This window comes from Stegodyphus dumicola, chromosome 3 (genome assembly GCF_044657685.1).
Source record: "Stegodyphus dumicola isolate Sdum_Otavi_A_Nest chromosome 3, ASM4465768v1".
Lineage (NCBI taxonomy): Eukaryota > Metazoa > Arthropoda > Arachnida > Araneae > Eresidae > Stegodyphus > Stegodyphus dumicola.
Genome location: NC_140770.1, coordinates 18,980,936 through 20,059,489, shown reverse-complemented (window position 1 = coordinate 20,059,489; position 1,078,554 = coordinate 18,980,936). Strand labels below are relative to the sequence as shown.

General features: G+C 33.7%; 9 protein-coding genes across 16 annotated transcripts in view; 5 read left to right on the top strand and 4 right to left on the bottom strand.

The window, feature by feature from the left end:
• Window positions 1-1,072, top strand: part of LOC118182013 (uncharacterized) — a 27,287-nt gene extending 26,215 nt beyond the window's left edge. The window contains exon 4 of the mRNA XM_085812324.1: window positions 884-1,072. Coding sequence (XP_085668450.1) covers window positions 884-1,011 — 128 coding nt within the window. The 3' untranslated portion in view covers window positions 1,012-1,072. The remainder of the gene's footprint in view (window positions 1-883) is intronic.
• A 15,412-nt stretch (window positions 1,073-16,484) lies between these two features.
• LOC118182012 (uncharacterized) lies at window positions 16,485-31,639 on the top strand. Its single transcript, XM_035351270.2, has 5 exons — window positions 16,485-16,643; window positions 18,986-19,122; window positions 23,254-23,336; window positions 28,796-28,888; window positions 31,450-31,639. Exons 1-5 carry the CDS (start codon window positions 16,524-16,526, stop codon window positions 31,575-31,577), a joined length of 561 nt encoding a protein of 186 aa, XP_035207161.1. The 5' UTR covers window positions 16,485-16,523; the 3' UTR covers window positions 31,578-31,639.
• Window positions 31,640-43,780: 12,141 nt separating this feature from the next.
• On the top strand, window positions 43,781-74,812 carry LOC118182011 (uncharacterized). The gene is made up of 5 exons (XM_035351269.2): window positions 43,781-43,999; window positions 47,220-47,359; window positions 68,048-68,130; window positions 71,709-71,801; window positions 74,624-74,812. The coding sequence occupies exons 1-5, from the start codon at window positions 43,880-43,882 to the stop codon at window positions 74,749-74,751; spliced, it is 564 nt and encodes a 187-aa protein (XP_035207160.1). The 5' UTR covers window positions 43,781-43,879; the 3' UTR covers window positions 74,752-74,812.
• A 17,185-nt stretch (window positions 74,813-91,997) lies between these two features.
• LOC118182010 (apolipoprotein D-like) lies at window positions 91,998-114,819 on the top strand. Of its 3 annotated transcripts, XM_085812624.1 has the most exons (6): window positions 91,998-92,179; window positions 102,328-102,467; window positions 103,721-103,798; window positions 106,296-106,378; window positions 111,837-111,929; window positions 114,634-114,819. In XM_085812624.1, the coding sequence occupies exons 1-6, from the start codon at window positions 92,060-92,062 to the stop codon at window positions 114,759-114,761; spliced, it is 642 nt and encodes a 213-aa protein (XP_085668750.1). In that variant the 5' UTR covers window positions 91,998-92,059; the 3' UTR covers window positions 114,762-114,819. The 3 variants fall into 3 exon arrangements, with proteins under 3 accessions (XP_085668750.1, XP_035207159.2, XP_085668749.1); XM_035351268.2 differs by lacking the exon at window positions 103,721-103,798 and having other exon boundaries at window positions 92,000-92,179; XM_085812623.1 differs by lacking the exons at window positions 102,328-102,467; window positions 103,721-103,798; window positions 106,296-106,378; window positions 111,837-111,929; window positions 114,634-114,819 and adding an exon at window positions 96,798-102,319 and having other exon boundaries at window positions 92,042-92,179.
• Window positions 114,820-146,944: 32,125 nt separating this feature from the next.
• Window positions 146,945-159,340, bottom strand: LOC118182009 (transmembrane protein 205-like). The gene is made up of 4 exons (XM_035351267.2): window positions 159,194-159,340; window positions 152,754-152,935; window positions 150,510-150,655; window positions 146,945-148,016 (listed from the first exon to the last, which is right to left on the bottom strand). Exons 1-4 carry the CDS (start codon window positions 159,274-159,276, stop codon window positions 147,723-147,725), a joined length of 705 nt encoding a protein of 234 aa, XP_035207158.1. The 5' UTR covers window positions 159,277-159,340; the 3' UTR covers window positions 146,945-147,722.
• Window positions 159,341-202,375: 43,035 nt separating this feature from the next.
• LOC118192474 (partitioning defective 3 homolog) lies at window positions 202,376-710,131 on the top strand. 5 transcript variants are annotated; one of them, XR_015040147.1, is made up of 24 exons: window positions 415,169-416,583; window positions 624,636-624,740; window positions 638,265-638,451; window positions 644,552-644,697; window positions 649,021-649,143; window positions 650,196-650,290; window positions 651,648-651,728; window positions 651,838-652,115; window positions 653,402-653,539; window positions 657,472-657,605; window positions 660,270-660,413; window positions 669,018-669,218; window positions 671,765-672,552; window positions 674,841-675,058; window positions 675,333-675,374; window positions 679,547-679,612; window positions 680,722-680,985; window positions 685,465-685,618; window positions 685,908-686,024; window positions 690,119-690,425; window positions 693,400-693,453; window positions 694,994-695,045; window positions 695,458-695,519; window positions 708,030-708,074. XR_015040147.1 is itself a non-coding variant. In XM_085812621.1 (23 exons), exons 3-23 carry the CDS (start codon window positions 638,304-638,306, stop codon window positions 708,508-708,510), a joined length of 4,041 nt encoding a protein of 1,346 aa, XP_085668747.1. In that variant the 5' UTR covers window positions 202,376-202,513; window positions 624,636-624,740; window positions 638,265-638,303; the 3' UTR covers window positions 708,511-710,131. The 5 variants fall into 5 exon arrangements, 4 of the variants coding, with proteins under 4 accessions (XP_085668747.1, XP_085668745.1, XP_085668746.1 ...); XM_085812621.1 differs by lacking the exons at window positions 415,169-416,583; window positions 694,994-695,045 and adding an exon at window positions 202,376-202,513 and having other exon boundaries at window positions 708,030-710,131; XM_085812619.1 differs by lacking the exon at window positions 694,994-695,045 and having other exon boundaries at window positions 415,172-416,583; window positions 708,030-710,131.
• Window positions 693,468-711,858, bottom strand: LOC146997924 (uncharacterized). The gene is made up of 2 exons (XM_085812622.1): window positions 711,574-711,858; window positions 693,468-694,509 (listed from the first exon to the last, which is right to left on the bottom strand). Exons 1-2 carry the CDS (start codon window positions 711,610-711,612, stop codon window positions 693,805-693,807), a joined length of 744 nt encoding a protein of 247 aa, XP_085668748.1. The 5' UTR covers window positions 711,613-711,858; the 3' UTR covers window positions 693,468-693,804.
• A 138-nt stretch (window positions 711,859-711,996) lies between these two features.
• Window positions 711,997-738,551, bottom strand: LOC118192488 (uncharacterized). The gene is made up of 5 exons (XM_035363481.2): window positions 738,306-738,551; window positions 734,591-734,642; window positions 727,496-727,683; window positions 719,847-719,996; window positions 711,997-712,401 (listed from the first exon to the last, which is right to left on the bottom strand). The coding sequence occupies exons 1-5, from the start codon at window positions 738,435-738,437 to the stop codon at window positions 712,177-712,179; spliced, it is 747 nt and encodes a 248-aa protein (XP_035219372.1). The 5' UTR covers window positions 738,438-738,551; the 3' UTR covers window positions 711,997-712,176.
• Window positions 738,552-748,962: 10,411 nt separating this feature from the next.
• Window positions 748,963-793,429, bottom strand: Cpr (Cytochrome P450 reductase). Of its 2 annotated transcripts, none has more exons than XM_035363493.2 (14): window positions 793,250-793,429; window positions 784,007-784,188; window positions 776,213-776,267; window positions 770,048-770,176; window positions 768,176-768,325; window positions 763,137-763,261; window positions 762,818-763,006; window positions 762,569-762,682; window positions 762,359-762,477; window positions 758,851-759,032; window positions 756,485-756,634; window positions 754,921-755,185; window positions 753,254-753,485; window positions 748,963-750,654 (listed from the first exon to the last, which is right to left on the bottom strand). In XM_035363493.2, the coding sequence occupies exons 2-14, from the start codon at window positions 784,180-784,182 to the stop codon at window positions 750,510-750,512; spliced, it is 2,031 nt and encodes a 676-aa protein (XP_035219384.1). In that variant the 5' UTR covers window positions 784,183-784,188; window positions 793,250-793,429; the 3' UTR covers window positions 748,963-750,509. The 2 variants fall into 2 exon arrangements, with proteins under 2 accessions (XP_035219384.1, XP_085668744.1); XM_085812618.1 differs by having other exon boundaries at window positions 793,383-793,401.
• Between the last annotated feature and the right edge of the window lie 285,125 nt (window positions 793,430-1,078,554).

Sequence of the window (1,078,554 nt, the reverse complement as noted above, 5' to 3'; positions counted from 1 at the left end):
GCCTTCTGAAGCTAATTATATATAATCTTACATCTTGCTGTCATCAGTATTGTTATCAAAGTTATTCTGCATAGCAACTAGGCTTTTATAAGACTGTTTTATGTATCACGTACTCACCCTCCAAGCATCCTAGTTGTCCTCCTGGTCCCATCGGCCAAGTAGTCACTCTATTTCAAACGCCCACTGAGGCAATCATGCTAAGACAGCCGGAAAACAACGTGCATTTAGCATGTTAATCGCGGTACTTGATTGACCTGGAAGTTAGAGTGTGATTTCGCTAGCATAGCGGACGTTGCTACTTTGTCCTTGTTGCTGTTACCCTGAGTTGCTGATACACCTTCTAGCCCTTTATTTAAAGTCTACCGGTTTAGGTTTCTGAGTCAGCTTGTCAGTTTTAAGCAGTCCAGCACAACTCTTTGCCATTTAGGCTACTGTTAATTTACCCTTAAGTTTCTACCGCAAGTAGACAGTGTTATTTTCAGCAGGAAGTACACTCATTTTTGTTAAAGATTTAAAAGAATAAAAACGGCAGTTTAAACCATTTCCTTTTCTGATATTTCTTCCTGCCTGGGCGAGAAGTGGCATGGTTAAGTAAGATAGATTGATTGCGTGTAAGTTAAGAGGACAAGATCTCCAAAAACGCACAAGTTTGCACAGTTGCTAATTAAATCGGATAGAAAAACAGCTCATACGTTTTAATTTACTTACGAACTTACAGATATTAGAACTGATTATGAACTTATTTTCAATTGCTTATATTTTCAGTGTCTAACTGTTTGTCATAAAACTAGTGCATCTCTCACATTAACATTTCGTTCACAAGAAAGATATTATTATTATTATTATTATTAAAGACAATAATTTTGTAAATTATTTCCTCTAGAAATGGTTTCAATTCTAACGAGGGATGTTCGCCTGAGTGATGCTAAAAAGAAGAGTCTACTGGAAAAGCTGAAGCCATTAAAGTTTGATACAGAACTTTTGGAATTCGATTCCAAAGAAAATTGTTAACATTTCTTTGCTTTGGATGTAAAAAAGGAGATTATTATTAAATATGAAGTGTTAAAATGCATTGCTTTCTTTTACTCCTGACATGACACTGAATTTCAGATTAGATCTAAATATAATGAGAAGTTCTGCGTGAAGCATTCATTAAATGCGATTATACACAGCCTCACAAACTAACTACAGATTTTCGTGTCTTCTGTTAAAACCTGTATATAAGCTTATACATGATAAAACTTTTCATTTTCTGAAATGAAGAATGTAAATGAATCTAATCTAGGTTTGCACTTCAACCAACGTTTTGTAGACAGAACGATTTCTAAATAAAATCGCCTTAAGCCCTGAATTTATCCGGAATTGTCCAGTTTTATGTTTATCTTCCATCCTCCCATGGCGTCGTTTATTCTACTGGCTGAAATCTATACGCTGGGAGTCTCGGTTCTGGGAGTGTAAAGCACAGGACCCGCTTCCTACTCTCCGGAAAGGCAGTCTATGCTGTCCAAGAGGGCCATCCGAGTGGTAGCGGACGGCCAGTCGTCATTTGACACCAGTTCTAACAAGTAGGATTTTTGAGATGCCACCTCTAAATATGCGGCCAGCTGAACGGCCTCTCGAGGGGTAGCTGTTAGGAAAAAAATCGTATAAGACCCTCGAACCTTCCCCTCTCTCGGGTGCTCACAAGAAACTCCTACTGTCACCTCCATGGTGCTCAAGGCTATAGCCAATTACAATAATACAGCACACATTAAGGCTATTTCTATTATATTTAGATGCTAAATTTATTAACATCAACATAGAAAAAAATTATTCTTATAACAGAGTTGCATTTGCAGAACTTCAAATCCCTTGTAATGCACCAAAACGTGCACTTGTTTTTCATTTGCACTGTTGATAATGGCGAAACACAAAAGCAAATATCAAATTCGAAAACATCTATTGCTTTAAATCTTACTGATTCCATAACGCGCAGTTGTCATTATTTAGCTGTAATTCAAAAACTTAAGGAACATTGTTTCCTGGTACCTAAAAATCGCGGGGATAAACACCCAGATAAAAATAAATTTAGATTTGAAAACACAAGAGAAACACGCCAAACTAAAACATAAAAATTATAAAGCAACAACCTAGTGTTAGGCGTAAATTTTAGTCAGAATTCTATCAATTTCTAGGCAAACAGGTACAGTTCCCTCTTCCTCATGATCAAAGAAATCTTACCAGATTCCTGATGAAGAGGGACCTGTGCCTTCTTGCCCTAAAAATCAATAGAGTTTTCACTAAAACCTACACTAAACTTGAGGCTTTGCTAATTTCATGAATTTAGATTCGTTGATACAATAGAAATAACATGGTAAAAATTAAATTAAGGTATTCTTCTTCAAAATATTTATTTTAAATATGTAAAAAATACTTAATTTATTTTAATTAGAGAAATTATACATTATTCCATGGCCGAATAAAATGCAAATTTTAAAAGCAAGAAGTAAAAGCAATCATTTCATTATGTTATTAAATTAAAAAAATCCATGGACAATGAAACGTAACAAAATACAATCCATAATTTAGAATTATAAATCTTTCTGTTTATTGGAACAACAAATTAAATTTTGCTCAGAGAGGATCAAACTGAAATGATACTTTACTTTAAGCTCACTGCTATTTAAAACATGGAATTTGTGGAAGATGATGTGCTGTCATATAAAAATTGTTTGTAGAAATATTAATGACGGTTTTTCAAAAATTATTTTACATATGAAAAAAAATAATTAAAAAAAGTAAAAATCTGAAAGCTTTTGCCCTAATGGCGAGTATTTTTAACGTTTTGTGTGTTACCTTTATTTATTGAATTTTATATTCTTCTCACTTAAACCACATAAAATTCAATTCAATAGCAATACCAGAAAATATTTAAAAACAGCATAGCTTTAAAATTTCCGACAGACAGTCTCGCGCGCTGGAGACAAAGTTTCTCTTTCCGTACAGTGTTGCAACTGCTCGCTTTGAAATCATTGAGTTTGTTAATCAGAAATTTAATAAAGGCTTACAAAATGTGAAATAGGAAGTAAAACAAACTTTAAATTCAAAATTCAGGTTTTCAGGTCTCTATGTTCGGATGGAGGACTACATTATTCAAAACCTGATGGCTTTATAGGTACAGTTGTTTTTTCACAATGAGAGAAACGTACATACATTCATGCAGATTCTTCATCATATAATGTCTTTAATACAGAGCGACAATATTTGGTAACAACAATTTTAAAAGTGATACAACGTTTTTTGTAGTTCAACGCAAAATGCCGTTTTGATACTAATAGCCCTTCTGAGCTAACGCCACTTTGGGCTAAAAAGATTTTTAGTGAGGAAGAACTTTTCTTGTCGTAAAAAGAATTTCTTTACTCGAACTTTTTTTTATTTTCATGAAGGTTTCATAAATAAAAATCGATATTAGTAGTATATTATATAATTAATGCAATTAAAGAGTATTTAACAATAAATGGTGCAAAATAGAACAAAAAAGTAAACTGATAAATTTTCTTATTCTCATTTCTGTTTGACATATATCCATTATTTACGTGTTAAGATGGCGCTCGTTTCGCGCTCTTTCGTTCAGTGCCGAACCTTATTGGATCGTATCCCGTGTTTTAAGTGGAGGTCTTACTGTACAATAATTTTCCCCATGCATCGTTTTCTCCTCGTTGTTTTAACGTATAATGGGGAAAATTTTCGTGGAAATCACGCCATGATAAAACTACTACCTTACAAACAAATATTAGAAAAGAAGTTTAAAAGTGCAATTATTTAAAAACCATTGTATGAACTGGACGTTTTAAACGAGATGCGTGAAACTGACGCGTCAAGCGTCAAAAAGTTCAACTCACGCGGTCTCTGGCCATCCAGCAAATGCCGCCTCTGAACTCGCTTCTGATTGGTTAACGCTTTACGCGCGAACGCGTAACCGCGTTGGTGTGAACGCAGCTTAAAAGTGTGTCGCCGTTGTCTTCTTGTCATTGACGCTCAAACTCTCCAGCCTGGCGTAACTCAAACTAGTACGGACGGGCACTTTACATTTCCCAAACTCCCCGCTAAATTGCCCCCAATTTGCATTGAAGGATGTGAATTTAATTGGAAAGATTTTAATGAGATGTTGGAAACAGAGGAATGAACAGATTTCACAATAAAACGGAAAGCACAAGGACAGTATGAGACACATACAAAAAACCCTGAAATACACAAAAAGATGACTACACTTTTCAAGGCACACGATCTTTCATATCACTCCTATCAGTTGCCAGATGAGAAAAACTTGAAGGTTGTAATTCGGAATCTTGATATTGACATTGACCCGGCATTCATACAAGAAAAGCTTGAAGAGAAAGACTTCAAAGTTCTAAAAGCCAAGCAATTATTGCGGCGACGATGAACTGAACGCGAAACTCTACCCTTGTTTTTGGTCACTTTACCCAAAAATGAGCAGAACAAGCGCATGCAACAATTGAAATTTCTCATGAGGCTGCACATCAAAGTTGAAGGATATAGGGGACGTAGAGGCCTCACACAATGCTACACAATGTCAGTGATATCATCATGCACAAGCGGCATGTAATCACCCACCACGCTGCTGCACATTTGCGGGAGACCACGAAAGCCGATATTGCCCCAAACCCAAGGACTCTGAACCCACGTGTTGCAACTGCCTTGGAAAACATACTAGCAACTGGAGAGGTTGTGATGCATTTCCCACACAGAAACCCAAGCTGACGCCATCCCTAAAAATGAGGACAGATATCCTATGCTTAAGCTGCTAAGTCTCACATATTTCCTGAAAAAATGACTAATGGAGTTTTAGAGGCCCAAAATGTTATGTAAAACTTACAGGACCTCATTTAATGTTACATAACTCTCAGCACCTGATCGCTGAACTAAGTGAAGCCCCAATCTACCAGTTTTAGTTATGAACCTTAGGCCGCAATTAAAAATAAATCCAGTGACGGTCTTAACCTGGAATTCCCATAACCTCACAAACAACCTGGGTGAACTACAAGATTTCCTTCATACACATAACATTGACATTGCCCTCATTACTGAAACACACGCCACGGCCGCAAGTCACTAAGCATCCCAAACTACCGCAGTTACAAGTGTGATAGAATTTGGCACAGAGGAGGAGGAGCCCTTATTTACGTAAAGAGCAGTTTTAACTCAAGCTATCATTATTCGGATAACAGTAACGGATTTGAAGAAGTAAGGGCTACTGTTCACTGTAACAGCTTTAAATAATACTAAAATCTTGTAGTTTAAATAATTTAAATAGATGAACATTAAGGTATTTGTGAATCGCAATATTTGAAACCAGACTCGAGTGCCACGTACGACTCTCACACGAAGAATGTAATTTATTTTCAAATGTTATAATTCTTTCTTCTTCTTTTTTTGTATGTCGCCATTTTGAGTGCTAAATAAAGTTTTTTCTGTGTTCCATCATTGGAGTTACTTCATTTGCCAAAGAAGTATCACAGTCATAATTATTTTGGAGTAACCGTCCGAGATCGAATAATCGTGCGTATTTTTATTTTATTAGTTCATCACTGAACATAATATTAGTGATACCAGATTATTACTTCCTGTTAATATTGAATTGCTTTATTTTATTAGTTCATCACTGAACGCAATATTAGCGATACCAGATTATTACTTCCTGTTAATACTGAACTGTCTTATTTTATTACCGTATTGGATATTATTTTTAATATTCATTTTAGTTGTCCAGACGGTAGATATATATATAGCTCTATGTTGTTATTCTTATTTTAGTCACAATTAATGTGGTAGAGAGTATGAACTTCATGTAATTTAAATATTTCATTTTTGAGGTATACGTATTTAACAGAGTGCATTTAATTTTGTGATTCCTGATTGCATTAATTAATTAAAGTAATTGAATTGAGCTATTCTGAGGAAGTATACAGAACACAGTGTTTGTTAATTTTAAACATATAAACAATGTCTTACTTAGGAAGAGCTCGTAAGGAAGATTTGCAAAATCTCGCGGCTGACCTGGGAGTTCATGTGACTGCAGATTTGAAAATAGTCGATTTAGAGCAGAAAATTGTTGGAAGTATTCGTCAAAGGAGTCTTAGACACAATAATAGAAGAACGGAAAGAGAAGAACGTAGAAGACAGGAAGAAGCGGAAGAGCGGAGAAGGAAAGAACAATATGAATTAGAGAGATTAAGACTTGAAGCAGAGACGAAGTCTCAAAATACGGGACAGATCCGGCCGAAAACGAAGCTGCGTCACCTTATGCAGAAATTCGATGACAAGAAAGGAGATATCAGTCTATATTTGCTATTGTGTGAAAGGCAAGCAGAATGGGCTCAAATTGATAAAGAAGAATTTGTATCTCATTTACTAGGACTACTTTCTTACGAAGTAACCAAGTTAATAGACAGAGAATCTTCCGATAAAGCTAAAGACTATGAACACGTGAAGAATTTATTGCTAAGACGATTTAAACGAAGCCCGGAAAAGTTTAGGCAGAAATTTATGAAACATCAAAAGAGTACCGAATCCACATGGGTGAATTTCAATTATGAAATAGAAAATTATTGCAAAGAATGGGTGACTGGTCTAGGAGTTAAGACTTTTGATCAGTTGCTAGATTCGATGGTGATTGACCAGCTTAAACGTCAAGTTCCTCCTGAAATTCGAGATCATTTTCTTGATGAGTGGGTAGATATGATTTCATCTAAAAAATTAGCTGAAAAACTTGATTCCTATGAAAACGTTTGCGAAAACTTTCAAAAAGGGCCTGTAGTGGATCGGTAGAAAGAAAGAGACAATGCACTAACTCAAGGTAAATTGAGTTCAGATAATAAAAATAAAACTAAAAAAAATTGTCATCAGGACTTAATTCGCAAAGCTGGTTTCATAGACCTAGAAGTCCACTTTCCAGATGATAAATATGAAAAACGAATATATGAAATATAAAAAATATGAATAATATGAAAACCTTTTCCCTTCGGAAAAAGTCTCTCCGTTGGGGGAGATGTTGTAACAGCTGTAAATAATATTAAAATCTTGTAGTTTAAATAATTTAAATAGATGAACATTAAGGTATTTGTGAATCGCAATATTTGAAACCAGACTCGAGTGCCACGTACGAATCTCACACGAAGAATGTAATTTATTTTTAAATGTTAGAATTCTTTATTCTTCTTTTTTTGTATGTCGCCATTTTGAGTGCTAAATAAAGATTTTTCTGTGTTCCATCATTGGAGTTACTTCATTTGCCAAAGAAGTATCACATCACATTCCTAACTGGGAAAAAAATCACAATATGCGCCCTTTACAAACCCCCTACTCAATCTCCAAGATCAACACCTTCTCAATCTTTTAAATAATCCATTCCACTTTATTAGGCGGTGACCTAAATGCCAAACACACCAGCTGGGGATGCCGTAGGACCAACAAAAACGGCGAAATTCTAATTCCGTTTTCAACAACCCATTCTACATTCATCCCCCAAATGTGTTCACCTTCCGACCGACTAATACCAGACAATACAGAGATATTCTGGACTTATTTTTAACATCCACGAATTTTCCATTAGCCACGGAAGTGATAGACGATTTATCATCGGACTATGTTCCAGTATTGGCGCACTTGGGAATCTACAAAGGGGAGAAGGAGCACACATCTAAAAGCACTGACTGGAATAAGTTCAAAAACTTTGTAAACATTCAGATCCCAAGCACGTATCCACTAAGTACCACAGAGGATGTTGATAACGCCATACAAAGTATTACTGACTATATCAATGATGCATTCAAGAATGCCACTGTGAAAATAAAAACAGGTAAAGATTATTTAAAACTTCCCTCCAACATAAAAAACATAATCCAAAATTAAAAGACTCCGTAAGCTCTACATGTATTCACGTGACCCAGCTGTTAAGTCGCTGGTCAATAAAATGAACAGACAAATTAAAAACCTCATTGACGAGCACCGTGTCACCACCTGGAACCACACGATCGACAATCTTAACGTTGAAGATGGTGCATTTTGGAAATATATCAGAAGGCAAAAAGCAAGCAAAACTAAGAACATGCCACTGAAAAACAACACTGAGCACTTATATACGGATGAAGAAAAAGGAAACGCTTTCGCTGACCACTTCAATGAACAATTCAAGCCAAACACAAAATGGCTACGCCAAGAACATCCCAAATTTTACACATCTCTCCAGAAACATCCCAAATTTTAATGTCCCTGCTGAAGTAAACACCATTATTTCAAAATTTCATAATCGCAAAGCACCCGGCAAGGACAATATCTCAAATAGAATGATTAAAAATATACCGAGTGGCTACATCCCCAAATTGTGTGGATTTTTAACGCCTGTCTGTATTTGAGCTACTTCCCGACTGCATGGAAACATGCAAGGATTATTCTTATCCCTAAGCCCGTGAAAGATCTTACACGGGTAGAAAGCTACCTTCCGATTAGCCTGTTACCAACACTAGGCAACATGATCGAAAGAATTATTTATAAACGTTTGGATTCTGTACTGAGCTCATTGCCTGATCAGAAGTTCAGATTCAGATGAGGTCTTTCTACCACCATGCAGCTGGTTAGGATAGTGGAGTTTATTAGCTCTGGCAATCCATAAACATCAGACGACGGCGTTTCTTATGCTAGACGTTTCCAAAGCTTCTGACCGCGTCTGGCATCATGGGCTTTTTTATAAAATGCTTCCTCTCAGTGTCACCAGAGAGATGATTCTATAAATTATTCTATTATCATCAATCGCACAGTTGCCATCAGATACGGTAATTTCTACTCCCCCCCCCCAGATAAATTCAGCCCGGCGTCGCCCAGGGCTAAAATTTAGGTCCTCACTTGTACCTTATTTTTGCAATTGATTTCCCGCTTTTTAACGATAACATTAACTGCATCACAGCATGTTATGCTGATGATACGGCCATTCTGTCCTGTTCCTTAAATCCCGACAATGCAACTAAACGCATAAAGGGGCATAGGCGAGAAATTGAGAAATGGTGTAGTACCTGGAGAACCTGTATCAACGCCCCCAAATCACAGCTTTTGCTTATCGGACGACATAGAAGGTGAAACGTACACACTGAACTCACACTATTTAATGATAAAATTCCGAAAGTTAGCAAAGCAACCTATTTAGGTGTGCGATTTAATACAACACTCACCTGAAAACCCCATATATCAACTGCTGTCGGCAAAGTAACTGGTATTGCTCACAAACTCAACCCGATCATCAATGCATCCTCAAAACTTGATCTCGCACGGAAAAAACGAATTTATACATCAATTCTTCGTCCTGTGCTCACGTATGCTTCAGCGGCCTGATGTACCGAATCCTAAGTCTGATTTCCAAAAATTCCAAACATTCCAAAATATCTTCCTTCGAAAAGTCACGGGCGCGCCCTGGTTCATCCGTAACGAGGATTTACGCAAAGATCTAAACATCGAAGATATCAAAACGCACATCCGACATATTAACAATAACTTTTTCAACAAAGCGATTAGCAACGACACAGTTCACTTTGCCGATAATCGTAAGTATGAACTCTTAGAAGATGATTTCAACCTCCGCCCATATGCTACCCATCTATTAACATTTGATATCTGATTCCTGTCTTTTGCACAGTCAGTTTTTATTTCTCATCTTTTCATATTCACAAAGGCCCTAAGGGACAATGTCGGTTTCACGTAGTAATTCCCCACACAAGCACCATACATAAGACATATTATGACACCCTCTCATCTCTGTTTAATTATTGCAACACAATAATTACAGGCAAGGGCCTATATTTTTTCTCCTCCACCTAGTTCACCCATTAGTGGCAATCCAAATAAGGTCTCGTACGCGTGGAATCCCTGTTAAGGGGCACCTGAAGTGCTGGTAAGAGCGCGATGAAGTGCGCGCTGAGACCAGCCTAAGTAACAGTATAAAAGTATCACTTGTTGTTATAGGTGTTGTCTAATGGAGGAAGAAGGGTGTAAAATACATACAATGATTATACACTGCGTTTCAGTATAAGGTGCATCCCAGCGAGATACGGGTAGGTAAGTAAAATATATTTTCAAAACTATTTTTTATTTTTTAAATCACTTATTACGTTTTCGAGAAATAGGCTTGTGAATGATATATTTCCAAATCCAACTTTAATAGCAGCATTCCGTACATACGATACCTAAAAAATTCGATTTTCCGATACATTTTTCAAGATAGATTTTTACTAACTTAAAATGCAAATTAAATTTTTTTATCTATTGCCATGTATTAGCTGTACTATTAATTCGTTTATATGAAAACATTGTTATAAAAATGCACAGTATGGCTGATAATTTGACTTCAATATTTCATTTTTGCCATTTTTGAGCCAGGAGAACTTATCATGAAAGAATAACATGGTTTAGCTTTTGTTAAAATATCAATAGCTATCTGAGCATATCTCGTACCGAAATATAGATATAAGGTTTATCTACCTACGTAAAAGCAACAACAATAATTACTTAAAGATCACAAAAACTCATGACAAAGGAGAAAAAAAGAACATAGTAATTGTTAACAATATTTATTAATTCAAAGTAACTACAAATAAAAACAGATTTAAAATTTACTTTGTTGATAAATGGAAAAACTGAGTTTGCATGTCCTTAACCAAGGAATCATAATTACGTGTATATCCTGACTAAGATAATAATAATGAGTCTTCTGTATAGGAATCAGTCAGGACTCAACGTTGTTTAGTTTTCGTTAGTTTCCTGTCGATTCATCCCACTGAAGGAAAAAACAACATCTGTTAATTATCATTAGTTAACTGCTCGTTCACATTCCAACTCATCCTTTCAATTCGTCATATCACTTTGTTTCAAGAGAGCTGTAAATCTTAAACTGCAGCAACAATTTCACTCTTTATCTTAAAAGCGTTAAAAATTGAATTTGGGCCCACCAACGGCCGAGCGGGTAGAGTCGCTGAAAGCTGGCAGTTCGGTCTGAGGTTCGAATCCCGCGAACGGGCTGGCTTCATGGGCGTTTTCGTGGTTTTCCCCATGTGTAACGTGTATACGAGCCAGTTTCCCTTAGAACGTCCTCCACGAAGGCATCCCTCCCCTTTGAAAGATAGCCCTCAAGGCTTTGCCGTAACTAAAACAAACCAAACCAAAAATTGAGTCTGACATTTCTAAAAAAAATTCTTTTACAAATTCACAGTCGGAAAATGGTTTACAATTTTTTTTCCCTAAGAGATAGCTTTTGAATGATGCAGTAGTTACTGCTTGTGATTTCAACTTTGGCCTTTTTAAAAACGCTTTGTTTATTTGTTAATTGAGTTTTAAAATCCCTAACTTTATGTTTTCTCAGTTCAGAATTTGGTGGATAATCTGTTTGATACTTGTTATGTAAAGCTAAAAAATGTCTCCTCAGATTACCCTTTTTAGCACTAGCTACTGATGTAAGGCATATTAAACAACACCATTTATTATTCAACGTTGTAAAAAGGTAATCGAGTTTCCATTCTTTATTGAAGTGATACGTTTTCGATTTCTTCGGTGTACTACTTATGTTTCTGTGTATAGTAGAATGCAAAGAAATATAACAATTTAAAGAATAAATATTGAATTTAAAACTCGTGAACTGCGGCTATTATCTCCGTTACGTTGAGAGAAATGATAACAATACTGCATGCTACGATCGAACACAGCAGTACAAGTGTATTATAATCTAATCTATTTAAGATCTATTCAAATTTAGAAGAAGTATGTTAATGTTCCAATATATTTATTACGGTTTAAATACTGAAATTTTAATTTAAATAGAATTATCGTTATTCCTAATACAATTTTAACACTTTCCCTTATTTTTCTCTCAGTGTCATAACTGCAGAGATCTGTTGCCGAGAATGCTCACTTAACAAGTAAATAGATATGAAGAAAAGCAATTTGATTTAAAACAAAGAAAAGGTACTTACATTTGAAACAGAAGAAGAATTAAAACCCAAAGTGCTCACTGAGGATAAATAATGATTAATAACTAGCAGCTTCGCTGGCACCCTTCGTCTGGCTTTTAAATGTACCGGAAAAATGGCTGAAGGGAACACCAAACGTTAAATTTCAAAACTGCGTAGGATTTTACTCTGCAGAACAACTTCATAAAAAAAAGTTATTAATTACAATGAAATAAGCAATATTCCTTAATGCAAATATTAATTATTCTAATAAATAAATTCACCAACTTCCCTTCTTAAATCTTAGGAACTCAAATGGTATAAAGGAGGTTAAGAACTTTGTTTCCTAAAAAAATCACTCACAACTTTCCAATATCTTAGAAACAGTGAAATGAGCAATAAATAACATAAAAGAATACAAAAAACAAAAAATTCTGAAAAGCAAAGTAAAATTAATGATATTTTATCTTATATTTTCAAGAGAAAACAATTACAATGAAATAAGCTATATCCCTTAATACAAATATTAATTATCCCAATAAGAAAAATTAACCAACTTTCCCTTGAAGAAAAAAAAATCATGCAAAACTTTTCAATATCTTACAAACAGTGAAATAAGCAAAACATAACATGAAAGCAACTCAAAAAACATAAAATTCCGCGCAGAAAAAAATCAGTAAAAATGTATTATATATAGTATATAAAAATGACAATGAAATATGCCAATCTCTTAAAAACAGTGACATAAGAAATACGATGAAAAATGGTTGCCAAACCCATATTTCTAAAAGAATGAAACTATTGAAAATGATGCGATTTCATCAAAAATCTATCAACAACAATAAGGCAGGAAAATTGTTGCCAAAATCACATTTATAAAGATGTGAGATGTGAGAAGTGTACTCGGAAGCTTCGTTTAAAAAATTTTTTAAAATGCAAAATATTATCATTTTTCCCAAATTCTTTTTGTAAAAGCAGTCGCAAGGATGAAAGTTTAACGTGTCCAAAAATCAAAGAAGAATAAACTGTACATTTAAAAAAAAAAATTTTTTTATAAAAAAAAAACCCTTGAAAAGGTGTTAAGCTCCCTTTGTTAAATAAATTCGTATTCAATCGATTTATTGAAACACGAAATTTATTTCAAGTTCGTAAAATAGCTAAGTGCCTACGTTTCATGACGATGTGAAAATGGAGTGTGTAGAGTAAAATCTCGTTTTCCTATAGCCCATTATGTCTCAAAATGACGCGATTTCGACACAAAGCATAAAATAAAAAAAATTCGAATTTGAATTTCGAAAAAATCACTTCGAGGTGCACTGGCTCTTGTCTAGATGCACCTATGTACCAAATTTCGTAGCCGTGGGTCTATTAGCTTATGCGCAGCGCGAACGAAAGACACACACACACACAGAGAGAGACTCTTTCTTTTATTATATGAAGAGAAGAGATAATACTTACAGTTAATACAAAAGAAAAGAAGCTACCGTGTGACACTACCAAATATTCAAGCTAACTGACTGTGTTGTTCGATGAGAAGAGCCCTAACAGATGCGTTCAAGCATTGGGTCCGGTAATAAGTGTAAAACGGTTACAGCCGAAAACATCGCGGCAAAAACATCGCGGACGAAAACGTCGCGGAGAAAACAACGCAAAGCGAAAACGTCGTGCTACAAAACATCGTGGGAGAAAATATCGCAAAGAGAAAACATCGTGGTACAAAACATCGTCGTCGAAAATAAAGCGGTTCAAAAACTTCGCAGTTTAAAAACATAACCGTCGAAAATATCGTGGTAAAAAATAAAGTATCTACAAAACATCGCAGGACGATAACATCGCAGACATGCTTTTTTCAGGCTTTAATAACTGTAAATGGATATTCCCATAATGATTTGTGAGCGCAAGAGGGAAAGAAGGATAACTCTCATTATTTTTTATTAACTAATAAATTTTTGCTGAAAACGTAAGAAGGAAACTTTAGAAAATTAAATGCAACTTATAGCACTTAATAGAATTTTAAACAGACATACTTAACTAACAAAGGCCATTAATAAATCCTTTTTATCAAGTTTTTACTGGTAATTTTTCACGAAAAGTAAAATCTATAAGTTGCATTTAATTTTCTATGCTTAAGTTTCCTTCTGATTTTTTTCAGCAAAACTTTATTAGTTAATAAAAAAATGTGAAAGTAAAAATTATCCTTCTTTACATCTTGCACTCACAAATCATTATGGGAATATCCATTTACAATTATTAAAACCTGAAAAAAAAGCATGTCTGCGATGTTATCGTCATGCGATGATTTGTAGATACTTTATTTTTACCACGATATTTTCGGCGACGATGTTTTTAAACTGCGAAGTTTTTGAACCGCTTTATTTACGACGACGATGTTTTGTACCCCGATGCTTTCTCAGCGACGTTTTTGTCCGCGATGTTATCGGCGGACACCGTATAAAACATAAGTCAAAATGTAATGTAGTAGTGGACAGAGATCGCAGTGTCAGGCTGTCAGAATTCTAGGAATTTATGACATCGGCAAATTCCCACAATGCGTCAAACTATTTCTAAAAGATTTTGTCTTCTACAATCGCTTCAATGTCTATTGTACACGGAATTCCACTCCAGTTCCAGTCATTGCGGGCGATCGATGATCGACCAAAATTAGCCTTGCGATCGACTTGTTGGTATATCATAATCTAACAGCGCTGTAAACTTAGATTCTCTAACGAATAGAATAATGCTTTAAATTCAAATAACCAATTAACGTACTCGTGCCCTGTCCAACGTTCAACTCTTCTTTTAAATCCCCAATGATGAGTCTCGAATAATTCTTTTGAAGTTTTACTATTGAGGTTAACTTATCAAGCACACGTAGAGAACTAAAATGATTTTACTGTTGAATTATTTCTCTCAGACTGCTTTTTATTGCTTTTTTTAGGGACCTTTAATTGTAAACGTAAACATTGATCTTCCCAGTGCATTCTGGTTACTACATTTTTACTACTACTTCTGCTTTTCTTTATACTATTACTTCTCTTGCCTCGCACAGACATTCCAAGCGATCCAACTTGTCCACTTTGCAGTTCCGGAGAAGAAAGGGACAACGACCACCTGCTTTGATGTTGATGTGGGGCTCTTCGTGGCCTTAGAGAAGAGACGAGATACTGGAAGGCAAAAACGCTACATAGGCAATGACTTCGGTCTTTTTGTGCTTAGGTCTATTGTTTGTAAACTCTGTTTATAAGATTGTAAATTTTTGTGCCTATTCATTGAAAAACAAACATTTTATCTTCACCCCTCTTTTTTTTCACTACTTTTTCTCCTCTACTTTCTGAATCATATTAACCAAGATGCTGATGTCCCTGCTAACGTTGTAAATTACGATCGATTACATTAACATTAATAATAACTAAAATAGTCAACTCCTGCCTTAAAGCACATTCTTCTCATAACATATCAAAAATAACATCAAAACACCCCGCAGAATACATATCATTATAATACGGCTTATACCATCCTACTGAGTGCATTACTAGAATATTAAAATTAACAGTTTTAAGTATATAACTATAAAATGTTAACTGTTTTAAAAAATAAAAGATTTAAAACTTTGGGATTCCATTTACAAATCATTGCTTTACAAAACGTTGCCATCCACAACTTCAAAACAAAAAAATAATTAAATTAACATTTTACATTTTCCAGTCTTTTAAAATATTAAGTCAGTGTTCGTGTTAATAGTTCGTGTAAACTTTATGAATAAACATGTCAGGAGAGCAAAAATTTACCAAAAATTTGGAATTGTTTTTACGACTTCAAGCAGTAACAGTGTTTACAGCTGCATATATCCAGAAATACTTATCATCCGGATTGATCAGTTTACTCGTCTGCATTCCTCTTTTCTAATATAGCATAAAAATTTTACTATTAGACAATATAATTATTTTGCCCATTCATCCTCACGTTTTTCGTATCTTTTTAACTCTGGTCATGGGACCACGAAAACTATTTTTATGACTCACTGAACAATTTGCTGATATATTCGTGTCTTCGCAAAAAATTAGTAATAGTTTTGCAAGATTGCTAAATGTCTGCAATTTATGCAGTTCAGCAAATGAAACTGTTGTATATGCCTTACGAGAAAGAACACATGTTAAATACATTTTAGGACTTCATTTGGTATTTGTAGTAAGAATTTTAAATATTTAAAACAGGATCATGATAACATTATGATAAATATGATATAAATTTGTTAATATGGCATTGTTTTATATAATATTAGGCAGATGGTATAGGCCTGCTAAAAACGGAACGGAAGAAATTGAATATTTAAGCATATTTCTACAAATTATCGTACAATTTAATTTGTGTTAGTTTCAGATTCGTTTCGATAACATTTCGAAAGGAGAGATAATGTGCGACTTAGGCAGCTGTTTGTGACTAAACCATTATATTTAAACGATTCTTAGACCAACGTTTTTATCCATTTTATTCCCGGTATCACTTTGTTAAAGTGGCAATCACTGCATTCATATAATGGCTTCGATGACTAAGTTTGTAGTTTTCTTTGTTGGGCTATTTCTTGTTATAGACGCTAAGGAAGTTGACGTGTGCAAAGACCAGCATCCTACAAAAGACGACTTCGAACTACCGAAGGTATAGAGAAATAAGTTAGTTTTTAAACATGTTTATTTTAATAACTCAGATATATAATTTTGAAAAATTGAATTTTAAAACACTCGATATCTGATGCTGAATTCTACATAAAAATATTACAGGAGCGCAGCTATATTTTCATTTTAATATTGCTGATGTAATTATATTACTTGGAATCTTTCTCTTAGAAATTTCGAAAAAATATCATTTTGCCCTTCTCCACTGTTAAATAATGAAGAATCAGTATATATGTATGTAAAATGTAAGAAAATATGATAGGTGCTTTAAAAATAATTGGCAACCTTAAAATTAACGATTCTAGATTTGATGCTGTAGCCCTAAATTTATTTGTTCTCCCAAATTCGAGATCTTTCGATGATTAGATAATAACCTAAAATTAACAAATCATAGCTTAGAGTACTCTCTGCACGTACTTAGTATAGATACCGCTGGCAATTCCTTTCCTTAGCTTCAATCACGTCAACATCCACGGTGCTTTGCTTTCTCTTCCCAAATGCCTACTAGTATTTCGTAAAAAACCAAACCACACAGCAATTTAATAATGATTAAATCAGTGTCTGCCAAATTAATTTGATGTGTGTGAAATTAAAAATTGGTGATTTGTCGACATCCAGTTTTGTTATCTTCATCTGTAAGCCTTAACCATCAGCCATGGCAGATATCGAAAGCTGTTAAAAGTTTTACTGTCTTCTTCTATGTCTTGTATGTTTCTCACATTGTGAAAACAATGGCTGCAACTAAAGCCACCAGATTTTGAACACATGTAGTTCTTTACTTGAACATGCGCATCTAGGAGCCAGAATTTTAAATTTCAAAATTGTTCTTTATTTATTTGCACTAAAATAGCTGTTAGTCTCGAAACAGGATTTTTAAGCCGATATATCGTAATATAACTATAAATACGTCTTTTCAATTTTCATTCGAGTCTGTCAAAATATATCTCTTTCAAATGGAACAAATAAGTAGATAGCAAACAAAGACCAGAATAACAATGCGAAACAATCTCCCATACTTTCCAGAAGATGTTGATGCTTTAATATAGCACTTTGGTGCTGGAATGATTTTTGGTATCTTCCTTCAGGCGAAAGTATCATAGAGATTGGCTATTCTGCTAAACAGCATTATTATTATTATTATTATTATTATTATTATTATTATTATTATATTCTGGAGAACAAGGGCTCCGTTGCCTTACAGTCTAGCAGACTGCCTTACACGGATTAAAGCCTCTGTCTCCGGAAGCTCTCTACTACCCACTCCACCACAACCGGTTTAGAAAGTCCTCCACGAAGGCATCCCTTCCTCAAGGCAGATAGCCCTCGAGTGCTTTGCCGTAAACTAATAAACCAAACCAAACCAAACCACCACAACCGGGGTGGGTTGCTGGTCAGACGGCAATTGCTGAGTCTTAAAACAAAGAGATACATGGGCAAACAAGGCCAGTGTGCAACAGAGGTTTCAATACATAGTTTGGATTTGCAATTTTTTCTTCTAATACATACGTCATACATTTATCACAGCTTATTTACAATCATTCCTTTGCGACATACTTCAGCCATTAATATTGATTTCAGACATGCAATTTTACACAGTTCTATATAAATTCCTGTGACCAGGGTTACATTTAGCCTTCTTCAGATAATTCTCTGGAATCTACAGTTTAGTTAACAGACTGTCATTTTCTGGCATCAACAGTGGTCTCTGTTGATGCCGAGAATCGCTTTGTTGATACCAGAGAATCTCTGGCATTCTTCAGTCATTCTCTGGCATCAGCAGTGGTCAACAGACATGGTGCTTTGAAGAAACATCGCAATATCAGCTCATATTACGTACGATTATCAGTACAAACTCTCAAAGAACTGCGGTATGAAACTGTTCTTCAATTGCCATATTTCGATAACTAATCTTTCGCTGCTTACAACTTCTCCTGGCATCTCAAGCACATTTTAACCACAGAAAAATTCGTTGACGATCGAGAGATCCAGCTTGCAGTTGACAGATTTTTCGTATCATTATTTCCTGTATTCTTTCGCTAAAGACTCCTGTCGTTAACAAAACCTTATTCAAAGTGAGTGCACATTGAAGGAGATTATTTTGATCACCAAGTACTGTTTACGTAGGATATTTATCACATGAAGTATGATATGCCTGCTGAACGCCTCAATTCTGTATTAATGCATTTTTGCGCATATAAGCAGAATGTCAAATTGTGAAAAGCGTTTTATGGAAAATTACATCGCCGCCTTTCATCTGTGCTTAATATTGTTCTGCAGACTGCTAAAACCTTTTATTTAAATCTGATAATTTTCGTTTTTCAACAGCTTGCCGGTAGATGGCATGTGTTCGTATATCCCTACACGTTTGAAAATGTAAACTCAGAGAGATGTTACAAATATCATATGACGGTAGTAGGCGACGATGTTCACTTCACAATAAGCTATCTAAGGAAAAATGAAACGTAAGTAAGATCTCCTTTTCCTTCTTCTTTTTTTATGTGTATGTGTTAATATTGAATGAAAACACTTCCTTTTCCGTGTCTTAAAAATAATTTAAAGCTACAGATTCCTATATTTTGACAGAATTCTTCTAAAAATTGATTTTAAAGTTTTAGCAAAAATACTCTTTGCTCATAAGTAAATATTATCACCAATGTCGTGATTATTACATGTGGTAAAAAGGTTTTTCTGAGTTTCCATACACATTCAAAGAGCCAATGTATTAGAATCTTTAAATGCAGTTATTATTATTTATACTCAATTTCTTATAACTCAGAAAATAATTGCTAAAATGTTTTGAAAATTTAATGCATGTTGCTAATAATATGTATTAAAAAGTTAATTTTTTGTTATTAAGTTATTAAAACTAGTATTTATAAAGTATTGAAACTTCGGAAGTCCCGCTGGATGTTAAAAAAATCAGAAAAAAATATGTCCTTTGTTATCCTTTGGTAATATCTTTAACTTTTACCTCCACTTGGTTTGTATTTTCAAATTTCCAAAATGTTACCATTTTACGTGACATAAGGTCTTTAATTTAATTTCAAATTATAACTGCTTTACAAACCGAGCACTTAAAGCACACTACGTATTATTTAATTATCTGTAATCTTTATTGTCATATAAATAAGATTGTTATGTTGTTTTTCTCAAAAAGAAAAATAATCCCCGGATTGAATTGCTTAACCACTTATATAATATACAAGGTATTTAATTTGATAAATGCAAATGTTATCAGTCTTAATTCATTTTTTGAATAGCGTCTTTCTAAAGTCATTTATTGCAGTCTCAGAACAAAATAACTTTATTTGTAAGAATTTATTTGTTTTAACAAACATTAAGTTTTAGTTAAATAAACTTTCCTTTCATTCTAGTTTTTACCCACCATTTCCTTCCAGAATGCTTGTCAGATAGCGAGCGTGTATTTAAATTATGAAAGAAAGAAGAGTGTATTTTAGCAGAGATTTCGGAAGATAATTTTAGAGATGCTATTCCTGCTTGAGGGTCACGTTGTTACTAACGATTCGATTCTGTAGCGTTAAGTGCTTCTAGCCATTAAGCTTGTTTCCGCCGGCTTGTACCAGTTAGAGCCATCCTTCGCGTTAATTTATCATGTGAGCCGTAGGACTTGTAAAATTACATTTTATTTGAATTTCAACTTTGCCTTTTTGAGTTCAGCCAAATCTGTTGGCTTTAAAAAAGACCAAGTGGGGCCGCTTGTTCAACTAAATGTGATTGAACAATGGGTCCTATCCTTTACAAACTTCTGCCCTTGTCTGTTGTTGTCAAGACCTCGGGATAATTCGTCGTACAGTCTTTTGAACGCTCGTTACTTTACGCTACCGAGCAGAACTAGACTCTGTAAGTCACTGCATTCACCTGATGTTTTTTACCTTAAATATTTATAGGAATTTTACCAATTTATTTCCGAGAGAGGTGTTTTTAACTCTTTTTGTCAATTCATTGTAAAACTTGGTAATCATCCTTAATTTTATTTCAGTTTCTTCTGTTTATTTTGTATTGTGTTTCATACTTACTTCTGTAAGCCCCATGTGATATTATGAGGTACATGGGAAACTTATTGTGTTTCTTTAATAAACAAAATCTTTAAAGGAAGAAAAGAATAAACGAATTTAATTCCTATAAAAGAAGTGATTATCATAAACGTAACCTTATGCATGCAACGACTGCCCTGTGTTTTCGTTTCTGTAAGAGAATTACACTGGTGTGCAAAAATTAAGGACAAAGTCGAAAAATTAGCATATCAGCTGAAGGAAGAGGCAGAGCAGACAGAAAGACCAATCAGGAGATTAAGTAAGGTGATGTACGGTAGCACATGCGCAGATATGCAGGTAGACGCAATGGGGGAATGTCTGAGTAGTATACAGCATGTTGTCGGTGTAAGATCAGTATTTCTTGCAAAGAGATTGCACGCCGTATAGCAGTTAAAATCACACCGAGTTGCTGCCTCAGCGAGAAATGGCGAATAATTAGTCAGTTAGACGACATCTGGATGCTCTTACCCGAGGTCGAATCATTGGGAAGTTGGAGGAAGGCCGCAGTGTGACAAGTGTGGCTGCAGAGTTCGGAATTGCTCACAGCATCGTTTCACGACTTTGAAGACAATTTCAAACTACAGGAACAGCTATCCGGGGGTTTAGTAGTGGTCGTCCACGAGGAACCACACCCGCAGATGACCGGTATATTGCCTTACAGGCCAGAAGAAACAGGCGGCAGACAGCGGGAAAAATCGCTAGACACACGACACAGGCGACTGGACGACCGATATCGCGTTTTACCGTGGCCAGAAGACTGCACGGTGGTGGTCTGTTTGCACGACGCCCTGTACGGTGTGTACCTCTAACGCCTGCCCATCGGAGAAGGCGTTCTCTGTGGTGCCGGGAATTGGAGAGACAATGAATGGGGACGAGTACTCTTTACAGATGAGAGCAGATTCAGTCTGAGTAGCGATTCTCATCGCATACTCATCTGGAGAGAGCGGGGAAGCCGCAATCCTCCCTCGAACATCATTGAAAGGGACAGGTATGGAGGTGGCGGTGTTCTCGTTTGGGGAGGCATCATGCTTGGTAGTCGTACAGACCTTCACGTCTTCGACGCAGGTTCAGTCAACGGGACCCGTTATTGTAACGAGATTCTTCTTCCATATGTGCGTCTTTTTAGAGGCGCTATGGGTCCGCAGTTCCTTTTCATGGACGACAATGCACCATGTCATCGCACAGTAGCTGCCGAACAGCTCTTAGAGAGTGAGGATATTGAACGTATGGATTGGCCGGCACGATTTCCGGATCTCAATCCCATCGAGGATGTATGGGATTTTCTAGGCAGACGCTTGGCAGCTCGTACCTTACCACCAGTAACGATTCCGGAGCTTCGATTGGCGCTGCAAGACGAATGGGCAGCAATGCCTCAGCAACTCATTGACACCCTCATTCTCAGCATGGGCAGACGCTGTGAAACCTGCCTAGCAGTCAGGGGAGATCATATCCCCTATTAAAGACCGGATGTTTCTTACTGGACACCCATCACAGGGATGTTTCGGCCTTCAGTCGCATTGCGCTCCATGCTACTTTTTCAATAAAGCTTCTTTTTATCCCTCTGATTTCTCTTTTAGTAAGTGTTGATTACATTACTCATGTTCTTACGTATTGGAGATCTTACGGTATTAAATGTGTTGATTTGGAAAGCTTTTGTACAAAGTTATATTGAAAAAACCGTCTCGTCCTTAATTTTTGCACAAGAGTGTATTTCATTTTGTTCTCGCCTCTGTTTCAGTGCCAGCATACGAAAACGTTTTTTCAAAGCACAACTATATGTGTAGTAATTGTTTATGAAACTACTCCCTAACCATAAGCTTGCCTTGAGAATTGGAATAGTTCTCTAATTTAATTAATTTAGAAGTCAAACCACAAAATCAGCTTTATGATTTCAAATTTTCACAGGACTAGTTTGGATGGTTATACCGAACAATGATCCTCAGCTTCAAAAGCATTATTCAAAAATTATCTTCCTTTGGTGAATTAGATTTTCTGGAGGCATTTCACATTCAACTAATTCTTTCTGTCCTAGAAAAAGACCCTAATTCCAAAGCATCTATGCCTCCAACCTTTAACGAAATCATGTTTCCGCTCTAGTGTCAACAACAGCAGGCGCCAGTTGCTTAACTCCTATGCAGTCTCTTTTGTAATATCTTACCTAATCATTATATATTATATCGTCCATTTGCGCTTTTGCAGCTGAGGATGATGGTTGGGTAAAACCATCGAAATTAGTCCTGTCAAAATTTGAAAACGTAACGCTTATTTTTGTTGTTTGACTTCTAAATTAATACTTGTTCGTCATGTTATTGTATCTTAATTAGTTCTCTAATGCTCATAAACAAATAAAAAAGTTGAATCTATTTTCTCAAAGTAAAAAACTTTGCTTCAGATTCGGATTAAAAATGTTACATAAATGATTATTTATATGTAATTAAATTCAAATATTTCCTCATACTGTACAGTTCATTTAATTATTGAAATAATATAAAATGTCTCCAATCCATTTTAAAATATCTTGTTCCATATTTAACATAGATCAGAGGAAAGACGTACTCTCGAAGGTAAATTGAGCAGCGATCCTGATAGTCCTGGAACAGTACGATCCACGATGCCTGCTGGTATATTTCTTTTGCATTTTTATCAACATTAAAACAATAAAAATTGTATTGATTATATGTAACTGAAACGTTAGCGAAGAGAGTTAAAGTTATGTGCTGTTTACCTTTCATGAATACACAGTTATTAATAACTTTAATTTGTACAAGTTGCTCAAAAAATGTGGGACTGTTCTATAACTTCCGTTCTACTGGACCGATTGTCGAAATTTAACTTGCATTTTCCAAGTCTCCAAAGCCCGACATAGGATATATATTAGATTTATATATAACATTGTTCTAGCTTAGGTATTTTGACACCAAATCTTACATTTTTCTGAAATAACATACCAATATTTTTCTATATTTCGAGTCTACGACTCAAATTACGCCAAAGTGCCAAGTTTTGTAAAAATCGCACGAGCAGTTTTTAAATACTTAGCTCCCAAAATTTTAGCTCCTCCATGTTAATTAAATTTGGTACAATATTTATTAATATCTCTTTCTTTATGAAACTTATTTCATTCTTTCTTTCACATTTGGAAATTTATTGTTCATTCCAAATACGGTTCGCCCATTTTTTATGACTTAGTTTTTTAATTTGTATTTTTAAGTAAATTTTTATAAATTTTTCGAAAACCATTTTGAATCATATTGTATAAAATTTTTTCATCATTTTAAATAGATATATTCCTTAGCATACCTAAAAATCATTAGAGTGTTTTATTCAAAATATCCTAAGATATACGTGAATTGACATTTTGGTGCGTTATGAAGTTTTGCATATTTGTTATAAGCGATAATAACGCCAAATGTAGTTTAAGCACTTTGTCAAAATTGTTTGCAACTAGTATAAACGATGATCCTTTTTTTCCTCTTGTGAACAATGAAAAAAATCTGACGTATACACCACATGACTTCCTTGTACGGAATATTAAATTATGCGCATTTTTTCTTGCATTTCATTTAAACTTATTGGATTGAATTAAATCTACCTCGTCGATAGCCCTTAAACTAAAATAGAATACACTGTTTAAAACCCACCATATGTTTTTACCATAGTGGCCGTCTGGAGATAAGTTTCCTTAACAGAATCACATTTCACTCATTTTATAACTCAGAATTCACAGACATTATATCAGTTTGCAGAATTACCTAATCGTTGCCACATGTTCTATTCAAATACCTAAAGCGATGTATAAATAAAATTAAACAAACAAAGAAACAAATAGCTTTTCACAGACGATTTCGATATTTCTCATTCAAATAATTCAGTCATCACTTCGCGACAAGGCTAAAATACATATAAACTCAAAATATCTATATGAAAAATTAGGAGGTGAATCTTAAACACTTATTTCCTCGAATAAATTCGAGGTTGGATTAAGCATGATTTAAGCCGCAATAATAAAAGAAGGCGTTATCTTTGTTGTTTCGAACTCAGTTTCTATAGATTGGCAACAAATTCACTATTCTGTCAAGTTTTAAATGTTAACAAACATGGCCGCCATGACAAAATAATCACAAATAGCAGCACTTAAACAACATTTAAATTATTGATAATTCCCCAAATATCGCATGCAGAATTACTGAAGACATAAAAACCTTAACCGGAAGAAACGAACAACATAATTCAATCATTTTTAAAGCAAAAAAATGCACAATTTACAAACGTATAAGAGTAAAGAAATTGAGATTACTGAGATGAATAGCAGAGTGGATATAGGATATATACATGCATATATTTATGTACTTTTCGTGCGGCCGATTGCGACCAAAATATGAGCTGCAAATATACATGTTATAGCAGTCCTATATACAGAATTTCAACGTTCTGAGGCTACTCGATTTTCAGTTATGCAAGATACGTACGTACGTACGCACAGACGCCACGAAAAATTCTTTTCAAAATTCATTTTAAATCAGTTTTATAATTTTTGGGGGAAATAGAGTCCTTTATTTTGTCCTTATGTACTACATGTGTCAGGCAAAATCATCGTTAAATTGCATTTGATAGTGGTGAAAATGGATATTTTGTTAAAATATCATGACTGAAACCTTTCATGATTACAACACTTCCTTTTTAACTTCGTACAAACAAGTAAAAATGCGAATTCAAAATCCTCTTCATAAATGAATCATATAAGAACACTCGGCAGGAGGAAAAAATGCAGCATGTTGCAAATATAAGAATACGTGGCGACGTATAGGAACAGGCAGCCGGGGCTAATATATGAACACGTTACGATGTATAACAGCAGACAGCCAGATTTTTGGTGGTATATGTCGGTTGATTGGCGATTCAAATTCCAGGACATCTAGAACAAAGAAGTATATCTTGCACAAAAAAAAAAAAAAAAAAAAGAATGGGACAGTTCTATATCTCCCATTCTACTGGACTGATTATCGAAATTTAGTTTGTGTTTCCCTTGTCTCGAAATCGCGGCTTAGGATATTTATTAGATTTATATATGTAATTTTTCTAACATAGATACTTTAACACAAAATCGCACGTTTTCTAGAATTGCCAATTTTTTTTCATATATTTAATACAGCCAACGCCATAATTCGGAAGTAATTGCCATCAAATGTCAAATGTCAGTAAATCAAAACTATCAAATGTCAAATGTCAGTACTGTCAAATACCAGTAATCCAATATAGCGAATGCCCGAATACATGCCAATTTTTTTTCCTATATTTCGATTCTATGACTTAAATTATGCCTAGATACAAATTTTGTAACCTTTGGTAGGAAATTTATGAAGAAATTTCAAAATTTATCTTTGCGCATTTTTTTCAGTTTGCGCCAAGAATAATTTACTTGGCGAACGTCTTAATTAATGGCAACCTATTTTCCTTTCCTTTTTACTTCCTTGTACTTTCTTGAAGTAAAAACTTTCAAGAACTTTTACTTCAAGAAAGTAAGTACTTTAAAAAGTACTTACTTTCTTGAAGTAAAAAGGAAGTATTGTAATTGCGAAAAATTTCAAGCAGCATATTTGAACGAAAATATCCATTCTGACCGCTATCGAATGCAATTTAACGATGTTTTTGCCTGACATCTGTACGTAAGGACAGAATAAAAGACTCTTTTCCTCCAACAAAATTGTAAAACTGCTTTAAAAGGAATTCTGAAAAGAATTTTTCGTGGTGTTTGTACGTACGTATTTCGCGTAACTCAAAAACGAGTAGCCACAGAACGTTGAAATTTTGTATATAGGACTGCTATAATATGCAGATGTGCAACTCACATTTTAGTTGCAATCGGCCTCACCAAACATATATAAATATATTTATATATATAACCCCTCTGCTACCCTGCTCAGTGATCTCATTTTGTTTACTCTTATATGTTTGTAAATTGTGCACTTTTTGCTTTAAAAATGATTGTATTATATTGTTCTTATCTTCCGGTTAATGTTTTTATGCCTAGGAATTTTGCAAGCAATATTTGTAGAATTATCAACAATTTAATAGCTGTTTAAGTGCGGTTAAGCCTAATTTTTAAATAACATGGCGCACATTTGAAACAGAAGAATAATAGATTTGTTGCCAATCTAGAGCGACTAAGCTTTGTAACAACAAAGATAAAGCCTTCTTTTTTTATTGCGAATTAAATTATGCTTAATCCATTCTAGAATTTACTCTATGAAATAAGTGTTTAAGATTTACCTCGTAATTTTTTATGTAGATATTTCGAGTTTTGTATTACATTTTAGCCTTTTAGTGAAGTGAGGACTGAATGAATTGAATGAGAAATACTGAATCGCCTTCGAAAATCTGTTTCTTTTTTGTTTAAAGGGGGAATTTGCACATTTTCCACATTTTACGAATAAAATAACCACTAATATGTTTCTTTCCATCTTCTTTTTCTGAAGACATTCCCTTTATTGCATTAACTGTATTAAACAGTGTCATTTATTGTCAGCTCTCTTCTTCCCAGCTTGAGAAATCTTTCATCATTCAATACATTCTTTATTTGGAAAATTTATTCTTGAAACGATTTGTTCGTTATCCAAGGTGTTCGTGTACCAAGGTTCCACTGTACTTAGGATATATATAATGCACATACTTGCATGAAACATTTTAACTTCTTTTCACAATATTTTACCATACAGTCTTTTAGAGGTATCAGTGCTCACCGGAAATAAATTTTGAGTTTTCAAGGAATTATAAACGTTCGAGTATACTAATTACTTTCATGTACTGGTTTTTTCGTTAACCATTGAATTTTATTGCTTTCTTTCTATTCTTTCACGCAAACGTAAGTAACTTAAGTAAGTAAGTTTCTTAAGTGGTTTTTCAGTGTAATTGAGTATAATTGGACAGTTCAACATGTAACCTTTACAAAAACCGAAGTCTTCGTTAACTTGTATAATGTAAATACCGAAACGCCCGTCTCCGTCTATTACCCGTCCCATTCGTCTCCTTACATCGAAGTCCAATTAAGCACAAAAAAGGTGTGTCGACTTCAAATGACATCATGTTTACTTCCTAGCAAAGAAGCATCCATTAGCCTATTAAGATACGCTGTCTACAATGAACTGAAAGAATGCATTTGGGAAATCTGCACCCGTGATTGTTTCGGGTACTTGTAGTAGTTTGAACGAAAGGCCGTCCTTGTTAAAAAAGAATGTTCATAGTTTCATGTAGCGCCTTTTATTATAGAGCTCATATGAAACTCTTAACAGCTGTGAATATATACGCGTATTTCATTCCGAAAGGAAAAATAATCGATATATTATAGGTAACATGCATGTCTCATACCAGGACACAGATTGTATATGCATTAACTAGTGGTCTAACAGCTCAGCTTTGTAAACATCTGTGGTTAGTGAGAGAAGCATGACTAGATTTAACAATGGGGGCGAACTTGAAAACGTCATTTTGGGCAGAGCTGAAAAAGATGAAGTCTTTTCTCAGCTCCAGATGCTCTCGTAGCTGAGCAAAATCTGCAGGTTGTTAGGTCCAGTGCCAGATGCATTTGTAATTCTCAAGTATCTAGGTTTTGCTGTTGATTCCAATAGTGCTGAAGTTATGTTATTCCTTCCATTTTGTCAAGAGCGATATTGAATTTAAATTCAAGCCACATAATTAAACTATAGAATTTATTAATAATATAAAAACTAATATATTATTATTATTATGCAATAACAGTTACATTCAAAAGAAATTCAAAACTAGAATTGCCAGTTAAAAATACAAACACACACTTAAGAAGTTCCAAAGAGTTTCGTAGAAGTAAAACGAACATCAATAATCATAATCCTCGATTAAAACACAAACATAACAAAAATATAGGGAACTTAAGTCTCATAAATATGAATATAGCAGTTCGTCAAGTCCATCGGTGACAATGTTTGAGCACTTTTAATCATTAATGAAACAATTTTAATTTATTATATGTTACTTACTGTCAATTAATTTTATGTTATTTTTATAGTTACTTACTTACATATTTATTTGTTTACACAAATTATAGTGGGACGGGACGATACCTTTCACGTTGTCGATGCAAAGTATGATGATTATGTAATTTCTCATGTCTGTAATAATTCTCCATTTAACAAATCTGGTAAGTAAATTTAACTAGTGTTTTTGCACAAATTACGTAACTTAGATTCGTATATTATCTTATATATATTCAAGTGTTTGTCGCCGATAGTTTATTGGTTTCTTGCGTAACTTTAAATTGTTTTATTCCTAGTGCAGTGCAGCGCGTGACGAATATTATCAGAAAGCTAAGCCAGAAAAATTAAAAATACCAGAGCACGTGCATTTAACATTTAATAAATAAATTTAACATCTATACATATAATATATTTCGGAAATATACAACCGACAAAAACCGGCAACGATGAAAAAACAAATAAAATGAAATAAATAAATATCTTTATTATAGGAGGCTTAAGTGTCTGTTTGTCGCCGATAGTTTATGGGTCGCTTGTGTAACTGTACTAGCCAAAGGGATGAAGTTGCCACGGCGCAGCAAATGTAACTAGTGTTTTTGCAGAAATTACTTAACTAAAGTTCATATATTATGTGTTATTTTACGAGAAAACAATACTTGAACTCTAATATGAATCAATAATTAATTTTAGGCAAAGGCTTATAAGACATCTAGAATACGGTATATAAATTTGATTCTCTGCTCGTAATATCTATTTAAAAGTATATTTACTACTACAATCTGTCAGATAATTTCTAATGTTTCTCAAAAATAGCATGGTCAAACTGTAGGGTTTCCCTTAGTTAGAATAATCAATTATTCTAACTTTTGTTATCTTTTCTGTACACCTCAATTTCCCTTCGCATGAACTCGCCAGGATGCAAATTAAGTTAAAGGGAAGAAAAGTAATTAAACGGGCGAAAAGAGAAGGTTAATTAGAGCCATTAATCTGCTGCAAACCATCATTCCGTGTATTGGAGAGTGGTGTAGCTATTGGCAAATATGTATTAACGATTAAAAGTCATAGATCCTGCTTGTTAGACGGAAAAAGCGGAATTTAAAGCTAAAGAAAAATCTTTTCCTTTTCAACGAGCCGGAACCGATTGTTCCAAAGGCTAATTACCTAGGAATCATCATTAATGTCAAACTCACATGGTTACATTACATTTATGACGTGAGATGCAAAGCAATTAAAGTCAGTGTGTCTATTTTCAATGATACGGAAATACTCAAAGCTGGATCTTTCAAAGAAAACACTCATCTACACTTCAGGTATTAGACCCGTGATGACTTGTGCTTCGCCTCATTAGGCTACTGTTATTCCTTCAGGTATACACAAATTCAAGTTGTGCAAAACAGATTTTTGAGGATCAGCACTAAGGCACACTATTTCGTTCGAAATAGACTTCCACAAGCTGACTTCAAACTGGATATATTGGATAACTTTATCAGGAAAGGTAACAGAAAATTCTTCCAGAGTGCACAATTTCGTGACCAAATAAATGTTTTTATGAACTTTTCAATACGACGTGCTCCACGAAGATTTATATCTTCGCCTTCAGAAAGGCTTCATCGGCAGTGAAAGCCAGGATTTTCACACTTAAACGTTCTTGTAGTTATGCAGTATTTTATACAAATGTATTTTATTTTCATAGTTTAATTCCTGCACATTCCAGCAGCATTTTCCAGAGACAGCACTTGAGTGGGTGACCATCCACATGTTCCCGGATTCTGCTCGATGTGCTATATAGCTCCTGTTACTGAACTTTAGCACCTACGATTAGTGCATAAATTCATTCTCTGCCTTCTGCAACTAATTATGTATAATCTTACATCTTGCTGTCATCAGTACTGTTATCCAAGTTATTCTGCATATCAACTAGAACTGTTATAACACTGTTTTATGTATCAATTACTCACCCTTCAACCATCCTAGTTGTCCTGCTGGACCCATCAGCCAACTAGTCACTCTAGTTCAAGCGCCCACTGAGGCAATAACACCAAAACGGCCGGAAAACAACGTGCATTTAGCACGTTAATCGCGGTACTTGAGGGACCTGGAAGTTAGTGTGTTAGAGTGTGATTTCGCTAGCATAGCTCACGTTGCTACTTTGTCCTTGCTGCTGTTACTCTGAGTTGCTGACAGACCTTCTAGCCCTTTATTTAAAGTGTACCGGCTTAGGTTTCTGAGTCAGCTTGTTAGTTTTAAGCAATCCAGCACAACTCATTGCCATTTAAGCTACTGTTAATTTACCCTTAAGCCTTTCACTGCAATTAATCAGTGTCATTTTCAGCACGAAGTATGTGCATTTTTGTTAAAGAGTTCATAAAGTAAAAACCTTTTGCCTGTGTGCTATTTCTTCCCGTCTATGCGAGAAGTTGCATGGTTTAGTATGATAGTTTCCTTTTCATGACAGCTAGAACAACAAGATCTCCTAAAACACACAAGTTTGCTAAATCGTAATTAAATCGGATGGTAAAACAGCTTACACTTCTTAATTTAATTACAAATTTATAGATATTGGAACTGATTATGAACTTATTTTCAATTGCTTATATTTTCAGTGTCTAACTGTTTGTCATAAAATTAATGCATATCTCGCAGATTAACATTTCGCTAAGCAGAAAAATTTATTATTATTATTATTATTATTAAAGACAATAATTTTGCAAATTATTTTCTCTAGCACTGGTTTCGGTTATAACGAGGGACGATCAACTCAGTGATGCTAAAAAGAAGAGTTTGCTGCAGAAGCTGAAGTCATTACAGTTTGATACAGAACGTTTGAAATTCGACACCAAAGAAAATTGTTAACATTGCTTTGCATTGGATATAAAAATTGAGATTATTCATTAAATATGAAGTGTTGAAATTCATTGCTTTTTTTTTTCTCATTAAATGCGATTACTCACAGCCTCACAAACTAACTAGAGATTTTAGTGTCTTCTGTTAAAAGCCTATAATAAAACTTTTCATTTCCTGAAATGAAGAATGTAAAAGAATCTAATCTAGGTTTGCACTTCAACCAACTTTTCGTAGACAGAACCATTTCTAGATAAAATGGTCTTATGCCCTGAATTTATCACGTTTTGTCCAGTTTTATGTTTATCCTTAATCCCCCTCCCCCGTCGCGTCGTTTATTCTACTGGCTGAAATCTATATTCTGGGAGTCTCGATTCAGGGAATGTAAAGTACAGGACCCGTTTCCTGCTTCCCGGAAAGGCAGTCTATGCTGTCCAAGAATGCCATCCAACTGGTAGCGTACGGCCAGTCTTCATTTGACACCAGTTCTAACATGTAGGTTTTTTGAGATGCCACCTCTAAATATGCGGCCAGCCGAACGTCCTCTCGAGAGGTTTGTGATAGGAAAAAAATTTTATAAGACCCTCGGACCTTCCCATCTCTCGGGTGCTCACAAGAAACTCCTACTATCACCTCTATGGTGCTCAAGGCTATAAACAATAACAATAATACAGCACACATTAAGGCTATTTCTACTATATCTAGATACTAAATTGATTAATACCAACATAGAAAAAAAAGGATTTTTATAACAGAGTTGCATTTGCAGAATTTCAAATCGCTTGTAATGCACCAAAAAGTACACTTGTTTTTGATTTGCACTGTTAATAACTGCGAAACACGAAAGCAAATATCAAATTCGAAAACATGTATTATTTTACATTTTACTGATTCCATAACGCGCAGTAGTCTTTATTTAGTTGTAATTCAAAAACTTAAGGAACATTGTTTTCCTGGTAACCTAAATATCTCGTTGATAAACACCCAGATTAAAATTAATTTAGATTTAAAGACAAAAGAGAAACACGCCAAACTAAAACATAAAAATTATAAAGCAACAACCTAGTGTTAGGCGTAAATTTTAGTCAGAATTCTATCAATTTCTAGGCAAACAGGTACAGTTCCCTCTTCCTCATGATCAAAGAAATCTTACCAGATTCCTGATGAAGAGGGACCTGTGCCTTCTTGCCCTAAAAATCAATAGAGTTTTCACTAAAACCTACACTAAACTTGAGGCTTTGCTAATTTCATGAATTTAGATTCGTTGATACAATAGAAATAACATGGTAAAAATTAAATTAAGGTATTCTTCTTCAAAATATTTATTTTAAATATGTAAAAAATACTTAATTTATTTTAATTAGAGAAATTATACATTATTCCATGGCCGAATAAAATGCAAATTTTAAAAGCAAGAAGTAGAGGCAAGCCTTTCATTATGTTGATATAAATTTAGAAAATCCATGGACAATGAAACGTAACAAAATGTAATCCACAATTTAGCTTTATAAATCTTTCTGTTTATTGGAACAAGAAATTAAATTTTGCTTAGATAGGATCAAACTGAAATGATACTTGTACAAATTCTAACAGAGGTGTTTCTAAAATTATTTTATATATGAAAAAAAATAATAATTTGAAAATATAAAAATCTGAAAACTTTCAGATTTTATATTAACACCCAAAGGGGAGTTTTTTTAACGTTTTGTGTGTTAGCTTTATTTATTGAACATCATATTTTTCTCAATTAAACCATATAAAATCCAATTCAGTAGCAATACCATAAAATATTTAAAAACAGCATAGCTTTAAAATTTCCGACAGACAGTCTCGCGCGCTGGAGATAAAGTTTCTCTTTCCGTACAGTGTTGCTACTGCTCGCTTTGAAATCATTGAGTTTGTTAATCGGAAATTTAATAAAGGCTTACAAAATGTGAAATAGGAAGTAAAACAAACTTTAAATTCAAAATTCAGGTTTTCAGGTGCCCATGTTCGGATAGAGGACTACATTACTCAAAACCTGATGGCTTTTTCACAATGAGAGAAACATACATACATTCATGCAGATTCTTCATTATTTAATTTCTTTAATACAGAGCGATAATATTTGGCAGCAACAGTTTCAAAAGTGATACCACGTTTTTAGTAGTTCAACGCAAAATGCCATATCAATACTAATAGCCCTTCTAGGCTAAAAAAATTTTAGTGAGAAAGAACATTTCCTGTCATAAACATAATTTCTTTACTGGAACTTTTTTTTATTTTCATGAAGATTTCATAAATAAAAATCGACATTAGTAGTATATTATATAATTAATGCGATTAAAGAATATTTAACAATAAATGTTGCAAAATAGAACAAAAAAGTAAACTGATAAATTTTCTTATTCTCGCTTATGTTTGACATATATCTGTTACGGTGAAACACCGAAATCTGGAGAATGTCGACTTTCACCGGTGAATGTCAACAATCACATAGTCGCTTGGTGTATGTCCGAAATATTTTCCAAATACTCTTATTTCTGACTTACACCGGTCAGTGTCGACATTCACCATGTACTAATGGTGAATGTTGAACATATAACAATATCATATTTTCTTCTCCGTCATTCAGTCGCGAATAAACGCACTTGAAACTTGAAATAAGAACTTAAGAACATGAGAACCTAAAACACACAATACATTCAAAATGAGAAAGGAAAGTAATACAAGTTAAAAACTTACTTAATTATACAGTACGTTTTAAATGAGAATATAAAATAACAGCAATAAAAAACTTACTAAATTATGTGATTCAAATCTTATTTATTGCAACAACTTAAACTATTATTGCACTTTATGACCTCTCTTTTAGACTTTCACCAGAGCATATCTGTGATTGTCGACATACACCGGTGAGGGTCCGAATATAAAATAATGTAGTGAAATATTCGGTCTTTCACCGACGTATTTGGTGAATGTTGATATTCTCCGGTGAAAGTCGACATTCTCCAATTTCGGTCTTTCACGGTAACATAGCCATTAATTACGATTTAAGGTGAGGCTAGTTTCACGCTCTTTCGTTTAGTGCGGAACCTCATTGGAACGTATTCCGTGCTTTAGGTGAAGGTCTTACTGTACAATAATTTTCCCCATACTTCGTTTTCTCCTCGTTATTTTCACCTGTAATGGCGAAAATATTTGTGGAAATCATACTATGTTAAAACTACTACCTTATAAATAAATATTAGAAAAGAAGTTTAAAAGTTATTCTATGGCATTTATTACCACATAAACTGGCTTCTCTCCCTCCTTTTTTTCGGGGGGGGGGAAGAGTTTTCAGCTCACCAGGTGTTAAAAACGCTAAACACTAAATATTCTATTCCCGGCTGCATTCTATCCTCTGTATTCTATTCCCGGATGGCTTAAATGTTAAAGCCAGAATTTTGAAAGACAGTTTTCCTTTTGCTATTTTGTCATTTTGTTTTCCTTTTCTCAAAAATCAACTACGAAAGCATTTCTTGCTACTGGTAGGTAAGCTTAGTGTTTTGTACTAAAGTCAAACAAGCCAATACAACACAAAACTTTTTTTTTTTTTTTTTTTTTTTTTTGAGTTTTTTTAGATTCTGTTGATGTGATGAGGTTCAAATATGACTTGACATTTGCTTTCATTTTTAGTCCAAAGGGATTTGAATCCCGAAGGACTATTAGTTTCGTTTTGGCATTTTGCGTCGGACGGATAAATGTCGGTTCACTTTTCAAACTGTTGCCATAAAATAGAGTCCTGCATTATATTTGAAGAAATTAAATAATGAAAAATCTGCGTAAATGTATGTATATTTCTCACATTGTCATAAAATAACGGTACATAGAGTCATCGAATTTTGAATAACGTAATCCTCCAACGAATATGAGCATGTGGAAGACCAAATTTGAAATTTGAAATTTGTTTTATGATCGATTTCCTATTTTTTAAAACTTTGACGAATTTTTGATTAACAAACTCAAGGATTTCAAAGCGAGCAATGGCAGCGTTGTGCAGAAAAAAAATTTTTATCTCCAGCGCGTGAGTCTCTGTATCGGAAATTCTAAAGATATGCTCGTTTTAAAACTATTTTGCGATATTGCTGTTGCACTGGATCTTATGGTTTAAGTGCGAGGAACATGATATTTAATAAAGAAAGGTAACACACAAAATGTTAAAAAACGCCCCTTTGGACGTAATTTAAAATCTGAAACATTTCAGATTTTTTTTTTTTTTTTTTTTTTTTTTTGAAGTAAGATATTTTATTACTAAAGTTAGGTGTTTAACTCCTAATCAATTTTAGCTTTTTAATTAAAGGAAATCTTGAGTAAAAGGCATTCAAATATTAAAATGAATTACATAAAGATGATAGAAAAAATGAAAATGAGATAAAAAATTAAATTCAGAACAGAAATTTAATTTGAGTTTGGTATTTAGTTTAAATTTACTTCATTACAAGGCTGCATAAATATCGTAAAACCATTTATACTAAAAATTTTAAATGAATTACTTTCAAGCTGGATGTAGCAATTAAGATATTTCTAGCTTTAAAAGACAAGTGTAAATACAATACGGAAACCATAATTATTTTTCCTCAAAATACAGTATTTATTATCTGTTACTGTTAATGTTAATTATTATTATCGCGCACCCTGCTTTGAAACTAATTAAATAATCAAGAAATGAAAAAATAATTAAATCAACGTATGTACTTATAGACTAGAAGAGAAACACGCTAATGTGACAATCAAAATCGGATTTTTGAAAATTTGGAATTTAGAAATGAGCACATTTTAAAAATGTGCTCATTTCTAAATTCCAAAAACTCACACACCAGTCGGATAGTCCCAATTATCTAGCTGATCTTCCCACTGTAAACGTTAACTCCATCGTTAATATCTCCAATAGGAATCTTTCGGAGGATCAGTTAAAAGTATTAAAATATAATTTCAACTTTTCAAAGACATCTAAACCTTCAATTTCTCAAATCATCGCCCCTATAGAGAAAGCGTTTAAATTCTCCAAAATTTCGCAAACGCAGAAGGATACAATCCGCCACCTAATTACTCATAACGTTAATTTTAACAATAAATCTTTGGGTTCTAATCTTAGCAAAAAGGAAAATGAGATCTTACGTGAAATTCATTCTGATACTAATATCATTATCTGTAAAGCTGATAAGGGCGGACAGATCGTTGTTATGGAAAAATACACATATATTACTGGAGTCTCTAAATTGATAAATGAAGGCCCATACTGCTCGATCCCTAAAGATCCTTCAACTTCGGACCTCATGAAAGTAAAAAGTACTATTAAATCTTCCCACATTCTGCCAACTCAGTTGAAGAAATCACTTATTCCGCCTATCACTAATTGCGCTAGACTTTATGCTCTTCCAAAAGTCCACAAAACCGGTATTCCTTTTCGACCAATTGTTTCCAACATAGGTACTGCTTCATATCCTTTGGCCAAATATTTAGTTTCCAGATTTTCTCCTCTACTTGATAACAATATTCACACTGTAAAAAATTCTGTTGAAGTCATTGATAAACTTAAAAATATTTCCCCACTTCGTTCCATTATGGTTTCATTTGATGTCAAATTATTGTTTACTAATGTTCCGGTCGAAGGAGCACTAAATTGTCTTGAAACTAGGCTTCGGGAATTTCACTTCACACATACTGAAATTAATGAGTTGGTTTCGCTTACTAAAGTTTCTCTAAGTCAAACCCACTTTGTTTTCCAAAATGCATATTTTCGTCAAGTTGAAAGATTGGCTATGGGTAATCCTCTCAGTCCGGTACTTGCTGACATTTATATGCACTATTTTGAGATGAAATTATTTGATAAATTATCTTTTCGTCTTTGGATTCGGTATGTTGACGACACTTTCGCACTTTTTGACGGTTATAAAGAGGATTTATCCGAGATTCTATCTATTATGAATTCAATTGATCCAGCCATCCAATTCACTCTTGAAATTGAATCCAACAATTCCCTCCCCTTCCTCGATATTCTTATAATCCGCAATGAAACCGATTTTAGCACCACTGTGTACCGTAAACCCTTTGCAGTTTGTTTACCACCCCATGCCAAGTCATGCCACCCTGTTAAGCAAAAAATGGCTTCTTTTTACTATTATGTTTTCCGCGCGCTAAAAGTTTGTTCCTCTGATTCTTTGCTTACCAATGAACTTAATTATTTGAGAGCAGTTGCGATTGACCGTGGATTTTCTCCCGTGATTATTGATAAAGCCATCAAAAAATTTTCAGATTCCCATCAAAGAAGACATTCCACTGTTAGAAATAATATCAATGACCTTGTCGTGCTTCCATTTTATCCTTCTGTTAGCTATAAAATTGCACGGATTCTCCAGAAATTCAATTTTCAAGTCGGTTTCTCCCCTATTAATAAAATTCACCCTTCGATTCTAAAAGATTGCGTTTCTGTCTTGAATTCTTGGGGAATTTATAGTATATCATGTCAGTGTGGTTTAAGATATATTGGCCAAACAAAAAGAGCGTTGAAGTTTCGTATCAAGGAACATGAATCTTATGTCAAAAAAGGGGAAATTAACAAGTCTTCAATAGCGTATCATAGCTGGACTTTTAACCATAATTTTGATTTTGGGTATGCAAAAATCATCCAAAAGGCTTCTTCCATAGGCGAATTGGATTTTCTTGAGGCTTTTCACATTCACAAAGATTTAGAAAGTTTAGTTAATGATTTGAAGTCCAATCCAGTCCTTCCTAATGCCTTTAAAATTCTACTGTCTTAATTCAATTATTTTTGCCGATAGATGGCGTTACCTCCTCGCACTTGGTACTACCAGAGGGTATAAAAATCCGTTCAGTGGTTGCTTTCCATTATTTGAAGTTCAGATTTTGAGCGTAATGTGCATTTGCCCCTCGCTCCCTATTTTAACTTCGCTAATATTTCTTTATGCTTGATCAGACAGCCTGGCTCAGTAAAAGTAGGCGGCCAGTGCAACTCTGATTAAAAATCTAGTTATAACCACGTGCAGTGCTGATAAGCACCACGTGTTTCTGTGATTCCTATTTTCTTCTTTCTATGTATTTCTTTCTCCTGATGAGGAGGGACCTTTAGCTGCCCTCGAAATCGATTGAGTGTTTCATTATACCTACGCTAAATATAAGGTTGTTTTTTACGATTTTGATTGTATGTATTTATATTTATAAATATTTTGACAGCTTCAATCACTCACATTACCTTGGACATACATGTTTTTGTTGATATGGATTGCCATAGTTTCTTTGGCAGCACAAAAATATATGATCATATGCATTATATAAATATGCATACACATGCACGTATATTATGTATACAGGTGGTTGTAAAAAATTTTCCAGTTATATGAACCTTAACTGCCTCTCCATTCAACTAACCGAAATAAAATTTCAGATATTGTTATTTGAACGTAAACTCTTAAGGTTGAGATGAATACTAGAATTCTTACGGTTACGGTTACAGTGAAAAACTTTCGAACTTTTCGTACAGCAACACCTACCGTTTTACTGCACAATTTAATCAGCCCATTGGAAAACCATAAATGATGTCGGAAGGATACACGTATGACAAAAATTGCTGGCGTAAAATATTTGCGAAGAAAAGCATTGTAAAGGACAAGTGATAACACAAGACTCCTGTCTTGCACAGTCTTTCATCCATACGATGTTTTTAACGACATTTCTCTGCTGCAGTTCTGAAATACTTCAGCAGGAATATAGGGTCGTCCGGATCGCGGTCTGTACAGATATTTTTAGCAAGATTTTCTTCAGATATTTTTACCAAACTATGTACAGTTTTGACGAAACATGGTCTGTGCCTTAGCTTATTATTTCGCCGATAAACTGGCTCTAACCACTCTAAACAGAAATGAAGCGGGGTGAAAAGAATCAAGCGACTCGACCTTTTTCATGTAGTTGTTGTTCCCGTGGATGCGAATCAGAGTTTGAAAATCGGAAAAGAAATTTGACGTTTATATTTTAAAGTAGTAGGCTGGAGTACTTCATATAATATTGTTACGGCTTTTTCTTATTCTTCTGACACCAGCTGTTACGTTATTTCTTCCTTCACGTTCGTACGGGGTTCGTAGATTTGGAGTGAATAACGACGACACTTGATGAAGTATCGAAACACACTTTATTTAGACAATATTGTCAGGACAGCTCCAAAACACGTTTTACAGTGGTCGATGAACTACTATAAACACGCTGACACGATCAGCGACACAGCCTTCAGGTTATCAGGCTATCACGGTGGAGACAGCTTCCTGCAAAGCACCCGACTTTGCTTTCCGGAGTACAGCTTCCGACTCTGCCTAGTCTTTCTCGGAACTCCACGTACTCTCGCGACTCTCCACGCTACGACTCGCGATGCACTCGACGACACACGAGCACAGCACCCGACTCCTTTGTTCAGTCGTTCCCGGAACTCAACACGCTCTCTCGACGATGCAGTAACCGCGATATTTTACGAGACTCTTTCAGTGCACTCGACGACCCCTTCAGCACTCGCGGGCCGGCTGTCAACGCGATCGTCTCTGCAGGGATTGACTCGTTAGAGGAGACACACTCACTCGATGAGAGACACACACTCACTGACTGACTGCGGACAAGCAGGCTTTATATAGTTTCGGCTTGTGTTCGACAACATTCTGGGCTAAACCGGTAAGAATTCGTTCCAGAAGGTTCTCCATCCGTCCATGGCATATCGCCAATTTTGTCGCCATATATCGCTGAAAGGGCGAATTCTCGCCAAATGTGGCAATCCTGCCTTCCCTTTCCATTTTATGGCAACCCAAAAAATTCTTTGCGGGGAAGTTATCATACCACGCCTGTACATTTCGTAACAATATAAAATATCTGGATTTAAATGAAAACTGAAATACAAAAAAAGTACCCTCATTTTTTTAAGTTACACTGTTAGTCTGAGAATTTCAAAATTATTAGATATCATATGTAGAATACAAAGTGAATGATAAGTGAAATTTTTTAATGTGTATTACAGTACAGTTTTTGGGAAAATTTGCGGAAGAAATGTGACTGGCCTGCTTGTCGTTTTAATGAACTTGTATATGATATTGATGTATGATGAATTTTTGTATTTATAAAGAGCAAAATTTCTCAAATTATTTCTTACTGGCAATCATTGATTTCCTCTTTCGGCGTATACAATCGTTTTCAGACATGCAGCACTCAAGGCTTAATTTCTAAAACTAGAATTGCGGAAGCCCTACAAAAATCCGTACGAAGAAATAGATCATCGAGATCCGGCCGAAGCCCTAAATATAATATATTTCAAGAGATGATAAAAACCAAGACCATTATCTTTACAGCACACCTCACGAAATAAAGTACACCCGTTAAAGAGTCATTGGAAAGAATACAGCGAAGTCATTGGAAAGAATACAGCGAAAAAACAGTATGATAGTATGGAAGAGAATTCGAACAGAAATGTGTAGGCATGGAAACAAAAAGAAAAGATTTCAACACTTTTTGACCTAGATCACCTGCCAACATAATTCTATCTATCAAGCAGAATGCGACAGTAGGAAAAACTACCATTAATTTTTTTTCGCACGTATTTGGTCACATCCTCCAAAAATCTGCAGGTGTATGGGTGTCTCTAGCGTTTCAATGTACATAGTGATCATCTCCAGGAGTTTCAGAAACTAAAAAATTTAACCGCTCTCATAAATTCATTGCACATCCTAGAGAATTGCCTTTGACAGGTGGGTGGTAGCTTTTCTTTTTTTTACAAATCTCAACCTCCACCAGAAATATTGTTTCCCTGGACAGACTGCCATGCATTTAGAACATAGAATCAACTTTTACGCTAATTTTTAAAATAAAGTTTCGACTTCAAAAAAGGTTTTTCCTAAAATTTATGCTATAATGTCACTATGTATTGCTATAAATCGTGATCTAATAGAGCTGTAAACTCCGATTCTGTAACGAATAGAACAATGCTTCAAGGGGTATCAGAAACCCCTATACGGACAATTTATAAATTGGACATTTTCGATGTACCTTTTCTCAAAATCTGCTGTAGATACACGCTTGAAATTTTTTATATAATTAAAGTATACCTATTTGATTATATTGGAATGAGGTTTTTGAAACATTTCGAATTTTAGAGTAATTTACAGATTATTTTATTAGGCATAGGAAAATTTAGCCCTTTTCTCACACAAAAAAAATGCTTTTAAATTTTTTTTCTTAGTTTGTCACAAAAAAGCTCATTTCAGTAAATATTCGGAAGCCTAATAAATAAGTAATAAAAATTTCAGATACCTCTGAGCAGCAGTTCCTGAGAAAAGACACATTGAGTACAGAAAAATCACGTTTGGAGAAAAACGCGTTTTTATGTAAAAAACCTCATTTATCAAAGCATTTGATGACAAATTAAAACTAGATTTTTTTACAGTTCTAAATTTTATAGAGATTAAAGAATGGTAATTTTAGAAAGATAAAAGTATAGAGATATTGAAAATGCAAAAATCCGAAATCACCGTTTTTTGAAAATTTTTGGCTTCCAACACCCCTTAAATTCAAATAACCAATAAATGTACTTGTGCCTTGTCCAACGTCCTGGGTGTGTATTGGTGTATTTAATTATGGCAAAGCACACAAGGGCTATCTGCCTAAGGGGAGGGATGCCTTTGTGGAGGACTTTCTAAGGGAAACTGGCTCGCATACACGTTACACATGGGGAAAACCACGAAAACGCCCATGCAGCCGGCCCGTTCGCGGGATTCGAACCTCGGACCGAACTACCAGTGTTTAGCGACTTTACCGCTCGGCCGCTGGTGGGCCCAACGTCCTGGGAGGCAAGGACTTCGGTCTTTTTCATCATAGGTGTATTGTTTGTAACCTCTGTTCATAAGATTTTAATTCTTTGTAACTTTTTAGCCTAACCATTGAAAAAAAAAATTTCTCTTCGACCTTCCTTTCTTTTTCATTACTTTTTCTCTTCTCCTTTCTGAATCATGTTAACCAAGATGCTTATGTTGCTGCTAACGCTGTAAACTACGATCGATTACATTGACATTATTAATAACTAAAACAGTCAACTCCTGCCTTAAAGCACATTCCTCTCACAATATCTTAAAATAACATCAAAACACCCGGCAGAATGCAAATCATAATAATAAGGCTTATAACATCCTACAGACTGCATTACTCGAATCTTAAAATTAACACTTTTAAGTACATAACTATAACATGTTAACTGCTTTAAAAAATAAAAATTTTGAAATTTTAGGATTCTCTTTACAAATAATTGCTTTACACACCATTGCCATCCACAGCTTCAAAACAAAAAATAATTAAATTAGCATTTTACATTTTCTAGACTTTTCAAATACCGAGTCAGTATTTTTTTGTGTTAATAGTTCGTGTAAACTTTGTGAATAAACATATCAGCAGAGCAAAAAAATTAACCAAAAATTTGGAACCTCTTTTACGACTTCACGCAGTAACAGTTTTTACAGATGCTGATATCCAGAAATACTTAACTTCCGGACATTTTCATCAGTTTGCATCTCAAATGCAAATAGTATAGCGAATATGAGAAAAATAAAAGTTTGGCAAAACTTAACGCTCTGTGAACATTGATCAATTCACTTTTCCGCATTCGCCTTTTCTAATATAAGAATTTTATAGATTCTTATCTTTTCAAGATAAGAATTTTGCTGTGGCTATTATACATTATAATTATTCTGCTTACTTCATCCCCACGTTTCTGTTATCTTTTTAACTCTGGTCATGGGACTACGAAAACTATGAGTCATTCAAAAAATTGTTGATATATTCGTGTTTTCGCAAAAACCTAGTAATCTTTTTGCAAGATGCTAAGTGTTTGAAATTTTTGTCGCTTCAGCAAATGATACTGTTGTGTATGCCTTATGAGGAAAAATTGGTATTTTTAGTAAGAAATTTTAAACATTCAGTATCACGATAAATATAATAAGATTTTGGAAACAGAACCCTTTAAATAAATGTGTTGATATATTATTATTTTAGCTAATATCAAGCAGATGCTGTAGGACCGCTAAAAACACAAAGCGCGAAATTGAATACTTCAGTATTTTTCCACAAATTATCGTACATTTTAACAGCACGCTAGTTTCCTTTCAATATCGATAACACTTCGAAAGGAGAGATAATACGAGACTTAGGCAGCTGTTTGTGACTAAAACATTATATTTAAACGATTCTTAGACCAACATTTTTAACCATTTTTCCCGTCATCATTTTGTTACTGTGGCAGTCCCTGCATTCATATAATGGCTTCGATGACTAAATTTGTAGTTTTCTTTGTTGGGCTGTTTCTTGTTATAGACGCTAAGGAAATTGACGTGTGCAGTGTCCAGCCTCCCATAAAAGAAGACTTCGAACTATTGAAGGTATAAAAAATAAGTTATTTTTTAAACAGATTTATTTTGATAATTCAGATATAAAATTTTAAAAAACTTAATTTTAAAAGACTCGATTTCTGATGCTGAATTCTATATTAAAATATTACAGGAGCGCAGCAGTTTTATTCATTTTAATATTCCTGATATAATTATATTATTTGGAATCTTTCTCTTAGAAATTTCGAAAAAATATCATTTTGTTCTTCTCCACTGTTAAATAATGAAGAATCTGTATATATGTATGTAAAATATAATTAAATATGATAGCTGTTTTAAAAATAACTGGCAACCTCAAAATTAACGATTCTAGATTTGATGCTCTCTCCCTAAATTCACCTGTTCTCCCAAATTCGAGACCTTTCCATGATCATATAATAACCTAAAATTCACAAATCATAGCATAGAGTGCTTTCTGCATGTACTTAGTATTAATACCGCTGGCGATTTCTTTCCTTAGCTTCCGTGATGCCAAAACCCACGCTTACTTGCTTCCTCGTCCCAAATGCCTACGTAATTTCTTTACGTAATTTTAAATTTACGTAATTTAAAAAACCAAAGTACATAGAAATTTAATAATGATAAAATACGTATATGCCAAATTAATTGGATATAAATGTGATGATGTGTGAAAATAAAAATTGGTGATTTGTCGACATTCAGTTTTGTTATCTTCATCTGTAAACCTTAACCATTAGCCATGACAGATATCGAAAGCTGTTAAAAGTTTTACTGTCTTCTTCTATGTCTTGCATTTTTCTCACATTGTGAAAAAAATGGCTGAACCTAAAGCCGCCATGTTTTGAACACACGTAGTTCTCTACCTGAACATGTGCAATCAAAAGACAGAAATTTAATTTCAAAATTGTTCTTCATTTATTAGCCGAAAAAGGCTGTTAGTCTCGAAATAGGATTTTTACACCGATACGACGTAATATAACTATAAATACGTCGTTTCACTTTTCATTCGAGTCTGTTGCCACAAGGCGGCAAAGTATATCTCTTTCAAATGGAATCTTTTTGTTGTGAATTAACAAACTAAGCTATTTGGAAGCAGTAGAAGCTTAAAAATGTTCATTTCTTACTTCTGAATCGGCTTTATTTAAATAGTAAAAATGCATTTAATTCATCATCTATCTAATGAAAAATATTCAGTATTTTCATAGAATGAGGTCATCTTTTTTGTTATTTATTTTGTATTTGTAAATTTTTAATGAATTTTTGATTTAAAAAAACTTAGCAAGTAAGCAGTGGCAAATCTGTGCGAACTAGTTGACTCATTAAAATCGTTTACATACTTTGCTTTGTTATAAAAAGTATTTTAAGCTGGTTGCCGAAGCATTTATTTATTTAATCAGAGAAAATATTCCTGAACACTTATTGTTGCTGTTGCTGTTGTGTGCTGCAGAAGAGGACTGCTGTCCCTGGCTTTTAAGATGTTAGCTTGACAGCATTAAAATCCCCTTTGCAGAAGCTATCTGCTGCTACTACATCGCCCTCTCAGGAGGGGTAGCAGAACGGACTACTGGATCACAAGACGAGGAAGTGTTACACGACTTGTTAGGAAAGAAAAAAAAAAGAAAACGTCACGTCAAAAATGCATGCATGCACTGATACCCTACACAAGAGGGCACCAATGGTCCATTACATTCACTAATGTAGCTAAAGATTTAGTTTGGGCTAACACATGCTGAAGAACATTACAGTTAGGTGGCTTCCCATATGAATGCCTGTTACATTTTGCGTCATGCTCCAGCAAGCGTTATTGAGTATTTTAACAGTTGGGAACCTTAATTTGAATTTGTATCACAGTCCGATGGAAATTTATATAAGTTGTGCTATATGAGTTACTACCGATCAATGAAGCTCGTTGTCGAGAACTTTGCATTTCGCGTAGTCTGAAGAATAAAGGGGACCTCGGATGAAAACATGGGATGAAAAAGGGAATAGCAAACACTATCGTAGAAGATGAGCACAGTAAGGTGATAGCAAACAAAAACCAGAATACAGTGCAAAAATAATCTCCCATACTTGCCAAAACATGTGGGTGGTTTAATATAGCGCTTTGCTGCTGGAATGATTTGTGGCATCTTCCTTCAGGCGAAACTATCACCGGCGATTTACTATTGTGCTAAACAGCGTTAAAACACCTTCAGATTATTCTCTGGCATCTACAGTTTAGTCAACAAACTATCATTTTCTGGCATCAACAGTGGTTAACAGATATGGTGCTTTGAAGATACACTGGTGAAATAAATTAAGAAAATTTTCATATTTGATCTACGATGCCCAGAACTACTGGACAGATTTAAAAAACATTTTGGTGTGAATATAGGTTGATATAATACAAACAAAAGAAAAATTCTATAATTATAACCGACACACATGTTCGTGTGCAACACTCATGGGAGTCTGAAGGTCTGAAACAGCGGTTGCAGAAGACACAAAAGAAATGGGTTACTAGGGAGTTACTGGTTCCCTCTCACAGCCATACAGGCCTCGCAGCGTGATGTCATACTGGAAATAAAGCAGTTTATCAGTGCCTGTGGCAGAGCCATTGTCTGGCATCAACAGAGTAGACTGTTAATGCCAGACAATGGCTCCCTTGATACCAGAGAATCTCTGGCATTCTTCAGTCATTATCTGGCATCAACAGTGGTCAACAGACATGGTGCTTTGAAGATACATCACAATATCAGCTCACACTACATACGAATATCTGTACAGACTCTCAAAGAACTGCGGTATCAAAGTCTTCTTCAATTGCCATATTTCGATGACTAATCTTTCGCTGCTTATCACTTCTCCTGCCATCTCGAGCGCTTTTTAGGCACAGAAAAATTCGCTGACGATCGAGAGATCCAGCTTGCAGTTGATAGATTTTTTGTATCATTAACTTCTGTCTTCTTTCGCCAAAGACTCCTGTCGTTGGACGTTAAGAGAGATTATTTTGACCACGAAGTACTGTTTACGTAGGCTACTTATTACATGAAGTATCATATGCCTGATGAACACTTCAATTCTGTATTGATGCATTTTTTAATGTTAGATTGCGCATATAAGTAGAATGTTAAATTGTGAGATGCATTTTAAGGAAAATTACATCGCCTTTCATCTGTGCTTAATATTGTTCTACAGACTAGTCGAACAACATTAAGCAGAGACTGCTAGAACCTTTTGTTTAAATCTCATGATTTTCGTTTTTCAACAGCTTTCCGGTAGATGGTACTTGTTTGCCAGCTATACTAACATGTTTGAAAAAGTAAACACAGAGAGATGTTACACATACCTTATGACGGTAGTAGGCAACGATCTTTACTTCACAGTAACCTATATAAGGGACAATAAAACGTAAGTAAAATCTTTTCCTTTTTTTCCACTGTTTTTTTGTGCGTGTGTGTGTGAATATTAAGTGAAAAAACTTCGCTTTATGAAAGGAATAAGTCTCAACTTAACTTCCATTTCTGTGTCTCAAAAATAAATTAAAGCTACTGATTCCTATATTTTGACAAAATTCTTCTAAAAATTAATTTTAAAGTTTTAGCAAAAATTTTGTTTGCTTACAAGTAAATATTATCCCCAATGTCGTGATTATTACATGAGTTAAAAAGGTTTTCTGAGTTTCCATATTTCCATATCAAAGAGATTTGTAGTAGAATCTTTAAATGCAGTTATTATTATTTATATTCAATTTCTCATAACTCAGAAAGTAATTGCTAAAATGTTTTGAAATTTTTAATGCATGTTGCTAATTATATGTTTTAAAAAGTTAATTTTTTGGTAATTAAGTTATTAAAACCAGTATTTACAAAGTATTGAAACTTTCGGAGGTCCCGGTGAATGTTAAAAAAATCAGAAAAAATATGTCGTCTGTTATCCATAGTAATATCTTTAACTTTTACCTCCACTTAGTTTGCCTATTCAAACTTCCAAAATGTTACCATTTTACGTGACATAAGATCTTTAATTTAATTTCAAATTATTACTGCTTAACAAGCCGAGCACTTTAAGCACACTACGTATTATTTAAATATATGTAATCTTTAATATCATATTTAAATATGAATGTTAAGTTGTTTTTCTTAAGGCAGAAAAATAATCCCTGCATTGTTTTTATTAAACATTTATCTAATTTACAAGATATTTAATTTGATAAATACAAAAGCAGTACATGTATTATACTCTGGCACACTCTACCTTTTTACTATTTTTCCCATTTTTAATATCACAACACAAGACAATTAATATTATTTTCACAAATACACATCAGTTTTCCTTGATGTGAAAAAATAGTGAATTTTTTGTACGAATTGTTGAATTTCGTATTTTTCTCAATTTTTAAAACTCGCTCAAAAAACGTAGATAAAATTTTCACTAATTTTAATGTCTTTTTTAGACATTACTTTAAAATACTTTAAAAAAGAACAAAAAAGTTTAAAAATAGTTAAAAAATCAAGTATTTTTTACATTTTTTTTTCAAGTATCAAATTTAAGAACAATTCAAAGTAAACAAAATATATTATAATTTAACAAAAAACAATGATTTTTATCAGTGATCATCAGCCTTGGAAAAATGAAAAATATATTAAAAATTGAAAGAGAATCCAGAGTAGGAAATATCCCCCTAGAAAAACTATAAAAAATTATCATTCATAATTTCTATTAATACCTGCACATATTTGTGCTAATAATTTAAGATGAATTCTTTCACTGTGTCTTTTAATAAAATTTTACGATAACTGTTTATGTAAATTTGAATTACACCAATCAACTTTATCTTCATGTTTATTTAAAAAATTTTGATTATGTGTCTGCTTTTTTTTTTTTTTTTTTTTTTTTTTTTTTATAATTTCATTCCAATCTACTACATCTTTTAATTCTTCGTTAGTATTTTCAGATAGTTTTTGATATCTAGAAACTAATTTCATACTTAATTTTTCAAAATTTTTTTAAATAAAATTATTACTTAAAGTCTGATATTCAGATATGTAATCCCAATTGACTATCTTTATTATCTACAATAAAATTTTCAGATAATTTTTGTGACCTAGATGCAATATCCCATTTAATTTCATTCTCATGCATAATTATAAAACTTTCAGATAGATTCTGATAAGTTGATATATTTTCCCAATCTACTTTATCTTTATGTTCGCTAATGAAAGGTTCCGATAATTTCTGATATCTTGATATCAATTGCCAATCTACTGCAACTTCGAAATTTCTAATTAAATCTTCACTTAAAACTGTTTCTAGGAACGTCACCGCAGTTAACATTCATTTATTAGGATGAAAATTCTTTGGAAATGTATTTATATCCATTTAATTGTGCTTCTTTTACGTATTAACAGGAAAATATTTATAATATAATATAGTATTTATAAAATCTTGCTCTCGTGCATAAACTTCTTCTTTTTAAATTAATTTAGCTTTCAGTAAATTTAATAACTGCTTATAAAAAACAAAATATTGTTTATATTCTTCTTTTCTTTCCAAAATATGTAAACTTTTCTCAAAGACTTCAACAATTCCTTCACTTAAACTTAAGGCCGCAATTGGTATAAAAAGAAAAGCCGATAAACTTGATGCACTCAATTTACATTTACTGACTGTTAAAGTAATGTTATCTTTTAATATAAATTATAACTTTTTCTAAAATTATTTTTTTCTCTAAATATTCTTCCATAATTTATAAGATGAAAATTTCTTCGCTATCTTATTTTTGTATTTTTTAAATCGATCATGAACAAACGATCAGGAAATACATATTTTTTTAATTCTTCTTTTGAGATATAGCCGTCAACATCTTTTATTATTTGCTGAATTTTTTTAGATTGTGTACTAAAAATATAAAATAATTACAATTTTTTCTAATAGTGATAAAAGATAAATAAAAGTTGTGCGATATGTAAATAATAGACACATTTTTCTTTCTTCCTCTAATAAATATATCTTCAAAATCTGCTTGATTTTTTTCTGTTATGTAATCGTCATAAACAACAAGATTTCTACGCAATGGATCTAAATCATCAACTGTTATAAATTCACTTAAATCTGAAGAAAATAATACTTTGTATTTTTTATGCTTATCATAAAAATTTAATATTTCTTTATTCTTTTTTAATTTCTTAGTTTTAAAGATATCATCTCTTTCAATATCCTCAAAAAATTATATGTTTCTTGTAATTTAGTGTGTGTGTGTGATTATGGCAGAGCCTCGAGGGCTATCTGCCTAAGTGGAGGGATGCCTTCGTGGAGGACTTTCTAAGGGAAACTGGCTCGTATACACGTTACACATGGGGAAAACCACGAAAGCGCCCATGCAGCCAGCCCGTTCGCGGGATTCGAACCTCGGACCGAACTACCAGTGTTCAGCGGCTTTACCGCTCGGCCGCTGGTGGGCCCTCTTGTAATTTAGAATATTTGGGTTCATTTATATGTTTTGCGCATATGTATAATGCATCAAAATCTAATCTTAACTCTTTTGGTTTTACACAGCCATTAATAAGATTTAATAATAAATTTGTTTTACTACATCCAGACGGTACTTCTATAAATAATTTGAATGGATGTTGAGGTAACAAAGGATGGTAATTAGCATCAGGTAATTCTTCTGGCTCCGTATAATCTTTAATTTTTTATGTTATTTATTCAAATAATATCCATTTTTTAAAAAAAATTATTAAAATTTGTATTAAGTCTATTAATTACCGATAATTTTTCGTCTTTTTTACCATTTAAAATACATGTACCATTATAGAAATATGGTGATGTCGTAGAGTTCAAATGGTTCCATAGAAAATTCTACGGATCTTTCATCCGAATTTTTTTTTGCTTTAACTATTATCCATATATGATTCTTTTAGTGTTTCTATAAAAAAGTGAATATCATGGTCATATCCATTTTAAGTTTTAAATCTTCCGTAAAATAATAACTTTTAACTTTTTTAAATATTATATTACCTTTGTCATCTAATTTATTATCAGTTAAAAGAAATAAAACTTTATCTACATATCTTTTACTAACAACATCCATATCATTAACAGGTACAGCTACATTTGTTATAACTTTATTATTTGCATTATATTTCTCTTTTGTCATTAATGTTATTGCATCCTTTTCTAAATATCTTTTATTATTTGTTTCTCATTTATTGAATCTTTCATATTTCCAATTCGTTTGTCTTTCGCATCAAAAACATGACCATCTCTTGAATGCAAATAATTATCCACTTCTTTTCTAATACTCTGAACAAATGATTGTATTTTATCAGCTGTTTCATTAACAAAATTTAAAAAACTGTCATCAATATTATATTTATTTAAATCAGCAAGTTTTCTTAAATTTGCCAATTCACTCAAAACATATATTTTTGTACTCGCATCCTGATCATCTATAGGATTTTTACAATTTTTCAAAATTTTATTATCCATATCATAATTTTCATCATCAGTTAATTTAAAACTTCTCCAGGTGGACCAGTTTTTCTTTTATCATCAAAAGGTGGATACATAGTTATCATTTATTAGAGTTGAAAAAAACTATTACTGTTCTATACTATCAATTAATATAACTTTTTGTTCTTTCATATTTAATTGGATTTTCTTTTTTCTTAAACAATGAAATAAAATATATAGTTTTTAGCAGTTACGTGTTTTAATTTAGTATAATGAAAATTTAATGTTAAGTTTTCTACAGTTGTATAATTTTCCTGATAGGATAGACCAAAACCGATAATAAGATATAATTTACCATAGGATAAATAATCTATCATACATCACTGTTCCTTTGTTTCCTAGAAAAACTTCATGCGGTTTGTTGCATTCTTTATTAGAAAAATCCATGTTATATTTTTCACATGGTAAGACTTTTGAATTTATCGTAACCCAACACTCGGTCATATATAAATGATCAAATACCATATTATTTTTCTTATAATTTTCATTTCTGTCTGCATATTGGGGAACAACATATAATGTTAAAACTTCATTCGATGTACTATGTATAGGATATGATACATGCATGATCCATGTGCATTTTCAATTACATTAGACTTATGAATTACGTATTGATTCCAATGAATATCCATAGTTTGATCGGATAACATTAATTGTTTATATAATATTTCTGCATTGTTTTTAAACTTAACATGAGCTAAAATGAGAGATAAATCTTCAATTTCTATTTTATACTCAGGATTGGGAATATCCGTATACTATATCATATTTGCATTACTTTTTTCTCTATCAAATTCTATTTTTATTAGGAAACCTGTTATCGCTTTCCTGAAATATTTTTGAAAATCAAAAATTTGACCTAATGGTAACCACATTGTAACAGATTGACTATCTTTTGTCATTTTCCATCTTTTATCAAATCCTTTGTTATAGTTTTCATTTTTTCAACTTTTAATTTGTTAGTTATTTCAGTGATGGGTGTTTGACTTGTTATACATCCATCACCTTTAACGATATATTTTACTCGATTAGGATGACTACTCGTATCAAAAAAACAAAACATATCAGTGGGTTGTGTTGTTGTATAGTCAGGTGTATATCCACCAAGTCTTATAACTTGTTGTATAATAGAAAAATAATCACTAGTATGTTCAATAGTTTTACCACCTATTGTCAGTTTTTTACCAGTAAATAAACCGAATCCGCAATTTGCTGTAACATTATCATTACCTACAGAATGACCGTTATTCTTCAGAATTTTAAATTTTATTTGAATATAAGACTCTTTTGCTTCTTTATTTTGGATAAAAAATTCATATTTACTAACTTTATTATATTCTATATTTGCTTTTTCTAATACCGAAAATTCTTTGCTCTCTATATTATCATCGTAATGATAAAAGCTTTTTGTCAAGTCATGATAATTTTCCATTCATTAAGAATAAAACTTCGGTAATTTTTTTTAATTCTGATCCTTTTGTTTTAGATAATATTTTATCCAATTTCGTGCGATTTGAATTAGTATTACTATTATTATCTGTTAATATAAAATTTTTAATTTTTTTACGTCTTCTATATAATCGATATTCATTCATTTATTTAGAGATAAAAGATCTTGCTTATTTACCCAACTGCTAAATTCATCAGGATATCTTAACCATTTTATTAAAATATTTATTTCCTTTCTTTTTTAATATTTTTTCAATCTTGTAAACATCATCTTTTTATTATATTTGACTATTTTACTTTTATAAAATATTCCTTCAATTTTTTCCACCGTTCGAATCTTTTGTTCTATAACTGTAAACATATGGATATATTTTTGATTTTATGACATCTAATATAATAAAAATCTCTTTTGTAAAAGTCGAACCTTTAGAAAAAATTGTTTTATATTTCGATATTCTGATACGATCTCCTATTTTATATTTAGGTCCTCTAGGAATTTCGCGCAATGGATCAACATATAAATTATAATAAACTTTTATTTCATTTTTAGGTTTACTGGCTTTGACATGTGTCATTTTTATAGATCTACGATATGAATTGTTATAATTTTCAACTAAATTAGGTAATACCTCTAAATATATATTCGTATTATTTGCGTTTAAGTATTTAACAATTTTTTGTCTAGTAGTTCTATTAAAACTTTCTGCTATGGACGACTTGATTTCTTTATTTTTGATTGTAAACCATTTTATGTTATAATCTTTAAATAGTTTTTGAGTATTTTTTCCTTTAAATTCAGTACCCTCATCCTTCAAAATAAATTTTGGTATTCTCTCTTTAAAAACTTTTTTAAAACCTCCTACTACTTCTTCGGATGTTTTTCTTTTTATAGGAAAAACCCATACATATTTATTAAATGCGTCTATTATGGTTAGTAAATATTTGGTTCCATCATTACATTTACTATAATTTTTAACAAATAACAAATCAGCATCAAATTGATTATTATTATTCGGAACATAAATTCTTTTTCTTTTAAATTTACGAATAACAGGTTTGAATTTTGTGTATTCATCTTGTGTATGGCCCACCAGCGGCCGAGCGGTAAAGTCGCTGAACACTGGTAGTTCGGTCCGAGGTCCGAATCCCGCGAACGGGCTGGCTGCATGGGTGTTTTCGTGGTTTTCCCCATGTGTAACGTATATACGAGCCAGTTTCCCTTAGAAAGTCCTCCACGAAAGGCATCCCTCCCCTTAGGCAGATAGCCCTAGTGTGCTTTGCCATAATTAAATACACCAACACACACCATCTTGTGTATGTAAAAATTCTTCACCATCTTTTTTAGAACATCCTGTTTTTCTTTTCAGTTCATCGATTCCACAATAACCTGTTTCAGGATTATAATACATAGACTCAAGGATCTTTAAGACCTTTTTCCCTAAAAAACACGATTTTTACTTTCACATTTTACGCAATTTCCTTTTCCCATTAATCTTCCATTTTCAGAGGTCACTTCATGATAATTTTTAGTATCTTAAAAATTTTCTTTTTACACTTAACACAATAAATCTTAAAATCTTCCAATCCTAATCCAAATTTCATTTTAGCTTTTATAATTGGTTTAATGATTACTCTGGATATTCTTTCACCCCATGTTGGATCAGTTATATTATCTAAATCATTTATTAATTCTTCGGCTTTATGTCTTTCATTTTTATCTCTTGTTTTATTATAAACAAATCATGTTTTTTACATGCTTTATCAGTTGTAGTGATTCCAGGATCACCACGTTCTGATCTTTCTTTATATTTTGTATAAAGTCCACGATATTGATAACCAGGTATATGCATTTTAGAAGGATTCAATGTATCTTCTGTCCATCCAAGAAAATCTCCTCCTCTAATAATACCTATAATACCTTTTCCGTTTATTTCTTTAAAAATATGTATAAGTTTTTCTTACCATTTATTATAAAAGAAAAAAATCTACTTTTCTAGAGCAAATTTTTCATTATAATTACTGGGTTTTTGCGTAAATAAAGATAGTACCTTTTGAGGTGATTTCCTCTTATATATTTCATACAAAATAATACGCATTTTACAGATGTCGGTTTTTGTAAAAAACTACCGTTATGACCAATATGGGATTTTTTATTTGATTTAATAAAAAAAAGTTTAATGTTTTTAGGAAGGTAATCTTTTTTTAATCGAATTTATAAGCTAATTTAATACTAAATTTATTTTCTTCTTCTATTTTTCCGAGTTGAATAGGAGATATATATTTTTTTTAATTCTTTTTCTCTTTTGCTTTCTGGTCCCTTAAATTCCTTGTTAAATAGTAAATACTGAATGCTAAAGTTCAATCTGTCCAATACATAAAATCCATTAGGAATTTTAATTTTAATCCCTTCATTTCCATTCCAATAACTAAATATATTGTTGTTGTAAAAGTCGTTTATATTATCCCATGAAATCTCCATACTAAATTCCTGTAATGCAATTTTTGAAAAATGAAGGGGTTTTGAAAATTCTACAGTAAATTCTTGTGAATGATCTCTTTCTTTCAAAATAAAAATCTTCATTTATTAAGTATAATTTTTCACAATAGCTGGCGCCACTTGTCAACTGAGACAATACGTTATCAGCTCACATTTACAGAGTAGAAAAAATTATTACAGAGTATTAAAAAATTTTCTTTATAAATAGAGCAGTGTAAAATGACAGACCTTATAACTGTTGTGAAATAACTTAATATTAAACAACCTAAAGATGCCTAAAAGGATGAATTAAGAAAAATATTGAACAAATATTTAAGAAACACAGGCAAATATAAATATTTAGTTGATTTGTTGGTGCTTCTTTGGTAGACGGTTGCACGGATTTTTTGGCGATTTACGTTGGCGCAATTGTTGGCGCGATTTTTACAATCGTCAGCCATCTTGAAAAAAGCTGTTTTTACACATAGTAAAGTATTCGAAACTTAAAAAAAAAAATAAATAAATAAATAAATAAATAAAAATAAATATCTTTAAAAGTAATGGATTAATTTTTTGTTGAAAATGTCTTTTTTAAGATGGCACGCAAGTGTAAATAAATACATTTACTATGAGTATAAAGTACTAAAGTAAGGCTATTATTACTTTCATATAGCAAAAAAGAGAATAAAAACACCGCTATAAAAACATTGTGCCAACGTTTAATTAGATTAAAATATTACTGAAATTGAATATCGAATTAAAAACCATCCTACCAACATTTAAAAGAATTAGAATATTATTAAATTAAAATACTTTAAAATACGTTATATAAAATATAATTAACATTAAAACATATGTGACAATAATTATCTCAGCAATTTTTGAAAATAGTGTATTAATTTTTTTAACAAAAATTGAAGTATACAATTATAAAATAAAAGAAAAATATGTACTTACATTTTTTTGAGTAATTTAACCTCTTGTTTATTGATAAGTACCACAAAAAAAATCGAAATCATAATTGAATCGGATCTTTTAACCATCTTCATCTGTTATCCAAATATCTCGCACTTCATTGAAGAAGCAATTAGCGAGGTTTCCTCCAAAATTTCCTCTGACGCTATTAACAATTTATAAATAAATCTTTGATTAGGAAAGACAGGTTGGCCAAAATAAAGTCTCAAAGGGCAATTTTTTTATTCTAATACCAATAATTCTTGGTAGTCACCATAACAACATTCGTCTTCGAAACGGAGATATCCATTCCATTTGAAATCCGAGGAATTCGAAGAGATGAATAATAAAATTTTAAAATGCCGCGGTAATGCACAAATACTCAGTAACCAATCAGGGAGCTGATTACATCACGCAGAGAATTAAAATTATTTAAATAATCATTCATAATAAAATCATTTTTAAAACAAATGCAAAATTAAATTTTATTTTAATATTTAACAGCCATAAATCAAGTTTAAAACATTAGATTAAATTTATAGATATTAATAAAACCAATTACTTTTTAAGTAAGGTGACGTCATTGATTACATCATCCACAACATAAAATTATATACAATATTATAAACAACAAAATTTTTATTTCAAATAAAAGTGTAAAATTAAATTGATTTTTAATATTTAGAAGCCATAAATAATATTTAAAACACGGAAGTTATGCATAATAAAACGCATTATTTTTTTAATAAAATGACAACAAAGTATCGGCTACCATAAATAACTTATCCAGCAATGGGTTTACCCTAAGTTGTATTACTCACCAAAAGGCAAATCGCCAAAAAGTCGCCAAAATCCGTGCAACCGTCTACCAAAGTAGCACCAATTTGTTAAATAAAGATGTAACAAATTATTTAAATAAAAAAAAAATTATTGAGATACCTAAAAAACGTAATAAAATTAAGAAAAATCTCAACTCCTTTAATTTAAAGTATGACCATAAAATAAAAGATTTTAAACCAAAAACATCACAGGAAAAGTCACGTCCTATTGATTTAAGAGGAATTTTCTATCCTGATGAGTTATCTATCAAACAACAACAAAACAATTTCATCAAACATCCTAAAAAATGAAGTAAAATAAAAAAAAAATATTAGATTCGTACAATTTGAAATTTAATAAAAATACTAATGAATTTGAACCTAGTAAACCTAAAAACGATTTTAAAATATATAATCTGGAAAACGCTTTTGAACCAGATTATAAAATTATAAATTATGATCATAAATTTATAAAAAAAAAATATGGTGTTTGGAAGAAGAAGTATAGGGTCGTAGAATTAAAAGATTTAATACGTGTGCAATATTATGATATTTTAAAAGCTTTATTTAGAAATGCAATCGGAAAAATAAGAGGTAAAGTTGATATTATTGTTCATAGTCCTGAACTCAATGAACCTTTTCATCCTGATATGATGTCCACTCAGGATGCATTTGAAATATACCTCGATGTTTTGAATCATAGAATCGAATATAAAGAACTGGATATAACATAATGTTTATTTCAATTGACTGTAGTGGAATTACCCGAAGGAGGTGATTATTTAAACCTACTGAATGAAGAAGATATATCCAACAAAAAAAGTATTTACCAGAATAAAAATAACGGTAATATTTGTTTAGCTAGGCCTGTAGTAACAGCTCTAAGTATTCAGAATCCTGATCATTTATGCAAAAAAAATTTAAATGTAAGAAATTAACTAAAAATGATATTAAATATATTAAAATGGGAAGAAAATTACAAAAATCATTAACGTCAAACTACATGAAATGTGTGAAATTCCTTTAGATGTATGCTGTTTAGATGATGTTAAGCAGTATGAAGAATTTTTAGATATTCAAATTACTATATATTTTGCAGAGAAAATTTTAATCAAATATTATGTAGTGGAGAAAATAGACCTGTAGGTATATATATTTATAAAAAAAGAAATCACTTTAATGTTATTACTTCTGTTACAGGGTTTTCAGGAAAACATTATTATTGTCATCATTGTAAAGTGATTTATAATAAGAAAAATATACATAAATGTCCTCTAAAATATAACAGATCTTTTGTAAAAGATAATAATTGTGAAGGTGAAGAAATATATTGTAATGAATGTTTTAGATGGTGTCCGCCGATAACATCGCGGCAAAATCATCGCGGGCGAAAACGTTCCAGAGAAAACAACGCAAGGCGAAAACGTCGTGCTACAAAACATCGTGGGAGAAAACATCGCAAAGAGAAAACATCGCAGTTCTAAAACATCGTGGTACAAAATATCGTCGTCGAAAATAAAGCGGTTCAAAAACTTCGCAGTTTAAAAACATCGTCGTCGAAAATATCGCGGCAAAAAATAATGTATCAACAAATCATCGCAGGACGATAACATCGCAGACCTGCTTTTTTCAGGCTTTAATAATTGTAAATGGATATTCCCATAATGATTTGTAAGCTCGAGATGAAAAGAAAGATAATTTTTACTTTCATATTTTTTATTAACTAATCAATTCTTGCTAAAAAAGTAAGAAGGAAACTTAATACTTAAGAATAAACTGAAGCAAAAGAAGAAATAATTTTCATTAAGAGTATTAGATTGACAAAAGTGAAGAAAATAATCTCATAATTAGATTAATTTTTTATAGATAAATTCATGCAGTTACGTAGCTTCCTTTTTCTAAACATTTTTAGATTATACTTTTAATGAAAAATTACCAGTACAAACTTTATAAAAAAATGATTTATTAATGACCTTTGTTAGTTAACTATGTCAGTTTAAAATTATATTAAGTGCTATAAGTTGCCTCAATTTTCTATGCTTAAACTTCCTTCTTACTTTTCCAGCAAAAATTTATTAGTTAATAAAAAAATATGAAAGTAAAGAATATCCTTCTTTCCATCTTGCGCTCACAAATCATTATGGAAATATCCATTTATAATTATTAAAGCCTGAAAAAAACATGTCTGCGATGTTATCGTCATGCGATGATTTGTAGATACTTTATTTTTTACCACGATATTTTCGACGACCACGTTTTTAAACTGCGAAATTTTTGAACCGCTTTATTTTGGACGACGATATTTTGTATCACGATGTTTTAGAACTGCGATGTTTTCTCCCACGATGTTTTGTACCACGACGCTTTCGCCTTGCATTGTTTTCTCCGCGACGTTTCCGTCCGCGATGTTTTCGGCTGTAACCGTTTTAGATAATTAAAGGTGAAAAATGTTTTAAAAATCATAAAGCTGATGCCTGTGATGTATTATGGAAATGTCCAAAATGCGATAAGTGTATTTCTAAAAAAGATAGAAAAACCAGTAGAACATCAATGTGGTGAATTTTTATGTAAAAATTGAAGAAATTGGGTTCCAAAAGAACATGAATGCTATATGAAATATGCAAAAGCTTTAGGAAGATAGTGTGAATTGAGTTGTATTAAAATTGACTTTCCATTGTGCTTTCCATGTCAAATAGATATAACGGAATATGTATATAGTTATTACGGTAAATCAATATAAAAGAAATGAGAATAAATGTGAAACATGTAAAAAATCAGGATATATAGAAAAAATATATGTTTTTTGATTTTGAAACCAATCAAGAAACAGGTATTCATGAAGTTAATTTAGTAATAAATTATGATTTTGAAGGGCGAGAAAATATATTTAAAACTGTTGAAGAATATTGCAACTGGTTATTTGACAAAGAACATAAAGGTTATATTGTATTATCTCATTATGGAAAAGGATTTGATTTTCAATTTTTAGCGAAGTACTGTTTTAAAAATTCAATTAAGATATCCACGATATCTCAAGGCAAAAAACTCATATATATGAAAGCAATGGATTTTAATATAAGATTTATCGATTCTATTAATTTTACTCTTAAACCATTGAGAGATTTTCCTAAAACATTTGGAATAAAAGAATTGGCTAAAGCACACTTTCCGCATTTATTTAACACATCTAAAAATCAAAATTATATAGGAAAATATCCAGACACTATTATGGTTATGAAACTATGACCTTAAATCAGAGACAATCATTTGATAAATGGTATGATTCTATAAAAAATGATGTCTTTGATTTTCAAAAAGAATTTATAAAATACTGTAGGTCTGACGTAACTATCTTGAGAAGAGGATGTTTAAAATTTAGAGAAATATTCTTAACAATAGCTGATATTGATCCATTCAAATATATAATATTAGCGATATATGTATGGCTATTTATAGAAATAAATTCTTAAAACCAAATAATATTGCTATAAATGAAGATATGACCATGAAAAATCAATGTAGTAAAAAATGTATTCCTTGGTTAGATTATCTATCTCATAAATATAAAATCAAGATACAACATGCTCTCAATGGAGGAGAGAAAAAACTGATTATAAATGATAATACTCTTAAAGTAGATGGATTTTATGATAAAACAGTTTTTCAGTTTCATGGATGTTATTGGCACGGATGTACGGAATGTTTTTCTAAAATTCAAGTATATATGCATAAAATACATAATATAAGACATGTACTATGTATGAAAGATTTATATGAGAAAACAATAGAAATTCAAGACAAGATAAAAGAATCAGGTTATGATATGGGAATGTGTTTTTGACAACGACAAAAAAATATATAAAAAAATGAATGGCAAAGAGAGTTTCTAGAACCTTTATATCCACAAAATGCATTTACGGGAGGTAGATGTGAACCTACAAAATTTAAATATATAATGAAACATAATGAAAAAGGTAAATATTGATGTTTGTTCACTTTATCCGACTGTTAATTATTTCGACTACTATCCAATCAAACATCACCTTTTACACGCCAAACTATGATGCAAAAATAAAATAAACGGTTTTTTGTGAAAAATCGATTTAAAACTCAAACATAAGAATTATGAAAAAAGAAAAAAATAATTTTAAAAAATTTTCAATGATTTATAACATGTTCCATAAAAGGAACATTGTCGGGAAACAGTTTTTTTACATGATTTTTGTAAAACATGATTATCAAAATTCTAATTCGAAGCTTCATTTTTTTCTGCACTTTTTCAGCATCAGCAAGTGAATTTGTCAACGTTATTCGGAAGTAACATAGATTAAGCAGAAAAACAGGAGCCTACACCTTTATAACCGCAAAGCTACTTCACCAAAATTTCTTAGGAGAAGATATGAAGCTTTCACAGAAAAAAGCTTTCGTAATAAATTAAAACAAAAATTACATAGTTGATAAAAAAAAAGAATTTATAAACGAATTCTACATTAATTGTTAGCAGTTTATACTGAAACAAGGAAAAGAGTTGTAGAAACAAGTAACAAATAATCTCCATACAAAAATTCACACTGCAGGAATGGAAGATGCGGAACTGTTGAAAGTTTTTTTCCAGTTCTTCATAAAAAGGAGAAACTTTTCCTGTTTTATCTCCTAATGCCAACTTCGTATTATTTATAATACGAAAATATTTTTTCAGTTTTCAAAATCAATTTCTTGGCATTGCAGAAGAAACTACTGGGACAGATAAATCTTCTTGAGTGCTTCAGTATAAATCTTCGCCGGGTACTCCATGATACCCACTAAACAACAGTAATCCAAAAAACTGTCCAATATCGTTTTCATCTACTGCTAAAACTTCTCCTTTCTACATTGCGTAAAGACCTGTCATATTTGCTATATTCTCTGGTTAGGAATTTGTGAAAAATTTCAACTGGAGATAAACTAGTTCAGGAAACACTTCGCAAATATTTTCAATGCTGCTAGTTTTTAGAATTTTGTTAAAATTAAAATTTTTCCCCCATGGATGTTGAATGTTTTTCTCTTTCGCATTTAGTTTTGGCTTCAAATTTTTCCTTCCCATTTAAGATGAAGGTTCTTGAGGATCAAATGAAATTTCTTGAGATATTTCATCATCATCTATTTCATTAGAAATTTCGATTTTTCCACATACATCCGCTGGCAGAACAGGCTCAAAAATATCTTCATTTACATCTTCCTCATCTGTCAAACATCCGGTTTCTTTTGGAGGCAGTTGACAAATATCAATACACTCTTCATCATCTGATAATATATAAAAATATTCCAATGCTTCTTCAATAGACTGAAATGGTTTTGAATGACCCATCTTATCAGCGTAACGTATCTTCATAAACTGAAAAAAAAAATGCAAACAATGGGAAAATAATGAAATCCACACTCCAAAATATACGCCTTTTTCACTGAGTCATAAACAACCTCTAGCGTCTAGCCTATCAAGAAACGCTACGTGCTTTTCTCTAGCAGCTGTGAGTAACTCACTTCAAAACCCTTATGGGAATGTGTGAAAGGAGAGGAGGGGAATATACAGGAGTCGAAAACAGATTAACAGTCATAAACATCTGTTTTCCACACTTACTGGAACTTTTCACATTTGGAAAATCATTCTCCATGCCTCTATTCACGGCAATCAAAGTAATTTCATCATGTTAAAAAATATACCTTTACACGCCAATGTTCCCTTTCTGGAACACATTTCTTACCGCAAAGTAAAAAATAATAATCATCTTTCTATGATAACTTAATGTCTATGCATAAAATGATCCTTTTTAAATATCCTCATTGAATTTTAAAAACATTTGTTGAATTTTTAATTTTATATGAATTTTTGAATTTTGCTCTTAGAAAAGAAAGAAAAAAGGTGTAATAATGAAATTTTTTATCAAGATAATTTTTCTTTTAGAAGAATTATATTGCTACTAAAACATCAATTCATATTTACTCTCCATGTAATAATTTATACAAAGCAATATTAATAAAATTGTGTTTTTTATAAAATTTTAAATTCGATGTTCCATTTATGGAACATTGACGTGTAAAAGGTTAAAATTCATAATACTGAAAAATTCGACAATAATTGATTAAATGTAAAGTAGTTGCACCTAGAAAATTATATCATCCTGTACTACCTGTTAAAGGAGAAAAATTGGTATTTTCATTATGTAAAACATGTTCAAAACCTGTTCAGTGTAAACAACATTTTAAAACTCTTGTAGAAAACAGAAAATGTACAGAGTGTTATGAAATTAGAAATAAAAAATGTCAACATAATGATGAAGAAAGAACTTTTATAGGAACTTGGGCAACTGAAGAAGTTAAATTAGCTATTAAAAAAAGATATAAAATTTTAGATACATATGAAGTTTGGCACTTTGAAAACAAAACAAAGGATTTATTCAAGGAATATATTAAAATGTTTATGAAAATTAAATTAGAAACAGATGATAAATGGTCTACACAATATGAAAGTAAAGAAGAATATAAAAGATTTATTAAAAAAATTAGATATAGCTCTAGAGAATATAAAAAAAATCCAGGTATGAGAAATATAGCTAAAATTTGTTTAAATTCATTATGGAGTAAATATGGTCAAAAGAAAAATATGAAATTTACTGAATACGTTATGGAATTGGAAGATTTTTATAGAATCATAATTAAATAGTAGCATTAAAGATTTAAATATGGTATTTATGAACGATGATTGTATAGAAATGATTTATAAGATGAAAGATCATTTTGTAAGAAATAACTTGTGATTAACATGTGTAACATATTGATGATGGTACCAATAAAGTAAAAACAGGTCATACATTAGGAAAATGGACAGATGAACTTGGAAGGAATGAGGTTTTTATCAAATCATTATCCAAAGATCATAGTTATATTTTAAATAACGGCAAAGAGTTTGGGAAAGTGAAAGGATTTAAAATAACTCATGAAACTGAAAATAAACTCAATTTTGATGAAAGAAATAAAATAATAACAGGAAAAAATAATTGCATACATGTAGAAATTAGTCAATTTAAAATTCAAAAATATAAGGTAACTAATATGAATAAAAAATATACATTCAGTTTTGATAAAAGAAGAATTTTATAAAATTATGATACAGTACCATTTGGATATTAATCTGATTTTACCTATTTTCCTATTTTTATACTAAATTTACTTTTTTTATACTTTATTTCCTATACTAATTTTCCTATTTTTTTACCTATAAATGGAAAATGAATTAAGAAGATTAGATGACATATTAAAAGAAGAACATAAGTTAATGTCGTAAGGAATCATGCCCTTGCAACTCAATAGAAACTCTCCAATATGTAATGGGAAAATATGATACTGAAACTGAAAAATTTAAAACATTAATTGATATGATGTCCCTTGATTTAGAAAATATTTTGGAAGAATTGAAGGTTAACTGGAATATTAAATTCAAACAAAAATAAATAAGGAGAAAAACATTCAAAAAATTATTCTATATAAATAGATGTAGGGATTCAACAGACTTAGATCTTATCCGAAAACACTAAAATTGAAAGATTTAGAACCTGGAAAATATGATCTAATGTCATTGAGAAAAATTCAGACAAAATTTGGAGATTCAACAGTTATTAAATTAAATGTCGATGATGAACCTAAAGAATATTATCTTGTGAAAAAACACGAACTTTCTGGTAAATCTATAAATGAAATTAATCTAGGAGACTATATATTTCATTATAAAGGAATAAAAAATGGGCAATATGTCTATAAATTAAAAGAATTAGAATAATTTTTCAGGTGGAATAATTTTCAGGTGGAATTTATGTGAAATAATTTTTCAGTGTGGAAATTTTCCCACCCTGAATTTTTTTCAATTTTTCTAATTTTTTATATTTTTTCAGGGGGGATATTTCCTACCCTGGATTCTCTTTCAATTTTTAATATATTTTTCATTTTTCCAAGGTTGATGATCGCTGAAAAGAATCATTCTTTTTTTTTAATTTAAATATTTTTGGTCTAATTTGAATTTTTCTTAAATTTGATAATTGAAAAAAATATAAAAATACTTGAATTTTTAACTATTTTTATACTTTTTTGTTCTTTTTTAAAGTATTTTATGTCTTCTTTCATTAACATTTGTAAACATTTTATCTAAGATTTTGAGCGAATTTTAGAAATTGAAAAAAAATGCAAAAAATTCACTATTTTTCTAAATCATGGAACATTTATGTGAAAATAATATTAATTTGTGTGAAAATAATTTATGTGAAAAAATTTATGTGAAATTTTTTTAATGTGAAATAATGTGAAATATTATTTATGTGAAATATTGTTTATGTGAAATAATTTATGTGAAATTATTTATGTGAAATTATTTATGTGAAAACATTTATGTGAAAATAATATTAATTTTGCGAAAATAATATTAATTGTCTCGTGTTTTGATATTAAAAATGGATAAAATAGTAAAAAATTCATAGTTTGCCAGAGTATAATACATGTACTACTTACAAATATTAGCAGCCTTAATTCATTTTTTTTTTCATAATGTCTTTTTAAAAACATTTATTGCGATCTCAGAACAAAATAACTTAATTTGTGAGGATTTATTTATTTATTTTAACTAACATTAAATATTAGTTAAAAAACTTTCCTTTCATTCTAGTTTTCGCTCACGCTTTCCTGTCAGAATGCTCATCAGATAGCGGGCTTGTATTTAAATTATGAAAGATGGAAGAGTGTATTTAAGCAAATTTCGGAAGGTAATTTTAGAGCTCTTGCTCCTGCTTGAAGACCATGTTGTGACTTACTAGAGATTCTGTTCTGTGCCGTTGAGTGCTTCTAGCCACTAAGCTTGTTTCCGCCGGTTTGTACCAATCAGAGCCTTCCTGCGCGTTAATTTATCCTGTGAGCCGTCGGGCTTGTTAAATTACATTTTATTTTAATTTCAACACTGCCTATTTGAGTGAAGCCAAAAATGTTGGCTTTAAATAAGTGGGGCAATCTGTTCAACTAAATGATTGAACAAAGGTCCTTTACACACTTCTCACCCTATCTATTGTTGTCAAGACCTCGGGATAATTCGTCGTACAGTCTTTTGAGAGCTCGTTAGTTTACGCTACTGAGAAGAACTAGACTCTGTAGTCACTGCATTCATCTATTTTTTCCCCTTAAATATTTAAGGGCACTCATAAACCTTAAACCCCTCATGATCTTCGAATATGTGACTGTTGCAAGAATTGGGATATTTTATTTATTTTAAAAGCAATTACTTTCAACTTTTTACAGCTGACTACATAGTATAGCTGCTTTCGAAACTAGTAACCAGAAATTTTGTGTTGCCACAAATATTTTTGTAATTTAATCCGCTTTGTGATAAATATTTCGCCATGTTTCCACCTTGCGCGCATGGTATTTTAAAAATAGCTAATGGTGCATACTTGAAATTGGATGGAATTCTTTATATGTGCACTATTTTCTAACTAAACCAACAATCTGATGAATATTTTAATATTGAAAAATTTTATGGAAGAAAAAATTACAAATTTTTTTAATAAAATACATTTTATAAACTCAACTCAAAATAAAATGAAAATTTAAGATGAAATTTTTAGAATTTTAGGTTCACGGTAGTTTCCAAATGTTATAAAAGCTATATATTAAATATGGAATTAAATTATGAAACAGAATGTTTTAAACTGTGCGCGCAAGTTGGAAACATGACGAAAAATGTTGTCACAAACCCGATTAAATTATAAAAATATCTGTGGCAACACAAACTTTCTGATTACTATTTCAGAAAGCAGCTATATTATGTATTCAGCTGTAAAAAGTTGGTAGTAATTGCTTTTAAAATAAGTAAGTTATCCCAATTCTTGCAACAGTCACCTATTCGAACATCTTATGGGTTTTAAGGTGTATGAGTCCCCTTTTAAAAGAAGAAAAAAATAAAAAAATTTAATTCCTTTAAAATAACTGATTATCATAAAACGTAACCCTATGCACCCAAATACTGCCCTGTGTTTTTGTTAAGATAATTATTTCATTTTGTTTTCGCCTCTGTTTCATTGCCAGCATACGAAAATGTTTTCACAAAGCGCAGCTATATGTGTAGTAATGGTTTATGAAACTACTCCCCTAAGCATATGCTTCCCTTCAGAATTGGAATAGTTCTCTGATTTAATTAATTTAGAAGTCAAACCACAAAATCAGCGTTATGTTTTCCAATTTTCACAGGACTAGTTTCGATAGTTTTATCGAACAAACATCCTCGGCTTCAAAAGCATTATTCAAACACATCTTTCATTGGTGAATTAGATTTTCTAGAGGCATTTCACATTCAAAAATTTATTTCTGTTCTAGAAAAAGACCCTGATTCCAACCCATCTACGCCCTCAGCCTTTAAGGAAATTATGTTTTACTTCTCGTTTCATCAACAGTTGAAACGAGTACATTAATAGCTGTCCAGTCATTCTTGTTATATCTTATCTAATCACTATATCTCGTTCATTTGCGCTTTTGCAACTGAGGCTGTCCGTTGGGTAAAACCATCGAAACTAGTCCTGTGAAAATTTGAAAACATAAATCTGATTTTCGTTGTTTGACTTCTAAATTAATACTTCTTTGTCGTGTTATTGTATCTTAATTAGTTTTCTAATGCTCATAAACAAATATAAGAGTTGAAATCTATTTAAGTAAAACACTTTGTTTCAGATTCCGATTTAAAAGTGTTACATAAATCATTATTTACATGTAACTAAATTCAAATATTTCCTCATATTGTACAATTCACTTAATTATTGAAATAATATAAAATGTCTCAAATCCATTTTAAAATATTTTATTCCATTTTTTTCATAGATCGGAGGAAAGACATACTCTCGAAGGTAATCTGACCAGCGATCCTGATAGTCCTGGGAAAGTGCGAATCACGATGCCTGCTGGTATATTTCTTTTGCATTTTTATCAAAGTTAAAACAATACACATGGTTTTGATTCTATCTAGCTGAAACATTAGCGAACACAGACTTAAAATGATGTACTGCTTATCTTTTATGAGTACACAGTTATTAATAACTTTATTTCGTACAAGTTGCACAAAAAAATGGGACTGTTCTACTGGACCGATTGTCGAAATTTAACTTGCATTTTCCATGTCTAGAAAGCACGGCATAGGATATATACTAGATTTATATATAGCATTGTTCTAGCTTACGTATTTTGACCCAAAATTGGACCTTTTTCTAAAATAACATACCAATAGTTTTCCATATTTCGATTCTACGACTCAAATTATGCCAAACTGCCAAGTTTTGTAAAAATCGCACAAGTAGTTTTTAAAAATTAAAAACTTAGCTCTCAAAATTTTAGCTCCTCCATTTTAATTGAATTTGGTATAATATTTATTAATATCTCTTTTTTGTATTAAACTTATTTTATTTTTACTTTCACATATCGAATTTTAGTGTTCGTTCCAAATGCCATTCGCCCATTTTTTAATTACTTAGTTTTTTAGTTTGTATTTTTAAATAATTTTTTACATTCGAAAACCATTTTGAATTATATTCTATAAAAATTTTTTCATCATCTTAAATAGATATATTCCTAAGCATACCTAAAAAACATTAGAATGTTTTATTCAAAATCTCCTAAAATATATGTGAATTGATATTTTTGCGCGTTATGAAGTTTGGCATATTTGTTATACGCTATAATAACGCCAAATGTAGTTTACGTACTTTGTCAAAATTGTTTGCAAGTATGAATGATGACTCTTTTTCCGCTTGTGCACAATGAAAAATATCTGATATCTACACCACATGATTTCCTTGTACGGAATATTAAGTCATGCGCATTTTTTCTCGCATTTCATTTAAACTTATTGGATTGAATTAAATCTACTTCGTCGATAGCGCCTAAACCACAATAGAATAGACTGTTTAAAACCCAATAGTATATGTTTTTATCACAGTGACACCCTGGAGATAAGTTCCCTTAACAACCTTATATTTCCTTCATTTTATAACTCAATCCACAAATATTATATCAATCTGGAGAATTGCCTAATCGTTGCTACATGTTCCATTCAAATACTATAATAAACCCAAAGCCATATATAAAAAAAATTAAACTAACAAACAAAAAAAAAACAAAAAAAAAAAAAAAAAAAGAAATAGTTTTTCACAGACGATTTCAGTATTTCGCATTCAATTAAGTCAGTCATCACTTCGCTACAAGGCTTAAATACATAAAAATTTAAAATATCTATATAAAAAATTAAGAGGTAAATCGTAAACACTTATTTCCCCGAATAAATTACACGATGGATTAAGCATGATTTAAGTCGTAATAATAAAAGAATGCGTTACTATTGTTGTTGCGAAGCTGAGTTCTTGATTGGCAATGAATTCACTATTCTGCCATGTTTGAAATGAAAACAAACATGGCCACCATGGCAAAATAATTAAAATTGCCCGCACCTAAAAACTTTGAATTATTGATAATTCTATAAATAGTACATGCAGATTTAGTAAAGACATAAACCGGAACCGGTTTCCTTAACCGGAAGATAACAAAAACATAATTCTATCATTTTTAGTGTGGTGTATTTAATTATGGCAAAGCACACGAGGGCTATCTGCCTAAGGGGAGGGATGCCTTAGTGGAGAACTTTCTAAGGGGAAACTGGCTCGTATACACGTTACACATGGGGAAAACTACGAAAACGCCCATGCAGCCAGCCCGTTCGCGGGATTCGAACCTCGGGCCGAACTACCAGTGTTCAGCGACTTTACCACTCGGCCGCGAAAAAATACACAACTTACAAACATATAAGAATAAAGAAACTGATATAACTGCTAAGAGTAACAGAGTGGATATATATCTGAATATATTTATGTACTTTTGGTGCGGCCGATTGCAACCAAAATACGAGGTGCAGATTTGCATGTTATAGCAGTTCCATATACAGAATTTCAACGTTCTGAGGCTACTCGTTTTTGAGTTATGCGAGATATGTGCGTACGTAAGCACGAACGCCACGAAAAATTCTCTTCAGAATTAATTTTAAATCACTTTTATAATTTTTTGGGGGAAAAGAGTCCTATATTCTGTCCTTACGTACAGATGTCACGCAAAAACATCGTTCAATTGCATTTGATAGCGGTGAAAATGCATAATAATAATATATAATGCACATACTTTACATGAAAAATTTTAAGCTCTTTTCACAATATTTTTTACCTTACAGTCTTTTAGAGGTATCAGTGCTTACCGGAAGTAAATTTTAAGTTTTCAAGGAATTATAAATGTTCGAGTATGTTAATTAGCTTCATGTACTGGTTTTTCCGTTAAGCATTTAATTTTACTGCATTCTTTCTATTCTTTCAGGCAGACTTTAATTTTTTTCCAGTATAACTGAGTATAATTGGAATGTTCAACATGTAACCTTTACAAAACCAAAGTCTTCGTTAACTTGTATAATAAAAATACCGAAACGCCCGGGTCCGTCCGTTACCCGTCCCATCCGTCTCCTTCCATCGGAGTCCAATTAAGCACAAAAAAAAGAGTGTCGACTTCAAATGACATTCTATCTACTTCCTAGCAAAGAAGCATCCATTAGCCTTTTAGGACAAGCTGTCTACAATAAACTAATACCATGCATTTGGGAAAACTGCATCCGTGGTTGTTTCGGGCACTTGTAGTCGTTTGAATAAAAGGCCGCCCTTGTTAAGAAAGAATGTTCATAGTTTCGTGTAGTTTTCTAGTTCATAGCGCCTTTTATTATAGAGCTCAAGTATGAAACTTTCAACAGCTGAATATATGTGCGTATTTCATTCAGAAAGAAAAAATGCTCGATATATTATGGATAACATGAACGTCTCATAACACACACTTAAGAAGTTCCAAAGATATTCGTAGAAGTGAAACGAACATCAATAATCATAATCTTCGATTAAAACATAAACATAACAACAAATATAGGGACCTTAAATCTTATAAATATGGATATAGCAGTGCGACAAGTCCCTCAGTGACAGTGATGAGTATCACATATGATAATGAAGTGTTTCTCCAAAACCGAAACCTAATTTTCGATGCAACTCTGAAGCTGAATTGCAAAATTTTGTGGTGGATATTTCCTGATTGCTAAACTAATGCCGCGTGTCTTGCCTATTTGTTAGATATATTTACTGGTCAATGGTCAAAACGTATATACCGATGAAAGCTTTTATACAAATACGATAAAACTATAATACCACTAAAACATTACAGCACCTACAGCAGATTTTACATTAAGCGGTGATGTGCTCTAACCAAAGTTTTATGTGCATACAAAACATTTTAGCAATGAAATTTTTTACTGCGTTTGCATTCAGTGAAGTACTTTTAATCACTAGTGAAACAATTTGAATTTATTATATGTTACTTACTGTGAATTTATTATATGTTACTGTGAATTTATTATATGTTACTTATAAAGTTATTTACTTACATATTTATTTGTTTACACAAATTATAGTGGGACTGGATAATACCTTCAACATTGTGGATGCAAAGTACGATGATTATGTAATTAGTTACATCTGTGATATTTCTCCAGGCTACAAAGCTCGTAAGTAAATTTAACTAGTGTTTTTGCACAAATTACTTAACTTAATTATATATGTGTTATATTACGAGAAAACAATATTTAAACTCTAATATAAATCTATAATTAATTTTAGCAAAAGCTTATAAGACATACGGTACATAAATTTGCTTCTCTGCTTTTAATATCTATTAAATGTATTTACTTCTATATTCTGTCAAAATTAAATGTTTCTCAAATATAACATGGACAAACTGCAGGGTATCCCTACAGTTTAAATAACCAATTATTCTAATTTTTGTTATTTTTTTTACTCCTCAATTTACTATCGAAATTCCTCGCCAGGATGCAAATTATGTTAAATTGAAGAGGAGTATTTAAACGGGCGAAAAGAGAAAGTTAGTTAGAGCCATTAAAATGCTGCAAACCATCATTCCGAGTATTGAAGAGTGGTGTAGCTAATGGAAAATATGTATTAACTCCCAAACGTCACAGCTCCTGCTTGTTAGACGGAAAAGGCGGAATTTAAAGCCAAAGAAAAAATTTTTCCTTTTCAACGAACCGGAACCCATTGTTCGAAAAGGTAATTACCTAGGAATCATCATTAATGTCAAACTCACATGGTAACATTACAATTATCACGTGAAATGCAAAGCAATTAAAGTCATGAAGTGTCTACTTTCCATGATATGAAAATAGTGAAAGCTGTATCTTTCAAAGAAAAACTCATCTACACTTCAAGTATTATACCCTTGATAACTCACGTTTCGCCTGATTAGGCTACAAATACTCCTTCGGATATACCCAAGATTCAAGTTGTGCAAAGCAGATTTGTGAGGATCAGCACTAATGCACACTATTTCGTTCGAAATAAACTACCACATGCTGATTTCAAACTGCATACTTTGGATAACTTTCTCATGAAAGCTAACATAAAATTCTTCGAGAGTGCTCAATATTGTGACCAAATAAACGTTTTTTGAACATTTCAATATGACGTGCGGCACGAAGATTTATATCTTCGCCTTCATAAAGGATTCGTCGTCAGTGAAAGCCAGGATTTTCACACTTAAAAGTTCTTGTAGTTATGTCACTATTTTATACAAATGTATTTTATTTTCATAGTTTAATTCCTGCAGATTCCAGCAGCATTTTTTAGAGACAGCACTTAAGTGGTTGACCATCCACATGTCCCCGGATTCTGCTCGTTGTGCTATATAGCTCCTGTTACTGAACTTTAGCACCTACGATTACTGCATAAATTCATTCTCTGCCTTCTGCAACTAATTATGTATAATCTTACATCTTGCTGTCATCAGTACTGTTATCCAAGTTATTCTGAATAGCTACTAGAACTGTTATAACACTGTTTTATGTATCAATTACTCACCCTTCAACTATCCTAGTTGTCCTACTGGACCCATCGGCCAACTAGTCACTCTAGTTCAAGCGCCCACTGAGGCAATAACACCAAGACAGCCGGAAAACAACGTGCATTTAGCACGTTAATCACGTCTACTAGAGGGATCTGGAAGTTAGTTAGAGTGTGATTTCGCTAGCATAGCTCACGTTGCTACTTTGTCCTTGCTGCTGTTACGAAGTGCTCCGTGAAGATTTATGTATCTTCGCCCTTATACAGCCTTCATCGATAGTGAAAGCCAGGACTTTCGCACTTAAATTTTCTTGTGCAGTTATGTCACTATTTTATACAAATTTATTTTATTTTAATAGTTTAATTCCTGCAAATTCCAACAGCATTCTCCAGAGAGAGCACTTGGGTTGGCGACCACCCACGTCACCCTGGATTCTGCTCGTTGTGCTACGTAGCTCTTGTTACTGAACTTTAGTACCTAGGATTTGCGCAGATTCATGGACTACCTCCTAAACTTAATTATACATAATCTTACATCTTCATTTGTTATTTATTTTCCTGTAATATATTTTGTTTACTGCACTTTCGGATGAATTCAACCCAAATCACGTGATACACGCGATCATGAACTCTGATCTCATATGTTGTCATCAATATTGTTATCCAAGTTATTCTGCATAGCAACTAGGACTGTTATAAGACTGTTTCATGTATCACGTACTCACCCTCCAACAATCCTAGTTGTTCTCCTGGACCCATCGGCCAAGTAGTCACTCTATTTCAATCGCCCACTGAGGCAACCACATCAAGACAGCCATAAAATAAGATGCATTTAGTATGTTAATCGGGGCTACTAGAGGGACCTGGAAGTTAGAGTGTGATTTCTCTAGTATAGCGCAAGTCGCTACTTTGTCCTTGCTGCTGTTTCTCCGATTTACTGATACACCTTCTACCGGTTTAGGTTGAGTCAGCTTATTAGTTTTAAGCAGTCCAGTACAACTCTTTGTCATTTAAGCTACTGTTAATTTAACCTCAAGTTTTTACCGCAAGTAGTCAGTGTTATTTTTCGCACGAAGTACAGGCATTTTTGTTAAAGAGTTCAGAAAATAAAAACGGCAATTTAAACCCTTCCCCTGTGTGCTATTTCTTGTCGCCTGTGCGAGAAATCGCCTAGTTTAGTAAGATCATTTCCTTGCGTGATAGCTAAAAGGATAAAATCTCCCAAAACACACAAATTTGCTTAATTGTAATTAAACCGAATGGAAAAACAGCTTATACTTCTTAATTTAATTACAAATTTATAGATATTAGAAGTGATTATGAACTTATTTTCAATTGTATAAATTTTCAGTGTCTAACTGTTTGTCATAAAATTAGTGCATATCTCTCAGATTGACATTTCGTTCAGAAGAAAGAAATTTTAATTATTATTATTATTATTAAAGAAAATAATTTTGCAAATTATTTGCTCTAGAAATGGTTTCGATTATAACGAGGGATGCTCACCTGAGTGATGCTAAAAAGAAAGGTTTACTGGAGAAGCTGAAGTCACTAAAGATTGATACAGAACGTTTGGAATTCGATTCCAAAGAAAATTGTTAACATTGCTTTGTTTGGATGTAAAAACTGAGATTATTCATTAAATATGAAGTGTTAAAATGCATTGCTTTCTTTTACTTCTGACATGACACTGAATTTCAGCTTAGGTCTAAATATAATGAGAAGTTCTGCATTAACCATTCATTAAACGCGATTACGCACAGCCTCACAAAATAACTACAGATTTCCGTTTCTTCTGTTAAAAGCAGTATATTAGAATTTATTTTGAATCTATACATGATAAAACTTTTAATTTTCTGAAATGAAGAATGTGAAAGAATCTAATCTAAGTTTGCTCCTCAAACTGCTTTTCGTGGACAGCCCTATTTCTAGATAAACTGTTCTGATGCCCTGAATTTATCCAGTATGTCCAGTTTTATGTTTATCTTTCATCCCCCACGGCATCGTTTATTGTACTGGATGAACTTTATACTCGGTTCTGGGAGTGGGAGTGTAAACTACAGCACCCATTTCCTACTCCCTGAAAGGGCAGTCTATGCTGTCCAAGAGGGCCATCCGAGTGGATAGCGGACGGCCAGTTGGCATTTGGCACCAGATCTAACGTGTGGTTTTGTTGAGATGTCACCGTTAAATATCCGGCGAGCCGAAAGTCCTCTCGAGAGGTTGGGATAGGGGAAAAAATGTATAAGACCTTCCCTTCTGGGGGGCGGAACTGAGTAAAGTCGTACTATCATCTCTATGGTGCTCAAGGCTATAACCACTTACAATAATACAGCACATATTAAAGTAATTTATATTATATCTAGACACTAAATTTATTAATATCAACATAGAAAAAAATTATTTTTATGACAGAGTTGCATTTGCAGAACTTTAAATCTCTTACAAAAACCTAAGGAACATTGCTTACTAATACCTAAAAATCTCGGGGATAAGCACTCAGATTAAAATTAATTTAGATTTGAAAACGCAAAAGAAACACGTATATCTTCGTAACACATAAACACAGGTATATCTTCTTCATCAGGATTTCTTTGATCCCTCTTCATCAGGATTTCTTTTATCCCTCTTCATCAGGATTAAAGAAATCTTACCAGATTCCTGATGAAGACGGATCTGTGCCTGCTTGCCCTCAAAATCAATAGAATCTTGACTAAAATCTACGCTAAACACAAGGCTTTGCTAATTTTATGAATTTAGATTTGTTGATATTGTAATGAAGTTTTAAAGAAATCTCGCTATTTTTGAACGAACAACCAACTTTATTAGTCAAAAACTTGCAGAATAACTGAAAAACATTTTTAAGCGGGCGCATCGTCTGCGGATATTCTTTGCGAATAATCGTTGCGGTAATTTACATTTCTTAGTGAAATTATGTTGGTAGCGTAGCAACGCAATTACGTTACAGTCTTAAATTCCTTCCCTCACGGGGAACGTTTCAAAAAAAAATATTTTTCTTTCAAATTGGTGGAACTTTCAAGAAAAATTTCAGTTTAAATACATTAATTTTTTTTAAACTGTGATATCATCCCTTTCTTCATCCACCGTCTCATAGAGAAATAACTCTTTTTGTATTTTTAACATTTATTTCACAAACACAAAACTAATACTAAACTACAATACTAATAACTGAAATATATAAAGTAGTACAAGTTAATTTCGGTTTCATTAATGGCTCCCACGAGCCTTCCCTACGACCTCTCTGTCGGTCTCTCTCTTGGAAACTAAAACTTTTGGCGCCTTCACATTAAGAGCCAGCGCCCTCTATACATCTTGTTGGTTAGCGTCACCCATACATCACATAAACAAATTTTTAATTAATTTTTTTAAATGTAAACAATGAAGTTTTAAACTTCCTGTAATGTATATTTTTAGTTGTGAGATGTTGGGATATAACGACTTAAATTGTCAGCATTTTGATGGTGCTTCCCATTTTTATGCGCAACTTCATAGTTAAAAGTTTGTAAGATCAAAGCCCGTCGTAATAGTGTAGGACTAGTCCCAGTGTTTTTATCCAACTATACTAGAGGATTATGATCAGCCTGAATGATGAGCTTAGATCCATCAAAGTAGAATTTTAACTTTTATACTCCCTTGTGATTGCGTTGTACTCCTGTTCAGTAGGTGAAAATTTTTTGCTAAGAAATATTATTGGATGTTCTTCGCTTTTAGCATTTATCTGTGATAATACAACGCCAATACCAATATTCGAAGCTTCGCACTGAACGATAAAATGTTGAGAAAAGTTCGGTCTGTGTAAGACTGAAGTTTGCATTAATCGTTTCTTGACTTCATCAAAAGCGTTCTGGCAGTCATCAGTCCAATTTATGGTTGATTTGCAACATTTTTCCTTTTAAGAAATCTGTCAGTGGTGCAATAACCGCAGAAAATTCAAAATATACCTTCGATAATACCCCGAAAGCCCTAAAAATGACCGGACCTATGTTTTCGTAGTAGGTTTAAGGAAGTCTTTTAGGGCTTGGAATTTTATTTCTGCTGGTCTTCCTTGACCGTTCCTTGACTACTACATGATCTAAATGTTTGACGGTCGTTTGAGCAAATGACGCAATTTTCATCTTCTCCAAAATAATTTCTAAGTGCTTCAAATGTTCTTCCCAGGTTTGCGAGAATACTGCAACAACGTCAATATAGGAGGGGTACAGCAAAATTCTTCACAGATTCTTAATAATCCTGCCATCAAGCGGTTAAAATCATATGGTGAATGTTTCAGCCCGAAAGGTAACCTTAAGGGTTTAAATGTTCCAAAACTTGTCACAAAAGCAGCGTAACGCTGAGCTCTTTTAGTTAGTGGGATCTGCCAGTAACCTCGAGTAAGATCTAGAACAGTTATATATCTGGTAGATAGCACTTTTTCCATTAAATGTTCAATGTTTGGCAAGGGAAAATATTGTGTCCTAGTTGCCTTGTTCAAGCGACGGTAATCAATGCATGGTCTTGCCTCTTTTCCAGAAACTTCAACAAGTATGATTGGAGAGGTAAAATCCGATTCACCTGAGTATCAGTTTGAGCACCTGTAAACTTTGAGTTTTATCATCGTTTCTACTTCCGTTTTTAAAATTTCCTTTTGTCTGTCGGACATCCGATAAGGTTTTGCGTATATTGGTCTTTCTGCTTCTAAGTCTACACTCAAGAGCCAAAACATTATGACCACCTGTCAATAACGAGTTGGGCCACCTTTGGCCTGCAACACAACTTCAACCCGCCTTGGCATGGATGCCACAAGTTCCTGATAGATGGCCGGAGGCAGATTGTACCAGATGTTGTAGCAACGGTCACGCAAATCCGAGATACCCATGACATCCCAAATGTGTTCTATCGGATTGAGATCCGGTGAGTTAGGCGGCCACGACATTAACTGGAAATAAGCATCATGTTCCTGGAACCACTCCAACACAATTGTAGCCTTGTGACACCGGGCGTTGTCCTGTTGGAACATTCCATTTCAAGCTGGAAAAACTGAGGCCATGTAAGGGTGCAACTGGTCCGCAATGATGTTCAGATACCCTGTAGCATTCATGGTCTGTTCTACCACAACCACGGGTCCCAGAGACGCCCAAGAGAACGTCCCCCAGAGAATAATACCGCCACCACCGGCCCGTGTATGACCTACTGTGCATTGAGAGAGCAACTGTTCTCCTGGAAGACGCGTATCCTGATACGCCATCGGCGTGATGAATGACAAACCATGATTCATCTGACCAGGAAACTCTCTCCCACTGATCCATGGACCAGTCGCTATGTTCCCGGGCCCAGCGCAGAAGCAGTTTGCGATGACGCTTGGTCAGCAAAGGCACACGAGTGGGACATTTGCTGCGTAGCCCCATATCCAACAGTGTCCGCTGAACTGTGTGCTCATACTTTTCTACTTGGCCCTGCATTGTATTCGGCTGTTAGCTGAGCCACTGTTTGGCTCCAGTTTTGCTTCACCATGCGAGATAGTCTCCGACGACCTTTTTCTTTGATAGCGTGTGGACGTCCAACACCATGTCGTCTACTGCTGGTTTCACCGTCATTCATCCACTTTTCATACGTACTAACAACTGTAGATCACGAACAACCCACGAGTCGTGCAGTTTCGGAAATACTTGTTCCAAGCCTTCGAGACATTACAATCTGCCTTCTATCAAAGTCCCTTGGATCCGCAGCGTTTCCCATCACACACAGAAGTAAGTGAAAGAATGATTCGTCAGACTCAAAAGCAACAGTTAAATACCACTTCCACCTGATCACGTGCCTTCTACGTCATCCAGGCGCGTTCATCGCAAAATGTAGGGCTGGTCATAATGTTTTGGCCCTTGAGTGTATATCACGTTCGGTAAGGTCAATATATCCTGGTTCATCAGAGATAATTCAGGACTATTTGTATATCAACTGTTTAAATCTTTTCGTTGGTCTTCAGATAATAGTCAATTCAACTAGATGCCTTGTAATATTTCAGACATTTCAATATCTGCGCTATAATTTAGACTCGGTATTTCATCTTCATAGTCTATTCTGTCTTCTAAACATAGCAAGTTTATATTTTTTTCCCGTTGAAAATACGGTTTCAGCATATCAGTGTGGTACACCTCAGTTTTATTTTTCTCGGGAAACTCGACTACATAATTTGTCTCTGATAATTATTGAACTATTTTTCCTACCCATTTAACTGATAGTTTGTCTTCGATGGAGTTACAACTAGAAGTAAGTCTCCTTCTTGAAATTTACGTTCTACGGCTGTGCGATCATACCAAAGTTTTTGCCTTTCTTTTGCTTCTTCCATATGCTGGACAGCTAGCTCTTGACATTTCCTCATTCGATTCATTACTTCAAAAATATAGTCCACTACTGTATTTTCTTCCTCTTCATTACCAGATAATTTTTCGTACAATAGCATAATTGGAGTTCGAAAGTTTCTGCCATGAACTAATTCTGCGGGCGAGAAACCGGTACTGTCATAATAGTGGTTCGATGAGCAAATAAAGCCTGTGGTAAGATTTTATCCCAGTCCGTACTAGATTCTAGACATAGGCCTCGAAGAATTCTTTTTTAAAGTTCTATGCATCCTCTCTACAGGATTGCTTTGTGGGTGGTAAACAGAAGTTCGTACAACTTTTAATTCCTAACTTTTCTAGGAAATTCGATGTCAGCGCACTCTTAAAAGATGTGGCTTGATCGGTTTAGAAATCCCCCTTTCGAAAACCCATTCGACTAAAAACTTGAAGGAAAACATCAACAAATTTGGTTGAACAAAGATTTGCGACAGGAACTGCATCCGAATATTTTGAAGAAATGCAGATTGCAGTTATAAGATACTTAATTCCTGAAGGTGTCACGGGCAGAGCCCCACAAGCGTTAACATTTATTTTTGAAAATATTTCTGTGATTACATGACAATTTTCCAAAGTGCTTTCTTTTTTATCTTGCGGCTTTACAATTCTTTGAAATTTGTCACAAGTTTTAACAAAATTCTCGACATCTTTGTAACAATTTGGCCAAAAACTTTTGAATAATGCATCTTTGGTCTTTGTTGCACCAAGATGGGCTACTATTTCTTCGTCACAAATAGTCATCAAATGTTTCCGATATTTTTCAGGATCAACAATCAATAGTCTTTGTGTTCCATCACGGTCTTCTTTTTTGAAAAAGAGCATTTGGCCTTTCAACATGTACCTTACTTTTAGAAGATTTTATTTTAGCTTCTTCATAAAGCGGCTTCAATTTGACGCTTTCCTTCTGTTCTATAAATATTTCTGGAGAGGCCTTCATCAGATCTAATTCTGAACGTTCATATTTCACAGAAGGCAAACTTTCATTTTCAGTCAATGTGTCTTTGTCATTAAGTTCAATTTCAGAATTTAACTCATTTGTTGAGACCCGATTTTACGTTCCTTTTAGTCGTCGCTGTTGAGCACGAGTTTGTATGAAGTTTATCATATGAATTTGAACATCTTCATCTAGGTTTGCTTCTTCAAATAATGCAGTGGTTTTCTTACCTAGAAGATATCTTCCTTGATCTAATGAATCTCTTAAGATTGCAGCCTTTATTATTATATGACCAAGATCACATTCAAGCTCTACCTCAGCCAAAGGTAAGCACACTGGATGTTCCTCCAGAGGTGTTTGTATCCACATGGTCTCACCCGTATACATGGAAAGCTGTACATACGTTTGGCAAATTAAATCCAAAATTGCACCAGTATTTCTAAGTATGGGCATTTTATAGCCATTTACTTTACCTAGGCTGGCATATGGAGCCATAATATCCTTAAAACTATTTTTGAAAAATTCATTTGAGGGTACAGTTTCATTGGATGCTACAGTTTCTAAATTCTTCTTGAGTTTATCACCCTGAGGTCCAAGATGAGAGTACGATCCGAATTCATAACAACAAGGTTGTCTCCGTTTCTCAAATTCCCTTTTATGAATTTTATTAGTATATTCTGTTCTAATTATAGGTTTAGGATTAAAATCTTTCGAGGTTGTTTTAGGATTATGTCTATTATGATAACCACTTTGCATTTTGTTCACATTTAGATGACTTTATTGAAGTTTCAAATTTGTTTTCTAGGATTTTCGCTCTTAAAGCTCTGTTTAACACTCTCACACTCCTTTAATTTTTCTGCTACCTCATATGGAGTTTTTAATTTCATCCACTGGTCGAGAAATGATTCTTTACTTCCATGGGAACCCTGTATTTAATTTGCTCGGTAACTATTAAATATTTCAGATTTTCAAATGTCTTAATTTCTAAATCCGCAATCCACTCCAAAAAATAACTATAAAATTTCATGAGCATAATTTCTCCAAGATTTTTCAGGAGTTTTTTTATGTCGATAAAAACATTGTTTCAACTTTTCACTGTTAAATTTATTCGGTTTAAAATTAATTTAACATCTTCATCATGATAAAACTGACGTTCAGTGATTATCTTTTTAATTTCTGGGACCTTACTAGTCAGCCGCACTTCCTCGCCTAATTTTCCGGCTACTTGTATTAAATTTTGCTTTCTAACCTTGGCAAGAAATGACATGTTTAGAAATAGAAAAACTCTTCGACACCATTTCAAAATTAATTTTAAAAGGCTTTTAGACATTATTTAAAAATTCGAATCAACTTGCTCAATGTAGACTTTTTACTTCCTTGTACGAAGTAAAAAGGAAGTATTGTAATCGCGAAAAGTTTCAGGCAGCATATTTCAACGAAAATATCCATTTTGACCGCTATCGAATGCAATTTAACGATGTTTTTGCGTGATATCTGTACGTAAGGACATAATAAAATACTCTTTTCCTTCAAAAAAATTATAAAACTGCTTTAAAATTAATTCTGCAGAGAATTTTTCGTGGAGTTTGTAAGAACGTATGTACGTACGTGCGTATGTACATACGTACGTATCTCGCATAACTCAAAAACGAGTAGCCTCAGAACGTTGAAATTTTGTATATAGGACTGCAATAACATGTAGATGTGCAACCTCGTATTTTGGTTGCAATCGGCCGCACCAAACGTATATAAATATATTTATATATATATCTACTCTGTTATCCGGCTCAGTGATCTCAGTTTCTTTACTCTTATATGTTTGTAAATTGTACATTTTTTGCTTCAAAAATGATTGAATTATGTTGTTTTTATCTTCCGGTTAAGGATTTTATGCCTTTAGTAAATCTGTGTGCAATATTTTTAGAATTATCAGCAATTTTAAAGTTGTTTAATTGCCGCTAAGCCTGTTTTTAATGGCGGCCATTGATGTTTACATTTGAAACAGGAGACTAGTGGATTTGTTGCCAATCTAGAGAAACTTAGCTTCGCAACAACAAAGATAACGCATTCATTTTTTATTGCCAATTAAATCATGCTTACTTCTTTCTGGAATTTTTTCGAGGAAATAAGTGTTTGAGATTTACTTCGTAATTTTTAATATATATATTTTGAGTTTTTATGTATTTTTGCCTTCTCGCGAAGTGAGAACTGAATTAATTAAATGAGAAATACTCAATCGTCTGTGAAAAACTGTTTCATTTTTGTTTTGTTTGCTTAATTTGTTTTATACATCATTCTAGCTTTATTGTAGTATTTGAATAGAACTTGTGGCAACGATTAGATAATTCTATTCTATAAGTAATATAAATTTTGTAAATTATGAGTTATAATATGAACGAAATGTATACATTAACTGTTATATATAATTATTGTATTATATAACAGTCAACTTAAATTCCGTTATATAATTATTATATAAGTTAACTGTTATATAATTATTAATACTGTTAAGTGAATCTAGCGCCAGAGTGTCGCTATGGTAAACAAATACTAGAGTAAATTTTAAAGAATGCATTTATTCTATTGTGGTTTATGCGCTGTCGGTGAAGTAGATTTAATTCAATCCAATAAGTTTAAATGAAATGCAAGAAAAAATGCGTATAATTTAATATTCCAATACAAGGAAGTCATGTGTTACCATTGAGATTTTCGACGAAACTCCGTTTGTCAAAAATTTTCGACGAAACTCCGTTTGTCAAAAATGGCGGCCTTCTTGAATTCACCAGAAATCGTGGATAATAGAAATAAATTATGCTAATATACATATTATGCACGATTTTAAAAGAAAAAAATTAAGGAATTATTAATGAAAATTATTAAGGTTAAAAGGATATAATTTTAAAAACAGTGCCGGAAAATCTCACCTTTGCTTGACTTTCCCAAATTAGAAATTTACGGTTGTTTACATTGCGTTTGCCGTATAGTATGGGTTACCACATGCTGGTAAACCGGTGTGGATTATCACATCATATCATTTATCGCCATTCTTGGCGATATTTTTTGGTTAAAACACTGGGTGGGCTATATTAAAGCTGTTTCAAATATTCTAATATTAACGTAATAAATTTGCGATTCTAATACAAAAGCTCAAATTTCATAGTAGAATTCTAATATTAACGTAATAAATTTGCCACTCTAATACAAAAGCTCAAATTTTATAATAAAAATATTCTAATATTAACGTAATAAATTTGCCACTCTAATACAAAAGCTCAAATTTCATAGTAGAATAATATTCTAATATTAACATAATAAATTTGCCACTCTAATACAAAAGCTCAAATTTCATAGTAGAATAATATTCTAATATTATCGTAATAAATTTGCCACTCTAATACAAAAGCTCAAATTTCACAGTAGAAATATTCTAATATTAAAGTAATAAATCTGCCACTCTAATACAAAAGCTCAAATTTCACAGTAGAAATATTCTAATATTAACGTAATAAATCTGCCACTCTAATACAAAAGCTCAAATTTCACAGTAGAACAATTCTCATATTAACGTAATAAATTTGCTCCTCTAATACAGAAGCTCAAATTTTAAAAGAACATTAAATATTTTGAGGCTTTAATCCAAAAGCTTAAACTTCGAATATCGTTCTATTAGTTGAATTCAATAAAAAGATGCAACATTTTCATAAAAAAAGGGCCAGTATTCATTAAAATTTATACTCACAAGTACTGCATTTTCTTTTCTTTAAAATAAACACTGTTTCACTTTTCAATCGCAGCAACTACCACCAGATATTTATTCTTGCATACGTCTGTAATGAAGTTTTAAAGAAATCTCACCATTTTTGAATCGAACAAGCAACATTATTAGTCAAAACTTACAGAATAACTGAAAAACATTTTTAAGCGCGCGCATCGTGAGCGGATATTCTTTGCGGATAATCGTCTGCGGTAATTTACATTTCTTAGTAGAATTATGTTTGTAGCGTAGCAACGCAATTACGTTCCAATACAACAGAAATAACATAGTAAAAATTAAATTAAAATATGTTTTTTCAAAGTATTTATATTAAAAATATAAGAAACACTTAATTTTCTTTAATTAGATAAATTACATATTATTTCATTGCCGAATAAAATGGAATTTATAGGAAGAAGTAAAGGTAAATATTTCATTACGTTGACATAAATTTAGAAACTCCATGGCGAATGATACCTAGCAAAATATAATCCAAAATTTAGCATTATAAACTTTCTGTTTATTGGAATAACAAATTTAATTGCGTTTAGATAGGATCAAACTAAAATGATACTGTATCAATCTCATTGCTATTTAAACCATGGAATTGGTGGAAGGTGATGTGCTGTAATATAAAACATTGACATTTGCTTTAATTTTTTTAAGTAAGATATTTTATTACTAAAGTTAGGTTTTTAGGTCCTAATCAAATTTTAGCTTTTTAATTAAATGAACTGAGTAAAAGGCATTCAATCTTAAAATTAATTACATAAATATGATAGGAAAAAGAAACAAAAATAAGATAAAAAGTAGATTCAGAATATAAAATTAATTCCAGTTTGGTATTTTGTTAAGACTGGTAAGACTGGTAATCTATCCTGCGAGCCTTTCGGTATATGCAGGGTTTAATGGAACTTCTATTTAGGATAAAATACAACCACCATACTGTACCCGCTACTGGCCGAAAGATCCATTGACCTCGCCAACAAATATCCTTTTATTAATCAAAATCAAAAATACAAATCATTAAATTTACATATTTACATTAAAATTTTACATAACATAATATCCTATTTAGGATCACAAAACTTTAATCAATCATTTATACAACTTGTATTTCATACATAAAATAAATCATTTATGCAATTTGTATTTCATAAAATAATTGGATCATTTTTTAATAACAAAAATTATTTTATAATTGAAACAGAGACGAAAAATATTCTTTTCTTACAAGTTCAATTACAAACTATTAATCTTATTAATAACTTATTACATTTTCAAACAAAAATACAAATCCTTTGCATATTTAATTTAATAGAACCATTAACCATAATCAGTTCTTCTAATCAATAAATCATATTGTCTTTTTAGACATTCACAATTTTTATCTAGACTAGAATGTCTAGAATCTAACCCAAGTTTGTATTTTTCATTGGTTTCTTTACAATTTATACATTCTGGATCTTCCTTACAATCCCAATGGTTGTGACCTTTTCGAGCACATCTAGCACAAATCTGACTATTTATACAATTTTTATGAAAATGGCCAAATTCTTGTCACTTAAAGCACTTAACAACATTCAAATACTCTTTAATCGATACTCGGAACCATTTCAAGTTAATTTTCCCTTGGTTTATTATAGATTTGAATTTGGCAGGCTGAACTTCAGCCACCCAATGCAACTTATTATTTTTTGCTTTAATTGAAAACAAAAGTTCAAATCCTCCATTTTCAAAAATGTGATTTTGTTTAATCACCGAATCTTGAATCTCTTTCTTTTTTAAATCAGCTTCTATATTATATAGTATTATCTTTGGACTTTTCTTTTTTGGAGCCTTTGTTTCAACATCTTCTTTCAACAATATATTTGATCTTATTTCTTCTTCTAAAATTTCAACTTCTTCTTTATTTACACATTCTATAACTATTCCTCCGTTGCTAATTTTTCTCACATTTTGTATTCCAATTTTCAGTTGAGCCGGATCTATTGCTTCAACCACCTTCATTTTCACTTCTTCAGATGAAACACCTTTCACCTTAGGGTATAACAATGCTACATGTTCTTCTTTTTTCTTAAATTTATCCTTCTTTTGAATCAATTTTTTTTCAACTCTTTGTTCTTGAACAATTTCAGCAAAGGACTTTTCAATAAAAGGTTGTGGTTTCTTTATCACTTCTAATTTTCCTTTCAAATTCTCTATTTTCAATGCTTGTGAAACAATATAACCAAATAGCACTTCTTATGCTTTAAAACTCCTCTTACGAAGAGGTATTGTAACTCTAGAGGCATCTTCTAGACAAGTTTCTAGTTCACTAATAAGTGAACGAGCCTCCTCAATAAGTTCTGATTGAACAGCAGTCTCTGTCTGTACACTTTCATCCATTAATCAAGCACTCTATGTGGAGTTTGGATTAGACCTCCACCCTTAGGAGGAGGAGCCCCCCAGACCACGACAAGGTCCCAAACCCCTGGAAAGTTTTCTTCAATTAGCTTATCAAAATTTGCAAGTAAATAAAATACTTTCAATAAATAACGCTTCCAATCACTTTATAAGAGCTAATAACTTGCCCTGGGGGTGGTATTTAGTTAAAATTTACTTCATTACAAGGCTACATAAATATCGTAAAATCATTTATACTAAAAATTTAAAATGAATTACTTTCAAGCTGAATGTAGCAATTAAGATTTTTTTAGCTTTAAGAGGACAAGTTAAATATAATACAGAAACTATAATTATGTTTCCTCAAAATATATGGTACTTATTTATTATATGTTACTGTTGATATTAATTATTATAATCGCGGACTCTGCTATGAAACTAATTAAATAATCAATTCAATCAACGTATGTAATTATATTTATGTATATTTTGATGGTTTCAATCCCTCACATTACCTTGGACATACGTGTTTTTGTTGATATGGATTGGCATCGTTTCTATGGCAGCACAAAAATATATGATCATATGCATTATATAAATATGCACACACATGAAAGTATATTATGTATACAGGTGGTCATTAGCAACACCTACCGTTTTACTCGCAAACTGATCAGCCCATTGGAAAACCATAAATGATGTGTGAAAGATACGCGTGTGATGAAAATTGCTGGCGTAAAGTAATAGGGGGACCGGAAAGTAATGTCGTTTTCTTACATTAAATTCAAACGAATATATTTTTAACAAGTTTTTATTTCTAATCAATAATATAATCACCCTCGTAATCAACAACCTTTTGCCATCTAATGTGCAGATTTTCAATCCCGGACCGATCAAAATCAATCGGTTTTTGAGTAAAATATCTCGAGTGGACATTTTGGACATCATCCAAATTTTCAAATTTTTTACCACTAAGAAAATGTTGTAGGGATCCGAATAAATGGAAATCCAATGCTGGGATATCGGCCGAGTATGGTGGGTGAGTATAGTAGTACCTCCCACCCCAATTCATTCATTTTTTCCAGTGTTCGTCTTGAACAGTGAGGTCTTGCATTGTCCTGTTGCAGAATGACGCCTTTTATGTTGACAATTGATATTTTTCGAGTAAAGATTGCTTCACTCCATTCAATTGTTCACAATAAAGGTCTGCATTAACAGTTTGTCCAGGTTTCAGCCATTCAAAATGAAAGATTCCGCCAATACTCCATCAAACACCCAGAAGCGCCTTTTCGGCATGTAAACCCTTTGTAACCCCTATTAAAACTGCCTTTTGAGTTTTGGATTATCACATAGGACTTATCTTTTTGTCTCCATTAATCAAACGATCAAAAACCGGTTCTGTATGGTGCCGTTGAAGCAATACGTTGCATGTGATCGATAGGTTGGCTTTGTTCTTTTCGGACAGATTATGGGGGACTCAAACACCTGCTTTGCTTATTTTTCCATTCTGCTTTAAATGCTCTTGGATGGTCGACCAAGATTGGTTAAGAGTGTTTGACATGGATTTGCTTTCACTTCTGCCCTTAGCATGTTGTTGTCGACATGCGCAGAAACGACATTACTTTCCGGTCGTGCTATTATTTGCAAAGAAAAGCATTGTAAAGGACAAATGACAACAGAAGACTTCTGTCTTGCACACTCTTCCATCCATACAATGTTATTAACGACATTTCTCTGCTGCTGTTCTGAAATTACTTCAGCAGGAATATAGGGTCGTACGGATTGCGTTCTGTGCAGATATTTTACCAAGATTTTCTGCAGATATTTTTACCAAACTACGTACAGTTTTTTACGAAGCATGGGCTTGGCCTTTGCATACAAGTTCGCCGATAAACTGGCCCGAAAGACTCTAGACGGAAATGATGCGGGGTGAAAAGAATCAAGCGACTCGAACTATTTCCCGCAGCTGTTGTTCGCGTGAATGCGAATCGAAGTTTGAAAACCGAAAAAGAAAATTAATGTTTATATTTCAAAGCTAGAGTACTTCGCATAATATAAAATATCTGAATTTAAATAAAAAATTGAAATGCAAAAAAAGTACCCTTTTTTTTGCTTTAAATTGTACTGTTAGAATTTCAAAATGATTAGATATCATATGTAGAATGCAAACTGAATGATAAATGAAATTTCTTAATATGTATTACGTGCTGATTGTTGAAAAATTCGTGGAAGAAATGTGACATGCCTGCTTGTCGTTTTAATGAACTTGTATATGATATTGATGTATGATGAATTTTTGTATTCGTAAAGACAAACATTCCTCGAATTATTTCATACTAGAATCATATACTTCCTCTTTCGCCTTTCATACTTTCGTTTCGTGACGTATAGCCCTCAAGACGCAATTTCGAAAACTAGACTTGCGGAAGCCCTACCAAAATCCGTACGAAGAAACAGATCAGCGAGTTCTGGATGAAGCCTTGAATATAATATACTGTTTCAAGGGATGATTTAAACGACGACTATTATTTTTACAGCACACCAGGAACTAAAGTAAAACCGTTAAAGAGTCACTGGTAAGAATACAGAGAATGCTAAAAACTGTATGAAAGTATGGAAGAGAATTTGAACAGAAATGTGTAGGCATGGAAACAAAGAGAGAAGAGTTCACTTTTTGACCAAGATTTACCTGCCAACTTAATTCAATCTATCAAGCAGAATACGACAGGAGAAAAAACTTCCATCGAATTTGCCTCTCACGTATTTGATCACACCGTTCCAAAAGGTCTGCAGGTGTAAGGGTATCTCTTGTGTGTAAATGTGCATAGTGAATCATTTCCAGCAGTTTCAGAAACTAAAAATGTAACCGCTCTCATAAATCCATTGCACTTCCAGGAGCATTGCCTTTGACACGTGGGTGGGAGCTTTTCTTTTTTTGACAATCTCAACCTCCACCAGAAACTTTGTTTCCCTGGACAGACAGCCATGCATTTAGAATATAGAATCAATTTTTATGGCTTATTTTTAAAATAAAGTTCCGACATTAAAAAAGGTTTTTCCTAAAAGTTTGATTTATTTGTATAGCAAATGTACCGGATCACTCTTAGTTTGGACTCGGGCATGCTACTGTTAGAATTAGGATTTATCAAAAAAAAAAAAAAAAATTAGAAGTACCTAGAATAAGTTTTCACACAATGTATGCTATAGTAGCACTGTATATTATGTTCTAATAGAGCTGAAAACTCTGATTCTCTAACGAATAGAATAATGCTTTAAATTCAAATAACCAATCAACGCACTTGTGCCCTGTCCAACGTTCAACTCTACTCTTCTTTTCAATCCTCAATGATAAGTCATTGGAAGTTTTATTATTGATGTTAACTTAGCGCACGTAGAGAACTAAAATGATTTTACTGTTGAATTATTTGTCTCAGATTGCTTTTTATTGCTCTTTTCTTTAAGGAAACTTTATTTTTAAACGTAAACATTTATCCTCCGAGTGCTCATTCTGGCCACTACATTTTTACTACTGTGCGTGCGTGTGATTATGGTAAAGCCTCGAGGGCTATCTGCCTAAGGGGAGGGATGCCTTCGTGGAGGACTTTCTAAGGGAAACTGGCTTGTATACACGTTACACACGGGGAAACCCACGAAAACGCCCATGTAGCCAGCCCGTTTGCGGGATTCTAACCTCGGACCGAACTACCAGTGTTCAGCGACTTTACAGCTCGGCCGCTGGTGGGCTACATTTTTACTACTGCTTCTACGCTTCTTTATACTACTACTTCTATTGCATCGCACAGACATTTCAAGCGTTTCTATTTTCCCACTTTGTAGTTCTGGAGAAGAAATGGACAAGGGCCACATGCTTCATTGTCGATATGCGGCTCTTCGTGGCTTTACAAGAGCCGAGATCCTGGAAGGCAGCAAAGCTCCTTAGGCAATGACTTTGGTCTTTTTGTGCTTAGGTCTATTGATTGTAACCTCTGTTTAAAAGATTTTAATTCTTTGTAACTTTTTTGCCTAGCCATTGGGAAAAAAAAAATATTCTCTTCACCCTTCTTTTTTTTGCAGTAATTTTTCTCTTCTCCTTTCTGAATCATATTAACCAGATGCTGATGTCGCGACTAACGCTGTAAGTTACGATCGATTACGTTAATATTAATAATAATTAAAATAGTTAACTCATGCCTTAAAGCACTTTCCTCTCATAATATCTTGAAAATAACATCAAAACAGTCGGTAGAATGCAAATCATAATAATAAGGCTTATAACATCCTACTGACTACTGACTGCATTACTCGAATCTTAAAATTAACAGTTTTAAGTACATAACTATAACATGTTAACTGTTTTAAAAAATAAAAGTTTTAAAATTTCAGGATTTCTTTTACAAATGATTGCTTTACAAACCGTTGCCATCCACAGCTTCAAAACAAAAAGTAATTAAATTAACATTTTACATTTTCCAGTCTTTTCAAATACTGAGTTAGTATTTTTTGTGTTAATAGTTCGTGTAAACTTTGTGAATAAATATGTCAGAAGAGCAAACAATTAACCAAACATTTGGAACCTCATTTACGACTTCAAGCAGTAACAGTTTTTACAGATGCAGGTATCCAGAAATACTTATCTTCCGGACATTTTCATCATTTTGCATCCCAAATGCAAATAGTATAGCGAATATGAGAAAAATAAAAGTTTGGCAAAACTTAACGCTCTGTGAACATTGATCAGTTCACTTGTCCGCATTCGCCTTTTCTAATATAAGAATTTTATAGATTCTTATCTTTTCAAGATAAGAATTTTGTTGTTGCTATTATACATTATAATTATTCTGCCTACTTCATCATTACGTTTCTGTTCTCTTTTTAACTCTAGTCATGGGACCACGAAAACTATCTTTATGAGTCACTGAAAAAATTGCTGATATATTCGTGTCTTCGCAAAGACTTAGTAATCTTTTTGCAAGATTGCTAAGTGTTTGAAATTTTAGTCGCTTCAGCAAATGATACTGTTGTGTATGCCGTATGAGAAAAATTGGAGGTTAAACACCTTTTAGAACTCCATTTGGTACAGTAAGAATTTTAAATATTCAAAACAGAATCATGGTAAATATGATAAGATTTTGGAGAGAGAATTCTTTAAATAAATGTGTTGATATTGTATTATTTTTAGATAATATCAAGCAGATGGTGTAGGCCCGCTGAAAACGCAAAGCGCGAAATTGAATGCTTCAGTATTTTTCCACAAATTATCGTACAATTTAATGGCACGCTAGTTTCAGTTTCATATCGATAACATTTCGAAAAGAGAAATAATATGAGACTCAGGCAGCTGTTTGTGACTAAAAGATTATATTTAAACGATTCTTAGATCAACTTTTTTAACCATTTTATTTCCGACATCACTTTGTTAATGTAGCAATCAACTGCATTCATATAATGGCTTCGGTAGCAATGTATGTAGTTTTCTTTGTTGGGCTATTTCTTGTTATAGACGCTAAGGAAAGTGACTTTTGCAAAGTTCAGCCTCCTATAAAAGAAGACTTCGAGCTATTGAAGGTACAAAAAATATGTCATTTTTTTAAACAGATTTATTTTGATAATTCAGATATATAATTTAAAAAAGTTGAATTTTAAAAGACTCGATTTCTAATGCTGAATATTATATAAAAATATTAGCGGAGCGCAGCTATTTTTACTTCCTTTTACGAAGTAAAAACGAAGTATTGTAATCACGAAAAGTTTCAGGCAGCATATTTCAACGAAAATATCCATCTTGAAAGCTATCGAATACAATTTAACGATGTTTTTGCGTGATTTCTGTACGTAAGGACAGAATAAAAGAATTTTTTCCTTCAAAAAAATTATAAAACTGCTTTAAAATTAATTCTGAAAAGATTTTTTCGTGGCGTCTTTACGAACGTATGTACGTACGTACGTATCTCGCATAACTCAAAAAGGAGTAGCCTCAGAACGTTGAAAATGTGTATATAGGACTGCTATAACATGTAGATGTGCACCTCGTATTTTGGTTGCAATCGTCCGCACCAAACGTATATAAATATATTTATATATATTCATCCACTCTGTTACCCGGCTCAGTAATCTCAGTTTCTTTACTCTTACATGTTTGTAAATTGTACATTTTTTGCTTTAAAAAATTATTGAATTATGTTGTTTTTATCTTCCGGTTAAGGGTTTTATGCCTTTAGTAAATCTGTATGCAATATTTTTAGAATTAATAACAATTTTACAAGTTGTTTAAGTGCCGCTAAGCCTTTTTTTTATGGCGGAAATTGATTGTTTACATTTGAAACAGCAGACTAATGGATTTGTTGCTAATGTAGATAAACTTAGCTTCGCAACAAAGGTAACACCTTCATTTATCATTGCCAATAAAATCATGCTTAAGCCTTTCTGGAATTCTTTCGAGGAAATAGGTGTTTAAGATTTACTTCGTAATTTTTAATGTAGATATTTGGAGTTTTTATGTATTTTTGCCTTCTCGCGAAGTGAGAACTGAATTAATTGAATGAGAAATACTCAATCGTCTGTGAGAAACTGTTTCTTTTTTGTTTTGTTTGCTTAATTTCTTTTATACATTGTTCTAGCTTTATTATAGTATTTGAATAGAACATGTGGCAACGATTAGATAATTCTATTCTTTAAATGATATACATTTTCTGCATTATGAGTTATAATATGAACGAAATATAATATTGTTAAGAATAATATGAACGAAATATAATATTGTTAAGTGAATCTAGCGCCAGAGTGTCGCTATGGTAAACAAATACTAGAGTGAATTTTAAAGAATGCATTTATTCTATTGTGGTTTATGCGCTGTTGGCGAAGTAGATTTAATTCAATCCAATAAGTTTAAATGAAATACAAGAAAAAATGCGTATAATTTAATATTTTAATACGAGGAAGTCATGTGTTGTACACATCAGATTTTTAAACTTTATATTTATTCCAATGAATAAAAATGATAACTGTAACGAGAAATATTATCTTATCTGGGACTTAAAATTTCAAAAACGCACTGAAATGCAAAGTCGAACTTTTCTTCTGTTGAAAGTTCTGTCGAAAGCTTCTGTTAAAATTCTATCTGCGTTTTATTTTTTTTAAAGGAAACCTACAGTGATGAAAGACTGCAATGGTGATTTCGACGTTTTAATACTCAGTTGCCTATAGTTTTTGTAAACAAGTATCATATCACGATGACAGGTTTTTATTTAAATAAGAAGAGATACAAGTCAAAGTGAAACTTAAAAATTAGCAAAGAAACAACCTTGTATTTGGCTAGATTTAGTCAAAAAATTATAACTTTAATTGGTTTGATATGTTAAAAGACTGTAAGGCAGTGGAATTGTAGGTTATAATTGTAGAGCGAGAGTTTATCATGAGAAAGATACAAGAGAGAATCACCTCTAACCCTTGTATCCTTATAACTCTCTTGTTAATACAAAGGTTAATAATAGTTTTTTTTTAATCTCGTCACATTTCAAAAACAACACAGTAAATGTTACACTAAAGTTATTCTACCTTCTTCTACTGAGCGCCGCTTGAGATAACCACTGACCTGACTTTGTTGTAAAAGTCTTACAGTGTTAATAGTCATCCTGGCAGAAGGGAAATTTTCCTCCGTGTAAAAATATACATATAAATATTACATGGGCATACAAGGCCTGTGTATAAGCATAGATATGTTGATTACAATCATTGTCTTGTACAAGTTGCATATGATAGACACATAAAATCATGACAGCTGTGTGTACATTTAAACATTATATGAATTCATATTTACAATACCTTTACTGAGATAATCAAATTAAACTTGTAATTCATTTACACATTGACTGGATTTTCAATATCATTTAAACTGCTTTACAATATTATTTTTATCAAGTACATACAAACTGGATAGTAATATGCTTACATTACAATAGTTTTGCTCTTACAGTCCTGTTTATTATTCGTACGGGGTGAGCTATTTTCCTAGTGTCGATATTCAGTTGTTGTAGCATTTTGAATTGCTATTAAAATTATGCTGCGAAGATACAATTCTCAAGAGAGGGGGAGAATTTCTTAGTATCTTGCTGAGCAAAGCCTGATGACCTCCTCTATTTTAGTTTTCGGCTGCTTGTTGCGGCGGGTATTCTCCGCCCATTGCGGCCAGTATTCCCTGCTTCGCATTTTTAAATGCAGTTTATCGGTTTGTGGGCAGTTGAGGCGGAAGTGATCTGCATCACCTACCGGTTACAGCCGAAAACATCGCGGCAAAAATATCGCGGATGAAAACGTCGCGGAGAAAACAACGCAAGGCGAAAACGTCGTGCTACAAAACATCGTGGGAGAAAACATCGCAGTCCTAAAACATCGTGGTACAAAACATCGTCGTCGAAAATAAAGCGGTTCACAAACTTTCGCAGTTTAAAAACATCGTCGTCGAAAATATCGTGGTAAAAAATAAAGTATCTACAAATCGTCGCATGACGATAACATCGCAGATATGCTTTTTTCAGACATGCTTTTCGCAGACATTCTTTAATAACTGTAAATGGATATTCCCATAATGATTTGTGAGCGCAAGATGGAAAGAAGGATAATTTTTACTTTCATGTTTTTTTATTAACTAATAAATTTTTGCTGGAAAAATAAGAAGGAAACTTAAGCATAGAAAATTAATGCAACTTATAGCACTTAATGGAATTTTAAACCGACATAGTTAACTAACAAAGGCCATTAATAAATAATTTTTGTAATGCTTTTACTGGTAATTTTTCATGAAAAGTATAAGCTATAAGTTGCATTTAATTTTCTATGCTTAAGTTTCCTTCTTACTTTTTCAGCAAAAATTTATTAGTTATTTAAAAAATGTGAAAGTAAAAATTATCCTTCTTTACATCTTGCGCTCACAAATCATTATGGGAATATCCATTTACAATTATTAAAACCTGAAAAAAGAATGTCTGCGATGTTATCGTCATGCGATGATTTGTAGACACTTTATTTTTTACCACGATATTTTCAACGACGATGTTTTTAAACTGCAAAGTTTTTTAACCGCTTTATTTTCGACGACGATGTTTTGTACCACGATGTTTTAGAACTGCGATGTTTTCTCTTTGCGATGTTTTCTCCCACGATGTTTTGTAGCACTACGTTTTCTCCTTGCATTGTTTTCTCCGCGACGTTTTCGTCTGCGATGTTTTTGCCGCGATGTTATCGGCGGACAGCTCACCTACCGCACCACATTAACACAAATCTGATGCTCGTATGGACGATCTGATGCTCGTAACCTTCTTCTACTGAGCTTCCTTGTAAAACTGTCCAGTTTAATCTTCAGTTTTGACTAAATTTATAGTTTTTCTTTTCAATCTTATGTCTATTAAAATGTAATTATTTTTTTGCAAATACAACAGCTATTACACAAACAATTTTCTAAATCACTCGGTGATATAATGCAGTTACTTAACGTCAATACTTATACAGGCTGTTTGACAAAACCTGCAGTACTTAACATCTCTTGAATCTTTATCTGGGAATCCATGGTTTCAGTTTAGGCTTGTATTGAGTGATTAAGGCATTCAGACTACGAAAAGACCAGCAATAATAACCGAAACTTTAATTATTTTGCAGTTTTCACAAATAAAAAATTTTCAGTGAGAAAAACAGCCTTCCTTGGCAAAGAAAGTAAATTCAGCTTTCATAAGTTCAGTATCATTGGAGATCTATTTAATTGGAATTTCGGATGATGGTATTGTAATATCTTGTTATTTAATAAATAATTATAATTATTGTTGAAGTGGCAATGCCATATTTGTATCAAACCGTTACTCAGCAACGAGAGATATTGTTAAAAAAAGATCAGTATTCTGAAGATTTTGCCAGCTAGGAGTAGTATTAAAATTTTGCCAATTAAGAATTGTATAAAATTTGTCTATCACCGAGAACTAGAAATAAAATTTATGTTCTACTAAGAAGATTGTCTGTTTTGTAAATTACTGCAAAATACATTACAGTCTTAATAAATTTGGAGGTTCCACCGAGATACTGGAAATTAAGAGTGCAATTATCAATTTCGATGGTGCTGGTCTCCTAATCCCAGAAATTTACTGAAATTTTTACAATAAGTTTGCTAATACCAATTGCCAAGTTTGTTTATTTCAAGGATAAATGGATGTAAGAAGTCTGCCGTTTTAAAGCCAGATTTGAAGCGGATCATTCAAAGATTATCTTCTGTACTTCTGTAACTTGCGTCCGAGCAAAAACTGTCAAAAATAGGATACTGCTGATCTCTGAAGATAAGTTTAACTTTTGGTTTTCTTAAAAAAAAAAAAAGATTTTATTGAATTTTAATACTTTGTTTCAGAATTATAGTTTATCGTGTAAGATTTTGTTTAAAATAACTAACGCTAAAATTATTCAGCTTAAATTTATAATTGATATTCGTGGTAAAGAAGTATTTTGAAATTATTATTTATGCTTTACTTTTATTTGTATTGAAATTTTATGTTGATAATTGATATGTGTAAGCCATCCCAGCATTTATATATATATATATTATATATATATATTATATATATATTTATATATAAAAAAGAACTGCTAGCTGAGTTTTTGAATTTGTTGCCAAGCAGGCGCGTGAAAATAAATAATAACGTCAAACTGACGTAGAGTGAATTGATTATACTGCATACTGCAGAATTGGCAAAGTCTAAGTTCTCGCCATCCAGGCGTGTGGTAGATAGTAACGTCATCCCGACGTATTACAGATTGTATATTCTAAAAGTTGTATTGCCAAACTGGCAAAAATTGTTTTCGTTATCGCCAACCAGGCGTGGAGATAGATAGTAAAATCGTCAAACTGACGTTGGTAAAATTCCATTGTATTGCCTAACTGGCAAAGGTGTTTATATAGTTATAGCTAACGAGGCTTGTGAATAGTGAGTTAAAACGTCAACCCGACGTAGTATTAAATTATTTTGTGCCAACCTGGCAAAGTTGTTTAAATAATTCTCTCCAATTGGTTAGTGTGAATTTCGTATTCGAGAAATTAAATCTCGCCAGAAATTATATATTTTTAATACAAGTACGAGCTTTTAGATTGAATTTCAAAAGGAAGCCTATTAAAAGTAACTTGTGTCAACATGTCATTCTTAGCTAGGAGTAAAAAAACATAATTTAAAAGTACTAGCAGAAGAGTTAGGTTTAACCGTGAAACCTGAATTTAAGATTGCTCAGTTGCATAAACTGATTACGGAAAGTCCCGATTATGATGAGGAGTTTACTCGAGAACTACTGGCTGCAATAAGAGAAGAAAGGGAACGAAAAGAAGAAAGCGAAAGAGAAGAAAGAGAAAAAGAACGCGAAAGAAAAGAAAGAGAAAGAAGAGAAGAACGCGAAAGAGAAGAAAGAAAAGAAGAGCTTGAAAGAGAAGAGCGAATTAGAGCCTTTGAGCTACAGAAACTTCAACTGGAAGCAATGGCTGCCACAGCACAGCCGGTAGAAACAACGCAGTTACCTGAGCAGCCTTTAAAAATCAGAATTCACGATGTCATGCCACTTTTCAACCCTAAAGAAGATGAAATAAGTTTATTTCTGGTGTTATTTGAGCGTCAAGCTAAAATAATGAATATACCTGCTGAAAATCAAGTGACTCAACTTATTTCATTGCTGCCTCCCGACATTGGTCAGCTTATTGCTAGAGAACCAGAAGAGGACGCGAAAAAGTATGAATATGTAAAAACTTTACTGTTACAGCGATTTAAATTAAGTGCGGAAAAATTTCGACAACTATTTAATAAACACCAAAAATCTACTGAAAGTACTTGGTATGATTTCTACTATGAATTAAAGAATTATTTAGAAGGATGGCTTAACGGATTAAACATTAAAACTTTTAAACATATAAAAGACCTCATGCTGGTTGATCAAATAAAAAAGCGTACCTCTCCTGATTCAAAGAACATTTTATGGATCAATGGACAACCATTATTTCACCTACTGAAATGGTTAAGAAAATTGAAGATTTTGAAGATGTGAGAAAAACAATAAAACCGAAATTTTCTACCAATCAGACTGAGAAATTTAACAAAGGATCATTTAAACCACGTTATGATAATTTTGTGAAAAAAATAGAGCATCCGCCTCATTTTAAGCATTCTGATAGATGGGGTGATTCAAAATACAAGAAAGATCATCAGCAAAGAAATCAGTTCCAAAACAAAAACCAAGAAAATTTATATGACAAAAGATATCGACCACGTTGTTTAGAGTGTGGATCATATGAACATTTTAAGCCTCAGTGTCCTCGCTTAAAACCAAATGAAAAGATAAATTGCGTATTTTCGAATGATGATTTGTTAAAGACGTATACAATTAACGGTTTAGTCAATGGGTATGAAATGCCTATTCTTCGAGACACAGGAGCCACAGTAGATGTTATTTCTCGAAAATACGTAGATAAAGCAAAAATGATTGGAGAACATGTCTGGGTACAATATCTCTTAAATGACCATTTAGTGTGTCTACCGTTAGCTGAAGTTGAAATTAATTGTGAACTTGGTCATATAAAAACAAAGGCAGCTGTTGTTACAAATGATCCAGGCAGATATGTATTGGGTAACAAAACTGCTCAGTTGTTCAAAAATAAACAATTTTTAAATTTAGAAAGGATAAATGCGGTTTTGACACGATCTGAAGTAAAACGATCTCGAGAATGAGATCGAAGTAGAGACACCGAAATGGGGAAAAAAGAACTGTCTGTTATTGAGTCTGACGAAGATATTTTACCGCAAGCTGATGAGAAAGACAAGGAAATTAAGAAAATAATTAATGCTAATTCAAAGGAATTAATTTAATCTCAGCATCAAAGCAGAGATCTAGCCTCATTGCTTATCGAAGCTAAAAGTGAAAATTTCGAAAATGATTTCACAGCAAAAGAGAACGGGCTGTTGATGAAAAATAAATTATATAAAAATGGAAATAAAAATGAAGTAATTGTTATTCCTGAAAAATATAGGGATCAAATGCAGAACTACACAATTTTGATGCAGAACCAAACAAATAATAGTGCTAAAACTCAGGGTAATTTGGTCAATACTCACCCACCTAAAAGTCAGGCTTCTGTCAATGCTTCACGGAAATCTGACAAACAATCTAAGCGTTCATCTCTTGATGAGAAAGCTGAAGTTATTTATATGGAAGTTGACTCACCTTATTTACCTGGTGATTCATCTTCTATGGATAATGTGTATGATTATTCCTCTACAAGTTCCCCAGTTCCTTCTTCTCCAAAAAGTAAAGATGTGTTTGACAGTTTGTTACCAGCAGATCAAAGAACTTCTGATAAAATACCTATATCTGATAAAATATCTGAATTCTGATAAAATCATGAAGATGCTTCTAAAGCTAAGAAATTAAAAATACATTCAGAATCTACGCACACGTCAGAAAACTTAGCAAAGAGGCACAAACATGATGAAGGATGCCACATTCAATGAGAGTGCAAGTAGCAGATAAGAACAAAGATTCATCTCGCAAAGAGCAAAAACTATCTTACAAGAAAGAACTGATAAAATTAAACGATTCTCAGTTAAAAGTTCCAGATGAATTGCCAAGTTCTGAAGTTGAGATGCAAGTCAAAAAGAAGTTTTTAAAGAAACTAAACAGACAAGAGCGAGTTGTTGAAGAAGCAAAACTGCCACAAAAGCCTTCGTCACACTCGCCTGATTTCAATAAGGAGTTTATTTTGCAAATTGATGTTTCAGACTCTGGTATGGGTGTCATTTTAGCTCAAAAGGATGAACGAGACAATGAACATCCAGTATTATACGTCAGTAAGAAGTTTACAGAAACTGAAAAAAAGTACTGTACCACAGAAAAGGAATGCGCCGCCATAATATTTGCTGTAAAGAAACTTCAATGTTATTTAGACGGGCATACTAAATTTCTCATCATAACCGATCATAATCCCTTAGTTTGGCTCAAAAATAATGTGAGTCTAAATCCACGACTTATGAGATGGGCACTGGTACTACAACCCTACAATTACACGATCGTTCATCGAAGTGGTAAAAACCATAAAAATGTAGACGAATTAAGTCGTATTCCCTGGCCTGATTAAATAATTTGTTTCTCTATATAGATAAAAAAAAATATTTTGTTCCTTCCTCTCTTCTTCAGTGTATGTTATTATGTTATTTCTTGTTTAATTCTCTAAATGCTTGTATTTTAATTCTGTGTTGTGCTGATATTATTGTTTTAAAAACTGTAAACTTTAATTTATAAAAATATAAATTAAAGTTTATCTGGAGGGGGGAGTGGTTGTAATATCTTGTTATTTAATAAATAATTATAATTATTGTTGAAGTGGCAATGCCATATTTGTATCAAACCGTTACTCAGCAACGAGAGATATTGTTAAAAAAAGATCAGTATTTGAAGATTTTGCCAGCTAGGAGTAGTATTAAAATTTTGCCACTTAAGAATTGTATAAAATTTGTCTATCACCAAGAACTAGAAATAAAATTTATGTTCTACTAAGAAGATTGTCTGTTTTGTAAATTACTGCAAAATACATTACAGTATATAGATATTTCTGAAAACAACTATGTAGGCTATCTTTTGAATGGAAATCTCTAACAGATAGTTGTCAGACATAATCCCTTCCCATGCACAAGCACCACGGTGCCCACGGTCTTGAAAGCAGATATCAAGGCACTCTCGGCCATGGCTCTCCAACGAGTTGCGGAGATATAGTGCCGCAGTTCCGATGTTCGATCCCCGGACAGGGCAAGGTTGACTTTCATTCCTGGAATGGCTCTATAAAATGAGTGCCAACTTCGCTTGGGGACTAAACACCCGGGATCCTGCGACAAGCTGACCATTTGTCCAGGCTAAGATGCACAAGCACTGTCGCGCCTACAGTCTAGAAAGCAGATACTAGGGAACTGCCGCCCAAGGCTCTCTAAGAGCCGTTTGTGCCGTCCAGTTTTAGTTTATAATCCCTTAAAATCCGAAATGATGACCAGTGTAATGATAATATTTTGATCATGACTTCAATTGCCATATCTCGATGACGAATGACTGTAGAGATTCTCAAAGATCTGCGGTATAAAACTCTTCTTCAATTGCCGTATTTCGATGACCAATGTAATGATAATATTTTAATCATGGCTTCAATTGCCATATTTCGATGACGAATGACTGTACAGATTCTCAAAGATCTGCGGCATAAAACTCTTCTTCAATTGTCATATTTCGATGACTAATCTTTCGCTGCTTTTCAGTTCTCCTGCCATCTCGAGCGTCTTTTAGCCACAGGAAAAAATTCGTTGACGATCGAGAGATCCAGCTTGCAGTTGATAGATTTTTCGTATCATTAACTCCTTGTCTTCTTTCGCCAAAGACTCATGTCGTTGGCAGAACCTTGTCCAAATTGCGTGGATGTTGAGGGAGATTATTTTGACCACCAAGTACTGTTTACGTAGGCTATTTATCACATGAAGTGTCATATGCCTGCTGAACACTTCAATTCGGTATTGATGCATTTTTTAAATGTTAGGTTGCACATATAAGTAGAATGTCAAACTTGTGAGATGCATTTTAAATTACGTTGCCTTTCATCAGTGCTTAATATTGTTCTAGAGACTTCTAGAACCTTTTGCTTAAATCTGATGATTTTCGTTTTTCAACAGACTGCCGGTAGATGGTACGAGTTTGCCAGATATCCTAACATGTATGAAAACGTAACAACAGAGAGATGTTATACTTATCTGATGACGGTAGAAGGCAACGATGTTCACGTCACAATAACCTACATAAGGAAACATGAATCGTAAGTAAGAAGATCTCCTTTTTTTCCCCGTTCTGTGTCTCAAAAATAATTTAAAGCTACAGATTCCTATATTTTGACAAAATATTTCTAAAAATTGATTTTAAAGTTTTAGCAAAAATGTTGTTTGCTCGTAAGTAAGTATAATCCTCCAATGTCGTGATTATTACATGTGTTAAAAAGGTTTTTCTGAGTTTCTATACATATTCAAAGCGCTTTGTAGTAGAATCTTTAAATGCAGTTATTATTATTTATTCTCAATTTCTCATAACTCAGAAAATAATTGCTAAAATATTTTGAAATTTTAAATGCATGTAGCTAATTATATGTATTACAGAGTTTTTTTGTTTATTAAGTTATTAAAGGTAATCTTTGCAAAGTATTGAAACTTTCGGAAGTCCTAGTGGATGTTAAAAAAAACCAGAAAAATATGTCGTCTGTTATCCATGGTAATATCTTTAACTTTTACTTCCACTCAGATTCCCTTTTCAAATTTCCAAAATGTTACCATTTTACGTGACATAAGATCGTTAATTTAATTTCAAATTATAACTGCTTAACAAGAGCACACTAAGCTCTTTCAACAATGAACTCCATTGATCCTGATATTCAGTTCACCTTTGAACTTGAGACTTGCAATTCTCTTCCTCTTAAGTTTCTCGACATTTTGGTCCCACGTAACACATCCAACTTCAGTACTACGGTTTACCTTCATCGATTTGCCCTCCACCACACTTTAAATCATATCATCCGGCTAAACAAAGCATGGAGGTAGGAAAGGGAGGAGGGGCCATTCCGCGCTAGAAGTGAAGCACTGCTTTGAAGCTTGGGTCACCAGACGGGGTGTTCTTTGTTTACATTCAGAAGCTCGCTTGACAAGATTCTGATAGTATTTCGACACACGACAGTTCCATAGAAATCGAAAAAGGGACACTCTCGCATGAAAGAAACATTCATAGTGTAATGGATAATAGCAATTTGTATAGTTTACTGACATTTACGCAAAAATCACATCTTCGTTATTTTTCGGTAACTAACAACAGCGATTTTGATTATGAATTTGTTTTATAAAATTCTAAGCAGTTGCACTACAAAAATATAGATTTTAAGAAAATTGCTAAAAGAGATCTGCCAAAATTTATTTTCTAGAAGATTTGAAAAGTTTGAAACTTGATGGCTAAATGTCAATATAAAACTATGTATGTTAAAATATTTGTAATTAGGCACATAGGTCAAATTAAGTTTTTATTAAATAGAGTAACGCATGCAAGGGCTATCTGCCTAAAGAGAGAGATGCCATCGTGGAGGAATTTTGAAGAAAAACTGACCTTTGAGTGGGTATTAAAAATAATACTTATAATTTTCATTCAAATTATATTCATATATATTTTGTATGTAAAACTTTCGGGTGTTTTCGGGTGTATGCTAAATTAGTGTAAATTACTTTACACGAAAAATATAGTGAATGCACAGAAATTAAAAATTTTTTGCACATGCCGGAAATGATAAATAGGAAATATGTATAGGTATTTATGCATGTGCTTTCAAAAAGCATGTATCTGCCTTTGACAAAATACTTAAATATTCATTAAATTACTTATAAATGTATTTGAAATGAAGAATTTATTCACTTATAAACAACTGTGAAAGTACTGTGAAGAAATCTAATGATTAAATGTATCTAATTTATAATGATTATAAATGTTATCTAAATATATAATAACCTTAATATTGAATTGTAAACATAAATTGAAATCCTGTTGACAAATCCGTTATAAAACTATTTAAGCAAGAATTGTTCGTATTGGAAAGCAATCTGTTAAAAGGTATTGTAAAGCAAATGCTATGAGATGCGTACTTAAGAACGTAATAAAGACTTTCGGAATATGTATTGTTGAAATGAAGGATAAAAAAAAATCTGATAAGTATAATTAAAAGAATTATTCCCTTTACATTTTATAATAACTCCGTTACAAGTTTTAAATAATACTTAAAAAAAAATAAAAAAAAAAAAAAAAAACTTATTTCATTCCCTTTCAGAAATGTTCAGAGAAAGTCAAATACTATTTAATACCTATTTAATTATTAGGAATTAGCGAAATACTTATTTAAAGTATTTCGCTAATTCCTAATAATTCTCTAATTTAAAATCAACCGAATAGAGCATTAATTATAAATTGACTTACATTTTTCGATTTAAAAGAAGCCAAAAAATCGTGTCATATTTAAGAAAGTATTTTAGGAAGAAGCTCTATAAATAGAAAAGAAATAATGCATAATTTTAATATTAATAATACAATAAACTTTGATCTTAATTTTTGTACCTTAACCGAATAAAATCGAATTACCTTAATTTTTTTTTCTAATGTAATTAACGAAAACTTGTGAAAATATTTCATTCAAATTAAACCATTTTGAGAAAACTGTCCTGCGAAAAGTATAGCATTTAATTCCGTTCAGAATGAAATGTTGTTTAAAAATATGTTATTTTCACATACTTAGGACTCTGAACTGTTGTAGAAAAAGAAAATATATACATTTATATGTATATTTGCGACGTAATTACAAAATATTTACACCCGAACAGGTCAAATCCCATAGAACTCAATGGTAAATGACCCAATGTTTTGGTGACCACGTAGGAATCGCCGGTGCTTCAGAGCAGGGTACGGAGAAACTTATTTAGGGCGACTCCATCTTACTTCCTACCTCCATGAAACAAAGTTAGTTTCGTTTTATTCCTATGTTTTCCCTGCTCTTCAAGTTTGCTCCTCCAAACTATCTCTTGATGAAGAACTAAATTATTTAAAAACAGTAATTATTGACAGGGGCTTTTCACTCAACGTTATTAATCGAGCAGTTAAAAAATCCTCCTCTCAACACACCAAAAGGCACACTCTTGTTTCAGGAGATTATAAAAATTCTGTTGTCATTCTCTTCTTTCCATCAATTAGATATAAGGTTGCACATATTTTGCAGAAATTTAACTTTCGGGTCGTTTATTCTCCCAACCAATAAATTTCCGAGTTCCATACTCAAGGACCCCATTCTGGATTTGAATTCCTGTGGTATTTACATGATTCCTTGCCAGTGTGATTTAATTTAAATTGGTCAAACTAAGAGAGCCTTAAAATTTGGCGTTAAGGAACATGTGGCATATGCTAGAAAAAGGAAACACAGAAGTCTTCTGTTGCCCAGCATTGTTGGTCCGAAAATCACACTTTCAAATTTTCTGCAGCCAAAATTATTCATAAAACATCTTCTATTGGTGAATTGGATTTTGTAGAGGCATTTCACATTCAAAAAAAAATCTTTCTGTTCTAGTTAACGACCCTAATTCCAATCCACCTTATCCTTCAGCCTGTAAAGAAATTATGTTTTAGTTCTGGTTTTGTCAAGAGATGGCGCTAATAGCTTGAGTTTCGTCCGTTCTTTCTTATCTTTTCTTATCTAATCACTATATCTTATCTTGGCCGTTTGCGTTTTTACCGCTGAGGATGATGGTTCGGTAAAACCATCGAAACTAGTCCTGTGAAAATTTGAAAATATAGCCCTGATTTTTGTTGTTTGACTTCTAAATTAGTACTTGTTCGGCGTGTTATTGTACCTTAATTACTTTTCTAAAGCGCTTAAACAAATAAAAGAGTAGAGTCTATTTTCCCAAAGTAAAAAACTTTGCTTCAGATTCCGATTTAAAAGTGTTACATAAACCATTATTTATATGTAACTAAATTCAAATATTTCCCCATATTGTACAATTCATTTAATTATTGAAATAATATAAAATATTTTAAGTCCATTTTAAAATATCTTATTCCATATTGTACATAGATGGGAGGAAAGACGTAATCTCGAAGGTGAAATGACCAGCGTTCCTGATAGTCCTGGGAAAGTGCGAATCACGATGCCTTCTGGTATTTTTCTTTTGCATTTTTATCAACATTAAAACAATAAACATGATTTTGAATATATCTAGCTGAAACATTAACGAAGACAGACTTAAAGTAATATACTGCTTATCTTTTATGAGTACACAGTTATTAATAACTTCATTTTGTACAAGTTGCACAAAAAAATGAGACAGTTCTATATCTCCCGTTCTACTTGAACGAATGTCGAAATTTAACTTGCATTTTCCATGCCTCGAAAGCACGACGATATATGTTAGATTTATATATAGCATTGTTCTCGATTAGGTATTTTGTCACAAAATCAGACCTTTTTTCCGAAATAACATACCAACATTTTTCTATATTTCGATTCTACGTCTCAAATAATGCCAAACTGCCATGTTTCGTAAAAATCGCATGAGCAGGTTTTTAAAAAATTAGCTCTCAAAATTTTAGCTCCTCCATGTTAATTGAATTTGGTATAATATTTATTAACATCTCTTTTTTTTTTACTAAACTTATTTCCTTCTTCCTTTCATATTTGAAATTTAGTGTTCATTCCAACTAAGATTCGCTGATTTTTTATGATTTTTTTTAATTTGTAATTTTAAATAATTTTTATAAATATTTCGAAAACCATTTTGAATTATATTCTGTAAAATTTTTTCCACCATCTTAAATAGATATATTCGTAAGCATACCTACAAAGCATTAAAGGGTTTTATTCAAAATCTTCTAACCTTTTGGCGGGATATGAAGTTTGGCAAATTTGTTATAATATGAGCTCTTCAGTCTACTTGGGCTTGGTCGCATTCTATAGTAGTAAATATGCACTTACTTTATATTATAATGATTAGATATCGTTTACTTCTATATTTTCAGCAGTTTAATTCTAAAAGGTAAAATACCTTATGATCATCCTGTATAATTATATTCATCTTCTGTATTCATCTTCGCACATTTTTTAGACGATTTTGGTAAGCGGTAATAAAACATCGTTTGCCGCAAAAGAAGTAATTGCAATTGTACTATGCTTTTAAAAGGCAAAATTATCGTCTGTGGCTTGAAAGTTTTGTTTTCATTCAAAATGGCGAATTTAACAAAGTAGTGGTTCGAAGGTTACATTGACGCTCTTTCCGAAGAGAAATATGCATACTCCGTTATCCAAAAACGATGTAAGAGTCATGGTTTTGTGATATCTAAACCGTCGATAGGTAATATCATCAACAAGAAAGGAAAAAAACGTCAAATTGGAGCCTCAAGTGGGACAAAAATTCCAAACATATATCCAAGGAAAACACGGACATCTTCGACTATTGCGAAGGTACGTTGTTTAATGTTAAAAGAAAATCCCCCTAGTCAAAAAACAAATGCAAAATCCTTAAAATGCTCGGTGTTCACTGTAAACAAAATGATAAACGTTCATTTAAATCTTAAGCGAAAAAACGCAATGTGCATCGTCTTCTTCCAAAGCATATCGCTCAACGCTGGACACGCTGCCGAATTCTATGTGAGAAACACTTATCCAAAGAAAAATGGAAAACAATTGTCACAATAGATGAAGCATGGGTATATTTAAATGATTGTAACAAAAAAAAAGCCATTTATTATCATAAAAGGGGAGAAAAAAATTTAAGTACATGGTTCAAAGAATCGAAAGAAAGTTTTTCTAAGGGATTCATGATTGTTGCTGGTTTTTCTTATAGTGGCAAGTTAAAAATAAAGAGAGTGCAAAAAATGTCAAGATTAACTCCAAATACTATCAAGAACATATTTTATCGCCCATTTTTCTGAATGAAATACCATCGCTTTACCCAAAGTGCCATCCATCTGTGAGACTCCATCAGGACAAAGCTAGCAGTCACACATCAAAATCCACTGTAAATTTCCTAAAAGAAATGGAACAAAAAACTGGTATCAAGGCCATACACTTCACTGATATCCCTACTAAATCTCCCGATGTGTCACCTATGGATTTTTGTGCTTTCGCACTTTTAAAAACTGCATTATCCAAACGTTATCCCAAAACCCTAACAGGACTCTGGAAAGGTGTTCGGAAGGAATGGGATAGAATACCTCTTCTGCCACATCAAAAGGCATTATTATCCTGGAAATTTCGGTGTCAAAAGATAGTTCAGAATAAGGGATGTCAAATAGGACATTTGAAACACAAGAATTTTATGTAATTTAGTTTTGTGAATACTATATACATCGTCTAAAAAATGTGTGAACAGCGTCTGTATTTTGAATTAATATAATCATCCTTATTAAATGCAAATTATTATTCAGCTGTTTATGAACTACAAGCAATAGTTAATATGCTACTTAAAAAGAATATGAACATATGTTTCGTTTATTTTTAAAGAAATAAATGAAATTTTTATTTAAAAATTTTTAAAAAATTCTAATTTTAGTATTTTTAATTTAGAACCAGTTTCCGTTAGCCATCAGGAATTTTCATAGACCGAGACGATTTTTCTCGTATGAATTAATGTAAAATGAATTCCTTCGTTCCTGAATCCCAAATGACTGGCTAGAAAAGCGTACTTTGTATGTAAGTTCCTAATGTAAAGCCGGCGGAGTTCATTAAAACTAACATACAGAAAATTTTAATATATATATTTTTGCGAAATGCCGAGCTGCTGTAAGATAGCTTCTCTGCTAAAGGGGTTAGGGTTGCCAGAAAGTGGCAGGGAAAGGCAAAGTTTCCAGGTTTGGTGCGAAATCGTCCGTTTGGCGTCAAAATTAGCAATATGCCATAGACAGAGCAAGAAAATTCTAGAACGTATTCTTAGAGTTTTTCCTCGGGGATGTTCTCGAAGGTGGGTTAAAGCTATATAGAAAGAAACTGTTTATTAAAAGTGTTTTCAGTCCAAAGATTAGCTTGAAAGCGACCAAATCGAGTCGGGAGCTGTACTTTAGTGCTTTGCCTTGAAGCTGCGTCTTAGCCGTTGTAACTAAACACAGTATTACTCATTGTCTCAGTATGTTTGTCGTAGTTTTTCGACGATTGTAAACGTGTCTTTAGAACTCTCCTGTGTAATACTGGCGAATGAATTGTGTTTTGATTCTTCATCAAGTATTATCGTCATTTACTTCAAATCCACGAACCCGTAGAATGCGACATTTTACCCAGTACTAAACATAAAAGTATGGAACTATGAATTAAATTTATCCATTATGTATCCATTATGTCTATAAAGGAAAATTGACGGCGCAAGTAGGAAACGGTGATAAAGCCAAAAGTGCAATCAAACAAGTTATAGTCTGAAAAAGGAAATTCTACTCCATAAAAATATGTCCTGACTTTCTGGTTTATTACTAATATTTAATATTTTCTCTTTCACATAACACTACTCACTTCGCTTCTGCCAGAGAATCACTCAAATTTTGTCCCATTAAGAATTTATCCACTGTGATTTGTTTCATCTACGGTTTAAAATGTTCGAAAAGCAAGACGGTCAAATATTTACGATGGGTTGCTTTATCAATGCGATAATGTTCTGCGAAATTTTGCATTTTTCCCCCATTTTGCACAAATTTTACGAATCAAAAAACCACTAATTTGTTCCAATTTCCATCTTCTTTTTCGGTAGACATTCTTTTATCGCATTAATTGCCGACTATCTATTGCATCTATTGCCGACTTTCTTCTTCGCAGCTCGAGAAGTTTTTCGTCATTAAATACATTCTTTATTTGGAAAATTTATTCGTGAAGCGATTTGTTCGTTAGCTGAGGCGTTCGTGAACCAACGTTCCACTGTACTTAGGATATATGTAATGCACATTCTTTACATGAAACATTTTAACATTTTTTCACAGTATTTGACCTTACAGTCTTTTAGAGGTATCAGTGCTCATCGGAAGTAAATTTAAGTTTTCAAGGAATTATAAATGTTCGAGTTTGCTAATTAAATTCATGTATTGGTTTTTCGGTTAATCATTGAATTTTACTGCTTTCTTTCTATTCTTTCAGGCAAACTTTAAGTTTTGTTTCCAATATATTTGAGTATAATTGCAATGTTCAACATGTAACCTTTACAAAACTGAAGTCTTCGTTAACCTTCATAGTTTAAATACCGAAACGATCGTCACGTCCATTACCCGTCCCATCCGTCTTCTTCATTCGATGTCCAGTTAAGCACAAAAAGGCGTGACGATTTCAAATCACATCATTTCTACTTCCTAACAAAGAAACATCCATTAGCCTTTTATGATAAGCTCTCTACAATAAACTGATACAATGCATTTGGAAAAACTGTACCCGTGATTATTTCGGGTGCTTGTAGTCGTTTGAATGTAAGGCCGTCTCTTGTTAAGAAAGATTGTCCATAGTTTCATGTAGTTTTCTATTTCAGAGCGCCTTTTATTATAGAGCTCAATTATGAAACTTTTAACGGCTGAATATATATGCGTATTTCATTCGGAAAGGAAAAATACTCGATATATTATAGATAACATGCATGTCTCATATCAAGGCACAGATTGCATATGCACTAGTTGTCTAACAGCTCAGTTCGGTAAACATCTGTGGTTAGTGAAAGAAGCACAACTACATTTAGCAATGGGGGCGTACTTGAAAACGTCATCTTGGGCATAAATGAAAAAGATTACGAGTCTTTTCTGAGCTCCAGATGCTCTCGTAGGTGAGCAAAATCTGCAGGTTGTTAGGCCCAGTGACAGATGCATTTGTAATCCTCAAGTATCTAGGTTTTGCTGTTGATTCCAACAGTGCCGAAATTATGTTGTTCCTTCCATTCTGTCAAGGGCGATATTGAATTTAAATTCAGGCCAAATAATTAAACTATAGAGTTTATTAATGATGTAAAAACTAATATAATATTATTATTATGCAATAACTGTTACATTCAAAAGAAATTCAAAACAAAAATTGCCAGTTAAAAATACAAACACACACACTTAAGAAGTTACAAAGAGTTTCGTAGAAGTAAAACGAACATCAATAATAATAATCCTAGGTTAAAACATAAAAATAACAAGTATAGAGAAGTCGCATAAATATGGATATAGCAGTTCGTCAAGTCCATCAGTGACAGTGATGAGTATCACATGTGATAATGGAGTGTTTCACGAAAACCGAAACGTAATTTTCGATGTAACTCTGAAGCTGAATTGCAAAATTTTGTGGTGGATATTTCCCAGGCTTATGTTTCCTAGTCAATGGTCAAAACGGATATACCGATTAAAACTTTTATACAAATTCGATAACACTATAATACCACTATAAACATTATAATACCTACAGCAGATTTTACATTAACCGATGATGTGGTCTAACCATATTTTCAAGCGCATACGAAACAATTTAGGAATGAATTTTTTCTTGCTTTTGTATTCAGTGAAATACTTCTAATCCTTAATGAAAGCATTTTAATTTATTATATGTTACTTATTATGAATTTATTGTATGTTACTTATATAGTTACTTACTTACATATTTATTCGTTTACACAAATTATAGTGGGACTGGATAATATCTTCAACATTGTCGATGCAAAGTACGATGATTATGTAATTACTTACCTCTGTGATATTTCTTCAGTCTACAAAGTTGGTAAGTAAATGTAATTAGTGTTTTTGGAGAAATTACTTAACTTAAGTTCATATATTATGTGTTATATTACGAGATAACAATATTTGAACTCTAGTATAAATCTATAGTTAACTTTAGGGAAAGGCTTATAAGATATACGGTACATAAATTTGCTTCTCTGCTCGTAATATCTATAAAATGTATATTTACTATTATATTCTGTCAGATAATTTCTAAATGTTTCTCAAATATAGCATGGTTTAACTATAAGATTTCCCTTAGTTTGAATAACCAATTATTCAAATTTTTGTTATCTTTCCTGTACTCCTCAATTTCCCCTCGCATTTCCTCGCCAGGATGCGAACAAAGTTAAAGTGAAGAAGAGTATTGAAACGGGCAAAAAGAGAAAGTTATTTAGACTCATTAAAATGCTGCAAACGCTCATTCCGATTATTGAAGAGTTGTGTAGCTATTAGAAAATATGTATTAGCGCAAAAAAGTCACATCTTCAGCTTGTTAGACGAAAAACGCGCAGTTTAAAGCCAAAGAAAATGTCTTCCTTTTTAAGCCGACGGTGCACATTCTTCTAAAGGCTAATAACCTAGGAATGATCGTTAATGTCAGACTCACGTGGTAATATTACAATTATCACGTGAGTTGCAAAACAATTTAAGTCAGAAAATGCTTACTTCCCAGCACAGGGAAATATTTAAAGCTTGATTTTGCAAAGAAAACACTCATCTACACTTTAAGTATTTGGACCCTTGATGACTATGCTTCACCAGCTTGGGCTGCTACTGCTGCTTCGGCTATACACAAGATTTAAGTTGTACAAAACAGATTTTTGAGGTCAGCACTAATGCACACTATTTGGTTGGAAATAAACTTCCACGTGCTGACTTCAAACTGGATACCTTGGATAATTTTCTAAGAAAAGCTGATAAAAAATTTTTCGAGAGTGCTCAATATTGTAACCAAATAAATTTTTTCGAACTTTTCACTACGAAGTGCTCAACGAAGATAAATATCTTCGCCCTAATGCAGTCTTCATCGTCAGTGAAAGCCAGGCCTTTTCTACTTAAACTTTCTTGTACAGTTATGACAGTATTTTATACAAATGTATTTTATTTTCATATTTTAATTCCTGCAGATTCCAGCAGCATTCTCCAGAGACAGCACTTGGGTGGGCGACCACCCACGTCACTCCGGATTCTGCTCGTTGTGCTATGTAGCTCCTGTTATTGAAAATTAGTGTCTATGATTTGCGCATAGATTCATAGACTGCCTTCTACAATTAATTATATATAATCTTACATCTTCATTTATTATTTATTGCTCTATAATATATTTTGTTTACTGCACTTTCGGGCTAATCTTTGGAATATCGTAACAGGTAGTTTGGCGACATTTTGGTAAGGCGATAAAGGTTACAAGCTAGGAGTCAAGCCTGTGCGCAATGCCATTTTTGTGCAATTCTGGGATGTTTTTTTAAGTGAAAATAGGTCGACGTGCACATGGATGATACCGTGTATGTGCAATTCTTAAAAACGCGGCAAGCAGTGAGCGATTCTGCACTTTCTCCCAATTTCGCACCTAATCTTCGTCATGATTAAGCACTTTTGTTCCATAAAAGTTCTAGCATAAGCGTAATTCCGCTAGCAGATTGCTGGAGAAAAATGTTGAGTAAAAAAAAAATGCCTTTACTTCGTGAAAACAAAATGGCGTCTAAAAAAAAAACTAGCAGGTTGCTGTACAGAGTTGGTCGCCAAATTTTCGCCAAGAAATCGTCAAGTTACCATAATCCGAAGATTAACCCACTTTCGTATGAATTCAACCCGAATCACAAAGACACACGCGATCATGAACTCTGATCTGATATGGTCTCATCAGTATTGTTCTCCAAGTTATTCTGCATAGCAACTAGGACTGTTATAAGACTGTTTTATGTGTCACGTACTCACCCACCAACCATCTTAGTTAGTCTCCTGGACCCATCGGCCAAGTAGTCACTCTATTTCAATCGCCCACTGAGGCAACCACATCAAGACAGGCGTAAAATAACAAGCATTCAGCACGTTAATCGCGGCTACTAGAGGGAAGTTATTTAGTGCGTGATTTCGCTAGCATTGCGCACGTTGCTACTTTGTCCTTGCTGCTGTTACTCTGAGTTGCTGATAGACCTTCTAGCCCTTTATTTAAAGTCTACCGGTTTAGGTTTCTGAGTCAGCTTGTTAGTTGTAAGCAGTTTAGCAGAACTCTTTGCCATTTAAGCTACTGTCAACTTACCCTTAAGTTTCCACCGCAAGTAGTCAGTGTTATTTTCAGCACGAAGTACCGGCATGTTTGTTACAGAGTTAATAAAACAAAAACGGCAGTTTAAATCCTTTCTCTCTGTGATATTTCTTCCCCCCTGGGCGAGAAATTGCATGGGTTAGTAAGATAGATTCATTGCATGATAGCTGAAAGGACAAGGATCTCCCAAAACGCAGAAGTTCGCATAATCGCTAATTAAATCGGATCGAGAAACAGCTCATTCTTCTTAATTTAATTACGAACTTATAGATATTAAAACTGATTATGCACTTATTTTCAATTACTTATATTTCTAGTGTCTTACCTGTTTGTCATAAAATTAATGCGTACCTCACAGATTAGTTTTTTCTCTCAGCAGAAAGAAATTTTAATTATTATTTAAGACCATAATTTTGCAAATTATTTCCTCTAGAATATGCTACGATTCTAACCAGGGATGTTCCACTCAGTGATGCTAAAAAGAAGAGCTTACTGGAGAAGCTGAAGTCATTAAAGATTGATACAGAACGTCTGGAATTTGATCCCAAAAATAATTGTTAAAGTTGCTCTGCGTTGGATGTAAAAACTGAGATTATTCATTAAATATGAAATGTTAAAATGCATTGCTTTCTTTTACTCTTGACATGACACTGAATTTCAGCTTAGATCTAAATATAAAGAGAAGTTTTGCATGAACTTTGCATGAAACACGATTACGGACTGCCTCACAAACTAACTACAGATTTTCGTGTCGTCTGCTAAAAGCGGTATATAAGCTTATACATGATAAAACCTTTGATTTCCTGAAATGTGTGTGTGTGTATTAGGCAAAGCCTCGAGGGCTATCTGCCTAAGGGGAGGGATGCCTTTGTGGAGGACTTTCTAAGGGACATTTCCTGAAATGAAGAATGTAAAAGGATCTAATCTAGGTTTCTTCCTTCAACCAACTTTTCATTCAAAGCACCATTACTAGATAAAATTGTCTTATGCCCTGAATTTATCCAGTATGTTCAAATTTATGTTTTATCCTCTTTCAACCCTCACCGTGTCGTTTATTGTACTGGCTGAAATCTATATTCTGGGCGTCTCGGTTCTGGGAGTGTGACGTACAGGACCTGTTTTCTACTCCCCGAACGGGCAGTGTATGCTGCCTAACTGGCATTCTAAAGATTTTTAATTAAAGATAAACATCAATATCCAAAGTTTCAGAAAATTATGCAACGACTCTCTTCCTACAGCCTAGATCTCTGTCAAGTGTAAGTCCACATACAGTTTAAACTTAGTGAACTTTTACATGCTGTGATTATGGACAAAATGGATCCTCTCGTGAACTTTATAAACTGCAATAAACCAATATATCTGAAATAACCCATGGACACCTATCTCTTTAGCATTATTATAACAATTCATTTAACATTGTGTTGCCAGTACTAATTATAATTATCTCATTATGTTTATTTGTTTATTAATTATGTTTATTTCCTATTTTTGTTGCACCAAATCAGATGTTCGATTTATCTTGTGAATCTCAAATTGTATTCCTGCTGTTTTGTAATCTACTTATGCCCTAAACCATTATTTTTAATAAATACTGGATGCGGGGCGTACTGTGGAATTGCACGATGTACCATAATAGGCAAACTTTAGACCTTTTGCAAAGCTTCAGTCTATGCAAATTCTTATAAAATTTGCAATTACCCCCCTTTTTTTTTCTGTCAAAGAGTTAGTATGGGAAGGCATTACCAGTTGACCTATGATACACCGCTGGTGTCCCCCATACTTTTACCTTTACCTTTACCTGTATAGCGAACGGCCAGTCGTCATTTGACACCAGTTCTAACATGTGAATTTGCTGAGATGCCACCCCTAAATATGTGGCCAGCCGAAAGTCCTTTCGAGAGCTTGGTGATAGGGGAAAAGGTGTATAAATCCCTCGGAGCTTCCCTCTCTCTTAGGCGCTCTCCGTCGAAACTGGGGTGCGGAACTGTGTAAAGTCCTACTATCACCTCTATGGTTCTCAAGGCTATAGCCATTTACAATAATACAGCACATATTAATGCTATGTCAACATAGAAAAAAATTATTTTTATAACAGAGTTGCATTTGCAGAACTTCAAAGCTCTTGTAATGCACCAAAAAAAAATGCACTTGTTAAGACACAATAACACGCCGAACAAATACTAATTCAGAAGTCAAACAACAAAAATCTGCGTTATATTTTCAAATTTTCGCAGGAGTAGTTTCGATGGTTTTACCGAACCACCATCGTCAGCTGCAAAAGCGCAAGTGAACGAGATAGGATGTAATGATCAGATAAGATAAGAAAGCCTGGACAGAAAATAAGCTAGTGGCGCCATCTGTTGGCGAAACCAGAACTAAAACATAATTTCTTTTAAAGGCCGAAGGCAAAGATGGATTGGAATTAGGATCGTTAACTAGAGCAGAAAGATTTTTTTGAATGTGAAATGCCTGTAAAAAATCCAGTTCTCCAAAGGAAGATGTTTTATGAATAATTTTGACAGCAGAAAAATTGAAAGTGCGATTTTCGGACCAACAATGTTGGGCAACAGAAAACTTCTGTGTTTCCTTTTTTCTAACATATGCCTCATGTTGCTTGACGCGAAATTTTAAGGCTCTCTTAGTTTGGCAAATGTAAATGAAACCACACTGGCAAGGAATCCTATAAATACCCCAGGAATTTATATCCGGAATGGGGTCCTCGAGTATGGAACTCGGGATTTTATTGATGGGAGAATAAACGACCCAAAAGTTAAATTTCTGCAAAATATGTGCAGCTTTATAGATAATTGATGGAAAGAAGGGAATGACAACAGAATTTTTATAATCTCCTAAAACAAGAGTGTGCCTTTTAGTGTGTTGAGATAAGAATTTTTTAACTGCTTGATTCATAATGTTGGGTGAAAAGCTCCTGTCAACGGCTATTGCTTTTAAATAATTTAGTTCTTTATAACGCTGATTTTTGTTGTTTGACTTCTGAATTAAAATTTTGAGAGCTGATTTTTTAAAACTATTCGTGCCATTTTTACAAAACTTGGCACTTTGACATAATTTGAGTCTTAGAAAGGATATATGGAAAAAAAATTGGCATGTCATTTCAGAGAAAGTCTGATTTTGTGTCGAAATACCTATATTAAAAAAATGCTATATGTAAATCTAATACATATCCTAAGACGCGCTTTCGAAACATGGAAAAAGCAAGTTGAATTCTGTCAATCGGCTCAGTAGAACGGGAGATATAGAACTGTCCCCCCACCTTTTTTTTTTTTTTTTTTTTTCAGTGTATTTTCGCAGTATTTTTATTAGGAAAACGCAAAAGTTCATTTATGAACTATTCATAGTTCATTCATAGTTCATTTCACAAGCATAGTGCCTGTAATGCAAAAGTTCATATATTAACTGACGTTTCTGAAATTATTTGACCACTACTGTGCTGCTAGTCTTAATACACCAATAGCACGTCTCAATAGAAAACAGCTCAACAGTGTAAAATTCAAAATTAGGTAAAAAAAAAGCTACCTTTGTTAGGCATTGATATTTTCAAAGAACTTCCGTTTCAGGGTTAAACATTCTGCAGAATCGGTTTTTATTCCTGAAGACTGTCTGATCGCTCCCAAAATTGTTATTAGAGTTATTGAAACTCTAGATTAAATTAAGTTTTTTTTCCATAAACTTAAAGTAACTGACTAGAATCAAAACTAACGTGTTCGGTGACTTAATCCCTTACTTGGCGACATTTTTTGTTGCTTGGCAAATTTTATCACGAATTTTGAACTCATTTGGCGACTTTAGAATAGTTTAAAAAATCTATTCTATGGTACTTCGACCATACTAACTGAACTGTTGACCACTATAACCGATGTATTTGGTACTGTTCCGTAATCGAGAACGGATTCAGATATCGCCAAAAGCTGACGATCTGGCGAAAAATTTTAAGAATGAAAATAATCGCCAAAATATTTTCAATACATTTTGTTGAAGAAAAATCTAAGGGAAAAAATAACAACAGATATTCGTACAATCAGAAATTTTTAATGTAAATTAAGCAATTTACCAAAGAAATGAGAAAAAAAATCGGTTAGAGAATTTAGTGAGAATAATGTGGAGGCATGAAACTTCTGATGCCATTTAAAATGTCTGAAAAGATTTGAGTTTTAGGACGCTGCTGCCGTCACATTAACTCAAATAAGAATCGAATTTGTTACGTGCAATGCCGCTTTGAAGTCTATTTCGCACTGTCCCATAACTTTTCAAAAGTTTGAGTATGATAACTAGTATCGGGATCGACAAAATTATGCTTGTGGTTGACGCCGAAATGTTTGAATCCGGATTTTCATATCTCCATTCCGGTGCTTCATTCGAATTAAAGTAGAATTTCATTTTATGGTTTTTCGTGCACTTGCTTCAAAAACGAATGATTCCCCGTTCTTGAAGAAATTGTATGGAAGATGTTTCATGATTAGGTAAGTCCCAAATTTTCAAATCCATGGTAAATATAAGAATAATAACAAAAAATCTGATGTGTACACCACATGACTTCTTTGTACGGAATATTAAATTATACGCATTTTTTCTTGTATTTCATTTAAACTTATTAGACTGAGCCGGGTAACAGAGTGGATATATATATAAATATATTTATATACGTTTGGTGCGGCCGATTGCAACCAAAATACGAGGTGCACATCTACATGTTATAGCAGTCCTATATATAAAACTTCAACGTTTTGAGGCTACTCGTTTTTGAGTTATGAGAGATACGTACGTACATATGTACATACGTTCGTACATACGCCACAAAAAAAAGTCTCTTCAGAATTCATTTTAAAGCAGTTTTATAATTTTTTTGGAGGAAAAGAGTCTTTTATTCTGTCTTTACGTACAGATATCACTCAAAAACATCGTTAAATTGCATTCGATAGCGGTCAAAATGGATATTTTCGTTGAAATATGCTGCCTGAAACTTTTCGCGATTACAATACTGCCTTTTTACTTCGTACAAGGAAGTAAAAAAGAATCTGAAAGCCTTCAGATTTTACATTACGCCCAAATTGGCGTTTACTTTAACGTTTGATGCGTTACCTATATTTATTAAAGATCATATTCTTCGCACTTAAAACCATAAAATTCAGTTCAACAGCAATATCGCAAAATAATTTTAAAATGAGCATATCTTTAGAATATCCGATACGCAGTCTCGCGAGCTGGAGATAAAAAAAAGTGTCCCCCCCCTACAGTATTGCCATTGCTCGCTTTGAAATCGTTAAGTTTGTTAAAAGTTCGTTAAAATGTTACAAAATTAGAAATAGATAATAAAACAAATTTCAAATCCCAAATTTGGACTTCCAGACGCCCATATTCATTGGAAGATTACGTCATTCAAAATCCGATGGCTCTATGTACCGTTGTTTTATCACAATGCGACAAACATACACACATTTATGCAGATTTTTCATTATTTAATTTCTTTAAATATAATACAGGGATCTAACATTTGGTGGCAACAGTTTAAAAAGTGAATCAACGCATAATGCCAAAACGAAATTAATAGTCCTTCTGAGCAAATTGCGCCTTTGGACTAAAAAGTGACCGTTACATCTTCTGACCAAAAGTGACCGTTTCATCTATATTCATTACATTTGCCAAATTTGAAATGAATTCTACTTTTTTTAAATGAAAGCATTGTAACAATTTAAATGTAAGCATCGTCGGTTTTCTATAAATCAGTCTCTTGGCGAATTTAGCAGTACATTTGGCGACGACTCCGGTCCTGATAACAGAACATTACCATGTATTTTCCATGTTTTCATAAACAAAAGGACGATACTTCGACAATTTGATAACAATATCCGAATGAAAACATTAACCGCGACCACATTAAAGGCGTCTACGGTCGTATATTATTGACGACCAGTTGGCCGACCAGCGCCCGAGCGGTAAACTCCCTGAACACTAGTAGTTCGGTCTGAGGTTCGAATTCCGCGAGCGGGCTGTCTGCAAGGACATTTTCGTGGTTTTCTCCATGTGTAACGTGTGTACGACCCAGTTTTCCTTAGAAAATCCTCTACAAAGGCATCTCTCTCTTAAGACAGATAGCCCTCGAGTGCTTTGCCAAAATCAAATAAACCAAACCCACGAGTAGTGATTAATTGCCAAATTTGGTGACGTTTATTGCCAAGTAATACAGCAATATTCAATGGCCTTTATTGGAGGGCATTTCATAAGTATCATTAATCCTTCATTAGTAATTATTTGACCAAAATTTCAAATTTAAGAGGTTCGTTTAAATGGAGCCCTTTAAGCAAAAAGTATGGCTTTTGGCTTTCAAATTTTATCGCCCATACACAAGAAATGCAAAAGCAAAATAACGAAGAAAAAAAATCTAATGACACACATGACTTCCTTTTACGGAATATGAAATTAACATATTTCATATTCCGTACAAGGAAGTATTTATTGTATCATTCAATTAATCCAGTTCTCACTTCCCAGTAAGGCAAAAATACATAAAACCTCAAAATATCTTTATTTCAGATTGAAAATTATAGAAAAATATAATACACCAAATACAGTTAAATCGATTTAAAATAATTAGTATCTACGAGGGGAGAAAAAAAAAAATATTCGGCAAGCAGGCAACAAGACAGATTTTTCGGTGCAGAGAATTGAAAGTTTACTTTTGGTCCCACTCGGCAAAAAGACACTGAAGGTGCAGAAACTGACTTAATTCACTATTCTACTAAGTTTCAAACCTAGAGAAATAGCTGCTCCGTTAGGTTTAATCCGAACTTCTAAATTGTTGATAATTCTACAACTATTGCATGCAGATTAGCTAACGGCATAAAAACCTTAACCGCAACATTATAACAATATAATTCAATCACTTTTAAAGAAAAAAATGCGCAATTTAATAACATATAATAATAAAAAACTGAGCTCACACATCCGAGTAACAGAGTTTGTATGCATATATGTATACTTATATACATTTGCTGCTGCCGATGACAACCAAAAAGCGAAGTGCTCAGCTACATATTATAGCAGTTCTATATGCAAAATTTCAAAGTTCTGAGGCAACGTTCTTTGTTGAGTTATACGAGAGTTATACACATGCATACGTACGTACGTACAGATGTCACAAAGAAATTTCTTCTGAATGCGTTTTAAAAATCCTTTTTTGCAACCAGTTTTGGAGGAAGAGTCCATTATTCTGTCCTTACGTACAGATGTCACGCAAAAACATCGTTAATTTTCATTCGATAGCGGTCAAAATTGATATTTTCGTTGAAATACGATTGCAGTATTTCCTTTGCTATGTACAAGGAGCAAAAAGAGCAAAATAATACAAATAAATTAATTATCAGCACTAATGGAAGAGTTTTATTATATTGCTCACATTCAGTATTTCGTTTTTTATTTTAATATACTTTTATTATAATATTATTTTAGTAATTTATAGTATGATATTATAGTGTATCATATTATATTTATAGTATGATACTTTTATTTTATGAATACGCAACTTAGAGTTCTAGATATGAAACATTAATATAGCTTCATACCGAATAGTACTATTGACGTTTATCGCTTCTTACTGGTAAAAACAAATTTTAGTCAATAATTTACTACGGGAAACAAACAAGATACAATTTGGATATTTATGATGAGGTGATTTAAGAATTAAGCAATATTATGCCAAATATTAAAAAAAAATTACATCACTACATCAAAGTCAGCCATTGGTTAAAATTGAATTAGTGTGCAATTAGAATTTGTAATTTTGTTTCTCAAAACTTGTTTAAGTTTGTAAAACTGAAAAACAGTACCAATTCAAAAATTAATAAACCTTAAATCTAGTAAGGCATTTGCTTCAAAACTTTTGTTCATTATATTTAAGATATTTAGATACATTTATCTGAACTCCTTCTCTGGCGTAAGCCATAATAGAATTTTCTGAAACCAGGAAAGCTAAAGCAATCAGCAGTACCCTCACCGGGATTCGAACTCTGGAACTTCCGACTGCTAGCCAGATAAACTTCCAGTTACACCATAAAGGTATGCAGTAGGGTCGCTCTTCTTTAATCACCGGTGAGTTTAAAAAACTCCATTCTTTCAAAAACTTTAAAATAAAAAAAATTTCCCAAATGACTATGGCAACAGCAAGAAAATATAAATTACTTCTCACATCTTGTGGCAATTCGTTCAGCAATTTTGATAAAAAAGTATAAATAAAAGAAACGCAAGTAATGTTGCTCATTGATCAATGTTTTAGTTAGTTCTTCGTCACCTTTCGGAAATGGTGTTTTACAGTGATGTTTGTAGTAATAAGTTTTATTATTAAAGTTAATCATACTGTTGCGTTTCTGCAACGGTTCGTGGATTTGGAGTGATTAAAGACAACACTTGATTAAGTATGGGAAACACAATTTATTTAGCCAGCATTTCTCAGAACAGCTCCAAAAACACTTTCACAGCAACGGCAAACACCCTGAAATAATCAGCAACACAGCTTTCAGGCTATCAGGCTAAAACAGTGAAGACAGCTTCACGGCAAAGCCCCAGAGTGCAGCTCCCGACTCGGTTCAGTCGTTCTCGGAACTCTACGTACTCTCGAGACTCTTCACGTTGCAGATCGCGAAGCACGAGACAATACACACGATAGCCTCAACGATGCACGCTCTCGATGAACTTCGCGATTCGCTGACGAGGAACTAGACTAACGATCAACTCGCTAGACTGTGCAAACAGAATTTATATAGCTTTGGGGTTGCCTTCGAGAACATTCTAGCCCAAACTGGTAAGAATTCGTTCTAGAAGATTCTCCCTCGGGCTACGGCATACCGCCAATTTTGTCTCCCAGTGTCTCGAAATGGGCGATTTCTCACCAAATATGGCAACCCTGTGTTTCCTTGCCATTTTGTGGCAACCCTAAACCCGCCTTGTTATCTTACCGTTGCTGGACATTTCGTAACAATATTTTTTTCTGATTTCTTTAGTAGTAACGTAAAAGTCTGCACTTGATCCATATTACTCGTAAATGTCATTCTTTTATTCCTACCCTTTTTACTTCAATACTAAAAAGAGTGTTTGTGTATACTTTCTACAAATTTCTACAGTAATTCTTAGAGATGTATTGAAAACAATTTCACCTTTCTTTTATATGGAGACTTGTCCCCCTACCCCGAAATTTCTGCATTTTTTTTTCCCAGATAATACTCGGAAAGAATTTTAAGAATTTCAGAGATTTTTTATTGTTCTGCAGCAGAAACGCAAGATCCCTTCGCAACTGCCCGTGCGTGATGTTATTTACATCCTCTATCCCTCATGGAGAGGTATCATGTAATTTTGTATTAAGAATTGTTTCGAGGAAGCAAGCGTTTTTCACTACACAAAAAATAAACTGAGAAATAGTTTAACGACGAGGAACACAAATACCAACGAAAAACAGAATTAAAAGACTATTTAAACTATTCAAGCCATTGAAAAATGGAATGCTATTTCTCTTGAACAGTCTGATGTTTTGTTGCTTATACTCACTTATCTGATGTAGTCATCCAAAGCCCACGAAATTCCTCGGAGAAAGAACGCTAGAGTACGCTTGTCGTTAGGAGCAGCTTGAGTGCCTAAGGCTGCGTTCAGACGGCGGCGTAAAGGGCATAGAGGCGTAGTCATAAGGGCATAAAATACGGGAATTCCGTTCACACTTGCGAAAACGGGGTGTAAGCCGTGGCCAATGAGAGAAGCTAAATTTGCGCATGCGGGTATGTGTCTACAACTTTCCAGCGCTGTTCTCCTGCTCAATTTATTTCCCGCGTTCGCTCTGCTTGTTTTGTAACAGCGAAAGCTTCTGTAGAACGCCGCTTCGTACTAACTTTGGTCTGATTGGTCGACGCTTTTTCCAAACTCGGCATAAAGTTGAAAACTTTGAACCCTATGCCCTAAACCAGATTTTGTGACGTAGCACAGACTGGTTGCCTTGGCAACGGAGCTCGGCTTTAACCACTTATGCCCTTTACGCCCCCGTCTGAACGAAGCTTAAGACCCATATCACATACGCATTTGTTTCACACGAACAACTGTTTCGGACAACTTTACTTCCCTTTCGAAAAAAATGGCAAGTTGTTCGTTTTCTACCAATGAGCTATGAGCTTCAAATGCTATTAGCTTGTTTGAAATGGAGAACCAGTTTCCCTTGTGTTTAACCCCAGAGCGATGAGTGGGGATTGGCTGCTGTGACAAAGCAGAAAAATTTTTCCAAACAGTTATTCTTCCCAAACAAACGAATTTGTGATAGCAGCCTGACAGGGGACAGTTACTGCGATTTGGCTCAGTTCGGCTCCCCTCCAATTTTGATAGAGAGCATCCCGGACGGACAGACCCAAGGATCTTCCATTCCTCTTTCCTTCCACCAAACCACACGAGAGGACTTTCGGCTCTCCGCATATTTAGAGTTCTCCCATGCTGCACCGACACTATACATTTACAAACATCCATGCCTTCTCAGGGATTCGAATCAGAGCCCTTCGGCACGGCAGTCAGGGACCCTAACCACTGTACCGGTTTGTGTTCTGCGCATGTCGCGATGCTGGTTGCATGGTGTGTGTTTGGCTCAAGGTGAAAAGTGCTTATAATTTTGTGCATATTGATTGTGGTGGATTAAAAGTGCAAGAATCGAGTTCCCCAAGTCTTCCGCTTTTAGAAAATATATGGTTTGCTGGAAGATTGTGCTTATTTTGGAAATTATCAGTGTTTTAAAAATTCCGACTTAGCGGAAACGCCTACTAAGCATGGATGTGTAAGTTTTGATTGATTATTCACTGAATATACTGTGCAAGCTTATTTCGATTGAAGGTTTTAACTTTATACACCTGTATTTTTATGCATATTTAATTGTACAATCCTACCATGCATTATTTTTATGATATTCAAGTTTAATTTTGTTAAGTGCTAGGCCTAACGAGGCGGATGTTTGTTTACATTTGAAGGATTTGAGTCAGAAGTACAGGAAATCATTCGGGGCACCACCTCTTTAAGACTTTTTTCCCGATGGAAGGGAAAACTTTAATAGTTTTTGGTGCATCCAATTAGAAGTCTTCTTGCCCGTTGGGCAAATCGCTCAAATTCCCATGCCAGAACACTGATTTTAACTTTCAAATTATTTTAGATCAATTTGAACTGTTTTAACACTTTAAATTTGAAAATTGTGTATTTTTTAATTTTTGCAGTTTTTTTTATTTTAGTGTTCATAGAAGATTTTGAGATTTTAATATTGTATGACATCCTTGATGTGCTATAAGCATATATGAAAGTTTTAAGATATTTTTGGTATTTTATGTAATTTTAAGTCGAGATTTTATATGTGTTAATGTTTGTTATATAGTCCCCGTGCCGACATTTAATTGAAAAAATGAGTCAAAACGAGTTTTCATTCGCGGATACAATTGTAGACTATACAAATGATGAAAAACAGTTTGACATTGTCACTGTTATGTGCAATATGAATAAGATAGTTGAAATATTAAGCGAAAAAAGAGTATCCAAATACCTTGTAGGAAACTTGAGCAACGGTTTAAGCTTTATTGCAGACTGGATTGCCAAGAAAGATTCACAAATTGTAGAGAATAGGGAAAATAGAATAGTGGGCAAATTGGAGGGAATTGAAAAAGAAATCATTGAGATTAAGGAGAAGATGGATAGTGAAAAGGAGGAAGAAGGTCAGTGGATTGAGTTCAAGTCAAAGAGAAACAGGAGTAAGAAAAGTGAAGGAAGGAGTGAAAATGCAAGAGATAACGAGATTGTCCTACGTCCTATGAAAGACGGAATTGATGTCTATGATGAGATTAAAACTAGTGTTGATCCAGATAAGCTGGGGATAGAAATAATAAGTTCATTTGGTACTTACGTATTAACGCAACCAGGCCAAAATTGGCATAAATCGCCAAATTTGGCGACCCTACTTACGGCAACCCTACGTGTTATACGTAGTTTTGTAAAAAGAATTTATTTGTAAAAAGAAAAAATAACACTGGGCGTGTACTACCACAGCAATGGGTTTTCGGCGGAATTTGCCGAGAAAAGAAAGAGACTTTTTTGGTTACCGTACCTAACAGAAGCGCCGTTACCCTCATAGAAAAAAATTTGCGAAAATATCAAGGAAGGGAGCATCATTTATTTGGATTGCTGGAAAGGATACAATACAAGTGAGTTCGAAAATGCTGGATTTCTGCATGGAACTGTTGATCACAAATATAACTTTGTGGATCCAAACACGGGCGTTCACACACAACATGTAGAGCGCATGTGGGGCTCAGCCAAACGGCGCAACAAAAATCAGAGAGGAACAGCCCGTCGTCATCTTGACTCATACCTTATCGAATTTATATGGCGCCAAGCTCAAGCTGTTAATGGCGAAGACGGTTTTCAATCAGTGCTAAAAGCAATAGCCAAAAGATTTCCGCCGAAAACATAATTCTGCAACTTATTCAAATTCGAAACCGGAAGGGTTTAATTGCTATTTTATATTTTAAAACAAAATAATATAAAAAAACTGTATTAAAAATTATCTGTAATTAATAAATGTACATTTTCTTTCTATTCATACTTTTTTACTCAAACTTACAAATCGCGCCAACCTGGTTGCGATAATACGTAAGTACCGTCATTTTGAAGGAAAAATGGTGATATGGTTGTAAAATTGGATAATAGAAACGAGTGCAAACGATTAGAGGATGAAATTAAAATCAATGATAAAATTTGTTCACTTGTTCGCTCTAAAAGGTGGAAATTTATTAAACCGAAGATCGTAATTTACAACGTTTCTGAAGAGGTGCCGGATGAGAAAATTCTACAGGTATTGAAAAAAGATTGCATTTGCGATGGAAAATGTACAAAATCCCTCTTTAGAATGAAAGCTTCGGAGCACTATGCCTCACACAGAGTTTATCACGTCGCGAGAGACTGCCAGGGAACCTTTATTGAAGACCAACGAATTCGAGTAAATTGGAAATCATATAGTATAAGAATATTTTTGAGACCAAATCGATGTACCAATTGTCTTGCTTTTGGGCACACAAAGAGGTTTGTGAAAATGTGAGAATATGTGCGACTTGTTCTGACGAGCACGGACAAGACGACTGTAATAATGAAAGTTACAAATGTATTAATTGTATAAAGTTTAATAAGAAGTATCATTCTAATTTTGATGTTGGTCACCATGCTCACTCTAGAGAATGCTCGGTTTATCAAGAGGAAATTCAATTTATAAAACAACATCTAGATATATAGTGTAATTGGCTATAAGGTTCTTAATATTGTCGGCGGGGACTATTATTAGTCCAAAGGGATTTGAATCCCGAAGGACTATTAGTTTCGTTTTGGCATTTTGCGTCGGACTCATAAATGTCGGTTCACTTTTCAAACTGTTGCCACAAAATGTTAGAGTCCTGCATTATATTTGAAGAAATTAAATAATGAAAAATCTGCATAAATGTATGTATATTTCTCGTATTGTGATAAAACAACGGTACATAGAGTCATCTAATTTTGAATAACGTAATCCTCCAACGAATATGAGCATGTGGAAGACCAAATTTGAAATTTGAAATTTGTTTTAGGATCGATTTCCTATTTTTTAAAACTTTGACGAATTTTTGATTAACAAACTCAAGGATTTCAAAGCGAGCAATGGCAACGTTGTGCAGAAAAAACATTTTTATCTCCAGCGCGTGAGTCTCTGTATCGGAAATTCTAAAGATATGCTCGTTTTAAAACTATTTTGCGATATTGCTGTTGCACTGGATCTTATGGTTTAAGTGCGAGGAACATGATATTTAATAAAGAAAGGTAACACACAAAATGTTAAAAAAACGCCCCTTTGGACGTAATTAAAATCTGAAACATTTCAGATTTCTTTTTTTTTTTTTTCTTTTTTTTTTTTTTTTTTTTCTTTTTTTTTTTTTTGTCTGTATTTTTGTTTTATTTTATAGTATTTTGAGCACCTTTTTTGAATAAAGTTTTTTGAATAAAGTGTCTCTTTATTTTGTAAATCTTGTAACGTCTTATATATATATACCATTTCATTGGTAAGTTATTTAGTAGAAGTGGAGTTGCCCTCACCTCCGGTAAGTTTTAAAGTAAGCTCATATTTTATTTGTTTTGTATTTTAATTGAAATTGTTTTAATTGTATATAGAATTTTATTGAGAGTGTTTGTGTTTTTAGATTTGGAAAGAATCTGACTTTAGACATTGTATGTATTTGATTTTGGATATATTTTTATTGTTTATTTGTGATTTTATATAAATATATCTTAATTGTATATTACAATTTTAACTATATATAGTGATTTTAATATAAAGATAATTTTATTGTTATGAAGATATTGAATATTAATGTAAACCATTGTAATGCTGCCTCATGCCAGCTCTCTGCTATTAACAACATATTGGAGGCGCCAGTTCAAATTATCACACTGCAAGAGCCCTATTATATTGACGGTAAGTTGGCACACATAAATGGTGAATGGAGAGTGGTTGGTAAAAGAAATGGAAGAGCAGCGATAGTGGTGATGGATAGAAACATTGACTTTATTATTGATCAAGAACAAGACTGTTTAGTAGCAATAACAATACCTTATGAACAAATGATTATTTCTGTGATTTTGGTATATTTTTCGCCAGTCGAAGACCTTGAACCCTTCCTTTTACAGTTGGAAAATTTTTTTAATGTATATACAAATGGTTTTATTATATTAGGAGATTTTAATTCTAAAAATTTTAATTGGGGTTCAAATGAACTTGATGGTAGAGGGGTTTTAACTTTAAATTTTATCTTACAGAATGATTTGAAATTATTGAATGTTAAAAGATTTGGCTCCAACGTTTGTTTCTCCTGTTGATTATGGATGGACGGACTTATATGTTCATCCATACTTTTATGAATGAACTTTTATGTTCATCTATACTTAATATTAACAATATCGATTATAAAGTATTAGAATTGGAAAGTTTGAGCGATCACAGATACATTTTAGTTGACTATAGTGTATCCAAATTACTATTTTTAACAATCTGTATAATACATACAGATTGTTAAAAATGATAAAATAATATATTCAAAGGATCCAAATAGGATTACAAGAATGGTTAGAAGAAGCAGGAAAATTATAATGAAAATCGAGAATAAAATTATAGTGACTAAAAGCTCAGAAGAATTGAATGATATTGTGGAGGAATTTGAAAAAAATTTGATTAGAAATATGAGAGAAAATTTAATGATTAAAGGAGACAACAAAAAAAGAAAGGATGGCTGGTGGAATAGTAATTTGGATACACAAAGAAGAATTTTAAGGGCAAAAAGGAAAAGATTTCAGGTTAAAGATATATCAGAAGAACAGCGGATCCAAAGGAGAATAGAGTATAAGAAGAATTTGGCTGCATATAAAAAACTGATTAAAGGTAAAGAGGAATTACAGAAATGATAGTTTTTTTAAAAAAAAATAGGGAATATTACGATAGATACTATAGGACTGCAGCTAACAAAAGGAAAAGACAGATTATGCTGAGGAAAGGTGTAAATAAAGGATACTCTGTCTCGGAATACTATGACAAAATTATTAGAAGTACATTGAAAATCAGGGAAGAGGATGGAGGTGTTGCTGTAGAAGAAACTGAAAGAAAAGAAATAGGTATGGTTGAAGAGTTTACATATGAAGAAATTTACACGGTTATTGCCAACCTTCGTACGAGATCCGCACCAGGGTTAGATGGAATAAATGCTGCTATAGTAAGGAAATTGTTTGAAAAATATCCATCATTCTTTATAATATTATAGAATAGATGTCTCTCTCTTGGTGTTTATCCGAAGTGTTGGAAAGCGGGTGAACAGATACTTATCCCCAAGGATGACACGAGATTCCGACCCATATGCTTATTGAAGGTTACGGAAGTTTTAGATAAACTTATGTTGAATAGAATTACTTATAAATTTAATAAGGACAACCTTCTCAGCTGTAAACAATTTGGATTTAGAAAGGATAAGTCGACGGAATTAGCTCTATACAATGTTATTAAATCGATTAGAGAGAGAAAATCCGAATACCACGTTGCCCTGATATTGTTTGATATCATGGCGCCTTTGACTCCATTGACCACCTACAATTAATAGTCAAATTAAAGGAATCTGGTATTACTGGACAAGATTTGAATCTCATTAGAGACTACCTTAGAAATAGAAACATATTATTTAGAGGAGAAAATCACAGATTACATTTGGAATATAAAATTAATAAGGGATGCCCACAGGGCTCTTGCAGCGCTCCCTTGTTCTGGAGCTTCATGATTAATGAAATCTTGATTGACTTGCCAAATGTAGAGATCTTGTGCTTCGCCGATGATATTGTGGTTATGGTTTACGACACCTCTCTGGAGAAAATGGAAGACAAATTTAAAATGGTTGGTGAATTATTTAATGTCTGGAGCGTAAAACAGAAAAATCTGCTTTAATACTGAAAAAAAAACAAATGCCATATTCTACCCAAGAGGAGGTGCCCAGACTAGACCTCCGAAACTGAAATTTAAAGGCTAAAACATCAATTTTAAGGATGAAATAAAATATTTTGGAGTGTATTTGGGTAAGAAACTAAATTTTATCACCCATTTTAAAGATATACAAAGAAGAACGGGAAAAATTTTGACTTATTATGCCAACACCTTTTCCCTGGATACCTTGAGGACTAAGAGCTGTACTCTTAGGGGTATCTACAATAACGTTATATTACCTAAAATACTATATGGCATTGGACTATGGGGGCTTCGGGCAGGGGAGTTGGTAAGATTGAGGTATAAATTGGACTCTTTGCAGAGAAGCTGGATATTGGCAATGAAAAGAGCTTTTCGCACTGTTTCCACGGAGGTTCTGTGTGTTTTGGCTGGTGTGCCCATTCTCTCTATTTATTATAAATTTTATTTGGAAAAATTTTTATTAAGAAACAAATTGATTGAATATATTATATATGATGATGTGAAAGTAAATTCTGATTATATTGTTAAACCAAATTTTATGAATAATGATCCAAAATGTATGTCTTGTATTTTGATAGAAATTTATGTCAATTGAGTGAAATCGAAATGTACACTGATGGCTCTGGGTATGAGGGAGGTTTGGTGCGGCATTTGTGGTCTACCTTTACGGATTAGAGATTGACCATAGAAAACTTAGAATGAACAAAATAAACTCAGTGTACCAAGCAGAAACTATTGCCATAAGAGAGGCTTTGAACTGGATACTGGAAAAACTTACACAGAGACACTACATCCATCTATACTCGAATGCTTTATCTGCCCTCATAGCACTCTCTCGCCCAGAGCCTAAGAATGAATTACTAGAAGAAATAAAAATTTTATATTGTAAAGTCAATAAAATCCACTATGTCCAATTTCATTGGATTAAGGCTCATGCAGGATTCAGGGGTAACGAGAGGGCGGACATTCTGGCCAAAGAAGCTGCCCTGGGGGATGGTTACGATTTTGAACATATTAAACCAGCAAAACAGAAGATGATTACGTATATGAAACATTATTATATAAATAAATGGAAAATAGAGTGGATGTCTTCTGATAGAAAAACTCAGGTGCTAAATAGAATTGGAATTCAAAGTAATATGAGAATCTATAATAGTACTGACTTAACCCGGCGGAAGTCGCACCAAGAAAAGTTACTAGAGTGGGCGCGTGGGGTATCACATATCCCAATATTTAAAATACAATAAAAATAGTATTATTTAGTTTTAAAAGTTTTTTTTTTTTTTTTTTTTTTTTGTTGTTGTTGTTGTTGTTGTTGTTGTTGTTCACGTGTATTATAAATAAGTGAATAATTATTGGGTTTCAAAAAATTAATTTTCGAAATAATCTTAGAGTTAAAATTAAGATAAATGAAAATAATAAACATCATGCCTCTAAGTTTCCTTGCATCTCTAATACACCATGCTTTTTTTTATTTCTTCACACTTTGAACGAAATACATTCATGTGTTCTTGGCGCAGAATGCTTTCACATTTTAAACATTGCATTTACGTTCTTCTGTCCTTGGCGCGAGGGCAAAAAATTTAACACATCTTTCATACTTAGTTGTTTCGAATTTCATGCATTCGTTTTGATTTTTCATCGAAACTTCTGCTTTTGTTTTGCATGCAGTACGTCGCATTTTTTACAGCAACATTCAGTGCAGGAAAGAAAATTACCATTGGCCACCTTCTTGTTATTCTGGCAATTGAATAATTGGCTGACATTTCATGCCCCATGTCCACTGCTCCTTTCGTCATATTATTAAAACATATAATTCCTGACGTTTTATTTTCTCCAATAGTATCATCTATAGTATGATCGTTATATAATGTTGAAATCATAAGAACAGTTTTTCCTTTTTTAGGAACATCAGGAATTAATGTTTTATCTTTTTCGAAACCAAAACATTGTAGAAAATATTCTTAGTTTCATCTTCAGTTTCCGAAATGCAATCTTCATCGCTTTCAAATATTTCTAATAAATCTCACAGGCGTTGCATCTCCAGTTCATAGGGACTCATTCTTTTTACCATAATGCGGTTAGAAATTTTTAAGAATTAATGTCAAGTACTTTAAAATCACTTGCGAGTAGAAATATTTACTGTTACACTCTAGAAATAAATTTCTGAACTAAATATTCCGTCAGAAAAACACTTACACGGACAGGCGCGTGGGGTGTGTCATACCCCAGTTCCAACAAAATACCGATAAATCTTTTTCTGAAACACAGGCAAAAAAAAGAGGTTCTGAAAGTCAACCACAACTAGAAACTCAGCTACTGAAAGCAGCACAGAATTTCAGTTTCACAAGATAGGAATATTCCACTTTTATGTAGGGTTGGGGTATGATACACCCCACGCGCCTTCCCGCAGGTTAAATCAGATGTTGACAAACCATGAAAGATTTCCTGAATACCTGAAAAGGTTCCACCTCCAGGGCAATCAAAATTGTTTAATTTGTAATGAATTAGGAAATGCTTCGTGGAGTCTTGTGCACTTACTGAGAGTGTGAGGGTGAAATATAGAATTACAAATATTAAAGATTCAAAAATTAAAATTGAAAGGCTGAATAGTTTTGCAAAAGAGTTGATGAATATAATTAATAAAAATAAATTAAGTATAGGAATTGAAGGATAGTGTCAGAGATGGACAGTTTATATTTTTAACTCAGTATTTTATTATGAGGCTTGCGGCCCAGTTTATGTACTTTTATATGTTTGTTTTTATTGTTGTATAATTGTATAATGTATGTGTGTGTTGTTTTTTATTGAAACTCCACATTTTAAAGACATAATTACAATGAAATGTAGGCAGGTTAAATTCTAGTTTAACATTTGTAGATAGATTTTTGATAGCACATTGAGCATATTTTAAATGTGAATCTCAGCTCTTGTTGATATCCATAAAAATTATCCTTTTAATTATAAAGAGGAAGAGAGAAATAATTAGAAGGGATCTTAGATTATATTAAATTATTTATAAATTGTAAAAGATAGGAAAATTTGACAAATTTGTTTAACATAAAACCACTAGGAACTAGGGTCCCAGTGGTTAAATCGATATTGATCCTTCTGTTGGAATTTTTTCCCCTAATTGGTAGTAGCTGAGATGTTGGAGGCAATTGGTTTTTGGACCTTTAGTGTTCGAACTTGATGGGTGGTTTTTGGCTATTGCCCCTTCCCTTCTCGGACTTGTTCATTTAGTTATGCTTTATTTGTTGGGAGTTGGGGTTTTTTTTTTGTGTCTGTGGTTTGTGTTTGTTAGTCTTTATGTGGTATGCAAGGTTATGTGTTGTTATATTTATTTACACATTATTTAACATTGTGAATTTATTATTTTACTTGGTTTGTTGAGTGAATGAATGGATTTTGGATTTTAAATTCGCAGCCATTACCTTTGTAATTTTTGGTTTGTTATGCTTTCGTTTTACTAACAACCCCTTTTTGTTGCCCGGGACTCGAGCTTGGTTTCACGAGGTTTAGGTTAATTTTTAAAACTAAAGGAATTAAACTTTGAAAATTTTTATTAACTTTTGAACAATAAGGATTGGACACGGTCAGCTCGCTGGCTCCATTGTTTGTTGGTTGGAAAGGCCAGCCTATTATATAGTCATATGGTCGACTTCGTCGACCAGGGGGACTGAGGGCTGTGCCCGTTTCATTACCGGTTAGGTGGCGCAGTCTGATGTTCTGGACATCGGTGAAAATTTGCAACAGCAGACTTAGTGATGTTCAAGGATTATCCAATAAAATTCTGAATAACATTGATGTTGAACAGATAGACAGCAAACAAGTTTTAGGAAACGATTCTTCTCCTACCATGAAAGCAGAAAATATACAGAAGCAAACTTTGTCACTAAGCTTCTTACGCCAAAGATTCTGGTTTCAGAGATTTTGAAAAATATCTTTCCGGATAAAAGTTGCAAATTTACATAAAACTTATTAACTACAATTAAATAAAGTTTTTTTAAAACTTAATCAAATATCAGTAAACCCGCGCATTCACTTTTTTCTTAATCTCCTTTTCAAGTCGCTCATCAGTTCGAATTTAATTTTGGTTTTCATTATACAAGCACATACGTGTCTTTCGTTAAATGCGTTATTTTGGGTTGGTCCCTAGCTTCGGCATATAACTGAAATGTTACTTTATCTGCGTTTAAAACTGCATTTGTCAAAGAATATTGCCCAAAAATATTATTGTGTATTTTTGCAGGGACGTTAGACTTGATACAGTAGATAACTTCTAATCTAATCCAAAGTTCAAATGGCCTTCTAGTATGTCATATCAATGGACTACGCCCTTCGCTGTGGATACAGATTCTCGTAAGTAAAGGATTAAAGTTCATCTTTATCATAAAAGTTTAGGGTATCGCACATTAATCAATCGCGAATTTGTTTTGACGTTTTATTTTCTACTCCAGACTGCACAGCCAGCGGACTGGATTGAACCAGTGATTATTTTACGCAGTAGACGCGTCTGTCAACACCACCAATAAAAATGCATTTTTGTTAGCGTATATTATGATTCAATGTCGAAAACTATAACGAATTGAAGTTTTTGCATCTTGTAAGCTTATGTAAATTGCAAAATCATTGAACGAGTGTATTTTTGTCTTTTAAAAGCATACTAATTAGAATTGTTAAATGGTTGTTGGTGTCTTGTCCATGTAATTTCATGGAAGAATTTTTTCCAAAGCCTCGAGGAGTTTGGACTTCTATTTCCATCCCAGTTTTTAGGTACAAGTACGCCAGAGACCGAACCTTCGACCTGGAGATATCCTTACAAAGTTTAGATGAAACGGGCTCTAGATGGGACTTATCAGTGGCGGCGCAGACCCCACAGTCCCTGCCCGGCTTTATACATAGCCTCGGCGAGGTAAAAAATGCTAAATACGAAGAAGATACACTATGTCACCTTTGCCTCGGGGCACCACTCCCTCAGCATCAGTTAATTCATGATCGGTGCCTTGCCTTACTCTGTCAGTCCCCGTCACTGGGACTATGAGGGCCAAACCCCCATCGAAAAGCCCCGCTTATATCTACATATCAGCTCCACAACAGCCGGGAGAACGGACACGACAGTACCAGTACGGTCCCTGCCAAGCCTGAACCTACCTGAGTACAATACTCGGGTTCTAGTCCTGTGAAGAGTGTTTGTATACCCCAGTGGTTGAGACTGCCTAGGTACAGATCCTAACCAGTACTTCCCAGGACGTCTCCTGAGTCAACCCCCTGGGGGGAGATTTTAGGTACAGCCCCCCGAGGAAGGGGGTAGGGGTTCAGAGGGTCTCCTGCTCCTCTCCACTTCCACCAAACCACACGATAGGACTTTCGGCTCGCCGTATTCTTAGAGTGCTCCCATGCCGCAAAAATACCAAACATCAGCAATTACAAACATCCATGCCTTCTCCGGGATTCAAATCCGGGCCTTTCACTACCGTAATAGGCTCGCCTAGCTACTATACAGTCTGGGCGACAAATTGTTAAATAAAACACTGATATACTAAATTAAATATTAATATGCAAATTTTTATCCACTAATATACAGTTTATTAAATGAAATACTAATATGCACATCTAATATACGAATTATTAAATAAAACACTGATGTACCCATCGTTAATTTTTAATCTCACTAAAAAGACTTTTATTCTAAAAAATAAAATTAATTTGAACAGATTAAAAAAAAAGACTTTTATCCTAAAAAATAAAATTTATTTGAACAGATTAAAAAAAATACTTTTATTCTAAAAAATAAAATTAATTTGAACAGATTAAAAAAAAAGACTTTTATCCTAAAAAATAAAATTTATTTGAACAGATTAAAAAAAATACTTTTATTCTAAAAAATAAAATTAATTTGAACAGATTAAAAAAAATACTTTTATTCTATAAAATAAAATTAATTTGAACAGATTAAAAAAAAAGACTTTTATCCTAAAAAATAAAATTTATTTGAACAGATTAAAAAAAATACTTTTATTCTAAAAAATAAAATTAATTTGAACAGATTAAAAAAAAAGACTTTTATCCTAAAAAATAAAATTTATTTGAACAGATTAAAAAAAATACTTTTATTCTAAAAAATAAAATTTATTTGAACAGATTAAAAAAAAAAAGACTTTAAAAAAAATTTATTTGAACAGATTAAAAAAAAGACTTTTATCCTAAAAAATAAAATTTATTTGAACAGATTAAAGAAAAGACTTTTATCCTAAAAAGTAAAACTTATTTGAACAGATTAAAAAAAAGACTTTTATTCTAAAAAATAAAATTAATTTGAACAGATTAAAAAAAATACTTTTATTCTAAAAAATAAAATTTATTTGAACAGATTAAAAATAGACTTTTATCCTAAAAAATAAAATTAATCACATCAAATGCAAAATTACATCTAATGAATATTTTTTAATTATCGACTTAAATGAATATTTTTTTTATTATCGATGTACAAATAAAAAAAGTACCTATTTGTAAACTAATAACTGGGAAAATTTTATTCCTTCAGATTAATTACTAATCCGTGAAAACCTGTGATTCTAAGACATAATTCGTTTTAAGCAATGTCTATATAGAGGGGAAAAGGGCACGCCTTAGCAGTGGCGTAGCAAACATAACTGGCGCCCCCCACAAAAATCTTTCAGTAATATAATATATATAACATATTCGTAATATGAAAATCATGCAAATAATAATAAAATGCTGAATCTGCCATAAAATACTCAAAAATATATTAAGAATAGCCACTACCTAACTACACTAGCCTTGGATTCGGAAATGCATCTGTGTCGGCGGAAAAATCAGACATACGACGATCTAGAATTAGTTAAAAACGTGTTATTTATTTTACATATTTATATAAGTGCTTTTAAAAAGTACAATTTTTAAACAATTAAAAGTTTAATATACATTATAGATAAATAGATATGCGGCAACTTGCCTACTACAACTCAACTCGGCCAGTCTGGTAACCCATAGCAACCAAAAATAAAATGATATATATTCTATTCAATTGTTATTATTATTTAACGATCTGTCTCAAATTATACTACCATAATTGGTAACCCGTATTTATTATGAATAGCAACCTTCAATGTTGCACGAATATGGTGTTTATATGTCAAAATTCTGAGCAACAGTAAGTTATACAGTGTGATGAGATGCAAGTAAGACATTTCACCTGTGATTTCAAGCGTTGTGCCCCATTCGAGTGAGTCAACATATTTCTGTCATAATTTCAACGGATATATGTATCGTCTGCTGCATTTGAACCGCCAATTTTTCTGATTTCAAGTACCAAAAAACTGTGTCACTATCTACATATTGATTATTTTTCTATACATATTATTATTGAGCATATTTGATTGATCTAAAGTGGTTGAAAACGATGCTGCTTCACAAATGGCGAGAGTGGTTGTTAAGCCACCTCCTTTTTGTCGCTGAGACCCATTGTTATGGTTCATTCAATTGGATACGCAGTTTAAATTGAGTCACATTACTGCCGACGAAACTCAATTTTATACTGCCATCGCCGCGTTAGAATCAGAGGTACTGCAATCAGCTCGGGAAATAATTTTGAATCCATCGGCGATGGACAAATACAAAACTTTAAAAAAAAATATTTGTGTTTATGAAGAATCCAAGGCAGTTAAAATCAAGCAGCTGTTGCACGATTTAGAGTTGGGTGATATGAGGCCTTCTCAATTGCTGTCTAAAATGTCAGACTTAGCCGCCAGTAACCTAACAGACAGCATTCTTAAAACATTATGGATGAATAGACTCCCATCTAACATGCAAACGATTTTTAGCGGCCAGTAGCGAGCCACTTAAAAATCTTCTCGAAATCACTGATAAAATTCACGAGCTAGCCATTCCAGAGCAAATACACGCAGCGCAGGCTCCTGGTCCAGGTATTGTGGCGTTACAGGCTCAAATTGATGATTTGTCCAAACAGGTTGCTCAGTTAGTAGCCATCCAAGCTGAACATTTTCAGCGCAACCGCTCATCATCACGTGGTCGAAATACACGTTATGAAACCACTGAGGAAACGTTATGAAAGCCCTCCTCCGGGTATTTGTTTTTACCACCGCAAATTTGGAAACAAGGCAAACAAATGCCGCCCACCGTGTCGTTATAACGACCAGGGAAACGAGAAGGACCGTTGCTCGAAGTCATGAACGACAGCGGACGGAATTTTGCACGCCGTTTCGTCATCGAAAATAATTCGGGCTTAAGGTTTCTTGTAGACACCGAGGCTGATGTTTCTGTCGTTCCACCACATTTTTACGAACAAAAGCATCTTACCAAGTTACAATTCAAACTTTTGGTGAACGCCTGATATCTGATTTAGGATTGCGCCGCAACTTCCAATGGCCATTCATTATTGCTATTGTTTCAAGTCCTATTATTGTAGCTGACTTTTTACAAAAATTTTCTTTGCTTGTCAATCTTAAGAATCACCGTTTGGTATATTCCACAACCAACTTAACTTATCCGGGAGTAATTCGCAACAGTCAAGATTTGAGCATTAAAGTGATTTCGGGTAACTCCCCATGGCATGAACTTCTCAGAGAATTCTCTACAATCACGCGCCCAGTTATGGGTATTTCCGAACCTAAGCACAATGTATTACATTATATTGAAACTAACGGACCTCCAATTGCCGCTAAAGCAAGACGCTTACCTTCGGACAAGCTTAAAGCTGCCAAAGAGGAATTTCAATACATGATGGAACAGGGAATTTGCCATCCTTCAGAATGTTCATGGGCCAGTCCGCTCCATCTAGTTCGGAAACGAAATGTTAAGTGGCGATTATCGCCGGTTAAATGCGGCTACAATTCCTGATCGTTACCCAGTCCCGCACATTCAAGACTGTATGCAAATTTTAGAGGGAAAAACTATTTTTACAACCCTTGATCTTGAGCGGGCGTATCACCAAGTGCCCCTTAACACAGATGATATTCCAAAAACTGCGGTTATTACGCCTTTTGGACTATTTGAGTTTCGGATTATGCAGTGTTGCTCAAACGTTCTAACGCTTCATGAATCAGGTGTTAATCGGCCTCGACTTTTGTGTATCTTATTTTAATGGCGTCTTAATCGCCTCCTCTTCAAAGCAAGAACACCTATCACATTTGAGAACAGTTTTTGAACGTTTTCAAAGGTACGGTGACAGTCTTAATCCTTCCAAATGCGTTTTTGGCCCACCAAGTGTATCCTTTCTTGGTCATGAAATTTCCGCCGATGGCGTTCGACCCCTTCCTGAGTCACTGCTATCCACGATATGCCCGAACCATCTACAGTGAAGGACTTAAGAAGATTTCTTGCTATGCTCAATTTTACGACGTTTCTTACCTCATGCAACAACCATACAAGCATCTCTAAATTCTTTTTTGGTTGGAAGCAAGAAAAACGATAAACGTGTTATAACCTGGACCAGAGAATCTCGCGAAGCGTTCCAAAAATGCAAGAATGATTTAATTTCGGCAACAAATTTGTAGTATCCTTCCGTATTTAAGCCATTATCACTCTACGTTTATAAGGTATTTCTCCCGCTTTCCTAGCGTGCCTTCGTGGTGTAGTGGGTCTGCACGCTGGGCCGGTACTCCAGAGGTCCGCGGTTCGATTCCCGGCGAAGACGGTTGCTAATTTTTCAATCTCTCTTGCTTCTAAGTATCCTAATGTCTCTACAGTGGCGCCCGAACTAAAAGGGGTGTTGGATGAGGATTCTGCACACCCAGAATTTGGCAATTGGGTGCCCTAAAACCCCAGTCGCCCTTTAAAAAGGAGAGTATATAAGGTATTTCTCCCGCTTTCCTAGCGTGCCTTCGTGGTGTAGTGGTTCTGCAGGCTAGGCCGCCGGTACTCCAGAGGTCCGCTGCTCGATTCCCGGCGAAGGCGTTGCATATTTTTCATCTCTTCTGCTTCCAAAAAAATAACCTAATATTTCTACACGTTTACGCATCAACAACAGGTATAGAAGCAGTTTTACAACAGAACGATCAAGAATTATGGATACCACTTTCATATTTTTCTAAAAAACTCTGACCAGCACAAACCAGATACAGCACTTACGATCGCGAGTTATTAGGAACTTATGAAGCTGTCAAATATTTTTGACATATGCTAGAGGGACGCGTTTTCATGATCTTCACGGATCAAAACCCCTTAACGTATGCTTTTCAACAGCGTTCGGATAAAGCTTCTCCTGGTCAAATGAGACACCTAGACTTCATAGGGCAATTTTCAACAGATATCCGTTATATTGAGGGTTCGCAGAATATTGCAGACACCTTGTCTCCTATTGAAGAACTAGCCGTTCCTTCGCCAATTAAACTTTGCTGCCCTTGCGGATAAGCAACACCGGGATTCAGAACTACAAACCTCTTTCGAAAAGCAAATCTTCCACCAATCTCAACTTGCAGCCTATGCAGCTGTCACCTGAAAAATTACTTTATTGTAATGGTTTCGCCATGCCATTTTTAGTCAGTTACATCGTCAGTCACATCCTGGCATCAAGGCTTCGAGGAAACTGATACAGTAACGTTTCGTATGACCTAGCATGCAAAAGGACATAGCCACCTGGACACCATCATGCTTGGAGTGCCAAAGATCTAAAATTGTCAGACACACCACCAGCCAACTTAAAAATTTTTACTTCCCCTCATCTCGCTTCAATCACGTGCACCTCGACTTGGTCGGAAACTTATATTTATTAATAATAATATAATACATGAATACAATTAATTACTATGTATACATTTTTCTTACCTTGGATGAAGCAAATTTATCACTTACTTCATCGAAGTCGATTCTTTCAACTTTTTCTCTTTGCACACTTAAAAATGCTAGATAACTTAGGGGATCTTGTCCCATCGTTGATTGTAAATATGTGAAAATTTATTTTAATTTACTGAACGAACATTTATAGCTAGCATTTGATAATGAAATAGTAAGGAGTATTTGAAGTGCGACTCTTAGGTTTTGAAAAACATTTTCTCCATATATCTGTAGTGGACTTTTAGGTTCCGTTTCTTTTCTACTGCGGGGTAACGCCATGCAGTCACATTCACTGCTCAAAACAATTAGGGGATATTGTGGGTTCGGTATGAAATAACCATATAATCGACAACCTTTTTGAACAAAAGGAAATAGAAGAGATTATAAAGGAAAATTATAACGTTTACAAAGTTGCGAATATGCAAATTTAGTCTGTGACGTCGAAAACTATGCGTTTTAGATAAGGAGTAAGGAGCCACTTGCAGTATTCCTTTTGTAAAAGGAGATTAAAAACAATTGACAAGCGTTGAATGCTTCGTAGCAGTGAATATACGATGTCTCAGCAAGATGACTTAGTTGAATCAGTAGCCAGGAAGGCCATCAGTCGTTTACAGGAGAGTCAAACGCAATCCATTGTAGCGGAAGCGTTAGGATTTTCCCAAAATGTCATTTCCAGATTATGGAATCGGATTTTGAAAATTAAATATGTTTGAGAAATTCCGGACAAGGTCGTGTTATCGTTTTAAAATAAAAAGCGGGAGATATACATGCATTTCGTTTAAAGAAATAAAAATATATCTCTTGTTTGGAGAAATAAAGTGGTCAGAAAGAATGTTTTGGTTGATGTACTGCAAACATTTTATTACACGTTTTATCAGAAAACTCAAAATAAATAATTAATTATATTACAATAGTTATTAATTTTAAATATAATATATTTTCCAGAAATCGATCAAAATAAAAACTGAAATTTTCAGGAAAATCTTGTTTGGAGACCATTTGGCGCCCCTCTACGAGCGGCGCCCGGGGCATCATGCACCCCCTTGCCCCCTCCTCGCTACGCCACTGCGCCTTAGATTCGAAGAAATAAGGTGAATAACATAAAAACTTTTCTTTCTTTATTTTTTTTAATCTTCCATCTTTCTAGTTAACAGAATAGTATTTAGATAAATCAATGTGTGATGCCACTGGCGAGGACATATATTGAGATGAAAACATTTTACGTAAGAATGTACTTAATTGTTTGATTATTCGGAGCGCTTTTATTAGCAGAATAATATGCCTTACGTAACAACCGAAAGCAAATTTATTACAGTTCTTCATCCATGATATTCACATATCATCGTTCATCAACAGAGGATTCGAAATGAGAAATTACCGCTATTGACATGATGATTAAATTTTGCTCCATTGCCCCAAAACTACATTGTAACTTTGATAATTAAATATGTTCTTTTTTACCTGAATATATTCTTGTTATTTTCATCATATTTAAGAGAAAATTGTGTTCTTCCAAATCTAAGTAATCTAAACAGTTAACTCTTCGACATTTGCAATCGAAGTGATATAAGCAGTGCCAGTTTTAAAAATCCTCAACGCATTTGTTTTCTATATTGTCCAACAGATGGCGCCACGTGTATTGTGTTTTTATTTCTTTCAATTAAATATTATATTTAAGTGATAAAACTTAGTATTATGGAGCGCACTATTTTGCTTCTTAAAGAAAAGAACCTTGTCACAGGTTTCAGTACAATGAGAGGATAATTCCGTAAGACCTCAATTAAATTTTCCCTGATTTTAGAAAAATTATTTTCCTTTTGCATTTGTTATGCTAGGAATATAATACTTTATTATTCAATTGTGTCATAATTAATGTTAAGAACAACAGTTTTTTACGTAAATATGGTACGTTCAGGCCCATTAAGCTGAGGATGAACGCATTTAAGTACACTGACTACACATACAATGTGCAGTCAACATTGACTATTTCCAAAGAGCTCGTTTTAGAATTCTGCCGAGAACTGATTAGCTATTTTCTCTTTGAAGGACAGAGTCATTAGGAATTTTGAAGCAGAAGACGTCAAAAATGTGCAGTAAGCTAATTCATTTTCTGAGACCCTTTGTTAGTTTGTTTAATTGACTGTGGAAAAACCGAAAAGGATTTTTTATCTATAAGAAACTGCTTCTTATTTGTATTACACATGGGAAAACTATGAAAGCGTTCATGCAGTCGGCCTATTCGCCAGCCTGCAGGGTTGATATATATCTTGGGATGATATATTGAATTGGTTGATATATATCTTGAGTTGATATATATCTTGGGTTGATATATTGAATTGGTTGATATATATATTTTGGGTTGATATATTGAATTGGTTGATATATATCTTGAGTTGATATATTGAATTGGTTGATAGATTCTATTGATAATGATATAAGGTTGGATATTCCATATATTATATTCCATATATTACATGGAACATCCATATATTATATGGATATAAGGATTTTCCATATCCTACGTTTAAAGGGTAACTGGGGCGTACGCCACTTGGGAAATTTTTGAAGTAGAAGATGTGAAAAATGTGCTATGCCCTGGCCGGGACTCGAATCCTGGACCTCTCAATGACGCGTCGACTATATTTTTTTATATTACTACATTACCACGAAGGTATACGGGAAGGAAGGAGAAAATACCATCTAGATATATTCTGTATATCAACCAACCTGATATATTCTGATTATTGATATATCCTATCGCATCTATAAACAATGCATTGAATCTATATAATGCAATGATCTGTACAACATCTATATCTATATATGTAATGCATACAGTCATTTTGTTAAATATCAACTTAAAAGTTATACTCATAGCCTGACACCTAAAAGCGCAACATGTCATAAAAAATGTAGCAAAATGATTATATAAACCAGTAAATTTCATACTAAGGCTCAGTAAAGATATGCACCATCGGGATGGTTGGTCTACGTAATGATCTTACATCGAATGTCACCTCGATCGAACAGCCTGTTCGCAAGGATACGAACGGGGGTTAAGAACATTTAAGACAGCGAAGGATTAAGCTGCGATACTTGGAAATCAGATTATTACATTATCAAACAATTAAGGCAATGGGAAATCGACAAGCACTTATAGCAAATCCTAATCTTCTGTTACGTCGGTTGTCCTAAACAGATTAATTATTTGCAATGTCCGGTAAGGATCGTAATCTTTTACAAATCTTCTACAATCTTTAAAATGTAAAGAACTAAAATTACAACAGAAATGTTATTTTTCCCATATCCGACGTTTAAAGGATAACTGGGGAGTACGCCACTTAGGAAATTTTTGAAGTAGAAGATGTGAAAAATGTGCAGTGCCCTTGCCGGAACTCGAATCCTGGACCTCTCAATGACGCGTCGAATATACTTTACATTACTACATTACCACGAAGGTATGCAGGAAGGAAGGAGAAAATACCATCTAGAAGTATCCGGAAGAGTTTTTTTTTTTTTTTTTTTTTTTTTTAATGGTGGACACACTTGCCTATAACGGCATTGGCCACTCCTAAGGTTGAAGCTGTGGCCATTTTATTGCGGAGGCATCTAATAGGCGGCCACTGTTACCTCCTATGAAGGGACAGACAATTTTACATCCATGTCTTCTCCAGGATTCGAACCCGGGTCCTTCGGTATCTCAGTCAGGCTCCCCCTAACCACACTCACTCATTTGGGTGCCAGCTTCATACGGGAATAGAAAGAAATGAGAAAGCAGATGTTGTCGCAAAGGAAGCAGCGGATTCATCCACTTTGCGAGAAGTCTCGACCCTTAAGCCAGTCTCGGACCTAAAGAGTTGAACATTCCACCAGCTCCTAAGAATATGGCAAGAACGTTGGGATCAAGCCTCCACAGGAAGACGTGTTTACAATCTCATTCCCAAGGTCAAGACAACAATCCAAACTAATAGCAATTACATGACGTATTCCTTCACTGTTCATAGGCCCTTCCCTTCGTACCTCTGCCGCTTTGGCTTGAGAGAGAATGGTAACTGTGAATGTGGGGAGGAGGGTCATCCAGACCATTTTGTGTTTTCCTGCCCACACACAACACTTAACAGCCTCAAGCAGCCAGGAGCCAGATTCGGGCCAAATTGGTTCCGGAATCTACAAAGTAACAGAGTTGCCCAGCGGAAACTGAAACAATAATTGAGTACTGTACTAGCAATTACTCTTCTGACGCTGGAAGACAGTAGTTATAAAAGTCTATATAAGCTAACAGAGTATAAGTCACCAACAGAGTATGTGATATGTATGTTCAATATATGATTTTGTATTTAATTTATGCTGTGCCAGATTCGCACACATAAAATTCGTACCGTATCTGAATGCTGTAATGTATCTGTACATGTTTATATCTTTTATTTATGGTACCTAATTTATACTAAGGATCACGCGTTAAACTTTAACTATCATGATAACGTATTTGTATGGATGTATACATCAATATAAGTGAGAGTACGTATACTTTTATTTGTTTCGTAATATTTATGTATGTGTGTATATATCTGTATATGAGTTTATACCAGTAACTTTCGCTATAGAGGTTAGCGATGGTAACCAAGGGCCCAGTTTCGAATGCATGTATGCTTTTTAGTGTATAGTGACTGCGCAACACGGGGACACTTAGAATAGTGACGAGCCGAAAGTCCTCTCTGTTGGTTTTCGGTAAAGGAATAGGGGACCAAAATCGAAAGACCCTCAGATACATTTCGTGAGATGTTTTGTATTATAATTGGGGAAGAGATACGGTTTTAGTGCTGCAAAGTTACACTTGTGGGAATAATAGCTAAATTCTGGTGTTCCGCCACTTCCGCCTGTGGCAGTATTCTGTGTTTATTGTTGTTTTAACCTCTGAATCATTGATCACCTTATATGTTTTCATTTTTAAAGCTTTTTTTTTTCTTTAAGAAAAAATTGATATATTAGAAATAGTATATTTTGACTTGGTTCGAAATGTTGTTGGACAGACATAGCTTCACGTTAATAACTGCATATTCTAAAAAGAAACTTTTTTAGAATAAGCAGAAAAAAAAAAGAAAAATGTGTAAAAGGTTGAAAAATATTGCCTTAGTGCTATAAGGTACTTTCTTTCTCCTTTTGCATGCCCTTGTTGCGTTACGGTAGCACAATCGGCGCTTTTTCGAGAGGTCCAGGTTTGAGTCTCGACTAGGACATTGCTCATTTTCATGTCTGCTGCTTTAAAATAACATAATGTCTCAACAGTAACGTAACGTAACTTTTTAACGTAAGATTGTAGATTAAGGAGCAAGTGAATTATGCTCTGATTTAAAAATATAAGTAAACAAAAAGAAATAGACTTTTATAAGAACAATAATAATTTTTAATTAAAATAACTTTCATCTGTGAGCATTTTAGTTATAAAATTTCATCAACTCAATTACATTTTTTAAGACATCGATTAAGAATTTCATCCATAATGTAACATTTAAAAGTTTATAAATAGCCAATTATACATGTATATTAGCTCGCTACTGTGTATTTCAATCCACGAAAATATGCTGCATCATATGTACAGAACGAGGAACATCAAAATATCAAACTTAAGCTCTACAAAATACATTCTTGTAGAAGCTTTTTAGTGTACAGTGCAAATTCGGATATGAAATACACCCCAGCGTCATAAATTTAAAACATCATGTTTCAGAATTCAGTAATAAAAATACAAATATTACTATACAAAATATTATATGAAAATATTTTATTTATTCATTTAAAAAAATCCATTGCTTTGGATTAAAAAAGTAGCATTTCGCGAGCTGCATGACCTCAAAATATCACAAATACTTGGGAAGCGTTTGTTCCGAGGCACGTGATCTGCTGATGAGAAAATAAATACATGAAATAAAGGATGAGAGCAATAAATACGCGGATGAATGATGATTGTCCTTATGAGCAACGGATGCATCCCTTCAAGGCACACCGGGATGTTTTTCAGACAAAGGATAAACGCTTTGTCATCCCTGAAGTCCATAATAAATAAAGCTTCGGCAAATAGCTTCCGCTTGTAATTACCTGGCAGTTTTTGGGGCCAGGCGTACTTTCTATAGCCGGGTAAATAGTTCAGTCTTCTACAAGCTTTAAGGTCACCGGTCTATCAGTTTACAGGCCAGGTGATGCATGTGAATGGCATTGCATGCCATTGCAAGCATGTTGACAATCGCACAAGCTCCATGGAACCTCCTGAATCGAGTATGTAAATTGCTGTATTTAGGGCACGCTCGTAGTTTATCGCAGGGTTTAAATCGTCCAACAACGTCTTGGCCGACACCTGCTTCCTCCTCCATCTTTCCTCTCTCCATCATGGTTTGGATCATGTCTGGAACTATGTATACCATGCCCGACAGGTCACACAGGAAGCATACTGCCAAAGCCCATCTCTATAAAAGAAAATTTAGATATAGTATACAAGAAATGAAATAGCGTGCATATACTGAAACGATAACGTTTAAGAAAATTGTATGAAACATTTCACTAACATATGCTAACCTTATAGGGTGTTTGAAAAGCTCTAGGCAATAATTCAACACTTTCAGCTAGAGACAAATCTTGACATGTTTTTGCAGCTATTTCGCGCAATCTTATTTAGTCCGATTCAGGTATTTAACTGAACCGTCCAGACGGGAAAGTGGTTAGTGACTCTGACTGCCCTAGCGACGATCCCGGATCCGAAACTCTGATAAAGAATGGATGTTAATTTCACCGTCCCTTTGGTTGCCCGCCTATTAGGTTCTTCCATAATGAACAGACTACCGCTTTCGGCCTTAGTAGTGGCCAACACCTATAAGCGGCTACAGCCCGGCATAGGGGGGGGGTTGTCTGACTGATACAGCAGCATTTTGGTGGCACCGATTTTGCAACCATGGAACATGTGAAGAATAATCATATTCTTTTTTGTGGATATAGAGTGTGAAAACTTCAGAAACTGTGCATTGTCTCCGAGGAGAAATTTGTCCCCACATTTGAAGAAATCTTTACGGGGTCTTCAGTTTGAAAGTTTATTTATGCTTTAAATACCGCCCAGACGTTAATAGTAATAGGGGAACCGTAAAGTAATGTCGCTTTCTAACGTTAAATTCAAACGAATACATTTTTAACAATTTTTATTTTTAATCAATAATATAATCACCCTCGTTATCAACAACCTTTTGCCATCTAATGTACAGATTTTCAATCCCGGACCGATCAAAATCAATCGGTTTTTGAGTAAAATATCTCGAGAGGACATTTTGGACATCATCCAAATTTTCAAATTTTTTGCCGCTAAGAAAATGTTGTAGGGATCCGAATAAATGGAAATCCAATGCTGCGATATCGGCCGAGTATGGTGGGTGAGTATGGCAGTATCTCCCACCCCAATCCATTCATTTTTTCCAGTGTTCGTCTTGCACAGTGCGGTCTTGCATTGTCGTGTTGCAGAATGACGCCTTTTCTGTTGACAATTGATACTTTTCGATTAAAGATTGGTTCACTCCATCCAATTGTTCACAATAAAGGTCTGCATTAGCAGTTTGTCCAGGTTTCAGCCATTCAAAATGAACAATTCTGCGAATACTCCATCCAACACCGAGAAGCGCCTTTTCGGCATGTAAACCCTTTGTAACCCCTATTAAAACTGCCTTTTGAGTTTTGGATTATCATATAGGACTTTTTTTTTTTTTTGTCTCCACTAATCAAACAATCAAAAGACGGTTCTGTAGGGTGCCGTTGAAGAAATACGTTGCATGTGATGGACAGGTTGGCTTTGTTCTTTTCGGACAGATTATGGGGGACTCAAACACCTGCTTTGCTTATTTTTCCATTCGGCTTTAAATGTTCTTGGATGGTCGACCAAGGTTGGTTAAGAGTGTTTGACATGGATTTTCTTCCACTTCTGCTCTTAGCATGGTGTTGTCGACATGCGCAAAAACGACATTACTTTCCGGTCCCCCTATTAGTTAGGGAAGCCTACTGCTATATCGAAAGGCCCGGTTGTTCATCATATTGGAGAAGGCATGCCTGTAACTGTCTGTCCGTTCCTTCATATGGTTATGGTGGCCCATCTATTAGATGCTTACACAATAAAATGGCCACCACTTCCGGCCTTTGCTGCGGCGAAGCCTAAGTCAGCTAAGTGCCCGATAAAAATAGGTGAATTGAGGAGACATTGAAAAAATTCTTTGAGGACGGTTTGCAAATTTAGTTTTTCATTGGGGTAAATGTCTTCAGTTAAATGGTGATTATGTTGAAAACCTGCATTGTAATATCCAAACGTTCACAAAATAAAAACGTTATACCTTAATACCAGAACTTTGAAAACATCCCTCGTACTAATTACAAAATATGTATAGGATAATTTTTAAAAGAAGATTAGCGTAATCGTAAATTGTTAATCCTTATGCACATGAAATTATGATATAACTTATTTAAAAAATTACATTCCTGTAACAATTCCTATAATCTTTAAGTTAATGAATATATATATTTTTGAGGGGGGGAGAGGCTTGTTTGAAATTTTGTGACAAAAATCTTGGATGCCACAGATTATTACTATTTTTACAACTCAATGAAAGCTTATTACTTTTTTAATTCAGTGAGATATTTCTACATATTTTATAACTTAACCACGATTTTTATCTTTTATTTTTTACTGCCTTTAATATTCCTAAAGGCCGATGACTTTCTTTGGACATGCGAATAGAATTTTTTCTTACATTAAGAAGAATAATTAAAATTGTATATGGAACCTGAAATTTTAAAATTATTAAAGGTATCCAGGTAATTTAAATCTTTCTATATCTGGCCTGCAATTACTTCATCAGTTACCTACAGTTTACCTAATTTCTAACTATTAAATAAAGTTAATGTAAAGGTAATAAAAGTATTTCATTTACCTGTAAAACGGATTCTGGATTCTGGAAGATAAAAATCCACAGAGTGAGGAATCCAAGAACAGAATTCAATAGGAAGTATTTGGGGAAAAGATGCCTTTGTACGAGACCAAATATTTTGCGTGGAAGTTTGAAGAATAAAACTATACCTGTAAAAGAGGACAACATTATTACATATTAGATGTATATTATATATTATTATATATTAGATATATATTAGACTAGTATATTAGATGCTTTAAAATCTGAGATATAAATTGCAGAAAATACAGTGCAAAATTTCGCAGAAGGAAGATTTCGTCCTTCTTTACAAATCAAATATGAAAATAAATATTATATTTCTTAAAGCATATTATTTTTTTTATTTATTTATTTTTATTCTCTCTCTCTCTCTCTTTTTTTTTTTTTTTTTTTTTTTAAGGACTTGTGTTTGATTCCATTCGAAATTTAAGAAAAACTAGGGTTAAAAATCTTTGCTTGTAATGTAAATGTAAAATGTACAATGTAAAAACGAGCAATTTGATTTCACTGAAAATCATTCTTATTTATTGATTTTATGGCACATTAAATTCTCTAATGGAATTAGCTACGAAAATGGCATTGTAAATTTGATATTCTCTCCCTGTTAACCCGTTTTCTCACTCTTGAAGCCTTTCATTTCTCAAAAAATTCAAACAGCATTATTATCTTCTATAGCCACCATACACTGCATAATAAGAGTTTTCTTAAAACATTTTATAGGTAATAAAAGTATAAAAACTTAATAAACGTATTACTGTTTACTTTATAGAAAAATTTTATGCACATTAAATATTATCCTACACATTATTTTATTAATTAAACTATAATCTGCACTGAATTAATTAAACTCTAACTAAATGCAAAATTTGTTTTAAAGTTTTGTGATGGGTTAATAACTTGAAATTTTCTTAGAATTAGAATTTATTTTTAGCTCAAAGAGGCAATTTGCCCAGAAGGGTTATTTATTTTGTTTTGACATTTTGCCTTGGTTTACCTTAAACAGCATTTCAATTTTCAAATTGTTGCCACCAGATGTTAGAGCCCTGCATTATATTTAAATAAATTAAATAGTGAAGAATCTGCATGAATGCATGTATGTTTCTCGCACTATAAAAAACAACGCTACCTAGCGACATCAAATTTTGAGTAACGTAGTCCTCTCCTCTACTATGAGCATATGGAAGCCCAAATTTGGAATTTGGAATTTGCTTTATTTCATATTTTGTAAATCTCTAACGAATTTCTTATTAACAAACTCAACTATTTCAAAGCAACAACTGGCAACACTTTGCTGGGGGGGGACTTTTTGTCTCCAGCGCGCGAGACTGTGTATCGGAAATTCTAAAGATATGCTCTTTTTAAATTATTTTGTGATATTGCTGTTGAATTTAATTTTATGGTTTAAGTGCAACGAACATGATATTTAATAAATAAAGATAACACATAAATTGCTTAAAAAAAGATCCTTTTAGGAGTAATATAAAATCCGAAAGCTTCCAGATTTTTTTAAATCTTAATATATATATTTTTTTAATCTTTTATATAATTAGTTACATTTGAATTTTGTCAAAAAAAATTCTTTTTGAATCAAGTAAGAATTACATAATCGCTGATGCAAATTATAGAGAAATATATACCGAATTTTACTATTTTCTGTCATACAAAAGACCAATCGTTAAAGCGCAATATACTTGCATAATGATACTTGCACATAAATATACGAATGTGAACGCATCCAAAAGCATAGGCATCATTATAAAATTTCGACTCGGATTCAAAAGCAAAAATAGATACAACGTTACAGGAAACAAATAATTTGTTAGTATGACATCAGTATCAAATTTCAATAATATAACTCTTTAGTGCCTTCAAGGCAGATTCCCAAAACATAAGATTTTCTAAAAAAAAAAAAAAAAAAGTCAGGAAGTTCTAATGAAAGCATCCGGTGAAATTTAAGGTCAAAGCGGAAAATCATACATATCTAAGTAACTGTAACAAAGTTCCACGGTTGCGGATTACTCAGCTTGTAAAGGCATGTACCCACAGACGGGATGATGTAGATGCAGCCAAAAGCCAATCGTTAAAGCGTAATGTTTCGATTCCAATTCCAGTTTGAAGATTTCACATGAGAAAAGAACTTACATTTTTACCCGCATAGTATCCCGGATTCAGGAATCTGCCGTAAAGGCACCGAAACATTCAATAAACTGAAAATTCGGTTCTTACCTGATATGAAGGTCATCCATATTTGTGTACCAAAATGTGTAGCGAAAGAGGCCAGGTATAGGAAAGTGTATGACCGAGAAGTGGATGGAGACCTATCTCCAGCTGTTACCATAAGAAAGGCCGCGTACAAAACAGCTGCTGTTGTGGCGAGATGCGTACACCTCGATAACCTCAGGAACAACCTAAAATGAATATTCTGTATTATAGATGAGGATGAATAAAATTTATTATACAAAAAAGAATTTCATTAACATATGTAAGATTTATTATGTATTATATGAAAGATGTAAATTTCTTATTTCATTTTTGGTTTTCTGCATACGGTTTATTCCAAATTCAATATGAAATGAATTTTAAAGGTGCTATTTACTTTAATTTATTTTGCACTATACAGCGCGTATCAGTACAGCGCTGACAAACTTTCAGGAGAGATAGAATACACATAGACGATGTGAAATCACATAGTAATGCATCGTCGGAAACGCATTCCGGGAGCGTTAGTGATGACACAAAATGCAAAAAAGGAAGGACACAAAAGTGAGACAAAACATGTTTTGTTATACTAATTCAGAAGTCAAACAACAAAAATCAGCGTTATATTTTCAAAATTTTCACAGGACTAGTTTCGATGGTTTTACCGAACCACCATCCTCAGCTGCAAAACCGCAAATGAACAAGATAGGAAATAATGATTAGCTAATATAAGAAAGCCTGGACAAGAATAAGCAAGTGGCGCCATCTGTTGGTGAAACCAGAACTAAAACATAATTTCTTTAAAGGCCGAGGGCAAAGATGGATTGGAATTAGGATCGTTAACTAGAACAGAAAGATTTTTTTGAATGTGAAATACCTCTAGAAAATCCAGTTCTCCAATGGAAGATGTTTTTTTGAAGAATTTTGGAAGCAGAAAAATTTAAAGTGTGATTTTGGGACCAACAATGTTGAGCAACAAAAGACCTCTGTGTTTCCTTTTTTCTAACATATGCCTCATGTTCCTTGACACGAAATTTTAAGGCTCTCTTAGTTTGGTCAGTGTAAATTAAACCACACTGGCAAGGAATCCTATAAATACCCCCAGGAATTCATATTCTGAATAGGGTCCTTGAGTATGGAACTCGGAATTTTATTTGATGGGAGAATAATTATTGTGTCTTAATGTTTCCATTCAGGCAAGGCATGTAGCCAAATTAAAGTCAGTAATTTCGAGTTTCATATTTTATATCTTACACATATACGTAAGATATAAAAACATGAAGAAATCATGAACAAATTACTGATTAAATTGGAACTAACTTAATTGGCAATAGCTCTTGAATTCCTAATTTAAAAAAAATAGAGGCCCTCCAAAGCATCTGCACTGACGTCACACTTTTGCTGCCAGTTACCGCCATAAACTCTTGCCCAATCGCTATGCAGGATTAAAACAAAAGAGCCAAGCTTATAAATACTGCAGCCACAATATGCGCACGCCTTTTTATGCTATTCCACGCTTAATTAAGCTACGCCTCTTCGCTTACTTGTATTCTGCATTATTTGAAATGAAGGTGTTATTTGCTTTTTACACTGTTCATTCAAGTGCTGAAAACTTTGAGATCGTCAACACTTATCACGTACATTTGCAATTTTTAAGACTTTCTAAAATAACTCAAATAATATTTATTTTTGGTTGAAATTTCGATAGTTATGAATCAATTTTCTGTTTCCGTTTCGATTTATTTGAATGATAAACGAACAGCAAAATTTTAAAAAGCAAATTACTAAAAGGTAACTACGTAAGGATAAATTGTTATCTTTCTTATGCGATCGATACATATATAATTGACGAATTCACTCTACGTAACGACAAAACGTTATCCAAATTGGCTTATCTGATAAATTAGCATAATAAATGGTGAAATTAAAATTTTAAAACGTCACCAAAGAGCAGATAATTACAGGGAAAATTTAAATTGTTCTGTGAACTTGTGAACCAAAACACCAGAGATTTATTTTCAAAAGTAACAGGGTTTCCTTTTAAGAAATATTATACAGCAAGTCGAAGAAAGAAGAAAAAGAAAGGGGGAAAAAGGGGGCATTCAAAAAAATCTAAGTAAAAAAAAAAGGCAAAAAACATAATCCATATTTGCTTATTCACTACCTTAACATATTAAATGCTGAAATAAAAATTTTTAAATTTCCAAAGAACTGATAATCACAAGAAAACTTTTAAATTGTTCTATGAAGTTGTCAACCAAAATACCAGCAATTTTTTTTTTTTTTTTTTTTTTTTTTTTTTTTTTTTTAAGTAACATCATTTTTTATGAATTATTCTGCAGCAGCTCGAAAAAATTTTTTAAAAAGGGAAAAGAAATAAAGGAAAAAAAAAGGAAAGAGGGGGAAAAAATGAGAGAAAAAAAGAGGGGCATTCGTAAAAATTTAAGCAACAAAAGGCGAAAAACCACACGGCAGTTTTTTCCCCTCCTTAAGAGCCCGTCCCTTTCCAAGGTAAACATTCGAAATAGAATGACTTTCTGAAGAGTGATGTGAGGAGAGTAAAGTTCGTCACGGTTTGGTAGACATGAGCACGATACTCCCTGCTTGACATAAATTGGGTCGGCTGATGCAACAGAACGAGCTCTTGCATTCCTCGTGTACTAAATTCCTGCATACCGCTTAGCAGTTTGTTTTGCTTAAATATTTAAGATTTCCTACATATTTACATTTCCTACTGTTCTAAAGTTATAATGTAAACATTACCGCACTTATTTCAATAATAATAATTATAATTAATTAATTTCAATTATAATAAAAAGTATAATTACATGCGAATGTCTTTTTAGTTGAAATTATCTACATTCGACTTTATAGTTAACTAGCAGCTTCGCTGCCAGTCTTCATCTGGCTTTTAAATGTACCGGAAAAATGGCTGAAGGGAACACCAAACGTTAAATTTAAAAACTGCGTAGAATTTTACTGTGCAGAACAACTTCATAAAAAAAAAATTATTACGTATAACAAAATTACAATGAAATAAGCAGTATCCCTAAATACAAATATTAATTATCCTAATAAACAAATTAACCAAATTTCCTTTGCAAAATCTTAACTCAAATGGTATAAAGGAGGTTAAAAATTTTGTTTCCTAAAAAAATCCCTCAAAACTTTCCAATATCTTAAAAACAATGAAATGAGCAATAAATAACATAAAAGAATACAAAAAATTCTGAAAAGTAAAGTATAATTAATGATATTTTACCTTATATTTTCAAGAGAAAAAATTACAATGAAATAAGCTTTATCCCTTAATACAAATATTAATTATCCTAATAAAAAAACTAACCAACCTTCCATTGAAGAAAAAAAGATCATGCAAAACTTCTCAATATCTTACAAACAGTGAAATAAGCAAAAAATAACATGAATGCAACTCAAAAAACATAAAATTCCGCGCAGAATTTTACTCTGCAGAACAACTTTATCAAAAAAAAAAAAAAAAAATCAATAAAAATGTATTATATATATATATATATATATATACAAGTATAAATGAAAATGAAATATGCCAATCTCTTAAAAACAGTGACATAAGAAATACGATGAAAAATCGTTGCCAAACCCATATTTCTAAAAGAATGAAACTATTCAAAATGATGCGATTTCATCAAAAATCTATTAACAACAATAAGACAGGAAAATTGTTGCCAAAATCACATTTTTAAAGATGTGAGATGTGAGAAGTGTACTCGGACGCTTCATTTAAAATTTTTTTTAAAAATACAAAATATTATCATTTTTCCAAAATTCTTTTTGTAAAAGCAGTCGCAAGGATGAAAGTTTAACGTGTCCAAAAATCAAAGAAAAATAAACTGTACATTTTTCAAAATAGATTTTTTTAGAAAAAATCCCGTTGAAAAGCTGTTAAGCTCCCTTTGTTAAATAAATTCGTATTGAATCGATTTATTGAAACACGAAATTTATTTTAAGTTCGTAAAATAGCTAAGTGCCTACGTTTCATGACCGATGTGAAAATGGAGTGTGTAGAGTAAAATCTTGCTTTCCTATAGCCCATTATGTCTCAAAATGACGCGATTTCGTTACAAAAGATAAAATAAAAAAAAAATCTAATTGGAATTTCGAAAAAATCGCTTCGAGGTGCACTGGCCCTTGTCTAGATGCACCTATGTACCAAATTTCGTAGCCGTGGGTCTATTAGCTTACGCGCAAGCGCGAACGAAAGACACACACACACAGACAGACTCTTTCTTTTATTATATGTAGAGATAACTTCCATTATTATATGCATATTAAAAAAAAAAAACAAATTCCTCGCACAACATAAAATAGTAAGTTAAAAGATATTTGGCATGGATTTTAGCATTGCTTTGAAGATCTGTCTTTTGTTTTACAAAATCATTTAAAGAAAAATAATTGTTTTAAATTGGAAAGGGGGAAAAATAGTTACAATTATATAGGTTTTAAATATAACGATAACTGTTTTTGATTTAAATATAATGATAACCATTTTGCTAACTATATAAAACGATTATAGACAGATATTTACATACATAGATATTTATATTATATTACATGCAGATATTTACTTTATTTCTGCATATACTTGTTTTCTTCGTTTTTCACAAATCATTAAAGTTTGTTATCTTTTTCCTTTGTGGTTATGATTAAAGTCTCACAGTAGGCCATTATAAAACATTAAATAAAAATTTACGGAACTAATACTTGTCATTAATAAACCAGTACCTAAAGATTCCACATCAGCATTTGATCAGATAAAGTTATTATTTGAATTTTTTTCTTTTTTTTTAATGCATATTTGCGTACATCTATTCCCACATTTTTGTAAATAACTATTTTATGTAAATATGCAATTAGATAACTTACGAAATATGAATGTAAGTAGATTTTAAAAAAAAAACTGAAGGAGTAGGATTCAATTTTCATCTTCAAATTTAATGGAAAAAATTGTCAAATAGCAAAAAGGAAATAATAAAAAAAAATAAATCTGAAAGCTTTCAGATTTTATATTATGCCTAAAGGAGTGCTTTTAACGTTTTATGTGTTACCTTATTAAATATGATGTTCTTCACACATAAACCATAAAATTCAATTCAACGGCAGTATCACAAAACGTTTAAAACAGCATATCTTTAGATTTTAGAATGCACAGTCTCGCCAGCTGGATATATACCCCCCTAGAGTGTTGTCATTGCTCGCTTTGAAATCGTTGAGTTTGTTATCAAAAATTCGTTCAAGTTTTACAAAATATGAAATAGATAATAAAAAAATTCCAAATTTGGGCCTCCAGATGCCCATATTCGGTTAGAGGACTACGTTATTCAAAATTGGATGTTTTCTAGGTACCGTTGCTTTTTCACAGTGCGAGAAACATGCATACATTATGCAAATTATTCTTTATTTAAGTTTCTTAAACATTGTTGCTACCAAACATTACAGGGCTGTAATGTTTGGTGGCAACAATTTGAAAAATGAACCGACATTTATAGCGGACGCAAAATGCGAACATGAATTGAATAGCCCTAAAATACCCCTTTGCGCTAAAAAAATCTGGGATTCAGTTTTGACCTTCAGATTCATTGGAAAAAAATTATCAAATATCAAGCAAAAGAAAAGTTAAAACTAAAGAAAGGGAAAAAATTAATATTTTATATTATGTTTCGATATATGTTGAATCAAATATCATTAAGAAACTCTTTTACTTGCAAAAAAAATACGCTATCGATTTTTATGTTACATAATAAAAAATAAAAAAATAAAAAATAATTTAAAAAAATCTGAAATGTTTCAGATTTTAAACTACGTCCAAATGGGGCATTTTTTTTAACGCTTTGTGTGTTACCTTTACTTATAAATAGCATGTTCTTTGCACTTAAACCATAAAATTTAGTTCAATAGCAATGTCGCAAAATAATTTTTAAATGAGCATATCCTTAGAATTTCCTATACGCAATTAGACGCGCTGGAGATAAAAGGTTTTTTTCCCCGTAGAGTGTTGCCATTGCTCACTTTTAAATCGTTGAATTTGTTAATCAAAAATTCTACAAAATACTAAATCGATAATAAAACAAATTCCAAATTTCCAATTTAGGATTTCAGATGCCCATGTTCGCAGTAGGATTACGTCATTCAAAATTGGAGGGCTCTAGATACCGTTGTTTTATCCCCATGCGAGAAATATACATACATTTATGCAGATTCTTCATTATTTAATTTCTTCAAATATAATGCAGGACTCTAACATTTTGTGGCAACAGTTTGAAAAGTGAACCGACATTTATAGGAGTCCGACGCAAAATGCTAAAACGAAATTAATAGTCTTTCGGGACTCAAATCCCTTTGGACTAATAAATTAGTAACACTTTTTTTTAAGTTTAAATTTAAATATGATAATCATTTTTTAAAAAATGTAAAACAAAAAAACTTACGATATATGAATACGATGTGGCATCACGTTAAAAGATACTGGTATCCTCATGGTAAAAGTTCTGGGAATACATACAGCAGACATAAGTGAACTATAAAGATTAAAGGATGCGCTTTTACTCTTCAAACGGATTAGAGCAAGTTTTATATAGGCGCGCAATAACTTTGTGTCGTTTGCATCATGCGCCTACGTCACAGATCCCACCACTGGCGGGAAAAGTCACGTGAACTGGAGAAGGTCATACGCTATTGGATAACAAAGAACGGCGGTTCAGCGACTCGTTCTTTCCGTTCGAATAATTCATCAATCATTCTCTCAGGTACACCCATTTTTTCGCTCTGCAGCTAAATTGTTCTTCTTTTGTTCTAAAAGTATTCCCGTAAAGTCTACAAAGCGTTTTAAGAGTGTTTCCGGTTTCTGTTTCTTCTGGTGATACGTTTCGCGGAAACAAAACACTGTAAATGACAGTTTCGAATAGCAGCAAATGCAGTTTCGAGTTCATAGTATCGAGATGTCGGCAGAAGTGTATGAAAAGTAAATTATTGATAATTCGTTTTTTTTGGCGGCTGTTACATGAATTACTTTAAATAATAATAACATAAAAACTTAATTTCTAGCTTTTAATGTCCCTTTTTTAATTAATTATGATACTTAGCGATATTAATTTCAGGAATTAAACAAAAGAAAAGAAAATTAATTATATGATTTCTTTTTACTTTTTGTACCTAATATGAACAATTTGCTTTCAGTTCCACAGAATATTAATTTATAATATGTTAATATCTGGAATATTTAATTATCAAGATGGCAACGGAAGAAATTTCTTCCCGCCTTTTCTGAATCAGTTTCATGCCTCCACTACTTAAAATTTTATAATTACTCCCCCCCCCAATAATTTTTACCCCAAAGGAGCGTTAGCTCAGAAGGGTTATTAATTTCGTTTCGGCGTTTTGCGTTAATTCACTATAAATGTCGGTTCACGTTTCAAATTGTTGCCACCAAATATTAGAACCCTGTATTATATTTAAAGAAATTAAATAAGAAAGAATCTGCATAAATGTATGTATGTTTCTCGCATTGTGGTAAAACAACGGTACCTAAAGCCATCCAATTTTGAATAACGTACGCTCCCCCCCCCCCGAATATGGCATCTGGAAGCCCTAATTTGGAATTGGAATTCGTTTTATTATCTATTTCATATTTTGTAACACTTTAATGAATTTTTGATTAACAAACTCAACAATTTCAAAGCCAGCTATGGCAACACTGTAGGGGAAAATATATATATATGTGATGTACCAGCTTTTGTCCAGAATAAATAGATTCTTGAAGAAATATAGATGCAGTCGTAGCTTAAATTATCAGAAGATAAGTTTAAAAAAACAAGATCGATTTATTATATTTTAGGAGAAAATAGCAGTTACAAAAATTAAGATCTCCGGAGTAAATAAAAAAGAATTACTAATAACTTTTTGTATGAAGTTTATTGCATCGTGACATTTAAGAAAAATCCTCGATATTCTTTTGCGAGTCCTCTTATAGCCTCTGGAAAGGCGGAGCTTCCAAGAAATGACGTCAGCCTCGTCAGCCAATCCAGTTCGCTTTAAATATTTCCAGAACATTCTATAACTGTACGTGTAGAAAAGGCGGGAAAAACAACTTGACTACGAGGCTGTGGATTTAATTCCACGAAATTTCAAATAAGAGAACGTCGCCATTAAAAATGAAAAGAACATACAGTTAGAATTTTAAGTGTAATTTTGACTATGGAATTTTATTATTACATATATATATATATTTACCTCCAGGGCGCGAGACTGTGTATCGTAAATTCTAAAGATATAATGCTCTTTTAAATTATTTTGCAGTTGATATTGCAGTTGAAGTGAATTTTATGGTTTAAGTGTGAAGAACATGATATTTAATAAGTAAAGGTAACACACAAAACGCTAAAAAAACTCCCCTTTGGGCGTAATATAAAATCTGAATGCCTTCAGATTCTTTTTTCTAATTTTGCTCTTAAATGCTTAAATATTTAAAAGAATTTGACAAGCGCCATTTGCAAAGCTTTCCATAGCAAGTGAAGCTCGTTCCCTAGTAAGAGAAGCTCATTAAGTAGTCTGAACTGGGGGAAAATGAATTCCTTTGGCCGCGCCTCCGCAGGTACGAGATTCTATGACAAGGTCAACAATGTCCGTCACGGATTTCAATTCGCTAGACTGCCTTCAGAAGGCATTAGAATTTCAGATATCCGAATAAAAAAAAATGTGCTTTAAAAAATTCACTATACTCATTTAAACAGTTATTTAATTCCTACTATAGCTCACACTCTTCCTATATCTTGTTCAAATTTTCAGTCGTTAATAAAATACTTTTTATTCATCCACTCAAGTTCAAATACTTTTTTTTTAAAACTTGTAGTGGATGGCACTGGATGTTAATACAGTTTTTTTCACATATTAAAGTGAATTCCTACTTATTTATTCCTGTTTATGGGAATTAAAGTTATGCTGTTTTTACTTCCTTGTACGAAGTAAAAAGGAAGTCCTGTAACAGCGGAAAGTTTCAGACAACATATTTCAACGAAAATATCCATTTTGACCGCTATCGAATGCAATTTAACGATGTTTTTCCGTGATATCTGTACGTAAGGACAGAATAAAAGACTCTTTTCCTCCAAAAAATTATAAAACTGCTTTAAAATGAATTCTGAAGAGAATTTTTCGTTGCGTCTGTACGAACGTATGTATGTACGTATCTCGCATAACTCAAAAACGAGTAGCCTCAGAACGTTGAAATTTTGTATATAGGACTGCTATAACATGTAGATGTGCACCTCGTATTTTGGTTGCAATCGGCCGCACCAAACGTATATAAATATATTTATATATATATCCACTCTGTTACCTGGTTCAGTGATCTCAGTTTCTTTACTCATATGTTTGTAAATTGTACATTTTTTGCTTTAAAAATGATTGAATTATGTTGTTTTTATCTTCCGGTTAAGGTTTTTATGCCTTTAGTAAATCTGTATGCAATACTTTTTAAAATTATCAACAATTTTAAAGTTGTTTAAGTGCCGCTAAGCCTTTTTTTTTTTTTTTTTTTTTTGACAGCGGCCAATGATTGTTTACATTTGAAATAGCAGACTAGTGGATTTGTTGCCAATCTAGAGAAACTTAGCTCGCAACAACAAAGATAAGGCCTTCATTTATTATTGCCAATTAAATCATGTTTAATCCTTTCTGGAATTTTTTCGACTAAATAAGTGTTTAAGATTTACTTCGTAATTTTTTATGTAGATATTTTGAGTTTTTATGTATTTTTGCCTTGTCGCGAAGTGAGAACTGAATTAATTGAATGAGAAATACTCAATCGTCTGTGAAAAACTGTTTCTTTTTTAACGTTTATTACGAATTCTCATGTTCTGTAAAAATTAATTTTATAACAACTTACAAGTAATAGTACACGACTGCGATGAACGGGATTGTAATATTTAACAAAAATAAGTGGCAACAGTACGACAGAGTTCTAAAGATTTTTTAGTGTATGGAATTAAAAGAATTGTAGTTTTAGAGAGTTAGATCGGGTGTAATGTCCCATTATGTAGCGAACATTCTTCCTATATTTCTATGTTAATGTGATAATAATATATGTTTAAAATGAAACCTTTTAAAATGTCCCTTCTTCACAAACGGAGAATGCGAAAAGGCAGTGAAAAGAAACTACAACACAACACAGACGACAATTAGAGAAAGAAAAATATAAGCAAAAAGAAAAGTTTCCTACGAAAACTCTTCTCAGCAGGTCAAGAATATATCACCTTGAGTCGTGTGAAATCATTAGATGGAATATTAGTTGAAGAACTGACTGGAAAATTCACTGGATTGCTCGAAACTCACTGGAAAGGTTTCTTACAGTAATGAAGCATTACCAAGAGATGGATAGAATGAGAAATTATAGATCACCCTCAGTTTCATAAATTAGAAACGAAAAAATGTTAATAAAAAGTAACTGAAATAAAATTTTTCTTTATTGACCTAAGTAAAAATTGACTTCAAGAAAAAAAAAATTATATTACAGTAAGACCCCGCTTAACGCGGGGGATACGTTCCATCGAAGTAGAGCATAATGCGAAACAGCGCTAAGCGAGGCTATCTTAACATGTAAATAATGGGGTTAGAGGAAGACGGATAAAAAATGGTTAGGCATTAAATTTAATAATGATTTTTTAATAAAAATAAAATCAGACATTTATTTCTTACAAAAATAAAAACAATATAAACGCATATACTTTTAAAAACAAATAAAATTCTCAGTCAGATCATTCAGTCTATTCTGGGTTTCCAATTTTCTGCCTTTTTGTAGAGAAGGCATTATGATAGATTGGCTTAATGGCATATTGCGTTCAATTTCGTCGTCAATCCATATAGACAGTCGTTTTTCCATTTCCTCTATAATGTTCTTTCTAGAACGGGTAATTCTGGTTGCAGAGCTCGACGTAGTTGCCAAAATCAATGCAGCGCTAATTTGAGATTGACGTTCACCAGAATCTAATCTTCTAATCACTTGCATTTGAGTTTCCAGTGAAATGCTTTTTCTGGTTGCTTTCTTTTCTTGTGTTTTACTCGTATTATCACCCATGATAAAAACTAAAGATCATACTATTTGTCACTGTATTATTAATCGTTATAGTATTATATATCAAATTTACAATAATGTCAACAAATGTTGTTTCAAATGATAAAAAGCAAGAAACACAACTACACTGTTTCGGATATGTTATTTGGAAACCTAGCGCTGCGCACAATTTCGGAGAATCCCCGGGTTGAAATAAAAGAGCGCTAAACCGAAACAGCGCTAAACGAAACAGCGTTAAGCGGGGTCTTACTGTACTTGTTTCTACATTTACAAATATATGTTATGGCAGTTAAAAAACTGTATAAGGAATTTTTTGCATATATCTCGACATGTTCCATTTACTTTACTGAACATCATTCCAGTCGAATAATTGTAAATCCTTGCTGAATTTTCTCAGTTAATACAGATAGGAAAAGTTGCCTATATTTCTGATAAAATAGCCTGAGATCTAAATAAAGTTTTAGATGAGACTTTTTTTTTATTTTATTTATTACTTTGTAGAGTCACTAGGTTTTTTTTGGGGGGGGTTGTTATTGAAGCAGAAGATCATGCAAAATAAGCAATGCCATCGCCAGGACTCGAACCTAGACCTCTCGAATACGCGCCGAGTGTGCTAACCTTTACACCACGAAGGCATGCTGAAAGTAGGGAGAAAGTACCTTAACTTTGTGCAAGACAGATATTTTGTATGAAAGCTTGATCAGCATGATCAGTCCGCGTAGTTTAAACTTAACAAAACTTTCATCACCTTACAAAAATCAAGCAGTGAAGGCTAAATCTAGCAGACAAAGGTGATAATTACCAAATAATGGTGAATATCTGACCTTGCGATAACCTTGATGTCAAAGAGAACTTATTAAGTGTTGTTGTTTGAAACTTAAACGCCAATAAATGTTTGAATGAGAGGTAACAAGCAAATTGCGTCAAAAGTAATTCCAAAGTAGGAAAGAAATACTTTCTTTTAATTTAACTTTTATCCTAATTTAATTTAATAAATTTCAGAATGAAAAGCTTTAGTAAAGAAAAACATGAAATTTCTGAGAGACTTTTCTTGTATTAGTTTTACGAAACGTATGCATATCAAAAAGTACAAAAGGACTTTAAATGCTTCCTGATTTCGGCGATGATTTCTATGATATTTATTTCAGATGCTTCACATTTCTTAAATTTTCTTCCTTTCCTCTTGTTTAATTAGCGAAAATAAGAAATGGGTTTATGGAATTTTACAAAGAGTATTTTGGTTATGTAAGTTGTGTTCATTATACATACACTGAAGTGAGACAAAAGTCATCGGATACCTCCTAATATTTTGTCGGTCCTCCTTTTGCTCGGCGAAGTGCAGCAACTCGACGTGGCATGGACTCAACAAGTCCTTGTAAGTCCCGTGCAGGAATATTGAGCCATGCTGCCTCTATAGACGTCCATAATTGTAAAAGTGTTGACGGTGCAGGGTTTTGGGCACGAAATGACCTCTCGATGATGTCACATAAATGTTCGATGGGATTCATGTCGGGCGATCTAGGTGGCCAGATCATTCACTGGAACTGTCCAGAATGTTCTTCTAACCAATCGCGAACAATTGTGGTCCGGTGACATGGCGCATTGTCATCCATAAAAATCGCATCGTTGTTTGAGTACGTGAAGTCCATGAATGGCTGTAAGTGATCTCCAAGTAGCTGAAGGTATCCATTTCCAGTCAATGATCGGTTCAATTGCACCAGAGGACCGAGTCCATGCCATGTAAAAACAGACCAGACCATTATGGAACCACCACCAGCTTGAACAGTGCTTTGTTGACAACTTGGGTCCATGGCTTCGTGGTGTCTGCGCCCACCCTACCATCAGCTCTTACCAACTGAAATCGTGACTCATCTGACCAAGCCACGGTTTTCCATTCGTTTAGGGACCAACCGATATGCTCACGAGCCCACGAGAGTCGCTGCAGACGATGTCGTGCTGTCAGTAAAGGCACTCGAGTCGGTCATCTGCTGGCATAGCCCAAGGAAGACAAATTTCGCCGCACTGTCCTATCGGACACGTCCCTCGTACGTCCCACATTGATTTCTGCGGTTATTTGACGCAGTGTTGCTTGTCTGTGAACATTGACAACTCTACGCAGACGTCGCTGGTCTCGGTCATTAAGTGCAGGTGGTCGGCCACTGCGCTGTCCATGGTGGGATGTTATGCCTGAAATTAGATACTCTCGGCACACTTTTGACACTGTGGATGTCTGAATGTTGAATTCCCTAACGATATCCGAAATGGAATGACCCATGCGTCTAGCTCCAACTACCATTCCGCGTTCAAAGTCTGTTAATTCTCGTCGTGCGGCCATAATCACGTCAAAGCCTCTTCACATGAATAACTTGAACACAAATGAAAGCCCTGCCAAAGCACTTCGCATTTATACATTTTCTACGCGATACTACTGCCATCTGTAATATTTGCATATTGCTATCCCATGACATTTGTCACTTCAGTGTATTTACTTTTTATTACCCCAAAGGGCGTTAGCCCAGAAGGGCTATAAATTTCGTTTTGACATTTTGTGGCATTTCACAATAAACGGCATTTCACTTTTTAAATTGTTGCCACCAAATATTATAGCCTTGCATTATATTTAAATAAATTAAATAATGAAGAATATGCATGAATGCATGTATGCTTCTCGCACTGCGAATGAACAACGGTACCTACAGACATCAAATTTTGAATAGGTAGTCTCCACTTGAATATGGCCATCTGAAAGCCCAAACTTTTTAATTTGTTTTATTATCTATTTCATATTTTGTGAAACGTTAACAAAATTTTGATTAACATACTCAACGATTTCAAAGCGAGCAATGGCAACACTGTACAGAAAAAGAAAAAAAAAACATTTTTATCTCCAGCGCGCGAGATTGGGTATCCGAAATTCTAAAGGATACGCTCATTTTAAAATTATTTTTTGATATTGCTGTTGAATTGGATTTTATGATTTAAGTGCGAAGACCATGATATTTAATAAATAAAGGTAACACAGAAAAAGTTAAAAAAACACCCCTTTGAGCGTAATATAAAATCTGAAAGCTTTCAGATTTTTTACTTCCTTGTACGAAGTAAAAAGAAAGTCTTGTAATCACGAAGAGTTTCAGGAAGCGTATTTCAACGAAAATATTCATTTCGACCGCTATCGAATGCAATTTAACGATGTTTTTGCGTGACATCTGTACGTAAAAACAGAATAAAAGACTGTTTTCCTCCAAAAAAATTATAAAATTGCTTTAAAATGAATTCTAAAGAGAATTTTTCGTGGCGTCTGTACGAACGTATGTACGTATGTATCTCGCATAACACAAAAACGAGTAGCCTCAGAACGTTGAAATTTTTTATATAAGATTGCTATAACATGTAGATGTGCACCTCGTATTTTGGCTGCAATCGGCAGCACCAAACGTATATAAATATATGTATATATATATATCCACTCTGTTACCCGGCTCAGTGATCTCAGTTTCGTTACTCTTATATGTTTGTAAATTGTGCATTTTTTGGGCTTCAAAAATGATTGAATTATGTTGTTCTTATCTTCCGGTTCAGGATTTTATGTCTTTAATAAATCTGCAAGCAATTATTTGTACAATTATCAACAATTTAAAGCTGTTTAAGTGCGGTTAAGCCTTAAGTTTTAAATAACATGGCGGACATATTTGTTTACATTTGAAACAGCAGAATAGTAGATTTGTTGCCAATCTAGAGAAAGTAAGCTTCGCAACAACAAAGATAATGTCTTCATTTATTATTGGGAATTAAATCATGCTTAATCCTTTCTGGAATTTTTTCGAGGAAACATTTACTTCGTATTTTTTTATACAGATATTTTGAGTTTTTATGTTTTTTGCCTTGTCGGGAAGTGAGAACTTATTTAATTGAATGAGAAATACTGAATCGTCTGTGAAAAACTGTTTCCTTCTTGTTTTGTTTCCTTAATTTCTTTTATACATCGTTCTAGATATATTAGAGTATTTGAATAGAACATGTGGCAACGATTAGATAATTCTTCAAATGATCTAAATTTTGTGCATTCTGAGTTATAATATGAACGAAATATAACGCTGTTAAGTGAACCTAACTCCAGAGTGTCGCTATGTAAAAGAAATATAGTGAATTTTTAAGAGTGTGTTTATTCTATTATGGTTTATGTGCTATCGACAAAGTAGATTTAATTCAATAAGTTTAAATGAAATGCAAAAAAAAAAAAATGTGTATAATTTAATATTCCGTAAAAGGTAGTCATGTGGTGTATACATCAGATTATTTAATTTTATTTTAGTTCTAGAAATGAAACCCATTTTAAACATTCGTCCATTTATCATACTTATCTCGCAAATTAAGCGATACATTTTGCTCAATATGTCTACTTCTATTTCATTAAACAGTTCCTTCAACTCTATCGCATTGAGATGTTTACTTTCGGGAAAAAAAAATTCGGTTCCCATTCACGTCATTATATAACTTGAGAAATTTAATAAATCTTATAAAAATTTTGTGTGAGAAATTATTATTCGAAATGAATGAGAATTCACTTATATACACCTGATAAATGAGTTGGAACATCTCGCAGTCATGTTACACTTGAGGACAACTAACCATGCAGCCAGGCCGTTCGCCTGGGATTGAACCCAAGCCATGACGAACTATTAGTATTCAGTGGTCTTGGCTCTTTGAAGGGCGGTGGTTATCTATAGTAGCTACCTTTTCTATTGAACGTCTTACTCACTCGTGTGAGTTGTTTTCAAGACTGACCGTTTCTGAAGTTCCTTTGTAGCTCACTAGAGGGCAATCAAGAAACATAAGCCAGTTTTGTTTGAACCTCGGACCAGTAGTTGATGCAGCAATTCGTCTTCAAGAAAATAAGCATCAGCCACCGAAGATAACAACATTTTGGCATGCTCTGCTCCACGTGACCATGGAGATCCGTACTACAGATCCAACTCTCACTTATATACACTTATTTACACCTGATAAATGAGTTGGAACATCTCGTAGTCATGTTACACTTGAGGACAACTAACCATGCAGCCAGGCCGTTCGCCTGGGATTGAACCCAAGCCATGACGAACTATTAGTATTCAGTGGTCTTGGCTCTTTGAAGGGCGGTGGTTATCTATAGTAGCTACCTTTTCTATTGAACGTCTTACTCACTCGTGTGAGTTGTTTTCAAGACTGACCGTTTCTGAAGTTCCTTTGTAGCTCATTAGAGGGCAATCAAGAAACATAAGCCAGTTTTGTTTGAACCTCGGACCAGTAGTTGATGCAGCAATTCGTCTTCAAGAAAATAAGCATCAGCCATCGAAGATAACAACATTTTGGCATGCTCTGCTCCACGTGACCATGGAGGTCCGTACTACAGATCCAACTCTCCCTCAGGACCAGGTTCAACCTCCGCTCTGGCCCCTCAGAGGGACTGGCGCACCAGCTGGAATTCACCAGGCAGCACTGGTCGTTTGATTTGTACCTGCCAGTCGCTCGGGCTGCCCTTCGCAGTGGGACATTGCCCAGCAAACCAGGGGGCGCTACCCCCTGGCTACTAGAGCCGTATCGCTGAGGACCTGCAAGACCCTGAAGCTGGCCAATAAGTGATCTTTCCCAGGGCCTTCAGAACCACCATGTTCATAAATTTTATGCCCCCGTGGCCGAGACTGCATAGGTACAGATCCTAGCCAGTAGCTTCGAAGAGTTCTCTACGTCGACACCCCTTCCGAAGGGAGCCGTCGAAGACAACATAACGACGATGTGCACTCTGAAGCACCAAGAAAGAGGCCTGTAAGAACAGTGTGTCAATGCAGCACATGCAAAGTTGCACTCTGCTTGAAAAAGAAAAAACTGTTTCATTGAGTACTCACTAACCACCAGATGTGGTAATTTTTTCACGCATCTTAGACAAAATATGCGTAATTTTCGCAAATAATTTCATTGTAGCACCTGATATAGTAAACAAAACAAGAGTTTTGCTGAAAAATTAATTGCCCTAAAAATTCCTGCCCCTCAAAGAGTTAACCATTCAGCCACTGGTGGGGCTTGGAACATTCTAGACTTATAACGTTCTACAAAATGGAGAAAATTCTCCAATGTATAGAATATAAAGAGAGAAAATTAACATGAATGAAATTTAAACGAAAACCAATTAATTTATAGGCAACGTGCCTTTGATGGGTTTCGAACTCGGGGCCTTCGGTTTCCGAATCCTACGGCTTTGAGCGACGATGCCTTCGATCGGAAGGAACAATTTTCACTACGATATCTATTGAAAATTAAGACAGAAACACAAATTTAGAGAAAGTTTCAAATCTCCTTTCGTTTAGAAGTATTTTTATCAACTCTATCATCAATAGAAACATAGCAAGAACTTTATAGCTTATTCGAATTAAGTGTTATTTCATGAAGAAAAAAGGGAAAGCTTGCGTTTTATACTGGCAAATCACTGGTCAGCGCACCGGCAGTCGAGCGGTAAAAAGTCCCCGAACCCTAGTAGTATCAGGACTAGTGTTCCTCTTGACTTGCTTTGGAAACATGAACTGTCCTGACTCGGAATAGGGAGCTTACTCAAGCTATGTTCAATAAATTGTGAAGTAGACAATACACACAGGAAGGGTATACGAAACCCTTTATTTTTCTATCTTTACAGGTATTTCCGAAACTTCGGAATACAGAGACCAACCACATGTGGTCTGAACGTAAGAATATAAAACTACTAACTAAAACTAACTTTGAATTAGTATACAAGTGCCTAGCATTAAGATTGGTCTTTATTTAACAAAGGTCCGTATGTAGTACGCCGAGCTGCTAAAACTACGATACGTTTGAAATTATCAAGAGGACTAAACCTCTGGCCTTGAAGGCAACCAGCAATCGAGTGAAAACTCGTAAAACTACTATGGCAAGCGGCTTGCTTCCAATAACTCCTTCCTCTATCTTGCTTGCCAAAAAACCACAACTTAAGTAGTTGGCGTTAGCAAGACAAATTTGCATAAATAAGTTAAAGCTTTTTATTCTGGCCGGAAGTAGAAAATAAGAAGTGATAGTAAAGATTTTAAATAAAATAAACGTTAGTAAAACTTAGGATCCTTACAGTAGTTCGGTCCGAGATTCTAATCTTGCGAACGGGCTGGCTGCATAAGCGTTTTCGCGGTTTTCTCCACGTGTAACGTGTTAATAATATGAGCCAGTTTCTCTCAGAAAGTCCTCCATGAAGGCATCCCTCCCTTCCGTGCAATGCCTTAGGGTGGAACACGTAAATAATAATAGAAAATCAGTGGTCAGTGTACGCTGTGATACTGGTAAGTGCAACAAATTTTTGAAGTCAGCTTAGGTTCCTAATAGCAAAACAATGAATCAATAAGAACTTACTGCTTTGCTGTGAGAATCAAATTTTATGGCACATTAAATTTGTAAAATTATTAGTCCAAAGGGATTTGAATCCCGAAGGACTATTAGTTTCGTTTTGGCATTTTGCGTCGGACTCATAAATGTCGGTTCACTTTTCAAACTGTTGCCACAAAATGTTAGAGTCCTGCATTATATTTGAAGAAATTAAATAATGAAAAATCTGCATAAATGTATGTATATTTCTCGTATTGTGATAAAACAACGGTACATAGAGTCATCTAATTTTGAATAACGTAATCCTCCAACGAATATGAGCATGTGGAAGACCAAATTTGAAATTTGAAATTTGTTTTAGGATCGATTTCCTATTTTTTAAAACTTTGACGAATTTTTGATTAACAAACTCAAGGATTTCAAAGCGAACAATGGCAACGTTGTGCAGAAAAAACATTTTTATCTCCAGCGCGTGAGTCTCTGTATCGGAAATTCTAAAGATATGCTCGTTTTAAAACTATTTTGCGATATTACTGTTGCACTGGATCTTATGGTTTAAGTGCGAGGAACATGATATTTAATAAAGAAAGGTAACACACAAAATGTTAAAAAACGCCCCTTTGGACTTAATTTAAAATCTGAAACATTTCAGATTTTTTTTTTTTTAATATTTCGTAATTTATTTAATATCAAAAATCAAGTTTTAATTCAGACTATTTTTTATTAGGCTTCAGACTATGATCTCTTATGTTTACGAGTATTTATTATCTGTGCGAGACAGATAGTTTGTATGAAAGCTCCACCAATACGATCAGTTTACGTAATTTGAACTTAACAAAGCTTTTAGAGCCTTAGACAAATGGAGCTCATGAAGGCTGAATCTAGCAAAGGTGATAATTGCTAAATAATGGCTGAATATCTGACCTTGCTGCAACCTTGATGTCAAGAGAATTATTAAATGATGTTGCTTGACACCTAAACCTTAATAAATGCCTAAATGAAAAACGCTCTAGTAATGAAAAACATGAAATTGCATTTATTAAAAGCTATCCGCTAACAGATGAAAACTAATAAAAAATTGCATCATAGATCTATCACAGTATTAACTTCTTCAGATTAATCAACTTCTTCAGACTTTTCGGGTGATAACTGTTGCTGTTGTTTTTGATTGATGGTCACTTGTCTGACCTATAGTCAGCACGAGCCGACGAAATTCCTTATAATAAGGAGCGCAAGATACGCCTGTCATTGGCAACAGCCTTCAGCACCTTACAGGTGACAGAGCGATGTAGCTTAGTTAAGCCCCCAAATTTTGATACAAAGCACCCGGGAGGGTGGGAATATCCGAGGGTTTCTCCCCACTTTTGATGAAGAGCACTTCGGTGGAGGACTGGTCCGAAGGTCCTCTTTCCCTACCACCAACCTCTCGAGAGTACTTTCGGCTCGCCGCATGTTTAGAGAGCCCCCATGCCTGACGGATACTATACATTTCCAAACATCTATGCCTTCTCCGGAATTCAAACCCGGACCCTTCGGCACGACGGTCAGCGAAGTCAGCACTATACCGGTTAGGCGGATCTGGTGATAATTACAAGTTATTGGTCGCGCAGATAGCAGATGTAATTAATTGAGTGTTTGAACAGTTTTCATCTTTTATTTTATTATCAAAACAATTTATTTTAATCAGTATCTCTTCAGTATGAATGTAATACGGGTTGTTTCATACAAGTATTAAACGGGGCAAAAAGACTAGCATAGCACAAATTCTGTAATTGATTTATTAAGGCGAAACCAATTAATTCTGAAATTATAATTATATAAGTTTTTTATCTGGCAACAGCGAAAAATCTGCAGATTACGAAATCACCGCTAGAGGCACTCGCTTGAGCTGACTATCAAAATGGCGCCATCCATGTAGGAGAAAGGCACAGTGTATTTTGGAATACGCCGATACCTCATCGCTTGTAGTCGTTCAAAGACATTTTCGCACGAAATTTGGTCTAGAACCACAACTTTGTCACAATATCGAACGGTGGATGAAGCAGTTTCAAAACACGGGCTGCTTGTGTTAGAAAACCAGTCCACAGCAGCCCAAACCGAAGTGGTTGAAAAAAATCCGTGAAATATTTCTTCGAAGTCCTACAAAATTAACGCATTGTGTGAGTTCTGAACACAATGTTCCTCGTGTAACGATGCGGTGTGTGTCATGGAAACTTCTACAATTACGGGAATATACCTTTCAAATGGCGCAGGCGTTAGAACCTTCCGAAAAACCGTTGCTTAAAGCATTCGGTGAGAATCGGTAAGAGTGAAGTCATTTTTCACGTTTCAGGCAAAATTAATCAACATAATTTAAGATTTTGGGGTACGGAAAATCCACATGGAGTAATGGAACACGAGAATGATGCTCCAAAGATAATTTCCAGCAGCTGTATTTTTGGCCCTTTTTTCTTCGTGGAAAAATCAATTAACGTGTGCATTTACCAAGATATACTATCGGAGTGGTTGATCCCTCAGTTGAAAGAAGCGTTTCCCAGCTTCATTCTGCAGCGAGACGGTGCTCCTGCACATCGGCATTAAAACGCACGCCAATACCTTACCGTGCTGGGTCAAACGATATGCCATTGCTTTGTTGGCCACCGATGTCTCCAAATCTAACCCCTTTTGATTTTTTCCTATGCGATTTTCTTAAAGACAAAGTATTCGAGCCTTCATTTTTCCAGCACTTACAGCAACTAAAACAGCGGATAACAGAAGTGTTCGAATCATTAACAAAATGATATTCTATCACGAGTATCTGGAATACCGCATAGGTATTTTCCGTGTCACCAAAACAACACACATAGAACATCTGTAGAAACATGGATTACTATAGTTTCACTTGAAATTTGATTCATCAAAATAAAGTAATTATAGCGTTCACATTCAGCTTTCTTTTTTAGTCCCATTCAATATGGGGCCCACCAGCGGCCGAGCGGTAAAGTCGCTGAACTCTGATAGTTCGGTCCGAGGTTCGAATCCCGCGAACGGGCTGGCTGCATGGGCGTTTTCGTGGTTTTCCCCATGTGTAACGTGTATACGAGCCAGTTTCCCTTAGAAAGTCCTCCACGAAAGGCATCCCTCCCTTTAGGCAGATAGCCCTCGAGGCTTTGCCATAATCACACACACACACACACACACACACCCATTCAATATGAAAGATCCTGCATATGGTTCAGAAGTCAAACAACAAAAATCAGCGTTATACCTACAAAATTTTCACAGGACTAGTTTCGATAGTTTTACCGAACCATCATCTTCAGCTGCAAAACCGCAAATGAACAAGATAGGAAATAATGATTAGATAAGATAAGAAAGCCTGGACAAGAATAAGCAAGTGGCGCCATCTGTTGGTGAAACCAGAACTAAAACATAATTTCTCTAAAAGCCGAAGGCAAATTTGGATTGGAATTAGGATCGTTAACTAGAACAGAAAGATTTTTATGAATGTGAAATGCCTCTAGAAAATCCAGTTCTCCAATGGAAGATGTTTTTTGAATAATTTTGGCAGCAGAAAAATTGAAAGTGTGATTTTCGGACCAACAATGTTGAGCAACAGAAGACTTCTGTGTTTCCTTTTTTCTAACATATGCCTCATGTTCCTTGTCTTATCTAATCATTATTTCCTATCTTGTTCATTTGCGGTTTTGCAGCTGAAGATGATGGTTCGGTAAAACCATCGAAACTAGTCCTGTGAAAATTTTGTAGGTATAACGCTGATTTTTGTTGTTTGACTTCTGAATTAGTATTTATTCGGCGTGTTATTGTGTCTTAATCCTGCATATGGGTTTGAAAGCATATTCCACCTGTACAGCTGTTAAAGTACATTTTTATAAAATGTTTCTAGAATGTTCCCCGAAAACATTCTAGAAGACAAATACTATGTTTTAGGAACTGATTATAATATATCGCGCTTTTCATTAGGCAGTATAGCTTTATTGTCCCTCATTTTTGTAAGAATTCAATATTTTCCCATTTTTTTCAATACTTTTAAATAATGGATGATTAACATAATGTCTAAACCAGCTTATTTCACTTGTACCATTAGCGAATATTCTGATCAGAGCGTCTTCGGTGGAATGAATTCTAATCGAGTAGACAAGAAAAGGAATCATGTCAACTATTTTAGTATTTTTGTTATTCTGTGTCCGTCTGAAAATACGGCGCCCATATATGGTTTTCTTTCTGTTGTGAATGCCGTATACTCCATGGAGAAATCAATGAAACTCAAGCTGGTTTTAAGGGGACTCATACACCTTAAAACCCATAAGATGTTCGAATAGGTGACTGTTGCAAGAATTGGGATAACTTATTTATTTTAAAAGCAATTACTACGAACGTTTTACAGCTGACTACATAATATGGCTGCTTTCTGAAATAGTCATCAGAAAGTTTGTGTTGCCACAAATATTTTTATAATTTAATCCGCTTTGTGACAACATTTTTCGTCGTGTTTCCAACTTGCGCGCACAGTTTAAAACATTCTGTTTCATAATTTAATTCCATATTTTATGTATAGCTTTTATAACATTTGGAAACTACTGTGAACCTAAAATTTTATAAATTTCATGTTAAATTTTTATTTTATTTTGAGTTGAGTTTATAAAATGTATTTTATTAAAAAATTTTTTAATGTTTTCGTCCATAAAATTTTTCACTATTAAAATATTCAGCAGATTGTTGGTTCAGTTAGAAAATAGTGCGCATATAAAGAATTCCATCCAATTTCAAGTATGTACCATTAGCCATTTTTAAAATATCATGCGCGCAAGGTGGAAACATGGCGAAATATTTTGTCACAAAGAGGATTAATTTACAAAAATATTTGTGGCAACACAAACTTTCTGGTTACAAGTTTCCAAAGCAGCGATATTATGTAGTCATCTGTAAAAAGTTGGAAGTAATTGCTTTTAAAACAAATAAAATATCCCAATTCTTACAACAGTCACATATTCGAAGATCATAAAGTGTTTAAAGTGTATGAGTCCCCTTAAGACAAAAATGTAATATGAAATGTGAAATGTTTCTTTACGAGATAACGAAAAATGGAACTTTTTTGTACAAAATAAATTCATGTACTGGAAAATGCATAACGTGAGCATCATATTTCCCATGTTATCTCCTAATACTTTGACATAAAAGTTATTATAATCACGGGTAAATATCCATGAATAATTATTTTAAATCGTATTGTTCCTTCATTTTTATCTATTAACTAAGTGGGGAAGAACTTAGTGAAAGCTAAAACGAATAATCTCTTAAATTCAGTAATAGAAACGTAAACTCAAGAAGGGTCAATTACCCTTTATTGCTCGAACTAAAGGTGTGCAGACGAACCCTTTCTCAGTACGTACAACAAGGCCTTCACTTAGAGGTTAAAAATATAAGGAAAGAAATCTGAAAGCTTTCAGATTTTACATTACGCCCAAAGTGGCGTTTTTTTAACATTTTGTGCATACCTTTTTTTTATTAAATATCATATTCTTCGCATTTAAATTATAAAATTCAGTTCAACAGCAATATCGCAAAATAATTTTAAAATGAGCCTATCTTTAAAATTTCCGATACACAAGTCTCACGCGCTGGAGATAAAATTGTTTTCTTTTTCGTACAGTGCTGCCATTCCTCGCTTTCAAATCGTTGAGATTGTTAATCCAAAATTCGTTAAAGTTTTACAAAATATGAAAACGATAATAAAACAAATTCCAAATTCCAAATTTGGGTTTCCAGATACCTATATTCGGGTGGAAACGTACCTTATTCAATATTTGATGGCTCTAGGTACCGTTGTTTTATCACAATGCGAGAAACACACATACATTTATGCAGATTCTTGATTATTTAATTTTTTTAAATATAATATCGGGCTCTATTATGTGGTGGCAACAATTTGAAAGTGAACCGACATTGACAGTGAACCAACGCAAAATGCCAAAATTAAATTAATAGTCCTACTGGGCAAATTGCTCCTTTGGACTAATAAGAAAACTAATGACTAACTAAAAAGATTTAGCCGAAGCTAACACGATTCTAACTATTTGGCCCCTAAACATCGAATTAGCTAGCGAAGCTAACAAGGGCACTTAATACGCAAACGCGCACTAGTCAGAAATTATGATTCTCTGATGATAATTCTCTTTCTCGAAGTCAGTAGTACCTCAACTAAAATACTACTCCTTCTCATTTGCATTAAACATGATTCTAAAAGCTCATTCTGGTAAGGAATTATAAGCTGAAGCTAGGAGAGAGAGGAAAGGTGCATAAACTTAAAAATAACTGCTTTAAAATTAGGATAAAGTTAAAACAAACAACAAAGTTAAAACATCTTGGCGTAATAAAATCTTTGGTTTTCAATTCCCTGTATGAAATCTCGCTTCGTGTATTTCCTTGTGAAATTATAGTTGGCTTGATGAGAAACGAAAAAAGATAAAAGACTGGCATTCGAGAGCCAGATCCTCTATAATTCATTAAACTTCCATAATTTGGTAAATCGTTTACAAATTTATTGAATTTTATATCTAACAACACAGTTGGTAGATGATTCCATCAGTTGAGCATAAAAGCTGAATGTTTTAAAGGCGCTGCAGCTGTTCATCTGATGGTAAATAAATAAATCGTTTTCAAATTGTACGTTATGCTACAATTCAAATCACTAAACTCCAGTTAACATCAAGAGAGACAGAACTTCATAATTCGATATATTTTTACTTTTTTTTAAATTTTACAGAATTCTGAAAGTAAAAAAATCACATTAGTTATTGATTTAAAATACATTCCTTACAGGAGGCATTTAAGTTATACGTTTCGTGGGTTAAAAGTTTAATATTTTATAATTAATATTAAGCTAATTAACAATTATTACGTTCTTTGATTTTCAATTAATGCATTATTCTTAAATATAATTTTTAGTACACTTTTAGTCTTGGCCTAAGAAAAAAAATTTCATTATTGATTAATAACGTTATACAGAGGCTGTTCACACATTTTTAAAGCGACGTATATTGTATTCACAAAACTAAATTACATAAAATTCTTGTGTTTTAAATGTTCTATTTGACATCCCTTATTCTGAACTATCTTTCGACACCGCAATTTCCACGATAATAATGCCTTTTGAAGTGGCAGAAGAGGTATTCTATTCCATTCCTCCCGAACAGCTTTCCAGAGTCCTGTTAGGGTTTCGGGACAATGTTTGGATAATGCAGTTTTTAAAAGTCCGAACGCACAAAAATCCATAGGTGACAGACACATCGGAAGATTCAGTAGGGATATCAGAGAAGGGTATGGCCTCGATAGCAGTTTTTTGTTCCATTTCTTTTAGGAAATTTACAGTGGATTTTGATGTGTGACTGCTAGCTTTGTCCTGATGGAGTCTCACAGATGGATGGCACTGTGGGTAAAGCGACGGTATTTCATTCAGAAAAATTGGCGATAAAATATGTTCCGGATAGTATTTGGAGTTAATCTTGACATTTTTTTGCACTCTTTTTATTTTTAACTTGCCATTATAAAAAAAACCAGCAACAATCATGAATCCCTTAGAGAAACTTTCTTTCGAATCTTTGAACCATGTACTGAAAATTTTTCTCCCCTTTTATGATAATAAATGGCTCTTTTTTTTGTTACATTCATTTAAATACACCCATGCTTCATCTATTGTGACAATTGTTTTCCATTTTTCTTTGGATAAGTGTTTCTCATATAGAATTCTGCGGCGTGTCCTGCGTTGAGCGATATGCTTTGGAAGAAGACGATGCACATTGCCTTTTTTCGCTCTCTTAAGATTTAAATCAACGTTTATCATTTTGTTTACAGTGAACACCGAGCATTTTAAGGATTTTGCATTTGTTTTTTGAATAGGGGGATTTTCTTTTAACGTTAAATAACGTACCTTTGCAATAGTCGAAGATGTCCGTTTTTTCCTTGGATACTTGTTTGGAATTTTTGTCCCACTTGAGGCTCCAATTTGACGTTTTTTTTTTTTCTTTCTTGTTGATGATATTACCTATCGACGCTTTAGGTATCACAAAACCATGACTCTCACATCGTTTTTGGATAACGGAGTATGCATTATTTTCTTCGGAAAGAGCGTAAATGTAGCCTTTCAACCACTTCTTTGTTAAATTCGCCATTTTGAATAAAAACAAAACTTCCAAGCCACAGATGATAATTTTGACTTTTAAAAACATAGTACAATTGCAGTTACTTCTTTTGCAGCAAACGATTTTTTATTACCGCTTACCAAAATCATCTAAAAATGTGCGAACAGCCTAAGGTATTTATCCCGCCTTCTTAGCATGACTTCGTAGTGTAGTGGTCAGCACGCTCGGCGCGTATTCGTGAGGTCCGTGGTTCGAGTCCCGACTAGGCATTGTTCTTTTTTCCTCTATTCTGCTTCCAAATAACCTGGTGTTCCTACAGTGGTGCCCGAACTAAGAAAAGATGGTGGATGATGATTTTCCACCACGAGGATTTGGCGATTGGGTCCCCTATTCTCAGTAGCCTTTTAAAGGGGGGAGTAAATAAGGTATTTCTCCCGCCTTCTTAGCATGGCTTCGTGGTCAGCACGTTCGACGCGTATCCGAGAAGTGCAGGGTTGGAATCCCGGCGAGAGCATTGCACATTTTTCATGTCTTCTACTTTCAAAAATACCTAATGTCTTTACAACGTATACATAATATTTTTACTTATTAAGCACAAATGAATAATTAATAAATTAATTTTAATGGATCACCAATAATGCTACGTTGATTTTTCAACATTATTTCGGGACCACTGGAAAAGAACTCAGGATAATGTGCGATTTCTTCAGGGATGCTTCCATTCTGCCATTTTTTGAAGAAAGTTTTAAGAGGAAAATAAAATTATCTTTCAAATATATTTAAATGGGTTGTTTGGAAATGACAACAAAAAATATTTCGCTAAACTTTTTAAAAACAAGACCAATATTAAAAACTGTTCCAAAACGAATGCGCTATAAGGACAACAGATATAGGACGCTTGGGTTTAGGAACCAAGAGGACAGAGCAGTATCAATTGTGACATAGAAAAAATATCAGTAAGCTTTCAGATTTCATATTGCGCCCGAAAGGCCGTTTTTATTTTATTTTATTTTTTATTTTTTTTTTATTTATTTATTTATTTATTTATTTTTATTTTTATTTTTTTTTTTTTTTTTTTTATATTTACACACATACACATGTCGAGAGCATTTGGGCTAATGTTCCTTTGGACTAAAAATATTTAAAAGCAACATATCTTTAGAATTTCCGATAGACACTCTCACGCGCTGGAGGACCTCTCACGCACATAATTTTTTCCCGTACAGTGCTGTCGCTACTCACTTTGAAATCGTTGAATTTGTTAATCAAAACTTCGTTAAAATTTTGCAAATTATGAAATAGAAAATAAAACAAAACCGGACTTCCAGGTGCCCGTATTCGGGTGGAGGACTACGTTATTCAGAATTTAATGGCTCTAGGTACCGTTGTTGTTTCAGTGCGAGAAACATACATACATTCATGCAAATTCTTCATTATTTAATTTCTTTAAGTATAACAACGCAGGGCGATATTATTTGGTGGCAGCAGTCTGAAAAGTGAAACGGACATTTTTAGCGAAATGAAAAGCGCCGTTGCAAGATTAATATCACTTCTGGACTAACGACCCTTTGGGATAATAACAATGAAAATATTCCAGACTGTATTCAAATGCCAATTTCATAGCTGAATCAAATTATTTTACCTAAAAGAAAAAAAAAAAATAGTTTTAACCACATTTTTTTCACTTTTGCATTCTACCGGTCTAACACCTGAACTAAATTCTACCAGGAACACCAAACGGCCATAAGAAGTTTCTAATCATAGGCTATACCCTGAAATTAGATTTAAAATTACAAAATTGTACTTCAGAACTCACAGGAATTCAGAAATCTTTAATAAAATCACACGCAGAGTCACTGTTTCCCGCAGCAAAGCAAAAAAAAACCTAGCAAAGTTTGCAGTTTAAGCGAAATAGTTGTGACTAGTTTAAGTTAAAACATTCAGGCGTTGAAGGTGTAAAATACAAAATCAAATCAGAATACGCAGCCTAGATCCTGAGAAATTCGTCTCCATGAGACCCAGTTTTAGCGTACAGCCTATTTAGTATCCATGTTAATGACGATTTCTTGAAGTTGCATATTTTCTTATGCAAAACTTTTTAGCAAGCACGAAAAAAAAAATCTTCTCAGAGTTCAGTTAAAAAAAAAATCGGTTCCCAACAAACACATAGCGAAATTTAGTTGTCGTCACCCAAATAAGGTTATGTAAGCCATAGTAAATTTCGTATGAGTCGTCAACCCTTGAGACTTGAATATTACCCCCCCCCCTCTAATATACTTGAATATGTTACGGTGAAACACCGAAATCTGAAGAATGTCGACTTTCACCGGTGAATGTCAACATTCACATAGTCGCTTGGTGTACGTCCGAAATATTTTGCAAATACTCTTATTTCTGACTTACACCGGTCAATGTCGACATTCACCATGTTACTAATGGTACATGGTTTACTAATGGTACATGGTACACCATGTTACTAATGGTATAAGAATATTATATTTTCTTCTCCGTAATTCATTCGCGAAAAAACGCACTTGAGACTCAGAATAAGAACTTAAGAATATAAGAACTTAAAACACACATTACATTCAAAATGAGAAAGGAAAATAATAGAAATTATAAACTTACCAAATTATGTGATTCAAATCTTATTTATTGCAACAACTTAAACTATTATGACACTTTGAATTGCACAAGAGACCCTTGCTTTTACAATTGCGTTTATTTGTGGAACACTTCCTTTTGGAATGGCAGCGTGTACATATACTCCTCTCTTTTCGACCTACACAAGAGCATATCTGTGATTGTCGACATACACCGGTGAGGGTCCGAATGTACAAGAATGTAAAGAAAAATTCGATCTTTCACCGACGTATTTGGTGAATGTTGACATTCTCCGGTGAAAGTCGACATTCTCCAATTTCGGTCTTTCACGGTAACAAATACATTTCTTGCCACAACGCACTATTTTTTCAGAATTATTTGTACTGTCTATTAGCGGATCTCAGATTTTGCACTCGGATTACAAGATTTTATTTAATTACAAAGAACGAAGGATTATCCTTCTTTACGCCAACAGGGTGATTTTACATATCTTAATGCTTTCCTGCCTCTACGCTATTTTTAATATTTCACAAACAATTATACGTCATAACTGTAATCAGCCAGTAATTGGCACCTTCATTCTCACCAGCTTTGTACTTCTGATAATTCAAGTAACTTCAACTGCCTGCTTGAAGACCAAGATAAAAAATCACATAATCATACAATAATTATACAATTCATAACCATAAAAATCATATATTTAAAACGAATGAGCTGTTCAAAATAGGAGCTCCAAATAATAAAAAAATCTTGCTGTGATATTATTCCATCATAGGTTAATATGGAGATTTTTATACTTATTTAAGTTGAGAAAGGTTTATTCAAGATTTAGCAGTGCATTTTATTGTATACTTCGCGCATGAGCAAAGCGAACATTTCTTACAGCGAATATAGGGAACGCGAATATTTCTTACAGCGAATATTTCTTGTAGGGAAAGCGAATATTTCTTGTAGGGAAAGTGGCTATAATTTTTATTATGTCAGGACAGGAATTATTGTCGTACATGAGTTGAAAGCAATAACATCTAATTACACACATACGTTCTCCTTTGCCATGATACTAAAAATTATTCACGTATATTTAGGAAGTAAAGATTGCTTTATCATCTAATTACCACTCTGTCATCATACTTTCGAAACTGTGATTTAATTTTTTTCCATGTGAGGAACTGTTCTTGTTATTAAGGATTGTTAACATGTCAACGTGTGATTTCCACATTTTAATTTCATGCGGCTTTACTTATTTTAAATTAACTTTCGAAATTAGAAATAATGTTTATTTCCTTTATCTTTGAAACAGACAACGAATTACGATATAAATTTCAACTTTTCTGTTATTTCACTGCTAGAAAAGAAATAGTTAATACATCATTTTAAAACTCCAGTTTTTAATCTAGTAGAAGTAGTTCGTAAAAATTACGAAAAAATAAAATAAAAAATCTGAAAGCTTTCAGATTTTATATTACGTTCAAAGGGGCGTTTTTTTAACGTTTTATGTGTTACCTTTATTTATTAAATATCATATTCTTTGCACTTAGGCATACAATTCAATTCAACGGCAAAATCACAAAATATTCAAAAAGAGTATATCTTTAGAATTCCCGATTACAGTCTCGGAGAGTCTGGAGATACTTTGTTTTCTGGTCGAACAGTGTTGCCATTGCTCGCTTTGAAATCGTTGAGTTTGTTAATCAATATTTCTTTTAAAGTTTACAAAATATGATTTATATCATAAAACAAATTCCAAATTTTGAGCTTCCAGATACCCATTATCGAGTGCAGGACTATGTTATTCAAAATTGGATCTCTCTAGGTGCCGTTGTTTTTTCACAGTGTGAGAAACATGCATAAGTTCATGTACATTCTTCATTATTTAATTTCTTTAAATACAATACAGAGCTCTAATATTTGGTGGCAACAATTTGAAAAGTGAAACGCTGTTTTATAGTGGATGACGCAAAATGTCAAAACGAAATTAATAGCCCTTCTGGTCAAATTGCCCCTTTTGCGCTAATACATTTTCGAAATATTCTGCTATCCAAAATTTAACCAATCATCAAAGTAAACAAAAATTAGATGCCTGAATTATAAAGAGTATTATAAAGAGTTCCTTATAAAACAAAAGCTACGGTAGTAACTGCAAATTTTCAATAAGTATTTTGATAGAAACTCTACATTTTATATTATCTTGCCAAATATGGTTTTATCTAACATTTTTTTCCTTTCTTTTCCCATATAAATACTGAATGAAACTTTAAATTATGATTTAGCATGTTAATTGCATTTTGTCCTTAACATCTTCATTTATTTCAAAGGCGAACATTGGTCGTATATCCAAAGATTTTAAAGCTTTGAGCTATCATTTAAAATGTGTTCTTTGGTATTTCTCTTTGCAATTAAAAAAAACTGATTAATTTTAATAATTAATGAAATTTATTTCTGTACATATTTACATATTTTTTCCGTACGTATTAATAAATAATTTCATTTTTCCCAGTTTTGGAATAGCCTAAAACTACTGCTGACTAGTTTTAGACTTTTTTGCAAACATTTTGCAACTGTGAGATTTTATTTTTTATTAATATGTAATAAAAACATTTTTGAGCTTCCTCAGATATCCAAAAACAAACCCTGTCGAATCACAACAATTAACACCAGAAAATTAAAGGGAAATTTAAAGCAAGAATGTACGCAATCCTATTAAATTAAAATAGCGCATTTTATGTAATCAGTCACTGAGAATTGATTTACCTCTCATATCAATATGAAAGCCGATTAAAAAATTTGTACAGAGGCTGTTCGCACATATTTTAGACGATTTTGGTAAGCGGTAATAAAAAAACGTTTGCTGTAAAGGAAGTAATTGCAATTGTACTATGTTTTTAAAAGTCAAAATTATCGTCTGTGGCTTGAAAGTTATGTTTTTATTCAAAATGGCGAATTTAACAAAGCAGTGGTTCGAAGGCTACATTGACGCTCTTTCCGAAGAGAAATATGCATACTCCGTTATCCAAAAACGATGTGGGAGTCATGGTTTTGTGATATCTAAAGCGTCGATAGGTAATATCATCAACAAGAAAGGAAAAAAAAACGTCAAATTGGAGCCTCAAGTGGGACAAAAATTCCAAACAAGTATCCAAGGAATGTGTCACCTATGGTGTTATGTGTCACCTATGGATTTTTGTGCTTTCGGACCTTTAAAAACTGCACTATCCAAACGTTGTCCCAAAATCCTAACAGGACTCTGGAAAGCTCTTCGGGAGGAATGGGATAGAATATCTCTTCTGCCAGTTCAAAAGGCATTATTATCCTGGAACATGCGGTGTCGAAAGATAGTTCAGAATACGGGATGTCAAATAGAACATTTAAAACACAAGAATTTTATGTAATTTAGTTTTGTGAATACAATATACATCGTCTAAAAAATGTGTGAACAGCCTCTGTATAATAGGGCATAAGACACAATACAACCCTTAAATGCGTGAATTTTTATTCTTATTTTTAAAGTCAAAAGCACATTAGAATTGATATCAAGCAAAATAGGAAAAATACTAAAACAAAGTCTAAACTAAGTTTTTATTCCAGTTATTGAAAAAATACTATTGTTACCAAATGGCTACATTATGCGAAAACAAATATGATAGGCAAACGTGTAATAACAATTTTATGTAATAATACATGCCTTATAAACCCGTTCGAACAATTTCAAAACTTTGAGTACATCAAAATAGCAACAAACACAAAATCAAAAATTCGTAAACGCAAATGATATCTACACCTCATTCATAAGCTCGCACAATAATGACCGTTACACCGTTAGTGGTACTACCCCACTGGAACTTTCAAAACTATATACATAAACAGTATGTGTCCAATTGGTTACACTACGCAGTAAGCTAAAATTTGTGTTTCAATTTGATTTACATGACTAGATATGAGTATGGCAACTACATGCATTTAAGGGTTAAATGATAATATAGCACATAAAAAATCAACACAAAGACACACTAATATCATTATATTATGTATTTCAAAGGACTTTTCAATTTAAATGATATTCCTTTTTCTTTCAGAAAATGCTTTTCTATTTGTGCATGTATTTTATATTGTTACTATAAATCAGAAATCTCTAAATCTGAAATACTAGCTGAAATCACTAGGGGGATAGGCGAAGCGCAGAAATATGCGAGTATATTTTTCAACATAACTCTTTCCTATGGCCCTGTATTTGTCCTGGTGTTTGTGTAAAGAATTTAATCTGGGAGCAAAAATTCTTCTTCTTCGTGCTCTAAAGCTCATTTATGAACTGTATTCGAATATTAATCATTCCTTCAAAAATGTAATTCTCAAAGATCATTCCTCAGGTTTTTTAACCCTTTGCGGCAGAGTGTATCCGGTCTGGACACACCTAAAAATTTCCTTCTGTACGCACAGAAAAATCGAATGAAAAAGGATTTACACGTTACTATAGGTTACTCTGAACCTTCTTTATTTATAGTAGATGGCAGCTCAACACAAACCAGTCCATATATTTTAGCCATGTTTAGTTTTTTAAGATCCTCATTTTTCAAAGAAATCTTCCAGATTTTTTTAGGGTATAAAAGAAATTGTTTGGAAAGAAATTTCTATATTATTTTTTGGCTGTTCGCTAATCTCATTCTATATTAGTTTTAAATCTTTACCTTGAAATCTTGCCTAAAATCAAACGGCGAAACCTAGGTGTCCCCAGACCGGGCTCACCGATCATCTAGGACAACTGAGAGTCTATTCTTTGTTTCTCCGCATCTCATCGGTCAGTTCATTGACAACAATGCTCTTTTCAGCATTCTTTTCGAAGCTCTATTCAATCAGTGGGCACACTTTGGGCACACCACAGAATTAAATGATAAGTGCTATCTTCGCAAAATTTTACTTGGCCTCTAGGCCTTACCTCTAGGCCTAATTTGACTGCTACCTTTTTTTTTTTTTTTTTTTTTTTTTTTTTTTTTTTTTTTTTTTTATCAAAACTCCAACTTTAAAAGGTAGCGTGCCGGAAAGGGTTAATACGCATCCGTACATGCTTAGGTATGTTAACATACAGCCATATAAACACTGATAAATCTTATGAAGAATGATAACACTAATGATAAAAATATGAAATACTAATTTGTGTTTATTTTTGAATCTGTGCAAAGCTGAAGCTCCGCACAGTCACAGATTCTTCGGGAAGTTAATATAAATAAACCAATAAGGTATATTTTTCCCCTTGTATTATATCCTCCATTAATCTTTTTTCTCGTTATTTATTTTTTCATTGTTTTGCATAAGTTTTGCTTCCTTTCTTAATTTAGATCATTTATTTTGATAAACTTTGGGTGATCTAAAAGTTGTTCCACGCTGCATAATATTCAGCAGTTAAATGAGTTGACTGCGAACCGGTCCGCTTTCAAGTGGTGCTCCATTATTTTGCAAAGAATTTGAAGAAAATAGCAATTGTGTCCCGGCCCTGACACAGAAAATCATTTCATTTAGGCGTTGTTTTTAAAAGAATGATGTAATATTTTGATTTAGACTATGTGCTTGTTCATCAGATAATATGCTAAAATCTGAACTTAATTTTTCACCTGGCATTTTAAGGAAAAAAAATCTGATGTGTACACCACTTGACTTCCTTGTACGGAATATTAAATTATACGCATTTTTGTCTTGAATTTCATTTAAATTGATTGGATTGAATTAAATCTACTTCGTCGACAGCGCATAAACCACAATAGAATAAATGCACTCTTTAAAATTCACTCTATTTGTTTACTATAAAGACACTCTGAATGCACAAAATTTATATCATTTGAAGAATTATCGTTGCCACATTTTCTATTCAAATACTATAGTAAAGCTAAAACGATATATGAAAGAAATTAAGCAAACAAAACAGAAAAGGAACAGTTTTTCACAGACGATTTAGTATTTCTCATGAAATTAATTCAGTTTTCACTTCGCGACAAGGCAAAAATACATAAAAACTCATATCTGCATTAAAAATTACGAAGTAAATCTTATTTCCTCGAAAAAATTTCAGAAAGGATTAAGCATGATTTAATTCGCAATAATAAATGAAGGCGTTATTTTTGTGTTGCGAAGTTTAGTCTCTCTAGATTGGCAACAAATCTACAATTCTGCTGTTGCAAATGTAAACAAATATGTCCGCCATGTTATTTAAAACTTAACCGCACTTAAACAGCTTTTAAATTGTTGATAATTGTACAAATATTGCTTCCAGAATTACGAAAGGCATAAAAACCTTAACCGGAAGATAAAAACAACGTAATTCAATCATTTTTAAAGCAAAAAAATGTACAGTTTACAAACATATAAGAGTAAAGAAACTGTGATTACTGAGCCGGGTAACAGAGTGGATATATATATATAAATATATTAATTGAAAAGAAAATGTAAAGCTAACAAGTAATTAGACGTAAGACTTATTTGGTCTCAAAAACTTTTGCGCATAATGCTGCAAAAAGATATGAAATAAAAGTAGTAGGTAGAAACATTGCAGCGATGTTGCTAAAATGTTACCAGGAGCTGTAGCTCCACGAAATATTTTAACGCAGTATTACAAAAATAAAAACTAAGAAGAAATTTGTCTGGAAAAACTGGAAAAAAACTGTAAACACGCGAAAAAACAGCCAAAAATAATGCTGGAAGACTTGCTAATGCACGAAAAAATTAATCTGACCGTTGTGATATGTGAAAAGTTAACTCACATGAAAAATAGATCGACGGAAAAAAATATAAGGAAAGTACAAATAAAAACATAGATTGAAAAAATGCCAATACATAAAAAGTAAAATTAAAAATTAAAAATGAAGACACAAATTGCAACAATACAATATACAATAATTAAATAGCGGAAAATGGTAAATTAACCCACTCGTACTTTCAATTGGCTTTTCAAGAGAAAAAAACAGATTGTCGAACTAGGTTAAATACCATTACGCGTTTTGCCGAAACAAACCATTGAAGCTCTTTTTTAATGCGAAAAATTTTTATAAAAGAATATTAGTATTCCCGAATATATCTTTTTTGAAATAAATCCTTTTTTGGAGCTTCACTGCCCTGTTCCTTTTTCCCGACGCGTCCGCTGAAATACACATTAGGGTGTCAAAAGCAATTGCAACTTCGAGCAATGTAAAATTAAAATCAAAATCAAAATAGAATAAAATAAATAGCAGTCTGCTATTAGTCAAATATTACAACAACGTACGGGCTGGTCCTTTAAACCTTAAAGAAGATGGAACTTTTATAAAGAGAATGGTGCTGTAAACAAATAAAAATGTAATTAAATTTGTAAGAAAACAAACGTCGCAGGGTCTTATTAGGACCAAAAAAACATAGACAATAGAAACGAATAAACTGACCTGAGAGGTTCCGTCCTTTGCATCCGAAAGATTTTTGGAAAAGGGTGCAAACCCCTCCGTGTCCAAACCAACCTTCCTTATGGTCTAGTGACGTCGTTGGGCGAAACAATAAAATCTGTAGAGGCCAATGGGCTGAGATTGTAGGTTTTCGGGAATTTTTGTCCCTCCCTTTTTACAGAGGGTGTGACAGACGAAAAAAGACACGGAAAGAACTCAAAATGGCGTCAGTCAAGTTGTTACAAGAACAAAACTGTTAAAAATAAGTGAAAATGGCTAATTCACCTAATATATAATAATTTATATACGTATATAATAATTTATATACGTTTGGTGTGGACGATTGCAACCAAAATACGAGGTGCGCATCTACATGTTATAGCAGTCCTATATATAAAATTTCCACGTTCTGAGTCTACTCGTTTTTGAGTTATGCGAGATACGTACGTACGTTCGTACAGACGCCACGAAAAATTCTCTTCAGAATTAATCTTAAAGCAGTTTTACAATTTTTTTGAAGGAAAAGAGTCTTTTATTCTGTCCTTACGTACAGATATCACGCAAAAACATCGTTAAATTGCATTCGATAGCGGTCAAAATGGATATTTTCTTGAAATATGTTGCCTGAAACTTTTCGCGATTACAGTACTTCCTTTTTACTTCGTACAAGGAAGTAAAAATATTATAACTCTCTCCGTTAGTAACATAGAAACTATTTTGGTGTTTAAAATTTGGTGTTAAAAGGAACATGGAAGAAATACTAGTCCTCAAATTTACTTTCGTTTCATTTTTTAGCCAAAATGCGTTAGGCCAAAAAGGCTAATAAGTTCGTTTTGGCATTTTGGATTGGTTCAATATAAACGGCTTTTTGCTTTTCAAATCGTTACCCCCAAATATAAGAGCCCTGTATTATATTTAAAGAAAATAAATAATCAAGAATAAAATATGGTATCTGGAAGACCAAATTTGGAATTTGAAATTTATTATCTATGTCATATTTTGTAAAACTTTAATGAATTTTTGATTAACAAACTAAACTGTTTCAAAGCGAGCAATGGCAACACTCTACGGAGAAATTTTTATTTCCATCTCCAGCGCGCGAGACTGTGTATCTGAAATTCTAAAGATATGCTCTATGTAAATTACTTTGCGATATTGCTGTTGAATTGAATTTTATGGTTTAAATGCAAAGAACATGCTATTTAATAAATAAAGGAAATATGCAAAACGTTAAAAAACACCCTCTCTGGGCGTAATATAAAATCTGAAAGTTTTCAGAATTTTTTATTATTTTTTTTTGATTTATTTGTTTATTTCTTAATTGCTAGTCTGTTTTATGTAATTTCTAAATTTTTATTTCTTTTTACCCGATACAGTATCATGTTAAAATTTCTTAAATTTCTTTTTATATAATACGGTAATAATAATGAATGCTAGAAGCACACTCTTGAAATGCTAATTATTAATTGTTTAACCCATTCGAGCAGTCTTTTTCTGTTTCAAATTTCACATAAATTCGCCTATTTTGTAAGCAACCTGAGTGGTAGGTTTTTTTTTTTTTTTTTTTTTTTTTTTTTTCTCTTTTGTACGGCAAGCAAAGCACAGGAGGGTTCTCTGTCCAAGGGAACTAACTAACTAAGATTTTTACCGCAGCTCGTGAACCCAATCACATTCTGGGAACGGGAAAAATCCCGAAAGCGTCACCCACCGATGACTTGAAACACTCCTGCTGGGCCCAGGGTCCCACACCCCCGAGACACCAACAATTTTATGGTACCCTCTATTAATCGCTCAACGATTAAAAGCCCACCGCTAAACACGGGCCGGTCAAGACCACCGTCCCGGCCGGACCGAGACCACGGTGGGGTGGGCGATGACTACTTAGGGTCGATGACCAGCCGTTAATTTGGGCTACCTGCCAGTCCTACACGGGATGCCCCTCTCCTTAGGCTTTTACATGGAATACCAAGGACAGCAGGGACCAGACGCTCAATGGCCCAGTTTGCTATTTGGCTACCAATACCCTGGTGGAAGGGACTTACACCTCCCGGCCATGAAGAGCAAGTACAAACCTACCCCATGGACCATCGGGAACCGCCAAGTTCATAAATTATATACCCCCGTGGCCGAGACTGCCTAGGTACAGATCCTAGCCAGTAGCTTCGCAGAGTTCTCTACGTCGACCCCCGGGGGGGTCTGTCCAAGGGAAGGGACTCTTTCGTCGAGGATTTTTTAAAGGTTGCTGGCGGCTCGTATTCACATTACACATGAGGAAAAACACAAAAACTAACTATGCAGTCAGCCCGTTCGCCTGGAATCGAACCCGGGTATAATTCTTAGCATTTAGCGTTCTTCACCACTCGGTTCCTGGTAGGGAACCATTATTAATATTACTGGACCACAATAATTAATGTGTTCAATGTACAAGAAAAACATCATTTTAATAGCTTGCTCAAATTTAAAGCACTACACCGAGTGACAGAATCACAGATTTTAATTAGCACCTAGATTCAACCTAATTTAATTAGCACCTAGATTCAACCTAATTTAATTAGCACCTAGATTCAACCTAATTTAATTAGCACCTAGATTCAACCTAATTTAATTAGCACCTAGATTCAACCTAATTTAATTAGCACCTAGATTTAACCTAATTTAATTAGCACCTAGATTCAATCTAATTTAATTAGCACCTAGATTCAACCTAATTTAATTAGCACCTAGATTCAACCTAATTTAATTAGCACCTAGATTCAACCTAATTTAATTAGCACCTAGATTCAACCTAATTTAATTAGCACCTAGATTCAACCTAATTTAATTAGCACCTAGATTCAACCTAATTTAATTAGCACCTAGATTCAACCTAATTTAATTAGCACCTAGATTCAACCTAATTTAATTAGAACCTAGATTCCTAGTCAACGGTTTCTGCATTAGATATATTTTACACACATGTCTTCATATCTGTTTGCATCATTCTGACGTCGTTCACGAAAGAAAAAAAGAGGAAAATCGATTATTTTAACTGTATTTTGAAATGGTAATGAAAGAAATTATCTTACTTAACATTCCCGGCAGATTTTGGACTTTATTACGATGTTCCTTTGGAACTTGATTTGAAATTCGTTTCCGAAATCAAGTTGATAATGAGCTAATACTGTATCAAAGTCTGACGGATTCACGATGATGTATCGATGAAACACCCTGGAGAAGGATACGCTGATAAATATCTTTAATTACAGCGTTAAATCCTTTCTGAACTTTCATTATTTATTAAGTCAGTAACACGCAGTTATTGTGAAACAACATCATTCTCTCATTTTGAAATGAAATTTAAGTACTGTTTCAAAATTACCAGTACTTTTAATTCCTTGTACGAGGTATTGTAATCACGAAGAATTCCGGGTTTCATATTTCAACGAAAATATCCATTTCGACCGGTATCGAATGTAATTTACCGATATTTTTGTGTAAGGACAGCATATAGGACTCTTTTTTCCCGAAAGAATTATAAAAGTGATTTAAAATGGATTCAGAAGTGATTTTTTCTTGACGTCTGTACGTACGTATGTATGTATAAATTTATCTCGCATGACTCAAAAAAGAATACCTTTCGAACGTTGAAATTTTGTATGTGAGACTGCTATAACATGTAGATGTGCACCTCTGTTTTCGGTTGCAATCGGCAGCACCAAAAGTATATATATATATATATATATTTATGCACTGTATCAAAGTATATGTATATATATATATATATATATCATATATAATTTATTTCCAAAACAATATTGATTAATTGATTATATTATCTCCTAATTTTAATTAAAGTAGAAATATTTGAAAAGAGTGAATCCATACTAATAAGTTATATTTTGAAAGATGTTTTGAAGTAACTTGAAAGTAAAATGTTAAATCATCATGAAGAACAAAATTTCAATTGTAAAAAGAGAAATTAAATTAAATGCATGTAATTATTGTCATTGATCGGAAATTAGTTGGCTTTTCAAGGGGAACAAACCAACTCCAGTTCAATGAACAATAATTAAAAAATAAATACGTAAATACGAAGGTGTTTAGTCTTTACTCGAGTAATCAGGTCAAGCCAAACCGGCAATTCTAGTCAGGCCAAATATTTCCGCGAATAGAAGGGATTATGAACCAATGCTAATACTCAAAGAACTTATTCCTATGAAGCATTTTAGCCAATTCAATTTTGAGTGAAAAGCAATTTCTGTAGGGAATTCCGAAAAAACTCGAGTAACCGTCCCCCGACACCCCCGTGTTTATGCACTTGGGTTCTATATTATTTGTAAAAATTAAACATTGGAAATTGTCATTATGAAATAGAATTCAAAGTTGAAATAAACATAGAAGATTACAAAATAAGATAAATAATGCAAACTTTGTAAAAACAAATCAAAAATAATATAAAAATAAAAAATATAAGAACAGTGAATGTACATGAAGATATAAAGGCCAGAAAAAGTATTAAGTAACTTACATTCTTTCTAGTGGGGAGTCGGCAAAGTGTTCTCTTCGCGTCTGACTCAGAAGTGTAGGGTGTCCGAAAATTTCTTAGCGGCAGCGGGAGCTTTGAATAATATCAGTCGGTGAGACTTGGGTGAAGTAAAATTCAATATATATATCTGTTTTGATTCCACATCTTTATTCAATTCAAATGGCAAATCCTTATTCTTTTAGGTTCTCCAAGGTTACGTATGCGATAGTAATTTAAGCTAAACAGGATTAACTTTAAATTTACTGCTTCACATTGTTCAACCAATATAATAATGAATGCTACAAGCACACTCTTGAAATGCTAATTATTAATTGTTTAACCCATTCGAGCAGTCTTTTTCTGTTTCAAATTTCACATATTTTCGTTCCAATTTCATTTTCAGTGTTATCCCAATAAATTCGCCTATTTTGTAAGCAACCTGAGTGGTATTTTATATATATATATATATATATATATATATAAAGGAAGATATATATATATATATATATATAAAGGAAGATATATATATATAAAGGAGAAAGCGGTCTGACTAAAAATGGCGCGAACTCTGCATTTGTGGTAGCGGTTACATAACATGCCAGAATGTTCTCGAAAGTACTGGTCTAGGGAAAGATCCTGAAATTGAGGAAAGTTAATTGGAGGTTGTTTGTTCGCGTAGAGCAAAGCCATCGTATTTTATATATTTTACATACATATGTATATATACTCTCAGCTTTTTCTTGATATATGTTGGTAAAGTGAGCATTTTTTGCTTTAAAAAATGATTCAATTATGTTGTTCTTAACTTCCGGTCGGTTAAGGTTTTTATGCCTTTAATTAATCTGCGTGCAATAGTTGTAGAATTATCAACCATTTAAAAGTTGTTGTTTAAGTGCACCTAAGCCTATTTTTTTTTGCCATAGCAGCCATACTTGTTTGCATTTGAAACTTAGCAGACTAGTGCATTAAGTCTTTCTGCAACTTCGGTGCCTTTTTGCCGAGTGGGGCCAAAAAGAAACTTTTAGTTTTGTGCACCGAGAAAGCTGTGTTCCTACCTGCTGGCCGTATTGATGCTTTTGCGTAGAAACTGTAATTTCTGTTGTAAAAATTGCTTTTTCAATTGTTTTAATTGCATTTGGTGTTTTATGTTTTTCTGTATTTTACAAATTTTATTGAAGATATTTTGAGTTCTTATATATTTTTGCCTTGCCGTGAAGTGAGAACTGAATTAATTGAATGATAAATGTATCCCTAATGAAATTCGAGGAAATAAGTTTAAATGAATTGCAGGAAAAATGCTTATAATTTAATATTCCTTACAAGGAAGTCATGTGATGTATACATTAGATTTTTTATTCTCAGATTCAAAACTATTGGTTAATGAAAAATAAGTGAGCGTTCGGACAGCGCAGAGATAAATTTTAATTTGGCCTTCTCCACACGTACAGAAGTTCACTGCCACGGCTTTACATTATAACAAATTTACAAAATCTTTGCTTTACTTCTTCTCTGCGATGAAAACACAACCACTTTCTCCAGAACTTGATATTTTTCTAAAACAGAAGTTATATACGACGGGGGCAGGATACTGAAAAATGTTTTCACTTTTGCCAGCTGTTTAAATGCGACGAGCAGAAACACGACCAAAGTACAAAACGTGACAAAATTTATTTGCTCATGGCAAGAAAAATTGGAATCATCTTTTGCTAAGTAAATTTCTCACATTATCTATTGTTGAAAAAAATTGACCCTTAAAGGTTATTTATTGATTTATCGACCATTAGCTTACTACTTACTGTAAACATAAGTAAGAGCTCAAGGTCCAGAGCGAAAAATAAAAAGAAATAAACCCTTATATTTTATAAATAAATTTCTTTTGAAGGGAAGTTCTTTTCGTTTAAGACTTATGAAAAACGCAAACAAAAATTTCAGGAATCCTATGATCACAAAAATTCGCTAGGGCTTTTTCATTTATCTGAGAATAGCAACTGTTACAGAGGCTGTTCACACATTTTTTAGACGATGTATATTGTATTCACAAAGCTAAATTACATAAAATTCTTGTGTTTTAAATGTTCTATTTGACATCCCTTATTCTGAACTATCTTTCGACACCGCAATTTCCAGGATAATAATGCCTTTTGAAGTGGCAGATGAGATATTCTATACCATTCCTCCCGAACATCTTTCCAGAGTCCTGTTAGGAAAGGGGGTTTTAGGACAACTTTTGGATAATGCAGTTTTTAAAAGTTCGAAAGCACAAAAACCCATAGCTAACACATCTGGAGATTTATTAGGGATATCAGTGAAGGGTAGCCTTGATACCAGTTTTTTGTTCCATTTCTTTTAGGAAATTTACAGTGGATTTTGATGTGTGACTGCTAGCTTTGTCCTGATGGAGTCTCACAGATGGATGGCACTGTGGTCAAAGCGATGGTATTTCATTCAGAATTATTGGTGATAAAATATGTTCCTGATAGTATTTGGAGTTAATCTTGATATTTCTTTGCAGTCTCTTTATTTTTAACTTGCCATTATAAGAAAAACAAGCAACAATCATGAATCCCTTAAAAAAACTTTCTTTCGATTCTTTGAAGTACTTAAATTTTTTTCTCTTCTTTTATGATAATAAATGGCTCTTTTTTTGTTACAATCATTTAAATACACCCATGTTTCATCTATTGTGACAATTGTTTTTCATTTTTCTTTGGATAAGTGTTTCTCATATAGAATTTTGTAGCGTGCCCTGCGTTGAGCGATATGCTTTGGAAGAAGACGATGCACATTGCGTTTTCTCGCTTTCTTAAGATTTAAATCAACGTTTATCGTTTTGTTTACGGTGGACACCGAGCATTTTAATGATTTTGCAACTGTCCTTTGACTAGGGGGATTTTCTTTTAATATTAAACAACGTACCTTCGCTTAGATGTCCGTTTTTTCCTTGGATACTTGTTTGGAATTATTGTCCCACTTGAGGCTCCAATTTGACTTTTTTTTTTCTTTCTTATTGATGATATTACCTATCGACGCTTTAGATATCACAAAACCATGACTCTCACATCGTTCTTTGGATAACGGAGTATGCATATTTCTCTTCGGAAAGAGCGTAAATGTAACCTTCGAACCACTGCTTTGTTAAATTCGCCATTTTGAATAAAAATAAAACTTTCAAGCCACAGACGATAATTTTGACTTTTAAAAACATAATACAATTGCAATTACTTCTTTTGCAGCAAACGATTGTTTATTACCGCTTACCGAAATCGTCTAAAAAATGTGCGAACAGCCTCTGTATTTAATGTAACATATTTCAAATAATCATTTTTAAACATTAGAATACTCAGTATAAGGCAGCACAAGTACTTATTCAGTCTAAATTACAAGGTCATTCTAAAATTGCTAGAAAAAAGGCAAAAGCTGGTAGAGGAGATCGAAATAAGCAGATTTTGTAATAGAACTTTTATGAAGAAGATTCTCGTGGTAAGTTTTAGCTCATATAAGGAAGGTATGAACAGGTAAAGTCAAAACAGACAAATATGTTAAACCTTTGTTGCATCATGTCCACTCTAGTAGACAAAAGTTTAAATTTGTTTATTCTTCTGTAAATGCCTTAACAGTGTCCATCCTTGTGTTTATTCATTCTATGTTATTAGAACATTCAACTGTCGATCATAGATGGCTGTACAGCATCACTAAGTAAAGCATTGCTATTTGGAAAATGGCTGCTACTTCTGTTTCCAAGTTAGTACAGTTTCTCATAGTAAACATATAATATTGCATACATTTTCTTATACTGCCATTTTTATTCATGATTAGTCATTTTAGACATTTTATTTTAAATGTCAGTTTGAGAAAATTGTGGAGTGGGTAGATAAAGATCTACCGAAAAGAGTGAATTGAAACCCAAATGTACTGCTTATCGAGCAAAACCACCACTGTAAATGTTTATGTTTGGCAAGGAATTTCTAGAACATTTGCATTTGAATCCAATAGGTGCAGGTTACAAAATCGTAGCAAAATGAATTCAATCACTATCGACGAAATGAAGGTATTTTGCGGGATCTGTATGTACATGTCAGTTGCAGATTTACCATTTAGGAGATGGTAATGATCACTGCAAACAAGGCAGGAAATGATTTCAAACGCAATGACCGTAAATCGTTGGGAAGAGATTTGTATATATGTACGTACACTGGTGGGCAAAAATTAAGGACGAGACGGTTTTTTCAATATAACTTTGTACAAAAGCTTTCCAAATCATATTAATGATTTCCAATCATTTAATACCGTAAGATCCCCAATACGTAAGGACATGAGTAATGTAAGCAACACTTACTAAAAGAGAAATCAGAGGGATAAAAAGAAGCTTTATTGAAAAAGTAGCGTGGAGCGCAATGCGACTGAAGGCCGAAACATCCCTGTGATGGGTGTCCAGCAAGAAACATCCGGTCTTTAATAGGGGATATGATCTCCCCTGACTGCTAGGCAGGTTTCACAGCGTCTGCCCATCCTGAGAATGAGGGTGTCAATGAGTTGTTGAGGCATTGCTGCCCATTCGTCTTGCAGCGCCAATCGAAGCTCCGGAATCGTTACTGGTGGTAAGGTACGAGCTGCCAAGCGTCTGCCTAGAAAATCCCATACATGCTCGATGGGATTGAGATCCGGAGATCGTGAAGGCCAATCCATACGTTCAATATCCTCACTCTCTAACAGCTGTTCGGCAGCTACTGTGCGATGACATGGTGCATTGTCGTCCATGAAAAGGAACTGCGGACCCATAGCGCCTCTAAAAAGACGCACATATGGGAGAAGAATCTCGTTACAATAACGGGTCCCGTTGACTGAACCTGCGTCGAAGATGTGAAGGTCTGTACGACTACCAAGCATGATGCCTCCCCAAACGAGAACACCGCCACCTCCATACCTGTCCCTTTCAATGATGTTCGAGGAGTGATTGCGGCTTCCCCGCTCTCTCCAGATGAGTATGCGATGAGAATCGCTACTCAGACTGAATCTGCTCTCATCTGTAAAGAGTACTCGTCCCCATTCATTGTCTCTCCAATTCCGGTGTTCTCGGCACCACTGAGAACACCTTCTCCGATGGGCAGGCGTTAGAGGTACACACCGTGCAAACAGACCACCACCGTGCAGTCTTCTGGCCACGGTAAAACGCGATATCGGTCGTCCAGTCGCCTGTGTCGTGTGTCTAGCGATTTTTCCCGCTGTCTGCCGCCTGTTTCTTCTGGCCTGTAAGGCAATATACCGGTCATCTGCGGGTGTGGTTCCTCGTGGACGACCACTACTAAACCCCCGGATAGCTGTTCCTGTAGTTTGAAACTGTCTCCAATGTCGTGAAACGATGCTGTGAGCAATTCCGAACTCTGCAGCCACACTTTTCACACTGCGGCCTTCCTCCAACTTCCCAATGATTCGACCTCGGGTAAAAGCATCCAGATGTCGTCTAACAGATTGATTATTCGCCATTTCTCGCTGAGGCAGCAACTCTGTGTGATTTTAACTGCTATACGGCGTGCAATCTCTTTGCCAGAAATACTGATCTTACACCGACAACATGCTTTATACTACTCAGACACTCCCTCATTACGTCTACTTGCATATCTGCGCATGTGCTACCGTACATCACCTTACTTAATCTCCTAACTGGTCTTTCTGTTCGCTCCGCCTCTTCGTTCAGCTGATATGCTAATTTTTCGACTTCGTCCTTAATTTTTGCACACCAGTGTATATGCATGCTGTCCATTGTAGTGAGCAAACCGTAGCAATTATTTAAAACGGAATTTTAATAAAATTAATTTTTTATTATTACTAAGGTTTTTTTAATTAGGAAAAAAAACATTTTCGTTTAACTTCTCTAGATTATTTGTATGCAACAAAGGGTTAATAATTCAGGTATTAGAAAGTGTGATGACTAACAATAATACAAGATTCACAAAGGCGGCGCGTGGAGTGACGGACATTTCAAAGATCTCAGGCATTTCACATATATCCCGAACAGCAATTAATGAACTGGTAGCTGGTAAGTCTGATCTCCTTAAGACTCAATAAGTCTAACTAGACTGGTCAATCTGATCTCCATAAGACTCAGTGTAACTTCCGTAGACTATGCTGTTAGAATGTCTCAAGAAGAAGAAATACATGCATGTCAAATCGCAAATCGTAGTGGCCAAGAAACAGGCCCAACTTAATTAAGATACAATAACAGGCCGAACAAGTATTAATTTAGAAGTGAAACAACAAGAATCAGCATTATATTTTCAAATTATCATAGCATTAGTTTCGATGGTTTTACCGGACCCTCATCCTCAGCTTTTGCGCTTTAACATCTGAGGATAATGGTTCGGTAAAACCATCGAAACTAGTCCTGTGATAATGTGAAAATATAACTCTAATTCTCGTTGTTTCACTTCTAAATTAAAGATTCAACTTAGTTCAAAATAGAGGCTGCCGTAACTAATGTCCAGGTTATTGCTGACATGGCACTCCATCGCACTCATTTTGTGAAATATCAGGAAGAAGTTCCAGCAAGATATGTCGTAAAATGATCCCGTGCGCATATTTCGTAAGTGCACATCTGTATAGCCACCGAAGGAGTGGCTTCTAGAATGGGCCAATGGACTTCCAGTAACATTTCTGGCATTTTACATGACCTTTGCCGAGCCTTAAGCAAGATGTTTAAAAATGTTTCGCCACTCAATTCCCTGTACAAAATAATTAAAATATTCGGGATTTCTTGCGAAAATTTTCACTGAGAAGTTAGATAAAATATAAGCATCTTTATATATATAAGCGGCTAAAATGTGTGTCGCCGATAGTTTATTGTTGCCACTCGGAAAAATGAGCGCGGAAATGAACGTTTACGCAGTTTTCAATTAATATCTCGGCCGATTAAAGTCGTGCGAAGAAGAGAACGGTATCGATGGATTCGGAGAAATTTTTGGAATCCGAGGATATGCGTCTCGAATTTCAACTCGGCGCCGTTCCGTAGATATTCGAGAAAAAAGAATTTGGCTCGTAGCCAAATCCCTCTAATAGGGAAAACCCAAGAAAGAAAGTGGAAAATGTAGGGAAAACGTTGGGGAAAATTAGTTTTTAATTAATATCCCGGCTAGTTAAAGTCCCAAGAAGACGCGAATGGTCAAAATGGCGTGCCACGGACCTGCGGAATCCAACGGTGTGCTTCGCTAAGCCCGGGAGCCAGCTCTTTCAGAGGAGAAGATGTTACTTCACTCCATATATATATATACGGCTTAAGTGTCTGTTTGTCGCCGATAGTTTATTGATTGCTTGCGTAACTGCTGTACTAGCCAATGGGGTGAATGAAGTTGCCATGGCAAAGGGTTGCCGCTTCAACTGAGACGTAGACAGTTTATTGTAAAACTCGCCTTTGCTATGACCATCCATAAGTCTCAGGGCCAAACGCTTAAGCGTGTTGGCATTTTTTTACCTGAGCCTGCTTTTGGACACGGTCAACTTTATATTGCCTGTTCAAGAGTTCGCGAAAGAACGGACGTAAAATTAGAAATAATGGATGGTCCTCTGCAAGGCGAGCTTAAAAATGATGCAAAGATCTACACAGGAAATGTTGTGTACAAAGAGATCTGTGACATGTGAAATAACATTTCATTACTTAACTCATCTTTTTGACTGAGCTAGCGGTGGCTCCTAAGAAATGTACCGCCAGTGGTTTCCTTCATTGCACTCTACTTTAAGCAATTAAGCAAGTAGAAGGGGGAAACCCCGTGCAGCAGTAAGTACAGGGGCGTCCTCGCCGCCTGCCCTGGGTAATTCAGTTTAAATTAGCAGACACCTTTGCACAAATCATTTTAATTACAATTTATAATATCTAGAACAGCGGTCATTTTGCATGACGGCCAGGCTTTCTGGTAATTATATATAGCAATTCTTATTGCAGCCTCTATGGAAAAGATGTTCGATAATAATAACCAATGCACAGTTTTATTCAAAGCGAATTTTCCTAATTTGCAATCATACGTACTTAGTGTGTTAAATTTCACATTAATACATGTTCACTCTTAAACGTATTGTCTGCACAATATTCTTCAAATAAAAAGAATTTATATTAGTCGCACGAATATTTTTTTATTTATTCATATGTAAAGTTTAATGTTAATAATAGGTATAATCAGAACATTCACAATATAGACATCGAATCTTACACTTTCCAAATCAATGGAATGCAACTGAGATAAGACAATACTAGATTCATTGTAACACTTCCTTATATTCTCAGCTCAATAAAAAAAAAATTGCACACTTAAATTCTCTTATTCCACATGTGTTACTAAACGCAGGATATCCGAGGCTAATTGAAAACCAGCGAAGTGGAATTTTAGCATTTTAGGATCATTGCGCCATAAAGTCGTCCATTTCCTCTGAAGTACTGAGCTTTCAAGGTAAAAGAAATTTAAATTTGTCTTTGTAGAATGGCAACGGTAATATTGTTTACTTGGCATATTCTAATGGTTGAGTTTTGAATGTTGAATGAAGATGTGAGCCCGTTATAACCACGTTTCATACTTTCTTTTTAGCGAAACACCGTAGCATTTAAAACCAGCAAAGTGGAATTTTATTATTTTAGGGCCATTTCGCCATAAAACCATCCATTTCCTTTGAAGTACAGCGCTTTCGAGGTAAGAGAAAATAAAGATATGCATATAGTATTCATTATGTTTTTATGTTTATTCAGTACCATTTGTGTTAATTTTTTTTATAACTCGCAATGCTCTTGTGCTATTTTTCTTCAACACCACAAAATGTTGTGATTTTGAAAACTATTGGATCACTATATGTATGTGACACATAATTATCAAGTAGTATAATTGTGTTTTAGTAGAGAATTTATGTCTTTTTGCTATGGAATTTATCCCTCCTACCTTGTAGATAATCTAATAAGAACATTTTGTATACTCTTTACAATGTGTATTTCCTCCTGCGTTAGCTCTTGCGAATTCATTTTGATGAAACTTCTTGGTAAAATGCTTCTTTTTCTAATACACCAGCTTTCCCTATAGAAAATTATTTTATTTATATTGCCCATTAATGCTAAACCTCTGAAGGTCTACTTAAGGATTATTTTGAGTTCTCTTAGAAAGTGTTTCTGACAGCCATGTAAAACTATCCAAGCGATGTTTTTTCAGCTCCGAGCAGCCAAAATTGTATTTACAGTTTCATGTGCGTAGTTTGAAGTGAGTGGTGTGATTGCGAATTATAGAGAAAGGATGGTAGAATATTGTAAAACTTAGTTAGGTATTCTCGAAATGAAACCTTTCAGTGATCCCGTACTGTTTTTTACAGGGTAAAAATGTCTTAAAAGTTAACCTTTAATAGAATTTTAGAAAACAGCGGCTAATCATTAGAACATGGTAATCGGTAGTTTGGCGACATTTTGGTAAGGATTATTAGCAATAATCTGAGAAGTACACAGTTCGATTCACAGATTATTTTGTCTCAGAGAAATGAAAGATCATGAGACATGTAATGTGACATTTTCCGGAAAATTCCGATCGTGATTTTAGCTAATAATCACTTAGAAACAATTACGCGGCTAAAGTGCAGAATCGCCCACTTGTTTGTTTGGCGCTTTTTACAAGAGTAAGAAGAATTGGATTTTTGTCAATTTTCTTTGACTTTTTAAGTGAAAATAGGTCGATGTGTACATAGATAAAGTCAAGAGTGTGCGCAATGCCATTTTTGTGCAATTCTGGGATGCTTTTTTAAGTGAAAATAGGTTGAATTGTACGTGGATACCGTGTATGTGGAATTCTTAAAAACGCGGCAAGCAGTTTGCGATTCTGCACTTTCTCCCAATTTCGCACCTAATCTTCGTCATGATTAAGCATTTTTGATAAAAGTTCTAGCATAAGCGTAATTGGGCTAGCAGATTGTTAGAAAAAATGTTGAGTAAAAAAAAAAAAAAAAAAAAAGCCTTTACTTCGTGAAAACAAAATAGCGTCCAAAACAGAACTAGCAGGTTGCTGTAGCAGGGTTGGTAGCCAAATTTTCGCCAAAAAATCGCCAAGTTACTATAATGTAAAGATTCACCAAAACAGCTAGTTTAGTTTTAGTTTAATAGAAATTAGAGCCTAAATGTTGAAAATTGTAGTGCTATCAAGCTGACTGTAAATTTTCGAGTGTCTCGGGTAATAGAAAACTTTAGAACAATCACTTCCTATTGTAAACCCAAATGAATGAAAACATTCTCCTTGCTGTTTAAATATCAAAGGTTACGCAGAAATTTTCTTAATATAAGATTAGTATCCTTAAATATAATCGACACTTAAAATATAAAAATGAAACTTCGTTTATATAAAAACAAAGGGGAAAATGCAAAATCGCCCACTGCTTGGCGTGTTTTTAAGAATTGCGCATACTCAGTATCCATATACACGTCGACCTATTTTCAGTTAAAAAAAATCCCAGAATTGCACAAAAATGGCATTGCGCACTATCTTGACTTTATCCATGTACACATCGACCTATTTTCACTTAACAACGTCAAAGAAAATTGACAAAAATCCAAGTCTTTTTACTCTTGTAAAAAGCGCCAAACAAGTAAGTGGACGATTCTGCATTTTAGCCAAAACAAAACTGCAAGAAATGTAAATTTCAGAAATTTATTATTTTGATAATTTTTATCTTTCTGTTCCCTGGCACATTATGTAAAAAACAATGAATGTTTTTTTTTTTTTTTTTTTTTTTTTTTTTTTTTTTTTTTTTTTTTTGTAAATTAGCTTCCTTGAAAGTTGCGATTAGAAAAGCCTGATTGCTAAGATAATAACGAGATCATGGGTTCGATTCTCGTGTTTAGTCTTGACTGTATTTATCGCCCTCTCCTCTTCTTTCCGAATGCAATATTCTTAGTAAATTCTGAGCAATAATCTTGGGGATGATTCTATGAAAAAATATATGACCTAAAAGTGACCTCAGTCAAAGCTACGTAGCAAAAATCTGATCAATCAAAAAAAAAAGTTAAAACAAATAATAACAATGTGCAGGCTTCAGATTTCATTTAAAATTATTCACGTTTCAGTGAATACATTGCCTTCATCATGTTTCTTGCAGGAACACAAATATTTCAACCATCTGCCTTCAACAATGTCCGAGAAGAAAATTGCTGAGGAGGGATTATAAAAATGATAGCAATTCGACATTCTGACATTTTCATTATTTCTCTTTCTCTATTTTAGAGAGGCAGTTACGTTTATAACACTTATTCTGTGGTTTCATCTTTACATATATAAATAAAAAGTATAAAAAGGTTTAATCCTAGTATCCGGTGCACACGGGATTTGGCTACTTTTGGCGACTTTATGATGAGCAGTAAAAACGAGACATGTACGATGAGTAGCAAACGGATTATTCAAAGAATATATGGTACTCACGTATTATCGCAACCAGGTCAAAATTCGCATAAATTGCGAAATTTGGCAACCCTACGTGTTATACGTAGTTTTGTAAAAAGAGCATCTGGAGATTCACAATTTTTTCCTGCATTTTCGTGCAAAATTTTGTAATTTATGAGAAAATAGCAGTGTACATGGATAAAGTGAAGAGTGTGCGCAATGCCATTTTTGTGCAATTCTGGGATGTTTTTTTAAGTAAAAATAAGTCGACGTGTACATGGTTATGGCGAATACGGTTTTTAATCAGTGCTAAAAGCAATAGCCAAAAGATTTCCGCCGAAAAAATAATTCTGCAACTTATTCAAATTCAAAACCGGAAGGGTTTAATTGCTATTTTATATTTTAAAAGAAAATAATATAAAAAACTGTATTAAAAATTATCTGTAATTAATAAATGTACATTTTCTTTCTATTCATACTTGTTTACTCAAACTTACAAATAGCGTCAAAACTTACGAATAGCGTCAACCTGGTTGCGATAATACGTAAGTACCGAATATATATAGTTATATATAGTATATATTGTATAGAATATAGACCTTCTTTGGATCATTTTTGGTGTTGGCGATAATTTTCAAAATCGTGCCAAAACTGCACCGTATACTAGGATTTTACCGTATAAAAACTTCAGGTAAAATCCTAGTATATGGTACGACCTCGGCGCGATTGTGACAATTGTCGCCAACATCAAAATGACTCGTTTACTGCTCATCATAATGTCGCCAAACATCGTGTGTACCGTATACTAGGACTAAGCCAAAACTGTATATATAGTACCCGCTGCTTATTAAAATCACTTCCGTTGCAAACATATTTTAATTTACATTAAGGATTCAAGTACAGCAAATTACGATATCAGCTTTACCCTTATCGGTACTATTCGGTTTTGAGGGCCGTAAAAAATCGCCAAACTATTGTTGATGCCAGTGCTGCCAAAAATAATTGCGGCAACCCTAACGCAGGAAAGGAAGTATAATAATAAATAACTACCGTATTTATGCGAATCTAATGCGCATCGTTTTTGCCCAAATGTAGTATTCAAAATTGGGGTGCGCATTAGATTCGAGTGCAAAATTCGCCGATGACGTCAGCAGTTCGCTGATGGCGTCAACCAAATTTAAATCGTAATAACGAATTATTGTATTTATCGACTACATTTACCGTTACATTTATCGTTGACACATTATTGCATAAAGAATACAAACTGCAGAGTACGTAGTCACGAAATGGAGGGCAAACAGAGAAGAATGTCATATGACGCTACTTTCAAACATAAAGTAATTCTTTGTGCTTAAAAAAATGGCAATAGAAAGGCAGGGAGAGAGTTCAACGTAGCTGAGAGCAATGTTCGCTTGTGGCGGCAACAGAAATTGGCACTGTTTGAAACAAAAGCTAGTAGAAAGAAATTTACTGGCCCTCGCAAAGGAAGACACCCTAAAATTGAAAAAGTTTTGGAATTTGTACGTGAAAGGAGGAAGAATGGACAACCTGTGACTAGTGACACCATGAGAAATAAAGCAAAAGAGGAGGCTGAAGTTCTTGGAATACCGAAACAAGAGTTTAAGGCTAGCCGTGGATGGATATACGGTAGTAGTAATTAACAATGATTGTTTCACGTAACAATTGCCCACTAACAGGTTAATTCTATGTTCTGCTACTTTATGTATAAATCCATTGTTGTATAAAATATGATATCTAAATTTAAATAAAATTATCATACCATTAATTGATAGTTTATATACAAATCCATTGTTGTATAAAATAAGATTCAATAAATTCCTCATATCATTGATGCACATTACATTCGCCGACAAACAATTTTTTTATTATTTAAAGTTTTAAAATGGGGATGCGCATTAGATTCGATGGCGCATTAGATTCGCATAAATACGGTATCTAAGATGAATGTTTTAATTTAGATGAAAAGTCAATTTCACATAATACCTTTTTATTATTATAATTTATATAAAAAAGGCTAAACATGACTGAATGGATGCCTGCATCGCTATTTCGCTACCAAGTTATCGCTAAAGCATAATTTCATCTCGTTGGTTGTTCAAACATAACTTTCTATAATGAATGATGACTTTTCTATGAAAGCATTCTCGGTAAAGTGCAGAATCGCACATTTATTTGTTTGCCGCTTTTTACAAGAGTAAAAATAATTGGATTTTTGTCAATTTTCTTTTACTTTTTAAGTGAAAATAGGTCGATGTGTACATAAAGTTAAGGGGGTGCGCAGTGCCATTTTTGTGCAATTCTGTTTTTAAGTGAAAATAGGTCGATGTGTACATGGATACCGAGTATGTGCAATTCTTAAAAACGCGTCAAGCAGTGGGTGATTTCTGCACTTTCCCGATTTCTGCACTCAAAATTCTATTGCAGACTTTTCCTCACGGGCAATTCCCAAATTCTTAAAACCCATAGGATATCAAAAAAGGATTTAAAAATTAAACTATAATTTCAATGGCGTCTTAATATAGAACTATATAAACTTACGTAATCTGAAATCAGCGCGTACGCTAGGTTTGGCGCGCTCTTAAATGGGCGCATTTGCTAGATTTGGCGCTTTTGCGCATACATTTTGGCGGCAAATTTTTTACGGTCCTCAAAACGGAATAGCACCAACTTATCTAACAAAGTAGCAATTAACAATTAATCCAAAAATTAATGTTAAATTTAAATTATTCATGTACTTTTGAAAGGTTTTTGAAAATGTTTTATAAAAATTTGTTTGGACCAAAGTCTGAATTTCTAGAAACAGAATGTAGTAAGAGGATGATTTGATTAATTACCGAGTTTAATATTACCGCCGGATATTTACCGCTTTGCTTTTGTAAATTTGGAATTAAATATCTTGATAAAAGTGAATATAATATTTTTTATTTTCCTGTCCAATAGTAGTAATAATAGTACAGGTGAGAGTTACCTAAAACAGGATAAACCTTATCTCACATACATTGCATGAGAGCTTTTGATAAGCTATAGTTGCTAATAGTGAAGCATTATTAACAACCCATTAAACAACAACAACATTCTGCATTAAAGTACTTTCGTGGTGAATGCAGTCTGAGATCAATGAATATTTGAAAATTTCATTTTCGACGTTTTCGGTGGAGCATTTATGTCATGCTAAGTCAGCCTCTTAGTTCGGCTGTGAAATCTGCGTGCATTATCTCGAGAGTAGAATTTCTACACTCGAGACAGTGTAGGCATTGTTTTTATTCGCTTTTAGAAAGAAGTATGTTGATGATGTCTATGTTTAACTTTAATTCTTGTAAAAAGTAACTTAATGACGTTATTGTCCTCTGAAGCTAATTGGCCGACGACACTTGGGATTTCTACATAGAACTAATTATGACTTCTGCATATAACTACCGTATATACCCGCGTATAAGTCGATACCGCGTATAAGTCGACCCCCCCCACTTCATAAAAAATTCATAGAAAATAAGAAACCCACGTATAAGTCGACCCTCCACTTCCGAAATCGATCGAGAAAGTTCGAAAAATAATTTTTAAGTACTACGTTTATTCAAATCATCTGAGAAAAAAAAAGTAAATATACGATAAAAAATTCCTTGGTAAATAAACAAAATCAAAATCCTTCAACGTCCGATTCATGGTCAGATTCGCCAAACATTTCATAGAACTCTCCTGTCGTCATTGGTCGTATTTCATGAATGAACAATAACTATTATAAAGACTTATACGTACGTAAAAACTATCTGCATTTCTCTTTTCTTGGCGTGTTGGCGAAACTTTTTTATTGCTCCATATTGATCGGTTGTTCGGGGGCCGAAAATTCTTTGTTTTAATCGAAAGTTACTCTAGTTAAAGTATGAAACTCTGTGATTAGTTCGTCACATAATTTAAGTCATGAAATTACTTCAAGTAAGTGACTTATTTGATAAGTCGTCCAATTTCAGTGCGGGAAGAAAACAACTGCATTATATAAAGAAATTTTTGAACTTCCGATTCTTTTAATTTTCTATGGCCCCGCGTATAAGCCGACCCCCCCCCCACTTTGAAGTCTTTTTTTTTTTTTTTTTTTTTTTTTTTTTTTTTGTCCAAAATATCTCGACTTATACGCGGGTATATACGGTAATTGGAATTTTCTACTTTCTGGTATCGATATCTGATAAAAAGAAATCAAGTTTGAATTTTTCTAAGCTATTGGTTATCTACATATCCCTATATACTTCAAACCGCCTGAAAATTACTGCTTCATGAACTTCGGTTATTAAGTAAATCATTTATGCTCATTTTCTGCCATTTTGAGAAAAAAATTAATCTTTAAAGTTTTTCTCGTGATTATAATTATACTATCTCGCAGGTGCTGCTTTCAGAAAACCTCTTAGATTTTCTTCTTCCTCGAGTCAAATAACTAAATTTAGTCTACAGCTTGGCAGTCATTTATCTTTGCGAGCGGTAAAGTCGCTCAACACTGGTAGTTCGATCTGGGGTTTGAGTCCCTGCGAACGGACTAGCTTTATTGGCGTTTTCGGGTTTTTCTCCATGTCTAACGTGCACTGAGCAAAAAAAAAAAAAAAAAAAAAAAAAAAAAAAAAAAAAAATTGGGGTCAGTTCTATATCTCCCGTTTTGCTGGGCCGGTTGAAGAAATTCAAATTGTGTTTTCTATGTCTCAAAAGCGCGACTTAGGATATATATATATATATATATATATTAAATTTATATATGGCTTTGTTCCAACACAGGTATTTTGACATAAAATCGGATTTTTTCTGAATGGCATGCCAATTTTTTTCCATATTTTGATTCTACAATTCAAATCATGCGTAGATATTAAATTTTGTAATTTTTGGCGAGAAATTTATGAAGCAATTTAAAGCCCCCTTTGCGGCCGAGGGGTAAAATCGCTGAAAACTGGTAGCTCGGTCCGAGGTTCGAATCCCGCGTACGGGCTGGCTGGATGGGTGTTTTCGTGGTTTTCCCCATGTGTATCTTGTATACGAGCCAGTTTCCCTTAGAAAGTCCTCCAAGAAGGCATTCCTTCCCTTAGGCAGATAGCCCTCGAGGCTTTGCCATAATTAAATAGCCTAACCTAACCTAACCTAACCTATGAAGAAATTTAAAAATTTATCTTGGCAAATTTTTTTTTCAGTTTGCTCCAAGAATAATTCACTTGGCGAACTTCTTAATTTATAGCAACCTAGGTACTTTTTCGTTTTGCCTGCGCAAATCTCGCCAAGTACACTTTGTTGGCGACAGTATACACATAAAAAATTTTTAAAAGTATTAGTTATAAGAAAATTTTATTTTGAAGGCATAAACATTTTAATATGGCTTAAAATTTTGTAAAAAAGCCAATAAATAAAGACAATTTGTAAAAAGACATTAATTTAAGAATTTACTATGCTTTCATCGTACAACATCTTGATTCGCCGGTTCATATCACGTGACCCCAAGTGATATCGTCTCGCGTAAACTACGCTACAAAAATATAATTCTCTCAGTAATTATCTACATAAATTTCAAGTTAAATCTTAATTTGGAATACAGGTTTATATGCAAGAATTAGTTCAGTTCGTACGAACAGCTTACTCAGAAATTAAAACCGCAGTGCTTTACTTCGCTAGTGCCTTCTCATTAGAATTGATGAATCCTAATTGACTTAATTACCATCCACGAATGGCCTTAAGGCATACAATTGAACTATCTGGTAAAAATTCTATAATTGTATGCCAGTACTGAAATAAACAATCAATCTGATAAGAAATGGCTTCGATTTGCTTTGGAAATGTAAAAGTAAAAGGTTACCAGCCAGGATATTTCGTTTGGCATTGTTTGTACCATTACTGGCGACTTTATCGCTTGCGCCGGCAAAATGGAAAAGTACGGCAACCTATTTTCCTTTCCTTTTTCTTCATTGTCCACGAGCGGAAAAAAAGTCATCGTTCATATTTTCAAATAATTTTAACAAAGTGAGTAAACCACATTTTCGTTATTATCGCTTATATTAAGTAAGTCAAATTTCAAAACGCGCCAAAAATCTAAGCTCCCGTATATCTTAGGAAATTTTGAATAAAAACACTAATTTTGTGCAGATATGCTTAGAAATGCATCTACTTTAAGATGATGTTTAAAACTTTTCTAGGTTATAATTCAATTTTTTTTTCCAAAAATTTATAAAAATTATTTAAAAGTACAAATTTTAAACATACGTCATAAAAAAATAGGCGAATTTTATTTGGAATGAATCTAAATTTCGAAATATGAAAGAATCAAATAAGTTTAACAAAAAAAGAGATATTAATAAATATATATCAAACTCAATTAACACTGAGGAGCTAAAATTTTGTGAGCTAATTTTTCAAAAACTACCCGTGCGATTTTACAAAACATGGCAGTTTGGTATAATCTGAGTAGTAGAATCGAAATATGGGAACAAATTGGCATGCCATTTTGGAAAACGTCCGATTTTGTGTCAAAATACCTATATTAGAACAATGCTATATATAAATCTAATACATATCCTAAGTTCCGCTTTCAAGCCATAAAAAACGCAAGTTGAATTTAGTCAATTGGCTCAGTAGAAAGAGAAATTTAAAACTGTACCCTTTTCTTTTTCCGCAGTGTACATACGAGCAAGTTTCCTTTGGAAAATCTTTCACGAAGGCATCCCTCCCTTTAGACAGAAAGCCCTCGAGTGTTTTCCTATAAGCAGTTATAGCAAACCAAACCCATTTATTTTTAGAGCCTAAACTCCTTTTTCATTTCCTTCCTTTTGCAGTACTATAGTATACCCAGTAGGTTTTTTACAGGCTTTAAACTTGTCAATAAAATAAAGTTCTCAAAATTAAAACAAATATCTCCGATGCCCAGTTCTAAGACATTTGTAAAATCCATTGTTATTGAGATATATACAACATATTCAAGTCCTCGGCTCATTCAAATTCAAGATTATGAAATATTCCAGATGCGTTAAAGGAAGAATGTGACAGATTCGAGTTTTTTTTTTTTTTTTTTTTTTTTTTTTTTTGTTAGAGCAGACACCCAATAGTGAATCGCCAATCAACTAAGATATATTGCCAAAGTCTCGCTGCATGCTCTTGTACCTACCTAGACACGTTGGTTAGTTTATTCGATTAGGGTTAAAGCACATGAGGGCTATCTGCCTAAGGGAAGGGATATACCGTAGTGAAGGACTCTCTAAGGGAAATTGGCTCGTATAAGACTTTACACTTTGGAAAAACCACGAAAATGCCCATGGAGCTAGCCATTTCGCCGGGATTCGGACCCCAGACCGACCTACCAGTATTCATCAACTTTATCGCTTGGCCACTAATGGGCCTCGACCTCGACACATAATCATATATTAACACAGTGTTGCATTTTTGCTGTCGCCGTGTGTTCTTATATTATTATTCATTTTTGATGAGGTTTTCGAATTCGCCTTGTTTATTTAAAAGTGTATTAATTCCTTTTTAGTGTGCGAATATGACGTTAACAATCTTTAAATTACCAAGTAATGAGGTGGGTGCTATATCATGTTTTCAAGAAAAAGATTTGGTACTTTTCCGTTTTACCGGCGCAAGCGATAAAGTCGCTAATAATGGTGCAACCGATGCCAAACGGAATATTCTCGCTGGTAACCTTTTACGCCTCATTTTCAAAACAAGTCGCAGCTTTTTCTTATCAGATTGATTGTTTCTTTCAATACTGATATATAATTACATAGAATTTTTATCAGATAGTTCAGTTTTATGTCCAAGGCCATTTTCGGTAATTAAGTCAATTAGGATGCAATCACAGCGCTTACCCGAAGCCGAAAATATAGAAAAGGTAAAGTCAAGAGTTAAATTCATCAATTCTAATGAGAATGCATTAGCGAAGTAAAGTACTGCAGTTTTACATAATTTCTGAGTAAGCTATTCGTACGAATTGAAATATTTCTTGCATTTAAACTTGTGTTCCAAATTAAGATTTAACTTGAAATTAATGTAGATAATTACTGAGAGCATTAGATTTTTGTAGAGAGTAGTTTACGTGAGAAGAGATCGCTTGGGGTCACGTGATATGAACCATGAATGCGTAGTAAATTCTTAATGTCTTTTTACAAATTTATTGTCTTTATTTATCGGTTTTTTATAAAATTTTAAGCGATATTAAAATGTTTATGCCTTTAAAAAAAGAATTCTTAAAACTAACATTTTTTTAAATATTTTTTATGTGTATACTGTATGTTGACGCAAATAAAGTCTGCTTGGCGAGATTTGCGCCGGCGAAACGGAAAAGTACCAAAGATTTTTTACCTGATTGCGAAAATGACCGCAACATGAAACTTTATGTTAACGACGGAACTATTTGGAGGTGCAATGTTAAATATTGCAAAAAGGGGCCTCCGTGCGGGAAGGTTTAGGGGTTCCAGGATATCGTTTTTCCCTGCTGTTAGATTTATATAGTATTCTTGGGCAGAGAAGTGACGTCCATGAATTGACCCATATTATATAGCTTAATATGTGTGAAAGTGCTGCAATTGACTGGAACAATTACATGCGATAAAATAATAATAAGGCTCTTAAAAATATTCTTAGGAAACGACATGCGAGTATTATTGTTATTATTATATATAGCGTTGTTTATTTTTACATTTGCGCTTCACGAGCTTGCGAAATTATAGCTGAGATCTTGGCGCAAATCTAAAATCGCCAAATATGGTTTGGCGCTGCTCAAATAAAGAAGTACCGATTCGATGACAGCTTTTCGTTGTTTGGATAAAAATAAAAATTTCTAATTTTTGTATGCGAGTTTTATTCCTTTCTTAATGTGGATTCTTAGAAGCTTCGGAAATTTTACTTGGCGACTACTTTTTGAATGAAACAACCTCTACTTCTTTTCTTGTCAAAGGCTAGGAAAAATTTGTCCCGAATCGACCTCTTTTCTTCCGGTTAAGTATTTCAACTTCCGTACGATGTACTGTAATTTCCGCAATCCATGATAGCACTAATTACATAGCTGGACTGACTTCCGATGAAACTGTGATGAGTAAAAAATTGCAATTTATATAATATTTCTCAATCAAATAAGTAAGTTATTATCTTCGTGCAATTTCGTTATTTTAGTAATTTGGATTCTTTGATGATGTGTTTGAATTGGAAATTTTATTTCCGAATAAAGTCTCTAGGTGATAATGTTTTCGAGTAGTTTAATATTTAATGATTATCATATACAGTGTAACAAAAGCTATTTTTCATTATGCTATGTATAATTTTTTAAATGGGTGAAAAATGTAAATTTAAAGTATAAGAACTACGCTTCAGCTTTATTTTACTCCTTTTTTTTTTTTTTTTTTTTTTTTTTTTTTTTTTTAGTCCAAAGGGATTTGAATCCCGAAGGACTATTAGTTTCGTTTTGGCATTTTGCGTCGGACTCATAAATGTCGGTTCACTTTTCAAACTGTTGCCACAAAATGTTAGAGTCCTGCATTATATTTGAAAAAATTAAATAATGAAAAATCTGCATAAATGTATGTATATTTCTCGTATTGTGATAAAACAACGGTACATAGAGTCATCGAGTTTTGAATAACGTAATCCTCCAACGAATATGAGCATGTGGAAGACCAAATTTGAAATTTGAAATTTGTTTTATGATCGATTTCCTATTTTTTAAAACTTTGACGAATTTTTGATTAACAAACTCAAGGATTTCAAAGCGAGCTATGGCAACGTTGTGCAGAAAAAACATTTTTATCTCCAGCGCGTGAGTCTCTGTATCGGAAATTCTCAAGATACGCTCGTTTTAAAACTATTTTGCGATATTGCTGTTGCACTGGATCTTATGGTTTAAGTGCGAGGAACATGATATTTAATAAAGAAAGGTAACACACAAAATGTTAAAAAACGCCCCTTTGGACGTAATTTAAAATCTGAAACATTTCAGATTTTTTTTTTTTTTTTTTTTCCCCCGAGACCGACGGATTACCTCTGTATCTCTTAAAACAAATTTATTTTGGGAAATTAGTACAATCCAGAATCATTGAAATAAAGAATTTAACTTTGTAAAGAATGAGTTAATGCTACTAGTAATTTATGGCTAATGCTTATTTTTAACTATAAATGTTGAAATATAACTAGCATATTTACCATATGAATTTGATCACATTTGTCATATGCCTTAGCAAATTACGATCATTTACCTTACGGAATTATTTATTATTTTTGCCATATGATCATTTATCTTACGTGATCATTATGTGTAACGTGTGAACAAGTCAGTTCCCCTCAGAAAGCCCTTTACGAAGGCATCCCTCCCCTTAAACAGATAGCCCTCGAGGCTTTGCCGTAATCACATAAACCAAACCAAACTTACATAATCAATCATTTACCTTAAGGAATTACTTATCATATTTGCCATATTATCCTTTAATCTTTTATCATATTTGTCATATGATCATTTGACTTACAGAATTACGATCATTTGCCTTACGGACTTATTCATCATATTTGTCACATGATTATTTACCTTACAGAATTATTTGTCATATTTGTCATATGAGTATTTACCAAAGAGAATTATGATTATTTACCTTATGAAATTATTTATCGTACTTACCGTGTGATCATTTACCTTTCAGAATTATTTTTTATATTTGACATATGATCATTTACGTTACGGAATTATTTCTTATGTTTTACATATGGTCATTTACCTTACGGAATTATTCTTCATATATGCCGTATGATCATTTCTTTAGGGAAGAAACTGATGAAAAATTCTAATTCACACAAGCAAAATTCTTATTTATATACTCATACTTTACTTCTAGACTGTTGATCGTGGCATTGAAATAGGCATGCAACCAGTTGATTTTTACCTGAATTTGGGATGATTGGCTTTTACATTTGGCTTAAAATATGTTACGGTGAAACACCGAAATCTGGAGAATGTCGACTTTCACCGTTGAATGTCAACATTCACATAGTCTCTTGGTGTATGTCCGAAATATTTTCCAAATACTCTTATTTCTGACGTACACCAGTCAATGTCGACATTCACCATGTACTAATGCGAATGTTGATATTCTCCGGTGAAAGTCGACATTCTCCAATTTCGGTCTTTGACGATAACATATATACATAAGAGCGAAGCGGCGCAATAACCTGCGAAACAAAATTTAACTCTATGACAAATTATTGTGGTTACCATAGCATTTCTCATCGATTCCATCGCAGAAGTAGATGCTAGTCCGAGCTGATGATAGAACTTTTCCAACAAGCAGATAGAGATTTAATACGTTGTGTCAGGTAGTAACTGTAGGAAACGTGAAATAAAGAGAAGCAAAAATCCTTGAGGTTTTTCATGTATGCAGCAAAGGTGACAATGGGATAAGAATATAAATGAAGTGCAATACAATTTAGACACTAAAAGATGGCATGAAATATGCGCTATATATACAAATGCAATCACAATGTAGATTAATATGCAACACTGGTGAGAATTGTGTGTGTCTCTTAAAATCCCCCCTGGGGGTTGCCTCAGGCGAACGCCTGGTTAGTATCTGTACCTAGCACTCAAGGTACTGGTTAGGATCTGTACTTAGGCACTCAAGGTACTGGTTAGGATCTGTACCTAGGCACTCAAGGTACTGGTTAGGATCTGTACCTAGGCACTCAAGGTACTGGTTAGGATCTGTACCTAGGCACTCAAGGTACTGGAAGTACTGGTTAGGATCTGTACTTAGGCAGTCTCAAACACGGGGGCATAATAACAGACTTCACAGAAGGCCTGAGGGCTCTCGGGACAGAGTAAGGCTCGGCAGGGACTGTACTGGTACTGCCTTATCTTCCCTTGCTCTGTGGGTTCGCAACATTGTCGATTGATTAAAGGCGGGGAGGCACTTAATCTCATTTGGCGCCTGTTTGCTTGCATTATGTCGGGAGCCGTCTCGTTCCATCAGCGTTGTCTCTTAAAATGTGTTTTCAGTAATAGGATCGTAATCAGCTAACTGAGCAATACGGGTATAATAAGAATCAAAATTTTCGTGAAGAAACTATGTGAACTTGCAAGAATATAATCTTGTGCATGTGGAACTTCAAGACCTTGGTGGAGTCGTTTATTTCATTCAAACCACGGTGCATTAGTAACTGCTCTCAGGATTTTATTTTGGAATATTATGGTTTTCTTCCTATAAGTCTTGAGAGCCCTTTCCGACATTGGGACGTCATAGAATAATACAGGACGAATTAGAGTATCATGCAAGTTTCTTTAAATCAAGGTCCGATTTTCTCCCTATGGAAGTAGCCATGCCCTCGCCATGTAAGTAGCGTTAGCTTTGTTTAAGGCATATATTTATATTACGTGCTCTTTGAAATTTAGTTTATCTTCCAAAACAACTCTTAAATATTTTATGGGATATACAACCGGGAGAGTCTGATTATTAATCTTGAGGTTTAGATTCACTTGTTGGTTCTTCTTGCAACGTCTAAACAGGACGACGCTGCGTTTATCTGCACTAAATTTAAATTTCCATAAGTCACGCGCCAGTGTGCAACTACACGAATCTGAAAGGGAATGGATGAATCAAGAATAGGATGTTCATACTGAATTGTAAATTATCAGCTGTTTGGTTAGGCCATTTCGATTTTGTCATAACAACTGTATTATCTGCATATTTGATGAATTTACCGTTGAGTAGTTATAACCATAAATTATTTACATAAATATTATAAAGACTTTTTGCTAAGATTCAAACTTGTAGGACACCTGCGCGTATAACCCTCTTACTTGAAAGAGCATCCCCTACTTTTGTTTGAAAAATTCGACATTTCAGTTATGACTAATAGTCTGGCCATTGCAATTGGTAAGTTGATTTTACAAGTTTGTAAAGGAGATCGTGCAATATATGGTCAAAGGCCTCTACTGTTCTTGTTTATTCACTCAGAACTCAAACCTCTAGAGTAAAATTCTTGCTTAGTAACTTACTAACACAGTAAATTTTAATAAATCGCTCATTATATGCATTATATAAACCATTTAGCAATATTTTGTTCCTTTAACCTGGTTACCTCCAAACTGCTTTCCGCAGAACCATGAAGTTCCGTGAGTCGAAATAAAAATCCGAATAAAATAATCACAAAGCAGTCATACTACTTGACTATTACACTAAAAAATATCGAAATCTTTGAAATACATGCACATCTCAGTCACTAAATGCAGTGTTAGCACAAATGATTCATTCCTTTTAAAAAGGCTACAGTGGGTACAAAAAGTATTTGCACACATACATTTTTGTTCACAATTTTTAAGAAAATGCATTAAGAAATACAAAAATTGGCATTTAAAAAATAGAATAAGCCTATTCATTTAAATTAATTACAAAAAATACAATAATATTAATAAAAAACATTTTTTGCAACAATATTAAAATAGCTTATGTCAAAAAAGTATTTGCACACTCAACTCAACTTTAGCAAATTTGCATTTTTATGCTATTATTTGACAGTCATCCCGCAGTAAATAACATACGTAAGACGACTATAAAAGGAGGTGTTGTCGAAACGTTATCAGTTGATTGTCGATTTCAAATTGTAATGGCACCTAAGAAATCTGAATTGCCGATTTCGTTGCGAGAAAAAATTTTTTCTCTACGTGAAAATGGCCGAAGTTATCAAGAAATAGGTAAAAAAGTAAATGTTTGCTTCTCTACTATTTGGTATGTTATAAAATGTTATATAAAAAGAGGATCTACATCAAATAACTTGCGCTTTGGACGCCCAAAGAAACTTTCGCTGCGAATGAAGCGAAAAATCATAAGAGAAGCATCAAAAAATCCATTTGTTAGTGCAATTACTTTAGCCAATGATGTCGCTTCAACATCTGGAGTTCAAATCTGCCCAAAGTGTTCGAAATGTCCTGCACGATGCACACATTTATGTGAGATCACCAAGAGAAAAACCTCTCATAACTGAACGAAACAGACTGAAGAGACTTGAATTCGCTAAGGAATATATCAATAAGCCAATTGATTTCTGGAAAAATTTCATATTCTCTCCGACGAGAGTAAGTTCAATATCTTTAAATCAGATGGCAGGAAATTAGTTTGGAGAAAACCTTGTACTGCTTTTCATACCAAAAAATGTGTTACTTACAGTTAAACATGGAGAAGGTTCTGTTATGATTTGAAGGTGCATGGCTAGCAAAGGAGTTGGTAATTTGTGTTTCATTGATGGGAATATGACAGCTCGAACCTATATAGATGTGTTGGGAGAAAATTTGCCACAAAGTGCAATAAAATTGGGTATCAGTAATTCGTACTATTTTCAGCAAGACAATAATCCTAAGCACACTGTCGGTATAACACGTATGTGGTTGCTTTATAATGTACCCAGAAAACTTGCCACTCCACCACAATCACCATACTTAAATTCTTTGGAAAGTTTTTGGAATTCTTTGGATTTAAAAATAATAAAAAGGAAGATTTCAAGCAAATCTACCCTTAAACAATCCCTTATTGAAGAGTGGTCGAATACTGATCCTACTGTTACAGAAAATTTAATTAAATCAATGCCAGCAAGATTACAAGCAGTAATAGATGCTAAAGGCAAGCATACTAAATATTAGTTATTTGAAATTTGCTTATATATTTTATTTCTTTTGCATTCATGCAGGTGTGCAAATACTTTTTTGATACGAGATATTTTAATTTTGTTACAAAAAAGCATTGTTATTTATATTATTGTAATTTTTCTGTTTGTTTTGGATGATTAAACTTATTGTGATTTGGCAATACCAATATTTTTATTTCTTAATGCTTTTTTTTATGAATTGCAAACAAAAATGTAGGTGTGCAAGTACTTTTTTTACCCACAGTATATTTCCAAAAATATTTTACGTACACACATGAAAAATATAGGAAAAGAACTACAAACTCACCAGATTTTTTTCACTTATTTCACCATGTTTCCCGGATAAGTAAGACGTTGCTTCATCGTTGAATATCATCTTGGTGGCGAAATCTTCGTCCTCCAATGCTAACACAAAAATCTAGTCTACGGGCATAATCCTCCGGTTTTAATTGCTGCAGGAGCTATACATGGTACTGTTTGAAATGCAATTCAATTGCTACAAAATGTATGGAATGAGCTCGATTATCATCAAGACAAGTATTGTGTCGCCAGAGGGGGTACATACTGAATATTTGTAGATGGTGTATAAACTTGGTAAGTTTGTAGTTCTTTTCCTACATCTTTCATGTGTGTGCGTAAAAATACTTAATGAAAATATAGCCGTTTCCAAACGAATGACTCATTTGCCACCTGGGTAGGTGACGCCGGAAGCACGAGTTAATACGATTAATTAGTACATTACATTAATTTAACGCTAAAAAGTTTGGTACTATTCCGTTTTGAGGACCGTAAAAAAATTGCAGCGAAAATGTATGCGCAAAAGCGCCAAATCTAGCAAACGCGCCCATTTACAACCTCGCCAAATCTAGCGTACGCCCTGATTTCAGATTACGTAAGTTTATATAGTTCTTTATTTCTTAAGAAGCCATTGCTAGTGTGCTTTGCCATAATTAAATACACCACCACACACCTTAAGACGCCATTGAAATACTAGTTAAATTTTTAAATCCCTTTTTTAATATCTTATGGATTTAACAATTTCGCAATGGCCCATGACGAAAAGTCTGCAATAGAATTTTGGGTAAAGAGCAGAATCATCCACTGCTTGACGCGTTTTAAAGAATTGCATATACTCGGTATCCATGTACACATCGATCTATTTTCATTTAAAAAAAAAAATCCCAGAATTGTACAAAAATGACACTGCGTACACCCTTGACTTAATCTATGTACACATCGACCTAGTTTCACTTGAAAAAGTAAAAGCAAATTGACAAAAATCCAATTGATTTTACCCTTGTAAAAAGCGGCAAACAAATAAGTGGACGATTCTGCACTTTACCGAGAATTTTTTTCAAAGAAAAAGCATCATTCATTATAGAAAGTTACGTTTGAACAACCAACGAGATGAAATTATGCTTTAGCGATAACTCGGTAGCGAAATAGCGATGCGGGCATCCATTGTTATGTTTAGCAATTTTTACGTATATAAATTATAATAATGATCTGAAATAGTTATTGACTCTTATGCTTTCATTCAGTCATGTTTAGCCTTTTTCATATAAATTATAATAATAAAGTAGTATAGTATATGAAATTAACCTTTCATCTAAATTAAAACATCAATCTTTAAATAGTTATTTACTATTATACTTCCTGTCTTTGCGCCCACCAGCGGCCGAGCGGTAAAGTCGCTGAACACTGGTAGTTCGGTCCGAGGTTCGAATCCCGCGAACGGGCTGGCTGCATGGGTGTTTTCGTGGTTTTCCCCATGTGTAACGTGTATACGAGCCAGTTTCCCTTAGAAAGTCCTCCACGAAAGGCATCCCTCCTCTTAGGCAGATAGCTCTAGTGTGCTTTGCCATAATTAAATACACCACACCACACCACACCACCACTTCCTGTCTTTGCATTAGGGTTGCCGCAATTATTTTCGGCAGCACTGGCATCAACAATAGTTTGGCGATTTTTACGGCCCTCGAAACCGAATAGCAGTACCAAAAGTTTTAATAAGAAATGCAATACATTTCTTAATAATCTTAACATAAAATGCTTGTACCATCTTGATTTACTTTAAGGATAAGATGGACGTCCATGAAAAAACCCCAAATTTCTAAAGGTTCCTCAGTTGACAAAGTTTGAAGACCTCTGCATCAAATTTATTTCTTGCCCTGAAACTGAAATTACAAAATTCATAAATTCGAAGTCATGCTGTAATCACTATAAAGTACGGATAGCTACCTCTAGGAAGTAAACAACATAAACCATTTATGATTGACAATTATTTGAACAGACGCGCATAGGACACCCACACGTGTCTATTGCAATTTGTAAGTCAGTTTCAGTAATTCGGTTACGCTGATATTTTACTGCGTAGTAGATTTACCATAACTTTCATTAACACCTGTACTCTTTAGGCGAGAGACTCGTATTACATGTAATAGTAATATTACATATAATACGAGTCATAATGCTACATATAATAGCATTTATCATGTTTAGGATAGCTTTCAAATCCTTCCTAACACATTATTAAAAGACAATTTAGCTACTTTTAAAAATAGTTACCATAAACTCCTTCAAATTAGAAATGTTTCTCGTGAGATGGAAAAATTACGGAATTGTCATTATTTATATAGATAGTTGATAATAATTAGGGATTGGACATTTGAGAATTAAATCTTGAAAACGATTTTAGAATCATATTTCATTGAATTATCTAGATCAGCATGCTATTTGTATAGATAGTTGATAATATTTTACAACAGTTAGAAATGGGATATTCGAACAAATCTTGAAAACGATTTCAGAATCACATTTCATTGAATTATGTAGATCATCTTTCTATGCAACAGGTAGTGATGGGACATTCGAACATTGAATCTTGAAAGGGTTTCATAATCACATTTCATTGAATTATTTAAATAAGCTTTCTATTTATATAGATAGTTGATAATTTAAAATACTCAAGCACACGGGACGCTAGAAAATTAAATCTTGAAAAATATTTTAGAATCACCTTTATTGAGTTATCAGCGTTTCCCATACTGAGCTCTTCTGAATACTGGTGTTCCGCAAACAGTCACTAAGTAGAATAGAAAAGAAACACGCCAATGTGACAATTAAAATCGCAATAACAACCTTGTATTTAGCGTACTAGCTAGTATGTACGGTAAATAACAACCTTGTATTTAGCGTACATACTGTTTTTTAGCGTACATATGTTTTGTTTAGCGTACGTACATATCAGACCAGTGTTTTGCGGCCAGTGTAAATCTGATTCAAAATCCGGTTACGACCACGTGTGTGCTGATAACGACCACGTGTTTCTGAGACTCCTTTGCCAATGCTTTATTTTTCTTCTTTTCCCCCTTTCTAGTAATTTCGTTCTCCTGATGAAGAGGGACCTTTAGCTGCCCTCGAAATCGATTGATTGTTTTAACATATGTATGCTAAATACAAGATTGTTATTGCGATTTTAACACATAAAAGGCGGGAGTCCTAGTACTACGATTTATCTCGACTGTAGCTTAAAGGCGGGAGTCGTAGTACTACGATTTATCTCGACTGTAGCTTAAAGGCGGGAGTCGTAGTACTACTATTTATCTCGACTGTAGCTTACAGGCGGGAGTCGTAGTACTACAATTAGTACTACGATTTATCTCGACTGTAGCTTAAAGGCGAGAGTCGTAGTACTAATATTTATATTGACTGTGGCTTAAAGGTGAGAGTCGTAGTAATATGATTTATCCCGACTGTAGCTTACAGGCGGGAGTCGTAGTACTACGATTTATCTCGACTGTAGCTTAAAGGCGGGAGTCGTAGTACTACGATTTATCTCGACTGTGGCTTAAAGGCGGAAGTCGTAGTACTACGATTTATCTCGACTGTAGCTTAAAGGCGGGAGTCGTAGTACTACGATTTATCTCGACTGTAGGCAGGAGTCGTAGTAATACGATTTATCTCGATTGTAGCTTGCGCATCTCGACTGTAGCTTGCGCATTTATCTCGACTGTAGCTTGCACATTTATCTGGACTGTTGCTTGCGCGATTGTAGCTTGCGCACTCGACTGTAGCTAGCGCATAAACCAGATTGCGCAATCTATGCGCCACTTCACATTTGTATTTAGTATGTTTTGTGGTTTGAAGCTGTTCGGTTGTTCAAATTCTACTTACAGTAAATTTTGAAATCCTTCAATATGATTTCACGTGAAAATAAAGATATATATGCAGACGATTTTGATGGACATTGAAGAGCCACAACCTGGCACATCGAACTCGGTACCACGGAGTCCACGATATAAAATTGAACCGCTTGGACGTCTTTCGCTAGACATCAAAAAGCAGAAATTAATACGGATAGAAAATAAAGGCAAAAAGCTATATGCCCAACAAAACTGCGTAGATTGTGCGGCACATAAAAAAAGAAAGTTGACCTGCTTCAAATGCGAGTTTTGCAATGCACCTCTTCACCGTGGCGAGTGTTATCAACATAAATACTAGATTCTTCTCATAAATATGAGTCTCAAAAATATCAAAAATATGATAAATCTCATAAATATCTTCTCATAAATAAATATGTACTTTAAAACATTTTTTGTAATTAGTGTTTAGTTCTTTTTTAATATTTCTTTCAGTTTTAAGAGTTTAAACAAACTCTTTTAAGTCAAAATTTTTTTATGATTACACAAAATATTGCCCGCTCTAGGACGAATAACGAGGCGAAGCGGTCGCTGCGTTACCTAGCATACTTTCGTCAAGGTCCCCTGCCTTTAATGTGTTAATAGTCACTAAGTGTTCAGGAAAAATTTATGAAACTAGGTTTAGAAAATAAACTAGGTTTAGAGAATAACGAATCTCTTCTCTTATTTAGAACAATTTTTAAAAGAAATTTAAAGAGAATAAATTTTACTTCCTTTTCCAATAATATGTTTGCACGAGGCACGTTCTTCACTCTATGCTACGACGAAATTCAAAGATAGAAAACATCTTTATGCTGCATCTGATATAAGAATTCATGTTTCTAAACTTGTGCCCGATATTAGAAGAAACTGCAATGTAAAGACTCAGATACATCGTAGTACTACGACTCCCGCCTTTAAGCTACAGTCGAGATAAATCGTAGTACTACGACTCCCGCCTTTAAGCTACAGTCGAGATAAATCGTAGTACTACGACTCCCGCTTTTTTTTTTACTCGGACAACATCAATTTTTAGTTTTCAGACGCATCTGAAAGCTAAAAAATATTCTTAACTTTTTAATATTGTTTGCTTCATTTAATAAGTTTTATGTTTCATTTTGTTTCTGTAAAATTAAAGACTGAAAAATGTTTCATTAATACGAATGTTATAAATACCAGAATAAATGTTTGTTTTGTTTATAAAACATCTGCACTATCATCTCTATATATAATAAAAGAAAGAGTCTGTCTGTGCGTGTGTGTGTGTGCCTTTCGTTCGCGCTGCGCGTAAGTTAATAGACCCACGGCTACGAAATTTGGTATATAGGTGCATCTAGACAAGAGCCAGTGCACCTCGAAGCGAAGTTTTCGAAATTCAAATTCGAATTTTTTATTTTATGCTTTGTGACGAAATCGCGTCATTTTGAGACATAATGGGCGACAGAGAAAAGAGATTTTGCTCTACACACTCCATTTTCACATCGTCATGAAACGTAGGCACTTAGCTATTTTACGAACTTCAAATAAATTTCGTGTTTCAATAAATCGATTCAATACGAATTTATTTAACAAAGGGAGCTTAGCACCTTTTCAACGGGATTTTTTTCTAAAAAAGTTTATTTTTAAAAATGTACGGTTTATTTTTCTTTGATTTTTTGACACATTAAACTTTTATCCTTGCGGCTGCTTCTACAAAAAGAATTTTGGAAAAATGATAATATTTTGTATTTTTTTTTTTTTTTTAATTTTAAATGAAGCTTCCGAGTACACTTCTCACATCTTTAAAAATGTTATTTTGGCAACAGTTTTCCTGTCTTACTGTTGCTGATAGATTTTTGATGAAATCGCATCATTTTGAATAGTTTCATTCTTTTAGAAATATGTGTTTGGCAACAATTTTTCATCGTATTTCTTATGTCACTGTTTTTAAGAGATTGGCATATTTCATTGTCATTTTGTATATATATATAATACATTTTTATTGATTTTTTTCCGATAAAGTTGTTCTGCTAATATTTGTAGTAAGGGATATTGCTTATTTCATTGTAATTTTGTTACACGTAATAACTTTTTCTTATGAAGTTGTTCTGCAGAGTAAAATTCTACGCAGTTTTTAAATTTAACGTTTGGTGTTCCCTTCAACCATATTTTTCGGTACATTTAAAAGCCAGACGAAGGCTGGCAGCGAAGCTGCTAGTTTATGAGACCTTAAAACCCACACGTACTTTAGTATTAATTGAAAACTTCGAAATTTAAGGAATGTTCGGCGAAGAGAAAATTATAGGCAAACACTGGTCTGCGCAGTTTTATCAAAATAATCCGCGATTCCTTCCTCGTATATAAGCAACGTCAACGGTATAACCATGGTGACCTGTTTGCAAGCCACATTGTAAATTTCCAGTTTTATGGAACTGTTGTGCCAAGAGGATTCAGCGGGTTCGTCTGCAGCGTTGGAAGGAAACGCATTTCTTCTTATTCCTGGACAACGCCCCGCATATATGACTGGAATTGTGGTGCAATTTCTAGCAAAAACAAAAAAGTGTGTCTGTTCGCTCCCACCCTCCGTATTCACCCGATTTGGCATCGAGTGACTTTTCTTTACTTCCTTAGTCCAAGTAAAAGAAGTATTGTAATCGCGAAAAATTCCGGGTGTCATATTTCAAGAGAATATCTACACTCATGTCCATAAATTAAGGATAATGCAAAATCAGGCAAAGGAAGAGTTAGAAGCAAAACAAATTTCACTTATTTGTAAAGCTTATTTATTAAACAAAAGGTAAAGAGCAAAAAAAAAAAGATGCTATATGTTTGATATTATTAAAAAAATTTGCGATTTTTTCTCCCTCGAGCAAATTACAAAAAACACCTACCAATATTACATGGTTGGTATGATTGTTAATACATTCTATGTCTCCCAGACGATGCAATATAGTCCGTACAACCCCTAGGCATGCTGAGTATCAAATTATAGATCTGATCTTGGGGGATATTACACCACTCAAAAAGCAATGCTCTCCGAAGTTCCGGTAGACATGTAGGAGGAGGTTAAGCATGTCCCACACGTGCTCTACTGGATTCAAGTCCAGTGAGAATGCTGGCCAGTCCATACGGGTGATATCCTCCGATTGAAGGCATTCGCTTACGATGTTTGCACAGTGAGGACGTGCGTTGTCATCCATAAACACAAATTATGCGCCCATGGCGCCCCGAAACAAACGTACATGTTGTTCCAGAATGACGTCCCGATAGATTTGGCTTCTCATGGTTCCAATTTGAACATGCAGGTCAGTTCTGGAACCCAGAATAATTCCACCCCAAACGAGCACTCCTGCACCACCGTAACGGTGTCATTCAATGATGTTTTCTTGTTGGTACCGGGTACCTGGAGCTCTCCATGTGAAATTCCGGCGAGAATCAGACTGCAAGCTAAACCTGAACTCGTCGGAAAACATCACACGAGCCCACTGTTGCGGTGTCCACAATGCATGCTCTCTACTCCAGGCTAACCGCAGGCGACAGTGAGTTGCATTAAGTGGAACGCATCATCTACGAGCATATAGACCAATCTGCCCTAAGTGTATGTACACGGTCTGCCTTGAAATTGTCGTACCAGTGTCTGAAGAGAGCTGACGAAACAGGTCCGAGGCTGTGCTCCACCTGTTTCTTTTGGCAGTAACTGCCAAATACCGGTCTTCATTCGGCGTTGTAACTCTGGGGCGACCTGTGCTGTAACGTCTACTCACATTACCATCATCTTGGAATCGTTGCCAAAGCCTGGGGATGACACTCTGGCCAATTCCAAGTTCGACTGATACTTCCAGTTGTTTACGCCCACATTCCAGACGGCCGATAATTCTACCACGTAAAAAATCATCCAAATGCGTCCTTTGTGTTATAACTATTCGGTTATTGCACTGAAATGCTTATAAAGCGCCGGCGAACAATTTTACTTCTTTGCCTGTATTCCTTATATATCACTCTCTTACACTCTCGTCATTGTGACGTATCATCGGTGTCATCTGGTTACTTCCTGAAATTTGCATATGATTCTTGAAGATGTGTGTCGTGATTTTACTTGTGATATATTTATTTTAGAGTTTGATTTCCGCGTGACTCTGAATTATCCTTAATTTATGGACATGAGTGTATTTTGACTCCTCTCGGATCAATTCGAACGATGTTTTTGTGTCACATCGGTACAGACAAAATAAATGATTCGTTTTTCCAAAACGGATCGTAAAATGAATACAGAAGAGATTATTAAACTAAATGTAGTAAATTTAAAATAAATAAAAAAAAGTAATTTTTTTTAGACTTTAGTTTAAAAAATTATTTCTTTAAATTTTTAAAATTTGGATTAATTTAACTTTAAAATTTTAATTAAATTGAATTAATTTAAATTTTTTAAATTTAAAATTTAAAAAACGTAGTTTTAAAAAAGTAAATGAAAAATACTTTTACTAAAATTTAAAAATATTTTATTTAATTTTTAATTTTAAAACAATTTTTAAAATTTTTTACTAGATTTCAACGAATGTCAGTTTCGTGAGGTTTTTGAAAGCAAATCTGTTTCTCAGCTTACTAGAATCACATTTTGAAATAAATTCGCTTTTTGTGAATATTTCGTATTTTGAAATAGTAGATAGTTTAAATCAATAGATACTTTTTAAATCAAAAGATACTTTAAAAAACAACTACGATTATTAAACTAACTCTAAACATAAAAAACTAGATTTTTGAAGATACACCAGTTTTGACACAGGTGTACTTCAATGACCTTTGATTAAACTATTAATTCAAAAGATGAATTTGCAAGAAAATTAATATTAGTTATCAACATGTCTCTTCGGTTGTTTTCAGTCAAATTTTTATCTAGCTTTTAATTTAAAATGACAAATTTCTCTTCATCCCGTTTAATTGCATTTAAGCAATATTTTTGGAATTAAAACTTCCCTTTATTACTCAGTTACAGCTGAATCTACAGCTATTCTTTCATCTCCGAAGTTTCGTGAAGCAAAATGTTTGAGACCTTGAAGAAGAAATTTTCTACAAACTTCGCATTCTCAGAAATTACATTATCAGGAAATAGATCTTATTTTATGACTTTTTCGCAATGATATCCAATTTTCCGCTCCACTATTATTAGATTTACGACGGTAAATCATTGGAATTACTCTCTTCTTCACAATAAAATTTTGTCTGTAGTATACCTTCGACCTTTGAGTGAAAATGTGTGTATCTTTACGTATACAGAAATATACAAACTGTAAAAGTGAAAAGAATCGACATTCGCTCGTACAGAGGTTTTCAAATCCCCCCCCATGCACTCCTTTTACCACTGCTAGTGATAATTCTTACCTCCTTTTTCTCAAAAACGAAAAATAAATATTCATATTTATCTAGATTTTAAGGATTTTCCAGTGTATTTTAAAAATTAAACAACTATTGATACTATTGATACATAGAAACTATTGATAAATACCAAAATTTGAAGAAGCATAGTTTTTTATATTCATAAATTAAAACTAACATATTGTTAAATAACATATTGTTGTGTTCTACGGATTCGTGGATTTGGAGTGACTAATGACAACACTTGATAAAGACTCAAAACACAATTTATTCGTCAGTATTAAACAGGACAATTCCAGAGACCCGTTGGAGTCGTTGAAAAACTACGACAAACACGCGGAAACAATCAGCAATCCAACCTTCAGGCTATGAGGTTACAACGGTGAAAACAGCTTCACGTCAAAGCACTAAAGTAGAGCTCCTGACTAGGCCAATCGCTCTCGGAACTTAAGACATTACTACTGAACTCAGCATACTTTAGATACTCTGCTACACTCCTCAAGATACTCTCTTACTCCGCGTACAGGTAGGGCATATAAAGTTTTTGACCTACCTTCGAGAACAATCTCAAAGAAAACTACCAAACACAGGTTCTAGAATGCTCTCCTGTATCTCCAAATGTGCGATTTCAAGCCAAATCTGGCACCCCTGCCTTTCCCTGCCACTTTCTGGCAACCCTAATTCCGCTTTGAGGGAAGCTATCTTATCGCAGCCGCGCATTTCGTAACAATACGAATAACAGGCTGACCGCATTCTCCCACCCCCGAAACTGTGAAATTTCCCTAAAAGAGAATTCAGCCCTGGCTGGAAACCCATGAGCTAGTACTTTACCATAGTAGTTTCTTATCAGATGGAACTAGGTCTGAAGAAAAGTATAATCCTTCCTAAGACTAGCATCTATAGTCTTAGAGAACTTCCCCTAAAAAGAAATTCAGCCCTGGTTGGAAACCCATGAGCTAGTACTTTACCATAGTAGTTTCTTATCAGATGGAACTAGGTTTGAAGAAAAGTATAATCATTCCTAAGACTAGCATCTATAGTCATAGAGAAATTTCCCTAAAAGGGAATTCAGCCCTGGCTGGAAACCCAAGAGCTAGTACTTTACCATAGTAGTTTCTTATCAGATGGAACTAGGTCTGAAGAAAAGTATAATCCTTCCTAAGACTAGCATCTCTAGTCTTAGAGAGGTGAAATTCAGTACTAGTGTTTGTTAATGTTCTCAGAAGCACTGGTCACTTTAAGAAGTGGCCATCTTATTGAGGTTGTTGCAACGACAGGATTATTGTGTTTTGAATACTGAGATTAATAATATAATTTGAAGATTAGTGAGTACAATAATGGCTAATATGCTGCGATAAATTTTTGAAAATCGGATGAAGAAAACATTTTTTTTTAAATTTTATTTCCAATGGCTAGCCAAAATATTACGAAGAACTAAAATCTGCAAAACAGAAGTTACAAACAATAGAACTAAGAACAAAAAGACCGAAGTCATTGCCTGAGGAGCTCTCTAGCCACCCAATATCTCGAGTCCTTGGTAAAACCACGAAGAGCCCCACATCGAAGCAGCTTGGTCCCTAGCCATTTCTTCTGCAGAATCACAAAGTGGACAAGTAGGATTGCCTGAAATCCCTATGCTGTGCAGGTGGGCCGCAAGGTGTCCGGTAGACAGACCGAAAGCTGCAAATGCATTGCGTCTTGGACTATCGGGAATAGAAGGAGGACTTATCATTCTCGAACATTTTAAGGCTGTACGAGTCTAAAGATCTCGTAAGATATTAGACGTAAGTAAACTTTCTAAAAGTAGTTTAATCCTCCAACAAGAAATGGCTGTATTAGGATGTTGTAGTAAGCTGGAACATCTTTTTATAAGGAAGTCCGCTTGTTCATTGCCCCAAAGGCCACAATGGCTAGGTACCCACTGGAGAGCGATTTGTTCCCCTTTATATTGAGAGTTCAGAAGAATTCTTGACATAGCAAAATGTCAGGTGTTAATAGGTGTTCAACAGAGCTAACTGATTGAACGGCTGCGGGAGAGACAGAGAAAATGTCTGCCTTTGCAAATTTGTAACGAATAGCTAATAATTGCTGTAGGACTATATAGATCGCTACTACTTCATCAAAGGCGGTACCAATGTATCCTGCAAGGGCGTAAAAAGGAAACAAATTCCAAAGCACACCAACCCCAACCTTAAAATGGCAGTCAAACTGAGAACCATCAGTAAAAATATGCTGTCACTGAGTAGGTGGATATCTAGTCCCAATGATCTCCAAAGCGGGACATTTCAAAATACTTGCTGCAACAGTTCTCTTTCTATGGTTCGTTTCAACAAAACGATCATTTCATAACAAATAAAAAAAAAGTTAAAAATTATCATTTTATAATAACTAAATATTTTCTTTAATCTGACGAATGTCATAATAAATAATTAGTTAGTAGTGTTTTCTGTCAAGGTTAGCAAAACAGATTCCTCATTAGTTTCGTTACTAATCACTTTGAAATTAAACAATGTTCCACTCTGGAATGACAGATGTATTGTTTCATGTTTGTATAAATGAGTAAATGTGGAACATATCTATCTTTTGTCATTATTCGTTTGTCGTTTGAAAATATATTTTTTCAAGGAATATGATAGGCAATCATTCGAGACCTTAAGTTTGTGACACTGGTTATGGTTATGCGCCACTTGACCAGGCTTCCGACCTAAGGTAAAATCGAACGGAATGATGCCTGATCGGTGGAAAAAAACAACAAGCAGCCACCACAACAAGCCAATGGCTGAAAGACCAAGAGCCATTAATTGCTCTTAATCAGGAATGTCACAGAAAAGTACTTTATAAAATAGATTACAGGACATCTTGCATAAGATGCTACATATGACAATAAGCAAAACGTAAGTGTATAATATTATAGTACTGTAGAGACATTAGGGTTTTTTTCAAGTAGGAGAGATGAAAAATTAGCAACGCCTTCCCCGGGAATCGAACCACGGACCTCTGGATGTGACACTGATAGATGATGAGCGCGTTTACAGAAAACGGCATCACAGGCTGCTTGAAGCATGCTCCGTTATGATCTCCTATCTTGCATTAGGACAAGCATTTTGTTCCGCTGCTCTCTCCGTAACTCTCTTCTAACTTGGAAGTACTGTATGCGTATATTTTACTGTAAATTATCTGTAACCATAAGAATATTTTCATGAAGAAGAATTAAAACATAGCGTTATAATACATGTCTAACATTACAATCTGAAAATCGTCCCCTATAGTGAACCTAATTAACGTAAATTACCCACATTACTGAACTTAATTAACTTTTCTTCAAAAAACTGGACTTAGTTGTGATGCTGTTACGGTGAAACACCGAAATCTGGAGAATGTCGACTTTCACCGGTGAATGTCAACATCCACATAGTCTCTTGGTGTATGTCCGAAATATTTTCCAAATACTCTTATTTCTGACTTACACCGGTCAATGTCGACATTCACCATGTACTAATGGTGAATGTTCAACATATAACAATATTATATTTTCTTCTCCTTTATTCAGTCGCGAATAAACGCACTTGACACTTGAAATAAGAACTTAAAAACATGAAAACCTAAAACATACAATACATTCAAAATGAGAAAGGAAAATAATAGAAGTTAAAAACTCAATTATACAGTACGTTCTAAATGAGAAAATAAAATAACAGTCATAAAAAACTTTCTAAATTATGTGATTCAAATCTTATTTATTGCAACAAGTTAAACTACTATGGCACTTTATGACCTCTCTTTTCGACTTTCACCAGAGCATATCTGTGATTGTCGACATACACCGGTGAGCGTTCGAATATACAAGAATGTAGTGAAATATTCGGTCTTTCACCAACGTATTTGGTCAATGTTGATATTTTCCGGTGAAAGTCGACATTCTCCAATTTCGATCTTTCACGGTAACAATGCTACAAATTTTTCAGTTCTTAGTTACCAAGTCATTCCAGAAGACAATTTGGTCACAACATTTGCTACTCGCATGCTTAAGAATCTTCGTAACCTAGCTTTGACTTTTGTTTTCTTCCGTGACATGGTGTTGGTGTATTTAATTATGGCAAAGCACACTAGGGCTATCTGCCTAAGGGGAGGGATGCCTTTCGTGGAGGACTTTCTAAGGGAAACTGGCTCGTATACACGTTACACATGGGGAAAAACACGAAAACGCCCATGCAGCCAGCCCGTTCGCGGGATTCGAACCTCGGACCGAACTACCAGTATTCAGCGACTTTACCGCTCGGCCGCTGGTGGGCCTTCCGCGACATGACTTTTATATCTCGTCACTTTTCATTAGATTGGCACACGTGCAGTACAGGTGGGACGCTGGTCTCCCCACTTTTACCTCACTTTCTTGAGCATTCTTGGAGTTTCACCTGCTAGGTTGCTAAAGTCATGTGCCCTCAGTGGCTTAATTTTCTCATCTAGCTTATTAAAGGCCCCTTCTGGGGCCACATAAGCAACTTTATAATCACTATCAGTATCATTTGTAAGGTACAGCGCGCTACTGTTTTTCGCAGACACGTTACGTTAAGTTCCTGCAAGCTCATAAGTTTTTAATTATATGGTTCGGAGTTTTTACTGCCGAAATTTGAATTCATACGTCGTGTTTAAAAGTTCTGAACCAGCTTAGATTCAAATTTAACTGTGTAGTCTTTGCCTACTATTCTGCGTTTTAATCTGAATTTTGTCGTTACTTCAGTTGCATTCCAACAAGTTGTGGCTCACATGTTAGCCTAAGAACGGGCATTTATGTTCTAATTTCTGTTAAAAAAAAAAAGGAAAAGAGAAAGGTTTATTTTAAAAGTTACTTTCAGACATAGCAATAATTTGCTTTACGCCTGTTAGGGTTTCAGCCTATTTAACTTTTACCAAATCAAAATAAACACATTAATAAAAGAAATAAAAATCCTATTTGCATGGCTGTACCCTGGTATAAAAGTGCCCGTAACCTGTATGAAGTTTTTTCTTCAAGTTGACATATGATCTGTATAACGATGCCGGGCACCTTTATACTTGAGGGCCTTTATGAAGATTTCTTCCTTTGAGGAACCCACCAGCGGTCGAGAGACAAAACTGCTGAACACTAGTAATTCCAACCCCGTTTCGATTCCAAGGGAACGTACAGGCTGCATGGGCGCTTTCGCGCTTTCCCCATATGCAGTATATAACCCCTGTATAACGTGTATATGTTACCGTGAAAGACTGAAATTGGACAATGTCGACTTTCACCGGAGAATGTCAACATTCACCAAATACGTCGGTGAAAGATCGAATATTTCTTTACATTCTTGTACATTCGGACCCTCACCGGTGTATGTCGACAATCACAGATATGCTCTGGTGTAGGTCGAAAAGAGAGGAGTATATGTACACGCTGCCATTCCAAAAGGAAGTGTTCCACAAATAAATGCAGTTGTAAAAGCAAGGGCCTCTTATGCAATTCAAAGTGTCATAATAGTTTAAAATGTTGCAATAAATAAGATTTGAATCACATAATTTGGTAAGTTTATAACTTCTATTATTTTCTTTTCTCATTTTGAATGTACTATGTGTTTTAAGTCCTTAAGTTCTTATTCTGAGTTTCAAGTGCGTTTTTTCGCGACTGAATTACGGAGAAGGAAATATAATATTCTTATATGTTCAACATTCACCATTAGTACATGGTGAATGTCGACATTCAGCGGTGTAAGTCAGAAATAAGAGTATTTGGAAAATATTTCGGACATACCCAAGCGACTATGTGAATGTTGACATTCACCGGGGAAAATTGACATTCTCCAGATTTCGGTGTTTCACCGTAACATATACATGCGAGTTATATTTCCCTTATAAACTTCTACACGAAGGCATTCCTGCTCTTGGGGAAATAGCCCTAGTGCGCTTTTCTATAATCACTTAAATCAAACCAAACCAATCTTAATTCGAGGATAGTGGCCGACTTGCATAAAGCTACAGTTCAATGTTATAAATGTCCCCCTTTTTATCCTCCGGCTTTACTAATTAGGTGGGATCTACTTTATCATACAGCCATAACTCAAAATTAACGAATGAATGTATTACTCATTTTACAATTATTGAACAAATTAACGGTATGATGAATATGTTAGACGAAAGAAAGAGGATAAATAAGAAGAAAAAAAAATTACTGGTGTTAACTTTATCATTTTCACCGGATGGCTATTTTCAAGAATCCCCCTTCTAAATCCGAGATAAGTTCTAAATTTTATTCATCAGGCTAATGTCAAAACATAGTTTTCTACAACATAGTATTCTCTGCAAGATTTTAAATCCTTTTCAGGAATTCTTCTAATATAAAATATTTGTAAAGCGCTCTTATTGTTCATTATAATAGTAAGTGATTGCATTATTATGCAATAAATAAAATTTATTACAATATTTTGTAGAGTTCCTTACTGTGTAATTCTAAGTTATTGTTGGAAGTGAAGAATCTTAAGAACTGATTAGCGAATAATCGCTTGAGCTCGTTTGACAGGAAACAACAAGATGAAAGGGTAAAATAACCCTTTCTTATTCCAACTAAAATTTAACATACTCCGTCTTGGAGTGTACAATAAAGCCGACACTTAGGCTTTGACCTTAGATTAAGAATAATACTAAACCAATCTAAGCTAAAGAGGTATAGCCGAAGCTCTCAAAATTCTAACCGCGTTGGCTTCTTAACGTACTGCGAAGCTATCAAGGCCCTAAACTACGGCCGAGTGTGATAACAGCTTGAGGAGAGAGTAGCCTAAAAAAAAGCGCAAACGCGTGCAGCCAGAATACCTGGTATCTCTCTAAGATCGAAGAACTTCGCGCTTAAATACCTATCTTCCTCATTATGTATTCAGACGTGATTCTAAAACTACGTTCTGGCCGGAAGTAGTAAGTTGAAGTTAAGAATCTATAGGAAAGGAAATTTAAACTCAAAATTTATCTGTTAATAAATTTAACATAATCCTTACAATTTGATATACAGCCCCTTATTTTGAAGAACTACTATATTGCAAACAAAATATGACAAATTGAGGAAAGGAAACGTCATAAAATTTCCGTTTGTTTTCAATGATTGATTTATGATATTGATTTGGCAACGTCTACTTGATGGAATAATATTCCTAATCCCAAAACAAGTGATAGCATAACATCTCCTTGAATTTGACAGTCTGATAAACAGCGACTTCTTTAAAGATACATTTTCCAACGCAGTGTTTCGTAAATTATATTTTCAAACTCATGAAAATAAAATTGTTGACTATTTCTCTTTAAAGATAGACAGAAAGCTTAAAAAATTGAATTCAAATATGTTTAATATATTCAAATATGTCAAATATATTGAAATATCTTTAATATATTCAAATATTACATATTCAAATATGTTCAACATATTCAAATATATATTCAAATATGTTTAACATATTCAAATATTATATATTCATATATGTTTAATATTTCAAATATGTCAGATATATTGAAATATCTTTAACAAACTCAAATATTATATATTCAAATACATTCAAATATGCTTAACATGTTAAACTTTCTTTAATTCGATTTCTAAACTTTCAGTTACAGTTTTTCAGTTGAGATCTTCTATTCCAATTTAGAATATATATTTCAAAAAAAAAAAAAAAAAAAAAAACGGTGTGTACACCACGAGTTCTTTGTACGGAATATTAAATTATATGCATTTTTCTTGCATTTCATTTAAACTTATTGGATTGAATTAAATTTACTTCGCCGAGAGCGCATAAACCACAATAGAATAAATGCATTCTTTAAAATTCACTCTAGTATTTGTTTACCATAGCGACACTCTGGCGCTAGATTCACTTAATAATATTATATTTCGTTCATATTATAACTCAGAATGCACAAAATTTGTCATTTAATGAGTAGAATTATCAAATCGTTGCCACATGTTCTATTCAAATACTATAATAAAGATAGAATGATGTATAAAAGAAATTAAGCAAACAAAACAAAAAAGAAACAGTTTTTCACAGACGATTGAGTATTTCTCATTGAATTAATTCAGTTCTCACTTCGCGAGAAGGTAAAAATGCATAAAAACTCAAAATATCTATATTAAAAATTACGAAGTAAATCTTAAAAACTTATTTCCTCGAAAAACTTCCAGAAAGGATTAAGCATGATTTAATTGGCAATAATAAATGAAGGCGTTATCTTTGTTGTTCCGAAGCTAAGTTTCTATGGATTGGCAACAAATCCACTATCCTGCTGTTTCAAATGTAAACAAGCAATGGCCGCCATCAAAAAAATTATTAGGCTTAGCGGCATTTAAGCAACTTTAAAATTGTTGATAATTCTAAAAATATTGCATACAGATTTACTAAAGGCATAAAAACCTTAACCGGAATATAAGAACAACATAATTCAATCATTTTTAAAGCAAAAAATGTACAATTTACAAACATATAAGAGTAAAGAAACTGAGATCACTGAGCCGGATAACAGAGGGGATATATATATATCAATATATTTATATATATTTGGTGTTACCGATTGCAACCAAAATACGAGGTGCAAATCTACATGTTATAGCAGTTCTATATACAAATTTTCAACGTTCTGATGCTATTCGTTTTTGAGTTATGCGAAATACGTACGTACATACGTTCGTACAGACGCCACGAAAAATTCTCTTCAGAACTCATTTTAAAGCAGTTTTATAATTTTTTTTTTTTTTTTTTTTTTTTTTTTTTTTTGTGGAAAAGAGTATCTTACTCTGTCCTTATGTATAGATATCACTCAAAAACATCGTTAAATTGCATTCGAAAGAAGTCAAAATGGATATTTTCGTTGAAATAGGCTGCCTGAAACTTTTGGCGATTACAATACTTCCTTTTTACTTCGTACAAGGAAGTAAAAATGAATTCAAATGTGTTTACTATATTCAAATATGTCAAATATATTCAAATATGTTTAATATATTCAAGTATTATATATTCAAGTATGTTTAATATATTCAAATATGTCAAATATATTGAAATATGTTTAATATACTCAAATATTATATATTCAGATATGTCAAATACATTGAAATATGTTTAACATGTTAACTTTTCTTTAACTCGATTTCTAAACTTTCAGTTACAGTTTTTCAGTTGAGGTCTTCTATGCCAATTTAGAATATATATTTAAAAAAAAAAAATTAAAAAATTATTGCCGAACTCAGAAAACTTTTAACCATTTTTGAAATCTTAGCCGTTAATAATACTTTATACTTATACTTTCAAACTTACGGCTCTCGGGCGAATGCAGTCCTTTAAGCAATTTTATACTGCACGCGAAGACACTTCAATTATGAATTTGTTGCAAATACAGTGTTACAAAAATTTCAGTAACTTAATTATTTTTTGGTATCCAGTTTACATTATTTTCATTACCAGTAAAAAATAACGTGAATAATTCATTAGAAAATCTATAAATGGAGCTAACTAATTAAAAGCGTGACATAAATATTACACAAAGATTTGAAGATACAGATTTTTATTAACTTTCATTCGTAATTGTCAAAAAATAAATCAGTTAGGAGTTTTTGCGCTAAGGACAATCGCTTTGTTGAAGAACATGTATATGTTACCGTGAAAGACCGAAATTGGAGAATGTCGACTTTCACCGGGGAATGTCAACATTCACCAAATACGTCGGTGAAAGATCGAATATTTCTTTACATTCGTGTACATTCAGACCCTCACCGGTGTATGTCGACAATCACAGATATGCTCTGGTGTAGATCGAAAAGAGAGGAGTATATGTACACGCTGCCATTCCAAAAGGAAGTGTTCCACAAATAAATGCAGTTGTAAAAGCAAGGGCCTCTTGTGCAATTCAAAGTGTCATAATAGTTTAAGTTGTTGCAATAAATAAGATTTGAATCACATAATTTGATAAGTTTATAACTTCTATTATTTTCCTTTCTCATTTTGAATGTACTGTGTGTTTTAAGTTCTTATTCTGAGTCTCAAGTACGTTTTTTCGCGACTGAATTACGGAGAAGGAAATATAATATTCTTATATGTTCAACATTCACCATTAGTACATGGTGAATATCGACATTCAGCGGTGTCAGTCAGAAATAAGAGTATTTGGAAAATATTTCGGACATACACCAAGCGACTATGTGAATGTTGACATTCACCGATGAAAGTCGACATTCTCCAGATTTCGGTGTTTCAGCGTAACATATAGACTGTGTTTTCTACACAATCGAAAATTATTAAGAAAAAATGTCTCATGTGGACATAACATGAATTCCTTGCACAGCCTATTAAGTTATATACATAATTTCTCCTTCAATCGAACTGATTGATAAGTGATAACTAAAAACTCAGTGCATCTTCATTAAAAATTGTGAAATACAGAAAAACCTAAAACATCAAATGCAGTTAAAAACACTAAAAAATTCTAATTAATATTACTTTTCTACTCCCAAATAAATTCAGCCAACGGACAGGAAAACAAAATCTTCGGTGCACAGGACTGAAAGGTAACTCTTAAATTGACACACCAACTGAATTCACTATTCTACTAAGAGTTTCAAATGTAAACAAATGTGGACCCCTTTAGGTTTAATTCACCAAATAAACTTCTAAATTATTGATAATTCCACAAGTATTTCATGCAGAGTAAGTTGGGACGCAGAAGCCTTAACCGGAACATAAGAACAACATAATTCAATCACTTTTTAGCTAAAAATACACAAATTACCAATATATAAGAATAAAACCTGAGCTCACCGACACGGGAACATTATACATTGTTGCGTTTTATTTTCTGACACCAGTTATGTTATTTTCCTTCTTCACGTTCGTACGGGGTTCGCGTGGATTTGGAGTGAATAAGGACGACACTACTTGATGACGTATTGAAACGCACTTTTTTGGCCGGTATTAATCAGGACAGTTCTAAAGTTCGTCCATATATGCGGAATTTCACGTCCATAAACCTTGGGAGGAAATCTTATCCTAAAAAATAAAAATTTAATGAAATCATTTCCCTCTTGATTATGTGCTGTTGCTAATTAGAAGCCGTAACTATGTTATACGATGTCCACTGCATGCCGTTATCTTACCTAAGCCCGAGTCAAAGGTATGCCAGGTTCGATGATCCTACCTAGTGTCGATTGTATACTTCTCACAACTCTGTAAAGGTGACAAAGGTGTGTCACTCTTGTTCATTATTATATGATCATCAAAATTTTTACTTTATCATGTCGATCAAATACCGGTATCTAACATGTCTTGTATGCCCGTGTCAGTTCTATGCCTTGTCGATCCTTCACAGGGTCGATACTATGCAGTATTAATCCTAAGCAGCCTCCATCTTACGCAGTACCGATCCTATGCAGCATCGATTCTACTAAGTGCTTATCCTATGTAGTCTCGGTCTTACGCAGTGTCGATCCTACTAAGTTCTTATCCTATGTTTTCTCTGTCTTACGCAGTGTCGATCCTACTAAGTGCTTATCCTATGTTTTCTCTATTTTACGCAGTGTCGATTCAACCTAAGTGCTTATTTTATGCAGTCTCGGTCTTGCGCAATGTCGATCCTAGTATGCAGCAACGATTCTATGCAGCATCTTTCGTATGACTGTAACTCGAAATAATTGTTTGTATATCGATGATGATACTCATCCAGTTTCAGAAGTATCTAGACCGAAAGCTGTAGAAATTTAACTATAATTAATTTTACTTCGTGTGTAAAGTAAAAGAAAGGTTTTAATAGCGAAAAATTTCGAGTATCAGATTTAACCCTTAGCGCTCCGCAAGTTTTTGTACCACTGCCTACCAGCAACTCCGGCATATTTTCGCAGCGGAATGCAGCATCCAGAATATCTGCATAAATCTCTTTTTTGTAAATATTTCACCAAAGAAAGGGATGTGACTATTCTCCTTAACTGACCAATAATCCTGCATATTCGCCAGGGACATCGTACCCATATTAATAATAACTCCAATAAAAGCCCAAAACTCATCCTCTTCCACCGCACGCCACGTTTTCCAAATACACTCATGTCCATAAATTAAGGATAATGCAAAATCAAGCAAAGAAAGAGTTAGAAGCAAAACAAATTTCACTTATTTGTAAAGCTTATGTATTAAACAAAAGGTAAAGAGCAAAAAAAGATGCTATATGTTTGATATTATTATAAAAATTAGCGATTTTTTCTCCCTGGAGCAAATTACAAAAAACCGTATTTACAAAAAAAAAAAAAAAAAAAAAAAAATATTACATGGTTGGTATGATTGTTAATACATTGTATGTCTCCCCGACGATGCAATACAGTCCGTACAACGCCTAGGCATGCTGAGTATCAAATTATCGATCTGATCTTGGGGATATTACACCTCTCAAAACGCAATGCTCTCCGAAGTTCCCGTAGACATGTAGGAGGAGGTTGACGGGCTGCAACTCGTCGGCCAAGCATGTCCCACACGTGCTCTACTGGATTCAAGTCTGGTGAGAATGCTGGCCAGTCCATACGGGTGATAACCTCCGATTGAAGGCATTCGCTTACGATGTTTGCACGGTGAGGACGGGCGTTGACGTCCATAAACACAAATTGTGCGCCCATGGCGCCCCGAAACAAATGTACATGTTGTTCCAGAATGACGTCCCGATAGATTTGGCTTGTCATATTTCCAATTTGAACGTGCAGGTCAGTTCTGGAACCCAGAATAATTCAAACCCAAACGAGCACTCCTGCACCACCGTAACGGTATCGTTTAACGATGTTATCTTGGTGGTAACGGGTACATGGAGCTCTCCATATGAAAGTCCGGCGAGAATCAGACAGCAAGATAAACCTGGACTCGTCGGAAAACATCACACAAGCCCACTGTTGCGGTGTCTACAATGCATGCTCTCTACTCCAGGCTAACCGCAGGCGACAGTGAGTTACAGTAAGTGGAACGCATCTGACAGGTCTACGAGCATATAGACCAATCTGCCCTAAGCGTCTGTACACGGTCTGCCTTGAAATTGTCGTACCAGTGTCTGAAGAAAGCTGACGAGACAGGTCTGAGGCTGTGCTCCGCCTGTTTCCTTTGGCAGTAACTGCCAAATACCTGTCCTCATTCGGCGTTGTAACTCTGGGGCGACCTGTGCTGTAACGTCTACTCACATTCCCATCATCTTGGAATCGTTGCTAAAGCCTGGAGATGACACTCTGGGCAATTCCAAGTTCGTCTGATACTTCCAGTTGGGTACGCCCACATTCCAGACGGCCGATAATTCTACCACGTAAAAAATTATCCAAATGCGTTCTATGTGTCATAACTATTCGGTTGTTGCACTGAAATGCTTATAAAGCGCCTGCGAACAATTTTACTTCTTTGCCTGTATTTCTTATATATCACTCTCTTACACTCTCGTCATTATGACGTACCATCGGTGTCATCTAGTTACTTCCTGAAATTTGCATATGATTCTTGAAGATGTGTGTAGTGATTTAACAGGTGCTATATTTATTTTAGAGTTCAATTTCCGCGTGACTCCGAATTATCCTTAATTTATGGACATGAGTGTAGAATTACTAGATACTTCTTTATTCTTTAGAACATTTTATGCGTAATTGTTGGTTTTTTTATAATTTCATTTACCAGTTCCTTTGTGAAAAATAATTTGAAATATTGCGTCGGCTGTGCAATATTTGTAGAAATTTGGGGTCCAATGACCTTTGGCGATAGTCTAAAATATATTCCATCCGGAATATCTAATTCTTCCGTGACATTACGTCATTCAACTAAGTCTTCCGTCGACTCTTCGCTTTCACTTTCAATAGCTACCATTTGGTAGTATAATTTCGGAACCACTACTTGAAGTGTCAGAATTATAATCAACATTGTCTTCCACAATATCTTCTAACAATGAAAAATCAAACACATCTTCACTATCACTCAACTCTATATTCTCATCACAATAATTATTTTTCTCCATGTTGCTAACCATAAAATGGGTCAAATAATGTTTCAATCGTAACAGTAGCGAGACTGAACACGTTTTTACTACAGATAACAATTGCCAACGCTGACTGAGGATTCCGTAACATCTTAAGCCTAATCATGCTAAAATCATCGGGCCCCGCATCGGAGCTTACGGAGTTACGGAACAAATGACGGACGGCTCCGCAGCGGAACCTACGGAGTTACGGAACAAATGACGGACGGCTCCGTAACGGAGCCAACTGAGCGCTAAGGGTTAAACGAAAATGTTCACTTTGACTTTTTTGTGCGTGTCATCTGCATGTACGGCCAGAATCAAGGACTGTTTTTACCAAAACGAGTTGTAAAAGGGATTTAAAGTGCTTTCAGAAGGGGATGTTCGTATTTATGTATATATGTATGTGATAAAAACTTGGAGTAAACTGCAACTGGATTGACGATGATTCTCTGCATTATAACTTGGAGAGATTTTACAGCATAATTAGAAAGATGACACTCGAAGGAGACACTCGTAGACGGACGTAGCCGAAATGAGCATAATCTTTATTGCTGGACACAAACTTATTAAGACGATATTTCTTATTACATGGTCCTCAGCGTAATACAGAGGCTGTTCGCACATTTTTTAGACGAATTTAATAAGCGGTAATAAAAAACTCGTTTGCTGCAAAAGAAGTAATTGCAATTGTACTATGTTTTTAAAAGTCAAAATTATCGTCTGTGGCTTGAAAGTTTTGTTTTTATTCAAAATGACGAATTTAACAAAGCAGTGGTTCGAAGGCTACATTTACGCTCTTTCCGAAGAAAAATATGCATACATTAACGTTATTCAAAAACGATGTGAGAGTCATCGTTTTGTGATATCTAAAGCGTCGATAGGTAATATCATCAATAAGAAAGGAAAAAAACGTCAAATTAGAGCTCAAGTGGGACAAAAATTCCAAACACATATCCAAGGAAAAAAACGGACATCTTCGACTATTGCAAAGGTACGCTGTTTAATGTTAAAAGAAAATCCCCCTACTCAAAGGACAGTTGCAAAATCATTAAAATGCTCGGTGTCCACCGTAAACAAAATGATAAACGTTGATTTAAATCTTAAGAAAGCGAAAAAACGCAATGTGCGTCGTCTTCTTCCAAAGCATATCGCTCAACGCAGGACACGCTGCAGAATTCTATATGAGAAACACTTATCCAAAGAAAAATGGAAAACAATTGTCACAATAGATGAAGCATGGGTGTATTTAAATGAATGTAACAAAAAAAAGAGCCATTTATTATCATAAAAGGGGAGAAAAATTTTCAGTACATGGTTCAAAGATTCGAAAGAAAGTTTCTCTAAGGGATTCATGATTGTTGCTGGTTTTTCTTATAATGGCAGGTTAAAAATAAAGAGAGTGCAAAAAAATGTCCAGATTAACCCAAATACTATCAGGAACATATTTTATCGCCAATTTTTCTGAATGAAATACCATCGCTTTACCCACAGTGCCATCCATCTGTGAGACTCCATCAGGACAAAGCTAGCAGTCACACATCAAAATCCACTGTAAATTTCCTTAAAGAAACGGAACAAGAAACTGGTAAAACGGCCATACCCTTCACTGATATCCCTACTCAATCTCCCGATGTGTCACCTATGGATTTTTGTGCTTTCGGACTTTTAAAAACTGCATTATCCAAACGTTGTCCCAAAACCCTAACAGGACTCTAGAAAGCTGTTCGGGAGGAATCGGATAGAATACCTCTTCTGCCACTTCAAAAGGCATTATTATCCTGGAAATTGCGGTGTCGAAAGATGGTTCAGAATAAGGGATATCAAATAGAACATTTACAACGCAAGAATTGTATGTAATTTAGTTTTGTGAATACAATATACATCGTCTAAAAAATGTGTGAACAGCCTCTGTACGCACACCGCAGTTTTATATAAAGGATCACATTTTTAAATAACGCCGTAGATACCAGCACGGCAATGCACAGCAAAATGAAACAGTGTCCAAGAGGCAACAAAGCTGCAAGCTAACTGCGTATTTATGCAATATGGCAGTCTTCTAAGAGAAAAATTTTCGTAAATGTGTCAGTTCTCAGAGTTTAGGTTCCGAAATAACTACGTCATCAGCGTTGCACAGGCCATGCAAGATGGATTGATCTAGAAATGACACAATTCAGTAGAGTTATTACAATTTTTGGAATAGAGAGGGAGAAGTAAGGAGTTACTGTTATTTTAAATTACAGTTTTGATTTACATATTTTTTTTTACATATATGTATCCCGCATAGCTTAAAAACGAGTAATCTTAGAACGTTGAAATTTTGCGTAAGTGACAGCTGTAACATCTATAAGGTTATACACCTCAGTTTCTTATTGCAATCTGCAGTACCAAACATGCGTGTATGTGTTTGTATATATATGTAGAGAGAGAGAAAGATATAGATACGTATATATATATATATATACATAATAATAATAAAATTAGTCAAAAATACACTTAAAATTCTAACTGTATGATCTTTTCATTTTTAATGGCGACGGTCTCTTATTTGAAAGTACGTGGAATTAAATCCACAGCCCCGTAGTCAAGTTGTTTTTCCCGCCTTTTTCTACACGTACAGTTATAGAATGTTCTGGAGATATTTAAAGCGAACTGGAATGGCTGACGAGGTTGACGTCATTTCTTGGAAGCTCTGCCTTTCCAGAGGCTATAAAAGGACTCTCAAAGGAATATCGGGGTCTTTTGTATAATGTAACGATGCAGTAAACTTCATACAAAAAGTTATTAGTAGTTCTTTTTTGTTTACTCCGGAGATCTGATTTTTGTAACTGCTATTACTCCTGAATAATAATAAATGGATCCTGTTTTTTTAAACTTATCGTCTGATACTTTGAGCTTCGACTACGTCTATGATTCTTCACCAGTCTATTTGTTTCGGACAAAAGCTGGTACATCACACATATATATAATTGATTTACTAAAGAAATATTGATTATATTACCTCCTAAGATTAATTTTAGTAGAATTATCTAAAAAGAGTGAATCCATAGTTAGTAAGTTTAATTCCGAAAATTGTTTTAAAGTAACTTGAATGTAAATTGTTAAAAATGTTTAACGGGGACTTGAATTAAATCATGAATAACAAAATTTCAATTGTAAATAAAAGTTAAATTAAAAGCAAGTAATTGAATTAAAAGCAAGTAATCACTGCCATTGATCGGAAATTAGTTGACTTTTCAAGGGGAACAAACCAACTCCCGTTCAGTGAACAATAATTAAGAAATGAATACGGAGGTGTTTCGTCCTTTACTCAAGTAATAAGGCGATGCCAAACTGGTAATTTAAGTTAGGCCAAATATTTCTGTGAATTCGAGGGATCATGAACCAATGCAGAGCGCTAAAGAACTCATTCTGATTAAGCATTTTCGCTAATTCAATTTTGAGTAAAAAGCAATTTATGCAGTAAAATTGATAAATTACTTGAGCAATTGTCCCCCGACACCCTCGTGTTTATGCATTTCAATTCAAAACTATTTGTAAAAAATTAAACATTGGAAATTGGCATTATGAAATAAAACTCGAAGTAACTGAAATAAACATTAGAACGTTACGAAATATAAGAAATATAATGCAAGCTTTGCTAAAACAAATCAAAAAATAAAAATAAAAATTTAAAATATTAAAATTTAAAATGTATTATGGTGTAGTGGCCGAAACCGCTATGCAAACCCTGGGTTGTGACATCAGGTTGAAAACAAAACACAGCATAAAAAAAAATTTATTGAATGCTAGAAAAATGGCTACATACAGTTTGACAAGAGAGAAACTATCTTTTTTTAAAAATCAAATTCTATGCATCAATCGTGCGAGAGCCATACGTGGCTCTCGAGCCTACGTTTTTAACATTGCCAGCAATTTAATATTATTTGAATAACAACTATTTTTTACAACTTAATATTATTTTAATAACAATTAAACAATTATATTTAGTCCAGTGATTTCATCACGTATTTGCATTTTGAAATCATTCGTCGTAGATTTATGCGATCTTATCACAATATATAATAAGAAAAGGGAATGTACATGAAGATATAAAAGGCCAGAAAAAATATTAACTTACGTTCTTTCCAGTGGGAAGTGGGCAAAGTGTTCTCTTAGCGTCTTACTCAGAAGTGTTGTGTGTCCGAAATTCTTTATCGGCAGCATACAACATTATATATATATAATTTCAAAATCTTTCAAATAATACATAAATAATAGCCTTTTAACTCCTATCTTCATTCTAAATATGACAGAGCAATAATTTTTATAAACGACGCGAAAAAGATCCGTCATCTAATCTGTATTGCGCATTTAATCGATGAAATCTGAACACGATATCTGGACAACAATGTCGTGTGATCTGAAATGGAATTCAGTATGAAAGGTTAGTTGCGTCGCAACTCCCTCTTCTTCGCTGTTGACTTCTGCTTCTAGACGCTTGTGTCGCCTTGTCGTTAGCCACGCAGAGTTTACTTTTCCAATTTTCTTCCATTGTTTAAGAAATGTAAGTTGTACAAAATTGGCATAGCGCAACAGCAGTAATGTGAGTTATCAAGGAATAAAATTATTCTAACTATGCAGTAAAATTTCTTTAAGTATATTGCAGAGAACTACCGACAATCCGTTGCAACTTCCTTTCACCAAGTTCTCTTATAACAATAATGGAGCAGTTATATTACATATAGAGAGAGAAAGAGAAAGAGATGTGCAGCCTCTCACCCGGCTAAGTACTTACCAGACTTTTATTTTCTCAATCGTTGGTCGTAGTCCTGTACTTCTAGCCACAGAAGTGTTTTAAATGAAGAGAATATTCATGTTTTGGCAACGTGAATTTTTTTTTAAAAATTTTATTTTCAACAAATATCGAAATCTAACTTTGAATGCGGGCTCTCGATTCCTGTCTTTATATTTTGAAAAGTTTTATACTCGTTATGAAAATAGAAATTTAGAAAACGTTTGACTCGTGTACGACCAAAAACTGACCGCGATATTTAATTTCAAAAGTTGCAATTTTTGGTGTCATTTTCGACTTGCCTCTAGGCGTCCCTTAATTAACTTAGAATAATTCTAGGAAATAAGTTTAAATGTAGTTCAGCAAAAAGTGTGCTTAGTTTAATAGGCCGTAGAAAGAAGTCATATGGTCTAAATTTTTACTTCCTTGTACGAAGTAAAAAGGAAGTATTGTAATCGCGAAAAGTTTCAGACAGCATATTTCAACGAAAATATCCATTTTCACCGCTTTCGAATGCAATTTAACGATGTTTTTGCGTGATATCTGTACGTAAAGACAGAAAAAAAAAAAAAAAAAAAAAAAAAAGACTCTTTTCCTCCAAAAAAATTATGAAACTGCTTTAAAATGAATTCTGAAGAGAATTTTTCGTGACGACTGTACGTACGTGCGTATCTCGCATAACTCAAAAACGAGTAGCCTCAGAACGTTGAAATTTTGTATATAGGACTAGTATAACATGTAGATGTGCAAATCGTATTTTGGTTGCAATCGGCCGTACCAAACGTATATAAATATATTTATATATATATATCCACTTTGTTACCCAGCTCAGTCATCTCAGTTTCTTTACTCTTATATGTTTATAAATTATACATTTTTTTGCTTTAAAAATGATTGAATTATGTTGTTCTTATCTTCCGGTTAAGGTTTTTATGCCTTTAGTAAATCTGTATGCAATATGTTTAGAATTATCTACAATTTAAAAGTTGTTTAAGTGCCGCTATGCCTAATAATTTTTCTGATGGCGGCCATTGCTTGTTTACATTTCAAACAGCAGAGTAGTAGATTTGTTGTCAATCTAGAGAAACGTAGCTTTGCGACAACAAAGATAACGCCTTCATTTATTATTGCGAATTAAATCATGCTTAATCCTTTCTGGAATTTTTTCGAGGAAATACGTGTTTAAGATTTACTTGATTTTTAATAATTTAATTTTGAATAATCAGTAATTTAATTTTTAATACATATATTTTGAGTTTTTATGTATTTTTCCTTGTCGCGAAATGAGAACTGAATTAATTGAATGAGAAATACTCACTCGTCTGTGAAAACTGTTTCTTTTCTGTTTTGTTTGCTTAATTTATTTTATACATCGTTCTAGCTTTATCTTTAATTACATGTGGCAACTATTAGAGAATTCTTTAAATGATATAATTTTTTTGCATTCTGAGTTATAATATGAACGAAATATAATAGTGTTTAGTGAACCTAGCGCCAGAGTGTCGCTATGGTAAACAAATAGAGTGAATTTTAAAGAACGCATTTATTGTATTGTGGTTTATGCACTGTCGGCGAAGTAGATTTAATTAAATCCAATAAATTTAAACGAAATGTAAGAAAAAATGCGTATAATTTAATATTCCGTACAAGGAAGTCATGTGGTGTACACATCAGATTTTTTTTGTTAGTGAAGCTAAGGTTATTTAATAATAATATTTAATAATCGGTAATAAGTATTTTATTATAAGTATTGTATATTTATTATTAGTGATAATTCTGTTAAGGTGATAACATTCCCAGTACAGTTTTAAGACAGTCCAGACAATGGCAGATATGACGAATCAAACTATTGCCATGGACCTTATAAGAAATAGTTCAAACCAAATGGCTTTTCTCCCACTTCTGACACATTTCCGGCGCCTCTTGACCACATCCGGAAGAGTAGGGACGACTGGCAGAAATTTAACGTTGGTTGGATATTGCAGCGTGTATAATTGTCAAGAAAAAGTTGATTGTAGCGCCTCATTTCACAAATTAGAATTTTTAAACATTTTTTTGAAGCTGAAAATAATTTTTAAAAATTTAACCTATTTATCAAGCATAATTAATGTTCCAAATAATTATAAAGCTGTTGCATGCTTTCAGGCTTGGGCATTTTTTAGCTTTTCCTATGATCTTCGAAAATAATATTCTTAATCTGAATAAATAGAGAATTTCAAACAAACAATTTTCACTTATAATTTTTATGCTTTTTATTGGTGTAAATAAGTAAATAACACTAAAATACCTAAAAATGCATTTTTGACTGTTTTTGCTTAAAATTCTAAGTTGTGATGCTTTCTTAACGTTATAGGTAAATATTATAGCATATTTTTCATACAGGAGTTTTATTTCAATTATATTTCGCAATACATCATAATGATAAACACTTTTAAAGTTGGAGTTTCGATAAGAAAAAAAAAAAAAAAAAGGTAGGCAGTCTAATTAGGCCTAGAAGAGTACACTTGTAAAATTTTATGAAGATAGCACTTATCGTTTAATTCTGTGGATGTGCCCAAAGTGGGCACACTGATTGAATAGACCTTCGAAAAGAATGCTGAAACGAGCGTTGTTGTCAATGAACTGACAGATGAAATGCGGAGAAACAAAGAATACAGACTCTCAGTTGTCCTAGATTATCGGTGAGCCCTGTCTGGGTACACCTATGGTTCGCCGTTTGATTTTAGGCAAGAATTCAAGGTAAAAATTTAAAACTAATATAGAATAAGAAGATTAGCATATAGCCAAAAACATAACATAGAAATTTCTTTTCAAACAATTCCTTTTATACCCTAAAAAAATTTGTAAAGTTTCTTTGAAAAATGAGGGTCTTAAAAAACTAAACATGGCTAAGATATATGGACTAGTTTGTGTTGAACTGCCATCTACTACAAATAAATAAGGTTCATAGAAACCTACAGTAACCTATAAATCCTTTTTCATTCAATTTTTCTGTGCGTACAGAAGGAAATTTTTAGGTGTGTCCAGACTGGACACACTGTGCCGCAAAGGGTTAACACCTTAATAATTTTTAGACATTTACTCTAATGTTAAAATTGTAATTAACTGTAATCATTGATTGCGTATTTTATAGTGATTACTTTTTTAAATTTACTTCTAGTTCTGCATAAGATATTTTATTTACTGTGAATTTAATTTATTAGCTCAAAGGGGCGATAGCCCAGAAAGGCTATTAGTTTCGAAGCGGTATTTTGCAATATTTTATTATAAACACCCGTTTCACTTTGCAAATTATTGCCACCAAATATTATCGCCTTGTATTATATTTAAAGAAATTAAATAATGAAAAATCTGTATGAATACATCTGTTCATACAGATTTTTCACATATACAGATTCTCTCGCACTGCGAAAAAACGACGTAAATCCTCAACCCGAACAGCAGAATTCCGAATTTGTTTTAATCCATTTCATATTTTGTAAAACTTTAACGAATTTTTGATTAATAAACTCAACGAGTTCAAAGCGAGCAATGGCAACACTGTACGGAAAATAACATTTTTATCTCCAGCGCAGAAATTCTAAAGATATGCTGTTTTTAAATATTTTGTGATACTGCTGTTGAATTAAATTTTATGTGGTTTACGTGCGTACGTGTGAAGAACATAATATTCAATAAACAGAGGTAGCACACAAAACGTTAAAAAACGTCCCTTTGGGCGTAATATAAAATCTGAGTACTTCCAGATTTTATTTAGCTTTTTTTTTTTTTTTTTTTTTTTTTTTTTTTTTTTTTTTCATTACACTGAGAAATGTAATATATACAGATGGCTCCAAATTTTATGAATTATTAAATAAATAATCATCTTATGATGTTACTAATTAATGATCATATGTTCAAATAAATCATCGTCTTGTAATGTTATAATAATTTTAAAAACCACTGCTTGAAAATGCTCATAAAATTAAAAATATATATATATATATATATATCAGATCTTGTTTAATTTTACTTTATTTATTTCAAAGGTTCATGTACTATCAATCTTATTTAATTTTATTTTATTTATACTCAAAAATAAGTTCATACATTTTGTGTTTAGAGTTTTTACTGTTTTAACCAAAGTAAAGATATTTATACAAGAATTACGCGTGAAAAAAAATGCACAAAATGCAGTAAAAAGTTCTTTAAAGAGATATATTAAATCTTATTTGAAAAAAAAACTGTGACTTTCATAATCTCATCACGTATCCAATGTATCACATTTAATAATTAAAAACTGTTATGTGATACAAACGCCATAGGTTTCAGTGTTAAAGTAAACCAGATCATCCCTACTCCTTCTTGCGGACATGTGTGTGACGCGCGCTACTTCCAGTGGGTTAGTCTAAGGTCCATGTCCTGTCCAGAGCCTGTATGTTGACTGTAACGTACCATCACTTTATCTGAGGCGTGAGCAATTGTCCCTTTTGCAATATTTTAATATTCTATGGCAACCTGAACATCCCAATAAGCTGTGCTTACTTGATAATGTGTGTAACACTTTATTTGAAACACGTCCATCCTGTGTTTCTACCTTTCTTTTAAGAGTTTGGCCTGTCATTGAGGAACTTTCCCTCTCTGATATGCGTCCCCAAGCAGTACAGAATTTTGAAATCCCACCTTGGGAAAATGCACGGATTCAGCTTCTTGATGTTTTCAAGCATCACGTGAAGGTAAGCACTAACGAGATCGTTTACAGACTACTCTTTGCTGAGTACAGGCACAAATATAGCAGTTATCTTCCAGTATATACAGATGGATCCAGATGGCATTTGTAATTGAAGATCACATGGAGGGCAGACGTTTGCACCATGCTTTCTCTGTCTGAACATCTGAACTAACTGCAATATATTATAGTGCTTTGTACATCTCAAGGCTCTGCCACAAAAAGTTTATAGTTTATACAGACTCCTATAGTGCGTTTAAATCATTACAGGCTTTTTCTAACACTCAGAATCCAGTAATAGTGGATGTTCTCAAGATACATATAAACTTCACGAGTCGTGGATATGAAATCCTGTACTGCTGGGTTCCCGGCCATGTGGAAATAACAGGGAATGAGCTGGTAGATATCACAGCGAAACGTGCTGTTGAACTGTCCAGTTGCCTCATCCCTTTTGGAGACATCTGTTGGGTTGTCAGAGAGAAGATTCGAAAAAAATGGCAGCAACTTTGGGATGTTCAGCTTCAAAACAAGTTAAGACATCAAAATCGTAAAAACAACCTTAGCGTAGGTATAATGAAACATTCTATCGATTTCGAGGGCAGCTAAAGGTCCCTCCTCATCAGGAGAAAGAAATACGTAGAAAGAAGAAAATAAAGGAGAAGGAGTCTCAGAAACACGTGGTCCTTATCAGCACTGCACGTGGTTATAACTGGATTTTTTAATCAGAGTTGCACTGGCCGCCTACTTTTACTGAGCCAGGCTATCTGATCAAGCATAAAGGACAAGAAAAATTAGCGAAGTTAAAATAGGGAGCGAGGGGCAAATGCACCTTCACGCTCAAAATCTGAAATTCAAATAATGGCAAATAAACCACGTGCAGTGCTGATAAGGACCACGTGTTTCTGAGACTCCTTCTCCTTTATTTTCTTCTTTCTACGTATTTCTTTCTCCTGATGAGGAGGGACCTTTAGCTGCCCTCGAAATCGATTGAGTGTTTCATTATACCTACGCTAAATACAAGGTTGTTTTTACGATTTTGATACTCACATTAGCGTGTTTCTCTTCTAGTCAAGTTAAGACATGTAAAGCCTAGAACTGAGCAATGGGAATTTACTGGAAATCGTATGGAGGAAGTTCTTTTGACTCGCCTCAGAATTGGTCACACTAGAGTGACACATAACTACCTTCTAAAAGCTGAGAATGAGCCTGTTTGTTCAAATTGTAATGTTTGTCTATCTGTCCGTCATATTTTAATTGAGTGTCCATGTTTTAATAGTCTTCGTCAGAAATATTTTAATAGCTGTGACTTACCTCTCGACCGTTTAATCGGTAGAGAGGTCAATATTAATTTATTTTATTATTTAAAAGAGACTGGCTTTTATTATCTAATGTAATTTGTTTTGAAGACTGTGTCTTGAATTTTAATGTGTGCTTTTAACTTGTTTTTATATGACTTCATCCTCTGGATTTGGTACATTTGTATACTGCATCAATTTATTTGCTGCATTAGGATCACTGATGTCATGACAATTTTAAATGTATTTTTGTGTCACCAACACTGAATGTATTTTGTATTTTCATCACTAGTGTCATGACAATTTTAAATGTATTTTTGTGTCACCAACACTGAATGTATTTTGTATTTTCATTGTATAGTATTGTATAGCATCTACTGTATCGTAGTGTATTGTGGTATTGTATCTACTGTATCACATTGTATTGTGGTATTGTATAGTATCTTATATCAGTTGGCTTTTAGTACAGGTTAAATATGTTAATTTTTTGTATTGTATTGTATTGTATTGTAATATTGCATAGTATTGTATGGTATCCTATATTCGTTAACTTTTATGCAGGCTAAATATGTTATTTTTATTCCTCATAATCGTATAATTAGCCTTATTGCATGTTTTTCCCACAATACCACGTGATCAATTGTATTGTACCGCTATTGCATTCTGTTACTAAGTGTGGTACGAGTCCTGTACCATAATTGGTAGTAACCAATGTATCGACCTTTGTATATCTTAAACACAGTTGCATGCTAAATATATTTTGTATAACATATTCCTTTTTCCTAACTATTGTTGTACTATAGGGATTGAATGCGTACCGAGATCAAATTATATTGTACGCTACCTACTTCTTCTGTATCACATCACTACCTGCGGTATTGTAACATGACTTTGTCATAGCGAATATCTTGTTTATTACACTTACTTTCAATACGTTGCTTTGTCAAATATATGTACTTGGCTATGCAATGTATCCCGATCCAGTTGTTAGTCTTTTGAATTAAGTCGAATTCTGAATGCTTTACGCATTTCCCATGTATCAGTACTTCCAGTCACACACTGATGGCTATTGTATTCTTATATTTTTATTTCTTTTGGTATATCCTCTGTGTATTGCTGTGATCATTTACATTTATTATGTCACTATGTTCTCTGTTTTTATATTATATTGTCATTAAGTCTAGTTCTACTGTCTATATTTTACTCATTGTATATTATTGGGCTGCCCAACATCAGACTGTACTTTAGCTTATGTATATTCTATATTTGTGTGTTTTACACCTTTGTAAAAATTTTTGCTTATTGTCAAAACTCGCCCTTGTTTGGCCGTGTATGCTTTTGTTATTTTATTTAATAAATATGGGGCCTGAGCGGTTGTTGGGACTGTCTTTCGTGGGCATTTGGTCTGTTGGACTGCCCCCGGTTTGAATTTGGCTCTGGGTTTGGGCGCCCGGTGCGTGGCGTCTTCTGATTCCTCTTTAGGCTCTAGATATAGGTGGACGTGGTGCTATACCGATTAACCTTTTGGTAAAGGGACAGTGCCCACGTCCTCCGTTGCTTATCGCTTATCTGTCCGTCATATTTTAATTGAGTGTCCATGTTTTAATATTCTTCGTCAGAAATATTTTAATAGCTGTGACTTACCTCTCGACCGTTTAATCGGAAGAGAGGTCAATTGTAATTTATTTTATTATTTGAAAGAGACTGGCTTTTATTACTTAAGATAATCTGTTCTGCAGATTGTGTATTGTATTTTAATGTGTGCTTTTACCTGTTTTTTGTATGACTTCATCCTCTGTATTTGGTACATGTATCTGTTTTTAATTTTTTATTACTAAGTATTTGATTTGATTAAGTTAGGTTATCCCACCTTTTGTTTGGCGCATCATAATCATCTTTGGTTTTTGCGCCAAAAATCTCACTCACTCACTCACTCACTTATAAGGTCCATGACTATTGCAGATTGACGACTGCCTAATTTTGAAATCGCATGTATTGAATGAAACACGTCGGGCGATGCAGCTGGCATATTGCCACTTCGTAGTATGTCTTCAGGTACGATTGGAGTAAAGGTGAAAATTTCCGACGCAGTTGTGGAAATTTCGCGTGCGTTTGTCTCCCAACAAATGCGGTCAGTCTGGGATCGTTTCTTTGTGCAGCTGTCACTTCTTGTATAAGTGTCGGTGTTGATACTAAACAACTGGAGAATAGTAAGTAGTATATGACGCTTGCGATGATAAATGACGTCATACTGTAAAACGATCTGCGATTTGTCGTCATTGAATGCAAATCATTTTTACTCAAAGCATCTTAAATTAGCGAGGATTTATTATTATAAAATTAAACAAGACATTTTTTCGACTTTGCTTACAAATGTATGTCAGTTATTACTTAATGATACTTATTATTCGAAAGGAAAAATATCGTCTGTTACTTTTAAGTTCATTCTTCTCTTTCAAAATGTCGCATGTAAATAAGCTCTTCATTGAAGGACATGTTTTTTCGATTTCTGAAGGAGAAGCATCCGTATTTCCTAATTCAAAAATATAAGTAATCGGAAAGGGGAAAACAATCAATTATTACTTCTACATGGAAAAGAAGACTACAAGCGTATACTCGAAAAAGGCACGCACTGTTTCTTATGTTCTAAAGTTAAATCGCTGCTTACAAGAGTAACTCCGACACAAAATTCAGCTGCGAAGATTCAGCTGCGACACAAAATTCAGCTTTAGATACTTCTGTAGCTATAATAAATAAAACAATAAACCAAGATTTTTCAACTTGGAAAAACATGTTCACCAACTTTAGCCGAGGCATCAAACAAAGTTTTAGTAAGGAGTTTATGACTGTCCAAGGATTGTCTTAAAATAGAAAATTAAAAATATGAAGAGGGGGGAATGTTAAAATCAACTCAACTTACTATCTAGATAAAGTCTAACGTCCGATGTTTACAGAAGAAATTCCATTTCTTTATCCCAATAACTTTCAAAGAATGAAACAGCATCAAGGAAAAGTAACACTTCAAAAAGTACCAACGCATGACTTGAAAAAATTGAAGACTGTTGTAGGTATTCATATGCACCCTCTTCAATGTATTCCTGCGAAGTCTCCTGACGCTTTACCTACGATCTATAGTGTCTCTGTTCTCTTGAAAAAAAACACCTTTTTAAGCGCAAACCCACCACGATACATGAACTCTGGAAAGTAGCGGAAGAGAAATAGAAATCAATACCCCTGGAAAATTCATGAAAATTTCTTCTATCATGGAAATCACGATGAAATCCTAAAAAAAAGCTATTATTTAGGTATTTAAGGGGACTTATATACCTTAAAACCCATAAGATCTTCGAATATGTAGCTGTTGCAAGAATTGGGATAACTTATTTATTTTAAAAGCAATTACTTCCAAATTTTTATGGCTAAATACATAATATAAATGCTTTCTGAAATACTAATCAAAGTTTTTGTTGCCACAAATGTTTTTATAATTGAATCCGCTTTGGGACAAATTTTTTCGTCATGTTTCCATCTTGCGTCCACAGTTTAAAACATTTTGTCGCATAATTTAATTCCATATTTAATATAAAGCTTTTATAACATTTGGAAACTACTGTAAACCAAAAATACTGAGAATTTCATGTTAAATTTTTATTTAATTTGGAGTTGAGTTTATAAAATGATTTTTTTTAATCTGTAATGTTTTCGTGCATAAAATTTTTTAATATTATAATATTCATCACATTTTTGGTTCAGTTAGTAAATAGTGCTGATATAAAGAATTCCATCAAATTTCAAGTATGTACCGTTAGCCATTTTTAAAATATCATGCGCGCAAGGTGGAAACATGACGAAACATTTTGTCACAAAGCAGATTAAATTACAAAAATATATGTGGCAACACAAACTTTCTGCTTACTAGTTTCCAAAGCAGCTATATTATGTAGTCAGCTGTAAAAAGTTGGAAGTGATTGCTTTTAAAATAAATAAAAAATCCCAATTCTTGTAACAGTCTTATAATTCGAAGATCATAAGGGGTTTAAGGTGTATGAGCCCCCTTAAAGCTAAAGATTTAACAAAAATACTCTTTTGGTTTTAAACATTAACTAAACGGCACCAAATTCGTTCTAAAACTATACGTAAAAAAACATCATTTCTAATTTCGGTTGAAAGAAATTCTGGTGCATTCTCAAATATTACACTATCGAGACTATATTTTCGTATTAGATCATATTTTATTAATTAATGCTTAAAAATTGCAGAGGCGATGTTCCTTTACATGATATTTTGTAATTCGCATTATAAATATTATAAATGAAAGCGTTAATACTAGAATACATCCCCTAGTATGGTCTTTTTAATAACACATCATTTTTGGAAAAAAATATATATATAAGCTGGGAGATTCCTCTTTATCTCACCTTAATTTAGTTTGTGTTGCTACCATATTTTCAGCAAATGTAAAATGCGTTTACTCAAAGGGAAATTTAGTTAGTGGTCCTGATTTTACGAACATCAAACATTTGGATATCAGCCTGATTTTATCTTCCTCCTACTTAAGAGTACATATGTTGATTGAAAACATTTATGCAAATTTGTAATACTCTATTAGATGAAGATGCGCATATTCATCTAATAGAATAAATGCGCATAAAGAATAGAATAATTTATGCGCATTACATATAATATTTTAAGCCGGTAGAGTGATTAAGTTATTTTATCACTCAACCGGCTCTACCAGAAAGATAATACACACATGTTGTCTAGCAGTGATGCTTCCTTCTCAGGACTCCGTAAAGTGTTCTTTTCAAACAGACTTCACACCTTAAGAGCTTTGTGTCAACTGACAGCCGCCTGCAGAAAGGTAGGGAAAAGAAGATCAGATCGCATCGTCTAAACACGTCTTAAGCAATTTTGGGCAAATTTGGACGTGTATATGTTACCGTGAAAGATCGAAATTGGAGAATGTCGACTTTCACCGGAGAATATCAACTTTCACCAAATACGTACGTCGGTGAAAGACCGAATATTTCACTACATTCTTATATGTTTGGACCCTCACCGGTGTATGTCGACAATCACAGATATGCTCTGGTGAAAGCCGAAAAGAGAGGTCATAAAGTGCCATAATAGTTTAAGTTGTTGCAATAAATAAGATTTGAATCACATAATTTAGTAAGTTTTTAATTACTGTTATTTTATTTTCTCATTTAGAACGTACTGTATAATTAGGTAAGTTTTTAACTGCTATTATTTTCCTTTCTCATTTTGAATGTATTGTATGTTTTAGGTTCTCATGTTCTTAAGTTCTTATTTCAAGTCTCAAGTGCGTTTATTCGCGACTGAATTACGGAGAAGAAAATATAATATTGTTATATGTTCAACATTCACCATTAGTACATGGTGAATGTCGACATTGACCGGTATAAGTCAGAAATAAGAGTATTTGGAAAATATTTCGGACATACACATGTGAATGTTGACATTCACCGGTGAAAGTCGACATTCTCCAGATATCGGTGTTTCACAGTAACATATACACGTCTTAAACATTTTTCATTTTAAACATTTTTCGTCTTAATCATTTTCTTTTAGACGTGTATATACGTATTAAATATTTTTCGTGCGATTTGAAATTCGTGTAAACACGTCTTAAGCATTTTTAAAGGAAAGTCTGAAAACGTTTAAACACGTCTTAACAATTAAAGGGTTAAATATCATGTTCTTCGCACTTAAACCACATAAAATTCAATTCAACCGAAATATCACAAAATAATTTTAAAATGAGCATACTTTAGAATTTCCAATACACAGCTTGGCGCACTGGAGATAAAATTGTTTTTCCCTCCGTACAGTGTTGCCATTGCTCGCTTTGAAATCGTTGAGTTTCTTAATCAAAAAATCATAAATGCTTAACAAAATATGAAATAGATAATAAAACAAAATCAAAATTTCAGCTTCCAGATGCCCGTATTCGGATGGAGACGTACGTTATTCAAAATTGGATGGACCTAGGTACCGTTGTTTTATCACAATGCGAGAAATATACATACATTTATGCAGATTCTTCATTATTTAATTTCTTTAAATATAATACAGGGCTCTAAGATGAAGATTATTTAGTTACAAAGAATGTTTTTAAAAATTTAACATTCATTTAATACATCCTTCCAGTAGATTTGGTTTTCCTTTAGATAAAAGTAATCCAACTGTTGATGTATTTGATATTTATAGAGATGGTTCTGGGGTCGGAGGGAGCGTAGGAGCTGCCTTTGTTGTTTGTTACTATGGAACTGAGGTGGATTGTAGAATGTTTAAGTTAAATACATATAATTCAGTTTTCCAAGCAAGAAAGTGAAGCCTTCAAACAAGCCTTATAATGGATTAATTAAAAATACCTTGTTTATACCCACGTCTGTAAATATTTACACTGACTGCCTGTCACTTCTCCATACGCTCTCCCACCCAGACAATTTCAATCCACCAAATCTGAATTTTAAAAAAAAAAAAAAAAAAAAAATGTATTTAAAAAATGCATGTTTTCCCCCTAACATTTACCACCCGTATAATATTTTTTCCAGCTCCACACTTCCGTCAGAAAAAAAGCCAACTTTAAGTAAAAATACCTTATTTTCACCGGAATTAAAAATTACCTTAAATTAATAAATGCAATATAAAATAGTTGAAACAGTTTTGGTTGCTGATTTGAATTCATGTAAATCTATTTGAATACAAAATTGTTTACGAAAAATATGCTTATTTTTGGTCACACTATGTCATAAAATTGAAACTGGTTAAGTGGTTTAAAAAACGTGTATTTGCTTAAGTATTCAAACGTATTCGTTTCATTGACTTTCACAACATTTAGAATTTTCTTTTAATAGTTCTTACACTAAATTCTACGCTGCATATTTCAAGATGAAAAATTATACAACATTTCTGCTGTTATTCTTGTTTCGTTACCTCGAATTAACTCTAATGATGTTAAATTAATCGCTGGAAGCTGCTTATAAAATGCAAATATTTCATACGCTGGTTTGCTGTCTTTTCATGTCTTATCCATTGCTTTCGCTTATCCCAGAGCAAATTTCTCAGGTCAGAAGATTATTTTTATATTATTATAAGATATTCCCCCCCTTCTTAGCATGCCTTCGTGGTGTAGTGGTCAGCACGCGTATTCGAGAGGTCCGTGGTTCAAGTCCGGGCAAGGGCATTGCTCATTTTTCACATCTCGTGCTCCCAAAAAGTCCTAATGAGTCCTAATGATTCAACAGTGGCGCCCGCACTAAAAGGAGGTGTATGATGATTCTCCACCACGATTTGGAGATTGGGTCTCCTAAAACCCCAGTTGCCCTTTAAAAGGTTGAGTATATAAGGTATTTCTCCCGCCTTCTTAGCATGCTTTCGTGGTGTAGTGGTCAGCACGCTCAACGCGCATTCGAGAGGTCCGTGGTTCGACTCCCGGGGACGGCATTGCTGATTTTTCTCATCTCCTACTTCCAAAAAATCCTAATGACTTTACAATATATTAAACTTGCTACATCCTAAAGAAAACAGATAGTAGAATTATGCTTATTTTACAAATGCGTTATAATGCTAGCAATAAGATAATTGAAATTTCAGGTAATATTGAAGTACAGGATATGCAGAAATCTGTAACCTGACCAGTCATTTCTGGCAACAACAACAGATATTACATGGCTAGGCATGAAATCAAACAGGGTTTTGGGTTATTGCAATTCTTCTGGCGTCAGTTCTGTGACAGAGTTCGTACCTCGTATTGGCTGACAGTTATTGTCGTGGTAATCTCTCTGCAAACGTTGGCAGAGAACTTTAAAACAGGCAGAAGAACACTCTAACCCTACCATCAGCTCTTACCAACTGAAAACGTAACTCAGCTGACCAGGCCACGGTTTTCCATTCGTTTAGGGACCAACCGATATGCTCACGAGCCCACGAGAGTCGCTGCAGGCGATGTCGTGCTGTCAGTAAAGGCACTCGAGTCGGTCTTCTGCTGGCATAGCCCAAAGAAGACAAATTGTCCTCAGTTGCCTCCCTGTCATATCGGACACGTCCCTCGTACGTTCCACACTGCGATTACTGCGGTTATTTGAAGCAGTGTTGCTTGTCTGTGAACATTGACGACTCTACGCAGACGTCGCTGGTCTCGGTCGTTAAGTGCAGGTGGTGGCTACTGCGCTGTCCGTGGTGGGATGTTATGCCTGAAATTAGATACTCTCGGCACACTCTTGACACTGTGGATCTCGGAATGTTGAATTCTCTAAAGGTATCCGAAATGGAATGACCCATGCCTCTAGCTCCAACTACCATTCCGCGTTCAAAGTCTGTTAATTCTCGTCGTGCGGTCATAATCACGTCAAAGCCTCTTCACATAAATAACTTGAACACAAATGAAAGCCCTGCCAAAGCAGTTCACATTTATACATTTTCTACGCGATACTACTGCCATCTGTATATTTGCATATTGCTATCCCATGACTTTTGTTACATCAGTGTAAAATGCTTAAAGAATGTTGAAATTTGCAAAGAGTGTTGTACGAGTTTGCTCAAGTTACCTTCGATGTGCTGGATGGTTATAAAATTGGACCAACAATCCGCTTCCTAATTATTAATTATAAGTCAAGCTTCTGTGATGCAGGACGGTGGATTGAATGAAGCAGAATAGATTACTTGCTCCACCTGGAGTTGAGAATTTATCACATGGTATTTTATCTTTCGCGATCATGTGGAACTAATAATGAAGAGACTCAAAATCTTAAAATCTTTCACACCTGAAGGAAAGAATCATTGCAAGAATATTGAACAATTAACTTCATATTTCCTGTTTGAATGTGGAAACATGTTGACTATTATTTCAAAGTATGCAGTAATATTTAAACATTAAAATATGATAATATTTTTTAGAGATTACGTTAGTTATTAACTGTGGCATGCTTTTCGAAATCTATTGTTTCTAACCTTGGGAATCAGCGCTCATTCCTTCCATTGTATTTCGTCGGTGGAAATTACAAATGACTATGCTTAGCAATTTATACAAAAAATTATTTATGTTGTAATTAAAATAACTGATTCACTAAATTCGAAAATAAAACGACATATTTCATTATAAAAAAACACTTTAAAGCATATATTTACATTTCAAATTTTACTGCAATTGTTTTGTTTGTTGCAGAACTTTAAATGTAAGCAATCTAATTATTAGCAAAATAATAAATTTATGTATAATAAAGTAGAATGAGAATCAGGTTATCATTAGCCGTCTGAAGAGAAGTGTACAATTTTCTCCTTTTCTGTAGAAGCCTTCATAAACTACATTTTTAAAGCTTCAGATTTTACAGCATATTTGTAAAGCTATCTTATGCTCGTATCTTATTACTCCCATTTCGCTCAAAAGGTGTTTGTCTCATAAGGTAATAAACGATAAGCAAACATTTGTGATGTCGTATTGACGTGAATTATGACGCAAATCACTTTAAATGTTGTCCAGCTTACCAATGAATTACATGGTGCATGGATGCACGGATAAATTCCACTAAAATCCAATCAAATATAGCCGCATGCAGCTGTAATAAGACTTAACATGTAATTAATCGTGTCTGCAAAAAGTACTTTAAGATTTTTTATGTTCCTTGGACAGGGCGCGATTTTTAAATCTTCCCCCTTTTCTATCAATTTATAAAAAATTTGAATGAAATTTAAACACTGCAGAAGAAGTTTCGTGTTGTTTAGTTTATTATGGCAAAGCACACCAGGACTATCTACCTAAGGGGTGAGATGCCTTCGTGGAGGACTTTCTAAGGGAAACTGGCTCGTATACATGTTATACATGGGGAGAATCTCAAAAGCGCCCACGCAGCCAGCCCCTTCACCTGCAGTCGAAACTATCAGTGGTCAGCGATTTTACCGCTCGGCCGCAGATGGGTCCTGCAAAAGAAGTAACTCAATGTTTAAAATTATAGTGAAATATCGAAACCTGTAACCTTTATTCAAAACTATGTTTTGTCTATGTTTCGTACTATGTTTTGTCTTCCTCCAGGTTAAACTTTAATCCAAATGCTAACTTGTTTCTTAAATTTTGCGTTGGGAACCCTAATTTTACTTCAGAAAAGATAAAATTAATAAATCTTCTTTGGGTACTCATTGTTTATACTTTAACATTTCTTTCAGTTTAGTTCTGCTAAAGTTTCTTTAACTGATGAAATAGATTTCCACGAAGCCTTGCAGTTTCATTAAAATATAGCTAGCCGTTTTGTTTTTTTTTTTTTTAATTAAAGTTTTTAATTTTTTAATTTCATTTCTGTCATTGAAAACTGTGTTAAGGTCTAATCAGATTATTATTCAACCTTTAATATTTTGTTTAACGTGATATATGCTACAGACATTGCTTTGTTTTTTTAACTCAAAGGGTATTTGACCGAAAGAGCTATTAGTCTCAAAACAGCATTTTGCTTCGTTTCATTTTCTACGTTGGTTCACTTTTCAAACTATTGCCACCAAATACAATCGCTTTCTTTAAATGTGTTACATTTAAAGAAACTGAATAATGAAGAATCTGCCTGAATGCACGTATTTTTCTCGCATTGTGATAAAATAACAGTACCTGGAGCTATCAAAATTTGAATAACGTAGTCCTCCAACCGAACATGGACACTCGGAAGCCCGAATTTTGAATTTGCTTTATTATCTATTTTAAATTATTTGTTAAACTCTAACGAATTTTTGATTAACAAACTCAATACCATACGGCAAAACATATTGTTACGAAATGTACAGGCGCGGTAAGATGGCTTCCCCGCAAAGCAGTTTTAGGATTGCCATAAAATGTCAAAGGAAGACAGGGTTGTCACATTTGGCGAGAGATCGCCCATTCGGCGATATTTGGCGTCAAAATTGGTGATAATTGGCGATAACTATTTTTAGGGTTGCCATAAATAGTAAAAAAGGCAGGGTTGCCACATTTGGCGAAAAATCTCCATTTGGCCACAAAATTGGCAATATGCCATGGACGGTTGGAGAACCTTCTGGAACGAATTCTTACCGGTTTAGCCCAGAATGTTCCCGAACACAAGCCGAAAGCTACATAAGCCCTGCTGGTCCGCAGTCAGCTAGTGTGTGTGCCTCGTCTAGCGAGCTGATAGTCATTGAGTAAGTGTCTCGAAATCTAGCGCCGAGTTGGTCGTCGAGTACATCGAGAGAGTCTTTTAGTGCATCGCGAATTAGTGCATCGTCGAGTTTTGTCTTAGACTGTGCTGAGTCGAGAGCTATGCTCTTGTATATCGTCGAGTGCATCGAGAGAGTCTTTTAGCGCATCGCGAATTAGTGCATCGTCGAGTTTTGTCTTAGACTGCGCTGAGTCGAGAGCTATGCTCTTGTATATCGTCGAGTGCATCGAGAGAGTCTTTTAGCGCATCGCGAATTAGTGCATCGTCGAGTTTTGTCTTAGACTGTGCTGAGTCGAGAGCTATGCTCTTGTATATCGTCGAGTGCATCGAGAGAGTCTTTTAGCGCATCGCGAATTAGTGCATCGTCGAGTTTTGTCTTAGACTGTGCTGAGTCGAGAGATATGCTCTTGTATATCGTCGAGTGCATCGAGAGAGTCTTTTAGCGCATCGCGAATTAGTGCATCGTCGAGTTTTGTCTTAGACTGCGCTGAGTCGAGAGCTATACTCTTGTGTGTCGTCGAGTGCATCACGTGGAGAGTCTCGAGAGTACGTGGAGTTCCGAGAACGACCAAACAGAATCGGAAGCTGTACTTTGCTGCTTTGCGGTGAAGCTGTCTCCACCGTTATTGCCTGACAGTGTGGAGGCTGTGTCGCTGAACGCGTCAGCGTGTTTATAACAGTTCGACGACTGAAAAAGTGATTTTGGAGCTGTCCTGAGAATATTGGTAAATAACGTGTGTTTCGATACTTCATCTTCGTCGTTATTCACTTCAAATCCACACAAACCCCATACGAACGTGAAGAAAGAAAATAACGTAACAATATGATCTGATCTTTTATTCTGTTCCTTAAATTCAATCACTCCGCTAAAGAGAGTAAATGATTTAAAAATATCAAGTGCACTTATTAAAAAATTTAAATCTTTGCTTTATTAGCTCAAAATGCTTTAGCCCAGAAGGGCTATTAATTTCGTTTCGGTATTTTGCGTTGAAAACTTTAAAAGTTCAATTTCTAAATTCTTGCCACCAAACATTATCGCCCTGTGTTATATTTAAAGAAATTAAATAATGAAGAATCTGCATAAATGTAGGTATATTTCTCGCATTGTGATAAAACAACGGAACCTAGAGCCATCAAATTTTTGTCTCCACCCGAATATGGGCGTGTGGAAGCCCGAATTTGGAATTTGTTTTATTATCTATTTCATATTCTGTAAAGCCTTTATGGGTTTTTGATTAAGAAACTCGGATTTCAAAGCGAGCGATGGCAATACTGCACGGAAGAAAAAACATTTTTATCTCCAGCGCGAGACTGTGTATCGGAAATTCTGAAGATATGCTGTTTTTAAATAGTTTATGTGAATTTTATGTTGTTAAAGTGCGAAGAACACGATATTTAGTAAATAAAGATAACGCACAAAATCTTAAAAACGCCCTTTTGAGAGTAATATAAAATCTGAAAGCTTTCAGACTTTTTTTTTTGTTTTGGTAGCACCTATATGCAAGTCAATTACTATTTTGTGTTATCTTCAATTTAGTGTTTGTTTACATTAATCATGCTTGAAAAGACTAGAATCGGTCTTAAATTTTACTTCATTTAACAAAACTGTTTTACAAAACTCAATCATCTCATAAAAACCTATGCAACTCTTTAGATTTACAGGTAAAGTAACATTTCTCTACTACTATTTCTTTCATCTCAGAAAACTGACCTGATGCCACCCATTTCTCTTGAAAAATTTACCGTAATTTTTGGAAGATAAGATGCGCCTCATCATGAGATTACCACGAAACATAAATTTATAAGCCTTTTATTTGTTTTATTCTTTAAAATTATTTGCGAACTTTGTACAGAGAAGATACATACTTCCAGACAACTGGATGCATAACAATTTTCAAAGCGGAATTATAGTGGGCGAACATAGCTTAAATTCAAGTTATGGATCTTATTTCATTGAAAGTCATTATGATTTATTACACCTCCTTTCGTCTACAAACCACCGTAATGTAGAACTGGCGTATTGCGTTTATGTATGTATATTTTACTTTTCGTTATTATACATGCAACTGTTTTAAACATAAACATTTCGTTCTTACGATTTTGTGTTGCCAGATTCAAAATTTAAATCAAACTCTGCGCGTAAAAAAAATTGTTATGGACGTCACGTGGCTGTCTATAGAGAGGCCGCAACAGGGTGGTTTGCATGAGCACCATTTTTCTCGTCTGTCAATGTGCGTGGAATCCACCGGGCAAAGACTTTGAATACCACTACCAATACTTAAATAGACACTACCAATATTTATTAAAAGCATTGTCGCAGTTTCTTTGATATTGATGCGCCTATTCTTACGAATAAACAACAACAATATTTGTGGACAACAACAATATATTCACAACAACAATATTTGTGGGATGATCGATGTTCCCCACACACTTTCGTCCCTCGGTAAACCACTTACACAACTCAAATACATGGATCTTAGAAAGATCCATCCATACTGTGTTTGTAATCTCTGCCAAAATTTCAGAATGCTGTGTGTTTTCACGAACGATAAATTTAATCACATTAAATTCTAACCTGCACTGTAAGATGGAAGTAGTGGCTGTATTCATCCAAGGCCACATATCCTTGCGTCTCAAAGTGCTGGAAAATTCTAATGCACAGGGAAAGGATGTGGAATGATCCGGAAGCAAAACCTGAATGGATAAAGCAGATACCTGATACCTAAATTAACTCTGAAGCAACTAAAGCTCTAGCAATGTCCAAAAGTACCAGAAGATGTTTGGTTGACTGCTACGCATTTGCTACAATGCGAAAAATTTAAAATGTAAGATGAAATAGAGTTCTATTAAAGACATTTTTAAATTATACATTTTTTGTGTGTATGATTAAAATAAAAAAGTTCTAAATAACTTTAAGGGGGCTCATACACCTTAAACCAATTATGATCTTCGAATATGTGATTGTTGCGAGAATTGGAATATTATATTCATTTTAAAAGCAATTACTTCCAACATTTTACAGCTGACTACATAATATAGCTGCTTTGGAAGCTAGTAACCAGAAAGTTTGTGTTGCCACAAATATTTTTGTAATTGAATCCGCTTTGTTACAAAATGTTTCGTCGTGTTTCCACCTTGCGCGCATGATATTTTAAAAATGGCTAATGGTACGTACTTGAAATTGGATGGAATTCTTTATATGGGCACTATTTTCTAACTGAACCAAAAATCTGATGAATATTATAATATTAAAAAATTTCATGTAAGAAAACATTACATATTTTTTTAGTAAAATACATTTTTTAAACTCAACTCCGAATAAAATAAAAGTTAAACATGAAATTCTTAGAAATTTTGGTTCACAGTAGTTTCCAAATGTTATAAAAGCTATATATTAAATATGGAATTAAATTAGGCAACAGAATGTCTTTAACTGTGCGCGCAAGGTAGAAACATGACGAAAAATGTTGTCACAAAGCGGATTAAATTATAGAAGTGTTTGTTGCAATACAAATTTTCTGATTACAATTTCAGAACGCAGCTATATTATGTAATCAACTGTAAAAAGTTGGAAGTAATTGCTTTTAAAATAAATAAGTTGTCCCAATTCTTGCAACTGTCACCTATTCGAAGATCTTATGGGTTTTAAGGTGTATGAGTCCCCTTAAAATACAAATGTATTTTAATATTTTGGAGATATTGGAACTGAATTTCAAACGCATCTTCTATTTGAAACTATTTGATTTAATCTTAACCTTCGTTTTTCTCTTAAAAATCGCAAATTAAACTATTGATTCAATTTAGATGTTAGAAGAACATTCAGATACGACAGGGACGGTGTCCGCGGATAACATCGCGACAAAAACATCGCGGACGAAAACGTCGCGGAGAAAACAACGCAAGGCGAAAACGTCGTGCTACAAAACATCGTGGGAGAACACATCGCAAAGAGAAAACATCGCAAAAACATCGTGGTACAAAACATCGTCGTCGAAAATAAAGCGGTTCAAAAACTTCGCAGTTTAAAAACATCGTCGTCGAAAATATCGTGGTAAAAAATAAAGTATCTACAAATCATCGCATGACGATAACATCGCAGACATGCTTTTTTCAGGCTTTAATAACTGTAAATGGATATTCCCATAATGATTTGTGAGCGCAAGATGTAAAGAAGGATAATTTTTACTTTCATATTTTTATTAAATATTAAATTTTTGCTGAGAGAATAAGAAGAAAACTTAAGCATAGAAAATTAATGCAACTTATAGCACTTAATAGAATTTTAAATCGATATAGTTAACTAACAAAGACCATTAATAAATAATTTTTTATAAAGATTTTACAGGTAATTTTTCATAAAAAGTATAATTATTAAGTTGCATTTAATTTTCTATGCTTAAGTTTCCTTCTTATTTTTTCAGCAAAACTTTATTAGTTAATAAAACAATGTGAAAGTAAAAATTATCCTTCCTTACATCACTTGCGCTCACAAATCATTATGGGAATATCCATTTACATTTATTAAAGCCTGAAAAAAGCATGTCTGCGATGTTATCGTCATGCGATGATTTGTAGATACTTTATTTTTTACCACGATATTTTCGACGGCGATGTTTTTAAACTGCGAAGTTTTTGAACCGCTTTATTTTCGACGACGATGTTTTGTACCACGATGTTTTAGAACTGCGATGTTTTCTCTTTGCGATGTGTTCTCCCACGATGTTTTGTAGCACGACATTTTCGCCTTGCGTTGTTTTCTCCGCGACGTTTTCGCCCGCGATGTTTTTGCCGCGATGTTTTCGGCTGTAACCGACAGGGACTATTGTTGATACAAGCTAATTACTCATGCACAGAGATGTGTGCTCTTGGATGAATATACAGTGCAGATTAGAACTTGCTCAGTGGTATGTTGTAGTCACGAGAGTGATGAGCGAACAAAACTGCCTCAAAGTGTAGATCAACGAATTTTGATCAAATTTCTCCTTCGAAAAAACGTCCAGTCATCTGAAATTTTGGCTTAGACTACAAACATAGTATGGAGAAGAGAGTCTCTCCAGAATCCATGCATTTGAGGAGTGTAGATGTTTCATTGAGAAAATAAAACGCGTAGAAAAAAAAAAAAACATTCATCAACCAACCAAACTAATAGGGGGACCAGAAAGTAATGTTTCTACGCATGTCGACAAAAACATGCTAAGGGCAGAAATGGAAGCAAATCCATGTCAATTACTCTTAACCAACTTTGGTCGACTATCCAAGAACATTTAAAGCAGAATGGAAAAACAAGCAAAGCAGGTGTTTGAGTCCCCCATAATCTGTCCGAAAAGAACAAAGCCAATCTGTCCATCACATGCAACGTATTGCTTCAGCGGCACCCTATAGAACCGTTTTTTGATCGTTTGATTAGTGGAGACAAAGAAATAAGTCCTATATGATAATCCAAAACTCAAAGGACAGTTTTAATAGGGGTTACAAAGGGTTTACATCCAGAAAAGGCGCTTCTGGGTGCTGGATGGAGTATTCGCGGAATTGTTCATTTTGAATGGCTGAAACCTGGACAAACTGTTAATGCAGACCTTTATTGTGAACAAATGGATGGAGTGAACCAATCTTTAATCGAAAAATATCAGTTGTCAACAGAAAATGCGTCATTCTGCAACACGACAATGCAAGATGTGCATTGTCGTGTGCAAGACGAACACTGTAAAAAATTAATTGGGGTGGGAGGTACTGCCATATTCACCCAACATACTCGGCCGATATCTCAGCATTGGATTTCCATTTATTCGCATCCCTATAACATTTTCTTAGTGGCAAACAATTTGAAAATTTGGATGATGTCCAAAATGTCCTCTCGAGATATTTTACTCAAAAACCGATTGATTTTAATCGATCCGGGATTGAAAATCTGCACATTAGATGACAAAAGGTTGTTGATAACGAGGGTGATTATATTATTGATTAAAAATAAAAACTTGTTAAAAATGTATTCGTTTGAATTTAATGTAATAAGCGACATTATTTTCCGCTCCCCCTATTATATCCAACCAAACAAATTGTGAATATAGTTATTCGTAAGAATAGACACATAGCTATCAAGAAAATTGTGTCGTTGCTTTTAATAAGTATTTGTCGTGTTTTCAAAGCTAATACCCGGTGGATTTCGCGCACGATAGATTGACAAGGAAATAGAGAGACGAGGAAAAAATGGTGCTCATAAAAACCGCTAGTTCTGTCCTACCGTGCTGACTGGTCTGTAAAGATGAAATGGTTATATAGAAATTCATAATGACCTTCAATGAAATATGTGTCAATTACATAAGTCCTCAATTGTGGCTTTAAATCCCACTTGACATGAACTATGGATAACGGTATCATCATGAGTGTTCAGGAGCGAAAATTCACAGCCAGCTGAAAACCTTTGGCAAAGATGTATCGACTCTGGCGGGGTCGTTTGCTCAATTCTTTCATTCGCAATAAACATTTTGGTAAAAAAAAGGGGGGAGGGGAAATAAAAGAAATCAAAAAACATTCAGTCATATTTTGCCTTATATTGATTTATTGCCTGTATGATGTCTTCCTTCTGCTTATATGTACTATTCGAGGGACTGCGGGAAGCATTCCATGATCTTCAACATGTGCTAGAGAATATCACAGTATAGCCATATTTGAGTTTGTCTGTAGGCTTTCCTATTAAAAGCAATTGAAGCGTCACACTGACCACTGAGATTTGTGGCAAAGCCTCTTCTAATGAAGTTTTCCACTGGTGCAATGGCAAGACTAGCCAACCGTCTATGATACTCTAACTGCCTCCCTCTTAGCTCTCCACCAATAGTTATATGCCAAGCATTCGCACGGGTATTTGGCAGGGCTGCCAACTCAAACTGGTAAATAATTATGTGAACGCATAATTTTTTATATATATATGTTACCGTGAAAGACCGTAATTGGAGAATATCAACATTCACCAAATACGTCGGTGAAAGACCGAATATTTCACTACATTCTTGTATATTCGGACCCTCACCGGTGTATGTCGACAATCACAGATATGCTCTGGTGAAAGTCGAAAAGAGAGGTCATTAATTATGTGCCATAATAGTTTAACTTGTTGCAATAAATAAGATTTGAATCACATAATTTAGTAAGTTTTTTTATGACTGTTATTTTATTTTCTCATTTAGAACGTACTGTATAATTGAGTAAGTTTTTAACTTCTATTATTTTCCTTTCTCATTTTGAATGTCTTGTGAGTTTTAGGTTCTCATGTTCTTAAGTTCTTATCTGAAGTTTCAAGTGCGTTTATTCGCGACTGAATTACGGAGAAGAAAAATATAATATTGTTATATGTTCAACATTTACCATTAGTACATGGTGAATGTCGACATTGACCAGTGTAAGTCAGAAATAAGAGTATTTGGAAAATATTTAGAACATACACCAAGAGACTATGTGAATGTTGACATTCACCGGTGAAAGTCGACATTCTCCAGATTTCGGTGTTTCACCGTAACATATATATCAAATAGCATTAACATCAGCCCCTACAGAGCACGTGACATAACACATTGTATCACTATGTACATTATGTGTGTGACATTACACACGTGACACTATATACGTTATTCTACAGATCATAGTGATACTACATCATCTAAAATAAAGAAAATCTCCAGAAACTAGAAAAATTAAGCAATAAATTTTCTGTCTCTCAGCTATGAGATCTAGGAGCACATCATCTAACTTGAAAACGGTTTGTCCCCAAATTACCTGATTACTAGAAGTAGTAGTTATGTGTGAAATAATTGTTATAATGCGTATTCTACGAGTGTTTAATTTTACTGCATAAAGTAAGAAGGATGGATTAAACCTAGATTTTAATTACCGGTCAAAACTATTTCCGAAGTCATAAAGAACACAAATTTCATGCTCGAATTGCTTCAGAAAATTTCAGATTCGAATTGCTTCATATTCTTCGAATTGAATCTGAAACGATAGAAGATAGGACAATAAAAAAAAAACTAGACATACGACTTACTATGGCATTCGTCTCGGAAAAATAACTCAAGATAATAACTTTTCTCTCTGCCGAAGGTCACGTGCTACTAGAATCACGTAAAAAAATAGAACTCATTCACTCTACACGCATATGTAAACAGTGTAATAGCATTTTCATTTCAGTCAGCAGGTGACTATTTTTAGCAGAAAGGTCAAAAGATCTTCGTTCTGAAAATCGACCTGCCGTCAGTAGATCGGCTACTATCTGGGTTCAAAGTTAGGAAGTGATAATAATTGCAAACATGAAAGCTTTTGAGTTGTATTATCCTCTCCATTAAGTCGACATTCGCAACAGCAAGCAAATTTATGGAAAAAAATTAGCGATATATTATTTTTAATATATCATCACAAAGATTAGTTAAAAAATGGCACACCGGTAAATTTTGATCAGCGTCTACTTTCCATTTCTGGTTTCATTTGTCATTCAAGTGCGTTACATTTCTTTTCATTATAGAGGGCGCCACCGTAGTAAAAAAAACTTCTGGAAATTTGTATTTACTTATTTCGGTACTTTTCCGTTTGGCCGGCGCAAATCTCGCCAAGCAGATTTTATTGGCGACAACATACAGTATACACATAAAAAATATTTAAAAAAAGTTAGTTCTAAGAATTCTTTTCTTGAAGGCATAAACATTTTAATATCATTTAAAATTTTATAAAAAGCCAATAAATAAAAACAATAAATTTGTAAAAAGACATTAATTTAAGGGGGCTCATACACCTTAAACCCCTCATGATCTTCGAATATGTGACTGTTGCAAGAATTGGGATATTTTATTTATTTTAAAAGCAATTACTTCCAACCTTTTACAGCTGACTACATAATATAGCTGCTTTGGAAACTAGTAACCAGAAAGTTTGTGTTGCCACAAATATTTTTGTAATTTAATCCTCTTTGTGACAAAATATTTCGCCATGTTTCCACCTTGCGCGCAGGATATTTTAAAAATGGCTAATGGTACATACTTGAAATTGGATGGAATTCTTTATATGGGCACTATTTTCTAACTGAACCAAAAGTCTGATAAATATTTTAATACTGAAAAATTTTATGGACGAAAACATTACAAATTTTTTTAATAAAATATATTTTATAAACTCAACTCCAAATAAAATAAAAATTTAACATGAAATTTTTAGAATTTTAGGTTCACAGTAATTTCTAAGTGTTATAAAAGCTATATATTAAATATGGAATTAAATTATGCAGCAGAATATTTTAAACTGTGCGTGCAAGGTGGAAACATGACGAAAAATGTTGTCACAAAGCGGATTAAATTATAAAAATATTTGTGGCAACACAAACTTTATGATGACTATTTCAGAAAGCAGCTATATTATGTAGTCAGCTGTAAAAAGTTGGAAGTAATTACTTTTGAAATAAATAAGTTATCCCAATTCTTGCAACAGTCACCTATTCGAAGATCTTACGTGTTTTAAGGTGTATGAGTCCCCTTAAGAATTTACTATGCTTTCATGGTTCAACATCCTTATTCGCCGGTTTATATCACGTGACCCCAAGCGATCTCATCTCACGTAAACTACTCTACAAAAATCTAATGCTCTCGGTAATTATCTACATTAATTTCAAGTTAAATCTTAATTTGAAACACAAGTTTAAATGAAGAAATATTTCAATTCGTACGAATAGCTTACTCAGAAATTATGTAAAAACTGCAGTGCTTTACTTCGCTAATGCATTCTCATTAGAATTGATGAATTTAACCCTTGACTTTACCTTTTCTATATTTTCGGCTTCGGGTAAGCGCTGTGATTGCATCCTAATTGACTTAATTACCGAAAATGGCCTTAGACATAAAACTGAACTATTTGGTAAAAATTCTATGTAATTATATGCCAGTATTGAAAGAAACAATCAATCTGATATAAAAGCTGCGACTTGTTTTGAAAATGAGGCGTAAAAGGTTACCAGCGAGAATATTCTGTTTGGCATCGGTTGTACCATTATTGGCGACTTTATCGCTTGCACCGGCAAAACGGAAAAGTACCCTTATTTCTTTTCCTATGACTTAAACAGGTCTCCTTCAGCTGGACCACAAAGTGTAGCTAAAATGTCGAAAGTGTCTATCAGTATTTGTTTCCAAGTACTAATTTTTGTCACGTAATGTTTTTTCTCTTCATCTTATTATATATATATTCAATATTTAATATTTCAATATTTAATAAACTAATATTTACATTTTTCACATAAATCAGGTTCATTGTGGTTTTTACGATCATATTAAAATAATAAAACCATTTATTTTAATAAATATATAAATGGTTTTTAATATATATATTAAAACCATTTATATATTTATAAACTAAACTCAGTGGCGTAACAGCCCTAATGGGCCAAGGCCTGCAGTGCCCGAAATCTGCTTTCTTGACCGTGGGCCCGGGGTGCGTAAGCATATGCCTTGAACAAGTGGTGAACTTATTGTAGGACCCCGCCGGTGTTTAGTCACCAAGCGAACTTGGTACTCATTTTATCGACCCAAGAGATAGAAATCAAGGTATGAAAGGCTTAGTCGACCTTGCCCAACCCGGGAATCGAACCCCGGACCTGTGGTGCTGCTGCGCCATGCGCTAGCCACGTCGCCACCGGGCCTTATTTATTATATATAACCATTTATATATAAGTCTTAGATGTTAATCTAGCAGCATAAAATTATCATTAGAAATGATTAATTAATAACTAATCTCTCAATTTGAAATTCTCGTTAGAGATGATTAATTAATAACTAATCTCGCAATTTGAAATTCTCATTAGAGATGATTAATTAACAGTTATAATGATAACTTAAATGCTAATCTCGTAATATAAAATTCTCATAAGTGATGATTAATTAACAGTTTTTAATAATAACTTGGATGTTAATCTCGCAGAATAAAATTCTAACTAGAGAATGATTAATTAACAATTATAAACGATAACTTCGATGTTGATCTCGCAACATAAAATTATAATTAGAGATGATTAATTAACAGTTATTATGGTGACTTGTATTTCGCAATATAAACTTCTCATAACGGATGATTAATTAACAGTTATAAAAATAACTTGGGTATTAATCTCGCAGTATAAACTTCTAACTAGAGAATGATTAATGAACAATTATGATCATAACTTGGATGTTAATCTCGCAGTATAAAATTCTCAGGAGAGAAGAATTAATCAACAGTTATATAATAATAACTTAAATGTTAATTTCGCAGTATAAAATTCTAAGTAGAGAATGATAAATTAACAATTATACGATAATGATAAAATGGATGCTAATCACGCAATATAAAAATTCTTATTACAGAATGATTAATTTGTAGGGTTTATATTTATTTTAACTAACATTTATTTTAAGCTATCTTTCCTGTCAAGCCTTACTTTCCCCTGGAATTGCCAATGCCAAAGTATGTAAATTTTAGTAGAATGCGCAAAGTATTCAGATTTTCAGCGGAAGTACTTTTGAGTTAAATAGAAGGGAAACGAGTTTGTAGGTGTGCTTTCTTGATTCACGAGCGTGAAGGTTGCTAGGTAGAAATTTAAGAACCGCGCGTTTCGGCCTGTGTGCTTGCTTCGGCAGATAGTTGAATCATTCAACTTTTTATTTAGAGAGTTTGCTGAAATCTCAGCTGTATCTTAGAACGCGGTTATGTTAGTTACGTTTTAGAGAGCCTCGTAGGTAGTAACTTGTTATTATTCATTTTCAGTTTCTTATTTTTATTTTACCGCCGGGTCGGCGTAGTTTGTGAGCGTCAAGTGCACGCACCTGTAACTTCTAAAGTGGAAAAAAAAACGGAGTTAAACCCTTCTTAAGAGTTTGTGTACTTTCCAGTTCATAGTAGTCACTACTATTGTTGCGTGCAGGTTGAGGCCGCTCAACAGCACAAATTAACAATTATAATGACAACTTAAATGTTAATCTCATATAAAATTCTCATAAGAAATTATTAATTAACTATTATAATGATAACCTGGATTTCACAATATAAAATTCTCATTGCAGAATGTTTGATTGACACTTATAATAATATGATTGATCCAAGGGCCGAACCTAGCGGGGGGGGGCAAGATGGTGCACCGAACGTTGGTGGCCAAATTTAAGGGCGATGAAATGGTTATCAAATATATTATATTTCTGTAAAATAGGGCCGCCAACTTTAATTTGCGTGTGACCGGCCGACGGTCTAGGATAGGCATTGGTTGATCCATCGACAAAGAAGCTCCTCTAACTTCGGCGTTGCTCAAGGGTCGACGAGCATTCAATTAGAGACATCGGAAAATACAGGCAGAAGAACTTTAATATTCCTACCGGTAACCTCAAGAAAATTATTGCCTCCAATAGAGGCAATCACCCTCTTTCTAACTTCACGTGGTCTTTTTCCAAAATATCGGTACCAAAAACAGATTCGATTTCCATCGCTCTTGATCACTACCTCTTTAAGTGCGAAATCGCAAGGATCTTCACCTTAAGCCATTTACCACAACGTCACCGTAACTCTGGTTCAAAAGAACACTAAAAAGCAACTTCCTTCGCAATAAACTTCAAAATATCATAAAACTATTTATCCATCAACTAACAGTGAAAATTTAAAAGCTTCATTAATATGATTCAACAGGGGTTATTCTGGTCTAACTAACAATATTCTTAAACTATGAACTGGTATATATGAACTTTTACAAGAAAATGGACTTCTTGTATGGACATTTTTCCACATTATTCAAGATATGGACTCCTATGTATGAACTTCTACATATAATTATATGAACTTCTTGTATGGACATTTTTCCACATTATTCAAGATATGGACTCCTGTGTATGAACTTCTACATATAATTATATGAACTTCTTGTATGGACATTTTTCCACATTATTTAAGATATGGACTCCTGTGTATGAATTTCTACATATAATTATATGAACCCCTTGTATGGACATTTTTCCACATTATTCAAGATATGGACTCCTATGTATGAACTTCTACATATAATTATAATATGATTCAACAGGGGTTATTCTGGTCTAACTAACAATATTCTTAAACTATGAACTGGTATATATGAACTTTTACAAGAAAATGGACTTCTTGTATGGACATTTTTCCACATTATTCAAGATATGGACTCCTCTGTATGAATTTCTACATATAATTATATGAACCCCTTGTATGGACATTTTTCCACCTTATTCAAGATATGGACTCCTATATATGAACTTCTATATATAATTATAATATGATTCAACAGGGGTTATTCTGGTCTAACTAACAATATTCTTAAACTATGAACTGGTATATATGAACTTTTACAAGAAAATGGACTTCTTGTATGGACATTTTTCCACATTATTCAAGATATGGACTCCTGTGTATGAACTTCTATATATAATTATATGAACTTCTTGTATGGACATTTTTCCACATTATTCAAGATATGGACTCCTGTGTATGAACTTCTATATATAATTATATGAACTTCTTGTATGGACATTTTTCCACATTATTCAAGATATGGGCTCCTGTGTATGAACTTCTACATATAATTATATGAACTTCTTGTATGGACATTTTTCCACATTATTCAAGATATGGACTCCTATGTATGAACTTCTACATATAATTATATGAACTTCTTCTATGGACATTTTTCCACATTATTCAAGATATGGACTCCTGTGTATGAACTTCTACATATAATTATATGAACTTCTACATATAATTATATGAACTTCTACATATAATTATATGAACTTCTTGTATGGACATTTTTCCACATTATTTAAGATATGGACTCCTATGTATGAACTTCTACATATAATTAATTATATGAAGTTCTTGTATGGAAATTTTTCCACATTATTCAAGATATGGACTCCTGTGTATGAATTTCTACATATAATTATATGAACCCCTTGTATGGACATTTTTCCACATTATTCAAGATATGGACTCCTGTGTATGAACTTCTACATATAATTATAATATGATTCAACAAGGGTTATTCTGGTCTAACTAACAATATTCTTAAACTATGAACTGATATATATGAACTTTTACAAGAAAATGGACTTCTTGTATGGACATTTTTCCACATTATTCAAGATATGGACTCCTATGTATGAACTTCTACATATAATTATATGGACTTCTATATAGATGTTATATTTTTATTTGATTACTTTATTAATTTTACTACATATGAACATTCCTCTACATTCTACAAGATATGGACTTCTACATACGGACTTTTACGTATATTTATATGTTGATTCCTACATAGATTTTATATTTATATTTTATTTTTATTTTTAAAGTTATCTAAGCTTAACACTTAGCGTTCCGTTGGCTCCGCTACGGAGCCGTCCGTCATTTGTTCCGTAACTCCGTAGGCTCCGCTGCGAAGCCCAATGTTTTTAGCATGATTAGGCTTAAGACGGTACGGAATCGTCGGCGTTGGCAATTGTTATCTGTAGTTAAAACGTGCTCAGTCTCGCTGCTCGTACGATTGAAACATTATTTGACCCATTTTATGGTTAGCGACATGAAGAAAATTAATTATTGTGATGAGAATATAGAGTCGAGTGATAGTGAAGATGTGTTTGATTTTTCATTGTTAGAAGATATTGTGGAAGACAATGTTGGTTATAATTCTGACACTTCAAGTAGTGGTTCCGAAATTATACTACCAAAGAGACGACGAATGGTAGTTATTGAAAATGAAAGCGAAGAGTCGCCGGAACACTTAGATGAACGGCGCGATGTCACGGAAGAATTAGATATTCCGGATAGAATACATTTTAGTGTATCGCCAAAGGTCATTGGACCACAAATTCCTACAAATATTGTACAGCCGATACAATATTTCAAATTATTTTTCACGGACGAAATGGTAAATGAAATTATAAAAGAAACCAACAATTACGTAGAAAATGTTCTAAAGAATAAAGAAATATCTAGTAATTCTATCTGGAAAACGTGGCGTGCGGTGGAAGAGGATGAGTTTTGGGCTTTTATTGGAGTTATTATTAATATGGGTACGATACCCCTGGCGAATATGCAGGGTTATTGGTCAGTTAAGGAGAATAGTCACGTCCCTTTCTTTGGTAAAATATTTACAAGAATTCTACTATTTCTGAATACTGCATTTAAGACGCTTCTTCACACTCGTACCGCTGTGAAAACGTGCCGGAGTTGATAGTAGGCAGTGGTACAACAACGTGCGGAGAGCTAAGGGTTAAAGCTATATTATGTGTTCAACATTTCTAACTATTTATGTTTTGTACATTAACCGATTGTAATGTAATCTATATTTTAAATTGTTATAATTATTGTTATAATAAATGCCGCGGAGCTGCAGATGGTAGATAGTACCCATCAATAGAGCATATAAGCCTAAATGATGATGTTGGGGGTCTTCTGTCATCTATAAATTAATATTGCGAAAATAACATTGTAATATCATATGATTTTTCATATTACATTGCAAATTTCCTTTCTTTTACAATACCAATCTACCAATAAAAAATGGCAAGAAATGCAATATGTTAATTAAAATTCGCCTTCGAAATGATGTTACAGCGATTCAGAATTTTACTGTTTGTAAAGACTGCAAAAGGTATTTCATTATCGTGTTAAACTAAAAAAGAGTTTGCGAGTGCAACTTGAATTCCTTATGCCCAAATTTATTTCTTGACACGCATTGTATATTATGATAAGAAACAAACGAGATCAGCATAATTTGCTAAAAGATGGGTGTGAAGCGACGTCTGACGTCATTGCCGCCAACCGCGGGATCATTGCTTGGATCATGAACAAATCGTGATAGAGTAGAAGTGAAATTGCGTCTCAGATTTTCCCAGCTGAACAAATAGGAATCGATTATTTCTCGCCTACGCCCTCTTTCGTCAGATTCCTCTACTTCCAGTTCCGAGAGAGATAGACTAACGAAATCTTCACTCGAGATTAGCTAAAAATTTCTAAAATAGATACAAATTTCAGAATCCCAGAAATCTAACTTAAGATCGACTGCTTCAGAATAAATTCCATTATCCTATACAAGATAAAAAGCGTAGACTTGTAAGATAAGAGAAATTATGCAGTGCAGGAAAAAGTATAAAACTATAATTCTTATAAGCCATATTCCTATAAGCCATATTAACCCTTTCCGGCACGCTACCTTTTAAAGTTGGAGTTTTGATTAAAAAAAAAAGTAGGCAGTCTAATTAAGACCTAGAGGAGTAAAATAAAATTTTGTGAAGATAACACTTATCGTTTTAATTCTGTGGGTGTGCCCAAAGTGGCCCACCGATTGAATAGAGCTTCGAAAAGAGTGCTGAAACGAGCATTGATGTCAATGAAGAGACCGATGAGATGCGGAGAAACAAAGAATACAGACTCTCGGTTGTCCTAGATGATCGGCTAGCCCGGTCTGAGCACACCTAGGGTTCACCGTTTGATTTTAGGCAAGATTTCAAGGTAAAGATTTAAAAATAATATAGAATAAGGAGATTAGCATACAGCCAAAAAATAACATAGAAATTTCCTTTCAAACAATACCTTTTATACCCTAAAAAATATCTGGATGATTTCTTTGAAAAATGAAGGTCTTAAAAAACTAAACATGGCTAAATATATGGACTGGTTTGTGTTGAACTGCCATCTACTATAAATAAAGAAGGTTCAGAGTAACCTATGGTAACTTATAAATCCTTTTCCATTCAATTTTTCTGTGCGTACAGAAGGAAATTTTTAGGAATGCCGCAGAGGGTTAATTAAAATAATGGTTTAAGAAAGTGCATGACCTCGTGTGAAATATGTAACAACAGCACATTTCAGAGCTGTTGGCTGAGAACTACGGATGATTGTAGACAGTAAAGCATGTTTAAAGTTAAGATAACTGTTAGCAACTTAAAGTAACCTCTTCAGATTGAAAGACTTTAAAAAGCAGTAATAGTTTATGTTAAGAAGATAACAAGATTCACTGCAACTGTACTCGATACCATACTGTCAAAAACAATGCTCTCGAGTTAAGCGTGTGCACACCCACATGCTGAGTTACCGTTAATTTGCTCAGGTGCTTTTACGTCTCGTGAACAGAACCGATTGTAGTGCACCTGTATAAAAAAAAATTATTATTATTTTATACTCATGCAATATCGTCTGAAAGTTAATTAACACAGGTACGTTTATTCACAGCTTAACTGTAAGAAAAATTAAAGAAAATATTGGTCAGAAGTGCATGGCAGGAGACTCTAACCAGTACAGTAAGCTGAATGACGGTTTACGTCATTTGATATAGTGCGTACAGCGAAATCGCGTGCCGCAAAGTTAACTTTCTAAGTAAAAATATATGTTAGGTAGAGTTCCAGTTTAAAGCAGTATTAATAATTTAAACAAACCTAAATATTATTGTAATTAAAACGAAAAACCAAAAATATATGTTAATTAAAAAGACTTAATTATTACTGCTTAAGGGGACTCATACACCTTAAACTCCTCATGATCTTCGAATATGTGACTGTTACAAGAATTGCGATATTTTATTTATTTTAAAAGCAATTACTTCCAACTTTTTACAGCTGACTACATAATATAGCTGCTTTCTGAAATAGTAATCAGAAAGTTTGTGTTGCCACAAATATTTTTATAATTTAATCCGCTTTGTGACAACATTTTTCGCCATGTTTCCACCTTGCGCGCATGATATTTTAAAAATGGCTAATGGTACATACTTGAAATTGGATGAAATTCTTTATATGGGCACAATTTTCTAACTGAACCAAAACTCTGATGATTATTTTAATATTGAAAAATTTTATGGACGAAAACATTACAAATTTTGTTAATAAAATACATTTGATAAACTCATCTCAAAATAAAATAAAAATTTAACATGAAATTTTTAGAATTTTAGGTTCACAATAGTTTCCAAATGTTATAAAAGCTGTATATTAAATATGGAATTAAATTATGAAACAGAATGTTTTAAACTGTGCGCGCAAGTTGGAAACATGACGAAAAATGTTGACACAAAGCAAATTAAATTATAAAAATATTTGTGGCAACACAAACTTTCTGATTACTATTTCAGAAAGTAGCTATATTATGTAGTCAGCCGTAAAAAGTTGGTAGTAATTGCTTATAAAATAAGTTATCCCAATTCTTGCAATAGTCACCTATTTGAACATCTTATGGGTTTTAAGGTGTACGAGTCCCCTTAATAAGTACGATGTACTTATTTTGTCAAAAATTAGTGATTTTTTTTTCTTCAAGCGATGAAAGCAATCAATTTGAACAACATGGTTTCTCTAGATACTAGTAATTTCTTTTACTTCATTTCGGATATTTTTAAAATCAGATTCAACTTTTTCTGTCAATTTGAAGTAAGTGAAAATTTGCGAATAACAAAAAAAAAAATTGTGTGAGAGAGTAATAAATATAAAAGAGCAAATATCCATATGTTTGTAAATTTTTTTTTAATTTTCTAAATTAATAACAAAAAATTTTATAAGATGCAATTTTTTAAATTTTTGTAAAATTGATGAATAAGAAAAAAATTTGAGACGGTTGTAAAAAGATATAAAAGAGCAAATATCTAAATTTTTCTAAAACTGAGTTCTATAAATTGTGTAAATGAATAACAAAATATTTTATGTGAGGACTGTAAAAAGATATAAAAGAGCAAATATATAAATTTTTGTAAACTTGTGTAAATCAAATCACAGAATTTAAAGAGAGGCTTAACACTTTGCGGCACAGTGTGTCCGGTCTGGACACACCTAAAAATTTCCTTCTGTACGCACAGAAAAATTGAATGAAAAAGGATTTATAAGTTACTATATGTTACTCTGAAACTTCTTTATTCATAGTAAATGGGGGCTCAGCACAAACCAGTCCATATATTTTAGCCATGTTTAGTTTTTTAAGACCCTCATTTTTCAAAGAAATCTTCCAGATTTTTTTAGGGTATAAAAGGAATTGCTTGAAAAGAAATTTCTATGTTATTTTTTGTCTGTATGCTAATTTCCTTATTCTATATTAGTTTTAAATTTGTAAATTGAAATTTTGCCTAAAATCAAACCTAGGTGTGCCCAGAGCGGGGTCACCGATAATCTAGGACAACTGAGAGTCTGTATTCATTGTTTCTCCGCAACTCATAGGTCAGTTCATTGAAAACAATGCTCGTTTCAGCACTCTTTTCGAAGCTGTATTCAATCAGTGTGCCCACTTTGGGCACTCCCACAGAATTAAACGATAAGTGTTATCTTCACAAAATTTTACTTGTTTATTCCTCTAGGCCTAATTAGACTGCCTACTTTTTTTTTTATTCATTTATTTATTAATTTTATCAAAACTCCAAACTTTAAAAGGTAGCGTGCGGGAAAGGGTTAAAAAGAGACGTGGGTACTTACGTATTATCGCAACCAGGTTGGCGCTATTTGTAAGTTTAAGTAAAAAAATATGAATAGAAAGAAAATGTGCATTTATTAATTACAGATAATTTTTAATACAGTTTTTTATATTATTTCGTTTTAAAATATAAAATAGCAATTAAACCCTTCCGGTTTCGAATTTGAATAAGTTGCAGAATTATTTTTTCAGCGGAAATCTTTTGGCTATTGCTTTTAGCACTGATTGAAAACCGTATTCGCCATAACCATGTACACGTCGACTTATTTTTACTTAAAAAAACATCCCAGAATTGAACAAAAATGTCATTGCACACACTCTTGACTTTATCCATGTACACTGCTATTTTCTCATAAATTACAAAAATTTGCACGAAAATGCAGGAAAATTTTGTGAATCTCCACATGCTCTTTTTACAAAACTACGTATAACACGTAGGGTTGCCGTAAGTAGGGTCGCCAAATTTCGCAATTTATGCGAATTTTGGCCTGGTTGCGTTAATACGTAAGTACCGAGACATGAAACAGCAAATACTTAATTTTTTTTAATTGTGTTTTGTAAATTGTGTAAATGAATAACAGCAATCTTTATGTGGGAGTTATATAGAGCTATAAAAGAGCAAACATCTAAATTTTTGTAAAAGTTAGTTTTGTAAATTGTGTAAATGAGTAAAAAATTATTTCATGGGAGGTTTATAAAGAGACATAAAAGAGCAACTATCTAAATTTTTGTAAAATTGCATCAGAACGTGAGAAAACCTTTCACAGTGCTACGTCTATATAAACTCAATTTCAAACGTAAACACAACCACTGATATTCTCAGAACTATCAATTTGAAACTCTTCGCAAAAGGAACTCTGTTTATAAATACAGGTGATAGAAGCTGCAATATTAAGAAGCAAATATTTCCGTGGAGAAAAAATAAACCAATAATTTACGATATGTGAATTTGTTGAATTTCGCACAGGAAAATGCCGACAGTATTACTTCTCAAAAGGAAACGATAATTGTATTATAATAGCTACTATTCGAGAATGTGTTCGATATAAATTACATTTTATTGGACGTTGAGCACGTTAGTATTATATTCTCTAAACAATCCCCAAAAAATGCTATGCATTGGGTTTTTGATCGCCAATAGCGAACTTTCTGACAAAATTTTGTGAATTTCAGAAATAACTCTATATTTTCAAAAATACTTAGATTGTATTTCCAATTTACACTGATTTAATAGTAATTTTAATTACTTCTAAATCAGTAAAAGCGTTTGCCAGCTCTGTGTATTGCTTTATTTCATCTTCTTTTGAAAACACTTCCTCACATTTTTAGTAAAATTGCAGTCTATATTTGTTTGAGCTTTACTCATATTTGGGGGAGGTCAGAAATACAGCTGATTGTACTTCTTCAAAATAAAAATATTACGTTAAAATTACGTTAAACTATTGCGTTTATAAATTTCTTTAGATGAAACAAAAATTCTTTAATCACAAAAGGCAAACTATTTCTCATGCCATTCTTTAAGGATTGTTTTCATCCGATAAGTCAAAAAATATTCGTGTACAAGGTTTCACCTTGAAAAATATTTAAATATTTGTCTGTCTTTCTGTCTTTGAACTTTAATTACAGTCATATTCTTCACCCTTTACTTATGTTACATAATATATATATGTATGTATTTAAATGCAAACTGCTGTCACAGAAAAAGCAACAAAAAAAAATTACTGCTTCGCAACTTTTTTTTTTTTTTTTTTTTTTCAAACTACGGATAACTTAATTTAATAATTTAAGCTTATAAAGGTAATAACTAATCTCAAAACATTAAGGAGGCAATGGGTTAGATTTTTAAATGTGTATATGTTTGAAGGTATAAATACATAATACACTGATATTAAAACACTAACAAAAACATTATGGCCACCTACTGCTTATAAAACTAATAACTAATGTTCAGAAATTCAGGAGACAATGGGTTAGATTTTTGAATGTGTGTATGTATGAAGGTATAAATATATAATACATTGAAGAGTCAAAACATTATGACCATCTGCTGCTTATAAAGCTGATTATTAATATCAAAAAATTAAGGAGACAATGGATTAAATTTTTAAATGGGAGTATATTTGAAGGTATAGTAAATACGTAATACACTGAAGATTCAAAGCATTATGACCACCTAATGCTTAATAAGCTAATAACTAATATAAAAAAATTTAAAGAGGCGGTACGTTAGATTTTTAAATGTGTATATGTTTGAAGATATAAATACATAATACACTGGAGAGTCAAAAGATTATGACCACCTACTGCTTATAAAACTGATAATTAATATCAAAAAATTAAGGAGACAATGGATTAAATTTTTAAATGGGTATATGTTTGAAGGTATAAATACATAATACACTGAAGATTCAAAACATTATGACCACCTACTGCTTATAAAGCTAATAACTAATATAAAAAAAATTAGAGAGACAATGGGTTAGATTTTTTAATGTGTATGATACATAATACACTGAAGAGTCAAAACATTGTGACCACCTACTGCTTAAAAAGCTAATAACTAATATAAAAAATTTTAAAGAGACAGACTGTAGGTTAGATTTTTAAATGTGTAAATGTTTGAAGATATAAATACATAATACACTGGAGAATCAAAAGATTATGACCACCTACTGCTTATAAAACTGATAATTAATATCAAAAAATTAAGGAGACAATGGATTAGATTTTTAAATGGATGTATGTTTGAAGGCATAAATACATAATACACTGGACATTCAAAACAACATGACCACCTACTCAGTAACGCGTTGCGCGACCTTTGCCCTGCAAAAACAACTGCATCTCTCCTTGCCATGGATGGCGCAAGTTCTTGGTAGATGACTGGAAACAGGTTGTACCAAATGTCTAAGCAGCATTTACGCAATGTCGAGATATTCCGACATGTGTTCGAGCTCATGTGTCATGTATGTGTTATGTTAATAATTTTTCTTTTAAATGTGTAATCAGTATGTTATGTAACGTATACCTTGCAAACCTAAAATCTGTAATACAATATAAATAGCCAATGTATCTCTCATCTGCCCCTGTATGGCAATGTAATAAATCTTTTATGATCTCAATAAACCCCCGGTAGATAGGGGAGGGCGCGGGACATATGCCTGTTTACCTCTGTTAAACACCAGGCGTCCCCGTCCTCCGTCACCTGTCACCTGTGTTCGAGCTCTGAGCTGTTGCTCCATGACATCCAAAAAGTGCTTTATCAGGTTAAGATACAGCTAATTAGGTCGCCAGGATATTAACTGGAATTCATCCTTAAGGTCCTCGAACTACTCCAACACAAGTCGAGCATTGTGCATGAGGCGTTGTCTGCTGGAAGATTTCATTTCCAGTTGGGAAGACAGACGTCTGTTAAGTGTGTAACTGATACACAATTATGTTCAGATAGTCTTCAGCTTTTATCTTCTACCGGGCCCACCAGCGGCCGAGCGGTAAAGTCGCTGAACACTGGTAGTTCGATCCGAGGTTCCAATCCCGCGAACGGGCTGGCTGCATGGGCGTTTTCGTGGTTTTCCCCATGTGTAACGTGTATACGAGCCAGTTTCCCTTAGAAAGTCCTCCACGAAGGCATCCCTCCACTTAGGCAGATAGCCCTCGAGGCTTTGCCATAATCACACACACACACATTATCTTCTACCGCAACTAAGAGTCCCAGAGTCTCCCCCCCACCCATGAAAACGCCCTCCGAAGTATAATACCGCCACTTCCAACCTATGTATGACTTGCTTTACAGGGATTGAAACTCTCTTCGCCTGGATGACGGATTGAAAAATATGAGGATGGTCATAATATTTTGGCTGGACAGTGTATGTGACCTGGATGTTGTTTTTGAAGATATATACAGATTGTATTATAAATTGTATTTATAATTAAAAGACTTTACACGAGAGGATTAAACTGAAAAATTAGATGTCTGAGATTTTCAAAGAGCATAAATGTCCAAAGGAAGTTATGGTTGACGAAGTAATAGAACTTCTTGCCTCATTTACAGAAGAGACTGGGTCTGAAAATAATAAACGATGAAACACATTTGAAACTAAATTCCGAGATGTTCATTAAATCAGGGGGGGGGGAGTCTCAAATTTGTATCATTAGGTTATGAGAAAAGCGGTAAATTTGTGCCACATTTGAAGACAAAAAAAAAAAGTGTGCGAAATATAGCTTGCAATACATTCGAAATAAATTTAGGTAGAGGAAAATCTTGCAACACTTTTATTATTTGAAGAAACAGATTCAAAATTATGTGATGGGTCAAAAATAAATAAATAATTAAAAACTGGAAAGAAATTTAGAAGTTTTTAAGGAAATTTACTCGTATTCATGTTACCCATGGAAAAAAAAAAATTCAGAAAATTCCTACACAGCAGTCCGTAATTAGAACCCACATCGAAATGCAGGTTTTCAGGGGTTCTACAACTTTACTGTCGATGGCCTTGCATTCATGAATTTTGTAACTGTATTCAATTTTGCAACTCGTATAAATCTAATGACTTCGTCTATATTATATATTCGGTTTGTAGTCAGAGTACGTTTTTTCACTGAAAGCGTAAAATTTTTATATCGCGTTAAAATGACTTCAGTATGAGAGACATCGTTCTTCAGTTAAAATGTGGAATTTCTTGTATTTTCACCTGATTTTTCAAAAATTGATTTTCCTTCAGGTCTACTTAACTTTCATTTTAAATTACTTCGTATTGATTATGTACAGGGGTCGAATAAAAATATAAAAACACCTCGTAAACTGCACGGTTGAACTGAAATGTTTATTCTTGCAAAGCCTGTTGGTGGCGCTGATGTATCGGCTCACTAACGCCAGCTGTACAACATCAACAAATGCGTTGCAAGTATCATTCGTTATCGAGACAGTTTTCTGTGCAGTTGTGAGTGCATCACGTCGGAGCTAAATGAATTCGAACGTGGGCAAATTATTGGGTCTCAAAAGGTAGGTTCTTTCCTAACCAAGGTAGCTGAAGTGTTTGGTATTTCAAGAGCCACAGTACATAAAATTTTTAACTCGTACAGAAAATCGGAAAAAACAGTATCCACTAAATCGTAGCGCAGACGAAAATGTGTGTTGAGTGACGATGAGATAGGATCATCGAAGCGAATTGTGAAGAAAAATAACAGGACTACAGCAGCAAAAGGGGCTTCTGAATTGAATGTCAAACTCCCAAACCCTGTCAGCACGAAAGCAATACGAAGGGACTGATAGAGTATTTTTGAGGAAGCTGCAATTTAAAAGCTACTCGTCAGTGATCAAAATGCCTGCAAGAGGAGAAAGTGATGGTAAAGTCATTAAACTTGGACTATCATTTGGTCGGACTATCATTAGAGCAACGGAGGACTATCATTTGGTCGGGTGAGTCTTGCTTCTCAGTGTTTTCGACTTCTGGGCGAGTTTACATCTGGCCAACGCCGTCCTGAGCGTGCGATAGAGACTGCTGTCGAGAGGGAATTATAGCGCGGCTTCGGTCATGGTTTCGACAACCATATCGTGGTATTCCATGGGACACATTATCGGTGTGCAAGGTCAAGTTAATGACAAAATCGTTTGACCATTTTAGCTGATCACGTCCATCCCATAGTACAAAATTTTTTTCCCAGTGGTGGAGCCGTGTTCCAAGGCGACAGAGCTCGTTGTGAAAATATGCACACCTCTGACACACATTGCTTAATGAGAAGAACTTCTTACTTTGTCCAGAGACTAATTATCAGTTAGAACTTTGAGGGATGGTGTTGCGGGAATCCCCTGATGCGGTCTCCGGACACAAAGGACGTCGTAAATGACCCCATTCCAAGGTATTTCCGACGACAAAACGTTTAACAAAAGGAAAGTGAGGGCTTCTGACTTGAAAGAAGATGCAACCCGCGTCCTTGCCGCGTCCAGCGGCCATTGTTTGCATTATGGCTGTAATGTTTTGATTATTTTACTTATTAGTATTCACGAAAATCTTATTAAGTACTGTAAATGACCTTATTTTCGCGAAAATGAATATATCGGTAATTTCGCGAGTTGAAAATTTCGCGAATTTTATACGAACAGAACCGAAAGTTGAAAAATTTCAAAAGTACCTAAGTAACGTTGCGAAAGTTGAAAAATTCCAAAAGTACATCTTTTCCATAAAGCATTTTAAGAAACTTCCTTTTGTCCGAAAAGTTCGTCCCCCACTCCCCCATCGCTCTTAAAACAACCCACGGTGCTTATGAACTTTGACCTTGGCTCAACGTGCGCATTCCCCTCCCCCTTTTGCACCGAAAGTGTAATCACCCCACCCCTTTCGCTTTTCTCGGATTCGGATCGTCCATGCCCAACACCTGCTTGAACAAGTTGTTTCTAGCAGGAGCTCCGCGACGGAGGAATACGTCGCCAAGTTGGCTTTCGCCAAATGTTCTGACTTGACGAGAGATAGAAGCGGTGAGTGCGAGACAGAAAACTGAGAAGAGAACGTGTTATTAGTGCCGTAAAAAAATGTGGAAGTACTTGTGCAAGTTGATGGACAAGGGAAAGAAAATTCCTATATGAACACCAGCGCCGGCAGGGCTTACGGATGCAAGAAACGTTAAGTAGTTTGCTGAATCAAAAGAAATAATTTCCGCTAATACTGAGGTTTGTACTGCTTTGAAAGCAAAATGTGGAGTGAAACGTGGGCAGTATGCAGTATATGACGAAGTGCTGAGGTCCAAAATGGGCCGATATGCTACTATGAACGGAAATTCTGCAGCAGTGATGCATTTCACCTCTGAACTGGGAAAGCCGGTGAGTGAATCAACCATTCGCAGCATAAAGAAACAGTACATTCAAGCATCTAAACAAGCTAAAGCCGATGTAACAACTTTAAACGCACGGTAATCGCGGTCGCCCCTTAAAACTTTGTGATTTCGATGCAAGCATTCAAACATACATACATAAATTGCGGGTTGTTGGTGGAATAGTGAACCACACTATTGTTATTGCAGCTATAAAAGGAATTGTGAAATCACATGATCCAGCTCTAGTAATCGCTCTCGATTTGAACCCAAGATGGGCTAGAAGCCTGCTGGAAAGAATAAACTTTGTCCGTAGAAAGGGAACCAAGGCTGCTCAAAAACTGCCCCCAGACTTCCCAGCTATTCGCGACGAATTCGTTAAGCGTGTTCGTACAGTGATCGACAAAAATGTTGTCATCCCCCCTGAGATGGGCGTTAACTTTGATCAGACAAACGCAAAGTTTGTGCCTACCTCTAATTACACATTGGAAGAACGTGGTTCAAAACAAGTGTCTGTAATCGCCATGGAAGATAAAAGAGAGATGACTGTTTCGTTAGCATGTTCCCTTGCTGGGAAACCTACTTCCACCACAATTGTTGTTCGCTGGAAAAACAACAAATTGTCATCCAAAGTTTACATTTCCCGCCACTGGGACGTGTGGCCCACCGATTCGCAGTGGAGTACACAATGATTCGATACATCGAGAATATTCTTGTACCTTATTACGACAAGCAGAGAGAGCTTCTCGGGATAGTTCCAGAACAACCTGGTGTAGCATTGTTCGGCGTTTTTGAAGTACACCAAGATACTCTTTTTCTGACTGAACCAGAGAAGAGGAATATTATTCCAGTTGTGCCCGCTTCCTGCACAGGAGAGCTCCAACTTTTGGACTTAACTGTAAATGGCGAGTTCAAGCGTTTGCTCAAGAATGAGTTGATTGAGTGGTATTCTAATGAGCTTCAATTTCAAGAGGAAAACGAATCTGTGGACTTGCGAATGTGACGACTAAACCCGATCCACGCTTCTTGGCTTGTGAGCGTATTTAACGGTATTGAAGCCAAACATGAGATAATTTTGAATGGCTTCAAAGAAGCTGGTAGTATTTGAAGTGAATGAGCTGCCGTCTACTAAGTTTATTGTTTTATATTCGAGAAATATAGTTGTATATTATTCAAAAAATAGTTATGAGAAAGAAAGTTGTCAAGAAAAAGCTTGTGACTGTGCAATAAATCATTAAATTTTGGGTAAGTGAAAAATTTCTGATTTTTTATTATTATTTGAGGCGGGGAAAAAGAAAGTATTTCGCGAGGCATAAATTATCGCGTTTACGATGGGATCGCGAAAATAAGGGCCTTTACAGTACTAAAATTAATATTTAAAAGATAACTGCTCTTTTCCTTTCATCCAACACGGGTGTTCAGGCGTTACATCATGCTTACTCAGCTCACATCATTCAGGATTGAGTTTTTGTGCATGAGGCTGAACTTTCACATCTACCATGGCCACCACAGTCACCAGATATCAATATTATTGAGCCTTTGTTTTTTGTGGGTTGTTTTAAGAGAAATCTGCGTAAATGCTATCCACATTGCCAACGTTTTACCGGAAGAATGGCACAAGTTTCCCTTGCAAAGTGTACAAGTCCTTTATTTATTCATTTTGAAAAGACTGTAAGCTGTTTGAAGGCTAAAGATTGTTTTGAAGGCTAGCGGTCTCTGCACCCTTTTTAATCACAGCAATATGTTATTATTTCTGTGTTTCCAAACTTTTGTCCAACTCCAGTACTTTCACATTTTATTTCTTCATTCATTATTTCATATTTTCTTATACTGTATCAAAAACTTCGTTATTTTCTGAATTTTTAAAACTTCAACTTGAACAGATTCCGAGATTTAGCGATGCGGTGCCACATAGCACTGCATCGTTAAATCTCCTTATAGTTTTACAATTTTCAACTGCTTATCTACATAACATTAGCAGCTAATTTTTTTCCCATTATGTATTTCTAGATGATTGATTCTCACATATATTTTCTTGAAAAACTGAGAGTGCTTAGTAGGAAGCAAAATTTTCAGAGAAAATCCCTTTGAGCGCTTCGAAAACGCCATTTTTTGAAAACTTCGATATAGTTGCTAAGTTGGAGAAAAACCGCCAATTTTCGTTAGATTTGAGCTAATAATTATCGCCAAGGTGCATCAGGAGAATTTTTGCCTGCATCTTGGCTTCTAATTGTTCTGCCTTCACAATTTAAATGCTTTTCTATTCGGAATTACAAACTGAAAATTCAGACAAACTAACCAACTTCAAAACTCAGAAAGGTTTGTCAAATCTGGAACCAATTAACCAAGATGTTCCTTACTAGCAGCTTGTGAACATCGATTGAATAGGGGCAGATAAAAAATTAAACGATTTCGAAGTAATTGCAGTCTAGTACTCAGTTTTTCTAGCAAAATGGCGAAGTAGTAATTTTTCTTCTCCTTGCCAATCATCTCTCAATCTAAGGCTCAAGAACTTTGGCCAGGAACAGAGTTGACAGACATTTTGCAAACGAATCGTACGCTGGGAATTTTTACTTTATTTTCCAAACTAAATTGCTGATAACAAATCTGTGATTGCAGCTGCTGTCGTATACAAAATCGTATGCGTGCAGACTACATGACAGCATCGTGATCAACGAGTGCGTTGCGTTACGATCTGTGGGCGTGACATACACTTCAAACAAGAACTGCGCCATTTTCGTGTTTGTTTGGATGAGAATGATAACAGCGTTCAAGCCGTCGGGTTTCGCATCATTGAAACGTGATTCTCAGTCACCATCCACACTTTAATATAATTATAGCTGCAAGGCCAATTAGGTACAACCTTTGACCATACGATACAAGATTGGTTACATAAAGAGAAAAGCGGAGCTTAATGTAGCAGCTCCAAAGATTAAATTAAAAAATTAGAATAAAATTAAGTTGTTTTATAATTGTAATTTTAATGAATTTTTACTTCCTTGTACGAAGTAAAAAGGAAGTATTGTAATCGCGAAAAGTTTCAGGCAGCATATTTCAACGAAAATACCCATTTTGACCGCTATCGAATGCAATTTAACAATGTTTTTGAGTAACATCTGTACGTAAAGACAGAATAAAAGACTCTTTTCCTCCAAAAAAATTATAAAACTGTTTTAAAATCAATTCTGAAGAGAATTTTTTGTGGCGTCTGTACGAACGTATGTACGTACGTGCGTAGTACGTATCTCGCATAACTCGAAAAGGAGTAGTCTCAGAACGTTGAAATTTTGTGTATAGGACTAGTATAACATGTAGATGTGCTGCATCTCGTATTTTGGTTGCAATCGGCCGCACCAAACGTAACTTTTTAGCAAGGTAGCTGCAATGTTCCTACCTACTACTATTCTTTCAAATTTTTTGCAGCATTATGCGCAAAAGTTTTTGAGACCAGATAGGTCTTTCGTCTAATTACCAGTTCGCTTTACATTTTCTTTTTCAATTAATATTTATATATATATATATATATATCCACTCTGTTACCCGGCTCAATGATCTCACTTTCTTTACTCTTATATGTTTGTAAATTATACATTTTTTGCTTTAAAAATGATTGAATGATGTTGTTCTTATCTCCCGGTTAAGGTTTTTATGCCTTTCGTAAATCTGGAAGCAATATTTGTGCAATTATCAACAATTTAAAAGCTGTTTAAGTGCGGTTAAGTTTTAAATAACATGGCGGACATATTTGTTTACATTTGAAACAGCAGAATAGTAGATTTGTTGCCAATCTTGAGAGACTAAGATTCGCAACAACAAAGATAACGCTTTCATTTATCATAGCGAATTAAATCATGCTTAATCCTTTCTGGAATTTTTTCGACGAAATAAGTGTTTAAGATTTACTTCGTAATTTTTAATACGGATATTTTGAGATTTTATGTATTTTTGCCTTGTCGCGATGTGATAACTGAATTAATTGAATGAGAAATACTCAATCGTCTGTGAAAAACTGTTTCTTTTTTTGTTTGCTTAATTTCTTTTATGCATCGTTCTAGCTTTATTATAGTATTTGAATAGAACATGTGACACCGATAAGATAATTCTTCAAATAATATAAATTTTGTGCATTCTGAGTTATAGATATAAATGAAATATTAAGTGAACCTAGCGCCAGAGGGTCGGCTATGGTAAACAAATATAGTGAGTTTTAAAGAATGCATTTATTCTCTTGTGGTTTATGCGCTGTCGACGAAGTAGGTTTAATTCAATCCAATAAGTTTAAATGAAATGCAAGAAAAAATGCGTATAATTTAATATTCCGTACAAGGAAGTCACGTGGTCACGTGGTGTGCGCATCAGATTTTTTTTTTTAATTTAATTTTTTTTTTTATTTTAATTTGATGAAGAGGGAAAAGACAAAAAAAAATTGATGGCAAGTCTTAACATTGTATCAAGAATCATAAACAAATGCTGCTTGCTGTTAAAAATTGTGTGATTTTGCTTTTGAATTTTGTGTAGCGTAATGCGAAGAAGGCGATGTTTAATAGTGTAGTTAAAAAGGTGGAAAGATGTTATGTTAGCAGACTGGTTAACTGAGAACTCAAGGAGTAAAAATTTGGTACTTACGTATTATAGCAACCAGGTTGGCGCGATTTGTAAGTTTGAGTAAAAAAGTATAAATAGAAAGAAAATGTACATTCATTAATTACAGATAATTTTTAATACAGTTTTTTATATTATTTTGTTTTAAAATATAAAATATCAATTAAACCCTTCCGGTTTCGAATTTCAATAAGTTGCAGAATTATTTTTTCGGCGGAAATCTTTTGGCTATTGCTTTTAACACTGATTGAAAACCGCATTCGCCATAACCATGTACACGTCGACTTATTTTAACTTAAAAAAACATCCCATGATTGCACAAAAATGGCATTGCGCACACTTTTGTCTTTATCCATCTAGACTGCTATTTTCTCATGAATTACAAAAATTTGCACGAAAATGCAGGGAAATTTTGTGAATCTCCACATGCTCTTTTTACAAAACTACGTATAACACGTAGAGTTGCCGTAAGTAGGGTCGCCAAATTTGGCAATTTATGCGAATTTTGGCCTGGTTGCGTTAATACGTAAGTACCAAAAATTTTAACAAACCCTCTGGTAAACTCCCAATAAAAAATTTAAAAAACCCTCTGGTGCGATGTAAGCTTCTTTTTAATAATTCATTTAGTTCTTATCATTATTAAGATACACAAATTTCTATTAATATTATCTATTGTTTTAATCATCCGTTTTAACTTGTGACAAACCTGGAGTTCAAACAAGAAAATGCAGCTTTATATTCAGTTTTCATTATGTAAATTTTGTGTTCAATTTGCTTCGTTTTTATGTTTTATATTTTAATTGTTTAAAATCAAATAAAACCATGTAGTTCTGAGAGAAATTAATTATAAAAATTGCAATGGCTTTCTTGCAAATAACCCCAAATAATAATACCCATAAATTATCGTTAAAATCCTCTAAAACTACAAATTAATTTGCAGCTGATTATACAGTACGTTCTAAATGAGAAAATAAAATAATAGTAATAAAAAACTTACTAAATTAATGTGATTCAAATCTTATTTATTGCAACAACTTAAACTATTATGACACTTTGTGACCTCTCTTTTCTACCAACACCAGAGCATATCTGTGATTGTCGACATTGAGGGTCCGAATGTACAAGAATGTAATGCAATATTCCATCTTTCACCGACGTAGTTGATGAATGTTGACATTTTCCGGTGAAAGTCGACATTCTCCAATTTCGGTGTTTCACGGTAACATATATAAACAATAATTTCTAATTTAATGAAGAATCATTATGATAAATAATTTTTAGGAAAATTCTGAAATTTTATGAATATAAAAAAAATCTTCTTGTAGTTAAACATTTACATTGAGTTACATTACAAAATACCATATTTATATCCACTCCTTATGCCCAGAATTATATTTTATTAATTTCTCTATTTTTTAATTGGTTTTCATTAAACATTTTATTTTAAACCTAATTTCATATTTCATATAACTTATATTATTCGTAATAGTAGTAGTAGTAGCAAATATTCTCAGCTGTTTAGTATTTGGGTGCTTATAATTTAAGCTTCAGTCATCCAAACGGTTCAATAAAAAATCTATCAGAGTAGGTTTGCGTTTAGTCGACAGATGGCAGCACGACAGCCTTTAAAGGCTGTATCCGCTAGATCTCAATCTTTAGCCCCATACTTCGCTTTATAACATTGCCTGAATCATTCCCTCCCTCTCCCCTATGTTTTCCAAAATCTGAAAAATACATAAATACATTTAAATTCAGATTATTTTCTAACTTGTTTAGATTAAACTAAACCAGAAAAGGTATAGAAAATGTTAAATAAGCATAATAACAATAGTAATTATTGAATAAATGTATGCATTTTATATCATAAATTATAATTAAATATTTAACAGATTATAGGCTGACTACATCCTCCCCCTAAAACTATGAAATTCCCCTGTACGATGAATTCCCCCCGTGGTTTAGAATTCCTAATACTATAGAAATTTTCTATTTAGCAAAAATCTTTGTGTAGTGCTGCCATCTGTTGTTTAATTATCTTACTATTTTCTAATGTGATATTTATTAATGATCCGTGATGATTTAGTCCTGCAATTAACTCTCCTGTACCTTTGCTATAAAAATGTAGTCTAAGAAATGGGGACATAAACAAAGCGATGAGAAGAGTAAAGTAGTATTATAACACCAAGAACATTTTGGTTTAACCCTGGTAAATGTAGAGTTATGATTTTTTTTTTTTTTTTTTTTTTTTTTTTGCATAAAAATTCTTTTACGTGTCTTTCAAATGCATTTTTAAGGAGACCCTTCATTTTCTGAGAATTTTTTCCCTACTTTTCGCAGATTAAAGAGATTAAAAAGCTAATTTAAAATTTAGGCATAGTAGACTTAATTAGACAATACATACGCGAATTACTTTTGTCGTATAATTGAGGCGTCAGACAAAATTTTAATGAAGATAGCACATTTCTAAATGAATTATAAGTATTTTTCCGTTAAAGAGGCAACACCTGGCATGTGTGTGCGCACGCAGCAAGCGGAAGCGGGCCTGCAAAGCCTTCCTGTAGGCAGACGCCATTCAAAATGAGGCGAAAATTGAAGGTAAACAAATCAGTTATTATTAATCATTTTGGATCTCTAAAGAGATAACTAAAAAATAGAATGTAAAAAACGCAATTATGTACGTTGCATGTGATGAAAATATTTTGATGTGAAACTGAGAGTTATTGTGCATCAAATGTAATAGGAATCGTAAATGTAGTTAAAAATTCATACTGTATTTTCATACTCTTTCATATTGTAAATTCATACTGTACATATTTTGTACTCTGCACACACTGCTCTGTATCGAAATGCATTATCGGCTGTTTATTGGTTTTTTCTATAAAGTCACCACGTGCCGCATCTCTCCATGCTGAAATAAAGCATTTAGAACATAGCTAAAATACTAACAGGTAATAGGTTAATGACATCTGTAATTTTCATAATTTATGTTAATACATAATGTAGCATGCGTAATGTATTATCATAAATAGCATAAATACCATAATTAACATATGTTAATATATATAAAAGATACTTTTTTATTTACGTATTATACAGGAGGACGACGGTCATTTGGAGTGACAAATATTTGAATATTGTCTTTAAAAAAATTTCAGAGGGAAGAGCAAAAATTAAGCTCCTGTAAAAAGCAAATTTTCCAAGCTTCAGCTCTAGATTGATTTAAAAAAAAAACTGATTATATAATTTTAAAAAATATTAGCACAGTTAAAATTAACTACTGTAGTTTTTTTAAAAATTATTAAAATGGAAGATTTTGAATTGCAAAAGCAAATTTTCTGACGAAAAACTAGCAGCAATGTTAGTAACATTGTCAAGAGCAAAAAACACTGCTAACCCAGATATAGCTGTTTTATAGTTTGGTTTATTTGATTACGGTAAAGCACTCGAGGGCTGTTTGCCTGAGGGGAGAGAGGTGTGGTGTATTTAATTATGGCAAAGCACACTAGGGCTACCTGTCTAAGGGGAAGGATGCCTTCGTGGAGGACGTTCTAAGGTAAACTGGCTCGTATACACGTTACACATGGGGAAAACCACAAAACACCCATGCAGCCAGCCCGTTCGCGGGCTTCGAACCTCGGACAGCTAAGGGGAGGGATACCTTCGTGGAGGACCTTTTGTGGGAAAGTGGCCCGTATGCACGTGGGGAAAACCACGAAAACACCCATGCAGCCAGACCGTTCGGGGGGTTCGAACCTCGGAGAGAACTACCAGTGTTCAGCGACTTTACCGCTCGGCGACGTTGGTGGGTCATTATAATTTAATATGATTAATAGGTTTGAAACTGCCTAATACATAAAATACTTAAAAACTAATTTTTCATGTTATTTATTTCTAAATGAATGGAATTGTCTGAAATTTTTCAGCTTTATTTATTTCGTACTCGTGAAAACCATTAATGTCTTCCTTTATAAACTTCTGCATATAGGACTGAAAGCAAATATTTTTGACAACCAAATGCCATAAATAAATAAATGATTGAAATTCATAAAAGAGTAACAAAGGGCGAATTTCGGTTTAGCATTTATCTATTCGTTTATTCCTTTAAATTCCCCTCTGAGAATTGAAAGGGGGCTTAAGAAACAATATCTGAAATTAAGGACGATCACAAAGTAGTGCTACATTGTCAAACATCATTTTTAAATATTTTAACAGCCTATCTGTAATATTTTAGTAAGTAGTTTTTAATCACTGTGCGTTTTTAAGTGGCTTCGCGTATTAATTTTTTTTTCCTAGGCTTCATGAGTGCGCTGTTGCTCACTGAATGTTATGAATTTTCTTCTGCTTTTACTTCTTTTTTTAAGGGAATTTTTAAAAGGAAAGGTATGTCCCCTCCCCCTCTTCACATCGTGCTTTTCAAAAAATAATCACACGTCAAAAGATTGTGACTGCCAATTCCGCATGATATATTAGAAAAGACATTATTAGGCCCACGATTAAAAGTATTTTTCCGCCTCTGATCAATGATCTTCTACGGGAAACGGATTCCCATTTGCGTTATACATAGTCAAGCCAGAAGAACCGAAGATCTTATAGAGCCAGCCTCTTCGTGCGATTTGATTTGAATTGCTTCGTGGCGAGCTGCAACAGTTTAGTGATCTTAATTCGCTAAGCTGCTGATTAAAATAACTTAAATTCCTGAGGAGACTAAAAAGTGCATCTAAATTAGACTGAAATCACTAATAACAATGATCAACGTGTAGTCAGTGAAACTGAGATATCGGAACCATGCATATCAGCAAAACTAAATTAAAAGGTTTATAAAGTACAGGGTGTTTATAAAGTCCCATACCCATTTTGATGTTTTGTAACTCATAAAATAATGAAGATATAAACAAACTTATGGCATTTATTGATGGGATAACTTATATATTTTCCTTTTCAGGTTTGAATATCTTTACTTTTGTAAATATCGTCGGCGCGTGTGGTTAATTTCAGATAATTTCATTTTCCAGTCTAAATGTCTGTACTTTTCTAAATATAGTCTGCTTATTAATTGCATTTTCCTCTTTTGTTTTTGGCATCTTTCTGGCATTATTAATCGTCATAATGTGCGCATATGGGGATCTGAAAACCCCCATGAATAATACCGTGGGCCTTTCTTTTTGACAGAAAAGACGGTCTCATCAGTCGTATACTTAGACATGTTGGAAAACTTCGTATTTCCACAACTACAAGAGCTTCAGCCACATGTCGTTTTGCAACAAGATGGTGCACCTCCTCATTGGGGTACCATCGTTCGTAGTTCTTTGAATAACCATTTTACAGGAAGATGGATTGGGCGAGGAGGTCCAATTCCTTGGCCACCCAGATCACCTGATATAACGCCGATGGACTCCCTTCCTTTGGGGATTTGTAAAAGACAACTTTTACAGGAGGAGAGTGTCGAACATGGATGACCTAAAAGCCAGAATTCCAACCGCAATAGCCCCTGTGGATGCCGACATGCTTGTCGGTACCTGGCGTGAAATTGAATATCGACTTGATATTCTCCGTGCGACGAAAGGAGCCCACGTGGAAGTTCATTGAAAAGGGTCATGAAACTTTTTGAGTCTGTCTAACCATTTATGTTATTAATTTTAATCTATCTTTATTATTTTATGAGTTATTAAACATCGAAATGGGTCCGGGACTTTATAAATACCCTGTATTTTCTCCCTTCTTTTCGCATGCTTTCGTGGTATAATTGGAAGCATACTCGACGGGTGCTCGAGAGATCCAGGGTTTGAGTTCCGAAGAAGGCACTGCACATTTTCACATATCCTGAATCAGAAAATCCTAATGATTCTGCAAATGACCCCCGAACTGAAGGAACTGCTTTCCGCATGCCTTCGCAGTGTAATTGATAGCATACTCTACGGGTATTCGAAAGTCCAGGGTTCGAATTCCGGCGAGGGCATCGCACATTTTTCACATTTCCTGCATCAAAAACTTAGAAGACCTTGATCAGATATCAAAGAAAAATTGCAAGTAATTTTTTTAGGAAAGGACTCCGAGTTCACAGAATACTGAAATATTATCTAAACTATACATTCAGGCAAATGTGGAGAAAAGTATGTTAAATACTGAAAGCGTATCAATAATATAGTTTAATTATTTAGCGTAAATTCTATATAAAAATTTTCCCTATTACCTTTTCACATCGCCCACCAGCGGCCGAGCGGTAAAGTTGCTGAACACTGGTAATTCGGCCCGAGGTTCGAATCCCGCGAACGGGCTGGCTGCATGGGCGTTTTCGTGGTTTTCCCCATGTGTAACGTGTATACGAGCCAGCTTCCCTTAGAAAGTCCTCCACGAAGGCATCCCTCCCTTTAGGCAGATAGCCCTCGTGTGCTTTGCCATAATTAAATAATCCAATCCAATCCAATCCAATCCTTTTCACATCTGTTGAAGCTAATAGTTTCACGAAACGTAAACTCTCAAAATTTGCCAAAAATTTTAAGCAGGTACAGAACAGATTTCAAACAATGGATTATGGTTATAAAATATCTTGAAAAGGTGGAAATTAAAAACCGGAAAATTGAAAATAGTCTGTTTTTAAACACAACGCACATTGGAAAAAGGGATGATAAAAGTTCTGTGTTTTCAATGGTCCTTTTGTGCGTCAATCATTAAATAGTTTACATCAAAAGAATAATGAAAACTGCTTAAAATGTGTTCCATTTTTTCCTAAATTTGACACATTATAATTTATTTGCTGATTCTCATTATGGAAATTCTTGTAGAAAAAAATCCGGTAGTAAAACTGCTGCACGTGTTACTTTATTTTAGCAGACATCTAAAACACAATTTTACAAATTTAAACAACATAATATAATAAGGTATAAAGTTTTTGTTTGTTCTTCGACTGCGCCCTTGAAGTTATAAGCTATTTCTCCCGCTTCCGTAGCGTGCCTTCGTGGTGTAATGGTAGCGCGCTGGGCCGGTATTCTAGAGATCCGTGGTTCGATTCCCGGCGAAGGCGGTTGTTAATTTTTCATCTCTCCAGGGGCCCACCAGCGGCCGAGCGGTAAAGTCTCTGAACACTGGTAGTTCGGTCCGAGGTTCGAATCCCGCGAACGGGCTGGCTGCATGGGTGTTTTCGTGGTTTTCGCCATGTGTAACGTGTATACGAGCCAGTTTCCCTTAGAAAGTCCTCCACGAAGGCATCCCTCCCCTTAGGCAGATAGCCCTCGAGGCTTTGCCATAATCACACACACACACACACATTATCTTCTACCGCAACTAAGAGTCCCAGAGTCTCCCCCCCCATGAAAACGCCCTCCGAAGTATAATACCGCCACTTCCAACCTATGTATGACTTGCTTTACAGGGATAGCCCTTAGGCAGATAGCCCTAGTGTGCTTCGCCATAATTAAATACACACACACACATCTCTCCAGCTTCCAAAAATTCCTAATGTCTCTACAAGTGGTGCTCGAACTAAAAGGGTTCGGAGATGAATCCAAAAATTCTAATGTTTCTACAATGTGAGCAAAATAGTACACACGAAATTATAATACATTTAGCATATAATTATAATACATTTAGCATACAATTATAATACATTTACGTTGTTAACACCTTGAAGATCGATCGCAGCATTTTTTGCTTGAAATTTAACTTTAAATTCCTTTAACCAGTTCTGTACTACATATAAAGAACACATTTATTAGAGTACAAGTTCTTTTCAAATGGTATTTATCAAGTTATTCTCTTTTATCTAGACATGTCTTATCTTAGCATAAATATCTTGTCACATTTTCTATTTTTGTGCTAGATATGTGTTATTCCTTTTTTAGACTGGTTTTTGAGCTCAGGACATGTCACAAGAGCATATTTTCTCATATTTTCATTTTTCAAAACGCTTCACAATTATTCCATAACGATTATATCTAATTTACTTTCTATAACGATTATATCTAAATAACCGAAGATTGGCTATTAAACGTATTGATTAATGAGTAAAAAAGGATATAAAATCCGAAAGCTTTCAGATAGTATACTACGCCCAAAGAGACTTTTTTTAACGTTTTGTGTGTTACCTTTTTACTTCCTTGTACGAAGTAAAAAGGAAGTACTGTAATCGCGAAAAGTTTCAGGCAACATATTTCAACGAAAATATCCATTTTGACCGCTATCGAATGCAATTTAACTATGTTTTTGCGTGATATCTGTACGTAAGGACAAAATAAAAGACTCTTTTCCTCCAAAAAAATTATAAAAGTGCTTTAAAATGAATTCTGAAGAGAATTTTTCGTGGCGTCTGTACGAACGTATGTACCTACGTAGGTATCTCGCATAACTCAAAAACGAGTAGCCTCAGAACGTTGAAATTTTGTATATAGGACTGCTATAACATGTAGATGTGCACCTCGTATTTTGGTTGCAATCGGCCGCATCAAACGTATATGAATATATTTATATATATATTCACTCTGTTACCCGGCTCAGTAATCTCAGTTTCTTTACTCTTATATGTTTCTAAATTGTACATTTTTTGCTTTGAAAATTATTGAATTATGTTGTTTTTATCTTCCGTTAAAGTTTTTATGCCTTTAGTAAATCTGTATGCAATATTTTTAGAATTATCAACAATTTTAAAGTTGTTTAAGTGTCGCTAAGCCTTTTATTTATGGCGGCCATTGATTGTTTGCATTTGAAACAGCAGACTAATGGATTTGTTGCCAATCTAGAGAAACTTAGCTTCGCAACAACAAAGATAACGCCTTCATTTATTATTGCCAATTAAATCATGCTTAATCCTTTCTGGAATTTTTTCGAGGAAATAAGTGTTAAGATTTACTTCGTAATTTTTAATATAGATATTTTGAATTTTTCTGTATTTTTGCCTTGTCGCGAAGTGAGAACTGAATTAATTGAATGAGAAATACTCAATCGTCTGTGAAAAACTGTTTCTTTTTTGTTTTGTTTGCTTAATTTCTTTTATACATCATTCTAGCTTTATTATAGTGTTTGAACAGAACATGTGGCAACGATTAGATAATTCTGTTCTTTAAATGATATAAATTTTGTGCATTATGAGTTATAATATGAACGAAATATAATACTGTTAAATGAATCTAGCGCCGGAGTGTCGCTATGGTAAACAAATACTAGAGTGAATTTTAAAGAATGCATTTATTCTATTGTGGTTTATGCGCTATCGACGAAGTAGATTTAAATCAATCCAATAAGTTTAAATGAAATGCAAGAAAAAATGCGTATAATTTAATATTCTGTACAAGAAAGTCATTTGGTGTATACATTAGATTTTTATTTACTAAATAGCATACTCTTCGCCCTTAAACAGCATAAAATTCAATTCAATTTAGCAGAATGACAAAATATGTAAAAACATCAAAACCGTATATATCTTTAGAATTTTCGATACACAGTCTTCCTCACTGGAGAAAAAAAAAAAATTTTTTTCCCGTATAGTGTTACCATTGCTGGCTTTGAAATCGTCGAATTTGTTCATCAAAAATTCGTTAAAGTTTTACAAAATGTGATAGATAATAAAACAAATTCCTATAAATAATAATAAACAACAATAGATAATAAAACAAATTCCTATAAATAATAATAAACAACAATAGATAATAAAACAAATTCCTATAAATAATAATAAACAACAATAGATAATAAAACAAATTCCCATAAATAATAATAAACAACAATAGATAATAAAACAAATTCCAAATTCAGGCTTCCAGGTGTCTATGTTCGGGTGGAGGATTACTTTACTCAAAATTTGATGGCTTTAGGTATCGTTGTTTTTTCACAATGCGAGAAACATTCATACATTAATGCAGATTCTTCATTATTTATTTTATTTAAATATAATACGGAGCAATAAAACTTGATAGCAATAATTTAAGAAGTGATTCGCTGTTTATAGTGAAACGCCACAAAATGGCATTTTAAGACTAATAGCCCTTCTGCGCTACCACTTCTTTGGGGTAATAAACAAAACTTTGGGGTACTTAGGAATATCTGTTAATAATAATTTTATCTCTAATCCTGGAGGTGTTTATGGAGTAAATAAAATTAGTGAAAACCTTTAGAGTTTTCGCAAATTGAGCGATCTAGAGATAGTCATTTATATGAAGTAATAATTGGACACTTGAAATAAAATATAATTATAACTTCTAAGAACATAAGGATTCAAATACATAACCGCAGCGAATAAGAAAGGGGAAAAAAAGATAATTTTTAATTTTGCGTTGTGATACAAGACCTAAGACATTTTCTTTTGATATGCTGTCCGAGCTGATTTTAGTAATAAATTATGCGTGAAAAGTTAAAGAAGATGCTAATATTCTTTCCTTTACTTATACTTTTGGAAATTCTTTTAAAGTCTACAAAAAAATTTTAAAAATTATTATCCTGCATGGAAACTGAAACAGTTCGATATTAACAATATCATTCAGTAGAAATTTATGGTGGAATTTATAAAATTTCGAATTACAGTAATTTTAATTTTAAAATGTACCATGAAGAACAGATATTTTGTATTAAAATAGAAGAATTGGACTCGTATATTATACGATATTTTAATACCACATTCTTACTATAATAAATACAGTCAAGAAATGCTATTAAGATAAAGCCTGGATATTAAATTCATTTTATGATTCATTGAAAGGAAAAAAACATTTTTTAGAATGGAGAACAGATGCTTAACTACAGAATATGCTTGAATATGAGGGGATAATCATAATGAAGGTAACAAATGAAGAATCGGAATTGAAATCTACAGCTCAAATTTGACGAAAACATAGGACATGACAATTTCAATTGAAGCATTTTGACAAATTGCCACAAAAACCTGCTAATAGCATCGATAAATACGATGAATTTTAAACGCAACGCATATTTCATTTTGCTTTGAATGATTAAAATATATGTAATTATAATATTTTATTTTGCATGATCGTGTATATATCTATGCATAATTTCTGTAATACTATATACACACACACGCAGTAAGTATACAGTAAGACCCCGCTTAACGCGGGGATACGTTCCATCAAAGTAGAGCGTAATGCGAAATAGCGCTAAACGAGGCTATCTTTACATGTAAATATTGGGGTTAGGGGAAGATGGCTAGGAAATTGGTTAGGTATTAAATTTAAAAAGTATGTTTTTTTAATAAAAATAAAGCCAAACATTTATTTCTTAAAGCCCAAATTAATACCACATTATTATTTCTTGCAAAAATAAAAACAAAATATAAATAACAAAACGAATATTCTTAAAAAAAAAAAAAAACAAATAAAATTCTAAGTCAGTCATATTTAGTTAGCCTTCCGCGTTTTCAGTGTTCTGCCTTTTTGTGACAAAAGCATCTAATGTTGTTTGCCTTTTTCTTTTGCGTTGTTCTCTTAAAAGTTCTTCATAAACGGATAGAGCATCTCTAACACCACGCCTTACTTTTGAGCTCCTGTCAAAATTCGGATCATTTTCAATGAATTGATCCATTATTTCAGTTATGGTAGACAAACTCCTTTTTACAAACGCCATCGAAAGTTCTTTTTGCTCTTCTTCTGAATCACTGCTGTCAACATTTTTGTTTTCTTCTTGTTCAGTTAATTCCTTGAGCTCATCATTAGAAAGACTAGCCGCTGCTTCTTGAATTATTTCTTCGACATCTTCCACATTTACCCCTTCAAAATATGTCTGTACAATACCGCACCAAACAAGAAATACAAGTACACTCTTTCGGCTATGTATTTGAAACCTATCGCTGCATAATATTTCGGGGAATCCCCGTATGCTGCGAGCGATTTCGTGGAATCCCCGGGTTGAAATAAAAGAGCGCTAAACCGAAACAGCGCTAAAGGAAACAGCGTTAAACGGGGTCTTACTGTATGTGTGCATGTGTATGTATATAATGTTTCCTTAAGAACTAATTAATAAAGTTAAATAATTCTCTTGCGTCAATTCTGCAAGGAATGAAATATGAATTTAATAAATACAATATTATAATCTCATTTATATAAATCAAATTAAAATTTTAGTATATGCAAATTCAATGGCAAAAAAATAAATTAATCAGTTATTGCTGTGCAGTAATTTGAAACATCATTAAATTCAAAAAACATAAGTAAATAAAGTAAGTGCAAGCACGTAAACTCAAGGAAAAAATAATACAATCCTGAAACTTTATCTTAAAAGCTTTTAAAATTATTAAAAATAAATATTTTTCTTGAATTTACATGCTTTCACTTTATTTACGTAGGTTTTCTGAATTAAACGATATTTCAAATTAGTTCACAGCAATAATTAATCAATTCTTTTGTTTGCAATTGAATTTACATTTTTTAATTTGCTTTATATGAATGAGAGTATAATAGTGTATTTATATACTGTATATTAAAATTGAAAAATTTCGTAAATACAATATCTTACGCAATTGCCGCTAAAATGGCATAAAATAACTATTTACTTAGTTTAAATTAAAGCTGAACAGGTATAGAATGATCTAAAAAGTGGAAATAATCTCAAATTTTAAAATTGATTTTGAAAGTTAGTGGAATCTATTAAATTAATTTGGACTAAATTGGAAAAATTAAAACTAACACACAATGATAAATATAATAAGGAAAAAGCTGTAACACAGTAATAAATATAATAAGGAAAAAGCTGTATCATCATTTTCAAACTCATAGCTTTGTTAAGAGAAGGATCAGCCCATAAATGATATCACATCTTTTTCTGGCAAAATTAATTATGTTTCTTTTCATTTCAAATTATCTGATGCACTGAAATTAATTATATGAACCTTTTAAAATTAAAAATGCCTTCCTTACATAAAAATTTAGCCAAAATAAAAGTATTAAAAAAAAATAAAATCTGAAAGGTTTAAGATTTTAAATTACGTCCAAAGGTGCATTTTTTAACATTTTGTCTGTTACCTTTAGTTATTAAATATCACGTTCTTCGCACTTGAAAGATAAAATTCAGTTCAAGAGCAATATCTCAAAATAGTTTTAAACTGAGCATATCTTTAGAATTTCCGATACAGAGTCTCGCAAGCTGGAAATAAAAATGTTTTTTTTTTTTTTTTTTTTTCTGTACAAAGTTGCCATTGCTCGCTTTGAAATCCTTGAAATCCTTGAGTTTGTTAGTCAAAAAATTCCTTAGTTTTACAAAATATCAAATCGATAATAAAACAAATTCCAAATTTCAAATTTGGGCTTCCACATACCCATATTCGCAATAGGATTATGTCATTCAAAATTCGATGGCTCTATGGACCGTTGTTTTATCACAATGCGAGAAATAGACATACATTTATGCAGATTTTTAGAAGGACGAAAACAATAGTCCTTCAGGGACAAAGCTCCTTTGGCCTAATAATTCTAATTATTCGATAAGAAATAAAACTAATTCGTAAATAATGCTAAAAAATGGCTAAAATTGACGCAAATTTTATACGTGTAAACTTTTAAATAAGTTAAAAAGATATAGTGACACAACACAATCTGGAATACATTCAATTACACTTACAATTTAATTGCTAGATTCGCTTGCAAATACAAAAGGAATAAATAAAATCAGACGTGGCAGAATAAATATTCCTTTTTGTTTCAATTAACGTTTGCAGCCACAGACAAACTAGCACATTACGCGTGTCTGTTTCTTCAAAAAAATTACATTTTGGGTATTGCTTGCATTAAGAAGCGAGCAGCGCTTAGCGGTCCAGATAGGCTGAAGAGAGGAAGCGAGACGCATAGTTATTCAATATGGAATCTTAGTTTACGAGAAAAGTTTCGGTTCGAATTAGCCACCTCATCATCGTTATGTAAATATGGAGAAAGGAAGTATCTAGGGCATAATTTCTAAAATTAGAAGTGCCGGAGGCCTAACAAGACCGTTAGGAAAGTGGAACAGGTGTAAATAAATAAATAAAATATCCATTAAAATTATTAAGAATTTAAAAATTAAATAGTTAATTATTACCATATTAATTAATAATTATTAAATTAATATTAATAATTAATATTTGTATTATGTAGTTAATAAATATTATTCAATTAATTATAATAATTAAATCATTGAAGATTAAAGTAAGTAAATGATTAAAATTAAATGAAATGTGCAGAATTAAATTAAAATTCAATAAGCGATTTTTAATATAATTTTATTGCTAAGAATAAAATTTTTGAGATCAAATTTCTACTGAAATTGTTGTTCAGTTAAAGAAGAGCCAGAACCTTCTTATTTAAGGATCCCGTGCGGTGGGCTCCGGCGCGATTTAAACTCTGGAAGTATCCAAATTAAAATGAGAAATAAAGAGGTTATTGCTAATTTAAATTACATGTTTGTTATCTACATATTTTTGATACTATTGGGGAAGGAAGACAACAGCATAGAAGCAATAAAGCAGAAGAAAAGTGTTTAGGATGAAACATTAATTCAGAATGGGTTAGTTTCAATTTCAATGCATTTGATTGAATAATCAATAAGACTCCAACTCCAAAATTGTTATTGGCTATTGGCAACAAAGTTAAACAACAAGAATCAGCGTAATGTTGCAAATTTTTTGCAAGAGTAGTTTCGATGGTTTAAATACAGAACCTGCTTCATCAGCAGCCTAAGTGCAAATGAAGGAGATAGAATATGGCGATAAGATGAGAATGACTGGTAAGAAGTCAAGCTACTGGCGCCATTTATTAATGAAACAAGAAAACTAAAACATAATTTCCTTAAAGTCTGAGGATAAAGATGGATTGGATTTAGGGTCATTAACTAGAAGAGAAAGATTTTTTGAATATGGAAGGGCTCTAAAAAGTCTAATGCACCAATGGAAGATGTTTTCTGAATAATTTTGTTTGCAAAAAAATGGAAAGTGTGATTTTTCTGACCAACAGTGCTGGGCAACAGAGGATTTCTGTGTTTCCTTTTTCCTAATATATGTTGCGTGTTCTTTAAGGGGAAATTTTAAGGCTCTCTTAGTTTAACCAATGTAAATTAAACAGCATTAACAAGGAATACCCCCAGGAATTCACATCCGGAATGAGGTCCTTAATTATGGAACTCGGGATTTTATTGATAGAAGAAAACCCGATCCGAAAGTTAAATTTCTGTAAAATAGTTGCAGTTTTATAGCTAATCGATGGAAAAAGAGGAATGACGACAGAATTTTTATAAATTCCTAAAACGAGAGGGTGCCTTTTGATGTGTTGAGAGATGAGAATTTTTTAACCGCTTTGTTAATAATATTGGATGAAAAGACCCAGTCAGTAGCAACTGCTTTTAAGTAATTTAGTTCTTGATGTTGGCTATTTGTAGGAGCAAACATGAAGTGCATAGAAAACAAAGGAGTAAAATGAAGCTAACTTGCTGTCGTTTAACTTTTCCAATAATCGTTATTCGACGCGCTATTTTTATCTAAATTACTATTGCCTGTTTTAGTTATCTTTACGTTGCCAGCGTTATGTAAAAGTCATATGATCTAGATTAATCTATATATCACGCAGTTCAGACAAATTTATTATAAACAATTACTATTTTTACATTATAGATGGGAAACACCCAAATTAAACTGAAGAATTAAAAAGCTATGGTTAATTTAAGTTATAATGCTTGTAAGGATTATGTTTATTTATCTAACAGTTAAACATTGAGTTAAAATCCTTTCCTATCGCTTCTTAATTTCAACTTACCACTTCCGGCCAGAACGTATTTTTAGAATCACGTTTGAATGCAAATTTAAGGAGTAATATTTAAACGCGAAGTTCTACTGTCTTAGTTAGAACCAGTGATTCTGGCTAGCATGCGTCCGCCTTTTTAGGCTACTCTCTCTACGCTCGGCCGTACTTTAGGCCCATAGCTTCGCAGTAATTAGCGTTAAGGGGCCAACTCCGTTAGAAGGTTGATAGCTTCGGCCATATCTTTTTAGTTAAGATTAGTTTAGTTTAGTTCTTAGTCTCTTAAGACCGAGTGTCGGCTTTATTGTACAATTCCAAGACGGAGTTGTGTTACACCTTATGGGAATAATAAAGGGTTATTTCACCCTTCTCACTTGTTGTTTTCTATATCACGAACTCAAGCGATTATTTGCTTAGCTGTTCTTAAGATTCTTCAAATTCAACTGTAACTTAAAAGTACATAGTACAGAATCTTACATTTTGATTTACATATTTTTATTTTGATTTACATATTTACATATTTTTATTACAATTTGATTTATATATTTTTACATTTTGATTTACATATTTTTATTTTGATTTACATATTTACATATTTTTATTACATTTTGATTTATATATTTTTACATTTTGATTTACATATTTTTATTTTGATTTACATATTTACATATTTTTATTACAATTTGATTTATCTATTTTTACATTTTGATTTACATATTTTTATTTTGATTTACATATTTACATATTTTTATTACATTTTGATTTATATATTTTTACATTTTGATTTACATATTTTTATTTTGATTTACATATTTACATATTTTTATTACATTTTGATTTATATATTTTTACATTTTGATTTACATATTTTAATCTTACATTTTGATTTACATATTTTTATGCGAATGTGTAATTTTATATCATCTACCAAATCAGAGCTTGAAAACGGGTAATTGCGTCTATAAAAACAGCCCTGCATGTCACATGACTGTGAGGTTCATGCTTTCATTAATGAACTCATGAATAAATTTTGTTTATTTTTAGGCAGGGCAAAAAACGGAACTTTTTTGTCGTTATTGTTTTTTAAGGCAGAAAACATTTATGACTGTTTACTTTTAAGTACTAAACATGGGAATTGTATTGCCATTTTTAGGCTAGGAAATATTTCCAGAACATTTCTTTAGCTCATCAGAAAACAGCTAAGCTTTCAAATATTCTAGGCTAGGCTGAAATAGAAAAGGGAAACTCGCTAAAAAAAAAGCTGTAAAAATATTTTAATTTAAATACTTCGCAGCAAATTTTTATTGGCATTTCCTTTTCGAGATAAATTAATCTAGAAAGTATGCTGTGTTTTTACGGGCAATATTCTTCAGAAAATTACTGATGGAATAGAAAATCCATTTATTTCTGCAAACGGCTGAAAGTGAAGATATTTATGAAGGTCAGTGCCCAAGGTGAGTTAGCATTAAATTCTGAATACAAAAAGAAAAATTGCCGTATTTAATATGATCTGATGAGGAATTACATGCTTTTTTATTTGAATCCTAGCCAACTTTGAAGGTGTGGCTAAATTACATTTATCACATACGGTAGTTTTTGTCAACCTATATTAAAAAGTAATAAAGCCGAGCAAAGAGTAATAGTTAAAGACCGTTACAAATAGTTTTTATAGAGATTTATAGAACTTCCCATAGAACTTTATCCTCTCTAGAAATGCTTCTTTATAAAGCTCTATAGGAATTCATAAAGCTTTCGTATAACGGAATTAACAGAATGATTCCGTTAGAAAATCATAAAGAAACTTTTAAAATATTTATAGAATGTTTTTTATAGGAGCTGCAGATTTTTCAAACTGTAACAAAAGCAAGTTTTTAATTTCTAATCTACTGTGTAGAGTTCCTCACTTTGGAATTCTAAGTTAATGTTGGAAGTGAAAAATCTAAGAACTGATAAGCGAATAATCGCTTTAGTTCGGTGGCAAGAAACAACAATCTAGAAAGGTAACTAACCCTTTATTATTCCAATAAGATTTAACAAAACTCCGCCTGGGAGTGTACAAGCAAAGCCCGCACTTGGACTTGAACTTAAAAGACTAAGAATTAAACTAAAACTAAGATTAATTAAAAGAAGTATAGCCGAAGCTATTAACGTTCAAAACGAGTTGGCCCCCTTAACTTATTTGACTACGAAGCTTAGCAAGGGCCTGAGTACGGCCGAGCGTAATAACAGCTTTGAGAGAGAGAGAGTGGCCAAAAAAGCAGACGCGCGTAAATCAGAAACTCTGATTCTCTCTCACTCAGTAAGTAACTTCGTGGTTTAAATACCGCTCCTTCTCATTAAATATTCAGCAAGATTCCAAAACTACGTTCTGGCCGGAAGTAGTAAGTTGAAGTTAAGAATTTGACAGGAAAGGAACTTTAACTTAAAATTTAACTGTTAATAAAATTAACATAATTCTTACAACTGTACGGGATATAAAATTTCAAAAATTAAAACATTTTATTCATAAGTGTTGACTAATTTTGTTATGAAATTTTGTCTTTTTTCCTCTCCAGCTTACTGTTTATCCTCTCATTTCTGGATTTATATAACATTTTATCTGTTTCTTTACACCGGATTGCTTATATTACAATACAAAAATCAAACATTGTAAAATCAGTTTAAATCATAGAATTAATAAAATGATAAAACTTGTGTTGTTAATTATAAAACATTAACTCCTGAAATGAATGCTTTTATTGTATATGCACCTCTAATAAGAAGAATCATTTCTTAATTTTAATTAAATTTAACTATAATTTAAAATGTATTACAGATATATTTTTAAACCAAAAGAAACAAATTTCAGTATTTTTTTTTTTTTTTTTTTTTTTTTTTTTTTTTTTTTTTTTTTTTGCTAGAGGGTCTATTTTCGCCTCCATATCATAAATCGTTTCAAATTTATGTAAAGTTTTAAAAAAAAAAATTGTTAAAAAAATGCACAGTTAATTCATATTTTAATCCAAATAGAAAGTTTTGTTAATATTAAAGCACTTTTAAATTCTCAAAAGCTTCTATAAGATCTTTTATGAAAGTGAAAACAAGAAAACATGTTTAAAATTCTTTAGAAATATAGCGCACTTTTGTATAAATTGTATCTGATACTTTCAATAGTTGATTAGTTGCTTCTATAAATACCATATTAGATTGTATGTATGAGATCTTTTGAAACTTTGTATAAATTTATAGAATCTCTGGTAAATCTCTATAGAATATCTATACATATATAAACTCTATATATATATCACTTTGTAGAATCTGTATCTAAAATTTTATGCAATTCTATAGGAGATCTACTCATATAGAAGACCTAGTTATAAAAAAATTATGCAGTAATTTCTAAAGGATTCTAAAGAAGTTTAACGTTCAATTTTTTATAGAATTAAAAAAGACACTTTTGTAAGGAAAGCCTTGCTGTCAAAATTATTGATTCAACTTCTTAACTAAAAAAATGAAGTTGCCAGATTGTTTAATAAGCCGTTCAGACGGTATAGTGTTTAGGGGAGGTAAACCGCTGAGTTGGCTTCCGATCCAGGTATAGATATATCCATGCAGAATTGGTTACCAACTCGGCGGGAGTCAACCACTAGCTACCAGGCCGCAGCCCTGGACAGCCCCGGCTGAGTAGACGACATTTATAAAATGCAAAAAAGAGATATACATATGCATACAAGGCACTTGAAGAAGGGTACAACAATGTACAAAGAAATATATATATGTGCAGACAAGGCACTTGCAGAAGAGTACAATCAAAATATATGTGTATACATATAAATACAAACTCATATACAGATATATAGTACACACTTACATACATAAATATTCCGAAACAAATAAAAGTATACATACTCTCACTCATATTGATATATACACCCATACATATACGTTATTATGAAAGTTAAATTTACAAGAAGCACGCCATTGAGGTACGCGCGATCCTTAGTATGAATTAGGTACCATAAATAAAAGATATAAACATGTACAGTTACATTACAGCATTCAGATGCAGTAGGAACTTTGTGTATGAAAACCTGCCAAAGCATAAATATAAAATTACATATTGTACATACATATCACATACTCTGTTGCTGACCTATTGTACTAGCTTATATAGACTTTTATGACTACTATCTTCCAGCGTCAGAAGAGTAATTGCTAGTAGAGTAGTCGATTATTGCTTTCAGTTTCTGCTGGGCAACTCTGTTACTTTGTAGATTCTGGAACCAATTTGGCCAGAATCTGGCTCCTGGTTGCTTGACGCTGTTAAGTGCTGTGTGTGGGCAGGAGAACACAAAATGGTCTGGATGACCCTCCTCCCCACATTCACAGTTACCATTCTCTCTCAAGCCAAAGCGGCAGAGGTATGAAGGGAAGGGTTCATGACCAGTGAGGAAATACGTTATGTAAATTGCTATTAGTTTAGATTCTATTAGTTGGATTAGTGGTTAAGGGAGGTTAACCGCTGATTTGGCTTCCGACCCAGGTATAGATATATCCATGCAGAATGGGTTACCAACTCGGCGGGAGTCAACCATTAGCTACCAGGCCGCAGCCCTGGGCATAAAATGCAAAAAAGAGATATATATATACATACAAGGCACTTGAGTACAACAATGTACAAAGAAATATATACATGTGCATACAAGGCACTTGAAGAAGAGTATAATCAAAATATATGTATATACATATAAATACAAACTCATATACAGATATATACAAACTTACATACATAGATATTCCGAAACAAATAGAAGTATACATACTCTCATATTGATATATACACCCATACATATACGTTATAAAGATAGTTAAAGTTTACAAGAAGCATGACATTGAGGTACGCGTGATCCTTATTATAAATTAGGTACCATAAATAAAAGGTATAAACATGTACAGATACAGTACAACATTCAGGTACAGTACAAACTTTGTGTATGAAAACCTGGCTTAGCATAAATACAAAATTACATATTGAACATACATACTCTGTTGCTGACACATTGAACTAGCTTATATATTTCTAACGTGCATACTGCTAGGCTTTGCAGAGCAATTATTCTGTTTTCAGGTTAATAAATGTCCCATTTCTAGAAGAGTTAATGCCATACTGAAGGTGCGATGTCTATTTCTAAGAGAACTGTGATTAGAAATGGCATTGTTAGAACCTAATGTGTGTTAGATACGACTCAAGTATGTACTATATGGCTACTATCTTCCAGCGTCAGAAGAGTAATTGCTATTACAGTAGTCAATTATTGTTTTCAGTTTCTGCTGGGTAACTCTGTTACTTTGTAGATTCTGGAACCAATGTGGCCAGAATCTGGCTCCTGGTTGCTTGAGGCTGTTAAGTGCTGTGTGTGGGCAGGAGAACACAAAATGATCTGGATGACCCTCCTCCCCACGTTCGCAGTTAACATTCTCTCTCGAGCCAAAGCGGCAGAGGTATGAAGGAAAGGGCCCATGACCAGTGAGGAAATACGTCATGTAGTTGCTATTAGTTTGGATTGTTGTCTTGACCTTGGGAATGAGGTTGTAAACACGTCTTCCTGTGGAGGCTTGATCCCAACGTTCTTGCCATATTCTTAGGAGCTGATGGAATGTCCGACTCTTTAGGTCCGAGACTGGTCTAAGGGTCGGGACTTCTCGCAAAGTGGATGAATCTGCTGCTTTTTTTGCGAGAACATCTGCTCTCTCATTTCCTTCCATTCCCGTATGAGCGGGCACCCAGATGAGTGAGGGTCTTTGCGATGCAGGCATGTGTGTTAGAATGTCTCTAATGCTGCAGACGAGAGGGCTGCGGGAACGAACTCCAGCTATCGCAGCGAGGCTTGAAGCCGAGTCTGTGTAGATGATATTGGGCACTGCGGGATTATTCTTCAGGTGGAGAAGAGCTGCTCTGATTGCTATGAGTTCCGCCTGAAAGACAGAGTTTTCAGAAGCGAGCTTTCTTTTCCACTCATACGTTAAAGCTCCTCCAGATAGTATACAGAATCCGCTTCCAGTGCCCCCTGGAGTTTTAGAGCCGTCGGTGAAAACACCATTTGCAAATCCCAAGTCCCGTGTTCTATTAAAGTAGATATTGTCCACAAGGTTATTTTTAGCAGGGTGGCAGGTAGCTTGCGGTGTGTGATGCTCATAATCAGTATGGATATAAATTTGTCCCCAGAGACTCATGGTGTGTCATAGTGGTTAAGGGAGCCTACTGCGGTGCCGAAGGGTCCGGGTTCGAATACCGGGGAAGGCATGGCTGTTTTTGTAAATGTATAATGTCTTTGCGGCATGGGGCACTCTAAATATATGGCGAGCCGGAAGTACTGTCGAGAGGTTGGTGAAAGGGGAAAAGATGTAAGATACCCTCGTAACTGTCATCCTGGGGTGGTCCCCATCAACATCGGAGCAGAACTGAGCGAAGCTGTATTGTCACCTGTTTGGTGCTCAAGGCTCTTGGCAACGACAGAAGCAATCTTGTTCTCTTTGCCACGATGAATTTCGTGGGCTTGTTTTGATGTTACTGTCATAATAATAGGATAACTCACAACAACAACAGACTGTTGATTGTTTACTTTAAAGTTTTGAAAGTGGACTGGGAATGGGCACAATAGGAACCTAAGTAATCAACGGTATAAATATTCTTGTCTTTAATAATTAGAGTAACTGTGCTAAATCAGAAAAACAAATAGCTTTTTTTAGTAAGAATGCTTTCATTAAGATCCAAAAGAGTTCTTAAATTTTTATACCCGTCGGACTACTCATTTCCAGTTTTTTTTTCGGGGGGGAGGCATAATTTTTGTTGTCTCAACACTCAATGGGAAAATGCGCTGAATTTCCGATCATGTGTGGCAGATTACCTCAGCATAAATCTCATTGCTGGATTCGTATCTAAGCTAAAAACTTGGCCTTGTTTATTGGTTTTATAAATGATCCTTCATATCTTTGAAGTTTCATTGATACCACCGACAAATAAGCCACTGCTGAGGTAAAAAACATTAATTGATGAAGTAAAAAACATTGATGAAGTAAAAAACATTGATGAAGTAAAAACCATTGATGAAGTAAAGAACATTGATGAAGTAAAAACCATTGATGAAGTAAAGAACATTGATGAAGTAAAAATATTGATTAATGAAGTAAAAAACATTGATTGATGAAGTAAAAAACATTGATTGATGAAGTAAAAAACATTGATTGAGCCAATGATGAAGCAAAAAACATTGAACTTTCAGCCATTGATGAAGCAAAAAGCATTAGGCCACCTTGAAATTATTTATACTTTTAAGAGGTTTGGAATATAAGAGAAGAAAAGAGAAAGGAATACATGAATGGAGGAAAGCGGGAAAAATACAAGCTGCAGATTTTCTCAATCCGAAACGTTTCTTGATGCCGTGAAGCAAGAGGAACTGCAGAAGACGTGAAGAAGAAAATTTAAATCAAGAAAAAAATAGCAAGATTGCAAACAGTACACCAATAAAATGGCTGTCGACTTGTTTATACCACATGCCCAAATAAACTGAGGGCAAATTCAATACCATCATAGCTTTTCATAGTGCTTTCAATACTGCTTGAAAAAAATATCAACATGACTTTCAGGAAAAGAAAAATGGCAAACTTTTTTCAGAAGAAAACTGAAATTTTAAATAAATTTTATTATCCTTTCAGCTAAACAGTGATTTAAACAGTATAATGTATGTCATTCATTCCAAACCCTTTTAAATAACTTTTATAGTAGTTGGTGTCAAGGGCTAATGGGGATGAATTTGGCCGACGAGAGCAATCTGCAAAAAAGTGCCGGCATCTTTTTGCAAATCGCCCATTGTTCGCCAAGCCTTCATAAGGTACATGCTCTCCTTATGAAGTTCAGCTTATATCATAAAGAATACAATCTTCATCAAGATGTCAGATGACATTTGATGGTCTTTATCTTAGCGAATAGTCACCGATCTACATATAAAGGTATCGGCATCTTTATGAGAGGACATCGTTAGAAAATCGGTATGGTGAAACGTGGAAATTTCCTGCTTTTATGGTCCGGTGCAAAGAATTAAATCTAATAGTTATGAATTTGCGATGAGCGTACCCGACTACGGGGTTAAGATGTTGAGTTTAATACGCTTGCCATAAATTTATGTTTCGTATTTTTGGGGCTCAAGAGGAAGTCCGATTAATTCTTTTTTTTCTTACGACGAGTTTATTGTTTTTGCTGAATAAATCTTACAGTTTTGATTAATGTTTCACCCATTTTTAAATCATCTATACCAGGTGACGAGATGGTGCCATGACCACTGGCACCTCGAGTGGCCATTCAGGAGTGCCCGTGAAGCCACTGGCCCTCCTCAATTCCCAATATTCGCTCCAGCTTGGTATGAGCTACTCCTAATGAAGGTTAGTTTTAACTCAGTTTAGTGCTGAATCTCAAACCACAGACTCGTGCAATTACGCTCTGTTAACGAACCAAACTTGAAGACTTGTTTCTCTGGAAGTGACATTTTGTGCTCGACCATTGGGTGCTAATCCTACACATTCCGTGAACATATACGCCCATAAGCTTGCGTTTGCTTTTGTGCTAAGGCAACTACACCAACCAAAATAATAAGAAAGGTACAATGAGTTAAATGAAAACCTAAACAATAAGAATTGTTGCCATTTTCATTTCTTAAACTGACCGGAAATACCTTCATCAAACAAAAGTGGAATTCGTCAACGATAACACGTAGAACAGGCTATTGTTTATAGCAATATTTGCATAAGATAATGGACGTCATTTTGAACTGCAGATATCACTGTGTCAGAAAATTCGTGACCGAAATAATTGACATCGTTTGTACACACAAAAAGACATTGCGTGTGGTAGGTTTGGAATAAATTAAGTAGAATATTACCTTCCAGGTCACGAGTAATGGCTCCGTCTCAATCTAAGCCTTAGAAGTTATATAAAATTTCTTTGCTACTTTCTAAGCAAGTATAAGTGAATATTAAGCTAATAAAGCTTAACTATTTTTGAAGAAGTATGTTTAGCGTTGATTTTGTGTTCCGTGCGTCCGTCCATTTTACTGGCTTTCCGCACATATATTTTTCTAATGATTAGCCTAACCATCCCAGAGTTTCGATCTTTGCTCTTAATTCCAGAAGAACGTTTGGTCAGAATCTCCAACAAAATTTACCACCTTTTTAACAAAGTTTGCAACATTCAATGTGGAACTGCTAGCAACAGTCGTGAAGCTGGTACAAATAGCAGATTATTATTATTATTATTATTATTATTATTATTATTTTAATAAAAGTTGTCAAAGAGGGAAGAACTGAATGCAACTAACAAGACCGGATAGATCAGAAGACCTTGAAAAACAAGGGAGATGAAATAATTTTTTACTTAGTTATTTAAGCAGAAACCATTTTCCTACGTTCCAAAGCAGTAGTTTTCTTTCTTGATTATACACCAATGTCCGGGGGGTTAAGGTCACTAAACTCTAATACTTCAAGGCCTAGTGGACGTGTTAGCTGCGTGTGCCTTTTCGTGGTTTTCCCCGTGTGTAATGTGGATATCAGGTAGTTGTCTTAGAACGTCCTCCACGAAAGCGTTCATTGCATGAAGCAAACAGTTCTCGCATGCTTTACCGTATTCAAATATACAACTTTCTTTATGACTATTCGCCCCTTCTGTAGACTGAAAAAAAAAATGAAGATTTTTAAGTTTCAGTTTATTAGTTAAACGCGCTTAATTTTATTATTATTACTATTATCATAAGATTCATAGTCTGTTGTGATTAAAATAAAAACGTAACATTGTGGCATTAGTGTGTAGAGTCATTAGGTTTTCTGAAGTAAGAAACGCGAAAACTGAGCACTGCCACCGCCCTGACTCGAAGCCTGAACATCTCGGATACGTGCCAAGTGTGGAATCATTACACCACGAAGGCATACAGAAAAAATCTGATGTGTACACCACATGACTTCCTTGTACGGAATATTAAATTATACGCATTTGTTTCTTGCATTTCTTTTAAACTTATTGGATTTAATTAAATCTACTTCGCCGAAAGCGCATAAAACACAATAGAATTAAGGCATTCTTTAAAATTCACTCTGTTATAATATTATTCATATTATAACTCAGAATGCACAAAATGTATATCATTTAAAGAATTATCTAATCGTTGCCACATGTTCTTTTCGAATACTGTAATAAAGCTAGAACGATGTAAAAAAGAAATTAAGCAAACAAAACAAAAAAGAAACAGTTTTCACAGACGATTGAGTATTTCTCATTCAATTAATTCAGTTTTCACTTCGCGACAAGACAAAAATACATAAAAGCTCAAAATATCCGTATTAAAAATTACTAATTATTAAAAATTAAATTACTAATTATTAAAAATTAAGTAAATCTTAAATACTTATTTCCTCGAAAAAATTCCAGAAAGGAATCAGCATGATTTAATTCGCAATAATAAATGAAGGCGTTATTTTTCTTAATGCGAAGCTTAGTCTCTCTAGAATGGCAACAAATCTACAATTCTGCTGTTTCAAATGTAAACAAATATGTCCGCCATGTCATTTAAAATTTAACCGCACTTAAACAGCTTTTAAATTGTTGATAATTGTAAAAATATTGCTTCCAGAATTACGAAAGGCATAAAAACCTTAACCGGAAGATAAGAACAACATAATTCAATCATTTTTAAAGCAAAAAATGTACAATTTACAAACATATAAGAGTAAAGAAACTGAGATCACTGTGCCGGGTAACAGAGTGGATATATATATAAATATAGTATTTATATACGTTTGGTGCGGCCGATTACAACCAAAATACGAGGTGCACATCTACATGTTATAGCAGTCCTATATACAAAATTTCAACGTTCTGATGCTACTCGTTTTTGAGTTATTCGAGATACGTACGTACGCGCGTACGTACATATGTTCGTACAGACGCCACGAAAAATTCTCTTCAGAATTCATTTTAAAGCAGTTTTATAATTTTTTGGGAGAAAACGAGTCTTTTATTGTGTCATTATGTACAGATATCACGCAAAAACATCGTTAAATTGCATTCGATAGCGGTCAAAATGGATATTTTTGTTGAAATATGCTGCTTGAAACTTTTCGCGATTACAATACTTCCTTTTTACTTCGTACAAAGAAGTAAACAGGGAGAAAATATCTTATATATTCCCCTTTTTTAAAATGCGACTGGGGATTAGGGGACCCATTTCCCAAATCCGGGTGGGGGAAAATCATCATCCATCACCTTTTAGTTCGAGCGCCACTGCAAAATCAGTAGATTTTCTGAAGTAGGATACACAAAAACTGAGCAATGCTCCCTCCGGGACTCGAACCCGGACCTCTCGAATATACTAACCGTTTCACCACGAAGGCATGCAGAAAGGAGGGAGAAAATACCCTATAAAGGATACAACAGAATATGAAAGAATAACAGAAGCGACAGCATACAAGATTTAGAATGATTAGAATTCATTTCGATTTAAGATCTCTCTGTGTCAGCAAGCAACGTTTTTACAGTTAATTATTACAGTTTTACAGTTATTAACAGTATATTTTACAGTTGTTATTATTATTAACAGTTATTTACAGTTTATTTTACAGTTATTATTATTATTAACAGTTATTTACAGTTTATTTTACAATTATTATCGTATAACCAAGAATACAGTTATATCCAAAAAAAATTTTTTTTTTTAACTTTCTAGTGCATCTAATAGAAATTTTGTAATTAAAAAAGTTTCCTATACATCTTTTTTTTTTTTTTTTTACAATATAAATTATAAACGCAGCTTTCATGTACAATGTAGAATCAAATTATTCTTGAACTTCATTTATCGCGATATTCACTTTATTGTGATAGACAGGACCCAACACGTTTCTTTACATTGTTATCAAATTAATTAAGCACAATGTTAAAAAAATTAATTAAACACAATGAACTGACATCTAAAGTTTGAACAGCGTTATTAAATTTTACAATGAGTCATCTTCAGTTAGTAATTCGTTTGAAATACATGATATGAATAAAATGTTGCGATGCCCGTTATATTGCTTTTATGCAAAAAATAAAAATAAAAAAATTTTGAATGTTTATGACCTTGAATTTTAAGGAAGCTTTATATTCAGAAGAAAATTTAATTATTTAAAAAAAAAAAAAAAATACCACACACAAAGCAAAACGAGACACTCATATGCTAATCACGATGAAATGTGATTTGCATATCAACTACAATTACAATTGCAGTTAAAATATCTTACAATCCTTGCAATTAAAATAATTGCAGAAAAGAAATTAACAAAATCAAAATAAAATGGTTTCACAGCCTTGAAGATACATTGAGTGATAAAGGAAAGGTGTGTGTATGTGTATTTAATTATGGCAAAGCACACTAGGGCTATCTGCCTAAGGGGAGGGATGCCTTCGTGCAGGACTTTCTAAGGGAAACTGGCTCGTATACACGTTACACATGGGGAAAACCACGAAAACGCCCATGCAGCCAGCCCGTTCGCGGGATTCGAACCTCGGACCGAACTAGCAGTGTTCAGCGACCCCGCTCGGTCGCTGGTGAGCGATAAAGGAAAGGAAAGGAAACTGAAGGAAAAAAGACTTAATTCGTGCAGCACAATCATTTGGAAAGGATGTAGTTATCAGTTGTTCAATAACACTATAAAAGCATAGAATATTTGACACATACTTTAATAACTTTCTTAAAACGAGATTTTATATGTGAAAAATTTATTAAATCACTGTTAAACTTTAAACCATAAGCAAACAACTTTTAGGTAAAATTTATTCCACCACTATCTTTAAAATTTCCGATAGACACCCTCGCGCGATTAGAGATAAATGTTTTCTTCCGTACAGTGTTTCCTCCGTTCACTTTGAAATCGTTGAGTTTGTTAAGCAAAAACTGATTAAAGTTTTACTATATGTGAAATAGGTAATAAAATAAATTCGAAATTCATAATTCGGACTTCCAGGCCCACCAGCGGCCGAGCGGTAAAGTCGCTGAACACTGGTAGTTCGGTCCGAGGTTCGAATCCCGCGAACGGGCTGGCTGCATGGGCGTTTTCGTGGTTTTCCCCATGTGTAACGTGTATACGAGCCAGTTTCCCTTAGAAAGTCCTCCACGAAGGCATCCCTCCCTTTAGGCAGATAGCCCTCGTGTGCTTTGCCATAATTAAATACACCACACCACCATAATTCGGACTTCCAGTTCCCATGTTCAGTGCAGGACTATAGGTTATTCAAAATCTGACGGCTCTAAGAACCGTTGTTTTTTTACAATGTGAAAACATGCATACATTCATGCAGATTCATTCTTCATTATTTAATTTCTTAAATATAATACGGTGATCTAATATTTGGTGGCAACAATCTGAAAAGTAATACGCCGTTTATAGAGATTCAACGCAAAATGCTGTTTCGAGACTTAATAAAAAATTTCATTTTCTTACTTTCTTGGAGGTAATTTGTTGCTGAGGAAAAAATTTTATCCCTCGTGTAAATGTATTATGTAAGTATAAAAAAGTAAAATGTAAAGTATAAAAAAATGTATGTAAAGTATACTTATGTAAGTATTATATACTTTATGTAAAAAAAGTGTTTTTATATTTTATGTAAAGCGTAAAAAAAAAAAAAAAAAAAAAAAAAAATCTGAAAGGTTTCAGATTTTAAATTACACTCAAAGAGGCGTTTTTTTAACGTTTCGTGTGTTACCTTTATTTATTAAATATCATGTTCTTTGCATTTAAACGATAAAATTCAGTTCAACAGCAATATCGCAAAATAATAATAATATAATAAGCATATCTTTAGAATTTCCAATACACAGTTCTGCGCGCTGGAGATAAAAAGGTCCTTTTTTTCCCCGTAGAGTGTTGCCATTGCTCGCTTTTAAATTGTTGAGTTTGTTACTCAAAAATTCTTTAACGTTTTAGAAAATATGAAATCGATAATAAACAAATTCCAAATTTCAAATTTGGTCTTCCACATGACCAAATTTGAAATTTTCTTCGTAAGAGTTCACTTCTTCTTCGTTCACTTATTCTTCGTAAGAGGATTACGTCATTCAAAATTCGACGGCTCTGTGTACTGTTGTTTTATCACAATGCAAGAAATATACATACATTTATGCATATTTTTCATTATTTAATTTCTTCAAGTATAATGCAGGACTCTAACATTGGGTGGCAACAGTTTGAAAAGTGAAACGGACATTTATAGTGATTCAACGCAAAATCGCAAAACGAAAACAAACAGCAATGGAAATATAAATAATTTAATGTGAATATAGCAAGAAATATATAACCAGTTATTTTCACAGTCTTTTAAATGGGAACGTTTGTTTATGAAACCTTCATAATAAATATCTTTAATAATCATTAAATTATTTAAGTTAATTTATGAGCTGGTCATAACATTTCTGGAAATTATTTGACCTATGTTGATGTTCAGAAGTCATTGCTCGTTAGAAAAGAACATGCCAACACAAAATTTTAAATTAAATTAAAAAGCAATCTTAGTTTATCGTAGGTGCTCGTGGATTTTTTTTTTTTTTTTTTTTTTTTTTTTTCAAAAAAGAAGAAAGAATTTTGCAATTTCTTTGCTTCTTAAAGAAGAAGGACTTTTGTCTGATTTCCCTCAAAAATCTATGTGAAACAGCGGTTGCTTTTTTGTCTGATTTTAAATGGTTTGTTGAAATCGAAACCAAGCTAAACCTCCCACTTGGCGAAATTTGTGCTTGGAAGAGCAGTTTTTGAAATCTGTTTTGAACTTGTTTGGGAAATTTATCTTTTATCTGGAGATTAATAAATTAAATTTAATCTCCAGATAAAGATATTATTAATTAAATATTTTAGTATTATTATTACTAAAATATTTTGGTAATTAATTATTAAATTATTACTAAATTAATTATTTAAGTTAACTATTAAATTAAATATTTTAGTATTAATTTAGTCAGAGAATTAAATATTTTAGTTTAAAAAATTTATTCTGTACATTAGCTTTATCTTATTGCTGTCCGAACTTATTACATTATTCTTCAGCGAATTGTTAGTCGCAATAAACGATGAATTTTTTATGTTTTCCTATACAAAGGGAGGAATTTCGGGAAATGTATATTAATTGCCGGGCAATAAAAATTTTGAAAAAGAATATAAGTGGGAATTGCAGATTGAAAAATGTAAAAAAATTAACATGAATATACACAGTAACAGAAAATTACTAACCATCTTCAGTTTAATATATGCATTCGTCTGATACCTATGAAAATTTCTTTCTTATTTGTAAGTCATTAAGAGATTTTTATAACTTTTAACTAGGAATAGATTAAATTTCGCTACATATGTAGAATATTTTTGAACATTGGGTTTGGCATACTTAATTTATAATATTCGTAGAACAGAGTTAATTACATAAATTAATCGCGAAAAGTTGCAGGCAGCATATTTCAACGAAAATATTCATTTTGACCGCTTTCGAATGCAATTTAACGATGTTTTTGCGTGATATCTGTACGTAAGGACAGAATAAAAGACTCTTTTCCTCCAAAAAAATTATAAAACTGCTTTAAAATGAATTCTGAAGAGAATTTTTCGTGGCGTTTGTACGAACGTATGTACGTACGTATCTCGCATAACTCAAAAACGAGTAGCCTCAGAACGTTGAAATTTTATATATAGGACTGCCATAACATGTAGATGTGCACCTCGTATTTTGGTCGCAATCGGCCGCCCCAAACATATATAAATATATTTATATAAATATCCACTCAGTTATTCGGCTCAGTAATCTCAGTTTCTTTACTCTTATATGTTTGTAAATTGTGCATTTTTTGTTTTAAAAGTGATTGCATTATGTTGTTCTTATCTTCCGGTTAAGGGTTTTATGCCTTTAGTAAATCTGCAAGCTGTATTTGTATAATTATCAACAATTTTAAAGTTTTTTAAGTGCCACTAAGCCTAATAATTTCTTTGATGGCGGCCATAGCTTGTTTACATTTGAAACAGCAGAGTAGTGGATTTGTTGCCAATCTAGAGAAACGTAGCTTCGCAATGACAAAGATAACGCCTTCATTTATTATCGCGAATTAAATCATGCTTAATCCTTTCTGGAATTTTTTCAATGAAATAAGTGTTTAAGATATACTTCGTAATTTTTAATACAGATATTTTGAGTTTTTATGTGTTTTTGCCTTGTCGCAAAGTGAGAACTGAATTAATTAAATGAGAAATACTCAATCGACTGTGAAAAACTGCTTCTTTTTTGTTTTGTTTGCTTAATTTCTTTTATGCATCGTTCTAGCTTTATTATAGTATTTGAAAAGAACATGTGGCAACGATTAGATAATTCTTTAAATGATATAAATTTTGTGCATTCTGAGTTATAATATGAACGAAATATAATACTGTTAAGTGAACCTAGCGCCAGAGTGTCGCTATGTTAAATAAATGGAGTGAATTTTTAAGATTGCCTTTATTCTATTGTGATTTATGCGCTGTCGGCGAAATAGATTTAATGCAATCCAATAAGTTTAAACGAAATGCAAGAAAAAAATGTGTTTAATTTAATATTCCGTACAAGGAAGTCATGTCGTGTACACATCAGATTTTTTTACACATCAGATTTCAAACTTTAATTTCTAAACTTGCGTTCACTCAATCAAAAAAAGGCCAACGATGATGATAGATTTTCTTGATAATTTACCATCACATTCTTTAGTTTCGATATTCATGCAGGGAATATACTTTTAAGATGAGTAATTGAAAAAAGCTATTGCTTCTCAATGTCACGCATTGTCGATCTGAACCACTTTTTTTTTTTTTTTTTTTTTTTTTTTTTTTGCTCTTATAATTGGAAAACCTATTTCATGTTCCAGGTCCTCTAACCGTAGACTAGCCATTGTTAGAGGTAAAGATCATTGCTGTATCATCGCCTCTGATGCACTGCTTTTTCTACATTTAACAACGCATTAAACTGAGGTGCCCTGACGGGTATATAGTGATTGGTAGCTGAACGAAAATATCCACTTCTTTGGCAATATGAAGCAACTCCAATGATGGAACACAGAAAAAACTTTATCTAGCACTCAAAATGGTGACATATAAAACAAGAAGTAAAAAGAATTCTAACATTTAAAAATAAATTACATTCTTCGTGCGAGAGTCGCACGTGGCAGTCGAGTCTGGTTTCAAATATTGCCATTCACAAATACCTTAATGTTCATCTATTTAAATTATTTAAACTACAAGATTTTATAATATTTAAAGATGTTACAATGGTTTGCGTTTATTTAGGTTTCCTATATTACTTACTGCATATAAAACTAAAAATGAATTTATTATAAATCTATGAGTACCTCTATTAGCAACACAATAATTACAAATGACAATTAATACTTAGGAAGGATAAGTAGTATCTTCATGATGTGAGGATTTTGCTAGCGACAAGAGTCTCTCTCTCTAGTCGAGAGCCTAAAAGAGTTCCGGTATCTTCCTCTGACTGAAAAGTTTGCAGAGCGAATTACTCATGGAGGTAGGAAGTAAGATGGAGTCGCCCTAAATAAGTTTCTTCGTACCCTGCTCTGAAGCACCGGCGATCCCTACGTGGTGACCAAAACATTGGGTCATTTATCATTGAGTTCTATGGGATTTGACGCGTTCGGGTGTAAATATTTTGTAATTACGTCGCAAATATACATATAAATGTATATATTTTCTTTTTCTACAGCACTTCAGAGTCCTAAGTATGTGAAAACAACATATTTTTAAACAACATTTCATTCTGAACGGAATTAAATGCTATACTTTTCACAGGACAGTTTTCTCAGAATGGTTTAATTTGAATGAAATATTTTCAGAAGTTTTCGTTAATTACATTAGAAAAAAAATTAAGGTAATACGATTTTATTCGGTTAAGGTATAAAAATTAAGATCAAAGTTTATTGTATTATTAATATTAAAATTATGCATTATTTCTTTTCTATTTATAGAGCTTCTTCCTAAAATACTTTCTTAAATATAACATGATTTTTTGGCTTCTTTTAAATCGAAAAATGTAAGTCAATTTATAATTAATGCTCTATTCGGTTCATTTTAAATTAGAGAATTATTAGGAATTAAATAGTATTTCACTTTCTCTGAACATTTCTGAAACGAAATAAAATAAGTTTTTTTCTTAAAGTATTATTTAAAACTTGTAACTGAGTTATTAAAAAATGTAAAGGGAATACTTCTTTTAATTATACTTATCAGATTTTTTTTTCACCCTTCATTTCAACAATACATATTCCAAAACTCTTTATTACGTTCTTAAGTGCGCATCTCATAGCATTTGCTTTACAATACCTTTTAACAGATTGCTTTCCAATACGAACAATTCTTGCTTAAATAGTTTATAACGTATTTGTCAACAGGATTTCAATTTATGTTTACAATTCAATATTAAGGTTATTATATATTTAGATAACATTTATAATCATTATAAATTAGATACATTTAATCATTAGATTTCTTCACAGTACTTTCACAGTTGTTTATAAGTGAATAAATTCTTCATTTCAAATACATTTATAAATAATTTAATGAATATTTAAGTATTTTGTCAAAGGCAGATACATGCTTTTTGCAAGCACATGCATAAATACCCATACATATTTCCTATTTTTCATTTCCGGCATGTGCAAATCTTTAATTTCTGTGCATTCACTATATTTTTCGTGTAAAGTAATTTACACTAATTTAGCATACACTCGAAAGTTTTACATAAAAAATATATATGAATATAATTTGAATGAAAATTATAAGTATTATTTTTAATACCCACTCAAAGGTCAGTTTTTCTTCAAAATTCCTCCACGATGGCATCTCTCTCTTTAGGCAGATAGCCCTTGCATGCGTTACTCTATTTAATAAAAACTTAATCTGACCTATGTGCCTAATTACAAATATTTTAACATACATAATTTTATATTTACATTTATCCATCAAGTTTCAAACTTTTCAAATCTTCTAGAAAATAAATTTTGGTAGATCTCTTTTAGCAATTTTCTTAAAATCTATATTTTTGTAGTGCAACAGCTTAGAATTTTATAAAGCAAATTCATAATCAAAATCGCTGTTGTTAATTATCGAAAAATAACCAAGATGTGATTTTTGCGTAAATGTCAGTAAACTATACAAATTGCTATTATCCATCACACTATGAATGTTTCTTTCATGCGAGAGTGTGCCTTTTTCTATTTCTATGGAACTGTCGTGTGTCGAAATACTATCAGAATCTTGTCAAGCGAGCTTCTGAATCTTCTCTGAACAAAGAACACCCCGTCTGGTGACACAAGCTTCAAAGCAGTGCTTCACTTCTAGCGCGGAATGGACCCTCCTCCCTTTCCTACCTCCATGGAATTACTCACGATTTTGTAATTTGTCGGTTGTATTTCACGTCTTCTAATTGGTTATAGTTGAAATGTGAGTCAGATAAGCAATAGGATCATTGGTCAATCAGCTGTCCTGAAAGTGAGAGGCTTTGGTTACAGACACAGTGCAGATAACTAAAATTGTTTGATAGTGGTGGTAAAGTCTTATGAGTCTTGTAATGTCATGTGGTGGCGTTACTGAACAAGCTATTTCTCTTGTGATATCGCAGCACGTCGCATTACACCTTACAACAATTCGGAGACTGAGACTTGTGGGAGACCGCACGCTCCTATTATTTTTTCTTTGTGTTCTCGGCAGCAAAAATTGATGTTCATCGCGTAGAGCTGCATATATTAATGTCAATGTGTATGACATCATACAATGTAAAGCGAATGTCTTTGAAATAAAAAATGGAGTCTTTGGAAAAAAAAATTCTGCAAAGCTAACTATTTTCTACATGACGCATCTACCTTTTTCGGTAGAATCTGAGATTCCATCCCAGATTGCTTGGACAACAGAATGTCAGTTTAAGAAAACAGAAAAAATTATAATGCGAAACACCTTTTTTCCACATACCACTAATTTTTTTTTTTTTAACTGTGCAGACAGCTATGCTTATTAAGCTGTCAAAACCAAATCTTAAATAAATATATATATATATGAATGATATTTTTAAATCAATTGATTAAATTAAATTCTAATAATATTGCTTAATAATGTGTTTGGCGATTCTCTACCTAAATTGCATCCCTGTTCCTAAATTTTGGCGAAATCCTTTCTTTAGTATAAAATATATTAACCTGTTGGCGCCCGCCAAATCGCCAAACTCATAAATCTGTCATATAACATAAAGTCCTTAAGAACACTCCTGATGAGAAGATAGCGTCACCTCGTGATTTCAATTAATATCGCTGATTGGATGAGCCTCGTGAAGCACACATATGTATAAATAGGGCTTCTGCTCAAGGTACGAAAGAAACGCTTGTGAGATGGATGCTAAAATAAACCTACCACTTTATATTCCAAAATTTGTCTCATTCCTGTTGCCCCGGCTGCACAAAACAAATAATGTATGAGAAATTACATTTCATATATATATATATATATATATATATATATATACATATATATATATATATATATATATATATATATATATATATATATATATATATATATATACATATATATATTATTTACATTGTAGAGTTCCTCATTTTGTAATTCTAAGTTAATGTTGGAAGTGAAAAATCTAAGAACTGATAAGCGAATAATCGCTTTAGTTCGGTTACAAGAAACAATAAGCTAGAAAGGTAACTAACCCTTTATTATTCCAATAAGATTTAACAAAACTCCGCCTGGGAGTGTACAAGCAAAGCCCGCACTTGGACTTGAATTTAAAAGACTAAGAATTAAACTGAAACTAAGATTAACTAAAGAAGTATAGCCGAAGCTATCAAGGTTCAAAACGAGTTGGCCCCCTTAATTTATTTGACTACGAAGCTTAGCAAGGGCCTGAATACGGCCGAGCGTAATAACAGCTTTGAGAGAGAGAGAGTGGCCAAAAAGGCAGACGCGCGTAAATCAGAAACTCTGTTTCTCTCTAACTCAGTAAATAACTTCGTGGTTTAAATACCTCTCCTCCTCATTAAATATTCAGCAAGATTCTAAAACTACGTTTTGGTCGGAAGTAGTAAGTTAAAGTTAAGAATTTGACAGGAAAGGAACTTAAAATTTACCTGTTAATAAAATTAACATAATCCTTACAACATCAAGAAAACATGGTTGTCCTTGTAGAGTTTTCTTTAGTTAACTAACATTTTATTTAACTTTTTGTTATCGTTCCTGAACTTCTCAACTTCCCTTCGCATTTCCTCGCCAGGATGTAAATTTAAAGTTAAGTGAAGGGAGTATTTAAACGGGTGAATTTTAGAGTTTATTCAGAGCGTGTTTTCGCTAGCCAGCGCACGTTTCGTTGCTTATTTCTCTGTTACTCTAGTCTGCCTCTTGGCCAATTCGGATAATTGTCACGCCTGTTAGGTTTTGTTGAGTCAAGCTAAGTTAGCCGGAAATTAACGTGCTAATCCAGCACTATTCTATTTCAACTTGAACTGATTTATGTTATGATGTTTAAGTTCCACCGCAAGTTGTCGGTGTTATTGTAAAGCACGATGTACATGTCTTTCTGTTCTGAGTTGAATTAATAAAGGATTATTTTCATTCTTATTCTGTGCTGGTATTTAATTCACGCCTGTACGAGAATTCGCCAGGTTCATTTGTAGGGTCTAGATTAGTTTATGTTGCTTAAAAAGGCCAGATCTAACATTTTATTTAACTTTTTGTTATCGTTCCTTAACTCCTCAACTTCCCTTCGCATTTCCTAGCCAGGATGTAAATTTAAAGTTAAGTGAAGGGAGTACTTAAACGGGTGAATTTTGGAGTCGACGTGACAACTGCATAGCAGTTGCCTCAGCGACATTCGAATTCTGGTGAAGGCATCGATGTAAGTATCTGTATAGAACCTTTGAAGCGTAGAGGCACTTAAAATAATGCCAAGCCAAAAGTCCTTTCGAGAGCTTAGTGAAAGTAGAAGAAGGATGGAAGGCTTTCGGATCCGTCATCCCACCGAGGTGTTCTATATCAAAATTGGGACGGAGAGAGACAAGAGAGATTTCCCATTCCTTCGTGGACGTTAAATCGTCACCCCTGTAGTTAGTTCATGGAGGTAGGAAATAAGATGGAGTCGCCCTAAACAAGTTTCTCCGTACCCTGCTCTGAAGCACCGGCGATCCCTACGTGGTGACCAAAACATTGGGCCATTTACCATTGAGTTCTATGGGATTTGACGCGTTCGGGTGTAAATATTTTGTAATTACGTCGCAAATATACATATAAATGTATATATTTTCTTTTTCTACAACACTTCAGAGTCCTAAGTATGTGAAAACAACATATTTTTAAACAACATTTCATTCTGAACGGAATTAAATGCTATACTTTTCACAGGACAGTTTTCTCAGAATGGTTTAATTTGAATGAAATATTTTCAGAAGTTTTCGTTAATTACATTAGAAAAAAAAAATAAGGTAATTCGATTTTATTCGGTTAAGGTACAAAAATTAAGATCAAAGTTTATTGTATTATTAATATTAAAATTATGCATTATTTCTTTTCTATTTATAGAGCTTCTTCCTAAAATACTTTCTTAAATATGACATGATTTTTTGGCTTCTTTTAAATCGAAAAATGTAAGTCAATTTATAATTAATGCTCTATTCGGTTCATTTTAAGGTATCTGCCTACGTTAAAAAAACAATTTCGGCGAAAAAATTCGATTTTTTTTTTTATTGCCCAATTTGAAAGGTCAGTTTTGTAGGATTCCGAAAATGATTCATTTTTACGTTTGTGATAATTAGAAGAGAAGGTATAGCCAATTAACTGCACTGGAAGTGAAAGCAGAAAGACCGGAAGTGCCATTTAAAAGGCTCAACTTAAAGGTAAACAATATTGTTATCCGTGTTTTTTTTTACCTGTTTGTGTGTAAAATTGTGCTAAAACATTTCATTTTAATTCTGGGTACTTTTTTTTTGTTTCTGGCAATAATTATTTGCCTTAATTCTTTGAACTGGGACTGGCAACATTGCGGTTTTTTTAGCTGGGTTTGGCAACATTGCGATTAGGTATAAAGACTATGTTGCTGGGTGCATATATAGCCGTTTTAATTTTTAATTCAGGGTATCTTGGATTACTTCCTGTGTTTGAACATTTAGGCATATCAATTGAACAAGAAATGATTAAAAATTACTTTGGAATTGATAACGAAAGAATAAAGAACTCGAAAATTCATTCGTCGCTCATTTCGAAAATAGCCAGAAAAAAAATTTAAATCAAATAGGAAATCAAAATTACTTAAGTATAAAGATATGGAGGGTGTGATGTACAAATGTGGAGAATTTTAAGTGTGTAAATACAACAGAACAGTTTTCCTGTTAATGTGAAATCTTTAAATGCGTTTTTTGAAAAACTAATTTTTCTAGTGTTTTTACATACAAGAAATGTAATTACTCAAAATGTTCTAAAGGTATCTCTATTAAATTTCACTAAAATGTTTTCTACATTATTTATTAGGTTTTAAGCTACAATCTAAGTAATATTTATTAATTTGATTGTTTTATAAGTATTTCTATATAAAACGATAAGAAATATTTTACAAAAAACTGTGTTTTTTCATGTAATTACACATATTTTAGTAAATTTTAGAAATATCATAAACATTTTAGTTCATAACACAGATAAGTGTTGTAGTAGTATACAGTATAAATAAAATTGAAATATATGCTGTGAGAAAAAATATACGACATTTAACGTAAGCATTAAATTCTCCTAAAAATTTGCATAAAATTGCATATATTTCAAAAATTTATTAAAATATTCCCAAAAATTTACCTATTTTCATGATTTGATATCATATTTTGACTAAATAAATATATATTTCATCAGAATTCTATGTTTTTTAAAAAAAGTGCTCCGAACGTAGGCAGATACCTTAAATTAGAGAATTGCTAGGAATTAGCGAAATACTTTAAATAAGTATTTCGCTAATAATTAAATAGGTATTAAATAGTATTTGACTTTCTCTGAACATTTCTGAAAGGGAATAAAATAGGTGTTTTTTTTTTTTTTTTTTTTTTTTTTTTTTAAGTATTATTTAAAACTTGTAACTGAGTTATTATAAAATGTAAAGGGAATAATTCTTTTAATTATACTTATCAGATTTTTTTTACCCTTCATTTCAGCAATACATATTCCAAAACTCTTTATTACGTTCTTAAGTGCGCATCTCATAGCATTTGCTTTACAATACCTTTTAACAGATTGCTTTCCAATACGAACAATTCTTGCTTAAATAGTTTTATAACGTATTTGTCAACAGGATTTCAATTTATGTTTACAATTCAATATTAAGGTTATTATATATTTAGATAACATTTATAATCATTATAAATGAGATACATTTAATCATTAGATTTCTTCACAGTACTTTCAGAGTTGTTTATAAGTGAATAAATTCTTCATTTCAAATACATTTATAAATAATTTAATGAATATTTAAGTATTTTGTCAAAGGCAGATACATGTGCTTTTTGCAAGCACATGCATAAATACCCATACATATTTCCTATTTATCATTTGCGGCATGTGCAAATCTTTAATTTCTGTGCATTCACTATATTTTTCGTGTAAAGTAATTCACACTAATTTAGCATACACCCGAAAGTTTTACATAAAAAATATATATGAATATAATTTGAATGAAAATTATAAGTATTATTTTTAATACCCACTCAAAGGTCAGTTTTTCTTCAAAATTCCTCCACGATGGCATCTCTCTCTTTAGGCAGATAGCCCTTGCATGCGTTACTCTATTTAGTAAAAACTTAATCTGACCTATGTGCCTAATTACAAATATTTTAACATACATAATTTTATATTTACATTTAGCCAGCAAGTTTCAAACTTTTCAAATCATATAGAAAATAAATTTTGGCAGATCTCTTTTAGCAATTTTCTTAAAATCTATATTTTTGTAGTGCAAGAGCTTAGAATTTTATAAAACATTCATAATCAAATCGCTGTTGATTGATAAAATTCATAATCAAAATCGCTGTTGTTAGTTATCGAAAAATAACCGAGATGTGATTTTTGCATAAATGTCAGTAAACTATACAAATTGCTATTATCCATTACACTATGAATGTTTCTTTCATGCGAGAGTGTCCCTTTTTCGATTTCTATGGAACTGTCGAGTGTCGAAATACTATCAGAATCTTGTCAAGAGAGCTTCTGAATGTAAACAAAGAACACCCCGTCTGGTGACCCAAGCTTCAAAGCAGTGCTTCACTTCTAGCGCGGAATGGCCCCTCCTCCCTTTCCTACCTCCATGAGTTAGTTCACTCTTGGCCGTGTTCTCAGTGACTGATGAGACATTTAATGATCGATGCGGTCGGCGTTTCCATAAGAATGTTAACTACTTAACTAGTTACGTATGGGAACTAGTAACGTATGGGAACGTATGATCGTGGGGAAGAATTTTTTAAAAATAAAGGGAGACAGAAGGGTGATGTTTTAAAGTTCTATTTGTAAATATGCTAAAGTTATAAAGTTTGTGTTTTATGAAATTCTCCTGTTTCTTCGATGCATAAAATCAAATGCATCAATCATGCAGATTTTTTGAAAAAAGGAATGGCTTTCATTCCATGAAATGCTTAAGTTACGTATTCGTGCCATTTTCCGGACGTTTTATCTGCCTTAAATATTTCTTTATCTTTCCCTACTTCCCAACGCCCTTTAATAGAATAAAAGGTATGTGTATGTGTGTAGATGGCCTATATGAAATATCCTTATATTCTTATCAGAATCACCATGGAACAAAAACTGCCATAGTATGAAAGTGTACTTTATTTGCTTCCCATTTTAAACCGGAACCATGGGCTTATAAACAATGAACGTTGTTTCAGAAGTGGGCTCAATTTATAGACTTTATAGTAAATGCTATCAGCTAGAGACATGTCTTGACGTGTTTATGCAGCTATTACGTACAATGTTGTTTAATTCGATTCAGTTGTATGACTGATATTGGAGTATTTTTAGCACTGTTTTTGCAACCATGAAAAATGTTGTTATTGAGACATATGGTTTTATTGGAAAGATCAATCCAAACATATAAAACAATTCAAATATCACACAAGAACAATGATATATAATAAAAAAATCTGATGTGTGCACAATATGACTTCCTTGCACGGAATATGAAACTATACGCATTTTTCTTGTATTTCATTAAATGTAATGGGTAAAATTAAATCTACTTCGTCGATAGCGCATAAACCACAATAGAGTAAATGAACTCTATAAAATTCACTATATTTGTTTACCACAGCGACACTCTGGCGCTAGCTTCACTTGACAGCGTTACATTTCGTTCATATTATATAAATCAGAATGCATATAAATTTATTTCATTTGAAGAATTATCTAATCATTGCCACATGTTCTATTCAAATACTATAATAAATCTAAAACGATGTATAAAAGAAATTAAGCAAACAAAACAAAACAGAAACAGTTTTTTATAGACTATTGAGTATTTCTCATTCAATTAATTCAGTTCTCACTTCGCGACAAGGCAAAAATACATAAAAACTCCAAATATCTATATTAAAAATTACGAAGTAAATCTTAAACACTTATTTCCTCGAATAAATTCTAGAATGGATTAAACATGGTTTAATTAAGCATGATTTTTGTTGTTGCGAAGCTCAGTTTCTCTAGATTGGCAACAAATCCGCTATTTTGGCAAGTTTAAAATGTAAACAAACATGTCCGCCATCGAAAATTCATTAGGCTTAGCTGCACTTAAACAACTTTTAAATTGTTGATAACTCCACAAATATTGCATGCAGATTTATTAAAGGCATAAAAACCTTAACCGGAAGATAAGAACAACACGATTCAATCATTTTTAAAGCAAAAAATGCACAACTTACAAACGTATAAGAATAAAGAAACTGAGATCACTGAGCCGGTTAACAGAGTGGATATATATATATATATATATACATATATTTATATACTTTTGGTGCGGCCGATTGCAACCAAAATACGAGGTGAACATCTACATGTTATAGCAGTCCCATATACAAAATTTCAACGTTCTGAGGCTACTGGTTTTTGAGTTATGCGAGATAGTACGTGCAGATGCCACGAAAAATTCTTTTCAGAATTCATTTTAAATCAGTTTTATAATTTTTTTGGGGGGACAATAGTCTTTTATTCTGTCCTTACGTACAGATGTCATGCGAAAACATCGTTAAATTGCATTCGATAGCGGTCAAAATGGATATTTTCGTTGAAATATGCTGGCGGAAACTTTTCGCGATTACAATACGTCCTTTTTTACTTCGTACAAGGAAGTAAAAAAGAAAAAAAAAACATTTAAAGTTCGAATCCGAATAAATGAACATTAAAACAAAGGTAAAAAATTAAAAATTTAAATAACAAGGAAAGGAACATAAGAAATATAGTCTTTTACGTCCCTTTCCTTGCGAGACAAAGTTACTCGCGTCCGTGATAACCTTAATTCACACGTGCCTCCTTGGTAGTGCTAAAAGAATAGCAACTATGGCTAAGGCCATGGAAAATGTGAAAAGCCATCATTTTCTTTTTATGAAAATTGTTTAATTTAATTGTTAGCGAGAAGTATTCTGTTCCCACATTTGAAAAAAACCTTTGCGGGGTGTTCGATTTGAGAGTTTAACCATGCATAAGGAGAGATAAAGGAGACACCGAAAAAGTTATTTGAGAACGGCTTAAAGAAATTTTTTTTTTTTTTTTTTTTTTTTTTTTTTTTTTTTTTGTTGCGATAACTATATTTAATTAAACGGGGATTATGTTGAAAAGCTGCATCTTAAAAGTTGATGAAAATCTAGGAAATAAAAAAATTATACTCAAATTCCTAGAGCTTTGGAAATATCCCTCGTATATATAGAAATCGATTAGCTGAGAACTATTCAAAACTGTACACCTAAAAATCATAAACATTCATCGAAAGTATAACAGTTGTAGAGTTATACTTATTCTGGTAATGCTGTTTAGTCCAGTAACACCAACACACACAAAGCGAATTATCGCTATGTAACAAGGAGGAAGTAGTGAAAAGTTCATAAACATCCTTTTTATTTAAAGAGAATCTGGAACAGCGCTCTCTTTGGCTGCAATATAACCACAACTCGTGGTGATGCAAATTAAAACAGAAAGTCCAAATTGTTAATGTTGAACAGTAGTCAAAGGCTACACAATTAATTACTACTAGAAACTGGCTCACTAACTCCACCGGAGCTTCAGAATTAAAATGCCGGCAGCGATAGAATGCAAAGTCGAATAATTACAACTATCAGAGCTGGCAGTAAACTAACAACGTAATTAATTACTACTAGAAACTGGCTCACTAACTCTACAGGGGCATCAGAATTAAAATGTCGGCAGCGATGGAATGCAAAGCCGAATAATTACAACTATCAGAGCTGGCAGGAAACTAACGACGTAACGCGCACACCATCCCAAAAGCACGCTGTGTCCTAAAATCCGAAAAACTCAATTTAAGTACTCGGGATTCATTTTCACTCTGCAGAGCAATACGGGAAAAAGAAGTTATAGTAAAGGCTGAAATTGTAAATAACTGGTTAAATAACATAAAACTACCAACACAGCTCTAAACCTGGCAAGGTAAATAAAAAAAGTGAACGTCAACGAAAGAATTAAAAAGAAAGAAAGAAAGTCAAGGAATAGAATTAAAAGATTCGAAAATTCGTGCAAATGAATTCTCGAATAAGCTTTGTAGGTCAGACAGAAACAAACACACGCAAAATCAGATAGCTAAAAAAATGTAATCTCTGAAATAAAATTTCTTTCTTTTTTTTTTTTTTTTTTTTTGGAACTCTATGATTAGAGAAAACGTTTTTAAATTATTAACAGTATCTATGATTTTTTTTCCTTTAATGTCCAAGACTGACAGCAGGAAAAGCGGACAAGATAAGAGACGAATAATTAAGCCGGATGTAGTAAAACACAGCAAAAAATAGCACTTCAGACAGATAAGAAAAGTAGCAAGCAAAATGGAAACAAAGTTCAAGAAAGAAAACTGCATTCGTAATCGACAAGCATGAGATGTAATGAAGCTAATCGTATTTCACTTCCTGAAAACAGCTGATAAAAAAAAGTGCGGTAATGTTCAGATGATAATCTGAAGACAGCAAAAGAAACAAGGCGAAAAGAAGTGAATACGAAAAGTTAATTGAATCGTTTCTGAATTGGTTATAAGAAAGCGAATCTACAGTTCCTGAAAGGAGGAAGACATTTTGTGATACCATTTTGTGATTTTGTGTGATCATTCCATGAGAAAAAGGAGCAAAAAGTGATGATTCCGTACGAAGCATATAAATAGGGAATTACAAACATCTTTTATCAATAACGTTGCAGATTCCCATAAACTGTCGGTTGCTTGTACGCTTGTATTATAAATTATATATATATATATATATATATAAATTAAAGAAAGGAGAACAAACTGAAAAAGGCCTTAATGGTCAAAAATTAGATCTGAATTTTATTTGTAAATATTCTAGTGATAATATTGTTTATTTAGTGTTTACACTTTTCATTGTTCTTTAGTTAACTTATGTTAAAATTTTTTCATCGGAACCACAGTATCAAAGCAGGAAGCACTAAGAATATTCTTTTTAACTTGTATATATATATGTGTGTGTGTGTGTGATGTACCAGCTTCAGTCGTAGCTTAAATTATCAGACGATAAGTTTTAAAAAAAAACAGGATCCATTTATTATTATTCAGGAAAAATAGCAGTTACAAAATCAGATATCCGGAGTAAATAAAAAGAATTACTAATAACTTTTTGTATGAAGTTTATTACATCGTGACATTTAAGAAAAAGCCCCCGATATTCTTTTGCGAGTCCTTTTATAGCCTCTGGAAAGGCGGAGCTTCCAAGAAATGACGTCAGCCTCGCCAGCCAATCCAGTTCGCTTTAAATATTTCCAGAACATTCTATAACTGTACGTGTAGAAAAGGCTAGAAAAACAACTTGACTACTGTGGATTTAATTCCACGTACTTTCAAATAAGAGAACGTCGCCATTAAAAATGAAAAGAACGTACAGTTAGAATTTTAAGTGTATTCTTGACTATGGAATTTTATTATTACATATATATACAGTCAAAAGTCGTTAATCCGGACTCGTCGGGACTTCGGCGATTCCGGATTATCGATTTTTCCGGATCATCAGTTTAAATCTCGTAAGATGGCATGCAGAAATTCTAAAATTAAAAATATGAAACCGTAATTTATGAAATAAAGAACAATTATGATCTAAAGGGTATCAAAATTTACAAAAAAAAAAAAAAAAGCTTAATATTTATTTGTTTACTTTATTAAACATTTCTTTCAATGTAAGTTGTTTAAGTTGCTTCGTTTTATGTGATAATACTTTCTGTTTAATTGTATAAACAGACATAATTTCTTGTTCAGTTACAAAGTTCCGCCGTTCAAGTCCCGTTAATTGCTGTGCCGAGAATACCGACTAACTTGTCAATCAAATTTTTTCGTTTTCACTAACCTCTCTGTCACATTCTTCATGTCTTTATCCATTTTTTGCAGCAATTTCACTTTTTGTTTGTTGGACATTGAAACATACTTTCGTTTTGTAGATCCTTTGGAAGTTCCAGCATCGGAAATTCTATTTGACATAATCGAAAGTTCAAGCTTACTTTTATAAAATTGCTCTTACAGTCTACAAAAAATAATAAGCGGGATTCAACTCGAAGATTAAGGAACAACGCAATCATTAACATTAACTGAAATAGATAATTAGATAATTTTAGCTTACACCGTCCGTTATACATTAAACGCGCAGGCGAAAACGTATTCTGCACTTGCTCACACGCATATGCGCAGTAGTCAAGTTCTTACGGGCACGCGTAAAACGCCTGTGCGCATATGCTAACGCGGCACATGCGCAGAAAGTTTTTAGCTTTGAAGTCCGGATTATAGATCATTCCGGATTATGGGTTTCCGAATTAACGACTTTTGACTGTATATATTTACTAAAGAAATATTGATTATATTATCTCCTAATATAAATTTAGTAGAAGTATCTAAATAGAGTGAGTCCATATGTAGGAAATTTAATTCCGAAACATGTGCTTTAAAGTAACTTGAATGTAAATTGTTAAAAATGTTTTACGGGAATCTGAATTAAATCATGAATAACAAAATTTCAAACTTTGAAAATGAAATGAAATTAAAAGCAATTAATTATCCCTATTGATCGGAAATTAGTTGACTTTTCAAGGGGAACAAACCAACTCCCGTTCAATGAACAATAATTAATAAATACTAAGGTGTTTCGTCTTTTACTGAAGTAATAATGGTGACGCCAGATTGGCAAATTAAGTTAGGCCAAATAGCTCCGTGAAGTGATGGGATTTAGAACCAAAGGAGAGTACCAAATTAACTCATTCTGAATTAAGCATTTTCGCTAATACAAAATTTGAGTGAAAAGCAATTTATGTAGTAAAATTGATAAAATACTTGAGTAATTGTCCCCCGACACCTTCGCTTTTATGCATGTTAATTGAAGACTATTTTTATAAAAATTAAACATTGGTAATCTTAATTGGAATTATGAAATAGAACTCAAAGTAATTGAAATAAACATTAGAAAATTAAGAAACACAATGCTATCTTTGCAAAAACAAATCAAATAATAAAGATTGAAATTAATGTATATATAATAATAAAAAGGGAATGTGCATGAAGATATAAATATAAATGGCCAGAAAATGCATTAATTAACTTACGTTCTTTCTAGCGGGATGTGGATAAAGTGTTTTCTTCGGTGTCTTACTCAGAAGGGTTGTGTGTTCGAAATTCTTTATCGGCAGGGGGGCTATATATATATATATATATATATATACATACATATACCTTGCACACACAAAAAAAAGGAGACGGTTCTATATCTCCCGTTCTACTGGACTGATTGTGGAAGTTTAACCTGCGTTTTCCATGCTTCGAAAGTGTGACTTAGGATTTATATTTAGATTTATATATAGCATTGTTCTAACATAGGTATTTTCACATAAAATCGGACTTTTTCTGAAAAAACATACCGATTTTTTTCCATGTTTCTTTTCTATGACTCAGATTATGCCAGAGTGTCAAATTTTGTAAAAATCGCACGAGTAGTTTTCAAATATCAGCTCTCAAAATTTTAGCTCCTCGTTTTTTATTGAATTTGATATATATTTATTAATATCTCTTTTTTATTAAACTTATGATTATTAAACTTATTTATTAAACTTATTTTTTTATTAAACTTATGATTTTTCCTTTAACATTTCGAAATTTAGGTTTCATCCATTTGGGGGGATTTATTTTTAAAATTTGTATTTTTAAAGAGTTTTTATAAATTTATCGAAAAACATTTTGAATTATAACCCATAACATTTTTACCATCATTTTAAAGTAGATGTATTTCTAAGCATACCTGCAAAAACTTGGAGTTTTTATTCAAAATTTCCTAAGATATACGTGAATTTACATATTGGCGCATTTTGAAAGTTGGCATATTTGTTATAAGCCATAATAACGCCAAGTAGGGCCAGTTTGTTAAAATTATTTGAAAGAATGAACGATGACCTTTTTTCTGCTCGTGTATAATGAAAAAAAGAATAGGAAAATAGGTTGCTATAAATTAAGAAGTTCGCCAAGAAGTTCCTGGAGCAAACTAAAAGAAAAGCGACAAGATAAATTTTTAATTTCTCACCAAAAATTACAAAATTTTATATCTAGGCAAAATTTGAGTCTTAGAATCGAATATGGAAAAACAAAATTGGAATTTTATTTCAGAAAAATTCCGAGTTTGTGTCAAAATATGTATGTTAGAATAATTGCTATATATAAATCTAGCACCAAATATCTATATATCTTGTGATTTCTTGTGATTTCCGCATTCGGCAATTTCTTTGATTTATATGTTTAATATTTAGGGATTGAAACTAGGTGTAAAAACGACAATTATATCTTTCATATTAATGATGTCTTAGCAAAATAATCTCTGGAAACAGATTAATTTATTAATAAATCAAATTAATTTATCTTCCCTTTGCTAAATGGAGGAAAAAATATGTCTCAGTCAAGTTGATGACATTGATAACTGAAAACAGTACATAATACACAGTGAATTCGCGTATTTTAATATGTGTTTAAGCCCATATTTGTGTGTTAATAATAATTGTGTATAAGAGTGGAAAAAAACTTTCCTTTTAAAATACAAAATTCCTTGTCGGAAACATGATTGGATTAAAACAGTGTTTTCCAGGTCCAGGTCCAGGAAACAGTGGTCCTTGAAGCTTGATTTTTTGTCCTCCTAAATTTACAAAAACATTCTGTTACTTATAAATTGCTGCTGAAGATATGTTGCTAAGCACACAGACATATCTTTCATGTGTGCCCTCAGATCTAAACGAACAAGTCTCTGTCTCCGTCCTAGTTGTTTTAAATGGTCATGACATATTTACAAGGTATTTTTTCCCTCCTTTTTGCATGCCCTCGTGGGTTAATTGGAAGCATACTCGACGCGTATTCGAGAGGTCCAGGGCTCTAATCCCGGAGCCAGCATTGCACATTTTTCACATTTCCTGTATAAAAAATCCTAATGTCTCTACAACATTCTCACATCCTGAACTCAAAGGTGGTGGACTCACCACCAGAATCTGGCAATTGGGTCATCACGACTAGTTACTATTCCATTTGGCGATTGTGTATCCTAACCCCCAGTCGCTTTTTAAAGGGGGACGTATGTAAGGTATTGTCTCCCTCCCTTCCGCGTCATGCGTTCGTAATGTAATTGGAAGCCTACTCAACGCATATTCAGGGTTCGAATCTCTGTGAGGGTACTGCCCATTCTTCACATCGTCTGTTTCAAAAATCCTAAACACTCTACACATTAAAGAGGTTTCAAAGGAAACTTGATTTCTGGTTTATTAGTTTAAAATAGAGATAACTCCAGGTCACAAATTGAAACTTATTTCCCAAGAGGCAGAAAATACGGAATTTTCATGAGTTCTTTATCTTTCTATAGCGGTTAGGAAAATAATAAATTGTCCTTTCGATGATAAAGAACTGTTAATTGAACTCTCTAATGACATCAGATTTAGAATTAAATTCCAAGTAAAAGGTATGGTTAATTTTTATATCTAATTGCCAGTGAAGACGGAATATAGTGAACTGTACAATGGCACTTATACTTCAGTTTGCTTCTGCGTATGTGTATAAGAAAACGTTTTTATCACTAACTTAAATAAAAAAGAGAAGACTAAAATTGACTTAATGTACTTGTCGATCTCAGACTTAAGCTTACCATCATAAATCCAAATATAAAACAACTATGCAAGAATCGGCAGGCTATCATTGGTTTGAGTGCCGACATTTATTTAATTTTTATTTAATAGAATCGGCAGGCTGTCATTGGTTTGAGTACCGACATTTATTTAATTTTTATTTAATAAGGTAAAGATTATACAAACTCTAACAGCTTTGAATTATTAGAAAACAAAACTTGTCTTGTATTAACTTAGTCGATCAACACCAGTATAAAATTAAATGAATGTTAGTTAAATGTGTTTTAAAAATGTAATTTGTAAGATATTTTCTTCTTCCTTTCCGCATGCCTTCGTGGTGTAAATGGAAACAAGCTTGACGTGTATTCGGGAAGTCCCTGGTTCGTATCTCGGCGATGGCATTGTGGATTTTTTCTGTTTCCAAGCTTCGGAAAAATTGTAATGTCTCTATAAAGTATTGTTACGAAATGTACAAGCGCGGTAAGATGGCTTCCCCGCAAAACAGTTTTAGGGTTGCCATAAAATGGCATGGTAATGTAGGGTTGCCACATTTGGAGTGAAATCGCCCTTTTGGCGACATAATTGGCGATATATCATGACGGTGAACCTTCTGAAAAGAATTCTTACCGGTTTAGCCCAAAATGTTCTCGAACACAAGCCGAAAGCTATATAAACCCTGCTGGTCCGCAGTCAGTTAGTGTGTGTGCCTCGTCGAGGCGAGTTAGAGTGAGGCGAGGGCGAGTCAGAGTGTGTGCTTCGTCTAGCGAGCTGATAGTCAGTCATTGAGCGTCTCGAAGTCTAGCGCCGAGTTGGTCGTCGAGTGCATCGAGAGTCTTTTAGTGCGTCGCGAATAAATGCATCGTCGAGTTTTGTCTTAGACTGTGCTGAGTCGAGAGCTAGACTCTTGTGTATCATCGAGTGCATCGCGTGGAGAGTCTCGAGAGTACGTGGAGTTCCGAGAACGACCAAGCAGAGTTGGGAGCTGTACTCGGGTGCTTTGCAGTGAAGCTGTCTCCACCGTTTATTGCCGACAGTGTGAAGGCTGTGTCGCTGAACGTGTCAGCGTGTTTATTGTAGTTCATCGACGACTGTGAAACTGTGTTTTGGAGCTGTCCTGACAATGCTAACCAATAAAGTGTGTTTCGATACTTCATCAAGTAGTATCGTCATTATTCACTCCAAATCCACACGAAACCCGTACGAACGTAGAAGAAAAAATAACGTAACAGTATATTAGTAGTAACATATGCTAAAAGGGTGCTTTCAAAGAGAGAATGAGTAAGGTGGGCAGCATAACATTCTTATTTGTAAAAGCGGTCTCCACTTGAAAACGGTTTGTGAAACTCTGTTTTAAGATATTTTCTATGCGCTGCCTAGATGGTATAGTAGTTAGGGAAGTCGAATGCTACGCCGAAGTACCTAGGCTTTAATGCAGGAGAAAGCATGTACATAACTTTACATTTCTGTAAAAGAAAAGAATTTTTAAATGACAAAGACTTTTAAAAGGAAAGAAATTTCAATTCGATAAAACTTATGAAAGGAAAAGACATTCAAATGACAACAACTTATTAAAAGAACTTTCAAATGATAAAGACTTACTTAAAAGAAAAACAAAGCCTTTTAAAGACAATGAAGTTTATTTTTCTTTTATTATCATTTCATTTTATTCCTTATTTAAGAATTTCTCATTTTTCTTTATCCTAACTTTTATCATATTATATTTGGATAACATAAAAAATATTGCAAATGATATTATATGCACCACTGTAAATGGTACCAATTGTAAATTTTGTCCAGAATTTATAAATGCCGAACCAACGGATGAAGGGCCATATTCCCACCTGGAAGGGATGGTCCTGAAGTTGTGGGTAGCGATCATTCGCTGCTTGTTGTTGCACCTTTTGGACCCCGAAGGCACAGGGCCCAAAAGGCTGGGATGTTTTTGGACTTGTAGAGTAGTGCGACGGAGCAATACCTGTGTCAGCATAACCATAGTTATGGTGTTCCGTCCACTTTTCCCTGTCTGTCCCGTCTTGCTCTGCAATATGTCTAGAATTTAGGAACTTTTATTTATGTATTGTATATATTAATATATCGAATGCACTATTAATGTATTATGTGCAACGATGTATTACTACCGTCTGAATTCAACAAAGCACCACTTTCGTGCAGTTAAGTTGTAGAGACATTAGGATTTGATTTGGAAGCAGGAGAGATGAAAAATATGCAGTCGCCTTCGCCGGGAATCGAACCACGGACCTCTGAAATACCGGCTCAGTGTGCTGACCACTACACCACGAAGGCACGCCGAAAACGGTGGGAGAAATACCTTATAAAATGTTTAATGCTATGTTTTAAATGCCCAACGTGCTTGAAAACGTACAGTTACTTGGAGTAACACTACCTTTTGATATGAGGTATCTTTGTATTGTCATATATTGTGAAATAAGCATTGGTTATCGTAAAAATCCGCAAAACGTCTGTCTTCCCCCCCTGTTTGGGAGCCCTTGTTTGGTAATGTTGTTTTTCTGGACAGTAGCGGGATCCGAACAGTGAAAGTCACCCGGGTATCCGGATTCTGCTGTTACCTGTCACCTGTCTGTGCCCTCATAAGGGGTAACGATGGTCCCTTATTAGGTGCCTCCATAATGAAATGACCACAACTTCTGGCCTTGGTAGTGGCGAAGCCTAAAAATAGCTAATGTCCATTCAAAAAAGATATTTCCATGCTGTTTAGTGTAATGAAGCCTAAATCCGTTTATTGTTTTCTTTTATTTGAAATTAACCGCTAGCCAGCCTTCGTTTGGTTTTTAAATATACCGGAAAAATGCCTAAAGGGAACACCAAACGTTAAATTTAAAAACTGCATAGAATTTTGCTCTGAAGAACAACTTTATCAAAAATATAATAATAATAATAATAAACTACACAAATTTAAATAAAAATGTATTGTATATAAAAAAATTTTACAATGAAATAAGCAATATACCTTTATACAAATATTAATTATCCTGATGAATAAATTAACCAACTTCCCGTTAACTTCTCTCGACAGACGTCCAGTATCCAAGAGAAACATTAAATTTAAAAACAGTGCAGAATTATCGCCCTCATTTTCCCGAGTGGCAACAGTGCTGATATCAGAAACAATGGCAACAGTGATATATCAGCAACAATGGCTGCGTGCCATTGCTGATATTATGAAAGGGAATTCGATTTCATCAAAAATATTAAATAAAAAATCTCAATCGAATTTTGCAAAAAATCGCTTCGAGGGGCACTAGCTCTTGTGCACCTATGTACCAAATTTCGTAGCCCTGAGTCTATTAGTTTACGCGCAGCACGAGCGAAAGATATACAGACACACTCTTCCTTTTTTATTGTTACGGTTAGAATTTGTAATTAAAATTCTTTTATATTCCCGTGCAATGTAGCACGAGACGAAAACAAAAAGCTACGCGGGAAAATTTTAAATACAAGAGAATGCGACTTTAACATCATCATTGTACTCTTTGCCTGTCTAGAAAAGTAAAAAAAATGCGAGAAAATTCTCGTGCGTGATTTAGAAAGCTTATAAAAGCTGGAGGAAAACATCTCAATTCAGTTGCTGTTTGGATAACTGTTGTTGTTTACTGTAGCGAATTCGCAGTGAAATCGGATTCGCTTTCTCTGTTTCGAATTAAAATCGAAACATTTTAGTAGTTTAAAAGAAAACTACTGTGAGAAATCGCCATATTGTACAAATGTCTCTAAGGAAATTTAAGCATTTTGTTTTTATTTGTTGTGATAAGAATAAATTTATTCACTTGTGCATTCAATTCATTGCGAATTCGTACGCACGCAACAATATGTATAGATAACAGATAAATTGATGAAAATAATATAATAAAAATATACACTAAAATATCACATTTTACTTAAGCTAATTTTTTAACACATATTTGGATTCATTAAAATACTAACCCCGTCTGAGTTCGTACATATCATCTTCATTCATTACACAGTCATGCATTTTCTTCAAAGTCATATTCTCAGGAGCATAACTATTACTGCGGTATTGCATTTAATCCCAAAGAGCCACTTTATAAAGTTAAGTAAAACCTAATCCTAATGAAAAGATCTTTTACTTTTATTTATTTAGTTTTATTCCATGTTCCGCATTTCATCCTCCGTCAGCATCAACTGAGTTTTGAATAGCTAATGACCTGTATTACCTGCAATGGAAAGTTTTTCAACCTTCCAAATAACCAGACGATTATGCAACGTTCATTAATGCTTTCTCTAGTTGGACATGTTAGAAAAAGGCCATACAACAATTATGGTAACAATTAATATCCAGAAACAGGTCACACTTTCCCTGTTGTCCTTCCGGTTTGACACAACTGATCTATTTCGAATAAAGAGTTTGACAGAACTTTCGCTTCGCACCGCAACTCAAAAGGAGACACCAACTGTTATGATGCGTATCTTATTGTTTTATACACGCCTCTGCTGACAATTGAGATTGGGCGTCGATGAAAATTCCAATAAAAGTTTGCTGGAATGCGTCCTTGGCCGCTTTTGACGAAGCATCCGTCGCCATTTGCCTCCAGTCATCTATTGCGGAAAGACTTTTGATCCGTAGGGCGTTATTCCAAGCAAAACTCTTTCGGAAGTCCTGAGTCATTAGTTTGTAATACATAAATAGTTGAGTTGACAGGATAACCGAGGTCGAAACGCTTGATATTATCCGGTCACCTGTTTCATATTCTATTCGTATTGTTGATTTGAATTATTTAATGAAAGTACAAGTCGTTTAATGAACTATGCCCATAGCATTCTAGTATCGATGAATTGGTAAATTGTGTAAAAGTATTCAACAAAGAGCGAAATTATATTGTTTTTGCTGAACAGCTTGATGCAATGAAGAGAATTCTTTAGAATCTTGAATTGCTTTGACACAACTTTATGATATGGATCTAGTATATTTTAAAATCCGAAAGTTCAGTTGTTCTGAGATCGGACAGGACAGTACAGGACTAAGTGTGGGAAGCACCAGCACATCGCCACTGGTAGAACTGGTGTCGCTTCTTCACGCTAACCGTCTTGAGAAGAACACCTCCACAGTCACGCATCGGTGTTAATTGAAACGTTATCATTAGGGCATAGAGAACTTGTTGGCCGAGACATACAGCTGCTGATAACAATGACATTACAATACAATACCATAAATTACAGTTGATGGCGAAATATAACTATAAATATCAGTATAATGTACACAAATAAACGCAAATAAACAAATATAATTGAATGGAAAAACATTAAACGTAATTAACTTGGTTAAGTTATTGTGATATTAATGTGATGTTTTTGGGACAGTGTAGCAGTTCATAGATTCATTGACAGTTCATGGATTGATCCGAGATCGGATAATTGTTCTCAAGAATTACAATTAAAAAACCTTTTTAAATTACTGGATGGAATTATTTAGGTATGGCAGAGAACCTTAAAGGAAGGAATGCTTTCATGACGAAATTTCTGGGGAAAACTGGTTTGTATTTGCATTACACATCTGGTCAAACGCGAAAACCATCCACGAACCTAGCTTGTTCATCTGCATTATAACCCGGGTCAAACTTCCAATATTCCGTTACTGGTGGACAAACAGCACCACAGTAAAATGTTTGGAAATTGTTACTAGTAAACTCTTGGACTATGAAACCAGCTATAGTTGCCAAGTAGTATTAGGGGGTTAAGTCTGGCGACTATGGAAATGATTGACGCAGGAAAGGATGTCCAGAAGACTAGTTCATTAAATGTTATTCGGGTTATCAAAATTCTGAATCAACCTCTAAATGATTCCTCATTTCGTTGAAGCTCCTTCAGTTTAACAGATCATATATATAATTATCACTTCCGATGCCCGGTGTTTTGGAGAAAAGGTATCTGACCTCGTACAAAAGACGATTTTCGGACAAAGTTTCGATTTTTACTTTATTACATTATCTTAAAGAATACATCTTTAGCTATCAAATACAAGTTTTTGCTTATTGATATGTTAATTAGAACTGGAGTTATAAGCATTTTTCTGTAACGGAATAAACCGGAAGTTCCAATATTCTGGACCGGAAGTGAGCGTTTAAATAGACATACTTATTTAGAAACTTTATTTATCATCAAGATTTAGTAAATTATAAACCATCGTACTAAGTTTAGATATTTTGTAATACATTTTAAGAATCTGGCGGTAGTTTTTTCCCTTAATTTCGTATTTAGTTTGGCGCAGAGGGTATTCGACGTTGAATGGATGAGTTACTGCTTTGTCGATTAGCGTTGACAGTCTTGATTTGAAGGCTATGTCACATTTTTGCATCATTTACAACAAACTAAACAAAATGCAATGCAATCTTCAGCACGACATGTAGTTCATAATATATATAGCGTAACATAATTATTCTGCAAATTATAAAGAAGCAGCTTCGGGTATGGAAGCAGGTGGTGTTCATTCGCTTTTTGAATGATTTATTAAATTACGAAAGCTGAAGTACACGGAGTATTATGAGGATGGAGATTCTAAGGGGTTTTTAATTGTGAAAAATATATATGGTAAAGATTCGGTCAAGAAACTGGAATGCATTGGACATGTACAGAAAAGGTTTAATATTAATAGTGCACTACGAAAAATAAAAAACTCCACCCCTGGATTGAAAGGGAAAGGTAAATTGATTGGTTCTTTTATTGATAAACTACAGAATTACTGTATATTTATATACAGAATTAAGGATTGCAATTAGAAGTAATGTTGGAAACTTAATTGAGATGCAGCAGGCTGTACTAGCTGCTTGTTCCATTGTAGCTCTTCTTCGAAGACAATGACCTCCTCAATCAACGAGTTGGTGCAACTATCAATGTGCGATTGCAGAAAAGAAAGAAATCAGCCAAAAACCTCTGGTATATCAACATATATTTTGAATTTAATTAAACCTACATATATGGAGTTGATTACGTAAACAAGAGTTACTAAAAAGTGCATACATGGCAAAACTCAAAATATCAAAAAACATTTTAATGGCATTTTATTGCAAATTGTTCCTCGCGAACATTAATGTTTGGAGCAATCATTAAATAACATTAAATAACAAGTGTTGTTATTTAATGTTATTTAATGATGGATTTATAGGTTTGCTTGAAGCATTTTCAAGGTTAGCTGTGTGTTCTGAATTTTACACTGAGCAGGGAATTCTAAAACTTGATAAAGTGCAAAATCATGACTCTTGGCGCCATTCCGCAAGTTTTACAAAAACCCAAAGAAAAAAATTACGCTTTGTTCTAAAGAAAAAGCGCAATGTTTGTGAAAATACAAACAAGGTGTCAATTAAAAAGAAGGAGATTTTAATTATCAGGGATGCATTTTTCACTAAGAAATTGTTTTATGAAAACTTTAAACTTGTTTTCTGAAAAATGTGTTTTTCAGTAAATATTGCCAATGGTAACAGCCATAACTCACAATTTTATGAATAAAACTAAATGATACTTTCTATGCATGTTTCATATAATCTGATGCATGCTCTGAAGCAGAAGATTTTAGAAATATTAATTAAAAGTTGAATTTTTACTTTTTATTCTTAGATTTTGGATGCAATAATAGGAAAATATGCAGTTAATACTATATATTTTGACATATCTCAAGAACATATGAATATTTCTTAACTATTTTGCTTCATTGCATACAAAATAAGTGTAAACATAAATACAAATTAAAAAAACTGTATATTTATTTATACATTGTTCACCGTGATTGTTGCCGTAATGACGAAATTTAAGCAAAAATTATCCTTTTTTTTCATTATTTTTCAAAATTAAAATTACTTAGAATTAATTTTTAAGCTGTTTTCACTCATTAGTATGCTTATCTTCAAATTAATACGTTTATAGTTAAAATAAAAACCATTTCTTAAAAAATGGTACCCGAACGAGGTCGGATACCTTAGCTTCTGAGTTTCAAATGCAATACGTGAACAATATATAAGTAACGTCAGTGCAAGAGTGTAGTGCAGATCGGAAATTCTTCTGGTGCCCCCCAAAACTGAAACCAAAATTTTGAAAGTCGAAAATTCTAAGAATTCGAAAAGACGAATTAAGATTTATTCAAGTGCAGAACATACAGGTATTATTGTTAATGAAGCATATTGACGAACTTTGAGTTAATACGTGCTTTGATGTAACTTCACCATTGTTATATGCTTTGAACTAATTACTTGAAATTATTTTTCTGATCTTAAGAATCCTTCAGTTTTTCCAATCTCTGAAACTCAAAACCCAGCTTGGAAAATACAGGGTGTTTATAAAGTCCCGGACCCATTTTGATGTTTAATAACTCATAAAATAATGAAGATATAAACAAACTTATGGCATTTATTGATGGAATAACTTATATATTTTCCTCTTCAGGTTTGAATATCTTTACTTTTGTAAATATCGCCTGCGCGTGTGGTTAATTTCAGATAATTTCATTTTCCAGTCTAAATATCTGTACTTTTCTAAATATCATCTGCTTATTAATTATATTTTTCTCTCTTTTGTTTTTGAAGCATCCTTTCATCTTTCTGGCATTGTTAATCGCCATAATGTGCGCATATGGGGGTCTGAAAACCCCCATGAATACCGTGAAGCACAAAGGGATTTCCCAAAGGTTAATGTGTTGTGTGGACTAATGCACGACCGAGTCATTGGGCCTTTCTTTTTTACAGAAAAGACGGTCTCATCAGTCGAATACTTAGACATGTTGGAAAACTTCGTATTTCCACAACTAGAAGAGCTTCAGCCACTTGTCTTTTTGCAACAAGATGGTGCACCACCTCATTGGGTACCATCGTTCGTAGTTCTTTGAATGACCATTTTACAGGAAGATGGATTGGGCGAGGAGGTTCAATTCCTTGGCCACCTAGATCACCTGACATAACGCCGCTGGACTTTTTCCTTTGGGGATTTGTAAAGGACAACGTTTACAGGAGAAGAGAGTCGAACGGGGATGACGTAAAAGCCAGAATTACAACCGCAATTGGATGCCGACATGCTTGCCGGTACCTGGCGTGAAATTGAATATCGACTGGATATTCTCCGTGCAACGAAGGGGGAACACGTGGAAGTTCATTGACAAGGTTCATGAAACTTTTTGAGTCTATCTAACCATTTATGTTATTAATTTTAATATATCTTCCTTATTTTATGAATTATTAAACATCAAAATGGGTCCGGGACTTTATAAACACCCTGTATTACGTACATGAAATTATTATGTTGTTGTCAGCAATCTCAGTTGCCTGAAAAAGGTGAGCATAAGCTTACGATATTCATCGCTGCACGAAGTACAAGATTATATCTATCGCTGGCAAAAGCCTTGAGCAACATATAGGTGACAGCCTGATCTTAGCCCCTTCCCCAATTTCGAAAGAGAGTACTCCGGAGGGGATGGGTCCGAGAGTCTTCCACCCCTCTTCCTTTACCACCAAACCACACGAGAGGACTTTGGACTCGCCACATTTAGAATGCCTCCCCGCTGCAAAGACACTATACATTTGAAAACATCCATGCCTTTTCCGGGATTCGAACCCTGGCCCTTCGGTACAGTAGTACGAACCATTAACCACTGTCACCGTTAGGCGGATAAGTGAAGCTATTGTATCTGAAATTGTTGATTTCACAACTATTTCAGTGGATACTATGCCAATAAGCAGACAACGGCAAAAATATGTTGACCATTACTTTTTTTTTATTATTTAATATTAATGTAAATCTGAATAGGCACAAAATTACCAATCTTTTATGCTGCCAGTCAAAAGATCGGTTTTGCAAATTCCCAGAGACATTAAAGAAAGTTACAATTTTTTTTTTTTTTTTTTTTTTTTTTTTTTTTTTTTTTTTTTTTTTTTACCGTTACGTTTAAATTTTTAAATATCTCGTTTTATTAAGTATTACTCACCACTGTTCTAAATTTATAAATAAAGCCTTTAAGTTATTTTCTCCCTCCTTCCAGCATGCCTTTTTGGTATAAGCGTAGCACACTCGGCGCGTATTCGAGAGGTCCAGGTTCAAGTCCCGGCAAGGGCATTGCTCATTTTTCATTACTCGTGCTTCCAAAAAACCTTAATGTCTACATTGGCACCCGAACTAAAAAAAAAAGTGGTTGACAATAATTCGTCACCACCAGGATTTGGGTACTGTTATTTATCTGTTATTTCTTGGGTATTTATCTGTTGGGTACTGTTATTACAGGATTTCGGTACTGTTATTGTGTCCATTTATCCCCAGTCACGCTTTAAAAGTATATAAGGTATTTTCTCCCTCCTTCCAGCATGCCTTCGTGGTGTAATGGTAGCACACTCGACGCATATTCCAGAGGCCCAGAGTTCGAGTTCCGGCAATGGCACTGCACATTTTTCACGTTTCCTACTTATAAGCCTAATGACTCTACAAGCTGTTAGTTTTTTATGATAATGCAACTCTTTCTATAAAGCTGGTGTGGTGTGGTGTATTTAATTATGGCAAAGCTTACTAGGGCTATCTGCCTAAGGGGAGGGATACCTTCGTGAAGGTATTTTTAAGGGAAACTGGCTCGTATACACGTTAGACTTGGGGAAAACCACGAAAACGCCAGCCCGTTCGCGGGATTCGAACGTCAGACCGAACTACCAGTGTTCAGCGACTTTACTGCTCGGCCGTACAGACGTCACGCAAAAAATTCCTTTTGCATCTACCTAAATCCATTTTAATGTGCGTTTTAGCAAAAACAGGCCTTTATTCTGTTCCTACGTACAGCCGTCATGCAAAAAAAAATTGTTCAAATGGTTTGGAAATGGTCAAAATGGGTATTTCTTTTGAATTATGATACTCGAAATTGTTCGCAAGTACAATACTTTCTTTATTTCTTACAAGGAAGTAAAAATACAGCAAATAATTTTGAATTAGTAAAGATTGCTAGCTTTGACGCGTTTAATACCGTTTATTATTCTACTGTTATCAATTATGTTGAAACATTTATTACTTATTTCTGCTCAAGTAGTCATGACGCAAAATGGCGATCGTAGAAGTCAGAGATTCTATAAACAATTTTATTGTCCTTTGTAACGTAACTAAACACCTTTTTACATGTAACCTCTAAAGGACCTCTAATTTTTTTTTTTTTTTTTTTTTTTTTTTTTTTTTTTTTTTTTCAAAAAGAGTAGCTGATAAATTTAGCTTGGTAGAGCATGTTTTGTAAGTTTCCCACAATTCCCTCAAAAGATTCCTGATGGTGACGAGGCGTCAACTATTTAACACTTTTCTCACCTTGGCAAATAAGAGTTAAATTTTCCACCATATATAGAAATCAGAAGCTACGGCAAAGAAGGAGGTCAAGGATGTGTTTGTATTGTGTTAAAAAACAAGATTAACACCTTTTCCTATTGATATTTTATCGTACAAATTTTCGGTGTTATTCAAATTTCGTGTGAAGCGAAAAAGAAACACGATTTGGATAAAATGTGTTACTAAATAACAATTTTGATCATTTAATTCCTTTTAAAATTGTGTCTTATACAGCTGAAAGTGCACGAGAAAAAGAAGCAACCATACCCACAAACATAAAATTAAATAATCAATCGAAATGATTTAACTGATATGAAATCATCGGCATAGATTTATTACAAGCTGCCAAGATCATTTACTTCAAATTAAATTACGTTCTTAAGTTAGAGTAAATTTGCAAGATTCGTTTACGCAGATTTGATAATTTTATTCTTCCGCTAGAAAGAATGTGACCAAGTAACAAGATTAGGAAGGAGAGAAAAAAATCTGAAAAATTGCAGATTTTTGCGTTACCTTGCGATAACAGGAGAAAAAGCTAAACATATGCAATAATAGGTTGCAGGAGTTACCGTCATGCAATGATTTCTAAGTTCTTTAACTTTTACCATAATATTTTAAAACTGCAATATTTTTTAACCGCTTTATTTTCGATGACGATGTTTTAGAATTGCGATGTCCCTCCCCCCCTTGCATTCGTTTCTCCCAAGATTGTACAATGATGTTTTCTCGTACGTTGCTTTCTCTGCGATGTTTTCGGTTACTTTTTCTGCGATGTTTTCGGTTACTTTCTCTGCGGTGTTTTCGTTTACTTTCTCTGCGATGTTTTCGGTTACTTTTCTCTGCTATGTTTCCGGTTTGTTAGAAGCTTCTTTTATTGTAACTAAATTCGCATACCTCCTAAAATGAGTAATATGAATAGTAAATATCCTGAACATTATTGATTATTTGCAAGTGCTATGTTTCCGGTTTGTTAGAAGCTTCTTTTATTGTAACTAAATTCGCATACCTCCTAAAATGAGTAATATGAATAGTAAATATCCTGAACATTATTGATTATTTGCAAGTAGCAGATGGACACAAAGCTTAAACCTTGCTAAGTGTTTATTTGAAACTAAGTTACAATCTTATAGAAATACTGAAGAAACCTCTGACATAATTTCACATTTGTTTAAGTATCCACGGACTCTGCTCATTACATTCGTCTGAGCTATGACATGATCTATTCCGGGTCAGAAGTAAATATTAAAATCAACTTTAAGATATTAAAAAAAGAACCTGAAAGGTTTCCGATTTTAAACCTAAAGGGACTTTTTTTAACGTTTTGTGTGTTACCTTTACTTATTAAATATCATGTTCTTTGCACTTAAACCATAAAATTCAGTTCAACAGCAATGTCGTAAAATAATTTTAAAATGATCCTATCTTTAGAATGTCCGATACACAGTTCCGCGCGCTGGAGATAAAATAATTTTTTTTTTTTTCCCGTAGAGTGTTGCTATTGCTCGTTTTGAAATCCTTGTGTTTGTTAATCGAAAATTCGTTAAAGGTTTACAAAATATGAAATCGATAATAAAACGAATTCTAAATTTCAAATTTGGTTTTCCACATGCCCATATTCGTAGGAGGGTTACGACATTCAAAATTCGATGGCTCTATTCGATGGTCGTTTTATCACAGTGAGAGAAATATACATACATTTATGCAGATTTTTCATTATTTAATTTCTTCAAATGTAATGCAGGACTCTAACATTTGGTGGAAAAAGTTTGAAAAGTGAAACAGACATTTATGGAGATTCAACGCAAAATCGCAAAACGTAAATAATAGTCTTTCAGGAAGAAAGCCCCTTTGGACTAACAAATACGCATAATATTGTTGCGTGCGTACGGGTTCGTTATGAAATGAATGCACAAGTCCGATGAAAAATGAACAAAAATTTATTATTATCACAACAAAAAAATGCTTAAATTTTCTCAAATAATCGTGCAGTATCACAATATATCACAGTAATTATCTTTTAACTACTCAAATGTCCAATAGAACGTAATTCAAAACAGCTAAAGAAAGCTAATCCGTGAATTCGCTACAATCAGCAAGAGCAGTTTTCTAAACAACAACAAACTAAGCAACTCAACTCGAACTGAGATGTTTTCCTCCTTTTATAAGATTTTAAAATCACGCGCTAGAATTTTCTGGTACTTTCTTGAAATCAAAAAGAGATATTTATTTATTTAATGCACGCGCTCTTGTACTTTCAATTTTCCGGCTTAGCTTTCTTTTAATATTCGTCACGCGCTGCACTGCGCGAGAAATAAAACCATTTAATTTATAATTGAACTAACATTAGCTTACTAATTCAGAAGACAAACAACAAAAATCAGCGTTATATTTACAAAATTTTCACAGGACTAGTTTCGATGGTTTTACCGAACCACCATCTTCAGCTGCAAAACCGCAAACACTGAACTCTGTTTGAAGCAAACACATTTTGTTTTCCAAAATAAATATTACAAGCAAACTGAGGGATTAGCCATGGGAAGCCCTCTCAGTCCCATCCTGGTTGATATCTACATGCATTATTATGAATCAAAATTGTTTGAAACTTTAAACTTCCCGGCATGGTTCCGCTACGTAGATGATACTTTTACCCTGTTTGAAGGTAATAAAGATGATTTAAATAAAGTTCTTTCAACAATGAATTCTATTGATCCTGCTATTCAGTTCACTTTTGAACTTGAGACTTGCAATTCTCTTCCGTTTCTCGACATTCTGGTCACACGTAACACATCCAACTTCAGTACTACAGTTTACCGTAAAATTTCATCGGTTTGCCTTCCACCACACTTTAAATCATGTCATCCGACTAAACAAAAGTTAGCTTCATTTTATTCCTATGTTTTCCGTGCTCTTCAAGTTTGCTCCTCCAAACTAGCCCTTGATGAAGAACTAAATTATTTAAAAGCAATAGCTATTGACAGGGACTTTTTACCCAACATTATTAATCAAGCAGTTAAAAAATTCTCATCTCAACACACTAAAAGGCACACTCTTGTTTTAGGAGATTATAAAAATTCTGTTGTCATTCCCTTCTTTCCATCAATTATCTATAAAGCTGCACATATTTTGCAGAAATTTAACTTTCGGGTTGTTTATTCTCCCATCAATAAAATTCGGACTTCTATACTCAAGGACCCCATTCCGGATATGAATTCCTGGGGTATTTATAGGATTCCTTGCCAGTGTGGTTTAATTTACATTGGCCAAACTAAGAGAGCCTTGAAATTTCGCGTCAAAGAACATGAGGCATATGTTAGAAAAAAGGAAACACAGAAGTCTTCTGTTGCTCAACATTGTTGGTCCATAAATCACACTTTCAATTTTTCTGCTGCTAAAATTATTCAAAAAAACATCTTCCATTGGAGAACTGGATTTTCTAGAGGCATTCCACATTCATAAAAATCTTTCTGTTCTAGTTAACGATCCTAATTCCAATCCAAATTTGCCTTCGGCTTTTAGAGAAATTATGTTTTAGTTCTGGTTTCGCCAACAGATGGCGCCACTTACGTATTCTTGTCCAGGCTTCCTTATCTTATCTAATCATTATTTCCTATCTTGTTCATTTGCGGTTTTGTAGCTGAAGATGGTGGTTCGGTAAAACCATCGAAACTAGTCCTGTGAAAATTTTGTAAATATAACGCTGATTTTTGTTGTTTGTCTTCTGAATTAGTATTTATTCGGCGTGTTATTGTGTCTTAATAACATTAGCTTTTTAAATACCAAATTCGTAACAATATTAGTTACAATATACACGCATTTCTAACCGAAATTTTGTTTTGATTACCACCAATTACCAACATTATTCCACTAAGAAATGTAAATTAACGCAGACGATTATCCACAAAAGATGCGCGCGCTTAAAAATGTTTTTTCCAGTTATTCTGTATGTTTTGACTAATAAAGTTTGTTGTTCGCTTAAAAATGGCGAGAGTTCTTTAAAACTTCTTCACAACATGCATGTTTTCGTGCGAGCAAATTGAAATATGCATTCACAAATACTAGTGGGACAAATCATACTGTAAATTTTGTAGAGTCATTAGGCTTTATTGAAGGCGTGGAAACGCGAAAAATGAGCAATGCCTTTGCCGTGACCTTGAACCTCGACCTCTCGAATACGCTCCGAGTGTCCTACCGTTACACCACGAAGGCATGCAGGAAGGAGGGAGAAAATTCCTTATATACTTCCCCTTTTAAAGGGCGACTGGGGTTAGGGAACCAAATCGCCAAATCCTGGTGGTGAAGAATCATCGTCCACTACCTTTTAGTTCGGGAGCCACTGTACATATTAGTTACTTTGAAGCTAATTTTGAAGCTTTGAAAAATGTGCAATGCCGTTGCAGGGACTCGAACCTGGACCTCTCGAATATGCGTCGAGTGTGCTACCGTTACACCACGAAGGCATGCAGAAAGGAGGGATGAAATACTTTATAATATAATTGTCCTATTTGAAACTTTTAAATATTTTCTAGAATTTTTGATACGTCGATGTTAAAAGGATTTAACATTTGAGGACTAAGAAATGAAAGACAGTTATTAGAAATTAATTTACAAAGTGTACTTTAATTATGCTATTAGACTTTAATCTGTTAATTACCTATCTTCTCTATTCAGACGAGTTCATCAGTGAATGTCTCAGGTACTCTTTCTTATCTGGGTAATTATTTGCTCAATTTGAATTTTCTAGTCTGTGATAATAAATTTTTTATAAGATTATTATTTAAAAAAAAAACAAAATCTGAAATGTTTCAGATTTTAAATTACGTCCAAAGGGGCGTTTTTTAACATTTTGTGTGTTACCTTTCTTTATTAAATATCATGTTCCTCGCACTTAAACCATAAGATCCAGTGCAACAGCAATATCGCAAAATAGTTTTAAAACGAGCATATCTTTAGAATTTCCGATACAGAGACTCACGCCCTGGAGATAAAAATGTTTTTTCTGCACAACGTTGCCATTGCTCGCTTTGAAATCCTTGAGTTTGTTAATCAAAAATTCGTCAAAGTTTTAAAAAAATAGGAAATCGATCATAAAACAAATTTCAAATTTCAAATTTGGTCTTCCACATGCTCATATTCGTTGGAGGATTACGTTATTCAAAATTCGATGACTCTATGTACCGTTGTTTTATCACAATACGAGAAATATACATACATTTATGCAGATTTTTCATTATTTAATTTCTTCAAATATAATGCAGGACTCTAACATTTTGTGGCAACAGTTTGAAAAGTGAACCGACATTTATGAGTCCGACGCAAAATGCCAAAACGAAACTAATAGTCCTTCGGGATTCAAATCCCTTTGGACTAAAAAATCTGAAAGTTTTCAGATTTTATATTACGCCTTAAAGGGGCTTTTTGTTTAACGCTTTGTGTGTTACCTTTATTTATTAAATATCATGTTCATCGCACTTAAACCATAGAATTGAATTTAACAGCAATATCACAAAATAATTTTAAAAGAGCATATCTTTAGAATTTCCGATACACAGTCTCGTGCGCTGAGGGGGGGGGATTTTTTAATTTTTTTCCGCACAATGTTGCCATTGCTTGCTTTGAAATCGTTGAGTTTGTTAATTAAAAAATTCGTTAAAGTTTTAAAAAATATGAAATGGATAATAAAACAAATTCCAAATTTGGGTTTCCAGATGCTCATATTCGGGTGAAGGGTATACGATATTCAAATTTTAATGGCTTTAGCTACCGCTGTTTTATCACAATGCGAGAAATATACATACATTTATGCAGATTGTTCATTGTTTGATTTTTTTAAATATATTGCTGGGCGGTAATCTTTGGTGGCAACAATTTGAAAAGTGATACTCTGTTTTTACTGATTTGACGCTAAATGCCAAAACGAAATTAATAGCCCTTCTGGATTAACGCCCCCTGGGCTTATAAGATTATTTTGTTGGAATTTATGGTTCGTAAGAATAACACAAATAGAAGGCATAGTTAAGAACTACATTGCGTATTTTATCCAGAGAATCAAAATGATAGAAAGTGTAACGCTTACATTGCTTATAATTCCTTAAAAAAGAAGGCGGGGAAAGGGAAATCAAAATTTAATAAAAAAAAAAAGAGAAAAAGAGAGATAAATAAGCGTATTTTTACTTTTCTATTTCATTTATTTTAGAATTTCAAACTATGTAAATAAAGGAATTACGAATGGTAAATAAAAAGAAGTTTCATAAAAGTTCACTTCTAAGAATGTTACGATGACAAATGTTCCTTCCACATATTTCTTTTGAAATTTCAGATACTGAAGTATCTGTTATGAATACCAATGGATGGGTGAAAAATGTCGCAATGCTTCTGTATCTATGTAATCAAAAACAAAATGCGGAACGTCTTTAACTATGAACGATTTATTGAAAATTATGGGCATATTTTATTGTTTTTTTGAGAATTGCGTTGCGCATGAATAGTTAAAAAATAGCGTTCCAACCGAAATTGTGTAACTGAAGATTACATGATTTCTCTACACATCCGTGCAAAACAAAATGAAAGACAAAATCCTAATTTTCCCTAGCATCTTTTACATTAAAAAACAACCTCCTTGTACGGCCTATTGAATTATACACATTTTTTCCTCCATTTCATTTAGACCTATTTCCCCGAATTTCATTAGAAATAATTTCTCATTCAATTAATTCAGTTCTCGCTTTGCGGCAAAGCAAAAATACCTAAAAACTTTAAACATTTTCATTAAAAATTGTAAAATACAGAAAAAAAACATAAAACACCAAATACAGTTAAAACAATTATAAAAACAATATTTGCAATTAAAATCAGACTATGCAAAAACAAACAATTCGGCCAACGTGCAAGAAGGCAGATTTTTTGGTGTACAAAACTCAAAGTTTAGTTTTCGTCCCATTCGGGGAAAAGTCACTAAAGGTGCAGAAACCAGACTTAATTCACAATTCTACTAAAAGTTTCAAATATAAACAAATAGCGGCTTCCTTAGGCTTAGTAGCACTTAGCTTTTAAATTCTTGATAATTCTACAACTATTGCATGTAGATTAACTAAAGTCATAAAAACCTTAACCGAAACATAAGAGCAACATAATTCAACCACATTTAAAGCCCCCCAAAAAATGTAGAATTTTTCAACTCATAAGAATAAAAAAAAACGATCTCACCGTGACGGGTAACAAGTGGTATATATAGTATATTTATATACGTTTGACGCGGCCGATTGAAGCCAAGGTACACAACCACATGTTATATGTTATAGCAGTCCCGTATACAAAATTTCAGTGTTCTGAGAATACTCGTTTTTGAATTGTGCGAAATAAACACATACATACGTACATACATCCGTACATACATACGTACATACATACGTACATACGTACGTACAGGCGTCACAAAAATCTCTTCTAAATCCATTTTTCAATCCATTTTGGGTAAAAAAATCTTATTTGACACGGCCGATTGAAGCCAAGGTACACAACCACATGTTATATGGTATAGCAGTCCCGTATACAAAATTTCAGTGTTCTGAGAATACTCGTTTTTGAATTGTGCGAAATAAACACATACATACGTACATACATACGTACGTACAGGCGTCACAAAAAAATCTCTTCTAAATCCATTTTTCAATCCATTTTGGGTAAAAAAATCTTATTCTGTCAGTGCGTACAGATATTACGGAAAAGTATCTTTCAGAATAACTCGAGAGAGGTCAAAATGGATATTTCCGTTGAATCGTGATACCCGCAATTTTTCACGATTACGATACTTCCTTTACTTCGTACAAGGATGTAAAAAGCAATTTCTTTAATTTATAGCAATTTGATTGGGTGTCTATGGCAAACTCCTTTTTCTATTCATAGTATTTCTGAAAGCCATTGCTGAGGAAATTGATGTACGATATAATACATACGAGAGAGACGCAGTAGGATAAATCAGATAAAGAAACTACCTTAGATTGGCAAAGTTCTTATCCCAAACTCTGTTGATCTCAAGAACAAACGGTGCATTTTCTATTCTTCAAAAAAAAAAAAAAAATCTGTGAAGAGTGCTAAAAAAACTTATTGTCTTTTTCAAATTGATACTATCGTTTTACCAAGAGGTTAGGTGGTATAGTCCCACGCCCCCAAGTATCTAGCACCAAACGAACCCTGTAGAAATCGGGGCATCCATCATGCGCAATCTTTTTTTATTTAAAATGGTCTATTTGATCAACATAAAATACACTCATGTCCATAAATTAAGGATAATTCGGAGTCACGCGGAAATCGAACTCTAAAATAAATATATCACCTGTAAAATCACTACACACATCTTCAAGAATCATATGCAGATTTCAGGAAGTAACCAGATGACACCGATGGTACGTCACAATGGCGAGAGTGATATATAAGGAATACAGGCAAAGAAATAAAATCGTTCGCAGGCGCTTTATAAGCATTTCAGTGCAATAACCGAATAGTTATGACACAAAGGACGCATTTGGATGATTTTTTACGTGGTAGAATTATCGGCCGTCTGGAATGTGGGCGTACCCAACTGGAAGTATCAGACGAACTTGGAATTGCCCAGAGTGTCATCTCCAGGCTTTGGCAACGATTCCAAGATAATGGTAATGTGAGTAGACGTTACAGCACAGGTCGCCCCAGAGTTACAACGCCGAATTGGGACCGGTATTTGGCAGTTACTGCCAAAAGAAACAGGCGGAGCACAGTCTCAGACCTGTCTCGTCAGCTCTCTTCAGCCACTGGTACGACAATTTCAAGGCAGACCGTGTACAGACGCTTAGGGCAGATTGGTCTATATGCTCGTAGACCTGTCAGATGCGTTCCAGTTACTGCAACTCACCGTCGCCTGCGGTTAGCCTGGAGTAGAGAGCATGCATAGTGGACACCGCAACAGTGGGCTTGTGTGATGTTTTCCGACGAGTCCAGGTTTAGCTTGCAGTCTGATTCTCGTCGGACTTTTATATGGAGAGCTCCAGGTACCCGTTACCACCAAGAAAACATCATTGAACGACACCGTTACGGTGGTGCAGGAGTGCTCGTTCGCGGTGGAATTATTCTGGGTTCCAGAACTGACCTGCATGTTCAAATTGGAACCATGACCAGCCAAATCTATCGGGACGTCATTCTGGAACAACATGTACGTTTGTTTCGGGGCGCCATGGGCGCACAATTTGTGTTTATGGATGACAACGCCCGTCCTCACCGTGCAAACATCGTAAGCGAATGCCTTCAATCGGAGGATATCACCCGTATGGACTGGCGAGCATTCTCACCGGACTTGAATCAGTACAGCACGTGTGGTACATGCTTGGCCGACCAGTTGCAGCCGTCAACCTCCTCCTACATGTCTACCGGAACTTCGGAGAGCATTGCTTTTTGAGTGGTGTAATATCCCCCAAGATCAGATCGATAAGTTAATACTCAGCATGCCTAGGCGTTGTACGGACTGTATTGCATCGTCTGGGAGACATATAATGTATTAACAATCATACCAACTATGTAATATTGGTTTTTTGTAAATAGTTTTTTTTATTTGCTCCAGGGAGAAAAAATCGCTAATTTTTTTAATAATATCAAATATATAGCATCTTTTTTTGCTCTTTACCTTTTGTTTGATAAATAAGCTTTACAAATAAGTTAAATTTGTTTTGCTTCTAACTCTTCCTTTGCCCGATTTTGCATTATCCTTAATTTATGGACATGAGTGTAGTTTAAGAGAAGATCAGTTTGATTTGATTACTAGACTATTTTTCTAGAATGCTTACTTATGTAGGAATGATACTTATGGCACATAATGTCTGAATTTGTAAAGCACATTAAGTATGTACTTTTCATTGATTCTCACGACTTGATCCTGTATTTGTATGATCCTATATTTCACATTCTGCTCCTAATACGCAAAATATTATATGCAAAATAATGACTTGTAAGATATTGACTGGTATAAGTTGTATGTTTATTATTTTGTATGGCATATTCTATATATATATAGCGCATTATTTTTTGAAGGTTTTTATGTATGAATAATATAATATTATTTAATCATGCAACTTAATTTATACTTAGTATTTTGCCTTTTAACTTTTGCATTTTAACCTTTTGCATTTTAACTTTTGCATTTTAACATTTTGCATTTTAACTTTTGCATTTTAACATTTTGCATTTTAACTTTTGCATTTTAACATTTTGCATTTTAACTTTTGCATTTTAACATTTTGCATTTTAACTTTTGCAGTTTAACTTTTGCATTTTAACATTTTTGCATTTTAACTTTTGCATTTTAACTTTTGCATTTTAACATTTTGCATTTTAACTTTTGCATTTTAACATTTTGCATTTTAACTTTTGCATTTTAACATTTTGCATTTTAACTTTTGCATTTTAACATTTTGCATTTTAACTGTATACGCACCAGCATTATGTTTTAATAATCCTGTTTGATTATATACTGTATCATGCATATGTAGGATATTGTATGGTTTATTTATATAATACGATATCGTAAGTACTGTAATGTACCTGTAGTCCCACTAGTCTCTGGATAAGGGTGGACATGGTGCTATTACCAATTAACCATAACGGTAAAGGGATGGTGCCCACGTCCTCCATCACTAAACTAAACTAAACTACTAGACTATTTGAATTAAAAATTCATTTAGTGTTACATCATTTTACATTGTAAAGCGTTGTTATTGTAGTGGCTCTGGACATTATTATCTGTTATACATTTTCAGCTGGCGAAATACTCAAAATACTTCAAAAACATATTTCACAAATCTTCAAAAAACAAACACTCTATGATAACAAATTTTGCAAATACACTTTATTACACTTTTACAATACAGAAATATATAGGGTGCGGCAGCGTTTATAGTAGGATATTAAAAAGCACACCATAAGGCAGTAACTGTAATTTATTTATTACCTCTTATGTCAATTAATAGTTAAAGGTATGCCATTTACTAATGAGTAAGTCATTGTCCATTGCGTGGATTCCTTTTTGAATAGGATGCCCCCTCTGCACAACAAATTCATCTAGGCGGCGTTGGAAGCTTGCCATAACTCGGCCCTGGGACATTGCCGACGGCAGTTCGGATGCCATCCTTCAACTCAGGAATGGTGGCACAACGTGCTCGAAACACTTCTTGCTTCAGGTGCCCCCAAAGTAGGCACATGAAAGATCAGGTGAGCGAAGGGCTAGGAAATGCCCCAAAATGAGAAATTACTCTACCTGGAAATGTCTGTCGCTATCTGTAACTTCTATCTGTAATCCGTCCATCTGTAACTTTCCCATAACGGCCCAAGTTGAAATGCTGCCGAAATAGACGCTGGGTAGCGATAACAGAGTAGGTATTCTTGAAATAACTTTCAAAAGCAAAGGCACGATGCTGTGCACTCCAACGATCCATATCACTGACACACTCGAAATGGCAACTCATTAGTACACGAATGCGGCACGAGCTGGCGCGCATTCATGCAGTACGTCATTGTGCTACCCAAATCAAATTACTCTATGAATACTGCCGCACCCTGTACTACTAGACACTCAGTTACACTTGTACAGAAGTTGTAAGAACAGTTAGTGAATGTCAAGAGTCCAGACTCTTGACACTGCCCTTGTTTAAAAACGATATACAACGAGGCAAAGGTCAGCGCGCTGTCCTATGAATTTGCTAATAATTTGGTGATCATGCCCCCCCCACAAGAGGGTATTATTTTATTACAAGCTTGCAGCAGATACTGATGATTTTACAGTGATGTTCGATGGCGAGCGAGAAGATGAAAGATAATAAATATTTGGCATGAAACTTTTCCTACAGACACACAGGTCAGAGCTACTGATGCCATGTGTGTTGAAATACTCTAAAAGGGACCGTATCCTATAATAAATTTTGTTAATTGAAATAATGTTGCGTTGGCCGTTTACTTGTGCGACGTGGTATAGGCGACGCCTTTGTTCATACTCATCACACTGTGCTTTCTATTTCGTTAATATTTTGAGGTATTGCTTCAAGTATGAGTGCGTCCAAAACACAGGTTGCGGGTAAGTAATACTTCTTGAAGTTATTTCCTTAGCTAATCTGTAAGCTACTCACCCAGTATGAAGCTTTAGCCTAGGACAACATGATATTGTGACCTTATACCCCCAGAAGTCTCCGTGGATTTGTATAGCTATTGAGGATATGTAATGATGATTGATAATGAACCTACATGCTGTTTGTATAAATGCGGCGATGTCCTGCAGATTTTGTTGAGTGATATACTAGACGGCTTTGGAAATAGCTACTGCTTCTATTTGGAACGCCATGTTGTTGTCACCTAGTCGTTGTTTTCGTTGGTATAAACTTTTATTCTCTGTGGTGAAGAACTAGTTCCCAGCGTACTTTGTATTTTATGTGTGAATTGTCAAAGGATAAATATAGCTGGGCTAAATATAGGCTGCTGGGGATCATCAAGGAAGCTTTTGGGAATATGAAGAATGGAAGTACAGACTGGTCAGAGGTCTTCCAGAGAGACTGGAAGTGGTAAGAGGTATCTGGACTAGATTATTTCTTCTTGCCCCACTCATATATGCAGTGCAATTAAATTTCCAAAAACATTAACCGATGTAATCGCTTTTGAGCAAAATGGCCCTTGTGATATTCAGTGGGGAAGTGGCGCTGGATACTTAGATGATGTTTAGTTTCTTGCCCTAAGTCGATTGGACTAGACTGGAGCTGCATTTTTGACCATCTTTTCTTTGACAGTCTTTTGAATATGCAAGTCCCCAGCTGTAGCCTAGTCTGAGTTTGTGTGCAATGTGTCTGGTGCAGTGTTTTATACTCCTTGATATGAAGAATCCAAGCCAATCCCAAGTGCTACATTTTGAGACCCAACTGCTACATTTCTTTCGCAGTTTTGACCGTGTCTCGATTGATGGTGATTCCGGGACTGATGTTCCGTTTCAGTCCCTTTGTAGGAATTATAATGGCTTAGATTTGCCCTCTGAGATGATCATTTTCAGGCACTACGAAGATTACTAAACTGGTGCTAGGTCTCAGTTTCGTATATCTTAGCTCATTTCTAAATTTTAACCAAACAAAGCAGGTGGCTTCATCTGCATATATTTTCACTTGTGAGTGCTCAGGCTAGGTTGCATACTACAATGAAATAGTGGACCAACTAGCTAAAGAGACTAATGTTATAGGCCAATATGCAGAATTTATAGATATCCCATGGCCAACCTCTCATCTAAAATGACATCTTATATCAATTGCCATATCAAAATGGCAAGACGAATGGAATAACAGTGAAATGGATAAAAGGACACATCAACACTTTGCCAACGTAAACCCATAACGGCTAATTGCAAACCTACAATTAGTGCGCTTTGTTTCAGCCACGAACCTTTCCGCGAATATTTCGAAAGGTTTGGTATTTGTGGCTAGCTGGGAATGCCTGAACATTACATTACTAACTGCCCACTCACTAAAGATGTTCATATTAAAATGCCAATAACAAATATTCAAGCTTTTAGTAAAACAAAAACACACAGTGCAAAAAATCACAAAAACAATGGATATTATAACAAAATTGGGCACAGATTTATGTCTAGTAAAATAATTTCATATAACAAGTTATAAAAAAGATGTAACAGTATAATAAATAAAGAAGTAACGTAATAAGTGCAATCTATAATAGAGTAAACCAAATAACATCAGTGCTCATAATTTGAAAAAGTGATTACCGTATATACTCGCGTATAAGTCGACCCCCCCCCCACTTCGACATAAAAAATTCGTAGAAAATAAGAAACCCGCTTATAAGTCGATCCATCCTTCCGAAAACGATCGAGAAACTTCGAAAAAAAATTTTTAAGTACTACATTTATTCAAAATCATCTGAGAAAAAAAGTAAATATACGATAAAAAATACCTTGGTAAATAAACAAAATCAAAATCCTTCAACGTCCGATTCATGGTCAGATTCGCCAAACATTTCATAGAACTCTTCTGTCGTCATTGGCTCGTCATCATACATATTTTCAGTCTCGAACTCTGTATTGTTACAATCACTACTACAGCCTTCATCGTCATTTTCACTTTCAAAAACAGTATCATCTTCCGCGCCGACTAGTTCGTTGCTAATACAACATTTTTTAAATGATTTTATAATCATTCAGAGGGTATTTCCAGGCATTCGCATTTTTCAGGGGCAAAAACATAAAAATTTCCAAAAGTGTCCACAATTTTTGGCCACCACTGTAGTTCGTCACATAATTTAAGTCATGAAATTACTTCAAGTAAGTGACTTATTTGATAAGTCGTCCAATTCGAGTGCGGGAAGAAAACAACTGCATTAAAGAAAGAAATTTTTGAACTTCCGATTCTTTTAATTTTTTATGGCCCCGCGTATAAGTCGACCCCCCCCCCCACTTTGAAGTCTTTTTTTTTTTTTTTTGCCCAAAATATCTCGACTTATACGCGGGTATATACGGTAATTTCTAGCAAAAAGTATCTATCATATATATTATATTTAATATGTACATGCATTCAAATTACGATAAATAAATACTGACTTTTCGCGATGAATTTCGCATGACGCCTTGGTAGTTAAATTGTCATAAAGATATTATAAACTTGAAAATCAAGTTACAAAAAAGCATACCCATGTTGATTCGGTATGATCAAAGACAGATAGGATTCAGTGACATGCAAAAGGAAGAGAAACTTTGGAAATAAAACGTATACTATTCTGGAAGACATTAGCACAATATATAAGGTATAATATGAGGAATATAATAGAAACCTTGAAACTGAGAAACTCATGAAAGAACTGCAGTAAAATGAAAGGAATTTGCAAGAGGACTTAGACAACATTCTAGTTGAAATGGTACAAATAACAAAAGAGAAACTTCACGATAACGAAATAATATATAGACTGTTTAAAATAAAGAGAAATTACAAAAGAAAGAAATTCATTAGGGAAAATTCAACAATCAAAATTTGTGTAATAAATTATGTTAATAATGTGAAGACACTTATTAGTCCAAAGAGACTTGAGTCCCGAAGGACTATTACTTTCGTTTTGGCATTTTGCGTCGGACGGATAAATGTCGGTTCACTTTTCAAACTGTTGCCATAAAATGTTAGAGTCCTGCATTATATTTGAAGAAATTAAATAATGAAAATCTGCGTAAATGTATGTATATTTCTCACATTGTCATAAAATAACGGTACATAGAGTCATCGAATTTTGAATAACGTAATCCTCCAACGAATATGAGCATGTGGAAGACCAAATTTGAAATTTGAAATTTGTTTTATGATCGATTTCCTATTTTTTTAAAACTTTGACGAATTTTTGATTAACAAACTCAAGGATTTCAAAGCGAGCAATGGCAACGTTGTGCAGAAAAAACATTTTTATCTCCAGGGCGTGAGTCTCTGTATCGGAAATTCTAAAGATATGCTCGTTTTAAAACTATTTTGCGATATTGCTGTTGCACTGGATCTTATGGTTTAAGTGCGAGGAACATGATATTTAATAAAGAAAGGTAACACACAAAATGTTAAAAAAAACGCCCCTTTCGACGTAATTTAAAATCTGAAACATTTTAGATTTTTTTTTTTTTTTTTTTTTTTTTTTTTTTTTATAAACTTATTTGTAAATCAGCCACAATATATGGCGATGTAAAAATTTTAGAATTATTGATAAATACTAGACAAGGGCGGACGTAGGCAGAACCGATTAACCGTAATGGTAGAGGAAAAAAATGATGCCCACGTCCTCCTTTACTACTAACTACTATGAAAGGGTTGCGTGCTAGGTTTACTATTAAATTGTATACTACTAAGTTGCATACCCTTCCTTGAGACAAGACGGCGCAATATTACTTGTGCATAAACCATGTCTTTCTTCGTTGCATTATTTTATTATAATCTGTTATGTACAACGTTATTTACTCAAGTCCAAAACGTAGCAGCTAAATATTTGGTATACTGTTCTGGGCATCTTGCTTGTTTTCATGCATGTTTAATATAACCATAAGCTGTTTGCTACGAAATAAGCTATTATGAGACATCTGCTGTCATAAACTATAAAGATATTCTTAGTTATTTGTGTTTTTCGGCCTAAAATATCCTTTTAAGTTATCTCGATTGAAGCACCCATTCCTTTTTATTTTTATTTACTATTTTATTAGAAATAGACACCCATGTAATTAATTGGTTTGTTATTTGTACTATTGGCTCATCTATTTGCAGAAACAGCTGTTCATAAATAATGATTATTAATTATAATTACTATAGTGTAATTTATGTAAACTATAATTAATTCATTATAACTATCTTCAGTAAACCATAAAATGACTTCAGTAAACGATAAAATTTATTTAAAATTAAAAAGTAAACCACAAAACTAAATACATGATAATACACCGACGCCAAATGTCGACCATGAAGGAGCAGGAATAGAGAGGTGCACGTGCAAAGTGAGTCTCTAGGCAAAAAGTTATACTCACACTACAGCGATTGAGCACATGTACAGAGCAGCAAACATAGATATTACATGAAAATGTCCAAATATGCAAATATTCCGCCACAGTACTCCCCCCCACACACACACACACACACAAACATACACTCACGTGCCAAAGCCACGAGGGTCAGAGGTATCTAGAGTTAAACTTGACTCTTCTGTCGGAACGAGTAGTCCGCACTGGAGGTATAGTGTCATTCGGTTTTACTGTAGGAATCTGCTCATGGAACAGGAACCGATGCTACAGTATCCGGAAATAAAAGTGCTGGTTTCGGGCGATTAAGGCTGATTGATCACAGATTCTTTTCCTTTAATAAGAAGGGTAAAATTTTTATTAGTTCTTTTTGTTACTATCAATGGTCCATCATACAGGCGCATCAGCAGTGATTTTACTGCTTCGTGTGTCACAAATGCGTGAGTGCACGATTCTAAAGCTGGGTGTACAAAATACCTATTATTAATATAGGCCAATGTAGGTACCGGTGCTATCTCTCTCATCGGCCTCACACAACTTCTGAAAAAATGAAATTGGATCAGAAGAATTAGAAACTTGGGTGGGTTGCAAAAGTTCTGCATGAGACGAATGGTCATTCCATAAATCATTTCCGAGCAAGTTGTTCCCAGATCTTCTTTGTATGTTGCTCGAAGATCGAGGAGTACAATTGGATGGCTCATTGTCCATTGGGACATTACTACAGCACATTAACGCTTGTTTTAGTGAACGATGGAATCTCTCAATTAATCCGTTAGCTGCAAGGTGGTGTGGAGAAGTCCGAATTCGGTAAACACCAAGAATTTTATTGACAGCAGTGAACATGCGTGCCTCAAATTGTCGACTATGATCGGTACGATTTCCGAAATATAACATGGACAATACATTTTTAGGATGCTACTTCTCTTAGAGCAGAACATGCTATTTCTAAGCTACAGAGCATCATTTCTGCGGTGGAGCATTGGTGCACTAAATGGCGAATAGCAATCAATGCACAAAAGTCTCAGCTAATTATTATTCGCAGAAAAACTCTCAGGACCTCACTGAACGTGACTCTAAACCTTTTTGACGTTGATGTCTCCATAGTGGAAAGGCCACTTATCTAGGTGTCATTATTAATAATATACTCAGCTGGGAAGATCACGTGATAAAAGCACGAAGTAAAGCTGTGACTGCCTTGACTAGCATCTCTTCCATCATCGGTAAAAATTCCTGATTAAACCTGTCCGAAAAGAGACTACGACGATTATTCGTCCAACTTTTTCTTGCGCGTCACCGGCTTGGGCGGCGGCCACGCAAACAGATCTGCAAAAATTACTACAAGTTCTTCAGAATAAGGCCTTGCGTTTGATGACAAATGCCCATCATTTCGTCTCGAATGAAACATTGCATACAGACCTGAAAATTGAACGTCTTGAAGAATAGCTTCACTGTACTAACAACTTCTTTGACAGGGCCATTAACTGTCAATATCTATCTCACGTTAAATGTCCCTTTGCAGGAGGACTGCAAACTTAGACCGTATGCTGCGCACCTTACTATGAATGCTAATTTCCCGACGTAATTCTTTTACATGTGAGCGCTTTGTACATATGTAAATAGTTTGTTTATTTTGTATTTATTTGTATCTTATGGCGTACTTAAATTTATTGTATAGTGTATATAGTTTTTGATTTTGTCTTGTTTGTTTTCTTTTCACGTGTACATGTCACGAACATACAGTTATGAGATTGCGTGATTTCCGCCTCTCCTTGGTCATTCTCTCCTTCTGTGACGCATGGTCTCCTCCCTCTTACCTAACTCCGACGCATTTTTACTTCGTTTCCACTGTCATGCGCCCATGTGGCATATTTATCACTAAGCAGGACACGTCGCTCTTCGGGCGATATCCCTGCCATACCCGCATTGATTGATTGATTGGTACTTATGATAGAGAGAGCTCAAAACCTAGCAATGCAATGGATAAAAAACGCTTGAGAGACAGCTTCTGTCAAATATCCTTCATTGGTATTGCTTCGGGCCATCGGGAGAATCGGTCGATGAGGTTCAAAAGGTAAAGTATCCTTCGGAAGGTGGCAAGGACCTTACTATATCCAAATGAACATGTTGTTGACTGAGTAAGGCGAAGGACTGCAACGAACTGTGAGCATACCGTATGACTTTTGACCTCTGGCAGTTGATGCAAGTACGAGTCCAAGCAGTACAATCCTCTGACATAGAAGGCCAGACAATACGAGAAAGAATGAATCTTTTTGTCGATCGTATACCTCGATGAGAAAGTCTATGGAGAGTGAGTCTCTCGGCGAAACGTCCATGTCTTTATACTTGCACTACAACGAGCGATACCTGTCTTCCATCGTGTTTTTCAGATACGGATTCTATGTTTGTACACAGAATCATCTTTCTTCAGTTTAAGTAGTTGTTTCCAGATAGGCTTAAGAACGTCGTCTCGATTCTAGTATTTTTAGCCACGGGGAGCAATCTTTATATCCAGAAAAAGCCAAAAGTCAGCTAGTGCCAGATGCGGACAATAAGAATTACAAATCAAAACATTAACTGCTGAAACTTCAATGGATATCATTAACTTTACCACGAATGTGGCGATCAAAGGATGCACATTTCGGAAGAGAAAAAAGATAAAATAAAGAGGCATCTTCCGGAATGGAATCTTCCGGAAGATGCCTCTTCTTCTACGTGCCTACGTACTTCGCTTGTACATACTACGTGCCTACGTACTTCGCTTGTACGTAATGATCTACGTACTTCGCTTGTGTCACCTAAAGTTTCACTGTAGTAATCCAGTGATTTCAAGGAATAACAATTTTGGAAGTGTTCTTGCAACAGTTGATCTATAGGCCATATCTATAAAACGGGTAATCTACCATGTACTTGCCTTTGGCTAGGAGTGGGATACATCCACTTGATGCTAAATCATCAGACGAATTTTGCTTATCCTACTATTATGCCAACATTCAGACGACAGAACAGCGTTCTCAACCAGGGCGGAATTCTTCAATAGAGAGGAAATTGCTTAGTTTCAGGGAGGGGGGGATGTGGTCACTTAACCTATTTCTTTGCTGTGCCTTCCTTGCTGTGATCTTCTAGCAATGGTAAAATTGGTGCATGGAGCAAAAAATGTTGATAGCCACTGCCATACAATGTCTATGGGGATCCTCTTAAATAATGAATTTAAGAGGAAGAATGTCTACAATGTCGCCCCGTCACCTTGCTGGATTCTGTGGCGAGCAGCCCTGACGGAAAAGTGGTTAGTAACTCAGATTGCCGTACCGAAGAGCCTAGGTTCGAAGTGGCCCACCTATTAGGCGCTTACATGATAAAGAAACCACCGATTCCAGCCTTAGTAGTGGTCAACGCCTATAGACGGCAAGAGCTGGCCATTGGGCGGGGGACTTCTGCAATGATTATGTTATTATGTTGCAAACTACTAAATAGCCAAGCATTCAAGACGTGGAATGGACTTGAATTATTTCTGCGAACAAACGTAAAATGGACTTTTTTCCCTCCATTCGCTCAACATATATATGTTTATTTTTAAATTAGCATGATCAGTACGAAAAATAAATAAATTAAAAAAGAGATAAATAAAAACAGAAGTGCAAACACAAACGTCTTTTCACTTTGATCCGTAAAGCACTACAGAATGCTATTTTGAATATCACTTTTAAAAAGTTTGTAGACAGAATTTTGTTCTGTGAATAAATACCAAACATTTAGAAAGGCGTTTTGAAGAGTTAATGAAGCGAATCTAAAACTTAAAACTAAAAAAAATTTTTTAAAGCACTACAAATGGAACCTCAAACGAAGTTGCAATTTTGCATTGACAAAAATAAATATTTGCGGTTGCAACTGACAGGATAGAAAAGAAAATTTGTTCGACTTCAGGGCACAGATCCGGTTTGGTTTTTCACTTTTGTTTATTACAGGATGTCACCAGTTCTTTCTTTCTAAACATCTGCTGCCGGTATACAGATGCGTGTTATGTGTTAAAGATGACTTTTTTCGCCTCTGAGTTTGTTTTTTGTATAGGTAGTAAAAACTATTACAGCTATGTTTCAAGCGTAGCAGTCTTTTTTTTAGAGGTTTGCATATCAGTTTCACTACAAAATACTAAAAGAGAAAACAAACTTTCCCTTGAAAATATTAAGATTTTCTCACGAAATTAGCACATAATTTTTGACATAATTTCCTCCTAAGTAATATTATAGAGTCTTCGTAAAGTAAATATTATAGTAAAGTAAATATTATAGAGTCTTCGTGTATTTTTGGTGGAGCAAACGATCTTAAAACCCTATGTGGAAGACTAAGTAGCGAATTCTCGATATGTCTTTAAGAATCAATACTGCAAATGAGAGATTTAAATAATCTTTTTTTTTTTTTTTTTAAACCTAACTTAAAATAGATGCACAAACTCTGTACTCACAAATCTCCACCACTTGTGGCTACGTAACATAAAATGAGAATGTAACAAGTCATTAGTAAATTAAGATAATCTAATGACTGTCTTCTTAGTTTAAACTAACGCTAAATCGACTGCACACAGAAAAGTCGAGGAGAGAAATATTACCGTCTTTTTCTGAAAATAAGACATCCTCCGAAAATAAGCCCTATCGTAATTTTCGGAACTTTTTGTAAAATAAGACATCCCCCGAAAATAAGCCCTAGTTAAAATAATGTGACAAAAAGGATTCGTTAAAAAATGCTGTTGATTTATTAGTATAAGTAATAATATGTTTGGCTTTCCTAATACTCGTATTTCAGAGAAATGTTTGAAACAAAATATTCCGAGAAATTAATTGTTTACCTCTACAGTTCTTTTGAAATTAATTCTTGGAATTTATCTTAACCAGTTCATCGTTTGCTCCGAGAGAGATACATTCACAGGAAAGGCATCGTCATCCGTTAACGTCGGCAGACTCTCGTCGGGGTGAAATTTGGCCTGAACCGTAACCCCCGAGACACATACGACGCAGCGACCTTTTCCCAACCCCCACAGAATGAGTCGAAAATCAAAAGGGGTGATTGATGGGTAAAAAAATTCATGGGACAAAATAACTGATAGTGATGTTTCCAATGCACTACGAACAGGCTGCTTAGACAAGAAGTATTCATTTAACGATAGCTATATCGCAAGACATGAGAGATTCGGACCAATGATTCAACAGGAAATGGATTTATTTAGAAGAAAATCAGAATATAATTCAGAATTTTATTTATGACGATGTTCCGGAAGAAGATGACATGACTGTAATTGAATAAATTTAAATTTCTGTATTCTGTGTAAAATAAATATTAAATAAAAATATATAAATATACTTTTATTTTTGCCCTCCCCCGAAAATAAGCCCTAGCGCGTATTTCGGAAAAAGACGGTAGTATGAACTGAAAGGTGTCGAACACCGAAATAGAGAGCTAATTTTAAACGCGCAGGATAAACATCGGAACTAAGTCCGCTACTACACTTTTGAACTCTTGCAACGCAGCCTAAGTACTGTTTCGGAAACACAAACGTTTAAAATTTACTTCTACGTCATACAAAATTTACATTCCGGCAGGAAACTGAAATCAGGAGAAACAGGAAAGTCAAACTAAAACTAACTGGTTCAAATAAAGTAAAATCTTACAATATTACCTAATTCTTACGCATTAAAAGTTAGAATTAAAAGCATAAGATTTTTCAAATGAATTTTAAATGCATCAAATTATCTTATAACCGAGGATTTAGAATTCATTGTGCTAAAAAATGTGATATTATAGATGTATTATAGATGTATGCTAAAAATGTGATATTATAGATTTATTATATATTATAGATGTATATGAAAAGTATTATATTAAAAGTAATTGATATTAAAAATTACTAAAACAATATAAATTCAAACTTAGAATGGCGTTAGTTTTACAAAAAGAAGCACCTCTCTTCATTAAACAATAAAGTGGGTTTATCTTTCACACCTTGCTGAAATATATTGTTGCCCAGACGGTATGGTGATTACAGAAACCTACTGCAGAGTCGAATCCCGGAGAAAGCATGGATGTTTGTAAATGTATAGTATCTTTGCGGCATGGGCACTCCAAATTGTCAGCACCGCGGAAACTCTCGGACCCCCTCCCGCGGTGCTCTTCCTCAAAATTGGGGTGGAAGTAGAAATCCAACCTCCTTGAAGCTCTGGCAACCATTCTTCCATGAAATACTTGGACAAGACAACAATAACAACAGAAATGTATTAGATGCGAAATAAAAGTGATAGACAAAACAATAAATATAGCGGCATCTTTTAAATAAAAAAAAGGAAAATAAGTTTTAAAAAAAATAAGATAAGGCTTTTAAATTTTGAGAAGAACAGGAATGCCGGTAAGATAATTAGCTAATGTTCATCGAAGAAAAACTGCTTTTGTTTTAACAGATTATTAGTAACGACGACTTTAAATGAGAAAAGTATTAGTTTAATAGTTAAGGTTCACTTTTCGATAAAGGATTTGAGAATCCCTACGCATAAAGCTACAATTATTGCATTAGGATTTACTAATGATACTTCCACTAGTGCGAGTGGTTAACCCTTTCCGGCACGCTACCTTTTAAAGTCGGAGTTTTGATTAAAAAAATTTAAAAAAGCGTAGGCGGTCCAATTAGGCCTAGAGGAGTACACAAGTAAAATTTTGTGAAGATAGCACTTGTCGTTTTAATTCTGTGGGTGTGCCCAAAGTGGGCACACTGATTGAATAGAGCTTCGAAAAGAGAGCTGAAACGAATACTGTTGTCAATGAACTGACCGATGAGATGCGGAGAAACAAAGAATACAATCTCTCAGTTGTCTTAGATGATCGGTGGGCCCGGTCTGGGCACACCTAAGGTTCGCCGTTTGATTTTTAGCAAGATTTCAAGGTAAAAATTTAAAACTAATATAGAATAAGGAAATTAGCATACAACCAAAAAAAAAAAATAACACAGAAATTTCTTTTCAAACAATCCTTTTATACCGTAAAAAAAAAATCTGAAAGATTTCTTTGAAAAATGAGGGTCTTAAAAAATTAAACATGGCTAAAATATATGGGCTGGTTTGTGTTGAGCTGCCATCTACTATAAATAAAGAAGGTTCAGAGTAACTTATAGTAACCTATAAATCCTTTTTCATTCAATTTTTCTGTGCTTACAGAAGGAAATTTTTAGGTGTGTCCAGACCGGACACACTGCGGCAGAGGGTTAAAACTGCTGAATACTGGTGTTTAGTTCCACATGGGTTCGAACCCAGACGAACGGGCTAGCTGAATAGTTAGTTTTCATGGTTTTTCCCATGTGTACGTGAATATAAGACTTCCTTTAGAAAGTCTTCCACGGATGCATACCTTTCTTATCTTCTTTCTTCTACCTTTAAAGAAATTATGTTTTAGTTCTGGTTTCATCAACAGATGGCGCCACTTGCTTATTCTTGTCCAAGCTTTCTTATCTTATCTAATCATTATTTCCCATCTTGTTCATTTTCGGTTTTGCAGCTGAGGATGGTGGTTCGGTAAAACCATCGAAACTAGTCTTGTGAAAATTTTGAAAATATAACGCTGGTTTTTGTTGTTTGACTTCCGAATTAATACCTTTCTTAGTCAGATAGCCTTCATGTGCTTTGCCGGATTTGAATAACCTAACTTAATCAACTGATACAAATCACAGAAGGGGAGGTATGTATGATTCGAAAATTATGTCCATTAAAAGCTGAGATGGTAAATCACTCATCACTAGTAGTTTGATCGTGGCTCATTTCCAAACAAACAGGCTATTTGCAAATTAAAAGCAACATATAAGCTACTTTGCTTTCAAACGTCCTCCGTGAATGCATCTTCCTAAAGGCAAGCAGCCCTCGTACATCTTGTCACAAGTCGCACAGACGGGAGAGCAGATAGTATTACTAACTGCCATACCGAAGGACTCGGTTTCGAATCCTGGAGATTGAAGGATGTAAATCGTCTGTCTCTTCATAGGAGATAATGGTTGCCGCCTATTTAAGTGGCTCCATAACAAAATGGCCACCGCTTCTGGTCTTAGAAGTACCCAAAGCCTAAAATAGCTGCCATTTAAAAAAAACTGTCATAATCAGCAAAATTAGAAAGTGTAACAGAAAATTAGAAATAACTAGTACCCGCCGTTCCAAAATTAGAAATTTGAAGCTTATTTTAAGCATGACTTCGCTTAATGTTGCATTGACGCTTTGAATATTTTATTCTAAGTTTTTATCGATTGATAAGTTAACCACGATAGGTTATCAGTGCTATAAAGCACTTTTGTTTTATGGTAAAAATGCACTAAATTAGAAAGAACTGGCGCATTATATGGTAATCAACTGTTTACTGAAAAATTTAATTAAATCTTCATGTGATTACTTCATCCCCCTTGCAATGAGTGTATAGTTTACTATTAGCATTTCTTTTTTAAGATCCCCAAGTGTTCTCATTAAATTTTTCCCCCTTAATATGCCAAAATTTAAAAAAATTCCTAACATTTCCGGAAACCTTAAATTTGCTCTTCATCATAGTGAAGAACAATATCTTCTATAAAGGAATGAAGAAAGAGAAGGATGAGCAATATCTTCTATAAAGGAATGAAGAAAGAGAAGAAGAGAAAGTGACGATCACTGTATAAGGTATTTCTCCCACCGTCTTGGCATGCCTTCGTGGTGTGGTGGTCTGCACTCTGGGTGCGTATTCCAGAGGTCCGCGGTTCGATTCCCGGCGAAGGCGTTGCTCATTTTTCAATCTCTCTTGCTTCCAAAAAATTCTGATGTCCCTACAGTGCCCGAACTAAAAAGCTGTTGGATGATGATTCTCCACGCCCAGGATTTGGGCGAATGGGCCCCATAAAAACCCCAGTCGCCCTTTAAAAGGGGGAGTATATAAGGTATTTTTCCCACCTTCTTGGCATGCCTTCGTGGTGGCGTGGTCTGCAGGCTGGGCGCGTATTCCAGAGGTCCGCGTTTCGCTTCCCGGCGAAAGCGTTGCAAATTTTTCATTCTCCGACCTCGAAATAACCTAGTGTTTCTACAACTGTGAAAAATAAGAATTCCCTGCAGACCATCCACTTTGTTCCATTGTTCCATTACAAATTGATTTTTTAGCATATGTTGCTACCAGCATACAGGGGGGTGATAAAAAAACTTCCCCGGTATATGAACCCTAGCGACCTATCCGCTCAACCAATCGAAATGAAATATTAGATAATGTTATTTGAAGGTATGAGCTCGAGCTTTCCGAAAGGCAACCCCCATTTTTTTTTTTTTTTTTTTTTTTTTTTTTTTTTCCCCGCTCAAATTGATCAGCGCATTGTAAAACCATAAACGGCTTTGGAACGACACACGTCTGAAGAAAATTGCGGGAGTAAAATATTTACAAAGAAGAGCATCGTAAAGGACCAATAACATCACGAGAGAGGGCAGAGGAAGAGACTTGGAATTACAAGTTTTCAAAGTGGCCACCTTGGCAGACGATAACGCATTGCATGCGAAAGATTGTTGACAACAATGACGAATGTTGTCAAGAAGGAGAAGAAAATGGTGTAACTTCACGTTTTTCGGCATTTTTCAGTTCTGACAAATTTTTGTTGGGTGTGCCTTAGATTTCAGATAACCGCAGAACCAGAAATCCATCGGTGTGAGGTCGATGAGGGATTGCGGTACACCTGCAAAGTTACGGGAGATGATTCCGTCCTGAATCGTTGTACACGTTGAAAATCTGTAATTCCAATAAAAGTATTTTTCCCTCTCTAGTATGATCCTTCATAATGCTCTTCTTTGTAAAACTTTTTCTATAATATGCTTCTTTGCAATGTTTTTGCCGATTGTTATGAAAGAGAGAAATGTTATAGCAGATCCATATCAAAACCAGATGTTATAGCAGATCCTAGATGTTATACAAAACTAGGTGCTATAGCGGATCTTAGATGTTATACAAAACTAGATGTTATAGCAGATCCTAGATGTTATAGCAGATCCATATACAAAACTTCAGCTTGCAAAATGTTTACCAATTCTACTTACGTTTCCCTATTGATTATCTCTCCTGGTACCAATATGAAATTTTAGAAGAGCCCTTTTGGCGGCAATGGTTAAAAATGTGATTTTTTTCAAAAATAAGTATTGAATTTTCATCCAAAACTTATAACGCAGATTTCAGTTTGATACCTAAAGCAATTTCTTATACCCCAGGGGTCGACTAGTGTATCCATCGTCTGTCAACCTCGGTACCGGGGGTATAAAATACACTAACCCGGTTCTTGGTAGACGAAGGGGCTGTCTGTGCTCTCCTAGTAGGTAGGTGGCTTCAGGCATTCGAGCAAGGGAGTGACGACTGGTTACTCTTTGTCTCTACGCTCCGCATCCTGCATGATGCGTAAAGCTGCGTTCAGACGAGGGCATAAAGGGCATAAGTGGTTAAAGCCGAGCTCCGTTGCCAAGCCAATCAGTCTGTGCTACGTCACAAAATCTGGTTTATGGCTCATGGCATAGGGTTCAAAATTTTCAACTTTACGCCGAGTTTGGGATACGTGTCGACTAATCAGAGCGAAGCTAAAACGAAGCGGCGTTCTACAGAAGATTTCGAAGTCACAAATCGAGCAGGAGAACAGCGCGGGAAAGCTGTAGACACATGCAACGCATGCGCAAATTTAGGCCACGGCTTACACCCCGTTCTCGCAGGTGTAAACGGAACTCCCGTATTTTATGCCCTTATGACTATGCATCTACGGCCTTTACGCAGCCGTCTGAACGCAGCCTTAGGCTCCGTTCAGACGTTGGTATAAATGGCATAAAGGCGTAGTTATAAGGCATAAAATGCGAGAGTTCCGTTCACACCTGCGAGACAGGTCTAAACCGTAGCCAATGAGAGAAGCTCAATTTGGGCATGCGGGAATGTGTCTATAGATATCCCACTCTGTTTTCCAGCTCAAAATGTTTGGCGCGTTTGCTCTAATTGGTCGAGTTTTATGCCATTTGGTATAAAGTTGGAAACTTCGAACTTTATGCCAAAACCCTTAAACCAGTTTTTGTAATGCAATAAGATCTGGTTACATACCAACGAAGCTCGGCTTAAGCAGTTATGACATTTATATCAATGTCTGAACCCAGCCTTAAGCTCTTCTAGCTTACGACTCCTGCCAGACACGGAGTGGATTCAAGGACTGCCTGGCACGGAGTGATCCTTTGGGGAACGTGCATTAAGTCCACATTATAATCCTAAAATAATTTAAGTTAAATAACTATGAAAAACATCTAAAAAAATTATTCGTACAGGAATTTAATAACATGCAGTCATACATAGAAAAAAAGACCTGTGAAATGCAGGAATTCCAAATAATAGAAAATTAATTTACTGTGTTATTATACTGTAAAATAACCTCATAGCGCGAGTATCTAATAATAGATACTCGCGCACTTACTAGTAGACAGAGCTTTGCGTAACATTTGACTAGATACTTTATATACGAGCTTCTAAAAATATTTCTTTCAAGAGACACGGAGAAATACGCTTAGTAAAAGACAATCAACAGTTGTGCGAGGTGTTTAAAAAAGAAGTTTAAACTTCATTTTCCCTCGAGCGTCTGAAATGCCCACCAGAAATCTAAGATCTTTCTGAAAGATGCAAATGATGTTTTAGTTTACATTAACAAAAAGTTAAAGAACCTGTTTAATTTATGAAGGATGGAAAATTTACTTGATATTGATACACATTTCATTTTAAACTTAGTATATGCCAGTGCATATTAATATACAAGTACTTCTACAATTTCCCAGTGCATTGGATTGAAATTCGTGTTACGAAATTGCTATTCGATTCATAACGTTGGCTCTGTTTTTTTTTTTTTTTTAAGCATAAAAATTGGTGGTAACCCCAGAAGTGCTATTAAGCGTAAAATCATTTTAAATGCACGGCATTTTGCTTCAAAGCACTTTAAATGTCCGAATCCTTTTCAACTTGTTGCCACCAAATATTATCGCCCTGTATGATATTTAAAGAAAATAAATAATGATGAATCTACATGAATGTATCTATGTTTGTCGCAATGGGAAAAACACGGATTTATTTTTTCCCAGTGCGAGAAATATACATACATACCCCCCCCCCTCCTCCTGCTACAGTTCTCAAATTTTGAATAGCATAGTATCCGCAAAGACATGTGCACCTGGAAGTCCGTATTTGTAATTTCGAAATTGTTTTATTGTCTATTTCATATTTTGAAAAATTTAACGAATATTTAATTAAAAAACTCAACAATTTCAAAGCGAGCAGTGGCAAACCTGTAGGAAATATGGCATCTTTATCTCAAGGCGCGAAACTGTCTACGTTTAAGGGTAATATAAAACCTATATGCAAGGTGTTTCATAGATCATGGGACAAACTTGGAGGGGTGGTGAAGCGTACTAAAACATGCATTTTTTGTATAGGAATGTAGGATCTAAAGTGACAGGTTAAGGCAGGAACGCAAAAAAAAAAGAACATGAGAGGAAAATGTGTTTATGTACAAAATCAAAGCAAAGTGCTTCTTTGCAGCAATACAGTATTCACAATAAATGTTCAAAAAAGGGAACATTAACAGTAATAGGAACTGCAGCTGTGATTGGCTGGCGATGCAGCGTTAGAGGGCGGTAGTGAGCCGGACAAACCACGATCCGATGCATCAGAGGATCATTCGCAACTCTGATGTCGAGAGTGATGGGTGAGTTTACAAACAGGGAAAAAGCTGACATGCATTTCATGTATGGTGCTGCTAATGGTAACGGCAGAGCAGTACTACGGTTGTACCAGGGACGCTTTCCGAACAGGCGTATACCGAAGCACACAATGTTGCATCGGCCTCTGTGCGAAAACGGGTCATTTGAAGCCACCTCTGACACTAGGAATGGAAGAAGTGCACGACAACCTCGCATTGAAGAATCCATCTTGAGCATTGTGCATGAATCACCTCAGACGAGTACAAGAGCTATTGCACGTCGTCTGCAGAGTCATTCCACCGTTTGGAGAGTATTCCATGAAAATGGTTTCCCCCATACCATTTGCAGAGAGCCCAAGCCTTGCAAGAGACAGATTACCCTCTTCGAGTTCATTTCTGTCATTTGTTCTTGCAGCAATGTGCGGCGCAGGCGGATTTCCCATCGGATGTGCTATTCACAGACGAGGCAACATTCCCATAGGATGGCATCTTCAATAGCCACAACATGCACGTGTGGGCAACTCATAATCCACACGGCACACGTCCACATGCATTCCAAACCCGCTTCTCCGTTAATCTGTGGGCGGGTATTGTTAACGCCTACCTCTTACCTCCACGTACAAATGGCTTATGTTATATTTTTCTGCAAGAGGTGCTACCGGAATTGCTGCAGGATGTTCCGGCTGTCGTTCGTGATCGCATGTGGTTCCAGCATGATGCTGCACCAGCCCATAACCCCGTGCGGTTCCCCAATTACTTGGATGGGACATTTCCGGGCCGATGGATTGGCCGTGGTGGACCCATTTGATGGCCACCCCGTTCGCCAGGTTTATCCAGCTTGGATTTTTTTTATGGGGCTATCTGAAGAGCATCATTTATGATTGACTCAATAGAGGACCTCGTTGCACGACTTATCCATTGCGACTGCAAGCGTGCGCGAAATGCCTGTCGTTTTTCAAAATGTTCGTCAGTCCCTTCTGCGACGTTACCAAGCATGTACTGCTGGTGGTCGCAATTTTGAACATTTATTGTGAATACTGTGTTTCTACAAAGAAGCACTTTGTATTGATTTTGTACATAAACACATTTTCCTCTCGTGCCGTTTTTCTGCCTTAACCCGTCACTTTAGACCCTACATTCCTATAAAAAAATGCATGTTTTAGTACGCTCCACCACCCCTCCAAGTTTGACCCATGATCTATGAAACACCCTGTATAAAACACCCAACGTGCAGTAGCCTTCTGAGAATATATTTGAAGCTGACTTAAAATAATGCGAGATTTTTTTTTCTAATTATCAAAATGATTATATTTCTAAAATAAAATAAAATAACTCCTCCAAGAAAAAACTGGTGACCAAGATACAGATAGTCTCAAAGTTGCCTGGAGTATCTTTCTTTGCTGACATAATAAACGCATTCAAGAAAAGTATACTTTACATCTATATCGCCGCTACCGCAGCACTTAAATAAAGTCGATAAACGCACTTAAGTCCATACCATTTTAAATACAGTCAAAAGTCTTTAATCCGAAATAATCTATAATCCGGACCTCAAAGCTACAAACTTTCTGCGCATGCGTAACACATAATGCGTTAACGCATGCGCGTAATACCTTTACGCATGCGCGTTTACTGTATAACGGACTGTATAAGCTAAGCTAAAATTATCTAATTATCTATATCAGTTAATGTTGCAGATTGCGTTGTTCCTTAATCTCCTAATTGAATCCGGCTTATAATTTTTTGCAGATTTTTAGAGCAATTTTATAAAAGTAAGCTTGAACTTTCGATTATGTCAAAAAGAATTTCCGATTCTGGAGCTGCCAAAGAATCTACAAAGCGAAAGCATATTTCGATGTCCATCAAACAAAAAGTGGAATTGCTGCAAAAAATGAATAAAGGCATATCCTTTGTTTCTCTAACATTCCGAAATCTGTTTATCAATTTCACGCTGCTCTGCAGGGGAGGGGGGAAACGTCGCGGCGCGCAATGAACTGGAAGTTGATCTGTCAGCACTATCCTTATCTTCAGAGCAGATTTTTTATTTTATTCGGTTTATAATTCCTTACTAAATGTAGTATTTCATCTGGATGTACTCCATCTTTGATATGATTTAAATCAAATTCCTCGTCATTATAAATATCACGAATACACATCAAATAGTTTTCTGGTTGCAGTTTCTAATTTCGACTATGCGTAATGTATGCTTTACGCATGCACGCGTTAAAAGAAATGTTTAATAAAGTAAAGAAATAAATATTAAGCTTTTTTTTTTTTTTTGTAAATTTTGATACCCTTTAGATCATAATTGCTTTTCATTTTATAAATTACGGTTTCATATTTTTAATTTTATAATTTCTGCATGCCATCTCACCAGATTTAAACTGATGATCTATAATCCGGAAAAATCGATAATCCGGAATCGTCGAAGTCCCGACGAGTCCGGATTAAAGACTTTTGACTGTGTATCTTAAAATTTCCGTGTCCAGTCAAAAATTGAGTTTATTCCTTGAAAAAGATGTAGAATAAATGCTAAATTTTGGTCCATTGTGCTGTTGCTGGTCCAAATACGGATAACATCATTTCTATAAAAGCGCTTTCAGTGAGGAACAGGAACACGGAAATTTAAATTCAGCGTCGAGTTTCGTGGCTAGCTTTGCTACAAGAAAAAGAATTTGGAACAGCATCAATCCTTTCATTTCCAAATTTTCCACAGTGTCCACGAACGTAAGCAGAATGCATACTGACATCAAGACCTTGCAAGGTCTTAATAATAACCTGCGTTCCAACAGCAAGTTTCTCTGAAACACTAATTTTCTGTCAGAACTGTAGGGGAAAAACAGAATCACTACATATTAAAACGTGGCTTGATCTCAAACCACTACAAGAATTTTGAATCCATTTCACAGCAAGGTTTAAGCACAGCCTGAAAAAACAGAGCACTTATCATTAATTCCGTACTGTTTGAAGTCTTTTTCTTGTTTATCTTCATGAACAACAAGAACAAGGCTAGTCTTAACATTCATCTTCCACTCGTAAAATCAATTATTTCGTACCCTTCAGGAACAGAATTGGAATAGCCAACAACTGGTACAGGATTCCTGTTAAAAGAATGCCGCAAAGGAGAAACTGGAAAATTACCGTCAAGAAAATTTCATTAGGATTGCCTGCAAATGTTTTCCTTCGTCCTAGTATTGCTCAGAATTTCAATATCTATGGATGGAACACCAGTGACAGTAAAAAGTGCCTTGTAACTAATAGTTCTGTGGCCATGAACAGTTTTTGAACGAAACAGTTCTTGAAGTTTCCTTAGAACCTTGGGCAATTTACTTCAGTAAAGAACCGGCTCAAATCGTTGATGCATAGGAAATAGTTCTCACTATTGCTTGCCTATTAGATCAATTTTAGAACATCTGTTTTGATTCCATAAAAGCTTTTAGAAATTTTACATAATTTTGAAAATACTCATATTCCTTTGAGATGGATAAACTGACACTTCCACTGAAGTTTGTCATTCAAGATAAACCTTAAATACATAAATAAAGATAACGCCTAAATACATACAGTGTCTCACAAAAGTAATGGGACACTTGTGCTTTACAAAAAGAAACTGTAATAAAGTTAATTAAAAAAAACATGTAAAATTTTTTGTGGGTGTGTTTCATACTTAAATTTAGTAACAATTATTACATAACATGCATTTTCTCAAAATATTAAAATAGTAATTTAATAAAAATACAATTGTTTGCAAAGGAGCAAAAAATGGCTCATATAAGTGATGGGACACCATTAGATTCTACTACGTACTACAATAAAAATATTTTTTGAGATTTTTATTTTTACTCAAAGCAATTGGCAATAATTTATAAAATCGTCTGCAGTCTTTCTCTCCAGTTTGGTTTGGAATTTTTGTGTTTTTTAGCTCTGTGCAGCCATGAATGCCAAACGAAAGAAACTTTGCCTGAAATTCGAAAATTAGTTATTAATTTGCATATTGAACATGGAAAATCTATTAGAGAAACTGCTGAAACAGTTAACATGAGTCATTCAACAGTTTTCAATATCATTAAACGATATAAAAAGAATCATATGATCCAGGATAAAAGAAGACCTGGCCGACCATCAAAGCTATCCAAGGAATAAAGCAAATTATTGTTCAAAATATTAAAAAAAATCCAAGAATGAATGCTTCTAAAGGTGCTACTGATTTACAAGCATTATATGGAGTAATTGTTAATCCTGAGACTATTAGAAGAGTAATTCGATCTGCTGGATATCACGGTAGAGCAGGCAGGAAAAAATTCTTCGTAAGTGAAAAGAATAGAAAACTCAGACTGGCTTTCGCAAAATCCAACATAAATAAGAACTCTGATTACTGGAATGAAGTTATACTTGCTGATGAGAATAAATTTAATATATTTGGTTCTGAGTGTAGAATCTTGGTGTAGAGAAAACCCAGGAAAGAATTTCGCAAACAGAACTTGGGGCCAACAGTAAAACATGGTGGAGGAGGAGTTATGGTATGGGGGTGTATGTCGTCCGCTGGAGTTGGTAATCTTGTTTTTATTGACAGTATAATGGATCAGTACAAGTATATTGACATTTTAAATCAAAATTTGAAATCCTTAGCACGAAAATTGAACCTTCATAACAATTTTAAATTCTACCAGGACAATGATCCCAAGCACACTGCTTTGAACGTTAGACTCTGGCTGCTGTATAACTGTCCTGAAATAATAAAAACACCACCGCAATCTCCAGACTTAAATCCCATAGAGAATATTTGGCAAGAATTGGAATCAAGAATTCCCAAACACACCATTTCTTCAAAACAACAATTAAAATCATTGCTTCAAGAAGAATGCGGTAAAATCACTCCAGAAATCACAAAAGAATTAGTCGAATCCATCCCAAGAAGATTAAATCACGTTTTAAAAGTAAAAGGAAATCTAACAAAATATTAAAACATTTTAAGAAGTAAAATTCTTGGATAAATATTTGATTGAAAAGTAAGTGTCCCATCACTTATGTGAGCTATTTTTTGCTCCGTTCTAAACAATTGTATTTTTATTAAATTACTATTTTAATATTTTGAGAAAATGTATGTTATGTAATAATTGTTACTAAATTTAAGTATCAAACACACCCACAAAAAATTTTTGCATGTTTTTTTAATTTATTTTACTACAGTTTCCTTTCGTAAAGCACAAGTGTCCCATCACTTTTGTGAGACACTGTAAATGATTGCTTATACAAAAATTCTTCCGGCGCACTAAATATAATAAATATAAACTATAAAGACCTTTTTATGTCACAAAAATAAATAACTAAAAAAAAGTTTTGACAGCTTTCAAATTTTATATTACGCCCAAACGGACTTTTTTAACGTTTTGTGTGTTATCTTTATGATTAAATATCACGTTCTTCGCACTTAAACCGTAAAATTCAGTTGAACAGAAATATCACAAAATGTTTAAAAAGAGCATATCTTTAGAATTTTCGATACACAATCTCGAGATAAATATATATATATGTAATAATGAAATTCCATAGTCAAGAATACACTTAAAATTCTAACTGTATGTTCTTTTCATTTTTAATGGCGACGTTCTCTTATTTGAAAGTACGTGGAATTAAATCCACAGCCCCGTAGTCAAGTTGTTTTTCCCGTTTTTTCTACACGTACGGTTTTAGAATGTTCTCGAGATATTTAAAGCGAACTGGATTGGCTGACGAGGCTGACGTCATTTCTTGGAAGCTCCGCCTTTCCAGAGGCTATAAAAAGACTCGCAAAACGAATATCGGGCTTTTTCTTTAATGTCACGATGCAGTAAACTTCATACAAAAAGTTATTAGTAATTCTTTTTTATTTACTCCGGATATCTGATTTTGTAACTGCTATTTCTACTGAATAATAATAAATGGATCCTTTGTTTTTTAAACTTATCGTCTGGTTATTTAAGCTACGACTACATCTATATTTCTTCAACGATCTATTTATTCTGGACAAAAGCTGATACGTCACATATATATATATATATATATATATATATATATGTGACGTATCAGCTTTTGTATATATATATATATATATATATATTCGCACAGAGTTGCCGTTGCTCGCTTTTAAAGCATTGAGTCTGTTAATCAGAAATTCGTTAAAGTTTTATATAATAGGAAATAGATAATAAAACAAATTCCAGATTCCAAATTCTTCATTATTGTAGTATTGGGTGGCAACAGTTTGAAAAGTGAAACGCCCTTTTATTGCAGACGACGCAAAATGCCAAAACGAAGTGAATAGCCCTTCTGGGTAAATTGTTCCTTTGAGCTAATAAATAAAATTAAAACAAATTTTAAAACTAAAAATATTATTAAACTGCGTCTAAGGGAGGGGAATCAATCACAAATTGCCGGAATTTATTTATTAACTGACCCTTCACGCAAATTCAAAATGTCCCCAAACATCGCAAAATTTAAAATTAAATATTTAGAACAATTTTCGTCGTACGAGTGTCAAAATTTTCGTGTTTTATTTTTTATATCGAGTACAAAATTTTTAATACATATAAATAAGTGTAGGGACCGGGGAGGGAATGTAAAAAGTTAGATTTCGTGTGTCATACAAAACAAATTTTTAGTTTGAAAATATGGAAATATGAATCTTGGGTCATTTAAAACATGAAGTACTCGTATATGCTTAGTAGTATACGTTTACGACTACTAATGCTGTAATACGGTCGCAATAGTTATTAATTATTATTATCTAGTTTAATAAATAGTTTTTTTTACCGTGATAGTTTGTACTAATAGCAATGAACAATAATTACTGTAGTATACTATTTATTACCTAATATTACGTTTACGACTACTATTGCTGTAGTAATACGGTCGTAATAGTTATTAACTATTACTATCTAGTTCAATAAATAGTTATTTTACCGTGATAGTTTGTACTAATAGTAATGAACAATAATTACTGTAGTATACTCTTTATTACCTAATATTACGTTTACGACTACTATCGCTGTAGCAATACGGTCGTAATAGTTATTAACTATTACTATCTAGTTTAATAAATAGTTTTTACCGTGATAGTTTGTACTAATAGTAATGAACAATAATTACTGTAGTATACTATTTATTACCTAATATGAATAAATATTTAATTACCTTAATAACTGTTACCGTAATAGATTATAACTATTACGGTGGTTACGACTATTAAGGTTTAGTACTAGTACAATAGTAGGAAGTATGCATAGATCAACGGTTAAGCAAATCAAAGACAGGTAAGTGGATACTGTGTATAATGCCAGTATATGAAAGATAATTTTTATAAAAAAATGGGCATTTTGGTCTACAAACGGCGTCTGAAGACTCTTTTCCGAGCATAATTTTCAAGTTTAAATTTCTCAATAATTAATAAATAAATAAAATCACAAGTAATGAATATTAAAATTAAATAATATATAAAGAAGTAAAAAAAAATATTAATAAAAATAATGCATTTCGATTGTGTCTTTGCTCTCATTTTATCTAAATTTTCACGTTTATTTTACTCTTCCCACGCAAAATAAAGCATACATTAATTAGTTCTACTATTAAATTTTGCGCTGATAACAAAATTGCCAGCTAACACTGCAATTCAGTTACTCAGTAAAATATCCGAGTTAACCTTACTTAGAGTTCATTCAAAAATTAAAAGTATGGGACTTCGGACGAATTTAGGCATAGATAATTTTAATAAATAAAGGAAAGAAATTTCTATTTAGAAAAGGCTTAAAACTCTCATAATATCAGACCTGTAAAAGTCTGCAAATAAATCAAAATATTAGGCGCTGAATTGAAATTATTTACAGTCTAGGTAAAAGTGAAACCGAAGCGCTATTTCATTGGTATCGTAAACTTTCACCGCAGCCAATATAAAAACCTAAGCTGAACTTTAAACCCGACGCCATCTGCGCTGATCCAAACGGTCTCTCAACTTTCATTGGAGAAAACTGCAGCTTGATAAGCCAATGACGGTATTTCGTTCGGCGTCCCTCGTTACAGAGGTCATCTCAATCGTGACGTGAGGGGATTACCATTTCACGACATTTATCGCTTTTTTTGCGCTTTTCTCTTTGTTCTTGAATTATGAAATTATTCGAGTAAAGGTAAACATGAATTAATAGTTTTTCAAAAGAGAAAAAAAAAAAGCAAAATGAATGGTAGGATTTTATTAGCATACGGGTACTTAGTTCTGGGATCTAAGTACTGCAACATTTTAATAGGAAGTTTTCTATTAAAGCAGTTTAAAGGCAGTTACATCCAACCTTTTACACCTGACTACATAATATAGCTTCTTTTTGTAATAGTAATCAGAAAGTTTGTGTTGCCACAAATATTTTTATAATTTAATCCGATTTGTGAGAAACTTTTAAGTCGTGTTTCCACTTTGCGCGCACAACTTAAAATATTCTGTCGCATAATTTTCCACATTTAATATGTAGCTTTTATAACATTTGGAAACTACCGTGAACCAAAAATTCTAAGAATTTCATGTTAAATTTTTATTTTATTTGGAGCTGAGTTTATAAAATGTATTTTATTAAAAAAATCTGTAATGCTTTAGAGCATAAAATTTTTAAGTATTAAAATATTCATCAGATTTTTGGTTCAGTTAGAAAGATTAGATTTTTGGTTAGTTAGAAAGATTAAAATATTCATCAGATTTTTGGTTCAGTTAGTGCCCATATAAAGAATTCCATCCAATTTCAAGTATGTACCATTAGCCATATTTAAAATATCATACGCGCAAGGTGGGAACATGACGAAACATTTCGTCCCAAAGCGGATTAAATTACAAAAATATTTGTGGCAACACAAACTTTCTGGTTACTTATTCCCAAAGCAGCTATATTATGTAGTCAGCTGTAAAACGTTGGAAGTAATTGCTTTTAAAATAAATAAAACATCTCAATTCTTGCAACAGTCACATAGTCGAAGTTCATAAGGGGTTTAAGTTGTATGAGCCCCCTTAATATAATTTAATTGTTATGAGCTAAAACAGTAATCAGATTCTCCTTTGATTCCTTTTCTATCATTAAAGCACTGATTTTAAATGATACTTTAAAAATAATAGCAACGTTCATTCCAAGTATTCACGACCAGGAATACTTGGAAGGACCAGGGTCCTTAGCACGAAGTTCTTTCCTACTTCCTAATACTTATTTTTCGTCATAAGAGCAAACTGGTATTATAAAGAACTATGTGAGTATTTTTGGCTCTCTTAAAAATCTAGTACCGCCGACCAATGTTTTCTTAGCCTAGAAATTAGCAGTAGCTTGCCGTGACCAAACATAATCATAGCAGTAGCTTTTCGTTGTAGAGAATGAATAATAAATTTATCATGCCAAAGATATTCTGCTATATAACAATTTTTACTATATCGTTTCTTAAAATTGAAATTAATCATTCATGGGTTTTACATTTTTTTTTTAATTGCATTCTGGACACATGCTTAGTTCTGACAACATCCTATATGCAGAGCGAACTCAACAATTAACCAGGAATATCATAGTCTTTGAACACTGGTATTTCGGTCCGGGTTTCGAGTCCCGGCGAGCTTGATTGCATGGGCATTTTCATGGTTTTCCCCATGTGTAACGTGAATACGATCCACTTTCCCTTAAAAAGACCTCCACGGTGCATGCCTCCCTTTCCTAGGGCTCACCAGCTGCCGAGCGGTAAAGCTGCTGAACACTGGTAGTTCGGTCCGAGGTTCGAATGCCGCGAACGGGCTGGCTGCATGGGCGTTTTCGTAGTTTTTCCCATGTGTAACGTGTATACGAGCCAGTTTTCCTTAGAAAGTCCTCCACGAAGGCACCCCTCCTCTTAAGCAGATAAGTAGTATAAAAATACGGGTTCACCTGCACGCGGTGTGCGGTGTGGGCGTGGTCAATGACGTCACAGAGGGCGGGACCAAAGGCAACGTCATAACACTAGGAGGCGTGGTCACGAGTGGAGTTGAGGTGTTTTAAGATTGCTGATTGAGTTGTAGACCTCCTGCTTTTCATTTAAAGTTAGTTTTTTTTAAATTGGCAACAGGAAATATTTTCTGCATCTTAATTTTGATGATATAGCAATGCTGCCCTCTATTAATGGAAAAGTGAATTATATGTTTTAGAAATATATTTTTTAAGTCTGGTGTTAAAATGATTCAATGCGCGACTCTGAAAACAATGTAAAAGAAACAAATATATAAAAAAAAAAAAAAAATTCCTTTAATGATAGTTCATCATATTATGAAAATGTAACTACAAGATAATTTTTTTTTATTACTCAATTTTATTCTGATACTTTTATCCTTTCTAGTTTTTCATGAAACTTTAACTTATTTCTCAGGTTTTCTGTTTCATAATAACATATTCATTTACTGTCATATTTTTTTAATACTTAACGTTTCTAATTTATTTGTAATATTTTATTTAATTTCCACATACTATTTTTTTTCATACCTTTCAAAAATTTCAGAATACCCTGATTTTTAACTTATACGTTATATTTCACAAACGTTCCCGCACGTGCTGTTTATTTGTTATATTACTTAATTTTAGATGCAATTTCACACTTTTTTTTAACGTTATAATGTTCAATATATTCTGAATTTTAAATTCATTTACTTTTTTTAAACCATTCTAGTATTCTATACACACTTTAACTTAGTGGTATGAAATTGTATTTAAAAAGAAACGTTTATTTTTCATGATCTTAGTTCTTTTACTAAATTTTCTACAGAATTTCTAATTTCTTTCACGTGTTTAACAATATCGTCCTTACATTACCGAATATTTTTTTAAAAAAACTTAAGTCTATAACTGTTAATTGCTTTTCTTACGTTCATGATTTCCCTTCTGTGTTTATATTTCTTAATTCTAGCTTAACTTATTTATAATGTTTTTATTTCTGTCTCATCATCCGTAATTCCAACATTTTATCCCTTTTTATTCATTTTAACGATATGGATTGTTTTCATTTACTCCATATTCAAATATTTCCTTGCAATTTTTAAAATACTTGTTTTATTCCTCGATCATAATAGATCATCTACAGGTTTTACTCAGAAATTTCCATTCACAACTTTACAGTTTAATCCCATTTATATCTAAATGTATTTCTTTCTCATATAGTTTTATGGTCTTCAAAGTTTCTAACATCATGTTTAGTTTTAAATCCCGATTACCTTTAAGTGTGTTGATAATTTTCATTTCTAATTTTACAACCACGTTCAGTGTTTCATCCACACATACCAAAATATTTCTTACATTTTCTGATATTTAATCTATGTCATATTTCAGTACTTAAAATGAATTTACACTGCTCACACTATTATTTTTTCATGTTTTAGAGACACTAACTATACTAATTTTACTATTTTTCCTGCACTAATTGCATCTATGTCAGCACTCATGATAAACTAGCAATTGTTTTGCATCACATGCATAAAGAAATTCTTAAAACCAACTTTTTCAATATCGTACTCAAATTACTGTTTTCCAGATGGGAATTACCAGTATTCTTTGGTTTTACTCTGTTACATCTTTTTAAATTTTAACATCTTACTTTTAATTCTAACATACATCTTTTGAACAGTTTTTTCTTTTAATGATAGCCTTACCTTATTTGTTCAAATTAATTCTTTCATTCACCTTCTTCACTACCTTTCAGTACCTTCATAATTCACTATGCAAACGCAATGTCTTTCACTGACATTCTGTTTAGTAATACCACAAGTTTCCTTAATTGACAAAAAGCGAATCATTTCTCAGTTCAAAATAGAACTACTATATTTCGCACAAACATTACCTTCATCCATTCAAGACACCCCTTAACCTGTAACTGACGTAGCGATAGGAAAGGAGACTCTTATCATATGCTCTTTCGACATTTGAAGTTTCTAGAACTTCTTTGACAAGTATATCAATACCATCAGAAAATATACTTAACATTTTTACCCAGTTTAAAGGCAACATACTGTTATAAGAATGGTTTTAGTTAAATTTATAAGACAAATAAGCACATTTTGTGCTAAATAGGCATAAACATTTAGATTCAGAATATTTCTTTTTAATCCGATGTAAGACTTGAATTTCATTCATGATACGGATTGTCTCTTGATTTTTTTGTTTACCTTACACTAATAGAAAATTTTTATTTTACAAGTTCAGCTTTTAACGAAATAGAAATAAAAACTACGATACACCTGGTGTTTTTAAGAAAAGGAACTTTGATATAATTCTGGAAATGTAAATGCTTTTAGAGTTTTTTTCTTTCAATAACGTTGATTTTCATTACTTTACTAACTTCAATAATTCTCTTATTAGCTAATATGAATGAAAGAAGATTGTCAAAAATGTGACACAGTATAATTCTTACGAACATACGTACCTTTACCAGCATACAGATATTACCGATTGAAATGAAGAAAGATACAGATATTTTACTCCAATCTACATTAAATTAAAAAAATATTTAAACTTTCATACATTCCAAAGAATAAACGAAAACTCAATAGATATTGTCATGTTTGTATATATGAGATAAAAGTTTTATGAATGGTATTTAAAGTAATGCTTAGAACTTCATAAAATCGAACATTCACTATGTTAATACACATATCATCAGTTATTTACATAATTCAATGTAATATTAATCATTACATGTACTATATGCATATATATTTAAAGTTTAATTGTCTTACAATTGAATAATTAACTATTGAGAGAAAGAGGTTCATATCTTACACTATTTAATTCACATGGAACAAATTTTTCCATCAACCACATTGAACCAAGTTTATTAAATTCGCCAAAGCTCTTTTATTTCTGCATTTTCACACTCACGACACATTTTAAATGTAACTATTGATTACCATTTCAAACACCGATTTCATAACTCAGTGTAAAACTACATCATAACTCATTTTTTCCCTACTAACTACAATTTTATATATTCAAGAAGTACATCTAAGACATGATCATTTTCTATGTTCTAGCAAATCGATTCAATTGCGAACATACTATTAAGACTTGCGATTTTAGAAGACTTGCATGTATTAACGATGTCAACGTTTCTTCGTTTTTATAAGATTCACATCAAATCATGTCGCATTCGAATCTGGTGTAAGAGATCACTTTTTCTTTTAAACACTTGTAAACAATGGATGCAATTTATAAGAAGAGAAGTAAAAAAAAAAAAAAAAAAAGGTTCGTGAGATTTTCTTCAAATTCTGTTTTACTTGAAAAAATGTCCGAACATTCAATACGATGTAAAGATTCATATTGTTTTAAATTCTTATGCTCACTAAATATTTTTTATCACGATTTACTCTTAAAAGTAACTTTATAAGTTTTCATATCCTTTTTACATGAAAAGAACTTGTGATTATTCACTACAAAATTCTAAGACGAGAAGCTTCGCGACTTTTCAAACTACAAACTTAAATTTCTTAGGACATACACTACATCTGATGTTTCTTTCATGAGATTTCAAATATCTCTTCAGATTACTCGTATTCAAGAAACCTTACAAATATATCACATAAGTTCAGCGAATAATCGCTTCATAAACTCTTAATGCTATTATGCTTTTCAACACGAGTGAATCACTTGAAGCATATACTGCACTGTAAACATACAATACTTAAAAAAATTGTTATAAAAAATAAAAATACATTCATTTCACCAAGAAGCTTTTCTATTTAAATACATTTATTTATTTCCAAAGAACAAGTTTCTGTATTATACATAAAATATACTTAGAATTTTCTTTCATTAGTTAATATCAAATTAACAACAATATCCATTTACTGATATTTGATATACATGTTTGCTTTAAAATTAAAACTAAAATTTCAATATATTTCTATTAAAAAGAACATAAGGAAAAAAAAATACTCATAACATCAACCAAAGACAGAAATTTAAATAGAATAGCTGTACTTATATTAGTGCATTTTTATAATCTTCATAACATTTCAATTCAAAAAACCTATTACAAAATAAATGAAACATTTTTTTCTGCCTTAAAGAATCTCTTATATTTTTAAAATTAATACATAAAAATATATCTTCCCCAATATATTTAATTCTATCCTCAACACTTATTATAATGCAATCATGTCTTGTTTGTGAAGGATGATTTACAATACAACCTTCGCATTTAAATAGTTTTGTAATCACTGAATTTAATTCAGTTTTGATAGAGTTTATGAGTTCTTTAAAAAGTTCATCATCATCACTTACCATATCCGAACAATTGTTTTTACATTTGATTTGCAACGGTAAAATAATTTCAAAAATACTTTTATATAAAGTATTAGATACATCAGGGATAATTTCTTTCAATTTTTTTAAAATATCACAGTTTACTTTTAGGTATGTAGGTTTTAGTTTAAAAGAATTTTCATCTTGTTTAAAAACTTGTTGAAAAATACACTCACCTTCTTTGTTGAAAACTACCAACTCATTATTGCAAATGATGCTGGCAGTCGTATAGACAAGGTTAAATTCATATATTTTTGAGGAAAATTCTTGCCATGTTGCAGGAGTTATAACAACACCGCGTGTAGTAGGGTATAATATTTTATTTTGTTCCACACATTCACGTAGATGAATGTTCATTCTGTTTTCAAACTGATTTATGGACACAAAATATCCCCAACCAGGAGTCCACTGTGCAATCAACTTCGAACTTTCTTTTTTCTGTTCTCGATTATTCGGCATGAAGATATTTTCAGGAACAGACTTCATATAGTGGGCAAACCAGTCATCCTCTGGAAGTTCATCCTCATTATCTTCCAAGCGTCATTTTTTAATTTTCGAAATTTTTATGTTTCGGAATGTGATACTAATTCTAGGATCTTTAACGTCAGGTTGAGAGGGTATTCCGTGCATCCAAAATTGATTCGTTGGGGGTTTCATTACAAGGAGAGTTCCATGAGTTAAGTCCACGCTTCGAGATGTGAAATTTCGCCTGGTAAATACCATTTGACGTTTTGCACCTAAACTGATGATAGGTATATCACTTTCAGGTTCGAGACAAGTTTCATTGTCTTTATGCGTTGAAACTTTCGCCACTCCGTCAGGATAATAGTTCAATAAAGCAAAATTATATATTTTGCCAGTTATCGTTTCAATATAATCTTTTACATTTAGAAGAGTTTGAGTCCATGGTTCTGCACAAATGCTCGTTCCAGAGAATTCGTAACTAAGTCCTTCATCACCAAAACCGAGTACTTTTCTTCGTGGAACATACTGAGTCCCATTAATTTCAAAACTAATATTTTTAAAATCATAATTTGATAGTTCATCTAGCAAAATATCAGCTTCATTTCGTGAATAAAATTCTTCGTATAATTCCACATTTAACTCTGTATCACATATATTCCTCATATTCGCTTCTGAATCTAACGACAATTCTGAATGATATAGAAATACGTAGCATTCTTAAATAGCAAAAATTATCTAAAACATACATTAACGAAATGATTTCATCAACACTTATCGTAATACATTCTTGTCATGTCTTGTTTGTGAAGCCAGTCTTTCCGGCGTCATATGTGTAAAAATAATCATGATAGGATAGTGGGAAAGAGTTATACTGTCCTAATGTTGTTATTCTGAACCTCGATATTACATATATGCATAAGGAGAATCTTAAAAGCATCATCCACTTATCATGATAGAGTAATGGAAAATTTCTAAAACTCTGATAATCATACGCGAAAGAATGTATTATCTTAAGGTTGTTGTTGCTATTCCAAATTTGACAGTACGTGCAGCACTTATCAAGGGTCTTCCTTCACTTCTGTATGTACTGTCAAATTTGGAATAGCAACAACAACCTTAAGATAATACATTCTTTCGCGTATGATTATCAGAGTTTTAGAAATTTTCCATTACTCTATCATGATAAGTGGATGATGCTTTTAAGATTCTCCTTATGCATATATGTAATATCGAGGTTCAGAATAACAACATTAGGACAGTATAACTCTTTCCCACTATCCTATCATGATTATTTTTACACATATGACGCCGGAAAGACTGGCTTCACAAACAAGACATGACAAGAATGTATTACGATAAGTGTTGATGAAATCATTTCGTTAATGTATGTTTTAGATAATTTTTGCTATTTAAGAATGCTACGTATTTCTATATCATTCAGAATTGTCGTTAGATTCAGAAGCGAATATGAGGAATATATGTGATACAGAGTTAAATGTGGAATTATACGAAGAATTTTATTCACGAAATGAAGCTGATATTTTGCTAGATGAACTATCAAATTATGATTTTAAAAATATTAGTTTTGAAATTAATGGGACTCAGTATGTTCCACGAAGAAAAGTACTCGGGTTTGGTGATGAAGGACTTAGTTACGAATTCTCTGGAACGAGCATTTGTGCAGAACCATGGACTCAAACTCTTCTAAATGTAAAAGATTATATTGAAACGATAACTGGCAAAATATATAATTTTGCTTTATTGAACTATTATCCTGACGGAGTGGCGAAAATTTCAACGCATAAAGACAATGAAACTTGTCTCGAACCTGAAAGTGATATACCTATCATCAGTTTAGGTGCAAAACGTCAAATGGTATTTACCAGCCGAAATTTCACATCTCGAAGCGTGGACTTAACTCATGGAACTCTCCTTGTAATGAAACCCCCAACGAATCAATTTTGGATGCACGGAATACCCTCTCAACCTGACGTTAAAGATCCTAGAATTAGTATCACATTCCGAAACATAAAAATTTCGAAAATTAAAAAATGACGCTTGGAAGATAATGAGGATGAACTTCCAGAGGATGACTGGTTTGCCCACTATATGAAGTCTGTTCCTGAAAATATCTTCATGCCGAATAATCGAGAACAGAAAAAAGAAAGTTCGAAGTTGATTGCACAGTGGACTCTTGGTTGGGGATATTTTGTGTCCATAAATCAGTTTGAAAACAGAATGAACATTCATCTACGTGAATGTGTGGAACAAAATAAAATATTATACCCTACTACACGCGGTGTTGTTATAACTCCTGCAACATGGCAAGAATTTTCCTCAAAAATATATGAATTTAACCTTGTCTATACGACTGCCAGCATCATTTGCAATAATGAGTTGGTAGTTTTCAACAAAGAAGGTGAGTGTATTTTTCAACAAGTTTTTAAACAAGATGAAAATTCTTTTAAACTAAAACCTACATACCTAAAAGTAAACTGTGATATTTTAAAAAAATTGAAAGAAATTATTCCTGATGTATCTAATACTTTATATAAAAGTATTTTTGAAATTATTTTACCGTTGCAAATCAAATGTAAAAACAATTGTTCGGATATGGTAAGTGATGATGATGAACTTTTTAAAGAACTCATAAACTCTATCAAAACTGAATTAAATTCAGTGATTACAAAACTATTTAAATGCGAAGGTTGTATTGTAAATCATCCTTCACAAACAAGACATGATTGCATTATAATAAGTGTTGAGGATAGAATTAAATATATTGGGGAAGATATATTTTTATGTATTAATTTTAAAAATATAAGAGATTCTTTAAGGCAGAAAAAAATGTTTCATTTATTTTGTAATAGGTTTTTTGAATCGAAATGTTATGAAGATTATAAAAATGCACTAATATAAGTACAGCTATTCTATTTAAATTTCTGTCTTTGGTTGATGTTATGAGTATTTTTTTTTTCCTTATGTTCTTTTTAATAGAAATATATTGAAATTTTAGTTTTAATTTTAAAGCAAACATGTATATCAAATATCAGTAAATGGATATTGTTGTTAATTTGATATTAACTAATGAAAGAAAATTCTAAGTATATTTTATGTATAATACAGAAACTTGTTCTTTGGAAATAAATAAATGTATTTAAATAGAAAAGCTTCTTGGTGAAATGAATGTATTTTTATTTTTTATAACAATTTTTTTAAGTATTGTATGTTTACAGTGCAGTATATGCTTCAAGTGATTCACTCGTGTTGAAAAGCATAATAGCATTAAGAGTTTATGAAGCGATTATTCGCTGAACTTATGTGATATATTTGTAAGGTTTCTTGAATACGAGTAATCTGAAGAGATATTTGAAATCTCATGAAAGAAACATCAGATGTAGTGTATGTCCTAAGAAATTTAAGTTTGTAGTTTGAAAAGTCGCGAAGCTTCTCGTCTTAGAATTTTGTAGTGAATAATCACAAGTTCTTTTCATGTAAAAAGGATATGAAAACTTATAAAGTTACTTTTAAGAGTAAATCATGATAAAAAATATTTAGTGAGCATAAGAATTTAAAACAATATGAATCTTTACATCGTATTGAATGTTCGGACATTTTTTCAAGTAAAACAGAATTTGAAGAAAATCTCACGAACCTTTTTTTTTTTTTTTTTTTACTTCTCTTCTTATAAATTGCATCCATTGTTTACAAGTGTTTAAAAGAAAAAGTGATCTCTTACACCAGATTCGAATGCGACATGATTTGATGTGAATCTTATAAAAACGAAGAAACGTTGACATCGTTAATACATGCAAGTCTTCTAAAATCGCAAGTCTTAATAGTATGTTCGCAATTGAATCGATTTGCTAGAACATAGAAAATGATCATGTCTTAGATGTACTTCTTGAATATATAAAATTGTAGTTAGTAGGGAAAAAATGAGTTATGATGTAGTTTTACACTGAGTTATGAAATCGGTGTTTGAAATGGTAATCAATAGTTACATTTAAAATGTGTCGTGAGTGTGAAAATGCAGAAATAAAAGAGCTTTGGCGAATTTAATAAACTTGGTTCAATGTGGTTGATGGAAAAATTTGTTCCATGTGAATTAAATAGTGTAAGATATGAACCTCTTTCTCTCAATAGTTAATTATTCAATTGTAAGACAATTAAACTTTAAATATATATGCATATAGTACATGTAATGATTAATATTACATTGAATTATGTAAATAACTGATGATATGTGTATTAACATAGTGAATGTTCGATTTTATGAAGTTCTAAGCATTACTTTAAATACCATTCATAAAACTTTTATCTCATATATACAAACATGACAATATCTATTGAGTTTTCGTTTATTCTTTGGAATGTATGAAAGTTTAAATATTTTTTTAATTTAATGTAGATTGGAGTAAAATATCTGTATCTTTCTTCATTTCAATCGGTAATATCTGTATGCTGGTAAAGGTACGTATGTTCGTAAGAATTATACTGTGTCACATTTTTGACAATCTTCTTTCATTCATATTAGCTAATAAGAGAATTATTGAAGTTAGTAAAGTAATGAAAATCAACGTTATTGAAAGAAAAAAACTCTAAAAGCATTTACATTTCCAGAATTATATCAAAGTTCCTTTTCTTAAAAACACCAGGTGTATCGTAGTTTTTATTTCTATTTCGTTAAAAGCTGAACTTGTAAAATAAAAATTTTCTATTAGTGTAAGGTAAACAAAAAAATCAAGAGACAATCCGTATCATGAATGAAATTCAAGTCTTACATCGGATTAAAAAGAAATATTCTGAATCTAAATGTTTATGCCTATTTAGCACAAAATGTGCTTATTTGTCTTATAAATTTAACTAAAACCATTCTTATAACAGTATGTTGCCTTTAAACTGGGTAAAAATGTTAAGTATATTTTCTGATGGTATTGATATACTTGTCAAAGAAGTTCTAGAAACTTCAAATGTCGAAAGAGCATATGATAAGAGTCTCCTTTCCTATCGCTACGTCAGTTACAGGTTAAGGGGTGTCTTGAATGGATGAAGGTAATGTTTGTGCGAAATATAGTAGTTCTATTTTGAACTGAGAAATGATTCGCTTTTTGTCAATTAAGGAAACTTGTGGTATTACTAAACAGAATGTCAGTGAAAGACATTGCGTTTGCATAGTGAATTATGAAGGTACTGAAAGGTAGTGAAGAAGGTGAATGAAAGAATTAATTTGAACAAATAAGGTAAGGCTATCATTAAAAGAAAAAACTGTTCAAAAGATGTATGTTAGAATTAAAAGTAAGATGTTAAAATTTAAAAAGATGTAACAGAGTAAAACCAAAGAATACTGGTAATTCCCATCTGGAAAACAGTAATTTGAGTACGATATTGAAAAAGTTGGTTTTAAGAATTTCTTTATGCATGTGATGCAAAACAATTGCTAGTTTATCATGAGTGCTGACATAGATGCAATTAGTGCAGGAAAAATAGTAAAATTAGTATAGTTAGTGTCTCTAAAACATGAAAAAATAATAGTGTGAGCAGTGTAAATTCATTTTAAGTACTGAAATATGACATAGATTAAATATCAGAAAATGTAAGAAATATTTTGGTATGTGTGGATGAAACACTGAACGTGGTTGTAAAATTAGAAATGAAAATTATCAACACACTTAAAGGTAATCGGGATTTAAAACTAAACATGATGTTAGAAACTTTGAAGACCATAAAACTATATGAGAAAGAAATACATTTAGATATAAATGGGATTAAACTGTAAAGTTGTGAATGGAAATTTCTGAGTAAAACCTGTAGATGATCTATTATGATCGAGGAATAAAACAAGTATTTTAAAAATTGCAAGGAAATATTTGAATATGGAGTAAATGAAAACAATCCATATCGTTAAAATGAATAAAAAGGGATAAAATGTTGGAATTACGGATGATGAGACAGAAATAAAAACATTATAAATAAGTTAAGCTAGAATTAAGAAATATAAACACAGAAGGGAAATCATGAACGTAAGAAAAGCAATTAACAGTTATAGACTTAAGTTTTTTTAAAAAAATATTCGGTAATGTAAGGACGATATTGTTAAACACGTGAAAGAAATTAGAAATTCTGTAGAAAATTTAGTAAAAGAACTAAGATCATGAAAAATAAACGTTTCTTTTTAAATACAATTTCATACCACTAAGTTAAAGTGTGTATAGAATACTAGAATGGTTTAAAAAAAGTAAATGAATTTAAAATTCAGAATATATTGAACATTATAACGTTAAAAAAAAGTGTGAAATTGCATCTAAAATTAAGTAATATAACAAATAAACAGCACGTGCGGGAACGTTTGTGAAATATAACGTATAAGTTAAAAATCAGGGTATTCTGAAATTTTTGAAAGGTATGAAAAAAAAAATAGTATGTGGAAATTAAATAAAATATTACAAATAAATTAGAAACGTTAAGTATTAAAAAAATATGACAGTAAATGAATATGTTATTATGAAACAGAAAACCTGAGAAATATGTTAAAGTTTCATGAAAAACTAGAAAGGATAAAAGTATCAGAATAAAATTGAGTAATAAAAAAAAATTATCTTGTAGTTACATTTTCATAACATGATGAACTATCATTAAAGGAATTTTTTTTTTTTTTATATTTGTTTCTTTTACATTGTTTTCAGAGTCGCGCATTGAATCATTTTAACACCAGACTTAAAAAATATATTTCTAAAACATATAATTCTCTTTTCCATTAATAGAGGGCAGCATTGCTATATCATCAAAATTAAGATGCAGAAAATATTTCCTGTTGCCAATTTAAAAAAAACTAACTTTAAATGAAAAGCAGGAGGTCTACAACTCAATCAGCAATCTTAAAACACCTCAACTCCACTCGTGACCACGCCTCCTAGTGTTATGACGTTGCCTTTGGTCCCGCCCTCTGTGACATCATTGACCACGTCCACACCGCACACCGCGTGCAGGTGAACCCGTATTTTTATACTACTCAGATAGCCCTAGTGTGCTTTGCCATAATTAAATAAACCAAACCCTTTCCATGTAGTGTCTAAGGCGCAGCACGTAATAAATTGAAAAAAAAAAAAAAAAAAAAAAAGAAAGAAAGAAAGAAAACCTGAAAGGTTTCAGATTTTAAATTACGTACAAAGGGGCGTTTTTTTAGCATTTTGTGTCTTACCTTTATTTATTAAATGCCATCTTCTCCTTACTTAAGCCATAAAATTCAGTTCAAGGGCAATATCGCAAAATAATTTTAAATTGAGCCTGTCTTTAGAATTTTCGTTACACAGTCTCGCGCGCTGGAGATAAAAATGTTTTTCTCTACAACGTTGCCATTGCTCGCTTTAAAATCCTTCAGTTTATTCATCAGAAATTCGTTAAAGTTTTTTTGCCCTCCGGTTTCCGAGCGGTGCCACTTAACACTGGCAGTTTGACTAGAACTCAAATCCCAGCAATGGACTCAAGTATACTTCGTTTTCTCCGTATGTAATGTGAATATAAGATACTTCCTTTAAAAAGTCTTCCATGAAAGTATTCTTACCCGTAGGCAGGTAGGCATCTCTTATTTTACCTTTTCATTGCTGTTTTCTGCTATGAAACACGCTAGAAAATTTTCATGCGCATATAGAACATTTTCCTTAATATCATTGCAATGCAAAAGCTTAATGTTTGTTGTTTCTGTATACAAATCGATAACCACTAAAAAAAAAAAAAAAAAAAAAAAAAAATCGTAATTGTAATCTGCATCTAATAACACGTAAACGAAATTGGTTAACATTATTTTCGTTATAAAATGCCAGTCTAAGTTTAAACTGTCTTAAGTTTTCAGAAAGTTGAAAAACGTAATAATTTTTTTAATATTTAATAAAGGCACGCAGAATTAAATTCATTAAAATGAAAATAAAAATTAGAAGCGATGGTTTGTTTAAAACCTATAAGTACACATCGGTCAGTTTGACCAATGGGCATTTTTATGTTCTGATCTTGGCAACACTGGTTGAGTGGAGGAAACTGAGGAAGTTTGTGAACTTCATCTTACGCCAGTATGTAATATGTCAATGTTTGGTAACAAGAAGTTTTCTGCTTTTGCAAAAGTTTCAAAATCGTAATACATTTATTTATCAGTCAGTCATGCTTAATAAGCTTCATTTGTTAATTTAAATGTTCTTTAATTTTTTATTGCCTTACAATGTTTTTTAAATAGTAAAATAGGTAAAACAAATTTTAAAAAATTTAAAAAAAAAAAAAAAAACAGTAAAACTGCATACACGGTCAAACTGACCTTTGTTTTACGAATATAATGAACATACGTTCTTATAGGTGTTAATGTATACAAAACTGGCAGCTCTTTGTTACATATAGGCCACTCAGTGGCCGAGCGGTAAAGTCGCTGAACACTGGTAGTTCGGTCCGAGGTTCGAATCCCGCGAACGGGCTGGCTGCATGGGCGTTTTCGTGGTTTTCCCCATGTGTAACGTGTATACGAGCCAGTTTCCCTTAGAAAGTCCTCCACGAAGGCATCCCTCCCCTTAGGCAGATAGCCCTAGTGTGCTTTGCCATAATCAAATACACCAACTTTGTTACGTATACCAAGCCAATTATTGTTCCTGGCTTTCGTTTGTTTTCTAAATAATAATTTTTGGTTACAGAATTTATTAAATTAATAATAAAATAATTTATTGAATTATTGATAAAATAAACTGTAGCTCTGTTTGGAATTACTTAAAATGTTTTTATATACGAATTCATATCTAAACTTTAAATACAAAGGGAAAATTTAATGTAACTTTTAGTGAGTTAATTAGTTAATAATTATTATTACTACTTATCTCACTTTTATCTCAAACTATACTGGTCAAAACTGGTCTATACTGGTGGCGTCAAAGTTGCGAAATATCAATTTAACCTTCATTCAATTCCTGAAGGGTGCCCACCAGCGGCCGATCGATAGATAACTACCAGTCGCTAAACACTGGTTGTTTGGCCCGAGGTTCGAATCTCGCGAACGGGTTGATTGCATGGACATTTCCATGATTTTCTCCATGTGTATACGAGCCAATTTCCGATAGAAAGTCATCCATGAATGCATCCCTTCCCTTAGGCAGATAGCCTTCGAGGCTTTGCCGTAGTGCAGAGCTTAAATTGCGCCGGTATTTCTTAATTTTTAGAATAAATCATAATTGTAGGCAGCGGGCACCGGAGCCTTAAATAAGAAGTCTCCGGCACTTCTTTTATGTACCTGAACAACAATTTCAGTAAAAATTTGGTCTCGAAAATTTTACTTTTTGCAATAAAATTATATTAAAAATCGCTTATTTTAGTTTATCTTTTTACATTTTACTTAATTTTAATTACTTCACTTCAATCTTTAGTTATTTAAATAAATAATAATTAATTAGTTTTATTTAATTAAATAATAATTATCAATTAAATATAATTATTAATTAAACAATATTCGATAAATATTAATTATTAATATTGATTAACTAATTAATAATTACTTTGATGATAATTAAGTATTTAATTTTTAAATTATTAAGGATTTTAATAGTCATTTTATTTCTTTATTTACTCTTGTTCCTCTTTGCTAACGGTCTTCCATAGGGCTTCGGTTCTTCTAATTTTAGAAATTAAGCCCTACCGTAGTGGCATAAACCAAACAAGTTTCTGAAGGTTAAATTGATTGTCGTCATGAAGATTTCGGCTTACCCGAAATGTAACTTAAGTAAAAACCAATTTCTTTTACTTAATCCTCCAAGAATATACCCTCATCTTTAAATAGATAATGTTTGTAATTTGAAACGCAAAATAATGTTTTTTTTTTTTTTTTCCCTCTCTGTTTGTCCCTCTTTTATACCTTCATTAATGCAGTAATCACATTTAAAATTTTCTAGATTTCTTTTTTAAATTTAAATTTGAAATCTTCCGCTTCGGTATTCACTTTTTAATTGCTCCACTTTCTTCTTTAAGTAAAGATAGTCTACATAAATGCCAATAAATTACTACCAATTGAAACAAATATGTTTATTTTGGAAGGATTTTGTAGGAAGCTTAGAAGAAATCTTTGAAATGTTTTCATACATACAGATTGCGAAAAAAGAAAATAATGCGACCCCCCCCTAAAAAAACAGTAGGCTGAAGGAAGTGTAATATGTAATACATAATTTAAAATACAGACTTCAAAAGAAAGGAAGATGATTTAGGAAAAATATTTAATACCAAAATTTTGATACTGTGCACAAATCTATATTAGCTTTTTCTTTTATATTAGACCCAAACAAAATAAATTCCAGTATAATTTTTTATTATTGTAGAAAATTAAGATCCATCAGTAATCGAATGGACAAAACAGTTAAGCAATAAAAACTCGATATGTTAAATCCCCAGTGGATAGGTTGGCTGCATATAGTTTTTGTAATTTTCTCTAAATGCAATATAAATATAAACCAGTTTCCCTTAGAAATTTCTCCAAGGAAGCATCCATAAGCCTCGCATGTGTTGCTTTAATTATTAACTATAATCTTAAACCGAATTTGATTTACAGAGATAACCCAGTAAAGTTTAACGTAAACATGAAGTATATTATACATAGAAAAGGTACCAGACGAACATTATGTCAAGCTTCAGCAATCATTTCTGCTTTGGTAGGATTATGCTTTAAGAGCAATATGTCTCAAAATAACCACCATTCCCCCCCCCTAAAGCATCTGATATCGGTCAAAATTAAATCCGCGTTTTTTTAGTCCAAAGGGGCTTTGTCTCTGACGCACTATTGTTTTCGTTTTGCGATTTTGCGTCGACACACTATAAACGACTGTATCACTTTTCAAACTGTTGCCACCAAATATTATCGCCTGTATTATATTTAAAGAAATTAAATAATGAAGAATCTGCATAAATGTATGTATGTTTCTCGCATTGTGATAAAACAACGGTACCTAGAGCCATCATAATTTGAATGACGTAATCCTATTGCGAATATGGGCATCTGAAAGCCCAAATTTGAAATTTGGAATTTGTTTTATTATCGATTTCCTATTTTGTAAAATTTTAACGGATTTCTGATTAACAAACTAAATGATTTCAAAGCGAGCAATGGCAACATCGTAGAGAAGAAAACATTTTTATCTCCAGCGCGTGAGATTGCATATCGGAAATTCTAAAGATATGCTCAATTTAAAATTATTTTGCGATATTGCTTTTGGATTGAATTTTATGGTTTAAGTGCGAAGAACCTGATATTTAATAAATAAATGTAACACACGAAATGTTTAAAAAAAAAAAAAAAATCTGAAATGTTTCAGATTTTAAATTACGTCCAAAGGGGCGTTTTTTAACATTTTGTGTGTTACCTTTCTTTATTAAATATCATGTTCCTCGCACTTAAACCATAAGATCCAGTGCAATAGCAATATCGCAAAATAGTTTTAAAACGAGCATATCTTTAGAATTTCCGATACAGAGACTCACGCGCTGGAGATAAAAATGTTTTTTCTGCACAACGTTGCCATTGCTCGCTTTGAAATCCTTGAGTTTGTTAATCAAAAATTCGTCAAAGTTTTAAAAAATAGGAAATCGATCATAAAACAAATTTCAAATTTCAAATTGGGTCTTCCACATGCTCATATTCGTTGGAGGATTACGTTATTCAAAATTCGATGACTCTATGTACCGTTGTTTTATCACAATACGAGAAATATACATACATTTATGCAGATTTTTCATTATTTAATTTCTTCAAATATAATGCAGGACTCTAACATTTTGTGGCAACAGTTTGAAAAGTGAACCGACATTTATGAGTCCGACGCAAAATGCCAAAACGAAACTAATAGTCCTCGGGATACAAATCCCTTTGGGTTAAAAAAAAAAAAAAAAAAAAAAAAAGGCCCCTTTGGACGTAATTTAAAATCCGAAACCTTACAGATTTTCTTTTATGTTTTCTTTTTTTTTTTTTTGTTCTTCTTAAAAAAAAATCTGACGTGTACACCGCATGACTTGTACGGAATATTAAATTATACTCATTTTTTCTTGCATTTCATTTAAACTTATTAGATTGAATTAAACCTACTTCGCCGACAGCGCATAAATCACAATAGAATAAATGCATTCTTTAAAATTCACTTTGTTTACCATAGCGACACTCTGGCGCTAGGTTCACTTAATAGTATTATATTTCGTTCATATTATAACTCAGAATGCACAAAATTTATATCATTTAAAGAATTATCTAATCGTTGCCACATGTTCTATTCAAATACTATAATAAAGCTAGAACGATGTATAAAAGAAATTAAGCAAACAAAACAAAAAAGAAACAGTTTTTCACAGACGATTGACTATTTCTCATTCAATTAATTCAGTTCTCACTTCGCGACAAGGCAAAAATACATAAAAACTCAAAATATCTGTATTAAAAATTACGAAGTAAATCTTAAGCACTTATTTCCTCGAAAAAATTCCAGAAAGGATTAAGCACGATTTAATTCGCAATAATAAATGAAAGCGTTATCTTTGTGGTTGCGAAGGTAAGTTTCTCTAGATTGGCCACAAATCCACTATCCTGCTGTTTCAAATGTAAACAAGCAATGGCCGCCATAAAAAAAAAAAAAATCATTAAGCTTAGCGGCACTTAAACAACTTTAAAATTGTTGCTATTTCTAAAATATTGCATACAGATTTACAAAAGGCATAAAAACCTTAACCGGAAGGTAAGAACAACACAATTCAATTATTTTTAAAGCAAAACATGTACAATTTACAAACATATAAGAGTAAAGAAACTGAGATCACTGAGCCGGGTAACAGAGTGGATATATATATAAATATATTTATATATGTTTGGTCCGGCCGATTGCAACCAAAATACGAGGTGCACATCTACATATTATAGCAGTCCTATATACAAAATTTCAACGTTCTGAGGCTACTCGTTTTTAGTTATGAGAGATACGTTCGTACATACGTTCGTACAGACGCCACGAAAAATTCTCTTCAGAATTCATTTTAAAGCAGTTTTATAATTTTTTTGGAGGAAAAGAGTGCTTTATTCTGTCCTTACGTACAGATATCACGGAAATACATTGTTAAATTGCATTTGAAAGAGGTCAAAATGGGATATTTTCGTCGAAATATGCTGCCTGAAACTTTTCGCGATTACAGTACTTCCTTTTTACTTCGTACAAGGAAGTAAAATGAAAAGGAAAAAATATTTAGAAAATATGTAGTATAGGAATATTTGTTTAATACAATTAACAGAAAGAAAGTTTTGCTTTAAAAACTTTTTTTTTTTTTTTTTTTTTTTTTTAAATTCTTATGATTTCTGTTTCAGTCAAGAAAAGTTTTCTCCTTCATTTCAAATAAGTCTTTAAAAAAATGTCTCGTTCCAATATTTTTGAATTTTATTTACATCAATTAAAAAAAAAAAATAAAATCCAAGAAGTTCAAAAATAAAGGGCAAAAATGAGGTGTGTTTCTCTCTTTGTTTATACCTAAACTGGCGACTTCGTGGCGACTATTTGGCAAGGTAATTTTCTAGCACAACTTTTTTCCAGCAACCCTACAGGTAGTCTGCTTCCAAACCGCGCAGCCTGCTAAGTTCGAAAACTTCAGTGGCGTGTGTTTTTTTCCATACCTAACAAAGACTTCATCAATGAAGTTCAGAAATTTTCACGGCGAGATGATGCTGATGACTTTTACGTTGAAATGCTCCTGAGGAGTAGTGTACTGTGACATGAAATCCAGTCGGAGCGAAGTGATTCAGTCTTTGATACGTGTGACAGGTTTTGGATACTAACCTTCGTACGGAGTTCTGGATCGGAACATTGTTTACGGTTAATGCTTTTCGCTGCACCTTGTTCTGGATGCATTCTTACCGTTCCGGTTTTAGGTAAACAAGAAAAGAGTGCAAGCGGTACTTCATACATTGTTGCATTACTTGTTGCCATCTCTTATGGAATAAAAACAGTAACTTATTATTTTACTTCGTTAAAGAAAAATGGTTAATAATTAGATGTGTTTATTGAAAGAATACAGTTAAAATTTTACTGTTGAACGAGAAAAAAGGGAAGAAAGATCTCATGAGTTTCTTGCTCTTGGATTACCAAGTTTCTGGATGTGTGAAATACTGGATTTTTCAACTGTTTCAGTGTTGTGGAATGAAAGGTATTAATGTGACAAAAGAATAATCTTGTAGCGTAAACCAGAAAGAATAAGATTCCGAGTACTCATTTTTTAAAGGAATTCAAACTGTTTTTACATTGATATTATGAACGATAAAGTTTTTAATTATCTGAAGCCTGATAAGATAAATCTGTGTCTTCTTCGAAAATCTAGTTTCACTCTGCCTTCATGGCCGAGCTATCACCAATTCAAAATTCAGAAAAGTGACATAGCGCCAATTCATGCTTGAAGTTGCACTTTTTTTTTTTTTTTTATCTTCTATTCTTATTTTCGAGAAAGGTAAAGCTGCTGCCAATCTTTCTTACGATATTCCCCAAGGCAGTTTTTTTTTTTTTTTATTATGCGCTTCTTCAGCTCCAGAAGCCATCGTTGAAGCGAGAAACTGCGACCAGATACGAGAGCTATGTGAGGATATTTTGAATATTTTTTTCTTCCCTATTTCGAGGATCTTGGATAAGGGGAGGGGCTAAGGGATGATTTTGTGACGTCAGCTGGTAGGAAGTTGGAAAGATGAAAGTGACAGTGAACTTCGGCGCTGTTCGCGTCATCGTGCCATGTGGAAAAGGTGATATACCAGTGAAACAGCTCATGGATCTTGCTATTACGCGGTATAAGAAAGCTACAGGAAAGGTAAGAGGCTTTATTATTGCAGTATTTTCGAAGCTTCCGATTGTACCCACATTAAAAAAAAAAAAAAAAAGAGTGTACTTGGAATTTCGTGCTACAGTACAGTACAGTAAAATTAAATAGAGTAAATACAGTAAAATGCTTAATATTCAGCATTTAATACAATAAAATTAAATATACTTTTATATTCATTTTGATCTTCCCTGTTGTATATTTTATTAACAAATAAACTCTTGGTTCGTTTAAGAATCTTATATTCTAAATTCTTTGACAATTTAAGCTTTATAAAATATGTTTATTTTATTTTCCTGGATTTTCTTTATTTATTGTTCACTTGTTGATCTTATTTAGAAATTACTGGAATTAAGATTTCTTACCTATTTAGGAAAAGAATAATTATTCAGGAAATCATTTAATTTGCGCCTTTTTTTTTTAGTATTGATTTTATTAATTTCATAAATTGAATGAGATATCGAGAATATGTCCATAAATGAGGCATATGCAATAAAAGCATTGGATATTATATTTGGAATAACGGATACGGATAGAAAGTTTTCATGACAGTGAAATTTTTCTTTAATATTAATATTTTGTGACATTAATTCTAATTGTTGGTCTCCTGTAAGGGGGAAAATTTCTTTATTTTGCAGATTTATTACATTTACAGAACTAGAATTAAAATTTGCTTTAACAGAATTAGAATAAAATTTAGCAGTACGCAATTAAATTTTCATTTTGTAGCATTTATTGTCGCAAATAAATATGTTTTTAATTAATCAATTCGCTTCTAATAAACAAACTATAAAGATTAAATTGGCCTTTTTTTTTTACATAATATTTTGTTATCCAACTCGAAAACTGATTTCCATAATGTTCGTTCAAATTATTTAAATTAAATTAAAAGTTTATTGTTATTGTCTGATCAACACATGACGAAAATTCTGAAATTTCGATCAGTTCCCCCCCCCGGTGGCAATTTTTATTTATTTTATTCATATGTTTTGAAGTTTATATTTCATTTGAATAGTTCTTTATGAGTACAAAAATATAATTAATTTTTTTAATTTTCAAATATGACCCTAAATTTGCCATTTTACCTCTTGTAAAATTTCAGCACTCCTTTTGAAAATGGCAAAATTATCAATGATGATAATCACTGCTTAGATTTAGATCTAAAATTCATTAAATTTAATAATTTCATTAAATTTAACTTTTACGGTTAAAAAATTATATTTTATTTCGTTTCAATACTGTGGATTTTGATTACGAGTGTTAAAACTTTGTAATGTAACCTGAAAAAAGGATCATATAATGAAGAACGTACGTTCTATATCTTCATTATATGATCCTTTTTTTCCTCAAGTTCACAAAATTCTTGGTTTTCAGAGTTTCAAAGTTAACTGCTTTTTGCAATACTTAATTTATGTGATTAGATATGATGATCCTTTTTATATTATATATGATCCTTTTTTTCAAGTTCACAAAATTCTTGGTCTTCAGAATTTCAAAAATTAATTTCTTTTTGAAATACTTAATTTATATTATTAAGGATTTGGAATTATTATGATAAATTCTTGTAAATTATCATTTTTATAAATTTACAAAAGAATTATGTGTATTTGTGAATCTCCTATGCTTTTAATCGTTGGAGTACAAATGCTAAGTTACATCATAATTTTGTCAGTTTTGCCCAAGTGTAACCCTTCGTCTTAGAGCGCTGAACATTATGTTCGTTTCAAAGACAACGTAACTTCAGGACGTTTTGTGGAAATCGACATTGCGCGTTTTTTTTTTTTTTTTTCCTTTTTCCACAGGCATTTTTCTCCCCTTCTCGCATACCTCTCTTCCAATTTCCGGTGCTTCAAGGCTGTCTTCCCTCAACGCCAGGAATTTTCCCAAGGTCGAATATCGCCAAATAATCCACAGAGGAAAAATGGCAAACCTTCGTGGTCCAAAAATTCACCGCGTATTGATTTTTGCGAACATCTCGATTTCAAGGCCGGTAAAAATAAGCTCACTTTACTTTCGCTTGTGTTTTGGCATTTTTATTGAGGTGTAAAAGTTTTTGAAATAAAGTACCGTGAGTTAAATGTTAATGTCAAATTATGAAACACCGGCATTTTGATACTTTGATACTTGGTCGGTATACTGGTCTGCAGCAGGTGATAGTGTTCCCTAGTCTTCCCAGTTATTGAGAGAGTCCCATTAGGGCCTGAGTTGTGATGCAACCGTAAAGAATATTCCCCAGTTACGTACTTGATGGGGAGGGAATAGAATGAAGCGCTTTGCTTCTAAAAGTGAAGACCGGGTTGAGGGGGGGGGGGTTGGAGGCTGGTTTGTGTCGATGCTGGTAGTCTCTCGCAATTCACACATTTGCAAAGACACAATATCAACTGAATAGTAAAAGCACTATGGAATTCTGTTTTCTCATTGGTCATTCTGATTGTTCAGTGTAGTGCGCAGCAAATGAGCGGTGTAGGGAGTAAATAATCTGTCTTTTCTTTCAAGAATCCGGCATTCTGCAGAATGCCTAGGCATTTTATAGAACGCCTGGCATTTTAGGCAAAGTATGAAATATGAGAATTATACTTTACCAAGGCGTTGTATATATTACCTAGTCATTCTATAGAATGACAAATGCTCTTTAGGCATGGGAAAAAAGTTCACAATACGGCTGTTATTTAAAAGACGTTCATATCTCAAAAATAGAAATGTTATTTTGAAATTTTATAAAAGAATTTTTTTATTAAACTATTTTTATTCAAAATATGTAAAGTAAAATGAAAGTTGTACGAAACAAAATTTATGCTTTTCTTATTGGAAAAAAAATTCGTATGATAAATAAGAAATTAACCCATTTGTTTCAACACTGTAGTGACGTTTTGAATCCACTTTATTACGTTTTTAAATTTGTACTATTAGCTCATATTCTTCCTATATTTTGTTCAAATTTTCAATCGTTAATAAAATAATTTTTATTCATCCACTCAAGTTCACATACATTTTTTCAAACTTGTAGTGGATGACAGTTTTTTCACATATTAAAAATTTTTAGTTATTATTATTATTTTTTTTTTGTATTTTAAAAATTTTTCTATGTTGAACTAAGTAGAAATTCAAAAAAATTATTTAATTAATTATACAGTAATTTTCAGTCGTTAATAAAATACTTTTTATTCATCCACTCAAGTTTAGATAAATTTTTTAAACTTGTAGTAGATGACACTTGATGTTAATACAGTTTTTTCACATATTAAAAATTTTTAATTAAATTTTTTGTATTTTTATTTTATTTTATTTTATTTTGTTGGCCTACATAAGATATGACTTTATTTATTTTTTTTTTTTATTTTTATTTTTATTTTTTTTTTTTATTAAATATATTACTTATTTTATCCTCAGCTGAGCAATTGCCACTGACCAGAGAGGAATTTCGTGGTCAGGAATATCTTTAGTTCTAAGCAAGTTTTGAGAACATAAATTGTAATCTCTTATATAATTCTTTAAAAATTCTTTCAGAAATTCCAAGTCGGTAGAAACTATTCTCTATCATACTCATTACAACTGATAATATATTGCACGAATTATTATACACTTTCCCTAGGCACTGTATATAAATGCCAAGTTGCGCTAATACGTAAGTACCATATGTTAACCTTAATATACAGAATCGTTTCGTTTTTTTTCTATCTGTATATGCATTAACTGCAATAAATAATACAGTAAATTGAAATCAGCATTCAAAGTATATTTTAATATAGTTCATTGACGTTACTGAAAAGGTCATTACGTGACGTTGATTTCATTTCATCCCTTTTGTATGACACAAATAAAAGCTAATTTTCGTTTGAAAGGTGGGTAGCAAAAAGAGAGGACTTTTCCCATAGTAAATATTATATATTTATTTATCTCTTTTATAATAAAATACATCGCTGAATGAGAATTAAGTTAATTCACATTTTTGGGAAAGTATTTCGACTCATCTGTTCCTTCATGGACAACTTCATTCACATTGATTTTGGATAAAACTATGAAAACTCAATACAAACGTCAGAAATCCAACGCACAATGAATTAAGAATGTTCAGTTTTACTCAGTTGCTACTCTAAGCTATCAGTATGTATACGAGCCAGTTTCCCTTAGAAAGTCCTCCACGAAAGGCATCCCTCCCCTTAGGCAGATAGCCCTAGTGTGCTTTGCCTTATTCTCAATACACCACGCCACACCAATACACCATCACTAAGCTATCAGTAATTCTGGATTGGTAGATTTACTGCTGTTTAAATAAGTGAATTTTGGGTGAATCTTTACATTATGGTAACTTGGCGATATTTTGGCGAAAATTTGGCGACCAATCCTGCTTCAGCAACTTGCTAGTTTTGTTTTGGACGCCGTTTTGTTTTCACGAAATAAAGGCATGTTTTTTTTTTTTTTTTTTTTTTTTTTTACTCAACATTTTTTCCAACAACCTGCTAGCCGAATTACGCTTATACTAGAACTTTTATCGAACAAAAATGCTTAATCATGACGAAGATTAGGTGCGAAATTGGGAGAAAGTGCAGAATCGCAAACTGCTTGCCGTTTAAGAATTGCACATACGCGGTATCCATGTACACGTCGACCTATTTTCACTTAAAAAAACATCCCAGAATTGCACAAAAATGGCATTGCGCGCACTCTTGACTTTATCTATGTACACATCGACGTATTTTCACTTAAAAAGTAGTCCTAGCTAGTAACCTTTATCGCCTTACAAAAATGTCGCCAAACTACCTGTTACCATATTCTAAAGATTAGCTGAATTTTGTTTTGGAAAATTTCTTCTATATAAAAATTTTATGAATGAGAATGCAGAGTTATTAGTTTATTGATGCAGAAGGACGTGAAAAATGTGCATTGCCTCCGCTGGGATTCGAACGCGGGACCTCCCGATTAGCTCTTTGGCTACACCACGAAGGCACATGGAAAGGCGGGAGAAAATGCTTCACTCCCCTTTTTGTAAAGGGCGACTAGGAACGAAGGGACCCACTTGCCAAACCCTGATGGTGACGAATTATCGTCCATCACCTTTTAGTTCGATCGCTACCATAAGAGTGAATTCTAAATGACTCTATAAACGTCAGTAAAAATTTTTCGTTGCCTGGAATTTGAAAAATATCTGCAGTGGTCTTAATGATTCGAATTTTGGACCACCCTATTAACGCATTGGACGTTCTTTCTGTTACACCACAAAGGCGCACGAAGATGACGGAGAAAATGCCGTATAACAGTGAAAAGTATCATGATAAGAAATTTAGTAAACGATATGGAAAATGTAATTAATTCTTTCATATATGCTATAGTATCAGTTTTTCTATCCGTTATAAATTTTGTTTTGACCAAAAAAAATTTTATACATGCATGAAATTATCTACCTGTAAAAAAATTCCGTAGTCTAAAAGAAAAATACATAATAAATATTAAAAAAAAAAAAAATCTGAAATCTTTCAGATTTTATATTACGTCCAAAGGGGCGTTTTTTTAACGTTTTGAGTGTTACCTTTATTTATTAAATATCATGTTCTTTGCACTTAAACCATAAAATTCAGTTCAAGAGCAATATCGCAAAATAATGTTAAATTAAGCATATCTTTAGAATTTCCGATAGACACAGTCTCGCGAGCTGGAGATAAAAGTATTTTTTTTCTATATCACGTTGCCATTTCTCGCTTTTAAAGCATTGAGTTTGTAAATCAAAAATTCGTTAAAGTTTTACAAAATATAAAATCTATAATAAAACAAATTCCAAATTTGGGATTTCAGATGCCCATATTCGCAGTAGGATTTCGTCATTCAAAATTCGATGGCTCTATGTACCATTGTTTTATCACAATGCGAGAAATAGACAATCATTTATGCAGATTTTTCATTATTTAATTTCTTCAAATATAATGCAGGACTCTAACATTTTGTGGCAACAGTTTGAAAAGTGAACCGACGTTTATGAGTCCGACGCAAAATGCCAAAACGAAAGCAATAGTCCTTCGGGACTGAAATCCCTTTGGACTAAAAAAAAAAAAAACAACTGAAATCTTTCAGATTTTATATTACGTCCAAAGGGGCGTTTTTTTGTGTTACCTTTATTTATTATATAAATTTAGTAAACGATATGAAAAATGTGATGAATTCTTTCATATATGCTATCAGTTTTTCTATCCGTTTTTAAATTTTGTTTTGACCAAAAAAATTTTTATACATTCATAAAATTATCTACCTGTGAACAAATTCCATAGTCTAAAAGAAAAATACATAATAGATATTTAAAAAAAAAAAAAAAAAAAAAAAAAAAAACTGAAATCTTTCAGATTTTATGTTACGTCTAAAGGGGCGTTTTTAACGTTTTGTGTGTTGCCTTTATTTATTAAATATCATGTTCATCGCACTTAGACCATAGAATTCTATTCAACAGCAATATTACAAAATATTTAAAAGAGTGTATCTTTAGAATTTCCGATACACAGTGTCGCGCACTGGAGATAAAAATGTTTATTTATTTATTTATTTATTTATTTTATTTATTTTTTTCCCCCCATTCTTGCTTTGAAATCGTTGAGTTTCTTAATCAAAAACTGCCCACCAGCGGCCGAGCGGTAAAGTCGCTGAACACTGGTAGTTCGGTCCGAGCTTCGAATCCCGCGAACGGGCTGGCTGCATGGACGTTTTCGTGGTTTCCCCATGGGTAACGCGGATACGAGCCAGTTGCCTTAGAAAGTCCTCCACGAAGGCATTCTTCCCCTCGAGACTTTAATACTTTACAAAATAGGAAATAGATAATAAAACAAATTCCAAATTCGAGATGTCTATATTCGAGTGAAGACGTGCGTTATTCAAAATTGAATAGCTCTTGGTACTGTTGCTTTATCACCAACGCGAGAAACATGCATATATTTATGCAGATTCTTCATTATTTAATTTCTTTAAATATATAATACAGGGGTGTAGTATTTCGTGTGAACAATTTAAAGTGATTCGCGACGGTTATAGTGAATGCCGAAACGGTATTAATAGCCCCTTTGGGCTAAAAAAAGTTCTTAAATCATTTGAAATTTTTTGCACTCTGGGAAAGCTTATGATGTTCTAATAGGTGACCAAAAAGGGTATCAGCTGTATGGTTTGTGTATACCTGTATATAAAGTACTTAAAATTTCTGTGATTCCGATGTTTGAAAAAGTAATGGAAATTGAAAATAATGGAAGTCATGACAATGGAAATTTATGTGGCGGAAAGCATTATTATCTAGATTGACGTCCGTTGCATTGTACGCAATCTTCAAATCGAGAGCGAAAGATTGTTGATAACATCCACATGTTTCTCTCGAAATTAGTCTCATTTCCGCATTTGCCTTTGATTGACTTACATCAACTGGATTGTTGTCGTAAACCGTACTTCTAAATTTACCTCGCAGGAAGTAATCAGAGGCGATAAGTTGAGGCTCCTAGGGGGCCAGTTAATACTGCTTCTTCTTAAAATAACTTAACTAGGAAATAATTGCCGAGCAGCTATTTGTGGCATGTGGCAGCATCTTGCTGAAATCAAGTTTCTAAATGAATGCCTTGAAACTATTGCAGAACTAACACAAGGAAATCTTGCGACATTGTACAATAACCGCTGGGTACTTAACGTTAAGTGCTCATTTATTTTGATCCTCAAATAAGTGCGGCCCGATGATGTAATTAGAAGACACAGCTGCCCATGTGATCACCTTGGAGGCCTATAGTGGACGTTCATGTTTTCTGCGATGTTTACTGTTCGACCAGTTTCTGAAATTTTGCTTATTTTCATAGCCATTGAGATGAAAATTAACCTCATTCGCTAAGTAAAATGTTATCGAAACCGTCAACCCTTTACATCATTTTGTTCACAAAACCAAGCCTCACAATGTAATCCATCGCTTTTACTATGGGTAAAAAAAGTAATTGCACACCTACATTTTTGTTTGCAATTCATAAAAAGAAGCATTGAGAAATAAAAAAATTGTATTGCCAAATCGGAATGAGTTAAATCATCCAAAACAAACAGAAAAATTACAATAATATAAATAACAATGCTTTTATGTAACAAAATTAAAATATCTCCTATCAAAAATGTATTTGCACACCTGCATGAATACAAAAGAAATAAAATACTCGTATATAAGCAAATTTCAAATAACTAATATTTAGTATGCATTCCTTTAGCATCTATTACTGCTTGTAATCTTGCTGGCATTGATTTAATTAAATTTTCTGTAACAGTAGGGTCAGTATTCGACCATTCTTCAATAAGGGCTTGTTTAAGGGCAAGATTTGCTTGAAATATTCCTTTTTCTTATTTTTAAATCCAAAGAATTCCACAAATTTTCCAAAGGATTTAAGTCTGGTGATTGTGGTGGAGTGGCACGTTTTCTGGGTACATTATAAAGAAACCACATGCGTGTTATACCGACAGTGTGCTTGGGATCGTTGTCTTGCTGAAAATAGTACGAATTACTGATACCCAATTTTATTGCACTTTGTGGCAAGTTATCTCGCAACACATCAATATAGGTTCGAGCTGTCATATTCCCTTCAATGAAACACAAATTACCAACTCTTTTGCTAGCCATGCACCCCCAAATCATAACAGAACCTCCTCCATGCTTAACTGTAGGTAACACATTTTTGGTATGAAAAGCAGTACAGGGTTTTCTCCAAACTAATTTTCTGCCATCTGATTTAAAGATATTGAACTTACTCTCGTCGGAGAATATGACATTTTTCCAGAAATCAATTGGCATATTGATATATTCCTTAGCGAATTCAAGTCTCTTCAGTCTCTTTCGTTCAGTTATGCGAGGTTTTTTCCTTGGAGATCTCCCATAAATGTGTGCATCGTGCAGGACATTTCGAACACTTTGGGCACAGATTTGAACTCCAAATGTTGAAGCGACATCATTGGCTAAACTAATTGCACTAACAAATGAATTTTTCTATGCTTCTCTTATGATTTTTCGCTTTATTCGCAGTGAAAGTTTCTTTGGGCGTCCAGAGCGCAAGTTATTTGATGTAGATCCTCTTTCTTTATGACGTTTTATAATATACCGAACAGTAGAGAAGCAAACATTTACTTTTTTACCTATTTCTCGATAACTTAGGCCATTTTCACGTAGAGAAACAATTTTTTCTCGCAACGAAATCGGCAATTCAGATTTCTTAGGTGCCATTACAATTTGAAATCGACAATCAACTGATAACGTTTCGACAACACCTCCTTTTATAGTCGTCTTACGTATGTTATTTACTGCGGGATGACTGTCAAATAATAGCATAAAAATGCAAATTTGCTAAAGTTGAGTTGAGTGTGCAAATACTTTTTTGACATAAGCTATTTTAATATTGTTGCAAAAAATGTTTTTTATTAATATTATTGTATTTTTTGTAATTAATTTAAATGAATAAGCTTATTCTATTTTTTAAATGCCAATTTTTGTATTTCTTAATGCCTTTTCTTATAAATTGTGAACAAAAATGTATGTGTGCAAATACTTTTTGTACCCACTGTATATCTTGCACTGTTTGTATTTTATAGGCAAGGAGATGCTTCTTTGTTTAAAGTGTTATTATTAAAGATTATTGGGATCGGATTCAGAAATATATGTATGTACACACGTGTGTATGTATGTGTATATATAGAATTGATACTAAATTTTTTTGACCTAGTTTATTTAATTCATTAAAAATTTGTCGCGCAAAGTTTCAATTGTCTGTTTCGACGAAACGCGTAATGGAGTTAGCTTGGTTCGAAATTCATTAAAAAAAATTTCCCTTGAAAAGCCAAAATGAACTTCGAATTTGGCTAATTAACCATTTACCGCTTCTTAATTTTAATATTTTTTATATTTTTCCTTGATCAATTGATTAGTATTTTACTGTGTTTTATAATCTACTATTTTCGTTTAGCATATAGGATACTATCTTTATTTTACCTCGTTCAAATGATTTGTTTTTTTAGTGTGTTAAAAATTACCTAATTTGTTTAGCTTTTTTATTAATTTAACTCGTAAATATTCAAGTATTTTTTTCTCCTCTTTCACACATTTCACAGCAACTAAATATGCTTATGTTGGAGTTTTCACGGTTTTTGGTAACTTTTTGGCATGCGTACTAAAATTTATCTTCTAATTTCCTTAATTTTGCAGCACAATGCGCAAAATTTTGACCAAAATTGGTCTTTTTTCGTTTGTTCTTACAACCTTACTTATAATTATATACATACTGTTGCGTGCGTACGGGTTCGTTACGAAATGAATGCACAAGACCGATGTAAAATCAACAAAATTTATTATTATCACAACAAAAATGCTTAAATTTCCTAAAATATTCATGCAGTATTACAGTATCCCACAGTAGTTATCTTTTAACTGCTCAAACGTTCAAGAGAACTTAATTCAAAACAGCTAGAGAAAGCTAATCCGCGAATTCGCTGCAGTCAACAAGAGCAGTTTTCTAAACAACAATAAACTATGTAACTACTACTACGAACTGAGAGGTTTTCCTCCTTTTATACGATTTTTAAATCGCGTGCGAGAATTTTCTGGTACTTTCTCGAAATCAAAAAGACATATTTATTTATTTAATGTTAAATGCACGTGCTCTTGTATTTTTAATTTTCCGGCTTAGCTTTCTTCTTTTAATATTCGTCACGCGCTGCACTGCGCGGGAAATAAAACCGTTTAATTTATAATTGAACTAACATTAGCTTTTGAAATACCAAATTCGTAACAATACACATAGTCATACGTACATATATACATGCATGCATGAACACGTACATCCATACACACATACATTTCTGAATGTGGTCCCGATAACGGAACAGTACCGATACCGATTCTCTCTGACGGATTGTTGTACAACGTCGATGTTTGTAACATTTCGTACAGATTGTGGACGACGCGTTTTGTGTATTTTCACTGTAGAACCAGTAGTTTCAAACATTCAGACCCTTTTTCTAATAACATCGGGGCTAGGTGATGAACTAATGTCTCACAACTAGTTCATTACTAGTTACGAGACATTAGTTTAGTAGTTGCGAGCGGTACTAACGATGGATAGAATTATTGTTTTGGTAAAATGCCCGTACGTACAAAGCGTGTTGCTCTCTGGTAAAGGAGCTCCATTTTTTTACTTATTACGTGCTCCGCCCTTAGGCACAATACGGAAACGGAAAGATGCCCCGTGGCGGTCTTACACATGGGGAAAAACACGAAAACGCCCATGCAGCCAACCCGTTCGCCGGTACTCGAGCCCCGAACCGAACTACCAGCGTTCCACGGCTTTTACCACTCAGCCGCTGGTGGGCCAAAGAGCTCCATTGCAACTAAAATTCCTAACACCGCTTTACAGTTCGACCTTCACCACGGCTACCACTGGGCGATTACGTATTATCACAACTACCTTAGTAGAAATCGCCCGATTTCAGAATACACCAAACTGGTAACCACGCACATAGCAATTTTTCAAGCAACCTGCGTATGACAAATATTCAGCTTCCAACGTTACCATTTTCGTGGGTCTGGGTCATAATCCCGACAGCCGAAATCCCGACTGTCCAAAACCCCGACAGGGCCGAAATCCCGACAACCCAAAGTCCCGACACGGTCGAAATCCCGACAGGGTCAAAATCCCGACAAGCCAGAATCCCGACAGGGTCAGAATCCCGAGTGTCCAGAATCCCGACAGGGTCGAAATCCCGACTGTCCAAAATCCCGACAAGTTAATATCTAAATACAAACACTCAATTTAGCTTAATAAAATACAATTTTTAACTAACTATTACATATTACTAACTAAAAGTTTAAATCAAAAAATCATAAAAATTATGTCATTACTTAAAATAATTTTTAACAAATTGAAATGACCGTTAAAATTTGAAATGAAGATTTATAAAATTCTTTTTATTAAGAAAAAGAAAACATCACTTACATATGCAAACGACATATTTACAGTGACACATTGCGAGCGATAGCACGAAGATATTCCATCACAGGTCGATTATCACGATCGTCCAAAACAGTCATAATTCTCCTTTCTCTGTCATCATCTACCTTCCTACGTTTTGGTTGTTGTTCTCCGCGAAGAATGCATTCAACTTGGTATTCCACATGCTCCTGTTCTTTTTGAAATCCTTCTATGATGTTATAAACGCCAACATGGCCCGTCCAATTAAGGTCTCCCATCTTCTGTGCCAATCCTCGACAGCATTTTGAGTGCGCGGAGCATTTATAGCTGCCTTTTCTAGATCACTAATGATTCTAGATGGCCTCAGTTCAATATTATTTTCTTCAGCGAAATCAATTAAATCTTGGAATAATGTTTTGTAATTTTCTTCAGATTTGCTAGTCATCAAAGCATATACTAGTTGCAGCCGTGTAAGTATGTTAAGGGGTCATTAGGCCTTATTGGGATTTCGCCCGTGTCGGTATTTTGACCCTGTCGGGATATTGGACAATCGGGATTTCGACCCTGTCGGGATTTTGGCTTGTCCGGATTTCGACCCTGTCGGGATTTTGGTTTGTCGGGATTTTGGCTTGTCGGGATTCCGTCTGTCGGGATTCTGGCTTGTCGGGATTTCGGCTGTCGGGATTATGTCCGGATACCCCATTTTCGTATGCGTTCTTTTTGTTGTATTCCAAGTTCCAACGGTTTTTATAGAAAAATAATGATCAATTTTGTCTTAAATTCGATTTTAAAATTGGTGTTTGTAGGAGTTTTCTCTGATGAAAGAGAGGTGACATTTCCGCAGGAATACATTATTTTGACGCAAAATCGCCAAATAAACAATGCTTCGAACCCTTTCTGAAAGCGATCGCTACGAAATTTCCACCATAACGAAAACATAAATCCGTTTGTATCTAGGTTTACTGATTGTCTTGGAATGTATTGTTGAAAAGTAGAATATGTATGTGTGTAATATATAATTTTTTACAATAAGAGTAATTGTCCTTTTTCTTGCGTAAAATTCGCCAAACTACGCCAAGGTGGCTGCGATAATGCTTAAGTAGCTACCGCTGTTAGCGCGTTTCTGAGTAAATAGTGTCGGTACCCTTTTTGGTCAGCCTTTATAATAAAATTTAATGTTTACATTTAAACTTAAATCAGCCGAAACGAATGTTTGTTTGATTTTGAATTGTAAATCTAAAACTTGTTATATCGCCAGAAGTTGATATAAGTGACTTATATTTTGTCGGTCTTTTTTGCGTCCGAGAAATACTATCTGAATGTGACAGTTCTTTCATATCAGACGTAATAATATGTTATATGAGATATCGAATTAAAAATCTCGACATTTCTGAGTATCAATCAAACAGGTATCTATATCCACCACTGAAAAGTTACCTTTGGTCACTGGGTTAACACATACAGATTTAACAGATGGGTTGGGAGGTTATACAACTGTATCAAAAAATGTGACACCAGGTCGAACGGCCGAGTTATTGTGTAATCGAAATCTGTTTCTCTTCCTCCTCTCCTTTCGGAAAAAGAATTGTGAAATAAACTTCTGTATTTTTGTGGAGGGTCCTTTTATTATAGATGTAGAATTAATCCATCCATTCTTGCTGACAATGGTTTTTAACGAGATATATCAACCAAGCCACTGTGGCAGAAGGTATAGCTTCTTTATAACTTAGCACCAGCTGTAAATCTACTCTTTGCACACACGCACCACATACGCGTTCCCCCCTCTGCCATCGTTGCCAATTCGGGACACATAATCACGTCTTGCATGCACTCATGCTATACGTCGGGCCGCCCTCTCCTTTTATTGTTTCCTCTCTTTTTAATGTCGCCTTGCTTTTTTTTTATATCCGTGTATCGCCTGGGGGTAACGAAACCACCTGGCGAATGCATCGTACCCCACCTAGGAGCAACCGAAACAACCGGTCCCGATACTTGATTGCTGCCGTCCTCTTTCTTGTCGTGGGCTAGTTTTGGGGAACTTCGGTGGCCAGCGGCTTTCACGGCCTAGCCTTGTTTACCTCTTCAGTCGCGCCCCGCTGCTTTCGATCTCAATGGAAATGACAGCAGGACGACTTAGGTAAAGGGTTGAGAAATGAATTTTATTTGGACTAAGTAAGGCTGACAACTAGCTAGATCAGGACCTTTTTATGCTTCTTATATTCTCTTTGTAATAATAAATCTTATCCAGTGAGAGCAGAAAACCACGAACGTGCTTTGATAACAATACGTGCATATACAGAGGCTGTTCACACATTTTTTAGACGATGTATATTGTATTCACAAAACTAAATTACATAAAATTCTTGTGTTTTAAATGTGCTATTTGACATCCCTTATTCTGAACTATCTTTCGACACCGCAATTTCCAGGATAATAAAGTCTTTTGAAGTGGCAGAAGAGGTATTCTATCCCATTCCTCCCGCACATCTTTCCAGAGTCCTGTTAGGGTTTTGGGACAACGTTTGGATAATGCAGTTTTTAGAAGTCCGAAAGCACAAAAAAATCCATAGGTGACACATCGGGAGATTGAGTAGGGATATCAGTGAAGGGTATGGCCGTTTTACCAGTTTCTTGTTCCGTTTCTTTTAGGAAATTTACAGTGGATTTTGATGTGTGACTGCTAGCTTTGTCCTGATGAGTCTCGCAGATGGATGGCACTGTGAGTAAAGCGATGGTATTTCATTCAGAAAAATGGGCGATAAAATATGTTCCTGATAGTATTTGGAGTTAATCTTGACATTTTTTGCACTCTCTTTATTTTTAATTTGCCATTATAAGAAAAACAAGCAACAATCATGAATCCCTTAGAAAAACTTTCTTTCGATTCTTTGAACCATGTACTTACATTTTCTCCCCTTTTATGATAATAAATGGCTCTTTTTTTGTTACAATCATTTAAATACACACATGCTTCATCTATTGTGACAATTGTTTTCCATTTTTCTTTGGATAAGTGTTTCTCATATAGAATTCTGCAGCGTGTCCTGCGTTGAGCGATATGCTTTGGAAGAAGACGATGCTCATTGCGTTTTTTTCGCTTTCTTAAGATTTAAATCAACGTTTATCATTTTGTTTACAGTGGACACCGAGCATTTTAATGATTTTGCAACTGTCCTTTGACTAGGGGGATTTTCGTTTAACATTAAACAACGTACCTTTGCAATAGTCGAAGATGTCCGTTTTTTTCCTTGGATACTTGTTTGAAATTTTTGTCCCACTTGAGGCTCCAATTTGACGTTTTTTTTTCCTTTCTTGTTGATGATATTACCTATCGACGATTTAGATATCACAAAACCATGACTCTCACATCGTTTTTGGATAAAGGAGTATGCATATTTCTCTTCGGAAAGAGCGTAAGTGTAGCCTTCGAAAACCACTGCTTTGTTAAATTCGCCATTTTGAATAAAAGCAAAACTTTCAAGCCACAGACGATCATTTTGACTTTTAGAAACATAGTACAATTTGCGATTACTTCTTTTCCAGCAAACGATTTTTTATTACCGCTTATCAAAATCGTCTAAAAAATGATCAAACAACCTCTGTAAAAAAAAACATAAGATGAATTAAAAATGCTTAAGATAAAAGGGGAGATGATCGCAAATTTGATGTTCTGTTTTTGGGATTGTCTGTTAGAGCTGGTATGTTGATTTTGGAAAAATTGACGCTTGCTAACTTCAACACTTATCCCCCCCTCCAACTTTTTTTTTTTTTTTTTTTTTCCAATTAAAAAATATTAGACCTCAATAAATAAATAAATAAAATCTGTAAGGTTTCAGATTTTAAATTACGTCCAAAAGGGCGTTTTTTAACATTTTGTCTGTTACCTTTATTTATTAAATATCATGTTCTTCGCACTTGAACCATAAAATTCAGTTCAAGAGCAATATCGTAAATAGTTTTAAATTGAGCCTATCGTTAGAATTTCCGATACGCAATCTCACGCGCTGGAGATAAAAATGTTTTTTCTGTACAACATTGCCATTGTTCGCTTTGAAATCCTTGAGTTTGTTAATCAAAAATTCGTTAATTTTTTGCAAAATATGAAATCTACCGTAAAACAAATTCCAAATTTCAAATTTGGGCTTCCACATGTCCGTATTCGCAGTAGGATTACGTCATTCAAAATTCGATTGCTCTATGTACCGTTGTTTTATCACAATGCGAGAAATAAACATACATTTATGCAGATTTTTCGTTATTTAAATTCTTCAAATATAATGCAGGACTCTTAACATTCGGTGGCAACAGTCTGAAAAGTAAAACGAACGTTTATAGTGAACCAACGGAAAATCGCAAAACGAAAGCAATAGTCCTTCAGGGATATAGCCCCTTTGGATTAAAAATTTCAGAAAAATCTGAAAGCTTTCACATTTTACATTACGCCCGAAGGGCTTTTTTTAAGGCTTTGTAGGTTACATTTATTTATTAAATATAAATGAAGAATGTAGTATAAAACAAAAGAGACCTGTGCGGTCAAGAATTTTGCGCATTGAGCTGCAGAATTAGAAAATAATAAAAAAGGAAATTCTTCAAGCTAATTGCTTAAAAGGAAATCTGATACTGGTGTTCCCGTGCTGAACATCTTTAACAGTATGGAAATACAAATTGTAATACAAAAAGTAATAAACAGCATATATCCAGCATATATCCAAATATTTCAGGGATATTTCCATTATATTTCATTATCCATGCCATCATATTTCATGGATATTTCCATCATATTTCATACATCCTGTGTATTAAACCTGTTAATGATAAATTCCTTAAAGTGTTACAAAATATGAGTTCGAAAACAAAATAAATTGCAAATTCCAAATTTGGGCTTCCAGATGCCCATATTCGGATGGAGACGTACGTTATTCAACATTTGATGGCTCTCGGTACCGTTATTTTATCACAATGCGAGAAACATACATACATTTATGCAGATTCTTCATTATTTAATTTCTTTAAATATAACTCAGGGCAATAATATTTAGTGGTAACAATTTGAAAATTGAATCAACGTTTATTGTGAATCCCCGCAAAATGCCTAAACGAAATTAATAGTCCTTCTGAACAAATTTCCCCTTTGGACTAATAAAGTAATTAGTACGAAGGAAATATGTCACTGTATATACGAATAAAAATATTTAATTTTATCGCATAGAACTGTATTATCATCGGATAAGACATAGCGTAATATTGCATACAGTACTCACCTGTGTGAATAAATACTCACAAGTAATACTTTCAATGCTTGAGTTGTTTGCAGCCTTAACAGCATACATAGTGGCATACTTTTTGATATAAAAATGAAAAATAACAGCAGTAATCTGTGTCTGAAATGAAAAAGGTGGGAAAAGAAATAGTACACCAAGTAAAAGAATACCACCAAATAAACCTTCTTACGTAAGGTATGTGCCACTTCCTTCAATTTTTACTATGTTTCTATTTTCTTTTATGTTACTATGTAACTGTATCATGGAATCATTAATTTTCACTCCGTTAATTGTAGGCAGACGAAGTCAAGTCCTGCCCACATCGAATTTTTCAAGCTCTTTTTACCTTCTTCCTACAGAAGACAATTAACAGTAAACTTCATGATATTGATCAACGAAAAACGAAAGTAAAATTAGCCCACTTCAGGTGATTCACTGCTAGGCGGAACTCGATCGATCTGGAAGGGCGTTGGCAGGTAAAAATGCCGCGCTAGAAAAATAACAACAGAGGTTAGTACAATAGATCAGCTGGCCAACTCATCGGGATTCGAGTCAGCCCATTCCGACAAGTTTGTCAAATGATGGGAAAGCTGTGTTTAGTATTCGGGTCTATGGGACAGGAAATTCATTGTCGCCTAGTTGTGACTTATAGCAGATTTTGTTAGGTTGTGAATACCAATGGATATATATTAGTAGTGATAATAATAAAGGTCGATGTAGCGGATTTAGAGGAAATGAAAGTCCCGCAAGAGATATTATTATTGGAAAGAGAAATCGGAACAGAATGAAGTCAAGTTTGATAAAATTTCTCTTTTTTTCTTCGCCGTTTTCGTTGTAGCATTAGCAAAAAAGATTTTTCAGAATTTGTATTGCTTATTTTTTGGACAGGAATTTATTGCATGTTGCTCTGTATGAATTCATACTGTGTTAACGAAATAATGTAGAGATTGCCTCGTCAATATGAGAATTTACAGATATGAGTCAATATGAGAATTTTTCACCCACGAGTTTGGTTAGACGCATTTTGTTTAGTTGCCGCACGAATTCTGACGTATTGTTCTTCCAGATTATGTTCCAATGTAGTGTGCACCTAATCTTTAACAACACCGCACAAGAAAAAAATCAGGTAGAAATAGATTTGGCAATCTGGAATCTCATGCTATAAATCCTGATCTTCATTCCATCCATTGTGCAATAAAGTAATTGTCCAAAATTGTGCTAATATGAGTGGCAAATAAAGGTCTTACTGAGGAATGGTCATTCAGGAAGCAAAGGCAAAATACTCTTGTAGCATATTTAGGTATAATATTTTGGGAATCTGGATGCCATAAATACTTTTCTTCTCTTGATCCATTGTGCAATAAAATAATTGCCCCAAATTGCGCAAATATTAGGGGCAAATAAAGGTTTTACTGAGGAATGCTCATTCAGGAAGCAAAGGCAAAACGCTCTTGTAGCATATTTAGATATAATATTTTGGCAATCTGGAATGTCATGCCATAAATACTTTTCTTCTCTTGATCCATTGTGCAATAAAATAATTGTCCAAAATTGCGCAAATATTAGTCTTACTGAGGAATGCTCATTCAGGAAGCAAAGGCAAAATGCTCTTGTAGCATATTTAGGTATAATATTTTGGCAATCTGGAATGTCATGCCATAAATACTTTTCTTCTCTTGATCCATTGTGCAATAAAATAATTGTCCAAAATTGCGCAAATATCAGGGGCAAATAAAGGTCTTACTGAGGAATGATGATTCAGGAAGCAAAGGCAAAATGCTCCTGTAGCATATTTAGGTATAATATTTTGGCAATCTGGAATGTCATGCCATAAATACTTTTCTTCTCTTGATCCATTCTGCAATAAAATAATTGTCCAAAATTGAGCAAGTATCAGTGGCAAATAAAGGTCTTACTGAGGAATGCTCATTCAGGAAGAAAGGCAAAATACTCTTGTAGCATATTTAGGTATAATATTATGGCAAGTTGGAATGTCATGCCATAAATACTTTTCTTCTCTTGATCCATTGTGCAATAAAATAATTGTCCAAAGTTGCGCAAGTACCAGTGGCAAATAAAGGTCTTACTGACGAATGCACATTCAGGAAGCAAAGGCAAAATGCTCTTGTAGCATAATTAGGTATAATATTTTGGCAATCTGGAATGTCATGCCATAAATACGTTTCTTCTCTTGATCCATTGTGCAATAAAATAATTGTCCAATATCGAGCAAGTATCAATGACAAATAAAGGTCTTAGGAATGCTCATTCAGAAAGCAAAGGTATTCTTGCAGCGTATTTAGATATAATATTTTGGCAATCTGGAATGGCATGCCATGGATGTTTTTCTTCTCTTTTTCCAATGTGCAACAAAATAGTTGTCCAAAATCGTGCAAGTACCAGTGGCAAATAAAGGTCTTACTGACGAATGCTGATTCAGGAAGCGAAGGCAAAATGCTCCTGTAGCATATTTAGGTATAATATTTTGGCAATCTAGAATGTCATGCCATAAATACTTTTCTTCTCTTGATCCATTGTGCAATAAAATAATTGTCCAAAATTGCGCAAATATTAGTGGGAAATAAAGGTTTTACTGACGAATGCTCATTCAGGAAGCAAAGGCAAAATGCTCTTGTAGCATATTTAGGTATAATATTTTGGCAATCTGGAATGGCATGCCATAAATACTTTTCTTCTCTTGATCCATTGTGCAGTAAAATAATTGTCCAAAATTGCGCAAGTATCAGTGGCAAATAAAGGCCTTACTGAGGAATGATCATCCAGGAAGCAAAGACGAGATAGTCTTGTGGCATATTTAGAGACATATTAGACGAATTATTGTGCCTATGAGAAGATAAAGTAAACCGATGGTCAAAAAGTGCTGTTTGTTTATAAATTTCAGACGTGTTCTTTACACTAGTGGATCCTTTCTGTTATTAGAACTTCCTATCATTAGATCGTATGTTACGCATTTTGCTTTTATTGTACTATATATAAGCAGAACATCATATATAAGAAAAAATCCCCATACGAAATCCATTTTTTCTAATTTTCATTTGGATTTTGAGTGATGAAATTTTAATTATTCTGTATTTGTAGAATTTTGTATAGTCACCACGAGAATCCGTATATAGAAAATGCTATTTCATACTTCGAGGATGTAACTGATACGCATTACCACTGTAAACCTCCGCGTTCCCAAAAAAGTATTCCATTGTTTTTCGAATCTTACCTTACCATTCGGCGTGTATTTTATCTCTCAATTTATTTCACTATTCATAACATTCGTCGGTACTTTTTTGTTGTAGCTTCTCCCAACCATATTTGGCGATTTTAGATTTGCGCCAAGATCTCGGCTAGAATTTTCGCCAAGCTCGTGAAGCGCGAATGTAAAAATAAACAACACAGTATATAACAATAACAATAAATACTCACATATCGTTTGCTGAGAATATTTTTAAGAATCCTTTTCCTTATCTCTTTATTATTATTTTATCGCGTATAATTATTCCAGTCAACTGCAGCACGTTCATACATATTAAGTTGTTTGTTATACCATTTCATGCACGTCAACTCCTCTGCCCCACAATACATAAATCTAACAGCAGTGAGTAGCGATGTTCTTGAACCGCTGAACCAATTTCCAACACGGAGGCTCTTCTTCTTTTAGCAATTTTTAACATAGCACCTCCCAATTGTTTCGGCGTTAACATAAAGCTCCATGTTGTGGCCATTTTCGCATACTCGTTTGTTAGGTAAAGTACCTTTTTTTTTTTTTAGTCCAAAGGGATTTCAGTCCCGAAGGACTATTGCTTTCGTTTTGGCATTTTGCGTCGGACTCATAAACGTCGGTTCACTTTTCAAACTGTTGCCACAAAATGTTATGAAGAAATTAAATAATGAAAAATCTGCATAAATGTATGTATATTTATCGCATTGTGATAAAACAACGGTACATAGAGCCATCGAATTTTGAATGACTTAATCCTCCAACGAATATGGGGATGTGGAACACCACATTTGAAATTTGAAATTTGTTTTATAATCAATTTCCTATTCTTTAAAACTTTAACGAATTTTTGATTAACAAACTCAAGGATTTTAAAGCGAGCAATGGTAACGTTATGCAGAAAAAACATTTATATCTCCGGCGCGTGAGTTTTTGTATCGGAAATTCTAAAGATATGCTCATTTTAAAACTATTTTGCGATATTCCTGTTGAATTGAATTTTATGGTTTAAGTACGAAGAACATGATGTTTAACAAATAAAGATAACGCATAAAACGTTAAAAAAACGTAATTTAATTTGGACGTAATTTAAAATCTGAAACATTTCAGATTTTTTAAATTTTTTTTTTTTTCTTTTAAAAAAAAATGATGTGGCATCCATCTTATTACTTATCAAATTAAAGATTGTTAACGTCATATTCACACACAAAAAAAGCAATGAATATATTTTAAAATAAACAATGCCAATTTGAAAACCTTATCAGAAATGAATAATATAAAAACACGCGGCGAGAACAGAAATGCAACGTGGTGCTAATATACGATTACGTGGGGAGGTATAAGAATACGCAGCTATATTTTGGCGAGGTATAAGAATACACAGCCAGATTTTGGCGAGGTATCTCGGTTGATTGGCGATTCAATCTTGGGGACCGCGATAACAAATAAGTACCCATTTAATGTAGTAGCTGGGGATATCAGTACTACACGTCGTTAAATTTAAAATTAATGACTCAAAGATTCTAACAAAAAATATCACTTACGCTGACTCCACGGTCTAAAATTTTTATAATGCGTTGTAAAACGTACTGGATATCCTGTTGTTGTTTGTGCTTGCTTGTCTGACCTATAGTCAGGCCAAACCCACGAAACTCCTCGTGGCAAGGAGCGTAAGATTACGCCTGTGGTTGGCAACAGCTTTGAGCATCTAACAGTTGATACTGCGATTTGGCTCAGTTCCGCCCCCAATGAAGATGGAAAGCCTCTCGGGGGAGAAGACGGGTCCGAGGATCTCACTCTTTTCCCCTACTACCAAACCACACGAGAGGAACTTTCGTCTCGCCGCATAGTTAGAATGACATCATGCAGCACCGATACTATACATTTACAAACATGCATGCCTTCTCCGGGGTTCGAACTCAGCGACGCTAACCATTTTACCGGTTAGGCGGCACTAGATATTCTAAAGCATCGAGTTCATCAAGTTCGAATTCTTGATGTATTCTCAGAGAAGAATTCGAATAGTAGGGAATTTAGGAATTGGATTGGATTATTCAATTATGGCAAAGCACACGAGGGCTATCTGCCTAAAGGTAAAGGTAAAAGTATGGGGGACACCAGCGATGTACCATAGGTCAACTGGTAATGCCTTCCCATACTAACTCTTTGAGAGGGAAAAAAAAGGGGGTAATTGCAAGTTTTATAAGAATTTGCATAGACTGAAGCTTTTCAAAAGGTCTAAAGTTTGCCTATTATGGTACATCGTGCAATTCCACAGTACGCCTCGCATCCAGTATTTATTAAAAATAATGGTGTAAGGCATAAGTAGTATTAAAAATAATTTATTAAAAATAATGGTGGGAGGCAAAATAGTAGGAATACAATTTGAGATTCACAAGATAAATTGAACATCTGATTTGGTGCAACAAAAATAGGAGATAAACATAATTATTAAACAAATAAACATAATGAGATAATTATAATTAGTACTGGCAACACAATGTTAAATGAATTGTTATAATAATGCTAAAGAGGTAGGTGTCCATGGGTTATTTCAGATATATTGGTTTATTGCAGTTTATAAAGTTCAGTTCACGAGCGGATCCATTTTGTCCATAATTACAGCATGTAAAAGTTCACCAAGTTTAAACTGTATGTGGACTTACACTTGACAGAGATCTAGGCCGTAGGAAGAGAGTCGTTGCATAATTTTCTGAAACTTTGGATATTGATGTTTATCTTTAATTAAAAATCTTTGGAATGCCAGGAGGTCACTTCTTGGAAATTTTATGTGAATATCCTCAGTTAAGGGGCATGAGAAAACGTAGTGATTAGGAGTTCTCTGTTCCCCACATATGCAGACATCAGAATTTGCCAAATTTCTTGCGTAGAAATATGTGGGGAAGGGTCCATGTCCTGTTATAAAGTAATTTAGGGAAGGATTCGAGTTCAGAGATGCTAAGCTTACATTGGGCATCAAGTTATATGCGCGTCTTCCCTGTTGAGCATTGTTCCACAAATCTTGCCAAGATTTTGAAGCAAGTTGTTTTAGTTGGTACTTGAAATTCGAGCGAGGCCACGGAATGATGATTTCAGTACCATCTTGATTAATAGCTGCTTCTTTGGCTAGTTCATCTGCCTGATCATTACCAAAATGGCCACTATGTCCTTTGATCCATGAAATTTGAATTTTGTAGTTTGGGATTTTTCCAAGAAGAGAATTTATGTCGGATATCAGTGGAGAGGAAGATAAGGGATTTTTAATAGCTAGAATAGCTGCACAAATTTCACATAGTAAGTCCCAAGTCTTAGTGATCCATAAACCAGGACAAAATATAACTAAAGCTTTAGCTCTAAAAATTGACTATCAAAAGATCAAATCTGTGAACACAATCAAGTACCTCGGTTTAACAATCGACAAGAAATTCTCCTGGATTCCTCATATACAAATATTAAACTTCGTACAACATCAATAGCTAACTGCTGCGACGTATGCATGGATATAACTGGGGCTTAAATCCCCATATAACACGTATTCTTCTAAAAACAGTCATCTCAAAAATGGTAAATTACGGAGCCGGAATTTGGGCACAACCAATGACAGTAAGAAAGATGAAATGTTTAAATTCAATTCAAATGCTTTTTACTCTTTGCATTACTCGGGCGTATCGCACAACTTCAAATATAGCACTTGATACTCTAGCTGGTACTCTTCCGTTATCAATCAGTGCAGAAATGGAATGCACCTATACGAAAGTTCTCCAACTTAACCAAGCCGCAGAATTCAACAACCAAACCTTTTGGCCATTCAACTATGAAAAGAAAATTAACCCCAATCTTATCCATCCAGCGCTTCGCTTCAGCAAAATAATATTCACCACATCTGAAGAAAATTCAAGTTCATCTCCAATTGCTTATACTGATGGATAAAAAACTGAAGGAAAAGTTGGTTCCGCAGTCTTTTTTCAAATTACCCCCTCAAATATCATCAAATGGAAAGGCCATCTCCATAATAATAATAGTGTTTTCCAAGCGGAATTGTCAGCTATAAAAGCAGCGATTGAAATAGCCATTCTCAAAAATCTCAACGAATTTAGCTATCTGCCTAAAGGGAGGGATTCTTTCGTGGAGGACTTTCTAAGGGAAACTGACTCGTTTACACATGGGGTAAACCTCGAAAACGCCCATGCAGCCAGCCCGTTTGCGGGATTCGAACCTCGGACCGAACTACCAGTGTTCAGCATCTTTACCGCTCGGCCTGAATTTAGGAATTGAACCAGATACATTCAACTGTTGCTACATATTTCTGACAAAACAGAGTATATTTATTAATTAATAGTTAGTTACATATTGAAACCCGAATAATCAACCTCTGCCATCCCTTTTATATAACAAGCTTATGAATTTCCGAGAAAATCATTAAAGAGTTTACCATAACACGTTTATTATTAATTTTTATATCATTTTTAATATTTTTTTTTTCACTTAACCCCTTAACCTACGATTTAGATTCGAAGATGTTGAGCCGAAATTGTATACAAGCTCGCGCAGCGTTCGGGAACATTTGCACGGCTTGCGTAACACGCTAATCCGGGCAATCGTAAACATGACGAATTATGTAATTTTCGAAGAAAGTATAGGCGAATAATTATGGATGATACATCCGATGACGATCAACAACCAGAGTCCTGGCTTTGGAAAGAAATAAGAAATAGTCCAAAAATCTGGGACTATACGATGACTCCTGGCATAAGAGAGGAAGCCTTACGTCAATTAGAAGGAAGTAGAGGAGAATTTGATATATTTAATCTAATATTTGATGACATATTTTGGAACAACATTGTAACCGAAACGAATCAGTATGCAGATCAAGTACGAGAAAATCCACATAGAACACGAGTGTAAAAAGTGTAAATTTCCGTTACATGTACCAGAATGCTTTGAAATATATCGTACCGTTACATATTACTAATTTTGTATTTTGGAGTTTTGTATAAATAAACATTTTTTAATACTTGCGTCTACCACAATTATTGCATCAGATTGTATTTGCGTATCAAATATTCCACGTAACATTCGCTTCTGGACCGATCACCGTACGTGGGCTATGCCCGTGAAAGTTAGGTTTGGCCCGACTATCGTACGCAGGCTATGCCCGTCATTGTAGATTAAGGGGTTAATATTGGCAGCTATCTTTCTTTGTAAAGAAGTTTAGGCGAGAGGAGGAGAAAACGGTCCGATAATCGATTGTGATATTTTATACTAATGTATTTTATAATAATCTTTAAAATTTCTATTTAATAAAACTGAATCTTCATTCTAGCCCAAATAGATTGGGAAAAAAAAAAAAAAAAAAAAAATCTGAAATGTTTCAGATTTTAAATTACGTCCAAAGGGGCGTTTTTTAACATTTTGTGTGCTACCTTTCTTTATTAAATATCATGTTCCTCGCACTTAAACCATAAGATCCAGTGCAACAGCAATACCGCAAAATAGTTTTAAAACGAGCATATCTTTAGAATTTCCGATACAGAGACTCACGCGCTGGAGATAAAAATGTTTTTTCTGCACAACGTTGCCATTGCTCGCTTTGAAATCCTTGAGTTTGTTAATCAAAAATTCGTCAAAGTTTTAAAAAAATAGGAAATCGATCATAAAACAAATTTCAAATTTCAAATTTGGTCTTCCACATGCTCATATTCGTTGGAGGATTACGTTATTCAAAATTCGATGACTCTATGTACCGTTATTTTATGACAATGTGAGAAATATACATAGATTTATGCAGATTTTTCATTATTTAATTTCTTCAAATATAATGCAGGACTCTAACATTTTGTGGCAACAGTTTGAAAAGTGAACCGACATTTATGAGTCCGACGCAAAATGCCAAAACGAAACTAATAGTCCTTCGGGATTCAAATCCCTTTGGACTAAAAAAAAATGGGGGTGGCGGGGGCATTATGGAATGTTTTCAACTGAAGAATAACTTGCATTTTAAATTAAGAAAGAATTGAATTAGAGAAAAAATTACAACGTATATATACTAAACATATGTTACGGTGAAGCACCGAAATCTGGAGAATGTCGACTTTTACCGGTGAATGTCAACATTCACATAGTCGCTTGGTGTATGTCCGAAATATTTTCCAAATACTCTTATTTATGACTTACACCGGTGAATGTCGGCATTCACCATGTACTATTTGGTGAATGTTGAACATATAAGAATATTATATTTCCTTCTCCGTAATTCATTCGCGAAAAAACGCACTTGAGACTCAAAATAAGAACTTAAGAATATGAGAACTTGAAAGGATCTTAAGTTTTACTAACGTTTATTTTATTTTAAATCTTTACTATCACTTCTTATTTTCTACTTCCGGCCAGAATTAAAAACTTTAACTTATTTATGCAAATTTGTCTGGCGAACGCCAAGTACTTAAGTGTGGCTTTTTGCCAAGCGAGAGAAGAGGAAGGAGTTAGTAGAAGCAGGCCGCTTGCCTTAGCAGTTTTACTCGGTTGCTGGTTGCCTTCTAGGCCAGAGGTTTAATCCTCTTGATAATTTTAAACGTATTGTAGTGTTAACAGTTCTCTGTACTACATACGGCTTCCTGTTAATATACGGCCAATCTTCCACGTAGGCCCTTGTTTATTATTCCAAAGTTAAGTTAGAGTTTAGTTAATATTTTTATATTCTTACGTTCAGACCACAAGTGGTTGGTCTCTGTATTCCGAAGTCCGGAAATTATTGTAAAGAGTGAAAAATAAAGGGTTTCGTATACCCTTCCTGTGTATCTTGTCTACTTCCCACATTTATTGAACATAGCTTTAGTAAGCTTCCTGTTCCGAGTCAGGTTCTTGAATGTTCCACAAGCAAGTAAGGCGGAACATTGAACCTGATAAACTTAAAACACACAGTACATTCAAAATGAGAAAGGAAAATAATAGAAGTTATAAACTTACCAAATTATGTCATTCAAATCTTATTTATTGCAACAACTTAAACTGTTATGACACTTTGAATTGCACAAGAGGCCCTTGCTTTTACAACTGCATTTATTTGTGGAACACTTCCTATTGTAATGGCAGCGTGTACATATACTCCTCTCTTTTCGACCTACACCAGAGCATATATGTGATTGTCGACATACACCGGTGAGGGTCCGAACGTACAAGAATGTAAAGAAATATTCGATGTTTCACCGACGTATTTGGTGAATGTTGACATTCTCCGGTGAAAGTCGACATTCTGCAATTTCGGTCTTTCACGGTAACATATGTCCGTTGTAATATATAGTATATATATTACAGGTATAGGTAAATAAAAATATTAACAAATTTCGTCGTTAATGAAACGAATTTGTGAAAGTAACTTTTTCTTATTACCATTCCATATATCTTACTTAAAGGCATTCGACTGACTTGGAAGCGGTTTTCTTGTCTTTTCCTGTTATTTTTCAGAATAAGATTGGTTCATGTTTCTATAAATGGCTTTTCAAAATTGACCATTTATTTTGCCTTAACAGTCTTTTTAACTGAGCTTTTTCTTTCCTTCGCAAATGCTCATTTCACCATTTGTTGCAACCGGAGGAATTCTGGAACCATGTGGTTCTTTGCTATCTGTACCGTAAAAATGCGGTTGGTGGAGAAGACGTTCGGTTAAAAGTTTAAAGCGTAAAATTCTGCAACGGATCGCTGGATCGCTAATGGGGAAAACATCGTGAACATATTTTACTGACTGCCTTCAGGAGGAAGAACCTCAATCATAAAAAAAAAAAAAAAAAAAAGACTGAAGTTTCATTTTTATCGTGCTCTTAATAAGTCTAGTTTCATTTAATAATTCTTTTTTACTTCATTATCTTAAGAATGCTGTGATACTGAGCAGACCAGTAGCTCACGATGTTTCGTGTCGTGACACCAAATTTCCTTTTAGATGCTTTTATCGTTTTTATTTTCCCGTTTGATTGTTTCAAGTAGCCGCAGTGTAACTGGATCGAAAAAAAGAGCTTTTTAAAACCAGGAAGAGATGTACATCGTAACTGTCCAAATTTAGTTTGATGATTTAGTTCTTTGTGGTTATTATGTCCGGTATAATTCTGATATATATATGAAGATACTTGTAGCCTTCGTTTGAGACGACATTCATGCAAAAACAATTCGCTTTGATGCGATTTGATAACAAGATAGCCACGTTAAGATTTTAAGTCAGACATTTTGTTGTTAGTGAAAAGTCAGAACCAACTTTCAATATTCTTAAAAAACTAAGTGCAGTATAATTAAAAAGAATGAAATATAAGTCGCCTCACCCCCAAAAATAATTTATTAACCCGAAGGAGCAATTTGCCCAGAAGGGCTATTAACTTCGTTTTGTCATTTTGCGTTGGTTCACTATAAACGGCATTTCATTTTTCAAATTGCTGCCACCAAATATTAGAGCACTGTATTATATTTAAAGAAATTAAATTATAATGAATCTGCATGTATGTTTCATGTCAAATGGAATATTCTCGCTGGTTAACCTTTACGCCTCGTTTTCAAAACAATTCGCAACTGTTTCTTATCATATTGATTGTTTCTTTCAATACTGGCTTACAATTACATAGAATTCTTACCAGATATGCCCTAAGGCCATTCGCGGTAATGTAATTAAGTCAATTAGGATACAATCATACGGTTCACTCGAAGGCGAAAATACAGAAAAGTCGAGGACTAAATTCATAAATTCTAATGAGAATGCACTAGCGAATTAAAGCACTGCGGTTTTACTTAATTTCTAAGTAAGCTATTCGTAGGAATTGAAATAATTCTTGCCTTTAAACTTGTGTTCCAAATTAAGATTTAACTTGAAGTTAATGCAGATAATTACTGAGAGAATTAGATTTTTGTAGCGTAGTTTATGTGAGATGAGATCGCTTGGGGTCACGTGATATGAACCAGCGAATCAGGATGTTGAACCATGAAAGCATAGTAAATTCTTAAATTAATGTCTTTTTACACATTTATTGACTTTATTTACTCCCTTTTTACAAAATTTTAAACGATATTAAAATGTTTGTGCCTCCAAAATAAAAAATTCTTAAGCCGAGATATTAATTAAATTAACTTGGGGTCACGTGATGTAAACCGACGAATGTTGAACCACGAAAGCATAGTAAATTCCTAAATTAATGTCTTTTTACAAATTTATTGTGTTTATTTATTGGCTTTTTACAAAATTTTAAACGATATTAAAATGAAAAAAAAAATAAATAAATAAAAAATTCTTAGAATTAACATTTGTTAACATTTTTTATGTGTATACTGTATGTTGTCGCCAATAAAGTCTGCTTGGCGAGATTTGCAGCGGGGAAACGGAAAATTACCAACTTTTTTTAACGTTTTGTGTGTTACCTTTATTTATCAAATATCATTTTTTTTTTTTTTTTTTTTTTTTGCATTTAAACCATAAAATTCAGTTCAACAGCATATCGCAAAATAATTTTAAAATGATATATCTTTAGAATTTCCGATGCATAGTCTCGCGCCTGAAAATTATCCCCCCCCCGTACAGTTTTGCCATTGCTCGCTTTGGAATCATTGACTCTAATTAAAAATTCGTTAAAGTGTTACAAAATATGAAATCGATAATAAAACAAATTTCAAATTCCAAATTAGGGCTTCCAGATACCCATATTCGGTGGAAGATTACGTTATTTAAATGTTTATGGCTCTAGGTACCGCTGTTTTATCACGATGCGAGAAACATATATGCATTTATGGAGATTCTTCATTATTTAATTTCTTTAAATATAACACAAGGCGATAATATTTGGTGGCAACAACTTGAAAAGTGAACCGACATTTATAGTGAACCAACGCAAAATGCCAAAACGAAATTAATAGCCCTTCTGGGTTAGTAATAACTAATATATGATATCTTACAACAGTATGAGAAATGAGAAACACGCTTTTATAATATCGAAAATAAATAAAAGATCATATGCATGGTCGATTGTTAACAGCGTGCTTTCGTGTTTCTAATCTTTACTGCAAGAGTTTTGTGCCGTTTGTTTTCCGAAACAAGAAGGTTCCAGGAATAATAGAACTTAACTTATCTCGCTTTTAAGCTGCCTTTGAATGGAAATAAAAAGATAAAAAGAAGAGTTCATAAATTTCTTAATAACACATGATAATATTTGTCATATATATCCTGATGTTCGTAACTAATAAGGTTGATGCTGAAATAAAAAATTTAAAAAAAAAAAAAAAAGAATTAATGATAGCAAAAAGGGAAAAAAAATCTATTTTTGAGTTCATTAAGGAGTTCTTTTCATCATTATCAGTAATGAACAAGAGATAAACTTAATTATGCATGGTATGAGAAAACTTTATTGGGTCGATGCTAAAAAAGTAATTTCTTACAAAGTGTCATAGTGTGAGACATTTCTCGCTAAGGTTATAAAGTGTGCTTTTAATGTGATGGATTGCTTAAGTTTAATGTACGTTTTTTTATTGACATAGTACCGACTGAACCTGTTCCCAAAACAGCCTCAGCAATTTTGTTCATATATGAGCCTTGGAGTGGAGGACTCGGTACTTTTATTCCCAAATGAGCCCGATCGGAAAATATCCACCTTATTTGATTTGTAACGCAGTCTGTTTTTACAAATCAATGCTTTCAACGGCATAATACATTTTTACTTCCTTGTACGAAGTAAAAAGGAAGTATTGTAATCGCGAAAAGTTTCAGGCAGCATATTTCAACGAAAATATCCATTTTGACCGCTATCGAATGCAATTTAACGATGTTTTTGCGTGATATCTGTACGTAAGGACAGAATAAAAGACTCTTCCTCCAAAAAAATTATGAAACTGCTTTAAAATGAATTCTGAAGAGAATTTTTCGTGACGACCGTACGTACGTGCGTATCTCGCATAACTCAAAAACGAGTAGCCTCAGAACGTTGAAATTTTGTATATAGGACTAGTATAACATGTAGATGTGCAAATCGTATTTTGGTTGCAATCGGCCGTACCAAACGTATATAAATATATATATATATCCACTTTGTTACCCAGCTCAGTCATCTCAGTTTCTTTACTCTTATATGTTTATAAATTATACATTTTTTGCTTTATAAATGATTGAATTATGTTGTTCTTATCTTCCGGATAAGGTTTTGATGCCTGTAGTAAATCTGTATGCAATATTTTTAGAATTATCAACAATTTTAAAGTTATTTAAGTGCCGCTAAGCCTAATAATTTTTTTGATGGCGGCCATTGCATGTTTACATTTGAAACAGCAGAGTAGTGGATTTGTTGCCAATCTAGAGAAACGTAGCTTCGCAACAACAAAGACAACGCCTTTATTTATTATTGCGAATTAAATCATGCTTAATCCTTTCTGGAAACTTTTCGACGAAATAAGTGTTTAAGATTTACTTCGTAATTTTTAATACAGATATTTTGAGTTTTTATGTGTTTTTGCCTTGTCGCGAAGTGAGAACTGAATTAATTGAATGTGAAATATTCAATGGTCTGTGAAAAACTGTTTCTTTTTTGTTTTGTTTGCTTAATTTCTTTTATACATCGTTCTAGCTTTATTATATTATTTGAATAGAACATGTGGCAACGATTAGATAATTCTTCAAATGATATAAATTTTGTGCATTCTGAGTTATAATATGAACGAAATATAATACTATTAAGTGAACCTAGCGCCAGAGTGTCGCTATGGTAAACAAATAGAGGGAATTTTAAAGAATGCATTTATTCTATTGTAGTTTATGCGCTGTCGGCGAAGTAGATTTAATTCAATCCAATAAGTTTAAGCGAAATGCAAGAAAAAATGCGTATAATTTAATACTCCGTACAAGGAAGTCACGTGGTGTACACATCAGATTTTTTTCTATCGTCATTTATCTTGTTATGATAGATTATGTACGAAAACGATAATGATTAAACAATGATAATATGCGTTATTTACGTTCATTTTTTAATGGTAATGAAAATAATGTAAACTCGGACTTAAAATAACTAAAATCTTTGCAACCCGTCCTAATTGAAATTTGCGGCTCGTGGTCCGCCAGTTTGAAACCACTATTGCCACTATGTATTGAAAACTAAGCTTTTGAAAGAAAAAATAGAATTTACCAGATGCTTAAGCATTTCACTGAAACAAACGGACTTTTGGAACTCTCATCTAAATCCTTAACATAAACGAATCAGATTTTTCACTTGTTGAATATCAGTGATAAACGCAAAGAAATTTCGTTAGAAGTATTGCAGACATGATATTTGTAGAACCTTGACAAGCCTTGCCATCGGCTGTTTGCCTGCCATATTTCTCGGAATATTATTCGAAGTTTTGGCTTTTAAGACAAAATTCTGTGAAAGTCAGAGTTGCGGAACAGTAGACGAGAATTTTCCTTTCCTTCGTCAATATTTATGCTAAGCTTTATAGGACCTGATAGGATTTTTTAGCCAAAACTGACTTGAATTATGTATAAAATGACGTCAAAGTTTTAATATTTCGAACTGTTGAATTCTTAGTAACTTAGGTTTCATTTTGTCCAGTGTGACCAAAAGTTACCTTTAAAGTGTGTGCACCGACAATTTAGTCTTCTTGCCCGCTGGCTGATTTGTTTGTTTTTTACGTAGAAACTCTAATTTTAATTCTAAAAATTACTTTAACTGTTTTTAACTGCATTTAGTGTTTCAACTTTTTTGTATTTTACAATTCTGAATGAAGATTTGAGTTTTTTATGTATTTTTTGCCTTACTGCGAAATGAGAACTGAATTAATTGAATAAGAAATATATCTCTAATGAAATTCGAGAAAATAAGTTTAAATGAAATGCAGCAGAAAATGTCGATAATTTAAAGTTGTTTAAGTGCGGCTAAGCCTAATTTTTTTTTTTTTTTTTTTTAACCACAGCAGCCATATTTGTTTACTTTTGAAACTTAGCAGAATAGTGAATTAAGTCAGTTTCTGCACCCTCAGTGTCTTTTTGCCGAGTGGGACCAAAAGTAAACTTTCAGTTTTATACGCGGAAAAAATCTGTTGTCTCGTCTGCTGGCCGAATTGCTTGTTTTTGCGTAGAAACTCTAATTTTAATTGTAAAAATTGGTTTTTTTTAATTGTTTTAACTGCGTTTGGTGTTTTATTTTTGTTCATATTTTTCAATTTTTTTTAAAGATATTTTAAGGTTTTATGCATTTTTGCCTTACTCCGAAGTGAGAACTCAATTAATTGAGTGAGAAATATATCTGTAATGAAATTCGAGGAAATAACGTTAAATGAAATGCAGCAAAAAAATTGGGTAAAATTTAATATTCCGTACAAGGAAGTCATGTCGTATCCGCATCAGATTTTTTTTCTTTCTATAGCACAAATGGTGAAAAAGTTTGAATATTGTATAACACAGTGCGGTTATAATGTTTAAGCTTTCTCACTAATCATAAGGCCGGCTAATTTTAATTTTGTCTGGCTGAAGACGCGAAGACCGTGTAAAAAACCGTGTAAAAAACGTGACTTCCTCCTGCGGCTTATTAAATTATACACACTTTCTGCTACATTTCATTTAAACCTATTTCCTGGAATTATTCTAACTTAATTAAGCGATTCGGGAAGGCAAGTTAAAAATGACAATAAAAACTACAAATTTTTGAAATTAAATTTCCCGATCAATTTTTGTCGTACGGAAGTCAAACTTCTTATAATTTTATTTTCTCGTAACGAGTATAAAATTTCCCAAATATAAGTATTGGAACCGGGACATCGCACTGAAAGTTAGATTTCCTTTTTTTGTGGTAATTTAACTTATTTTTAAATCTGATATTGCCAAAACATAAATATTTTTGTCATTTAAAACACTTCTGTTACGGGAAAACCCTCTTTCACTCAGTCACTGAATAGAATTGCATTTCGTTTTAAAATTTTTGCAGGCAAGTAAGTTAATTTTAATTTTCTTACTGAGTTTTGATATTTTATGATCTAATTAACTACTTTTATTAAACTTTAATTTAAAGGATTATGTCAATTTTGATCTTCTTTTGAGTTTGAATTAATTTTAATATTAAAAAATCTGATGTGTACACCTCATGACTTCCTCGCACGTAATATTAAATTATACGCATTTTTTCTTGCATTTTATTTAAACTTATTAGATTGAATTAAACCTACTTCGCCGAAAGCGCATAAACAACAATAGAATAAATGCATTCATTAAAATTCACCTTGTTTACCATAGCGACACTCTGGCGCTAGATTCACTTAACAGTATTATATTTCGTTCATATTATAACTCATAATGCACAAAATTTATATCATTTAAAGAATAGAATTAGCTAATCGTTGCCACATGTTCTATTCAAATACTATAATAAAGCTAGAACTATATATAAAAGAAATTAAGCAAACAAAACAAAAAAGAAACAGTTTTTCACAGACGATTGAGTATTTCTCATTCAATTAATTCAGTTTTCACTTCGCGAGAAGGCAAAAATACATTAAAACTCAAAATATATATATTAAAAATTACGAAGTAAATCTTAAACACTTATTTCTTCGAAAAAAATCCAGAAAGGATTAAGCATGATTTAATTGGCAATAATAAATGAAGGCGTTATCTTTGTTGTTGAGAAGCTAAGTTTCTCTAGATTGGCAACAAATCCACTAGTCTGCTGTTTCAAATGTAAACAAGCAATGACCGTCATCAAAAACATTATTAGGCTTAGCGGCACTTAAACAATTCTAAAATTGTTGATAATTCTAAAAATATTGCATACAGATTTATTAAAGGCATAAAAACCTTAACCGGAAGATAAGAACAACATAATTCAATCATTTTTAAAGCAAAAAATGTACAATTTACAAACATATAAGAGTAAAGAAACTGAGATCTCTGAGCCGGGTAACAGAGTGGATATATATATATAAATATATAAGTTTGGTGCGGCCGATTGCAACGAAAATGCGAGGTGCACATCTACATGTTATAGTATTCCTATATACAAAATTTCAACGTTCTGAGGCTACTCGTTTTTGAGTTATGCGAGATACGTTCGTACAGACGCCACGAAGAATTCTCTTCAGAATTTATTTTAAAGCAGTTTTATAATTTTTTTGGAGGAAAAGAGTGTTTTATTCTGTCCTTACATACAGATATCACGGAAATACATCGTTAAATTGCATTTGAAAGAGGTCAAAATGCGATATTTTCGTTGAAATATGCTGCCTGAAACTTTTCGCCATTACAGTACTTTCTTTTTACTTCGTACAAGGAAGTAAAAAACATAACTTTTGATTTTGCGTTTGAAAATGGAAGTGTCGCGGAATATTTCTTCTAAAGTAAGGATATCGTTTGGTTGTGTTCTTGATGAGCAACTTAAATTTAAATGATATTCTTACTAATTTGATTTCGTTTATGAAGGTTCTTTTGTCTTAAATGGATTGAGTATTGTTCGTGATTTATAATTTCTCTCTAATAATTTGGTCCTTACTTGGAAGAAAGACGAAGCACTCTTACCTAATTTAGTTGTTGTTAATTGATAGTAGATTCGTTTGTTTCCCTTATTAGTCAATTAATCTGCGGTCAATGACAATAGCTACTTTTTCAATACTTAAAATTTTTACTTTTTATTTTGGTATTTTTGGAATAAGGATTTTTGTTTACAGATTTTTATGTTTTTAGAGCAATAGAGGTCTAAAAAATACTAATTTAAAATACTAATTAAAATATATACTAAAAATCTTTTTCTTATAATATTTCTTGGTTTTAATTGAATTTTTGTTCCTTGGAGATGGCATATAAAATTTTTTCTAATAATTATTGCTTTGCAGCTGTAGCGCAGGTTATAGGCATTTTACTCATAATTACTTTTAAAATTTTTATATGTATGTGATGTATCAGCTTTAGTCCAAAATAAATAGATTGCTGAAGAAATATAAATGTAGTCGTAGCTTAAATAATCAGACGATAAGTTTAAAAAACAGGAACCATTTATTATTATTCAGGAGAAATAGCAGTTACAAAAATCAGATATCCGGAGTAAATAAAAAGAATTACTAATAACTTTTTGTATGAAGTTTACTGCATCGTGACATTTAAGAAAAAGCCTCGATATATCTTTTGCGAGTCTTTTTATAGCCTCTGGAAAGGCGGAGCTTCCAAGAAATGACGTCAGCCTCGTCAGCCAATCCAGTTCACTTTAAATACTTTCAGAACATTCTATAACTGTACGTGTAGAAAAAGGCGGGAAAAACAACTTGACTACGGGGCTGTGCATTTAATTCCACGTACTTTCAAATAAGAGAACGTCGCCATTAAAAATGAAAAGAACATACAGTTAGAATTTTAAGTGTATTCTTGACTATGGAATTTTATTATTACATGTATGTACAAAAAGAAACATAATAATAGGCTGAAAATTAAAAAAAAAAAAAAAAAAAAAAAAAAAAGTTTTTTAAACACGTCCTGCGTTATAGCTGCAGGATTGAAGTAAAAGAAACTTAGAGCATGTTAATATTAAATTGGAATCAAAACAAGGCACTTCCTCAGCAATATTAATAACTGTAACCGTGTACAAGATGTTTAACACAATATCTAAACAAATCAAAATTAAAATAAGAAGTCATGGTAGAACAAACTCGAAAAATAAAAATGCGAAAGGGAAAATATACAAACTTATAAAAATATACAAATTATAAAAATTGATCTCACTTTACTGAAACTCCAATTTAGAACTCATCAAAGGAAAATGAATTAAAGCTTCAGAAAGGTCGATTAATATATTTCGAAAACATGTTTCGTTCTCCTGGTTCATTTGAGATGAAAACCGAAAACAATTAAATTCAATTAAATTTTCAATTAAGACATTCAAATTCATATAAAACCGTAAAATCGAATGTACGATCCAATACTCAAATGTACAAAATCGAATCTCAGATCTCAATTAGGGAAAATTGTGGTACATTTGAGATTCGATTTTACGGTTTTATATGAATTTGAATGTCTTAATTGAAAATTTAATTGAATCTAAAATCGAATCTCAAATGTACGATCCAATACTCAAATGTACAAAATCGAATCTCAGATCTCAATTAGGGAAAATTGTGGTACATTTGAGATTCGATTTTACGGTTTTATATGAATTTGAATGTCTTAATTGAAAATTTAATTGAATCTATTTTCGGTTTTATATGAATTTTAATGTCTTAATTGAAAATTTAATTGAATATATTTACGGTTTTATATGAATTTGAATGTCTTAATTGAAAATTTAATTGAATCTAAAATCGAATCTCAAATGTACGATCCAATACTCAAATGTAAAAATCGAGTCTCAGATCTCAGTTAGGGAAAATTTACCACAATTTTCCCTAATTGAGATCTGAGACTCGATTTTTACATTTGAGTATTGGATCGTACATTTGAGATTCGATTTTATGGTTTTATATGGATTTGAATGTCTTAATTGAAAATTTAATTGAATCTATTTTCGGTTTTTGATCTCAAATGAACCAGAAGGAGGAAACATTATTTTGAATCCACTTTACAATCTATTCTGGGAAAAAAAGAGTCTTTTAATCTGTCCGCAAGTACAGACGTCACGCAAAAAAGTCGTCCAAATGTATTCGGGAACTGTCAAAATGGATATTTCCATTGAAATATGATACCCAAAATTTTTCGCGATTACAATATTTTCTTTGCTTCGCACGAGGAAGTAAAAATGATTAAAAATTTTAAAATTTGAATCAGTATGCATCATCTTTTCATGTTTAGCTGATAACTTTACATAAAAATAATGCTGAAGTATGATGGGATTTTGACTTCTAGTACTATCTGTTCATGGGGCGTTATATTTTCTTTACGAAGGTACGTATTTATTTCACATAAATGCAGATAAGGATCCATTGCTAGATGGTTATGAAGACCGCTTTAATGTCTTTTCCCACTTACGAAAAGATAAATTTGCTTACCTTATTAAACATTGAAAAATGTCGAAATTCATGCTTCAGAAAAATAATTATCTGCCAAGGAATTAAAACAGAATTATCAGATAAATTACATATTTAGAAAAGAAATTATTTTCTAAGATTTTTTGCAAACATTTTCACATTCTCAATTTTTTTTTTTCTTTTTCCCCATTAAGTACTTTTTATCTCTGACGTGATAAGATAGGTAATTTTATTCAGCCTTGAGTTAAACTTTGGACTGTGTCAAGTACATGTATTATGTTCGTTGGCGATATTTGTTCCCTTATTCACGATACTTCAAATCCAAAATTATTGATTAGAGAACATTAATGGTTGGAAAGGGCGAATGATTCACTAGCCTTTACATGATACATAGCTTATGGCAATTTGAACCTAGGCGGTCTACGTGACCCTGAGGTTTAGTAGAACATTTTCAGAAATTCCGGAAATCTTTCATAAAAATTCAGACATTTTTTTGCTTTATATTTCCTCCTGTAGACTTTTTTTTTTTCGGGCTATACGTACGTACGGACGTATGTGTGTATCTCGCGTAACTCAAAAATGATCAGCCCTAGAACGTTGAAATTTTGTATATGGAAGTGCTATAACATCTAGTTGTGCACCTCCCTTTTTTGCTGAAATTGGCTGCTATACATATATTATACCCACCCTCATACACGGCTCGGTGACTCTGTTTATTTGCTCTTATAGGTTGATAAATTGTGCATTTTTTCTTTTCAAACTTATTGAATTATGTTGTTCTTATGTTCCAGTTAAGGTTTTTATGCCTTTAGTAACCTGCATGCAATGATTGTAGAATTAACAACAATTTAAAAGTGTACTTTTCTTTAGGCCTAACGTAGTGGCTGTGTTTACATTTGAAATTCTTAGTAGTATTGTGAATTAAGTCATTTGGTGCTCCAAGTTCAGAGTCTTTTGGCCCAACGTAACCAAAAATTAACTTTAAATTTTTGTGCAACGAAATTTTTGTTTATCTGCCCGCTGAGCGAATTGTTTGTTTTTTGCGTACAGATTTTAATTCTCATGTAAAAGTTTTTTTTCTTTAACTGTATGGTGTTTTAGGTTTTTCTGTATTTTATATTATTTTATGAAAATGCTTTGAGTTTTTGTGTAATTTTTGCCTTGCCGTGAAATGAGAACTGAATTGATTGAATGAAAAATATATCTCTAATGAAATCCGGGGAAATACATATAAACGAAATGCAGGAAAAAAAAAAAAAAAAGTATAATTTAATAGGCCTTATGAGGAAGTCATGTGCTGTCCGCATTAGATTTTTATTACTTAGATTTGTAACATATTTATAAAATCGCCTGAACATTTTTAATGTATATTAGTAGACTGTAGAGGTTGTTATTGAATACATTTTTTTTTTTATCAATCAGTTTAAGTCCCATTGGAAACTTAGTAAACATAAGACCATTGAACACTTTCTTCCCTAGTTCTGTTCACAGTAAACTGCTGGTTATGTAACTTTCCCTGTGTGTAATGTGAATACAAGCCGTTTTTTTTCCCTTTAAAAAATCCTCTTCTTTTACTGCCACGAAAATAGATCACTTATGTTTTCTTTGCCGCTATTAGATGAAACAAATCAAAGCGACTCGTGGGTTCTTCTTTTAAACGGTTCTCTAGCCCATGTCTTATTTAATACTCAGTAGAATCATCACTGTATGACTCGAAATTTGGAAATGAATGCTACCAGTTTGAGATCCATTGGTATCGCGTCCTTTTAGACAGTGAAATTTTGGTCGCGAGGGAAAAATAGTGTACTTTGAAATTTTTTCCCCCCCAAAAAAGGGAAAAACGAGGGGCAGAATTTTGAAATTTTTTTCCCCACACAGAAGGGAAAAACGAGGGGCAGAATTTTCGGCTAAAAATCCACGGCTAAAAGTGGACATCGCCGATCCATTACACCAATGGAGAGGTTATTGGTTCGTGTATGAACATGAACAGGAGGATGTGCTGATGGGGCACGATGCCTTCTAGTAATCTGACAGAAGATGGGAACTTGTTCTTTTGTTCTGGTTTTGGTTTTTATGTTTTTAGTTAATCTGCAAGCAGCAATTTATAGAATTATCAATAAGTCTACGTTTCGCTAGGCCTAACGTGGCGGATATTTGTTTATATTTGAAGCTCTTAGTAGTATAGTGAATTAAGTCAGTAGGTGCACGAACTTCAGCGTCTTTTTCCTCAGTGCAACCGAAAATTAACTTTCTGTTTTGTGCACCGAAAAGGCTGTCTTCGGTTACAGCCGAAAACATCGCGGCAAAAACATCGCGGACGAAAACGTCGCGGAGAAAACAACGCAAGGCGAAAACGTCGTGCTACAAAACATCGTAGGAGAAAACATCGCAAAGAGAAAACATCGCAGTTCTAAAACATCGTGGTACAAAACATCGTCGTCGAAAATAAAGCGGTTCAAAAACTTCGCAGTTTAAAAACATCGCCGTCAAAAATATCGTGGTAAAAAATAAAGTATCTACAAATCATCGCATGACGATAACATCGCAGACATGCTGTTTTCAGGCTTTAATAACTGTAAATGGATATTCCCATAATGATTTGTAAGCTCAAGAGATGTAAGGAAGGATAATTTTTACTTTTACATTTTTTTATTAATTAATAAATTTTTGCTGAAAAAATAAGAAGGAAACTTAAGCATTGAAAATTAAATGCAACTTGATAGATTATACTTTTTATGAAAAATTACCTGTAAAAACTTTATAAAAAATGATTTATTAATGGTCTTTGTTAGTTAACTATGTCGGTTTAAAATTCTATTAAGTGCTATAAGTTGCATTAATTTTCTATGCTTAAGTTTCCTTCTTATTTTCTCAGCAAAAATTTAATATTTAATAAAAAATATGAAAGTAAAAACTATCCTTCTTTACCTCTTGCGCTCACAAATCAATGTGGGAATATCCATTTACAGTTATTAAAGCCTGAAAAAAGCATGTCTGCGATGTTATCGTCATGCGATGATTTGTAGATACTTTATTTTTTTACCACGATATTTTCGACGGCGATGTTTTTAAACTGCGAAGTTTTTGAACCGCTTTATTTTCGACGACGATGTTTTGTACCACGATGTTTTAGAACTGCGATGTTTTCTCTTTGCGATGTTTTCTCCCACGATGTTTTGTAGCACGACGTTTTCGCCTTGCGTTGTTTTCTCCGCGACGTTTTCGTCCACGATGTTTTTGCCGCGATGTTATCGGCGGACACCCTGTCTTCCTGCTCGCTGGTCGTGTGCTTATTTTGACGTAGAAACACCAATTTTGACTGTAAAAATTGTTTTTTTATTAACTCTTTTTAACTATATTAAGGTTTTTCTGTATTTTCTGTATTTCAATTTTTAATGACGGTGCTTCGAGTATTTGTGTATTTTGCCCTTGCCCCGAAGTGAGAACTGAATTAATTGAATGAGAAATGTATCTCTAATGAAATTCGAGGAAATAAGTGTAAATGAAATGCAGCAAAAAGTGTGTATAATAAATTTAATAAGCCTTATAAGAAAGTCATGAAGTGTATCCACATCAGATTTTTCATTTGTAGAAACGCCTGATTTCTTCCTACTGTAGCACGTGTTTCTTCAACATCTCACCTCGCGCTAAATATAAAACTGACATCAATTGTAGCTTCATGAATGTTTGAAGTAGTTCTGTTAGCCCAAGTTTTCAGAGTTCCTTTGGAAAGGTATTAAAGTTCGTGTTGCTTTGCCTAAGGAGTTTGTAAGGTTATTTTCACCGTCCTTACCACGTTCCTTCATGGCAGTTCGAAACACATCCGGATAGCAGTCATGAGGCCCGGAGTTTGAATCCCGCCAAGGGCGTTGCACATTTTCCATGTGGCCTGCTTCGACAAACGCCTGAGCAGCACTGGTAGTTCGGTCTGAGGTTCGAATCCCGCGAACGGGCTGGCTGCATGGGCGTTTTCGTGGTTTTCCTCATGTGTAAAGTGCATACGAGCCAGTTTCCCTTAGAAAGTCCTCCATGAAGGCATCTCTCCCTTCCGTGTAGTGCCTGCCTTAGGGCAGAACACGTAAATAATAATATTTGAAACTACTGGTTCTACAGTGAAAATACACAAAACGGGTCACAACGATCTGTAAGATATGTTGCGAACATCGAAGTTGTACGACAGTCCGTCAGAGAGAATCGGTCCTCCACGGAGACATCTCTTCCTTTAAGCAGATCGCCCTCGAGGCTTTAGTGTGATTAAACCATGGAGGTAGGAAGTAAGATGGAGTCGCCCTAAACAAGTTTCTCCGTACCCTGCTCTGAAGCACCGGCGATCCCTACGTGGTGACCAAAACATTGGGTCATTTACCATTGAATTCTATGGGATTTGACGCGTTCGGGTGTAAATATTTTGTAATTACGTCGCAAATATACATATAAATGTATATATTTTCTTTTTCTACAACACTTCAGAGTCCTAAGTATGTGAAAACAACATATTTTTAAACAACATTTCATTCTGAACGGAATTAAATGCTATACTCTTTATGCAGATAGCCCTTGCATGCGTTACTCTATTTAATAAAAACTTAATCTGACCTATGTGCCTAATTACAAATATTTTAACATACATAATTTTATATTTACATTTAGCCATCAAGTTTCAAACTTTTCAAATCTTCTAGAAAATAAAATTTGGCAGATCTCTTTTAGCAATTTTCTTAAAATCTATATTTTTGTAGTGTAACAGCTTAGAATTTTATAAAACAAATTCATAATCAAAATCGCTGTTGTTAATTATCGAAATATAACCAAGATGTGATTTTTGCGTAAATGTCAGTAAACTATACAAATTGCTAATATCCATCACACTATGAATGTTTCTTTCACGCGAGAGTGTCCCTTTTTCGATTTCTATGGAACTGTCGTGTGTCGAAATACTATCAGAGTCTTGTCAAGAGAGCTTCTGAATGTAAACAAAGAACACCCCGTCTGGTGACCCAAGCTTCAAAGCAGTGCTTCACTTCTAGCGCGGAATGGCCCCTCCTCCCTTTCCTACCTCCATGGATTATAAACCAACCATACCAAACCCGAAGCAGGTCGTTTCGACGCCGACGTTTCGACGAAGGGGCAGTTCGACGCCATATTTTTTTTTTTTTTTTTTAATTTTTAGAATAAATATGAAGTAATATAAATAAGTAATATGACTGATTTTTATTTATTGAATTAGCGATTGTTTGCATGCATATATGAAATATATATATGTGTGAAAGTGTTCTAGATTTTTGTTTGTGTTCCAGATTAGTGAGAAGCCCCCTCACCAACGTCAAAGCCCCGGGACATGAGGGAGGGGTTTTTTTATTTATTTATTTCACAAAACATCATCAAAAAGGTAAAATACACAAATGGTAAATAAACATATGGTTACAAAGTAGTTATATTATATTGCAGACAAATATAATTACAGATAAATAAGATTACATATAAATAAGATTACATCACAGAACTGTTATTATACTAATCCATTGCCAAATTATGCGCCACACCTTTCAGGTATTCCATTATTTCTGGATTTTCAAAATCTTCAACTATTACTTTAATTCTCATATCAGCTAGCAAATTGTTCATAACATTGATCAATTGATTTTTGAGCACGCCTGAGACTATCTATGAATTCCCATAATGTGGGGTGTGAAACACCAAATGATGATGACACCAAATTTATTTGAATGATGATGGAAACGTATTCTAAAAATAAATAAAAATACGAAAAGTATGGCGTCAAACTAAAGCAAAAAAAGTATGGCGTCGAACTGACCCCGCGTCGAAACAACCTCGTGTCGAACTGACTACGCGTCGAAACGCTAGCGTCGAAACGTTGGCGTCGAACTGACCTGTACCGTACCAAACCAGCTTCTACAAGCCTAATGTTTGTACCGCATGCAGTACTGATACGGTGTACTGCTCATTTGCTTGTAAAATATTCATCTCACTGTCAAATGAATTTTCCACTCTTCTGTTATTGTAGGGATTAAGCCTTGAACTTCCTTCTTTTACCTCAAATTACATACAAAGAGCTATTTTTTGCTATGTTGGAAGCTGAGAAAGACTTAACCGTGTAAAACTGAAAAGAAGATGTTTCAAAAACACTAGTCATTCGATCGTTGAGTACGGAAAGCGAAGTTGAAACTTTTTTCCATAATTTGTCCTCACTTCCATCCTTTGGAAAAAGAAAACCGAGGAATTAACGGTTGAACGATCTTGAGTCACCTCGTGTAATTAAAGGATTTTTCAACCTTCGTACACCTGCTGTGTCTATCATTTGCAGATCCCCGAATGGGAGTTCCTTTCTTTTTTTTTTTTCCGTTTCTGTTTTCCACCTTCTGTTTAGATCCTGAAGAAAAAGACCCCATTATTTACGTCATGAGTCGCTGGTGTCCCTCACGTCCATACAGACGGCTGTAGTGGAAACTTTCGAGAGTTATCTTTGTGTACCACGAAAGTGAAACGCCACGGTGATTGAAGTAACAATTGAATTTGACTTTTGTTTAGAAAATTCACTTTTGATTTTATTCTTTTCTTTATTTGCTCCTTTTGGAAGGTAATATAATGATGTTAGATGTTAGTATTTTCAGAATTGTAGTGATAAGTTTTCTTTTCTTTTTTTTTTTTTTTTTTAGTCCAAAGGGATTTGAATCCCGAAGGACTATTAGTTTCGTTTTGGCATTTTGCGTCGGACTCATAAATGTCGGTTCACTTTTCAAACTGTTGCCACAAAATGTTAGAGTCCTGCATTATATTTGAAGAAATTAAATAATGAAAAATCTGCATAAATGTATGTATATTTCTCGTATTGTGATAAAACAACGGTACATAGAGTCATCGAATTTTGAATAACGTAATCCTCCAACGAATATGAGCATGTGGAAGACCCAATTTGAAATTTGAAATTTGTTTTATGATCGATTTCCTATTTTTTAAAACTTTGACGAATTTTTGATTAACAAACTCAAGGATTTCAAAGCGAGCAATGGCAACGTTGTGCAGAAAAAACATTTTTATCTCCAGCGCGTGAGTCTCTGTATCGGAAATTCTAAAGATATGCTCGTTTTAAAACTATTTTGCGGTATTGCTGTTGCACTGGATCTTATGGTTTAAGTGCGAGGAACATGATATTTAATAAAGAAAGGTAGCACACAAAATGTTAAAAAACGCCCCTTTGGACGTAATTTAAAATCGGAAACATTTCAGATTTTTTTTTTTTTTTTTTTTTTTTTTTTTTTTTTTAAAGGCCCAAAGGAGCGTTAGCTCAGAAGGGTTATTAATTTCGTTTTGGCGTTTTGCGTCGATTCACTTTCTGCGTTGAGATTCACTTTTTCAAACTGTTGCCACCAATTATTAGAACCCTGTGTTATATTTAAAGAAATTAAATGGTGAAGAATCTGCGTAAATGTACGCATGTTTCCGGCATTGTGATAAAACAACGGTACCTAGAGCCATTAATTTTTGAATAACGTAATCTTCCTCCGAATATGGGCATCGGGAAGCCCAGATATGCAATTTGTTTTATTATCTATTTCATATTTTGTAAAGCATTTATGAGTTTTTGATTAAGAAACGCAATTATTTCAAAGCGAGCAATGGGAACATTGAACGGGCGGGGGGGGGATATCTTTAGGGCACGAGACTGTGTATCGGAAATTTTAAAGATATGCTCATTTTCAAAATATTTTGTGGTATTGCCTTTGAACTAAAGTTTATGGTTTAAGTGCGAATAACATAAAATTTAATAAATAAAGATAACACACAAAAACGTTAAAAAAACGCCTCTTTGGGCCTAAAGTAAAATCTGAAAGTTTTCAGCCTTTTATATATTTTTTATTTAGGTACTTTTCCGTTTTGCCGGCGCAGATGATAAAGTCGCCAATAATGGTACAACTGATGCCAAACGGAATATCTTCGCTGGTAACCTTTTACGCTTCATTTTCAAAACAAGTCGCAGCCATTTCTTATCAGATTGATTGTTTCTTTCAATACTGGCATACAATTACGTGGAAATTTTACCAGATAGTTCAATTTTATACACTAAGGCGGAATTTGATTCCCTTCGCGGTAATTAAGTCAATTAGAATGCAATCACATCGCTCACCCGAAGGCGAAAATAAAGAACAGTCAAGGGTTAAATTCATCCATTCTAATGAGAATGCACTAGCGAAGTAAAGTACTGTTGTTTTACATAATTTCTGAGTAAGCTATTCGTACCGAATTGAAATAATTCTTGCATTTAAACTTGTATTCCAACTTAAGATTTAACTTGAAGTTAATGTAGATAATTACTGAGAGAATTAGATTTTTGTAGCGCAGTTTACGTGAGATGAGATCACTTGGGGTCACGTGATACGAACCGGCGAATCAGGATGTTGAACCATGAAATCATAGTAAATTTTTAAATTAATGTCTTTTTACAAATTTGTCTTTATTTATTGGCTTTTTACAGGATTTTAAACGATATTAAAATGTTTATGCCTTCAAAATAAAAAATTCTTAAAACTAACATTTGTTAACATTTTTTATGTGTATACTGTATGTTGTCGCCAATAAAGTCTGCTTGGCGACATTAGCGCCGGCGAAACGGAAAAGTACCTTTATTTATTTTTTAAAGCTTAAAAGCGGCTGCTAAGTCTCAAAAAGTGACTGTTAGTACCACTTTTAAAATTTTATCCCCCTGTGTTATATTTAAAGAAATTAAATAATGAAGCATCTGCATGTGTGTATGTATATTCCTCGCACTGTGGAAAAACGTCACTTAGAACCATCAAATTTTGAATAACGTAATCCTCTACCCGAATATATGCATTTCAAAATTGTTTTATTCTGTCTTTCATATTTTGAAAATCTTAAATAAATTTTTGATTAACAAACACAACGATGCGAAAGTGAACGATGGCCACACGGTACGGAATAAAACACTTTTATCTCCAGGGCGCCAGACTGTTTCTCGAAAATTCTAAAGATATGCTGTTTTTAAATATTTTGTGATTTTGCTGTTAAATTGAATTTTATGCCGTGTAAGCGTGAAGAACGTAATATTTAATAAGTAAAATTAACATCTAAGAAGTTAATAATAAAAAGACAAAAAAAAAAAAATACGTTTTGTAACCCATCTTTCTAAGAAAACTGAATATTGATATTCAACTGAGAAGACTGAAAAAATATAAAAATATTGTTGCGTGCGTACGGGTTCGTTAAGAAATGAATGCACAAGTCCGATGAAAAATGAACAAAATTTATTATCACAACAAAAATGCTTAAATCTTCTCAGATATTCGTGCAGTATCTCACAATAGTTATCTTTCAACTACTCAAACGTTCAAGAGAACTTAACTCAAAACAGCTCAAGAAAGCTAATCTACGAATTCGCTACGGTCAACAAGAGCAGTTTTCTAAACAAACTCTTTAAAACAACAACAAACTAACTAAAATCGAATTGAGAGGGTTTTTCCTTTTTATATGATTTTAAATCATAGCGCGCGAGAATTTTCTGGAACTTTCTCGAAATCAAAAAAGATATATTTATTTATTAAATGTTAAATGCACGTGCTCTTGTATTTTTAATTTTCCGGCTTAGCTTTCCTTTAATATTCGTCACGCGCTGCACTGCGCGGGGAATAAAACCATTTCATTTGCAATTCTATTAACGTTAGCTATTTAAATAGCAAATCCGTAACAATATAAATGTAAAACTATAAAACTGCACACAGAGCATCAGGAATTCTAAACCAATGCTGCACTGCAGCTATAAAAAAAATTGTGATTTTTGTTGTTAAACTGTATGTGGCGTTAAGTACGAAGAAAACGTATCCACCATGCTATACGTCAAATTTATCTTAATCTTTTTTTTTCGAAAATACATTATTGGCGTAATAGCATCAGTTGGTTCTATACATGATGGATCGTAAAAAATGCAGATGATGGTTATAGAAAATGCATTATTGGCAGTTGGTTCTATGCAAGATGGATCATTCTGATGAGATTGTGGAAAATTCCGTTTGATCCTAGATTCCTGAAATAACATATAGGATAGTATGCTTGTCGTCAAATCTATCTTGAACCTTTTTTCGAAAGTTCATTATTAGCATTATAGCATCAATTGGGTCTGCACAAGATGGATCATTCCGATGAAATTATTGAAAATTTCCTTTGATCACAGATTGAGACACCATGTAGGGTAGTATCCACCATGCTTATGATCAAATTTATCTTAACCGTTTTTTACTTCCTTGTACGAAGTAAAAAGGAAGTATTGTAATCGCAAAAAGTTTCAGGCAGCATATTTCAACGAAAATATCCATTTTGACCGCTATCGAATGCAATTTAACGATGTTTTTGCGTCATATCTGTACGTACGGACAGAATAAAATACTCTTTTCCTGCAAAAAAATTATAAAACTGCTTTAAAATTAATTCTGAAGAGAATTTTTTGTGGCGTCTGTACGAACGTATGTACGTACGTGCGTATCTCGCATAACTCAAAAACGAGTAGCCTCAGAACGTTGAAATTTTGTATATAGGACTGCCATAACATGTAGATGTGCACCTCGTCTTTTGGTTGCAATCGGCAGCACCAAACGTATATAAATATATTTATATATATATCCACTCTATTACGCGCTCAGTAATCTCAGTTTCTTTACTCTTATATGTTTGTAAATGGTACATTTTTTGCTTTAAAAATAATTGTATTATGTTGTTTTTATCTTCCGGTTAAGGATTTTATGCCTTTAGTAAATCTGTGTGCAATATTTTTAGAATTATCAGCAATTTTAAAGTTCTTTAATTGCCGCTAAGCCTGTTTTTAATGGCGGCCATTGATGTTTACATTTGAAACAGGAGACTTGTGGATTTGTTGCCAATCTAGAGAAACTTAGCTTCGCAACAACAAAGATAACGCCTTCATTTATTATTGCCAATTAAATCATGCTTAATCCTTTCTGGAATTTTTTCGAGGAAATAAGTGTTTAAGATTTACTTTGTAATTTTTAATATAGATATTTTGAGTTTTTATGTATTTTTGCCTTCTCCTGAAGTAAGAACTGAATTAATTGAATGAGAAATACTCAATCGTCTGTGAAAAACTGTTTCTGTTTTGTTTTGCTTGCTTAATTTCTTTTATACATAGTTCTAGCTTTCTTATAGTATTTGAATAGAACATGTGGCAACGATTAGATAATTCTTTAAATGATATACATTTGTGCATTCTGAGTTATAATATGAACGAAATATAATACTGTTAAGTGAATCTAGCGCGAGAGTGTCGCTATGATAAACAAATACTAGAGTGAATTTTAAAGAATGCATTTATTCTATTGTGGTTTGTGCGCTGTCGGCGAAGTAGATTTAATTCAATCCAATAAGTTTAAATCAAATGCAAGAAAAAATGCGTATAATTTAATATTCCGTACAAGGAAGTCATGTGGTGTACACATCAGATTTTTTAACATTATGCACAGCCCGTGACGTTTTGTCATAGTTCAAATGGTATAAAATAATTATAAATTTAGGCCCCAATTCCTAAACTGTTCTTTAATGCTGAGACATCACTGACTCAGTACTCATGTGAAATTCGTCAGCAGTCATCACTTCTTGAAAAACTCTGCCGCAAAAATTACACACTGATCCAGTGGCCGAGTTGTGAAATTATGAGTCATCCTGCCTTGCATCAGAAATTCAAAGCCTGCGTGACCGTGAGCAGATTATACCGGACATTTGAATGAAATAAAAGAGATACTTCTGCCCTTTTGGTGGCATTTCTCTGGGGAAAAAGTTTCTTTGAATGACCGTCACGGTCACGGTTAAGATGTGAGCGAGCTTTCCAGCCTAGTTATCCTGCTGATAAGTTGTTACTTTTAAGATGAAAAGCTGAAGTTATTATCGCTTTTAATCCCGCTTTTAACTCAAGTTTCTACAAGGGATTAGATTCTCATGTAGAGGATTCTGGTGATTCTTTATGTGAGAAAATTTGCGGTTATTTAGTTTTTAAGAGAATCATCCATGCATTTCTCGATGTAATAAGTTTCTTCGCTTGGTACCATCTTTACGGTAGAGCGTGTATTGTGATTAATATTTAACCTTCAGGGTTTCTTTTTCCCGCCACGGTAAATTATTTAAAGTGTTCCGGGATAAAATCGAGTACTTGGCATTTAGAAATTTAGGGGAGGTTTAATACATTAATAATGATTGCAAAACTGTACAGTATTTAATAAAAATTACTAACGGGCAAGCCCGCCAGCTGAGGGGGCTGAAGGCCGCTTTTCATTGTTCAATATTCATGAGTTCCCATGTTCAGTTTCGCCGGTATTCGAAAGTTGGACCGAACTACCAGTGTTCAGCGGTTTTGCGCGGCCTTCCCCCGCTTTATTCTTTGGAACGTGAAAACTGAGCAATCCCCTCGCCGGGACTCGAACCTCGGACCTCTCGAATACGCGCCGAGTGTGCTGACAGTTACACCACGAAGGCATCCTAAAAAGGCGGGAGAAATACCGTATATACTCCTCTTTTTAAAGCGCGACCGGGGTTTAGGGGACCCAATTGCCATATCCTGGTGGTGAAGAATTATCATTCACCACCTTTTCAGTTCGGCGCCAGTATGGAGATATCAGGTTATTTCGAAGCAGGAGAAAGGAAAAATGAGCAATGCCCTCGCCGGCGCTCGAACCTCAGACCTCTGGAATATGCATCGAGCGTGCTGACCATTACAATACGAAGTCATGCTAAGAAGGCGGGAGAAATACGTTATAACACCAGTTCTTAAAAACTTTATTAACAATAACAACTAACACACAAACAAAAAAAGGTCTATTTATTCTCGAAAACGAAGAGAAACGAATGTACATAAATGATTCTATCAATGCAAAGAAAGTTCCAGTAAGGCATTTATGACTGTCGGAGAATTCTATTACAAAGGGAAATTAAAGTTCAGAAAAGTGGAAGAGAATGTTAAGATCAACTCAGCATATTACCAAGAGAAAGTTTTACGTTCGATATTTACAGAAGAAATTCCATTTCTTTACTCCAATGACTTTCAGAGAGTGTAACTTCATCAAGACAAATCAACCAGGCATACTTTGGAAAGTACCACTGTATTCCTTAAAAAAATGAAGACTGATACAAGTACTGCATATATATCTTTTCAATGTATTTCTGCGAAGCCCTCTGACGTTTCACCCAAGGACTATTATGTGATCAGCGCGATGCCACGACGATCGATGGATTCTAATAAAGCAATGGCAGAGGCACGGAAATCGGTGCCACTGGAAATTTTACGACAAGCTCTTCTGTCATAGAAATTACGTTGTAGATTTATTATAGTAATCATAATAAAATCAAACATATCAGTATCAAATTTACAAAAACAAACAAAAAAGGCATAATATTTCTTATATACTAATTTTTAAATATTATTTAAATGGCCTCGAAATCATTCTAAAAATGTGTGAGGACTAAATTTAGGCAAAGCAACAATCTTGTGTATGGCAAAGATTTGACTCAAGACTGTATCCATATCGAGGGCGAAGAGGTACAGTACAACGGTACAACCTAGTCCAAAAAAATGTGTGAGGACTAAATTTAGGCAAAGCAACAATCTTGTGTATGGCAAAGATTTGACTCAAGACTGTATCCATATCGAGGGCGAAGAGGTACAGTACAACGGTACAACCTAGTCCAAAAAAATGTGTGAGGACTAAATTTAGGCAAAGCAACAATCTTGTGTATGGCAAAGATTTGACTCAAGACTGTATCCATATCGAGGGCGAAGAGGTACAGTACAACGGTACAACCTAGTCCAAAAAAATGTGTGAGGACTAAATTTAGGCAAAGCAACAATCTTGTGTATGGCAAAGATTTGACTCAAGACTGTATCCATATCGAGGGCGAAGAGGTACAGTACAACGGTACAACCTAGTCCAAAAAAATGTGTGAGGACTAAATTTAGGCAAAGCAACAATCTTGTGTATGGCAAAGATTTGACTCAAGACTGTATCCATATCGAGGGCGAAGAGGTACAGTACAACGGTACAACCTAGTCCAAAAAAATGTGTGAGGACTAAATTTAGGCAAAGCAACAATCTTGTGTATGGCAAAGATTTGACTCAAGACTGTATCCATATCGAGGGCGAAGAGGTACAGTACAACGGTACAACCTAGTCCAAAAAAATGTGTGAGGACTAAATTTAGGCAAAGCAACAATCTTGTGTATGGCAAAGATTTGACTCAAGACTGTATCCATATCGAGGGCGAAGAGGTACAGTACAACGGTACAACCTAGTCCAAAAAAATGTGTGAGGACTAAATTTAGGCAAAGCAACAATCTTGTGTATGGCAAAGATTTGACTCAAGACTGTATCCATATCGAGGGCGAAGAGGTACAGTACAACGGTACAACCTAGTCCAAAAAAATGTGTGAGGACTAAATTTAGGCAAAGCAACAATCTTGTGTATGGCAAAGATTTGACTCAAGACTGTATCCATATCGAGGGCGAAGAGGTACAGTACAACGGTACAACCTAGTCCAAAAAAAGGAGGGTCTTATATCTCCCGTTCTACTGGACGGATTGTCAAAATTTAACTTTCCATGTCTCTAAAGCCGTGACTTAGAATATATAGTTGATTTATATATAACATTGCTCTAACATATGTCGTATGATCTTAAATTCACTTAGTGCGAAATCGAGTTATTCTACTACTTGCGCAGTTGCTGCAAAGTAAGTTAATAATAATTTATTTACTAAATAATATTGATTATATTATCTTCTAAGATTAATTTTAGTAGAATTATCTTAAAAGAGTTAATCCATAATTAGTAAGTTCTATTTCGAAAGATGTTTTGAACTTGAATGTAAATTGTTAAAAATGTTTAACGGGGACTTGAATTAAATCATGAATAACAAAATTTCGATTGTAAACAGAAATAAATTAAAAGCAAGTAATTAAATTAAATGCAAGTAATCATTGCTATTGATCGGAAATTAGTTGACTTTTCAAGGGGAACAAACCAACTCCCGTTCAATGAACAATAATTAAGAAATAAATACGAAGGTGTTTCGTCCTTTACTCGAGCAATAAGGCGATGTCAAACCGGCAATACAAGCTAGGCCAAATATTTCCGTGAATAGAAGGGATTAAGAACCAATGCAGAGAACCAAAGAAACTCATTCCGGTCAAGCATTTTAGCTAATTCAATTTTGAGTGAAAAGCAATTTCTGCAGTAAAATTGATATCGCTCGAGTAATTGTCCCCCGACACCTTCGTGTTTATGCATTTTAGTTCAAAACTACGTATTTGTAAAAATTAAACATTGGAAATTGTCATTGTGAAACAGAATTCAAAGTAGTTGAAATAAACATTAGAAAATTACAAAATATAAGAAAAATAATGCAATCTTTCTAAAAACAAATCAAAAAATAAAAAATATACAATAAGAAAAATGAATGTACATGAAGATATAAAAGCCAGAAAAAGCATTAATTAACTTACGTTCTTTCTAGTGGGGAGTGGACAAAGTGTTGTCTTCGCGTCTGACCCAGAAGGGTTGTGTTTCAGAAAATTCTTTAGCGGCAGCGGGGGCTTTGAATTATATCAGTCGGTAAGACTTATGTGAAGTAATTTATGGTAATGGAACTAGGAATTCTTGAGGGACGTATGCTGTGGAGCTCTTATTTGAGTGAAACCGTCTGTTAAATTTTTTTTAAGTACTAGTGAATGGAAATTAATTAATTTCTGGCTAATTGTCGTGTCGTAACGATTAGGAAATTAAGAAAAGGAAAAGTGGAATTTTCATTGTCAAAGGGCTATTTGACAGACTAAAGATTATGAAATAGGCCCATTTTTTTAGTAAGAGCTTAAGTCTGAAGACAATTAGCTTTTTACATTATATACAGCTTAGGAATTACACTATGTACAGATCCTTCAACTGATAGTCACCCAACTTATACCGCCTTTTCAGGTTTAGGAACAAATTATCATATCCCTATCAGTTAAATGATTTACAGTGAGTATTTAACGCCTGCTCTTTTAAGGCAATGGTTAATAAATTAATTGGGTTAGGTATTTTGGCTCAAAATTGGACTTCCTCTGAAATAACATACCAATTTTTTTTCTACATTTCGTTTCTACGACTCATTATGACAAAGTGCCAAGTTTTGTAAAAATTGCACCAGTAATTTTTAGAAAATCAGCTCTCCAAATTTTAGCTCCGCCATGTTAATTGAATTTGGTATTATTAATAATATATCTTTTTTTAATTAAACTATTTGATTCTTCCTTTCACATTTTGAAATTTAGATTCATTCCAAATAAAATTCACTTATTTTTTATGATTTATTTTTAAAATTTGTAATTTTAAATATTTTTATAAATTTTTCCAAAAACATTTTGAATTAGAACCTATAAAACTTTTACCATCATCTTAAAGTAGATGTATCTCTAAGTATACCCGCAAAAAATTACAGTTTTTTTTATTCAAAATTTCCTAAGGTACACGTGAATTTACATATTGGTGCATTTTGAAATTTGGCATATTTGTTATAAACGATAATAACGCCAAATGTGTTTTACGCACTTTGTTAAAATTATTTGAAAGCATGAACGATGACCTTTTTTCCGAAAAATAGTGAAAAAAAAAAGAAAGGAAAGGAAAATAGGTTGCTATAAATTAAGAAGTTCGCCAAGTGAATTATTCTTGGCGCAAACTGAAAAAAAAATGCGCCAAGATAAATTTTTCAGCAAAAATTACAAAACTTAATATCTAGGAATAATTTGTGTCGTAGAGTCGAAATAGGGAAAAAAAATTGGTATATTTTTTCAGAAAAAGTCCCATTTTGGGGTCAAAATACCTATGTTAGAACAATGATATTTATAAATCTAATGTATATCTTAAGTCGCGCTTTCAAGACATAGGAAACGTAAGTTAAATTTGGACAATCTGTCCAGTAGAACGGGAAATATAGAACTGTCCCATTCTGTTGTGTGCAAGGTGTACACGTTACGTTTCTGTAACTACGTTTTCGCTTAACGCCATTTTCAGCTTGCGAAAAGTTCCATACGAAATGCTCTACTTTTAATAGCAGAAGACAGCAAAGAATCTGCAGATTAAGATCCCTCATTAGAAAGAGGAAGTTTAAAAGAAAAAAAAATAATCAGTTTTATCCTTATAATTAGATATGTTTTAATTTTTTAACCTGGAAACTTATTTTCTCTAATGGCCTTGATATTATTAAAGATGTCTGTTTTTATACTGCCTGAAGCATATATCATTGTTCTCGTAATCCAAGCAATAAGTGTCGTGCTGTTTTTATTAATGGTGAAGCTATACTCAAAGCAATTTGTTTTTTTAGTCATTTTCTGGTCTGAATTTTTTTTAACCTTGCGCTTGGAGCAATTAAAATGGATGTCATTGTGTAGACTGTTTTTTTATTTCAAGAGTAAGGGACCAATCGTGAAGTAATGTTAAAAAATAAGTTAGCTTTGCATTTCCACCTATGAATCGCTGAGTAATAAATACTAAAAGACATCAAAGATTGCCAAAAGGAAGCAACGTGAATGAAAAAAAAAAAAAAATCTGTGTAATGTTATGAATTAATCGTATTGTTATCATATTCTGCATACAATAGAAGTTTCTTTTAAGAAAATAGTGATTTGCGAATGAAAAAAAAAAAAAAAAATCTGAAAGCTTTCAGATTTTACATCACGCCCAAAACGACTTTTTTTAACGTTTCATGTGTTACCATTATTTATTAAATATCATGTTCTTTGCACTTAAACCATAAAATTTAATTCAACAGCAATATCGCAAAATAATTTTAAAGTGAGGATATCTAGAATTTCCGATACACAGTCTCGCGCATGGAGGTAGGAAGTAAGAAGGAGTCGCCCTAAACAAGTTTCTCTGTACCCTACTCTGAAGCACCGGCGATCCCTACGTGGTGACCAAAACATTGGGTCATTTACCATTGAGTTCTATGGGATTTGACGCGTTCGGGTGTAAATATTTTGTAATTACGTCGCAAATATACATATAAATGTATATATTTTCTTTTTCTACAACACTTCAGAGCCCTAAGTATGTGAAAACAACATATTTTTAAACAACATTTCATTCTGAACGGAATTAAATGCTATACTTTTCACAGGACAGTTTTCTCAGAATGGTTTAATTTGAATGAAATATTTTCACAAGTTTTCGTTAATTACATTGGAAAAAAAAATTAAGGTAATTCGATTTTATTCGGTTAAGGTACAAAAATTAAGTTCAAAGTTTATTGTATTATTAATATTAAAATTATGCATTATTTCTTTTCTATTTATAGAGCTTCTTCCTAAAATACTTTCTTAAATACGACATGATATTTGGCTTCTTTTAAATCGAAAAATGTAAGTCAATTTATAATTAATGCTCTATTCGGTTCATTTTAAATTAGAGAATTATTAGGAATTAAATAGTATTTCACTTTCTCTGAACATTTCTGAAACGAAATAAAATAAGTTTTTTTCTTAAAGTATTATTTAAAACTTGTAACTGAGTTATTAAAAAATGTAAAGGGAATACTTCTTTTAATTATACTTATCAGATTTTTTTTCACCCTTCATTTCAACAATACATATTCCAAAACTCTTTATTACGTTCTTAAGTGCGCATCTCATAGCATTTGCTTTACAATACCTTTTAACAGATTGCTTTCCAATACGAACAATTCTTGCTTAAATAGTTTATAACGTATTTGTCAACAGGATTTCAATTTATGTTTACAATTCAATATTAAGGTTATTATATATTTAGATAACATTTATAATCATTATAAATTAGATACACTTAATCATTAGATTTCTTCACAGTACTTTCACTGTTTATAAGTGAATAAATTCTTCATTTCAAATACATTTATAAATAATTTAATGAATATTTAAGTATTTTGTCAAAGGCAGATACATGCTTTTTGCAAGCACATGCATAATTACCCGTACATATTTCCTATTTATCATTTCCGGCATGTGCAAATCTTTAATTTCTGTGCATTCACTATATTTTTCGTGTAAAGTAATTTACACTAATTTAGCATACACTCGAAAGTTTTACATAAAAATATATATATGAATATAATTTAAATGAAAATTATAAGTATTATTTTTAATACCCACTCAAAGGTCAGTTTTTCTTCAAAATTCCTCCACGATGGCCTCTCTCTCTTTAGGCAGATAGCCTTTGCATGCGTTACTCTATTTAATAAAAACTTAATCTGATCTATGTGCCTAATTACAAATATTTTAACATACATAATTTTATATTTACATTTAGCCATCAAGTTTCAAACTTTTCAAATCTTCTAGAAAATAAATTTTGGCAGATCTCTTTTAGCAATTTTCTTAAAATCTATATTTTTGTAGTGCAACAGCTTAGAATTTTATAAAACAAGTTCATAATCAAAATCGCTGATGTTAGTTATCGAAAAGTAACCAAGATGTGATTTTTGCGTCAATGTCAGTAAACTATACAAATTGCTATTATCCATCACCTATGAATGTTTCTTTCATGCGAGAGTGTCCCTTTTTCGATTTCTATGGAACTTTCGTGTGTCGAAATACTATCAGAATCTTGTCAAGCGAGCTTCTGAATGTAAACAAAGAACACCCCGTCTGGTGACCCAAACTTCAAAGCAGTGCTTCACTTCTAGCGCGGAATGGCCCCTTCTCCCTTTCCTACCTCCATGGTCTCGCGCACTGGAGATGATTTCCCCCCCCCATGCCGTGTTGCCATTGTTCGCTTTGAAATCGTCGAGTTTGTTAATCTAAATTCGTTAAAGTGTTACAAAATAGGAAATCGATAATAAAACGAATTCTAAATTAGACCTTCCAGATGCCAATATTTGGTGGAGGATTACGTTATTCAAAATTTAATGGCTCTAGGTATTGTTGGTTTATCATAATGCGAGAAACATACATATATTTATTTATGCAGATTCTTCAGTATTTAATTATTTTTTTTATAATATTAAAAGGGCGATTATTAAAGGGCTTTATTAAATACTAGCTTTAATCAGCGGCTTTGCTCGTGTTAATGTCCTTAAATAAATTTCAACTCCGCGCGGATTTTAAAAATACACTCCGCATAAAATTTCAAAATAAAGAACATTAACATGATAAAACAAAATTTTTTATCGCACGCAGTAAAATTTAAAGAATATAAAATGTAAATGCAATTTTTCAAGCAATTGTAACAGAAATATATAACACGAATGAATAGATCTTTAAAAAAAATACGAAATAAAATATTAAATATATCACAAAATTCGAAATGTTGATAATAGTTTCAAGTCGCTAAGTTAATTAGAAGTTATTCATTTAAAAATGATTTTCCAGGTGTAAATTCTTTTTGACTTTTCGCCAACCCAACTTTGAGTTTTCGGCAACCCATCAGTCGGCCGGATACCAGCTCCCCCCCTCCTTCGATTTCGAATCGCAGCCTGTCAACAAAGAGTTAACTATAGCAAGCGGAGTATTGTTTCATCTGTAATTAAGCTGGAAATAATTAAGCGACAGAAACAGTTACACCACCATTGTTCCTAGCATTCAGAGAGCGACGCAAGTTTCTAAATTTCGAGAAAATTGGATAATTAGATCAAAAAGTTATAGTTTTTATCATCAATTTATTGGACCCACACGGGATGAATCGAGAAAAAATCCCTAATGTCACTACTGAGTCGCATTCAAATTAGCGTTTTCAGAGTTTTTAATCAATATATCAGGTGATTAAAGTCGTACGAAGATGAGAATGGTATCGATCGTTTCCGACGAATTTTTGGAATCAGCGAATATGTGTCTCGAAAATTCAACTAACCGCCGTTCCATAGATATTTGTGAAAGTATAAATTGGCGCGTAGCCAAATCCCTTTAATAGGGAAAAACCCAACAAAGTAAGTAAAAAATGTAGGGGAAGAGTAGTTTTTAATTAATATCTCAGCTGATTAAAGTCGTACGAAGATGTGAATGGTATCGATGGATTCCGACGAATTTTTGGAACCAGCGGATACATGTCTCGAAATTCAACTAACTGCCGTTCCATAGATATTTGTGAAAGTATAAATTGGCGCGTAGCCAAATCCCTTTAATAGGGAAAAACCCAACAAAGTAAGTAAAAAATGTAGGGGAAAAGTAGTTTTTAATTAATATCTTGGCTAATTAAAGTCGTACGAAGACAGTTTATAGCCTATATCCTTTTCGAATATATCAATATATTTCTTGAAAATTTCATGATGATCGGTTAAGTAATTAAGACGTGAAACCGTAACTAACAAACAAACAAACACACAAACAAACTCACAGTCGCATTTATAATATTAGTACGTAAGTAAAGATAACACAGGGCGATAATATTTGGTGGCAACACTTTGAAAAAGTGAACCGACATTTAACGGTTTTCAATGCAAAATGCCAAAACGAAATTGATAGCTCTTCTGAGCCAACGTCTTTTGGCATAATTACCTAATTATTCAGAATGCAGAAATTATTCTTTATTAGAATTTTGATGGAAAAGAAAATCTGTGAATATAGTACATTTTATAAAAAAATTAATAAAAAAGGTTTTTCTAAATAATATAGATAAAAACTAAAAATGTGTGCTAAATAGTGTGACAACTATTTAGCAAGATAAACAGACGCAGGTATACATTTATGAATTCTTTGATAATATGCTGAATATCAGTAAGACTTGCATATTCAGCTGAAAACAACTAACCGTGATCAGGTCTTCCCCCCCCCCCGCTTTTATAGCCGTAACACCATATTCATTTTTTTGCTCGATGTTATCTTCCTAAATGGTTCTCGCTCAGTGTTTTACTCTGTTTATGAATCTCTGTACCAATGTGGGATCGACACATCCGTTCTCTGTTGATCGTATCACTCCGCGAAAATCCGGTCTAGCGATTTTTACGCGTCACGTATGTATACCGCACACGCACTTTTTTACGGGTCTAGCTAAACTGTAAGAATAAAAATATCTAACGGAGAAAATGAACGAATTAATCTTGTTTTAAACTTATCTGTAACCCAAAGGAGATAATGAATTAGCTTTTCTACCCTCGAGGCTTTATAGCAGAGATGAATATTAACTAGGTAGCGTTTTGGCTGTCTTCTTATTTTAAATTTAAATGACGAATAGCTCCTACCATACCCTAACCGCGGGGAAGAAAAAGGTGTGGGTAAAGTACAGATTAAAGAAAAAGGCGTCTGAGAACCCCATTTTAGATTTAAATTCTACAGAAGACTTTTAAGTTCTGAAAATCAAAATTTTACGTAATCACTAGATTGACCTTGACTGGCATTATCCATTGATTTGAATCCGATATGTTTCCGTTTTCTCACGTTATTCCAGAAGCAATTAATTTCAAAGTATCTCTCACCCAGTATGGGTAAAATACCTGAACTTTGAACAGAAGACTTGTACGTTCTGAAATTCAACATTTTACTTTATCACTAGATTCACCAAGCCCACCAGCGGCCGAGCGGTAAAGTCGCTGAACACTGGTAGTTCGGTCCGAGGTTCGAATCCCGCGAACGGGCTGGCTGCATGGGCGTTTTCGTGGTTTTCCCCATGTGTAACGTGTATACGAGCCAGTTTCCATTAGAAAGTCCTCCACGAAGGCATCCCTCCTCTTAGGCAGATAGCCCTCGTGTGCTTTGCCATAATTAAATACACACACACACACACACACACACTAGATTCACCTTGACTGCCATGATCCGTTAATTTGAATCCTGTAAATTTCAGTTTTACCACATTATTCCAGAAGGAATTGATTTCAAAGTATCTCTCACTCAATATGAGTAAAACTGAACTTTGAACAGAAGACTTTTACGCTCTGAAATTCAACATTTTACGTTATCAATAGATTGACCTTGACTGGCATGATCCGTTATTTTGAATCGTTTCAGTTTTACCACATTATTCCAGAAGGAATTAATTTTAAAGTATCTCACTTTGAACAGAAGACTTTTACGTTCTGAAATTCAATATTTTACGTTATCACAAGTTTGACCTTGACTGGCATGATCCGTTAATTTGAATCCTGTAAATTTCAGTTTTACCACATTATTCCAGAAGGAATTAATTTCAAAGTATCTCTCACTCAGTATTGAGTAAAACTGAACTTTGAACAGAAGATTTTTAGGTTCTGAAATTCAACATTTTACGTTATCAATAGATTGATCTTGACTGGCATGATCCGTTATTTTGAATCCCGTAAGTTTCAGTTTTACCACATTATTCCAGAAGGAATTAATTTCAAAGTATCTCACTTTGAACAGAAGACTTTTATGTTCTGAAATTGAATATTTTACGTTATCACAAGTTTGACCTTGACTGGCATGATCCGTTAATTTGAATCCTGTAAGTTTCAGTTTTACCACATTATTCCAGAAGGAATTAATTTCAAAGTATCCCTCGCTCAGTATGGGTAAAATTCTTGAACTTTGAACAGAATACTTTTACGTTCTGAAATTCAACATTTTACGTTATCACTAGATTGACCTTGACTGGCATGATCCATTAATTTGAATCCTATAAGTTTCAGTTTTACCACATTATTCCAGAAAGAATTAATTTCACTTTGAACAGAAGATTTTTTACGTTCTGAAATTCAACATTTCTACGTTAATCGTTAGACTGGCCTTGACTGGCATGATCCTGTATGTTTCAGTTTCATCGCATTATTCCATAAGCAGTTGATTTCAAAGTATCTCTCACTAAGTATGAGTAAAATACCTGAACGTTTCTCCTAAAAAGTTCATTTTTTCTTTAAATCAAATAATCAAATACACTGTCGTAAATTGAATAATATTCAAAGCACCATTGAACTCTAGGTGACTGCTGTTGTAATTCTTTGAATTAGTTCAGATTTTTATTATTGCATTTTATGTGAAGCATAAACATTCCATGACGTCCACAAAATTATCAATATAAGGTGGTCTTGAACAGTAAGGGGACAATGTGGGTTACAAACTGGTTGCAGTACTGGCAATAATTTTGTATGAAAAGTGTCAACTGAAAATGTGGTGGTTAAACTGGTTACGTTACAGGATGTCACAAAAGTCTGTAGTACAAAGCATTTTAATGAACTATTCTCTATAAATCTTGTTTTGAATACACTGAACAATGTTCCCACGCCAATAATATACGATTGATAACTGTAGGTCTGCCGCTTAGACGGTACAGTGGTTAGAGCAACCTGACTACGATGCCAAAGGGCACGGGTTCGAATCCCGGAGAAGGCATCGATTTAAAATTGTCTGTCCCTTCATAGGAGGTAACGGTAGCCGCCTATTAGGTGCCTCCACAATAAAATGACTACCACTTCTGGCCTTAGTTGTGACGAGTGTCGTTATAGGCATGTGCCCGCCATTGGGGGGAAAAATAACTGTAGGTCTACTTGTAAAGAACGACAACTATAACGAATCATTTTTTCTGGATACCTCTGACGTAAACTAAAAGTTTTTAGAATTCCGCAAGTAAGACTCAAGAAACCACTCAACACTACCTGAGCGACCTATCTAGGATTCATGGATTAATAAAAATATGATGCTGCATTTATGGGACACTCAGTATTGCTTGCTAATTAAGGTACTCTTCTGTTATCAGGGCTAGATTCAGAAGTGTACGCGCCAGTACACTCAGATACGTATATATATGATGATTTTACGGATAAGCACTCGAATGACGAAGTTTGGCATCAGAGTCCAGGCGTTGTTTGGCGGAGTGGGAAGTAGCAAAATGACGACACAGAAAAATTTAACTTTATAGTTCTATATTTTCATTTAATTCAAACGGCAGATTATTGTTCTTTTAGACAAAATTCTCCAAATTGCATATTCAATGATGACTTGAATTAAAATTATGTTAAATTTAGGCTTACGACGTCATAACTATTCTAACAAGGGGAAGAAGAATGGACAAAGCAGCGCAGGGTCTTGTAACATCAATAGCATGAAGCAGTCTGACTAAAAAATGGCGCGTACACGGTATTTATACGAGCAGTTACATAACATGCCAGAATGTTATCGATACTGGTCTAGGGGGAAGATCCTGAAATTGCGGATTAGTTAGAGTTAATTAGAGGTTGAGTAAAGAAAAGCCATTGCATTTTATATATTGTTTTCTTCTGACACCAGTTGTTGCGCTATTTTCTTCCTTCATGTTCGTACGGGTTTCGTAGATTTGGAGTGAATAACGACGATACTTGATGAAGTATCGAAACACACTTTATTTAGCCAATATTACACAGCTCCAATAACACTTTTACAGTAGTCGGGACAGCTCCAATAACACTTTTTACAGTCGTCGAAGATCTACTATAAACACGCTGGAAAAATCAGTGACACAGCCTTCACACTGTCAGGCAATAACGGTGGAGACAGCTTCCTGCAAAGCAGCCGACTCTGTTATCCGGAGTACAGCTCCCGACTCTGCTTGGTCGTTATCCGAACTCCACGTACTCTCGAGACTCTCCACGCTACAACTCGCGATGCACTCGACGACAATCGAGCACAGCTTCCGACTCTTCGGTTCAGTCGTTTCCGGAGCTCAACACGCTCTCTCGACGATGCACTAACCGCGATATACGAAGACACTCTTTCGATGCAATCGACGACCCACTCGGCACTCGCTGCTCGGCTGTCAACTCGATCGACTCCGCAGGGATTGACTCGCTAGACGAGACACCAACTCGATACTAACTGACTGACTGCGGACCAGCAGGGTTTATATAGCTTTCGGCTTGTGTTCGAGCACATTCTGGGGTAAACCGGTAAGAATTCGTTCCAGAAGGTGCTCCATCCGTCCGTGGCATATCGCCAATTTTGTCGCCAAATGTCGCCAAATGCGGCAACTTTGGTTTCCCTTGCCATTTTATGGCAACCCTAAAACTGCTTTGCGGGAAAGCCATCTTACCGCGCCTGTAAATTTCGTAACACTATTTTACATATGCATGCATACGTGAACACATTTATCCATCCATCCATCCATACATACATGCATGCATTTCTGGGCTCTGTCCTGACAATAGAACAAACAGTACCCTAATTAATAACAGTTTAAAAAAAGGCGAATTTAATTGTTGTCATTTCCATAAACGTAGAATGCAGTATTTTTAGTTACATCAGCATCGTTTTGAAATTAAACATAAATTTATTGCAAATACATTTCAAGCGCTATTACATACTATTTGAATTGTCACCAGCCGTCTATTCTTTTAAAGCAAAACATATTTTCCCTTAAAACTGTATTTTAATATGCACGCTCATGAGTTGTTTCCTTTGAATTTCGGTCTCATATAGGCTAAAGTAACTGATGAACCCTCGTAAAACTCCCAGAAACATGAGGCCAGTAAAATTTATTTTCGATTTTAATTCATGCATTCTGCTCTAGAGCAGAGAGACAATGGCCTACTTAAAAAATAAAAAGACACAAATTTCCTACCAAAACTCTACCGGTATGATATTCGGACACTGAGTTATTTTGAAAATGTCGTGAAATCGACATTACCCAATACGGAAACAAATGATGCGCGCTTTTCGTGTGCCTTTATTCTATTGTTCGGAGCCTTTTTCTTTTATCTCCGAAGCAGACGAAATATACGAGAAGACGTTGCTAATTCCCATCCAAGCAATGCTCATATTTCGATTGTTTTCTTGAAGAAATGTATTCTGCAGAATTCAATTGTAAAGCAGCAGAGCTTTTGTTCCGTAATTTCGTCATGTTAATGGATGCCGACAAGCTTCCAACTGTTGAGACCGGCGTAATGCTTCTGCGACAAAGTACATTATTGCCCACATTCTGTGCTTTGTAATCTTACATAATAAGAAATCGTCTGCGAGAAAACAAATAACAGATTGTTGTAACCTCGCAACGCTGGCCGCTTTAGATTAAACTAGCATATTTGGAACTGTGCCAGCTGAAATGATGGTTTCCAGTGAAAATAGCATCTGGTAATCAACATTTTTTCAAATTCGCAAATGTAATCTATACTATTAAAATCTGCGCACGTCTGTTTGTTTGTGGCATTATCTCCTCCTGAATAGCGAGGAATTTCGAGAGAAGTACCCACAGAATGCCAAAAACTCATGGGAAGCCATTTCGACCATTCCCATCTTCGTACGACTTTAATTAGCCGAAATATTAATTAAAAACCCCGAAAGCGTAATTTTCGCCCGCATTTTCCCGAATGGCAACAGTCTCCCACATTGGAGGTAAAAATCTGCCTTATTTCGAAAAGTGTTGCCACTGCTCGCTTTCAAATCGTAGAGTTTCTTAATAAAAAAATTCTTAGTTTTGCAACATATGAAATAAAAATAGCATTGCCAAACATTAAATATATTATTCGGATTCCTCCAAAAATTTGTGGAAAGGCATTTCGACCATTCTCATCTTCGTACGACTTTAATAAAGCGAGATATTAATTAAAAACTCTGACAATGGTAATTTTCGTACTCATTTTTCCGAGTGGCAACAGTCTCGCGAGCCTGAGACAAAGATCTGCTTTATTTCGAGAAGTGTTGCCACTGCCTGCTTTCAAATCATGGAGTTTGTTAATAAAAATTTAAATTTTACAAAATATGAAATAAAAATAGCATTGGCAAACATTAAATATATTATTCAGATTCCAAAAATTTGTGGGAAGGCATTTCGACCATTCTCATCTTCGTATGACTTTAATAAAGTGAGATATTAATTAAAAACTCTGAAAATGCTAATTTTCGTACTCATTTTTCCGAGTGGCAACAGTCTCGCGAGCCGGAGATAAAGATCTGCTTTATTTCGAGAAGTGTCACTGCTTGCTTTCAAATCATAGAGTTTGTTAATAAAAATTTAAATTTTACAAAATATGAAATAAAAATAGCATTGCCAAACATTAAGTATGTTATTAATATGTAATGTTATCTTCTGACGTTGAAAAAAGCACGCGAATGCAGGTGACGTTATTGTATGTCAAAAATGTTCGTTAATATCAGCATTTTAAATAAATAGCGGCTGTTGGCAACTTTGTTTCAGATTAAGATAACTGGCACGTATGTTATTGCCACGTTAATTCCTTTATTGATACTGAGAAAACGTTATTAGATTGGATTAAATTTAAATCATGACGTCATACGTATACGTATTAAGCTAAAGTGTCAAAAATTTTTTGTTTCCTGGTTTGGCAACAAGAAAATTATTTATATTATATTATTTATTTTTTAAATTATTTATTATTTGTGTGGTTTCTTACAGCAATTGCAGTTTCTTATACGGTTTCTTGCAGTAATTCGAGTATATATTTGTTACATAAATTAAATATTGAAATATCGGACATCTTCTCAAAGCCCCTCCCCTGGGTACTCTCCATCAAAATTGAGGGTGGAACTGAGCTAAATCGCACAGCCAGGTATAAGGTGTTCATGGCTGTTGCCAACAACAGGCATATCTTGCGCTCCTTGCCACGAGGATTTTCGTGGGCTTGAACTGATGTTACTGTCAGACAAGTGAGCTAAGTAACAACAATAACAACAATAACAACAATGCTTAGCTGAATAACGGAAATATACGATACAGTGATTTAAACTCTAAATTATTGTTATCATTGGACTGCATTATTTGGCAGTGCCAAAGCACATTAGGAACTGCATTATTGGCATCATTGTCAAGAATATTATAGAAACATTACTTACCTATTAATGTGATGTTTGCGCTGGATGTGTTCCGCACAGTTGATCAAGACAAGATCTTATTATCGGCTGACCAACATCCGAATGCTCTTCGAGATCCACTTTTCTCTTTTTGCTTTTAAATTTCAGTTTTTCGTCTAGGACATTTGATCTGCACAACTTATGACGCAAAAAGGAACCAAATTTCTGCTTTTTGGCAGAATTTTTCTGGGTTAAATAAAATGCATGTTTAAATTCTGGGTGCTACTTTGGTAGACGATTGCACGGATTTTGGGCGATTTACGTTGGCCGAATTGTTGGCGCGATTTTTACAAACGTCAGCCATCTTGAAAAACGCTGTTTTTACGCATAGTAAAATATTCGAAACTTAAAAAATAAATAAATAAATATCGTTAAAAGTAATGGATTAATTTTTTGTTGAAAATGTCATTTTTTAAGATGGCAAGCAAGTGTAAATAAATACATTTACTATGAGTATAAAATACTAAAGTAAGGTTATTATTACTTTCATATAGCAAAGAAGAGAATAAAAACACCGCTATAAAAACATTGGGCCAACGTTTAATTAGATTAAAATATTACTGAAATTGAATATCGAATTAAAAAACCATCATACCAACATTTAAAAGAATTAGAATATTATTAAATTCAAATACTTTAAAATACGTTATATAGAATATAATTAACATTAAAACATATGGACAATAATTCAGCAATTTCTGAAAATAGTGTATTAATTTTTTTAACAAAAATTGAAGTATACAATTATAAAATAAAAGAAAAATATGTACTTACATTTTTTTGAGTGTTTAACCTGTTGTTTCTTGATAAGTCCCACAATAAAAAATCAAAATCATAATTTAGATAATATCTTTGAAGACATCTTTGAAGGAATTCGAAGATATAAATTAAATTTTAAAACGGCGCGGAAATGCACAAATTGTCAGTAACCAATCAGGGAGCTGATTACAGCTCGTTAATGCACAAATATTCTATAACCAATCAGAGAGCTTATTACATCGCGGCTAGAATTAAAATTATTTAAAAATTCATACATAATACAATCATTTAAAAAAAATGCAAAATTAAATTGTATTTTAATATTTAAGAGCTATAAATAATGTTTAAAACATTAGATTAAATTTATACATATTAAAACGAATTACTTTTAAAGTAAGGTGACGTCATTGATTACATCATCCACAACATAAAATTTCATAAAATATGATAAACAATAAAATTTTTATTTCAAATAAAAATGCAAAATTAAATTGATTTTTAATATTTAAAAGCCATAAATAATATTTTAAACACGGAATTTATGCACAATAAAACGCACTATTTTTTAAATAAAATGACAACAAAGTATCGGTTACCATAAATAACTTATCCAGCAATGGGTTTACCATAAGTTGTATTACTCGCCAAAGGAAAATCGCCAAAAAATCGCCAAAATCCGTGCAACCGTCTACCAAAGTAGCACCAAATTCTGAAACTTTATGACACATTTGTCTATGGTATTTTTAATTTAGCTCATGCGTACGTATTATATTTAAAAAAAAATATTCCTTCATTTGTAAATAAACCCCGAAGATCTTATAATTAATGTACTAGAATTTCGTTAAATTAAGTTGTCTCTTTACTGAGAGAGATCTGGACAAAGTCTGCCCGTTCAAAAGACGTCGCACAGCTTGAGAAACCGTAAATTAATTAATTAAAATTCATACAGGAAGAGGGAATTGGAAACGCTCTTAAAGGAGCAAATATTACAGGTTAAAAAAGTAAATTTATATTGTTTCATCCTTTTTATTGTATAATTTTTCTGAGTAAATGATTTACCCCTTGGTAAAATGGTAGACTAATTTTTAACTATTTTAAAAATCTTGCTGTTGATTGGACTTGATTGCGTTTTTTTGGGCGAGCCTTGTCACATTCAATTAATTAAAATCAAATATACTACATAATTCTGATGCCTACCATCAGCCGGGTGGTTAAATCGCTGAACACTGGTAGTTCCGACCTGGGTTCGAATCCAGGTGAACGGGCTGGCTTTCCGCATGTGTAACGTGTATACCAGCCAATATATCTTAGAAAGTCCTTCACAAAGACACCCCCTTCCCTTAGGCAGATAGCACTGGTGTGTTTTGCCGTAATAAACTAAACTTAATTCCGATAATCAAATACCAGAATTGCATTGACTCTGCGAGATACTATTAGTTGAAGGAGCAGTTTTCTCTCGGTAAATTAAACGCGAAAATATTTCTGTAAGTGAATGTAATTAAAGGAAATGCCAACAGCGAATTTAAAGTACATGAAGAGAATGTGTGTTCCTGTAGCAGTAAATATTTACCTGGGGTAAGAACTGGATTTTTTTTTTTTAAACCAATGGTGGGCTTTTAGCAGACTTCGGCCTGGCCACTACCATGGCCAGAAGTGATGGTCACTTTATTATGGAGGCACCTATTAGGTGGGCCACCCTTTCTTCCTATGAAGGGACGGACAGTTACAACCATGCCTTCTCCGGGATGCGAACCTGGGCCGCTTGTTATCGCAGTAGGCTTCCCTAACCACTATACCGTCTGGGCGGCAGATCTAGAATGTAATGGAATCTTTTTATATAATCACGACGTATTTGCTTGAATTCGTTGTAAAATTTGAAGTGCTACTATATCCACGCAGCTTATTATCTTATTCTGTTGCCCAGTAAGTAATTTATGCATTATTTACTGGGGTATTTATTTAAAGATGCAATATATATATATTCGAAAGAACAGCAGTGATAGTATTAATTACAAACGTTTTGCAAATATAAAGGAGAACAGCTTACAGAAATGGGCTGCCAGTAAAAAGAGTGTGCTGTCTTAAGCCCAGGGTTAAAGTCTTTTAAGTCCAAAGACTAAGTCTTAGAGGAAATAGATGTCCAAACTGCTACGTATCTTGTTGTTCATATCCATATCCTTTCAACCTCTGAAATACGATACTGCAGGAGATTCTAGCCCTCAAGAAGTGCAGAAGCGAAAGTCTTGCCCCTCGAGTTCAAGGACGCCTCTTTCCCTTCGAAGTCAGAAAAAAGCTTCTGATATGAAATGAGGCAGTTATATTCCAGAGGCACAGCTTATCATTACGCTAAAATGATATGCGTATGAATATTGAAAAAATACGTTGAAAAAGAAAGTCTGGCAGATCTTGAAGTCCCACACTCGCTGGCTTTTTAAGTGAGTGTTGTGGTCCAAGGGAATCCAGTAGAAGCACTACGGTAGAAACAAACTATTTGCATGATTAAAATGTTTCACTGAAAGAATTACTTGATTGATATTTATCCTCCCATTTTACCAGAAAGAGACGATACTAACTTACCAACGCATTTTTGTAAGTTTCTTTTTTAGCCCAAAGGGCTATTGACTTCAAAACACCATTTTGCGTCGATACACTTTCGAAACTGTTGCCACCTAATATTATGGCCGTGTATTATATTTAAAGAAAGTAAATTATGAACAATATGCATGAATGTATGTATGTCTTTAGCATTGTGATAAAACAACGGTACCTAGAGTCATCTAATTTTGAATAATGTAATCTTGCACTCAGTATGGGCATTTGGAAGTCCAAATTTGGAATTTAAAATGTGTTTTATTATCGATTTCATATTTTGTAACACTTTAACGAATTTTTTTATTAACCAACTCAACGATGCGAATGCGAGCCGTTGCAGTGCTGCACGGAGAAAGAAAACATTTTTATCTCCAGCGCGCGAGACAGTGCATCGAAAATTTTAAAGATATCCTCATTTTAAAATTATTTTGCAGTATTGTTGTTGAATTGGATTTTGTGGTTTAAGTGCGAATAAATAAATGTAGCACACAAAACGTTAAAAAAAAAAAAAAAAAAAAAAAAAAAAAAAAAAAAAAAAGGCCTCTTTGGGCGTAATTGTAAAATCTGAAAGCTTTCAGATTTTTTTATTTTATTATTTATTTCAAATTTTGTAAAACTTTAACGAATTTCTGATTAACAAACTCAACTATTTCGAAGATAGCAATGGCAACACTGTACGGGGGGGGGATTTATCTCCAGCACGCGAGACAGTGTATCGGAAATTTTAAAGATATGCTAATTTTAAAATTATTTTGCAATATTGTTGTTGAATTGAATTTTGTGGTTTAAGTGCGAATACATAAATGTAGCACACAAAACGTTAAAAAAAAAGTCCCTTTGGGCGTAATGTATTTTATTATTTATTTCAAATTTTGTAAAACTTTTAACGAATTTCTAAATAACAAACTCAACGATTTCGAAGATAGCAATGGCAACACTGTACGGGGGGGGGATTTGTCTCCAGCACGCGAGACTGTGTATCGGAAATTCTAAAGATATGCTGTGTTGCTGTTTTTAAATATTTTGTGATGCTGCTGTTGAATTTAATTTTATGTGTTTTAAGTGCGAAGAACATTATATTCAACAAATAAAGGTAACACACAAAACGTTAAAATAAATAAATAAATAAATAACGCTTCTTTGGGTGAAATATAAAATCTGAAAGCCTTAAGACTTTTATTCATTTATTTTATTTTGTTTTTATTGTTTTGGTAACTCAAAAATTGTAAGCGAAAATAGAGAATGAACTCAAAAACCTCTACGATAGTGTCATCTTGGTTAAAATTCCGTTCCATTTGAGTAGAGAGTTTACAGTTTATCCTTATAATGATGCTTACTCGCCCTAATTATTGAGAATATAAGTTTTTCCTCCGTTTCTACTCCCTTCACCCCAAAAAAGGGAAGAATCAGCTGTGGCCGTGTCGGGATTCGAACCACGATTCTTTTGATTGCTAGCCAGAAGTGCTGCTACTTATAAAACGAGAGCCCGCATGGGGAAAAGTAATTCTTCGTAACATCACTTCAGACTCTATGCTGTTGAAAGATTATACGAGTGATTAAGCCTGTTTTGCTTCATGTGTCCCTTTCACCATTGCTACAACATCAAACTTTTCTTCCTCCATTACAAAACTCGATATTTTTAACGTGTTTTTATAAATTAATCCACAAAAAGTATAGAAAATGTTGATAAATATTTAATTAAACTTTGTTGAGTCTCGTTAAGTTATTTTGATGCTGGAGACGTAAAAAATGAGCACTGGGCCTCCCGAATACGCGCCGAGTGTGCTCACCGTTACACCAGGAAGGCATGCTGGAAGGAGGGAGAAAATATGACCATAAGGAGCAAACTTATTTGGTTAGGTGGGTTGTGCTGTGACCGCTTCTGGTACCTTATAAGGCATTTCTCCCGCCTGCCTTCATGGAGTGGTGGTCTGCACGCTGGGTGCGTATTCCAGAGGTCCGTGGTTCGATTCCCGGCGAAGGCGTTGCTCATTTTTCGTGACTCCTGCTTCCAAAAAATATCTGGCCCACCAACGGACGAGCGGTAACGTCTCTGAACACTGAAAGTTCGGTCCGAGGTTCGAATCCCGAGAACGGGCTGGCTGCATGGGTGTTTTCGTGGTTTTCCCCATGTGTAACGCGTGTATACGAGCCAGTTTCCCTTAAAAGGTCCTCCACGAAGGCATCCCTCCCTTAAGGCAGATAGCCCTCGAGTGCTTTGCCGTAATCTAATAAACCAAACCAAACCAAAAAAATATCTAACGTCTCTACAAGGGCGCCCGAACTAAAAGGGTGGTGGATGATGATTCTCCACATTCCGGATTTGGCGTTTGGGGTCCTCCAGTCGCCCTTTAAAAGAGGGAGTATGTAAGGTATTCCTCTCGGCTTCTTAGCATGCCTTTGTATAGTGCTCTGCACGCTGTGCGCGTATTCCAGAGGTCCGTGGTTCGATTTCCGGCGAAGGCGTTGCTCATTTCACATCTCCTGCTTCCAAATAACCTAATGTCTCTTACCTAATGTCCTTATATACTCACCTTTTTAAAGGACGACTGGGGATTAAGAAACTTAGTCGCCAAATCCTGGTAGTGAAGAATCAACATCCACCAACGTTTTTAGTTCGGTCGCCACTGTAAAGTCATTAGGGATTTTTATACGGGAGACGTGAAAAATGAGCAATGCCTTTGCCGGGACCCGAACACTTCTCGAATACGTGCCGAGTGTGCTTCCTGTTACACCACGAATTCTTGCCGAAAGAAGGGAGAATATAAGAAAGAAGAGAGAATATAAGTAAGAAGGGAGAATATAAGAAAGAAGGGATAAGAAAGAAGGGAGAATATAAGTAAGAAGGGGAATATAAGAAAGAATGGAGAATATGAGAAAGAAGGGAGAATATGAGAAAGAAGGGAGAATATGAGAAAGAAGGGAAAATATGAGAAAGAAGGGATAAGAAAGAAGGAAGAATATAAGTAAGAAGGGAGAATATAAGAAAGAAGGGAGAATATGAGAAAGAAGAATATGAAAAATATCGGTATGAAAAATATAAGTAAGAAGGGAGAATATAAGAAAGAAGGGAGAATATGAGAAAGAAGGGAGAATATAAGTAAGAAGGGTGAATATAAGAAAGAAGGGAGAATATGAGAAAGAAGGGAGAATATAAGAAAGAAGGGAGAATAAAAGTAGTTTTTTTTTTTTTTTTTTTTTTTTTTTTTTTTTTTGTGTGTTCATAAACTAAAACTTAACGACTCGAATAGTTATATCAGTTTTTAATTTTCAAGTTTTAATATGCGTGCATTTAAAGTTGCTAAATTTAAAGTGCTGTTAGTAAAAATTCTATCGCGAATTATGCCTGCTTTTGTGTGAACATAAACTTTCGTCGTATGAACTATAATACAGCTACTTTTCCCCGCGCTATCTGTGCTTGAATTTTTATTTGCCCTGGAAAACAAATCAGCATATATCATCCGTATCATCCAGAAGAATGTCCTGAATACTAAGATCAGTCTGCATGCGACTTATTGATGTTTTCTCTCTTGTGGGAGACGTAAGTCGAAATTTTCTGCTTCCAGCAATAAATCACTGGAAAATTGCAATCATATCACAAAATGTCCCGGAGAATAAAATCGCTGGCTGTAAACCTGGCGAAGAAGGAAAGGGAAGGGGCCACATTATGTCTCCATCGCATTCAAACCTTTGAAACCTAGCAACTAGCATGACTAGCTCATCAAAGGAACTAGTCAATCAGAACGGGGCAATCTTCGCAAAACGGTATCAGCTGAGATTATGCAATGCTGGAAGTGGGAAAAGATAGCTCGAGTGAAGAATAACTGCGTTACCTATAAGGTTAGACAAGTGTAATACTATGCTTCGTGGAAAGTTACAACGCTGCATATGTAAATGTTTTTCGCTGCATGGTTCGAGAGATTTGATATCATCAAATAAAACTTTTTTTCCTTAGATTTCTCAAAGAAATCAAGTTGGCTTTTACTGTAATATGTGAAGAGACTCAAATGTTGTTTAATTTCATTGAAATAATTTAGATACGCAGGTCTTTCGAAAAAAATTTAAATAATCTGATGTGTACACCACATGACATCCTTGTACCGGGATATTAAATTATACGCACTTTTTCTTGCATTTCGTTTAAACTTATTTCCTCGAATTTCATTACAGATATATTTCTCATTCAATTGATTCAGTTCTCACTTCACGACAGAGAATAAATACATGAAAACTCAAAATGCTTTCATTAAAAGTTGAAGGTAAAACATTAAACACCAAATATAGTTAAAACAATGAAAAAAACAATTTTTAGAATTAAAATTACAGTTTCTACGCAAAAACACAGGCAATTCGACCAGCGGGCAAAAGGCAGATTTTTCGGTGCACAAACCTAAAAGTTTATTTTTGGTCCCACTGGGTAAAAAAACACTGAACGCGCATAACATAGGTCCAGGGTTCGAGTCCCGGCGAGAGCACTGCTCATTTTTCTTCTGCTGCTTCAAAAAAACCTAATGACTGTACAGTTTTATACATTGGAATAAATTAGTTAAGTTGATTCATACACCTTAAAACCCATAAGATCTTCGAATATATGACTGTTGCAAAAATTGGAATAACTTATTTATTTTAAAAGCAATGACTTCCAACTGTTTACAGCTGACTACATAATATAGCTGCGTTCTGAAATAGTAATCAGAAAGTTTGTGTCGCCACAAATATTTTTATAATTTAATCCGCTTTGTGACAAAAGTTTTTTTTTCGTGTTTCCACCTTGCGCGCATAGTTTAAAACATTCTGTTGCATAATTTAATTCCATATTTAATCTATAGCTTTTATAACATTTTGAAACTACTGCGAACCGAAAATTCTAAGAATTTCATGCTAAATTTTTATTTTATTTGGAGCTGAGTTTAAAAAATGTATTTTATTTTAAAAAAATCTGTAATGTTTTCGTGCATAAAATTTTTTAATATTAAAAAATGTTCATCAGATTTTTGGTTCAGGTAGAAAATAGTGCCCATATAAAGAATTCCATCCAATTTCAAGTATGTACCATTAGCCATTTTATCATGCGCGCAAGGTGGAAATATGAAGAACAATTTTGTCAAAATGCGAATTAAATTGCAAAAATATTTGTGGCAACATAAACTTTCTGGGGACTAGTTTCCAAAGCAGCTATATTATATAGTCAGCTGTAAAAGGTTGGAAGTAATTGCTTTTAAAATAAATAAAATATCCCAGTTCTTGCAACAGTCACATATTCGAAAATAGTAAGGAGTTTAAGGTGTATGAGTCCCCTTAAGGAAGTAATCAACAAATTATTTTTTATTGACAATCTATTGTACTGATAACGTATCTATAGTTATTTTTTAAATCTGCATGACTCCATAAGCTTGTAAAACAAGATTATACTCTATTGATTACACATTAGCGTAACATGATGACGCCCGAAGAATTCTGCGTGTTAAGTATGTTACAAGGCCTTTTGACACGTCTAAAAACTTGCCTTAAACTTTCTTTTTATGTTCGTTTTAGTGCAAAGGGGCAATTTGCCCACAAGGACTATTAATTTTGTTTTGTCATTTTGCGTCCATTCACGATAAGCGTTGTTTCACTTTTCAAACTGTTGCCACCAAATATTTTCGCCGTGTATTATATTTAAAGAAATTAAATAATGAAGAATCTGCATGAATGTATGTATGTTTCATGCATTGTGATGAAGCAGCGGTACCATCAAAATTTGAATAACATAATCTTCCATAGAATATGGGAATGTGGAGCCCTAATTTGAATTTAAAGTTTGTTTTATTAGCGATTTCCTATTTTGTAACACTTCAACTAATTGTTGATTACCAAACTAAACGATTTCAAAACGAGCAATGGCAACACTGCACGAAAAAAAAAAAAAAAAAAAAAAAAAAAAGAAATTTTTATCTCCAGAACATTTTTATCTCCAGCTTGCTAGACTCTGTATCGGAAATTCTAAAGATACCCTGATTTTAAAATTATTTAGATATTGCTATTGAACTGAATTTTATGGTTTAAATGCAAGGAACATGATATTTAATAAATAAAGGTAACACACAAAATGTTAAAAAACACCCCTTTGGACGTGATTTTAAAACTGAAACCTTTCAGATTTTATTGAATTCTTTTCTATTTTATTTTGTTATTCTCTCCTCTTCCCAAATCCTCTTTTTTTTAGCAAATATTTCGGGCACTTTTTCCTACTAAAATCATCTGTTATCAGCATGAAAAACCTGATATGATGCTTAGCCTCGTTCGTTCCGTACTTTTTGTTGTTTCTTTTAAATGTAGTTTGATGGCTTCTTATCAGATGATACATTTTTTTCCCACATATCTTACGTAATGTAAGATGTAAGGCGTTTTTAGTTTTATATCTAAAGCAGTCAAAACAATCTTGAATGAAGACTAAATCCGCGTTGACAGATTTTGTTTCTTTCAAATGATTTTAAATCTAATGTTTGTTATTTGATTCAACCGTGAAGAAGTGTTTTTTTAAACTTACCTTTTTTAAATTTTTTATTGCAACATATATGCCGAGGCTTTGCAGTGTTCATCGCCCTTTGTCTATGATAGAACGTCGAGGAACTTAGCAACTTAACAACTATGTAGCAACTTAGAACTTAGCAACTATGTAGCAACTTAGAACTTAGAACAACTATGTAGTACAAGAACTACATAGAACAACTATGTAGAACAACTATGTAGAACTTAGAACAACTATGTAGTAGTAACTTAGAACAACTATGTAGCAACTTAGAACTTAGCTACTATGTAGCAACTTAGAACTTCAACTATGTAGCAACTTAGGACTTAGCAACTATGTAGCAACTTAGAACTTAGCAACCATGTAGCAACTTAGAACTTAGCAACTATGTAGCAACTTAGAACTTAGCAACTATGTAGCAACTTAGAACTTAGCAACTATGTAGCAACTTAGAACTTTGCAACTATGTTGCAACTTAGAACTTAGCTACTACTATATAGCAACTTAGAACTTAGCAGCTATGTTGCAACTTAGAACTTAGCAACTATGTAGCAACTTAGAACTTAACAACTATGTAGCAACTTTGAACTTAGCAACTATGTAGCGACTTAGAACTTAGCAACCATGTAGCAGCTTAGAACTTAGCAACTATGTAGCAACTTAGAACTTAGCTACTATGTAGCAACTTAGCAACTATGTTGCAACTTAGAACTTAGCTACTATGTAGCAACTTAGAACTTAGCAACTATGTAGCAACTTAGAACTTAGCAACTATGTTGCAACTTATAATTTAGCAACTATGTTGCAACTTAGAACTTAGCTACTATGTAGCAACTTAGAACTTAGCAACTATGTTGCAACTTAGAACTTAGCTACTATGTAGCAACTTAGAACTTAGCAACTATGTAGCAACTTAGAACTTAGCAACTATGTAGCAACTTAGAACTTAGCAACTATGTTGCAACTTAGAACTTAGCAACTATGTTGCAACTTAGAACTTAGCTACTATGTAGCAACTTAGAACTTAGCTACTATGTAGCAACTTAGAACTTAGCAACTATGTAGCAACTTATCGCTGAGTTCAGAACAACTAACACATAGATTCGAGAAGGGTTAAATTACCCTTTTATTCGCTCAGATAAGAATAACACTTGGCCCCTTCTCGGGCTTTGCTGTAAACCCGAGTTACTCAGAGTAAGAAATAAAAAACTAAACTAAAATTAACTAAACGAGACTTAGCCGACGCTCGACACAATTATCTAACGTAGTTGGCCCTTAAACTAGCCGGCGAAAATCAATAGGCACGTATAATACGGCCGAGCGTAACAGCTTCAAGAGTGACTTAGCCAGAAGTCAAACACGCGCCCTAAGAACTCTTAGCCCTCTCTATTCAAGTAAGTTACCCCTTCCTTAAGTACTTCTTCTAACTCATTTGCATTCAATGCGATTCTAAAAACTCATTCTGGTAGGAAGTTGTAAGTGGTAACAAGAATTGAAAGGAAAGAGTTTCAAAATTAAAATAACTGTTACAAAATTAAAATATTCCGTACAGTTCGTTTTATTTCACAGATGTAACATCAGCATCTGTTAATGGCTGATTTTCCGTATTTTTAAAGCATGGTTAATCAACACATTTCAGCATACTATCTGATGTCAATGATTTCATCAGAAAACAGATTATTATTTTTTCGTAATCTTCATAAACAAATTTGAAATTTTCCGCTGGACTCTGCGAAGAAATATAATTCAAGCTTCAATGTGTAATCTAGATCTGCCACTAGCTGTTTTCTGATTTCTACTTAAAATAGAGATTTGTGCGTAAGGAAAAAATACTACAAAGACCAAGATGGTGTCATATAAGTAGTAATGTCGTCATATAAGCAGTATGGTGTCTTATAAACAAGAATAGATGAATAAATGGGGAAGGGAGACAATTCATGAAAATAAATAAGAGTTAGATATTATCATCTGAACAAACACTTCAAGAATGACGGGTGAAAATGGCGTGAAGAATGACGGTTTACGTTAAAAATTGTTGAATGATTAATAATAACAGCTATTGAATCACCTTCTGAATTATTTTAGGAAATTAAATACAATTTTGGGCTTAACATTTTTATAATTGTAATTAAGTTCACAAACCAGTTAATGATTAAGTTTACTTGATCAATGCTAATGATTAAGTTTACTTGATTTTTACTTGATCTGGCAATGTTAATTAGTCCATAACCCTAACACGGCGAATCTTCGCTATGTCTGAATTAACTACAAAGTCGTAAGAAGGTGTAAGTAACCTTTTTATTCAAACAGAATTTGGAACATAAACACATTCTTTTGTTCCAGGCACAGCTCGTAGTGATGCAACTAAATAGAACAGACAAATTTAAGTCAAACGTCAAAAACTACACAATAAAATATTGCTATAAGCTGACTCGGTAATTCTTCCGGATGGTAAAAAACCAGCAGCGATAGAACGCAAAGCTGAATAATTACAGCTATCAGAGCTGTCAGGAAATTAATACGTAGCTCGCACGCGAAGCCAGAAATACGCTTTGTCTCAAAATAAAAGAGCCTCAATTTAAATATTGGCAAACTCAGTTGCCCTCTGGTGAGGAATACTGAAAGAAAAAGTTAAAGAGCGAACCCATAATAAGTGGTTAGTTTAAATAATAACCGCACAGAATCTTTACAATAGTATCCATTGTCTATAGCCAAACATTGTGTGTATTCCACGTGCTGCATAAAAAGCGATATTTGTGTAGCATACATAACTGTCAAAGTTTAATTATTAAATTATCATTAGAATTTATTCATTGCCAGTATTTAAATGAACTGTACACAGTATAAGTTAAGATGTACTTTCTTTTTACTTCCTTGTACGAAGTAAAAAGGAAGTATTGTAATCGCGAAAAGTTTCAGGCAACATATTTCGACGAAAATATCCATTTTGACGGCTATCGAATGCAATTTAACGATGTTTTTGCGTGATATCTGTACGTAAGGACAGAATAAAATAATCTTTTCCTTCAAAAAAATTATAAAACTGCTTTAAAATTAATTCTGAAGAGAATTTTTCGTTGCGTCTGTACGAACGTATGTACGTATGTGCGTACGTACGTATCCCGCATAACTCAAAAACGAATAGCCTCAGAACGTTGAAATTTTGTATATAGGACTGCTATAACATGTAGATGTGTACCTCGTATTTTGGTCGCAATCGGCCGCACCAAACGTATAAAAAAATATTTATATATATATGCACTCTATTACCCGGCTCAGTGATCTCAGTTTCTTTACTCTTATATGTTTGTAAATTGTACATTTTTTTCTTTAAAAATGATTGAATTATATTGTTTTTATCTTCCGTTTAAGGATTTTATGCCTTTAGTAAATCTGTGTGCAATATTTTTAGAATTATCAGCAATTTTAAAGTTGTTTAATTGCCGCTAAGCCTGTTTTAAATGGCGGCCATTGATGTTTACATTTGAAACAGGAGACTAGTGAATTTGTTGCCAATCTAGAGAAACTTAGCTTCGCAACAACAAAGATAACGCATTCATTTATTATTGCCAATTAAATCATGCTTAATTCTTTCTGGAATTTTTTCGAGGAAATAAGCGTTTGAGATTTACTTCGTAATTTTTAATATAGATATTTTGAGTTTTTATGTATTTTTGCCTTCTCGCAAAGTAAGAACTCAATTAATTGAATGAAAAATACTCAATCGTCTGTGAAAAACTGTTTCGTTTCTGTTTTATTTGCTTAATTTCTTTTATACATAGTTCTAGCTTTATTATAGTATTTGAATAGAACATGTGGCAACGATTCGATAATTCTTTAAATGATATACATTTTGTGCATTCTGAGTTATAATATGAATGAAACATAATACTGTTAAGTAAACCTAGCGCCAGAGTGTCGCTATGGTAAACAAAGTGAATTTTAAAGAATGCATTTATTCTATTGTGGTTTATGCGCTGTCGGCGAAGTAGGTTTAATTCAATCTAATAAGTTTAAATAAAATGCAAGAAAAAATACGTATAATTTAATATTCCGTACAAGGAAGTCATGTGGTGTACACATCAGATTTTTTCCCCATAGGATTATAATATAAGTAGGTGTTTCTGACACTTTTGCTAGGCTAAATGCGAAAGAAATTAAACAAAAAATAAAGAATATTATAACTCACCTGTAAAATAATATGCTCAGTTTCAAAAGATGGCAGAATAATAATGCTTTACCATTAAAACGATGCGTAAGCAATGAAACATCAATACAAACATCGTGCCTAATTGAGAGTGCCAATGTATATATTCAGATCTTTTAGGGGTGTCCAAGACCAAAATTTCTTCCTTGCTTTTGTGGATGAAAAATGTTATAGTGAGGAATTACAGAATTCTTTTTGACCGAGCTGAATCTGAGGCCTTACACCTAGTCTTATAAGCACATCTGTAGAGTAACACACCTGTAGAATCTCGGAGCTGAATTTTAGTCCAAAGGGGCTTTGTCCCTAAGGGACTATTGTTTTCGTTTTGCGATTTTGCGTCGAATCAACGGCGTATCACTTTTCATATTGTTGCCACCAAATGTTAGAGTTCTGCGTTATATTTGAAGAAATTAAATAATGAAGAATCTGCATAAATGTATGTATGTTTCGACGTAATCCTACTGCGAATATGGGCATCTGAAAGACCAAATTTGAAGTTTGAAATTTGTTTTATTATCGATTTCATATTTTGTAAAACTTTAACGAATTTTTGATTAACAAACTCAACGATTTAAAAGCGAGCAATAGTAACACTCTGCGGTGAGAGGAAAAAAAAAAAAAAGAAAGAAAGAAAGAAATTTTATCTCTAGGGTAGAGACTGTATCGAAATTTCTAAAGATATGCTGATTTTAAAATTATTTTGCGACATTGCTGTTGAACTGAATTTTATGGTTTTTAAGCGCAAAGGACATGATATTTAATAAATAAAGGTAACACACAAAACGTTAAAAAAACGTCCCTTTGGACGTAATTTAAAATCTGAAACCTTTCAGATTTTTTTTTTTTTTTTTTTTTTTCCCCAGTTGATGAAGTATTTAAAACGCATAAATATTTTTTTCCACACAAATGGATACTTAAATGGATGGGGTAGGATTAAATTTAATAAATTTTTCCACATCATCCACGGTTCAGAAATTGATGGTCGCATAGCCAAAACCCAACAAAAAAAAATAAAAAAAAATATGAAATGTTTCAGATTTTAAATTACGTCCAAAGGGGCGTTTTTTAACATTTTGTGTGTTACCTTTCTTTATTAAATATCATGTTCCTCGAACTTAAACCATAAGATCCAGTGCAACAGCAATATCGCAAAATAGTTTTAAAACGAGCATATCTTTAGAATTTCCGATACAGAGACTCACGCGCTGGAGATAAAAATGTTTTTTCTGCACAACGTTGCCATTGCTCGCTTTCAAATCCTTGAGTTTGTTAATCAAAAATTCGTCAAAGTTTTAAAAAATAGGAAATCGATCATAAAACAAATTTCAAATTTCAAATTTGGTCTTCCACATGCTCATATTCGTTGGAGGATTACGTTATTCAAAATTCGATGACTCTATGTACCGTTGTTTTATCACAATACGAGAAATATACATACATTTATGCAGATTTTTCATTATTTAATTTCTTCAAATATAATACAGGACTCTAACATTTTGTGGCAACAGTTTGAAAAGTGAACCGACATTTATGAGTCCGACGCAAAATGCCAAAACGAAACTAATAGTCCTTCGGGATTCAAATCCCTTTGGACTAAAAAAATCCTCATTTACGAGTATCTCTCTATTGGAGAAAAATCAATCTATAATAAATCTCATTTTTTTTCCACCTAAATGGTTCTTTTCATCCGAAGGCGCAAGAGATCCTTACTACCATCAAACACACAAAAGCGTGATTCCTGTCTGTGCTTATTGACTGTAAGGAATGCGCGCGCGGCTCGTGACGATCGCCTTCTTAAGCAATTTGTTCCCACCACCATCCAACGGAGCAAATGATGATGCTGTTTGTGTGTATGTTTGTTTGTGTTGTGGGTGGAATGGAGGAGGGAAATAAATCGGGACTACGTCGCATTAGTTCTGCTTAATACGTCCACGAAAATGTATTTGCCACATCATCTGTCAATTTATTTTCTCATTTTTAACCTGCGGTGAAATCGCCATTATGTCTGTGCGAGGTAATTAATTTGTTGTTATAGTAACAGACTGCTGATTTGATCAAAGATAAGAATTTGTTTTTGGTTTGTAAAGTTCTTTTGTAACAGTTCGTGGCCCTCAAGGCACACGTTTTCTTTGCAGATTGGATCGTGGTATTCACTACGGCAAAGCACGTGGGGGTTATATTTCTTTGCTTCACATATGTGAATTAGTTACTAGATAGTAAAAAGATTGTAAGAGAGTATTAAAGCATAAATGTTATCGATATCTGAAAGCATTGCCATTGTGATCTCGGAGTTGTTGTTATATGTTACAGAAAGGCACCTACTACCATTTTCTTGTCGCTGATATATATTTATTCACTCCATATTTTATCCATGTCGTATATTTCCATGTTGTAATTTGTTTTCATTTCATATTTTTGTCCATGTCGTATGCTACATTGTAATTTTTTTTTATTTCATATTTTTGTCCATGCCATGTATTACATTGTAATTTGTTTTACTTCATTTTTTGGTCCACGTCGTCCGTTACACTGCAATTTGTTTTGTTTCATATTTTTGTCCATCTCGTATATTAGGTTGTAATTTGTTTTCATTTCATATTTTTGTCCATGTCGTATGCTACATTGTACAATTATTTTTATTTCAGATTTTTGACCATGCCGTGTATTACATTGTAATTTGTTTTCATTTCATATTTTTGTCCATGTCGTATGCTACATTGTAATTTTTTTATTTCATATTTTTGTCCATGCTGGGTATTACATTGTAATTTGTTTTACTTCATTTTTTGGTCCATGTCGTGCGTTACATTGCAATTTGTTTTGTTTCATATTTTTATCCACGTCGTATATTAGGTTGTAATTTGTTTCCATTTCATATTTTTGTCCATGTCGTATGCTACATTGTAATTTTTTTTATTTCATATTTTTGACCATGCCGTGTATTACAATGTAATTTGTTTAAGAGTTGCTAATGCCTATTGAAGAATTGTGAACAAAGTGGAGACGAAATTTTAGAATAAGAACTTTAGGCATATAGGCGGTTTGTCCAGTAGTTGAATGATTATACTTATGTGGCCAAGAAATATTGGCCTTAATAAGCTAATTCACCTAATGCTTCATAAGCGTATCACGTCAATAACAACCAGCTGAAGTCCCCTAGGGAGGGAACGCGAGGCAAATAGGAACCTCCAATCGCTTGGAATAGACTAGATCCGATAAATATCTAGTTGTTGTCATGCAAAACCCCTGCATGCATGCTTTCGTGGTGTAACAGTAACGCATTCGGTGAGTATTCGAGAGGTCCAGGTTCGAGTCCTGACGAGGTCATTGCTCATTTTTTCATGTCTTCAGCTACAAAAATCCTGATGACTCTACAAACTCTTTTCTCTGGATAATTAGGTGATATAAAAGCATAAAATAGGGCCGGTGGCGCAGTGGTTAGCGCATCGCGCAGCAGCACCACATGTCAGGGGTTCGATTCCCGAGCTGGGCAAGGTCGACTTAGCCTTTCATCCCTTCGTTTCCATCACTTGGGTCGATAAAATGAGTACCAAGTTCGCTTGGGGACTAAACACTGGGGGTCCTGCGACAAGCTGACCACTTGTTCAGAGCACATGCGTACGCACCCCGGGGTGAAATCTGCTTCGAGTGGATGAAGCAGACTTCGAGTGGTGAAAGCAGACTTCGAGTGGCGTAGCAGCCCTAGTTTTTAGTTTAAAAGCATAAATTAGATCAAGATCTTGGAAAGTATTTAAGATCAACTTCTGCCTTTTCTTCACTGGAATAAAATTAGATTGATTCTCTTAGGCTCAACCCTTTTTTTTTTTTTTTTTTTTTTAGAATTTATGAATTTCATATTCTTCCCTTCAGGCGGGAAGTGTCACGATTAAGGTTCAGTTTCGTTGCAATACTACATCTTTCCTGGTTGCATCTTCTCCTTGGCGCCAGTGTGGGGAGGACGAGAATAAATGAAAAAGGGCAGTTTGAGAAATGATACACCAAACCTACCAAAAATACTGACCTCCCTTCAAGCAAAAACATTAACCGGCGCCATCTGGGAGAAAATAATAATAAATAAGAAAGAGTATATCTTTTCCACCATAGATGGCAGAGGGTGGGGGGGAGAAACAGAGAAAACCACAAGATGTGCATGACCGAGTATCGGTGCAAAGTTTTGTGATTCAGATTCGTTGGTCTTTTATTATATTCCCTTTCACTGTCTCCTGATCTTTTCTTTACACATCTATTTTTATCTTATATCTCATTCACAATATTATACCTTAGTTTTTTTTTTTTTTTTCTCTACTTTCCCTTCCCATGTAAATAGGTGATTATTGTTAAGTGTATTATGAATGCTACAAACATACCTTTAATTTTGATATTTAAATTTTGAGCTTTGGTGTAGCAATTCTTTTAAAAGCTGTTGAGTTTTCGCAAATGAAGCTGCCAGAAATCTGCTGGGGTTTATTTTAAGCTCAACTTTGTGTGCATTCGTTACTCCCCATTATTAGGTTGGTTAGCAAAGATGGACTGCTTTTGAATTTTGAAACCTAATCTCCGATGAAGTGCATCAGAATGCACTCGCGCATGTAATGTTATTTGTCGTCTTATCTTGTAAAGGTATTTGAGGCTTTGTTTACCTGGGAGTTGGATTTCATTCTTACATTATTCTCTTTCGGTGGAAATCTGTTTTTATGGACTTCTGCTTCTGAATTGGACATAAAAAATTCATTAGTGTTTACCGGATCTAGATCTGTGCTGTCATCACAGCCCGGAATTCCTGAGTACATTCTATGAAGTTTATCGACCTCGAAGTGTATTCGCCAATTAAGTGGCAGAGCTGGAGATTGTGAAATATAATATATAACATTTCTGTCAAATTAAGCAGTCCTCTGATTCATTGTTCATTTGTAAGCAAGGTGGCAAAGGTGATCGAAGCAAGGTAGCCCCTGTAAAAGATTCCAATCCTTACTGAATATTCCAAATACAGGTTGTTGTTTTTTAAACTGACGATACTCAGAGACCTCTGGAGCTTGAACTTTTAGCCGCAAAGCCACAAAATTTTGTACAGGGACCTATTGACGATATGGGAAAAGGGAATCCACGAAAAAAAATTAGTTCCAAAAGTGTCCGGTAGGGGAAAATGTGGCGCTTTTCTTTTAAAGACAGCTAAAATTTTGCATAAAACACGGGAAAAAATCGCAAAATGCGAAATCCTGGTTACGTAGTCGACAGCAGAGTCAGTATTTTGAGTCATAAAAAAGAAGCGGGGCATTGAAAATGCTTTCAAGTATCAGTTGCCTTGTAAAATGTGTCTCAATTTAACACAGCGTGCATTACTTGTGAACTTACTTTATCTTAATCAATTCAACGCAGCGGCCGCTTTTCGCGAATTTAGAAGTCGAAACAATTTACGTAAAGGACCTCTATCAATTAATGCAGTGAAAGCAATGATTAAAAAAATTTGATAGAATTGTCTTTATGCAGGATGGAGCACCACCACCACATATTGGTACATCCGTACAGCAACTGTTGCACCGTCTCTTTACTGAAGAAAGAGTCCTTAGTTGCTGTTTTTGTGTTGCATGGCTCCTCGGATCTAACCCCATGGGACTTTTTCCTGTGTCTCTGGCAACCATTCTTCCATGAAATACATGCACAAGACAACAACAAAATAACATAGTACATAGATTCAATGCATTGTTTGTAGATCCAATAGACTCTACAACCCTATGTAGGCTGGCGATATTTGAGAGCTCTAGATTTCAAGTCCCGGAGAAAACACTACATAATAGTCACCTTTCCTGACTGAAATTGGTTGAAATAAAATTGTTGAACCAGTTGATCTGGTTGAAATAAAATTGTTGGGTGCATGGCGCAACAACGGTGATGATGTGGTGCATTCTCAAGAAATAAAATTGTACGTGGAATTTACCACTACGTCCATCTGAGTGTCATCTTTCTAACTACGCAGTAAAGCGTCTCCAACGCCAATCCGTTGCAACTTTCTTTAACCAAGTCATCTTATTACATGTATGACATAATAAAAGCAAGGAAAAGACCGAGCAGTGCTGATGCGTACGCAGATCCAAGAATTCTGATTACGTCGTATGCTAATATGTTGACTTCGTAATAACTGAAAAACTTGGCAGTAAGGAGGCAGTTTTAATTAAATTTTTATTTTCCAGTTGATGTTTGTGGCCACAATCACTTGGCACTCTAGTCCATGCCCTTTTACAGAACATTTACATTTTTGGTATTATTGCAATAGAAAGCAAGACATCCTAGCAGAGCAGAAAGCGAAGCTGAAGTGCGTAGCTATGCAAGATAGAAGCACACGAAGAGAAAGGTTCTGGTTTGAGTTAAAAGTTTCAGTTCCCAATTATTACGTCATCAGCACTGCGCAAGCCATGCATAATGGAATGATCTAGACGCAATCCAGAGAAGTTATTACGATTTTTAGAATAGAGAGGGAGAATTAAAGTTTTACCGTTAGTTTAAATTATAATTTTGATTCACATATTTTTCATCTTACATAAAAATGTAGTTCAGAAAGAACAAGCTGTTCGGATCTGGAAGCCGGACAACTGAAAAAATACTGTATTTATTTTCCTTTCTAAATGCTGTTCCTTCAGTCTACATTAGGCCTAATTCCTTACAAAAAAGGGTAGAAGGTCTCACTTCGCTTAATAACTGAACCCGGAACGAAAGTAACAACATTTAATGATTTTTCCTCCTCATTCCCTGCTATGGAGAAGTTCCACGTTACGTGCTCGTTAGCCACACGTGGTGATTTAGCGTGGTAGGTCCATCAGAGACGCAATTCCTAATGATCTCTTCCAAATGACAAAAAGATTTAGAAGGGATAATGGGTAATATAAGCCCAGCCTTTTTAGTTTTTGCACAGTATAGTCGCTTAATGTGATTATGTTCCTCCGTTGCCATTTTAATAACATTAAACGGTCAGAAAAATTATCTTTCAGATCAGCAATAGAAATTAATACAAATAAAAAGAACAAAATCTGAAAGCTTTCAGATTTTATATTACGCCAAAAGGGCGCTTTTTTTTTAACGTTTTTTGTGTCACCTTTATTTATTAAATATTATGTTCTCACTTAAACCACGTAAAATTCACAGCAAACCAGCATATTTTTAGAATTTCCGATACACTGTCTCGCGCACTAGAGATAAAAATGTTTTTTCCTGTACAGTGTTGCCATTGCTCACTTTGAAACCGTCGAGTTTGTTAATCAAAAATTCGTTAAAGTTTTACAAAATTTGAAACAGATAATAAAACAAATTCAAAATTCGGGCCTTCAAGTGCCCATGTTCGGTTGGAGGACTAAGTTATTCAAAATTTGATACCTGTAGGTACCGTTGTTGCTTCACAACGCGAGAAATATTCATGCAGATTCTTGACTATTTAGTTTCTTTAAATATAATACATGGCTGGCAACAGTTTGAAAAGTGAATCGAACCGAAATGCCGTTTTGAAATCAATAGCCCTTTGGGCTAATAAGTAGAAATATACAAATACTTTTGTTAATAACATTTTTAATATTAATTATTACTACACATATTACTTACGTTCGTAACATTTATTAAATATATTGTTACGAAATGTATAGGTGCGGTAAGATGGCTTCCCCCCAAAGCAGCTTTAGGGTTTCCAGAAAATGGCAAAAGAAGGCAGTGTTGCCACATTTGGCGAGAAATCGCTCATTTGGCGATAGTTGACGATAAAATTTGCGATATGCCATGGACGGATGGAGACTCTTCTGGAACGAATTCTTACCGGTTTAGCCCAGAATGTTCTCGAACACAAGCTGAAAGCTATATAAACCCTGCTGGTCCGCAGTCACTTAAGGATTGCCTCATCAAGAGTACGAGTTAGTTAGTATCGAATTGGTGTCTCGTCTAGAGAGTCAATCCCTGCGGAGTCGATCGAGTTGACAGCCGGACAGCGAGTGCCGAGTAGGTCGTCGAGCGCTCCGAAAGAGTCTCGTAGTGTATCGCGGTTAGCGCATCGTCGAGAGAGCGTGTTGAGCTCCGGGAACGATTGAACCGAAGAGTCGGGAGCTGTGCTCTGTGTGTCGTCGAGAGCATCGCGAGTTGTGGCGTGGAGAGTCCCGAGAGTACGTGGAGTTTCGAGAACGACGGAGCAGAGTCGGGAGCTATACTCTGGTGCTTTGCAGTGAAGCTGTCTCCACCGTTAATGCCTGACAGTGTGCAGGCTGTGTCGCTGATTGTTCCAGCGTGTTTATTGTAGATCTTCGGCGACTGTAAAAGAGTTTTGGAGATGTCCTGATTAATATTGGCTAAATAAAGTGTGTTTCGATATTCCATCAAGGGCTGTCGTCGTTATTCACTCCAAATCCTCGCGAACCCCGTAGGAACGTGAAGGAAGAAAATAACGTAACAATATGAAAACGCTGCTAGTGGATTCTCTGTAAGTATTTTGCAAAAGTTCGTTTATGAACTTTGTCTAATGTTTCTGAAAATTATTTCACCGATGTTGTATTTCAAATCTTAATAATTGGAGACTATTCCTTATAGCAGCATTTATAGGGAATTCACCTAATTCATCTTTACATTCTTCAGAATTTCCGATACACAGTCTCACGCGCTGGAGATAAAAATGTTTCTTCTCTACAACGTTGCCATTGCTCGCTTTGAAGTCCTTGAGTTTATTAATAAAAAATTCGTTAAAGTTTTACAAAATATGAAATCGATCATAAAACAAATTCCAAATTTCAAATTTCAAATTTGGGCTTCCAGATGCCGATATTTGCAGTAGGTTTACGTCGTTCAAAATTGGATGGCTCTCGGTACCGTTGTTTTATCACAATGCGAGAAACATGCATACATATATGCAGATTCTTCATTATTTAATTTCTTCAAATATAATAAAGGCGATAGTATTTGGTGGCAACAGTTTGAAAAATGAAACAGACATTCAGAATGATTCGACGCAAAATCGCAAAACGTAAACAATAGTCCCTCAGGGACAAAGCCCCTTTGGACTAAAAATTCATGCATTTAAGGGTTAAGTGTAAAGCAAAGCAACAAAGAAATGTGTATAGTCAAATACCATGTATTGGGTGTTGCTATCTGTAGTTGGCGTACCGAATCAAAATGCTCCCGACAATGCAATAATAGAATATATAGAAATTTCGTAGATGGTTGGATACGTAACTAGGGAGTATGCTACATCTGTGAAAACTGCGGAAGAACCCTGTCAATTTTTTTTCCATTTAGGTATTTTTAAATATTATTATTGCCTTTCTTGATGTACATCATTTGATGGTGAATCAGCTGCTTTTGATTTTATCGCAAATCGTTCAATGCATAGGATCATCTAGTCTGCGATTGTTGAAAATGATGTATCTAGTACCTGAAGAAATGCTTTAACCCTTTGCTGCACAGTGTGTCCGGTGTGAACACACCTAAAAATTTTCTTCTGTGAGCACAGAAAAATTGAATGAAAAAGGATTTATAAGTTACTATAGGTTACTCTGAACCTTCTTTATTTGCAATAGATGGCAGCTCAACACAAACCAGTCCTTATATTTTAGCCATGTTTAGTTTTTTTACGACCCTCATTTTTCAAAGAAATCTTCCAGATTTTTTTAGGGTATAAAAGGAATTGTTTGAAAAGAAATTTCTATGTTGTGTTTTTAGCTATATGCTAATCTCCTTATTCTATATTAGTTTTAAATTTTTACCTTGAAATCTTGCCTAAAATCAAACGGCGAACCATAGGTGTACCCAGACAGGACTCACCGATCGTCTAGGACAACTGAGAGTCTGTATTCTCTGTTTCTCCGCATCTCATCGGTCAGTTCATTGACAACAATGCTCGTTTCAGCATTCTTTTTGAAGCTCTATTCAATCAGTGGCCCACTTTGGGCACACCCACAGAATCAAACGAGAAGTGCTATCTTCACAAAATTTTATTTGTGTACTCCTCTAGGCCTAATTAGACTGCCTACTTTTTTTTAAATCAAAACTCCAACTTTAAAAGGCAGCGTGCCGGAAAGGGTTAAATCATAAAATTCAATCCAACCTTTGGCCTCTCGTGTGCCCATTTTGGCTTATCGCGAGCACATTTCCAAAACATCAACATTTTTGTTAAACGTATTTCCAATCTTATGTGATATATCTGAAATATTAATTTCGGCAAATGGGGTTTGAGATGAGTAATAATATTGGTTGAACTTTATGGAAATCAGAGAAGCGGAGTTGAAAATTATTTTTCAGTGCATTTAGGTTTTCCGCGTATTTCTGTGTTTCAATTGCTTCGTGGTTATTGATATGGCTTGATAAATTCTGAAAATCTGTGAAATTTTTTTTATTTCATCTGATTTATCCACACATTTAACGTTATCTGAAAAGCAGTTACTGTCCCAGTCAATTGAAAAAGGGTTTTTACTTTTCCCTAGAGATCTTCGTTCAGTTTGTTCAGTTTAGCTGTTATATCCGCGAGAAAATGCAGATCGGATAACCAATTATTATCGTTATAACTTTCGTTTCCGGATTCCAAAAACTATTTTATTGGCGAAAGAAGTTCTACAAATCGTTGAAGTACTTTTTCCCTGCTGAACCATCTAACATCGAAATGAAGCGATAAGATTCCATGTTCGCTATCAAGTTCGTCAGTCAGCAATTAATTATTTTATAACGTTTTGCAAGATATCTCTTATGACTATAAATGTTTACCATATTTTAACAATTAAGAAATATAAATTGAATGGTTAAAGAATTTTTTGTTCATAGTACCTAATCGGGCTGGCGAGCACAAGGTTGGGCATCGCTGCGTTAAGCAATGATATAAAACTCTTCCAAATCCGAATTATGTAATACATTCTTACTGTTTCTTTTACTCCAGACCACGATAACCTTAATATCAAATATGCCATGTACTATAAAGCGTTGTGTTTTTATTTAAACTCATCATTTTCCATTATTAGTCCAAAGGGATTTCAGTCCCGAACGACTATTGCTTTCGTTTTGGCATTTTGCGTCGGACTCATAAACGTCGGTTCACTTTTCAAACTGTTGCCACAAAATGTTAGAGTCCTGCATTATATTTGAAGAAATTAAATAATGAAAAATCTGCATAAATGATTGTCTATTTCTCGCATTGTGATAAAACAATGGTACATAGAGCCATCGAATTTTGAATGACGAAATCCTACTGCGAATATGGGCATCTGAAATCCCAAATTTGGAATTTGTTTTATTATAGATTTTATATTTTGTAAAACTTTAACGAATTTTTGATTTACAAACTCAGTGCCTTAAAAGCGAGAAATGGCAACATTATATAGAAAAAAAATACTTTTATCTCCAGCTCGCGAGACTGTGTATATCGGAAATTCTAAAGATATGCTTAATTTAACATTATTTTGCGATATTGCTCTTGAACTGAATTTTATGGTTTAAGTGCAAAGAACATGATATTTAATAAATAAAGGTAACACTCAAAACGTTAAAAAAACGCCCCTTTGGACGTAATTTAAAATCTGAAAAATTTCAGATTTTTTTTTTAAATTTTATTGTTGTAATATAAAATTTACATATGTCATCTGACACCGGAAGCATGGGATCCTTGGACGAGGTTATCAAAGTTTATTATTATTATTATTCTGAGTTTGTTTATCTAACCTTGTAAAACGTTAGTGCACTATAAGAGGTGTTGAAGATGCAGAGCTCAAGGTTTTTGACGAATGAATGTTGATTGCCTTGTTCCAGTTAGGAGTTCTTAACTGGTGACAGCATTGAAATGAATTGTTTTCGTTTGCGTGGATACTGATTTAGATGTTATTGACACAGCCTCTTCAATCTCTTTTACTGAACGATAATCTGTGACCAAATTAAATACAAAAGACATTCTTATTTACAATACAGCAGAGCATAAACATATGCAATTCCTTCCATCAAATATACAAAGGTAGGGAGTAGAAGGCATATGATCACAGACAACAGATCAAATAGAATATTTAAAATTTAAAAAACGAATATGAAATAGCTTAACACGTTGACTACGTGGTTTGCCGATGGCGCCAATATGAAATTTTTATTATACGATGTATATTATGTCGAAATATTATCTACACATAAGCTGAGTTATATAATCGTGTTTAGTGCATTTTTCGGCTAATCTTTAGAATATGGTAACAGGCAGTTTGGCGACATTTTGTTAAGGCGATAAAGGTTACTAGCTAGGACTTCAGCAATAATCTGAGAAATACACAGTTTGAATCACAGATTATTTTGTCTCAGAGAAATGAGAGATTATGAGACATGTCATGTGACATTTTCCGGAAAATTCCGATCGTGATTTTAGCTAATAAGCACTTAGGAACAATTTCACTGCTAAAGTGCAGAATCGTCCACTTATTTGTTTGACGCATTTTACAAGATTAAGAAGAATTGGATGTTTGTCAATTTTCTTTGACTTTTTAAGTGAAGATAGGTCGATGTTTTAACCGAACGTCTTCTCCACCAACCGCATTTTTACAGCACAGCTAGCAAAGAACCACATGGTTCCAGAATTCCTCCGGTTGCAACAAATGGTGAAATGAGCATTTGCGAACGTAAGAAAAAGCTTCAGTTAAAAGACTGTTAAAGGCAAAATAAATGGTCAATTTTGGAAAGCCATTTATAGAAACATGAGCCAAACTTATTCTGAAAAATAACAGGAAAAGACAAGAAAACCGTTTCCAAGTCAGTGGAATGCCTTTAAGTAAGATATATGGAATGGTAATAAGAAAAAGTTACTTTCACAAATTCGTTTGATTAACGAAGAAATTTGTTAATATTTCTGGCTAATCTTTGGAATATGGTAACAAGTACTTTGGCGACATTTTGGTAAGGCGATAAAGGTTACTAGCTAGGACTTTAGCAGTGTACAAGGATAAAGTCAAGAGTGTGCGCAATGCCATTTTTGTGCAATTCTGGGATGTTTTTTAAGTGAAAATAGGTCGACGTGTACATGGATACCGTGTATGTGCAGTTCTTAAAAACGCGGCAAGCAGTTTGCGATTCTGCACTTTCTCCCAATTTCGCACCTAATCTTCGTCATGATTAAGCATTTTTGTCCCATAAAAGTTCTAGTATAAGCGTAATTCGGCTAGCAGATTATTAGAAAAAATGTCGAGTAAAAAAAAAAAAAAAAAGCCTTTACTTTGCGAAAAACAAAATGGCTTCCAAAACAAAACTAGCAGGTTGCTGTAGCAGGGTTGGTCGCCAAATTTTCGTCAAAAAATCGCCAAGTTACCATAATGTAAAGATTCACCCATTTTTCGTGATGGGTGTAAACGGGCCGAGGCACTGTAGACCATTATTACGATTTATTATTTAAATTCTTGCGATTTTTTAACTTTCAAACCATTATGGTAACAGTGGTATAATTAAAAATTTATCAATATCGATATTTACTCTAATTACGTATTTTTACTTTTAGTCGCATAGATGGTCACCGGTGACCCCCCAGTTAAATTTACAATTAAAAAAATTGCTGGATAACCGAAAGGTCTCTTCCCTTGAGAAGTGATATTTACTAACAACCATTTTAAAACAAGCTGAACAAGATGAAGATGCTTCTCAGCCATTCATTTTCCATCCAGTGCATGGGTGGGTTTTCCCCATGTGTAACGTGTATACGAGCCAGTTACCCTTAAAAAGTCCTCCACGAAGGCATCCTTCCCTTAAGGCAGATAGCCCTCGAATGCTTTGCCGTAATCTAATAAACCAAACCAAACCATTTTTCATCCAGACATTGAGAATACACAGGGCTATTCACAGTTTCAGATCGTTGGGAATAAGTGGTTAGCAATCGTGACTCATGGTCGGTATAAATCCTACCAAAACCAAAATTCTAAACTTAAAAACTCTGACATGGACATGACATAACTTCCTCGAACAGCTTTTAAATAATGCGCATTTTTTTACTGCACTTCATTTAAACTTATTCCCTCGATTTATTTTTCGAACTATATTAACCGAGTTAAATTTTTTATAACTTAATTTTTTCATAACGAGTATAAGTCCTTGCCAAATGTATGAACAGCAAACGGGAGACCACATTCAATTCCGTTATTTTTAGAAAATTAGTCTTATTTATTTTTTTTTTTAATTGGCTTTTCTAAAATATGAATATTTTCGTCATTTAAAACACTTCTGTAACCGGAAGTATTTAGGAAATTTAATTTCGATAATGATTTGTAAAACTCTAATTTTGTCATATTTAGAAAAAATTTGATGTGTACACCCCATGACTTCCTTGTACGGAATATTAAATTATACGCATTTGTTTCTTGAATTTCATTTAAATTGATTGGGTTCAATTAAATCTACTTCGTCGACAGCGCATAAACCACAATAGAATAAATGCACTCTTTAAAATTCACTATATTTGTTTACTATAACGACACTCTGAATGCATAAAATTTATATCAATTGAAGAATTATCGTTGCCACATGTTCTATTCAAATACTATAATAAAGCTGAAACGATGTATGAAAGAAATTAAGCAAACAAAACAGAAAAGAAACAGTTTTTTACAGACGATTTAGTATTTCTCATTCAATTAATTCAGCTCTCACTTCGCGACAAGGCAAAAATACATAAAAACTCAAAATATCTGCATTAAAAATTACGAAGTAAATCTTAAACACTTATTTCTTCGAAAAAATTCCAGAAAGGATTAAGCATGATTTATTTCGCAATAATAAATGAAGGCGTTATTTTTGTGTTGCGAAGCTTAGTCTCTCTAGATTGGCAACAAAGCTACAATTCTGCTGTTTCAAATGTAAACAAATATGTCCGCCATGTTATTCAAAACTTAACCGCACTTAAACAGCTTTTAAATTGTTAATAATTGTACAAATATTGCTTTCAGAATTAGGAAAGGCATAAAAACCTTAACCGGAAGATAAAAACAACATAATTCAATCATTTTTAAAGCAAAAAATGTACAATTTACAAACATAAGAGTAAAGATACTGAGATCACTATACGTTTGGTGCGGCCGATTGCAACCAAAATACGAGGTGCACATCTACATGTTATAGCAGTCCTATATACAAAATTTCAACGTTCTGAGGCTACTCGTTTTTGAGTTATGCGAGATACGTACGTGCATACGTTCGTACAGACGCCACGAAAAATTCTCTTCAGAATTAATTTTAAAGCAGTTTTATAATTTTTAATATAAACCAATATACCAATTCTAAAAACATCGTTAAATTGCATTCGATAGCGGTCAAAATGGATATTTTCGTTGAAATATGTTGCCTGAAACTTTTCGCGATTACAATGCTTTCTTTTTACTTCGTACAAGGAAGTAACAACTGCTCGAGATGATTGTTAGATTGCAACTCAATTACTTCAAGCTGCAAATCTAACCTCATTGCTTCACAATTTACGTTGAAAGGCATGGTCAAAATATCCAATTCTGTTTGAATGGCACTGAAATCTTGAAATCTGCGTTTCAACTCAAAAGGCAGTTTTTTCAAGCCATCTTCATAATTCTTAAGCTTCTCTTCATTTACTGAGAGTACTGAATTTAACCTCGGGAAATGAGACAAGTCGTTCTTAGGTAGGTGCCCAGCAAACAGATTAAGGGGGCTCATACACATTTAAACCCCTCATGATCTTCGAATATGTGACTGTTGCAAGAATTGGGATATTTTATTTATTTTAAAAGCAATTACTTCCAACCTTTTACAGCTGACTACATAATATAGCTGCTTTGGAAACTAGTAACCAGAAAGTTTGTGTTGCCACAAATATTTTTGTAATTTAATCCTCTTTGTGACAAAATATTTCGCCATGTTTCCACATTGCGCGCATGATATTTTAAAAATGGCTAATGGTACATACTTGAAATTGGATGGAATTCTTTATATGGGCACTATTTTCTAACTGAACCAAAAATCTGATAAATATTTTAATACTGAAAAATTTTATGGACGAAAACATTACAAATTTTTTTAATAAAATATATTTTATAAACTCAACTCCAAATAAAATAAAAATGTAACATGAAATTTTTAGAATTTTAGGTTCACAGTAGTTTCTAAGTGTTATAAAAGCTATATATTAAATATAGAATTAAATTATGCAACAGAATATTTTAAACTGTGCACGCAAGGTGGAAACATGACGAAAAATGTTGTCACAAAGCGGATTAAATTATAAAAATATTTGTGGCAACACAAACTTTATGATGACTATTTCAGAAAGCAGCTATATTATGTAGTCAGCTGTAAAAAGTTGGAAGTAATTACTTTTGAAATAAATAAGTTATCCCAATTCTTGCAACAGTAACCTATTCGAAGATCTTATGGGTTTTAAGGTGTATGAGTCCCCTTAAGTTTAGTTTAAAAGCTTTGAGATGGGCCCAGATATCGTCGACAAATTGATTTTTCCCTTGCATCTTGACATTCAAGTTGCTCATATGACAAAGAAGATTTGTGAAAAATGCAAAGTCCGAAAGCCATTCTGTATCTTCTATCATTTCGCATTCCGCAGAACACTGTTTCTCATGGAAGAACGACACAATGTCGTCTTTCAGCTGCCAGACTCGCTCGAAAACAATATACAAGCCAGCTTACTTTCGTGTAATACAGTACATCAGAGTATTCAGATTCCACGGACTAAAAATCTCGAAATTGCCTGTGAGTAAGCAAGCCCACGAGATCGAATAGTATTTACAAGTTTCACGACTGCATCAAGCACGGGTTTCATACTCAAAGCAGATTTACACAGAGCACTTTGATGTATAACTCTGTGTAGAAAAACAACATTGTTACCGGGATAATTTTGATTAAAGAGTCCAGATTTTTTAAACGCCATATTTGGTACTTTATTAATCGCAATATGACATATCTTTGTTATCGGCACTTTCAAAGTTAAAAGCCCTTCCTGGAAATTCACGAAAAATATCACATCTCGTTGTAGTTCCCTTTAACCCTTTGACGCGCGCGGTATTATTTTTATAATTTTTTTAACTAAAAATTGTAGAAATTGAATATTATGATCCTAGAGACAAATAATATATGAATTAAAAAAATCTACTCTTGCCCATTGTTCTGTGGGTGGTGGTCGCACTGTGAAACCACCGCGCGTCTAGGACTTTGAAACTTACCTAGATTGTAGGAAAAAAAAAACTTACCTTTTTCCGTGCGCGTTTCCAATAAATGAAGAATTTACGAATTAAAAAAAAAAAATGCATGTAAGAATTGCATAATATATATATTTTTTACATTATTTTACAAAGTAAATCGTCAGAAAGAAATTAAAAATAAACATTTATGTAATTTTTCTATAGCTGTGAAAGTATAAGTACGTACATAATAAGGACGTTTGGCTACATGGATTAAAAATCGCAGTAAAATAAGGATTAAAAAAAGACTCTGTTGTTTTTGTTTTTTAATTTCAAAGAACAAATATTTTTTGTGACACTGTTCGAAGCATGTTTTGTCTTTTTGGTACATTCATAGACCCACATTGCACGTTTCACACATGTATCTTCTTCTATGATATTTCTTCCTTGTGCTACAAAATGTACACTGATTGGATCTAAATTTCACTCGTATATGTCCAGCGTTATTTTGTTTCTTTTCATCTGGCACATGAAATTTGTGGGTTTTTTATGTTAATGGGGGGGGGGGGAGTGTAGGACTCTCTCTCTTTTTTTTTTTTTTTTTTTTTTTTTTTTTTTTTTGCCTTGGTACGGATCATTCGTTTCCCATTCAAACTTATTTTATTCGTATTTCGTCTCAAAATATTCAGAAAATATTTTTAATTTAAATAAAACTTTACGCGATTTATATTTTTAATTACAGCAAAGTATATTTACATTAAATTTAAACCACAGGAAATAATTTATAAAATCACAATACTAGCTTGGGGGAGCAAGTGTGTTGAGATCAGAGAAAAGTCTCTGGAAAAGAAAGACCTTTTTAGGTGCATGGATTGTTTAGTAATAAAATAACTCTGTGATTTCAAAACCCCTTATCTACATCCGGGTAAAAATGAACATTCCTATTTGAGAAGCAAGCAAACGCCATTGTGAAGAGCAGTGGTTTCAAGGCGCGACCACCGGGTCTCTAGAGCATTGTGGCACAATGCTCTAGTGGGGCAGTGGTCGCGCCCTGAAACCACAAAGTAAATGCCATACATATAGAGGTTTTTTTTTTAATATATGCAGTTTAATTATTGCTATTTTTTATTGTTTATGATAGAAATCGTGATGTGCGATGAATAACTTTTGAAATTTATCGTTGTTTATATTAATAAAAGGAAGTTATTTTGTCTCATTGAAAGCGAATTTTAAAAGGCATCCGATTTGAAGTTCTAAGACCTAAAACATGTAGGATTTTGTAGTCATTTTGTGTTATTTAGAGGTAAAAGATCAGTAATCAATTGATTTTCACTCAAAAATTTTGGAAGGAAGAGGAGAAAAAAATTCGAAAATTGGTGGTTTCAGGGCGCGACCACCGCGCGTCAAAGGATTAAAAAGCGCATGCATGCCAGTTCCTTGGTAATTTCAAAGTTATCATCAACACCTTTGATAAATAATACTAATTGAGCAGTATCATTTATTATATCAGTGCTTTCAGCCATAGTTATGGAGCAAAATTTAAACTGGCCAGTCTTTGATTCTAATTGTGGTGTCAAATTTTTATCGATATCTTCGATTCTAGAAATTACCGTTTTTCGATATAAGCTTACTGTCTCAAAATTATTTTTCTTGTCTGGACATAAAACATCATAAACCTGGACCATGCATTGTTTAACGAACTCTCCATCACCTAGAGCTTTATTATTTATAGCACTAAAACTATTGTATGCTACAATGTAACTTGCATGTGTAGCTGCTTCCTGGATACTGTTTACCTTCTTGAAAAAATTTTGTCGGCCGGATAATTTTTTACAAAGACTTTCTGCATTTTGTTGCCTTTCATATTCAGACATTGCTTCGTAATTGGAATTCTCATGCTTAGATGTGAAATGACGGGAAATGTTTTATATTCTTTGAAGATTGCTACAGCTTTATTGCAGATGAGACACACTGGTTTAGCTTCTACAACTTTTTATATTTCCAAGTCCATTCATTATTAAAAGCACGGCACTCTGAATCAACTTTACTTTTTTCAGTAGCCATTTTGGGGTTGAAATATTTTACGAATAACATAATCAAGCACTAGCTAATTACTTTTAATAATTTCAACACTAACAATGATGCTATATGTCCGCAATCTTTCCATACGCAATCAGTAAGTACAACTCGCATCCGCTGGCTGGAGCTTAAAACGAGCAGTCAGCAACCATGTGAGGTCTAATTCCCTTAGAAGACATTTTTTCACATAGAACCTTCTGGCAGACCGTAGTTTGCCCACTCCTGGTCTAGGTATACTCTATCTCTCCTAAAAGTTTTTCACCGCTGTACTGATACGCTTACATGAATTTATGTATTCAATGTAAACTACGATACATACGAACTTTATGTATCCGAGTATTATTGTATATATATATATATATATAAGTGTCAACAACCATACTAAGTACTCATAACTAATGTATATAGGATAATGTAATCAACTAATCAAATGCTTTTATTGCATTCAAATATTCAACTATATAACTAGTATTTAAATTTATAACGGTGTTCATAACATAACTAGGAATCCCCGCGGTCATACGAAATGACCGCTGTTCTAGCTATTATAAATTGTACTTAAAATAATTTGTGCAAAGGTGTCTGCTAATTTAAACTGAATTACCCAGGGCAAACCGCGAGAACGCCCCTTTGCTTACTGCACCACGGTGTTTCCCTCTTCTACTTGCTTAATTGCTTAGAGTACAATGAAGGAAATCACTGGCGGTACATTTCTTAAGAGCCCACCGCTAGCTCAATCAATAGAGGTGATTTAAATAATCAAATGTTAAATCACATGTCAAAGATCTCTTTGTACGCAACATTTCTTATATAGATCTTTTCATCATTTTTAAGCTCGCCTTGCAGATGACCATACAATATTTTTAATTTTACGTCCGTTCTTTCACGAACTCTTGAACAGGCAACATAAAGTTGACCGTGTCCAAATGCAGGCTCAGGTAAAAAATGCCAACACGCTTAAGCGTTGGCAAGTTTTACAGGAAATTGTCTCCGTCTCAATTGAAATAGCAACCCTATGCTGTGGCAACTTCACCCCATTGGCTAGTACAGTTACGCAAGCAACCAATAAACTATCGGCGACAAACAGACACTTAAGCCGCATATATATATATGGGTGAAGTAGCATCATCTCCTCCGAAACGGCTGGCTCCCGGGCTTAGGGAAGCACACCGTTAGATTTCGCAGGTCCGTGGCATGCCATTTTGACCATTCGCGTCTTCTTGGGACTTTAATTAGCCGAGATATTAATTAAAAACTAATTTTCCCCTACGTTTTCCCTACATTTTTCACTTTCTTTTCTTGGTTTTTCCCTATTAGAGGGATTTGGCTACGTGCCAAATTCTTTTTTCTCGAATATCTATGGAATGGCGCCGAGTTGAAATTCGAGAGGCGTATCATCGGATTCCAAAAATATTCTCCGAATCCATCGATACCGTTCTCATCTTTACTTCTTACGTTCTCATACGACTTTAATCGGTTGAGATATTAATTAAAAAACTGCGGAAACGTTAATTTCCGCGCTCATTTTTCCGAGTGGCAACAATAAACTATCGGCGACACACACTTTAGCCGCTTATATATATAAAGATTATGTATCTATTATAACAACTGATGTATGTACTCAAATAACGCAAGCCCCAAATAATGAATGTAAACAGGTCTAATGTAATACCGTAATCAAGCTCTCAAGTACATAACTAATGTATTTATGTAACTTTATAGTGTATCCAATCTATTAATGTATTTTATAGATGGATCATATTTCATACATTTAAGAATTATTATTATTATTATTATTATTATTATTATGTCTTGCGCCTCGAGAGCTGTAAGATAGTGGAGGGCGTGGGACATGTATCTGCTTACCTTTGTTAGACATCAGGTGACCCCGTCCTCCGTCACCTATCACCTGTACTGATGCACACTATATATACCGAATTCTTAATGTTTACCATGGTAATAAAGTTTCTGTGAAATATGTTGGATTCGTCTTTATAATTTTAAGGGGGAGGAATATTCTAGTGGCCTTTTAACTGAGGATTATATTTTTACTTTGCATAAAGCGGAAAGATAATAATCGTAAATATTCCGTTAATCCTTTACCTTCGCGTGTCGCCGGTGGCTTTCCGGCCAATCAGATGCACTTTCGAAATTCCACTTGTTTAGCAGATGGAATGTAAACTGAAGGCGACATGTTTGACAAAAGGATTATTCTTTTAACGCTTGGCGAACTCTGAACGGGGAGTCGATGACTCGGAGACGAAGACACAGTGGACTTCAGATACAAATTCGATTTTGAAACAATACATGAAAGAATAATAGCCCCCAGGATATTCTCTAGGGTTATAAAATATACAAAAATACTTTACATAATTACATATATTTTGTTACGTTCGTAAAAGAGAGAGCGTCTTGTCAAAAATCTATTGACTCGAAACTTTTAGATTTTCGATGATTATGATTTTCAAATAAGACAATTAAATTGGTTTTTATCAGCGCTATAAATATCGGTTCAATTTTCAAATTGTTGCCATCAAATACTACAGCCCTGCATTATATTTAAAGAAACTAAATAATGAAGTATTTGCGGGAATGTATGTATGTTTCTCACAGTGTTCAAAAACAACGGTATATGGAGGCATCAGATTTTCAATAAGTAGTCCTCCATTGGAATATGAGCATCTGGAACCCCACATTTGGAATGTGGAATTTGTTTTATTATCTATTTCATATTTTGTCCAAATCTAGCGAATTTTTGATTAACAAACTCGGGGATTTCAAAGCGAGCAATGGCAACTCTTTACGAAAAAATGATTTTATTATCTCTAGCGCGCGGGATTGTGTATCGGAAATTCTAAAGATACGTTGAATTTAAAATTATTTTGCTGTTGAATTGAATTTTATGGTTTAACTACGAAGAACGTGATATTTAATAAGCAAAGGTAATACAGAAAACGTTAAAAAAAACGCCCCTTTGGAATAATCATAAAATCTGGCTTGATCAAGGCGTAATATAAAATCTGAAGGCTTTCAGATTTTTATTTTATTTTTTAAATACGATCAAGAATTTGTATTTAATAATTTTTTAGGATCATTGAATAATAAATTTACAGGTTATAAAATCGTATTAAAAATGGGAAATAAGATTGGGATATTGAAATTTTAATTCACGAATTTTTTTCATTTTTTATGGATAAGTTTAGGTTGTGAGATCTAGTTTTTTTTAGCTATCATCCCATATAACTTGATCTACTTAAGTGTCAATCTTTGCAACTTTTCCCAAAGACTCGAAGATGAACACTGCAGGTAAATTTATATTATTACGGACATATTACATATTTTACAGACGGCACGGGCTTACGTGCTTACAGATACCGGCCACTTGCAGTGAGAAACTTAAAAGATAACATAACACTAAATTTAAAGGTAAGAAGTAGTGCAGGACTACACAATTCAGTTTGATCCTACAAGATGACTCAGATATTACACCGGCAGGATAATAATTCGGCGGCAAGAATGCGAGGCCGAAATTCAAAGTTAACAGCTGGTAGAAATAACAACGTGTGCTCACAGTAGTGAAACCACGCTCTGTTTAAACTTTTCGCTATATACTCGTTCACCCTAACTAATTTATACTTACTGACGAGGAAACGCGAGGCAAAGTAAGAGAAGACAGAAACGACTAACAAATTAACAAGGTATTCAAAGTTGTTTCGATTACCTAAGTAATAAAACAGATAAAAGTTGCTATATTCAGAATGAGTTTTATAGTCTGTTTTCAGCTTTTCCGCGATTTTATCTTACATTTGCTTATAACGTTCATTATAGCCTTTTTTTCTAGTACATTTGTTTGACACAAGTACTGTAGTATATGCACATTTTATACATTTTTTTTTTTTTTTTTTTTTTTTTTTTTTTTTAGTCCAAAGGGGCTTTGTTCCTGAAGGACTATTGTTTTCGTTTCGCGATTTGGCGTTGAAAGACTGTATCACTTTTCAAACTGTTGCCACCAAATGTTAGAGTCCTGTATTATATTTAAAGAAATTAAATAATGAAGAATCTGCATTAACTGTACGTATGTTTCTCGTATTGTGATAAAACAACGGTACCTAGAGCCATCCAGTTTTGAATGACGTAATCCTACTGCGAATATGGGCATCTGAAAGCCCAAATTTGAAATTTGGAATTTGTTTTACTTATCAATTTCATATTTTGTAAAACTTTGCGAATTTTTTATAAACAAACTCAACGATTTAAAAGCGAGCAGCGATAACACTGTACGGGGGGGAAAACCTTTTTATCTTCAGAGCGCGGAATTGTGTATCGGAAATTCTAAAGATATGCTCATTTTAAAATTATTTTGCAACATTGCTGATGAACTGAATTTTATGGTTTAGGTGCGAAGAACATTTAATAAATAAAGGTATCCCACAAACGTTAAAAAAACGCCTCTTTGGACGTAATTTAAAATCTGAAACCTTTCAGATTTTTTTATTTTTATTTTTATTTTTAAATTCTTTTAGCCTTCTGAAATCTGCTTCACATTTTAATTTTCCTTATACGTATTATGTATCCCTCCTTTACTGTTTAAAATTCATATTCACAGATAAGACAATGTTATCGTTAAGTGAATCATGAAATTTTGTGAATGCATTAATAATATTGCTTACTGCTGAAATATTTTATGTGTAGGTTATAAATGAAAATATATCTGAAAATGTAAGACCTTTTCTTTCTTTCTTTTTTTTTTTTTTTTTTTTTTGTTTTGTTGTTGCTATAATCTCACTGAATATTGTATTTTTCAGACTACCTTAAATCTGAAGTCGATTCGTTTTATTTCATATCTTTAGTTTTTGCTGCATGTAATAATAATTTTATAAATTTATTACCGTTCAGACAGTGTAGGGATTAGGGGAGCCTACTGCGAATACCGAAGGATCCAGGTTCGAATACCGGAGAAGGTATGGATTTTATTGTTCGTCACTTCATAGGAGGTAACGTTGGCCCAATTGTTATGCCCTTCCACAATAAAGTTGCCACCACCTCCGAGCTTAGTAGTGACCACGCCCAAGTCCCCGCCATTGGGGGAAGAATCATAAATTTATCTGATATTAATTTAATAGTATACTACTATTTTATGAGTCTGTTTAATTACACTCTATGGAATTTACTTAATTGCGTTTATTGCACTTTCTGTAGAATTATATAGTTAGTAATTGCTTCTGCAGTAACTTTCATTACTTTATATTTTTCAAGCGATGAAATCATATGTAAAGTAAGCTTTTATTACCGAGATGCGTATAAACACATATATTTCAATGAATCTCGACTTCAAAATCAAACAAAAACAGTTTTCTACATATTAAGAAAGTATAATTTTTATGGATTAACGAAATCTAGTTCTCTCGAATAAGATTAATTCTTAGTGTTCAGATTTCATTTCATTTGCCCCTGCGTAAATAATTCTAAATAAACAAATTGGTTAGATAAAAATTATAGTAGTTAGTATTTATCAGTAATCAAAAATTGGCACATCATTGTAGTTCGAGAACCAGTTATGGTCTGTAGAAGCAGAGGACAGAGGATAGAATAATAAAAATCATCTAAAATCCTTGCCCCCTTCCAAAAAAAAATTTCTGAAAGGTTTCAGATTTTAGCGGTAGCCCAAAAAGGTTTATTAACGTTATTTACACTCTCGCTGAGTTAGCGGTCTACTAGTCTGTTGTTACACTCACTCCTACCTGTTGATACACTACACTCCTACCTAACACTCGATTCTACCTGTCTGCTGTTATACCCCCTTTTTTGTCTTTTAAACTTTATTATTAAGCATCATTTTCTTCACTTTTATGCCATATGCAATTCAATAGAAAAATTACAAAAGTTGTAAAAGCAGCATAAAAATGTACGTTTAGAATCCCCGATGCAGCGTAAAGTTTTGGCATACATTTTTTTTTCTTTTTTTTCCTGTTTATTTTTTAATCTTTTCTTAATTTATCATATCAATGTTCAGTTTTCTTACTAACATGGCTTTAAAAAACTTTTTTTGTGTGTGGTTTTTTTTAGTCCAAAGGGATTTGAATCCCGAAGGACTATTAGTTTCGTTTTGGCATTTTGCGTCGGACTCATAAATGTCGGTTCACTTTTCAAACTGTTGCCACCAAATGTTAGAGTCCTGCATTATATTTGAAGAAATTAAATAATGAAAAATCTGCATAAATGTATGTATATTTCTCGTATTGTGATAAAACAACGGTACATAGAGTCATCGAATTTTGAATAACGTAATCCTCCAACGAATATGAGCATGTGGAAGACCAAATTTGAAATTTGAAATTTGTTTTATGATCGATTTCCTATTTTTTAAAACTTTGACGAATTTTTGATTAACAAACTCAAGGATTTCAAAGCGAGCAATGGCAACGTTGTGCAGAAAAAACATTTTTATCTCCAGCGCGTGAGTCTCTGTATCGGAAATTCTAAAGATATGCTCGTTTTAAAACTATTTTGCGATATTGCTGTTGCACTGGATCTTATGGTTTAAGTTCGAGGAACATGATATTTAATAAAGAAAGGTAACACACAAAATGTTAAAAAACGCCCCTTTGGACGTAATTTAAAATCTGAAACATTTCAGATTTTTTTTTTTTATTTATTTATTTTTTTTTTTAATTTTTAATTTTTTTTTATTAACGTTTAAATATTATGTTCACGCCGCATAAAATGCAATTCAACGGCAAAATCGCAAAATATTTAAAAACAGTCTTTAGAATTTCTGATAGATAGTCTAGCGAAGGAGATTTAATTTTTTTTTCGTACAGTGTTGCCATTGCTCACTTTGAAATGATTGAGTTCGTTAATAAAAAATTCGTAAAATTTTAAAAATTATGAAATAGATAATGAAACAAATTGGGAATTCTAATTGTCCATATTCGCGTGCATGACTACATTATTCAGAATTTCATGGCTCTAGGTACCGTTGTTTTTCCAGAATACGAAAACATACATACATTCATACGGATTCTTCCTTATTTAATTTCTTTAAATATAATACAGAGCGATAATATTTGGTGGCAATAGTTTGAAACGCGGTTCAACGCTTTTGGTGATTCGAAGCAAAATGCCGTTTCGAGTCTAATAGCTCTTCTGAGGTAACGCCCCTTTGGGCAAAAAAAGGAAAAGGATGATGAAGAGTTGACATTTAATGGAATGGGAAACAGAAACTCAATTAAGTTGATGCTATTATCCAAACCTAAATCTATTACTTTATGTCACGTGAGTTTGAATCCCATAAGAAAAAACTTTACCACTACTCTGGGCGAAAATATATGGTATATTTAATAATCCTTTTCCTTCAACAATTATATCATCTGTTTTGAAAAATTAACACGTGTGGAATATAGAGAGCATTCTGTAAATTTTACATTTTTCTTCATTCGATTAACATAACGGCATAATATTTCGTAGTATTAGTTAATTAGCCATGCAATTAAGATTAATTAGCCTTTATGCGTACTCATTAATAATCATCGTTGTGTTCTGATAGACGTTCAACAATAAAATTAACATAAAAAAGAATGGAAATTTCAAATAGAAGTCCGTTAATTAGAAAATAACATACATGTTCTTTATGAAATTGTTTGTTACGTATTTTTGGAGTTCAAGTTTTTACGTGAAAAAAGACTAAGAATCTTGTTCTTGCACATGTTCACTTGTCTGACCATAGTCGGCCACAGTCCACGAAATTTCTTGTCGCAAGGAGCGCAAGTTTATGCCTGTCGGTGGCAACAGTCTTGAGCACCTTACAAATGACAGTGCGATTTACATTTCACGTGGTGCACACATCAGTTTTATTTTTAGGGGAAAAAAAAAAGGAGCGTGTGTATATTATTTTACTTGTTGAATTGAAGGAAACAAAATAAAAGCACATAAATGAACTATCAGCAAACATAGTTTTGCTTGGCCTAGAAAAAAAAACAAGTGGTTCTGGAACTTAGAAAACTGAAGTTCTATTATAAAATAGCATTTACATAAGCTGTCAGCTCTCCCAGTTTTACCGGAGACTCCCGATTTTCCATTGCATCTCCAGGTACATAGCCGAATCTCCCGGTTTTTAATTTTTAATCATTATCACGCAAAATGTTTCCCAGCACTAAATTAAATTTATTGAATGAAGGAAGTTATTTAAACTGTGCAAATTCTCACCTTGTAAGTTTCAGAATAGTTTTTCTTGTTAAATTTTATTTCATCTGAGCTGTATGTTTTTCTTATTACATTTTATTGCCCTTTTTCTCAATAAATTTCATTTATCTAAACTGTTTTAATCTATTATAGACATTTGTAGACTTTTATATAAAGATTTAACCAAGATTTTTGTTTAAAAATTCAACCAATCAGGCCGAGTGTGACCAAAAGTAAACTTTTCAGTTTTGTGCACCGAAAAGTCTGCCTTCTTGCCCGCTGGACGATTGCTTGTTGTTGCATAGAAACTCCAATACATCACAGAGGGGGAAATTCTCGCCAACAGTTTCCGTCGCCAAATCCCTTGGCGAATTTTCGCTCTTCTTTCTAGCGGCGTAGAAGACAAACTGGTTTACATTACGTCTATGGAGCCTTTCCTTCTTTACATAGACGTTCTTTGGTTAGATAGCTTCCTCACAAAGCAGGAAAAAATGGCAAGGGAAGGCATGGTTGCCATATTTGGTGAGAAATCGCCCATTTGGCGACAAAATTTTGGATATGCCATAGACGGATGGGGAACCTTCTAGAACGAATTCTTGTCGATTTGGACCAGAATGTTCTCGAACGCAGGCCAAAAGTTATATAAATCCTGCTTGTGCGCGGAGTAGTAGTGTGTCTCGTCAGAGTCTCTTAGTCTATCGTAGTCTAGTGTCGAATTTTGTCGTCGAGTATATCACGAGTTGGTGCATCGTTGAGGCTATCGAGTGTATCGTCAAGTGCATCGCGAGTTGTAGCGTAGTGAGTCTCCAGAGTATGTAAAGTTCATAGAACGACAGAACCGAGTCAGGAGCTGTACTCTGGTGTTTTGCCGTGAAGCAGTCATTACCGTTATAGCCTTATAGCCTATGTTGCTGATTGTTTCAACGTGCTTGTCGTAGTTTTCCGGCGACTGTAAACGTGTTTTTGGAGCTGTCCTGAGTAATACTGGCTAATAAATTGTGTTTCCATTCTTCATCAAGTATTGTCGTTAATCACTCCAAACCCATGAACCCGTGCAAAACGCAAAAATATATATTAGTATATAAGTAATACAATTTTTTTTTTTTTTTTTCTTTTTCCTTCTTTTTTAAAACACTTGTATTTGTATTTATTTTCATCAAAGCTTCTGTGATTTGCAGGTTTATAATTAACAAGATAATTACATTAGAGCAATATCTATTTTGCTGCAATTACAGTAAAATTTTAAGAGCACTATATGCAAATTCGCATTTAATCCAAACAAAACACTCCCCCCTGCATTTATTATTTAAACATTTCAATTTTGTGCTCTTCTTTTTTTTTTTTTTTTACTTCCTTGTACAAAGTAAAAAGGAAGTATTGTAATCGCAAAAAGTTTCAGGTAGCATATTTCAACGAAAATATCCATTTTGACCATTATCAAATGCAATTTAACGAAGTTTTTGCGTGATATCTGTACGTAAGGACAGAATAAATACTCTTTTCCTTCAAAAAAATTATAAAACTGCTTTAAAATTAATTCTGAAGAGAATTTTTCGTGGCATCTGTACGAACGTATGTACGTACGTGCGTACGTTCGTGCGTACGTACGTATCTCGCATAACTCAAAAACGAGTAGCCTCAGAACGTTGAAATTTTGTATATGGAATTGCTATAACATGTTAGATGTGCACCTCGTATTTTGGTTGCAATCGGCCGCACCAAACGTATATAAATATATATATCCACTCTATTACCCGGCTCAGTGATATCAGTTTCTTTACTCTTATATGTTTGTAAATTGTACATTTGTTTCTTTAAAAATGATTGAATTATATTGTTTTTATCTTCCGGTTAAGGATTTTATGCCTTTAGTAAATCTGTGTGCAATATTTTTAGAATTATCAGCAATTTTAAAGTTGTTTCATTGCCGCTAAGCCTGTTTTAATGGCGGCATTGATGTTTACATTTGAAACAGGAGACTTGTGGATTTGTTGCCAATCTAGAGAAACTTAGCTTCGCAACAACAAAGATAACGCATTCATTTATTAAATTAATCATGCTTAATTCTTTCTGGAACTTTTTCGAGGAAATAAGCGTTTGAGATTTACTTCGTAATTTTTAATATAGATATTTTGAGTTTTTCTGTATTTTTGCCTTCTCGCGAAGTAAGAACTGAATTATTTGAATGAGAAATACTCAAGCGTCTGTGAAAAACTGTTTCTTTTTTGTTTTATTTGCTAAATTTCTTTTATACATAGTTCTAGCTTTATTATAGTATTTGAATAGAACATGTGGCAACGATTCGATAATTCTTTAAATGATATACATTTTGTGCATTCTGAGTTATAATATGAACGAAATATAATACTGTTAAGTAAACCTAGCGCCAGAGTGTCGCTATGGTAAACAAAGTGAATTTTAAAGAATGCATTTATTCTATTGTGGTTTATGCACTGTCGGCGAAGTAGGTTTAATTCAATCTAATAAGTTTAAATAAAATGCAAGAAAAACTGCGCATAATTTAATATTCCGTACAAAGAAGTCATGTGGTGTACACATCAGATTTTTTTTTTTTTTTCGAATAATGATTATACTTATTTTTCACAATCAACAAAGAGAGTTAAAAAATCACGTTCCAATGTAGAACCCAAAGCACATCATCTTACATACAGAATGAAAAGTTTAGGTCTATGACCAACTATCAACTTTTGAGTCAGTATCTTTTTTCTTTTGGCTCGTAAAGCAGTTTATAAATACAGGAATCATTCGGTGCATTTTCCCTACATTCCCCCTCTAGATAATCCTGTTTCAGGATATTATTTCTCATATTCGTTAAGAAATGTGTGCTAGCGGATGGAAAGTAGACTCAAACGTTCGTTACTGCGTTTATTAGACTATGTGAAGAACAAGTTCGTACAATAGATATACAAGTAGTTCGGCGCTCGCAGGCGCCCTCTTGCAGGGAACAAAATCAAAATTTACATAAGGCGCGAACATGCCGCCCACCTTGAAATACTATTTCAACATTTAGTGGTTAAAATTCAGTAAATTTAAAACACAATACAGTATTAAAATTATGATATAATACTTAATTTATAATACATGAATTAAAACTCAAATTGGTAATGGACACAATTTTGTAATATTTCTTTTAACCATGCCATCTGAAGTCTTAATAGTCACAACCCTAACAACACTATCAAGACCAGGATGTAACTGAGTAATTCTACCCATTTTCCATTTAGTTGGAGGTAAGTTATCCTCCTTTATGAGACACAGATCATTAACTTGAAGATTTTTAGTTGGCAAAAGCCATTTTGGTCTTTGTTGTAATCGACACAGATATTCTTTGTGCCAACGCTTCCAAAATTGTTGAACCATTTTTTGAATATGTTGCCATCTAGTGAGATGGGAAACTTCAATATAATTTGGTTCAGGAATGCTTGTTAATGATCTACCAATAAGAAAATGACCAGGCGTTAATGCTGACAAGTCATTTGGATCATTAGACAAACTTGTTAAAGGTCGCGAATTAAGACAAGCTTCTATTTGTGTGAGAAATGTTTCAAATTCTTCATATGTCAATCTCGCCTCACCAACTACTCGTTTTAAATGGCATTTTGTTGATTTTATGCCAGCTTCCCAGAGTCCACCCATATGTGGCGCACCTGGAACGTTTAGATGCCATTTAATGCCATTATCAACCAAATATCTACTAACATTTTGGTTATCAGTTGCAGACCTAGCAAGCCTTTCAAATTCCATCAGTTTGCGTTTTGCTCCAACAAAATTGGAACTACAATCGCTATATGTATCACTGCTTTTGCCTCTGCGGGAAATGAACCTCTTAAGAGCTGCAATAAAAGCATCTGCTGAAAGATCAGTCACTAATTCTAGGTGAATAGCTCTTGTCGTAAAACAAACAAATAGAGCTATATATGCCTTGAATGACTTAGAGCCTCGACCCTTATTTGCTTTAATTTGAAAAGGACCTGCGTAATCCACTCCACAGCGCAAAAACGCAGGAGCAGGCGAAACGCGACTAGACGGCAAATCGCTCATCAATTGATTAGTGACAGATGCTCTAATTTTGCAACACTTTATACATTTCCTAACTAAATCTCTGATAACAGCTCTACCATTTATGATCCAATATTGTTCTTGAATGCAAGATTGCATAAGTTGTGGACCTGCATGCAAAAGTCTTTCATGGTAATGTCTAACAATGAGATGAGTTAAAATGTGCTTCTTTGGAAGCAAAATTGGATGCCTAAAACCATATGCAAGGTTTGCATGTCGCAAGCGACCGCCCACCCTGAGAATACCTAAATTATCTAAAAATGGATTCAAAGATAAAATTTTGCTTGTACCAGATAATGATTGATTTCTGCCTAAAGTGTTAATTTCATTCTTAAATTCAACATATTGCATTAATTTAATTAATACATGCATAGCTTTAGTTAATTCACTTGTTTTTAGAAATCCACTTACCTGATCTTCTGAATTTTTACAGTTATTTACAAACCTCAGACACAATGCTACAACACGTTTAAGTTTAGTGAGAGAGGAATATTTATAAAATAAATCATGAGCGTCTGTCAAGTGACTAGCAGCAGTTGTTGACTGAAAAACACATCTTTGCTCTGGCACAGAATCATTCAATAGTGGTGCAGACAATGCTTGCTGAAAAGGAAATAAATTATACAATAAATCTGGACCACGTAACCACAATGAAGTAACCAGTGCAGATGATGACACACCACAGGTTGCAAGATCAGCAGGATTCGCATTTCCACTCACATTCAATATCTGGAGGAACCTTTTCATCCCACTGAAACTGATGTTTCCACAATCTTTGCATAATCAATTTATACCGAACCGTGATCGGTGCCAACCATCCAAGAGGGTCAAAGGTCTTTGCGATTATTGAAAGTAATGTTCGTTTGGTTAAGACTTCAGGATATGATGAATTGACTTTGAATAAAAACATATCTGAAGCTGGATGCCACAGGATACCTAACGTTTTTACAGTATCATCATTGTCTATGTTCAAAGAAACATTTGATAAGCACAAATCTGGATTAATTGAATTCAAGACTTCTTTGCTGTTAGAAGCCCATTTTCTTAGAATAAATCCTGCACGTGACAACATCTGATTCAATTGCATTTGTAATTCTATAGCTTCAGTAACTGAATTGGCTCCGGACATCAAATCATCAACGTAGAAGTCCCTAAGACATGTCTTGGAAGCCAAAGGAAAATTAGTTGCTTCATCTATGGCTAACTGCTGTAAACATCTTACCGCAAGGTACGAAGCTGATGCAGTACCGTAAGCAATCCTAGTTAATCGAAAATCCTGAATTGGTTTATAAAGTGAATCGCGCCAGACTATTCTCTGAAAGTCTGCATCTTTTAGTATAATTTGTCTGTACATTTTCTCTATATCTGCAGTTATAGCTATTCTGTGAATTCTGAAACGAATAATTAATGTTGTCAGATCAGTCTGCAACTGTGGACCAACCATCAATTTCTCATTAAGAGAAATACCGCTAGAAGATTTTGCAGAACCATCAAATACGACTCGAAATTTATCACCATTTTTATCCGGAACTGAATGGTGCGGAAGGTAAAAACTAGAATTAGCTGGAACATCAATTTCATTTTCTGGAATCAATTCCATATGACCAAGTTGCTGATAGTCCTCCATAAATTTGTGATATTGACTGGAAAGAGATTTATTCTTAATAAATTGACGTTCAGTGCTTTGTAAACGATGTACAGCAACATCCCTTGATGACCCAAGTTCATTTCCCGATCTACGAAATGGAAACTTAACAACAAATCTACCTGTTGAATCACGAGAAAAATTCCGCTTGAAATGATTTTCACATTCAATTTCCTCTTCTGTGTAATGCTTTATCTCCGAAATTTCTTCCAATTTCCAAAATTTTTCAAGATGGAGCTGAACATTGGTACAACTAGCATGATTCGATACAATTGTCTGCGATACACTTTTAGTCTTTCCGATAATGACCCAGCCGAATATTGATTCCAAGGCTGTTAACGAATGACCCGGAACAGTTAAACGTCCATGAAGCATTATCTCGCCAAATACTTCTGCGCCCAAAAGAATATCTATTGGGCCAGGCTGGAAACAATTTGTATCTGCCAACCACAAATGTTTGAAAGATGTCAAAACAGATCTATCAACTTGATATTGAGGGAGGTCACACGTGATCTTGGGTATAATTAATGCATTAACTGAAATGCTTGCGTTTTTATAAAATGGAGATGTTACTTGTAATTGAACTGAACCTGAAACCTTTCCAATTTTTCGCGAGCTCAGGCCATTTACACTTATGTTTGCACTAGTGCGCTTTAACTGCAGTAAATTTACACAGTGCTCTCGAATAAATGAGCCTTGGCTACCTGAATCAATTAGCATCCTGCATTTTTGTAAATCGCCATTAATATCTTTAACATAAACAACCGCAGTAGGCAATAAAACTGCTTGCGCAACAGGCACCGTGGCGTTACTGCTACTAATAGCAGAAGTTCCGTGTTCCATGGGTATATGACATTTTTCATCATTTGAATTTTTCGAACATAACACTGTATTATGTGGCTTTGAACAATATTTACACATTCCTGCACGACATTTAAAAATGGGATGCGTTTTACTATCTTTCAAACAATTAGCACATAATTCATTCCTTTTAATAATATACCATTTTTCTTTGATAGGGAGTTCTAAAAAACTATCACATTTAAATAACTGAGAATGAGAATTACTCTTACAATGAACGCACACATTAGCCACAAGTTGGGACGAAAAAGCGTATCTGCTACCTGAACCGCGAGTTTTAATTTCAGAAGGCAAAATTGACTTCTCCCTCTGGCACCTCGCCAAAGAGGCAATAGCATTCGCTCTGTTTAAAACAAAACGCTTGAATTCAGCGAAAGCAGAAATTTTCTTGTTCGAATGCTTTATCGTCCACTCTTTTAGTGTTTCATGATCAAGTTTCCCTTTTAACAGAAAAATAATCATAGTATCCCAATGCTCTACCGGCTGTTTAAGGATTTTTAATGTATCAATACACTGTTGTGTTGTATCAATTAATCTCCGCAAACCTGAAGCTGATTCATGTTTTAGAACAGGTTGTGAAGTTAATTTATTTAATGCTGCGTTTATTATTTCTATTTCGTTTTCATAACGTTCAGTAAGCGCTTCCCATGCCTTTTCATAATTCGCGTTTGAAATTTGAACTGACTGTAGTAAAACAGCAGCTTCACCTTTCACAGAAAGCTTAAGATATTGCAATTTTTGACTGTCACTTAATGTACTATTATTTCCAACACGGGCAAGAAATAAATCCCTGAATGATATCCAATCAACATAATTAGAAGTAAACACTGGCAATTCCACGCGAGGAAGTTTCAAGCCGTTTGCATTAGCATTTATTATATCTTTGCCTGAATTTCTAAGTTTTCTTGATTCTTCCTTTAAAGTAATTTTTAATGCATCTAATTTGGAAAATAATTCATTCATTTCTATTTCATATTTACTAAACTCTGCGTCAGAACAAGTACCAAGAATGTTATCGTTTAAACAGTTCACTTCAACACTTAATGCACTAACATCATTTTCGTACACTTCAATGGCAGAAAAAGAATTTTCTTGATTTTGTAAACTATTTATTTGTGAAATTAAACGAGTCAACTTACCCTTAATGATACGCTTTTGCTTTAAAATTGACTCCATATTCCTGCCGCTGTTTTCACAATCCAGACAAAATATAAATCCGTTTTCCTGCACGAAATGTCCTTCTATACCAGAACGTTAAAAATTGTCTTGACACATCATCCAAAGAAATGCGCTGGCTCACGACGGACCATGTTAGCGGATGGAAAGTAGACTCAAATGTTCGTTACTGCGTTTATTAGACTGTGTGAAGAATAAGTTCGTACAATAGATATACAAGTAGTTCGGCGCTCGCAGGCGCCCTCTTGCAGGGAACAAAATCAAAATTTACATAAGGCGCGAACAATGTGTACTGATCCGTATCCGTGCACATTCTCTGTACAGGAGAGATCGTTTTTCTACAGTCTACAAGGATCCATTTCAGCTTTTTCTTCTTTTAGTATTTGTTGAACATAATCATATGTCAATGCATCGCGAGGCAAAAATCAAGCGCGTCGGCGTTTGGATCTAAAATTGATAATTTAAAGTTTTCCGAATTTATTTTAATAACAGTGGTGTCGGAATCTTTCATTCGGTATTCTTATTGTTCCTTTTCATTGTCGCCCAGACTAAACGCTTCAGGGCTTCAGGGCTAAAGGGCTGCTTCTTCGGCTTCTCGCAAACCGTAAAAAGAGATTGATGACGTAGTTGGGTTCGCTATCTAATCTCTACCTTTCAGAGTATCTTATTCAGCCTATAACTTCCTAAGTATTTAATTGAAAATCAAAAGCTTTGAAGAATAGCATAGCCGACAATATATGCCGAGATTTTATCTCATGAAAATTATATGAATTTATACCTAAACTAATAATGTAGCTATGCCTTACTAAACTATAGTGTGTATAAAAACATAAGCTTAAACTAATTTTTAAAATCGAAATGCTTTAAATGTAGTTCATTTTTTTACAGCAATTTTTACTTCCTTGTACGAAGTAAAAAGGAAGTATTTGTAATCGCGAAAAGTTTCAGGCAGCATATTTCAACGAAAATATTCATTTTGGCCGCTATCGAATGCAAAACGATATTTTTGCGTGATATCTGTACGTAAAGACAGAATAAAAGACTCGTTTCCTCCAAAAAAATTATAAAACTGCTTTAAAATTAATTCTGAAGAGAATTTTTCGTGGCGTCTTACGTACGCACTTACGTATCTCGCATAACTCAAAAACAAGTATCGTCAGAACGTTGAAATTTTGAATATAGGACTGCTATAACATGTAGATGTGCACCTCGTATTTTGGTTGCAATCGGCCGCACCAAACGTATATAAATATATTTATATATATATCCACTCTGCTACCCGGCTCAGTGATCTCAGTTTTTTTACTCTTATATGTTTGTAAATCTCTTATATTTTTTGCTTTCAAAATGATTGAATTATGTTGTCCTTATCTTCTGGTTAAGGTTTTTATGCTTTTAGTAAATCTGTATGCAATATTTTTAGAATTATCAACAATTTTAAAGTTGTATTATCAGGATATTACAACTTTAAAGTACCGCTAAGTTTCAAAGTAATTTGTAATATGGAAATATTAAATAAAAATACTCAAGTACCTTTTAAAATTAGGCCTTACGCATTTATCTGATTAAAAATTAATTAACACTAATAATAGTTTTCATTATACAGTACCCACCGCTTTCGTTCAAACGTACGTATTTGAGTTTATTTAGCGGCCGAACGCTAAAAGTCCCTGAACACTGGTAGTTCAGTCCGAGGTTCGAATCCCGCGAGCGGGCTGGCTGCATGGGCGTTTTCGTCGTTTTCATGTGTAACGTATTAGCACGAGCTTGTTTCCCTTAGAAAGTTCTCCACGAAGGCATCCCTCCCTTCCGTCTAGTGCCTTAGGGAGAAGCGCCTGAGTTTAATAATTGTCGGTTATTTTCATGATATTTTTTAAATGATATTCATGTTATTTTTTTCATAATATTTACATGAAAATGAAAATCATGACATTCATTTTAAATTTTTCGAATAAAATAATTGCTATAAACTACTTTAATGAATAATCTTAAAATAATAATTAAAATTTAATGCCAAAAATTAAACTACTTACGAAATTTTGAAATTCATTAAAAAAATTTTTTATAAAAGATTGCATTCTTAATTAGTTTCTTCTCTTAAAAATATTTATTCTATCTCACTTTTTCAACTGCATTCTTAATTTCGTAAAATTTCTGGTAGTTTTCTGACCATCACTTTTCAGTTCAAGAGTTTTTCTTGGAATATTGCGCTTTTGTAGACTCGAAATGATGCCGACATGTCATCATTTTTTTTCCTGCATGCCTTTCAGTTTCTGCTGTTCTTTTCAACACTTTCATAGTCAATTTTTATACTTTCTTTCTTTAGATTTGGATAATGATTGATGACATAAAAGCCACCACGGGTGAACATAAACCTTTCACCCTGTCACATGCTATCCACTTTAACAGCAAAGCTGTGCCTCCGGTAAGGCCAGCGATTCGAACGGCATATATTGAATTTAAAATTAAAAAAGTACATTGGCAAACAAGGCCCATTTAAAGTACATACTTACATACACAGTTAAGCTTCACAGGCAATAGATTTGCGTAGTTCTTCTATTATCATAGTCGCATATTGACCCATAGATGTTAATTTTATGTCGTCAGTGTAAATAATGTTACTACAGCTTGCAAAAGCAATACGAGGTGTACTTCAAGATGTGTATACATGCCTGTGTTACTTATATATGAGGTAATTAGAAAACAGTTGTAGTAACACACTTTTTTCAATATGGCATTAACATAAATAAGTACAGAGGCTGTTCGCACATTTTTTAGACGATGTATATTGTATTCACAAAACTAAATTACATAAAATTCTTGTGTTTTAAATGTTCTATTTGACATCCCTGATTCTGAACGATCTTTCGACACTGCAATTTCCAGGATAATAATGCCTTTTGAAGTGGCAGAAGAGATATTCTATCCCATTCCTCCCGAACAGCTTTCCAGAGTCCTGTTAGGGTTTGGGGACAACGTTTGGATAATGCAGTTTTGAAAGTCCGAAAGCCCAAAAATCTATAGGTGACACATATACGAATGGCATATCTTGTATCATTTAACTAATATATCTTGTAAAGTTTCCTGTTTTGTAATCCTTCTTAAACGAAAATTTGCGTAGTTTACGATCGACATTTTCACTCTAAGTAATGAAGCAACTTTACAACCTAACACGTTTTAAAACCCCGAACTGTATACGCCCAGATAACACAATATCAACCATATACCGTATTTATCTTCATCTAAAATTGCGCCAAAGTTGTAATTGCCCCAAATTCTATTCTGGGCATGCGCAGTAAGTGAAATTCGTTTAACATTGATCAACTCAATGTGCGGTTTGCCAGTAAGCGAACCGAATTCCATTCGGATAATCAAAAAATTCGGATAGCTGGATTTTTTCCGAAGAAAGGGTCTACGTACACTTTAATTAATTACTGTATGTACTGTATGTTGAAAACGAAAAAAAAATTATGTTTAAAGAAGTTTTAATTAATTAATTAAAAAAGGGCAACACTTTTACGTATATGTTCTAAGCGCTGAAACTCATTGCTTTCTAAACAACTTGGGTCAAACTGTTTGACGGACACTGTGACGGACACTTAACATTTCTTAACCAGCCATTACTTGCTTTAAACCATGATAACCAAGCTTATGAGCTAATACCTTTTCACAAAGACTCAAAATTCGGTTTCCCACAGAACGTTGCTGCAAAAAACAACTTGAAAACAACATCTTCTAAATTTTTGTTTGTTGCTGCCTTTATTGAAGTTCTTCATTCGTTTCTCAAGCAGTAACTCGAAGTTAAAAAATGTAGCTTTGCACCTTATAATGTCTGAAATCGCTGATTGTTTAACATTACGTTGCCTTTTAAATTTTTTCTTAGCTTCTAAAAGCGATTCGGATAATCGGTGTTGTACTGTATCTCCAATCGCTGATTGTTTAACATTACGTTGCCGTTTAAATTTTTTCTTAGATTCTAAAAGTGATTCGGATAATCGGTATTGTACTGCATACCAATCGTTGATTGTTTAACATTACGTTGGTTGCCGTTTAACTTTTTTTTTAGATTCTAAAAGCGATTCGGATAATCGGTTTGTACTATATCTCCAATCGTTGATTGTTTAACATTACGTTGCCGTTTAAATTTTTTATTAGATTCTAAAAGCGATTCGGATAATCGGTGTTGTACTGTATCTCCAATCGCTGATTGTTTAACATTACGTTGCCGTTTAAATTTTTCTAAAAGCGATTCGGATAATCGGTGTTGTTCTGTATCTTCAATCGCTGATTCTTTAACATTACGTTGCCGTTTAAATTTTTTCTTAGATTCTAAAAACGATTCGGATAATTGGTGTTGTACTGTGTCTCCAATCGCTGATTGTTTAACATTACGTTGCCGTTTAAATTTTTTCTTAGATTCTAAAAGTGATTCGGATAATCGCTGTATCTCCAATCGCTGATTGTTTAACATTACGTTGCTGTTTAAATTTTTTCTTAGATTCTAAACGCGATTCGGATAATCGGTATTGTACTGTATACCAATCGTTGATTGTTTAACATTACATTACCGTTTAAATTTTTTTTTTAGATTCTAAAAGCGATTCGGATAATCGGTATTGTACTGTATCTCCAATCGTTGATTGTTTAACATTACGTTGCCGTTTAAATTTTTTATTAGATTCTAAAAGCGATTCGGATAATCGGTGTTGTACTGTATCTCCAATCGCTGATTGTTTAACATTACGTTGCCGTTTAAATTTTTCTAAAAGCGATTCGGATAATCGGTGTTGTATTGTATCTTCAATCGCTGATTCTTTAACATTACGTTGCCGTTTAAATTTTTTCTTAGATTCTAAAAACGATTCGGATAATTGGTGTTGTACTGTGTCTCCAATCGCTGATTGTTTAACATTACGTTGCCGTTTAAATTTTTTTTTTAGATTCTAAAAGTGATTCGGATAATCGCTGTATCTCCAATCGCTGATTGTTTAACATTACGTTGCTGTTTAAATTTTTTCTTAGATTCTAAACGTGATTCGGATAATCGGTATTGTACTGTATACCAATCGTTGATTGTTTAACATTAAATTACCGTTTAAATTTTTTCTTAGATTCTAAAAGCGATTCGGATAATCGGTGTTGCACTGTATCTCCAATCGCTGATTGTTTAACATTACGTTGCTGTTTAAATTTTTCTAAAAGCGATTCGGATAATCGGTGTTGTACTGTATCTCCAATGAAATTCGAAGAAATAAGTTTAAATGTTATGCAGCAAAAAAATGTGTATAATTTAATAGGCCATACAAGGAATTTATATAGTGACCACATCAGATTTAAAAAAAAAATACCTGTATTAAATTATTAGCTATTTAAAATTTGATGCTCTATAAACTTCCTTCAGGTGATTAAAAAAAAAAAAAAAAATTCAGACGTGGAAGCTTACCAGACGCAACAGAACCGAAATGGTTAGGCATTTTAGTCTCATCCGTTCCATGTCCAACATCCCGTTGGCAACTGTGTTTACCGACGCGGTATGAGTCATCTTCCCATATCTGAAGGGCGAAGAGGGGTGACAGCACGGAATCCTCGGAAAACCACTTCCTTTGTTATTGCCCTTGCTATTCTGTATCGTTTTGTTTCTGCTGCGAGTGGCGTCCTTCTTCAACCAACCGTGAACCGGTTAAAAAAACAAGCAACTATTTCCCGTCCGCCATCTTCAACTAAGTACCCCAAATTGACGACTATTCATTCAACTTGGGTAATTTGCAAGTTAACTCCTGGTTATCCAGGTAGCGATTGCTTCTTGGCTTTTCTAACCTCGATCCATTAAGCTGACAATGAATACTATATTTTTTAAATCCGCTTGTAAAAAAGGTCTTGGTCATAGTAAATTTAAACAGCTTTTGCATTAGGAGTGTTATCTTACATTCATATTTTTATTGCTTGGGAAGTATGACAACAATTCGAGTTCTTCAGAACACTTCGTCTCAGAAGTATTGTTTTTTTTAGCCCAAAAAGGCTATCAATTTCGCTTCGGCATTTTGCGTCTGTTCACTTTTCAAATTGTTGCCACCAAATATTAGAGCCCTGCATCATATTTAAACAAATTAAATAATGAAAAATCTGCATGAATTTAGGTATGTTTCTCGCACTATGGGAAGGAAAAAAAAAAAAAAAAAAGATGCCTAGAGACATCAAATTTTGAATAAGTAGTCTTCCATTCGAATATGGGCATCTAGAAGCCCAAATTTGGAATTTGTTTTATTATCTATGTCTCGAAAGCGCGACTTAGGAGTTGTATTTTGACACAAAATCGGAATTTTTCTGAAATAATATACGAATGTTGTTCTATATTCGATTCCACGCCTCATATTATGCCTAGATATTAAATTTTGTAATTTTTGGTGAGACATTTATGGAGAAATTTAAAAATTTATCTTGGCGAATTTTTTCAGTTTGCGCCAAAAATAATTCGCTTGGCGAACTTCTTAATTTATGGCAACCTATTTTCCTTTCCTTTTTTTCTTCATTGTCCACGAGCCAAAAAAAAGTCATCGTTAGTAATTTTAAATAATTTTTAACAAAGTGCGTAAGCCATATTTTCGTTATTATTGCTTAAAATAAATACGCCAAATTTCAAAATGCGTCAAAATGTAAATTCACTCATATCTAGAAAATTTTGAATAAAAGAACTCTTAATTTTTTGCAGATATGCTTAGAAATATGTATGCTTTAAGATGATGGCAAAACATTTTATAGGTTATAATTCAAAATGTTTTTCGAAAAATTTGTAAGAATTATTTAAAAAGTACAAATTTTAAAAATAAATCATGCAAAATGGGCAAATTTTATTTGCCATGAACCTAAATTTCGAAATATGAAAAGAAGAATTAAATAAGTTTAATAAAAAAAGAGGTATTAATAAATATATGTCAAATTCAACTAACATTGAGGAGCTGAAATTTTGAGAGCCAATTTTTAAAAATTACATTTTACAAAACTTGGCATTTTGGCATCATTTGAGTCATACAATCGAAATATTGAAAAAAATCGATATGTCATTTCAGAAAAAGTCCGATTTTGTGTCAAAATACCTATATTAGAACAATGCTATATATAAATCTAATACATATCCTACGTCGCGCTTTCGAGACATGAAAAACGCAAATTGAATTTCGTCAATTGGCTCAGTGGAACTGTCAAATTTCTTTCTTTCTTTCTTTTTTTTTTTTTTTTTTTTCCGCGGTGTACACTTTAACTCATTCATTGCTGCTGTGATGCTCCCGTTGACTAGTAATTGATGTAAAGCTGTGTATATATGTTACGGTGAAACACTGAAATCTGGAGAATGTCGACTTTCACCGGTAAATGTCAACATTCACATAGTCTCTTGGTGTATGTCCGAAATATTTTCCAAATACTCTTATTTCTGACCTACACCGGTCAATGTCAACATTCACCATGTACTAATGGTGAATGTTCAACATATAACAATATTATATTTTCTTCACCATAATTCAGTCGTGAATAACTTGAAATAAGAACTTAAGAACATGAGAACATAAAACACACAATACATTCAAAATGAGAAAGGAAAATAATAGAAGTTAAAAACTTACTTAATTATACAGTACGTTCTAAATGAGAAAATAAAATAACAGTCATAAAAAACTTACTAAATTATGTGATTCAAATCTTATTTATTGCAACAACTTAAACTACTATGGTACTTTATGCCCTCTCTTTTCGACTTTCACCAGAGCATATCTGTGATTGTCGACATACACCGGTGAGAGTCCGAATATACAAGAATGTAGTGAAATATTCGGTCTCTCACCGACGTATTTGGTGAATGTTTATATTCTCTGGTGAAAGTCGACATTCTCCAATTTCGGTCTTTCACGGTAACATATATACATCGTATACATAAAAGTCCTATGCGGCCTTTATTTCTTCAACTGGATAGTTGAAGATATAATATACCTCTAATTATAAAAGCGTTTTAAATACGCAAATATTCAGATTTTTCGTTTTTTAAAATATTAGTTTTTAATAAAATAATACAATTTAATTTTTTAAAAGATCCTCCGACCCCTGTATTTATATTTAGGAAAATGTTATAATTATTATTTAAAAAAAAATGCGAAAACTTTGATTCCAGTACTACAAAAACTGGTCGAGATATTTAATTTTAAAATCAGAAATCATATTTACGGATCAAACAAAAATTAAATAGTGAAGTGTTCGTGTTTGCCTATAATAAAATGTGTAATATCAATTTAGAAAAATGTTTTTGATGTGAATAGATTGAATGAAAATCAGACTGAGTAGTTTGCAATGAAAATTATTGATCAGTATATTTTTTTTCGAAAAGAATATCTCATTCACAAAATACACTCATGTCCATAAATTAAAGATAATGCAAAATCAGGCAAAGGAAGAGTTAGAAGCAAAACAAATTTGACTTATTTGTAAAGCTTATTCTTTAACAAAAGGTAAAGAGCAAAAATATTGTTTGATATTATTAAAAAAATTAGCGATTTTTTCTCCCTGGAGCAAATTAAAAAAAAAAAAAAAAACATTTAAAAAAATCCAATATTACATGGTTGGTATGATTGTTGATACATTGTATGTCTCCCAGACGATGCAATACAGTCCGTACAACGCCTAGGCATGCTGAGTATCAAATTATCGATCTGATCTTGAGGGATATTACACCACTCAAAAAGCAATGCTCTCCGAAGTTCCGGTGGACATGCAGGAAGAGGTTGATGGGCTACAACTCGTCGACCAAGCATGTCCCACACGTGCTCTACTGGATACAAGTCCTGTGAGAATGCTGGCCAGTCCATACGGGTGATATCCTCCGATTGAAGGCATTCGCTTACGATGTTTGCATGGTGAGGACGGGCGTTGTCATCCATAAACACAAATTGTGCGCCCATTGCGCCCCGAAAAAAACTTACATGTTGTTCAAAATGACGTCCAGATAGATTTGGCTTGTCATGGTTCCAATTTGAACATGCAGGTCAGTTCTGGAACCCAGAATAATTCCACCCCAAACCAGCACTCCTGCACCATCGCAACGGTGTCGTTCAATGATGTTTTCTTGGTGGTAACGGGTACCTGGAGCTCTCCATATGAAAGTCCAGGGAGAATCAGACTGCAAGCTAAACCTGGACTCTTCGGAAAACATCACACAAGCCCACTGTTGCGGTGTCCACAATGCATGCTCCAGGCTAATTGCAGGCGACAGTGAGTTGCAGTAAGTGGAACGCATCTGACAGGTCTACGAGCATATAGACCAATCTGCGGTAAGCGTCTGTACACGGTCTGCCTTGAAATTGTCGTACCAGTGGCTGAAGATAGCTGACGAGACAGGTCTGAGGCTGTGCTCCGCCTGTTTCTTTTGGCAGTAACTGCCAAATACCGGTCCTCATTCGGCGTTGTAACTCTGGGGCGACATGTGCTGTAACGTCTACTCACATTACTATCATCTTGGAATCGTTGCCAAAGCCTGGAGATGACACTCTGGGCAATTCCAAGTTCGTCTGATACTTCCAGTTGGGTACGCCCACATTCCAGACAGCCGATAATTCTACCACGTAAAAAATCATCCAAATGCGTCCTTTGTGTCATAACTATTCGGTTATTGTACTGAAATGCTTATAAAGCGCCTGCGAAGAATTTTACTTCTTTGCCTGTATTCCTTATATATCAATCTCTTACACTCTCGTCATTGTGACGTACCATCGGTGTCATCTGGTTACTTCTGAAATTTGCTTATGATTCTTGAAGATGTGTGTAGTGATTTAACAGGCGATATATTTATTTTAGAGTTCGATTTCCGCTTGACTCCGAATTATCCTTAATTTATGGACATGAGTGTATAATAGAATTTGTATTCTTGGAAGCAGCAAGAACTTCTATATTTGTGATTTTTAGCCTAAACGGGCGATTAATCTCGAAACGAGATTTTGCGTCGTCCACCACAAACGACGAAATATTTTTCAAATTGTTGCCACCAAATGTTATCGTCCTGTATTATCTTTAACGAAATTAAAGAATCTGCATGTAATGTAGATATGATCCTCGCATTGTGAAAAAACGACGGTACCTGGCCATTAAATTTTGAATAACATTGTCCTGCACCTAAGCATGGGTCCCTGATAACCCAAATTTTGAACTTCGAATTTCATATTTTGTAAAATTTTAATGAATTTTTGATTAACAAACTGAACGATCTGAAAGCGAGCAGTGACAAAACTGTACGGAATACAATATTTTTACCTCCAACGCGAGAGACTGTCTGTCGGAAATTCTAAACATGCGCTGTTTTCAAATATTTTGTGATTTTACTGTTGAATTTAATTTTATGAGGTGCAAATGAAACGTGATATTAAATAAATAAAGTTAACACACGAAACGTTACTAATAAAAAGACAAGTAAAAGAGCTTTGCAAACCACCTTACTAAGAAAACTGTACATTGATCTCATGAAATGGCAAAAGACTGAAAGAAAAAAAATAGGAAAACACATGCCGACAGTTAACACCGCATCGGGAATTCTAAACATATGCTGCTTTTAAAATTTTTGTAATTTTGCTGTTGAATTGTATATCGTGTAAGTGCGAAGAAAATGATCATATAAGGCATTGCGTGAGCTTGACAGCAGACTGATAATCAGCGAACTCAGCGAGAGTGTAAATAACGTTAACAAACCTTTTTGGGCGACCATTAAAATCTGAAACCTTTCAAAAAAAATTTTTTTAATGATACAGTGAACCACAATTAGATGCTGATTTCATATTATCTCTAAAGAATAATCTCTTTAAGGGGATTCATACACCTTAAAACCCATAAGATGTTCGAATAGGTGACTGTTGCGAGAATTGGGATAACTTATTTATTTTAAAAGCAATTACTTCCAACTTTTTACATCTGACTTCATAATATAGCTGCTTTCTGAAATAGTAATCAGAAAGTTTGTGTTGCCACATATATTTTTATAATTTAATCCGCTTTGTGACAGCATTTTTCGTCATGTTTCCAACTTGCAGGGCAGTGTTTAAAACATTCTGTTTCATAATTTAATTCCATATTTAATATATAGCTTTTATAACATTTGGAAACTCCTGTGAACCTAAAATTCTAAAAATTTCATGTTTAATTTTTATTTTATTTTGAGTTCAGTTTATAAAATGTATTTTATAAACAAAATTTGTAATGTTTTCGTCCATAAAATTTTTCAATATTAAAATATTTATCAGATTGTTGGTTCATTTCAAAAATAGTGCCGATATAAAGAATTCCATCCGATTTCAAGTATGTACCATTAGCCATTTTAAAAATAACATGCGCGCAAGGTGGAAACATGGCGAAATATTTTGTCACAAAGAGGATTAAATTACTAAAATATTTGTGGCAACACAAACTTTCTGGTTACTAGTTTCCAAAGCAGCTATATTATGTAGTCAGCTGTAGAAAGTTGGAAGTAATTGCTTTTAAAATAAATAAAATATTCAAATTCTTGCAACAGTCACATATTCGAAGATCTTGAGGGGTTTAAGGTGTATGAGTCCCCTTAACTCTTATTTCACCGATTAGTTATAGATTTGCTTGGAAGTAGTACTTAATAATTAAGCTATCAGGAGTAAGTGCAACATCAGTCTGATAGACTACGAGGTCAGCTGGAGCGTACAAAAAACTTAACAAATCTTTTGGGGAGATCCTTAAAATCTAAACTCTTTCAGTTTTTTTATCCGAACTTTCGGATATTTGAGGTAACTTTGTCCATATTATTTCGGCTAATGCTGTATAAGGACCGCAAGTATTTCTTAGAAATTTAAATTATTTGTGTTTTAGTGAATTAAGACACAATCTAACTTTATGGAGAATAAGACTTCGAAAAAGTTTGTAGTTTATCTTACTATGGTTTAATTAAATTGTGAATTTTTGATAATGTATTTAATGTCTGTAGCTATGACATCTGATTTAATGTAAAATTCTTTCCTTTATTCTTCACAGTAACAAATATTTAAAATGAAATATATATAAGTCAGACATAAGGATAACATTTCATGAAATGTCAAAGTTTGAAGAATCACCATCTGTTGGAGAATTCAGAAAAGCCACTGTCAATTCTTAGCTGATAGAGTTATTTTAGGAATTTAATGTGCTAAAATACGTATTTTAATTTTTTTTAATGTAGTATATTGTTTTGAAATTGTCGAGGAGGGAAGTGCTTTTCCATTTTTGCAATAAAAATGCAGCTAAAAAAAATTAAAATTTAACAGGATTTTGCAGACAGCTCCAAAATTTAATCTTTTATATTTATTAACCCAAAGGTCGTTAGCCCAGAAGGGATATTCATTTCGTTTTGGCATTTTGCATCGATTCACTATAAACGGCGAATTACTCTTCAAATTGTTGCCACCAAATATTATCGCCCTGTGTTAAAGACATTAAATAATGAAGAATCTGCATAAATGTACGTATGTTTCTCGCATTGTGATAAACAACGGTACCCAGAGCCATCGAATTTTGAATAACCTAATCTTTTAACGAATATGGGTAACTGGAAGCTCTAATTTGGAATTTTTATTATTGATTTCATATTTTGCAAAACTTTAACGAATTTTTGATTTACAAACTCAACGATTTCAAAACGAGCAATGACAAAACTGTATGAGAAAAAAATTTTTATCTCCAGCGCGTGAGACTGTGTATCGGAAATTCTAAAGACATGCTTATTTTAAAATTAATTTTGCGATATTGCTCTTGAATTGAATTTTGTTTTAAGTGCAAAGAACATGATATTTAATAATTAAAGGTAACACACAAAACGTTATAAAAAATCCCTTTGGGCGTAATGTAAAATGTGACAGCTTTGAGATTTTTCTTACATACATTTTTTTCCGTTATTTATTTTGATTATTATGAAATTTGAATTCTAGAAGCTTGAAGGATTTAAAGTGTCAGAGCACACATTAACGGCGTTTCAAACAAGTATCGAATTTTTGTTTTAGTAAAAAAAATCCAGTAAAATAGAATCTTAGTTGAGAAATGTATAAAGTTTTAATTGATACTTTTGTCTGATATATTAAATTATACAGCAGAAACTTTAACTTGATTCTGAAATTAAATTTGTGATTCCATAAATAAAATTCCTGAAATTAAATTCATAAATTAAAAAAGTTGTATCACAAAACTCGTATTTAAGACACATCAAAAACGATTATCCTCGTTGTATAAAATGTAAGAGTCGTTCAACAAAGTAATTATCATTACCGTATTTACTGGCATATTTTCCCTCTTTTTCCTAATTATTTTACCTTTTGGAAAACCGGAGAGGAAAAATACGGAGTGTATACGATTTCTGAAGTTCATGTCTTAAATGATAAACATAGCATGTTAAAAGTACTAATAAAAATAACCTAATATTATTATGTTATGTATTTTAAAGGACTTGCCAATTTCAGTAAATTCTCTTAAATAATATATTACTAATTTTAATAAATGATATATTATTAATTTCAATAAATAATATATTCTTTAAGTAATATATTCTTCTTTCAATATATTAATTTCAGAGTACAGTAAAACCCCGCTTAACGCGGGGGATACGTTCCATCAAAGTAGAGCGTAATGCGAAACAGCGCTAAACGAGGCTATCTTTACATGTAAATATTGGGGTTAGGGGAAGATGGCTAGGAAATTGGTTAGGTATTAAATTTAAAAAGTATGTTTTTTTAATAAAAATAAAACCAAACATTTATTTCTTAAAGCCCAAATTAATACCACATTATTATTTCTTGCAAAAATAAAAACAAAATATAAATAACAAAACGAATATTCTTAAAAAAAAAAAAAAAAAAAAATTCTCAGTCAGTCATATTTAGTTAGCCTTCCGCGTTTTCAGTGTTCTGCCTTTTTGTGACAAAAGCATCTAACGTCGTTTGCCTTTTTCTTTTGCGTTGTTCTCTTAAAAGTTCTTCATAAACGGATAGAGCATCTCTAACACCACGCCTTACTTTTGAGCTCCTGTCAAAATTCGGATCATTTTCAATGAATTGTTTCATTATTTCAGTTATGGTAGACAAACTCCTTTTTACAAACGCCATCGAAAGTTCTTTTGCTCTTCTTCTGAATCACTGCTGTCAACATTTTTGTTTTCTTCTTGTTCAGTTAATTCCTTGAGCTCATCATTAGAAAGACTAGCCGCTGCTTCTTGAATTATTTCTTCGACATCTTCCACATTTACCCCTTCAAAATATGTCTGTACAATACCGCACCAAACAAGAAATGCAAGTACACTCTTTCGGATATGTATTTGAAACCTATCGCTGCATAAATTTCGGGGAAACCCTGTATGCTGCGAGCGATTTCGTGGAATCCCCGGGTTGAAATAAAAGAGCGCTAAACCGAAACAGCGTTAAGCGGGGTCTTACTGTAATCTTTTATATTAAATGGTATTCAAACAAAACAAAACCCCTAATATTTAAAAAAAAAAAATGAAAGCTTTCAGATTTTATATTACGCCCAATGAGGCGTTTTTTTTTAACGTTTTGTGTGTTACCTTTACTTTCCGCACGAGTTACACACAGGATGCGGCTACCAGCCTAGGTGCCTGACAAAAGTGTGCAAACACCTGAGCCTTCAACTGGAATATCTCAAAATATTTTAAGGAACGTATCTTTAGAATTTCCCATACACAGTCTCGCGCGCTAGAGATTTTTTTTTTTTTTTTTTTGGTACATTGTTGCTATTGCTCGCTTTGAAATTGTTGAGTTTCTTAATAAAAAATTGGCTAGTTTTACAAAATATGAAATAATGATAAAACAAATTCCAAATTTAGTCTTCCCGATGCACATGTTCGAGTGGAGGAGTATGTTATTCAAAATTTGATGTCTCTATTTACCGTTGTTTTTTCACAATGCCAGAAACATTACATACATTCATGAAGATTCTTCGATATATGATTTCTTTAAATATATTGCAGGGCTCTAATATTTGGTAGCAACAATTTGAAAAGTGAAACGCCGTTTTTTAGTGGACGAAGCAAAGCGCCAAAACGAAATTAATCGCCCATCTGGGCAAATTGTCCCTTTGGGCTAAAAAATTATAACTTAAATTAGCAATAGCCCCTTAATTCCTCGTTTTAATTTGGGTATAGCCCCTCTGCTGTTAAAGTAGTAAAAACTATTTCTAGACTCTCTTTTATTCTTTGTTCATTTCTAGATTAGTCAATATCATGTGACATACGCTGATGACGTAGCTCATTCAGAGATTAAAGTTTCGCAGTTATTAATTTTTACATCTCCTTGTAATTATTTTGCGGTAGATAATTATGGAAGTTTTGCATATGGTGATACCCCAAATTCAGGAATTAATTCTTGTTATAGTGTTTCGCTTCTTGAGATTTTTTTTTGGTCATCAAGAAATACGTCTTTTTTTTTATTTTTATTATTTTTTTTTTTTTATTCTGCTTTATATTACAAATATAAGCGAAGCGCTGTAGCAAATCAAATTGATGCATCAAATAGACTGGGCAATAACTGCAAAGGTCTCGTAAAAAAACGCGTTGCTTCAGAAAATAATAGAAAGTAAATTATATTTTCTTCATATAATTCTCAAGGCCTGCGAAAAATTGCGTCTCTGAGGCATTCATATTTCATGACTGTATTATTTTATTATTACAGTGCATGAATAACATAATCTTCATACAGTTTCTTCATCCTTGGATGTCATTTTGTGATAATTTTTCTATAATCATGGTGAATTCATGGTCTTCTGTTACGTTGTCTCATGTTTTTTTTACATAAATTTTGTGTAATTGTTTCGAATTTATGCATTCACGTGTCTGTTTAAAGCTGCATGTTTCGTTGATTCTTAAGATTATCGTTTTTATGATTTATCAGTATTTTTTCCTCAGCGTGAAACGTTGTTCATGTTAAACAAAAGTTTGCATTGTTTATGCTTTCTGTTTCGCGTTTCTTTACTGCATATCTGAATGTGAAAACTTGAGAACATGAGCAGTTAACATGTTCTGTGAATTGCATGTAGTAGCCTGTATTCTTGGGGGGGGGGCTGTATATAGGACAGTTCTATGTCTCCTGGTTTTCTGGGCCGATCAATGAAATTTAATTTGCATTTTTTATGTCTCGAAAGCGCGTTTTGGGATGTGCTAGATTTATGTATGGATTCTAAAATGACATACCTATTTTTTTCATATTTCAATATATACTCAAATTATGCCTTAATATTAAATTTTGCAGAATTGGGTGAGAAACTTACCGAGAAATTGAAAAATTTATCTTGGCGCTCTTTTTTCAGTTTGCACCAGGAATAATTCACTTGGCCAAATTCTTAATTTATGGTAACCTAGCTCACTTTCCTTTACATTGTGCACAACCGGAAAAAAAGGCGCATCGTTCATTTTTTCAAATAATTTTAATTCATTTTTTCAAATAATTTTTTTCACTTGGCCAAATTCTTAATTTATGGTAACCTAGCTCACTTTCCTTTACATTGTGCACAACCGGAAAAAAAGGCGCATCGTTCATTTTTTCAAATAATTTTAATTCATTTTTTCAAATAATTTTTTCACTTGGCCAAATTCTTAATTTATGGTAACCTTTCCTTTACATTGTGCACAATCGGAAAAAAAGGCGCATCGTTCATTTTTTCAAATAATTTTTTCAAATAATTTTTTTCAAATAATTGTTTCAAATAATTTTTAATAATTTTAAGTGTGTAAACCTCTTTGGGCGTTAGTATCACTTATAACAAATATCCCAAATTGCAAAATGCACTAGTATATGAATTCACTTATATCTTGGAAAATTTCGAATAAAAAAACTAATTTTTTGCAGTTATGCCTAGAAATATATCTGTTTTGAAGTGATGCAAAAATTTTATAGTGTATAATTCGAAATCTTTTTCGAAAAATGTATGAAAATTACTAACGAATTCAAACTTTAAAAATAAATCAGAAAATACCCGCTAAACTTAAATTTCGAATTATGAAAGAAAGAACCAAGTAAATTTAATAAAAAAGAGATGTTAATAAAAAATTCACCTAACAATGAGTAGCTAAAATTTTGGGTACTATTCCGTTTTGAGGACCGTAAAAATTGCAGCTAAAATTTGTGTGCAAAAGCGCCAAATCTAGCAAACGTACCTATTTAACAGCCCGCCAAATCTACTGTACTCGCTGATTTCAAATTGCGTAAGTTTAGATAGTTCTATATTTCTTAAGACACCATTGAAATACTAGTTTAATTTTTAAATCCTTTTTTTGATATCCTATGGATTTAACAATTTGGGTATTGCCCATGAAGAAAAGTCTGCAATAGAATTTTTTCAAAGAAAAGGATCATTTTTAAAATAGAAAATTATGTTTGACCAGCCAACGAGATGAAATTATGCTCTCGCGATAATTCGGTAACGAAATGGCGATGCATGAATAAATTCAGTTATGTTTAGCCTTTTTTATATAAATTATAATAATAAAAAAGTATTATATGAAATTAACCTTTCATATAAATTAAAACAATAATCTTCAAATAGTTATTTACCATTATACCTCCTTTCTTACGTTAGGGTTGCCGCAATTATTTTTGGCTGCATTGGCATCAACAATAGTTTGTCGATTTTTTACGGTCCTCAAAACGGAATAGTACCAAATTTTGAGAGATAATTTTTTAAAAACTACTACTGCGATTTTTACAAAACTTGGCACTTTGGCATATTTTGAGCCATGGAATCGGAATACGGAAAAAAAAAAAAAAAAAAAAAAAAAAAAAAAAAAATCGTTGTGTTATTTTAGAAAAAAGCCGATTATGTAAAAATAACTACGTTAGAGTAATGCTATATATAAATCTAATAGCCTCGCTTTCAAACCAGCGGCCGAGCGGTAAAGTCGCTGAACACTGGTAGTTCAGTCCGAGGTTCGAATCTTGCAAACGGGCTGGCTGCATTGGTGTTTTCGTGGTTTTCCCCATGTGTAACGTGTATACGAGCCAGTTTCCCTTAGAAAGTCCTCCACGAAGGCATCCCTCCCCTTAGGCAGATAGCCCTCGAGGCATTGCCGTAATTAAATAACCTAACCTAACCTAACCTAACCAAGATATGACAAACGCAAGTTCAATTTCGTCAATCTGTCCACTAGAACGGGAGATATATATGTGTCCCCCCCAACCCATGTTTATTGCGTAGAGTGTAAATAATTTTAAATTTACATGTAAATAATTTTAAGTTACTTGTTTACGGTAAAATAAATAATTAGTTTAAACTCAAAGAAAAACACGTCAGTGTAAAATTTTAAATTAAGCATTTAAAAGCAATCTTGGGTTTCTTTCAATGTCATTGATAAAGCCTTTTAAAAAATTTATTCTTCTGTCGAAAGACAGTCTGCCCTTCGAAATAACCGTAAGAACCAAGGCGTCGTGTTATATCATCTTTTTATTAGTGGCAAAATTGCTGGGATTCCCCAGAAGTTTAACTTTCAAGTCATTTTCTCATTTAGCGGTAAAATTAGTTGTTCAGTTCTTAAAGATTCCAGTTTTGATTTTAATTGCAGAATTTATAATATATATTTCTTGCAGAATTTATAATATATCTTGCCAGTGTGGTTTGATGTACATCAGCCACACTAAAAGAGCGCTAAAATTTTGTGTCAAGGAACTCGAATCTAGCGTTCGAAAAGAAAAAAATAAACAAATCTTGTATAGCTAAACATAGTTTGTTTTTTTATCACAATTTTGACTTGGATTCTGCGAAAATTTTCTGTTAAACTTCTTTAGTTGGTGAGTTGGATTTCTTAAAACCGTTCAAATTCATAACATTTTATCTCCTTTGGTTAATGATATTGACTCCTATTCCAACTAAAATTCCCTAAAGGGATAAACTGATGTTGCTTAATAGGTTAACACTTTCAGATTTCCGGTATCTTAGCGTTTTCATGTTTCGTTGCAGTTTTACTCAACAGATGGCGCCACTTTTATTTTCGCTTTGCTCCGCCCATTGCTTTGCATATTAAATGGTTACCGCTTCTCTCACATTTGCAAAAATTCGTTTGCATCTAAAGGAGAGTGACCTACTGCTCTTCAAATCGATAGACCTTTTATTCAAAATCAACGCCAAACTAAAATTGTTTATTAATATTACTATTATTTACATAAATTTACTTAATTAATTATTCTGCTTATATTTACTCCCTCTTTTTCTCCTCTAAACGTAAACAAAAGGTAGAAAACTGTAACTGGTGTTCAATAAGTAGAACACCGTTTTCTGTTTTGTAAGTAAGCTAATGTGTTATTTTCAGCAGTCTAAAAAGCGTACATTTTCCTTCTGATTAAAAAAGGATGCTTATATTTTTTTTAAACAGTTTTATAAAAGATCTTTAACATTTATTCATAAATGTCCATGTCTGGTCTGTAGGCTGTAGGTATATATTTTAGAGAATTTTTACAAAGATAGAAAGCAGTTCTGTCATGGCAGTATTTAAAACGATTTCCTGGACTGTGAACCAACCACCTCGAAATGATGTAACATCTGTCGACGGTCACAGTTACTGGATCTCATCGGTGAGATTAACAGCTGGAGGGACTGGGGACTATGTTCTCGGGCATCAGTGCGTTTCTGTCGTCTATTGTAACGCTTGTTCAGCACAACCCTGATTTACCCTCTCGCCCCCACTGAGCGCTAAGCCGTGGAGAGAGCTGGGGAAGACGTGTGATATTGTGCAAGGTTTGGGTGAGGGTGAAGTAGAGAAAAAGTTTCCAGTAAAACGGAAGTCCTTGTCTCACCTTTGACATGCATCATGAGTGCAGTGCTCTGGTTGAAGGGCAAAACTCGGGGAGCACCTCAACATGCTCACAGAGTTGGTTAATGAGCTGCCAGTCACGCAAAGGATGAATATCTCATTGTAATTAGATGTCATAAGAGAAAGTATTGCACACCAGAAAATAGAAATAAATAAAGTGACTTGTGGGAGGTTTTTTTTTTTCGCGGTAATTGCTTCTTCCGTGCGGTGATTTTTCGTCCAGAAATTCATTCCTTGATAGCTGTATAGTTATTTCCGGGCGTAGAGATTGTAGAAGATAGTGTAATGACTGCAGGATGTATATCGTGAGAAACTTTTTTTAGTCCAAAGGGGCTTTGTCCCTGAAGGACGATTGTTTTTGTTTTGCGACTCTATAAACGATGTATCACTTTTCAAATCGTTGCAACCAAAAACTATCGCCCTGTATTATATTTGAAAAAATTAAATAATGAAGAATCTGCATCAATGTATGTGTTTCTCGCATTGTGATAAAACAACGGTACTTAAAGCCATACAATTTTGAATGACGTAATCCCGTTGCGAATATGTGCATCTGAAAGCCGAAATTTGAAATTTGTTTTATTATCGAATTCATATTTTGTAAAACTTTAAAGAATTTTTGATTAACAAATTCAACGATTTAAAAACGAGCAATGGCAACAATCTACCGAGGGAAAAAAAAATTTTATCTCCAGTGCACAGAACTGTGTATCGGAAATACTAAAGATATGCTCATTTTAAAATATTTTGTGACATTGCTGTTTAACTGAATTTGGTTTAAATGCAAAGAACATGATATTTAATAAATAAAGGTAACACACAAAACGTTAAAAGAATGCCGGTTTGGACGTAATTTAAAATCTGAAACCTTTCAGATTTATTTTTATTTATTTATTTATTTATTCATTTTCCCAGGAACAAAGTCCAAAAGGACTTTGTTCATGAAGGACTACTGTTTTCGTTTTGCGATTTTCCGTTGAATCACTATAAATATCCCTTTCACTTTTCAAACTGTTGCCAACAAATGTTAGAGTCTTGCATTATATTTGAAGAAATTAAATAATCAAAAATTTGCATAAATGTATGCCTATTTCTCGCATTGTGATAAAACAACGGTACATAGAGCCCTCGAATTTTTAATGACGTAATCCTCCTACGAATATGGGCATGCGGAAGAACAAATTTGAAATTTGGAATTTATTTTATTATTTATTTCATATTTTGTAAAATACGTTCTACAGAAAAAAACATTTTTATCTCCAGCGCTTGAGACTGTGTATCGGATATTCTAAAAATCTGCTCAATTTAAAATTATTTTGCGATATTGCTCTTGAACTGAATTTTATGTTTTAAGTACTTAAAACATGATATTTAATAAATAAAGGTAACACACAAAATGTTAAAGAAACGTCCAACGGTACATAGAGCCATCGAATTTTGAATGACGTAATCCCACTGCAAGAATGGGCATGTGGAACATCAAATTTAAAATTTGGAATTTATTTTATTATTGGTTTCATATTTTGTAAAACTTTAGCGAATTTTTGATTAACAAACGCAAGGATTTCAAAGCGAGCCATTGCAACGTTGTGCAGGAAAAAAAAAAAAAAAAAAACATTTTTATCTCCAGCTTGTGAGACTGTGTATTGGAAATTCTAAAAATCTGCTCAATATAAAATTATTTTGCGATATTGCTCTTGAACTGAATTTTATGTTTTAAGTATGTAAAACATGATATTTAATAAATAAAGGTAACACACAAAACGTTAAAAAAAACGCCCCTTTGGACGGACATAATTTAAAATCTAAAACCTTTCAGATTTTTCTCCCCTTTCCTCTAATGCAGTAATCTTCTGTAACAGTAAATCTGAAAATTATAATTTAAACTAGCAATGCCCATAATTGCTCCTCTTATTTAAAAAAAAAAAAAATCTGAAATGTTTCAGATTTTAAATTACGTCCAAAGGGGCGTTTTTTTAACATTTTGTGTGTTACCTTTCTTTATTAAATATCATGTTCCTCGCACTTAAACCATAAGATCCAGTGCAACAGCAAAATCCTCCTGTTTCAAATGTAAACATCAATGGCCGCCATTAAAAACAGGCTTAGCGGCAATTAAACAATTTTAAAATTGCTGATAATTCTAAAAATATTGCACACAGATTTACTAAAGGCATAAAATCCTTAACCGGAAGATAAAAACAACATAATTCAATCATTTTTAAAGCAAAAAATGTACAATTTACAAACATATAAGAGTAAAGAAACTGAGATCACTGAGCCGTGGAACAGAGTGGATATATATATAAATATATTTATATACGTTTGGTGCGGCCGATTGCAACCAAAATACGAGGTGCACATCTACATGTTATAGCAGTCCTATATACAAAATTTCAACGTTCTGAGGCTACTCGTTTTGGAGTTATGCGAGATACGTACGCACGTACGTACATACGTTCGTACAGACGCCACAAAAAATTCTCTTCAGAATTAATTTTAAAGCAGTTTTATAATTTTTTTGCAGGAAAAGAGTATTTTATTCTGTCCGTACGTACAGATATGACGCAAAAACATCGTTAAATTGCATTCGATAGCGGTCAAAATGGATATTTTCGTTGAAATATGCTGCCTGAAACTTTTTGCGATTACAATACTTCCTTTTTACTTCGTACAAGGAAGTAAAAAACGGTTAAGATAAATTTGACCATAAGCATGGTGGATACTACCCTACATGGTGTCTCAATCTGTGATCAAAGGAAATTTTCAATAATTTCATTGGAATGATCCATCTTGTGCAGACCCAATTGATGCTATAATGCTAATAATGAACTTTCGAAAAAAGGGTCAAGATAGATTTGGCGACAAGCATACTATCCTATATGTTATTTCAGGAATCTCGGATCAAACGGAATTTTCCACAATCTCATCAGAATGATCCATCTTGCATAGAACCAACTGCCAATAATGCATTTTCTATAACCATTATCTGCATTTTTTACGATCCATCATGTATAGAACCAACTGATGCTATTACGCCAATAATGTATTTTCGAAAAAAACGATTAAGATAAATTTGACGTATAGCATGGTGGATACGTTTTCTTCGTACTTAACGCCACATACAGTTTAACAACAAAAATCACAATTTTTTTAATAGCTGCAGTGAAGCATTGGTTTAGAATTCCTGATGCTCTGTGTGCAGTTTTATAGTTTTACATTTATATTGTTACGGATTTGCTATTTAAATAGCTAACGTTAATAGAATTGCAAATGAAATGGTTTTATTCCCCGCGCAGTGCAGCGCGTGACGAATATTAAAGGAAAGCTAAGCCGGAAAATTAAAAATACAAGAGCACGTGCATTTAACATTTAATAAATAAATATATCTTTTTTGATTTCGAGAAAGTTCCAGAAAATTCTCGCGCGCTATGATTTAAAATCATATAAAAAGGAAAAACCCTCTCAATTCGATTTTAGTTAGTTTGTTGTTGTTTTAAAGAGTTTGTTTAGAAAACTGCTCTTGTTGACCGTAGCGAATTCGTAGATTAGCTTTCTTGAGCTGTTTTGAGTTAAGTTCTCTTGAACGTTTGAGTAGTTGAAAGATAACTATTGTGAGATACTGCACGAATATCTGAGAAGATTTAAGCATTTTTGTTGTGATAATAAATTTTGTTCATTTTTCATCGGACTTGTGCATTCATTTCTTAACGAACCCGTACGCACGCAAAAATATTTTTATATTTTTTCACTCTTCTCAGTTCAATATCAATATTCAGTTTTCTTAGAAAGATGGGTTACAAAACGTATTTTTTTTTGGTCTTTTTATTATTAACTTCTTAGATGTTAATTTTACTTATTAAATATTACGTTCTTCAGGCTTACACGGCATAAAATTCAATTTAACAGCAAAATCACAAAATATTTAAAAACAGCATATCTTTAGAATTTTCGAGAAACAGTCTGGCGCCCTGGAGATAAAAGTGTTTTATTCCGTACCGTGTGGCCATCGTTCACTTTCGAATCGTTGTGTTTGTTAATCAAAAATTTATTTAAGTTTTTCAAAATATGAAAGACACAATAAAACAATTTTGATTTGCATATATTCGGGTAGAGGATTACGTTATTCAAAATTTGATGGTTGTAAGTGACGTTTTTCCACAGTGCGAGGAATATACATACACACATGCAGATGCTTCATTATTTAATTTCTTTAAATATAACACAGGGGGGGAAATAATTTTAAAAGTGGTACTAACAGTCACTTTTCGAGACTTAACAGCCGCTTTTAAGCTTTAAAAAATAAATAAAGGTACTTTTCCGTTTCGCCGGCGCAAATCTCGCCAAGCAGACTTTATTGGCGACAACATACAGTATACACATAAAAAATGTTAACAAATGTTAGTTTTAAGAATTTTTTATTTTGAAGGCATAAACATTTTAATATCGTTTAAAATCCTGTAAAAAGCCAATAAATAAAGACAAATTTGTAAAAAGACATTAATTTAAAAATTTACTATGATTTCATGGTTCAACATCCTGATTCGCCGGTTCGTATCACGTGACCCCAAGTGATCTCATCTCACGTAAACTGCGCTACAAAAATCTAATTCTCTCAGTAATTATCTACATTAACTTCAAGTTAAATCTTAATTTGGAATACAAGTTTAAATGCAAGAATTATTTCAATTCGGTACGAATAGCTTACTCAGAAATTATGTAAAACAACAGTACTTTACTTCGCTAGTGCATTCTCATTAGAATGGATGAATTTAACCCTTGACTGTTCTTTATTTTCGCCTTCGGGTGAGCGATGTGATTGCATTCTAATTGACTTAATTACCGCGGAGGGAATCAAATTCCGCCTTAGTGTATAAAATTGAACTATCTTGTAAAACTTCTATGTAATTGTATGCCAGTATTGAAAGAAACAATCAATCTGATAAGAAATGGCTGCGACTTGTTTTGAAAATGAAGCGTAAAAGGTTACCAGCGAAGATATTCCGTTTGGCATCAGTTGTACCATTATTGGCGACTTTATCATCTGCGCCGGCAAAACGGAAAAGTACCTAAATAAAAAATATATAAAAGGCTGAAAACTTTCAGATTTTACTTTAGGCCCAAAGAGGCGTTTTTTTAACGTTTTTGTGTGCTATCTTTATTTATTAAATATTTTTATTCGCACTTAAACCATAAACTTTAGTTCAAAATAATTTGAAAATGAGCATATCTTTAAAATTTCCGATACACAGTCTCGTGCGCTGGAGATATTCCCCCCCCCCGTTCAATGTTCCCATTGCTCGCTTTGAAATAATTGCGTTTCTTAATCAAAAACTCATAAATGTTTTACAAAATATGAAATAGATAATAAAACAAATTGCAAATCTGGGCTTCCCGATGCCCATATTCGGAGGAAGATTACGTTATTCAAAACTGGATGGCTCTAGGTACCGTTGTTTTATCACAATGCCGGAAACATGCGTACATTTACGCAGATTCTTCACCATTTAATTTCTTTAAATATAACACAGGGTTCTAATAATTGGTGGCAACAGTTTGAAAAAGTGAATCTCAACGCGGAAAGTGAATCGACGCAAAACGCCAAAACGAAATTAATAACCCTTCTGAGCTAACGCTCCTTTGGGCCTTAAAAAAAAAAAAAAAAAAATCTGAAATGTTTCAGATTTTAAATTACGTCCAAAGGGGCGTTTTTTGAACATTTTGTGTGTTACCTTTCTTTATTAAATATCATGTTCCTCGCACTTAAACCATAAGATCCAGTGCAACAGCAATATCGCAAAATAGTTTTAAAACGAGCATATCTTTAGAATTTCCGATACAGAGACTCACGCGCTGGAGATAAAAATGTTTTTTTCTGCACAACGTTGCCATTGCTCGCTTTGAAATCCTTGAGTTTGTTAATCAAAAATTCGCCAAAGTTTTAAAAAATAGGAAATCGATCATAAAACAAATTTCAAATTTCAAATTTGGTCTTCCACATGCTCATATTCGTTGGAGGATTACGTTATTAAAAATTCGATGACTCTATGTACCGTTGTTTTATCACAATACGAGAAATATACATACATTTATGCAGATTTTTCATTATTTAATTTCTTCAAATATAATGCAGGACTCTAACATTTTGTGACAACACTTTGAAAAGTGAACCGACATTTATGAGTCCGACGCAAAATGCCAAAACGAAACTAATAGTCCTTCGGGATTCAAATCCCTTTGGACTAAAAAGTTATAACGTTTCTGGACTGCGTCATTTCTAGATCAGTCTGTGTCACAGCGGTTGCATAACACTCGTGACGTAGCTAATTCGGAACCTGAATTCAAAATTTCAAGAACTGAAACCTTTCTCTTAATAGGTTGCCATAGTGGATAACTGCGCGCTTTTGCATTACCTCTCTTGCCGCTGGAACGCTAGTTCGCTTGCTCTTTTGCTGTCGCAACAGTACCCAAAATGTAAATGCTCTTGAATAGGTATGATTAGAGTGCTGAGTAAATTGTGCCTGCAAATGTCAGTTGAAATAAAATTAAATATTTAATCTCACTCGGCTGCCAAGTGTCCTCTTCATCATGGATCTATGTTCTGCGCCATTAACATTGCTACCTTCTTTTTGTCACAGTGTTACTACGGCTTTTCATCACACACATACATACACCATATCCCACCCCCCCACACACGCACATATACAAAACAGATTCCGATATTACTTGGGTGATGCTGCTTAAAACCACGTGTAACTAATGTGTTTCCATGTTATGCGCCTACTAGCAACGCATGATCCTTCAAACGTCAAAGTCGCTTCGTACGAATTAACGACCACGTATGTATTCCATTAGAATGTATTCCATTCTGCAATCATAAAATCCGAAATCCAAAGTTTAGTTTTATAAAAAAAAAAATATAAGCTATATGATTTGCAGTTTTCAAAAATTTTTATTAAAATATATTCACGTCAGATATACAGGGTGTTTATAAAGTCCCGGACCCATTTTGAAGTTTAATAACTCGTAAAATAATAAAGATAGATTCAAATTAATAACATAAATGGTTAGATAGACTCAAAAAGTTTGACCCTTGTCAATGAACTTCCACATATGCCCCTTTCGTCGCACGGAGAATATCAAGTCGATATTCAATTTCACGCCAGGTACCGGCAAGCATGTCGGCATCCACAGAGGCTACTGCGGTTGTCATTCTGGCTTTTATGTCATCCATGTTCGACACTCTCCTCCTGTAAACGTTGTCCTTTACAAATCCCCAAAGGAAAAAGTACAGCGGCGTTATATCAGGTGGTCTGAGTGGCCAAGGAATTGGACCTCCTCGCCCAATCCATCTTCCTATAAAATGGTCATTCAAAGAACTACGAACGATGGTATTCCAATGAGGTGGTGCACCATCTTTTTGCGAAAAGACATGTGGCTGAAGCTCTTCTAGTTGTGGAAATACGAAGTTTTCCAACATGTCTAAGTATTCGACTGATGAGACCGTCTTTTCTGTAAAAAAGAAAGGCCCAATGACTCGGTCGTGCATTAGTCCACACCACACATTAACCTTTGGGGAATCCCTTTGTGCCTCACGGTATTCATGGGGGTTTTCAGATCCCCATATGCGCACATTATGGCGATTAACAATGTCAGAAAGATGTCAAAAACAAAAGAGAGAAAAATGCAATTAATAAGCAGACGATATTTATAAAAGTATAGATATTTAGACTGGAAAATGAAATTGTCTGAAATTAACCCTACGCGCAGACGATATTTACAAAAGTAAAGATATTCATACCTGAAAAGGAAAATATATAAGTTATTCCATCAATAAATTTGTTTATATCTTCATTATTTTCTGAGTTATTTATATCTTCATTAAACAACAAAATGGGTCCGGGACTTTATAAACACCCTGTATAGCATCAGTCATTTTAAAAAAAGTGCTTTTATATTAAGTGCCGTCGATGCCACGTCAAAACAGCGAACCTTTGTTTTTGATCTTCTCACTTATATGCACTTTCTGTGATATTGTTTGGAATTTTACTCCATGTCAAAAGAAAAAGACACTGCCACTACATAAGAATTATTTAATGAGTTTTATTCCAGTCTTTCCCTAACCATGCCAAACCTTTAATTTGCTTTTTAAAATCAGTGTTTGGCTGATTCGTATTTTTGGCGTTGTTTATCGACGGTACGCCTAAACCGCTCGTTATATGTGTAACATGTCTGTGAATATATCTGTGTTGTACATATCGAAGGATATAACACTTTCACTGGTTTATTCTCCCGGATTACTTTTATTTACTCGTGAAAGAAATAATATAGATGGTAATATGATTACAATTTAACAAACATTCTCTATTTGTAAAAAGGGAAATTTAAAGTTAATAAATTTAAATGAAATTTAATGCAAACAAATAAATAATTATTTATTGCGAGTTAATCTACAATATCATTTAAATTCTGAGAGCATATGTAAATCAAGTGCAAGTATCAAAATCCATGAATATAAAATTAAAATTCCAAAAATTATTGAATCCTAAAAAGTTTTATTTATAAAAATACATAAGTGAATGATTGCTGAGCAAGCAGGAGACAGACTTATCAAGGGGAAGTTGCCTTCAAACTTAACTCTTCAATCATTCGTGTTTTGTCATCCATGTAGGCAAGAGTAAAAATCAAAACCAAAAGTAATACCAAATGTGGTGAATTACTAAAAAGAAATTTAAACAAGTGAAATTTTGAGATTAAAAGACTAGAATTAAAATTAAGAAATTAATACATAAGAGTAGAAAACCAAAGTAATTTAGAAACTCTTGCCTACAGAAACTTCCCCGACACGAATTATGCATATAAATTAAAAAGAAACTAGACATCTTGTATAAAAAAATCCATAAATTATATTTAAATAATACTAAAAATGCAAGTAAATAGTAAGTTTTAATTTAACTTACCAGCTATATTTACCCTTGATAAGTCCCTTGATAATAATTGACCCTTGATAATACTTTTGATAAGTCTGTCTCCTGCTTGCTCAACAATCATTCACTTTTGCATTTTTATAAATAATTTTTTTTAGGATTAAATAATTTTTGGAATTTTAATTTGATATTCATGGATTTTGATACTTGCCCTTGATTTACATATGCTCTCAGAATTTAAATGATATTGTAGATTAGTTCGCAATAATTAATCATTTATTTGTTTGCATTAAATTTCATTTAAATTTATTAACTTTAAATTTGCGTTTTACGAATAGAGAATGTTAGTTAGATTCAAATTTCATTCCTTGTAGCAATGGCACAAGAGAATTATTTAAAATTAAATTTAACTTTATTCTTTTGAAGTAATATTATTACAGATATATGTACAGGTACAGGTAGTAGCTAAGCTAGCGTGTCTGTTGTACCGCAGGTAATTGAGGTATTGCTGAACCTAGCTAACTGTTAAGGTTCCGCTTCGGCTTCGAGAAAGAACACCCTGGGGGGGACGGTCAGAGGGTCCCCGATCCCTTTTCCAATACCACCAACCTCTCGAGAGAATTTTCGTCGTGTATTTTGAGTGCTCCCATCCGCGCATATCAACACCTGCAGATAGTGTTTTATTATTAAACGTCGAAGTTGAATATATTGCATTGGAAACGGCCTTTTTTCCCCTTAAAACGTGCTCCGTCTTCATGCCCGAAGTTAGATTGTAGAACTGTTAATAATTTAAAAGTTGTTCAAGTGCGGCTGGGCCTAACTTAGCAGCCATTTTTGTTTACATTTGAAACTTAGTAGGATAGTGAATTAAGTCAGTTTTTGCACCTTCAGTGTCTTACTGACGAGTGGGAGCAAAAGTAAACTTTCAGTTTTGGGCACCGAAAAATCTGCCTTCTAGCCCGTTGGCCTAATTGCATAAAAAATCTAATTTTAATTGCAAAAATTTTTTTAAAAATTGTGCGGTGTTTTATGTTTTTCTCTATTTTATTTTACAATTTTTTTGTAAAATACAGATGTTCTGAGTTTTTATGTATTTATCTAATTTTAATTGCAAATTTTTTTTTAAAAAATTGTGCGGTGTTTTATGTCTTTCTGTATTTTACTTTTTTTTTTTTTTTTTCTGTAAAATACAGATGTTCTGAGTTTTTATGTATTTATCTAATTTTAATTGCAAATTTTTTTCAAAAAAATTTTTTGGTGTTTTATGTTTTTCTGTATTTTACAACTTTTTTTGTAAAGTACAGATGTTCTGAGTTTTTATGTACTTATCTAATTTTAATTGCACAATTTTTTAAAAAATTGAGGTGTTTTATGTTTTTCTGTATTTTACAATTTTTTTTGTAAAATACATATTTTGTGAAATTTTATGTATTTATGTAATTTTAATTGCAAAAAAAAATTTTTTTAATTGTGAGGTGTATTATGTTTTTCTGTATTTTACAATTTTTTTGTAAAGTACACATGTTCTGAGTTTTTATGTTTGTTATGTATGTTTGTAGTTTTTATGTATGTTTTTATGTTCTGAGTTTTTATGTTTGTTTTTTATGTTTGACAATTTTTTGTAAAGTACAGATGTTCTGAGTTTTTATGTACTTATATAATTTTAATTGCAAAAAAATTTTTTTTTTAATTGTGCGGTGTTCTATGTTTTTCTGTATTTTACAATTTTTTTTTTTTTAAATACAGATGTTCTGAGTTTTTATGTATTTTTGGCTTGCCGCAGACTGAGAACTGAATTAATTGAAGGAGAAATATATCTCGAGGAAATAGATTTAAACGAAATGCAGCAAAATAAGTGCGTATAATTTAATAGGCCGTGCAAGGAAGTCCTGTGGGGTCCACATGAGATTTTTTTTTTTTTCAGTATTATCGGATTAACCGCTATTTTGGGGTTAACCGTGGACATCGTCCCCTGTAATTTTCTCTTTTATGAGGAATGTGCAGCACTTTGCACCCCTCTTCAATGTATGTAATCTGTTGATCGAGTTGCGCAGGAAAATGAATTCACCATCGAGTTTTAAACTTTTACTCTATTTTTGAAGTTTCATTATATTTATTAAACTTTTATTCTTTTATTAAATTCAAATTTATAAATTTTACATATAAAAATATTTCATTTCCTTTTTCTTTGATGAACTTTTCGCTTTAATATAACACAGATTTCATTCTGGTCTTACTTCCCACGTTAGGACGACTGGATGTGGTAGACGCTTTATTCCTCCCCTTCTTTTTTCCCCTTCTCCTCATATTCTTTTCAGATTTTTATGAATCATCCTGAGAAATGCGGGAAATGGATTGCTTTTTTTTTTTAACATCTGTGTACATCCTTATCAAAGGAAATTGCCGTCTTCCCTTATGCCCGAAAGTTAATGAAGCTTAAAGATTAAGCTGGAATGTGGAGTAATACCACGATATGTTTAAAGCCTATAAAGCACTAAAGTAGCATTTAAGATAAAACATGCTTGAAATAAAAATAAGCTCTATATTAGTGGATGTTTATACTTCTATTACAGTACTTTGACTGAATGTGGGCTGTGTTTTTGTTGAGATATCTCTAATCGCATTCTTACTGGTTAAAAGGAAGTATAGCTTTCTGTTACGTCCGATATATTCATTAGCTTTCGGTCAGGTCCGAATTATTCTGAAACTTAATCCCATTCTGTATGTTATTTTTGATTGGTTATTTATTGTGTCTTGTTTATAATTTGTTAAACCATGATCTGTTGACCTCTGTAAACGTTTTCGCGCTACTTATCTCTGCTTGCTTGTATTTCTTTGTATGTATCTCAGTAATAAATATTTGTTTTGCGAACCACGGCATTTTCTATGTTTAACAGTTTTAAACAGCGTTAATTTCAAGTTGAAGACATGCGTGCTAATACTTGTCTTCCCGCGGTGTTGCTGTCGTTATGGTAACTAATACTGCTTGTCTGATATCAGAACAACCCCACGAAATTCATCACGGCAAGGAAGCAAATTGCACTTTTTGTTGCCAAGAGCCTTGGACACCGTATGGTGAGAGTACGATTTTACCCCCCCCCCCCCCCCCGTGTTCTGAGAAAGACCCCGAGAGGATGGTTCCGAGGATCTCCAGCCTCTCTTCCAATACCATCAACCTCTCGAGAGGACTCTCCGCATATTTTGAGTGGCCCCCCATGCCGCACAGACACTATACATTTGCAAACATCCACGGCTTCTGCGGGATTCGAACCCAAGCCCTTCGGCACGGCGGTCAGCGACGCTAACAACTATACCGGTTGCGCGTCCCAGCTAACTTAATTTTCGTCACTTTTTTCGTCACACTTTGCTCATTTTCACCTGCAGATCGTTTAAAAAAACTCTCCAAGGAGGTTTGTTTCTTCCTTCCTTTCAGGATATTGCAGAAATGAGTTAGGCAACTTTCGTTGAACAACTCCGAGGCACGACAAGTTGCAGCTTTTTCGCGGTTATTTTTATCCACGAACTCTACAACTTTCTCCCACATTCCCAAGATCTCCTTTACATCTCTTGTAGAGATAACCTTCTCCATCTCTGGCTCCTCTTCAAACTAATTTTTCGTTGAGCCACCGTATGCTGCTGCGAATGTAGATCATATAACTCCGGTTGTCAGCTCCTGAGACTGAAGTGGGAGAAACTGTTAGACGCTGCACACGACACCAACATGCGCGCGCAGGTTGCGATCGTGTGCAGCTGTCTAGTGTGCGATTCCTCGTATTTTAAATCTTGCTCTCATCTCAATGCAAAATATCGCTCGCTCTCAAAACATTCGTATATGGAGGTATCACTGTACTGATTTAACGTATACAAAAATCCTAATTATGTAATTATTCATTATATAAAACTTGGAATTATGTTTGGAAGTGTTTCTGCGATCCTCAGTAACGTCTACGAGTCCCATAGTTCGAAAATCGCCATATTGAAATAGGTGTAGTAACTTCCTTTACGAATCTTGTTATTCATTATATTATTTAATAACAGTTCCCTTAAAACCAGTAATAACAGCTTTGAGAAGATGTCTGATATTTCAACATTTAATTTGTATAACGAACGTGTACTTGTATTATTTACGAGTAATAAACTTGAAGAATCCCTACAAGGCTTCTACCGTGCGCTTTTGTTGACTGTGAATGCTCATTAATATTGGCATCTAATGAATAGAAATGTGATGAGTTGTTGCTTTGTTTCCAAGCGTACTGTCGTCACAGCAGCGGCCGAGTGGCAAAATCGCTGAACACTGGTAGTTCGGTCCGAGGTTCGAATCCCGCGAATGGGCTGGCTGCATGTGTAACATGTATACGAGCCAGTTTCCCGTTGAATGTCCTCCACAAAGGCTTCCCGCTTCTTCGGTAGATAGTCTAGGGCTTTGCCGTAATCACATAAAACCAGAACCAAACCAAACATCCATGCCTTCTCCGGGATTCGATCCCGGGCCCTTCGGTACTGCAGCCAGAGTCACTAACCAGTTTCCCGTTTGGGTGGCAGGTATTGCCATTATTGGTTTTAATTTTATTATATTTTATTACAGAGACGTTATGACGTGTATGCCTGGATTTGTTTTGGCATATACTCAAACTGTTGTCCTAAGTGTCCGCCGATAACATCGCGGCAAAATCATCGCGGGCGAAAACGTCGCGGAGAAAACAACGCAAGGCGAAAACGTCGTGCTACAAAACATCGTGGGAGAAAACATCGCAAAGAGAAAACATCGCAGTTCTAAAACATCGTGGTACAAAATATCGTCGTCAAAAATAAAGCGGTTCAAAAACTTCGCAGTTTAAAAACATCGTCGTCGAAAATATCGCGGTAAAAAATAAAGCATTGACAAATCATCGCAGGACGATAACATCGCAGACCTGCTTTTTTCAGGCTTTAATAATTGTAAATGGATATTCTCATAATGATTTGTGAGAGCGAGGTTTAGAAATAAAGATAATTTTTACTTTCATATTTTTTATTAACTGATAAATTTTTGCTGAAAAAGTAAGAAGGAAACTTAATACTTAAGAATAAACTGAAGCAGAACAAGAAATAATTTTCGTCATAAGAGTATTAGATTGACAAAAGTGAAGAAAATATTCTCATAATTAGCAATTTTTTATAGATAGTTAGGTAGCTTCCTTTTTCTAAACTTTTTTAGATTATACTTTTAATGAAAAATTACCAGTAAAAGCTTTATAAAAAATGATTTATTAATGACCTTTGTTAGTTAACTATGTCAGTTTAAAATTCTATTAAGTGCTATAAGTTGCCTTAATTTTCTATGCTTAAATTTCCTTCGTACTTTTTCAGCAAAAAATTCTTAGTTAATAAAAAATATGAAAGTAAAAATTATCCTTCTTTCCATCTTGCGCTCACAAGTCATTATGAAAATATCCATTTACAATTATTAAAGCCTGAAAAAATCATGTTTGCGATGTTATCGTCATGCGATGATTTGTAGATACTTTATTTTTTACCACGATATTTTCGACGGCGATGTTTTTAAACTGCGAAGTTTTTGAACCGCTTTGTTTTGGACGACGATATTTTGTACCACGATGTTTTAGAACTGCGATGTTTTCTCTTTGCGATGTTTTCTCCCACGATGTTTTGTATCACGACGTTTTCGCCTTGCGTTGTTTTCTCCGCGACGTTTTCGTCCGCGATGTTTTTGCCGCGATGTTTTCTGCTGTAACGTTGTCCTGTGGTGTTAATTTAAATGGGATAGAAGTAGAAGGATAAAATTGACTGGTACATAATAAAAACGACTTCGTTTCAAAAAAATTATAATGTTTTATTCTTTTGCTATTCGTAATATTTTCTGAATATGTTTTCTCTCGGTCGTCATTAAGTGACTTTACAATTACAGCTTTTAATCTGTGAAGGGGTAATTGAAGTTCTTATTTTCAACTTGAATTTATTTTCTTACCGTCTAGTCGGTTTCCATAATGATATGCATTGTGTGATCTTCCCATACCGAGAGTATGGAAATATGGCTGACAAAGCAAGATTTATGGCTTTGATAAAGCGCTCGACTTACAGTCACTCGAGCACCGAAACTTTCCCTGCAGTTTCGAGATCATTAAAAACAATTTCTCAATTAATTATTCACTGATTCAGCTCTTTTGTTACGCGGTGGTAAACCATCGAAAGGCCGGAAACTTGTGAGATTACGATCTGCCCATTGCTCAACAAAAGGATCACCTAACCCGGGCGTACCCACCTGCAAGGACTTCTCTGGCATACCAATGAACTTCTTTGGAATCCTTATGCGCCTTTTCTTCTGTCCGCCCATCTTGGGATTGAATGGCCTCTTGAAGAATTTTTTTTTTTTTTTTTTCCCTTGATGCAACTTTCCCATTGATGGCAACTTTGCTATGTATAAAATTGTTTTTTTGAAGTTGATTCAAAGTGAACGTAAGATTAATGGATTTCGTGAAATTGTGTCAGTTGAAAGGATATAAAGCATGCAGTTCGATACTTTTTCATTTTTCAGATTTCCGTGGATTTGAATTACTAAATAAAAGCACTCGTTTTGAGCTGCTACATTTGTGAAAAAGAAGCTGATTTTAGTTTATGGCCAAGTTTTAATAACCGTAAATAGGTTATTAATTTTCTTAATCCCTCTGAAAGTTTCAAAGAGCATGGTTTGTGGTGGTATTATAGCTTATGATGATTAAACCTAGGATAATTATCATGAAAAGATTTTTCAACGTTTAAAGTTGTAAGGTATTTTCTCCCTGTTTCCAGCATGCCTTAGTAGTATACGCCCACCAGCGGCAGAGCGGTAAAGTCGCTGAACACTGGTAGTTCGGTCCGAGGTTCGAATACCGCGAACGGGCTGGCTGCATGGGTGTCTTCGTCGTTTCCCCCATGTGTAACGTGTATACGAGCCAGTTCCCCTTAGAAAGTCCTCCACGAAGGCATCCCTCCCCTTAGGCAGATAGCCCTCGAGGCTTTGCCGTAATTAAATAACCTAACCTAACCTTAGGTTTGTAATGGTAGCACACTCGTCGCGTATTCGAGAGGTCCAAGTTCGAGTCTTGGTGAGGACATTGCACATTTTTCTTTTCTCCTACTTCAAAAAAGGCCCACCAGCGGCCGAACGGTAAAGTCGCTGAACACTGGTAGTTCGGTCCGAGGTTCGAATCCCGCAAACGGGCTGGCTGCATGGGTGTTTTCGTGGTTTTCCCCATGTGTAACGTGTATACGAGGCAGTTCCCCTTATAAAGTCCTCCACGAAGGCATCCCTTCCCTTAGGCAGATAGCCCTAGTGTGCTTTACCATAATTAAATATACCACACCACCACTTCAAAAAAACCTAATGACTCTACACTAGTATAAGCACATTCAACCGGTTTATAAACTCGCTCAGATTTTAACTGGTCATGGGAATTTTAGAAATTACTTATTTCATATTGATATTGTGACCAATCGATTTTGTGCTTGTGGCTGTCTTGTAGAAGATGTAGAGTATATCTTATTGCACTGCTGTTATATGGGAGTGACAGAACAACATTTAAGGGGAGTTTAAAGTGTCTCTATTTGCTCCATCTTCTGTTTTCTCTGACCTTGTCAGGAGTTCTAAAACTTTTGCTGTCTTGCACAACTTTATTTGTTGTTTAAATTTAAACTTTTAGTAGCACCATTTTTATATTTTATTGCATTATTATATTTTCTGCGTCATTGCATTATTACTGTATTTTATCTGATTATGTTACGTATTTATGTATTGAATTATTGTTGCATCATATTTCCTTTGTATTAATATTATTTTTTACGTATTATTTTATTATTATTAGTCCAAAGGGATTTGAATCCCGAAGGACTATTGTTTCGTTTTGGCATTTTGCGTCGGACTCATAAATGTCGGTTCACTTTTCAAACTGTTGCCACAAAATGTTAGAGTCCTGCATTATATTTGAAGAAATTAAATAATGAAAAATCTGCATAAATGTATGTATATTTCTCGTATTGTGATAAAACAACGGTACATAGAGTCATCGAATTTTGAATAACGTAATCCTCCAACGAATATGAGCATGTGGAAGACCAAATTTGAAATTTGAAATTTGTTTTATGATCGATTTCCTATTTTTTAAAACTTTGACGAATTTTTGATTAACAAACTCAAGGATTTCAAAGCGAGCAATGGCAACGTTGTGCAGAAAAAAAAAATTTTTATCTCCAGCGCGTGAGTCTCTGTATCGGAAATTCTAAAGATATGCTCGTTTTAAAACTATTTTGCGATATTGCTGTTGCACTGGATCTTATGGTTTAAGTGCGAGGAACATGATATTTAATAAAGAAAGGTAACACACAAAATGTTAAAAAACGCCCCTTTGGACGTAATTTAAAATCTGAAACATTTCAGATTTTTTTGTCATTTTAATTTATTTTTTTAGTTGTAGCATTATCATAGTTTTATTATTTATAATATGTTTTAGTATTCTTATTATTTTAGTATTTGTATTACTATACATATTCCTTATTCTCCCCAGAGCTAGATATTATGTATTATTGTTGTATTATTTCTCCTTTCTATGCCGCCCAGGCCGTAGAGTGGTTAGGAGAGCCTACTGCATTGCCGAAGGGCTGGGTTCGAACCTCGGAGAAGGCACATCTCTAATTCTCCGTCCCTGAAATATGAATATGTAAAACTTTAATGAACTTTTGATTAACATACTCAACGATTTGAAAGTGAACAATGGCAACACTGTACGAAAAAAAAAAAAGCATTTTTATCTGCAGCGCGCGAGACTGTGTATCGGAAATTATAGAGATATGCTCTTTTTAAATTATTTTGGATATTGCTGTTGAAGTGAATATTTTGGTTTAAGTGCGAAGAACATGATATTTAAGATAGCACACAAAACGTTAAAAAGCGCCCGTTTGGCGTAACATAAAATCTGAAAGCTTTCATGGTTTTTTAAAAAATTATTATTAATAGTTTAAGCAAAATTAAATATCTTTTTTTTAGTGTAATGTTATGCTTTCGCTTTTGAATAATTAACTAAATAAACATAAGATCAAAAGTCTGAAAAATGCATGAATATTAATGAGCAATTCCAAGGCTCATTTAACAAAGATTATTGGAATTATAATATTTCATCTGCAGTTAATCGACCTCGCACGTTTGAAGTAAAAGTGTTATGCGGCAGAGGCTTTCATTTGTTAAAGCCTAATCTGTGAACGTTACGCACGCCTGACACCTACAGCAAAAGCCGTCACGTTCGTGAGCATTTCGTGTTCCTTTTTAATGTGAAGTAAAAAATCTGATGTGTACACCACATGACTTCCTTGTACGGAATATTAAATTATACGCATTTGTTTCTTGCATTTCTTTTAAACTTATTGGATTGAATTAAATCTATTTCGCCGACAGCGCATAAAACACAATAAAATAAATGTATTCTTTAAAATTCACTTCGTTTGTTTACCACGGCGACACTCTGGTGCTAGGTTCACTTAACAGTATTATATTTCGTTCATATTATAACAAACTCAGAATGCACAAAATTGATATCATTTGAAGAATTATCTAATCGTTGCCACATGTTCTATTCAAATACTATAATAAAGCTAGAACGATGGATAAAAGAAATTTAGCAAACAAAACAAAAAAAATAAACAGTTTTTCACACACGATTGAGTATTTCTCATTCAATTAATTCAGTTCTCACTTCGCGACAAGGCAAAAATACATAAAAACTCAAAATGTCTGTATTAAAAATTACGAAGTAAATCTTAAGCACTTATTTCCTCGAAAAAATTCCAGAAAGAATTAAGCATGATTTAATTCTCAATAACAAATGAAGGTGTTATCTTTGTTGTTGCGAAGCTAAGTTTCTCTAGATTGGCAACAAATCCATTACTCTGCTGTTTCAAATGTAAACAAGCAATGGCCGCCATCAAAAAAATTATTAGGCTTAGCGGCACTTAAACAACTTTAAAATTGTTGATATTTCTAAAAATATTGCATACGGATTTACTAAAGGCATAAAAACCTTAACTGGAAGATAAGAACAACATAAGTCAATCATTTTTAAAGCAAAAAATGTACAATTTACAAACGTATAAGAGTAAAGAAACTGAGATCACTGAGCAGGGTAAGAGAGTGGATATATATATAAATATATTTATATACGTTTGGTGCGGCCGATTGCAACCAAAATACGAGGTGCACATCTACATGTTATTGCTGTCCTATATACAAAATTTCAACGTTCTGAGGCTACTCGTTTTTTGAGTTATGCGAGATACGTACGTACGTACGTACGTTCGTACAGACGCCACGAAAAATTCTCTTCAGAATTAATTTTAAGCCGTTTTATAATTTTTTGGAGGAAAAGAGTATTTTATTCTGTCTTTACGTACAGATATCACGCAATAACTTCGTTAAATTGTATTCGAAAGCGGTCAAAATGGATATTTTCGTTGAAATATGCTGCCTAAAACTTTTCGCGATTACAATACTTCCTTTTTACTTCGTTCAAGGAAGTAAAAACGGAGCTATCTTGTTGCTCTTCCAATGGAAATAACCCAGAAATGTAAGATTTGTGTGATTAAATTTGAAGCTATCGCATTATCTATACATATCCATTTATACTGGTACTTGTGATATGAAATTGGTTCTTATTTAATATCAAAATAGCAGTATAGTGGTTAGCGTCGATGACTGTCGTGCCGAAGACCCTGGGTTCGAATCCCGGAGGATCATAAATGTTTGTAAATGTATCATGGGGGCACTCTAAATACGCGGCGAACCGAAAGTCCTCTCGTGTGGTTTGGTAAAAGGGGAGAGGCGTGGAACACCTTAGAAGCCGTCGCCCCCCGGGGCGCTCTCCATCAAAATTGGGAGCCGAACTTTACTAAATCTCTGTCACCTGAATGGTGCTCAGAGTTGTTGCCAACGGCAGGAGCAATCTAAGGCTCCTTACCATCAGGAATTCCGTGGGCTTGGGCTGACTACGTCAAACAAGTGAACATAAGCAACAACAACATAAGTCACTCAGGTGAGGATAAGGAAGAAGAATAACAACAACACAATCACCATGAAATGCTTATTTTCTTTGGCGATGGTTCAACACCCGAAACTCAGATTAAAAACATACTGTTGTGTTCTACAAGTTTGTGGATTAGGAGTAATTAATGATAACGCTATGAAGAATCGAAGCACAATTTATGCGCCAGTATTACACAGGACAATTCCGAAGACACGTTTGCAGCCGTCGAAAAACTACAATAAACACGCTGAATCAATCAGCAACACAGCCTATGACGGTAAAGACAGTTTCACGGCAGAGCACTACAGTACAGCTCCCGACACGGTCAGTCGCTCTCAAGCTAATCTCTGAACTCAAGACACTACTCTACACACTGAATTCAAGATACTGCCTACTATTACTCTCTCCCAGGACAGGCGGGCTATATATAACTTTAACCCAAAGAACGTCTGTGTAAAGAAGGAAAGGCTCCATAGACGTAATGTAAACCAGTTTGTCTTCTACTCCGCTAGAAAGAAAAGAAAAATTCGCCAAGGGATTTGGCGACGGAACCTGTTGGCGAGAATTTTCCCTCTGTGATGTACTGGACCTGGCCGAGATTTTCCTCTTCCGTCACGTAAACAGAAAATTGAGGAACACTGAATAAGGTTACGTTTCACTTTCACTGGCTGTTGAACTTGCATTATCCCCATATCGCAGTTTGATGTCTGATTTTATATCCGTCAATATGGAGGGAAAAAAATGGAGTCACACAGCTTTAAACTCTGGATAAACGTGACCGCCGAACCCGTTAAAACTTCGACATCAGCTTCGAGCTTTGGCGCTTTTTGGCGACAGATATTTTACGCATGCGCAGCTGTTTCCCTTTTCTTTCGAAGGGAGCCACTCCTGCTGCTGCGTAGCTTTCCTTCTTAACAATACATATTCTTTGCTTTAACCTATCTTTGAGAATATTCTTGGGAAAACCGCAAAGAATGCGTCTCGGAATGTTCTCACTCCGTCTATGGCATACCGCCAGTTTTGTCGCCAAATGGGCGATTTCGCGCAAAGTCTAGTAACCATGCTAGTTTCTGGCAATCCTCGCAGCTGCGCATTTCGCAACAATATTGAACACGTGATATTGTATCATGCAGTGATAATTTTTGCTTTTGCGTCAGACCATTATGGCGGAACGTAAGCCTATGTTTAAAGAAAAGTGCGCATTTAATATATCTTTTCTACTAATGCAAATCTTATATTTACTTCAATATTTAATAGACTTGCCCATTTATTCTTATTTTTCCAGCACAGATTTGCTTTTTTCACGCATCTCGTGTTACATTATACAAAAGATACCACAATTTACCTAAAACTAATTGGTACTTACGTATTATCGCAACCAGGTTGGCGCTATTTGTAAGTTTGAGTAAAAAAAAATATGAATAGAAAAAAATGCACATTTATTAATTACAGATAATTTTTAATACAGTTTTTTATATTATTTTGTTTTAAAATATAAAATAGCAATCAAACCCTTCTGGTTTCGAATTTGAATAAGTTGCAGAATTATTTCTTCGACGGAAATCTTTTGGCTATTGCTTTTAGCGCTGGTTGAAAACCGTATTCGCTATAACCATGTACACGTCGACTTATTTTTACTTAAAAAAAATCCCAGAATTGCACAAAAATGGCATTGCGCACACTCTTGACTTTATCCATGTACACTGCTATTTTCTCATAAATTGCAAAAATTTGCACGAAAATGCAGGAAAATTTTGTGAATCTCCACATGCTCTTTTTACAAAAACTACGCATAACACGTAGCGTTGCCGTAAGTAGGGTCGCCAAATTTCGCAATTTATGCGAATTTCGGCCTGGTTGCGTTAATACGTAAGTACCAACTAATTACATATATAAAAAAGAAGTTCGAGTGGAGGACAACAGTATTCAAAATTTAATGTCTCTAGGTACCGTTGTTTTTTTCACAAGCATACCTACATTCATGCAGATTCTTTATTAATTAATTTCTTTAAACATAATGCAAGGATCTAATATTTGGTGGCAACAATATGAAACGTGAAACACCATTTTATAGTGGATGACGCAAAATGCCAAAACGAAATTAATAACCTTTCTGGGCAAACTGCCCGTTTGTGCTAAAACATCCGTAACAATATAATTTAGTCATATACTTTAGTAAATTTCTGGTCATGCTATTCGTCATGTTCCTCTATGGAATTAAAGAAATTCAGAATTTTAAAAGGCAAAGATACTGTGATTCAGTGGGGAAAATACTAACGAACAGGGAAATGGAATAATACCTCTCCCTTTCGTTTCTTTGTTTTATGAAATTCCTGCATTGGAATAGTAGTAACATTGACCTCGAAATAGTCATCCTTTTGTTATATTAAGCGGAAATTGTTTGTTTGTCCTTTTTTTTTTTTTTTTTTTTTTTTTTTTTTCCCCCCCATTCTAGTGATGAAAGCTCTTTGTAAGTATAGAAATTTCGATTTTTACTTCAATTAACCTTGTCGATTATGCTGCAGGAATTCATGAGAGGAAAAAAAAAAAAAAAAAAAAAAGGTACATCAAAAATAGTTGTAGTTCACTGAAATGTTTGTTTGTTTGTTTGTTTTTGATATGTCTATCTTTTTGCAAGATTTACCGCAATAATTTTTATTCATCACAATTGGCTTTAAAGATTTTTTTAGTCCAAAGGGATTTCAGTCCCGAAGGACTATTGCTTTCGTTTTGGCATTTTGCGTCGGACTCATAAACGTCGGTTCACTTTTCAAACTGTTGCCACAAAATGTTAGAGTCCTGCATTATATTTGAAGAAATTAAATAATGAAAAATCTGCATAAATGATTGTCTATTTCTCGCATTGTGATAAAACAATGGTACATAGAGCCATCGAATTTTGAATGACGAAATCCTACTGCGAATATGGGCATCTGAAATCCCAAATTTGGAATTTGTTTTATTATAGATTTTATATTTTGTAAAACTTTAACGAATTTTTGATTTACAAACTCAATGCTTTAAAAGCGAGAAATAGCAACGTTATATATAAAAAAAAATACTTTTATCTCCAGCTCGCGAGACTGTGTGTATCGGAAATTCTAAAGATATGCTTAATTTAACATTATTTTGCGATATTGCTCTTGAACTGAATTTTATGGTTTAAGTGCAAAGAACATGATATTTAATAAATAAAGGTAACACTCAAAACGTTAAAAAAACGCCCCTTTGGACGTAATTTAAAATCTGAAAAATTTCAGATTTTTTTTTTTTTTTTTTTTTTTTTTTTTTTTCGTGAATTATTACCTGTGAATTCTTCCTGGAAATGTTGTTTCTTAACTAATGCGAAATTTAAAATCTCTTTAACTGGAGAAATTTATTTTTAATAAATGAAGTGAGTGTCGATGCAAGGTTTCTCTTTAAAATTTCTTTAACTGGAGAAATTTATTTTTAATAAATGAAGTGAGTGTCGATGCAAGGTTTCTCTTTAAAATTTCTTTAACCGGAGAAATTTATTTTTAATAAATGAAGTGAGTGTCGATGCAAGGTTTCTCTTTAAAATTTGTTTAACTGGAGAAATTTATTTTTAATAAATGAAGTGAGTTTCGATGCAAGGTTTCTCTTTAAAATTTGTTTAACGGGAGAAATTTATTTTTAATAAATGAAGTGAGTTTCGATGCAAGGTTTCTCTTTAAAATTTCTTTAACTGGAGAAATTTGTTTTTAATAAATGAAGTGAGTGTCGATGCAAGGTTTCTCTTTAAAATTTCTTTAACTGGAGAAATTTATTTTTAAGAAATGAAGTGAGTGTCGATGCAAGGTTTCTCTTTAAAATTTCTTTAACTGGAGAAATTTATTTTTAATAAATGAAGTGAGTGTCGATGCAAAGTTTCTCTTTAAAATTTCTCTAACCGGAGAAATTTATTTTTAATTAATGAAGTGAGTGTCGATGCAAGGTTTCTCTTTAAATTTTCTTTAACCGGAGAAATTTATTTTTAATAAATGAAATGAGTGTCGATGCAAAGTTTCTCTTTAAAATTTCTTTAACCGTAAAAATTTATTTTTAATAAATGAAGTGAGTTTCGATGCAAGGTTTCTCTTTAAAATTTCTTTAACTGGAGAAATTTATTTTTAATAAATGAATTGAGTGTCGATGGAAGGTTACTCTTTAAAATTTCTTTAACTGGAGAAATTTATTTTTAATAAACGAAGTGAGTTTCGATGCGGAGAAATTTATTTTTAATAAATGAAGTGAGTGTTGATGCAAGGTTCCTCTTTAAAATTTCTTTAACTGGAGAAATTTATTTTTAATAAACGAAGTGAGTTTCGATGCGGAGAAATTTATTTTTAATAAATGAAGTGAGTGTCGATGCAAGGTTCCTCTTTAAAATTTCTTTAACTGGAGAAATTTATTTTTAATAAATGAGTTGAGTGTCGATGCAAGGTTCCTCTTTAAAATTTCTTTAACTGGAGAAATTTATTTTTAATAAATGAAGTGAGTTTCGATGCGGAGAAATTTATTTTTAATAAATGAAGTGAGTGTCGATGCAAGGTTTCTCTACCGCCCTAAAGCTAACCGTTTAGATTTTTATTTTATCACTGCCTTTTATGCCTCTTTTTTCTTATGGCATTCAATCCAGAATTATGTTATAAGATATTTTCTCCTTCCTTTCTGCATGCCTTCGTGGTATAACGACAGCACACTCGGCGTGTATTTGAGAGGTCCAGGTTCGAGTCCCGGCTAGGGCATTGCTAATTTTTTACGTTTCCTGTTTCGAAATAACCTAATGTCTTCTGAACTAAAACATTAGGTGCCAGTGGTAATATTTTGAGATATTGCCGTTGGATTGAATTTTATGATTTAACCCTTTCCGGGCCCGCTACCTTTTAAAGTTGGAGTTTGGATTTGAAAAAAAAAAAAAAAAGGTGGCAGTCTAATTAAGACCCTAGAGGAGTGCACAAGTAAAATTTTGTGAAGATACACTTATCGTTTTAATTCGGTGGATGTGCCCAAAGTGGACACACTGATTGAATAGAGCTTCGAAAAGAGTGCGGAAACGAGCATTGTTGTCAATGAACTGACCGAAGCGATGCGAAGAAACAAAGAATACAGACTCTCAGTAGTCCTAGATTATCGGTGAGCCCGGGCTGGGCACACCTACGGTTCGCCGTTTGATTTTAGGCAAGATTTCAAGGTAAAAATTTAAAACTAATATAGAATAAGAACATTAGCATACAGCCAAAAAAATAACATCGAAATTTCTTTTCACACAATTCCTTTTATACCTTAAAAAAAAATCTGGAAGAATTCTTTGAAAAATTAGGGTCTTATAAAACTAAAGATGGCTAAAATATATGGACTGGTTTGTGTTGAGCTGCCATCTACTATAAATGAAGAAGGTTCAGAGTAACCTACAGTAACCTATAAATCCTTTTCCATTCAATTTTTCTGTGCGTACAGAAGGAAATTTTTAGGTGTGTCCAGACCGGACACACTATGCCGCAAAGTGCAAAGAACGGGATATTTAATAAATAAAGTTAACACACAAAACGTTAAATAAAAGTCATTTTGGGCGTAGTATAGCTTTCAGAATTTTTTTTTTTTTTTTAACTTCCCGATTGTTTTTCTCTCGGAAGCGTAAGAGTTTCACTTAGTGTGTTCTACATGTGAGACATACTTTAATCCCATGTGGACGAATGGGCGTCCATTAATGGTAAAGCGTACACTTCCGGATTTGAAAAGGTAAAATTTTTATTTCAGATGCAAGTTATTTATTTTAATACACACTGAATGGAGCGGCAGGACAAGCAAGGTCCTTTTTAAACATAACGGTCTGTTGTGCCCTCTCATTCTGAGCGCGTCCTTTCATCTGGCTGTTACAAGCGCGGAAATCATTGAAAGACTGAATACAATCACGTTGCAGCCTTTTGTTATAATGGAAAGGAATTTTCTTTCTCCGAGTCCCATGCCGAAGATTTAAAAAAAAAAAAAAAATAAAAATAAAAAAAAAAAAAAAACTGAAATGTTTCAGATTTTAAATTACGTTTTTTTAACGTTTTGTGCGTTATCTTTATTTGTTAAATATCATGTTCTTCGTACTTAAACCATAAAATTCAATTCAACAGGAATATCGCAAAATAGTTTTAAAATGAGCATATCTTTAGAATTTCCGATACAAAAACTCACGCGCCGGAGATAAAAATGTTTTTTCTGCACAACGTTGCCATTGCTTGCTTTGAAATCCTTGAGTTTGTTAATCAAAAATTCGTCAAAGTTTTAAAAAATAGGAAATCGATCCTAAAACAAATTTCAAATTTCAAATTGGGTCTTCCACATGCTCATATTCGTTGGAGGATTACGTTATTCAAAATTCGATGACTCTATGTACCGTTGTTTTATCACAATACGAGAAATATACATACATTTATGCAGATTTTTCATTATTTAATTTCTTCAAATATAATGCAGGACTGTAACATTTTGTGGTAACAGTTTGAAAAGTGAACCGACATTTATGAGTCCGACGCAAAATGCCAAAACGAAACTAATAGTCCTTCGGGATTCAAATCCCTTTGGACTAAAAAGTGCCTACCCCCCTCTGTTTTTGGGTGGGGGGGTGCAGCCATAATCGCCTTTTCAGTCTACCTTGGTAGCATATTTTAGGGTAAAGAAAAATAAATGTCAAACTGTAATATCTGTAATAATTTGTCTTTTTTTTTTTTTTCCTCCGATTTTTTAGCCCAAAGGAGCCTTATCTCAGGGCTATTAATTTCGTTTTGGCATTTTGTGGCGTTCACGTTTCAACTGTGGCACCAAATGTTATCGTCCTGTATTATACGAGGGCTATCCAGAAAGTAGATTACGTTTTGGAATAAAAAAATAAACAAAGTATAGGAAACAAATTTTATTATATACAGATGAAAGCCACACTCAAATACTACTTTTCTACATAGTCACCATACAAATTAAGGCATTTATCGTAGCGATGTACGAGCTTGGAAATTCCTTCGTCGAAAAATTCGGCCGCCTGCGCCTTCAACCACTTCGTTACCTCTTCTTGCAGCTGTGCGTCGTCATCAAAACGCTGCATAGCCAGCCACTTCTTCATTGCTGGGAATAGGTGGAAGTCGCTTGGTGCCAGGTCGGGACTGTACGGCGGATGAGGAAACAACTCCCACTTAAAAGATTCAAGAACTTTACGAGTGACATTTGCCGTGTGGGGCCGGGCGTTGTCGTGAATCAACAAGATCTTAGAGCTCAACATTCCTCTGCGCTTGTTTTGAATTGCTCTTCTGAGTTTTTGGAGAGTTTGGCAATACCTTTGAGAGTTTATTGTAGTGCCTCTTTCCAGGAAGTCCACCAAAATTACACCTTTTCTGTCCCAAAAAACAGTCGCCATCATCTTCCTTGCAGACATTGTTTGCATGCATTTCTTGGGTTTTTGGGGAGAACTTGTGTGCCCCCACTGCATTGATTGCAATTTCGTTTCACAGTTCACATGTTTCACCCATGTTTCGTCACCAGTAACGATGCGATCGAGTAAAGAGTCACCATCCTTATGGTAAGCGTCCAAAAAGTTCAACGCTGCAGCCATTCGCTGATTTTTGTGGTCCTCTGTCAAGATTTTTGGAATCCATCTTGCACAAAACTTGTGGTAACCAAGCTTTTCGCTGATGATTTCGTGCAACAAACTTCGCGAAATTTGTGGAAAACTCAAAGAAAGTTCCGTTATTGTGAAATTTCGATTTTCACGGACTTTAGCATCGACTTTTTCGAGAAGTTCGGCGGTCACTATGCTGGGTCTCCCACTTCGATCTTCGTCGTGAACATTGGTTCGGCCATTTTGAAATCTTATGACCCACTGACGCACTCCACCTTCAGTGATAATGTTGTCCCCATACACTTCACGAAGCTGCCGATAGATTTCTATCGGTTTACAGTTTTTTGCAGTCAGAAACCTTATTACTGAGCGCACCTCGCGGCTCGCGGGATTTTCAATTAACGCAGACATTTCAAACCGTCACAGTATCTGAACGGAGCACAGCACGAACCTCTCACTAGCACGGCTAGATGCAGACTGAGCTGCGCAACGCTCTGACCCTAAGATGGCCGCGCTAGCCCCGCCCCTAGCGGACACAGACGGAAACGTAATCTACTTCCTGGATGGCCCTCGTATTTAAAGGAATTAAATAATGAATCTGCATAAATGTATGTTTGTTTCTCGGACTGTGATTAATTAAACAACGGAGTCTAGAGCCATCGAATTTTGAATTACGTAATCCTTTAGCGAATATAGGCATCTGGTAGCCCGAATTTGTTTTACTACCTATTTGACATTTTGTCGGACATTAAAGAATTTTTGATTTACAGACTCAACAATTTCAAAGAGAGGAATGGCAACAGTGTACAGAAAAAAAAAAAAAGGCCATTTCGCGATCTACACTTTCCGTTGCAAGCTATTCCGCAACATTTCCTTTCTCTTAACCTGCGTAAATTGAACTCGTCCAGCTAACAAAAGCAACCGTTCCGAAATTGACGGCCTAGTTTCAAACCCGGGCCCTTCGGCACGTCAGTCAGTGACGCTAACCACTATACCAGTTGGGAGGGGCCAAAGCTGGGAGGGGCAAGGAAAGGGTTGAGAAAGCGAAAGAATGTATGAACGAGGAATGTATGTATATTATATAGCAGGCGATTAAGTTCGTGAAGTAATGAAACGTATGTTACAAAGCGGTGAATAATATGGGCATTGTATAACCAGAAGAGAATAGTGGAAGATTTACATCCAGAAGGGAACTGCCCTTCGCTTATCTTGTGTTCGGAAGAATGATCTCTCGAATAAAAACAACACCCCGCTGATGATAAATCGAACTTTCTCCCCCTCCCCTTCTTCTTCTTCTTTTCTTTTTTTTTTTTTTTTTTTTTTTTTTAATGCAGAGGTTTGGTAAGTTTTACATCAAATACCCAATGTCCCTATTGACCTGTGTTCTCGGTTTTCCTTTCTCTCGACTAGTTCTGCTGTCAGCAGAAATGAAATACCATTAATCAGTGAACTCATTCGGTCTTAGAGAACGGTCACTCGTCTTGTTTACTGGAAAGCCATTGCCGTCTCACTTCGTGGCTCTGTTCTCTCGTCATTTGTTATCGTAATTGGCAGCATTCTTCTGTAAATTACCAGCAACAAAAGGTTTTCTGAAAATGTAATTCATGGTCTAAGGTGTATGGTACCAAAAAAATCTGATGTGTACACCACATGACTTCCTTGTACGGAATATTAAATTATACGCATTTTTTTCTTCCATTTCGTTTCAACTTATTGGATTGAATTAAATCTACTTCGCCGACAGCGCATAAACCACAATAGAATAAATGCATTCTTTAAAATTCACTGTATTTGTTTACCATAGCGACACACTCGCGCTAGGTTCACTTAACAGTACTATATTTCGTTCATATTATAACTCAGAATGCACAAAATTTATATCATTTAAAGAATTATCTAATCGTTGCCACATGTTCTGTTCAAATACTATAATAAAGCTAGAATGATGTATAAAAGAAATTAAGCAAACGAAACAAAAAAGAAACAGTTTTTCACAGACGATTGAGTATTTCTCATTCAATTAATTCAGTTCTTACTTCGCGACAAGGCAAAAATACATAAAAACTCAAAATATCTGTATTAAAAATTACGAAGTCAATCTTAAACACTTATTTCCTCGAAAAAATTCCAGAAAGGATTAAGCATGATTTAATTGGCAATAATAAATGAAGGCGGTATCTTTGTTGTTGCGAAGCTAAGTTTCTCTAGATTGGCAACAAATCCACTACTCTGCTGTTTCAAATGTAAGCAAGCAATGGCCGCCATCAAAAAAAGTATTAGGCCTAGCGGCACTTAAACAACTTTAAAATTGTTGATAATTCTAAAAATATTGCATACAGATTTACTAAAGGCATAAAAACCTTAACCAGAAGATAAGAACAACATAATTCAATCATTTTTAAAGCAAAAAATGTACACTTTACAAGCATATAAGAGTAAAACTGTGATCACTGAACCGGGTAGCAGAGTGCATATATATATAAATATATTTATATACGTTTGGTGCGGCCGCTTGCAACCAAAATACGAGGTGCACATCTACATGTTATAGTAGTCCTATATAAAAAATTTCAACGATCTGAGACTACTCGTTTTTGAGTTATGCGAGATACCTACGTACGGTACAGACGCCACGAAAAATTCTATATTTTAAAGCAGTTTTATAATTTTTTTTTGGAGGAAAGGAGTCTTTTATTCTGTCCTCACAGATATCACGCAAAAACATCGTTAAATTGCATTCGAAAGCGGTCAAAATGGATATTTTCGTTGAAATATGCTGCCTGAAACTTTTCGCGATTACAATACTTCCTTTTAACTTCTTACAAGGAAGTAAAAAAGGGCATCAAAATAAAAAATAAATAAGTAAATAAAATAGATGCTATGTTATTAAACATTTCAGCTGTTTGATATAAACGAGAAATAAGTTGAACAATTCTTTCAAATTTTTACTGTAATCCCAAAATAGCGACATATGTAAAAATTAAATTAGTGATCAGTAAATTATATATGGTTGGTTCTATTAGCCCAAAGGAGCGTTAGCTCAGAAAGGATATTAAGTTCGTTTTGGCATTTTGCGTCCATTCACTTTCTGCGTTCATTAACATCTTAAACTGTTGCCACCAAATTTATAGCCCTGTGTTATATTCAAAGAAATAAAATAATGAAGCATCTGCATAATTGTCTGCATGTTTCTCGCATTTCAATAAAACAACGGTACTTAGAGCCATTCAATTTTGAATAACGTAATCCTGCGCCGAATATGGGTATCTGGAAGCCCGAATTTGGAATTTGTTTTATTATCAGTATCATATTTTGTTACACTTTAAACGGATTTTTTATTAAGAAACTCAACGATTTCGAAACGAGCAATGGCAGCACTGTGCGGGGAGGAAAAAACATTTTTAATTCCAGCGTGCGAGACTGTGTATCCGAAATTCTAAAGCTAAGCTTATTTTAAAATTATCTTGGGATATTGCTGTTGATCTGAATTTTATGTGGTTTACGTGCGAAGAACATGATACAGTACAAAGTCCGTAATCCGGACTCGTCGGGACTAAAGAGCAATTATAATCTAAAGGGTATCAAAAATTTATATATAAAAAAAAGCTTAATCTTTACTTGTTTACTTTATTAAACATTTCTTTCAATGTAAGTCGTTTAAGTTTCTTCGTTTTTTGTTCTAAACGCGCATGCTTAACGTGAAACGCGCATGCGTAAGTTTGTGGCCTTAAGGTCCGGATTATAGATCATTCCGGATAATGGACGTCCGGATTACAGACTTTGTACGGTATTTAATAAATAAAGAAAACACAGAAAAGTTTTTAAAAAAAGCCACTTTAGGTGTAATGTAAAATCTGAAAAGCGTCCAGATTTTTATTTATTTATTTATTGTTTAATTTCTTTTATAATCGTTTTAGATTTATTATAGTATTTGAACAGAACATGTGGCAATGATTAGATAATTGTTGAGATGATATAATTTTTGTGCATTCTGAACTATAAAATGATTTAACGCTGTAATGATTTGAACCTAGCGCCAGAGTATCGCTATGCTAAATAATATATTGAATTTTAAAGAGTGCATTTATTCTATTGTGGTTCATGCGTTAGCGACAAAGTAAATTTAATTCAATTCAATAAGTTTAAATAAAATGCAGGAAAAAATGCACATAACTTAATATTCCCTTTAAAGATAATTTGCTAAATTAAGAAATTATCTTTCAAGTTCTTTCTTTTCCTTTTTTTTTTTTTTTTTTTTTTTTCCTTTCCTGTCCCTCCTTTCAGAGTTTGCCGAACTTAAGCTGTCTTTATCGTCTGTGATATACCATGATATGTGAGGTGACACGCCAAAGTTCACCAATGCACTGCCCTTTCCCCAAAAAGTCTGAAAGCTTGTAAGATTCTCACTAGTGTATTTCTCAGTTACTGTAGAAAGTGACGAATCTTAAGAACTAGTTAGCGAATAATCGTTTAAGTTCGTGTAACAAGAAACAACAAGATGGAAGGGTAACTAACCCTTTATTATTCCAATAAGATTTAACAACACTCCGTCTTGGAGTGTACAATCAAAGCCGACACTTCGGCTTGAACTTAAGAGACTAAAAATTAAACTGAAACTAAGGTTAACTAAAGAAATATAGCCAAAGCTATCAAGATTCTAATCGAGTTGGCCCCTTAAATCTATTTGACTACGAAGCTTATCAAGGGCCTGAGTACGGCCGAGCGTAATAACAGCTTTGAGAGAGAGAGTGGCCAAAAGGCAGACGCGCGCGAATCAGAAACTCTGATTTTCTCTGACTCTGCAAGTAGACTTTGCGGTTTAAATACCGCTCCTCCTCATTAATATTCAGAATGATTCCAAAACTACGTTCTGGCCGGAAGTAGTAAGTTGAAGTTAAGAATTTGACAGAAAAGGAACTTAAAATTTAACTGTTAAAAAAATTAACATAATCCTTACAAGCTTTCAGATTTTACACTATTTCAAAGGGGCGTTTTGTGTGTTACATTTATATATTAAATACCATGTTCTTCGCACTTAAACCATAAAATTCAGTTCAAGAGCAATATCGCAAAACAATTTTAAAATGAGCATATCTTTAGAATTTCCAGTACGCAGAACCGCGCGCTGTGGATAAAAATGTTTCCCCCTCTCCCCCGCGCACAGTGCTGCCATTGCTCGCTTTGAAATTATCGAGTTTGTTAATCAAAAATTCGTTGAAGTTTTACAAAATGTGAAAGAGATAATAAAACAAATTCGAAATCTGCGTTTCCAGGTGCCCATATTCGAGTTTAGGACTAAGATATTTGACGTCTCTAGGTACCGTTGTTTTTTCACAGTGCGAGAAACATACGTATATTCATGCAGATTCTTCATTATTTAATTTCTTTAAATATAATGCAGTTCTCTAATATTGGGTGGCAACAGTTTGAAAAGTGAAACGCTGTTTATAGTGAACCAACGCAAAATGCGACGCGAAATTGATAGCCCTTCTGAGCAAACTGCCCCTTTGGGCTAAAAAATAATTCCGTTTTTGATAGTTTTGTATTCTTACGCATAAAAACAGTACTAAACTATTTTAAATTCATTTAAATTCATTCATTCGATTGAAATTCATTGGCCGCCGAAATGTTATGATTTTGTATCCTCGATTTCGGCCTACCGAGCTTTCAATGATTTTGTTGACTTTTATTTTAAACACTGTTAATGATTTCTTTATACATTTTTATACTTTTGTATTTACTTGTGTTTTTTTTTCCTTGTTATGATTTCATTGTATTGTTGAAAACTGATGATATTACTTACTATTCTGCCTTTTTCACTTACGATTTGTAAGTCTCGTGCGATACTTTGTGGTGCACGAGGATTTATTTTTCTTTAAATAAAAAAAAAAAAAAAAAACTATTTTATTGCATAATTATTATATGCCGAGTCAACTATTTCTCAAATTCAAAACTGTTTAAACCGAAGTGAAGGTTACGTCCATGAGGGTAATAACAACACTTTAATTATAGACACGAGCCTTATCAACAATTTAAAAGTTGTTAAAAGTGCTACTAAGCCCAACGGAGCATCCATTTGTTTACATTTGGAACTTAGTCGAATAGTGAATTAAGTCAATTTCTGCACCAACTTTAATGTCTTTTTGCCGAGTGGGACCCAACGTAAACTTTCAGTTTTGTGCACCGAAAAATCTGTCTTCTTGCCCGCTGGCCGAGTTGCTTGTTTTTGCGTAGAAACTCTAATTTTAATCGTAAAAAGAAAATTGCAGTTGTTTTTAACTGTATTTGGTGTTTTATGTTTTTCTGTATTTTACAGTTTTTTAATGAAGATGTTTTGAGATTTTTGCCTAGCCGCAAAGTGAACTGAATTGATTGAAGGAGAGAACTATATTTTCAATGAAATTAGAATAAATAAGTTTAAATGAACTGCACCAAATATATATATATATATATGTTACCGTGAAAGACCGAAATTGGAGAATGTCGACTTTCACCGGAGAATATCAACATTCAACAAATACAGTGGATGGAGAAAAATATGGAAAGACCTTGTGAAATGCATGTTTGAAAAGAAAGATTGATTTTAATGAAATATGTAGGTGGCGCTGGCGTTTTTGACAACTGAAGCCACCTATACAACTTCGTAAATGTGCTAAACAGTTCAATTGTTGTCGAAGTACTGTTATGTGAGGTTGTCAGTGCATTATGTTAGAGTTAACAGACTTCGAACGTGAGCAAAATGTTGGAGCACGTATGGTAGGTGCTTTTGTAAGCAAGGTAGCCGAGGTGTTTAGTGTTTCAAGAGATACTGTATCGAAGATTTATTCCGCATATTTGAAAAGCGGAAAAACATCATCTGCTAAATCACACCGCGGACGAAAGTGTGTCCTGAGTGATCGTGACAGACGATCATTAAGGGCAATTGTGACGAAAAATAAGAAGACCACAGCTGCAAAAGTTACTCCTGAAAGGAATGTTGTGTTACCGAACCCTGTGAGTACCAAAACAATTAGAAGGGAGCTTCATAAACAAGGAATTGCCGGCCGTGCTGCAATTGAGAAGCCACTCATCAGTGATGCTAATGCCCGTAACAGGAAAAGGTGGTGTTTAAGTCATAAAGCCTGGACTATAGAGCAGTGGAAGCGAGTAATATGGTCTGACGAGTCTTCTTTCACATTGTTTCCCACTTCTGGCCGAGTTTACGTCTGGAGAACGCCATCTCAAGCCTATAATACAGACTGCTTGTTGCCAAGAGTGAAACATGGCGGGGGTTCTGTTATGGTTTGGGCAGCCATATCGTGGTTCTCTGCTAGCCCCATGATAACTGTGTCAGGGCACAGGACTGCCAAGACTTATGTGAACATTTTGGCCGCTCAAGTTCATCCCATGGTACAAACTTTGTTCCCCGATGGTGATGGTGTCTTCCAAGACGACAAAGCCCTGTTCACACAGCTCACATTGTTTAGGACTGTTTTTCTGAGCACGAGGATTAGTTGTCCCGTCTCCCCTGGCCACCACAGTCACCAGACCTGAATATTATCGAACCTTTGTGGTCTACATTGGAACGGAAAGTGCGTTCTCGTTATCCACCGCCAACATCGTTATCTGATCTTGCCACCGTTTTGCAGGAAGAATGGTATAATATTCCCTTGGCAAACATACAGGAACTGTATTTATCCATTCCGAGAAGGCTGCAAGCTGTTTTGGATGCCAACGGGTTTCCTACACCATATTAAGCAAAGAAACATGTTTTTTTAAAGGTGTTTCCATATTTTTGTCCAACCCCTGTACGTCGGTGAAAGACCGAATATTTCACTACATTCTTGTATATTCGGACTCTCACCGGTGTATGTCGACAATCACAGATATGCTCTGGTGAAAATCGAAAAGAGAGGTCATAAAGTGCCATAATAGTTTAAGTTGTTGCAATAAATAAAATTTGAATCACATAATTTAGTAAGTTTTTTATTACTGTTATTTTATTTTCTCATTTAGAACGTACTGTATAATTAAGTAAGTTTTTAACTTCTATTATTTTCCTTTCTCATTTTGAATGTATTGTGTGTTTTAGGTTCTCATGTTCTTAAGTCCTTATTTCAAGTTATTCACGACTGAATTACGGAGAAGAAAATATAATGTTGTTATATGTTGAACATTCACCATTAGTACATGGTGAATGTCGACATTGACCGGTGTAAGTCAGAAATAAGAGTATTTGGAAAATATTTCGGACATACACCAAAAGGCAATGTGAATGTTGACATTCACCGGTGAACGTCGACTTCTCCAGATTTCGGTGTTTCACCGTAACATATATAATTTAATAAGCCGTAGAAGAAAGTCAATGTAGTGTCCACATCAAATTGTTTTTTTTTCCTTTAAATCAGAACTATGCACAAGTTGCTGCACATTTTCGTGTTTGCCTTTTATGATGTACGTTATCTGACCCCGTTTTACGTGTCGTCCCGGAATCAGCGTGTCACTCCACAATAAATACTATAAGTTGTTCGTGTCACCCAGTCACTTCCTGTTCTGAAGTCGCTTTGTTAGAAGTTAAATTTAGATTGCGAGGCAATGTAACGAAAATCGGTACATTCTGTCCTGTAGATCTTTCTTCTAAGTTACCGTTTCATTTTCGTGACAATCGTTACAGGTCATAAGTTATTTTTAGCTGTAAAAGTATTCCTTAACTTTTATAAGTGCTGCGTAAATTATAGGCTGTGTAGCAATTCTCCGCTCCCGCTAAAAATTCCTGTTGCTGAGAAGGTAATGAAATTTGACTTTCTGCAACATGTTATGCAAATTTTTTATTAAAAAATTTTAGCATTTCTGACTAAAAATACTCAGATCAGAGTTTCTTAAACTGTGAGTCGCGATCCTAATTGGGTTGGTGTATTTAATTATGGCAAAGCACATTAGGGCTATCTGGCGATGCCTTCGTGGAGCACTTTCTAAGGGAAACTGACTCGTATACACATTACACCTGGGTAAAATCACGAAAACGCCCATGCAGCCAGCCCTTTCGCGCGATTCGAACCTCGGACCGAACTACGAGTGTTCAGCGACTTTACCGCTCGGCCGCTGGTGGGCCCGATCCCAATTGGGACCTGCAGTAAAGGGTCGGCAAAAATTTTAGTAATTTTGATAGTTCTTTAAATTGTTATAATAATTTGACAATTAGTAAATAGTTTTACATAATGTATCTGAAAATAGTTAAAGATGAGACAATATAAGCAAATTAAAAACGAGAACGTTTCGACGGATTTTTTTATAATAGAAACGATCATTTTACTTAAAAAATTAAAGTTAACGACCTAAATAGTATATTACAGTACAAGTTAAGAAGCTGACAGTTTCAATCACGCGTGTGTCAGATTTGCGCAATGCTTAAGGGGTCTCGCAAAATTTTCGAAAATATTATGTGGTCCCCCCCCCCATCAAAAAATTTAAGAAACCCTGTTCTAGTGCACTGTAGACTTCTAGTGGTGTTTAAACTGTGTTTCGCGGAACCCCTAGTCCCTATCACGTATGCTTCCGCTACGCGGGACTGGGTGTCGAAAGGAACATTTCTTAGATCCCGCAGATTTCCTCGAAACCTACCTAGATAGGTTACCATATTCACTTACTTAACAGACTTGAACGCCAAACAGTAATCGATTATCGCTCAGATTGGGATCGCCTGATCCTTCAAAAGCAGAATTTTCGTCTAATTGGTTGATCTATACCCGGGACAGAGCTGCAGACGGAACATTTTCGGCGAAGTTTCAAAATATCCCGCGTAGCCGGGACATCGTTTCCGTAGCTAGGCGGGACCTCGCTTCCAGTGGAGCTGATTTTTCTAGGAATCCTCTCGTTTAAACCAATGCTACCAGAATTTCGTTTCTCAGAAAAGTCCTGTCTAGATGTGATAACCTCTTAAATCAAACCCTAGGATTTCATGAGTCAAAATAAAAATTCGGAAAAAAAATTGTAAAGCACTCACGCTAACTGGTTAGCTACTGTTATCTAAAAAATGCAAAGATGTATCACTCAACGTGTGGTTGTCATACGTCAAATAGAACGACGCGCAATGCTTTGCGAAACTTGAATTTAAAACGACATTGTTATTAAAATTTATGCAATGCAGCACCTTTTCCGATTGAATAAAAAAACTATAAGAAGATATTTTCTAGAAGAAAAAACTAAGTATGATTGGATAAAAAAAATCCGTTCGTATTTCTGCGCTAAATCAGAAGGTGTGCCAGTGAAGAAAAAGAAACAACTCATCATTACTTTCATTGGACATTAAAAAATAACTGAGCCCATTCAATATTTCGAAAAAAAAAGTCTTTTGTCTCAATCATAAATTAGAGAAGAAGTGTTGTACACTCTGCTTATGCTCTAATTTATGAAAATGATAACTATTACCATTCGCACTTCAAACCTATTTTAAACAAAGAAGTTAGATTTGATTACTGCAATAAACTTCCATTTCTTTTTACCTTGAAACAATTTTGATCTTCAGTGTTTGATTTTATCGCCATTCTTTCACAACAGAATTGCTATTAATTAGAATGGACATCTAAAGTTTTATGATTCAGCTACAGTATGTAACTCTTTTATGTTCTCTTTGTGTGTCGTTCCTCGCCAAATTGCGTCATTGACCAAAACTTTCCCCCATTTTCTCAAAAAAAGTAAGCCATAAAAAACTACCATTCTTTTGTTAGAAACCGCTAATCGGTGGCAACCTAGAAACATTTGTTATTTTTATTTACTTTTCGAAGTCTTTTTCCCATAATATGCGCTGGCACTTCCATGGTGCAAAAAAGCTCCCGTTTTGATTAAAGAGTGAATAAAAGAATGTCAGTTTGAAAGCCTGAATAGATAAAAAATATATATACATATATATTTGTTAACATTTTGTATATTTTTCTGTTTTTATTCAATTTAAGTTTTATGTAGTATTTTTCTATTTTTATTCAATGTAATTTTCAAGTATATTTCTATTCAATGTAATTTTCATGTATGTTTCTATTCAATGTAATTTTCATGTATGTTTCTATTCAATGTAATTTTCATGTATGTTTCTATTCAGTGTAATTTTCATGTATGTTTCTATCCAATGTAATTTTCATCAGCACTTGTTATGGCTTTTATAACTTTGTAAGGGCTTTTTTATTGTAACCTTCTTCAGATCAGGGCTTACTTTGTAAAATTAGAAGTACCAAAACCCTATGGAAGACCGCCCAGAAGGAGGAATAAGATTAAATAAATAAATAAAATGACTAATGAAATCATTAATAATTTAATTTTTTTTTTAAATCTGAAAGGTTTCAGATTTTAAATTACGTCTAAAGGGGCGTTTTTTTAACATTTTTTTTTAATATTACCTTTATTTACTAAATATCATGCATGTTCTTCACACTTAAACCATAAAATTGAATACAAGAGCAATATCACAAAATAATTTTAAATTGAGCCTATCTTTAGAATTTCCGATACACAGTCTCACGAGCAGGATATAAAAATGTTTTTTCTGTACAACGTTGCCATGGCTCGCTTTGAAATCCTTGAGTTTGTTAATCAGAAATTCGTTAAAGTTTTACAAAATACAAAATCGATAATAAAACAAATTCCAAATTTCAAATTTGGGCTTTCAGATGCCCATATTCGCAGTAGGATTACGTCATTCAAAATTCGATTGCTCTTGAGTACCGCTGTTTTATCACAATGCGAGAACTATACACACATTTAATGCAGATTTTTCATTATTTAATTTCTTCAAATATAATGCAGGACTCTAACATTGGGTGGCAACAGTTTGAAAAGTGAAACGGACATTTTATAGTGAACCATCGCAAAACGAAAACAAAAGTCCTTCAGGGACCAAGCCTCTATGGACTAATAATTAATTATATAATTAAATGTGAAAATCTAAATTAAAATTTAATAAGCGTTTCTTAATATAATTAGCTCGTACGGGGCTTAGCCCAGAAGGGCTATTAGGCTCAAAACCCTGAATCACTTTTCAAATTGTTGCCACCAAATATTATATTTTAAGAAACTAAATAATGAAAAATTTACATATCTACAAGTATGCAGGTTTCTCGCATTGTGAAAAAAATATCAAATTTTGAGTAACATAGTTATCCAGCGGAACATGAGGCACTTGGAAACAATAATTTGGAATTTGTTTTATTCATTACTAGGCGCTACTTTAAGAAACTAAATAATGAAAAATTTACATATCTACAAGTATGCAGGTTTCTCGCATTGTGAAAAAAATATCAAATTTTGAGTAACATAGTTATCCAGCGGAACATGAGGCACTTGGAAACAATAATTTGGAATTTGTTTTATTCATTACTAGGCGCTACTAGGCCTTTACCGGAAAAATGCCTATAGGGAACACAAAACACTAAATTTAAAAACTACACAGAATTTTATTCTGCAGAACAACTTCATCAACAAACAAAACAAAACAAAACAAAATGTATTGCATATAAAAAATTACAATAAAATAAGCAATATCCCTTAATACAAACATTAATTATCCTAATAAATAAATTTACCAACTTCCCGTTGTTTTCTGTCGACCAAACGTCCAGTATCCTAGAGAAAAATTAAATTCAAAAACTACACAGAATTATCGCCCTCTTCTTTCCGAGTGGCAACAGTGCTGATATCAGCAGCAATGGCAACAACAGTGCTGATATCAACAACAATGGCAACAGTGATATATCAGCAACACTGGCTGAGTTCCATTGGTGCTTTTCAATTATCGATTTGATGCTATTTCATCAAAAAACATAAAATTAAAAAAAAAATAAATAAATAACTCATTCGAATCTTAAAAGAAAAAATCGCTTCGAAGTGCACTGGCTCTTGTACAGATGCACCTATGTACCACATTTCGTAGCTCTGAGTCTATTAATTTACGCGCAGGATGAACGAAAAACACACGCACACACACAAGCAGACTCTTCCTTTTATATATATAGTTAGACAGATAGATAGATTTCATACTTTATAAAACTTTAACAAATTTTGATTAAAACACTCAGCAATTTCAAATCGAGCAGTGGCAACACTGTAGGGAATAAAAAATTTTTATCTCCAGTGCGCGAGACTGTGTATCAGAAATTCTGAAGATATGCTGTTTTTAAATATTTTTAGCACAATGTCGCGTTAGGCGAAATGCTCTCGAATTTAATATCTGTTTTAGAACAAACAGTCCTTCAGTCTGTCCGTACATGCAGACATCACCAATAAATAGTCAAAATGGGTATTTCCATTGAAATCTGGAAAACGAAATTTTTCGCAGTTACATTACTTTTTTTGCTTCATATAAGAAGGTAAAAAGAGATCTAATTTATGTCTTCGTGCATTTGTAAAGTACCTTAGAAAGCGAAGCGAATAATTCTTAGAAAGCCTTAGTGAATTAGGGTCTCATTTGAGGAAAAATATGCTGCCTGCAACTCTTAATTTGTGAGTCTCAAAAGTTGCCTTTTAGCATCTGTTTCCTGACTTTAAACAGACTACTTTTGCCTCAAAAGTTGCCTGTTAAACCTCAAAGTTGCTGTTAAGGGAACTTTGAGGTTCAGAAAGGTTGAGGCTGAGTTGCTGATATGCTTTAAGGTAAAGCACATCAGCAGCTGCTTCAATCAGGATCTTTGAGGTTGAGGTTCAGCAGCTGCTTCAATCAGGATCTTTGAGGTTGAGGTTCATCAGCTGCTTCAATCAGGATCTTTGAGGTTGAGGTTCAGCAGCTGCTTCAGTCAAGATCTTTGAGGCTGAGGCTCAGCTGCTAGTGTGCTTTAAGGAAAAGCAAAAGCACATCAGCAGCTGGTTCAGTCAAGATCTTTGAGGCTGAGGCTCAGCTGCTGATGTGCTTTGAGGACAAGCACATCAGCAGCTGCTTCAATCAGGATCGAGGAAAAAATTGAGGATCTCGCGAGCTTTATCCATTAAAGAGTAATCTTTTAAACGGAAGTGTTTTCAAATACGTTTTCATCAACACTGAGGGCTTCGAAAGGTTTGTTAGTCTGATACTGCTTTTTAGGATGTTTGGAAACCTTTAAAAATTGTTGAATTAAATTAATTTAGTTTGAATTTTACAATGTTCGGTAAACAATTTGTAAAATTCAGGATGACTAATGTATTGAAGAGCACTTGATATTTGAAATTTAATTGTATGTTAATCTCTTACTAAGAAATATGATACTGTCTTATAGTGAATATTCGGTAGTTGTGTAACTTTAGAGTAGCGATTCTCAACCGGTAGTACGCAAGAGAACAATAGGTGGTACACAAAGAAACAAAGTATTTTTAGCAATTAAATTTAAAAAACTGAAGAAAAAGAACAGTTGATAAACACTTCCTGTGATCGAACTCTAACTAAAGATTTCAAAAATAACAAGTGTTATTTTTGAAAAAGTTGTTAACTTTGTTAACTTTTGGATGAACCGGAAAAAAAGAGAAAAAAAAAAAAAGAATTTAAAGGCATTTCGAATAAATCTATCAAATTTTTATTGCCTTTTTGCACAACCTACTTGTGTGAATAAGGATTTTCTTCCATGTTATATATGAAAAATAAATACAGAACAAAATTAAAAGTGGCTCCTAATTTATGGTTAAAGCTAAGTGAAATGAAGGCCAAACATTAAGAAATGGATCTCTCTTAAATAAGCCCAAATTTTACACTAAATTTTAAACTAAAGCATTATAACTTAAATTTTGATAATTAAAATGGTAACCAATTTTTAATCTAATATTTTTTAATGTGTGCATTTTTAATACCAATAGATTGCGCAAATGGCAAAATTTAACCAAAATAAAGACAATAGATTGTGCAAATGGCAATATATATATGTAATAATAAAATTAGTCAAGAATACACTTAAATTTCTAACTGTATGTTCTCTTCATATTTAATGGCGACGTTCACTTATTTGAAAGTACGTGGAATTAAATCCACAGCCCCGTAGTCCAGTTGTTTTTCCCGCCTTTTCTACACGTACAGTTATAGAATGTTCTGGAAATATTTAAAGCGGACTGGATTGGCTGACGTCATTTCTTGGAAGCTCCGCCTTTCCAGAGGCTGTAAAAAGACTCGTAAAAGGAATATCGAGGCTTTTTCTTAAAATGTCACCATGCAGTAAACTTCATACAAAAAGTTATTAGTAATTCTTTTTATTTACTCCGGATATCTGATTTTTGTAACTGCTATTTCTATTGAATAATAATAAATGGATCCCGTTTTTTAAACTTATCGTCTGATTATTTAAGCTACGACTAAAGCTGGTATATATGTGATGTACCAGCTTTTGTCCGGAATAAATAGACTGGTGAAGAAATATAGATGCAGTCGTAGCTTAAATTATCAGACGATAAGTTTAAAAAACAGGATCCACGAATTATTGGCCAGGAGAAATAGCAGTTACAAAAAATCACATTTCCGGAGTAAATAAAAAAGATTTACTAATAATTTTTTGTATGAAGTTTACTGCATCGCTACATTAAAGAAAAGACTCCGATATTCCTTTGCGAGTCCTTTTATAGCCTCTGGAAAGCGGAGCTTCCAAGAAATGACGTCAGCCTCGTCAGCCATTCCAGTTCGCTTTAAATATCTCCAGAACATTCTACAACTGTACGTGTAGAAAAGGCGGGAAAAACAACTTGACTACGGGGCTGTGGATTTAATTTCACGTACTTTCAAATAAGAGACCGTCGCCATTAAAAATGAAAAGAACATACAGTTAGAATTTTAAGTGTATTCTTGACTATGGAATTTTATTATTACATATACGTATTAATATTTCTATTGGGAAACTGAAAAATAATCATTGTAAAATATAGTGATGGTACTAAAATTTTTAAATTTTTGTTTAGATGGTACTCGTTAGTCAAAAGGTTTAAAACTGCTGCTTTAGATTTCTATTTGACTCATGTTTGTCTGTAAACTACTACTTTGTAGCTCAAGCAATCTTTTTTTTTTTTTTTTTTTTCTCTGGATCATTCATAAAAAAGTAAAATTCAAAAGGTAATAATAAAATTAATCAATCTAAGAAGTAACGTTGAGAAAAACTAGTGAACAACGTGTAAACATTTGACCCTCTCACAATAAGTAGTTTTGTGTCTTCGAAAGTTTTGATGCAGATTTTTTGGTAAGCAATTAAGAATTCCAGACAAAACATTTTAAAACATTGTGAATGTTATCTTAAAGTTCTTGCTGCAAAATCATTACTATAAAATGTTATCGACCTTCTGTTATATTTAAAGTGTTCTTGAAATAAGACACTGGGGGGGGGGAGGGACACAGTTCCTCTTTTGTGTTTTACATATATATGTGACCTATTTCACATCTATATTTGTTCAGTAATTAAAAAACGTACGACGTTATGATGGGGCAAAAAATTCTGCTTATCTTTTAGCTGTTGTGTTATTATTTAAAATCTTTTCCTATTAAAATCGTATGAGGATAAGTGTCCGTCAAGTACAATGAAACGAGAGGGAAAAAATTTTTTTTGCATTTTCTTTTGAGGAAATTGGAAAATTGACATTTATTTTCAGTTTTTTTAAAGGAAGACTGCTTTTTGTTATTTCATTGTTATGGTTAAATAGTTGTAAAAAAATGTAATTAGAAAAGCCATTTCGATTCTTTACTTTTACTTTTCTATTCATGTAACTGTAATGATAACAGAAGCTCAACTCAACCGAGTACATTTAATAACTTTTTGCGCGATTGCCTGTTACTGTTTAAAAATAATGAATGCTGCAACATGTCTTTCGCTGTGAATTATGGGAAAGATATTAAGAAATTCTCGTCTGAAAAGTACACTCTATGTCTGAGATGTCTAACTCTAATTCTGAAGATGAAGATATGGCCATTTTGGTGAGAAATTCAGTATATTGTGTTTCGAATGTTTTGTTAAATATTATATTGCTCTTCATATGTTTAAAAGCAAACGATACGTTCTTTCATAATTGATAAATGCAAGTAATTGTTTCTGGTATGGAATTAAAAGCTGTTGGTTTAAATTAGGGACTTTGAAGAATGATCCGTACGATCATCGCATCATAATTCAAATCACTTTATATGATATTCGGTAATATTATTATTATACTTGTCAGGACTTGTGTTTCTCTTGATTTGCGTTGGAAACATGAATGATCCTGAATAGGAACAGGGAGCTTACTCAAGCTATGTTCAAGAAGGTACGAAGTAGACAACACAAGCAGGAAGGGTATACGAAATCCTTTACTTTTCAATCTTTTACAGGCACTTCCGAACTTCGGAATAGAGACCAACCACTTGTGGTCTGAACGTAAGAATATAAAAACTACTAACTAAAACTCTAACTGGAAAGCTAACTTTGAATTAGTATACAAATGCCTAGCACTAAGACTGGCCTTTATTTAAAAAAGGTACGTATGTAGTACGCCGAGCTGCTGAAACTACGATACGTCTGCAAATATCAAGAGGGCTAAACCTCTGGCCTAGCAACCGAGTGAAAACTTGTAAAACTACAGTGGCAAGCGGCTTGCTTCCTAAAACTCCTTCTCTCCCCCGCTTGGCAAAAAGCCACAACTTAAGTACTTGGGCGTTAGCAAGACAATTTGCATAAACCGTCAGTAAGTAAGTCATCCAAGAACCGTCAGTAAATCCAAGGTAGGTCTTTTCAATAAGTCCTCTTTTACAAGTCCCTAACAGGTGAGAAGATATTGAAATGATCAGTATTACATTTCCTACAGACGGAGTAGATCCTATTTCCCCGGTCAAATTTAAAGCATTTCAGATGTCCATTTAGCAGTCTCGTCAAAGTAGTTCGCTGAACAGGATTGCCCCAAAAAGCAATAGCCCCTCCCGACTATTGCCAGTCATGAACCGGAGGAGAATGCCAGGAAGAGGCCACAGTAGATTTAACTCTGGAGCAGATCTTCAAAAGTGGCCAGAGTCATTTGCCATGAACCAGACCTCCAATACTGAACGTACTGCGTACCTAATGATCGAGTGTACTGATACTGAAAACGAAATAAACGAAATTAAAAACATAGTTAGCTTCGTTTTCGTATTTGTAACTGTACTGATTTCAGAGATAGAGAGAAAGTGTATCTGGAAATAATTCAGACTTAACGAGATAAGACTGATGATCTAACGAGAGACTATTGGCAGCGATTACAGCTGAAGGAATATGAAGCTACAGAGGTTCAATATGCATCCTCATTTCACCATTATACTGCCTACAACCTCAAAAAGGGAAATGTCTAATACTTTTTGGTGTACAGATTGCTGTGACTTTTTTTTTTTTCTCTTAAATCAATATTTGGCTTAGTAAAGTGAGTTAACGAATTTGTTTCAAACTGTATGATTGTTCTATCGTAATTTCTGGCAGATTACACATGAAAAGGCTGTTAAAGTCTGACTTTTCCGTGTGAATGTGAATATCTGTATGAGACAACGTCTTTACGGCGTTGTCTTGAGAAAGGAAATACAGAATAATTTGAATCCAGAGTTAAACTTCTCTGCATTTGTATATCATAAGGTGCTTAGCTGATAAATATTATTAAAAATAGTATTTATTTTTCTAGTGGCTTAGTATTGGACATTTTGGGTTTCCTAGAAAATCTTCGATGATTATTCGGCTTTCAAGTCTATTCTGAATCAGTGTTTACTATCATTGCATTTACCATATTTTTATTAGTTGTATAATTCTTTCATATTCTTCATTGGAATGTATTCGTAATATTTCTTTCTAAATTTCCTTAATATATGATCCACCGTAAGAAGTGATAATTCATAAGCAATGTAATAATAATCATTCATATATTTCACATGCAAATATTTTATAAATTGTTAAAATTATATCTTTACTGAGGAAGGCTTATTGTTAATATTTTTACGAGAGGAAAGTCAAAAATAAACCACAATTGTAAAAAGGCAGCTGCAAAGTTATTGAAATAACGTTATTAGTATTCGTAAATAGTCGATGTCCTCCGTCCAGATTACGAAGTCTCTTAAATAAACAGCCCCTCTGTGTTTGGCCATAGTTAATTCATGAAAATCTATAAAAATAAAGATACAGTAAGACCCCACTTAAAGCTGTTTCGGTTTACGCTCTTTTATTTCAACCCGGGGATTCCACGAAATCGCTCGCAGCATACGGGGATTCCCCGAAATATTATGCAGCGATAGGTTTCAAATACATAGCCGAAAGAGTGTACTTGTATTTCTTGTTTGGTGCGGTATTGTACAGACATATTTTGAAGGGGTAAATGTGGAAGATGTCGTAGAAATAATTCAAGAAGCAGCGGCTAGTCTTTCTAATGATGAGCTCAAGGAATTAACTGAACAGGAAGAAAACAAAAATGTTGACAGCAGTGATTCAGAAGAAGAGCAAAAAGAACTTTCGATGGCGTTTGTAAAAAGGAGTTTGTCTACCATAACTGAAATAATGGATCAATTCATTGAAATTGATCCGAATTTTGACAGGAGCTCAAAAGTAAGGCGTGGTGTTAGAGATGCTCTATCCGTTTATGAAGAACTTTTAAGAGAACAACGCAAAAGAAAAAGGCAAACAACATTAGATGCTTTTGTCACAAAAAGGCAGAACACTGAAAACGCGGAAGGCTAACTAAATATGACTGAGAATTTTATTTTATTTTTTTTATTTTTTTTTTTTTTTAAGAATATTCGTTTTGTTACTTATATTTTGTTTTTATTTTTGCAAGAAATAATAATGTGGTATTAATTTGGGCTTTAAGAAATAAATGTTTGGTTTTATTTTTATTAAAAAACATACTTTTTAAATTTAATACCTAACCAATTTCCTAGCCATCTTCCCCTAACCCCAATATTTACATGTAAAGATAGCCTCGTTTAGCGCTGTTTCGCATTACGCTCTACTTTGATGGAACGTATCCCCCGCGTTAAGCGGGGTCTTACTGTAATAATGTATGGGATGCTTGGCTGTAAAATGCTGTAATAAATTGTAATATAAATAATAATAGTCTCATTGAAGTTAAAAAAGGAAATATTGTAACAGGGAAATTCTATTACGAATTCTATTCTGCACGAAACCCTTTTCTTTCGTTTAAAACGATGCTAGTGAACTCCATTATGCTCTCAACTCAAGCTGACCTGCGATTAGTGTACCGTTGTGGGAACTAAGAAAAGGGGGGGAGGAAATCATCTAATTATAACAACTTTTTTACTTATTGTCCTGTGCCGATTGTATTTATTTTTTGGCGTAATGCTTGTTATTAATTATATGCACTGCCCTTGTCTCTCTCTTCCAAAGAAGGTAAGCTTTTGTGGTTGCAGCGCTTGGTTGCCATTCAAAAGATCAAAACGAAAAGATTATTATGCATCAACGCACTGTTGTTATTTTCCAACTTTATTTATTTACTTTTTTCTTACCCTATCTTTCGGTAGTTGTTGCTTTCTTTCTCTTGCTACCTTCTTCAAGCAATTAGTATTCTTGTGTTGTTTATTGGACACCACCAGATTAAAATATCTGATGGAAACGGCAGTGAAAGTTTCATAGAAAATCAGAATGTTAAGTTTATTTTAAAGCTTACGTTTGATTAACAGATAGGTAAAGTTTTGTAGTTTATATATGTTCGATTGACATCCGTATCCATTTTCTTTTTTATCCTCGGTAGCTTTGTAAAACATTGTTCTGAGGATAAGTATAGACTATACATTTGTGACCGGAAGGAAAAGAACTGGATGGCATGTAAAATTTCTTAGCAGTACGAAATGGCACATTAATTTGGAGTCAGTTTTGAAAGTTCTTTCTTTATTCCGTATGTTGGAATAGTTTTATAGAATGTGAAAATATCATGTGACATGAAAGAATGACCAAAAACTTTTTGCAGCGAGTTTATGGGCTTCAAAATCTCGTGTGTTGAAAGTTTTTGTCTGGGTGAACATTCCACTCGCGGGGTCGACTGGGGAAAACTCCTGGCGTTCTGGCTAGGACCTGTACCTAGTCAGACTCGAATTCTGGGGTAAATAATCAATCTTCACAGCGACTAGAACCGTCGTTTATACGGTGGCAGGTTCAAGCTCGACAAGCACCATATGGATACTGTCTTATCTACCTTTTAGTGTTAGGGACGTTATATGGTGAAGATATCAAAGGATGTCCGGGAGATTTTAGCCGTGGCCTTCTAGAACCACGGCCAATCCTTCCCGGACAGGCCCCTTTCTGGAAGGCCACGGTTTGGCTCCCCTTAGTCAACATAAGAGACAGATAGACCATTTTGACTTCTGTTATCTTTGTTGACGATTGTGCCACTGACTAGCGTTATATTTACGCAGATTTTGTGCAATTCTGTCCCCCTGGGTTGATAGGGGCGTTATGCATCCTCGGATAGCCTCTAGGGATTAGGGCATGTAACTGTGGCTTCTCTAATAACTTGGATCTGGGTACCCCTTCTCCCTAGTAGACTGTCTTGGTGACCAAAATTTCACTGCACATTATAGTAACGGAAGCTGTGAACTCGGAACGATTGCCTTTCGCCCTTCAAGTAACAAAATAGATTTGATGTGGCTACCAGTAACCGAGTGTTTAGAACTGGTGAACAGTAATTCCTTCACCTGTCCTAAACATGAAGCCACTGGTTAGGTGTACACGCAACACACTTTACTGTAGTATTTCCCATTTTGCTGCTGGGATTCGTCTTCAGGTGAACGAGCTGGCTGCTTATTTTTCCATCCTTTTCCCCGTGGATAGCATGAATGTGAGCCAGTTTTTCCCTAAAAGGTGACACACAGACATCTCTTTTTGTGTTGATAGCTCTCGCAATGTTTGCGTTCAATTTTTTTTAATGGCGCACACTAGCCATTTTTAGGCTTTCGCCAATACTAAGGCCATGAGTGGTGGTCATTTTATTATGGACGCACCTAACAGGCGGCCACCGTTACCTCCCGTGAGGGGACAGGCAATTTACATTCCATGCCTTCTCCGAGATTCGAATCCGGCCCCTTCGGTATCGCAGTCGGCTTTCCTAACCACTATACCATCTGGGCGGCTGCTTTGGTTTAATTAAATCGTCAACAACACACTAAGATATTCTCGAAATTTGTTTCGGTCTTACAAGACACTTACATCGGTAGCGTTTCTGTATCATGATGTTTTTAGATAAAAAGTAATAACCCCGTTCTCAATTCGCCTGCAGGATTCTTAGCTTATCCTTTTTCTTCTCACTCTCTATTCTCTAGTAGAAATGCAAAATACTGTGCCTTATACATTTGCAAGTTGCATCAGTAGAAAACCGCCAATGAAGGGCACGTAAAGAATGCTCAGAACCAAAATCTAGTGCATCAGTATATGTTTGGAAGAATGAAGAAGTCACTTTCAACCGCTCATGTAAAGAAATAATTAAATATATTTTAATGTTTTCCTTCTTCATTGTGGCACTTCTGATTTTACTACCGTGGATTTGACTGGAACAACTGATTGCAAACACAGGAAGATCTCGTGTGTTCGAAAAGATGAAGCACATATCCTTCGTTGTTGTTGTTGGCTAATGCATACTTGTCTAACCTATAGTCAGCCCAAGCCTACGAAAGTCCTTGTGATAAGGAGTGCAATATATTCCTGTCGTTGGCTACAGCCTTGAGTACCTTACAGATTACAGTGCGATTGAGCTCAGTTCCACCCCCAATTTTGATGGAGAGCACCCCGGGGGGAGGGACGGGTCCTAGGGTCTCCTACCCCTCTCTTTCCTACCACAACCTCTTGAGAGAACTTTCGGCTCGCCGCATATTTAGAGTACCCCCATGGCGCACAAACACTCTACATTTTCAAAATCCCTGCTTTCGGGATTCGAACTCGGGTCCTTCGGCACGACCATCAGCGACTCTAACCACAATAATGTTTGGGCGGCATATTCTTCGTAGAGCTGCTCTGAAACAATGAAATATCTCAGAATATATTGGCTCCTTGAAGAAGATGCTCCATTTAATTGCATAGAAATAATAATAATCTAAAATTAATTTTTGCCTAATTTTTAAAGCTTCTATTAGTATGCTTCTTTGTTTTATTTATCATGGGCCTTTTTTCTGTAACATCACTCCATTATTTTTAGAAATTGTGTTTAATTATTAAAAAATCCCATAAAGCGGCGTTTCTCAAACTTTTTCTCAAAACTCTCATATACCACTCCGTAGACCACCTTACTCTTGTCCCCTTCGAAAACATTGTTTCTATCTATATTTTTAAAATGCAGTTAAATAAAATTCATTTAATATTATGGTATCAATCCATTAAGCTAAAAGGAGAAAACATGAGCCTGCCGATTCTGCAACAGCTGAGTTAGTAATGAAAACACTTTCTTACACAGATTCATAGGAGTAAACTGAATTATAATATTTAAAGCACCTTTATACAGTTCCCTACATTCCGCTTTCGATGCTTATGAGGTCCACAAATGATCTTCTGCTTGGAATTTCACTTTTACTCTGCTGTTATTACAGAATTTAATTAACTGTTCTCTTTCTTTTAATGACAGTTTTTTACTCCTTGTACGAAGTGAAGTAAAGCAAGTATTGTAATGGCGAAAACTTTCGGATATCATGTTTCAACGAAAATATCCATTTTGACCGCTATCGAATACAATTTTTAACGATGTTTTTCCGTGACATCTGTACGTAAGAGCAGAATAAAGGACTTTTTTCCTAAAACGGGTTGTAAAAAGGATTTAAAATGGATTCAAAAGAGATTTTTTCGTGACGTCTGTATGTACATACGTACGTATATACGTATGTATGTCGCATACCTCAAAAACGAGTAGCCTCAGAACACTGAAATTTTGTATATAGGGGCTGCTATAACATGCAGTTGTGCACATCAGTTTTTTGGTTTCAATCGGCTGCACCAAAAGTATATTTATATGGTGTATGGTATATCTTAATTACGGCAAAGCACACTAGGGCTATTTGCCTAAGGGGAGGGATGCCTTCGTGGAGGACTTTCTAAGGGAAACTGGCTCGTATACACGTTACACATGGGGAAAACCACGAAAACACCCATGCAGCCAGCCCGTTCGCGGGATTCGAACCTCAGACCGAACTACCAGTGTTCAGCGACTTTACCGCTCGGCCGCTGGTGGGCTCAGTATATTTATATATACCCAGTCTGTTACTCGGCTCCGTAGGCTCAGTTTGTTTTATTGTTATATGATGATAAATTGTACATTTCTTTTGCTTTAAAAACGATTGAATTGTTTTGTTCTTATCTTCCGATTAAAGATTTTATGCCTTTAATTAATCTGCATGCAATTGTTCTAGAATTATCAACAATTTAAGTTGTTCAAGTGCGGCTAAGCCTTATTTTTTTGCCATAGCTGCCATATTTGTTTACTTTTCAAACTTAGCAGAATACTGAATAAAGTCAGCTTCTGCACCTTCAGTGTCTTTTGGCTGAGTAAGACCAAAAGCAAACTTTCAGTTTTATGCACCGAAAAATCTGCCTTTTTGCCTGCTGTCCGAATTGCTTGTTTTTGCGTAGAAACTCTTAATTTTAAAAATGATTTTTTAATTGTATTTGGTGTTTTATATTTTTCTATATTTTTCAATTTTTGATAAAGATATCTTGTGGTTTTGTGAATTTTTGCCTTGCCGCGAAGTGAGAACCAAATTAACTAAATGAAAACTATATCTCTAATGAAATTCGAGGAAATAAGTTTAAGTGGAATGCAGCATAAAATGCGCATAATTTAAAATTCCGCGCAAGGATGTCATGTGGTGTACACATCAGAATTTTTTTTTAAATCAAAATCGCCATGGAAAGTTTCAAGGACCCATGAATAATTAGTCGTATTTACCACATAGAAAACGTGTTAAATTGTGCCTTCGGAGTTTCAAGTTGCTATCGTACGTCATTCGATAATTCTCTTTCAGTGACGATAATAATTTTCTACTGGTAAAGGTACTGAGATTGGAAACAGGGAGAAATTTCTCTGTTTTACCAACTAACCCACAAACCAAGTTTCCTTTCAAATCCATTTAACTTCCCATGGGCGTTGGGAACAGTTAAATAGTTGCCTTGCAGACAGAGGATTTAATTTTGAAAATGCACTTGAAAGATATGCCAGTATATTTAGCCAAATGTTATTAGAAAGAAATGTAATTATTTTATTGATTTCGTTTACTAATAACCGGACTTTTTGCAAGTCTTAGAAAGACCACAAGGGTAGGCTTCCATGACCACAGTTCGAGAAACGCTGCTATAACGTAAATAATATGCATCCAACGTAAGCATCAGAAACAATTTACTGCGGCAGAGTTCATTTACAGCTAAGCTGCATGCGATACCCGTAAAGTAGTCTGCATTCTAAGAAGTTTTTATTGTTACTTTGCGTTTCATATTGCGGTCTCAGTTAATGAACTTGCTTCCATTTCTTCCAGCTCATTTCAGCTTGATTGGAATGAGGTCATGTTTATGGTTAAAGAAATAAGTAAAAACGTAAGATTATGTTTTGTTGCTACATTTAGATGAGCTCCTTTTTAATTGTTACTATTATCTTGTCATTCCAGAAAAGATTATTAAGGTTTGTGGCAGCATTAATAATAACAATCATCATCCATTGTTAATAGCTGGTAACCGACATATTTTTTTTAATCGTTCTTAGTTTTATTGGAGTTTATATATAATAAATACAGTCTAAAGAAGCTGTAATTAACCGTGTTTTAGCATTACATAGTATGAAACCGATGTTAATGAACTGCGAAATATGAAGTGCTTCTAATACTAGATATTTTTCATGCATAACGTTCTAAATTCCATACAAAGATACTTAAAAAAAAAAAAAAAAAGGTACAGAATTTAATCCTATCCGTTTTTTATTCATTCTGCCGTTTGCCATTATTTCGCCGTCTAATAAATAATTTACTAAACTTTTCTTATATACTTTTTTTACAATTTTCTTGCTTCTATTTTTCTTAGTATTGCAGCTGCCCTTTTTGAAAATGGCCAGTTGAGTAATAAATGAAAAAAAAAGTGATTAACATATTTGGCTGCACTTAATAAATAGTATTTTAATGTTATATTGATTTTTAACTAGAAACCAATGAAATCACCCCATATGCGATCAGGTCGTAAATTTACAATCCCTTTTTTCAGGGGGAGAGCTGACAAGGAGGGGACAATCTTGCTCGGGATCTTGAGAAAATGTGGGGGTTGTTTAAACATCTAACTTCTCTACATTCAGTTTTATACAGAGGAAAATACAAATTGAATTCTTCGAATGAATGCAATTTTGTACAATGAAAATGTATTACTTAACGATAAACTGTAAGAAAAATAACATCTTTTTTTAAAGCCATAGGTGTATAAAGACAGATATTTGTTACACGAATGAATTTGTAGTAAATATTGAGTTTTTCATTTCGAATGCTATGTTCCATGTATGCGAAGTAACTGAGTATGTGAGATAATAGTCATAACCGAATGGCTTTCAACCTTTTCACGTCTAAAGACTGTTCTTCAATTACATTGTGGTCGCTGCTTTTTGGTTAATTTTCTAATGACATATAAACAATAATTCTTTTTATTTGAGACTTCTGAATAAAATAACGCAAACTAGACTGCAGAAAATTCTTCAGAATGAAGTTAAATAATACTGAAAAATACATTATTGATGCACTTTGGGTTTTATATGTAGTCATTACTACTATAAATTTAAATGGAACCAAATATAGAACAAGGTATAAAATATCTTTATTATACAATGTTCATTACCATACGTATATTTACGTAATATCAATATAAATAGTTAGTTAGGTTTCGTACAATAGGTTTGCAGGATGAAGAAAGTAAAGGTTAACTCCACAAATTGTTATACTCTGCCTGTATGCCTCGAACCTGAATGCAATGACTTTTTTTTTAACACAAAGAGGCATTAGGTTCAAAGGGCTATTAATCTTCAAAACGTCATTTTGTGTCGTTTTTTGCATGTAGATTCGCTTTTCAAACTGTTGCAACCAAATATTATTGCCATGTATTATATTTAAAGAAATTAAGTAATGGACAATCTGCTTGAATATATGTATGTTTCTCCTGATGTGAAAAACAACGGTGTTCTTTATATGTATAGATTTTCTAAATCTTACAAGTTTTTGATTCACAAACTCTACGATTTGAAAGCGAGCAGTGGCAACACTTTTCGAAATAAAGCATTTTTATCTTCAACGCCTGAGACTGTTGCCACTCGGAAAAGTGAGTGCGAAAATTGGCGCTTTCAGAGTTTTTAATTAGTATTTCGAGTGACTGAAGTCGTACGAAGATGGGCATAGTTGAAATGGCTTCTCAAGAATTTTTGGAATCGGGAATAATGTATTTAATGTTTGAAAATGCTATTTTTATTTCATAGTAAAACTTAGAAATTCTTTTATTAACAAACTGTATGATTTGGAAGTGAGCAGTGGCAACAACTTTCGAAATAAAGCAGATTTTCATCTCCGGCTTGTAACTCGGAAAAATGACGGCGAAAATTATCGTTCTTCCAAGTTTTTAATTAATTTCTCTGATTTGATCAGATCTGATCTGTATGACAAACATACAGACTTTCTTCTTTATGTATATAGGTATTATGAAATTGTTCACCACATTGTCAGTTAGTCGCTAACATAATATTTGCTAGCTTAATATTTAGCTTCCTGAATACAATCGGATTACAAGAATAATGGCTTGCGAAATATAATTCGACATTGTTTGCTTTCGGGAAACATGTACGAAGACAACGATAGGCAATCATTTTCATTTACATTTATACATATATGCATAGAATTGTATGGGTATTTCATAAAAAAATGATAAAGCGATATATTCTCACGAGAAGCTTTTAATTTGAATTTTAAAAAATACTTATACCTCCATTCAATTTATTTATTAAATAATAAAAATAGATATAAAAAGGGCTTAATTCAAATGTTTACTTCCTTGTACGAAGAAAAGGAAATATTGTAACCGCGGAAATTTTCGGGTATCATATGTTAAAGAGAATATCCATTTTGACCGCTATCGAATGCAATTTAACAATGTTTTTACGTGACATCTGTATGTAAGAACAGAATAAAAAAATTCTTTTCCCAAAACCGGTTGCAAAAAGGATTTAAAATGGATTAAGAGATTTTTTTTGTGACGTATGTACGTACGTACGTATGTATGTATCCCGCATAACTCAAAAACGAGTAGCCTCAGAACGTTGAAATTTTGTATTTAGGACTGCTATAACATGCAGTTGTGCACCTCTCTTTTTGGTTGCAATCGCCTTCACCAAATGTATATATATATATAAAACACTCTGTTACTCGGTTTCGTGAGCTCAGTTTTTTTTTTAATTCTTATATGTTGGTAAATTGTGCATTTTTTGCTTTAAAACTGATTGAATTATGTTTTTCTTATCTTCCGGTTAAGGTTTTTATGCCTTTAGTTAATCTGCATGCGATAGTTATAGAATTATTAACAATTTAAAATTTGTTTAAGTGCGGCTAAGCCTAATTATTTTACCATAGCGGCCGTATTTGTTACCATTTGAAACTTAGTAGAATATTGAATTAAGTCCGTTTCTGCACCTTCAATGTCTTTTTGCCAAGTGGGAGCAAAAGCAAACTTTCAGTTTTGTGCAACGAAAAATCTGCCTTCTTGCCCGCTGCCCGAATTGCTTGTTTTTGCGTAGAATTTCTAATTTTAATTGTAAAATTTTTTTAAAATTGTTTTAACTGTATTTAATGCTTTATGTTTTTCTATATTTTTCAATTTTTAATAAAGGTATTTTGAGGTTATATGTATTTTTGCCACGAGTAAGAACTGAATTGATTGAATAAGAAATCTATCTTTAATGAAAGTCCAGGATATTTGCTCGAATTTTATTATAAACTGATTTCTCATACAATCAGTAGTTTACACGAAATGCAGCAAAAAATGCGTCTAATTTAATATTCCGTACAAAGGAGTTATGTGTTGTGCACATGAGATTTTTTCTGTTATATCTCTGACAATAATTATCGTTATCCATAGCTTTTAGCATTAAATTCAGAAGATATATAATACCTTTTTGATACTATTGCGAGATTGGTAAAATTGGAATACTAATGCGCGTTTGAGGAATAAATTATCTAAAAATTATTAATAATTATCTAATAATTTTATAATAATTATCTAATAATTGTTTATGTACTCGAATGCTTCTATTAATTATTTACTTAATTACTTAAGCATTTGTTGCAGAAAATAATTAATTAAATTAATTTTTTATTGCCAAAAGTGTTTAAAAAATTTACGTCTTATGTTTTATGAAAATAATTCGTAACCTTACTTAAAATAAGATTATATGCAACATACATAAATGCATAAATTAATGACCTTGTCGTGCTTCTATTTTATCCTTCTGTTAGCTATAAAGTTGCACGGATTCTCCAGAAATTCAATTTTCAAGTCGGTTTATCCCCTATTAATAAAATTCACCCTTCGATTCTGAAAGATTGCGTTTCTGTCTTGAATTCTTGGGGAATTTATAGTATATCCTGTCAGTGTGGTTTAAGATATATTGGCCAAACAAAAAGAGCGTTGAAGTTTCGTATCAAGGAACATGAATCTTACGTCAGAAAAAGCGAAATCAACAAGTCTTCAATAGCGTATCGTAGTTGGACATTTAACCATAATTTTGACTTTGGGTCTGCAAAAATTATCCAAAAGGCTTCCTTCCATAGGTGAATTGGATTTTCTTGAGGCTTTTCATATTCACAAAGGTTTAGCATGTTTAGTTAATGATTTGAAGTCCAATCCAGTCCTTCCTAATGCCTTTAAAATTCTACTATCTTAATTGAGTTATTTTTGCCAGTAGATGGCGTTACCTTCTCGCGTTTGATACTACCAGAGGGTATAAAAATCTGTTCAGTGGTTGCTTTCCATTATTCGAAGTTCAGCTTTTGAGCGTGAAGGTGCAGTTGCCCCTCGCTCCCTATTTTTAACTTCGCTAATTTTTCTTGTCCTTTGTGTTATATGTTTGATCAGATAGCCTGGTTTGCGACCAGTGTAACTCTGATTAAAAATCCGTTTATAACCACGTGCAGTGCTGATAAGGACCCCGTGTTTCTGTGACTCCTTCCCCTTTATTTTTCTTCTTTCTAGGTATTTCTTTCTCCTGATGAGGAGGGACCTTTAGCTGCCCTCGAAATCGATTGTTTCAATATACTTACGCTAAATACAAGGTTGTTTTTACGATTTTGATTACTGCAATCAAGTTTCATGGATCAATTATGCAAGTATGATGTACCCAGCATTAAACAAAGTAATAATTAAATACTCTATGCATTACTCTGTATCGTACAACTTGACTATTAAATAAAGGAATTTAAGATTAATGTGTCTTAATGTATATGTTCTTTCGTACCTCTGAAAGTAAGAGCTTCTGATGTTTAAACTTATCTGTAAAAGACGAGTGAGAGATGAAGTCCAGCATGCCTTATTATTTCAAAGTATAGTAGAAATAATTGATTTACCTAGCATTGATGGCATACTAATAGTTTCCTAGCACTTACTGGCTACTATTCATTTTAAGAACCTTTCTAAGGTAAATAAGAGGTTTAGTGTACGAGAGTTAAATTACGTATTACTACAAAGTTAACCTTGGTGGAAAGCGGCACCCAGAGCTGGGAAGCTCAATTTGCTGCTTTAAGGCGGTTAAAAGCCCCCGACCCCTAGAGGTGATTCGAGGAGGCAAAAGCCCCCTGTTTAACCCAGGGGGACGATCTTTGTTTCACAAAGTCTGGGTTTTAGAAACACAAATCAGCAATGGACAGTCACGTATCCACCGCAAAAAGAACTGAGTTTGACATCGACCATTCCCCAGTGTCGACCAAGGACAACCCTCGTTATCAAACCATGAAATGTCCCCACAACGAAGGGGCAATTAAAACAGTACCATATGGTCCTTGCCGAGCCTGAACCTACCACCATTTGAAACGATGGTTCTTGTCACTGTGAAGACTGTTAATTTTACCCCAGAAGTCAAGTCTGTCTCTAGACAGACTTGACTTCTGGAGAGACAGACTTGACTTCTGGGGTAAAATTATAGGTATAGCCAGTATGCCGAGATATAGGTATATGCCGAGATATAGGTATGCCGAGGTATAGGTATAGCCAGTATGCCGAGATTGCCATTCCCAGTCGACCCCCTGGGGATCATCCAAACATAGTTAGCCGAGCCTAACCTGGTTACCAACGGTGCCACGAGGAACCCTAAGACAGCGAGATCTATTGTTAAAGATTAAGACAGCAGATACGACAGATTAAGACAGCGAGAGTCTATATATTGCAAGGAGGTCTATTCTAAGACCCCCGGGTCTCCTCCCAATAATTGGTCAGTTCCTGAAATCCGATTCAATCCACTTCTCAAAAGAGTATAGCTACTCCCGCCATTATTTAATAGCGAAAGCAAAAGAAGAGGAAAAGTTTTAGAAGACGAAATATGACTATGCAAGCAAGAATTAATCAATTACGCGTTTGCATTGCAACAGCTTTCAGATATTGTTCCTATTACTAATTGACAAAAAGTCATGTAAACTCACTTGAGCATCAAGTTGAGCTGCGTGCTAAGAACGTGAGAGATGAGACCCCGTTTCCACAATGAGGATTTCTGCTCCTCGCATTTAATTAAACTGGCCTGAAAGGAACACGCTGATTTGTAAGTTGCCATGTTTGTGCATGTGTGAGCTGCTGTATTTTGGCTATATTATACTTCCGTTTCATTCCGAAATACTTACGGAAATCCCTCTGCCCACTTCTGCTACTCCAGATCTTATTGCCTTGCCCACTTTTGCTACTCCATATCTTTATTGCCCTGTCCACTTCTGCTAGTCCATATCTTTATTGCCCTGCCCACTTCTGCTAGTCCAGATCTTATTGCCCTGCCCACTTCTGCTAGTCCAGATCTTATTGCCCTGCCCACTTCTTCTAGTCCAGATCTTATTGCCCTGCCCACTTCTGCTACTCCAGATCTTATTGCCCTGCCCACTTCTGCTACTCTAGATGTTGGATACTGCAGCATTTCTCTATATGTTAGAATCTCCCAAGGATTATTTTGTGATCCTTATGAAAATTTAAGAGTGTGTAAATTTATACAAGCGTCGAGAAAGGAAACCATTTGAAAGGAAGACTAAATTTTTACTGTACATTATTTGACTAAAATCCAGTGTCCAATAGAAGTAAAAAATACATAATGGAAGATCGTCGGCCTTGATTTTTTTTTTTTTCTCATTGTAGAAATTTCCTTCCAAGACTCATTAAGCGATGGTCCAGCATTGGTTGCGAAGAATTTTGAATAGAAATATAAAGAACGAAGTTTAAGATACTTGTTGTGTCTGGTGTTGATTTTTTTTCTCATTGTAGAAATTTCCTTCCAAGACTCTCATTAAGCGATGGTCCAGCACTGGTTGCGAAGAATTTTGAATAGAAATATAAAGAACGAAGTTTAAGATACTTGTTGTGTCTGGTGATTTCAAAAGACTTGAAGGTTTACGTTAATTTATTTAAACAGTTATTTTATGTTCTGAACCTTTACTGTCACTTCTCCATTTCCGTTTTCCCGCCAGAATACAAATTAGCTTGCGTGTATATAAGTGAAGATTTGAGATTGTTAAGTTAGAGCGTGTTTTCCATTTGAAAACCACATTACTAGATTTGCTGTTCTAGATAATAGTTCCTAAGCACCAGGAGCACCTCCTCTTATTGAGTTTAAAGTAAAAGGGTCTTTTACACTCTTTGAAAGTTTCTGTACTTACTCTTTTATACTAAGCGATAATTGCTTTACGTCTATCTAAGGTTTGATCACATTTTACAGTAGTTAAAGTAGTTAAACCTTATATACTATTGCTCACTTTTTTAATCGTTCTTTGTCCTACGGAGGAAATTTTTAGGAAGAGTACTTGAATCTTTTGAATTTTGATGTTTTGAATCTGTACTGCCATTTCTCTCTTTCCGTTTTCCCGCCAGAATGCAAATGAATTCGCTTGTATTTAAAGGCAGGTTTGGAGCTTGTTGAGTCAAAGCTTGTTCTGCCACTAGTGTCCTCATTGGAAGAGCGGCTATTTTAGGTAAGATTTCTTGTTTTCGGGGCTTGCCGATAGTTGAATTCACGCCGGTGAAGTTCTGAGCCAACTTCGCGTTAACCTGCTCTGTCTAGCCTTTGGCTATTTTATATTTAAATTTTAGCGTTACATTTGACTTGATTTACATTTGACTTGACTTACATTTGACTACATATGAGTTTCTCGCCATAGATGCTGGTGGATTTGTAAGCACTAGGAGGACCTTTTGTTCATCTAATTAATTTTAAAGAAAAGGTCTTATACACTTTTCCCAAGTTTCTGTTGTTACTTAGCGATAAGTCACTGATATCTACAACACTTGTGAGTTAAACACTTGTATGTTAGCAAGTCCAATTCTACAAAGTGTTTTCAAGTGATTATTTTGGAAATTACAGTTAAAGAAGTATGTAGAGATATGAGGTTATTTTTGAAAGCAGGAGACATGAAAAACTGAGCAATGCCATCGCCAGGACTCGAACCACGGACCTCTCGAATACGAGCCGAGCGTGCTGACCACTGCACCACGAAGCCATGCTAAGAAAGCGGGGGAAAACCTTATGTATCCCCCCTTTTAAAGGGCGACTGGGGATTAGGGAACCCAATCGCTAAATCCTGGTGGTGGAGAATCATCATCTACCACCTTTTTTTTAGTTCGGGCGCCACTGTAGAGACACCAGGTTATTTCGAAGCAGGAGACGTGAAAAATGAGGAATGCCCTCTCCGAGACTTGAACCACGGGCCTCTCGAATACGTGCCAAGTGTGCTGACCATTACACCGCGAAGGCATGCTAAGAAAGCGGGAGAAATACCTTATCAGTATATTGAACATTTTGCATCTTGTAATCTAAGGTTCTGTAATAGAGGATTATTATGAAAATCAAATTAAAATAATAATAATAATAATGGAAATGAAATCCCAGCGGGGTTGCCAAGGGCTGATCCCGGGAGACTGTTTTGAGTGGAAGAGCCTTTCATTCGTAAAATTACATAGTTTGTTATTTTATATTTTTCATTCCAACTGGTTTATTATAACTGTGTGTGTCTTAGAAAAAAGAACTCACCTTTATATAAAGTTGGCAGTCTTGTTCTACGGGGTAACAATATGCACACTTTGAAAGAACTAAAAAAATAATAAAAAGTTGAGTAGCTTTTAAACTTGGCTTTAAATTCTTTATTCTTAACATCAGTGTAGCTATTTTCTTTTGCATAACATCAACCTGCAGTTTCCTTTGTATTTATTGCAAGCTTATACGGGCCCATTATGGGTTGATACTTCTTTCTTCAGTTCGAATATTCTTGCTGAACAGAAAAAGAGACGCTGTTCATCTATTTCTACCAAAAGAGCCTATTAAAATACCATTAACTGCAGCCCCCCCCCCCCGCGGTGCGGTCTATTACTGTACGGACGCCAAGCGGTTTTTGATCTTTACAGGACACTATATAATTTTCTGAAATTCTTCTTACTCTGGGACTTTATGTTGAATCATCGGTGATGCTGTAATTTCTATGCTTGTTCCTCAAAAGTCACTTGTGTTATTTTCTTTTCTTCTATTTTTTTAAAAGAATGGCCTGAAGAAAGCTTGCGTTGTTGAATTTGTTGTCTATCGTTTTCTATATGGTTACTTATAAAACTGGGTAATATTTTGGATTTCAAACTATCGGACGTTAAGTATTATTATTTGCACTCGCAAAACTACATTATTATCTCCTCCTTGCTTATGAAAGCCCATGGAGTATTTGACGTTTCAACTTTTTTAATTCAACCATCAAAATTGTTACCTTATTTCGAGAAAGTCGCGTGAATACTGCATATTAATAGTAAATATAACTTATGGGGATTACAAAATTTACATATTAGCAGATGATACGCTGTAACAGCCAAAGCGCTTGTGTCTGTAATTTTATTAATTTTATTTCTCTTTCCATTTACCGTATTTTCCGGCGTATAATACGTATCTATAATTTCAAGCTACATTTTTAAAAATTTTTAAGTATATTCGTCATATAAAACGCTCGCCCAGTCTCTCTTTATTTATTCTCTTTCTCTCTATTTAAATTTATTTCTCTTTATTAACCGTATTTTCTGGCGTATAACGCATATAAAAAATGTAATTATTCGCCATATAACGCCCACCTAATTTCTCTTTATTTATTCTCTTTCTGTCTATTTAAATTTATTTCTCTTTCCATTTACCGTAATTTCCAGGCGTATAACGCGTATCTATAATTTCAAGCTACATTTTTTTTTTTTTATTTTTAGATATATTCGCCATATAACGCGCACCCAATTTCTTTTTATTTATTTTCTTTCTTTCTATTTAAATTTATTTCTCTTTCCATTTACCGTAATTTCCAGGCGTATAACGCGTATCTATAATTTCAAGCTACATTTTTTTTTAAATTTTTAGGTATATTCGCCATATAACGCGCACCCAATTTCTTTTTATTTATTTTCTTTCTCTCTATTTAAATTTATTTCTCTTTCCATTTACCGTAATTTCCAGGCGTATAACGCTATCTATAATTTCAAGCTACATTTTTTTAAAAATTTTTACGTATATTCACCATATAACGCGCACCCAATTTTTCGCTAAGAAACCCAAAAGATACACGTTCAATGCTCTTATCTTTTGAGGTCACTTACTCGAAGATTTGTGCTAGCCTTTTGAACAACGTTAAACCGCATTGACAAGCCATAAGCAATATGTGCGTGAGTTAAATGTTTGAGGGAGTAAATATTCCAGTTAGGAGGATGGATTGTATTCAATGCAGGTGTCCAAAAGAATGCTACTGTTGAGCACTTCCAACATGATTAAATTCGTGGAATTAGGGTTAAATGTTTTCTCTTTCTGTAAGTCATTCGAAGCCGCGCTTTTGAAGCGAAAATCGAAGGCTTTAAGTAAATCGCATTTGCTTTAGCTGAAATACAGTTGACCTAAGGCTCCTTTTAACAGTAAGTATGGCTCCCGCGAAAATAAATAAACACAAATGCAGAGCCATTCATTTTGCTATAGAAATTGGAAATCGTGCTGCAGCAAGGATGTTTGGTGTTGGGGAAAGATGGAACGGATAATGGTTATTTATTTATAGATCAAACTAACAATGATGGTGAAGATAAAACAAAATTTGTTAATATGTCTGAAGATATAACTGAAGACGAACATGACGAATCTTTCATGGTATTTAATAATGAAAATGTTTAATTTCATGAGGCATGTCATTTCTTTTTAAAAAAGCAACATTTTGGTGCATGTAAAATTCTAATTTTTTCTTTATTTGTTTATTTTTATTTATTTATTTCTTCCTATCATTTTTATGTCCGATATAACACGCGCCCGTAAATTTTGGTCTATTTTTTGTATTAAAAGTGCACGTTTTACGTCGGAATATACAGTAATTTAATACCGTTAAATCTAAGTACATACGTTATTCGAATGGCATATTATTACTGAACTGTACTGCTTTTACAGAAACGAATTATCATTTATAGGAAGACATGTTAGTCAAAACTGAAACTTAAAGAGACATAACCCCCATAACACAAGACATCCTCAGGATATCTTATTTAAGTCGCAATGTCCCGGGAAACAGGATATCCTGAGGATGTTGATTCTCAGATATCCTGAGGACTTCTTAAGTCAACATCCTCAGGATATCCTATTTAAGTCGCAATGTCCCGGGAAACAGGATATCCTGAGGATGTTGATTCTTAGATATCCTGAGGACTTCTTAAGTCAACATCCTGAGGATATCCTATTCTCAGATATCTTCAGTACTCAATGTTTCAGTTGTAAGTTTCAGTTTTATGCACCGAAAAAAATATGCCTTCTTGCTGGCTGGACGAATTACTTGTTTTTGTGCAGTAGCTCTAATTTGAATTGTATCAATTTATTAAAAAGAAATATTTTAACTGTATTTTGTTTTTATATTTTTAAATTTTTAATAACTTTATTTTGAGGTTTTATGCATTTTCCCTTGCCACGAAGTGAGAACTGCGTTAATTGAATAAGAAATATATCCAATGTGATTCGAGGAAATAAGTTTAAATGAAATGCTGCAAAAACTGCATATAATTTGATATTCTGTACAAGATTTCTGTTCATTTCCAGCCTTCAACTTTTAAATCCAGATGTTTATTTTACACTAAATTTTACTTTATTATCGTCTGAATGTTAACTTTCGCAGGTTACTATGGAATTTTCGGGACGAACACACAATATGCACTAAAAGAAAATCTTTTGTTAGATATGTAAATCTGAACTCTTTTATGTCCGCAGACGATAATTTGTGGCAGCAATACAGTTGTCTATTGTAGAATGAATTTTGAAAGAAAGGAAAACGGAGCTGACGCGAGAATATTGTTGCGCAATGATTTTCTGTGATTTTAAAACATGCTTGAGCATAGAAGAAGTCTCAAAAGATTTGACGATATTGTGGTGTACACATCAGATTTTTTTTTATTAATAAATATACTATTTCTTGAAAGAAAAACAAAAGTATTTTACTATTAGTTTTACGTTCAACTAGGTGTTAGTTAGTTAAATTCGTATGTTATACATCTACGTTTATCTGACCTTATTTTTCTTTATTTGTATGAATATTAAATACCTAAAGTAATTGCAAATGTTTTTTAGATTTCTTGCGAATCTTTTTTATTTGCATCAGGCAGAAAAATATACCATCTTTAGAAAGGCAATTAATAGTTAGAATTTATGCAAAAAGTGGAACGCTAAACCAGAGTTTACTTGAAACCTTTCTTCTGGATCTGATTTAGTTTGGTATATGATACGAAAGACGGAAGTGGAAACATTACCTGCAAAAACGTCATGACTTTTGGGATCGGGATTTTGAAGCCACAAGAATCTCTTGCCTATCTGTGCATCCTCTTGTGCATCTTTTTATTGTATGTTTAAACATAATTTTATATCTCTAATGAAGTTTAATCATAAAACAGATCTGTAGTTTACAGCAGTATTGCCACAGACATCGTCTTAAATTAATGACCTGAATATCCGCATTCGATATCTATGACATCAGCATCCTGAGTTTTAACATATAAACGTAGTAACTCTGAGATTCGCTTGATATAGCCAGAATTTTTCATCTCTATCGTAAGTAATCGAAATCCACGATCTTGAATCACTGAAGTGTTGCAAATTTCCCGCCAGATGCAGTCTAACTGTGCTCAATGTGACCATGATATATTCGCTGCAACCGTGAGATGAATGCATGTGCATCTGGCGAATTTACCGATTTGGAAAAAAAAATACCAAAAATTTAACTTTTTCTTTTGCCATTAAAAAGTCTGTACACGAGGTCATAAACGTAGGATTTGCACTCGACGCGAAACTTGGAGCAATTCATGTGGCTTATACTTCTGAAATTATTAGACCTAGAAACGCGAAATCAATATCAAAATAACTAGGAAATGATTTAAATAAATAGTGTAGAACAAATATTTTTTGTTCTTTGGTATTGGCAACACTAAGGTCAGAAAGGCGCCAATATGTTTGCCATTGTTTTCATTTCTTCTGCTAAGTGATGCTAATGTTTGTGTGAAGGTAAAAAATAGTATGGGTATAAAACATATTAAAAATACTTTCAGTAATATTCTGTTTATTTCTAGCCTTCAACTTTTAACTACAGATGTGTGTTTTACACTAAATTTTACTTTATTATCCTCTGAATGTTAACTTGCGCAAGTTAATATGGAATTTTCGAGGTGGGCAGACAATATGCACTAAAAGAAAATCCTTTGTTAGATATTTAAATCTGAACTCTTTTTAAGTCCTCAGACGATAATTTGTGGCAGCATTGCAGTTGTCTATCGTAGAATAAATTTTGAAAGAAAGAAAAAACGGAGCTGACGCGAGAATATTTTGCACAATGATTTTCTATGATTTTAAAACATGCTTCAGCTTGATTATGCTTGAGCATGGAAGAAGTCTCAATAGATTTGACGATATTGTGGTTAATCCTAAGACTTCAAACAGTTATTTCCACCTCTGCATCAGCAAGTCTGATTATCAATTGTTTATAAATTATACATGAGACAAATTTCAGCCCTTTTTGACTTGTAATAGTTTAAACAAAACAACACTTTCTGCATCAAACTCTGATAATATAATCTTAAATCTAATATCAAAAATTTGTTCTTAATAATCTGCTCCATGACTTCAAACACTGGTAAGTGCTTCCGTATCGAGTCATCCTCCTAACATCTCAAGCGATGAAAATACTGTTAGAGTGAGCTTTTGGTTTATTTATTTCCATGGTAGTTATATTTACTTTGAAGACTGAATCCATTCAGGATAGGTTTGGGTTTGGATTGCAAGAGATTTATGTATGGATAGGTTTGGGTTTGGATTGCAAGAGATTTATGTATGATATACATGAGTTTGCACAAACGTTGAGTATATTAGGAGGGGGTTGCAAATTGTGGATTTGTTCACAGACAATTGAAGCAAGGAAACATCTACTTTCTTACAGGCTGCGGTTCAATAACCTAACCCGATGCCATCGTTACAGGGGTGAGAAGAGTACCTTTACTCCAGCCTAACTCTCATATGAGCTTGTATGAAAAATGAGCCGAATCTGAGATCCACCGAAGTTATGAGATGTGAGTTTGATGTTAACCACAGGATACAATCTTCAAAGAACTACTCCTTTCAGTAAACAGCATCGCTAGTAAATTCGGCTGTTAATAATTACAGCGTCTCGTCAGCGTGAAGAGCGCTCTGGCAAGCTGACTTTCAATTCCGTGAAAACAATACAGCATTTCACATAGTTGGGGGTGTTTTACTAGCTGCCACTTTTTAATCCTTTGACACGTATCGACAAAATATATTGTTACGAAATGTATAGGCGGGGTAAGATGGCTTTTCCGCAAAGCAGTTTTAAGATTTCCATAAGATGGCAAGGGAAGGCAGGGTTGCCACATTTGGCGAGAAATCGCCCATTTAGCTACATTTGGCGACAAAATTGGAGATATACCATGGACGGATGGAGAACCTTCTGGAACGAATTCTTACCGGTTTAGCCCAGAATGTTCTCCAACACAAGCCGAAAGCTATATAAACCCTGCTGGTTCGCATCGCAGTCAGTTAGAGTGTGTGCCTCGTCGAGAAGGCGAGTGAGAGTGCCTCGTCTAGAGTATGAGATAGTCAGTGTCGATTTGGTGTCTCGTCTAGCGAGTCGATCCGAGTTGACAGCCGGGCAACGAGTGCCGAGTGGATCGTCGAGTTCACCGAAGGCGTATGTTAGTATATCGCGGTTAGTGCATCGTCGAGAGAGCATGTTGAGCTCCTGGAACGACTGAACCGAAGAGTAGGGAGCCGTGCTCTGTGTGTCGTCGAGTGCATCGCGAGTTGTAGCGTGGAGAGTCTCGGGAGTGCGTGGAGTTCCGAGAACGACCAAGCAGAGTCGAGAGCTATACTCTGGTGCTTTGCAGTGAAGCTGTCTCCACCGTGATAGCCTGATAACCTGAAGGCTGTGTCGCTGATCGTGTCAGCGTGTTTATAGTAGATCTTCGACGACTGTAAAACGTGACTTTGGAGCTGTACTGATCAGTATTGGCTAAATAAAGTGTGTTTCGATACTTCATCAAGAGTCGTCGTTATTCACTCCAAATCTACGAACTCCGTACGAACGTGAAGGAAGAAATTAACGTAACAACTGGTGTTGGAAGAAAAGAAAAACGCAACAATATATTCCACTAAAAGTTTAAAAATTACTGATGGGTCGAAGATTGCTAAGAATCTCCTGGATAGACTAGGACGCTAATGTCCTGGACGCTAATGTGACAATCAAAATCGTAAAAAACAAACCTTGTATTTACGTAGGTATAATGAAACGCTCAATCGATTTCGAGGGCAGCTAAAGGTCCCTCCTCATCAGGAGAAAGAAATTATGAATCTATTAAAGAAATTATCCATCTATTATGAATTCAATTGATCCAGCCATCCAATTCACTCTTGAAATTGAATCCAACAATTCCCTCCCTTTCCTCGATATTCTTATAATCCGCAATGAAACCGATTTTAGCACCACTGTGTACCGTAAACCCTTTGCAGTTTGTTTACCACCCCATGCCAAGTCATGCCACCCTGTTAAGCAAAAAATGGCTTCTTTTTACTATTATGTTTTCCGCGCGCTTAAAGTTTGTTCCTCTGAATCTTTGCTTACCAATGAACTTAATTATTTGAGAGCAGTGGCGATTGACCGTGGATTTTCTCCCGTGATTAAAGCCGTTAAAAAATTTTCAGATTCCCATAAAAAATACTCATTTTTATAAAAAATACCCACTGTTAGAAATAATAATAATGACCCATAAAAAATACCCACTGTTAGAAATAATAATAATGACCTTGTCGTGCTTCCATTTTATTCTTCTGTTAGCTATAAAATTGCACGGATTCTCCAGAAATTCAATTTTCAAGTCGGTTTCTCCCCTATTAATAAAATTCACCCTTCGATTCTAAAAGATTGCGTTTCTGTCTTGAATTCTTGGGGAATTTATAGTATATCGTGTCAGTGTGGTTTAAGATATATCGGCCAAACAAAAAGAGCGTTGAAGTTTCGTATCAAGGAACATGAATCTTGTGTCAAAACAGGCGAAATTACAAGTCTTCAATAGCGTATCATAGTTGGACTTTTAACCATAATTTTGATTTTGGGTCTGCAAAAATCCTCCAAAAGGCTTCTTCCATAGGTGAATTGGATTTTCTTGAGGCTTTTCACATTCACAAAGATTTAGCAAGTTTAGTTAATGATTTGAAGTCCAATCCAGTCCTTCCTAATGCCTTTAGAATTCTACTATCTTAATTCAGTTATTTTTGCCGATAGATGGCGTTACCTCCTCGCGTTTGGTACTACCAGAGGGTATAAAAATCCGTTCAGTGGTAACAGTTTTCCCAGATGCACTTCTAAATTTCATTGTATACTCATGTACTATTCTAGCTCCGCCTATAGAGGCGCGGCGGTTACCGCCTTATTCTCATTTTTCCAAGACTTAGGGCAATACCACGACAGGCAATTAAAGCAGTGGGCTGCTAAATCAGATAACTGTACTGCTTTCCATTATTTGAAGTTCAGATTTTGAGCATAAGGTGCATTTGCCCCTCGCTCCCTATTTTAACTTCGCTAATATTTCTTTATGCTTGATCAGATAGCCTGGCTCAGTAAAAGTAGGCGGCCAGTGCAACTCTGATTAAAAATCTAGTTATATCCATGTGCAGTGCTGATAAGGACCACGTGTTTCTGTGACTCCTTCTCCTATTTTCTTATTTCTTTCTCCTGATGAGGAGGGACCTTTAGCTGCCCTCGAAATGGATTGTTTCATTATACCTACGCTAAATACAAGGTTTGTTTTTTACGATTTTGATAATCTCCTGGATGTTGGGAATCATCTTCTAGTAGTTGGAAAATCATATAACATACGATGTAAATCCATTTCATATAATAAAGTTCCACAGAATAAAATATAGGTGTGCTTATAGCAAGTCGTTCATTATGTGTGGGACATATGTATCCCACCATTAAGTACAGCAGGAACATATGTGTCCCAGGCTTTGGCTTGAAAACCGTTTGTTAAAAAAAATCCCGTATGCTAAATTTACCTTATTTATGACATATTTTGTTCGTTTCGGTAGAAAAATGAGTATTTTTTTTTAAATTCTTAGACAAAGGGTTAGGTCATTGCGCTTCGCTCTCGAAAGATCAGCTTTTGTTTATGAAATCGAGCTCTTCGCTTTTGCGCCTGCGCAGTTCTATAAGGCTGTCATGCGAAATATGAACTTTAGAAGAAAATAATGTAGCAGATATTGCTTACTTTTCACAACTTTCAGCTTTTTGGCTTTTACAAAGTAAATACAGTAAGACCCCGCTTAACGCTGTTTCGGCTTAGCGCTCTTTTATTTCAACCTGGGGATTCTCCGAAATTGTGAGCAGCGCTAGGTTTCCAAATAACATATCCGAAACAGTGTAGTTGTGTTTCTTGCTTTGTGGACGCATTTTTATCATTTGAAACATTTGTTGACATTATTGTAAGTTTAAATTTGTATAATACTATAACGATTAATACAGTGACAAATATTATGATCTTTAGTTTTTATCATGGGTGATAATAAAAAACAAGAAAAGAAAGCAACCAGAAAAAGCATTTCACTGGAAACTCAAATGCAAGTGATTAGAAGATTAGATTCTGGTGAACGTCAATCTCAAATTAGTGCTGCATTGATTTTGGCAACTTCAACGATAAGGACAATTCTTAAGAATAAAGAAAAAATACTGTCATCGGCAACTGCAACGACATCAAGCTATGCAACTAGAATTACCCGTTCTGGAAATAACATTATAGAGGAAATGGAAAAACGACTGTCTATATGGATTGACGACGAAATTGAACGCAATATGCCATTCAGCCAATCTATCATAATGCCTTCTTGACAAAAAGGCAGAAAATTGGAAACCCAGAATAGACTGAATGATCTGACTGAGAATTTTATTTGTTTTTAAAAGTATATGCGTTTATATTGTTTTTATTTTTGTAAGAAATAAATGTTTGATTTTATTTTTATTAAAAAAAACATTATTAAATTTAATGCCTAACTATTTTTTATCCGTCTTCCCCTAACCCCATTATTTACATGTTAAGATAGCCTCACTTAGCGCTGTTTCGCATTACGCTCTACTTCGATGGAACGTATCCCCCGCGTTAAGCGGGGTCTTACTGTATTCGTGATATACCTCTTGGATGGCCAAAAATTCTCAGCATGTCAAATAAACCTGTACAAAAAAGTAATTATATGCCCAAATGCGTAGATTAAGATAAAAATGCATAAGTATGTTTTGTTTTAACAATTTTAATTTATTGAAGGTATACCTGATAAATTATCTTATACCAATTAAACATTAAAATAGATATAAGATGGTTATGATTTACATAAAGGCACTCTAAAGAAAAACGCATAACCTTATATTTGAACCAATCTGGTAATTTTAATTTACAAGAATTCAATTCTTTTGACGGGTAAGTTTCCTTCTAAAAATCATTCGGTAGATAAGATATTTTGTAAAATAAAGTAACGTCGTGGGTATTAAACTGTGTACGATTTATTGTTCTAATCAGAATGTGATGAAGTAAAGTGTATATAAAAATATACATATAAATATTATTTTATTTTGTGTTTGATTTATGTTATTTTTCTATTTCAGTCACTGGATTCATGGGTAACTATTCATAACTTAAAGCTTCTGAGCGATGGAGGAATTTTGGATCCAGATGATAAACTGAGTGATGTAGCAGATGATCGAGAACAGGTAAATAAACTAATAATTTTTAGGCAGCTTATTAATATGCATTCAATCGATTCTTCCACCCAATCATAAAAAAGACGTTTGGTTAAAGAAAATGCGCTTTAACATAAAGACACTTGAGTGCCCATTTCGAACGATATGTTATTGTGTGATAATTGCCATGCTTTAAAACAAAAGGCAAATATTTTCTTCCTAAATTTAGGGAAAAAAAAACTGAAAGCTTTCAGATTTAATATTACACCCAAAAGGAGCGGCGGCTTTTTTTTTTAAATTCAATTTAACAACAATACCGCAAAATAATTTTAAAAGAGCACATCTTTAGAATTCCCGATACACAGTCTCGCGCGCCGGAGATAATTTTTTTTTTTTTTTTTTTCCCCGTACAGTGTTTCCATTTCTCGCTTTGGAATCGTTTAGTTTCTTAATCAAAACCTCATAAATCTGTTACAAAATATGAAATCGATAATGAAATAAATTCCAAATTTGGACTTCCAGATGCCCATATTCGGATAGAGACGTACGTTATTCAAAATTGAATGACTCTAGTACGGTTCTTTTATCACAGTGCGAGAAACATACATACATTTGCGCTGATTCTTCATTATTTAATTTCACAAAGCTTTAATATTTGATGGCAACAGTTTGAAAAGTGAACCCACATTTAAAGTTTTCAACACAAAATGCCAAAACGAAATTAATAGCCCTTCTGGGCTAACACCTTTTGGGTTAAAAATCATGCTATGCATTAAATGTTATCCTCCTCTCTAGTGTCCTCTGGTCATTAAAGGCACACCAAAGGGAGATAACATTTTTGTTTCATTACTTAATTTGGACCGATAAAAAGCAAATATAGATTCCAAACTACTTAAGTGGACTATATAGAATCTATGCTGATAATTAATACATACATACTTATTAAAAAGCAATGAATAATGTAGTTTTGGTCACAAATTCTTGAGACTTTTATTTGTCCTTAAATAATGTTTCCTTGGTGCTTTCCATATGAAATTCTCTTGAAAGAACCCTGAAGCATTTTAAAATAATTTTTTCTGCAACTCTTTCTTTCGTACAAAAGAGTTGTGCATGAATTCTATTGTTCTTTGTGATGAAAAGGGGGCTATTCAAGTGTCCCCTTTTTATCTAAAGAAAAGACCTTACTTTATATCAACTTTATTACGTGTTTTTGATTCATATTGAGGAGAATAAACAGATTAAATGATGAAAAAATATGAAATCTTCATTGCTGCTTCAGTGATAAAAATTTTCACAAAGTTGATCAGTTAAAAATAACTAACAAAAGTAATGCTCTAAATTTTCGCCAACTATTTTCGTTTCTAATGATTTTATTTTCCCTAAGGAAAGAAAAGGAATTTTGTAGAAATATTTTTCCCCCGCAGGAAGAAGATGGACTTCTAATCTCCTTAAATTTGACAAAGTTCTTGAAAATCTACTTCAAATTACGGTTGTTTTCTGCCGAATTTAAATGGTGAACTAAAATCGAAACCAAGATGTTTGGCGACGTAATCCCTCACTTGGCGGCATTTCTCTATCACTTAGTAATTTTTATAATGCATTTTAAACATATCTAGGCGATTTTACTCCAGTTCATAAAATTTATTCTGTAACATTTTGATTATATTAGCCGAACTGTTGATCACGTGATATGTTTCCCATGTTTTCGTATACGAAATGGCGAAACTTCGGCAATTTCATAACATAATATCCGAATGATATAATATCTACTGTATCAACAAATACATAAAAAAACTTCGAAACAAAATGTTAAAATAATATCAACTAATAAATTCAAGTTTATATAAATTATGATAATACTATACATAATCAGAGTTTAAAAAAGGAAGGGAGTCTTTCAAAGGAAAAGAAAATCTACTTGCTAATTTTTGAAAAACTAATTAGAATTCAGACTTAGACTAATGCTGTTCTAAGATTACATTTTGCCTAATTTTTAAGTTGCGTTGCTGTCCACTTATCATTTGCCAATGCTAAACTAGATAACAACTTATCTAAAGTGATCAAAATTATTAAAACTGTGTTTGGTGACTTTATTTCTTTTTAAGAACTTCTCTGTCGATATTACTTTGCCATGAGACCAACGGAAGGTTTATAGATATTATGCTGTCATGAGTCATTTTTATTCTTTATGAAAAATCAACTTCTAACGTGTTTGAGCAATTCATTCAAGAGATGCAGTGTCTCACAAAAGTGACGGGACACTCGTGCTTTACAAAAGGAAACTGTAATAAAATAAATTTAAAAAACATGTAAAAATTTTTTGTGGGTGTGTTTCATACTTAAATTTAGTAACAAGTATTACATAAGATGCATTTTCTCAAAATATTAAAATATGAATTTAATAAAAATACAGTTGTTCAGAACGGAGCAAAAAATGGCTCACATAAGTGATGGGACACCATTAGATACTACTACGTACTACAATAAAAATATTTTGGGGTTTTTTTATTTTTACTCAAAAGCAATTGGCAATAATTTATAAAATCGTCTGCAGTATTTCTCTCCAGTTTGTTTTGGAAATTTTGTGTTCTTTAGCTCTGTTCAGCCATGAATGCTAAACGAAAAGAAACTTTGCCTGAAATTCGAAAATTAGTTATTAATTTGCATATTGAACGTGGAAAATCTATTAGAGAAACTGCTGAAACAGTTATCTTGAGTCATTCAACAGTTTTCAATATCATTAAACGATATAAAAAGAATCATATGATTCAGGATAAAAGAAGACCTGGCCGACCATCAAAGCTATCCAATGGAATAAAGCGAATTATCGTTCGAAATATTAACAAAAATCCAAGAATGAGTGCTTCTAAAGTTGCTGCTGATTTACAAGCATTATATGGAGTAATTGTTAATCCTGAGACTATTGCAAGAGTAATTCGATCTGCTGGATATCACGTTAGAGCAGCCAGGAACAAATTCTTCGTAAGTGAAAAGAATAGAAAACTCAGACTGGCTTTCGCAAAATCCAACATAAATAAGAATTCTGATTACTGGAATGAAGTTATATTTGCTGATGAGAGTAAATTTAATATATTTGGTTCTGGCGGTAGAATCTTGGTGTGCAGAAAATCCAGGGAAGAATTTCGCAAACAGAACTTGGTGCCAACAGTAAAACATCGTGGAGGAGGAGTTATGGTATGGGGGTGTATGTCGTTCGCTGGAGTTGGTAATCTCGTTTTTATTGACAGTATAATGGATCAGTACAAGTATATTGACATTTTAAATCAAAATTTGAAATTTTCAGCACAAAAATTGAACCTTCATAACGATTTTAAATTCTACCAAGACAAGGCCCTAAGCACACTGCTTTGAACGTTAGACTCTGGCTGCTGTATAACTGTCCTGAAATAATAAAAACACCACCACAATCTCCAGACTTGAATCACATAGAGCATATTTGGCAAGAATTGGAATCATGAAATCGCAAACACACCATTTCTTCAAAGCAACAATTAAAATCGGTGCTTCAAGAAGAATGGGGTAAAATCGCTCCAGAAATCATAAAAAAATTACTCGAATCCATACCAAGAGGATTAAATCATGTTTTAAAAGTAAAAGGAAACCCAACAAAATAGTAAAACCTTTTAAAAAGTAAAATTTTCGGATAAATATTTGATGGAAAAGTAAGTGTCCCATCACTTACGTGAGCCATTTTTTGCTCCGTTCTAAACAATTGTATTTTTATTAAATTAATATTTTAATATTTTGAGAAAATGTATGTTATGTAATATTTGTTACTAAATTTAAGTATGAAATATACCCACAAAACATTTTTAGTCCAAAGGGATTTGAATCCCGAAGGACTATTAGTTTCGTTTTGGCATTTTGCGTCGGATTCATAAATGTCGGTTCACTTTTCAAACTGTTGCCACAAAATGTTAGAGTCCTGCATTATATTTGAAGAAATTAAATAATGAAAAATCTGCATAAATGTATGTATATTTCTCGTATTGTGATAAAACAACGGTACATAGAGTCATCGAATTTTGAATAACGTAATCCTCCAACGAATATGAGCATGTGGAAGACCAAATTTGAAATTTGAAATTTGTTTTATGATCGATTTCCTATTTTTTAAAACTTTGACGAATTTTCGATTAAACTCAAGGATTTCAAAGCGAGCAATGGCAACGTTGTGCAGAAAAAACATTTTTATCTCCAGCGGATGAGTCTCTGTATCGGAAATTCTAAAGATATGCTCGTTTTAAAACTATTTTGCGATATTGCTGTTGCACTGGATCTTATGGTTTAAGTGCGAGGAACATGATATTTAGTAAAGAAAGGTAACACACAAAATGTTACAAAACGCCCCTTTGGACGTAATTTAAAATCTGAAACATTTCAGATTTTTTTTTTTTTTACATGTTTTTTTAATTTATTTTACTACAGTTTCCTTTTGTAAAGCACAAGTGTCCCATCACTTTTGTGAGACACTGTATCTACAATGCTGTTCATTGGCAGAAGTAGAAATGAAGATGTAGTGTCACAGTCTTGTTTCGAAGAAGGAAACATGAAAAATCAACAGTGCTATTGCCGGAATTCGAGCTCTGCAGCTATCGTTGTTTTTTAATGCTTAATGTTTTTCGCATATTTTTATATAACTATCAAACTGTTCATATAGAGTTCTAATCATTGCATTATCAGGTAGACTGAACAATAATTTTCCAACTAACAATTTTTCTGGAATCTCTAACATGATTTACCTGAATACTAATAATTTTTCAGAAAGCATTCCCTTTTTTTAGCTCTCCTTTGGCTGCTAACAATAATTGTTTATTAAGATAGGATGTTCATTCATGTGATTTTACCTGATAATGAGATCAAACAAAAATGTGTATGAATTGAATGTAATCTTATGCCATTAAATGAACTGAAAGATCTTGCAAGAAAGGTGACGTCACATACTTTATTATGATGATTAGATGGAATAATTTTCTTACGTTCAGAGGCGCTTATTTTCTTTCCTGATTACTCTGTGAACTAAAAAGTATAAAGTAAAATATGAGGGGAAAAAACAACTTTTGGTACTATTACGTTTTGAGGACCGTAAAAAATTGCAGCGAAAATGTATGCGCAAAAGCGCCAAATCTAGCAAACGCGCCCATTTAACAGCACGCCAAATTTAGCGTACGCGCTGATTTCAAATTGCGTAAGTTTAGATAGTTCTACATTTCTTAAAACGCCATTGAAATACTAGTTTAATTTTTAAATCCTTTTTTGATATCCTATGGATTTAACAATTCGGGAATTGCCCATTACGGAAAGTCTGCAATAGAATGTTTTCAAAGAAAAGGCATCATTCATTATAGAAAATTATGTTTGAACAACCAACAAAATGAAATTATGCTTTAGCGATAACTCGGTATCGAAATAGCGATGCAGGAATCCATTCAGTTATGTTTAGCCTTTTTTTATATATAAATTATAAAAATGATCTGAAATAATTATTTACTATTATACTTCCTTTCTTGCGTTAGGGTTGCCGCAATTTATTTTGGCAGCACTGGCATCAACAATAGTTTGGCGATTTTTTACGGTCCTCAAAACGGAATAGTACCCAACTTTTTAATTACGTAGTAAGTGCAGTAAAACGTAAAATTAGTTTTTTTTAGTCATGGCGAGATTTTTGGTCATATATGACTAAATGTAAAATCGACTGACGAAATAAAATTATTGTAATTAGGACACGAGAGTTTTAACGAGTAGCAGAAAAATGATAGAATTGAAATGGCAGTACAAGGATGATTACATAAATTTTCATTACATTTGTCTCAGGCAATTTTAATTTAAAATTCATCATAGTTAGAAGCTCTAAGATTTTATTTTTAATCACATGTGACCAAGGATATTGTGAAAGCTAATAAAAAAAAGTATATTTTACTGTTTAGTGCATTTATGAATTAAGTTGAAAAGGTTTTTATGCATGCATTTTATTATTTTTCAATGTAATTTTTTTTCTCTTGAACTTTTCTAATACTTCTACGTTTTGAAGGAAATATTTTTCTCTTTTTCCCCGTATGAAGAATGGATATATTACTTGTTAATAAAAGAAAAAAAAAAAAAAATATGAACCTCTCTTTTCTAAATTCTTGTTCCAATTATAATTAATATTTTTAATTTAAAATACAGTGGTTTACATTTGTTTTCAGATACTTGTGTTTTTTAGTTTTATTTGTAAATATCAGTTATTAAATAAGAGGGAAAATAACTTTATCTTCTCTTCACACATACTCTTGATCATCTTTTTTAAGTTCTGCTTGTTTTGAAGAAAGTTATTCAAAATGTTTTTGGTGAAAAAAGAAATTTATTCAAAAACGTCTTTGTGAACTTGCATAAATAATTGAACACTTTGAACAAACAGCTTGTATTTAACAAAAAACATAAAAATAATGGCTCATTCAATATTTCCTTGAATATTCTTTTATTACTGTGATTTAGCTAAAATTACACTTTTCATGCTCTTCGGCATGAATTCAACTAGCATTTTCTTTCTTTCTTTTTTTTTTTTTTTCCCCAAAATGTATGCTGCATTTTGTTCCATTCCTTCATAAGAATTGCTTTTAATGGAGCTTTCAAAGAAATATCATGCTTCTTTATTTTCTCCAATTCATTCCATACATGTTGAACAGGATTTCATTCCAAAGAATATTGAGAAATTTTGGTAACTTCAGAACAGTTGTATACTAGTAACCACAAGCAAACATTTAGGTCTCTATATTTAGGATTGTAATTTTGACAAGACTTAAATATTTTTGCTCTCCGAATTTTCTTGCAGATAGCTTGAGGTTTTCATTAAAAATAGTTAAACAGATTGTTTAAAAAAGAATCATAAAAAAAATCAACTAATTAGCTTTTAATCATTTTTTATCAAATAATGCATAGGTAGAAAGAAGGAAATCTCAAGCTTCATGCAGTTAGCAACTGGTCAGATGAAAATTAGGAGCACATTCAACAGAATTTCACTTAGACAACAGAAATTCACTCACCGTGCTTGTAGGAAACTTGACATTTCTGCAATATTTATCTGGTATGTTTTGAAGCAACACTTGTTTTTCCACTTCATACAGGTGACAAAGAATGGTGTTTGTGAAATCATCTTTCAAATTGTGTCTCAGGATAACAATTTTCTAACACAGTGTTTAATAACAAGGTTGCTTTTCATGTACTTACGTGAAGTCAACAGCCATAGTGTTCCACCATAGCACAAAACATTCTCAGGATGTCCTATGCCATAGTGTTCCCCCATAGCACAAAACATCCTCAGGATGTCCTATTTAAGTCGCAATATCCCGGGACATACTTAGGATGTCCTGAGTATGTTGATTCTCAGATGTCCTGAGGACATCGTAAGTGTCCTCAGTGGAAGTAAGTTAGTGGGATATCCCGGGATGTCCTGAGGATGTAGTAAGTAGGAGTTCATATCCTAATAACATCCCGTACGCTGTCGATGGGACTTAGTTAGGATGTCCTGAGGATGGACTGGCATGTGACATTAAGCACTCGGGAGGAGGTGTTTAGGAGGTTCGCGGGATATTCCGGGATGTCCCGAGGATGCGCGCATATCCCACGAGCAACATCCTCGGGATATCCCAAGGATGTTTTTGTGCTATGTGGGTTACTTAAAAGAGCTCCAATTCAGCTCATGATTTGGAATGTGCACAGCGTATTAAATAAAATTCACGAACTTCTGACATCGCTTTGATTACAGAGACTTATGCCTGCCCTTGTTTCAGGTGCGATCGACTGATTCACACAGGTGGGGAGGGGTCGCATTTTTTGTTAAAAGGTTCCTTCAAGCTTGTCTCATAAATGAAATTAGAAGAAGTGGCTGCGAAATTGTTAATGTTTCTGTACTCCTCCCACTGTATGGGATAGTTTATTTCAGCGCTATGCATAACCCGCCTAGCAACCCGCTTGATGAGAACTTACTCCAGGAGATTCTTCCCTCTGGCAAGCAGACTATTGTAGGTGGCGATTTAAATGCTAAGAACGTGGAATGGGGTTGTCGCAGATAGAATAAAAATGGTTTACAACTTTATAACTTCATTAACAAATATCCTATTTATCCACCCCCCCCCCCCAATGAATATACGTATTTACTAGACAATTCCAGAAGAGGAGATATTTTGGATGTCATTCTTGCTACTGCGTCGATACCTATGTATCTGGAAGTTAAGGTAGAGCTCACCTTTTACCAGTTCCAATTATTGCCACATTAGGCTCTAATCAATATAATGATACTAAGTACAGAAAATCTACGAATTGGGCTCTTTTTAATGAGTACCTTAGCAAAAATCCTCCTGATTTTGGCAATCTTAGAAATAGCTGTGACATTGACCTTGCAATAGAGATTCTCACGAATAGTATTCTGGCTGCTTACAATAATACTACGAAAACATTCCCGACTGATAAGAACGCAGAAAGGCTCCCAATGTATATATATTCGTGATCAGATCAAACAGAGAAATAAGCTCTGAAAGAGATGGTACGTTTCCTGGAACCCAAATATCAAAAGAGAACTCAATAAGCTTAACAGAACTATTAAAGATAGCATTTATAAGTTTAGGAATGAAAAATGGAATGACAAAGTTGCCAGTTTTAACGAGCCAAACAATGCTTTTTGGTCGTTTGCCAGAAATCTGAAAACGAGATCTACTGTGAATAAGCCCATTTACGGATAAAATAAAATAGCTGTGACAAATAAGGACAAAGTCAGTATAATGGCAGAGCATCTTGAAAAACAGTTCATGCCAAACATGGACTCCTGCGACCTCACATTTTCTTATGATATAAGATACTTCATACACGACTGGATTAATAGTCCCAGCCCAAGAATTAAACCTGATTTCACGACTCCTGGCGAAATGAAGGATATTATAAAGAAATTAAAAAATAGAAAAGCGCCTGGTTCTGACGCTATTACGAATATCGCGATCAAAAATCTACCTTGTGTATTGTTACGAAATACATCAGTATCCTGAATGCGTGCATCATGAACAACTACATTTCCAGAACATGGAAAGTTGCTAAAGTCATATTGCTACCTAAACCAGGTAAAGACATTACCAAACCCGAGGGCTTTAGACCTATTAGGCTCTTGCCAGGTTTAGGAAAAATCTACGAGAGAATTATATTAAGAAGAATGAATCCTTACCTGGCCAAACAGCCGCCAGAACAATTCGGGTTTAGAAAATCACTATCTACTTACCAAGCAACTTGTTCGTCTGAATGAATTCATTGGATCGGCTCTTCATAATCACCAGAAGGTCGCCTTACTCATGCTAGACGTGGCGAAAGCCTTCGACCGCGTTTGGCATGAGGGGCTTATTTTTAAATTAATCTGCTTGGATTTAAACAGGGACTTAATCTTACTTACCTTCTCGTTTATCGAGAATCGGAATTTTTTCGTGAATATCGGTAATGATAAATTCCCGCAGAAGAGACTCAATGCAGGTGTAGCACAGGGGTCTATTTTAGGCCTACTTTTGTATATATTTTATGTGGCGGACTTTCTGCATGTTTTCACGGACTTAAATGGATTCGTAGGATGCTACGCCGATGATACGGCGCTGGCAGTTAACTCAGTGTCGATAATGCAATCAATAAACTACAGATCATCATACTCCAGATAGAACACTGGTGCACAGTGTGGAGAATTTCTATTAACGCACAGAAATCAGAGCTACTCGTCATACAGAGAAAGGCCAAAAGAACTCCTGTTTCTGCAAGTCTGAAGCTCTTTAATGTCGATGTCCCCATAGTTCAGAAGGCCAACTACTACTTAGGCGTCACTCTCAATAGCAAGCAAGTTCACTTGGAGTGATCACATAACTAAAGTACGAGACAAAGCCCTGTCCACTATGAAAAATCTATTTCCGCTTTTCTAAACTAGATCTTCTAAGGAAAAGGCATGTTTACACAGCCATTATAAGGCCTATTATCACTTATGCCTCGCCTGCGTGGGCAGCGGTCACTAATAAAGATCTAGATAAACTTCAGATCATACAAAATAAGTACTTACGGCTTATTACTCAAGCTCACTTCTATGTATCCAGCGACACTCTGCATAATGATTTAAAAGTTGAGCATATAGAAGAGTTCATCCATCGTGTGAACAAAAAGTTCTTTCAGAAGTCAAACAACAAAAATCAGCGTTATACCTACAAAATTATACGTTACGCTGATTTTTGTTGTTTGACTTCTGAATTAGTATTTATTCGGCGTGTTATTGTGTCTTAAAAAGTTCTTTACAAAGGCCAAACTCTACTCCCATTTAAGTGATTTTAATACATTCGACTATATTATTTTACCTGAGGATGCAAATATTAGACCCTACGCGGCCCACCTCACCCTTGACTCAAATTTTCCAACTTAATTGCACTTTTGTATATATGTGTAAATAGTTTGTATTTTTCACATATATCCTTGACTTCTAATTTTACTGTGTTGATTTATTCTTAGTAAACAAAAAGTTTGTATACCTATATTTTATTCTTATGTATGTTTTTGATAACATCAGTCAGATTCCGTTACTTTTGTCAAGCCTATACTGGTTTTCGGTCTCGTGTTTTGTTTTCTATAACCTTGTGGTGCATGGTCACCCCCCTCTTCACCTCAGACCTCCTCTTACCCGTCTGAGTGTTACGTCATAATTATCAATGAGCCAGCAACATCGCACATATTAGCAATAGCCCGGTAATACATGTATTGATTGATCATAGTGTTAGTTCAGTGTGGAGCAGCTAAATCAAACTGCACTGCATGATAGAACTTGCCAAAAGTTAATGTTTTTTGCACCACTTCTCGGAAAAAGATATATGATCTTTTTTTTCATAGAAGCCACTGGAAATCTGGATATGCTTGAAAACTAGCTTTTCCCACAGTTAAAAACTATTCATTTTCCAACAGGATGTAGTATCACCACACTGGAGCTTGGATGTTTGAGAATTTTTGAACAGTCGCATTCCTCAACAATGGATTGGGACCTTACAATTCAGTTAGGTTCCAATCACAATATGTTTCGGCTATGCGGGACTTGACATCGAAAGGGACAATTCTAAGAACCTGCACAATTCCAGGAAACCCACGTAGCTAGGTTACCATTCTCATTTACTATAAAGAAATCGCCAAACGCCAAACAGTAATCGATTATCGTTTAAATCGAGATCACGCGATCCTTCAGAAGCAGAACTTTCGTCTGATTGGTTGTCTCTACCCGGGACATTTTCGGTGAGGTTTGAAACAATCCCGCGTAGCCGCAACATGGCTTCCGTAGCTAGGCTGGACTTCACTTTAGGTGGTGCTCTTTTTTCTAGGAATCCTCCCGTTTAAACCAGTGCTACCAGAATCTCGTTTCTCAGAAAAGTCTCGTCTAGCAGAGACTGTAGCCATGTGTGATAACCTCACTGGCCTCCAAGATTGCCATGCCTTTCAGTGTATGATCTCTTCTTGTGGGGATTTATGAAAGACTATTTATGTGCCCACACTTCTACGTACATTAACTGAACTTAAGATACGCATAACAACAGCCACGGAAGCGGTGGATGCAGATATGTTTACAAAAGTTTGGGATGAATTTAACTACCATATAGACACATGACATGTGTCCAAAGATGAATATATTGAGCGCCTCTAATTTGGTCTGTAAAAAAACTTTGTTTAGCCATGTAGCATAAAATTACTCTTAAACTTCTATATTCAGTATTTTTCATAATATATGCATTTTAAATTGATTAGTATATATATAGAGAGAGAGATCCACATTATTTGCTCTATAAAAACTAAATTTAGGAATAAGGAAGAGGACATAGTAAGAAGGAAGAAGAAATTTGAGTTTCTCCTTGCAATGATTCATCCATCGGGTCAAAATATATTAAATCTTGACTCAGTCTGCAAGTTTAACATTGTTCCAAGTGATAATTGTTTGCTTATCACAGATTTTCCAAATTCCAGGTGTATTTACCTTGTTTTCTTGTTGATGAAAAATTTTATTATGACTAGATTGTCTAATGTATCTATGTACTCTAATGATTTTTTAAATAGTTTTAGTGTTAAATTTTATTGCAAACCATTGTTCTAAGTCATTGTTAGTTTTACTGCTCTACTGTTTAGTTCTTATTTGATTTTCATAAGCTAAATCTCTTGATTTCTTGGTGTTAGTCTGGAATGTGGTCCAAACTTCAGTGCATTTTCAACAGTTCCATACAATTTCCATCATTTCATAATACCCTTTATGTTTTACATCATGTTTTTTTTTTTGGGGGGGGGAGGCATATTTTGAATATTTTATTAATCTTTAAAATGATAAATAATTAAATTTTTAACTGAACTTATCATTAATTTGCAGCATCCTGCCACATTGCTTTCAGATGTGGAACAGTTAATATATTTTGCTAAGCAAATAACAATTTCTAAATTCAGATAATTCTTGTGATGTGTTTTCATTTAAAACAAAACCATTTTGTCAAGAAACATCATCTACCAAAACAACTCAACAAAACTTTCCAGTGTCTGAATTATTGTAAGAGTTCCTGATTAACACGTTTTGTATAAAGTATTTTATTGTAAGAAATATCTTACGATATTTATTTTGTATCAAACTTTTTAGAGGGAAAATGATACATTATTAAAAAAATTTGAATCCTATGAGTCAATGTTTCATACAACATTTTATATTACACAAATAAGTTTTAAGAATACAGTGTCCTAAAATAAGTGTAAATTGTTTTAGTGAATGCATCATTTATCGATGGTTAATACTTACTAAACAGATCTAGCCATTCTGAGTGTACATTTTTTGAACTCAAAATGTTTCTGTGATGAAATACTTACAAAAATTTTAGAAAACTGAAATGCCCATTTCTAAGAAAACTTTTCATGGGCTAATGTGATTGATGCAGAAGTCCTGTACTGGACTACTGCCCTGTGGGTTTTACAGTAATCTGTATACTCTGTGGTTAGATCATTCTAAAGCAGAAATACATGAAACAAACCTTCCTCTACTGACAAATTATGAGTGAATAGCATTGAAAATTGTTATTGATTAAATATTTCTTTTAAAAAATTAATCACTGCAAATATCTTGTAGAAAGTAAATTCAAAAGAAAAATAGATTTTATAAGAAAGTGAAAAGTGAATATATGGTAACGAAAATATGTTGCAGTGAGTACTCCAAGCATGTGAATGTCAGCATTGCTTTCTGTATATAACAAAGTTTATATTTTGTTTCAGTTCTGAAAGTTATTAAACTGCATCAGTTATTAAACCTTAACAACTATTAAAATTTCATTTATTATAACTAAAATTACCTAAATATGAAATATTTTAGGTGATTAATATATAGTATATATTAGTATAAGCTAATGCAGCAGAAGAAATTGAAAATGTACTACAATTTTAAATTCTGAAAATTATATAAGAATTAGCATGGTATTACATAATATCTGATATGAATTGCATTGACTTCATAAGTGTTTTTTTTTCCTTCTTTAATAGATCACTGCTATATTTGATGAAGAGATTTCTTCTTATCTGATGCATAATGGTGGTGATGGCACAAGTGCCAGCTCTGTGGGCACAGAAAGCCCAGATATATTCCAAAATGGTGAAATTATATCAGCACCATTGATTAAATCTTATAATAACTCTGATGTGGAAATAAGTGATGAAAAAGCTGCAGCAGGTAAAAATTTATATTCTGTTATAATAAAATTACGATCTCCTTTTTTTTTAATTAAAAATTATCGTTAACTTTTCGTCTTCCTTCATTTGTTAGATAAATAGCCTGCTATGTACTAATATTGTCATTTAAGTGTAAATTTGTGCATGGGAAACATAATTTAATATGTATTGTTTCATAAGAATAAATTGAATTTAATTAAATAAATTTAATTTAAATACAAATTTAATTAAAGATTCTTTGTGCCATTGCTGCAAGGAATGAAATTTAAATTTAAATTTTAACAAACACTTATAAAAGTAATGAAGCAAATTTAAAGCCAAAATAAAGAAAAAAAGCCAAAATAATTTTTTAAAAAAATTTTAAAAAATCTGCAAACATATAAAAGAATTAATTCTTGAACTAATCTACAATATCATTTAAATTCAGAAGCACAAGCAAATCAAGTGCAAAACCAATCCATTTAAAAATTATTTTGGCTTTTTTTCTTTATTTTGGCTTTAAATTTGCTTTATTACTTTTATATGTGTTTGTTAAAATGTAAATTTAAATTTGTTTAAATTTTAATTTAATATGTATATTTACAGCAAATAATTATTTTTTTCTTTAATTTAATAGCCTTTTTTTAAGTTAAATTTCTTACTTTTGAACTGTTAAATTTATAATTAATTCCATTCCATTGTCACATTTTCTTTGTATTTTTTGGCAACACACTTATATTCTCAAGTTTATATCCTATGAATGTGTTTCAGTGAAATATGTTGCCTGTGGTTTTATTGTTACTTTGCTCCACTTAAATAAATTTATTTGTTGTTCTTGTTATTGTTATTGTGTTCCTATTACATGGAAGAATGGTTGTCATAGCCTACTCCAAAGAGAGGTTGAACTTCTATTTTTCACACCAATTTTGAGGGAGAGCTTTCCGAGGGTTTCCCACCTCTCTCCCCTGCCAGCAAACCACACGAGAGGTCTTTTGGCTCGCCGTATATTTAGAGTGCCTCCATCCCTCACAAACACTATATATTTAGAAACATGCCTTCTCTGGGATTCGAACCCAGACCTCTTGATACTGCAGTAGGCTCCCTAACCACTATACCATCTAGGCTACTAATAAATTTATTTAAACAAGTAATATGAACATGAACTTAAATTACAAGTTTTTATGAACAGTTTAATGGTAAATGGGAAACCTATTATGCATGGAAAACATATAATTGGTACTTACATATTAATGCCACTGCAGCAGAAGTTGCCCTGATTCCCCAATAAAGAGCAATCCTGTTGTTTGCACACAGTTATCTTTTGGATTCCTTTTTGCCTTGTTGTTTGCTGACTTTTGACGCCATTTTTTAGTGCTACGAAAATGAGTCTTTGGTATTTGCCAAACACAGAAGAAGATGCAATTTTTTTTTTTTTTTTTTCAGGAGCGAAATATTTTACCAAAAAAAAAATGAAAATGTACCAATTCACATGATTATGAAGCTTTATTTCGGTAAACATACGTTTTGGAAATGTAATTTAAGACAGTGTGATCAGCAAGTGGGACTTAGAAAAGACAACTGGTATGAAGGAAGCAGAATTCCATTTTGTTTAGCTTTGAGATTCATATACTGCTGGTGCGAGTAGATGTTGATTAAATATTGTGAAAAGCAACTTGATTTATTGGATAAAACTATTACAGATTGGAACAATTACATGCATGAATTATATGTCTTAGATATGGAGAATAAACCAAACAAGAAGGTAGGTGGACCAGATTGCATTGTGGAAATTGATGATTGTGGTCGAATATTACCCAAACAGTGGGTGTTTGTTGGTATATGTAGAGAAACAAAAGATTCATTTGTTGTTACTATTCCCAATAAAACTGGCTCCACCCTTCTTAATAAAATTATTGGAAACACTGCAGATGGTAGCATAATTTATTCTGACAGTTCGAAAGGTTACCAAACAAATAGAATAGAAAAAGAAGGATTCCTACATGCTAAAGTTAATCATAAATACAATTTTATTGATCACACAAACAGTTGAGAGAATGTGGGGCAGTGCTAAATGGAGGAACAAGAGACATAGGAAGACAACGCGACATAATTCATAATCTTATTTAGCAGAGTTCGTATGGCAACAGCATCAGGTCAAAGAAAATAGAAACTGTTTTGAATCTATGTTAAACTCTATATCGGCCCATTTTTTCCACCAAAATCCAATTGACTACTTTGATTTTAAATAAAGTGCTTTAATTTATGAGTTGTCGAAAAAATTTTAGGTGTAGATTGGCGGCACTTAAAAACCGCCAAATCTGCAGCTGCGGTGGTGTTAATATGTAAGTACCATATAATTTAATATGTATCTTTTACATTAAAAAATAATTTTTTCCCTTAATTTAAGAACTTTTTTAAGTTCAATTTTTTATTTTTGAACAGGATGTTATTGCACAAACAAGGTCTCTAAATACAATTCCTGATTAATTCTTCTGTAATTCTGTTTGGGCCTTTGAGTTGTGCAAATAAAGATTATTTCAGACCTATTGAATTCATATATAATGGGAGAAATGGGAAGATAATATACATTTTGCCATCATCAAAGCCACGACAGAAAGTAATGAAACTTTTGCAGGAACATTCTATATTGGCAAAAGTGTGAACATTCCAGGAATGAGAAACATACCATGAAGTGAAAGACTTTGGATGAGGTCTTATGTCTCATCTCATCAGGCCAAGCATTTCATAAATGGATGCTTAATCATGACACTGTCCTATATCATCTACATTATCGGTTACTGAATTTTTAATTAAGGAGATATATTTAAATGGTTTCTCAGCCCACCTACTACCGAAAGCCTTCTGCTTTTCCTCCCCTTCTCAACTTAAACTTCCATTTGAAAGGTCATAAATTAAGCCAGTACCTTCTCTGACCAGTTAAAGTTTTTGATTGCAAGACTTTATTTACTTTTTCTGTTCCTTGCAGTATTAAATTCTAAGCATAAAATTTTAAATTGATTTACTTAAAGAGGCTTTTAATTTTCGCCCATTGCAATGATATAGCATTTGATTCCTTGTATGAACATAAAGCAACAATTACGACCTGAAAATTATATAAAATACACAATAATGGTTTTTCTCTGTCATTTTAAATATTAAATTATTAATAATTAATTAATTTCTTGATTCAATTTGATTAATTGGTGAAATAAAAGCATGTGAGTGCACATTCACCTGAGGGAAGTGCCTCATTTGAGACACTTTTGTCCCAGCTGGAGGGGGGGGACAGACTTAATATTTCAAATCTCTGTACTTTAATGATTGACTGTTTCTCTACCTTGTTGATGTTGCTTGCTTCCATAATGCTTTGTTATCCTTTTTTTCCTGTAATAGCATGTGCAGTAAAGAATTATAAAATTAAAAAATAAAAGATTTTTTAAAAAATATTTTCTACCTCAGGTGTATATGTGAGGAAAACTTGCAGAGAAAGTTTTGCACACCATAGTTTTTTTAATATGAAAACATGTTGGGTATAAAAATAGCCCATTTTGTGCAGAGCTTGTATCTCCATATTTTGGACCTCAGAAAAAAAAATTAATAAATTATATTTTCTGAGTTATGCCTGATGATAAGACATAAAAGGATATCTTGTAAGGACCAATGTTAGCCACATGTAGCATGAACCCTAAATGTAAATTTTACCATCATTTACTGCTAATCACAAAATGAAGCAACTGCATTATAAAAACAGCAAACAGGTGGTCTAAGGTCACTATTGCTCAGGAGGATTGCTTTCTGCATCTGCAATAAAGATGTCACTAGTCAGTTATTGCTTATCATTTTGTATCATCAAGAAGATGAGAGGTAACTCTGCAAACTGTTTACAGATGGCTACATGCAGGTCAACTCTATGCATAATGATCATTGACTTTCACACCACTGACACTTTCACATAGAGAGGCCACTTAAATTGGTGTCAAGATCTCTTCAACAAAACTCCTCAACTGAGATATAATGCTTTACAAATGAGTTATGATTTAGTTTACAGACTTAAGTCCAAGTAGTTATTGTACCGGTCTCACTATCATCACACTAGTAACATTCTTGAAATGAATGCATACAGAGACAGTGGTTTGATGGTTTCAGCAAGTATTACTGTTAATGGTTGCATGCAACTCCTTTGCAATGGCAGTGCAATATAGAGATTGCATGCTTGTTTAGTGCATTTGCCCATTTCTTGCAGTCATAGGTCCAAATGTCCAAATTTTTATGGATGATAACATGGATTTCAGAGGGCTCACATTCTTGATGCAGTATGTATAAATGGCCATTGAGATTACCTAACTTTAATCACATTCAATGTCTATAGAACATGCTTAAGAGATGTTTGATTCTCTCCTTCACACTTTTCAGAGTGAGCTAAGAATATATCTATTGCATTAGCCCGAGTGGCAAGATTGCATTTATGTGGTCATGAAATTTTTTGTCGCTGTATAGATATAAGCTTATAATTTAAAATATTTTGCTGTCTTACTTTCTTTAATGATGTAAATATCATTTTAATGAATGGAAATTTATGAAAACAGAGACAAATAATTAATTATACATATTTAGCTAGTAGAAATTGTTTAACCTTTTCGCGACGGCACACCTTTGTTTAAGACGCTCGTGCTGGATGGAAGGGAATCGAAGGCAGTCACCGTACAGGATGGAGGTTTTGCATCGCTAAGCCTAATTTTATAAAAAAAGATCAGAAAAAAAAAGTTTCGCTTCTAGCATCGTAATTTTTTGTATTCTTTTAGATTATTACTTGAGCTCTTATATATGTTAAAATTAGCACTTAATAATTTTTTTCTTTATTTTACATGAAAATATATTTAAAAAATTGCTTGTCTTGTAAAATAATTTTCGGAAGCGCTATTCAAATCATTCCAAAGTTTTAATTGATAAAATCCATCAATAAAGTTTTAAATTAATAAAACAATGCAATAAAGACTATTTGCAGTAAGAAGTAACAAGATTTAAAATGAAGATTGTTGTAAATCTCAAAGTGCAGAGAAGTATCACTTTCTAATTCTTTAGAAAATAAATCATCACTCTCATCTGCGTTAATAAATGGTTCATTGACCATACGAGGGTATTCTTCCTCTGATAAATAGCGCCTTTCTGCTATAATAGACTGGAGGTGAGGCTTTCCGAAATAAAAAGAGCAGAAACAGAAATATATCTGAAGGGCAATGCAAAACGTAATAATACTCCAGATACTAACCCTAAAAGACTGTATATAGTAAAGGAAAAAATAGAATAGAAAAAAGGAATTGGATATAAATCAGACACGTGAATGTTTTCATTAGCATGCAGCGATTTAAAGAGCTCACCTCTGTTTACGTTTTCCCTCGCCTCCCCACCCTCACAAGAGCTGATGAGTAAAATACCAAAGTCAAGCAGAATATATCAAACTCAAAGTCAGAGCTTAAAACTGTGTTAATTTCAAATGTAATGGACATAGGATGCCATCTAGTGGCCTTCAGAAAAACGTTCCAGCTTAAAATGTGCATACGCATCACCCGTCCCCTGAATGCAATCTCTAGCGATGCGTGGATTGGACGCCCTGCTGTAAGAGACGTTCTTAGGGAATGCATATATGGGATGCCCATTCTGAAAGGGTTAAGTACAGGTTTTCATGAGTCGCACCAAAAAGTCATACCACTCAGAGGGTTAATGGGCATGATACTCCCAAATCACTGTAGATGGTCTTATTTTGAAGATGAATCAACACTGTCCAACACATGTTTCCAGTAGAGGTCATCACATTTTTTCAGTAATAAACCTCCACTCGAAAACTTTTTTGCTGTAAAAAAAAAAAAAAAAAAAAACCTCTGTTTTTGTTTATAACTGTAATTAATTTTTATTCCTCATTTTCTTTTCATTTTTTTCCATACTTGTGTTTTTTATTATAATCATAATCTATGCAAGTTTCAATGATTTCAAATTTAACACTTTTCTTTTTATCTGCTTTTTCATTTTGTTGCTTAACATCTGGACTGTAATTTTAGGTTTTATAATCATTTTTCATTGTACTAAAATTAGTTTCAATATTTTTTTTTTTTTTTCTCTAATAGGTATCCTTCCCCTTCATGTCAGAAGAGGAAGTGAACCTGCTCTAAATCGACTTTCTCCATCACTTTTATCCAACGGAGATAGTTGTAAGAGGTGGTCTGCTGCTGTCTTAGCCAGTGATGATACATTTAAGCAGTTGAATAGTGAAGTAAGATTCTTATGTCCTTGAAGTATAAACTGGCATAAATAATATATAAAATGTATAAACGCATACAGTACAAAGTCCGAAATCCGAACTCGCCGGGACTTCGGCAATTCCGGATTTGGGATTTTTCCGGATATTAGATTATAAATTTAAATCTGGCAATATGGCATGCAGAAATTATACAATTAAAAATATGAAATAAAGAACAACTATGATCTAAAGGGTATCAAAATTTACAAAAAAAATTTTAATATTTATTTGTTTACTTTATTAAACATTTCTTTCAATGTAAGTTGTTTAAGTTGCTTCCACAAAAAATTCAAAAAGTTCCTTTTTCTTATGTCATATACAGTTGACTTTCCAATGCCATACTCCTTGCATAATTTTGAGACGGATATGCCTTTATCCATTTTTTGCAGCAATTCCACTTTTTGTTTAATGGACATCGAAACATGGTTTTGCTTTGTAAATCCTTTGGCAGCTCCAGAATTGGAAAGTTCAAGCTTAATTTTTATAAAATTGTTGTAATACTAACAGTCTGCAAAAAAATAATATGCTGGATCAAATTAGAATATTAAGGAGCAGCGCAGTCTGCTACATTAACTAAAATGCCTTGCCAATGCCAATGATTTCAAATTACAGAGTGCCTATGGTTTAAAACCATTTTCCTCCTCATCAGAATTAAATAAAGTGAGCAGAGATAAGAAAATTGCATAAGTTAGTTTACTTATAGCAAGCTAAAGGGTTGCTCGAGAAAGCTAGAGGGTTGCTCAAGATATGCTCGAGAAAGGTTAGGGATAGAGATAAATATAAACAATTAATAAAATGAAATTTTAGGTTTTATAATCATTTTTCAAAAATTTAAACTTTTTTTGTAGTTTTATATTTTAAGATTTTTTTCCATTGTTTATTATAGACAATACAAACACTAAAACAAAAAGCGGACAGGAAAGATTTTATGATTAATAACTGAAATGCCTTAAGATAATTTAGCCTAGCTTAATAGCATCCGTTATACATTATTGGCTGTGTATCACAAGATTGGCAACGAAAGCCAAGTTGTTCTAGTAAATTTTGTCTTGCTCCTATTGCATACTGAATTAAATCTGAATTGTATTAGTTATTTACTATATCTATGTTTATTTCTTGCACATGCTTAAAACTAATCTGAGTTCGGAATAAACTCCCACGTATACTTTATCTTGGGCCGGTGCTAGATACCGCTTGGTGCAGTCTCTAAATTCTGCTACAAAGCGCCTTCCTAAGTTCTAAATTTTCACCGTGCCTAAACTTTGGATCTCATCCTTTCCCCCCTAAATTATAAAAAACTTCTCATCCCTTAATTTTGCCGCTTGGTGCTTCCCCAAATTCCACAAATTGTGTCTTCCCTAAATTCCCGCCGCTTCTGGGTTTATAATGAATAACATATCAGTTATTCTGAATTAAAATAGCACTAAATGTAATCTTTTGCCCTATGAGTTTCATTAACAAAAGCTATTTTTAGTATATGAAAAGAAATTTGTATTGAATTTTTCCTCATCAACATTTTTTAGAGCATTTAAAAATCTATAATCATCGCCAAGCGTAATGTTAGCATAAAAGGTTGCCAGACTTGTTATTCAATTCCTAATATAAACAAAAGTTTAGACATCGCTGCATGAGTTATTAAATTACTGAAGCTGTCATGTATTGATAATCATGCAGTGATGAAAGCAAAATATAATAAATAATGACTCCCCAGGTCGGCGTCAGGGATGTAAAATAGGTGAATGTTTGGATTTGAGATGTATGCCAAGCTGATACTCAGCTACGGAGCCAAATTATTAATCTCATAAATTTATGCTTATGTGATTGTTTTTCCATAACGAGGTATTTTATTTAGTGCGTAAATAAAATTAAGAATTGGAATTTTTATGTGAAAATCTCTACATGTTTTATTATGGAAGGAAAAATCAAATGCGCATGCGTAAAGCATACAAAAAAAAATTTTTTTTTGGCTTTGAGGTTCGGATTTTAGATCATTATGGATAATGGACATCCGGATTTCAGTCTTTATACTGTACTGGTCTTCAAAATTTAACCAGATAAAACATAAAATGGTGGCAGTGTGTGCACTAAAACTGTTAGACATCGAACCATGTAGTACATTGCCTTAGATTTTTTTCCCATTATTAATGGGTCATGGATATGTTCACAGCCTATTTGGTTATGATTCAATTCTTGTGTAAGGAAAGCATACGACCATTAGAAATCTTTAGGTGCTTATTAATCATTGTTACAGTGTCCATATGAAATGCAGCATACTTTTTTAATTGTTATGTAAAATTTCAGGAAGGAAAAAAGTGCATGGAAGGTTGAAGAGATTGTCAATCTTCACATAGGAAATGTGAAAAATAGCAGTATCTGCTTTGCGATTCTGATTCGAAATCTTCCATTTGCCAAACTGACATGTAACCACTGACATTATGAGAGCACACGTGCAATAATTCCCTTCATGCCTAAGACAGATCAAAATATGCCATGATTTCAGAAAAAAAAAAAAAAAACATGACAGATGAAGAAAGATTGGCAGAGAAAAATTCTGATTGTGTCACAGTTTAGTTTGCAGTGAATGTTGGCACGTCAGGTTGATTTCCATTATCCTGCATTGTCTGAGGAAAGTGAAGGCACATATTTAATGGGTAGTAAAAAGTTAATGGAATAACAAAAATCCAGATCACCTTCCAGAATATCATTCATTAGTATCTTATTTATGAGCAGGTACCAACAATCCCATCTCAAATCGTGGCAAGTGGTGAAACCTGGTGCCAGAATTTCAACCCAGCGATTAAACAAGTGATAACTTTGTCTTTTCAAGGCATGCTCATTTTGGGTCAGCATTTGATGATGAATGAGTGCTACAGTGATTGCACCAAACCTGAGAATATTGTTTGTTAACCCATTGCTTAAATATCAGACTAAAAATGCACTCAGTCAAGTAAGGGATCTGTTTTTTGTAATCTGCATATTGCTACACTAATCGAAATAGCATGGAAGATTCATGCTGGCAATCTTCTTCAATGAAAGTGGGTTTTTGTTGCTGGAATATCTGTAATAGAATGACATGATTAGTGCTGTATGATGCTTTGTGATACAGACACTTAATAAAGTTATCTTGCTTTATGATACTGCGAAATTTAATGTGCCATTTGAAACATCAAACTCCCTACTGTGAAGTCATTATGTTATATGAACTTATCTCTTTATGATGCTGTCATACGGAGCTACTGCAAATGGCTTTAATCGAATCATGTTTCTCTTATAGTCAAAAGATCCCTGTTTTTGGCTTCAACTGCAACCCAAAATGGTGGAAAATATGCAGAAATTTGTTTGTCACTGAGATTGTGCCTTTACCAGGCTGACCACCATTGGTTGACTATGTGTAGGTACAGTTATTCTGTCATCTGTGCCGCAGTATATATTTCATCTGAGTGATCCTTAGCAAGTGAATATTTAGATGGAATTTATTGTCAAATACAGCTGTAAGTTACGTTGCTGCATAAAATCGCAAAGCATTCAATCAGAATCAATGTTTCATGACATATCTTTCACTTTTTAGGTTAAACTAATTATTAGGAATTGTGATTATTTTTCTAATTTCATCCCCTGATCGAAATCAATTGCCTTATTTCAGTTGAATATCATCCTACTGTAAAAGAAAGAAAGTTTTCGAGAAGGATTGAGTTGCGATTGTCCAGTCCTTGATGCATCAAAAGAAAATGAAAAGTTATAGAAAGGGGGAATTATATTAGCTGGAAAGCAATTTATGTGCAACAAAAGACCATGTCAGGAATTTGGAAGCATGCTTCTGAAAATAATTGTCAAAACGAATCTTATGCCAATGTTGATTCTTTGGGGGTGGGGGAACTGTGGACCTGTTTCTCCTAAAATACTGGATAATATGTTTCTGCCACTTCAGCATGTTGTACTAGAAGCAATTAAGAATGATGGCTCCAATAATTTTAAGCTCATATATATAAGGAAAACAAAGCTTTGCAGCCCAGGCATCCTACCCACAAATTTAGTGCAGTAATGAAACTATTAAAAAATCCAGAAACTATCTGAACACTCAGAATGAAAATTAAGAGTAGTATTTTTAATTTGTTGTTTAATTTAATCTAGTTTTTTGATAATAAATGTTGCATTCTATATTTATTTTTTGTCACTACTATTATTATGGGACAAATTAAATTCATCAAATGTTACTATTATTATGAAACAGAGGGAGCAAATTTCTGCATTCAAGTTCTACTAACAATGTTTTAATCACTTTATTAAATTGCTTAGGGAGAAGAACAGTCAGAAGATGATCTTCCACCTGGAGAAAGAGAGGATGGCAGTGGAGAAGAGAAATCAATATCTTATCAACAGTACTTAAATTCATGGAATTGTGATGGACATTTAAACAGAGTATGTTTAAAACAATATTTTAAATAATTTATAGCTTTTCTGTAAATATATATATTTAATCTTTATTTTGCCTTATGATATTTCTTCCACCTAAAATCTTTAAAATTTGTGCATGAAAAGATAAAGCTAAAATTAAAAATACAGCATGTTTATTTTATGTGCCACATGAAATACTTACAGAAATTCGGAATTTTTGTAAATCATCTGCTTTTCATATGTTCATAATAAACAATTATTTTTAACATAACATAAATATTTATACAGAATAGAATTTTTTTATATACCTGAAGTATTAGTGTATTGTTTCATTCTGCTGAAAAGTTATTGAAAATTATTTATTCTTGTACAAATTTTTATCTTGAGGTCTATTAAATTTCCTTATAACTTGTTGATAAGATAGTATTTTAATATTTTGGAAAATAGAAACGTAACATATTTCTTACCACCTAGGTTGTTTACTGATTGTTTTGTAACACATCACTCATTTTACATATTTGCAGCATATTCAGAGCAGTTGTATTTTGACTATTCTCATTCAAATATAGTTACAGAAATAAAAATCTTCAATCTCAATATTTCTCTTTTATAATAAATTATTCATTTGAAATTTATGAATTTCAGTGTTAAATGCTAATCTCTTGATTGCATATAAAATCAAATGCATTAATTTCTCTCTTATTCTGCCTCTAATAAAAGTTATCTTTTAGAGTATAAAAAGCAGTGTAAGCTTATTTGATGCAATATTTCTACCACTTTTATTGTGTTATATATTGCAGATTTATTAAGAGGAAATATGGTATTACAGAAATAAAGGTTATAAATTATACTATATATTTTATAGTTCATTCTAGGATCTGTATTTAAAATGAAGTAAGAGGTATTATTATTACTAAGTATTATTACTGAAGCTTGAAATTATTAAAATTATTTTCCTTGGTTTTCTTTATATTATTTTTAATTTATTAATAATTAATTAATGCATACTTTTTTTAAAATTTTATACCATGTTTTAATGATGAACTATGTTTCTAAAATAAAACTGTATTCTAAAGGATGAAAGGAGAGAACCACTTGGTGGACCCACTTCGCCAAAACATAGTACTGATGAAACTGAAGATAGTGATTGCTCCAGTTCTTCACATAAGAAGTAAATGAATTTTTATCATAACTATATATTTCTGCATTAATGTAAATATTTAACTATGGTTTTATTTTTAACTTTTCATATTATGAGACATTTCAGAAATTTTTACATATAATTTCTTAAAAAAAATTTAGAAATTTTATTATTCATATACATTACAAAGTCTTTAATCCGGACTCGTCGGGACTTCAGCGATTCCGGATTAGGGGTTTTTCCAGATTATAGATCATCAATTTAAATCTGGTAAGATGGCATGCAGAAATTTTAAAATTAAAAATAGGAAACATTTCTTTCAATGTAAGTTGTTTGAGTTGTTTTATTTTATGTGCTAATACTTTCTCTTTAATTCTATAAACAGACACAATTTCTTGTTCAGTTACAAAGTTCCGTTGTTCAAGTCCTGTAATTGCTGTGTCGAGAATACTGACTAACTTGTCAATCGGAATTTTTTCGTTTTCACTAACCTCTCTGTCACTTTCTTCATGCCTTTATCCATTTTTTTTCAGCAATTCTACTTTTTCTTTGATGGACATCGAAACATGCTTTCGCTTTGTAGATCCTTTGGCAGCTCCAGAATTGGAAACTCTTTTTGACATAGTCGAAAGTTCAAACTTACTTTTTATAAAATTGCTCTAATAGTCTGCATAAAATAATAAGCCGGATCCAATTAGAAGATTAAACAACAACGCAATCTGCAAAATTAACTGAAATAGATAATTAGATAATTTTAGCCTAGCTTATACCGTCCGTTATACATTACATGCGCATGCATAAGCGTTATGCATTTAATGTTATTAGAATTAAAGACTTTGTACTGTATTGGTTATATTTCATGTTATCTTCCCTTTATGTGTAATAGTGTGAGCACTTTCATTTGTTCATTATACGAATTTTAAGAATTGTCAATAAATTTAAATTTAATTTTTTAAACGATAAAATTTAAAATACCTCAGAGTCAGATTTATCTGTTTCTGGTAAAAAGGCTATGTATATGTGCTTTCAGATTCTTCAGTAAAATACATGACACATCAAAATCAACACAGAAAGATTTTGAAATATTTTGTATAAAATCAACACTTTTAAAATTCTGCTGAAAAAAAATATTAATAAATTCATTAACTTTTTAAATGAAAATATGATTGATATTTTATTAATTTCTTTATATGATTCCATAAATGTAAATAAGTAAATTGCTACTATTTTCAATCAAATGTTTTGTGTTAATATTAGTTATAAATATACAAAGTTTAATGACACATGTCGTTTAACTATGGCTGTAAAATTTACAGTTGAGGTTAGTTCTTGGTATTTTTGTTATCCTGGGGTGTTCTTAATTTAAATGTTACATTTATTTTCACAGGGTCATTGAGGTAATGAAACTAAAAAAAGAAGATGGTCCGCTGGGTATCCGTATAGTTCCTGCAGATGATAGTCCAGAAAAGTAAGATGTCTTATTTTTCCAAGTTATTTTTAATTCTTATTTTTTTTAAATTGTATTATTTTATATATGACATAGAGAAGGCTCTTCAAAATTAATATTTCTTCTATAGCAACAAAGGCGTTATAATCCAAGGTATTGAACCTGGTGGGAGAATAGATCGGGATGGACGATTTTGTGTTGGTGATCGTATAACAGAAATAAATGGTTTAAAGTTGAGTAAGGACTCTTATCGGAATGCTCAAGAAATACTCAGGGATGCTATGAAAGCTCCTGAGCTAAATATTCATTGTATAAAAAAGGATTCTACCAAAATAACAATTAATTCCAAACCAAATCTTAAGCAGAAGAAAAATGCAAGGAATGATAAACTGGCAGATAATGAAAAAGGTATTATATATTATTGCTACTATTTCAAACTTGCTTTATAAAATGTTATAAAGTACAAAGTCCATAATCCAGACTCATGGGGACTTTGGGGATTCCGGATTAGGGGTTTTTCCGGATTATAGATCTTCAATTTGAATCTGGTAAGATGGCATGCAGAAATTATACAATTAAAAATATTAAACCGTAATTTAAATAAAGAGCAATTATGATCTAAAGGGTATCAAATTTTACAAAAAAAAAGCTTAATATTTATTTGTTTACTTTATTAAACATTTCTTTCAATGCACGCATGCATAAAGCATACATTACGCGCGCGTAATGTATGTACATTATTTATGCGCATGCACAGTGTATGCACATTCTCTGTGCACATGCGTAAAGTTTGTGGCTTTGAGGTCCGGATTATAAATTATTCCGGATAATGGACGTCTGGATTACAGACTTTGTACTGTATCTTTATTTTGGTATGTTACTTTTACTACACTTATTTTATATTCAGTAATTTACTGGTATATATATATTGATAACAAATATTGAAAATTCAAAATAATAAATATCTTTATTCAAATTCATTATATCAGTCTTCATTCAAAGCAATAATTATCTAATATTCTGAAATTTATTTGAGATATTAAACTTGATAAACTTAACTAAGCAAGTTTAAAATTGGTTTAAATTTAAATTCTGGTTTAGAGCAGCAGTAACTTAAAAAACTAATAGGGTTATTTACTGCTGAAACTGTAGATTTTTACACTTTTTCCTCGGAAAGTAAAGCTGATAGATTATCTAGTTTAATAAATCTGCAGATTGGAAAAAATGCTTTTTTTTTAAGGACTGTGAATTAATAATTGAAATAAAATTAATATTTCTCATCTATATGATAAAATTGTTATATAAACTATTTCCAATGTTAACCATTATATCATGTAAATATCCAAACAATAAATAAATCAAAAAATAACAAAATCACGTAAATCATTTCTAATATTAGCAGTAACATCTAATTTTGTCAGTTTGGATCATTCATGGGGAAAAAAATTTACAAAAGGCAAATTAGAAAAATGCATTTTATTTTGCTAACAATAGTGATAATTAGAGCATTCATATGGTTCTAATTATTTTAATGTTTTCTTTTTTAGCTTTGTTAAGGGGGAAAGGGAAGAAAGATCTTTTTGTTTAACAAATGTTGAACAGATTACTTTTTTTGTAGTTATAGTTCAAGACATATTATATGATAATAAAATTTATATTAAATAGTTGCATTTAAATCATATATTTGTATCTAGTGTCCAGTTCCCTTATTTCTAAGTTGCAAGTGACTTCTCCTGGGAAAAAAATTCCTTCAACACCATTACATAAAAGTAGTCCTGCTCATTCAAGTATAAGGAAGGTTGGAAGACGAATCTTAGTCCATCTTACTAAAGGTATCTGTGTTAAGGCATTAATTGGTTTTCACATATTTGATTGATAATTTTGTGAAAAATTAGCCTTAAGTTGCTTATATGTTTTTATTATTTTTTAGTTTAAAATTAATATTGCCAATAAACAAATCTTGATAATAAAAATATTAAAAATTATCTACATCATGATATTCTTCAATTTTAAAGACAAATGTAAAGCCATAAATAATTTTCTTTTGGGAAATCGTCTGTAGAATTATCCTTCCTTCTGCAGACAGTAATCATGTGCTTTGCTGTAATTAATAAACCCAGACAGAACTTTTATACATTTCCTTTATGTTCACACTGAAAAAATTAATTTTATTTCTTTTCTTTACAGTAAAATTATTTTTATAATTGTGACAATTTGGGATCTGAAAATGTTTAGAGGATATGAAATGGAATAATAAACAATTTTTCATCTCCCAAAGTATGTCTTGACACATCCACTGCTGGTCATATGAGGATGTGTTGATAGTTATTGCTTTATCATAGAAATGGGTTTTCCTGGAATGCAATTTACTTACTGTAACAAATATGATTGAAAAGTGGTAAAAAGATATTATGTTTATCAGACTGATTAGTAACTAATATTTAGGCCTTTTCTGTTATTATATTTTGACTAAAGTGGCATATTTTCTGATATTATATTTTGACTAGTGATTTATATTTTGCCAGTGAGTGGTAGGCACTACAGGTAAAATATTCTCCATAATGCCACATTACATGCTAGTGTGTGATGTGTAAAACTAAAAACAAAATACCTAAAAAGAAATGGCAAAATGCATTATTTTTGCATGATACTTATATAACAAATATTAAATATGAATGAATAATTGTGAGGTTAAGACACAATAACGTGCCGAATAAATATTAATTCAGAAGTCAAACAACAAAAATCAGCGTTATATTTACAAAATTTTCACAGGACTAGTTTCGATGGTTTTACTGAACCACCATCCTCAGCTGCAAAACCGCAAATGGTTTATTAATTAATTGTGAGGTGTTTAGAATGTTATTACGTACGCAATATTTTTTAACATTTTATTTGTGGGTCACCTTCACACAACTAAGCAATAGCCGGGAGATCCATCCTAAACTTTACAAACATAAATAATAGTTTTATGTTTTCCTTGGGAATAGCAACTTTTACACTGCTTTTGTAATATTTCTCCACATTCTTTTCTTCCCGCGAATTGAGCAGGTGTTCTGATTGAACTGAATCGCACACAAGAGCACAAAGGACAGGCTGTGATTTCAATAAACATCATATTACAGATAAATGAAGTCATAAAGTGACATGTTTTCAGTATAATAGTTATTATAGAGAAAGTGAGAATTTGAGATCCTTAATTGCAAAATATGAACAAATATTTTGGTAGGCCATTTAATGGTTTTTCTTTCACATGAAAAACATCTGATCTTGTTTATCAATACCTGCAATAAATTTATTGTATTGAATGATAGAAAGTGGTTCAGATTTCATTTAGCCTCTCTTGCTGGTTGTATCTAGAATATCATTTTTGTATCCATTAGAGATGTAAGTTATGTCTTTTTTATCTCTCCATTTACTAATCATTGCACTGTTAGCATACTTTGCTATAGTTTCTCCTTTCTTTAGTTTTTTCCCTCACTAACCTCTTTTGGAAATGTCTTCCTGTTCTTTCTGATTGTCCCAGTACAATGTATTTTTCTATCAGCAAGACACTTTGCTAATTCATAGTTATTATAATAATCATCCATATATACACTATGCTCAACATCTAGCATTCCTTCTAACAAATTAAACACTACTTTTTGTGCATGTCCTGCCCCACCAGAATCATACTACCATACTGGTGTACACCATAAATTTAATAACCATACCATTAGGTGTTGTGATCATGTATGACTTCATACCATATTTATGGCACTTGTTTGGAATACATTGTTTGAAACTGAGCCATCCATGCCACAATATCATTGACTCATCTAAAATAATCTCTCGTCCTGGTAAATATATTTCAGCTATTCACATTTTGAACAAATTCACCATACTTCTGATTTTATATAGTCAATCTTTTGGAGGTTCTGCAATTTGCTGTGGGATTTCTGCAAAGTACAATGCCCTCAGGAATAAAAGAAATCTATTCCTGCTCATATTATATCCAAATATACTCAACCCAAAATGTGTATTAGTCTTCCAGTAATCTTGAATGTGGTTTATTCTTATAGTTCCCATATGTAAAATTAGTTTCTCAAATACCAGTATTTCATCTTTTGTTGTTTCTTTCCAAGCATTAATTCTAGAATTTTGCTTTGTTTCATGGCAACAAAGTACTTTACAAGCATAGTCATTGGTTAGAGCAACTGCTTCCTCCAAGATATTTTTGGTACATAAATGGCAAAAATAATCAATTGCACTGTCACCTGAAACAGGTTGTAGCAGACATTCTGATTTTTTTTTCCCTCATCCCCATGACCAGCAGAGCTAGATCAGGTTCATGAGCCCATTCACCCTGAAAGAGTCCAGTACAAAAAAGGGATTCTTAAACAAGATCCTGTCTGGTAAGCCCTAGACTAGATAAGATGTGATCAGGAGAGGCTTGTGTGGTAGAACACTTAGTGCATATTTCAGAGTGTTTATTACCACCGACAAAAGTCATTGATAACAGATGGCCACTAAGGAATCTAATAAGTGTAGTTTGATCACATCTATTGCTGCTCTGGACCAAGGAGCCACCAAGGCACTTACTCTGATACCATGGGTGCACTGGTGGGACCATCTAAATGGCCTTATTCTTTGCCTTACATTTAGAAAATAGTTCCATATAAGTAAGAGGAGTGGTAGGCATTGTGATATTCATGGATGAGATAAAAGGCAGCTTCTATGGTCAGAGACCTGGAGCACCAGCGACAGAAGACTTTAGCTGGACATAATTGAGTGGCCTTCACGCCTAGAGTGGCCCTGCCAGAAGAATACACTCCCAACATACTTCGCCCACTCCTTCCAGTGGCACCCCCTCACCATGATGAAGCAGTCCTGAGGGGGTCTTGAGGGAGATTCTGATTTTGTAAAACGAAATTGTACCATTTTGTGAGTTCATTTCCACAAATTAAATTTCCTACCATAGTGGAATCAGGCTAATGACTTCTTGCATGTCTTGCAACTCTTCCTCTTCATAATCCGAAATATCATAGGCACTTTAGGGAAGGAATGAAATCTTCATGGCTGTCATAACTAACATCACTTGGGTACTCATTCAAAAGCTCAGCCAACAATGTTGCAATCTCATCTTTTGTTAGAAGCTTATTTTTCATGTTTTTTGGGGCATGACAGCTCTGCAGAATTATCATCTCTATAACTCATAGTACAAGATTTTTTCATTAGCCATATAAGCTATAAATTCAGGACCTTTACAACTTGCTTGTAACTTTTATTCCATGCCAATACCACCACATACACATAAGATGTTATGCCAAATAAAGCGGAGAATAAATACTGAGCCACAAGTTTTTCCTCACAAATACATGACTGGCTACTGAGACAGTTATCCACGCCATGTGCACATGCATGATTGGTTTCTTAATGTTTAATGTTGGTGCCATGCACTGGTGTGACACCGACAGCGAAATTGTTAAATCAGTTCTGTGTTAATGTTCTTTCATCAAATTTGATGCTTGGGAGTTGGAAGTGTTTGAAATTAAAGAATTTTATTATTATAATACCTGTACTAAAATATAAATACAGTTATTTTATATATCTTTTCTCATAATTCTTGTGTTTTACTTGTTTCTGAAAGAAAAAAAAAGTTAAAAATTTATGTTTTCTAAAGATGTTAACTTAAACCCTGTAATAAATGCATAGTTTTTCTTTTATCTAATTGGATAGTTGATATATGAATATTTCAGGCACTCATTGTTTTATTCTCTCAAAGGTTCTGAAGGCCTTGGTTTCAGTATCACATCTAAAGACCCTAATAATGGTCCACCATTTTTTATCAAGAATATTCTTCCTGCTGGTGCAGCTGTCGATGATGGAAGGCTGAAAACTGGTGATAAGCTGCTTGAGGTAATAATTTAAATTTATTTTCTTTACATGGTACACAACATTTAGAAATCCATTATTGTTCATTAGTGAAGTGATAACAAATCAAAATATTACTATAACATTTGATCATAAAAATTATTGAAATCTAATGCAGAGTACCTTTATTGTTGCAATGTACTGCCTATTATTAGAAGGTTTAGATTTTAATGCCATACTTGCCAACCTATGACACTCAAAAATCAGGAGATTTTTCACAATGTTAAAAGACTTTTTAAATGATAAAAATATAATTTTTAATAATGAATTAACTTTAAATAGTTACTAATACTTAAATGCAAGCAACACAAAAATACCTTACACATAAAAAACATTTTTATTACTTGCATCGTTTAAGATAAAAAAAAAAAAAAAAAACTAGTTTAATCAGTTTTTGTACAAATGTTATGAACAGTGGCAGATTTTGCTTTCGTTAAGAAAGAAACTTCATAATTTTGTTCATAGCAATTGCCACATAAGCCTGCTTTCGCTAATAAAAGTTTTTCTAATGTGTCATCACTAATATTAGATCTAAATTTAGTCCTCATTTTTGCAACAACACTGGAACTCCTCTCACACTCTGCATTACTATGGGGAACTGTCAAGATTTCTAACATAATTCTAGACAGTCCACTATATTTTAAAATTCCATCAGCACCTTTCAGTTTTCCAAATAAACTCCACTGGGTGTCAATCCTGATTTTATAACTTCATCCAAGTTTTCTAATTCTAAACTGCAAAATTGCGACTGCAACATTATCAGTGGCAACATCAATATTATCTTTCATGACTAAATGATGTAACACAGGAAATCTGTTCAAAAAGTACCTTATATCAGAAAAAGATGCATTTACTAGAGCAGAAACATCAGCAACTTTAGCATGCAAAATCACTTCATCGTTGACTGGGAATTTATGTAGTATGTAATCACATACTCGACAGTACGTACTTCTAACATAAAGATAAAACTTATTTTTGTCTTCTTTGAGGTTGTGCTCCAGTGAAAAGGTACGTGATGATTGACTTATCGTGATGTCGCTATTGTGGCTAGTTTCATAGAGCCGGATACGCAGTTCACAGAACTGCATTGCCGACTATAACCTGCCAGTCAGTAAAAAGGCAGACAACAGACATTCTGCATTAATAACTTTTTGATCCTTTGTTTCCGAAGAAAAATTTAATTTTTCGTTTTTTTCAAAACTACTCCTGTTGTCCTTGTGTTTTTGTGAACACACATGCTTAAGAACATCCGCCCATCCACCATATGGAAATCGAAAAATCGCCACGACAGACGGTACACATCGCAAATTTATTACATTTCCTTGAGGAAATAATGGAAGAAAAGTCAACTGTATGATTTTTGAAACGTACACAAGTATTTCACCTTTCTCGCAGACATAAAAAAAGATGATAATTTCTAAAACTATTTCCCTATACTCACACAACTCAGGACAAGATGAACGAAATAACGAAACTAAGAACATCCAAATAACAGCCTTGAGCTTGCTTTGTACTCATTGTCTAATATATACCAGATGACACGCAGGTGGAGCTCGATGCCCATTGGAGAATTGGAGAACGACGTTTCTGGATACGTATGCTCTCACTCACAAAGTAGAAATTCTCATCTGATTCGCAAGATTTTGTTTTAGATATAATCTAGAGAAAATTCAATTGCTTTCAGACTCCAAAATCACTTTTTTTTTTATTCATATAATTAAGTATTAAGCCAAGTTCCATAAAACTCGTGAGAAATTTTAAGAATAAGAAAAAGTCGGGAGAAATATATTGTAAATCGGGTTGGCGGGAGAGTGGTCGAAAATCGGGAGTCTCCCGCCTAAATCGGGAGAGTTGGCAACTCTGTAATACTATTGGATAGCTTCAAGCCTTCACACTTTCTCTTTTGATATAAGTATGCATTAATTTATAAATATTCATTCATTACAATCAGCATTACCACAGTCACCTATTATATTAATGATCCATCGAGTAGATCAATATTGCTAATTTCTTTTGGGAAAAGAAAGAGCGACAGTTTTTTTTTGGGGGGGGGATGTTTAAAGGGGAAAATTATTGTTTGAAAAGGAAATTAATTAGCTGGTTTAAAGAATTAAAATTCTATCTCACCTATGTATAAAGTTTTGTGTACAAATGCTTTACATTCAAAAAATATTATAAAAATGCTTTGATTTATTCTACTGAAATTTTCTTGTTTTCTAGCTTTCCTGATGATGCATTAATACTTTAGATTATTAACAAAGACTAATTTAGAAAATGTGTTCATGCGACACTGGCGTTGATATATGAATAATACAATTTTAAAGAAATGGACTATAATTAATGTTTTATTCTTCAACCGTAATAACATGCGTGCAATCTTTCAAGCGATGACTTACTACTAACAATAACAACAATAAAAAACTGAGCGAGCGATTATAGAATTGCTGTAATGAACATGTGCGCCATGCAAGGCGCCAAGAAGAGAAAAAATGACGTAATCTTAAAGCGAAATAGTCCTAATGACTGAACGAAATGTAAGGCTTTGGAATGTTCGGATTAGAATTTTGCTCATAAGCAAAGAAAGTGTGACTGCTTTTAAATATTTTGTTTTGATTTATTCATCATATATTTTTTGTGTTATTTTGATAGGTGAATAAAGTCGATGTGTCAAATATGACCCAAACGGAAGTTTTGAGCATGTTGAGGAAAGTTCCTTTTGGTGATGTAGTTGAGCTTGTGATCTCAAGGCAAGAAACAGATTTGTCACCAAGTCCAAGTCTTCCAAGAGAACTGGTGATTTATATTAAAATATCTTATGCATTGATTGAAATGTATAATGTTATATATATATGGAGCAAAAGTTATTAGTCTATATATATATATATATAGTATATATGTGTGTGTGAAGCAAAAGTTCTACTTTAGTGGAATAAAATTTGACATGACATAGAATTAACATGATAATGAAAGAATATACAGTCGAAAGTCTTTAATCTGGTCTCGTCGGGAATTTGGCGATTCTGGATTATCGATCATCAATTTAAATCTGGTAAGATGGCATGCAGAAATTATAAAATTAAAAATATGAAACCTCAATTTATGAAATAAACAGCAACTATGATCTAAAGGGTATCAAAATTTACAAAAAAAAAAGCTTAATATTTATTTGTTTACTTTATTAAACATTTCTTTCAACACGCCAAGAAGTTAGTTGAAATTAGAAAATTGCAACCAGAAAACTATTTGATGTGTATTCATAATATTTATAATGACGAGGAATTTGATTTAAATCATATCAAAGACAGAGTACATCAAGATAAAATACTACGTTTAGTAAGGAATTATAAGCCAAATAAAATAAAAACATCTGCCCTGAAGATAAGGATAGTGCTGACAGATCAACTTCCAGTTCATTCCGCGCCGCGACCCCCCCCCCCCCCCCCCGCAGAGCAGCGTGAAATTGATAAACAGATTTCGGAATGGTTAGAGAAACAAAGGATATGCCTTTATCCACTTTTTGTTTGATGGACATCGAAACATGCTTTCACTTTGGCAGCTTCAGAATCGGAAATTCTTTTTGACATAATTGAAAGTTCAAGCTTACTTTTATAAAATTGCTCTAACAGTCTGCAAAAAATAATAAGCCGGATCCAATTCGAAGATTAAGGAACAACGCAATCTGCAACATTAACTGAATTAGATTATCTTGTTCATTTGTGGTTTTACAGCTGAGGATGGTGGTTCGGTAAAACCATCAAAACTAGTCCTGTGAAAATTTTGAAAATATAATGCTGACTTTTGTTGTTTGACTTCTGAATTAGTGCTAAGATGTTGACCTTTGCACTGACTTTGCTGGCTTTCGACAATGAGCTCAGCAAACTTTCTTCAATTGCTTCAAGGATGTAATTAACCAACCTTGTACAATAAAGGGTCTTCAAATTTTTTATGATGCTCACTTCCATTGGCTGGACCAAAGCTGTGGTCCTGGGAGGTGGAAATTGCAGTTGGACATTCATCAAGCAATTTAAATGAGAATGTGCTGCACAATTGTCAAGAAGCAGCAGCACTTTTCTCGACTGGCATTTTAGCTCTCTGCCACAATCCTTCAGCCATTCTTTAAAAGGTTCAGAGGTCATCCACGCATTTCTGTTTGCATGATACATAACTAGTAAACTCTCCATCCTAAGTCCTTTAAAGCAGCAAGGCTTAGTGCTTTTTCCTATAACCAACAGCTTCCTCTTTGTCTGTTCGTGACATGTTTGAGCAGCACAAGACAGTTACATGATCCATCGCTTTTTTGGAGCCAGAGAGTGCAACATGTTTGTAACTTAACAAGCCGTCCAGTGTAGCACGATAATACAGCCCAATCTTATTGGCATTGTAGATGTCATGTACTGAAAAATTTTCAAGAAGCTCGGGCAGTTTTGTTGATTTTCATTCTTCAGCATTTGCACTATAAGCACTTTCTTTCTCTCCATGTGCTTTCTTGAATTTTGCGTCATGTCTAGATTTTCATCGAAGCAACCAACCATCCATAGCTTTAAAGTCATCATGGTCCAGCTTTTTAGCGAGTTCTTCTGCTTTGCATTTTAACATTGGGCCGCTTACTCGCACAGATTGTCCAGTATCAATGGCAAACCGTTCATTAAGGGCCTCATCGACATCTGGGTCCTTGCCTTCACGCTTCTATTTTTTGGAAGGTTCTCCTCATCCTTCACATTGTGCCCATTCCTCTTGCAGCTCATTCTCTTGTTTTATAAAGCGCGAAATTGTAGTCTTTGCCGATCCGGTTATTTCCACCAACCGACACTGACTAGTGTTTCGTGGTTGTTGCTTGATCTTATCCAGGAAACCAATTTTTTCAGCTAATGTCAAGTCCCGTCATGGCATTTTGGCAGGGGAGACAAGACATGCGCACAGTTCACTGACTAAAGTGGTCTGAAGAAACCTTGGTGTTTCGGGTTCAAGATGGAGATAAAATGCTCGCCATTCAAAGCTTTTGCACTAAAATCATCCCAAAAGCTGATGAAATGCTAGCTTTCTCGTGTAAACTTTAACTTTTTGAAGACGGGATGGCCATTATAGAGTCCTCTCTTTGAAAAGACGGGGTTGTCCACTTTAGTGGCCATGTCTTTTTCCCCCATTTTCCAGGCTGAAAAGTGGAGTGAAATGTCAAATTTGACGTCTAGGGGTTTTAACCACTTATCTCTTTCAAAGGTCTTCCTTTTGCGACATAGATGCACCCCTCTGAGAATCCATTAAACTACACACAAGAATCTTTGTTGCAAATAGGAGGTGATTTCTTAAAGGGGGAAAAGCATTCGGTTCAAGATACCCCGTCCTTTGGTAGCTTTTACTGCTACCAAAGCCCCGGCCTCAAAAGGTTAATCATAGTTGACTGGCAGGAATTCCTTTTAGGTAAAGCCAGACACTCTATTGTTCATTTCCTTGAAACTTGAAGACGCAGGTAAAAGAAAATGGTGTGTGTGTTCACCTCCCACTGGTTTTGCTTTTGTCATGCACTTTAAGGAATTCCTGACCGTTGATAAAGCATTTTCCTGGGGAACTGCAACTACAGATCCTTCCATATGTCACAGACCACCTGTACATCCACTGTACGCAGGCGACTTTTGGATTCTGTTTCTTATTCGCTCTCACGTTTTTTAATCCAATTAAACGTAATTTTGGTCCAAAAAAGCGAATAATATTAAGCTTATGTACATAGGATTCGTTCCGAAAAAGGCGACTGGTCCTATTATCCGGTAGTCCAATTAACCGGATTCGACTGTATTATTGAAAGCTATTATATCATCAATTTAACTGGCCCACCAGTGGCCGAGCGGTAAAGTCGCTGAACACTGGTAGTTCAGTCCGAGGTTTGAATCCCGCAAACGGGCTGGCTGCATGGGCCAAAAATTAGGCCCATGCAGTTTTAATTTGCATGCATTAATTTTTAATAAATTTTGTGGTTTTCCCCATGTGTAGCATTTATACGAGCCAGTTTCCCTTAGAAAGTTCTCCATCCAGGGATGCAGGATCTGCCTAAGGGCATCCCTCCCCTTAGGTAGATAGCCCTCGAGGCTTTGCCATAATCATACACACACACACATCAATTTAACTGAAGGTAAAGGTAAATTTATGCAAATTGTTTATTGAAAGTGAATGAAGAAATTCATACCCTTTTGAAAATAAGTACAGTTTAGAAATCTGCATTGAATAATTGGTTCCCATTGGGATTGTTGAGAATAATCACACGTACTCCCCGTTCTTGTTTTAATGTCATGTATTTTAACCGTAACTGTTTTATAGTTTTGCTTAGGTTGATCTGGCAACAGTTGTAGTGGTTCTTGGTCATGGTGTGATATATAGAAACATGCTGTGCCATGTGCGTGAAATTCCATCTTTTAATAAAGCCTCTACTTAATTATCATCGGCCTCTGATTCACTTTCTTTTTTTAAATCTTTACAGCAGAGCGTGGTTCTGATATTGAACACGCTAGATATGAATAAATGATGAACGCTAGAGGCGAAGCATTTATATTTGTTTGGAACGGAATCGCGCATTAAGTGAAATTTGAAATGGCAGCACGTGACGAGAACACAAAGTATTGTGTTGAGCCGTTTAACGGTAAAAACTTTTCTCTGTTTAAGCGCCATGTAGAAGCTGTGTTTGCAGCCAAAGAACTTGATAAATATTTAAACATTGAAGCGGATGAAACGAAAGTTGCTGAAATCAAAGATGCAAAAAAGGCTTACGCATTGCTGCTAACCCTTCTAGATGATGCCATATTGGCGACCATGTCGAGTGAATCTTCTGCGTGTGAAATTTGGAGCAGTTTAAAGAATAAATACCATAAGGTGAGTGCAGTTAGTCAAATATTAGTACGAAAGAAATTATCGACACTGAAGAAACGCCGAGATTGCAGTATGCAGTCACATATTAACGAACTGTTGGCTATCGTAAATTAACTGCGGCTTTCGGGTGCTGAAGTCAAAGATATGGATGTGATTATTTATTTGTTGATGTCGCTACCTTCTGAGTACGACATTATTAAATCGACGATTGAGAACCAGCCAAATGAAATGCTTACGCTGGACTTTGTTATGCAAAGGCTCTTGAATGCTGAAGAATTGCAAGGTGAGAGAAATTCTTTCGATTCTCGTATTTCTGGCAAGTAAAGGTCATATTGCCAGGCTTTGCAAGAAAAAAATTAGTTTGTTTTGGATGTGGACGCCCAGGGCATTACAGGAAGGATTGCAGATTTAAGCATAAATCAGATTATAGAGAATCGGCTGCAGTAACATTCATGGTTGGTGAGCCTGTTGGAAATTTCATTCTGGATTCTGGAGCATCTACACACATGTGTAATAAAGGTGAGTGGTTTGAAGAAATTAAACCTTTTTCTGGAACTGTTGCATGTGCTTCAAAAAATGATGTTTTAAAGGTAGAAGGTATTGGTACAGTACCTGGAACATTAAATGGAAGAGAAATATTACTTAAAGATGTGTTATATGTGTCTGAGTTGAACGGTCAATTAATATCTGTGAAGAATATTCAAAAAGCAGGTTACAGTGTAATTTTTAAGAATGATGTAGCTGTTATTGAAAAGAGGAATGAAAAATTTAAGTTTGCTAAACTCAATGAGAAAGGACAGTATGTGAGTCAATTTGAACCTGTTAAAGCTTCAACATACATTGCAAATCATAGTGCAGAATTATGGCACAGGCGCATGGGGCACTCATCTGATAAAATATTAAAAGAAATGGGTTTGCCAGTATCTGAGTCACCTTCAAGCTTTTGTGAAGAGTGCATATTAGCAAAACATTCCAACACTCCTATGAATATAGGTCCTAGAAGCAGAGAGCATATGCCGATGAGAATGGTACACACTGACATATGTGGTCCCATTGATTCACCCACTAGGGAAGGTGAAAAGTATTTTGCTACAATCATAGACGATTTTTCTAGATTTACTGAAGTGCATCTCTTGAAGCACAAAAGTGACATAAATGAAGTGTTTAAATCGTTCCTAAAGCAGAATTCTGATGTCTACAAAATTCGGTGTGATAATGCCAATGAATACGTGTCTGGTGAACTAGCTCGTCATTGCAAGAAAAATGGTGTTATGATAGATCCTGCTCCTCCATATTCACCTCCTTTAAATGGTGTGGCTGAGATAGCCAACAGATATCTTTTAGAGAAGGCCCGAGCTCTAATATGTGAAGCAAAGCTTTCTAAATCCTTCTGAGGCTATGTTGTACAGACAGCTGCATATCTTAAGAATAGAATTCCAAATCAGACTGTTGAAAATGTACCTTCTAAGCTCAAATATGGGAATCTGCCTGATTTGAATATTATTAAGGTGTTTGGATCTGATGCATACATGAGAGTTCCTGATAACTTAAGAAAGAAATTGGATCCAAAATCAAAAAAGATGATTTTTATTGGATACTCTACCATGGGTTATCGTTTACTGGACCCAGTCACAAATCATGTTGTGGTTTCTCGAAATGTGTTGTTTAAGAGAAAAAGAAATGTATCTCAGTTCAAGATGATTTTTCCATAGAAAGTAAAGATCCTGCTAAAGATGAAGTAGTATGTGATTCAAGTGATGTACAATCCAGAAATCTTGAAGAAAGTCGTGAAGAAATTACTAGGCAAAGAAGAAATATAAAATTACCTGTAAAGTTGAATGATTACTTTGTGTATGAAGCTAATGTGGCAACTGTTGATACAGTAACATATGAGGATATAACATCATTGCCAACAGAAGAGCAAGTCCTATGGAGGAAAGCCATAGATGAGGAAATAGCTTCTCTTAATAAAAATAAAGCGTGGGAGTTAGTTAACTTGCCAAAGGATGAAAAGCCAATATCCTGTAAATGGGTGTTGCGCATCAAACGAAACAATGTTTACAAAGCTAGATTGGTTGCTCGTGGCTTTGAACAGAAGCCAGGTATTGATTACTTTGAGACCTATGCTCCTGTAATTAGTACATCATCACTTCGACTTGTGCTGGCTATCATTGTTCAAAAGAATCTTGAAATCTATGCATTAGATGTAAAGACTGCATTTCTGAATGGTGATCTCCAAGAAACAATCTACATGGAACAACCAATGGGCTACAGTGACAACAGTGGTCGTGTGTGCAAGCTTCTTAAGAGTCTTTATGGACTTAAGCAAGCACCGAGGCAGTGGTTCAAGAGATTTACTGATTTTATAATTCTGTTAAACTTCCAACAACTTAACTGTGAAGCATGTACTTTTGTAAGAAGAACTAAACAGAGTGAAATATTTATTGTGCTGTATGTGGATGACTTGCTAATTGCTGGTTCTAATGATTCAGAGGTAAAAATTGTGATTGAATTACTTAGAAATAAATTTGAGATGTCCAAGGCTGAAGTTGCAAATGAATTTCTTGTAATAAGTTTTGAATATTCACAGAACAAACTTACTTTAGGCCAAAAATCTTATGTTGAAAAATTGTTAAATAGATTTAGAATGTTAGATTGTAAGCCATCTGATACTCCTCTAGTGCCTAAGTCAACTTCATCAAATTTTGTGAATGGTGAAAGATTTCATGGCCCTTATCGTGAACTTGTAGGTGCTTTGCTGTATCTGTCTATGACAACTCGTCCTGATATTCTGTTTTCTGTGAACTGTCTGAGTCAGATACAAGAACAACCCACTAACAATGCTTGGGCTGGTCTGAAGCAAATTCTTCGATATTTAAAAGGGACATCTGAATTGAAATTATTATTTTGTAAATCTAATAGTGTTGATATTATGTTAAATGTTTATGTTGATGCTGATTGGGGGTCAGATACAAATGATAGAAAATCTATTTCAGGGTATATTATTTTCTTTAATGATTGTCCTGTAACTTGGTCTGTTAAAAAAGCAAACATCTATTGCTCTGTCCTCTACTGAGGCAGAAATTTTGGCTTTAGCAAAAGCTATTCAAGACCTAACTGTATTGTATAATGCACCTAAAGAAATTTTAGGAGTCGACAATATTAAAGTTTCAGTTTATGAGGATAATCAGTCCGTAATTAAAGCAATATTAAATGAAAGTAATTGTGCTAGACTAAAACATTTGGATATTAAATTAAAGTATATTAGGCATATTGTAAAATTGTATGATATAAATCTTGTATATGTTTCTAGTGAAAATCAGTTAGCTGATTTGTTTACTAAATGCTTGCCTAAACCAAGATTATGTTATTTAAGAGATAAATGTAAAATAATATGTGATTGAGGGAGGGTGTTGAGAATAATCACACGTACTCCCCGTTCTTGTTTTAATGTCATGTATTTTAACCGTAACTGTTTTATAGTTTTGCTTAGGTTGATCTGGCAACAGTTGTAGTGGTTCTTGGTCATGGTGTGATATGTAGAAACGTGCTGTGCCATGTGCGTGAAATTCCATCTTTTAATAAAGCCTCTACTTAATTATCATCGGCCTCTGATTCACCTTTTTTTTAAATCTTTACAGGGATCCTGTAGATTTGTAGATAATTAGTGTTCTGAAATTATGAAAAAGTGAGCAGTTGAGATATATTTTCCAATTATTAGCATCCAAAATATTAAGCATTATTTAGAAATAGTTTCAATAGTTCTTGCAAACTGCCACAGACTGCTTTAAGCGGCAGTGATGTGTAAAGATTCATAGCAATTGATAAAGTTTTTGTAGTTTGATCTTTTTAACTTATTTTGCTTTTTAAAGTAGTTTGATCTTTTTCATTGCATTTAGAATAGGAAGGTTTCTATTGATAGTCCAGCCGAAGTGGTGTTCTTCATTAGTTTTATCAAAAATAAGTTTGCAGATCCTTTTAGGTTACATTGAAAAACTGTAATAAAATTTTTCTTGTTTCATACATATATATATACAGAAAAATAAAATAAAAAAAGGTACTTTCTTATGCAGGCCTTCAGAACTGTAAGAGAATAAGAGATGAATTACTTAATAAGAAGATGAAGTTTTCGTTAGAAGAGAATAATAAGAAGAAAGAATAAGAAGATTTTCATAAGAAGAATTTTATTAATCAGAACTATAAGTTCTGATTAATAAAATAAAAAATATTTCATTTAAGTTTTATGAAGCGTCAAAGATGTAAAGATAAATTTGGAACACCTATATAAATCTACATTGCAAAGTACTACTGTTCTTTTTTTTTCCTCATTATTTGTTCTTTGATTTTTATTTCTCAAAGAAATCACTTGCAAATGAATTTAAATATTATTTTATACTTTACTAAAGTTCTTTTATGTATTATAATTCTTTCTTGCAATGCAAATGACATTTGAAGTATTGATTATATTCCATGTAATATAATTCTGTTAATTACATTCCTACTCTAGAATAGCTGATTCTCATGATTTTATTATTTTCTCAGCCCCATGAAAAATGTGAAGAAGATGTTGGTATTTTTCCTTGGAAACGGAGAGACATTTATACATATGAAATACCTCTCAATGACACCGGGTCTGCTGGTTTAGGTGTCAGTGTCAAAGGGAAAACATCAAACACTGAAAATGGCCAAGTAGATATGGGTATTTTCCTGAAAAATATTTTTCATGGAGGTGCTGCCTACAAAGTAAGTGTATGCAATTTCTTCATCATTTTTGGATTATTTAAATACATCATGTGTATGCACACGATATTCTTGATTTCAATGACAGAAATAACTTCAGATGATATTTATGATAAGTATTTTATTTTCATCATAAGAATATATGAATTTCATAATTCATTTTAAAATTTAAATTATATGCATCTTCTATTTTATGTCAGTGTATTAAATAATCACTCTATGCCTTATCTGCTGCATAATGAGCCAGAAGGAATTAAAAATATAAGAAAAATATTCAGCTCAGTAACCATAGTTAAAGAAATCAAAAGAAGTTTCTTACCCTAATAAATTGAAAAACTAGACCTTCATATAGCATTAGTTTTAGAAGAAAAGAGCCTCAGCATATTTAAATTGAAAGTTTCAAAAATTATATAAATCAACTATATGATCTTGATGAATTCTTAAACTATACTGAAACAGTAGTTCGGTTTTTTTTGGGGGGGGAGGGGGCTGTTGTTTACAGATCATACAGTATAAAAGTTAATTTCGTAGGTAACACAAGAGTTTTATGAGAATGTCATGCAAGTCTGTCTTGTTCAAGTAACAAATTATTTTTGTAAAATAATTTCTTTCTTTGAAAGCAGAAGTTGTCAGAAGTGCATAGAGTTTTATAAAATTGTGCCATTTTGTGGTTTAACCTTGCCTAATTAAAGTAATAGCCTTGGATATTTTTATTGCTAAATTTTCCTAGTTTCACAAATTGTGGTGATGCTTCAGTTTTGAAGCATAGAATATCAGTACAGTCAAAAGTCGTTAATTCGGACACCCATAATCCGGAATGATCTATAATCCGGACCTCAAAGCTACAAACTTTCTGCGCATGTGACGCATGCACGTAAGACCTTTACCGCTGCGAATTTGCGTGTGCGCGTGCGCAAAATACGTTTACAAATGCGCGTTTAATGTATAACGGACGGGATAAGCTAAAATTATCTAATTATCTATTTCAGTTAATGTTGCAGATTGCGTTGTTCCTTAATCTTCGAATTGGATCCGGATTATTATTTTTTGCAGACTGTTAGTGCAATTTTATAAAAGTAAGCTTGAACTTTCGATTATGTCAAATAGAATTTCTGATATATATTTACTAATATGTAAAGGATATACAAAGCGAAAGTAACTTTCGGAGTCCATTAAACAAAAAGTGGAATTGCTGCAAAAAATGTATAAAGGCATATGCTTTGTTTATCTAAACTTTGACGTTTGTTTATCTAAACTTTGTTTATCTTTAACGCCTCGAATTGGAAGTTGATCTGTCAGCACTATCCTTATCTTAAGGGCAGATGTTTTTATTTTATTTGGCTTATAATTGCTTACTCAATGTAGTATTTCATGTCAATGTACTCCGTCTTTGATATGATTTAAATCAAATGCATCTTCATTATAATTCGCTTCCGATAGCGAAGAGAGTAACAGAGGTTATTGAAAACGAAAAAATTTCGATTGACAAATTAGTCGGTATTCTCGACACAGCAATTATAGGACTTGAACAGCGGAACTTTGTAACTGAACAAGAAATTATGTCTGTTTATAGAATTAAAGAGAATGTATTATCACATAAAAAACGAAGCAACTTAAACAACTTACATTGAAAGAAATGTTTAATAAAGTAAACAAATAAACATTAAGCTCTTTTTTTGTAAATTTTGATACCCTTTAGATCATAATTGTTCTTTATTTCGTAAATTATGGTTTAATATTTTTAATTTTATAATTTCTGCATGCCATTTTACCAGATTTAAACTGATGATCTATAATCCGGAAAAATCGATAATCCGGAATCGCCGAAGTCCCGACGAGTCCAGATTAACGACTTTTGACTGTAATATGTCAATTATAAATTGTTTGTCTTATTTCATAAAAAATTTCATTTTATCTTTAAAATGCAAGACAATGCAAATAGTTACATAATTTTGTATGTAAATGTATATGCATTGATGTGTAGTATACATATATGCAGGGTGATCCAAACATTATGCATTTCATAATTGCATTATATGTAACATAGCCATGTGTCACAATGTAGAACTGTTAGAATGCTAAACATATGCAAGGCCATGATACTGCGTAAGAAAAAAATGGTAACTGTGTAGAGAGCGATCTACCACTTTTATTGATTTATCATTTGTTTTTCCAGTCATTTTATCGCATGTTCAAATATGAAAGCTATTGTTATTGAATTATGAAACTATTGAAATTTAAATTGGCTTAAGTAAAGAGTAAGGGGCATATCAAATTTGATGATTACTATATTAGATAATGATTTTATACTGCAACTTAGTTCACTAAAAGAATGTGACAATTCAGCTTCTGAAGGTTTCGACCATTTCTGAAAATAGGGAGAGGGTATAGGGTCTTTTGAATGCACAAGTACCCACCGCATGTGTCGATCAGTCTACTCTTGACACTATTTATATTTATATCCAATGATGATTTATATGGTTTTTGGATCATTCTTTATATGTCATTAGTGATTCTTTTTCATAGCATTAATACTTATTTTTTAATAGGATGGAAGACTTCGCAATAATGACCAGTTATTAAATGTAAATGGTATATCACTCCTGGGTATGACGAACGGTCAAGCCATGGAAACACTGAGGAGAGCTATGATTCAAGGAGAAGGACCTAATGCTGTTTCAAATGCAATAATTTTAACAGTGGCTCGCCGAGTGCCTTCACCTACTCAAGACAATGCTCTTTCTGATCAGGGAGATAGCTCTTGTCATGACAGAAGTGATTCTTTGCTTAGTGAGAGTGGTGACTCTTTTTATGTGTCAAATGAAAATTTATCACCATCATCTAACAAATGCAATGGTGTTACTCCAGACACTTCAACAAGTGACAATTCAGGTAATACAGTAATTTTTAGGTTGCCATCTGATGAGAGGTTAGAAGATGTTAGTGAAGACAAAGAAAATGATTTAGATGTTTCTTCATCATCGCCAGCCTTTAAACATAATCATCTGTTACATAACCTTTCTGATAATAACATAAGTGATACAAACATTGTAAATACAGTGGAATACCAGCAATCCAATCAAAGGCTGAATGAAATAACACATGAAGACCAAGAAAATTTAATTGACTTACATCCTGATCAAAGCTCATCATTTCTAAAATATGAAGCATCCAATGGATTCAAAGAAACTGGTCATACTGTTAATCATAAAAAGTCATTATCTAATCCTTCAGAAACAGACTTTTCTTATAGATCTCCACACAGGAAACCTAAAACTGTTCCTCAAACAAATTACTGTGATAGCCCAGCCTTCTTTAAAGATGCAACAAATGAAAGGTAATGATTTGTTTATCTATTGAGTGTATTAATATAGGCAAATGTTAGCTGAATTTAGTATAATATTTTTACTATATTCTAATTTTACAGCCGTTGCTTTCAGCAATTGGCAATTTGAATAACACAATGATATTGGGTTATATAAAAAGTCTCCATGCTTTTTTGCCATTAGATGGTATTGATGCCTATATATCCGATATAGCACTCAATTGTCTCAAACGAACATGTGCTTAAAGGTGACATTCAACTTCCATTGTTTGTAAAGATAGTTTTCTAATTTGTTGCTTGTGTCAAAAGTTATATTGTTTGAAAATGAGTGAAATAGCTGAAGAAATACGCTATGTGATACTTTTTTACTATAAAAAAGGTAAAAATGCTTCAAAAACATGCCAAAAAATTTGTGAAGTAGATGGTGAGAATGCTCTGATTGAACAAAGGATCCAGCAGTGGTTTGCTTGATTCCATTCCTGAAATTCCGATGTCGAGATTGGAAAGGAATTGTCCATTATGAGCTGCTGCAACCTGATGAAAGCATCAATTCAGCCCTGCACTGTACACAAGTTGACCATTTGAACTAAGCAATCGAGAAAGACTGACCAGACTTCGCCAACAGAAAAGGAGTTGTGTTCCATCATGACAATTCACGGCTACACACATTTTTAATGACTCGGAACTTGGTTGGGAAGTTTTGATGTGCCCATCATATAGCCCAGACATTGCACCATTGGGCTACCATTTGTTTTGGTCTCTGCAAAACTCTCTTGATAGTAAAAAATTGGCCGACCAAAGCCCCGCTGAAAATCGCATGGCCTAGCTTTTCGATGATAAACCACAGAAGTTCTACACTGATTGAATTATGAAGCTACCCCAAAAATGGCCAAAGGTCATAGATAATAATGGTCAATATATAGTTGATTAAAACTAATTTTCTACTAAACTCAGTGGTGTAACAGCTCTAATGGGCCAAGGCCTGCAGTACCCAAAATCTGCTTAAAATTGATTTTCAGTGAAGAAAATTTTTGTTCAAAAATGTATCAAAAAATGTGCATAGACCTTTTTATATGACCCAATATATTTATTAAGGGTGTATGGTATTAATATGCTTATTTAAGAATAACTATGAGATATTATCAAACGTCTGCACATTTTCTTTAAAAATATTTGCTAACTTGCATTACACTTCATTTTCTTTTGTTAGCTTTGAAAATGTTTTTCTTATAATGTAAAAACAGGTTCCAGATGTCAATACAATCCTCTTTGTTAAATTATTTTTGTTAGAGTATTCAGCATTGCTTGCAGTTTTTTCAGGATTTTGTTTATGATGCTGAATCTCTTCTTTTCAGCATCATTTTTAAATTTAAAGAACAGAGAGGAGTCACTGGGAACTAAAACTGGTGGGGAAAAAGTGAAACACAGCTCTTGATGTACGATTTATGGTTAGAACAAATGGATATGATTAATATCTTTATCTAGACATGGAGGGAAAAATTTAAATAAGTGTAGCAGAAACACTAGAATGTAATACATTTTGATATTCTTGTGCAATTTAAAAATTCAGTAAACAAAAACCTAATTATTGGCATAGTTGGTATGATTTTATTTTCCACTCAGAACAAATATTTATTTATACTTTCATGCAACTCTCAATTAATACCACATATGTTAAAACGTTACTTTACTCTGTATTTTGATTCACTCTGTTCTGTATTTGATTATGTCTACCTAATGAATTTTCTTAATTAATTCAAATAATTAATTTCAACAAACTGATAAGTTCTGTCGTAAAAGGTTGTGATTTTACTAGTTGTGTAAGGGTGAAAAACATATAAAACTATGCTAGCGATATCTGTCATTAACGCAGGCACCATGTGAACATTAGTTTCTTAAATGTTACCAGCTGTACAGATAAGAATAAAAAAATTAATAATAATATAAACAGTATAGCAATCTTATGAGTAAAATTTGTTATACAGTTGAAAAATCAAGGCTAAATTACAAATGCCATACTGAAAAAAGGATAAAATCAATGATTAAAAAATTATTTAACTGTTGCTTTTAAATTTAAAAAATAATTTTCGTGTTACAGCAGTTTGAAATTTGATTCTTTGTATATTTTTTAGTTCATAAAATATTTCATTTTGATTCTGAAATTAGATATTTGAATGGTCATATAATTAATTACATATATGATGATCTTTGTTAAAAGCATAAAAAAATTTCTAAGACTTTTTATTTTTAATCTTGTAATTGCTGTTAATTAATCAATAAAATTCCTTTCTAAATTTTAGATTACCAATGGACAGCCACTTTAATCGCAGTGGTTTTGGTAGGCAAAGTATGCCTGAAAAGAAAATTTTACAAGCTCATCAAAGGAGTAAATACTTACCAAATAGGATTATGCATGAAAATAGAATAGATGACTGCACCTCAACTCATAATCTCCAACAAAGTCATTGCCAACAATATCATCATAGAGAAATGCCTGTTGATGTAGGACCATATGAAAGTAAATTTTCTTTATGTATTTTTAAAAATGTATTGTAAATAACTTCTGAAGCTTTTACAAAGATTATTATAATTATTTGTTTATTCTGTCAAACAAGGATGTGTTTTTTGTCTATAATACTGTTCTGAAAACTGATTTTGTAAGACTATGTAATTAAGATTAAGAAAAGAGTTACTTATTGTATACATAAATTACATGTATACAAACACTCTACATTAAATTCAGTTGTTTATTTTTTATTTATTAATGCAATAATATATTCTTGTGTTTTCAGCGTATGTGAAATTTCAGCCAAAGACACCAAATGGAGCTAAAGGTATTATTTTTATGATAATTTTTTAGTTCTTAATAATTTAAAGAAATCAAATTCTTTAACCCTTTCTGGATGGGTGCCTCAGGTATTGAACTACTCTCTTGTGACAACATGGCTGTCTGTATGCACTATCTTGTTGGGATGGGAAATTAGCACCATTAAGCCTAACTTTGGGAAAAAAAATCACATAAATTATATTTATGCTCTAACTGTTTCAGTTTTTGTTACATTATGAGAGGAACACTCATAATGAATTATAATAAATTTGAAAACTTTTATCATTATATTTTCCTTGCCATTTGAAGTATGAAAAATGTTTTGCTACACAATATACAAAATATTTACCTCAGCACTAACCAAACTCTAAAAGAAGTGAATAAAGCCTCTAACATAACATAATAAATAGGAAATATATCTCATTATTGCCAAAAATAAAAACAAAAATTATTCAGAAGCATGAGAACTTCCCCATGGGTTTATATCAGCTGACACAGTTAACAGCTGATTCTGTTTATTTTTATTTAACTCACGATTTCTGCTTTGATTAAATATATATATATATATATATACCAAAAATAAAAAGAACATTTTGCAAGTTCATTAGACAACTAAATATTTACCAAATAGGAATTATGCATGAGAATAGAATGGGTGACTGTACCTCAACAATTAAAGTTATTGCCAACATTATCATGCTAGAGAAATACCAGTCAATGTAGGACCACATGAAAGTAAATTTCTTTTATATATTTCTAAACATGCAATGTAACTGAATTCTGAATCTTTTACAAAGATTATTATAATTAGTTATTTATTCTGTCAGATAAGGATGTATTTGTTTTAAAAAAAAGTCTATAATATTCTAAAAGCTGTGAAACAGAATGAAAGTCAGCATTTTCCACTCTCAGTAAATTCCACCCACACACATTCTAAAAGGGTTAAGTGGTGTTTTTATTGTTTTTCATTTAACCAGATAATAATTATTTTTATATTAATAATTTGTAGTTTATCTAATTTGTCTTCATAACTATATAGAAGTCCTGAGCAATACAGCTACACACTTGTAGTTATCAGAAATGCCATTATAATGTTTCTTATTCTGTGATATACTATTATATAATTGTTAAAATATATTCACTAAACAGGATTCATTCAGCTATTTTAATATAGAGAGCATACAGTAAACCGTTCTCAAATGTGTACTTGTAGAATGTGATTTTGCATATATGTATTTCCTTAATTATCTCTGTTTAATTTGTACAATGCAAGAATTCCAGTTACTGTGTGGTACACTGCAGAGCATGTTAGCTGCACTGTGATAACAATGTGCTCTTTAACTTAAAGGCATACTACGTGGTTTATTCTCCCGAAGAGAAATCTTTCAGCATGTTGCACCACTGACTTATAAGTCTGCTCAAAAGCAACTGTTTCATTTGAGTCTTCATTTTGACCATTTCTATAAGAGACATCATAGAACTCTGTCGTTGAAAAGAGTGTAACCTTACTTGTTAACTGGCCTTGCTCATTACAAGATAACTCCCATATGAACATATGGCAATCCTGCTTGGTGTTGCTGTTTAGCTGAGTGACCCAGGTTGAGTTGTTATAATTTTACTCATGTTGTCAGAGCCGTGATCATGTATTTTTTAGTCCTCTTCTCAACTTTGTATGTCTTTTAATTTAAAAGTTCAGTATAACATCTAAAAGGAAGAATAAAGGTAATTTAAAGCATCAAAAAATACAAAATGTTGACATTATTTCAAAAAAATTGAAGAGTTCTTTACATGTTTCATTGCTTGCAAAGTAACTAGCTATGAATGAACCAAGCATAAAAACAACATGGGAAAATAAAAAAAAGATTCAGTCTAGTGTCAAAGCTTCAGGTGATATTTTGGCAACAGTTGCTCAAATTTCAAGAATTCCTCAGTTGGAAAAAATGTTAATAGCTTGGATTGGGAATCAAGTAAACAAGAAAGGTTCAATACTGGGTGGTCCTGCTATTCAAAACAAAACTTTGGATTTTGTTGTCCTTTTGCTTTAAGTAAAGATAGATGGTCTTCGAAGAAAATTGACTTTCAAGCAAACAGAGGTTTGATTGAAAATTTTAAAGATTGCTTTAATATGCACAATGTAAAGTTTTAGGGAGCAGCTGGCTTTGCAGATAAAGAAACAGCAAAGAAATTCAGACTTCATTTTTTAAAATTAATTGAAGATAATATTACATTTCACAAGTTTTCACTATATGTGAGACGGGCCTATTTTATAAGTGAATGGGACAACAAACCTACATCATAAAGACACAAAACTCCAGATTTCAGAAATTTTAAGGATGGACTCCTTTTGCTTTTTTACGGAAATGCATCAGACGACTTCAGATGCAAGCACCTGCTCATTTATTGATCTATAAAATGCCTTCTGCATTGCAGGGGGAGGAGTTTGAGCTGTTGCCGGTTGTGTAGAAGTGAAATAGAAATGCTTGGGTGACAAAAGCTCTCTTTAATGATTGGTTTGAAAGTGCATGCATTAAAGAAACTAAACCAGAAAACTTGAGCACAAAAGTTCTCCTAATTCTTAATAATGCTCCAGAACACAATGCTGAAGCCTTTACAACATTGCATCAAAATATACAGGTCTTGAATAAAGTATATGTACTTTCTTAATCTGAATTATATCTATCTAACTTATTTTTTTCCATAGAAAGTTAACTTTGCAGAATGGGATTTTGCTTTATGTGCAATGTGTTGATAACATAACCCAATGTTTAGCAAGTGTTTACTGTATATTTATTATATTTTGTAATATTAAAATACACAGAAATTTCTCTCTCAGTAATTATAATAAAACAGCAGTAGTTCATATAACTTGATGAAAACAATTTAAAACAGAAAACAGATTTAGGAATTCAACCAGAATCAAGTAATTCAATATGTTTTTGCATTTATCTGTTTTTTGTATTATTTATAAATTACATGCTTATGATTGAGAAATTTTGGCATATGCCCCCCCCCCTAGTGTAAAAACAGCAGCAGGCTACTATGTTGCTTATGTCTTCTGTTGAATAGCTGAATCTTTTTAAACAGTCCATAAATGGTTCTTTTAAAAGTAAAATAAGTTTGTTATTTTCATTTTGTGTATCTTTTGTCCTAACAAAATTGAAAGTACAGCGCTTCCTGAAGAAAATAGTTGATTCAATGAAATAAATGCATATTGTTTTCTTGAATAATTAAATCTTAATTTTATATTAAATAAGAGTACAACTCTCCATGTGGCAATAATTTATAATGAAAGAAGCATAGCATTTTTTCCTTACCATTTGATCAACTCGCTAAAATTTTTTCCTTAATTTTCTGAGGCACTAATTCTTAAACTAGTACGAGGCCAGTATTCGTTTACATTTGAAACTTTTAGAGAGTCATTTAGTAACTGTAGTGAATTAAGTCAGTTTTTGCACGAACTTCAGTGTCTGTTTGCACAGTAGAATCAAAAGTTAACTTTCAGTTTTGCGTACTGAAAATTTGGCCTTCACCACATTGGCTGAATTGCTTGTTTTGACATAGAAAACTTTAATTTTAATTGTAAAAACTGTGCTTGATGTTTTAGGTTTTTCTGTATTTTACAATTTTTAATGAAGATGTTTTGAGTTTTTATATATTTTTGCCTCGCCACAAAATGAGAACTAACTGACTTGATTGAATTAAAAATATACCTCTAATGAAATTGAAGAAAATAAGTTTAAAATGAAGTGCAGCAAAAAATGTGTATAATTTAACCAGCCATACAAGGTGATGTGGTGTCTACATCAGATATTTATTTTAAAGAAAAGGCATGATTTAAGTATTATTATTAGTAATCAAAATATGACACTGTAATATTATCATCAGAATATTTAAGATTTTATGTGATTTGGGAGAATACAAAAAGCAACAGTTTTACTGATATGGAAATTACAACATTAAACATAGTTTTATTCTGTAAAAATTTTCAATAACATTTTCTTTCAGTGGTAACATGCATGCAACTTTTTATGTGGCTTTTGGTTTATGCATGAAATGTTTTAATTAAGTTATTAATCTTTTTGGTGTTGATACTTTGATCTTTACTAAACACTATGTCCTTCATGTTCTTTCTGTGTATATTCTATTAATCATTCTGACCCTGAATTGCATTTTGTATAGTTTCCAACAATGGGTTGGCAGTGGAAAAAGCTCAGCGAACTACTGTCTTCTATCCAACGTGTTGTTGTAGGTAGCATTCTTCTAACACTTAAAGCACTCGATTCTTTTGCACTTATATATAGCATATTATTGCAAAGTTACATTGTATAGTAATTGAACTAGAAATTAAAAAGATCATCACAGAAATTTTAAAATGTAATAACTTGAATACTGTATAATTAATAATGGTTTGATACAATTTTTGTATCGATTTTGTATTAATGTGTTTGTATTCTAACGGTATTGAAATCTTTTCAGGCTTACTTTAAAAAATATAAAAAATGATGATTTGTATATTCATTTGTAGAATTCAAAATACAAGAGATGTTAAATGTCTGATGACTTCGAAACTCTCTCTGACTTAAACAGATAGTAGAAAATTAATATGAGATAAAAAATGTTTACAGAAATTAGTTTTGCATGATAAAGAAATAAATAAATACAAAATTCTTCAGTTAAACTCTGAACAACCTAGCATACTAAATAAAATACATGTACAAAAATTTAAGTTAGAATCTAAAACTAGATACTTGAACATGAAATATGGAAGTTATTGTTAGAAAAATAATCATATAAAATATAAATTATATTTACATCTTATATTTAGATCATAAGAGGGATATCTTATGTTTACAACATAAGAGGAATCACTTTAATTAATGACATTGTGTTCAAGTATTTAATATTAGTTGGAAGAAAAATGATAAAAACAATTAACTATTAATAAATGAAATTTTAAAAGTTTCAAATTTTTTACAAGCCCTACTTTTCCAAGATAAATTGTGAAACGTTTAATTATAAAAATCTCCAAGATCTTTTCATCAAAGCAGAGTTTGTTTCTTACATGGATATATAATTTCTTGTAACTATATGGAGGAGAACCGATGTGAAATAAATAACTCTAAATAAAAATAATAAATAAACCATAAATTTTTAGCTTCATATAATAAAATTAATTTATAAAAATTTTCTGACTGTCAATACACTATACTAATTTCATGCAGAATTTATTAATGAGACTTTTATGACTGATTTGAAATAAATTTTTATAAATACAACCTCATTGCAATACTTAGTCATTGAAAACGTAATGCATCTGTTAAGTGAATTATATTTTAATGATTTTTGCATTTCAGGGTCTTGCAATTCTCCAGATTGTCCCTATCATGCTGTGCCAACTACAGGTCGAGAGAGTGGCAGCAGTGAAGGAACTTGCACTCAAGTTGGTCCTTCACTTGGGCTTTATAAATCAAGTAGTCTAGAGAGTCTTCAGACTATGATACAGGAACAACAGAAGAGAAATATGCCTTTGGGAACAAGTGCATGTTCAAGTAGAGGTTGCAATGAGAGCTTTAGAGCTGCAGTAGACAAGTCATTTGAAGCCATAGACCAGATTGAACGTAAGCTATATTTGTCTTATAGCTTTTTGTTTTATTACTTTCAAAATGAAAACGTTAGAAAGACACATATCTATCAATTCAGAAGTCAAACAACAAAAATCAGCGTTATATTTACAAGATTTTTACAGGACTAGTTTTGATGGTTTTACCGAACCACCATTCTCAGCTGCAAAACCACAAATGAACAAGATAGGAAATAATGATTAGATAAGATAAGAAAGCCTGGACAAGAATAAGCAAGTGGCGTCATCTGTTGGTGAAACCAGAACTAAAACATAATTTCTTTAAAGGCCGAAGGCAAATTGACAGGGGCTTCTCACCCAACATTATTAATCAAGCAGTTAAAAAATTCTCATCTCAACACACTAAAAGGCACTTTCTTGTTTTAGGAGATTATAAAAATTGTGTTGTCATTCCCTTCTTTCCAACAATTAGCTATAAAGTTGCACATATTTTGCAGAATTTTCACTTTTGGGTTGTTTAAATTAAAATTAAATAAAATTCCGAGTTCTGTACTCAAGGACCCCATTCCAGATATGAATTTCTGGGGTATTTATAGGATTCCTTGCCAGTGCGGTTTAATTTACATTGGCCAAACTAAAGAGCCTTAAAATTTCGCATCAAGGAACATGAGGCATATGTTAGAAAAAAGGAAACACAGAAGTGTTCTATTGCTCAACATTGTTGGTCCGAAAATCACACTTTCAATTTTTCTGCTGCCAAAATTATTCAAAAAACATCTTCCATTGGAGAACTGGATTTTCTAGAGGCATTTCACATTCATAAAAATCTTTCTGTTCTAGTTAATGATCCTAATTCCAATCCAAATTTGCCTTCGGCCTTTAAAGAAATTATGTTTTAGTTCTGTTTTCAGCAACAGATGGCGCCACTTGCTTTTCTTGTTCAGGCTCTCTTATCTTATCTAATCATTATTTCCTATCTTGTTCATTTGCAGTTTTGCAGCTGAGGATGGTGGTTCGGTAAAACCATTGAAACTAGTCCTGTGAAAATCTTGTAAATATAACGCTGATTTTTGTTGTTTGACTTCTGAATTAGTATTTATTCGGCATGTTATTGTGTCTTAACATATCTACCAGTTAATGAGGAGGAGGGAGAACTAACAGTTTCCTAAATCTTTTTAAGCATATTTTGAAATTTTCAGCTATTTTCAAAGGTGTAGTGAAAATATTCTTATGTTAAAGTACATATACTTCTGTTAGTTAATTTACATGTATTTGTTTGTTAATTAGACTGATTTTTCATGCTATTATAATTTAATTTAATTTGCAAAAACTGTTTTTGATTGCTTCATAAATTAGGAAAAGCTTAACTTGATCTAGTTTTGCATATATCAACAACATAGTTAGAGTGTACAGAAATTAATGAGAGAAACTGAAAGTATGTCACAGGATTAACAATATCACTTTCTACGGCAACTTTATGTATTAATAACCTAAATTCGATGACGTTTTCATAATGCATGTTTAGTAAAAAATATATACAATAGTATTCAGATTATTACCAATTCATTTAGACTGTTTCATAGTCATGAATGGGCTCCCCATAGAGATAAAATAAATAATACTGGAGCTGAAAATGCTAAAGAAGCTAGAGACACGAAGCATACAAATGAGAATTGCTCTTTTGACTTTATTTAATTGAATCAAACAGTATACACTGAGCAGAACTCGATTTTTAGTTTATTGATACTGTACATGTATTATTTATGGCACTGTATTATTATTACAACATATAAATAGTTACAGGGTTATATGTGTTACTTTTATTATTACCATATATGTACTTTTCAGTAAGGAATTAAAGTTATGAACAAATCCAAGTTACAGATGCTCTTAAGATACTTTGCTCCTCTTAATATGGAGATTTCCTGTATACATATGTATGATACATATGTGTGCAAGAGATGTAATTTATAACAGAAGTAGAGGTCAAATACTTCCTCTTTGCTGCCATCATTTTTTAACTGCCGTAAGAGTCGGTATGCAAAGTTAAAAGGTCATTTTGGAATTATAATCAGGAAAATAAGATTTAATCATACCATTTTTTGGAAACTTTACATTTAGAGACAACCCCATAACAGTAGCAGAGTTAATAAAAAGTTATTGTGCCTCTCACATTTTTCGAGTATAAGTCTGGCAACATCTGTAGTAGAAAAAAAGTTTACATTGCTTGAATGGCAACAGCGGAGGATATTCCATCACCATATATACTGAATGGCATTAGAGACTGTGCTTGAAATTAAATTCCATGTAAAATATATACAACAAGTGTTTGATACGTAATGCTCATATATTAAATACAAAACATAAAAATAAGTAATAAGTATGTCCCATAATTTTAAAAAAAAAAAAATCAAATAATGCATAATTTATTTTTCTCCAATGGTTGAATACTTTACTAGCTAAGTACAAGTTGAGAAAACCTGTATCCATTGGTCATTTAAGCCATCTCATCTCCAAGAACACTGCCCAAGGCACATCACACGAGGCAGCTGATTTTACATCTATGACAAGCAGGAAGTTGTGTTCTAGTTTTAATGGAGACCACCTCAGGGAAGAGATCCAAGGGTCTGCTACTACTCTTGAGAGGACTTTTGGCTTTTCAGTATTTTATATCCATGAGAGGACTTTTGGCCCATACTGTACATATAGTACACACTTATAAACATCCAAGCTTTCTCCAGGAACCTGGACCTGCTGATAGGGTAGCCAGCAATGCTAACTATTACATGGATCAGAGTAGCAAAATGTATGATGTGACTGTTGTATAATAATAGATTGTTACAAAAGTTGTTCTTTAAATTCATCTTTTAATGTTCTGAACAGTACCTTTAAATATTGAGAATTACATAATATGCCTGTTAGCTATTATAAGAAATTAGGCACCATTTCTGCCTCCTTATAAATATCATTTCCAGTTTTCATAGCTTCTCTAAATTAATAAATCCTTGAGATAGTTGCAACTATGGGATTTGGAATCAATATTTTAAGTAAAAGAAAGTATCACCATGAGAAAGTAAACATAAGTAAAAGAAAGTACCGTAATTTCCGGAAGAAAGGCCGCATCAGCGTAAACACCGCACTCGAGAAAAATGGCGGGGAAAAAATTTAAATTACACAGAAAGGCCGCATCGGCTGCACAGCGTAAATGCCGCAATAGATTAAATTGCGCGTGACATCGGCGTGGGCCGTATAGATGCAAAAACTCAACCTAAGTCCTGATATATGACATACCAGTTAAGAAAAATGCATGAAATGAAACCATAACTCAAAAATAAATTAAAGGTAAGAAATGTACAGCTTCTGTGCCGTTTAGAGACATTTTCAAAAATTTTCCGCTCCCTTCTTACTTAAAAACTTAAAAACTATCCAACAAGTACTTGTACCCAAACTGATGGGATCTGTATTTGGCAGAATGCCAAGAAAAATCCATTCATGCTGAAGGGGAAATACGCCAGAGTTCATTATTGCGACACAGGTGGAGTCATGTCCGCCTTTGAAAAAAATTGCAGAAAAGGGAGGGGTGGGGAGAGGATGGGTCCTGGAAGATTCATTGAATGGCAGAGGAGAGAAACTATTCAAATTGATGAGAATGTTGATTTGAAAGGGGGAAGAATTGTTCTGAGATCTCGTTTAGGGTGAATAAGGCATGTAGGTCCGTTCAAGGGAAAGAATGTAAACAAAATAACGTTCGCAAAAAGCAACTGAGTGGTCTTTTATGTGGGAACAGCACCAGTCTATGCACAATGACAAGGCCATCCAAACTATGTACAATGACCATCATAGGAAATATTTTATTTTTAGTGCACCTAAACGCCGCATGGGTAGAAACGCCGCATCCGCTGAAAATTTAAGCTTTAAACACGTAAACGCTGTGGCGTTTCTTCCGGAAATTACGGTACCATAAAAGCCTTCTGCGATAAAATGTTTTTCAAATCTAGATTTTAAATAATAATATATAATGAAACTTTGTGAAGCAATCATCTAAGCTAAAGTCAGCTAAAAACAGCTAACTCATAATATAATTTAAAAATGTAACTGATAACCGTATTCTCTAGTACAACCTTTTTCACAAAATATTAACTTTATCTGAAACCATGCAAATAGGTACATATGGTTATTTACGTATTTATTTTAAATCTAGATACTGTGCATGATATTTTTGCTCCTTTTTTTTTTAAGGCCTGTATCCATTTACTTTAAAATGCATAGAATTTTTCTTTAATTTAGAATAGAATTTTCCTTTAAAATGCATAGAATTTTTCTTTTAAACTTTCAGTCCAAGGATAATTTTTTTTACCCTACCTTATTAAAGAATGATGTTTAAATTTCAATTACAACATAGTTTAAATAATAAATATGGGGGGGGGGGGATTTAGAATTTGTATAGCCATTATCTATATGATTGATTTATTACAAATGGTAACCTTAAAAAAATATTAAAATATTTTTTATGTAGATGCTGCGAGTGATGAAGGGAGACACTTAACAAATACAAACCGTAACCATACACGTGCCAAAACCATCAACTCTGTAGTTCCAGAAGCTGGGAAGAAAAATGAAAAATCAACAAAAAAGAAAGGACTTTTTCGAGGCCTTGGTTCTGTCTTTAGGTATTCTGCATTGTACTTTAAGAATAATTCTTTAACATAATTTCTATCAATGATTAAAAACATCACAATATAATTTCTTTATATGAAATTTTATTTTATTCTGTCGGTATATAATTTTTCAGAGAGTAAACTGTTTTTTATAAAACTAATACGAAAAATTTTTTAAAAAATAGTTACAAAAATAAAAATTATTCATTTGCATGAATTTACATTTATTTTTGTAAAGTAACATTTGCTTTAAAACCTGTTACATAATATTTGTTTATGAATTCATAAAACTTTCATCCAGGTTTGGTAAATCTAGCAAGAAAAGTGTCAAAGGTTCAGCTGTTTCTACTGATAAAGAACAAAAACTTGAGACAACACCTCAACAAAGTAAAAAAGCTACTCAGGATGAACAAGAAAGGTATGATATTCAATTAATAACAGTAATTTTAATTAAGTAACTTATTGATGAATGCATAAGCAGTAATTCATATGTGTGTAAATCTTGCATCTTTGTTGGTTGCCATTTCTTGTAATATAAATAAATATATATATCCATTATTCAAAGGCAACTAATATTAAGATTCAAGAAATGTTTAGTTTTTTAAAATTTACATGAAAGCATGTATATATTGCAGTAACTTAAATTCTTAGAATACTTGAAGAGTTGATGCTTATAAACATCATCGAAAAACTTACTTGGCATTTTTTTTACCAACTGCTGGTTACAGATAAATACCTCCAGTTATAAAAACAGGTTATATGATGTAAATATTTCATGTTTTAGTATTTTTAAATTTAACCTCTTCACTCCCAATGTATAAATGTATGATATGGCTACATGATTTTAGCAGAAAATCTTAAGGATATTTCTGCTGACGCAGAGGTAGAATACAATTACTAAGGATATCCAAAACAAGACTGCTAGTTCTACTATCCACAGTTGGAATTGATAAGTGTCCAAAAGTTTTTTAAAAAAAATTTAAATAAACAAGGTGAAATTGGCTTCTGTTCCTCCAAACAAAAGCATCATTGTTTCATAATTCAATAAAAACAATTGGAAAAAAGAACAGTTTCAAAATTTTGGGACATGAAATTAGGCAAAGCAACAACCTTTTATTTGAAGTATATTTTAACCACGATTCTATCAATTTTAAGGGCAAGAGGTGCAGGTTCTTTATCATTGGGAGAGATGAAATTCTGCAAAGAAGTGAGCTGTTTTTATACGAAAGGCAAGAGTAAAATGAAAGAAAAGGTAGTACTATCTGTCCACAGAAATAGTAAAGAAATGTGAAAAGTTAAGTTAATGGCATTTTAAAAGCATTAGGAAGAAACACCTTTAAAATCGATAGATTCTTGGTTAAACAATCGATGGAATCTTGGCCTCAAAATTGATAATGTCTTGGTTAAAATATATGTCTCTTCTTTCTTAATTTTGGAAGGAATTAATAATCTTATTTTTAAATTTAAAGAAAGAACCGATTGTGCATTTCTACCATAAAGTTTACACACTATTTTAAGCAATATAACTGAAAATGGAAGTATAGACCAGAAATGATTTATTAATCAAATTATAAATTTTTATACGAATATTGCTTTTTATCTAGAATTATAGGGTAAATAGCTTGAGGAATTACTCATTTTAAAGGGGTTAATTTAAAATGTCAAATAGCTTGAATTAACACAGAATAAATGGTTTTTTACGAAAAAAATCTTTGCCTGAAAACAAATATATGACACTGGAAAATTGGATAAGAGCTGCTGTGAATGGTATGCAGTGTTCAGGACGGTGGGCGAATAGGCCATAGATAGAAGTCATCTGGCCATAAACCAGAATGCCTGTGCCCAATCACTGAGCAATATTGCCCACAGTCCCATTTTGATTTCTTTTTGCCTGGAGGCAATACTGTAATTATTGAATAGCCATCCATGGAATTAGAGAAAACATTTATAATAATAAAACACTTACTAGTTGTACTGACTGTCTAAATGCAGTTTAGCTTAAATTATTTCATTTGTTATTTGGATACTATATTCAGTGTAGTTTATATCATGAAAGAAAATGAATATTAATGTGAGAGATATCCTTGTACTATAGCTTTGATTACTGGTCACAAAGTCAAATCTAGCATCTCAAATGTTAGAAGAGCTCCAGATCATCCTATAATTCCTCATAAAAACAAAAAAAAAAGAAACAACCAGTTAGCCATGATAAAAATTCTGGATAGGGATCATTGCTTCTTAATTGAAACCTGTTTAGCACCATGTACCATTACTTCTTGTAGAAGAAACCATTAAGGCCCGTCCACATAAGTATGCTCGAACATAGTTGACGAAATTTTTTTTCCACCACCGTAAATTCGCATTACGCAGAAGACGTAAAACAGAGTTCGCTACTGTTCAGCTTTTTCGTCCACAGCGTGAATGAACAGCCAATCGCAGACCGAATTCTTATCACGTGTCATAATCAGAAAACCTTCTTGCTTTACCCCATTTCAATATGGCGTCAGAACCACACAGAGATGAATTTTTGCTTAAAGAGATCATAACTGTATACAGAAATCAAATAATCAGCAATGTTTATGGCATCCTCAGATTTCTCAAACCATATATATTGGTATAATTTCAAATTCTCATTAAAGGGGAAAATCTGTATATTTATAAAGCAATGATCCGACCAGTATATCCATATGCTTCACCTGTTTATAACACCGTAAGTACTAGGAACATAAATAAATTACAGTTTCTACAAAATCAAAGTTTCTGCCTTACAAAATTCTCCTTATTATAAATATTCATTATTTCATATGCAACAAAAAGCTCTATAAATATCACAATATTAAATACACCAAAAACGAACTTCAACAATATAACAACTTCTAAAATAAAGCAGTTGACTGTTAAAGAGTATTAAATAAAATACAATTACGAAATTTTCGAGGACAGTTACATCTTAGCTCATATGGCAATCATTTATTGAATATTAATTAAATTGCCTCTGCAGTGATTTCTACTTCTTGCATTATTTTTCATAAACACTACTATCACAGATAGCTCAGTGGTCAATGTACTGGATTGTAAAGGGAAAGGTTGCAAGTTCAAACCTCACCCATAACCACTGTAAATCAAAGTTAGCTTTTCTCATTCTGAAACGTGTTTCTTTTATTTAATCATTAATCATTATATTCTTATTTTACCTATTATTATTATTGTTTTCATTTCTTATTTTATCTATTATTATTTTTAATTTAGTTTAAAAATGTGCACTGCAAATAGAAATCATTAACTACTTATGTAACAATATATCTGCATCGCTTGAATAAATTATCTTTTTATTTTTACCTTATTGCATATTTTATCCTGCACATAATTTTACATAAACTGTCCAAAGTTTGAACCTTGTTCTAAATTCAAAAATAAATAAAGAAAATAATTAATAAAAAGAAAAAGTCTGAAAGCTTTCAGATTTTATATTACGCACAAATGGGCGTTTTCCTCTTTTTGTTTTTCTTTCCATTTACAGGCACATACACTTTTCGAGAGCAATTGGGCAAATGTCACATTGTGCTAAAAATATTTAAAATCAGCATATCTTTAGAAATTTTATTGGATGAACTTTTTTTCTAATTTTTTTTGTGTGATAATGTATAGAAAATATCAAATTATAGAAAGTTTTACTTATTACAAAAATTCTTTTACATATACTCCCCCATATAAACAAGCAAACCAAGGGAGGGGGGAAGATTAAAAAATGTGAAGTTGATCTTATTATATGGTGTTTCAAGTAATTTAATTCTCTTTATATACTGTATTCCAAACCAATAATATAAATCTTAATTTTCATGCAATATAAAATCTGCAAGCCTGTCAAACTGGTCAATACTCATCCTGAAGTAATTAAAAAATAATTCAGGATATTCATTTCACAAATGAGGCAGTAAAGAAAAAAAATCTTTTTGAACAGGTCACTCTATATAAATCTTTTGGACCCACTTTTGCCGTTTTTTACGTTTTTGCTTCTGCTTAATGATTGTAGTTGATAATAAAGTTTCAGCTATCAAAAAATCATCTGATTCTGACGTCTTGCCGCAAACATATAGAAACACAGCGAAGTAACAAGATGGCAGCTCCGTTGAACAATGCTATATTCAGCATCATTTGATTTTTTGCGGCAAATAATTCTATTGGTTAAACACAATCTTCGCAAGCGTATTCGTTTGGACACTGTTTCGCTGATAACACAAATGCGCTTTTGTCAGCTACATTTCAAGCATAGTCGTGTGGACGAGCCTTTAATGCTTCAACTAATGTGGCTATATACGCTATGCAGAAAATCTTATTTAATATTGTGTAGCATCTTCTTGCATAAAAATGGAGTCTTTATAAGAAGAAAATGCAAAAAGTAAATTAAATATTTCAGTGCCAGTACATGAAAAAGATCCTTTGATATATGATATGCTTTAATTATTTCCAAATAATATAAATTATATTTTTTAATCCATTTTGCTTGTGCAGGATTCAGAGGCAATATCAGGAACTTGTTGAACGTCAGCGACTGATACAAACAACACAGTATAATCACTCTGTAAACAGACAATTATCATCGAAACCATCATTCACATTTCCACGTTCTGGTACTTCTTCTCCACATCCAAGCCAAAGTTCTACAGCAATATCTCCTCAAAGTAGGCAAGAAAGAATGCAAATTCTAAGACTTGAGCATCAGAGGAAACACAAACAACGAAATGGTTTTTATCCACAAGAAGATCAAGAAGAGCTATATGAACAAAGAATGAAACAGAATACAGATTGCAGTGCAATGGTAAGGAGAAAAGTGTTTAAGGTAAATATGCTTGCTAAGAAATACTTAAAAGAGAACTTGAAAATTCAACTCTAATGGCATTTTTATTTGGACAATTTCCACAGGACATTGCAGATTAATTAAAACTACATGTTTCTAAACTTTTCTATTGAAAGATTTAAGTTTAGTAATTTTTAAACTATTAAAATGTGATCCAGTAATTTTATATTTTGCTTAAATAAATGAAATATTAATCTGTTTAGAAGCTTGACACTTCTACATCTAATTCAGTTAGCTTGTTAATTTTTGTGGAATTAATGAATTGAAACACTTGTGAATACTAGACTTAGTCCAGAATATATTTTGCACTAAATATAATTAAACCTTTTGATATCTAAAATGTAAAAGTAGTTTTGTTTGTCTTCTTGTGACTTTATATAAATAATATTTCATTCATTTGAAATAAACTAGTTTTAACTTGGGGAGGAAAATATACATTTACTTTTTCTTAAATAAATAAATAAATGAATGAAGAAAAAAATGATATGTATCATTAAATAATGCAGCTCCTAAAGTTTTTTTGCAAAATTAATTTATTTTTTGTGTAAACAAATATATCTTCTATGCCAAAAGAAGTTTGAAAATATAGATTTAAATTTTCTAAAGAAAAATGTAAGTAAAAAAAAAAAAATGTGGCTCACATTTGTGAAGTTAAAAGGAACCCATTTAATGAAGTAAAATTAGTGTTAGTTCTACTATTGGCTCTTCTATTTTTCCTTTTAGTGAATCATTTATGATCTGTCACTATTCATAAATCAATCATAATCATTGCAATAATATGCAAAATTTTGTATGCTCTCTCTTACTGAATTAACTTTTCTTGTAAAAAATCTGTTTTATACTTAAGTTGTAATATAAACCAACAACAGTTGTTCTCTTCAGTATCTATCAAACATGGTCATAATGTTTCATGCACATGTAGTGTGTAATATTAGATTTTAAGCCTGGGAGCCTTGTACATCGATATTAGTGCACAGTGAAGATTCTAGTTTTCAAAAGCATATTGTGAAGTCATGTTGCTGAGTGTGATAACAAAGAAAATATCTTTCTATATTTGTAGTAGATTTTGTACATGACATTTATCACTGAAATTACTTTTGGTGCTGTTTAATTGAGAATCAATTTTTACACCTCTAAGTAATAATATAAAAGCCTACCAGAATTAGACCATATTCCATATTTAAGATTAAAATTATATCTTTTTAGAGTTTGTTCTGACTAAATTATCAGTTAATTTAGCTATAATTATATGGATATTTTTTTGCAAGCAAAGGTTATAATTTATCTACAGATTAAAATCATTTTCCCTTATATTTTTCTATTACTATAAGATAAAATTAAAATTCATTCCCTTTTTTTTCGTGGTCAAGGAAACAGATGATGGTTTTGTAACTCATTTAATGGAAGTATTTAAATATGGTTTTATGTACTTGCCAGTTAATGACCATTAACTGGCAAGTATGAGTAATCATGTAATATATGATTTACTGCTTTTAGTGAGTTATTGTTTTTCCTTAAAGGATGCCACTAAAATGCTATTTTAAAATCTAAACATGTGATAAAATGGGGGGGGGGGATGATTAATGCGACCAATTTTAATGCTACCATCTTAAAAAATAGCTTACTAAAGAGAATCTTATTTTCTGTAAGCACATTTAAATTGCAAGCCTAACATGTAACTCAAGATGAGATATGAATTACGCTCTATTGAAAAAAAAAAAAAAAAAAATATTGTAAGGAATTACAATATTTAACTTAGGCATGCCTTTCATGTGTCCTTGTGGTGTGATGTGATCATCACAATTAGCTAGCACTGGAAGCATCGGACTTGATTCCTGGCAAAAGCAGTGCTGAGCTTTCAAAATTTCCTGCTACAGAAAACCTAATGAGTCTTTAGTGCACTCAAAATAAAATGTGGCAGAGTTAACTATTTACTACCTTGATTTGTTAGATCTCATTTCTTCCTTGTATCCTTATGGTTTAGTACAGTCTGTCTATCATAAGTAAAGCTCTCACCAGTTAGTCTACAGCTGTTTGTTACAATAGAAATGAGCCTTAACCCATTTTCTGTAGAGTTGTCTTGAGGATTTACTTTTCAGTTTGCCATCTTGGTGCATTTAAAGATGAATTGGTACCCCTTGGTTCGCTCTTATTTGAAATATACTAGCCTGTTGCCACCCGCCAGACACTGTGGCAGGAGCTGTTCTCGTAGACAGACAGTAGTCAGTATATTTGACTAGCACTCAAAAAAAAAAAAAAAAGTCATCTCAAATATTTATGCTAAGAACTAAATTGATAAGACATTTTAAATAGCCCTGATGGTACAAATGTTTTTAAAAAATCTATTCAATTTTATGGCCGTGAAGAGAGACCTTTGATAATATGATTAAATAAAGTAAAAAGTAATAAATACTAACATTATAATGTTTTCCTAGACATTGATTGGAATGGTGTTATATTTAGTCACCAATAATATGTATTACTGACATATCTACAGAATTGATATCATGCAAAAAAGGCTACCTCCCCCCCCCCCCCCGGCCATATCCAAAATTATCAAATTTACAGTCTATATACACTTCAGGCAGATAATTTTTTTAAAAAAAAACAAGAGATAGATAGTTAAAGATGTTACTTTGATTTCCTATAAAACTAGTGATTTTTTTATTTAAAAGCATCTTTTCTTTCCAGTACACTTTTACAATCCTAATATGATATGTAATATTTAATTTTTACCTTACGAGGTCTATTGAAAAACCCTAAAAATTGTCGCTGATTACTAAGCTGATTACTAAATTACTTTGATTTAGTTGTAACTCTACCAATGAGTTTATTCTGTAGCTGAATGGTCATTTTAACAAATGAAAACCGTACTTCATATGTATGTTTTTGGATTTCACATATTTAAGCTATTTACTATTATTTTTTTGCATAGATTAATCGACCTCTTCCCCCATTGCCTCATCAAGATTCTGAAAGTATCTCTCAGGTAAGAAACACACATAGAGAACTTTAATTTTATTAATAAAATGTTTCAAAATGCAAAATATATAGCATGGTTCCAAATATTAAAAAATGGTAATAAAAAATTACTGACAAATTTTACAAACTAAAGATAATGCATGCCGTGAATTTGCTATTATGGGATGCTTAATGATGATGTCGTGTCTATGACAAAGTGCAATTATATAGCTTCGAAGCTGTCCTGTCAAAGACAGCTTTTGCAACCTCGGCAGCTCTATCAGTATAAAGTAGGTCCACTGGGTCTTCAATGCCGATGTTAAACAGTCTGGCCTGAATTGCTGGTCAGCTGAAGATGTGATGGCGAGACAGTGGGATGTCATCTGGGCAATGAGGACAAATGTTTGGTGTAACTACGCTGTCCGTCTGCAGAAATCCTCATCCCTTTTAAGTGATTTGTCCTAAGTCTGGTTATGATAGTCCATATGGCTCTGTCACAGTTCAATTCCGGGATGGAGTTTCCTTTAACTTGACCGATTAGTCTTTGGCTGGCAACTGCATTGGCATCAACGAGGGTTAGGCAGTTGGATGGCTGAGGAGAATCACGGGATGCCTTTGCAAGCTCATCGGCCTTCTCATTACCAAAAATATTTACATGAGCCGGTATCCATTGTAAGATGCAGGATCTTTGGGCAGCAATGATTTTGTTTGTAAGCTCAATGATCTGATGACTGAGTTGACATTTGCCCTTCCGGATCGCTTGCAATGCTGATTTGCAATGAGAGAAGATGATGATGCCCTTGGAACTCTGGTCTTCTTTAGAGAGATAAATCTTCTGAGCACTTTTGATGGTGACGAGCTCGCATGTATAGTTGGAGGCGATTTTCCCAACAGGAATACTGTGGCATTTCTGCACTCCGTCTGGTCCGATGAAAAAGACTCCCGCTCCTTCTCTGTTCAGACTGGACTCGGAAGAGCCGTCTGTATAGGCAATCGTCAGATCTTGAGTTAAGGTCGTGAGTTCCTCAATGGTATGGTCACCCTTTTCTTTGATTATTGCAGAGGGATCTTTCTTGGTACAAGGCTGTAAGAGATTTAAATAAATTTTTGTTTGGGGGAGAGGGCACAGAATGTTGTAAGGCTCTTTGAAAATTTTGAGAGTCTCATATTTGAGGTTGATGTCATTTCTGATATCTTGGTCATGTTGGAGAGTTGAGGATCTCTTAAGCCTGCAATTGTCACTCCATGCCCTGAATGCTTAATAACCATCTGAATAAATTATGTGATGTTTATATTTCATGAATGTCTTCTGTATCATTGCTATATATTATAATAATGATTAAAGATTATCCCAGATAAGCTTTACATTAAAAACTATATTTACATTTTTAATAATAATTTTTCCAGCAAGGAAAATCCACTATGATTAATAGAAAGTTCTTGATTAAATTTGAGTATCAGATATATGTAGAATATAAAATTTATCAGAAAACTCTGTTGCTTAAAAAAATTTTTTTTCAAATTAAATCTATGTGTTTGTTATAATATATAAATTATTCTGCACATAGCTATGATAAACAAATGAAAAGAATTCTCTGACTGCAGATTTATTATTAAAAAGTGAGTACTACTCCAAAATATATATCTAATCCTAATTAAGATACTATTATGAGGTTCTGATGCAGCATTCTTCCTTCCCTTAAAAATCTTGCCCCTAAAAAAATATTCTAGACTTTTCTTAAGCCTGAATGCATATTTTTTCTAATGCTCTGCAAAATATGTTTAAGGATTTCTGAAAATAAAATGGTCTTTAATTTTTGTGCTAAATGTAATATATCTTCGCTGACGATTACTTTCAAAAGTATGAAATTTATGTTTTATGTTATTTACTTGAAATGTTTATATGATTTTACTTCTTAAACCAAAATGTACATGTAGTTTTTATTAAGTAAAACTTCATTATCATCAAAACTGATATAAGGAATAATGCTTAAATGCAGTATCATTTCAATATTTTTATTTTTAATTACAGGGAAGCAATCTAGAATTAACTCCAAAGACTCAAAGCTTAGAAATTTACAAGGAAATGTCAAAGTAAGATAATTTAAGCCTTTATAGCCAACCAAAGATACTTTATATCATATATACTATAAGGAATATTTGGAATTAAGAAACATTTTCTATTCATACAAATTTAAAGTTGAAATTTTAATTGCATACAAATAAATGATTAATTATTGCTGTGAACTAATTTACTACTCAACCTCACTTAATTTAGCAAATGCTACTCCACTCTCTGAAATACAAAATGTATAGAAGGTAGGTTAAATTAAAACTTACTATTTATTTGCCTTTTTGGTATTATTTTAGTATTATTTATGTATTTTTTATAGATTGTATATAGTTTATTTTTGATTTACATGCATAATTTGTTTCGAGGGAAGTTTTCAAATATACAAAGGTTTCTAAATTAGGTTTTCTACTCTTTTTACATTGGCAATTTACATTTAATTATTATTTTAATTCTTAGTCAATTTCTTTCTAAATTTCTCAAAATTCCTTTTGTTTAAATTTTTTAGTAATTCACTACATTTGATTTACTTTTGGTTTTGAATATTACTATACCCATACATATATGGATGACAATACACAAATTGAGTAATTGAAGAGTTAGGTTTGGAGGCAACTTCCCCTTGATAAGATCTGTCTCCTGCCTGCTCAACAATTATTCACTAATGCAAATTAATTTAGTCTTGGAAATTTAAAAAAAAAAAAAAAAAAAAAAAATTAGGATTAATTTTTTAGAATATTATATCTTTATTCCTGGTTTTAGATACTTTCACTTAATTTACATACATTTTCAGAATTTAAATGATATTGTAAATTAGCTCACAGCAATAATTAATCATTTATTTGTATGCAATTAAAATTTTAATTAACTTTTTTAATTTGCTTTATACGAATAGGGAACATTTGTTAAATTCAAATTTCATTCCTTGCAGCAATGGTGCAAGAGAATTATTTAATTTAATTTAACTTTACTATTTATTTTTATGAATATTTATAAGATATATTTCAACTTATATTGATATAATATTAAAAAAAACTATTAATTATATTATGAGAGGGTGTAAATATACTATAGTATATATATTTTTAAGATTTTTCAAAATTCTTTTATATATTAAAATACTTTTAAGAGTATACTGACATCTATAAGTCCTATTTTTTTATGAAACTATACATTTTGGCTTATAATCCAAGATCTAGAAATCTGGAAATTGGGATAGATGGAACTAAAGTAATTGAAGTTTGAAAACAACATAATACATTCAAAATAAAATCCTTTTGTAACAATGTTGAAACATTTCTGAAACTCATCATCCTCTGATATTCCAATTTAGTCAGGAATGTAATGTTTAGTATTTCCTCATAAGAAAACCATTGATACTTAAGTCAGCATAGCTTAAAAACAAAAAATGACATGATGCAAAGTAGGATACATATTGTTGTGTGTGTATTGGTTCGTAACAGAGCGCACACAGGTTTGATAATAGTTTAATAAAATTTATTTTATCAGAAAAAAAAAAAAAAAAAAAACTCAAGTTTCTAAACTTTCCACAAAAAATACTCGTACAGTTCTTCACAGTATGACAGAGTACAATCGGTAATTACACTTCAAACAGATGGCAACTCTCACTGGATAACTGTCGTCAATAGGTTGACGAGTGCTGAGGCAACTAGTTCTCCATTTTGGCTGTTACAGTTCCATGATGCTGTACTGTAAATTTCTGTATTCAGTTATGAATCCAGGAAGTCCAGGAAGGAAAATTTCTATTCTTGCTGATACAGTGATATCATCTTAAGCTAAGGTGGACAGACTAAACTTCTTCATCATTGATTCTGAACGGGGTTATGTCCTCAGAGGCCGAATGCAGTTCATTATTTTTAAAGTCCAAGGAAAAAATTTATTTCCTTAGGAAGTCCAGTTTGAGTATGCAAGGATCTATAATATCTGTAACATATGCCATGTAATGGTAGGTGGCACTTCCAAATGTGAAGTGAATGTTTAACTTTCCGTCTATGTCAATCTTCTCCCCAGTTACAGTCTGGAGGGTAACACAGACTGGTGTCCAGATGAGTTTACCTTTCAGTTGTTGAGCCAAATCTTTTCGAATGATGGTAACAGTGGCTGCTGTATCAACATCATATTGCAATGAGCTCCACTGATATGTCCCAAGAAAAAAAGAGTCCATTACTGCCGCCACTTATTACAGAAATCTGAAGCGCTTTGAAATGGGAGCTTCTCATCTTTCAATCTCCACTCTGCAAGATGGCCACTAATTTTTTTTTTTTTTTTTTTTTTTTTTTTTGTGTGTGTGTGTGTGTGTGCTCTAGTCTTATTTTCTGTGCCTTGGATTGTTCTGTAGTTCCTAAGTGCATGGTCTTCACCATCGCACTTCCAACACCTTAGCATCCAAGTGTTTCCACTCTTATTCTGCATTGACATGCTTGGTTTAATCATCTAGATAAGCAGTCAGTTGAACCACTAGCTCATGAACATCAGCAGCTCTGACTGGGTGGCAGTTTCTATGAGTTTCTGGGCTGCCTCGAATTTCATGGCATACACTAGAGCTCTTTTAAATCCTTGACATCCGTAATTCGCAAGGCCTTTCTGTATCTCAGGATCCTGGATGCATCGACAAACTATTGTAGGAACAAGATTTCCATTGTTTCTGACGGGCAGTCCGAAAACGCGAGATGAGACTACATCCATAGTGTTTTTGTGGGATTCCGTTGAAAAATCTCACCAATGGAAACCTACCCAAAGTGCAGCTACAATGCACTGGACAGAACTTTGAAGTCTTAGACTCTGGTTTTCCATAAGAGTCGAATTCAATTGTGACCAGCTGCTGTTAATAGATTTCTTTTAATTTTCAACTTTCTCGGTGAAAGCAGCAGAAATTCCATAGTTTGTTGTTGGATAGCAGAAACTCTTTCAGTTTAACCAAATTTTTCTTCAGCTATGTCTATTCTGCCTTCCATAGCTTTGAATGTGTTTTCTATTGTGGCAGTAATTTCTCTTTTCATTTCTTCTTGACCAGCTTCAATCATTTCTTGGCCCATTTTCATCTCTTCTTTGAATGCACCTAAGGCTGCCATCAGCTGACTTCATTGCTTCTTCATCACTCTTGCCACTGACATTCCAACCCCACTTCTGACACCAAAACCTGCTGTGTGCACATGGGATCGTAATAGATTGAATGCACACTGGTTCGATGATAGGTTGATAAAATTTATTTTATCAAAGGAAAAAATTCACAGTTCTGAAACTTTCCACAAAAATAGTTGTATAACTCTGCTGTATCACAAGCACATTCATTAGTTATACTTCAAACTACTAAGAATGTTTAAACAAAATGCATTTAAAGAGGGAAGATAACCCGGATACAGGTCAGTACTCCGAACTCATGCTGAATTAACAATACAACAACTGAAAAAGAGATGCTTTTTCCAGTCTTATATAGTTTTCGCCAGGCCACTTAGGTATTTCTAGTACTTAGGGCATATAGGGCCAGTTACAGTTACACAGAGTATCAATTCGTTATTCAATTACAATATCCATTACAGTTATACAGGAACAGGACCAAAAGGTTGTGAAGTTTGGTGATTTCTCGCCAAATTTGGCAATCAAAATCAGTTGCGAAAATCGTTGCCAGCTTGCTGGGATCGCGCCAAATTAGCAATACCCTATCTCATTTACTTGACCCTGTACTCTTATTTTTACGGTAGAGCATCATCTCTGTAAATTTTCATGTTATGTTATACAGAAAAATGCAACAATTTCACTAAAATTATCTATTTATGTACAATATTTGAACAATATTTTTACGAATTTTGTATATATGTAAATAATTTTAGTGAAATTGTAGTTTTTTGTATAATGTAACATGAATGTAAAGAAGTGAAACTTTGCCAGAAAAGTAAGAATATAGCAGCAAGTCTAACATTGAGTAAATAACTATTTCACTAAATTGTACACATACTACCAAACGTAGCAATATTTGGGTCCAGTCTACCTAGAATTGTAATTGGTATTGTGATTGAATAAATGTAGATATGTAAATGTAACTGTATCCAACTCTCATACGAAATTGTGGTCTCCGCTTGTTAAGGGATCGTGCGATAGAAGAAAAGTCCTTCAGAAATCTCCTGCAGCATCTCAAGCTGATGAATATTTTCGGGGAACTGCCGTACACACAGCTTAGTGATGACATGCATGTCACTTTCTGTCATTTACATTTCACGGGACTTAATTTTAAATTGACTTCTTTCAATTTCTGAAGCACCTCCTCAGTATTTTTCCAAATGTTCTTCAAGAGGTCAGACAGGCTTCATAGGAAAGACCTCTCGACACGGTGTCCATGACGCGTTTAAATGTTGTTGTTGCAGTATGTAATCCAAACGGCATCATCTTGAACTTTCTTGGTTGATTGCTATCTGCCAATATACACTCTTTTAAACCTGGTCCACTTGGTTCTAGGTAGAATGTGCCTGTCTTTCTTTGTAGCTTCGTTTGATGATAGAAAAGGCTCGAGAATAACTCGCATGTTAGGTTCTCCGAAGATATATATTTAAAGATTTGTTAAATGCAGGCCACTGGAGTACATGCTGCAAGCACTTTGCCTTTTCTAACGACTTTGACCTTATCACTTGCATTGGTAACTGTCATGGGCGTCATAGGGTGACTGTCTTCCATACGTCGATGAGTGCTGCGGCTTCTAGTACTCCTTTCAGGTTCTTATAGTTCTTAGAATATTCCAGGATACTCATACTGGAAGTAAAAATTCTGTTCTTGCTGTGATATCATCTCTAGCTATTATTTACTGCACAGATTTACTCCTTTATCTTTAATTCTGAAAGGTGTTTATCTTCCACTTGTTGAGCCGTCTTTTCAATTGATGATGATATTGCAAGGAATTCCATTGGTATGTTCCAACTGCAACACATTATGAAATTCTGAAAATTCTGTTTCCTGCGTCCTTCCGTGCCTTCAGTTGTTTAGCAGTTCCAGCACTTTATGGTCGATTTATTGTCGCTCCTATTACATCTCAAGGTATCCACTGGCTTCTGAACTTCAGCAGCTCTGACCGGTGGTGATCGTTACAAGTTGGGCTGCCTCGAACTGCGTGGCTATACCAGAGTGCTTTTTTAATCCTTGACATCCTCTATTCACAAGGCTCTTAGGATCTTTGATGTCATTGCTGAAGTGACTGCAGAGATAATGTTTCGACAGGGTTCTGTTGGTGTGCTGTTAAAATACACTTCTCGCCAAAATGCAGCTCCAACGCAATTCGATTGCAGGCTTTAAAGAAGGTCAGCATGGCATAGGATCGAATTTAATTTCTTGAACTGCTTTCTTCAACTGTGTCTACTGAACCTTCCATACCCTCAAATTTCTAATTTCGTTTCATTTTGACTTGTGTCAATCCTTTCTCGGCCTGATTCCATCTTTTTAATGGAATTGACAGCCCCTCCTAGCTTCTCCATTTCTCTTCTTGTAGGCATTCAGCCCCACTCCTGACAACAAAAATTATTGCGTACATATTGATTCATAGTACATTAAATGCACACACAATTGATGGTTACTTGATCAAACTTATTTTACCAAAATGAGCACTTTACAATTCCGGAACTCGCAAAAGTACTCTTACAGCTCTTCTCGGTATCACAGAGCACAATTAGTAGTTACAAATCAAACTGCTAAGAACATCAAACAAAAGTGCAAAGGCTCTTTTGGAGATATCTTGATACTCCAAACTAAAACTGAACTAAACTTCGAAACTGATGCTGTCTCCGGTCTTGTACAGTTTATTCCGAGTTGCCGGGAAACTTGTATCTGAGAGTATATCCAGTAGTTTCAAGAAGTGGGAAAATACTCTCAGGTACTAGTTTCTCGGCAACCCAGAATAAACTGTACAAGACTGGAGACAGCATCAGTTTCGAAGTTTAGTTCAGTTTTAGTTTGGAGTATCAAGATATCTCCAAAAGACCCTTTGCACTTTTGTTTGATGTTCTTAGCAGTTTGATTTTTAACTACTAATTGTGCTTTGTGATACCGAGAAGAGCTGTAAGAGTACTTTTGCGTGTTCCAGAATTGTAAAGTGCTCATTTTGGTAAAATAAGTTTGATCAAGTAACCATCAATTGTGTGTGCATTTAATCTACTATGAATCAATATGTACGCAATAATTTTTGTTGTCAGGAGTGGGGTTGAATGCCTATAAGAAGAGAAATGGAGAAGCTAGGAGGGGCTGTCAATTCCATTAAAAAGATGGAATCAGGCCGAGAAAGAATTGACACAAGTCAAGATGAAACGAAATTAGAAATTTGAGGGTATGGAAGGTTCAATAGACACAGTTGAAGAGAGCAGTTCAAGGAATTAAATTCAATCCTATGCCATGCTGACCCTCTTTAAAGCCTGCAATCGAATTGCGTTGGAGCTGCATTTTGGCAAGAAGTGTATTTTAACAGCACACCAACAGAAGCTCATGGAAACATTATCTCTGCAGTCACTTCAGCAATGACATCAAAGATCCTAAGAGCCCTGTGAATAGAGGATGTCAAGGATTCAAAAAGCACTCTGGTATAGCCATGCAATTCGAGGCAGCCCAACTTGTAAGGATCACCACTGGTCAGAGCTGCTGAAGTCCAGAAGCCAGTGGATACCTTGAGACGTAATAGGAGCGACAATAAATCGACCGTAAAGTGCTGGAACTGCTAAACAACCGAAGACATGGAAGGATGCAGAAAACAGAATTTCGTAATGTGTTGCAGTTGGAACATACCGATGGAATTCCTTGCAATCAGTTGAAAAGACGGCTCAACAAGTGGAAGATAAAACCCCATTCAGAATTAAAGAAGGAGGAATAAATCTGTGCAGTAAATAATAGCTAGAGATGATATCACAGCAAGAACAGAATTTTTACTTCCAGTATGAGTATCCTGGAATATTCTAAGAACTGTAAGTACTAGGAGCCGCAGCACTCATCGACTTATTGAAGACAGTCACCCTATGACGCCCATGACAGTTACCAATACAAGTGATAAGGCCAAACTCGTTAGAAAAGACAAAGTGCTTGCAGCATGTACTCCAGTGGCCTGCATTTAACAAATCTTTAAATATATATCTTCGGAAAACCTAACATGCGAGTTATTCTCGAGCCTTTTCTATCATCAAACGAAGCTACAAAGAAAGACAGGCACATTCTACCTAGAACCAAGTGGTTTTTAAACCAAGAGGAGAGTATATTGTGTATATTGGCAGACAGCAATCAACCAAGAAAATGACTTTGGTAGTTCAAGATGATGCCGTTTGGATTACATACTGCAACAACAACATTTAAACGCGTCATGGACACCGTGTCGAGAAGTCTTTCCTATGAAGCCTGTCTGACCTTTTGAAGAACATTTGGAAAAATACTGAGGAGGTGCTTCAGAAATTGAAAGAAGTCAATTTAAAATTAAGTCCCGTGAAATGTAAATGACAGAAAGTGACATGCATGTCATCACTAAGCTGTGTGTACGGCAGTTCCCCGAAAATATTCATCAGCTTGAGATGCTGCAGGAGATTTCTGAAGGACTTTTCTTCTATCGCATGATCCCTTAACAAGCCAACAGAGACCACACAAAATTTCTTGTGGGAAAAAAGAATGCGAAGATGCATTTAACAACTTGAAAGAAGCTTCAACATCTGCTCCAATCCTGATGTATCCCTACAAAACATTTATTCTTGAAACGGACGCAACCAATGAGAGTGTTGTTTTGGCCCAAGAAATAAACGAGCAAGAAACAGTTGCTCACCATAGTTAAAGGCCATAGAACATTTTCATCATTATCTCTACTTAAAAAACTTCCTGGTCTGCACGGATCATGTGTCGTTGACCTGGCTTTTAAATTTCAAGAATCCTGGGGGCCGAATAGCCAGGTGGATACAGGAATATGGCATAACTATCAGTTTTCGGAAGGGATCATCACACAGAAACGTCGACATCCTGTCTACAAGATCCTGCCCACAAAGCTCCCGATATTGTTCCCAGGTTGAAGTGAAAAATCGAGCTGGAAGATAGCAACATTTAACCCATAATTAACTTAACTACCTGGCAGGAAATTTCGATCAATAGTCCTTCAACAGAACAAATACTGGGCTCTCTGGAACTCACTCCATATTCGAAACATTGTACCGTAAATTCGAATTGAATGATGAGGCGGCTTTCCAATGGCAGCTTATACTTCCAAGATCCTCAAAAGAACTACATAGCAGCCCTAAAGGAGGCCACTTCGGAATAATGAAGATCTTTTAGAGAATTCGAGAGTGCTTCTGGAGTAATGCGAAGGATGACGTGCAAAAGTGGTGCCGATCTTGCGATGCATGTGCAGGTCGGAAAGGACCAAAGAAACACAGCTGAGGTAAGCTGCAGAGTTACAGTGTAGAAGCAACTTTTGAACGTATCGCCTTTGACTACTTTACGAAGTGGACTGAAACATATCCTGTTTGATAGCAGCAGAGTTAATGATACAACACTGGATTTCCAGGTTCAGAGTGCCTCTTCAGTTATATTCTGATCAGGGAAGAAATGTTACATCGGCTGTAATCAAAGAACTTCGCAAGCTACTTGACATTGACAAAATCCAAACGACGCCTTTACATCCCGTCACATGGCATGGTAGAGAGGTTTAATCGAACCATCCTTAACAACCTCTCGTTGGTGGTTTCCAGAAAACAACAGATCTGTAATAAAAAGTTACTTCTATTTTTACTGGCTTGTCACAGTGATATTCACGAGACTACCAGCTATTTCCTGTCTTTCATGCTCTTCGATCATGACCTTCGTCTGCCTTGCGATCTGTTTGTCCTCCAGATGCGGCTTCATTGCCTGAGGAGTACATCCGAGATCTCCAGGCCCGGTTTGAAGTGATGCGAGTTTTGCTCAAGAGTGAGTCAGTTTAGCAACGCAGAAGATGAAGACCCGATAGGCAATGAGATCTCATCCCAAGGTGACTGTAGTTTAGAACAGAGTCCTCTCTGTCGAATCGGATTCCAGAACTGCACTTTGTCTCCTTTGTTGAATCGATGTCTTGTAGCTCTTGTGCCCGGGCATGGAGATCTCGGATGTATTCCTCAGGCAATGAAGCCGCCTCCAGAGGGCAGCCAAACAAGAGATCGCAAGGTAGACGAAGGTCACGATTGAAGAGCATCAGAGACGGGAAATAGCTGGTAGTCTCATGAATATCACTGTGATAAGCTAGTAAAAATAGAGGTAACTTCTTGTTACAGTCATGTTGGTTTCTGAAACCACCAACGAGAGGTTGTTAAGGATGGTTCGATTAAACCTCTCTACCATGCCATGTGACGGGATGTAAAGGCATAGTTTGGGTTTTGTCAATGTCAAGTAGCTTGCGAAATTCTTTGATTACAGCCGATGTAATATTCCTTCCCTGATCGGAATATAAATGAAGAGGCACTCCGAACCTGGAAATCCAGTGTTGTATCATTAACTCTGCTGCTATCGAACAGGATATGTTTCAGGCCACTTCGTAAAGTAGTCCAAGGCGATATGTTCAAAAGTTGCTTCTACACTGTAACTCTGCAACTTACCTCAGCTGTGTTTCTTTGGTCCTTTCCAACCTGCACATGCATCGCAAGATCGGCACCACTTTTGCACGTCATCCTTCGCATTACTCCAGAAGCACTCTCGAATTCTCTAAAAGATCTTCATTATTCTGAAGTGGCCTCCTGTAGGGCTGCTATGTAGTTCTTTCGAGGATCTTGGAAGTATCAGCTGCCACCGGAAAGCCGCCCCATCATTCAATTCGAATTTACGATACAATGTTTCGAATATGGAGTAAGTTCCAGAGAGCCCAGTATTTGTTCTGTTGTAGGACTATTGATCGAAATGTCCTGCCAGGTAGTTAAGTCAATTATGGGCTTAATGTCGCCAAGCTCGATTTTTCACTTCGATCCTGAAACAACATCAGCAATTTTCTGGGCAGGGTCTTCTAGACAGGATGTCAACGTTTCCGTGTGATGACCCCTTCCGATAACCGATAGTTATGTCATATTCTTTGAGTCTCTGTATCCACCTGGCTATTTGGCCCTCAGGATTTTTGAAGTTTAAAAGCTAGGTCAATGATGCGTGATCCGTGCGGAGCAGGAACTTTTTGCCGTAGAGATAATGATGGAAATGTTCTATGGCTTTAACTATAGCAAGCAACTGCTTCATGATGACATGGTAATTCCTCTCAAGTTGATAGGTACTTGCTCCAGTAGACTATGAAACGTTATTGGCCATTTATTTCTTGGGCCAAAACAGTACCGACACTCTCGTTGGTTGCGTCAGTGTCAAGAAAAAAATGATTTGTCAAGTTGAGGATATGTCAGGATAGGAGCAGATGTTGAAGCTTCTTTCAAGTTGTTAAATGCATCCTCACATTTATTTTTCTCAAGAGATTTTGCTTGCTCTCTGCTGGCTTTTTAAGGGGTCGTGCGATGGAAGAAAGGTCCTTCAGAAATATCCTGCAGCCCCACAAAAGTTGATGAATATTTTCGGAGCATCTTTAACTGCTGACACACACCTTCGATGATGACATGCATATCACTTCCTGTCATTTACATTTCACGTAGCTTAATTTTAGATTGGCTTCTTTTAATTTCTGAAGCACCTCTTCGGTATTTTCCAAATTTTCATCAGAAGTTTATTTAATGATGATGATAGGCAGGCTTCGTAGGAAACACCTGTCGACACGGTGTCCATGATGTGTTTAAATATCATTGCATTATGTAATCCAAACAGCAGCATCTTGAACTCCCAAAGTCATTTTTTTGGTTGATAGCTATCTGCCAATATACACTTTCTTTGTAGCTTTGTTTGACGATAGAAAAGGCTCGAGAATAACTCGCATGTTAGTTTCTCCGAAGATATATATTTAAAGATTTGTTAAAAATGCAGGCCACTGGAGTACATGCTGCAAGCACTTTGCCTTTTCTAATGACTTTGACCTTATCACTTGCATTGGTAATTGTCATGGAGGTGACTGTCTTTGATACGTCAATGAGTGCTGCAGCTCTTAGTACTCCTTTCAGGCTCTTACAGTTTTTGGAATATTCCAGGACACCATACAGGAAGTAAAAATTCTATACTTGCTGTGATATTGTCTCTAGCTATTATATACTGAATAGATTTACTCCTCCATCATTAATTCCGAACGGGGTTATGTGCTCAGAGGCAGAACACAAGGATACTGGACTTGAGGTGCTTTCAATTTCATGGCATACACTAAATCGATTTTTAAATCCTTGACATACACCATTCAAAAGACTTTCCATATCTCAGGATCCTGGATGCCATCGATAAAGTACTGCAGAACAGGATTTTGCTTGTTTCTGATAGGAAGTTGAAAAGGTGAGATGAGACAGCCTTTCCACATTTGTGGCGAGCTCCTGAAATGTTTCCAATGGTACAGTCTAAATACTTTATGCCAAAGCCCAATTATGATTTTTGGGTCTCAGAAAAGCAACGAGATGGTAGGATTTAACTTCGGAATCCCAGCCATTTGCATTTGCCACTATAGAGAGCTGCACCTTGTACACTTGCAGGAACGCCTTTCCATCAAGTGAATAGCTTTAGAGAAGGTCAGGATGACATATGGTCGAATTTAAAGGCAATAAAATTGTAACCAGCTATTGTTATGAATTTCTTTATATATGAAATAATACACATGTACACTTTGTTTTAATTATGGTAACGCACTCAAGAGTTATCTGAGAAAAGATGAATGGACGTGGAAGATTTTCCAAGGGAAACTGACTAGTATACATGTAGGGAGAAGCAAAAAAATGCTCATGCAGTTCAGTGACTTTACTACTCAGTCGCTGGTGGGCATACATGTGTAGCAGTACATCTATAAAGAATACCCTCAAGTTTACAAAAATTCTTGACTATATCATAGCATTGCCTTTATTGTAATTTTAACCCTCAAGTCCACTTGTCAATAATTCGTACCCACTTACAGAAAAGTTGAATCAGAAAACATCATTTTTTATTGGTTCTGCTATGCAGAACAATAACGCAGCTGAAGGCCCAGCTGCTTTTAGTTGCAGAATCCTTTCATCAACATATAAGTGGGACAAATTGCTGATGAAAGATCCAGTGCATACTCAAAATGTTCTATCAATTTTGACATGGAGATACGATATCCAATATCTTTGCAAATTGCTTTAATCAACATAGAACTTAGTCTTTGCACTGTAGTTTAACAACTTCCTTTTCCTCCCCCCCCTTTTTCGCTAATCGCAAATAACACTATTTTAAGAACCACTTGAGATGACTGCATTCAGCTGCCTTTTTAACATGGATTAGGTTAGAATTCAATCAAGGAATTGATTTTTTTCGATAGCAACTTTCTGAACTTGAAGATTTTACCATTAGAAAGTTATATACTTAAATTTCATAATTTGCTTTTCATCTTTAAACTGATTTAAAGCATGTTTAAATATTTTAATGCCAAATATTTTCTTAACTAATGCTCTATGAATTTATTTCAGACCAGGCAGTCGGAAAGGATTTGCTGACCCGAATCGTTATAGTCATTATATGAACTTCCAAGAGATACAACAACACCTGCAACAATTTCATCTCCATCAGAACATGTATTTAAAAGACTGGCCCCCTGAAATGCAACCATCTTACCTCATGACAGAACAAAAATATATGGCCAATTTGAATCGTAGACATTATAGGCATACCGTCAGTTCACCTCGATCACGGCCAAATTCAGAATTTTTTGATTTTAGGAATAGTGATATGTCAAAATCACCTCTCAGAGGTATATCTGAATCAGGTTCTTTACCAAAAAGAATGTTTCAGAATGGTAAGCAAAGACTGCCCATACCAGCAGTTTTCATGCTGCAACAACAAAACTGTATTAGTAATACTCCAAATGAGCATGTTTCATCAAACTTTTACAATCATAATCCAACTCTTGATGATTTGCATGAAAAGAGAAAAACAGGCTCGAAGGTCTGACTGTTTTTATGAGGATACTACAAAGATTTTGAGTGAAACATAAAAATATGTTAAAAGCTGAAACAGAAGACATACTGTTGTTGATTTCATACAGTCTTTTACACTTTCCAATTTTATACATTAAATAAAAAGACCTTATTAAATAAAATACCTTCATAGCATGTTTTAAATAGTCTCCAGTCTTCTAATTAACATAAAAGGCAAATATAATATAAAAATTATATTCTTCCTGCACTACAGCATAACCAAAAGACAGAATTATATTTAAAAAAATGAGTGCATGAAGGTTATATCTGTAGAGATATTTTGTGATCAGTCTTAAAACAGTTTGCCAATTATTTTTTAATATTTCCTATGTGCCATGTATATATCAATAATATTACTTGCATGTATAAATTGAATGCTTCATGAAGTTTGCTTTGCTAATGTACATAGTACTGCTCTTTTGATCATAAAAACTTGATATATTTTTGTAACATATTGCAATATTTATGATATAACATTGTCATTTGTTTCTTCACCGAAAAATTGAGTCTGTGAATAAAATTTTACAAATATGAAAAATTTTACATACCTTTTTTAATAATAATACTAATCCAGATTTAATAAATAATTTTCAATCATGGTTAATTCTTCCCCTTTGAATACTTAGATTATTCAACAAAACAACCACCAGTCTCAAATACAGTTTTTTAGATAAAGGATCCATTTTAAGTACCAAAAATAATCTCCCTAATGAATATCTTATGGGGTTATTGCATATCACAGAGAAACTTTTCGATGAAATGAACTTGTTCGTCTTCCTACCATTGAAGGGTCCATTTTGTTGGAACCTGTGTCCTGGCTAGCGATGTGGGACTTTTTGAAACTGAACTGAAAATTTTTCACTTGAAGCTTTGTTTCTCATTCCTTTAAGAACTTGTTTCACATTAAGTTACTCCAAAACAAAAATTCTGGGAAATGTTTCTTTCAACATGCTATTGAGGATAGCTTGTACATGTGATACGGGTTTTAGTCGGCATAGTTCAGCCAACTAAAACCCGTATCGCAATTAATAATCAATTACTTCATGTAGAAGTCATTGATTTTCAAGAATCAATAGAATTCAGCAAACCAAGAGAAGAATAAGTAGACCTGCAGCCAGATTGATTCTTGGCTCAAACTTCAATTGACAAGGTCCTCTTGGTCATGTGTTTTAAAAAATGGATTATCTTCTGAAGAAATGCATTCACAGTAGTGATAATTATGCTGAATTAACTAAATATTCAAAAGGGTGAGAAAAATCAAAATTGTTTCTATGGAATTTAAAGAACAATTAAACAAGAATTAGCAAAAATTTAAATCCTTAAAAAATCTTTTTTCATAAATTTTAAAAATTATAAAAAAATTAAGATTACTGAATTCATCATTTACCTGGCTTATGTTACTATAACAATTTTCTTTAAATAATTTCTCTAGTGTGCAATCTTTTCAATAAAAATGACAGTATTATGTTTTCATTTTCATTATTGTGATATAGATTGCTTCATTATAGAATTCTGATAACTTAAAAACAGTAATGTAAAGTATTATATAAAGTTCTGTAAATATTTATAAATATGTATTTATATAAATGTTTGAATAAAATTTTTTAATTCAACACATAAATGTAGTTAACTCATTTACCTCATCCATGTACCTCATTAAATGATGCATTTAACATGCAAAAGAAATGACCCAAATATTTAGAAAATGTAATGCCGGTGAAAGATATGCAGATTTATGACAGTTTCTGTATGCATTAATGTGGAAATTTCAAGATAAATATCAAAATTTATCAGTAAATCCTACCATTTACAAATATAACATGATGAAAGTCCAAAATATCCAGCAAAATGATTAAATTATTTTAATTTTATTAATGGATAACTGAATTTTATCAATGTAAATTCGTATTAAAGTTAATTTGAAATAATTTCCAGTTAACTGTGCAAAATTAAATATTTTTTAATACTTTTTTCAATTTATATTCATAAAGTTGCATAAGGATAAATGGTATTTTAACAGCTAATCAATAAACTGTTGCATTTGTGAAAACTACCGGAAAAACTCAAAATATGTTACTTGAATCACCACAGAACATGATGCTAGATATTTTAGACTAGAAATTTATCACTTAATAACTCAATTCTGAATCCAAACCTGTTGCTGTCTGAAAATTCTAGCAATGCTGACCAATTTTGAGAATTCTCTTAGTTCCTCTGCTGTTGCATTTTAACCTTCACTGAAATCATTCTTTAAATACAAGTACAAATTACACTTTTTAGCTTTTGAGAAAATAAGTAAAATACATTACAATGCCCTTTACTTTTCGTACCTCTAATTTAACTAAAATTTTCCTCAGCACCTCATGTTTCCTACTTTTTAAACATCAGTAATTATTACTGAAGTAATTATATCAGTAATTAGTACTATCAATAATTATTACTGTTTCCTCTATTATGAGAAAGTTTTTTCACCTCATTCAGTTGATCTCACTTAAACTAAATTTTAATATAAGCATTTTCTGATTGCCAGCTGATTTTTTAATATATTTATAAACATGGACTTACAGTTTAACATTCCTATCAACAGAAATTGACAGTTCTCTCCCTTGAAGATTTATAACCATACTCAACTCAAAAATCTTCGTATAATATAGCCTATATCAGTGTAAGTATCGCATAGTATCTAAAAGGGCTCAGCGTTATGAAACTATGTATACCTCATGTACTTTTTGTAGATTTTTTGGAAATATCCTAGTTGAATAATATAATTATTAATCACAAAACTTCAGTCTTTGTATCAGAGTAAATCACATAATAATTATCTAAATGAAGTTCATTCTATTTACCTAACATAATTTAATGACTTTTTCATAACACATTCTAAGGTTTTTATTCACTATAAATCAATGTTTTAAAATCAGATACTCTTTGGCTCACAGCTTTTAAAAAGGATCTTTTGCCTTTTTTAAAAGAATAATAAAATATTTATCATTCAGTATTACAAAAAATTAATACGTTATGCTATGATTTCACATACCTGGTATGCACTTTCCTGAGGCAAGGTTTGTTCCTTCATATCATTTCATTTAAATGGCTTGATATCTAAGATAATGTAAATTTTCCATTTTCACTGTATAGGGCTAACAATAATTCACTTAAATGGCATATCCCCTCAGAAAATGAAAGTTTTCTTTCTCCCTGTGCAAAGACTGGTTATATAACTCATTATTTATATCAGTGAGAAAGATGCAAAAATAAAAATTTTCATATAATAAATTACTCAGTGAATTATTAAGAGTTATAAAATACGTATTTTTACTTTCTTCTAATACTAGAGCTATTTTTTAAGAACAATTTTCTTCTTTCAGAATCACATTGAATAAATTGATAGGACAGTACCTAGAAGTTATCAATTTGTGTATAAAAATATTTTTAATATTTTTACGAGATCTACCACATGTAAATATTCAAAATATGCAAAATTTATTATTATTATGATTTTACAAACAATCACTTCATATTTAATTCATGAAAAAAATCTTTAACAATTACATTTCCTTTCCAAACAAAAAATGTCAATAAAATTACATCATATAACAAGAATATTTTTCAAATAATCATGAGGCAGAAATCATTCTGTTTACCAGGGAATTCGTTTTCCATCGTAGTTCAGCATCAATCCACAATGTTCAGCACTTGCATTCAAAATGGTATTCAACATTCCATTAACACTTGTTTGAGGTGTAATCAGAGCATTGCTTCCTCCCATGTCAGTTTGCACCCATCCAGGATGTAATCCAAAAGCTAATACTCCACTTGGTTTCAAATCAACAGATAATGATTTTGTAACCATATTCAAAGCTGTCTAAAGTACAAAATCAAATATATTTCTGCCTTCATGGATCAAGCTTCTACATATACAGAGCATACGAAAAAGAAGTGATGAAAAAGAATGATCTATATATCCAAAATCAATGTGTTTTTACACTGTAGTTAACATATCTGGAAAGAATTATTCAAAAAATTTCAGTATACCTCCTATAGGAGCCCCATTTGTAGCTTAGGCTATATTTAGGTGATACTCCATTCAAATGTACCACTGGCACGAGTAGTCCTATTGTGCTACCACATTCATAATTCATGAGCAGAAATCTGCAACATCTGCCACAGGTGTTTAATACATTCTTTTCTTCACAAACCTCCACAGAAGAAAAAAAAATCTAAAGGAGTTAACACTATCGCTACGTATCCCATGTTTTCCACGGGCAACAAAGAAATAGTAAAATTCGCAGAACCTATGATTTGCGTGGGGATGCATTTTTTCTGTCTATTTAACTGTGCAACCTGTTCATGGTTTCATTTCAGCTTTTCTGTGATGTTTATTCAAATCTGAGTTAACAGATGGCATTAGTTGTCCGTATTTCTGTGAAATATACAAGTATATTTTCCACCACTTTGTTTGCTCTTTTCAAAGCTCAAAGATGTCTGGTAGGAAGTGTTTCATGAGTAATATAACCTATATTCCTGACACTGATAGCACGTTTGACTGAGATTTCAAGTATACTTAAGATAGCTATTGCAAAACTGATGAGAATTACTTGGATTCCTCTGTGGATAAAAATGAATCTGAAAATTCATTTTCTATTTGAAATGATCGACAGTGGTGCAAACTATTTCACCAGCTCCTGCTTCATTTCCTTTTCTTGGCAATCACTGTGGAATGCTTATACCCTGTTAAAAAGGATAACCCATTTTAAAATATAATGCTTCTAGAGTTCCGCTTGCAAATCACTGAGCTAAGCATTCAGAAGGAAATTCCAGTGCTTACCCTGCCAGATGTAGTTCAACTCTCAATCCCATGAGACTAACTGTTCGACATTTTTCTAAATATATACCCTCCAATCCCATCAAGAAAGAGCCTTGGAGATAGTGTGCTGTTTGTTGCTAAAAAAAGCTGAAACTGACAAAAAATTCGGAAAGAAACGCAAATTTGGTGTAAAGATTGCGAGGTAGGACTTTGCCTCCAGCCTTGTTTCCCTGAGCCTCGAGAAATGAAGTTTATCATACTAAACTTAATTTCTACTAAACATTTTGTAAGTATTTTGCATATTTCTATTAGTATATATGTTTTACCTTTGTATTTCATTAAATAAATTATAATTTAGTTAAGATTAATATTCAAAATTTTGCTTTTATATGATTATTTTTCAGTTTTAATTTTCAAAGAACTTTTCTTTTTTTTTTTTTTTTTTTTAATCTAATTCTATATTAGAAAAAAACTCTTTTACAAATTTTTTTCTATATTTTAACTCTAAAATATATGTAGATTTGAAATCTATAATAAAAAAATATGTAATTTTCGAACCTATTTTGACAATAAAAATTATGCAGTGAAAGGGCTAAAGTCCAGTGACTACCACAAAAAAGACCAAAGGTGGTCAAGTCTGTCTCCAAGCTAATTTTCCCTGCAAATAAAATTTTTGACCTCTTCTTTCCAGCTGTGTAAATTACAATGAAATAAACATATTTATTTCAAATATATGTGGTTTTCAACACTTCATTTCCAAATATGTATTCCCTATATTACAGTCAAAAGTCGTTAATCTGGACTCATCGAGACTTCGGCGATTCCAGATTATTGATTTTTCCGGATTATAGATCATCAGTTTAAATCTGGTAAGATGGCATGCACAAATTATAAAATTAAAAATATGAAACCGTAATTTATGAAATAAAGAACAATTATGATCTAAAGGGTATCAAAATTTACAAAAAAAAAAGTTTAATATTTATTTGTTTACTTTATTAAACATTTATTTCAATGTAAGTTGTTTAAGTTGCTTCGTTTTTTATGTGATAATACATTCTCTTTAATTCTATAAACAGACATAATTTCTTGTTCAGTTACAAAGTTCCGCTGTTCAAGTCCTATAATTGTTGTGTTTACCGACTAATTTGTAAATCGAAATTTTTTCGTTTTCAATAACCTCTGTCACTTTCTTCGCTATCCGAGATGAAATACTACATTTAGTAAGGAATTATAAGCCAAATAAAATAAAAATATCTGCCCTGAAGATAAGGATAGTGCTGACAGATCAACTTCCAATTCATTGCCAGCTGCGGCATTAAAGATAAACAAACGTTAAAGTTTAGATAAACAAAGGATATGCCTTTATCCATTTTTTGCAGCAATTCCACTTTTTGTTTAATGAACTTTGAAACATACTTTCGCTTTGTAGATCCTTTACATATTAATAAATATATATCAGAAATTCTATTTGACATAATCGAAAGTTCAAGCTTACTTTTATAAAATTGCTCTAACAGTCTGCAAAAAATAATAAGCCGGATCCAATTTGAAGATTAAGGAACAATGCAATCTGCAACATTAACTGAAATAGATAATTAGATAATTTTAGCTTAGCTTATACCGTCCATTATACATTAAACTCGCACTCGTAAACGTATTTTGCGCACGCGCACAAGCATATTCGCAGCCGTAAAGGTCTTACGTGACGCGACGCATGCGCAGAAAGTTTGTAGCTTTGAGGTCCGGATTATAGATCATTCCGGATTACAGATGTCCGAATTAACGACTTTTGACTGTATTAAATATTATTTTGAATAATCTTAAATTTAGTTTTCAAGAATATTTAAAATACTGATTTCCTAATTAGTTACACAGGTATTTAATTCCTATCCACTTAGTAGAAAAACCGTCCGGCCATTATGTTAACATACTTGGTATGCATTTCAGGCAATGGGGAAAAATTTCCTAAAATTTAAAAAATACGAGGGCCATCCAGGAAGTAGATTACGTTTCCGTCTGTGTCCGCTAGGGGCGGGGCTAGCGCGGCCATCTTGGGGTCAGAGCGTTGCGCAGCTCAGTCTGCATCTAGCCGTGCTAGTGAGAGGTTCGTGCTGTGCTCCGTTCAGATACTGTGACGGTTTGAAATGTCTGCGTTAATTGAAAATCCCGCGAGCTGCGAGGTGCGCTCAGTAATAAGGTTTCTGACTGCAAAAAACTGTAAACCGATAGAAATCTATCGGCAACTTCGTGAAGTGTATGGGGACAACATTATCACTGAAGGTGGAGTGCGTCAGTGGGTCATAAGATTTCAAAATGGCCGAACCAATGTTCACGACGAAGATCGAAGTGGGAGACCCAGCATAGTGACCGCCGAACTTCTCGAAAAAGTCGATGCTAAAGTCCGTGAAAATCGAAATTTCACAATAACGGAACTTTCTTTGAGTTTTCCACAAATTTCGCGAAGTTTGTTGCACGAAATCATCAGCGAAAAGCTTGGTTACCACAAGTTTTGTGCAAGATGGATTCCAAAAATCTTGACAGAGGACCACAAAAATCAGCGAATGGCTGCAGCGTTGAACTTTTTGGACGCTTACCATAAGGATGGTGACTCTTTACTCGATCGCATCGTTACTGGTGACGAAACATGGGTGAAACATGTGAACTGTGAAACGAAATTGCAATCAATGCAGTGGGGGCACACAAGTTCTCCCCACAAACCCAAGAAATGCATGCAAACAATGTCGGCAAGGAAGACGATGGCGACTGTTTTTTGGGACAGAAAACGTGTAATTTTGGTGGACTTCCTGGAAAGAGGCACTACAATAAACTCTCAAAGGTATTGCCAAACTCTCCAAAAACTCAGAAGAGCAATTCAAAACAAGCGCAGAGGAATGTTGAGCTCTAAGATCTTGTTGATTCACGACAACGCCCGGCCCCACACGGCAAATGTCACTCGTAAAGTTCTTGAATCTTTTAAGTGGGAGTTGTTTCCTCATCCGCCGTACAGTCCCGACCTGGCACCGAGCGACTTCCACCTATTCCCAGCAATGAAGAAGTGGCTGGCTATGCAGCGTTTTGATGACGACGCACAGCTGCAAGAAGAGGTAACGAAGTGGTTGAAGGCGCAGGCGGCCGAATTTTTCGACGAAGGAATTTCCAAGCTCGTACATCGCTACGATAAATGCCTTAATTTGTATGGTGACTATGTAGAAAAGTAGTATTTGAGTGTGGCTTTCATCTGTATATAATAAAATTTGTTTCCTATACTTTGTTTATTTTTTTATTCCAAAACGTAATCTACTTTCTGGATAGCCCTCGTATGTTCAGAAATCCACCAGTAAGAAAATGATGCTGTTGGGAGGAAAATACATATTTACACTATAAGCTACTGCTTCCAATAAATTCCAAGATAAACAAAAGCTCTATTCAGTCAACACCTGATGTTATAATACATTCTGTACTGCAGAATGCAACTAACTGATCTATGATTATTGCAAGGAAGGTAATTTGCAATACGATTGATAAACATATGTCCTTATTATATACACACTCCTAAAAAGCAGTCATAAGGCAATGCACTACCTTACCAAAATAAGCAACACATGATGTTACCAAGATGTATTTTATGTGGCAATCCAGTTATGCACATGATCATCGGTCATTAATGCATGTGTTTATTGCATTGAGTATCATTGACATTTGTTTTTGTTACACTGAGTGCAGCATTTTTTCTTCTAAAGAATTATAATGGAACTGTCGGGTTTGCAGAATAATGAAAAAGATAATGTCGCATTTCTTCAGAAATATGATATTTTGCCTAACAATAGAGAATGTAGTTTGTAATTGATAAAATTTTATGGACCAAAATTTGTGCAATTCTCCGATAGTTTTTAAGTCAAAACAGATCACTGTGTACATGAGGAAAATAGCACAAATGTATAAAGGTCAGTATTTTATTATGGATGTTTCTTGTGTTTTAAATTTTGTTAACTGGTTGCTATTTTATGTAATTCTTAGTATAATATCATTTTTGAAAATGACCATTTTTCACATCTTAGCTTGGCAGAAAACTAATTGCCAATGGTTAGCGATTCTTTAAGAGGGACAGAAAATACCTAATAAATAAATGAAGAAACTTAAAGTAAAAATAATGTTATTCTGTGCCCAAATAAGACTAATAGTGATCACTTTTTCATGTGCAACTACCATTACAGGAATTGCTGAACTGAGGATTGAGGGTGAAAAGAGGCTTAATCTTGCAGGATTGTTTCTTCCCTACGACAGCATCACTGTTAAAGTAGTGGCATAACAAAAATCTGCAATTTTTTCTTTTGAAATTCAGCAGTCATAAGTCTTGTTGAAGATTATTCTTTGCAGAGAAAAGGACTGATCAAAAACTTGACAAACAAACCTACCGATATAGCAACTTTTCCAAAACATAAAAGAAATTACTTTTAGAAGTTACTACTGCTTCTATAATGTGAAGGCATGCAATCTGACACTTTCGAATGATTTAGTTTTTAGCTTCAACCTTTAGAATGGAACATACAACTAACCAAAGTAAATACAAGATAACCAACGTTCTTGTTGTTTCTGATATGACATTGGAAGAGTTAACCCCAACATAAAAACAGTCGCCAAACCTGGCAATGAAGTGGTTAAGATGGGAGTCTGGACAATGACCACAATTAAAGCACGTTGCATCGGTACTTCAAACATAACTCACACAGCAACTGATTGAAATGGATGCGTCAAAGGTGCTCGTTCAGAGTTGTTTGCTGTATGATTTTAATGTGGGCCTGTCAGCAGCAGAATCAAATTGCTGAATTTGTCATGCTTTTGGGGATGATGCTGTTAATGAATGGTTCCAGATGTTCGGTCAGGGAATATGTCTCTTAGTGATGCACCACGCAGTGGTCAGCCACAAGAGCTGGACGATGATGCCATGAGAACAGCCATAGAGAATGACAGTAGCCAAACATTTGGTGAGCTTGCTGCACACTTCCAGATATCAGATAAATGATCAGACTCCATTTGCAGCGCACAGGAAAGGCGTACAAACTGAGCAAGTGGTTATCCCACTCACTGTTCGATGCAAACAAGCAACAGCGTGTCGCTGCCTGTTTGCCATTGCTTGCTCGACACCAAAATGCAGTCATATTTGATTGAGTACTCACCAGCGATGAAAGGTGGGTCCAGCATGACACACCAAGCATTCCAGACATTGGTTGTCACCCCAGAACCCTGTGCCTCACACTCTCCACCCATGTCAAATCATGCTGTGTATCTGGTGGACTAGTCACCAAGTGGTGCACTATAAGCTTCTGCCAGCGGGCCATCACGGCAGGACTGTACCTGCAGCAGTTGGAATGTATGCAGTGAAATTATTGGTCAATCATAAGGGTGTACTCCTTCTCCATGACAATATGAAGCATTAGGCGACTCGAGAGGCCAGGGACACCATCCAGCGACTGGACTGGAAGACACTACACCATCCACTATACTCCCCAGGACCTCACGCCAACAGACTACTACCTTTTCCATTCCCTGGATAACCATCTTCGTTGGAAATCCTTTAACAACAGGCCAGACCTCGAAAAGGCCCTCACGGTCTTCTTTGTGTCCAAGACTCCCGAGTTTTACCATGATGGCATCACACAGCTAGCCACTCATTAGCAAAAGGCACTGTATGCCGAAGGTGATTACTTTGAGGACTAGCAGTGATTATTATTTGTTTTATGACTTTTTCTTTCTGACCGTCCAAAACAGCAAGAACGTTTTTGGTTACCTTGTAATGGATTTGAAGCTTTTGCTTCAAAGTGTAGAGAGCAAATTTGATGAAGCATCGAAAAAGTGACTTCAATAATGCAGTGAAATCATTTGCATCAATAAGTACATTAATATGTAGTTATATGTTAATGACAATTTAAATTACATTCATATGTAAAGAATATATAAAAGACTGCAAATAATTTTGCTCATTTAGAAATAAATAATGTTAAAAATAATAGCTACAAAATCAATGAAAATTAACAATTAAAAACATGTTAATATTTAACGATGCAACATTATCATGCAATTTGCCCCAAATTTCAAGTTACAAATAATATTTTTTCAGAAAATTTATCTATGATGGCCAAGAACTTCATGTTTAATAATTAATCTAGCAGCTTACTTTAGCTGATATAATTGTTTTTAAATGTACAAATTCAGAAATTTTCAAAACACAATTTGAAATTTAAGATTGGCAGATTTTCTTTGTTAGTAATATTTGAAGTGATTGTTTCAACTGATATATCTTAACAGCATATATACCCCCAAAACAATTAGATTATCAGGTATTTATGCAAAATAATACATTAACTTGCTAAAATCAATTATATTTTTTAAAAAATTATAAATTTTTTGTAGCCATCTGATAGTTGAATTATTTAATATTAAGTTTATTATGATCCAATATAAAGTAATGATATAACAAACAAATAAAAAAATCGATTTACCTTACTAGTTCTGTATGGATAACAACCTCCACTTGTATTATCATCAATGGAACCCATTTTTGAAGTTATATTCACAACACCTGCTTTAGAACATGACAAACTACTGGTATTACCTTTTGTAGCTGCTGCTTTTAATAAAGGCAATAATTCCTAGAGATAAGATATCAATATATAGCAAACAATATTTCTTAAAGTTGTAACAATGTTTTAAAAAAATAACTGTTACACCAGTGATATAATACCAAGGCTAGGGTTAACAGCTCATATTATTAAACCATTCTATGGATACAACATATATCTGCCAACTGTCCATTATTCAACATACCTCATGCAGATGCTAAATAATTAACAATAATGTTAAAAATAATAGCTACAAAATCAATGAAATAATTAACGTTAATGCTAAATAATTAACGGCTGGATATTTTTATTGTCTAGCCAGATATCTGGAAAACTAAATAAGTATAAAAAAAGTTCCCCCCTCCCTTTTTTTTTCAAAGGCAATTAATGAAATTTTATAAGTTTAAAATACTACAGCAAAATATTTTATACACAAAACAAAAAAAAAAAAAAACTTTCTTAAAGTTTAATATGTTGATTTCATAAAGAAACAAAATGCTATAAAGCTTCTTTACAGAGATTTCTAAATTTTAATAATTTTGGTACAGTATCCCCTAATTTGTATAACATGCAACTTCATAGTCATATAATTGCATGAAAGCCATTACATTCAAATTGAAACTAATTAGAACTACGGTTTCCATAAATAATTTCATCTTTTTGTGCACTGCTACTCGTAAAAACAAAGGTTCAAAGAAAAACTGAAAACAATTTCTATGTTTGAAGACAAGAAAATTTACCAAAATTATCTCAGGATATAAAATGACATTGCAATAATTTTGAATAACATAACGAGGAAACAGGGCTTGCTAGAGCGCTTGCATATAAGTTAACCAAATTAATAAACTAATTTAATTTAATTTACTATTTTCTTCTATAGTCTTCAGTGACAAAAATGATATTACATTAGAGAACAAAGCAAGGCATACAAAATGGAATAAAATCTCATGATTAGATAAGTGCAAAATTTCTCAGATTAATAAACTATATGTCTCTCATCTCATTCAGCAGTATGGCAATGTTAGTGCTATCATTCTCATCAGTCTGTTCAATCCCTCCTGTATTAATCTATTCCATATTCTCATCCCTGTGGTTTGATATGGTCCAACATGAGTACCGATTTATAGGAAGGATAATCCAATTCTCTCGAAACCATAATTATTCTTCTGTCAAATTCAGAAAATATTCTTGAATAAATGTCATCTTTCTGACAATGCAAACTGGAACTTCCCACACAAAGGAGAAGCCCAAAAACACACAATTCCAATGCTTAAAAAATCTGATTGGATCATAGAGCAAAGGATTACCAATAAGTTTTTTCAAGCAAATGACAAAATCTCAAGCTCATAATCTAACCAAACTTGGCATAAAATAAGTAGAACAATTGTGTAACCAAGTGTTTGAATGATGTAAATCCTGTCAGAATGAAACATAACTTCATTCCAAATACTGAAGTAGTTCCTACACACTGACTGCCCTCATGAACATCATACATTCAAGTTTCCATTACACTGTAGATAACAAATGATTGCTGAAATATCTAAGGTCGCTTACAGTACAATACAAAATATAATGCTAAATTCCAACAGTCCCAAATATATTTGAAAGCTTCAATGAATATTAAATTTAATTTTTGTACCGAGATAAAAAATATCATTGTAAAGTATTCATTGTTTCAATGAGTTTGTACATTCATTAGGTTATTTTGAAAGAGGAGTACATGAAAAATGAGTAACGCCTTCGCCAGGACTCAAACCTTTTCAAATACACGCTGAGCGTGGTATTGTTACAACCATGGAGGCATGCAGGAAGAAGGGAATAAATACCTTAAAACTCCCTCTTTTAAAGGGCGACCGACTGGGGATTGGGGAAACCAGTTGCCACATTCTGGTGGTGAAAAATCATCAACCATCGCATTTTAATTTGAGTACCACCGTAGAGACATTAGGTTATTAAAACAGGAGACATGAAAAATGACCAATGCCCTCGCCAGGACTCAAACCTGGACCTCTCGAATACGCGCCGAGTGTGCAACTGTTACACAATGAAGGCATGCAAGAAGGAGGCAGAAAATATTTTATACATTAAATAGAATTTTATTAGGTTTAAAATTCACTGAAAGATTATAAAATTAACTTACTGACTTATCCCATATCTAAGTCAGTTTCTCAGACTTGTATCTAAGTCAGTTTTCTCAGATTTCTTCTAATGGTAAAATAATGGTAAACATTACCTCCTTTTCTCACAGCAAAGCATTAGAATATGAAAAATGATATTTCAGTTTCTTTAGGAAATTAAATATTGTAAAACAAGGTGTTTTTTCAATATTTTAACATTGTGTCACCTGCACTTAATGTAAATAAGTCCTGTTGACACACATGAAGATGGCTAAACCATGGCAATAACATAACAAAAAAGCATCACTCCTTTTTTTTTTTTTTTTTTTCATTCCTCGTGCATTTTTTAATACAAATGCATTTGACATTTCATGAGAAATACATGATCATGACTTTTCAGTTTAAATTACAGATTTCAAGCAAAAAATATATAGAAGGAGTTAAATCATCAAATTCATAGTTAATATAAAATTCTACAAATTTCTTAATTGCATGTAAATAGACTTATTACATTCCTTTTAAAGTGCTTATGTTATTTATTCGATTCAAATTTAAGCAGAAGTGCATATATTTTCAATACTATCTAAAAGCACTTTTATAATCCCTCAGATTCCTAGGACTTGCACATAACATTTATTCCTAGCGTGATTATTATCATAATGTGACTGACATAGTATTTACCATAGTAATATAGTATATGACCATAATACTTCGATATTTACATCCAATTCTTCCCTCCATACATTAAAAATAGAACTCTTACAATAGGTTTATTTACACACACAGTAATCATAATAATAAACTTGTCCTAATTCTTAATTCCAAATCAGCCTGCTTAAGATTAACTCTTAAAATATTTGGCACTTTTCCGTTTCACCGGCGCAAATCTCGCCAAGAAGATTATGTTGGCGACAACATACAGTATACAAATAAAAAATGTTAACAAATGCTAGTTATTTTGAAGGCATAAACATTTTAATATGATTTATAATTTTCCAAAAAGCCAATAAATAAAGACAATAAATTTGTAAAAACATATTAATTTAAGAATTTACCATGCTATCATGGTTCAACATCATGATTCGCCGGTTTGTATCACGTGACCCCAAGTGATCTCATCTCACGTAAACTGCGCTACAAAAATCTAATTTTCTCAGTAATTATCTACATTAATTTCAAGCTAAATCTTAATTTGGAATACAAGTTTAAATGCAAGAATGATTTCAATTGGTACAAATAGTTTTTTCAGAAATTATGTAAAACCGTAGTGCTTTACTTCGCTAGAGCATTCTCATTACAATTCATAAATTTAACCCTTGATTTTGCCTTTTCTATATTTTCGCCTTCGGGTGAGCAGTGTGATCGCATCCTAATTGACTTAATTACCGCCCGCGAATGGCCTTAGGGCATAAAATTGAACTACCTGGTAAAAATTCTATGTAATTGTATGCCAGTATTGAAAGAAACAATGAATCTGGTAAGAAATGTCTGTGACTTGTTTGGAAAATGAGGCGTAAAGGTTACCAGCAAAGATATTCCGTTTGGCATCAGTTGTACCATTATTGCCGACTTTATCGTTTGCGCCGGCAAAACGGAAAAGTACCAAATATTTTTATACTCAAAATAATGTTCAGTAGTTAAGTAGTTTTCTTTCTCTTATAATTAAAAATAAATTAAATAAATTATGTGACATCAAAATTAAAAAAATATGCAGCAGTTAAATAACAGGGAAGACACTATCTTACTCTTTTGATGTTCGTATTCTAGCATAGTAATCTAGCAAAATTACATATGTTAAATGTATCATTCAATAACAATTATGTATGGAAATTACATAAATTAATTTAAAAAATAGTCACTTATTTTAGTTTGTTTTGATTGTCAGGAATAACTGTTCATGTCATAAGTCTTGCATTATTTTACATCACATCTACATTTTCTTTAAACTGAAAACCATGTCGTAAAGTATCTTATATATTTAAAAATATCATCTGGATTTTGTACATTAATTTTCTTCGTCATCATCAATCGCTTTTTATGGTCTGCAATCTCTTTGGTAAGAATTCCCGAGGTCTCAACATCATTATTTCTAAATAAATAAGATCGTAGTTGTTCATCATTCTTTAATTATCCTTGATTTTCCAACTGCTGACACATATTATTCAGTTACTCGTCTTGTTCATCATCACTGCCACACTAACATTATCAGTAGTGTCGATTTCCACTACTAGTATCAATAGTGCTATTATCAGTAGAAACAATCTTAATCTTTTCAAATGACACAGTCATCTTCATTAACATTGTACCATCATAAACATCAAGAGAGGGTCAAAAGTGAAGCGCAGTGTGGGGAGAAAATTGTGCTGCCTGTGCATGGCATCATGTGGATGACAGTTATTGTTCTTTGTGTTTGTTTACGTAGGGTGAATCTATAGTTTGATTTGATTTGCACTGCATTTCTATTATACTGTGTTTGAAATGGCAATTTATGCTGTAGCATTATATCAGAGTTATAGAAGAAAAACTAAAAGTCAGAGCATCACATACCATCATTTTCCAAGTGATCCAGAACTTAACAAGCTGCAGAATGTTCACTGCAAAACTGCAGATAATTTCAACATTGAAAATGAAGAATATATGCTCTTTATTTTACACCTGATGATTACATACAGTATCTAAAGGTAGAATTGCTTGGTTCAAATCCTAAACGGATGCTTGAAAGCCAAAGTTGTTGCCATTTTACATCATCATCGTATGAAAATAACTCCCAAAAGCAAATAAATTATATATGTTGAACATCAAAAACTGTAGTCAATTTGGAGAGAAAGAATTCTGACTATAAGGTTCATCCAGATTCATGCTGAAAAGGAATGGAGTAAAAAGGTGTTAGGCTCATGAAATACGAAAAATTTTGGAAAATTTAGCTTCCCTTTTTCCCCAAAAAGAAACGGCTTCACACTAATAAGATGGACTGTGCAACTCGGTATACATCCAGTGACACATTTGAATTAGTTCAAATTCTTGGATAACAGATTAAGTTTTCCAAGAAATAAATTCATAACAAAAGAATCTATGGAAAGGTTGTTATGAATGGATTGCAAAGAAGTGAGATTTGACCAAAATTATCTGTAGGCCACACTACTCTCAAGCTGCATTCAGACGACGGTATAAAGATCATAAGTGGTTTAAGCGGAGCTGCATTGCCAGGCAATCAGTCTGTACTATGTCACAAAATTTGGTTTAAAACTCTTGGCATAAAGTTTAAAATTTTCAACTTTATGCCGACTTAAGATAAGCATCGACCAATAAGAGTGAACGTGTGAAACCTGACTGGGAAAGACAGATTGACTTTTGACAGACACCAAATTTTTGAAGTGCAATATATATAATTTTCTTTTGGAATTATTTTGGTACTTTTCCATTTTGCTGGCGCAGGCGATAAAGTCGCCAAAAATGGTATAACCGATGCCAAATGGAATATCCTCGCTGGTAACCTTTTACGCTTGAATTTCAAAACAAGTAGCAGTAATTTCTTATCGGATTGATTGTTTCTTTCAATACTGACATAAAATCAAATAGAATTTTTACCAGATAGTTCAATTTTATGCCCTAAGTGATAGAAATTACGTTCAACGTGTTAGGCTTAGCTTCACTGGCGCTGTGGATGTTGCTTCTTTTTCTTTCGGAAAAATCAAAATTTCTTCTTTGTTTCTGCTAAATAAACTTTAGAGCATATCGTGCTGATAATGTGATAGAAATTACTTACTAAATGGCAGATATATTTTGAAAATATGGTAGCAAACCACAAATGCACGTAACATGTTTAGTTAGCCAAGTAAATAAACATATAACGTGTATTTGTGGTTTGCTTATTTCTTTCTACTATATTTTCAAAATATATCTGCCATTTAAGGAATTTCTATCACTAAGGCAATTAAGTCATTTAGGATGCAATCACATCGCTCACCCGAAGGCGAAACTATAGAAAAAGTCAAGGGTTAAATTTATCAATTCTAATGAGAATGCTCTAACGAAGTAAAGAACTGCGGTTTCACATAATTTTTGAGTAAGCTATTCATACGAATTGAAATAATTCTTGCATTTAAATTTGTATTCCTTAAGATTTAAGATTTAACTTGAAATCAACGTAGATGATTGCTGACAGAATTAGAGTTTTGTAGCATAGTTTATGTGAGATGAAATCACTTGGGTTCATGTGATATGTTGTCAAGATGTTGAACCACGAGATCATAGTAAATTCTTAAATTACTGTCTTTTTACAAATTTATTGCCTTTATTTTTTTGTCTTTTAACAAAATTTTAAATGATATTAAAATGTTTATGCTTTCAAAATAAAAAATTCTGAGAACTAACATTTGTTATTTATGTGAATACTGTGTGTTGTCGCCAATAAAGTCTGCTTGGCGAGATTTGCCCCGGCCAAACGAAAAAGTACCTTATTTTTTATTAAAAAACAATGGATATCTGGACCACTTAAAAAAACAATGGTGTGTGATGCTCTGACTTTTAGTTTTCTTTCAATAACTCTGACAGAATGCTACAGCACAATCCAACATTTCCGACATAATATAACAGAAAAACAACACAATTCAAATCAAACTATAGATGTAACCAACGTAAACAAATGCTAAGAACTAATGACTGTCACCCACAAGACACAATTTTCTCCCAATTACTCCAACCAACCCCAACATGAATACATGGGTATCTCACTCTTCTTCCCCATCCATTAACCTTTTAAGAAGGACACTAAGTACCTGCTACTGAAAAATACTCCATCTTACAAATGTCCACTTCTCCGTGATTTGAAATTGGGTCCAAGGCTATGACAGTCAGCTCTCTTACCACTATGCCTAAAGAGCAACAAAAGTAAACGTACTCGGCAATGCTGAAGGAGGAAGTTAAAAACCTTAAAATAGTATTAAGCATCTTTAAAGGTCATTTAGATCTCAATGAGATAATGGTCTTTTAGCTCCCAATCTTGAACTTTTACATTGTGATGCTGAGGAACAATTTTGTCTACAGTCATTCAAGGAATGAAATTCTTTCTTTCAGTTTTATTTATCACAATATTTCTGTAAGTACCAAAATATTCTGAGCAACAATCTTTGCCTATAGTATCTTTAATTCCAATAACAAGTGAGAAATGCATGAAAATAGAAAATCTTAAATTTACATAACATAATAAAGGGTACAATATAGGTGGAAGGTAGACATTTTTAAATTTTAAATTAACCAACTTTTCAATCATCCTGCTCACAGTTTAAATCTGTCTCCCAACGAAAATTACATTTTAAGCAGCATTTTTTAAGATTTTACAAGCACATGGTTAAAATATTTTTAGTAGAACACAAGATTATTACTTGGTCATGTATAAAAATTGTACAATACCTTTGTTAAAAGCAATGGGCTAACTACATTAACTTCAAAGTTCTCCATCATGGTTTCTTTAGAAACTTTATCCAAAGAATCACCAAACATCACACCAGCATTATTTATCAATAAATTAAGGCCACTTTCTCCGACTTCTTGAGCTACCTGTTCACAAACTGATGGGAAGCTGTCATAATCTTTCACATCTGTTGAATATGAAAACACAGTCATTAATTATGAAAATATTATACAATACAAAGTCTGAGATCTGGATTTGTCAGAAATTGAGCGACACTGGATTTTCGATCTGGGTGTTAGATCGATTTAAATCTAGTAAGATGACATAGAGAAATTATAAAATTAAAAAATATAAAAGCGATTTATGAAATAACATAGCATTTAAAACCTTCAGGGAATCACAAAGTAAAAAAATAATACTCTATAAAGTACAAAGTCCGTAATCTGGACCCTTCAGCGATTCCAGATTGGGGTTTTTTCCGGATTATTAGATCATCAATTTAAATCTGGTAAGATGGCATGCAGAAATTATACAATTAAAAATATGAAACCATAATTTACGAAATAAAGAGCAATTATATCTAAAGGGTATCGAAATTAACAAAAAAAAAAGCGGTACTTTTCCGTTTGGCCGGTGCAATTTCCCATTTTGCCGCTGCAAGCAATAAAGTCGCCGAAAATGGTACAACTGATGCCAAACCGAATATCTTCACTGATAACCTTTCACAGCACTTTTTCAAAACAAGTCGAAGAGATTTCTTATCAGATTGATCCTTTTTTTTTTAATATTGGCATACAGTTACATAGAATTTTTTAAATTATAATATTGAAATAATTCTTGCATTTAAACTTGTATTCCATACTAAGATTTAACTTGAAATTAAGGTAGATAATTCCTGAGAGAATCAGATTTATGTAGCGTAGTTTACGTGAGATAAGATTGTTTGGGATCACGTGATATTAACTGCCGAATCAAGAGGTTATACCATGAAAGCATTGTAAATTCTTAAATTAACGTCTTTAAATTCTTAACCCGTGAGCACACGCGCCGGGTATTTTTGACCTGACGCTTCCTATTGTCTGCAAATATTTTAGGAATTTCTCAACACTTGCACCTGTCACTTCCGGTACCTTACTGGGTGATCTAGTAGAGGGGGTTTCTGGAAAAAAAACTTGGAAGACGAGATTGTTCTGTATGTGCTAGTGAGTCGGGGTCATTTTTACCCACCGTATGTTCTAACATTTTGGAATTAGTTAACATTATGAATCTGTCTGAGAAGTCACAAATAATAAATTTCCATATATAATTAAGGCTTATCAAGGCCTGGCGCAAAACATTTTGTGGCCCAATGCATTCCCCGCAGGTTTAAAGTTCTGCTGCCAAGTAAATCACTAAATTCTATAATTTTTGCTTCCCCTAAATTTTGCATCCCAGTGTCTTCCCTAAATTCTAAAGATGTTAATTTTGTTGCTTCGTGCTTCTCCAAATTTTTCTTCCCTTAAAATTTTGTTCCTCAGTGCAGTGGTGCTGTCCTGAGCTTATTAGAATAACAAGTCAGTTATTCTTAATTCAAACAGCACTAAATGTAATCTTTTGGCCTATGATTATCATTCCCAAAATCTATTTTTTGCATATGGAAAAAAATATCTGAGTACTTCCCCATTTTGCCAGCACAAGCGACAAAGTCGCTAAAAAAGATACAACTGGCGCTAAACAGTATATCCTGGCTGGTAACCTTTTACATCCACATTATCAAAACAAGTCATGGCCATTTTTATCAGTTACGTCTTTTCCCTAATATGTCAAAAATGAATGAAAATTTGGTATTTCCCAAAAACAGAGGAAGAATCTGTCAAATTCTTTCAACAGAAAGCCATTTTCCCTAAAATTGTTACTTCTGACTATAATCATGAAATGAAATTGTATTTCGGAGACGAAATTTAGTGGCCCCGCAGCCTTTCAGTTTGTCACAGTAAAAGAAGTACTTGGAAAGGCACATGGTTTGAGTCATCGAAATTGAGTTTCTTGAGGTACGTGAGGTTCATTTATGGTTAAAACGAAGAAATAATTTCAGTTATATGGTGTCAAAATCAGGCAGTTGGAAATCAGTCACAGGAGAGTTGTGGACTGGAAGAACTACATGCCCAAGGTTTGTGTGGATTCTTTGCTTAAACGTCAATAATGGAAATTAGAAGGACGTGATACGATCGTCAAAGTGGGTGAAAATATGTTCACGGAGTGCAAAAAGAATGCGGAGTGGATTCTACCATAACAGTAGATCTTTAGTGGAGCTTGCCGTGAAACAAACGAGTGTTCCTTGTGAAGCTGCCACAGCAATCCATGAACATTATATTAGAAGCAATTAAGGAAAATATAAAAAAATATCACGCCTAAGTATTACTTGGGATAATTTTTTTTTTAGTGCATCTTATTGATATACCCGAATATATATAACGTGAGAAGTTTATTTTGGCTTCAATTCAATAGATGGCAGCACTTTACTAAAGGTTTCAAAGGATAGAGGTTTATGTTCAAACTGTGCATCATTTTTAAAATGTTTTTCACTGTGTGGCAATCATTCGATTTTTGCAATAAAAAAAAATTGATAATTCGTGTACCCAAATCATCAAAACAACTTGACAGTTAAAGGGTTAAGTGAAAATAGGTCGATGTGTACATGGATAAAGGGAGTGCACAATAATATATTTAGATTTGTGAAAATTATACTGTACTGAAACACTGGAAGAGAGAGTTTCGAACATTTCAAAGTGAACTATAAATACAATTCTGTCTACCCAGAAACTGGAACGCACACATAAAAAATAGAAACTCTATGGGGAAACGTCAAACGGCAAAATAAGAAACATAGAAGAACAGCACGTCATCATCTGGAAAGTTATCCCATGGAGTTTATGTGGAGAATGGAAACGAAAGACCAAGTTGAGAAAATTTTAAACGATATTAAAATGTAAAGTAAATGTAATGCCTCTAAAGTAAAAAATTCTTACAAATAACATTTTTTAACATTTTTTTTATGCATACATTGTGTTGTCGCCAATAAAGTCTGCTTCGCGAGATTTACACCAGCGAAATGTAAAAGTACCAATTTCTTTTAAATTTCTCTTCATAAACACATTCATTACTTTGTAGCAAAGTTAGCTGAAGTCTGCTATCACTGCTACGCATAATGTCAACGTTAAAGTTTACTGTGCTCTTTGGTATTCAATTACTAATACTTTAAAAAAATGTTTACGCATTTTCATGCAAGTCATTTCTCAAGCTGCAGTATATTAACAGTAATTTGTTGATGAAAGCAAAAAATAATAAATACCAATTCACCAGGTTGGCATCAGTCCCAAAGTGAAATTAAGAATCTGGACTCTCCAATGTTTCATTATCAAATCTGCAGGTGTACAGGATAAAAACAATTTTCAGTTCAGAGTAGATTGAAGGGTGCCCCTTGCATTATCGCGAAGTTGTTGTTTCATTTATGGTAACCCGAGTAGTTAAATGGGTACAACTCTGATATACGCCCTAATTTCACCAAATGTGGCGATATGTGTTCTGCGCTGGTTTTTGGCGCAACTGCGTGTTGTATGGCAACCCTGTTGACGTTGAAAAATCTTTCGCTAGAGCTCGTTGGTTCGCGAAGATAGAGGAAAAAGATAAAATGGAGGAAGTTGTTGAATTGAAGTTCGGCAAAAGGAAATATCATCGTAGCCATCCTGTTGAGGGAAGCAGTGGGTATTTGAAGGTGTGGAAAGAGGGTCTGGGAGATTATTTTTAGTGGCTGTGCATGACAGAAGTAGGGATTTGTGATTTTATTTATTTGTGAACCATAGTATGAATTTTCTGAATAGTAAATAAAGGTAATACATAAAATGTTAAAAAAAAGCCCCTTTGGACGTAATTTAAAATCTAAAACCTTTCAGATTTTTTTTATGTTATTTTATTGTTTGATTTAAAATGTAGGTTATTGAGATGATGTATTTTTTGTTCGGCTCTACTGTAGAAGTGGGTACTCTTTTGACATTTTTAGTGAAAATTGATTGATGTGTACATGGACAAAGTGAAGGGAGTGTGCAATGCCAAGTTTTTGCAATTCTCTAATTTTTTTTTTTTTAACCTTCTAACTGTCATGCCCGAAATAATCTCGTGCACAGCATTGATGTTCTGAAATGCCACGCCTGAGTATTACTTGGGATATATTTTTTTTTTTTTTTTAGTGCATCGTATTGATATACCCGAATATATATAACGTGAGAAGTTTATTTTGGCTTCAATTCAATAGATGGCAGCACTTTACTGAAGGTCTCAAAGGATAGAGGCAATCCTTAATGCCACTGCGTGGCAATCATTCGATTTTTGCAATAAAAAAATTGATAATTCGTGTACCCAAATCATCAAAATAACTTGACACTTAAAGAGTTAAGTGAAAATAGGTCGATGTGTACATGGATAAAGGGAGTGCACAATGCCAAGTTTGCGCAATTCTCTGATTTTGTTCAAGTTAAAATAGGTCAATGTGTACATGGATACTGAGTTTGTGCAAGTCTTTGACTTGTTATTTTGTCTTTGTGCAGTGGCGATTTTGGGCTACACAAAGCCAAAATATCAAGTCAAAGAACTGCACAAAGTTAGTATCCATGTACCGCCAATTTACGCCAAGAGGCACCCGTTAATATATTATTACCAAATTTTTTTTTAAAGTTGCGGCTCAACTCTTATATGCGCTCTAAGATCAAGAAATGTGGCGATATGTGTTCTGGGCTGGTTTTTGGCACGACTGCGTGTTGTATGATGTTGAATACTCTTTTGCTGGAGTGTTTTAATTGCTTGTTAATTCCTGTTGTGCATGTTTCGAAATGGCCTATGCTGCAATGAGAGACATGGTTGCAAGAGGGTCTGGGAGATTATTTTTAGTGGCTGTGCATGATAGAAGTAAGGAAATGCTAATGCAGTGTATTAAAGAGTGAATTGAGCCTTGTACAACTATTTTTTCGGAAGGGTGGAAATCTTACAAGGATTTAGGAAAAGAAGGTTTCGAACATTTATTTGTGAACCATAGTATGAATTTTCTGGATAGTGTGTCTGGCTGTCATATAAATACGATAGTGATTACATGGCGGCATGTTAAATGCGGCATGAAATTGGTATTTCTGCTGTTTGAAAAGTATTCATTCATGGTAAGTGCATTTTATTTTATTCTTTTTCTTATTTTGTAGAATGTCACGTTCATTGTTTTTTTTAGTATGAATTTCTGTCGTTATTGTTTTTTTTTTTTTTTTTTTTTTTTTAATTGTTTGAAATTTATTTTAGTTATTTTAGTTTATTTGGTTTAGTGCGTGGAGCCTAGATTGTGCAATTCGTAGATGTTTTTCAAAGTTGAAACAGAATGCTGTGTACATGGTATTCTTTGAAATTTACTGTTGTTATGTTAATTTATTAAAGTGAGGTGTGCGTAGTTCGTAAATTCTTCCGCTGCCTAGATTGTGCAATTTGTAGATGTTTATTTAAGTGAAAACATTCTGCTGTGTACATGGATTATTCATGTCAAATATTTTTGGTTAGAAACTTTAAATTTTTGCTATCTAAATTTTTTGTTTTTGTTTCAGATTTTTAGCTTAAATTGTGTGTTCAAAATGTGGTTTTTGCATGTGCGGAAATCGCCTTTTTGGAGACATTTTAGGCTTAAAGTTCAAAATATAGACAAAAAATTTAGATAGTAATATGGCACCGTGGAGTTTCTAGCCAAAAATGTTTGGCGAGAAATTTGACGACTTCAGGGCACATATAAGTGTATTTCCAAAGTTGCTCACAATCTAGAGGTCTGGATTTCAGATCATTCCAGATGCTGGAAAATCAGATTCCATACTTTTTACTATACAAAATACCAAAATACTTTATTAATATTATTGAAAAGTTTATCAATTCTATAATTAATTGCTTTTATTAATTATTGTTGCATTTGATTAATAAAAATACTATATACAGTCAAAAGTCGTTAATCCGGACTCGTCGGGACTTCGGCGATTCCGGATTATCGATTTTTCCGGATTATAGAAGATGGCATGCAGAAATTCTAAAATTAAAAATATGAAACTGTAATTTATGAAATAAAGAACAATTATGATCTAAAGGGTATCAAAATTTAGAAAAAGAAATTATTTATTAGAAAAGAATTATTTGTTTACTTTATTAAACATTTCTTTCAATGTAAGTTGTTTAAGTTGCTTCATTTTATGTGATAATATTTTCTCTTTAATTCTATAAACAGACATAATTTCTTGTTCAACTACAAAGTTCCGCTGTTCAAGTCCCGTAATTGCTGTGCCAAGAATACAGACTAACTTGTCAATCGAAATATTTTCATTTTCACTAACCTCTCTGTCACCTTCTTCATGTCTTTATCCATTTTTTGCAGCAATTCCACTATTTGTTTGATGGACATCGAAACGTACTTTCGTTTTGTAGATCCTTTGGGAGCTCCAGCATCGGAAATTCTATTTGACATAATCGAAAGTTCAAGTTTACTTTTATAAAATTGCTTTTACAGTCTGAGAAAAGTCATAAGCCGGATCCAGTTCGAAGATTAAGGAACAACGCAATCATCAACATTAACTGAACTAGATAATTAGATAATTTTAGCTCATACCGTCCGTTATGCATTAAACACGCACGCGAAAACGTATTCTGCACTTGCACACACGCATATGCGCAGTCGTAAAGGTCTTACGCGCACGCGTAAACGCCTATGCGCGTGTGTCAACACGGCGCATGTGCAGAAAGTTTTCAGCTTTGAGGTACGGATTATGGGTGCCCGAATTAACGACTTTTGACTGTACCACAGATTTTTCTCATTAGCTGAAAACTAATCACTTTGATCCAAGAAAACCAATACTTGTGTATTACTCAATAGAAAAATATTTGATTCAACCATTTAATTATAAATTCATAAATGTTTTGTTCACAGCCATAAAATAAAAAAAGAAATCTATTTATTTATAAATAAAAAATAATAAAGACATAAATAAGATGTTATTTTTAATATTCACACAAATAATTTTAGAGATTTCTAAAAAGCTTATACATACCAAGTTTGATTATTTTGACATTTAAATTTGACTTGGCAATTTGCTGCAAATCCTAAATATAAACAAAATTTCAATAAATTTAAAGGCACAAAGTAAAACAGATTTTATTTATTCAACAGAAAATAAACTCTTATTATTATAAGTAGATAATATTAACCTTTGAATAAAAATTAAATCAATTATAGAATGGCCTGTTGAAACTGGAATTAGCAATAATTTTAATAAATACCACTTGAGTCACTTAGCCCTCAACTACACACAGACTTCCTGTTGTGTTCTGCTTATTATCACACTTACTAAAATACATTTCACGTGCTTTCCTCTTCATCACTTTCTTGACTTCTGGAATGCTAACATCTGCCAAACTAATATATTCTTATCATCAATAGTATTTGATATATGTAACTAGCAGAGATTCATAAACTCTGCCACATAAAAGTATTATGATTATGGGAGGCTCATTAAAAGTGCTTTAATGTACTTCAACCAGTTTAAAAAATAAATACTGAATGAAGGAAACAGCCAGTGGAAATAATGATGCAAAAGGAAGGGAGGAGTATATATAATAAGCAACCATATACAGTCAAAAGTCGTTAATCCAGACTCGTCGGGACTTCGGTGATTCCGGATTATAGATCATCAGTTTAAATCTCGTAAGATGGCATATATATAAAATATGAAACCGTAATTTATGAAATAAAGAACAATTATGATTTAAAGGGTATCAAAATTTGCAAAAAGAAAAAGCTTAATATTTATTTGTTTACTTTATTAAACATTTCTTTCAATGTAAGTTGTTTAAGTTCTGCTTCGTTTCATGTGATACTTTCTTTAATTCTATTAAACAGACATAATTTCTTGTTCAATTACAAAGTTCCACTGTTCAAGTCCTATAATTGCTGTGTCAAGAACACCGACTAATTTGTCAGTGGAAATTTTTTCGTTTTCAATAACCTCTGTCACTTTTCTTCGCTATCGGAAGCGAATTATAATGACGAGGAACTTGTTTTAAATCACATCAAAGACGGAGCATATCGAGATGAAATACTACATTTGGTAAGGAATTATAAGCCAAATGAAATAAAAACATCTGCGCTGAAGATAAGGATAGTGCTGACAGATCAACTTCCAATTCATTACGCGCCCGCCGCGGCGTTCCCCCCGCCGAGCAGCGTGAAATTGATAAACAGATTTCGAATTTCAAAACATACTTTCGCTTTAGATCCTTTACATATTAACAAATATATATCGGAAATTCTACTTGATATAATCGAAAGTTTAAGCTTACATTTATAAAATTGCTCTTACAGTCTGCAAAAATTAATAAGCCGGATCCAATTCGAAAATTAAGGAACAACGCAATCATCAACATTAACTGAAATAGATAATTAGATAATTTTAGCTTATATGTCCATTATACATAAAACGCGCACGCGAAAACGTATTCTGCACTTGCGCACACTCATATGCGCAGTCGTAAAAGGTCTTACACGCACGCGTAAACGCCTATGCGCATGTGTCAACGCGGCGCATGCGCAGAAAGTTTTTAGTTTTGAGGTCCGGATTATAGATCATTCCGAATTATGGGTGTCCAAATTAACGACTTTTGACTGTACTTTAGATGGCAGGACTCCCAACTCAAGAATATTATATTATTATTCTTTCCCACCCAAAATTAAAACAAAAGTTGCATTAACTGTAAGGAAATTATTATACAAACAGAGGTAACAGAAATAAACTATATACTTTTTACAAATTCGTTAAATCCACATTAACATGGAAATTTTTTGCACTTTATAAAAATTATTAGAGATTGCTTGAGATACAAGGAATTATTAAATGGAAAAGTGCTTTTTTCTTAAATGGCAGTACTTTATTTTATTGTTTAAATATGGTACTTCTATATCAGCACAATCACCTTGGCACAGTCTGGTGATTTTTAACAGGAGAAAACCTCAAAAATCAATTAATAAACGGTTAATCTTTGGATTATGGTAACTTGGCGAAAATTTGGCGACCAACCCTGTTACAGCAACCTGCTACTTTTTATTTGGACGCCATTTTGTTTTCACGAAGTAAAGGCTTTTTTTTTTTTTTTTTTTACTCAACATTTTTTTCCAACAATCTACTAGCCGAATTACGCTTATGCTAGAACTTTTATGGAACAAAAGTGCTTAATCATGACAAAGATTAGGTGCAAAATTGGGAGAAAGTGCAGAATCGCAAACTGCTTGCTGCGTTTTTAAGAATTGCACATACACGGTATCTATGTACACGTCGACCTATTTTCACTTAAAAATACATCTCAGAATTGCACAAAAATGGCATTGTGCACACTTTTGACTTTATCCATGTACACTGCTAAAGTCCTAGCTAGTAACCTTTACTGCCTTACCAAAATGGGTAAAATCCTAGTATACGGTGCAGCCTTGGCGCAATTTTGAAAATTATCGCCAACATCAAAAATTACCAAAAGAACGTCTATGTATATATAGTGATAGTACACTATACACTATATACATAGTATATACTATGTATAACTATATATATTCTTTGAATACCCGTTTAATACTCATTGTATGTCCCGTTTTTACTGCTCATCATAAAAGTCGCCAAATCCCGTGTGCACCGGATACTAGGACTAAACCCCAAAATGTCGCCAAACTACATGTGACCATATTCCAAAGATTAGCCAATCTCAAAAATCAATCAATAAATCTACTTCCAAGTGGGTTTGTATTTCTTCTGTTCTAATGGAATTTGATGTCAATCATTAAAACGTCCGTTGCAGGCAAATCTAACAAGCGCATATTTTAAAATTGTGTTTAAGAGTCTACAGAAATCATTGCTATTGGAAGTACAACAGAAAGAATGCAAACGGAGAAAATGGGAATATTGCTTATTAAAACAGAAAAATTGCTAAGCATGTAATTGCGAGAGTTTGTTGAATTTCGATAACTTGGCAATTTCTACTTGATTAGTTGCATTAATAATGATTTAGTATGTTTCAATATCGCTTCGTGAACAAAAAGTTCATGCTTGTGGGCACCTGGGAAGACTCCCTATCCCAATATAACAATTAGGTAACTTTCCAAATGTTGATTAGCATATCGAGGTCTTGGGGAATACTACTGTAAAGGAAGAATTTTTTATGGCAAGTCTGCAGGAGCAAGAAGTAAGAGTTTGTAAAGATGCAACATATGAATGCATATAGATGCTGAAGCAAAATATATTCGTTGTGTACTGTGCTATCATGTTTCAATATAAAAATATAACTTTCAGCAAACTTCATTCATTGATAATGAGCGGGATCTTAGAGGTCCAATATCACAAAATTAAGTGTTAGAATATCACCGTTAATGAAACTGCAGCTCAGCCTAATAACTGGAAAGTAGGAAGGCAGAACAGACATTTACTGTAATGCAACAATGGGAATTGGGTTTACTTAACCGTATTCAATGGACTTGTCTCATTTTAAAATAACCGTTAATATTTCTTCGTATAAATCGCTTCTGTAATTGATAAGAGAAATTCCCCTTTTTATTTCATTACTTTTGTCCCTCTTTACTACACGGTGCGAATTCCGGCAGTTTCCAGATAACAAACATGCACTGCATAATATGTAAACCACTACTTTTTAACAATACAATATTTTTTATAGAAATGCAGCAGAATAATGAATTCTATGTAGTAAATAGTAATTCTATTTACTCACATCTGCTTTGCTAGGATTCCGACATGTAGCAAATAAAAACTGCGGTGGTTTCGGTAATGCTAGGAGTTGTTTTACAAACTCTAAGCCAATGCCTCTGTTAGCACCAGTAATAAGCACACTACCAACAATCATTATAAAAGACAAAGATAAAGACGTCTGCCACTTTAAAATTTCTATATAGTATTCAGTCGTTTAAAAATCACAGTTCGACGTTGGGAATGTAGGCGGGAAGTACTTTGGTGCACTTGACCGCCAGGACTTTGAGCCCATGGATATATAGTAAATAAAAAATCGAAAGCGCTATACGGCTAGAGCAACGAGTTTTGCCCCTTAAGATACTTCCAAAGCAGTTTTATGGCAATACTTGGATATTCTTCAGAGGACAGTTTAGTTTACTTTTAAAAGGTTGTTTCTGTTTAAAATGGCCGCATACTTTTAACTTACCTCATTCGTCGGGAATGAAAAAAAACCCATCGGTCATTTAATTGTTTCATCACCGAGAACGTTGCTCATGGCGCACCACCAGAGGCTATCTCTAGGCTGTCCTAAATTTTTAAAAAAGAACACTTCAGAAGGCAGATTCGAGAGTCTTCTGCCTTCATTTTCTAGTACCAAACTTCTCGAGAGGACGTACTTAGTATTATAGCCGAGGAGGTCAGAATAGTCTCTATTCCATGGGTGGCCAAAGTGCGGCTCGCGAGCCTGATACGGCTTTCGCAGTCAATTTGTGTGGCTCGTGCATATAAAATATGTGTATGAAATATGGTAAACTAAAACTATTCAGTGTCCCAAAAGAAATAATTAATTAGTTTAGACTCTTTTTACAAAGTTATTAGGGATTTCTTTCTCTTTAAAACCTCCTCCACTACTTCTATGATGATGTAAATATGAACATGTGGCTTTTAGAAAAATCTAGATGCGGCTCTCGAACATTCCTGAATTCAAACGTGCGGCTCTTACTGACATAAAGTTTGGCCAACCCTGGTCTATTCTAAGGCTCCTATAGAGAGGCCTTAGTCTATTCTAACCTCCTTGATTATAATTGATGGACCACCTCTACGGTTGACTATAATTCGTCACATCATACAATTAAATAATAAATCCATGTATAAATTAACTTGCGGAAATTAATTGTTCTATGAAAAATATGTCACAGTGACTGGAGGTATTAATAAAACATAACGTTATTAAAAAGTAGTATTCAAAGAATGGTACATTCAACAACGTGAGCAGGCAACTGAACGATTTGTGAGATCATATTGCCGCCCGATCACTGAAGTGAATCAGTGAATTTTTTAAAATTCATCACTCACAAAAAATTATCTTGATGAACATGCTCGGAACGGTAATGGATGAAGAGCGGTGTGAAAAGATAAGTGCAAAAAGCAGAAAGAATCCAGCAAAGATTGGGATCGGTGGAATCAGGGGCGTAGCATCAGTTTCCAGCGCCCGGGGACAACTGAAGAATTTGCGCCCCTTTCTGTGAATTAAGAATGGGAAATATTTCATTAAAAATTTCGTAGCATCAATTTGGCGCCCCTTGGATGCTACGCCCGGGGGCAGATGTCCCCACTTGCCCCACCCTAGCTACGCCACTATGGAATCATCTCAATCCAAACCGCTCACTTCCTGGACTGATTTCTTTCAACTTGAGATTTCCAAAAGCCCCTTTCTATATAGAACTCACAATAAAATTCTGAAATTTAAAAAAATAATGCTCGAAAAGTTGAAAAGTAATGAACACTAAACTAACTTTTAATAAAGATTACATTGTGTTATTAATCGATATTTTGTTTTTACTACAAAGCACAATGTTAAAACCTCTAACCACTAGAACTGCCAATACTACAAAAAATGCAATGTAAAAACTACTGAACTCTAAAAATTGAATAAAATATACCTGTCTACCATAATAAATAAATAAATAAATATATAAAACATGATTTATAAACATAATTTTAGTTACCTTTTTAGATGAAAAGCGGTTTCTTTTCTGAGAATCTGGTCTCGGGCTATCGGAAAGACCCATTCACAGAGCACCAGAGTCGTAGCTAGGGTTTTCAGCGCCCAGGGAAAACTGAAGATTTCGCGGCGCCTACTGCTTGCCAAAGATGAAAAACATTTAATTCTAAAATATCGTAACATCAGTTTGGCGCCCTTTGGGTTCTGCGCCCGGGGACAGGTGCCCCCCTTGCCCTCCTCTAGCTACACCCCTGCACAGCACTGAAGTAACTGGATTTTAGAATAAGTTCATAAAACCTTGGTTATATTAGCTTTCGGTATCCCACCTCAATAAGGGGTCATTATTTCTAGGTAAATAATCCAACGATAAATATTTATTTAATTCCACTATTGCAGTAGATCCCCAGTCTTGTGCCCTTGAATTTTGTTGACAGTTTCATCGAACTGCTCTCATTATGGAAGAGTTCTCACTAGATGTTACAGATGGATTTGACTGCTGTGTTTGGGGCTTCTGATATTGCACGCCGAAGCTTTCATTATTATTGCAACGTTATTTTAGCAATCTCAGTATTTCAAATCTGGGATTCTGGAAACTTGCCTGCGTCACTAGCTCGTTGTTAGAGATAAGCCTAAACCGTTCTGAAAAACCTTTCAGTATAGCACTAATTAACAACTCTGTTTCTTGTAACAACACCATGCCTTTATTTATGTCCTTGTAAGCTTTCATTTAATCTTGCTAAAATTCTTATTTTGGAAAGAGGAAAGTTTGTTCTAATGATACTCTTTGCATTACCTCGTCGGAAACCAATTTTAACTATTAAATTATAGGTTCTTTGTTTCAGAAAAACCTTTTAACATATCATGGGTAGAATTCGACCAGCAAGTTTGCTTGAAGAGAATGAACTTTTTTAAAAACACATCACTATCTACTTAACAATTTTCTGTATCAACTGCCTAATCGCCTGTGGCAAAATCAGGTTTAATAAATGCACAAAGCATGACAGGTTAGTAAACTTTAGTAACAGGTGATTTCATATTTGAAGCGTTGTCAATGACTATAGCTGCGATTTACAAATATATATCAAATTCTCATGCAACAACGTTTATCCAACTGGAAATATTTTTCACGGTGTGCCTACTTTTCTTCGAATTGTGACCATTCTAATAAACCTGATTTTTTAAATTTTGAATTTTATCTACAAAGTGCGCCGTAAGCGTGTAAACTAAGGTTTTTAATATTTGTTCATCCGCCTTAAGTCAAACAAACGGCTTTTGCACTAGTCAAATATTTTTCACTACAAATTCATTATAAAAACTGGACAATAACGAATTTGATAACTTTTTCGGCTTGTCAAATTCTAATTCGGCAAAGGATGTGAATGAATGTTTTTAAATTCACGTCTTCAACTAGATAACATGGATGGTACTCTTTGCATACCATTTTTAAAAGCTGCGTATCCAATGATACATTCCTACTTAACGTAATCGGCTTTCTTATGCTAATGAATTTACCTATAGACTGCTGTAAAGCGGTCGGGGTGAAGAAAAGCTGGACCTCGATCCAAATTCAGAACGAGAATCATATCGTGGAAGGAGGACTTCAGCTGAATTGGACATTGAAGGAGAAGCCAAAGCCAATATTTGAGATTGATAGGAAAGGACTTCTGCTGCTGTTTCATCGACAGCTGAGGGCAGCCTTGGGTGCCTTCCTAATCTTAACCGCTGAAAAAGGCCTTGTTGGGTGTTTTTTTTATTAAATGCCTTTTTAGACTGGATGCAGATCTCGAAAGAACAAGAAATTGTCTGGTGACGATGATAATATTTTTCTTTTATCTAATTTGGCAAAGTGATGCGAAATATCGCTCGAAGTTCTTATGCGGTAGGATTGACATTTTGTTCTGCAATTTTGAAAAAAATAGAATTAAATGGAAAAATTTGTGTTTATAAATATATACTAATTATAAAGAAGATTAAGGGGAAATTCACAGCTCTTGACAACAAGACATTAGTAAAATGAATAAATAAATAAAAACATAAATCATTATTTTACATAAATGTTATAAAAATATTGTATAAAGAAGAGTGTAAAAAAAAAAAAAAAAAAAAAAGAGAAGTTTAGGGAGAAGGGCAGAGGAAGAACAGAGACCGGCTGTCGCGGAGTAGAACGCATATTTGGCCCTGAAATAAAGATTAATTTTTATTGTATATTCTGTGCGCAGTTAGAATATTTAACGTGAAATGGACGCTGAGGATAGAGTGGATACCACTGTGGTTTCTACAATAAAAGAACTAAATCAAGACTCCTCAGGAGCCACATCTGGGGCTAAAGAAGGAGTGCCAGAGAGCGATTATAGCTGGGAATACAATGAAACTAGGTCCTATAGTCTACCTACTTTAACTTGTATATATATATATAATCTTAAATTCACTTAGTGCAATCTTAGGAGATAATATAATCAATATTTCTTTAATAAATAAATTATATATATAAACTGAATTCAATTTTAAGAAGAGGCGTCATTTTTATGTGATGCATTGGATTATTTAATGTTTTTTTCGTAAATACTAGATGGAACACAAGCAAACCAAAAGCATGCACACACACACATATATATAATTTATTAAAGAAATATTGATTGTATTATCTCCTAATATAAATTTAGTAGTATCAAGAAAGAGGGAACGCACATGCAGGAAGTTTAAGTCCGAAAATTGTGTTTTAAAGTTACTTGAATGTAAATTATGAAAAAAACATTTTACGGGGACTTAAATTTAAACCATGAATAACAAAATTTCAAACTTTGAAAAAGAAATTAAAATTAAAAACAAGTAATTATCGCTATTGTTCGGAAATTAGTTGGCTTTTAAAGGGGAATAGACCAACTCCCGTTCAATGAACAATAATTAATACATACGAAGATGTTTCATCTTATACATAACAAACAAATTAAAAAAAGGTTAGAGACTTTTCCGTTAAATAATAATAAAAAAAATTAGTGTTTACATAAGAGAAATCAAATTTTTTTGGCACGCTTACCAACAATTGCTCTCTGAACTGCTAAACAACTACCGTTCTGTTTTCGCTGGATCTTTGATCATTCGCTCTGTAAAGTGAAAAGGTTCTTTGAGTTTCAGAGGGTATCGTCTAACTTTACTGCATTGCAATTACATAGAAATTGTCGTAACATCTGAAGTGTAGTCAGAAAGTTAAAAGATTGCATGTATTTAATAATTATTGCACTACAAGTATTTTAAGTGCCTCCATGCTACAGAGGCACTCTGCATCTTTCTCCATTGAGCACGGGCACAATGCTACGGCAGCGTGTCATCTTCCACCATGCCAGTAGGGCTGTTCCTTTTAAGATGCAAGAAGGCTGACACTACATGCCGTAGGGCATTCTGAATGGGGCACTATGCAATTTTTTAGGGCATTTTCGGCTCTGCTCTGTAGTTTTGATAAGAATAACAGTTTTGCCCCATTTTCAGTAAGGGCTACACACATATTTTATGAAGCAGTTATATAGTTCATTATCTATAACCGTATACAATCACATAATTGTATAACATCATGAAATCAGCGCAGACGAATTAGACCATTCAGAGGCCTCTAAGAAAATATTTAAACACTTGTTACTACAAACACAAAATGCATTCAAGGACAAAAACATTTAATATTTTAAAATGGTTATAATGGGCGTTTTTGTGATTTTCCTTATGTGTAAAGTGTATACGAGCTAGTTTCCTTAGAAAGCCCTCTCTCATATTACGAAAAAAAGCCCTCGAGTGTTTCACCATTATCAAATACGCCAATAATAATGCATAATTATTGATAATTTACATTAAGCTGAATTGCAAAAGCAAGGTTTTTATCATAACCATAAAAAGTATTAAAAAAGTTTTCAGATTTTAAAATATGTTCAAAGGAGCTTTTTTTTTTAACATTTTGTGTACTTTTATTTATAAAATATCATGTTCTTTGCACTTCCATAAAACTTAGTTCAAGAGCAATATTGCAAAATAATTTTAAATTCAGCATATCTTTAGAATTTCTGATATGCAGTCTCACGCGCTAGAGATAAAAATGTTTTTTTTGTACAATGTTCCCATTGCTCGCTTTGAAATCCTTGAGTTTGTTAATGAAAATTCGGTTAAATTTTACAAAATATGAAATTGATAATAAAACAAATTACAAATTTCAAATTTGGGCTTCCAGGTGCCCATATTTACAAGAGGATTACATTATTCAAAATTTGATGGCTCTACGTACAGTTGGTTTATCACAATGTGAGAAACACACATACATGTACGCAGATTCTTCATTATTTAATTTCTTTAAATATCATCCAGGGTGATAATATTTAGTGGCAACAATTTGGAAAGCTAAACAATGCTTGTGGTGAATCAATACAAAATGCCAAAACAAAATTAATAGTCCTTCTGGACAAATTGCCCTTTGGACCCCAAGAATTTCTCGTATGAAGCAAGTAATTAGTTAGTTAAAATCACAGTCTCAGCATTCGAAAATTCAGTTCTTGTATGCGGATATTAGACTAAACACACCTCAATACTTAGAATACTAATTATTAATTGTCACATGACTTCCCTCTGCCTCTTTTTTTTCGGGGGGGGGAGTGCTGTTGGCACTAAAAGATTTGGATTCGAGGTCCAACCTTTAACGAAGCTGATTGATATTTAGGAAATTTGCATGTTCTGAATAATTTTTAATACGAAGTGTGTTACTAGAAAGAAAAACGAATTTACAGGACATTCTCACAACATTATTGGAAACAGATGGTGGTAAGCTGGTGACTTGAAATTAAGTTCTTAGTCGGTTCTTGGAACATAAAAAGGATAATGTGTTATACAGGCAAGTGGGATAATCATACACAACTTTTATATGTTCGTATAGCAACAATAACAGAATTATTCAGGATATAGATTATTAATTAAAATGACTGCTTGACATAGTTAGAATAATTATAAATGGGAATAATGCTATTTGGTTGTATTTCTGAGGGTTAAATAAAAATTATGTGTCAGGTAATGTAAATAGGCATGGAATTGAGCTATGTCCTAAATCTTTATAAATTACATTATTCTTGACAAACCATGGGCAGCATGTGATTTGTTTTAGAATCCGGACTGAATCTGCTTCCAGTTAGTTTTACATAAATTGGCCCATGCAGAGCAGCAACAGATGAGTATGGGCTAGAATAAACACTCGCATTTCAGAGAAAAGTTGCTGTTGACAAAATGATTTTTAAGGTAGCAGACGAAAAATGATTAACATCTATTTTCATCAACATAATTGATGAAACATGAATAATAGGGATACTTACAGTAGCAAAGGATGCAAAGCGCACATTCAAACATTTAAATCATCATAAAAAGCAGGCGGCTAGAGATGCTTCAGTATTAAAATAATTCCAGACAAGCACTAAATGAGAAAAAACGAAAGTGATGACAGATTTGATGAATGTAGCAAACAATTAACAGACACTGAGAACAGAAAATAATTGAGCATCTTGGACACAGCTGGGGCAATAGGGGCACTTTGCTTAGGTGAACGGTTAGGAGAGGTGCCAAATTAGCTATATCCTTTATAATGGAAATTACAACTTCATTTTTTGAAGCATCGAGAGGTAACATTTTAAAATATCATACTCATTATCAACCCTAGACTAGATACATTTTTTGGGAGAGAAAGTAAAATATGGTTTCATATTTTCTGAGTTGCTCAGTTGTTTATATGAAGTAATAAAATAATATGCCAAGCGTCAAAGAAATAAAAGCCACGGTATGAAACTTGCTGCGGTAGAATTAAGATAAATGTCCTCTCTAATTTTAAGATAACTAATAATAAAAGAGCTTATTTCAGTTACACTAATTACAAAATAATTAATATAAAGGAGCAGAAAGAAATCTTAAAATTTCTTTTTGCTCTTTTATAAATTAAAATTTCTTTCCATTGATTCACAGATAACTGATGTAACAAAATACAGTCTTTAAAAGTAATCTGATTTTGCTAAAGAAATTTTAAGGGATGTGGGTGAGTTAAATGAAGAAAGAGAAACAGAATGAAAATGTTATTATGACCGACTTTCTGAATTAAAAAATTACCCATGACTTATCAATCAAATTAAAAAAAACTCAATGCATTCAAGTCGCACAAGATAATCAATGACGTGTTCAATTGAGAGATGAAAAATAAACATTAACTTGTAGAGTCATTAGGCTATTTTGAAACAGTACATGAAAAATAGCAATGCCCTCGCCGGGACTCGAACCTGGACCTCTCGATATGTGTGTTATTGTTACACCATGAAGCCATAAAGAAAGGAGGGAGAAAATGCCTTATAAATATTATTATATTAATGATGAAACCATGCTTTAAAAAATATATGGCATTTTCGATTGATCAAATGTACTTTGGAATCGCCAGCTTAGAATGTACACTTGGTAGAACACTTTTTAAGGGATACTGATTTGTATTCATGATGTACGTGGGATCTGGCACAAGTTAATAACATTTAGCAATCTTCTCTACTCAGCCACAGGAGATCAAAAACATTAACAAGAAATATGAAAAGCATAGATCTAAATGTTTATTTGCTAGAAGCTTTCGATGTCAGGAAATCTGGATAGTTCTTCTCCCTTAATTTGAATATGATAAGGTATTCTAGGGCATCTACTTAATGGAAAGAATCAGTTGTGGAGAAAGCTAAACTCGAATTTGATACATATTGATAATATTATGAGAATGATTGATAAAATTATGATGCAGCAACCGTTTGTTGGGATTCACTGAGTTACTATCAATCCTTGCACAAGCTTTTTTATAAGAGAAAAGGATAATTCATTCACTACGTTTAAACAGAAAAAATGAAAAATCTATTTAACTGTAATTGCAAATTACTTTCAGTAATTAAATTAACAACAAAAATGTATTTCAATGACAAGCCAAACATTTTCAATGGAAAATCATGTATTTTCATCCGAGTCAGTATTTTCATCTACACAGAGTAAATTAATAAAAATTAAAAGATTTTGAGATAAATGGCATTAAAATTATTGCAAATTTACACAGCAAAATCACAGCTCATATTCATATACACAATGAAAAACTAAACTCTTTGAAATAGCTAAATACAATTTATTTTTTATAAATTGAAATTATTTATTAGAATATTTCAAATGGAAATCTACATTTAGTCAGATTGCTCAGCATTAAAAGCCAAGTTAAAAATGTAATTCATATCTGTTACACCAAACATGTCGTATACATAAAACTTGTGGCTAGATGTAGCATGGCAACCGAAATGCTGTAAATCAAGTAGTGATGTTGTCCTCTTTGGTTTTAAACTCTAAATTTCATTAGCATTTCTGTAAAAAACTCAAATTATTCTGTAAAGAATTTAAAGTATATATTATTTAAGTTGCATTTTTAAAATACTCTAATTCCTATTTGCTCAATGTTTGTACTTTTACGACTTTTTTCTACCAATTTTATAATAAGCTTATAAGGTATTTTCTCTCTCTTTTGTGAATGCCTTCCCAGTGTAACCAGAAAGCACATTTGATGCACATTCGGGAGGTCTAGAGTTCAAATCCCTATGAGGGTACTGTTCATTTTTCATGTTCCTGCATCAGTATAATCTAATGATTCTATAAGCTACTGCATTAGAATAATTCTTTTACATATTTCGCATTCTTCATTTCTGAAGATAGTAAAATGCCTTTCTTTTTAAACTGGATCTATGGATTATAAAACCAAAATTTATGATAATTAAAAAAATTATTCAAATCTGCTTAAATCAATGAATTTGTATAAAACTATATTTAACTTAATCCTTTAATGACAAATTGTAATGATTTAATGGTACTTTGATTATGGCAAAGCACATGAAAGCTTTCTGCCTAAGAGGAAGCCTTTCATGGGGGACTTTAAATGTCTCGTATTCACATAATGGACTCAGAAAATAATGAAAATGCCCATACAGCCAGCTCATTCAGCTGGAATCAAACCTAGCTTGAACTACCAGCGTTAAATGACTTGATCAGTATTCTACTGATAGGTTTTTTATAATTTTATGAGGGGAAAATTTCCCAGATTATCATGCAGACTGAAGGATTAAAAGCACTAAAGTTTCCATTTGGGGGCATCAACTATTTTAAGATGAAATTCTCCCTCCATCCAAATTTTCCCTCTCTTAAAAATACAAATTTAGAGCAAAGTATATTTTTAGCACGACAAAAAAAAAAAAAAAAAAAAAAAAAAAAAAAAAAAATCTAGAAATGTTGGTGTTTTTTTAACTTTTTTTTATTGAATTAGTTCATAACATTTCTGTATTTTGTTTCTAAAGATATTTTCCTAGTGGAAATGGAATGCGATATTTAGGGTCAATGATACTGATTATTATTATTTTCCCGTAAATAATTACTTTGATTTCAGTAGTATTTTTTTACAAATGATCTTATGAGTATTCAAATAACTTGCAGGTTGAAGATGACCCAGTTAACTTTTACCAGGCTGGAAAAGATCCAATTAATTTAAAATGAACATAACCTTCACACTTCATAATTAACAGACATTTTACACGAGAAAATATACTAAACATTAATTTCCCCCAAAAAAGTGATGCTGTAAGAGAATGACATTAGTTGTACACAATAAAATTAAATATTACAGAAAGCGTTTTATATAAAGGTAAAAGCATCCTTTATTTACAGGCTTTTCTTTACAGTTTCCAATATACAAAAAGACTGACAGAAAAATATAAGTATAAAAATAGAAATATTACTCATAACATCACAGAAATTAATTTCTCTCTGTTCTGCCCCTATCCAATTGTGATAAAACCATACATATTTGATTAGATATATATTATGTGTAACAATATTTAAAAACTTATTACACACATATGTAATCAAATATAAAATCTTCATAACAGGATCTATTTCATTTAACATTTGAAGATTTATGCAATGTATGCCTAAATCATTCACTAAACCACATTTATATTCCATTAATAGCAATATTAATTACTGTTTTGATTAGATGATGCAACTGAAATATTATGCAATAAAAAGAAGCAACTCATGACTAGTGAATGCAAGAATTCTAAAAAAAATTATGTTATTCACATGAAAAGTGCTTTTTAACAATGTAATAAGTAATGTTTTTAAATTGGCACATTCATTTTCTAGATAAAACAGAAGAACATTTTTAATTTACACAAAAACTAAACATACTTATTAAAAATTACAAATTTAAGTGGAATATTTTAAAAGCTGCATAAATGTAAAGGATACAGTAAAACAACATACAAAAATAAAATTGTTACAGCCAACAACATTAATAAAATTCATTAAAAGAATTATCTGATTTTTTTTTTTTTTTTTTTTTTTTTTTTTTTCATTTAAGAATAGAAAAACTGCAGCCATGTAATTCTAAATCAATGAATTTTATATGAATATAATAAAAACTGGCAGGTTAATTTTATATAAGTTAACCATTAATTTAGTGCAAAGTTAAACAAAGATACTTCACACTCAATAATAGTTGAAAATTAATAATATTAATCATAGCAAAACTCAGAAAAGCTTTTGTATTAAATTTCACAGTTTCAAATGTTGATAACCAAAGGAACACATTAAGTGGCCTTCTTTAAAGATTAATAAATATTACATACAATTTGAAATCTTTTCTGAAATTCATTTCATATTTGTGCTGCAGATAATAATGAAAAAAATTGCAAAAAATAAATATTTCAAAAATGAACGAAAAAAAATCAACAACATTGATTTGAAAAAGTAACCGTACTTTTTAACAACATAGGTTTAAAAAAATCAAGTTTTATATAAGAATTCCCAGAGTAATGTTAATATTCAAAGACATTCATCAATGAAACTTTTAAATAAAAAAAATGACAGATTTGATCTGGTCCCATAAATAATTTAAAATCTTGAACCCTTCCAGTTTTACTACAAAATGACAATAGTTAAATATACGGTTTGCACAGTCTTAATTCATAAAGCTCAAAATTCTCATAAGGCACAATATAATTAAGCTAATACTTATTTATACCATGTAAAATAATTTTTTAAATAAATATAATTATTTAACGTGTATAACCTTTAGCAGAACATTTCATTGATCCAGAAAGTTGTTCAACAGAAATGTATTTTTGCAAAATGTCAATGATGATTTTTCTTTTATACATAATAAATATAAAATGTGTGTTAACTCCATACATCTGCTGAATATCTTCGCTGAGACTCCATTTTTTTAATGAATGCTTCAGCTTCAGCCTTTGTCTTTTCTCCAAATTCTTGAACAACTTCTAAAATAATATTATGGACATCTTTGGCCATATTTCGAGCATCTCTGCAATTAAAAAATGATACAAATTACTTTATTATAAAATCCAATTCATTACATAACGCAGCATCTGTCAACTTTTTATTTCCCCTACAGTACAGCAGACTACAAATATTTATGAAGCATATATTTTAAAATAATAATAAAAAAATGGAAGACAGTTTATGTCATTTGTCATTTTAAAACACATTCTTTAAACAGAGATCAATGAGCTTCAAAAGCATTGGAACGATTTGGTATGTTGGTACACTGCATTTTTGAAAACACTCATTAAATCATTATATTATACTGTATTAATGACACTGGATTAATTTTACTAGGTTGCATTTTTAAGCACTCGCAGCACATCTATGATTCTATTTTTTTCCCCACTTCTAAATACTGAAGAGATGCCTGAAATAAATTTTAAACTGACCTGGATATGAGCTGCAGAAGTCATTTTACACTGTGTTTTCACTAGACGTTAGCATGTTTGAATTTGCAGAAAAACAGGCAAATAAAATTATGTGAATTTTGTACATTTTTATCAAAATTCAATTGGGGTCAACGATAATGGCATGAACATTACGGGTTTTCCGTACTGCACTTGAGATTTCTCATGATAATTTGAGAATTAATACCTTGATGTATTTTTTAAATAATCATAATATATGCTATTTTTTGTTTACATATCTACTTTTTAATATCAGTTTTAATAGTTATAGACTGAATACTGAACTGTTTATACACTCTGCAAAGAAATTAAGAGAATTTTCATATTTGATCTATAATCTCCAGAACTACTGGACAGATTTTTAATAAAATTTGGTGCTAACATAGTTTAATATAATACAAACAAAATAAACATTTAACAGTTATAATAGACACATGTTCGAGTGTAACACTAATGGGAGTCTGAAGGTCTGAAAAAGCAGTTGCAGAAGACCCAAAAGAAATGGGTTAATAGAAGGTATGGTCCCCTCTTACAGCCATACAGGCAACGCAGCATGATGTCATACTGGAAATAAGGCAGTTTGTCAGTGCCTGTGGCAATTGGTCATACTCATTCAGCTACAGTGTTTTCAACTCCTGGATGGTTCTCGGAGGGGGTTGCGAGTTGCAATTGCCCTCTCCAGAGTATCCCAGACATGCTCTATCGGGTTGAGGTCTGGAGACCTGGCTGGCCAATCCATCCATTGAATATCCTCATTCTTGAGAAATTCGTCGACCAGAAGAGCTCTTTGTGGCCTCGCGTTATTGTCCTGTAAGATGAACTCGGAATCCACTACACCCCGGAAAAGGTAAACATAGGGCTCCAAAATCTCATCCCTATACCTCACAACAGTCACAGAGCCTCTGTCAAAGACATGGAGAGGTGCGTGGCCATCCAATATGATGCCTGCTCAGACTATGCCACTGCTATAATTTCGCAGACACTGGAGGGTAGGTAGAGGGTCCCTGGTTCTCTCTGTATGAAACTACGATGAGAATCAGTGTTTAGGCTAAAACAGGACTTGTCGGTAAACAGAATGGTCGTCCATTGCTCCGTACTCCAATCACTATACTGCCTGCACCACATGCTAATCGGACTCTCCTGTCTGCAGACGTGAGCAGGATGCAAACAGCCGGTCTTTTGGCAAACAACCCTCTCTCATTTAGTCTTTTGGAAACCGTCACTCTTGTTACACATGTTCATGTGGCTGCATACAGGTCTCGAAAGAGCCGAGAAGCTGTAGCCCCTCTCTTACGCATCGCTAAAATGAACAAATAGCGATCTTTTTTGACCGTCCTGGCTCTTGGACGACCTTGCTCAGGCTCTTGTTTCCATAGGTTACACACGACGCTTGGCATTAAATTAAACTCTCTGCACATCTGGACTTGCAATTGGCCTGCCTCTAACCTCCCCACAATTCTCCACCTCATTCCATCATCTAAACGTTGGGGGTTACTGATTTTTACTTTTTCTATGTGAATTTAACCGATTGCTGCAAGATAACACCAAGAAATTCACCGACGTGTGCTAGTCAATGCAGTTCGTCTTACCCTCCATGCGCTTATAAAGCCTGTTTTTCTGCTGGCTCCGCCTACACACATGTGTACACTTACTTATTTGCCATAAAAGATTTGCATTTTTATCTAGTTTTTCCTTCAGTTCAGTTCTTTTCATGCAATTCGATAAAATATGCAAATTCTCTTAATTTATTTCACCAGTGTAGAATACATACAGGGATTAAAAAAAAAGGGGGGGGGGAGTAAAAAATCGATCAGGCAAATTTTGGTGACCTTCCAAAAGTGGGAGGCACCAACTATTAATTCTAATTAAATTTTAAAATAAATGATTTTCCCTATATTTTGAGTATTTTTATTCAGAGACAAATACTGTATATTAAGCATGCACAAGTTCAACAAAAACCCAAGATATTAAAGGTTTTCAAAAATCTGAACACTATTTTTTTAATATTTAATTTCATCTTTTCATTCATTCATATGCATTGTTCACATGAGTGTTACTCATATTTTTACCACACATTCTAGTAATAATTTCAAATGCTATATTTATATGCAACAAATAGAATTATTACCTCCTTCCCCCCCCCCCAAAAAAAGAAAGAAAACAATTACATACCCACAAACATATATATGACCGTTCCTTTCTCCAATTACGTTCCATATTTCAGCTTTATTTTCACGGAGTAAATGTGTCACATAAACTTTTTCTGGTTGATCTCTAGAAAAGGCTAAATATAATTTTGTGAGGGTTCCATCTTCTAAATACTGCTTTAATTCCTCTTCATAAAGGAAATCTTCTGCCTCTTTACGGCAACCAAAATACAAAATGCTGTCTCCTACTGGTTTTCCTGAAATTAATTCATTATTACATTATATTACAATTAATAATAACATTCACTAATAGAAAATAATCTTTTGATTAGAGCTAAACATAGACTATGATTAAATAACGCCAAAGTTCATTTAAACTAGGCAATAGCAAAAAAGTTGGAAAATTCAGAAATTACGCTAATCACAAAATATTTTGGTACTTTTCTGTTTTGCCAGCACAGGCGACAAAGTCGCCAATAATGGTACAACTGATGCCAAACGGAATATCCTCACTGGTAACCCTTTACGCCTCATTTTCAAAACAAGTCACAGCCATTTTTCATCAGACTGATTGTTTCTTTTAATACTGGCATACAATTACATAGATTTTTTACCAGATAGTTCAATTTTATGCCTTAAAGCCGTTCGCAGTAATTAAGTCAATTAGGATGCAATCACACCGCTCACTTGAAAGCGAAGATACAGAAAAGGCAAAGTCAAGGGTTAAATTCATCAATTCTAATGAGAATGCACTAGTGAAGTAAAGCACTGCAGTTTTACATAATTTCTGAGTAAGCTATTTGTACGAATTGAAATAATTCTTGCATTCCAAATTAAGATTTAACTTGAAAGTAATGTAGATAATTACTGAGAGAATTAGATTTTTGTAGCGTAGTTTACGCGAGATGAGATCAATTGGGGTCCCATGATATGAACTGGCGAATCAGGATGTTGAACCATAAAAGCATAGTAAATTCTCAAATTAATGTCTTTTTACAAATTTATTGTCTTTATTTATTCACTTTTTACAAAATTTTAAACGATATTAAAATGCTTATGCCTCTAAAATAAAAAATTCTTAAGAACTAACATTTGTTAAAATTTTTTACGTGTATACTGTATGTTTATTACCAATAAAGTCTGCTTGGCGAGATTTGTGTTAGCGAAACAAAAAGTACCAATATTTTTTAATCATGCAAAATTTAATTATGTAACATTTCTTTATGTTTCTAAAAACATTAGGACCTATTGCAAGCTGAATGACAAACTGTAGATTTAAAAGCGTACCATCTTGAACATTAAAATTAAGCAGTATTTGATTTTAAATCAGATGTTAATCTTCTAAGAAAATTCATTTTGTGGGAGTCTGAGTCAAGTTCCTCTTCTCCAAAGATAAAAAATATTCTACATGAAGTCAGATTTGTTCATATTTACATAAAACATACATAATTCTTGTGAACTTCTACATTTTTGTTTGGGTAGAAACAAAAAATTCAGTTTGGATATATTAAATGGAAAACACTGTGTCATTTTCTTATATGACACAAAATTGCGATATAGTTAGTTATATGTAAATTCTTTATAAATTACTAACTTAAAATCATGGTGGAATTAATAGCATAATTTTTACAAAATCATAGTCAAAAGCACCAAATTATACATAGTAGACAGCAAATAATTTAAAATATTTACCTTCTTTTTTCAAGTAATGTCTCTCCTGTATGAAACCTCTAAATGGAGCCAAACCAGTTCCTGGTCCAATCATTATGATGGGTGTCTGAGGTTTGCTTGGAAGCCTGAACTGAGACCTTCTGACAAATATCGGAATTTGAGGATGGTTTTCATCGGACACTTGCAAAGTTTTCAGCCATCCTGTAGTAACTCCTTTGTTGATACGTTTAGTTGGAGTTTCATAATCAACTAATACAGCTGTAATATGAATAGATGTTGGATAGAGCTAAAAAAAAAGAGGAAAAAAAGACTGAAATCAGTACAAATTGTTGCATGTGTAAATTGCATGCATGTTGCATGTATTGTTGCATAAAAAAATTCAAAGCAATTATTTTACTAGCTGCTACACAAACATCGATATTTCTACAAACAAGATTTATAAGACAAGTACCTTTTTTAATTTAATTTAATTATTTATTATTATAAAATAGATTTATAGATGATTATTTCATTGTTCAAATGGGTTCATATATGTTTATTAATAATCTTTTTAAAGTATTTGTACTCACAGTTCTTCTTGCACGTAATAAAGCAAAATTACACACTGACCAAAAACACTATAGTTCAGTATATGGATTTTCTGAATAATACATTTTTCTAGTTATTTTAAGAAAATATTATTTAAATTTATTAGATACAAATTCTGTATTGATTGAGTGTTTACATTAGTGGTAATACTTCATAATCCACAGCAGGCTTTTATAAGTTTAAATTTTGGGGAAGACTATAATAGTACAGGCTGATTTTCAGTAGTGTGGGATAACTTTTAACCCTTGCACTATTCAAACTGTATTCCTAAAAAGGAATTTCTTACATCAATAAATAAAATAAAAATATAATAATTTTTTTGTAAAAAACCTGTATTTTCATCGTTCAGATTTTTTGAAGCTAAAATTGCAAGATGATATTAAGTTTCCCTTTCTTCTGAACACAAACTTATAATTTCCAAATAAAAATAAGAAATTTAACACTAAGTTTCCCTTTTTTTCTGAATACATGCTTCTAATTTCTAAATAAAAATAATGTTAAGAAGTTTTAATAAAATAGTACTGTACGTGGGATCATTCTGTAAATATAAAAATCTATCTTTTAGCATGTTCTGCACAAGTAAATTTTACTAATTAGAACTTAGTATCGAATCAAAGCTATATTTTTAATATCTTGTATAAAACTATAAACTGCCAAAATGATAAATTTTTGCTTCACATTTGCTAGCTACACAAGATAAAAAATTATTGGATTTTGATTGGCGTTATACACTGTGAATTACTCAGTGAATTCATTTTTAAGTTCTGTACCATTGCAAATAATATAAAATTAACTGTGAATGCAGTAATTAATAGGATACTCAAATTATTATGGGAAGAGGAACTGAATCTTCCATTTAGTTTTAGACAAAAATTTATATTTAATTAAATAAGAAGTTATTGTATCAATGGTATAAAATATCACATACAAAATAAAACAAATACATAATATTGATCCCAGTTTTTAACAATAAAATGCATATAAAAAATATACTAACCTTTGGAGAAGATGAAATAGAATAATATCGTGCCTGAAGTCTTGGTAGCAATTCCAGTACATGATCTAGTGGAGGTTTCAGTGAAGGTAAATCTTCTAGAATGTGTATTATACTGCGGCAATTTTTGACAACCCAAGTCAAATACATATGCTATTAAAGAAAAAATAATTAAAAAATTAATTTATTCATTACAATAACATGCTTTTGCTATCTAACTTTGTAAGACACTAAATTCTCAACAGCTAATAATAGAAATAAAAAAGTATTAATTCACTTTTATAAGGAAAATAAGACTAAGACTAAATTCATGATATTTGACACTGACGAAAAATTTTATATACAACTCCAAAGTAGAATTTTTTTTTAATTCCAACCCAACAATTCCTTCAGTCTTATAAAACTACAAGCTCAATTAATGCTATGAATTTCTCTTAACTTACTGCATAAAGTTTTGTTCTATTTTAAACATAAATTTCATTTAACAAGCAGTCAAACATCACATAAAAAGCAGCTCCTATAATGAGCAAAACAAAAAATACATCCTTAATGAGCAGTGTTTTTCAGAATGAGTGATGTGGAGACAAGATGACACCACATTAAGGATTCTGCAGCATCTTGGCTATCAGTCTGTATTTAGCACTCGTTCAGCTAGCATCTTATTGTCACTTGTGGAAGCTGTATTCAGACATATTATTGTGTATATTTTTAGGGGAAAGTTTAAGAATGCTTGCATATTTGTCTCCCAAAAAAAATTCTACAAGAAGACGGGTGAGATGGGGGGGGAATCGCTGGAGAAGTCAAATGCCAAATCATTGAGAAGTGGGAATGCGATATGAGCAAAGCTGATCTAGCACACACATATAATCAGTCTACATCAATAGTTCAATAGTTTATACTATCCTCAAAAACAACAATAAGATTAAGAAGACTGATGCTTAAAAGTGTCACAAAATTTTCTATGCAACAGATTCTTGATATTATCCTTGATAATTTTGAAAGATTGTTTCTCATAGGGATCAACGAGAAGCAAATGCAAGGCTATTAACAAAAACATAATTTGTGAGAAGGCAAAACTAATCTTTGCTGAGCTTATTAAGAAGACATCAGAATAATAAACGAAGGAAGAAGGATCAATGGTAAACTATAGGTGGCTTGAAATATTCAAGGTGCTGCTCATTTACCATTTACAAAGTACCAATCTATGAACCTCCAAGAAGTACAAAATTCATTCAATCAAGGTAAATGCTATCTGAAAGTCCAACAACAAAGTTAGGGGGGCAATTAATATTTTTATAGATTGGATCAATAAAGTGTTTAGGCTGTCTCCAGAGAGAGAGAAAAAAAAAAAACCCTGCTTCAGATGAACTTGCAACTTTGTGCCTTGCTTGTTATGGACAATGCTCCTACGCAATCTCTAGGCCAAGAAAATGGCCTTCTTGAAGAATTTCTATTCATCAAGATTGATTTCTTGCCTCTTAACACCATTCCTTTACTGCAGCCCATGGACCAGCAGATTATTTTAAATTTTGAAAGCCCTATCTAAAATTTTCAAAAGTACTCTTTTGACTATTGTTCTGAGGCAACTGAAAAAAAACCAGTCAAAAAAAAACTTTCAGAATTTCGTAAGGACCACTTTCACACAGCAACCTACCTGCCTTAAGATGACTGTTAAAGCATGGGAAGGGATACCAATAGAACCCTTATTTCTGCATGGAAGAAGGTTTGGCCGAACAGCATTGCTGATTGCAATTCCAAGGGATATGATCAAGTGCCTGTGGAGTCTGCAATCGATGACACTGTGTCTCTGGCCAAGACTATGGGGATAGAATTTACAATCGATAAGCTAGTGGAAAAGCACATCCAGGAGCTGATCACTGAAGAGCTCATGAAAATGCATTCTGTGTCACAGTAAGAAATTGCAGAGGAGGAGATAAAAACCTCAGCAAAGTACCAGCCTTCTGGAGAAAAAGTATGTCTTTTATTCCATTGGAATAAAGTCTTCCACATGGAAGCTGTTGCACTGTACATTGATAAGCATCATCCAATGCACAATACAAATTTATTTAACAATACTGTTGTGTCTGATTTTTGTCAAATTTTGAAACACAAGCAAAAACAATTGTTTTTAGACAACTTTCTAAAATGATGAATTTTAGATAAAAAATTACATAGTTATAAATTTGTTTGAATACTTTTTTCTAAATGGAATGCATTATCCTATTTTACATCAATTCCTACTGAAAAGATTGTTTCAGTTAACAAGCATTTTGTATTACAAGATTCAGGAAAAATAATGCTTGAAGCGAAGTTCCACTGCACATCTCTCTAATGAAATATATATGAACTAAATATGCAAAATTTCTGACCTTTCCTTCTTCTGAAGATGTAGCCATCATTTTGAGCATATTTTTATCCTCTTCTTTTTCAGCATACTCTGCTATTTCTTTAAGAACGTGGGTGCGAGGAATGCTTGTAATATCAACATAATGTAGTAAGGCAGTACGATAAGTTGTTGGACATGGAAATGGATGCTTTTTAGTGCTATCCTCTAAAAATATTTACAAAAATATATGAAATTACCAAAAGCAATGTAATATAAAGGACATGAAAAGTAACTTTTTTAAAATCACAATTTTTAAAATTTAAATAAAGCCGAGTTAACCTTCTAATAAAAATAAATAATAAAGAGTCTTCAAGATGCAGGCTCCACAATTACATTTAATATATATTTAAGAATATATTCTGGAATGATATACATGTTTTATGGTCCTTGTTGTTTTAATTCTGAATAATCTTTAAATGAAAACAGTCCTAAGATGGTTAAAAGTACGACAATACATACAAATTCAGAAATTTTATAAATAATAATAAAGCTTGTTAATTTAGTTGCATGCCACAGAAAAGACCCTCAGTGATAGTATGTGGTTTACAAGCTACCAGTGAGTCATCACTGCTTTAAAATATTACAATTTATGTACAAAATAAAGGGGGGTAAAAATCAAACTTGGTAAACAAAAATATATTTAGATATTAAATAATCTAATACACTCACAAGAAATTTATATTTACCAGTCAACAATATTAGGGAAAAATACAATATGTAATAAAATTTAATATACTACCAACGATCTATTCTCCTCCCCTTAAAAAATTATAAGTAAAGCCATGACCATACATAGATGGCACAAAAGGCATACTGGTTATTAAAGCTTTTGCCCTAAGATGTTGGCAAAAATTAAAATTTAAGCAAGTGAAGTAGGCGACAGATGAGGTGAATGAATAAAGCCTCAAAGTCTTGACATGGGACACCATCTAGAGATATAAAAGATCTTGCCATCTCCGATTCCATCACTTGGTTAGTTCATAAGGAGGTAAGACGTTTCAGCTGCTGGCTGGGTTTAGAATCAGCGATTCCGGTTCCTCATGAAAGTCGTAAAATGTTTCAGCAGCTGGCCAGGTTTAGAATCAGTGACCTCTGGTTTCTCATGAGAATCCATGTGCATTACCACTGCACAATTCATTTTGGATGTAAAGGGGGAAATATTGTTTCATCTGGTATTCTTCTTTGCAAGTTAATTCCATTTACACTGTGATTAAACTTCCAGAGTAAGATAATCAAAAATAAGATGCATGATTTGTTTTGATCCTAACATAAGAGTATCGAATAAGTAAAATGAATTTATTCAGCATTTTCTGAGATATCTACATTTACACTTCTTGATTAAATTCTAACACCACAGTCCAACTTAGCAGAAAAAAGTGGAAATGTTGATTGGTAAGGATTTAGTATTTTCAAAAGACTGCAAACACATTTAATTGAGCTTAAGCAACACTTAGTTGGGTTTTCACACTATTAAATTAATACCTCACAACTTCATTTCAAGTAAATCAAGCTATGCTGTCTTTGGATATGCTTATCTAGTAAAAGAATGGAAGAATTTCTCTCTACTGCATCATAAGTTTTCCACGTATCTTACTATGTCATGGATTACACAGAGATCAACATGGACATGGAATAAAGTAGAGCGAAAGATTTTTTAACTTTTTTTATTTTCCAGAACTTTTTCCTCTTTGATACTATGTCCAAGAAAATGGCTCTCCTAGTTCCTTTTCCCCAGCAGATAAGAAGAGTCAATTATTTGTCATTCAGGTTCTAGAAACAGTATAGCATTTTTCAGCATTCAAATCTGTGTTTCCTATGACAAGAATTCTCCATTCATTATCAGGAAATCTATAAATACTATGAAAACAGTTTTTCCTTTTAAAGACTGCAGTGAATGACTTGTGCAAGTCATCATATTTATGTTGAAAAGTCAGCTGCAGATCTGTGGCATTGGGCTCATAATTCTGATAAGCAGTCTGTAATAAATAATGGCTTCTCTATGACCTTAGTCTCTTCTTGTATCTTACATTTGGAATCAATTCCACCATCTGTAAGTAATATTATAGCATCTGCAATGGCCTATTGAAATTGATAAATTTACAAACTTGCCTGCCTACATAATGCTAATGAGATACACTTGAACATTTCCTGCCCGGAGAACTTATTCTTCTCCAATACTAATAATATTCAGCACTGAAATTCAAAAAGATAATTTCCACTTTACTGTGATTAGGATAACAATTTTACCACCGCGAAAATTCCTGCAATTACCCTCACACATTTTATGAGATTTTCTAAGAATACCAAAGTTTTGAACAAAAACTGAATATGTTATTTTGTAACTTCTATTTTATAATTGTTTCTTAACTGGAAAAAATAATGTAGCAATTATAATATTTCTATATTTATAATTGCTACATTATTTTTTCCAGTTAAGAAACTTTAAATACTATAATCTGTTATTATTTAAGAATAAAATGTATCACCAATGTTTTCCTGTTTTAAATCGAAAGCAAAAATTTTAACCTTTAATTACACCTCAAGATATTAGAACATTTCTGAAACATAAAGGCGATTTCCTCCCCTAACTCAAGCGATATTGACCCCATTTAGTCAACAGTGACATACTTTTAATACTGTGTGAATAGTTTGAAGTTCCCCCCTAACTCAAGGGAAACTGACCCCGTTTAGTCAACAGTGACATAATTTTAATACTGTGTGAAGAGTTTGAAGACTTTTTCAATGATAAAAATGTACAATATAGTGATTATTTAGATATATGCAACAGATATTCCGATTACTGCTTTTCATATGCGGCAGTATATTTTTTGAGATATTAGGGTATATTCTGCTTCCTGCACTTGAAAATGTTTTCCTGTAAGTCAGTGACAAAGATATGAAGTGCAACTGAATAAACTGAAATCACATTTATGTGTGTGTGTGTATGTATCTGTACCCCTTAAAAAGAATGCAAAAGTTGTTGCTTTATGATAAATCACTAAATAATGATGGAAATTATGCAGAAAAATAATTTAAAGATTTGAGAACATAATAATAAGTATTTTTTTAAATATTATTTCATTTTTCTTTGTAGCTAAACAGTTATCTGCTTAATAGCGTGTTCAAATCCCTAGCTACAAATTTAGCCAAATTTCATCATTTCTATCACAAATTTTGCTTTTTCTCTTCTTCCTTAAGATACAGCTACTATCAAAACTCACACAAATGTATAATTATTTTAAATTTTCAATTAAACATTACAAAAGCAGTAATCCAGCATTAAGTATCTACTGTTTAACTTGCACTTAAAATTACTAAGTTTATTCTAGAAGTTTCTGCTGAAAATGCTCTTATCTTTAATTTTCTAAGATAAATTCCTATGATAAAAGCTTTCAAACTATGAAAATCAGCATAGTTTTAAGAAAAATGGAAATACATAGAAGATAATACTGCCCTAAATGCAATTTAAAAAACAAAGGCAGAAAACTTACCGTCTAGGTTATTAAGGCTGAAAACTGTATCTAAATCAACATCTAACAATTTTCCAATCTTTTCAACAAGTTCTGGATTATTTGTTGGGTAAACAGCAACATGATCTCCAGCATCATACCTAAAATTTTAATTGAAAAATACAGATAACATACATAAAAATAAACTTTTGAAGTATATAGAAATTGACATTGTATGTTTAGAAAAAATACCTTATTTTTGCTGAACTTATGTCAAGTTCTACATGCATACATGATCGGTCTCCTTTATACAATTCTCTGTTTACAAGAATAGTACTCAAATATGGATTCTTTAAGTCAAAAGGCCTAAAATAAAGCGGGAAAAAATTTAATATTTTATGAATAAAATTTTAAAGCAAATAATTAAAGTTACAAATATTGTCTTCAAAGGTAATGCAAAACTATTAAATATGTATATTTGTAATAATATTCAATACATACGGTCGCTGATTCTTATAGGAATTCAGACGTGCTATTTCTCCAGTGAAAATTTTTTCAGAAGGTATATCATCATGAATAACAAGTTGGTACTGTCGCAAATTGATATCTTCACCCAATGATTCAATATGGAAATGTTCACATACAGCACCCCAAAATCTTTCTTTCCATGTAATGAAATCCTCTTCAATACTAATTAAAAAAGAAAAGAATATAAATGCATAATGCACAAGATTATAGATTACATTATGCATATCTAATAACAAGATATTAGTAAATTTAATAGTTAATGCATTCAAACTTATATTGATCAAACTCTTACTTTGCATCATCATCACCAAGACCCAATTCAAAAACTCGTACAGCACCCAGTTCTTCAAGGCGACTGTCAACATATTTACCCATCGAGTTATAATGTTCATATGTTTTATTGCCAAGGCCAAAAACCTTAAAATAAATTTCGAAAATATTAAGAAATAATTAAATTACACCAGATATTAAAAAACTACGTTCCAATTTTTTTTCAGTCTGAAATTTAAAATAATAATAATAATAATAATAATAATGGTAGGCTCTCTCTCTTTTCATTTAAAGAGCTACTGGTGTTTAATGCATGAGATAGTATGAGGATGTTATAGAACAAATAAAACAAACAAAAGATTTTACTCATATATATATATATATATATATATATATATATATATATATATTACATTTTTCATTCAAAATGACCCTACATAAAACTGGCTGATGATGTGAGAAATAAGATACATTTAAGATGTCTGCAGTTATATTTCTAGTAAACGTTAAATCTATAAATGAATTGCCAGGTGTACTTGGATGAACATCTGTATCTAAACTCTTCATCATCAATAGGGTATAGAAGAATATTTCATCCAGGCACTTAACAAAAATATCTTCAGATCTTCTGAATGAACAATTGGAGGAATATACATGGATGCTAAATTAAATCTTGACTGTCCATTAACAATTACATCAACCATACAAATATCGCCTGCTTATGAATAATGTATTCTATGTGCTGCTTAACGTTGGTGTATTTGATTATGGCAAAGCACACTAGGGCTATCTGCCTAAGGGGAGGGATGCCTTCGTGGAGGACTTTCTAAGGGACACTGGCTCGTATACACGTTACACATGGGGAAAACCACAAAAACGCCCATGCAGCCAGCCCGTTCGCGGGATTCGAACCTCGGACCGAACTACCAGTGTTCAGCGACTTTACCGCTTGGCCGCTGGTGGGCTGATGCTGCTTAACAGTAAATTCTGTTGGTATACAATCTGCTACACTCTTCAAATTTCTATAAATCGCATCACCACTAGTCTGACAAAATAAAACACAGGAAACATCACCCGAACACACCGATTGTCTACCAGACAACCTTGCCATTCACATGTGGTCTTGCATGAGTATGGACTTGAGCTTTGTGCTTTATTTTATTCCAAAATTTTGCTTTGCATATATCCTTTGTCCAATTAAAAAAAAAAAAATCTTTTCTAATGTGTTCTCCATCTATCTAATGATGTATTTAGATTTATTGTAACAGCATTGGCGCACACTTCAAATATCATCTTAATTTTCGCTTTCCCATCAGACCATTAGCAAGGAATATAATCCTACATTAAAAAAAAGGTGCATGGAATAACGTCTTTACTACTAATGCAATTGGTTTTATTTTTAGAGGAAAAAAAATTATAACTTCAGTAGCATCAACATAATTTTTATTTAGTATTAATATTAACTTAAAGAAATTCTTCTGACACAGGATAAAATTCTAATGACAAAAAAATCTGCATTTAAATAAACACTCTTAGGTTATAATTAATGCTAAAAATCACCCTGAAATTGCAATAAACTAGATGACTGCTAAAGAAGGAACAGACATGGAATAATTTCCAATACAGTAGACTTCCTCTGATGAGTACTTGATTTCTTACTCGCTCCACCGCCCTCTTTCGTCTTAATCTTGGAATTCAAGAAATTGGACTTCATAGGGAAAAACTTAGTGGTGACCAACAAGAACCCGATGATTTCCACCATGAATTTGAAGAATTTGTTTTAAAAGAAGAGCTATCTTTTGAAAAAATTTACAATTCCGACGAATCGGGACATTTGTGGAAATGTCTTCCCACTCACACTTTAGCATGTGAAAGTGAAAGTAAAGCGGCGGGTCATAAAAGCAGCAAAGGAAAGGATCACTATTATGTCTTGCAGTAACACTACAAGTGGACATAAACTTATACTTGTTGTCATTGGAAAGTAAAAAAAAAAAAAAAAAAAAAAAAAAAAAAAAGATCTTTCAAAGGCAGAAGTATAGAAAATTTGCCCGTTGATTACTTTAACAGAAAAAAAAAAAAAAAAAAAAAGAGAAAGAAAAAGAAAAAAAGAAAGGGGATGGATGAACCAAAACATTTTTGAAGAATGGTTCGAAAACAATTTTTGTTCTTCAAGTGCGTAAACATCTTAAATCGAAAAACCTGCCTGAAAAAGCTGTGCTATTGATCGACAATGCACCTTCTTACCCAGCAACAAGCGTGCTAAAGTCTTCTGATGGAAAAATTTTTGCAAAGTTTCTCCCCCCGAACTTTACTGCGCTAATCTAACCCATGGACCAAGGAGTCATTGCAACAATGAAGAGAACATACCGAACCAAGCTGCTAATGACCAAAATTGAAGTAGGTTATGATCTGAAAGAGTTTTGGAAACACTACACAATCTTGGACAGCATCTACGATATTGCATCTGCATGGGACTCAGTGAAACCGTCAACCCTCATAAAATCACGGAGAAAACTCATGCCTAATGTTGAAGCCAAGAACAACCTAACCGCTTTGAGTTGTAAGAAAGTGAATAAAGATGTAGACACACCCACGGCGACTCTTGCCGATATAGTGAAAAACAGTTCCGGGTGGTGAGAACGTTGATGCTGAAAACATAATTGAGTGATTGGAGTGTGATGTCAACGAACCTGGCTTCGAACGCTTGACAGATGACGAAATTGTGAAGAAAGCAAGGGGAGAGACCGAGAATGAAGGACAGCAAAGTAAAGGCGAAGAGAGCCCACTGTGTAGATGCGGAAGACTCACGAAGTTGCTACTACTTATGCTACAAAAAATGCAATCTCGTTACAAGAGAAAATGCTTCCAAAGCAAGAAGCAAACACAAATGACTGATTTCTCCAAAAAGGTGTAGTTTTACAGTTATGCTTTTGTAATTACATAATACATTACAGTATTAAAACAGTACACATTAATTTTTCTGTGTATCCTTGATGCCTCTCGCAAGTATAAAGCACTTTTCTGTTTTCATTAACAAAATGCATTTTAGGTTAGTTTTAAGTGATATACTAAAATATTAAGCGTTAGCTAAACATTTACTGCTGTTTATTTTACGTTTTATTGTACATAAAATGATTTTTCAAAGTTGTAAAGTTGTTTTCTCTTTTGCAATACCCGTTTTTAGCTTTTTTCGGATTATCCGCGATTTTTGTTATCCGCTGCGGCCACGCCACCCAATTCCGCGGATAATCGGGAGTGTACTGTATAGCGAGAGAAAATTTCCAATATTTAAAATTTCTTTGTTCAGGCTTAGTAACCAAAATAGGAAATAGGATTTCAATTTTCTTAAATTTATATTACAAAGATTAATGCATTCAAGCAGATCTAATTACCTCTTTACTATGGATGAGATTATTTATCACGAGAAAGCTTTTGACACCTATCTGCTTAAAAGAAACATGTTTTCATGAAAGACTTTTTAAGAAAAGCAGGGTTATATTCATGTTAAGCATGATGAAAAACATGAAAAATGTGAATGAATTAATCCAGGATGAAGTGGCAGTTTAAATGAAATGCACTTGGAAACTGGTATGACTAGATAGCAAACCATACTGAGATAGATGGAAAATACATGGGTACCTGCAATCCTGTTAACTGTGGAGCTGCCATTAAGCAGTGTGATTTAACACCAGTTATGAATACGCATGATGTAACAACACATTTATAACATTTGCACTTTTGTTTGATGCAACCACAATTGATTCTTAATAAGCCACTTTTTTATGAATGAATATTTAAATTAAATGCTATTGATATATTTTTTCTGAGCATTTTTTGGAAAAAAAAAAAAAACTTTCTTCTACAAAACAGCAAGGAGTGGATTATTTTCCTTAATGTTATCTTAGCCCCCCCCCCAAAAAAAACACTGAAAGGTTTCAGGTTTTAAATTACGTCCAAAGTAGCTTTTTTTTTTTTTTTTTTTTAACATTTTGTGTGTTACTTTCATTTATTAAATATCATGTTCTTAACACTTAACCATTCAGTTCAACAGTCATAATACAAAATAACATTAAAATGAGCATATCTTTAGAATTTCCAATACACAGTTCCTGGCGCTGGAGATAAAAAGGTTCCCCCCAATACAGTGTTGTCATTGCTTGCGTTTAAATCGTCGAGTTTGTTAAAAACTTGTTAAAATTTTAAATATGAAAAAGATAATAAATTCCAAATTTGGGTTCCATATGCTTACATTCGCAGGAAGATAATGTTATTCAAAATTTTTAGGCTCCAGGTACCGTTGTTTTATCACAACGTGAGAAACATGCATACATTTATGCAAATTCTTCGTTATTTAATTTCTTTAAATATAATACAGGGCAATAATATTTGGTGGCAACAATCTGAAAAGTGAACATGCTTGTACGTGAATCAATGCAAAATGACAAAATGAAATTCATAGTCTTTCTGGGCAAACTGCCCCTTTGGACTAAAAATCTGTAAATATGATCATTTGAAAACAGCTGACAAAATATTAGTGTGTTGGAATAATTACCTGCACATTGTCTGTACTCATAATGTTCTAAATAGAGCTTCTGATAAAATCAAGGCCTAATAACAAGACCATAATAGTAGAAACATAGAAAACAATGAAAGTCTTTTTACAAAGCTAAAAAACAAAGTGGATTGAATCAATTGTTTATTAAATTATGAGGTGTCTGTTCCTTCAGAATTCCACAGGAACAACTGATGTAATTATGGCGAGATCCATACCAATTTTCATGGTTTGAAAGTAGCCAACTTTCATATTTGCCAGGATAATACGCAAGTACCATACATGCTTATGCCACAAACATCATAAAAATATATCAAAGATCTATTAAACACATATTAAAATTATTAATGGACTCGAAACTAGGCATTGATTAATTAAATTCTACCACAAATTAGAACAGAGTATCTTTGAAGCAACACTATTTTGTTAAACTGCTATTAACCAATGTTCAGGTTTAAAATTATTCAGATCTTTTGCTCGAAATGTAAAAAAATGTCCCAAATACTTACAGCATAATTTAATCCACTCAAATCAGTATCTCCAGCCTGAAGCCACTGATAAAATTCTTGGGCATTATCAGTTGGATCACCTTCTCCATATGTTGCAACACAAAATATTGCAAGAGAGTTTTCTATTTCAGGTACTTTAGCCAGATCTTCCTGAAATAATCAAAGCAACAAAACAGAGATATGAAAGAAATGTATTCATAAATTAACCATTATCATTTGATTAGTAAATTAAACCTGAAATCTCTAATTTCAAAGAGCTGTGATATAATGTCAACCAAGATTTTTCAGAATTTAATTTTTTAATTATTATTCATCACACACTCTGCATATTTTGTTGCAAATATACACAGATATATTAATTAACTTTTGTAGCGTTTTGATTACTTCATAAACAAGCTTAAATTTTATTGCCTGCTTTTACACCTATGTCTGTTGTTCGTGAGGCATCAGCAAACTGTTTTTCTCACCCAACAGTATTTTTTTTTTTTTTTCAGAAGTTAAATCTAGCATTATTCTCAAAACCACATACTGTTTTCAGGTGCTACGCAACCAATAAAGTACCTAGATAGAGACATACTACATTTATTACACCATTTTAACACATTTTAAAAATACAGATTTTTTTAAAAATAAGGTTTATGGAAATGTCAGAATAAACTAATCAGATGGCACTCACTATTCTGTCAAACATTTTTGATCACTTCAAGTGATTGTCATTTTCTGATAACTCTCAAAGTGTTTAAATCTTTACATCGCTATTATATTGAAATTAGGCCAAACAAGTCTTCAAAAGGCTTTTTTGAGTTCAGTAATAATACAGTGTTTATTAATTCTTCAATAAATTAATAACAAATTTTCCTATAAATAAAACTGCCATTCAAATCTTTCTTTTATTTCAAAATTTCACAGTAATTTAATAAATTTCATACAAATGCACAATGTATACTATTCAACATTTTCACTAACATTATATTATGAACAAGTCTACTAATAACAGGATCAATAACACACAACTTTTACAAGAACTGCTAAAGCCAAAAATTCAAGTGATCATTTTTATTGAGATGAATTGAAAACAAACTCATAATATCTTGGCTTATGTTTGTGATTAGAAACAGATGAGAAGAGTTCACATTTTTTATTCCCTCCTTGAACATAAGATTATATAATGTCTGATAGAAATGAATGGGCTAGTAAACATATTTTAAGGGAAAAAACAAAACACTTGAACATCATGAAATTCACTTGAAAAGCTTTAAATAAAATTCTAACTATGAACACACATTTTTGTTCTAGATTGTATATGATCTAAAATAAGAGTTATAAAATTAGCTTCTAAAATTCTCTTAATTTAACTTTATTATTTATTTACTTTTTCTTCATAAAATGAAGCGAATAGCATTTCAGAATATGAAATCCCAGTTCTCTAAGTGGCTGGAATTTTTTTGAAGCTATACAGGAAGAGCTCAGTTTATTAACTAGATTTGCATAATTAATTTGTGTAATCTTTGTTTTCACAGTTACCTGTTCATTATAATGATAAATAGATAATAAAAAAAAGAGAACATTATTTTAAATAATAAAGTAACATATATAAAGCGGTAAAAAATTTCATGACTGGATAAAAGCAATCAAATGCTCAGAGGATTAAACACACACAAAAATATGTTTTAAAAGTTTTTAAAATATGATAATTTTCCATTGATATATTTCAGGCCAGATTGTTGAAAACATTTCCAATTTGAGGATACCAGGTAAATCAGAATTGGACTGTATTTCTTACAATTTTTTAAAAATTATCATACTTGTGCTAATGATTTTAAGTACATTAAAACTAACACATTCTACTAACAAAAAACATGTTCAACTGACCATATCATATTCTTCTGGATCGGCAACCATTGCTTTCATTCCATAACGACTAGCTTCTTTAGCCAATCGTGCTGCAAATTCTTCAGCAGTGCCAGTTTGAGAGCCATAAAATACAACAATATTACGACCCTGGACATAAAAAATATATTTAAATATTTTCAACACTGAAATATACAATTAAAGAATAATAATAATAATAATAATAAACCATAAACAAATAAGTGACATTAGAAAAGTCATAATATGTAAAGGACTATTTGAAGTTTAAAGTAAAACATTTAAAACTAATAGTGATATCTTGGGATTTTTTTAAATTAATACTATTCCAAAATAACAGAATTTCCCCAATACTAATTAAAAAAGAAGTGTTAATGAATTAAAGTTAATTATCAAAAACATTTTCTAGATTAGTTTTGATGTTATTCATCTTATTCCCTTAGAATATGGCACTTTTTAATTAAGAGGTATGTCTTGGGGAGGGGGAATCATGATTAAAAATAAATCAGACCATCATATATTTTTGTGTGCATATTTTGTTTTACTATATCAGAGCAAAAAAGAATTTAAAAAAAAAAAAAGGTGTGAAAGATTTCAGATGTATTTCAAATTAAATACATTCATCAATGTATTTACTTCGAGCAATAAATATTCACTATTTAAGAATCAGAAACATATACTGGTGTTAATAGTTTGGTTTACTGGATTACGGCAAAAACACTCTAGAGCTATTTGCCCACAGAGAAGGATGCCACTGTGGAGTAAGTTCTAAAGAAAACTGGCTTTTATCCACATTAAACATAGCAACACCGTGAAACATTCATATAGCCAGCCCATTCACCTGGAATCAAACACAAATCGAATTACCAATATTCGGCGACTTTACCTTTCAGCTGCTGGTGGAAACTTATTTTAAAAATTAGATAAATATTTAATAAATAAAAACTAAAGGCGAATAAATCGTATGTTTATTAATTGACAGTAAAGATCGAATATTAAAAATAAAAAATGCTAAAAATATATTATAATACTTCACCAATTGTTTCAAAACCGTAATGCTCCATTGAACAAATTTAAATACTATTTTAATCAATTTAATTTTTTTATTTATTAATATGCTTTATTTATTTCTAACCAGTCTGAAATTGAAAAGAACTGTTAACTTTGTGCATGATTATATAAGCTAATACAAATAAAATATTACAGTTAATTTGTTAAATTATAGTAACTGCTTTTTTTTTTTTTTTTTACTATTAGAAAACAGCTTTTAAAATGGTCTATCAGAAACGTGCTGTTAACCACTTGCGCTACGACTAAACTTCACGGTTGTGGTGCCGTGTGCTACAATATAACAAGCGGCAGAGTGTCTATTTACGCCGCTCCGTGTCTGCGAGTGCAATCCAGAGCTGTAACTCGAGAAATAAACAATCTCGTTGTTAGGCGACTTGTGCAACACATTATTTTCATTTTTGCACGTGGTTTCAAACAAAAGCATCTCGACGTGCGTGGAACGTCTTTTTAGCACAAGTGGTAAACTAAAATTTAGAAAATGCCTGTTAAGATAAATTCTGAGATCAACAGTGAAAGCTGAATACAGATGATAAGCCTCAATTAGGAATTAAAATAGCAATGTAAAATTTTATAATCAAAATGAAATAATCTTGCTGTACAAGAAAGACAGTATTTCCATCCAAATATAAAAATTAATGTGCTCTTTTTATTACTATATTTCAACCACTGCAGAAAACTACTAATGTTCTGCAAAACCAAGAATAAAATAAAATGTAAATGTACTAAAAGCGGTAAGGTATTCCTGACATGCAGAATGCAAAAATCAAAAAACATATCAGAAATGTGGAAATCAGTCTTGAAACAGAATATAAATTACATGAACACAAAAATTAAATTAATTTTTTTAAATGAAAAATATTATAATTTTTTTTAAAAAGAAAGCATTCATTGAAATATAACCTGCCCTGGCACAACTCATAAAAACATGAATTTTACATTTTATAATGAATTAATTTTTATAAACATACAGGTAAGATGAGTAAACACTTGGAAACAGTCAGTCTCAATTTCAAACAGTGAAGATTTCTTTTAAGGAAATTTTTTATGGAATACAGATTTGTAAAGTAAAAACCAAAGCTTCATGAAAATACGAAAATGCCAAAGCTTTGATAAAATAAGGGGAGGGGCTTGAAAATATTCAGATTTTAATATAGCACCAAAATATTTTTAAAAGATCATATCTTCAGAATCTTCGAAAGAGTGTTATATGTTGCCATACACTTTTTTTTTTTTTATTATTTCTCCTTTTTATTCTTTCTTTACTATGTCATTCCTTAAAAATAACACATGATGATCATATTTGGTGTCAATAATATCCTTCTATTTGTGCTTCCATAACTTTTCATATTCCCTATATTATTTCTTTACAAATAAAACATGATGATAATTTAATAAAAAACAATTGGTAGCGAAATGCTTTTATTTTAAAATGATAACATATCTGGTCCACCCCAAAAGGTAAATTAATGGCTAATGTAAATGTAAAAAAAAAAAAAAAAAAAAAAAAGAGGCAAATAATAAATAATTGTATTGAGTGCTAAGTACTGATACAGAATCTCAAATGCTGAAAACACAGTAAAATGCAAAAACAAAATGCATAAAAGTAACTTGGTAATTGTCAAATATAATTTTACTTTGGTAAGATATGAACATGGAGGGTAAAAAACTTCTAAGATAAAAGGAAGAGGCTTATTGCACCACGTTGGTTACAAGTTACAGGCCTTAAGTCTCTTCTCCTTGCTACGAAAGATTCTGAAGTGACTTATTTATGCAGAATGAAAGGAAGTCTTCAAATCCTGGCTGATGTTCAATATGGCTTCGGAAAGGATCTAGTGACTACAAAACAGCTTGTAAGCATTTGCAAATTTGTCTTCGCTGCTATGCACAATGAAATAATTGCTGCTATCTTCACGTTCAATGTGGTCATAACATTTTATTTGACTGCATTTGGTATGAGAGACTATTCTACACACTTACTGGGACAAACTCCTCAAGGAAATGATAATGATCTCCTCTTTTCTCACAAACAGAATTTATGCTGTAAAATGTAGTAATAACATCTCCAACATATATCATATCAGGATACAAGTGGCACGGGGCTGTATTTTAGGTCCAATTTTGTACATAATTGATGTGAATGACTTTCCTATGGTTACTCAGGATCATAATGCTTTATTAACTTGGTATGGGTCAAATATAGAAAACTTGAATATACCATCAACAGACTCCAAAGCAAAACTCCGGCCGTTAAATAACGGTGCAAGACTTGGAAGATTCACATAAATCTCGACAAAGCACAGATACTGCTTATGCACAAGTTCAAAAGTATTTTAGAATCACTATCAATAGATTCTTCACATGGCCTACACACCTGAACCGATTAAGAGAGAAAATCATGAGCCTCATGACAAAGCTTCATCCATTGCTCTTGAAAATTTCAGAACTTTCTCAAACAAGAAGAGAAGCATCTACATTTCTATCATCAGACCAAATTATCCCATATGGCTCTCCAAAGTCTGGGCTACAGCAAAAGTTAACAATAACCAAGCTATCCAGAACAAATTTCTATGAATCATTATCAGGAACACACGAAGCTTACATAGAGACCTAAGAATCAAGTACATTAAAGATCATACAGAAACCATATATGGCAACTTCTTTCAGTAAGCAAAGATCAATGACACTGGCAGTTTCCCTAAAGTTTTCAAATATGGGATCCTTCCAAAGGATTTTTTACTCAGACCATCTGCAGTACATCAGATCAGAAACTGCAAGTTGCTCTATACTAATTCCTTCCTCAACATTAACAGTTACCTAGATTTACTAAGATGCAATAGTCCAAAGCTTTTACTTAAAGCTCCTTTGCTATTGGATGCTAATTTTAAGAAATTCCTCCTGCTGCTAATTAAACATAATTTCTTTTCTCTGAATTTTCTCCTACAATCACAACATCAACACTTTTCAAAGCCACACTCCCATTATCAGATGAAAAGACTCAAAACCACTTACTCCCCTTATCTTCGACTTTGCTTCAAACAACTTTCATGAACCATTTATTTGAAATTTTCTCAGCTACTCAGAATCTGCCTTTCAAGAAACGTCCTAAAAAAATGTTTTTATTTAATTTCAACTCTCAAGAGAAGCTAAGTTCAGGAATTTTTCATTTCAGGCCCCTATCTGAGAATATTTCAACCAGGAAACAGCTGCCTGCATATACTAAGTTATTGTCCCATTTTGGTGCCCTGTTGGAGTAGACTAAGAAAATTCCAAGGTTACTTTCAAATTTTGATTTAAAGTCTGTATTCTGTAAAAATAAAAAATGTATTCAATAAAAAATTTCTTAAAACAAATCTTTATTTTGATTCAAGTTAAAACGTGAAACTTTTTTTAGTAAAAAAAAAAATACATTTTACAAATACAGTCAAAAGTCGTTAATTCGGACACCAATAATCCAGAATGATCTATAATCCGGACTTCAAAGCTATAAACTTTCTGCGCATGCGTCGCATTGACCTTTACGGCTGCGAATATGCATGTGCGCATGTGCAAAATACGTTTACGAATGTGCGTTTAATGTGTAATGGATGGTATAGCTAAGCTAAAATTATCTAATTCAGTTAATGTTGCAAATTACGTTGTTAATTAATCTTCAAATTGGATTTGGCTTATTATTTTTTGCAGACTGTTGGAGCAATTTTATAAAAGTAAGCTTGAACTTTCGATTATGTCAAATAGAATTTCTGATATATATTTACTAATATGTAAAAGATCTAAAAAGCGAAAGTATGTTTCGAAGTGCATTAAACAAACAGTGGAATTGCTGCAAAAAATGGATAAAGGCATATCTTTTGTTTATATAAACTTTAACGTTTGTTTATCTAAACTTTGTTTATCTTTAACGTTGGGGCACGCAATGAATTGGAAGTTGATCTGTCAGCACTATCCTTATCTTCAGGGCAGATGTTTTTATTTTATTTGGCTTATAATTCCTTACTAAATGTAGTATTTCATCTCGATGTACTCCATCTTTGATATGATTTAAATCAAATTCCTTGTCATTATAATTCGCTTCCGATAGCGAAGAAAGTGACAGAGGTTATTGAAAACGAAAAAATTTCGATTGACAAATTAGTCGGGATTCTCCACACAGCAATTATAGGACTTGAACAGCGGAACTTTGTAACTGAACAAGATATTATGTCTGTTTATAGAATTAAAGAGAATGTATTATCACATAAAAAACGAAGCAACTTAAACAACTTACATTGAAAGAAATGTTTAATAAAGTAAACAAATATTAAGCTTTTTTTTTTTTTTTTTTTTTTGTAAATTTTGATACCCTTTAGATCATAATTGTTCTTTATTTCATAAATTACGGTTTCATATTTTTAATTTTATAATTTCTGCATGTTATCTTACCAGATTTAAATTGATGATCTATAATCCGGAAAAATCGATAATCCGGAATCGCTGAAGTCCCGACGAGTCCAGATTAACGAATTTTGACTGTAATTATGATTTATTTACAAATTGTATTTAACCGTAAAACACGTTTTCCAAGTCTTGTCGAAGTAGTTTAGATCTTGATGATGTTTTTTTAAAAAATTCTGTAATTTTCAATTTTATAATTTCTTTTAATTAAAAAAATTAATTTCAATTTACCTGTGTGCTTACAATTCTTTTTCTTGAAATTAATTGAGAGATAATTCAGAAGCATGCTTCTGTTGATAATTCTAATGGATGCTGCTTACACAAAGAACAAAGAATTATCACATTTTGTTATTTAATTGCTTGGTTTATGTTTCAATATGAATTATGATTCTAGATTGATCTCCAGGTTATGTTTCATGATTTTTACTTCTTCATGTTAGCTAAGTTTGTCACTTTAAGTATATTTATATTCTATTCTCTCTCTCTAAATAAATACATAAATAACTGAGTGCTGCTAATGGAGATTTTCCAAGAGCCTTCTTTCAGAATTTAAAACTCTTATTTTAATTATAAGCTGTTCACATAAAACAATTTATGCAGAAAAATCATGTGAATTAAATTATAACTCCTAACCAAACTCATATCATATAGAGAAATGAAACTTACAGTAGCTTTCATTTTGTTTATAAAACTTGAATCTGATGCAGCAAATGTATTGGGTCTATCACAAAAGAAAAACAGAATACACTAATTAATAAACATGAAAAAAATAATAGCAAATTTAAAAGCAGTCATAATTAAATAGCAAATTTAAATGACTGCAATGACTGAAAAAATAACAGCAAATTTAAAAGCAGTCAATTATCACAAAAATCAAAATGTTATCTCTAAAGAAATAAAAATTAATAATCCAAGTTTTTCCATTTTCTCAGTAGTGATACAAAATGATAGCTTGGCCATTATTTGCTTTCAGAAATTCCTTACAGGGGAAGGGAGAAAAAAAAAATGTGGTACTTTTGCATCATCAAAGAAATTTATGTGATCTTGGTATTCTCCTGGTAACTGCTGAACTTTTAAATTTAATGATACATACTTGAATAAAAATATCAAACTTTCAAGCAATCTTTTTTTAAAAATTTTTTTACAGCAAAAATGCATGAACTATTAAAGCATAAAAATTTCACTTATGAAACAGAGATATAGTACTTCTCTCATATATTCAGAGAAAACTTTCATAGTGACCTGCATTTCTTACAAAAACATTTCTAAATCTGTAGACCACAAAAGGTCCTCAAAGCCTACCCATTTGGTCCTAAAGATTAACAGCATACAACCACTCATAGCTAAAACATATACAGCTAAAAATCTCTATAAAATCACAGTATCTCTATAATATCCATAAATTAATAAAATCATATGAAAATCAATAAACCACATATAATTCAAATTTCAGGGTGTGGAAATCAAGCATGGCAACAATCTATCACCTTATTTCCTAAGACTGACCTTTTATGAAATTTATTACCAGTTACAGACTTAAGCAATAAAAGAGGGAGTTAAAGCATTATGACCGTGGCACTTTTCACCATCTTTCATTCCAGCTCATCAGAATGCACTGCAGTAATGAATCTTCTTTTGAGGTATTGAAGACTTTCTTAATAATTTTGGAGATGCAGAGATTTATCACATATACCAATAAACTGCACTTTTACTAGTGCTATTTATGAGCCTTATTATTGCAGCCCCCATTTTTTAAATGCGAAGTTGCTGCTATAAACTCATAAAATCGTATACAGCTAAAAGTCGATAAGCCACATATAATTAAAATTGCCATGCTCATGTTTGCTTCTTGCATATATTTTGTGACTTCTGTGTTTCCACAATTGTTCTTGATACGGCACGAGAAGCATTTTTTCGTCTCGTGGAATTTCATTACATGAACTCCACAACGTAAGAGTCAGGATGATTGTGAACTGTGTCTTGATGATGTGCCACTCAACAAAGTGCCGTGGTTCTTCAACAGTTTGTGCATGAGCAGCTGTTGTTGGATCAACAAAATGAAACTTAGGGTTCCCAGTACAATGCATTTAACTTGCTTTTTATAGGTCCTCCTGTTTTACACAGTGGCTCCCAAAAGTGTTCGTAAACTTATGATTTTCATTGAAATAGGGCTCTATCGATGAATTAAAAGTAAACTTTCTGAATGAGATTTTAATAATAAGATCTCTAATCTATTCGTAAGAAAACTACATGAAATATTTTTAAAATATAGCGAAACTTTATTTTTAAGAAATTAATAATCAAAAAATGACAAACATTTTATCTCACAAAAGTCTTCGTACACTAAAATATTTTTGGATAAAATCAAAATTAGAATTATTGCTTGCCGCTTTTTTCAATTTTTGCATTGTGGTGGCATTTAAAAAATTGTTTGCTTTAATTTTTTATTGTTTACATCATAATATTCTATTTATTAAAGAAAAATGGGTCGCAGTCGTAAAGAAATTACAAACAGCATTCAAAAATTGATAATTTTTCACCATAGTAGTGGTAACTCAATTCAAAATATCGCTAAATTAGTTAATTTATCCCATTCTACAGTGCAGTATGTGATAAAATGCTTTAAAGAAGAAAATCGGATTGAAAACAAGGTAAGAAAAGGTCGACTGAGAAAGTTAACTAAACGTGATGAGAGATTTATTATTAGAAAATTTTGAAATAAAAAATTTGTGACCACGTTTGAGTGCTGTAAAAGTTTCTGCAGAATTTAATGCAAAGTTTTCTACTTCAATTTCACCTGAAACTGTTCAACGAGTTCTCAGAGAAGCTGGATTACATGGGCGTTCTGCGGGTAAAAATTTTTTTGTTAATGAAAAAAACAGAAAGCTTACGCTTTCATTCACAAAATTAATGATAAATACACCCGAAACATACCTGAATAATGTTTTATTTGCTGACGAAAGCAAATTTAACATTTTTGGTTCCGATCGTTGAATAACTGTATGGAGAAGCAAAAATGTGGAACTTCATTCTAAAAACTGAGTTGGCACAGTTAAGCATGGCGGTGGAGGTGTTCTTGTGTGGGGGTGCATGGCAGCATCAGGACTAGGTAATTTGGCATTTATTAATGGCATAATTAATCATTCTCTTTATTTAAATATTTTAAGAAACAATTTAAAATTATCAGCCCAAAATTTGGGTATTGGAAACAACTTTATTTTTAATCATGATAACGATCCTAAGCATTCGGCTCTCAACATTCGCCTGTGGTGTCTGTATAACTGTCCACAGGTTTTGAAAACACCATCTCAGTCGCCATATTTAAAACCCATAGAGCACATTTGAAAAGAAATGGAGGTTAGAGTACGAAAACACGACATCAAAACGAAAAGCGAACTCAAAACAGTCATGATGGAAGAATGGATGAACATTGATACAGAAATTACAAAAAAACTAGTAAACTCTATTCCCAGATGTTCAAAAGCTGTTGTGAATGCTAAAGCATATCCTACTAAATATTAATTTAACGAAAAATTAAAATATTTACTAATATGTCAAGATTTTTTTGAAGTGTATGAAGACTTTTGTGAGATAAAATGTTTGTCATTTTTTGATTATTAATTTCTTAAAAATAAAGTTTCGCTATATCTTAAAAATATTTCACGTAATTTGGTTATGAATAGATTATAGATCTTATTATTAAAATCTCATTCAGAAAGTTTACTTTTAATTAATGGATAGAGCCCTATTTCAATGAAAATCATAAGTGTACGAACACTTTTGGGAGTCACTGTATATTTACCAACCCTTTGAACATATCATCAATCCTTCTTGTACACAATTTTTACCAAATGTATGGTTGCCTCTCTGTTTCAAACCTCAAGAAGAAAGAATTCACCAGCTTCTTAGCATAACCCACCAAATATCCAGTATTATTCAACAATAACAATAAACTGCAGCATTGATTTTCACACGAGTTTCTTTCATTTACAGAAAACCAAAATTGTTATCTTCTTTCTTCTTTGTTAAGGAACAAGCTTGTTTGCTTACATTTCTGAATTATAATAAAGCAAGCCTAATAAGGATAAATTTTTATGTTAAGAAATAATTCAACCCCTTTGAGTGAAATTATCATTTCATGCTGTCCTTAAAATATGTTATCATAATACATTTGCAACTTCATTTTGCAAAAAATTTTGATATTATCAAATTTTGACATGATTCTGACCTGACATAGAAATAAGTCTTAATAAGGCAATAAAAAGTTCTTGGGGAACATAATACAGTCAAATACTGAAAAAAAATCTGCCGACCTGAAATCCGCCAACTCCTGAAATTCGTGTTGCCTCTCAAAATGTAAACATTGAGTTTATAGGTTCCGAAACTACAACATGGAGTACGAAATATCAAAGCAAAAACATTTATCGAATAATAACATCATAACTACCGAATAATAATGAGTCATAATGGAAATAGCAAGTTATCGACATCATGATAAAAGTGTCTTTCCCTGCAATCTGTGTCGAGGTAAAAAAGCAGACGATTCACTCAACTCTTCTTTCAAGTTCACGATTCCCGTTGCTGTATTTTCTGAACTTTGTTATTTCACGAGATTGTCTAGTGCTGCCGTTTTTTTTTTATATAGATATTTTGTGGATAAATTAAGAATATTTTAAATTTCAGTGCATTTTAATACAATGATAAGAAACACAATCATGATTTTACTGTTTGCAACGTTGAAAAACGTAAACACGTTGCATTGACAGTAATGCAAAAAGTGCAAATTCTGCAAAAGATGGAGGCAGGTGCTACTCCTCGCTTTATAGCACAATCGTATAGCGACACGGACTGTGTATGGTATACAGAAAAATAAAAAAAAAAAAAACACTGTTTAAATTTTACAGCAACAGTGATTCTAACACGGGAATCCAAAACCAGAAATCTTTGCATGAGGTGAAATCGGTAAACCTTGATGCTGTCTTGTACGACTGGTTCCGGCAGCGGCGGAGTGATGGGGTAGCAATTTCAGGACCATTTCTGAGAGAAAAGGTGAAGCAGATTCATGCCAATTTATAAACAGAGGAGCCGAACAATTTTGGCAGCGGTTATATTGAGCCAACCGCTGCTGAAATTGCACGGCTTAAACAGAGACATGATATACGTTATCTGAAAGCATGTGGGGAAAAACTTTCAGCAGATGCTGATGAAAGATACTGCAGAGGAGGTTATTGATGAATTTTTTGTGTTAGTGGCAGAAGAAAATCTTAGCCCAGAACAGGTTTTTAATGGACGAGACTGGGATTTTTTGGCGATGTTTGCTAGGAAAGACATTTGTGACAAGTGAAGGAAGTGCACCATCAGAGGTGAAATTTGCTAAAGAAAGCATTACCATTTTAGTATGCAGCAATGCAGCTGGAACTTACAAATGTAAAGCAGTGGTAGTGGGTAAGAGTACCAATCCCAGAGCTCTGAAAGGAGTAAAATGCTTACCTGTGATTTACAGGAGTAATAAAAATTCCTGGTTCACAAAACAACTTATGACTGAATGGTTCATGAAGCATTTCATTAAAGAGGCTAGAAGGCAAAGTAACAGTGTGGGGTTACCATCAAATTGCAAGATTTTACTATTGTTACACAACTGCTCTGCACATCCAGATGAAACTATTTTAATGGCCCTTTAAATAAAGAATAATAAAAATTCCTGGTTTACAAAACAACTTATGACTGAATGGTTCATGAAGCATTTCATTAAAGAGGCTAGAAGGCATTGTAACAGTGTGGGGTTACCATCAAATTGCAAGATTTTACTATTGTTAGACAACTGCTCTGCACATAAAGATGCAACTATTTTAATGGCCCTTTTAATTTGTCATGGCCCTTTCTTTTGCCCCCAAATACTACATCATTGATCCAACCAAATGGACCAGGGCATAATACACAGTATTCAATGCCACTATAAATCAGTTTCTGAAAAAAAATTCAAGTGACCATTCTATTCCACTCTGTGATTATAAAAAAAGTTCACCATCAAAGACTACATTTATTTGTTAGCTGAATCATGGAATTCTGTTTCCCAAACAACATTAGTAAATGCCTGGCATAATGTATGGCCATCTTCTCTGTTTATTGAAACTGAGAGTGGCGAAAGTGATTTTTCTGGTTTTAGGGTCAGTGCAGCAAGGATTAAAGCAAGAGAATTGCTTTTATTTTCAAAAGAAAAAATAAATGAGGAGGCTTTGCAGGAAGAAGATATTGTTGAATGGATGATGTGTTCAGATGAGCCAAACGCTGGCTTATCAGATGACTGATGATGAAATCATTGGCTCTGTTTTGAACTCGCCACAGCAAGAAGACAATTCTGACACCGACACAGATAGTGAATTTGATAGAAGTGAGAAAATATCTTTTAATGAGGATCTGGAACTTGATGAAAAATACCCAAAATTTTTAGAACAACAAAGCTGTATCACAGAGCAAGAGATTATGACCCTATATAATTTACAAAAAAAAAAAAAAAAAAAAAAAAATTACTCTGGAGCACCCTAAAGTTTTGAAATAAACCTCCATCAGAAAAATGTTTGAAACACATAGAAAAAAATGAAATATTTCATATTAATATCCCTTATTTTTATGTGTATTGAATACATCCCTAATGCTTTTAAATATCCCTGTAAGCACTAATGTAAATAAATACTAATATAATATAAACAATTTATATATGTAATAATTAATGTACATAATAAATTATTGTAATAGTGTATAATAATTTAATTAAATGTATTTAATATGCCTTATTTATTTTGCTTTTTTAGTCTGAATATTATGATTTATCTTTTCTGTCCTGAAATCTGCAAAATCCTAAAATCCGCACAACCTTTGGTCTCAAGCTTTGCGAATTTCTGGAATTCTACTGCATTCCTTTCTTGCCGTCACATCAGATTTTGATACTGTTCTTTTATCGGGACTGGATTCAGAATGTGTGTTTTTTGTATGCATGTGCATATATGCATATATGCACACACAAACATTTGTACTTGCATATATTACATGCATTCATGAACACATATATGCATATGTATTTACATTTCTGAACCTGGTCCTAATAATGGAACAATACCCAAATTTTATTACATATGTAAGAAATAAAACAGAGAAAATAATAAATAAAATTAAAAAAAAATAACTATGATGCTCATAGTAGTGAAAAAGCAACATATTTCAAAGAACACAGAGATCAAAATGAAGGAAATTTTATCAAAAAAAAAAAAAAAATATGATCTAACACTTCTTCCAGAGTTTATCATCATTTATATGTTCATACAAAAATTTTGAATATTTTGCCTTAATACATAATGCAAACTATGTAATGGTAATAATTTTTGAATCATTACAAAAAATAACAGTCAAATATTTTTTACAAAGACACAGAATTTAAACTTCACAAAATGACTATCTGCAATACCAGATAACTCTAATAATCTTTTTCCACATTTCATAGAACACATATACCAAATGCTCAATATTGTTATTAAATTTTGATCTCAGAAATACTGGTTTAATATTATTTCAGAGGTTGATGTCTTATGAAGGTGATCTTCAGAGTTTCACTATAATTCAGGACCAGGCTGAAATAGTCATGCGATCTAATTGTTAAACTGTTTCTTGACATTAAAATGCATTTAGTATTACTTGCTTTTCATGTTAGAATTCTTGGAGCAAATCAAAAATCCCCAAATATATGTGGGGGCCGCTAACAAAGAAATAACAAATTTTCCTTAAAGTTGTAGAGTTTCAAGCACAGCATATAAACCAATCAGCCAACACTTAACAACTAAGAACAATAGCATGCATCCACAACACACACTGCTATGATAAATGAGCATTAGTTTTTAAAACTCAATAACAGAGGCATCAAGACTTAAAATTCAAGTGATGAACAGAGAAGTTTATCAATAGGAATTTTCTGGTAATTCAGCTCCAAAGATTTAATTTTAAATTAATTAATTAAACTGAAATTTGCACTGAAAGATTCTGTTCAGTTCTTACAATAAATTAGCTGCTAACAGAGTCCACTAAAACTTGTTTTAATAGATAAAAAGTTAATAAATTAAATACTTAAAATTATATAAATACAAAATTTATGATCAGTTTATCCATTAATTTTAAAAGTTTAATAATTCTTTAAAATAATTTTAGCAGATGAAGCTTTCCTGACAAATTGTTTTTTTAAATATATCTTTTGACAAAGACAGGTAAATCTGTCTCCATGTTTTCAAATTAGCTTTATCTAAAGTATAGTTCATATAATTAAACTTAGAAAAATCTTATTCTCTGCAATAATTCACTCTTTCAAATACTAAACCTGTAGCAAAATTACTATTAAATGATTTCATATCCTTTATAATTAATAGGAAAAACAAAATAAACTAGAGCATAACTTAATAAATGTGATATACATACTCAATTGAAAACGATTTTATTGGATCAGCTTTCTCCTTCTTCCTGAGAAATATCCAATATACTGCAAGTGCAAATAATGCACTAAGAATGATGACATCTACTATTCCAAACATCTGTTCAGCCACAATACTTTCCGATGTTGCTGGCATTTCTGTGGTTTCAGGTTGAACAGTCATTTTAAGCTATAAAAGATAAAATTTAACATTAATTCTACAATTATTACAGCAGGAAGTTAAATCCTTATACATACAATAGTGAAGGGATTTCAGACAGGAAAAGGATAACATTTACATCAATTCCACAATCATTAAAGCAAGAAGTTAAAATCCTCATAAATTCAGAAATCAAATGGTTTCCAACAGAATGTTATGTATATTATTAATGGCATAAGCACATATATTCATTCTTATGGCATAAGCACATATATTCATTCTTATGGCATAACACATAAACAGAACTTCACAAGTCTTAATCCATACTTTTCAACATGTTTCAAGGAAATATTACATATTATTTGCCATGCATTTCTATATGATTAACTTATTAGAATATTGCATAAATTCTTTAAACTTTTTTACCAGAATCTCTATTAACAACCCTTCCCCAAAAAATCCTCTCTGTAGTGATATTTTCTTTTTGGTAGTTTTACTCTTTTTTCTAAAACTTTTTTCAGCATTTTTGAAACCTGATTTAGAATTTCAAATCAGACATATGGTGATGGTGTATTAAGTAAACAATAATAAACATTTCTGATACCTATTTCCAGTCAAGGTACCAAAACTGCTTATACAAATCATGCTGTATATGGAGAGGATATTATTACTGAAAGAACTGCTCAGAAATGATTTTCGCACTTCAAGGAAGGGAAATCTGATGATGGAGACTACTTATGTTTCAGATCACTTGTAAAGTTCAGAGAAGATTGATTAAACAAGCTCACTTAAAAGGACCCACATTAATCTACTAACAGGGTGGATGAAATTTTAAAAGGGTCAACAGCAAAATATGAATCAGTAACTGAGAGGCATAATCAAGATCCCATTGATTGGAAAAAAAAAAAAAAATCACACAGTAAGGAAGAAATCATAAAATAACTACTATGCGAAAATACCCTACAATTAATTAACATATTTTAAAAAAGTAACATTCTTTTTAAAATATATAAAATAAAAGCAACATAAAAAGTAAAACACAGAAACACAACAAAACACAACTCCATAATTGAAAAACCTTATATGGCAACACAAATTATTAAAACTTAACAAAACATATACACTATTTGGCTGATATATATTCATTATTCAATGAGCTGGAAGGAAACAAAGAGCACACAAAACAAACTTCAAGCAAGAGACTTCAACCTGACTGAAACTAGAATGAATTCCATTACTTTTATAACTTTATGTGATTGTCTGTCATTGAAAACAAGTGTATTGTTTTAAGAAGATATGCAGTGGTATCTCAGTATACAGGGTGAATCTGAAAAGGTGAGCTACACTTTAAGGGGTGATAAAAAGCAGCTATACATACAATATTCATCATAGAAAGCTTGGGTGAAATGTAAATGGTGAGCTGCTAGCTGGCATTGTAAATGGTGTAAAAAGGGTTGGTCCTTGCACCAAACGACATTTTCTATCATTATTGAAGAGAGGATTGGCTGGTTATATGAACAATGACATTTCCAGGGCGATGGATTGATTGAGGTGGTACCATAGCTTGGCCACCAAAATCACCAGATCTCTCGTATTTGGACTTTTTCCTGTGGGACCATACGAAAAGCCTAATCTATGATTGCCCTGTTGAAACCAATATGGATCTAGTTGCCAGGATCGCCGTTGTTGCCGGCAATACTCAGGAAATGTTCTGGTGTTTTCAAAATTGTGTGTCAGTCCCTATCCTGCAGGTGTGAAACCTGCGTTACAGCTGGTGGAAGATCTTTTGAGCATGTACATCAATTACATTCCTGTTGATAAAATGTTTAGTATCTATTCTCATTCTCATGTTAATTCTTTAAATGTGATAGTGGAAAACTAACTTTTAACTTCTCGCAGCCTGCGTTCTGACTATATATTTTATGACAAATATTGCTCCTATAGCTGTGTTCTACCACCCCATTAAATTTTGCCCACTTTGTCAGATTCCCACTGTATGTCATTAATCATTTTAGAACTCTGGACATATATCAAACGAATTTTCTAACAAAAAATAAAGAGAAAATAATATTTCCTTTTATGTACAAAAATCCTATTGTTATTATTATGATACTGTTTAATACTAAAATACAAATACATTGGTAAAATATGCACTGTACATAAATGAACAACTGCACAATGATATTTTTCTGTTTATCAGATAAAAAGCAATTTTTCAACATGCTTCGATACCTCTGCTATTTGTTTGGTAATCCATTTCACCCTGTTTCACAATGTTACCTGATCTAATTAATGTATTTAAATTTCACAATCGTAGACATCATCATATGGTACGCATTAGCCAATTCTTGGATATATATGCATTCGTACACTTTCCATAAATTCATCTTTGAACTCTTTTTCACCTCCACAGTGATCCTAACAATTTTCTTTGTTGCTCGACTTTTTTCTTTAATTTTCCTAAAACACCTAAAGTATTTAAAAAAACACACACACATACACAACACTTGAAAATTCACAGTTCTAACGTGTGGTTGTTAACAGTAGTAACAGGCATTCTGACATTTATAAGCTATCACTGCATTATGTTAGAAAAGGAAAATGTGTAGTGCATGCAAAGTTTCTAATAATGCTTCCACAACCTTCAAAATTTGAATGTCCCAGCATGGCTCAGAAAACTGCTGAAATACGATATATCTGATAAGGATAATATGATACAAGAACAGTTGACAGCACTGAAGGAGGTGTTTAAGTCTGCACAGACTGCATTGAAGGCGGATTTCCGGTAGATAAGCCACAACTTACATATGTTTAAAAGTGGAAAATTTAGGTCTGTGGCATATCTACCAGGATGACGTATCTGAAGGAATTTTATTTTCCCTCTATTTTTAAAACTTCTAGTTTGCATTGTAAGTTATGCATAAATGAAACAGTTAATACCGAATTTACTGCGACATTTTAGCCTGATACAAGTGCTCAGGTTGCCCTAAGGCAGAGCAGCATATTCGAACTTCCATGAAACTTGACTAAGTACGGTAGGTGGTGTAAAGAAATTCGAAGACATGTACTTTCTGTGAAACTCTGGGGTTTTGTCTCCATTTTCTGATGGCCAACTTTTTTTCACAGAAACATCCGCAGAAACTTTTACTTCACCAAGTTCTTACATGTCTCATTACTTCACGGCTTTCTTAATGCTTATTTGTTGCAGTGCTTAATTTATCGTTTGTGATTGCTGAATTTTAAAAACTGAATTTTAAAAATTATTATTATAATTATTCATTGGGCTCCTATCTAACAGAAAAGTTATACAGCTGCTTTTAAGCTTTTGTGGCAGTGAAGAAATCAATAGAAATGGGATATCACACTGCAGCTAGAGAATTTCAAGTTGACAAGAGATGCATTTGGTAGTGGAAATATGAAAAAGAAGAATTAGAAAAAATACTTAAGAATAAAACATCTTGTTGAATTAGCATCATCGCCTGGCCTACTTTGGAAGACAATTTAGAAAAATGAACAACAGAGCAGAAGGAAAAGGGATTATAAATGTCAACAGTTAGAATTCACCTTTAAGTAACTGCTAAAAAAATGGGCATTAAAAATGCTGATGGTGGATCTAATTGGCGTTTCAGATTTACGAAACAAAAGAAATTATTCATCAGGAGAAAAACAAGTTGGACAGAAGCTTCTCGTAGACTAGCTTGATAAAAAGATAGCTTTTTTACAAAAATTACAGAACAAAATTTGAATAGAAGGCAAAGAATTAATATTGATGAAATGTCTTTTACTTTTGATTGACCTGCAAGCAGAAGTGTTCATTCAACAGGTGAAAAAAAATTATTTCTGCATTAACAACCTCGGATGAAACTACTTCTTGTGTTTTCGGTTGTGCTGCCAATGAAGAAAAGTTAACCCCCTTTGATATTTTTAAAAGAAAAATAGTTTTGACAGGAAACTTGTCTAAAGGGGTCATTATTTGTGCCAAAAAAAGTAAGAAGTAATGTTGTTTTGGCTGAGAGCAATTCATCAAAAAAAGGAAGGGTGCTTTTTTCCAACCTTGGGCACTCATCATTTTGAATTCAATGTGATCACATTTATTTGATACTGTAAAATCTGATGTGAATGTGTAGGGGGGGAGTAACTTAACACAGATATCTCAGTAATACCAAGTGGTCTTACAAAAATTTTACAGCCACTAGATCTCAACCATCAATAGAGATTTCAAGCACAAACTATGAAAGCTGTGGGAGGACAGTGCTGTCAACTGCAAAGTGGACTTCATTCCTTCACGAATTCCGAATGGATGAGAAAAACTCCATATGAGGAGGTTGCCCTGTGGATCGATAAAGCATGACAATCAGTCTCAGTGGATATCGTATCAGATTTCATTAAATCAGAAATCATGGAAAAAGGAAATGGAAATGATGATAGTGACGGGTGACCTTGATGGTGATTTGTTAAGTTTAATTCCGATGTTAAGGAGTCTGATTTTGAAGGATTTGTATAAATAAATGTTGTTTATTTTAATTATAAAATGCTGTTTGATTATATAATTTATGCATTTTTTTTTTTTTTTTTTTTCATGATATGGTAAAGCTTACCTAATCCGTAAAAATATAGTCTATTGGAAATCAGCAGAGTTAATTTTTTGCCAAGTTCAAGGTAAGATGTTTGTTGATTTTTTATTTATTTATATGTAAGTAAAGACATTTTTTTTTTTTTACTCAACATTTTTTTCCAACAATCTGCTAGTCGAATTACGCTTATGCTAGAACTTTTGTGGAACAAAAGTGCTTAATCATGATGAAGATTAGGTGTGAAATTGGGACAAAGTGCAGAATCGCTCCCTGCTTACAGAGTCTTTAAGAATTGCACATACACGGTATCATCCATGTACACGTCGACCTATTTTCACTTAAAAAAACATCTCAGAATTGCACAAAAATGGCATTGCGCACACTCTTGACTTTATCCATGTACACTGCTAAAGACCTAGCTAGTTAATACCTTTATCGCCTTACCAAAATGTCGCCAAACTTCCTGTTACCATATTCCAAAGATTAGTCCATATACCTTGGGGTAATTACCTACATGAAATTATGGTACCTTTATGCAAGCCAAATTAATAAGTCAAAGAATTGCACAAACTATTACGCTTATGCTAGAACTTTTGTGGAACAAAAGTGCTTAATCATGACGAAGATTAGGTGTGAAATTGGGACAAAGTACAGAATCGCTCCCTGCTTACAGAATCTTTAAGAATTGCACATACACGGTATCATCCATGTACACATCGACCTATTTTCACTTAAAAAAACATCTCAGAATTGCACAAAAATGGCATTGCGCACACTCTTGACTTTATCCATGTACACTGCTAAAGACCTAGCTAGTAATCTTTATCGCCTTACCAAAATGTCGCCAAACTACCTATTACCATATTCCAAAGATTAGCCCATATACCTTGGGGTAATTACCTACATGAAATTATGGTACCTTTATGCAAGCCAAATTAATAAGTCAAAGAATTGCACAAACTTCGTATCCATGTACCGCCCAAAATCACCAAGTTTTGCCAAGGGGTACCCTAAAATATACTTTTACCCATAATCCAGATAGAAACATCTGGATAGTGTTAACACTTCTGTGGAAATTTACTCTATGAAGATCAAATAATACATAACTTGATAATTGAGGGTGAAAGATACAGCTGAAGTACCATATATTTACAAATATAAGGCGAGACAGCATTTTTTCTTCAAAATTTACCCAAAATTCAAAACATGTATATAAGCTGAAATTAAAAATTCTGTAGCATTAAACAATGTCACTATGAGGGAAGAAATGTCAAAAAGGTAAAATGGGTGAAATATTTTCTAATGAATTCTAAAGTAAAACACCAGATGTCTATGATGATGGTTTTAACTCTGGTAATCCTATCTGAAGTTAGGACATATTTTGAATTCATTTGTTGTACTGTATATCATTTATTTATTGTAGTGTATACAATCCTGTGTGCTAGTCTTATTTTCATTTTGGTGAAGTTGTAATAAACCAATAATATAAACAATTTCAGAAACAAAAAAACTCATTTTCATAAAACAAAGATTCATTTAAAATTAATATTTTTCATACACTTAAGAGATTTTGCTATATTAGGCCCTTTATTACTTGCATCCAGCTAAAAAAAAAAGTACCTAGATTTTTTGGGTAAGTGCAGAATCACCCACTTATATGGCACGTATTGACGTAGACATGGACAAAGTAAAAGGAGTGCGCAATGCCAAATTTGTGCAATTCTCCAATTTTTTTTAAGTGAAAAATAGGTCAATGTGTACGTGCATACCAAGTTTCTGCAACTCTTTGACTTATTATTTCCAAGCTGATGCAGAATCGCCCACTCATATGGCGCATATTGATGTGTACATGAACAAAGTCAAGGGAGTGTACAGTGCCAAGTTTGTGCAATTTTCCGATTTTTTTTAAGTGAAAATAGATCGATGTGTATATGGATACTGAGTTTGTGCAATTCTTCGACTTGTTATTTTCAAGTTGGCGATTTTGAGAAATGCGCGAAGCAGTGGGTGATTCTGCACTTTCCCCGATTTTTTTTTTAGGTATTTGTGTATCTGTATATAAGACAACATCATCATTTAGCTATTGAAAAAGTTCAAAAAATTCTTGCCTTACGTATGGAAATATACAGTATATAACACAGCGACTCGTATAATAAATGACATGAGTAAAAAATAGAGTACTTTCTGACTATCCGCATCCCCACTGAAAAGCACGACTCTGTATCAACGAAGCAATGCCCTATGTGGCTAAATTTCGCCCTTGTGGCTTTATGTCACTTTTGAGCATTATGACTGGCTTTAACTGGCAATAAGAAGTTTTGCAACTTGGCATATATTAGCTTATAATTTAAGATATTTTGTTTTCTTAGTTTCTTTAATAACGTAAATATCATCTTCATGAATGTAAGTATATTAAAATACAAATCAAAATAAGTAATTATACAAACTCAATTAAATAATGCTGTTTAAATACCGGTCTTCATTACGATCTAAAATCCTGCGCCGCTCAGATAGTTACAGGCATCAAGTACCTCTTTTTAAGATTTCTCTGCCAAACCTGTACAATTCTCCAATTTTTTAAACAGATGGTTTGGTTTATTTAACTAAGGCTATCTACTTAAAATGAGGGATGCCTTCGTGGAAGATTTTCTAATGCAAACTGGCTCGTATACACATTACACACAGGAAAACTGCCCATGCACCCAGCACGTTCGCCGGGATTCAAATTCTGGACCAAACTATACACATTACACACAGGAAAACTGCTTATGCACCCAGCATGTTCGCCGGGATTCAAATTCTGGACCAAACTACCAGTGTTCGGTGATTTTGCCCCTTGGCCGTTGGTGGTCTTTTCCGAGGGAAAACTGATGGTTGTGTGTATGAAGAGAGCGAAGTGTGCATGCCTTGTAAGGGAGGGGGAAAGGAATATAAAAAATTCATTATACTGGATACATCCTTTAAATATATCTAAAGATACCCAAAGTTAGAAACAGGTGGACGACTTTTCAGTGGGCGTGCAGATTAATCAAATTTGGCAATATACAATTAGAAAAAAAAAAAAGAAAGAAAGAAAAGGGGATAAAAGAAAAAGTAAACTATTGCTATTTTTTGCTTTACCCTATACAAATAAGATCCAAAAGACTAAAACTAAATAATATCACAAATTGCCAATATCCATTTATAACAGAAATGAATTTGGCTAACATTCACAGATAATTTTTTTGCATTCCTATATGGAATTGATCCCCTTTTCACATACTAAGTACCTGCCAAGTAAAATTTTCTGAGATGGCAGTCACTTAGGAAAAGTTACATTAACTACTGATTTTCACAGATATTAGATTGAATGAACAGCAGTTTCAGAGGTTGCCATGAGTGTTTTGATTACATTTAGTATCTCATAAAATATTGGAAAAGTGAAATAGTTAAACAAAATATTACATTCAAAGTATAGCAAATTTTTTTCATTAACTTTTATAATCTATAACGTTCACGATATCTGATGATATAAATATCACCTTATTTGAAAAAATGTACAATATATTATATTCTTTTTATTCCCAATTTTTAGACACTACTGCATTGTTTTGTTCAATAACTAACTTTACATACTTTTTACACATGATATTTCAAGTATTAAATAAGTTAAATCATTAGATAATTAAAATATTTGTCACTCATTTTTTCTGCTGCTATAAAAACATATGCAAGTTTTCTGGTAATCAAATTACAGATTATTTTTTATAGCAGCAGATATATTTTTCAAAATTATGAGATATAATAATTTAAGTACAAAATAATACAAAATGAAAATTTAATTTAAATAATACCAAATGAAAATCACTACATTAATACACAAATATGCATGAAATAATCAACTAAGAAATTACAAGTCATACAATTAATTTTATGGAATATATATGATTATCTTTTATTTTTTAATACCACTTAAGCACACACTAATTACTCTTTAGTAAAAGACAAGATGCAAAGAATTGGGGGGGGGACAACAACCTTCAAACAACTGACAATTTCTACTCTCATCGTTTATCTGAGATTTAAGGTAGTTAATAATAGTTTCAAAGAGATGACATGGAACAAATTTTAATCAAAGATACCATTTTTAACCGCACTGCCAACGCTTCAATGTATCTAAAGGAGAAACCATGTTACTGTGTTCAATTTGTATAGAACAGAATTAAGTGTGCAGAGATTTTGATATAGGATTGATAAATCACTCGAAATCACAACCTATTTTTGCCATTATTGATATTTAAATTTAATTTTTTTGAAAAATCCTATATCTTGTAAATGACGTATTTAGCAAATGTACATACGAAAGAACAGTATTTCACACTACAGCGATCAGTTTCAATGAGAATAAAAATATGATAAATCAGCTTATGGGATGTACAAAAAAATGCATTATAATATCCAATATTTACACAATTTTATTATAAAAAGTTTTTTTATAAATATGGCTTTCAGTAGCAAAAAGAAGAAATATTACTTACTAGATATTTTATGCTGATTACACAAATCCTACGTCTCAAAACAATACACAACAGATAGTATTTTTAAGCACAAAATACACCAAACATTTCAGAAATATAAAATGAAACGGAATTTAAAGGTACGTAGGTATACCTTAAAATAAAACAACCTCCTCACACGGTGGCAAAATCACAAGAGGTCTCACGAAGCTAAAAGTAACTCAATCAAATGATAAAGCCGCTTGCAGCGACATCTCTGTTCAAAGCAATAAATTGCGTCATAAAATGTGCAATGAAAGTGTCGACGTCATGGTTTCCTGCATGGAGCAGAGTACGCGCGAATGAAATTTTTAATTTCTTATTAAATCCCATTACTTAGTTAAATTTCATTCATTTCTAACTATGCTTCAGCAATCAAACAGTGAAACATACACTGGTTATCATAAATTAAGGAAAAATCTCAAAAATCACGATTACTGAAAAAGTTATATGTAGAATTTTATGAAACTTACACACAATATACAACACATAGTAAGGTATCAAATAACATAAAAAGAAATTACCAGGCGATTATGGTAGTATAGAAATTAGCACATGTATAAAATGAACAAATCGAAGATGTCAGTTTGCTATAGTAAAAGTACCTTCAATATGGAATATAATCGCCTCTAGAAGCAATACAGCACATTCAGCGATGTGTGATGCTTTCAATTATGTGGTCTATCAGTTCCATAGAAAGCGAGAGCTATCGCTCTTGCAAAGCAGTTGCAAGCGCGGAAAGGGTCTAAGGGTCCGGATTGAGAGCAGCTAGACGTCTCCCTAAAGCATCCCAAACGTGCTCGATAGGATTCAGGTCCGGGGATCGAGCTGGCCACTCCATGCGCATAATTGTTTCCTGTTGAAGATAATCATATACGATGCGAGCTCTGCGTGGTCTTGCATTGTCGTCCTGTAACAGGAAAGCATCACCTATTGCCCGGCATATGGGTGCACATAAGCATCAAGGATGTCACCTCTATAAACATGAGCATTCACGGTTCTCCTTGAAAAAACATGGAGGTCTGTGCGTCCACCCAAAGAGATGCCACCCCAAACACAGACACTGCATCTTCCGTATGCATCTCTTTCACGGATGTTTGACGGATGATAACGGGTTCCAGGTTCTCTCCATATCAAATAACGCCTATTATCCCTTTATAGACTAAACCTGGACTCATCCGTAGAGAGAATAGCCCTCCATTGCTCAGGCGTCCAGTGGACATGTTGTCGTGTCCACTGCAAACGGTCCCCCTATGGCGTGACTTAAGCGGCACGCAGATGGTTGTTCGCCTCGCATACAGACCACCTTCGCGAAGCCTTCTACGCACAGTTCACGCTGACACCAACCTCCCGGTGGCTGCAGCAAGGGAGGATCGAAGAAGAGTCGGAGTAGCGGTTCTATTCCTGAGTGTACATAATGTCAAATATTGGTCATCGGCGCTCATCGTAGCAGTTGGCCGTCCTTGGCTGAACCTCCTAGGTGCCGAATCCGTGATTTGAAATAGCCTCCAAAGTCTATGAACCACAGAAGGACTCACATTTAGCCATCTGATCACTTCTGTTTGACTTTGTCCTGCCTCTAGTCTCCCAATGGCTCTCTATCGTAGTTCTGCAGACAAATGATGGCTGGAGGTCATTGTTACGAATTGGCTATCTCAGATTTCTGATGTCACTATCACAGTGAAATAGGCGGTCTTGCTCTGAAACATGGACTTTTTATGCTTTTCGCAGATGACGTATTCCGAGTGCAGCGCCACTAATTTGCATATTGGAGTTTTACTCAGTTACTCTTACTTGGCAACATATTGAAATTTTACACGGTTTGGCTTATTTTTGAAGGAGGTATTGCTGTTTTTGTGATTTTTCCTTAATTTATGATAACCAGTATATATGCCTCATAAGATGACAGCAAGGTGATCTCTAACTATTTTTAACAGCATATCATATCACAGCTTCAACAAGTGACTCTTTTCTACGGCTGTTTCTGTAACTTAATTCAGAAAAAAAATTTGTAATTACAGCATCAGCTTCAGATCAAACGACGGGTTGCACATCAAAGTGGAAGGGCGTTAAGTTCGTTTAATATACCCAATTAATTAAAAAATTAATCTAAACAAACGGATAAAGAATTTACTTGGAGCTATGGAAAGGGTACCTTCTTCGACATCCTCTGCCGAGGTGATATAATGTATTAGTCCACCTATGATGAATATAATAACAAATCCATCTTTTTGGTTAGAAGTGAGTAAATAATACCATTAACTGAAAGACGTGCTTTGAATATTGATAAGACTATTTCGACATAACGTGCAGCATTAAAATTTACTCTAGAACGTGTAAAGAAAAAAGCATAGTACTTATTTGTTACTTTATTTTTCTGATTTTGCTTATTATGTTAGTTTCAGTCACTGAAAACTTTGAAAGAGATATAAAATATCAGTTAAATATTTTGCAAAATTACAAGAAACTTATTCAGTTCACGATCCAGGAACAGATCACTCTGTAAATATTGATATGCAGAACAAAACTACATTACCAGTAGTTAAAAATGACGATCAGAAAGGGTAACCTGAGATCGTACAGACGGGATAATGCTAATCATGACTAACAAGAAGGTGGCAGAAAACATTTTATGACATAAATGCACTAAGCTTATTATTAATCATTAGTAATAAGGACCTACATAAAATTTTGGCTTTTTTTTCACAGGCGAACACTTTTTCCGTCAACGCTGTCCTATAAACATAATATGACTAGTGAAACTGTCTTCCATAGCATTCTGTTTTTCTACATCTTACCACAAAACTTCGTTCATTCCAGGATGGAATTTTATATTATCAAAGTACTGCAGACTAGTTTTTATTTTTTCTTGTTTCTTTTTGTTTACATTTCTTCTTTGGTTACGTATTGTTCGCAATAAAAAATGTACCATCAGTATTTTAAAAAAGTTCAACGACCGTACTCTTGCCTACATCAAAAATTCTGCACCCATCTTTCCAGATACAGCAATACAGTTTTTTATTCTACGCATTTATATATTTTACAATGTTTGTAAATACTGCAGTTATCAATACTAATTAGACAATTTGAACGTTCCAATTCCACAGTTACACTGATATTGTATATAATTTCTAAACAATAAAGTGTGGCCCTAATATAAGAATATACATCGCTTTTACAAGCTGGTCAAAGCTGCCATTTTTATCAAAGCGGCGCGACGAACGAGGAATGTCAACGTACGATGTTTAAGCTTAAGACTACTATCACTGATGAAAAATGTTCCACCTCCTAAAGTAGTATGCGTTTGTGTTTTTCTTCCTCTCTATACTATATTCGAAGATAATATGAAAAGGAAAACATTCAGCTATCTCGTAATTTTGTTCCTTTTAAGGAAATACCTCACAATGACTCTTATGCAGCAAAAATATCTAAATACTCATTTAGTAATAATTTAGTTTTACATTAAATATTTTTAATATTCTCTGTAATCAGGAACGATATATACTAGAATTGATTTTAAAAGCACAAATTTGCTATCTACCGAATGCATTTATCGGATCCACTTCGAATAAATTAACATCAGCTTAAATAAAATGATTGCTGTTTAAATGTTTATTTTGAAATTAATTAACTAATATCATACTTACCTATCAGAGAGTTGTTCCTATTCTGCATGAAATTTTTCATTCTTTTCTGTCGTATGTTTTCATTAATTAAAGGGAAAAAAATTAACATCTACATCTGATGCAGACCTTGAGACCATAAGCACGAAGTACAAACGTAAATGAGAAGTCTTTTTGCAAATTCATTACATCGTCAGTTCATCGCTTTGAAATTCGATATTGTGCAGAAATGATCTATTAAATTATTGTTCTAATAGAACGTTTACAGCAATTTCATACTTGTAATCTTTGTTAAGAATATGGAATTTGACATTATTGTCGGTACCTTGAGATTGGTAGTTCATTACTCATTAGAATTCTGAAAATGATTCAGATTCTCTTTTAGCTATTTCTAATATTCCAGGGACAGGTCTATAATTTAAGTCTAGAACATCAGTTCTATCTTCTGTTGCTTATTTCTTTTCAACCAACTGTAACGAATTATATCCACTGGGAATGAGCGTCGTTCATTTATCTCCCCTAACTTGGAGAAGTCGTATATTTTCTCTACAGCACACCTAAAATGTAATTCACAGCCTTTTTAAATGATTTCAATTTTTTTATAAACCTCATATCTCATAATTTGATTAAAACCGTAGTATTGGCAGACAGAAATTTTATCCAGATTTTTTAAAGCATTTTAAACAATGGATAGGTTGCTCAAGAACCAGAATAATATTCCATGAATTCTGCTAAGGTCTATATACCACTCCGCGATTAAGATTTAAACTTTTCAGACGTTATCCATGCAGACTAATTTTCTATTCAGTTATCAACCCTCGCTCATGTAAGATAGTCGAGTCTATTCCACGGTTTGTGGTCCATATGAAGACATCAGAATTCACTGATGCCACTCACATCATATAACTAAAAAAATCAATTGAATTAACTCTTATTGTGATGGTGCTAACGAAGAAGTTCTTCAGATAAGCATACTGGAATATTCCAGATTTCATTCTCGTGAATCTTGTTTCATTCTCGTGAATCTTGTTACACTTTGCATAAAGGATCTACAGGTGAAGTTTCAACTTCACCTGTAGATCCTGTATTAATAAAGTTGAAACTTTCGCGTGATATTTTTCTGTATACTTATTCCTTATTAAAATCTTAATAGGAGAAAACTGTAATGGAATGATTTTGCAATCTTCTTAGTCTTGCAGAAATAATGATGTGAATAAATGCTTTGTTGATTACGTCGAAACAGCTCGCAGAACCTCATTCATATAAAACACTAAAAGTTTCGAGTCAGTGAAACATTTATTAAAATTAAAGTACTAAAAGATTTAGTTTACCCAAACCGCATAAAGTTGGCATCTTCTGACCATCAAAACAATATCAATGCTAAACAATCCTTTCCACAATCAGAAGTGGTGTTATACTGCTTATGGTAAAGATGTCATCTGCCATCAACACTGAATAATCCTTTTTAAATTCAGAAATGATGTTGCACTATGTACCATCAACATGACGTCAAGTTTAGGTAGCAGCTGTACGGAATTATGATGTAAATCCGATGAAATTTATCTACTTACCTTCCAATCCCGATCATAGGACTTGTACCACATACCGAAAGGTATTTTAGTACAGGTTATTAAAGTTCTAAACATCACACAATACACCAGCTCTTTTGTATACGAAACCCGCTCTTTTGTATACGATCATATTAAACCAAATTGTTGATCATAATTAACATAAAAAATTCCTCGTTAATTATGATTAACAATTTGCTTTAATATGATCAAAATATTTTAAAGCAAATTTTTTCAAAAAATTGCTAAGTTAGAGAGAAATGTCGCCAAGGGATTAAGCTGCCAATCTTGGTTTTGATTTTAGTCAACCATTTAAAATTAGGCAATTAAAAAAAGCTTAACGTAGATTTTTAATATTTCTTCGATTGAGAGAATCAGACACAAGTAAGTAAGACACACAAAGGCACTTAAAGAGCAAGAAAAGTCTGTATATTTTTTTTCGCCTGAAAACATCTACGAGAAACTAAGATAGCTTCGTTGCTCAATTTAAATTTTAGGTTAGCAAGTTCTTCCCCAAAGAGCGATGCGCTCTGAGTATTAAGATAAGGGATAGAGTATCGGTCAAATTACTTCCAGTAGCATTATGAAGGGTTCATAAATGAACGTTTATATTAAAAACATTATGAACAGTTCATAAACACGCTTTTGCATTTCTCTAAATAAAATTCCGTGAAAGAGTCTATTAATATGTTTTTAGTTATATTTATATTAAATCATTCAAATTCCATTGCGATTTTAAGGAATATTTTTCCCTCGTCGTTGAATATTATCACAATGGCCGTGAATAAATGTGATGACATTAAGCAGACTTACTGTGCAAATATACAACTCATTTCAATGTATTCTATGTGACGTTCTATTAAACTCGTTTATGTAACGAAAATATTGCAAATGTTTCGCGATATTGCCCGTTGCGTGAGTACATGCGTAAACGGACTTATACAGCTTTTAATTGAAATATATCTGGATATATCTTTTTCTAATTGAAATATATAAATTGACGATATAACATACATGAATTAGACAGTGGAACAAATGTATAGTGCCTGTTGGTATTGCGAATGACTATTACATATGTTACGTAGAAATAACACATTTTTATCTCCAGCGCGCAAGACTGTCTGTCGGAAATTCTTTTCAAATATTTTGTGATTTTGCTATCTAATCGAATTTTGCGTGACGTAAGCGCCAAGAACGGGAGATTTAATAAATAAAGCAAACGCACAAAACATTAATAATAAAATTTAAAAAAAAACTCAAAGGTTTCAGATTTTAAATTACATCCAAAGAGGCGTTTTTTTAACGTTTTGTGTGTTCCCTTTATTTATTAAATATCTTGTTCTACGTGCTCAAACCATAGCATTCAGTTCAACAGCAATATCGAAAAATAATTTTAAAATGAGAATTTCCCGATGCAGAATCTCGCGCGCTGAGGATAAAAAGTTTTTTTTTTTTTTTTTTTTTTTTTTTCCCGTACAATGTTGTCATTGTTAGCTTTGAAATCGTTTAGTTTGTTAATCAAAAATTCGTTGAAGTGTTTCAAAATATGAAATCGATAATAAAAAAAAAAAAAAAAAAAAAAAAAAAAAAAAAAAAAAAATCTGAAATGTTTCAGATTTTAAATTACGTCCAAAGGGGCGTTTTTTAACATTTTGTGTGTTACCTTTCTTTATTAAATATCATGTTCCTCGCACTTAAACCATAAGATCCAGTGCAACAGCAATATCGCAAAATAGTTTTAAAACGAGCATATCTTTAGAATTTCCGATACAGAGACTCACGCGCTGGAGATAAAAATGTTTTTTCTGCACAACGTTGCCATTGCTCGCTTTGAAATCCTTGAGTTTGTTAATCAAAAATTCGTCAAAGTTTAAAAAAATAGGAAATCGATCATAAAACAAATTTCAAATTTCAAATTTGGTCTTCCACATGCTCATATTCGTTGGAGGATTACGTTATTCAAAATTCGATGACTCTATGTACCGTTGTTTTATCACAATACGAGAAATATACATACATTTATGCAGATTTTTCATTATTTAATTTCTTCAAATATAATGCAGGACTCTAACATTTTGTGGCAACAGTTTGAAAAGTGAACCGACATTTATGAGTCCGACGCAAAATGCCAAAACGAAACTAATAGTCCTTCGGGATTCAAATCCCTTTGGACTAAAAACCAATTTCAAATTCAAATTAGGGCTTCCACATGCCCATATTCTATGGAAGATTACATTATTCAAATTGTGATGGCTCCAGGTACCGCTGTTTTATCAAAAATCGAGAAACATACATACATTTATGCAGATTCTTCATTATTTGATTCCTTTAAATATAATACAGGGCTGATTTATTTAGTGGCAACAATCTGAAAAGTGAAACCACGTTTGTAGGGAATCGACGCAAAATGCCAAAACGAAATTAGTCTTTTTGGGCAAATTGCCGTTTTGGAGTAAAAAAACAAAACAAAAAAAGAGTTTTGTAAAGCCATCTTAGTAAGGAAACTGAATATTAATAGAACGAACAGTGAAAAGTCTGTTAAAAAAAAGAAAAAAAGAAAAGCGTATGCCAACACTTAGCGCTGCACTGGGAATTCTAAATGTATGCTGCTTTTCAAATTTTCGACTGTTTTACTTTTGAATTGTATATGACGTAAGTGTAAAGAAAATGATGCCTAACATTAAAGCTAAAAAGGGGAAAAAATGTTAGCAGGAAGGAGGGTAACAGCAGACTGGTAGACAGCGAGCTCAGCGAGAGTGCAAAAAACCTTAAGGAACCTTTTTGGGGGACCATTAAAATCTAAAACCTGTCAGATTTTTGTTTTCATTACTCTTTTCTTTACGCAATTTATTAACACAAACACATTAACATATTAACAAAGCATTATATTGTTAATCGGTAGATTACAACCTATATGTTCTTCAGCCGCATTATTTCCAAAGGAATAAATAAGACTGCTTCCTTAAAGACTGAGAATCCTGTTCGTTATTATTTCCGTTCGGGAAGTGGTTCTGAATATGAAAATCCGGCAAACAAATTTTCTTTCTTTTTTCTTTCTTTCTGTCTTTTTATTTATTTATTTATTACAAATAACGTCAGTATCTTTCAAAATGCACGCCTTTTAAGGAACATTTTAGGCATATTTTAACTTACTAAGACAAAATGTTAAATTAAATTGTTAATTGTAACAAAGGTACACAAAATCAAAAGATTCTGTGTGGCATTAAAAACATATTTCATTAATTAAAATAATGTTGCAAATATTAATAATTGTTAAACGAATAGTTTATAAATCAACTCTGTCTTAAATTTTACCGATTAGATGCACTTTTATTTCGGAGAACGTAATATATGGTATCAGAAATATCATTATTAGTCGCAGTAATGTTACAAATTTTCATGAACGTTATCAGTTGAATATGTCTTAAATTAAATGCACATTAAATTACACCAATTAAATGTATTGTTCAAATAAATAAATAATTTAATTATTAAAAAGTGCATTGGTTGCTTTTTAACAGTTTTCTTAAGCAGTTTTAGATTAATTATAACAAAATTTAAAGATTTGCTTTATTGAGTGGCAGCACATTACATATGGGTATATATGATTGCAAACATCTTGGCAAGTCACATGAATGATAAATGGACTAAAATGTAACATAAAGTAATGATTCAAAAAACTTGAATAATGCTTTTGAGTTTTGGCATAAACAAAATAAAGACTAAATTACTAAAAAATGTGTTTACTGCTTTTAAATTGCTTAGTTAAGAAGTTATAATTTAGAATGTACGTCATGTCGAATAAAAAAGTACTCTGGGAAAATGTTATTTTCCAAGCCACATGGAAGGCAAATTAAAATCAAATACAGCAAAGGTATATTTTTTAGGCCATGTGGAAGATAAATGGCGTGGTAGCGTGAAAAATTTGAACCTCTAAAGATATTTATAACATAAAAATAAAATAAAGCAAAAAATCTGAACGGTTTCAGATTTTAAATTAGGTCCGAAGGGGCCTTTTTTTAACGTTTTGTATGTTACCTTTATTTATTAAATATCATGTTCTTTGCACTTAAACCATAAAATTAAGTTCAATAGCAATGTCGCAAAATAATTATAAAATGAGCATATCTTTAGAATTTCCGATACACAGTTACGCGCGCTGGAGAGAAAAAGATTTTTTTTTTTTTTTTTTCGTAGAGTGTTGCCATTGCTCGCTTTGAAATCCTTGAGTTTGTTCATCAAAAATTCGTTAAAGTTTTACAAAATATGAAATCGATAAAAAAACAAATTCAAAATTTCAAATTTTGTCTTCCACATGCCCATATTCGTAGGAGGATTACTTCATTCAAAATTCGATGGCTCTATGTACCGTTGTTTTATCCCAGTGCGAGAAATATACATACATTTATGTACATTTATCATTATTTGATTTCTTCAAATATAATGCAGGACTCTGACATTGGGTGGAAACAGTTTGAAAAGTGAAAGAACATTTACAGTGATTCAACACAAAATTGCAAAACGCAAACAATAGTCCTTCAGTGACAAAGCCTCTTTGGACTAATTACTTAAAATTTGCTCCGAAATATTTTGAGTTTAATTTTTCGAAACAATGTCGAAAGCGGAGTTTGTACCTGAGCAGATAAATAAAGTGCTGGAATCAACTGGTTGCTTTTGAGTTTTCAAAATTGCAGTTCGAATTTCTGATAAACGGTAAAGCAAGATAAAAGACACTGAGTCCTCGTAGTTCCGATTATTTTTTATAAATTTTTATTTCTTATTTTATTTATAATGCTGTTCTTTTATTTTCTTTTCTTTTTTTTTTTTTTTTTTTTTTTGGGGCTTATCACTTTATTGCGTCACAGCTTTTGTATCCTTATCTGTTATTTATGTTTATTGTTATTAATTTCAAACATTCTTTCAATGTTGAAGCTGTTCCGAAACTGATATAAAAGCTTTTAAATCAGGGAAGTCAAAGTTTTTCTCCCATCTTATTGCAATTATTTCTGATGATTTGGAAATTGTTCCAAAATAGCAGCTATTTATCAAAGCGCTCCACAGATTGCGCATATTTTTGAAGAATTTGCAGTAATTATAGCAATACACACAACTGCTGGAAACTCTGTTTTATCAATTTATAATAAAAAGTTAACTTATAACATCAACATGCATACTTTGTTTACATACGTATGCAAGGTTCTTTAATATACGTATGTTCTTTAATATACGTACGATACGTATGTTCCATTTGGGAATTTGCTTGCTATTCACTATATAATCTTATTTAACTTGGTTTTTTGATTTATTCATTTTTTAGCCGAACTTTGCAATTAATTTTTAACCACCTTTTACCAATATAATCTTCTGGAAATTTTCACATGCACATATTTCAGGCAACAGTACAATATTTCACAGAAATTCTTCTAAAATTCATAAAGGATTTTCTCACATATCGTTCTTTAGCGGTCAAACTAATTCTCAGAGCATATATTTTGACTAATGAGAACAATCTAAACAAAAATTGAAAATCTTTAGTGCCACCACTACATTTTACGATGGTTATTTATCAGTTTCTCAAAAGAAATATTAAAAATATATATTTTGCCATTTGCACAACTTGTTGGTTTTTTGTATTAAATACGCACACATGCAAAATATTAGATTAAATATTGGTTACCATTTTAATTATCAAAATTTAAGTTCTGATACTTTAATTCTAAAATTTACTGTGAAATTTGGGCCTGTTTAAGAGAGATCAATTTCTTGATGTCTGGTCATATTTCGCTTAGTAACTGTAAATTAGGATCTACATTTAATTTTGTTCTGTGCCTTTTTTTTTTTTTTTTTTTTTCAATTATAACATAGAAGAAAATCTTTGTTCACACAAATAGGTTGTTCGAAAAGGGAATAAAAATTTAATAGCTTTATTCGAAATGCCTTTAAATTCTTTTTTTCAGTTCAGCCTAAAGTTAGCAAGTGTGTTATTTTTGAAATCTTCAGTTCGATCACAGGAAATTTCCATCAATTGTTCTTTTTCTTCGCGAGATTTTTGAATTTAGTAGCTGCTCTGCTTCTTTGCGTATTACCGGTTGGCATATTTCACAAGTGCACATCTGTGTAGCCACTGAGGGAGTGGCTTCTAGAATGGACCAATGAGCATCCAATAATATTTCTGTCACGTGACATAACCTTTCACGTGCTTTAAGATTTAAGCAAGATGGTTGAAAATATACTGCCACGCAATTTTCTGTACAAAATAATTAAAGCATCGTCGATTGCTTCTGAAACTTTTCATTGCGAAGTTAGATCAAATATAGAAAATTATGAAGATTTCACTACCTGGTTGAAATAAATACAAACACATGTTGGATATTTCGCAAAAATATCGATGTGAAATATTACATAATAAGTGGTAAATAACATGAAGAAACAAATATGTGATAAACATCTGGGCCCAAATGCAATCTTTACATAAAACTATGCGTATGAGAAAAATATTTACACCTATTATAGTATATGTAAATAGAAGTCAGTACTTTTTATTGCAGTCTATATGAAAAAGATGTTCTATAATAATAACAAATGCAGAATTTTATTCAAAGTGAACTTTACTAATTTGCATTCGTATACATTTAGCGCATTAAATTTCACATTTAATAATTGCTCACTCTTATATGTACTTTCTACAGAAGAAATACTTATCAAACAGAATGAATTTATCTCATTCACAACGAATATATTCAATTCATTCACATATAATTTTTAATGTTAACAATGGATATAATCAGATTATATGTATTCTGAACACTTTAAAAATCAAAAGAATGCAAGCACTGAAATAAGAAAACACACAGATTCATTGTAACACTTTCAGTTATTCTCAGCTCAATTAAAAAAATATATACACTTGAATTCTCTTAATCCACATAATATGCAGTGAACATCAATCCTAATATTAATGCGTGATAAAAATCGCGAAAGTGAAATGTTAGCGATTAATCAAACTTTAAAAGCTAATGCACTACGAGATTTTCTACTATTACAATATATATTTTTATAAATGTAAACAAATGCAAATTAAAACGTAAACAAATGCAAATTAAAACGTAAACAACCTACGCTCACATGCACGAAGATTTAGCGTCACAAGAGCAATAGCAGCTCATTGGTCCATTTTCGAAACCCCTCCCTCAGTGGCTACTCTGATGTGCACTTGTGAAATATGCTACCGGTTGAGAACCGTTGCTATAGATCATACAATAATCTTCTGAATGGAAGTACTTCAAAAATTTCTCAAGAAATTTAAGGAGTTTTACCAATTTTCTAAAAGTTATGCAAATTTTTTGTTGCATGGCCGTTGCTAGCAATGATGGTCTAATTTTAATTCAAGACAGACTTTAGTAAAGGTATTGTGACTAGCAGTCATACAGAATATTATTCTAGATCGAACAAAAACGTAATCTTAATCACCGGATGGATCGGAATACCTTGAAAAGGAAAATGACACCGCGCGTACCTCGTTGCCATTTTTTTTTACAATTAAAGGTGCTTACTTTTACTTTTCGTGGTACTTTTGCGCATTCCATGTACTAAAAAGCATAAAATAAAAGACACAAACAAACTTTTTTGATTAAGAAACATATTTTTAGAGTAGGAATTAATTTTTTTTTTCTGAGAATTAAAACATTCCAGCGGTTACACATTTCCATTCGATATTATTTAAAAAGTACTAGGACGCTGGAAAAAACAAATTGAAATTTAAAATAATTTTCGAATATTTATAAAAAATGTAAGTAATATTGGCGGGGGACACTTTTAACTTTGGGGAAGAAATAAAATAACAAATACAATACTATTGAAAGAGGATTTTAAAACAGTTAAATTTAATTGATTGGCTTGTAGAGACAGTAGGAGTTTTTGGAAGCAGGAGAGATGAAAATTGAGCGACGCCTACTGCGGGAATCGAACCACGGACCTCTGGAATACGCGCCCAGCGTCCAGACCACCACACTACGAAGGCATGCTAAGAAGGCGGGAGAAATACCTTTTAAAGGGCTACTGGGGTTTTTAGGGGACACAATCGCCAAATCCTGGGTGTGGAGAATCATCATCCACCATCCTTTTAGCTCGGGCGCCACTGTAGAGACATTAGGAATTTTTTGAAGCAGGAGAGATGAAAAATGAGCAACGTCTTCGCCGGGAATCGAACAACGGACCTCTGGAATACCCGCCCAGTATGCAAACCACTACACCACGAAGGCATGCTACGAAGGCGGGAGAAATACCTTATAAATCTAATAATCGTTGGCGATGAGCATTTCTTGAAATTTAAAAACCCGTGGTGTTCAGTGTTCAGTGGACATTATAATGTCCCTGAACACTGGTAGTTCGGTCGTCCAAGGTTTGAATCCAGCGAACGGGCTGGCTGCATGGGCGTTTTCGTAGTTTTCCCCATCTGTAACGTGTTAATACGAGCTAAGTTTCTCTTAAAAGACCGCCAAGTCGGTATAGTAGTCAGGGAAGCTGACTGCCCTGTCGAAGGGCCTGAATTCGAATCCAGGCCTGGGTTGTAACTGTCCGTCAGTTCATAGAATAGGCGATGGTGGTCCACCTATTAGGTGCCTCCATAATAAAGAGACCCCCACATCCGACCTTGTATAGATGAATGGACTGGGTTACAATTGTAATTGTTCACAATATGCCATTGCTGAAAAAATTCCCTTTAAAAGTCCTCCACGAAGACATCACTCTCTTCCGTGCAGTGCCTTAGGGCGGAATACGTAAATAATAATAATATCAGGTTCTGGAGTCCATGGAAAGTTGGCTCCAGAACTCAACATCGAGTAAAGAAGAGGGTCATGAGGAGCTGCTCATGGTGCTAATAGAATGCCAAATGTGTTCACAAGTAATTTAAATAAGTATGTTATTTTTAGGTTAGATAACTAAATTACAGATTAGTAGAAGAGTCTTCTGTTGGAGCTCAATTGTCGATATTCCTTATTTTTTTGACAGAAGTGATTTCGAAACAAAAGTGAAGTGATTCGAAGTAAAATGATTTTTGGCATTTTGAGACATAAATGATTTGTTCAAACAACATTGATTTTAGTAATTTGTATAATAGGTGCTAGTTATTACATGTATGCTCTCGAAAGCGTGAAACATTTATGAGTTCAAGAATCAAGAACTATCTCTAGTTCTAGAAGATCAAGACTTTAAACAGATTAGAAACCAAAATATGAGATCCGTTTTATGTAATCGTGATTATTTACTTTTCTTAGTTATATCCTTCGAACTATCTTGTTATCATTAATTTACTGGGTCCACCAGGGATCGAGTTAAGACAGCTAAAAATTGATAAATCCATCCCGGGTTCAAGCCCCAAGCAAATGTAGCCTGTGTGAATGTTTTTGTGGTTTTTCTCGATGCTTGACATTACTGTGAGCCTGTTTCCTTTTGAAAGCCTTCCACGAATGTGTCTCTTCCGTCAGGCAGATTGCCATTGTGTGGTTTACGATATCTGTGCAGACATATTAATTTGCTCGCCTTGCATTCAGTTTATTATTTTACTTAATTTTTATGGCAAATTTATTGAAATCAGATGCGTCATTTAGATATTTTATCATTAATCAAACTTATTTCATTGATACTTTAATATATTTCTTGACGTTTCATTTAATTTTAATTATTCATTGTTATTTTAAAATATTATTTTTTCATGGTTCCATAGGAGTCCAGTATTTTTTATTTTAGAAATTAAACTCTGTTAATAATATAATAGTAATCCTTCAAGGCTCCTAACTATATAAATGACACGCATAACCAACAGAAGGTTAAAAAATTGATTCCATTAATACATTACAAATATTCGCGATTTAGAATTTAATTTTACAGAAAAAGAAAGCTGAAAATTATGGAAATGAAAAATAATAATAATAATAATTTTAAAAAAATCTGAAAGCTTTTAGATTTTATATTATTCGCAAAAGGTTTTTTTTAACGTTTTGTGTGATGCTTTTATTTATTAAATACCCTTTAATACGCATTTAAACCACATAAAATTCAACTTAAATATGACAAAATATTTAAGAACCGCAAAACAGCATATGTTTAGAATTTCCCATACACAGTTTTGCGCGCTGGAGATAAAAATGTTTTTTTTTTTCCATACAGTGTTGCCAATGCTCGCTTTGAAATCGTTGAGTTTGTTACTTAAAAATTCGTTACAGGTTTATAAAATTTGAAATCGATAATAAAACAAAATCGAAATTCAAAATTCGTTCTTCCAAGTGTTAATGTTCCGTTGGTTGACTAAATTATTCAAATTTTATGGCTCTAAGTACTGTTGTTTTTTCACAATGCGAGAAACATTCATTCAGCTTCTTCATTATTTAGTTTCTTTACATAGCGATAATATTTGGTGGCAACAGTTTGAAAAGTGAATCAATGCAGAAAGTGAAACGACGCTAAATGCGGTTTTGAGACTAACAGCGCTTTGGATCTAACGTTCCTTTGAACTAATAATAATATTCGGAAACTTATATTTTATATGATACTGATTTACGGTGGAGGAAAAAATTATCTGAACAACACAAATTTGCGCAATAATTTTATTGCAAATCGTGTAAATTCAATTAAAGTCTTAAATAACAACTAGTTTACATAACTTATGCAATACATAAAAATATAGGGTTTATTTTCATCAATAACATACAAATATCAAGACATGCAAATATTCAGGGGGGGAAGCATTTGAACTAAATAATTATAAGTTAAAATTCAACGAGGGGAAAACCAATACTAAAAATATAATTAATAAAAAATAAAATTTAATATTTCGCACAAAGTCCATTGTTACATATGACACCATGTAGTCTTCTTGGCATTTATTCTACTAAAGTTTTGGTTAGATCTGACGGTATATTTTCACATGTTTTTAAAAGAATATTTTCGAATTCCTTTTTCTTTGGAAATTTACGTTTTTAAATTTCTTGATTCAAAAAGTACCACAAATTGTCAGTCGGACTGAGATCAGACGAGCGGGATGGAGGGTCTTTGAAAAACTTTGTGAGAAGAAATTTTTTGTAAACCCTATCTGTATGTTTAAGGTCATTATTTTATTGGAACCAAAAGTCATCTTTAATACCCAATTTTTTTGACATGCTTTGAAATAAATTATATTACAGTATGTTTATGTATTTTCTCGTCATCAAAATTAGCTAAATTACAGTCAAATAACCAGATCCATTCCAGCACATACTACCCGATACCATCACACACACACCGTCATGCTTTACAGCAGCTGAACATACATATTTAGGATTTACAGCTGTTTTATTTTTTCTCCAAACAGTTTTGTTGCCATCGGATTAAAAAAAAAAAACTATTTTCATCAGTGAAGATAGACTTTTTCCAAAATTCTAAAGGCTTATTTGCATATTCTTTTGCAAAATAAAACCTTTATAGCCGAAAGGGAGTGTTAGACACACAAACCGGCATTTTGCTTCGTTTCACTTTCTGCGTTAGTTCACTTTTCAAACTGTTGCCACTAAATATTATTGCCATGTAATATATTTAAAGAAACTAAATAATGAAGAATTTGCATGAATATTTCTCGCATTGTGATAAAACAACGGTACCTAGAGCCATCCAATTTTGAAATAAGCAGTCTTCCAACTGAACATGGACACTTGGAAGCACGAATTTTGAATTTGTTTTATTATTTATTTCAAATTTTGTAAAACTTTAACAAATTTTTGATTAACAAACTCAACGATTTACAAGCGAGGAATGGCAACACTACGGGAAAAAAAAAAAAAAAAAAAAAAAAAAAAAAAAAAAAGAAAACATTTCTATCTTCAGCGCGCGATTAAATATTTTGTGTTATCGCTGCCGAATTGAATTTTATGTGGTTTAAGATCGAAGAACATGATATCTAATAAATAACGAAACACACAAAACGTTAAAAAAACGCCCTTCTGAGAGAAATAAAAAATCTGAAGGCTTTCAGATTTTCTTTGCCTCCCCCGCTTTACTTTTCTTTTTTTCTACTTCCTTGTACGAAGTAAAAAGGAAGTATTGTAATCGCGAAAAGTTTCAGGCAGCATATTTCAACGAAAATATCCATTTTGACCGCTATCGAATGCAATTCAACGATGTTTTCGCGTGATATCTGTACGTAAGGACAGAATAAAAGACTCGTTTCCTCCAAAAAAATTATAAAACTGCTTTAAAATGAATTCTGAAGAGACTTTTTTGTGGCATCTGTACGAACATATGTACACACGTACGTATCTCGCATAACTGAAAAACGAGTAGCCTCAGAACGTTGAAATTTTGTATAGAGGAGTACTATAACATGTCGATGTGCACCTCGTATTTTGGTTGCAATCGGCCGCGCCAAACGTATATAAATATATTTATATATATATCCACTCTGTTACCCGTCTCAGTGATCTCGGTTTCTTTACTTATTGTTCTTATATGTTTATATATGTTACTTATTAAATTGTTCTTAATGTTTGTAAATTGTACATTTTTTTTGCTTTAAAAATGATTGAATTATGTTGTTCTTATCTTCCGGTTAAGGTTTTTATGCCTTTAGTAAATCTGTATGCAATATTTTTAGAATTATCAACAATTTAAAAGTTATTTAAGTGCCGCTGAGCCTAATAATTGTTTTGATGGCGGCCATTGCTTGTTTACATTTGAAATAGCAGAGTAGTGGATTTGTAGCCAATCTAGAGAAACGTAGCTTCGCAACAACAAAGATAACGCCTTCATTTAGTATTGCGATTTAAATCATGCTTAATCCTTTCTGGAATATTTTCCAGGAAATAAGTGTTTAAGATTTACTTCGTAATTTTTAATACAGATATTTTGAGTTTTTATGTATTTTTGCTTTGTCGCGAAGTGAGAACTGAATTAATTGAATGAGAAATACTCAATCGTCTGTGTAAAACTGTTTCTTTTTTGTTTTATTTGCTTAATTTCTTTTATATATCATTCTAGCTTTATTCTAGCTTCTAGTATTTGAATAGAACATGTGGCAACGATTAGACAATTCTATCCTTTAAATGATATAAATATTTTCCATTATGAGTTATAATATGAACGAAATATAATACTGTTAAGTGAATCTAGCACCAGAGTGTAGCTATGGTAAACAAATAGTAGAGTGAATTTTAAAGAATGCATTTATTCTATTGTGGTTTATGCGCTGTCGGCGAAGTAGATTTAATTCAATCCGATAAGTTTAAATGAAATGCAAGAAAAAATGCGTATAATTTAATTTCACATTTCAAAATAATACATTTATAATAAAAGAAAAGGGAATTGGAACTGATAAGACTACTTAAGAACGCTCTAAAACAAATTTTAATTCTTTTTCTTTCACTTTTAGTATTTGAAGCCAAGTTTCAGAGCTTTTCATTGGTTGTTCAAATACTTTTTTCTCCCTGGAAATTTGCATAATTTCGTTTTTCGGCGTTGTGACAAGACTACGTAATATTTATTTTTTATTTATTACATTAGCTAATTTGAACTAGAGTATTATTTAAATGTCGGAATTTCTCATGGGGAATTCTTCACTTTTAATCCAACGCTATAAAGCAACAGTTTAATTTCATGCGTAACCCCACAATTGCAGTGAAAGATTATTGGATACTACACAAAATGCGTGTAGAAATATTAAAAAAAATTCTACTAATATATTGTTTGATGTATATACATGGAATTTCCACTTTCTAATAGCTGATAGGAAGAAAAACATATAAATCTGATCGTACGATAAGATTTCATTGTGCCAAGTCATCTTCCTGGTTCACAAGATAAGAATTTCATTCATGGTGACGTTGCTTGATTGATAAAAACGTTTACGAAAACCTTGCACCTAACGTGGTAACAAAATAGCATTAAATAAAATCAAAAGAATCGAAGAATTCAAACAATTTACTTTTGGCATTAAGCATAATTTTAACTATGGTCTTTCTCAGATCGTAGCATATAATTTTGGAAGCTTTTGGTTATTTCTATAGCCAAGAAATAAACACAAAATTTTGTATTTGTAAATTTCCAAATTTTTGATTTGTTAATTTGTTAAACTAAGTATCATAATTTAATTTGCGAATATTTGCTTCTTTGAGAAATCTATACTATTATAATCTGTGCTCGTCTGTCGGTAGGTTTATTTGTTTGTGGCATTACCTCCTCCGGAACTTCGGGGATTTAAATCTCGTGAGAAGCATCCCCCCCCCCGGATTTAAAAAAATTCGTTGGAAGCCACTTCGACCATTGTCATCTGCGTAAGACTTTAATTAGTGGAGATATTAATTAAAAACTTTAAAAATGCTCATTTTCCGAAGTGGAAACAGTCTGGTAAGCTGGAGATAAGTGTTGCCACTCCTCGCTTTCAAATCGTAAAGTTTGTTAATAAAAAAATTCTGTTTCACAAAATATGAAATAAAACAGCATTGCCAAACATTAAATATATTATTCCCGATTCCAAAAATTTAAATTATACTATATAGTATATTTAGGGAATGTTTACGTTCCTCGTATTAGAATGGCGCCGAAATGGATGACGTAGTTTCGATTTTAAATATACTTAATAAATTCAGTCACTCTCGGTCTATTTAAAACAAACTGAATACATTTAATAATAAAACATTATACGTAAACATTTAGTAATAATTCATCAATAGAGATAAGCTATAAAATAAGAATTACAACCGTTACAGGACAGCTACGCTTTTAACGACCGAATTCTACGAACGACAAATCTCAAAAGCGTGTTGCCAACGCAGGGCAACGAAAAGGTGGAAATTAATTCGATAGGCTTGGAAGTAAACAGTGAATATAATTAAGCTGAAACGCTGTTAGAGACACAAGCAAAAAGGACAGATAATATTTCATTTTACTAGTTAAAGTTCTATTAATTGCGCGTAACATCTGTCTTAATTCTTATAACCTAGAAAATGAACTACTCACAAAACTAATTTTCATAGGATAAGTTTATTTAGAACTTAGTTTATCAAGATTTTGAGTGAGCTAATTACTATAATTATTATTATTAATTTTGCTGATATTCAGTCCGTTAACTAACAGCCACAGAAACATATTGGCCATTAGGAGAAATGAGTGTTTAAAAGTACTTTGGGCTAGATCTATCTCGCAAACTTGTTTTAAAATATATCCGGACAGTAAAGAATGAAAATCATTTCAGTGTTTCCTGGTCATAATGTGGGGTAAGTCAGCAAAAATGAAGCATACGTTTTTCGAACAATGGTGTTCAACTGCTTTCGAACATTTTTCTTAACTGTTATGTTTTCGTTGTTGCTCTATTACAACTGAAAAAAGTTTTTTTCAGTTTTGTACACCTTGGAAAAAAAAAAGTACAGTTCTATATCTTGCGTTCTACTGAACCGGTTCTCGAAATTTTACTTGTGTTTTCCATGTCTGGAAAGCGCGACCTAAGGATTTATATTAGTATTATAGATAGTATTGTTCTAACATAAGTATTTGGACACAAAATCGGATTTTTTCTGAAATAACATACCAATTTTTTCCACATTGCGATTCTACGGCTCAAATTATGCGCAAGTGTCAAGTTTTGCAAAAATCACAAGAGTAGCTTTTAAAAAGTTAGCTCTCAACATTTTAGCTCCTCCATGTTAATTGAATTTGGTATATATTTATTAATCGGTATTTTTTTTTTATTAAATTTATTTAATTCTTCCTTTCACATTTCCAAATTTAGGTTCATTCCAAATAAAATTCACCAATTTTTTATAATTTATTCTTCTCTTTTAAAGGTATATTGTATAGTTGTTGTGCATAATTGTCAGATTACAGTGGCTGTTCACACATTTTTTAGACAATGCATATTGTATTCACAAAACTAAATTACATAAAATTCTTGTGTTTTAAATGTTTTCTTTGACATCCCTTATTCTGAACTATCTTTCGACACCGCAATTTCCAGGATAATAATGCCTTTTGAAGTGACAGAAGAGGTATTCTATCCCATTCCTCCCGAACAGCTTTCCTGAGTCCTGTTAGGGTTTTGGGACAACGTTTGCATAATGCAGTTTTTAAAAGTTCGAAAGCACAAAAATCCATAGGTTACACATCGGGAGATTGAGTAGGGATATCAGTGAAGGGTATGGCCTTGATACCAGTTTTTTGTTCTATTTCTTTTAGGAAATTTACAGTGGATTTTGATGTGTGACTGCTAGCTTTGTCCTGATGGAGTCTCACAGATGGATGGCACTGTGGGTAAAGCGATGGTATTTCATTCAGAAAAATTGTCGATAAAATATGTTCCTGATAGTATTTGGAGTTAATCTTGACATCTTTTTGCACTCTCTTTATTTTTAACTTCCCATTATAAGAAAAAAAGCAGCAACCATCATGGATCCCTTAGAAAAACTTTCTTTCGATTCTTTGAACCATGTACTTAAATTTTGTTCTCCCTTTTATGATAATAAATGGCTCTTTTTTGTTACAGTCATTTAAATACACCCATGCTGTATCTATTGTGACAATAGTTTTCCATTTTTCTTTGGATAAGTGTTTCTCATATAGAATCCTGCAGCGTGTCCTGCGTTGAGCGACATGCTTTGAAAGAAGACGATGCACATTGCGTTTTTCGCTTTCTTAAGATTTAAATCAACGTTTATCATTTTGTTTACAGTGGAAACCGAGCATTTTAAGGATTTTGCAATTGTCCTTTGACTAGGGGGATTTTCTTTTAACATTAAACAACGTAAATTTGCAATAATCGAAGATATCCGTTTTTTCCTTGGATACTTGTTTGGAATTTTTGTCCCACTTGAGGCTCCCATTTGACGTCGTTTTTTTCCTTTCTTGCTGATGATACTACCTATCGACGCTTTAGATATCACAAAACCATGACACGCACATCGTTTTTGGATAACGGCGTATGCATATTTCTCTTCGGAAAGAGCGTCAATGAAGCCTTCGAACCACTGCTTTGTTAAATTCGCCATTTTGAATAAAAATAAAACTTTCAAGCCACAGACGATAATTTTGACATTTAAAAACATAGTATAATTGCAATTACTTCTTTTGCAGCAAACGATTTTTTATTACCGCTTACCAAAATCGTCTAAAAAATGTGCGAACAGCCTCAGTATAACGATGCAGGAACGTGAAAAACGTGAAATGTTGTCTCTGAGATTCAAAAATAGGCGTCGAGCGTGTTTCAATTACACCACAAATGCATGAGGAAAGAAGGGAGAAAAATCTTATAACGTATAATCCAAATTTTGGTTTAAGATACAGGACATATATTTTAGCTGCAAAATTTTAATTCTACTGTTATTATTCAAATTTTAGTTTTATTATCCTACATTTAGTGTGCTTAAAACGCTAATGTTTAAGAAAGTTAAAATACTTCCATTAGGGAATAATAAATGATATTGAGATAATTTATTTTAAAACTAATTACTTCCAGCTTTTTCAGCTTGCTACAAGTATCTCCCAAAAATGTTTGCACGATTTGAGAATTTGCAGGAAAAGCGCTGTAACTCGGAATTGAATTCGAATATAAAGTCCGATATTTTTTCATATCATCTCCATGCGATTTTGAATTAAACCAAAATTTTTAATTTTTAATACTGACCTATTTTCCTTTTCTAAACGTGAAAATGTAAGGAGGCATAGATAAAACACGCCATAAAAGTGATTGTACACGGAAACATTTTCGTAAAATTTCATAAATAAAATTATCGTATACCTCTTTCTGTATATTTGCATTTTGGTGACATTTAAAGAAAATTGTTTGTTTTTATTTTTTGATTGTTTATTTCGTTATGTTTTATTTAATGTAAAAAAATGGCTAGTAGTCGTAAGGAAACAGCTAACAGCATTCGATAATTGATCATTTTTTATCATAAGGACGGAGATTCGATTCGGGATATAGCTAAATTAGTAAATTTATCTCATTCTGCGGTGCAGTATTTGATAAAATGCTTTGAGGAAGAAAATCGGATTCCGAATAAAGCAAGTAGAGATTTTTTGGCAGAGAGGACTCGACGTAACTCAACGTGATCAGAACTTTACAGTTAGAAAAATCTGTGAAAAATCCATGTTTGAGTGTTGTAACGATTTCTGCAGAATTTACTGAAAAATTTTTCTGCTTCAATTTCACTTAAAACAGTTCAATGAGTACTCAGAATCAACTGTTACATACGCTTTCTGCTCGGAGAAAATTTTTTGGAGGTGTAAAATATAGAAAGTTGAGGCTTTTTTCTTCAAATTCAATGATAAATAAGCCCGAAATATGTTGAAATCATGTCATATTTGCTGATGACAGCAAATTTAACATTTTTGGTTCCGATGGGCGTATAATTGCACCGAAAAAGCAAAAATAAGACTCAAAATAAGCAAAAAAAAAAAAAAAAAAAAAAAAAAAAAAAATCTGAAATGTTTCAGATTTTAAATTACGTCCAAAGGGGCGTTTTTTGTGTTACCTTTCTTTATTAAATATCATGTTCCTCGCACTTAAACCATAAGATCCAGTGCAACAGCAATATCGCAAAATAGTTTTAAAACGAGCATATCTTTAGAATTTCCGATACAGAGACTCACGCGCTGGAGATAAAAATGTTTTTTCTGCACAACGTTGCCATTGCTCGCTTTGAAATCCTTGAGTTTGTTAATCAAAAATTCGTCAAAGTTTTAAAAAATAGGAAATCGATCATAAAACAAATTTCAAATTTTAAATTTGGTCTTCCACATGCTCATATTCGTTGGAGGATTACGTTATTCAAAATTCGATGACTCTATGTACCGTTGTTTTATCACAATACGAGAAATATACATACATTTATGCAGATTTTTCATTATTTAATTTCTTCAAATATAATGCAGGACTCTAACATTTTGTGGCAACAGTTTGAATAGTGAACCGACGTTTATGAGTCCGACGCAAAATCGCAAAACGAAAACAATAGTCCTTCAGGTACAAATCCCTTTGGACTAATAAGAAATCTCAAGACCTTGGTTGGAACAGTAAAGCACGGCGGGGGAGGTGTTTTTGTGTTAGGGGTGCATGGCAGCGTCAGGATTAAATTATTTAGCATTTGTTGATGGCACAATGAATCATGCTCTTTATATAAATATTGTTACGAAATGTTAAGGCGCGATGAGGTAGCTTCCCCGCAAAGCACGTTTAGGGTTGCCATAAATGCAAAACGAAGGCAGGGTTGCCACATTTGGCGAGAAATCGCCCATTTGGCGACAAAATTGGCGATATGCTATGGACCTTCTGGAACGAATTTTTACTGAGAGGGCTAGTGTGTGCCTCGTCTAGGGAGTTGATAGCTAGTATCGAGTTCGGGTCAATCAGCTAGCGAGTCAATCCCTGCGGAGTCGATCGAGTTGACAGCCGGGCAGCGAGTGCCGAGTGGGTCGTCGAGTGCACCGAAGGATCGCGGTTAGTGCATCGTGGAGAGAGCTTGTTGAGCTCCGGGAAGCGTAATGGCAGACCGCACATTGAGTTGAACACTGTTAAACGAATGTCGCATACTGCGCATGCCCAGAAAACAATTTGGCGTAATTACTATGTTGGCGCGATTTGAAAAGAAGATAAATACGGTATGTGGTAGATGTACTGCCATCTGATTGTTAACAAATCTGGCGTTTAAATCTTCGTAGAGTATAATGTAAATGTAAATTAATTGTGTTAAAATACTATTTTTGCTGTACTGCTCAAACAACTAGAAAGCTGAAATTATTGCGAAGTAATGTGAAGCAGTGTTTGCATTCAAAATGTAAAATATAATACCTATGAAATTCTGCACATTCCTTTGGAACTGTACAAATTTTCGTTCAGAAAAAGACTTAAATTTAGGATATATTAGTTGAAAATTTATTCATTATACTTTTAAGCAATAAAAACAATTCAGGATTTACCATACGTTCCATTCGTACATACATAAAGAAACACTGAGGAATATAACAAGTGCTTGCAAATAACACTGAAGAAATTTTACAATTCCTTAATGCTAGTTATTAAATTCTTTGATATGAGAAAATAAAAGCGCGAATGTATGCTAACAAACTAAGCGAGATACTCCAGTTTACAATTACTGAATTATAACATGTAAACAAATTACATTTAAATAACGAATTATTACGAACATATGTTAAAAAATATTAAATGCGCCGTTATTGACAAATTACAATGAAATATATATTAGAAAAATAAGCAAGTGCAATCGGTATGGACGTTAAAATAACTAATAAGCAAAGTTCCACAACATTACAATTGTAAACATCATTCGAACACACTCGACAGCCATGGTGATCACGAATAAGCTAGCGTAGGGTTGCTTAGTCGTCAATATTTCTCCCCGCGCCAAAGATACACCATCAAGCATGCGCAGTAAGCGAAATTTGCTTAACATTGTTCAACTCAATGTGCGGTCTGCCATTACGCCTCCGGGAACGACTGAACTGAAGAGTCGGAAGCCATGCTCTGTGTGTCGTCGAGTGCATGGCGAGTTGTAGCGTGGAGAGTCTCGAGAGTACGTGGAGCTTTGAGAAAGACCGAGCTGAGTACTCTGGTGCTTTGCAGTGAAGCTGCCTCCACCGTGATAGCTTAATAACCTGAAAGCTGTGTCGCCGATCGTTTGCCAGCGTGTTTATAGCAGTTCGATGACTGTAAACGAGATTTTGCAGCTGTCCTGATTAATACCGGCCAATAAAGTGTGTTTCGATACTTAATGAAATAGCGTCGTCGTTATTCACTCCAAACCGCACGAACCCCGTAACGAACATACCAAAGGAAGAAAATAACGCAACAACTGGTGTCAGAAGAAAAAAGCGTAACAATATTTTAAACGATAATTTAAAATTTTCCGTCCAAAATTTTGGGTCTGGAACCAACTTTATTTTTTATCAGTTAACAATCCTAAGTACACGGCCCTCAACGTTTGTCTTTTGGGTGTCTATAATTGTCCCCCCTCTCACAATCTAAAAACACCACCTCAGTCACCAGATTTAAACGCAACAGAACATATTTGGAGAGAATTAAAGGTTAGAGTACTGTTCTTGCCGAAGATAGCTCGAACTTATTTAATGAAACGGTTACAGCCGAAAACATCGCGGCAAAAACATCGCAGACGAAAATGTCGCGGAGAAAACAACGCAAGGCGAAAACGTCGTGCTACAAAACATCGTGGGAGAAAACATCGCAGTCCTAAAACATCGTGGTACAAAACATCGTCGTCGAAAATAAAGCGGTTCAAAAACATCGCAGTTTAAAAACATCGTCGTTGAAAATGTCGTGGTAAAAAATAAAGTATCTGCAAATCATCGCATGACGATAACATCGCAGACATGCTTTTTTCAGGCATGCTTTAATAAGTGTAAATGGATATTCCCATAATGATTTGTGAGCGCAAGATGGAAAGAAGGATAACTTTTACTTTCATATTTTTTATTAATTAATAAATTTTTGCTGAGAAAATAAAAAGGAAACTTAAGCATAAAAAATTAATGCAACTTATAGCACTTAATAGAATTTTAAACCGACATAGTTAACTAACAAAGGTCATTAATAAATCATTTTTATAAAGTTTTTACTGGTAATATTTCATGAAAAGTATAATCTATAAGTTACATTTAATTTTCTATGCTTAAGTTTCCTTCTTACGTTTTCAGCAAAAATTTATTAGTTAATAAAATATGTGAAAGTAAAATTTATCCTTCTTTACACCTTGCGCTCACAAATCATTATGGGAATATCAATTTACAATTATTAAAACCTGAAAAAAGCATGTCTGCGATGTTATCGTCATGCGATGATTTGTAGATACTTTATTTTTTACCACGATATTTTCGACGACGATGTTTTTAAACTGCGATGTTTTTGAACCGCTTTATTTTCGACGACGATGTTTTGTACCACGATGTTTTAGAACTGCGATGTTTTCTCTTTGCGATGTTTTCTCCCACGATGTTTTGTAGCACGACGTTTTCGCCTTGCGTTGTTTTCTCCGCGACGTTTTCGTCCACGATGTTTTTGCCGCGATGTTATCGGCGGACACCAATGAAACTTAACTTCAATAAGTGGACTGTAATATTAACAATAACAAATTTATTTTAACAAAAACAACATTATTAAATACTAGCACACGCATGTGCTTATAGTTACCTATGTAACTTAGCTAAGAGCGAGCAACCATATGCTCTTACATCAAGTCAGAAATCATTCATACTAATAAAGCAAAAACGAAATAACTTTAGGGTTACACTAAAGCCAAACTCTGCTTGGCGTAAAACAATGCTGCCAAGCAATACTCTTTCAGACACCGAACAAGTACGAAAACACATTAAAACAAAAACCGAACTAAAAACAGTAATGATGGAAGAATGGAGGAACATTGAGGCAGATATTACACCCGCCCTCCGAAAAAAAGTGAACTCTATGTCCAGATGTTTGAAAGTTGTCATAAATATTGGCAGGATATACTACAAAATACTAACTGAAAGAAATACAGTAAGACCCTGCTTAACGCTGTTTCGTTTAGCGCTGTTTCGGTTTAGCGCTCTTTTATTTCAACCCGGGGATTCCACGAAATCGCTCGCAGCATACGGGGATTCCCCGAAATATTATGCAGCGATAGGTTTCAAATACATATCCGAAAGAGTGTACTTGTATTTCTTGTTTGGTGCGGTATTGTACAGACATATTTTGAAGGGGTAAATGTGGAAGATGTCGAAGAAATAATTCAAGAAGCAGCGGCTAGTCTTTCTAATGATGAGCTCAAGGAATTAACTGAACAAGAAGAAAACAAAAATGTTGACAGCAGTGATTCAGAAAAAGAGCAAAAAGAACTTGGCGAACCGATGGCGTTTGTAAAAAGGAGTTTGTCTACCATAACTGAAATAATGGATCACTTCATTGAAAATGATCCGAATTTTGACAGGAGCTCAAAAGTAAGGCGTGCTGTTAGAGATGCTCTATCCGTTTATGAAGAACTTTTAAGAGAACAACGCAAAAGAAAAAGGCAAACAACATTAGATGCTTTTGTCACAAAAAGGCAGAACACTGAAAACGCGGAAGGCTAACTAAATATGACTGACTTAGAATTTTATTTGTTTTTTTAAGAATATTCGTTTTGTTATTTATATTTTGTTTTTATTTTTGCAAGAAATAATAATGTGGTATTAATTTGGGCTTTAAGAAATAAATGTTTGGTTTTGTTTTTATTAAAAAAACATACTTTTTAAATTTAATACCTAACCAATTTCCTAGCCATCTTTCCCTAACCCCAATATTTACATGTAAAGATAGCCTCGTTTAGCGCTGTTTCGCATTAAGCTCTACTTTGATGGAACGTATCCCCCGCGTTAAGCGGGGTCTTACTGTACTACAATATTTACTAATATGAGTAGATTTGTTTAAAGCGTACGGAGACGAGAGGTAACTGTTACATTCTTTTATTGATTTTCAAAAAAAAAAAAAAAAGTTTTAATATGCTGATAAAATAATTAATGCCATTTTGTTAAGAGAAATCTATAGATATTATTAAAAAGTTTTTCATTCTAAAATATTAATTTTTATTAATGAATAAAGCATTATTTCACTGAAACTCGTAATTGTACGAACACTTTTGGGACTCACTGTACATAATATACCTCCTTTTTGAGCTAGTAAACAGAAAGTTTGTTTAGCGACAAGTATTTTTATAATTTAATTTACTTTGCGACAAAAATTTTTACGCGTTCACGTCATGTTTTCACCTTGCGCCCACAGTTTAAAACATTCTGTTGCACAATTTAATTCTACATTTAATATATAATTTTTATAATGTCTAAAAACTACTATGAACCAAAAATCCTAAGGATTTCATGTTAAATTTTCATTTTCTTTGGAATTGAGTTTATAAAATGTATTTTATTAAAAAAAAATCTGTAATGTCTTCGCGCATAAAACTTTTCTGATATTAAAATATTCATCAGATTTTTGGTTCAGTTAGAAGATATTGCCCATATAAAGAATTCCATCAAATTTCAAGCATGTGCCACTAGCCATTTTTAAAATAGCGTTCGCGCAAGGTGGAAACGTGACGTGAACGCATAAAAAATTTTGTCACAAATTTTATCAGCATATTAAATTATAAAAATATTTGCGGCAACACAAACTCTCTGGTTATTAGTTCCCAAAGCAGCTATATTATGTAGTCAGCTGTAAAAAGTTGGAAGCAATTGCTTTTAAAATAAATAAAATACTCCAGTTCTTGCAACTGTCACATATTCGAAGATTTTAAGGGTTTTAACCGATTCCCTGTCATGTTCCCCATATGGGGATCGCCTACATTTGTATAGACTGTGACGTCATGCTGCACCTGAGTGGTCCCTTACGGGTGGTCATGCTTTCCTGAAGATTGCAACTAAGGGTAGAAATCTTAAACACGTGGACTCAGTTGAGCTCACGAGTTTATTTTCCTTGCTCTCTCGTTACTTTTCACGAGAAAAATAATACGATTATTTTCAAAGCACAAAAAAGTTACTTAGGAACAATTATTTTTGTTGTACTGAATTTCCCTTGATCATTGGTAAGTAATTAATGTATTTATATATTATTTATCCTCATACTGTAATTTGGATGGGTACAATGAACTTAGATATATCGATCCCCATTTTGGGATCATGGCTGATACTGACTAAAATTGTAAAAAAAACTGTTTCTCTTTTTTTTCCAGGAAATGTCGCGTAAAAGATATCTTTCTTTAAAAGAAATTGTAAATTCTGATGATTTTTTTTGCATCTGACGGTGACGACGATAATAGCCCCATAGATATTGTTAAAATTCCACCAGAGCGAGTTGATGAGATTTTAGACAATGAGGACATGGATGACAACGTAATTGATGATGAGGAACCACTTTATGTTCCCGGGTGTGTTGAAATTCATCGTGTGGCAGGATTTGAGGAAAATGTTTTAGTGAATGCAACTGAATCTTCAGCAAATGAAGTAACAAAAGGTACCGGCTTACCACCTGTTAAAAAGAGAAAAGAAGTATTGACTTCCAATTGAAAAAAGAAGCAACCTAAGTACTCGAAACTATATGAAAATTCTGACGTTATAGAGACAAGGCGAAATGATGTCATTAGAAAACTCAAGGAAAAATCCCCAGTAGAGTGTTTTGAAATACTTTTTGATAATGAAACCGTCACCTATATTGTCCAGCAGTCTGTAATATACGCTAGACAGAAAAACAATCATCAATTTCAGCTTTCTAATAACTGCCTAAAACATTTATTGGAATACTTCTTTTCACTGGCTATCATTCACTTCCGCAAGAAAAATTATATTGTTGTGAAGATGAAGACATGAACATTCTGTGTGTTAGAGCATGCATGAATCGGAATAGGTATCTGGAAATTAAACGGTACCTACATATCAGTAACAACTTCGATTTAGAAAGGATTCCACTAGGTGAACGTGATAACCTCTTCAAGATTCGCCCATTGATTGACAAGCTGAATGACAAATTTCAACAATTTGGGGTGTTTTCTGAAAGTTTGAGCATTGGCAAACAAATGGTTCGTTACTATGGACATCACTACCTCAAACAATTTAAACGTGGTAAGCCAGTGCGGTTTGGATTCAAACAATGGGCTATCTGTTGTTCACAAACTGGATATTGTTATCAGACTCAAGTGTATGAAGGCAAATCAAAGAAATTAGGAGATGATGAAAGCATCAGTGGGCTTGGGGCATCTGTTGTCCTTCAGATGGTATCTATTCTTCAGACACCAAATGCTCATAAAGTTTACTTCGACAATTTTTTCACAGGATTTTCTCTGATGAAATATTTGCAGGACATTGACGTTAGAGCAACAGGAACTGTTCGATTCAACAGAATGAACAAATGCGCTATTGCAACAAAAAAAGAACGCGGGACATATGACTACAGATTTGATTCCCGTAATGAAATTTTCGCTGTCACGTGGAATGACAACAGTTGTGTAAGGCTTCTGTCTAATCATGAAACTACTGAACCAATATCAGAGGTGAAGCGACGGAGTAGAACAGAGAAGAAAGATATTTAAGTACCCCAACCCAAACTGATATCAGAATATAACAAATACATGGGTGGAGTAAACAAGATGGATTGGAATGTTTAAAAATACAGAATCAGAATAAGCGGGAAAAATGGTATTTTCCTTTGCTTACTAATGCCATCGATGAAACACTGGTTAACGCCACGCACTGTATTGTATTTCAAATGATAAAATTCCATTGCTAGATTTTAGGATGATGGTTGCTAGAGGATATCTTGCTTTATCGTCAGAACTTTCAGATGCAAAAAAGGGTGCAAGGAATTCTTTCACTAAAGCATCAATTAATCGTGTTCCTACTGTTATCAGAACTTTTGGTAATCATTATATTGAACGGACCGAAAATGTGCAGTGTGCAAAACAAATGCAAGAAAAAATGCGGAAAATGTAATGTTGGATTACAAGTAGACTGTTTTGAACGCTGGCCTTAAAAGTAGATAGTATCAGCCATGATCCCCATTTGGGGATCGGACTTAAATTTAAAATTTCTGAAAAAAAATTAACGCATTTATGAGAAAAACATGTTTTTGTTATTATTTAGATGTAAACTAACAGAAATAAAATAAAAATTGATGAAATAAAAATTTGACAGTTAATGGGTTAAGGTGAATGAGCCCTCTTAAAAATCTTTGAGACTGTATAACATTTAATGTAAAAACGAGAAAGATAGTAAAGTTTTGAATTTTTACATAGACAGGTAATTTTAGTAGAATTATAAGTAAAATTATTGTATTTGTTTTGTAATATTTAAAAAAAATTTCTAAAGAGAAGCTATGCCGGAAAAGTAAGAATACAGGGGCAAGTGCATTTAACATTGAGTAAATGGGTATGTCTGTAATTTTCGCCAAACTTGCCGAGCATTCCCGGCGAGAACTCCGGAAAGCGATGAAATTCTCTCTTTACAAGTTGTTGTGACTTACCTCACTTGTTTGACAATCACATAAGAGCAAGCCTATGAAATTTATCGTGCAAGATTGCGCCGATCGTGGGCAAGAGCCTTGAGCAGCAGGCAAGTGACAGTACGAGAAGTCAAACAACAAGAATCAGCGTTATATTTGTAAATTTTGCAGACTAGTTTCGGTTTCCTCGAGGACTAGTTCCTAGTTAGTCCAAAGGGACTTAAGTCCCGAAGGACTATTGCTTTCGTTTTGGCATTTTGCGTCGGACTCCTATAAATGTCGGTTCACTTTTCAAACTGTTGCCATAAAATGTTAGAGTCCTGCATTATATTTGAAGAAATTAAATAATGAAAATCTGCGTAAATGTATGTATATTTCTCACATTGTAATAAAACAACGGTACATAGAGTCATCGAATTTTGAATAACGTAATCCTCCAACGAATATGAGCATGTGGAAGACCAACTTTGAAATTTGGAATTTGTTTTATGATCGATTTCCTATTTTTTAAAACTTTGACGAATTTTTGATTAACAAACTCAAGGATTTCAAAGCGAGCAATGGCAACGTTGTGCAGAAAAAACCTTTTTATCTCCAGCGCGTGAGTCTCTGTATCGGAAATTCTAAAGATAGGCTCGTTTTAAAACTATTTTGCGATATTGCTGTTGCACTGGATCTTATGGTTTAAGTGCGAGGAACATGATATTTAATAAAGAAAGGTAACACACAAAATGTTAAAAAACGCCCCTTTGGACGTAATTTAAAATCTGAAACATTTCAGATTTTGTTTTTATTTTTTTTTATATTTGTAATTTTTTGAGGGACTAGTTTCGAGTTCCTGAAGGACTTGTTCCTGCAGGACTAGTTCCTAACTAGTTTCGAGTTCCTGAAGGACTTGTTCCTGCAGAACTAGTTCTGCAGGACTAGTTCCTCGAAACTAGTTCCTAACTAGTTTCGTGTAACTAGTTCCTAACTAGTCCCAACTAGTCTCGAGTTCCTTCTCCCCCTGCGGAGGAGTTTTACTTCTTGTTTCGTTTAGTACTATGTCTCGACGTTCTGGCTCAAGATGAGGAATTGCTGTCTCTATAATGATGCTCTGCGTCCCTTCCGTTATCTTCATTCCCTCTCACCCTGGAAAAACCATACAGCGGAAAAATCTTACTGGCATATGACATACATCATATGGCATATATATGGGCATATATCATATGCCCTATGGGCATATTCAAGGAGCCGGAACTCGTCGTAACAGCTGTACGATATTCACAGCTAAAAGAGGAACTTGGTGCTTCGGGAAGACATTTAAATTGTTATAAATTATCGGAAGGATTTGTCAGGCTGACAAAAATGAATGATTATTGGCTTTTAGGCCACGGGTGGAAGCATTTCATAAAATGAGCAGTTTTTAAATTTGCGTGCTGTTGTGATGAAAGTGTACCGAGAATAACAAAATGGGCCTTATAACAAAAGAAAGGTTCGATGTGAAAATTGCGGAACATTTCGAGCCATAGATAAGTAATGTTTCTAACTACTTTATATATTTTTGACTTCGTAGAAACCTAGTTCAACTATGTAGTGACTTACCGCTGAGTCCAGTGGGCAAACGACAAGGTCCAGAGAAGGGTTAAACTCACCCTTTAGTATCTCAAACTAAGAATACAGGTGGCCCCTTTGTCGGGCTTACAGAAAAGCCCGAGAAAGTTTAGTTTAGTTTAGTTTAATTTTCTTATCTTTAAATAAAGCTAAGAAAACTAAACTAAACTAAACTGAACCTAGCCGAAGCTGCACAAAGTTATTTAATGTAGTTGGCCCTTAATTAAATTAACAGGCGAATATCATCAGGCACGTACAATACGGCCGAGCGTAGTAAGCGAAACCTTCCTTTAAATACCCTTTCTGCCACATTTACGTGTAACCTGACACTAAAAACTTATTCTGGCAGGGAACAGTACGTGCGAAACGAGAATAGCTATTATAGCATGTTTAAAAATTAAAACAATTGTTAGTAACTTAAAATAACCCCTTTCAGATAAAAGAGGTCGATGAAAGACCTTGATCAGTGCATTAGTTAGCAGTATCATAGGGTTCGGGTTCATTCAAAGCATGAATATTTATAAGTATGTAGCATCTGTGCGGCATGGGGGCACTCAAAATACTCAGAGAAGGGATGGATGTTATGTCTATAACGTCTTTGCGCAATGGGGACACTCAAAATACAAGAAAAGCAGAAAAGTCATGTCGAGTGTTTTGGTGACCGTGCCGTCGGATGCTTTCCTTCAAAAATTGGGGGCAGAGCTGGGTAAAGTCGTTTTGTCACTTACATGGTGTTTAACTTTGCCCCTTCTCCTGTTATTTTTATTGTTGACTAATGCTCACTTGTCTGACCTACAGTCAGCGCAATCCAACGACATACTTCGTGGCAAGGAGCGCAAGATACGTCTGTTGTTGGCATCTTACAGGTCTCAACGACAGGCGTATATTGCGCTAGCACCTTACAGGTGACAGAACAGAACGATTTAGCTCACCATCGCCCCAAATTTTGACGAAGAGCACCCCAGAAGGGGAAAGATCGGAGAGTTTTCCTGCCACATGCCGCACAGGCAGTATACATTTACAAACATCCATGCCTTCTCCGGGATTCGAACCCCGGCCTTTCGGCACGGCAGTCAGCGACGTTAACCACTATACCGGTTGGGCGGCCTTTCTCCTGTGGAACTCCGCAGCAGATGGAGAATGACTAATCAATCGTTAGCATTCATCAAAAGCATAGGCTGAAATCTAAACGGCAGTTCCAACAGAAAACTTCCGCCAACTGGGAAAAGTTTGCCTTCTCTGGTGATTAGCGTTTTCTTTTTACTTTATCGGATAGATGGACATTGACGAAGCGAGCAACACTAAAAAGCAAAACGCCTTCACCCATTTGTGGAAGAATACAAGTTGGCTTCGACAATATTATGCTCCGGGGAATATTTTCGTGACAATCATTGGGTCCACTTACCATCGTGAATGCCATTATAGATAATGTTAAGTATGCATCTATCCTTGCAAACCACGCACAGCCATACATGGAATTTCTTTTCCTGGAAATGATGGCATCATTTCCAGCACGACAGTACAATTTTTCATACAGCTAAGGAGCCCACCAGCGACCAAGCGGTTAAATCGCTAAACACTGGCAGTTCGGTCCGGGGCTTGAATCCCGGCGAATGAGCTGGCTGCATGGACGTTTTCGCCAGTTTTCTCATATGTAACGTGTTACGAGCCAGTTTTCCTTCACGAAGGCTTCCTTCTTACTTAGGCAGATAGACCTCGAGTGCTTTTCCATAATTAAATACATTTAACTATGGCATTTCGTTATGGGACATATCAAGGATTGTCAGGGCCGGATTTACGTATAAGCTACACAAGCTACACCCCACTTTCTTGGGCCCCCCAAAATATTAAAATATAGTACAAATAGTATTAAAATATAATTTAAGACTTATAAATGGCAATATATCTCAAATAGCTTAGAGTCTTAAACCTGGCTCTGAGAATGGTTCTAAAATTAATACATATGGAGTGATTTAATGGCAGATCAGGTGATAGGACTTTCCTTCGCTCGAACAAACGGTTATAAAGGAGTTCATTTCGATAAGATCCGTATTTGTGTTGTACCTCCAATCCGAACCATACAACTATTAATGTAGTATGTAAGCGGTTGGAAAAGCAAGAGGAAGACTTTCCTACACGTTTTTCAGCCTTTTAAACTACCCAGAACTAAACGCATCTTATAATTCTGCGAACTAAAATCCTAGTGAGACCACCTCTGCAGTGTTGTTCGCTACGTGGATCTTCCTCGATAGGATTGTTCGTCGAGTAATTGACCCCTGCGGTTCTCCAGCACCTGCAAACTGAACAGTAGTGGGAGCGATTCCAGATCTCTATGAGCATTTTCCAGTCCCTCCCAGCCTATCTAACGTCAGCACTGCACATGGTGATTATTATGGCTGTCAACGTGTGGTCGGATTAATATCACTGGATTGGGTATATAGTGAAAAGCTGTCATTTTTTCTAATTGATTCGCTACCTTCCAAAGGAGGAAATATTCCGTAATTTTTATGACTTAATTCCAATCCTTTATTCCGTCTCAGCACCATTGCTTAATGATAATTTACCTTCAATTTTCAATTTCAAAAATTCAGGCACCTTCGATTTATGTGTAACCCAACCGGGATATTGGTTAACGATGCTAACTGCCCTACCGAAGGGCTTGGGTTCGAATCCTGGAGAAGGCATTGATGTCTGTAAATGTATAATTTCTGTTTTTCGGTGTTCCGTTGCATATTTAGTGTGTTCATGGGGGACACTCTAAATATAAACATGCGGCGAGCCGAAAGTTTTTTCGAGAGGTTGGTGGTAGGGGAAGAGAGGGGAAACCCTCGGATCCGTCCCCTTGGGGTGCTCTCCATCAAAACTGGGGGGGGGAGGGGCGAAAATGAGCAAAGTCGTTCTCTCACCTGTATGTTGCGTAAGGCTTTTGCCAACTACAAACACAGTCTAGCATTCTTTGCCACGAAGAATTTTGTGGGCTTGTTCTAATGCTGCTGTCGGACAAGTGAGATAAGTCACAACATAACACATATCAAGGATAATGGCAAATCAGGTGATCGGGCCCTACTTTTTCCACGTACAAATTGGTGACAAATGAGTTTATTTAGCTATGGTCCAGAATTTGTGCTGTACTTCCAATTCGTCATTTATATCCCAAAATTATTTGGCAGCAAGACAAGCCCTCTAAAATATTGAAATAAAATTGTGCAAAACTCACGAAATCAAGAATTTCTAAAACATGTAGATTGCACGGGATGGTCCCATAGACTGGCCTTATCGGTTTCTGGGTGTCATATCACTAAGTCTTTTTCTTATACGATATACTAAACAGCAGACTTATTCAAAGAGTCCTCATGAGCTGAAAACGTGCTTAACTTCTGCAAGTACACTTGTTACAGATTCCATCACATTATTCAAAAATTCATAACGTTTTAATACTATTGAAACGCTCAAGGTTTATATATGCAGTGTTTGAAAAAAAAACAAACAATGTTTTCTACGTAAGAAAACGACAGTTAATTTAATTTCATGGTTATTTCCTGCGTCAGTATTCTTTTATGACGAAAGTTTAAAGGAATTTTCCTTCTCTGAATATCCCATATCGCTTACTTTCCATTCATCGACTTCATTCAATTGTTCTTTAACCATATAATCTTTAGGAGGAAACTTATTATTTGTGAACAGAGTCAAGATCATTTGGAATTTATCCATTTTAAAAATTACTGAATATTGCCCGTCTAATGTGATGTTTTTGACAAAGTTTCTACAATCTGACGATTTCGAAAACAACTTGCATCTGAGTAAATTTCAGTATAAATATATTTGAGTAGGAAAACGGTAAATAGCAATTGCTATAACTTATATCATCTGGTTTTATAGTATAGGTAGTTGCTATAACAGCTTAGTATAATATTACCTCCTGAAAACTGTACTCGGTTGTTACAACGCAGCTGAATTCGACGTAATTTCACATACTATGCCAATTTAGCATAAAATCACATCTAAATAATTACTGAGTCCGGAATAGAACGCCTAGCAACAAAATAAAATTGCATCCTGTATCTAAACAATAATGCTACAAAGAGAGTCTTCTCAATGCGGTCTCATTATAACGCGCATAAATATGCATAATATAACAATATTAAAATGAGAAACTTATCTATCAAGACATGTCCAGAGTTCCAGATTTTAGCGAGTCTCAGAATCATCCTATAACTCTTCATAACCCTCTTTTCTGTGAGAAAAACAAAGAACGTGACCATAAGGGTAAAGGAAATATTGTAATCGCGAAAAAATTCTGTTATCATATTTCAACGAAAATATCCATTTCAACCGCTCTCGAAACCACTTAAACTATGTTTTTGCATGACATCTGCACGCAAGGACAGAATAAAAGACCGTTCTCGCCAAAAAGAATTGTAGAATGGATTTAAACCGGTTTCAGAAGAGACTTTTTTCTTGACGTCTGTACGTAAATAAGTATGTACATATGTACGTATCTCGCATAACTCAAGAATGAGTAGCAGTTGAACGTTGAAATTTTGTGTATGGGACTGCTATAACATTTAGCTGTGCACTTCCCCTTTTCGTTTCAATCGGATGCACCAATCCTATATAAATCAATCTATATAAATTATATATACTTCCACTCTGTTATCTGACTCGGTAAGCTTAATTTTTTAATTCTTATACGTTGGTAAATTGTGTCTGTTTGCTTTAAAAGTGATTGACTTATTCAGTTTTTCTGTTCCTGTTAAGATTTTTATGCCTTTAGTTAATCTGCATGCAATTGTTGTATAATTGTTGTATAATTATTAAATTTTAAACTTTAAATGACGAGTTAAGCTTAACGAATCGCCATTTGTTTACATTTGAAAGTCAATAGACTAGAGAATTAAGACTTTCTGCACATTCAAATGTCTTTTCGCCCAATGGAATCCAATTATAGGAATATTAGTTATAGGAGGAAAACGGGACAGGAGGAGGAGCTTGTGGAAAATCCGCTTTAAAAGGGTTGAAAGCTCAAGATGAAATTTTCCCATTAATCGTAAACACGTTTCTGAATTTTCTCAATCAGATACTTTGTTTTTCAGCTACTTCTCTGCATAAATTTAAATTTGGCTACGAAATTTAATGGCACGTCATAATTTGAGAAACGAAACATGCCCCATCTAAATCTAAATTTATTGCAGACAGTTTTAAGATTCGTAGAGTCATTAGGTTATTTTTGAAGCAGGAGCACAGGAAAAATGAGCAATCCCCTCTCCGTGACTCGAACCCTGGACCTATCGAATACCCGAGGGTAGCCAAAGGCACATTGGAAGGAGGAAGGAGAAAAACCTTATATACTCCTCCTCTTAAAGGGCGACAGGGAAGGAGGGAACCCAATCGCCAAATCCTAGTGGTGAAGAATCATCATCCACTACCTTTTTGTTCGGGCGCCACTGTAGAGTCATTAGGTTATTTTGAAACAAGGACACATGAAGAATGTGCAATGCCGTTGCAGGGACTCGAACCTGGACCTGTGAAATGCGCCCCGAGAGGGCTACCGTTACACCAAAGCATGCAGAAAGGAGGGAGAAAATAACTTATATACTCTCCTTTTTAAAAGGCAACTGGGGAGGAGAGGACCCAATCGCCAAATCCTGGTAGTGAAGAATCATCAACCACCACCTTTTAGTTCAGGCGCCACTGTACAGTCATTGAGTTTTTACTTCCTTGCACGAAGTAAAAAGGAAGTATTGTAATCGCGAAAAGTTTCAGGCAGCATATTTCAACGAAAATATCCATTTTGACCGCTATCGAATGCAATTTAACGATGTTTTTGCGTGATATCTTTACGTAAGGACAGAATAAAATACCTTTTCCTTGAAAAAAATATAAAACTGCTTTAAAATCAATTCTGAAGAGAATTTTTCGTGGCGTCTGTACGAACGTATGTACGTACGTGTGTACGTACGTATCTCGCACAACTCAAAAACGAGTAGCCTCAGAACGTTGAAATTTTGTATGTAGGACTGCTATAACATGTAGATGTGCACCTCGTATTTTGGTTGCAATCGGCCGCCATAAACGTATATAAATATATTTATAAATATATCCACTCTGTTACCCGGCTCAGTGATCTCAGTTTCTTTACTCTTATATGTTTGTAAATTGTACATTTTTTGCTTTAAAAATGATTGAATTATGTTGTTTTTATCTTCCGGTTAAGGATTTTATGCCTTTAGTAAATCTGTGTGCAATATTTTTAGAATTATCAGCAATTTTAAAGTTGTTTAATTGCCGCTAAGCCTGTTTTTAATGGCGGCCATTGATGTTTGCATTTGAAACAGGAGACTAGTGGATTTGTTGCCAATCTAGAGTAACTAGCTTCGCAACAACAAAGATAACGCATTCATTTATTATTGCCAATTAAATCATGCTTAATATTTTCTGGAATTTTATCGAGGAAATAAGCGTTTGAGATTTACTTCGTAATTTTTAATATAGATATTTTGAGTTTTTATGTATTTTTGCCTTGTCGCGAAGTGAGAACTGAATTAATTCAATGAGAAATACTCAATCGTCTGTAAAAAACTGTTTTTCTTTTTTGTTTTGTTTGCTTAATTTCTTTTATACATAGTTCTAGCTTTATTATAGTATTTGAATAGAACATGTGGCAACGATTAGATAATTCTTTAAATGATATACATTTTGTGCATTCTGAGTTATAATATGAGGGAAATATAATACTGTTAAGTGAACCTAGCGCCAGAGTGTCGCTATGGTAAACAAATACGAGAGTGAATTTTAAAGAATGCATTTATTCTATTGTTGTTTATGCGCTGTCGGCGAAGTAGGTTTAATTCAATCTAATAAGTTTAAATAAAATGCAAGAAAAAATGCGTACAATTTAATATTCCGTACAAGGAAGTCATGCGGTGTACACATCAGATTTTTTTCAAGAAGGAGAGACGTGAAAAATGTGCAATGTCCTCCCCGGGACTCGAGCCTGGACCTCTCGAATACGCGTTGAGAATGCTACCGTTACACCACGAAGGCATGCAGAGAAGAGGGAGAAAATGCCTTATAATCTTTTCTTTCATTTCACGCCTGCAAGAAGCCTAGCATTTAAAGGCGTAATGAAATCAAGAAAAAGAAAACATTATCACATTATTTTTCTTTTTTCAATTGCTGATGGAGGAGAAAACAGGATACCTCAAATTAGAGGAAAGTCACAGAAAGCCAAATATTTCAAATGAGTAGAACTTTATTATGGTATTGAACAAATAAAAAAAAGTGGGCTGAGGATGACTGGGGACATTTTCACAAAATGACTGAAGAATATGGACAAATCGATGACAGAAAAAACCTGCAAAAAATTTACTTGCCATGAATATGTGACTACCATTTACAATGGCTGAATTTTTGAAAAAATATAAACGTTCATCCCATCGTTACCACCGCACTTAACGACCCAACTACAGTCTTATAAATCTGAATTGACGAATTTGAAAATGTTCCTTCTATGAAAAATTAATTCAAATAGTCTTTCAGAATGTTAATGCAGGAAGCTCCTTCTGAAAGATAAAAGCCCTTAATCGGTTTGGGTAGGCCTAAAACAAATTCAGAATTAAAAAATTATTACATCAAAGGAGGGTTTTTAAAATCAAGAATCAGGCAAAGGATTTGAAAGCAAAAGTGATGTTGAAACTGTGATAGGAAAAATGAGTTGAATCTTTTAAACTGTGAATGCCGGTTTAATGATGTTAAAAAAGAACTAGTTGAAAATAGATCTGTGGATAAGGAAGTAGTGACAATAAAAAATTAATACGAACTTCTTTTCAGAATACCAATACCTTTTGGTCACGCATATAGAAATGTCTTTCTTTGTCTCGATATTATTCAGAAAATTTCTCAAGAAATCAATTCGATTCGCATTACTTTTCTCAAATGAGAATCAAATAGTGAGTCGAACGACGTCAGAGAATTTTTGCTTAAAAGAAATTAAAATCTGGGCCTATCTTAGAATTTCAATGATAAAAAAAGTGTTATTTATTCAAGATGCTATCTAAAACGTACTGTTGTGTGCGTGCGTGTTCGTAATAGATCGAATGCACACAGGTCCGATGACAGGTTAATAAAATTTATTTTATCAAAATAAACACTTCAAAGTTCTGGAGTTTCCCGTAGAAATACTGGCATAGGAGTTCACAGTGTAACAGAGTACAATCAGTAGTTACGCATCAAACCACTAAAAACGTTAAACACAACGCAATGTGAAGCTAATCTAAAGAAAAAACTAACTCGGATTATCTCAGTTCACACGAAACTAACGACTCGCAGGAACAACACGTAAGAGCAGATGCTCTGTCATCGGTCTTAAATAGTATTCAGCCAGCCAAGATATTTCTAGTACTTTCTGTTTCTCAAAATTACTAGAAAGCAATACGAGGGATCGATTACAGTTACAGCTAACAAAGTGGTCATTCATAAAGGGTGTCCCAAAATTAACGCAAGATTTGAATTCAATATAAAAGAGGGTTTTTAGTCTTTAGTTATTTATTTTTAAGTGAATCGTAAAGTAAGAGGGTGTTATAAAGGGTGTTACCTTCTTAGGGTGCCTTCGTGGTGTAGTGGTCTGCATGCTGGGCCGTCACCATCGAGATAGATAAGGCCTGCGCGCTGAGTTACTACGTCACTGCTAGGGGACCGGTCTTCGCGCAGTTTAGCTTTCTTGCTAAACACCCGTTTTTCTAAACCTATTCTATGAAATTGGTATCTCATACTATAAAATCAGTCTAAAACAAAATTACAAGCGGCAATATAATGTTTTACAAAGCTTATACGAATATGAAATATTTTCATTTCCTTTTGTTGGTATTTATTTTCAAAACAAAATTATTTGAGAATGGTGTGGTGCTTTTAAAAGCAAATCATTTCTTTGAAGAAAAATTGGTTTTAAAATTCAAGTAGCTAAAATTTTTACTTTGATTTTTCTGCACTGTCTTTGTGTCTCTCGTTGATTCTCATCACCGCATCAAATTTTTTTGTTTCATCCACTACTTTAACAAAATGTTTGCCAGTGGGAACACATGTTATCTCTCATTCTATAATTATTGCATATTTTTATATCTATCATATTAATGTAGCAGGATTATAAAACATCAAACGAATGCAAGAGACTACTTAATATTTAGACTAACATTTAAATGCCTTATATCAGTCAGAAAATTTTTCTGAATGTAATAAATTACTAAATAGTCTAGTCTTAAAATTATTTCTTACTTACATATTGTATGTTAATCTGTATTATAGTTAATGTTTTCCTCTTGATGCTACATAATTATTCGACAGAATCTGTAGTTAAATTGAGATAATGTTTATTACATAGCTCTGAAGACTATCAATATTAAAATTCCAAATAAGACAGGAAAAAAGTTTTTTAAATAAAGTTATACACAATTTTTTTGAAAATATTTTAAAAATATACGAAATACTTAAAAAACGTTTAGAAATTGAAATTTCTTGCAAATATTTGCATCATTCCTATTTAACTATAAGCGTTACCTCTGTTCTGAAAATATTTTTTCTATTAATATCCACATGAAAAGAAAATATAAATCCTAACATCATGTTCAAAACCTTTCTGTATAATGTAAGCAATTTTTTTAACTTAACTTACATAGCTTTTGGTGGTGCCACATATTCAAATTAAAGATTGTAATTTAAAAGATAATTAAAAAAATTGTTTAAAATTGCATTGAATTGAAATACAATGAAAACATGTATGTCTACATATGAATTCAATTACTACTGCTTCTTCAATAACTGTACATTTTTAAAATTTCATTTTGCAGTTTCGCAATTTAATTACCTTAATATGAATCTTACATACATTACTTTAGAAACTTTTCTATCATTCTCAGAAAGATTTATATTGCATAACAAATTTTAAACAAACTGATTGCATGATAATAACATATATAAAAGTGAACAGAAGCTATATTAGCTAAACATATGCATTTAAGTTTCATCATGATAAAATGATATTTAACGATTTGCAAAAAACATTGATATTTAAATTTAAGAACACAGTACTCTGTCAAGAATCAAATTTACTCTGCATTTGATATTCTACATATTATGTAATGAAATAAGTGTTATGCTTTTAACCCCTTAGGACAGTTATTCCATATAAAATATGTTTCCAATTAAAATAAATAATCATAAATTTTGCTGACAATTTTTATATTACTAGTGTTAGTAATTATTACAAGAGATGATGCTTCAGATGTCAAAAGTCAACATAAATTCAATTCTTAAAACATAATGAATAAAAAATTACAACTTATAAAAGCCAACAAAAAGTTTGCTGAGGGTACCTGAACCGTGACGTCACAAGCCAGTTTCGTTTCAGAGCGCAGGCCTTATCAATCTCGATGGTGACGGCTGGGCGCGTATTCCAGAGGTCCGCGGTTCGATTCCCGACGAAGGCGTTGCTCATTTTTCATCACTCCCTCTTGTAAAAAATACTTAATAGATGGGCTCGAACTAAAAGGGTGGTGGATGATGATTCTCCACACCCTGGATTTGGCGATTGGGTCCCCTAAAACCCCAGTCGTCCTTTAAAAGGGCGAGCATATAAATTACTTTCTTGGCCTTCTTAGCATGCCTTAGTAGTGTGGTGGTCTGCACGCTGGGCGTGCGTTCTAGAGGTGCGTGGTTCGATTCCCGGCGAAGGCGTTGCTCATTTTTCATTTCTCCGGCTTCAAAACAACCCAATGTCTCCCTCTACAAACTTAAACCAGATATGGAAACATGATTTGAAAATATTTTAAACTTGAAGATGTACGACTGGATAAAATTCCTTTTGTTGCAATTGATACTAAACCTGGTAAAATTGCTGGAACTTAAGTATTATGAAGAGAGTAAATATTATGTTGATAAGGCTAATACGAAAACCTTGTCTGAATTAAAAAATTATTTACATCTAAATATGTGAAAAATTATATTTAATGTATCGATACTTTTCCCTGCCTCATATCTTGTAGAACCAGGCTCTAGTGGTATTTATTAATCATGTCATAACCAAATAGTAAAACGGTATGAATATTTCTGCAAGAGGAGATCTTCGTTTGTTCCTTACGAAAATTAAACCACACATCAAATATTTTGTCTCACAGCGTCAGCTCCGAGGATCCCATTAATAATAAATTAAAAGTTTAACATTTAATTAATTTAAAAAAATTTAAGTATTTTAAAATTTTTTTAATAAACATTCTGTTTACTATAAATATATGCAAAGTGTAAATAAATGGATAAATTGAACCACATATTTTTTTGCTAAAGTTCCACCTGAAAAGTTACTTTACAGTTGTAGTAAATTAAGTTACTGTGGAACCTGTGGGCAGTAAGAAAATTTTAATATCTACAAAGTGGGCGGTGGTTATAAAAACGTTGACTGTCTCTCATATAAACCAACGCAATCAATTGTTCACTTAGATCAGTACTTTTCTAGCTGAGTCTACGCGCTTAAGCTAGATTAGATACCCCTTCTTCGCTGAATATTCGTCACCATTCATAGCAAAACATTTTTCCCATATTTTCATCATATTTTCACCAATTTTTTACGCATTTTTAAAACTAAGTCAATACCTTCTTTTTCCCAAAAATTTTGGCATCGTTGAATCAGAAGTACATTTTATATTTGCATTTCAAGGAGGCTGATAAAATATTCTGAATCGGTGAAGGTCAAATTTGACAAAACTGGCGCAGTATCAGGAGTACCTAAAGTAAAAAGTCCGTAATCCGGACTCGTCGGGACTTCGGCGATTTCGGATTAGGGCTTTTTCCGGATTATAGATCATCGATTTAAATCTCGTAAGATGGCATGCAGAAATTATGTAATTAAAAATGTGGAACCGCAATTTATGAAATAAAGAGCAATTATGATCTAAAAGGTATCAAAATTTACCCCCCCCCCCCAAAAAAAAATCTTAATACTTATTTGTTTACTTCATTAAACATTTCTTTCAATGTAAGTTGCTTAAATTTCTTCGCTTTTTGTGCTAATACTTGCTCTTTAATTCTATAAACAGACATAAGTTCTTGTTCAGTTACAAAGTTCCACTGTTCAAGTTCTGTAATTGCTCTGTCGAGGATACCGACTAACTTGTCAATCTAAATTTTTTTCGTTTTCAATAACCTCTCTGTCACTTTCTTCACTATCGGAAGCACGCATGGGTAAACGCTTTACGCGCATGCGTAGCAGACGCGCGCATTAAAAGCGCATGCGTAAGTTTGTGGCTTTGAGGTCCGGATTATAGATCATTCCGGATAATGGACGTCCGGATTACGGACTTTGTACTATAGTAGTACATCTTAATATTCCTGCTTTTTTAGTCCAAAGCGGCAACTTGCCCTGAAGGAATATTAACTTCGTTTTGGCATTTTGCGTCGAAATTTTTAAAAGGCTGTATCACTTTTCAAATTGTTGCCACCATATATTATCTTCTTGTCTTAAAAATAGAAATTAAATAATGAAGAATCTGCATAATGTATGTAAGTTTCACGCATTGTGATAAAACAATGGTACGTGGAGCCATCAAAATTTGAATAACGTAATCTTCCATAGAATATGGGCATGTGGAAGCAATAATTTGAATTTGAAATTTGTTTTATTATCGATTTCAGATTTTGTAACACTTCTAAGAATTTTTGATTAAAAAAAACCTAAACGATTTCAAAGCGAGCAATGGCAACACTGTACGGAGAAAAGAAAAATTTTTTATCTGCAGCGCGCGAGACTCTGCATTGGAAATTCTAAAGATATGCTCATCTTAAAATTAATTTGCGATATTGATGTTGAACTGAATTTTATACTTTGAGTACGTAAACATGGAATTTAATAAATAAAGGTAACACACAAAGCGTTGAAAAAAACGCCCTTTTGGACGTGATTTAAAATCTGAAACCTTTCAGATTTTTTTTTAAATATTTTTTTTATTGCTTTTAAAAGTGAGTTTCGATTTTGTTTTGAACGACATGTGTGAGGAAGACAGGATTTCCGACAATAATCAGCAAAATGAGATTTATGCTCAGCCTATATGGTGAAATTTATGTTTCCAAACTTGTACTAGGATTTCTGTATACGTCGAGATTTAAATACCCCGTTGATTTCCGGCTTGGCACAAAAAAAAAAAAAAAAAAAAAAAAAAAAAAAAATTATAAAATTCTGTATTTAATGAGTATATATTGCTAGCTTTCTAAATACAGCTTGATGTGTTTGCTGCAAAATGTGTTAAAAATTTGGCTGAAAAAATATGTGTATCTAAAAAGATTAAAACACGTTCGCTGCCAACCACGAGTTATCTCGTAGGTCGAAGTCTGTGCTTACGCGCCAGCTACGAGTTAATACGCAGAACGTTTTGGTTTTACTTACGCCACATACGATCAAACTCGTAGTATTTTCATGTTCTTTGAAAGTTCTTTGGGAATTAGAAACAAGCACAACAATTTTGCACAATTCAAGAGATTTATTATAATTAATGTAAGTAATTATAAAATAAATAACACGGAAACTGTAAAAAAACAAGAAATTTAAAATAATCTTTGTTGGAATAACTGTTGTAAAAATAATCTTTTTATAAGCAACAGCCAACTACGAATATACTTGTTACGAGTGTACTCGTAGTTGGCACTGTCATAAAGCATTTTATAGCAAAACCGACTACGATATAACTCGTATAATTAATAAAGCAGGGACAGGGACAGGGAAAAGTGGACGGAGCACCAGAACTTCGTCAGTGACTTTTACAGGTGTTGCTCCGCCGCACTACTGTACCCCGCTGGGCTTTCAGTTGGCTCGCATCGGATGCTAGCCTACCAAAACATTTACATAGTAATTTAACATTAATATTAGACTTACGTATTGAATATACAATTACAAAGACATAGTATACAATTATTGCAAAGAAATTAACCTATTAACAAAAGTTAGATTATGGCAGTTTAATATAACATAATTACTTCGAACATACATACAAACTTTCATTGTACATTGTACTTCATGGTGTGGTGTATTTTAATTATGGCAAAGCACACTAGGGCTATCTGCCTCCATTGTACTTCATACAAACATTACATTAGTATATTTATTTACATTAGTATATCTAGTTACATCGAATTAAAATAAACATCATTTTAAGGAACTAATTGAAGAATTTTTTTTTAGTCCAAAGGGATTTGAATCCCGAAGGACTATTAGTTTCGTTTTGGCATTTTGCGTCGGACTCATAAATGTCGGTTCACTTTTCAAACTGTTGCCACAAAATGTTAGAGTCCTGCATTATATTTGAAGAAATTAAATAATGAAAAATCTGCATAAATGTACGTATATTTCTCGTATTGTGATAAAACAACGGTACATAGAGTCATCGAATTTTGAATAACGTAATCCTCCAACGAATATGAGCATGTGGAAGACCAAATTTGAAATTTGAAATTTGTTTTATGATCGATTTCCTATTTTTTAAAACTTTGACGAATTTTTGATTAACAAACTCAAGGATTTCAAAGCGAGCAATGGCAACGTTGTGCAGAAAAAACATTTTTATCTCCAGCGCGTGAGTCTCTGTATCGGAAATTCTAAAGATATGCTCGTTTTAAAACTATTTTGCGATATTGCTGTTGCACTGGATCTTATGGTTTAAGTGCGAGGAACATGATATTTAATAAAGAAAGGTAACACACAAAATGTTAAAAAACTCCCCTTTGGACGTAATTTAAAATCTGAAACATTTCAGATTTTTTTTTTATTATTATTATTTTTATTTATTTATTTATTTATTTTTTTTGTGTGCATTTTATTATACTTAGTTGAATTACTAAGGCGAATTCTCGGTTAATTTTTGGATTATGGTAACTTGGCGATTTTTTGGCGAAAATTTGGCGACCAACCCTGCTACAGCAACCTGCTAGCTTTTGTTTGGACGCCATTTTGTTTCCACGAAGTAAAGGCATTTTTTTTTTTTTTTTTACTCAACATTTCCATCATTTTTTTTCCACCAATCTGCTAGCCGAATTACGCTTATGCTAGAACGTTTATGGAACAAAAGTGCTTAATCATGACGAAGATTAAGTGCGAAATTGAGACAAAGTGCAGAATCGCCCACTGCTTGCCGCGTTTTTATGAATTGCACGCACACGGTATCATCCATGTACACGTCGACCTATTTTCACTTAAAAAAAATCCCAGAATTGCACAAAAATGGCATTGCGCACACTCTTGACTATATCCATGTACACTGCTAAAGTCCTAGCTAGTAACCTTTATCGCCTTACCAAAATGTCGCCAAACTAGTTACCATATTCCAAAGATCAGCCGAATTCTCTTATTAATACATTTCCTTTCATTTTTTTAACTTGTTACACACAAATGCATCAGCACTGAAGTCTTACATTATTGTTTTTGTAAATTAATGTATCATAAATACAGAAAATATACATTAGAAAATCACATAATACTTACATTTACACTAATATATCTAATAGAGTCGTATATTATTTATATTATTTTTTAATTAATGATTTAATTATTACAAGATTTTTTCCCTTCATCTCCTAATACAGTCCAAATTCTTAATGTAACTATTTTATAAAAACTATTTATACCATATTTAGCCTGTTTCAGGCCTATTAATAAAGCAATTAAAACTGATCTAAATTCAATATATTTCCCATAAATACATGTTTTGTATTTTTATTTACAATTAAATAATTACAATTTTTTTGGCGTGGTGAAACCGGTTTTGAAAATGTTGCTCGACAGCGAACTTTCAAGCTCTATTTAAAAAAGAAAAAAGGTTTTTGAGCATGGGGAATCATGTTAGTTTTTTTGGCAATGATCAAGGCAATCACGAGGAAAAAAAAGATTAAAAACATATTTTTCTATAACGTAGGGAGCCAAACATCACATCATTCACGTATTAAAATTCAGGAAAATTCAGCTCAAGAAATTTGCAAATAAAATTTCTTATTTTAGCAGAAAATAAAAGGATATCTAACTGTGGCAGGAATTATACTACCTATTATACAAAAAAATATCTAATTGAGGGAGGAAAAAAAAAGGAAAGTTGTTATTTTCCAAGCCCTCAACTAGATATGTTTATCTTTATATTTTTGTACTAGATCCTGAAACTCTTTTTAAATAGAAAACAATTTCTGCTGTTTCCCATTTTTTTGCCCCTTTTTTTTAATTATCAATTAATTTGAATGAGAATGCAGTAAATAAGGAAAAAAGTACAATAAAGTTTTTACATACCATAATCGCTTTTCCTCTGGTTCAAGTACAAAAAAGTCATTAAAAAATAGAATATTCTTTATTTCGAGACTCTCTGGGAAGAATAGAACGATCGAGAAAGGACACAGCACATTGTTGAAAAATTGCAATTCATGATGAAAATAAACATTCAAAGAAGTTGCAATTTAATGATGACTTTTGAAATAAAATTAAAAATATTATTTATGAAATTATACTAGTTATCATAAATTAAGGAAAATCGCAAAATTCACGATTACTGAAAAAGTTACATGTAGAATTTTATGAAACTTACCCACAATGTATAACACATAGTAAGGTATCAAATAACATAAAAATAAATTACCAGACAATTATGGTAGTATAGAAATTAGCACATGTATAAAATGAACAAATCGAAGGTGTCAGTTTGCTATAGGAAAAGTTACCTTCAATATGGAATGTGGTCGTCTCTAGAAGCAATACAGCACATACAGCGATGCGTGATGCTTTCAATTATGCGGTCTATCAGTTCCATAGGAAGCGAGAGCCATTGTTCTTGCAAAGCAGTTGCAAGCGCGGCAAGGGTCTGAGGGGAGATTGAGAGCAGCTAGACGTCTTCCTAAAGCATCCCAAACGTGCTCGATAGGATTCAAGTCCGGGGATCGAGCTGGCCACTCCATGCGTATAATTGTTTCCTGTTGAAGATAATCATATACGATGCGAGCCCTGTGTGGTATTGCATTGTCGTCCTGTAACAGGAAAGCATCACCTATTGCCCTGTCATATGGGCGCACATAAGCATCAAGGATGTCATCTCTATAAACATGAGCATTCACGGTTCCCCTTGAAAAAACATGGAGGTCTGTGCGTCCACCCAAAGAGATGCCACCCCAAACACAGACACGGCCTCTTCCGTATGCATCTCTTTCACGGATGTTTGACGGATGGTAACGGGTTCCAGGTTCTCTCCATATCAAATAACGTCTACTATCGCTTTCTAGACTAAACCTGGACATATCCTTAAAGAGAACAGCCCTCCACTGACCAAGCGTCCAGTGGACATGTTGTCGTGCCCACTGCAAACGGTCCCTCCTATGGCGTGACATGAGCGGCACGCAAATGGCTGTCGTCTCGCATACAGACTTCATCGGCGCTCGTCGTAGCAGTTGGCCGTCCTTGGCTGAACCTCCTAAAAGCCGAATCTGTGGTTTGAAATCGCCTCCAAAGTCTATGAACCACAGAAAGACTCACATTTAGCCATCTGGCCACTTCTGCTTGACTTTGTTCTGCCTCTAGTCTCCCAATGGCTCTCCATCGTAGTCCTGCAGGCAAATGATGCCTGGAGGTCATTGTTACGAATTGGCTATCTCAGATTTCTGATGTCACTATCACAGTGAAATATGTGGGCTTACTCTCAAACATCAACTTTTATTCTCCTCGCAGATGACGTATTCCGAGTGCAGCGCCACTAATTTGCATATTGCAGTTTTACTCAGCTACTCTGACTTGGCAACATATTCAAATTTTACACGGTTTGGCTTATTTTTGATGGAGTTATCGCTATTTTTGTGATTTTCCCTTAATTTATGATAACCAGTGTATTAATAATTTAGTTCGTCACATGCCACCAAATGCGAGGTCAACACACAAAGATCACGTGTTAAATCAAATCAATTAATTCCTTAGATGCGAATTGTACCATCAGAAACTTTTTTTAATGTTGGTTACAAGCATACCGATTTATAGTACCCTTCAGTAAGATCTGAGGAATATCCAGCGGCTCAGATTGCTGCGAATAGTAATTCTTTACTACTTTGCTAGACCGCGCCCCCCCCAGTGGCCGAGCGGTTAAATTGTCGAACACGAGTAGTTCCGACCTGGGTTCGAGTTCAGGCGAAAGGGCTGGCTGCAGGGGGTGTTTTCATGGTTTTTCGTATGTGTAACATGTATACAAGACAGTTTTCCTTAGAAAGTCCTCCACGAAGGCCTCCATCCTCTTTAGGCAAAGTAATTAAAAATGTAATTAAAAAATAAAATTATTGACTGCTAAAAACATAACACATTATTTTCCAAAAATAATTACATAAAAATCTGACGGGTTTCAGATTTTAAATTACGTCCAAAAGGCGTTATAAATGCGTGTCGCAAACAAATCAATAAGGAAAAAAGAAACAGAAATATTACACTTACTAACCAAATCAAATTAGACGTTTAACTCACGAAACTGCCATCTTTTCCTTGAGAAAAGGCAAACCTTTCTGCGAGTAGTAAAAATCCAGTAGAAATTTGAAAAAGAAAAGCAAAATCTTAAAACCTGAAGCATGTTAAAAGCAATTGCTAATAATATTTACAATCGATTTTCTTCTACCTGTAAATGAATCCGAAAACTTCACTTAATTGCGAAATTTAAAGCATCGCTGAACAGTTTGCTTCTGCCGCGAGTATATAATCTTAAAATAAATCAGTTATTATCGTAATTTATTAAAAACCAACAAGTTATTTAAAATTTCCAATAGCTAATGTTATTAAGAAACAAATGACGGTGATTTCTATATTTTACATGTTAAAATCGACCTCAAAATATGAACACTAACTGGAACCATATCCCGTTCGAATATGACAAGCATCGAGATCATTCTTTTTACTTCCTTGCACGAAGAAAAGGAAGTATTGTAATCACGCAAAATTCCAGGTATCACATTTCAACGAAAATATCCATTTTGCCTGTTATCGAACGCAATTTAACGGTGTTTTTGCGTGACATCTGTACGCAAGGACAGAATAAATTACTCTTTTTCTCTAAACGAATCAGAAAATTGATTTAAAAGGGATTCAAAAGAGATTTTTTCGTGACGTCTGTACGTACATACGTATGTATGTATCCAGAATAACTCAACAACGAGTAGCCTCAGAACGTTGAAAATGTTTTACATGGAAATGCTATAACGTGCACCTGTGCACCTGCCTTTTTAGTTGCAATCGGCCGCACCAAAAGTATATATATATACCAAAAGTATATATATATATCTATATATATTGCTTTATAAGAAACTAATTAGTAAAGTTAAATAAAAATAGAATATATATATATATTTTTGTGTTTACCTTCTGTTAAATATATATATATATATATATATTACTTGATTTTTATAGTGGGTACATATACAGTGGTGGCCAAAATTGTGGACACTTTTGGAAATTTTTATGTTTTTGAACTTTGCATTCTTATAGAAAACGTTACGTTTCACAAAATGCAAACTTGTATATATCATTTTAAAGAGAATTTATTACTGAATTCAACACAAAACACAAAATTCAGTTATTTGCAATACAAAAAAATTAAACGAAAATAGTCATCGATATTACATTAGATAGTGATGATTGCAGTGAGTTATCAGTACTTAGTAGGGTACCCTTTATTTTTGATTACAGCTTCACATCGACGTTTCATTGAGCTGACAAGAGTTTTAAGCTCTTCTTTCGTTATTACATGATACCAGGAAACAATTATAGCCTCAATTAGTTCCCTTTTATTTGATGGGCGCCTCATTCGGACAAAAGTTTTCAAACGGTGCCACAAATTTTCGATAAGATTGAGGTCAGGACTGTTTCCTGGCCATGACAACAATTTATTGCTCTTTGTACGAAACCACTCTTTTGATATTTTGGCCGTGTGGCAAGGAGCAGAATCCTGCTGAAAAATAAACGAAGCATTGTTGGAAAAGAGATCTCCGATGGAAGGTAGAAGTTTTAGTTCTAGAATAGTGTCAATGTATTTTCTGGCATTCAGTGTCCCATCGATGACATGAAGGCGACCAATACCATCTGCTGACATGCATGACCAAATCATAACACTAACTGGGTTCTTCACAGTTGCTTCAGGATGTAACTCTTCTCCTATTCTACGTCTTACATATTTTCACCCATCACTACCGAATAACGATATTTTAGTTTCATCACTCCATATAACTTGTGACCACTGATCATCTGTCCAATTAATGTGTTCCTTTGCCCACTGTAGTTTTTTTTTCGTTGCTGAAAATTAAGATAAGGCTTTTTTTGTGGAATTCTACCTCTCAGTCCAATATCTGTTAATCTTCTCCTGATTGTTCTTGAACTGTTCTTGTTCTGAGAACCAATCAAATGTTAGTAACTGCCAGTAGAAGCTGACATCATGTTTACACTTGAAACAATTCATTATTTTGCTTTCTTCTGTAGAAGGAGGACCTGCTTTTTATACGCTGCAATTACTCGTGGAATTCTACCTCTCAGTCCAATATCTGTTAATCTTCTCCTGATTGTTCTTGAACTGACAGAAACACCAGCATCATTCAGATCACTTCTGATGGCCGCTGATGACATTTTCCTGTCTTGGAGACATAGTCTTTTTATTCTTCTGTCATCGATAGATGTGGTGCACCTTTTTATCCCTTTTCCTTCTTTGTTTTTTATTGAATTTGTTTTCTGATATCGTAAACAAAACTTTCGGACTCCAGATGTAGTCACTGAACCACCCACCTCCTGTCTTGCAATTTCAGCATAGGAAAGACCACTTTCTCGTAACACAATAATATTATATCTCTTTCTAGGTATCCAATCCACTCTTTTATTTGATGTCATTGCTTCTTGACTAAATATTAAAAATTTTTACAAAAATTCCTACTTGTAATTGCAGTGTATAAAAAGCAGGTCCTCCTTCTACAGAAGAAAGCAAAATAATGAATTGTTTCGAGTGTAAACATGATGTCAGCTTCTACTGGCAGTTACTAACATTTGATTGGTTCTCAGAACAAGAACAGTGATTGGCCAGGAAAGCTAGACATTACAAACCACTTTATAACTGTGTTTTTTATTTATATTAAAGTACATATAACTTTTTTGTATTGCAAATAATTGAATTTTGCGTTTTGTATTGAATTCAGTAATAAATTCTCTTTAAAATGATATATACAAGTTTACATTTTGTGAAACGTAACGTTTTCTATAAGAATACAAAGTTCAAAAACATAAAAATTTCCAAAAGTGTCCACAATTTTGGCCACCACTGTATATGTACCACTCTGTTATTTGGCTCCCACAGCTGAGTTTTTTCTTTTTATTATTATTTATTTATTCTTATACGTTGTTAAATTGGGCATCTTTTGCTTTCGAAATGATTGAATTAAGTTGTTCTTATACTTCGGTTAAGGTTTTTATGTCTTTAGTTAATCTGCATGCAACAGTTGTAGAATTATCAACAATTTTAAAAGTTGTTTAAGTGTGACTAAGCTTAATTTTTCTATCATAGCAGCCATAATTGTTTACATTTGAAGCTTAGCAGAATACTGAACTGAGTTTCTGCACATTCAGTGCTTTTTTTGCCGAGTGGTATCAAAAGTGAACTTTCAGTCCTATGCACCGGAAAATCTGTCTTCTTGCCTGCTGGTCGAATTTCTTGTTTTTGCGTAGAAACCCTAATTTTAATTGTAAAAATTGTTTTTTTTAATTGTTTGAACTGTGTTTAGTGTTTTACGTTTTTCTATATTTTTAAATTTTAATGAAGATATTTTGGTATTTTACGTATTTTTGCCTTACCGTGAGTAAGATCTTAATTAATTGAATGAGAAATGTATCTCTAATGAATGTCGAGGAAATAAGTTTAAGCGAAATGCAGCCAAAAAAAAAAAAAAAAAAAATGCGTACAATTTGATATTCCATACAAGGAGGTCATGTGGTGCCTGCATTAGATTATTTACATTTCATATTATTTTCTAGACTGATTCTCGTTTTAAAAACTTCGAATTTCAACCGCTTAGATTTAATAAATTTATTTAACAAATTTATACCAATTGCCTAGTACAAATGCTAGATGTATTACGAACCTGCGATTTTGAGAAGCTTCTCGAAACAGAACTGTCATGCAGAGACATACACGCACGCATACGCAGATTAGTCTCTTAAATCAGTTTTCTCATCATCTTTTAAAAATGCAATTCGACCTCTGTTATTAACTTCCTGTCATCGCAACTCAACCAGAACACAAGGAAATGATAAAGAATGGGAAAGAACTCAGTAAAGGATGGGTCAAGACCAGCTAACATGTTGTTCACCAATTTATATTTCTTTCATAACATTTACAAGAAATAAAATATACCTGTCTCACTTGCAATTCAATTTACATTATTGTTACCAAATATGAAATTATTTAAACAAAATTATTAGCAACACATGGCTATTAAATATTAGGCCCAAAATCAATCTTAATTTGGCGTAGTTTTTTGTCGATTTCAAGGCGAGAAATCTTCTCTTCCTTCAAGGCGATAGCGGGAACTTCTTCTCCTCTTCTTCGTTGTACAAAGTAAAGCAAGTATTGTAATAGCGAAAAATTTCGGTTATCAGATTTCAAAGCAAATATTAATGTTAACCATTCCGGAATCAATTTTGACTATTTTTTTGCTTGATATCTGCATGTAAGGGCAGAATAAAGGGCTCTTTATTCCAAATCGGATTCTAAAACGGATTCAAACTGAAATTAAATTGGATTTTGTCTCTCCGTCTGTGCGTACGTACATACGTACATATCTCGCATAACTCAACAGCGATTAGTGGTAGAACGTCGAAATTTTGTATATGGGACTTCTCTAACATGTAGTTGCGCACCTCCCTTTTTTAAACACGTACACTTGGTTAGAGGTGTATATGTTACTGTGAAAGACCGAAATTGGAGAATGTTGACTTTCACCGGAGAATGTCAACATTCACCAAATACGTCGGTGAAAGATCGAATATTTCTTTACATTCTTGTACGTTCGGACCCTCACCGGTGTATGTCGACAATCACAGATATGCTCTGGTGTAGGTCGAAAAGAGAGGAGTATATGTACACGCTGCCATTCCAAAAGGAAGTGTTCCACAAATAAATGCAGTTGTAAAAGCGAGGGCCTCTTATGCAATTCAAAGTGTCATAATAGTTTCAGTTGTTGCAATAAATAAGATTTGAATCACATAATTTGGTAAGTTTATAACTTCTATTATTTTCCTTTCTCATTATGAATGTACTGTGTGTTTTAAGTTCTTATATTCTTAAGTTCTTATTCTGAGTCTCAAGTGCGTTTTTTCGCAAATGAATTACAGAGAAGGAAATATAATATTCTTATATGTTCAACATTTACCATTAGTACATGGTGAATGTCGACATTCACCGGTGTAAGTCAGAAATAAGAGTATTTGGAAAATATTTCGGACGTACGCCAAGCGACTATGTGAATGTTGACATTCACCGGTGAAAGTCGACATTCTCCAGATTTCGGTGTTTCACCGTAACATATATAAATCAAAATTTTAAATATATAAAACATATTGCTACGTTTTTCTTTTCTGACACCAGTTGTTACGTTATTTTCTTCCTTCACGTTCGTACACGGTGCATGAGGTTTTGTAATGAATAATGACAATACTACTTGATGAAGTATCGAAACACACTTTTTTGGCCAGTATTGTCAGGACAGCTCCAAAACACATTTTTACAATCGTCGATGAGCTACTATAAACACGCTGACACCATCAGCGACACAGCCTCCAGGTTATCAGGTTATAACGGGGGAGACAGCTCCCGACTCTGCACGGTAAAGCACGGTACAGCTCCCGACTCTGCTGTGTCGTTCTTGGAACTTCACGTACTCTCGAGACTCTCCACGCTACAACTAGCGATGCACTCGACGACACACAGAGCGCAGCTCCCGACACTTCGGTTCCGTCGTTCCCGGATCTCAACACGCTCTCTCGAAGATGCACTAACCGCGATACACTTCGAGACTCTTTCGGTGCACTCGACGACCCACTGGGCACTCGCTGCTCGGCTGTCAACTCGATCGCCTCCGCAGGGATTGACTCGCTAGACGAGACACCAACTCTATACTAACTCTCCGCGTACCAGCAGGGTTTATATAGCTTTTGGCTGGTGTTCGAGAACATTCTGGGCTAAACCGGTAAGAATTCGTTCCAGAAGGTTCTGTATCCGTCCATGGCATATCGCCAATTTTGTCGCCATATGGGCGATTTCTCGCCAAATATGGCAACCTTGCTTTATCTTGCAATTTTGTGGAAACCCTAAAACTGCTTTGCGGGGAAGCCATCTTACCGCGCCTGTACATTTCGTAACAATATTTAAAAACAGCATATTTTTAGAATTCCCGATAGACAGTCTCGCGAACTGGAGATAAAATATTTTATTCTGCCCAGGGTGTTGCCAATGCTCGCTTTGAAATCATTGAGTTTCCTAATCAAAAATTCGTTGGTGTTTAAAAAATATGAAACAGATAATAAAACAAATTCCAAACTTCAAATTTGGGCTTCCAGATGCGCACATTCGGGTGGAGACATGCGTTGTTCAAAATTCGATAGCTCTAGGTGGCGTTGTTTTATCACAATGCAAGAAACACACATATATTTATGCATATTCTTCCTTACTTAATTTCTTTAAATATAATACAGGGCGATAATATTTGGCGGCAACAATTTGAAAAAGTGATTCAGACTTTAAAAGTTTTCGACGCAAAATGCCAAAAAAGAAAATAATAGCCCTTCTGGGCTAACGCCCTTTGGGCTATCAAGAAATTAATAAATAATTGATGACAAATATTTTTAAAATAAATTAAAATCGTGTAGCTCATATTATTTGAAGCTTCGGTTGGAATTGCAACTTCTTTCAAAAACTGAGAAGTACCGAAGTGATAAGTGATAAGTGACGGTGGACGTGAGCACTGTCCCTTTGCCGTAAAGATTAATCAGTACAGCACCACGTCCAGAGAAGTACCGAAGCAGGGCTTCAGTAGACTCTGGAAATTAAGCTGAAGTTAAGCCCTGGCTTAGCATACAGTAATTATGGCTTGTGGCCCACCAGCGGCCGAGCGGTGAAGTCGCTGAACACTGGTAGTTCGGTCCGAGGTTCGAATCCCGCGAACGGGCTGGCTGCATGGGCGTTTTCGTGGTTTTCCCCATGTGTAACATGTATACGAGTCAGTTTCCCTTAGAAAGTCCTCCACGAAGGCATCCCTCCCCCTAGGCAGATACCCTTAGTGTGCTTTGTCGTAATTAAATAAACCAAGCCAACCACTAAACCAAAGGCTTGTAAATTCTTTAATGAATTTATACTAATAGTTGCATATTATGCGATCTGAAGTACACGTTTTCCGCCCGCATTTAAAACACATAAAATAACTCATATGGAATTCAGGACAATGTTTATGCGTTGATTTCAAAGCGTATGTCAAGATAAGATATATTGGAACAGTGAGATAATCCATACCTTTATACACAGTTGTGGATGATAAAAGTGATAGTCAGATAACGCAGAATTATTTTTTAATTTAAATTTCATTTCTAAAGCAACTTGAGGTAAACATTTTATTTGCTTTATGAACACCGATTTAGCAGATGTATATAATATTAGAATCGATTATATATTAACAGAATATGTTCTGTTCAGATCACATATAAATATAATTATTATTTATTTTTATTTTTTATCATTGTTTCCTAAACTACATTCCTCGAACCGGCCAAGAGAAAGCACAAATTTCCCAAAACTACTACGAGATAAATTATTTTCTTGATTTTAATGTACAAATTCTCCTGGTATTTTACACTGGATTTGTGCACTCCTGGTATTTTATACCCGATTTCAAAGAAATTAAGGACTGTATCTTAATATAGTCCTTAATTTCAGACATATTTTAATACACACGTATATACACGTTCTTAAAGATATCTCAAAAATACAGGGTGTTTATAAAGTACCGGACCCATTTTGATATTTAATAACTCATAAAATAATGAAGATATAAACAAACTTATGGTATTTATTGATGCAATAACTTATATATTTTCCTTTTCAGGTTTGAATATCTTTACTTATATCTTTATGATATCATCTGCTACGTGTGGTTAATTTCATATAATTTCATTTTCCAGTCTAGATATCTGTACTTTTTTAAATATCGTCTGCTTATTAATTACATTTTTCTCTCTTTTGTTTTTGGCATCTTTCTGGCCTAATGTGCGCATATGGGGATCTGAAAACCCCCATGAATACCGTGAGGCACAAAGGGATTCCCCAAAGGTTAATGTGTAGTGTGGACTAATGCACGACCGAGTTACTGGGTATTTCTTTTTTTTTGAAGAAAAGACGGTCTCATCAGTCGTATACTTAGACATGTTGGAAAACTTCGTATTTCCACAACTAGAAAATCTTCAGCCACATGCCTTTTTGCAACAAGAGGGTGCACCACCTCATTGGGGTACCATCGTTCGTAGTTCTGTGAATGACCATTTTACGGGAAGATGGATTGGGCGAGGAGGTCCAATTCCTTGGCCACCCAGATCACCTGATATAACGCCGCTGGAGTTTTTCCTTTGGAGATTTGTAAAGGACAACGTTTACATGAGGAGAATATCAAACATGGATGACTAAAAGCCAGAATTCCAACCGCAATAGCCTCTGTGGATGCCGACATGCTTGCCGGTACCTGGCGTGAAATTGAATATCGACTGGATATTCTCCGTGCGACGAAGGGGGCACACGTGGAAGTTCATTGACAAGAGTCATGAAACTTTTTCAGTCTAACCATTTATGTTATTAATTTCAATCTATCTTTATTATTGTATGAGTTATTAAACATCAAAATGGGTCCGGGACTTCATAAACACCCTGTATTCTAGGCCGTATATATACGGCCTTGCCAGTTAGATAGCTGAACAGGATCTTTGCATTCAGAAAACTTCTCAGAAAGAACTGCTAATGTATATTGAACAGAAGCTACCTAAAACGTTTATATCATTGGACGACATGACAGCCACAAATCGTGCAATAAGTTAAACCTTCTTTGAAGCTTTTACGTATTGCAAATTTAGAATTTTGCAAAATGCAGCATTGCCGATTCGTCTTCCACATTTTTTCCCACGAAGCGTTTTAAGAAAAAAACACTTCCGGGGCAAACTTCTGAACTTCTGTTCCAAAACCATTCAAGAAAGCAGACACAAAAGAACGTACCCCTAATCAAAATGATTAATCTGACTCAGAATAGCAAAAGTGTTTTTTTTTTTTTTTTTTTTTTTTAGCCTCTTTGACTGATTTCATTCCATCCGAAAAGCGCCGCCATAATTTGAAACAGTCGCTCAGTAAAATATTCCAAAATAGAACAGCGTGTTCGAATGAAGTGAAGCCAGGAAGACTCGAGCGAAACGAGACTGTCATTCACTTTCAGCTTTTCATTTTTGTGGGTCAGGAAAAGCGAAACTTCGCCGCCGCGGGACGCGCAGAGAATGTAGGTCGTTCGATGTCTTATTTCGTTCGAAGATTAACCTCGGCACCCTGAAGTTTTTTTCCGGCGGCAGGAAACCGCTCAGATCAGAAAATTCGACAGTGAAAAGATGATGGCTGAGTTCCGCACAGTTCTTTCATAAACTCCCTGCCGTTTGCAGTCACCGGTGACCTTATTTATTAGCTTTACCCACCAATGAAATGTTCCACCTTTTACAGAACAACGGAAGAAATGCGATTTTTATTATAGATGATGTTTTTTCATATCAGAAAGATGCTTATTAGCCCAAAGGGCGTTAAGCCCAGAAGGGCTATTAATTTCACAATGGCATTTCATGTCGATTCACATTTCAAACTGTTGCCACTAAATATTATCGCCGTGTATTATATTTAAAGAAACTGAATAATAAAAAATCTGCAAGAATATTTCTCGTATTGTAAAAAAACAACCGTAGTACATAGAGTCACTAAATTTTGAATAACGTAGTCCTCCAACCGATCATGGGCACCTGGAAGCCGAACATTCCTTCATTCAAGTAACGTCGCTATTGTCTTATGCTTTCTTATATGTTGTACTTTAAGTTCCAATTATTTTTATAAATAAATCGTGATATTTGTTTGAATTAAACTTAGTTTTAAAATATGAGTTTGTGAAATTTGCCAGTAATGGAAGGAAATGTAAAATTTTTTCAGGAATACAGAATTTGGGTGAAAATTTTCTAAAGGGAAGAACGAGGAAAGGCAATGCACGATGCAGAGTCTCGGCAATTTTCAAATTTCTTTTAAGCAAAAATGGATCGCTGTGTACTTTGGAAGAAGACTTACTAAAAAAAAAAAAAAAAAAAAAAAAAAAAAAAAAAAAAAATGTTTCAGATTTTAAATTACGTCCAAAGGTGCGTTTTTTAACATTTTGTGTGTTACCTTTCTTTATTAAATATCATGTTCCTCGCACTTAAACCATAAGATCCAGTGCAACAGCAATATCGCAAAATAGTTTTAAAACGAGCCTATCTTTAGAATTTCCGATACAGAGACTCACGCGCTGGAGATAAAAATGTTTTTTCTGCACAACGTTGCCATTGCTCGCTTTGAAATCCTTGAGTTTGTTAATCAAAAATTCGTCAAAGTTTTAAAAAATAGGAAATCGATCATAAAACAAATTTCAAATTTGGTCTTCCACATGCTCATATTCGTTGGAGGATTACGTTATTCAAAATTCGATGACTCTATGTACCGTTGTTTTATCACAATACGAGAAATATACATACATTTATGCAGATTTTTCATTATTTAATTTCTTCAAATATAATGCAGGACTCTAACATTTTATGGCAACAGTTTGAAAAGTGAACCGACATTTATCCGTCCGACGCAAAATGCCAAAACGAAACTAATTGTCCTTCGGGATTCAAATCCCTTTGGACTAAAAAGAGTAACAGAAAGATTTGATAAAGAATATAAGTTTTTTATTTTTTAATTTATAATCTTTATATAATAATTCAAATTTGTATTTTAAATTTCTGAAGTATGTTCTCTTTTTTACACATGTTGATAATGTTTACCGACCAAGAAACTTTCTTAAAAAAAAAAAAAAAAAAAAAAAAAAATCAGGCGTCAAAACTACGAACTTTTACTCGATAAAAAAAGTAACACCTACATTTTCATCTGTAAAAAACCGCCAAATTGCGCCAAGGTGGTTGCGTTATTACGTAAGTACCAATTTCTGCAGGAATATAGAATTTTGTCGCAAAATCTCTGACGAGAACAATGAGAAGATGCGTTTGGTAGATAGTTTGTGCTGCTGAGATGTGCATGACGCCGAGTCTCTGTAGTTCTCTGATTTTTTTACACTGAAATAGATTCGATATGAGGAGGAGAGCAGCACAAAAGAATTAAAGAAAGGCATGGAAAATAATGTAAGTGTTTTATTTTTTAATGTATCGTATAATTATTTAACAATTGTAATTTGAATTTTGAATTGTTATTACGTGTTTTCTTTTCATAATCTGATAATGTTTGCTGATTTAAATTAACTATCGACAGTTTAGGAATCATTATGAAAAATGTTACAAAAACCACCAGTTTGCAGCTGATAAATAACTTTTACCTTTTAATCTGTAAACAATCGCCAGATTACGCCAAGAGAGACGTGTTAATACGTAAGTAGCTTTGAAAATATATCCCATAGAGTGAATTCCTGCCATAAGTTTTAAGTGTTCGAAACTGTTATGTCGAAAATATTTCAATTTGCTGTCAGCTAATATAGAACAGCGTTACTTGTGATTTTCTTGTGACTGTGTTAAGCCGTACGAACACATAAAAAGCTACCAAACAAGGCTTTACACTTCTTAACGGAAATTTTAATAGGAAATATGAAAATGAAATCAAAAACTTTACTCTCCCTTCACATAGAATAAATGTTTCGAACCATTAGCAGCAGTACAGTATTTCTTTAATAAGACATGGACTTAAGGATTATAAGCTAAATTAACGAACTAAAACAGTAAGACCAATTAATTAAAAATACTATATCAGGTGTTGAATTTAGAGAACAAAATACGGATCTATTAATGACGATTTTTGCATCACGATGACAAGTATGTTAGGCCTAGCATTAATAATTAAATGTAGGTCACTGGGAACAAAAAGGCTTCAAACATTTGTTAACGCCATTCTTTTCAAATTAAGATTCTTTGTTTAAAATCAGACATGATAATAATAATAATAATAATATAAACCGTTAAAATGGAAACACCGTTCATTAATTAAAAATAATTAATTCAAGTCTAACAATTAAACAACAAAGAAGAATTTACAATAATAGAGACATCAGATAAAATTATAAGCACTTCTTATTCCGTTCTTTTTCTTGCAGATTTAAAAATGTAAATTTTACTCGTATATCAAGAATAATATAATGACTTTTACCTTATCTATATTATAATAATATAATAGTATAATAATGACAGTAAAAGTGCTGAATGTAATTAAGTAAGCATTTATTTTCATTTCCTACATGCAACATAATTAAAAACATTATATTTTTCTATTTTAGTCTTTCGCTTGAGTTCATTGTTGCTGCTTCTGCCTCATTATTGATCTTCTATACGTATTTATGGGACTCTCATAGTACTAATTTCTATATGGATTTAGTTTAACTTTGTTTCTCTGTTTCTTAATTTGTTCATTGTTTAAGGCAAATCTTAAATAAATTTTTTCGTCTCCATCTATGCGGCTAATTTTCTTTGAATTTGCCATATACGTAATTGCGATAATAACAAAATGTGCTACATATTACACATATATATACATATATATATGTTGTAAGGTATTTATTCCGCCTTCTTAGCATGCCTTCGTGGTGTAATGGCCAGCACATTCGGCGTGTGCGAGAACATTGCTCATTTTTCACATCTCCAGTTTCAGAAAAATACCTAATGTCTGTATAGTGGCGCCCGAACTAAAAAAGGTGGTGGATGATGATTCTTCACCACTAGGATTTGGCGATTAAGTTCCCTAATTCCCAGTTGCCCTTTAAAAGGGGGGGAGTATGCAAGGTATTTCTTTCGCCTTCTTAGCAGGCCATCGTGGTGCAGTGGTCAGCACACTCGGCGCGTATTCGAGAGGTTCGTGGTTCGAGTCCCGGCGAGGGCACTACATATTTATCACATCTTCAGCTTTCAAAAAAGATTCTACATGACTCTACAGTGGCGCTCGAACTAAAAAAAGTGGTTGATGATGATTCTCCACCACCAGGGTTTGGACGACTGGGTTCCCTAATCCCCAGTCGCCTTTTAAAAGGGGGAATATATAAGATTTTCACCCCGCTTTCTTAGCATGGCTTCGTGGTGCAGTGGTCAGCACGCTCGGCGCGTATTCGAGAGATCCGAGGTTCGAGTCCATTTGTTTATTCTTCACATCTCCTGTTTCAAAATAAACCTAATGTCTCTACAACATACTAGAATTAATATGTTTTAAATTTTAGCGTATTATTTCACCTTAAACAAAAACAATTAACAAATTTCGATACTTGAGGCTAGCTGATAGCATTGGAAGAATTAAGATAAGCAACTGAATCGATGGAATGTTAGTAAATGACTATCTTGCATTGAGTTCATAGAGATCGTTCTTGGAGGAAACATTCTTTTTCACTACATTAACAAGAAAAGGGAAGTGAAAGGAAATTAACATGAGAAGGACGTGGCTTAGAAGTGATTAAGCTGCGTTAAATCAGATTTCATTTTTGTTTCCGCCTTACATCTCAATTCCGAAAGGACAAGATCAAGTACAGGTCAAGATCTTTTCAACATTCTCTTGAGCTTATAACTTTCATGCTTGATTTTCAGTTCAGATTTCGTGATAATTCGTTTTCTCTGATATTTTTTCTTTCCTTTTTTCTTTTTCTTCTTCAAAATCTAAAACAGTTTTACAGAGGAAAGTAAGAAGGTTGTTCAGATACAGCGAAAGTAGTTTGTCTGTTTTTCATGAATTAATATGCGTAACCCAATTTTCTTCGTCCGTGGGAAGAATATGTAATTTTTATCATAATGGTGGCAACTTAGAATTTACGAATTTCGTTCTTTTATCTATTTATTTATAGTAATTGAATAAAAAAGCAAACTTCTGTGAATAATGATAGCAAGAAAATTGGCTTCAATTTTCCGTGGTACAGAATCGAAAGGAACAGGTCTATGAATTATGTCTATGTTTACTTCCTTGTACGAAGTAAAAAGGAAGTATTGTAATCGCGAAAAGTTTCAGGCAGCATATTTCAACGAAAATATCCATTTTGACCGCTATCGAATGCAATTTAACGATGTTTTTGCATGACATCTGTACATAAGAAAAGAATAAAATACTCGTTTCCTCCAAAAAAATTATAAAACTGCTTTAAAATTAATTCTGAAGAGAATTTTTCGTGGCGTCTGTACGAACGTATGTACGTACGTGCGTACGTACGTATCTCGCATAACTCAAAAACGAGTAGCCTCAGAACGTTGAAATTTTGTATATAGGACTGCTATAACATGTACATGTGCACCTCGTATTTTGGTTGCAATCGGCCGCACCAAACGTATATAAATATATTTATATATATATCCACTCTGTTACTCGGCTCACTGATCTCAGTTTTTTTACTCTTATATGTTTGTAAATTGTACATTTTTTGCTTTAAAAAGGATTGAATTATGTTATTTTTATCTTCCGGTTAAGGTTTTTATGCCTTTAGTAAATCTGTACGCAATATTTTTAGAATTATCAACAATTTTAAAGTTGTTTAAGTGCTGCTAAGCCTTTGTTTTGATGGCGGCCATTGATTGTTTACTTTTGAAACAGCAGACTAGTGGATTTGTTGCCAATCTAGAGAAACTTAGTTCGCAACAACAAAGATAACGTCTTTATTTATTATTGCCAATTAAATCATGCTTAATAATTTCTGGAATTTTTTCGAGGAAATAAGTGTTTAAGATTTACTTCGTAATTTTTAATGTATATATTTTGAGTTTTTATGTATTTTCGCCTTCTCGCGAAATGAGAACTGAATTAATTGAATGAGAAATACTCAATCGTCTGTGAAAAACTGTTTCTTTTTTGTTTTGTTTGCTTAATTTCTTTTATACATCATTCTAGCTTTATTATAATATTTGAATAGAACATGTGGCAACGATTAGATAATTCTATTCTTTAAATGATATAAATATTTTGCATTATGAGTTATAATATGAACGAAATATAATACTGTTAAGTGAACCTAGCGCCAGAGTGTCGCTATGGTAAACAAAAACTAGAGTGAATTTTAAAGAATGCATTTATTCTATTGTGGTTTATGCGCTGTCGGCGAAGTAGATTTAATTCAATCTAATAAGTTTAAATGAAATGCAAGAAAAAATGAGTATAATTTAATATCCCGTACAAGGAAGTCATGTGGTGTAGACATCAGAATTTTAACTTTAATCAAGCAAAATTGATGCTTAGATTAGCGCTACCATTTTAAAAAAATCACGTTATTTGGTGCATAGTGTATGTTCGTCAAACGGCAAAAGATTCTGGAGAATATGGACCAGATTCCTCTAAATAGTTTTTTTTATGCGAAAGGAACTTTAGCCCAAAAGAGTCCCAAACGGGATTTTGTGTTGAATCATTATAAAAATATGAAACACTTTTCAAATTATAGCCTCCAAATATTACCCCTTGTATTATATTTCAAGAAATTAAATAATGAAGAATTTGCATGAATGCATGCCTGTTTTTTGCATTGTGGAAAATCAACGTCATCTGCAGCCATCAAATTTTGAATAACGTAGTCCTCCACCCGAAGATGGACACATGGAATCCCGAATTTTGAATTTCAAATTTTCTTTATTATCTAGTTCATATTTTGCAAAATTTTAAGAAATTTTTGGTTACCAAACTCAACGATTTCAAAGCGAGCAATGGCAACTTTGTACGCGAAAAATATTTTTATCTCCAGTGCACAAGACTGCCTATCGGAAATTTGAAGATATGCTGTTTTTAAACATTTTATTGTGCGTTTCAAATTTTGTAACATTTTAACGAATTTTTTATTAACAAACTCATTGGTTTCAAAGCGAGCAATGGAAACACTGTACTCTACAAACACTTTTATTTCCAGCGCGCGAGACTGTTTATCGAAAATTCTAAATATACGCTATTTTTAAATATTTTTAGTCGAAAAGAACATAAACCCAAATGCTCTCAAAACGTGTATGTGTATATAAATGAAGAAAACGCCTCTTTGGGCGTAATATAAAATATATCGTTATATAGAAACTGAATTTTTCTAAATTTATTTTTATGAAACAAAAGTATTATTATGAACAAAAGTATTTTTATGAAACAAAAGTATTTTTATGAAACAAAAGTATTATTATGAACAAAAGTATTTTTATGAAACAAAACTTGAGCTAAATCATGACATGTTCTGTTGTATTATGACAGGTATCTTTAAAATCGACGTAATACATTGATTTTAGTACAGTAAGATATTTATGCCGGTGAGTTCGGGGATCTTTTCTTTCCCTTTTTAAAAAATGTAATCTTTAGTTAATTAATTTTTTTCTCATAAAATTAGCACTTGTTTGTTAGGCAGGTGTTGCTGTACAAACGGGGATGGGAACGCCGACTGCTGTATCGAAGGACCTGGGTTCGAATCTCAGAAAAAATATGAATGTTTGTGAGCGTATAATATCTGGGATGTAAAGAAGCACTCAAAATACACTGCGAGCAGAAACCCTCTTGAGAGTCTGGGCGGTAGGAAAAGAGGGAGGGGAGACTCTGAGTCTCCCCGTTCTGTTCTCTCTCGGAATTCCAAACTGGGGTGGTGGTGTATTTAATTATGGCAAAGCATACTAGGGCTATCTGTCTAAGGGGAAGGATGCCTTCGTGGAGGACTTCTAAGGGAAACTGGTTCGTATACACGTTACACATGGGGAAAACCACGAAAGCACCCATGCAGCCAGCCCGTTCGCGGGATTCGAACCTCGGACCGGACCGAACTGCCAGTGTTCAGCGACTTTACCGCTCGGCCGCTGGGGGGCCCAAACTGGGGTGGAAGCTTAACATCAATGTTTTGTATTGTAGTAATATCTCATGTTCAGTGTATTTTATGATAATATTGTTCAGTTATCAAAGTTATTGGTTCTTAATTCTGAATTCATATGAAGAAATTTTACTTGACAGTTTATTATTGTCTTAGTTTACCTTTACGCATTTTTTCTAAATTGAATGATTCTTCTTGATATTGAATCTAATTGAAATTAATTGTGTATAATTATTATCTATATAATAATTGTCTATATAATTATCTATATAATCTTTTGTGTATAATTATTATATTCTGATTTGATCTAATTGAAATTAATTGTGTATAATACAGTAATGGATGTATTATATTTTGTTTTTTTGTTTGTACCATAGTTTTTATTTAAATTAGTTGGACTCAGTTTTGAAAGTATTTCGTATTTGCAGTACAATTTATGAAAGTATACTCGGTTTATTGTTTGAATGCTTATAGGTACTACTTGTAACATGCTTTCTTTAGAGTTTATTAACGACTATGTTACTTATGTCCTTGTGTTCTTGAAGGCCTTGTATGCCACTGTAAACTTATTTTGCTTAGTGATAATAAATAGCTTCTGGAGGCAGGGGCTTTAATCCGTGTAAGGCAGACATCATGTCAGCTAGGTAATGGAGCCCCTGTTCTCTGGTTAACAGTCTTAAGCTTAACATCAATACCTCAGTAACCTATGGTACTACAAAAGTGCTGCCCTAGTTTCTACCTGTACCTGTAACTGTCTGTTAGCCAAACCTGCATCCAGATATTTACAAATTTCGTTATCTGTAAATTATAAATTTGTATGTAGATTGTTAAATACAGTTATTACTAATAATAAACAAATGAAGCAACTAAACATAAAAGTTAGCGCAAATGAAGGGAAACAAAAATGGCTGATTGTAATTTCGCTGGATATCAGATAAAAAAACCCTTCCCTTAGGCAATCCTAGTGAGTTTTGCCGTAATCAAACAATCAAGTTCTTATTGTTTGCTTAGAATTTCTAGACTTTCTTAATATGTAGGACTAAAAATTCCAATTTTGGAAGAAAACAATGAAAAAGTAAATTATCTATCATTCTCACATTCCAACATCTGCTATATTTTAAACCTATGAATCACTGTGAGCTAAAGCCAATGTTTCTCAGAAAATGATTCTGAGCTTCAACCATTTTAATAAAATAATACAAATAGCAAATAAATAAAATAAGTTGGAGAGAAATTAGGTTATTTCAAAGCAGGAGATATGAAAAATGAGCAATGGGCTTGCCGGGACCCTAACCACGGACCTCTCGAATATAAGTCGAGTGTGCTGACCACTACGCCACGAAGTCATGCTAAGAAGGCGGGAGAAATACATTATATACTCCCACTTTTAAAGAGCGACTAGGGATTAGAGGACCCAGTCGCCTAATCTCATGGAGGTAGGAAGTAAGATGGAGTCGCCCTAAACAAGTTTCTCCCCTACCCTGCTCTGAAGCACCGGCGATCCCTACGTGGTGACCAAAACATTGGGTCATTTACCATTCAGTTCTATGGGATTTGACGCGTTCGGATGTAAATATTTTGTAATTACGTAGTACATATACATATAAATGTATATATTTTCTTTTTCTACAACACTTCAGAGTCCTAAGTATGTGAAAACAACATATTTTTAAACAACATTTCATTCTGAACGGAATTAAATGCTATACTTTTCACAGGACATACTCAGAACGGTTTAATTTGAATGAAATATTTTCACAAGTTTTCGTTAATTACATTAGGAAAAAAAAATTAAGGTAATTCGATTTTATTCGGTTAAAAATTAAGATCAAAGTTTATTGCATTATTAATATTAAAATTATGCATTATTTCTTTTCTATTTATAGGGCTTCTTCCTAAAATACTTCCTTAAATATGACATGATTTTTTGGCTTCTGAGGCATCTTTTAAATCGAAAAATGTAAGTCAATTTATAATTAATGCTCTATTCGGTTCATTTTAAATTAGAGAATTATTAGGAATTAGTGAAATACTTTAAATAGTACTTGACTTTCTCTGAACATTTCTGAAAGGGAATAAAATAAGTTTTTTTTTTAAAGTATTATTTAAAACTTGTAACTGAGTTATTATAAGATGTAACGGGAATAATTATTTTAATTATACTTATCAGATTTTTTTTTACCCTTCATTTCAACAATACATATTCCAAAACTCTTTATTACGTTCTTAAGTGCGCATCTCATAGCATTTGCTTTACAATACCTTTTAACAGATTGCTTTCCAATACGAACAATTCTTGCTTAAATAGTTTTATAACTTATTTGTCAACAGGATTTCAATTTATGTTTACAATTCAATATTAAGTTTATTATATATTTAGATAACATTTATAATCATTACAAATTAGATACATTTAATGATTAGATTTCTTCACAGTACTTTCACAGTTGTTTATAAGTGAATAAATTCTTCATTTCAAATACATTTATAAATAATTTAATGAATATTTAAGTATTTTGTCAAAGGCAGATACATGCTTTTTGCAAGCACATGCATAAATACCCATACATATTTCCTATTTTTCATTTCCGGCATGTGCAAATCTTTAATTTCTGTGCATTCACTATATTTTTCGTTTAAATGTACCGTAAGGTATTTTTCATTCTTTAAGCATAACATTTTTCTTAAAATCTATATTTTTGTAGTGCAACAGCTTAGAATTTTATAAAACAAATTCATAATCAAAATCGCTGTTGTTAGTTATCGAAAAATAACCAAGATGTGATTTTTGCGTAAATGTCACTAAACTATACAAATTGCTATTATCCATCCCACAATGAATGTTTCTTTCATGCAAGAGTGTCCCTTTTTCGATTTCTATGGAACTGTCGTGTGTCGAAATACTATCAGAATCTTGTCAAGCGAGCTTCTGAATGTAAACAAAGAACACCCCGTCTGGTGACCCAAGCTTCAAAGCAGTGCTTCACTTTTAGCGCGGGTTGGCCCCTCCTCCCTTTCCTACCTCCATGCCTAATCTTGGTGGGGGAGAATCAACATCTACCACCTAGAGACTTTAGGTTTTATTTATTTATTTATTTATTTTTTTGAAAGCAGGAGGCATGAAATGAGTAATGCCCTCGCCAGGACTCGAGCCACGGACCTCTCGTATACGCGCCGAGTGTGCTGACCACTGCATCACAAAGGCATGCTAAGAACGGGGATAAATACCTTATACAGTTTACAGTTTTATAAAATTCGATTCCTTAAGGTTTGCGAAAGACATCTACTATGTTATTTCCTGATATTTCTAAGGCATTTCCTCCCTCCCTAAGGCATGGTTTTGGTGTAATAACAGGAAAGTACGTTCAGCTAACAGTTGGAAGGTCCGAAGTCAGAATTCTGGCTGCTCATTTTTCGTGCTTTCTGCTTCGACAAATGTAATGACTATACAGAACAACATAACGTCTGAGATTCATTTCATAATTTAGTGAATTTGGTGGTATAGAAACACAAAAGAAAAACAGCTATTCACAAGATGTTTAGAGTACATGCTATAAGGTATTTCCCCCACTTCCCTAGCGTGCCTTCGTGGTATAACGGTAGCACGCTGGGCCGGTATTCCAGAGGTCCGTGGTTCGATTCCCGGCGAAGGCGGTTGTTTATTTTTTTATCTTGTCTGCTTCCAGTTAATCTAATGACTCTACAACTGGCGCCCGAACTAAAAGGGTTGGGGATGATGATTCTCCGCACCCAGAATTTGGCGACTAGCTCCCCTAAAACCCTAGTCGCCCTTTAAAAATAGGAGTATATAAGGTATTTTTCCCATTTCCCTAGCGTGCCTTCGTGGTGTAGTGGTTCTGCATACTGAGCTGGTATTTCAGAAGTCCGTGGTTCGATTCCCGGCGTAGACGGTTGCATATTTTTCATCTTTTCTGCTTCCAACTAACCTAATGACTCTACAATGCATAGTTATATAACTTATATTTATTCTAGTTTAAAGGAGAAAATTATTTCTTTCATACCTACATTTTATTATGAATTGTTTATTTCACACTGGAGGTAAAAGAAAATGAGAATATGCCTCAGGAGAAAAAAAAAAAAAAAAAAAAAAAAAAAGTTTATAATTATTTCTTAGCTTTGAGATTTCATAGTTTTGTAGACTCTCTTTTCTTTTTATTTATGTTCTACAGCAGCGATTCTCAACGGGTGTTACGAAAGAGGAAAATAGGTGGTACGCAAAAGAAATAACGTATTTTTAACTATTACATTCAAAAATCTCGTGAAGAAAAAGAACAATTGATAGAAATTTCCTGTGATCGAACGGTAACTGAAGGCTTCAAAAATAACAAACACACGTTTTAACTTTTGGCTGAATAGAGAAAAAGAATTCAAAGGCATTTCTAATAAAGGTATTAAATTTTTGCCTTCTTGCACAACCTATTCGTGCGAACAAGGGTTTTCTTCCATGTTATATTTAAAAAAATAAATGCAGACCAAAATTATGCGAACTAAACCAAGTGAAATACGACCAGACATAATGAAATTGATCTCTCTTAAACAGTCCCAAATTTCGCACTAAATATCAGAATTAAAGTAGTATAACTTAAATTTTGCTAATTAAAATGGCAACCAATTTTTAATCTAATATTTTTTTCATATGGGCATGTGATGTACCAGCTTTTGTCCGGAATAAATAGATTGGTGAAGAATCATAGACGTAGTTGTAGCTCAAAATATCAGACGACAAGTTTAAAAAACAGGATCCATTTATTATTATTATTCAGGAGATTTCTTTGCGAGTCCTTTTATAGCCTCTGGAAAGGCGGAGCTTCCAAGAAATGACGTCAGCCTCGTCAGCCCATGGACCTTATAAGAAATAGACTAACCCAAACGGGTTTTCTCTCTCGTCTGAGGCGTTCCCGGCAGTCACCTTGATCACATCCGGAGGAGTAGGGACGACTTGCAGAAATTTAACACTGGTTGCCTATTGCGGCGTGTATAATTGTCAAGAAAAAGCTGGTTTAGCGCCTCATTTCACAAATTAGAATTTCTACATATTTTAATTTTTCAAATTGAGATTAATTTTTAAAAATTTAACATATTTATCAAGCATAATTAACGTTCCAAATAATTACAAAGCTGTTGCATGCCTTCACGGCTGGATATTTTTTTAGCTTTTCCTAAGCTGTAAGGAAATTTGTAACTACTTCCTTTAGAAAATAATATTTTAAATCTAAACTAACGAAAAATTTTAAACAAGCAATTTTTATGCTTTTTATTGGTGTAAATAAGTAAAAAATACTAAAATATTTAAAAACGAATTTTTGAAAGTTTTGTTTAAAATTCTAAATTGTGCTGCTTTTTTTAAATTATAGATGAGTATTATAGCACAATTTCTATAAAGGAATTTTATTTCAATAATATTTCATAATACATCGTAGTGATAAACACTTTTGACTCCTTAAAAATTTTTATACATTTAATTCTAATATTAAAATTGTATTTAACCGTAATTATTAATTTCGCTTGTATTTTATAGTGATTATTTTTTAAATTTATTTTTAGTTCTGCATAACGTTTTTTTATATACTGTTAATTTATTTTATAAGCCCAAAGGGGCGGTAGTCTATAAAGACTGTTAGTTTCGAAGCGGCATTTTGCGCTGCTTTACTATAAATGTCCGTGTCTCCTTGCAAATTGTTGTTACCAAATATTATCGCCCTGTATTATATGTAAAGAAATTAAATAATGAAGAATCTGCATGAATACATATATATTTCTCGCACTGTGACAAAAACGACAGTATCTAGAGCCATCAAATTTTGAATAATGTAATCCTCCATCCGAACATGGGCATCCGGACGGCGGAATTTCGAATTTGTTTTAATCTATTTCATATTTTTGATTAACAAACTCAACGAGAAATTGAAATTGAGATTGATTTTTAAATATTTTTCGAATTTTTGATTAACAAACTCAACGAGTTCAGAGCTAACACTGTACGGAAAATAACAGTTTTATCTCCAGTGCGGAAATTCTAAGGATTATGCTGTTTTCAAATGTAGGTGGTGTACGGGCGAAGAACATGATATTCAATAAATACAGGTAACACACAAAATTAAAAAAAAAGGTTCCTTTTGGGCGTAATATAAAATATGAGTGCTTCTAGATTTTATTTTATCTTTTTTTTTCCCCTTCATTACGCTCGGAAAATTTTATGCTCCGAATTTTATGAATTATTAAAATAACTAATCCACTTTAATGTTAATAATTTAATGATCATATAATCAAATAAATATGATCGTTTTGTAATGTTATTATAGATTGGAAAATCACTGCCTGAAAATGTTCGTTAAATTAAAAAAAAAAATTATGAGATCTTGTTTAATTTTACCTTATTTATTTTTAAGCATCGCGTACTATCAATCTTATTTAATTTTAATTTATTTTTACGCAAAATTAAGTTCATAAATTTTGTGCTTAGAATTTTGACCGTTTTACCAGAGTAAAGATGTTTGTACAAGAATTACGCGTGAAAAAAATGCGTGAAATTCAGTAAAAAGTGCTTTAATGAGATATATTAAATTCTATTTGGAAAAAACTGTGGCCTTTCATAATCTCATCACTATACAACGTATCACATTTAATAATTAAAAAGAGTTATGTGATACAAACGCCATAGGTTTCAGTGTTAAAGTAAACCAGATCGTCCCTACTCTTTCTTGCCGACATGTCGGTGACGCGCGCCCCGCCCACTGAGTTAGTCTGTCTCTTGTAAGGTCCATGCGTCAGCCATTCCAGTTCGCTTTAAATATCTATAAAACATTCTATAACTGTACGTGTAGAAAAGGCGGGACAAACAACTTGACTACGGGGCTGTGAATTTAATTCCACGTACTTTCAAATAAGAGACCGTCGCCATTAAAAAAATGAAAAGAACACACAGTTAGAATTTTAAGTGTATTTTTGACTATGGAATTTTATTATTACATGCATATTTAATATAAATATCCAATAGGTTGTGCAAATCGCAAAACATATATATTTTTTAATATTTCTATTAAGAAACTGAAAAACAATCATTGTAAAATGTAGTGATGGTACTGAAGTTTTTCAGTTTTTGTTTAGATGGTACGCGTTGGTCAAAAAATTGAGAACCGCCGATTTACAATCTCCCCGGAGTTAATCTCATCCGGAGCAAATGTTTAATTCTGCTCAGAGCAGAATGGCGCAGTTTTATTAGCATTTGGACAAACTGCATATGTTAATCTAGTGCAGATTTTCTGCGCTTTCAAATGAGATAATCATGTCAAAATTTCAAGAAAAACTGTGTATTGCACTAAACTCACCTTCTGTAATGTTGGATATTTGATAATCAGAGCTTTGCTGAATGTTTAACTCATTTTTTAAAAATTTTTTATCAAAATTAGGCTCTTGAGCGCAGACTACGATTATTTATTGCAGTTTTCCAACACAGTGTGATTAATGAGTTACTACTTGATAATTATCACAAAGAACTCGTTTTCTTTAAATAACTAAAGAGGTAAAAAATTACCAGGTTAGCTGACAGTGACCGGTTAATTTGCCTGCTGTCAACTGGTCGGACATGTGGACCATAAAGAAATATGACTTTCTAAGCGCATTTCAGCCAGTTTATTTTACTTTACATCACTTGAAAGAATTACCGATTATGATTCCATATTTGTATGATTGCAGACTGCGCTGAAGCGCGTGCTATATTTAAAAGCATCTAAGGAAAAGCTCTTTGTAGTTCTAAATAATGTTTCAAACTAGCAGACACGTTGATTTTAAAATCTAGAAGTACATTACCTGTTTCATTTAATACAGTTCGTCATCAGTAACCATAAAAAATGTGATAATCAGATGCGGCACTCTTTTATGTGACGCGCCCCGCGGGAAGGGTCCGAGTGTCTCTCACTCCTCTTCTCCTACCATCAGCCTCTCGAAAGGACCTTAGCCTCATATTTAGAGTGCCCCCATGCCGCATGGACACTATACACTTACAAACAAGCATGTTTTTTCCAAGATTCGAATCCGGGCTCTTTGGTACCGCAGTAAGCTCTCCTAACCACTATACCGTGAAGGTGGCTTACTCTTTTATCTTAAGGGGACTCATACATCTTAAAACCCATAATGATGTATGAATAGGTGACTGTCGCAAGAATCGGGATAACTTATTTATTTTAAAAGCAATTACTACCAACTTTTTACAGCTGATTACATAATATAGCTGCTTTCTGAAATAGTAATCAGAAAGTTTCTGTTGCCACAAATATTTTTATAATTTAATCCGCTTTGTGACAACATTTTTTGTCATGTTTCCAACTTGCGCGCACAGTTTAAAACATTCTGTGTCATAATTTAATTCCATATTTAATATATAGCTTTTATAACATTTGAAAACTACTGTGAACCTAAAATTCTAAAAATTTCATGTTAAATTTTTATTTTATTTGGAGTTCAGTTTATAAAATGTATTTTATTAAAAAAAATTGTAATGTTTCCATCCATAAAATTTTTCAATACTAAAATATTCATCAGATTGTTGGTTCAGTTAGAAAATAGTGCCCGTATAAAGAATTCCATGAAATTTCAAGTATGTACCATTAGCCATTTTTAAAATATCATGCGCGCAAAGTGGAAACATGGCGAAATATTTTGTCACAAAGAGGATTAAATTACAAAAATATTTGTGGCAACACAAACTTTCTGGTTACTAGTTTCCAAAGCAGCTATATTATGTAGTCAGCTGTAAAAAGTTGGAAGTTATTGCTTTCAAAATAAATAAAATATCTCAATTCCTGCAACAGTCGCATATTCGAAGATCATGAGGGGGTTTAAGGTGTATGAGTCCTCTTAACTAGCAATAATGTAAGGCCCCGAGTCGCAGAGCAGCACCCACAGATGCGTCAGTCTTTTATGCCTGGAGTGGGTTGATAAAATGAGTCCTAAGTATTCGCTTGAGGACTAAACACCGGGGTGTCCTGCGACAAGTAACAAGTGACGGAGGACGCGGGCACTGTTCCTTTACCATTAGGTTAATCGGTATAGCACCACGTCCACCCCTGTCTAGAGACAACACCAAAAAGAGGAGATCTACACATGAGAGCCCTCGGCGCCGAAGCCCAACGTCGGATCCAGGCCCCCGTGCCGTTCGCTACCAAAAGAGCCACTGGGAATTTATTAAAAATCAAATAAAAATTATTACATGTCTAAGCAAGGGTAATAATGACAAAAGAAATAATAAACATAAATATTATATTAGATAATATTAAATATGCTTAAGTTAGCCAGATATAATAAGAAATGGTTGAAATAGTAAGTAACTATATGATAATAATTAAATACAATAAATATGGAATTATGAATAAATAAAGAATACAAGAAGAATTATAATAACATAAAGGTTTTAACATGGGGGAACGGCACCAAGAAGGCATAAACGTTGTAATGTTGCGCGCTTCCAACCTTGCACGCACCAATAGTGGTGACTGCTAAGAACTGGAAAGTAGACAAAGTCTTGGGAAGGGTTTAAATCCTTTTTTATTCAACTTAGAAATTACAAATGCGTGCTCTTGACGCTCACAAACTACGCCGACCCGGCGGTAAAATAAAAATAAGAAACTAAGAAAAGAATAGTAACAAGTGACTAACTACGAGGCTCTCTAAACGTAACTAACCTCACCGCGTTCTAAAATACCGCTGATAATTCAGCAAACTTCTGAATATTACGTTGAAAGATTAACAATCTGCCGAGGCAAGCACACAGGCCGAAACGCGTGGTTCTTCAATTTCTAAGTAGCCACCTCCACGCTCGTGAAGCAAGAAAGCACACTTTCGAACTCGTTTCCCTTCTATTTAACTCAAATTACTTCCGCTGACAATTTGAATACTTTGCGCGTTCTACTAAAATTTACATACTCTGGCATTGGCAATTCCAGGGGAAAGTAAGGCTTGACAGGAAAGATAGTTTAAACTTAAAATAAATGTTAGTTAAAATAAATATAAACCCTACAACGTTACAAATAGCATTACAAGTATTGAAGTACCAAGGACATTAAAGGTTGGAAATTAACATTCTGACCACTTGTTCAGGACAAGATGCACCAGCACGCCGGATCCCACAATCTAGAAAGCAGGTATGAGGGAACTGCCGACCATGGCTCTCTAAGGGCTGTTTGTGCCGAAGAGTTTAGTTTAATTTAGTTCAGCTGTAAGGATTATGTTAATTTTATTAACAGTTAAGTTTTAACTTAAAGTTCCTTTCCTGTCAAATTATATTCAACTTACTACTTCCGGCCAGAACGTAGTTTTGGAATCACTCTGAATACTTAATGAGGAGGAGCGGTATTTAAACCGCGAGGTCTACTTGCTGAGTTAGAGAGAATCAGAGTTTCTGATTTGCACGCGTCTGCCTTTTGGCTACTCTCTCTCTCAAAGCTGTTTTTACGCTCGGCCGTACGCGGTCCTTGATAAGCTTCGTAGTCAAATAGAATTAAGGGGCCAACTCGATTAGAATCTTGATAGCTTCGGCTATATCTCTTTAGTTAATCTTAGTTTTAGTTTAATTTTTAGTCTCTTAAGTTCAAGCCCAAGTGTCGGCTTTGATTGTACACTCCAAGACGGAGTTTTGTTAAAGCTTACTGGAATAATGAAGGGTTAGTTACCCTTCTATGTTGTTGTTTCTTGTCACACGAACTTAAGCGATTATTCGCTAACCAGTTCTTAAGATTCGTACCGAGAATATTACACAGCAATAACAGACATAAGAAATTTTGATGCTGAGAGACGTGAAAAATTGAGCAATGCTCTCCGCCGGGACTCAAACCTCGGACTCCTCAAATATGCGCCGAGTGTGCTGGCCATTACACCATTAAGGCATGCTAAGAAGGCCGGAGAAATACTTTAAAATAATATGGTGTCTGTCAAAATGCAAGCCACACTGGATGCGTATTCGAGGGCAGAGAAAAAACACCTTATAATTACGGGTATAATTTCCAAATCAGGCCAACGTATCGTTAGATGAAGGCATATTAATTTTATTCAGAGTTCAGTGCGACCTGTAAAAAAGAAAGCTTAAAAGTTTCTAGTAATACAGTCAGTTTTAAAAATGCTAATGTAATACGAAAAGTATAACTTTCTTACACTTATTTGACTCTGGAAACTTAAGATTATAAGGTTTTTCTCCCGCTTTCTTAACATGCCTTCGCGGTGTAGTTCAAAACACTCGGCGCGTTTTTGAGAGGTCCGAGGTTCGAGTCGCGCCGAGGGCATTGCTCATTTTTCATCTCTTCTGCATTAAAAAAAAATGCATAATGTCTCTACAGTGGCGCTTAAACTAAAAAAGGTGGTGGGTGATGATTCCCCACTAACAGGATTTGGCGATTGGGTCTCTAACTCCCAGTCGCCCTTTAAAAGGGGGGGAGTTTACAAGGTATTTCTCCCTCCTTCTTAGCATGCGCTCGTGGTGTAGTGGTCAGCACACTCAGCGCGTATTTGAGAGGTCCGAAGTTCTAGTCCCGGAGCCCGGTCATTGCTCATTCTTCATCTCTCCTGCTTTAAAAAAAATACATAATGTCTCAACAAGATATAAAAATGTTAAACACTTAATTTCTTTGACAGTCCCCCCCCCAAAAAAAAAAACACCGGAAAAAAAAATTAAATAATTAAAAAAATAATAGAGAAAATCTGAAATGTTTCAGATTTAAAATTACGTCCAAAGGGGCGTTTTTTTAACATATTGTGTGTTACATTTATTTATTAAATATCACGTTCTTCGCACATAAACCATAAAATTCAGTTCAACTGCAATATCGCAAAATAGTTTTAAAATGAGCATATCCTTAGAATTTTCGATACGCAGACTCACGCGTTGGAGATAAAAATGATTTTTCTGTACAACGTTGCCATGTATCGCTTTGAAATCCTCGAGTTTGTTAATCAAAAATTCGTTAAAGTTTTACAAAATAGGAAATCCATAATAAAACTAATTCCAAATTTCAAATTTGGTCTTCTACATAGCCATATTCGTAGGAGAATTCCGTTATTCAAAATTCGATGGCTCTAGCTACTGCTGTTTTATCACAATGCGAGAAATATATGTACACTTGTGCAGATTTTTCATTATATAATTTCTTTAAATATAATGCAGGACTCTTAACATTTGGTGGCAACAGTTTGAAAAGTGAAACGGACATTTATAGTGATTCAACGAAAAATCGCAAAACGAAAACAATAGTCCTTCAGGAACAAATCCCTTTCGACTAAAAAATGCCATATATTGTCCTTTCCTTTTATTTAAGTTTATTCTTTGACTGTACTACCATAATAGTTATGCCTAAACATTTCAGCTATCATCTGTATTAAAGCAAAATTACATTAAAATTAGGCAATTTTAATATTATGTGTTATAGAGAAAGGCATTTATGTAATTGGATTACTTCAATATCTGCCATAACATAGGATATTCCTCAGTAGGTTTAATTTCTCACTGACAGGGAAGTAAAATATCAGTATCACAGAGAAAATTATTCATTGCTAGACTCTACGGTCTGATTCACAAAAGAAACAAGTGTAAGAGCCTAAAATTAAATCGAACACTTCCTGCTTTATGATGTTCAAAGGAAAGTTAATTGCTATTAGGCTTAAAGTAAAGTTCGAGAAATAAATATATTGTATAAACAATGAAAAGAGTATAAAGGATTTTTTTTTGGGGGGGGATAGTACAAGCATAGCTTAGACTAAATTTAAAAATCTCAGATATTTTTTCCTTAAAGTTCTTTATAGTTATTAGCATTGTTGAGCTAAAAGTTGTAATTCAACAATTATTATTAGTCCTGTGCAAATTGCGATTCTTCCCGCAGTACATCAAACGTGTAATATCACAAAACCTGATGTGTACAACACATTTTCTTGTAGGGTCTATTAAATTATGCTCATTTTTTGCTGCATTTCATTTAAACTTATTTCCTCGAATTTAATTACAGATATTTTTCTCGTCCAATTAACTGAACACCGCAGTTCTCACTTCGCAGCAAGGCAAAAATACATTAAAACTTAAACCATCTTCATTAAAAATTGTAAAATACAAAAAGACATAAAACAGCAAAAGCAGTTAAAAATGTTTAAAAAATTTTTTTAAAAATCTGAAATGTTTCAGATTTTAAATTACGTCCAAAGGCGCGTTTTTTTAACGTTTTGTGTGTTACTCTTATTTATTAAATATCATGTTCTTTGCACTTAAATCATAAAATTCAGTTCAACAGCAATGCTGCAAAATAATTTTAAAATGAGCCTATCTTTATAATTTCCGATACACAATTCTGCGCGCTGGTGATAAAAACGTTTTTTTCCCCCCGTAGAGTGTTGCCATTGTTCGCTTTTAAATCGTTGAGTTTGTTAATCAAAAATTCGTTAAAGTTTTACAACATATGAAATCGATAATAAAACAAATTCCAAATTTGAAATTTGGGCTTTCAGATGCCCATATTCGCAGGAGGATTACGTCATTCAAAATTGGGTGGCTCTAGGTACCGTTGTTTTATCACAATGCGAGAAACATACATACATTTATGCCGATTCTTCATTATTTAATTTCTTCAAATATAATACAGGGCGATAGTATTTGGTGGCAACGATTTGAAAAGGGATACAGCCTTTTAAAATTTTCAAAGCAAAATCGCAAAACGGAAACAGTAGTAATTCAGAAGTCAAACAACAAAAATCTGCATTATATTTTCAAATTTCTAAAAATCTGTTCTGTGAAAATTTGAAAATATAACGCTGATTTTTGTTGTTTGACTTCTGAATTAGTGTTTGTTCGGCGTGTTATTGTATTTTGAAAACAATAGTTTTTCAGAGACAAAGCCCCTTTGGAATAAAGAAAAAAAATATCTGAAAGCCTTCAGATTTTTTTACCAGTTAATGGGTAATGCTTTTTATCAGCATTACCCTCAAAGGGGCGTTTATTTAACGTTTTCTGTGTTACCTTTATTTATTAAATATCATGTTCTTCGCACTTAAACCATAAAATTCAATTCAACAGCAATATCGCAAAATAATTTTAAAATAAGCATATCTTTAGAATTTCCGATACACAGTCTCGTGCGCTGGAGATAAATTATTTTTTTCGTAGAATGTTACCATTGCTAGGTTTTGAAATCGCTGAATTTGTTAATCCAAAATTGGTTAAAGTGTTGCAAAATATTAAATCGATAATAAAACAAATTCTAAATTCCAAAATAGGGCTTCCAGATGGCCATGTTTGGTGGAAGATTATATTATTCGAAATTAGATGGCTGTAGGTACCGTTGTTTTATCACAAATCGAGAAGCATAGATATATTTATGCAGATTCTTCATTATTTAATTCTTTTAAATATAACACAGGGCGATAATATTTGGTGGCAACAGTTTAAAAAATGAATCAAAGCAGAAAGTGAATTGACGCAAAATGCCAAATCGAAATTAATAGCTTTTCTGAGCTAACGCTTCTTTGGGCTAATAATTTTTAGAATTAAAATTTGAATTAATTTTCTACTCAAAAAGCAAACATTTTGGCTAGCGGGCAGGAAGACAGATTTTTCGGTGCGCAAAATTTTAAGTTGACTTCTGGTCTCACTCGGCTAAAAGACACTGATGTTGGTGCACAAACTTACCTAGTTCATTGTTCTGCTAAGCGTTTCAGACGTAAATTCAGACTTTCACTCAGATCTTCCACCTTTTTAAGCGAAATTTTTTTATCTGATCCTGATATAACACCGCTGTGGAGAGTCCGTAACTAGTTAAGCCATTAATCACTTGTTTCCATTTCCGCTGCATTCTGGAGGGTTGGAAAATACGAAGCGAAGAGTATCCCTCGAGGCATGGACATTATAAGAAATAGACTAACCCAAACGGATTTTCTCCCTCGTCTGAGGCGTTGCCGGCTGTCACCTTGATCACATCCGGAGGAGTAGGGACGACTTGCAGAAATTTAACATTGGTTGCCTATTGCAGCGTGTGTAATTGTCAAGAAAAAGCTGGTTGTAGCGCCTCATTTCACAAATTAGAATTTCTACATATTTTTATTTTTGAAATTGAGATTGATTTTTAAATATTTAGCATATTTATCCAACATCATTAATGTTCCAAATAATTATAAAGCTGTTGCATGCTTTCAGGACTGGATCTTTTTTTAGCTTTTCCTATGCTGTAAGGAAATTTGTAACTACTTCTTTTAGAAAGTAATATTTTAAATCTGAATTAATAGAAAATTTCAAACAAGCAATTTTCTCTTGCAATTTTTATGGGTGTAAATAAGTAAAAAATACTAAAATATTTAAAAACGAACTTTTGAAAGTTTTGTTTAAAATTCTAAATTGTGCTGCTTTTTTTAAATTATAGATGAGTATTATAGCATAATTTCTGTAAAGGAATTTTTATTTCAATTATATTTCATAATACATCATATAGTGATAAACACTTTTGATTCCTTAAAAATTTTTATACATTCAATTCTAATATTAAAATTTTATTTAACCGTAATAATTCTTTTTGCTTGTATTTTATAGTGATTATTTTTTTTTAATTTATTTTTAGTTCTGCATAAGATTTTTTTTTTTATTTATTGTGAATTTAATTTATTAGCCCAAAGTAGAAAATACCTAGAATACCTTTCTAGGCTACCTAATATGTAGCCTAGAAAAAATGTTAGTTTCGAAGCGGCATTTTGCCCTGTTTTACTATAAATGTCCGTGTCTCCTTGCAAATTGTTGTTACCAAATATTATCGCCCTGTATTATATGTAAAGAAATTAAATAATGAAGAATCTGCATGAATACATGTATGTTTCTCTCACTGAGACAAAGACGACAGTATCTAGAGCCATCAAATTTTGAATAACGTAATCCTCCACACGAACATGGGCATCTGGACGGACGAGTTTCGAATTTATTTTAATCTATTTCATTTTTGTAAAACCTTAACGAATTTTGGATTAACAAACTCAACGAATTCAAAGCGAGCACTGTACAGAAAATAACAGTTTTATCTCCAGTTCGGAAATTCTAAAGATATGCTGTTTTCAAATGTATGTGGTTTACGGGCGAAGAACATGCTATCCAATAAATATAGGTAACACACAAAACGTGAAAAAAAAAGGGTTCCTTTTGGGCGTAATATAAAATCTGAGTGCTTCTAGATTTAATTTTATTTTTTTTCTTTCCCTTCATTACGCTCAGAAAATTTTATGCTCCGAATTTTATGAATTATTAAAATAACTAATCCACTTTAATGTTAATAATTTAATGATCATGTAATCAAATAAATATGATCGTTTTGTAATGTTATTATAGTTTGGAAAATCACTGCCTGAAAATGTTCATTAAATTAAAAACAAATGATCAGATCTTGTCTAATTTTACCTTATTTATTTCAAAGCATCGCGTAATATCAATCTTATGTAATTTTATTTTATTTTTACTCAAAATTAAGTTCATAAATTTTGTGCTTAAAGTTTTTACCGTTTTACCAAAGAAAAGATGTTTGTACAAGAATTACGCGTGAAAAAAAAATGCGCGAAATGCAGTAAAAAGTGCTTTAATGAGATATATTAAATCCTATTTGGAAAAAACTGTGGTTTTCATAATCTCATCACTATACAACGTATCACATTTAATAATTAAAAAGAGTTATGTGATGCAAACGCCATAGGTTTCAGTGTTAAAATAAACCAGATCGTCCCTACTCTTTCTTGCCGACATGTCGGTGACGCGCGCCCCGCCAACTGGGTTAGTCTATCTCTTATAAGGTCCATGCCTCGAGGGCAATGACGTAGACTATACGTAACCCCGACGAGTGTGTGCCGTTATTGACTCCTGAATAAATTTTTCAAATGGACGAGTCTGGCTCGGGGAAATGGTAAAGTGGTTTTAAAACTAATTATCTTTGTTAAATGCAAAAGTGTACAGGTAAAGTTAATTTGATTGTAATTATGGGAATACATTTATCTTCTTGTCTTAGATGAAAATATACATAGTTATGGCTCTGATAGTATGGTAAATAAACTTCTTCATATTATGAAATTCCATTTGTCAAAAGATCCCATTTCAAAATCCTACAAAATTTTGTAAAAAAAAAAAAAAAAAAAAAAAAATGTAGAGAAAAAGGGGTCTTATAAGACCGAATTTCATTAGAGGTATACTCGAAAATATATTCTCGAATAAAACGATATTTTGATCTAAAGTAATATTTGTTGCGAATTTCAAACACAAGCCATTCAATGATATAAATACACAGGCACGTTTTCAATGATTAAATTTTTACTTTGTGGGAAGGAATTACATACAAATATTTCCGTGGTGCAACAACGTAATAATGTCATAGAAGACATTTTCGCTGTTTAATTGTTCTATGATTTTGAATAGCTCATTTTAAGGAGACTCATACACCTTAAAACCCATTAGATCTTCGAATAGGTTACTGTTGCAAGAAATGGGATAACTTACTTATTTTAAAAGCAATTACTTCCAACCTTTTACAGCTGACTACATAATATAGCTGCTTTCTGAAATAGTGATCAGAAAATTTGTGTTGCCACAAATATTTTTCTAATTTAATCCGCTTTGTGACAACATTTTTCGTCATGTTTCCAACTTGCGCGCACAGTTTAAAACATTCTGTTTCATAATTTAATTCCGTATCTAATATATATAGCTTTTATAACATTTGGAAACTACTGTGAACCTAAAATTCTAAAACTTTCATGTTAAATTTTTTATTTTATTTTGAGTTGAGTTTATAAAATGTATTTTATTAAAAAAATTTGTAATGTTTTCATCCATAAAATTTTTCAGTATTAAAATTTTCATCAGAGTTTTGGTTCAGTTACAAAATAGTGCCCATATAAAGAATTCCATCCAATTTGAAGTATGTACCATTACCCATTTTTAAAATACCATGCGTGCAAGGTGGAAACATGGCGAAATATTTTGTCACAAAGAGGATTAAATTACAAAAATATTTGTGTCAACACAAACTTTCTGGTTACTAGTTTCCAAAGCAGCTATATAATGTAGTCAGCTGTAAAAGGTTGGAAGTAATTGCTTTTAAAATAAATAAAATATCCCAATTCTTGCAACAGTCACATATTCGAAGATCATGAGGGGTTTAAGGTGTATGAGCCCCCTTAAATCTGGGATTTTACTACTTATAACTGTAACTTCTACGTTTCTAATCCTTAAATAAGAAAGCTAACTGTAACTGCTTCGCTTAAAATTACTTCAAATATTAAATAGATATACGTACAAAAAATTTTCACTCTTACGACTTTCATGTTTTTAATTTTTAAAATTTGTTTGAACATTTTGAAACTTCACTCGTAAGTTTTTCCAGGTGTTTGACAATAATCAGAATTCCTCACATTGCACTTTTCTTTGCCTAATTTTACAGCTATTTGCAAAGAGAAATTTGAGTGAAAATCATAAAATAAACGTTTTAGAGGTATTAAAAACTTCCAAAATCTTTAATGGTAATATTTTGATTCAGAAATATTTCGAAGTATTATGAAATGTGAAATATAAAAGATAAAATGCTTTTATCTTTTAATCTAAAAGTAATATCTAAAACTCTAAAAATATCTAAAAATCTAAAAATTTTAATCTAAAAATCTATCTAAAAATAATATTCAAGATAAAATAAATAATATTCAAGATAAAATGCTTTTATCTTGAATATTATTTTTAGTACTCCTCCTTCTTTCACTGCAAAGAGAACGTTGCGTTCAATATTGAAGAAAAAAGGACCAACTGCTTCAACGAGTAAGTTAAAGATTTGGCTATAAAATGTTTATGAATGGATATATGTGTATAAAACGAAGATTTAATACTAACTTTAGTGAACGGAAAGTTTCAGGGTGTGTTATTTCACATTTAAGAGAAGACGGCTGCTAAATTTTCTGTTGCAGAGTACAAAAACTTTATGTATTTCTACATGATATCGAAATTTAAAAATCTGGTTCGGACTCCACATGACTTCCTTTTACGACCTATTAAATTATACTCATCTTTTTGCTGCATTTCATTTAAACTTAGTTCCTCGAATTCCACTAGAGATACATTTCACATTCAATTAATTCATTTCTTACTTCGCGGCAACGGAAAAGTACATAAAATCTCAAAATATGTTCATTAAAAATTGAAAAATATAGAAAAACATAAAACACCAAATGCAGTTAAAACAATTTTAAAAAAAATTACGATTAAAATTAGAGCTTCTACGCAAAAATGAGCAATTCGGCCAGAGGGTAAAAAGGCTGATTTTTCAGTGCACTAAAGTTTACTTTTAGTTCCACTTGGCAAAAAGACATTGAAGGTGCAGAAACTGGCTTAATTCTCTATTTTGATAAGTTTAAAATGTGATCAAATATGGCTGTTAACTGAGGCTTAGCCGCACTTCGACAGCATTTAAATTATTAATAATTCTACAACTATTACATGCAGATGAATTAAAGGCATAGAAACATACATACATACGTACGTACTTACAGACGTAATGAAAAAAATCTCTTCTGAATCCATTTTAAATTAGTTTTATAATTCGTTTGGGGAAAAAAGAGTCCTTTATTCTGCCCTTACGTACAGATGGCACGAAAAAGCATCGTTAAATTGCATTCGATAATGATCAAAATGGATATTTTAATCGAAATATGATACTCGAAATTTTCGCGATTACCATACTTCCTTCACTTCGCACAAGAAAATAAAAATCAGAGATAAAGAAATCATAAAATGCAATGCATTATTAAAATAGATACCCATAAACAGAATTTTGTTGTTTACTATTATGGTATAGAAATTGATTATTCAAAGATAAAGTTAGAAAAATTTAATTCTGTGTTTCAGGCTGAACTTGCTGCTATTTATTTTGCTATGAAATGGATTAAGAAAAACTTATCTAAGAATTATAGTATTGTAGTTTATAGTGATTGTTTATCTGGATTACAGGCCTTGAAAAGCTACGATTGTAATAACTCTTTAGTTATGGATATTAAGTGTTTATATAAAGAAATCGAAGGTTTGCATAATATTAAATTTAGATGGGTTAAGTCCCATGTGGGTATTGAAGGTAACGAGAGGGCCGACGTGTTGGCCAAAGAGGCGACTTTGGATGTTTCCGGGGAGTGTTCCATTGTCCAGCCTTCAAGAAAAATGGTTATTACTAGAATCAAACAGTATTATATTGATTTGTGGTATGATAATTGGAATAATTCGAATAAAAGAAAAGAATATGCCTATTATTTAAAACCTATGTTTAATAAAAGTATTTCTTGTCATTTGGATTTTAATCAAATTGTTACTGGACATGGGCGCTTCCCGGTGTTTCTTAAAAGATTTGGCATACAAGAGAATGAATATTGTCATAATTGTGGAGTTGTCGGATCGGCAAGGCACTATGTGGAAGAATGTACACTTACTTATGACATACGAAAAAAATATAATTTTATTAAGATTTTTACAGGTGCTGAAAAAAAATTTAAATTTGCAAGGGAACTTATGTGTTTTCTAAATAATAATCGCTCTGATTCAGAAGTCAAACAACAAAAATCAGCGTTATATTTACCAAATTTTCACAGGACTAGTTTCGATGGTTTTACCGAACCACCATCTTCAGCTGCAAAACCGCAAATGAACCAGATAGGAAATAATGATTAGATAAGATAAGAAAGCCTGGACAAGAATAAGCAAGTGGCACCATCTGTTGGTGAAACCAGAACTAAAACATAATTTCTTTAAAGGCCGAAGGCAAATTTGGATTGGAATTAGGATCGTTAACTAGAACAGAAAGATTTTTATGAATGTGAAATGCCTCTAGAAAATCCAGTTCTCCAATGGAAGATGTTTTTTGAATGATTTTGGCAGCAGAAAAACTGAAAGTGTGGTTTTCGGACCAACAATGTTGAGCAACAGAAGACTTCTGTGTTTCCTTTTTTCTAACATATGCCTCATGTTCCTTGACGCGAAATTTTAAGGCTCTCTTAGTTTGGCCAATGTAAATTAAACCACACTGGCAAGGAATCCTATAAATACCCCAAGAATTCATATCCGGAATGGGGTCCTTGAGTATGGAACTCGGAATTTTATTGATGGGAGAATAAACAACCCGAAAGTTAAATTTCTGAAAAATATGTGCAACTTTATAGCTAATTGATGGAAAGAAGGGAATGACAACAGAATTTTTATAATCTCCTAAAACAAGAGTGTGCCTTTTAGTGTGTTGAGATGAGAATTTTTTAACTGCTTGATTAATAATGTTGGGTGGAAAGCCCCTGTCAATAGCTATTGCTTTTAAATAATTTAGTTCTTCATCAAGGGCTAGTTTGGAGGAGCAAACTTGAAGAGCACGGAAAACATAGGAATAAAATGAAGCTAACTTTTGTTTAGTCGGATGACATGATTTAAAGTGTGGTGGAAGGCAAACCGATGAAGGTTTACGGTAAACCGTAGTACTGAAGTTGGATGTGTTACGTGTGACCAGAATGTCGAGAAACGGAAGAGAATTGCAAGTCTCAAGTTCAAAAGTGAACTGAATAGCAGGATCAATAGAATTCATTGTTGAAAGAACTTTATTTAAATCATCTTTGTTACCTTCAAACAGAGTAAAAGTATCGTCTACGTAGCGGAACCATGCCGGGAAGTTTAAAGTTTCAAACAATTTTGATTCATAATAATGCATGTAGATATCAGCCAGGATGGGACTGAGGGGGCTTCCCATGGCTAATCCCTCAGTTTGCTTGTAATATTTATTTTGGAAAACAAAATGTGTTTGTTTCAAACAGAGTTGAGTGAGAGAAATTAGCTCATCAATTTCGATGCAAGAGAAATGAAATTCGCGAAGTCTGGTTTCTAGACATCTTAATGCACCCTCCACTGGGACATTGGTGAATAATGATTTTACATCAAAAGAAACCATGAGTAAATTACTAGGAGAAATGTTTTTAACTTTTTTTACAAACTCTATTGAATTTTTTATGGTGTAAATGTTATTGTCTAATAGAGTTGAAAATCTAGAAACTAAATATTTAGCTAATGGATTTTGAAACCAAATCTAACTGCGAGAGAAAGAGCTACTTTGCGTGAAATTCATTCTAACCCGGATATTATTATTTCAAAGGCCGACAAAGGTGGCCAGATAGTCGTCATGGATAGGAACACTTACATCGATGGTGTCACTAAACTCTTAAACGAAGGACCATATAATCCGATCCCTAAAGATCCTTCACTTTCGGACTTGTCAAAAATAAAAACTGCGATCAAATCTTCGCAAATCATTTCAGGCAACTTAAAACATTCACTTATCCCATCTGTTGCGAACTGTGCCAGATTATATGCTCTTCCCAAAATTCATAAAAGTGGTATTCCTTTCCGCCCTATTGTATCAAATTTAGGTACTGCCTCGTATCCATTAGCTAAATATTTAGTTTCTAGATTTTCCACTCTATTAGACAATAACATTTACACCATAAAAAATTCAATAGAGCTTGTAAAAAAGGTTAAAAACATTTCTCCTCGTAATTTACTGATGGTTTCTTTTGATGTAAAATCATTATTCACCAATGTCCCAGTGGAGGGTGCATTAAGATGTCTAGAAACCAGACTTCGCGAATTTCATTTCTCTTGCATCGAAATTGATGAGCTAATTTCTCTCACTCAACTCTGTTTGAAACAAACACATTTTGTTTTCCAAAATAAATATTACAAGCAAACTGAGGGATTAGCCATGGGAAGCCCCCTCAGTCCCATCCTGGCTGATATCTACATGCATTATTATGAATCAAAATTGTTTGAAACTTTAAACTTCCCGGCATGGTTCCGCTACGTAGACGATACTTTTACTCTGTTTGAAGGTAATAAAGATGATTTAAATAAAGTTCTTTCAACAATGAATTCTATTGATCCTGCTATTCAGTTCACTTTTGAACTTGAGACTTGCAATTCTCTTCCGTTTCTCGACATTCTGGTCACACGTAACACATCCAACTTCAGTACTACAGTTTACCGTAAACCTTCATCGGTTTGCCTTCCACCACACTTTAAATCATGTCATCCGACTAAACAAAAGTTAGCTTCATTTTATTCCTATGTTTTCCGTGCTCTTCAAGTTTGCTCCTCCAAACTAGCCCTTGATGAAGAACTAAATTATTTAAAAGCAATAGCTATTGACAGGGGCTTTCCACCCAACATTATTAATCAAGCAGTTAAAAAATTCTCATCTCAACACACTAAAAGGCACACTCTTGTTTTAGGAGATTATAAAAATTCTGTTGTCATTCCCTTCTTTCCATCAATTAGCTATAAAGTTGCACATATTTTTCAGAAATTTAACTTTCGGGTTGTTTATTCTCCCATCAATAAAATTCCGAGTTCCATACTCAAGGACCCCATTCCGGATATGAATTCCTGGGGTATTTATAGGATTCCTTGCCAGTGTGGTTTAATTTACATTGGCCAAACTAAGAGAGCCTTAAAATTTCGCGTCAAGGAACATGAGGCATATGTTAGAAAAAAGGAAACACAGAAGTCTTCTGTTGCTCAACATTGTTGGTCCGAAAACCACACTTTCAGTTTTTCTGCTGCCAAAATCATTCAAAAAACACCTTCCATTGGAGAACTGGATTTTCTAGAGGCATTTCACATTCATAAAAATCTTTCTGTTCTAGTTAACGATCCTAATTCCAATCCAAATTTGCCTTCGGCCTTTAAAGAAATTATGTTTTAGTTCTGGTTTCACCAACAGATGGCGCCACTTGCTTATTCTTGTCCAGGCTTTCTTATCTTATCTAATCATTATTTCCTATCTGGTTCATTTGCGGTTTTGCAGCTGAAGATGGTGGTTCGGTAAAACCATCGAAACTAGTCCTGTGAAAATTTGGTAAATATAACGCTGATTTTTGTTGTTTGACTTCTGAATTAGTATTTATTCGGCGTGTTATTGTGTCTTAATCGCTCTGATGTTGGTATTTTTATTTGATAAAAGTTTTTTTTTAAATTTTTTGTTACAATAATTTAAATTGAGATATTGGTGTTTATATGGAATTTTAACATAATTTTATTCAGTGCGTAATGTGGTGTATTTTATGCATTTTTATTATTATGTATTTTTTTATGTATTTCATGCAATATGTAATTTCATGTATAATTATGTATTTTTACATGTATTTTATATGTTTTTTTTTTTTTTTTTTTTTTTGTTTTTTGTTTTTACTTGGCGCAGCCCTTGTTTGTCATAAAATCTTGTCGATTAGGTGGATGGGCCTGCGCCCTATTTGTACCCATAAATAGAATAAATGCGGTATTAAAAGATAATAATTATAAATATAATACATACACATTTTAAAAATATTAATTATAAATTATTATAAATACAATAATAATAACTATATGCAATGTATTATTTAAATATATAACATATATGTATTTATATTTATCTTATATAAATATATACATAACACTGAGGTAAATTATTTTCATTGATAATGATATTAATTTCCTCATATTTTTCCTACAGAATGTAAATTTTTAAGGCAGTTTTAATAGTGCTGTTCCTTAATTCATCTACATGTATGCCAATTCACCTCAGTAATGAATATATAAGTGAAGGAAACTGGGTAAATAAGCTCAACGGTGAAGAGACATTTTTCTCTAATCTTTCCGCTGACTTTACACACACCAGCTTACCTGTATGTCGACGAAAGCCTATCAGGTTATTCGGAAAGACACTGAATGCTCAATGTTTTAATTTGAGGTAAGGTTTTTAATGCCATTATTAACTCGGAAGGGTTATTAATCTCGAAACGGCATTTTGCGTCGAATCACTAAAATGCCATGTATCACGTTTCAAATTGTTGCCACCAAGTGTTACAACCCTGTATTATATTTAAAAAGCTAAATAATGAAGAACTGCATGAATGTATGTATATTTCTCGCACAGTGAAAAAACAACGGTGGCTAGAGTTATCAAACTTTGAATAACAAAGACCTCCACCCGAATATGGGCTCCTGTAAGCCCGCATTTGGGATTTGTTTTATTGTCTATTTCACATTTGGTAAAACTTTAACGAATTTTTGATTAAAAAAACTCAGCAATTTTAAAGCGAGCAGTGGCAAGACTGTGTGTGTGGGGGAGGATTATCTCGAAATTCTTCTCGAGAGGTGGTTCGGGAAGAGGGGTGGGAGACCCTCGAACCCTTCCCCCCGACGGGGTGGGGTACTCTACATCAAAATTGAAAGCGGAACCCAATATCAAAGCACCCGCTGTTCGGCAGAACCACTTATATGTCACTTGTGATTATCTCTCAATCATACATGCCTAAAGCGTTATTCTCAAGACTAAAGAACAAACTGCAATACATGTGTTCCAGCCAATGTATCACGATTTTTAAGAGCCACCCGACCGGAATACTAGTTAGCGAGGCTGACTGCCTTAGGTAGAGCCCAGGTTGCATATTTCACAAGTGCACATCAGCGTAGCGACTGAGGGAGGGGTTTCGAAAATGGACCAATGAGCTTCTATTGCTTCTGTGACGCTAAATCTTCAAGCCTGAGAGCGTATGTTGTTTACGTTTTAATTTGGATTTGCTTCTCAGTTATAAATGTATGGCGTAATAGTAGAAACTCTGGTAGTGCTTTCGTTTAATGAGTTTAATAAATCGCTGACATTTCCCTTTCGCGATTTTTATCACGCATTAATATTTGGATTGACGTGCACGGCATATGATCGCTCATTACATGGAGAAAATGACTCAAGCTACAATTAGCCTCCAATATTATGCATTTACTAACACCTGTGCATTAAGACAATTCAAGTGTACAATTTTTACTTCCTTGTACGAAGTAAAAAGGAAGTATTGTAATCGCGAAAAGTTTCAGGCAGCATATTTCAACGAAAATATCCATTTTGACCGCTATCGAACGCAATTTAACGATGTTTTTGCGTCATACCTGTACGTAAGGACAGAATAAAATACTTTTTTCCTTCAAAAAAATTATAAAACTGGTTTAAAATGAATTCTGAAGAGAATTTTTCATGGCGTCTGTACGAACGTATGTACGTACGTGCGTGTGTACGTACGTATCTCGTATAACTCAAAAACGAGTAGCCTCAGAACGTTAAAATTTTGTATATAGGACTGCTATAACATGTAGATGTGCACCTCGTATTTTGGTTGCAATCGGCAGCACCAAACGTATATAAATATATTTATATATATATCCACTCTGTTACCCGGGTCAGTGATCTCAGTTTCTTTACTCTTATATGTTTGTAAATTGTACATTTTTTGCTTTAAAAATGATTGAATTATGTTGTTTTTATCTTCCGGTTAAAGATTTTATGCCTTTAGTAAATCTGTGTGCAATATTTTTAGAATTATCAGCAATTTTAAAGTTGTTTAAGTGCCGCTAAGCCTGTTTTTAATGGCGGCCATTGATGTTTACATTTGAAACAGGAGAATAGTGGATTTGTTGCCAATCTAGAGTAACTTAGTTTCGCAACAACAAAGATAACGAATTCATTTATTATTGCCAATTAAATCATGCTTAATTCTTTCTGCAATTTTTTCGAGGAAATAAGCGTTTGAAATTTACTTCGTAATTTTTAATATAGATATTTTGAGTTTTTATGTATTTTTGCCTTCTCGCGAAGTGAGAACTGAATTAATTGAATGAGAAATACTCGTTTGTGAAAATCTGTTTCTGTTTTAATTTGTTTGCTTAATTTCTTTTATACATAGTTCTAGCTTTATTATAGTATTTGAAAAGAACATGTGGCAATTATTAGATAATTCTTTAAATGATATACATTTTGGGCATTCTGAGTTATAATATGAATGAAATATAATAATGTTAAGTAAACCTAGCGCCAGAGTGTCGCTATGGTAAACAAAGTGAATTTTAAAGAATGCACTTATTCTAATGTGTTTTATGCGCTGTCGGCGAAGTAGGTTTAATTCAATATAATAAGTTTAAATAAAATGGAAGAAAAAAATGTGTATAATTTAATATTCCGTACAAGGAAGTCATGTGATGTAGACATCAGATTTTTTTTTTTTTTAAATTCTGCTGAGAAAGAGTGGAAGTGTTACAATGAATCTAATGTTTCTTATTTCAATGCTTGCATTCTTTTGATTTTTAAAGTGTAAGATTCAGAATAATATTACGTATGATCTGATTATATCCATTGTTAACGTTAAAAGTTAATATGTGAATATATTCGTTGTGAATAAGATAAATTCGTTCAGTTTGATGAGTATTTCTTGTGTAGGCTGTACATGTAAGAATGAGCAGTTATTAAATGTGAAATTTAACGCACTAAATATATACGAATCCAAATTCGTAAAGTTGACCTTGAATAAAATTCTGCATTGGTTATTATAACCTCTTTTTCATATAGACTGCAATGAAAAACAGAGACTGCTATTTACATATATAATTGGTATAAATATTTTTCTCATGTGCACAGTTTTATGTAAAGAGAGCATTTGGGCTCAGATATTATCACATATTTCTTTCTTCATTTTATTTATCATTTATTTAGTAATATTTCACATGGATATTTTTGCGGAGTATCCGACATTTGTTTGCATTTATTTCAAATTCCTTCAACCAGGCAGTGAAATCCTCACAATTGCTTATATTTGATGCAATTTCACAATGAAAAGTTTCAGAAGAAATGGACGATGCTTTAATTATTTTGTACAGAAAATTGCATGGCAGAATATTTTCAGCTATCTTGCTTAATTCTTAAAGCACGCAAAAGGTCATGTGACATAACAGAAATATTACTGGATGCCCATTGGTCCACTCTAGAAACCACTCCCTCGGTGGTTACACAGATGTGCACTTGTGAAATATGCGCCCGGGTTCGAATCCTGCAGAAGGCATGGATATTTGTAAATGTATAGTGTCTGCGCGGCAGGGGAGCTCTCTATATATGCGACGAGGCGAAAGTCCTCTTGAGAGGTTGATGGTAGGGGGAAGAGTGTACGGAGACCCTGTGACACATCCCACAGGGATGCTCTTCGTCGGAACTGGGAGCGGAGTTAAGGGAATTCGTACCGTCACCTGTAGGGTGGTTGCCAACGGTTGTTGCCAGCGACAGACACAATTTTGAACTCATTGCCCCACTGAATGTCGTGGAAGACAAGTGAGATAAGCCACAACAACAATATTTTTAGGTGTCAAATAATGTCAGCATCGAGAATGTGAAAATAAGCATTGAATTTTAAAGTAAAACCAGTTTTATATCCTTATCATTTACGTAAAAAATTATAGGATCTAACTCTCTTTCTCCACATAAACTAATACTGGATCCTACTCATGAACCTGGCGACTTCTCGCACAGGCGTGAAGTCGCCAGAAGATGAGTGAAAATAACCCTTTATTACTTCCAACTATGAACAGAAAAGCACGTACTTCGTGCTTTACAATAACACCGCCAACTTGTGATGGAATTTTAGCGTTGTTAAATAAGTCAATTCAAGTCTAAGGGATAAGGGTAAGGATATGGAAAGGGGGACGTTGGCACTATGCCTCTACCATACGGTTAATTAGTATAGCACCACGTCCACCATGATCTAGAGAGCCCTTAAGACAACACTAATGCAAATACGTGAGAACATAATTGAAAATGAATGATTGATTACAAAAAAGAAGTTACGATACATTTAACATAATGCAATGTAAATACGAAGTCATATACAGGGGTTGGGCAAAAATATGGAAACACCTTTAAAAAAACATGTTTCTTTGCTTAATATGGTGTAGGAAACCCGTTGGCATCCAAAACAGCTTGCAGTCTTCTCGGAATTGATAAATACAGTTCCTGTATGTTTGCCAAGGGAATATTATACCATTCTTCCTGCAAAACGGTGGCAAGTTCAGATAACGATGTTGGCGGTGGATAACGAGAACGCACTTTCCGTTCCAATGTAGACCAGAAAGGTTCGATAATATTCAGGTCTGGTGACAGTGGTGGTTAGGGGAGATGGGACAACTCATCCTCGTGCTCATAAAACCAGTCCTGGACAATGTGAGCTGTGTGAACAGGGCTTTGTCGTCTTGGAAGACACCATCACCATCGGGGAACAAAGTTTGTACCATGGGATGAACTTGAGCGGCCAAAATGTTCACATAAGTCTTGGCAGTCCTGTGCCCTGACACAGTTATCATGGGGCTAGCAGAGAACCACGATATGGCTGCCCAAACCATAACAGAACCCCCGCCATGTTTCACTCTTGGCAACAAGCAGTCTGTATTATAGGCTTGAGATGGCGTTCTCCAGACGTAAACTCGGCCAGAAGTGGGAAACAATGTGAGAGAAGACTCGTCAGACCATATTACTCGCTTCCACCGCTCTATAGTCCAGGCTTTATGACTTAAACACCACCTTTTCCTGTTACGGGCATTAGCATCACTGATGAGTGGCTTCTCGATTGCAGCACGGCCAGCAATTCCCTGTTTATGAAGCTCCCTTCTAATTGTTTTGGTACTCACAGGGTTCGGTAACACAACATTCATTTCAGCAGTAACTTTTGCAGCTGTGGTCTTCTTATTTTTCGTCACAATTGCCCTTAATGATCGTCTGTCACGATCACTCAGGACACACTTTCGTCCGCGCTGTGATTTAGCAGATTATGTTTTCCGCTTTTCAAATATGAGGAATAAATCTTCGATACAGTACCTCTTGAAACACTAAACACCTCGGCTACCTTGCTTACGGAAGCACCTACCATACGTGCTCCAACAATTTTCCCACGTTCGAAGTCTGTTATCTCTTATTTATGTTGATTTTATGTTGAAGACATAATGCAATGACAACCTCACATAACAGTACTCCGACAACAACTGAACTGTTTAGCACATTTACGAAGTTGTATAGGTGGCGTCAGTAGTCAAAAACGCCAGCGTCACCTACATATTTCATTAAAATCAATCTTTCTTTTCAAACATTTCACAAGGTGTTTCCATATTTTTGTCCATCCACTGTATGTTATTGAGTAAGACTTCTAACAAGTGATATATCATTATACTTAATACATGACACAGCGCAAGGATAAACTCCTGAGGAGAAGTCAAACATATAACTATAGAGAGATTATAATATGATAAAAATACAGTTCAGTATGATAAAAATCCAGTATAGGATGACAAAAATACAGTAGTTTACAGCAGATTACAGTAATGATGAATACAAAGGTATGGACTAATATGTTTGCGGTAAAATACATTGAAAATATTATGCCAGCTAAAAATAGACGTGCATATGACATGATACAGTTTAAACAGTTGTAGTATACCTTGGCAATAAGGAATTGTTGCATTTGTGTAAATAGCAGATTACGATACATTTAACATAATACAATGTAAATACGAAGTCATATATGTTATTGCACAAGACTTCTAATAAGTGATATATCATTATACTTAATACATGATACAGTACGAGGGTAAACTCCTGAAAAAAGTCAAACATATAGTTGTAGAGAGATTATGGGTTGATAAAAATACAGTACAGTATGTTAAAAATGTAGTAAAGGATGATAAAAAGACAGTAGTTTACAGCTGATTACAATAATGATGAATACATAGGTATAGACTAATATGTTTGCAGTAAATTACATTGAAAATATTATGCCAGTTAAAAATAAATGTACATATGACATAATACAGTTTAGAATAATTTAAATACATAGATGTCTAAATTCATAGACTAAAATAGATGTACATATGGCATGATACAGTTTAAAATAGTTTAAAATGCACATTATAAATCCATTAATTAATGAATAAATGATGGATAGAAGCAATGCAAGACGGTATATAAATACTACGTTGAATATAATTGCATATGTATTGATGATATTTTGTTACAAAACATTTTAGCCATTTGTATGAAATATCTAATAAGTAATATTAATAATTCAAGTCTAAAAAGAGTAGTGCTGAACTAGCACTTTAAGTTACGGCTTAACTAGGCTGACTCGATAACCTAACAGGGATAATAATTATTCAAATGACCAAAAGGCTCAGTGTATATGTATCAGCATAACAGCAAGGTCAGAAACGAAACGTACGGCTCTCTAGCGAAAAACCGCTCTGAATAAACTGCAAGATTTAACTCTTAATTAGCATCTTGGCGAGGAAATGCGAGGAGAAGTTGAGGAGTTCAGGAAAGATAACAAAAATTTGATTAATAGGCTAATTGAACTAGTTCCCTACAAAGTTTCAAAATCTTTTAACCTCTTGAGTGGCGAAAACACAAAATTAAATAAGTGATTATGCATATTTAGCTAATAAATGCTGTAATAAAATTATGCATGTTAAAAACTGTGTAATACAGGTCAGGTTAAGTTTTAATTAAGTAATGTAAGGCATGTAATGGCTGCCTGCCTAAAGGGAGAGATGCCATCGTGGAGAAATTTCGAAGGAAAACTGACTTTGAATGGGTATTAAAAATAATGCATGTAATTTTCATTCAAATTATATTTATTCATGTTTTTATGTAAAAACTTCTGGTATATGCTAATTTTTTGTAAATTACTTTACTCGAAAAATATAGTAAATGCACAGAAATGAAAGATTTGCATACTCCGAAAATTAAAAAATATTAAATATATGTGGGTATTAATGTATATGTTACGGTGAAACACCGAATTCTGGAGAATGTCGACTTTCACCGGTGAATGTCAATATTCACATAGTCTCTTCGTGTATGTCCGAAATATTTTCCAAACACTCTTATTTCTGACTTACATCGGTCAATGTCGACATTCACCGTGTACTAATGGTGAATGTTGAACATATAACATAATATTTTCTTCTCCGTAATTCAGTCGCGAATAAACGCACTTGAGACTTGAAATAAGATCTTAAAAACATGAGAACCTAAAACACACAGTACATTCAAAATGAGAAAGGAAAATAATAGAAGTTAAAAACTTACTTAATTATACAGTACGTTCTAAATGAGAAAATAAAATAACAGTCATAAAAAACTTACTAAATTATGTGATTCAAATCTTATTTATTGCAACAACTTAAACTATTATGGCACTTTATGATCTCTCTTTTCGACTTTCACCAGAGCATATCTGTGATTGTCGACATACACCGGCCCAAGGCCCAAGGCGTTTTGCTTACGGAGTACCTTTGCAAATAAATGCAATAACCTCCACAACTTCGTTAAGAAAATGTTGAAGAATTTAGATAAAGCATAGCTAAAGTGAGGAGTGAAAACCGTTAAGGGTAAACATACTCCGGTGAGAGTCCGAATATACAAGAATATAGTAAAATATTCGGTCTTTCACCGACGTATTTGGTGAATGTTGATATTCTCCGGTGAAAGTCGACATTCTCCAATTTCGGTCTTTCACGGTAATATATATACTTGCAAAAAGCATGTATTTGGCTTTAACAAAATTCGTAAATATTTATTAAATTACATATAAATGTATCTGAAAATAAACGATTTGTTCATTTATAGACTCCTGTGAAAGTTGTTGTGAAGAAATCTAGTTATTAAGTATATCTAAATTTATAATGATTACACATATTATTAAATAATTCAAAAATTCATGCCAATTAGAGGGTTTTAAAATTGGCTCTACCTTTTTGAAACAACCTTTCTAGTCGAGCACTGTAATGAAAATCTTGTATAATTTTGTAGGTGTGTTTTATTAATATAATTAGCAGAGTTTTCGAGGAAAATCACTTTATTATATTTAGACAGAAATACCTTTTCCCCTTAATACACTGTATTAGTTTCAAACTGCAAATTTCGTTGCGAAACTCAGAGCATAAAATATGACCTTCTGCAGGAGCTTCACCTTTCAGAAATTGGAAAATGAAGAGGAAAAAAGACGCGAAAGACAGAAGAAAAAGGAAATTTTTTGAAAATTTTTAAGATAAAAGTCAAACTCATTAAGTAATTTACTAGTACAAAATCCTTTTACACAATAGCGTTGTGAAATCTCAGAGTTCAATGATACTGATCAAAACTGTATTTGAAGTAGTTACAGGTTTCCGGATTTATTGAGGTATTTATTACTTTTTGTTTATCTTTCCTAATTATGTAATAATTAGCAGACAACAATAGAGGTGTATCAGTTTCAATTTATTCAGTAACACTCAGTTTATTCAGTCATCATTATTATCACTTTTAATTTATTCAAGAACATTCAATTTATATTTGAACTTTTATTTGGAAATAGTTTCAAATATAAAAGAATTTATGGCGTTTTGGAACTAAAATGCAGCTATCTCTCCATTTCAGTGAAAGTGTAAAGCTAAAAAAAGCTAAAAAAGCTTTAAAAAACAAAAAGAAAATCTAAAGCTTTCAGATTTTATATAATGACCAAGAGAGCGTTTTTTTTTAACCTTTTGTTTGTCACCTTTGTTTATTAAATATCATATTCTTCACACTTTAACCATAAAATTCAATTCAGTGGCAATGCCGAAAAATATATAAAAACAGCATATATTTAGAATATCCGATACACAGTTTCGCGCGCTGGAAATAAAGATTTTTTTTCCCGTACAGTGTTGCCATTGCGGGCTTTGAAATCGTTGAGTTTCCTAATAAAAAACTAATAAATGTTTTATAAAATATAAAATAGATAATAGAACAAATTCCAGATTCGGTCTTCCGAATGCCCGCATTTGTATGTAGGACTACGTTATTCAAAATTGGCTGCCGCTAGGTACCCTTTGTTTTACCACAATCCGAAAAACATACATACATTTATGCAGATTCTTCATTATTTAATTTCTTTAAATATAATACAGGGTTCTAATATTTGGTGGCAACAATTTAAAAAGTGATTCGACGTTTATAGTAAACCAACGAAAATACCAAAACGAAATTAATAAAAAAGAAAAAAGAAAATCTGAAAAATTTCAGATTTTATATTACGCCCAAAAGAGCGTTTTTTTTAACGTTTTATGTGTTACATTTATTTATTAAATATCATGTTCTTCGCATTTAAACCACATAAAATTCAATTCAACAGCAATATCATAAAATATTTAAAAACAGCAAAACAGCATATCTTTAGAATTTTCGTTACACAAGCTCGTGCGCTAGAGACAGAAGTGTTTTCTTCCGTGGTGTTGCCATTGCTCGCTTTGAAATCGTTGAGTTTGTTAAGCCAAAATTCGTTAAAGTTTTTCAAAATTTGAAATAGATAATAAAACAAATTCGAAATTCAAAATTCGAGCTTCCATGTGCCAATGTTTGGTTGGAGGACCACGTTATTCAGATTTTGACGGCTCTAGGTACCGTTTTTTTTTCACAATGCGAGAAACATTCATGTAGACTCTTCATTATTTAGTTTCTTTAAATATAATATATGGCGATAATATTTAGTAGAAACAATTTAAAAAATGAATCCAAGTAGAAAGTGAAACGACGTAAAATGCCGTTTCGAGACTCGCCTTTTGGGTCTAACACCCCTTTCAGCTAAACAAAAATACACTACAGAAAGTTTGCATTTTATCCACTAAAAGAGGGTTTCTCAAACTATAGTACAGTAAGACCCCGCTTAACGCGGGGGATACGTTCCATCAAAGTAGAGCGTAATGCGAAACAGCGCTAAACAAGGCTATCTTTACATGTAAATATTGGGGTTAGGGGAAGATGGTTAGGAAATTGGTTAGGTATTAAATTTAAAAAGTATGTTTTTTTAATAAAAATAAAACCAAACATTTATTTCTTAAAGCCCAAATTAATACCACATTATTATTTCTTGCAAAAATAAAAACAAAATATAAATAACAAAACGAATATTCTTAAAAAAACAAATAAAATTCTCAGTCAGTCATATTTAGTTAGCCTTCCGCGTTTTCAGTGTTCTGCCTTTTTGTGACAAAAGCATCTAATGTCGTTTGCTTTTTACTTTTGCGTTGTTCTCTTAAAAGTTCTTCATAAACGGATAGAGCATCTCTAACACCACGCCTTACTTTTGAGTTCCTGTCAAAATTCGGATCATTTTCAATGAATTGATCCATTATTTCAGTTATGGTAGACAAACTCCTTTTTACAAACGTCATCGAAAGTTCTTTTTGCTCTTCTTCTGAATCACTGCTGTCAACATTTTTGTTTTCTTCTTGTTCGGTTAATTCCTTGAGCTCATCATTAGAAAGACTAGCCGCTGCTTCTTGAATTATTTCTTCGACATCTTCCACATTTACCCCTTCAAAATATGTCTGTACAATACCGCACCAAACAAGAAATACAAGTACACTCTTTCGGATATGTATTTGAAACCTATCGCTGCATAATATTTCGGGGAATCCCCGTATGCTGCGAGCGATTTCGTGGAATCCCCGTATGCTGCGAGAGATTTCGTGGAATCCCCGGGTTGAAATAAAAGAGCGCTAAACCGAAACAGCGCTAAACGAAACAGCGTTAAGCGGGGTCTTACTGTACATGTACCGCTAATGGTGCATTGCATTATTTTTAGTGGTGCAGTTTTCAATCGAAAAATTTAAATGTTAAATAATTTTATTAATATTATGGAGTCATAATAACAGAAATACGTAACGTTGAACAAATTCAAATGTGTTAGATTAGCCTAACGACTCACAGGATAATTGAACGCGAAGGAAAGGCTTTGGTTTGTAGAAAAACCTGCGAGACAAGCTAAATGGCTAGAAGCCCTCAAACGCCAGAGAATCAAATCGCTAATAATCAAGGCACAACGTGGCCTGGAATAGGCAGAAACGCTTTAACTTCCGAAACGCTCTAAAGCTGTAACTTACGACTCTTACTAACTTAAAACTAACTTAAAACTCTTGCTTAAATAGCACTTCTCTCAACCTCATTGTGAATAAACGCTCGTTATCTCATTTACATTCTGGCATGAAAAGCGTGGGTGAAATGAGTATTATTAAAACTTTTAAATTAACTTGTAAAGTTGCGCGCTTCCAACCTGCACGCAACAATAGTGGTGACTGCTGAGAACTGGAAAGGAGACCAAAGTCTTGAGAAGGGTTTAAATCCCTTTTTATTCAACTTTAGAAATTACAAATGCGTGCTCTTGACGCTCACAAACTACGTCGACCCGGCGGTAAAATAAAAATAAGAAACTAAGAAAAGAATAGTAACAAGTGACTAACTACGAGGCTCTCTAAACGTAACTAACCTCACCGCGTTCTAAAATACCGCTGATAATTCAGCAAACTTCTGAATATTACGTTGAAAGATTAACAAACTGCCGAGGCAAGCACACAGGCCGAAACGCGTGGTTCTTCAATTTCTAACTAGCCACCTCCACGCTCGTGAAGCAAGAAAGCACACTTTCGAACTCGTTTCTTTTCTATTTAACTCAGCTTACTTCCGCTGACAATTTCAATCCTTGCGCGTTCTACTAAAATTTATATACTCTGGCATTGGCAATTCCAGGGGAAAGTAAGGCTTGACAGGAAAGATAGTTTAAACTTAAAATAAATGTTAGTTAAAATAAATATAAAACCTACAAACTATTAGTTAAAAACAGATAGATAAACTTCAAAAGGCACTCCAATGAGTAAGAAATGCATTTCTGGAGGATTAGGAAATTATGTTTCTAGATGAGTAGGAAATGTATTTTAGATAAATAAATTAGAAATTTATTACGAAGAAATACAAGAAAATGCTAGATGAACATAATCTAGAAGAACTCGAAGTGTGGGAAAAATTTGGAAATTTTTTAAAGGGGAAAAATTTATTTATTCTCGCTCTTGTTTTTCAGCGCAAAATCGTTTGAAATTTATATTACTGGTGTGATGACCTGCAGCAACACTCGGCCTAGTTCTAAACAACAACAACAAACAAACCAAAAAATAAGCCCCCCCCCCTGAAAAAAAAATTTCTGAAAGGTTTCAGATTTTAAATTACGTACAAAGCGGCGTTTTTTTAACGTTTTGGTTGTTACCTTTGTTTATTAAATATCATGTTCTTTGCACTTACACCATAAATTTCAGCTCAGTAGCAATGTCTCCAAATAATTTAAAAATGAGCCTATCGTTAGAATTCCCGATACACAGTTCCGCGCCCGCTTGAGATAAAAAGGTTCCTCCCCAGTAGAGTGTTGCCATTGCTCGCTTTTAAATCGTTGAGTTTGTTACTCAAAAATTCGTTAAAGTTTTACAAAATATGAAATCGATAATAAAACAAATTCCAAATTTCAAATTTGTTCTTCCACATGCCCATATTCGTAGAAGGATTACGCCATTCAAAATTCGATGGCTCTATGTACCGTTGTTTTATCACAATGCGAGAAATAGACTTACATTTATGCAGATTTTTCATTATTTAATTTCTTCAAATACAATGCAAGACTCTAACATTGGGTGGCAACAGTTTGAAAAGTGAAACGGACATTTATAGTGATTCAACGCAAAATCTCATAACGAAAACAACAGTCCTTCAGGGACAAAGCTCTTTGAATTAAAAAAAAAAAAAAAAAAAAAAAAAAAAAAAAAACACGGCAATGATTTTCAAATGCTGCACACGTTAGGTAAACAATACCAAGTCAGGAAAGATTTTCGTGCTGCTTTTTTAAATTATTGGTACAAATTATACCTTGTATTCTTAAAAATTATTTCAGTTCTCCTTTAAATAGAAGTTTTGATACTGTTTCATTCAAAGGTATTACAAGGTATTTTCTCCTCCTTTCTGCATGCCTTCGTGGTGTAACGGTAGCACAATTAGCGTGTATTCGAGAGATCTAGGTTCGAGTCCCGTCGACGGCATTGTTCATTTTTCACGTTTCCTGCTTCAAATTAACCTTATGTCTTCTACAGTGACGCAAGTGGTGGATGATGATTCCTTATCATCAGGATTTGGTAACTGGGTCCCCTAATTCCCAGTCGCTCTTTAAAAGGGGGGTAGTAGAGAAGATATTTCCTCGCTCCCTTCTGCATGTTTTCGTGGTGTAACGATATAGCGCACTCCATACTTGGAACATTGGATAATATAACATATACACACTCCATACTCGGCACGCATTCGAGAGGTCCAAGTTCAATTCCCGACGAGCGCTTTGCTCATTTTTCACGTCTCTTTCAAAATGTCATAATGGCTCTACATTATCACTCACAGCTATGATGTACAATTACACAAGTAAAATAAAATTCCTCAGATTACTGCAAAAATTTAAATGCGAATCATACATGAAGCTCTAAAACAAAAATGTATCTAATTTTGGCGAAATAATTGTGGTATATGTTAATGTTTTTTACCACAAAAGTTTTATTATTTAACATTTTCCAACCTAATGGATGTATTATCTTCAGAAACTACATCTATTGTTCTATCGCTTACTGCCAAGATGATTCAGTCCACCGGAGATAAGGTAATCAAACTCTTTCGATTTTACCACTACTATTCTGCTGATTTGGCTGCTGATATTTCTGATTTTTCCTGGAGAACTAGGTTTTTACGCATGAAAAATACTACAAGGACGAAAATGGCGTCATCAGTGCTGTCAAAGATCTTCTTGAGGTAATACAGGAAAGATAATGCTTGCGAGAGAGCAATGGATCCATCTTGAAAGAATGCACGAAGTTAAACGACAATTACATCGAACAATTCGCAATAGCAAATTATGTAATAATGTAAGCTCAATGAAAGAGGTATTTAAATTACTTCTGAAAAATCAAATCTGTTTAACTTCGCAAAAGTATCTGTATCTTTTCTCTAGAGGCAGATGCATACACTTATTTGAGTTGTTTCGAAACAGTTCCAACTATGGTTAGTACTTAAAAGAGCTTATAAGATGTTATGTGTGTTAACCAATTTTTATGTTTTGGATCTTTACTATTCCTTCTCCTTTTCATTAATTAGTGGTTTTCCCCATGTGTAACGTGTATACGAGCCAGTTTCCCTTAGAAAGTCCTCCACGAAAGGCATCCCTCCCTTTAGGCAGATAGCCCTCGTGTGCTTTGCCATAACTGAATAATCCAATCCAATCCTTTTCATTAATCCTCACCACGGTGCAGTGAGATTAAAGAATATTTAAAACGAAGATTTTCAACGTTTTAGATATACAGCTTTTGACAGAGACGCTTGTAGCTTTATTTTCTGCCGATCACGTCTATCTTATATTCCGACATTAGCCATTTGCTGGACGAAGTTAGAACGCGCCATTAAAGTTCGTTATAGTAATTATTAAACGCGGTATTTTAAAGCGCTTCACTTTTAAATAAGGTAACCCTTCAACATTTTTCAAACTAATTCTTTATAATAATTTCATATATAATCTATATGACATTTCCCGAAACAATAAAAATCCAATTACCGACCTCTGATTAAGGTGGCTCATACACCTTAAACCCCTTATGAGCTTCGAATATGTGACTGTTGCAAGAATTGGGATATTTTATTTATTTAAAAATCAATTATTTCCAACTTTTTACAGCTGACTACATAATATAGCTGCTTTAAAAACAAGTAACCAGAAAATTTGTGTTGCCACAAATATTTTTGTAATTTAATCCGCTTTGTGACAAAATATTTCGTCATGTTTCCACCTTGCGCGCATGATATTTTAAAATTGGCTAAAGTTACATACTTGAAATTGGATGGAATTCTTTATATGGGCACTATTTTCTACCTGAACCGAAAATCTGATGAACACTTTAATATTAAAAAATTTTATGCACGAAAACATTACAGATTTTTTTTAATAAAATAAAGTTTTTAAACTTGTAAGGATCTTAAGTTTTACTAACGTTTATTTTATTTTAAATCTTTACTATCACTTCTTATTTTCTACTTCCGGCCAGAATTATAAGCGTTAAAGTATTTATGCAAAGTTTGTCTGGCGAACGCCAAGTACTTAAGTTGTGGCTTTTTGCCAAGCGAGAAAGAGGAAGCAGTGAGTCGAAGCAGGCCGCTTACCTTAGAAGTTTACTCAGTTGCTGGTTGCCTTCCAGGCTAGAGGTTTTAATCCTCTTGATAATTTTTAAACGTATTGTAGTGTTCACAGTTCTCTGTACTACATACGGCTTCCTGTTAATATAAGGCCAATCTTCCACGTTTATTATTTTAAAGTTAACTTAGAGTTTAGTTCTATTTTTATATTTTTACGTTAGACCCCAAGTAGCGGGTCTGTGTATTCCGAAGTACGGAAGTTATTGTAAATAGAGAAAAATAAAGGGTTTTGTATACCCTTCTTGTGTATCCTGTCTACTTCCCACAGTTTTGAACATAGCTTTAGTAAGCTTTCTGTTCCGATTCAGGTCCTTGCATGTTCCCGAAGAAGGTAAGACGGAACGTTGAACCTGATAAACTCAACTCCAAATAAAACTTTAATTTAAATGAAATTGTTAGAATTTTTGGTTCATAGTAGTTTTCAAATATTATAAAAGCTATATATTAAATATGGAATTAAATTATGCAACAAATTGTTTTAAACTGTGCGCGCAAGGTGAAAACATGACGAAAAATTTGTCACAAAGCGGATTAAATTATAAAAATATTTGTAGGAACACAAACTTTCTCATTACTATTTCAAAAAGCAGCTATATTATGTAGTCAGTTGTAAAAAGTAGGAAGTAATTGCTTTTAAAATAAATAAGTTCTCCCAATTCTTGCAACAGTCACGTATTCGAAGATCTTATGGGTGTTAAGGTGTATGAGTCCCCTTAATCATCTCAATAATACGTGGTGGCAATTGTTCATCGATTCCAAGTACTACGTTTTACTTATTTATGTGTTTCTTGATTTGGTGAGTGGTTTTCCCCATGTGTAACGTGTATACGAGCCAGTTTCCCTTAGAAAGTCCTCCACGAAGGCATCCCTCCTCTTAGGCAGATAGCCCTCGAGGCTTTGCCATACTCACAAACAAACACACACACATACTTGATTTGGTGATAGGAAAAATTTTGTGGCTATTTACTTGATTATTATATAAAAAAACAGATATGAACGTTAATTATTTAAACCAAATAAATTACAGTTTAGCAAGATATACAAGCTGATTCGAAAACACATGACAGAAGATAGAAGGTACCGAAATAAGCAGATTTTATAACGGCATACATATGCAGAAATGGTAAGCATGGGTACAGTACAGGACAGGCGTCAGCAAGCTTTTTTGGCTGCGTATCAAAATCAACTAAAATGCGTGGATAAAAAAACTTTCGGGTGTAAATGGTATTTTCATTTTAAAACGGTCTTTCCTGGTGAAAAATGAGCTGAATTTTATCCAGAAGATAATTACAGTATGCTTTGAACTTTAAACATATAAATATATATATATGTGTAATAATAAAATTCGATAGTCAAGAATACACTTAAAATTCTAACTGTATGTTCTTTTCATTTTTAATGGCGGTAGTCTCTTATTTGAAAGTACGTGGAATTAAATCCACAGCCCCGTAGTCAAGTTTCTAATATTTTCTACACATACAGTTATAGAATGTTCTGGAAATATTTAAAGCGAACTGGATTGGCTGACGAGGCTGACGTCATTTCTTCGAAGCTCCGCCTTTCGAGAGGCTATAAAAGGACTCGCAAAGGAATATCGGGGTCTTTCCTTTAATGTAACGATGCAGTAAACTTCATACAAAAAGTTATTAGTAATTCTTTTTTATTTACTCCGGAGATCTTAATTTTTGTAACTGCTATTTTTTCCTGAAATATAATAAATGGATCCTGTTTTTTAAACTTATCGTCTGATAATTTAAGCTAAGACTACATCTATGATTCTTCATCAATCTATTTATTCCGGACAAAAGCTGGTACATCACAAGGTGAATGGTATTTTCATTTTAAAACGGTCTTTCCTGATGAAAAATAAGATGAATTTTATCAAGAAGATAATTACAGTATGCTTTGAACTTTAAACATTTAAATATATATATAGATAGATATATTAGCCAAAATGTGCGTTAGCCCAGAAGGGCTATTAATCTCAAAACGGCATTTTACGTCGAATCACTTTTCAAATTGTTGCCACCAAATGTTTATCGCCGTGCATTATATTTAAGGGTTATTGGAACTCCAAAATCTTCAAAAAATTGTGATTTCGGATTTTTTGCATTTTCAAATTTTCTACACTTTTATCTTTCTAAAAATACCGTTCTTTAATCTGTATGAAAATTAGAAATGTAAAATTTTAGTTTTAATTTGTCATCGACTGCTTTGATCAATGAGAATTTTTACATAAAAAGCGTTTTTCTCCAAACGTGATTTTTTTATACTCGATGTAACTTTTCTCAGGAACTACAGCTCACAGGTATCTAAAATTTTTATGGCTTATTCATTAGGTTTTCTAATATTTAGAAATGAGCTTTTTGTGATAAACATAGAAAAAAAAAAAAAAAAAAAAATTTGTGTGAGAAAGTGCTAAGTTTTACTATGTCTAACAAAATATTCTGTAAATTACTCTAAAATGCAAAATGTTTCAAAAGCTCATTTCAGTATAATCAGATAGGTATACTTCAATTACACAAAAAATTTCAAGCGTGTATATACATTAGATTTTGAGAAAAGGTACATCCAAAATGGCCATTTTAACATTGTCGGTATAGGGGTTGCTGATACCCCTTAAAGAAACTAAATTATGAAGAATCTACACGAATGTATGTATGTTTTTCACAACGTGAAAAAACAACGGCACATAGCATCATCAAATTTTGAATAACTTAGTCCTCTACATAAACATGGGCACTTGGAAATCCGAATTTGGAATTTGTTAATTTGTCTATTTTGTATTTTATAACACTTTAACGAATTTTTGATTAAAACACTCAACAAATTCAAAGCGAGCAGTGGCAACATTAAAAAGAATAAAACATTTTAATCTCCAGCGCGCGAGACGATCTATCGGGAATTTTAAGGGTATGCTTTTGTGCTTAGCCCAATGTGGAGTTACCGTAAATGCTTTCGAAACGTGTATGTGTCTGTAAATTAAAAAAAAAAAAAAAGCCAGTTTGTGTGTAATATCAAATCTGAAAATTTTCAGAAGGCGAAGTTGCAATATTTGGCGCGAAATCGCCCATTTGGCGACAAATCGGCGATATGGTATAGACAGATGGAGAACATTCTGGAATAAATGCTAACCGGTCTGGCCCAGAATGTTCTCGAAGGCGGATTAAGAGCTATATAAACCCTGCCTATATGTGGTGTAGCAGTCCAGTGTATCACAAGTTGGTGCAACGAGAATGTGTATCGTTGAGTATATCGTAAAGCATCGTCGAACGAATCATGAGTCGTATCGCGAAGAGTATCTTGAGCGTGTGTAGCCCCGAGAGCGATGGACCGAGTCGGGAGCTGTACTTTAGTGTTTTGCCATGAAGCTGTCTTCACAGTTATAGCTTGATAGCCTGATGGCTGTGTTGCTGATTGTTTCAGTGTGTTTGTCGTAGTTTTCAAAGACTGATTTGGGAACTGTGATTTGGGAACTGTTCTGAATAATGCAGGCTAAATAAATAGTGTTTTGATTCTTCATCAAGTGCTGTCATCAATCAATCCAGATCCACGATCCCATAGAACGCAGCAATATATAATAGATATAAATAGAACCGTTAAATATATGATGAATTTTGAAATGAAGTAGCACGCAATTATAAATGTTCAATTATATGACGTGCTATAGATTACAAAACATGACTATTGTAGGAACTAAAATAGAAGTATATTAAATAAAATGCTAGTGAAATAATGGTTAAACAAAAGAAATGCTGGCAGGTAGGTAAAATGCAAAAAATTAATTTGTTAACTAGGAAAAGTACATTAATATCGGCGAAATGACATTAATTTGCACCCAGTAAAATGCAATGTACATAAATATATAACCATAATGCACAAGCTAGAAGAAAATGTGAAATAGTAACATTCGATCATAAATATTGCTTATATTTACAACGGGGTTCATTGTTATCTGCAGTTTTATTTTTCATTTAAACGACTGAAAAATAGATAGCTAAATCTATAAAAATTTCTGTATCATAATTCTATCATATTAAAATCGCAACAGTACTGAGCCGATAAGAAATATAAGATTTGCGTTATTGTGAGCTTTTGCGCATTTACTTGTCCTTTCTTCCTGAAAGAACTAGAATTAAACATATATATATATATATATATATATATAAAGTCAACTAATTTCCGATCAATGACAATAATTACATGTTTTAATTTTTCCTTTTACAATTGTAATATTATTCTTCTTGATGATTTAACTCCAGTATGGATGCACAATTTTAAAATAATTCTACTTTAATTAAACTTAGGAGATAATATAATCAATTAATCAATACTGTTTAGGAAATAAATTATATATATATATATATATATATATATGAAAGCTTTCAGATTTTATATTACGTCCAAAGAAACATTTTTTTAACGTTTTGTGTGTTATCTTTATTTATTAAATATCATGTTCTTCACTTTTTAGCGATGAACTTCAATTCAAAAGCAATATCACAAAATAATTTTGAAAGAGCATACCTGCAGAATTTTCGATACACAGTCTCGCGCGCTGGAGATAAAAATGTTTTTTTTCCCATACAGTGTTGCCATTGCTCTTTGAAATCGTCGAGTTTGTTATTCAAAATTTCGTTAAACGTTTACGAAATATGAAACAAACAAACAAACAAACAAAACAAAAAAAAAAAAAAATTCTGAAAACCTTCAGATTTTACATCACGCCCAAAGGGGGGTTTTATTTAACGTTTTGTCTGTTACCTTTATTTGTTAACTACTAATATATCCTCGTTGCTTCGTTTGTTAAATGCCTACGTCATTTCTTTTAATAAACTTCTCCCAAATAATTATTCATCAAAAATATTACTTTCTACTACAAAGTATGTTATTTTATATCGCTGCTTAGTTTCAGAATAACAAATAAAAAGTAATACAGTCATTTGAAAAACGCTTTTTTGAAGCTCTCATTATAAGAATGGTTGAATGTAAATTAAAGGTATCACACAAAAAGCTCGTCGAGAAACAATGCTATTAGTTTAAAATGTATTTCACGCATTTAAAAGCTTCCTTCAAAACTTTCCTCACGCAATATGTTGCTAAGCGTTGAAAGTTTTCTTTTAAAGCTAGTATTTTTTACCAGGTGGTAGTTTTGATAGTATTATATAAAATTTTCCTCATATGATTACTTATGAACTTATGTAATCAGTTTTCTATTCCTTCCTCTTTGCACAACAAACTAATAAAATGCTGTTTTTAGTAAGCTGAAGTAATGGTTTTGGTGTTGATAAATCATATTTCCTGATCAAATAAATCTACATGGGTGCAAAGCATTCATTGCAAGAGAAATGGCTAAATCTGCTGTTAATTACAGACGTTTGGACAAAGGTAGTGAAACCATGATGTTTTGGGCACTACAATCACAATTTTAGAGCAAGATATCTCAGCGAGTTGGTTTCTTGGTGGTCTTTCATCTTTTTCACGTGCAAACATTGAACCAAGATCTTGTCTATCTACAGAATTTTGGTTTCAATAGTTCTTCACGTTCACACACAATACTTGTAAATACTAATTCAGAAGTCAAACAACAAAAATCAGCGTTATATTTACAAAATTTTCACAGGACTAGTTTCGATGGTTTTACCGAACCACCATCTTCAGCTGCAAAACCGTAAATGAACAAGATAGGTGTATGTGTGTGTATGTGTGTATATTTAATTATGGCAAAGCACACTAGGGCTATCTGCCTAAGAGGAGGGATGACTTTCGTGGAGGACTTTCTAAGGGAAACTGGCTCGTATACACGTTACATATGGGGAAAACCACTAAAACACCCATGCAGCCAGCCCGTTCGCGGGATTCGAACCTCGGACCGAACTACCAGTGTTCAGCGACTTTACCGCTCGGCCGCTGGTGGGCCGCTGGTGGGTCATGAACAAGATAGGAAATAATGATTAGATAAGATAAGAAAACCTGGACAAGAATACGCAAGTGGCGCCATCTGTTGGTGAAACCAGAACTAAAACATAATTTCTTTAAAGGCCGAAGGCAAATTTGGATTGGAATTAGGATCGTTAACTAGAACAGAAAGATTTTTATGAATGTGAAATGCTTCTAGAAAATCCAGTTCTCCAATGGAAGATGTTTTTTGAATAATTTTGGCAGCAGAAAAACTGAAAGTGTGGTTTTCGGACCAACAATGTTGAGCAACAGAAGACTTCTGTGTTTCCTTTTTTCTAACATATGCCTCATGTTCCTTGACGCGAAACTTTAAGGCTCTCTTAGTTTGGCCAATGTAAATGATTTTGTTGTTTAAATGATTTTTGTTGTTTGACTTCTGAATTAGTATTTATTCGGCGTGTTATTGTGTCTTAATACTTGTAAATATCTGTTGAAATGTTTCAGATTTTATATTACGTCCAAAGGGGCGTGTTTTTAACATTTTGTGTGTTACATTTATTTATAAATATCATTTTCTTCGCACATAAACCATAAAATTCAGTTCAACAGCAATATCGGCAAAATAATTTTAAAATGAGCATATCTTTAGAATTCCCGATACAGTCTCGCGCACTGGAGTGTTTTTTCTCGTACCGTGTTGCCATTGCTCGCTTTGAAATCCTTGTGTTTGCTAATCAAAAATTCGTTAAAGTTTTACAAAATATGAAATAGATAATAAAACAAATTCCAAATTTAGGCCATATTCGAGTGGAATACTATGTTACTCACAATTTTATGTATCTAGGTAGCGCTGTTTTTTCACAATGCAAGAAACATATATACATTTACAAGCGACCCGCTCCGGCTTCGCACGAGTATAAAATATATAGCCTATGACACTCATTGAAAAACGTATAAGATACGTATTCTATTAAGTTCTACGTATAACGTCACAACAAAAGATACGTATTCTATTAAGTTCTTTTTCTGAACTTACATACCTCACCTTAAATTACGATTTTTGAAAATAATTTCCCTAATATTAAATTGATTTAATTCTAAATTTTAACCAAGATCTTAACAGAAAATTCCAATCCGTAAATTATGGTTTTATTTAATCTAATCTTATCTAACCTTATGTACTTATAATTACTATAAGTGCGATTTAAAAATTAACCTTAGAATAGAATATCATTTATATTTTAAAACTACTATCCTACAATTATTTATCGCAACCTACTTATAATAACTGATACGTTGTCGCGCTGAAAAGCACGTTTTTATTAACCCTTTAACTGTCAAGTTATTTTGATGATTTGGGTACACAATTTGTCAAATTTTTTTATTGCAAAAACCAAATGTTTAGTACAAAATAAAATATACTTAAATAGTTAAAAATTTATATTTTGACGTAAATGGGTAAAATTTTTAAAGTTTTCTAGCCACTGCATATTTGCTTTGAGGCGGCTGCCACTCAACATGGCAGTTGCAAAGTTCGCTTCTAGTGGAGCATTATTTTCTAAAAATGAAAAAAATTAATTATTTTCTAAAACATAAATAAATATAAGTGAATACCTATTAGTAGTTCAGTAATTCAGTCTTGTGTGGTACAACTGGAAACACTTTTCCAAGCACAAACCAACTCCACAATCATTACACCAGAATCGTGATTCCTTCCTTATCTTTTCCCCATTTTTATCCTTTTTCGAACAACACACTTTGCACTGTCTTGTAGGCTCACGTTTCGCAGGAGTAAGAGGAAAATGGGATATAAAATGTCGTTCAGTAAGACGGGCAGAGTTATCTATTGTAGGTGGTCTGCCAACATTCTTTTGTTCAGAAGCTGCATCATCATATTTATGTAAAAGCTCTTCTACAACTTGGATTCGAAATTCTAAAAATGTAATACGTTTCCCAACTACATTTTTATAGAGCAAATATGAGTTCCAGAGTATCTTGTCTAGTAAATGTAAAAATATCTTTTTTATAACATTTTTTCTGACGTTTTCGGATTGTTGGATGAAAGGATATTTTCTGATCACAGCGATCTACACCACCCATAGCTAGACCGTAATTAGAAACAATCTTCGGCTTGAGTATATCTCCATTTTTTATTTTTGAGGCTGACCATGGAAGTATCATGAATACTGCTCATCAAATACACATCCTTCACCTTCGGTTGAAGAATCTAAATCATCTATATAACGTTTCAAAGAACTGGAGGCTATTTTACAACAAAAAGACCCCATGCACTTTGAACCAAATAACCTCTAACCTTTGAAATCTTCAGTAAAGTGCTATCTATTGAACTGAGCGCACATTAACTTTTCCCAAGATACCGACAGGTTTGACAAAGAGATGAAGCCGAAATAAACGTCTCCCGATATATATTCGGGTATAACAATACGATGCACTCAAAAAAAAAAAAAAAATTACCCCGAGCAATACTCGGGCGTGACATTTTCGAACACCAGTGCTGTACCCGAGATTATCTCGGGCATGACAGTTAAAAGGTTAAGTCTATTGTTATTTTCCTCGCTAGAGAGCTCCGATAATAAACGCGTCCGATCGCTGCTAAATTCGAAGTGCTATAGGGAGAACCGCGGCCTCCGACGCGCTATTTATAGGCACGCTCCCGCCGCACCGGCCGGCCGGTACCGCCGCAAACGCTACGTCCTGCCATTTTTAAATCTGTAGACCTTTTCAATGTGTACAATACTTAGTACATTATTTTGATAAATCTCGTAGGGTTCAGCCTGCGTTTGCAATGTAAGCGGAAAAAATGTAATTATTTACGATATCACATTAGAAACCTCAAAAATAACAGTATTTCTCCACTATTTAATGTATGTCATTACACATATAAACCTTCATCTTCAATCACTCTATCTATTAAAAAAATCTGATGTGTCCACCACATGACTTCCTTGTACGGAATATTAAATTATACGCATTTGTTTCTCGCATTTCTTTTAAACTTATTGGATTGAATTAAATCTACTTCGCCGACAGCGCATAAACCACAATAGAATAAAGGCATTCTTTAAAATTCACGCTATTTGTTTAACATAGCGACACTCTGGCACTAGGTTCACTGAACAGTATTATATTTCCTTCATATTAAAACTCAGAATGCACAAAATGTATATAATTTAAAGAATTATGTAATCGTTGCCACATGTTCTTTTCAAATACTATAATAAAGCTAGAACGATGTAAAAAAGAAAGTAAGCAAACAAAAAAAAAAAAAAAAAAAAGTTTTTCACAGACGATTGAGTATTTCTCATTCAATTAATTCAGTTTTCACTTCGCGACAAGACAAAAATACATAAAAGCTCAAAATATCTGTATTAAAGATTACTAATTATTAAATATTAAATTACTAATTATTAAAAATTAAGTAAATCTTAAACACTTATTTCCTCGAAAAAATTCCAGAAAGGATTAAGTATGATTTAATTCGCAATAATAAATGAAGGCGTTATTTTTGTTGTTGCGAAGCTTAGTCTCTCCAGATTGGCAACAAATCTACAATTCTGCTGTTTCAAATGTAAACAAATATGTCCGCCACGTTATTTAAAACTTAACCGCACTTAAACCGCTTTTAAATTGTTGATAATTGTACAAATATTGCTTCCAGAATTACGAAAGGCATAAAAACCTTAACCGGAAGATATGAACAACATAATTCAATCATTTTTAAAGCAAAAAATGTACAATTTACAAACATATATGAGTAAAGAAACGGAGATCACTGAGCCGGGTAGCATATAAGCAAAATGTACACTGCTAGGACAACGGCTTGAGTTTGGCCAATGACAATCCAGATAAGGGCCACCATTAACTCCGCCCACATGAGTGATGTCACATTTCTGACGTTTGTTTACATTCTGCTGTTCGGAGTTACGAAGTGCGTTCTTTCAATGAAAAACATTTTTAATCTGCAATGTAAATTTACTCTGGTGATGCTATTTTTTAAATTTTTCTTTAAAGTATTATTTCTTACTGTTCCAGAAGGAGTATAAATTTATGTCACAAAATTTCTTTCTATATGCGTGTGTGTATATATATATGCGTGCATGTGTATACACACACATACATATATTTTCAATATATAATCATATATGAATAATATGTATCAATAAGTTACAAATAATGTTGTTAATAAAAAGCTGTTTTTTTCTCTTAATAAAAAGCTTTTTTTTATTATTAATAGAAAGCTTTTTTCTCTTAATTTTTCACATATTCACATTCATTTTTTTAATAATTAAGATGAATGTATTCATATTTAATATTTCTTCACAACTTGATTTATCACTTAAAAATACATTTATTTAATTTTGGATAAGGTGGGATGTAAATTCCAGCAGCATTTTTAATAGTAGAATAATTTCTCTAAAGAAGCTTTTGTTTGTTTTTATTTTTTAATTCCTTTAAAAGAAAATTACTTAATAATATTACAAATACTTAAACTCTTACTCCTTACACACATCTTAAATATGTTAATGGAAATTTTCATTCAATAGCTTTATAAATTTATTTTATGTAGTATTTTAATTTAATAAGAACTAGTACTGATAAATGAATTTCCATTGATTTCCTTACACATTTAGTTTAAAATTCAGTTTTCAGTGCATGTAATTATTCTCCTTCATGGCCCTCCACGCACAGTCCAAAAGCGGCTGACTGGAACGCTGATAGTTCGATTTGAGTTTGATTCCAGGCGGTTAGGCTGGCTGCATGAACACTTACCTGGTTTTCCACATGTGTAAACATCGATATGAAGTTTTTTTTTTTTTTTTTTTCCTTAGAAAATCCTCCGCAAAGACATCCCTCCCACATAGACCCTGTATGCTTTCCATAATCAAATAAACCAAACCAAACCAACCCTTCAAGCAAAACAGCTCCTCAATAGAAATTCTTCATATCTATCAAGCAAATGACATTCACTAATGTAATAAATAGTCATCATGCACACTAAATCTAACTCGAAAGTTTTATTAATTATGCTTACAGAAACAAAGTACTTAATACCAGATTTTGTTGATTAATTTGCATTTTTAGAAATAGCTGAATAAATTTCTTACCTTTAATAAATAGAGCGAACCCTCTCTAAAATGACCACCAGCAGTTCTACATGGTTTTAATTTTGTGTAGAGCTTGTCATCTCAAAGAGAAGATGTTCAGTACCAGAATTTTTTGTATATTGAGGAGAAGTGTCAGTTTCAGAGGTGATCACAAAGAAGAGGTTTGCCGTGTTAAAATGTTAATCTGTTCCTAACTTCTTCGCAGGGTTTGGTTTATGTGATTATGGCGAAGCCTCGAAGGCTATCTGCCTAAGGAGAGGTATGAATTTGTGGAGGACTTTCTAAAGGAAACTTGTTTGTTACACATGAGGAAAACCATGAAAACATCCATGCAGCCAGCCTGTTCGCTGGATTCGAACCTCAGACCGAATTACCAGTGTTCAGCAATTTTACTGCTCACCACTGGTGGGCACCTTTTTTGCAGGGAAGGAAGTGTTTTCTAAGTGTAGGACATAACATATCAGTCTAAATGGTCCACATTAAGATTTGATCTAGTAAATGAATAATGTTGAAGCTGAAATTAAAATTATATAAATTTGAATGCCATGCATGTAATGTCAATCTGAAATTTAGTTTCCTGCGATGTGATTTTTTTAAATGTAAAGATCAGGCTCTGGTATATTGATATATATATAAATTTTAAATATAGCATGAAGTTTTATATTTGAGTATAATACTGAAAAATTTTAGACATATGAGAAAATAAATGTATGTTTTCTTCACATACTATGGAATATTCATTCCTGACTTAAGGTAACATGAAGTTACACAATTTCAAATCCACTAGAAAAATATATGATAGTCACAAGTTTGACAAAAGATTCTTTGCTCAAATGATAAAAGGCTTTGGAGAACATAGATGCTAATTAGAAATGTGTGCTAAATACGAGGCCATTGCCATCCACATAAATGCACTGCATTAATTTTAATACTGTTTAGGTTCTTATGCATTATCCCTTTGACGGGCCAAATAGCATGATTTAGTGCCAGTTATGGATGACTGTGCCCTTCAGTAATTCCATAGAAATAATTGGCGCTTGGTTACCATAGCCCAAATTTCCACAAACGATCGGTGAGATAATACGTAAGTATCCTATTTTATATTGACATGAATGAAAACTAAATTTTTTATCATATACCTTTCTAATAAAATTTTTTTTGGTCCTTGGTTTGGTTTGATTTATTTAATTATGCAAAGCACTTGCGTGTTACCTGCTTAAAAGGACGGATGCTTTTGTGGAGGACTTTCAAAGGAAAACTGGCTCTTATACACATTACACCTGAGGAAAACCATGAAAGCGCCCATGGAGCCAGCGTATTTTGCAGGATTTGAAACCCGGACTGAATAGCTAGCGTTCAGCGACTTTACCACTCGGGTGCTGGTGGTCTGGCCTTCAGTGTTATTAAACTAAAATTCATCTATATTTATAAAGGGCTCCAATATATAGATATCATCTGTTAAAGTGTGTATGTATTTTTCTGGCATATCCTGTATGTGAAGTTGTACTTTTCATTAGTCCCACCTTTTAATTAACATAGAGGTATTACTGTACGGAATATATATGAAACTGAACTGATAAATTTTCATATCTGTCTCTTTCATTTGTTTGCTTTTCATATATTTTTTAATAGTTTTATTTTTGATGCTGCTTTACATGATGTCAATTTAAACATAAGAAAGCAGAGAACAAAAGAATTTCACACTGAAACTAAATTTAAAATTAGTCTGAAGATTACTGATGTAAAATAAATAGTGGTTAATTTATCAAAATTACATAAGAAGGCAAATGAATAATTAGCATATTCAGATTTTAATTACAAGTAAAAATTTTGTATTCCTAACAGTAAAAAGGCACATATTACAATGTTATTCGTTTATTACTCACAACCAACTCAGCAGAACTCCTCAAATTTTTAAAATGTGCTAAACTCTGGCAACCATGCTCATAACAATCCTTTAATGGAGCAATGTCGCCGTTTTCGTATACATTATTTTTATGAATTATGAATTTTATGAACAGCAATTTTTTGAACAAATTGTGATATTTTTTGCCTTAATTTTAAAATATGCGCTTTGGAATTTGCCAACAATGGAAAAAACTACGATGAAAATTCTACAGGAATACAAAATTTTGCCAACAAATTTCCAAAAGGAACAAAAAGGAAATACATTTGGTAGATACCCAATGATGCTGAGGTTTGTGCGATGCCGAATCTCTGAAATTCTTTACCGTTTTTTCAAGCAAAAATAAATCGCTCATGGAAAAGAATAGGGCAAAAAATTACAGAAAGATTTGGAGATGAATGTGTTTTAACTTTAATGTATTATGTAATCCTTATTTAATAATTAAAATTTATATTTCAAATTGCTAAAATATATTTTCTTTTCATAATTTGATAATGTTAGCCAACTTACAACAAATATCAATAATTTGGGTATCTGTTTAAGAAAAGTTGTGAAAACCATCAACTTGCACCCAATTAGTAACTTTTACCTTTTCATGTGTTAAATCCAAATTGAGCCAAGGTGGTTGTGTTAATATGTACCATTAATTTTACAGGTAGTATATTGTATTCTTTTATATACTGCAAAATTTAGTTTGTACTGAAATTATGTAATGACAATAATTTTACTTAAGATAGAAATTTTTCCATATTGCAAGTTTACATTTAGGTAATTTTTTTTCTTTTTTTTATCTGATGAAAAGCAGCACGTTAAAATCTTTAAAACGAGTATTTTGGAGTTCTTAAGTTCTGTAATAGTACTAAATGTTATATTTTGAATTACTTGATGGCTATTCCAGAAATAAATAATTTATTCTGTATACATTTCTGACTAGCATAAAAATCATTATTTTGAAACAGTAGTAGAAAAATTATTAAAAATACTTATCATTAAAAATACTTTAAAACTCTAATGCAATACAAGCAGGTTAGCATGAAATGTCTGAGTAAAAGAGAACTTGTGATCATCATTATGTATTTACAATCATTATTATATAAATAAATGTTACATGATATCTTAGACCTCTGCTTTTCAAACTCTATCTATTAATTTGGGAATATGAGTACTTCACTATAATAAATAAGTTTTAATAAATGCATTATAGATGTCAATATGTTTGTTTTCTATAACATATACTTTGAACATTTTAATTAAATAATTTTTCATCTTCAGTTTTTCATCAATAATGTGTGTATATATTTTACTTATGATGAAAAAGAAATTAGCATTTACAAAATGAATTATAGGCTGAAAGCATTTTGTAAAAGAAGATACCGGAAAAGGAAATTACTGCAATTCATAGAACTTATAAATGAATAAATGTGATAATTAGTATCATATTGTTCTTATTTGTTAAGAATGGATATTAAATTATGGATAATAGAATGGACTTCTAAATGTGAAGCACATGCGAACAATAATACTAATTCACAGTATTCTGATATTGATTTTAGTACTTAATGTAAATATAAAGTCTTATTGACAGCTTAGTAGAACTCATATTAAATAGTTACAGTGTGATCTTAAGTCCAATGTATTTATTACAAAATAATGAAATATAGTCTGGATTTTAATTCAAAACTTTTTCCACAGATCTTTAAAAGCCCAATTTTAACCGGTACACTTCTGTTATCGGGACAGGATTCAGAGATGTAATGTATGTAGCCACGAGTGGTTTTGGTTTCATTTTAGTTTAGTATGGCAAAGCACACTAGGTCTATCTGCCTGTGGGAAGGGATGCCTTTGTGGAGGACGTTTTAAAGAAAACTGGCTGGTATACACATTACAAATAGGGAAAAACACAAAAACTCCCATGAAGCCAGACAATTTTCCTGGTTCAAACTCAGTGTTCAAAGATTTTAACACTCTGCCACTGATGGGCCTATGCACATGTGTATGAATACATACATACATTTCTGAATCTGGTCCCAAAAATAGAATAATACCTTTCAACCTTACAGTTTAATCTTATAGTGTTTTGATTAATTTTATGTACTGTCATCAATAATAAATCTAATGAGATACATCAGCAATGCATCTTATTATCATTAATTTCTTACTAAGAATTCAATTTCAATTGCCATGAGTTGATTCCTGACTCATACATATCTTATATATATATAAATAAGTTGTTTCAATACAAAGATCACAATATAAGTTACATAGCATATTTACAATAATTATTTATTACTCATACATATAATGTGTAAAATCAGGCAGTAAATTGTAAAATAATACTTTTAATGAATTTAGAAATAAATGAAAGTATAATAATCTGCATCTCATTAGATTTTTTAAATGCACAAACTTCACAGTCAAAAATGCATACTTATGTAAGAAAATCAATATTAAATACTTTTCCTCAAAGAAAAAAAAAATGTCGGTACAAAACATGTTTTATCGAGTCCAATCATCAGTGGAACTCCAGGTAATCAATCTTTAATATGTCAAAATGTAAAACTTGAAATGTTACTTTAAGATAATTTTTTTTAATCCGTTCAATTTTGGCTTGTGTAAGTTTTACAGTATTTAACTAGATGTAAAGAACTATAAACACACATTCAAGCAACTCACTTGAAGGTATGTTTCCTGGAAATAAAAGTAAACTTATTGGATTTAATTCAGCGTTACACCTTACCTCATTTTTAGGCATTTTCGATAGTCTTGAAATATCATAACTGGAAACATATCTTACTAAATTGGTTACAGCCGAAAACATCGGGGCAAAAACATCGCAGACGAAAACGTGGCGAAGAAAACAACGCAAGGCAAAAACGTCGTTCTACAAAACATCGTGGGAGAAAACATCGCAAAGAGAAAACATTGCAGCTCTAAAACATCGTGGTACAAAACATCGTCGTCGAAAATAAAGCGGTTCAAAAACTTCGCAGTTTAAAAACACCGTCGTCAAAAATATCGTGGTAAAAAATAAAGTATCTACAAATCATCGCATGACGATAATATTGCAGACATGCTTTCTTCAGACATGCTTTAATAACTGTAAATGGATATTCCCATAATGATTTGTGAGCGCAAGATGGAAAGAAGAATAATTTTTACTTTCATATTATTTATTAATTAATAAATTTTTGCTGAGAAAATAAAAAGGAAATTTAAGCATAGAAAATTAATGCAACTTATAGCACTTAATAGAATTTTAAACCGACATAGTTAACTAACAAAGGCCATTAATAAATCATTTTTTATAAAGTTTTTACTGGAAATTTTTCATGAAAAGTATAATCTATAAGTTGCAGTTAATTTTCTATGCTTAAGTTTCCTTCTTACTTTTTCAGAAAAATTTATTAGTTAATAAAAAAAAATGTGAAAGTAAAAATTATCCTTCTTTACACCTTGCGCTCACAAATCATTATGGGAATATCCATTTACAGTTATTAAAGCATGTCTGAAGAAAGCATGTCTGCAAAACATTTGGCGAGAAATCGCCCATTTGGCGACAAAATTGGCGATATGCTATGGACCTTCTGGAACGAATTTTTACTGAGAGGGCTAGTGTGTGCCTCGTTAGGGAGTTGATAGCTAGTATCGAGTTCGGGTCTCGTCTAGCGAGTCAATCCCTGCGGAGTCGATCGAGTTGACAGCCGGGCAGCGAGTGCCGAGTGGGTCGTCGAGTGCACCGAAGGATCGCGGTTAGTGCATCGTGGAGAGAGCTTGTTGAGCTCCGGGAAGCGTAATGGCAGACCGCACATTGAGTTGAACACTGTTAAACGAATGTCGCATACTGCGCATGCCCAGAAAACAATTTGGCGTAATTACTATGTTGGCGCGATTTGAAAAGAAGATAAATACGGTATGTGGTAGATGTACTGCCATCTGATTGTTAACAAATCTGGCGTTTAAATCTTCGTAGAGTATAATGTAAATGTAAATTAATTGTGTTAAAATACTATTTTTGCTGTACTGCTCAAACAACTAGAAAGCTGAAATTATTGCGAAGTAATGTGAAGCAGTGTTTGCATTCAAAATGTAAAATATAATACCTATGAAATTCTGCACATTCCTTTGGAACTGTACAAATTTTCGTTCAGAAAAAGACTTAAATTTAGGATATATTAGTTGAAAATTTATTCATTATACTTTTAAGCAATAAAAACAATTCAGGATTTACCATACGTTCCATTCGTACATACATAAAGAAACACTGAGGAATATAACAAGTGCTTGCAAATAACACTGAAGAAATTTTACAATTCCTTAATGCTAGTTATTAAATTCTTTGATATGAGAAAATAAAAGCGCGAATGTATGCTAACAAACTAAGCGAGATACTCCAGTTTACAATTACTGAATTATAACATGTAAACAAATTACATTTAAATAACGAATTATTACGAACATATGTTAAAAAATATTAAATGCGCCGTTATTGACAAATTACAATGAAATATATATTAGAAAAATAAGCAAGTGCAATCGGTATGGACGTTAAAATAACTAATAAGCAAAGTTCCACAACATTACAATTGTAAACATCATTCGAACACACTCGACAGCCATGGTGATCACGAATAAGCTAGCGTAGGGTTGCTTAGTCGTCAATATTTCTCCCCGCGCCAAAGATACACCATCAAGCATGCGCAGTAAGCGAAATTTGCTTAACATTGTTCAACTCAATGTGCGGTCTGCCATTACGCCTCCGGGAACGACTGAACTGAAGAGTCGGAAGCCATGCTCTGTGTGTCGTCGAGTGCATGGCGAGTTGTAGCGTGGAGAGTCTCGAGAGTACGTGGAGCTTTGAGAAAGACCGAGCTGAGTACTCTGGTGCTTTGCAGTGAAGCTGCCTCCACCGTGATAGCTTAATAACCTGAAAGCTGTGTCGCCGATCGTTTGCCAGCGTGTTTATAGCAGTTCGATGACTGTAAACGAGATTTTGCAGCTGTCCTGATTAATACCGGCCAATAAAGTGTGTTTCGATACTTAATGAAATAGCGTCGTCGTTATTCACTCCAAACCGCACGAACCCCGTAACGAACATACCAAAGGAAGAAAATAACGCAACAACTGGTGTCAGAAGAAAAAAGCGTAACAATATTTTAAACGATAATTTAAAATTTTCCGTCCAAAATTTTGGGTCTGGAACCAACTTTATTTTTTATCAGTTAACAATCCTAAGTACACGGCCCTCAACGTTTGTTTTTTGGGTGTCTATAATTGTCCCCCCTCTCACAATCTAAAAACACCACCTCAGTCACCAGATTTAAACGCAACAGAACATATTTGGAGAGAATTAGAGGTTAGAGTACTGTTCTTGCCGAAGATAGCTCGAACTTATTTAATGAAACGGTTACAGCCGAAAACATCGCGGCAAAAACATCGCAGACGAAAATGTCGCGGAGAAAACAACGCAAGGCGAAAACGTCGTGCTACAAAACATCGTGGGAGAAAACATCGCAAAGAGAAAACATCGCAGTCCTAAAACATCGTGGTACAAAACATCGTCGTCGAAAATAAAGCGGTTCAAAAACATCGCAGTTTAAAAACATCGTCGTTGAAAATGTCGTGGTAAAAAATAAAGTATCTGCAAATCATGGCATGACGATAACATCGCAGACATGCTTTTTTCAGGCATGCTTTAATAAGTGTAAATGGATATTCCCATAATGATTTGTGAGCGCAAGATGGAAAGAAGGATAACTTTTACTTTCATATTTTTTATTAGTTAATAAATTTTTGCTGAGAAAATAAAAAGGAAACTTAAGCATAAAAAATTAATGCAACTTATAGCACTTAATAGAATTTTAAACCGACATAGGTAACTAACAAAGGTCATTAATAAATCATTTTTATAAAGTTTTTACTGGTAATATTTCATGAAAAGTATAATCTATAAGTTACATTTAATTTTCTATGCTTAAGTTTCCTTCTTACGTTTTCAGCAAAAATTTATTAGTTAATAAAATATGTGAAAGTAAAATTTATCCTTCTTTACACCTTGCGCTCACAAATCATTATGGGAATATCAATTTACAATTATTAAAACCTGAAAAAAAAAAGCATGTCTGCGATGTTATCGTCATGCGATGATTTGTAGATACTTTATTTTTTACCACGATATTTTCGACGACGATGTTTTTAAACTGCGAAGTTTTTGAGCCGTTTTATTTTCGACGACGATGTTTTGTACCACGATATTTTAAAACTGCGATGTTTTCTCTTTGCGATGTTTTCTCCCACGATGTTTTGTACCACGACGTTTTCGCCTTCCGTTGTTTTCTCCGCTACGTTTTCGTCTGCGATGTTTTTGCGGCGATGTTATCGGCGGACACCTACTAAATTATGTTCAGCATCATTTAGCATTTGCAGTTTTATAGCTAAATTAGATTCCAGTAGATCTATTACACTAAGAACTTACAGTTATTCAGTATTATTTTCTTTACATTTCAGCAAAACGATGAACTTTTTTTCTAAGAATGCATACTAAACAATGAAAATCCCAAATATGATATATGGTTTACCAGAACTATATGTCAGTTAATAGTGATTTTATTGAATTGGATTTGATTAATTTGAATTGCTTGAATCTGTGTTTATAGTAAAGAACTATAAGCACACATTCAAGCAATTCACTTGAAGGTGTTTTTTCTGGAAATAAAAGTATACTTATTGGATTCATTTCAGCATTACACCTTAGAACAGGTGTGATTCAGCATTACACCTCATTGTTAAACATTTTCGATAGTCTTGAAATATCATAACTTGTAACATATCTTACTAAATTCAATTCTTGCTATGTTCAGCATCATTTAGCATTTGCAGTTTAGATTTCAGTAGGTCTATAACACTAAGCCTTTGTATTTCAGCAAAAACATGAACTTCTTTTCTAAAAATGCATACTGAGCAATGAAAATTCCAAATATGATATATGCTTTACCAGAACCATAACTCCGTCAGTTAATAGTGATTTAATCTTCATATATAAGCATATACAATAGTCTTGAAATATCAGAGCTGGTAACATATCTTAAATATATTCAGTTCTTATTAAATGACGTGTTCTTCATTTAACTTCAGTAGTTTCACAGCTAAATTACAGTTTAATATCTTCATTAGAGTGAACCCACTTTTTCATCTTTATACTCTTTACGTACTAAGAATAAAATGAAGTTTATTTCTAAGAAAGCATATTGAATCCAGTAAAGAAATCAAATCACAGTTAATAATGCTGTAAATATTCAGATATATATATATATATGAAATGTATTTTAAAGATTTCTTGACACACACTATGTTAATTCATTGCAATGGTAACTGGTGGCATTTTGATTCAAAATATTTACTGCATTAATTACTGATAGAAATTAGCACTTGGTTTCACTAACTTAACATTAACTTCCCTTGGTTTAAATTCACGCAGGTACATTTTATATATTAGACGATTTAAGTCATTATCACTTAAAAGTTTCTGATTATCAATATGCAGAATAATTTGTAAATCACACTTTACATGCATCTTCCAGCCATCAATAATTTCCATCCGACTAGATCTAATTTTCTATTGGAACAGTAGAGTAACCCTCAATATTCCGAAACAAACATTAAATCGTTATATACATATCTATACGCATATATATAAACACTTTCATTACGAAAAACTAAATGTACATTCAAAGAACGCACTGCGTAACTCCGAAGAGCGGAATGTAAACAAACGTCAGAAATGTGACATCACTCATGTGGGCGGAGTTAATAATGACCCTCATCTGTACTGTCATTGGTCAAATTCAAGCCGTTGTCCTAGCAGTGTACATTTTGCTTATATGCAGCCGGGTAACAGAGTGGATATATTTATAAATATATTTATATACGTTTGGCGCGGCCGATTGAAACCAAAATACGAGGTGAACATCTACATGTTATAGTAGTCGTATATACAAAATTTCAACCTTCTGAGGCCACTCGTTTTATGAGTTATGCGAGATACGTACGTACACACGCACGTACGTACATACGTTCGTACAGATGCCACGAAAAATTCTCTTCAGAATTTATTATAAAGCAGTTTTTTAGTTTTATTGGAGGAAAAGAGTCTTTTATTCTGTCCTTACGTATAGATATTACGCAAAAACATCGTTAAATTGCATTCGAAAGCGGTCAAAGTGGATATTTTCGTTGAAATATCCTGCCTGAAGCTTTTCGCGATTACAATACTTTCTTTTTACTTCGTACAAGAAAGTAAAAATGAAACGCCGTTTATAGTGAAACGCCACAAAATGGCAAAACGAATTTAATAGCCCTTCTGGGCTTATTATTCTGAAATGAGTTTATGTACTATGATTAATTGCGTAGTAAAGAAAATACAAGTGATGCTGGGAAACTACAGCATACATATAAAAGTTACTATTAAATGCATAAACTTGTAACTTTTTACAGGTATAATGAAGATAATTATGAATCAAATGACTTACTACTGAGTGATGTCGATTACTGAAGCGAGAATTAAGCATGAATTTCATTGGTCATCGCCTTTAGCAGAATCACTCTTATGTGTATTGCACCAGAACTCAGAGAGAGATAGTAATGCCAAATAAAGCATGACAAGAGCAGCCTGTCTACATCAGATATCGTACGAAATTTAGATCGTTGTCATCCAAAGAGTATTCTGGAAATTTTGAATTTTAAATGCCTAATTATTCGCAAAACAACAGAAGGAAAGATAAAAAAAACTTAAACACGGAGAAAGTCCAGCGAAATAGAGCTTATGTAAAAGTAAACATGTTTTCAAACGTTTAAGATTTTACGAATTGCGTGAATTTCGGAATTAAAGGTAAGATTAAAAATTTGAAATGTATATCTTGTGAATATATAGTGTAGAGACATAAGGTTTGTTGGAAAAGCTGAAGAGATGAAAAATTAGCAATCGCCTTCGCAGGGAATCGAACTACGAACCTCTGGAATACCGGCCCAGCGTGCAGAACCACTACACCACGAAGGCACGTGAAGAAGGTGGGAGAAATACCTTATATACTCCCCCTTTTAAAAGGTGATTGGGGTTTTTAGGGAACCCATTTACCAAATCCTGGGTGAGCAGAATCATCATCCAACGCCCTTTTTAGTTCGGGCGCCACTATAGAGACATTAGGTTTATTGGAAAAGCCGAAGAGATGAAAAATTAGCAATCGCCTTCGCCGGGAATCGAACCACGGAGCTCTGGAATACCGTCCCAGCATGCAGAACCACTACACCACGAAGGCACACCAAGAAGGTGGGAAAGATACCTTATAATGGTTTAAAGAATTTGTCTCTGTTCATTGCGCAACACCTAATAAATTAAAACCAATTTTTCCTTTCAGAAAAACGATTAATTTTTTACTTTAAATTATTTAAAAAGTAGTCAAATTAGAGACGTGTGTAGACACTGCCCTTGTGTGCTTTTCTTCTAATTAAAATGCCAGTTGCTTATTTTATTATTATGCGGAAAATGCAACATTTCTAGCGCAATTGTTAGTTATGTTATCATATTAGCTAATTGCTTATGTATGGTGTATCTTCATGAGCCATAATTTCAAAGATCGTTTCGTTTCAGGAGTCAAGGTTGGGAGAGCATTAGAATTTCAAATCAAAACTTCAAGATTTCACAGAACATAGAAATAACATTTATTAACGATCACGTTTATGATATAGTATATTACTTCCGCCTATAGCGGCCATGAAAACATAATCAAGCATCAAAATTATATGACGTCTTCAAGTTCAAGCGTCAAGTGAAGATATTTTTCATCGGCGCGCATCAAGAGCGCCACCTATCTACCGAAAAGACGGAACAGCTTATTTCACAGAGAGGTACCAGTGGCCAACATCCAATTAATTTTCCTCATTATATGCAATTATTGTTGAAACTACGTACAATATAAAACATCACGATGTTGCCTTAAACATTGTTATGCTGGAAACTGCAAGCTGAGGCACAACGTGTACAGGGTGATCCAAAAGTCCGTTAACATTTGAAAATTCATTAATTCACGGAATAGTGTTGCTAGCGAGGTAAAAATTAACACACATGCTTGAAACGACATGGAGTTTTATTGAAACAAGCAAAAAAAAAAAAAAAAAAAAATCTGAAATGTTTCAGATTTTAAATTACGTCCAAAGGGGCGTTTTTTAACATTTTGTGTGTTACCTTTCTTTATTAAATATCATGTTCCTCGCACTTAAACCATAAGATCCAGTGCAACAGCAATATCGCAAAATAGTTTTAAAACGAGCATATCTTTAGAATTTCCGATACAGAGACTCACGCGCTGGAGATAAAAATGTTTTTTCTGCACAACGTTGCCATTGCTCGCTTTGAAATCCTTGAGTTTGTTAATCAAAAATTCGTCAAAGTTTTAAAAAATAGGAAATCGATCATAAAACAAATTTCAAATTTCAAATTTGGTCTTCCACATGCTCATATTCGTTGGAGGATTACGTTATTCAAAATTCGATGACTCTATGTACCGTTGTTTTATGACAATGTGAGAAATATACATACATTTACGCAGATTTTCATTATTTAATTTCTTCAAATATAATGCAGGACTCTAACATTTTATGGCAACAGTTTGAAAAGTGAACCCACATTTATCCGTCCGACGCAAAATGCCAAAACGAAACTAATAGTCCTTCGGGATTCAAATCCCTTTGGACTAAAAAAAAAAAAAAAAAAAAGCGAAAAGGAGAAAATATATGGCACTGGGCAGCAAAATGTCAGTGACGCCGCATGAGAATCGTGCATGAAATGAGTTGTAGTGAATACGGAAATCAGTCACTTCATGCCTTTGCCACTTTTTTATCCTCTCCTCCGGGTGTTGGTCACAGTATAATGTGGATTTATCACATGAATCGTGCTCGGACTTTTTTTTTCGAGGAAATGCGAAATTGAAAAAGTCAGTGTTACGGGTACGAGGTGCGTTGATATGTTACATAATCGCATCATCCGTAGTCTGACTGATAAACGCCTGCTGGAAGGTATAACTTTTATGTAGAATGCCCGCTGCACCCCATATTACGACACCTGTGAAAGACCTCTTGCACACATTTTTGAGTGAGGATGGCGTGCTAAGCCACCGATTCCGTCATGCTTCGCCTCTCAGGTCCCCAGATCTCATGCGATTATTGGCTGTGGGGTCACCTGAAAATGCAAGTCTACCGACATCGTCCGACCGTAAGAATGTTAATTTACAACATCCGACGGCAGTTGCTCACCATATGCTGTACAATGCTGTTCATAACGTTGTCCCTCGACTGCAGGTATTGTTGATGAATGATGGCCGATAGGTTGAACCTCTGTTATAAAGAACATAGCATTTGCTAAAAATCAATTGTTATGCTAATTATTGCTTTTGATATCATATGAAGCGCCATCTGTTGGACATTTTAAGCCTTTTTTTTTTTGCACTTCAATAAAACTCCAGGACATTTCAAGCATGTGTGTCAGTTTTTATCTCTCTCTACACAGTACTCATTCATTACATAACTGAATTTTCAAATGTTAACGGACTTTATGGTCACCCTGTATATTTGAAATATGCTAAGTAGGAGATATAAGCAGGTTGTTTCGTTATAATTTTTACTTTTGTTTTGTAATGATATAAATTTGTATAGATTTCTTTTCTTAAATTGTTTGCATTTAAGTGACTTTTATGAGTATAATTAATTTGCACATGCTTTACAGGTGACAGGTGACGGAGGAAGGGGACGCCTGATGTTTAACAAAGGTAAACAGGCATATGTCCGGCGCCCTCCCCTATCTACCGGAAGTTTATTGAGATCTTAAGAGAAGTATTACATTGCCATACAGAGGCATATGAGAGATACATTGGCTATTTATGTTGTATTACAGATGTTAGGTTTGCAAGTCATACATTACATAACATACTGGTTACATATAAAAAAAAACCATGAACATAACACATGCATGACACATAAACACTATTAATAAAGGTGTTTATTAATAGGAACACTATTAAGGAACACTATTAATAAAATAAAGGAGGTACATGTGCTTAGCAGAAGGAATATACACATAACTAGTACATAAAGTACACATTTGTGCATAGTTTAGGTACTTATGCTGATGATTAATTTTGAATATGCATTGGATATACAGAATGCATAATTCCAAGTACACTTAATGTAGATATGTTACTCATAATACTGAATACACTGATAATACTGCTTACACCCGCTGCAGATACCTGAGTCCTAATACATTCCTATGCATTTAAATATACATGTTGCAGATACAGTTCATTTACGCTGCAGAAAGAAATGTTATGATTGCAACTTTTTCCGGCTTATTATAAATTCTAGAACTGGAGGTATCGGATTTGAAAATTTGTTATCTCGGCTGCTTATTGGCGACATTTGAAAAATATCAATAAATCTGGCGAGTTTTACAAGTTGCAAACGTATTTGTCGAGGAATGTCTAATAGTTCTACTTTCAAATAATAAACGATTGGGAGAGCACAAATTACAAATTTCGATAATATTCGAAAGCAAAAATATTTTAAGTTTTCCTATAAACACAGTTTTATTTTATTTACATGTTGATTACTTAGACAGGAAGTTGATGGTACATGTGCTTTCTGATTATCAAACCAGAACATGAACGTTTGTTTTCACTTTCAGTCAGAGATTACCTTTCACCTTGTTGCCACTTGAAGTAAATCGTAGGTCAGAAAGAATCAGGGTTACTTACGTATTATCGCAACCACCTTTGTAAAAGTTACCAAATTTTCAGAAGACGCGAAACTCTGGCAGCCATGTGCATAACAGTTCCTTAGATAGCCATATCCACTGTTGAAATCCGAAAATTCACCTTCTGTAAAAATCGCCAAACTGCGCCAAAGTGGTTGCGCTAAAACGGAAGTACCGAATCAGGCTCTTGTAAGTTGAATTTCACACAAATGCTCGCTACAGCCCTCAAGACTGTACTGTTAAAGCTAATAGGAATCCTATAGAATACAAAGCGCCCTCTTCTGCTCAGAAATTTCTGTTGAATTCAGTTCAAATACAATAATATGCATCTCTACTGCTTAAAATTTTGGGCAGTTTTTATCGTAAACCACTGCCTATATTCAAATTGCATGTTTGGAAATTTTTGCCCAAGATATAGCCTAAAACTCTGAAAGGAAAGATTTAGAATTTTTCCTTTTTTTACTGATGGCTTTCTAATTGTATTTCCAACTGAGCTATATTATATTTAGTACTAATCGCACCGAGAAAGTCTAAATTCTCCAAACGTCCACCGGTAAAATGGCTGGATACTGTTAATTCCGACCTGCGTTCTAATGCAGAGGGAAGGGGCTGGCTGCAAAAGCGTTTTCGTGGTTTTTCCCAAGTGTGACGTGTATACGAGCCAGTTTCCTTTAGATAACCCTCCACGAAGGCATCCCTTCCCTTAGGCAGATAGCCCTAGTCTGCTTTGCTGTAATATACTAACCCAAACCAAACCAAATTGTTCCTAGTACAGAAGTATCGTTTTACTCATTCAAGAAGTCAGTGTGTGTGTGATTATGGCAAAGCCTCGAGGGCTATCTGCCTAAGGAGAGGTACGCCTTCGGGGAGGACTTTCTAAGGGAAACTGGCTCGTATACACGTTACACATGGGGAAAACCACGGAAACGCCCATGCAGCCAGCCCGTTCGCGGGATTCGATCCTCGGACCGAACTACACCAGTGTTCAGCGATTTTACAGTTCGGCCGCTGGTGGAACTATTCAGGAAGTCAGAAACTATCTCTGAGCGTATCAGATATTAAGGTCTGAAGCGCAAGATTTTGTTCGCAATGTAGCCACCGTTATCGGATCTCGTTCACGCTTGCTTGGGCAAGTGACTAGCGGGATTCCGAGAAGAAAGATTTCAAAATAAAATAGTTGTGATGAGAGAAATTCTTCCACATTTTCCAATAGCTTCTGTTTAACTATTAGCAGAGACGATGCTACCGGTGCGACTTCACCGGGCATCAGAATTTGAGATTTGTTGAGATTGTACTGTTGGCGAAATGCCCAGCGCTGAGTAAGTACTCTATAACTTAGAGCTTTTTGGGAAATGTTTCGCGATTGTTACTTTCTAACCCTTTCCGGCACGTTACCTTTTGTTTAAATATGGAGTTTTGATAAAAAAAAAAAAAAATCTGAAATGTTTCAGATTTTAAATTACGTCCAAAGGGGCGTTTTTTAACATTTTGTGTGTTACCTTTCTTTATTAAATATCATGTTCCTCGCACTTAAACCATAAGATCCAGTGCAACAGCAATATCGCAAAATAGTTTTAAAACGAGCATATCTTTAGAATTTCCGATACAGAGACTCACGCGCTGGAGATAAAAATGTTTTTTCTGCACAACGTTGCCATTGGCTTTGAAATCCTTGAGTTTGTTAATCAAAAATTCGTCAAAGTTTTAAAAAATAGGAAATCGATCATAAAACAAATTTCAAATTTGGTCTTCCACATGCTCATATTCGTTGGAGGATTACGTTATTCAAAATTCGATGACTCTATGTACCGTTGTTTTATGACAATGTGAGAAATATACATACATTTACGCAGATTTTCATTATTTAATTTCTTCAAATATAATGCAGGACTCTAACATTTTATGGCAACAGTTTGAAAAGTGAACCCACATTTATCCGTCCGACGCAAAATGCCAAAACGAAACTAATAGTCCTTCGGGATTCAAATCCCTTTGGACTAAAAAAAAAAAAAAAAAAAGCGAAAAGGAGAAAATATATGGCACTGGGCAGCAAAATGTCAGTGACGCCGCATGAGAATCGTGCATGAAATGAGTTGTAGTGAATACGGAAATCAGTCACTTCATGCCTTTGCCACTTTTTTATCCTCTCCTCCGGGTGTTGGTCACAGTATAATGTGGATTTATCACATGAATCGTGCTCGGACTTTTTTTTTCGAGGAAATGCGAAATTGAAAAAGTCAGTGTTACGGGTACGAGGTGCGTTGATATGTTACATAATCGCATCATCCGTAGTCTGACTGATAAACGCCTGCTGGAAGGTATAACTTTTATGTAGAATGCCCGCTGCACCCCATATTACGACACCTGTGAAAGACCTCTTGCACACATTTTTGTGTGAGGATGGCGTGCTAAGCCACCGATTCCGTCATGCTTCGCCTCTCAGGTCCCCAGATCTCATGCGATTATTGGCTGTGGGGTCACCTGAAAATGCAAGTCTACCGACATCGTCCGACCGTAAGAATGTTAATTTACAACATCCGACGGCAGTTGCTCACCATATGCTGTACAATGCTGTTCATAACGTTGTCCCTCGACTGCAGGTATTGTTGATGAATGATGGCCGATAGGTTGAACCTCTGTTATAAAGAACATAGCATTTGCTAAAAATCAATTGTTATGCTAATTATTGCTTTTGATATCATATGAAGCGCCATCTGTTGGACATTTTAAGCCTTTTTTTTTTTTGCACTTCAATAAAACTGCAGGACATTTCAAGCATGTGTGTCAGTTTTTATCTCTCTCTACACAGTACTCATTCATTACATAACTGAATTTTCAAATGTTAACGGACTTTATGGTCACCCTGTATATTTGAAATATGCTAAGTAGGAGATATAAGCAGGTTGTTTCGTTATAATTTTTACTTTTGTTTTGTAATGATATAAATTTGTATAGATTTCTTTTCTTAAATTGTTTGCATTTAAGTGACTTTTATGAGTATAATTAATTTGCACATGCTTTACAGGTGACAGGTGACGGAGGAAGGGGACGCCTGATGTTTAACAAAGGTAAACAGGCATATGTCCGGCGCCCTCCCCTATCTACCGGAAGTTTATTGAGATCTTAAGAGAAGTATTACATTGCCATACAGGGGCATATGAGAGATACATTGGCTATTTATGTTGTATTACAGATGTTAGGTTTGCAAGTCATACATTACATAACATACTGGTTACATATAAAATAATATCAGTAGAGTACTGAGAAATAAAATCTAAATGGCGCAATTGTCGAGGTGAACATTTATGAGGGTTCTGTTTAAAAGCGTATATTAACGGTTTTTGATCCGTATAAATTATAAAATTTCTGCCCTCTAACATGTGTCGGAATTTCTTAATTGCAGAATAAATAGAAAATAATTCCCTATCGTACGCGGACCATTTCTGTTGACTTTTACTGAGTTTCATAGAGAAAAATGCTATAGGTTCCCATGTTTGTTGAGACAATTGCATAAGTGTGCCGCCTATTGCGACGTCTGAGGCATCTACCCAGATGCTTAGCTGGGCTCCGGGAATAGGGTGTCTCAAAAGGGTAGCCTGAGCAATGGCATTTTTGGCAGCAATAAAGGCTTGTTCAGCATTCTCGTTCCAATTTAATTGTGGGGATGAATCCTGAACACGAGAACGAGATTTCTTTTTATTAATATAGCCTTCTAACAATTTTATTAAAGGAGAAAGAATATGTGCTGCTTTAGGTATGAAACATCTATAAAAGTCTAACATGCCTAAAAATCGGCGAAGCTGAGTGAGAGTGGTAGGTTGAGGAAAATCTAAAATACATTTGACTTTGTCAGGAAGAGGTTCAATTCCGTTTTCACTAAGGTGAAAACCTAAGAAATCAATAGATGTTTGACCAAAGGTGCATTTTGAAACATTTATGCAAAGTCCATATTCCTGAAGTTTGGAAAATAAAGCTTTCAAATGCCTGCAATGTTCCTCAGAATCTTTAGAGGCTATGAGCAAGTCATCGACAAAAGCGTAAACGCCTTCTAAATCCCGCGTGACTTCATCTATAAAACGTTGAAAAGTCGCAGATGCATTGCATAAGCCGAATTGCATACGGATACTTTCGAATAAACCGAATGGTGTGCATATGGCGGTTTTGTGTGGATGTCGGCTGGGTTAATTGGTATTTGATGGTATGCCTTAATCAGGTCGACATGACTAAAAATTTTAGTACCGTGCAATGCAGCAGTAAAATCGGCTAAGCATGGAATAGGGTATTTGTCTTTTATCGTTTGAGCGTTCAATGCTCGATAATCTCCTACAGGTCTCCATTCCAGACTTCCCTTTTTTGGAACCATGTGAAGTGGGGATGCATAATTGCTGCTCGAAGGTCTCAAATGCCCCAATTGCATCATTGTTTGAAATTCTTGTTTTGCTATTTTTAAGCGATCTGGAGCTAACCGACGAGGTTTTGCAACCACAGGTGGACCTTTAGTTATGATATAATGAACGGTATTGTGTTTAACAGGTTGGTTAGGATCTGGTAATCTAGTAATTGAAGGAAATTCTTTTAAAATTTTGTGATATGGTGTATCACTAAATACAGTTTTTACTGAATAAATGCTTGCATTTTTCACGCAACCGACGGTTTTAAAATGCGTTTTTAAATCTTTGAGACATTTGTTTCTGAGATCAGGCACCAATTCAAAGAAATGGAGAAAATCTGCTCCAAGAATGGGTGTACTAACATTTGCTATAAGAAAAGTCCATGTAAACTGTCGTCTTAATTTGAAATCCAAAGAAAGTGTTTTTTGACCATAAACATGAATAGTAGAAGAATTAGCAGCGAAAAGTGTTTGTTGGGACGAATTCCGTTTTTGAGAATTATTTGCTGGAAGTAAGGACACGTCAGAGCCGGTATCGACCAAGAATGAAAGGTTTGTTCTACGGTCACGAACGAACAGGCGACGTGAAACTTGAGGCAAAGAATAAGTCGCCTCTATTCTTTGCTGGTTTCGTTTCCCTGCCATGAACAAGGTTTTGTACATTTGTCATCTCTACACTTTTTCCCAAAACGTCTATGATACCAGCAAACAGAATAATCTCTCCTTTTGGAATTGCTTCTTTCCTTATTGCGATCTCCGCGATTTGGCGAGCGACCACGAGAAAGAGAAATGCGATCAATACGTTTGTTTAATTTTTCTATTTGTTTAAATAATTTATCCTCAAGATACTGATCGACTGTGCGAGAAACGGCACAAGTCTCTGGAGTTGGATTTACTTCTAAAATTCTGTCGGCAATTTCTGCAGCTTTATCTACAGTTAAATTGGAAACCGCTGCCAAAATAGACTGAACAGTCGAAGGCAAACGTTGAAGGAATAATTCTAACATTAAGTTATCAGGAACATTTAAAGATTCTGCTCGACGTTTCATATTTCTAAGCAAATCGGAAGGTTTTCGAGAACCTAATTCTTCTCCAGATAATAATTGGCGAATTTTTTGCTGAGAAGATTCTCCTGAACGATTTATTAACTCAGTTTTAAGCTTTGCATATGGATCAATAGGGTCTGGTTTGATAAGTAAATCCCGTACTAGTGATGCGATATCTGGAGGAAGATGAGAAACTACATAATTATATTTAGTAATGGATTCTGTGATAGGTTTGGGGGTGGCAAGAGCAAAAGTACTTTCACACATAATAAACCATAAAGATGGGTCTGATCGGTTATAAACCGGAATTTGGACGGCATGAACATCAGACATTGTGCAAGGTTTTTAAGCCAAAATAAAAGCAAAAATTTAACTAAAGAAAATTAAATTAAATGATAAGTAGAAAACAGAATTATAAAATGATCTATAATTAGTACTCATCTGTGATTCGGAGGATGAAAACCGATGTAATCCATTACTTCTGGTTTGGAGATCTTGAGTGATGGCTTGTAGTCAAAACCGAAAGTGCTTGAGAACTGTTCATACGATTTAACACAGTCCGGGTTACCATTATGGAAATTTCCTTATGTTTTACCACCAATCCTCGAATTCCATATCACAGATTATGTTCGTACTGCATTAATATAAATATTAACAAGACATAGTGCACAATAAAAATTATGCTTTATTTAGGAACATCGCGCATACTCCCCGACAGCCTGCCTGTTTCGCTCTGCTCGCTACTCGTAAGAAACTTCTCCTCTAGGGTTGCCACACTTATCGGAGGGCGCAAGGCGCGCTCCTTATCGCCATCACCACAGGCCAAACAAACAAGGTTTAACTTTAGGCCGGCCCCCCCAAAAAATCAATATTCATAGAAACGTAGATTTATTTCGAATAATAAAATAATAAACATATGTATATACTTATATAGAAAAGAACAAGAAAAATTTAATGTTTAAGTCCTGATACTTGACATCACTTCTCTGCTATTATCTTTCCTATTTCGGCAGAAATTTTGTTTGCAGTGATAACTTTAAACGCTGACCCAAGGTGAGCATCATTAATACGGTTTCTAATAGGAGACTTATTACCTTTCATGACTGAAAATAACTGCTTGCACCGATAAGTGCTACCAAACATGGAAATAATTTCATATGCGAATTTTCGAGTATTTTCAAACCTGGCTGGTAAATATTTGTAAAATTCAGGCGCGCCCACTTCAATGAATTTTGCTTTCAAATTTGAGTTGCATTGAATCTCGATCACCTCCATTTGCATATGGCTGGGTACTGAGTCAATACTTATTGAGAAAATCGAAGAAAACAAAAAAAAAATTTGTCTTCGAGGGAACTAAAATCATTAAACCTCGTTTCAAATTCAGTTGTTAAATTTGCAATTTTTTCTGCGTATTTTTGATACGAACAAGTATCATCTAAACTTGATTTGTTCATGCTGCACGTCGGGAAGTGCGTCAAATTTTTATTTTTAAGTTGTTTTTCCCAAAGAACTAGTTGACATTTGAAGGCTTTAATTATGTCAAACATGTTCGTAATGTTATGATCTTTTCCTTGTAACGATAAATTTAAATCGGTTAAGTGTTTGGTTATATCAACCAAGAAAGATAAATCTTGTATCCATATTGGATCGTAAAACAAACTTACGTCTTGATTTTTCATTTTTAAAAACTGACATATTTCTTTTTTCAATTCCCAGAATTGTTTGAGAATCTTGGAGCAAAATAACCAACATACCTCGGTATAGTAGGACAAACCCGAATATTCACTATCTAACTCACTTGAGGAATGGGGTGAATTGACGCTGATTTAAAACTCGAGATCTTATAAAATTTATAACTTTTTTTATATACGACAAAACATTCTCCATATTTATTACTTTCGTGCATAGAACTTCTTGATGTATAATACAATGCACATGATGAATGTTTGAACCGTGAATTTCACTAAGTTTTTTTTCTTAGTAATGCTACGAAGCCTTTGTTTTTCCCGGTCATTGATGGAGCGCCATCTGTAGCTACAGAATTTAATTTTGCCAAAGGTAGATTGTATTTCTGCAGAAGTCCAAAAACACAAGTAAATATATCTTCTCCTGTGGTAGTACCAGGCATCGGTATTAGTTCCAGTAATTCCTCAAAAATGTTAAAATTCTTGTCACAAGAACGAAGAAACACTGCTAATTGAGCTTTGCCACTAATGTCCGTACTCTCGTCACAGGCAATGGAGAAACTTTCGAAACTAGATGATTTTGCTTTGATCTGATCACTTAAATTCGCGGCTAAATCAGTAACTCTTTCCGCAGCTGTATTTAGAGACAATGAAATTGATTGAAAAGCTTTCACATTTTCAGGACAAACAATTTCTCCAGCTTTCATTAGGCATTCCTTGATGAAATCACCGTCAGTAAAAGGCTTCGAATGTTTAGCTATCAACTCGGACAAGACGTAGCTTGCATGTACCGCCGCTTCACTTTCTTGCAATACTTTACTAAACACGGACTGTTGCTTTTTCATTCCTAACTTCAGCTCTTTCAACTTTTCTTCTCTCATTAATCCTTCGTAATTGTTATATTTCGATTTGTGTTGTTCGTAATGACGTTTAATATTATATAACTTTGGTACATTAATAGTATTATTACATATCAAGCAGATTATTTTGTAACGATCTTAAGTTTTACTAACGTTTATTTTATTTTAAATCTTTACTATCACTTCTTATTTTCTACTTCCGGCCAGAATTATAAGCGTGAAGGTTTTTATGCAAAGTTTGTCTGGCGAACGCCAAGTACTTAAGTTGTGGCTTTTTGCCAAGCAAGAGAGAGAGGAAGCAGTAAGTCAACGCAGGCCGCTTACCTTAGAAGTTACGCAGTTGCTGTTCGCCTTCCAGGCCAGAGGTTTTAATCCTCTTGATAAATTAAACGTATTGTAGTGTTCACAGTCTCTGTGCTACATACGCTTCCTGTTATTATAAGGCCAATCTTCCACGCGTATTATTCTAAAGTTAAATTAGAGTTTAGTTTTATTTTTATACTTTTTTACGTTAGACCCCGAGTGGAGGGTCAGTGTATTCCGAAGTACGGAAGTTATTGTATATAGAGAAAAATAAAGGGTTTTGTATACCCTTCGTCTGTATCCTGTCTACTTACCACAATTAGTGAACATAGCTTTAGTAAGCTCTCTGTTCCGAGTCAGGTCCTTGTATGTTCCCGAAGAAGGTTAGAAGGAACTTTGAACCTAATAATTTTATCTTTTATTTCACAGCAAAAATATTCTAATTCCCATTTTACTTGGAATGTTCTATGTTCGTCAGAGATTTTTCGTTTAATTTTACTACCACTTGGTTTTGATATAGACATATAAAGGCCTGGAATAAACACGGTTAACGTTAAAAAGTTAACAAAAATTTATTCTTTCCACAAGAGATAAATCAAAATGCTGAAATATTTCTTCAGAAATATTCTAACAATATCATAAAATGTCAAACGTTTAGCAAAAATCAATTCAAAACAGAGAAACTAATTCTATCTCACAGCGAAATCGCTACAAATCAATCACAGCATTAAGTAAACAAACAGTTCGCTAGAACTACAGCTACCACTGAGATGAGTTGTTTGTTCTCGGCTTTTATAAGCTTTATAATTAATTTCTCGAATGTACTGGAAACATCTATAAATATCTGGATTTTTGTGGATGGCAACAGCAATTACGAGATATTTATTTATTAGGTATTAAATGCACGCGCTGTTCTAATTTTAACCTTCCAACGCAGCTGTCTTTTCAAAAATCGTCTGCGTTGCTAAGGCAACATGAAGCAAATCTAATTACAGTTCTAAATAAAAAAAACTAACTAAATAAATAACTATGAAATCCGTAACAATATGAATTAAGTAATAATTAATAATAAAGCAAAGTGAATGCACATGCATGCACCAATTTATCGTACAAAACTATGATTGGAAAACTGAGACCATGAGTTCGGCCACATTCGGCTATCGGGAGATGCGTACAAGCTCTGAGTGCACGTGTCCCCCAAAAGCCGAAGGTAGCTGAACACAAGCTACTCACACGCATTTGTAATTTAAGTAGTGTGTGTGTCAGCTCGCTGTGAGTAATCTAACAACACTGAATAAATTATCGTTAATTACTTAGCAGTAAACATTTCATTTTTTTCTTCGTCGATATGTTATTTTATTATTATATATTATTATTTGCCGATATATTGGCCGTGCCGCAAAAATATTTGTTGTGGGCCGCGAGTTTGACATCCTTGTTGTACGCTATATGGTATTCAACATTGGCACTACAAATATATAACACTGTTTTCAATAATAATGTAATACGTATGAAAAATTACAATGAAATAAGCAAGATCCCTTAATGCAAATCTTAATTGTCCTAATAAATAAATTAACCAACTTCCCATTGCTTTCTCTTGACAAACGTCCAGTATCCAAGAGCAGCATTAAATTTAAAAACTGCACAGAATTTATCCCCCTCATTTTTTCGAATGGCAACAGCGCTGATATCAGCAACAATGGCTGCGTGCCATTGCTGCTAATATAATGAGAGAGAATTATCGATTTGATGCGATTTCATAAAAATAATAAATAAATAATAAAAAAAAAAATCTGAAATGTTTCAGATTTTAAATTACGTCCAAAGGGGCGTTTTTTAACATTTTGTGTGTTACCTTTCTTTATTAAATATCGTGTTCCTCGCACTTAAACCATAAGATCCAGTGAAACAGCAATATCGCAAAATAGTTTTAAAACGAGCCTATCTTTAGAATTTCCGATACAGAGACTCACGCGCTGGAGATAAAAATGTTTTTTCTGCACAACGTTGCCATTGCTCGCTTTGAAATCCTTGAGTTTGTTAATCAAAAATTCGTCAAAGTTTTAAAAAATAGGAAATCGATCATAAAACAAATTTCAAATTTCAAATTTGGTCTTCCACATGCTCATATTCGTTGGAGGATTACGTTATTCAAAATTCGATGACTCTATGTACCGTTGTTTTATCACAATACGAGAAATATACATACATTTATGCAGATTTTTCATTATTTAATTTCTTCAAATATAATGCAGGACTCTAACATTTTGTGGCAACAGTTTGAAAAGTGAACCGACATTTATGAGTCCGACGCAAAATGCCAAAACGAAACTAATAGTCCTTCGGGATTCAAATCCCTTTGGACTAATAAAAGTAAATGAAAATAAAAAAACGCATTCTAATTTTGAAAAAAAAATCGTTTCGAGGTTTATTGGCTCTTGTTCAAATGCATCCCTATTACCAAATTTCGTAGCCCTGAGTCGCTGAGATTTCGCTCAACACAAACGAAAGACACACACAGAGAGAGACAGAGTCTTCCTTTTATATAAATAGATACACACTTTTTGCTACATTTCATTTAAACGTATTTCCACGAATTTTATTAGACATATATTACTCATTCAATTAATTCAATTCTCACCTCGCGGCAAAGCAAAGATACATAAAAACTCATAAATTTTCTTTAAAATCTATAAAATTCAGAAAAGCCTAAAACACAAAATACAGTTAAAAACAATTGAAAAATCAATTTTTACAATTAGAGTTTCTATGCCGAAAACGCAATTCCGCCACAATGTTGGAAGGCAAAATTTCAGTGCGCAAAACTGGAAGTTAAATTACAGTCCCACTGGGCAACAAAATCACTGAAGTTGGTTCACTAACTGACTTAGCTTTTTTGCACCCGGAGATGTCAAAATCAGTTTCACTCAAACAACAAAAGCGTCCGTATACACGTATTTTTGTTGGAATGGATTCTCTTTCCCACGCCATGTAGAACGCTACAGCGCTAAGAATAACCTACTTAAGTGAAGCACTAACTTTTTTATTGGGATCTTCGTGCGGTTTCACCATTGTGTGCACCATTGTGTTCTCTTTAGGACAGAATTGCAACTGCGAGCATCAGTAGTTAAACATTTATGTATAAAATGAGCAGTAATAGTCCCTCCCCCCTGCGTTTCTAACTACTTGCGATTTTTCAGAATGTTAACTCATTGTATACTTTTTTTTTTCCAATGGCAGATTGTGAACAATTACAAATGTAACCCAGTCCATTAATCTATACAAGGCCAGATGTGGTGGTCTCTTTATTATGGAGGCACCTAATAGGTGGGCCACCATCGCCTTTCCTATAAAAGGACGGGCAGTTACACCGGGATTCGAACCCAGGCCCTTTGGTATCGCACTCAGCTTCGCTAACCACTATACCCACTACGCGGCACTCATTGTATACTCTGTGTAACATTAACAGGAATTTTTTTTAACGTGTGTTTGTTTCAGCTACCTCCACCGAAGGTTTCGTAACTTTTAATGGTCTATAATGCAACACTGGTCGTAATACCATGCAAAAAATCTACAGTTCAGGAGTTCTCAGCTTTTCTTGCTCTGTGCACCTCTTTGAGCATTGCTAGATGATTATGCCCGTCTCCCCGCAATTCCAAGACTCGAAAAATACGTACGTATTTATTTAAATTTATATTATCTTTAATGTGTTTTATAAACTGAACTGGAGAATATATAGAAAATGTTAATAAATAACAAAACTTGAATAAAAGTAGTTTTGTATAGTCATAGAATAAAACTTAAATAGGTAAATAAAGGTCTGAGAGCATCCATACTGATAATACGGAATACGTTTTTCTTCTTGAACGTACTCCTTGCGAGTTAGCGAAAAACCTCTACCGCATACGATTCGTCTGCCCTGCGAATAATGTAAAAACTTAGTGTATAAGACTATTATAGTCTAGATGTATCAAAAGAAAAAAACGACGGATTAACTAACTGACGAAATTGAAAAAAACTGTCGAGGAAGAAAATCACGCAACTATATGTAAAAGCTGCAAAAAAATATTCCCGGTGTTGCTGTACAGTCGTATATAAATGTGATATAGTATACTGAGAAGCTGCAGCCTATCCAGCACATCTTTGGCTGATAAATATTTGCTCGTATTACCAATATCTTAAATTTAGAGTGTATCAAGTAGCTCGTGAATGTTCATTTTCGGAATTAAAATGTGTAGCAATATAATTAATAATCTGTAATAAATATTGTAGAGACATTAGTTTATTACTTTTAGGAAGCAGGAAAGATGAAAACTATGCAACGCCTTCGCCGGGAATCGAGCCACGGACCTCTGGAATACGTGCCTAGCATGCAGACCACCACACCACGAAAGCATGCGAAGAAGGCGGAAGAAATACCTTACATACTCCCTCTTTTAGAGGGCGGCTGAAGTTTTAAGAGACTCAATCGCCAAAGCCTGGGGGTCGAGAATTATCATTCCAACACCCGTTTGGATGGGCTGCCCACTGCCTCCTATTCACAAGCTCGATCCCACTAAGTAGAGACATAAGGTATTTTTTTGGAAGCAGGAATCATGAAAAATATGCAACACCTCCGCCGAGAATCGAGCCACGGGGCTCTGGAATGCACGCCCAGCGTGCAGACCACCACACCACGAAGGCATGCCAAGAAGGCGGGAGAAATACCTTATAATATAATTAGATTTATTATAAATTATTACAGAGAATTATTAGACAATATAATTTATAAGTTAGAAAGATGAAGTAAACATTTTTCTAAAAATGTGATGTTTAAACCACGTGACTTCTCTGGGGGGGGGAATAATACCTATGAGAAAAGTTGTTTCGGTTTACGAACGACCTATAGGAATGTTTTACATTTAATGATTTATATTGGTACTAGGTTATGAACTTGAGCTCAAAGTTCTGTTATGAAGTTTAAATGAGAAACCATCAGTTTCAGAAATGAATTAATCTATTTGCCATTAATTTCTACGGGAAAAGTTGTTTCGGTTTACGAACGGCCTATAGGAATGTTTTACATTTAATGATTTATATTGGTACTAGGTTATGAACTTCAGCTCAAAGTTCTGTTATGAAGTTTAAATGAGCAACCACCAGTTCCAGAAATGAATTAATCCATTTGGCATTAATTCCTACGGGAAAAGTTGTTTCGGTTTACGAACGGTCTTTAGGAACGAATTAAATTCGTTAACCAAAGATTCCCACCAGCGGCCGACCTTTAAAATAGCTGATCACTGGTAGTTCGGTCCGAGGTTTAAATTACGCAAACGGGCTGGCTGCATGGGCGTTTTCGTGGTTTTCCCCATGTGTAACGTCTATACGAGCCAGGTTTCATCAGAACGTCCTTCACGAAGGCATCCCTCCTCTTACGCGGGTAGCCCTCGAGCTCTTTGCCGTAATCAAGTAAACCAAACCAAAGGGCGAAAGTTTCACTCCACTTCATATTTTATTTACACTTCATTTTTCAGATTTTACTTAGAATATCTGTTCTTTATTTTCCACAAGTAGCGAATATTAAGTTTCTGTTATTATATTAGTTTTGTGAGATCGTCGGGTTCATGTGTTAATAAATTTCAATAGTGGTATTTTAAAGCTTCACTTTGAGTCTGTAACTACTTGCAATCAGAAGGTAAGTCCGGAGGATAAGGAGTTTGAGTCTGAATATTTTTACTATTTTAGTAGACTCGAATTTTAGTACTGCAAAACCGCGCGTTTTAATTCCTTATCTAGTGTTAGCAAATCTTTCGAATATTAGTAAATAAGAATCTAGTGTTAGCAAATATTTTAGAATTTCATATCACGTGAATTACATTTCTAACTGAAGTAATTTCTTTCTCTCTCTCATTTTTTGTTTGCTCAAAGGGGCAGTTTGCCCAGAAGGGGTGTTATTTTCGTTTTGGCATTTTGCGTCGATTTACTATAAACGGCAGGTCTTTTTTTAAATTGTTGCCACCAAATATTACAAACCTGTATCATATTTAATTAAATTAAATAACAAAGAATCTCCATAAATGTATGTATGTTTCTCGCACTGTGAAAAACTCTGATGTGTACACCACATGACTTCCTTATACGGAATATTAAATTATACGCATTTTTTCTTGCATTTTATTTAAACTTATTAGATTGAATTAAACCTACTTCGCCGACAGCGCATAACCACAATAGAATAAATGCATTCTTTAAAATTCACTTTGTTTACCATAGCGACACTCTGGCGCTAGGTTTACTTAACAGTATTATATTTCGTTCATATTATAACTCTGGATGCACAAAATTTATATCATTTAAAGAATTATCTAATTGTTGCCACATGTTCTTTTTATTTACTATAATAAATCTAGAACTATATATAAAAGAAATTAAGCAAACAAAACAAATAGGAAACAGTTTTTCACAGACGATTGAGCATTTCTCATTCAATTAATTCAGTTCTCGCTTCGCGACAAGGCAAAAATACATAAAAACTTAAAATATCTGTATTAAAAATTACGAAGTAAATCTTAAACGCTTATATCCTCGAAAAAATTCAAGAAAGGATTAAGCAGGATTTAATTGGCAATAATAAATGAATGCTTTATCTTTGTTGTTGCGAAGCTAAGTTTCTCTAGATTGGCAACAAATCCACTAGTCTCCTGTTTCAAATGTAAACATGAATGGCCGCCATCAAATTAGGCTTAGCGGCACTTAAACAATTTTAAAATTTTTCGTAATTCTAAAAATATTGCATACAGATTTACTAAAGGCATAAAACCCTTAATTGGAATATAAAAACAACATAATTCAATTATTTTTAAAGCAAAAAATGTACAATTTACAAACATATAAGAAAAAAAGAAACTGAGATCACTGAGCCGGGTAACAGAGTGGATATATTTATAAATATATTTATATACGTTTGGCGCGGCCGATTGAAACCAAAATACGAGGTGCACATCTACATGTTATAGTAGTCTTATATACAAAATTTCAACGTTCTGAGGCTACTCGTTTTCGAGTTCTTCGAGATACGTACGTACATACGTTCGTACAGTCGCCACGAAAAATTCTCTTCAGAATTCATTTTAAAGCAGTTTTTTAGTTTTTTTTTTGGAGGAAACGAGTCTTTTATTCTGTCCTTACGTACAGATATCACGCAAAACCATCGTTAAATTGCATTCGATAGCGACCAAAATGGATATTTTCGTTGAAATATGCTGCCTGAAACTTTTCGCGATTACAATACTTCCTTTTTACTTCGTACAAGGAAGTAAAAAATAAACAAAACTTTAAAAAAACGCCTCCTTGGGCGTAATAAAGTCTGAAAGCTTTCAGGTTTTTTTATTAATTTTTTAAAAATAAACTTTATCATTTAAATCTATATTTTATAAACTGACTATTAAATAAATTTCTGAATAAATTACCCTCGTGAATATCAAATTACCTTGTTGCTCGGATTTTGATTTGAACCAGTAAACACAACCCAACTAATTTCATTACATTTTCTACCTACTTTCTCTCTTCTTCTCAGACATTTTAAAAAGAAATAATATTATGAGTAATCAAATTAAGTCAATTGTTATAGCAGGCAATATCTACGTCAGGAAATCCATGCTCTTCGAGAGCTTCGTCATGGCTTGCGTGATGCTAAGCACGACTTCCTCATTACTAACGTGAAAATATAAAGCGTTCCGTATTGCCAGAACGATGCGATTACAGAGCAACTACGACAGATTTTGACATACGACGTATCCGGTTGCATAATAAAACGTTCGCTCTTGACATCTACGAGCTTGCACTCGCAGCCATTTACTAGTCGTAAAAATTTAGGACGCGTTCGCTTCTAATAGCGTAAGAACAACCTTCAAGCGTAGAGGCAGGAATTTCTTAGTAAGGCGTACGTGCAAAGATACGAAAACATTTAAGAAGTACAGTGATTATTTGGCACAGCGCATTAAATGAACTGAGCTACTGTAAATGTTCGTAAATCTTTCGTTTAATAATGGGCCCCTTGTAGTATCAAAATTAAAACTTCATTTTAAAAGATAAAAAAATCTGAAAGGGTTCAGATTTTAACGGTTTCCAAACAAGGATGTTTTTTCGGTCTTCCTTGATATTTTCGCATATTTTTTGCTAACTGACTACAGTACAAATAAATGTAAACAAAACGAGTGCGGAATAGGGAATGCAATAGGATTGCCGTAAATGTCGTTCCGCTGACAGCTGACACTGTTTAATGAAAACTGTGTATAAAGGAATATATGAAACGTTTCTAAATATTATTTAGAAAAAAATATGATTTATAACTGGTATCAAAATCAATTATTTCGTGAATTTTTGCAGAAATAGGATTTAAATGCTAAACTGCTCAGATTTAAATGCTCAGTGCAAAATGCTAAATTTAAACTCGTAGCGCCATCTATTGATGGCTTTTCAAACTACACATTAAAATTACGTATTTCAAACTAATTTTTTTAGAATATAATATTTAAGTAAATTTCATTCCAACCTGATTCTAACTTTACATTCGAAAACTGACCTACTGCTTTATATTTCTGCCAAATTTCACGCAACATAGTTTCTTAATTAGCGATTCTAAGTGTAAACAAATTTTTAGTATTGTAATGCTACTGTAGTAGACCACTTTAAAGCATTTTATACATACTCTCGCTGAGATCGCAGTCTACCAGTCTTCTTTCCACTCACCCCTGCTAATCCATTTCTTTTTGTCTTTTTGCTTTATTATTAAGCATAATTTTCTTCACACTTACGCCCTACATAATTGGCATACACTTTACATAAAATTTAATACATAAAAAAAATATATAAAATTTTATTTTATTCAGTGTTCATATCAGTGTTTTCTTAGCCTTACAAAACATTTTTTTCTCTTTTTACTTCCTTGTACGAAGTAAAATGGAAGTATTGTAATCGCGAAATGTTTCAGGCAGCATATTTCAACGAAAATATCCATTTTGACCGCTATCGAATGCAATTTAACGATGTTTTTGCGTGATATCTGTACGTAAGGACAGAATAAAAGACTCTTTTCCTTCAAAAAAATTATAAAACTGCTTTAAAATTAATTCTGAAGAGAATTTTTCGTGGCGTCTCTATGAACGTATGTACGTACGTGCGTGCGTACGTAAGTATCTCGCATAACTCAAAAACGAGTAGTCTCAGAACGTTGAAAGTTTGTATATAGGACTGCTATAACATGTAGATGTGCACCTCGTATTTTGGTTGCAATCGGCCGCACTAAACGTATATAAATATATTTATATATATATCCACTCTGTTACCCGGCTCAGTGATCTCAGTTTCTTTACTCTTATATGTTTGTAAATTGTACATTTTTTGCTTTAAAAATGATTGAATTATGTTGTTCTTATCTTCCGGTTAAGGTTTTGATGCCTATAGTAAATCTGTATGCAATATTTTTAGAATTATCAACAATTTTAAAGTTGTTTAAGTGCCGCTAACCCTAATAATTTTTTTGATGGCGGCCATTGATGTTTACATTTGAAAGAGAAGACTAGTGGACTCGTTGCCAATCTAGAGAAACTAAGCTTCGCAACAACAAAGATAACGCATTCATTTATTATTGCCAATTAAATCATGCTTAATTCTTTCTGGAATTTTTTCGAGGAAATAAGTGTTTGAGATTTACTTCGTAATTTTTAATACAGATATTTTAAGTTTTTATGTATTTTTGCCTTGTCGCGAAGTAAGAACTAAATTAATTGAATGAGAAATACTCAATCATCTGTGGAAAACTGTTTTCTATTTGTTTTGTTTACTTAATTTCTTTTTTACATAGTTCTAGCTTTATTATAGTATTTGAATAGAACATGTGGCAACGATTAGATAATTCTATTCTTTAAATGATATAAATTTTGTTCATTATGAGTTATAATATGAACGAAATATATACGTTAACTGTTATATAATTATTGGATTATATAACAGTTAACTTAGTTTCCGTTATATAATTATTATATAAGTTAACTGCTATATAATTATTAATACTGTTAAGTGAATCTACCGCCAGAGTGACGCTATGGTAAACAAATACTAGAGTGAATTTTAAAGAATGCATTTATTCTATTGTGGTTTATACGCTGTCGGCGAAGTAGATTTAATTCAATCCAATAAGTTTAATTGAAATGCAAGAAAAAATGCGTATAATTTAATATTCCAATTTAATATTCCAATACAAGGAAGTCATGTGGTGTACACATCAGATTTTTTTATTAACGTTTTGTGTGTTAAATGTATTAATTAAATATCACGTTCTGCGTACTTACGCCACATAAAATTCCAGTCAACAGCAAAATCACAAAATATTTAAAAACAAGGTATATGTAGAATTTCCGTCATAAAGCCTCCCGCTGGAGATAAAATGTTTTATTCTGCACAGTGTTGCCATTGCTGGCTTTGAAATCCTTCCGTTTGTTATTCAAAAATTCGATAAAGTTTTATAAAATATGAAATATAATATTCGAAACTTAAAATTCGGGCTTTCAGTTAATCATGTTCGGGTGGAGAACTATGCTATTCAGAATTTACTCTACGTAGCGGCGTTTTTCTAAGCGCAAGGAACATGAACATACATGCATGAACAGTCTTCATTATTTACTTTCTGAAAAATAAAGAGGGCCGTATTCGTGGCAACAATTTGATACAGCCGTTTATAGTGGACGAAGCAAATCGCCTTCTGATAGTCACAGCCTATTCCATTCGGTCTAAGATCCTTTTGGTCTAAAAGAAATTCACAAAGAAAAAAAAGGAGAAAATATGAAAGCTTTCGGATTTTATAATTTACTCCCAAAGGAAGTCTTTTATATTTGCAGACAAATACACGTTTGGAGATCATTTGAGCTAACGCCACTTTGGGGTAAAAATATTTAAAAACAGCATGTCTTTAGAATTTCCGATAGACAGTCTCGCGTGTGTGAGATAATTTTTTTCCCCTATATAGTGCTGCCACCGCTCGATTTGAAATTCTTGAGTATTTTTAATAAAAATTTCCCATTGCCCGAACGAATTTCTGAATAAATTACGCTCGTGAATATTAAAATTTCCTATTTACAAAATAGGAAATTGACAATAAAACTAATTCGAAATTCCGAATTAGGGCTTGCAGGTGCCCATGTTCGAGTGGAGGACTACGCTATTAATAATTTGAGGAGTCTAGGTACCGTTGTGTTTCACAATTTCAGAAACATACGTAAATTCATGCAGATTCTTCATTATTTCATTTTCGTTAAATATAATACAGAGTGATAACATTTGGTGGCAAAAATTAGAAAAGTAACATATCGCATTTTTCGTTGAACTTAAAACGCCGTTTCATTGAACCGTCATTGAACGCAACCATCATTGAACGCAAACCGTCATTGAACGCAAAAGGCCGTTTCGAGTCTAATAGCCCTACTGGGCTATAAAAAACGGAAGAGGGGATATTTTCGTGCAATGAATAATAACGAAATTTAAAAAAAAATCCATTCGTATGCGTTTTGTAACAGCTTTAAATAATATTAAAATATTGTAGTTTAAACAATTTAAATAGATGAACATTAAGGTATTTGTGTATGGCAATATTTGAAACCAGACTCGAGTGCCACGTGCGACTCTCGCACGAAGAATGTAATTTATTTTTAAATGTTAGAATATGTTTACTCTTCTTGTTTGTATGTCGCCATTTTTTTGAGTGTTAAATAAAAGTTATTGCTGTGTTCCATCATTGGAGTTGCTTCATATCGCCAAAGAAGTATTACAGTCTTAATTATTTTGGAGGCACCGACCGAGATCGAATAATCGTGCGTATTTTTATTTTATTAGTTCATCATTGAACATAATATTAGTGATACCAGATTATTACCTCCTGTTAATATTGAATTGCTTTATTTTATTAGTTCATCATTGAACGCAATATTAGTGATACCAGATTATTACTTCCTGTTAATTTTGAATTGCTTTATGTTATTAGTTCATCACTGAACGCAATATTAGCGATACCAGATTATAACTTCCTGTTGATATTGAATTGCCTTATTTTATTAGTTCATCACCGAACGTAACTTCCTGTTGATATTGAATTGTCTTATTTTATTAGTTCATCACTGAACATAATATTAGTGATATCAGGTTATTACTTCCTGTTAACACTGAACTGCCATATTTTATTAGTTTATCATTTGAACGTAAACTTAGTGATACCATTTTAATGCCGTCTCTAGTAGAGCTCAAAGGGAAAAAAAATAGCTGAAGAGAAGATCTTGGAACCGATGAAGGAAGAAAATAAAGCATCCAAAGATATCTTTGAAGAAGAAGTTAAATCACCGGAATTAAACGTGGAAGATTTTCACGAAAATTTGAAAAACGATATAGAAATTAATATTGAAAATCATTTTGCAATGCAACGTTATCATCAACTTTCGGCTTTCGATTTAATATCAAAGCCGCTACCAATATACGAAGAAAACAATTGTCGAAAACAAAAGAAAATTGAATATTATCCGAAAGGCACAAATGAACTAAGGAAAGGCTTTGTTGTGAATTATAGCCGAGGAACTGATCCAACATGCACCGCCTGCGATCTAGCCATGCACCGCATGCGATCTAGGCACCGCCAAAAAAAAAAAAAAAAAAAAAAAAAGGGGGAGACTAATTTGAACATTGTCCATTTTCTTCCTATTTAAATGTGGTGTAAAATTGTTTAAACTGAAAAATTTTGGCCTGAAGTTTGGAAACTTATCAGAGAAGTTACCTTTTCTCTTTAAGCAAATGAGCAAGCCGAGCTTATTAAACTGTCGAATTTTACAGAACTTTTCCCTTCGGAAAAAGTCTCTCCGTTGGGGGAGAGGTTGTAACAGCTTTAAATAATATTAAAATCTTGTAGTTTAAACAATTTAAATAGATGAACATTAAGGTATTTGTGTATGGCAATATTTGAAACCAGACTCGAGTGCCACGTGCGAAGAATGTAATTTATTTTTAAATGTTAGAATATGTTTCCTCTTCTTGTTTGTATGTCGCCATTTTTTTGAGTGTTAAATAAAAGTTATTGCTGTGTTCCATCATTGGAGTTGCTTCATATCGCCAAAGAAGTATTACAATTTCCTTTAACAAATCATGTAAGTAATAAAATATGTATCTATTTCAACAGATATTTAAGCTACATGGTTTTAGTCAAATGCCATAAAAATGTGAAACATATCCCGCTTCGTAATATTATTGATAAAATATTACTAAAAATAAAATCGAGAGATGCTAAGAACGGGGAGTTTTAAATGAAAATTCTCAAAGAGAAAATTAACTCAATGCAATCATTGTTTCTCATTGCTGTGTCACTCATTAAAATACTGTTAACATCCAAATACAACTCTCTGTTTAGTGCCATGCAAGTTTACTTTTAGCCATATATGACAAAAATATTTGTAGTTCATCAGAAAACATTTATATACATAATGTCATGTAATCATAGAAGTCTTTTGAAATATATACGCATATGTACATTCAGTCAACTTCCAGTTTTCTTCAGGAATATTAACCGGGTCCTGTCTGAAGAAACATACATTTGTTTATTGTAAAACAGTAGCAAAATTACTTTCCCAAACCATTAGCATAAAACAAAACTGTCTACGAGGGAAAAATACGTGCATTAAGAGCAGTAACTTCATACAGGTAAATTGCTAATGGCATTTTTCTGTTAAATATAATATGGCATATTTTTCGTTCCCGATTTCTTAATTATTCTTGTGTTAACCGAGATTTTTGAGTTAACCATGGAAACTCTCTCTAGTAAATTGAGTTTAGTTCTCAAAAGGGAGAAAAATTAATAACGGAAGAAAATCAAGGTGTCTGAAAAATCACCAATTGGCAGAGAAAAGAAGTCCTTGATTTCGCCTCCTTTCAAGAGCTTTCCATTTAAACAATAGCATAAATTAAACTTCAATTCGTTTCAATTTCCCTATGATTTTAAATTTCGATCATTTATAATCCATTTTTTAGAATAATGAATTTTCTAGCAATAAATTTTAAACATTTAGTTTAACATTCCATCATTGTTGGACTAAGCCGTGAAAAAAGTGATGATTTTTGAAAAAAAAAAAAAAAAAAAAAAAAAAAAAAAAAAAAAAAAGCTGAAAATTTCAGTAAATTAAAAAAAAAATTAACTTTCAGTTTTTTAAAATAAAAATAAATAAGTGAAACGTTACTTACAAGACGATTTTTTAATTGTTATTATGCAAAAGGCATGTGAGAAAAAGTAAACATTAAACCAAAAAAAATCTGATGTCTACACCGCACTAATTCCTTGTACGGAATATTAAATGATACGCATTTTTTGCTGCATTTCATTTAAACTCATTTTCTCGAATTTCATTAGAGGTACATTTCTCATTCAATAAATTCAGTTCTCAATTCGTGGTAAGACAAAAATACATAAAATTTCAAAACATCTTTATTAAAAATTGAAAAATATAGAAAAAAATAAATACAGTTAAAACAAGTCAAAGAACAATTTTTAAAATTAAAATTAGAGTTTCTACGCAAAAACAACCAGTTCGGCCAGCGTGCTAGAAAAGAAGGTAGGTTTTTCGTTGCAAAAGTTTAAATTTTGGTCTCACTCGGCAGAATGACGCTGAAGGCGTAGAAACTTACTTTATTTGTTGTGGAGGCTATGTTGAGTCAATACACTGGTGTGCAAAAATTAAGGACGAGACGGTTTTTTCAGTATAACTTTGTACAAAAGCTTTCCAAATCAACACATTTAATACCGTAAGATCCCCAATACGTAAGGACATGAGTAATGTAAGCAACACTTACTAAAAGAGAAATCAGAGGGATAAAAAGAAGCTTTATTGAAAAAGTAGCATGGAGCGCAATGCGACTGAAGGCCGAAACATCCCTGTGATGGGTGTCCAGCAAGAAACATCCGGTCTTTAATAGGGGATATGATCTCCCCTGACTGCTAGGCAAGTTTCACAGCGTCTGCCCATGCTGAGAATGAGGGTGTCAATGAGTTGTTGAGGCATTGCTGCCCATTCGTCTTGCAGCGCCAATCGAAGCTCGGGAATCGTTACTGGTGGTAAGGTACGAGATGCCAAGCGTCTGCCTAGAATACATGCTCGATGGGATTGAGATCCGGAGATCGTGCCGGCCAATCCATACGTTCAATATCCTCACTCTCTAAGAGCTGTTCGGCAGCTACTGTGCGATGACATGGTGTATTGTCGTCTATGAAAAGGAACTGCGGACCCATAGCGCCTCTAAAAAGACGCACATACGGAAGAAGAATCTCGTTACAATAACGGGTTTGACTGAACCTGCGTCGAAGATGTGAAGGTCTGTACGACTACCAAGCATGATGCCTCTCCAAACGAGAACACCGCCACCTCCATACCTGTCCCTTTCAATGATGTTCGAGGGATGATTGTGGCTTCCCCGCTCTCTCCAGATGAGTATGCGATGAGAATCGCTACTCAGACTGAATCTGCTCTCATCTGTAAAGAGTACTCGTCCCCATTCATTGTCTCTCCAATTCCGGTGCTCCCGTCACCACAGAGAACGCCTTCTCCGATGGGCAGGCTTTAGAGGTACACACCGTACAGGGCGTCGTGCAAACAGACCACCACCGTGCAGTCTTCTGGCCACGGTAAAACGCGATATCGGTCGTCCAGTCGCCTGTGTCGTGTGTCTAGCGATTTCTCCCGCTGTCTGCCGCCTGTTTCTTCTGGCCTGTAAGGCAATATACCGGTCATCTGCGGGTGTGGTTCCTCGTGGACGACCACTACTAAATCCCCGGATAGCTGTTCCCGTAGTTTGAAATTGTCTCCAAAGTCGTGAAACGATGCTGTGAGCAATTCCGAACTCTGCAGCCACACTTGTCACACTGCGGCCTTCCTCCAACTTCCCAATGATTTGATTTCGGGTAAAAGCATCCAGATGTCGTCTAACAGATTGATTATTCGCCATTTCTCGCTGAGGCAGCAACTCGGTGTGATTTTAACTGCTATGCGGCGTGCAATCTCTTTGCCAGAAATACTGATCTTACACCGACAACATGCTTTATATTACTCAGACACTCCCCCCATTACGTCTACCTGCATATCTGCGCATGTGCTACTGTACATCACCTTACTTAATCTCCTGATTGGTCTTTCTGTCCGCTCTGCCTCTTCGTTCAGCTGATATGCTAATTTTTCGACTTCGTCCTTAATTTTTGCACACCAGTGTATATGGCATAAAGTAATAACATAAATGATAATTCCAGAATGGATTAAGCATGATTTAATTCTGAATAATAAAAGAAGACGTTACTTTGTTGTTGCGAGGCTTAATTTCTCTAGGTTGGCAACAAATTCACTATTCTGCTAAGTTTCAAATGTAAAAAAATATGGTTGCTATGGTAAAAAAAAAAATAGGCTTAGCTGCACTTAAACTACTTTTAAATTGCTGAAAATTCTGCAACTGTAACATTCTGGTTAACTAAAGGCAAAAGAACCTTAACCGGAAGATAAGAACAAGATAATTCAATCCTTTTTTAATCCAAAAATGCGCAGTTTGCTAACATATAAGAATATAAAAAGCTGAGCCAAGTAATAGAGTGGGTATATAGACATATATATGTAAAATATAAAAAAATACGATGTCTTTGCTCTTCGCGAACACGCAACCTTTAATTAACTTTCTCCAATTCAGGATCTTCCCCTTAGACTTGCACCTTCCAGAACATTCGCGCCTATTACATAACCGCTGCTATAAATACTGAGTGCGCACCATTTTGCGTCAGATTGTCATCTACGCATGATGAACTCCAACTGCTAAGCTCCGCCCACTGCTCATGATTGGATATCACAGCACTTTTACGAACTTTTAATGTGAAATTTTTCGTGGTATTCTCTTACCAGGTCTATTATCATTATGAGAAAAAAAAAGTGTTCATAATTCTACACGGCAGATAAATTTTAAAAAATATGTTTTTATACGTTTTCTTACCTAGCAAATGGTAAGGACTCTCTGCCATCACATGACATGGTCAACTGCTGGACTTTTATTCCCCATGTAAATATTTTAAATACTTTTTTCATATTTAATCAAGACTCTCAATTATTGGTACTCTCATCTGGAACTATGTTTTTTGCTACTTGAAATTATCTTTGTATCTTATTAATTTTTGTGAACTCATCTAGTAACGGGTGGCCATAATTAAACTGACAGTGCTCACAGTGTTCTGTAGCGCGATATATTTGCGAGAATGATGCCACATTTTGTAGGAAGATTAAACAAGACGGGGGACGAAGGATTCCGCGAAAAAAAAATTAGTTCCAAAAGTCACCGCTAGGGGAATATTTGGCGCTGTGTAATAGAAAATAGAGTGTTAACAAATGCAAATCAATACGGAAATTACCTTTTAATTTGCATTCAAATGAGGTTCAATGTGGCTGCCGATGTTGTGGACCACATATTGCATTCTGTGCACAGTATGCTCAACAGCAGAAAGTAACATGTCTGCAGGAATCTCCCGTAAAGTCCGTGATATGTTATCCTTCATCGTAACCAGGTACTGGACCACTCCTTGATAGACCTTGGACTTAAGGTAACCCCGTAGCCAGAAGTCACATGGGGTAAGATCAGGCGACCGAGCTGGCCATGCAGTTGGAAAGTAGCGGCTAATGACTCTTTCTGTTGTGAATTTCTGTCGTAGCATCTGTTGCACCTGTACAGCAACGTGTGGAGGGGCTCCATCTTGCATGAAAATGATTTTGCCCCAGGCATTGTCTTTGCTGAAGTGCCGGAATGACAAAGCTGTTCAACATGTGGCGATATTTCTCTCCGGTAACAGAACAGGTTTCCGGTCCTGTCGGGGTAATGTTCTCATTGAAGAATGGACCTACGATAAATTTTATTCCGCATTAATTTGCATTTGTTAACACTCTATTTTCTATTACACAGCGCCAAATATTCCCCTAGCGGTGACTTTTGGAACTATTTTTTTTTTCGCGGAATCCTTCGTTCCACGTCTTGTTTAATCTTCCTACAAAATATGGCGTCATTCTCGCAAATAGATCGAGCTACAGAACACTGTGAGCACTGTCAGTTTAATTATGGCCACCCGGTATTTAAATTATTTATTACACCACCCCACGATATAAAATTCTGCAGTGGCAAAATGCCACCTTTATTTTTCACATCTTGTTTCTGTGACACCTTTTACTGATGTTCTTACTTCCAGGATACCATATCAGAAGACAACTGGCAAAAAGCCTGCAAATTCACGCAGGCCAGGCCCAGTATAATAGCGGTAAATGGAATGGAATGGAATTTTGCGTCAGAAGCTTTCCTCTCTCCGTGCCTGCGCTTCTCATCCTGCTTTCTTTGTTAGAATAAGTTATGACGCATTAAAGTTAAAATACTCTTATTTAGTAACGAATAAATGATCTACAGTGATAATTGAATTAAAGACATGGAATAAAGATGCACAGTTAAAAGCTAAATCATTTTTGTGTCTTCATTGTATTTTTCCTTACCACCTTGCAAAAGACATGCCTGGACTTTGACGTCAAGCTTCACCACGACTGCTAAAATATCACATATATTTATATACTTTTGGTGCGGCCGATTGCAACCACAAAAGAAGGTGCACAACTACATGTTATAGCAGTCCTATGTGCAAAATGCCAACATTCAGAGGCTGCTCCTTTTTGAGTTATGCGAGATACATACATGCGTACGTACATACAGACGCCACGAAAAAGAAATCTCTTTTGAATCGATTTTAAATGTTATATTATTCGTTTGGGGGAAAAAAGAGTCCTTTAGTCTGTCGTTACGTACATATGTCACGCAAAAACATCGTTAAATCGCATTCGATAGTGGTCAAAATGGATATTTTCGTCGAAATATGGTGCCCGGAATTTTTCGTTATTACAATACTTTCTTTACTTCGTACAAAGAAGTAATAAAAATAAATGCACTCCTACTCGAAAAATAAGCAGCAAAGGCAAAAAACACAGAATAAAACAAAAACTATTTAATGGATATGCGTGAAATTGAGGCAAGAAGTTGATGTGGCATTACTAGACAACATGATATACAAAAGCAGATGTATTACGACCATCGCATCGCGAAAGACCAAATGGGTCGGAAGACGCTAATAACTACATCATCTACATCAAGTTACATCACGTGGAAATATCACGCTAATAACGGGTATGATACATTCTAACTGAAATGTATGATTAACAACGGCGAGGCAATCTAGCACTCTGGTCAGTGTCATTGATCACTTATTGTGGCAGTAGCGCCCATACCTGTATGTCGGAGCTTATGGAAGGTGCCCGGTGGCTCACTACGACTTGATATCCATCGTCCCAACATGCCTCACATATGCTCTATGGGGTTCAGGTATGGTGATCTGGAAGGGCAAAACAGATATGGAATGGTTTCATTCTCAAGAGGGTGGAACAGCCTCACTTCACCACTCAAGCTCTATGCGGGCTGGAGGTATCGTCCATAAATATCGCAGAGAAAAAAGGACGCATAAGAGGGTGTAGAAATTCGTCACGATATCGGACGGCTGTGACGGACCAGGAATCATATAGAGGTCGATGCTCTGGTTCATGGCTGTCCAAGCCCATACAAGTAAGCTTTCTCCTCTTTTAATGGTTTAGACGATGTTTGGAGCTCGACAGCGTATTCCTGGGTCTCGCCTTATCAATTTTTTCCAATGGCGGGCACTTGCCTATAATGGCATTTGCCCCGCCTAAGGCCAAAAATGGTGCCAGTTTATTGTCTGGGCACTTAACAGGCAGCCACCGGTACCTCCTATGAAGGGAGAACGCTGTTGGAGCGAGACGGCTTCCGACCTAATACAACCTCGAGGGTGCCAAACAGGATTAATATCGCCTCGCCCTTGGATCAGTCTCCATGTAACGACCCCATAGAGCAAGGTCGGACAAGGCAGTACCAGTACGGTCCCTGCCGAGCCTTACCCTGTCCCGAGACTCCTCAGGCCTTCTCTGAAGAGTGATTATATACCTCCGTGGTGGAGACTGCCTAGGTAGAGATCCTAACCAGTACTTCCCAGGCATCCGCTTGAGTCAAACCCCGGGGGGGGAGAGCTATGATGGGACAGACAATTTTACATCCATGCCTTTTCCGGGATTTCGAACCTGGACTCTTCAGTATCGCAGTCAGGCTCCGCTAATCGCTATACCGTCTGGGCTGCCCGCCTTATCACTGTTCTTTGGGATTCGTTCTGGATGTTGAATCGAGAGTCATCCGTAAAGAATACGTGGCCTCACTGTTCTGGTGTCCAAATGCGATATTCATGGGCACAGTTCAACCACGATCTGACATGCGATGGGAACAAAGGAACACAAACCACAGCTAGTCGGGTGTACATTGCACCAAACTGTGTCGCAGTTATTATTCTTGACTATCCTTGGCCAGGTTATCTTGTAAGGTATTTCTCCCGCCTTCCTAGCGTGCCTTCATGGTGTAGTGGTCAGCACACTCGGCCGGTATATCAGAGGTCCGCGGTTCGATTCCCGGCGAAGGCGTTGCTAATTTTTCATCTCTTCTGCTTCCAAAAATCACCTAGTGTCTCTACACTGGCCCCCGAACTAAAAGGGCTGTAGATAATGACGCTCCACACCCAGATTTGGCGATTGTGTCCTCTAAAAACCCCAGTCGCTCTTTAAAAGGGGGAGTATGTAAGGTATTTCTGCCGCCTTCCTATCGTGCCTTCGTGGTGTAGTGGTCAGCACACTGGGACGGTATTCCATAGGTCCGTGGTTCGATTCCCGGCGAAGGCACTGCTATTTTTTCATCTCTTCTGCTTCCAAAAATTGCCTAATGTCTCTACAATCTACTAAACGATTCATCGCTTAAAAATGTAGTTTCTAGTTCTCGATAGGAAACTTTGAGGGATAATCAAATCATGGGAAATCTTCATTTATATTTACCTCTTCCCCCCCCAATCTCTTCCAATTAACCATTACCTACGCCCTTCGTTTAAATGACACCTTTTGAGGAACACTTAATGAACAATGATTATTCTTAGTCATTAAATTTCGAACAATATTGTATACTGAAATTCCGATATGCATATATTGCGAAGCATACTGTCAGTCACCTATGCAAATTTCATGGGCATAGGTGACTTCAAAATTGGTGACTTCATGGGCGTAGGTGAACTCAAAACCAGATTTCTTTGTGAAGAAATCTAATTTTGAGTTCAACTGCGAGTAATTAGCATAAATAATTACACCATTGGACTTAAGTTTAAGGACTTAGGGCACTGGCTTGAAGAGTTAAATCAGTAAATGTATTTTTTGTCAGATTTTCCTTTGATTTTTACGAGATGGGAAATTGCACATTTAATGAACAAAATTGCCGGTAAAAAGGAAATAAATAGCTGTATCATTGCTCGTTTTAATGGTTCATTTCATAGCTTTGGCCAGTTTCTCATCACGAACTAAACTTTTCCTTGATTTGGTATTTGATTTTCCTAATTTTTTTCTTCTTTTGTTTTATTTAAAACGTTTATTGTTTTCCGATTTTCCATAATAAATGAATTTTAGACTCTAAAATATTATTGCTTCAATAAATTCAAGCTAACGAAATAGCCAATCCAAGAATATCTGATTCAATAAAATTCTGATTGATCCGGATTCCAGGTATCCGGCATTTCAGATATCTGTATCGCTTGCTGCTTTTTCTAAGCGAATTAAAATTAACTTTGCATTTAAGCAGTTTGTTTGCCTTTAAGGTTTTCGTTAAGTTAAATAACGTAACGAGACAATTCAGTGTAGGGCATATTTTTTAAGAAACATTTTAATAATTTATGTGTACCAGTAAAAATGGCTAAATTACCTGCACTGTTGAGAAATACAAAGCCACGGAATATTTGAATAAGGACCTTCATACCTCGTTGGTAATATTCGTCACTTATAACTGAAATTTCTCGTGTGGACATCACGTGATTTCCTTGTATGGCCTACTCAGTTATACACGATTTTTGCTGCATTTCATTTAAACTCATTTTCTTGAATTTCATTAGACATATACAGTAAGACCCCGCTTAACGCTGGGGATACGTTCCATCGAGCAAGGCTATCTTAACATGTAAATAATGGGGTTAGGGGAAGACGGATAAAAAATGGTTAGGCATTAAATTTAATAATTTTTTTTAATAAAAATAAAATCAAACATTTATTTCTTACAAAAATAAAAACAATATAAACGCATATACTTTTAAAAACAAATAAAATTCTCAGTCAGATCATTCAGTCTATTCTGGGTTTCCAATTTTCTGCCTTTTTGTGAAGAAGGCATTATGATAGATTGGCTTAATGGCATATTGCGTTCAATTTCGTCGTCAATCCATATAGACAGTCGTTTTTCCATTTCCTCTATAATGTTATTTCTAGAACGGGTAATTCTAGTTGCAGAGCTTGACGTAGTTGCAGTTGCCGATGACAGTATTTTTTCTTTATTCTTAAGAATTGTCCCTATTGTTGAAGTTGTCAAAATCAATGCAGCGCTAATTTGAGATTGACGTTCACCGGAATCTAATCTTCTAATCACTTGCATTTGAGTTTCCAGTGAAATGCCTTTTTCTGGTTGCTTTCTTTTCTTGTGTTTTACTCGTATTATCACCCATGATAAAAACTAAAGATCATACATAATATTTGTCACTGTATACACTTAATCGTTATAGTATTATACAAACTTACAATAATGTCAACAAATGTTGTTTCAAATGATTAAAAAGCAAGAAACACAACTACACTGTTTCGGATATGTTATTTGGAAACCTAGCGCTGCGCACAATTTCGGAGAATCCCCGGGTTGAAATAAAAGAGCGCTAAACCGAAACAGCGCTAAACGAAACAGCGTTAAGCGGGGTCTTACTGTATTTCTCATCCAATCAAGTCAGTTCTCACTTCGCCGTAAAGCAAAAATGCATAAAACCTCAAAACATTTTAATAAAAATTTATAAAATACAAAGAAATCTAAAACACCAACTACAGTTACAAACAGTTAAGGAAAGCAATTTCTTACAATTAAAATTAGACTCCCTATGGCAAAGCAAGTAATTTGGCCAGCGGGCAGGAAAACAAAATTTTCGGTGGGCAAAATTAAAAGTTAACTTTCGATTCAACTTGGCAAAAAGCTTTGAAGTTGGTGCACCAACTGAACTGTACTATTAACAGTTTAGAATGCAAGCAAATAGCCGACACGTTAGGCCTAGCGAAACTTGAACTTTTAAATTGTTGATAATTCTACAACTATAGCATGCGGATTAACTAAAGGCATAAACACATTAATAAGAACGTATGAAAAATGTAATTCAATGATATTTGAAGCAAAACTATTTATTAAACATAAGAATAAAAAACAGAGCTTGTAGAGTCCTCTAGGTTATTTTGGGATCATAAACCCACTGAAAGATGGAGTAGCGAACTCTCTCTAGGTCTTGAAAGAACAGTTGACTGCAGAACAAGATTATAATAAACTTTTTATTTTAACTAAACAGAACAGGAAACTCACTAACTCGATGCTCACAATGTAACAACCACTTGTGGCTAATTAACATGAACAGAAAAATAGTAAAAAAAAAAAAAAAAAAAAAAGGTTTAGTTCTATATCTCCCGTTCTACTACGCCAATTGATGAAATTTAACTTGCGTTTTTCATGTCTCGAAAACGCGACATACGATATGTATTAGATTTATATATAGCACTGTTCTAATATAGGTATTTTGACACAAAATTGGGCTTTTTCTGAAAAACATGCCAATTTTTTCCCATATTTAGATTTTACGATTCAAATTGTCACTCAGACGGTATACTGGTTAGGGAGCCTACTACGGTACTGAACGACCCGGGTTCGAATCTCGGAGAAGACATGAATATTTCTAAATGCATAGTGTCGGTTCGGCATGGCGACTCTCTAAATGTGCGGTGAACCGAAAGTTCTCTCGTGTGGAGAAGGATGGGAGACCGCCGGATCCTTACCCCGGGGTGCTCTTCCTCAAAATTGGAGATGAAAAATAGAAGTCCAAACACTCTTCGAAGTAGGCTGTGATAACCACTGTTCGATATAATATGGACATGACAACATCAACTTTAAATTACGCCAAACTGCCAAGTTTTCTAAAAATCGCAAGAGTAGTTTTTAAAAAATTCGCTCTCAAAATTTTAGCTTCTCAATGTTAAATTGAATGTGATATACACTCATGTCCATAAATTAAGGATAATTCGGAGTCACACGGAAATCGAACTCTGAAATAAATATATCACCTGTAAAATCACTACACACATCTTCAAGAATCATATGCAAATTTCAGGAAGTAACCAGATGACACCGATGGTACGTCACAATGACGAGAGTGTAAGAGAGTGATATAAGGAATACAAGCATAGAAGTAAAATTGTTCGAAGGCGCTTTATAAGCATTTCAGTGCAATAACCGAATAGTTATGACAGAAAGAACGCATTTAGATGATTTTTTACGTGGTAGAATTATCGGCCGTCTGGAATGTTGGAAGTATCAACTGGAAGTATCAGACGAACTTGGTTGCCCAGAGTGTCATCTCCAGCCTTTGAGCAACGATTCCAAGATGATGGTAATGTGAGTAGACTTTACAGCACAGGTCGCCCCAGAGTTACAACGCCGAATGAGGACCGGTATTTGGCAGTTACTGCCAAAAGAAACAGGCGGAGCACAGCCTCAGACCTGTCTCGTCAGCTCTCTTCAGCCACTGGTACGACAATTTCAAGGCAGACCGTGTACAGATTAGGGCAGATTGGTCTATATGCTCGTAGACCTGTCAGATGCGATCCACTTACTGCAACTCACTGTCGCCTGCGGTTAGCCTGGAGAAGAGAGCATGCATTGTGGACACCGCAACAGTGGGCTTGTGTGATGTTTTCCTACGAGTCCAGGTTTAGCTTGCAGTCTGTTTCTCGCCGGATCTTCATATGGAGAGCTCCAGGTACCCATTACCATCAAGAAAACATCATTGAACGACACCGTTACGGTGGTGCAAGAGTGCTCGTTTGGGGTGGAATTATTCTGGGTTCCAGAACTGACCTGGATGTTCAAATTGGAACCATGACAAGCCAAATCTATCGGGACGTCATTCTGGAACAACATGTACGTTTGCTTCGGCGCGCCATGGGCGCACAATTTGTGTTTATGGATCACAACGCTAGAGCACGTGTGGGACATGCTCGGCCGATGAGTTGCAGCCCGTCAACCTCCTCCTACATGTCTACCGGAACTTCGGAGAGCATTGCTTTTTGAGTGGTGTAATATCCCCCAAGATCAGATCGCTAATTTGATACTCAGCATGCCTAGGCGTTGTACGGACTGTATTGCATCGTCTGGGAGACATACAATGTATTAACAATCATACCAACCATGTACTATTGTTATTTTTGTAAATAGGTTTTTTTTTTTTGTAAATTGCTCCAGGGATAAAAAATCGCTAATTTTTTAATAATATCAAACATATAGCATCATTTTTTGCTCTTTACCTTTTGTTTAATAGATAAGCTTTACAAATAAGTTAAATTTGTTTTGCTTCTAATTTTCCTTTGCCTGATTTTGCATTATCCTTAATTTATGGACATGAGCGTATATTTATTAATATCTCCTTTTTTATTATACTTACTTGATTGCTTCTTCCAGAATTTAAAATTTAGGCTTAATCCAAATATAATTCGTGCGTTTTTTATGATTTGTTTTTAAAATATTTTAAAATATATTTCATACATTTTTCGACATTTTTAATACATTTTGCATTATAACATCATTTTAAAGTAGAAGTGTTTCTAGCCACACTTGCAAAAAATTAGAGTTTTTATTCAAAATTTTCTAAGATATACGTGAATTCACATATTGGCAAGTTTTGAAATTTAGCATATATGTTATAAGCGATAATAACGCCAAATATGGTTTACGCACTTTGTTAAAATTATTTGATATAATGAACGATGACTTTTTTCCTGCTGGTTTACAATGTAAAAAAGGGTAAGGAAAACAAGTTGCTATAATTAAGACATAATAACACGCCGAATAAATACTGATTCAGAAGTCAAACAACAAAAATCAGCGTTAATTCACAAAATTTTCACAGGACTAGTTTCGATGGTTTTACCGAACCATCATCTTCAGCTGCAAAACCGCAAATGAACAAGATAGGAAATAATGTTTAGATAAGATAAGAAAGCCTGGACAAGAATAAGCAAGTGGCGCCATCTGTTGGCGAAACCAGAACTAAAACATAATTTCTCTAAAAGCCGAAGGCAAATTTGGATTGGAATTAGGATCGTTAACTAGAACAGAAAGATTTTTATGAATGTGAAATGCCTCTAGAAAATCCAGTTCTCCAATGGAAGATGTTTTTTGAATAATTTTGGCAGCAGAAAAATTGAAAGTGTGATTTTCGGACCAACAATGTTGAGCAACAGAAGACTTCTGTGTTTCCTTTTTTCTAACATATGCCTCATGTTCTTTGACGCGAAATTTTAAGGCTCTCTTAGTTTGGCCAATGTAAATTAAACCGCACTGGCAAGGAATCCTATAAATACCCCAGGAATTCATATCCGGAATGGGGTCCTTGAGTATAGAAGTTGGAATTTTATTGATGGGAGAGTAAACAACCCGAAAGTTAAATTTCTGCAAAATATGAGCAACTTTATAGCTAATTGATGGAAAGAAGGGAATGACAACAGAATTTTTATAATCTCCTAAAAAACTGCGATCAAATCTTCGCAAATCATTTCAAGCAACTTAAAACATTCGCTTATCCCATCTGTTGCGAATTGTGCCAGATTATATGCTCTTCCCAAAATTCATAAAAGTGGTATTCCTTTCCGCCCTATTGTATCAAATTTAGGTACTGCCTCGTATCCATTAGCTAAATATTTAGTTTCTAGATTTTCCACTCTATTAGACAATAACATTTACACCATAAAAAATTCAATAGAGTTTGTAAAAAAGGTTAAAAACATTTCTCCTCGTAATTTACTGATGGTTTCTTTTGATGTAAAATCATTATTCACCAATGTCCCAGTGGAGGGTGCATTAAGATGTCTAGAAACCAGACTTCACGAATTTCATTTCTCTTGCATCGAAATTGATGAGCTAATTTCTCTCACTCAACTCTGTTTGAAACAAACACATTTTGTTTTCCAAAATAAATATTACAAGCAAACTGAGGGATTAGCCATGGGAAGCCCCTTCAGTCCCATCCTGGCTGATATCTACATGCATTATTATGAATCAAAATTGTTTGAAACTTTAAACTTCCCGGCATGGTTCCGCTACGTAGACGATACTTTTACCCTGTTTGAAGGTAATAAAGATGATTTAAATAGAGTTCTTTCAACAATGAATTCTATTGATCCTGCTATTCAGTTCACTTTTGAACTTGAGACTTGCAATTCTCTTCCGTTTCTCGACATTCTGGTCACACGTAACACATCCAACTTCAGTACTACAGTTTACCGTAAACCTTCATCGGTTTGCCTTCCACCACACTTTAAATCATGTCATCCGACTAAACAAAAGTTAGCTTCATTTTATTCCTATGTTTTCCGTGCTCTTCAAGTTTGCTCCTCCAAACTAGCCCTTGATGAAGAACTAAATTATTTAAAAGCAATAGCTATTGACAGGGGCTTTTCACCCAACATTATTAATCAAGCAGTTAAAAAATTCTCATCTCAACACACTAAAAGCCACACTCTTATTTTAGGAGATTATAAAAATTCTGTTGTCATTCCCTTCTTTCCATCAATTAGCTATAAAGTTGCTCATATTTTGCAGAAATTTAACTTTCGGGTTGTTTACTCTCCCATCAATAAAATTCCAACTTCTATACTCAAGGACCCCATTCCGGATATGAATTCCTGGGGTATTTATAGGATTCCTTGCCAGTGCGGTTTAATTTACATTGGCCAAATTAAGAGAGCCTTAAAATTTCGCGTCAAAGAACATGAGGCATATGTTAGAAAAAAGGAAACACAGAAGTCTTCTGTTGCTCAACATTGTTGGTCCGAAAATCACACTTTCAATTTTTCTGCTGCCAAAATTATTCAAAAAACATCTTCCATTGGAGAACTGGATTTTCTAGAGGCATTTCACATTCATAAAAATCTTTCTGTTCTAGTTAACGATCCTAATTCCAATCCAAATTTGCCTTCGGCTTTTAGAGAAATTATGTTTTAGTTCTGGTTTCGCCAACAGATGGCACCACTTGCTTATTCTTGTCCAGGCTTTCTTATCTTATCTAAACATTATTTCCTATCTTGTTCATTTGCGGTTTTGCAGCTGAAGATGATGGTTCGGTAAAACCATCGAAACTAGTCCTGTGAAAATTTTGTGAATTAACGCTGATTTTTGTTGTTTGACTTCTGAACAAGTTGCTATAAATTAAAAAGTTCGCCAAGTGAGTAACTCTTGGCGCAAACTGAAAAAAATGCGCCAAAATAAATTTTTTAATTTCTCTGCAAATTTCGTATCAAATTTTACAAAATTTTAGTCTTAGAATGGAAATCTGGAAAAACATTGTCATGTCCTTTCGGAAAAAGTCCGATTTTGTGTCAAAATACCTACATTAGAACACCTCTATATATAAATCTAACTCATATCTTAAAACGTGATTTCGAGACATGAAAAATGCAAGTTTAATTTCGTCAATCGGCCCAGTAGAACGGGTGATATATAACTGGCCCCCTTTTTTTCCGTGAGCAGTGTGGAATCGCAATAAAGTAAAAGTTAGCTACATGACTGGCTCCTACCTCAGCTAAACCGCTTTATCAGCCGCACAAAGTCGAACCTAGAATATCAATATAATCTAAAGCAAACCTTCGGACACGCGGCATAAATTCAGAATTAACTCTCCTACACCAAAGTCTTACTAAATACATATTTTTATTCTTAGAAAAAGTCCGGTTAATCCACAATTTGGTTAATAAAGAGTATACTATAGTTACATTCTGTTAATCTTAACCTCTTTTTAGATAAAGTCTGGTTAAACCGCAGTGCAATTAATAAAGAGTGTATTGTGGTGACATTCTATTAATCTTAACCTTAGTTTAGACAAAGTCCGGTTAATCCACAATTTGGTTAACAAAGAGTGTACTGTAGTTACATTCTATTAATCATAGCTTTTGTTTAGACAATGTCCGAGTAATCCACAGTTCGGTTAATAAAGTGTGTACTATAGTTACATTCTGTTAATCGTATCTTTTTAGATAAAGTCCGGTTAAACCGCAGTACAATTAGTAAAGCGTGTATTGTGGTGACATTCTATTAATCTTAACTTTTGTTTAGACAAAGTCCGGTTAATCCACAGTTCGGTTAACAAAGGGTTAATAAAGGATAGTTACATTCTGTTAATCTTATCTTCTTTTTAGATAAAGTCCGGTTAATCCGCAGTGCAATTAAGAAAGAGTGTATTGTGGTGACATTCTATTAATCTTAACTTTAGTTTAGAAAAGTCCGGTTAATCCACAATTTGGTTAACAAAGAGTGTACTGTGATGACCTTCTATTAGTCTTAACCTTAGTTTAGACAAAGTCCGGTTAATCCACAATTTGGTTAACAAAGAGTGTACTGTAGTTACATTCTATTAATCATAGCTTTTGTTTAGACAAAGTCCGAGTAATCCACAGTTCGAATAATAAAGTGTGTACTATAGTTACATTCTGTTAATTGTATCTTTTTAGATAAAGTCCGGTTAAACCGCAGTGCAATTAGTAAAGCGTGTATTGTGGTGACATTCTATTAATCTTAACTTTTGTTTAGACAAAGTCCGGTTAATCCACAGTTCGGTTAATTAAGAGTGTACTATATTTACATTCTGGTAATCTTAACCTCTTTTTAGATAAAGTCCGGTTAAACCGCAGTGCAATTAATAAAGAGTGTATTGTGGTGACATTCTATTAATCTTAACCTTAGTTTAGACAAAGTCCGGTTAATCCACAATTTGGTTAACAAAGAGTGCACTGTATTTACATTCTATTAATCTTAACTTTTGTTTAGACAAAGTCTGGTTAATACACAGTTCGGTTAATAAAGAGTTGTAACAACTTTAAATATTATTAAAATCTTGTAGTTTAAATAATTTAACTAGATGAACATTAAGGTACTCGTATTTGTGAATGGCAATATTTGAAACCAGACTCGAGTGCCACGTGCGGCTCTCGCACGAAGAATTTAATTTATTTTTAAATGTTAGAATTCTTTTTTCTTCTTGTTTTGTATGTCGCCATTTTGAGTGCTAAACAAAGTTTTTTCTGTGTTCCATCATTGGAGTTGCTTCATATTGCCAAAGAAGTATCACAGAGTGTGCTATAGTTACATTTTGTTAATCTTAACCTCTTTTTAGATAAAGTCCGGTTAAACCGCAGTGCAATTAATAAAGAGTTTATTGTAGTGGCATTCTATTAATTTTAACCTTAGTTTAGACAAAGTCCGGTTAATCCACAATTTGGTTAACAAAGAGTGTACTGTAGTTAGATTCTATTAATCTTAACTTTTGTTTAGACAAAGTCCGGTTAATCCACAGTTCGGTTAATAAAGAGTGTACTATAGTTACATTCTGTAAATACTGATTTCGAACTCACTTAGGTTTGCATATACGTCATTAATTTTGCATTTTGGCAGGAAATTGAAATCGGAAGGGAAAGGAAAGTTTGTTAAACTAAAAATAATTGGTTAGAACAAAATAATGTCTTTACAAGCTCACCGAGCTAGGTAAGAATGTAGGCATATATATATATTACATACATATATGCTTCAGATAAAAAATATATATAAATCAACTTAACCTCATTTTAGTAATAGCCTCTTAATTTCTCATTCTTGATTTGTGTATTTCCTCTCTATATTCTAAAAATAGCAATACTTTTCTGGACTGTGTTTTTTTCTGGATCAGTCTATGTCACATGACTTGCATTTTGCTGATGACGTAGCTGATTCAGAACTTGAACTCAAAATTTCGAAAACTGAAATTTTTCTCTTAAGTAGCCTAAACAAAAACCTTCTCTTGGTGAGCCTCCATATTGGATAACTGCGCATTTTTTGCTTTTTTGTATTTAGATATTACTTTTTCTACTGGACAGTTTTTATGTTTATATTTATTACTTTTGTATTTCATTAATAGTCATTTGGAACCGCTATTATTAACCGCTGTATGTCTAATTTATTTTTGCCGTTAAACAATTTATTTTTAACGGATGATTAAAAATATTTATTTATTCCAGATTATCTACATAGAAATAGTTTTTAAGTATTCTGACATCATCTGCTATCACAGGCTGTTTCCTCATTTTCTTCTCCTGTTTGTATTTCCCGCAGAAATTTTGTTTTATTCTGGTAGTTTGGGACAGTAATTTTTCGAAACTTTCACAACAAACTTAGCCTATGTTTAGACAAAATCTGGTTAACCCGGAATTCGGTTAATAAAACGTGTACTGTACTTACATTCTATTAATCTTAACCTCTGTTTAGACAAAGTCCATGTCAAACCACAATTTGGTTAATAAAGAGTGTACTGTAGTTACATTCCATTAATCTTCACTTTTGTTTAGACAAAGTACGGTTAATCCACAGTTCGGTTAATAAAGAGTGTACTATAGTTACATTCTGTTAATCTTAACCTCTTTTTAGGTAAAGTCCAGTTAAACACAGTTCAATTAATAAAGAGAGTACTGTAGTTACATTCTATTAGTCTTAACCTTAGTTTAGACAAAGTCCGGTTAATCTACAGTTCGGTTAATAAAGAGTGTACTATATTTACATTCTGTTAATCTTAACCTCTTTTTAGATAAAGTCCAGTTAAACCGCAGTTCAATTAATAAAGAGTGTATTGTAGTGACATTCTATTAATCTTAACCTCTGTTTAGACAAAGTCCGGTTAACCCACAATTTGGTTAACAAAGAGTGTACTGTAGTTACATTCTATTAATCTTAACTTTTGTTTAGACAAAGTCCGGTTTATCGTTTAGACAATTTTTTTCAATCGTTTAGATAATTTGTTTATACAAAGTCCGGTTCGGTTAATAAAGATTGTGCTATAGTTACATTCTGTTAATCTTAACCTCTTTTTAGATAAAGTCCGATTAAACCGCAGTTCAATTAATAAAGAGTGTATTGTAGTGACATTCTATTAATCTTAACCTCTGTTTAGACAAAGTCCGGTTAACCCACAATTTGGTTAACAAAGAGTGTACTGTAGTTACATTCTATTAATCTTAACCTCTGTTTAGACAAAGTCCGGTTAACCCACAATTTGGTTAACAAAGAGTGTACTGTAGTTACATTCTATTAATCTTAACTTTTGTTTAGACAAAGTCCGGTTAATCGTTTAGACAATTTTTTTCAATCGTTTAAATAATTTGTTTAGAGAAAGTCCGGTTCGGTTAATAAAGAGTGTGCTATAGTTACATTCTGTTAACCTCTTTTTAGATAAAGTCCGATTAAACCGCAAATCAATTAATAAAGAGTGTATTGTAGTGACATTCTATTAATCTTAACCCTAGTTTAGACAAAGTCCGGTTAATACACAGCTCGGTTAATAAAGAGTGTACTATAGTTACGTTCTGTTAACGTTAACATTTTTTTAGATAAAGTCCGGTTAAACCGCAGTTCAATTAGTAAAGAGTGTATTGTAGTGACATTATATTAATCTTAACCTCTGTTTAGACAAAGTTCGGTTAATCTGCAGTTCGGTTAATAAAGAGTGTACTATAGTTACATTCTGTTAATATTAACCTCTTTTTAGATAAAGTCCGGATAAACCGCAGTTCAGTTAATAATGAGTGTATTGTAGTGACATTCTATTAATCGTAACAATTTAAGTTCGGTTAATCTGCAGTTCGGTCAATAAATAGTGTACTATAGCCACATTCTGTTTATTTTAACCTCTTTTTCAGACAATGTCCGGTTAATCCGCAGTTGGATTAATAAAGTGTATTGTAGTTGCATTCTATTAATCTTAACCTCTTTTTTGACAAAGTCCATTTAATCTGCAAATCCATTAATAAATTACCTTGTAAGGATCTTAAGTTTTACTAACGTTTATTTTATTTTAAATCTTTACTATCACTTCTTATTTTCTACTTCCGGCCAGAATTATAAGCGTGAAGGTTTTTATGCAAAGTTTGTCTGGCGAACGCCAAGTATTTAAGTGTGGCCTTTTTGCCAAGCGAAAGAGAGGAAGCAGTGAGTCAACGCAGGCCGCTTACCTTAGAAGTTACGCAGTTGCTGTTTGCCTTCCAGGCCAGAGGTTTTAATCCTCTTGATAAATTAAACGTATTGTAGTGTTCACAGTCTCTGTGCTACATACGCTTCCTGTTATTATAAGGCCAATCTTCCACGTGTATTATTCTAAAGTTAAATTAGAGTTTAGTTTTATTTTTATACTTTTACGTTAGACCCCGAGTGGCGGGTCATTGTATTCCGAAGTACGGAAGTTATTGTATATAGAGAAAAATAAAGGGTTTTGTATACCCTTCGTCTGTATCCTGTCTACTTACTACAATTAGTGAACATAGCTTTAGTAAGCTCTCTGTTCCTAGTCAGGTCCTTGTATGTTCCCGAAGAAGGTTAGAAGGAACATTGAACCTGATAGTGGCGCCCAACGAAGAAGAATAACCATGGCCGAGTTTCAAGAAGAGCCTGTGCTGCCTGCAGAAACGGCTCAGAATCCAGAAATGCCAGCTGCCGCCCTGGAAGGATTCGGTTACATCGTCCAGACCATGCGCGCTTCGATGAAACCAGAAGCAACGTTTAACGGAAACTCACCGGTAACCAGTTTTTTGGAAAAATTGGATGAACACTTCATGCTCTACCCCGTGCACGAGTTTCAAAAAGTTACCTTAGCTACCAGCGCTTTGAGGTGCCAAGCGCTTAACTGGTTCAAATGTATAGGCAGAAGTCTCTTGGGTCAAGCAGGAAGTCCCACCTATACTTACGAAAATTTCAAGACTGCCCTACTAAAAGCCTTTCCTGTTGTAAGGGATCGTGCGAAATTAGAAACGGAACTTTTTAGTATATATCAACAAAGAATCGAAAACCTCTCAAGCTTTATTTTAAGAAAAATTCACGTCTTCAAACTCTTGTATGGAAACCGTCCGGATCCTGAAATAATTCAAGTGATTTTGCCGAGGTTACTGCCCCAAGTGCAAGACTTTATTGAATTAAGAAATCCGACTACACTGGAAAAGTTATTTGAGCTACTCTTAGATTAAATATCCTGCAGGAGCTCCATGACAGCCCTTTAGCTTCTCATGCTGGTATTCGAAAAACTATCCAACGCGTACGCGAGGCAGTCTGAACTGCAAAAGTTAACAAGGGCGTATGTCCAGTCCTGCCCAACATGTCAAGCAGTTAATTATATTAATTTCCGCCCGGCCGGGTTTCTAAATAGTATTAAATCCGAATTTCCAAATGAAATAATTGGCATCGATTTATTGGGCCCTTTCCCAAAAAGTCAGTTAAATAAAAGTCGCTATCTCCTTGTTATGGTTGATCATTTTAGTAAATGGACCGAAATTGTTCCCTTAAAACGAGCCTCCGCGAAATTAGTTACCGATTCTATTTTAAATAAATATATTTTAAAATACGGGGCGCCCCTAAAAGTTATATCGGATAATGGTCCTCAATTTGTTAGTAATATATTTGAAGACATGTGCCAAAAACTGGGCATACGTCATTTAAAAATGGTCCCGTATCGGCCGCAATCAAATATAGCGGAACGGGTCAATAGAAATATAGAGAAAATTATCCGTAGTTATGTTAAAAATTTTCATAAAAGCTGGGATAACTATGTCAATGAATTTGCTTTCGCCCTTAGGACCGCAAAACATGATACAACGGGCAAAACTCCTGCTGAGTTATTTCTAGGCAGAAAGATTATAACACCGTTAGATAAATTATTTTATGTGCAACAAAGAGCCCCAGAATTTAAAATGGGTGATATAGAAAAACTAATAAAAGAAGCAAAAAAGAATACGGAAGTAGCACAAAGAAAACAGAAGCTCTATTATGATTTGAAACGACGGGGAGTAACTTATAAAGTAGGGGATGAAGTTTTAAAAATTAAACATTCACTTTCTTCAGCACCAGAAGATAAAACTGCCAAATTTTTTCCACCATTTGAAGGACCATATGTTATAGAAAAAATAACTCACGCTGTTGTAGTGTTAAAAGCCAGAAATGGTGAAACCTGTTCCGCAAACATTGATCAAATCAAGCCCTACTTCGATCGTAATGAAATGCAAATCTTTTCAGATCTTTTGCAGGATCTGGCACGGCAGACACCGCAGGTACAAGTTCCAGAGGTGGAAAAACGACAAGTACAAGGGCAAGCCAATGAGAGACAGAAGCAAGTGAAAAGAAAATTGCCCCGCGGAAAAATGGAAGGTAACAAGAAAAAGAAGCCGTTCCGCCGTCCAGAAAACAGAGTTCACGAACACCCCCAGAATGAAGAAGGGAGAAGGACGACGTATGTGAAGAGAACCAGGAGAAATGACGCCAACTATAACCCGGCTTTAAAACGGAAGATCTACTCATCCGACAGAACTCTCCGCAGCAAAAGTCGCCGAACTGCGGAAGGGCCATCAGCGGCGGAGGAAAAAGTACAAGGAAAGTTTGAACGGCCAGCAACGAGGTCCAAGCAAGAACACGGAAGAAATTTCCCGGTTCCGCCAAGACCAGCTGCCATCAAACGGCAAAGACCACAAGCAGAGGAGAAAAGGAAAGTATTCAAGGGTGGCCGTACTGGTGAAAAAAGGAAGCTTCCAGAGGAAAGCACTGAAGGGCGAGCCCGTACAAGAAGGAGGATAAACCAAACTACTATCTGCAGTACCTTTAAAGACTGGGCCCAGAAAAGGATGTCCGAATATTACAAAGATAAGTAAAATTTTATGTTACTTTGCAAACTTAAGTTAATCTTTCATTCTTACTGCAAGTGGCAGATTTCAAGAAGTTTTACCTCATGCGAGGTCTACCTTTATCGCCAAAAGGGCGAGAAATGAGTTGTGACGATTTTCTTATTATGTTTTTCAATTACTCGCGCGTAAAACTAAAGTAGATGTATAATAGCGTTGTGTAAAGACTTAAATATTGTAAAAAGTTATTGTATAAATTTTATTTAAAACATTCTAGCAAGAGAGAAGTTTTAGTCTGAAAGACTTTTTTTGAAATGTAGTATTTCAATGTAGAAAGAATTGGCACTTGCTTTAAAAGAATAGAAGTTAACAATGTACTACTAATGTATGTTTTCAAATGTGTAAAATTAACAGCATGTTGATATGTTCTTATGTACAATGTGAACTGTTATTTTAAATGTTAAGAAATACCGTGATATGGTAAAAGTGGAAGTAATGTTAAAAATTTGTTATTCGTGTGACTGTAAAGACTAAATCATGGCGAATATGTGTTAAAGGTTGAATGATGTAGTTAGGCTCTCTGACGCTACACTTTAGAGTTAGCCACTTTTAGAATAGTACCTCAGGGTTTAGAGTTGAAATTAGGGTGTGTTAAGAGGTCTCGTTATGTTGAATTTTAACACGTTAGTGTTTTGATTGTAGGAGGAAGTGTGGCACACGTAGACAGAAACACATTCGTTTTGGTGTTCTTTTACAACACATGTCAGAGAGCACGGGGAGAGATAATTAAAATAGTCATGAATGAAATAAGAATGTTAAAGAGCAGTATAATTGTATATGTTACTTGCCATGTCATTGTGTAACATTTCATTAAACTAGTTTTCCTTCCAGATCTCTGGAAGGAACCAGAATTGAATAAAAGCTCCTGGTTAGATGCAGTACAGATGAAAAAAAGATTGTTGTATATCCTGGGAGCTGCTATTGTAACAAATTTCTTTCTTTTAACTTTCTAGTTTCTAGCGAAGTTATGTTTGTAAAAGATTGGCCTCGCGTTAGATTCTAGAGCTAAAAGTTTTCAACAAGGTCGTTTTAGACCTCAGTTTCAAACTAATTAACTCTGGCGGGAAGTATGTAAGGATCTTAAGTTTTACTAACGTTTATTTTATTTTAAATCTTTACTATCACTTCTTATTTTCTACTTCCGGCCAGAATTATAAGCGTGAAGGTTTTTATGCAAAGTTTGTCTGGCGAACGCCAAGTATTTAAGTGTGGCCTTTTTGCCAAGCGAAAGAGAGGAAGCAGTGAGTCAACGCAGGCCGCTTACCTTAGAAGTTACGCAGTTGCTGTTTGCCTTCCAGGCCAGAGGTTTTAATCCTCTTGATAAATTAAACGTATTGTAGTGTTCACAGTCTCTGTGCTACATACGCTTCCTGTTATTATAAGGCCAATCTTCCACGTGTATTATTCTAAAGTTAAATTAGAGTTTAGTTTTATTTTTATACTTTTACGTTAGACCCCGAGTGGCGGGTCATTGTATTCCGAAGTACGGAAGTTATTGTATATAGAGAAAAATAAAGGGTTTTGTATACCCTTCGTCTGTATCCTGTCTACTTACTACAATTAGTGAACATAGCTTTAGTAAGCTCTCTGTTCCTAGTCAGGTCCTTGTATGTTCCCGAAGAAGGTTAGAAGGAACATTGAACCTGATAGTGGCGCCCAACGAAGAAGAATAACCATGGCCGAGTTTCAAGAAGAGCCTGTGCTGCCTGCAGAAACGGTTCAGAATCCAGAAATGCCAGCTGCCGCCCTGGAAGGATTCGGTTACATCGTCCAGACCATGCGCGCTTCGATGAAACCAGAAGCAACATTTAACGGAAACTCACCGGTAACCAGTTTTTTGGAAAAATTGGATGAACACTTCATGCTCTACCCCGTGCACGAGTTTCAAAAAGTTACCTTAGCTACCAGCGCTTTGAGGGGCCAAGCGCTTAACTGGTTCAAATGTATAGGCAGAAGTCTCTTGGGTCAAGCAGGAAGTCCCACCTATACTTACGAAAATTTCAAGACTGCCCTACTAAAAGCCTTTCCTGTTGTAAGGGATCGTGCGAAATTAGAAACGGAACTTTTTAGTATATATCAACAAAGAATCGAAAACCTCTCAAGCTTTATTTTAAGAAAAATTCACGTCTTCAAACTCTTGTATGGAAACCGTCCGGATCCTGAAATAATTCAAGTGATTTTGCCGAGGTTACTGCCCCAAGTGCAAGACTTTATTGAATTAAGAAATCCGACTACACTGGAAAAGTTATTTGAGCTACTCTTAGATTAAATATCCTGCAGGAGCTCCATGACAGCCCTTTAGCTTCTCATGCTGGTATTCGAAAAACTATCCAACGCGTACGCGAGGCAGTCTGAACTGCAAAAGTTAACAAGGGCGTATGTCCAGTCCTGCCCAACATGTCAAGCAGTTAATTATATTAATTTCCGCCCGGCCGGGTTTCTAAATATTATTAAATCCGAATTTCCAAATGAAATAATTGGCATCGATTTATTGGGCTCTTTCCCAAAAAGTCAGTTAAATAAAAGTCGCTATCTCCTTGTTATGGTTGATCATTTTAGTAAATGGACCGAAATTGTTCCCTTAAAACGAGCCTCCGCGAAATTAGTTACCGATTCTATTTTAAATAAATATATTTTAAAATACGGGGCGCCCCTAAAAGTTATATCGGATAATGGTCCTCAATTTGTAAGTAATATATTTGAAGACATGTGCCAAAAACTGGGCATACGTCATTTAAAAATGGTCCCGTATCGGCCGCAATCAAATATAGCGGAACGGGTCAATAGAAATATAGAGAAAATTATCCGTAGTTATGTTAAAAATTTTCATAAAAGCTGGGATAACTATGTCAATGAATTTGCTTTCGCCCTTAGGACCGCAAAACATGATACAACGGGCAAAACTCCTGCTGAGTTATTTCTAGGCAGAAAGATTATAACACCGTTAGATAAATTATTTTATGTGCAACAAAGAGCCCCAGAATTTAAAATGGGTGATATAGAAAAACTAATAAAAGAAGCAAAAAAGAATACGGAAGTAGCACAAAGAAAACAGAAGCTCTATTATGATTTGAAACGACGGGGAGTAACTTATAAAGTAGGGGATGAAGTTTTAAAAATTAAACATTCACTTTCTTCAGCACCAGAAGATAAAACTGCCAAATTTTTTCCACCATTTGAAGGACCATATGTTATAGAAAAAATAACTCACGCTGTTGTAGTGTTAAAAGCCAGAAATGGTGAAACCTGTTCCGCAAACATTGATCAAATCAAGCCCTACTTCGATCGTAATGAAATGCAACTCTTTTCAGATCTTTTGCAGGATCCGGCACGGCAGACACAGCAGGTACAAGTTCCAGAGGTGGAAAAACGACAAGTACAAGGGCAAGCCAATGAGAGACAGAAGCAAGTGAAAAGAAAATTGCCCCGCGGAAAAATGGAAGGTAACAAGAAAAAGAAGCCGTTCCACCGTCCAGAAAACAGAGTTCACGAACACCCCCAGAATGAAGAAGGGAGAAGCACGACGTATGTGAAGAGAACCAGGAGAAATGACGGCAACTATAACCCGGCTTTAAAACGGAAGATCTACTCATCCGACAAAACTCTCCGCAGCAAAAGTCGCCGAACTGCGGAAGGGCTATCAGCGGCGGAGGAAAAAGTACAAGGAAAGTTTGAACGGCCAGCAACGAGGTCCAAGCAAGAACACGGAAGAAATTTCCCGGTTCCGCCAAGACCAGCTGCCATCAAACGGCAAAGACCACAAGCAGAGGAGAAAAGGAAAGTATTCAAGGGTGGCCGTACTGGTGAAAAAAGGAAGCTTCCAGAGGAAAGCACTGAAGGGCGAGCCCGTACAAGAAGGAGGATAAACCAAACTACTATCTGCAGTACCTTTAAAGACTGGGCCCAGAAAAGGATGTCCGAATATTACAAAGATAAGTAAAATTTTATGTTACTTTGCAAACTTAAGTTAATCTTTCATTCTTACTGCAAGTGGCAGATTTCAAGAAGTTTTACCTCATGCGAGGTCTACCTTTATCGCCAAAAGGGCGAGAAATGAGTTGTGACGATTTTCTTATTATGTTTTTCAATTACTCGCGAGTAAAACTAAAGTTGATGTATAATAGCGTTGTGTAAAGACTTAAATATTGTAAAAAGTTATTGTATAAATTTTATTTAAAACATTCTAGCAAGAGAGAAGTTTTAGTCTGAAAGACTTTTTTTGAAATGTAGTATTTCAATGTAGAAAGAATTGGCACTTGCTTTAAAAGAATAGAAGTTAACAATGTACTACTAATGTATGTTTTCAAATGTGTAAAATTAACAGCATGTTGATATGTTCTTATGTACAATGTGAACTGTTATTTTAAATGTTAAGAAATACCGTGATATGGTAAAAGTGGAAGTAATGTTAAAAATTTGTTATTCGTGTGACTGTAAAGACTAAATCATGGCGAATATGTGTTAAAGGTTGAATGATGTAGTTAGGCTCTCTGACGCTACACTTTAGAGTTAGCCACTTTTAGAATAGTACCTCAGGGTTTAGAGTTGAAATTAGGGTGTGTTAAGAGGTCTCGTTATGTTGAATTTTAACACGTTAGTGTTTTGATTGTAGGAGGAAGTGTGGCACACGTAGACAGAAACACATTCGTTTTGGTGTTCTTTTACAACACATGTCAGAGAGCACGGGGAGAGATAATTAAAATAGTCATGAATGAAATAAGAATGTTAAAGAGCAGTATAATTGTATATGTTACTTGCCATGTCATTGTGTAACATTTCATTAAACTAGTTTTCCTTCCAGATCTCTGGAAGGAACCAGAATTGAATAAAAGCTCCTGGTTAGATGCAGTACAGATGAAAAAAAGATTGTTGTATATCCTGGGAGCTGCTATTGTAACAAATTTCTTTCTTTTAACTTTCTAGTTTCTAGCGAAGTTATGTTTGTAAAAGATTGGCCTCGCGTTAGATTCTAGAGCTAAAAGTTTTCAACAAGGTCGTTTTAGACCTCAGTTTCAAACTAATTAACTCTGGCGGGAAGTATGTAAGGATCTTAAGTTTTACTAACGTTTATTTTATTTTAAATCTTTACTATCACTTCTTATTTTCTACTTCCGGCCAGAATTATAAGCGTGAAGGTTTTTATGCAAAGTTTGTCTGGCGAACGCCAAGTATTTAAGTGTGGCCTTTTTGCCAAGCGAAAGAGAGGAAGCAGTGAGTCAACGCAGGCCGCTTACCTTAGAAGTTACGCAGTTGCTGTTTGCCTTCCAGGCCAGAGGTTTTAATCCTCTTGATAAATTAAACGTATTGTAGTGTTCACAGTCTCTGTGCTACATACGCTTCCTGTTATTATAAGGCCAATCTTCCACGTGTATTATTCTAAAGTTAAATTAGAGTTTAGTTTTATTTTTATACTTTTACGTTAGACCCCGAGTGGCGGGTCATTGTATTCCGAAGTACGGAAGTTATTGTATATAGAGAAAAATAAAGGGTTTTGTATACCCTTCGTCTGTATCCTGTCTACTTACTACAATTAGTGAACATAGCTTTAGTAAGCTCTCTGTTCCTAGTCAGGTCCTTGTATGTTCCCGAAGAAGGTTAGAAGGAACATTGAACCTGATAACCTTCTATAAATCTTTTGGATTAAGCTGAGGTTGTTTTAAACAATTTTCTTTATTAACAGGGAAACTATTTTAAAAAACTAAAAAAAAAATTACAGAGAAAAATATTTTATAAATTGATTTGTTCCCTTGCTTGATTGAATTCCCTTGCTGAAATAAAATGCGTCTGGCAAATTCCCTTAATTCTTTGAGAGGCAGGAAAAGGCAATTAACTTTTTCAGTAAAACTCTTGTTTAGTTACTATATCAGGTGTTACAATGAAATTATTTGCGACATTACACATATTTTGTTCAAGGCGCGTGAAAAAAATAACTACTTTTAGTGGTTAGTGTTAGTGACTACCGCCCACAGAACACATCCCCGCAAATCAGTCTCTGTGGTACTCATGGAAACAGTTTTTCTTTTTCAAGCAGCGTGCAATTTTGCGTATGCTGCATTCGCACATGCTGCAGAGTGGACATCGTCATGATGTTGGCTTCGATGGCTGATGCTTATTTTCTTGAAGACGAATGGCTGCATCAACTGCTCGCTTATGTTTCTTGACTGCCATCTAGTGAGCTAAATGGAAACATCAGAAACGGTCAGTCATAAAAACTACTCACACGAGTGAGCAAGATGTTCAGTAGAAAAGGTGGTTATTGTATTTAACCACTGCCCTTCAAAGAGTTAACTTATATGCATTTGGCGTAAAGAAATAAACTGATGTGTACATCACATGACTTCCATGTACGGAATATTAAATTATGCACATTTTTGCTGCATTTTATTTAAACTTATTTTCTCGACTTTCATTAGACATATATTTCTCATTCAATTAATTTAATTCTCCCCTCGCGGCAAGGCAAAAATGCATAAAATCTCAAAATGATTTCATTAAAAATTGAAAGATATAGAAAAACATAAAACGCAAAATACGGTTAAAACAATTATAAGAACAATTTTTATAATTAAAATTACAGTTTCTACGCAAAAACAGGCAATGCGGCCAACAGGCAAGAAGGTGCAAACATTTTTCGGTGCATAAAACTAAAAGTTTCCTTTTGGTTCCACGAGGCAAAACGACACTAAAGGTGCAGTAATGCACTATTCTGCTAAGTTTCAAATCTAAAGAAATACGGATACTATGGTAAAAAGAAATTACGCCTAGCAGCATTTCAATAACTTTAAATTGTTGATAATTCTACAACTATTATATGAACATTCACTAAAGGCATAAAAACGCTAACCGGAAGAGAAGAGCAACATAATTTAATTATTTTTCTGCATTTCAAAAAAGTTTTCAAAAGCTAAGTTTTAAAAAAATTTCCCAAATTGCCAATATATAAGAATAAAAATGAGCTCATTGAGCCGAGTAGCAGAGTGGATATATATATATATATATATATATGATGTAGCAGCTTTCGTCCGGAATAAATAGATTTATGAAGAATCATGAATGTAGTCGTCGCTTAAATTATCAGACGATAACAGGATCCATTTATTATTATTCAGGAGAAAAAGCAGTTACAAAATCAGATATCCGGAGTAAATAAAAAGAATTACTAATAACTTTTTGTATCAAGTTTACTGCATCGTGACATTTAAGAAAAAGGCCCCCGATATTCCTTTGCGAGTCCTTTTATAGACTCTGGAAAGGCGGAGCTTCCAAGAAATGACGTCAGCCTCGTTAGCCAATCCAGTTCGCCTTAAATATTTCCAGAACATTCTATAACTGTACGTGTAGAAAAGGCGGGAAAAACAACTTGACTACGGGGCTGTGGATTAAATTCCACGTACTTTCAAATAAGAGAACGTCACCATTAAAATTGAAAAGAACATACAGTTAGAATTTTAAGTGTATTCTTGACTATGGAATTTTATTAATACATGTATATATATATATATATATATATATATATATATATGTAATAAATATTCAGATTAATTCTTCAGTTTTATTTTCAGGAATATGTTGCGTTTACACACAAGTCAGCACATTAAATGTACCATCCGTTAAGGATGAAATCTGAAATCAGACTGAGTTAGTTTTGGTTCTCAAAGCATTCTGATTGGATGGTTAATATTGCTGTAAAATTATTATTATTATTATTGGCTGTTAAGAGTTTTAGTTCCGTTTACATCATCTTAATTACGTAACAGTCATATGACATAGAGTTTTCTCGAAATGACGCAGTGCAGAGAGGGGTTACTATTTTTAGAATCAGAAGGGAAATTAATTTAGGCTGCTAATTTAATCTTTTACATATTCTTTTTCTTACACACACATATTTGGCGATTGCAACCAAAAAGGGAGGTGCACAACTACATGTCATAGCAGGCCTATATACAAATTTTCAACGTTTTGAGGCTACTTGTTTTTGAGTTCTGCCAGATAAATTCAATACCTACGTACGTACAGACGCCAAAAAAATCTCTTCTGAATTCATTTTAAATCAGTTTTACAATTCTTTTTGGGAAAAAGAATACTTTATTCTGTTAAGGGGACCAACTCGATTTGAACCTTGATAGCTTCGGCTATACTTCTTTAGTTAATCTTAGTTTTAGTTTAATTCTTAGTCTTTTAAGTTCAAGTCCAAGTGCGGGCTTTGCTTGTACACTCCCAGGCGGAGTTTTGTTAAATCCTATTGGAATAATAAAGAGTTAGTTACCCTTCTATCTTGTTGTTTCTTGCCACCGAACTCAAGCGATTATTCGCTTATCAGTTCTTAGATTCTTCACTTCCAACATTAACTTGGAATTCCAAAGTGAGGAACTCTACAGTGTTTTCACTTTTCATGCAGAATCGTTGATAATACAGGGTGTCCCGTAAATGTTGCGACAAACTTCTGGGAAAGCAGGGCACATCATAAAGAGTAAAAACTGCATAGGAACCCATGCCCAGAACGTCATTGTACGCCGCCAAGGGTTGCTGTACAGGAGACTGCTAGTGGAAAGTGAGGATTGCCTCATTCGAGCGGTAGGCACCATAGGAAGAGTATGGAATGCTACAATGAATGGAGAGCTCGCCAAACATGCACTTAGTGTATGGAATAGCTGAGGGTAATTGACGAGCCGTCGCATGCATTTATCGAGAACGCTTCTCCGACAGACACCCCACGCCGCAGTTTGTTTGCACGTCTGCATCCAAATATGTGCGAGGAAGTGTCATTAAAAAGTGGCAGGACAAGGAGGGCAAGCCGCGATCGACTCGCTTAGTCGTTAGGGAAGAAATCGTGTTGGATGCGGTGGAGAGTAGTTCAAGGACCAGCATACGTGCCATTGCCTCCAATTAAGAATGTCTCGTACCAGTGTCCAGCGGGTCTTGAACGCCAAATCCTTCCACCTCTTTCATCTCCAAAGGATTCAGTTCCTGCTCCCGATGTAACTAAACCTTTTGGAGGTGTGTTCTGAATGTGTGCGTTCCGCACAGTGGTTTCTGTAAGAAAGTGTGCGTGATGTTAATTTCCCAGCTTATAGGTTGTTCACGTATGAGGCCCCATTCAATATCGATGGCGTATTCAATCACCACAATCAACATTTGGGGACTCAAGAAAACCCCCAAGGTGTGCGGTACCACCCGGCATATAACGCTTCAAAGGTTATGTTTGGTCCGCGACTGCTTAGTCGGGCCATACCTTTTACGACCCAGGTTGAATGCCGCAAATTATCTGATCTTTCTGAAGTAGGTTCTTCCCGGCTTGCTTGACAAAGTTCCACCAAATGTAAGACGCAACTTGTGGTTCCGAAATGATAAGGCGCATGCTCATTTTGGATTGTTTTTTCGTAGCCATTTAAACAAATCATTCTCGCATCAAAGGATTGGGCGTGGTGGAGAGGTTCCCTGGCCCTCCACGCTCACCGGATTGATCGAGCCTTTTTGTGGGGAGCCATCAAAAGCGTCGTGTGTCACGATTGTGTTGTGTCTGAAATGGATCTCGTGGTAAGACTGCCCAGTGAAATTGCTTCAATCAAAGAAACTTCTGGTGTATGAACATGTCCGACAATCAATAGTTCGTCTGTGTCAGGCATGTTTGGTGTCTGATGGTGCAAACTTCGAGCATCTCTTGTAACATTCAGGCTGTCGTACTCCATTTGTATCTATGTCTAATAAATGTTACAAATTAATTCCTCTCTTGTTTCCTTTCCCCTCTGCTAACACTTATCCCTGACATTTCCGGGCATGGGTTCCTATGCAAGTCTTACTCCTTATGATGCGACTTATTTCCAACCAGAAGTTTGTCTCAACATTTATGGGACACCCTGTTTTGTTTTGTTTTGTTTTATACGGGCACAGCCCTTCCGCCTGGTTTGTTGAACCTTATGAAGAAAAGCAGGCGCAACCCTTCCAACAACAAATGACACGAGCCGGCGAGCCGGCCGTATCCATATAAAAACAAAATCAGTTTATCAGCTTAACAAAAAGAAAAGAAAATTAAGTTAGTTTACTAAAAAGAATAACACGGTACATAAAAACATTAAAGCTGTCCCTGCACCTTTATATGCAAAGTCTTTCTCTCCCTTTAAGGGTAGTTTCCATAAATTGAGCGCTTTCAATATGTTAGATCGATCAATCAGAGATACCGATGACATGTTTATGAGAATTGATGACTTTCATAATGTCTTGTGCAAATTTTACTCCTTTTTTATAATTTTGAATCATTTCTCTTACATTTCCGATTCCATGTAAGGCTCTTACCCCCCCCGGTGAGTGTACAACTTTCAATAAAATGAATGCAGTCACCGGCAGTATCACATTTAAAGCATAAATTTACCCGCTGGAGAAGGAATCTCTGTAAGTACATAGGAAAGCGTCCATGCGCTGTTACAAATTGATTATAGTCTTTATCGCAAAATATAGGCATATTCTTCTTAATTATTATATTTGACAAGGCCTCTGATCTTCTAGGAGACACATTCCATTGATCAGACCAGGTTTTATACATGTGATCTTTCATTTTGCTAATTGTAACTTTTTTAGAATGTTGAAGATCACCATCAGAGATCCCATCCCCCAGGGCAGCCTCCTTTGCCAGGGAATCCACCCTCTCATTCCCAATGATACCAATATAGGCCTTTACCCAATGAATATTGATTGACATTTTATATTTTAAATTCATATAATCATTTTAAATTTTATTCATGATATCATTTTTATGGTCCGGCCGAGAGAGGGCAACGAGTACTGAATAAGCATGGACAGCCTGTATATCACAGTTCAATTTCATCGAGTCTTCCTGATGTATGCACAGCCTGTATCATGTCCTTAACATGTTCTTGTGACTGTAGCTAAGGCTGAATGTTCATTCCCAAGAGTGAAATTACTGAAAACCAAAACACTATTTGCGAAGTAATATGGCATAGAAAAGATCATCGGTTTAGTTTTGCTCTCATTTGGAAGTAATCGAGCACAAAAAAATTAAGAATTTGCTTCTTTAATAATTAGAAAGCGGAGATTTTTTGTAATCAAAGTGTAAAAATAAACTATACTGAATAATTTTCTAGTAAATACTTTCTTTTTGTGAAGAAGAATTTTGACTGCGCAGTATGCCAATGATGTTAACTTGGTAATATCTAAAGAACTTGGCAGTCAAGGCGATTTTAATTCCTTTTTTATTTCCAATTGATATTTGCGGTTACAATCACTTGGCACTCTAGTCGTGCCTTTCCATGGAAGATTTACATTTTTGATATTGTTGAGATAGAAAGCAAGCCAGCGAAATTACATCTTAGCAAAGTAGAGAGCAAAAGCTGAAGTGCGTAGTTATGCAAGATGGAAGCACGCGAAGAGAGACATTTTGGTTTGCAATTTGATGATTGGTCAAGAGGTATCTGTATTAAGGGTTACGTAAGATCGCATGATTAATTTGAATGACGCAGTTTAGACTTACAGGGCTAGATTTAGGACAGAGCGATGCAGTTCCTAAATGAAATATAAAATAAAAAAGGTTATAGTGAATTAAATTTAGAAGTTTGCTTTCATATTTTTTATCTTACACATCAGTTGCAATATATTCAAAAGCAGGAATTTTGATGTCTTAGAATGTAGAAACGACGATCCGCAGTGAATAGGAAATTTTGAGGCTAATGCAGATTTAAATCTTCAGTTTTATTTTCAGCTACACAGAAGTCTGCACATTAATGTGCCTGTTCCAAAAGCCTTACATTTTTGATAACTTTGTAGCAAGAAAGTATCAGCAGACAGACAGCAATCTAGCTAGGCCAAAGCGTGGAAAGCAAGTGCCTATTGTTCAGGATGAAATCTCACGTCAGACTGAGTTAGTTTTGGTTTTCAAAGCATTTTGATTGGATAGTTAATATTGCTATAAAATTATTGGCTGATTGAGTTTAAGTTCAATTTACATTGATCGTAATTACGTAACAGTCAAATGACATAGATTTTTCTCGAAATGACGTAGTGTAGAGAGGGATTACTATTTTTAGAATAGAGAAAGAAAATTTACGTTGTTAATTTAATCTTTTACATATTCTTTTTCTTACATATATGTGGTGTACCAGCTTGTAAGGATCTTAAGTTTTACTAACGTTTATTTTTATTTTAAATCTTTACTATCACTTCTTATTTTCTACTTCCGGCCAGAATTATAAGCGTTAAGGTTTTTATGCAAAGTTGTCTGGCGAACGCCAAGTATTTAAGTTGTGGCTTTTTGCCAAGCGAGAGAGAGGAAGCAGTGAGTCGAGGCAGGCCGCTTACCTTAGAAGTTACGCAGTTGCTGTTTGCCTTCCAGGCCAGAGGTTTTAATCCTCTTGATAAATTTTAAACGTATTGTAGTATTCACAGTTCTCTGTACTACATACGCTTCCTGTTAATATAAGGCCAATCTTCCACGTTTATTATTCTAAAGTTAAATTAGAGTTTAGTTTTATTTTTATACTTTTACGTTAGACCCCAAGTAGCGGGTCAGTGTATTCCGAAGTACGGAAGTTATTGTATATAGAGAAAAATAAAGGGTTTTGTATACCCTTCGTCTGTATCCTGTCTACTTACCACAATTAGTGAACATAGCTTTAGTAAGCTCTCTGTTCCGAGTCAGGTCCTTGTATGTTCCCGAAGAAGGTAAGAAGGAACATTGACCCTGATAAGCTTTAGTCGTAGCTTAAATAATCAGACGATAAGTTTAAAAAACAGGATCCATTTATTATTATTCAGGAGAAATAGCAGTAACAAAAATCAGATATCCGGAGTAAATAAAAAGAATTACTAATAACTTTTTGTAGGAAGTTTACTGCATCGTGGCATTTAAGAAAAAGCCCCGATATTCTTTTTGCGAGTCTTTTTATAGCCTCTGGAAAGGCGGAGCTTCCAAGAAATGACGTCAGCCTCGTCAGCCAATCCAGTTCGCTTTAAATACTTCCAGAACATTCTATAACTGTACGTGTAGAAAAGGCGGGAAAAACAACTTGACTACGGGGCTGTGTATTTAATTCCACTTACTTTCAAATAAGAGAACGTCGCCATTAAAAATGAAAAGAACATACAGTTAGAATTTAAGTGTAATCTTGACTATGGAATTTTATTATTACATATATATGTAAGAAAAATGAGGAATATGTTAAAGAATAAATAATAACGTTAATTTCCCCTCTCTAGTCTAAAAATAGCAACATCAATTTGCCCTGCGTCATTTCGAGAGAAATCTGTCATATGCATGGGCCTTATAAGAGATAGACTAACCCAGTGGGCGGGGCGCGCGTCACCGACATGTCGACAAGAAATAGTAGGGACGATCTGGTTTACTTTAACACTGAAACCTAGGGCGTTTGCATCACATAACTCTTTTTAATTATTAAATGTGATACGTTGTATAGTGATGAGATTGTGAAAGCCACAGGTTTTTCCAAATAGGATTCAAGATGTCTCATTAAAGCACTTTTTACTGCATTTCGCTCATTTTTTTCACGCGTAATTCTTGTAAAAACATCTTTACATTGGTAAAACGGTAAAACTCAAAGCACAAAATTTATGAACTTAATTTTGCGTAAAAATAAACTAAAATTAAATAAGATTGATAGTACGTGATGCTTTGAAATAAATAAGGTAAAATTAAACAAGATCTGATATTTTTTTTTTTTAAATTTAATGAACATTTTCAGGCAGTGATTTTCCAAACTATAATAACATTACGAAACGATCATATTTATTTGATTATATGATAATTAAATTATTAACATTAAAGTGGATTAATTATTTTAATAATTCATAAATTTCGGAGCATAAAATTTTCTGAGCGTAATGAAGGGAAAGAAAAAAGATAAAATAAAATCTAGAAGCACTCAGATTTTATATTACGCACAAAAGGAACCCTTTTTTTCACGTTTTTTGTGTTACCTATATTTATTGAATAGCATGTTCTTCGCCCGTAAACCACATACATTTGAAAACAGCATATCTTTAGAATTTCCGCACTGGAGATAAAACTGTTATTTTCGGTACAGTGCTCGCTTTGAACTCGTTGAGTTTGTTAATCAAAAATTCGTTAAAGTTTTACAAAATATGAAATAGATTAAAATAAATTCGAAATTCGGCCGTCCAGATGCCCATGTTTGTGTGGAGGATTGCATTATTCAAAATTTCATGGCTCTAGATACTGTCGTCTTTGTCACAGTGAGAGAAACATACATGTTTTCATGCAGATTCTTCATTTTTTAATTTCTTTACATATAATACAGGGCGATAGTATTTGGTAACAACAATTTGCAAGGAGACACGGACATTTATAGTAAAACAGCGCAAAATGCCGCTTCGAAACTAACAGCCTTTCTAGGCTACCGCCGCTTTGGGCTAATAAATTAAATTAACAGTAAATAAATAAAAAAAGAAATCTTATGCAGAGCTAAAAATAAATTTAAAAAAATAATCACTATAAAATACAAGCAAAATTAATTATCGCGGTTAAATACAATTTTAATATTAGAATGAAATGTATAATAATTTTTAAGGAGTCAAAAGTGTTTATCACTATGATGTATGATGAAATATAATTGAAATAAAATTCCTTTATAGAAATTGTGCTATAATACTCATCTATAATTTTAAAAACCAGTACAATTTAGAATTTTAAACAAAACTTTCAAAAATTAGTTTTGAAATATTTTAGTATTTTTTACTTATTTACATCAATAAAAAGCATAAAAATTGCTTGTTTGAAATTTTCTATTAGTTCAGCTTTAAACTATTATTTTCTAGAAAAAGTAGTTACAAATTTCATTACAGCATAGAAAAAACTAAATATCCAGCCCTGAAAGCATGCAATAGCTTTATAATTATTTGGAACGTTAATTATGTTTGATAAATATGCTAAAATTTTTAAATATCAATCTCAATTTCAAAAATAAAAATATGTAGAAAGTAAAATTTGTGAAATGAGGCGCTACTACCAGCTTTTTCTTGACAATTATACACGCTGCAATAGGCAACCAATGTTAAATTTCTGCAAGTCGTCCCTACTCCTCCGGATGTGATCAAGGTGACAGCCGGCAAGGCATCAGACGAGGGAGAAAACTCGTTTGGGTTAGTCTATTTCTCATAAGGTCCATGGTCATATGATTCTTACGTAATTATGATGTAAATGGAACTGAACCAGCCAACAGTAATTTTACAGCAATATTAACTGTCCAATCAAAATGCTTTGCAAGCAAAACTTGAATAAGATTTCACCCTGAAAATAACGCACTTGCTTGCTTTGCTTTAGCTGGACTGTACTCTTTCCGCTTCTGCTTTCTTGCTGCAAAGTTATCAAAAAATGTAAGCCTTTTGGAACAGTGACATTTAATGTAGCGATTTGTGTGTAGCCGTAACATGTTGCTGAGACTAAAACTTAAGATTTAATCTGCCTTCGCCTTCAATTTCCTAGTCATTATGGATCAGCACATCAACGTCATCAAAATTCCTGCTCCTGAATACATTAATAGTGAGTCGACAGGACACATGTCCTGTGGGTTGCAATTCCAGTGGAAATGTCATCACAGTGTCTGCAAGAACCAAGCATCTCTTCAAACTTCCATGTGTAACGGAAATTCATAACGGATATCGAGTATCTGCAAGTCCAAAAATGCTAAAGTCAGTAAAAATGAAGTGCACGGCCATCTGTTATATAATTAGAAAAAAAAAAAAAAAAAAGGTGGTTTACATCATCAAAGTGTGGTTGTTCTTTACAGAAGTGCTATCATCCAAATTGGGGCTATGACTGTAAGAGCGAATTAGTTAATTAATGCTTCATGTTATAATCTTCAAAATATCTTCGGCGCCGTCAATCTATGTACGCAACATGTAATCAGCAATTCGAGATAAACGTTTTAAATGTTTAAGCCAAAATCCATTCTTCGAAATTTAATGTAGCATATACGATGGTTTAATAAGTGCAACGTCGTAATTGAACAGCGATATGAACATGTGAAAATCTGAAAAAAAAAATTCGAATCATAGAATTGTTAACAGTGCTTAAAAATGAAATCTAGAACCAGACTTTCAAAATTAATCCAGCGTTTGTTTATAGTAAAATGACGAATGTTTCCCCAGTGCTAACGTTTCAAATCATTCCAGTGTTTTCAAGGTCATCGGGCTGCGTATAGAAAAATTGTGTAGCTCCTCAACCACCGTTTCAGCTGGTGTTTATCATTTAGAGCAGTGAGAATACGTTAGAAACATTGTGCAGCTCCTCACCTTGCACCTATTGTATTAGATAGACGCTTCTCTAAAACTGGAAACTCTGTGTAGTTCCTCACAGAGTTGCATTTCAGCTGGTGTTTATCATTTAGAGCAGTGAGAATACGTTAGAAACATCGTCAGCTTCCACCTATTGTATTAGAGAGACGCTTCTCTATAACCAGGAACATTGTGTAGCTCCTCAATGTGCATTTCAGCTGGTGTTCATTACTTAGAGCAGTGAGAATACGTTAGAAAGATTGGGCAGCTCCTCACCCTTCGATTATTCTATTAGATAGACGCTCTTCTATTACCGGAAATATTGTGTAGCTCCTCAACTTGCATTTCATCTGATGTTCATTATTTAGAGCAGTGAAAATGCTTCAGAAACATTGTTCAGCTCATTAGCGTGCGCCTATTCTATTAGATAGGAGCTCCTCTATAACTAGAATGTTTGTCTAGCTCCTCAACGTGCATTTCGGCTGGTGTGCATCATTTAGAGCTGAGAGAATGCGTCAGAAACATTGTGCAGCTCCTCTGTTTGCGCCTATTGTATTAGATAGAAAATCCTCTATAACTAGAAACTATGTGCAGCTCCTGAACTTGCATTTCAGCTGGTGATTATCATTTAGAGCAGTGAGAATACGTTAGAAACACTGTGCAGCTCCTCAGCTTGCACCTATTGTATTAGATAGACGCTTCTCTATGACCAGAAACATTGTGTAGCTCCTCAACGTGCGTTTCAACTGGTGTTTATTATTTAGAGCAGTGAGAATACGTTAGAAACACTGTGCAGCTCCTCAGCTTGCACCTATTGTATTAGATAGACGCTTCTCTATGACCAGAAACATTGTGTAGCTCCTCAACGTGCGTTTCAACTGGTGTTTATTATTTAGAGCAGTGAGAATACGTTAGAAAGAATGTGCAGCTCCTCAGCTTGCACCTATTGTATTAGATAGACGCTTCTCTATGACCAGAAACATTGTGTAGCTCCTCAACGTGCGTTTCAACTGGTGTTTATTATTTAGAGCAGTGAGAATACGTTAGAAACACTGTGCAGCTCCTCACCTTGCACCTATTGTATTAGATAGACGCTTCTCTATGACCAGAAACATTGTGTAGCTCCTCAACGTGCGTTTCAACTGGTGTTTATTATTTAGAGCAGTGAGAATACGTTAGAAACACTGTGCAGCTCCTCACCTTGCACCTATTGTATTAGATAGACGCTTCTCTATAACCAGAAACATTGTGTAGCTCCTCAACGTGCGTTTCAACTGGTGTTTATTATTTAGAGCAGTGAGAATACGTTAGAAAGAATGTGCAGCTCCTCAGCTTGCACCTATTGTATTAGATAGACGCTTCTCTATGACCAGAAACATTGTGTAGCTCCTCAACGTGCGTTTCAACTGGTGTTTATTATTTAGAGCAGTGAGAATACGTTACAAAGAATGTGCAGCTCCTCAGCTTGCACCTATTGTATTAGATAGACGCTTCTCTATGACCAGAAACATTGTGTAGCTCCTCAACGTGCGTTTCAACTGGTGTTTATTATTTAGAGCAGTGAGAATACGTTAGAAAGAATGTGCAGCTCCTCAGCTTGCACCTATTGTATTAGATAGACGCTTCTCTATGACCAGAAACATTGTGTAGCTCCTCAACGTACGTTTCAACAGGTGTTTATTATTTAGAGCAGTGAGAATACGTTAGAAACACTGTGCAGCTCCTCAGCTTGCACCTATTGTATTAGATAGACGCTTCTCTATGACCAGAAACATTGTGTAGCTCCTCAACGTGCGTTTCAACTGGTGTTTATTATTTAGAGCAGTGAGAATACGTTAGAAAGAATGTGCAGCTCCTCAGCTTGCACCTATTGTATTAGATAGACGCTTCTCTATGACCAGAAACATTGTGTAGCTCCTCAACGTGCGTTTCAACTGGTGTTTATTATTTAGAGCAGTGAGAATACGTTAGAAACACTGTGCAGCTCCTCACCTTGCACCTATTGTATTAGATAGACGCTTCTCTATGACCAGAAACATTGTGTAGCTCCTCAACGTGCGTTTCAACTGGTGTTTATTATTTAGAGCAGTGAGAATACGTTAGAAAGAATGTGCAGCTCCTCAGCTTGCACCTATTGTATTAGATAGACGCTTCTCTATGACCAGAAACATTGTGTAGCTCCTCAACGTGCGTTTCAACTGGTGTTTATTATTTAGAGCAGTGAGAATACGTTACAAAGAATGTGCAGCTCCTCAGCTTGCACCTATTGTATTAGATAGACGCTTCTCTATGACCAGAAACATTGTGTAGCTCCTCAACGTGCGTTTCAACTGGTGTTTATTATTTAGAGCAGTGAGAATACGTTAGAAAGAATGTGCAGCTCCTCAGCTTGCACCTATTGTATTAGATAGACGCTTCTCTATGACCAGAAACATTGTGTAGCTCCTCAACGTGCGTTTCAACTGGTGTTTATTATTTAGAGCAGTGAGAATACGTTAGAAACACTGTGCAGCTCCTCAGCTTGCACCTATTGTATTAGATAGACGCTTCTCTATGACCAGAAACATTGTGTAGCTCCTCAACGTGCGTTTCAACTGGTGTTTATTATTTAGAGCAGTGAGAATACGTTAGAAAGAATGTGCAGCTCCTCAGCTTGCACCTATTGTATTAGATAGACGCTTCTCTATGACCAGAAACATTGTGTAGCTCCTCAACGTGCGTTTCAACTGGTGTTTATTATTTAGAGCAGTGAGAATACGTTAGAAAGAATGTGCAGCTTCTCATCCTTCGATTATTCTATTAGAAAGAGGCTCCTTTAATACCAGAAATATTGTGTAGCTCCAAAACGTGCATTTCAGCTTATGTTTATTATGAGTGAAAATATGTGAGAAACATTGTTCAGCTCCTCAACGTGCGCCTATGGTATTAGATCTAGACTAGATCCTCTATCTAGACTAGAATCTAGACTAGCTCCTCTATAACTAGAATCAATGTGTAGCTCATCAACTTGCATTTCAGCTGGTGTTTATTATTTTGAGCATTGAAATTACGTTAGAGATATTGTGTAGCTCCTCAACTTGCAGCTATTGTATTAGATGGACCCTATTCTATAACCAAAAACATTTTGTAGCTCCTCAAAATGTATTTCAGCTTTTGTTCATTATTTATAATTAAAAGCATTAGAAACTATGTGCAGCTCCTCACTTTGCACCTATTGTATTAGATAGACGCTCCTCTGAAACTAGAAACTCTGTGTAGTTCCTCAATGTGAATCTTATGCAGAAGTAACCGAAATTAATAAAGATCCAACTAAAAGACAGACTCCAACACTTCTTATTATCCCAAAGGCACAAATGACGAATCGTGAATTGCAAGATAATTTAGAAAAATACAATCCCGTTTCCAAAATTGGTGTAAAAATTCAAAAGATTTCACATATCCGAAAAGGTGGTATTGCTGTTTCATGCAATACCAAAGAAGAAATACTCAAGATTAATTCCATATTGGAAAGCAATAAAAATATCAATAATTTAGTTTCTTTCAAAATACCTTCCAAAAGAAAACCTAAATGCACAATAAACAATCTACCTAACAATAATGGTCCAGAAGATGTCACTGAAATAATTAAACAAGCAACGAATTTGGATGAAAATGAATTCATACCCTCTTTTAAAATAAATGACAAAAGAAACAATGGAATAAAATGGGTAATTGAATGCTGCCCTCTAGCTTTCAAAATACTAATAAAATAAAATATTATTAACTATGGCTGGAGAAGTCACAAAATCGCAGAATTTTTTGGATTACGTCGATGTTTCATATGTCAAGACTTTTCCCACTCAGTCAGAAATTGCAAACATAGAAGCTATTGTGCATTCTGTGGCGGCGATAACAATATCAAAGAATGCCAAGCAGAAAGTCCCTTATTTATAAACTGCAAATTACATAATGATGCCAATAATATGGACCTTAATACATATCACCCTGCTTATGCACCAAACTGCCCAATATATCAAAAAGAAGTGACCAAAGTAAGGTACTACTTTGGTAGACGGTTTCACAAATTTTTGGCGATATACCTTGGCGCAATTGTTGGCGCGGTTTTTACAATCGTCAGCCATCTTGAAAAACGTCGTTTTACGTTATTTTCTGCATAGTAAAGTATTCGAAACTTAACGATAAAAAAATAAATATCGTTAAAAAATAATGGATTCATTTTTTTGTTGAAAACGTTGTTTTTTAAGATGGCAAGCAAATGTAAATAAATACATTTACTACTAAAAAAAGGTTAAATTATTACTTTCATGTAGCACAGAAATAGAATAAAAATACCCTTATAAAAACATTGCACCAACGTTTAATTGGATTAAAATATTACGTAAATTGAATATCGAATTAAAAACGATCATACCAGCGTTTAACAAAATTCAAATATTACTTAAATTAAATACTTTAAAATAAGTAAATAAGAACGCTTTGTACACTAGAGCTAAAGTGACAGCAATTAGTTTATTGTCGGTAAAAAAGGAGGAATGTCTAATACTTTTCTTACCGTTACAGCGGTTATTTCTTCCAACATGACCACAATACCATCGGCTCTTCTAATGATCTTCGTCTGTGATCTACATTTTTGCACTTCATTGAAGAAGCAATTAGCAAGGTTTCCTCCAAAAATTTAAAATAAATTTCTTCTGACCCTTGTAAGAATTTATAAATAAATCTTTGATTAGGAAAGCCAGGCTGGCCAAAATAAGGTCTGAAAGGACAATTTTTTGATTTCGATACCAATAATTCTTGGTACTTATCAAAAACAACATTCACCTTTGAAAGAGATATTTTTGAAGGAATTCGAAGACATGAATTAAATTTTAAAATGGCGCGGTAATGCACAAATTTTCAGCAACCTATCAGGGAGCTGATTACAGCTCGTTAATGCGCAAATATTCTATAACCAGTCAGAGAGCTGATTACATCACGCCAGAATTTAAATTATTTAAATAATCATACATAATAAAATCATTTTCAAAAAGAAATGCAAAGTTAAATTGTATTTTAATATTTAACAGCCATAAATAATGTTTAAAACATTAGATTAAATTTATAGATATTAAAACGAATTACTTTTAAAGTAAGGTGACGTCACTGATTACATCATCCACAGCATAAAATTTCATAAAATATCATAAGCAATATAATTTTTTTTTCAAATAAAAATGCAAAATTAAATTGATTTTTAATATTTAGAAGCCATAAATAATATTTAAAACACGGAATTTATGCATAATAGCACGCATTATTTTTTAAATAAAATGACAACAAAGTATCGGTTACCATAAATAACTTACCCAGCAATGGGTTTACCATAAGTCGTAATACTCGCCAAAAGAAAAATTGCCAAAAAATCGCCAAAATCCTTGCAACCGTCTACCAAAGTATCACCCAAAGTAATTACAAGAACCGAATATGACATCTTAGATTAGTTTCATCCTTACCATTAACAAGTTAATACCACTTCTTCACTTTAATTCACCAAAACAATGTAATTAATATGTCACCAATACTAATTAAAAATAAAGAATTTTCGACTCTCAAAATACAACAAATTAACCTGCAAAGAGCCCACTCTTCTATGACAAACCTGGTCCAAATTTCAACAGAGCTCAATCCATACATAATCCTCATACAAGAACCCTACTGTGTCAATGGAAAGGTTAGCGGAATACCAAACAGTTGGAATTGTATTAAACATGAATCTTCAGATAAATCTTCAGTCAGATCAGCTATCATCCTCAATAACAAATACTGGTACTTTTCCGTTTCGCCGCCGCAAATCTCGCCAAGCAGACTTTATTGGCGACAACATACAGTATACACATAAAAAATATTTTAAAAAATATTAGCTCTAAGAATTTTTTATTTTGAAGGCATAAACATTTTAATATCGCTTAAAATTTTATAAAACGCCAATAATTAAGACATTAAATTTGTAAAAAGACATTAATTTAAGAATTTACTATGCTTTCATGGTTCAACATCCTGATTCGCCGGTTCCTATCACGTGACCCAAGTGATCTCATCTCATGTAAACTACTCTACAAAAATCTAATGCTCTCAGTAATTATCTACATTAATTTCAAGTTAAATCTTAATTTGGAACACAAGTTTATATGCAAGAAATATTTCAATTCGTACGAATAGCTTCCTCAGAAATTATGTAAAACTGCAGTGCTTTACTTCGCTAATGCATTCTCATTGGAATTGATGAATTTAACTCTTGACTTTACCTTTTATATATTTTCGGCTTCGGGTAAGCGCTGTGATTGCATCCTAATTGACTTAATTATCGAAAATAGCCTTAGACATAAAACTGCACTATCTGATAAAAATCCTATGTAATTATATGCCAGTATTGAAAGAAACAATCAATCTGATAAGAAAAAGCTGCGACTTGTTTCGAAAATGAGGCGTAAAAGGTTACCAGCGAGAATATTCCGTTTGGCATCGGTTGTACCATTATTGGCAACTTTATCGCTTGCGCCGGCATAACGGAAAAGTACCCAAATACTTATCTCCAATAATAATCTTTACAAGTAAAGATATAATTTCTATATTATTAAATAATAAAGAAAATCAACTTATCATCACCTCCTTCTATGCATCGCCATTAGAAAATTTAGAAAATAACATTACAAGTCTTTCTTCAATAATAAGGAAACATTCAAAACATCAACACGTAATAGGAGACGACTTCAATGCCCACCATACAGTATGGGGATATAATAAAATTGATATAAGAGGTGAACATGTCGAAGGCAAAATACGAGGGGCACATCTACATGTTATAGCAGTCCTATATACAAAATTGCAAAGTTGTGAGGCTACTCGTTTTTGAGTTATGTGAGATACATACGTACGTACGTACAGACACCATGAAAAATTCTCTTCAGAATTCATTTTAAAGCAGTTTTATAATTTTTTGGAGGGAAAGAGTCTTTTATTCTGTCATTACGTACAGATGTCACGCAAAAACATCGTTAAATTGCATTCGACAGCTGTCAAAACGGATATTTTCGTTGAAATATTATGCCTGAAACTTTTCGCGATTACAATAATTCCTTTTTACTTCGTACAAGAAAGTAAAAAGAACAATTTCTGAGAAATATATTTGTTATCTTGCTGTTTTACTACTAAACCATTATTATTTACCTCTCCTGCGAGAAACAAGATACCACCCTCTAAAAACAGCAGTGCCTTTCTGGAAAGCTACAAAAAGCCAGAACACAGCCTCGTCTGCATTTATAAAAATGAGCAATCATATCTGCTTTACTTTAAAAAAATAGATACATAAATTGGCAAATGTAAATACTATTTCCAAATATTTATTATAAAACATGATGAAAATAAGAGATGTCAAAGTTTATAATAATGATAAAGGTCACGAAAACATTCAAATATTTACTCAAATAATTTACAAAATATTTGCAAAACTACAATTTTATACAAATATTAACAAAATATGCTACCAACTTTTCCGATCAAACACGACGAGACTGGGTTTAAAAAAATGCAGCAGCTCAAGTGGCTCAGGTTTACATGAGTGATCAATGTGGACTCAAATTATGAAGAAAAATTTACAAACATTTCAAATGACATAAAAAAAAGTTATTGCGGAAGCATATATCGGAATGCATCGTTGGTAATGTTTTTATGCCCTACGTCCAGGGCTGGATTAACCATTAGAACGTGTTTAGAACATCGAAGAAAGAGGACACAATAAAAAGGTCTTTTGATATTCAGGAAGGGTGAACCAAAAAATTTCTCATTGTAGGTTTTACTATCAAACATATGTTGTAGCTATACCAAAACCGAAAAGAGAGGAGAACTGAAGAAAAAACTAGCGTGAACGGGGGAGGACCAAATATGACCCAAAAGGGACCAAAATGACCCAAAATGGGCAGGGGAACCAAAAGCTTAAGTGCTTATAGGGCCTCTAAAAGAATTAATCCGGCCCTGCCTACGTCTATAAAATCAGTATTGAAGCCATTACACTATTTTTCTTCTACAGATGCTGCAGATTACTCCTATAATAAAAACAATAAAAAAATTCTTTCCCATTATGGTGTATTATTTTAATAAAATAAAGAAAATAATGGGAAAAATTAATTTCGTTTGGGCCGATAATGAATGCGCCAGTAAATTAGGAGGTATATAACCCTGTGTTTACTAAACATTCAGTTAAACAAAACATATAAATAACATATTCAAATAATATTAAATTAAAGTACAGGGTGGTTATTAACATTAAATTAAAGTGCAAGGTGATTATAATTAAAGTTTCCACTTTGAAATGGTCATAAAAGGAAAACTACTGGACCAAATGTTATCAAACGGTGGTAATCATGTAAAGGAGGTCATGGGAATTTGTTTTCCGCGTAAAAAAAGTTCAGAAGCTCACCACCACGAGGGAAATGGCGCTGTATGCAATATTGTTAAACAAAATAAGGGTCGGAATCTAACTTAACCTTTGGTTGCACGGGTTTAATATGCTGTATACCCTTAAGAAACATTGACCTAAACAAAATTATCATTTAAAGGTGTTAAGGGCGATAAAAGTCGAGTGCGCCATCCGTGTAAAGGAGAAATTCGCCCGCGGAAACCACAAATTAGGAGATTAGAAAATATGAGACTGTAAATCACTGGCAAAAGTGTGCGCATTCCCGAAATCGTTTTCTTCTGCAGGTCACCAACGTGGTTCAACGCCACTGCAATCTACACCGATGGTTCCAAAGGAGAATGTGGCACCGGTAGCGGATACTGTGTTCTACTTGGGAACCAGATCTTAAAGACCTGGCAAAGAAAGCTTAAGCACCACAACTCAGTTTTTCAGGCTGAACTGATTGCATTAAAAGCTGCACTTGTCTACGCACTGGAAAATAACTATTCCAGTATATATTCAGACTCAGCCTCTAGCCTCCAGGCAATCCAAGGCACATGTAGTAAAAATCCACTCGTCAGGGCCATACAAAAGCTCTTACTAAGAACACCTATATGCTATAGTCCTGAACTCCAGTGAATACCTGCCCACACTGGAATACCGGGTAATGAAATTGCAGATGCAATAGCCAAAAGAGCAGCAACTGACCCCCACGTTCGCACACTTGACGTGCCTCTCCCGGGTTCGTTCTTAAAAGCTGAGCTCGAGAGAGAATTACTCAAACGTTGGCAACATCTATGGGAGACAGAGACCACCGGCAGAAGAGTTTACAGATTTTTTCCAAAAGTCTGTCGGCTTCTAAAATCTGGCTCGTCTCACTTCACTCAGTACCTAACAGGACATGGTTCCTTCATGACTTACCTGCATCGCTTCAGACGACGCGAAAACGAGCATTGCTCACGCGGGATGGTAAGAGATCCGGACCACTATCTGTTCGCTTGCAGAGAGACCGCCAAATATCATATTAGGCAACCAGTAGCAAACCACATCCATGCATGGGCCGAAGCTACTTCAAAAAATCGCAATGCATTGAAACGCATATGCGATTGCATAAACATTGCACGCAAAATCTCAGACAGGATGGAGTAATTCTCAGCCACCATCCTCGTCACCAGCACAGCCCCTGTATGCTCTGTACCTGTAGCGAACTAATTTTATCTTAAGTTAGCTTATTCGGCTTTTCTTTTTCCCTGTATATATTTATCTCCTTGAACTGTAAACCTTGAATTATGTATTTTGCCTTATTTTATGTATTGTTTCCACTGTTTTGCCTTTTTTTAATTTTATGTATTATTTCACTTACTAGTATTTTACTTCTTATTACACTTAGTATTTGTAACCACCTATCCATAACTCTGTAAATATGTAACTGAAATTGTTCTTCTCACCAGCAATGCGCCCTTCTTCCATCATGCACTATCGTCTTCGTCCAGCATTTGTTGGCACTGCCCCCCAGCAGTCGTCTGAGCACAATATGTATTTATAAGTGTGTTTTTTTGTTCAAGTTATTTCCGTCAGCGGGGCTACCTGGGCGATATGCTAACTACCCAGTGGACCGGCTGCCTCGCTGTCGGTGGAAAGAAAGAAAGATCCCTAATTTGTGAATTTACGCAGTTTATTTATGATTATGCAGGACATAACCCCACCTCAATTGGTACATGTGCGACACAGTTACTTAGGCAACATTTCACGAATGAACGGATTATGGACCGAAACTTCTCCACTTCGTGGCCACCCCGGTCACCAGACCTTAACCTCTGTGACTTTTGGCTTTGGGGATTACCTCAAAAGCACTGTTTACTGTGATAAGCTAAACAATTGGCGGAATTGAAAGATGCGGTACATCACATGTCTATAACATTTCTCCTGTTATGCTAAGAGCTGCTGTTGAGAATGCAGTAATATAATTTAACTTGATTTAGGAAAATGGTGGAAGCCACATTGAACAAGCTTTGTAACACGTTTCAGAAAACGATTAACCCGTATTAAACAATGTCTTCATGTGTTCCTCGTTTAACAATATTGCATAGAGCGCCATTCCTCCCCTGGTGGTGAGTTTTTGAATTCCTCCCCCCCCCCTCCACGGAAAATAAATTCTCATGATCTCCTTTACACGATTACCAAGTTTGATAACATTTGGCCATGTAGTTTTCCTTTTATGACCATTTCAAAGTGGAGCATTAATGATAAACACCCTGTATTTCCCTCCGATGTTAAATATTTGCCAAATAAAGATTATTCTGATGTGAACATGTGGAAATGGAACACGAAAAATTTTACTTTATCACATAGGAAGTGGCAACTGATTGTTTGTTCCATGCCATGCCAACAATAAAAACTTATTTTATCCAACACATAAAAGGCAGTTGTCACAAAGTTCCCTGGGATTTTGCGCAAAGTGAATTATCCGCACTGTATTTTCGAATCGTTTTATTCGATCTGACAAAATCTTTTTAATAATTCTCGAACTCGATGCAGCAATCGAAGCAGTTATAGAATTAGACACAATTATGTAAGAATTGAGAAATACGTTAAAAACACGAGGGAAACTGAATTTTTTGGCACTAAGTTCATTCCGTAAAAAAAAAAAAAAAAAGAAAAAAGAAAATATATATATATATATATGTATATATATATAATTAAACTTTAAAATATTTACGAAAAATAATATCATATGGCATGACCACTAAAATTTTTAATTATAAAATTTAATATTTTTTGCATTTATAATGTTGACATTCTCCAGGTGGCTCTCACTGAGAAATAGTATTTAAAGAATTAATATAAAGTAGTTAATGAATTCTTTGCAGTCTTGTCCTCGTTGTTAAAGTAAACGTTTAAGTCATGTGGCGCCATCTACTGCCAAGTAACTAAACAATATAACTGAACAAGACTTTTAAAAGACCATAAAAATTGTGGAGAACGCTTTACACTGTTTTAAGAGTAGAATTAATAGAACTACTACAATTTAAATTTTTTAATTTAAATAAATTAAAATTTAAGCGAAATCTTCTGACAAAATATTTAAAAGAGGAAAGACAATTTTCTTCTATGTTGTAGTGCTGCCATCTATACGCAAAACGTGTAACTAATTCAGGCAGAGAAAGTGTGTTTTCTGTGGTCGAAAAGAGCGCTGCCTCGGAAGAGCGATTAATTTCGTTTTGGCATTTTGCGTTGGTTCACTATAAAACGGCGTTTCACTTTCCAAATTGTTGCCACCAAATATTAGAGCCCTGCATTATATTTAAAGAAATTAAATAATGAAGAATCTGCATGAATGTATGTATCTCTCACACAGAGCTGTAGCTGGGGACAACTGAAAATTACATGCCCTCTCCTGTTTACCAGGAATGAAAAACATTTCCTTTAAAAAATGCACAGCGTCATTTGGCGCCCCCTGAATACTTCCCCGGGACCAGATGTCCCCCCTTGCCCCCTTCTAGCTACGCCCTTGTTTTCGCATTGTAAAAAAAAAAAACAAGGGTACCTAGAGATATAAATTTTTGAATAACGTGGTCCTCCACTTGATCATGAGCATCTGGAAGCCCAAATTTTGATTTTTTTTACTATCTATTTCATATTTTGTTAAACTCAACGATTCCAAAGCGGGCAATGGCAACACTGCACGGAAAACAACATTTTTATCACCAGCGCGCGAAATTGTGTATCAGAAATTTTAAAGATATGCTGATTTTAAATATTTTGTGATACTGCTGTTGAAATGAATTTTATGGTTTAAGTACGAAGAATATATTAAATAAATAAAGGTAACACACAAAGAGTTAAAAAAACGCCCCTTTGGGCGTAATATAAAATCTAAGCTTAATAATAAGCTTAATAAATAAGCTTTCATATTCTTTGGCTGGATGGATGGATCGGTGGACGGACGGATTGGATTGGATGGATGGATCTGTATCTATCTATCTACCTAAGTGTGTCTGTATATATAGATAGTCGATATATAGATGTAGTCGTAGCTTAAATTATCAGACGATAAATTTAAAAAACAGGATACATATATTATTGGTCAGGAGAAATAGCAGTTACAAAAATTAAGATCTCCGGAGTAAATAAAAAAGAATTACCCAAAATTCCTTTGCGAGTCCTTTTATAGCCTCTGGAAAGGCGGAGCTTCCAAGAAATGACGTCAGCCTCGTCAGCCAATCCAGTTCGCTTCAAATATTTCCAGAACATTCTATAACTGTACGTGTAGAAAAGGCGGGAAAAACAACTTGACTACGGGGCTGTGAATTTAATTCCACGTACTTTCAAATAAGAGAACGTCGCCATTAAAAATGAAAAGAACATACAGTTAGAATTTTATGTGTATTCTTGACTAGGGAATTTTATTATTACAAATATATATATGTAGAGAGAGAGATCAATACTTTTAACGGCAATCTGTATTGAGAGTCTCGTGATTTATTAGCATAACATTTTTGTGGGTGGGTTGTAAGTGGAATTTCGTTGTTAATTTTTAGCTTACTTCCTGGTAAGCTATTAAGTTCAAAATTTGTATGTACACCGTTGTTTGAAGACAATGCAATGTGGTGAAGTGGTTTTCAACAAAATTCGAGCTAAATATGTTTTATTTAATGTATCTTGTAATAATTTCTTCGTTTAATTTTGTTTATTTCATTTCTTAGTTTACTTAACTATGCTTATTTCATTTTTTCGTTTGACGAATGAAATAAGCATACCAGAATTTTATTGTTTGCCCCGTCGAATACATGGGGAAAAAAATCTCTTCAATGGAACTTGTATGAAAATTGTAAATTAAATTCTGAATTTTTAATGAATTTTTGAAAATTGCTTGACTTAATTGATTTTAAGCGAAATCTTGAGACAAAATATTTAAAAGAGGAAAGACAATTTTCTATTATATTATAGTGCTGCCATCTATACGCAGAACTTGTAACAAATTCAAGACAATTTTTTACTAATTTAAAACTTGTAACTCATTTTAAACTATTTGAGGTTTATGATTTTAAAATTCCAACATCTGTAATCGTATCGAACACTAGGTTTTGCCCTCTTTTAAAACAAGAATCATAAGAAATATGAACCGACTAATTGTCAGCGAAAAGAGACTTTAGCCCAGAGGGGCTATTAATTTCGTTTTCGCATTTTGCGTCAATTCACTATAAACGACCAACAACGTTTCAAATTGTTGCTATCCAATGCTATCGCCCTGTGTTATATTTAATAAAAATTAAATAATGAAGAATCTGCCTAAATGTACACATGGTTCTCATACTGTGATAAAAACAACTGTACCTAGAGCCATCGAATTTTGAGTAACGTAATCCTCCATCCGAATAGGGGCATCTGGTAGGTCTAATACGGAATTTGGAATTTGTTTTATTATCCATTTCATATTTTGTAACATTCAACGAATTTTTGATTAACAAACGGAACGATTTCAAAGCGAGGCAACACAATGGCAACACTGTACGAAAAAAAAAAAAAATTATCTGCAGCGCGAGACTGTGTATCAGAAATTCTAAAGTTATGCTCATTTTAAAATTACAGAGGCTGTTCACACATTTTTTAGACGACGCATATTGTAGTCGCAAAACTAAATTACATAAAATTCTTGTGTTTTAAATGTTCTATTTGACATTCTTATTCTGAACTATCTTTCGACACCGCAATTTCCAGGGTAATAATGCCTTTTGAAGTGGCAGAAGAGGTATTCTATCCCATTCCTCCCGAACTGCTTTCCAGAGTCCTGTTAGGGTTTCTGACAACGTTTGGATAGTGCAGTTTTTAAAAGTCTGGAAGCACAAAAATCCATAGGTGACACCACGGGAGATTGAGTAGGGATATCAGTGAAGGGTATGGCCTCGATACCAGTTTTGTGTTCCATTTCTTTTAGGAAATTTACAGTGGATTTTGATGTGTAACTGCTAGCTTTGTCTCGATGGAGTCTCACAGATGGATGGCACTGTGGGTAAAGCGATGGTATTTCATTCAGAAAAATTGGCGATAAAATATGTTCCTGATAATATTTGGAGTAAATCTTGACATTTTTTTGCACTCTCTTTATTTTTAAATTGCCATTATAAGAAAAACCAGCAACAATCATGAATCCCTTAGAAAAACTTTCTTTCGATTCTTTGAAGCATGTACCTAAATTTTTTTCTCCCCTTTTATAATAATAAATGGCTCTTCTTTTTTTTTTTTTTTTTTTTTTTTTTTTTTTTTTTTTTTTGTTGCAATCATTTAAATACACCCATGCTTCATTTATTGTGACAATTGTTTTCCATTTTTCTTTGGATAAGTGTTTCTCATATAGAATTCTGCAGCGTGTCCTGCGTTGAGCGATATGCTTTGGGAGAAGACGATGCACATTGCGTTTTTTCGCTTTCTTAAGATTTAAATCAACGTTTATCATTTTGTTTACAGTGCACACCGAGCATTTTAATGATTTTGCATCTGTCCTTTGACTAGGGGGATTTTCTTTTAACATTAAACAATGTACCTTTGCAATAGTCGAAGATGTCCGTTTTTTCCTTGGATACTGGTTTGGAATTTTTGTCTCACTTGAGGCTCCAATTTGACGTTTTTTTCCTTTCTTGTTGATGATATTACCTATCGACGCTTTAGATATCACAAAACCATGACTCTCACATCGTTTTTGGATAACGGAGTATGCATATTTCTCTTCGGAAAGAGCGTCAATGTAGCCTTCGAACTAGTGCTTTGTTAAATTCGCCAATTTGAAAAAAAACAAAACTTTCAAGCCACAGACGATAATTTTGACTTTTAAAAACATAGTACAATTGCAAATACTTCTTTTGCAGCAAACGATGTTTTATTACCCCTTTCCAAAATCGTCTAAAAAATGTGCGAACAGCCTCTGTATTTTGCGGTATTGCCGTTGCGTTGAATTTTATGGTTTAAGTGCGAAGAACATGATATTTAATAAATAAAAGTAACACACAAAACGTTAAAAAAACGCCCCTTTAAACGTAATTTAAAATCTGAACCCTTTCAGATTTTTTTTTATACTTTATTTTTCAAAAATATGCTGCAAATTTTATTTTTAAATATCATAATAAAACATGGTTCACTCAAAACAGGATAAAAATGTAAACATTTATCTTTCGAAAGCTAAAGCCATACTTCCGATTGTAATCAGCTTGCTGCCACAATTTTGCGCGCGATCTCTCCACTTAAATTTTTCTTCACATAGGACGTGACCTACTGCAGGAGAAACATTTTGTTGTAACTGTGTATTTCTTTAAAATTTAATAAAATATAGATAAGTTAAATTATTAACGACTGTAAAACGACAGAGGGCGCCACTAGCTTATCTTCTGTCCAGACTTTCTTATCTTATCTGATCATTATATCCTATCTGGTTCATTTGCGCTTTTGCAGCTGAGGATGGTGGTTCGGTAAAAACATCGAAACTAGTCCTGTGAAAATTCGAAAATATAACGCTGATTTTTGCTGTTTGACTTATTTTTGCTGTTTGACTGAATTAGACTGCAAACCTGTCGAACAGAAAAAGGAGTCAGCTGAAGTGTTTTGAGAGGGGGGAGGGGAGGAGAGAAGAAGAAGCTTCAAAAGGCCGTCTTTAGAAAATTCTTATTTTGTTTGTTTCAATGTGAGAAGCTATATTAGACAAACGGGACATTAACTGGTCCATATCAACTGAAGAGACGCTCCTTTCATATCACTTAAACAACGGTTACTCAAAATCAGAATTTTCCTTCTGACCTTTTGGAAATTCTTCCGAAACATGTCAATTCAGAGACATAGCTTCTGCTAAATAATGAGATTTGGGATACACAGCTTTATTTTTCCAGTTTAAAAACATTCTCGTAAAAATGTATTAAAAATTTTCCTCACACTAAATCAATGAAAAAGGAATAAACAGAAAGCTTACTTCGCTAAATTTTATCTGCCAAGAGTAGAAACTAAAGTTTTGGACCATAAACGTACCACGACAGGGGCACAAGTTTTACATATTTTATGGTAATGTTAGAAGGTATTTCTCCCGCTTTCCTAGCGTGCTTTCGTGGTGTAGTGGTTCTGCACGCTGGGCCGGTATTCCAGAGGTCCGTGGTTCGATTCCCGGTGAAGGCGGTAGCTATTTTTCATCTTGCCTGCTTCCAAAAAAAAATTCTAATGTCTCTACAGGGGCAACCGAACTAAAAGGGTTGTGGATGATGATTCGTCACACCCAGGATTTGGCGACTAGGTCCCCTAAAACCCTAGTCCCCCTTTAAAAAGGGGAGTATATAAAGTATTTCTCCCGCTTTCCTAGTGTGCCTTCGTGGTGTAGTGGTTCTGCACGCTGGGCCGGTATTCCAGAGGTCCGTGGTTTGATTACCGGCGAAGGCGGTTGCTATTTTTCATCTTTCCTTCATTCAAAAATATACCTAATGTCTCTACAATGTGGGTTAATTTCCTTTCTTAGCCAGTCCTCCAGCGCCCGAGCGGCTAAAAGCACTTGGTCAGTTATTATTTTTATTTACGTGTTCCGTCTTAAAGCACTACACGGAAGAGAGGGACGTGTTCTTGGAGGACTTTCTAAGGGAAACTGCCTCATATTAATACGTTACACGTGAGGAAAACCACGAAAACGCCCATGCAGCCAGCCCTTTCGCGGGATTTGAACCTCTGACCAAACTACCAGTGTTCAGGGACTTTACCGCTCGGCCGCTGGTGGCCCCACTTGATCAGTTGGAGTTCTTATTCCAGTAAATGGTTCAGCTGCTTGAGAATTTTCGTGGTTTTCCACACATAAAAAGTGAATACGATCCAGTTTCCTTAAAAATATTCTTTATGAAGGCATTCCTGCTCCAGGTTGGTAGCCCAGCGTGTTTAACAATAGTTCAGTCAATTTCTTATCCTAACCTAGAATGTTAAAAGAGGAAGATTACATGAAAATTTTCTCCGAAATTCAAGCTGTCTTGAGGGACGACCCCGTAGCTTGCCTGGCGAGAGAAGCAGAAACGCTTCATCTTTTTTTCCATGGAGGTAAGAAAGGAAGGAGTGGCCAAACCGGCATAAGGAGTGAAGCACTACTACGAAGCTTCGGCAAAGAATATGTATTGTTAAGAAGGAAAGCTTCGCAGCAGCAGGAGTGGCTCCCTCCGAACGAAAAGGGACACAACTGGGCATGCGTGAAATATCTGTCGCCAAAAAGCGCCAAAGCTCGAAGCTGATGTCCAAGTTCGAACAGGTTCGACGGTCATGTTTATCAAGAGTTTAAAGCTGTGTGACTTCATTTTTCCCCCCTACATATTGACAAATATAAAATCAGACATCAAACTGCGATATGGATAATACAACTTCAACTAGTAAAGCACGAAAATTCGAGTTTAAATTATCGCGAAAAGTCAAAGAACGATTCATCTTAACCCGTCTTCCTCAATTTCCTGTACACGTGGCGGAGGTGGAAAATCTTGGCCAGGTACATCACAAAGGGGGAAATTCTCGCCAACAGGTTCCGTCGCCAAATCCCTTGGCGAATTCTCCCTTTTCTTTCTAGTGGCGTAGAAGACAAACTGGTTTACATTACGTCTATGGAGACTTTCCGTCTTTACTTCTTTACTTGACCTTCTTTGGCTTCGGTCACCAGATGGGGTGTTTTTTGTTTACATTCAGAAGCTCGCTTGACAGTGCTCTGATAGTATTTCGACACACGACAGTTCCATACAAATCGAAAAACGGGATACTCTCGCATAAAAGAAACATTCCTAGTATGATGGATGATAGCAATTTGTATAGTTTAGCGACATTTACGCAAAAATCACATCTTGGTTATTTTTCGATAACTAACAACAGCGATTTGGATTATGAATTTGTTTTATAAAATTCTAAGCTGTTGAACTACAAAAATATAGATTTTAGAAAAAAAGTTATGCTTAGAGAATGAAAAATACCTCACCGTACCTTTAAAATTGTATACATTTTTCGATACCCTTAATACAGTATTCGCTACTTTTATTTTATGTTCCAAACGCCAAAATGTTTTAAATAAAATAAATTTTTTTCACATCCACATATTATTGTAACATGTACTTTTTAAAATTAGTGTAAATTACTTTACTCGAAAAATATAGTGAATGCACAGAAATTAAAGAATTCCACATGCCGGAAATGAAATATATGAAATATGTATGGGTACCTGCCTTTAACAAAATACGTAAATATTTATTAAGTTATTTATAAATGTATTTGAAATGAAGGATTCATTTATTCGTAATGTAAAGAAATCTAATTATTAAATATATGTAAATTTATAATGATTATAAATGTTATCTAAATATATAATAACCTTAACATTGAATTGTAAACATAAATTGACATCCTGTTGACAAATACGTTATAAAACTATTTAAGCAAGAATTGTTCGCACTGGAAAGCAATCTGTTAAAAAGTATCGTAAAGCAATTTCTATGAGTATTTGAGAAAGTAATAAAGAAGAGTTTTGGAATAAGTTGAAATTAAGGATAAAAAAATCTAATAAGTATAATTAAAAGAATGATTCCCTTCACATTTTATAATAAGTCAGTTACAAGTTTTAAATAATATTTAAAAAATAATCCTTACTTTATTCCCTTTCAGAAATATTCAGAGAAAGTTAAGTACTATTTAAAGTATTTCGGTATTAAATTAAATGGTGCTCTAATTTGAAATGGACCGAATAGAGCATTAATTATAAATTGACTTATAGTTTTCGATTTAAAAGATGCCTCAGAAGCTAAAATATCATGTCATATATGAGAAAGTATTTGAGGAAGAAGCTCTATAAATAGAAAAGAAATAATGCATAATTTTAATAATACAATAAACTTTGATCTTAATTTTTGTAATCCTTAAAAGAATCAAATCGAATCACCGTAATTCTTATTTCTAATGTAATTAACGAAAACTTGTGAAAATATTTCAAATTAAAACATTCTGAGCAAACTGTTCTGTGAAAAGTATAGCATTTAATTCCGTTCAGAATGAAATGTTGTTTAAAAATGTATCCTTTTCATATACTTAGGACTCTGAAGTATTGTAGAAAAAGAAAATATATATATTTATATGCATATTTACGATGTAATTACAAAATATTTACATCCGATCGTGTCAAAACCCATTGAACTCAATGGTAAATGACCCAATGTTTTGGTCACCAAAGAAGGGATCGCCAATGCTTCAAAGCAGGGTATGGGAAAACCGGTTTAGGGCCACTCCATCTAACTTCCTACCTCCATGTTTTTTCCCCCTACCCAATTCGGAAATCTTGGGTGTGTGTGATTATGGCAAAGCCTCCAGGCCTAAGGGGAGTGGTGCCTTCGTAGAGGACTTTCTAAGCCTACCCAATTCGGAAAAACTTTCTTCTGAAGAGCTTTATTTCCTTTTCAATTAAACTTCTTCTTTAATCACTGAGGATTAAAGATGATTTGATTAAGCTAATGTTTAGGGAAATTCAGAATTCAATCTGAAATGCACAGTAATAATTTTCAATTAAATTTAACCAAGAAATAGCGCGAGAATGGAAGCATGTTGTATTTCACCTTTAGTCTTATCGCCGATCTTTTTAGTGTTTTGAGCCCAAAGGGGCAATTTTTCCAGAAGGGCTATTAATTTCGTTTCGACATTTTGCGTTGGTTCATTATAAACGGGTATCACTTTTCAAATTGTTGCCACCCAACATTAGAAGCCTGCTATATAATGGGTTGGCAACTAAGTAATTGCGGATTTTTTTTAGAAAATCAAAGACAATTTTTTCATGGAACTAAATAACTTTATTCTGTAATGTATTGCCCATTTTGATCAATGACCTTTTGCCATTTTGATCTGGCAGCATCATAATCCCACGTTCATAAAACTTCTGGTTTTTATTATCAGAAAACTGAATCAGGTACGATTTGACATCATCATCATTATTAAAATTTTTACCATTCAAGGAGTTTCGTAAAGATCGAAACAAAAAGTAATCAGATGCTGTAAGGTCAGGACTATATGGTGGATGTGGCAAAACATCCCAACCAAGCTCCAATAATTTTTGCCGAGTGACCAAAGATAAGTGTGGCCTTGTATTGTCATGATGGAATACAACACCTTTTCGATTTGTCAATTCGGGCCGCTTTTCTTCAACTGCATTGTTTAATTTCGTTAGCTGTTCAATGTAGAAATCAGAATTGATCGTTCGGTTGAGTAGTAAGAGTTCAAAGTAGACAATTCCTTTGTAAACCCACAAAACCGATAACAAAACCTTCTTTTGATGAATATCAGCTTTTAATGTTGTTTGAGTTGGTTAACCTAGCCTACTCCGCAATCTTTTCCGCTTGATATTGTTGTAAACAACCCATTTTTCATCGCCAGTTATCAGTCGTTTTAAAAATGGATCATTTTCATTACGTTTCTTTAGCAAATCGCAGCTGTTAATGCGTTGCGTCAAATGCGTTTCTTTCAGTTCGTGAGGAACCCATGTATCGAGTTTTTGAACATAGCCAAGTTGTTTTAAGTGATTTTCAGTGCATGTATGTGATACATGATGCTTCTCTGCAATCTCACGTGTTGTACTGTGACGATCCAAATCGATTATTGCTTTGATTAGGTCGTCATCAACTTCAACTGGACGACCAGAGCGTTTTTCATTTTTGAGTGAAAAATCACCAGAACGAAATTTGGCAAACCAATTTTGACGCTGCCGTTCATTTAAGGCTTCGTCACCATAAACAGCACATAACTTTTTATGAGCTTGCGATGCGTTTTTCCCTTTGCGGAAATAAAAAAGCAAAATATGACGAAAATGTTCCTTTTGATTTTTCATTTTTCAACGAACGCCAAACGAAAACTACGCAACCGATCAAAAAACTTTTTTTACTGATTGACAGCTGAACTGCCAACTATCAAATAACAAAATGTGTTTTACATTTGTACTACGTCTGCAACCCTAAAAATTCAACTGAAGCCATCTATGAGTGAAATCCGCAGTTACTTAGTTGCCAACACAATATTTAAAGAAACTAAATAATGAAGAATGTGAATGAATGTATGTATGTTACTCGAATTGTGATAAAACAACGGTACCTAGAGACATCAAATTTTGAATAACGTAGTTCTCCACTTGAATATGGGCGCCTAGAAGAATTTCGAATTTGTTTTACTATTTATTTTATATTTAGTAAAACTTTAACGAATTTTTAATTAATAAACTCAATGATTTCAAAGAGAGCAATGGCAACACTGCACGGAGGAGAAAAAATTGTACAAAATTTATCTCCAGCGCGAGGGACTGTATCGGGAATTCTAAAAATATGTTCCTTATAAATTATTTTGTGATATTACTGTTGCATTGAATTTTATGGTTTAAGTGCGAAGAAGATGATATCTAATAAAGAAAAGTAACACACAAAACGTTAACATTAAAGATCATCCCTTATTTGGCCGTAACATAAAATCTGAAAGCTTTCGGAATTTTATTATTATTATTATTATTATTATTATTTTTTATTTTTTCTCTGAAGTTCTTCGGTACTTCAAAGAAACTGTGACGACATTAGCCTAATTACAAAGCGCGAAACAACTTCTTTTTTTGAGAATCCCAAATTCTAAATTGTAAAGATGAGTTCTCATTGGTTTTAAATTATACAGAGGCTGTTCGCACATATTTTAGACGATTTCGGTAAGCGGTAATAAAAAATCGATTGCTGCCAAAGACGTAATTGCAATTCTACTATGTTTTTAAAAGTCAAAATTATCGTCTGTGGCCTGAAAGTTTTGTTTTTATTAAAAATGGCGAATTTAACAAAGCAGTGGTTCGAAGGCTACATTGACGCTCTTTCCGAAGAGAACTATGCATACCCCATTATCCAAAAACGATGTGAGAGTCATGGTTTTGTGATATCTAAAGCGTGGATAAGTAATATCATCAACAAGGAAGGAAATGAACGTCAAATTGGAACCTCAAGTGGGACAAAAATTCCAAACAAGTATCCAAGGAAAAATCGGACATTTTCGACTATTGCAAAGGTACGCTGTTTAATGTTAAAAGAAAATCCCCCTAGTCAAAGTACAGTTGCAAAATCATTAACGTGGATCTCGGTGTCCAATATAAACAAAATGGTGAACGTTGATTTAAATATTAAGAAAGCGGAAAAAAGCAATGTGCATAGTCTTCTTCCAAAGCATATCGCTCAGCGCAGGACAGGATGCAGAATTCTATATGAGAAACACTTATCCAAAGAAAAATGGAAAACTATTGTCACAATAGATACAGCATGGGTGTATTTAAATGACTGTAACAAAAAAGAGCCATTTATTATCATAAAAGGGAGAAAAAAAATTAAGTACATGGTTCAAAGAATCGAAAGAAAGTTTTTCTAATGGATTCATGATTGTTGCTGGTTTTTCTTATAATGGCAAGTTAAAAATAAATAGAGTGGAAAAAGATGTCAAGATTAACTCCAAATACTATCAGGAACATATTTTATCGCCAATATTTCTGAATGAAATACCATCGTTTTACCCACAGTGCCATCAGTCTGTGAGACTCCATCAGGACATTCACACATCAAAATCCACTGTAAATTTCCTAAAAGAAATGGAACAAAAAACTGGTATCAAGGCCATACCCTTCGCTGATATCCCTACTAAATCTCCCGATGTGTCACCTATGGATTTTTGTGCTTTCGGACTTTTAAAAACTGCGTTATCCAAACGTTGTCCCCAAACCCTAACAGAACTCTGGAAAGCTGTTCGGGAGGAATGGGATAGAATACCTCTTCTGCCACTTCAAAAGGCATTATTATCCTGGAACTGCGGTGTCGAAAGATAGTTCAGAATAAGGAATGTCAAATAGAACATTTAAAACACAAGAATTTTATGTAATTTAGTTTTGTGAATACAATATGCATCGTCTAAAAAATGTGTGAACAACCTCTGTACTTATTCGCTCTGCATGCGATTACGTCTATAGATCACCAAAATACTTTCTTGCATCTACAAGTTAAAACCTTAATAAGAAGTCTTTCGTTGCTTACGTTTGAAACAGCAAATTTTAAAGAGAGAAAATTATATTGGTGGCTATGCATTTCAGCTATTAAGTTGTTCACTTTATAATTACAACAGTGTATCTAACAAGAGAGAGAATGAAGCCACAGTAATCCTTCTCTAATAACGAAGCAAAAAATACGATTCATAGTCACACATTTTTCAGTGTGATGCTAGATGGAACTCACATAAAACATTTCGATAGATAAATAAGCTAATTCTCTGCCATTATATCAGCAACAATGGCACGTAGTTTTAAACGATTTTCGTCTTTCGAATCCAATGGTCGTAAAAGCTCTTACGTCCAATATTTCCCTATATTTTAATTGTAGTCGATAAAATGTGGCAAAAAAAAAATTATCATAATGGATCAGAAGTCAGTAACGCGAACAAACAAACAGACATACTTCTTTATATGTACAGATTTTGTAAAATTATAGATAGATTATGTATATAAATTTCTGATTTTCTAAAACTTACAAATTTTTATTAACAATCTCTGAGATTTGAAAGCGAGTAGTAGCAACACTTTCCGAAATAAAGCATATTTATCTCTAAAGCGCGAGACTGTTGCCACTCAGAAAAATGAGTGCGAAAATTAGTGATTTTACAGTTTTTAATTAATATCTCGGCTGGTTAAAGTTATATGAAGACGGGAACAGTCGAAATGACTCCCCACAAGTTTTTAGAGTCTGGAATAATGTTTTTAATGTTTGGCAATATAATTTTTATTTCATTGTAAAACTGAGAAGTTTTTTATTAACAAACTCTACGATTTGAAGGCGAGCAGTGGCAACACTTCTCGAAATAAAGCAGATTTTTATCTTCAGCGTGCGAGACTGTTGCCACTCGGAAACATGAGCGCGAAAATTATCGTTTTCAGAATTTTTAATTAATATATCTGATTTTAGCTATTTTTTGGGGAAGAGGGGAAGCTGACATCGAACTTTCCCAGAGCCCAGGAAAGAATTCTAGACAGTTTGGTGACGATAGCTGTAGTAGAGACTGAGTTAATCGCGAACAAACAAACAAACAGACATTCTTCTTTATATATATAGATTACATCACTATTACCAATAACAGACTTACAAAACTGAAGTTAAAAATATTGTTTTGATAAGCATACAGGTTATACTTGAAAATATCTTTTGCTTAAAAATTGATGAAATTTTAAATTAATGAAATTATAACAAATTTAGCCTTTCTCGATGTTCCCAATAGAATGATGCAATTTGCTTCGCTTTTTATATTAGCTTAAACACATACACACAGACAAAAAAAAAAAAAAAAAAATGCTGTTGCATATTTTTAGCTGTAGTACTAAATATTTAAAGTAGTATGACCAGAAGAAAGTAAATAAATAGAAAATTATAATAAAATAAAACAAAAATAAAGAGGAAAAAAAAAAAAAAAGATAGGAGAAAAGAAAAGGGAAGAAAGAGAAAAGGAATAAGAAAGAACAGAAAAAAAAAAGGGGGGGAAAGCTGCAGATTCCCTATTCGCGGAGGGAAATATATTTTGAACGTCGTGATAAATTGTACGAAGTGAAGGACATTTAACTGATCTTTAAGGTTAACTGTGTTATAGTTTGGGAAAACTCAGACTGGAAAGCTAAAAAAAAAAAAAAAGGTATGAAACGTGCTATTTGGCTATAATGCTGTTGGAAGTAGATAAGACCCCCATACGTTCCATTGAAAAAGAGAAGTTCCTCATAAACTCCCTACCCCAGTCGAGCGGTGAAGTTGTATTGGTGTTATAGTATTTTATTCCATACACGGATACGAACCAATTTCCCATAGCAAGTCCTTCATAGAGGCACTGCTCACCTCAGGCATATAGCCCAAGTTTATATAGTTTATATGTTTATTTATATAGCTTCTGGGTTGCGTTCGAGAATATTCTGGAACAAACCGGTAAGAATTCGTTCCAGAAGGTTCTCCATCCGTCTATGGCATATCGCCAATTTTGTTGAAAAATATCGCCAAATGGGTGATTGCGTGCCAAGTATGGCAACCCTGCGTTCCTTTGCTATTTTCTGGCAACCCTAAACCTGCTTTGCGTTGAAGCTATCCTATTGCAGCTGGGCACTTCGTAAAAATATACAATCAGGATGAATCAAATTTCAGCTACATGGCTGGCTTCTACTTCGATTTAAATCAGATTTATCGGCTGCATACAGCAAAGCCGAGACTAAAATATCAAATAATCTAAAGTGGCTAGCATAAATATACAGTGCCGACTGAACGGTATAGGGGTCAGCATCGCTGACTGCCGTGCAGAAGGGCCCGGGATTGAATCCCGGAGAGCATATTTCACAAGTGCACATCTGTGTAGCCACCGAGGGAGTGGCTTCTAGGATGGGCCAATGAGCATCCAGTAATATTTCTGTCATGTCCCATGACATTTCGCGTGCTTTGAGATTTAAGCAAGATGGTTGAAAATATTCTGCCACGCAATTTTCTGTAAAAAATAATTAAAGGATCGTCGATTGCTTCTGAAACTTTTTATTGCGAAGTTAGATCAAATATAGGCAATTATGAAGATTTCACTACCTGGTTGAAATAAATACAAACACATGTTGGATACTTCGCAAAAATATCGATGCGAAATATTACTTAATAAGTGATAAATAAGATGAAGAAAGAAATATGTGTTAAACATCTGAGACCAAATCCTATCTATACATAAAACTATGAGAAAAATATTTACACCAATAATATATGTAAATAGAAGACAGCACTTTTTATTGCAGTCTATATGAAAAAGAGGTTCTATAATAATAACCAATGCAGAATTTTAGTCAAAGTGAAATTTACTAATTTGCATTCGTATACATTTAGTGTGTTAAATTTCACTTTTAATAACTGTCTACACAAGAAAATATTCATCAAGCAGAGTGAATTTATCTCATTTACAAAGAGTATATTCAATTTATTCACATATAACTTTTAATTTTAACAATGGATATAATATGATCATATGTGTTCTAATCTTACACTTTAAAAATCAAAAGAATGCACTGAAATAAGAAAACACTAGATTCATTGTAACACTTTCAGTCATTCTCATCTCAATTAAAAAAAATATACACTTGAATTCTCTTAATCCATATAACATGCCTCGAACATCAATCCAAATATTAATGCGTAATAAAAATCTCGAAAGTGAAATGTCAGCGATTAATTAAACTCAGAAAATGAAAGTACTACAAGATTTCTAATATTACGCCATATATTTATAACTATTATATAAACAAGTATGGAATGAAACAAATGCAAATTTAAACGTAAACAACATACGCTCACATGCACGAAAATGTAGCGTCACAAGAGCGATAGCAGCTCATTGGTCCATTTTCAAAACCCCTCAGTGGCTGCGCTGATGTGCATTTGTGAAATATGCTGCCGGAGAAGGCATGGATGTTTGCAAATGTATCATGTCCGTGTGGTATGGTGGCACTTCAAATATGCGGCAAGCCAAAAGTCCTTTCGAGAGGTTGATGGTAGGGGAAGAGGAATGGAAGACCCTCGGACCCGGACTAGGGTGCTCTCTATCAAAATTGGAGGCGGAACTGACCTAAATCGCACTGTCACCTGTAAGATGCTTCGTGGACTTGCTTGCGCTGACTGTAGGTCAGACAAGTCAGGCAACAACAACAACAGATATTCAGCTGCAGAGCTCCTTGCAAACACGTGGTATAGCTGCATAAACTCGCTCGCGGTGGAATCCGCTCTACTCGTAACGAATTTTCCTACTTACAGCTCTTTAATTTTGCTAATTAAATATTCTTCTCGAACTCGCTAAGATCTTGCATATACGTCATTTAAATTAGCCTTCCGGCAGGAAATTGAAATCAGAAGGGAAAGGAAAGTTTCTTAAAATAAAAATAATTGATTAATACAAAATAAGGTCTTTACAATGTAGGTTAGCATGAGTTGGAATATGGAATTTTGTACAAAAGATGTTGCCAATAACACCTCCGAAATATGATAACAATGTAAAAGTAAAAGGATTGAATATCGGCTGTCATAGCTTTTCTTTTACTACATGTGTTAAGATAAGATACATCATCTGCTACAACTTAATTAATTACACCTCAAAGTAGAATATACGAAGATTGTTTTATAATACTCTTCATCGACAATCGACGTCAACGAAAATTAATGAAGACCGTGTTTCCTGAATCTCAAAACAAAGCACGAAAGCAAAATACTAAAAATAAATGAAAATGATGCGTTAATTAAAATGATGCCAAAATACTCTGCAACAGCATTTTGAGTTGATCTTTCCGAATCACGTGACTTGTCAGTAAACAAAGGAAAATCTCTCTAGAGCAATGATGGAGCAGAAATTAATTAAACAAGATGGGATGAAAACGTTTATTGCGACCAATAAAACGTACAGCGAAGATAAATTAAGAAAAAAAAAAAAAAAAAAAAAGAGGATAATAAGCAGAAACAAAGAACACGCTAACAAACAAAAAGCGAAAAGAAAATTGCAGAATATCTTGCATGTCATGCTAATTGAACTTACTTGATGTGGGAAAAACAAACTATATCGATAAAATAAATGAATGAAAAAGACGAAGTTAGAATGAATCTTAATTATTATTATTATTATTATTTTTTTTTTTTTTCTTGAATCCGAACCCAAATTTTAAAAGATTCTTGAATCCATCGATAATAAGAAGAAGATGTGTAATAAGAACAAGGAAAAAAAGGAAGAAAAAATTTGCTTAATACTGAGAATTTTTAATTAAAGCAAAATTTGAAGTCTGCATTTAATGAGAAATCAATTTAAGAAACGTATTTTTTAAAAATACACCAATATTTATTATGAAAATATAAATGAAATTTGGTATATGAAGTAGGTAATGGAAATTCTTAAATCTTGAGGTTCACATTTTTCTAAATTTAACGAAAAAAAAAAAAAAAAAAAAAAAAAATATTATTGAGCAAAAGATGAAATTTTTTTCTCTTTCATTTCAAGCAAGTGTAGAACGAGAAAGGACAAATAAATAATAAACTCGGAATAATTAACTCGGAAAAATAAATAATAAACTCGGACAAATAAATAATAAACTCGGAATTCTAAATCTTTTTTTTAAAAAATAAGAAAAACAAAAAATTTGCGTAATTTCTAAAAGCGTTTAAACCAGCTTTGAAACTGCTACAAATGCATTCTTAAGTAAAACTTTTACAGCTTACACTTTTTTATAGATTTTTCCTTTCTATTAAACACTTTTATAAGTTACACATTTTAAAATAACACTTTTACAGGTGTTTTAAAAAACACTTAAAAGCAGTTACTGTACATTAAAAAACACATCTATCCGAAGTTAAAAAAACTGATGTGTACACCACATGACTTCCTTGTATTGGAATATTAAATTATACGCATTTTTCTTGCATTTCATTTAAACTTATTGGATTGAATTAAATCTACTTCGCCGACAGCGAGCGCATAAACCACACTAGAATAAATACATTCTTTAAAATTCACTCTAGTATTTGTTTACCATAGCGACACTCTGGCGCTAGATTCACTTAACAGTATTAATAATTATATAACAGTTAACTTATATAATAATTATATAACGGAAACTAAGTTAACTGTTATATAATCCAATAATTATATAATAGTTAACGTATATATTTCGTTCATATTATAACTCATAATGCACAAAATTTATATCATTTAAAGAACAGAATTACCTAATCGTTTCCACATGTTCTATTCAAATACTATAATAAAGCTAGAATGATGTATAAAAGAAATTAAGCAAACAAAACAAAAAAGAAACAGTTTTTCACAGACGATTGAGTATTTCTCATTTAATTAATTCAGTTCTCACTTCGCGAGAAGGCAAAAATACATAAAAACTCAAAATATCTATATTAAAAATTACGAAGTAAATTTCAAAAACTTATTTCCTCGAAACAATTCCAAAAAGAATTGAGCATGATTTAATTGGCAATAATAAATGAATGCGTTATCTTTGTTGTTGCGAAGCTAAGTTTCTCTAGATTGGCAACAAATCCACTAGTCTCCTGTTTCAAATGTAAACATCAATGGCCCCCCAAAACAGGCTCAGCGGCAATTAAACAACTTTAAAATTGCTGATAATTCTAAAAATATTGCACACAGATATACTAAAGAAATATAAAATCCTTAAACGGAAGATAAAAACAACATAATTCAATCATTTTTAAAGCAAAAAATGTACAATTTACAAACATATAAGAGTAAAGAAACTGAGATCACTGACCCGGGTAACAGAGTGGATATATATATAAATATATTTATATACGTTTGGTGCGGCCGATTGCAACCAAAATACGAGGTGCACATCTACATGTTATAGCAGTCCTATATACAAAATTTCAACGTTCTGAGGCTACTCGTTTTTGAGTTATGCGAGATACGTACGCACGTACGTACAGACGTTCGTACAGACGCCACGAAAAATTCTCTTCAGAATTAATTTTAAAGCAGTTTTATAATTTTTTTGAATGAAAAGAGTCTTTTATTCTGTCCTTACGTACAGATGTCACGCAAAAACATCGTTAAATTGCCTTCGATAGCGGTCAAAATGGATATTTTCGTGGAAATATGCTGACTGAAACTTTTCGCGATTACAATACTTCCTTTTTACTTCGTACAAGGAAGTAAAAACTGAAGACAGAATAAAAGACTCTTTTCCTCCTTAAAAAACAATATATATATATATATATATATATATATATATATATAACTGCTTAAAGATGAATTCTGAAGAGAATTTTTTGTGGCGTCTGTTATAGAAAATGGTTGGCTGCCGTACCGAAGGTCCCGGGTTCGAATACCGGAGAAGGCATGGATGCAAATTGTCTGTCCTTTCATAGGAGACAAAGGTGGCTCACCTGTTAGGTGTCTCCGTAGTAAAGTGATCACAGCTTTCGGCCTTAATGGTGGCCAAAGCCTATAATGGGTAGTGCACGCTATTAAGAGGGGAACACAACTACCTCATCTTTTCTTGCTATCCAATACTTTAAAGGTCAAGGGCTCAATTAGTGGTTGTGTGGTTGAGACAGCTGACATTTGGCAATTCGACTTAGGTTCGATTCCAGTCGAGCCAGCTGATTGGGTGGTTCTTTTCTATGCTTGTTCCCGTGTGCAATATGAATACCAGCCAGATTCCTTTAGGAAATCCTTCCCGAAGGCGCCCCTCTCTTCTTAGAAATATAACCCTCTTGTGCTTTGGCATGTTCGAATAACTTGTAGAGAAATTTGGTTATTTCGAAGCAGGAGACTTGAAAAATGTGCAATGCCCTCGCCAGGACTCGAACCTCGGACCTCTCGAAAACGCGCCGAGCGTGCTGACCACCTAGACTTGCTAAGAAGGCAAGAGAAATACCTTACACACTCCCCCTTTTAAGGGTACTCATACATCTTAAAACCCATAAGGTGTTCGAATAGGTGACTGTTGTAAGTATTGAGATACCTTATTTATTTAAAAAGCAATAACTACCAACATTTTACAGCTGACTACATAATATAGCTGCTTTCTGAAATAGTCATCAGAAAGTTTGTGTTGCCACAAATATTTTTATAATTTAATCCGCTTTGTAACAACATTTTTCGTAATGTTTCGATCTTGCGTGCACAGTTTAAAACATTCTGTTTTATAATTTAATTCCATATTTAATATATAGCTTTTATAACATTTGGAAACTACCGTGAACCTAAAATTCTAAAAATTTCATGTTAAATTTTTATTTTATTTTGAGTTGAGTTTATAAAACGTATTTTATTAACAAAATTTGTAATGTTTTCGTCCATAAAATTTTTCAATATTAAAATATTCGTCAGATTGTTGGTTTCAGTTAAAAAATAGTGCCCATATAAAGAATTCCATCCAATTTCAAGTATGTACCATTAGCCATTTTTAAAATATCATGCGCGCAAGGTGGAAACATGGCGAAATATTTTGTCACAAAGAGGATTAAATTACAAAAATATTTGTGGCAACACAAACTTTCTGGTTACTAGTTTCCAAAGCAGCTATATTATGTAGTCAGCTGTAAAAAGTTGGAAGTAATTCCTTTTAAAATAAATAAAATATCCCAATTCTTGCAACAGTCACATATTCGAAGATCATGAGGGGTTTAAGGTGTATGAGTCCCCTTAAAGGGCGACTGGGGATTAGGGAACCCAATCGCCAAATCCTGGTGGCGGAGAATCATCATCCACCACCTTTGTAGTTCGGGCACTACTGTAGAGACATTAATTTATATCAAAGCAGGAGACATGAAAAATTAGCGATGCCCTAGACGGGACTCGAGCTTCGGATCTCTGGAGTATGCGCCGAGCGTACTGATTAATACACTACGCAAGGTCCCTAAGCAGGCTCGAGAAATATTTTATAACATTAACCCTTTGACTACGAATTAAAAAACATATCCCGTTTTCTATCCAGGTGAATAAAATATGTCATAAATAAGGTAAATTTGGGATATTTCTGACTGTAGTTTATGGTGGGATATATATCGACTAACTATACGCACACCTATTATTCTGGAAATCATTATTATATAAAATAGATTTAAATCGTAATGGTACAAGGTAAAACGCTTTCTTTGCATAACCCAACATTACACATTGAGCAATTCATATTTGTTCCTTTCTCTTTGTTCATTTGTGTACAACGAGCACAGGTGACAGGTGACGGAGGACGGGGGCGCCTGGTGTCTAACATAGGTAAACAGGCATATGCCCCGCGTCCTCCACTGTGTAGAGGCGACAACTTCCTGGAGCCTCATGAGGCCGCCCCGGGAGTTTATTAGGATTTTAAAAGTTAACATGGCCATACAAGGCCTAGACTACATGTAGTGCATTGTAAGAACGTGAGACAACTGAAGGTTATGGTTACAAAAGTAGAACAAAATAAGACATAAACATAAAACATAAATGGAAACATATAAAGAAAAACGTAAAGAAGCACACCGGCTCATCTTCCAATTTTCCAACTACAGTAGCGAAACGTTAAATTTGCTAACATCGTGCATATTTATAGCAAAAATATCCCAGGCCTTCTCGGGACCTTCCCCACGGCCTTCTCGGAACCTTCCCGTCTGATGAGTAAGTGATTTCTTACTCACCCTTGCAGTGCTCGCTCCACCGCCATCTCTCGTCTCAATCTTACTGATATGTCCACTTCTTCCCACTCGCTATTGTTAGTTTAAGCCCGATAGTGTTTGCGAACCGGTCCGAGTTAATTTCTTATCTTTTATTGTGTTCAGTGCTTGTGCTTTTTGGCTTTGTGTGGTTCCGATTTAAAACGTCAGGAAAACGAAAAAAGGTTGTGTTGACGATAGCGTAAAAACTAGAATTAATTTCCAAAGTAGCAAACGGCGCTACAAGGCAGCAGATGGAATTGGATTACGGAATCGCGGAAACAACAGTGCGTGTCATTCTAAAGCAAAACGACAAATTGGTGAACTTTGCATCAATGCTTGGACAGTGCTTCCGCAATGAAAACGCGAAAAGCTATGAAGGGTTCTACATTTGATGAGCTGGACACGGCATTGACAGAGTGGTTAGCTCAAGTTCGAAAAGAGGGTACTCCTGTAATTGGTCCTATCATTGCGGTGAAGGCAAAAACCTTTTTTGAGTTGTTAGGCCTGAAAGGAAATTTTGATGCGTCTTCTGGCTGGTTGAATGGTTTTAAGCAGCGACATGGAATTCAAGAAATTGGACTTCATGGGGAGAAACTTGGTGGTGACCAACAAGCAGCCGATGATTTCCACCATGAATTTGAAAAATTTGTTTTAAAAGAAGAGCTATCTTTCGAACAAATTTACAATGTTGACGAATCGGGACTTTTGTGGAAATGTCTTCTCACTTGCTCTTTAGCATCTGAAAGTGAAAGTAAAGCGGCGGGTGATAAAAGCAGCAAGGAAAGGATCACTATCATGTCTTGCAGTAACGCTACCGGTGGACATAAACTTAGACTTTTTGTCATTGGAAAGTAAAAAAAACCCGAGATCTTTCAAAGGCAGAAGGATAGAAAATTTGCTCGTTGATTACTTTAACCCCCCCCCCAAAAAAGGATGGATGGGATGAACCGAAACATTTTTCAAGAATGGTTCAAAAAAATCTTTGTTCTTCAAGTGCGTAAACATCTTAAATCGAAAAACCTGCATGAAAAAGCTGTGCTATTGATCAACAATGCACCTTCTCACCCAGCAACAAGCGTGCTAAAGTCTTCTGGTGGACAAATGTTTGCAAAGTTTCTCCCCCCTCAAACGTTACTGCGCTAATCCAACCCATGGACCAAGAAGTCATTGCAACAATGAAGAGAACATACCGAACCAAGCTGCTAATAACCAAAATTGAAGAAGGTTATGATCTGAAAGATTTTGGAAACATTACACAATCTTGGACAGCATCTACGATATTGCATCTGCATGGGACTCAGTGAAACCGTCAACCCTCATAAAAACATGGAGAAAACTCATGCCTAATGTTGAAGCCAATAACAACCTAACCCCTTTGAGTTGTGAAGAAGAGAAAATGAAGATGTAGACACGCCCACGGCAGCTCTTGCCGATATGGTGAAAAACAGTTCCGGGTGGTGAGAACGTCGATGCCTAAAACATTAACGAGTGGTTGGAGTGTGACGTCAGCGAACCTGGCTTCGAACGCTTGACAGATGCCGAAATTGTGAAGAAAGCAAGGGGAGAGACCGAGAATGAAGGACAGCGAAGTGAAGCGAAGAAGAGCCCACTGTGCAGATGCGGAAGACTCACGAAGCGGCTTCATTACAAGTCGAAGGACTGCTGAGCTATTTGGAAGAACAAGACGACGCGGAGTTGGCCAAGAAACTTATGCTACGAAAAATGCAATCTCGGATCAAGAGAAAATGCTTCCAAAGCAAGAAGCAAAACAAGTGACTGATTTCTTCAAAAAGGTGTAGTTTTACAGTTATGCTTTTGTAATTGCATAATACATTACAGTATTAAAACAGTACATATGTCTTAATTTTTCCGTGTATCCTTGACGCCTCTCGTAAGTACAGAGCACTTTTCTGTTTTCATGAACAAAATGCATTTCAGGTTAGTTTTGAGTGATATACTAAAATATTAAGCGTTAGTTAAACATTTCCTGCTGTTTATTTTACGTTTTATTGTACATAAAACGATTTTTCAAAGTTGGAATGACTGTTTTCTTTTTTGCTATACCCGTTTTTAGCTTTTTTCGGATTATCCGCGATTTTTGTTATCCGCGGCGGCCGCGCCACCCAATTCCGCGGATAATCGGGAGTGTACTGTATTGGAAGATGCTCCCCAACATTTAAGAGAATCTAAGGACTTTTTTACCCAGCAGTAAATTTTAATCTTTTAGTGGAGCATCTATGTGCCGTTAATAGTCAAAGGAATAAACGTTAAACTTGAATGAAAACTTAACCAGAATAGAAGAACGGGGATCAATAAAAATATTGTTACGAATTTGGTATTTAAAAAGCTAATGTTAGTTCAATTATAAATTAAATGGTTTTATTTATCGCGCAGTGCAGCGCGTGACGAATATTAAAAGAAAGCTAAGCCGGAAAATTGAAAATACAAGAGCGCGTGCATTAAATAAATAAATATCTCTTTTTGATTTCGAGAAAGTACTGGAAAATTCTAGCGCGTGATTTTAAAATCTTATAAAAGGAGGAAAACATCTCAGTTTGTAGTAGTTGCTTAGTTTGTTGTTGTTTAGAAAACTGCTCTTGTTGACTGTAGCGAATTCGCGGATTAGCGTTCTTTAGCTGTTTTGAATTACGTTCTATTGGACATTTGAGTAGTTAAAAGATAACTACTGTGAGATATTGTAATACTGCATGATAATTTGAGAAAATTTAAGCATTTTTGTTGTGATAATAATAAATTTTTGTTCATTTTTCATCGGACTTGTGCATTCATTTCATAACGAACCCGTACGCACGCAACAATATGAATAATGAAACCTACTTCATACTTAAGAGAAAATCTTTAATGCATGTGTTTCTGCCAAACTTCGCGTATTTCGAAACTCTTGACTTTTAGATGACTTGTTTTTAGTTAAAGGAACAATTTCTCAATTCTTTTTAGGGAAGCCTTTTATTTTCTTTCAGCCTCACTGCAGGATGTTACGCCGGAACTACTTCTATTGACGTCATAATTACCTCATATATTAAAGGAGAATGCAAAAGTCTAGTACTTAAGGCACGGAGGCAAAAACATCAGCCATTTGGAAACGGTCTTTATTTATTTTTGAGTTGCTCGTAAATTTTGGAAAATGAATTGCGCAAGTGCTTAGTGTAGGTTTTAAATCAAAATGTTAATACGGGGAAATGTCAGTCGTATAATTTGGGTACTAAACGTGCTTCATTTCTGGAAGAATAATGTCCTTTGCCACCGATTACGATTACGAATTTTTAGACAAATCGTTATTGTTTTCTCAGAATCAGATTTATATTCATAGGGTAAAAATTTTTAAAACATTTTTGGTTGCAATTATATTAAAAGCATTCCAGAAACAAGAATTCAAAACTTTCTTATAATAAATCTGACGCTTAAACTATGACAAATCTCTCTTTTTTTACTTCCTTGTACGAAATAAAAAGGAAGTATTGTAATCGCGAAAAGTTTCAGGCAGCATATTTCAACGAAAATATCCATTTTGACCGCTATCGAATGCAATTTAACGATGTTTTTGCGTGATATCTGTACGCAAGGACAGAATAAAATACTTTTTTTCCTTCAAAAAAACTATAAAACTGCTTTAAAATGAATTCTGAAGAGAATTTTTCGTGGCATCTGTATGAACGTATGTACGTACGTATCTCACATAACTCAAAAACGAGTAGCCTCAGAACGTTGAAATTTTGTATACAGGACTGCTATAACATGTAGATGTGCACCTCGTATTTTGGTTGCAATCGGCCGCACCAAACGTATATAAATATATTTATATATATATCCACTCTGTTACCCGGCTCAGTGATCTCAGTTCCTTGACTCTTATATGTTTATAAATTGTACACTTTTTGCTTTAAAAATGATTGTATTGTGTTGTTTTTATCTTGCGGTTAAGGTTTTTATGCCTTTAGTAAATCTGTATGCAATATTTTGAGAATTATCAACAATTTTATAGTTGTCTAAGTGCCGCTAAGCCTTTTTTATATGGCGGCCATTGATGTTTACATTTGAAACAGAGACTAGTGGATTTGTTGCCAATCTAGAGAAACTTAGCTTCGCAACAACAAAGATAGCGCATTCATTTATTATTGCCAATTAAATCATGCTTAATTCTTTCTGGAATTTTTTCGAGGAAATAAGTGTTTAAGATTTACTTCGTAATTTTTAATATAGATATTCTGAGTTTTTAAGCATTTTTGCCTTCTCGCGAAGTGAGAACTGAATTAATTAAATAAGAAATACTCAATCGTCTATGAAAAACAGTTTCTTTTTTGTTGTGTTTGTTTAATTTCTTTTATACATCGTTCTAGCTTTATTATAGTATTTGAGTAGAACATGTGGCAACGAGTAGATATTTCTATTCTTTAAATGATATAAATTTTGTGCATTATGAGTTATAATATGAACGAAATATATAAGTTAACTGTTATAATTATTGGATTATATAACAGTTAACTTAGTTTCCGTTATATGATTATTATATAAGTTAACTGTCATATAATTATTAATACTGTTAAGTGAATCTAGCGCCAGTGTTGCTATGGTAAACAAATAGTAGAGTGAATTTTAAAGAATGCATTTATTCTATTGTGGTTTATGCGCTGTCGGCGAAGTAGATTTAATTCAATCCAATAAGTTTAAATGAAATGCAAGAAAAAATGCGTATAATTTAATATTCCATACAAGGAAGTCATGTGGTGTACACATCAGATTTTTTATGTAAGCACTTTGGGTTTATTATTTCGTTTTTCTTTCTTGAAGGAGTAAAATTTAGCTCAAATTTGTTCTACAAAAATTTATTTGAGTACAGTATGCATGAGTATATTATTAACATATTTTCATATTTTTACAATTCACGTTCAATTATCATGAGCTACATTCATTCAATTATCATATTTCTAATCATCATATTCTACATTCATTCAGTTATCAATTACCTTTTTTCTATTCAATTATCATATTTCTGTTTTTTTTCTTTATTTATATAAAAGGTTTTTTTTATTATTCTTATTTGATTATGGCAAAACACGCTAGGGTTATCTGCCTAAGCGGGTGAATGCTTTAGGTAGGAGTTTCTAAGGAAAACTGGGCTCCTGTCTATGTTACATACGCGGAAAACTAAAAAAAAAAAAAAAAAACGCCTATGCAGCCAGAGCTTTCGCCTGGAACCGAAGTTAGGTCAAACTAGCAGTGTTCAGCGACTTTATCCCTTGGCTGCTGGTGGACTTTTAATAACCAGGTATATATTTCGCACTCATTCATGGAGAGGATCTTGCATGAAAGAAACAGCTTCATTATGAGGTTTCGTTAAGATATTTTTTGCATTAAAATAAATAAATAAATAAATAAAAGTAAAAAAATCTGAAAGTTTCACATTTTTTATTACGCCCAAAATGGCTTTTTCTTTTTAACATTTTGTGTGTTCCCTCTATTTATTAATTATTATGTTTTTCACACTTAAACCATAAAATCAATTCAACAGCAATATCGCAAAATATTTTAAAAACGAGCATATATTTAGAATTTCCGATACACGGTCTCGCGCGCTGAAGATAATTTTTTTTTCGTACAGTGTTGCCACTGCTCGCTTTGAAATAGTTAAGTTTCTTAGTCAAAAACTCGTAAATGCTTTACAAAATATGAACTAGGTAATAAAACAAATTCCAACTTTGGGCTTCCAGATGCCCATATTCGGGTGGAGACGTACGTTATTCAAAATTAGATGGCTCTAGGTACCGTTGTTTTATCACAATGTGAGAAATATACATACATACATTTTTGTAGATGCCTCATTATTTAATTTCTTTAAATGTAATACAGGGCTATAATCTTTGACGGCAACAATTTGAAAAATGAAACGCTACAAAATGTCAAAACGAAATTAATAGCCTTTCTGGGCCCTTTGCGATTAAAAAAAAAGTATTTTTCACAGTACTGTATGGAATTATTAGAAGTCTACAGTAAATATGACTACAATTTACAGAGCAAACGTGATTGGTATAGTGGTTAGCGTTGCTGGCTACCGCATCTTTGAAGCAGGTTCAAATTCCGAAGAAGAACAAATGCTTTTAGGCGTATAGTATCTGTGCGGCATGGGGGCGCTTATAATACGTGACGAACCGAAAGTTCTCTCGAGTGGTTTGTTGGTAAGGTAAGAGGGGAGGATATTTCTACCCGTATCAGAGGGATTTTCCCTGATAAATGGTACGGAGCTAGAGCAAGTCGCGCAGTAACCTATAACGTGCCTATGGCTCCTAACTGTGATTAAAATTAATGGATCCGTTCTGATGCTACTATCAGACAGGTGAGATAACTCACAACAGCAGTTTCCATTAACGTTGCGCACTTAGGGTTGCCACAGTTTTTTACGGAACTCGTAAATATTATTATGGTCTTCCTGGTGTTTCTAACAGCCAGGTTGATATTCTATCAGATATTAATGATAAGTAAGCTACTTCGCTGTTAAATAAGTTTTAGGTTTAGTTTAATAATTTATTAAGAGTTTTCGGAGAGAAGAAAATTATTTCAAGGGTCCTACAAGGGTAAAATGTTTGAGAAATTGTGATGATTTAAATCCCCAGCGACTCAGTTCTATTTAAAATTAAACTCTAAATGCTTTTATCAACTCGTATAAAAGGACTTTGCAAACAGGTAAACTTTTCTTCCTAAAATTCGCCACACTGCGCCAAGGTGCTTGCGATAATGCGTAAATACTAAACAAAATTTAATCGTTGTTGAAGGATATTTTTAAACCCCAAAGCCAGAAAATTATTTATTAAGTATTCATTTAAACAAGGTTATTTCGTCAAAATAAAGTATTAGCTAGTCATCTTCTTCTAGTTTTATAATGATATTACTAATCTTATAACAATCTAATACTTTCTCCTCGATCGTCTCTACTTGTACTAACTGAAACCTTTTCTAAAAGTTTGTTGTTGTTGTTCGTCTGACAGTTACATCAGAAGAAGACCACAAAATTCATCGTGGCAAGGAGTTCAAAACTGAGCCTATCGTTGGCAAGAGCCTTGGGTACCATACAAGTGAAAGTATGACTTTGCTGAGTTCCCCACCCAATTTTCACGGGGTACGGGTCCAATGGTCTAACACCCCTCTTTCCCTACCATTAACATCTCAAGAGGCATTTCGGCTCGCCGGATATTTAGATTACCCTCATTCCGCAAAGATGTTATACTATTACAAACTTCTGTGCCTTTTCCGGGATTCGAACCCAGGTCTTTCTGCACGACAGTCAACGACGCTAACTGCAATAGCGGCCGGGCGGCTTGTGTGATACGTTTTTGTCTATTAAATATCATGTTCTTAGCTCTTAAACCATAAAACTCAATTCAAAAATAATATCACAAAATATTTAAAACAGCATATCTTTAGAATTTCCGATTGACAGTCTCGCGGGCTGAAGATAATTTTTTTTTTTTTTTTTTCAGTACAGTGTTGCCATTACTCGCTTAGAAATCGTTGAGTTTCTTAAGTAAAAACTCATAACATATGAAATTTTCATGAGTGGCCAAACTACAAAATGGATAATAAAACAAATTCCAAATTCGGTCTTCCAGATGTCCGTAATCGGGTGGAGACGTACGTAATTAAAAACTGGATGGCTCTGGGTACCGTTATCTTATCACAATGCGAGAAACATACATACATTTATGCAGATTCATCGTCATATAATTCCTTTAAACATAATACAGGGCCCTAATATTTGGTGGCAGTAATTTAAAAAGGAATTCGCCATTCATAGTGAATCAACACAAAATGCCAAAACGAAATTAATAGCCCTTCTAGGCAAACTGACCCTTTGGGCTGAAAAAAAAAAAAAAAAAAAAAAAAAAAACCGGTTTATTACAATTAACTATAAAACTAACTTATTCGTCATTTTGACAAGTATTCTTAGAGATACATCTTAAAAAATTCTGAAATTAAAAGGCTGAAGGAGAAATAAATTTAAATATGTATTCGTCTCATTACATGGATAATTGTCAATATAAATCAGAAGTCTATAAAAATAGTGGTTTTTATAAGTTTGCTCATGATGTTCGCAATCCGTCAAAATGACGGATCACGCAAATTTAGAGTTAAACAAATAAAATTACCACATACATAAAAAAGGCAACGAATTGTTTAAATATCCCAGACCGACTATGGTCCCAGTTAAGGGGACTCAACACCTTTAAAACCCATAAGATGTTCGAATAGGTGACTGTTGCAAGAATTAAGATAACTTATTTATTTTAAAAGCAATTGCTACCAACATTTTACAGCTGACTACATAATATAGCTGCTTTCTGAAATAGTAATCAAAAAGTTTGTGTTGCCACAAATAGTTTTATAATTTAATCCGCTTTGTGACATTTTTCGTCCTGTTTCCACCTTGCGCGCACAGTTTAAAACGTTCTGTTTCATAATTTAATTCCATATTTAATATATAGCTTTTATAACATTTGGAAACTACTGTGAACCTAAAATTCTAAAAATTTCATGTTCAATTTTTATTTTATTTTGAGTTGAGTTTATAAAATGTATTTTATTAACAAAATTTGTAATGTTTTCGTCCATAAAATTTTTCAATATTAAAATATTTATCAGATTGTTAGTTCAGTTTGAAAATAGTGCCCATATAAAGAATTCCATCCAATTTCAAGTATGTACCATTAGCCATTTTTAAAATATCATGCGCGCAAGGTGGAAACATGGCGAAATATTTTGTCACAAAGAGGATTAAATTACAAAAATATTTGTGGCAACACAAACTTTCTGGTTACTAGTTTCCAAAGCAGCTATATTATGTAGTCAGCTGTAAAAAGTTGGAAGTAATTGCTTTTAAAATAAATAAAATATCCCAATTCTTGCAACAGTCACATATTCGAAGATCATGAGGGGTTTAAGGTGTATGAGTCCCCTTAATTATAATATTTCTATTACTACGACATATACTTTCATAGAGGGAAGACATCAGATATTGCGATAAGTCAATGGGTTAAAAGGTTAGTCAGTAGGTTAACAGGGTAATCGGCCACGCGGTGCTTCTCTTACTGGCAGAAAGGAAAATAAACAAACAATTTAGGTCTGCTTGATTAAAAGGAACTTCATATGAGTCATTCACAGTGTCTCAGGTAATGAGTTTCCTCATAATAATGATAATGCTATCTTTGTAAGTCAGGTCTGAAGATTACATACTTTGCAAAAGTAATAAATGATGTGTCTGCTATTTTTTATTGCTTTCGGGTATTGTGCCACTTGCCTAATACGTCCCGTTTGGCCTTCTGTTTAATCAGTACCAAGTTTAAGTCTACTAACAGTTTGGAAGTCACTTTTGTTCAGACTAAAGCCAAATAATTATTATGAGTTCAATGGGATTTTAAAAAGATAAAATAAAGCAGTTACAGAAACAAATGTATTCCCAAGGCAGGTCACCTAGGCCTCGGGAGCTGGCGGTTTAAGATAGTGGAGGGCGTGGGACGTATACCTGCTTAACTTTATTAGACACAAGTGTCCCCGTCCCCCATCACCTGTCACCTGCCCAACTTGTTAAGCATTGGAAATTTAAAGTTACGTATTAAATGACGCTGTTAATAGCACTGAAGGATACATTTTATTAAAATACAGCACTCGTGATTGTCTTTTAAAGAAAGGATGCCTACATGGAAAATATTTTAAGGGAAAATGTCTCGTATTCATGCTATTATTCATTGAGGAATCAAGAAACATCCTCTCACTGAGATCGTTTATCAGTTTTTTAATTTTTGAAAAACACTCGAGGTCTATCTGCCTAAGGGAAGGGCTGACTTCGTGGAGGACTTTCTAAGGGAACTGGCTCGTATACAGGTGTATCAGTACAAGCGACAAGCAACGGAGGACGTGGGCACTGTCCCTTTACCAAAAGGTTAATTGGTAAAGCACCACGTCCACTTATATCTAGAGCCTAATGAGGAATCACAAGACGCCACGCGCCGGGCGCCCAAACCCAGGGCCAGATTCAACTCAGGGACAGTCCCACAGACCAAATGCCCACTAGAGACAGACCCAACAACCGCCCGGGTCCCACATTTATTGAATAAAAATAACAAAAGAATACAGAGTCAAACAAGGGCGATTATCGACAATAAGCAGAGATTTTACAAAGGTTAAAACGTAAGTATAGGATGTACATTAGCTACAGTGGTGATAAACTATCAGGAGAGATAGAGTACACCTAGACGATCGGAAATCACATAGGAATGCATGGTCTGGTAGTGACGACACAAAAGTCAAGAAGGAAAGGACACGAATGGGCTGAGGAAACATGTTTATTATTCGGAGTACAACAAGAACAAAGAAAAAACAACAAAAAGAGACGACGATCGTCATCATCAAAGAAGATGTTCGAAATTACGACCTGGACCATGATGCAGGAACCATGCGTCATGCATCTTCCATTCGCCAGAGAAGTGAGGCCTGCATCACTGTCAAGAGTCGTAATTTCTAACACCTTCTTTAATGACGATCGTTGTTTGTTTTGGTTCTTATTTGTAGGTACGTACTGTACTTAACGTAATAAAATATGTTTTCTCTCACTGTTTGTCTCCTTCCTTGTTTGCGTTCTGTGTCATCACGACCGCACAAGGAAAACGTTTCGGATCGGGCATTGCTATATGATTTCTCATCTTCTAGGTGTAGTCTATCTCTCCTGAAAGTTTGTCACCGCTGTGCTGATATACCCTGTATACGTCACACATGGGAAAATCTACTAAAACGCCCATGCAGCCATCCTGTTCGCCGGGATTCGAACCCCGGACCGAACTACCAATGTTCAGTGACTTTACCGCTCGCCCCCGCTGCTGGGCCTTGTTTATCAGGAATATAACAAAATCAGCAAAAAGCTTACTTGCATCAAAGACAATTTGCTGATAAAATTGTAGAGACGTTAGGTTATTTGGAAGCAGGTGTGATGAAAAATAAGTAACGCCCGCGCCGGGAATCGAGCCACGGAATACGCGCCCAGCGTGCAGACCACCACACCACGAAGAAATGCTAAGAAGGCGGGAGAAATACCTTATATACTACCCCTTCTGGCGCAGCCGGCAAAAAGGCCATAGGGCGACGTAAAATCTGAGAGGAGGGTCGAGCTGCGTCCCTCATATCATATCATATACTCCCCCTTTTAAAGGGCGACTGGTGTTTAGGGGAACCACTCGCCAAATCCTGGGTGGGGAGATTCATCATCCACCACCCTTTTAGTTTGGGCGCTATTAGGGTTTTTTTGGAAGCAGGCAAGAGATATTGAAAAATGAGCAACGCCTTCGTCGAGAATCGAACCTCGGACCTCTGGAAAACGCGCCCAGCGTGCAGACCACCACACCACGAAGGCATGCTAAGAAGGCGGGAGAAATACCTTCTAAAATTACTGAAACTATCGTTCGCTGCTCACATATCCAAACTGATATTTACTCAGTACCTCTAAGATAATGTTTCAGCTGTTTTACCCTGCTTACTAGAAGTTAAACACACAGTTCCAGTTTTCACATAGCAAGCGCACTCATAGGTTTTTATGAATGAAAGTTGCGTTATCATCGAAATAGATATGCAAATGTCAAATGATGACTTCAGCGTGATGAGTCAAATGGTGAGTTTAAAAAATTGCAAATTAAAATGAAGGATGTTTTTTCTTTGATGATTGAAACTTTGAGTTATCGCTGAATTTTCGAACAGCATAATCGATTAGATTGCGTAGTACTGACGGGTAGCATTTAGACAAGCAGGCCTTCGTCTCTTCGCTCTGAGCCCATTGACTCCTGCCTGAAATAAGGAGTAACTACATGGGCGAGCCTTGTTGTGCGACCTTGAATAGATGCGGTACAGGTAACCTCAAATAAACCGACATAATCACGGGTATTTTTGACATTTACTAATCTTCTTAAGAGCTTATAAAGGCATGGGCGAGACTGTCTTTGGAAAATTAGGCCGACCTTCAAAATGTTCCTAAGTAGTATTCTGTCTATGAAAGGCATCAGGCGCTTTCCTACCTTTTTATCTATTAGGGAAGTATAGAAGGAAATAAACTGAACAATGTAAATAAAAAAAAGACTTCAGTTAATAAAATTATGTAAATTAATTATTCAGTCAATAAAATTAAAATTTTTGATATGTTGAACAAAACGCTCTCCCCCTCCCAAAATGAAACGTGCTGGAAATTAATTTTAACTTATGTATTACTTTAACTCTTTCGAATCGAAGTCGCCCGTAACGCCCGTTCATTCAGGCAACGGCAAACCGCCCCAACGCCTCGTTTATTTTATGCCTAGTTCTTTTCCCTCCACGTTAGTGTATGGCTCATTGGTTTCGCGAGTTGTTAAAAGACATATCAATCATTCATTCTTTTGAAGCAAATAAAGGAGAAATACGGAAAGCTATTGACGTTCGCAGGTGCAATCTGGCCCTAAGGTGAAACTGCATACAATGGATGAAACCGCAGGGGGAAAGGAAAACTATTCCAAGACAGATTCGTAAACACGGGCGTTTTCGATGTTTGTTGAAAACAGATTTGTTCGTCTCTCGATGCGAAAGAGTTAACTCGATCAGTTGAAATATCATATAAATTGAGCACTTTTCAAAGGCTGCTTGCTTTTTTTCCAGTAACATCATAACTCAAGTATTATTACTGATGCAGCTGTGGCGTTTATAGGTTGTAGGGTTTATATTTATTTTAACTAACATTTATTTTAAGCTATCTTTCCTGTCAAGCCTTTACTTTTTCCTGCAATTGCCAATGCCAGAGTATGTAAATTTTAGTAGAACGCGCAGAGTATTCAAATCTTAGCAGAAGTAATTTTAGTTAAATAGAAGGGAAACGAGATTTGTAAGTGTGCTTCTTGAATCACGAGCGTGAAGGTTGCTTGGTAGAAAGTTTAAGAACCGCGCGTTTCGGCCTGTGCGCCTATTTCGACAGTTCGTTGAATCTTTCAAATTCTTAGTCAGAAAGTTTGCTGAATCTCAGCTGTATCTTAGAACGCGGTTAAGATAGTTACAATTATAGAGCCTCGTAGATAGTGACTTCGTTAGTTATTCATCCTGTCATTCATTTTTAGTTGTACTTTTCTATTTTTGTTTAACCGCCGGGTCGGCGTAGTTTGTGAGCGTCTAGTGAACGCAACTGTGACTTCTAAAGGGAAATAAAAAGGGAGTTAAACCCTTCTTAAGAATCTGTGTAATTTCCAGTTCACAGCAGTAACTACTACTATTGCTGACAAGTTGGGGCCTCTCAACATCACAAGGTAATAGAACACCCGTCATACTCACCTGAGCTAAGTCCATGTTACGATGATTTCTTAGCCAAAATAAAAGAATAACAGCAAAAAATCCATTACAGTAGTAGAGAAGATGTTATGCGTGCGCAAAGGAGCAGAAACAAAAGTGGACGTGCTGATTGATGGTGTACGATGCCTTCCAGAAATTTGGTAGAAGTTGATTAGAAAATGGTAAGGGATTATAAATGTCTGTACCTATGGTAATAAAGCATTTTCAAACTATCAACATGTTGCCACTTTTTAACCAATACTTGCAACTGTTCAGACAGTATATGACAGATATCAATGTTAGGTAATGTGGCCTTTCAACCCATCAAAAAGGACAAAAGTGAAAGCATAGTGATAAGAATATCAGATTAAAATATTGCCAATACTTTTTGATGAGTCCTGTGTTTTTGATAACAGCCTTTATTTGGTATGGAATTCACAAATTTTTCTTTATTTTATCAGGTTCAGTGTTTCTCCTTACTTGCTTTGGGAACATTCAAGAACCTGACTCGGAACAGGGAGCTTACTAAAGCTATGTTCAATAAATGTGGGAAGTAGACAAGATACACAGGAAGGGTATACGAAACCCTTTATTTTTTCACTCTTTACAATAATTTCCGGACTTCGGAATACAAAGACCAACCACTTGTGGTCTGAACGTAAGAATATAAAAATATTAACTAAACTCTAACTTAACTTTGGAATAATAAACAAGGGCCTACGTGGAAGATTGGCCGTATATTAACAGGAAGCCGTATGTAGTACAGAGAACTGTTAACACTACAATACGTTTAACATTATTAAGAGGATTAAACCTCTGGCCTGGAAGGCAACCAGCAACCGAGTAAAACTGCTAAGGCAAGCGGCCTGCTTCTACTAACTCCTTCCTCTCTCTTGCTTGGCAAAAAGCCACAACTTAAGTACTTGGCGTTCGCCAGACAAATTTGCATAAATAAGTTAAAGCTTTTAATTCTGGCCGGAAGTAGAAAATAAGAAGTGATAGTAAAGATTTAAAATAAAATAAACGTTAGTAAAACTTAAGATCCTTACAATTTAAGAATAAATTTTGTCCATTCTTCTAGGAGAAATATTTTCAAATGGTCCATATATTTCAAATGGTATATCGATTTTGCTTACTTTGTTGCCTTTTCCGTAAATGCTGGATGGGTTTTACGTCAGGGACTTGAACTGGATGACTAAAGTGAATGACTTAACATGCAGCACTCACAGACGGACAATTTATGTGCCGTAAATTTGGGATCATTATCCTTCTGGAAGCAGAAACTGTTGCATAAATGATGCTTACGGGCGCTTACTTGAAGATTACATTTAAGGATTTCCAAATAGACATGCTAACCCATTTGTGCCACAATGAACTCAAGACTGCCGACACCATCCCCTAAAATGCAGCCTCATGCCGCCAAACTTTGGCCTCATGTTTTCCTGTTGCTTGAACTTACTTTTCTCGCAAATGAATCTTCGGTTTGTGCCCCACGGATCTTTGCATATGTGGCGAAAGAGGTGACCCTGATCATTACATTTTTGACTGTAATCTAACAGACGGCAAACATCTGATCAAGCCTAACAACAATCTAATACCATTTAAGAAATATACAATAAAGAACAGACACCTTAGGGCCAAAATCAGAGACGTTCTTATACATATCCAAAGACTCGGACTGGATATTTGTCATATCTAATGCTTATTCATCTCCATATGTTACTATACCATATTTGTCTTTTTTATTTTATTTTATTTTATTTATATATTTTTATTTTTCATTATTTTTTTTATTTATTATTATTTATTTTTTTAAATTTCATTTTAATGTTCCAACAGTTTCATTTATCTACGCAATGCTGATGGACGGGAGCTCCAAAGACTTGCTTATTAATCCTTCCGCCTTAGAAAAGACATTTATTCTTACATTTCTGCTTTTGGAAGCATCAGTTGTTGAACTTTTCAAGGACAGTCTTTTTTTCAATATGATTTGTGTACACTATTAATACCAGAACTCCTTTATCTCAGAAAGTCCTCTCAAGTGGTTGATGGTAAAAGAAAGAGGGGCGGGAGAACCTCGGACCAACCCCGGGGTGTTCTCCCTCAAAATTGGGTGGAAAGTTTAACAGTTAGCTACGTTCGGCAATACCTCAATTACCTGTGGTCCTACGGAGGTGCTGGCCTAGCTTCTACCTGTACCTGTTGAGGATTTGGTGAATATTACCATAAAGTTTCGCTCGATCGTCTTGAGTCATCCCCACAAGTAACGAGATTTGTGACTGGGCACGGGCCTTTTCCCTCCTATTACTATGAGCGAGAAATTGCAAATACCGAAAATTGTGTCTGTGGTGGTATTGGTAAACCAGACCATTACTTGACCCAATGCCCTCTAACCGCACATCTGCAGCTTCCGGAACAGGCAATTTCTCATAAGCGTTATCTAATGAAACAGCCAGCATTGCGCATCAAAATATGCAAGATAATACAGAAACTGGAGGAATTGGGAACATATTTGTGCAGTGTGGAATAGTTCCCTGTCAGTCTCTCTTCTCCCTCTCTCTCTCTTTTTTTTAACTGTATATATTATGAAACATATATGTATTATGGCCAATGAAAATTATTATGAACTATGTATGTATTATGTAACAGGCTCAATATATTATGAACTATGTAAGCAACTATGAACTATGTAAGCATGTATAGTGTTACGAATTTGGTATTTAAAAAGCTAATGTTAGTTCAATTATAAATTAAATGGTTTTATTTCCCGCGCAGTGCAGCGCGTGACGAATATTAAAAGAAAGCTAAGCCGGAAAATTGAAAATACAAGAGCGCGTGCATTAAACATTTAATAAATATCTCTTTTTGATTTCGAGAAAGTACTAGAAAATTCTCGCGCGCCATTTTAAAACCTTATAAAAGGAGGAAAACCTCTCAGTTCGTTGTAGTTATTTAGTTTGTTGTTGTTTGGAAAACTGCTCTTGTTGACTGTAGCGAATTCGCGGATTAGCTTTCTTTAGCTGTTTTGAATTAAGTTCTCTTGAACGTTTGAGTAGTTAGAAGATACTACTGTGATATATTGTGATACTGCACGATTATTTGAGGACATTAATCATATTTGTTGTGATAATAATAAATTTTCTTCATTTTTCATCGGACTTGTGCATTCATTTCGTAACGAACCCGTACGCACGCAACAATATGTATGAACTATGTAAGCACGTATTATGAAAGATCTATGTATTATGAACTACTTGTATATAAGCGTGTATTATGAACTATGTAATTATGTAAGCATATATTAAGAACTATATAACTATAAGCATATATTATGAACTATGTAAGCATGTATACAGGATCAATGTTGCCCTTATAGGGTCCATGAGGTATTGCCCTGGATATTTGTTGAACTTGGACTAGACCCGAATAGTCTAAGAAAGCCGCACGGGTGTACAGATTCTGCTCTCAACTGTCAACTGTCAACTGTGTAGGATTTGGATTCATTGGAAAACGATGCATTTGACCAAAATGCGTAATCTTTAAAATCCTCCTTTGCAAAAACAGGACTTTCTTTCAATTAGTTTCGCTGATACATGGTTTTCTTCTAGATTTGTAATATAGTTTTTCAGATAGCTTTTGAATGAATTATTATTAACTTTATTAAAGTTTTCTTTAAGTGCTGCTTCGTTAGCAATTGGAGACATTACTGGATTCACGTTAAAACAGTATTGGCAACTTTTGTGTCTTCACTACGTCAGCTTTTTGGGCAGCAACTGCTTGATATATTTACATACTATCACACGATTTAATACCTTTTATCACTAGTCTTATTGTGTATAGACTCAATATGTCACCAGTTTCTTTCAGTAGTCTATACTGATTATATAAAAGGCATGATTATTTTTCTTTCATCAACTGTAGCTCTCAAACATCTGTTACTATCCATCGTGAAATTTCGACGAACTAGACAGAAATAGCCAACTACTTTAGATATATAAAATTATTACCTGTCTTATATCACTTTGATTGGCAACTTAATTGCACAAAACTCAATAATATATTGTAACTTTTTTCCTTCCTTCATTTTAAGACCCACCAGCTGGCGAGCGGTAAAATCACTGAAAAGTAGCAGTTCTGACCTGGGTCCGATTCCAGGCAAACGGGCTGGCCGCATGAGCGTTTTCGTGTAACAGTTATACGAGACAGTTTTCCTTAAAAATCCTCAAAATGTTCTGTTTATTTTTTGTTGAGTTTATTAATCTGAATTTCAATTCAATATTTTGTAGCTATCTTTATAACATTTTAAAAATTATATAACTAATATATGTTTTGATAAAAGTAATTAATTTTATATTTTCTTTCCTCATTTTTCGAGAAAATGCGAAGTGGATCTTCACTTATGTCCATCACTGTTCATCTAGCTGTTTATGTTGTTGTCCATTAAGAATTTTTTTGTCGGAAGCAGCACAATGAACATTTTGGCGCATCATTGACTGAATGCTATATCTAGTACGGAAGAGATTAAACCCTTTAAAATAAATTTCCATGAGAAAGATTCGAGTTTGCTTAAAGCTTCAGTGAAACTAATTATACTCCTGTTTGTCTCCTGCAGTTACTATTTTCTCGTTCAAAAATAAGTTTAAAATGTTTCTGGTAAGTTTTAAACGTCCATGCATCCAACAATGCCTTAAAATTTATTCTCAATAACTAGAAAGACTAAGGAAGTAAACGTCATTCATATTGTTGCGTTTTTTTCCTTCTGACACCAGTTGTTACGTTATTTTCTTCCTTCACGTTCGTACGGGGTTCGTGTGGAGTTGGAGTGAATAACGACGACAGCACTTGATGGACTATCGAAACACACTTTATTTACCAATATTAATCAGGACAGCTCTAAACCCCTTCTACAGTCGTCGAAGATCTACTATAAACACGCTGGAACAATCAGCGACACAGCCTTCACACTTTCAGGCAATAACGGTGGAGGCAGCTTCAGTGCAAAGCACCAGAGTACAGCTCCAGACTCTGCTCGGTCGTTCTCGGAACTCCACGTACTCTCGAGACTCTCCACGCTACAACTGGCGATGCACTCGACGACACACAGAGCACAGCTCCCGACTCTTTGGTTCAGTCATTCCCGGAGCTTAACACACTCTCTCGATGCACTAACCGCGAGTCACTAAAAGACTCTTCGATGCACTCGACGACCAACTCGGAGCTAGACTTCTAGAACCTCGTTTAATGACTGACTATCAGTTCGCTAGACGAGGCACTAACTGACTGCGGACCAGCAGAGTTTATATAGCTTTAGGCTTGTGTTCGAGGATATTCTGGGCTAAACCGATAAGAATTCGTTCCATGGCATATCGCCAATTTTGTCGCCAAATGTCTCCAAATGGGCGATTCCTCGCCAAATGTGGCAACCCTGCATTCCCTTGCCATTTTATGGCAACCCTAAACCTGCTTTGCGGAGAAGCTATCTTACCGTACCTGTACATTTCGTAACAATATTCATTTGATAATTTTATCTTTTTTGATTACTATAAGAACTGGTATTTTGTTCCTTTAGAAATTCTTAGAAGGAACCTCGAAACACTACGAGTTGATTCTACCTATATTATTAGGCTGGAACGTCGACATTTCATCTTGGTTCTACCTATATTATTAGTCCGGAAAGTCGACATTTCATCTTTACTGCAAGATCATCATCGTTATATAGAAGAAGAGCGATCATTCAACTAATAAACGCAGTTAAATTTACCGATTCCCCGATTTAATATGCCCAGTTTTGCAATGCGTAGGCTTATAAAATTTAAGTGGAAGTTACTATTCAATGTTTAATCGCATACAAATGTACACCAAAAATTACACTTAATATATTCCTTGCACAGAATATTACGCATTTTTTCCTCTGTTTCATTTAAACTTATTTCCTCGAATTTTATTAGAGATATATTTTTCATTCAATCAATTCAGTTCTTACTTCGCGGCAAGGCAAAAATACATAAAAACTCAAAATATCTTCATAGAAAATTGAAAGATATAGAAAAACATAAAACACCAAATAACTGTTAAAACAATTGTTATAATTAAAACTAAAGTTTCTACCTTTAAAAAAAAAAAAAAAAAAAAAAAAAAAGGGGGCAGCAATTCGGCCAGCGGGCAAGAAGGCAGATCTTTCGGTGCACAAAACTAAAAGTTTTCTTTTGGTCCCACTCGACAAAAAGACACTGAAGGTGCAGAAATACTTAATTTATTATATATTTATATAATTATGGTGCGACCGGTTGCAACCAAAATAGGAAGTGCACAACTACATGTTATAGCAGTCCTATATACAAATCTTCAACATTCTGCGACTACTCGCTTTTGAGTTACGCGATATACATACATACATACGTACTCACTGACGGTCACGAAAAAAATGTCTTCTGAATCCATTTTAAATCAGTTTCATAATTCGTTTTGGGAAAAAGAGTCCTTTATTCTGTCCTTACGCACAGATGTCACACAAAAGCATCGTTAAATTGCATTCGATAGCGGTAAAAATGGATATTTTCGTTGAAATACGATACCCGGAATTTTTCAGGATTACAATACTTAATTTACTTCGTACAAGGAAGTAAAAAGGCAAAGGGAAGCAAAATATTATATTATGTGATATATCATGCATTTAACACAGTCAAGGCGTTTGAGTACAATATCCTCTATTTAGCACAGTTTTATTAAAGAATGATAATAACTATGCAAAAATTATTAAGGAATCATAATAACTATGCAAAAATTATTAAGAAATCATAATAACTACAATTAGAATAATTATGAAATCTTCATCTAACAAGTTAAAGAATTTACTTAGCTCAAATAGAACACCAATAAAATGCAAATTAAAGTTAACACTCTTTACAAACAATTAAATTGAAATGTTGAAAAAAAGAATTTAAAAGGTACTAATCTATAAGTTTTAAATATCTTCAAGCTTACCTATTAACAATAATAGCAGAAGTATATTCCATAAAGTGAAGGTAACATGCTAAAAAGAATAAAGCACAAGTATAATGCAAGAACAAAAATCTTCTTAAGGCTTTTTTTCATCTAAACGTAAGACTTTCTCGCCAAAATATATCGTTTGGCGATCGTTTGTTTTTGACGTTTACGAATTTCATTAGGCAAAGTGACACTAATTTATTCTATCAGTATGAAAAATACAAATGTAGTATATAAATTTTTATATTTTGAAATAAGTAATAATTTTTAAATGATGTGGAATATAATATTTTTAGAGAATAATTACAATTTTAAGATTTCAGTTGATAAAAGTTCTTGTTCTTGGAAAGTCCAATTTATGCGATTAACTTTAAAATGATTCAGTTTAAGAATTTTATTACAAGCGGTTAATATTATTAGAAATGAAAAGGAGAATACCCAAATTAAATTTAAAGGACTCTTGCCAATTGATTCTAAAATTTTAATTAATTTTCTTTATCTTACACACACACATATCTACAGTGTCTCACAAAAGTGATGGGACACTTGTGCTTTACGAAAGGAAATTATAGTAAAATAAATTTAAACATGTAAAAATTTAACATGTAAAAATTTTTTGTTGGTGTGTTTCATACTTAAATTTAGTAACAATTATTACATAACATACATTTTCTCAAAATATTAAAATAGTAATTTAATAAAAATACAATTGTTTAGAAGAGCAAAAAATGGCTCACATAAGTGATGGGACACTTACTTTTCAATCAAATATTTATCCAAAAATTTTACTTCTTAAAATGTTTTAATATTTTTTTGGATTTCCTTTTACTTTTAAAACGTGATTTAATCTTCTTGGGATGGATTCGACTAATTTTTTTGTGATTTCTGGAGTGATTTTACCCCATTCTTCTTGAAGCAATGATTTTAATTGTTGTTTTGAAGAAATGGTGTGTTTGCGAATTCTTGATTCCAATTCTTGCCAAATATTCTCTATGGGATTTAAGTTTGGAGATTGTGGTGGTGTTTTTAATATTTCAGAACAGTTATATAGCAGCCAGAGTCTAACGTTCAAAGCAGTGTGCTTGGGGTCATTGTCCTGGTAGAATTTAAAATCGCTATGAAGGGCAATTTTCGTGCTGAAGATTTCAAACTTTGATTTAAAATGTCAATATACTTGTACTGATCCATTATACTGTCAATAAAAACAAGATTACCAACTCCAGCGGACGACATACACCCCCATACCATAACTCCTCCTCCACCATGTTTTACTGTTGGCACCAAGTTCTGTTTGCGAAATTCTTTCCTGGGTTTTCTCTACACCAAGATTCTACCGTCAGAACCAAATATATTAAATTTACTCTCATCAGCAAATATAACTTCATTCCAGTAATCAGAGTTCTTATTTATGTTGGATTTTGCGAAAGCCAGTCTGAGTTTTCTATTCTTTTCACTTACGAAGAAATTTTTCCTGGCTGCTGTACCGTGATATCCAGCAAATCGAATTACTCTTGTAATAGTCTCAGGTTTAACAATTACTCCATATAATGCTTGTAAATCAGCAGCAACTTTAGGAGCACTCATTCTTGGATTTTTTAAAAATATTTTGAACAATAATCCTGCTTTATTCCATTGGATAGCTTTGATGGTCGGCCAGGTCTCCTTTTATCCTGAATCATATGATTCTTTTTATATCGTTTAATCATATTGAAAACTGTCGAATGACTCATGTTAACTGTTTCAGCAGTTTCTCTAATAGATTTTTCACGTTCAATATGCAAATTAATAACTAATTTTCGAATTTCAGGCAACGTTTCATTTCGTTTAGCATTCATGGCTGCACAGAGCTAAAAAACACAATTTTTTGAAATGTATTAATTATGAATTTAATTTTTTGGTCTTTGTAAATTGTTAGTTCTAAATTTCTTACTTTGCCTTTAATGCAACTTCCAAAACAAACTGGAGAGAAAGACTGCAGACGATTTTATAAATTTTTGCGAATTGCTTTTGAGTAAAAATAAGAACCCCCAAAAATATTTTTATTGTAGTACGTGGTAGTATCTTATGGTGTCCCATCACTTATGTGAGCCAGTTTTTGCTCCGTTCTAAACAATTGTATTTTTATTAAATTATTATTTTAATATTTTGAGAAAATGTATGTTATGTAATAATTGTTACTAAATTTAAGTATGAAACACACAAAAAATTTTTACATTTTTTAAATTAATTTTATTACAGTTTCCTTTTGTAAAGCACAAGTGTCCCATCACTTTTGTGAGACACTGTATATCTATCTATCTATCTATGTATATCTATATCTATATACATTAAAGGCAAAGTAAGAAATTTAGAACTAACAATTTACAAAGACCAAAAAATTAAATTCATAATTAATACATTTCAAAAAATTTCAACAAAGAATTTATTTTGTTAGAATTTATTTCAATTTTGAAAATTTCAAAGAATTCAAAGAAATTTCAAATAATTTATTTTTGATTAGATTTTTCTACCTTGTTTTATAAATTCACTCACTTCTTAATTCATTTGATTATCTGTTTGAAAGTAAGCATTTTGATTTAAAATTCTTCATTGAAGTATTTTGTTTTGTCACTCTGGGTTTAAATTTTAATAAAATAGAATTATCTTTGTAAAATAGAACTCTTTCTTAAGGTTTTACTAATTATTCTAATTAGAAATTTGAATACTAATTCAGAAGTCAAACAACAAAAATCAGCGTTAATTTACAAAATTTTCACAGGACTAGTTTCGATGGTTTTACCGAACCATCATCTTCAGCTGCAAAACCGCAAAATGAAGAAATTTGAAGTCACTTTCGTTTCACATCTCACAGTTGACACTAATGCCTAATGAGAGTGCACAAAATTCTTTATTACTTCTTGTGTTTTGATTGGGTTTTTTATTCATTGTCTTATAAAATTCGCTCACATCCTATTCATTGGATTTTCTGTTTAAAAATAAGAATTTTGATTTAAAATTCTTCGCTGAAGTATTTTGTTTTGTAACTTTCGGTTTCATTTAATAAAAGAGAATTATCTTTTTATTTAACAGAATTTTTTTAAGGTTTTTCTAATTATTCTAATTAGAAATTCTTAAGTCACTTTTGTTTCATATCTCATAGTTAAGACTTATGTCTAATGAGAATGCTTAAAATTCTTAATTACTTTTATGTTCTGATTTTTTTTCCTACATTGTCTTATAAATTCACTCACATCCTATTTCATTGGATTTTCTCTTTAAGAATAAGCATTTTGACTTAAAATTCTTTACTGAAGTATTTTGTTTTGTAACTTTCGGTTTCAATTTTAATAAAATAGAATTATCTTTTTATTTAACAGAATTCTTTTATTAATGTTTTTCTAATTATTTTAATTAGAAATTATTTTGTTTTTTCCTTGCTTTTGGGAAGAGACAGAAATTTCGGGTGAACTATTATAATTAAAAAACATTGCAATGGTTCGTCGGGTAATTCTGGATACAAGAAAAGCAAGTATTTTTGTAGATGAGAGAATTTAATTGATTTCAATATTCCTCCCCCCTGATGAAGTAAGATTGAAGTTGATTGAATTCCTCTTCTGTATTTTGTTTATTTTTCTTCAAATTTTCTTTCATTTTTTGAAATGGAGTTTTGCCTGTTTAAATTGTTTTGGTTTTAATTTTTTAAATTCTTTGTTGCAATTTTTTAAAATTTATTAATTACGAATTTCATTTTTTTGGTCTTTGTAAATTGTTAGCTCTAAATTTCTTTATGTCTTTAATGATAGTTTTTTTCTGCAGCTTAATGCACGATAATACCAGGCATGTTTACATTTGATTTTCAAAAGAATTGCTTTGTAATTATATAATATATACATATATATCACTTTCCTTAACGTACACATAATTCTATTAACTTTTCAAAAGACGAAAATTTTTGTCAAATTTTTTAAGAATAGTAGAAAGAAGGTATACATTTCTGATATGCATACATTGCGTTTTTTTCTTAGCAAAGATCACATTATGTCTAATCATTTGGTGCATTCTTGCTTCAATGTTGCTGGATTTTGAAGAGATTTGCTTTTCTTGAACATATGAAAGTCCACCTGACGAAATCTGTCATTTGGATCATAACGTTTTTCACATTTCATGGCAGGTTGTGCTATGTTTTCAAATTGCATTTATGTAACTTTCAACCACTGTATTAAATGTCTATCAAAAGTCCTTTGTATTAGCTTTTCTTTATTTAAGATGGGCATAAAGTTCATCGCGGATCAAGGAAATCGTATGTTAAAAAGTATAAAAGCAAAAGATGAAAGTTGCCTTATAACAGCCCTAATTAATTCAGCATTATCTTTTTGTTTTGTTCTAGATATTGCTGTGATTATTTATTTCGCGATGGCTTAAATGAAGGGGAAACTCCTCTGACAGTTCAGACTATCCAGAATGGATGATAGACAAAATCCTACAGATATTAAAAGCATCAAAACTAGGTAAAAAGTGTTTGACGAGATTGACAGAATCACTAACATGTCAAAAACAGGTAATCCCTCTGAGAATGAAGAGATTGTGTATAGCTTGCGTCTCACTTTTAAATACAGATGTTAATTTTTTTGCTCAGCTGTTAATTTTTTTGCTTCTCGAAATGATTTGTGATTCCTTAGTGGTTAAAATTTTGTAGATGAGCTAGCTTGTATGTAAATGAAGTCAGACCATTCAAGCTTTAAGGCCAGAAGCAAGTCCACTTAGCCATACAAAACACAGTGCTTTGTTAAAATATTCAAATAAAACAATAAAATATGTAATGCTGTGGACATTTCTAGTTTACCACCTGTTCTGTGCCTATAATATGTTTTATGTAATAAAATTTTGAAATCAATGTAAAGTTTCCTTGATTTCAAAATTTTATTACATAAAACATATTCTAGACACAGAACAGGTGGTAAATTAGAAATCTCCACAGCATTACATATTTTATTGTTTTATTTGAATATTTTAACAAAGCTAGTACTAGATAAGTACTAGATCTAGTACAAGTACTAGATTAGTACTAGATTAAAGGCACTGTACTAGATTAGTACTAGATTAAAGGCACTGTACTAGGATTTTTTTTGTACTAGATTCGTACTAGATTAAAGGCACTGTACTAGGATTTTTTTGTACTAGATTCGTACTAGATTAAAGGCAACGTACACTGTTCCCCTCCCAAAAAAGGGAGACAGTTCTATATCTTCCGTTCTACTGTGCCGATAATTCAAACTGCGTTGTTCGTGGCTTTCAAAACTTTTTTTTCTCTTTTTATTATTAAAAACTGGTGTGTTGACTTTATTTAATAAACATCACGTTCTTCACACTTGCTCCACATGAATTTCCATTCAACAGAAACATCACAAAATACATTGCTGGGCGTTAAGATTACAACATCAGGAAAGAATGATCCGACGAACGTCGAAATCACATGAAAGGAAGAAAAACTTGGGATATGCAAATGATTAGGACAGGAGGAAGAAACGACATCTGATGCACTGCATAAAAGAAAATGCAGTGGATTTCTCATTCGGAAAGCGCTTTGTAAGATTGGAGCTTGCTCAAAACATCGTGTTATGCCTCGAATAAGAAGAGGAAGTGCTTACCAGTAAGTTTCGATATTCGACAGAGGCAGGATCGTTGCTTATCAAAAATATAGGTTATCGTCCGTGGAATCCTCGGTCGCACTGCTCGACATCCAACCACTGTCATGCGAATATGGAAGAAATGGATCGCTGAGGGTTAAATTGAATGGCATGCAGGATATCAACGCCCTCCCATGACTAACGCCAAAGAGGACAGACATATTGTGAGGTCAGCTCTGGAAAAATGTACGACCACATCACGAACCATTAGTCAGGAAATGGGCATGTTTGCAGCACTCCCAATATCAGCTCGCAAGTTGCGTCGACATTTCCAGCAGCGTGGGCTAACAGCAGGGTGACCATTACTTCGGCTTCCCTTGACTATGTAGCATAGAAAGAGACGAGAACTTTAGTGCGTCAAACGGCAAAGCTGGGTACAGGAGTGGCACAATGTCGTCTTTTCAAACGAGTCCTGGTTCTACGTGCATTATTCTGATGGCCGTATGCATGTCTGGAGTGTCTAAGGAGACCGCTCGTCGCCTGCTTCCATTGGATATCAGCATAGGGGCCCTGTATCTGTTGTGATGGTTTGAGCAGCCGTTAGGTACACGGCATGCACATATCTAGTTCGGATCGACAGTAATTTGAACGCAGATGGATACATTTCTGACATCTTACGTCCAGTGGTTGTGCACTGTCTTCGAAGCCGCAAACGCCATGTTCCAACAAGGTAATGCAAGACTACATGCTTCAAGTCGTGTTCTGACCTTCCTCGATACACAGGGTATTCGATTGCTGCCCTGGCCTGCACGGTCTCCAGATATGTCACCCATTGAAAACATCTGGTCATGGGTTACTGTGAGACTGGCCCGTCACCCCTCTCCAGCTAAATCGTTTGATGAAGTATGACATAGACTTGAAGCAGCATGGAATGAGTTGTCCGTTTCTGTCATCCACGCCCAGTTTGAGTCCATGCCTAACGATGTAAGGACCGTTTTTGCTTCTATTGGTGGCAGCTGTTTCTACTAATTTCGCAACCCTGTAAACCTCCAAACTCCTTGCAAATTTAATCATTCTGTCTTCATGCCATTGTCCCCCCCCGGGGGGACGCCTGGTAAGTACCGGGTAGGATCTATACCTAGGAAGTCACAACCACGGGGGCATAATAACAGACTTCACAGAAGGCTGAGGACCCTCGGGACAGAGTAAGGCTTGGCAGGGACCGTATTGGTATTGCCTTGTCTGCCCTTGCTCTGTGGGGTCGCAACATTGTGGATTGATCAAGCGGCGAGGCGGCACTTAATTCCGATAGGCGCCTATTAGGCCGCATTAGGACGGAAGCTGTCCCGTTCCATCAGCGTTGTCTTCATGCCATACTGTTTACGTGCAATAAATATCTTTTTTTTGTATTTGGTTTCCTTTATGGTGTTGCTATTCTAATGGTCAGCAGTGTGTTTGAAAAGAGCATAGAATTTCTGATGTACAGACTTGCTCGCTGGTGATAAAAATATTGTATTCCATGCAGGTTTGCCACTGCTCTCTTTGAAATCGTTGAGTTTGATAATAAAAAATTTGCTGAAATTTTACAAGATATGGAGGAAGAGGAGGAGGAGGAGAGACGGATAATATTTGGTGGCAGCAATTTGAAAAGTGATACATCGTATTTAAGTGATTCATCGCAAAGTACTGTTTCGAGATTAACAGACCTTTAAAATTCATTTACTTATTACTATCTATGACGGTACTTTTGAATCGTGTTCTTGGGACCACAGTTCGTATGCCAGATTCCTCTGACATATAAACTGACATAGGAGTAAATAATAGATAATAATGTGCCATAGATAATAAAATAATTTCGAAATTCAAAATTCGAATTTGGTCCACGTGCAAAGCTTCGAATGGGAGACGACTTTATTCAAAATTTTATGGTTGTACGTTTTGTTATTTTTTTTTCCACAATGCGAGAAACACACATTCATGCAGATTCTTCATCATTTAATTTCTCTAAATATAGTACAGGGCGATAATATTTGGCGGCAACAATTTAAAACGTGATTCGCCGTTTATAGTGAATCAACGTAAAATGCCAAAACGAAATTAATACCCCTTCTGGGCAAGTTGCCCGTTTGGGCTAAAAAAATTTGAAAGCCTTCAAATTTTATATTACTCCCAAAGGGACTTTTTTTAACGTTTTGTGTGTTACCTTTATTTATTAAATATCACACTTTTCGCACTTAAAAAACATAAAATTCAATTTAACAGCAGTGTTACAAAATACTTAAAAACAGCATATCTTTAGAATTTCCGACAGACAGTTTCGAGCGCTGGAGATAACAATGTGTTTTTTTTTGGAGGGGGGCGTACAGTGTTGCCATTGCTCGCTTTGAAATCGTTGAGTTTGTTAACCAAAAATTCGTTAAAGTTTTACAAAATACGAAACAGATAATAAAACAAATCCCATTTTGATCTTCCAGGTGCCCATATTGGCGTGGAGGACTACGTTATTCAAAATTTAATGTCTGTAAATATCGTTGTTTTTTTCACAGTCCAGAAACATACATACATTCATGTAGATTCGCCATTATTTTATTCTTTTATGTATAACGCAGGACTCTCATATTTGGTAGGAATAATTTGAAAAGTGAAATGCCATTTTATAGTGGACGACGCAAAATGCCAAAACGAAATTAATAGCCCTTCTGGTTAAACTGTCTCTTTGGGCTAATAAGTGCTTTTTGGAGTTCCAAAAAGTATAAGATAATGAGTGTATATAATATGAGTATAATAATGTACATAATATGAGATAATGAGTGATATTTCTAAGACGTTGTTAAACACCAAAAAAATATTTCAATTACTTCTGATTTGCAAGTGAAGTTTAGTGTATGAGTTTCGTAAAGGCAAATAAATTTTCTGTCATTAACGTTAGCAAACAAATACCATAATTGAAACCTGAGTACTTGGAATATAAAACTTTCAAAAATAACATTTGCCTGAAAAGTAACTCTTTTTTATTTCCGATTTCTTCATCTTTCTGCAGAATATTACTGCTATGACACATCTTAAAATAGAAATGCATCTATTTTAAGATGGCAGTAAACATTTTATAGGTTTTAATTCAAAATGCTTTTCGAAAAATTCATAAAAATTATTTAAAAATACAAATTTTAAAAATATATCATAATGGGTGAATTTTATTTGGAATGAACCTACATTTCGAAATGTGAAAAGAAGAATCAACAGAAATGTGAAAAGAAGTTTAATAAAAAAAAAACAGACATTAATAAATATATACCAAATACAATTAACATGGAAGAGCTAAAATTTTGAAAGCTAATTTTTTAAAATCTACTCTCGTGATTTTTACAAAACTTGACACTTGAGACACAATTTGAGTCATAGAATCGAAATATGGAAAAAAAATTGGTTTGTTATTTCTGAAAAAGTCCGATTTTGTGTCAAATACCTATGCTAGAACAACTTTAAATATAAATATATATCCTAAGTCGCGCTTTCGAAGCATGAAAAACACAAATTAAATTTCGAAAATCGGTCCAGTAGAACGGGAGATATAGAACTCTCCCATTTTTTTGTGCAAACTGTACATCCACTGCCTGACTAATGGCCTAGTCCATAAGGCCGAGTCCTAGAGCCGCAGGTCTTAGGGCATTTTCAAATTATGCTATAACACCACACAAGTTTGATTTTTCTCTCATGAAAACAAAGAAAGTGTGCATTGGAACCCCTAAAAAGAAGCTGTAGATTGGAGATGTAGATTGCCTCAATAGGGTACTGTCTACATCGATTTTTGTTCAACTGTACCCCATTACAGATATGAATTTTAAAGTACTGAAGGGCTCATATTACTTCATTTAGTGCAGCATAATGCTGAATTTTGGTGTAAAGAATTATGGGGCTCATACACCTTAAAACCCACAATCGAATATGTGAATTGAATATCTTCGAATATGTGACAGTTGCAAGAAGTGGGATAACTTATTTATTTTAAAAGCAATTACTTCCAACTTTTTACAGCTCATTACATAATATAGCTGCTTTCTGAAATGGTAATCAGAAAGTTTGTGTTGCCACAAATATTTTTGTAATTTAATCCGCTTTGTGACAAAATTTTTCGTCAAGTTTCTACCTTGCGCGCACAGTTTAAAACATTCTGTTGCATAATTTAATTCCATATTTAATATATAGCTTTTATAACATTTGGAAACTACTGTGAACCTAAAATTCTAAGAATTACTTGTTACATTTTTATTTTATTTGGAGTTGAGTTTATAAAATGTATTTTATTAAAAAAATCTGTAATGTTTTCGCGCATAATTTTTTTTAATACTAAAATATTCATCAAATTTTTAGTTTCGTTAGGAAATAGTGTCCATATAAAGAATTCCATCCAATTTCAAGTATGTACCATTAGCCATTTTTTAAAATATCGTGCGCGCAAGGTGGAAACAGGACGAAAACTTTTGTCACAAAGCGGATTAAATTACAAAAATATTTGTGGCAACACACACTTTATGGTTACTAGTTTCTAAAGTAGCTATATTATGTAGTCAGCTGTAAAACGTTGGAAGTAATTGCTTTTAAAATAAATAAAATATCCCAATTCTTGCAATAGTCACATATTCGAAGATCATAAGGGGTTTAAAGTGTATGAGCCCCCTTAAAACATGTGTGTAGGAGTATATGAAAAGTGTATGGAAATTTTGGTGGACTGTAGTTTTTATATATCACATCTACGTAGGAAGAAATCCGCAATATAAATAAAAAATTCAAGTTCCCGAGCATTAAATGGAAGTTCGATGAATATTACTTATAAAATCTTATAGTAATAAAACATTGGCAAGATGTAGAGTTTTATCCAAGGGGAATGAGTTGCGTCTTTATATTGTGTTATACGTGCGTTTTCATATTCTTCAACATGATAAAAATCCGTGATGGTACAGATTTTGAGGTTTTACTGCATTTATTGTCAAATACAATAAGTATCATGTATAAAGTATCTATCCTGTATATAGTAACATCTATAAAGTATAAAGAATTTATTCTATTATATTTTGATCATATTAACAGAATTGTCGATCACAGTAACCGATATATTTTTCATGTTTTAGTGTACAAATACACGAGACTTTGCCAATTCGATAACAATATCCAAATGATAACATTGGTCGTGATTACAACGTGAGGCGCCTACTGTAACAGGCAGTAAGCGAAATAATTAGTGTTCAAAATTTAAGCAAAAAAAAATTCATTTTTCAACATGGAACCATGAAATTGCAGTTGGCTTTTTGCAATCCATGAAATTGGCCTTTTTGCAATCAGTATGGTGAAAAGCAAATTCAGTACAAAAGTGATGTATATGCAAATAACAGCATCATGAAGAAGGTACTCGTACGTCAAGGCACGTAAAATGTTAGGATTCAGGGCATTGCAAGGTCACTTAAAAAGAAGAAAGGAAGGTACGTTTTTATTCGTTTCGAGATATTGAAAGTACGTGCAGTATGGTTACAAGAAAATATCAGGACGCGTTTACTTCCGGTAGAAGAATTAGCTGGCTTGAGGAGGGGCGTAGTTTGACATTGTCACCCAAGGGTTTGGATTAATAAAAGTATATATATATATACTAGAAAGCCCGGCTGTCATACGAAATGATCACTGTTCTAGATATATCAAACTGTAATTAAAATGATTGTGCAAAGGTGTCTGCTAATTCAAACTGAATTACCCAGCGCAGGTGGCGAGGACGCCCCTTTGCTTACTGCCCCACGGGGTTTCCCCCTTCTACTTGCTTAATTGCTTAAAGTAGAGTGCAATGAAAGAAACCACTGGCGGGACATTTAAGAGCCACCGCTAGCTCAATAAATAAAGGTGATTTAATTCATAAAATGTTAATTCACATGTCAAAGATCTCTTTGTACACAACATTTCTTGTGTAGATCTTTTCATCATTTTTAAGCTCGCCTTGAAGAGGACCATCCATTATTCTTAATTTTACGTCCGCTCTTTCACGAACTCTTGAAGAGGCAACATAATGTTGACCGTGTCCAAATGCAGGCTCGGGTAAAAAAATGCCAACACGCTTAAGCGTTTGGCCCTGAGACTTACGGATGGTCATAGCAAAGGCAAGTTTTACAGGAAATTGTTTCAGGTTTTCAGGTACAGGAAATTGGTTCAACTGAAACGGACACCCTGTGACGTGGCAACTTCATCCCATTGGCTAGTACAGTTACGCAAGCAACCCATAAAATATCGGCGACAAACAGACACTTAAGCCGCATATAATAAAGGTATTTATTTATTTCATTTTATTTATTTTTCATCGTTGCCGGTTTTTGCCGGTTGCATATTTCCGAATTCTATTATATATAGATATTAAATTTATTTATTAAATGTTAAATGCATGTGCTCTTGTATTTTTAATTTTTCCGGATTAGATTTCTCATAATATTCGTCACGCGTATAGTACGTTACACGTATAGTACGTTAAATGAAACGGCTCAATAGTGAATGGTTTTGATATTGTTTACTACGTACCTAAATGAAATGGTTTTGAAATTCTTTATTACAAACATAAATAGAGAACACTTTCATCCTACATAAGTATATTTTAAACCGAACCGATATGATTCTAGATGATTTAGATTCTTTATCAGAAAGGTATTTTCCTGTTTATTGTACATTCTAAGAAATTTTGATCATTTTTGAAGGAAATGGACTATAGTAAGTTGTTGAGGACTTCCTCTTCAATGGAAAATTCCTTGTATTAAGTTTAGCCATTGTATGTGTTAAATTCTGCACTCATTCCTGTTGTTGTAAAAAGGAAACACTGCCAATTCATAGTCTGAAAATTATATTCAGCTTGAAAAAAAAACGTTTTTCAAATGTAAAAAAAAGGAAGCATTGTTCTAAACTCTGGTCACTTTTAACCGGTTTTAAGCGATTATTTTCCTTGCGAATTCAAAAAGGAAAAAAAAAAATTCCTGGAAGGAAAAAGCTCTGAATAAGAATCTCACGTAGTCCATCAACTATTATGATAACTCTGATTGTTGTTTCCCCATCATTATTGCTATTGGCTGCGAAAGAATACTTTTCAACGCTGGAAAATAATAAGCGGGCGAAAGGTGCCCGGAAGACAGAATCCAATTACTTAGTTTCATTTCGCCATATCACGTATTTTAGTAAAGCAATTGTGCTGACAGTCTGCACGCAGTAAATTATTGGCGAAGACGAGTAAAGTTTCGAAAGAATTGCTGAGATGTATAGGTCAAACTTAATGAAGGGAAAAGTCGGATATTTTTTATCAACAGGTTTCTCGTTCCAAAAATAAATATTGTAATTACTTGCTGAATCTGTGCTTGTAAAGTTATGGCGTTCTATAATGATCTTTATTAATTATTTTGATGTTAAGAAATACATTAAAAATATTTGTTACATTGTAGGGTTTATATTTATTTTAACTAACATTTATTTTAAGCTATCTTTCCTGTCAAGCCTTTACTTTCCGCTAGAATTGCCAATGCCAGAGTATGTAAATTGTAGTAGAACGCGCAGTATACTCAAATTTTTAGCAGAAGTAAGTTGAATTTAAATAGAAGGGAAACGAGATTGTATGTGTGCTTCTTGAATCGCGAACGTTGTAAGGATCCTAAGTTTTACTAACGTTTATTTTATTTTAAATCTTTACTATCACTTCTTATTTTCTACTTCCGGCCAGAATTAAAAGCTTTTAACTTATTTATGCAAATTTGTCTTGCTAACGCCAAGTACTTAAGTTGTGGCTTTTTGCCAAGCAAGAGAGAGGAAGGAGTTATTAGAAGCAGGCCGCTTGCCATAGTAGTTTTACTCGTTTGCTGGTTGCCTTCAAGGCCAGAAATTTAATCCTCTTGATAATTTTAAACGTATCGTAGTTTTAGCAGCTCTCTGTACTACATACGGCTTTTTGTTAATTAACGGCCAATCTTAAAGTAGGCACTTGTATATTAATCCAAAGTTAGTTTAGTTAGAGTTTTAGTTAATATTTTTATATTCTTACGTTCAGACCACAAGTGGTTAGTCTCTGTATTCCGAAGTTCCGGAAATCGCTGTAAAGATAGAAAAATAAAGGGTTTCGTATACCCTTCCTGTGTGTTCTACTTCATAATTTATTGAACATAGCTTTAGTAAGCTCCCTGTTTCGAGTCAGGACAGTTCATGTTTCCAAAGCAAGTAAAGAGGAACACCAGTCCTGATAACGTGAAGGTTGCTAGGTGGAAATTTAAGAATCGCGCGTTTCGGCCTGTGTGCCTATCTCGGCAGTTCGCTGAATCTTTCAAAATGTAGTATTGTGTGGCTCCAACTTGTCAGCAACCGTGGTAGTGACTGCTATGAACTGTAAATTTACGCAAACACGTAAGAAGGGTTTAAAGCCCTTTTTATTCCACTTTAGAAATAACAGCTGCGTTCACTTGAAGCTCACAAACTACGCCGACCCGGCGGTTTAACAAAAACAGAAATGTGAAACTAAAAAGTAATGACAGGATGAATAAACAACTAGATCATTACCTACGAGGCTCTGGAATCGTAATTAACCTAACCGCGTTCTAAAATACAGCTGAGATTCAGAGAGCTTACTGATTAAGCAGTTGAAAGATTCAGCGAACTGCCGAGATAGGCACACAGGCCGAAACGCGCGGTTCTTAAATTTCTACTTAGCAACCTTCACGTTCGCGATTCAAGAAGCACACATACAATCTCGTTTCCCTTCTACGAGGGCAATCCCCCCAAAAAAAGGTCTCCTATTTTTTGGGGACGTAGAGAAAGTTTTAATACGGTTGTTGGCAACAATGTTGTGAGTGGTGCCTTTTCCGCTACCACATAAGCACGTAGGCGCTTCGCTCGGATGCTCAGTCTTGGCTTGGCAGCCATTCGAAATGGAGCTCCTCCCGATAAACGTTACCGCCAGGTGCGAAGTGCGGGCAGTTATTCGATTTTGAACGCAAAAGGCGTTAAACCGGTTGAAATTTACCGCCTATTGACGGAAGTGTATGGACAGTCGTGCATGGATGTCAAAAACGTTCGCAAGTGGTGCAGAGAGTTTCCAGCCGGTCGTACTGAAATTCATGACGAAGAAAGGAGCGGGAGGTTGTCAATTGCCGACGAGACAATCGCGAAAGTTGAGTAACTCAACTTTCGCGATTGTTGAGTTCGTATTCGTTGAGTTTCGCGATTGTTGAGTTCGTAAAATGCGTAAAGATCGGAGGATCATCCGGATGCTCCTGAAGCTCCTCAACACTTCCTGAAGGGCATGGCGGCAAGCTGGTATGACATGGGCATTGTAAAACTGCCACAGCGTCTACAAAAATGCATCGACCGAAATGGCGATTACGTTGAAAAATAAAGCATTCTTCAATCTTTAAAGTGATGTAGCAATTATAGAAAATAAACGGTTCTTTGTATATCTAAAAATATAGGAGAACTTTTTTTATTGGGATTGCTCTCGTATTTAAACTCAACTAACTTCTGCTAAAAATTTGAATATACTGTGCATTCGACTACACTTTACATACTCTGGCATTGGCAATTCTAGGGGAAAGTAAAGGCTTGACAGGAAAGATAGCTTAAAATAAATTTAGTTGAAATAAATATAAACACTACAACATAATTTTTGTTAAACGCACTAAAATATTTCTTAACATTTAACCTTGTTGTTATTGATGGGACTTATCTCACTCGTCTGACAGTAACAACACAACAAGCCCATAAAATCCATCTTGGCAAGTAGTGCAAGATTGCGCGTGTTGTTGGCAAGAGAAATGAGCACCATAGTTTAACTTAAAGCTATCACAGTAATTGAGTACTTGAAATCGGAAATAATATTATGAAATGATGACTAATAATAACTAATTTTATATGAAAACTAGCGGGCTGCGGCTAAAGTATAAGTTCTAGGTACACCTGGAATGAAAATGTGTAAAAACATTTCAATATGAATGAAACCAGTTCATTCTTTCCAAGCAACACTAATACGTAAATCATATTTTGTTGTCAAACCAGGAAACAAAATCATTGACACATCAGGTCAATATATAGACATATGACATCATAATTTAAATTTAACGTAATACAACAATTCTTTTCTCAAAATCAATAAAGGAATTAATGTGGTATTAATATATCGTGTCAATTGTACTAACTGGAAAAAAAAAAATGCTAACAGCAGCTATGTATTTAAAATTCTGACATTAAGGAAACATTTCCGACATAAAATGACGTCATATGCGATCGCTTGCGTTCTCAAACGTTAGAATATAACCTTTAATAATATGTTTAAAGATTAGAAATGCTATTTTTAGTCCAAAGGGGCTTTGCTCCTGAAGGACTATTGTTTTCGTTTTGCGATTTTGCGTTGAATCACTATAAATGTCCGTTTCACTTTTCAAACTGTTGCCACCAAATGTTAGAGACCTGTATTATATTTGAAGAAATTAAATAATGAAAAATCTGCATAAATGTATGTATATTTCTCGCATTGTGATAAAAGAACGGTACACAGAGCCATCGAATTTTTAATGACGTAATCCTCTTACGAATATAGGCATGTGGAAGATCAAATTTGAAGTTTAGAATTTGTTTTATGATCGATTTCAAATTTTTTAAAACTTTAACGAATTTTTGAGTAACAAACTCAACGATTTGAAAGCGAGGATGACAACAATCTACGGAGGGGGGGGGGAAACCTTTTTATCTCCAGCGCGGGAAACTGTGTACCGGAAATTCTAAAGATATTAAATTTATATTATTTTGCGACATTGCTATTGAACTGAAATTTATGGTTTAAGTGCGAAGAACATGATATTTAATAAATAAAGGTAACACACAAAACGTTAAAAAACGCTCCTTTGGACGTAATTTAAAATCTGAAATCTTTCAGATTTTTTTTTATTTCATATTTTGTAAAATTTCGAAATTGTTTACTAAGAAACTCTACGATTTGAAAGCGAACAGTGACAACACTTTACGAAACAAAGTAAATTTTTTATCGCCTGCATGCGAGACTGCTGCCACTCAGAAAAAAATGAGTGCAGAAATCGGTGTTTTCAGAGTTTTTAATTAATGTCTTGGCCGATTAAAGTCGTTCGAAGATGATAACGGTCAAAATGGCTTTTCACGAAATTCTGGAATCAGTAATAATATATTTAAGGTTTGGCAATACTATTTTTATTTCATATTTCATAAAACGTAGAAATGTTTCATTAAGAAGCTCTACGATTTGAAAGCGAGCGGTGGCAATACTTTACGAAACAAAGCAGATTTTTATCTCCAGCGTGTAAGACTGTTGCCACTCGGAAAAGTGACTCTGAAAATCAGCTTTTTCCAGAGTTTTTAATTAATATCTCAGGTGATTAAAGTCGTACGATGATGCGAATGGTGAAAATGGCTTTCCGAGAATTTTTGGAATCCGGGAGTACCTCTTTCGAAACTCAACTCCCCGCCGTTTCGGAATAAATAATGTTACAAAAACACAAATAAATAAACAGACAAACGGTCATAGCTTTTAACAACTAGATAGATGATCAGAAAGAATAAAAGATAGTTAAATTAAGCCGTTCTTATTATATACCACTTCCGTATCGTCACTACTATTGTTCTTTAAATTTCTTTTATGACGCAATATATTTCTTCATATGAATAGCTTCACTCTTCACTATTAAATTTTCAATCACATAATAGCTAGTGCGTCAGCACTTGTAATGCTTTATTGAGTGTTATGGCCTTACATATTCTGTGTAAATAAAGATAATACAGATAACTCCAAGACTGAGTTTTAATGAAAAGAAAAATCACCAGCTGCGTCATCATCAAACTCTTCATCATGTACGTCCATGACATCTCAAGTTTTTATTACATGTAAAAAATGCATATACATGTAATTCTAAATCACATGCTGTAAATCTGCACTCTCTGAAACATCACTCTGTAAAATTATTGCTGTCTGTTTACATTTCTATAAAATTAAGTTATTTATGAAGCAGTTTTAATGAAATTTATTGAAACTCAAACTACTGCTTGGTTGCAAGCGTAATTTTAAATAGTTTATTGAAGATGCCACTTTTCTTTTTTTGTTACCTTTTCTATTCCATAAGTTAGTAGAATTTCTTCTTGGATGATTTGATTTACCCTTTTCTAGGTGCATACATATACTACGCTACTTATAAGAGGTTTCAATATCTTTTGTCTAATAAGTTGCAGAGTATCCCTTTATTTTTATTAGCCGTTTGGGCGACCAGGGTTTTCTCTAAATAAGCACAAATTTCCCGAAATGACTATGAGAACAAATTATTTTTTTTAAATTTTTATTTTAATGTATAATCTCTGCTGGTATTACATACCTGGATTGGTGTTCTTTTGATATATTGTCTTAATTTCTTTGACATATTTTAATATGCATGTATAAATACGTTCTTACAGATATCACAAAAATATTTTTGGCCGTATATATACGGCCTTGTCGCTTAGAGGATCTAATTTTAATTGTAAAATTGTTTTTAACCGTTTTTTTTTTTCAACTGTTTGTGTTTTCCTGTATTTTACAATTTTTAATGACGATGTTTTGAGATTTTATGTATTTCTGCCTTGCACCAAAGTGAGATCTGAATAAATGAGTTTAAATGAAATGCAGCAAAAATTGTGCATAATTTAATAGGCCGTACAAGGAAGTGATGTGGAGTCCTCATCAGATTCTTTATTTTGCATTACTAAAGAGCCAAATGATTGTTTGATGTATGATAAACGGAAAGGGGAATACAAAGCATTTAATCTTTAATGTCTTATAAGGTATTTTCTCCCTTCTTTCTGCATGCCTTCCTGGTGCAACGGTTAGCATACTTTTTTCCGTTTTATCTAGAATATCATTCTTCTTCTTCTTCAATGCCTCGACAGCCCTGGGTGGGCCTTGGCCTTCTCCAGAAGTCTTCTCCTGGATCTCTACTTTTGGCAATTGTTTTCCAGTTTTTAACCTTTAAAATATTAATATCTTTTTCGACACAATCAATCTATCTTATCGGAGGTCTCTCCCAAGGTCCCATGGAATTTGACAGAAAGATTTGGTGAATCTTCGGATTATGGTAACTTGGCGATTTTTTGGCGAAAATTTGGCGACCAACCCTGCTACAGCAACCTGCTAGTTTTTTTTGACACCATTTTGCTTTCACAAAGTAAAAGCATGTTTTTTTTTTTTTTTTTTTACTCAACAATTTTCCCAACAATCTTTTAGCCGAATTACGTTTATGCTAGAACTTTTATGGAACAAAAGTGCTTAACCATGACGAAGATTAGGTGCGAAATTGGGAGAAAGTGCAGAATCGCCCACTGTTTGCCGCGTTTTTAAGAATTGCGCATACACTGTATCCATGTAAACGTCGACCTATTTTCACTTAGAAAAAACATCCCAGAATCGCACAAAAATGGCATGGCTCACACTCTTGACTTTATCCATGTACACATCGACCTATATCACTTAAAAAGTCAAAGAAAATTGACAAAAATCCAGTTCTTCTTACTCTTGTAAAAAGTGCCAAACAAATAAGTGGGCGATTCTGCACTTTAGCAGCGAAATTGTTTCTAAGTGCTTATTAGCTAAAATCACGATCGGAATTTTCCGGAAAATGTCACATTACATGTCTTATGATCTCTCATTTCTCTGAGACAAAATAATCTGTGATTCGAACTGTGTACTTCTCAGATTATTGCTAAAGTCCTAGCTAGTAAGTAACATTCATCGCCTTACCAAAATGTCGCCAAACTATCTGTTATCATATTCCAAAGATTAGCCAAAGATTTTCCTGCAGCAACGATCTTTATTCATTCTCGCCAGATGGGCAACCCATTTAAGGGGACTCATACACCTTAAAACCCTCATGATCTTCGAATTTGTGACTGTTGCAAGAATTGAGATATTTTATTTGTTTTAAAAGCAATTACTTCCAACTTTTTACAGCTGACTACATAATATAGCTGCTTTGGAAACTAGTAACCGGAAATTTTGTGTTGCCACAAATATTTTTGTAATTTTATCTTCTTTGTGACAAAATATTTCGCCATGTTTCCACCTTGCGCGCACGATATTTTAAAAATGGCTAATGGTACATACTTGAAATTGGATGGAATTCTTTATATGGGCACTATTTTCTAACTGAACCAACAATCTGATGAATATTTTAATATTAAAAAATTTTATGGACGAAAACATTACAAATTTTGTTAATAAAATACATTTTATAAACTCAACTCAAAATAAAATAAAAATTTAGCATGTAATTTTTAGAATTTTAGGTTCACAGTAGTTTCCATATGTTATAAAAGCTATATATTAAATATGGAATTAAATTATGAAACAGAATGTTTTAAACTGTGCGCGCAAGTTGGAAACATGACGAAAAATGTTTTCACAAAGCGGATTAAATTATAAAAATATTTGTGGCAACACAAACTTTCTGATTACTATTTCAGAAAACAGCTATATTATGTAGTCAGCTGTAAAAAGTTGGTAGTAATTTCTTTAAAAATAAATAAGTTATCCCAATTCTTGCAACAGTCACCTAACATCTTATGGGTTTTAAGGTGTATGAGTCCCCTTAAGTCTGTAATTTGTCGAATTTTACAATATCAGATTGTTTGTAAATTTTATAGAGTTCTAAATTAGTTCTTCGTCTCCATGATCCATTCACTTAGACCTTACCAAGAATGCAACGTAAGATCTTCCGCTCAAAACTTCCTGGAACTTCCTCGTCACGTAAAGTCAATGCCCAAGTCTCAGAATATGATTAATTTCAGAAAGTTTATGAATTTCTCTTAAAGCTAAAGCGCACGATACTGGCTGTATAACATAAGTCGTTGAACGAGGGAGTAGACATGTAAGTTGCGAAGCTTCATCGGCATGCTTGGTAAAACCGGCTGAACAGTATGTGATGCATGAAGTGTATCAATTATCAGTCTTATCAGCTTTATCACTTGCATCCACAGCAAGAAATGTATTGGCGTCATAGGATAGACGTGGTCTCTCTACATAGTCCTTGGAAGCGATTTGACTTTTCAAGATAATAATTAGGTAATTAGAATGCCATGATACGGATGCCTATGCTATGATTAAACCTCAGCAAGCGACCCGAATTAAAAACTTGATTTTGTTTTCTCCACACGTAAAGTATGCCATAAGGTTAAGAATGTGAAGGTTGTCTCATCAGACTAGACGACACTCTTCTATTGATCAGCAGTATTATTTTTATTATTGCTCCCTTTTGTATTCCACTTTATTAGTCTCACACAGTAATTTCTTTGTGCGGGGAGTTTTCTTGCCATAACTTTTGTTTTGACAAGATTTGAAAGATGAGCAGTCAGTTTTGTATCTGTTTTGGTCTTACATTTGGTAGAAATCCCGGTCATGCCGTCTTTCTGTCATTCAAGAAGTACTTCATCCACGCTGGTGCTCATCTAGTAACGTTTCTCAGAAACATGGTATAAGATAGTAGCCATAGAGGTAGGAAGTAAGATGGAGTCGCCCTAAACAAGTTTCTCCGTACCCTGCTCTGAAGCACCGGCGATCCCTACGTAGTGACCAAAACATTGGGTCATTTACCATTGAGTTCTATGGGATTTGACGCGTTCGGATGTAAATATTTTGTAATTACGTCGTAAATATACATATAAATGCATATATTTTCTTTTTCTACAACACTTCAAAGTCCTAAGTATGTGAAAACAACATATTTTTAAACAACATTTCATTCTGAACGGAATTAAATGCTATACTTTTCACAGGACAGTTTTCTCAGAATGGTTTAATTTGAATGAAATATTTTCACAAGTTTTCGTTAATTACATTAGAAAAAAAAATTAAGGTAATTCGATTTTATTCGGTTAAGGTACAAAAATTAAGATCAAAGTTTATTGTATTATTAATATTAAAATTATGCATTATTTCTTTTCCATTTATAGAGCTTCTTCCTAAAATACTTTCTTAAATATGACATGATTTTTTGGCTTCTTTTAAATCGAAAAATGTAAGTCAATTTATAATTAATGCTCTATTCGGTTCATTTTAAATTAGAGAATTATTAGGAATACTTTAAATAAGTATTTCGCTAATTCCTAATAATTAAATAGGTATTAAATAGTATTTGACTTTCTCTGAACATTTCTGAAAGGGAATAAAATAAGTTTTTTTTTTTTTTTTTTTAAGTATTATTTAAAACTTGAAACTGAGTTATTATAAAATGTAAAGGGAATAATTCTTTTAATTATACTTATCATATTTTTTTTTACCCTTCATTTCAACAATACATATTCCAAAACTCTTTATTACGTTCTTAAGTGCGCATCTCATAGCATTTGCTTTACAATACCTTTTAACAGATTGCTTTCCAATACGAACAATTCTTGCTTAAATAGTTTTATAACGTATTTGTCAACAGGATTTCAATTTATGTTTACAATTCAATATTAAGGTTATTATATATTTAGATAACATTTATAATCATTATAAATTAGATACATTTAATCATTAGATTTCTTCACAGTACTTTCACAGTTGTTTATAAGTGAATAAATTCTTCATTTCAAATACATTTATAAATAATTTAATGAATATTTAAGTATTTTGTCAAAGGCAGATACATCCTTTTTGCAAGCACATGCATAAATACGCATACATATTTCCTATTTATCATTTCCGGCATGTGCAAATCTTTAATTTCTGTGCATTCACTATATTTTTCGTGTAAAGTAATTTACACTAATTTAGCATACACCCGAAAGTTTTACATAAAAATATATAGGAATATAATTTGAATGAAAATTATAAGCATTATTTTTAATACCCACTCAAAGGTCAGTTTTTCTTCAAAATTCCTCCACGATGGCATCACTCTCTTTAGGCAGATAGCCCTTGCATGCGTTACTCTATTTAATAAAAACTTAATCTGACCTATGTGCCTAATTACAAATATTTTAACATACATAATTTTATATTTACATTTAGCCATCAAGTTTCAAACTTTTCAAATCTTCTAGAAAATAAATTTTGGCAGATCTCTTTTAGCAATTTTCTTAAAATCTATATTTTTGTAGTGCAACTGCTTAGAATTTTATAAAACAAATTCATAATCAAAATCGCTGTTGTTAGTTATCGAAAAATAACCAAGATGTGATTTTTGCGTAAATGTCAGTAAACTATACAAATTGCTATTATCCATCACACTATGAATGTTTCTTTCATGCGAGAGTGTCCCTTTTTCGATTTCTATGGAATTGTCGTGTGTCGAAATACTATCAGAATCTTGTCAAGCGAGCTTCTGAATGTAAACAAAGAACACCCCGTCTGGTGACCCAAGCTTTAAAGCAGTGCTTCACTTCTAGCGCGGAATGGCCCCTCCTCCCTTTCCTACCTCCATGGTAGTAGCATGTTTCTGAGTGCTACCTGATACCTTGTTTTACCTTTATAAAGTAAACTTTTTTTAAAGCAGAAGACATAAAAAATGTGAAATTTTCTCGCCGGGATTCAACACTGGATCTCCCAAATACGGGTCGAGTAGGCTTCCAATTACACCTCGAAGGCACGTGGAAAATAGGGAGGAAATATCCTATATACTCCCCCTTTTAAACGGCAAATGGGGATTAGGGAACCCAGTCGAAAGGGACAATTCTCAGAACCCGCACAATTCCAGGAAACCCACGTAGCTAGGTTACCATTTTCACTTACTACAAAGACGAACGCCAAACAGTAATCGATTATCGCTCAAATCGGGATCACGTGATCCTTCAGAAGCAGAAATTTCGTCTGATTGGTTGTCTCTACCCGTGGCCCGAGACATTTTCGGTGAGACTTGAAAAAATCCCGCGTAGCCGCAACATTGCTTCCGTAGCTAGGCGGGACTTCGCTTCAGGCGGGGCTCTTTTTTTTTTTTTTTTTTTTTTTTTTGGAATCCTCCCTTTTAAACCAGTGCTACCAGAATCTCGTTTCTCAGAAAAGTCCCGTCTAGCAGGGAATGTAGCCATGTGTGACAACCTCTTAAGAGACATTACGTTTCTTCAACATTTTTTTTTTTTTTAGTCCAAAGGGTGTTAGCATAGAAGAGCTATTAATTTCGTTTAGGTATTTTGCGCTGTATCCCTTTTCAAATTTTGCCCCTAATATTTTCGCCCTGTGTTATATTTTAAAATGAAATAACGAAGAATCTGAGTAAATGTATGTATGTTTCTCGCATTGTGAAGAAACCTAGAGCCATCAAAATCTGAATAACGTAATCCTCCATCCGAATATGACCATCTGTAAGCCCTAATTCAGAATTTGATGTATTATCTATTTCATATTTTGTAAAACTCACGTCCAGTCGGTATAGTGTTCAGGGAAGCTGACTGCGATGCCGATGGGCCTGGGTTCGAATCCCGGAGAGGGCATGGTTGTAACTGTCCGTCCCTTCATAGGAAAGGCGATGGTGGTCCACCTATTAGGTGCCTCCAAAATGTTACGTTCGTACGGGGTTCGTATGGATTTGGAGTGAATAATGACAATACTACTTGATGAAGTATCGAAACACACTTTATTGACCAGTATTGTTAGGACAGCTCCAAAACACGTTCACAGTCGTCGAACTGTTATAAACCCTCTGACACGATCAGCGACGAAACTTTCAGGTTATCAAGCTATCACGGTGGAGACAGCTTCACTGCAAAGCACCAGAGTACAGCTCCCGACTCTGCTTGGTCGTTTCCGGAACTCCACGTACTCTCGAGACTTTCCACGTTACAACTCGCGGTGAACTCGACGATGCACAAGGGTATAGCTCTCGACTCAGCACAGTCTAAGACAAAACTCGACGATGAACTAATTCGCGATACACTAAAAGACTCTCTCCATGCACTCGACTACCAACTCGGCACTAGACTTCGAGACACTCGCTCAGTGACTGACTATCAGCTCTCTATACGAGGCACACACTCGATACTAACTGACTGCGGACCAGCAGGGTTTATATAGCTTTTGGCTTGTGTTCGAGAACATTCTGAGCTAAACCGGTGAGAATTCGTTCCAGAAGGTTCTCCAACCGTCCATAGCATATCGCCAATTTTGTCGCCAAATGGGCGATTTATCGCCTAATGTGGCTACCCTGCCTTCCGTTGTCATTTTATGGCAACCCTAAAACTGCTGCTTTGTGGGGAAGCTATGTTACCGCTCCTGTACATTTCGTAACAGTAATAAAGAGACCATCACATCCGGCCTTGTATAGATTAATGGACTGGGTTACATTTGTAATTGTTCACAATCTGCCATTGGAAAAAAAAATTGTGAAACTTTAACGAAATTTTGATGAACAAACTCAACGATTTGCAAACGAGCAATGGCAACACTGTACGGAAAAGGAAAACCTTTTTATCTCCAGCGCTCGAGATTGTGCATCGGAAATTCTAAAGATATGCTCTTTTTAAATTATTTTGTGATATTGCTGTTGAATTGAACTTTATGGTTTAAGCGCCAAGGACATGATATTTAATAAATAACTGTAACACACAAAACGTTAAAAACAGCCCCTTGTAATAAATAAAGTCTGAAAACTTTCAGATTTTTCAGGGGTCACCTAATAGGCGATCATCGTTACCATCTGGGAAGGCACAGACAATTTATATCCATGCCTTCTCCGGGATTCGAACCGGGGTCCCTTGGTACTGTAGTAGGCTCTTCTAACCACTATACCGTCTTGGCGGGAGTATGAGAAATTATAACCAAAGAAAATTAATATTGTGCAAATGTTGAGTAATTTTTTACTTAACATTTAAAAGCATGAATTTTAATTTTAATTTTATTTTTTTAATTCAAGTCAAAAATACATTAGAATTGGTATCAAATAAAATAGGAAATATGCTAAAAAAATCTACACTAAGTTTTTATTCCAATTTTCGATAAGATAGTAGTATTGCTGGCAAATGGCCAGATTATGCAAAAAAATATGGTAGGCAAATATGTAATAAAGATTTTATGTAATAATACATACCTTATAGACTTGTTCAAACAATTTTAAAACTTTGAATAATCAAAATAAAAACAAACACAAAATCAAAAATTCGTAAACACAAATGATGTCCACACCCTATACACCACCGCTACATTAGAATTCCACACTGAAATTTTGAAAACTATATACGTAAATAGTATGTATCCAATTGGTTATACTGTACTGAAGCTAAAATTTGTGTTTTGGTTTGATTTACATGACTTAATATGAATCTTTTGCCAAATGGAAACTACATGCATTTAACGGTTAAATGTGATGTTTTTCTTTATTTTGTTATGTGCTAAAATCAATTTATTCTGCGAAAATATCTCGGACTATTTCGAAGTTATCTGTATTGGGTTGTTTACTATTGTTCAATAATATAAACCTCGTTATGGTGTCTCTGCGCGTGATTTATAATTTTTTTTCCCAGGAATAATGCAAATGAAATTATACCTCCTGTGTGAATTTCTACTTATAGTATACTTGCAGACAACTATTTTAAGAACTAATTATGATGTTTCGCATTTATTTGCATGCTTATGCACAATAGAAATCACAGAATGATCTCAGACATTGTCTTCTTTTTCGCTGCGTCACTGTGAATGAGCCATTTCGCGGAAGCTATTGAAAAACATTTTCAAAAAACACCCACCTAGATTTCTGGCAGGAAGACTTTTTTAAATTTTCTGACGGGGTATTTATCATTCTTTCATTAGCTTTGTTAGCAAAAACTATTATTAACCGCCACTTTCTTATTATCTTATATAATATATAAAAGTTGCCAGATTTTAGTTATCAAGTTTGTTTGCTGTTGACAGCGTGAGAGATCGAACTGCGTGACATCAAAGTTTATTTTTTAAAATTAAATTTGTAGAAGTTCTGTAGAAATATATTGGGTTGGCAACTAAGTAATTGCGGATTTCACTCATAAATGGCTTCAGTTGAATTTTTAGGGTTGCAGACGTAGTACAAATGTAAAACGCATTTTGTTATTCTATAGTTGGCAATTCAGCTGTCAATCAGTAAAAAAAGTTTTTTGATCGGTTGCGTAGTTTTCGTTTGGCGTTCGTTGAAAAATGGAAAATCAAAAAGAACATTTTCGTCATATTTTGCTTTTTTATTTCCTTAAAGGGAAAAACGCATCGCAAGCTCATAAAAAGTTATGTGCTGTTTATGGTGACGAAGCCTTAAAAGAACGGTAGTGTCAAAATTGGTTTGCCAAATTTCGTTCTGGTGATTTTTCACACAAAGATGAAAAACGCTCTGATCGTCCAGTTGAAGTTGATGACGACCTAATCAAAGATATAATCGATTCGGATCGTCACAGTATACAACACGTGAGATTGCAGAGAAGCATCATGTATCACATACATGCATTGAAAATCACTGAAAACAACTTGGCTATGTACAAAAACTCGATACATGGGTTCCTCACGAACTGAAAGAAACGCATTTAACGCAACGCATTAACAGCTGCGATTTGCTAAAGAAACGTAATGAAAATGATCCATTTTTAAAACGACTGATAACTGGCGACGAAAAATGGGTTGTTTACAACAATATCAAGCGGAAAAGATCGTGGAGTAGGCTAGGTTAACCAACTCAAACAACATTAAAAGCTGATATTCATCAAAAGAAGGTTTCGTTATCAGTTTGGTGGGATTACAAAGGAATTGTCTACTTTGAACTCTTACCGCCCAACCGAACGATCAATTCTGATGTCTACATTAAACAACTAACGAAATTAAACAATGCAATTGAAGAAAAGCGGCCCGAATTTGACAAATCGAAAAGGTGTATTCCATCATGACAATGCAAGGCCACACACATCTTTGGTCACTCGGCAAAAATTATTGGAGCTTGGTTGGGATGTTTTGCCACATCCACCATATAGTCCTGACCTTGCAACATCTGATTACTTTTTGTTTCGATCTTTACAAAACTCCTTGAATGGTAAAAATTTCAATAATGATGATGATGTCAAATCGTACCTGATTCAGTTTTTTGCTAGTAAAAACCAGAAGTTTTATGAACGTGGGATTATGATGCTGCCTGAAAGATGGCAAAAGGTCATTGATCAAAATGGGCAATACATAACAGAATAAAGTTATTTAGTTCCATGAAAAAATTGTCTTTGATTTTCTAAAAAAAAAATCCGCAATTACTTAGTTGCCAACCCAATATAAGGAATTGTGGAGAAAATAAAGTAAAATGAAATAATAACTAGAAGTACTTAAAATACAAAAATCTGTAAGATAAATAAATTATGAAAGTAAGGCTGCCTTTCTCAGCAGCTCACTCTGATAGAATTACCTCAGTATCCACTTTCATTCGAATTTTTAGCTTAAGGAAAATTTATTTTAAAAAGAATGTGATTTTCAGATTTTATATTATTCCATTATTTCCAAAGGGGCGTTTTTTTTAACTTTTTGTGTGTTATCTAACGTTTTATGTCTGAGTGGTAAGGTCGCTGAACACTGGTAGGTTGGTCCGAGGTTCAAATCCCGCGAACGGGATGGCTTCATGGACGTTTTTGTGCTTTCCCCATGTGTTAAGTGTAAATACCAGCCAGTTGTCTTTAGAAAGTCTTCCACGAAGGCATCCTTCTTATTAGGCACGTAGCCATCGAGGCTTTGCCATAATGACACAAAAACCTCCGGAACGGCGGGATGTTGAGTTTCGATCGGGGGGGAGTCATTTGCGACCATTCTTAGTTTCGTACTACTTTAATCAGTCGAGATATTAATGAGATACATTCCGCTGACTTCATAGATCACGTGACTATGTATACCTTTTATAAATAAACAATGCAGATGACCTCAGAGATCACGTGACTTATGTACAGCTAATGCAAACAAGCGAGGTCATTCTTTCTCTTCTTCTCTTGCGGAATGTATCTCATTAAAAACTCTGGAAACGCTCATTTTCGAACATATTTTTCCGACTGGCAACAGTCTCGCGACCTAAAGATAAAAATCTGCTTCATTTCTAAAAATGTTGCCACTGTTCGCTTTCAAATCGTAGAATTTGTTCATAACAAATTTCTAAGTTTTACAAAATACGAAATAAAAATAGCATTGCCTAACATTAAATATGTTATTATTACATAAGATCATACTCTGACGTTGAAGAAATCACGCGACTGCATGTGACGTCATTGCATATCGAAAATTATTTTTTAATGTCAACATTTTAAATAAATAACTGCTATTGAGAATTTTTTTTTTTTTTCTTAAGGCTAGAATAACTGACACGGTAAGTTATTGTCACGTTAATTCTTTTATTGATATCGAGAAGTTGTTATAATACATTGAATTTAAATCATGACGCCATATGTATGCGTATTAACCTGATGTGCCAAAACGTTTTGTTTCCTGGTTTGGCAACAAAAAAATTATTTGCCAATTGGTTGTCGCTGCTTGGAGAGAATGAAGTGATTTCATTCATACTGAAATGTTTTTATACATTTTTTTCAAAGAACATGTAAATTGTGCTTTGGCCGCAGCCCGCTCATCTGGCGGGGTTGCCAAAATCGGTAACAAAATTCTAAACAAAATCGGTATTTTATAAATAGCGACATTTTAGACGATACGCGCACTAAAACTCTGATTAAATATTATAACTTTAAAGCAATTCTTCTGATTGAGAAAACACAGTATATATATAGTATATAGTGTATAAATACATAAAGAAACTTAATATGAGTCTAAGAATTAAAAACAAAATTTTTATACCTTTTGCTTTACCTGAATTTTATACCCCTTTCCCACCCTTTTGCATTTTTATTTATCGAATTCGTACTATGAATTCTTATTTTAATTTTGATTTGTTTAGATAAGCGATTCTCAACCACTGTGCCGCCAAATTCTTAAAGTGTGCCGTCAAATTCTTAAAGTGTGCTGCCAAATTCTTAAAGTGTGCAGCCAAATTTTAGAAATGTATATAGTAAAAATTATAATGGGTTTAATCCTAGTATGCGGCACACATGAGAATTGGCGCAATTCGGTTTTTAAGACATTAATAAGCGCGCCAAATGTCGTGTCCAAGCCGATTTTAATGCCGAAGACTTCTGCATTTTTTTCTGTATATAAATTAAGTTTGAACGAAGAGGAAGAGCTAACTTCGCTTTCTAATAATCGAGATTTAATTTAAAATATTCGGAGGAATCGATTGGATCAACATTAAATTCGATTATCCCACGATGACCAAGAAAACTTGTACAGGCATTAGGATTTTTCGAAGCAGGAGAGATGAAAACTGAGCAATGGTTTCGCTGGGGCTCGAACCACGGACCTCTTGAATTCGCGTCGAGCGTGCTGACCACTACACCACGAAGGCATGCTAAGAAGGCGGGAGAAATGCCTTATATACTCCCCCTTTTACAGGGCGATTGGGGTCTTAGGGACCCAATCGCCATATCCTGGGGATGAAGAATCATCATTCACCACCTTTTTGTTCGGGCGCCACTGTAGTGAAATTAGGTATTTTATCGAAGCAGGAGATATGAAAAATGAGCAATGCCTTCGCTGGGACTCGATGCCTTATTAAGCTTTAAAAATATTATTACTGTTTTCTACGTCTTATTTGTGTGAATTCCGGTTTTCAATATTAACCAGCATAAAAACAAACAAACAAAAAAAAAAAAAAAAAAAAAAAAAAAAAAAAAAAAAAATTGAGGGTGTTAAATATAGAAGACGATACGAGAGTGGCATTGTCGTTTATTTCATAAATAAAATTATCAAAAACATCAAGCTGAAATTTCTCATTAAAAGTATTCTCATTATTAACGTGTAATTAATCCCTTAATAAGCGTACTGCTGTTTTTGTAGTATATTTTATTTTACATTCAAAATTATTATCATAAATTATTTTACACGGTGTATTTGGCAACAAAGAAATTATTTACAAAGTGGTTGTTGCTGCTTGGAGAGTATGAACTGATTTCATTCATACTGACATGTTTTTATATATTTTCTTTTCAGGTGTGCATAGAGCTTCTAAATTTTGCTTTGGCCGCAGCTTTGTATTTATATCATATTATTGTTTCTTACGATTTTATGATATTGCGGGCGGATAAAGGAAAAGTAACCAATTTAATTTGCCAGCACAAGTCGAGCATTTGTTCATTTTAAAATTTTTAATAAAAAGTTTGCTTAGACCTTCATCTGTTTCAGTAATTAAATTCACAAATGAAGCGATAATTCGCTTGGCTGTCTTATTTAGTTAGAAAGAGAGGTACCCTAGAACTTAAAGATGCACTTAGTTTCTAATCAGGACACCCAATACAGTTGCGACGGACCACACAGAGATGAGAAAATCGGGGGTAAGATCACCGCAAGTCACTGTTTACAAGCTTTTATGAGGTTTCTGACATCTAAGTCGCAATAATTCTCTCTAGTTGACAGTGCAAGAGACACAACTTCACGACTAGTGTCAGGAGAATTTACCATTCTGCACCGTGTCTGTATATAGTCAAAGCTTCTTGACTTCAGAAGTGTTGACGAACCAGTGATTTTGGTTTTCCTCTGGTATCGTTTCAGATATAACGAATCAGAGGTAGTAAAATAATACTAAAAAATCTGATGTGTACACCACATGACTTCCTTGTACGTAATATTAAATTATACGCATTTTTTCTTGCATTTTATTTAAACTTATTAGATTGAATTAAACCTACTTCGCCGACAGCGCATAAACCACAAAAGAAAAAATGCATTCTTTAAAATTCACTTTGTTTACCATAGCGACACTCTGGTGCTAGGTTCACTTAATAGTATTATATTTCGTTTATATTATAACTCAGAATGCACAAACTTTATATCATTTAAAGAATTATCTAATCGTTGCCACATGTTCTATTCAAATACTATAATAAAGCTAGAACTATGTATAAAAGAAATTAAGCAAACAAAACAAATAGGAAACAGTTTTTCACAGACGATTGAGTATTTCTCATTCAATTAATTCAGTTCTCGCTTCGCGACAAGGCAAAAATACATAAAAACTTAAAATATCTGTATTAAAAATTACGAAGTAAATCTTAAACGCTTATATCCTCGAAAAAATTCAAGAAAGGATTAAGCAGGATTTAATTGGTAATAATAAATGAATGCGTTATCTTTGTTGTTGCGAAGCTAAGTTTCTCCAGATTGGCAACAAATCCACTAGTCTGCTGTTTCAAATGTAAACAAGGAACGGCCGCCATTAAAAACAGGCTTAGGGGCAATTAAACATTTTTAAAATTGCTGATAATTCTAAAAATATTGCATACAGATTTACTAAAGGCATAAAATCCTTAACCGGAAGATAAAAACAACATAATTCAATAATTTTTAAAGCAAAAAATATACAATTTACAGACATATACGAGTAAAGAAACTGAGATCACTGAGCCGGGTAACAGAGTGAATATATATATATTTCTATACGTTTGGTGCGGCCGATTGCAACCAAAATACGAGGTGCACATCTACATGTTATAGCAGTCCTATATACAAAATTTCAACGTTCTGAGGCTACTCGTTTTTCAGTTATGCGAGATACGTACGTACGCACAAACGTACATACGTTTGTACAGACGCCACGAAAAATTCTCTTCAGAATTCATTTTAAAGCAGTTTTACAATTTTTTGCAGGAAGAGAGTATTTTATTCTGTCCTGACGTACAGATATGACGCAAAAACATCGTTAAATTGCATTGGATAGCGGTCAAAATGGATATTTTGGTTGAAATATGCTGCCTGAAACTTTTCGCGATTACAATACTTCCTTCGTACAAGGAAGTAAAAATTAAGAAGGTGTGGCTAATTCAGTTTGAAGATTTTTTTCATCGGAACAGCAGACCAGAAACCTCCTGAACTCTAGACTGTAGAGACCGTCGTTAGCAGGCTCCTCGCATCCGAGGATTATAATTCTCTTCCATAACTGTTCTATGCTATCCATGGTATTTGTAATATATATTTGTAAATATATATTACCATGTATATTTGTAAAGAGCCTCTCGTAACTGTAATAAATACGTTTTGAGTTAAAATGTAGTAAGTGTTACGCAACTTCACAACTTCATTATACGGAGTCAGATGCGCTATCGGCCGCGACTCATCACAGCGGTAACCGCCAATCTCCCCACACAGTATAGACACTGGTAACTATATTAAAGAATAGTACTGTAATCGTACAAATGGCACAAGAAACAAGTAATATATAAAAACAAAATTAAGTCAACTCCTACTTAGGTCAACAAAGAAAAATTTTATTTTAGTTACTTTTTATTAACATTATTAAAATTTTTTCGTTTCTAATTTATGAAGCTGATGATGGTCTATAATTTCTCATTCTACACATCTCTTGTAATGCTTCATGATTGCAAGGAACCTTTCCAGTGAGTTTCGAGCAATGCAGTTTTTCAATTAATATTTCATCTAATGATTTCAAACGACTCAAGGGGACATATATTTGACCTGCTGCGAAGAGTTTTCGTCCTAGATATACTATTACTGCATAATCTACAGTGTTATTTATTTATTTTAATAAACAAGGGACATTTTTAAAGGGTTATATTTTAAACATATATTACTATACCGTTAACATAGAAATATGGGGAGAAATTTCGCTGCATAATGGGACATTACATCCGCTTCATCCAACTCTATAAAACTACAATTCTTTAATTCCATATACTTTAAAAATCTATAGAACTCTGTCTTACTGTTGCCACTTATTTTTGTTAAATATTACAATCCCATTTATCTTTAATTCCATATACTTTAAAAATCTACAGAACTCTGTCTTACTGTTGCCACTTATTTTTGTTAAATATTACAATCCCATTTATCTTTAATTCCATATACTTTAAAAATCTATAGAACACTGCCTTACTGTTGCCACTTATTTTTGTTAAATATTATAATCCCATTTATCTTTAATTCCATATACTTTAAAAATCTACAGAACTCTGTCTTACTGTTGCCATTTATTTTTGTTAAATATTACAATCCCATTTATCTTTAATTCCATATAATTTAAAAATCTACAGAACTCTGATTTATTGTTGCCTCTTATTTTTGTTAATTATTACAATCCCATTTATGTACTGTTATTAATAAGTTGTTATGAAATTAATTTTTACAGCACGTTAGAATTCCTAATAAACGGTCATTATTTATAAGTCTTATAATATAGTTAATAAAAACAGGATATCTTTAATTCCTATAAACAGGAATCAATAAGTAGGAATTGATTTTAATATGTGAAAAAAATGTATTAACATCAAGTGTCCTCCACTACAAGTTTTAAAAAAAAATGTATTTGAACTTGAGTGGATGAATAAAAACGATTTTATTAACGACTGAAAATTTGAACAAGATATAGGAATAGTGTGAGCTTATAGTAGGAATTTTAAAAAAAATTTGAATTTGATAGTTACCTTAAAAGGCGCAAAAATTATTTCCTGTTCTTTAAAGAAACACACCTTCATCCACATCAGCGCTTTAAATCACATAGCTGTAAAATAATTCGTACGTAATAGAGGTGTGTGTGTGTGATTATGGCAAAGCCTCGAGGGCTATCTGCCTAAGGGAAGGGATGCCTTCGTGGAGGACTTTATAAGCGAAACTGGCTCGTATACACGTTACACATGGGGAAAAACCACGAAAACACACATGCAGCCAGCCCGTTCGCGGGATTCGAACCTCGGACCGAACTACTAGTGTTCAGCGACTTTATCGCTCGGCCGCTGGTGGGCCCACGTAATAGAGGAGGAGCTACAGATGCAAAAGTGAAAAATCATACACAATTCATCCAAATACAGTTTACCACTTCCGCTGCATACCGAAGCCATCACAACAGAATTAATTTATGGAACCACCAAAGAAGCATTTCTGTTTATAGCGGCAAATAACCCTCTAACAATACCACGACAAGAAGAATCCTGGGCGTAACTTTCACACAGGCAGATTTTCCAACAAGAATCTCAGGCTACTGGAATAATATTCTTACATATCTTGTAATAAGATAGGTAATTTTAGTAGAATTATAAGTAAAATTGTATTTTTCTGTGTACTGTAGCGCGAGACAAATTTTAAGAGAAAGCTATGCCGGGAAGGTATTGCATTGACATTGAGTAAATGGGTATCTCGGTAATTTGCATTGAAACTGAATAAATGTAATTGACCACTATGTTAGCTGTAACCGTAATTACATCCTCGTATTGCTTTCCAATAATTTCGAGAAGCAGAAAGTACTAGAAATATCTCGCGGCCGGTTGAAAACTTAGTTAACTGGCTGTTGTTATTGTTGCTAGTTCAGCGTGAGATCGGATTAGCTTTCTCTTTAGATGCGCTTTGCAATGCGTTGTGTTTAACGTTCTTAGCAGTTTGACGTGTAACTACTGATTATACTGTGTGATACTGTGAACACTTGTAAGGATATTCCTGTGGAAAATTTTAAAGTTCTGAAAAATTTCTTTTGATAAAAATAAATTTTTATTGGCGTATTATCGGACTTGTGCATTCAATCTATTACGAGCCCGTAAGCCCACAACAAAGTCCAGCCTGGAATTCTAAACTTACCAATACAAACGGACGTTGCTTGAAATATTTGCATTCGTTGATGAATTAAAAATTATCGACCTAATATCTTCAACTAGAATTAATTCTAATGCTCCCTCGGTTGTCTTAGGCATACTATTACTAAAAATCTTATCAGGAAATTCCTTATTTGCAAGTATTCGAAGAGCTAAAGTCTGATCACTTCAGTGTTAAATCACGTTCTACGGACTATATCCACCGAATCCTATTATAATAAATATCATAAACTGGGAAATGTTTTGTGCCGACGCAGACGATACCAGCTGTAATCCACCACTCAGAAGCAGCTATCTTGGAGAATGCAATTACGAAACTAAACCATAAAATTAAAACGACTGTTAGTGATGCAACTAAAGGTTTTATAAATTATTTTTTTGGTATGAAATCTTTAGTTGCATCACTAACAGACGTTTTTAATTTATGGCTGAGTTTCGTAAGATTTTATATTACGCCCAAAAGGGTGTTTTTTAAACTTTTTTTGTGTTCATTTTATTTATTCAATATCATGTTCTTCGCACATAAGCCACATAAAATTCAATTCAACAGCAATATCACAAACTATTTAAAAACAGCCAAACTGCATATCTTTAGAATTTCTGATACACAGTCTCGCGTGCTGGAAAAAAAAAAAAAAAAAATCCATACAGTGTTGCCACTACTCGATTTGAAATCTTTGATTCTTTTAATCCAAAATTCGTTAACGTTTTACGAAATATGAAATAGACAATAACAAATTTCAAAATTCAAAATTCGAGCTTCCAAGTATCCATATTCGATTAGAGGACTAGATTATTCAAAATTGGATGGCGAAATTGGTACAGTTTTTTTTTTTTTTTTTTTTCCACATTGCGAGAAAAATCATGCATTCAGGCAGATTATTCGTAATTTAGTTTCTTTAAATATAATACATACCGATAATAGTTGGTGGCAAAAATTTGAAAAGTGAATCAACTCAAAAAGTGAATCTACGCAAAATGCCAAAACGAAAATAATAGCTCTTCTGAGTTAACGCTGTTTGAGTCAAAAATCTGAAGGCCTTCAGATTTTATATTATGCTCAGACGCCATAACCAACAAATCAACCATAAAATTCAAACGGCTGTTAGTGATGTAACTAAAATATGAAATAGTTTTACAAAATCTGAAATAGATAATAAAATGAATTCCAAATTCTAAATTTGGGTTTCCAAATGCCAGTATTCGGATGGAATCATACATTATTCAAAATTTGATGGCTCTAGGTACCATTATTTTATCACAACGCGAAAACCATACATACATTTATGCAGATTCCCCATTATTTAATTTCTTTAAATATAATACGGGACTCTAATATTTGGTGGCAACAATTTGAAAAGTGAACCGACATTGATGCAAAATGCCAAAACGAAAGTAAGAGTCCTGTCTAGGGAAATTGCCCTTTAAAAAAAAAAAAAAAAATTACAAAGAAAACAAAGCTTTTAGATATTACAATACGCCCAAAGGGACTTTTTTTAACGTTTTGTGTGTTATCTTTATTGATTAAATATCTTGATCTTTACACTTAAACCATAATATTCAGTTCAACAACAGTATCGCAAATTAATTTTAAAATACACATATGTCCATAAATTAAGGATAATGCAAAATCAGGCAAAGGAAGAGTTAGAAGCAAAACAAATTTGACTTATTTGTAAAGCTTATTTATTAAACAAAAGGTAAAGAGCAAAAAAAGATGCTATATGTTTGATATTATTAAAACTATTAGCGATTTTTTCTCCCTGGAGCAAATTACAAAAAAAATCTATTTACAAAAAACCAATATTAAATTTTTGGTATGATTGTTAATATATTGTATGTCTCCCAAACGATGCAATACAGTCCATACAACGCCTAGGCATGCTGA

Bases quoted from the DNA above. Each gene is read 5' to 3' on its own strand.
- Cpr (XM_035363493.2), bottom strand. From the start codon at position 784,182: ATGACTGTTCAACCTGAAACCACAGAAATGCCAGCAACATCGGAAAGT. The intron at 770,177-776,212 runs GTAAGTTTCATT...TTTTATGTCCAG, and splicing joins TAAACAAAATGAAAGCTACT to GGTCGTAATATTGTTGTATT. The intron at 753,486-754,920 runs GTAAATATTTTA...AATTAATTTCAG, and splicing joins ACATTACTTGAAAAAAGAAG to GAAAACCAGTAGGAGACAGC.
- LOC118192474 (XM_085812619.1), top strand. From the start codon at position 416,464: ATGAAAGTGACAGTGAACTTCGGCGCTGTTCGCGTCATCGTGCCATGT. The intron at 416,584-624,635 runs GTAAGAGGCTTT...TTTCTATTTCAG, and splicing joins ATAAGAAAGCTACAGGAAAG to TCACTGGATTCATGGGTAAC. The intron at 693,454-695,457 runs GTAAGAAACACA...TTTTAATTACAG, and splicing joins ATTCTGAAAGTATCTCTCAG to GGAAGCAATCTAGAATTAAC.
- LOC118182010 (XM_085812623.1), top strand. From the start codon at position 98,602: ATGGATCAATGGACAACCATTATTTCACCTACTGAAATGGTTAAGAAA.
- LOC118192488 (XM_035363481.2), bottom strand. From the start codon at position 738,437: ATGATTGTTGGTAGTGTGCTTATTACTGGTGCTAACAGAGGCATTGGC. The intron at 727,684-734,590 runs GTATGTATAAGC...CATATTCAACAG, and splicing joins TGTCAAAATAATCAAACTTG to ATGTGAAAGATTATGACAGC. The intron at 719,997-727,495 runs GTATTGTACAAT...TCTTATCTCTAG, and splicing joins GCCCATTGCTTTTAACAAAG to GAATTATTGCCTTTATTAAA.
- LOC118182012 (XM_035351270.2), top strand. From the start codon at position 16,524: ATGGCTTCGATGACTAAGTTTGTAGTTTTCTTTGTTGGGCTATTTCTT. The intron at 16,644-18,985 runs GTATAGAGAAAT...GTTTTTCAACAG, and splicing joins ACGACTTCGAACTACCGAAG to CTTGCCGGTAGATGGCATGT. The intron at 28,889-31,449 runs GTAAGTAAATTT...TATTTTCTCTAG, and splicing joins TTCTCCATTTAACAAATCTG to CACTGGTTTCGGTTATAACG.
- LOC118182011 (XM_035351269.2), top strand. From the start codon at position 43,880: ATGGCTTCGATGACTAAATTTGTAGTTTTCTTTGTTGGGCTGTTTCTT. The intron at 44,000-47,219 runs GTATAAAAAATA...GTTTTTCAACAG, and splicing joins AAGACTTCGAACTATTGAAG to CTTTCCGGTAGATGGTACTT. The intron at 71,802-74,623 runs GTAAGTAAATTT...TATTTGCTCTAG, and splicing joins TTCTCCAGGCTACAAAGCTC to AAATGGTTTCGATTATAACG.
- LOC118182009 (XM_035351267.2), bottom strand. From the start codon at position 159,276: ATGTCTGCTGTATGTATTCCCAGAACTTTTACCATGAGGATACCAGTA. The intron at 152,936-159,193 runs GTAAGTTTTTTT...TATTCATTTTAG, and splicing joins CCACATCGTATTCATATATC to GTTGTTCCTGAGGTTATCGA. The intron at 150,656-152,753 runs GTAAGAACCGAA...CCTCTTTTACAG, and splicing joins ATGGATGACCTTCATATCAG to GTATAGTTTTATTCTTCAAA.
- LOC146997924 (XM_085812622.1), bottom strand. From the start codon at position 711,612: ATGAAGGAACAAACCTTGCCTCAGGAAAGTGCATACCAG. The intron at 694,510-711,573 runs GTATGTGAAATC...AATCTCTTACAG, and splicing joins CTCAGGAAAGTGCATACCAG to CCTTGTACCAAGAAAGATCC.